The 964,823-nt window shown below is 38.6% G+C and overlaps 3 protein-coding genes, 1 long non-coding RNA gene, 2 other non-coding genes and 2 pseudogenes across 15 annotated transcripts; 3 read left to right on the forward strand and 5 right to left on the reverse strand.

The window, feature by feature from the left end:
* Positions 1-8,638: 8,638 nt before the first annotated feature.
* On the reverse strand, positions 8,639-14,630 carry LOC134734797 (uncharacterized). The gene is made up of 2 exons (XR_010117781.1): positions 14,508-14,630; positions 8,639-8,784 (listed from the first exon to the last, which is right to left on the reverse strand). It is a non-coding gene; the product is annotated as an uncharacterized lncRNA (long non-coding RNA).
* A 49,715-nt stretch (positions 14,631-64,345) lies between these two features.
* On the reverse strand, positions 64,346-323,189 carry COP1 (COP1 E3 ubiquitin ligase). Of its 8 annotated transcripts, none has more exons than XM_055255385.2 (21): positions 322,407-323,189; positions 300,581-300,640; positions 291,659-291,756; positions 279,955-280,019; positions 279,011-279,130; positions 265,005-265,073; positions 251,630-251,689; positions 250,155-250,231; positions 232,136-232,193; positions 215,067-215,183; positions 200,676-200,790; positions 196,389-196,524; positions 163,625-163,768; positions 161,150-161,258; positions 160,619-160,700; positions 144,868-144,984; positions 119,259-119,376; positions 118,188-118,312; positions 116,845-117,005; positions 66,719-66,763; positions 64,346-64,690 (listed from the first exon to the last, which is right to left on the reverse strand). In XM_055255385.2, exons 1-21 carry the CDS (start codon positions 322,811-322,813, stop codon positions 64,673-64,675), a joined length of 2,301 nt encoding a protein of 766 aa, XP_055111360.1. In that variant the 5' UTR covers positions 322,814-323,189; the 3' UTR covers positions 64,346-64,672. The 8 variants fall into 8 exon arrangements, with proteins under 8 accessions (XP_055111360.1, XP_055111358.1, XP_063481213.1 ...); XM_055255383.2 differs by having other exon boundaries at positions 279,943-280,019; XM_063625143.1 differs by lacking the exon at positions 251,630-251,689.
* On the reverse strand, positions 88,317-88,458 carry LOC129469308 (small Cajal body-specific RNA 3). Its single transcript, XR_008652997.1, has one exon. It is a non-coding gene; the product is annotated as a small Cajal body-specific RNA 3 (non-coding RNA).
* Positions 323,190-323,521: 332 nt separating the features above from the next.
* PAPPA2 (pappalysin 2) lies at positions 323,522-951,620 on the forward strand. Its single transcript, XM_055255382.2, has 30 exons — positions 323,522-323,710; positions 334,287-334,399; positions 344,817-345,092; positions 374,575-374,640; positions 381,940-382,116; positions 382,975-383,093; positions 417,508-417,625; positions 420,595-420,751; positions 654,442-656,274; positions 693,170-694,241; positions 767,471-767,616; positions 785,743-786,036; positions 787,740-787,932; positions 793,820-793,941; positions 797,139-797,628; positions 800,624-800,752; positions 804,317-804,408; positions 807,964-808,157; positions 810,136-810,282; positions 836,784-836,919; positions 837,138-837,354; positions 866,516-866,687; positions 870,467-870,644; positions 871,827-872,040; positions 890,190-890,358; positions 891,712-891,847; positions 893,788-893,897; positions 906,119-906,190; positions 946,128-946,226; positions 948,337-951,620. The coding sequence occupies exons 9-30, from the start codon at positions 655,356-655,358 to the stop codon at positions 948,409-948,411; spliced, it is 5,376 nt and encodes a 1,791-aa protein (XP_055111357.2). The 5' UTR covers positions 323,522-323,710; positions 334,287-334,399; positions 344,817-345,092; positions 374,575-374,640; positions 381,940-382,116; positions 382,975-383,093; positions 417,508-417,625; positions 420,595-420,751; positions 654,442-655,355; the 3' UTR covers positions 948,412-951,620.
* On the forward strand, positions 333,239-333,300 carry LOC129469294 (U7 small nuclear RNA). The gene has a single exon (XR_008652983.1). It is a non-coding gene; the product is annotated as a U7 small nuclear RNA (small nuclear RNA).
* Positions 346,904-347,550, reverse strand: LOC129468799 (large ribosomal subunit protein eL13-like; annotated as a pseudogene).
* LOC129468800 (AN1-type zinc finger protein 1-like) lies at positions 382,060-382,595 on the forward strand (annotated as a pseudogene).
* LOC129469128 (protein tyrosine phosphatase type IVA 1-like) lies at positions 714,936-715,865 on the reverse strand. Of its 3 annotated transcripts, none has more exons than XM_055255391.2 (2): positions 715,770-715,865; positions 714,936-715,676 (listed from the first exon to the last, which is right to left on the reverse strand). In XM_055255391.2, the coding sequence occupies exons 1-2, from the start codon at positions 715,863-715,865 to the stop codon at positions 715,353-715,355; spliced, it is 420 nt and encodes a 139-aa protein (XP_055111366.1). In that variant the 3' UTR covers positions 714,936-715,352. The 3 variants fall into 3 exon arrangements, with proteins under 3 accessions (XP_055111366.1, XP_055111365.1, XP_055111364.1); XM_055255390.2 differs by having other exon boundaries at positions 714,936-715,466; positions 715,539-715,865; XM_055255389.2 differs by having other exon boundaries at positions 714,936-715,865.
* Positions 951,621-964,823: the final 13,203 nt, after the last annotated feature.

The raw sequence follows: 964,823 nt of genomic DNA on the forward strand, positions 1-964,823 counted from the left end.
CACTACCATCCTGAGAGGAGGACTAGTGTCAGGGCCGGACTAGTGTCAGGGCCAGAGAAGTGGCCCTCCAGCTGGGCTATGTTCCTTGAGACCATCTACAAACAATGGGATCTTTTACAGGGAAAAGAAGACTTCTTGTTAGTGCAGCTCCCACACTCATGGTGCTAAAAGACTTATGATTCCTCCCCAGGCTTGAGTTACAGTAAAATAACTTCTAGCCCTCACCTTTAGGAGGGATGGGGATGGATAAAACCCTCTGGACACGTTTTTCTCATTTTCATTCTCCAGAGACATCTGTGACTGCCTTGGGGTTACTCCTCTCCTCCCAGGTCAAGTTCACCTCAAGCAAATACATTGATCTTGGAATTCACTGAAGCCTGGAACAGTCCCAACTCCCATCCTTCCCTCTGTATCTCAGGCCTAAAGCCTGGAAACTCCGGGGAACACTCAGGGGCCACACCCTGCCCAGTGCCTGCTTCCATCTACCTCTCCTTCCACCCATCTCCCCCCACCGACACCCAGACACTAAACAGGCATGAAACTCGCCCCTCGCCATTGTTCTTGGCAGGCCTTCCTTGTGTCCCCTAAAGAACACACCCCCACTTATTTTGCTCCTCACTTGTTAATTTTTTGTGTAAAATGGAAATAATAGTAGAATCTACTTTGAGTGAATATGAGTATTAAAGGAGTTGATGTGTGCAAGCTGCTTAGAGTACACATACAGTGTGAATATAAGCACTTGTTCCATGATTCTCTTAACACTTTCATGAGATGGGTATTCTCCCCCTTTTTAGAAATGAGAAAAATGAGGCTGAGAGAAGTAAAACGACTTACTTGGGCTGACGGGTAGTAAGTGGCAGAGCTGGGGCTCAATTCTCAGGCTTCTCTCCCTCATTTCAGAATTTGCCACATCGTGTTAGGCAGCCTCACTGAAAATAGAATGAATGGTCCTTGCCCACAGGAAATCTAATCCAGTCAAGGAGACTGTACAAATGCATGGAAAATTCCTGAGATTGTTTGTATCCAGAGCTGTTTCATAACTGGGGGAATCAGGAGAAAAGGAGCCTGAGGAGTGTGATTGGCTGTCTTGCTCTCTAAGAGGCTGTTGTGAGAGGGCTCTTGGCTCCCTGCTCCATGGCCTCCTGAATGGGGATCTCTGCCCACTCCCTACCCCCCACCAATGTGGGCCTCAAATTGTTACCCCTGGTTTGACTGACTGCCAGGAGAGAAACAACAAAAAACCGGACTAGATTAGTGAGGCAGCATATGCTGCTCATGGGAAGTTAAACAATTGCACTTCTAAATAACAGCTCAACATGGAATAGAAGAGATGTCATAAGGCAAGACATGATTAATTGCCAAATGAATTATTGAAATTGTAATTGCAGAGGAGTGCAGAGGAGTGCGTGATTGCTGTGGGGCAGGAATGGTCAGGAGAGGCCAGGCAGGAGGGCTATGCGAGCTGGGCCCACAGTGAGGGCAATGTTGGGCTGCAGAGCCTGGGCAAAAGCTATTCCTGAAAGGCAGAATGAGAAGGTACAGATGGGAGATGGTTTGACCCTGGTGCCAGGACCTCACAGGAGCTGAACTGCAGACAGACCTGCCTACCACAGGCATCTCCCCAATGACCCCTTTCTCCTCTTGGCCTTCAATCTGAGTTCTAATCCCCCACCTTTCTCTGGCCTAGTGGCCTCCTGCGCCTATGCATCAATTGCTCAGTCTGCACAGTGGGTTGAAAGGGCATGTTTTTCATCTAACATCAGAGAGAAAAAGCCTATCACTAGGCCTGGGTTGGAGAAATACAAAATCAATAAGGTTTGCTACAACTCCATTACATTGGGGCTTATTTTGCAGGGGCTCAAATACACCGTGAGCCAGATTACATTTCCTGAAATGTAAGAGAGTGGCATAAGCAGAAACTTAGCAGTGCCCCAGACCTGAGCCTGAATCCCTCTCTGTCCTATAAATGCCGTGTAATCTTGGATAACTTGCTTAACTTCTCTGAGCCTCAGTTTTCTCATCTGTAATGTGGACTGGTGTATGGATATCTCATAAGGTTGCTTTCAGAATTGCCTGGGATAAGTCACACCAAATGCCCCCCTAAGACTGGCCCGTGGTAGCTCCATAAATGGTAGTGGTGATTAGCAAAGAATGGTCTAACAGATAACAGCTAAAATAGCTGTTTTGTTTTGCAGCCCCCCATGGACAGTGCCATAAAGCGATTGTTAGCCTATCTATGCCCCAAGTGGCAGGGATACAGTATGGTTATATCTAGTGCAAGGGCTAGAAGATAAAACAAAATGCTGGACAAGCATGCCAGGCTCATGGGGATGGGATCAGCTCAAGGAGAGGAACAACGGCGTGTTAGGGTGCCTGCAGCATGCTGGTGGAAGACAGAGACTTGAACCCAGGCCACAGGATGTGGTACTATGCAGCCATTATAATGGAATTAGGAAGACTATGCAGAGATGTGGGGGAAATGGTATTTTATGAAAATGGCAGAATATGAAACCGTATACATACTCTAGTAGCAACTGAATAAATATGTTAAGGTAAATTTATTTTTTTTTTCGAGACAGAGTCTCACTCTATCTCCCAGGCTGGAGTGCAGGGGTACCATCTCGGCTCACTACAACCTCTGTCTCCCGGGTTCAAGTGATTCTCGTGGCTCAGCCTCCCAAGTGGCTGGGATTACAGGTGCACACCACCACACCCAGCTAATTTTTGTATTTTTAGTAGAATAGAGAAGAGACTCCCTGTGTTAGTCAGGCTGGTCTCCAACTCCTGGCTTCAGGTGATCCACCCACCTTGGCCTCCCAAAGTGCCGGGTTTACAGGCATAAGCCAACATGCCAGGTCGATTTTTTTAAAGAAAAGTAAGAACAGTTGTGGAATTGGGCTAGTGTGACAGTGGGGAGAGGACTATTCTGTGCTTAACTTTCCCTTTAGTATGATTAGCTCTTAGACCTACATAGGTCCCCCACGAAAGGCAGCAGCTTCCCAGGGAGAAAGGGGGCTCTGTGCCTCTTCTCCCCATCAGATGTCTTGGAGCGTAAGGCTCCAGCGTGGCTGTGTATTTACAGAGGCGTCAACAGACACGTCCAGCGAACAAGCACTGGGTGGGCCATCCGGGAGCCTTGTGCCGCCAGGAGGAAAGCCGCACCGAGGGCAGCAGATAGGGAGAGGTGATCCGTGCTGGGCCTGGCAGGGGAGAGACGCTGGGGAAGGCAGGCACAGCACAGCACTGCGGGAGGTTGTGGGTCAGAGGGCAGCAGCGGGAGGCGAGCCTTTGGCTCAGTGGAAGAAAGAAACTGTCAGGCATTCTGAACAATCGACAGCAAGGAGTGTTCCAACTGAGGCTGGATGAGCTGTGGTCAGGGGCTGGGCCTGAGGAGGCGACGGAGGATGCAGGAAGTGGGTAGAAGGTAAGTCAGGATCAGTGGTTCCCAAACCTGACTGCCCATCACAATTGACTGGAGGTGCTTGTGAACATACAGATTCCTAGAACTCTGCCCCAGACCCACTGAACCTCCAGCACTGGTACCAGAATCTGCCTGTTTGGGAACCTCCTAGGGATCCTCCGGAGGCCGACGACTGGGCTAGCCCTGGGAAGCGCAGGCTGACACTGCCCCTAGTGGCCTTTGGAGATGCTGTGCTAGACTCAGAGCCTTTATGAGGAGCCGGGAGGCTGTGCAGGCACGGGGCAGCTTGGGGTACAGGGCTCAGACTTAGCGCTTGCACGTGAAGCCCCTGCCACTCTCTCCCAGCTCCCTCCTCCCCCAGGGAGGCTCTGATGGCTGCCAAGAGGTAAATCGAGCAGAGCCACTCCCCGCCACTCCCTAAGGAGCAGTCCGATGCCTGCGCATCCTCCTGCCTCAGAGGGGCCTGAGCAGGTCAGGCTGGAGCACAGTGGAGTCCAACGAACAAATCTCCACAATGAAGGTGTACAGCGAGTCCAGATTTCAGTGACAAACCAAATATCACATTTCTTTTTTTTTTCTTTAAATTGACTCAAATACAAGTATGAGTCTTCATCCCCTCCAGCTTGAGAGAAAATTACCCTCAGTCACCATAAAATCTCTCACCCCAGATCTAACGCAAGCCCAGGCTTCAAAGAAGATCTCCTGGTGGTTCTGAAGTTAAACTCTCCACCCCTCAGCTTCTCACAGGGAAAAAGAAGCGGCTACTCTAAGGATGGATGAATACCTGTAAGGCGTTTACCACAATGCCAGGCACAAAGCACTCAATTACCGTTGTTGATCTGTCTATACAGTCTGCTATTGAGACACCCATTATCTTGCCCACGATGTCCTTCCAGGCCCACACAACTCCCAGGGCCTGGAACCTTCAGAAAGTAGCCAGAAGTCTCCTCTAAGCCCTTGCTTCTCCCCAATTTGCTTTCACCAGACAGTTCCCAGATCCTCACTCTCTCCCAACCCATTCTGGGGAAACATCACTCTGTCTATCTCTCTCTTTCTCATTACCGTCAATGGCATTTGGCATAAGCTCTTCAATGTGTTTAGTCCTGCACCAAGGCATGGAGAACAGCTGCCTTTGAGCGACTTCCAAGGCTGCCAGACTGAAATGGGAGATGGAGAAAATATAGGGAGAACCAATGCCTATTTCAGTGAATGGAGCTAGGATTCAAATCTAGCCAACCTGACCGCAGAGCCCTGAGTGTCCCCACCTACACACACCCTGTGTAACTCACAGAGCCTGCCAATGTGGGAAGCGCTGCTGGCACTGAGTACGGCCCCTCTCAGGCCTACTCCACTTTAATGGAGGCTCCAGTGGACAAATTCCTTAGCTCTGAGGAATAGCTCTCTCCTGGTAAAGTCTGCAGACCTCGGGGAAGCGTGGCTAACAAATGTTGAGGAATGGAGCCTCTTGATGTCCCTCCAATCACACTCCACAGGCTTCAGACCCACTATAACCTCATTCATTCCTTCATTCATTCAATCAGTCAAGTCAACACAATTTCTTCTCAGTGCCTGCTGGGGCCATGCAGTGCTGCACAGACAGACACCTTGAAGAGCCCTGGCAAAGTCTGAAGTCACAGAAGGCATGACTTAGAGGCTCCAGGATGGGCCGATGGGCCACTGAGGGTAGCGAGACTTAGAGGCATGACTTAGAGGCTCCAGGATGGGTTGTTGGTTTTAATCCCTGGCTCCTGTCTGCCCCTTCACTTTGGCAGGCTGTAGGCTACCAGATCAGAAGGCAATGCCTTGAAGAAACCCTCCCAGCAGGGTTGCCAGAGTAAATATAGATACCCGGTTAAATTTGAATTTCAGTGATAAATTTTTCAAGTTTATGTCCCAAATACTGTGTTGAATGGGAAATATCTATACCAAAGAAAGTATCTGCTATTTATCTGAAATTAAAATGTAACTGGGCTCCCTGTAGTTTTCTTTGCTACACCTGTCAACCTTACCTCCCTGGGGCATCCAGTCCTAATCTATGTTTCCCAGGAAGCCACCCAGGCTGCATTTTCCAAATTCTGTAGAGAGTGTTTACACATGTGCAGCAGTGGCTGTGGCTCAGAGAGGATAACAAATGCTCCAAACCACAGAGGGCTTGTGCACAGAGCACAATCACAGCTAACACCTGGTACTTTCCAGGTCTTCAGATGGGCCAGGCTCTGACCTGTTTTACCTATATTCATTCATTTAATGTTCGCAATAACCCCATAAGGTCAATGCTATTACCATCCCCGCTTCAGAGATAAGGGACCCAAGGCATAGAGAATTAAGATCACACAGCTAGGCCAGGCACGGTGGCTCATGCCTGTAATCCCAACACTTTGGGAGGCCGAGGCGGGTAGATCACGAGGTCAGGAGATCAAGACCACCCTGGCCAACATGGTGAAACCCTGTCTCTACTAAAAATACAAAAATTAGCTGGATATGATGGCGCACCCTTGTAGTCCCAGCTACTCAGGAGGCTGAGGCAGGAGAATCGCTTGAACCCGGGAGGTGGAGGTTGCAGTGAGCTGACATCGCGCCACTGAACTCCAGCCTGGTGACAGAGCAAGACTCTGTGTAAAAAAAAAAAAAAAGAAAAAAAAATCACACAGCTAAAAAGGGCAAAGCCAGGCAGATCTGGGACATGAAGGCCACTCCCTGGCTTGCATACAGCCTTTATTTGTTTACTTATTTATTTATTTTGAGATGGAGTCTCGCTCTGTCACCCAGGCTGGAGTGCAGTGGCATAATCTCGGCTCACTATAAGCTCCGCCTCCTGGGTTCACGCCATTCTCCTACCTCAGCCTCCTGAGTAGCTGGGACTACAGGTGCCCACCACCATGCCAGGCTAATTTTTTTGTACTTTTAGTAGAGACGGGGTTTCACCGTGTTAGACAGGATGCTCTTGATCTCCTCACCTTGTGATCTGCCCGCCTCGGCCTCCCAAAGTGCTGGGATTACAGGTGTGAGCCACTGCACCCGGCCTCATACAGCCTTTATTTTTTTAAATAAGAACAGGCCTTGGACCTCCACTGAGGAGAAGATGGCACAAGGGCATGTGTTGGTATGGAGCTGCAGACAGGCTGTCCCATCAGGCCATATTCCCTCTCAGCATCATGTGACACCACTGAATTGTGTATTTGTTCATACAAACACATTTGTATGAACTACATTACATTAAAGTTGTGATGGCACATTGGGCAGCTGCTGGCCCTGTCTGTCACAGGGAATGTGCATCCTGCGGCTCCACGGAGAAATGGGGATGTCGCTTCTAGAACAAGTCCAGCTCCTGTGCTGGGATTCCTCCTCACACTCCTCAGGGCCCCTCTGTAAGGTTCACTCCCCTTCCGACACATTACACTTTTTATTTGTAAGGATGTCTTTACAGCTTGTCTCTTTCAATAAAAAGCAGGTCCTAAAGCAAGGAGCATACCTTCTATTTGACAAACTTTTTTTTTTTTGAGCATTTACTATGTACCAAGGCACAATGCTAGGGTATAAAAGGCCTGTCCCTATCCACACGGAACTGACAACTTAGCGGTGGCCAGGGTGGGTGGGGAGAGACAATCAAAGAAACCAGCAGAACACACACCGTGGGTTCTAACAGGAGCACTGGGTACAGAGAGGAGGTGTGCAGCATGGACGCGAGGTAGTGGGAGCAGGCAGAGGGCCATGGTCCAGGACAGCTTTCCAGAAGGCAGGAGGGGAAGGACCTGCTGGATGGACATGCGTGATCCAGGCTGGGACCTACAAGCTGCAGAGAAGAAGCAGAGACACAGGGGCAGGCAGCACTTTCAAGATGTTTTAGGAATGTTGCTGTGGTCTACATATCTCCCTCCAAGGAGTTCAAGAAAAGACAGTAACGAACTTGAGTCTTTTTGAAATGACACATTGGTTGTTAAACAGGGCACTGCTCAGAAACTGGACCACGAGCGTCCTGATGTTGCTTCATAAGCCACACATCTTTTGCCACCCATTCTGTTCCAGGTGCTGATGACACCAAGCTGGATGAGACACAGTCCCTGCCCACCTTACACTCCACCTCTCACACCCCCAGCGCATCCAGCTTCCACCTTCAACTCCTTGCCTCACACAGAGGCTGGAGGAATTGCCCAAGGGGTGGGTGGTCACACGGTGTAGCAGGAGAGGGGATGATACTAGGAGGGGAGGCAGGGGAGGGGATGACAAGGACCCACGCCAGCAGCAGCTCCGTATTCTCCATTTCTACAACACTGTAGTGTTCGTTCACCTCAAGCCACCATCATTCCCCATGGAGGACTTGACAAGGCTGATTGCCACTGCTGGGCAGAGACAGAAGACCCAACTCAGAAGAAAAAGAGCTGAGTCCCTAGTCTCCTGAGTGACCCAGCTGGGTAGAGCGTTACCCTCTCTATGCCCAGCTTCCAGGAGGTCCCTCAGTGTTTTCTTGGTTTCAGTCCTTATGAGGCCAGCTGAAATGGTTTGGCTCTGTGTCCCCATTTAAATCTCATGTTGAATTGTAATCCCCATATGTCAGGGGAGGGGCCTGGTGGGAGGTGATTGGATCATGGGGGCGGATTTCCCCCTTGCTGTTCTCATGATAGTGAGTGTGTTCTCATGAGATCTGATGGTTTAAAAGTGTGTGGCACTACCCTCCTCTCTCTCTTTCCTGCTCTGCCATGCTAAGACGTACTTGCTTCCTCTTTGCCTTTTGCCATGACTGTAAGTTTCCTGAGGCTTCCCAGTCATGCTTCCTGTTAGGTCCAAGGAATTTTGAATCAATTAAATCTCTTTTCTTCATGAATTACCCAGTCTCAGGTAGTTCTTCATAGCAGTGTGAGAACGGACTAATACACCAGCACAGCTGGATTGCAATGTAGTCTGGTGATAAGACCATGGGCACTCTGCCCCCTTATTCCCTAAACCCCACAGTGACAGCCAACCAGGAAATTCAGCACACTCACGAGTCCCACCATCCTGCCCTGTTTCTTGACTTAGAGTCCTAGTCTCCGGTTAGAAACCATGTCTAGCAGTTGGGATCTGAGTCACTCAGGAACCTGTGCTTTATCCAGCAGATCTGAACCCAGGTCCCTGTAGGTAAGCATGGCTGTGAGAGTGCTCCCCTCCTGCATCCCAGGGGTCTATAGGTATTCATAATAGTGCTTTTGGCTGCAAATAATGCAAAGCATACTATAAAGATCTAAACAAATCAAGATTTATTTTTCTAACTTAACAGGAAGTCGAGGTGGGCGATTACTGCTGTTGCTGATCCAGTGGCTCTGTGCAGTCAGGACTGAAATCTCTGGGGTTCTTTTGATCATTTCCTCATGATTTTCAGATGGCTGCTGAAGCAGTAAACAAATTTTTAATCACAGCAGGAAAAACAGGGAAAATGTACCCATGAAAAGGAAGCCTAGCATGAATAACTCCAGTTTGCTCCTATTTCCCCACCCCCAGGCAGAGTGATATCTTTTGGGCTAACTGCTTTGCTTATCTCTGCACATAGGCCAAGCTACCTGTGGGAAGAATTTAGCTTATAGTTTACCTTTAAAGCAAGGATAATAGTCCCTTCCCCAACTAACCTTCGAGGAGATAAGAGGGTGTATGCACAAGTAACAATGTTATGTTAAAGACTGAGACAGGGTCTTTCTCACTCTGTCTCCCAGGCTGGAGTGCAGTGGCAAACTCACGGCTCACTACAGCCTTGACCTCCTGGGCTCAAGTTATCCTCCTACCTCAGCCTCCCAAGTAGCTGGAACTACAGGCATGCATCACCTTGCCTGACAAATTTTTTGTTCTTATTTTTATTTTTGTAGATACTGGGTCTCACTTTGTTACCCTGGCTGGTCTTGAATCCCTGGGCTTAAAAGATCCTCCTGCCTCAACCTCCCTCAAGTGCTGGGATTACAGGCATGAGCCACCAACCCTGTCCATGTTAAAGATTTAGAGGAGCACTGTGACTGGACCAAGAACAAAGAAGTTTCACAACCTCCTTGGACCCTCACTGCCACCCAGATGTCTGTGATCATCAGTCATGTCTTGACCTCAATTCCCTTCCTCTTCTCCCTTCCCCTAACATAAAAAGAGCCTAAAATTTGTATTAACTTAAGACGGTTCTTTAGGACACTAGTCCACCATCTTCTCAGTTTGTTGGCTTTCCCAATAAAAGTTGCTTTCCTTGCCCCAATACCTTGTCTCTCTACTTATTGTCTGTTGTGTGGTGAGTAGTATGAGCTTTGGACTCAATTATGAAAGAATCAGGGTGATGCTTGAATAAGAAAAGCAAAGGATTTCCCAGGAACCTCACAGCAGAGCTCCATCTATGTCTCATTAGTTAAAACTGTGTTTCCTGGCCACCCTTGTGGGAAAGGTAGCAAGTAGGAAGTGAATTGGAAATGGGGTTTGGGTAAGCCAAGCCACATTATTTGTCATATTATCCTATGTCCACTTTTATTCCTACTAGGCCTAGCTGAGGCTTGTGGTACCTGAAGAATAGGTTAACAAAAACTTAAGGAGGCTGCCCCTTAAGGAGGAGGCTCAGGTAATCCAAAGACCTTTAAAAGAAAACTATTTTCTATACTCAACACTTTAAACACAAGACACACAAGTTTTCCACACCAAGAAGTTCACTAATTCTCTGTGAACACCAACTAGCTGACTTACAATTTAAGTCAATTCTGACACTGACTACCCAAAGTTAGCACAGACCCCACAGGCTAAGGGCTCAGTCCCACAACATTGTCCCCACTTCACACAACAGTCACAAGTCTCAGGCCTCTAGTGCTTCTGACCAACTAAGCTACAAATCATGCGTTCCCATGACTTCTGCTCAGGTTTGATAATTTGCTATCAGGGCTCACAGAACTCAGGGAAACACTTTTCCTTACTGTTACTGGTTAATTATACAGGATACAGATGAACAGTCAGATGGAGAGGCATATAGGGCAAGGTTCAAGAAGGTTCCAAGCACAGGACTTCTGTACTCGTGGAGTTGGGTTGCACCACCCTCCAAGCATTCACCAACTCTGGAGCTCTTTGAACCCCTTCCTTTAGTTTTTGGAGTTTTTTTTTTTTTTTTTTTTTTTTTACCAAGGTTCCGTTACATAGGCATGGTTGATTAAATCATTGGTCACTGGGGTTAAGTCCATCTTCAGCCCCTTGCCCCTCTCCAGAGATGTGGGGTGGAGGCAGGAATGGTGTCCAGGGCTGAAAGTTACAACCCTCTAATCACAGGGTTGGTTTTTCTGCAACCAACCCCCATCCTCAAAGAGTCACCCCACTTGAACAAACTGAGGTATGGTTGAAAGGGGCTTATTATAAATAACAAAGACACTCCTCTCACCCCTATCCCTGAGAAAGTTCCAAGGGTTTTAGGAGCTCTTGTGCCTTGGACACGGATGAAGACCAAATATATATTTCTTATTATATCACAATATCACAGCATTCAAGACACAAAGATATGAAGCCACAAATAGTAGGAAAGCAGGTGGGTGGATAAAAATGTTAAATCTGGTCCTGCCTCAAACTGAACTGTGTCAGTGCTCAGTGGTGAGCCAGCCTTGTCCTCATCCCCAGATGAGGTGCCCAGCAAATATGTCCATGAGCAGGAGTTACAGAAGGAAGCAGGTCTGTAACGACCCACCTCCTTAGGGTTCCTTCAGCACTTTCAGAGATTAGGAAAAAGTGACTTCTGAGGGTTCTCAGCCCATTGTCCTTCAAGCATCCATTCCAGACACCCAGGAACAGTTAGTTCCTCTATATTCCACAGAGATGGAGGCAGCACACACCAGAGGCAGGCTGTGCGTGAGGCGAGCTTTAAGGCACATGGAGTGTTGTAATCCCCAGTCCTGCCCTCAGGGAGCCTACAGTCTAGACCAGCACTGGTCTAGACTTTACCCACCAGTAAGACAAAGCATGGATCTAGAAAAGCCAGAAGAGCCCATCCAAGAAGCAACTTCATTTTTAACATACAAGTAAATTTTTGTTATTTGTCATTTTATGGTTTTAGCATTGCTTAACTTGAATTGCATATGGTAGGGGTGGGAGACTCCTCCCACTAAACCTCACACCTTCAGTAGAGTGCTCCCCAAGAGCAGGCACTGTATTTATTCTCTTTTTTTCACCAGCACCTAGTGTTTGAGTGTTAGGACTCAAATGCCTTCATACAACCCTGCTATATCATGTGTGTCCTTGGGGCACAGAAATTCTTTATAGCATCTTTCTCAACCAGGTTGCAAGGTATCAAGTTTGTGAGTTGTGTCACAAATGAGTAGTTAGTAAAAACAGTTTAAATATCCAGATTAGTAACAATTTTTTTAAATTATGAAATATTACAAGCAGGGTGGCTCACACCTGTAGTAATAACACTTTGGGAGGCCAAGGTGGGAGGATTTCTTGAGCCCAGGAGTTTGAGACCAGCCTAGCCAACCTGGCAAGACCTGGTCTCTACAAAAAACTTAAAAAATTAGCTGGGTGCATAATCAAATGCAGACTTTTCTTTCAATAATAGTAAGTGGATGCTACAGGAATGTAATACGTTTTTTAAATGGGTGTTTTGAATTACTTCTAAGAGGAAATATTTTAATGAAACCAATAAGCTATTGACAAAAAAAAAATTAGCTGGGCACAGTGGAATGTGACTGTAGTCCCAACTACTCAAGTGGCTACAGCAGCAGGATCCCTTGAGCCCAGGGGGTTGAAGCTGCAGTGACCCATGATTGCACCATTGTACTACAGCCTGGGCAACAGAGCAAGACCCTGTCTCAACAAAACAAAACAAAACAAAGATATATTTCAGACCTACACATATTTGCTTTAAAGGAACTTAGAGCCCACTCAGCCTAGTGTGCATAATAAGGTTACTTTTATCACTACTGCTCTGCTACACTTCCTTAGTGGGTCAGAGAGAGGAGAGCAGCTCCAGGTGTGCAGAAACAGATGTCTCTGCTCCCAATCCAGATTCAGAAGACATATATGGGTCTCTAAGGTGGTCATGCCTTCTTTTTTTATTGATACATAGTAGATGTACATATTTTGGGGGTACATGTGATAATTTTATACATTCATATAATCAAATCAAGGTGATGGGAATATCTACTACCTGGTCATCCCTTTCTTGACTTAACACTGGGTTTGAATCCAAACTCATCATTAATAATGGCCTTAATGATGGGTTTGAATGCAAGGCTTGTAAACTGTCCTGCTCCTTGACACCCTGGGAGTTATAAGTCTAGGCAGAGCTAAATGAATACTAATCATCTGCGCCAGGAGTTATTTGTGTTTGGCTATGTTTTTAAATGACCTCTTTTCTCTAAAACAGGCCCTACCTGAGAGATCTTGGGCCAGTGCTCAGAGGCCCTTTCCTTGATCTCTAGGAGGCAGGGGTGGGTGGAGGCATGAGAGTGGAGAAGGTGTGGTAAAAAGTGCGTGAGTCTGGGACCCTGTGGGAGTGGACAGATCTGAGCTGGAATTCTTCCTCTGCAATTTCTAAAGGACCAGAAGAAAGGAAGACAAAGCCAGTCCCTGCTGAAGGGCAGCTGGGCAATCATGCACCCCTGACTCTGCTTGTCTCCACCCTCACCCTCATCCCCAGTGGCAGATAAATGAGGCTGGAGTGGACAGTTCACTCAAGGGTAACCAAATCACAGTTTGATTGATTGGTGCCCCTAACATGGACAGAGAGGTTAGTTCTTAGCCAGGTCTGTCGGATTCTCCCTCTTCAAACTGGAACTCAGAAATCCTACCCCCACCAGCCAAAAATTAAAAAATGCTAGTGTGCAGGAGAAGCTGCAGCCAAAAGGATCCCTGAGGGAGTGTGAGGGGGCTGGGCCCAGGCCCTCTCCCCAGAGTGGATGGAGGGCTGGGAGGGAGCAAGCTGTGGGCCTTGCCCTGCCTTGGCTCCACCAGGAATGGCTGACTGGGGTGGGCTGCTTCACAGCTCACCTTCCAGGAAGCCATGCAGGGCCAATGAGGGGTCTCAGGGTGCTGAGGAAGAAGATCCTCCTAGCAGGAAGATTTTCATCATGCTTCTACTCTTCCAGTAACTAGCTGTTATCTGTGGGTAAATGTACATTAACCTGCCCAGGTTTCATCTGTGAAATGGACTAACTGAACTTGATGATCTTAACTGATACTTTCAGTGAGTGAAAGGTGATTTGAGAAAAGCAACCAGGAAAAGAGAGCACATGTATGTATGTGTGTTGGGGGCAAGTAGTTCCTTTTGGTAGGGTGGTAAGAGAACCCTCTTGAGGATGTCACATTGGAGCTGCAGGGAGGGAGGAGCCAGCAGCATCCTCAGAGGACAGAGAGTGGTGTCGATCCAGTGTCCAGCAGTCTGGCATCGAGGAATATACTTTTTAGTGTGTGAAACTGAGAGTGATACAGACAGGAGGCAGAGAAATACTGGGTAGAAGAGGGTGGTCCCGGCAAGGGACACACACCCTTAAGCCTGAACCTGCAGCCCAAAGTGAGAGCATGCATTCCTGTTTTCTCACCCAAATGTTGCCTTTTCCAAAACCACCCTTGCTCTCCCCTCCCCACATTCTGCACCCATAATAACCCCAGGCCCCAGAAGCAGAGCCACAGAGAAGGAGAAAAAAGAAGAAGCAGCCAGGTGTTGGAGAGAAACAGCTTGACTTCAGAGGGAGGGCTTGATGGCAGCACTTCAGAGAAGAGTTCGGCTGAGGACGGCCAAACTCCAGGGGAAGACCACCTTCCCACTCCATCCCCTATACAGCTCCCCATACTGCTGAGAGCCACTTCCACTGCTCAGTAAATTCCTCCACATTTACCACCCTTCAATTCGTTCACATAACCTGATTCTTCCTGGATGCTGGACAAGAACTCAGGTACCAAGAGGGTAGGTTCAAAAGGCTGTTACCCTGACCCTCCACTGAGCTGTTAAACACTTAAGGTGTCCATGGATGGCAAAGCTAAAAGATCACACTGTAACACATGCCCTCTGGGGCTCCAGGGGTCACAGGGGCACCAGATGCTGCCATGGGGCCACATAGAGTTCTACTCCTGCCAGCACCCAGAAGCACTCGTCTTGGCCCCTGCACCCACTCACCTGTGTGCTCCCCCATCCCACAAGGGGTTGAGAGCTGCAGGCTGAGTAAACAGGTGAACATCTTTGCAAGTTCTGCAAAGGGGTCAAGGGAACTATCCCATTTGAAGAAGACATACATCCTCATTCACAAAATTGTGTTGACTACCTGCAATGCGCCAACTACAACAGTAGGTGCTGGGGAAGAAAGTGAAACAAAAGAAAAGAATAAATATGGTGTCTGCCCTTCGGGAGCACTTCACTGAAAGTGTGAAGTTTGGTGGGGAATACGGCTGCGGGGCTGAGGTTTACCAGTTCTGGTCCCTCCCAGACTAAAATTGATGCCTTCTCATCTCTCATGAAACTATCAGCAACTCTCATTTCCCAAAGAGGATATAACACAAAGAGGAGACTACTGGCAATATAGGTAGGGACACACTGAAATGTAATTAAATCATTCAGGTGGCTGTGAGAACAGGACACACAGAATTCCCAAAAGGAGAAACCTAGTTTGGAAGCAACTATTTATTTAACACATTTTATGGAACAGCTACTGTAGACCTGGTGCTGTTCTGGGTACTGAGAGTAGAGTAGGGAGCAAAAGAGACACAGGGCTTGCTATTGTGAAGCTTATATTCCAATGTCAGGAGACAACACATTGCCAAGAAATGGTGGGTATGCACACACTAGATGGGGACACTAACTATGGAGGAAGATGAAGCAAGGTAAAGGAGAGAGACGGAGGATGGGGGGATCTCACATAGGATGGTCCCAGGAGGTCTCTCTAAGAAGGTGAAGTGTGAGCAGAGACTTGAAGGATGCAAGGGATCACCCCCCACGGCTCTATCTGATGGAAGAGTTTCTAGGTAGAAGGAGCAGCCAGTGCAAAGGCCCTGAGGCAGGAGCTGCCAATCCACCAGCATGGTTAATCCAACACTTCTGCATTCGGCCTGCTCCCTCATCTTGAACAATAGAAACTTCCCTTAAGGGTTATTATGCACATAAAATTATTGTAAAACAAATATTTCCCCATTGAATTAAATTGAAATTTCAGAGATGCTCAGCCTTCTTTTCATTTAGTTTTCAAGTGTCAATGACTTCCAAGTAAAGGGCAAGGTCACTTCTCCCACCTCCTCTGTGTCCTCAGGATCTCTGATAGGCGGCTACTTATGTATGAAGTATCTGGGTATCCTTAGGGAAGCCCACTACTTTTCAAAGAAGTCAGAGAATGAACTGTTTTGTTTAAGAAAAAAAATTATCTATTCATAAGGTGAATCATCACCCCTGATTCATCCCCAGTGAGGGCTGGGAGCTTAGGAATGGCTTTTGAAAGTAGAACCTGGAGGGTCCAGCTGTGTTTGATGGGGTGAGAAATTCATAAAGGTCTCTGTTCTCCCAGTACTTAGGCAGGTAGGTGAGAGACCTGCCCAGGTCCAGTGGGCTTGAGCTCATTTAACCAGATATTGGTGTGGGAATAGTAACTTGAGGCCGCTGCCATTCCTTCTGAGCCATTGTGTTTAGGGAAAATTCTTAGAGATACTTTGTAGTGCATTGTGGTAAAGAATTTGGATTCAGGGATCAAACTCACTTGGTTTCTTTTTTTAAAAAAAAGATAACAGCATGTACTTCACAGGGCTTTTTAAATTGTAGCATAACATACAGAAAATTGCACGTAATCCAATTGCACATTGTGCAACTCAATGAGGCCTCACACACTGAACACAAGCACTTTATTGGTGGAGTCTTTGCTGTTTTTGAGAGCTAAATGAAATAATGCATGTAAAGTATTCAGCACAGTGCTTGCCATATAGGAAAGCTCAATAAACAATTACTATGCAAATGCAAAGCCTTGTTGTCTGTGCAGAAGTTTAGGGTATGAGACCCTAGAGGTTCCTATGGGGCCTGTCTGTCCTTTACTGCCCACTTGCTCTCAACCCTCTGGGTTTCAGAATGAATGAAAAGGAGGAAAAGAAGGGACTGAGTAATATTTACTTGCATGAATGAGACCAAATGCTTTTTAAAGACTTCTGCAAAGTAGCTATCTGTTCTTGAAGCTGCAAAGCCCTGCCTGTAATGAGTCACATCCAAGGACTTGTGGGCAGAACAGTCCATTCTTACCGATGCAATAGATTTAAAATGCGGTCATGAGTAGGACTTGGTGGTTGGCTAGGTGAGGTAACACATACTGAGCCTCCTCTCTCCAGGTGAATCAGGCAATGCAGATACCAAGCAGCCTCATGAGCATTCCAGGTGCCCAAGACCTGGGGGCCCAGAATGGTCAGCACCGCATATGGGGGCTTGTGGAGAACCTCCCTTGTCCTCTCAGGAGGGGAAAGTGGGTAAGGCTGCTTTGGTTGCCTCACACCAAGTGGCTAAAGTGAAGGGACTGAAGCAGAACTGTCACACTCCTCTAGTCTATAAACAAACCCAGCCTGTAAATATTTATGTGCCTCAGTGCTGTGACACTGTCATAATCTCTCATTTTCCCCCCTCTCAAGGGCAGCTCCTGCAGAGGCTGGCTGCTGCATGGTCAGAAGAGAGGGAGGAGTGTTAGGGGAGGTGGGGAGGGCCAGATATATTTCTCTCTCTTGCCTAAAGAGAACAAGACTTCGATTCAAACATTTACCTCTCTTCTGCTAAGCACAGGCATACAGAGATTTAAAGGCAAATCAGTTGCAGGTGGAGCCCCACAAGGGCTCCAGTGTGGTAAGGACACGTGCACATACATAAATCACTGAACCAGGCAGACTAGTGATAGCTTTAGTATGGCACGCATCAAAGTGCTGTGGATGTATGTGGCAGAGATTGATTTCCATAGTGGTGGTGGTGGTGGTGGTGCACGGGTGGGGATAGGGAGCATGTGCTATTGATATGGACAGGAGCAGGGAAATACTGGGTAGAAGAGGGCAGTTCCCTGGCAAAGGCCTAACCCTCAAGCCTGAAAACCCCCAGCCCTAAATGGGAATAGGCATTCCTGTTTTCACACCCAAAAGCTGTCTTTTGGCCCACCACACCCCCCTATCCTGTACCCATATAAACCCCAAACCCCAGGCTCCATGAGCAGATGAACAGAAGAGCAGAAGAGTGGCAGAACAGCATGGCAGAGAAGGAGAGAAGAAAAGGAGAATCTGAACATCGAGAGGAGTTCGGCTGGGGTGGTGGGAGGGGAGATTGGCCGCTGGATGGTCAAACTCCAGGGGAAGATCATCTTCCCACTCAATCTCCTTCCCAGCTCCCCATCCATCCCACTGAGAGCCACCTCCGCCACTCAATAAAACCCCTGCATTCACCATCCTTCAAGTTTGTGTGTGACCTGATTCTTCCTGGATGCCAGATAAGAACCTGGGTACCAAGAGGGCTCTGAGCTGGTTAACACTTAAGCCGTCTATAGATGACAGAGCTAAAAAAGCACAGTGTAACATACACCCACTTGGGCTTCGAGAGTCCCAAGCACCCACCCCTAGATGTTACCATGGGGCCAGAGCCCAAAAGTGCTCGCCCTAGCTCCTGCACTTGCCCATCTGTGTGCTCCTCATCCCGTAAGTGGTTTGAGCATGCTTGGCGGCCGAACAGACGAGCCACACTCCTGTCACACGTCCTGCAGGGTAGGTCAGGGAACTCTCCCATTTCACTATGAAATCTTGAGAGGTTTCCATGGTGAAAGAACATTCTTGGAAGAATGCTTAGGTTGTAGGCAGGCTTACCAAAGGATATTCCAGGATGTTCTAGAAGCTGAAATCTCTTTTTTTTTCCAACAAAAATCTGGGTGCCCACTATCTGCCAGTGCTGAGTACTAGATGCTTAAATGTCAGAGGAAGGGGCAGTAGAATCAGGCTAGAAAGGTAAGGCTTGCCCATTTTATGAGGACTTTAAAAATCAAGCAGAGAAAGCGTCTTTAAACAAAGTGGGAGGGGTGGGGCAAAGATGCACCAGGAAAGGATAACTAAATGGATAACACCATTTCCTCCAAGGGACCTCAGCCTGATCCTTTGAAAAAAATTCCTAAATAAGGGAAGAAAGAAGATACACAGACACAGTGTCATTTCAGGAGGAGCCATTGTATTTCTGTGGAAAGCCAACTTGGCAGAAGGTTAATAACACAAATGAAACTGTGGCTGCGGTAGCTCTCAGAGGAGGCACAGAAAGTTTTTCATCAATCCTTTGGACTATAGGAACTACGGGGGCTTGGTCCTGCCACAGAAAGATAAAGTGCCTCACATCTAAGGTTGGCAGAAGGAGCTGGACAAGGCTCTTCTGGTGAACTAAGCAGTATCTGAATACACACAGAGAGAGAAAGAAAACAACGATGGAGTGCTCAAGTCATCTGTTGACTGATGTCCTTAGGGGGTGGGGATGGGGGCTGGGGGTTGGGGGTGGTCTATTAAAGCACAGATAGGTTTGATTAATCACTGCTGGCTACGCCACCATAGGGCTGTTTGGAGCAGATTTCCCACATTTTTTTTTTTTAACAGGAATAAAACAGTAATACCATAGAACATAACAGAAGGCATACTTGCTGATGCTTTGGGGGAGTGTGGGGGAAATATAATTAACCAGAAATCTTCTCCACAAGGGTAGTAGAGAAACAAACCACCTTTATTGTTATCAGTTTTCTTATAAGTTTATCCTTCACAGGTGTTATGCAAGACACTTTTATTATTGAATAATCATAAACCAGGATGTGATGGGTCTCACAGGCAATTGCCAAGAGATTCCAAAGACAGAGAGGAATCTCATACCCTTATACAGGCAAGCAGATACACCCCAGTGCATACGCGTTCTCAAGATTAACAATCACTAGTCCTCAAGTTAAGAGGACTCGACAACACCTTTTGTCACACAGAGTTTGTCCTAACTTTATTTTGGTAATTGGGGAGACCACCTGCGTTGGCTTTTTTTGGAGAAAAACAAACTTCCCATATCTTTATGACAGGAGGTAGTTTTGCAAATTGGAGCAAGGAGCCCACCAAGTTAGGCTCTTACCTTCCCACAGGAACTCGGAGATAGGGACACTATCTTCTGTGATGTTTGCGTTTCAAAAAGATGACTCCCAGGCCCTGGAGGAAACATTCCTGAGTTGAGAAACTTATTTAGCCATTGAAAAGATTTATACACATTTGAAAAGAATAGAAAAAGAGATTCTGAAAAGAAAGAGGGGAGATATTTTCTCTTATTTTCAACAGGGAGAGTTAAGCCTCTTATTTTTAATTTGTATTTGCCCTTAAAATCACCTCCCTGTGTTACTACAAAAATCACATTACAATCTCCTAATTATTTGTACCTTTTTCTGGGCAACTTGCAGTTGCCTGAAAATTCTGCAAGTCTATAGTAAAATGCAAACAATGCAATTACCAGAATCACAGTATGATGAATTTTAAAATTCAGTATAATATTTGCCTTGGAGGAATAACCTTTAAATATAACAGGCATTCACTTTTGTTTATTCATCTGTACTGGAATTGGAGAGAACTTGCATCCCAATGTGAATCTAGTGACATTAAAGCTGTCTTTTGCAGTTTCTGTTTGTCTATTCATTAGATGCCTTTCTACATCATTCTTCCAATCAAACCAGTTAACTTTTCTTGGTGTCAAATTTAGAGCTTCGGTGTCTGGATGCATATTTATTACTTTCATTATTATTGAACAGTACTAGTGAAAATGACCCCACTTACACTCTGCTAAAAATGAAATTGTTGGACTTGTAAGTCCAGATCATGTTCATTCTGGGAGCATAATTTAAAGCTGACTGGTGATGTGGGGTTATGGGAACATTTACTGGGAGTGCAGAAGAAAAAAGAAGTGCAACAAATAATACTGTTTGTTTTCTAAAAAATATAATTCTCAAAGTAATTGGAATAACCACTGTCATGAACAGAACAGCCAGGCAGCCTATAGGAATAGTAATACATTTTCTAGAATACTTCTTTTCAGTTGAGTAGAAAACTTCAGTTTTAGGTCCTAATTTTTAGAAAGCACAGTCCAGCTGTCCTGTGGTGCTAGCTTCACATAGGAAGCCTGGATTTAGCAGTTTGCCTTTTGCACTGATAGCCTTATGGGTCACCAGCAGCACTTTAAAGGGTCCCTCCCAGCATGGTGACAGCCCACTTTTATGTAGATGAAGTCTCCTAGTCCAGAGGGGTGGCAGATTTCCTCTGGCAGGTCTTTCCAGATCTTTCTGACTTTGTCTCAGGGTTTCTGGGGAGAAGACAGAAGCTTTTTAAAGTACTAAATGCGATTATGAAAGGATTCAGTTAAGTCAGGCATATCATATGGCCTCAGACTCAAATTCATAGGCTCCCCAAATATAAGTCCAAAGAAGAGATTCCATGTTTGTTGCAGGGGTTATTCTACTTTTTAAATTCTAATTTGTAATAAGGCTAATTGATAAGGCTCTAGGTCAATTTAACCTGATTGCTGAATCTTATCCAAGGAGTGTTTGGTTTTGAATTTTGGTTTGCTTTTTTTGCGTTTATTTGCTCTGCTTGTGCAGCAGACTGGAACTTTTAGATACCTGTAAACTTCTGCATAATTTCTGGACAAGAGTAAAAGTAAAATGACTTCCTCTGATTCAATATGTTTTAGTATCCCAAAAGTGAGAATTCTGTGTAATAGGAGAGCCTTTACACTGCCTGAGCATCAGCTTTGGAAAAGGAAAAGACCTCAGGCCATCTAGACCTTACACACGCCGTAAGTAGACAGAAGCACAGTCTGTAGGCATTAACTCTATGAAATCAAATGCCACCAGGTTCCTGGTAAAGCTGGCCAGGGAGAACTTCTTGGGCTTACCTTGGGAGTGGCCTGTATAGAATTCTGCTGACAAATAGCACATCTCTTTTCCATATGTTTTGAATACTTTTCTCTTTTTGGTAGGTGTAGAAAGAGTTTAGTGTCTTTAAGTTCCCTCTTTTATTCAAGTGATTTTATTGATGACACAACAATACTAAACAAGCAAATGGGTACCGTGGCATAGGAATTAGTTTGCTAGGTAGTTTCCATAGTTGGTCAAATTTCATTTAGCCTCTTTTATAATCCTTTTGTCTATTTTCTTTCACAAAGGATTGTTTTAAAAATGAACAAACATTTCTCACTGTGTTAAAAGTGAAGCTTTTTAAGTTTGGAGATTGCTGTGTTTTAACAGCAGCTTTTGAAGCTCTGCTAGCAAAATGAACTACCGATACCTGAGCAGGCAGTTGTAAAACTCCTAATAAATCAGCTATCAATTGGATAGGAGGTTTTTTTAGTTCTATTCCCTCTATTTAAAAAGTTTTTTGCTCTGTTGCATGACACACACCAAACACATAGTTACTATCAGTGTGACTATACATACATACACACACACACACACACACATATATATACTTTAAGTCTGGTTAAAATAGAAACTTTAGACAAATTAAATTGATTAATTAACTACCAGAGTTTAATTGAGCAAAGCATGATTTAGGAGTCAGACAGCCCCCAGAACCATGATAGGTACAGAGAGCGACTCTGGCACTGCCATGTGATCAGGGAGGATTTCTAAACAGAAAAAGGAAAGTGAACAGAAAACAGAAATGAGGTACAGAAATAGCCAGATTAGTTACAGTTCGGTGTTTGCTTTATTTGAACATGGTGTGAACAGTTGGCTACCTGTGGATTCTGGAGGGTGGAGCCAAGATGGCCGAATAGGAACAGCTCTGGTCTCCAGCTCCCAGCCTGAGCGACACAGAAGACGGGTGATTTCTGCATTTCTGCTTGAGGTACCGGTTTCATCTCACTAGGGAGTGCCAAACAGTGGGTGCAGGACAGTCGGTGAAGCGCACTGTGCGCGAGCCGAAGCAGGGCGAGGCATTGCCTCACTCGGGAAGCGCAAGGGGTCAGGGAGTTCCCTTTCCTAGTCAAAGAAAGGGGTAACAGACGGCACGTGGAATATCGGGTCAGTCCCACCCCAATACTGCGCTTTTCCAATGGGCCTGGAAAACGGCACACTAGGAGACTGCGTCCCGCACCTGGCTCAGAGGGTCCTATGCCCACAGAGTCTCGCTGATTGCTAGCACAGCAGGCTGAGATCAAGCTGCAAGGCGGCAGTGAGGCTGGGGGAGGGGCGCCCGCCATTGCCCAGGCTTGCTTAGGTAAACAAAGCAGCCAGGAAGCTCGAACTGGGTGGAGCCCACCACAGCTCAAGGAGGCCTGCCTGCCTCTGTAGGCTCCACCTCTGGGGGCAGGGCACAGACAAACAAAAAGTCAGCAGGAACCTCCTCAGAATTAAATGTCCCTGTCTGACTGACAGCTTTGAAGAAAGTAGTGGTTCTCCCAACACGCAGCTGGAGATCTGAGAACGGACAGACTGCCTCCCAAAGTGGGTCCCTCATCCCTGAGCAGCCTAACTGGGAGGCACCCCCCAGTAGGGACAGACTGACACCTCATTCGGCCGGGTACTCCTCTGAGACAAAACTTCCAGAGGAACTATCAGACAGCTGAATTTGTGGTCTCACGAAAATCCGCTGTTCTGCAGCCACCGCTGCTGACACCTAGCCAAACAGGGTCTGGAGTGGACCTCTAGTAAACTCCAACAGACCTGCAGCAGAGGGTCCTGTCTGGTAGAAGGAAAGCTAACAAACAGAAAGGACATCCACACCAAAAATCCATCTGTGCATCACCATCATCAAAGACCAAAAGTAGATAAAACCACAAAGATGGGGAAAAAACAGAGCAGAAAAGCTGGAAACTCTAAAAAGCAGAGCACCTCTCCTCCTCCAAAGGAACGCAGTTCCTCACCAGCAACAGAACAAAGCTGGATGGAGGATGACTTTGATGAGTTGAGAGAAGAAGGCTTCAGACGATCAAACTACTCTGAGCTACGGGAGGAAATTCAAAACAATAGCAAAGAAGTTAAAAACTTTGAAAAAAAAATTAGAAGAATGGATAACTAGAATAACCAATGGAGAGAAGGGCTTAAAGGAGCTGATGGAGCTGAAAGCCAAGTTTCGAGTACTACGCGAAGATTGCAGAAGCCTCAGTAGCAGATGTGATCAACTGGAAGAAAGGGTATCGCTGATGGAAGATGAAATGAATGAAATGAAGCAAGAAAGGAAGTTTAGAGAAAAAAGAATAAAAAGAAATGAACAAAGCCTCCAAGAAATTTGGGACTATGTGAAAAGACCAAACCTACGTCTGATTGTTGTACCTGAAAACGACAGGGAGAATGGAACCAAGTTGGAAAACACTCTGCAAGATATTATCCAGGAGAACTTCCCCAATCTAGCAAGGCAGGCCAACATTCAGATTCAGGAAATACAGAGAATGCCGCAAAGATACTCCTCGAGAAGAGCAACTCCAAGACACATAATTGTCAGATTCACCAAAGTTGAAATGAAGGAAAAAATGTTAAGGGCAGCCAGAGAGAAAGGTCGGGTTACCCACAAAGGGAAGCCCATCAGACTAACAGCTGATCTCTCAGCAGAAACTCTACAAACCAGAAGAGAGTGGGGGCTGATATTCAACATTCTTAAAGAAAAGAATTTTCAACCCAGAATTTCATATCCAGCCAAACTAAGCTTCATAACTGAAGGAGAAATAAAATACTTTACAGACAAGCAAACGCTGAGTGATTTTGTCACCACCAGGCCTGCCCTAAAAGAGCTCCTGAAGGAAGCACTAAACATGGAAAGGAACAACTGGTACCAGCCACTGCAAAAACATGCCAAATTGTAAAGACCATTGAGGCTAGGAAGAAACTGCATCAACTAACGAGCAAAATAACCAACTAACATCATAATGACAGGATCAGATTCACACATAACAATATTAACGTTAAATGTAAATGGGCTAAATGCTCCAATTAAAAGACACAGACTGGCAAACTGGATAAGGAGTCAGGACCCATCAGTGTGCTTTATTCAGGAAACCCATCTCACGTGCAGAGACACACATACACTCAAAATAAAGGGATGGAGGAAGATCTATCAAGCAAATGGAAAACAAAAAAAGGCAGGGGTTGCAATCCTAGTCTCTGATAAAATAGACTTTAAACCAACAAAGATCAAAAGAGACAAAGAAGGCCATTACATAATGGTAAAGGGATCAATTCAACAAGAAGAGCTAACTATCCTAAATATATATGCATCCAACACAGGAGCACCCAGATTCATAAAGCAAGTCCTGAGTGACCTACAAAGGGACTTAAACTCCCATACAATAATAATGGGAGATTTTAACACCCCACTGTCAACATTAGGCAGATCAACGAGACAGAAAGTTAACAAGGATATCCAGGAATTGAACTCAGCTCTACACAAAGTGGACCTAATAGACATCTACAGAACTTTCCACCCCAAATCAACAGAATATACATTTTTTTAGCACCACACCACACCTATTCCAAAATTGATCACATAATTGGAAGTAAAGCTCTCCTCAGCAAATGTAAAAGAACAGAAATTATAACAAACTGTCTCTCAGACCACAGTGCAATCAAACTAGAACTCAGGATTAAGAAACTCACTCAAAACCACTCAACTACATGGAAACTGAACAACCTGCTCCTGAATGACTATTGGGTACATAATGAAATGAAGGCAGAAATAAAGATGTTCTTTGAAACCAACGAGAACAAAGACACAACATACCAGAATCTCTGGGACACGTTCAAAGCAGTGTGTAGAGGGAAATTTATAGCACTAAATGCCCACAAGAGAAAGCAGGAAAGATCCAAAATTCACACCCTAACATCACAATTAAAAGAACTAGAAAAGCAAGAGCAAACACATTCAAAAGCTAGCAGAAGGCTAGAAATAACTAAAATCAGAGCAGAACTGAAGGAAATAGAGACACAAAAAACCCTTCAAAAAATTAATGAATCCAGGAGCTGGTTTTTTGAAAAGATCAACAAAATTGATGGACCGCTAGCAAGACTAATAAAGAAGAAAAGAGAGAAGAATCAAATAGATGCAATAAAAAACGAAAACGGGGATATCACCACCGATCCCACAGAAATACAATCTACCATCAGAGAATACTACAAACACCTCTATGCAAATAAACTAGAAAATCTAGAAGAAATGGATAAATTCCTCGACAAATATACCCTCCCAAGACTAAACCAGGAAGAAGTTGAATCTCTGAATAGACCAATAACAGGTTCTGAAATTGTGGCAACAATCAATAGCTTACCAACCAAAAAGAGTCCAGGACCTGATGGATTCGCAGCTGAATTCTATCAGAGGTACAAGGAGGAACTGGTACCATTCCTTCTGAAACTATTCCAATCGATAGAAAAAGAGGGAATCCTCCCTAACACATTTTACGAAGCCAGCATCTTCCTGATACCAAAGCCTGGCAGAGACATAACCAAAAAAGAGAATTTCAGACCAATATCCTTGATGAACATTGATGCAAAAATCTTCAATAAAATACTGGCAAATCGAATCCAGCAGCACATCAAAAAGCTTATCCACCATAATCAAGTGGGCTTCATCCCTGGGATGCAAGGCTGGTTCAACATACGCAAATCAATAAATGTAATCCAGCATATAAACAGAACCAAAGACAAAAACCACATGATTATCTCAATAGATGCAGAAAAGGCCTTTGACAAAATTCAACAGCCCTTCATGCTAAAAACTCTCAATAAATTAGGTATTGATGGGACGTATCTCAAAATAATAAGAGCTATCTACGACAAACCCACAGCCAATATCATACTGAATGGGCAAAAACTGGAAGCATTCCCTCTGAAAACTGGCACAAGACAGGGATGCCCTCTCTCACCGCTCCTATTCAACATAGTGCTGGAAGTTCTGGCCAGGGCAATCAGGCAGGAGAAGGAAATAAAGGGTATTCAATTAGGAAAAGAGGAAGTCAAATTGTCCCTGTTTGCAGATGACATGATTGTATATCTAGAAAACCCCATTGTCTCAGCCCAAAATCTCCTTAAGCTGATTAGCAACTTCAGCAAAGTCTCAGAATACAAAATCAATGTACAAAAATCACAAGCATTCCTGTACACCAATAACAGACAAACAGAGAGCCAAATCATGAGTGAACTCCCATTCACAATTGCTTCAAAGAGAATAAAATACCTAGGAATCCAACTTACAAGGGATGTGAAGGACCTCTTCAAGGAGAACTACAAACCACTGCTCAATGAAATAAAAGAGGATACAAACAAATGGAAGAACATTCCATCCTCATGGGTAGGAAGAATCAATATCGTGAAAATGGCCATACTGCCCAAGGTAATTTATAGATTCAATGCCATCCCCATCAAGCTACCAATGACTTTCTTCACAGAATTGGAAAAAACTACTTTAAAGTTCATATGAAACCAAAAAGGAGCCCGCATCGCCAAGTCAATCCTAAGCCAAAAGAACAAAGCTGGAGGCATCACCCTACCTGACTTCAAACTATACTACAAGGCTACAGTAACCAAAACAGCATGGTACTGGTACCACAACAGAGACATAGATCAATGGAACAGAACAGAGCCCTCAGAAATGATGCCACATATCTACAACTATCTGATCTTTGACAAACCTGACAAAAACAAGAAATGGGGAAAGGATTCCCTATTTAATAAATGGTGCTGGGAAAACTGGCTAGCCATATGTAGAAAGCTGAAACTGGATCCCTTCTTTACACCTTATACAAAAATTAATTCAAGATGGATTAAAGACTTAAATGCTAGACCTAAAACCATTAAAATCCTACAAGAAAACCTAGGCAATACCATTCAGGACATAGGCGTGGGCAAGGACTTCATGTCTAAAACACCAAAAGCAATGGCAACAAAAGCCAAAATTGACAAATGGGATCTAATTAAACTAAAGAGCTTCTGCACAGCAAAAGAAACTACCATCAGAGTGAACAGGCAACCTACAGAATGGGAGAAAATTTTTGCAACCTACTCATCTGACAAAGGGCTAATATCCAGAATCTACAATGAACTCAAACAAATTTACAAGAAAAAAACAAACAACCCCATCAAAAAGTGGGCAAAGGACATGAACAGACACTTCTCAAAAGAAGACATTTATGCAGCCAAAAAACACATGAAGAAATGTTCATCATCACTGGCCATCAGAGAAATGCAAATCAAAACCACAGTGAGATACCATCTCACACCAGTTAGAATGGCCATCATTAAAAAATCAGGAAACAACAGGTGCTGGAGAGGATGTGGAGAAATAGGAACACTTTTACACTGTTGGTGGGACTGTAAACTAGTTCAACCATTGTGGAAGTCAGTGTGGCGATTCCTCAGGGATCTAGAACTAGAAATACCATTTGACCCAGCCATCCCATTACTGGGTATATACCCAAAGGACTATAAATCATGCTGCTATAAAGACACATGCACACGTATGTTTATTGTGGCACTATTCACAATAGCAAAGACTTGGAACCAACCCAAATGTCCAACAACGATAGACTGGATTGAGAAAATGTGGCACATATACACCATGGAATACTATGCAGCCATAAAAAAGGATGAGTTCATATCCTTTGTAGGGACATGGATGAAACTGGAAAACATCATTCTCAGTAAACTATTGCAAGGACAAAAAACCAAACACCGCATGTTCTCACTCATAGGTGGGAATTGAACAATGAGAACTCATGGACACAGGAAGGGGAACATCACACTCCGGGGACTGTTGTGGGGTTGGGGGAGGGGGGAGGGACAGCATTAGGAGATATACCTAATGCTAAATGACGAGTTAATGGGTGCAGGAAATCAACGTGGCACATGGATACATATGTAACAAACCTGCACATTGTGCACATGTACCCTAAAACGTAAAGTATAATAAAAAAAAAAAAAAAGAAACTCAAAAAAAAAACAACAACAAAAAAAAACAGTTGGCTACCTGTGATTGACTGAAACTCGGCTGCTATAATTGGCTAAGATTCAGCTCTTTGTTACAAGAGTAGGTTATAGTCTGTTTACACATCCAGTTAGGTTACAGTTCGCTATATAAGAAGAAACTTTTAATCCAAATTTAAATACGTAAGGAGGCAGCTTTAGGTCAAACTTAATTTAACAAATCCTCTCTTTAGGCGATTGATGTCACTCTGTCGCTATCATAAATGTTCTCATTTGGACTCAAATCCCACTGGGAAATAGCAGAGCAGTGGAATTTGTAAGGTGGGAACAACGATTTCAGGTTACTTTTTTGTAAGTGTTACACCAGAAAGGGCTTTCTCTCTCTTTCTCTCTCTCTCTCTCTCTTTTTGATAAGGAATTTCACTCTGTCGCCCAGACTGGAGTGCAGTGGCGCGATCTCAACTCGCTGCAACCTCCACCTCCCGGGTTCAAGTGATTCTCCTGCCTCAGTTTCTCGAGAAGCTGGGATTACAGGCGACTGCTACCATGCCCAGCTAATTTTTGTACTTTTAGTAGAGATGGGGTTTTGCTCTGTTGCCTACACTGGTCTCGAACTCCTGGGCTCAAGCAAAAAGTGCTGAGATTACAGGAGTAAGCCACCGCACCGGGCCAGAAGGGGCTTTCTTATGCTGGAGTCTCCTGTTTCAGGAGAGAGAGAAAAAAACAACTGTAGTCCGTTTGGGGATCTATCTGCTTCCATACAGTTTCAGTTTGATTATGTCACATTTAGCATGAGTGACTCCATGGACCAAAGATTCTATTGCTGCAGTGTAGGTGGGAAGGGCAGTCTTTTTCTGATGTTTTTAGAAGGCTCAGTCTCCAGGTTCTAGATCATAAAGGGTTTCATTGTCTTCAGTTAGTGCATCATGAAAAGCTTCCTTTATCTGGAAAAAAAATGCACTTTGACATAATGCATTAAAGATTTGCAGCATTTAGTCACTTCAGAATTTAGGAGCAGTGGATACATGAGGTCCTATTATTGGGGCACAAACCTTTCAGTGACTACTTCATAAGGGGTCAACTTATATTTTCCACTGGGAGTGGATCTAACTGTAATCAATCTGCAATACCATAACCACGGCAATCCAGCCGATTCAGTTAGCTTTGTCTAATGCTGTTGTATCTATAAACTTTATTTAACTGTTTTACAACTTGTCCAGTGAAACAAATAGCTCTATCATTGGAGATTTCTCCAGAATGCCCCATGAGGGAAACACATTTCCTAGTAACCTCTTAGCCACTGTTATACCATCAGCCTTCTTGCATGAAAAAGCTTCTAAACATCTAGAAAACATGCACTGAAAATGGCAGAGAAATAAAATCCCTCTATAAATGTCCAAATGGCACATCAGGTAGCAAAAACCTGAAGTTTCTATTGTCTTCCATATATATAAATTGCAGAACTTTTAATAGTGGAGGCTTTAAGGACGCAGGAGGGACCATGTGGTTATCCAGGTTCTCCATGAGTCCACATTTAACAACTAATTTATATCCTCGTAAACACCAATTTTGTTTCTCCAATACAGGTGCATAGCACTGTTTATTAGATGAGTTATCAGAGGTAATTTGGCTTGGACTATGGAGTTTATTGAAACTGTAGATCTTAACAATTTCATTACTGGCTTATCTAGCATGAAAATCTGGCAAAGTAGTTCCTTGGTGTTCAATTAATTCTTGTCTTGCTTGGATTAGCAGTTTTATAAACCAGTCAGTCTCTTCATTAGAATTCTGGGAATTCTTACCCAGTGCAAATGATGTCAGGGTCCTTTCTATCCTTTCCATGAACCTTTTAGGAGACACAATACTTTAGCAATTTACTTGCTTCTGAAGAGCTTTCAGAAAATGCATGAGGGCTGGGCACGGTGGCTCACACTTGTAATACCAGCACTTTGGGAGGCTGAGGTGGGTGGATCTCTTGAACCCAGGAGTTCAAGATCAGCCTGGGCAACATAGTGAGACCTCGTCTCTAAAAAAAAAAAAAAAAAAAAAAGGGAGAAATAAAAAAGAAAATGCATCAGAATTAAGCAGTTGACTGTGGAAACAAAAATTGACAAATTTGATTATTTCTGTTGCATAATCATAATTATAACCAATAACATAACAAGGCATATCAGAATTTTAGGAATCTCTTATAATTTTGAAACATATATTAATAACATATCCATAAAAATATAACTTGAAGAAGGTTAAACATTATTTCTTATTTGACAATGTTTCTCATGTAATTTAACATATCAAATAAGCCTGTTTATTATACCTGTTTTGGATGCTGCAGGGACCCACTGTAACATCCCAAAGTTAGTGTGAGGTCAAAATGACTTAATTTTGAATCTGAAATTTGAATTTGGGAAGCCTGTCAAATACATCAAAAGTTTAAAACACTTAAAGTAGTATCACATGTCACTATAAAATAATAGTCATTCGTTTAGTCAAAGTGATAATTAAAAGATTCTAAAAGCAAAAATCTTTACTCTTTGATAGAGAGGAGGCTCAGTTTTCCAAATAATCCAAAGGCCTACTAAAGACAGCATAAGATAGAATCTGTCTCTCTTCTCTTCCCCTTTTCTTTTTTGCAGTTTCCTCAAAAGGTGAACAAAAATATTTTACTGACTCTTATTCATACTACATAAAATTATTCTTTAAGAGAAACGAAATTTTACAATTGTATTAGTGTATTATCAACACTAAAGTTAATTTCTTTTTTTTTTTTTTTTTTTTTTTTTTGAGAAGGAGTCTTGCTCTTTCACCCAGGCTGGAGTGCAGTGGCGCAATCTCGGCTCACTGCAGGCTCTGTCCCCCGGGGTTCATGCCATTCTCCTGCCTCAGCCTCCCACATAGCTGGGACTACAGGCGCCCACCACCTCGCCTGGCTAATTTTTTTGTATTTTTAGTAGAGACGGGGTTTCACCGTGTTAGCCAGGATGGTCTCGATCTCCTGACCTCGTGATCCGCCCGCCTCGGCCTCCCAAAGTGCTGGGATTACAGGCGTGAGCCACCACGCCCAGCCGACCAAAGTTAATTTGACTAACACCTTACAAACAAATTCATCCAACCTCAGTCAGCTTTTGAACATACAAGATAAGATTTTTGTAAACTTTTTTAGCCTCTCATAAACTTTTTCTATTTTTCTTTTCCCAAATTTTTATACCCATGTAGTTTTATCTATATCATATTTTATTCCTTCAATTTGAAACATTGAAATAACTTCTAAACTAGACAAAATTATTTTTTTCAACATACACACATCTTCATGCCTTTACAACTTTCCTCACTAAAACATATCTTCCTTTTTTAAAAAAATACATTCTGTATATAAAGTTGTTTCTTTTATATCTGGTAGTTTTATTTACATATATTAACTTTAATTTTAACTCTTAATAACCCTAATTTCTAGTGAAAACCTAGGAAGTAATTTTGAACTGTTTTATGTCAGTATTTGCAGATGAAAATCATTTCCTAATGTTTTAAGAAAGATGTTTCATCAGTTTTTCTTGTTTATTAACAGATCTAAATATATTTAGCTTCCCTATACTATGTAAAAATAAGATGCCAAGATATATAAACTTAGGTTAAATAATGTTTCAATATTTTAACTTACTTAGAAATAACTCAAACATTTTGTGACTATCTATTGGTTAATTTAACAGATTAAAGGTTTTTAATTACTGAAAAGAATTTTTAAACTATGACATAGGTACCCTCCCTAATATCTTCCCTAATCATCCTGGGTCCTAAGTACCCATGTGGCACCCAAGGCAGTTCTGTAGTGAAGGGCTCATTTGGGTCTTGAATTTACATACCAGGTATAGAGCTCAGGACAGAGGACAACTGTGAAGATGATACCACCCCTCCTGGCATGGCCAGCTGGCAACACTGGTTCAGGGAGAATGTGCCATTGGAGGTTGGCTCTGCTTTGCAGACAGTGGTCCAGGCACTGAGGACATATTCCCAGGCCTCACCATGGTCACCTTGTTACCAGCAGTGAATCCATGTGGGTCTGCATCAACCTCAACTCTTGCCTCCTCAGAAGAAAGAATCTGACTCAAGGGCATAAGGCAGAAGGAGAGACAGAGGCAAGTTTTAAAGCAGGAGTAAAGTTTATTAAAAAGCTTTACAGCAGGAACAAAAGGAAATAAAATACATCTGGAAATACTTGACCCTCTCTATTTGGAAAAGGGCCAAGCAGATGACTTGAGAGATCAAGTGCATGATTTGACCTTTGACTTGGGGTTTTATATGTTGGCATACTTCTGGGGTCTTGCATCGCTTCTTCTGTTCTTCTTCCTTTGGGTTGGCTGTCCACATGAGCAGTGGCCCTGCTAGCACTTGGGAGAGGAGCATGTGCGGTGTGTTTACTGGAGATGTACGCACACTCACCTGAGGCATTCTTCCTTTACCAAATGTCCCTAGAAGGTCATATGCCAGTTAAACTCTGCCATTTTTCCTCTTAATGCATGCCCAACTCCTGAGATCTTATCGGGAAGCTGCTGATCACCAGTTTCAGGTTTTTCTATCTATAGATTGCCTTTCCTTGGCACTGGCTGCAATGAATTAGTATTTTAGAGAGACAGTTAACAACCACCTGACGATCACTTGATAGTCACCTGACATTCCTGGTTGGGGGAGGGAGGGCTCTCCTGCTCTGCTCATATCTTACTAGCCACCTATTGTAACAACCTGTCCAGATCCCAGAATCCAGAGGCTCAAAATAAAAAAACAAGCTCACGGTAAGACATGTACAAGGCTTCAACGTAGCCCAGCATCCATGCCTTACAGCTTTAGCTAACAGACAATTTAAGCAAATGTCAAAGATAAGAGTTTCATAACCTTAAAACATGTTACGGAGACAACATAAACCTGTCTGACCAGTAGATCCAGGCAAAAATGTCTGAATTATATTTAACTGAGAATTCTGAAGCCACTTCTATTTTATTTTACCAATAATTTTTAAACTAGTTTTCTAAATCAAATATTATTACGTACACGTAACACATATAGATATACAGACACAAGTGACAGAATCAAATTTTATAGCGTTCATAAAGATTCTCATTTGCCAGCTCTCAAATCGTTTTTTTTTAGTTTCCCCATTGTGACAATCAATCTTCCAATTATCTGTTCCATTGTTCTAAGCAATTGTTAGCTAGGCAACCCTAAATTGCATTTCTAATGGGATGATTCTTAAGTAAAATAAGGTAGGAAATTTATATCTCAAAAATCAGAGAACTGAGACTTCAGACCTAAATATTGTACCATAATTTGCCCAAATCAAGGAATCAGGATGTAGGTAAAGGCCTAGTTAAGACAAGATGGGAAGAAAAAGCACCTTAAACAAAGGTAAGATTTCTTATATAAATTTAAACCAATGATAAGAGTTTCTAGTGACTCAGTCCCCCCTCTTTTCCAAGTGCACAGAGGCCGGCACCCTTACAAATGAAGATTTCCTTTATAGATGTAAATTTTATTTACAAGAGCATTTCAAAGCAGCCAGCTAAATGTCAGAAAGGTGTATTTTGGAGAATGATTTAGTTCCATAAGCAGGTTTTTTTTTTTTTTTAACTTAGCTACTGTTTCTTCACTAAAATTACTAAGTTCAGGGTGGAGTATGTTGAGAAATAGGGCAAAGAAAGCATTCTGTCCATCTGGACTCAGCACGAATAGCTCTGAAGAAGCAAGCCTACTTTACCTGAGGCCCTACCTTTTATAAACCCTTTATCCAAGAGAGCTTTCTTTTTACCTTTGGGGGTGGAATAGTTATCAAGCCAAAATGTTAGCAGATTTCATTTTTCTAATTTGCCTAATTTTCAAATTTCATTTCATTTGCCTAAGCTTTTTATTTGCCTTTTATAATGGTCTTTTAAAAGAGGTAATAAAAATATTGAAATCTTTTTAGAAGCTTCTGGACATAAATAGGCATCCCTGGGTTAGCTTAGTTTGGGAGCTTGCATTTTTAAGTGCACTTTTTAAAGAGCAATGCTTTTCATTTGGAACATTCCACTGTAATTTTAAAATATCTTTAGTAACATTTCACCATTTTTGTAAGCATTTGCTGTTTCTAGGGCCTAATACTTATACATGTAAATGTAGGCATAGCCAGAAGGGGGAGTATTCAGTTCTTCAGAAATCGAGGATCCCATTTTTACCTTGACCATTTTGATCCCCTTAATCAACTTGGCCAGTGAATTTTCCCCTACCTAACAGTGCAAGAAAAACAAAAATAACAACAACAACCAAGGGGATAGAACACAAAAAATCTGAAAAATTTCTGAAAGCCAAAAATTAGACCCCCTGCAGTATTGCGATTTACTGCCAGTTCCTGTCTGACATGGTCAGACAGCCAAGACAACTAACTGGATGCAAGCAGTTAATTATCAGATCTAATCTGATCCTAGACCCAGTCCAGATTTTGTTGTAAACTCCAGAACACAGTTTGGATAAAAATGTGCTCTAACAAGCTCACGTAGCTCAAAACACAAATCCATGTAGCTACAGAATCCAAGAGAGCTTACCCATGATTCCTAGGTGCTGTGAGAAAACAACAAACACAATGGGGCTAGCAGGTACCTTGCTTGATTACTTTATGCTCCTGGGGGTCACTAGAAGCTCTATTTCAGATTCTACTTCTGACACCATCTATGAAAAGAAAACCTTTGGACAAATGAACAGAGCTTAATTGAGCAAAGGACAATTTGCAGTCCCCAGAACCAGAATATGTTCAGAGCGATGCTGGTGCTGCCGTGTGGTTGGAGAGGATTTACGGACAGAAAAAGGAAAGTGATGTACACAAAATGCAAGTGACGTGCAGAAGCAGCCAAACTGGTTACAGTTTGGCATTTGCTTTATTTGAACACGATTTGAATAGTTGGTCACCTGTGAGTGGTTGAAGTATGGCTGCTGTGATGGGCTGAGACTCGGCTTCTTGTCCCAAGAGTAGGTTACAGTCTGTTTACACATTCAGTTAGGTTACAGTTCACTATGTACAGAAAAGCCTTTAGGCTGAACGTAAAATCTGTAAAAAGGCAGCTTTAGGTAAAACTTAATTTACTAGTCCATAACTAAGAATTGGAGTTCTAGTAACTACTGTTAACTCAGCTGCTTGTGCTGATTTAATTCCAGACAAAACATAAGCTTCCAAAATTTCATGAGAAGTCACCACACTATAGGAAGTCTTCCGTTGTCCTTTCTTAGCTCAGGACCATGATTCAAATCTGCATTTTGAAACTGGAAGTCTAATAAATCAGGCCAGGGCTTAATATCTTCCATTGCTATTGTTCAGTCACGATCATCTATTTAATCAGAATCTCGTAAGAGGGTAGTAGGGTTTAGGAGATTGCACCTCCCAAGTACAATGTTAGGACTATATAATAATGCTTGCTCACAGTTAGTTCAATGGCACACTGACAAATGCGAGGCTTTAAGAACTTGTAAGATTGCTGTCACAGCATGTGGGACATGCAAATAAGTCATGTGACCCAAGGTAAGACTTTGGGCTTTTTCAGTAAGAATGCTGGCTACCTCTTCCTCTAGCGGACACCCAGGCATTCTCAGTGCAGTGGCTTCTAGAAATGATAAATAAACTATTGCTTTATAGTTCAATCCCAACTTTTAAGCTAGTATTTCACTAGCAGCACCTTTATTTTCATAACAAAATAAGTGGAAAGGTTTTCAAAATTCAGAATCCTCAAGACTAGGGGAGAAGTTATAGCAATTTAGTTGCTCAAAAGCCTCCTCAGATTTTAAAGACCAGAGAGAGTTATCATGCAATTGCTCATCGAAGGTTTTACACACTCAGCAGAAGTTGGGATTCATTGTCTTCAATGCCCTACTAATCCCCAAAATTGTCTCAATTGTTTTTCTATAGAAAGCTGTTTGATATTCAAAATCGGTTGACTCTTAGACTGTAACACTTTACAGTCTTCAGCTGACAATAGATGCTTTAATCCATTTTGTGTTGCTCTTTAGTTTCTGAGGCTACCAACTAATCATCTACACATTGATTAATTATAGATTCCTCTGGTGGAACAAATTTCTCTAAGTTTTCCTAAAAATAACTAGAGAAAATAGTAGGGGGGGCATTATTTGTAGGAATTATTCGCCACAGATATTGGGCTCTTTTGTAAGTAAAAGCAAAAAACATTTAGACTTGCCCACTAGAGGAAAGAAGAAAAAGCAAAATATAGACTAATCACAGAAAAAATATTTGTAGATGACAGTATCAAAGTTGGAATAGTTACAGGGTTAGGGACCACAGGCATTAATGGAACAGTAAGTTTATTTATGTCTCCAAGATCTCATGCAAATCTGCATATCTCTATGAAATTTACCTTCCTTCTTTACTAGAAGTATGGTAGTATGACAGGGTGAATGTCCTTTTTAAATTATTCCCTTGCTGGCCAGGCTCAGTGGCTCATGCCTGTAATTCCAGCACTTTGGGAAGCCAAGACAGGCAGATCACCTGAGGCCAAGAGTTTGAGACCAGGCTGGCCAATGTGGTGAACCCTTGTCTCTATTAAAAATACAAACATTAGCCAGGCATGCTGGCACATACCTGTAGTCTCAGCTACTCAGGAGGTTAAGGCACAAGTATCGCTTGAACCCGGGAGGCAGAGGTTGCAGTGAGCTGAGATCACGCCACTGCACTCCAGTATGGGCAACAGAGCAAGACTCTGTCTCAAAAAATAATAAATAAATAAATAAATAAATAAATAAAATAATTATCTTGTTTTCCTTCTTTTTAAATAGAGACAGGTCTCCCTATGTTGCCCAGCCTAGTCTCAAACTTCTGGGCTCCAGTGATCTTCCTGATCCTCCTGCCTCAGCCTCCCAAAATGCTGGGATTACAGGCATGAGCCACCATGCCTGGTCCCTTTTCTTCTATAAGGAACATAGTAACCATTTCAGGTGCTCTTTTGTTCAAGGAGCTTCACCAGTAGGCCATCTGGAGTACAAAATATAGTAGCCTTTAATTTGCAGAGTAGGTCTGTCACCAATAGGTTTATAGGAGATACAGGAGAAAGTCAGAATGAAGGTACCTCGGTAAGGGCACCTGTCTGTTTGGGAATCCAAGAGAAAAAGGAATAAATGGAGGCTGATCCAAAGTACCAACAACTTGTACTGATCAGTTGCCAGATGGAAAGCAGGCATTTTCTGAGGAAACTGCAGAATAAGTAGCACCAATATCTACCAGAAAAACCAAGGATGGATGGGGTTCAGTAAAAGTCCTTGACATAGCTGGTTTACCACTTCCCACCTCTGAGATACCCCCAATCTTTCAATTTTGAGCCATTTGCCAACTGTTTCCTAGCTGAGGGTTTCATCTTTCTAGGCTTTCCTGACTCTCCTGTCTGCAATTTTGGTATCCGCCCGAATCTCTTTCTATAGTCCTTCCAATGTCCTGGTATTTTGCAATAACAACATTCAGTTTTCGCCTCTTCCTTTGCTATCTTTATACTTTGCCCGGTATAGGGATTATCCTCCTTAGTAATAATTCTCACTGAGTAGCCAACACAGCAGTCTTTAATCTCTGTTTTTCTTCTTTGTCTTAACCCTAAACTGAGTAGTGGCTGCTGCTAGGATTTGAACAACAGTCTGTCCTTGCTATCCTAACACCTTTTCCTTAATTTGGGCTTGGCTAGTCAGCAAGAGAGCAGAGACAAAGGTTGCCAAGATTAGGGAGTGACTTTATCTGCTCCTGGGTCCATGCTAGTAAATTCTGAGAAATCTTCCACAAACTGCTGCTGGAAATCAATGGAGGACTCATTCTTCTTCTAGGTACACCACTGCAACTTCTCCCAGCTTACCTTTAGTGGAAAGCCTTCAAGTACTGCTGCTAGCAGCCACTCTGGATGGATCTCTAACATGTTAAGTTCTGTAGTTGTAGGGAGTGGTAATCAATTTCCTCTGGTCACAGTGCCACCTTAGGTGGTGGATCATCTCCAGGTCCTCAAACAAGCAAAATGGGCTGGTTGCAGGATTCCCCACAAGAGTCAGTGCACATCCCTATGTGCAGGACTGCAAACTAAAAACAAGCTGTGGAGCATTTCTGCAGACTTTTGTGTATCTTCCCAGGGTACAGGAAAAATCCTTCAGATGGATGATATCGGCAGGGGAGAAGAGCACATAGATGCTTAATGTTTCCTTTGCGCCTAAGGGGCCTGGGGAGCTTCTCAATGGCCTCAGATTTGCTGGTGATCTGAGTAAAAAGGGCTGGTTTTCTTTGCATTAAAATAGGAAAAAGGTAGGATTATATGGCGTCTTGGTTTGTTTTTCCATACTGGTATTTATGAACCTAATATATTTTTGTTTGTCTTTTTCCAAGTAACTCTCTATCCTGCTGCTTTCATACAGGGACATAGTCTCTTACCTGAGTTCTCAATTATTCCAGTACATTGATTATTTATCTTCATCTTTTTCGCCTTCCTAGCTAAATGGTGTGTGGATGAGAAGAGATCCCTGGAGGTGAAATCTGGTCTAAGGCAAGAAGTGGACTTGGGGATAGGCCAGGGGGCAGTCAATTCTACATCCTCAAGCAGGGCAGGTAACTCATTTGCAGCTGGAAAAGTGACATCCTTTTTTCTCTTCTCATGGAACCCCCTAAAGAGGAAAACCACTTGTCTAAAAGTTCATCACGCATCCCTTTCCAGGAGTCAGTCTGAGACAAGGAGGGATAAAGTGAGGCAGCAGGAACAGAGGGAACAAGAATAAGCAATGGAGGAAGAGGTTTCTGTGAAGGAGAAAGTGCTCTTAATTTTTGTATTTCCTGCTCTATTTTTTTTTTCAGTCTTTCTCTCTGATTATCTAAATCACTTTTAAGTTTCCTCTTAGAAAAATATTCATCCCACAAATACCAGTAACTCATTTGCTTGACATAAGGCCCTTCCGAGAACTTCCGCAAATGCAGTAATTTATCCAAATCAAAAGAGCTATCCCTAGGCCACTGCAGGACTAGGATCTGATGTGTATATCCATTCCAAATGTGAGAGAGAGATGTTAGCCATTCAAGAGAAATCTACAGGCAACATTCCTGGCATCCCATATTTTTCTACCATGAACCTAATGGTGATCTTGATGAGATTTTAGAGCCTGTACTTCCCATGTTTATTCAATAGCAAAAGTTTGAATTTGGTATCATCCAGTTAGTATTCCAAACAAGTAGAGAGGTAGACGGGAGACTTTTTAAAAATCAGGGTCTCTTACCTGACTGTGTGTGGACACAGACCTTCAGTTGTCCACTTTGTTCAGAAACTGCCAGTCATCTTACCTTCATTCACAAAAATTGAGAAAATAAAAAAACGAAGATCTTGTCCAACCCAGAAATCCTCTCCACAAAGGTAGTAGAGAAACAAAACACCTTTTTTTTAATTTAATTTTTTTTGAGAGAGTTTCTCCCTTGTTGCCCAGGCTGGAGTGCAATGACGCGATCTTGGCTCACTACAACCTCCACTCGGGTTCAAGCGATTCTCCTGCATCAGCCTCCTGAGTAGCTGAGATTACAGGCATGCGCCACTACGCCCAGCTAATTTTGTATTTTTAGTAGAGACGGGGTTTCTCCATGTTGGTCAGGCTGGTCTCAAACTCCCGACCTCAGGTGATCCACCTGCCTCAGCCTCCCAAAGTGCTGAGATTACAGGCGTAAAGCCACTGTGCCCAGACTAAATAACTTTTATACAAAAAAATAGAGACAGGGTCTTGCTATGTTGCCCTGTCTGATCTCAAACTCCTGAATTCAAATACTCCTCCTGCCTCAACCTCCCAAAAGTGTTGGAATTACAGGCATGAGCCACTGCACCTGGCCATAACACATTTTTATTTTTATTATTGAATAACCGTTTATTTTTATTATTGAATAACCATTAAACCAGAATATGATGTGCATCACATGCAATTGCTAAGAGATTGCAAAGGCAAAAAGGAAACTCCCCCCTTGTACAGCCAAGCAGATACAATCCAGTACATTCATGCTCCCAAGATAAACAATCACTAGTCCTTAAGTAAGAGACAACATCTTTTGTCACACACAGTTTGTCCTAACTTTATCTTGGTAATTGGGGAAACCACCTGTGTTGGCTTTATTTGGAGGAAAAACAAACTTTCCATATCTTTATGACAGAAGATAGTTTTGCAAATTGGGACAAGGCGCCCACTGAAGTTAGGCTCTAACCCTCTCACAGGAACTCGGAGATAGGGACACTATCTTCCGTGATGTTTGCATTTCAAAAAGATGACTCCCAGGCCCTTGAGGAAACATTCCTGAGTTGAGAAACTTATTTAGCCAAAGAGAAGATTTATATACATTTGAAAAGGAAGGACAGAAAAGTTCTGAAAAAAGAGTTTAGGATTGCAGGGCAGGGTTGATGGGGGTGTGTCTTTTCTCTTATTTTTATTTTCAAGAAGGAGAATTAGGTCTTCTATTATTTTTTAAATTTTTATTTTATTTTGTTTTGTTTATAAAGACAGGGTCTTGCTATGTGCCCAGGCTAGCAACAAACTTTTGGGCTCAAACACTCCTCTTCTCTCAGCTCCCCAAGTAGGTGGGACTACAGGTGCATGACACCACACCCAGCCTTAGGCCCTTTTTCATTTTTACTTGCTATTACGTTAGGGAGAGAAATATTTTAACTGTTTTCCTCTACCTCTGAATTAGGATCAGATTCTCAGATCTGAAAGGTACTAGAAAGAAAAATTCCATCCAGGCCCCTGCCTTCCGGCAGCTGAATGTTGAAATCATTTAGAACCTGTAGTTGTCTGGTCACCTCTGATGATCTCCAAGGATGGAGATGTCGCCAATTTCCATTGATAGTCCCTTTCAGTTTTTTAGCAACCAGCTAGGTTCATAGTTCTTTCTTTTGCCTAGCTGAAGTCCTTCCTGCTATAAATTAATCATCAGATAAATAATATCATAAACTAATTAATTTATCATCAGATCTAGACCATGCCTTAGTGTCTTAACAGACAGTGTCACCATGTGCACACATTGTCCTCCTTGAAGATAACTCTCAGCTGTGCCCCTTGACATCTACTTGATCAGGGGAAGTAAACTAGCCATATGATTCAAATTTTTAGAATGCCAGTCAAATTCTACATCCGTTTTGCAACCCATTTAGCACTCCAGTAATTCTGCCTTTTAAACGTTTTTTTTTTTTTTTTTTTGTTTTTTTTTGTTTTTTTTTTTTGGACAAAGTTTCGCTCTTGTTGCCCAGGCTGGAGGGCAGTGGTGCAATCTTGGCTCACTGCAACCTCCGCCTCCTGGGTTCAAGCGATTCTCCTGCCTCAGCCCCCCAAGTAGCTGGGATTATAGGCACCCGCCACCACGCCTGGCTAATTTTTTTGTATATTTAGTAGAGATGGGGTTTCACCATGTTGACCAGGCTGGTCTTGAACTTCTGACCTCAGGTGATCCACCCACCTCGGTCTCCCAAATTGCTGGGATTACAGTTGTGAGCCACCATGCCTGGCTGAACAATCTTTTCACTATAACACATGCAGCAATTAACATTTTTGAATCTGTTTTCCTCATTTGTTTTAAGAAAGCATAATACTTCATAGGATTATTGTATTATGTATAAATTATTTTCCATATGGTATATCTTACCTGCCTAAAGCTCCATGAAGGGATCATGCCCTTCACTATTTGATATCTTCCATAATGCCTGGCAGAATGAGTAACACAGAGAAAAACTAGGCCTAGTGGGGAAGGGAAAGATATATTCCATGGTGACAGATTTCAGCTCAATCTAGGAAAAAGCTGTCTAACAATTAGAACCATTCTGCCATGAGTGTCTCAGGAATTACTGGGATCTCAATGGCTATCAATAGTTAAGTAGAGACTTTAAGACTGCCCATCATAGTGAAATATGAAGCATGTCTGCAGTGAGTAGGATATTTAATTCATTGGTTGCCCTGAAGAGAGTTTGAAACAGATTTTTTTACTCTGAAAGGAAAAAAAGAAAGTGATTACTTACTGCAACGTACTGAGGGCTGGATTTCTGTTCAAGTTCCTGACCCTTCTTTCATCTCTCAGCCCCAGAGGAGAGGTGAAACTAATGTCAAGGTTCCTGGCGGATGTTTAGACAATGGAGAAAAAGCATGCACAGTTAAATAAACACTCGCTCTATACTGTCTACCATCACATACCAAGGGGAGGTGGGGAAAGGGAGGGAGAAAGAGGCATTCCACTTCTGTCATAAAGATTTGTTACAATGCAATTAGATAACTAGAAGGGAGTAGATGCTGGAAGATAAGAACACCTCCCAGAGATTAACACACTGAGAAGACCATTTTTGGCTTCCACTTGTGGCTCCACAGATATGATCAATATCGGGGTTTTTCTTGACAAACAATCTTGTATCTTGCCTGCAATCTCAATTCCCTTTCCCTTCTTCAGTCTTGTTGCCTGCATATAAGAAGACTACTAGAGGTGATGCTGGTTCAGCCCCTGCCACCTAAGTCCTACTCTCCGGTGAGAGAATGCGCTGCACATGTGGTAGGAAAGGGGATATTTCAGAAATCTTAATTTGAGCATTTTCCTAAACCAGCTTTTCATTGAACCTGCGATGATGGCTGATATGTTTTGGCTGTGTCTCCACCCAAATCTCAACTTGAATTGTATTTCCCAGAATTCCCACATGTTGTGGGTGGGACCAGGGGGAGGTAATTGAATTATGGGGGCTGGTCTTTTCCATCCTATTCTCACGGTAGTGAGTAACTCACGAGATCTGATGGGTTTATCAGCGGTTTCCGCTTTTGCTTTTCTCATTTTTCTCTTGCTGCCTCAATGTAAGAAGTGCCTTTTGCCTCCCGCCATGATTCTGAGGCCTCCCCAGCCATGTGGAACTGTAAGTCTAATTAAACCTCTTTTTCTTCCCAGTCTCAGGTGTGTCTTTATCAGCAGCATGAAAAGAGACTAATACAATGGCCTATGGTAGGTCAGCTCACACAGAAATAGGCAGATGCTATGTTCAAAGACCGTAAGGAATAAAGGCATTTTATACGCCTGTTTGAAGGGAATAAAAATGTTTTGTCCCCAAACATACTTCTTTGACATATTTTGAGATGGTTGTTCAGAGAACTTGCAAAGAGAAGTAGTCCTGCAAAGCTGTCTTGTGTAGGGGAGATTTGCATCTGTATAGGGTCTGCACTGATGCAGCAGGCCTTCTCTGAGGCCCTCCCTTGTCTGGATGTAGGAAAGGTTAACTGAGAGTCTGACACCTTTAAAGGTCTGGAAGAAATATTTACCATCTATTCTGTCCGAAGGCAGCTACCTGTGAGGTTCATTCATCTACAGAGCAAGACCACCTTTGCTAGTCAGGCCTCCTCTTCTTCCCCTCCTATACTCTGTCTTACCACCATAGTCAGATTTACCATTGTCATCATCTGTTTGTATCACTATAAAGGAATACATAAGACTCAGTCATTTATAAAGAAAAAAAGTGTATCTGGCTCTCAACTCTGCTGGCTGGAAGAGTGTGTCTGGTGTCTGGTGAAAGCCTCAGGCTGCTTCCATTCACGGTGGAAGAAAAAGGAGAGCTGGCATGTGCAGAGATCACATCCAAGAGAGAAAGCAAGAGAGAGGGGAGGTGCCAGGCTATTTTTAACAACCGGCTCTCATGGAAACTATTAGAGCAAGGATTCACTTATTACCATGAGAAAGACACCAGGCTATTCATGAGGAATCTCTACCCCCATGACAAACACCTCCCATTAGGCCCTAATCCCAAGGTTGGGTATCAAATTTCAACATGAGCGTTTGGGGGACAAACATCCAAATATAGCAACCACCATAACCTGTTTTGGGCCAGGCTGCAAGCCCCTATTCTTTCCGTAACCTCAGTATGGTATATAAGCTTCTGAACCCTATTGGGAGGTTGGGGCAATCACTCTGTGGTTCTCTCCTCTGCTTGTTAATAGATTTGTATGCCATTTCTCCTATTCATCTGCCTTCTTGTCAGCTGATTTTAAGCAACCCTTCAGAGGGCAAAGGGGAAGTTTTCCCTTGGCCCCTATAGTTTTGGCACTGTGAGCAGGATACCAAAACTCTGCTCTTCTGGAAGCCACAGACAAGAAAACTCAGGATCAGACACGCCAGCAGAAGGGTAAGAAATTTCTACCAGCTAGGCTCCTTGCCTCTCTCTCTGTGTAGTCTGGTCAAATAGATGGTAAAAATCACTGTCTCTTTTTTTTGCCCCTTTAAAATCTTGACTAATGAGAGAAAAGGATTTGTGTGACTAGTCTTTGGTGAGTGACTCTGGTGTACCTTTTGGTATAAATATTCATATTGTTGAATTCTTTTTCTCCCCAAAATGGTATTTTTCTTTGTCTTTTTGTGTTGCCTATCATAAAGTGGGGTACCATATGGTAGAACACAAACCTAAAACCCTCATAAGTCTGTTGTTCAGGCCAGCCCTGTGGATTGACCAGTTTCACAGTTCTGATCAGACTGGCATTTATTTAGACAAACTGCTGTGAGTCTTTGATATAAAAACCAATGAGATTCCATTCTTATCTTATTTTATGTCCTTGAGAGCTTGGCTTGTGACCAAGTGGGAGCATTGTTTCTTGGTCTCTGCCATCATGGCAGAGGGAGGGATATAGTTTTTGGTTCAAATTGGTGGCCAGCCTAAAAAGATTTGGAACCCCAAGACATATCGGCATATACTTTTTTTTTTTTTTTTTTTTGAGATGGAGTCTTGCTCTCTCACCCAGGCTGGAGTGCACTGGCTCGATCTCAGCTCACTGCAACCTCCACCTCCCGGGTTCAAGCAATTCTCTGCCTCAAGCAATTCTCTGCCTCAGCCTCCCAAGTAGCTAGGATTAGAGGTAGCTGCCACCCACACCCAGCTAATTTTTGTATTTTTAGTAAAGACAGGGTTTCACCATGTTGGCCAGGCTGGTCTTGAACTCCTGACCTCGTGATCCACCCACCTTGGCCTCCCAAAGTGCTGGGATTACAGGCATGAGCCACTGCGCCCTGCCAGCACACACATTTTGTTCTGAACATGTCAAACTCTCAGGGGGATTTCTCTTAATAGAAGGTCCCATTCACAAGGAGCTTTTGTTATCTCAACCCTTGCTGTCCCTGGGAAAGTCCAATCCCAGGAGGGTGTAGCCAGTGTCACAGATCAATGTGTCTGTGACTGGCAGCTTCCCACAGATACGTGGGATAATGGAGGCACTGTACACACAAACACCATCCTTAACCACATGTGGTAACAAGAGTCTTTTAGTATTTTAGCCTATTCCTGGGAGTAGATTTTGGGGGATAATTGAAACCATCTCTTCTATGCCCTCTCCAGAAAACTAAAAACTTGTTCTAAACCTGGTAAATTACCCCCTGGACTTTCGATAAAAAGACTTACTGAATTAAGTTGCTATTGAAATAAGTACACCATTGGAAATTCTCAACATCAGTGGCCAAATGATGGATTTGTTAAATTAGAAAGACCCCTAAATTAAAAAAAGATTTTAGACTCTCATTCTAAACAATTGTCTTGTTTGTATTTATGAGATCAAATTTTTTAATATCATATAAAATAGATCCATATTTGTTTATTCACAAAACAATATTCTCTACAACCACTGAAGACTTTGCATGAAAATGTCTCATCATGTTAAGTCTAATATTTAACCTTTAGACACAAAATGTCAATAATTGAAAATATTCAATTATGTAAAAAGGTCCATAGACTATGGTTGGCGGAGAAAAGGTCATATTTTTTAAAAGACACATAATAATGTCATGGATAGCCTTAAAAATTCTCTTGACAAAATTGAAGAGCAAAAATCTGACTTAAAACAAAGTTAAAATCCCTTGTATTTTAATGACAGCCACTCCACCTTGTTGTCTAGTTAAAATTCCATGCTTCACCACCTTGGCCTGGGTTTGATTCTCAGTCAGGAAACCAGTCCCTTTCGGTTTGATATTTGTGTCACTTTTCACTTTTTAGGATTATTGATTCTTTTCCCTTTTTAAACAGCTTTTGATTTCCTGTCTCCTTCTGTCTGTGGGGGCATACGAGTCTTTTTGGGTCTTTATATGTTCATAGTCAGCTGAGAAGCTGAGATTCTAGAGAATATGGCCAAACAGATGTGGGTTGTACTCCATTTGCAGCTAGTGAAACTTTCCTTTCTTTAACTGTCTTTGAGGTGGTTCTAGATCTTGTGAGGACTGCTTTACATCTCTTTAGAGAGGCCTCATGCATCCTTGATTAAGTCATGACCTTGGTCAAGACTTTGATTTTGTTAAGTCACTTGGGAGATCACCTTTGGTAAAAAGTGCAAAAGCCAGGAATATCAGCTCTGTGTCCCAGCTAACATCTGAAAATCAGAGATTTTAGAAGATACCTCTATGGTCAGAAGTTTAATTAAAAGCTGATATTTAAGTGGCAAATATATTTTTCAGAAGGTGTTTTTGCTTTTTCTCTTTTGGGTTTTGTTTCTGAGAAGTTATTTTCAGTCAACTGAAACCCATTTTAAATTAGGTTTAGTTCTCATCTGCTTCCATGCATATTGGTATGATTTTTGTTAAAATGAACAAACAAACCCCAAAACCAAAAACATGTAAACTTCATTGGCCTTTTAAAAAGCTCAAAATCTCCCCCAAATTGGCTCCTCTAAGACTTGTTCTTCTATTTATTTCCACTTTTATTACTTTTCCTTTTTTCTATCTTTGATCACATTAAAAAAAATCTGAGAGACTTCTAGCAACCCTGAGACTCCTTGAGAAACACAGAAAAAAGCACCACACATCCTCTTTTAGGGGTCTTCTGTTTTGCTCCTGGAGTCCCTAAAGTCCTGGGCCGGTTTTTGTCAGGTCTAAAGCTCTACCCTCTTTTGTATTAAATTCCTTGATCTCTTTCATTTTGGTGGTGGTGGTGGTTAGGGGGGTGGTTACAAGGAATTACATTGTACTGTAAGAGAAAACTTGACCTTTGTGTGTATGGTGACTGACCAGTCACTGATGAGAACCATAGTTTTGGAGGTGGCTGACAGCAGTTGCTGTAAATGGTTATTTCTACAGGGGGCTGCTTATTTCTTTGTGCATTTAGATAAAAAGGGTACAGTTTAAACACTTAGAGGCTGTGGAAACACTTGCTACTGAGGGATAAGATTCCCATGAGAGATGGGCTGATCACAGAGTGGGTTGATTAACATGAGGTCACCCAGCAGCCTTACAGAAACGTCCTTACAGTAAGGTATACTCTGAAAGCAATACACTCTCCAGTCCCATGACATTTCCTTCTATTTAGGGAGTCAAACGACAGTGTAAAAATCGGACCCTTGAAGTTTTGGGTGTCTGCCTCCCAGTTGCACCTGCTTTCCACATATTTAGGTATTAGGCTCTGTCTTAGCCAGTTATGTTGCTATAAAGGAATACCTGAGGCTGGGTAAATTTGTTAAGAAAATAGGTTTACTTCGCTTACCATTCTGGAGGCTGCACATGAAGCATGGATCTACTATTTGCTTCTGATGATGGCTGTAGTAGTCAGGGTTCTCTAGAGGGACAGAACTTATAGGATAGATGTATATAGCAAGGAGAGTTTATTAAGTATTGACTCACACGATCACAAGGTGAAGTCCCACAATAGGCCATCTGCAAGCTGAGGAGCAAGGAAGCCAGTTTGAGTCCCAAAATCTCAAAAGCAGGGAAGCCTACAGTGCAGCCTTCAGTCTGTGGCTGAAGTCCAGAGAGCCCCTGGCAAACCACTGGTGTAAGTCCAAGAATCCAAGAACTGAAGAACTTGGAGTCAGATATTCGTGGGCAGGAAGTATCCAGCACGGGAGAATCATGAAGGCTGGAAGACTCAGCAAGTCAAGTCCTTCCACGTTCTTCTGCCTGCTTTTATTCTAGTCACATTGGTAGCTGATTACATGGTGCCCACTCAGATGGAGGGTGGGGTGGCCTCTCTCAGTTCACTGACTCAAATGTTAATCTCCTTTGTCAACACCCTCACAGACACACTCAGGAACAATACTTTGCATCCTTCAATTCCCATCAAGTTGACACTCAATATTAACCATCACAATGGCTTTAGGCTGATTCCACTCATAGTGAAAAAGGAAGGGTAGGCAGGGTGTGGTGGCTTACACCTGTGATCCCAGCACTTCAGCAGGCCAAGCCAGGCGGATCACCTGAGGTCAGGAGTTCAAGATCAGCCTGGTCAACATGCTGAAACCCCTATCTCTACTAAAAATACAAAAATTAGCCAAGTGGGGTGGCATGCACCTGCAATCCCAGCTACTTGGGAGGCTGAGGCAGGAGAATTGCTTGAACCTGGGAGGCAGAGGTTCTAGTGAGCCAAGATCGTGCAACTGCATGCCTGGGTGACAGAGCAAGACTCTGTCTCAAAAAAAAGAAAAAGAAAAGGAAGGGAGCTGGCATGTACAGAGCTCACATGGTGACAGAGCTGAAGCAAGAGAGAGAAGGTGCCAGGCTTTTTTCAACAACCAGTTCTCACAGGAACAAAGAGTTAGAGAACTCACTTACTTCCATGAGAATGGCACCAAGCCATTCATGAGGGCTTTACCTCCACAATCCACACACTTGCCGTCAGGCCCCACCTCCAATGTTAGAAATCAAATTTCAACATGAGACTTCATGGGGATAAACAAACCACAGCAGTCCCTGAAAACTACATATGCTTTTTTGGCTCTGTTTGTTATGGGGTTCTGCCCTGAGCTCAGTGGCCTAGTTGGAAAATGAAGACTAAATTTAAAACTAACTGTATAAATAAAATTGGTTTCCTTGTAAAATCTTATGGTAAATTCTTATGATTTATTTTTATTCCTATGATTTTACCTTGATACCCATTTTTAATCTTCCTTTAATATACCCAAACTTCTTTAAAGAGTTTAAATTCTCGGCCGGGCGCGGTGGCTCACGCTTGTAATCCCAGCACTTTGGGAGGCCGAGGCGGGCGGATCACGAGGTCAGGAGATCGAGACCACGGTGAAACCCCGTCTCTACTAAAAATACAAAAAAATTAGCCGGGCGTGGTGGCGGGCGCCTGTAGTCCCAGCTACTCGGAGAGGCTGAGGCAGGAGAATGGCGTGAACCCAGGAGGCGGAGCTTGCAGTGAGCCGAGATTGCGCCACTGCACTCCAGCCTGGGCGACAGAGCGAGACTCCGTCTCAAAAAAAAAAAAAAAAAAAAAAAAAAAAAAGAGTTTAAATTCTCTCTGTGTTTTAATATGTAAATTTGCTACCTTGTTAACTCCAAAATGTGATAAGGGCTTCTAGCCATGTGGAACAAACTTTAACCTGTTCCATTTACAGAGGCAAAATTTAACTATCCTTTTAAACTAGTGAGTTTTACCTGTTTCATGGCTAAAATTTTTAAACGAAAGTTACAAAATCTACATTTGTGTATTTTTCTGTGCACATATGTACATGTCTGTGTTTGCATATTGTGTACATGGTACCAGATTGACATAAATTAATAAGTACTCATAACGTAAGTATGTTCAAATACTTTCAAGTTAATGTGATTTTAGAAATCTTTAATAAATAAAGCTAGTTTAAAAATTGTTGGTAAAATAAAATAAAAACATCTTCAGAATTTAATTTAGACATGTTTGCCTGGGTCTGTTGGTCAGACAGGTTTATATTGTCTCTAGTTGATGTTTTAGGGTCATAAAACTGTTATTTCTATAATATTAATACTTGCTTAATTTGTCTCTGAGCTTATGTCTTGGTTTTGAGTGTTTAGATTCTGGAGTCTAGACAAGTGGCCATGATGAGGACTGGGGACATATGTGTGTTTACAGTGCCTAGGCCCCATCCTCCCTGGTCCAGCTGTTTCCAGGCTATGCTAACAGGGGTCAGATCCTCCAGATACTGTCTTCACAGTCCTGTTCTCTGTACTTGGCTCTGCACCTGACACATAACAATCACAGTTACTTACTTCCTAGGTTTTCCATTAAAAATCAGGGTTATTAAGAGCTAAAATTGTAATTAATATATTATTAAAACTACTAAATATTTTAAAATTCTATACACAAAGTATATATATAAGAAAAGTAAAATGTCTTTTTAATAAAACATTACAAAAAGACATCAATATAGATTTTGTTAAACAGAAAGTAATTTTTTCTAGTGTAAAGGTTTTTAAAAGGTTGTTTTAAATTTAAATTACAGTTGAAATGAAATAAAATATTTTATAAAATCTTATTTACAGAATCTTATTTTGTGTTGTCAAAACTAAAATTAGATGTTTATAAAGTTTTATTAAAATTAACTTTAAGGATACATAAAAAGGATAAAATTTGTTCTTTTCTACAAAATTTTCATGTCATATTAATAATAGATAATAAAATATTTTTGTTCACCTTTTAAATAAACTACAACCCCTCCCCCACCCCAAAACTAGGAGCACATTTCTTATGCTGTCTTCATGAAATCTTTTAATTATTTGGAAAACTGCTCCATCAAAGGAGTAAAGGTTTTGCTTTGCAAATCTTTAAGGTTGGTGTGGTGGCTCCCACCTAATGCCAGCACTTTGGGAGGCCGAGGCAGGTGGACTGCTTGAGGCCAGGAGTTTGAGACCAGCCTGGGCAACATGGAGAGGCCCTGTCTCTACAAAAAATACAAAAATTAGCCAGGTATCGTGGTCCACACTTGTAGACCCAGCTACTCAGGAGGCTGAGGCTGGAGAATCACTTGAGCCCAAGGAGACTGAGGCTGCAGTGAGCTGTGATCATGCCTGGGTGCACTCCAGCCTGGGTGACAGAGCAAGACTCTGACTCAAAGAAAAAAGAAAGAAAATAGATTTTTAAATTATTGCTTTGGCTAAATGACTACTATTTTACAGTTATCTGTGATCCTATTTTGATCAATTCTTTTAAACTTTTTGTTGTTGTTGTTTTTATGAGACAGGGTCTCACTCTGTTGCCCAGCTGAGTGCAGTGGCATGATCATGGCTCACTGCACCTCAGCCTCCCAAACAGCTGGGACTACAGGTACATGCCACCACACCTGGCTAATTTTTGTATTATTTATAGAGACAGGGCCTCTCCATGTTGCCACAACAGTCCCCGGAGTGTGATGTTCCCCTTCCTGTGTCCATGAGTTCTCATTATTCAATTCCCACCTGTAATTGAGAACATGCAGTGTTTGGTTTTTTGTCCTTGTGATAAGTTTACTGAGAATGATGTTTTCCAGTTTCATCCATGTCCCTACAAAGGACATGAACTCATCATTTTTTATGGCTGCATAGTATTCCATGGTGTATATGTACCACATTTTCTTAATCCAGTCTATCGTTGTTGGACATTTGGGTTGGTTCCAACTCTTTACTATTGTGAATAGTGCCACCATAAACATACGTGTGCATGTGTCTTTATAGCAGCATGATTTATAGTCCTTTGGGTATATACCCAGTAATGGGATGGCTGGGTCAAATGATATTTCTAGTTCTAGATCCCTGAGGAATCGCCACACTGACTTCCACAATGGTTGAACTAATTTACAGTTCCACCAACAGTGTAAAAGTGTTCCTATTTCTCCACATCTTCTCCAGCACCTGTTGTTTCCTGACTTTTTAATGATGGCCATTCTAACTGGTGTGAGATGGTATCTCACTGTGGTTTTGATTTGCATTTCTCTGATGGCCAGTGATGATGATCATTTTTTCATGTGTTTTTTGGCTGCATAAATGTCTTCTTTTGAGAAGTGTCTGTTCATGTCCTTTGCCCACTTTTTGATGGGGTTGTTTGTTCTTTTCTTGTAAATTTGTTTGAGTTCATTGTAGATTCTGGATATTAGCCCTTTGTCAGATGAGTAGGTTGCAAAAATTTTCTCCCATTCTGTAGGTTGCCTGTTCACTCTGATGGTAGTTTCTTTTGCTGTGCAGAAGCTCTTTAGTTTAATTAGATCCCATTTGTCAATTTTGGTTCGGCGTGGGCAAGGACTTCATGTCTAAAACACCAAAAGCAATGGCAACAAAAGCCAAAATTGACAAATGGGATCAAGTTGGTTCTGAACATGAGAAACTTTCTGAAAGAAAAATTTCAAAAGGTAGGGCAGGGTGGGGGGTGGTGCTAAAGGAAATAAAAATCTTTTTTCCAAAATATATTTCTTTGACCTATTTTGAGATGGTTGTTCAGAGGACTTGAAACAGAAGTAGTCCTGCAAATCTGTCTTGTGTGGGGGAGATTTGCATCTGTATAGAATCTGCACTGATGCAGCAGGCTTTCTCTGAGGCCCTCCCTTGTCTGGATCTAGAAAAGATGAACTGAGAGTCTGACACCTTTTCTTTTTTTTTTTTTTTTTTGAGATGGAGTCTCACCCTGTCATCCAGGCTGGGGTGCAATGGTGTGATCTTCGCTCACTGCAACCTCTGCCTCCGGGGTTCAAACGATTCTCCTGCCTCGGCCTCCAGAGTAGCTGAGATTACAGGCGCCCGCCACCAAGCCCAGATAGTTTCTGTATTTTTAGTGGAGACGGGGTTTCACCATGTTGGCCAGGCTGGTCTCGAATTTCTGATCCTGTGATCCACTCCCTGCGGCCTCTCAAAGTGCTGGGATTACAGACGTGAGCCACCAGCACCCAGCTGAGTGTCTGACACATTTAAAGGTCTGAAAGAAATATTTGTCATCTATTGTCTCTGAAAGCTGCTACCTGTGATGTTTCATCTACAGAGAAAGACCACCTTTGCTAGCCAGGCCTCCTCTTCTCCCAGTCTCAAACCCTGTCTTGCCACCATAACCCCCATGCCTGTTGGCCCCTACATCTGTTGAAAATTTCAGAGAAATACCTAATGTAGATGACGGGTTGATGGGTGTAGCAAACAACCATGGCCCGTGTATACCTATGTAACAAACCTGCACATCCTGCACCTGTATCCCAGAATTTAGAGTATAATTAAACAAAAATTAAAAAAAGAAAAAAAAGAAAATTCCAGAATAGCCATTTGACCTTCCTTTTTTTTTTTTTTTTGGTAATTTTTATACTTTATACTTCTTTGTTCCCTATAATAAAAAATAAAAAAACTGAGGAGTGACTAAATTTTAATATGCATATGCTAATGCTGCCCTATATTCATGGAGTGCTTTTTAATTTCTAAGAGTGCCAGAAGCCTTTCCAGATATATTACTAAAGCTGTTCCACAAAGCTTTGCAATTCAACAGCACAGAGCACCACATTCCATTTTTAGAAATAGAAGGCTGCCTTTCCCATGGGAACCATGGAGTGGAGCTCATGAGAGTCTCTCCTGGGACTCACCAAATGGAATTTGGGAAGGGGAAGTGAGGACTTCTAAAGTGTAAACACTACTAGAGCAAGCTTGTCCATCCCATAACCTGCAAGCCACATGCAGCCCAGGACAGCTTTGAATGTGGCCCAACAAAAATTTGTAAACTTTCTTAAAGCATCAAGATTTTTCTGCAATTTTTTTTTTAAGTTCATCAGCTATCATTAGTGTTAGTGTATTTTATGCGTGGCCCAAGACAATTCTTCTTCCAGTGTGGCCCAGGTAAGCCAAAAGACTGGACACCCCTGGACTAAAGTTTAGTCTCTAAACATTAAGAATATTTTAAAAAATGGCTACCTGTTAATAGTAGCTAATTTAGCAGAAAAGTAATTTATTCTTTCAAAATTTAACTCCTCGAAATTAGCCAGTGCACAAACATTAGCTATAAGATATGAATATTTATAAAAGATTCGGTCATTCCAAAAAAGAACCAGGTTCCAAGTCTCCATACAAGTGCTATAAGCCTGAGAAACTGCCTTATATTCAGAAAAGAAATTTCAATAGCTCAGGGTGAAATAACCAGAAAGGTGAGGGAGAAAAAGGGAAAGAAAAGGGGAAAAAGTTAAAAGCCAGCCTTGTAAAATATCCTGTTTCCCCACATTAAACAAGCTATCTTAAGCACAAATCTTTCAGAGTATTCAATGAAAATAATCTCAACCTCAGACCTCTAAATTATCTTTGTTAGAGATAGATTAATAGAACTGGGCCAGGCGCAGTGGCTCATGCCTATAATCCCAGCACTCTGGGAGTCCAAGGCAGGCAGACTGCATGAGACCAGGAGTTTGAGACCTGTCTGGCTACCATGGCGAAACACCATCACTACTAAAAATATAAAAATTAGCTGGGCGTGGTGGTGCATGCCTGTAATCCCAGCCACTTGGGAGGCTGGGGCATGAGAATTGCTTGAACCCAAGAGGTGGAAGTTGCAGTGAGCTGAGATCATGCCAATACACTCCAGCCTGTGTGACAGAGGGAGACTCTGTCTCAAAAAAAAAAAAAAAAAAAAGAAAAAGAAAAAGAAAAGAGAAGCCAACACAGACAGATCACTCTCATGAAGTCAGGAGTTAGAGACCAGCCTGACCAACATGGTGAAATCCCGTCTCTACTAAAAATACAAAAGTTAGTAGGCGTGGTGGGTCATGCCTGTAATCTCAGCTACTTGGGAGGCATGAGAATCACTGAACCTGGGAGGCAGAAGTTGCATTGAGCGGATACTGTGCAACTGCACTCCAGCAGGGGCGATGGAATGAGACTCTGTCTAAAAAACAAAAACAAAAAAAAACTCTAAAAGTTCTGTCTCCTGAGCTTGATTTATTTGTTTGTTTATTTGAGACAGGGTTTCACTTTGTTGTCCAGGCTGCAGTGCAGTGGCCTGATCATGGCTCACTGCAGCTTCACCTCCCAGGCTCAAGTGATCCTCCCACCTCAACCTCCCAAGTAGCTGGGACCACAGGAAGGCACCATCACACCAGGCTTTTTTTTTCCCCTCCTTTTTCTCTTTTTTAAATCTTATGTAGAGACAGGGTCTCACTTTGTTGCTCAGGCTGGTCTCAAACTCTTGGGCTCAAGCCATCCTCCCACCTCAGCTTCCCGAAGTGCTGGGATTATAGGCACAAACCACCCTGCCCAACATTACTGAGGTTTAACAGGAAAAGTGTTCCTTGGTTCTCTGAAAGCACACATACCAAGGTATAACAGTGCTGTGTACACTCCTGTGGAAATTGCATGCAAGCCAACAACAAAAAACCTCTTAGTTGGGTGGTATGCCCTCTAAAATGGCCTTCCAGGCTCCTGTGCTCCACACCATTGTGGAAAGAGAATGGCATTTTATGGACGTACTTTTATCCACTAGAATGAATGCAAGCTCAGCAAAGTTTGGATTTTCATCTTTTTTTTTTTTCCTTTCTCCTGCTACTGCTGTCTAGTCAGCACCTAGAACAGGGGTCAGCAAATTGTGGCCTGCAAGCCAAATCCAGCTTGTGGATTTTTATTTTTTTTATATGGCTCATGAGAGATAAATGTTTTTACATTTTTAAATGCTTGAAAAAAAAATTTCTGTGACACATGACAACTCACACTTCAGTGGTTTTGTTGGCAGTGTGACATTGTGAAATACATATTTGGTCTTTGTCCCCTTTCCTGGTATACTCTTGGAATCTCCAAAGTGTTGTATCTTTTTGTATGCTAATGAGTTGACTAATGACTGGATGGTAATTTCAGGATGGGGGCTGGTCACTGGAAAAACCAAGGCATGATTAGAAAGTTGGGACTTTCAGCCCCACCCATTCTGACATCTGGGGATGGGAGAGGGACTGAAGGTTGAGTTGATCACTAATGATTTCATCAATCATGTCTAGGTAATGAAGTTCCTATAAAAATATCTGAAAGATTGGGTTTGTGGAGCTTCTGGATAGCAGAATGCATCTATGCGACAGGCAGGGTACACTCCAGCTCTACTGGGATGGAAGTGCAGGTGCTCAGGACCTTTCCAGAGCTCATCCTATGCGGACCTTCATTTGGCTGCTCCTTTGTATCCTTCAAAATATCCCTTTTAATAAAATGGTAAATTTAAGTGTTTCCCTAGGTTCTGTGAGCTGCTCTAGAAAATTAATCAAACCCAAAGGAGGGTTCATGGGAACCCTGACTTACAGTTTGTAAAAAGAACAGGTAAAACCACCCAGAGCTTGCAACTGACATTGGAGGTGTGGGTACGGGGGAAGTCTTGTCACACTGAGCCCTCACCTGTGGGATCTGATGCTGTATTTGTTACAGGTGGTTAGACAGGCATGAGTGGAGCAGAAGAGGGCTATTCTCCCACTCACTAGGAATGTTGGGTGATGGTTCAACAATTATCACATTGCCTCTCTAAAAGTGATAAATTGGCAGCTGGGCACCAGGGATGGTTCACTTGTTGATGTTCCACACCTGTTGCACTAAAGTGTTAACTGAATGCAGACACAGGGAGATGCAACTTCCCAGGCATGTGTATTGAGACAAAATGGCAGAGTATGACCTTCAGGGGGCACACCACTGGAAAGAGGAAGAGAGCCTCAGGCATGTGTACAACTTCCCAAACACACTGCGCACGCTCACCTCCCAAGGGTAAGGACACTGCATGGGGGCAGGCCAACCTAAGGGAAGAATCATGGGAAAAGGGCCAGCCTAAAAGCCCTAGAATCAAAGTTAAACACGGCACTTGATGTTGGTGCCTGCTTGGGTCTCTTCCAAGTGTACTTTCTTTGCTTTCCTGTTCTAAAGACTTTTTAAATAAACTTCCACTGCTGCTCTGAAACTTGCCAAGGTCTCTTTTCCTGCCTTATGCCCGTTAGTCAAATTCTTTCTTCTGAGGAGGGAATAACTGAGGTTGTTGCAGACCGGTACAAATTCACTGCCAGTAACTCGGATACCTTCCATCAGTAACATCTCCAGGTAGATAGCATATTAACTGAATTGAATTAGAGGACACCCAGCCAATGTCCACTGCAGAACTGACTGGTTATTGAGAGAATAAAAAAACCACTTTCTCCTCTCTATCCTCAGCCATACTCATTTGTTTACATTTTCTCTAGGGCTGCTTTCACATACTACAATAGCAGAGTTAAGTAGTTGTGATGGAGACTTTCTGGCCCACAAATCCTAAAATATTTACTATCTAGCTATTTACAGAAAAAATCTGCTGATTCCTATCCTGGAAAAGAGACTACCACACAGTAAGCACTAAAATTGATTTTTTTTTTCTTTTTTTTTTGAGACGGAGTCTCGCTCTTTCAGGCCGGACTGCAGTGGCGCTATCTTGGCTCCCTGCAAGCTCTGCCTCCTGGGTTCACTCCATTCTCCTGTCTCAGTCTCCTGAGTAGCTGGGACTACAGGCGCCCGCCACCATGCTCGGCTAATTTTTTTTGTATTTTTAGTAGAGACGGGGTTTCACCGTGTTAGCCAGGATGGTCTTGATCTCCCGACCTCATGATTGGCCCGCCTCGGCCTCCCAAAGTGCTGGGATTACAGGTGTGAGTCGCTGTGCCCGGCCTAAAATTTATTTTTTAATTAAAATTGTTTTTTTAACTTTTTTTTTGAGACAGTCTCACTCTATTATCCAGGCTAAAGTGCAGTGGTATGATCTCAGCTCACTGAACCTCCACCTCCCAGGCTCAAGCCATCCTCCCACCTCAGCCCCCTCGAAGTAGCTAGGATTACAGGTGTGCACCACCACATCCAGCTAATTTTTTGTATTTTTTTGTGGAGATGGGGTTCTGCCATGTTGCCCAGGCTGGTCTCAAACTCCTGAGCTCAAACAATCTGCCCGTCTCGACCTACCGAAGTACTGGTATCACAGGGGTGAGACACCATGCCTGGCCCACTAAAATTTTTGTTGGAGGAATGAAACCACCATATGCAAGTGGTTCAACAACTTTACTCATTCCTTCGGAATAACTGCTCATACCCATTACAAACTACTAGCTAAGGTACCAAAGAAGGGAGTGAATTGAATTATTAAGCTGCTTTTCCAATGAAGCTCACACAAACAATTTTCTAGGATAAATCACTCTTTCAGGGCCAGGTGTGGTGGCTCATGCCTGTAATCCCAACGCTTTGGGAGGCCAAGGTGGGAGGAGTTTGAGACCAGCCTGGGCAATATAGGGAGAGCTCATCTCCACAAAAAATTAAAAGAATTAGCTGGGCATGATGGTGTGTGCCAGTAGTCCCAGCTACTCAGGAGGCTATGAAGGGAAGATTGCTTGAGCAAGGGAGGTTGAGGCTGCAGTGAGCTGTGATTGCACCACTGCACTCCAGCCTGGGCAACAGAGTAAGACTCTGTCTCAAAAAAAAAAAAAAATTCTTTCAGCTGTTTACCAAAGGTGATTATTTCACACAATAATTAACGTGAACTACTACCATGTTCGGGAACTTGAACTTAAAATTCATGAGAAATTCTACCCACTTCCAGCCTAAGACCTCTTTCAGAATTTAGGCACTAGGAAGTTTGAATCTAAAAATGAACAAATTTGTGATTTGTTCTTTGAAGTAACAAATCAAAGTCATACATGAATGGAAAAAGTTCTTGATTCTCATATTGAGAAGCTCTAATGATCTCTGGGAAAAAGAAGAAATAACTAACTACCAGCACTCAGGTATCTGAGCCTAAATCACCAAGAATGACTATGGACTTTGTACAGCATAATCTTAGAGATAAATATAGAGTGAAGAGGTTTACCATCTGCTTCAAAACGACACAATTTCTTAATGACAAAGTTGGGATTGAAATGTGAATCTCTAAACTCCCTATTCTTTGTCTCTATTTTAAGTTGACAACTGGAATAGATCACTGATTTACAATCTGTACTTCTCCAGCTTTCACTCCCATTACTTTGTCTTCACTTTGAGTATAATAATCCTCATGCTTTAAAATTTAAAACATTTTTGATAAACTTTTAATTTTGGAACAAGGTTTAGATGTACAGAAACATTGCAAAGGTAAGAGAGTTCCCATGTACTTCACACTCCACTTCTTCTATTAACATCTTATGTTGGTATGGTATGTGTGTTACAATCAATCAATCAACGTGGATACAATAATATCACATGAAGTCCATACTTTATTCAGATTGTTTTTATGTAATGTCTTTTTCTGCTTTAAAATCCCATCCAGTTATAGCACAGTAAAGTCTACTTAGGCTCTTCATGGCTATGACAGATGCCCAGACTTTGTTTCTGATGACTTTTGACAGTTTTGAGCACTGATCAGGTATTAAAGTACTAATCTGTGGTATTTAGTATCAGGTACTATAGTATAGGGGTCCCCAGCCTTTTTAGCACCAGGGACCAGTTTCGTGGAAGACAATTTTTCCACAGACCAGACATCTATGGAAACTCAATAATGACTTTAAAAATTAAGAATCTTCCAAGATTAACTGGAGAACTCTATTAGCTGAAACAATCAGAGGTGGGGTGGTGGTTTGGGAATGAAACTGTTCCTTCCATGTCAGTTCATCAGGCATTAGATACTAATAAAAAGCATGCAACCTAGATCCCTTGCATGTGCAGTTCACAATAGGGACTATGCTCCTATGAGAATCTAATGCCGCCACTGATCTCACAGGCGGCGGAGCTCAGGCGGTGATGCTCGCTTACCCACCACTCACCTCCTGCTGTTCGGCCTGGTTCCTAACAGGCCACGGACTGGTACCAGTCTGCAGCCTGGGGGTTGGAGACCCCTGCTAGAGTAGGTTGTCTCTCAACAGGGATTCATCTGGTGTTTTTCTCAGGCTGGGGTTCTGTGGTTATTTTTGGAAGAAAGATCAGAGTTAAAATGCCATTTTTCATTGCACCTTATCAGGAGTATATACTATCAACATGACTTACCACTTTGGATGTTGACCTTGATCACTTGGCCAAAGTAGTCTTTGTAAGGTTTCTCAATTTTAAATTGACTCTTTTTTTCTCCTCTTCCATATTGTATTCTTTGGGAGGGAAGTCAACAAGCAGAGACCATACTGGAGTGGAAATTTATGCTCCACCTCTTTATCTACATAAATTATTTGGAATTCTTCATGGAAAATTTGTCTCTTCTCTATATTATTTATTCAATCATTTGTTTATATCAGCATGGATTCAAATATTTATTTTATACTTTGGGTTATAATTCCATGTTACTTTATTTTGTTGTTCAAATTGTTCCAGTTTTGGCCATGGGAGCTACTCATACTTTAAAAATTTGCTTCCATTGGGCTTAGATGTTCCTTTGCCTCTTATAGCTTAATTCTCGCAAAAAAAAAAATCCTGAAAACTGCCTCTACTAGTTCTTAATCTCCCACTACTCTATGTTTTTCCTGCATACACTTAAAGATTTTGTGTATCATGGTACTTACACCCAGTATACTTATCTGCTTCTCCCACTGAACAATAAGCTTCTTGAGGGTAGGGATCAAATCTTTATATCTATTCTTAGTACATAGTACATAGTTCCCTGCACAAAGGGAGAGCTCAACAAATATGTCTAGAATATCACTATGATTTTCTCTTCAGTCCAACAGGCCAGAAATGCCTAATACATTAACCAGAAGCCACATGTGGATTTGTTAGCTAACTGCTCTGGGAGGAACAACAAATTTCTACTGTTGGTAAAGTTTTAATGTTAGCCATGTAACATAATAGGCTCAAGATCTAAGGTAGCACCTCCTAATGTTTCATTTCTAAGTATGCAGACTTCTAATAATCCCAGTTTTATCTGCATAGTTGTATTAAAGGCAATGACTAATTACTATTATATTTAGGACCAGGGATGGAGAGTTTCTAGGTCTGCTGACTTAGAGAACTGGTCCCCCAAAATAGCTCATGAACATTTTGGTCATGAGTTTCTCAAGTGACTTACTGCTGGCTGAAGATTGTATAACCACCGAAGAAATAAATTTGCTGAATTACATTCTTTATTGTTCACAACTTATAAGACAATGACTTTAAAAATTAAGAATCTTCCAAGATTAAGAATTAAGATTGTGGTGAACTCTATAGCTGAAACAATCTTTAAGGTTGGATAATGCTGCAATCTTACTCCAAGTCCCCATAAACTTGTGACTGATCACCTTCCTAACTGCACTCTTGCCCCCATCTATCCATTCACCATATATCAAGATTATGCCATCCCCTTTAGCCCCTCCCTTTAATGCTTTTATGACCAAATTCAAATTCTCAGTTATGTTCTAGAAGGCTCATTGTACTGGGCTCCTCCACTTCTTTCAATTCAGCCTATACTTCTCTCTTCATTGTTCAGGCTAATCTTTCTGAAGTTGTAGCACTGTCCCGTAAGTTTTTTGATATTTAATAGTTCAGTCTTCTTATAAGAACTGTATAAAATTCTCCAATCTTGGCTGGGTGCAAGTACAGTACTTACGGAGGCCAAGGAGTTGCAGACCAGCACAGGCAACATAGCAAGACCCTGTCTCTACAAAAATAAATTGTGGTCTCAGGTACTTGGAAGGGTAAGGTAGGAGGACTGCTTGAGTCCCAAGGAGTTTATGAGCAGGGAGCTATGATTGTACCACTGCACTGCAGCCCAGGTGACAGTGCGAGAACCCGTCTCAAAAAAAATTCTTCAAGCTTGGGCTGGCATGGTGGTTTCCATCTGTAATCCCACCACTTTGGGAGGCTGAGGCAGGAGGACTGCTTGAGGACAGGAGTTCAAGACCAGCCCGGGCAACAGAGAGAGACCCCATCTCTACTTAAAAAAGAAAAAAAGTGTTCCATCTTAATGTCTGAGAAACCCCTACAAGTCCACTTAAGATTAAATTGGAACATTTTGACAAGCCACACTGTTGAGTGAGGAGTTTTTTGGTGTTAAAATGTATATTACCTTTAAGTTATTTAATAGTATGTTATTTTTGCAAGGAACAGTAATATTAGTTTGATCTTGACATCTCACAGAGATGATCTCAAATTTAAAAATGCTATTTACAAGAAAAATTAGAAAAAAACTTAAATGAAGCACTGCCTTCTTTAATTAAAAACGAAATTCCTTTGATAACTAAATGTACCTTATTGTATTCTTACAAACGTATAGAAATTAAATGGCCCTACAATGTAGACAGTTTGAAATAAACATTAAAAAAGTGAGACCAAATAAAATAAGCACAATAATATGCTTCTAATTAAATGCATTCAGGAGGCATTAACTCTCTGCTTCGTATTTGGAGGATTTTCTACGTATGAATATTCTTTCTACATCTTTGCAAAAGGTCCTTTATTCATCTTGGAAACAATGTTCAACTAATATTGTTCTGGTTGGTGACCTGTAATTTTTGAATGACACTAGCTTTTCCTCTCAGAATTGAGTCTAAAAGTTTATCAGGTCTTAACTCACAGAACCAAGATACGCTGCTCTTGATCTGAAAATGAAAAAAAACTAAAAAAAAAAAAAAAAAAAAATTCACCTGACTTTGAGGAACTGGTTTGGTGGTAAAACCAGACCTTGCACTGATAGAAAACTGTTTTTGGCTGCTAATTAACCCCATGTAATGTGAACATTTATGCATTCTGCTACAGAAGTATTAATGTGTTTGATTAGGGACTACTGCTCTAGACTCTGTTAGAGGTTGTTACATAATATTCAGTATATATATACTCTATTAGTTTTGTAATACTTGTGTAGTCTTTGTTGCCCAGGCTGGAGTACAGTGGTGCAATCTTGGCTCACTGAAACCTCTGCTTCCTGGGCTCAAGTGATTCTCCCATCTCAGCCTCCCAAGTAGCTGGGATTACAGGCGCCCGCCACCACGCCTGGCTAATTTTTGTATATTTAGTAGAGATAGGGTTTCACCATGTTGGCCAGGCTGGTCTCAAACTCCTGACCTCAAGTGATCCATCTGCCTCGGCCTTCCAAAGCACTGGGATTAACAGACGTGAGCCACCGTGCCCGGCCATACTTGAAAATTTCTAAGTTCTATGATACATTTGGCCCCAAGTGTTTCAGATAAGAAGATGTGAACCTGTAACAGGTTTCAGTAATCTTGAGTGGAAGAATACATTGGGATATTCTGATTACCTTCATCGTGCATTACCTTTATTCAACCGTTTATTATTATTCTCCAAGTGTTTATTTTTATAAAATGTGTGGTGTATAAATCTGTTTATAACTTTTTTTTTTTTTTGAGACAGAGTCTTGCTCTGTTGCCCAGGCTGGAGTGCAGTGGCATTATCTCGGCTCACTGCAAGCTCTGCCTCCCAGGTTCACGCCATTCTCCTGCCTCACCCTCCCGAGTAGCTGGGACTACAGGCACTGCCACCATGCCTGGCTAATTTTTTTTTTGTATTTTTAGTAAAGACAGGGTTTCACTGTGTTAGCCAGGATGGTCTCGATCTCCTGACCTCGTGATCTGCCTGCCTCGGCCTCCCAGTGTTGGGATTACAGGCGTGGGCCACCACGCCTGGCCTTGTTTATAACTTTTAAAGCAGCTCTTTACATTACTTTTGCTTGACTTGCTGGTCTTCTTTCCTTTTACAATTTGAAAATAATTTATAAAAACCAACTAGATAATCTAAGTGACCATATGACTTAGAAATTTGGATAACACGGCTTTAAATCCTTTTCCTCTAAGTTAAGGGATATTGAACTATAGTCTTTGGGCCAAATCTGACCCTCTGCCTACTTCCCAGCCATGCACATTTGTTCACATATGTCTGTGGCTGCTTTCCTGCTATACTTGCCGAACTGAATAGTTGTGACATTGACCATATAACCTGCAAAACCTAAAATATATCCGGCAGTTTACAGAAAAAGTTTGCTGACTCCTGCTCCAAGACATTACTCAGCCTAGGATGGTACTAAAAGCAATGGACTAGTTGGTTTGGTATACATTTAGGGCTTATGGTATTTTTATGTAACATTTCAAAGGCAAAGACGGAGCTAGCTGTCAGAGACTAACATTCTCTTTCTGTTTAAATGTGGTCTCAACAGATCAAAATTTTAGATCCTTAGCCAGATTCAGAGAGACTGGACAACATGGTACTTGCTGATGATATAAATCTGGTCAGAGAATGAAGAAAGAATTTTATAAAGTAATCTTTCTATCTACTGTAAACAGTAAATTCACTGGCAGAAATCTATGTACTTTATAATTTGTTTACATTGATATGTGTAATTCCCAAAGAGGTTGGGAAATATGAACTTTACAAATTATTCACTGTTACATTATAGTTCACATATGCTACTTCTTAAAAAGAGTTATCTCTTAATGCATTTGACAAAAACTTTCCAAGCTCAGCTGTGGCTCAATAAACTTTTATTATTTTTTTGTTATTTATTTTTATTCAAAAGAATTTGTTTCCCTATCACAAAAATTAGATAACCACACCACCAAGAGCAGCAATGTCCATGGAGTTACATTGATGGTGGAGAGTTGGCTGGGTATTCCCAATGTCCCAAAGGTCATAAAGAAGGGAAAGAAAAAAAGAAAAAAATATTCAAAACAAATCCAAAACCCATGATGACTTTGGGGAGAGACATCACATGACATTTTCTGTTTCTTCTCTCATTGTCAGCTGCAGATGTATTTCAGCAGGATCAAGTACAATTTGACTTGAGTTAACCCTTCATACCAATTCTAGCACCTAATTGGGGGGAAAAAAGGATCCATTTAATAAAATCATTTAAGATACAAAAGGAATTTAATGACTCTTTACTATATTTACCAATAGAAAAGCAAATTTAAAAAATGTTTCCCAACTGGGAAAATGCCAAAGAATTTGAATGGATTGGACACTAATCCTTTTTGACCTGCAGCTTAACAGCTGCATGAACTCTTTCAGATTAGCTATCTCCACAGTTAACTTGGGAGCCTTCAAGGTAAACTACATAAAACACATGGAAAAATAAATTGGCTAATGCATAGCACAAATACAACATTTTTGGAAAATATGTTGGAATCTTTCCACATTCTTATGAAAGTTTTAAGTATCCTTGTTTAGGATTTTAATCTGTTTTCTTCTTCCATCAATAAACACTGTTTATAATGATTAAGGTACAGGACCTAAAGTCTTGCCCTTTCCTGCTGCTTCATCCATTTCTAGCCAATCATCTAGTGTCCAGATACTTTGTATTTTTAGAATTAAAGTAGTATACTGTCATAAAAAGTCAGTTGTGATACTGCTAAAACTAAGAGGAAGCAAATGGCTAAGAAAGATCACGGAACAGGAGGATAGTTATGGGACACTGTCAAAAAGAATTACATTAGATGGACGCTACAACACTCACTAAGTAGCAAACATTTAAACGTGTAACCTTTCCCCTGCTGCTCGGCTAAGGCTTGACTAATATACGTGCTTCCATAATGCTTTTGTCTTTATATTAGGTAACTAGGCCACTTAAGAGGTCAATGATGCTGAACAAAATCTTAGATTTGTCAGTGGGATCCTGTGAGAACCTATACAGTTTTGAGCTCTTGTAGGTATGTTGGCAATCCCAATTGGTGCAAAGGATAAACTTGTTGAAGAGTAAGGTGTACCTTTTCAATTCATGACTTGACATGAGAGTAAGAGAGAGACTGAGAGACTATAGAAAGCCAATTAAATCAGATATTCCAAGACCTTCTACCATCTTGCTTGAAGCTTCCAGAACATAACAAACACTGATCAGTTAAAAAAAACCTTGTTTTCATTTAAGCTCTCAGTGGTTCTCCAAAGAGGCTTTTCAAATAGAGAAACTGGCTACCTAAAAAAGGAGACTACCATGTAAATTAGTGCAGTTCTTCTGCGTTAAGTTTGCTCATTTCACCTCTGTAGAATAATGTTTAGGCAAGGATTTGCTGCCTTGGTTGATGGATCATTCTCCACTTACGATGAGTCTAAGGAAGCTATGGCAAAATTAATGCTAAGTGGCAGGAGAAACACACACATGTTATGTTAAAAAACTTTCAATATTTCTACCAAATCAGCAGAGAATATACGGAAAAAACAGGTACTCTCAGAAACATGTACTCCACCAAAATGGTGTTTTGTTTAGAAAGTTCACTGCATATCTTAGGATTTATTTATCCAATGTATCATGTACAAGTGCTATATATGCATCAATCAATTTTCTTTCTTTTTTTTATGGCTAGGCTTCCTTGAATCACATCTATCAATTTTCAACTGAACACTAAAATAACCTTTTTTTCCCCTTTGACAACTGAGGAAAAACCTACTTCTTAGGGGACAGAAGAAAGAGAACCATGAGGAAGAGAATAAAATAAGACTAAGATATGTTTAAATCTGGTAATGTCAAAGCATCTTCTGCTATATCTTGCATCTCCTGCTGTATTTTGGGCTCTGTCTACTGAAAGCCCTGTGGGATAGTTGTACTGGCATAACAGAAGCTAAACTGTGCTTAGCCCACAGTGAATGTTCACTAGTCTTTATCTGTTTTTCAAACTGACCATCTATTAATCCATCCAGCATCCATACAACCTCAACAAGCACTATCATCATCTCCACAGATGCAAGCTACCTATTCTTTTTCCTTAAATCAAGCCATTTGTAAGGAGACACAGACCCACGATTTGGGATGATCTCCAAGGCTCAGTATAATGGTGTATTTCCATAATCCTGCTTCAGTCTAAAAATGGGCCTGAGTTTAAAATGGAGATATAGTAAATAGCTTACCTTAATTGTACCCTGACTGTTAGCAGCAATCAGCACATTGGACTCCTAGAAAAGAACAAGAGCTTTTAAAGTATAGAGAAGGATTTCCTGGAGAGCAATCCAAGAGATAATTTCCTCTTCATCCTTCTTTCTTCACGTCACTTCCTAAGACAATTGAATCTAATATGAAGATACAATTTTTTTTTTTTTTTTGAGATGGAGTCTTGCTCTGTCGCCCAGGCTGGAGTGCAATGGTGCGATCTTGGCTCACCACAACCTCCACCTCCCGGGTTCAAGCGATTGTCCTGCCTCAGCCTCCCAAGTAGCTGGGATTACAGGCATGTGCCACCAGTCCAGGTAATTTTTGTATTTTTAGTAGAGACAGGGATTCTCCATGTTGGTCAGGCTGGTCTCAAACTCCCAACCTCAGGTGATCTGCCCACCTCGGCCTCCCGAAGTGCTGGGATTACAGGCGTGAGCCACTGTGCCCAGCTGAAGAGACAATTTTAACATGTCTTTATATTTTAAACATAAGACCCCATATTTTGAAGTGTAAGTTTTAATTAAAAGAATAAAGTTAGAAGCAGGTAGGACACTTTTGAATGTAAACAAAAATAAAAGGGAAAAAGATTGTCAATGGAAGAAAAGCCAAAAGAAACAAAGACTGAAATAAAATCAAAAAAAGAGTAAGCTGAGAAAAACAAAGTGAATAATTGCTTCCCCAGAACACTCCTTCTTCATTCATTTTCTCTCATAAAATACCAGTAATTGATGTAAAACCTGCCAACATCCTTGGCACAAATCTCTATGGATGGACATTTGGTATTAGGAAAACAAGAAAACATGAATATTCATTTGGGAAAAAGGACTATCTTTCTTTTTAATTATTCTTTCAGCACATACATTTTTAATAACCTTGGTGATTACTTGGATGAGAATATATGTAGTGAAGTATTTTTCTATTCTAAGCCAAGGAAAAAACATTTCTCTGGGAAGTAGGAAGAGTGGGAAAAGAAATGGACATGACTGAGCTTACTAGAGAGAATCTCAGAAAGTAGGAAGAATGGAGACATGCCTCCTGTAGGAAACTGGGCATCTACTAGGACTCTGGAACTTGGATGTGTTGGAGTCTTTTGCTTTCCATGGTAGGCAGCTAAGAGGAGGTAAACAGACTTAAAATGCCATAGAGGTCAGGCCAGGTGTCAGAGAGAAAAATGAAGTCCAAATAACAGCTATGAGAAACAGATAAAGTGGTCTAATTTGAATGAAGGATGGGATCTACCTAAATATCCTTCAGGATTCATGACAAAGCAATAATAAGAAGAAAGAAAACTCTTGGCTTGCATGTTAGAAAAGTTACTTCAGCTAAGCTGAGTTAAACTTTAGTTTCTTTGACATATGCAAGTTGCCTTTACAAACTCATATATTTCCATTTTTAAATTCTCTCTTTCATTTCTAATAAAGCTGCTCTTCAAAAATGTGCATCTTGTTACTAACGGCATACAAGAAAATAATAATGTCTTCCACTATTCCAGAATTTTTAATGGAATCAGAATACTCCTTGGAATTAGTCAGTAGCATCGAAGATTATAGGTGTATCAAGAAGAAATAAAGACATGTGGGCATGGGAATTGTTGATCTTTTCCTAGCTGAGGATTTTCCTTAAATTAGCACGTTCTTAAAAATAGTAACATGGGGGCTGGGCGCAGTGGCTCACACCTGTAATCCCAGTACTTTGGGAGGCAGAGGTGGGCAGATCATGAGGTCGGAAGATAGAGACCATCCTGGCAAGTATGGTGAAACCCTGTCTCTACTAAAATACAAAAAATTAGCTTGGCGTGGTGGCGTGTGCCTGTAGTCCCAGCTAGGCAGGAGGTTGAGGCAGGGGAATTGCTTGAACCTGGGAGGCAGAGGTTGCAGTGAGCCAAGATTGCACCACTGCACTCCAGCCTGGCTGGAGAGACTCCAGCAAGGCTCTGTCTCAAAAAATAAATAAATAAATAAATAAATAAGGAACATGGGTAATACAATACTCACTATTAGAATTAATTTAAACATCAACTTTGGAATATTATGGGCTATTTCTGGGACTTGAGGTATACAGAATCAGTACTTCCATATTCGGGGGTGGGGGGGTTGGGGTGAGGGGAAAGGAAGATAAATTTGGGATTTATTCACTCTTTTAGTGACCTGAATGTAGAAAGTGGTTGGAGTAGGTTTTGGATGTCCTTTAGGAATATAATAACTTACCCTGAGTTGGTCAAGAGACAGCATTTCTATGCTGGCCTCAGAAAACAGCAGAAAGAGGCACCGTGTGGTGCAATATGGATTTCTTTCTAGCAGGAATTTTAAACAAGTTGTATGGTATCAGAACTGCCACTGGTGACCCAGAAATAATTCTCTTGTAAACATCATCCAGAAAAGCAGTTGAAAATCTCACTGATCAACCTAGTTGCCATTCAAGGAGGGGAAAAGACTCTGGTCTGCAAGAAAGCTACTGCCAAGAGCCACCACCACTAAATGCTGCAGCCATCATGAACTGCTCCCTTTGCTATGAGAACAAATAATGACAAGACAATGAAAAATTTAAAGCCGAAAGCTCCATCTCTTTCTGCCATTTTGGGTCTAGTCACCTTTTAATATAGAGAAGGAATGCAGAGACCTGGTGAAGATGAGGATTCACTTGGGGATAAGCAGGGAGTCTACTTCTGGCAGTTACAGGGATTATAAATTACATAATTAAAACTTCTGACTTCTGATGGGAGGAAAACTAGGAAAACTGTAGTATATTATCTTAGAATATGAAAAATTAGGCCCAATATAAATAAGATAATCTAGTTGGATTACCACACAAGAGGAGTTTAAATAAAATATGTACAATTACCACTCTAAACCCAAGAAAGAGGACATCTGATAACTAATCAACATGAATAAACACTGTCTTATTATAACCTCAGGATTACTATGGCATTAATATATGATGTCATATTAGATGCCATCTGAGGGTTAACTCTTAACACTATTTCCCACAGAAACAGATAAATACTTTATGTGTTAAAAAAAAAAAAAGTCAACATATGAATTGAATGCCAGTTTGAATGGTCTTTTAGGACTGAAATTTAATGAAAGAAAAATAATGGCTTCATATCTCAGTACATCCCCTCTCCCCAAAGGTAATATGATTACAAAAAAGTTATTTAGAATTAAACTATCAGATAGCTAGATATTGGCTTAAGATAAATTATTTTTTTTGCATGCAACAGAAAAATAAAACCAGATATTTTACTTCTAGCATAGAGATCTGGAAGTGGTACGTACAAGGTTATTAATGTAAGTTTTTAATGATTCTTGACTGCATTTTGGATGACTGGTAATTCCTAGTTGTAGCTGTGGTCTGCTAGAGCCTACTATAAATAAGTTCTAGCTCAACAGGTTATTTTTTACTTGCTAAATAAAATAAAACTGCCAGTCAGTAATTCTTATTATTTTCTCCCTCTTTTTTGGAAACCGGCAGTTTTACTGCAGAACTCTCCTCAAGGCTAAGCTAATAAAATATCCAATATTTTTTTTGACTACGAAGAGACTAAGAAAAGACAACAGAAAAATTAGCAAGTCTTTTATAAAAACAGAAGACATACAAACATGCACCAACTTGCTTAAGTCAGTGATACTACACTAACGTATACCAAAACAAAATGGCATTTTTAGTAGCACAGGTAGGCTAGTGAAGAAAACCTGCATCTACTAAAATAGTTTTATCCTTATTGGCTTGCTTAAAAAGGGTCATTAGAGACAATACATTAAAATTCTGGATGGCGCTGTGGGTCACGCCTGTAATCCCAGCACTTTGGGAGGCGAAGGCAGGTGGATCACCTGAGGTCGAGAGTTTGAGACCAGCCTGACCAACATAGAGACAACCCGTCTCTACTAAAAATACAAAAATATTAGCCAGGCGTGGTGGCGCATGCCTGTAATCCCAGCTACTTGGGAGGCTGAGGCAGGAGAATCGCCTGAACCCAGGAGGTGGAGGCTATGGTGAGCCAAGATCGTGCCACTGCACTACAGCCTGGCCAACAAGAGCAAAACTCCATCTCGAAAATAAATAAATAAATAAATTAAATTAAATAAAATCCTGACAAATTGAGAAATTAACAGTTTTTCACTTAGCAACTGGTGGATTTATTCATAGAGATAGATGTAACTGATTTTAAATATAAGTTAATTTTAGTATAGGTGTAAGTATATACAATGTATTTAAATATAAGATACGTGAATATATAAAAAGAAAAAACTTCCATTTTTGGCCATAACAGAGTAAACAGACTAAATTTGTTTTCCTACCATATACAACTAGAAAACTGAAAAAAATATGTAAGATACCACTGGATCACAGGCAGTACAGAACTGTGATCTTTGAGAGAAAAGAAACAAATGAACTGAGTCCTATAATCACCCTGGCTTTCTACTGAGAGGCAATTTCTGGACCACAAGCAGGTAAGGAGATGGACATAACAACAGATGAGACAAGTGAAGAATAAAACATCAAAAAATTTGGTAACACCTCCAAAATTACAACTGAAGCAGACAGGAAAAAAGCATGAGGGGAAAAAGAGATTAGCATCTTAGTGACCTATTGGACAATATGGAACCTAATAAATGTATAAGTCCCAAAGAAGGAAGAGAAAAAAATATATGAAAACATAAGGCCGGGCGCGGTGGCTCACGCTTGTAATCCCAGCACTTTGGGAGGCCGAGGCGGGCGGATCACGAGGTCAGGAGATCGAGACCACGGTGAAACCCCGTCTCTACTAAAAAATACAAAAAATTAGCCGGGCGCGGTGGCGGGCGCCTGTAGTCCCAGCTACTCGGAGGCTGAGGCAGGAGAATGGCGTGAACCCGGGAGGCGGAGCTTGCAGTGAGCCGAGATCGCGCCACTGCACTCCAGCCCGGGCGACAGAGCGAGACTCTGTCTCAAAAAAAAAAAAAAAAAAAAAAAAAAAAAAAAAAAAAAGAAAAGAAAACATAAGACTAAAATGTTTCAAATTTGTAAACTATAAATCCACAAATCTAAGAAGCTTAACAATTTCTAGGCAGAAAGAAGCACACCACCACATCAAGGCACACCACAGTTACACTGCTGAAGACAAGAAACAGAAAATCTGTAGAAATGCCAGAGAAACAAAGACACATTACATAAAGAGAAAGATCACCAATTTCCCATCAGCAAGAATGCAAGCCAGAAGACAACAGGACAGCATCTTTAGGATGATAAACAAGAGGCCAGGCGCAGTGGCTCACGCCTGTAATCCCAGCACTTTGGGAGGCCGTGGCAGGCAGATCGCCTGAGGTCAGGAGTTCGAAAGCAGCCTGGCCAACATGGTGAAACCCCATCTCTACTAAAAATACAAAAATTAGCTGGGCGTGGTGGCAGGCGCCTGTAATCCCTGCTACTCCGGAGGCTGAGGCGGGAGAATCGCTTGAACCTGCGAGGCGGAGGTTGCAGTGAGCCAAGATGGCGCCATTGCACTCCATCCTGGGCGACAACAGCGAGACTTCATCTCAAAAAAAAAAAAAAAAAAAAAAAAGGTTGAGAAACAAGAAAGCCATCCACTGAGAGATACAGAAAATTAAAGTCAAAATAAAGACATTTTCAGATAAAATAAAGCTGAGATAATTTTTCACAAACAGACCTGTGCTGTAAGAAATTGTTAAAGGAAGTTCTTCAGGCTTAAGGAATATTATACTACATGAAAACTCTGATCTAAAAAAGGGATAAGGTGGGCATGGTAGCTCACACCTGCAATGCCAACACTTTGGGAGGCTGAGGTAGAAGGATCATCTGAGCTCAGGAGTTTGAGACCAGTCTGGGCAACACAGTAAGACCTTGTTGCTACTAAAAAAAAAAAAAAAAAAACATTAACCAGGCATGGTGATGCATGCATGCCTCTAGTCCCAGCTGCTCGGGAAGCTGAAGGGGGAGGATCTCTTGAGCCCAGGAGTTTGAGGCTGCAGTGAGCTATGGTTGTACCACTGCACTCCAGCTTGGGAAACAAAGCAAGACTCTGTCTCAATAAATAAATAAATAAATAAATAAATAAAGGATGAATATTGTGAGAAATGGTGACTACGTAGATAAATATAAAAGATATTTGATTTCTTGTTTTTAAGTTTCTTTAAAAGATAATTTCCTATTTTAAGGAAAAATAATAACAGTTCTTTAAGGTGATTATAACACAAACACAAGTAAATATACATGACAACAAAAGCACAAATAATAAAAGGGGAAAATAGAAGTATAATGTTATAAGATTCTTCCATTATAAAGTGGTATGATCTAATCTGAAGACAGACTGTAAAAAGTTAAACATATTATAAAGTTTAGAGAAACCATTAAAAAATACAAGAAACAGTATATACCTAATAAGCTAGTAAAGGAGATAAAATATTATAAAAATACTCAAAAAAAAAAGAAAGGAAATGAGGAACATAGGAACTTAGAGAAGACAAAAAATATGACAGACATAAAACTGTATTGATAATTAAGTATAAGTGGTCTAAATATTATAATTAAAAGGCAGAGATTATAAGACTGGATAAAACAGCAAGATTCAACTCTTATGCTGTCCCTAAGAAATACACTTTAGGCTGGGCGCAGTGGCTCATGCCTGTAATACAGCACTTTGGGAGGCTGAGGTGGGAGGACTGTTTCAGACTAGGGGTTTGAGATCAGCTTGGGCAACAAAGTGAGACCCTGTCTTAAAAAAATAAAAAAAGGAAACACTTTAAACATAAAAATACAGATAAGATACACCATGCGAACATTAATCATAAGAAAGCTGGAATGGCTATATCAGAAAAAGTAGACTTCGGGACAAGAAATTTGATCAGCGATAAAGACAGGTATTTCATAATTAAATACGGGTCAATTTATATAAAAAAATCCTATATACATATATATATCTAAAACAAAGCCAAAACTGACAAAACTAAATAGAATAAATTGACTCATGTTTGGAACTTTTAACAGTCACCTTTCAATAATTCAAAGACTAAGTAGAGAGAGAAAATTCATAACCATATAAAAGACTTAAACAAATAGCGTAAAAACCAAACTGAACTAACTGACATTTACAGAAAGTTTTATTTAAATGACAGAATACACATTCTTTTCAAATGCATGTGTACTAGTCCGCAAGAAAGATGTGTCAGACCATAAAACAAATCACAGTAAATTTAAAGGGCTAAAATCATACAGGTATGTTCTCTGAAGAAACAGAACTAAAGTACAAAAGAATAACAAAAAGAAATCTGGAAAAATCCACAAGTATTTGCAAATTTAAAAATATACTCCCAAATAACCCAGGGCTGGAAATGAGAAACCATTTTGGACTAAAAGATAATAAAAAGGCAACACATCAAAATTTGTGTAACACACCTAAAACAATGCCTAGAAAGTTACAGCTTCCAATACTTATTAGTAAAGCAGGAAGGTTGAACATTAATGATATAGTAACTTGCACCTTAAGAAGCCAGGAAAAGAGCAAGTTACACATGACATAAGTACAAGAATGACAGTCATGAAGGGCAGAAATCAAAATAAAACCAGAAAAAGATAAAAAGGTATTAAAATGAAAAGCTAATTCATTGAAAAAAATCAATAAAATTGATATGCCTTAACAAAAAGAAAATGTAAGTTAACAATATCAGTAACAAATTAGGGGATATCACTAGATATTCTACAGATATTAAAAGAATAATTAGAAAATAAACATTATGAACAATTGTATGTCAATAAAACTGACAGGTAATGAAATGAACAAATTCTATGAAAGATACAAATTCCCAATTATGACAGAAGAAAGAAAAGAAGACTAAGGAACATTTCCAAACTCACCTTGTAAATCAAACAAAACCAGAGAAAGACATTATAAAGACAAATAAAATTACCAACTACTTTTATAAACAGATGTAAAAAACCTTAACAAAATACAAGTAAAGATAATTCAGTCATATACAAAAAGAATAATGCATCATGTCTAAATGGAATTCATCCAGATATTAAAATTGGTTTTCAACATTAAAAAAAATATATATATATAATTCACTATGTAAAGAGAATAGAAGAGGCCAGGTAGGGTGGCTCATGCCTGTGATAGCACTCTGGGAAGCTGAGGCAGGTGGACTGCTTGAGTCCAGGAGTGTGAGACCAGCCTGGGCAATATGGCAAAACCCTCTCTATCAAAAACACAAAAAATTAGCTAGGTGTGGTAGTGTGCACCTATAGTCCCAGCTACCCAGGAGGTTGAGGTGGGAGAATCACCTGAGCCTGGGAAGTGAAGGCTGTAGTGAGCTGTGATTGTGTCACTGTACTCTCGCCTGGGTGACAGGAGTGAGACCCTGTCTCAAAAAAAAAGAAAAGTAATGTAATCACAACACAGAAAATGCACTTGAGAGCATTCATCATCCCTTCAGCAAACTGAGAATAGAAAGGAACTTCTTCAAGGTGATAAGGAATACCTATGAAAAACTTACAACTAACATCATACTTGGTGGTGAAATACCGAACCCTTTCTCTCTCAGACTGGGAACAAGGTGAACATGCTTTCTCTCACCATTTCTATTCAACACTGTATTAGAGGTACAACCCAGTGCGACAGTCAAGAAAAGGAAAAAGCATATGGATCTGAAAAAAGAAAACTGTCTTTATTTGCAAAACAGATGATGGCCTATGTGGAAAATCCTAATGTACCTTAAAAATAAGCTACCAGAATAAATAAATTGTCTTCAGCGAGATTGTCAGACACAAAGTCAATTATACCAAAGTCAATTATACCATAAACTAACAATAAATGATAAGCAAATAGACTTAAAAAAATACCATTTATAGTACCATAAAGGTATGAATCATTTAGAGACAAACCATACACACACACATACACATACACACACACACACACACACACACGGCCTACACACTAAAAATTACCAAACAATGCTTAGAGATGTTAAAGAATACCTAAATAAATTGACAGTTATACCATGTTCACAGACTAGAGACTCAATATTGTTGCAATGCCAATTCTTCTTACATTATCTATAGGCTCAATGCAATTCCAATTAAAATCATACAAACTTTTCTAGTAGAAACTGGCAAAGTGATTCAAAAATTTAAATGAAAAAGCAAAGACATTATAATAGTTAAAATAATTTTGAAAAAGAAAAAAATAAAACTAGGGACTTACACAACATGATTTGAAGTTCTACTGTTAATAAAAGCATTAGGAATCAATACAGTGTAGTATTATTAGGATAGACATATAAATCAAAGGAACAGAAAAAAAATTCCAGAAACAGATCCATCCATAATCGACTGAATTTCAAAACAACTTGGCAAGTTAAAAAAAAAAAATAGAGTAATTTTTACAAATGCTGTTGAAACAACTGCAGGTATGTGAAACAACCATATGTGTGCTAAAACAACTGTATATACGGAAAAAAGTGAACTTCAATCCTTCTATCATACCATTCCAAAAATTAATTCTAAATAGATCTAAGACACAAATGTAAAAGCTGAAACAATAAAACTTCAAGAAAAAGAATCAGAGAAAATCTTTGGGTTGGCAACTATTTCTTAGGATGCAAAAACCATGTACAACAAAGGAAAAAAAAACCCTGATAAATTGGACTTCATCAAAAATTTTAAAATACCATCCACACTTACTAGAACAACTAAATCTTTTTCTTAAAGTGACAATATCAAGTGTTGGCAAAAATATGTAACAAATGGAATGATTTTAGGATGCTGGCAGGAGTGCAAAATATAGTCATGCACTGCATAATGACATTTTGGTCAACAATGGGTCACATATATGATGGTGGTCCAATAAGATTATTGTACTATACTTCTTAATCATTAATTTAGATTGTACTCCTTCTACTTATTAACAAAAAAAGTTACTGTAAAACAGGCTCAGACAGGTCCTTCAGGAGATATTCCAGAAGAAAGCATTGTTACCATAGGAGATGACAGCTCTACGTGTGTTATTGTCCCTGAAGACATTCCAATGGGACAAGATGTAGAAGACAGTGATGTTGATGAGCTTAACAAAAAATGTTTAAAAAGTAAAAATAAATAAATACATTTAAAAATGAAAGAAAGCTTACAGAATAAGGAAAAATCTGTACAGCAATACAATGTGTTTGTGTTTTAAGCTAAAAGTTATTACAAAAGAGTCAAAAAGTGAAAAAAATTAAAATTATAAAGTAAAAAGTTACAGTAAGCTATGGTTAATTTATTATTGAAGAAAGAAAACATTTTAAAATAAATTAGTGTAGCTTAAGTATACAGTGTTGATAAAGTCTACAATAATGTCTGGGCCTTCATGTTCACTCACTACTCACTCCCTGATTCACCGAGAGCAGCTTCTATTCCGCCAAGCTCCATTCATGGTAATGCCCTAGGCAGTGTACCATTTTTTACCTTTTATATTGTATTTTTACTGTAGCTTTTCTGTGTTTAGATACACAAATCCCATTGTGTTACAACTGCCTACACTATTCAGTGTAGTAACATGCTGTACAAATTTGTAGCCTAGGAGCAACAGGCTATACTACATAGCTAAGGTATATAGTAGGCTATACCATCCAGGTTTGGGAAGTACACTCTATGATGTTTGTGCAATGATGAAATCAAATCACCTAATGGCATTTCTCAAAACGTATCCCCATTGTTAAGTGACAAATGAATGTAATACAACTATGGGAAAAGGTTTGGCAGTTTCTTATAAGGCTAAACTCATACCTACTCTGCAATCTCATAATTCCACTACTAGGTATTTATCCAAAAGAAATGATGGTATATAGTCACATAAACACTTATTTATGAATGTTTACAGCAGCTTTATTAAAAATAGTTCAAAACTGGAAACAAGTGCAATATTAAAGATTGGTGAATAGATACAAAATTTGTTGCATAGTTATAAAATGGATTACTAATAAGAAGGAACTACAGATATAGGCAATAACAGAAGCATTTCAAAATATCATGCTAAATAAAAGAAGCCAGGTGCAAAAAATTACATACTGTATCATTCCTGTTATACGAAATTCTAGAATAAGCAAAACTTAACTTATGATGACATAAAGTGGATTAGTAGTAGCTTATAGTGGAGAAGGGAAGGGACTGATCACAAAGTGACGCAGGTAACTTTTTGGGTGATGAAAATGTTGTTATAACTGAATTAAGGTAGTAGTTATATTGATGTAAATACTTGTAAAAATTCACTGAATACTCTTAAAATGTATGTAGTTTATATTTACGTAAATTATATTTCAATAATATCAATTTTAAAAAGCTGGGAACAAACACATAAGAACAAATACGTATTTTGTAAGTTAACTTTAAATTCAATATTGGTCTTTAACAATTAAAAGTCATTATTCATGATTTAAATATTTTCTGATTTCCCAACATAATATATAAACTCCCTATCACTACTATATTTAGGAGATCTCTGTAACCATTCAGTATAATATCAAAGCCATTTCAGCTATGAAGCTAAATATTTTCCCCCAAAATAAAGCACTGAATTATGAAAAAGAAAGGTAAATATTTTTGTCATTCCTCTCTCCCCATTCAATATAAAGATGGTTTTATACATAAACCTTGCTATTTACTATGATAAACGTTTCCACCCTACATTTCTCCTCCTTTTATTAACCAGAAGAGATAACTATTAAACAAAATCAGAATATAACCCTTTTTTAAAATTTATTTCTCCAAATGTTAAGCATTACGTTAAATTGATGACTTCCCTCAGAATAAGAATAAATAATTTTATAGAAAAAAGAAACTGAAAAGACCTTATGTTAATAAATTTTAATATTTAAGCCAAGTGGAAAAATTCCTATAAAAACTTACCCAACTAATCAAGAAGACACAGAAAGCAAGAATCATCCTACAGGTATTAAATTCATAAATCAACAGTCAAAAATATTTCTACCTCAGGCTTACATGACTTCATCTACAAGTTCAGCCAATATTCAAGAAAGAAGTAATTCCGTATTACACAAATTTTTCCACATCAAAGGAGGAAAGAACTCCTTAATTTGCTTTATGAAGTTAATATACCCATGAAATCAAAACCTGACATGGACAATGCAAAAAAGGAAAAGATTACAGGCCAATGTTATTCATAAAGACAAGTGAAAAAATCCTAAACAAAATAGTAGCAAGTTGATTTTAACAACATAGAAGGAGAATAAATCTTGACCAAGTTGGGCTTATTCCAGCAAATGTAAGGTTGGTTTAATATTAGGTAAAAAAAAAAAAAAAAAACCAATTTCACCTACTAGATCAATATTTGAAAGAAAAATATTACATCATGTTAAATAGGTACAAAAAAGCAGTAATATACTTTAGCATTCATTTATGGTAAGAACTCTCAGCACATTGAGAACTGAAGGAAACTTCTTTGTAAGGGTATGTATCTACAAAACTCTTAGTGCAGACATACTTAATGACAACATCTTTAAAAGCTTTCCCTTTGGTGAGGAACAAGTCAATGATGCCAGATACCATTACTTTTATTTAACATTACATTAGATGTTCTGGCCATCAAAATAAGGCAAATGAATAAAGATATAAAGGTATAAGTACTGGAAAAGCAGACATTAAACTTTAATTATCTGTGGATGAATTAATTGTGTGCATAAAAAATCCAAGGAACGTAGAAATGAATAATTTAAATTAATAAGAGAGTTTAGCAAGATGGTTGGATTAAAAATGGGGATAATAAATAATGGATTCCTTAAGGACTACCTAGATACCTTTCTCTTATTTAGAAAAATATATTTATTGGTTAACTTGAATAGATAATATACACATGTGGTAAAAATTCACATAATACAAAAGAGTAGGGGAAAACTGAGTGTCTCTCATCTCCCTAGGGAGTCAACTACTATTATCAGGTGTGAAATCTTTCTAGGTAAATTACCATCATTAATGTAAACCTGAATTGTATAACAGATCAAATACATCTTCGGGGCTTTCTCAAAATGTACAGAGTCAAAAGTTTTCTATTTGGTGGCTATATCCTCCCTTTATCTTGTTTTGTGTTTCAGGTTTAACAAACAACCCTACTTGCAACTTGAGACTCCATTCTGTTTTAAGTGGCAAGCCAAATTTGATATTCAATTCTAAGCCTCTTCATCACCTAAGAGAGGTCTGTAGGCTTCTCTTACAGAAAAAACAATTCTACAATTTTCTATATTCATGGACATGCCAGTAACTGGTTTTCAGGAGGAAATGGACCAGAATTATATATGACAATCTGTATTCCTAAAGTCAAGTTAACAGGCGGACAAAACATAGACAGAGTGACAGAGTAGATTAAACGTTTTTGGAGTCCGAAAGATTTCAATTCAAAGCTCTAACGCTTCTGAACTTGTCATTATGGGCAAGTTACTTGACCTCTCTGAATCTCAGTTTCCTTAACTATAAAACAATGCTAATAAAACTGAGCTAACAGAACCGTTTTTATGATCAAACAGACACATACATAAGTGCCTGGCATAAAGTATGTATCTTATAAGTGATCTTTAAGTGAGGGAAAATTGCTTCTGGCTTAGTTGTTCAAGGAAGGCAAGCAACGGAGCCCAAAATGAACAAAGGGGCAGGAAGCAAAACAGAAGACTATTATGGAGGCTAAAAGAAGAGTTTAAGAAAGAGAAGCAAGCCAAAATTGTCAAAAATCATGAAGAAATGAAGACTGTTTAGTAATAATATGTTATTGGATTTGGACATTAGATGGTACTGGTAACATCAAAAGCAACTCCACTAAATGGTCAAGTTTGCATTATAAAGGGCCTTTATAAGTCCCTGGCTAACTCAGCCATTAGAAACTGGCTTTGACAGAAGCTTCTCCAGAAAGCTACTCCTGATGTCCAAGGTAAGTGTGATGGGTAATTTTAGGTTTCAGCTGGACTGGGTAAAGGGATACTTAGAGAGCTGGCAAAGCACTACTTCTGGGTAAGTCTGTGAGGGTGTTTCCAGAAGAGACTGGTGTGTGAGTCGGTTGACTGAGTGGGGAAGTTCAGCTCTCAATGTGGATAGGCACCATCCAATCAGCTGGGGGCCTGGACAGGACAAAAAGGGAGCAGAAAGGTGAATTTGCTTTCTCTCTCCTGGAGCTGGGACACTCTTCTCCTGGCCTTGGCCATCAGAAATCCAGATTCTCCAGCTTCTGGACTCTGGGACTTGCATCAATGGGCCCTCAAATTCTCAGGCCTTTAGCCTAAGACTATGCCATGCTACCGGCCTCCCTGGCATCATGGGACGTCTCACCCTCCACAATCATGTGAGCTAATACCCCAAATAAAAACCCTCTCATAGATCTAACTATACATGTCCTATTACTTCTGTCCCTTTGGAGAACCCTGACTAAAACATAAAGAAATGCTCCAATTGATTCACAGAGAGAATAACTTTCAATCATCACAGTCATTTCATTATACAATAGTGACTTTGGCATGAAGTTTATTAATTTCATGCCATTTTATTCATCCATCATTATCCGTCCATTAGGGTAGATATCACATGCCAGATAATTGTGCTGGGTCCTGGAATTTCAAAGGAGAATAAGACATGATGTCTGATCTTAAGACCATAGGCCAACAGGGGAAATGGACTTTTAACACAAATAGGCTGGGTATGGTGGCTCGTGCCTGCAATCCCAGCACTTTGGGAGGCTGAGGTGGGAGGATCACTTGAGCCTGGGAGGTCAAGGCTGCAATGGGCCTTAATTGGGCCACTGCATTCCAGCCTGGGTAACAGAGTGAGACCCTGTCTCCAAAAAAAAAAAAAAAAAAGAATATATTATAGAGCTCAAAGGCAAACGGGCAACTGAAGAAGTAAGAAGAGAGTGATCCTTTACCTGGAAAAGATAAGAAAGGCTTCACAGATTAGGTCACAAATGGAACAATGGAAGAATAAAATTTGAAATTTCACAGGAGAAAAGACGGATATGTTAGGCAAAGGGACACGGTCATGCACATGGAATAAATTTGAAAAAAAATGGTTTTGGAATGATGACAAATTGTGTGGAGAAAGCAGCTTATGTATCAGTTAATGAGATGAAAATATGGGTGGGGTAAGCATGTAAACTGTAGCATATCAGGGTTAGAAAATAAATAAGATTCATTTATCTGTGAATTTTATTTATGGATAACAAAAGTCAGTGACCGTCTTTATGCAAAAAATAGATAGTAGTAGTTTTTCTTTGGTGTTGTGGATCAGAATATGCCATCCCAAAATATGCTACTCTCGTGGAAAGATTATTTTGAGCTGAAGGCAACTTAGGAGAGCTTTCTGCTCTCCTCCTATCTGCCTGAAAACAGACAATAAATTCTTCTTGTGAAAGAGAGGAATTCCCTGTACCCCAGTTACTTCCCATATCAGGAAAAGGATAACAACCTTATTATTATTACCAAAGATGAGATGGTACTGAGAAAAAATCTGCACAAACCTCACTAACTAGCCCTTATCTACCATTAGTTTCTTATATATTAAATTTGCCTTCCTATTGTTCATCACTCCTAGAAGCTCAAAGTCCCTTTCCTTTGTCTTGTCGCTTCCCTTTAAATTTGTCTTCTTGTCTAAATGGTATAAAAACCTCCAAACCGAGCCTTTTCATTGGGGGTTTTCTTTCCACGACATATCCCCCACTATTCCAACCCACCCCTGGCAGCTGATTCATATAAAACTTTGAGTATCAAATAAATTTGTATGCCTTTTCTTCTGTTAATCCATCAGTTGTCAGTTTATTTCACAGACCTAGCCAGAGAACCTAAGAAGGTAGAAAAGAACTTTGCTTCCCACCAGTGTTCTATTCCTTCAGTCATCTCTTACCGCACCTCCCCCTCCCTGGGCACCTAGAGTCATCTCCTTTAATCCTATCTCTTAACAAAACTCTTCAATTCACATGTATTAAGTTAAATAAGTGAATTCTTGGAAAAGTAGAAAAAAAATTAAGTTGTGTACTAGAAGGTAGAAGTTAATGATTATATCCGCAAACATAGTTCAAAACTTATTGTTTGAAGTGAATATAATGAAACATCGTCAAATAAACATTTTTTTTTTAATATGTGAGGGCAACCTTAACATCTTGAAAAACATGAATGTTACATGTGGGTGTTTTCTGTTATTCTTATTCCCTAGAAGGAAACTGAACACAGAAAAAAAAACCCTGAATAATTACATTATTTAATAACCTACCTGAGTAGACTCTCTATTTTTAATCTCTCATTACAATGCACTCTACCCACTGCTATGATAATATTCTCATGGGATTATCTTCACAGTGGGCTTTAGGCATTTAATGCCTACAGAAGAAGGTCCAAACTTTTTTTTTTTTTTCTCAGTATGGCATTCAAGACTATAACATCTAGCACACACTCTGGCCTCATCTCTCAATAAAGTCCCTACTCCACCATCCTACTTAGACACTTTATTAGAAGTTTCTTAAACATCTATTGCACTTTCCCTCATCTGCACCTTTGTTCACACTGTTCTCTAGCTTTCTGCAGTATAGCAGAAAGGGTGTAGGTTTTACAGCCAGCCCGACCTGGGTTCTAATTCCAACTGTATCCCTTATTTAGCTGTGTAATCTTGGGCAAATCTGAGCCTCAATTTCACTTTTAAAGTAACTCAAGCATATATGCCTTAAAAGATTGATGATGATGATTTTAAATTAAGATAGCACTTAGTATACTGCCTGGCTGGTACTTAACAGATGTGTTTGTTTATGGTCTTTTGTCCAGGCACCTTCCTTTCCCTTTGTCTTAAGAATTCTGAAACCCTTTACATCTTTATGAAGCCCACCTCAAAAGCCCCTATCTTCATAAAGTTTTCCACCATTCTCCAAGTTAGAAGTAACCTCTTCCCTCTAGGGTCAATAATTTCAGGGGTAATGATCTTATAAAGATTTCTTTCATTCGGGTTCATACTATAGTTATTTATGAATATTTCTATTTACTAGGTTGTAAATCACTTGAATGCAGAGAATATATTTTCATATTGCACAATATTTGATGAACTAAAAACAAGTACAGTTGTCCAGTTATGTGGATTAGTATATAACATGTTAAAGATGACAGCAACATTTACTGATTGATCATTTATCTTGTGCCAACTATTTTCTTAGCACTTCCCATGTATTTTCTAATTTTATTTCAGAATATTACATGCAAGATACTATTAATCTAATTTCACAGAAAAGGAAACTGAGGCACAGAAAGGTTAAATAACTTTCCCAAAGTCTTACAGCTAATACTTAATGGTGATAGGAGGCAAACCTGGCAACTTGGCTCCAGGACTCTCAATCAGAACATTACCCCAAGACAGAAGGTAATAAATGACACACATCCCACCCTCTACCCTTAGATGTTTAAAAGCACAACCTTGCTAAATAAAGATCTAAAAACAAAACAAAAACAAAAAAAAGCCAGCAAAAATCAGAAATGTTTTCTCCCCTAAAACAACTTCATGACAAAGGAAGGTAAGTTCCTTGAAAATTTTACTGGCGAAAAAAAAGCCTAGAAGATGATTTTTAAGTTTAGTTCCCCTTTCAAGTGGTAGAACACTATTAGTGACATAGAAAATGTAAAGTACACTGAAATATTATTCACATTTGTCCTCTAAAAGCAGAAACTGCAGCTGAGATGGCTAGCGAAGTTATGAGCAGTTCTGCCTTAAACAATTTGTCCTATAATCACTGAATTTTCTTCTTAAAGTGTGCCCACTAAGTTTAAATTGTATGTCTATTTAAGTCCTTTAACAAGCATTTGATTAAATGGAAATAGTAAATCACTATGAACAACATACAGTATCTGCAAATACAGTTCCCTGGAGGGCACAGAACAGTGAGAAACATGGCTGAATTTAAGTATCTTTCCTTAAATAAATTTAAAGACAATAAAAATTTGAGGTAACTAGGCTTCACACAAAAAAACTCACAATCTATACTATATCTGTTAATTCCTTAATATTCTCTCCATAAGAGCCTCTTGTCTTATTTGGACAAAGGCATTCTCTTTATGAACACAAATGTCTTGTTTTTTTATTGCCAGAAAAGAGAATGTTAATTTGCACTCATACAAAGATGATTTCATGTCACTGAAAATAAAAGACCATACCTGCCTTAAGCTCTTTTTCATATCAAGATTATAAACATAAAAGAATGGGCTTTTGCTCCATTTTTTTTTTCTCTCTTCAGAGTGGGCTGTTACTATTTGTACTGCAGTTGCATCCTGAAAACTAAAATAGCTTCTCTCCTCATGTAGGAGGTCACGGACTCTGTGTATAGTCAAATCTGATTTTCACTCAGGATCCTGCAGCCACAGAACAATTTCAAATAAATTTGCCCTTCTTTTGATGCATGATCTATAGTTGCCTTAGGAACATCCTCTCCCTTGCCCTTGAGAAGAAATACAGATATAAGATACAGAGATTCTTAAATTTTTTCTTTGTTCAACACCTTGTTAAGTGATACTATTCAATTGCCCAATTTCATCACTCATGCTGACATTTTGTTACTTCATCCTATTGGGCCATTGTTGATTTCCTGACACGCAGAATCATTCTTTTATTTAAAGCACTTTCTAGTACATCTTTTAAAATTCAAATTTCTTTTGTTTTTGGAGCTCAGAGTTAAATTCATTTCACTTATCTGGGTTTTTTTTGTTTGTTTGTTTTTGAGATAGAGCCTCGCTCTGTCGCCCAGGCTGGACTGCAGTGGCACAGTCTCGGCTCACTGCAATCCCCGCCTCCCGGGTTCAAGTGATTCTCCTGCTTCAGCCTCCTGAGTAGCTGGGATTACAGGTGTGCGCCACCACACCCAGCTAATTTTTGTATTTGGAGACAGGGTTTCGCCATGTTGGTCAGGCTGGTCTCAAACTCCTGACCTCGTGATCCACCCACCTCAGCCTCCTAAAGTGTTGGGATTACAGGCGTGAGCCATCGCACCCAGCCACTTATCTGGGTTTGACTCATCATGAGAATCCCCCTATTTGACCAGAGTGTTTCTTTACTTTATTCTAGACATAAATCTACAGTGCATTTTGGAACCAAGTGAGAGTCCATACAAAGATATTCAAACATAGGTTCCAATATCATCTTCAAAGGTTTTTAAATGCCATTTGTAAGCCTAATAGTTTCTTTTTGTCCCTGACCTTTCTTTTAGTATGTGGTCTTTCGGAGTTGACTTGGTAAAAATATATATAAATATGTCTAAGAAAGAATGAACACAAAACTACAATCTATCAATAAAAGGTCTTGCTCTTTAAACTAAAATGTTAGTTAGCCTTCCCTGCATTCTATAAAAAATCCAAGGGGGTTGAGTGAATTAACTGTCTGAATTGTGTTTGCAAGATGGACAATAAATGAACTTTGTGAATTTAAGATTCTAAGATCTGTGTCTCCTTTTACTATCTTACAAATATATATATATACACACACACACATACACACACACACACATATATATATATATACACACACACACACTTAAAAAACTGTTTCATTATCATATATTTATTGAGCACTACAGGTCAGTGACTTAGTTAAGAGTTTTATATGGATTACTTCACTTAATCTGCATAGCAACCCAATGAGGAAGATATTATTTTTATCATCAATTTACAAAGAGTAAACATAGCCTTAGACTTAATAACTTGTCCAAATTCATACACACAGCTAAGAAATAGCAAAGCCAGGAATCAACTTGTGAAAACTGAGAAATATACCAATGCTGATCTGTATCATATTGACCCAGTAAGCTTATCACATGTCTGGGCTTCATCCTGAATTTATTAAAGCAAAATGGAAGGAAGGAGAAAGGTGTCTTGGGTGGTCATTGACTATGTACAAGAGAGCCTCAGTTCTCATACATTATAAATATACATTACATTTCAAATGTCATAAACCTAGGCTCCTAAAAGCCTTGTTATATGGAAAATTTGGTCTTTTATTTATCTCCCTGTAAGTATGATTTCAAGTGATATCATCAGAGGAAAAGGCTTGGCCACAGAACCAAAGTGGTAAAGAGTGTTCCAAAGTCAATATACACGGCATTGACAGGCCAAATTCCCACTCTCCTTCCAATCCCCCACCCCCCATACACAAAATCCCAATTTGAGATCTGGGGAATTGGGATTTCCTCATCACAAGGGAACACTTTCAAAATCAGTTAATCCCAAATCTCTTCTTTCTTCTCCACTAGTATCCTTCCTTAGAAAATCTTAAACTCGTTCATTAGAATGAACAAAACAGTGGATTTCTAAAGGGCCTAGAAAAGTATGGCTACTCATTTGACAACTGTCTAATGCAAAACTGTTCAGGGTAAGAAATATGGGATTTCAGAACCACAAACAAGGATCCTCATACAATTAGTTATAAATAAACCCAGGCTGGTATTGAACTCCTGACCTCGGGTGATCCACCCGCCTCAGCCTCCCAAAGTGATGGGACTACTGGCGTGAGACACCGCGCCATTGAAACCTCATCTCTACTAAAAATACAAAAATTAGCCAGGCATGGTGGTCGCCTGTAATTCTAGCTACTCAGGAGACTGAGGCATGAGAATTGCTTGAACCTGGGAGGTGGGGGTTGCAGTGAGCTGAGATTATGCCACTGCACTCCAACCTGGGTGACAGAGTGAGACTCAGTCTCAAAAAACAAACAAACCAACCAACCCAGCTGTGGTTGCCGTAAGTTGTAGAAGGCAGGGGAGGTAGGTGGGAGCAACCTCTCCCCACAACTTACAGCAAAACACACATCAGGAAAAACCAAGATTTTGAATTCAGTACTAAGAAGGTTAATACTTAGCAGCCAGCTTTTCTCTGCAAATGGTTATTTCTGAACTTTGGTTACAGCCTTAAAAAATTACATAAACTGGCTTTTGGAAAACACTTTCTTAATGAGAAAATCTTCACGGAAGCTATCTCTGATTAGCTCCTTCATATCTAAAGTATTGACCTTTACTGGTAACCCTGAATTCGTTAAGCCAATGTGGCCCCTTAGAAGAATAATATTTCTTTTTTCTTTTTTTTGAGATGAAGTCTCGCACCGTCACCTAGCCTAGAGTGCAGTGGCACAATCTCGGCTCACTGCAACCTCCGCCTCCCAGGTTCATGTGATTCTCCTGTCTCAGCCTCTCAAGTAGCTGGGATTACAGGTGCCTGCCACCACATCTGGCTAATTTGTGTGTTTTCAGTAGAAACGGGGTTTCACCATGTTGGTGCCAGGCTGGTCTTGAACTCCTGACATTCAGTGATCCATCTGCCTCGACCTCCCAAAGTGCTGGGATTACAGGTGTGAGCCACCATGCTTGGCAAGAGAAGAAGAATATTTCCACATTCATTCTACTTCCCGGTTGTAGGTTCCTTAAATAAGCAAATAACACCTATTTTCAAAACTCGTAAGATACCTCAACAACCAGTTCAGATGGATACAGAGGTAACTTTACTTGGTTGCCCATTTAATAAATAATACAGCACTCATAACCAGCAGAGATACTGAATAAAAAGGCAAGGAAACCAAGTATTTAGAGTGGCAGTTTTAAAGGCTGTATGGAGGGGAACGATCAGACTTAGCCAGCTGTCCTAAGCCAGACAGAGACCTCCATATTTTATGTAGGATCGCTGCAATCTGTAGACAAAAGGCATTTTTTCATTTGTCCACATGGTTGGTTCCTGCAGCGTCCATTTTTGGTGTGCTTCATTATTAAGAAGACTTTTGTTAACTAGTCTTTTATATTCCAATTACCCAACTGCATCAAATTCTCATTTAAATATACTTCAATGCATTCAAATAAGATAAATACAAAATCAGGATTCAGATAACAGGAAAAGAACCATTAAGAAGGCACACTTAGCATACAAAGTCAAATTGATCCTTATTCAGGGAGAAAAGGCTATAAAGAACATACACAAGAGAAGAAGGATTTAGATACAAAAGAACACATACATTCATCATTCCTTTCATTCTCAATGCTTTCCAAAGTCTTCTCGCCAACTGGCCCTAAACAACTTGATTATCCTTGCCACACTGCACTCAAATATTATCTCTAAACACTTTCAACTTGCAGCACATGTTAACAGTTAGTATCTCTGGACTCTGGATGATCTTCCGAATAAAGCTTGAGAACAATGTGCTTACAATGACAAGTATGAGGGGAAAAAATGACTGGATTGCTGATTAATACTGAGAAGAGCTCCTCTGAGCATAGAACTGCATATTTAAGAGAGCTATTCGCAAATTTCCTCCAGACTACTCTGGTAAAGCTGATTCTTGAATTCAGTACTATTTGGGGAATACCATGTAACAGAAAAAGCAATACATTCAAGGCATGGGAACCTGGATCTGAATTTTGGTTCTACTTAATCCTTTTAGACACTGAATTTCTCCAAATATAAAGCAGATAATTTTAGGTAGAATCTTTATGACGATTCAAGGAAAACACAGTAGAGCATTGTTAGGGATCAGAACACACTATCTCCAAATAGGCACCTTGGTATTTGAAAAAACAGCAGAAGCAGGAAGACCTTCTCCCATACTTCTCCTCTGAAGTAGGTCATAAAAGAATTCTCTGCCCTTCCACTGAAGCAGGTCATAAGACTCTCATTCCAGAGGTTCCTATCCTTACCTGGAGGAAAGGAATGCCCTCATCTCTGGAGACAGAGACACAGAGAAGAAGCTCAACAAAGAGGTCTTGCTAAGTTGCCCCCAGTTTATTACCATTAGATCATACCCTTTTGTCCTCCAATCATACTTCTCCATGAAACTATTCATTTCTTCATCAAACCTAAGCATAAACATACACAAGTTTACCCATTCTTTGGGTCTTCATTTCTGAAGCCTTCTGTGTCATGTAAAACCTCTATGTCATGTAAAACTTACAGAGGTCTCTGTCATGAATCAAGCAACAGGTGAGAAAAATCTTTTCTCCCTTACAGCATGTAACCAAAGAGTAACTGGCATATTACAGGCACCAAACAAATAAATGGTAGTTGCTTTTACTAAAATACTATATAACCTTAATTTCCTTAGAGTTAAAGGGTAGTTATCTCAGGCAATGATAGTACTATTAGTATCATATTAGTACTGTCAGTATCACCGTGTACTAGTAGTAATAATACTAGTGTATTATTCTAGTCAGTATACTTATGATCTTATGAAATTGATTAAAGTAGGCTCTCCAGGTTAGGCAGACTTAAATTTTATTCTAACTCAATCTTTAACTCCTCTTTCCTAGAAAACTAAGTAGCTCTTAACTCTGGTAGCTGCTGGTGTTTGTATTTTTTTGCTCTCCAAGTTGAAGCAAGGAATGTACCTGGGGCAACACTAATGAAGCACAACAAACAATTCAAGATGAATTTGAACATCAGTTGGTAGACTGCATTCTATAGGTTTATCAATAGCTGTGAGAAACCAGAAACCAAGGAGATAAAATGGTTAAAAGAGGGAAACAGAAGCAGTGATTGGGCTAAAAAATGATGAGAATTTAGTTAAGCAGAAATAAGCAGACAAGACAATATGAAGAACAACATAAATACGAGTTTAGAAGCCGGAATGAGAATAGTATGGGACAATGAAGAAACTTTCTTAATGAAGTAGGTGAACTGTGTTAGAAAACAGAAATAAAGTTAGATGGATAGCATTATATCAGATTATCGAAAATCTTGAATGTAAATAGTTTAGATATGATAGTCTAAGTGCAAACACATGAGATCAGGGAATAGAGCAGTTAAGAAGTAGATACAGGAATGACATTATTCTATACTTATTATAAAGGCTAATTTTCTAAATACTAGTAAATTTTGAAATCTGAGTTACCTTTGAGTATTTTTTTCTATTGTACTTTTTCCTATAATTTTCTTAAGGATCATATTTAATATAAGGGTAAATATTCAATAGTATTGAATTTTCTTAAGGATCATATTTAATAGTAAGGGTAAATATAATTTTAAAATTAGATACAGATATCTGAAGTGAAATAGATTAAATAACAAGTTCAGGTAATATATTTATCAAAATTTCTCCTTATTTTTAATGTTGGCCAAAATATACCACATAGAGGTACACACAAATGCTGAATTTGAAAAAAACTTTTCTGAAAGACCTGAGTCAACTAAAGGTAACAAGCAATGTTTGATTATCTCTGTATAAAGATGAATATTTGGTAGTGCCTAAAGGCCGACTGAAGGGGACATAAAGCTGTTAGAGGTAAATCGAGAGAAGGGGAAGGGTAAGGAACAGAAATGAGGAGATGAAAAGCAGAAACGAAAACAAAGATAAATATAGAAGACATTTCAAAGAAAGAATTACTGCTATTTGATGAATAATTAGATGGAAAATAAAGAGATGCAACAATAATGATTCTGGGGTTTTAGACTTAAATGACTTAGAAAGACTGATAAAGCCAGAAGGAAATAAGGATGTTAGTATGTCAAAGTTGGAAAGGTATTTTGTAGTTAACTTTTTTTGTTGTTGTACAGAATATATTCTCCAAAAACTCACTGCCTAATTTAAATTAACATTTGTTATATTTTGAGTCTTAAAGTTCTTATTTTGGTCATTTGGGTCCTTGAAAACTTAATCAGATAAAATTTATTCATTTAGCAAATTCTTATTAAGCAAATATACAAACAGAAAAGAGCTCAAAAACTGATATTTTATAGCACTTTATTATATATAAATCCCAAAGGGAGTTTGTTGAAAATGGAGGTTCCAGGGCCCCCCCGTTGGTGAAAACACTGAGGTACTAGGAGGGTACCCATCTGGGAAGAAAATGCCAAAGTGTTTCCAACAGTTACTAGCACAGACCTATTCTCCTGTGTACTCCACCTGCCACTCTCCAATATCTTGCCCTATGCATCTCTTCCCATGAGCTATTTCTGAGTTGTATCCATTGTAATAAATCAGTCAATGTTTTACGGAATTTGGCTGTAAACATCAGAACACAGTACCTTTCGGGAGGCAGATCTTTGACTCCAGCTGTAATGTTCCAATTAATCATGAGCACTACCAGAATGTTCCAGCCTTTGTTTTTGCTACTGAGGAGACCGATGAGAACCCTGGCTTATTATCTAATGTCTCCCTTGGATTTAGTCTCTACATCTTCCAAAGTGACCAACAGACCATGGAGAGCCTCCTGATGTGGCACCCAGGAGGGTTTGAGACAGTACCTAATCACTCCTATAAAGAAAGAATAGGTCTGCGGCAGTGACTGTTGGAAACACTTTGGCATTTTCTTCCAGATGGGAACACTATGGCACGTCTAAATTTCCACAGGTGGCTTCAAAATTGGATGTGACAGAGATGGGATCTTTGCTTCTCCCATGCAATTCTAGGCTACTTAACAAAACGAGAGAATTATGTAACCCATAACAACAACAACAAATACAGAAGGTGGTTCTTGGTCCTCACCTTTAGAAAGTCTAAATATAACAAGTATAGGGTTTAGATATTTAAAATTTTAATTCCTATCCCAAGTAACTAATAATTCTAAAGGAGGTGATCAATAGACCATACTTTGAAAAATACTAATACACATGTTGAAACTATCTACAAATATTGAACTCAGAAGGAAAACCAAGACGTATTTTTCTGCTTTTGGTCAGGTGGCTAGTGAGAGGGAAGGGAGGAGGAAAGAATTTACTGAATACCTACTTAACAGATCCCATCTGAGGCCCAGAGAGCAGCGACATAAAAAAAACAAGAATTTTTTTTTTTTTTTTTCAGACAGAGTCTAGCTGTGTTGCCGGAATGGAGTGCAGTGGCGTGATCTTGGCTCACTGCAACTGCCATCTCCCGGGTTCAAGCGATTCTCCTGCCTCAGCCGCCCGAGTAGCTGGGATTACAGATGCCCATGGCCAAGCCCAGCTAATTCTTGTATTTTTTAGTAGAGATCGTGTTTCACCACGTTGGCCAGGCTGGTCTCAAATCCCTGACCTCAGGTGATCTGCCTGCCTCGGCCTCCCAAAATGCTGAAACTACAGGTGTAAGTTCCCAGCCAAAATGACAAAAATTTCTAGCCTCAGGAAGCTTTTTAGCACATTGAGAATAACTGCATATAAGCCTTATTTATTTTTTTGAGACAGAGTTTCGCTCTTGTTGCCCAGGCTGGAGTGCAATGGCACGATCTTGGCTCACCACGACCTCTGCCTCCCAGGTTGAAGCAATTCTTCTGCCTCAGCCTCCTGAGTAGCTGAGATTACAGGCGTGTGCTACCACACCCGGGTAATTGTGTATTTTTAGTAGAGACAGGGTTTCTCCATGTTGGTCAGGCTGGTCTCGAACTCCCAAACTCAGGTGATGTGCCCGCCTCAGCCTCCCAAAGTGCTGGGATTACAGGCATGAACCACCCCACCTGGCCAAGCCTTACTTTTTGTAACACTTTTACAAGTCTAATTTTTAGTGAAATGTATTTGGTTAAAAGATATTATAATCAGTACTGGAGTATGAATTACACAAATGGCTCATGACAGTTTAGTAAAAGAGTTAACTCTGCAAATGGAAATACATTGAGAATTTAAAATAAAAGACGATGAAATGGAAAGCTCAGGACTGGGTTGCTACCTAAACTTCTATAGTTTACATGTACGAATCTTTTCTTTCATCTTTCCATTCTTGTATTTTAAACCAGCCCATGAAAATAAAATACATGAAGTCAGCATAACACAGTAAAAATTAATTCAGAAAATGTTGAATTTTACTGCATGCAGAGCTACAAGTTGCTAAATGTTACACATTTTAAAGTATATACTGTTTACAAAGTGATAGAAAGAAGAAATTAGGGCTGTTCTTATGAGATAACTTTGTAAGACTTTAGAGTTTTTGAAAAATATAATGGTTGCCTTGTAAAGCAGGAGCTCCCTACCACTGGAAAAGTTCAAATAAGTTTGAAAAACACCCCCATTAGAGATGTGATATACATAATTTCTATAATGGAAAAAAGTAAGTCTAGATCAATCTAATGGTATTTATCTACCCAATGAACACTCTAATATTTTTGTGGCTACAAAACTCAGCACTGTGTAAAGTTCCAGTATAATGGCATTATCATATGTAACAAATAGAAGTGCAGGAAGGGGTATTTGGGAACAGTGAGCAGCAAGATCTAAAGCACAAAGATGAAAACAAATGAGCAAACAAAAAACCCAGCATTGGGTGTTTGAGGATCCTATAGGCAGTTCATGTTGCTGGAGTGTAAAATGTGCTTATGCAAGTAGTAAGTGATTGAGCTGGAGAGGGAGGTGGGGGCCTGATGAAGAAGGTTGTTAGATGTCACATAAAGTTTAGATCTTATTCTGTAACCATTGGGGAAACACTAACAGATTTTAAACAGTGAGATAAACAAGTCTAGAACTATTAAGAAGTAATGGCAGGACATAACTAAACTAAATGGCAGGAGCTTGAACTAAAGGCAGGTGGTAGAGTCACAGGGTTGGAAATAAGGATGGATTCAATATATATTAAAGGAAAAACAAGATTAAGTTTGTGCTTAGATACATACCACTGGTTAGATACATACATACTGGTTTTGCATTTGTAAGATCCAAAGTCTTTAAATTTATGAAATGCCAAAGGATAGGACTGTGCTTAAAATTTTAGAAATTTAATCCAATATTTTCCATGTGATAGTAAGTCAATGCAATAGACTACATTGTTTGAATTTCTATAGTAACTCCAAAAATTACAGGCATTCAGGGAAAAACAGAATCTGAGGAGACAAAGCAATCATTAAACCAGACTCAGGTACGACAGTCAGTTCAAATGTTAAAACTGTATGAAATAAAATAACGATGATTAATATGGTTAAAGGTGTTGATGGAAAAGATAGAAAACATTTAAGATCAAATAGGTAATTTCAGTGAAGAGATTAAAGTATGAGAAAGAATCAAAGAGAAATCCTAGAAATAAACAAACATAGTAACAGAAATAAAAAATGCTTTTGATGCTATGATCAGCAGTCTTCAAACAGTTAAGGAAAGAATACATGGGCCAGGCATGGTGGCTCAGGTCTGTAATCTCAGCACTTTGGAAGGCTGAGACAGGTGGATCACCTGAGGTCAGGAGTTTGAGACCAGTCTGACCAACATGGTGAAACCCTGTCTCTACTAAAAATACAAAAATTAGCTGGGTGTGCTGGTGTGCGCCTGTAGTCCTGGCTACTCAGGAGGCTGAGACAGGAGAATTGCTTGAACCTGGGAGGTGGAGGTTGCAGTGAGCCAAGATTGCGCTATTGCACTCCAGCCTGGGTGACAGAGTGAGACTCCATCTCAAAAAAAAAAAAAAAAAAAAGAATATATGAGACTGAATGCAGAAATGAAATCACCCAAAATAAAATACAAAGAACTAAGGAGTGTAAAAACAAAACAAAATAGGCATCTAAGAGCTATGAAACAGTATCAAACGGGCTAAGACACTCATAATAATTAGAATTCCAGGTGAAGAGAAAAGGTAGCAGAAGAACAACTGAGAATTTCCCAAACTTAAGAGCAGATTCCAAATCCCTATTCAAGAAGTTCAGAGAACACCAAGCAAGATGAACCAACATCTCAACATATCATATAGAAACTGCTGAAAAATCAAAGATAAAATCTTTAAGTAAGAGAGAAAAAAGGAGACATATTATATACAGAGGAACAGAGAAAAGAATTACATCAGACTTCTCTTGAGAAACTATGTCAGCAAGAAGACAATGGTATAACCTGTCAATCCAGAGTTCAATACCTAGCAAAAATATCTTTCAAAAAGGAAGAATAAATATTTTTCTCAAACAAAAACTGAGGGTATTCACTGTCTGCAAATTACTCTACAGAAAATGTTACAGGAAGTTATGAGGAATGTGATGTAGGTCAGCATCTTGGATTTATACAAATAAATGAAGACCACTGAAGATAAAACAATATTCATTTTTTCTTATTTTTAACTTCTCTAAAAGATAACTATTTCATGCAAAAGTAGCAACATTTTATTGTGTGTTGTAACATATGTAAAAGTAAAATACATAAAAATAATAGCACAAAGGATAGTATGAAGAAATTCAGGATACACTGTTGTAAGGTTCTTATATTACCCTTGAAGCAGTACAATATTACTTAAAAAAGCTTCAGATTACTTTAAAGGCATATTGTAAGCTCTAGGGCAATCACTGAGAAATTTTGAAGAAAGGTATAAATAATAAGTCAAAAGAGGTGACACAAATCATAAAGAACAGTCTATGAAATCTGAAAAAAGGCAGAAAATGAACGGAAAAATACATAGTAGGCATGAAGATATATTTTAATACAAATATAATCACATATGCATTAAATGGCTAAACAAAGCCTAACTATATGCTATCTGTAAGTAACTTACTTTACAAATAAAGAGATAGATAGATTAAAAGTAAAAACATGGAGAAAAACATATAATGCAAACGCTAAGCAAAAATAGCTGGAAGCTATATTAATTTCAGAGAAAATAGACTTCAGGACAATAAATATCGGGAATAAAGGGGGATATTACCTCACAATAAAGGGTTTTTTTCCTCAAGAAGAAATAACGATCTAAAATATATGCACAATAATGCACTGAACACATGAGGCAAAATGCATATGTTTCAAAGGAAAAAGAAAAAAAAACACAATTACAGTTGAGGAACTCCATAGTTCTCTGTCTCTTTTATGGCAGAACAAGTAGGGAGAAAACCAGTAAGGACTTTTAGTAGCTGTCATATATATGAAAAATAGCACCAAACAGGCAGCAAGGAAGGTAGTGGTATTAAAACGAAGTTTCTATAGTTTACCAAATATTACATTAGTATTAATCTGATGTAAATTGTTATTAAGATGCAAATTGTAATACCTACAGCAACTACTAAAGAAATAAAACAAAACAAAATTAAATTTAAATGGGACATTAAAAAGTCAGAAGGTAATGAAAGATGACCACAGAAATAAAAAAGGCACTCATAGAAAACAAACAGCAAAATGGCACTGTAAATCAAAACAAAACATTATTTACATCAAATGGGAATGGTCTAAACACCCCAATCAAAAGGCAGGAATTACCAGATTGAAGAAACAAAAAAATCCAACAATTCCACTTGTAAGACACATAATTTACATTCGAAGATAAAAATAGGTTGAAATTAAAAGGTAGGAAGACAATATACCACATAAACAATAACTATAAAAAAGCTGGAATGGCTATGTTAATGTCAGACAAAACAGATTTTATGATCAAAAACATTATTGGACAAAAAAAGGGACATTTCATAATGATAAAAGAGTCAATACACATCAAGAAGCTATAAAAATATAAACGTTGGCCGGGCGCAGTGGCTCAAGCCTGTAATCCCAGCACTTTGGGAGGCCGAGGCGGGCGGATCACGAGGTCAGGAGATCGAGACCATCCTGGCTAACACAGTGAAACCCCATCTCTACTAAAAATACAAAAAAAATTAGCCGGACGTGTTGGCGGGCGCCTGTAGTCCCAGCCACTCGGGAGGCTGAGGCAGGAGAATGGCATGAACCCGGGAGGCGGAGCTTGCAGTGAGCCGAGATCGCGCCATTGCACTCCCACCTGGGAGACAGAGCAAGACTCCGTCTCAAAAAAAAAAAAAAAAAAAAAAAAAAAAAAAAAAATATATATATATATATATAGATATATATATATATCTATATATATCTATATATAAACGTATGCACACCAAACAACAGAGCACACACCAAAAAAGCAAAAACTGACATTTGTAAGGAGAAATAATTAACTGAACAACTAATGGTTGGAAATTTCAATACTGCCACTCTCGTTGATACATCAATCAGAAAGAAAATTAGGCAGAAATAGAAAAATGCAAATCACTATGAACCAACTTGACCTAACTGACATTTATAGAACAATCTAACTAATAAAATCACATTATTGTCAAGTGCACATGAAACATTTACCAAGCTAGACTATATTTGAGACTGTGAAACAAACTTTAAACTTAAAATGCAGATACTTGGAGAACTCTCAAATTTGGGTATTAAACAACACACTTCTAAATAATGCAAAGGCTAGGACAGGGAGATTTGTTAAAAGATACAAAATTACAGCTAGATAGGAGGAGTAAGTTCTAGTGTTGTACAGCACTGCAGGATGACTACAGTTAACAATAATATATAGTTTCAAATAGCTAGAAGGAGAATAACGACTGTTTCCAACACAAAGAAATAATATTTACTCTTTCTGAGATGAAAAATATGGATATGCTAATTGCTCTGATCTGATCATCATATATTATATGTATTGCAACAGCCCTGTGTACTCCATAAATATATACAATTATTATGTGCCAAATAAACAACCCAAAGGTCAAACAAAACATCAAGGGAAGTTATAAAAAATTACAACTGGATGAAATTAAAAATTACAGGGCTAGTATATCTTAAGTACATTTCTTCTGGATGTGCTTTACTGGGAGTAGTGAAAACTGGTAGTAACAATCAAGGGAAGGCATAAACAAAAAAACAATCAAGGGAAGGCAAAACAAAAAAAATTTGTTACATGCTCTTTCTTCATTAACATTTCATCTCAAATGCTAAACTAATAACCACTAAGAGTTCCTCTTGCATGGCTGATGTTAATTTTTCTCTCAAAAGGAGTCTTAACAAATGAAACTAGAGTGAAGAGCAGTTATCTGTCACTCTTTCTGCCTAAATGTGAACCTCCAAACTATCTAAAACATTTTCAAACAGAAAAGAAATGGAGGAGGACAAGGAAATAAAATAAAGTGTTAAGAAATTATGTACTCTGGGGCCAGGCACAGTGGCCTGTAATCCCAGCACTTTGGGAGGCCGAGGCGGGCAGATCACGAGGTCAGGAGATCGAGACCATCCTGGCTAACACGGTGAAATCCTGACCCTACTAAAAATACAAAAAATTAGCTAGGCGTGGTGGCACACACCTATAGTCCCAGCTACTTGAGAGGCTGAGGCAGGAGAATCACTTGAACACAGGAGGCAGAGGTTTCAGTGAGCCCAGATTGGAGATTGGGCCACTGGGCAACAGAGTGAGAATCTGTCTAAAAAAAAAAAAAAAAAGTACTCTGGCGACACTGAATACTACTACTTTCAATGAATGAATTCATATGGTTTTTCAAAAATTTAAGTTATGTGCACATATAGGTATACATTAAACACTTGCATATTTGGGAGGAAGAACAGAAACAAATACTTCTATTTTCCTAAAAACTGTGAGTACAGACTTATCCTAGTGAATCATGTTATTTTATAAGGTAAGATTGTTACTCTAAATAACACATCAAATAAAAATATATATACATTTTAAACTGTAATTGGATGAGGAGAGAGAACAGGTGAATTTAATAAAGTAATTTCTTATCCCTAGGACCTCATATTCAGATGACTGGAATCCATTCACTCAATTAAATATGCCATCTACTCTATTAAAAACAAATACACACAAAACATATTGCCTAGAATTCCCTGTCAGTTGGAATATTCTATTTAGGAGGTGTCTTTAATGGGAAGAATCTGGGAAGTCTCAGGTCAGAATTCAGAATATTTTACAGAAATAATTGAGAAAAACTCTTCTTATTTGAAATACTACATTTCAATCACTTCAGAATATGAGGAAGAAAACACTTAAAAAGTGCCGGTTATTAACTTATAGGCTACATAAGAAACATGCCTTCTAAATTTTAAAAGATTTAGGATGAAAGTGTTTTGTTTTTATACGCAGCCTTCATAATGAGGTAAAAACATCTAATTAACAAGCGGTGCAGTAAAACTGTTTGCCCATTTACTTTGAGAAGGATGAAAACTGAACCTTATGCACTAAAACAAAACAGAAAAAAGAATCCGACTGAAAAGCACCCATGTATGTAACTGTCCACTCAAAATGTAGTCACTCTATTTTCTTAACAACTGACCTACTACGTTTTCCATGTAAGGCTCTTGTTTTCAAGATTACTACACCAAAAAACTTATGTGGTAATGCAGAGCAATAAGTAATACAATGGTTGTACACTACAGGAATTTTTCATTAATAAAAATAGCAAATATAAAAAATAAAAATAGCAAATGTATAATTAAATAGCTCAACATATTTTTCTTACTTTTTACCTATATCACATACAAGTTTTATTTCATATTCTTTTACTTTTCTTATTTATCTATTTATTTTTAAAGTTTTAAGAGATGGGGTCTCATTCTATCACTCGGACTACAGTGGAGCAATCATAGCTCACTGTAGCCTCAAACTCCTGGGCTCACGGGATCCTCGTACCTCAGCCTTCCAAGTAACTGGGACTACAGGTGTGTGCCACCATGCCTGACTAATTTTTAAAATTTTCTTAGAAATGGGGGTCTCACTATGTTGCCCAGACTGTTCTTAAACTGCCGGACTCAAACAATCCTCTCACCTCAGCCCCCCGAACTGCTGGGATTACAGGTGTGAGCCACTGTGGCCAGCACATTCTCTTTTTTTAAAGTCTCTATAACCACACTCAGAATCGAGCACCAGGCATACTCATTTTTAACACACTGTGAAATCATACACAAATTATGGATATAGTCCTTTTATTTCAAATTAGAGATATTTTACCCAAACAATGCTTTCTAAAAAGCTCATGTTAAAAGGTGAACATGTTTTATATTTGTTCAAAGGTGGAAATTAATAATCTTGGCATAATCTCATAAAATATATGTATAAATATATATATATACGTATAAATATACCTAGCTGACATACATAAGCCCAATTCGAACTTTCTTTTCATAAACAGATCTAATAGTCTTAGATGGGGAAAAAAGATGTCTTTATAATCTTATTTACCTGTGAGGTCATTTGTGATATTATTTGTGACATTATGTGCAGATTAATGTGTTTATGAAGTCATTCTCTTTTAATTATGCATTAGCCGATAAATGTGGAATTCTTCACTACAACTGATCTATTCTACATACAATAGATGTACATTGTATAAATGTGATGTTATGTAAATTAAAGTTTGTCTACTGCCAAAAATCTCACTTGAGTTTTACAACTTTGTGAGGAAGTCTGGTATTATTTTCCTCTAAGAGATGAGGAAACAAGAGAGGTAAAGTTACTTGATTAAGGTTAGACTCTCTCTTCTTCACTTTATAATTATAAAATAATAGACAACAGGAATCTAGACTGATAGGAGTAGACAAGAAGAATTAAAGCAGTAAAATAAAGAGCACCTAAACAATTGTGTGGCTTTTTTCTTTTTTTCATTTTAAGTCTACCAAACTAAAAATTAGCAAACTTCTAAGTGAGAACAGGCAACTAACATTTGTAACTTTATTTATTTTTTAACATTTGTAACTTTTAGTAATTAGTACACCTAGTACAATTTAATTTGCAGTCTTATCGGGACAACTTGTCAGATTATAGACATTTTTTGAGCACTGATTTTTAATCATTAACATTTAACCCGTTAGGAATCTTCTAAAAGCTATAAACTCTCTTCCTAGTAAAATACCCATACGGAAATGAAAACCTTTTCATATGATTTCAATTGGTAAAAAATGCCCTGAAGATCCTTGTGGAGTAGGTGTTCCATGAATCTCAAGTTAAAAATTTTTACAAGAGAAATCAAAGAGCCCTAAAGGACTATAGTGAGTAATCAAATGAGGTAACTGCTAATCTAATGTCCACATGTGATTTAAGAAGGGGCTTAAGAAAAAATGGTTTAGTTCCAGAAAATAAACTACATCAACTAACTCATCACTAGTTTGAAGTGTGAGAATTACTATCTATTCTACTTATTCATTTTAGTATATCATTATTAATATTAGTATATCATTATTAATAGAGCAGTGAGAAGTGTGCTAATTCATGCAAACACTAAAAACTACAGTTATACATTAGGAAATGTGAGTGCCTCTGCATTGATTCTTTCATTTTACATGTAGGTTATGTTTGTCCAATAAAAACTTCAGAGCAATGTTCCAAAGAAAAAAAAGAAAGCATTAGTCTACCGTTTTTTTAAATCTATAATCTTTCAAAATAGTAACTGATTAGAACAGAAGCTCTTTACTAGAGGAACGTGACAGATATTATTAAGACACAATATAAACTAAAATGTAATAACATTCTATTAACCTGTGGCAGCAAAAGTCTATCTGAACACTTGCTGACAATGGAAAGTTGCCAAAGTTAATGTAAAAAAGAATGCAAGCTGAGCACGGTGGCACACATTTGTAATCCCAGCTACTTGGGTAGCTGAGGAATGAGGATTGCTTGAGCACAGGAGCTCAAGAGCAGCCTGGGCAACATGGACTCATGTCAAAGAATAAAAATCTTAAAAAAAAATAGTAATTACAGAAGCAGTACAGTGAGAGTGAAATAAGAGCATGAAAACAAGAGGTTCAAAATATATTTTAGTGAGATTTTTTACAAAAAAATTTTTTTTTTTCCTTATCACTGCTATCTGTAAAATATTCATATGCTAGAACCATAGTCCTTAAGGGCCAATGCAATTTGCTCAATAAGGATTCCTAAAAATAGTCACACAAAATTCAGTATCTCTCAGAAAATTTCCTTTAGGAAACTTTTTGTCCTATCTTCTCAATAACAAGATAAGTTTCTATTCTGAGGTGAGTTATGCTCAACTGGCAGAGGGCTTCTTTCCTTAGGGTTAAGTAACATCCTAGAATTGGAGGTAATTATTCCATTTGTAAATCAGTCTAAGATGTTAATAATGAAAACCAGAGTTCTCAGACAGTTAGTATTTTGGTGAATTTGGTACGCATGGGGTAAAATTAGGTTTAACTTATTAACGTATATACATTGTAGTCTTACTGTAAGCATAAATGGTCTTACAAATGGCCACTGAGCAACAGCAATCTAGTATACAACGCCTTCAAATTAGAGAAGATGAAAATGAGACTCAGACATGTTAATTGACTTACCTAAAATCAAAAAAGCTAATTAATGGCTATAAACCTACAGTTCTCATCCCTCTAATGAGTGTAGATCCTGTTAACTCAAACATATCTCCCAGATTCTTGGATCAAAGTAAAAATCCTGTAAGCAGTCCCTCTCTACTGCAGTCTACCCTATGCATGGTCTGCACTATTTTTGTTTTCCTTTCTTTTTTACTACTGGCAAGCTGTGATATTTTTGTTTCTTAAAAAATTAAACTAAAAAAAAAAATCACACATCAAAAATTGATGTCAACTACTCTGTTTAAAGTTCTTCAGAGTTGCACAGGTAAGGTTCAAAGTGCTTAACACAGTCTAGAATGATCCCTAAAAATCTCTCTCTCTAATCTATTTCCAGCTTTATCTCTCACCAGTCCAGTCACATCCTAGCAGCCTCCAAACAACACTGCATTTTTTCAAATTCTCAAGCCTTTGCACATGCTGTTTCTTCTGACTAGAAACATTTGAAATACATTTGAATAACGCAAGCAAAATATAATGCAAAATAGGAGGATGGGGTAGAGGTTACAATTTTAATTTCCCAATTTTTACCCATTAGTTTATTAGTAGTAGTAGCTACCATTTATTGAAAGCTTAATATGTGCAAATGTTCCACATGACTAATCTCATTTATCTCCTAACAACTCTTTGAGGTATTTTAAATAGTGGTATTACCTTATTTCAGAAATGAGAAAGTAGACTCAGGATAAGGAATATGCCCAAGGTCTCACAGCTAGTGACAGAACCAGGGTTTATACCCAGATCTGACCCCAAAGCCTGAGCTACATGCAAGTATCAATATATACACACGAATTCTCTCTCTTTAGGTCACTCCCTTCTCTCCCTTCCCTACAACCAATGCTAGCATAGTAAGATAAACTGGAAGTTTAATTCTTTGGAAAGTAAAATAACAATAGATATCTAGAGCTGAAAAAATTAAATTCTTTAATCTAGTGTTTTTTTTTTTCCAACTTAGAAGATTTTATATCACAAATATAACAAGATAGAAGGGGGAAAACAACAGGCCCCCAAATATTACAAACTTACAAATGAGAAAAATTAGAAGCTGCCTAAATGTTTAACAAACAGTAACTAATAATATACTTAAATTGTACTAAAATTATGAAGGTTAAAATGCTATAGTTACATGTATAAAGTTAGATACAAAAAATATACCTACATTGTAAAACTATTTTTAAAAAAATGTAAGTTGACTAGAAGGACAAACATCAACATTAACTATGGTTTTATTCAGGAGATAGAATTATAGGCCAATTTTCTCTATCATTTATTTTCTAAAAGTTCTCTATTAGTGGGGGAAAATGTAATACTCTGAAGCACAGATGATGCAGGGATTAAAAAATAAAAGACATTGGGTTTCCTGAATAAAATGTAACTACAGTAAGAGGGTCTAAATGCTAAAGATGTTTCTGCTTGGGCCGGGCGCGGTGGCTCACGCTTGTAATCCCAGCACTTTGGGAGGCCGAGGCGGGCAGATCAGGAGGTCAGCAGATCGAGACCACGGTGAAACCCCGTCTCTACTAAAAATACAAAAAAATTAGCCGGGCGTGGTGGTGGGCACCTGTAGTCCCAGCTACTCAGAGAGGCTGAGGCAGGAGAATGGCGTGAACCCGGGAGGCGGAGCTTGCAGTGAGCCGAGATTGCGCCACTACACTCCAGCCTGGGCGACAGAGTGAGACTCCGTCTCAGAAAAAAAAAAGATGTTTCTGCTTGGTCAGACATTAGTTTATTTATTTATTTGAGAAGAAAGTTTGTGGTTATTTTGATTTGACTCTCCTGATATACAACTTGTATAATTTAGTTAAGCATAATAAGACGAAACTGAGCCAGGTGTGGTAACTCACACTTATAATCCCAGCACTTTGCGAGGCCGAGGTGGGAGTTTGAGAGTCCAGGGGTTTGAGAAAAGCTTGGGCAGCATAGCAAGACTCATCTTTACAAAAAACAAAAAAAATCAGCCAAGTGCAGTGGCGCATGCCTGTGATTCCAGCTACTTGAGAGGCTGTAATGGAAGAATCACTTGAACCTGGGTGGTCAAGGCTGCAATGAGCCATGGCTGCACTGCACTACAGCCTAGGTGACAGACCAAGACCCTGTCTCAAAAAAAAAAAAAAAAAACGAAAACACAAAGAAACCACCTCCCCAAAATTGCATAATTCAAATGCGGTTCATGCAAAGAACCAAAATCTCATGCTCATTTTTAAAAAATATTGACAGCTGTCAGTAAGCAACATGGCACCTAAAGGGCAGGTAGGAAATCTCTTTCTAAGGATTTATTCACACCTATTCAGAGCCAAAAGTTTCATTCTTAGTAACTTTGGTTGATGCAAATCTCTGTATCTAAAATACATAGCATATATAAAAGCTTCTAAGTTATCTATGCTTTTGATAGATTTCATTTGATAGGATAAATATACCTTTAAACAATTTACTAATATTATCCCCCACCCCAAAACTTTCCCCACTCCCACCACCATTAGTTACATTAGATGTGTGAGTTTGGAGTTAATATGGCATTTAAACAAAGACTAACAAAAAACCAAAGGCCATGAAACCACAACCATCCCAAAGTTATTACTCTTGAAAAATGACCCTTTTCTCTTTTTTTTTTATTTTTTTTGAGACAGGGTTTCACACTGTCACACAGGCTGGAGTGCAGTACTACAATCTCGGCTCACTGCAATCTCTGCCTCCCAGGTTCAAGCGATTCTCATGTCTCAGCCATCTCAGTAGCTGGGATTATAAGCATGCGCCAATATGCCAGGCTACTTTTTGTATTTTTAGTAGAGACAGGGTGTTGCATGTTGGTTAGGCTAGTCTTGAAATCCTAGCCTCAAATGATCCACCTGCCTTGACCTCCCAAAGTGCTGGGATTACAGGTGTGAGTCACTGCACCTGGCCAACCCTTTTCTCTGTATTCCTAAAGTAATGATTTGGAAGGACAAAATGAAAAGGAAACACAAGTGCGTAAAAGCATGAATTTAATGTATAAAGGACAATCACGCATTGGATAAAATAAATGGTTTTCTCTATTCTAAGATGACTAGGAACCTGTTTTAACAGAGTAGATACTCTGATGGAGAATGTAAAGTCTACATGATAATTAGGCTTTCCCTACCAGTAAGAACAGTGAGATCTCCATAAGGGATCTTAGAATTTGTTTTGCTATCAATGACATTTCATGCTTTCTATTAGTAAAGGGAAAATCAGTTGTCAGATCTAAAAAATCCAGTAAAATGTAAAAGATGTAGAACTAGAACGTCTCAATCCTTTACTAAACAAATAAGAATACTGGCAATAAACAGGGACTCTTATTGAACTCTGAAGTTGCAAGGCTCGTTTGTTAATTGGGAAAGGTATAACTATTCTATTCTGTTCAGAATATAAAACTATTTTTAAATGCAAATACCCATATAAGTCTCTATATCAATTACTCATTCTTTTCTTTTTTTGTTTGAGAGAGTCTTGCTCTGTTGCCCAGGCTAGAATGTGGTGGTGCAATCTCTGCTCACTGCAACCTCCACCTCCCGGGTTCAAGTGATTCTCCTGCCTCAGCCTCTTAAGTAGCTGGGATTACAGGTGTGCACCACCATGCCTGCCTAATTATTGTATTTTTAGTGTAGACGGGGTTTCACCATGTTGGGCAGGCTGGTCTCAAACTCCTGGCCTCAAGTGATCCTCCCACCTAGGTTTCCCAAAGTGCTGGAATTACAGGCTTGAGCCACTGTGCCCGGCCTCATTTATTCCTTCTTATTAGTTGCTATTTTGGTTCAATTTGCACCACTGCAGTCCTCTACTAGTACTAACATTAAGGATGATCATGGGAATACAGATTTGGCTGGTTAGCAAAAAAATGATAAAGGCATATCAGTATTAGTTGTGAAACTTAGATTATTCTTGGCTGCTACAAAAAGAATTACATACATTCAGTTACATATTCCGAATCTGACAAAAATATTTAGATAGTTCGTCATGAAATAAGACATTTAACTTCTTATTTATCAGGTTCCATGAGGACTTTTTTTGAAAGTTGTAACAAGTCTTCTTAGCAATTGAAAGAAAAAATGAAAAACTCTTATATCTCCTAAAACAAACATTTGGAATGTTGTGAGAAATAAAAACACTTAAAGCAAAATCAACTATTAGTATTTTTTTTCTCCCAATCTCTGGAAATCATTTCACAAAGATATGTTTGGTGAGTCATGGCATCACTGCTTCAGATATTTAGGATTTAAAACAATAAATTATCAAAAAGGAACTGAATCTTGAAGTCGGATTTACTTTCTACACAATCTATTCCCTAAAGCTTTCTACTTTTATCAGAGAGCAAAAGAACCTGAAGATAAATAAAAGTATGACCAACTGCTTATTTAATTCTCTACAATGTGTAAAGACTTTATCATTTAAACCAGAAGATGTAGATTCATTTTCTGCCCTCATATTCATCTTTTAGTTGGCGATCACAATTCAAATAAAGAATCTGTATTTTCATCCCACTAATCTGCGTATCTAGTTAAAAAAAGACTAATGCAAACAGGCACAAAATTAAATGGCTTCTTTACAGCAATTATAACAGATTGACTTTTCTTCAATCTACATAATCAAATTATTCCAGTGTTCAGCAGTAATAACCTTTTTATTTTCCTGGGAATAGCTGATGTCAACCCTGACAGCTTTATTTGGGAAACTGGTGAATAAAACAGAATTTAAGAAATAATGGAATAAGAGATAAAAAAGGCACAAACCATATAAAGTTCACATCAATATAGGAGAGTGTCATGAGAACAACAGTGGTTATATGTGAGACTGTACAAGTAAAATACAAAAAAAAGTTTCTTTTCCCCAGATAGTTTATTTTTAAATTAGTAAAAAAAATTTTTTTCTTAAGCAACTGCCATCCATTTTCTAAGCAAAAAATACATATTTTTGCTTCGTTAATTCCGCTTTCAGTATTTATTAAATCCATTTTATTCAATTTAGAAAATAATAATGTTTTTCCATTACATACACTTCAGCATATTAAACCAATTCAGACAGTATTCATCAAAAGCTTTTAAGTAAATAATATCCAATATTCACTTTCCTTCTTTCTACTATTACTATGAAAATTTGGTAGGGATTACCAAAAGATAAACATTAGAAACCAAACTCAAATCCCTTCCCATCTCAAAATATTTTGGATACTTTTTAGCATGCTGAGATTATAATAAAAGTTACTGTTAGGATAATGGCATAATTCATAATACACTCTCAAATTATTTCTTTTCTTCCCTTAAAAAAGGCAGGACTAAAAACAAAAACAGCAAGTAGCTTAAAAATTGGCATCAATTCTATGCTTCAAGATTGGCATACACAGAACACTCTTTTTATAAAAGGATTTAATGAGGAAGAAAAGTTAAGAATCATTCTAATGTAGGTCAAACTGTATTACAGAAATATAAAAATGATAATAATGAAAAATTTAAAATGTCAACTAGCAGACCTCATAAATCATATTTTGTTGATTATAATATTCACCATAAAGTATCTAATGCAACAAATGTTTTCCCAGAGGCTGTCCACACAGTAGTGGACATTAAGTTTAAAGAAAATGTATACTTCCTACAATTTACTTAGAGAAAAACAATTACTAGGGTTGCCTCAGTTTTCTACCACCTTCTTACTTCCTTCCTTTTCTACTTCCCCACCCCACTCTATTCTGGATACTGAGGGAAGAATGGGGCACTGAGGAGGAGATGGGAGTCTTCCTGGAAGTCAGGGTCCATGCTCAGAATTTTCTTTCCTTCTACTCCCAAGACAGACAAAAGTTCATTCAGATTGGCCCTCTTCCAGTCAGGGAAATTTCCTAAAGTGTTATAAACAATCCAGTCAGAGGAAAGAAGAAAAGAGAGGAAAGAAGAAAAGAAAGGAAAGATAAAAGGAAGAAGAGAAACAGAGTTGAAGGAAGGAAGAAAGAAAGAGAAGAAGCTTCTATGTTGTCTTCTCAGCATTCATTGAGGAATTTAAGATAAATACCTTTGTAAGTGTGGATAGTTATTATATTTTTAGGAGTAGCGTTTTTTAATTAACACAAATAAAAAAGACCGTTTCTTACTTTTTTGGATTTGTTTCTTCCTGAGGTAGGTGAGGGATCAGCAAAATCTAACAGACATTAGGTATTCATAATTATAACTGTTTCTGCTAGCAGATGCTTAAGAACCATTTAGGTTTCTTGGTTAGGATGTATAACAAACTTCTTCCCAGTGGTAACATGATTATTTGTTCCCAAACATGATTGTTCATATAATTTCCCAAGGAGACCTGGGGAACTTTTCAAAATACAGATCTATACCCTCCTTCTTCCTCCCCCAAAATATGTATTCATGGGTCTAAAAATAGAATTGTTTTGTTAATTGTTTTTGAAAGAGCCCCAGAGTTTTCTGATTATCAGTCAGTTTTGAGAACCACTGGTATAAATAAATTTTATTATGTACATCTTTTGCACTTTAATGAAAGCAGACTGGAATACAGTATTGCATGGCTTCTCAAATGTGCTTTACTTTTCTAGTTTACTGAAATCTGATGTTTTACACACCCCAAGAAAATGTTACTAAGAAGGAAGGGATTCCTGTCTTAGATAAAACTTACATAAATTTGGAAAGTAGATATGCCTTTAAGAAAAAAAGACTGAGTTGTAAAATGTCATAACGTGATGGAGAAGGGAAGGGAGAACATAATATAAATGTAATAAAAATATTAAGCCAATAATAAATGCCTAATTTCTTGTAGCTGTACACATTTAAAAATTTTTGTTGCTTTTGAAAATAGGCAAAATGGGCTGGAGATTATATCCCAAGGGGCAAAATGGTAATTTTGAAGTAATTATATGTACATATGAATGGTTCATGTCAGCAAAACTGCTTTTCTTAAATGGTAATTGATTATTACCATTTAGTTTCAAGTGAGCCTATTAGATATTAGAAGCATCTCCCAACTCTACTTCAGCATTCCTTTGGTTTCAATTAATTACCATTTAATTATGCAACAAAAAAGATAAAGGCCAAGCTTGAAGGGTTGTATCGTTCATTACAAAAATTATATATTAATTATGCATTATGTACAAACATGCTGCATAATGCTAGGGGTTATTAAAAATATAATACTAATAGCAAACATGTATTGCTCTTGCTGTGTATCAGGAACTGTTCCAAACGCTTTATGTGCATTACCACATTTTAACATTATAACAACCCTAGAAGGTAAGTGGCTATTATTATGGGCACTTTAGAGATGAGGACACTGAAGCACCGTGTGGTTAAGGAACTTCAGCAAGGTAACACAGCTGGTAAGTGGGGAATCTGAGAGATTTCAACCTAGGTAGCCTGGCTCTGCTCTTACTCAAAATACTATGATGTCTTTTTTTGAGGAGTTTGCAGGTTACATGAACACAAATACAGTACAAGACAGTATATTAATTCATTCAGCAAGTATTTTTAAAGGCCAAGAAATGGAAGAAATTTAGGAAAGCAAAACATCTGCTTAAGAACACAGTTTTAGTTCAATGTTTCAGAATAGTATTTCATCATATAACAAAAAAGTTTTGTTAGAAATTAGAGAGAATAAAATTTAATGATATAACTGAAAACAAAGGTACATAGTTATAACTGCATAGAAAGTATTATAGCATAGTTGATGGGTTCCCAGGCCAAGTTTTGCTGCACTTGGTTTCAGAGAGGTGAAATTAGGAAATCTATTATCCTGATCCCTGCCTCCCCTAACCCTAAAGCTACAGAAACTTTTAATATGATTCCTGATGTCTCAAGCCACAACAGAAAATGTCCACCCTAACGACCACTGCTTTTTTTTTTCCTGAGGATAGAGTGTACTTTCTGGGGTCACTTCTGAAGAGCTAAAGGAGTAATAAGTGTCCTTTACAAGTACTGCCTTTTACTATTAGCTATCCACTTACGATTGGTGAGTAGCTAAGTATGTATGTTATGGTTCAGAGCTGACAAAACAATAATAGGGTATCTGCAGCCTCAACAGAAGTTACTATGGACTCAGGGTCTACTCCCAACAAACATACTGTGTCCCTTTACACAGGCGTCATCACATAGGAACAAATATATTCATTTGTATACTTAAAACACTTCATATTTCATTCCAATAGTTTCAGATAAGAGTCATGTCACAGATCCACAGATACAGAACATATACAAGTTCCTTTACCTAACTCCAGTCTCTAGATAAATCAATGTTAACAAAAAAAGACTTTCATCTGGAATCTTTTTCTTTCTGCCCTAAGCATATCCTTTAAGGTTTTCTTTAGTGTAGGTTTGCTGATTGAAAATTTTTCAGGCTTATTTATTTTAAAACGTCTTTATTTTACCACTGTCTAGAGATTTTCACTGGATGTAGAATTCTAGGTTTGCAAATGTTTTCCCTCCCACAGTATTGGTTTCACTGTCTGTTGGCTTCCACTATTTCATTGAGAAGTTGGCTGTCAGTCTAACTGACAATATTTTCTCTCTGCCTTCTTTCAAGAATCTCCCTGGGGAGGCCAGGGAGGAAGAAAAAAGAATCTCTCTGGGGGAAAAAATAGTCTCTTCAATAAATGGTGTTGGGAAAACTGGATATCCATATGCAGAAGAATGAAGTTGAGTATCTCACACCATTTACAACACTCAACTCAAAATGATTAGAGGCTTAAACATAAGACTGAAAACTGTAAAACTACTAGAAAACATAAGGTAAAAGCTCCATAATGGTCTGAAAAATTTTTTGGCTACAACAGCAAAAGCAAAAACAGACAAGCACGAATGCATCAAACTATCAATATAAAGCTTCCTCACAACAAAGGAAACAACAGAGTGAAAAGACAACATATGGATTGGGAGAAAATATTTGCAAACTATTTATCAGTTAGGGGGTTATAAGGAAGTCCAACACCTAAATGGCAAGAAAACAAATATATAATGTATGTATAAGGAACTCCAACACCTAAACGGCAAGAAAACAAATAACCTACTTAAAAAACGAGCAAAGAACCTGAATAAACATTTCTCAAAAAAAGACATACAAATAACAAACAGGTATATGAAAAAATGCTCAATATCATTAATCATCAGGGAAATTTAAATTAAAACCACAATGAGGTATCACCTCACAACTGCCAGAATTTCTATCATCAAAAAGACAAATGACATCTGTGAAATGGGGTGTGTTAAAAAGATGAAAGATAACAAGCGTTGGCAAGAATGTGGAGAAAAGGGAACTCTTGTAACGTTGGTGGGAATGTAAATCAGTACAGCTTTTACGGAAAATAATATGGAGGTCCTCAAAATACTAAATACAGAACGGCAATATGACCTAGCAATCACACTTCTGAGCATTGAATCTCACTTCAATTTCAAAAGAGTTAAAACTAGGATACTGAAAAAAACATGCACACTCTTTTATTCATTGCATTATTCACAATAGCAAAGATATGAAATCAACTAAGTGCCCATCAACAAATAAATGGATAAGAAAACGTGGTATACAGCTGACCCTTGAAAAACACAGGTTTGAACTGTGAGGAACCACTTATATGCAAATCTTCTTCCTCTTCTGCCACTCCAGAGAAAGACCAATCCCACCTCTTTCTCCTCCTTCTCAGCCTACTCCATGTGAAGATGAGGATGAAGACCTTTATGATTCACTTCATTTAATAAGCAGTAAATATATTTTCTTTTATGATTTTCTTAATATTTTCTTTTCTCTAGCTTATGTGGGTTAACTGTTTATGTTATTGGTAAGATTTTCAGTCAACCGTAGGCTATTAGTAGTTAAGCTTTTGGGTCAGGGAATCAAATTATACCTGAATTTTCAACTGAGTGGAGGGTCAGTGCCGCTTGCCCCCACGTTGTCAAGGTTAAACTGTATATAATGGAACATTATTCAGCTTTACATGAACCTGGAGGACATTATGCTAAGTAAAATAAATCACATACAGAAAGAAATACTGCATGATCTCATTTACATGTGGAATCTTAAAAAATTGAACTCAGAGAAATAGAGAATAGAATGGTAGTTACCAGAGGTGGGGGATAGGAGTGGGAGGATGCCAAGATGTTGGTCCAAGGCTACAAAGTTTCAGCTAATTAGACAAAAAGAGTAAGTTTTTGAGATGTATTGCATAGCAGAGTGACTGTAGTTAATAATAATGTAGTGGATATTTCAATGTTGTTAAGAGAATAAGATTTTAAATGTTCCCACTACAAAAAAAGCATGTGAGATGACAGATATGCTCATTAGTTTGATTTAATCAGTCCATAATGTACATGTATATGAAAACACCACATTGTACCCCATAAATACTTACAGTTATTATTTGTCGAAAAGAAACTGATGGCTTAAAGGAATGAAAAAGACTCCTCTGATATGGTTTGGGTGTGTCCCCATCCAAATCTCAACTTGAATTCCCATATGTTGCGGAAGGGACCCGGTGGGAGGTAAATGAATCATGGGAGCAGGTCTTTCCCAAACTGTTCTCGTGATAGTGAATAAGTCTCATGATATCTGATGGTTTTAAAAACGGGAGATTCCCTGTACAAGCTTTCTTCTCTTTTCTGCTGTCATGTGAGACACGCCTTTCACCTTCTGCCATGATTGTGAAGCCTCCCTAGGCACATGGAACTGCGAGTCCAATAAACCTCTTTCTTTTGTAAATTACCCAGTCTTGAGTATATCTTTATCAGCAGTGGGAAAATGGACTAATACAGAAAATTGGTACCAGAAGTGGTGTGCTGCTGAAAAGATACCCCACAATGTGGAAGTGACTTTGGAACTGGTTAACAGGCAGAGGTTGGAACAGTTTAGAGGGCTCAGAAGACAGGAAAATGAGGGAAAATTTGGAACTCCCTAGAGACTTGTTCAATGGCCTTGACCAAAATGCTGATAATGATGGACATGAAATCCAGGCTGAGGTGGTCTCAGATGGAGATGAGGAACTTGCTGGGAAATGGAGCAAAGAGGACTCTTGTTATGTTTTAGCAAAGAGACTGGTGGCATTTTGCCCCTGCCCTAGAGATTTGTGGAACTCTGTCCTTGAAAGAGATGATTTAGGGTATCTGGTAGAATAAATTTCTACGCAGCAAAGCATACAAGAGGTGACCTGGATGCTGTTAAAGGCATTCAGTTTAATAAGGGAAACAGAGCATCAAAGTTCAAAAAACTTGCAGCCTGACAATGCAATAGAAAAGAAAATCCCATTTTCTGGGAAGAAATTCAAGCTGGCTGCAGAAATTTGCATAAGTAACAAGGAGCTGAATGTTAATCCCCAAGACCACGGGGAAAATGTCTCCAGGATATGTCAGAGGTCTTCAGAGAAGCCCCTCCCATCACAGGCCTGGAGACCCAGGAGGAAAAAGCTGTTTCCTGGGCCAGGTCCAGGGTTGGCATGCTGTGTGCAGCCTAGGGACTTGGTGTCCTGTGTCCCTGCTGCTCCAGCCATGACTAAAAGGGGCCAACAGAGAAGTCAGGCCATGGCTTCAGAGGGTGCAAGCCCAAAGCCTTGGCAGCTTCCATGTGGTGTTGAGCCTGCGTGTGCACAGAAATAAAGAACTGAGGTTTGGAAACCTCTGCCTAGATTTCAGAGGATGTATCGAAATGCCTGGCTGTCCAGGCAGAAGTTTGCTGCAGGGGTGGGAACCTCATGGAGAACCTCTGCCACAGCAGTACAGAAGGGAAATGTGGGGTGAGAGCCCTCACACAGAGTCCTTACTGGGGCACCACTTATGGAGCTGTGAGAAGAGGGTCACCATCCACCAGACCCCAAAATGGTAGATCCACTGACAGCTTGCACCGTTCATCTGGAAAAACCACAGACAATGCCAGCTTGTGAAAGCAGCCAGGAGGGAAGCTGTACCCTGCAAAGCCACAGTGGTGGAGCTGTCCAAGACTACGGGAACCCACCTCTTGCATCAGTGTGACCTGGGTGTGAGACATGGAGTCAAAGGAGATCATTTTGGAACTTTAAGATTTGACTGCCCCGTTGGATTTTGGACTTGCATGGGGCCTATAGTTTTGTTTTGGCCAATTTCTCCCATTTGGAATGGCTCTATTTACCCAATGCCTGTATTCTCTTCGTATCTAGGAATTAACTAATTTGCTGATGATTTTACAGGCTCACAGGCAGAAGGGACTTGGCTTATCTCAGATGAGACGTTGGATTTTGGACTTCTGAGTTAATGCTTAAATGAGTTAAGACTTTGGGAGACTGTTGGAAAGGCATGACTGGTTTTGAAATGTGAGAACATGAAATTTGAGAGGGGCCAGGAGCAGAATGATATTTTCATTCTAAAAATAGTTTCCAGTTCTCAGTTAAAATTTTCAATCTTGTCTTTCATCTTGTAAGCAAGCTACTTTCAAGCTGTCTGATAATTCCAGTATTTAGAGCTGTTGTGACTGTTTCTACAGTCTGTTGCTTAGGCTGGTTTAATTCATGCTGTCTTCTCTTTTACTATGTCTGTTTATTTTTTATTGTGCCCTAGTTATTGTAGTTACAAAACTGAAAAAAAATAAAGCACTTAGATGATCTTATCTTTTTTCAGAGGATTTAAGTTTGCATCCTGTGGATATTAGCAATCAAGGGTCACCTCAATTCAATTTCAGAGATTGATATGAAGTTCAGATGCAATCGTTATGAAGACTTATCTTCTGGTTTCCCCTATAATATACTCCTTTGGGGACTTAAAACAAAGTAATCACCCATACAATGTCAGGCACTGAGCTCCAATCCCTGCAACCCTGTGAAGCTAGTATAAGTGCTTTCACCCACCCCACCAAAACTGACAAATGCTCACAGGGGAAAAGTAGATTCAAAAGCCAGGGTCACAATCCAAATCTGGTAATTCTTTCCTGTCTTGTTTGCTTTCCAATGCTTTCAAATAGTTTCTTGTTTTAAAAATACATACATTTGGTCCTACTTTTCTAATTTTACTTGGAGGAAGAGTTGGTCCAAATTACCTAGTCTGTCAATTAGCAAAACTGGAAATGGAGCCACAGAACTTTAAAAAGACAGCAATAGAATATATCAAATTAAAGTGAAACTATACCTGAAACTTGGATTTTTAAATTACATATCAAGTCAGAATTTTTTTTGTCAAAAATAAACCCAACTAATCACCTAAAAAGCTATTTTAAAAATATGATACTAACAACTCATGTTTATATAAATCAAGATAGTAACAAGAATTATTATTATTTTTTGAGACAGAGTCTCGCTCTGTCACCCAGGCTGGAGTGCAGTGGCACGATCTTGGCTCACTGCAAGCTCTCCCTCCCGGGTTGATGCCATTCTCCTGACTCAGTCTCCTGAGTAGCTGGGACTACAGGCGCCCGCCACCACGCCTGGATAATTTTTTGTATTTTTAGTAGAGACAGGGTTTCACCGTGTTAGCCAGGATGGTCTCGATCTCCTGACCTCGTGATCTGCCCACCTCAGCCTCCCAAAGTGCTGGGATTACAGGTGTGAGCCACCAAACCTGGCCTAAGAATTATTTTTTCATATAACTTATGAAAAACCTAGACTTTAAAACATAAGTGAAAAGTTTGAGGCAACTTCTCTTTATAAAACCCAGTAGCATAACTTTCTCATCAATATACTAAATATGCTTAAATATTCATATATAAATGTATTTTGTAGACAGCAATTCTACTTTGAAATAGTACTTAATTAGAGGACCATACAGGTCACTATCCTTTACCTGTACCAATTCTTTTTCTCCCTATTAAAATACTAGCTCAGCTTGATGTTTATCAAGCATATACTGCACATAATCAATAAAGAAGATGAGACAGAATGTGTATTTTGGAGGAATTTCCAGTCCGATAGAAGAGATATGAACAGACAATATGATAATGGTTATAACTGAGATATGCACTAGATGCTATGGGTCACAGAGGGACATTATGACACCATGACATTGCTCTATTATTATGCATTTCAATCACTACCTAAAATGCTTATTGTCTTTGGTGACAAATTACAAAGTTTTTAAAAAAGTACATACTAATTTATATTTTAAAATTTAATCAAACCCTGTATATACATAATGCATAATATGAGATCCCAAGGTGAAAAAACTGATATGAAAACTTACCCCATCTGGTAGTGCCCTCCAGCACACAGCACTAACAAATTCATTTGTATCATCTTCTTTTCGGTCTTTGTCCAGAACACTTTTGACTGTATCAAACTTAAAAGTTAGCAAAGTCTTAGAAAGTCCTTTATAGTACAGGTAGAGAGAGTTATTCTCACTTCCTGAAAACAAATAATAGTAATAGTATTTTAGAATAGGAAAACTCAGAATTAGGACACCACATTCTAATAGTAATTATCACCCAAAGTTATAATTCAAAGATCTTTTATGGTCAAATTTGAAAGGCTAGATCACAGGACTAATTAGAAATCATGTAAGGAAAGGATTCTTGGACAAAAGCTATACTTTACCAATCTAAAGAAGCAATCAATGTTAAATGTTACAACAATATTGATAACTCTAAGGCTAAAATTACCCTATAAAATCATTTATATAGGTTGGTGTAAAAGTAATTGTGGGTTTTGTCATTACTTTTAATTACTTTCGCACCAACCTAGTAAGTCTATAGTAGAACCAGAAATATATTGTAAGAATCTTAAATTACATTTAGAAAGATTTCCATTTAGAGAGGTAAAAGAAAGTGGCAACACTTACATAGGCAGATTTTCATAGCCTACATAATTTATTTCCATTTCTCAGTATAGGAATTATTCTATTAATGGTCTATGAACTGTATTTTGAGCCATCTATTAAAGATAGAATAATTGTTCCAGATATTTGCTTTGGCAGTCTCATACATATGTGGAGAAAGTCAACTTTGCTGAATAAAGGCCAAGTCATTTAAAAGTATGATCAAAGCTCATCTATTCAGGCATTAGATATATCAGAGCATTTGAATAATATCAAATTTGATTTTTCTATTTCTTATTTAAATTTGTATAAATTATCAATAATAAAAGCCATAGAATAACAGATCAATGCTATGCAAACAGATTACTTCATGAAGAGAACAGCAGATAAGGGAAAATGAATATCAAGCTTAAGAAGACACATAATGTCTCCAAAATTGGAAATATTACTAACAGAACTTAACCTTTTCTGTCTTCTACACAATATCTAAAGAATTATAATGGAGAACAACTACAAAACAGTTAAAAATCAGGTGTTCAGCTATTTGAGGTGTTCAGGGGTGTTCAAGGTTTGTACACAATAAAAAAGGGAAGGACTAATGCTCTTCTAGTACAACACAAGGAAAATCAGTAGTGCTGGGGCATCATGTCTATTACACTATCTTCTGAGTGCACAGACCATTTCCTGACTTAGTATTTAGTCTATTTCCACTGAGTTCAATTTCAATAACAAATACCTGTTAAAAAGCTCCTGGAAACGATGGTTTCACTTACCACAAGCTATATAATCTCCATTGGAAGCCAGGCCTACAAAGTTTTTTTCATTGATATGACCCTTGAAGGAACGTAGGCAGTATGGTTTCCCTACATTCCACAGTTTTAGCTGACTGTCTGTTGAGCTGAGGAAAAGTACAAAGAGTAAGAACTTACTTAAAATTTCTTGGCACGAAACTCATCACTACTAACTAGAGGCAATGCAGTTTGCTGGTTAAGAATGCAGGCCCTGGAGCCAGACTGAGTTAGGATGTTCATCTGTCGGCCAGGCATGGTGGCTCACGCTTGTATTCCAAGCAATTTGGTAGGCCGAGGCAGGTGGACCACCTGAGGTCTGGAGTTTGAGACCAGCCTGGCCAACATGGCAAAACCACGTCTCTACTAAAAACGCAAAAATTAGCCAGGCGTGGTAGCACATGCCTGTAGTCCCAGCTACTTGGGAGGCTGAGGCAGGAGAATCACTTGAACCTGGGAGGCAGACGCTGCAGTGAGCGGAGATCACGCCACTGCACTCCAGCCTGGGTGACAGAGCAAGACTCTGTGCCCCCCAAAGAAAAGTTTTCTTTGCAACATATTTAAAATCACCATGAAATCACAGAGAAATGAACATGTCAGTGTAAAAGCCAACCCAGTAATATTTAAAACCAAAAATAATTCTACTACTATACTGCAAGTAGATAAAATATACAGTAACACATTAGTTGACTTTAATAAAATACTTCTCATTCTGTTGCATCAACTATGTTGTTTATCTCTTCTTTAGAAGCAATAGCTAGAATCCAATCTAAAGTTCAAATGCAATTAAACACAGGAGGATGAGATAAGGGGGGAGGGTATATAAAAAACTAGTATCTTCAGGATTTTACCCACAATTTACATATAAAAGTGCACAATATAGACCAGAATCCACACTACTTTAATTGGACAAGATTAAAAAAAAAATCTACTATTTACGAAAAAGTACATATACTCAAATATTATAGTTTACATACACCCTCAGTGACATTACAAACTGATAGGTAAGTACAGAGCTCTGTATTAAGCTCAACCTCTGAGGAGAGTAATACTCACGCAGAGACAATTTCCTCACCACTCACAAACTTTGCATAAGAGACTGCTTTACGGTGTCCTTTGAATACCATGATTGGCTGCTTAGTGTTACGAAGATCATAGTAGTGGACACAGTGATCTAAAACAAAACAAAATTAGATAAATGTAGTAAATGCAGAAATGGAAAGCAAAGTTAATTTTAACTGGTTTTTGTTTTCTTCATTAAAAGTTTCACATATAATGTCTAATCTCTAACAGCCAGAAAACAAAAGAAAAGGAATCCTTTTCAAAAATAAGATTGGCTCTAGAAAGAGAGTATTAAGGGGTCAAAATAACTGGAAACTTAAAAATCAATCTTTATGTTTTAATGATGTCATTAAAAAATGTTAATATAAACATTATGGGACATCTGGATAAACATAATACTATATAATCTTATTTCCCACATTTGCTTTAAAAAAAAACTTTAGATATATTTTGTATATAATAAAATACACATGCTAAAAATATTGTATGCAATTCACTGATCTTTACTAAATTTAACCAGCAGTTCAACCATTACCCTAAATCAGTTTTAGAGTATTTCTGCACTCCGATAAGATCACTCATTTGGCATCCATCATCACAGGCAATCTCTATTCCTGTCTGTCTCTATCAGTAATTTCTACTCTAACCTTTATTATTTCCTTCCTTCTGCTTGTCTTCAGTTAGCTTTGTTATTCTTTTTAAAGACAGACACTTAAGGATACACAATTCTCTATAAACACTGCTTTGGCTGATACCACAAATTGTGATATGATGTCTTTCCATTTTCATTCAGTTTAAAATTCTTTTACATTTCCTTTGTTATTTCTTCTTTGACTGATGGGTTATTTAGTAATGTGTCATGTAATTTCCAAATACTTGCAGATGTCTCAAAGTAACTATTGTTGATTTTTAATTTAATTCCATTTTGGTCAGAAAACTGTTTTGTATGTCTTCAATCATTTTAAATTTATTGACAGAAAACTATTTTGTATGTCTTCAATCATTTTAAATTTATTGACTTTTTTTCAGTCTTAAATATGGTCTCCCCTGGAGACCGTTTAACACCTGCTTGAGAAGAATGTGCATTCTTCTACTGTTGGGTGAAGTGGTCTTTGGATGTCTGTTATGTCAGATTGACAATGTTATTCAAGTCTTCTAAAACTCTGCCAATTTTCTGTCCAGTTTTTCTATGAAATATCAAAAGTGGAGTATTTTTCAACAACTTCAGTCAAATTATCTGTTTTTCCCTTAAATACCACAGATTTTCTTTTCATATATCTACAAAAAGTTTGTTTTGAGGTGTATTGATAATTGATGTATCTTTTCACTATTGATCCTTTAACCATTATAAAATGTCTTTGTTTCTAGTACCAATTTCTACTCTGAGTATAGTCTGTTTGATCTAAATATAGCCATTCTACCATTTTTGTTGACTACTACTTACATGGTATATCTTTTTCCATCCTGTTAAACTATTTGTGTCTGTGAATCTAAAGTCTATCTCTTGTAGACAGCATAAAGTTGCATTCTAATTTTTTTTTTGTAAACCCATTCTGCCAATCCCTGAATGTTACAACGTTCAACATACTTACATTTAATATAATTATTAATAGGCTGCACATCTGAAATCAAAAAATCCCAAATCCTTGCTTTTGGAGTGCCAACATTTCAATCAAAGCTCCAAATGCTTCTTCATTGCAGCATTTCAGATTTTGGATTTGAGATGCTGAACAGTAAGTACAATAATACATGCTTAACAATGGAGATACATTCTGAGAAATGTATCATTCAGCAATTTTGTCATTGTGTGAGCATACAGTGTACTTTCACAAACCTAGATGGTATAGACTACTACACACTTAGGTTATATGGAATAGCCTATTGAGCTCCTAGGCTACAAACCTATGTATCATGTTACTGTACTGAATGCTGTAGGCAACTGTAACAATGGTAAATATTTATGTATCTAAATATAGAAAAGCTACAGTAAAAATATGATATAAAAGGTAAAAAATAGTACACACCCATACAGGCGACTTACCACGAATGGAGCTTGCAGGACTGAAAATTGTTTTGGGTGAGTTAGTGAGTGGTAAATGAACATGAAGGCCTACGACGTTAACAGTATACCTAGGCTACACTAAATTTACTGTAAAAAAGTGTTCTTCCTTCAGTAATAAATTAACCTTACCTTACTGTAATTTTTTAACTTTATAAACTTAAAAATTTTTTAAAGCTTTTTGACTCTTGTAATTACACTTAGCTTAAAACACATACATTGTACAGCTATACAAAAGTATTTCCTTTTTACATATCCTTATAAGTTAAAAAACTAAAATAGGAAAAAGTTTTTTAAACTTTTTTGTTAAAAACTAAGAAACAGAAAATTAGCCTAGGTCTACAAGGGTCAGGATAATCAATATCACTGTTTTCGCCTCCACATTTTCTCCCACTGAAAAAGTCTTCAAGGGTGATGATATGCATAGAGTTGTCATCTTCTCTGATAACAGTGCCTTTTTCTGGAATGTCTCCTGAAGGACCTGCCTGAGGCTGTTGTATAGTAACTTAAAAAAACAAGTTTAAGAAGTACAGTCTATAATAATGGTAAAAAGTAAATAATAAACAAGTATATAGTTATTTATTATCTTTATCAAGTATTGTGTAGTATACGTAATTGTATGTGCTAGACTTTTTGAACATTTTTTAATTTTTGTGAGTATATAGTTGGTATATACACTTATGTGGAACATGAGATGTTTTGATACAGGCATGCAATGCATAATAATCACATCATGGAGAATGGCGTTATCTACCTCAAGCATTTATCCTTTGTGTTACAATCTAATTATACACTTTTAGTTATTTAAAAATGTACAATTAAATTATTATTGACTACAGTCACTTCGTTATGCTACGAAATACTAGGTCTTACTCATTCTGTGTATTTTTTGTAGCCATTAACCACCTTTACTTCCCCCAACAGCCCAACTACCCTTCCCAGACTCTGGTAACCATCTTTCTACTCTCTATGTCCATGAGTTCAATTGTTTTCATTTTTAGATCCCACAAATAAGTGAGAATCCATGATGTTTGTCTTTCTATGCCAGGCTTATTTCACTTTACATAATGATCTCCAGTTCTATCCATGTTGTTGCAAATGACAGAATCTCATTCTTTCTTTTTTAATGGCTGAATAGTACTCCATTGTGTATATGTACCACATTTCCCTTATTCATTCATCTGTTGATGGATACAAAGTTTGCTTCCAAATCTTGGCTACTGTGAATAGTGCTGTGAAAAACATGGGAATGCAGATAGCTCTTTCATATAGAAGTTGCCTTTCTGTTGGGTATATACCCAGCTGAATATGGTAGCTCTAGTTTTAATTTTTTAGGAATCTCCAAACCATTCTTCATAGTGGTTGTACCAATTTACATTCCCACCAACACTGTACAAGGGTTCCCTTTTCACCACATCCTCACCAGCATTTGTTTACTGCCTAACTTTTGGATAAAAGTCATTTTAACTGGGGTGAGATAATACCTCATTGTAGCCATGATTTGCATTTCTGATGATCAATGATGTTGAGTACTTTTACATATACCAGTTTCCCATTTATATGTCTTCTTTTGAGAAATGTCTATTCAAATCTTTTACCCATTTTTAAATGGATTATTAGATTTTTTTTTCTTACAGAATTGTCTGAGCTCCTTATATATTCTGGTTATTAATAACTTGTCAGATGAGTAGTTTGCAAATATTTTCTCCCGTTCTGTGGGTTGTCTCTGCACTTTGTTGACTGTTTCCTTTGCTGTGCAGAAGCTTTTTAACTTGATATGATCCCATTTGTCCATTTTTGCTTTGGCTGCTTGTGGGATATTACTAATTTTTGCTTAGACCAAAGTACTGGAGATTTCCCCCAGTGTTTTCTTGTAGTAGTTTTGTAGTTTGAAGTCTTAGATTTAAGTCTTTAATCCATTGTGACTTGATTTTCATATATGGTGACAGACAGAGGTCTAGTTCCATTCTTCCGCAAATGGATATCCAGTTTTCCCATTGGCATTTATTGAAAAGACTGTCTTTTCTCCAGTGTACGTTCTTGGCAACTTTGTCAAAAATGAGTTCACTGTAGGTGTGCTATACTTTTATTTAACTGGCAGCATAGAACTGTTTACACTAGTATCATTGCAAACATGTGAGTAATGTCTGTACTATGAAGTTATAATGGCTATGACAACATTAGAAGTTTAAAATTTTTCACCTCCATTTTAATCTTATGGGACCACTGTCATATATGTGGTCTCTCACTGACTGAAATGTCATTATACACTGCATGACCCTACAATGTAAATATTAAAAAAAAAACGAAATCCAAAACACGTCTGGTCCTCAGCATTTTGGAAAAAGGGTTCTCAACCTGTATATGGTAGAATTTTTACGTGCAATGTTGCTATTTTTTTGTTATGTCATTTGCTCTTTTATGCCTCCATTATTACCTTACTTTGTGTTATACAGATATTTTCTAGTGTATCATTTTAGTTTTAGTATATTTTAAAAGGTATTTTTCAGAGTGGTTTTTCTGGGGATTATAATTGGCATGTTAAATTAAAATAACCTAGTTCAGATGATCACTAATTTAATTTCAATACTATGTCAAAATTCTGCTGCAATATAGCTCCATCTCCTTTCCTCTCCATCCTTTGAAACATTATGGCCATACATATTACACTTTTCTATGTTATATGTTCATCAACAGTTTTAGAATTACTATTTTAGTCAATTGTCTTTCAAACCTTTTCCAGTTTAGAAAAAAGAAAGTGCAGCTCGCTGCCAAAGCGCATTTAATTTTACATGAACACTCTCTTCAAGGCTACTGCAAATCTGACTGATTTTTAGTGTGAAAATAAAATATAAAACTCTTCTTGGCAGTTATTTCTAAAGAGAACTAACATCAGAATTGTCTGAATCATGAGAAACATCTATTTCAAAAAAACTGGATTCATCAAATGAACCTCTAGCCAGCAAGTATTTGAGTACAATGTTAACATCATGCATAAGAATGCTAAATTTTCTAGGATTTGACATTTTCAGCGATTGAGTATAGTAATTCTGTCAAATTTTCTCGATTTTCATTTGTGTAAATGGAAATACCACTATTAAAAACAGAATGCTATGGATAGAATGATGTCTTTTGTTTCCAAAGTTGATATACTAGAGTGATGTAAAAATAATAATAAAAGCAAGATATTTCGTGGCAAAGTTATCTCAGGGTAAACAACTGCAGCCACCAAGTGCCGCCAGCAAGTATTCTCAGGGCAAATGAGTAAAGGGTAAATCAGAATAAAAATTCTTTACAAAAAAATTCATCTAAACTATCTTTTTATATACCGATATGATTATCTTAACCAGTTCTCTTTAGTACTTTGTGGACTTACATTACAGTCTAGTATCCCTTTATTTCGGCCTGCAGAACTCTCTCTGGTATTTCTTACAGGGTAGGTCTCCTGACAAAGAACTCACTCAGTTTATCTGGGAATATCTTAATTTCCCCTTCATTTTTGATGGATAGTTTTGCTGAATATAAAATTCTTTATTGACAATCTTTTCCTTTCAATACTTTAAACATATCCTACTGCCTGCTGGAAGTCATGATTTTTGATGAGAAGTCATCAGAAATGTTAACGTTAATCTTAATGAGGATCCCTGGTACTTGCTGAGCGACTTTTTGACTGCCGTTTCCAAGATTCTCTTCCCGCATTTCAAGAGTTTCAATATGATGAGTTTAGGTGTACATCTTACCTACTTGGGGTTTACTGAGCTTTTTGGATGTGTGGATTGATGTTTTCCATCCAATTTGGAAAAATACTGGCCATCATTTCTTCAAATATTTTCTACCTCTTTCTTTCTCTCTCCTCATCTTTTGGAAATCTACAAATGTTGGCATGCTTGATGGTGTCACCAGGTTTCTGAAGTTCATTTTTTCTTTTATTCTTTTTTCTTCATATTCTTTACAATGGATAATCACTACTGACCTATCTCCAAGTTTACTGATTCTTTCTTTTGACAGGTCAAATTTTCTCATGAACCTCTCTAATGAATTTTTCATGTTTAGTTATGATACGTTCAACAACAGAATTTTTTTTGTTTTTATTTCTTTTTGTTAATATTCTCTATTTGATAAAGTATATTTGTCATATTTTCCTTTAACTCTTTGTGGTTTAATTACCTTTTTTGAATATATTTGTAATAGGTAATTTAAAGTCTATTTAATAAGCCCTATAGCTAGGATAATTTCTACTAAGAATTTTTCTTCTTTGTATATACCTTTTTTTAATTGAAAAGCAGACATTTTGGAAAACATTATGTGGCAATTGTGGACTCAGTTCTTCCTCTGGTTTTCTTCCAGCTCAGCTTTTTGCTATTGGTGGTGTTGCTGTTTGTGGTTTAATGACTTCCCTGGGACTAAATCTGTTCAGCCTGTAATTCCTACTGCATGGAGCACTGACATCTTTAATGAGTTTTTTATTTATTTTTGTTTTTATTTTTAAGTCCAGCTGAGTAGGAGTTGTTCCTGGGTCAGCAACACTTAGTAGTAACAAGATTTCCTTAAATGCTTTTCACCATTATGTCTTCTACCCTTTGCCAAGGGGATTTGTGTATATGTTGCAGAATGCTTTCAAAGCTTAAATCTGCCTTAGCCTTCACTTCCTGCTTATACAGAGCTCATGGTCAACCAGAGGTGAAGACTGGGGCTCTCTGCAGTTTTTCCTGGATATGCACACTACACCTGGCACGTGTGCATAGCATTCTACAACTAGGTACATGTCAGAGCTTCTTGACCCCCACCTTTGGCTGTTTTGTTGTCCAGATCTTTGTTTTCAATTTTTAGCTGTGCCTTGATTGCCCAACTGGTACTAGAGTCTGACACAGCTGTGATACTGCATCTGATTATTTTCAACAATACTGTGGGTATCGACAGGTATTTTCCCATGGAGATTTTGAGTTGGGTCAAATAGTAACAATATTCTAATATTTCACAATTCAAAAACATTTTAATATGTAATTTCTCAAGTTATTTCGTAAGGTGAGAATAATTTGGTATTATAAAAATAACACAGTACCGTATAATAATGTACTAACGTATTCTCACGTTAATACAAAAGGGGTGTAATATGTAAAAGGCATATAAGTAAAGGTTAAATTATGTCCTTGTGTACTGCACAAAAGTTTTACAGTAGCTAAAAATTGCGTACTGCACAAAGGTTTTTACAGTGAGTTATCAAACAACAGATGTTTCTATAGACGTGACAACTTCAAAAGAAACTGTATTGGAGTACTCATAACCAGTTTGGTATGTTGAGTGACTTATTTTCAGCAAAATTATACCAGCTAATCCGATTATTGTTATTATTATGCCATCATATTGTTATTTTGCATTTTCTTGACTTTATATATTGCATTTATTAATAATTAGAATTTGTTCTGAGTTATAGTTACTTAGGAGATGGGGCATATGAAGATGGTCTACAGCTTTACATTTGTATATATATTGCAATAACATTATGATGTTAAGTTATAAGTTTAGGTTACTTGGGGGGGGGGGGGGTCCGTGATAATTTTCTTTCCTTTATAAAGGAGGGTATGTCTTTATATTTCTGAAGCATTGCCATAATTGAAAAAGTATGCTTAATAATGAGAAATTAGGGTACAGTCAATTTCTGTTTTTCCTTTTCTCCTTTTAACTTTGAAAAAAATACCCAGTCTGCAACGAAGTTGGAAGAACAGCACAATGAATAACCTTGTACCATTTATTCTAGACTCACCAACTGTAAATGTTTCACCATATTTGCTTTACCCACAACCCCAAACACACACTGCCTCTTGTCTCTCTCTCTCTCTGCCCCCTGTGTACCACTGAACCACTTTAAGTTTCAAACATCAGGATATTTGACTTTTAAAAACTTCAGCCTCTACCTTCTACAAACAAAATCTTTCCTATGTACACAATATCATTATATCACACTCAAGAAAATTAATATTGATATAATATACAATGCATCCTACATTCAGATCTCTCCCAACTATTTAAAAAAGGGCCTGAATATTTATCAAGTTTTTACTAATGGGTCACTCATTGTATTTAGTTGCCATGTCTCTGGCCTATTATATAAAACATTTCATAATATTGTTATATTTGAAGCATTCAGGACAGCTGTTTTGCACAATGTTCCACACATCTGAATTTGTCTAAATGTTTTCTTATTATGTTCAAATTAAATGTTTTTGGCACAAATACTACAAAGGTGATGGTCCTTTCTACCACATCGAAAGAAGGGGCACATGTTTGTTCCAGTGGTGATGCCAAATTTGATTACATAAATGACCTTCTGGCCTTTTCAGTATAAAGGGAATCTGTCTCTCTTATTTCAGTTGTTAAGCCAAATGATGCTACTTCCACAGCCATTAAGAAGAAAACAAATACATCTTATTTTTTACGCAGCTAAATGTCAAATGTCAGTAACAAAAACCATACAAATACTTTAAGCCAACAAGATTAATACTTGACTCTTCATAGAAAATCAATGCTAAATGACAAGGTGATGTCAATAATATCACCATTTATAGAAATAAAATTGTCTATGTCAACATTTCCTCAGTGGTGGTAGGAGCCTGAGGACAGATTAAAGTACATTTTTAAGGCTAATTTTTAATTGTGGGGAACAGTGAAAAGAGAACTTTAATCTTTCTTAATATTCCCCTTTAAACATGCTTTCTAATTAAAACAGATTTTAGTTTATCTCAGTTTTAGTTGATATCTCAAAGTTTTTGTTGGTGTGAGAAACAAAATAATGTGGTGGCAGTAATTCAAAACCTATACTTTATAAAATTAGAATTGTGCTGTCCAGTACAGTAGTCTCTAGCCACATGTGGTTATTTAAGTTATATAAAATTAAACTAAAACTTAATTTCTCAGTAAAACCAGCTACTACATTTCAAGTGCTCAACAGCCAAATGTAGCTAGAACTATTACTGCAGTTCTATTTGACAGTTCTGATAGAAAATAACTAAACCAATTAATAATCTACAAATATGTATGGTGTAGTAAGTAGAAATTCCATTTCTATTAAAGGTAGGATAGTAACCGAACCAGAAGAATAAACTCTAAGTACTTAAGATGGTTATGTTCACATTCACTAATTATGTGAGCTAATCTTCCCTTTCTTACTTTTTTCTCATTAATGTACTCCATAAACCAGAGGGTATGCCTATCATACCATCTTAACAATCAAATCAATCTTTCTAGACAATGTGAGATTCAAATTGTCCAATTACTCAAAATGTGAGCTTCAAAATAGTAACTGTTTTATGGCTAGAGGGAATTTAGAAATATAACACACATAGACATTTATTATAATGCATTTATATACAGTCACATGCTAGATAATGACATTTCATGATGATATATGATGGCAGTCCCGTAAGATTATAATAGAGCTGACAAGTTCCTATCACCTAGAGGCTTTGTAGCCATTAGTAACTGTACACATTATTCTAAGTTTTTGGTCATTCTGGCGTACACGAACCTACTGCATTGACAATAAAAGTACAGCACATAAAATTATGTACAGTACACAATATATGATAATAAACAACTGTGTTACTGGCTTATGTATTTACTGTACTTTTTAATCACTATTTTAGAGCGTACTCCTTCTATTAATTAAAAAAAAAACTGTAATACAACCTCAGGAAGCTGGGCACAGTGGTGTGTGCTTGTATCCCAGCAACTTGGGAGGTTGAGGCAGGAGGACTGCTTGAGCCTGAGTTTGAAGCTGCAGTGTGTTAACACTGTGCCTATGAATAGCCACTGTACTTCAGCCAGAGCCATGGGTTGGAGAACAGTGAGTGGCACAATAATGGCTCACTGCAGCCTCCACTTCCTGGGCTCAGGTGAATTTCCCACCTCAGCCTTTCAGGTAGCTGGGACTACAGGTGTGCACCACCATTCTCCACTAAGTTTTTGTGGAGTTCGGGTTTCACCATGTGACTTGGCTGATCTCAAACTCCTGAGCTCAAGTGATCCACTCACCTTGGCATCCCAAAGTGTTGGGATTATAGATGCAAGCCACCGCGCCCAGCCAAGCTAACTGTTATTACAAAGGAGTCAAAAAGCTTAAGTTTTAAAGTTAATGAAGTAAATAAATTACATTAAGCTAAGGTTAATTTATTACTAAACAAAGAACTATTAAAAAATAAATTTAGTAAGCCTAAGTATACGGTAATGACCTAGGTCTTCATACTCACTCACCACTCATTAACTTACCACAAACAACTTCCAATTCTGCAAGCACCATTCATGGTAAGTGCTCTATAAAGGTATACCATTTTTTTTTTAATCTTATATTGTATTCTTAGTGTAGCTTTTCTATATTTAGATACACAAATACTTACCACTGTGCTATAATTGGCTACGGCTTTCAGTACAGTAGCAAGCTATACAGGTTTGTAGCCTAGGAGTAATAGGCTATACTATATAGCTTAGGTATGCAGTAGGTTTGTGTAAGTATACTCTGTGATGTTTCCACAATGACAAAATCTAATGACACATTTCTCAGAATGCATCCCCATCCTTGAGCAACACGTGACTGCATTACGTAGTCCCTAGGTATCCTCAGGGGAACTGGTTTCAAATCCCCATGCCCTCCATACCAAAATCCATGGATGTTCATGTTTCTTTTACAAAATGACCATAGTATATGCTTCTAACTTCCACACCCCCTCCCATATACTTTAAATCATCTCTAGATTACTTATAACACCTAATACAACATAAATGTTGTATGTAAATAATTGTTATACTGTATTCCCAAAATTTGTTATTTTTTATTGTCATATTAATACTTTTCTAAATGTTTTCAATCCAAGGTTGGCTAAATCAGCAGATGCCCAAGGGTACAGAGGGCTGATTATGTAACTTATCCCAAAAATATATGATTATAGTAAGAAAAGAAAATAGGGTTCAGAAATTTACTTAGCTGGGGGAAAAACACAAGATGATGATGGGTTCTAAGAGATAATTGGAATATAATCTTGTAATTTAAAATTTTCCATTTGCTGTTTGTGGTATCTTATTTGGTCTTAATGAATCATTACAAAGAATATAAAGGATTTAAGTTTCATTTAATGAGCAAAATCTACTTGGTTCTCCTTCCTGCTGTAGTTTTTCTCCTTGTATAATTTCTCATTTCTGTTACATTAGACTACCATAAATAAATTATTTCATTATAATTCTCTTTGGACTGAAATGGTTTACAAAGACTATAAATGTATTTCAACTCACCATATAATATGTGAAAAGTCAAAATTAGACAGAATTTTAACTGAAGTATGAGAAAATGTTTCATATATTATTTATACAAAAGGACCTTTTATAGCTGGTATACTTATAACCTCAGTATTACTAACATAGTGTTTTACTTTGAAAGCAGTGCTTGCAGAAAAAATTAAAATTCCAGACTTAAATACATGCACATGTAAAACTATGAAGGTTATTCTAGGAAAGTACCTGCGGCTTTTTTAGTTAAGACACTGCCAAAAGTATATATGTTTTATAGCTGTATGAAAGATTACTCAGCCCAATTTTATAATCACTGATTAAGAGTTCATTCCAATAAATGCTCTTTTAATTTTGGGGTGGGAACACTGATTAATTATATGAAGCTATTTCTCCATTCCCTCAAAATATACAAAGTATTTGGATTTTATCTTCATGTTTTCGGTGGAGAATAAAGGGTATACAATGAACTTTCATTTGCAGAAAGCAAGCAGAATTTGAGGTGAAAATAGAGAACAGAAGAAAACAGAAAGTAAGAGAATACATCTGACTACTGAGATCAAGTGGGAAGCTGCGCTTACATTTGAGAGGCTGCTTTACAGACTTCTGCTCGTGGACTCCACCCAACCAATTCCTACACAACCATCAGTGTGTCAAGCACTGTCTACTCTCATCAATGCAAGTTCAGAGAAAGTAATTCTGGGTGCTAAATTAGCTACTTAATCATTTGTTATTTCAACAGCACAAGTTATGCTGCCTAGTTGCAACTTTTATCTCTATTAAATGAAAGTCATTCATTTATTTAAAAACTATTCTAATTATCTGTTAGAAGTCACTATCCTCAAAACAGGTGGTTACATTCTGTAATTACCATTTCTTTAAGGCTATATGGACATTTAAAAAACAAAACTATCTGCTAAAGACTGAGTTTCATAATAAAATACATGTTTTTTTAAAAATTAAAATCTAAGGGTCCTAAATGAAACGTCACCTTACTTACCACTCTCTGAATTTAAGAAGCTTACAACCTGAAATCAAAACTCTATGTTCGCTTTGTATTCCAAAAACTTTCGCAAAAAAATTAGGCAAAAAACAATGTGTATGAATACATACATATATATGTACACTATACATATATACACACTATATTAGTACTAATATATGTCTATTAGTACTAATATTTAAAATACATGTATTTATTGAAAATCTATTATGTGCAGTTGTAAGGGACATCGTGGGGGATACAATAATGAACAAGAAAAGTCCCTGCTTTTCTGTGTGCTTACATTCAAGTATTAAAGTCAGACAAAAACAATTATGTAATAAATAAAATATAGATCAAGTGATAACAATGAGACAAAGAGGAAAGGTAATGATTGGGCGAATCTCCTTGACAGAGGGTTTTCAATAGGCTTCTTTGAGGAGACGATGTTTAAGATGAGACTGAAGAGTGTGCACTGGCTGTGGTAAGAGCCAGGGGAAGAATGTCTAAAGCAGAGAAGCAGCACAGTGAGAGCAGCATGAAATAATGTAGGATGAATCTAGAGAAGTTTGAAAGAGATCAAAGCAGGAATGCAGGATAAATTTATCTGAAAGAATATTATCCCTGCTGCTGTCTGTAGAACAAACTGAAGGGAATCAAGCAGAGAAGAGCTGAGTATTTCAGGCAAGAGGTTACTCCAGTGGTAAAGGTAATGTAACCAAATGCAGGTCCGAATGGTCTCAGCCTGCAGAGTCCAATTAACAAGGACGAGGTCTGGTAGAAAGACAGACACTTTATTAACCAAAACAAAAGGGAAAGGGTCAGATTCCTATCCAAAATAACCACTTCAATTTTTGAGGGGAAGGCAGGGGTTTAAAAAGGGGAAGCTTGATAAGGAAGACATACAATAATTGAGCTGAGTACAATGTGTGCCTCAAGGTTATATCTTGATAACCAAGGGGGGAAAAAAGTTTTGAAATGAATTTTGAAGTTAAGCTGCCTGGTTACAGTAATGGCTTGAACTAGAGATAACTCGATTCCTGCCCAAGCTGGATATGACTGCAGGGACAGCAACAAAGAGAAGAGAAGGATGGAAGAAATAGAGGAGTGGTCAATTATATTAAATAGTAATGAAAAAGAACAGACTAGATCAATTAATTTAGTAATATGGAGGTAATTTGGTGATGATGACAAGAACACTTTAAGTGGAATTATGGTGGCCGAAGCCTCAGTGAAGTGGGCTACAATGTGAATGGTAGAAGATGAGCCAGAAAAAGGAAAATTCTTCTGTAATATGATTTTTTTAAAAAGAGGATGACATTTAGTAAGTAGAACACACATGATTCAATTTAATGTGAAGAATGAGATACGTGGCTTGGACCACTGCATCAACAGGAAATTTAACAAAAAAGAAGATAAAGTAATGGGTTTGCAAAGGAAAAATTGAGTTCTGGATGCTAAGTTTGAGGTGGCAATGAATACTGAGGTAGGAATTTCCAGTAAGTAAAATAGAAATGTCTGGAGTTTTTTTTAGCTAAGAGTGGAATTGAGATAACTATGAAGGAGTCTGCTATTTAAACAGAATAACTAAATGGATAAAATAACCCACGGGGAATTTAGAGAGTGACAAGAGAACTGAGTATCAAAGAATACCAACATTTCAAAGACAACTGAGAACTATAGATGAGAGATGTGAAAAAAAAAAACCAGAGGGTTTTGTTTTAGAATCCAAACGAGGAAAGTTTTTCCAGAAGTGAGTGGTCAACAATGTTGACTACTACTGAGAGATCAAATAAAATAAGGGCTTGAATTTAGTGACGAGGCTGCTACTGATCTTAGTGAGAAGAATTTCTATGTAAGGGTAGGAGCAGAAACCCGACTTCAGAGGAATGAGAAGCTGGATTAAGGAGGAACTCTTTCTTCTCTTTCTCTGTCTGTCTCTCTTTCCCTCCCTCTCTAAGGGAAACTGCACGTTTAAAATACAGACAGAACAGAGATGTCAGGTACATGTAATTCTATTTCCATTCAAAAACTATTTTGTATAGAATTTGTAATATACTTTTATTGTGTTTACATATCCATTTTTATGAATGACTCTTTTTTAAAAAATTACATGTAACTATCAATCCAAGTGATAAAACAAAGGTAAATAAACAAAAAAATCCATCTACTTAAATTAGCATTCATTGTTTCATTGTTTTATCTGAAATAAACAGAGAAAGAAACTGCCAGTCTAGGAACACATTAGGTAAATGTTTAAGGGGTGTTATCAATTCCTAACATCTTAAGTGTTGAAGCTAATCAAAAGTGTGTACTAACTCTTTATTTCTGTAAATATTACAGAATAATTTCTAGTACAACAAATAATTTTCCTGTAGGATTACTGTAAAAAACAAAAAACAGAACCACAGACATTTCCGCCATTGATAAGGCAATCATCAATACGTTAAAATGATCAGGTGAAATAGATAAAAGAGTATCTTATTAAATGTTTAATGAATATTTCACTACCTTTAGTAAAGAAAGAATAAAATGACTATTATTAATGAGGCAACGTTTTAAAATACAGATTGGGACACACTCAATCTAGACTGTGTTCCAAAAAAGCAATAAGACATAAGGGAAGAAGACTCATATGTAATACAGCCAATCAGAAATCCTGAATTCTATCTTTAGGCTTCTCAGATGCTTGAGAGTTTATAAAAGTCCTCAGTGCCCTAGCTTTTGGATACTGTGACAGGACTGGGGTGGGAAGAAAAGTTGGGAAGATCCCTGTTAGGTTTTTCTTAGGAGGGAAATAAATTTTGACCATTTAAACATACACAGGTCCACTGGTTACTAATATTTATCTCATACAGATATCATTACTTTTATTTTTATTTATTTTTCTGAGACAGAGTCTTCTCTGTCACCCAGGCTAAAGTGCAGTGGTGCGATCATGGCTCACTGCAACCTCCGCCTCCTGGGTTCAAGCTATTGTCATGCCTCAGCCACCTAAGTAGCTGGGACCACAGGCATGCGCCACCACATCTGGTTAATTTTTATATTTTTAGTAGAGATGAAGTTTCGCCATGTTGGCCAGGCTGGGCTCGAACTCCTAACCTCAGGTGATCTGCCCACCTCGGCCTCCCAAAGTGCTGGGATTACAGGTGTGAGCCACTGTGCCCAGCCTCATTATTAATTTTAATAGCAGTACTTAAACCATTTTTTACTTCCTTTAAGCCTTTGATGGTATCTCACTATACTGTTTTAGAGAACTGAAAGAAAGCTACTCTTTGACAAAAGAACAAACTAAGTATCCGTTACACAAACACATATGGAATACTTTGGAAGCATTTCCCCTTAACGCCTGCTCTCAATTTAGTTGTCAGATCTTTGTTCATGATTTGAGGAGGAATTAGAAGATATCACTTCCTATTTTCTATCACATACAGTTGGCCCTGGTTTCCAACCTGAACAAAACCTTAAAGATGCACTAATGTTAGTCATTATTATTTACCCTTTACTTTGTGAATAATCTCTCCAACCCTTACCAATCCACAATAGATATACAAGCAATTGTGATATTCTCCTAGAGTCAAAGAAGTAGCAATTACCTATCTGCACATTAGATTAAACCAAAATTGTCAGTAATTTAATTAAGACAATTTTTAAAAACAATACAATTTTTAAGGAAGTCTCAGTTAAATTAGGTACATTTTCCCACAATTAAAAAGAAGTCTCAGTTAAGAAAGAGTAGCAGAAATATTAAAAAACCCAGTCCGGAGGCGGAGCTTGCAGTGAGCCGAGATTGCGCCACTGCATTCCAGCCTGGGTGACAGAGCGAGACTCCATCTCAAAAAAAAAAAAAACAAAAAAAAACCCAGTCCTCCCTCACCTAATTTATTTGAAACCGTATGATATAAAACAGATTAAAGAAGAGCTGCTCAGCTTAAAGCACAAGTAGGAATCAGAGCCCTTTTTACTAACTCTTTTTTTCTCCCTGTCTGCTTGAGCCATCCTTTCCTACTCTCAATCCTTGAGGAACATAAAAAATACATAATTTGAAAAGAATTGATTGTTTATCAATAGTGAAAAAAAAACTTCATTTATTTTATCCATACTAAGTTTATCTCTTTTTGCTGAAAAAGGTATATTAATATTAATGTCCATATTAAATATGAACATTAGCCAGGCATCATGGCACGCTCCTGTAGTCCCAGCTACTTGGGAGGCTGAGGCGGGAGAATCACTTGAGCCTGGAAGGCAGAGACTGCAGTGAGCCAAGATCACACTACTGCACTCCAGCCTGGACCACAGAGTGAAGAATTTTTAATGCTTAATTCCAGGCCAGACAAGGTGGTTCACACCTGTAATCCTAGCACTTTGGGAGGTTGAGGTGGGTGGATCACTTGAGGTCAGGAGTTCAAGACAAGCCTGGCCAATGTGGTGAAACTCTGTCTCTACTACAAATAAAAAAATTAGCCAGACATGGTGTTACATACCTGTGGTCCCAGCTACTTGGAAGGCTGAGGCACGAGAATCGCTTGAACCTGGGAGGCAGCGGCTGCAGTGAGCTGAGATTGCACCACTGCACTACTCCAGCTTGGGCAACAGAGCGAGAATAGACTTTTTAAAAAAATAAATCATGGCCAGGAGTGGTGGTTCACACCTGTAATTCCAGCACTTTGGGAGGCTGAGGTGGGCGGATCACGAGGTCAGGAGTTCGAGATAAGCCTGACAAACGTGGTGAAACCCCGTTTCTACTAAAAATACAAAAATTAGCCGAGCATGGTGGTGTGCGCCTGTAGTCCCAGCTACTCAGGAGGCTGAGGCAGAAGAGTCGCTTGAACCTGGGAGGCGGAGATTGCAGTGAGCTGAGACCACGCCACTGCACTCCAGCCTGGGCAACAGAGCAAGACTCCATCTCAAATAATAATAATAATAATAATCATCATCATCATCATCATCATCATCACTACTACCACCAAATCATAACAACAACAAAAAAATCAAAACATCACTAACACGGGCCTGGCACGGTGGCTCACACCTGTAATCCCAGGACCATGGGAAGCATAGGCAGGCAGATTGCCTGAGCCCAGGAATCCAGGACCACCCTGGGTAACATGGTGAAAATACGTTTTTCCAAAAAATAGGAACGTTAGCCAGGCATCGTAGCATGCTCCTGTAGTCCCAGCTACTTGGGAGGCTGAGGCGGGAGAGTCACTTGAGCCTGGAAGGCAGAGACTGCAGTGAGCCAAGATCACACCACTGCACTGCAGCCTGGACCACAGAGGGAGAATCCTGACTCAAAAAAATCACTAACGGCATTATGGGAAACATTTATTTCCAATAAGATCTATTTATATATGTTCATGATTTGTTGATTTTAATTTTATCTGAAGGAAGAAATATGTTGCCCTAATTCTTCCGTGATATTTCTCAAACTAGACTGCCAAAGGTAAAGATCCTGTTTAAAACTTCATACTTGGCCGGGCATGGTGGCTCACGTCTATAATCCCAGCACTTTGGGAGGCCGAGGTGGGCAGATCACAATGTCAGGAGTTCAACACCAGCCTGGCCAACATGGTGAAACCCCATCTCTACTAAAAATACAAAAATTAACCAGGCATGATGGTGCATGCCTGTATTTCTAGCTACTGAGGAGGCTGAGGCAGGGGAATCGCTTGAACTTGGGAGGCAGAGGTTGCAGTGAGCCAAGATTGCGCCACTGCACTCCAGCCTGGGTGACAAAGTGAGACTCCATCTCGAAAAAAAAAAAAACAACTTAATACTCACTAACAGGGCCCAGTACATGGTTTATACATAGATATTAATGGCTAAAAAAATTACACTGTGAGGCTGGGCACGGTGGCTCACACCGGCACTTTGGGAGGCCGAGGCAGGTGGATCACCTGAGGTCAGAAGTTCGAGTCCAGCCTGGCCAACACGGTGAAAAACCATCTATACAAAACTAGAAAGATTAGCCGGGCGAGGTAGTGCGTGCCTGTAATCCCAGCTGCTCAGGAGGCTGAGGCAGAAGAATCACTCTACCTGGGCGGCGGAGGCTGCAGTGATCCGAGACTGTGCCACTGCCCTTCAGCCTGGGCATCAGAGCGAGACTCTGTCTCAACAACAACAACAACAACAACAAAATTATATTGTGGGCTTTATCACTGGGAAATGTAGGAAAATATGTATCAATTTAAAATCTAGTGATTTACTATTTGAATTCATCTAAAAGCATCATATACAAGTAATTACTTGCAGAAAACACAGTATTATCACTATATTACTGTAATGAGCTAAGGAATAAACATAAATCATGTAATCTAAAGTATTTACAATGAATTATAAAATACTAAATAAGCACAAGCTGTGGGCAAAAATTACATTTTGCCTGCTTAGAAATCAGTTTCTTTCTTCTTTCTTTTTTTAAGAGACATGGTCTTGCTCTGTTTCCTAGGATGGACTGCAGTGGCACAATCACAGCTCACTATAACCTTGAACTCCTGGATTCAAAGGCTCAAGCAATCCCCCTGCTTCAACCTCCCAAAGTGTTGGGATTACCAGGTGTGAGCCACCATGTCCAGCCAAAAATCAGTTTCTATGAAATAAAATGTCTGCTAATTACTAGGCATATTTATGGCTGTGTTTTCTATTTTCTAGGTAACATTTAGAGGCAATGCCTTCCAAATTTTATTGGTTTTTGGAAATATAAAATCCAGCATGCCCACACCAGAAGTAAAAGCATTAAAAAACACACTCAAAAAGTAGTACAGCACTTGTAATCCCAGCACTTTGGGAGGCCGAGGCGGGCGGATCACGAGGTCAGGAGATCGAGACCAAGGTGAAACCCCGTCTCTACTAAAAATACAAAAAATTAGCCGGGCGTGGTGGCGGACGCCTGTAGTCCCAGCTACTCGGAGAGGCTGAGGCAGGAGAATGGCGTGAACCCGGGAGGCGGAGCTTGCAGTGAGCCGAGATTGCGCCACTGCACTCCAGCCTGGGTGACAGAGTGGGACTCCGTCTCAAAAAAAAAAAAAAAAAAAAGTAGTACAGAATTATTTCCTCTAAATGGCCTAGTTTGCTAAGATTATACAAATTCAGCAGCTGCCAAATTATCTAAAGATACTACATATTTATTTTGAGAGAATTAATTTGCTTCAATCCTCAGTGATTTGCTTTACATTAATTTCTTTTTTGTACACTTCTGCTTTAAGGATTAAATGCAAATAATGGTAAGTAATGAATGACTAATAAATACATGACATAATTTTTTAATCATTAAAAATACATTAAAATAACTTTAAAAAACCATGTAGGCATGTAAATATTGCAAACAAATAAAGTGATTTATCTCAAAAATCTGGGAAACGGTTGTCTACATTAACGATAGGAAAGAACTGAAAAAGCCTAGCTGGGACCCTTTAACACTACTACTGCTGCTTTCTTTGAATATCCTCACAGACAAATTCATTATGGGAAGCTGTCAAAATCATTTAGAACCAAGTCTGATATATTGGGATTAGAATGAATGCTTGACTTTATTGAAAAAGAGAAGCATAAAAAATCATTTTAAGTAAATAACCTATGTCTGACTGAAAAGAACGTGGATTTCTCTAGCTGACAGGTTCCATCTTCTATATACATACTTGTTAACTTTCGTGTTCACATCTTTATTATCTTTTAATTTTTGCTTTTCTATCATAGAAAGATCTATAAAATCTCCTAAGATACTGAAATTTGAATTATCTTTGCATTTTCATTTTAATTAATGTATTTTGAGGCAATGTCATTACATACACAAAGCTCAGAAGACATGTTTTCATTCTAATGTATTCCTTTGATAACTATATTGGGACTTGTAAAGTCTTTTGTACGTATGAAAAAAGTGAAAGAACAAAATAACAAAATAAAAGTACAAAGAGAAACAAATTTATTGTAACAAGCACAAATATAAGATCTAAGCAAGACAGACAGGGAAGCTTACAATTAGCATGACGCTGGTAGGATCTTCCCTGGTAGGATCCTTCCCTGGTAGGATCCACAGTGCCCTTGCAACAGGATGTCAAACTATAATTGGTGGGTGGCTCATATACTAATTTTCTACCTCTCAAAACTCCAAAAGCAACATTTAAGAAAAGTAGAGCCCATTCCTAATGTCAGATTCACCATCACAAATGATATTTATTAATAAGCAACTTCATGAGTATGATTGTGTATCGCTCTCAGTGGTAAACTAAACAATACAGCTAAAGAAAGAGTGTTATTTTATAGTTTAAAGAGAAACATTTAGATGACAGGCTACATTTTTAAAAATGTTTCAATTCTAAATGAAGATGATTGAATATCGGTCAGTTTTCTAGTAGTAAAGTTTTTCTTGTATAAAGGAACGTTTCAGTCAGTGAAAAGTACAATGAAAGGCAATGAATTAAGCACTATTGGCCTCATTGATGCCTTGCTGATACTATCCCCTGCTTCAGACCAAGGAAAATTAGCTCATACCAAACCTCAATGTGCCCTCAGCATCCATTTCCACCATCTTAAAAGTATTTACAGCCTATGCAAGATACAACGTTAAAACTACATTGCTCAGATGCCCTGCATTTATGCTTCTAGACATGAATTAGATTCCATCAATCAGATGCACTTATTTAAGATTTGAAAGGTGAACATTTTATGGTCATTCTCCTTCTGCATTGAATGTTTCTGTTACAAGCACCATTGTAGAGATGTGGGGTTTTCTGTTGTAGTGTTCCAGTGTCTAGTTTCTAGCTTTGTGGGAGTTGTAGTGAAGGATTCCTGATTCCGTGATCACAGTAATGGCATCATGTTCTTGATTTCAATAGTGCCACTAGCTGAGAAATAACAGCTCTCTTGGCCTATTTATTTGATGATGAGCTAAGAGTCATTACAGGAAGCCAAGCCTACAGAATCATTCTACAGACCTTCCAACAATAACAACAACTACAACAGCCTTTTCACACACTATTACATGGTGAAGAAACTGACAAATGTTTAGCTACATCTACCAAAAAGAAATGAGAAAACACATAATTATAGTGGAATGAAACTAGGTACATTACTATTGACAATACAGGAATTATAAAGGAATGTTATGAACAACTTTATGCCAATAAATTAGAAAACTTAGAAAATCTGAATTCACCTAGAAAAAGTAAACAGACCAGGCATGGTGGCTCATGCCTGTAATCCCAGCACTTTGGGAGGCTGAAGCGGGTGGATCACCTGAGGTCAGGGGTTTGAGACCAGCCTGACCAACATGGTGAAACCCCATCTCTACTAAAAACACAAAATTAGCTGGGAGTGGTGGTGCATGCCTGTAATCCCAGCCACTTGGGAGGCTGAAGCAGGAGAATCGCTTGAACCCAGGAGGTGGAGGTTGAACCCAGGAGGTGGAGGTTGCAGTGAGCTGAGATCGTGCCATTGCACTCCAGCCTGGGCAACAAGAGTGAAACTCCATCTCAAAAAAAAAAAAAAAAAAAAAGTAAACACATTGAATTATGAATTTAAAATCTTCCCCAAAAGAATAATCCAAGCCCAGATAGTTTCTCTAATGAATCCTATCAAATATTTAAAGAAAATAATGCCAATTCTTCACAAACTCATTCAGAACGCAGAAGAAGGAACACTTTCCAACTCATTCTTTAAACTCAGTAGCTCTTTGCTGTCAAAGACAGAAAATATCATCATAAGAAAACTACAGGCCAGGCATGGTAGCTCATGCCTGTAATCCGAGCACTTTGGGAGGCCTAGGCAGGAAGATCACTTGAGGTCAGGAGTTCGAGACCAGCCTGGCCAAGATGGTGAAACCCTGTCTCTACTAGAAATATAAAAAATTAGCAAGATGTGGTGGCTGGTGCCCGTAGTCCCAGCTTCTCAGGAGGCTGAGGCACGAGAATCACTTGAGTCTGGGAGGCAGAGGTTACAGTGAGCCAATATCGCACCACTGCACTCCAGCCTGGGCTCTGACAGAGTGAGACTGTCTCTAAATAAATGTATAAAACTACGGATGAATATCCATTACTAACACAGACACAAAAGTACTTGAAAAGCTGGTTTAATATTATATTAACATTACTGTCCCATATTAGACTATAGTATGGGACATTAACCTCACAATCAACCTTAACAGAGGCAGAAAAAAAGCATTTGACAAAATCTAATGCCTATTCACAACAAAAACTCTTAGCAAACTAGGAACAGATAAAAAATTACTCATACTGATAAAAAGTATCCACAAAAACCTCACAGCCAACACCATACTTAATTGTGAAGGACTAAATGCTCTTCACGTATGATAAGAAGTTGCTTTTACCACTTCTATTTAACATTGTACTTGATCTTCTAGCTAATACAATAAAGCAAAATGGCATTCATAAATTGTTCAACTGCAGATATGATTCTACGTGTAGAAAACCCCAAGAAATCCACAATAAAACAAGAATAAAGAGAAGCAGTGTTAGAGATACAAGACAGATATATAAAAATCAATTGTATTTCTGTGCACTATTAACAAAACAATAAAAAAATAAAATTTAAAAGCAATTCCATTCACAACAGAAATAAAAGTAACAAAATAAGGATAAACTTAACAAAAGAAGTTCAAGACTTCTACACTGAAAATTACAAAACTATTGATGTTAAAAATGGCAGATAGTTAAAAAAGATAAAATGAATAATAGACTAATTTAATATATGGATTTAAAATTACCAATTAAATATAGTAGTTTATCAAAATAATTCTACATTATGCCAAAGCAAGGTTCATTCAAGAAAAATACAAATCAGTGTTAGAAAAAGCATAAGCATCAATTGCTGCTAAAAGGTACTTGATAAAATACTGTTTTGCTTCTAATTAAAAACAGTAAAGTAAAACAATTTGAATATAATATTTTTCAAAATTAGATATTCTAAACAGCAGAACACTAAAGCTCATTCAACTAAATGAAATAGATGGGGGAGGATGCCATCACTAGTATAACTCTGCCTTAGAGGTAGAGAATGTGATAAATCATTGGAAAAGAAGAAATGCAACTATTGCTTTGGGCAGATATCAAGTATAAACAGATAACCCAAACACTATTAAAAAGCTACTAGACTTAATGAGAAAAATTTATAAGGTAGATATAAGACAAATATCCAAATATGAAAAAGTTTTGTCTACATTTAGCAAAAAAAAAAAAAAAAAAAAAAAAAAACCTAAAAAAAGGAGTGGAAAATAAAATTTTATTAAAAATAACAAAAATGGTAACATATATAGGAAAAAAAATTGACCAGAAAAGTCCAGAACCTAAAGGAAGTAAATTATAAAATCTCATTGAAAGACAGAAAACAACCCAAACAATAGCCAGGGCGCAGTGATCCCAGCACTTTGGGAAGCTGAGGTAGGCAGACTGCTTGAGCCCAGGAGTTTGAGAACAGCCTGAGCAACATGGCAAAACCTCATCTCTATGAAAAATACAAAAATTAGCCAGGTGTGGTGGTGCATGCCTGTAGTCCCAGTTACTCGGGAGGCTGAGGTTGGAGGATCACTTGAGCCAGGGAGGACCAGGCTGCAGTAAGCTGTGATCATGCCACTGTACTCAACCTGGGCGACCCTGTCTCAAAAAAAAAAAAAAAGAAAACCCAAACAAATAAAAAAGACACCCCATGTAACTGTGGAAAGACATACTATCACAATAATGCCAATGCTTCTAAAATCAGCAAATAAATACAAGAAAGTCTGATAAGAATCCCAAAAGAATTTTTCTAGAATTGGAAAACTATAAATCTTAAAGCTTACATGGAAAATTAAATGAGAAAAATAACTAAGAAATGTATGAAAATGTATAATAGTGGGGAAAACTGCCTAGCAGATAGCAGAAGCATTTTTAAAGTAGGTTCCTATTTTCCAAGAAGGAGAAAATGTGATAATATTCATATCTGGCATTGGTACAAATTAATTAAATACTGATAAAATATTATATCCATAAATGATGGCCAGTGAATGTGTTTATAAAACAGTACACTCAAACTCAATAAACTAAGAGTATATATTTTAATTGAATACATAATATTAATAATAAAAATAACAACTATAAGAACTTTACACAAAGAATGTTTTTTCCATAATCCTCATAACAGTCCCAAACAGCTCTACCTCTGTTAAAGATAAAAAACTTGGGAGAAAGTTAAAGAACTTGCTCAAGGTCACATTTCTAATGAGTGAAAAGTAAGTATTTAAACAAGACAGAAGTAGGTTCAAATGAAAACAGCATGTAATCATTAAAAATAAATTCTACATGCTAAGAAAAAGAGAATTTTACCCACATGTACATGTTAGTCCATGTCCTCCTTAAACTGAACTATGAAATTATGTCAGAAGCCCAGTGACATAGTGAGTTGAATAAAAGGAAAAAGTATAGTGACATGGTTTAAATTTTGCATTTCCTTTTTTTAAAAGTTGTTACTGTCTCCATCATATGGTGCTAGCTTGTATTTTTTTTGTAAAACACTGATATTATTAATAAAGAATAAGACTTCACAATTCAGAAGCCAAATTACAAGTATTTACTATTTTAGTAAATATTCAAGGGGGAAAATATCAAAGATAAAAAAATTAAGGGTAGGGTGACCATATGATTTATCTTCCTTCCAACTGATGACACTTTTGTGAATGAAAGAGGGCACTAATAGTAAATACAATGGTACAAATGGTGTGAACTAGGACTGTCCCAGGCAAACACAGACATATGGTCACCCTAGTTAAGAAAAATAATTTACCAAGTGATTATTTGGTATGATAACAATAGCAAACATTTTTTGAATACTATGTTAGCATGAACTCCATGATACAAGACTATGTCTTATTCACTGTCCCTAGATGAGTGCTTTGTGCATAGTAGGGACTCAATAAATAATTGTTGAAAGAATAGTTTGCCTTAAAAAAAGTGTTCCTTTGCCTATACAATATAGCTTAATAATGGCTTAATTGTTTAAATGTTATTATGACCTTGTTTGTGAATAAGTAATAAACATTAATTCATGCATATAAACACTAAGAAAAATGACAAAAATTAAAAAATTCATATCTATGTATTAAAGATAAGTGACAGAATAGTGCAATTAAGGCGCAGCACTAAATGAGTAATGATGGCATACTGTATACTTCTAATTTAGAGCCTAATAATAAAAACGACATTTAAACCTACAAAACAGTTATTTGTTTTAAAATGCTCTCCTATCCTTACCATATTTAACCAACATCAAAGGAAGACAAATCTGCTTTCATTTCTTACCTGCACAGCCAAAAGCCAAATGGTATCTGGAAGAGGGGCTGAATTTAACACAGCACACATTAGCCTTTGCCTCAATGCTTGCCACTGAGTTGTCTAGATTGGTAGACCACAGCTTCACTAAGGGCAAAGGACAATAAAAAAAAAAAAAAGAGAAACAAATAATACATTAGTAATGCTTCTGTAACTTGGGAAAGTTTGCTTATTGCTCCAGGAATCTTTTTGTGCCACTCTAAAACATTACTAGGACTAAAAGTGTTAAAGCTGAATGTATTTGTCTGTTCTCGCACTGCTAATAAAAAGATACCTGAAACTGGGTTATTTATTAAAAAAAAAAAAAAAGAGGTTTTTTTTTTTGAGACAGAGTCTCGCTCTGTCACCCAGGCTGGAGTGCAGTGGTGCGATCTCGGCTCACTGCAAGCTCCGCCTCCCGGGTTCACGCCATTCTCCTGCCTCAGTCTCTCTGAGTAGCTGGGACTACAGGTGCCCACCACCATGCCCGGCTAGTTTTTTTTTTTTTTTTTGTATTTTTAGTAGAGATGGGGTTTCACCATGGTCTTGATCTCCTGACCTCGTGATCCGCCTGCCTCGGCCTCCCAAAGTGCTGGGATTACAAGTGTGAGCCACCGCACCCGGCCAAAGAAAGAGGTTTAATTGACTCACAGTTCCACATGGCTGAGGAGGACTCACAACAATGGCAGAAGGTGAATGAAGAGCAAAGTCATGTCTTACATGGGGGCAGGCAAGACAGCGTGTGCAGGGGAACTCCCATTTATAAAACCATGAGATCTCATGAGACTTATTCATTACCACGAGAAGAGTATGGGGGAAACCACCTGCTATGATTCAATTATCTCCGCCTGGCCCCATCCTTGACACATGGGGATTATTACAATTCAAGGTGAGATCCGGGTGGGGACACAGCCAAACCATATCACTGAATTGAATAACAGAATAACATTAAAACCAAGAGAGCTTAGTTTCAATGTCAAAAATCAATATAGATAAAAAGGTCGGGCGCAGTGGCTCATGACTGTAATCACAGCACTTTGGGAGGCTGAGGCAGCAGATCACTTGAGCTCAGGAGTTAAGAGACCAGTGCGGGCAACATGGTGAAACCCTGTCTCCACTAAAAATACAAAAGTTAGCTGGGCATGGTGCTGCAGGCCTGTAGTCCTGGCTACTCAGGAAGCTGAGGTGGAATAATCACTTGAGTCCAGGCGGCAGAGGTTGCAGTGAGCTGAGATCATGCCACCAAAAAAAAAAATGAAATGAAATGAAATGAAATAAAATAAAAAAAGAAAAATCGATAAAAAGGAAAAATCAATATAGATAAATGATATTTATACTCAGATGTAACAGAGACCCACAACTAAGACATAAAAGACAGGAACAAAAAAAGCAATCTGGAGCTAGGTGGTATATTTGTTATATATATATATAATTCTTTTTATTATTATTATTATTTTTGAGACAGGGTTTCCTCACTCTGTCATCCAGGCTGGAGTGCAGTGGCACAATCATGCCTCACTTCAGGCAGCCTCTACCTCCTAGGCTCAGGTGATTCTCCCCACTCAGCCTCCCAGGTAGCCAGGTGTGTGCCACCAGGCCTGGCTACCTTTTTTCTATTTTTTTTTGTAAAGACAGGGTTTCGTCACGTTGCTGAGATTGGTCTCAAACTCCTGGGCTCAAGCAATCTGTCCACCTCAGCCTCCCAAAATGTTGCGATTACAGATGTGAGCCACTGGGCCCAGCCAATTATTCTTTAAATGTGTGTGCATATGACTGTATACTGATATACATCATAAATATGAAAATGTACACAAACATCTTTACAGCACTAGGAAACTGTTCTTATTTTATCTTTCAATTAAGAATTTCGTGATTTTACATTTTTATGTAGTAATTCAGTTATACAACTTAAATATGTCTAAAGTAATATATTCTAGAATTATTTAAATTTCAAAATTTTGGTTTTGTATTTGAATAAGTAGTCTAATCCAGTGGTATATATTAAAATTTGTAATGATGAGGGAGAGCAAAGCTGACTAAGCAAAATAGGTCTGATTTGAAAGCAGAAGCTGAAAATGAGTTGCCATTTTACAAAGGTACCAGAGCAACTATCATATCATTTTTCAACAATAAAAACAATAAAACAGGATACAGCCATAAAATAGATTTTCAGTATATAAGTTGCCATCCTGGGTGCACATTAGAATAAATAAATGAACATTAACAACGACGACAAAATCTTCCTATCCATCTTTCAATCTGTCCCAATGTCCCATCCAGGACAATACCCAGATAGGGTCCAGGTACTGGCGTTTTTTAAAAAAGCTCTCCAGGTGATTCTAACATGCATTCAGGGTTGGAAACCAGTATTGGGAATGGAAGCATAGTAAAAAATCTTAGAATATTTTTAGAAATACTGATACAGTAACCTGTAGACAGCAGTGAATAAATAAAACTGGTTCCAATAAATACCACTTCTATGAAATGGGATTACATAAGAATTTAATTTAGTATGTGAAATCTCCAAGTAGAAATTAATCATTATCAAAAAATGTTGCTAATTTACAATGCGATAAATTTATTAGCCTTCCCACAGTAAACTAAGATGCTCAATATTAAAATAAGAATCATTATTATTAGTATTAGTATTTTTTGAGACAAGGTCTCAAACTCTGCCACCCATCCTGTAGTGCACTGGCATGATCATAGCTCACTGCAGCCTTGGACTCCTGGATTCAAGTGATCCTCCCATCTCAGCCTCCTGAGTAATTGGGACTACAGGTGCACACCACCATGCCTGGCTAATTTTTTTTTTTTTTTTAAGTAGAGATGGAGTAAGATTTTTAAATAGCAATATTTGATTTGTTCCATGTTATTCTCCAACAAGCATGATGTACTATTTCAATCAAAACACCATCATTTGGTCAATCACGACATACAATTCTAACATGAGATGGCTACCTGGAATTAAAAGTCAACATGCCAAACATAGCACTTAAAGATTAGATTATTAAGTGGACTTTGACTGGATTATACTCTAACAGCCTAGGCCCAAAGGTAATTCACAACAGATAAGTATGGAGCACTTACTGTGCCCATAACCCCACTTATAATCACTAAAAACCTTTACAAACAAGCATTATGTATCATTGCTTAATGTTAATTAAATATAAGTGAGAAAAAAACAGTACTGATAGATTGACAGTTAAGTTAGAAGTATGGCAGGTCTTTTCCGATTTCATGGTAATTTTCTCAATGCAGTAATCATTAACATTATTTAAATAAGTCACAACATTAACCACCATGATTATAATTTTCAATATGTAAGATATTAGAATTCAATATAACTGAGCTACAAGGGTAACTAAGATTAAAAATAAAGATACACTAAATGAATACAGCATGGAAAAGTGGTATACAGATTACAATAATTTCAGTGGTTATTAAACAAAACAGGTGTTAATTGTGTTCCCCAAAAAGACATGTTTCGGTCCTAACCGCAGGTACTTGTGAATATCACCTTATTTGGAAATAGGGTATTTGCAGATGTAATAAAGTTAAAATTACATCAGACTAGATTAGGATGGGTCCTAAATCCATTGACTGGTGTCTTTATAAGGAGAGACAGATTTAGAGACAAAGGCACAGTGAGAAGAAGGCCATGTGTGAAGAGAGCCAAGACTGGAATGCTACAGCTACAAGCCAAGAAATAATAAAAATGACTGTCAATAACCAGAAATTAGGAAGGAGACAAGAAATAATTTTTCCCCAGAGCCTTCACAGAGAGTGTGGCCCTGCCAACAATCTAATTCTGGGCTTCCGGTCTCCAGTACTATGAGAGAACAAATTTCTGTTATCTTAAGCCAGCCCGTTTGTGGTATGCTTTCTTACGGTAGCCCTAAAAAACTAATACAACAAATATAATGACATAATAGTGAAATCTATTTAATATCCTAAGATGGCATCACAGATCGAAAGATAAAATAGTATAATCTTTTAGAGGAAGTGTAGAAGAAATCAATAAGTGTGAGAAGAAACTAAGCCAAATATAAATGAGGCGTTCCTCAAAATAAGGAGACAGTATATAAATTAATAAGAACACCTCTACTGTTACTTTTTGCTTACAAGGATAGTAGTAAGAATTTCATTTAACTTCCAAAATTTAAATTTCAGAATTTATTGATGAAAATTCCCTTTGAAAGGAAAAGTAAATTTAAAAGAAAATATCATCTTCTAGGTGAAGAGCTAAAGCAATTAAATCAAATAAAATACACTGTATTTATTTACATATGTCCTCCTTTGGCTCTCAGTAAATAATCAAAAGAGTAACCATTAGGAAAATCATACCATAATTAGGAGGTTAAAATAAAGAAACATACTCTATCTAGTTGGCCATAAATTTGTTACCTAACACGAAGTGTTCTATACAAGTTTTATTTCTTTAACGTTAATGTGTAAAGTGTCTTTTAAGTGTCACCTAATTTTTCAGTTCGATTTTGAAATACTGAATCTTAAAAAATCCAACTACACTACAGAATAAAGTATATCATCTAATAATCTGTAAAATTTGAGCGAATCATTCCCCAAAGTAGTTTGCTAAAATTGTTTCCAAAAATAGAGAACAAGACATTGCTTATCTATAATAACATCAGATTCAGTTCCAGTGTGCAAGGTTTATGTTTCTGAGTTTCTCTAACAGGGCCTACTGCATGTCTATTTGCACCAAAGTATCCTAAGAAAGAATTCATTACCAAAGAAAGAGAAAACAGGGACAGAAGTCTGACACAGTAAAACAGGCCAAAGCTCTAATGAGGATGTGCAAATATGAGTAAGTTTCATACGTAATTCTTCCAGACTCGCTTCTAAACTACTGTCCAGGTCCTACATAAAACAGAAAGTTATCCATATGAGTAAAAAGGGAGAGTGCTATTTCAACAAAAACTACCATAAAACTGAGGGGCAATGTGTATTGTTTTATGCCTCTATAAAAATTATGAAAGATTAAATACAAAGATGTAAACTTTAATACTGTTTACTAAATATAAATAAGCTTGGCTCTTAAAAACTTTGTCAAAGGGAAACAAAAGACCTTGTATTAGTAGCTAGACATTGTCATAGACCAAACTGCCCTAAAGCTTAGCTACTTAAAACAGCAAACATTTACTATCTCACACAGTTTTGGAGGTTAAGAATCTCAGAGCAGGTAAGCCGGGTAGTTGTGGCTCAGTCTCAACACACTGTAGTTGAGCTGTCCCTGCTAGGACTCTAGACTGTTAAACTACCACTTCCAAGCTCACTCAACATGACTTTTGGCATAAGGCTTCAGTTCCCCACCATGTGGGCTTGTGACAATGCAGATGTTTCTCCCAAACCAGGCGACTGCGAAGAGAGAAAATGATAAAGATAGAGGCTACAGTGTCTTTTATAACCTAATTTTAGGAGATATCTACTGGTCACATAAATGAAGCCTGGAACAAGGTAGGTGAAGGGGAACTACACAAGCATAAGAATACTAGGAGGCAGAGATCCCTGGAGGCCATGATGGATGCTGATCAACATAAGTCTTTAACATTTCATTTAAATTCAGGAGAGAATATACTTAGTAAAGCTTTAACTTATAGGAAAGGTAACTGCCTCTAAAGTTATAAATTATAATAACTGTTATCATAATGCTACTTATTAATAGTTATTTAATCTGCTGATGAAAAAGTGGAAGCATTACAATCAGCATGAGTTTCACTAATTGATTTCTAAAATCTACCAAGACTTCACAGTTGTCACTTGTGCATTAACTTATGCAACTAAGAAAATTTGGAATGAAGGGCCAGGTGCGGTGGCTCATGCCTGTAATCCCAGCACCTTGGGAGGCCGAGGTGGGTGGATCACTTAAGATCAGGAGTTGGAGACCAGCCTGACCAACATGGTGAAACCCCATCTCTATTAAAAAAATACAAAATTAGCCAGCTGTCAGGGGCAGGGGTGGGGGGAACATGCCTGTAACCCCAGCTACTTGGAAGGCTAAGGCAGGAGAACTGCTTGAACCCGGGTGGTGGAGGTTGCAGTGAGCTGAGATCGTGCCACTGCACTCCAGCCTGGGCAACAAGAGCAAAACTCTGTCTCAAAATAATAATAATAATAATAATAATAATATTAAGGAAATCTGGAATGAAGAAGAACCTGTAACTTCTGCTATCATACAGTCTAAATTCTTCAAACTCACATTTAAAGAAAAATACCTTTAAAGAATGTGTTTAATTCAAAGGCAAGATTATTTATTGCAAACAATTCTCAGGTTACATATTTAAAAAGGAAAATATATTTCTCCAAAAGAACCTTTAAAATGACTCATAAAATTCCTTTCTGATTAGCTGCTACATAATGATGGTTCTTTAACATGTAATTATGTGCATATATACTTGGAACTAAATTATTTTTAAAATATACAGCATATGTAGGAAAAATATTCACATGAACTCAGTTTTTATTTAAGCAATGAAAAAAATAGCTGTTTAAAAGATTCCTCAGTTAAACATTTAGTAAATACAAAATATACAAAATAAACAAAATATATTTGTATAAAATAAGTGACTTAAAATATTCTCTAACTATAAAGTTATCACAAAGGCAGTATTTTATATGATCACCAAACAGACAAGAGTAATAAATACATTTAAGTAACACTAAATACTCTTGAGATGGGCTTAAAAGCATTTGAGACTTTTACTGCCAAGCTAAGAGAGCAAGCCAATCTCTCTTACTCTGAGTTTACTCTGGACAATATCCAAAAAACAAAAGCAACTATATGAGGAAACTGAAAAAGTAAACAAAAACAGTCATTTCCAGGAGAGAATTCTAAACTTAAATGAAATTCAGGGGATGAAGAGTACCATTTTCCCCCCTCTCTTTCTCCCTTGGCAAGCTAAAGTCAGCACCTCAAGCAGCAAACACTAAGTAAAATCGTTGTGTTTATTAATGGCTTCGGCAAACCAGGGGACTGGGATTAATTTTTTACTTTTTACTTACTCTTTTCCTCCTCCAACTTTTCCCCATGGGTGGGCTTCAGTCACAGAGCTACAGCAGTATGAGAAGCTAATACTCAGAGTAAAACTCTGTGTATATAAAAAGAAGCATCTGTGATATAGCGAATATGAAAACGGAGAATCCCCATTATATTTTTCTTATTTATTCTCTTGCTTCTTTGCCCTTGTGGCGGGCCCTACTAACAGAATTCAGCAGTAGACTGGGCACTAAAGTCTCCTAAAATGAAACAACCCAACTTTCTTGACAAAGGATCAGTAAAAGGGGGCCCTGGGAGATAAAGAGTCGGGGAGAAACCTGGAAAGAAAGTAAAGAAGAAGGAGATTCTACAGTTCTGTGCATTCACTGGCACAGTCACTTCTGAGCTGTGTATGTGCAAGATGGACACAAAGCAGAGCAGCAAATGCTATGTGCACTGAACTACAGTTGAAAAGATGACCCAAGTCCTAAACTAAGCTCTAACTGGCATGTGCATTAGGTAGACTCAAAGTACCACGGCAAAAGCTGAGAACTAAACTGATTGTTTCCTTTGACAAGGGAACAATCACCTAGGGAAAGCAAGACAGAACTTACAGTCTAAATCTAAGCCAACTGATCACCTACTAAGAAATGAAGAAAAACAAAAAACCAACATTTCCCACACAATTTAAACAGGACCCAGCATCTTACAATATAATATTCAAAATGGCTAAGAGACAAACCCAAAATTATTCAACATACAGAAACGCAGGAAAATGTGAAGAATTTTCAAAGGAAAACACAATCAACAAAGGTCAGTCCTAAGGTTTAGATGTTGGATCCCAAGATATTAAATAAAACAGATTTTAAAGCAACTACTGTAATTATACTCCATGGGGTAAAAATAAACAAACTTAAAATTAATGGAAAGATAGAAGTACTCAGAGAATATATAGAAAGTATTTTTTTAAAAGAATCAAATGAACATTTTTGCAAAATGGAGATGACAGATGAAGGAATCATGAACTAGAAAACAGAACAATATAAATTACCCAATCTGAAAATTTTAGAAAAAAATATTGACAAGAAAAAGAATATGAGGACTGTGAGACAAAATGAAAGGGTCTAATACATTAACATAATTAAAATCCCAGAGGAGAGGAAAAAGATTACTAGCAATAGTTTGATATAAGTATGTGACAAGGTAGTTTTCAGACGAATATTGACAGGGATAGTGATATTATACATTAACAAATGATTCAGTCCACCAAGACATAACAATCCCAAGTATATTTATGCCCTTAACAATAGTTTCAAAATATATCTGGTAAAAACACACACACAAAACAGGAAACTAAACAGAAATAAAATCAGACTTTAGCATTTCTGTCTCATAATCAATAAAACAAGGAGACCAAAAAAAAAAAAAAACAGCAAGCATACAAAAAATCAGAAATACAGTAGCAACAACTTTGATCTGACACAGAACACTCACCAAACAGCATTTATATTATAGTACAGTTTCTTTTCAATGCATTTGAAATATTTATCAAGGTAGTTCATATTCTGGACCATAAAACGAATAACAAATTAAAAAAATTAACACCATGTAAAATATGTCCTTTAACCATAAGAGGATTAAGTTATAAATCAGCAACAGAATGATTTCTGAAAATTTTAAGGAAATTTAAAAATACTTTCAATAATCCATAGATGAACAAGAGAATAACAAGAGAAATCAAACAGAATTTTAAACTGAATGAAAAAGCAAATAGTCAGGAAAATAATATAATAGCAAATATAATAGTAAATAGTCATGAAAACTTGGTTTCAAATTTGTTTCAAAATTTGCTAAAGTAGTGTTTAATGGGAAATGTATATAACAAAAAATGTTCAGATTAAAACGACAGAAGTATCAATTAAATGACATAAACTTCAATCTTCAAAAAACTAGAAAGGGGAGGAAATTAAACCGAAAGCAAGAAGAAAAATGGGCAGAAATCGACGAAATTAAAAATAGAAAAATACAGAAAAATCAACAAAACCAAAAGATGAGCATTTGAAAAGATTAAGAACCTAATGCCAAGCTGACCTAAATTAATAAACAATAAATAAACCAGAGGACACAAAATACCAATTATCAGGAATAAAAGACAGAACATGACTTCATCACAGCTTCTCAGAGGTAATGAAAAAAAAACAAAAAAACAAAAAAAGCATGGCTACAAACCCTCGAGATATGAGTATATTACAAATATAGACAGTCCCCAATTTAAATAGCTCAACTTATGATTTTTTGACTTTACAATGGTGAGAATGCAATGTGCATTCAGTAGGAACCATACTTCAAATTTTGAATTTTGATATTTCACCAGGCTAGTGATATGTGATATGATACTCTTACCTGTATTATTCAACACTGTATTGTAAGTCTTTGTGTTAGATTATTTTGCTTAATTGTAGGCCAATGTAAATATTCTGAGCACATTTAAGGTAGGTTAGGCTAAGCTATGATTAGGAGTACTAAATGCATTTTCAATTTATAATGGATTTATTGGGACCATAATCCCATTGTAAGTGGAGAAGCACTTTATGGACTTTGATGCCCATAAATCTTGTAACAAATAAAATGTATCAATTCCCTGAAAGAAATGAACTGTCAAAAATTTCACTCAAGAAGAGACAGGTAGGTTTATTAGTTCGAAATCTACTAAGGAAATTAAATTCTTAGTTAAAACCTTCAAACAAAAGAAAACTACACGCCCAGAAAGCTTCACTGACAAATTCTACCAAACATTTAAGAACAAAAGAATAGGCCGGCCGCGGTGCTCAAGCCTGTAATCCCCACACTTTGGGAGGCCGAGGCAGGCGGATCATGAGGTCAAGAGATCAAGACCGTCCTGGCTAACGCAGTGAAACCCTGTCTCTACTAAAAATACAAAAACAAAAATTAGCCAGTCGTGGTGGCGGGCACCTGTAGTCCCAGCTACTCGGGATGCTGAGGTAGGAGAATGGCATGAACCTGGGAGGCGGAGCTTGCAGTGAGCCGAGATCATGCCACTTCACTCCAGCCTGGGCGACAGAGCAAGACTCCGTCTCAAAAAAAAAAAAAAGTATAATAAGAAAAAAAACACATAGCACATAGAAGAGGAAAATCATTTTATGAGGCCAGCATTACCCTGACATCAAAGTCACAAAAAATTACAAAAACAGAAAAAAAACAGCAAAAAACTTCACCTTCTGAAACAAACAAACAAACAAACCTCAAGTCAAATCTAGAAATACAGAAAAAGAATAATACATTCATGTTTATCCTGGGAATGTATGGCTAATTCAAGTTTTGAAAGTCAATGACTATAATTCATAATATTAATAAAGAAAAGAGAAACTACATGATGATAAGTGCATAAAAAGTATTTAACAAAATTCAACATCCATCATGATAAAAATTCTCGGCAAACAAGGGAATGGAAAAGAACGTCTTTAACTTGACACAGGTGCCTACTAAAAGCCTACTTTAGTCATTATATTAAGTGATGAAAAGCTGCAAGATTTCCCCCTAAGATCAGGAACAAAGCAAAAAAGGTTCACTGTTGTCATTCCTATTTACCATTATACTGAAGTCCTTGCCAGTACAAAAAAGCAAGGCGGGAACGGGAAAGAAAGGCATACAGTTGAAAATGAAAAAGTATTAATGTCTCTATTTGCAGATGACATAATTGGCTATGTAGAAAATCCCAAGGAATCTGAAAAAGTAATCTACACCTACAGTGACTTTAGTAAGTACACTGGTACAATGTTTATATTTTAAATATCAATTGTATTTCTATAAACTAGTAAGAATGAAACATTTTTAAAAATACCATTTTCATTAGCACCAAAAAAATAAAATACCTGCGAAACTTGCATGCTGAAAGTGACAAAACTATGAAAAAAGAAATCATAAAAGCCCTACATATGGAGAGATAAACCATGTTCATGGACTAGAAGACTCAGTATATTAAGATGTTAATTTTTCCCAAATTGATCTATAGATCGAATACAATGGCAATCAAAATCTCAGCAGGATTTTATGTAGGTACTAGCAACTTGATTCTAAAATGTATATGAAAAGGCAAAGGAAATAGAAGAGTTAAAAATCATTTTCAAAAACAAGGATGAAGGATTTACTACTTGATTTCAGACTTACTACAAGCTACAAATCAAGACAACATGGTACAAGTAAAAGAAGAGATATGGCTGGGCGTGGTAGCTCATGCCTGTAATCCTAGCACTTTGGGATTCCAAGGTGGGCAGATCACAAGGTCAAGAGTTCCAGAACAGCCTGATCAACACGGTGAAACGCCATCTCTACTAAAAATACAAAAATCAACCAGGTGTGGTGGCATGTGCCTGTAATCCTAGCTACTCAGGAGGGTGAGGCAGGAGAATCACTTGAACCCGGGAGGCGGGGGTTGTGGTGAGCCAAGATCATTATCATTGCACACTCTAGCACTCCAGCCTGGGCAACAGAGCTAGACTCCATCTCAAAAAAAAAAAGAAAAGAAAAGAAAAAAATAGATACACAGATCAATGTAGAGTCTAAAAACAGGCCCATACACATCCCTTTATCAGAAATGGACAGATCCAACAATCAGAAAATGAGTAAGGAAACAGCTAAACTGGTACCATCAAACAACTGGATATAACTGACATCTACAGATTATTTCTTTCACCAACAGTAGAATACACATTATTCGCAGGCTCATATGGAACTTTTACGAAGACACACCACATTCTGGGGCCATAAAACACATCTTAACATGTTAATTTATGAGACTGGAGATCATACATTGTATCTGTTAGATCACTGGAATTAAACTAGAAATGAATAACAGAAAAATAGTTGAAAAATTCCCAAATAATTCTAAGTAACGCAGATCAAAAAAGGAATCTCGGGGGAAATTTAAAATATTTAGAACTAAGTGAAAATAAAAATACAATTTATCAAAATTTGTGGGATGAATCAAAAGCACTACATAAAGGGAAATTCATAGTACTGAATGCATATATTAGAAGATCTAAAATCAATAATGTAAGCTTCTGCTTTAGAAAACTAGGAAAATAAGAGCAAGTTAAATCTAAAGTAAGCAGAAAAAAAAACTAGAGCAAAAATAGATGAATGAAAACAGGAAACCACATGAGAATAATCAATGAAACAAAAGTTGGTCGTTTGAAAAGATCAGTAACATCGATAAGCCTCAATTCAATCCTTACCAAAACCTCAAAGAATGTTTTACAGAAAAAAAAAAAAAAAATTTACCTTAAAATTCATATAGAATTTCAAGAGATCCCAAACAACCGAAACAATCTTGAAAAAGAACAAAGATGGAGGACTTAAAATTTCTGATTTCAAAACAGCCTTACAGTGTGGTACTGACATATAAACCAAGAGAAGAGCAGAGAAAGACTAAAGATAAACTCTTGCATATATGGTCAAATAATTTTTGACAAGGGTGCCAGACCATTCAATAGGGAAAGGACAGTCTTTTCAACAAGTGATGATGGAAAAATGAAATATCCATAGGTAAAAGAATTAAGGTGGATCGTTAACATCATATTACAAAAAATAAATCAAAATGGATCAAAGACATAAATATAGGAGCTTAAAACTATAAAAAAATCTTAAAAAACAAAAATTAAAAAGTTAAAAACTCTTAGAAGAAAACTTACGGGAAAACCTTCACGACACTGGATTTGGCAATGATTTCTTGTATATGACACCAAAGGCACAGACAACACAAGAAAAAATAAACTGACAAACTGGACTCCTTCAAAATGAAAAAAAATTTGTGCATCAAAGAACACTATAAAAAAACTAAAATAAATATATCTATTGTAACATGGTGCTCTCACTAATTTAGAAATTCAAGGACAATTTTTCTTTCTTTTCTTTCTTGCTCTTTCTTCTCTCTCTTCCCCCTTTTTCTCACCTCCCTTCCTCTCTCTCTCCCTCCCCCTCTCTGCACCACCCCCTTCTCCCTCCCTCTCTCTCTTTTCTGAGATGGGGACTTGCTCTGTCATCCAAGCTGGAGTACAGTGTGGCACAATCATCACTCACTGTAACCTTGAATTACTGGGCTCAAGAGATCCTCCTGCCCCGGTCTCCCAAGCAGCTGAGACTACCTATGCACACCACCACACCCAGATAATCTTTAAAATTTTTTGTAGAGACAGGGTCTCACGCAGGCTGGTCTCGAACTTCTGACCTCAAGCCATCCTCCTGCCTCAGCCTCCAAAATTGCTGGGATTACAGGTGTGAGTCACTATGCCTGGCTGACGATTTCTTAAATCAACAAAAAAAGTATTCCATTCTGTATATAGTAGGAATAAACAACTTGCTACTCTATGGGCCAAAACTTTTTAGGGGCAGTCCAGTCTTGCTTGTTTCCCTTTTTACACAATAAGCTGTGCTCCATTATTTCATTTCTTTTATGTATTAAAAGCCCAAAGGGAAAGGTATAACATGATGTGAAATAAAGCTTCCAATGCTAGAGCTATCCTTGCCTATCAAAACAATACTGAAAGTTATAGGCAGAAAAGAAGAAAAAGGCAAAGAAATTAAGGGTAGTAATTCTAAGATAAAATAAATCTGTTAACATAGCTTTATACACTTAATGGTGAGAAGAACCAGACCAAAACAGCACATTAAGGAAAAACAGAAAACAGTGAATAGTAAAGATGGACATACAAGAAACAGAAAAAAAAAGGTCAATTAAATTGGCAAAAAGTGACGTAGAATTTTGCCTTGATATATGATGAACTTCGTTAAGAGATTTCAGTATACAACAGAAATTTAATAAAATACAACGCAGCACATAGAGATTTCTAAATATTTCCAGGAAAAAAAGGTTATTTGGTGGTATATCTATCTAAAGGACTTGGTTATAAGATAGCAGCAATTTCTATCGCAAGGACAAAAAACCAAACACCGCATGTTCTCACTCATAGGTGGGAACTGAACAATGAGAACTCATGGACACAGGAAGGGGAACATCACACTCTGGGGACTGTTGTGGGGTTGGGGGAGCGGGGAGGGACAGCATTAGGAGATATACCTAATGCTAAATGACGAGTTAATGGGTGCAGGAAATCAGCATGGCACATGGATACATATGTAACAAACCTGCACATTGTGCACATGTACCCTAAAACCTAAAGTATAATAATAAAAAAAAATAAAAATTAAAAAAAAAGATAGCAGCAATTTCTAAATGTCTCCATGTGGAATGAATCTAAAAACATCATTAGAATAAGGATGCAGTATATTCATTTTTCATTCACTCAAGAAATCAATTTCTCTGCTTGGATTTTTTTTCTTTTTCTTTTTTTTTTTTTTCTTTTTGAGACAGAGTCTCTCTCTGTCATCCAGGCTGTAGTGCAATGGCGAGATCTGGAATCACTACAACCTCTGCCTCTTGGGTTCAAACAATCCTTGTGCTTCAGCCACCCCAGTAGCTAGGACCACAGGCCTGCACCACCACACCTGGCTCATTTTTGTATTTTTAGTAGACAGGGTTTCACTACATTGGCCAGGCTGTTCTCAAACTTCTGGCCTCAAGTGATCCATCCGCCTCAATCTCCCAAACAAAGTGCTGGGATTACAAGCATGAGCCACCACGCCCAGCCCCTGCCTCGATTTTTAAAGAAGTAATCAGTAGGCTGGGCATGGTGGCTCACACCGGTAATTCCAGCACTTTGGGAAGCCGAGGTGGGTGGATCACTGGAGGTCAGGAGTTCAAGACCAGCCTGGCCAGCATGGTGAAACCCCATCTCTACTAAAAATTTTTTAAAAATTAACTGGGTGAAGCCAGGTGCAGTGGCTCACATCTGTAATCCCAGCACTTTGGGAGGTTGAGGCAGGCAGGTCATGAGGTCAGGAGTTCAAGACCAGCCTGGCCAATATGGTAAAACCCTATCTCTATTAAAAATACAAAAATTAGCTGGACATGGTGGCACGTGCCTGTAGGCCCAGCTACTCAGGAGGCTGAGGCAAAAGAATTGCTTGAACCCGGGAGGCAGAGGTTGCAGTGAGCCAAGATCGCCCCACTGCACTCCAGCCTGGGCAGCAGAGCGAGATTATGTCTCAAAAAAAAAATTAGCCGAGTGTGGTGGTGCACACCTATAATCCCAGCTACACGGTAGGCGGAGAGGCAGGAGAATCACTTGAACCCAGGAGGTGGAGGTTGCAGTGAGCCGAGACTGCGCCACTGCACTCCAGCCTGGGCGACACAGCAAAACTCTATCTCAAAAAAAACAAAAACAAAAACAAAAAAAACCAAACGTGGCTCATGTCTGTAATCCCAGCACTTTGAGAGGCTGAGGCAGCAGGGCAGCTCACTTGAGGTCAGTTCAACACCAGCTAACATGGTGAAACCCCATCTCTACCAAAAATACAAAAAATTAGCCAGGCATGGTGGTGCATGGCTGTAACCCCAGCCACTCGGGAGAGTAAGGCAGGAGAATCGCTTGAACCTGGGAGGCGGAGGTTGCAGTGAGCCGAGATCGCCCCACTGCACTCCAGCCTAGGCAGCAGAGCGAGATTCTATCTCAAAAAACAAAACAAAACAACAATAATAATTAATAATCAGTAATCACAAAGGATTGACATGAGTTTGAGTAAATATTTGTATTTCTGCCAATGAAAGGAATTACGGTTAGGAGGGCCAGGGAGAAGGAGGTGCTGAGAAAGAGATTCAAATAGTACCTTTTGCATCATCAGAACCTGAAGCCAAGAGTTTAGGATCCATCAAATTAAAGTCAACACTCCAACACCTCTTCTCATGCTCCTGGAAGCAGAAAGAAGATAGTAGCCTCAGATAGAACAGAGATCTCAAAATGAATAAAGCAAGAAAAAAAAAAAAACCTGATATCTATTTATTGTTATGGGGAGAGGGAAAGAGAACAGGCTAGAAAACAAATGAAAAGCAAGTAAGATGTTGATATAAAGTACTTTCAAAACTTTTAATATATACATTAACCAAAATTATTGCTTTTAGAAATTTATCTGATGCATTCTATAAAGACCAAAGTCTGAAGAAATGCTTTGGAAAAGTATGTGGTACCAAAAGAGGGAGATAGGAAAAAAAAAGTTATTTGGTATTGCATAGGTGTTACACAGATATAAAAAATACTAAATAGTGACTTCAAATCTGTATTATAAAGCACATGAAGTTCTAGAAGTTTTAACAAACCAAATATGTGATTCATATAACATGTAACTAGTACCCTTATTTACCTGATAGACCTTTGACCTCTGTCCTGTGAATCCATCCCATAAAATAACAGTACCTTCATAATCACTGCTAGCTAACAGGTTCTTATGGTAACTACTCCAACTGATACAGCTGAAAGAAATACAGTTAAAAGTTACTTTACATAAAAATAAATAACAATGGGATAAAAATAATTTCAATGTGTTCAGAAAGATTTGCACTATTTTAAAATGGTCTCTATCAGTTCACAATCATTCTGCCCACAACATACCTGGGAAAAGACATATCAATAATTTTGAAATTTTAAAAATAAAAATTAACAAGTAATGACCCTAACCACCTTCTACTGTGATCACTAGCTGTTAAGATGGATGTGAGCCTAGAGCTATCATTGGCCATCTTTGATACATGAGGAAATGATGTCTACCAGTGAAGGTGATACTATCCAGAGGGCTCAAGGCATACCAGGGCAGAATGACAGACCTGATGAGACTGTTTAACCCCCTGGATCCAGTTGTGCCAAATCATATAAGCCAAATAAACTACAGTGAATTGGGTTTCTGTATTTACATCCCAAAAGTCTTGACTTGACTAATTATAACTTATGACTAAAATTCCAATTAAAAGCATCTAAAAGTTAGAATCAAACTTTTATCATTTATGGTTCTGGCTATTCTCAAGTGCTCCAGAAGTCTACAACATCTAAAAACTTCTGCTGAGATACATATCTGCATCATGCATATAGTAAAGGGAATGCATATTATGGAAGAAGCTACTTAGAAGGCAGTTAATGTAGGTAACTTCTAAGACATGAACACAAGGTCTTTTGCTTTCTACTAGTTGCATTGATGCTAAATTCCAGAGACTGGAAGAGTTTATTTGCATTTTTAAATATACTTAATTAGAATTTCTGGTAGAAATTATATGGAACAATTAAGAGACACATTTTGAATTTCGGTAGACTTGAGTTCAAATTCCAGATCTGTTACTTACTAGCTGTGGCTCTGGCTAATTTAGTACACTTTCACAGTAGATGTGCTCCGAATCTATTTTGGGCATCCTTAGGTATTGATCCTTTCAGCCCCAGGCCCACAGCTTTCAGCCTTGAGCGCTTTCACCATTTATTCCAGTGTACCAGGAAGTATTGCACATTTTTACACGTACAATTACAGAACAGGTAGACAGCACGTTTAAACCTTCTAATCCACGTTTTCATTATGTAATATATTATGAGTACTTGCCATGGGCCAAGTGTTGTTCTGAGTGCATTATGGGGATTTTTTAAAAGTACAATCCTATTAAATAGGTATTACTATTGTGGCCTCCATTTTATAAATAAGGAGCAGGAAATGTTTAAGGGCACAGACTCTAGAACCAAACTACTTCAGTCTGAATCCTGGCTCCTCTATATACCAGGTGTATAATCTTAGGCAGGTTATTTACCTTTCTGTGCTCAGCTTCCTTTATATAAAATGGAGCAATAATGGTAACTATCTCAAAGGTCTGCTAAAGACAAAGCACTTAGGATAACGCCTGATACATAAGAATTCAATAAAGTTGTATCTAATTCATGTTATATCCTCTTCACTTAGGACATAAACTGTAACAGATTCTCACTGACGAGTGCCACAAATGAATGGGGAAGCTCACCAATTATCGATGTAGTATTTTTATAAAGAACTAGAAAAAAGAAAGCTATAACAAATAAATTACACAAAGACTGTAACAAACATACTATTTATGTCATTCATTAAAGATAAAAAAGGTTCAAGAATGGCTATTTCGAAAATGTTCAAAGTTCTATACAAAGTTATTATTAGACGATTTCCTCATATAATTCTCTTTTAAAGCCAGTGCTCATGAGAATAGCTTGGGAAGCTTGTTTAGAAGAAAAAAAAAAATAAAAAAGCAGATTCTAGAATTCTTCTGAGATTTTCTGGGGAGCAGATCAGGAGTAAAGCCTTAAAATACTGTTAATGTTTAAGAGTATTTTAGGTTTGAAAAGCACTGCTTATAAAGTATAATCTCTAATATAGAAAACATAAACAAACGCCATTCCTTCAGTGAAAAAGCAGAATATTCTTGTAAAAAAATTCTTAAAACTAGAAACAATTCTAATATGTTGATATATGTGCAAGCTAGGGGAAAAATTCCTGACGTTCAAATACTATTCATAAACTACATTAATCCTTATTCAGTACTCCATAGAGTCTTCAACAACCATGTCCAACAAAGACCTTTATTTGATTAAGTGAAAGAAGAACTTTCATTTGGCAACTACAAAAAAAAAAAAAAAATGCTAACCTCACAAGAAAAAAGCAACCAATATCTGTAAGAAAGATGATATAAGTAATACATACTCTGTATATATAGTACAATTATAGTGTTCACCATGAATGAGTAAAAAGTGTCATGCAAAGGTAAAATAATCTCATGATAATTACATATGCAAATTGTTACATCTATACTGCATCATGTCAAGAAAATAATGTAAATACCTGATTTTTGAATTGCAGGTCATTTCATTCTCAGGGTAATGAATATCCACTGCATCCTGGATGACCGTGCCATATTCATAGACTTTAATCTTCTTTGTAACCCCAGCAATCGCAAAATAGTCACAATCCCGGTCAAATTCAATACTAAGGGGAAAAAGTATATAATGACAACATTTCAGAATTTGCTATTTTCTATTTCTAAAGTAACTCTGTCTACAAGGATAAAAGATCTACTTTAAATGCCTTCAAATTGTACTAGACCTCATATCCAGATTAAGTAATCAACATATATCAAATTAAAAGTTGTTGAGATTTGTGTAATATAAAACTTTTAATATATACATTTGTATATCTACACAATTGTGCACAGGTGTACTTTTGTTCCAAGACACCTGACATGCTTTTCATTCAGTTCTAATAACCATATTACAGCTTACTGAGAAAGATTTAATGGCGTGAATCATTTGATATACTAAAAGTATGCCAAAAGACAATTATCAACTAATTTTTCATACGTTCTACTTATTTCCCTGCCATTTTGTGGAGGTGGTAGAATTTCACAATATTAAATGTTATTTTTAATAAAATAAATTAGTATATAATTTGAATTACTGAAGAAATTGGGTGATGACAAGGGGATAGAATACATATAACAGAACCATTAAATTATCATTACTTTTTCCCAAATCCATACCTAATCCCCCTCCCCAAATATCTCTCTGAATTATAAAACCCCAATACACATTCCTCATATTACGAAAGAGGTTAAATAAATAAATAATCTCCCTTCCTTTAGCGTTAGAGAATTCACTCCTCTCTTGCTGATCATTTTTATATAAGCTCCAAAACAAGCTATTTGAAAGCAAGTACAAGATCATACTCGCTTTTATAGAACTTGCAGCCTAAACAAACTTGTTGTTATATAACCAGCTGGAAATCTAATTAGTCCAAAGGTAGTAAAAGTTGAAATGAATCATCACATACATTATTCATTTAAGCATCTTTTCTAGAGGTTTAGCGGTAAGAATTCTCACTGATCTACAATTAATTACATAATAATACCTAATATTCATTAATCATTCACTGACTACTAAAACATTTTGCATGTATTACCTCATTTAGTGCTCATAACAACCTGTGATACATGTATTATTATCTACACTTTACAGATGAGAAAATGAGGATTAGAGGTGAGGTAAATTGCCCAGAGTTAGTCAGTTTGTAAGTGGCTGAGGTGGTATTCAAACACAAGGTAGTCTGGTTTCAGTGTTGGTGCTAATAATTACTATGCTTTATTAAAGATCAAAGCTCTTAATGTAAAACTCAAAGTGTAAAGGCTAAAGGTTTAAAGGTTTAAAATCTACGTGTATGAATGTATCTTCAATATCTATGTGTGTTTTTTCTCTCAAAATGCCTAGCTAGTGCTCTGTATCTATGAAGCATTCATTTAATGCATAAAATACAAACACCTACATACAAAAATATAAACATCCATTTTCTTAATACCCACTCACAGAACAGTTAATGATTAATGATTTATTAAGAAGCTTGCTGAACTGATGATGATAAGTAAGAAAAAGACACATTAAGAATATTTCAGGCTGGGCTCGGTGGCCAATGCCTGCAATCCCAGCACTTTCAGAGACCCAGGTGGGAGGATCCCTTGAGTACAGGAGTTTGAGACCAGCCTGGGCAACACAGTGAGACCCGATCGCTACAAACAAATGAAAAAATTAGTGAGGCATGGGGATGGGTTATTGTCTCCAGAGACTTGGGAGGCTGAGGCGGGAGGACTGCTTGAACCCAGGAATTTGAAGCTGCAGTAAGCCATGACTGTGCCACTGCACCCCAGCCTGGGTGACACAGCAAGATCCTGTCTTAAAAAACAACTACAACAACAAGAAGAAGGAATATTTCCCTTAAAGACACACACTGACATGCCCACTTTTCTTTATAGCTTTAAATGCTTCCTTAATTTTATATAATTTTTTAAAGAATTAAAAAAAATTTTTTTTACAGAGATGGGGTCTCACTATGTTGCCCGGGCTGGTCTTGAACTCCTGGGCTCAAGCAATCCTCCCACTTCAGCCTCCCAAGGTGCTGGGATTACAGATTTCAGGCGTGAGACACAGTACCCAGCCAATTTAAAAAAAAATTTTATTCAGTTAAGTGTCACTGACTAGGGCACAATTCAGCAAATGATCCCTCCAGTAAAGTATGATACTATAGCAATGCAGTAGATTTATTTGTACAACCTCAATTGAACTGCTGCCTCAGCTACTACTTGCTGCCATGTGGATTTTAATGCACCATAACTATAATGATGACAACTACTCATCTATCCCAACTCAATTTATATCCATAGTCTCATGTCACTGAAGGAGAAATACTACTTTATCTGGTAAAGGACAGAGTTATTATCAGAACTGAAATCCTGTTTTTAACTTAGGAGGTTTTGGTATAGCTGAGACTTCAAGTGAACCAGTTATGTTATCACTAAATACTTTTTCTCCACCTACTCATATACATACCTAATCAACACCATTCCAATGTTGTGCCAGTAAAAGTATGCCATTACTAAACTATTAGTTTTAACATATATAATACGTTTAAACACTAACCTATCAAAATAATAGCTTAAATACATTACAGGGAGAAAACTGATACATAAGTAAAAATGCTGTCAGAAGAATTAAGATGATGACCTAAATATGTCTATTATTTCTTCTGCTGGTACCCTGTTATTCAACACAGCTCTCTTTTTTCTACGTTATTATTTAGTGACATTAGCTAACTCTTAACTCTCATAGTAAAAAGTTAACTTTTTGTTTTGATTTCATTGCTATTATTTTCTTACATTTTGGTTATGTTTTGTTTTTAATATATTAAGGTATCAAGAACCTGTAGAGTATGTTTTTAAAAATATTTTGGGGGTAACAAGATCCTTTTATACTGTAAAAATAATAGATTTTAATAGAAATATTAATCAAAAAGTATAAATAATAATATTATTTTTAGAAAATTTTGATTAAAAGGGAAAGAAAGACAAACAGGTCCCCCCCAAACCACCTTTTTTAATGGAAGAACTTCCACATCACTAAGACTCAGGATTTAAGTACTTCTAGATACTGAAACATTTGTTCCCTATCTCTGACATATTTAATCACATATATTCTCAAACATGAACATAATGAGATTCTAAAAACAGATCATGAACTAACTGAAATGAACACTAATTTTCAGGTGCAGAAAGCTTTCTAGAGCTAATACAAAACAGATGACCTCTTGTATAACAGTATGATATTTCAACTACTTTTATTATGAAATCTGATAACCCAAGCAAAAGTACTTCAAAAGTTAAACAGTGACTAGTCAGGCTGAGAATAAATAAAAGGTAAACTAATTAACTGAAATGTTGCTTATGCAATTAAATTCAAAAACAAACTTTAAGTCTTACTACTGTTATACAACGTTCATTTCTGCCATCCACTGTCAGCAGTAATAATTAAAACGAGATTTATAAAAATTTACTGCAATGACAAATTCAATTTCACAGAATTTGTTTTTAATTTCAACATACAAGTATACTTTTGAAAAATAGTGTTTCTGGGGACATAAATTGAATTTTTCTTTCACATTTTGAAACATTTCAACTGTTAAAAGAAAGTGATTTATATCAACAGCTGAAATAATGTAATTCAGCTGTAGGAAACTAGCTGTATTCTTTGTCAAAAATGTCATTAGTCAAGTGATTAAGCAGCAAGGCAAGAAACCGCACAGGACAGCTGATTAATGCATATCGCCAGTACAATGCGGCACGAAGCAATGAAAGCCGTCAATAAGCCCAAGCAGTGAATTTTGTCAGTGTTTCCAATGTCTCTCACATCTTTTTGCAATTATAAGTATTAACAAACATGGTGGATTAGTGTCTGTTGATGCTAGAGCCCAACTTATCAAATTAAAATATAAAGTAAGAGCAGTTGTCAAAGGTCTCGTTCTCATTCATTACTATGATAGTGTGCCTCAAGAGCAGGTAACTAAAACTTCAAGGAAACAAAATATAAGTTTAGAAATTGGCCATTTTAACGAAAAGTGATGAGCAGATCTTTAAAAAAATACAAACACAAGTAAAGTAAATTAAGAATTGATGTTACTCAACTTTCTTCCAATCAATACTACTTAAAACTTCCATAACATACACAACATTTGAGATGTGTCAAGCATTGTTTTAACCACTTTACATAAATTATACAAGCTTCAAATCTCCACTGTATAAAGAAACTGAGGTATGTTGATGTTAAGTAATTTGTCCAAGGATACATCACATAATTCAAATTTAAGCAATTGGTTCCAGAGTCTATGCTCTCAATCATCATGCAAACTTGCAATTTCAATTAGAACAAATGAGCTGGTCTTCAAAGAACATATACACAGGCAAAATAAGAATAGTAACACAGAATAATAATATACATTACATTATATATAGTGATAATAACTCATAATTCAGCATGTGCAACAAGTTAAACATAAAGGGATTAAAAAAACGAATAAGGTAGCCTCACCCGGTTTATAATTAGTAGAAGAGATTACAGACAATATATGCAAATGTCAAATGATAAGACAAAATATTGATAGAGGAATTCAGAAAGCAATAATTATTGGGGCTCATTCGAAGAAAAGAATGAACCGTGAATATTTTCAGCCATCAAATGTCCAGAGTGCCAATTATCTGCCGGATACTAACATAGCTGCTGAAAAAACCAAGATGTTAAAAAAACTACATTACAGTTATGTGCTATTTAAGGACATCTTATGTTCCCACAAATTATAATGAAGCTGAACAATTCCTAACTTAATGACTTGCAGTGCAACAACACAATTCTCAGGTTTGTGGAGAAGATGGTGTGAACAAACCTACCATGCTGCCAGTTGTACAGAAGTACAGCACATACAATTAATGTACAGTACATATACTTGATAATAAACAACTGTTAATGGTTTGTGTATTTACTATACTATACATTTATCATTATTTTAGTGTGTAACTTCTACTTATTAAAAAAAAAAAAAAAAACTGTAAAGCAGCCGCAGGCAGGTCCTTCAGGAGGCATTCCAGAAGATCTTATCATAGGAGATGACAGCTCCATGTGTGTTACTGGCCCTGAAGACCTTCCAATGAGACAAGATGTGGAAGAGATCACAGTGATTCTGTTGACCCTGACCGTATGTACGCCTAGGCTAATACATGTGTTTGTGTCTCAGATTTTAACAAACAAATAAAAAAATTAAAATTAAATTTTAAATAGAAAAGGGTATGAAGAAAGGATATATTTTTGTATAGTTGTTCAATGTGTGTTTTCAGCTAAGTGCTATTGCAAAGAATCAAAAAGTCAAAAAAAATTTTTAAGTTATAAAATTAAAAAGGTTATAGTAAGCTAAGGTTAATAATTGAAGAAAAAATTTTAAATAAATTTAGCTAACCAAAGTGTGCAATGTTTATAAAGTCTACAGTAATATACAGTAATATCCTAGGTCTTCACATTCATTCACCACTCACTCACTGACTCACCCAGAGTAACTTCCAGTCCATTAATGGTAAGTGCCCTATACAGGTATACCAGTTTCTATCTGGTATATCCTATCTTTAGATACACAAATACCATTGTGTTGTAGCTACCTACAGCATTCAGTACAGTAACACACTATGTAAGTTTGCAGTCTAGGAGCAAGAGGCTATACTATATCACCTACTTGTCTATATCACCTACTTGTCCATGATGTTTGCACAACAAAAATTGCCTATGACACATTTTTCAGAATGTATTTCCGTCGTTAGGCAATGCAGGACTGTATTTGAGAAATTCACAGGAGTATGTATTGGGCCTGGGCTACTGAAACAGCCTCCTTATCAAGACTCCTACTCCTGAATTTTCCCTCTTCTAATCGATTTTAAAGACTGAATTAGAATAAATTTCCAAACACACAGCTCTATTCAGATAATTCTCCCCATTTACTACTATGTAAAATTCAGACTCCAACTATTACTGAAGATCCTTCAAAATGTGGCTTGAGTGTTTTCTTAGAACATATTTCATTAAAAAAATATGTATGTAGGCAATGGTTCAAAAAGTATACAGAAAAAAAGCAAGCCTTCCTGCCACTCTTGCCACATGAGTACCCAATTGCCCTCTCTGTAGGCAACCAATAATTTCAACTTGTGCATCTTACTTGTTTTCCTATGCATAAACACGCATACACGTATTTGGTTTTTTTAATTAAACATGAGATGACATCATACATACTGATTTGCACTTGCTTTTTCCCGCCCCCCCATGCAATAGTATTTTGACCATCATTTCATATCAGCACATACGAGAGCTACCTCATTTTGTCCCCAATGGTTGCGCAGATTTACATTGTCTGGATGTATCAAATTATTTAACCAGGAACATTTCATTTCTAGTCTTTCACTGTTAAACAATGCTGGAAAAAAAAAAAACCCTCCTATGTGTGTCAATTGACACATAAACAAGAGTACTCTTAAATACACCTAGAATATGAAGTGCTAGGTCAAAAAATATGTGCACTTTTCTATTAAGTAAAAGCTAAATCTCTCTCCACCCAGATAATGCCATTAATAATCGCAATTTCTTCCCTAAATGCTCCCCTTGCTTTCTCATTCTAACTGAAACCCAGCTCTCCCCTGAATATACTGCTTCCTCAAAGTCTTCCCACATTCCATGTTCAAATAGACATGGAAGTAAAGTCGGTGTCCTTACTATACATAGCTTCTTCGTCATTTTTCTCTCTTCTCCCTGAAACGTCCCAGCTCAAAATCTCCTGTAACATATACCACCCAATATGTGTCCTTGATGCTCCTTCTACCAACCCACAAGTTCTTGGAAATTCTAACTTTCAGCTCACTGTCATTTTCTTAAAAATTATTCCTTTCATAATTGTTAATTATTTTAATAACTATATATAGATGATTAATATCCTGGTCAGTTTTCTTGACTTCCCCTTCTCCAAAGATCTTTTATTCTGCCCACTTCCACTCCACACAACCATGACCACATCCTAAACACTTTTTCATTACCAATAACTTCACTCCCTCCTTCACCTTATGACATAACACTTTCTGACAACTATTTCCATTCTTTCCAGTTGATTCCTTGTCTCCAACAATCCTTCAAGGCCATTGTAATCTAAAAATCTATGGAACCTATACCCACTGCTCCTCACTCTGTTATGTATTTACTTTCTTCTTTCCCAACATAAATTACATGGCCAGTAAATATAACTCCCTCACACAACTTTGCACTCTGTTACCATTTTCATTCTCTTATTTTTTGTACTTTACCTCCCTGGGAAAACTAACCCTAGTTAAATTTCTCTACTCACTCTACATTTGAACTGGCAGACTTGAATATGGTTAGAGAAAAAACACGCAACCATGTTCTCTGGTCTCATTTTAAATTCATGATCACTATCCTTAAGGAGGCACTTAACACTAACTTCACAGGAAACTACCCTCGTCCACTCACTCATAGTAAGAAGTTAAATATTTTTTTTTACTCTTCACAAATTTCCCATACCTTCATAATCACTCTCAGCAAATTATTGGTTTTTTTTTTTTTTTTTTTTTTGAGATGGTGCCTCGCTCTGTCACCCAGGTTGGGGTGCAGTGGGTATGATCTCAGCTCACTGCAACCTCCGCCTCCCGGGTTCAACCGATTCTCCTGCCTCAACCTCCCAAGTAGCTGGGATTACAGGCGTGCGCCACTATGCCCAGCTAATTTTTGTATTTTTAGTAGAGACAGGGTTTCACCATGTTGGCCAGACTGGTCTCAAACTCCTGACCTTAGGTGATCTGTCCGTCTCAGCCTCCCAAAGTGCTGGGATTACAGGCATGACCCACTGCACCCGGCCAAATTATTCTGTTTTTAAGTTTACTGAAAAATATAAAAAGAACAAAGAGATACTTTCCAAAGGCTCCCACTAACCACATCCTCCACTTATCAGCATTTACACCAGCATATTTTGATATATTCTGTGGTCTTTCTTGTCATTCCGAACGATGTGCTTCTAGATGTAACCAACATATATACTTGTGCTGTAAGTCCCATCCTTGCTTACCTACTCAAGGATTGTTTCCTAAATTTCCCTCCTCTCTCCTGTATCAATCAATTTTTCCATCTATCCTGGATCTTTTCCATAAGCCTCCCATGTTTTTCTTCCTTTTCAAGTAAAAGCAAAATACCTCTTATATCCCTATTTCTATTTTAGCTACTATCCTATTATTTTCCTAATACCATAACTTTACAAAAAAAGTTTTCCATAATCTCTCCTCTCATTTTCTTTAACTCACTGGAATCAAGCTTTTACCTCCATCTCCGAAAATGCTGTATGAAGGTCAATAATGACCTCTAAGTTGCTAAACAGAACAGTCAACTCCGAATTCTGACCTTCCTTAAGTATCAACAATAGCTGACATAGATGATCACTCTCTCTTCCGCAATACAGTGATTTTTCTCCTACCTTACTGACAACTCCATCACAGTCTACTTTGGTCATTCCTCCTCATCTTCACTTTGATAATAAAGCATCCCAGGCCAGGTGCAGTGGCTCAAGCCTGTAATCCCATCACTTTGGGAGGCCGAGACGGGTGGATCACCTGAGGTCAGCACTTTGAGACCAGCCTGACCAACATGAGGAAACCCAGTCTCTACCAAAAATACAAAAAATTAGCTGTGCATGGTGGCAGGCACTTGTAATCCCAGCTACCCGGGAGGCTGAGGCAGGAGAATTGCTTAAACCCAGGAATTGGAGGTTGCAGTAAGCCAAGATCGCACCACTGAACTCCAGCCTGGGCAACAAAAGCGAAACTCCATCTCAAAAAATAAACAAAACAAAACAAAAGCATCTCAGAGCTAAGCTAAGCTCTTGTACCTCACCTCCTTTTTATCTTCCTGGATTTCTTTGGTGATCTCATACAGTCTCACGACTTTCAATCTATGCAGTACACTGATGACTATCAAATGTTTGTCTCCCAAACCAGACCTCTCTCTACACTACTGCCTCATGTCTAGTTGACAGCTCCAATTTTAATCTGATAGGCATCGTTAACCTGTCCAAAATTGAGTTTCTGAATCCCCTGCCAAACATCTAGTAATTTCTTCCAGTTTTACCTGATTAGGTTGACTAACAATTTTCATCTTTTGTTTTTAAAAGCTCATGAATTGATTTAGTAATTGTATTTTCATAATGTAGTATTATTTTGATATTTATTTAATTTCCTTCTATTTTATTTAGGTTTACTTTGTTCTTTCTCTAATTTCTTTGCTTGGATGTTTAATTAAATTGTTTTATATCTTCCTATTTATCAGTACTTTTTCAGTTAATTCCTTTTTGAGTAGGTTAATTCCTTTAGAGTAAGGAGTTTTATTCTGGGCACTTTTAGCTATGTCCCATAAGTTCTGATACATAGAAGTTTCATCACACTGGTTTGATTTCCATTTTGATCCTAGGGTTGCCAAAAAAGCTATTAAATTTCCATGTGGTATATTTTTCCTGTTTTCTAAGTTTGTAATAAATGTTTGATCTTACTATGTTGTGATCAGAAAATGTTAATTTTTATTTTCTATATTTTGAGATTTGGTATATGATCTAGATTCTTTACATTTTCTGAAGTTCCATGGACAATTTAAAAGAAGGTATATTCTTTATAGATGTTTGTATACGTGTTCTAGCATTTAGGGCTTCTACAGTTTTATTAACATTTATTTTTTGTACACTTAATCTGTCATGGACTAAGATCTGATTTGATTTAAAGTCTCATACCACTAAATGTGTTTATTTTGTCTTACAGTTAACACAGGGATTTTTTAATACATAAAGATACTTACAGTTAGACTTAAACTTCAGTGTAGACTGAAGTTTGATCATTATAATGGAGTGTGTGTATAAGACAAAGAGAGATCGATCTAATGCTTTCTAGCCTGAATTAGACCTTACTTTCAACTTTCGCAGTTCAAAGTTTTCAGAACTCGTCTATACAAGCACAGATTTGTGGTTTATGTTATAATCTACTATAAAAATATTTTCTTATTGCCAGGAAGTTTAGCCTATTTAAATTTATCAATCACATGTTTACTTTTGTATCTGTCATCTTATTTTGTGATATATATTGTTTCAATCACGTTTTTAATTAAAACGAAGTATTTGACCATCTGATTTCTTTTGTTTTCTGTGTTATTCTCCTAAATGGGAATTGTAGTATTTCTGTCTAGTGACTACAAATACTTTATTAATTACTACAGAAACAAATAAAGGATTCAATACATCTACTAAGTTTCTACTCTGAGCAAAGGATAAAGTTATTTTTGCCCTTACTCTTCCAATCCTACTCATCATATTGATTGTCTCACGATCTACGTTATACCTCCAAAAATATTTATACTTCTCATCCTTATGCAAATGAAAATCCTATAATTAACTGAGGACAGAAATGAAATCCACCTTACATAGAAAGACAAACTACCCCTGTGTTTCCAATATTTGCTGAACATTCCAAACTTACTAATTATAAGTAGGTGTAAGAATCTTATTATCCATTATATTGTCTAATGCAGGTATACCCACTATGTAGCTCTGAAATGATTCTAAACATTTATATAGTTGGCTGCATGAGTGATAAGCTTTGCTATAATAAGAACTTAGAGTGTATGCCCTCCCCACTTTAAGAATGTGACCTCTTATCAGATCCCATATATGAACTTGAAACTTCTCCTTCTCCCCTCTGGAATGTGATAACACACCTCCTCAGATCCCATATGTGAATTACTGACTTCAACTACTAGACTTCAAACATATATAAACCTAAGAGCTTGACAACACTTTGAGAGCTTAGGCTGTGTCAAGTTTCACTCTGTCAGCCACTTCTCAGAAGACTGAATGCTCAGACTGTGACATGGATTGGAGCTTTGAAGCCTTGCTTTGTAACACCAGCACTGCCCTCTAACTTCAAGGGACCTTACAGGTAGTTGCAGATCTCAGCTGTGCTCACACAAAAGCACACTTTAATGTTTAATTAAACTTTATTTTCCACAAAGCCCTGCTTCCATCCTAATTGAGCAACCAGACTTTAATAATTTTGGAGCTCACTCACTATCTGGTTAACGTAATTCATCTATCAAGTGTATTCTGTATGAAACTTGTTCACATTACTCTCTCCCTCTTAAGCATTGTGAACCTGAGAAAAAAATTATCTTTGTATGGCAATAAAACAAGTGAGTCATTAAATTACTCTTTGATCATCTCCTTATTTTAACCATACAGAATAGCTAAGTATTTACAAATTAAAATCACCTTAAATTATTTCCCTTTTATTTCTCCTTTATATTAGAATTAAGACACTAAAATTTTTTTTAAAATTTATAGTTAGGGAGTTTGCAAAATCTTTTTTTTTTTTTTTTTTTTTTTTTTTTTTTTTTTTTTGAGACGGAGTCTCACTCTGTTGCCCAGGCTGGATTGTGATGGTGTGATTTCGGCTCACTGCAACCTCCGCCTCCTGGGTTCAAGTGATTCTCCTGCCTCAGCCTCCTGAGTAGCTGAGATTACAGGTGCACACCACCACACCTGGCTTATTTTTGTATTTTTAGTAGAGACGGGGTTTCACCATGTTAGTCAGGCTGGTCTCGAACTCCTGACCTCATGATCCACCTGCCTCAGCCTCCCAAAGTGCTAGGATTACAGGCGTGAGCCATTGCGCCCAGCCAATATCTATTAATTTTATGTCAGAACAGCGTCAGTGGTTCCAACAAAACTTTATTTATGAACACTAGAATCTGAATTTTCACATGTCACAAAGTATTATCCTTTGTATTTTTTTCAACCTTTGCAAATGTAAAAAATATTCTTAGTTGTTACAAGCAATGAGTTGAAATTTGGCTCGCAGGTATTAGTTTGCTGACCTTAAACTGTTTTTTTAATAGCAACCTGCTAGATAATTGCTGACCTTATTCTGAATTAATGGACGGACTTGATTTTATTTCATAGGCACTAAATTGAAGCCACACTTTAAAGTCTATGCAAATTTTTATTCTATTATTTTTATTAGGTGGCTCATTTTGTTTGAATTCCATAAAACCTCAAGATCTTGCTTTAAAACAACTACTTAAAAAAACTTTACTTTCCTATTCCCTCTGGCTATCATTGAACAGCTAAAACAAATAAATACACTACCTGATAGATTATATTCTGAAAAACTTTTGTGAATATCAAGTGTTTATTTTATGATAAAATGTCTTTCTCCTTAAAGCACTTAAAATTAAAGATGCCCTTTAAAATCAATATACTTAATAACAACTTTTGTTCATTTAGAACAACATCTAGTAGAAAAAATAACAAGAGCTGAAAAAGAAAATATATTTTTGTCCCCAAAGTTACTATGAAATTTTGTCCTCTTTAAAATGTTTTTAGAAAACACTTTGAAATGTGTGTTTAGTAAAAGTACAACAGAGACTCAACAGAGAATCATATGAAGCTAAAGTTTCAATTCTTAACTTTTGAAACTGCAAAATAAAACACATCTAATTTCTCAGTTCTGTGTTCTCTGGTAGTATTTACAAAGCAACCAATAGGATCACAATATTAAATCAGTAATGTCACTGCTGTGATGTTTCATCAGGAAACCTTAAAACTATGATATAAAGAAACCATTTCATCCTACCAAGGACTAAGGTGGAGCAAAAATTTACAGTTTAGAAGAATATTTCATCATGTATATTTAAAAATGTGTTCCCAAAATATCATTTAACACAGCAGACTTAAAAAATCAGAAACCCATTTTGTGTTTCTTATAAAAATTAGTAAAAAACACTGAAGAAAAATATTTTAAAAAATGTGAGTTTTACTAGATAAATCCCTTCAAACCATTGTGGCAAGAAAAAAAAGAAGAGCTCTTGTTCTAAAATGTATATGGAAATGTAAGGGACTTATACTAGCCAGTATAACTTTTGAAAAGAGTAACAAAGATGGAGAACTTATATTACCTAATTTCAAGCCTTATTATAAAACTACAGTAATCATGACAGTATGGCACTGGCCTAAGAGCAGACATACGGATCAATACAACAGAACAGACAGTTAAGCAGACTCACATATATATAGTCAATTCATTTTAAACAAAGATGCTAACAGGAAAAGGTTATCTTTTGATCAGATGATGCTAGGAACAAGTGGGTATCTCTATATTGGGAGGAAAAAACTGAACCTTGGCCAGGCATGGTGGCTAACGCCTGTAATCCCAGCACTTGGGAGGCTGAGGCGGCAGATCACCTGAGGTCAGGAGTTCGAGATCAGCCTGACCAACATGGAAACATCCTATCTCTACTAAAAATACAAAATTCACTAGGCGTGGTGGCATGCGCCTGTAATCCCAGCTACTCAGGTGGCTGAGGCAGGAGAATCACTTGAACCTGGGAGGCAGAGCTTGCAGTCAGCCGTGATCACGCCATTGCACTCCAGCCTGGGCAGCAAGAGTGAAACTCCGTCTCAAAAAAAAAAAAAGAAAAAGAAAAAATGAAACTAAACCATTACCTCACAATCTAAATAAAAAATAACTTGAAATAGACTATAAGCCTGTAAGTAAAAGCTAAAAGTTATTACAATAATAGAAGAAAATATAGAAAAAAAATCTTCAGGGCAGAAACATTTCTACAGGATAGAAAAATTTTAAAAATGGATTCATCAAAATTAAGTATCACTCATGTTCCTTGAAAGACACTATTAAGAAAATACAAAGATGAGCCACAGGCAAGGAAGAAAATTCTGATAACACATATATCTGACAAAGAACTCATATCCATAATATAAAAGGAATTCTTATCACTAAACAAGAGAAAGACCTGATTATTATTATTGTTTTTGGAGATGGCGTCTCCCTCTGTCGCCCAGGCTGGAGTGCAGTGGTGCAATCTGGGCTCACTGCAACCTCTGTCTTTCTGGGTTCACGTCATTCTCCTGCCTCAGCCTCCCGAGTAGCTACAGGCACCTGCCACCACGCCTGGATAATTTTTTTTGTATTTTTAGTAGAGACGGGGTTTCACCATGTTAGCCAGGATGGTCTCAATCTCCTGACCTTGTGATCTGCCCGCCTCAGTCTTCCAATGTGCTGGGATTACAGGCGTGAGCCACCGCGCCCGGCCAAGAAAGACCTGAATTTTTAAATACTGGCCAAAAGATTTGAATAGACAATTCACAAAAGATATACAAAAGGTTAATAAGTGCATTAAACATCACTAGTGATAAGGGAAAAGCATAGAAAAACAATGAGAAAATGCCATTACATACCCACTAATAAAATGCCTGATATTTAAAAAGAATAACAATGCTAAGAGTTGCTGAGAATTTAGAACTGGAATTTTTTAAACTGCTGATTAAAGTGGTAAAATAATCCAACCACTTTAAAAATCATTTTGGCAGCTTCTTAAAATGTTAAACACACCCTAACCATACAGCACAGCAATTCCAATTCCAGGTATTCACCCAAAGAAATAAATATAAACATTAATATCCAAAATGACTTGCATATGAATACTCATTACTTTATTCATAATAGTAACAAACTAAAAACCCAAACAAGTTTATTCAAATAAATAAATTGTACAATTATTCAAATGAATAAACTGTAGAATATTTAGGCAAAATACTACTCAATAAGTAAATAAATTACTAATATGGGCATCAACATGAATGAATCTCAAAAACAAGCTAGGCGAAATGAGCTAGACACAAAAGAACATATACTGTATGGTTCCGTTTATAAGAAATTTTTAAATGGCTGAATTATTTTATAGTGACAGAAAGCAGATAAATAGTTGCCTGTGGCAGGAGTTTGAAGGAGGGGTGGAATTAACTGCAAGTGGTGGAAGAGAAAATTTTCGAAAATGTTTTATATTTTGACTGTCATTAACACAACTATCAAAATTCAAACTTTATGCTTTATTGTACATTATACTTCAGTAAAGGTGATTTTAAAAACTATCCAACTTGTGATTTTATATTTCTTAAATTATGTAAATCATCCTGCAAATTAATCTCTCTCAAGCACAGATCAAAGCATCAAGTTTTATAACTCCAGAAGTTATCCACAAAATCACCTATTGATGTGGATGGGGAGAAGGGAAGAAGAGGAGAGAATGTGAACACAACTAAACATCATCTGTGGTAGAAAAACAGCCCTGTTTCAATGTTAGTATGATATAGCTATAGTTAACCATAGGTTAGTTTTTGTCTTATTTCAGGGCATTTTTGGGGGGCTCTGTTTGATAAATAATTGTAAAGATGCACAAATAGGAAACTTTCTGCTGTACATACCAGAACTTGTTATTATGTAAATAAAACCTGTAGCTCTCACTAAATCAATGATGGAGTGTCTACTATATGACAGGCCAAGTGATAGGTTATTACTGTTAAGTAAGTAATGATAAAACATAAAATAGCCACTCATCACAAATAGATCAGAAAATCTGACAAAAGCCACTTTCTTTCACAGACACACTTTGATGTCTGAAAATATGACAGAAGTTTAATCAAGTATAGCAGTACATCCTTAGAGCCTAAACAACTATTTTTCAACCAATTAAAAGTATAAAAACCATCTGTACCCGACGGATCTTTCAAAACTAGGTAATGGGTCAAATTTGGCCCATGGTCCACAGTTTGCTGATTTTAGAAAAGCTCTTACTTTTCTCTATCAAAATGAGCTTCCTTGCATATAAACAAACCCAATGTAAAGTTTGAAAACTTACAATTCCAAAAAACTGAAAAATTACCAAAAAATTTGTCATATTTCATTTACATAAATAAGGATATATATTTTTAATACTGTTTTTAAAAGCTAATGGAGACACTAGCATTTCCAGAACATATCTATATACTGCTCTAAGACAATATATGCTTAAAAAATATTAGTTAATTCTGGAACCAACTTTTGAACCCCCGAGTATAATTTATCAAATGTAATACATTCTTTACTACCTTCATATGAATATACTGAACATAGTAATGTGAATAGCCCTATCAACATTAGTTACCACACTCTAATACACCTCAATGATCTCAGGGTGTATTAAAATATCTAAAACCATTTGAACTCATATGAAATTAACATAAGCAGCTTTACTTTTTGAGCTCCTATCTGCAGTGTTACGGTTTCTTTCCCCGTTTTCTTTCTTTTCTTTTTTTTGAGATGGTGTCTTGCTCTGTCGCCCAGGCTGGGGTTCAGTGGTGTGATCATGGCTCACTGCAGCCTCGACCTCCCAGGCTCAATCGATCCCCCTGCCTCAGCCTCCTGGGCCCAGCCAATTTTTGCATTTTTTGTAGAGATGGAGTTTCACCATGTTGCCTAGACTGGTCTCGAGCTCCTAGGCTCAAGCAATCTGCCTGCCTCAGCCTCCTAAAGTGTTAGGATTATAAGCGTGAGCCACCATGCCTGGCCTCTTTCCCTTTTTCAAGCTTGTAGTAGCTACCACTTCTTGCTGCTGCCATTTAACCTACCTATTGCAATTACTCTCCCCTTTATAATTTAGAGAGACACAAACCATATAACTAAGATTATAGAAGTTGTACATAAGTCAATAGTCCTGAAATAACCCAATAAACTAATATGAGTTTTAGTCATTAATTTAATGGCATTCATTTTATTCCAGTGCCTTTTATTTTATGTAAGCCTTACTTACTATGTTTCAGTCAGATGAGACTGCCAGAGGTTAAAATCTGTTTAGGTGAAGTGTTAGTATGTTATGGAATTCTTTACTGTGAAGAGGAATTAACTCAGATAAAGGTGAAAAAAACTGAAATAGTATATGCAGACAAATGATCTTACAGTAATGTCCTATGTTACTAAGAAGTTTTAAATGTCTAAAAATGTCTGATGGAAGCAATATATGGGGAAATTATCATACCTAGGACAAATGGTGAATTCAAGCTCTCTTTGTCAAATATTTATGTTATAAAACACTTGTCACCAGATTAAGTTTTACATATAATGACATCAGTTATTTGTAAGTTGCAGTTGTAAGGGATCAAAACATGCCACCCCAAAATATGCCACTCTGCCATAAAAATTCTTTTGAGCTGAGGACAATGGAAAAAGAGTAAACACAGGATGAGCTTTCTGCCCTCCCCTATTTGCCTGAAAGCAGAACATAAACTCCTCTTGGGAAAGTGTTACCCTCAACCCACTTCCTGTACCAGGAAGAGGATAATGATTGCTTTTTTTTTTTTTCAGACAGAGTCTTGCTCTGTCGCCTAGGTTGGAGTGCAATGGTGCAATCTTGGCTCACTGCAACCTCCGCTCCCTGGGTTCAAGCAATTCTCCTGCCTCAGCCTCCCGAGCAGCTGGGATTACAGGTGCCCACCACCATGCCTGGCTAATTTTTGTATTTTTAGTAGAGATGAGGTTTCATCATGCTGGCCAGGCCAGTCTCAAACTCCTGACCTCGTGATCCACCTGCCTCGGCCTCCCAAAGTGCTGGGATTACAGGCATGAGCCACCGCAACTGGCCCAGGGATAATGATTTTATCACAAGATGAGATGGCACCAAAAAAGAAGCTACACAAGTCTTTCAAGACTAAGAAGCCCTTATCTACCATTAGTTTCCGCATATATGTGTTGACCCTAGAAGCTCAAAGTCCCTTTCCTTTCTCTTGTTACTTCTCTTTATTGCCCTTTGTTCAAATGATATAAAAGCCTCCAAGCCTAGCCATTTCTTTGGGGTTCTCCCTTCTTTTATGAACCTCCCCCACCTCTTCAGCCCCCATGCCCCATGTCATGTAAAACTTTCAACATCAAATAAGTGTTTGTGCCTTTTCTCCTGTCAACTTGTTGTCAACTCATTCCACAAGCCCAGCTACTGAACCTGAGAGGGTACAGAAAAGCTTTTCCTCCCCTACATAGTAAAGTGAACTCCTACTAAACTCCTTCCAGTGATAAAATGGGCAAAGACTTTGCTATTTTATCCTAATTGTCAAAAGCGTAAAAAAGAATAAATGAGGATATCAAATTTTTTAAAGTTCAAAACTTCCCTCTCAATCCTACAAAATGTTTGTGTTATTTACTGGCAGCCCAGTGGCTGCTGACTTTTATGTCAAGGTGAGATGGTTCTCCAGCAGAGTAACAGTATGTTTCCTTTTAAGGACCAGCTCTGCAGGTCAATCACCAAGATGAAATATCAATATTTTAAACATTAATGAATTCAATCTCAAATTTCACTATGAAATTCCTTCACCAAAAAATGGTAACTACAACAGCTTTTTTGAGAAAAACAAAGACATTTTCTTTGTTCTGGTCTCTAAACTAGAGTTTCTCTATTAATGTTCAGCAATAAGACAAGTTAAGTTACATGTGATTGATCCCCTCTGCCCTTGGAACAGTTGGTTACCACCTGTTTGCCAGACCTAGCCCCTATCCAACTTTCCCAGGGACAGATGGAATAAGTATCCTGGTACACATGCAACACATTCATATAACAACTTATTGGGCAAGAAGCTCTAGAAACTAAATGGTTTTTAACTCTATTTTCGTTGATTCACAAAGTATAAATATAAAAATTATAAAAAGTATATTATAATGGTAGATATATGCCATATATTAGTCCAAACCCATAGAATATACAATACTAGGAGTGACCCCTCATGTAAACTATAGACTTTGGGTGATAATAATGTGTCCAAACCCATAGAATATACAATACTAAGAGTGACCCCTCATGTAAACTATAGACTTTGGGTGATAATAATGTGTCAATGTAGGTACAAATTGTAACAAATTGATATGGGAGAGGGGCAGGGAAGTGCTGGGGGGAGAAGGTCTGGGTCCCTGGTGAGGACTCCAACCCCAGGCCAGTGCCCACGGACTGAGGTGAGGACAAGCATTTCTGTTTTTGTGCTCAAATGTTCCATTTTCCAAGACCACTCTGGCCCACCACGCCCCCATCCTGCATGTATAAAAACTCCGACACTCTAGTGGGCAGAGACACAGCGGCTGGACGTGAAGAGGAACACATCGGTACAAGAGCACGCCGACAGGCACCAGCAGACACCAGCAGGCCATCAACAAGCAGGAGGATGCAGAATTTGGCCGGGACGGTTGGAAGAGAGCCTGGCCACTGGGCAGCCCGACTCCAGGGGAAAACCACCTTCCCACTCTATCCTCCTTCTGGCCTCTCCATCAACCTCCCTAACAGCTACCACCACTCAACAAAAAAGCTTGCACTCATTCTCCAAGCCCATGTGAAATCCAATTTTTCTGGTACACCAAGACAAGAACCCCAGGATACAGAAAGCCCTCTGTCCTTGTGATAAGGCAGAGGGTCTGAGTTAACACAAGCCACCTACAGATGGCAAAACTAAAACAGCATTCTATAACACATGCCCACTGGGGCTTCAGGAGTTGTAAACGTTTACCCCCAGACGCTGCTGTGGGGTCGGAGCCCACGCTCCCACGATCTGCCTGTCTGCCTCCTCCCGGTAGGGTCACAACTCCTCTGAGCAGCAGGGCACCAAAGAAACAAGCCACACCCCCATCGCATACCCTGCAAGGGGGACAAGGGAACTTTTCCCATTTCAAAATGTACCACTCTGGTGGGGAATATTGGTAATGGGTGATGCTATGCATGTGTGGGAACAGGAGGCATATGGGGAATCTCTGTACTGTGAACCTAAAACTGCTCCATAAAATAAAGTCTATCAAAAAGTAATTATGATCTTTTCCTAAAGAATTAAAAATATAAATATTTCTTATTATAAATGTCTTCCTTCCTTCCCCTTCCTTCTTCCTTTCCTCCTTGCCTACTTTCTTCCTTTCTTCCCTCCCTCCTTTCTTTTTAAAGCTCTTAACCTAAGACAATGGTTCTCAAAGTGTGGTTGCAGACCAGCAGCATCATTATAAACCTGGAAATTGCTAGAAATGTAAATTCTTACACATAGCACAGACTACAGGATTAGAAACTCTGAGAGTGGAGCCCATCAATCTGTGTTTTAACAAGATCTCCAGATGATTATGAGGCACTGTCCTAAAAACAGGTTAGTAAGTCTGAAAGGGTAAGAACGCCTAACATTTACGTAGTATTTACAACATGCCACATAAAACACAGAAAAATTTCAAAGAAGGTCTCATTTCATCTTATTTAAATATGATTAATTGAGTCTATTTCCAGTTAAGCTAGATAACTAAGAGATAAAAGCACATTTTTTTCCAAACCACATGAAACCCTGAATGAATGAATTTTATTCATTCAAACCGATCCTTCTAACTCCTGTTTTAAATTACTAGTTGCACTCTAAAGATTTACAAAGGCTTTCTCCTCTAGAAGTAGTCTATATAATTGAATATATGTTAATAATTATATTCTCTTATTTTTCTTCCACGTTTTATCCAGAGGAAATGCAAAATGCCTTCCCCTTAAACTTGCTAAGTACAACAACAGCCCAGCCTTTAACAATTACTACCTCCACCACAAACTTCTGCAAGAAATTACAAAACTGTAGTCCCCATACTTTGGGAGGCCAAGGCAGGTGGATCAATGGGGGCTGGAAGTTTGAGACTGGCCTGGACAACATGGTGAGATCCTGTCTCCACAAAAAAATACAAAAATTAGCCAGGCATTGTGGCACGTGCTTGTAGTCCTAGCCACAGGGGCTGAGATGGGAGGATCACTTGAGCCTAGGAGGTCAAGGCTGTAGTAAATCAGGATTGCACCACTGCACTCCAGCCTGAGCGACAGGGTGAGACCTCATCTCAAGAAAAAAAAAAAAAAAGAAAAGAAGAAAAGAAATTATTTGTAATACAGTAATACATGGTTTTGGACATAATGAAGCAATAAAAGTAAGTATGTTAGTGCAGCATCCTATCTTTAAAATCAAGCACAGAAAGAATAATCTTAGGAATTCATTAAAGAAAACTTTAAAGCAGCATTTCAAATGTCTCCAGGAAACTAAAAGTCATCACCTCAAGAGAACTCTCTCTTTAGTCTACTCCCACAGTATTTTATTGACTTGCCACAAGCATTTACTATTTATTTTCTTGAATCTACTTTTTCAAGAAAATACTATTATTTTACTTGAATTTATTTATTCTCTAATTGAGTATTCCTCAGGTATATCAGGTAGACAGGAATACCCACTAGATATCAAGTAAACTATCCAGTGCTAGAAGTACAAAGATGAAGAAGTATTCTTGCCAAAGATGTGAACACTTCTCCCTGACCACCATCCCCAGAGGGTTCTCCCTCACTTGCTTACTGCATAAGCTCTTTAAGGACCCTCTGACACCCTGCCACCAAATCTAAAAAAGTACCTGCCTCTGCATCCACTCTCTTCTTGTTTCCTTATATTACCCAGAAGGCAGCGGCCTCCCTTCTAATTAAGGCAAAAAGTCTTACTTTGCTTCAAATCCAATCCCATCTGTAAGATCTCATGATCTAATCCAACAGATTATCTCCTTTCCCCTTTGGATTGCACGGCAATACACTCTCTCATCCTCCTTTCCAATTTTCTCAGTGTGCTTTACTAGTTCCTCCGTAGCTACCAAGTCTTCAAATGTTAGTCAGTGTTCTATATATCTACAATTATGCTGTCAATTACTAACTGCAAAAGTTTCCAAATTCACAGCCCTCACCTCATCTCTGTATAACCAGAGAATTTATGTCAAATGTTAGATATCCCCCATGAACCCTGTTGCTATTTGAACAAGCTCCTCCTCCAGTATCCCTACCTCTGTAAATGATACCCGTATTTTCCCTGCCCAGCTGCTCCAGCCAAAACCTTAGAAGTTATTTCCCTCTGCTTCAAGGTCAACATCAAATCAATTACGAAGTTCTGGCTACCCTAGTTCTTATATACTCTTAAATACTTCTTCTGCCTCGCCCCACAGACCTCCCAGAACCTACATATTGGATCTCCCTATTGCCACTTGTGCTTTTTTTTTTTTTTTTTTTTTTTTTAACTTTTTTTAAATTAAAAACTGCCAGTCAGGCACGGTGGCTCACACCTGTAATCCCAGCACTTTGGGAGGCCGAAGTGGGTGGATCACCTGAGGTCAGGAGTTCGAGACCAGCCTGGCCAACACGGCGAAACCCCGTCTCTACTAAAAATACAAAAATTAGCCGGCTGTGGTGGCACTTGCCTGTAATCCCAGCCACTCGGGAGGCTGAGGCAGGAGAATCACTTGAACTCAGAAGGCAGAGGTTGCAGTGAGCCAAGACCGCACCACTGCACTCCAGCCTGGGCAAGAGAGCAAGACTCCATCTCAAAAACAAAACAAAACAAAAAAAACCTCTGTCATCCAGACTGGAGTGTAGTAGTGCCATCATAGCTCACTGTAACCTTGAGCTCCTGGGCTCAAGAGATCCTTCCACCTCACCCTCCTCATTAGGACTACAGGTGCACACCACAGGCCTGGCTGATTTTTGATTTTTTAATTTTTGTAGAAATGAGGTCTCGCTATGCTTCCCAGGCTGGTTTTGAACTCTTGGCCTCAAGCAATCCTCCTGTCTCTGCCTCTCAAAGCAATGGTATTATGGGCATGAGCTCCCATGCGCAACCACTTCTGCTTCTGTCCAATTCTTCTCCATACTGTACACTGTAAATACTTTCAAAGCACTTAAAACACTTTATTCTATATATTGACTAATAGAGTTTGGATATTTGTACCTGCCCAAATCTCATACTGAACTTGTAATCCATAATGCTGGAGGTAGGGCCTAATGGGAGGTGTCTGGATTATGGAGATGAATCCCTCATGGCTTGGTGCTATCTTCATGATAGTGAATTCTGGTCATTTTAAAAATGTGTGGTACCTCCCCCCTCACTCTCTCACTTGCTCCTCCTTTAGCTATGTGACTTGCCTGCACCCACTTCACCTTCCACCATGATGATGAGGCCTCCCTAGAAGCTGAGCAGATGCCAGCACCATGTTTCCTGTAAAGCCTGCAGAACCGTAAACCAATTAAACCTCTTCTCTTTATAAATTACCCAGTCTCGGGTATTTCTTTATAGCAAGGTAAGAACAGCCTAGTATACTCGCTTAACCGTTTGTGTCCTCACTACCATGTACATCACTCTTACACTCTCAGCACTTAACCTGTTTAACATGAATAGGTACGATTTTGAAAAAAATTAAACATAAAAAAATTCTAGACAAATATATGTGAATATACAACTGATCTTAGGATCACAGAAATATTTTCTAAATAAAAACGGCTAGAATTTGGTTTTAAAAAGTCTTAAGAATGTATGGCAACTGCTTCCTGAGGAAAGTTATTATACCTCAGCACACTGCTGACTACAAAGATCTTCTTTATATTAACCTTAAAATGTGGTTTCTAGACGTAAGTTCTACTTTTATTTCTTGGATACCAAACACTGGTTTGTGACAAACCTTCACAAGTCTACTAAAATTTTAAATGCTAACCTAATTAATGCTTGTTTTGTGGATATGTGTAAAATTATTTCAGCTTATGGCTTCACCCTGTACTACTGACAAGCCTCTGACAAAAGCAAGGGAAAATAAACAGGAAAACCAAGTCGAGATTAGAAGAGGAAAATTTTAGGGTAGAAGTTATGAGGGTGGGAGTACATGTAGTGACTTTCAAAGTTTAAGCTTAGATTGTTTGTGTTTCCTTTTTAACCTTTATTTTGAATCAGGTATGTTTTGAATTAACACAGAAGTAGAAAACTCACCAACACTTGCTGACAATCTTGCATTCCTTTTTAAGTTGTTAACATGAATTTGTATTTCTGTCATATGTCACTGGTAATTCACAAACTTCTTTTATAGCCTAAAGATTATTTCTTCAAAGGAATACTTATCAACAAGCAAATATGTGGACATATATGGACTAATGCTAGAGTCCTACTTACTCTGGATCCTCTCCCAGCAGGTAAAACAATTTTTCATTCATTCATGCATTCATTTAACAAATATTTACAGACACAGGAATATGCAAGAAATAAGACAGGTAAGGCCCCTGCCTCGATGAATCTCCCAGCCTAAAACACAGCTTTAAAAATAACTGCTTTAAAAGACTGATCCCAGCAAAATTTGGGAAGGAAATCCTTCCCTCTGCACTCCCATTCATCTCATTTCTCAACCAACCCCAGATGGTCAATAACACTTAAGACAATAATGGAAATATCTTCTGACGAAAAGGGAAAGTACATTGGCAGTCTTAAAAATCATATCTATTCCTTAGAAAACAGTCAATAATTACCTAGAGATGTCTTTTTAAGTATAAATTTAAAGCTCACAAGCATTCCACAATAAGGAACATATTAAAAGTTACCCTCAATCTGGATCCGCATTTGCTTAACTATAAATTGAAACTTAGCAAAAATGGTCCTTGTAACTATTGTAGAAACATAAAGTTTAATTTGAATAGTTTCAAACTATTGTAAAGTGACATCTAAGGTGCAGAATTATACGTCAAAAAATTAGTATAAAAATGTTCATTATTTTGACCTCCTTATAGAAATAGGGATACACAGTGTCAGAACCTCAAAAGAATTAATTCCTCTTTTTCTTCTGGGTGTCTCAAAGGAAAAGTGTTTTCTGAAACTTTACAAAGTTTCAATAAATCCTTAAGTGAATAGAAGAGCACTAGAATTCAGGTATGCCTGTATCCAAATCTCAGTTCTGTCTATTACTGGCATTATGTTTATCTTGGACAAGTTACAAAATTTCTATCTCAGTTTTTTTCATCTGTAAAATGAGATTAATAGCAGTATCTTGCTACACAGGGTTGATACAAGGATTAAATGAATTAGGGAATTGATGTAAAATATTTATGATGTTGTCTAAAAATGAGTAGGTAACACACTCTACATTACCAGTACAGAGACTATTCTAGCATCAATGAATGCCACCATAGATAACTATTTTCTTCTTAGGAATTTACTAATGCTTGATATAATTCCATTCCAACAGCTTGAACAAACATAAGTAAAAATATTGAAAAACTCTCTAGAGGTAGAGTGTATAACAATTTTGACCATAACAATCTAGTTGTACAAAATTCAGACTCGGAATTCAAAAGACAACCATCACTACTAAGTATATTAAGTTTAAACTATACAGTTTCAAACTATTTCTCTCTGGTGGACACTGAACACCTAATAGAAGAAAAAACGCAAAATATGCTATTATTGCTGTGTGTAAAAAGAATGCAATTAACTGTCTTCTTTCCTGTTCCTTGCCATTGCTAACCTAGGACCACCTTCTACTTATGAGAGTGAACTTCACTGTATGTCACCAATTCCATACCTTGTCTACTGTTTGATAGTTGAGATAGTGCCAAAGTAAACAAATGCTGCCACCTTGTGGACTGATGGGTATGGTCTTAACTCCAAATAAGCAAAGGAAGAAAAATACGTTTCTGGTTCGGCCTTTTCTCTCAGATTATCACTGCAATAAGTGACCAACACCATGTCATGCAATTTTACAGTAAGAATAATTATCTCTTTTACAAAGTAACAAAATAATGCACCAAATTCAACATTATCTGCCTTCTCAAATACTTGTTTAGGCCTCTTTTTTGGTTTGAGACAGAGTCTCATTCTGTTGCCCAATGCAGTGATCTCAGCTCACTGCAACCTCTGCCCCTTAGGTTCAAGCAATTGTCCTGTCTCAATTAGCCAACACGCCTGGCTAATTTTTGTAGTTTTAGTAGAGATGGAGATTCACCATGCTGGCCAGGCTGGTCTGGAACTCCTGGCCTCAAGTGATCTGCCTGCCTAGGCCCCCCAAAGTGCTGGGATTACAGGTGTGAGCCACCTCACCTGGCCTCTTTATTCCTCTTTCTGAAAGAAATTAATTAAATTTCCTTTTTCGGGAGGAATTAAAAGGCGTTGAAGTAAATTTATTATCAATGATGTGTTTGAATATAAGAAACTAAGAAAAGCAAAAAATTACTAGAGCTGTGAGAGTTTTTCACACCTTCATTTCTTTGGCCATGTCATCCTTTCTTGCTAGTCTTCATCTCTCATGCCTAAGACACTTTAAAATTTGAATTTTTTCTTTAAAAAACATTAATTTGGTGTAATTAATAGAAAAAAACGAATGTAGCATGCAAGACGGCCCAACCAGAAACATCTTTAAAATTTTTTATATTAGCCTAAATGTTTTAATCTAACCACAATTTATAAGTATTTCCAAACTAAGATCTTGTTTAGGTCTTCCTAAGAATGTATTTCTGCCTCAGAATGCACAATGTTTTCATATAAATGTCAGTATGATTAGGGTTTATTAGTAATTTTTAAAAATCCAACACTACATTAAATCAAGCTTTAAAAAAGCAATAATGAAACCCTCTCTTCCCCAAAATCAAGCTAAAATGGCTTTCAGGAATGAAAAAAAAAAAAGATTATTACTCTTTGTATAGTCACATAACTACAGGTAAGTGCATACATATCAGGTCAATATTATAAATAAACTTTGACACTTATTTTTGCCATTTCACATTCAATCTACATTTCTGAAGTCCTTAAAAGCATAGTACACATTCTTAATATAGTTAAGAATTTAAGTAAGAATGCTAATCTGTTGCTCCAAACTAAACTGTTTCATAAACTATCCTTTTATTTCTTATCTATAAGGGCCCTAAAATAAGATTGTGAGCTCTTCTGAATCCAAGTGTCATGTCTGGCCTGTTCATGACTATATGCCTAGTCTGGCCTAGCCTGCACTAGGTTATCAATGATTTTTTGTTAATTAAATTATGTAATAAAATGCACCCCATAATCTGCTGCATTTTCAAATTTTATTCAATCAAGTGCCAACATACTGAAAAATAAAGGAATGTATGATTTTTGTCTTATTCATTACTGAGTTAAACAGCTGACAGAATACAATAAAAAATCTCCTCCAAGTTTCTTTAGCTAATGGCTTAAATTTTAAGATCTTCATTTACATAATAAATTCAAATCTTAGTCCTGTAAATGAAAAGCATGTTAAGTTTTAGCAATATTTGACACATTAAAACTTACCAAATTCCTGATATGCCTCAAAAAACATCTTTTTAGCGTTATTCATTCTAAGAGATTTGAACATGAACTAGCAATTTGATTATACCAAGGAATTACTGTTAATTTGCTTAGATGTGATACAGCCCTGTGGTTTAACAATGTCCATTTTAAGAGATGCAGGTTAAGTTTCTGAGATTTGCTTTAAAATACTTAAGCATATACACACCCAACGCTGAGCACCCAGATTCATAAAACAAGTTATTCTTGGCTTACAAGAAGACTTAGCCACAAAATAATAGTGGGGGACCTCAGGCTGGGTGCGGTGGCTCATGCCTGTAATACCAGCAGTTTGGGAGGCCGAGGCAGGTGGATCATGAGGTCAGGAGTTCAAGACCAGCCTGGCCAACATAATGAAACCTAGTCTCTACTAAAAATACAAAAATTAGCCAGGCATGGTGGCGGGCACCTGTAATCCCAGCTACCGAAGAGGCTGAGGCAGGAGAATTGCTTGAACCTGGGAAGTGGAGGTTGCAGTGAGCCAAGATCACCCCATTGTACTCCAGCCTGGGTAACAAGAGCAAAACTCCATCTCAAAAAAAAAAAAATAGTGGGGGACTTCAATACCCCACTCACACCATTAGACAGAGCATGGAGGCAGAACACTAACAACAAAATTCTGGACTTAAAACTCTACACCTGACCAACTGGATACACATTGACACAGAGTACTATACCCAACAACCACAGAATATACAAACTTCTCATCTGTACATGGAACATGTTTTAAGATAGACCACATGCTTGGCCATAAAACAAGTCTCAATAAATTAAAAAAAAATCATAATCACACCAAGCATAACTCTTGGACCACAGTGAATAAACACAGAAATCAATACCAAGAAGATCTCTCAAAGCTACACAAAAACATTAAAATTAAACAATTTGCTTCTGAATAACTCTTGGATGAACAAATAAATTAAGGCAGGAATGAAAAAATTCTTTGAAATTAATGAAAATAGAGATAGGATTTACCAAAATCTTTGGATGCAGCGAAAGCAGTGTAGAGAGGAAAATTTATAGCACTAAAAATGCCTTCATCAAGAGGTTAGCAAGATCTCAAACAAATGACCTTACATCACATGTAGAGGAACTAGAAGAAAAAGAACAATCTAATCCCAAAGCTAGTAGAAGAAAAAACTAAAGTCGGAGAAGAACTGAACGAAATTGAGACCCAAAAGTCCATACAAAAGATAAGTAAGACCAAGAGTTGGTTCTTCAAAAGAATAAGCAAGACTGATAAACCACTAACAAGATTAACAAAGAAAAAAAAAGAGAAAATCAAAATAAGTGCAATCAGAAATGACAAAGATAACATTACAACCAATACCACAGAAATACAAAAGATCCTCAGAGATTATTATGAACATCTCTATGCATAGACTAGAAAATCTAGAGGAAATGGATAAATTCTTGGAAACACACAACCTCCCAAGATTCAAACAATAAGAAAGTGAAAATCTGAACTGACCAGCAACAAGTTCAGAAATTGAATCAGTAATTTAAACAAAACAAAAACTACCAACCAAAAAGATCCCTGTACCAGAAGATTCACAGACAAATTCTAACAGATGTACAAAGAATTGATACCAATCCTACTGAAACTTCCAAAAAAATCAAGGAGGGGCTTCTCCCTAATTTATTTTAGGAATCCAGCATCATCCTGATACCAAAATCTGGCAGAGACACAATGATAAAAGAAAACTTTGGGCAAATATCCCTCATAAACACAGGTACAAAAATCCTCAATAAAATACTTTGTATTTGTTCAGCTTACAAAATACTTATAAGCTGAACCCAGGAGCACATCAAAAGTTAATTTGCCATGATCAAGTATGCTTTATTCCTGCAATGCAAGGCTTGATTCAAAATATGCACATCAATAAATGTGATTTACCACATAAATAGAATAAAAAACAAAAAACATATGATCATCTCAACAGATGCAGAAAAAGTCTTTGATAAAATCCAACATCCTGTCATGATAACAACCCTTAATAGACTAGGCACCAAAAGAACATAACCCAAAATAGTAAGAGTCATCTATGACAAACCCATAGCCAACATAATAGTGAATGGGCAAAAGCTGAAACCATTCCCTTTGACAACTAAAACAAGACAAGGATGCCCACTTTCACCACTCCTATTCAACATTATACTGAAGGTCCTAACCAGAGCAATCTGTCAATAGTAAGAAATAAATGGCATCCAAATAGGAAAAGATTAAGTCAAATTATCTCTCTTCACTGACAATACGATTCTATACACAGAAAACCCTAAAGACTCTGCCAAAAGGCTCCTGGAACTGATAAACAAATTCAGTAAAGTTTCAGAATACAAAATCGATGTACAAAACTTGTTAGCACTTCCATATACTAATAACATTCTAGCTGAGAAAGAAATAAAAAACACAATCTTATTTACAATAGCCACAAAGAAAATAAAATACCTAGGAACTCATCTAAGCAAGGAGGTGAAAGATCTCTACAATGAGAACATAAATCCCTGCTGAAAGAAATCAAAGATGACACAAATAAATGGAAAATTCTTCCATAAGCCATGATTTGGAAGAATCAATATTGTTAAAATGGCAATACTGTTCAAAGCAATTTACAGATCCAATGTTATCCATAAAATACCAACGTCATTTTTCACAGAATTAGAAAAAAACTATTCTAAAACTCACATGGAACAAAAAAAGAGCTTGAATGGCCAAAGCAGTCCTAAGCAAAATGAACATACCTGGAGGCATCACACTACCAAACTTCAATTTATACTATTAGGCTACAATAACCAAAACAGCATGGCACTGGTAGTTACAAAAACAGACATAAGACCAATGGAATAGAATATAGAACCCAGGTATAAAGCTGCAAACCTACACCATCTGATCTTTGACAAAATCAACAAAAATAAGCAATAGGGAAAGGACTCCCTATTTGCCCATCAATGGTGCTTGGATAACTAGCTAGCCATGTGCAGAATAAAACTGGACCACTACTTTTCACCATATACAATAACTCAAGATCAATCAAAACTTAAGTCTAAGACCTCAAACTATAAAAATCCTAGAAGGAAAGCTAGGAAATATCCTTCCTGACACAGGCTTTGGCAAATAATTTATGGCTAAGTCTTCCAAAGCAATTGCAAAAAAAAATAAAAATTGACAAATGGGACCTAATTAAATTAAAGAGCTTCTGCATAGCAGAAGAAATTGTCAACAGAGTAAACAGACAGCCTATGGAATGAGTGAAAGTATTTGCAAACTATGCATCTGACAAAGGCCTAATATCCAAAATCTACAAGAAACTTAAAAAAAAAATTAACCTGTGAAAAACAAAAAAATCCAATAAAAAATAAGAAGACATGAACAGACACTTCTCAAAAGAAGACATACAAGTTGCCAACAAGCATATGAAAAAACGCTCAACATCATTAATCATCACAGAAATAAAAATCAAAACCAGGATGAGATACCATCTCATAACAGAATGGCAATTATTAAAAAGTCAAAAAATAACAGATACTGGCAAGGCTGTGAAGAAAAGGGAATGCTTACATGCTGTTGCTAAGAATGCAAACTATATCAACCACTACGGAAAGCAGCTTGGAGATTTGTCATGTAACTTACAACAAAACTACCATTTGACCCAGCAATCCCATTAGTAAGTATACGCACAAAAGAAAGTAAGTTGTTCTACCATAAAGACACATGCACTAGTATGTTCACTGCAGTGCTATTCACAGTAACGAAGACATGTAATCAATCTAGGTGGCCACCAGTGGTGGACTGGATAAAGAAAATGTGGCACATAGAATACAACACAGCCTTAAAAAAGAATAAAACCATGTCCTCTGCAGCAACATGAGTGAAGCTAGAGGCCATTATCCTAAGTGAATTAATGCAAGAACAGAAAACCAAATAATGTATGTTCTCACTTGAAAGTGGGAGCTACACACTGAAGACACATGAATGTAAATATGGGAACAACAGATACTGGGGACAACTAGATGGGGAGGTGGGAGAGGGCAGGGGTCTTGGGCTTATAAAACACTTGTTGTGTACTTATGCTCACTGTCTGGGTGATGGAAATGTTAGGACCCCAAGCTCAGTGTCATGCCATATACCCATGTAAGAAACCTGCTTGTGTACCCTTTAATCTATTAAAAAAAAAAAAGTTGAAAGTATTAAAAAATAATAAAAAAATAAAAGTGGTCAGGGAACATGGAAAAAATAATAAAATACTTAAGCAAAAAATAATCAAAATGAAGAGGATACATAAAACTTGTACAGCAAAATCTTAACCACTGCTGAGTGTGGGTGATGGTTATGTGAGCAATTATTCCATTCTCTCCATTTTCCTGTATATTATACATTTTCATTAAACATTTCAAATAATGATAAAAATAATATAAAGCAAGTTGGGTGCAGTAGTAGTCCCAGCTACTTGGGAAGCTGAGGCATGAGGACTGCACGAGCCTAGGAGTCTGAGGATAGCCTAGGGAGCATAACAAGACCCTGTCTCTTAAAAACAAAAAAAAGTCAGTAACAGAAAGATAACTGGAAAAATCCCAATATCTGGAAACTAGTAACAGCCTCAGTAATCATGGGTCAAAGAGAAAAATCAATATGGAAATTAAAAGGTATTTTGATATATACTTCATAACATGCTGTATGCAATAAACACAATTTTATCTGTCAATTTTAAAAAAACAAACTTTCTAAAAAAAATAAAGCTAAAATAGTACTTTGAACTACATTAAAATGGAAAAGTATCACATCAGTTTTTTTGTGATGTGGCTAATACAGTACTTAGAGGGAAATGTGTAGCACAAAGTAACTATATCAGAAAAGAAGGTATCAACTAATGGACCTCAATTTTTACCTTAAGAAATCAGCAGATGAGAGCAAATTAAACCCTCAAAAAGTAGAAGAATGAAAATAATTAAGAGCAAAGATTCATGATAACAGAACACAGAAAAATACAGCCTATCAATAAAACCGAGAGCTGGCTCTCTGGGAAGATCAATAAAATTGATTAACTTCTAAGCTAGACTCTTCAGGAAAAAGGTAAGAAGAAACAAAATCCACTATCAGGCATGAAAGAGGGAAAATCATCATAGAATCCAAAGATATTAAGAGAATAATAAGGCAATATTATGAATAATTGTATGCCAATAAGTTCAACAGCCCTGATGAGATGGACAAATGTCTTAAAAGACACAAACTAATTATAATGCTAAATCAAGAAGAAATAGATAAACTGATTAACCCTAAATCTCTTACGCAAATTGAATTGGTAGTTAAAATTCTTTTCTGGAAGCTTCACTGGCAAATTCTACAAAATATTTAAGGAAGAAATAATACCAATTCTATACAAACTTCCAGAAAATGCAGAGGTGGGAGCACTTATGAGAAGAGCATACTGTCATCAAAACCAGACACTGCAGTACAAGAAAACAAGCTACAACCTTTTGAGATGGATACTATCAATTATTCCACTTCAGAGATGGAGAAATTTGGCATACAGAAATTCAGGAACTTGCCTAAAATCACAGAACTAATAATAGGCAGGCTACTTCAGAACCCATGCTTTTCACAATAATGCTATAAGTGCTTCTCAAATTCAATTAGATTCTAGACATTCTTACAAAAGAAAATAGTAATTTGACCAATACTTACCTAGAGACTATACTAGAACCATTATAGAGATCACTAGCATATGACAATGTGGCTAAAGGTCGTACTGAATTATATCGAGTAAACTTGGACAAGCATTCCTGAAATTCATCCAACTGGCTTGCAGTTCGACTGTCATCTATATGAAAAAAAAAACCAAAAAACAAAACAAAACAGATGAATTGAACTGCAAAGTAAGTCAAAGAACCACATCCACAAATTAAAATTTATATTCTAAATACAAAAAACAATTTTTAAAGATTTTACTGAAGACTAGTTTGCACAACTTAATTGGTTAATTTTTCAGTTTTAATAAAAAATGTCTTGTTTCTTTGAAAGATACTCTTTCCACTGTGAATTCTCACTTTTTTGGCAATAATTTCTTGGAAAAATAATAATAATAATAATAGAGCTACTATTTAAGAGTCATTAAAACAAAAATCCATCAATGGAGAATGTGAGGATGTTAAGAAGAGTACATATATTGGATGGGTATTTGTTAGTTTGAAGGAACGTGTTTACTGGCATACATATTTATGCCCATGTTTTGTTTAAAATCTCGTTTACAATAACATTTTAGATAAAATAGTTTATAAATAAGAAGAAATATTTCACCAAATAATACACTGAAATGTTTCAAATCCTATTACAGAAAGACAGTAGAAAACTGCAATGTTATGAACTATTAATTCTAAAAAACAAACAAAGTTTGAAATTGCTCCTTTTTATCTCAAAGAGTGCTTTCATCAAGAAAAAATATTCATTCAAATCTCTTGCTGAAATATGAAAAACAGTAATTCCATCCAGTGGTACAGTATACAAATACCTTGGGTAAAGTCCACTTCAGTAAACTATTGGAAGATAAATCATGTGGAATTTAGAACATAGTATCAGTTTACGAAGTACCTGAGAATACAACTATTCTCCAGTCTATTAATAGAAGCAGACCTACACTAAAAGCATAAATTTTAAAAATCATTGCTTTTCAGCACTGTGTCGTTTGAACGTATACTTTCCTTTCTGAAGAATGAAAAAAACAATGAGCACTTTAGTTTCCTAGACTGAAACTGAGACAAGTTTGTTATACCATTGTATTTTCATAGCTTCTTTATTCTAAGCCCATACATACACACACACACAACTTTTTCAAGGTAAACGTTCATGATTTCCCTTCTTAAATGCCATCTGAAGTCTAGTAAGCATAATAAAAGAAAGATGCAAGAATTATTAAGTCAAAAGAGTTATACAGACAATATAACGCACAGTAAAGAATTTATGTTATCTGGAGATATTAGGTTATCTTGAAAATAACTGTTTGCATGATGAAATGTATGTAACAATTATTATAAGAAAAAAAATAAACAACAGGGCCGGGCACAGTAGCTCGCACCTGTAATCCCAGTACTTTGGGAGGCCGAGGCGGGTGGATCACCTGAGGTCAGGAGTTCGAGACTAGCCTGACTAACATGGAGAAACCCTGTCTCTACTAAAAATACAAAATTAGCTGGGCGTGCTGGAGCATGCCTATAATCCTAGCTACTTGGGAGGCTAGGCAGGAGAATCGCTTGAACCCAGGAGGTGGAGGTTGGCGTGAGCCAAGATGGCACCACTGCATTCCAGCCTGGGCAACAAGAGCAAAACTCTATCTCAAAAAAAAAAAAAAAAAAAAAAAAAAAAAAGAAATAACATTACTTGAGGAAACTGAGTGAGCTTTTGCCCCTGATATTTTATAAATTTTAAAGATTTAACCACTAAGCAAATTCATCAAAACACCTAGATTTAAAGGGTCCAATTAGTTGTGCTTCCATTCTAAAGAGAGCAAAAGGAATTACCTAACAGGCAATACCATAACGGTATTGAGATAAAACTCTTGCTCCACAAAAATTATTCTCAGGAAATTCCACATATTATAAATATAACATGGGTTATTTGCAAAAATAAAAATCCCAACTGTACTGCAGAGTGGTCTGGATATAATAATTAATGATTCTTTTTATATAGAATCCTATTACTGTGAGTTATTTAACATTCTACATACTGGAAAGATGGTTGGTTTTATTAATTTAAAAACTGTTTCAATGTTATCCTATTCATTCTCATTTTGTTATCAATTCCTAAGTACATAAAACTCACAAGCATTCAATATTGTGTATTCTGTTCTAAGCTAATAATCCTGTTCTAGGCTAACTGGATTTCTCCCTATCGTATAAGCTCATTAATAGCTACTTTCAACAGAAACCATAAAGAAAACAATAAAACTAGTTTTTTCAGCATCTGATAGTAATTGGTTTTAACTTATGAGGTTACAAAAAGGTAGAATTTTGTTTGCGTGGTGTTTTATCATCAACATCCACACATATCTGCTGGTATATCACCTCTCCTACCCTAATTACAAATTGGTTTGTAAAAGTGTATTCAATGTCTCTTTTCTTTCTCCTAATGCTTTATAATTAACTTCCTCTTTCAATTACAGTTAAAACTCCAAAGTAATAGTTCTTTAATATTCATCTTTCATTTTAATAGTTGGAAATAAAAGTTATGGAATACAGATGGATTTACAGATTCTCATTTGAAAATATACAAAGGACAATCAACCGCTTAGGTACACCGTTTCAGAGAAGTTAAAATTTCCCCTTTACAGTCAAAGGTACTGGGAGGAACTTACAATCCAGCAATATAATTAGAGTAGCTAGCTAACATAAGATTCCTGAAAACTAGAGACATGTTTTAGGTACAATACAGCCATACCCACACAAATAAAAATCTAATTTTCCTCTTGTAGTAGTATTATTCTACTGTCTTGTAAAGCTACACCCCCAAAAATAAACTGACTTGTGATGACCTTTACTATTCCATACCATGCCTATGCTGCCAGTGACTTAAAGATTACTAATAAGAGCCTACCCCAATCTCTTTCCCACCTCTTTTTTTAAAGGTCTGCCACTTGCCTATAGTTGTATTTCAATATCATACCAACAAATAATGTATGAAAGGGTTAACATGAACTCTACCAGTCATAATGCAGGTATTGGGCTACTTTCAACTTAACAACTTCCTATGGCAGTTTATATTTATAGATTATTACACAAGCACAATAAGGGGCTCCATTCCCAGGCAATAAATGAAAGCTTTCCATGCATAAAAACTGTTTGTTGTTAATTTCAAACAAACAAACAAATTTTGGCTTCTCCCTTGGTCTTCAGAGGAAAAATGCTTTGTAAATCTAATATATTTTTTCCTATACCACTAATCGTGAGGCAAATCTGTCTATAGGATCTAAGCAATGTGTAGATTATAAATAATATAAACACACGTATTCAAGAGAAAACCAACACCCAGTTTTTAACAACCAATAAAGTATAAGACTTTTTTTTTTCCCCTTGGTGGGGTTTATTTTAAGCAGATGCCCCATTAATGACATGAATTAACTAAGCACCCAACATGTACCAAGCATTGTATCTTATATATGTCACCTGCAATCATTAAAAAACCCATTAGGGTTAATGTCTCTATTTCATAGATGAGCAAAGACACTGAGAAAGACTGAAGAACAGAGTTAAGAAAAAGAGGAAAAACTAAATTACTTTTTTACAGTAATAGAAATATCCTATGCTATCACATCCACATCTTTGCATATGTTATTTCCTCTACTTTGAACAACTGTTTCTAAGTATCTTTTTCAGTTAATTCATACTCGAATAGCCCATATACAACTCCTCTGAAATCCCTACACTGATCATGCCCTTACACCTCCCCATTTTCAACTTGGCCTGGAATTTTTTTTACTATCAGTTGTATTAGTGGATATTATTATCTATTCTCATGATACTCCTGTAAACTTATTTAACATATAATATCACACAGAACTGTTTATCTGTTGCTTTCCCTGACTCGATTTACAACACTCCTTAACGACAGAAACCAGTTCTTTCATCTTTTTATTCTTAGCACAGAGGACAGTGCTTAGAACTTCATGTTTATTTAATGTTAAATAGGAGGCAACTGAATGAAACTTATTTTTGTTGGCTACATATTCATGGCTGAATTTCTTTTTAACTTTATCTAGCTTGCCATATAAAGATTCAGAATTCGCAAATATAGAACCAAAAATAGTCATTGGAAAGTAACATTCTCTAAGATCACTAAGAACCTCCATGATGATCTGGTAGACTATGTCAAAAATACATACCTCTGCTTTAAAATTAGGACTTTCCATAAATTCAGCACAAAAACCTAGAAACAGATCTGAAATGTAGATTTCAGATAATTTGAGAAGGTCTAAATATATACCTGAGATACGAGACATCCTTGTAGAAAAGTAACACTGCTCCAAGTCTTCAAAATGAGCAGTAAGTCGCTTTCGTCTTGATGCTAATGTGCTGTTATACCAAGGCTGTTTCTTTGTCTAAAATAATAAGAAAAGACACAAAACTTAGAATAAACAATACTCTTCTTTTGCACAGAATACCCAAATGTTTGAGCATTTACCTTCAGAAGTTCATCACAATAAAATGATTACAAATGGTAAAAAACTGTAATTCTGAGATGTTTTCCAATTTTTCTTTTAACATGAAAATAGAAACCAAATTCATTCACATAATGATTAAAACGAATAATGACTAAAAATAAGCTCTAAAGGACAGTTTTACAAGACTAAAATGAGAAACATCTTCAATTCTACAAATAAAATGAAGACAGAATTCATTATGACATTCTAAAATTTAGAATTTTGGGAATTTTTTTTTGAGACGGAGTCTTGCTCTGTCGCCCAGGCTGGAGTGCAGTGGCGCCATCTTGGCTCACTGTAAGCTCCACCTCCTGGTTTCACGCCATTCTCCTGCCTCAGCCTCCCAAGTAGCTGGGACTACAGCTGCCCGCCACCACGCCCAGCTAATTATATTGAATTTTTAGTAGAGACAGAGTTTCACCGTGTTAGCCAGGATGGTCTCGATCTCCTGACCTCATGATCCACCCACCTCGGCCTCCCAAAGTGCTGGGATTATAGGCATGAGCCACAGCGCCCGGCCTGATTTTGGGAATCTTAATATCCAGAAATTGTTAGAAAATAATTATCAAACAGAAAATGAGTTACTTTTTCCAACGAAATAAGAGGACACAAACAAATGGAAGAACATTCCATGCTCATCGATAGGAAGAATCAATATCATGAAAATGGCCATACTGCCCAAAGTAATTTATAAATTCAATGCCATCCCCATCAAGCTACCAATGACTTTCTTCACAGAACTGGAAAAAACTACTTTAAAGTTCATATGGAACCAAAAAAGAGCCCACATTGCCAAGACAATCCTAAGCAAAAAGAACAAAGCTGAAGGCATCACACTACCTGACTTCAAACTATACTACAAGGCTACAGTAACCAAAACAGCATGGTACTGGTACCAAAACAGAGATAGACCAATGCAACAGAACAGATGCCTCAGAAATAACACCACAAAGCTATAACCATTTGATCTTTCACAAACCTGACAAAAACAAGAAATGGGGAAAGGATTCCCTATTTAGTAAATGATGCTGGGAAAACTGGCTAGCCACATGTAGAAAGCTGAAACTGGATCCCTTCCTTACACCTTATACAAAAATTAATTCAAGATGGATTAAAGACTTAAATGTTAGACCTAAAACCATAAAAACCCTAGAAGAAAACCTAGGCAATACCATTCGGGACATAGGCCTGGGCAAGGACGTCATGACTAAAACATCAAAAGCAATGGCAACAAAAGCCAAAATTGACAAATGGGATCTAATTAAACTAAAGAGCTCCTGCACAGCAAAAGAAACTGCCATCAGAGTGAACAGGCAACCTACAGAATGGGAGAAAATTTTTGCAATCTACTCATCTGACAAAGGGCTAAAATCTAGAATCTACAAAGAACTCAAAGAAATTTACAAGAAAAAAACAACCCCATCAAAAAGTGGGAGAAGGATATGAACAGACACTTCTCAAAAGAAGACATTTATGCAGCCAACAGACACATGAAAAAATGCTCATCATCACTGGCCATCACAGAAATGCAAATCAAAACCACAATGAGATGCCATCTCACACTAGTTAGAATGGCCATCATTAAAAAGTCAGGAAACAACAGGTGCTGGAGAGGATGTGGAGAAATAGGAACACTTTTACACTGTTGGTGGGAGTGTAAACTAGTTCAACCATTGTGGAAGACAGTGTGGTGATTCCTCAAGGATCTAGAACTAGAAATACCATTTGACCCAGCCACCCTATTACTGGGTATATACCCAAAGGATTATAAATCATGCTACTACAAAGACACATGCACATGTATGTTTATTGCAGCGCTATTCACAATAGCAAAGACTTGAAACCAACTCAAATGTCCATCAATGATAGACTGCATTAAGAAAATATGGCACATATACACCATGAAATACTATGCAGCCATAAAAAAGGATGAGTTCATGTCCTTTGTAGTGACATGGATGAAGCCGGAAACCATCATTCTGAGCAAACTATCACAGGATAGAAAACCAAACACCGTATGTTCTCACTCATAGGTGGGAACTGAACAATCAGAACACTTGGACACAGGAAGGGGAACATCACACACTGGGGCCTGTCATGGGGTGGGGGGATGGGTGAGGGATAGCACTAGGAGAAACACCTGATGTAAATGACGAGTTAATGGGTCCAGCAAACCAACACGGCACATGTATACATATGTGACAAACCTGCACGTTGTGCACATGTACCCTAGAACTTAAATAAAAAAAAAGAATGAGCTGCTGATACACACAAAACAGAATGAATCTCAAAAACAATGAATAACAGTCATACACCAAAGGTAATGTTATTACAAAATTTCATTATATAAGGATTAAAAACAGGTGAATTATGAGTTTCTAGAAGTCAGTATAACATTTGTCCCCAAAGAACTGGGAGTAAATTTGAAAGGAGAATAAGGCAAGATGAATGTTCCATATGTTCATCTAGGCATTGTACAATCACATGTATGTGTTTGTCAAATCTCACTCAAGCAAATACATAAGATCTGCGCTTTTCTTTATATGTATTTTACCTCCATTTCAAAGAAGGCATAATAAAAAGTTATTTTATTATTACTTCCAAAAAAAGAAAAAAGAAAATGAGTTGCGTTTGCATTATCCCTACACTGTAGCCTTACAACGTGGAATTACTGGAATAGTTCTTAACTGTAAGAAATATCTATTTGGCCGGGCACAGTGGCTCGTACCTGTAATCCCAGCATTTTGGGAGGCCAAGTTGGGCGGATCGCCTGAGGTCGGCAGTTCAAGACCAGCCTGACCAACGTGGAGAAACCCCGTCTGTACTACAAATACAAAATTAGCCAGGCATCGTGGTGCATGCCTGTAATCCCAGCTACTCGGGAGGCTGAGGCAGGAGAATCACTTGAACCCAGGAGGCGGAGGCTGCGGCGAGCTGAGGTCGCACCATTGCACTCCCGCCTGCGCAACAAGAGCAAAACTCTGTCTCCAAAAAAAAAAAAAAAATCTATTTAGGCCGGGCACGGCGGCTCACGCCTGTAAACCCAGCACTTTGGGAGGCCGAGGTGTGTGGATCACAAGGTCAGAAGTTCAAGACCAGCCTGGCCAAGATGGTGAAACCCTGTCTCTACTAAAAATACAAAAATCAGCCGGGCACGGTGGCGGGATCCCAGCTACTTGGGAGGCTGGGGCAGGAGAATCGCTTGAACCAGGGCTGCAGGGACTGCACTGAGCCAAGATCGAGCCAGTGCACCCCAGCCTGGGTGACACAGTGAGACTCCATCTAAAAAAAAAAAAAAAAAATCTATTTAATACTGATTATCAGATTAAGAGGCAATAATATACACATGCCAAAGAGTTTGATATATTCATTAGAAGAACAAAATAACAAAATCAGGTAAAAGGCAATAAACTTGAAAAACGTTAGCATATAAATCCTATAAAAAACAAAGGTTTGTGGTCCTAAATATGTATGGTATTTACTTGCTGGCACAAGTTCACCAATAACCGTACCACAATGCCAAATGCATAAAATAAAAAGTACTAAGGTACTGTAATGTATACTACAGTGTATCAGTGTATCCCTGCTTTGATAAAACTAGATGGGAGGAGGTAAGAGTCATATTTTAAAGCACTGCTTCACTCTGAGAACTAAACTCTGAGTTTTTTTCTTTCTTGCCCAAATTCCTATTTAAGGAGACTGCAGAGTCATGCCCTATAAACAATAAAATCTCATCAGATGGGTTTTACTTAACCCTATATAATCTCACTTAGTTTTCTACCTGACCCTGAATAATGTCACGACAAATAAGGAAATCAATATATTTTACCCCCAAATAGTTTTTTGCCATATTTTGAAACGACCCTGCAAAGCAGTCTTTTGTGGGGAAAATTTTGCATCTGTATTAACATAACTACACCCTTCCCCTTCCAGGCCCTCCCAATCCTGAAGAGATTAACTGAGAGTCCAGCCTAATTAGGAAACATTTACCATCTACTGCCTCTAAAGGTAGCCACCTATGAGACTTCACCTACATAAAAACTTTGTTCTTCACAACCCCTTATCTTAACCCAGACACTCCTTTCTATTAATTTCAAGTCTTTAGATAGTAATTTAACTCTTTGAACCAAGAGTCAATCTAAAAATCTCTGAATCCGTGTGTGACCTGTAAGCCAATCCCTGTTCCCACCCCCTGTCCCTGCCTGCTGTCTTGCCTTTCCAGATGGAATCAATGTAAACTTCCTAAGTAATGATAGGTGTCTTATGTCTCCTTAAAATGTATACCAACCACCTTGGGCACATGTTCTCAGGACCTCTTGAGACTGTGCCTTGGGCCAGGGTCACTCATTTTGGCTTTTGTGGCTCCAAATAAACCTCTTTAAAAAATTTTATTTGGTTCCAAAAAAACTTCTTTAAATATGTTATAGCATTTGACTCTCTTTGTCAATAACTCACAAAAAAGTAAGATAATTTTCAAAGACTTAACAGACAGGAAGGTGAACTCAGAGATGTAATGATAAAATATAACAGCAGCAGCACAGGGCAGGGGGAAAGAGGAGGACAACACCTACACAAAAACAAGTAATTGAACTGGGATTTGGAGAATTAAGCCCAGGGACCACAAGTAGGGAAACTGAAAACAGAATTTACAAAGTAGAAGAGAAATCTGAAAGAACTGCCCAGAATGTAGGATAAAAGCCAAGAAGACAAAAAATTTGAAAAACAATATAAGAGGCATAAAAGAATAATAGTTTGAAATATGACCAGAGACTCAGAAGAAAAGACCAAGAAACTAAAGAAGAAATATTGGAAGAGTTGATGGCTGAGATTTTTCCAGAACTGAAAACAGACGTGAATACACAGACAGTGAAATTATTCCAATCAAGTGAGATAATTAAAAAGAAACCCACAATTAGACATATTAAGGTGAAACTGTGTTTTTGTCTATACAGCAAAAATAATCTTAAAACCAGAAGAAAGATAATTTATTTAGGAACAACAATTAAAAAGGCAAAATGCTTTTCAAGAGCAATAGAAAGAAGCTAGAGCAAAAAGGACATCAATAATCTTAAAAAAGTTGAGAGAAAAGAATTCCAACCTAAAATTCAGAACCCCAAAAGGCTATCTCACAACATCATAAGCAAAAACGAAGTTTACTACCAGTGAGCCATCTCTAAAAGAATTTCTGCCTGTAATCCCAGACACTCAGGAGGCTGAGGCAAGAGAATAGCTTGAACCCAGGAGGCAGAGGTTGTAGAGAGCTGAGATCACGCCACTGTGCCACTGTACTCAAGCTTGGGCAACAGAGTGAGACTCCATCACAAAAAAAAAAAAAAAATTTCTGAAATTGTGTACTTGAATAATACAATGACAGAAACTGGAAGACCTGGGACACAAAATGAAAAAAGAGAGCAAGGAAACTAGCAAATAAATAAGTGATTCTAAATATTACTATTAATTATCATATCTAGTTTATGGGGCTTAAGAATAAGACAAAAAATTATCCAAGTAACAACATATAAGTCAGAAGAAAGTGACAAAAGTTGCATTCTGGAGCTCTTGTATTGTTCAGGAAGGTAATTAAGATAATTAAGATACTCTGCTTAGATGATAAGTCTGAATAAATTTCAAGGACAACTACTGAAAGCACAGTGATAGAATAGGTAACAATCAAACCAGAAGAAGGATGGTGGAGGAGGTAAAAACATAAGAAAAAAAATCAAAAACTGAGAAAAACAGAAGTATAATAAGTAAAAAAGAATGAAATTATATCAGTATTAGCAATAAATGTAAATGGAAACAATCACTAATAGAAATAGTGACAGAACAGATTATTTAAAATAAAGGTATGCTATCTGCCAAAGAAATACTTAAAACAGAGACAAACTAAAAAATCAGGATAACATGAAAGAATACTAACTAAAAGAGAAAAAAGAGATTCAAGATGAAAAACATTAATAAGGATGAAAATAGCCACTGTATATGAGAAAAGGTTCAATTTAACATAACCCATCTGTACGTAATAAGGGAGCCTTAACATTTTTCAGGCAGAATTTGCCAGAGAAGTGGACAAACCTATTAACACAATGGGAAATAAATCTGTAAGTCAACTGAGTTATGCAACTAGTGTTATGCAAGTAACACTAGTTTATATATGGCCAAATATGAAATTTGATATAATGAACATATAGAAAACACTGTACCTAATTTAAAAATAGGCATTCTTCTTAAGCATGCACGGAACATTCACAAAAACTGACCATGTAATATGTTACTGGATAATATGTTTACAATCTTGAGAAAGGGCAGAATTTCTTAAATGAAACACAAAAAGTACTAATATAAAAATTATAAATTGCATGACATAGAAATTAAGAACGTCTGTTCACCAAAATTCATCATTAAAAAGGTGAGACAAGAAGATACAAACTATAAGATATTTGCAGTATCCAAAAACAAATGATTAGTATCCAGAATACATCTATTTCTCTAAGACCAACACAAAAAAATGGGGAAAGACTTGAAATACCATTTTACAAAAGACAAAACATAAAGGCCAATAAATATAAGAAAAGGTGCTGTTTTATAGTGGCAGGAAAATAAAAATTAAAGTCACAACTATGCTCCTATTTATTACCACTAAGGTGACAATCATTTTAAAGTCCAACAATACTAATTATCAGCAAGAATGCTGAGAACCTGGAACTCATACACTCATGTAGTGGGAGTTTTAAATTGATAAAAGCGCGCTGGAAAACAATTTGTTATTAACTCAAAATACAAATTTTGCATACCCAATGCCCTTCAATTCCTCTCCTAGGTACATATCTAGGGAAACTCTTGCACCTGTGCATCCGGAGACATGTACAAAGATGCCCTTAATAGCAAGAACAACAAAAACCCTAGGAGTACATGTATACAGATTCAACGAAAAATTTTAGTATAGTAACAAAATGGAATATTATACATCAGTGACAATCAACTATAGCCACAGGCAGCAGCAATTAATCTCTGAAAAAACAAATCTCAGAAATCTACTTACTATAATATTTTTATAAAGTTCAAATATAGCCAAAACAAATAATTTAGGGGTGTATATAAATGTGGTAAAACTTTTTAAAAAGTCAACATATTGATAAACATAAATATCAGAAAAATATTTATATTTGGATAGGAAGCAGGTGATAAAATTGGTCAGGAACACATGAGTAACCTGTATACTACTTTTGATATTCTATTATTAAATAACTAACACAGAAGCTGGTTCCATAAAAGTTTTGCTGTATTTCTAATTTACATTTTAATGAAATATATTCTTTTGTAGGTACCAACATATTTTTTATAAATACTAAGATTGTAATTCTAGATTTTACCCTACAGATCTCTTAAAAAGTGATCTGGCTGGGCATGGTGGCTCATGCCTGTATTCCCAGCAGTTTCGGAGGCTGAGGTGGGTGGATCCCAGCAGTTTCGGAGGCTGAGGTGGGTGGATCACAAGGTCAAGAGATTGAGACTATCCTGGCCAAAATGGTGAAACCCTGTCTCAAAATACAAAAATTAGTGGCCAGGTGCAGTGACTCACGCCTGTAATCCCAGCACTTTGGGAGGCCGAGGTGGGCAGATCACAAGGTCAGGAGATCAAGACCATCCTGGCTAACATGGTGAAACCCCGTCTCTACTAAAAATAAAAAAAAACTAGCCAGGCATGGTGGCGGGAGCCTGTAGTCCCAGCTACTTGGGAGGCTGAGGCAGAAGAATGCCGTGAACCTGGGAGGTGGAGCCTGCAGTGAGCCGAGATCACGCCACTGCATTCCAGCCTAGGTGACAGAGCCAGAGACTCTGTCTCAAAAAAAAAAAAATTAGCTGGGCATGGTGGCACACACCTGTAGTCCCAGCTACTCAGGAGGCTGAGGCAGGAGAATCATTTGAACCCAGGAGCGGAGGTTGCAGTGAGCTGAGATTGCGCCACTGCACTCCAGCCTGGAGACACAGTGAGACTCTGTCTCAAAAAAAAAAGGGAAAAAAAAGTGATTTGTTTAACAGAAAAACGGATAAGACTTCAAAGTCTGAAAGATGAGAATAATTAACAATAATCAGGAACAGGGCATATAAAACAAATAGGAAGTAGTCAGCAACACTGTTTTGTTTTACTTATTTGGCTTCCAGTTTTTATAGTAAACTCATTTTCTCAATTATTTTCCAATACTTATTCTTGACATTTCTTAAATTTATTCAAAACCTTAGAGCAAATCCTTTATTCAAAAACTCTACAAGCAACTAGGTTGCCTCATAATTGTTGGTAAATATGCAACAGCTGGGTCATCGTCATATGCCAGTTTAATTATTAAATTATAAATAATATTAATATAAAAAATAGAAATGTGCTATGTATGCAGAGATAAATGTTTTGAAAATACATATTGGATGGAGACAGTCTACAAGGCCAATCTTCAAATAAAAAATCTCAAGATAAGCTCTTTTACGTAGAGGTAGATATAAATATGACATAAATCAAAGAGAAATATTCATCAACCATGTTAATTTTACCTAGCTTGGTTCTAAAGAAAAATGATCACATTTAGCAAACTCACAGATAATTAAATTTCACTACAGCAAAAACAGAAGCGTATCTTATTTGGTCACTGAAAAAAGTTAAAAAAAAAAAAAAAAGGCCTCAAATGCTAGAAAGTTAATAGGCATACTATGAAGATAAAAGAGCAAATTAGATGATTATACAAAAAGATAATTTATGGTCAGCCTGTAAATTATGAAAAATCTTTACACATATAACTACTTTAATTCCCAATAAATGCAATTAACATGAAAACAGAAAAGCAGCAGGCAAAACTGAATATTGTATTTCATATACTTAATATAAAATAGTGGAGTACAAAAGCAATGAGATCTTCAAAAGACTAAAGAAATCAATGCTTGTATAATAAAATAAGTAACTTACCATGGCAAAGTCCCCTGTCAATTCCACTAAGAGGAGACTCCTACTTTAAATGAAGCTAAAAGTGTCTGCATGGTTGACTGAAACCTGAAATTTTTCCAATCTATAAATACTTTTTTCTCAAACTAATTTCATAAATTAACACTGCATGGAAAACTATCATTATTTACACAATAAGTAAACTTTATAAGTTCAAGGAATACATACAAAATAATAAAACAAATTAACTATTAAACCCATACACACATTTTTATACAAGCAGATTTAATGACTAGCTTTAAAGCAAAAAGTTACAGAATTTAGAATAGTGGTTATCATAGTGTGATCCCCAAAGTGTGGCTGAGGACCACTGGGAGTTCTCTAAGATCTTTTCAGGAATCTGGGAGGACAAAGCTATGTTCTTAAAAATAGTAAGATGTCATTTGCGGCCTGGTGTGGTGGCTCACGCCTGTAATCCCAGCTCTTTGGGAGGTCAAGGCAGGCAGATTGCTTGAGTCCAGATCCAGACCAGCCTGCGCAGCATGGCAAAACCCTGTTTCTATAAAAAACACAAAAAAATTAGCTGGGCATGGTGGCACACACCTGCAGTCCCAGCTATTGGGGAGGCTGAGGTAAGAGGATGGCTTGAGCCCAGGAGGTAGTTGCAGTGAGCTGAGATCCTGCCACAGCACTCCAGCATGGGTGAGAGAGCAAGATCCTGCCTCAAAAAAAAAAAAAAAAAAAATTCTTTGCAATTTTCATTGTGCTTATGTTTGTACTTGTGATACAAAAGCAAAGATCAGTATAAGACTGCTGGTATCTTAGCACAAATAAAGGCAATGGCACCAAATCCCACTGGTAGACACTGTTCTTCATTACTATTCATAATTTTTTTAAAAAACATATAAAAATCTATAAGAATCAGTTCACTTAAGGATGCCCTTAACAAGGTCACACAAATTAAATCCTACATTAAATCTAGGCCTTTTCATGTATACCCTTTTACTATTCTGTGACAAAATGAGAAGTATGCACTGTACTTTATCTGCTAGCAGGACTCTCTCTTGCTTTGCTGAGTGTTATTTTTCCTTTTTACCCAATAAATTCCACTTTCCTCATCCTTCTAGGTGTCCACGAGCCTAATCTTTCCTAGTTGTGTGACAAGAGCCTGGTTTTAGCTGAACTAAGGAGAAAGTTCTGCAGCATTTTTGCTGCCCAATGTGAGGCCAAAGGAAGGGTGAGTAAAATGTGAACCCAAAACCTCTCACTTTCGCTTCTGAGCCTTTTGGTCCTATGTCATGCCTCTTCTTTTTTTTTCAGGACAGTAACAGCACCTATCTTTTCTTCTATAATACTGGAGGTAGTACACACCCACTTTAATGGCCACAGGCTCAGGCTCAGGATGGTTGGGCGAATGGCAGCTCCCTGCTCCCCTTACCTCCTGGTTTGGGTGCATGGCCATGTTTGCCACATGAGTGCAGTGTCCAACGGCCACACAGGGCGGGAATGAGCCACAGCTGCTGTCCAGGCCCCAAGGCGGCCTCGGGGGCCTGGGCCCTGCATGGTTGACTGGCCAGACTACCATTGGTCTGAGCCAGGGGGAAAGGAGCCCATTTGTATAAGAGTAAGAGGTTCTTCTCCCAAGGTTAGCCTTACACTATGAACTTTTTTTTCTCTACCTATTAGCAGTTAACTTTTATGTGAGAAGATTTTTTTTTTCCTTTTTAGAAAATGTTTTACAAGGCCAAGACCCCAACTATCACTGTTTATACTCTCTGTAAAGTTTTAACTATGAAAAGGATTTATACTGGTCTTAAGCTGTAGCCAATCTGGTCTGCTTTACATGACTGTCTGTTATGGTAAGTAGCAAACTTTGCTGTAGGTCTCCATCTTGTTTTACGTCCTCCAGAGCCAGAACTGTAACCACATGACAATGTTTTGTTCTAGCCTCTGCCATTTTACATTTGTGGCCCGGGGTTCAATCCTGGCTTAGGGAATGAGTCTTTTTTGGTTTGATACCTGTGCAACCTTTGCTATTTGTTGATTCTCTTCTCCTCCACGAATCGCCTTGGATTTTACTTTCTTTGAGCCTTTAGTAAAGTTTGAAAGCCAGAAATATTGGCCACTTGGGATGGCTAAAGTCAGGTAATACGGGATTTAAAAGGATTTTCTTAAAGAACACTCAGCTTAATTAAAAGCAGATATCCAAGTTGTAGGCATAGGTAAAAGGTCTTTATGTTTTTCTTTTCTAGGACCTTGTTTTGTTGAAAAAAAAAAAAAAAAAAAAAAAAGACAATTATTTTTCTCCATTTTTCCTTGCCACTCTCAATGCACACAAGAAGGAAGAGACCTCTGTTTTCATCATGGAACACCAGTAATTAAAAGCAAATAGATACCTCTCAAAATCTGTTTTTGCCTCATTTATGCCTGTTTGTTAGGCCTTAGAAGCTCAATGTTTTCCTAGCCCTATCTCCTAAGGGCTCCACCTGGAGACCAGTAATTCAATTAGGAGATTGGCAAATGAAAGATCTTATGGCAATTGGGTTTTCTTCTGTCTATCTGTGTACTTATATATGTGTTGTGTGTGTGATGTCTATAAAAAAAGCTCTAATTGGCTGGGTGCAGTGGCTCAAGTCTGTAATGCTAGCACTTTGGGAAGCTGAGGCAGGTGGATCACCTGAGGTCAGGAGTTCAAAACCAGCCTGGCCAGCATGGTGAAACCCCGTCTCTACTAAAAATACAAAAACTAGCCGGGCATGGTGGGACATGCCTGTAATTCCAGCTACAAGGGAGGCTGAGGTGGGAGAATCGCTTGAACCTGGGAAGCGGAGGTTGCAGTGAGCCGAGATCATGCCACTGCACTCCAGCCTGGGCAACAGAGTGAAACCCTGTCTCAAAAAAAAGAAAAAAGGCTCTAATTAATTGGCCTAAAGGAAGATAAACACTTTGATCAAATATTTTTTAAAAGGAAAATAAAAGCTTTAGTGCCTTTCAGTTCACGTGACTTTAATCTTTGAGAAATAAAAAAACAGCCTTAAAGATTATTGGTAAACTACAGATGTCATCAAAATGTAAATAGGTAAACTAAATTATACAGGTCAGATATTAGGTTTGCTAAATGTTTTAAGGTTATAAACTGCTTTTTTTGGTTTTTGAGAACCATTTAACTTGATGGCTTCACATCTGGTAAAACCTGGCGACATAAGGAACTAACCATGCCCTTAATTATGCTGGAAGAAGTCAAACCTTGGCTGCACCAAGCAAATAATTAAAACAATTTACCAGGTTTTAAAGTTAAAGTTGCTAAGAGTTACCATTATAATATGTAATTGAAACTACTGGAAATAGATTTACATGTGAGGTGTGTTATGATGTGTTTTTAATAAAAGATTATAAGAAGGTATGGAAATGTAAATTTTTGCCTAGGGTCTAAGGATTGTTTTGAATTAGATAAGATAAAGCTAAAAGTTCGACAGAGCAAGACTCTGTCTCAAAAAAAAAAAAAGCTAAAAGTTCAAACAAGTGATGGAAGGATTGTAAAAATTAATCGTCCAAAATAAATTCTCTGTGTTAACATATTGACTAACTTCAAAAAGGCATTATATGGATTTTCTGTAAACTAAGCATTGAAATAAAAGCAGAAAAATGTACTCTTAAGGAACTAATAGGCTCTTTAGGAAAATTTGTAAAGGGTTATAAAAGGTTTTTGTTTTTCAAATTTCTGAGTCATGATTTTGGCAAAATAAATAACTTATCTGGAATAATTTGGAATTCTATTTCATAACATCAAGTGTTTTAATCCTCTGACATATTCAACAGGCTTCCCAAAATCAAACTTCAGTTTCAAAATTGTCTTTCCTGACACCTAGCTTTTGGATGCTGCAGAGAGTCCCTGGAGTATCCAAATGAGGGGTAAACAGAACATGTTTACTTACATGAGATTGCCAAAATGGTGTTCAATCTTCTTTAGGTTATATTTTGGTGACTACTACTAATATATGTTTCAAAACTGTATGGGATTCCAAAAATTCTAATGTCTAAAGTATATGCTATCCATCATAATTAAAAGGTTGTTATGTTAAGTTATTGTAAACCACAGAGATAATCGAACTATTTGTCAACTATGTTTCTAACTGTAACTACCCTAGACATTTTGTTATTCACAGACAATTGCTGTCTTGTTTTGATCCTTTTCAAAAAATGGCTTATAACAAGCTATCGGACTCTAACAGGTACTCTCAAATACAGATTTCTAATAACTTCGGAGATTGTAACACTACAATACAGGAAAAACGTGAAGGACTCATGAAGAGCTAAAATGTTCACGAATATCAAGCAAAATAAGAGTTAACTAAATGAACTGAACTCATTGAAAACTGAGGCAATCTTTTTAACTTTTGCTTGGAATATTGCTGATCCCCGTTTTGTTTTTTCATAGTCAAGGAAACTTACTTTGAACTATTTACAGCTTTTAATAACTGAGTATGGCACACTCCTGTGAAAAAAATTTGGAGCATATTTGTCTCTCTCTCTCTCTCTCTGGCTTCTCCAGAATTTTGAAACTAGTTGTAAGTGTTCTTAACTTATGGCAATATAGTTGTTTACATCAGTGCAATAAGAATCCATTTTCTTTTGCAACAGGATGCAACTGGAGAAACGTGTTTTATCAAGGCTTAACTTGAAGGGTATGCTTCCCTTTAAGGAGTCAAGCTCGACTTGCAGAGCCAATAAAAGCCCCTTGGGAAAACTGGCATCATACCCTTGTCTATGCAGCCACTGTATAGGGTTCCTGACCTGTGATAAGTAAAGAATGTCACCTTCTATAGGCCCAGAGCTCCAAGTTTATTTTGAGACATTAAGAGGGCAGGATCACCCAATTCACAGGCATTTGAGGATACAAACTGATGGTTGGGCTTGGCTTTAAAAGGTCTTATCTGGGATTTCTTGTGGAACAGAGTTCCACTCAAGCCAATCTAAAAGGCCTATGTAAAAATAATTAATCTTGCTGCACTTTACGCAAATAATCAGGCCAAGTATAAGACTAAAGTCTATTTTGCAAACAATTCAATCCTATCACTATTTGTTTTTTAACAAAAATAAGGACTGGCAGGGTGCAGTGGCTCACGCCTGTAATCCCAGCACTTTGGGAGGCCAATGCAGGTGGATCACCTGAGGTCAGGAGTTCGAGACTAGCCTGGCCAACGTGGTGAAACCCCGTCTTTACTAAAAATACAAAACTTACCGGGTGTGGAGGCAGGTGCCGGTAATCCCAGCTACTTGGGAGGGTGAGGCAGGAGAATTGCTTGTACCTGGGAGGTGGAGGTTGCAGTGAGCCAAGATAGAGCCATTGCACTCCAGCCTGGGGACAAGAGCGAGACTTCGTCTCAAAAAAAAAAAAAAAAAAAAAGACTGGAGAGAGATAAATATTATGTTTCAAGACTTATCATACATTTGTCATTAAATTCTACATTCCTTTATTTTTAAGTTTTTGCCTACATTTTAGACTAACCCTGCTTGTTCCTGTGAACCAAACAGTAGTTTCCAGCTGCAGCTCAGAAAAAAACAAAAGGGATGGGTAATATAGAAATCTGGATCAATATTCTAGTTCTGAGCAATTATCCTGCCAGGTGATGGGAATAAATAGGATGCCCATCACTTGGAGGTTTCCTTTTTGGGAAACTAAGAACAAGGGAGCTAACCAAAGACAAGAACTATGCACCCAAATCTTAGCCGGCATAACTATAGCCACCAGTTATCTGGGGTGTCACAAGACATCCTTTTCTCCCTTGTTGGAGCAGGACTCAATTCCACAGCTTCACCGTAGCATTCAACTTAAGAAAAGGAGTCCATGCAACACCCCCCACCTCACAAGACACATTTTTGTCTCAAACTCAATTCCAAGCTTTGGTCAAAGCCCTAGGAAAGAAAACTGGACCTGATGGATCCAGAAGCAGACGATAACAGAAGTTAAAAGGCACAGCATAGGTGAGTGTGACTGATTCTTACTGATTAAGCCAAGCTTACCATTGCATAGATAAAGGTCACGCTACTATCCATGGCATAAATAAGGTTTAGGGAATTCAAAGGCTACTGACAGCAGGGGACATAAGGTGTACATGGGAAAGAGTGAATACTCCCACCCTGTAGCACGCCCCCCCACCATTAACATCAGTGAAAGCTGCTTTGACACCCATGGGTGGCACCTGGTCGTGGTTGGTGGGACTTGGGATCCAAGGACAGAGGAAAGAAAGAGGAACACCTCACTTTCCCTCCCTCAAATACCCCAGGTATTTGCTAGGAAGAGAAGGTAACCTGGGGCACCGTGCTCCTCTCTTTCTAGATAGGTAGCCATTCATCTTCACTCTGCAACCCTTTTGAATGCATCCTGAACCCTGAGACTCCTTTGGAAAAAAAAAAAGCCCTTTTTCCTTTCTCCTCCTCTGTCCTCTCTTCACTGATAAGTAATCGTGTCTTTGTAATATGGGACGCTCCCTTCGGATGCATTCTCCAAACTGGGAAAAGTTAATTTCCCAAACCTTAAATTGGTTGGCTTAGGATTGGGCTCAGGGGAAGGGAACCCAGAAGCCCAACATGCCAGCAAAGGGTAAAAGTTTGTTTTACTAGTCGGGCTTCTGCCCCCATCTCCCTGCACTAACTAGTAAAAGTCTTTAGATTTTTGAGCTGTCCTCATGCCCTCCCACCTTATTTTGTTTTGATACACGTTTTGTAATAACCCAGTTTGTCTCTTCTTGCCTTCAGGCCATCACACTCCAAATGGTCACGCAACCAAAGCCTCAGACGATGGCCCCTTTTGATGGGACCCTTAGATAGGCCTCTCAGAAAGATCTGACTGCCATTTTCCCAAAACAGCACACCCTGTCAGCAGGAAGCAGTTAAGATTAATCTTCCTCCTTATCCTTATGGCAGTTAGATATATACTTCTTTAGAGGAGAAAATGATAGAGACAGGAGGCAGCCAAGGGTCCCCAGGCAAAACCCCTTCTTCAAGCCTAAACCAGTCTGAAGGCTGAAAAACCAGACTGCCCGTCCTGGATGAAGCCTGCCCTTTCCCAGCTGATTCTTTTTGAATAATGCCCATCTGCACACTGAGAGGATGGGGTGGGGCCTCAGGAAGTTTGTGCCATTTGTAGCGGGGAGGAGCCTGGCCTCTCTTGTCCCTGGGTGGTGACCTGGGATTCAATGTGTGAGGCAAGAAACCTGCTAGCAGGATTCTGTCTCACTTTGCTGAGAGTTATTTTTCCCTTTTTCCTTTTCGCCCAATAAATTACGTTTTTCTCATCCTTGTACGTGCCTGCAAGCCTAATCTTTCTCATTCGTGTGACAAGAGCCCAGTTTTAGCTGAACTAAGGAGAAAGTTTTGCAACAATATCACTACACACATGAAAAGGAAATGTGGTCTAAGAAATATACTTGGTCTCTGTCCAAAGTTCTGAAACTGCCACTGCAAAATTATAGCTAAGACAGTGAAAGAGATCTGACCTAAACAAACCATCTTGCTTCTAACCTCCAAGCTGTCCTTTTTCATTCCTGGGCATAGACTGAACTGACTTTGAGAAGAACTTACTTTACAGCTTAAAAAATATGAAAACAGCCCTTTCCCAAAACAAACCTCCTTCTTGCCTGGGGACTAGACTGTCTTTGTAGGACTAACAAATTAGCCATAAGATTAGAAATTAAGGTTTACGAGTCATGCAGCTGGAGGCCACAAGATTCTGACCCTCCTTAAACTGTTCCTAAGATCAGTGCTTGAAATATTTTGCAGACCCTGCACTTGATGGATCAGCTGGCACCACCCAGATAGATTAACTGGCTCATTTGATCTTGTGGCCCTGGCCCAGGAACTGACTCAGTGCAAGAGGACAGCTTCAACTCCCCATGATTTCATCTCTGACCCAACTAATCAGCACTCTTGACTCACTGGACTTCCCCCACCCACCAAATTATCCTTAAAATCTCTGATCCCCAAATGCTTGGGGAGATTGATTTGAGTAATAAAACTCTGGTCTCAAGCATAGCTGGCTCTGCATGAATTACTCTTTCTCTATTGCAATTCCAGTGTCTTGATAAATCAGCTCTGTCTAGGCAGCAGGGAAGGGGAACCCATTAGGGTGTTATAGTTCCTCACACACAGTTCCTAAAATCCTTGGAGTTTCCTGAGTGATACCAGCATCTTTTGTTATTCATAGCAAGTTCCTTTTGATCATACCTGAATTTAGTGAAGTGACTTAGGGTGAGACACCTACAAAGCCTCAGGATGAGGCTGGTCAAAAGACCACCAAGTAATTAGTTGGAACTTTTGCACACACACCAACCTCCAGGAAGTGGCTGAGGCCTGGAGATTAAGCTCTATAAAACTCTATAAAGCTCCTAAACAATAAGATTGAATGAGTTTGCGGGCTAGTGAACACACTGAGGTCTAGGATGATCAGGAGAGCATGCATGCCCAGAGAGGGCATGGAAGCTCTGCAAACCAAACTCCTCCCTACCTTGGAATATTTGCATTGTACTTACCAACTAAGCACCCCAATCTGAAAATCCAAAGTCCAAAATGCTCCAATTAGCATTTCTTTTGAGCATCATATCATGGCTCAAAAAGTTTCAAATCCTGGAACATTTCAAATTCTGGATTTTTAGATTTCAGATGCTAAATCTGTATTTCTTATAACTGCATGTAAATCTATAATTATTAATATCTCAAAATTAAAAGTTTAATTTTAAATTTTTAAAAACAACTTTTCAGCTTTAAAAAATGCTTAAACTTCTGAAAAATATAAGCAAAACCTAGAGTTAAAATCAGTATCATACAGATGTCAATTCTCCCTGAGATAATTGGTAAGATAAAGGCAGTTCCAATAAAAAATACCAAGAAGCTTTTTTATGGAGCTAGATAAACTGATGCTAAAGTTCCTATGAAAAAACAAACAGGAAGAAACGTTCTCTAAAACAATGAAAAAGACAAGCTAAGATAGGGGAAGAAGAGAAATATCAGACATTAAAACATATCATAAAGCCTCTACAATAAAGGAATGATAATACAGAAACAGAAACAGACCAGCAGATAGATCAACTTTTTAAAATAGAGCTGGGGGCACATAGCTAGTCATTTGGATGGATGAAATTAAATCCACATTTCAAAACATACACTAAAATAAACTCCAAATAGATTGAGAATTTAAATGTAAAAAAATAAAGATGAGACAAGTATTTTAAGAAAGAATGGGTTTCTCTACATCCTGGTTGTAGGGAGAAGCTTTTAACTGTGACTCAAAGATCTAGATGTAATTTTTGAAAATTGATAATTTTAACTAAAAACTTTAGAATGGTAAAAAAATAAAATAAAATAGGAAGAAAATACAGCCAACACAGGTCATAGGTAACAGACTAGTATTCCTAATATAACACAGTCTTATAAATTGAACCCAAAAAGTCAAGCACCTAATAGAAGAAAAGCATCTGTCAGCTAAAGATATGAGTATACTACTCACTAATAAGTATATTAGTATACCAGTAAACATATGAAAACATAGTCAATCTCATTTATAATTAAAGAAACACAAAACTATTCTGAGATACATTTCTCACCTAATATATTGGCAAAAATTAAAAACTATGAAAAGTCATTCTGTTAGAGATGCTGTGGGGAAAACAGACATATTTACATGTTGTTGGTGAAGACACAAACTGCTTTTGGAGGGTGGTTTATTTGGTACTATCCATCCATACTTTTGACCCAGCAATCCCACTTCTAGGTATTTACACTGAAAGTATTTTACCTCCAATAATATGAAAATACACAGGCACAACTAGTCACTGCTCTACTGGCTGTAATTTCTAAATAATGGAAACTACGTACTTGTCATTATATAACAAAGTGATTAAATAAATTACAGTACAACCACATGAAGAAGTCTCATGCAGCTGTAAAAAAGAATGAAGAGGACTTCTATGAACTTCTATAGAGTTACCTTCCTCATAAATTGTTAAACAAAGTACAGAAAAAAATTACTAGAAAGCTACCCTTTGTGAAAGAGGTAAAAATAAGAAAATGTGCATATGTATCTGTAAGTCTGACTAATAAAATCAGTGACCTAAAGAAGGTAAGTAGAAATGGAGTAGAAAAGATGGAGGTAGGGAAATTGGTAAAAAAGCTGAAAGGGTAGCCATTATTGATTATAACTTTTTATTACAGCTCTGATTTTTAGAATCAGGTTAATATTTTACATATTCAAAAAGGATATATATAATAAGGATGGAAAGTGGGGTGAAATACAAATAGAAGTAAATGAACCTAAGCGTATTTCAAAGAAACATCACAACGAAAATTGAAGAAAATTAAACAAATCCAAATAACCTTTGAATATACTATATTTTCAGTATGTATTCTCAGGCTAAAGACAAACAGAATTTCAAAGAAATATCTCTAGTTAGATTGGTTTTCTCAGCAATTTTCATGCTAACTTTTGTATATATATTCTAAGACTATGCAAATAAGTGTATTTTGATCATGATAGCTAGGTTTCCATCAGAAGAGGAAATTATACACAGAGAAAGGACAAATGCTAGAATGAACCCTAAACATGCTAGAATAGCATGGATTGACCTCAGCTTGTATGGACTGACCACTGATCCTTGCCTACACTATAGAATATATTAACTAAAGATAAATAATTTTCTGTAATCATCAGTCAGTGAGTTGTTTTGGCGCAGAACCCATCAGTTGGTCAGCATTGTTTAGTAATAATAATTGAATTCATGATTTTCATGATTTGCACCTGATTTCAGTAGGATCTGTTAAAGCTGGTCACATAACCAAAACGTACGCACCTAAGTGACTGAAACCACCTTTGCAAAATTATGACTAAGACAGTGAAAGAGATCTAACCTAACTGACTCCATCTTACTTCTAACCTCCAAGCTGTCCTTGTTCATTACTGGGCACAGGCTTAACTAACTTTGGGAGGAACTTAGTTTATAGGTTTGTTTTTTTTGTTTTGTTTTGTTTTTCTGAGATGGAGTCTTGCTCTGCTGCCCAGGCTGGACTGTGGTGGCATGAGCTCAGCTCACTGCAGCCCCTGCTTCATGGGTTCAAGTGATTCTTCTGTCTCAGCATCCTGACTAGCTGGGATAACAGGCATACATCACCACACCCTGCTAATTTTTGTATTTTTTGTAGAGACGAGGTTTCTCCATGTTGGCCAGGCTGGTCTTGAACTTCCTCAGGTGGTCCATCCGCCTTGACCTCCCAAAGTGCTGGGATTACAGGTGTGAGCCACTGCACCCAGCCAATTTACAGGTTACAGTTTAAAACAAAGACCATAACAGACCTTTCCCCAAAACAAACCTCCTTCTTGCCTGGCGACTAGACAACTAACACTGGCCACAAGATCAGAAATTATGGTTTAGAAGTTAGGCAGCCGGGGGCTACAAGATTCTGACCTTCCCTAAACTGCTCTTAAGATCAGTGCTTGAGATATTTTGCAGACCCTGCACTTGACGGATCAGCTGGCAACACCCAGATTGATTAACTGGCCCATCTGATCTCATGCCCCCACCCAGGAACTGACCCAGTGCAAGAGGACAACTTCAATTCCCTATGATTTCATCTACCTAACCAATCAGGCACTCCTGGCTCACTGGCTTCCCCCAACCCACCAAGTTGTCCTTAAAAATTCTTATCCCCGGCCGGGTGCAGTGGCTCACGTCTGTAATCCCAGCACTTTGGGAGGCCAAGACGGGCAGATCAGGAGGTCAGGAGATCGAGACCATCTTGGCTAACACGGTGAAACCCCGTTTCTAATAAAAATACAAAAAATTAGCCGGGCGTGTTGGCGGGCGCCTGTAGTCCCAGCTACTCGGGAGGCTGAGGCAGGAGAATGGCGTGAACCCAGGAGGGGGAGCTTCCAGTGAGCTGAGATCGCGCCACTGCACTCCAATCTGGGGGACACAGTGAGACTCTATCTCAAAAAAAAAAAAAAAAAAAAAAAAATTCTTATCCCCAAATGCTCGGGGAGACTGATTTGAGTAACAGCACAGCGGCTCTGCGTGAATTACTTTATCACAATTCCTGTCTTGATAAATTGACTCTGTCTAGGCAGCAGGCAAGGTGAATCCATTGAGTGTTTACATGACTAGCTCACAATTAGAGACTCCAACCAAAAGCAGACTTTGGGTCTCCTGGCACTCAGGTGCTTCAAACCCAAGCCAGGAGTGATTCTAAATCTCGTGACAAAGCAATTCCTGTGCAACCTAGCAGTGGAAGGACAAAGAATATTGTGACTGAATTCTCTGGATCCCTTTCAATAAATACACTACTGCTGCTGGGCTGTTCTGTATATCCACTGCCTGTAATCACACTGTTCCAGAAATATAAACTCTTTGATTCCTGGGAGTCCTTCAGTAATCAAACACAGTGATTTATATCTAATTAATGCATATATATTATGGGTATAAATATACAACAATATATATTAATACATACGAATACATATATTTCCTAGCTCTGTCCACTGATAAAGCTTTCAAGCAATGATACTCCAAGAACAATGAGCATACTTAAGATTTTTGGTTTTAAAATATATTTTTCCACTAAAAGAAAAGAGGTTTCTTGGATACAAGACTATTCCAGGACCGGGGCAAGGTCAGTATGGAATGAAGCTGGAACATTATTGTCTAAGAAAGTACTTATAAAAAATGATAGAAATATGTCAAAAGGATACAGAAGTCAGTTTGAAGGAGCTCCAACTAGCCAAATACAAGACGATTTGAGTTTCAAAATTAGTAACAGAATATATATATTAATGACCCAGGATTCCACAACGATATAAACATACAAACAGAAGGTCTAACTAATAAATGTAGAAGATATAAAAACTCAGAAAATCATCATTTGGACAACTAACACATTAGCAATTATTATAACACTGATAAGATACAATGATACATGCTCAAAGGGAAGAAACTTCACAGCACTGAAATCTGGCAGCCACCATTTTAATCGAGTGATCAAAGTTAATATCACCAGCACTGAGACAAATAGATATCATATGCCTCCAGATATGACAAACTAAGGAGGACAAAATAGGACTACTATAGTATTCGTGACGAAAATAGATAATCTGAATCTTAAGCATAAGGAAACACAAGACAAATTCAAACTGAGGGAAATCTTATAAAATAAATAACTTAAACTCTTCAAGAATGTTGATGTCATAAACTGAAGAACTGTACCAATTTAGAGTAGATTAAAGAGACATGACAAATAAATGCAACAAGTCATTCAGAATTGGTCCTGGACCAGAATTTTTTTTTTCTATGAAGGACATTAGTGAATACACTGCTAAAATTTAAATTGTAAAAAATTTAAAATAAAAAATTTTAGGTTTTCTGAGATATATCAGTTTTTTAATTTTGCTAATTGTACTATGGTTATATAAAAATTCTAAAGCAAAATCAACAGGCAATTACAAAAGTTCAGAGATATAACTCTATAAAGTTCATACATTTCTGGCTTCACTTACATTATATTGTTAGCATTTTTCTCAATTCAACTACTAAATATTATTTTTAAGAGCAGTAAAGTAATCCATCCTATAGCTGTAGCACTATTTCTGTAACTATTCTATTATGGCTGGGCATGTTTATTTTTCCCGAATTTTTGCACATATGATTAATACCGGTATATAATCTTTACATAGTACTTAGAATCATTCCTTAAAATAAATTTCTTTGTGCATAATTACCAAATCAAACTACTTTAGCATTGATCACATGTATATACTGCCAAATTACCTTCCTGGAAGACTATCAACTCAACTACCACTCTCCCTTCCTCCACCTACCCTTCCCCAATATGCACATGCTTGAGCACATACACTCATTGCAAGTAAGAGTAATTCCATTTTGGAACATCCCTTTGATTTTAGCCACAGCTATCAGATGATTTCTTTGGTACCTAGTATTATTCTATATTTTGCTTTTATTTATTTGCAAAATTGAGTATTATTTCATGTGAGCTGAATGTGTGAATTTTTGTCTTTTAAAAATACTGATGTCCTGAACCATTTTCTTACCCTATTTGGAGCTTTCATTAAAAAGATAAAATTGGCCTGGAGCAGTGGCTCATGCCTGTAATCCCAGCACTTTGGGAGGCAGAGGCAGGCAGATCATGAGGTCAAGAGATCAAGGCCATCCTGTCCAACATGGTGAAACCCCATCTCTACCAAAAATATAAAAATTAGCTGGGCGTGGTGGTGCGCACCTGTAGTCTCAGCTACTCGGGGGGCTGAGGCTGGAGAATCGCTTGAACCCGGGAGGTGGAGGTTGCAGTGAGCTGAGATCACGCCACTGCACTCCAGCCTGGCAACAGAGTGAGACTCTGTCTCAAAAAAATAAAAAAAAAAAAAAATGAAATTATCAAAATTTTTAATATTTTGAAGCAATTAAGCCATTTACTTGCCCTAATTATGATGCCTTTCTCAATGTGGGTTTAAATTTTGTTTGTGGTGCTTTCTTATATGTAGGGTAGACTTCTTTCTTAATTTCTATAGTTCTATTTTTGTTTAAATTATTGTTTAGCTGAACTGAACTCTTTCAGTAAGTGAAAACAAGCTAAATTTCCTTCAAATAGTTTCCCATTTGTCTCAACACCATGCATTTAATCTCTCCTTTCACCACTGATCTACATGACCACCTTTATCACAGACTATTAATTACTTTTTGGTAGATTTTAAATTTTTATTCTGCTTCTTTTGTTACAGCAGTCTTAAGAGTACATTTTAATAGCTGATGAGGTAAATTCATCATTAACCTCTGAATAATTCATTCTACTAATGAACTTTACAATGTTAATTGGGCACACTCTACATACCCTTAAAAAAATTACTGGGATTTCTTTTAAATTGGAATCTAATTAAATTAGTAATTATGGTTACTGGTCTATCCAAATTGTCCTAACATTGATCTGTACTATTTTAATATTTTATATTCTTCTTTAAAATTACATGTCATTAAGAATGTGATTTTTATTAGTATGCATCAACATTGTCTTAGTTATTTTAATGTACTCAGTATCATGATAATAGCTAATTTCAATTTATGTTGTATATGGGCTTTTTTTGGTCTTTCTATATTTACCATCTAGTGATAATGTAGCCTCTTGGATAAATAATAAGTTCATTTATTTTCATTCTTATCTAAAAATGAAAGCATTCAAGACTATGAATGTTTAGTACAATTCTGACCACATTCCAGAAATTTTTGATAAATAACGTTTCCACTAGCGGTATTTTTTGAACGCACTGATTTTTTAACACACAGGTACTCAGAGGAGTCTTCATTTACTCTTTTCCAGACTGTCTGTCTGTCTCTATTTGTTTATTTGGGGCTCTAATTCACAAAATGCAGACGATACTATTTATCTTGTCTTAGATTCAACCAATTTTTCGAAATTCTCTAAGGATTACAATAAATAACATATATCCTTTGATGCAAAGTATATAGGGAGACAAGTACCTATTAAGCCATGCTTTACTCATTTCACTCAAAAAATCTAAACTCCTTCTAACAGCCTAAGAAAGCCATACATGAAATGTAGCCTCTGTTAAGTTCTTTTACCTCATCTTCTATTTTTATCTCCCTTGTTCACTTGTCTCCAGCTACACTGGACTTCTGAACTATGTAAGGCATTCTCCACCTCAGGGATTATTTACTTCTTGTTCTCTGCCTAGGAAGTTTTCCCAGGGACATTCGTAGACATATCTCTGCTTCCTCACATCCTGGTCATTCAAAAGTCATCTATACTTTTGCTATAAGTATCTTACCAATTAGATGGGAAACGTCATTATAGCAAGGATTACTATCTGTTTTGCTTTTGTCAAATGAGGTGTCCTCAGAGCCTAGTAAATATTAGGTACGTTTAAAACAAAAAAAACAAAACAAAACAAAGACGACAACAACCACAAAATCCCAAAAACCTGCTGGCTGAATAAATGAGTATTTAAAAGCGGAGACTCTGAAGCCATAATGTCTGGGTTAAAATCTCAGCTCCCTCCTCTTACTAGCTATATTATCTGAGTCAACCTCCATAACCTCTCTGTGTATCAGTTTCCTTCTAGATAAAGAATAGTAATAGTACTTATCAGCAGGGCACAGTGGCTCATGCCTGTAATCCCAGCACTTTGGGAGGCTGAGGCATGCAGATCATGAGATCAAGGTATCGAGACCATCCTGGCCAACATGGTGAAACCCCGACTCTAATAAAAATACAAAAATTAGCTGGGTGTGGTGGTGTACACCAGTAGCCCTAGCTACTTGGGAGGCTGAGGCAGGAGAATCACTTGAACCCGGGAGGCGGAGGTTGCAGTAAGCTGAGATGGTGCCACTGCACTCCAGCTTGGGCGACAGAGCGAGACCTTGTCTCAAAAAAAAAAATAATAATAATAATAGTATTTATCTCATAGAGTAGTTCTGAAAGTTAGTTAATACATATGAATAGTTCAAACACTGTCTATGAAAAGTAACTGCAAAATAAATGCTACCTAATTATTTATTTTCATGTATTTATTTTTTTTTGTGAGACGGAGTCTCGCTCTGTTGCCAGGCTGGAGTGAAATGGCATGATCTTGGCTCACTGCAACCACTACCTCCCGGGTTCAAGCAATTCTCCTGCCTCAGCCTCCTGAGCAGCTGGGACTACAGGTGCGCACCACCATGCTCGGCTAATTTTTTGTATTTTTAGTAGTGACAGGGTTTCACCATGTTGGCCAGGATGGTTTCGATCTCTTGACCTCGCAATCCGCCTGCCTTGGCCTCCCAAAGTGCTGGGATTACAGGCGTGAGCCACCACACCCAGCCCCTAAGTATTTAATTTCTAACAGATTTTGCTTTACATAAATTCCAATCCTTAATGATACTAAGTTTTACTACTTTTGGAAAGTATACATTTTATTTATGTGAAAAAACTGTCCTATTTTGTTCATACTTCTGGGTTTTTTTCAGTTTACAGTATTCTTTAGTTTGCCTTTGCCAGGCTTATACTCGACTACCCACTATTTCAATTGTTTTTGTCTCAATTTATGTTAGATCTAGCTATTATTTGGAGCACAGTTGGAAATGAAGGGTAAGGCCTTCAGTGCAAAGTATCATGTCAGCTCCATCTCAACACTAGTAGGGTTTCCTCAACAACTCCCCAGTCCTCTAACAGATGCTAAGAATTCTCCTGGGAGACCTGCTATTTAATCCTTAAGCACACATTTACCATGCACACAGTGACTCACAGATTAGTCAGCTCTTCTTCTGTAAGTATTTTCTCTTTTAATCATCTATAAATTATTCTAAGTTTTGGGTGTGAGGAGAGCAATATAGCAATAGGATTTCTTGTGGGAGGGGATGAGAAGATATTAATGCACCGTCTCAGTGCACTATCTCAAACCAAAAGTCTCCTTCACCACATAAAAGTGCTACTGTAAAATATTTCAAAAAAAAAAAAAAAGATTGATTTTCTTTTTCCTCCAGATTAAATTTTTTTTTTAAATCTTGATCCAAGGATCTACTTTTGTAATTGTATTATTATTATACTTTAAGTTTTAGGGTACATGTGCACAACGTGCAGGTTTGTTACATATGTATACATGTGCATGTTGGTGTGCTGCACCCATTCAATTTCTTTTTAGAAAAGTTGCTATATCATGGTTGTGCATATCTGTGGGGGGTACATGTAATATTTTGATAGATGTATACAATGTGTAATAATCAATTAGGGTAACTGGGATTTCTATCATGTCATTTATCACTTCTTGTGTTGGAAACACTGCAATTCTTCTCTTCTAGCTATTCTGAAATATACAATAAAGTAATAACTATAATTTCCCTACTATATTATCAAATACTACAACTCATTCACCTAATCTAACTGTATTTTTGTACCCATTAAGCAACTTGTCTCCATTGCCCGTCCATGCCTTTCCCTTCTCTGCCTACTACCTCCATTCCACTCTCTGCCTCCATGAGATCCACTTTTTTTTTGCTGCCATTTAAGACTGACAATATGTGATGTTTGTTTGTCTTTCAGTTCCTGGCTCATTTCACTTAATATAATGACCTCCAGTTCCATCCATGTTGCTGCAAATGGCAGGATTTCATTCTTTTTTACAGCTGAATAATATTCCAATGTGTATATACACCACATTTTCTTTATCCTTTCATCTGCTGATGGACACTTAGGTCGATTCCAAATATTGGCTATTGTGAATAGTGCTGCAATAAACATGGGAGTGCAGGTATCTCTTCCTTTCTTTTGGATATATACCCAGCAGTGGGGTTGTTGGAACACATGACAGTTCTATTTTTAGTTTTCTGAGGAACCTCCATACTCTTTTTCATAATGGCTGTACGACTTTACATTCTTAACAGTATAGGGGCATTCACTCTTTCCCCACGTCCTTTCTAACATTTGGTACTTCTATCTTCTTGATAATACCATTCTAACTGTGGTGAGATGATATCTCATTGTGGTTTTGACTTCCACTTCCCTGATGGTTAGTGATAAGTATTTTTTCATATACCTATTGACCACCTGTATATCTTCTTTTGAAAATGTCTATTTAGAGTTTTTGTCAATTTTTAAATTGGATTATTATTTTTTGCAATCAAATTGTTTGAGTCCATTATATATTCTGGTTATTAATCCTTTGTCGGATAGATAATCTGCCAACATTTTCTCACATTCTGAAGGGTGTATTCAGATTCAGTTTCTACTGGTTTCTAGCTCATAGGATTTGCTAGAAATTCCAAAGTAATGTTAATATAAATGGTAACTGTGGAAACCTTTTCTTGTTCCCCTATATAAAGTTTGGTCAAAGTCCTCCAGCCAAAGACCAATTAAAAAAACACCTGTAGCCGGGCGTGGTGGCTCACGCTTGTAATCCCAGCACTTTGGGAGGCCGAGGCGGGCGGATCACGAGGTCAGGAGATCGAGGCCATCCTGGCTAACACAGTGAAACCCCGTCTCTACTAAAAAATCCAAAAAATTAGCCGGGCGTGGTGGCGGGCACCTGTAGTCCCAGCTACTCGGGAGGCTGAGGCTGAGGCAGGAGAATGGCGTGAACCTGGGAGGCGGAGCTTGCAGTGAGCCGAGATTGCGCCACTGCACTCCAGCCTGGGCGACAGAGCAAGACTCCGTCTAAAAAAAAAAAAATAAAAAAAAAAAAAGGAATGCCAAGAGAAGGAGGTACGAAATGAGGACTTGGAAGGAGATGAATTTTCCTCAGTGAGGATGCAAATGAGGAGGGGCCCAGGACAAAGCCCTGGGGACTGCTGACATTTACCAGGCAGGTGGCATTTGGTGAAGGTTACAGATACACATAACCTGTAGTTAAACAAATTTTATTTATTGCTAGCAGCAATAAATATGAATAAGTGAGAGATGGCTCAGTAAGACAGTGTTAGAAACAACTTAAAGGATTAAGGCACTTGTTAAATAATTTGTGGGAGGGTTCAAGAAAGTGGGGCTTCACTGTGGATTGGATACTGTCAAGTGGGAATGATTCTATAATTCAGTAACTTATGTAATGATAAATCTTATCTAGGAGCACAGAAGACTACAGGGAGGCTAAAGTTTTAACCGGTAAAGAAGCAGCAACCACTCACATTGGTCAGGGTAGGGTTTTTTTTTTTTTTTTTGTAGTTTGCACAGTGTGACCTTGTTTTTTAAATGTGGCTAGACAACATTATGGAGTGATCTTGCTTTTTGTTTCGTTTCATCAGTCACAGGGAGTAGCCTTGTCTGATGTTGATGTTCTGTGAAATTATGTTCAGAAGGAGAACATAAATGGCTAGCTATAAATGCCAAGCCAGTTTCCAGATACAGGGACTGCTATTCTCTCTCAAGTTCCTATGGTATATTTCAATTTAAGGCTTTAAATTTTCTCCTAATGTATTCCATTATGTCTTACAAAAATACTTGAATCTGGTATTTTCACGGCTGTTCAGAAACAGATACAAACCAATCTACAAACTTACTACAAAAAAAGAATAGGCCAAATGCATGCATTGTACATGAATATAATGCAGGATGATGTACAGAATAGTCACATAAACTAATCATAAAAGTAACAAGGTAGTCATCCAAGTTTGGAGACAAGAAAAACAGAAGTGATATAATCCAAAAGGATTTATTGCTCACTTAGATAAAAATAGGTGTACTATTTTTTCAAATAAAGTGCATATACAAATAAATGTTCATTAAAAACACCTCATTGTTTTTTGTTTTACTATAAAGGATATTACGGTAATTCTTTTTTTGGGGGGGGAGTGGGGGGAAAGGGTCTCACTCTGTCACCCAGGCTGGAGTACACTGGCATGATCTCAGCTCATTATAACCACGGCCTCCTGGGTTGAAGGTATCTTCCCGCCTTAGCCTTCCAAGTAGCTGAAACCACAAGCACATGCCACCATGCCCAACTAATTTTTTTATTTTTTGTAGAGGCGGGGTCTCACCATGCTGCCCAGGCTATATTAGGGTAATTCTTAAAATCTGAAAATCTAGAATTTAGAAATAATATTGTATCAATATTAACTGCTTGAATTTTAAAGTTATATTGTGACTACATAAGACAATATCCTTGTTGCTAAGGAAATACATGCTGAAGTATTTAAGGGTAAAGAAACATACTCAAACAATCCAGAAAAGAAATTATATGCATATATATGTAAAAGAAAGGCTGAATGAGAATGATAAAACAAATGTGATAAAATGTTAAGTGCTTAGACAATCTGGATGTAAACTATAAAGGAATTCTTTTTAGTATTTTTGTAATTTTTCTCTAAGTCAAAACTTATTTCAATATAAAGAATTAAAAAACGTGGCCAGGAGTGGTGGCTCACACCTGTAATCCCAGCACTCTGGGAGGCCGATGTGGGCAGATCACCTGAGATCAGGAGTTTGAGACCAGCCTGGCCAACATGGTGAAACCCCCGTCTCTACTAAAAATACAAAAATTACCCAGACGTGGTGGCGCACGCCTGTAGTCCCAGCCACTCGGGAGGCTGAGGCTGGAGAATCGCTTGAACCTAGAAGGCAGAGGTTGCAGTGAGCCAAGATCACACCACTGTACTCCAGCCTGGGCGAGAGCGGGACTCCGTCTCAAAAATAAAAATAAAAAATGGCTGGGAACACTGGCTCACGCCTGTAATCCCAGCACTTGGAGAGGCCAAGGAGGGGGGATCACGAGGTCAAGAGATGGAGACCTTCCTGGCTAACATGGTGAAACCCCGTCTCTACTAAAACTACAAAAAAATTAGCTGGGCGTGGTGGCGCGTGCCTACAGTCCCCGCTACTTGGGAGGCTGAGGCAGGAGAATTGCTTGAACCCGGGAGGAGGGTGCAGTGAGCCGAGATGGTACCACTGCACTCCAGCCTGGAGACAGCGAGACTCTGTCTCAAAAAAATAAAATAAAATATAAAAATAAAAAGTTTAAAAAAGCATATTAGGCCTCAAAAATAAGCTTGACAGATACCAGTATCTCCAAGCCAAAGATGAAGAGAGTAAAGGTTAAAATATTCATACAACTAATTCAAAGAAGTCAAGCTGATTATCTATTTTACTCAAGACTGTGGTCTTTATTCCATGGAAAAGCTGTAAGTTTCAACGTAATGAAGCGTAATTCAATGACAGATTTATAATTTTCATTATCTCTAAGATAAACTATGTCTTGATTATTCATAATTTTTTTCCTAAAGTATTTCCTTCCTCTCAGGTTCTGAAATTAACAGTTAAGTTTTTAAAAACTGCCAGAGATAGTGGCTTACACCTGTAATCCTACCACTCTGGGAGGGTGAGACAGACAGATCGCTTGAGTCCAGGATGGTGAAATCCCATCTAGATCTACAGTAAGTACAAAAATTAGCTGGGCATGGTGGTGTACTTCCATAGGGCCAGCTACTCGAGAGGCTGAGGTAGGAGAATTGCTTGAGCCTAGGAGGTCAAGGCGACAGCATTCCAGCCTGCGTGACACAGTGTCTCAAAAAAACAAAAACAAAAAGAAAGCAAAACACTTGAGATTTGTTCCATCACAACTTGGTGAGGAAAATAAATTTAGGTTCTTATAATTGAAAAAGCAAATATTAATATTTGATTCCACCATTATGCATAAGAGCTATTCAAGTGCTAATCAACACCACTGCATTCAAAATGGTTTGTCTTTGTGACAGGACATTTTAGTAAACTAATCTATGATTTTATAACTCAGATAATTATACTCATGGTATCATTAAAGCAAACAAAGATATCGTTTACCTGAGAACTGCCACTGAAACCTGGAGGTTGGCTGTATTCTGTGGAATCAATAATACTACTGCAAAATGAAGAGAGAAAAATGTGATTTCAGTATTTACATTATTTTAACAGAAAAAGTAAATCTAAAGTATATCATATATAAGCCCAGTATTTCTAATTTCTAAGCAAAGAAAATATTTATTGCCAATCATTAGACATCAAATAGACAACCCATAAAATATCAGCAAATATTTAAGCAACTTACCACTTCAACCCACCACCTCAAACATATAAACCAAGAAATAATGTCAATAGGGGATAATCACAAGGCAGGTGTCTATATAGATTTACTTGTTTATATTTCATTTTCAGACAGGTTAAGGTTTGGAGAACTTTAAGGAAAAGAAAATTTACACTATTGGGAAAAGAGCACAAGCATGCAATCAAAATCTATGGTTAACAGACCCTGCTATGCCATTAAAAAGCTATGTGTTCTTGGACAATTAACTTATAATCAATTACTCAAGTTTCCTCATCTGTAAAAATGAGGTGATGAAGGCTAGCTATTTATATATTATCTACAGTCCCTCCCAGTTTCAAAATATTATAATCAAACCTCATGTGAAAAACAGAACTATCAAAAGAATAAAATAAATGGTAAAATAACAATAATCTTGTCTTTGTAACCCAAAACCAATATACTAGTTTCCTCTGCTCTGGTCAAACATAATCTGCTTTCTCCATTGGTTCTTTTTATTTGGTTATATCCTCTATACATTCTATCTAACCCTAAAAAAACCTCCAGAAGTGTAGACTATCTTTTACTTCCCCTATCTCAGCATTTCTATCTTACCATTTCATCATTCCTATCTCCCTCTCATCTTTAAATAAGCCTTACATAAAAAACTATCAACAACTGAAAATCACATGACATATACACCAACCGTATAAACTATTATTTACTTTTTGTAAGTTCTTCTTCTCTATTTCTACTATAAACATGTTGAGGCCGGGCACGGCCGCTCACGCCTGTAATCCCAGCACTTTGGGAGGCCAAGGCGGGCGGATCACCTGAAGTCAGGTGTTCGAGACCAGCCTGACCAACATGGTGAAACCCTTTCTCTATTAAAAGTAAAAAAATTAGCTGGGTGTGATGGCACACTCCTGTAATCCCAGCTACCTGGGAGGCTGAGGCAGGAGAATCACTTGAACTTGTGAGACAGAGGTTGCAGTGAGCCGAGATCACACCATTGCACTCCAGCTTGGGCGACAGAGTGAGACTCTGTCTCGAAAAACAAACAAACAAACAAAAAACCCAACAAAAAAAGTTTATATTCTTTCTACCCTATAAAATTTAAGCAATTGAGATTACTAATTAGAATGGTTCTATACGCAAACATACAAAATGATTAATTACTTAGTACTGAAAGAACCTCAAAGGTTAAAGCATGGGAGGTACTCTAAGAAGTACACAGTTTGAATTTTACCCATAGAAGTGAATAATCTGACTCTGGGCAAGTGATTAATCTTATTTGAGCTCTAGCTTCTCCATCTATTAAATGATGAAGACATATCAGAGAAGTATGAGATTTAAATAAGATAATGCATGTAAAGTTCACAGTATGATGCCAAAATATGGTAAACATTCAATAAATTTTAGTTTCTTTTATTAACAAAATTAGTAACATAAAACTTCACATTTTCAAAAATAAATCATATGAATCTGTCTACACAGCAGTCTTTTTTTAAGGCATAGTTAATGGGTACAAACATACAATTACATGAAAGAATTAAGTTCTAAGGTTTGACAGAAGATTAAGGTGACTATAGTTAACAACAATGTATTTATATTTCAAAATAGCTAGAAGAGGCAAGCCATGGTGGCTCATGCTTATAATCCTAGCACTTTGGGAGGCCAAGGTGGGAGGGTCACTGGAGCCTAGGAGTTCAAGACCAGCCCGGACAAAACAGTAAGACCCCATTTTCTACATATAATTAGTTGTATGTGGTGGTGCATGCCTGGGGTTCCAGCTACTCAGAAGGGTGAGGTAGGAAGATCACTTAATCTCAAATGGTCAAGGCTGCAATGAGCTATGATCGCATCGCTGCATTCCAGCCTGGGCAAGAGAGAGGCCCTGTCTCAAACAAACAAACAAAAAAACCAAAAACAAAAACAAAATAGCCAGAAGAAATGATAAATGCTCAAGGTGATGGGATAACCCCCCAAATACTCTGACTTGATCATTACACATTCTATGCATGTAAAAAACATCACAAGTACCCCCATAAACATGTACAAGATATTATGTATCAATGAAAAAATAAAGTTAGATGAGTGCCAAAAAATGCAGCACATAAGAAACAAAAACCTTAATTGTGTTCTTAACAATTCCTATAGCAAAACTCAATTATAAAAGAGCCTTTGAAGAACTTAACCATATAAAGAATTCAAATGTTCTTGTCATGAGTTTATTTTGATAAAATGCAACCATTACTTGCCTTTCCTATAGAGTCACACACTGGTATGAAAAGATTGCATGCTATTTTCAGTTTACTCCATCCAGAGACTAAGAGGACTGAAAGTGAGGTAATGCAATGCATTAAAAATCTCTGTTCTTCCTACTAATGAAACTCAATCCCTTAGCGTTTGTATAGTACTAATAAAATTGTGTAGTTGCATATTTATAGAACAGAACATATTTATAGAACAGAACATATTTATAGAACAGAACATTTCCAGCTATGCATTTTTTATGGATTTATGATTCAGAATTCAGTGACTATAAGCCTAAAAAATGAATGATATTGATATCTCAGTGCATACAGTGATATAACTCTACATTTCAAATATGTTAAAAATACTCATCAGTTTGTTGAAGATAAAACTAAGAATTAAAAATAGTATCTTATTAATGATTACACAATATGAAACTTATTTTCTACCAGGTCTTAATTTTATTCACAAAGAAAAAGGTATAATGCAGACTACAACAGAAAAACTTGAATAAGAAAACTCATTAATTCTGCTTAATATATATATTATACATTCACACACACACACACACACACACACACACACACACACAGAATATTAGAAAGCACTGACAGGGCTGGGTCCCTCTTGACTCTGGTGTTATACTACTACTTAACTCCTGATTCATCCACAGTCACTAGATGGCAATAACAATATCAATAGTACCATTTACTGAGGGTTTACTATGCACTAACCTAAATAATTTAAACTTCACAGCTCTAATGTAGATAATACTATTATCATTCTCATTTCTCAAGTGAGAAAACTCAGGCACTGAGAGATTATATATGTGGACCAAGATAACAACACTGGGAAATAGCAGAGTTATTATTCAAACGCAAGCAGTCAAGTTCCAGAGTCCACAAGAACCACCATGCTATATAAACTACCTAGGCACCTTATGTTCTCTAACTTAAGAACTGGAAAATCCTGGATTAGCCTCCACTTCGTAGACATATTTTAAAGAGACAAATGAAAAACACTAACCTATAAATATAAGATAGAATCATATATTTTTCAAATAAATGTCAATAAAATTATAAAAGTTATACCAGCTTAAGAAATCGTGGCAGGAGGATCACCTGAGGTCAGGAGTTCAAGACCAGCCTGGCCAACATGGTGAAACCCCAACTCTACAAAAATACAAAAATGAGCTGGGCATGATGGCAAATGCGTGTAATCCCAGCTACTGGGGAGGCTGAGGCAGGAGAATCTCTTGAACCCAGGAGGCAGAGGTTGCAGTGAGCCAAGATCATACCACTGCACTCCAGCCTGGGTGCTGGGTGACACAGCAAGACTCCATCTCCAAAAAAAAAAAAAAAAAAAAAAGCTTAAAAAAGACATCAAAAGATGTCAAGGGAAAAAAATTTCAGGGTAGTAACTAAAACTGATATAGGAGTAACACACTTTAATCAAAAGACAATGAAACAGTTCTTAATGTTCTTGCTGGTAACAATGAGAAGCTTGCTAAAAAAAAGTAAAAACAATGCAGCTGTTAACTTGAGGGATCAAAGAAATTCTGCTATGCAAGTAGATGTCCATATAACTATTTTCACCTAGATTATTTTCCTTCAAAAGCAAAGCCATATTTCCTAACTAGAAAGTAGATTATTAAGTCAATTTCACATATGAGGTATACTATAATGAAGAGGCAGCCAAGAGAAAACAATGGTTCACTCTTGGAAAGATAATAGGCATATTGATTTTAGACTAGCCTTTTATATTGAAAAAGAATGGCTTAAATTTAAATTATTAGTGGATACATTAGCTAAATTATAAAGAGAAATTTTAAATCAATGAGCAAAAATAAAGCACACTGAGATCATTTTAGGCTAAACATAGACGATAAATATGGAATTATGAATAAGGGAATCAAAGAGAGTCCAAAACGCCACATACTCACATAAAATTAGACTATTATCATTGATTTTTTTTTTGCTATAAACTTTAAAGAGAGAAAAATAAACTTCTACATTTAATAAATAAACCAAATGGGGCTACAAATAAAACTTGTTCCTTTCCAGTACTCTACATACAGTTACTGAACCAGTTTCTCCAAAAGAAAACACACTAAGCAAGAAGTAACCTGAAAATAGTACATTTTTAATAATTTAATATTTTTAATATTTAATTTTAAATAGTAAATCCCATTTATTGCGCAACCAAAATTGTTGTGGCCCCAATTTTGCAGACACCTCCAGAGATACTAGAAATCATTCTTTATGTTTTTTTTTGTTTTATTCCACATACCCTTTAACATTCGACACAAGTAGTCAAATATATCACCCAAAATCTATGCGACTAATCTGTCGACAACAATAACAGCAGCAGCTAACATTTATTGAGTTCTTACTATGTGCCAGACATTATTTTCATTTCTTTAAATGTCGTTTGTTTTTTTATTTTTATGTTTTTAGAAGTACGATCTCACTCTGTCACCCAGGCTGGAGTGCAGTGACACAATTCCACAGCTGGAATACCACTTTGACAGTTGCAACTTGTACATATAAATGCAGTTCTCCTCTAGGACAGTATTTCTAAAATAGATTTCCTGATTTTGATGCAAAATCCAACTGAAAATTAAAATGAAATCTTCTCTCATTGCCTGTTTAGAAACAGACAATACTAAACTCTTCTCATGGTATCTGAATTTCAAGGACACAAATTTTGTATAAATAAATGTCAGTGATGACAATGGCTTTTTAGCAACATGTAGATTTTTGGCAATATAGTTTGGCCTTAAAAAAAAAAAGTTTGGTCACGCCTGTAATTCCAGCACTTTGGGAAGCCAAGGCAGGCAGATCACGACGTCAGGAGATGGAGACCATCCTGGCTAACATGGTGAAACCCCGTCTCTACCAAAAATACAAAAAATTAGCTGGGCATGGTGGCGGGCACCTGTAGTCCCAGCTACTCAGGAGGCTGAGGCAGGAGAATGGCGTGAACCTGGGAGATGGAGCTTGAAATGAGCCGAGATCGCACCACTGCACTCCAGCCTGGGCGACAGAGCAAGACTCCGTCTCAAAAAAAAAAAAAAAAAAAAAAAAAGTCTGGGCTCAAAAAGATAAAAGACCTAAAATTCAAAACTCTGAAAATCAAATGCTTTTTTGCAACCTATTTAAAGGTAAAAATAAAAAACCTGGTCTGAACACATCTGACATCATGTTTTAATGCTAAAATATTAATGTGTTTGATTATGAGAAAGTCCCTCTTATTCTACCACCAGTATTATACGATACATGGCATATGTACTCTGTTACCTTTCCAAAATCGGTGAAGGCAGGAAAGGAATATGACTATACTCTGACCCAAAAGATTTCCAAAAACGTTTTGGAACTTATATATCATATCAACTAAGGTTTACTTAAGGAATGCAAGGTTAGTTCAACAACAAAAGTACTAGGCCACAGAGTACTTATCTATGATTTCTACAGAAAAGACATGGGGCAATTTATTCTTCAAACAACAGATGCTATCACAGTGTTTCAGAACTCCAGAAAAAAATTTCCCCAGCACCTCTTGTCTTCTTTTAATTAGTACATGGTTACAAAGAGTAATAGTTACATAATGCATACAGGGACTATGGAACCTAATACTTATACTGCCTTTTAAAATGTTTATTACATAATAATTCTGAAACTGAAAAAGAAAAGCAAAAGAGCAGCTCATTTAAAAGTTTTCTTTGGCCGGGCGTGGTGGCTCAAGCCTGTAATCCCAGCACTTTGGGAGGCCGAGGCGGGCGGATCACGAGGTCAGGAGATCGAGACCATCCTGGCTAACACGGTGAAACCGCGTCTCTACTAAAAATACAAAAAATTAGCTGGGCGTGTTGGCGGGTGACTGTAGTCCCGGCTACTTGGGAGGCTAAGGCAGGAGAATGGCATGAACCCGGGAGGCGGAGCTTGCAGTGAGCCGAGATCATGCCACTGCACTCCAGCCTGGGGGACAGAGCAAGACTCCGTCTCAAAAAAAAAATAAATAAAATAAAAGTTTTCTTTGTAAGAGGAGTTTCTTTAGAAACGTACTGCTAGAAGATATAAAAAGCAAGCATGAGGGAAAATTTCTAAAAGATGGAACAGGTCTGAGTCTATTGCTTTATCACTTTTGGAAGTAAACTACTTCAGTTGGTAGAATGTCAAAAATAGACAAAAATAAGCTCAAAGGAATAAGACCAAAAAGACTGATTTGCCTCCAACAAAATAAGTGAAAGTTTCAGTTCATTACACAAAGTGGTGTATTTGACTAGTTTGTATTCTATTACTACTTTCCAACAAGTTGGAGTAGATTACAATTTATTTGTAATTCACACAGAAATTTCAAATTATCAGATGATATAGTTGATACAATCCATCAGGGTTTAAAAAAACAATTATCTGAAATAACCTCAGAAGTATTCCAGAAACAATTAGAAGAAGCATTCCAAAAACATAAGGATGTGGTGAATGGGAAAAACATGATGGGACTTCGGTAGGAGAGAGAGAGCATGAACAGCAGAAATGGTAAATGATAACAGCACATGAAATTTTACATTTGTATACAGTTGTCCTTACACCTAAGCAAGTTTTACCATGTGCAGCTTTGGTTTCCCTAGGTACCCCCATTTCTGACCTCCTAGAATCAAAGCATATCTATAATAATTAAAGGGGTAAAGAGTTTCCTATGTGACTTTAAATGACTCTAACCTGAAAGGACAAAAAGCCATAAACATGAGGCTCTAATCACAGCATATAAACGGAATTAACAGGGAATGGTTGGTATATACCAATAATTTGTTTCCTTTATAGAGACTTCATTTTTAACTTTTCTGGCCCTCTCAAGCCCAGAAACTTTATCTGAGGTATTTCAAAGACATTATAGAATAATGTGTAACTTTACAGAATAGAGTAAAAGAATTAAAAATCTTTACCCCCACATTGCACAAAACATGAAATATGCAGTTATAAAATGTTTGTGTTGAATATTTGAACTTTCTCTTATAAAAAGGAAAATAAGCATGTCAGATTTAAGAATTTATTTAAAAACATGTCAGTAACACAGACTTATCACCAATTACTTAATCAATCTTCCTATATTTTCTAAAGTAGCATCTCTACCACTCCCAAATCCCAGGCCTGCATTTGAATCTCTAAGATCTACCTCAAACCTAATCAATCAGATTTTAAAAATCTGCATTTCAAATAGGAGTCTTGGTTGACACCCATGAACACTGCAGTTTGGCTTCTTCACACCTCAGATTTCAGAATTTAAATGAACTTTTAACATCGTCATCAAGCAGTGATTTTAGATCTTTTTAATTTTTTTTAATTTTTAATGTTTCTGGGTACACAGCAGATATATATACTTATGAGGTACATGAAATATTTTGGTACGGGCATGCAACATGTAATATCACAGCATGGGGAATGGGGGTATCCACCCCCTCAAGCATTTATCCTTTGTGTTACGAACAACCTGATTATACTTTTTAAGTTATTTTTAAACATACAATTAAATTATTATTGTCTATAGTCACCCTGTTATGCTATCAAATACTAGATCTTATTCATTCAAATTAATATTTTTTTATCCATTAAACACTCCCACCTCCCCTGCCCCCTAGCCCCGTACTACCCTTTCCCAGCTTCTGGTAACCATCTTTCTATTCTCTATCTTCACGAGTTCAATTGATTTTTAGATCCCACAAATAATGAAAACATGTGTTGTTTATCTTTCTGTTCCTAGCTTATTTCACTTAATAACTTCCAGTTCTATCTATGTTGTTGCAAATAACAGAATCTCACTCATTTTTATGGCTGAATAGTACTCATGTGTACCACATTTTCTCAATTCATTCATCTGTTGATGGACACACAGGTTACTTCCAAATCTTGGCTATTGTGAACAGTGCTGCAACAAACATGGAAATGCAGATAACTCTTTCATATATGCATTTCCTTTCTTTTGGATATATACTCAGCAGTGGGATTGCTGGGTAATAGGCTACTATTTTTAATTTCTTGAGGAACCTCCAAACCATTCTCCATAGTAGTTGTACTAATTTACATTCCCACCAGCACCGTACAACGGTTCCCTTTTCTCCCCATCTTCACTAGCATTTGTTACTGCCTAACTTTTGGATAAAAGCCATTTTAACTGAGGTGAGATGATATTTCATTGTAGTTGTGATTTGCATTTCTGATGACCAATGATGTTGAACACTTCTATATACACTGGTTTGCCATGTTTGTCTTCTTTTGAGAAATGTCTGTTCAAATCTTTTATCCATTTTTAAATGATTATTAGATTTTTTTTCCTATAGAATTTTCTAAGCTCCTTGTATATTCTGGTTATTAATCCCTTGTCAGATGAGTAGTTTGCAAATATTTTCTCCAATTCTGTGGGTTGTCTCTTCACTTTGCTGATTGTTTCCTTTGGTGTGCAGAAGCTTTTTAACTTGACATGGTACCTTTTGTTCATTTTTGCTTTGGTTGCCTGTGATTGTGGGTTATTACTCAAAAATTTTTTGCCCCCAGTTTCCCCAATGTGTTCTTGTAGTAATTTCACTGTTTGAGGCCTTTAAGTCTTTAATCCACTTTGATTTGATCTTTGCAGTAGGAATCAAGTTTCATTCTTCTGCACATAAATATCCAGTTTTCCGAGCATCATTTATTGAAGAGAGTATCTTTTCCCCAATGTATGTTCTTAGCACCTTTGTCAAAAACGAGTTCACTGTAGGTGTATGGATTTGTTTCGGGGTCCTCTATTCTGTTCCATTGGCATGTGTCTGTTTTTATGCCGGTACCATGCTGTTTTGGTTACTATAGCCATATAGTATAATGTAAAATCAGGTAATACGATTCCTCTATTTTTGTTCTTTTTGCTCAGGACAGCTTTGGCTCTTCTGGGTCTTTTGTGATTCCATATAAATTTTAGGATATTTTCCTATTTCTGTGAAGAATGTCATTGGTGTTTTGATAGTGATTGCAATGTATCTGTAGATTGCTTGGGTGGTATGGACATTTTAACAATATTGATTCTTCCAATCCATTAACATGGCATATCTTTCCAGTTTTTTGTGTCTTCTTCAATTTCTTTCATCAGTGCTTTATAGTTTTCATTATAGATATCTTTCACTTCTTTAGTTAATTCCTAAGTATTTAATTTTATTTGTGGCTTTATAAATAAGAATATCTTTTTATTCTTTTTTGCAATGTTCACTGCTGGCATATAAACATGCTACTGATTTTTTGTATGTTGACTTTCTATCCTGCAACTTCACTGAATCTGTATCATTTCGTTCTAATAGTTTTTTGGTGGAGTCTACAGGTTTTTCCAAATATAAGATCATATCATCTGTAAGCAGGGATAATTTGACTTCTTCCTTTCCAATCTGGATGCTCTTTATTTCTTTCTTTTGTCTGACTGCTCTAGCTAGGATTTTTAGTACTATGTTGAGTAACAATGGTGAAAGTGGGCATCCTTGTTGAGTTCCAGATCTAAGAGGAAAGGTTTCACTTTTTCACCATTTAGTGTGACTACCTGTAGGTTTGTCATATATGGCTTTTATTATGTTGAAGTGTGTTCCTTCTATAACTAGTTTATTGAAGGTTTTTATCATGAAGGAACGTTGAACTTCATCAACCTCACTTCTTTTTTCTTTTCTTTTTTTTGAGATGGAGTCTCGCTCTGTCACCAGGCTGGAGTGCAGTGGCGCAATCTCAGCTCTGCAACCTCTGCCTCCCAGGTTCAAGCGATTCTCCTGCCTCAGCCTCCCGCGTAGCTGGGAATGCAGGTGTGCGCCACCACGCCCAGCTTTTTGTATTTTTAGTAGAGACGAGGTTTCACCATGTTGGCCAGGATGGTCTCAATCTCTTGACCTCGTGATCCACCAGCCTCGGCCTCCCAAAGTGCTGGGATTACAGGCATGAGCCACTGCGCCTGGCTATCAAGATCACTTTTTAAGTATCAACTGAAATGATTATATGATTTTTATCTTTCATTCTGTTGATGATTTTAGTTCTTAACAAGAACCCAAGGATATTTTAGAGAAATCCTGAAATGCCTACTAATTAATCATAACTACTACAGTTTTTGGAACAGTTTGATAATTTTAAATTATTGGAATCAAAAAGTCTATTTACACCAAAATTTAAAGAGAATAATCAATTCACTCACGTATGTTATTTTTCCTCCTAAGAATATGTAACCATGAGAACAGGGTTCTAGGGTCTGTCATATTCACAAATAAATCCCAGTGTCTGACAGTGTTTTTTAAATTTTTATCTTTAATTGACATAATAATTGTGAATATTTATGAGGTATAAAATATTTTGATCCTTGCACACATTGTGAAATGATCAGAGTACAGCACATCTACCACCTCAAATATTTCTTGTGAGAACATTTAAAATCCTCTCTTTTGCTATTTTAAAATATACAATTCATTATTATTAATTTTAACCACCTTGTTGCACAACAGAACACCAGAATTGATTCTTCCTGTCTAACTATAACTTTGTACCCACTGACCAACTTCTCCCCTCTCCCCATCCACCTCTAATCTCTGTTAACCACCATACTATGCTCTACTTGTATGAGTTCAACTTTTTTAGATTCCACATGTAAGCAAGATCATACAGTATCTGTCTTTCTGTGCCTGTCTTATTTCACTTAACATAATGTCATCTAGGTTCGTCTGTGTTGGTGCAAATGACAACTTCCTGGGTATTTTTTAAGGTGGAATAGTATTCTAGTGTGTGTGTGTGTGTGTTTGTGTGTGTGTGTGTCTATATATATGTGTGTATATATATGTGTATATGTGTGTGTGTGTGTGTATATATATACACATACAATATATGTTTTAAATCCATTCATCCATTTAGATAAATACTTAGGTTGTTTGCATGGCTACTGTGAATAATGGGACAAAGACGGGACTTTTTTCATAGTGATTTTATTTCCTTTGAGAATATTCCCAGTCATGGGATTGCAGGATCGTATGGCAGTTCTATTTTTAGTTTTTTGAGGAACCTCCATAATGTCTTCCAATGTAGCTGTACTAATTACAATACCACCAACAGTTTATAAGAGCTCCCTTTTCTCCACATCCTCATCAACACTTGTTTTATCTTTCTGATAATGGCCAATCTAAGAAATGTGAGATGATGTGCATTAATTTGCATTTCTCTGATGATTAGAGATGTTGAGCCTGTTTTTCTATATCTGTTGGCCATTTCTATGTCTTCTTTTGAGAAATACCTGTTCAAGTCCTTTACTCATTTTAAAAATAGGGTTGTTTCATTGAGTATTTGCATATTTTGTTCCTTGTATATTTTGCACATTAGCACCTAATCCAATATACGATTTACAAATATTTTCTCTCAATAATTGGGTTGTAATACAGTGTTTTATACATGCCTGGTCTACCTCAAATACTGGCTGAATGACTGAAAATAAATTCTTCAAATACTCTAAAGAAAATTACAGTTTCAAGAAAGGTTTTCAGAACTTACTGAATTTCTATTCCCTATCAATTTTAATGAGAAATTACAGGTGTACGAAGAATATCCCCTACATTATTGCCATGGAAGTTTGTTTCCTGTGTTTTGTGTTTGTTTTTGTTTTAGTTCACAATCAAGATTCCTTAAGATTCTTCAATTATTTTACTGACTTTGGCATCAAGTTCAACTCCTTGGCATGGTTTAGGGTCAGAATTAAGGCAAGTAACCTTTAGTACTCACAAGAATAAAACAATCAAATGGTTTCACTACTCCCACATAAAGGTAAGCTTCATTAAAATACAGCAAAACACCATGTATGTTCAAAACTCTCCAATGTAAGTGTAGCTGAGATTTCTTAAAATCTGTCTGTAATCACCTAACCTTCAAGATTTGAGAAAAAGTATTAAATTATGTACAGATAATTTCCTGTATTGTCATAATCTTCCCCTTAAATAAGGATTAGTTCAACTTGATCATAAAAACATTTCATTTCCTGCATTAAAAAAATATTTCCAAATAAAATAAAGTTGTTGAACCAATAATAATTGCCAAAAAGTACTAAGAACTTAAGCATTAATATGTGAAGCTGCAGACATTGACAATGCATTGGTCATGGGTAATAATCCAGCCAAAGTCTCACTATGCAAAAATAGGCAAGATGGCTCACTTTTCATCTACTATACTATAGAGTCATCCCTGTCCTCCATATCCCTCCCAAGCATATATTCTTTCAATGACCAGAGATTAGTGTAATTGCATAGAATGACATGGGTAAACTAGAGGAATTTCTTAGTATAGTTCAGAAGCTATTATGCAGTATCGTTTCTTAAATATCATTAATTTATTCAAATTATAAAATATTCAAATTCACAAGGTATTAGATCACTATCCTACAGATATATTTTTAATGTTAAATACTCCTAGCCTCCATAAAATGATTCCTTGTTTTTTCCTATTGTCCCTATACTTTGATTCATCTGGAACTTTGTCAAAATTATAGAAATACAAATAAAAGGTATGTCTCAAAAATGTCTGATAGCGTAAATAAAATCAAGTGTCTTATATAAAAGTCTTACCTATATATTTTATTCATAAATCTCCTCCTTCCTCTAGCACAGAAAATAGGCAATTCAGAATTCAAACTAATGCATGTCTGCATGACAATTATTTTAAAAAATGGATTAAACTTTCAATCAACAGCAATCTCTTATCGGTAAAAGCATTTTAAAGATGAGAGACTGTAGATCAAAAAATTTTATTTAGTACTTGTATTTTGTACTACATTTATTTACTATCTTAGAAAAACATGACTTATTAGGTAAATTTAACTCCAGCAACTATCTGGATCTTATAAAGCATACCCAGCTGAAGGAGATAGAGAAGCTTCAACTAATACATCATTTTTCAAACTAAGTTATCTGATGTTCTGAACACACAGAAGAGACTAATATCTCACCATTCCAAAATTCCTTAGTTTAAAGACAAAGAATAAAGCAATCATGAGATAACTATTTCTAAGACAGAAATCACATCAATAAGATACACTTAGAAATTTAAAAGCAAAGTTACTGCAATGGCTTTGATGAGGATTTAAAATCTAACGAATAGTATGCCAATGTTCCTCATCACACTAGATTTACAGCTAACCACAAAAGGGTAAGACTAGGTTCATACTAAGCTAATGGCTTCATAGGCTTAATAATAAGTTATTTAGCTCTGCTTCCTATTCAATAACACATAATATTAAATTAAATAATATTTAAAGAGCCTCAAACCCACATTTGTTAATCCATACAGAGTCCACCCAGTTTACCGCTCTCAAAAATTCAGAGATAATCAAACCTGGTCTAAGTATGTTTTAATATAAAAAAATCAGCATTGTCCTATTTGCCAGGAAGAGAACCTAACAAAAATGTTTTGCTTTATTATTTAAATAAAGTCTGAGCTAAAAAGTTAAAAAATGTCTAAAATATTAATAATACTCTAGAAGAGCAGATAGCATATATATCCTCATAATCACCCTCCCATACAAAAGAACCAATTCCTCTTGACAATAAGTAAAAGAGACTATGCTTGCCTACCAATCTCTAATTTATTCATTATTTGACACACACAACTATGCAACAATAAAATGTAAACTATGGTTTATACTGAGAATTGTGAAGACTTTCTTCCTTAGAATTTAAAACAGATTAAAAAGGTTCTAAGTATAGCAGTCATTGGTTTGACTGATTCTACGGAAAGTTTGAAATGGATGAAAGCTTAAAAGGTTAAAAAATTCAACTGATTTAAAAAAAAAAAAAATACCTCACCTCAACGAAGCATGGCTGATAGCTTTTATAGCAAGATTAAAATAATTAACTTATTAAGTATACTACATGCGATGCTTTAACAAATTCACAAACTGTGAAAATTAAATGACATTCTAGGTTAGGTATATATTTACTCAAAACCTTGTATTTAAGTCTCTATTATATATAAATACATAAAAACGTGGAAGTATAAGAAAAAAACAATACTCACAGGATTACAGTACAGCATGGAAAACATGTATTTTTTCCAAAGTAATACATATTATAGAAACAGGATCAAAATAAGTAGAAATCTTTACAAAACAAAACAAGTGGTTAATTCTATCTCCTGCTTCCTTTTCCCTTCCCCTAATTTTTTAGGGAAAGGGCATCTGAAAAAATAATAGAAAGACCTCACCCTAGGTTTGGGGGTCTTTGGGGATAGTTACTTAACAGCTGAATCCAGGAGAAGTTTCTAGGCAAAAGGAACAGTGTAAGCAAAGATACCTTAACATTCTGCTTTGAGAGTTACATACAATTTTAAAGCATAAAAACAGTAGGCTGGGGCTAAATAATTACGGAAGGTTATGCAAAGAGATGGATCTAAACCAATGTACATGATAGGCAGCTACTGAAAAATTTTAAGCAGGAAAGAAACATCATATTTCTGGCAATAACACATAAGAGGATAAGTTAAAAGATAATTGCTAGATGAGGTGATGCTAAGGATCTAAACAAGGCAGAAGCAGTAAAATAGGATATGACAATTACAGCTAATCAAAGTAGGTAGAATATAAAGTTCTGTGGAGGGCTGGGAAAGGGAGAGAATACCATTATCTGGCTTCTGCTTTTCTTTTTCATTTAAATACATAATCTAAACATAAACCCAGAATCTATGTAAAGGATTCAGTGACCTGACATATAATAAAGATACTCATTATAGAAAACTAACAAATCTAGTAAAGAGCTTTTGTAAAGTAAGCCTGCTTAAAAGAGAGATCAAAACTTTTTAGTTAGGAATAAGAACAAAAACTGTCTGGCATTTAAATAATAAAGCTAATAATTCTGAAAGAAAAAAGATTAGTAAAATTGCAACTACATGCTATTGCTTAAAGAAAAATCAAATATGAATAGTATTATAAAAGATAACATTTGTCTCGGCATGTCTGATTTTAAATCGTAATCTTAAGGATCATTTTCACTCAAGAGTATTTAAGGGCTACATCATTTTTCCCAAGTGCCTCTCTCAATCCTTGAGTGATATTCAAATCACTTGTTTATAGAAAATATCAAAACACTCTTGAAGAAAATACTGTTTGCCTATTTTCCCTTCTTGAACTCTTAACCCATATAACTCTGCTAGAATCTAATTTAATGACAGCTTTGCAAGCAATTTTAGCAATTCCCTAACAATATTTTCATCAACTTCATGAAATCTAGTATGTTTTACAAGATCTGCTGCTTTATTTTACAATACAACCACGCTTACCTCTTCCATCAATAAAATGCTAATGCAAACCAACATCTCCTCTCTTCTGGACTGCTACAATGCTTCCTAACTTTTCTCCCCAGCTTCCAATGTCAGGTGGTTGAGAGGGACACTTCTTCTCTGTCCTCCACACAGGGATCCAAATAAACATTTTAAAATCTAAATCAGATCCTGCTCAACACTATCCCATAACTTACCATCATAATTAGTCTTTACTTGATTAATGTGTCAACTTAAATGTCACCTCCTTGGAGAAGCCTGGCTATGAAAACTAAAACAGAATCCTCTTGCAAACCCCTAGCATGCCTAACTATTCTTCCTAAGGTAGTGCAGTCATGCATCACTCAATGACAGGGATACAGTCTGAGAAATGTGTCATTAGGCAGTTTTGTCATTATGTGATCATAGAGTATACTTACACAAACCAAGATGGGGGTGTGTGTGTATATGTGTGTGTGTATACACACACACACACATATACATATATACATATATATGTACATATATATACTATATGTATACATATATATGTGAAAAACCAATGTCCCAGCACCATTACTGAATATCAGTCATTTCCCCTACTTGATCTGCAATGCCAATATCAAGTGTCATATATTAGCTCTCTTTATGTGCTCTATTATTTTCTTATGAGATCACCGTCATATATGCAGTCCGTCACTGACTGAAACATCATTATGCAGTGCATGACTGTATTGTATGTTATATACTACTTACTACTATGCTACACATTGGCCCTTTTAGTATCTCCCCCAACCTCCATACATACATCCCAAAATGTAAGCTCCAAAGGGACAGGGACTTTGTCAGCTAGATCCAACACCTAGAATAGTCCCTAGCACATCAGCGGCATTCAATAAACAGAGCAATTAAGGAAATGCACTATACTGTCACAAGTTCATAAAATCCAACAACCAATGAGAGACTGAGTAACAAAGATCTGGAAACAATATATACAAAAAAAATTTGCTACTGTTAAACAAAGAGGAATAAGACAATGGGAATGATCATTATTAGTGAACTTTTTGTGATGTGACAACTTTTTCTTCCCTGTATGTACTTACATAATAAGTATTCCACTGACAAAGATCCTGTGCATATCAGAACTGAATTCAAGGCTTAAAGATAACAATATACACAGACCAAGTCATTCTCAAATGTTTCAAAGAAAGTAAAATATAGAAGAAAATCGGCTGCATTACACAGCTAAAATAACACCAGAATTAACGAACTCACAAGGATTCTCCATACTATAATCGGAAAAATGCCAAACCTCTGAATTCTCCTCAACTAGAACATCCCTGCACCCTTTCTGCACATGACGTACCGAACTAGATCCATAATAGCTTTCCTGAAGTGATAAAGTTTCTGAAGGTTATTATAATCCACCATAGTAGAACTGGACTTCCTGATAGTCCACATTACCCTAAAACTATTTGTCTGATAAGATTCCATTAAATTGTTATCCTAAACAGAGAGGGGATTTAACAAATCAAAAACAAATGATTTCATGTAAAACTGTTCTCAGTTTGAACATTTCAAGCATAAAAATTCAAAACTCAAGATTGAGATAGTATATATTTCATGAAGTAGAATTTTAGAGCTAAAAGGGAAACACACACACTCACCATGTTTTACAAATACCTACTACTAAATGAAGCCAGGCATTATTCTAAAATCTTGGGAAATGGTCATGACAAATATAACCCTATTCTAATATCGCATATAGAAGAACTAAATTAATAACAAGGAGTTATAAGAAAATACCAAGGAAATCTAAACTAACAGATCTGTCTATTGCCCTTATTTTAAATGTGGGAAAAGTGATCTGTCCAATAAAATTTAACAAGTTAGGGGGAGAAGTCCAAGGTTTTATTTTATCACATTTTTCCCTAATATTACCACTTCATGTTCTCAAATTTAGATTTTTTAATATCATCTGACTTTAATTCACAAGATATTTAAAGCTATCATTACTTTAAGAAATTCATCAAACTTTTAATCCAACTGTGAATTCATAACATTATAGTATTCTACTCGCTAACTCTTCCTGGCATGAAATTCAACGCATTAAGGAAACAGATGGGCCATATGAATCTCATTTCTAGATCATGACCAAGGTAATTTCTCAGGGGTTTCATACACTGCATGGAAAAGTCTCCTAAAGGACTAGACCATATGCACACTTTGTAATATGAATTCTAATCAATTGCAAGTGTGAAGCTCATACCTGTGTGATGGAGAAGGAGCTTCAAATTGAGGCACTGTGCTATCCTCACTGACAGGAGAGTATAAGCCACTCATTTCCTGAAAATAAAATTATTTGAATTATAGTAGATATTTCAAATAGAAGATATATAAATCAAAAAGAGGCATGATATATTCCTTTCTATTCCCAGGTTTTCATCAGTCCCTGTTTGTCTCAACATCAAATTTCTGAAGGCTTCCTCTCCACAGAATACAAAAGCAAGGACATGTGAAAAGAGACAAGCCTTTTCTATGGTACACAATCTTAAAGAACTATAAATTGTTTACTAAATATTGTTCATCATTAATGAAGCCACCAAATGCAGAAAAAGATAAATGTAAATATAAATATTTTAAATGACACGTGCATTATACTATGTGAATAGTGAACTAGCATATCATTAATTCAGGTGATAATCTATTGATAAATGTTAAGATAAACATGACAGTAAGATAACTGGATCATCAGGTTCAACTCTTGAACATAAAAACACAAAAAACACCCAGAATGTCAGTCTCTGCTTTATATATATTCTTCACCAATATTAAGATTGAAATATTAGCTTTGTTTAATAATGACTTAAACTCTAATTTTTGATCAGTAATCCAGAGGAATAGGCCTAATCAACCATTATATAAATTTTATCTCTCACACTGACAACCTAGCTTCCTTTTTTATGTACTAACTTTGATTAATGAAAAAATAGCAAATTTTAAAATGGCACTAAAGATGCATAATCAGGTAGAATTATTTCTGGCTAATCCAACCTCAGCTCAATCATACAGTCAAGTAAGTGACATAAATGTGTAACAACTTAAGAATGCCACAGAGGATACTGAACATCCACTAAATATTAAATCCGTTAATCTTAAACATGTTCTACGTATCAGCAAAAGAAAACTATAACACACATAAATAATTAAAAACACAAACTAAATTAATAAATACAGCCAAAGGCAAAAACTTCAAATCATAATACCCTATAAGACTCCCAAGGATCCTCCCATAAATTTCCTTAGGTAAACTATATTAAACTGTAAATTCCCAGATTATTGGTAATGTATTCTTATATTTCTCTTTTGATTAACCTTAACTCCTAGAAATGCGCAGAGTAGGTATGTGAAGGTTATTAATAAAAAAAGCATTTTAGTGGTAATAATTGACAGTTTTAAGTTATGATGGCACTCCAAGAAAACTGAGTGATTTTTTTCTGTCAGTCTAATCGAGAAAAATTATGGCAATAAAACATTGTAAAACAAATTTAGACTATATTTTATCATCAAGTGTACAGAATGTTTTTTTCTACAAAAATTCATTCTCAATTAAAATGAAAGTAACAGCTGTTACTTTCTTCCTAAGACTAATCCCATAAACTTAACACAGCAACTTAATGGAAAGGTGACAATTTCATGAAATTGAAAAATTGCTAAGGATGTGAGAAATTCTTGATTCCTTACTTCCACTCTCTTAATATCCTCTTCCAAAACACTTAGCTCCTTCTGGATCTGTTCCAGTTGCTGCAGATTAAATAGAGAGAGAGAGACAAAAAAAAAAAAGCCTAAGCCAAACCAAAATGGCATCACCATGATCACAAAATAAATTTACATTAGGAAAATAATTTCTATCAAACTTGGCACTAATGGCAAATTAACAGGAGGGATAACCATCAACAAAATATAGCTAGAAGTTCCCATTTTTTAATGCAGAGGTAGAGAATTATGTGAAAACACAATGTTGTACTTCTTTAATACAACAGTTTGATTTTACAATAAAAGTATGAGAGATGAATGACAGTGACTTAAAAAATACAAGATAGCCAAAGAACTTTCACATTACCTCATTTAGTTGCTAAACAGAAAAATTCAGCATGTCAGTTGTTAATCACACCTTTTTTTTTTTTTTTTTTTTTTTAATAGACATAGGTTTCACTATGTTGCCCAGGCTGGTCTCCAACTTTTGAGGTCAAGCAATCTGCCCGCCTCAGCCTCCCAAAGTGCTGGTATTACAGGCGTGAGCCACTGCACCAGAACTTTAATCACACTTTATAAACAAAGATTAGTCTGACAGAGGTTAAATCCCCTCACCCAAAAGCAACCACAAGTCAGTATCTTAACACTTCCTTCTTAAGGGTTTTAAAAACATATTTCAGTTAGTATTTTATCTTTTATATCTTGCCTATTAAACCATAATAATTTTCCATGCCACTGAAATGCAAACATTGTAACTGCTGAATAACACTTAATATACTGAACCATTCCCTTTCTCATTAGAGATTTAAGTTGCCTGCAAACTATCATATATAATTCTGGAACATATTGTTCTTTCAGATTTCATTTCATTTTCAGATTCTATTAAAAGGTTACTTCAGATTTTATTGAGAGTATTAAAAATGAAAGTATTCAATCAAAAGAAAACTGCTTTCCAGAAACACCATACCAATTTAAATTTCTATCACCAGTATGCGGTTGTCTTACTCTAACCTGGATATATTGAACAAATTTATAAATGTAAAATATTAACAACTAATACTTATATATTACTGATTGCCAGATGTGAAAATGAAGCACAGAAAGGTTAAATGATTTGTCCAAAATCATTCTGTAAGTGGCAGAACTGGAATTCAAATTAAGGGAGGCTTCTTGTTCCAGAATTCATGCTTTTAACTACTATTCTTTACTACCTATTGAAAACAGTACCTTATTATTAACTCATTTCTTTAATAACTGATAAGGGCGAACAGGGTTTTTTATAGACTTATTAGCATTAGTATCTTCTGTGGCAATACAGACAAAGTTGGTAATATAATTAATAACTTATTCATTCAAATATTTACCAATTCTAGGCACCTTCCTAAGTACTGAGAAGAACAGGATCTAAAAACAACTGCAGCCCTTACCCTGAGTTCAGTCTAGGGGAGATGGCAAATAAGAAAGCCAATAGTTGAAATATCATAGCAAGCATTATGATGATGGTATACAACGTATTAAGGGAATATAGACCACATCTAATGTAGAGCTGGTGGGGTAAGAAGAGGACTAGATAACTAAAATTTGATTGAAAATTAAATCAGAGGCTGAGCCTTAAAGGACTAACAGAATTCTGCCAAGTGGAAAACAGTGAGGCATGACAGAAGAAGCAGAGTAAATAATAACATATGCGAAGGTACAAAAGCTATGAGAAAGATAAATAATAAATCTGAAAGTAAGGCAATAAATAAAACTACTTAACATCAATCAGTAGAGTCAGAAAAGATAAAAACAAAACTGAAATGGTAGAAAACACCAATGTTAAAGAGATGGGCAAAGGAAGAAGCAGCATTAACAATCAAGGGCAAAGTTGCAGCCAGAAAACCAGGGGAAATGACAGTACTATTGGAGAAATCAAGGGTTAAAAGAGTGATTAGCATTTTCAAAAGCTTTCAACTCATCTACCTACTTTAATAAACTTCCTGCTGCCTTAAAATATGTCACACAATGCCACCTTAACTGAAACCCTGCTCACTCTTAAAGACACTGTCTGTCCTGAAACTCTTTCAAATAACGGCTGCTAAATTGATACTGCTCAATTGATAAAGTCTATAAAGCCCCAGAGTTTACAGGACTTATTAATAGATAGGAACTCACTATTTCTACTCCATTCCATGGCCACTTCCAACAATTAGTCTTCCACCCTAAAATCAGTTTTCCACCATAACATAAAAACCACTCTGTCTAGCTCACACCAAGCAGCCAAATCCCTGTCCACCCACTTTAGCCATCTATAAACATCCTAGTTATTCTCCACCATCATTGAAGCCTTTGGGTTCATGGACCTTTTCAACTCCAGCATTCAGTGCGGCTGACCTCTAATTCAGCAAAACACTCCCATGGTAATCTCTTAAACATTTGCACTTAACTACCTTAAAATGTTCCACTCTTGAAATTTTTATTTAAACAAACGCTTTACTATAAGAGGTCTTTAGAATAATTGCTTTAAAAAATACATTTAAAAAGAAGAATGAGTATCTGACAAAGGTCTAATATCCAGAATCTACAAGGAACGTAAATAAATGAAAAACAAAAAACAACCCCATTAAAAAATGGGCATAGAAATAAACAGACAATTCCCAAAAGGCAACATACAAGTGGCCATCACACATAAAAAAATGCTCAACATCACTAATCATTAGATAAATGTTAATAAAAACCAAAATGAGATACCATCTCACACCAGTCAGAATAGCAATTATTGAAAAGTGAAAAAACAAAAATAAAAAAACAAAAAACAAACAAACAAAAAGAGATGCTGGTGAGGCTGCAGAGAAAAAGGAATGTTTATACACTGCTGGTGGGAATGTAAATTAGTTCAGCCACTGTGGAGACCAGAGTTTGGAGATTTCTCAAAGAGCTTAAAAGAGAACTACTATTCGACCCAGTAATTCCATTATTGAGTATATATCCAAAAGAAAATAAATCATTCTCCCCAAAAGACAAGTGTATTTGCCTGTTCATCATAGCTCTATTCATCACAGCAAAGATTCATCAATGCCCATCATTGCCCATCAATGGTGGACTCAATAAAGATGTGATACACAGACACTATGGAATACTATATAGCCATAAAAAAGAACAAATCATGTCCTTTGCAGCAACATGGATGGAGCTGGAAGCCATCATCCTAAGTGAATTAATGAAGTAAGAGAAAACCAAATACCACATGTTCTCACTTATAAGTGGGAGTTAAACATTGGGTACTCATAAAGATGGTTACAACAGACACTGGGAACTACTGGGGTGGAGAAAGGGAGAAAGGGTTGAAGAACTAACTGTTGAGTACTATGCTCACATTTCTGAGTGACGGGGTTAATCGTACCCCAAATTTTAGCATCACACCATATATCTACATAAGACACCTGTACATGTACTCTCTGAATTGAAAAGTTGAAATTATATTTAAAAAGAAAGTAAATATCTATAATATCAATAGCCAAAGATAGCCAATATTACTTGTATGATATATAATAATTGAAATCAAATTAATTTTTATTCTGCTTTTGAACTTGAAATTCCAGAAAAATTTCCAATGTCACCTGAAATCTCAAAATATTAAACTCTAATGTCTTCTCTGAAAATGTTCCATCTCCTAATACCTCAAAGCTTTTACTCGATAATATATACCTATTGTTATATATGAAGGCTTCTATATATAAGGTGAACCTCATAAAACTGCCAATAATAAAACAATTTTTACTTCAAAAACAGCACTTTCATATGGTTCAACTTAAAAATCAAATAACGAAGGCATGGTGTTGTCCTGACAGATATACAGATAGAATGCAAAACAAAATGATATAATCTATCCATAAGAAAGTCTGACAAGGTATCAGGCGAGAAATATTAAAAAGAAAAAAGTCTGGAAGACTGAAAACTGTTGAGAGAGCACATATTAAATTTGAGGTGTTTCCATTTTAAGATGAGAATTCTGAAGGGATTTGGAGCTGTAAATTATAAGGGCATCAGTGCAAGACATTTTAGTACTAGTAAATAGAAAAATGATGAAGGACAATCATTTCACGGACGTGCAAAGAAGAAATGGGCTAAATTCACTCTGTAAACATCATAACCCCAGAAAGGAGAACCTAGAAGAAAAGCCTGAATATGAGTCCAAGAATATTTTAAAGATATATGAAGAAAAGTTCAAGAAGCTGAACTGCTATTATCTAAAGGAAAATCAATCACAAATTAGGAATGATAATAAACTCCTAGATCACATTTATCTTAATACCATTACAGAGTTTGGTGCTACTTAAAAAAATAAATAAATATATAAGATGGAGAACTAAGACAATGCTATTTGAGGGCATGGGACTAAAGAATCAATAGCAAGCACTCTCTTAACACTGTGCCAAAGCCCAAAGAAAACTTATAGAAACATTTAACGTAAAGGTAAAGAGTAAATAAGTCTCAGAATCCCTTACGAAGATAAGAGATAGACTCTCCCATTATTGACAATGGCTTTGGTGCAGGTAGGTATCATTGGTACTCAACTGACTTTCATTAGTGCCTTGATAAAGATATGCTTAAGTATTAAACTCATTTGAATTTTTAATCTAAGTTCGAATACATTATATATAATTGTTCCAAACTGAACCAAAGAATACACCATTACACTTTCAGTGGGGAAAAGCCGATTTTAAAAATTGAGCAAGGCTAGGTGCGGTGGCTCATGCCTGTAAGCCCAACACTTTGGGAGGCTGAGGAGGGTGGATCACCTAAGGTCAGAGTTCAAGACCAGTCTGGCCAACAAGGTGACACCCTGTCTCCACTAAAAATACAAAAATTAGCCAGGCGTGGTGGTAGACACCTGTAATACCAGCTACTTGGGAGGCTGAGGCAGGAGAATCGCTTGAACCCAGGGGGTGCAGGTTGCAGTGAGCCGAGATAGTGCCACTGCACTCCAGCCTGGGCAACAGAGCAAGTCTCCATCTCAAAAAATACATACATACACATATACAGCAGCAAAACTTAATATATACTAATTCTAAGAGAGTTACTACCAAAAACAAAGCATTTAGCCATATGAAGTGCACACTACAGCAGGCCAAAACTCTTGTCATCCCATACTATCACTCCACAAACACTCACATACTTAATATCTAGTTCCTGAAATGGCAGACCTGATTAAAAGACTTTATTTAACCCTTTCATAGCACTTTCTTTCCTTTTTTTTTTAAAGACAGGGACTCATTCTGTCACCCAGGCTGGAGTGCAGTGGCACAATCTCAGTTCACTGCAGCCTCTGCCTCCTACGCTCAAGCGATTCTCTCACCTCAGCCTCCCAAGTAGCAGGGACTACAGGCACAGGCCACTATACTCCACGAATTTTTTTTTAATTGTTTGTAGAGACAAAGTCTCACTATATTGTCCAGGCTGGTCTTGAACTCCTAGCCCTCAAATGATCCTCCTACCTTTGCCAACGTGTTAGAATTACAGGCATGAGCCACTGTGCCCAGCCAACATTTTGTTTTAAGCTGAGAAGAAAACAGAAAAAGCAAGAACAAAACCAAATAAATAAATGATAGAGTAGTGAGGGGACAAAATAAGATGGCTTATTTAAGAGCAAATGTAAACAGATGTCAATACCAGTAGACTGATAAGTTATAAATATATGATGTAATAGAGAGAGCAACCACTAAAAAATGATACAAAAAATTTACTTTAAAACATTATAGATAAATCAAAATGGAATCTCAAAAAGAAATTGTTCAAAAACCCATGGAAAGAAAAACAGAAAAGCAATAATAATAAAAAAAGAAATACAAAACAAAAAATAAAATGACAGGCTTATGCCATAATATTTATATTAAATAAATGGGCTAAATACATAATTAAAAAACTGAGCCTGGCAGAGTAGATTTACAAAGCATAGTCCAACCATATGCTATCTGTAAGAAAGTCACCTAAAAGATAATGATCCAGTAATAGGTATAACAAGGAAAGAAAGACCTGGTATGAATGCAGGAAATTCTCACCACACATTTAACAACTTTACAATGAATCATGCAACTGCAGAAAACACATTCTTTTCAAGCACAAATATTTCAAAATTTAACCAATTACCAGTTGGTACAGCAAATATTATATTCAAAGAAAGAAAACACAACTTTCTGACTACAATGCAATTATAACAGGAATCCAGAACAAAAAAAAAAACAAAATCTCAATGTTCAAATAATAAGACATTTGTTTCTAAATAAGCCACAGGCCTAAGAAAAAAATATAATGAAAATTAGAAATTATTTTGAACAATAATAAACAAAATATGATGCCAAAAGAATTAGGTACAGATTAAAAAATAAGAAACTATGGCCCTAAATGCCTACATTAGAAAAAATAATCTGCATAATAATATGCATATCCACTCAAGCCAACAGATTAGGAAGGAACAAAAAAGTAAAACTAACGAAAGCAGGATGAAAATAATAAAGAACATAAATAAAACAGAAAACAAACAAAATAGAGAGGAAAAACAAAGTCAAAAGTTGGTTATTAGAAAAAATTCATATAACTGATATATTCCTGGCAAGAACTGATCCAAGGGAACGAGAGAGCGAGAGAGAGAGAGAGAGAGAGAGAGAGAGGAACAAGCAAAATAAGCACTGCCAGGAATGAACCCTGGTGACATTAAAAACTTAAGACTCTACTAAGACCAATCTTACGCCAATAAATCTGAAAATTGAGATGACATAAACAATGACTAGAAAAAATTCAACAAATGAAAAGTGACATCTAAAACAAAAACCTTAATAAGAATGTAACTGTTCAAGTAACAGATTCAATAACTTAAAACTTCCCGCAATCACAGGTCTAGATTGCTTCTCCAGTAAGATCTTTAAACATTCAACAAAGATGTTCTTAGACTACACAAATTATTCCAGAAAATTTAAAAAGAGGATATATTTCCCAACTCATTTGATAAAACTAGCATAATCTTTATAGCAAAGCTGGACAAGATATATGTAAGAAAAAAACAATCTCACTCATGAACATAGATGCAAAAATCCTCAACAAAATATAAGCAAACCAAACCATATACAACAGAATATACATAATGGCCAAGTTTGGTTTATATAAGGGGTGCAAATAGGGGGACCAATTGTCCTGGTGGGGTTTCCTAGAATGCAGAACCTTCAGTGATATAACTAAGATATAAGACACCCCTGGGCCAATCAGGATGGTTGGTCACTCTAGATGCAAAGTTGATTGACTCCCCAGTGCTAAACCAATGTAATTATTCACATTAACAGAATGAAAAGGAAAAATCATATGGTTGTATCAGATGCACAAAAATTCTGGAGACTACTCAACCCCACTCAGAATTTTTTTAAAAATTCTCTTAGCAAACTGGGTAGAAATTTACTGCCTTGAGTGATAAAAAGTACCTACAAAAAACCTACAGAAAACATCATACCTAATGGTGACACGTCGAATGCTTTCACTTTGAGATCAGCATCAAGACTAGGATGCCCCGCTATCACCACTTCTATTCATCATTGTACCGGATGTCCTAGCCAGCAGAGTAAGACAAGAAAAATAAATAAAAGATATAAGGATCATAAAGAATGAAACTAAACTGTTATTATCTGCAGATTATGATGTGTACATAGAAAACATACAAGAATCTACAAATAAATTAGGATTAATGAGAGTTTAACCAGGTTGCTGGATATTTTTAAAAATCTGCATGTAAAACACAACTGTATTTCTACACACTAGCAATAATAAGAAACTAAAGTTAGAGACACAGACATCATTTACAATAGTATCAAAAATGACTAAATCTAAAATAAAGATGTGTAAGACTACCCTGAAAAATATAAAAATTTTAAGGCTATTTTAAACATCTAAATATAGAGGGAAGTACCATGTTCATGGATTAGAAGACTGAATACTGTAAATACACAGTCTCCCAGATTTATCTAGTCAAATTAATCCCAATAAAAAGCACAGTAAGTTTACCATGGAAATGTACTAGCTGGTTCTAAAATTTATACTGAAATGCAGAGAGCCAGGAATATCCCAGACTTTAAAGAAGAAGAACAGCAACTTAATTCAAAGCTCTAGTATTTAATACAAGGCAGTATTGCCAAAAAGACCAGTGAAGCAGAAAAGAGGACCTAGAAACACACCCACACATACATGGACACATGATATACGACAAAGGTGAAACTTCAGAGCGATGAAGAAAGAATGGACATTTTTATAAAGGATGCTTGGGCAGCTAGATATCCATATGAAAATATCTCTAAACCTCACATTATACACAAAAATAAATCTTCAAGTAGAGTATAGATCTAAATATGAAAGATAAAAGAATAAAGCTTCAAATAAAGAACAGCATAGAAAAATGTCTTTATGACCACAGGTGGAAAAGACTTCTTTAAGTGACACAAAACACACTAATTATAACAGATAAGATAAATTTCACTCTATTAATATCAGAAACTTCTGGTCATCAAATGACACCATTAAGATAATGAAAAGAATGCAACCCAATTATAGGGAAAGGTATTTGTGATAGATAGACCTGACAAGATGTATATCTAGAATACATAAATATCAAACTATTAAGAAAAATCAAACAAAAAATGTAAAAAGTTTTAAACATCTACTTCACACACAAACTTAAGAAAAACCCAAATGGCCAATCAATGTAGTACTAGGTGCTCAACCTCATAAGTCATCAGGAAAATGCAAATTACAACCATATAACAGTATATACCCCAAGACTAGCTAAACTGGAAAAAAAATCTACTGGTATCATGTACTGGCAAGAACACTGTGCAACAGAAATGCTCATACAATGCCTGTAGGAAGAATAACTAATACAACTTGTTTTGAAAAAATATTTTGGCATTATCTATTAAATTGGAAGATACACATATCCTATGACTCATCAATTCCACTTCTAAATACATTCCATATAAATATGTATACTAACATAAACCTGGATACACATATAATATAGTAGTATTTTTTGCAAACAGCCCCAAACTGAAAACAACTCCAATGACGATCGACAACAAAAATGTGGCATATTCACTTAATGGAATACTATACAACAACAAAAATCAACCAACTACAGTCATATATAACCATGCGGATGAATCTTAACATTGAGCTGAAGAAGACAGGAATAAAAGATTACATACTGCACAAGCACACTTATATAATGCTCAAAAACAGAGACCTATGGATACTCAGACAGCAAAACATTAAAGAAAGGCAAGAAAGTGACTGCCATAAATATCAGAATATTGGTTACCTAATGGGCAAGGAAGATGACTGCAATCCAAAAAGGGTAGTCAGGGTGCTTCAGCTGTTCTAGCAGTACTGCATTGTGCTTACAATGGTGGTTATACAACTGGTCACTCTACTGTAATCCTTTAAACTATAAATTTGGTTTACATACTTTTTTGTGTTTTTCATATAAAAATCGTTTAAAATTCAATTCACTAAAATTCCAAGTAAAACCAAAAGGGAACCAAGACTCATCAAAACGATTATATTACAGTAAATTTAATAGGTATCAAAAATTTCCAAAAGTACATTTTAAAATTAAATCAAATGAAATAGAAGGGAATCATTCAAATGCTGGTACAAATTTGTGCAGAGAAGACTGGCTTTTACAAAGAACCCAACACCCTTTTGTTTAATCTGACCAAGAAGGAAGACTAACATGTTCATTTAAATATATATAACTAACAAATGCTGTAATAGGCAAGTTCTAAGATGGCCTCCAAAGATCCCCGCCTCTTACTATTCATACCCTTGTGCAATTCTGAGTGTGGAATGAACCAATGACGTGCTTCTAACAAACAGAAAACAGCAAAAGTTTTAGGATATAATTTCCAAGATGAAGTTACAAAGAGCACGTGACTTCTGTCTTCAATACTCTCTCTTGCTTTCTTACTTGTTCCTCTTGAGAGGTAGCCAGCTGCCATGTAGTGAGCTATCCTATGGAGAAGCCCCTGTGACCAAAAAATTGGTATCTCTTTCCAAAAGCTGATGAGCGAGCTTGGAAAGTTCCTATCCCAGTCAAACCTTGATATAACTGCTACCTTGGCCAACACCTTAAGTGCAGCTTGGTAAGAAACCCATAGCCAAGGCACCCAGCTACTCTGAATCAAAATTCTAGACTCAATATATTAAATTTTTCATGTTTTAGGACATAAAATTTGAGAGTAATTTGTCACACGGCAATAGATAACTAATGCAAATGCCTATTATGTGCCTTGCACTTTCCATTCTCTTAATATTCTAAGGAGAATCAGCAGGAAAAAATAAAACTGAAAATTAAATGGCCCTAAATTACTAGCCAGTTGTGACAGTGGAGTACTCATTATCCAAATGAGTTAAATGAATCTTAACATTAAATCCAAAAAGCATATTTAACTTCTCTGATTGGTATATATCAATGTCTAAACCTACACTCATCAGAACTCCAATTAAAAGTTACAAATGAAATCATGAAGTTAATTTTCAAAGTTTGAATGTCAAAAGTAGCAATTTGCCTCCTGGTAAATCTGTATTTTACTTGAATAAGTTCAAGTATATAAACTATATTACAGGTCCTAAGACCTGTAACAATTATATTCAGTTTGAAGATTAAACACGCAAATAGACTTATATGCAAGAAGAAAATATAACCACTCACTTCAATCTGTCTGCACTAAAACATATTTTCTAGACTAAAGCTTATTATAATTACAAATCACTATAGTACCCAATTCCAATTATTGTGAAATTCAAGAAATTTAATCAAAGTAATAAATGTTTATAATTTGTTACGTAGCTTCTCAGAATTTCTTGTGTAATTAAAACGAAAATACTCAAAGTCACTCAATCACAGATATATCAAAATCAAGAAAACCAAAATGTATTAACGACAGTACAATCACTGTAAACTGGAGGCACAAATATCCAGAAGTATTTGGAACTAGTATGTTTCTTGGTTAACTCACCTACTACAAGAAAATATGGTTCAAGAGAAAAGAAAAAAAATAATCACCAATTAGATTCAAACCAAAATCAAGCGAAAAAGTTCTACGGCATGATTCATCCAGAAGTTTAATAACAGAAATATAAAAACACTATGCCAAAGCTATAAAATCGAAGTCAATATCACAGACAGTGTTGTGGGAGGCCATGGGCCACGACATCAGAGAAAGGCCAAATGAAGATCACACGGAAGAATTACTGTTGGAAAGGAATTCTCCATTATCTCTCCAATTTCTGCACATCTTGTGATAGCTTTTGTTCTAAATTATCTTTCCAAGAATGTTTATATGGCAAAGAGGCTGGCAAGACAGAAATAGTGACTTATTCTGGGGGCAGAGGACAGATTTGTTTTCTGACCAACATAATAAAAATTGTGTCTCCCTGCAGTACCAAGATTGAACAGGTTTGCCAGCAACCCCTTTTAGAAGACTGGGGTTTCCTAATATGAGGGTTCCTTTGCTGTAACACAAACAAATCCAACTGTGTGTGCAGTATCCACCTAGAACCATCTCCACATTGTCACATGTAGGACATGCGGGTCAGAGGGAACTGATGCAAAGATGAAGCTGATGCTATCAGATGTCTCATGAGTAATAAAATATTTTATCTCCAGTCATCTCAGATCTTCTGCCAGCATCAATCAAACTATGCAAGCTAACTTGTTAACCTGCTAAAAAGGTAAAAAATTTCAGACCCTTCACAATGTTTTACAGTTATATGGGTATATCCTTATTACATGAGACAATGTCAAGTCTAACAATTTGCGGCAGGCATCAAGAGACCCCTATAGAAGCAATGAGTAATACTGAAAAATCTCAAGGGCTAATGAAAACCATTAGGTTTCATTAATTGTTGCTTAAAAATAGTTTAGGACACAGACAATAACTAGTCATTTCATTTAAGCCCCAGGTATTTTGAGATTTTAACTTAACTTCATTGATTTGTTCACTCACTCATTATCAGGTACTTTCTTATGTACTGAATATCATTCTCAATGACTTCAAATTCTCAGACAGAAACATGTAATTCCATATATTATAAAATGTTCAGCCTTGATCCTCAAAGTGTGGTCCAAGGACCAAGAACTTCAACATCCCTGGAGCTTGCTAGAAATGCAGATTGCCAGGCCCCAACAGAGCCTCCCTTAATCTGAACATGCATTTTAGCAAGATCATCAGGCAACGTTCTTCTTTTTGGGATGGAGTCTCGCTCTGTTGCCCAGGCTGGAGTGCAGTGGCTCGATCTCGGCTCACCACAAGCTCCGCATCAGGCAACTTTCATGCACATTGCCGTTTATATTGCGCCACCAGACATTTAAACAAATGAATGACTGGACATCATCTTCTTTCCTACCACCAAAAAAAACCTAAGAGACACAAGTAAATCTTAAATTTATAACAGATAATGTTTGTTAGTAGGAATATTAAAATCACAACTCAATTAGCAACAGTTGAGAATAAGAAAAATATAGTCACAAACCATATAAAAAATATTTAGCTATTCAACACTTCATCATCCAGTAAAACATTCTTATCTATTTATTGTCAAAAAGAATAAAGATAGCCCAGAACATAGCACGTAACAGACAATTTACACATTTTTAAATGAGTAAAAAGTATCCTAATTACACAATTCTTAACATAAACGGTCCAGGTTCCAGCCAGTTAGAAATTAAAAAAAAAAAAAAAAAAAAAAAGTTTTCAAAGTTATTTTAGCATGCTATCCAGAGCACAGGATTTTGACTATTTAATTTTCCCATATTTTGTATAGTGTGAAATGACTGAGAAATTTCATAAATGTTAAATTAGAACATGCTCGCTATAAAACTGTTGATACAAAATTGCCTTTTAACTATCCTCCATGAGTTAGACCTCCCAAGTTCTAAATAGGTAGCTATGTTTTTACTTGTTCTTGCCTACATATGTTTTTACCGTAAGAAAAAAACTATATCCTACCTAAGGCTTTATTATCTAAATTTTCCTAAGTTTTCTCTTCATGGTGAAGGGTAAGCTGTTATTTAATAAATCTATTTTCAATTCTTTATAGCTTTTAGGTAAGTTATTGCAGTCAATCTTACTGATAACTTTTCAGCACATCTCCACAAAATGATTTCTTAAGTGTCAAGTTGTAAAGAGAAAAGAAGTTAAAATAACAAAGCTTAAGGAAACCTCCTAAAAATTCAAATGCTTTTAAAAATATTTAAAGAAATTTTTTAGCCTGAAATGCTTTTACAAAATGGGAACAGTTAACAATAGTAAATAAAACATTATGTAAAACACACAAAATAATATACCTCTCTCTTATTTCTTCTTGCAACCTTGAGGAATTCCATAAGAATCTGTAGTTGGGCTGCATGTGATTCCTACAATAGAAAATTATAATTTTTCTTTTAAAAAATATAACTGAGTTGAAAGTTTTCTTTAACATCATAGCATAAACAGTATGAAGCAAATTTATGCACCCATTTAAGTTCGTCTATTACTTCTATTTAATCAGTTTTCCCATTTGCTAATTGGCATTTTTAAAAGAATCAATTTTCTGCAAAACTAACTAAAACTAACAAACAGGTGTTCTAAATTACATCCCTTATCTAACATGCTGAAAAATCTTTTCATGGATAATAGCAATTCTATTACCTGACTCCTAGCCTTCTCTTCCCCAACTAAAGTAAGAAAACATCAAAACAAAATTTACAGTGAAAGTAACATAGCTTATAGACACTAAAATCACTTTCTCCATGAGAAGTTCATGTGCAGAGGTAAGTGTAATAAATAGAGATAAACCTATACCTTCCATAAGTCAAATTTATTATTTCTAGTTATTACCTACTTATTCACAGATCTGAGAATATATTTCTATGGAAGATTTCAGGCAAAATCAAACATCTGAAAACAAAAAAATTTAATATAATCAAGTGGACAGCTTGTGGGTAGGGAGTAACTCAAATCGGTAATTGAAACAAAGATAGAACAGATAAATGAAAGTATAATAAGCCTTGACATTTTCTGACTAGCAAAACATAAAAACACAAGTATGTATCATTTACTGTTAAAATTCACAAGAACCAGGAATTCCACGTTAATCTGATAAAAATATATAAAAATAATATCAAAAGCTAAAAATAAAATAACAATAAAAGATAGTTTATGAACAAACATCATTCTAATTTTTTCTTATATACTTGAAAGGGAGAATAAAAAAGCCCAGTGGAGCAATTCCAAAACAAACAAAAATATATGGAAAAAAAGGTTAATAAAACTTTAATTTGCCTGGCTATGCAACAGAATTATCTGGGGCATTCTGGTGCCCCACTGGGCACCAGACACTGGGTCAGATTTTTAAAATTCTGATCCTGTTGCTCTAGAAAAGGTTCCAGGAATCTTTGTTAAACAAGTGCCCAGATGATAAGAATAAGCCAATTAAAATCTGAAGAATCACTAAAATATAACACATACTACAAATAAGCATGACCACCTCACATCCACTTCTAGAGTCTATGCCTCTTGCAGATCTTTGGATTTTAAAAAATAAGAGGCAAAACAGATCAATGTAATTTACAAGTCAAGGCAAATAAGGAGATAAAATATGAACTGACAATCACAATAGGATAGTCCAATTAAAATAATATAACTGAATTAATATGCTTTACAACTGAATACATTTCCAAAACATAGAATCACGAAGACTGAAATTTTTTCTTGCATGACAAACTGACTTTGACTGGACCTTAGACCCATTCTTCCCAAGTGAGTAAATCTGTCACACAGGACAAACTCACATGACAAAGCATCCAAGTCTTCTACATTGTTTGTGGGACTTCTCTACACTGGTTATCTCTATCTATGATTATTTGTCTAGAGGACAAAGACCACATGTTTATTTAAAAAGTAACAACTTTATACAAAAAGTAACTCCAAGCTAATAAAGTGACAGTTCATTTACAAAGGAAGTATACAAACTATCTTCAAGATTATAAATTTAAACATTTCAATCTATTAACTAGAATATGTAAATATGACAAGAATGCAATTGATTTGTAGAAAGAAGAGGAAAGTCCCCAAAATGTCAATGTAAAAGGAAAGTGGGGCCAACTACATACACCAAGAATTCACCACACGACACCTTCTTTTGCAGTTTAATCTTTTTAAAGGAAGAATTTCAAGAAAGGAGATGAATGGCAAATATGAAACTATAATTTCACATATAAATATGAAAGAAATTATAAAAAAGAGACAGTGGAAGAAAAGAGAATGCTTTAAAAAATGGAAAGAGTATAACCAATTATACCAAAATGTCTAGCCATATAATGTTCTATTAGAACAGGTGCAGGATTTTTAACAGGAAAGTAATCCCAAGAAGTCAATTCTCTAAACATCTCTTACAATCGTCAAAACTTCCAAAAAACATGTAATGATCATTTAGCGCAATTCTCCCATTTTCAGATAAGGAAGTGTGTAAGAAAAAGAATAAAGAGAAATGTATTTAGAAAGAAAGAAAGAGACAGAGAAGGAAAGGAAAGGAAAGGAAAGGAAAGGAAAGGAAAGGAAAGGAAAGGAAAGGAAAGGAAAGGAACGGAACGGAACGGAACGGAACGGAACGGAACGGAACGGAACGGAACGGAACGGAACGGAACGGAAAGGAAAGCAAAGGAAAGGAAAGGAACAAACATATTTAGAATTTTACTCTCTACTCTCAGTACTCTTTACAATACAGCAAGTTTTTGTTATACTTATCCCATCTGGTTCAGTTAAGTGTCTCAAGAGGGAGCGTATCTGCTATGTGACATGAAATATGCTTCAAGTTTTTATAGAACATTGGTCTTATTTTCCTATCCTTCTCTGCAACTAAATTTTGTTGTATTCTAAAAGAAAAAAATTATCCTTATTATGGAAATGGAAGCAACTGCCCGATCAGAGTCTAATATAATTAAATATGTGAATTGCCTATTAAACTCTTCTTATTCCAATTCCATGCTTTAGTATCCTTCGGTTATATGGCAAGTTAGATGTCTTTCCAACTGGGAGAAAACGCACTGGTCATAACTATGTAAATAACTAATGTAACTGATTTTTAAATATTTCACTATAAATGAGTAATTTGGTCCTTATAGGTTTAGTTAGCATGAGTTCATCTTCCCAAGTACAGTTCACTCTACAATAATTGTCTCAAGAGTAGAACAACTGCCATTTTGAGGGCAAACTTTTTTTTTTTTTTTTTTTGCATAAGACTTTCCAAGCAGAATGGCATAGGCAAGTTATTCAGAAATATAGAATTGTTGGCTGCAAAATCCTAGCACTGCAGGAAGCCAAGGCAGGCAGATTGTGTGAGCTCAGGAGTTCAAGACCAGCCTGGGCAACATGGCGATACCCCATTTCTACAAAAAATTCAAAAACTAGCCAGGTGTAGTGGCATGTGCCTATGGTCCCAGCTACTTGGGAAGCTCAAGGCTGCAATGAGCAGTGATCGCACCATTGCAGTTCAGTCTGGGTGAAAGAGCGAGACCCTCTCTCTGCTAAAAAAAAAAAAAAAAAAAAAAAAAAAAAATTATACATAATAGTGTGCACAGTAAATAAAAACTATTAAAAATTGAAAAGATTCCTTCTGGAAAGTTGATATAAGGGACTGGGAGTAATGGAACTAGGGACTGTTGTTATTTGCTATAAATCTTGTTAATAATGTTATGACATTGTAAATTAGAAGTATTTATTACTTAGATTTTTTTTTTTTTCTTGAGACAGAGCCTTGCTCTGTTTCCCAGGCTGGAGTACAGTAGCACGATCTCAGCTCACTGCAGCCTCCGCCCCCCCAAGGTGAAGCAATTCTCCTGCCTTGGCCTCCCAAGTAGCTGGGATTACACATTCGCGCCACCATGTCTGGCTAATTTTTGTATTTTTAGTAGAAACTGGGTTTCACCATGTTGGCCAGGCTGGTCTCGAACTCCTAGGTGATCTGCCTTCCTGGCCTCCCAAAGTGCCATGATTACGGCGTGAGCCACTGTGCCCAGCTTAAAATTCTAACCAAAAACACCCTAGATAACTTTATGTGTGTTTCCCCTACTTGGGTTCAGATTCCCTATCTATAAAATGTGCAGGTAGCATTTCACAAACAGGAGTCATCATCCCATACTTTAGATAGGATATTACTATTTAGGTAATAATTTTTCTCTAGAACACTATGGTATTTTCCTTAAATCTACTGTCAACAGAAAACTTCTAAAGGATATTCACTTCTGCTTGTATAGACAACAGACTTCAAACAAGGGTACAGATATACCTGAGAATGCACAAAGATCTTCCAAAGCATACGTGGACACAGAGGGTTTTAGGAAGTTGATTCCCTAATTCTCCACCATCTACCTTTTCTTCAAAACATGTCTGCTCATGGGACATCACTCCAGTTCTCAATTCTAGCCTTTTTCATCAAATTTTCTATTCTCACTTTGTACAGAGGGTTGTAAGGAAGGGATGGCAGCAAAGCAGGCAGGCTTGTCACTTATCTTTTACCCACACAGAAGTCTACCTTGATACATGCCCCTAGGGTATGAAATTCTCTGGAATAACAAAATAAGGCAATTAAAAAATAATGCAGTTTGGAAAAGTGGATGACTCTAAAGACTAGATAACAAATCCTTTTATAAGTCAGGTAGTTCCCAAGTCTTTGTACTGACAGAAATGAATACTAGTGATTTCTGTACATTGATTTTGTATTCTGAGACTTTGCTGAACTTGTTTATCAGCTTAAGAAGCTTTTCGGCTGAGACTATGGGATTTTCTAAATATAGAACCATGTCATCTGCAAACAGATAGTTTGACTTACTCTCTTCCTATTTGGATCCCCTTTCTTTCTTTCTACGCTTGACTGCTCCAGCCAAGACTTCCATTACTATGTTGAATAAACAGGAGTAGTGAAAGAGGGCACCCTTGTCTTGTGTTGGTTTTCAAGGGCAATGCTTCCAGCCTTTGCCCATTTAATGATGTTGGCTGTGGGTTTGTCATAGATGGCCCTTATTATTTTGCGGTATGTTCCTTCAATACCTAGTTTATTGAGAGTTTTTAATATGAAGGGGGGTTGAATTTTGTTTAAAGTCTTTTCTGCATCTATTGAGATAATCATGTTGTTTTTGTCTTTAGTAGTTCCATTCATGTGATAAATCACATTTATTGATTTGCATATGTTGAACCAGTCTTGCATCCCAAAGATAAAGCCTACTTTTTCATGCTGGATAAGCTTTTTGATGTACTGCTGGATTCAGTTTGCCAGTATTTTGTTGAGGATTTTTGCATGGATGTGAATCAATAATACTGGTCTTAAGTTTCCTTTTTTTGTTTTGTCTCTGCCAGGTTTTGGTATCAAGATGATGCTGGCCTCATGGAATAATAATTGGGGAGGAGTGCCTCTTCCTCAATTTTTTGGAATAGTTTCAGTAGGAATGGTACCAGCTTTTCTTTGTATATCTGGTAGGGCTACTTATTACTGATTTAATTTTGGAGCTCTTTATTGGTCTGTTCAGGGATTCAATTTCTTCCTGGCTCAGTCTTGAAAGGGTGTATGTGACCAAGATACCCAAAGGAATATAAATCCTTGTATTATAAAGACACATGCACATGTATGTTCACTGCAGCATTATTTACAATAGCAAAGACATGGAATCAACCTAAATGCCCATTAATGGTAGACTAAAGAAAATGTGGTGCATATACACGATAGAACGCTATGTAGCCATAAAAAGGAGATCACGTCCTCTGCAGGAACATAAATGAAGCTAGAAACGATTATCCTTAGCAAACTAACACAGGATGAAAACCAAATACCATATGTTCTCACTTACAAGTGAGAACTAAACGATGAGGACACATGGACACATAGAGAGGAACAATACACACTGGGGCCTATCGGAGGGTAGAGGGTGGGAAGAGGAAAAGGATCAGGAAAAATAACTAATGGATACTAGGCTTAACAGCTGGGTGACAAAATAATCTGTACAATGAACTCCCATGACACAAGTTTACCTATATATAACAAACCTGCACATGTACTCCTGAACTTAAAAGTTAAATACAAAAAGACTGAAAGGATATGAAACCAGACGATGCTAGTATTGGAAGGAAAACTGAAAAATCCATAATCATATTAGTAAATTATACTTTCTTCTGCATTAGCTGGGTTTTTATTTTTAAATAATTTTAATAGAAAATTTTAAATAGAAAGATTAGACATAAAGAACATAAATCCTTGAAACAATTTCAGAACACACATGCTTAAAAGCATAAGAGGAATATTTACAAAAAGTGACAACAGTTCATAAAATGAGTGACTTAAATTTGGAAGCACTGGCATCACAGACAACACTTTCACAATACAAAACATTTCAGTTAAAAAAAATCAGTGTTTAATCCTCTTCAGATTAAAATGTAAAAGGTTACTTCCACAGTAACAAAAAAAGGGATAAATCAAAAAATGCACACTATTCTTTAAAGCCAACGACTGAAACTAACTCAAGCAGCGATGAAGCCCCAATTAAGCTAAATTCCTGAATAAAACCAGAGGTCAGTCTCTCATCCTTGCTCCTAAACACTAAAATAAATAAATAATTTTATAAATAAATAAATTTAAATTTAAAAATCGATGAAATTAAGAGCAAAGCAGACATAGCAGAGGAAAGGAATAACAAACTCAAACACAGTTCAATACAAATTATTTAAATTCACAGAAAAAAAGGAAAATAAGAACAGAGCATCAGAAGTCTGTAAGATAATATGAAACATTGTAACAACATATGACTAGAAACCTACAGGGAAAGGAAGGAGGGCAAAGGGCTGAACAAGTAATTGCTCACCATGTTCAAAAATTAAATCCTAGATATTGAATTTGTTCGCTGCCAAAAAACAAAATAAAATAAAGAACAGATCCTCTTGTTCCATGAAACCCAAGAAGAATAAATATAAAAATAATAAAATATAGCAATAACATAGTCCAATTGCTACAAACCAATGTCAAAAAGAAAATCTTAAAAGCAGTTAGAGAGAAAAACAATATACTAGCTTTAGGAGAAGGATGGTAAAAATGACTACTGATTTCATCAGAAACAAAAGAATAGTGAAAATATCTTTAAAGTGTTTTAAAAAGAAAACCCAAAGCTTCTATAGAGAGCAAAACAATCTGCTTTACAAGAAATAGTAAAAAAGTTATACAAGTAAAAGGGAAATCAGCCAGACGGATGTGAGAAAAAATGAAGAGCATCTGAAAAGGTAAATATTTGGGTAAATAAAAAAAAGGTCTGGTGGGTTTTTGTTCTTTTTTATTTATTTTGGTATCCTATCTTCAAAAGCCAAAATAACAATGTTTAAAAAAAGAAAAAAAAAAAGTTTGGTGAGATATAACATGGTTTGAACCAAAAAAAGCAGAAGTTTAGTAAACTGAGTTATGTGGTATACCATATATTCAAGATTGCCTGCAAACATATTGTCCTTGAAGTAGCATACTATAAACTGTGTGGGAGAAAAAGGCCTTTTGTGGTATTTAGAGAAAACACTAAAATTACAATAAAAAGAAGTACATGAAAAATAGAGAAAATAAAATGAGATACTGAAAACCCAATGATGTCTAAAGAAGGCAAGAAAGGAGGAAGAGGTGATGAACAGGAGGGAGAAATGGAAAACAAATACCACGGTGTAGACTCAAACCGAATTATATCAATAATTATATTAAATAAAATTTAAATGGACTTGAGAACTTCAATTCAATGCACTTATTAGACTGTGTTTTTAAAAAGAACAGAAAAAAATACCTACCTACTGTTAAAGACACACACTTTATAAAGACAATGACAGAATTAAAGTACAAGCAGGAAGAAGACTATGCTCTGGAAACATTAACTATAAGTAAGATACTGTGGCTCTATCAGTATCAGACAAAGTGGACTTCAGAACAATAAATATCTCCAACAATAAACATATCCATTTCATAATAATAATAAAGGAGATGATTCATCCAGAAGATATAAAAATTCTAAACATGTATGAACTGCACCTAATAATACAGCTTCAAAATACATGAAGCAAAAATTACCAAAAAAGAAAACAAAAACAGACAATTAAAATAATAACTGTAACACACTTGTCAGCAACTGACAGCAAGGAGGAAAAACAAATTTAATAATATTAACTGGCTGGGTCTGGTGGTTCACACCTGTTAATTTCAGCACTTTTGGAGGCCAAGGCAGGCCGATCACCCAAGGCCAGGAGTTCGAGACCAGCCTGGTCAACATGGTGAGATGCCATCTCTACCAAAAATTTAAAAATTAGCTGAGGGGGGTGGTGCATGCCAGTAATCCCAGCTACTTGGGAGGCTGAGGCAGGAGAATCTCTTGGACCTGGGAGGGAGAGGTTGCAGCAGAGATCATGCCACTGCACTCCAGCCTGGGTGACAAAGAGAGACTCCATCTCAAAAAAATAATAATAACAACAATAATAATAATATAAACCAACTCTACATAATCATATTTATAAAGAACTACAATGAATAAAAACACTGTTTTCAAATGCAAGTGGAATACTTACAAAACAGATTATGCTGAGCTACAATGAAAATCACAATCAATTTCAAAGGACTAAACACATGCAAATTGAGCTTCCCCTTCTGGCCAAAATGGAGTAAAAGGGACTAGATCTACATTCCTGCCTTAAACAACAAAACACCTGTCCAACTATATGAAACAATGCTTTCCAGACAAAGGGCCAGAAATATTACATGTTCCCAGCAGCCAGAGTAGAAAAACCAAGAAATATACATGCATCAGGTACTCAAAAAAGGTTGTCGCAGTAGTGAGGCAAAACTAGCAGAGACAAAAAACTGCTCTAGCCCTCCCTATCATACCTTAAAAACAAGCTTCAAGGGATTCAAACTGTTTCCAAGTAGCTTAACTACATGTCAGGACAAAGTTCAGGAATATATAAAGGATTACAAAAATATTCAGCACTGAACAAGGCGAAATTTATAATTTCTGGCATCTAATTAAGAAATAAGCATGAAAAGCAGAAAAATATATCCTACAATAAGGGGAAAAGTCAATCTATATGGAGAAACATTGAAGACAGCAATAGAAACTATCCAAAATGAACTAGAAAGATGAAAAAGATCAAATAAAATGAACAAAACTATTCATCAATGACCTAAAGAACAACTTCAACTAGCCTAAGAGATATGTAACTGGAATTCCCAAAGTGGAAGAGGGGACATAAAAATATTTGAAGAAATAATGGCCGAAAATTTTCTAAATCTGAGGCAAACTATAAATCTACAGATCTAAAAAAATTCAAAGAATCTAATAACAAAAAACACAGGGGAAAAAAAACCCTATTGCAAGGCACATCATAATCAAAACACTTACACCCATAAAAAGAATATCTTAAACTGGGAGAAACACATTTCATTAAGAAGACAAAAGGTAAGAATGACAGCAGACTTTTCATCTGAAACAACGCTAGGAGAGAGTGGAGCAACATTTCTTTAAAAGTCAATCTGGAATTTTATACTCATATGGAGTACCTTTCAAACACAAAAGTAAAATAAAGACTTTGTCAGACATATAAAAGAAATAATTCGCCTCCCGCAGTCCTGCACTAAAGAAATGGTAAATGATGTCCTTGAGGCTAAAGGACAGTAACAGATAGAAACTGATCTACACGAAAGAATAAAGTACACGAGAAATGGTAAATAAATGGGTAATATAACACTTGTTAGAAATCTCCATAATTTAACCACAATTCATAACAATGTATTGTGGAATATATAACATATTTAGAAGTAAAATATATGACATAAAATACTACAATGGCCAGGAGAGAGAAAACGAAAGTATACTGTTTTTAAGGTTCTTTTTTTTTTTTTTTTTTTTGTGGAGACAGTCTTGCTCTGTCTCCCAGGCTGGAGTGCAGTGGCACAATCTCGGCTCACTGCAACCTCTGCCTCCTGGGTTCAGGCAATCCTCCTGCCTCAGCCTCCCAAGTAGCTGGGACTACAGGCGCACACCACCATACCCAGCTGATTTTTTGTATTTTTAGTAGAGACAGGGTTTTCACCATGTTTCCCAGGCTGGTCTCGAACTCCTGAGCTCAGGCAATCTGCCCACCTCAGCCTCCCAAAGTGCTAGGATTAGAGGCATAAGCCACTGTGCCTGGCCTAAGGTTATTGTAATACAGATGAAGTAGTATAATATTACTTTAATGTAGAATGTGGTAGCAATTGTATTAAAAACTCTAAAGCAACCACTAAAAAGACAAAAAATTAAGTGATGAACCAACAAAGCATCTAAAACGGAATCACCTAAATCATGTAAATTATATTCTCCAACTATAATGCAATTCAACTAGAATTCAATTACCAAAATATATACTTGGCAAAGTAGTAATATCCAAAATACGAGCACACACACACACATACACAAATCAGTAAGAGAAAAGACAAATGATCCATCAGGAAAATGGACACAGAATATGAATAGGTAATTCATCAAATAAAAAACAAGGGTGGCTGAATGAAGAAATTCTCAACTATACTAGTTATCACAGAAATGTATTTTTAAAACACATATATACACACACAAACAGTATTTGATACTTATCAGACAGGCAGTAACTAAAAAACAGAAAATACCAAGTGTTTATATGGCACAAACCCACAGAAGAGCAATCTGTCAATATCAAATATTTAATAAGATTAAAATGTGCACACATACCCTAATGCGAGCACAAGGAGAAAGGTATACTAAATGTAGTGCTGACACAACTAAGAATTGAGAAGAACCTAAATGCCCATCAATAGAATAGATATATTTCTGAAACAGATTACTATGAAGAAGTTAAAATAAATAAACCAAATCTACATTTATCAATATGAACCTCAAAAAGTAAACAAATAGGTATATTTCAAAAGGATAACTACAGCATGAAACCCTTTATATAAACCTCTAATTTAAACAAACAATACTTTATATGGTTGTAGATACTAACATACATAAGAAATGCATACACATGCTTGAGAAGGATTCTTGCCAACTTCATATGGTGGTCACACTGGGAGAAGGGAATGAGATGAGAGGGGTTTAAGTATGAAAATAATTAATTCTTAAGTCAGATCTAAGACATATGCCGAAATCTTCACATTTATTAAAACTAGGAAGGAGTATTTCAGAGCCCCATATTATTTTCTGTACTTTTCTGTATGCTGGAAAGATTCAGTTTAAATAATAATGAAAAGTAAAACAGAAAGCAATAATGTAAAAAAATCTATGACAGGAACTTTGCTTCTGAGGTGGCTCTCTCTTCAGAAAACAATAGGAAAGAATCTGTAATCTAATAAGACAACTGTGTTTCTTCAATTTGAAGCCAAAAAGGAAACAAAGACTAATGCTGGCATATCAGAAGGTAGGAAGAAGGTTACCAGTTCTCACTTTCACTATGTAATTATCTGCTTTTGGTATGGTAGCCCACACACAACTTTTTTTTTTTTTTTTTTTAACTTTAAGTTCTGGGACACAAGTGCAGAATGTGTAGGTTTGTTACCTAGGCAATACCATTCAGGACATAGGAATGGGCAAAGACTTCATGACTAAAACATCAAAAGCAATGGCAACAAAAGCCTAAATTGGCATATGGGATCTAATTAAACTAAAGAGCTTCTGCACAGCAAAAGAAACTATCATCACAGTGAACAGGCAACCTACAGAGTGGGAAAAATTTTTGCAATCTACCCATCTGACAAAGGTCTAATACCCAGAATCTACAAGGAACTTAAATTTACAGGAAAAAAAATAAACGACCCCATCAAAAAGTGGGCAAAGGATATGAACAGACACTTCTCAAAAGAAGACATTTATGTGGCCAAAAAACATATTAAAAAAAAGCTCAACATCACTGATCATTAGATAAATGCAAATCAAAACCACAATGAGATACCATCTCACATCAGTCAGAATGGCAATTATTAAAAAGCCAAGAAACAATAGATGCTGACGAGGCTGTGGAGAAATAGGAACACCCACATACATCTTTAAGTGTGCCTGTTATGAAGTAGTCCAGAGAGCTTCTCTCTTAACACCTCCGTTGGGGGTGGAGGGGTTAAAAATTATAGTTTTCTCCTCAAGTAGAAAAGAATCATTAGCTTAGTTATATAAGAAGGAATCGGGGATTCTAACTGCTTCTTAAACAGATTCTCAACCACTCATTCTGTTTTCAGCCTTTACTCTGTCAGATACCTGATGTTCCAATCCCAGGGCCTCTGCTCCACAATATAAATAGGGTCAGTTCTTAGCTTTCTCCCTATTATTGGTGTAGCATTCAGTTTCCTCAGATCTACTAATCTGTTACCTTTTGTCCATCTGTTTCATAGCTTAGAAAATATTCCTTGTACCCTAAAACCTAAATTATAATAAAAAAAAAAAGAGAAAAAAACTATTAAAAACCAGCAAAAATGATTCTCTATTATGTAGATGCTATCAAAATAAGAGTGGCAAAATCACATGAAGGAAGTGATAATGATAGCTTATTTTATTTTCTAACAATCTTCTTGTTATATAAAAGACATAAGCAAACCAAAAAAAAAAAAGAGAAAATATTCCTGAAAATATATCTTCTCTTATTTTTATTTATTTTTGCCTCTTTAAAATTCCTAATTTACTGTCATTTTCATCATTTCAAAAGGGAGCAAGGTAACTGCATATATTCAATCTCTCATAAAAAGTCATTTTAGGGCCGGGTGCAGTGGCTCACGCCTATAATCCCAGCACCCTGGGAGGCTGAGGTGGGAGGACTGCTTGAAGCCAAGAGTTTGGGACTACTGTAGGCCAATATAGTGAGACCTGTATCTACAAAAAATAAAAATAAACTAGTCGGGTGATTTAAAAATTAAAAAAATTAGCGGTGTGAGTGACAGGCTGAGGCAGGAGAATCACTTGAGCCCAGGAGGTAGAGGATGCAGTGAGCTATGACTGTACCACTGCACTCCAGACTGGGTGGGTGACAGAGGGAGACTTTGTCCGTTTAAAAAAAAAAAAAGAAAAAAGTCTTTTATATTACTTATCACCATGTGAAAATACCTACTTTACTGATTTAGTTCACAAACACACACATACAGCAGAACTCTAGCTTGTCCACAGCCCTTAACACAACCCCTGGCACACAGTAGATGCTAATAGAAAACGATGGTTAAAACCGTAAGAGAAATTCCCATGAACCCCACCTCCCAAACAGATACAACATGGGAGACAACTCATTTTGGATGGCTCAACCTGACACACCTTTCTCCTACTAGAAGATCCCCACCACAGTCAGTGGGATCCAGATCCAAGCTAAGTTAATCATAACCTAGCCACAGAAATTTTTAAACTGCAGTTGGAAACAAAAGCTCCTTTTTTTCTTTTATCAAAAAACATACATATAAACCAAGAGTGCAAATGACATTATTATCCACCATGTGATAAAAAAAGTCTATGAGAAAAGAAAATCAGAGCTGTCTCAATCAAACAGGCACAAGGGGCACAAAAGAAAGACTCTCAACAACATTCAAATCCCTAATCTCATGTACTTGTAGTCTACCAGAGAAGCCATGGCTCTAATCTTCTCAAAGTTTGGTGGTAAAACTATTCTTTTTTGTGTGTGTGTTACTCACTCACTTACTGTCTCAATAAATACTCCCTTTATGTTTAACCTCAGGGTAGTATTTGCTTATGCTAAGGTGTGTGTCGCTTATAATATATCACACTCAATTCCCAATACTTGCAATTTCACATTTTACGTCTTTAACATTTACATAAAATAAATGGAATTTTACATTAAATAAGATATATTTAGTACAGATCTCTTTAAATGCTCTTAGTTATGCCATAGACTACTACTGCTACCAATGGACACCTGCTGAAAGAATTGTATGTAGGTAAAAATAATCTCTATTTCTCCTCCAAATCTCACATATGAAGAGGGGACAATATGGCAAGAAAGATACTCATTAGAAGACAACCAACAAAACTATTTCCTATGAAAACGAAACTTTACTTTCTCAAGGTTTTTAACACTCAGCTTTTGTTAATAAAAACTGGTCATTGCAAATAAGTTATAATGCATTGAAACTGTTCTTTAAGTTACAAAATGGGGGAATCTAGCAGAAGTGACACTTTGTAGCTGTTTCTAGCTGAGTAAAAATGAATGAGTTAGTGAAGCTATCCTATTATTTTTAAACTTTCTAGATCTTTTTCATTGCAATAAAGTTCATCATTTAAAATTTTTAAGTTTAGCTACCACTTACTGCTTCCAGTTGTTTCTTCTTCTGCACTAGTAACTCCAACATAAGATTGACATTGGCCAAATCAAGGTTATCTTGGTCAGTTCCCAACAAATCTTGAAATATCTGCCACCTGTGGCCATTCTAAAAATGAAGAAAGAAGAAACACAACTTCCTAAGAAGACTGTTTTAGAGACTAAAACAAATGTGTACTTGCTACTTCCTAATATGCTCATTACATAGATATCGAAAATATACTATAAGGTTCCAAACTACCCCTTCCTAGCTAGTGGCTCCCTACTGTCTTCTAGTTATAACTTAAACACTATTTCTTCTCCCTTAAATGAATTTAGATAACAAACATAAAAGGTGCATTCGAGACTATTCTAAAGCTGTAATTTACCTTCAAAATGACTGAATTTAATTATTTGTCTAGCCATATTTTCAATTTTGCATGTAGTAAGGTATTAAGCTCATTTGCCTCGATAATTTGGGACTAAGCCTTTAAAATTGAGAATCTTTCAAAGGTTTGTTTTTGTTTGAATATAGACAAAAGTCTCACTATGTTGCCCAAGCTAGTCTCAAATTCTTGGGCTTAAGTGATCCTCCCGCCTTGGCGTCCCAAAGTGTTGGGATTATAGGTGTGAGCCCAACCTCGACAGTTTTTTGAAAATATCTAACCACTGTTTCACCACCCAAAATAATCCTTCAAATGTCAAGTATTAAAAGACAAATGTTTCAATATAATCCTACCAGACCTTTCAAAATAGGATCGCTCTAGTAAAGTACTACAGACAATGCAGTTAAGAAAGTTATTTATTTGACTATAACAATCTTAAATAATCTCCTTTAAGAAAAATCAATAATATACTAAACTTTAACATCTAACTAATATTAAACCAATAAAAACAACAAAATGAAATTTATTAAAAATAGTAATAAGAGTTGAAACATACGGTGCTACTCACTGAGTGGTCCAATTTGAACCTCTTTTCCTCAAATCTTTGCTTCTGTTTAAGAATGAGTTCATTCACTGAAAACAGAAACAAAATAAAAAGCACACATAATTTGTATTTTTGTTAAATGCATCATGTAATTCTTCGGTTTAGATAGATTCTATTTTATCCATACATAGCCTCCAAATTCAAAACATGCTAAACAGAAAGTGTTAGCTTTTTATTTTATTTCAAATTAGAAAATAGTTTTACTGCAGCTGCTACTACTACAACTACTATTACCATAGGAGAATTCTTCAGAATATATATTTTCTCTTACATGTTTCTCAATGATGATGCTATCGGCACTTGCTGACAGAGAAATCCTCATTCACCATGTGAGACCATCACATGCCCCATATGGTAACAAGGCATGAGTAACTGAGTATCTACTATGAGTTAAGCACTAAAGACTTGCATTTGTTCTTTTTCTTTGTAATTTTTCTAAAAATACCATGGAAGACACTTTTAGCTAACTATCCAAAAACCATCCTACTCTTTTTCTTGATAATTACATGACTTTTTTCCAAGTATCAGACTGCCATATAACTTTCAGAGAGGTTAGATCCCACCCTAACCCCATGTATTACTTTGACTAACCTAAGGCAATCTAGTCCTTCATGCCCTTGCCAGTGGTTGATGTGGGGTTGAGTATGTAATCCAATTTTGACCAAAGAGAGATGTGCTATCTTTCAGAAAGAAAGAATAGGAGAAAAAGCCATGCCTTCAATAAGGGGATGATATCTGGAACTGCTTAGAGCCATCTTGCAATCTCAAGAATAGCCAGCCAAAAGACCAAGGTATAGGCTGGCAATGGAAGAAAAGAACAAGAGAAAGAACCTGACAATACCACTGAACCACTGATAACTAGCTCTAGAAATTCTTTTCCCATGAATCGATACATTTTCCATAATGTTTAACCACTTTAAATTGGATCTATTTTTCTACAACCAACAAATAGAAACTGACACAAAAAACTGATTTTTTTTTTAAAAACGGGAAACTAGCACTAGGCTAGGTAGGCACTTTATAGACAATATCTTACAGATTATTCTCCCCAGTTAGAGATGAAGAAATATTAGCACAGAGAGCATAAGGAACTTACACATGGTGACATATACAACGAGACAATGCTGAGAATATAGACTCAACTGTCTGATACTTCCACTATATCACAATGCAAGTATAAATATTTTTTAAAACAACAAATAGATACCAAGCTCATAATAAGGATCCAAGCTTCAAACACAATCCAAGGCCTCAAGCAACTCAGACTAGCAAGACAGAGGCATATGATACAGTACTTGTAATATAATATAATAATCAGTACTATCATTAAAATAGATTTACAAAGTATACACACAGAGATCAATCAAAATGTTAACAAGCACACTTCATATAGAAGGCAACATTAGAAACGGGCCATAATAGGTGCACAGGGACTCACTAAGCAAAAATAAGAGTGAAGAAAAATTCAGGTGAGAGAGAGAGACAGAAAGAGTGTATGTGTCGTGTGTGTCTGTCTGGGTGTGTGTGTGTGTGTGTGTCTGGGTGTGTGTGTGTAGGAGAATACAATGATTTAAAATCAATATAGTAATCCCAGCACTTTGGGAGGCCAAGGCGGGTGGATCACCTGAGGTCAGGAGTTCAAGACCAGCCTGGCCAACATGGCAAAACCCTGCCTCTACTAAAAATAGAAAAATTAGCCTGACATGATGGCACGTGCCTGTAGTCTCAGCTACTCGGGAGGCTTAGGCAGGAGAATCACTTGAACCCAGGAGACAGCCGAGATCGTGTCACTGCACCCCAGCCTAGGAGACAGAGCCAGACTCCATCTCAAAATAAATAAATAAATAAACAAGTAAGTAAGTAAAATCAATATAGCTAAAACAAGGGTCAGAGTGATCTTGTGAATGATTCACAGAGTTTAAGAACTAAGCCTGGAAATGTAGGCAGATCAGAGCCAGATTTTGAAGGGCCTGAACTGCAGGTACCTTATACAAGAAAAGTTATTATAATCCTGACAAAGGAGAGAACACGAAATAATTCAGTGGGAATAAAGAGGAGTAAGTCAATAAGAGGTCAGTGTCAGTTATGAATTTAACCATTTGAAGAAAAATAGTGACGGTTAAATACTTTACATGAATATGCCACATTGAATTTTACCACAAAATCTTATAACCATTATATTTGATTCTCAATAACAATACTGTAAGATCAAACATTTTTTTCAAGAGCAATGCTATAAACTAAAGATCAAGCCTGTATTTTATTTAGTTATGTATTTATTGAGACAGGGTGTGACTCTGTCACCCAGGATGGAGTGCAGTGGCGTGATCTTGGCTCACTGCAACCTCCACCTCCCAGGCTCAAGCCATCCTCCCATCTCAGCCTTCCCAGTAGCTAGGACTACAGGTGCACACCACGCCACCAAGCAAATTTTTGAATCCTTTATAGAGACAGGGTTTCACCATGTTGCCCAGGCTGGTCTTGAACTCTTGGCCTCGAGTGATCCATCTACCTTGGCCTCCCAAGTGCTGGATTACAGGCATGAGACACCATGCCCAGCCAAGGTAGATCAAGCCTGTAAAGGCCACAAAATTAAATTACAAAATAAAGTTACAGCAAATGATGGCAAAAATAAAGAGAAAACAAACAACGTATTAAACTGGCTTGCCATGTCATATAAAGACATTTAAATTCTATATTTACCAAACGAAGTTTTTTACTACTGTATCAGATTTTTCATGGAGCTACTTGAAAAAATGGTTATTTTTTTCTTCTTTAAAAACAATATCCTAGGCTGGACACAGTGGCTCATGCCTGTAATCCCCATTACTTAGGGAGGCTGAGGCAGGCAGACAGCTTGAGCCAGGAGCTGGAGACCAGCTTGGGTAACACAGCAAAATCCCATCTCTACAAAAAAATACAAAACTTTCCCAGGTGTGGTGGTACATGCCTGTAGTCCCAGCTACTCAGGAGGCCTAGGTGGTAGGACTGCCTGAGCCCAGGAGTTCGAGGCTGCAGTGAGCCGTGATCGTGCCACTGTACTCCAGCCTGCATGACAGAGAGAGACGTTGTCTCAAAAAAATAAAAATTTTTAAAAAACTATATCCTACAACAAACAATGGTTACCCATGGAAAATAAAAGAAGTGATTTTATTTAGTACACTCGGCTTAAGTGTTTCTTCATCAAGGAGTATTTTATTATTTTTGTACTTCAAAAATTTAACAGAAAAAAAAATCTCTTAAAATGCAAGGTATATACACTGGACTCAACATTCAAATGTCTATATATATATATATATATATATGAAAGTCATTAGAGTCACACATTTAGTAGGAAAACCCATTCAAAACTATGTCACAGCTTACAAACAAGAATACCAAAACGGTGAATTCCATTCCGTAACTTTGAAAACTTATTTTAAAAGCAATGCTTACCTATTAGCAAAAGACATCAGCTAGCATCTTATTTATACTACAGATTAAAGCATTTAATGATCAGTGTCTGTCTTGTCCACCATCGTGGTCCCTGACGCATAGTAGGCACCCGGTATTTCCTGAATGAATGAATGAATGAATGAAATCTTGATGATATGCTCCTGGATTTTAAGTGTGATATGCCACATTTGGCTAACACTTTCACATTTCCAATTAAGATAAGCCTTAATTTGAAACCATCATCAATTCTTAGAATTGATACCTAAACCTAAGGATGTTATACATTTGTTAATTATAATTCTACAGAGCCTTACAACATCCACAGTACTAAGAACAAACATTTCTTAGTACTAAGAAAAATGCATTTTAATGCTAAAGACTCCACTCAAGCAACGGTCTTTTTAGAGGCAGGACAGTACAGTAAAAGCACAGATGCTTGAGCCAAATTGCCTAAGACCAAATTCTAATTTCACCACTTTGGCTGTATAACTTGACACAAGTTATTCAACCTGTCTATGCCTTAGTTTCCTCACCTAAGGAATGAGGATGATAAAAGCAGTACCCATCTCACAAGCCGGCCATAAGGATTGAGTTCATGTACACAGAGGATTGAAAACAGTGACTGACAGTAGTAAGGACTTTTATATGCATCAGCCATTTTTTTTTTAAGCAGGGATTTTATACGTTGCAAGCATACTGTATTTTTTATTAGTGGTTAAGAGGATTATTCATTAGAGAGGTAAGAAAATTCAATTTACGATTTTTTTTTTTTTTGAAACAGAGTCTCGCCCTGTCCCCCAGGCTAGAGTGCAATGGTGCAATCTCGGCTCACTGCAACCTCTGCCTCCTGGGTTCATGCAATTCTCCTGCCTCAGCCTCCCGAGTAGCTGGGATTACTGGTGCGCACCACCACACTTGGCTAATTTTTTGTATCTTTAGTAGAGATAGGGTTTCACCATGTTGGCCAGGCTGGTCTAGAACTCCTGACCTCGTGATCCGCCTGCATCAGAATCCCAAAGTGCTGGGATTACAGGCGTGAGCCACCACCCCCGCCCTACAAATTTTATATATAGAGAGAAAGGTAGAGAAAAAGACAGCTGGGTGGGTGGGGGGAGTACAGGGGAAAGGAAAGAAGGAAGGAAGGAAGGAAGGAAGGAAGGAAGGAAGGAAGGAAGGAAGGAAGGAAGGAAGGGAGGGAGGGAGGAAGGGATGGAGGGAGGGGAAAAGAGCAAGCAAGCAAGCAGGCAAGCAAGGGAGCTTAGAAAGCAATCTTTGGCAGGAGTGGAGTACACCTGCAGAGTATATAGGGAGTGGTAATGGGGAGGGGTGGTAATGGAGGGTCAGACTTCCAGCCCTTACCTGAATCAGCCTTTCAGGATCAGGAGAGGGAAAGAGAGCATTCAAGACCAAGGGAGGCAGAGAGGAGCAGACAGAGTATGCACACTGGAGGGAAGTAAGGGAGAAACAGAAGAGAATGAGAGAAAATGCTGTGGAAGGTAGAGAAAGATGCAGGGAAGGGAAGTCAGGAGGAAGAGGGGCTATAGTGTAGTGCTTACAGCAGGAAAGAAAGAAAATCATATTATCTATCTCAATGAAAATGTACATGACTCTAATGACTAAGAAACCAAATCCATCTTGAGTTATTTGGTTTCCAACTCTTTCTTTTCATCAAAATTGAAGAAAATGCCTGACTTGTTAATAGGGCATTTAAAATTTGTTTTGTGACAATAAATCAGTAAGTGCTTCTTTAGCACAAAATTCAAAAGGAAGGCAAAGAAATGAGTCACGGTGCTGTAAAAACACCTTCAAGTCCCATCAACTTAATTAATATAAACAAGGTTTCTCAAGACTCACACATTTAAAAATAAAAATTACACTAAGGAAATGGAATCCTTGTCCTAGTAATATTCATCAATGCCACTTAAACTGCTTGGGGAGAAGGATACCACGTACCTTGGTAAACGGTACGTTCACTATAGAATTTTATGTCTAAGACTTTATAAAATTATGTGTAATATTTATTTGTTTGATCAATTGTATACTACTACTAATTAAATAACAACATAGGAAACATATTTAAGACTTCTTAACGCTTAAGAGGAAATTAAGTTCAAAAGAAACTTTTAAGTGTGTAATTTCTATATACAAAGAGTACCTTGGAGAAATTGCAGGTTCGGTTCTAGGCCCCACAATAAAGCAAGTCACATGAATTTTGGTTTCCCAATATACATAAAAGTTCTGTTTACACTATACTGTAGTTTAAGTATTATGTCTTTAAAAAAAGTATTAACATATACGTTTATTAAAAAATACTTTATTGCTAAAAATGCTAATGACCATCTGAGCCTTTGGCAAGTCGTAATTTTTTTGCTGGTAGAGAGTCTTGCCTCCATGTTGACGGCTGCTGACTGATCAGGGTGGTAGTCATTGAAGACTAGGCTGGCTGTGGCAATTTCTTAAAAGAACACAATGACGAACATTGCTGCATCAATTGATTCTTCCTTTCACAAAAAAATTTCTCCATAGCCTGCAATGTTATATGATAGCATCTTTCCCACAGTAGAATTTCCTTCAAAGTTAGTCAACCTCTAAAGCCCTCTTGCTGCTTTATCAACTAAGTTTACGTAATATTCTAAATTCTTTGATGTCATTTCAACAATGTTCACAGCATCTTCACTAGGAGTAGATTTCATCTCAAGAAACCACTTTCTTTGTTCATCCATAAGAAACAATTCCTCATCTGTTTTAAGTTTTATCATGATAGTACAGCAAAATTCAGTCACATTTTCAGGCTCCACTTCTAATTCTAGCTCTCTGGCTACTTCCTCCACATATGCAGTTACTCCCTCTACTGAAGTCTTGAACCCTTCAAAGTCATCCATGACGGCTGGAATCAACTTCCACCAAACTCCTTTTAATGTTGATATTTTGACCTCCTCCCATGAAACGTGAGTGTTCTTAATGGCATCTAGAATGGTGAATCCTTTCCAAAAGGTTTGCCATTTACTTTGCCCAGATCTCAGAGGACTCATTATCACTATGGCAGTTATTACAAAATGTGTTTCTTCAATAATAAGACCTGAAAGTCAAAATTACTCCTTGATCTATGGGCTGCAGAATGGATATTGTGTTAGCAGTATGAAAACAACCTTAATTTCTTTTGTACATCTCTATCAGAGCTCTTGGGTGACCAGGTGCATTGTCAATGAGCAGTAATATTTTGAAAGGAATCTTTTTTTCTAAGCAGTAGGTCTCAACAATGGTCTTACGATATTCAGTAAATCATGCTGAAAAGAGATATGCTGTCTTCAGGCTTTGTTGTTCTATTTGTAGAGCACAGACACGGTAGATTTAGTATAATTCTTAAGGGCTCTAGGATTTTCAAAATGGTAAATGAGCACTGGCACTTAAAGTCACCAGCTGCATCAACCCCTATCAAGACAGCCTGTCCCTGGAAGCTTTGAAGGCAGGCACTGACTTCCCTCTCCAGCAATTAAAGTTCTAGATGGCATCTTCTTCCAAAAGAAGGCTGTTATATCTACACTGAAAATCTGTCATTTACTATAGCCACCTTCAACAATGATTTTTACCTAGATCTTCTGGATAATTTGCTACAGCTTCTACATCAGCACTTGCTGCTTCACCTTGTACTTCTATGTTATGGAGATGGCTGTTTTCCTTAAATCTCTTGAACCAACCTCCGTTAGCTTCAAACTTTTCTTCTGCAGCTTCCTCACCTCTCTGAGCCTTCACAGAATTTAGGAGAGTTAGGGTCTTGTTCTGGATAAGACTTTGGCTTAAGGTAATGTTGTGGCTGGCATCTATCCAGACTACTAAAATTTCTCCATATCAGCAATAAGCAATTTTGCCTTCTTATCATTCGTGTGTTCACTGGAGTAGCACTTTTAATTTCGTTCACACCTTGGCTAAAAGATCTCAGTGACATTCTTCTGAGCACACAGAGATATGAAGTGAGCACATGGTAGTGGAAAAGTGGCATCAAGAGACTTAACACAGGGTTGCCATAAACTTTCAATTTGTTAAAAAAAATGCAACTTCTATAAAGTGCAATAAAGCAAAGTGCAATAAAAGTATGCCTATATATACAATTTTGTTACAGAAAAGTACTACAGGCAGATCAGTCAGAATTTCAAGCATGGAAATAGATTATAAGGATAAAACAATGTGTGTGATATGAAATTTAAGTAGAAGTTCACAAAAAAAGGTAATGAATGAAATTTCTGGTATTGAATAAAGAGCTTACTTATATATTTTTAAATCAATATTTAAGTAACAAATCACTATGACATTTAGATTCCACCGGTTACATTTTAAAAAGTGATAAAACAGTTCTGAAGTAATCATATTTATAATACTCTAGAAATTACTCTCTTTTTTAAAACTTTATTTAATTATTTTTGAGACAGAGTCTCTGCTTTGTTGCCCAGGCTGGAGTGGAATTGGTACAATCATAGCTCACTGCAGCTTCAAAATCTTCAGGCTCACACGATCCTCTTACCTCAGCCTCCCAAGAAGCTAGGACAACAGTTGCGTACCAACACACCTGGCTAATTTTTTACAGAGACAAGGTCTCGCTATATTGCCCAGACTGGTCTCAAACTCATGGCCTCGAGTGAGCCTCCTGCCTCAGCCTTCCAAAGTGTTAGGATTACAGGTTTGAGCCACTGCACCTGGCCAAAATTATATTCTTTACAATCACTTAAAGTTATGACGAAAAAATTTTAATGCAAACTTAAAAATATGCAAGGATCATCACTTTTCAAAATTTTCATATGAGTTATACAAGCAAAAAGTTTTAAAGAGTACTACTACAGAAATTATGTGGACCAGTCCTCTACCTATGACTAGGCATTGGAAGTGTAAGGTCTTATCAATTAAGTAGATGCAAGGATGCCAAGAATATCTCAGAATCACGTAACATATGCTCAATTACTTTACCAGGCTAAGAGGAAATCTGAAATCATTTTAAAAGGCTCTAGGTCTTCTTAACCCAACTAAGAACTGCAGGCATTATGCAACTCATGCCATCTTAAGCTGAAGCAATGAAAATAACTTAGAAGACATTTTTTTGTATAGAAAAAAACAAGTGATATTTCACTTTCAGGAACACATGGATCAACATATCTCAATGACATTACTCTGAGCCAACAGGAGATAGTCTCTACATACCTAGTGTAAGACCTTAGGATTTGGCTATCACTGAACAAAGGACACGGCTAGAAGAGGTAATCAGCAGAAAAACACAAGTAGATGTATCAGGATGAAATGTTATTTCCACAGTTGACAATATGATCACACTGAAAGCTGCACTAGAGATCACTGTCAAGATAATTTCTAGCTTAAAAAATCAGTAATTGGGCCAGGGTGGTGGCTCACACCTGTAATCCCAGTACTTCGGGAGGCCGAGGTGGGTGATCACGAGGTCAGGAGTTTGAGACCAGTCTGGCCAACATAGTGAAACCCTGTCTCTATTAAAATGACAAAAAATTAGCAGGGTGTGGTAGTGTGCACCTATAATCCCAGCTACTCGGGAGGCTGAGGGAGGAGAACCACGTGAGCCCAGGAGGTGGAGGTTGCAGTGAGTCAAGATCATGCCACTGCACTCCAGCCCGGGTGACAGTGTGAGACTTTGTCTCAAAAAAACAAAACGAAAAAAAAAAAAAAAACAGTAATTGGCCAGGCACAACGGCTCACACCTGTAATCCCAACACTTTGAGAAGCTAAGGCAGGAGGATCACTGGAGCCCAGGAGTTTGAGATCGGCCTGGAAAACATAGTGAGACCTTGTCTCTACAAAAACAAACAAACAAAAATAGCCAGGTATGGTGGCACATGTCTGTAGTCCCAGCTACTTGGGAGGCTGAGGTGGGAAGATCACTGGAACCAGGGAGATCAAGGCTGCAGTGAGCCCTGATCGCACTACTGCACTCCAGCGGGTGACAGAGTGGGACGCCGTCTCAAAAAAAAAAAAAAAAGTCAGTAAATGTGACTTCACTGTTCATTAGATGCATATATTTGAGAATATGTAAGGCCAGGCGCAATGACTCACACCTGTAGTCCCAGCACTTTGGGAGGCTGAGGCGGGAGGATCGCTTGAGTCCAGGAGTTCGAGACCAGCCTATCCAACATGGTGAAACCCCATCTCTACTAAAAACACAAAAATTAGCCGGGTGTAGTGGTACACGCCTGCGATTCCAGCAACCAGAGAGACTGAGGAAGAATCCTTGAACCTGGGAGGCGGAGGCTGCAGTGAGCCGAGATCGTGCCACTGCACTCTAGCCTGGGCAACAAAGGGAGACACTCTGTCTCAAAAAAAAAAAAAAAAAAGAGAGAATATATATAATGTAGGGGATCACTTTCCAGCTTAAGTGGCAGTATATTTTTATATTCCTTCTATACTTGTATATAACTCTCTCTCACTATTTAGAAACTCACAAAACAGAATTTCAAACTTGTGAACTAAGGAATGCTGCCTGAAACATCTAGTAAATACCAAAATCTTCAGAACATCAGATTCCTTTATATATTTAACCACTCCAAAAGAGTAACTAGTTTTCCAAAGTTATGACTACAGAAAAATCATAGTGATCTTTAGTGATCCTAGATTCCACAGGGCAGCATCAATCCAAATTTACAAGCTCAGGGACAAAGGATTTTGCCCTACAGGATATGGTTTCCCTATTATCTAAACTAGGCCATCAAGTCTCATCCTGCAAGGTACCACGCCACTCAATATTTCTCTCTTTGTTCTTTTCCTAAGTTCCTTCTCCAAGTTTGCCATAAAACTTTAGCCACTTAGAAGAATTTGTCATTCTAGCAGAAAATCTTCAATTCCTTTAGCACCCCTTTCTACTATGTAATCCTCCAGTGATTTTCCTTCATAAAAAAAAAAATTACAGTGAAGAGTAACAGAGAAAAAGCCATTGTAGCTAAGGCACTTTTAGAGCACAGATAAAAAGGAAAACCATAGCTGAATATGTTCAAATTCATAATTTATTTTAAACAACAATTTGAGCTAAAAATCAAACTGCCACCAAAGTACTAGCAGGTCAGAATCTAATACAAAAGTTGTCACCACACCCCAACTCTGGGCATATTAGTCTTTAAAATGCAGAATTGACCTTTTTGATATATAAACCCAAGAGTGCCCTACTTCATGCCTACTCATACCTGAAAATTAATCTTTAGCTTATTATTCATTCCCAAAACACTCAGGCTAAAGGTTTCCTACAGTATCTTAGGATAGTTAACATGCAGAATTTTTCTGATATTCACAGTTGGCTCTGACTAGTTATTATTTCCGATCATTTATCATCTATACTTAAGGATTCCCTATTCATGTCTCTCTTCTCTAGTTCTTACTACTCCTCTCTCAAAAGTTCTCCTCCATGTATTCCTTCCTAAGTTCTTAATTTTTAATTGCCTCCCTAGTTCAGATTCTCTTCACCCATTCACTCCCAACTCAGCAAGCATCACACCCAAGTTTTTTTGTCCCCTTGCCCTCAATATTCAACAAACTTGGGTTCCTGACACCCATGGACTCTTTCTCACTTCTGCCCCAAAAGTAGGGATGTATAACACTTCACAGGGAGACGTACAGGTGTTCAGAACTGCTGCCATTTTTGTTAAGCCTCACATCCAGTCTGTCATCTACATCAGCAGTCCCCAACCTTTTTGGCACCAGGGACTGGTTTCATAGAAAACAATTTTTCCAGACCGAAGGGAGGTGGGAGGGATGGTTTCAGGATGAAACTGCCCCACCTCAGATTATCAGGCATCAGATTCTCATAAGGAGCGCGCAACCTAGATCCCTTGCATGTGCAGTTCACAATCAGTTTCATACTCCTCTGAGAATCTAATGCCACCCACTGATCTCACAGGAGACAGAGCACAGGCGGTAGTGCTCGCTCACCTGCCAGTCCCTCACTTCCTGCTGTGTAGCCCAGTTTCTAATAGGCCACAGACTGGTATCAGTCCATGGCCCAGGGATCCCTGATCTACATAATAATCTGAAAGTTTTATGAATTTTTAAAACTTAAAAATAAAATACTAACAATGTATAGAATCTATGTCACAATCCAAGAAGAGGAAAGCACTGTGGTATAGAGAGAGACTTGCTTACCCCTAAGGTAGGTTTTCTGAATAAATTAGTGCTAGCACACAATTTTGGGGATCGAAATATTTTTAAAATAAAAATCATTCCAAAGACTCACCCAAGAAATTAGGATACAGATGGTCAATATTGTCCACAACATAGTTACACTTGGGACATCTATTATTGTCCTCCAAACTCTGATGAATACACTTGTAGCTATTAGTAGGGGGGGAAAAAAAAGGCTTAATTAAATCAATGAAAAATTAATAAACTGGTCACAAAATAATGACTATTAGTCTATTCCTCATTTTCAACATAACTAATCTAACAAATTTACTTTTGTTTATATTTTTACATTATCAACAGGATATACAGGGCACTTACTGGGTAAACAGTATACAAATGTTATTTCAAACCAAACTCAAACATCAAGGACACTATACAAATTTAAAAAGCTGCACTCCCTAAATTTTAAGTTTATGCAATTTAGATAGTTCATAACAACACCAGAAAAGCTAATGCCTACAGCTCAGTTAAGCAAACAGACTACTCATATTATTGGCATGCTAATACCCTTAATACTCAGAGTTCATTCAAATAAAAAAGAAAAGAGAAACAGAAACCTCAACCAAAGACAAAAATTAGTCAATAAACATGAGAAAACCATCATCTTCACGAGTCACGAAAAGCTGATTTAAAATTATATACTAGATTTTACCAAGTCAGGATAGAAAAATAAAATACTGCCAGTAAGGCACAACGGCTCACGCCTGTAATCCCAACAATTTAGGAGGCAGAGGCAGGAAGATCACTTGAGGCCAAGAGTTCGAGATCAGCCTGGGGAACACAGCAAGACTCCATTACTACAGAAAATGAAAAAAGTAGCCAGGCGTGATGGCATGTACAGCTACTTGGGAGGCTGAGGCAGGAGGATCACCTGAGCCCAGGAGTTCAGGGCTACAGTGAGCCATGATTATGCCAGTGCACTCCAGCCTGAGTGATAGAATGAGACCCTGTCTGAAAAAAGGAGAAAAAAAGACAAAAGAAAATAATGTCATAGTTAAGGAGTATATGTGGATATGAACAATCTCAAGTACTGTTACAGAAAATGTTAACCAGCACAACTTTCCTAGAAGGCAAGTTGCAGGAAAAACCTTTAGGTTTTACATACCCTTTTGAATATTTTACTTCTAGGAATTTATCCTAAGGAAATATATATTTAGAAGGGTGTTTAATACAAGGTTATCTGTAAATAGCAAAATAAAACAGAAGCAACCTAAACACTAAGAAACTGACTAAATAAATTTGTAAACATCAATCCAATGCAATGCTATACAGCCATCCAATACAAATTATTGTAATTTCTATGCCATAAAAATAAACTACTCATAGTTATTGCTAGAGAACTGTGATTACAGAAAATTTTCCCTTTCTTACATTATATATTTCTATAATGTTAAACCTTTTACATTTGTGTGCCTCCCTATTAAAAAAAAACTCCTTAAATATTTTTCAACCAAATCATGGAAGTGTCAAACTGATATGAGAAAAAAATGTTATTATACATACTGCTGAATAAAAATGACAATCTATAACACAGTGTATATAATATAATCCCATTTCTCTTAAAAAATTATATATGTGTACATTTAAAATAAACCATAAAAGACAATCCTCGCAATGTTAACGGTATTTGTCTCTGGGTCATATAATTATGGGAAATGTTTTCTTTGTAGATGTCTTTAATTCAGGTTTCTATAATAAATAAGTATTACTGGTAACACTCAGAAAAAAATGATTTCTAAGAAATTACAAAGGTGATCTGTAAAAATTATTCCTACAGAGAAAGTACCTCTTTTATTATGTATCCAAATTACTATAAATTTACTTGAGCTTTGTAAACTGAAATTGATTTTTATATCCACTTACCCTCCCCCTCCACCTTAACAAAATACAAAATAAAACAAACAAAAAAATAAAAACCTACATTCTCCAGGTTTCGCCCTTCTGGTTATCAACTACTTTCACATCTCACATTTGTTACTTTCAAGATAAGTAAAAAGGAGGAAGGTGTGAAGAATCAAAGTAACAGTGGTCTTTGGCAAATCACAGGGGCCTAAAGACTGAAGTAAATGCCAGGCACATAATGGATATGCAAATATCTACCGAACAAATGACCTGCACAATGTTCCAAAAACAGTATCATCACCTCTTGCAACTATGACAAGGCTAGGATTACCATAATCACAAAATATGCTTCATGTATGACTGAAAATTTCCTACATGGAAATTTCACTGAAGGAAATACCATACTAAATCTTTTTTTTCATTTTTATTACAAGGAAGAAGCATAACGTAGGCATGCAAATACAATAGACTAAGAATCACAACATTAAGAAATTTATAGTCTGCTTAGGAAAAAAGGAAATGAGTTAACATTACCAGGAAATATACATACAAAATTTAACTCTTTTTTAAAATCAGCAGCCTGGGCAACATGGCAAAACTCTGTCTCTACAAAAAAAAAAAAATAATAATAATAATAAATGCAAAAATTAGCTGGGCGTGGTTCTGCATGGCCTATGGTTCTAGCTAATCGGGAGGCTGAGGTTGCAGTGGGCAGAGATTGCATCACTACACTCCAGCCTGAGGGACAGAGTGAGAATCTGTCTCAAAAAAACAACAAAAAATCAGCAAGTTCAAACAAAGCAAGTCATAAAGGAGAGACTCTGAAAAGTTATTAAAGATAAGAGACGGCCGGGAGCAGTGGCTCACACCTGTGATTCCAGCACTATAGGAGGCCAAGGCGGGCAGATCACCTGAGGTCAGGAGTTCAAGACCAGCCTGCCCAACATGGCAAAACCCCATCTCTACTAAACATACAAAAAATTAGCTGGGCATGGTGGCAGGCACCTGTAATTCCAGCTACTCAGAAGGCTGAGGCAGGAGACTCGCTTGAACCCGGGAGGCGGAGCTTGCAGTGAACCAAGATCATATCACTGTACTCCAGCCTGGGTGACAAGAGCAAAACTCTGTCCCCACCCCACCCCACCCCAAAAAAAAGGTAAGAGACATGCCAGGCTGGGTATATCTGCTCATGCCAGTAATTCCAGCACTTTGGGAGGCCAAGGTGGGCAGATCACTTCAGGTCAGGAGTTCGAGACCAGCCTGGCTAACATGGTGAAACTCCTCTCTATTAAAAACACAAAAAATAGCTGGGCATGGTGGCAGGTACCTGTAATCCCAGCTACTCAGGAGGCTAAGGCAGGGGAATCACTTGAACCTAGTAGGCAGAGGTTGCAATGAACTGAGATTGTGCCCCTGTACTCCAGCCTGGGTGACAGGGCGAGACTCTGTCTCCAAAAAAAAGAAAAAAAAAGGTTTTTTTTGTTTTTTGTTTTAAAAGACAAGGCCGGGAGCAGTGGCTCATGCCTGTAATCCCAGCACTTTGGGAGGCCAAGGTGGGCAGATCACCTGACGTAAGGAGTTTGAGACCAGCCTGGGCAACATGGTGAAATCCCCATCTCTACTAAAAATACAAGAGTTAGCAGACATGTTGGTGCACGCCTATAGTCCCAGCTACTCAGTAGGCCAAGGCAGGAGAATTGCTTGACCCCAGGGAGCATAGGTTGCAGTGAGCCAAGACCATGCCGTTGCACTCCAGCCTGGGCGACAAAGTGAGACTCCGTTTCAAAAAAAAAAAAAAAAAAAAAAAAAAAAATTACATAATAAAGGTAAGAGATGGGTTGACAGATAAGTAGAACGAGAACATTATGGGTTTTAGTAAATAAGTTTTCTTTAAAAATAAATGATAGAAAATGTGCATATGACAAGAACAAGCTAAGCTGTTAAGTCAGAGAGGAGTTTGTTAGGCTGGGTGCAGTGGCTCGTGCCTGTAATCTCAGCAATTTGGGAGGCTGAGGCAGGAGGATTGCCTGAGCCCAGGAGTTTCAACCAGCTCAGGCAATGTGGTGAAACCCCAACTCTACAAAAATTTTAAAAATTAGCCATGTATGGTGGCAGTGTGTCCCTGTGATCCTAGCTACTCAGGAGGCTGAAGCAGGAGGACTGCTTGAGCCCAGGAGATGGAGGCTGCAGTGAGCCGTGTTTGCACCACTGCATTCCAGCCTGGTGACAGAGTGACACCCAGTCTCAAAAAACAGAAAAAAAAATTTTTGTCAATATACAAGAAATTATTCCAAAATCTAGTAGAAACTCCTCTTTTCTTTAGCATCCTAATCATATTCCACATCAATAGGCTTACTACACTATCTCTCAGACAAAAAAAAAAGAAATGGGACATAGCTGGAAGTAACTGTCCTCACTAACACTAGTTCAAACACTAGTGATTTTTCTGCATTGCACTTGATAAAATCCATTTACATTGCAAAATCAAAGTACATCAAATTACATACCACTGTATACAACTTAAGTGACAACAAGATGCATCGAGTGTATCTTAGAGCATCTACTACTTCACTACCACCCCAAAGGAGACCTGACTTAGTTTGAGAAATAGTTACTATCTTACCTTGTACTTATTTCTGTATGTGCCTATCAGCCCTTCTTCTATTTGGTCATTAAATGCAAGGATTTGTTTTACCCTCTGTACCCTTAATGTTTAGCACAATTTCCTGTTAAAAGAACTCAAACTCAGTAAATGTTGAATGCATGAATGAGTAGATATAGCCAGGAAAGCAACATATGTCTGTCTGCTGCCTTCTGGATCATATAAAATAAATTAGAAATTTTCAGTATTTCTTACCCCAGTAACTCTAATTCATTCTCATTCATCTAATCTACTTGACCATTACCAGCCTGCATACAAAGCTTTGGATGCTAAGAGAAGGATAAGTATCCAGATTAGTGCTCAACAACAGGTGGGCATAACAGAGGTAAAAGGGATACATATCTCGGGTCCACCTGAGAAATTTTCAAGCTACTCACACTGCAACTCTTAAAAATAATTATTTTAATTCTGCTGATATAAATGGGTACCTATTTCCTCTATTAAGTATGTATCTGCTAATAAAAAATGTGTATTTCTTTATAGATGTATATGGTTATGTTTCTTCTACTATGTATATACTTGCTAACAAATATAAATATCTTTTTCTATCTATGTAAACAAGGATGAGTAGATATAAAAAACTAAGTAATCAGAAAATTCTAGAAAAAAGAATAAACTATAACACGGTCAGGACAAATTAGGACCAGTCATTACATCTAATAACCAACTGTAAAGAAAGACCAAAAGTATGGTGCAAGATGATGGATTAGCCAAGAGTCTCAAAAGGCAATCTGACACTCAGGCTTTATCACCCACATGCTGGGAGATGACGATGCTGAAGGACCCCATGAACTGTAACTAACTTGTAACGAAGCAAAATAGTAAATCAGGGCTTGGTAGACATACGGTACAGGGCACAAGCTGGAGGCAGCAAATGGGCAAAGACAAAGAGCCAATTTTATCTCTACATTATGTAAAAGTCAGATTTCTCATTATATCATTGTATTTCAGTTAGGCTACATATACAGGTAACAGTAGGTTCTCAAGTGGGAATAAATAAAGTGAAAGAAGTTCCTGCTATATTGTCTCCAAATTGTTACTAGGAAAGACATTTTCTCTTGGGAGGAGGGAAAAACAGCTGATGTGGTCCAATCTGATTTAGTGGTAATAATGTGGATGAGCTCTGAAGTGGTATACTGCTTGAATCCAGCTTACTAGCCAGAATTTACGTTACTAGAAAGTTGACACAAGAGGCTACAGTTAATGACTGAAGTTTCATAGCCCTCACATGTTAGGAAAGAGTAAATAATTATAAACTTTTGCTTTAAACAAAACTGCAAAAAAAAAAAATCAGTATAGCAAGCCTGATGTTGGAATTGACAGCCTCCAGTTTTATTAGTTCCTGCCAACATTATGGCCTCTATCCTACTAAAACCTGCTCTCCAGTGGGTATCTTAAAACACATTCTCGGCCGGGCGTGGTGGCTCACGCCTGTAATCCCAACACTTTGGGAGGCCGAGGCGGGCAGATCACAAGGTCAGGAGATCGAGACCATCCTGGCTAACATGGTGAACCCCGTTTCTACTTAAAGTACAAAACATTAGCCAGGTGTGGTGGCACACGCCTGTAATCCCAGCTACTCAGGAGACTGACGCAGGAGAATCGCGGAATATCCAGGAGGTGGACGTTGCAGTGAGCGGAGATTGAGCCACTGCACTCTAGCCTGGTGACAGAGCGAGACTCTATCTCAAAAAAAAAAAAAAAAAAAAACACGTTCTCATCAGGGTATAACATAAAAATGAAATTGTATTATAATCAGGATTTAAGCCTAAATTGTTTCGAGAGCAGGAGGAAAAGCTATTTAAGAAAGCAATGGGGCTTTCCAACAATGACCTAAAGACAACATGAAGATTATAAATTTATTGAAAAGCCCCAGCCTGTCCATTTATAAGGTCAATCGGTAATTTATTCCACTTCACAACATAGTGAAAAAAGGTCACTGAACTGATCCAGGGCCTTTTTTAAAAAATGCCACAATGGATATGTAAGTTACAGGACACTCAGGAAAATTAAAAACCTCACTTCACAATCTATTTCATATTTCAACACTTTTAAATCTATAAAAAGAGGAGGAATTGAAGGAGTAAAAAGAGAATGAGGAAGAGGACAGCAGCAGCACAGAGTGAGTAACTTGACAAAGGTTAGGTAAGTTTCAGAACCAGAAGTAGAATCCTGGTCTAACAATATCAAGAACTTGTTCTTTTAGCGCTAGATGAGTACTTCTCAAGGAAGGACTCAAGGAAAATTTTGTCCCCCAAGGGGTATCTGCAATGTCTAGAGACATTTTTGGTTGTCACAACTGCAGAGATGGGCAGGGGTGGTATTGGGTAGGGGTCAAGTATACTGCTAAACAATCTATAAAGCACAGTGCAGTCACCTACGACAAAGAATTATCTGGTCTAATATGTCAAGAGTGACAAGGTTGAGAAAGCCTACTCTAGATCACCTAATTTTCCAGAATAATCATAATCCAAAATCTCTGAAAAAAACATATGGTTTCCTATGGAAATGCTAAGATGCTAGATCAATTTACGGACCAAAGAGAACATTACTGCCGAACGATGGCCTGAAAAGGCCAAGACCATACCTGTATCAGCCCCAAAGCAAGACCCACATGTCCAGAATTTCACTGGCAATACAGAGCAGAAAGTGATTCGTGAATCATAATAATGTCAATGATATACCAGAAAATAAAAAGTATTCAAGAAAGCAAATGACTTAAAAAAATAGTAAAAGGATTCTGAAGGAATACCTAATCATTCCTTTTACCCGTGATAACCTGAGGAGGTAGGCAAGAAAAACTAGATAAAGGTGGACATTTGTATTTTATATTACATCTTCCTGTACAATGAGTTGTTTTTTAAAGCAATAATATACATTGCTGTTATCATTTTAATACTTTATTTTATAAGAAAGAATATAGATAATACAAACTAAGAAAGTGATTATTATTTAAAGCTTTTTAAGTGACTAGCAGAGGGAATACACCTATCACTAAAGCATCATGCTCCAGATGAAACGAAAGATCTTACAGACTAGTGTTAATACCCAATACTCTTCATGATGAAGGGACATCAATCTGCCAGATATCATATCCAACTTCAGCATAAAATTACGGGCCTGATTTCAATATGAATTAGAATATAAGGAGTATTAGAACACAAGGAATACTAAGGCTAAAATAATAAGCCAACAGGTTTAAAAATAAGCAAAAATAATTAAAAATACACAGATTACACATGCATTAGGATGGCTACTATCAAAAACCAACAAAATAAGAGTTGGCAAGGATGTAGAGAAACTGGAACTCTTATGCACTGTTGGTGAGAACATAAAATAGTGCAGCCCCTATAGAAAACAGTATGGCAGTTTCTCAAAAAATTAAAAAAATTACCACATGATCCAGCAATTCCACTTCTGAGTATACACCCAAAAGACTGGAATGCAGAGTCCCAAAGAAATGTTTGTACACCCATGTCCACAGCAGCATTATTCATAGTAGCCAAAAGGCAGAAGAAGCAACCCTAGTGTCTACTGATAGATGAATAAACAAAATGTAGTGTGTATATATATCTATATATATACAATGGAGTATTATTCAGCCTTACAAAGAAATTCTGACACATGCTACAACACTGATAAACACTGAAGACATTATGCTAAATGAAATAAGCGAGTCATAAAAAGACAAATACTTCTACTTATTCGAGGTATCTAGAATAGTTAAATTCATAGAAACAGAAAGTAGAATGGTGGCTGCCAGGGGATATGGGGAAGGGGAAATTGGGAATTGTTGTTTAATGAGTGACGAGTTTCAGTTTTGCACAAAAAGTTCTAGAGATCAATTGTACAATAATATGAACATACTTAACACTACTGCACTGTTCACATAACTGTGGTTAAAATTATAAATTCCTCCAAGACTAAGGAACCAGAAAAAAATATATAAAAAATATAAATTCGGTATTATGTAAATTTTAAAAGTAAAAAATTTTTTTAACGTATGAGTTAACCTGGCATGATATAATGTAAAGTTAATATTGAGCAAAGTGTTAAAAAAAAGAACACAGAACTTTTTAATCCTGTATTCTTTTTCCATGATCTTCTTAGCCTGCTTTACTGCGTTCTCCAACCTATCCCCACAAGTGAGTAATTAGTGCTTCATGGTTGGTCCTGATTGTCCAGTATCACTAAGAACAGCAGTGAAAAGTTCCTATTAACAATTAATAAATGCAGAAGTTTTCAAATCCATCAGTAAGGCCTATGCTAAATCTAAACATTTGACAGAAATTATGCGCCAGCTGTTATGTTAACTGCCTTAAACTGCCAGATCTACAAAGACATGTCAAGAAAAAAAAATGACTGTAAGATAGTCAAAGTTGGTTTAAAACACGTAACTTCTCATTGGCTACATTTACAGATAAGTTTTAAAATGTTAAAAGATTATTTTACTCGATAGAATTGTCTTACCAAAAGCTGTGGCCACATTTTGTCATGTATGCTTCTTCAATCATATCAAAGCAGATGGGGCTAAAAAGAAAAGAAAAATAATTGATTTTTTTTTAAAGTAGAGTGATTACAAATTGGAAAAGACTAGTAACAATACCAATGAAATCATATTTCAATATATAGTTCAGAGCTAAGTCTTCAAACATTCTATCAATAAGAGATGATATTTCTATTGAACTAAACTTTAGGGGATTGTTGGTAAAATGATGATTTGTTCAGGATGACCCTAAGGGCCACTGAGCTTCAAAATGAACTCAATGAGTAAATAAAAATGGTTCCAATATCTTAAGTCGGTACATATTTTCAATAGTACAATGCAGTCACCAGAGCCCTTAAGAAAGCTCTACCATCGTTTTCTACCATCACCTGTACTCAAAAGCATGTACCCAGACCTGCTAAATACTCTTTTCTTCCTATCCCAAATAAAGCTAATTCCTTGAGTGATAAATTTATAATTCCAGTTTCGACAATGCTTGTAGGTAATGATGACAATAATCATAACAACTTATTAGCTGTTTAAATAAAACAAACTATACACATTAAACCCACAATATATATTAACTCATTTAATAGTTTCAACAACAAAGTGAAATAGGTACCAACTACTAGGCCCAGTTTATAGATGAGGGAACAGAAGCAGAGAGATGTTAAAGTCACACAGCTAAGAAGTAACAAAGTCAAAATTCAAATTCAGGTCTATGTTCTTAACCACTTGTCCTATACTACTTTCTGATACTTGAAATACCAATTATAATCCTCTTCTCCCCTCTTTCCCTATAAAGAATAAAAAACAGAATACTCAAAATCCCAGCCTTTTTGGTACTTAGGATTGGCTATATGATATCATTCTGGCCAGTGAAATATAGGCATCAGTTTCTAAGGGGCCACCATCTATGAGAAGAAAAATGCAAAACCTTGTAAAAAGATATTTCCTTTTATCCTTCCCTTTTCTTCCTTACTAAAATTCTGATGCAGTGTTCAGAGATACAACAGCCATCTTCTGACCATGAAGACAAAAACCTTCAGGTAGGAAGAGAGGAGGATACTGGTTCCTGGATGAAATCCTTGAGCAGCTGCATCAGCTTTGGATTGCCTTCGCTGGACTTCACATTACATGAGAAGGTAATTCTTGACTTGCTTAAGTCAATGTTTATCAAGTTTTCTCTTATTGGCATAGAAATCCAAATCCTTACAGATGATACAATGACACTTAAAACTGTAACTGAAAATACACTCACTCCTTCAAGAAAAATTTCTTGAGCATAAACACTATCCCTTAGAATACAGGAATGTAAAGTCTAATGGCAGACTCAAATATGTTATAGATGATATTACAACACAATGTGAAAATATATACAATATATACAATAATGATAAATACATAATAATAAGAGGACACACTGGCTACAAAGGGACCCACAGTAAAGAAAACTGAGATTTGGGGGTCAGAGCAGGAGGAAGGGCAAAAGAACCAACCAATCAATTCACTGAATACGTAAGGAGCTATTTAATAGAAACCAATACATACCTAATCGTTAGCATTTTGAGAAAGGGGTATTTAATGTTTGAGGATCCTTCAAGTATGTCACTGCTAAGACACAGAACACCTCTATGCAAATTTTTAAAAGGCACTCTCACAGCTTGAGCAATATACTGAGACCTCATCTCTACAAAAAACAATTAAAAAAAAAAAAAAACTAGCAAGCATAGGGGCACACACCTGTAGCCCCAGCTACTCTAGCTAGTCCCAGCTCCTCAAGAAGCTGAGGAGGAAGGATCACTTGAGCACAGCAGGCGAAGCTGCAGTGAACAGAGACTGTGCCACTGCACTCCAGCCCAGGTGACAGAGCAAGACCCTATCTCAAAAAGAAAAGAGAAAAAAAAGGGCACCTCAAAGAACTAAGGAATGTGTTAAAGACTTTGGCTTTTAAGTTGAGTAAAACAGTAATTCACTGGTGGATTTGGAAAAGAGGAGTGATGTGATTTGACACAGTAATGAACCAGATCATTCTACCTGCTATGCTGAAAAGAAGACTAAAGGGAAGCCAAGTGTAGAAATGGTTACGGAAGCTATCATAATCCAAGTGAGAAATGGTGTTGAAACGGACTAGGGTGGTAGCAGTTGGGTTGATGAGAAGTGGTGAGATTCTAATATATTTTGAAGGTAGAACTATGGTTTGCTGATAGATGTTGGGTACGAGACAAAAATCAGTGAAGGTTTCTGGCCTGAAAACTGGAAGAAATGACTACAGGTTTACTTCGCACAGAGCTCCATCATCCGTTAGTTTATTTAAAAAGAAAACAGAAAAAGCAGGAGTACAGTACATGTCATGTCACATAATGCGTTCCACTAATACTAAAAGTTACAGTACCTAAAAATTACTATCAAATCAGTTAAAGCCAATAGCTTTTAAGAAATGTATTCTGAATAACAAGTGAATTAAAGAAGGTCTCCATTCTTTTTTTGAGACAGTGTCTCACTCTGTCACCCAGGCTGGAGTGCACTGGCATGATCATGACTCACTACAACTTTGACCTCTTGGGCTCAGGACTTGGCATGATCATGACTCACTGCAACTTCGACCTCTTAGGCTCAGGACATCTCTCCTGCCTCAACCTCTCAAGTAGCTGGGACTACAGGTGCATACCACCACATGTAGCTCATATATATATATATATACACACACACACACACACACACATATATATATGGTACATACCACCACATATAGCTCATATATATATATGAGACAGGATCTCCTTATGTTGCTCAGGCTGTTCTCAAACTCCTGGGCTGGAGCGATTCTCCCACTCTGGCCTCCCAAAGTGTTGGGATTATAGGCATGAGCCACTATTCCTGGATGAAATACTGGCTTTTAGTCGCAGTTCTACGCTACAGCTTTCAAGAAAAGTGAAATTAATCCTAGCTATGCCATCTACAGCTTTGTGACTTTGAGCAAGTAGTTTAATCTAATTGTAATTCCTTATTTGTATAACAGGGATGACATTTATATCATAGAATCATTACACAGATTAACAAGATATCTATGAGGTGCTCAATACAATGCCTGGCACACAATATTCACTGAGTGGCAGAATACACCAAAAAGAGAAAATACGGGAAAATATACATTAGTAATATGACTGGTGCTATGGTCTGATATTTGTGTTCTCCCAAATTTCATATGTTGAAATCTTAACCCCCAAGGTGGTGTTAAAACATGGGCCTTTGGGAGATTTTTAGGTCATGAGGGCAGAACTCTCATGAATGGGATTAGTGCCCTTACAAAAGAGGTCTAAAGGAATTTTATCCCCTCTTCCTCCATGAGATCAGGCAGATCCAGAGAGCAGGCACTGTTTGTGTATCAGGAATCTAGCCCTCACCAGACATAAAAACCTCCCCGTATGTGTGGAGGCTGAATTTCCCAGCCTCCACAAACATGAGAAATAAAGTTTTGTTGTTTTTAAGCTACCTATTTTATGGCATTTTGTTATAGCAGCCTGCACAGACTACAATACTTAGGAAGGGTACTATCCACGCAAGCCAAAAACTTCAAAGAATTCGTGTCAGAAACACATAAAGAAAAAAGGGCTGGCCAATTACTCCCCTTCCCAAGAAAGGGATGAAAAATCTCGGAAACTACAGAAATGAAGAGGAGATCCTAATGAAATACCATTAATTCTTTCCAATTTTGAAGAACAAGAATATACCAACAGTAGGTTAAGGGAAAAACTTATCCATTTAGAACCATCCATTTAGAAAAACAATCCATTTAGGACCCCTGTAACACTGTCAATCAAAAGCATTCAAGGAGAATGGGCAACCCTGCGCTGAGCGAGTCTGTTGGCAGCTCACTTTTTCAACACCATGTGCTCACTTCGTATCTGTGTGTCACATTTTGGTAATTTTCACAATATTTCAAACTTTTGCATTATTATTATACCTGTATAATTATCTGTGATTAGTGATCTTTGATGTTACTACTGTAACTGTTTTGGGGAGCCACAAATTGCACCCATATTAGATGGCAAACCTCATTGTGTTCTTACTCCTCCACCAACCTGCTATTCCCCCCTCTCTTCCTCTCCTCAGGCCATTGCATTCCAGCCTAAGTGATAGACACACAGATACACACACACACACACAGACAGACAGAGAGAGAACAAAGCATCCCAGGGCTGTGACATATGTGAAATGTTCTAACATACATGTAATTGAAGTCACAGACGACAGAGAAAGAGTTAGGAAAAAATATGAAGAGACAGTAACTGAAATCATTTTCAAAATAACAAAAGACATCAAACCACAGATCTAAGAAACTTGGAAACCCCTAAATAGGGATTGCAAAAACAAGAAAATATCCCTAACACGTACAATGCACTTAAACTGCTAAAACCAAAAATAAAAAGAAAACCTTGAAGGCAGCCCTAGAAAGACACATTACATACAGAGGAATAAAGATAAAAATGGAAACAGACTTCTCATCAGAAACTATACTAGCCAAAAGACAATGGAGCAGGCACTGTCTAATTGAGAATTTTTTCTTTCAGTTCTTTTATTATTGTTACTGCATTTATTTCTTTCAGTCCATTTTGAAATATTAGATTATAATTGTCATTTGTTTTGGTCCTATTTTTCTGGCTTGCTTTCATTGTTTCTAGGGACAGTATTGTTTCTTTTTCTGCTGGGAATTCTTTGTTTTTCATTTGTTAGTGAGAAACAAAAATACTTCTTTAAAATACTAAGAGAAAAAACTTTCAACTCAGAATTTTATACTCAACAAAAATATCTTTCAAAATGAAAGCAAATAAACTCATTTTCAAACAAACACAAATTTAAGAGAATTCACTGCCCACAGACCTGTACTACAAGATACATTAACGTAAATCCTGCAAGCAGAAGGAATTTGAAGACAGACAGAAATTAGGATGTACACAAATAAAGAGCTCTAAAAATAGTAATGATGAACGTAAATACAAAATACATTTATCTTTCATCACTAAAAAATGAGAAACAAAGGTTACCAAAGGAAAAAGAAACATAATACTGTCCCTAGAAACAATGAAAGCAAGTCATAAAAATATGACCAAAACAAATAACAATCATAATCTAATATTTCAAAATGGACTGAAAGAAATACAGTAACAATAATTAAAAAACTGAAAGAAAAAATTCTCAATTAGAAAACTTTAGCAAACTTGTTCTGAAAAAAGAATTATTTTAAAAGGGAGGTTAAAAAAAAATCAGGAAAGAATTAGAATGAAAAAGAAAGGAACACAAGAGTAAATAAGCATAATGGATAATGATTTCAGATGGAAAAAAAAGATGGTTATTGTAAGCATCTGACTTTATAACTCCCACCACAGAACTTTAAATATAACAAAAAACTGAGTATCATTCAAACTACTGCAGGGTGAATATCCATCATCCAAAATGGTTGCGACCAGAAGTGTTTCAGATTCGGATCTGTCTGCATTTTGAAATATTTGCATTTATATTCTTACTGGTTCAACATCCCTCATCTAAAAATTTAAAATCCAAAATGCCCCAGTAAGCATTTTCTTTGCGTGTCATGTTGGCACTCAAAAAGGTTCAGATTTTGGAGCATTTCAAATTTCAGATTTTTGGATTAGGGACACTCAACCTGTATTAACAGAGATTATTTTGAACTTTTACCTCTTGTCACTGTTTATTAAAATCGTGTTCTTCAAGCAATAAAATGCTGTGAAGAAGACATTTTTATACCAACTGCCAGAAGGACAGATATCATACTGCACAACCTTAAGCTTGCCAAAAGATAATGTATGTCACTTGGGACATTCAAAAAAAAAAAAAAGTGCAGAACAGATCCAGATACAGAAAATTATTTCACGTATCTAATATGCATTTATAAGACATATCATCTCAGTTAATCAAGGGTCACATTGCAATCAGGCCCAAGTAACATCATTAATCAGTGCTCTATTTGTGATTCCCTTTTATATGCATTATTTCCTTCAAAAGTAGCATCCAAACTTATTAAGTGAATTTAATAAGTACTTATAAAGTACTATCTTAGAACTGTCCAACAAACTAATATGTATATAGTTCAATACATGCATATTTTGATACAAATGCTAACTCCATTATGCTTTCATAAAATGTGTCAACTGTCTTATAGTAGTACTGGTTCCAACTAAAAAAAAACCAATCTTTCAAAGGTTAAATACTAAAAAATAATATTACTGAGATAATCAGAGCCAGGCACAATCTAGAGTCATTTAGAAAAACAAGCAGTAGTTACACCTCACATAAACAGGACTGCAGAAACACTTTCGTATTTTGATACCAAATGCCAAACTCTAGCAAATAATCACCTGATTCTTTGTGATTTTATAATTTATAATGCCTTTTTACATGCATTATATACCCTAAACCTCATAATCTATCTCATAGAATATTACTACATCCCAATTTATACACGAAAAAACAGACTCCAAAACAATAAATTATTTGTTCAAAGTTAAATTTCAAGGTCTTAAATTCCAAGCCCAATGTTCTTTCTATCTTGCTATAATCTCAGAAGAGTAAAAAATAATAAAAATATGCATCATTGTGATTATGAAAATCAAAATCACAGCTATCAGCACATGGAAGACCTTGGAAAAATTATTTTAAATATACTCAAATTTATATACAACTTCAAGAATGAAAGACGCCCAGCAAAAGGGCCATGGAAGTGTTTCTTCCTTCTTCACAAAATTTTCAAAACTTGAAATTTCTCTAGCTTCCTCTTTTCCCTTAATTTCTTAATTTTTCCTTTGCTTCCTTCAAAAGCAGCATCCAAATTCAACTGGCCACAAGTATATTCAGGACTGAAAGAAAAAAAATGAGTAAAAAGGAAAAAAAAAAATAAACCTCAAACTCTTCTTTATACCCATACTGATAACACTAGATCCTCTGAACCAATCTTCACAGGCAGCAGTTAAGTTCCAGTCTATGTCCCATCATCTCACTCTTTCCTAGTTCCATTTGCTCTAATAAAAAGCCTTAAATCTCCATTTTTTCAAAAGCAGAGATTAAACTTATTTGATATTTTGTAAAGTGATTCCTCCCTAATCTGTCTCCATCAATACCTCTGTTTAACACTGCCTTAAGTCACAGGCTCTATGAATAAGGAGAAGAGAGGTAAGGAAGCAAAAGAATAGCATAGCGGCAATCATTTTAGACTCTGTAATTTAACAATAAAATATTTTTTTAAATAAGGATTCTAAATAACTATGTGCTAGCTTCAGGGTCGGAACTTCGAAAAGGATGAGACCACAACAGACTAGGAAGGAAAGGACACCATGATTAATACAAGTAATAGGCATGAAAAGATAATGCAATTGAACCAATTTCTGGTATCCATAACAGAAAAGTAAGATTGAATCAGGGAACTACATATGGCCAAGAAGTACCTCTGCTGATTCCTCTTACCCCAATACATTCTTAATCTCTTCCTGGATTTTATTCCATTCACACACTCCCAAGGCTCCTGCCCAAACACGGAATCAGTTCTAATCACCACCAAAGGTTTACAGTTACAGAAGATTTAATTCCTCTCGTGTAGTTATAAGTTAGGCACAGGTGAAACAATTAGGAGAATCCTCTCATAGTAAACCACAAGTAACAACAGTACCAGGCCTCAAACACAGACACAGATCTTCACTAGTGCTCTATCATTAATGTGACTAATACTTTTCTGCTTCTCAAGACTACCCGCTTACAATATATAGCCCCTTCAGCACCAACACTACACCAAGAACTTTAGGCCAGCTGAAGTGTTTCTCATTTTATTTCCAATTCCTAAAACACAAAATATAATTGGCCAAAATATCTTTCAAGCCAATTCCAGTAAGATGTAATTGCTATGCTTTGGTCACACTTCAGAAGAGTACCCAATCACAGGCCAATCAACGGGGGAAGATACCAAGTTCACACAGAAGAAAAACAAATGCCTACATAGGAGGAGCTATAAAAACAGGAATTTCTATTACAATATAAGAAAATATGAACAGGGTACCATGTGTGATACATTTCATTAGACAGTATCCCCATCCCATTATTCAGGGGTGAAAGAAATCTCCATAATGCATGGGAGATGTGCTCCTTGTAGCCCTACTTGGATTTTTAAGATTAATTTTTTTAAAAAATTGTTTCAGTAGTTAAGTTTTATTTCACAAATACAGTGCTGAATTTAAAATATAGTACCAATTAAACTAGTCTTCTCTTGAAACAAAAACCTAAACACTGTATATTGCATATACCACTACACAAAATGCATTCAAACAGTGAAAATCTGGATGACAACTTTCCCTTAACTTCCCTTTGGCTACCAAGAAACATACTACTGTCTGACCGAAGTTAATTATTAAAAATGAAAACACAACCTTTAAAGAGTAATAAATGAATGGCCAACAAGCACTTGAAAAGATGGTTAACCTCACTAGTGAAAAAGGGAATGCAAATCAAAACCACAATGAATAACCACTTCACACCCATTAGGTTGGCTATTATCAAAAAGGAAAACAACGTGTTGACAAGATGTGGAGAAACTAGAACCCTTATACATTGCTAGTAGGAAAATAAAGTAATGCAGCTACTATGGAAAACTGTTTGGCAGTTACTCAGAAAGTAAAACACAATTACCATATCACCTAGCAATTACACTGTGGGTAAATGCCCCAGAGACTAGAAAACATATGTTAAAACAAAAACTCATACACAAATGTTCACGGGAACATTATTGATAATAGACAAAAAGTGGAAACAACCCAAATGTCCATCAACTGAAATATAAATTATATTAAAATGTTATTTTAAAATAACTTTAAATATTATTATATGTTATTTAATAATATTCTCACATAATGGAATATTACTCAACCATAAAAAAGAATGAAGTGCTGATACAGTCACAACATGGATGAGCCTTAGAAACATGTTAAGTGAAAGACATGGGATACAGAAGACCATATATTATATGATTACATTTATATGAAGTGTCTAGAATAGGTAAATTCACACAGACAGAAAGTAAATTAGTGATTGCTAAGGGAAGAGGAAAAGGAGAGTGCTTAATGGGTACAGAGTTTCTTTAGGGGCTGATAAAAATGTTCTGAAAATAGACAGTGGTGATGGTTGTGAAACACTGGCAACTGTACTAAAAACACAACTGTACACTTTAAAACGGTGTATTTCAGGGTTGTGTGAATTTTACCTCATTTTTTTAAACAAAAGGAATAGAGAACTAACACTTTTGACAAGGGAGTAGCAGAATAGATCCTATAGAATGGAAATATACTATTGCAAAATTTTTACGTTGTATATGAAATAATATTTGAAGGTAGAACACGAAAGATTTAAAAATGAGTACTGTAAACCTCAGAGCAACCACTTCCCCCCACCAAATACACACAATCATTAATAAGCAAATAGTGGAAATAAAATGGAAATCTTAAAAACATCCAATTAATCCCAAAGGCAAGAAAGGAAGAAAAAAAGAAAAAAGAAATAGAAAAGACAAATAGAAAACAAAGAGCAAACAAGACAGTACACACAAAACCAAGCACATCATAATTATGTTAAAATGTAAACAGTCCAGCTAATCCAACTAAAAGGCAGACTGTTGGCTGGGCGCAGTGGCTCACGCCTGTAATCCCAGCACTTTGGGAGGCCGAGACGGGCGGATCACAAGGTCAAGAGATCAAGACCATCCTGGCCAACATGGTGAAACCCCATCTCTACGAAAAATACAAAAATTGGCTGGGCATGGTGGCATGTGCCTATAATCCCAGCTACTCGGGAGGCTAAGGCAGGAGAATCACTTGAACCTGGGAGGCGGAAGTTGCAGTGAGCCGAGATAACACCACAGCACTCCAGCCTGGCAACAGAGCAAGACTCTGTCTCAAACAACAACAACAACAAACGCAGATTGTCATACTAAATAAAAAGGAAGACTGAACTATACTCTGGGTACAAAAAACCCACTTTAAATATTAAAACACGTACATAACAGACATGAAGAATAAAAACACACCATGTAAACACTTATGAAAAGAAAGCTAGGCCAGGTCAGTGGCTCATGCCTGTAATTCCAGCACTTTGGGAGGCCAAGGCAGGAAAATCGCTTGAGCCCAGGAGTTTGAGATCAGCCTGAGCACCATGGCGAGACCCTGTCTCTACAAAATAAAATTAAAAAAAAAAAAAGATCAACCAGATGTGGTGGCCCATGCCTGTGGTCTCAGCTTCTCAGGAGGCTGAGGTGGGAAGACCACTTGAGCTTTGGAGGTTGAGGCTGCAGTGAGCTGTGATCACGCCACTGCACTCCAGCCTGGGTGACAGAGTAAGACCCTGTCTCAAAGAAGAGAAGAGAAAAAGGAGAGGAGAGAAAGAGGGAGAGGGAGAAGAGAGGGAAAGAGGAAGGGAGGGAAGGGAGGAAGGAAGCCGAAGAGGCTATATTAACATCAAAGTAGATTTCAGAACAGGAATATTACCAGGAATAAACAGTGACATTTCAAAATGATAAAGAGATCAATTCACCAACTCTAAATCTGTGTAAGCTTCAAAATACATGAAGCAAAAGCTGAGAAAACTAAAAGGAGACATAGCCAAATATAGTTAGCACTGGAGACGATTGAAGAATATGTAACTGACAGTACAAGTATACAGAAAATGAATAGAGTATACAGAACTTAAATAACACATCAACCAACTTTACTATTTGACATGTATAGAACCCCAGCCTACACATGGCAAAATACTCATTTTTTTCAAGTGCATATGGACCATTAGCGAAGATAAAGCTTAAAGTGGACCATGAAACGAGTCTCTATAAATTCAAAAGGACTAAAATCATACAAACTATATTATCTGAACAAAGTTGAATTATATCACAAATCAGACACAGAATGATACCCAGAAAATTCTCATTTAGAAATTAAACAACTGCAGCCATAAAAAAGAATGAAATCATGCCCTTTGTAGCAACATGGACGCAGCTGGAGTCCATTATCCTAAACGGATTAACACAAAAACAGAAAACCAAATACCACATGTTCTCACTTTTAAGTGGGAGCTACACATTGGGTACACACAGACACAAAGATGGGAACAAGAAACACCGAGGATTCCAAAATTGGGGAGGGAGGGGGTTAGGAGCTGAAAAACTACCTATTGGGTACTATGTCCACTACTTGGGCGACAGGACCACTAGCATCATGCAATATACCCATGTAATAAACCTGTGTATGTACAGGTAAAATAAATTAAACAACATACTTCTGAATAATCCATGTTTCAAATAAGAAATCACAAGAGAAATGAGAAGTATTATGAACTGATTGAAAATTTGAAGATACAGCTAAAGTAAGGATTAGAAAGGGAAATTGATAAGATTAAGTGTTGTTATTGAAAAGGGGGCCAAAAATCAATTATCTAAGCTTTCATACCAAGAAACCAGAAAAGAAAACATGAAACTCCAAGTAAGCAGAAGAAATGTATAAAAACTGAAAATCGGTGGAATAGAAAATGAACAAACTATATAGAAAATCAATAATATGAAAGTTGATCATTTGAAAAGACTAAAAAAAATTAATAATCCTCTAGCTAAACCGTTCAAAGAAAAAAGAAACACAGGAACACAAATTATCAATATCAGGAATGAAAGATGGAACACCATTAACAAATCCAAGACATTAAAAGAATAAGGGTTATATTATTACTATGCCAATAAATTCAGCAACATGGGTGTAATGGAGAAACTCTTAAACTACTAAAGTTCATGAAATATAGAACCTGAGTAGTGTCTATTAAAGAAATTGAATTACTAATTAAAAACCTTCCCACAAAGGGAAGGAGTGAAATCATACAAAATATATGACGACCCAAAACTATGGCTTCACTAGTAAGTTCCACCAACCACTTAAGGAAAAACACCAATTTCATACAAACTCTTTCAGAACATAGAAGGGGAACATTTCTTACCTTCTTTTAGAAGCTAGCACTGGCCAGGCACAGTGGTTCATGCCTATAATCCCAGCACTTTGAGAGGTCAAAGCACGGGAAGATCACTTGAGCCCAGGAGCTCAAGACCAGCCAGGGCAACATAGTGAGACTCCTGTCTCTACGCAAAAAAAAAAAAAAAAAAAAAAAAAAAGAAAGAAAGAAGAGAAAGAGAAAGAAAGAGTGAAGCCAGCAGGAGGGAGGGAGGGAGGGACGGAGGGAAAGAAAAAGTGAAACCAGCAATAATACCTATGTTACGGGTTAAATTTCCACCCCTCGCAAAAGAAAACCCCATACTCTAACTCCCAGTATCTCAGAATTTGCATTTGAAAATAAAGCCTTTAAAGAGATAATCAAGGTAAAATACAGTCATATTGGTGGACCCTAATCCAATATAACCAGTATTCTTCTAAGATACAGGCAACACGCAGACTGAGAGGTGACTAAGTTACGACACAACAAAAAGTGGCCCAACCTAGGCAAGATGGCAAGACCCTCATCTCTATTAAAAAATTATAAAAATTATCCAGGTGTGGTGACACATGCCTGTAGAGCCAGCTACTAGGAAGATGAGGGAGGAGGATCCCTTGGGCCCAGGAGTTCGAGGATGCAGTGAGCAGTGATGGTGTCACTGTACTCCAGCTTGGGAGAGACAGCAAAACCATCTCGGGCGAGACAGCAAGACCACCTCTTTAAAAAAAAAAAAAAAGAAAGGAAACAGGCCTCAGAAGAAACCAAATCTACCTACACATTGTTTTGTACTTGTAGCCTCTAGACCTATGAGAAAATAAATTTCTGTTGTTTAAGCCACCTAGTCTGTGGTATTTTGTTATGGCAGCCCAAGCAAACCAATACACTGTGATATGAAAACCAGAAAAAAATTAAAAGAAAATCACAGACCAGTATCACTCACTAATAAAGGTCCAAAAAATCCTTTTAAACAATTACCCAATCAAATAAATCCATTAATGTATGTTCTTTAAATAGGGCATATAAATTTAAAAGATGTAAAAGTATATTTATATACAGATAACATGACTGTTTTCTTACAAATCCTATAGGTTCTACCAAAAAATTATTAGAACTAGTAAGTAAACTTAAAATTTCATAAAATATAAGGTCAACATAAAAAAAGTGTATTTACATACTAGCAACAATTAGAAATTGAAATTAAAAGAACATTTAGGGCCGGGCGCAGTGGCTCACGCCTGTAATCCCAGCACTTTGGGAGGCCGAGGCGGGCGGATCACGAGGTCAGGAGATCAAGACCATCCTGGCTAACACCGTGAAACCCCGTCTCTACTAAAAATACAAAAAATTAGCCAGGCGAGGTGGCGGGTGCCTGTAGTCCCAGCTACGCGGGAGGCTGAGGCAGGAGAATGGTGTGAACCCCGGGGGGCGGAGCCTGCAGTGAGCCAAGATTGCGCCACTGCACTCCAGCCTGGGTGAAAGAGTGAGACTCCGTCTCAAAAAAAAGAACAACATTTAGAACATCATCAAAAACATAAAATACTTAGGGGTAAATTTAAAAAATATGGTGAAAAACCCAAACTGAAAAGTATAAACACTGCTAAGAGAAATTACAGAAGACCTAAATAATTGGAGAAATAGTAATACTATGTTCATGATTCAAAAGACTTGATAATATTAAGATGTCATCTTCCCAAATTGAATCACAGATTCAAAGTAACCAAAATTAAAATCCTACATCCTTTTTTGTAGAAAATGGCAAGCTAATCCTAAGATTTATGTGGAAATGCAAAGAACATAAATAATCAAAACAACTTTGAAATAAAGGATAAAAATTACACTACCTGATTTCAAGATGTACTATAATAATACCATAATCAAAACAGTGTGGCACTTGTGTAGGGATAAACATATATACACCAACGGGACAGAATAAAAATTGCAGAAATAAACTCATATATATGGTTAATTTTTGAGAAAGGTGCCAAGAAAATTCAATGAACAGAGATGATCTTTTCAACAAATGATGTTATAATATTAATGAAGCCTTCAACCCTTACCAAACACAGTATATAAAAACTAACTTGAAGTGGATCATAACCATAAGAAAACTATAAATCTTCTAGAAGAAAATATACAAGAGAATGTTTTCTAGTTTCATGTTAGATAACTTCTTAGCTAGAACACAAAAATTAAAAATAATAAAAATCAATTTGGACTTAAAACTGAAAACTTTATCGATACATTAGAAAAAAGAAAAAACTTTTGCACTTTAAAAAATTATTAAGAAAATGAAAAGATAACCAACAGACTAAGAGAAAATATCACAATACATAGGTCTGACAAAAGATGTATGCTGAATATATAAAGAACACTTACAATGCAAGATGACGTGCAATTTTAAGGGAAAAAATAGGCCAAAGATCACAACAGACACTTCACAAAAGATATGCAAATGAAAAACAAGCATATAAAAATATGTTATCATATAACAATGTGATAAAACTACATATCCACAAAAATGACTAATATTTAAAAGACTGAAAACACCAAGCACTGGCAAGGATGTGAAACAATTAAAAACAAATAAAACAATAAAAGAAATAAATACAAACCAAATAAAAGAACTTTTATTTGTTGCTGGTAGAAATGCAAAATGATGGCCAGGCCTGGTGGCTCACACCTGTAATCCCAGCACTTTGGGAGGCCGAGGCGTGGGGATCATGAGGTCTGGGGATGGAGACCAACCTGGCCAACATAGTGAAACCCTGTCTCTACTAAAAATACAAAAAATTAGCTTGGCGTGGTGGGGGGCACCTGTAACCCTAGCTACTCGGGAGGTTAAGGCAGGAGAATCACTTGAACATATGAGGCAGAGGTTGCACCAAGCCGAGATCATACCACTGCACTCCAGCTGGGGCAACAGTGCAAGACTCCGTCTCAAAAAAAAAAAAAGGGGGAAAAAAAGAAAAGCAAAATGGTAGAGGCAGTTTTTAAAAAGTTTTGCAGTTTCTTTTAAAACTAAACATACACTTGACAGAGAACCCAGCAATTCACTACTAGATATTTTTACCCTAGAAATGTGAAGACATGTCTGCACAAAAACCTGAATGCTTACAGAATTTTCTAAATAATAACCAAAAACTAGAAACAAGTCAAGAATCTTTCAACTAGAAAATATATAAGCAGTTCGTGTTATATCCATATAATAATGGGATAATACTAAGCAATTAAAAGAAAAAAAATAGTACACTCAACATCATCAGTGTATTTCAAAAACATTATACCAAACGAAAGAAACCAGACACAAAAGACTACCTACTAAAGGACTCCATTAATATGAAATTCCAGAAAAGGCAAAATGACAGCAATACAAAGCAGATCACTGGTTGCCAGGTGTTAGGTGTGAAGGTAGACACAGAGTATGAAGTGCTGGCAAAAGTGAACTTTCTGGAAATGTATCATATCTTCGTTAGGGTGGTGACTGCACAGGTGTATTCATGTTTCAAAACTCATTCAACTACACACTTATGACCAGTGACTTATTTTATGCAAATTATAACTTAGTAAAGCTAATTTTAAACAAAATCAGCCTCTAAATAAAGGCAACGAAATGGGTGGTTAACTTGGGTAACCATTTGTAATAGTGGTTAAGAACCTGACCTCTGAGCCAAATTGTCTGAATATAAATACTGGCACCACCATTATTAATTGTGTAACTGAGACAAGTTATATAACCTCTCTGGGCCTCATTTCCTCATCTACAAAATGGGAACTATAAGAGTATCTATAGCAAACAGTTGTTGTGAAGATTAAACAAGTAACATAAAACCTTTAAAATAGTGCCTGGCAAATAGCAATTTATATTTGAGCACTTATTATTATGAGTATTTGTCCCAAACTAATTGTCAGTACAACACATTCCATCTTCACTTGAGTGGACTTGGCATTTATGAACTTTTGAGTTTCAAGTATCTAAAAGAACCCCCAAAACAGTCATCAGTAATTTTTACAAAGCCTACTTTGTCTCATTATCTCTATTTAGAGCCAAATGCCCACCCATGAATTAATACTAAAGACAGAGGACTCCAATGCACTAGATACTTGAGCATGGATCGTGTGTTCCAATTCTGAATTTGGGGAAAAAATGTACCCCAAACCACACAGATTAGGAAAGAAGGACGGATTTCCAATGGTTACACCAGAAATACAATAAACAGAAATCAAACCACCTACTGCATTCTACGTTTCACTTTATACAGAAACAGAGGCAAAATCAGTTCATAAAACTTAATTGTGAAAAATCAAAGGACAACTAACATATTTTAAGATATAAAGAAAAACATGTTACTCTCAGTGAATATATTGTTTGAGAAAGTACCAACCTATCTGAACAGAACTTGGCTCATACACACATAAAGAGGACAAAGAACAAGTAAGGTGGAGGGCAAAGACAAGTCTGCACAAAAACCTGAATGTTTACAGAATTTTGTCCTGTATACGGCATCATATATAAAAACAGATCAAGAACTTTAAAAACACTTTAACAGAGACAGAGTTTCACTACGTTGCCCAGGATGGACTCAAACTCCTGGAGCTGAGACTACAAGCATGCACCATTATGCCCAACTTAAAAAACATTTTATTTGGTATACAGGTTGAATATCCCTAACCTGAAAATCTGAAATCCAAAGTCATTCAAAATCAAAAATTTTTTCAGTGCCAACATGACTATCAAAGGAAATGCTCACTGGAGCATTTTGGATTTCAGATTTTTCAGATTAAGGATGCTAACCTGGTAAATATAATGTAAATATTCTAAAATTCAAAAACAAAAAAACAAAAAAAACCCTAAAATCCAAAAATACTTCTGGTCTCAAGCACTTCAGATAGAGGATACTCACCCTGTAATACAAATTTTAACAGGAAAAAGACGATGGGCTAATTCCACCGTCAAAAAAGCCTTTCCTCCCAAGCTGTGGAAGTTTTCTGAGGAAAAGGGTAGCAGGTTAAAATAATTATATAAAACACAAAAAAATCACCATTAAGAACAAACATACACATACAAGAAGGAAAAGTAAGCAACAAGGTTTAAGGCTACAGTTACTTTAATCAGTAACAGTTCTTAGATGGAACATATCCACCTATGTAATGTTGGCTCATTATCAGAAAAGGTATAAAGATTTGTAAAAGGAAAAGAAAACTGCTTATCAACACATTCTTTAGTAATGAACTACTATTGCACAAGTACCTTCTTAATTTACAGACTACAATTCAAAGTTAATAGTCTTCCTATCCTGTTTCATAATCATCTTTATTTTCTCTACCATTTAATTCACCCATAGAAGTCTCCTGCTGCCATTGATGCTGATGCCCCACCAACTGATAGTCCACAGGTCTGACAGTACCAATAGGTCTGATAAAATATGACATCATCTCCTGCAGATTATGTTTCATCACTGACATCCAAATGGCACATGTATTATAAAGCAAAAGAAGCATCAAGTTTGACTTTTGCAGATTCAAATAAGTTATAAGCTCACAATGGTCTAAAAAGAAAAGCCACTTAAACTTTACACTTTCCTATTTATCAGAGGAAATTCAGTCCTATAATTCAGTGACTTTAAAAAAATTTTTACCAGCCTACCCAGTGAGAAATACATTCCACATACATTGCTGCACAAACTGTTACTATCTTTATTACCACAGATTCTATGATATGTTCTACTTCACTTTTTTTTGGAGACAGAGTCTCACTTTGTCCTCCAGGCTGGAGTGCAGTGGTGTGATCATAGCTCCCTGCAGCCTTGACCTCACAGACTCAAGTGATCCTCCCACCTCAGCTTCCTGAGTAGCTGGGACTACAGGCACAAGCCACCACACAGGCTAATTTTTGTATTTTTTGTAGAGATGGGGTTTTGTCATGTTGCCCAGGATGGTCTCAAACTCCTGGGTTCAAGTAATCCTCCTGCCCTGGCCTCCCAAAGGGCTGGGATTACAGGCGTGAACCAAGGTGCCCACCCTCACTTTTTAATAGTCTGAAAAACAGAGCCAGGTGTTTTTCAGACTATTAAAAATAGCCTGGGATTACAGGTGGTGGCACCCGTGTCTCTAATCACAGCTGCTTGAGAGGCTAAGACATGAAGATTGCTTGAGCCCAGGAGTTCAAGACCAGCCTGGGCAACATAGGGAGAGCCTTGTCTCAAAAAACGAAAAAAAAAAAAAAATCGGAAACCAGTTATATTAACAAGAATGGTCAACGGGCTTCATCTTTAGTGCTAAATGTAATTAATAGGTAATGGCTATATATTGTACTATGCATAGTCCATTCGAGTATTTAACATCTGCCATGGCACTAAGAAAAAGGAATGGTACTAACGTCTGTCATGATACTAAGAGAGGCAATTATACCAGGTTATGATATTATAATTACACAGTTAAAAGCCATTCTTCGAATTAAATCATGAGCTCCTTAAGAAGACAGAATCTTAGTTTAACACAAAATAGGCAGTCACATATTTACTGAATGGTAGCTCTATTTAATGTAGATCCTAACTATTTTCTATCAAGCAGGTGATTAAAAGTTAACCTTCTCATAAAGAGCTTACTATCTACATGCAAACGTGTACTTCTGCTGCAAGAATGGCTGGGACTTGCAGAGGTAGAAAACTTCATTTGAGATACTTGGAAAAGCTAATACAAAGGCAGTAGTTACAGAATTGTTTAAAAAAGGAGTCGGTATAAAAAACAGAAGTCATCTTTCAAATACAGACCAGACTTATAGTCTAGTTAAATGAACCATAAGAAAATTTTGCAAAAAAATCAAAATAACAAAGACTTCCTCTGAATGTTGAAGATGTATCCAATGTCAAGCTAAATACTACTGTCCTGTATTAGATTCTCCATCAATAAAACACTGTTAAAATTATTCAAGTTGATAATACCTTCAATCTTTTGTGTAAAATAAAATATAAAAATGCAACCTAAACCCCTAAAATGTTTATCAATTCTGCAATTAAATATAAACTTACTTTCAAATATAAGTCAGGAGAGGCCAATGTTTATTACTGAAATTAGGTATCTGACTATTTAAATCAACAGTTCTCAAGGAGGGGAGAAAGACATGACCCTATCACCAGGGAAGCATATGCAAATTACACCACCCACCCCAGCCTCCAATTCTGGTACGTCCTCTTGGGATGTGGGCAGGTAAGAAAAGGGAGTGGTGACGGATAAAACATTTATCTCATGTGATTATGAAACAGGTGCTTCTCCTCCAATCTGTGCCGTTTAAGAACCACTGGGCTAAATACATGTACTCGAACTTACAGATCTGAAACTCTCTAATTGCACACAAAGAAAACATAAAGTTGAGAACTGGGAAATCTGAGTTCTCATTTAGTCCTTACCTGTCCAATGAGAAAATTATTTCTCGGTGCCTCAATGAGAAAATAATTAGTATTGTATTAAAAATAAGTTATATATAACATCACAGAATTGTTCTAAGGATAAAATGTGAAGCATAAGCATATCTTTAAAATGTCCCATAAATTAATAAGAAATTATCATTATTCGAACTTGGGCTTCGTTTAAATATAAAAGCATAGAATAATTTGAATTGGTTCACAGTTTGACCTTGGGGCATACAAGACAAGACCCACAGCCAAACGGGGGGCAGGGGGGAGAAAAAAAGGATTCCTTCGGCCTTGCCTAATCCATATCATCCTACCCCAAGAGTCTGGCCAAAATCAAACCTGGCTTGAGTTTTAAATCAGATTCTCATTAACTCTTCTGAATATTAAACCTCACCAGAAAAAGAAATAATTAACTAATGAGATTCTTAGTGAAATACTCAGGGCCACGGTGGCTCACACCTGTAATCCCTCCCTGCACTTTGGGAGGCCGTGGCGAGCGGATCACCTGGGTCAGGAGTTTAAGACCTGCCAGGCCAACATGGTGAAACCCCGTCTCCACTAAAAATACGAAAAATTAGCCAGGCCTGGTGGCAAGTGCCTGTAATCCCAGCTACTACTCGGGAGGCTGAGGCTGGAGAATTCCTTAAACCTGGGAGGCAGGGGTGGCAGTGAGCCAAGATGGTGCCACTGCACTCCAGCCTGAGTGACAGAGCAAGACTCCGTCTCAAATACAAATTTTTACTCTTTTAAAAAAAAGTCAGAGTTCCCAATTCCCTATAGCATAGCCTACAGTGCACTGAAGTTCATATGGTGCCTGGCCGACAGTGAATGTCATACAAGTATCTCTTGGATGACAATGATCGATTCCTTATTCCTCACATGTTTTACTTTATTTTAGTGTACTTACACGGAGGCTAACATGTTTGTGTTTGTTAAGTATACTAAAAATTAAAATGCAAACAGTGGCTAAAAAGACAACTAAATTATGCACACCCCACTTTATTAGCTTATTAGCTACTCGCACTATCGACTGTGTAGAAGTGCAAACACTTCTCAGCCCCAACCATAAACTGCTTATTTATAAATAACGATCATATTACAGCCCAAATGTTCAATGAAAAACAGATTAATTCTGATCCAGAATAACGTACAAAAAAGCAGAAAGGTGAATAAAGACATCATTTTTCTGCAGGAACTAGAAACTGTAAGTCTAATCAATAACTTTCCTAACAGTTCCAACTTCTAGCTCTATCATATTTAATAACACCAACTCAGACCATCTTCAACCCTAATCTGAATTAACTTCCCTCATAATGACTGTGCAAGCAGCCAACTTCCTACATGCCTAATATTTGATCAACAATTTCCTAAAAAAGGAAAGTATGAAACACTACCAGTTTTTAAGCAGCTAACAGCAATTACTTCTCATAATCCTACCAATATCTAAAACCCAATAAAAATTCCAAAACACTCTTAAGCAAGACAATCAACCCCACCTTTCACTTAATATGACTAACCTCTCTATCCCAAATGTCATGACTAAATGTTACTCTGTATCATTCAAGATGCCAACTATGATAACAAAATGTCTATACCTAGCATTTCTCAAGTCAGAAGTTCCAGTATACTCTGTTACGCAGTATAGTACAGTGACATCTGACACAGGGATGTTATTTAACAAATGTGGTTCTCTCTTTTCAAGACACTTGGTGGAGAAGTGAAAAATCTGTTAACAGACTTTGACTACAATCGTCTCAACAGCAGATTCCTAAGAGGCCCATCCTTTGAAATGGAAGAAGAGAGATATTTGCACATACATACGATGGGTACTTACATTATTATAAAAAGCATGTCTTTATAAGACATCCATGCTTATGTTTACAGCATCATCTACCATACTTCAAATAAACAAATTTTGACCAACTCCATCCCTCTGCATCCCAGGAAGCTTAGTCCTCTCCATTTGCAAATTTCATTCATCTCAACAAGTACTCCTGATTGACTGAGTGCTCAATTCATCAGAAAGCCAAAAATTTTAAGACTCAACCTCTTTGCCAACTTTGTTATCCAAAACCATTTATTTGACCTTCCACCTCTTCCCTCGTCATTCTTTAAACTCCCTTCACTTCCTCCTCAGCAACACTTACCTACCTCTTTATTATCCCCACCCTGCCTCGCTACTCCAACATTCCTTCACCCCACCAACCAGGAGCTTGAATGCCTGCAAACGCTCGATTCCCTCTGCAGACACCACCACAGCACCAGTGTCCCAAGCTCTCCAACAAGCCACCCCCACACCAGACCCCTCCCCGCCCCCAAGCCTAAGCGACAGAAACTCATAACTTAGGGACAAGGAGGGCGTGCTCTTCAAACCCACCATACGAAGTCGTTGCTTTTGTCCTCGTAGGAGTTGATGAGCCCGTTGCAGAGGGGGGCGAGCAGAGGTCGTTTCCTGCTGCCGCTGCCTAGGCTGGAGCTGCTGCCTCCTACGCCGGCGCTGGGCCTGGCAGCGCAGCTGTGCCGGGACAGGCCCGTGGACACCGCCCCGCCGCCGCTGCCCGACACGGCGGGCGCCACCAACACAGGCCGCACCGGGCCCCCGAGGCCGCCCGAGGCGGCGGCCTGGGCCACCCCGCCGGACACCACCGCAGCCGCCGAAACCGCCACGGAAGGCGGCGACGGGGAAGAGGATAAAGACGAGGAGGCGGAAGTCACTGAGGAGGCCGCCGAGGAGCCGGGGCTTGTCCCAGCGGAGCCCGACCCGGCCTGGCGGCTACCAGACATCGTGACTCCCTCCCCTCCGGCCGGGCGCTCGGAGGAGAGGGACCGCGACCTCGACCCTCCGCCGCCTCCCCTCCCCTCAGCCTCAGTGCATCCTGAGGACGCCCGCCGAGCCGGGAGGTGGGGCTGAGGAACAATAAAGTTGCGTTTTTGTTTTTTTTTTAAGGCAACCACACAACAGCGTTGCACGGGAGGGGGCGGAGGAAACTAAAAAAGCGGAGTAAAAGGCACTACCGCTGTCGAGGCCGCCGCCGCCGCGGTCCCTGTAGCAGCCAACCCCGGCGCGCCGTGGCCGGCCGTGCGCGCGCGCGCGAGCGGCGGAAGAGGCGGGCGTGGCGGGGGATACAACTGAGGACGCAGCGGGGCTGCGCTCAGACGCTCACGGCGCGCCCTCGGGGTCGGGGCTCCCTGGCGAAGGGAGTCTGTCTGTCCCAAGCCGCTTTCGTTCCAGAAAATGTGCCAGAGGGCAAGCCGTCTTAATTCAGTGAAAGAGTTGAGGAGAGTGTAATGAATGGTATAGGTGGTGGGGTGGTTTGAAAGACGGGACTGCAGGAGGCGGAAACTCTCAAAAACCGACTGCGCACGCGCGCGCCGGGCGCGGACGCTCACGGGTTACCCTGTGTATCCGCCCCAAGCGGAGAATATCGGCGCAAGCGCGGAGTAACCATGTCACGCATGCGTGCGAACGCACCACATTCCGGAACGGGAAGAAGGAGTTGTCTCTCTCTCCTGAGGGGTAGGCAGGTGCTTCCGAATCGCGGAATGTAGGTGCTCATAAGCTGGAGACCCACGGAAAGAACTAGAAGCTCCGAGCGGTTGCTGACAGCACTGCATTGAGCCAACGACTCCTGCTCTACTGATGGTGATTCCACAGCTTTGTGAGGAATAAGTTAAGATGAAGTTAGTGAAATTTTCTGCGAATTGCAAACATTGTAGCAAGTGTTACCAATTTTATTAGTTCGACCACGACTTCACTCCTGTATTTTGAAAAGCTGTTTGCCAAATTGAACATAACAATAACGGGAAAACAGATTTTGCTCAGTCAGACCCAGCTCAGTCAGAACCTAGTTTTATTGTGGATCTGATATAATTCTAGCACAAAACAAGGAAACCTAGCATTTAATACCACCAGAAAATATACAATTTCTGGTAGGCTTTTTTAGAATATTGAAAATTGATTATAGGCGGGTGCGGTGGCTCATACCTGTCATCGCAGCACCTTGGGAGGCCTAGGGGGTCGGATCGCCTGAGCCTGGAGGTGAGGATCAGGCTGAACCTGAGGTTAGAGACCAGCCTGGGCAACACAGCAAAACCCTGTCTCTACAAAAAGTACAAAAAATTAGCTGGGCATGGTGGCAGCAGGCCTGTAGTCCCAGCTACTCGGTAGGCTGACGTGGGAGGATTGCTTGAGCTGGGGAGGTTGAGGCTGTAGGGAGCGCAGATGGCACCACTGCACTCCAGCCTGTGAGACAGAGACCCTGTCTCAAAAAAAAAAAAAAAGATTTTTATTTGCCACATTCTAAGGGGTGGGAGCTAGAAACAACTGTGTGATTTTATCCTTTTCAATTCTATCATTCTATGATTCTTATATATTTATTTGGGAATAAAGTATCGTGAAAATACTCATGACTTAGTAAACTATATGAGTATTCAAGGAGGTAAAGGAAGACAAAGGTTTTTAAAATTAAAAAAAAGTGAGAATTACATAATTGTTTTTAAACCGTGATCCTTGGCTACAAAGATCAGTAACAAGGTGACACCAGTCGGAGACTGGACAGGAAGTTGCTGGGCAGATGTTTTTGCGGAAGTACTTTTGTGTAAGATTGTGGCTTTTGGCCAGGTGCTGTGGCTGATGCCCGTAATTCCAACAGTTTGGGAGGCCAAGGCGAGTGGATCACCTGAGGCCAGGAGTTCGAGACCAGCTTGGCCAACATGACGAAACCCCGTCCCTACTAAAAATGCAAAAATCAACCGGGTGTGGTGGCATGCACCTGTAATCCCAACTACTCGAGAGTCTGAGGCAGGAGAATCGCTTGAACCCGGAAAGCGGAGGTTGGAGTGAGCCAAAGTCGTGCCACTGCACCCCAGCCTGGGGGACAGAGCAAGACTCTATCTCAGAAAAAAAAAAAAAAGATTGTGGCTTTTGCAGTTTTTTGCGATAGTTTTTGTCATCAGGTGTGCAAGCATGAGACCCCTTCTCTTCATGACCTCTGAATCTATTTTTCAGTGTTTTAAAAAATCTATTAGTGACTTCCCCCACCACCACCCCCTTTTGTTTAAGAGATGGGGCTGGGATGCAGTGACTGTTCACAGGCAAGACTATAGCACAGTACAGCCCCCAAATTCCTGGGCTCAAGCGATCCTGCTGCCTCAGCCTCCCAAGTAGCTGGAACTGTAGGTGTGTACAACCGAGCCCTTATAATTCCATTTTGATTATGACAGTTTTCACGGAAATTAGGCATTAAGTGGGGTAAAAACATTTATAATGTTTTAAAGATTAATTTTTTAGGAGATTAATCTTTCAGAAGAGGTGGGAAATTAGGAACAAAGACTAGGAAAAATTAAAGCAGTTCGAGCATAAATGATAAGATTCTAGATTAGGATGGTGACAAAGAAAGGGAATATTCTGAGAAAAACACTAAGGAACTGATGGTATAAAGTTTAATTACTCTCTGTAAAACTGTCTTTACCATCCTTGAGAGTATGACCCATATCTGTCATATTCATCACCGTCTATATCAGTGCTTGACACAATGGTCAATGTTTTGATTAAGTAAAAATGATGAAACACAAACGGAAATGACTCCAAACGTGACTTCTGGGATAACAATAACGTAATGACAGGATTGGAGGTGTCCAGTAGATGGTTTAGTTTTGAATGTTTTGAATGAGTGTGGGATGAAAAAAACTCTAAGAATAGGCAGTGGGTGAAAACACAGGGTTAAGGCACAGAAGAAAGTTCAGCACATGAGAGACATATTTGGAAGTTACTAAGGGCATAGTATATCATCATCAAATAGTTATTATGGACCTATTATTTGCTAAACATATTGCTTCCCCCATGATTCTCAAACATTGGTGCCCAGAAGAATCACCTAGAGAGCTTGTTAAAAACCAGATTTCTGAGCTCCATCTTATGAATATGCATTTGTACCAGCACCCAGGTGAATCTGAGGCAAGTGACTAACACTTTGAAAACACTGTGATTGGCCGGGTGCGGTGGCTTATGCCTGTAATCCCAGTACTTTGAGAGGCTGAGGTAGGTGGGTCACTTGAGGTCAGGAGTTTGAGACCAGCCTGGCTGGCATGGTGAAACCCCAACTCTGCTAAAAAAAATACAAAAATTAGCCGGGAGTGGTGGCATGCTCCTGTAGTCCCAGCTACTTGGGAGGCTGAGGTAGGAGAATTGCTTGAACCCAAGAAACCCAGGAGGCAGAGGCCGCAGTGAGCTGAGATCGCACCGCTGGACCCCAGCCTGGGCAACAGAGTGAAACTCCGTCTCAAAAAAAAGAAAAGAAAAAAAGAAAACACAACACTGTCCTGTGATTGATAATGTAGAAAATATGAAAGTTTCCTTCCAGGCCAGGAGCAATGGCTCATGCCTGTAATCACAGACCTTTGGGAGGCTGAAGTGGGTGGATCACTCGAGGTCAGGAGTTTGAGAACAACCTGGCCAACATGGTAAAACCTCATCTCTACTAAAAATATAAAAAATTAGCCAGGCATGGTGGCACACGCCTGCAATCCCAGCTACTTGAGAGGCTAAGACAGGAGAATGGCTCGAACCCAGGAGGTGGAGGTTGCAGTGAGTCCAGAACGTGCCATTGCACTCCAGCCTGGGCGACAGAGTGAGAGTTTCCTTCCAAATTGCTTATTCTGAGGACTGCTGTGATTTGAATGTACCCCCCAAAACTCATGTTGAAATGTAATTGCCATGTAACAGTGTCAAGAGTTGAGACCTTCAAGAGGTCTCACGATTAGGTCATGAAGAGTACTGTTAGTTATTGCAGGAGTGGGTTCCTAATAACTGGATAAGTTTGGCTCCCATCTTGCCTCTCTGTCTCTCATGCTGTCTTGGGCCTTTCACCATGAGGTGACCCTCCCCATATGCAGGCACCATGCTCTTGGACTTCCCAGGCTCCACAACTGTGAGAAATAAATTTATTTTCTTTATAAATTACCCAGTCTGTTGTATTCTGTTATAGCAGCAGGAAATGGGCTGAGACAGAAAGTAGTATGACCCCAACTGAGAAGTCTTCTAGGGGGAAAAAAAAATCATCAGTGCTTAGTATTACCTCTTTGGAATGTATTTTTTATAAAATCTAAATTCACAAAAGGAAGCTGAAGAGTATGTGAGGCAATAGAACTTCCTTTTTGTACCAGATAAATATACTGGCTGAATACATAAATGTAATGACTGAAAGTACACAGTCCTTATTAATTTCTACTGGCAAGATCTTCTGGGAAAGCAGAAGAAAAAAAGAGGAAGCATGGCGAAACACACAAAACACACAAGAAGGAAGACAACTTAGGAGAAGTAACAAATAGGAGAAGAAAACAAGAAAAAATGAAAGTAAATGTAAAATGAAAACAAAACCCACATAGTTAAAAGAATACCATCATGTTGTTAAATATAAACCACAAAAATGACCAGAGAAAATCCAGTCTTCTAGCAAAAGCACTGATACTGTCTAATGGAGTTAAGATGGAATGGAATTACCAAGCGGATTGAACTTTCCAGGCATTATTTCTGAGGTATCTTATCCAGATGTATTTTAGGAAGATAAGGCTGCTGGTTTCCGTCTACAGCTAGCTCTGCCCTTTGTAACAGATTCCTGACTCACCTGCAGGGTTTACTACCTGCTTGCCCAGATTGCTGTCTAACCAAATATCTGAGTGAACAATAGTTTCCTGTTAAGTTTTGTTATTAAGTTAATGTGGTTGTCCTGGTAAATTAGTAATGTAAAATAAACTGAAGATGGTATTAAAAAGCTAAACTAGGCCTGGCACAGTGGCTCACACTTGTAATCCCTGCACTTTGGAAGGCTGAGGTGGGCAGATCGCGAGGTCAGGAGTTCGAGACCACCCTGACCAACATAGTGAAACCCCGTCTCTACTAAAAATACAAAAATTAGCCAGGCATGGTGGTGCACACCTGTAGTCCCAGCTACTCGGGAGGCTGAGGCAGGAGAATCCCTTGAATCCGGGAGGCGGAGGTTGTGGTGAGCTGATATTCCACCACTGCACTCCAGCCTGTGCAACAGAGTGAGACTCCGTCTCAAAAAAAAAAAAAAAAGGCTAAACAGAGGGCCAGGCACAGTGGCTCATGTCTGTAATAATAGCACATTGGGTGGCTGAGGTGGAGGATTGCTTGAGGCCAGGAGTTCAAGATCAGCCTGGGCAACATAGCGAGACCCTATCTCTATAAAAAAAAACTTAAAAATTAGCTGAGTGTGGTGATGCATGACTTTAGTCCTGGCTTCTCAGGAGTTGAAAAGAGAGGATTACTTGAGCCCAGGAATTGAAGGCTATAGTGAACTGTGATCACACCACTGCACTCAGGTGTGGCTGACAGAAAGCTAAAAAAAAAAAAAAGTCCAAGATTAAGAAAGCCAACATTGATTGGAAAAATATTTAATAGTTTTATATATGGTGAATGAATACATATTTTATGAAAGTACAGGAAGGTTTAGATCCACATAAAGATCATAAGCCAAAACAAAATTAGGTCTAATGAATTCTATAAGAACACATCAATTGGTGTCATTATGAGGTGGTATTAAAGGGCAGAAGGGGAAAAAAACTCACCTCACATTGAAACATAGCAGATAATGTTACAAGTCTTTTGCTCCATGGATTTGACCACCTGTGTCTGTAATGTAGTATAAAGTGATCTGGAAAAGTGGATATAGTTGGAATCAAGAAATGTTTAAAACGGTACATTGTCCATTATAATTTGCATCAAGACTCCTTTCTAGATGGTGAGTGATATTTTTCTGCCTAATGCCTTGAGTAGTGTGTAAATAATAGTACTTCTACTACCCACTCCTATCACTCCTGAAGTTATTTTTATACTATGTAATATGAACTTAATATAAGTTCATAGTCAAGACAGAACAAAATCATGAAATGATGAAATATAATATTAGTACTATGTGGAAAAGGAGGAAAGGGTCCGGTGTGTCTGAGGCCCAAAGAGGTTCTGAACTAACTTGAGTTCACAGCATCAGTCGTATACTGTTACACGTTGAGGATCTGTTATCTGAAATGCTTGGGACCAGAAGTGTTTGAGATTTTTCTGGATTTTCGAAAATTTACATTACACATACCAGCTGAGCATCCCAAATCCAAAAACCTGAAATCCAAAATGCTCCAATAAGCATTTCCTTTGGGTGTCATGTCAGTGCTCAAAAATGTTGGATGTTCTGATTTGTTATGCCCAACCTATAATATTTTATGGGTGTGGTTATGTAAAGTAATGCTAAACAGATTGAGTGTTCTTTACATAAGCAACTTGGAAGTTTCATGATAAGAAATTCGACTGGTGGCAAAGAGAAATAATGTATACAAGTTTGGTTTAGGGATAAATCATGGTTATCAGAGAGAAGGAATGAGCTTGAATGTGATGAATAGTACTCATATGGCCTTCCATCCCAATCCCCCTGGACTCATGCCCAAGTTCTCAGGAAACAAGCCTGCAACAAAAGAATTACACCACTGAATTATATAAGAAATAGAATGCTAAAGTGCCACAAAATTGTGAACTTGTATAAAGAACGCTGAATGAAGAATGGATAGTATTTGGATACAATAATTTTGATTAGATGTATATAGCAACCTTGAAGAAAAGTTAGTTTTGGGGGCATATTTTTAACCTTTAAGGGTGATGTGAAGTAAAGCAAGCTTTGCTCTGACAGTGATTCCTCTTATTCTCTGAATCAGTGTGGTAATTCTAATTTTCATAATTTGCTTTATTCAGGTACAGCAGGTATGTCTTTTATCACACTGTAAGTCGTCCCTCACACAGAACGCCTGAGCATCTATCATTAAACCAGTTCATCAACTGCATTTGCATTTATAACTTTGTTGTGAGATAGTAGAAACTGGTATTTCGCCTTCAGTTTGGAAAAAATAGATCAAAGCAATAAAGCTGATGGCCAAAATCTTGGTGCTCCACCCCATGTTTAACAACTGAGGGTTGCCTTGCCAAATCTGGGTCATCTCTGATGTTACTTTAAATGATTCAAGAGCACATCTTGGTTTTCAATCCGTTGCACCACTGTCACAAGTAAAAATTGATTCTCATGCACCATTCCTCATTCTTTCTTTGCTGTATACCACTCTCAAACACTTGGTTTGTACCAAGATGTAACTAGATCTTGATAATACCTCTGAAGAAATTATAAGCTGGATTTGGTATTGGCATCCTCTGCAGTGCCAGCCACAGTGTATTACTTTTTATTGTTGCCATAACAAATTACTACACATTTAAGAGAAACCTCAAGAGTAACCAAATCTGCTGATAACTTGATTTTGGACTACTAGACTTGAGAACGTGGAAAAATAAATTTCTGGTGTTTAAACCATCTAGTCTGTGGTATGTTGTTATGGCAGCCTAGCAAATTAATACAGGTATCTAAGAGCCATTTTTAACAGTAGCTGTTAAAATTTGGGTAGAGATTTTATTCAACAAAACTGTAAAATTACATGTTCCATTTGTTTTACTAATGTAAAAGGTGTCTTTCTCAGAAAGACACACACAGAACTTGGTGGGACTTTCTTGAGAACAATATTGAGTCACAGTTTATTTCCATTTTTTCCTCATGAGAAGAAAATGCACAAGCAATTAATGTTGTGGTGAGGATTATGGAGAATTTGGCTAAATGTCCTAAAATAATCAGTAAGAAAAAGATGGACATATTTAGCAACATTAACAGCAGTAAAAATTAAACCCACACATGTCAAAGACAAAGGCCAGCATAAAAAGGTAAACCAAGCCAGGTGCAGTAGTACACATCTTTAGTCCCAGGTACTCAGGAGACTGAGGCAGGAGGATCCCTTGAGTCCAGGAGTTCAAGTCCAACCTGGGCAGCATAGTGGGACCCTGTCTCAGAAAAAAAAAAAAGGCAAGTGATAAATGTGTGTAAAATTTTTCAGTAAATGAGAAAGACAAACCCTAGGCTCCATATAGTGCACATTGGTTGTTGTTTTGGCCCCCATTATCCATTTGCCTTACTTCTGGTAACATTTGAGGATCTGTGCTCTTTCTTATTTTTCTGTCCATGTGGTTCTGAACAGAGCCCAAAACTTCAGGAAGTGTAGCATATAATCCAGGTTTAAACCAGTGAATCACATTCACAATGCCTTCCTCAGAGATTGGTTCAAGGATGAGCAAATGATTCAAGAAAGAGGAGCTTGTCTTTTGTTTTTGTTTTTTTTTTTGTTGTTGTTGTTGTTTTTGTTTTTCTCATCTGAAGCATAAGAGATCTTCAGACTGAGATTGAACTGTTTCCACCATCTTGGTACCATCTTGGTACCATCTTGCTACCATGTGGAACCCATGAATGAGACCAACAGAGGAAAGCAGAGTTAAAAAATGGAGATGGCTAGGCGCAGTGGCTCACGCCTGTAACCCCGGCCCTTTGGGAAGCCCAGGTGGGTAGATCACCTGAGGTCAGGAGTTCGAGACCAGCCTTGCCAACATGGTGAAACCCCATCTCTACTAAAAATACAAAAATTAGCTGGACCCCATCTCTATTAAAAATACAAAAGATAGCCAGTAAAAAATAAAAAAATTAGTCCCAGCTACTTGGGAGGCTGAGGCAGGAGGATTGCTGGAACCCAGGAGGCGGAGGTTGCAGTGAGCCGAGACCGTGCCACTGTGCTCCAGCCTGGGCAACAGAGTGGGACTCTGTCTCAAAAAAAGAAAGAAAGAAAGAAAAAAGAGAGAGAGAAATGGAGGGAGGAAGGGAGGGAAATGAAATTCTGACCACATCATTTCAGCCTTGAATCCAGCCATGTCTGATCTTAGCGCTATCCCAAAATATAAAGTTACGTAGGCAATAAATTCCTTAACTGCTGTCCTTGCATTTACTATTGTAATTGTCAGTATCTTTCAGTTCGACTCAGATTCTTGATTTTGATGACTATGTCTTTACTGGTTTATTCCCAGCATCCAGTAAAGTACCTGGTATATAAAGGGAAGGGTTATTGTATTTTTACTGAATCGATGTTGAATTAATATACTCTCATGTTTTACAAGTGCCTTAAAAACTAATCCAACTTTCTATATAATTTTGACTTTTCTTTACAACATTATGAAGATATTTTTTAGTCTAGGGTGAATGCATGACTCACTAAGAACTCACTAGTATTCTCTTAATATCATGACTCCATATTTTTAGTGGGTGACACCATTTGATACACTTCCAAACACCCCCATAGCAACTGATGTTTCAAAAATATGCTCAAAAGACATATTTTCATCTGTGTCAGATCACATACTATATATCATCTTGGATCAGAAGCCCCAGTAACAATCTGCTATGGAGATCCTTGTTTGCCTTCTTACTTCGGAGTCAGCACAGTCTCTAGATTGATTTTTGTTCATTCTTTTATTCATTCATGTATTCAGTCAATATATCCTTAATCTATTGCTGCATAACAAACATACATAAGCTTAGAGGCTTAAACAACATTCTTTTATATAGTTCATGACTCCACACTTTGGCAATTTCTACTGAGCTCAGATGGGAAATCCTTTAGGTCTCCCTGGGACTCCCTTCTGTGTCTGTAATCTGCTGCTGTATTGGCTGGAGGCTAATGGGTCTACAAGGACCTCAGCTGCAACAGCAGCAATCTGTTCCATGTGGTGTCTCATCATTTTATCTTGGGTATTAACTTAAGGTTAATCATAAAACCTGAAGCCCTTGGGTTTGGGATATCACAGCGTAGGCAATAGCAAGATAAATTATTAGGGAGACTGTGGAATAAAAGTCAAATCCAGACTTTATAAGGAGAGACTTTATTCAAAAGAATTATTGCATTAGGGGGCGGAAAATGTAGTGGGAAAAATGCTTTGACCACAGGTCTACAAGTGACTTGAGATTTAGGCAAAAAGAGCTTTTCTTTTATAAGGAGTAAACAAAGCTAGAAAGAACCAGGTGTGGGAAAGTGAGGCAAATGGGTGATGTGATCAGATAGATCAGAGACTATTTTACCTGGAGGCCAGTTTATTCTCAGGAGGGGCTGTATGCTTTTTCAGGATAATGGTGGGGCAAAATTTAGGGGTCTGAAGGAAGGGGAGAGCTTAACCAAAATTTTGTTAAGGGGCATTTTGTTCCAATTGATCAAAATTTTCTTCTTTCTGTACAGAGGCTACAGTTGCCTCATGGTCTGTATGTCCTGGTCATCAGAAAACATTATTCAGAGTGTTACAGCCCTTTTAGAATTTGTCTAGCAAGTTTAGAAAATGATTCAAGGAGACTGACACTTAGACAATGCTCAGAAATGAGAACGTACGGCTGGCTTGGCTTTTAAGCTGAAACTTTTACTACAGGCCTGGGAGTTATGACAGCTGGAGTCTGAATAGATTCCTATCAGTGCTTCCAAGGCTTCCTTTCAAATACAAGGAATTTGTTAACATTACTTACTTTGTGCCTGAAGCCACACTTTCCACTTTTTAAAAAAAAAAAATTCAGTTTTTAGGGGTTTCTTTTTTGTCTTTTTAAGACAGTCTTGCTATGTTGCTCAGGCTAGAGTGCAGTGCCTATTCACAGAAGCAATCATAGTGCAACACATACAGCTTTGAACTCCTGCACTCAAGCAGTCCTCCTGCCTTAGCCTCCCCAGTAGCTGAAACTATAAGCATGCACCACTCGGCCTGGCTCTTTCTACTTTTAAAAAACTTTACTTGTAAGCAAAGTGTCCAAAAACTTGTTCACGTTCTTGTTTCAGCTCTGAAGTGTAAAGAGCTTGAAAGGCATCACTCTTGTCCTTACAAGAAGTAAAAAGCTATTTTGGCAGTCTACTACATTCAACAAATACAGTTGACCCTTGAACAACACAAGTTTGAACTGCAAGGGTCCACTTATACATGGATTTTTTTCAACCAAATGTGTTTGGAAAATACATTATTCACCAGATATGAAACCCAGATACATGAGGGCTGGAAAATACAGTATTCACCAGATATGAAACCCAGGTACACAAGGGCTGAATTTTCCTATATGTGGGCTCTGTAGGGTGGACTGCAGGACTTGAGTGTTTGTAGATTTTGGTATACGCTTGGCTTTGGGAACCAGTCCCCCTGTGATATGGTTAGGCTTTGTGTCCCCACCCAAATCTCATCTTGAATTGTAATCCCCAGGTGCTGAGGGAGGGTCCTAGTTGGAGGTGATTGGTCATGGGGGTGGTTTCCCCCATACTGTTCTTGTGATACTGAGGGAATTCTCACGAGATCTGATGGTTTTACAAGTTGCAGCTTCCCCTGGGCTCCTTTCTCTCTCCTGCCGCCTTGTGAAGAAGGTGCCTGCTTCGCCTTCCACCATGATTCTAAGTTTCCTGAGGTCTCCCCAGCCATGCTGAACTGTGAGTCAATTAAACTTCATTTGTTTATAAATTATACAGTCTAAGGTAGTATCTTTATAGCCATGTGAAAACGGACTAATACATCCTGAGAATACCAAGGAACAACTCTTATTTAACAATTATGTATTTATGTAACAACATGTAACAATTCTGTATGCCCCACACTATCTCATGTCCTGGGGATGAATAGTAAATAGGATTTTATTTCCATCTTCAAGAAGAGTTCATTCTAGTTGGAGAAAGAAACGCTGTATATATTTACAGGAGCTCTTTAAATATTAGGGAAATTGGCTCTTTGTGAATTGCAAATAGTTTTTCCTGCTCTGTAGAGAGCATTGTTGTTACTGATTTTAGTGCAAATGCTTCTGTAGCTTTTTCTTTATACTGTGTATATACCTTTTGTTGTAGGTTTCAAATTAAAGCTGTTTGGTTGTTTCCAAGCTGTAGGATTTTCTATCAAGAATAAGAGGTGTATATTGCCAAAGGCTTTTTTGCTTATAATTTATCATATTTTTAATCTGTTAATTTAGTCACTTACATCTTTTTTTCACCTAAAATAAACTCCACCTGGTCATCATAATAATTTTTTAAGTGTGCTACTCATTCACTTTTCTTATATTTTAAGATATATCTTAAAATATCTGTGTTTACAAGTGAGGTTGATTGCACCTTTCCATTCTTATGCTGTTTCTGTCTGGTTTAGATATCAAGCTTATATTAGCCTTGTAAAATGAGTGGAGTAACTTTCCTTTCCTCTGCTCTTCTCTGAAAGTTTATGTAAGAAAGATATTATCTTTTTTTGATATTTTGGAAGAGCTATTCAGTTCATTTCTTTTGCCAGTTTATTTTGGTATTTAATGTATTATTTCTATAAAACAGTTTATTGTATCTAAATATTAAAATTTATTGACATTAACTTCCTTTTTTTTTTTTTTTGAGACACAGTCTTGCTCTGTTACCGAGGTTGGAGTGCAGTGGCACAATCGCTGCTCACTGCAACCTCTGCCTCCTGGGTTCAAGTGATTCTCGTGCCTCAACCTCCCGAGTAGCTGGGATTACAGGTGTGCACCACCACACCCGGATAATTTTTGTATTTTTAGTAAAGAGGGGGTTTCACCACGTTGGCCAGGCTGGCCTCAAGTTATCCACCTACCTCGGCCTCCCAAAGAGCTGAGATTACAGGCATGAGCCACCACACCTGGCCTGCTTATGGTTTTTAAAACCTCTACTGATTGATTCTATATTTTATGCTGTTTTCTCTTCCACTTTGCATATATAATTTTATTATTTGTGCATTCTTCCTTCTTTTTTCCCTTGGTTGGTCTTGCTGTATATTTCTATGTTTAATTGGGTGCCGTTTCCCATTAGCCTTAAGTGGGGTAGTGGGGTTTTTTCCTTAAAATTTTAAATAAAGAATTAACATTTACATTGTTTGGGTTTATTCTGTTATTCTTCTGAAACTGTCAGTTAGCTTGTTTATTTTCATTCTTTGGTTTGTTTGTTTTTTATTTTCTTTTCAGAAGAAAAGAAAATAGGATCTCACTCTGTCGCTCAGGTTTGAGTGCAGTGGCGGGATCACAGCTCACTGCAGCCTAAACCTCCTGGGCCCAAACAGTCATCCCGCCTCAGCCTCCAGAGTAGCTAAAATGCTCAGAGGCATTTGAACCATCTTGAATAGGGGCTTAGTACAATAAGGCTAAGTCCTATTAGACTGCATTCCCAAGAGGTTAAGGCATTCTTAGTCACACGATGAGACAGGAGGTCTGAACAAGATACAGGCCATAAACGACTTTGCTGATAGAACAGGTTGCAGTAAAGAAGCCTTCCAAAACTCACCAAAACCAAGATGGCAACAAGAGTTACCTCTGATCATCCTCATGGTTAATTACATGCTAGCTCTAATGCATTAACATGCTAAGAGACACTCCCCACCAGCACCACGACAAATGCCCTGGTAATGTCAGGGAGTTATCCTGGATGGGGGGAGGAACCCTAAGTTCTGGCCATCACCCACACCTTCCCTAGAAAACTCATGAATAATCTGCCCCTTGTTTAGCATGTAATCAAGAAATAACCACAAAAATGGGCAACCAGCAGCTCATGCCACTGTTCTGCCTATAGAGCAGCCATTCTTTTATTCCTTTGCTTTTGTTATGTTATGTTATGTTATGTTATGTTATGTTATGTTATGTTATGTTATTTTGAGACAGAGTCTCATTCTGTTGCCCAGGCTGGAGTGCAATGGTGTGATCTTGGCTCACTGCAACCTCAGCCTCCCAGGTTCAAGCAATTCTCCTGCCTCAGCCTCCCAAGTAGCTGGGATTACAGGCATGTGCCACCACACCTGGCTAATTTTGGTATCTTTGGTAGAGACAGGGTTTTACCATGTTGGTCAGGCTGGTCTTGAACTCCTGACCTCAGGAGGTCAGGCCTCCCAAACCTCCCAAACCTTTTTTTTTTAACATAAGAAAAGCGCAGATATATTGAAATGGAAGTACACTCTACAGAGTCAGACAGGCTTGAGCAAGCAGCTCAAGAGCCTATTCCTTTACTTTCTTAATAAACTTGCTTTCACATTACTCTGAACTCACCCTGAATTCCTTCTTGCATGAGATCCAAGAACCCTCTCTGGGGGTTTAGATCAGGATGCCTTTCTGGTAACAGAACTACAGGCACACACCACTATGCCTGGCTAGTTTTTGTTGTGATTTTTGTAGATACAGGGTTTTGCCACATTGTCCAGGCTGGTCTTGAACTCCTGAGCTCAAGTGGTCCGCCCACCTCCAATTTTTTTATCTATGAATTCTTCTTTATTCTTAATTTTCTACATTTGTTTATCTGTGAATTTATTTATTTAATCCTGGTCAGTATGCTCTTGCAATTTGTGGATGCACATTTTTCTTTAATTCAGCTATTCTTCAAATTAGACTCCTCCATCATTGCCCGAATTCTTTCCTTCTAGAATTCCTCTATGTATTCTCTATTTCTCATGAGTTCCTTTTTCAGGTGTTTTATTTCTTTATTTTTCTAAGCTATGTTTCAGGTAATTGTCTTAATACTTTTGCAGTTTACTAATTCTTAGATTTTATTTAGTATAGCACTTATTATTTCTATTGTGTTTTAATCACAATGGCTATATTTTACATTTCCAGATTTTTAAATAATTTGTTTTTTTTTAATCTTCCTGCTCTTGGATTGATATCCACCTTTTTCTTATTGTTATTTCATTATTTCCTTGTTCTTGCTTTCTGTATATTATTTCTTTCCTTCTTGAAGATTTTAAGCATTCTCATATTATACTTATTTTCAGAAAATTATTTTGTTATTCATTTCTAGATATAATTTTTTGGTATTAGAGCTGAATACCTATTTTGTGATGAATTTATTTTTACTAATTTAAAACTGGTTTGTAAGTACTTTTTAAAAAGGTTTTATTGAGTAAAAATTGACATACAATGAACTACCCATATTTAGTGTTTAGTGAGTTTTAACATGTATATAACTGCAAAACCATTGCCACAATCAAGATAGTGAACGTACCTATCACCTACAGAAATATCCTTGTAAGTCCAGTTTGAGAAGCAGGCTTTTCTGTTTTGTGTTTGTCTTGCTTTTCTTATCCCCATGTTTACGTTCTTATATTTGGCTGATTTCTTGTGACTTTTATCCAGTTTCCCCAGGTCCCCAATTTGAAAAGAGTCTTATATTAATCAATGGATAAGACTCATATCCTGCCAGGAGAACAATGGTTTACCTCATTTCTCCTAATCCAAGAAGCTACCAGATGTGAACTATAAGCCAAAACCCTTTTAAATCTAAGCATATAAGAAGCAAGCCTCTTCTTAATATCCAGTTTTACACTGTGAGCCTGACTTTGGTGCCTGCCACTAGTTAAAACTCCACTTGCCCCACAGAAATTTTACTCTTGTCATCTATGTGGTTTCTGATTCTATAGCCCAGATCTGTAGCTCCAGATAGGCAGATCTGTGTCCTCATCTGTTCAAGTCAAGGAAATGCTTTTCTTATTTTTTAGCTGAGCTAAGTCCTTTAAATTTGTATGCACTTTTTCATTGTCATGTGTTTGCAAGGATGGCAAAAGGAGCTTCGCCATTTGAATCTTGTAGCTCACAGTCTCATTCTTGACCAAAAGATCTCCAGACAGTTCTTAATCACTGGGTAGAGTAGTTTGAGTGTCAGAGTAATTGCGTATTCTTTCTCCCTACAGTTCACTTCTTCTATATTAATTCATACCCTTTCAAACTGAAACTTGTACATAAAGAATTCACTGTTGGCTGGGTTCAGTGGTTTATGCCTATAATTCCAGCACTTTGAGAGGCCAAGGCGAGAGGATCACTTGAGCTCAGGAGTTCAAGAGCAGCCTGTGCAACATAGTGAGACTCCTGTCTCTACAACAAAATTAAAGATAAGCCAGGCATGGTGGCACATGCCTGTAGTCCCAGCTACTCAGGAGGCTGAGGTAGAGAATTTTTTGAGCCCAGGAGTTTGAGGCAGTAAGCTATGATTGTACCACTGCTCTCCAGCCTGTGCAACAGAGTGAGACCCTGTCTCCTGTCCAAAAAAAAAAGAAAGAAAAAAGAAAAAAAAATTCACTCTTCAGTTTCCACAACGCTACTTCAGTTTTCAGAGTTCAGGGATCATGCTACCCTAGAGAAACTCTTCAATGAATACCAAAGATGTAACAAGTGTTACATTTTTTTCTAATTGGAATAAATCTCAGAACGGCCTATCTTCTAGGGGTGGATGACCATAATTAAGCCTGGGAGGAGGGTTAAACCTCAATCTGGTAAAAAAATAAAAAATAAAAAGCCTTGCATATTAATGAAGATATAATTGTTTCATATTTTCCAAAGGAAAATGGCAGGAAGGCCAACTTCTTTCAACTTACAGGAAGGTAACTAAATAATTTTTTATTGTTAGGAGGGAATAATTTTAAAATGTGGATGTCGTGATTGCAGTAGGCAGAAGAAAGAATGAACTGAAATGTTCTATTAATATCAAAGGAACATGTGTGAGTGTCTGTGGTACTGCTATGACAATGACGCGCAAATGACTACTAACTTGGAAAGTAAAGGCTATTGGGTGAGTTAAGAATGTCAAATAAAGGCCAGGCACAGTAGCTCACACCTATAATCCCGGCACTTTGGGAGACGGAGGTGGGCCGATCACCTGAGGTTAGGAGTTTGAGACCAGCCTGGCCAACATGGTAAAACCCCATCTCTACCAAAAAATACAGAAATTACCCAGGCATAGTGGTGCACGCCTGTAATCCCAGCTACTTGGGAGGCTGAGGCAGAAGAATTGCTTGAACTCAGAAGGCAGAGGTTGCAGTGAGCCAAGATCACACCACTGCACTCTAGTCTGGGTGACAGAGTGAGACCCTGTCTCAAAAAAAAAAAAAACCCCAAACAGAAAAACAAAAGAAAACGAATGTCAAATAAAAATTATAGGAAACCATTGTTTTGGACTAAACTTCTGTACTAGGCCCCGACAGATCAGACTAAAAATCAAAACAGAGTCATCCATGCTAAAGTTCCACATCACTACACCTCAATGAAGTTGCTATCTGACCTTGCAAGAAATCAGGAGAGTGAGATAACAGCTAATTTCCTAAGTAGGCCAGTTTATATCTTTAATCAATAAGATAATGACATTCTCTCTGCTTTTTTTTTTTTTTTTAATTGTTCTGTCACCCTGTCCTTGCCTTACAAGAAAAAGTAACTTTAAAAAGTAACTAAGCTGGACACTGTGGCATGTGACCGTAGCTCCAGCTACTGGGGAGGCTGAGGCAGGATTGCTTAAACTAGAAGTTTGAGCCTGTAGTGCACTATGATCACACCTGTGTGTAGCCACTGTACTCCAGCCTGGGCAACATAGCGAGATCCTGTCTCTAGAGAAAAAAAGGTAAATAACACATGTGTTGTTCTTTACTTCTGCTTTCTTCAGCCCTTCTCTGTCTATAAAACCAACCTCTTCTGCTCAGTTCATTGGAAGACTTTCCAGTGGAAATGAAATGTTGCCTGATTCTAGAATTGCAAATAGAGCTAATTAAGATCTCTAAACTAAATTTGTTGTAATTTTGTCTTTGACAAGAACAATCCAGGCCTTGGTCCCAGTGCACTGAGAATACTGGGGCCCCATAGTTCTTGAGAGGACCTCAGGCTGCTGCCTTGCCCCCACTTCACCAAGCACTCTTTTGCCCTGATACCAGGGCAAAGGTATCACTCAGAGAGAAGCTTGCTATTGTCCCCAGCACCAATCAGAAATTTGGCCTGGGGAGAGAGGAAAGCCATAAAACAGATAGCTTCTAATCTCTTCCCAAGGAAATTGACTTCATTTGTAAAGCAGCTAGAGAAGTTCAGGGCTAAGAGCATAAACAGTGGAGGTGTAGTGAAAAACAATTAGGAAGGGATTGGGAATAAAACAGCCAGAAGGAGTCTTTTTGGGGTCAGAAAAATTACACTGTCCTTAAAAACCATTACTTTAAAGGAGCCACATTTGATTGGATTAGTTTGTAGAGCAATTTATGCCCCCCCAGGACATTGTTGAAAACAATAGAGCAATCAGACAGCAATTAGTGGAATTTAACAGCTGGATATGATCAAAGAAAGCAAGCAAGCAACTGTCATCCCAGGGACGTGGTTGGGCATACCTAAAGCTGTACCTCCCTAAGGAGCAAGATCAGAGTTTTAACTGTGTGTGTGTGTGTGTTGCTATGGGGGTGCACGTGCATATATGTGTGGTAGAAGAGCACAGATTTCACTGAAATAATCCAAATAATCATTACACACAAAAAAATCAAATAATAACAAGTCCCAGAAAAGAAGGTGGGGCAGTATAACCATTGCTAAAATATATTATCTAAAAATTTCTGTTTTCCAACAAAAAATTGTTACAGTAGATAGCTAGGCAAACATGAGCAGGGCAAAAGAGGGCCCTCCACCCTTAGGAATGTCAAGTGACCAGCAGGTGATGGTAGGGAACTTGCTAAACTGACTATTGAAAATAATAATTGGTCACACCCAGTGCCAGGGAAAGGCAGTGTCCCAATAGATAAAAAAAACCTGAAGCTGGTCATCAGCAGCTTCCTGATGAGCTCTCAGGATTGGGCAAGTGGGCTCATGCATGTGCACTAAAAGGCAAAATGGTGGAGTTTAACTGGTATATGACCTTCCTCTAGGAACACTCAACTGGTAAGGGAAAAACATGTCAAATGAGTATGCACACAACTTCAGTAAACACACTGCACATGCAGCCCTTCTCAAATGCTGGGAGGCCACTGCACATGTGGACAGCCCACCTCAAGGGAAAAATCAAGGGAGAAGAAATGCAAACTCTGAAACCATGCCAAAGTATAAAACTCCAAGTCAAGGGCTGAACAGTGCACTTGGATCTCTCAATTTCCTGCTTGGCTCTCTTCCAAGTGTACTTTACTTCCTTTCATTCCTGCTCTGAAAACTTTTTTATTTTTATTATTTTTTTTTGTTTTGAGACAGAGTATCTCTCTGTAGTCCAGGCTGGAGTGCAGTGGCATAATCTTGGCTCATTGCAACCTCCACCTCCCAGGTTCAGGCAGTTCTCCTGCCTCAGCCTCCCAAGTAGTTGGGATTACTGGTGCGTGCCACCATGCCCAGCTAATTTCATGTCTTTAGTAGAGACAGAGTTTCACCATGTTGGCCAGGCTGATGTTGAACTCCTGACCTCGAGTGATCCACCCACCTCGGCCTCCCGAAGTGCTGGGATTACAGGCGTGAGCTACCATGCCTGGCTCTGAAAACTTTTTAATAAACCTTTAGTCTTGCTCTAAAACTTGCCTCAATCTCTCATCCTGCCTTATGCCCCACAGTCGAATTCTTTCCTCCAAGGAGGCAAAAATTGAGTTGCACGTGGATTTGCCACTGCTAACAAAATTATGAGGCGTGCAAAGAAACAGGAAACTCTAGTGCATACGTGCAACAGATACTGCCCATAAGAGCAACTAGATGTCAGATTTAACAGAAAAATACTTTAAACTAGCCATTATAAATATGTTCATAGAATTAAAGGAAAATATGATTAAAGGTGTAAAGGAAGATAGGCCAGGTGCGGTGGCTTATGCCTGTAATCCTAACACTTTGGGAGGTAAAGGTGAGTGGATCACTTGAGGTCAGGAATTCGAGACCAGCCTGGCCAACATGATGAGACCCCCATCTCTACTAAAAATACAAAAATTAGCCAGGCATGGTGACAGGCACCTGTAATCCCAGCTACTCAGGAGGCTGAGGCACGAGAATCACTTGAACCTGGGAGACAGAGGTTGCAGATGAGCTGAGATTGAGCCTACTGCACTCCAGCCTGGGCTACAGAGTGAGACTCTGTCTTGAATTAAAAAAAAAAAAAAAGGAAAGGAAGATATAACAATGTTACATTAAATAGAGAATAACAATAAAGACATAGGAACTGTAAAGAACCAAATGGAAATATTGGAGTTGAAAAGTAAAGTAACTGAAATAAAATTCCCTGGAAGTCTTTTCTGGCTGCTCAAGAAGAAAAATAAAATTCACTGCAGGAACTCAATGGTAGATTGTCTGGCAGAATAAAGAATTAGTGAACTTGAAGATACAGTAAGTCCTCACTTAACATTGTCAATAGGTTCTTGGGAACTGCAACGTTAAGCAATGTACAGCAGATCTTCCGAAAACATTGTTTTCTTCAACATCATTTCATTATCACATTGATAAGAAAAAAATTGGTTTTGTTGTACATCATTTTGTATATCAATTGATAAATTTCCTCTAAGTACTGTCAAAGATAAATTTCAGGTAACAATTTATTCCATGAAATAGACCAAGTGCTCTCATGTATACAGCAGAAGAGGTTGGCTTTATAGAGATTAAGAGGGCTGAAGAAAGCAGAAACAAGTAACAAATAGTGGATTGGCCATTTCAAAGTTACTTTCTTTTCAGGGAAGGGCTAGGCGGTCAGAACAAGAGAAAGATGGCTGATTGGTTAACATCAAGTTACTTGGGTAATTCTTTATTGTAGGATTAAAACAGAGGGAACTTCATTATCATGCTGATTAAAGATTAAAACTAGCCTGTTTGGGAAGTTAGCCTATCTCTCTCTCCTGATATCTCTGACAGCAACAAGAGCAGCTCAGTTTTAGTTCGGTGATCACTGACTTCGTTGTGATTTTTTACTCTACTTTGTTGGGGCCTAGTGGAGGAGTTTAGTCCAGAGCAATAGCTTCCTGTAATTTTTGTTTAACAGTACTCATTAGCTCTATCCAACAAATTTTGATATATTTTTATTATTATGTAGATCCAAATATTTATTAATTTTTCTTACGATTTCTTCTTTGCCTAGTTACTAGAAGTTTGTTAATTTCCAAATATTTGAGGCTTTTCAAAAATCTTCAATTGTTATTAATATCTGATTTAATTTTGGTTTTTAGAGGACATACTCTGGAAAATTTCAAATTTTATAATACATTGGGACTTGTTTTACGTTCCAGCATAAGTTCCATCTTGGCAAATGGTCTGTGTGCACAAGAAAAAATGTGAATTCTGCAGTTGTTGGGTAAATTGTTTTATAAAGTTCAGTTAGATTAGGGTGGTTGATAATTTTTTTAAGATCTTCTATATCCTTACTGATTTTTATCTAATTATTAAAAAGAAAATTAATATTCTCACTTCTTTTTATTTTTACTTTTGTTTATTTTTTTAGATACAGTGTCTCACTCTGTCACCCAGACTGGAGTGCAGTGGCATGATCATGACTTGCTGCAGTCTCGCCCTTCTGGGCTCAAGTGATCCTACTGCCTCAGACTCTCAAGTAGCTAGGACTACAGGCATGTGCTGCCTGCCATATCTGGCTAATTTGTTTACTTTTTATTTTTGTAGAGATGGAGTCTTGTTATGTTACCTAGGCTGGTCTTGAATTCCTGTCCTCAAGTGATCCTCCCGATCATCCTTCAAAGTGCTGGAATTACAGGAGTGAGCCACTGTGTCCAGCCAATATCTCTACTTTTGATTGTGAATTTGTCTACTTGTCTCTTTAGTTCAGTTAGCTTTTGCTTCATCAATTTTTTAAGCTCAGTTATTAAGCTACCTACATTTTAGGATTTTTATGTCTTCTTCATGGATTGATCCATTTATTAAAATATCTCTGTCTTTATTCTTCTTGTCTTGAGGTCCATTAAGCCTAATACTAATAAAACTTTCAGCTTTCTTTTGCATACCATTTACATGATATATCTTTATCTTTTTCTTTTTAACCTATCTGTATCTTCTTACATTTAATGAAATTATTGATATGTTTGGACTGAAGTCTGTTATTTTTGTTACTTGCTTTCAATTTGCCAAATTCATTATTTTGCTCTTTTTTCCCCCCTTTCTTGCCGACTTCTCTTGGCTAATAGAATGTTATCTTATCTGGAAGAAGAGGAATTGGAAAGAAAAGGAGTCAGGAATGGATCTTACTCAGAAGGCTGACTAGACACAGCCAGGTGGAAGAACTCCCACTGCGGGACCAAGATGACTGGAATGCCCCTAACAGATCTTCAGAGGGAAGAAACCAAGAGTGGACAGAGAGAAGACACAGAAGCTGGGCTGAAGGTAGTGAAAGCTGGGAATGTAGCACAGGACTACTGCACACCAGGTTTTGTTCCTGGCCCACAATGGCTCTGGGGGATCAGGTGAGTTGAATTGGCAAGGAACAACCCACTGTTGCCATGGGCCTCTGGAACCCCTGTAGGAGAAGACCCCTTCACCATCACGTACATTCAAGTTGGCAGGGAGAGCTGCTTAGAGAAGGGGTAGGGGCAGCAAGCCATTGATGTGGAGCCCAGAGGGTATACTGCAGGAGTGTCTGTAGTGGAGCATGGCCAGGGATGGCCATCCTAGGCTCAACTTGCTCCCATAGAAGACTTTAGCCCTAGGGGAACTGTCAGACATGATCTCTGCAGGGTGGTCTTCCCCATCAGGTGGGGCTGGTCTGACCTGAGCACCCCTTGGTCTGCTGGCCTCTCTAGGAGCCCCAGCCTGGTTACACCTGCTTGCAGAGCAGTCTCTGGTGCCCTGGCAGCTCACACCATTGCTTCTGTGCGTGGAAGACCATGCCTGACTGGCAGCTCCAGCCAGGCAGCCCTTATGGCCACACACCAGCCCACCTGCTCCCTCCCCATACTGCAGCATCCCCCAGGCCCATGGCAACTCCCCACATCACTTTGCTGGCAATGTCTGCAGAGGCAGGTTTTGCTTTCCTTGTCCACCAGTGTGCAGGGGTGCAGTCCATCCTCCCATCCCCACCAACCGCCATTGCAGACAGAGCCTTGGTGGGCACAGAGCCAGCCAGCCCTTCCCCCACCAGTGCCCACTCTTATGCTAACACTATGAGAGAACAGCAGATCCTCTGCAACACTGAGCGATCCCTGCTGTTTGCAGGGCACAGCGAAGGCAACCAGACCTGCATTTGCCAGCACCTTGCCCCTGAGCTAACACCACTACCAGTGCAGCTGCACACACAGTTGCCAGCAGGGCCCCCAACACCTACCGACTCCCCCAGCTGCATTGCCTCTGCCACCGTGGTGATCACCTGCAGGAAGGCAGGCACCCTGGCACCCACTAGCACTCTGCTGCAGCTGCTGTACCTTGTCTCCTGTGCCACCCACGGCACAGTGGATTCCTAACCTCAGGGAGCCAGAGAACAAAGTTGGGAACCGATACAAGTCCCCCAGAATACAGCATGCATTGCAGAAGTTGGAAGCTGAGCATTGGCCTCAAATTTCCCAGAAATAAAGCCAGTCAGCTGAATCTACCCTATGCCACAATCAAAGCCTCAACATCATCAAATAGGTTAAAAGGAAAAAATATCCCAAAGTCAGCAACCTCAAAGATTGAAGGTAGATAGGCCCACAAAGATGAGAAAGAATCAATGCAAGAACCCTGAAAACTCAAAAAGCCAGAGTTGTTTCCTCCGAACAACTGTATCGCTTTTCCAGCAAGGGTTCTGAACTGGGCTGAGATGGCTGAAATGACAAAAACAGTATTCAGAATATGGATAGGAACAAAGATCACTGAGTTACAGGAGTACATCGAAACCCAATCCAAGTGATATGGTTTGGATATGTATCCCCACCCAAATCTCATATCAAATTGTAATCCCCAATGTTGTAGGACGGGCCTGCTGGGGGTGATTGGATCATGGGGGTGGATTTGCCCCATGCTGTTCTCATGATAGTGAGTTCTCATGAGATCTGGTTGTTTAACAGTGTGTAGCACCTCCCCCTTCTCTCTTTTTCCTGCTCCAGCCACGTAAGATATGCCTGCTTCCCCTTCACCTTCTGCTATGATTGGGAGTTTTCTGAGGCCTCCCCAGCCATGCTTCCTGTACAGTCTGTGGAACCATGAGCCAACTAAACCTCTTTTCCTTATAAATTACCCAGTCTCAGATATGTCTTTTTTTTTTTTTCCTCCCCCAGCATTACTGCTGACTTATTACAAATCCCTAAGAGGGCTTTCTTTTTTTCTTTTCAACATCCTGTTCTACAGCTTCCTTGGCTCTTTTTGCTTTTATGCCAAAGAGCTGGGCAATGGCACAGGCCATGAGGAGATGCGCGAAGGCTTTGAAATTCTTCTCCTCCTCAGTGATGACTAGGGCTTTCTCCTTTTTATAGACATTCTGGATGGGCATGACTGGTCCTGTCAGCTGGATGGCCAATATCAGTTCTTCAACAGAACTGTCTCCCTTCTTAGGGACCAAGGGCTTCCTGGGGAAGAGGATGAGTTTGGAATTGTACTCCTTCAGCCGCTGCACATTGGCCTGCAGGGACTCAGTGGACTTGTTCCGCCTCCTCCGATCAATAGAGATGCCAGTGGTCTGGGCCACCTTCTTGTGAATGCTTGCCACCTTGGGCTCCTCTAAGCTGAAGTGCGGCTGGTGCACACCTCGGTGTGATACTGTACAGTGTGGCACTACATGATTGGCTGGATGGGTCCTGACTCGGGGTATGGGGCAGTGTGGCGTGCTTTTGCTTGCTGAGCCTTGCATCTGTGGATCTAATGGGCCCTCTGGTTGAACCACTTAGCCACACATTGCTAGCAGTCCTTGTGGAAGTAGGGCTTCAAGATCATGCCATTATGGCTGGGCACCATGGCTGCCTATGGCCCTCCTGTGCAGGAAAACAACTGATCAGAAAGCCAGTCTGAGGTATTTCTTTTTTTTTTCTTTTTCTTTTCAAATTATACTTTAAGTTCTGGGGTACATGTGCAGAACTTGCAGGTTTGTTACATAGGTATACACATGCCATGGTGGTTTGCTGCACCCATCAACCCGTCATCTACATTAGGTATTTCTCCTAATGCCATCTCTCCCCTAGTGCCCCACCCCCTGACAGGCCCTGGTGTATGATGTCCCCCTCCCTGTATCCACGTATTCTCATTCAACTCCCACTTATGAGTGAGAACATGCGGTGTTTGGTTTTCTGTTCTTGTGATAGTTTGCTGAGAATGATGGTTTCCAGCGTCATCCATGTCCTTGCAAAGGACATGAACTCATCCTTTTTTATGGCTGCATAGTATTCCACAGTGCATATGTGCCACATTTTCTTTATCCAGTCTATCATTGATGGGCATTTGGGTTGGTTCCAAGTCTTTGCTATTGTGAATAGTGCCACAATAAACATACATGTGCATGTGTCTTTATAGTAGAATGATTTATAATCCTTTGGGTATATAACCACTAATGGGATTACTGGGTCAAATGGTATTTCTGGTTCTAGATCCTTGAGAAATTGCCACACTGTATTCCACAATGGTTGAACTAATTTACATTCCCACCAACAGTGTAAAAGCATTCCTATTCCTTCACATCCTCTCCAGCATTTGTTGTTTCCTGACATTTTAGTGATCGCCATTCTAAACTGGTGTGAGATGGTATCTCATTGTGGTTTTGATTTGCATTTCTCTGATGACCAGTGATGATGAGCATTTTTTCATATGTCAGCTGCATAAATGTCTTTTTTTGAGAAGTGGCTGTTCATATCCTTTGCCCACTTTTTGATGGGGTTGTTTGCTTTTTTCTTATAAATTTGTTTAAGTTCTTTCTAGATTCTGGATATTAGCCCTTTATCAGATGGATAGGTTGCAAAAATTTTCTCCCATTCTGTAGGTTGCCTGTTCTCTCTGATGATAGTTTCTTTGCTGTGAAGAAGCCCTTTAGTTTAATTAGATTCCATTTGTGTATTTTAGCTTTTGTTGCCATTGCTTTTGGTGTTTTCATTGTGAAGTCTTTGCCCACGCCTCTGTCTTGAATGATATTGCCTAGGTTTTCTTCTAGGGTTTTTATGGTTTTAGGTCTTACATTTAAGTCTTTAATCCATCTAGAGTTAATTTTTGTATAAGGTGTAAGCAAGGGATCCAGTTTCAGCTTTCTACATATGGCTAGCCAGTTTTCCCAGCACCATTTATTAAATAGGGAATCCTTTCCCCATTTCTTGTTTTTGTCAGGTTTGCAAAAGATCAGATGGTTGTAGCTGTGTGGTATTATTTCTGAGGCATCTGTTCTGTTCCATTGGTCTATATCTCTGTTTTGGTACCAGTGCCATGCTGTTTTGGTTACTGTAGCCTTGTAGTACAGTTTGAAGTCAGGTAGCATGATGCCTCCAGCTTCATTCTTTTTGCTTAGGATTGTCTTGTCTATGCAGGTTCTTTTTTGGTTTCATATGAAATTTAGAGTAGTTTTTTCCAATTCTGTTAAGAAAGTCAATGGTAGCTTGATGGGGATAGCATTGAATCTATAAATTACTTTGGGCAGTATGGCCATTTTAACGATATTGATTCTTCCTATCCATGATCATGGAATGATTTTCCATTTGTCTTCTCTATTATTTCATTGAGCAGTGGTTTGTAGTTCTCCTTGAAGAGGTCCTTCACATCCCTTGTAAGTTGAATTCCTAGGTATTTTATTCTCTTTGTAGCAATTGTGAATGGGAGTTTACTCATGGTTTGGCTCTCTGTCTGTTATTGGTGTATAGGAATGCTTGTGATTTTTGCACATTGATTTTATATCCTGAGACTTTGCTAAAGTTGCTTATCAGCTTAAGATTTTGGGCTAAGACGATGGGGTTTTCTAAATATACACTCATGTCGTCTGCAAACAGAGACAATTTGGCTTCCTCTTTTCCAGTGGAATACCCTTTATTTCTTTCTCCTGCCTGATTGCCCTGGCCAGAACTTCCAATACTATGTTGAATAGGAGTGGTGAGGAAGGGCGTCCTTGTTTTGTGCTGGTTTTCAAAGGGAATGCTTCCAGTTTTTGCCCATTCATTGTAATATTGGCAGTGGGTTTGTCACAAATAGTTATTATTTTGAGATACGTTCCATCAATATCTAGTTTATTGAGAGTTTTTAGCATGAAGGGCTGTTGAATTTTGTTGAAGGCTTTTTCTGCATCTATTGAGATAATCATGTGGTTTTTGTCATTGGTGCTGTTTATGTGATGGATTACATTTATTGATTTGCGTACATTGAACCAGCCTTGCATCCCAGGGATGAAGCTGACTTGATCATGGTGGATAAGCTTTTTGATGTGCTGCTGGATTCGGTTTGCCAGTATTTCATTGAGAATTTTCACATTGATGTTCATCAGGGATATTGGCCTGAAATTCTCTTTTTTTGTGTGTCTCTGCCAGCTTTTGGTATCAGGATGATGCTGGCCTCATAAAATGAGTTAGGGAGGAGTCCCTCTTTTTCTATTGTTTGGAATAGTTTCAGAAGGAATGATACCAGCTCCTCTTTGTACCTCTGGTGAAATTTGACTGTGAATCATCTGGTTCTGGATTTTTTTTGGTTGGTAAGCTATTAATTGCTGCCTCAATTTCAGAACTTGTTATTGATCTATTCAGGGATTTGACTTCTTCCTGGTTTAGTCTTGGGAAGGTGGATGTGTCCAGGAACTTATCCATTTCTTCTAGATTTTCTAGTTTATTTGAGTAGAGGTGTTTATAGTATTCTCTGATGGTAGTTTGTATCTCTCTGGGATTGGTGGTGATATCCCCTTTATCATTTTTTATTGGATCTATTTGATTCTCCTGTCTTTTCTTCTTTTTCTTCTTTTTTTTTTTTTTTTTTTTTTGAGATGAAGTCTCACTCTGTCACTCAGGCTGGAGTGCAGTGGCACGATCTTGGCTCACTGCAAGCTCCGCCTCCCGGGTTCATGCCATTCTCCTGCCTCACCCTCCCGAGTAGCTGGGACTACAGGTGCCTGCCACCACGCTCGGCTAATTTTTTGTACTATTAGTAGAGACGGGGTTTCACCGTGTTAGTCAGGATGGTCTTGATCTCCTGACCTCATGATCCGCCCACCTCGGCCTCCCAAAGTGCTGGGATTACAGGCATAAGCCAACTCGCCCGGCCCTCTCTTTTCTTTATTATTCTGGCAGTGGTCTGTCTACTTTGTTGATCTTTTCAAAAAACCAGCTCCTGGATTTATTTATTCTTTGAGGGGTTTTCATGTCTCTATCTCCTTCAGTTCTGTTCTGATCTTAGTTATTTCTTGCCTTCTGCTAGCTTTTCAATTTGTTGGCTCTTGCTTCTCTAGTTCTTTTAATTGTGATGTTAGGGTGTCGATTTTAGATCTTTCCCTCTTTCTCCTGTGGGCTTTTAGTGCTATAAATTTCCCTCTAAACATTGCTGTAGCTGTGTCCCAGAGATTCTGGTATGTTGTGTCTTTGTTCTCATTGGTTTTAAAGAACTTATTTAGTTTTGCCTTCATTTCATTATTTACCCAGTAGTTGTTCAGGAGCAGGTTGTTCAGTTTCCATGTAGTTGTGTGGTTTTGAGTGAGTTTCTTAATCCTGAGTTCTAATTTGGTTGCACTATGGTCTGAGAGGCTGTTTGTTATGATTTCCATTCTTTTGCATTTGCTGAGGAGTGTTTTCCTTCCAATTATGTGGTCCGTTTTAGAATAAGTGCGATGTGGTGCTGAGAAGAATGTATATTCTGTTGATTTGGGGTGGAGAGTTCTGTAGATGTCTATTAGGTCTGCTTGGTCCAGAGCTGAGTTCAAGTCCTGGATATCCTTGTTAATATTCTGTCTCTTTGATCTGTCTAATATTGACAGGGGGGTGTTAAAGTCTCCCACCTCATAGAGGTGAAACATGATTCCTCACTCCTTAAGTGTGGACTGTGCGTAGTGATTTCTTTCCAAAGAATACAGTATGGGAAGAGGGGTGATGGGGGGAAGAAACCTTACAGTTTAGAAACCTTACAAACACTACCTCAGCCAGGTGATCAAAGTCTCAACAGCCAAGTCATATTGCTAGCAAGTGTCTTTGATATGATGTGACTTTACCTCTATGGTCTTGCTCCCAAAAACCCGCAAGCCCTGTCTAATCATAAGAAAAACATCAAACAAATTCCAGTTGAGGAACATTCTATACAATAACTGACCAGTACTTCTCAAAGCTGTAAAGGTCACCAAAACTAGGAAAGTCTGAGAAACTGTCACATCCAAAAGATCCTAAGGAAACATGATGATTAAACATAATGTATTCTGGAAGGGATCCTAGAACAGAAGTATTTTTATTTATTATTTATTTATTTATTTATTTATTTATTTATTTATTTATTTATTTTTGAGATAGAGCCTTGCTCTGTCGTCCAGGCTGGAGTGCAGTGGCATGATCTCGGGTCATTGCAACCTCTGCCTCCCGGGTTCAAGCATTTCTCCCCGCCTCAGCCTCCTGAGTAGCTGGGATTACAGGCATCTGCCATCCTGCCTGGCTAATTTTTGTATTTTTAGTAGAGACGGGATTTTGCCATGTTGGCCAGGCTGGTCTAGAACTCCTGACCTCAGGTGAGCCACCCGCCTCAGCCTCTCAAAGTGTTGGGATTATGGGCCTGAGCCACCACGCCCGGCCTCTGTATCTTCTTTGGAGAGGGGTCTGTTCAGATCTTTTGCCCATTAAAAAATACAGTTGTTTTCTTATTGTTGCATTTAAGAATCCTTTGTATATTATGAATACAAATCTTTTCTTAGAAATGTGTTTTTGCAAATATTTTTCCTGTCTTTAACTTATCTTTTTAGTCCCTTAACAGTGTCTTTCATGGAGCAGTAGTTTTAAATTTTAATGAAGTCCAATGTATCAACTTTTTAAATGGACCATTCTTTTGGTGTTTTATCAAAAATTTCATTGCCAAACCAAAGGTCACCTATATTTTCTCCTATGTTAACTTCTAGGAGTTATATAGTTTTGTGTTTTACATTTTATGATCCATTTTGAGTTAATTTTTATGTAAGGTGTAAGGTCTGTGTCTAAGTTTATTATTTTCACATATGAACATTAAATTGTTGCAGCTCCATTTGTTAAAAAGACTTCTCTATTCGATTGCCTTTACTCTTTTGTAAAATATCAGTTGATGATATTTGTGTGGGCATATTTCTGGGCTCTGTTGTTTCTCTTCCATTGATCTATGTGTTTATTTTTTTACCAATATCACACTGTTTTGGTTACTAGTCACTTTGCAGAATGACTTGAAATCAGGGAGTGCGCATCTTCCAACTTTGTTCTTCTTCAGTATTGTCTTTGCTATTATAGGTTTGTTTGTCATTTCATATAAATGTTAGAATCGTGGCCGGGCGCGGTGGCTCACACCTGTAATCCCAGCACTTTGGGAGGCAGAGGCGGGCAGATCACGAGGTCAGGAGATCGAGACCATCCTGACTAACACAGTGAAACCCCGTCTCTACTAAAAATACAAAAAATTAGCCGGGCGTGGTAGCGGGCGCTTGTAGTCCCAGCTACCTGGGAGGCTGAGGCAGGAGAATGGCGTGAACCCGGGAGGCGGAGCTTGCAGTGAGCCGAGATTGCGCCACTGCACTCCAGCCTGGGCGACAGAGTGAGACTTCTTCTCAAAAAAAAAAAAAAAAAAAAGAAAGACTTTAAAAAAAAAGTTAATATCATTTCATCAATATCTACAATATAGATTGCAGGAATTTTGATTGAAATTACACTGAATCTATAGATCATGTTAGGAGAAATCTTAACAATTTTGAGTCTTTTAATATATGAACATAGAATATTTCTCCATTAAGTTAGACTTTTTGTGTTTTTTTGTTAAAGGTTTTTTTTTTCAAACTTTTTTGGGTCACCTTTAATTTTTTTTCGCAGAATTTTGTAATTTCCACATATAGACTCTGCATATAAATTACATAAATTGTTACACTTACAGCCAAGTATTTCAATTTTGGTGGAGTTATTTCAAATGGTTAAAAAAAAATTTTAATTCCTATTGTTCATTTCTGGTACACAGGACAGCAATTATATATATGAATTTTAATTTTATACATTTTAATTTTATATGTTAACTTTGTATCTTGAAACCTTGCTATAATCACTTATTAGTTCCAGAAGTGTGTGTGTGTGTGTGTGTGTGTGTGTGTGTGTGTGTTCTTTGGGATTCTCTATATCTGCAATTATGTCATTTGCAAAAAAAAGACACAGTTTTCTATTTCTTCCTTTACAATCTGTATGTATTTTATCTCATTTTCTTGTCATATTGTAGTAGATTGGTCCTCCCATACAATGTCAAGTAGGTACATCTCCGATATGATGGTGAGATAGGACATTCATGCCTTCATGCCTTGCTCCTGATCTTAGGGTAAAAAATTCAGTTTTTCACCTTTCAGCATATTTTCTTTTTTTTTATTTTTAAGACAGGGTCTCACTCTGTTGGCCAGGCTGGAATGCAGTGGCATGAACATAGTTCATACAGCCTCGACCTCTTGGGCTTAAATGCTCCTCCTGCCTCAGCCTCCCATGTAGCTGGGACCATAGGCACACGCCTTCATGCCTGGCTAATTTTGAAAATTTTTTGGAGAGAAGGGGGTCTCACTTTGTTGCCCAGGCTGGTCTTGAATTCCTGGCCTCAAATAATCCTCCTACCTCAACCTCCCAAAGTGCTAGGATTACAGGAGTGAGTCACCATGCCCGACCTGTAACTTTTTCTTTTTTTTTTGAGGATCTCACCAAACTTCATAGAGACCTATAATTTTAAGTGTCTTTTGTAGATATTACTTATAAAATTAAGGAAGTTCCCATTTATTGTGAATTTGTTGAGAGTTTTAAAAATTGTAAATGGGTATTGGATTTTGTCAAGTGCTTTCTCTGGATCAAATGCTAAAGTTATATTAATTTTCTTGTTTAGCCACTGATGTCATAGATTACATTTTTTATTTTTCAATGATGAGCCAGCCTTGCCTACCTGGAATAAGTCATTGGTTTTAGTATGTAATTCTTTATATACACTATTGAATTAAATTTCCTAATATTTGGTTGAGATTTTTGTGTTTGTGTTAATGAGATATATGTGTGTGTAGTTTTCCTTTCTTGTAATGTCTGTCTGGTTTTGGCATTAGGGTAATACTGGCCTTACAGAATGAGCTAGAAAATTTCCATCACTTCAATTTTCCAGAAGAGATTGTAGAGAATTGGATGATCCCCTGATCATCCCGACTCTTTCAATTTCTTCCTTTCTTAATTGTTGGGTAGAATTCACAAGTGAAAACATCTGGGCCCATTGCGTTCTTATTTGAAAGGTTGCTAATTACTGATTTAATTTATTTGGTATACATAGACCTATTCCAATTATCTAACTTTTCTTATGCAATTTTTGGTAGCAGGTGTCTTTAAACGGATTGATTTATTTCATCTGAGTTATCAAATTTACAAGCATTAGCTGGGCACGGTGGCTCATGCTTATAATCCTAGCACTTTGGGAGGCTGAGGCGGGAGGATTGCTTGAGGCCAAGAGTTCAAGACCAACCTAGCCAACAAAACAAGACCCCATCTCTAAAATAAAAATAAAAAAAATTTACAAGCATAGAATTGTTCATACTATTTCTCTTTTTTCATACTATTTGTTTAGAAGTTTTTAAATGTTTAGGGGATTGATAGTGATGATCTTTCTTTGATATTTAATATTGATAACTTATTTTTCTATCTTCTTTTCCTGCTGAGCCTAGCTAGAGATTGATCAATTTTATTGATCTTTTCAAAGAACCAGCGCTTGGTTTTGTTGATTTTCTCTATTGTTCTCCCATTTTTAATTTTATTAATTTTTGCTCTTCTATTATTTCTTTTACTCTGCTTGCTTTAGGCTTAAATTGCTCTCCTTACTCTAGTTTCCTGAAGTGGAAGCTTAGGTTATCGATTCTGGATCTTTCTTCTTTTCTAATATATGCATTAGTACTATACATTTCCTTCTAAGTGCTGTTTTTGCAGTATACTAAGAATTTTAATAAGTTGTATTTTAATTTCCATTTAGTTAAAAATATTTTAAATTTTTTCTTGAGAATTCTTCTTTGATCTCTGTGTTACTTAGAAGTATATTGTTTGATCTCCAAGTATTTGGGGATCATCCACTTATCTTTCTAATATTGACTTACAGTTTAATTCCAATGTGGTTTGAGAATATACTTTGCATGATTTCTGTTCTTTTATATTTGTTAAGGTGTGTGTTTTGTGGCCAAGATTGTTTTCTATTTTAGTTAATGTTACACGTAAACTTGAGAAGACTGTGCATTATTCTGTTTTGGGGTAGATTATTCTATGAATGTCAGTTAGATCAAGTTGATCAATAGTGCTGTTCAGGTTAGTTATATCTTTACTGACTTTCTGTCTGCTTGATCTGTCAATCATCAAAAGAGATGTATTGAAGTTTACAGCTATGATAGTGTATTTGTCTATTTCTCTTTTTACATCTATCCACTTTTACCTCTTATTTTTTTGATGCTGTGTTGTAGGTTTGTGTATGTTTAGGATTATGTCTTCTTGGAAAATTATCCTCTTTATTATTATGTAATGTCTCTATCTGTGATAATTTTTCTTGTTCTGTGCTTTGTCCAAAATTAATGTAGCTACTCCAGCTTTTTTTTTGTTTTTGATGACTACTGGCATGGTGTACTTTTCTCCATCCTTTTATGTTTACCTGACCCTTTAAATTTAATATCTTGTAGACAACATATGATTGGGTCTTGTTTATTTATCCACTCTGATCGTCTCTGTCTTCAATTGGTGTATTTATATAATTCACACAAGTGATTATTGATATAGCTGAATTAATTATCTTTCCTGTGTTTAAGTTTTCTATTTGTTGCATTTGTTTTTTATTTCTTACCTCTTCTAGTTCTGTTTTCTCTAGTTCTGGTTGACTATTTTATATTATTCCATTTTATCTCTTAGCATATCAATTATACTTCTTTTTAATTTTTTTAGTGGTGACCCTAGAATTTGCAATATACATTATTAGGTAATCTAAGTCCATTTTGAATAATACTATGCCACTTCACATATAGTGCAGGCACCTTATAACAATACAATAGTTTCTCCTTATTCATGGGGGCTACATTTCAAGACCCCCAGCAGACACCTGAAACTGCAGATAGTACTGAATCCTATATATACCATGTTATTTTCTATACAAACATACATATGATAAAATTTTATTTATAAAGTAGGCACAGTAAGAGATTAATAACTAAAGCTAACAATAAAATAGAGCAATTATAACAATATACTGTAATAAAAGTTAGATGAATGCACTCTCTTTTTCTCAAAATATCTTATTGTATTTTACTTGTGCTTCTTCTTGTGATAAAAATGTGAGATGATAAAATACCTACGTGACGAGATGAAGTGAGATGGATGACATAGGCTTTGTAGCATTAGGCTACAGTTGACCTTCTGACAATACATCAGAAGGAGGAGGAGGATAATACCTGGTGTGGATGATTCTGCATCATTGAGCCATACTGATGTTAATGGTTGAATGTAAGGAGGAGACAGTGACTAACAGGTGGCTAGTGTATACAGCATGGATACACTGGGCAAAGGGATGATTCACTTCCCAGGTGAGAAGCAGCAGAGTGGTGCAAGATTTCATCATGCTTCTCAGAATGACATGCAATTTAAGTCATATAAATTGTCTATTTCTGGAATTTTTTATTTAATATTTTTGTACTGCAGTTGACTGTGGGTAAGTGAAACTGCAAAAAGCGAAATCTTGAATGGAGATGTGAGGGACTACTGTATTCCAAATTTTTTTTCTCTCATTTCTTATGACATCACTGCCATTTATTTTACTTATCTATTATGTGTAGTAATTACGCAATACATTGTTACTATCATTTTTTAACAAAGTTATCTCTTAGAGTAATTAACAAACAAGTAAAACAAAATATTTTATCTCACCTTCATTTATTTCTTCTCTGATGCTCTTCTTTTGTTTGTGTGATCTAAGTTTCTGACCTATATAATTTTTCTTCTTTCTAAATAATTTTTAAAAACATTTCTTGCAGGGCAGGTTGGGTGATGATAAATTCCCTCAGTTTTTGTTTGTCTAAGAAAACTTTTATTTCCCCTTCCTTTTTACTGATAATTTTACTGGATATAGAGTTCGAGATTGTTGGTTTTTTTCTTTCAACACTTTAAATATTTCCTTCCACTTTCTTCTTGCTTGCATGATTTTTGATGAGCAGTCTACTTTAATTTTTATGTTTCTTTCTCTATAGATAAGGTTTTATTTTTAAATCTGTTTTCTTTCAAGATTTTTCCTTTTGTCTTTGTTTTTCTTCAGTTTAAATATGGTATACCTAGGTGTAGTTTTAAAAGTATCCTATTTGGTGTTCTCTGAGCTTTCTGACTGTGCTCTAGTGTTTGTCACTATATTTGAAAAATTCTTGGCCATTACTACTTCAAATATTTCTTTTGATTCACTTTATCTTTCTTTTCCCTTTGGTATTCCAATTACACATATTTTACACTTCTTGAAATTGTCTCACAGTTTGGATGTTCTGGGTTTTTTTTCATTCTTTATCTCTTTGCATTTTTTTTGGGGTGTTTTCATTGACCTATTTTCAAGTTCACTGATTATTTCCTCAGCTATGTCCAGATTAATCAGCCCATCAAAAGCATTCTTCATTTCTGTTACAGTGTCTTTGATTTCTAGCATTTCCTTTTGATTCTTACAGTTTCTATCACTTTGCTTACATTACCCATGTGTTCCTTCAGGTTGTCTAGTTTTTCCATCAGACATATAATTATATATGTCTTTAGCATATATAATTATTTTAAATTGCCTGTCTGAGAATTTCAAAATTTGTATTATATCTGAGTGTGGTTCCATTGCTTGCTTTGTCTTGTTTGGCCCAGAAAATCATACCCAAAAGTATGGTGCTCAGTATGCTGAGCACTTTTGAATTAAATAAAATTAGACAGTCTTAGAGGCTACCTCAGAACCAAAAACTTACCTTCTTTTGTTTCCTATACCCACCACTCAGTGCAGGGAGGAGCTCAATCTGGAATTTCTTTATCTGACTGAGGAAACTTCTTTCCAAAAGAAGTGTAATTGTTTTAAAACTCTCTCCCTAGACATCTCATTAAATAATAGCAAAAGATTAACTAAGAAGAAGAGAAGAGAACACATCCAGAAAGATTTTTCATCTGTTTTTCCGAGGGGAGCACTGAGAAATTACCTGAGAGACTGTATCTGCACAATCAGACGACCTTTGTTCATAGTGCAGTTCTGCCCCTCATTTTTGTGAAACTAGTCCACAAGATACTGTTTGTCCTTAGGTTTCATTTATTGTGCAAAGAGAATCATTTACAAACAACTGACTGTGCTTTGGGCTCATTCATTTCCTCTAAAAATTATTTACGATTACTGTAAAACTGCCTACAACCCCTAACTTCATTCCCCCGCATAAAGATGTTATTTAAGCCTCAATCATCTGGTTCTACTTTGAGTCTCATATTTTGTATGGCTCCCATGCTTATGCATGTTAATAAATTTGTATGTTTTTTCATGTTATTGTTTATTGTTAGTTTATTTCAGTAAACCTTCAGACAGAATGGAAGAGAAGCTTTCCTTTAGCTCCTACAGTCTACTCAGATTGTTTTTTCTTCTTGCTTGTTTGGTATGCCCTGTAATTTTTTGTTGAAATTAAATGTTATGTTTCAGGCAACAGGAAATGAGGTAGAAGGTCTTTAGTATGAACGTTTCTGTTAATCTGGCTAGCAGTTGGGGTGTACTTAGTATTTGTTGTAGTTATAGATTCTAGAAGCTTCAAATTCTATGTCCCTGTTTTAATCTTCCCTGTTTTCTCTGGACTTTCCTGTGGTCGCCTCAGAAAAAGTCTTGGCCTTGGATCTCTTTCAATTGTGATTCACTATGATCACACTGGAGCCCTGTGAGTGTGGTATAATGCATGGGGAAGAAGAATTTCTACACTTGATCTTAGCCAAAAGGCTGAGAAGTGATGGGAAGAAGAATTTCTATAATCTTATAATTAAATTTCAGTCTTTTGTATGCTGATGTCCCTGGACCATGACCTTCACAAATGTTTCTTAGCTTTTTTCCACCCTTACGTGAACTAGCAAGAGTGAATGGGACTGGAGTTGTCACGGATAGGATAAGTCTCTGGAAGTATTTTCCCCTGGAGACTAGGCCTTTTTTTGGAGAATGCTCTGGATTATATGATTAGTCTCCCCTCTTCCCTCCATCCTGCTAGAGCCACAGGAGATCTTTCCTGTACTTTTACTATGAGAATGTGGTAAGATTTCTAGAGCCAAAACTTATAAAAATATGAGGATCCCTCCAACATTGTGGCCCTCAGGAGCCTCTCATTCTTGTGCCAGTCCACACTCAGACTCTGGCATTTCACCCAAATAAGCATTTAAATGTTTCTACTATGTTATGGCTCCAGCAGCTTCTGCTTATTTAGATATGCAGATTTCAGCTGTGTCTCTCTCCAGATTTTTGGGTTGTGATTTGTCCTGTGTAGGGGTGAAAAAGGAAGGCTTTCCCTCTACTCTCTGAAGGTTCACTGAAATGAACTAATAATGGACAGATTAGCAAGAGAAAAGGCATACAAATTTAGTAATGTGCAGAAGCACAGGAGCCGTATGTCAATAAGAAATAATTGAAAGGATGAGAATCTAGTTTAAAAGATTTTATTCAAACACAATGCTGTGAATGGACATCTCAGTAACACAGAAGCCAAATAAATGGGATCAGCACTAAGAAGCTGAAAAATTAAAGCATTGCTTCTATAGGCAGAGAGCAAAAAATTGAACAGAATGACAGCATTTTCCATACAAGGCTAGTTTATGAGTTACAGTAATTTAATTTGCTTTAGCTTGTTTTATTTTCCTTTCCAACGTAAAAGGGTATCTTTAACATTTCATTTTAGGCAATGTGATAGTCATAAGGACTTTGTGTAAGAGATGTATATCTATAATCAGAAGAACAAAGGTTATAGCTGCCTAGGTTACAGCTGCTTAGGTTACAATCGCCTGTCATATGACTCAGGTCTCATAATCACATTCCTTTAAGGCTCAAAATAATGTAAGGTTCCAATAGCTTTGATTTTCTTTCTTTGTTTTGTTTATTTTTAATATTTATTTTTTGTGGGTACATGGTAGGTGTATATATTTCTGTGGTACATGAGTTTTGAAACAGGCATGCAATGTGAAATAATCAGATCATGAAGAGTGGAATACCCATTCCATCAAGCATTTATGATTTGTGTTACAAATAATCCAATTATACTCTTTTAGTTATTTTTAAATGTACAATTAAGTTATTATTGACTATAGTCACCCTGTGGTGTTATCAAATAGTAGGTCTTATTCATTCTTTCTATTTTGTGTATCCATTAACCATCTCCACCTCTTTCCCAAACCTTCCCACCCTTCCCAGACTCTGGCAACCATCATTCTACTCTCTATGACCCTGAGTTCAATTGTTTTCATTTTTAGATTCCACAAATAAGTGAGAACATGCAATGATTGTCTTTCTGTACCTGGCTTATTTCACTTAACATAATGATCTCCAGTTCTATCCATGTTGTTGCAAATGACAGGATCTCATTCTTGTTTTTATGGCTGACTAGTACTCCATCTGTATATGTACCACATTTTCTTTATTCATTTATCTGTCGATGAACACTTAGGTTGCTTCCAAATCTTAGCTATTGTAAACAGTGCTGCAGCAAACATAGGAATGCAGATATCTCTTTGAAATACAGATTTTCTTTCTGTTGGATATATACCCAGCACTGGGATTGCTGGGTCATATAGTTGCTCTATTTTAGTTTTGTGAGGAACCTCCAAACTGTTCTTGATAGTGGTTGTACTAGTTTATGTTCCCACCGACAGTGTACAAGGAGGGTTCCCTTTTCTCCACATCTTTGCCAGCATTTGTTATTGCCTGTCTTTTGGATGAAAGCCATTTTAACTAAGGTGAGAGGATATCTCATTGTAGTTTTGATTTGCATTTCTCTGATGATCAATGATGTTGAACACCTTTTAATATGCCTGTTTGCCATTTGTATTTCTTCTTTTGAGAAGTGTTTATTCAGATCTTTGACCCATTTTTAAAGCTGGATTAATAGATTTTTTTTCCCTGTAGAGTGGTTTGACCTCCTTATATATTCTGGTTATTAATCCCTTGTCATGTAAGTAGTTCAGCTTTGATTTTGAATTACTTCTTTTTACACAAAGAAGGGCCAGATGGCTGAAGTTGATATACCCTCTTCATAGGGGAAAGAAAATTGGGGAAGAGGAAGATGCCTTTGAAAGACAATTTTTGAAGGGTGATAAATAATTTTAGGGAGGATGACTGGACCCAGGAGACAGAAATTAGCTTGCGATTGTTTCTCTGGAATTTGAATGAGAGACAGAAAATATTTTGTCATAACGTCTGTCCAGGTGTGGTTACATTCCTCATTCTTCTTTACTATATGGTAGATAATGAAATTTCAGGTAGGGGGTGGAGGGTAACAGGAGAAGGCTAGAAAGTTCTTGGTTCTGAGGCTCTAGTCTAAGGTCTTTCAATTTTCTTTAGTTCATAAGTGCTCAGCATGCCAAAGCACCATACTTTGGAATATCATTTTCTGAGCCCCACATTAATTCAAGAAAAATAATTGATTTTCAGTTTCTCTAGCTTTTCCTTGTTTTAACTCCAGAAGTGACAACTTTCAAGCTCTTTACATGTCCTATCTAGAACTAGAAGTCTGGGGAGAAGTATTTTATCACTGATCTTGTTTAGGATGGTTGACCCATGCTGCTAATAAAGAGTAGCCTAATTTTAAGTAGGTTTTTTTTTTTTTTTTTTTTTTTTTTGAGACAGGGTCTTACTCTATCACACAGGTTGGAGTGTAGTGGCGCAATCTCGATTCACTGCAACCTCCACCTCCCAGGCTTGAGCGATCCTCCCACCACAGCCTCCGGAGTAGCTGAAACCACGGGTGCGCTCCACCACACCCAGCTAATTTTTGCATTTTTTAGTAGAGACAGGGTTTCACCATGTTGGTCAGGCTGGTCTCAAACTCCTGACCTCAGGCTATCCACCCACCTCGGCCTCCCAAAGTGCTGGGATTATAGGCGTAAGCCACTGTGCCATGCCTTTAGTAGGTTTTTAAATGTTAAATTCTCTACATATTATGTGCTCCTCATTGCTTCATCTCGGAAGAGCTCTCCTGTTTTCTCCTCAAGCCCTTTGTCCAAATGAAACCATTTGTCTGCTTTTCTATCATTCTTCTCATTCTTTACCCACTGACTCCTACTCATCCTCTAGGTCTGGACTTAAATCTCACTTCTTTGAAGAATATCTCTCTCATTGTTTAAACTTGGTTAAATCAAAACTAGGTTAAATTATTGTATATTCCTTTGACTCTGTATACTACCTTTGGAAATATTTAAATCTCTTGAAATTGCTTTTTAAATATAATCCTTGTGAGGGCAGGGACCATTTGTGTATTTTAGTATCTAGCACAATTACTCACACAATGTGGGCACTGAAGAATAATTTATTGATTGATACTTGACTGAAAGCTGTGACCCGATAATTCTACATCTGGCTGAGTTTTCTTAAAAGTGTAATGGTAACAGAGAGAAATCCTTTGAGCTGTACTATTTGAAAAAATTTATTTGAATTTGTAATCCAGCTAATCAAAGGATAAAACCAAATATGAAATCATGCATAACTGGAGAAGATGTAGTATAAACAATGAATTGTCAACATTAAGTCCAGTAAAGCAGAAACATATTTAGGCCCCAAACAGACTGCAATTATTATGATTATTGAAACAAAAGCTACATGATGCAAAAATAATTTGACAATAATAAAATGAAATCTTAGGACATGACCAAAAATTGAGAGTATTAAACCTATACTGTTTTTTATCTGGAACTGATTGAGAAACATATGTTTCAGAATTAATTTAAAAATTTCAAGGTTACCAATAGTACAAAAACCAGAAAACAAATTATAACTTCCAAATTACTTAGGTAGAGGACGATGTGGGTAGCAAACAAAATAAATGAAACTAAATAATAAAAGTTAGAAATCAAATAAAATACCAAGGAAGCATGAAAGAATACTAGTTAAGATGTATTCTCTCGCTATATCCACACATATACGCATGCATAATTTAAAAGGAGTGAAATCTACTTTTCCTCTAGTAGATGATTTCACTTAAATCAAGTAAAAAGTAGACTTTTTTAGTAGTATAAAAAAGTAGCATAAAAAACAACTTTATGCTGTTTATAGGAGACATAGTTTTTAAAAGTGACCCTGTGAAATTAAAAGTATCAGTGTTGGCCGGGCGCAGTGGCTCAAGCCTGAAATCCCAGCAGTTTGGGAGGCCAAGGCAGGCAAATCATGAGGTCAGGAGATGCCCCATCCTGGCTAACACTGTGAAACCCCGTCTCTACTGAAAATACAAAAAATTAGCAGAGCGTGGTGGCGGGCGCTTGTAGTCCCAGCTACTTGGGAGGCTGAGGCAGGAGAATGGCATGAACCCGGAAGGCGGAGCTTGCAGTGAGCCGAGATAGCGCCACTGCACTCCAGCCTGGGCGACAGAGCGAGACTTCGTTTAAAAAAAAAAAAAAAAAAAGAATTATCGGTATAAAAAAATGCAATGAAAAAAAAAAACTTGATGATGCCAAAAAAGGTTGAATTTGCTGGTCACAGTGGCTTATGCCTAAAATCGGAGGATCACTTGAGCCCAAGGTTTCAAGGCTGCAGAGAGCTAGGCTGTGATCGTGCCACTGAATTGTAGCCTGGGCAACCAGAGCAAGACCCCATCGTTTAACAAAAAAGTTGAATTCAGAGCAAAAAACCACTTGTAATGATTAAGAATATAATCAAAATGAAGATGTAACTGAAATGCATGAGTCAAGCCAAAAGATTCTTTTCAGGAAAATGAAGCACACGAAAATATAATAGTAATGAAAATCTTTATCCTCTCTTGATCCTTGAGTGATAAAGAAGACAAAAAAATGTAAAGCCATAGAGAAATAAAAATAGAATAAAACTGCTCTAATTGACACGTATGTCTTTTTTGTTGTTGTTGTTGTATTTTTTTTTGTTTTTGAGGCAGAGTCCCCCTCTGTCGCCAGGCTGGAGTGCAGTGGCGCCCTCTTGGCTCACTGCAACTTCCTCCTCCTAGGTTCAAGCGATTCTCCTGCCTCAGCCTCCTGAGTAGCTGGGACTACAGGTGCGTGCCACCATGCCCAGCTAATTTTTGTATTTTTAGTAGAGACGGGGTTTCATCATGTTGACCAGGATGGTCTCGATCTCTTGACCTCATGATCCGCCCGCCCTGGGCTCCCAAAGTGCTGGGATTACAGGCGTGAGCCATCGCATCCAACCTTTCATTCATATGTATTTCTTTAGTTCTTTTCCTAGCAAACAGATACTGAATGCGGTTTCTTCTCACTCATAAAATATTTACAAATTTTGTCCATATGCTAGGTCACAAAGGAAACCTTAAATAAATCCAAAATATAAAAAACAATACAGAACACATTTTTGATTGTAATGCAAAAAAGTGACATTATTTACAAGAGTGGGTGCTAATAAGATTCTACTGAATGGAAATGAAATCAATTTTTCTTTATATCCTCCAAGTGAAAAAGCTGGACTCAGATGAAAAATGCATACTTTCATTATCAAACAAAAAATAATTAAAATAAATGAAATTAATATTGAATTCAGATGTTGAATTAACATCTAAACAAAATAAACAAAGACGAAAGTACCAATTAATAAAGTAGAAAAATAGAATAAATATACAAACTAAGAACTAATTCCTTGAAAATAAACTTTATTAAATAGAAAAGCTACTAGTTTAACCTGTCAAGAAAGAAGGAAGGAAATGTAAATACACAAAACTCAGGATGAAGAAGGATAAACAATAGATGTGGAAAAAATAAAAAAAATTATAAGCAAATACTTTGCAACTCGTAATAAATTTGAAAAGTGTGAAATGGCTTTGAAATTTATATACTAGGCTTTAGGTTTTATAAAATATGTAGCGTCTTTATTTTCTATAAATTATTTGAATATTTTCATGAACGTACCTTCCAGGGAAGAATGGACATAAACTTGTTAATTAGGAGTATCTCATTCTCTTCAAGATAAAGAGTCTCCTTTCTTTAAAACTGTCCATTTTGGGTAAATGCTCAGTCTGTCTAATTTTCTGACATCTTTTCTTTACCAAGATAGTGCCTGGATATAGTTGACCACAGAAATTCTGCATCATTTGGTGAGGGGAACCATAAGGCCCAGATGTGAGAGGGTCCTCATACTTTACCCTAGCTCTTCTGTGTCCTCTACTATCAAGCTCTGCTTCTGGTGAAACTCCTGGTCCACCTTCTCAGTCTGGGTATTACTGATAAGGAGGTTAGCCAGCTTCCATGTGAGTAGCCTTTTCTGGTCCTCTAAGATGGGGCTGTGTCTTCCAAGTGACTTCTGTCTTGGGCCATGTGCCCACAGGTTCTCAAGCACATTTTTTGCTCTGCCTCTTCTGTAGTGATGCATTGACAATCCTGCTAATCAACTATCTTCTGCATTTTTACCCAGGGCACACAGGAACTTCTGGATCCTATAGAAGCTGAGCACCATCTCTGGCTATCTATTTACTTGGCAAATTCCTTCTGTTGTTTTCACTCTGAAGAGGTTGTTTCACTTTTTTTTTTTTCGGGTGGGGTCTCTGTCACCCAGAGTGAAAGGCCCAGACTCCTGTGTAGCTGGGCCTTTAGGCATGCACCACCACATCTGGCTAATTTTATTTTAGTTTTTGTAGAGATGGGGTCTCCCTATGTTGCCAGGGCTGGTATCATAATCCTGGTTCAAGTGGTCCTCCCTCCTTGGCCTCCCAAAGTGTCGGGATTATAGGCGTGAGCCACCATGTCTGGCTGATTGTCTCATTTTGATGTGGAAACATCTGGAATGATTTCCCACTTGAGTTCTACTGCTTGAGAACATGTAAGCATTCCACTAAATCCAGAGGTTGCATTTTGGGAGGAGGAATAGGGAAAAGATAAATGAAATATTTTAAACTGAAAGGGAAAATTTGAAATCAGAAGAGAATGAGCTACTTTAAATTGGCTAGTTTGCCTTATCCCTGTCTTCCTTAATTGCTCACAGGGATGGGTACCCAGGAACAACATTGGATTAGTTATAGAAAACAAAAAACCCCTGCATATTTTGCACATGTCAATGGTAGTTATTAAATTTTTGACCTCATTACACTTGAAATATCTTCAGATTACTTTCATCAATTGTGAATCTTATTGCCTACAAGCCGTCTCCCTTCGGGGACAAGGGAGGGCAGATTCCATCTAGAACAAAGGAGTCAATCAGCTTGCAGGTTCATAACTGACTTTTTGGGGGCCTCTGGAAAAACACTAATCTGATGGCAAGAATTCACTAAGTGTGAAAATATGTTTCTGTTTTTGAGACAGGGTCTTGCTCTGTCAAACAGGCTGGAGTGTAGGGGCACCATCATGGTTCACTGCAGCCTTGACTTCCTGGGGTCAATAGATTCTTCCACTTCAGCCTCCCAAGTAGCTGGGACTACAGGCACACATCACCATGCCCAGCTAGTTTTTGTATTTTTTTTTTTTTTATAGAGACGAGGTTTTGCCATGTTGCCCAGGCTGATCTCAAACTCCTGGGCTCAATCAATACATCCACCTTGTTTTCCTTAGGTGCTGGAATTATAGGTGTGAGCCATTGCACCTGGCCGGTGAAAAGATATTTCTAAACAAACAAAACATGAACAAATAAAGCAAACAATTCTCTTTATGTATTAAAAGCCAGGCTTAGAGCACCAAATACGAGTTCTATTATAAGTGGAGGAAACATAGAATACAAGGCTTGGAAGCCTCCACCAGTTAGGAAGAGAAGAAAGGCTTTCGCATAAGAGATCTGGAGAGGAAAACAGGTTGGGTGAAAAGGTCACAAGTTAGCATTCCTATATAGGCTCCACCCAGGGCCAAATATTGAGGATCAGAAGAGGTGGTGGTACAATAGACAGGTATACGAAAACCAGAGTACAGCAGAGTTAGTGACGTGCTTCTTCAGGCATTCCCTGTGGATGAGAGCCCTCTCCAATTTGATCCACGTTCAGAAAGGGCCATCCCTAACATGATGCAGGAATAAGAAAAGAACATTGGAAGAAACACGGTCCCCATTGGTCTCTTGAGAAAATCAAGAATGTCCAGTGTGCTCCTTGTGGTGACACAGAAGATAGCAGAGTGCAGAACAGGTGGGCCTGCTACGGGGCTGTTTTGGCAAAAGATAAGTTGACTCTAATGTAGAGGGTCCTGGATTGATGGTGTAATCCAAGGGCAAGATGGGGGATGTGGCTAAGACTTAGTGCATCTGCAACCTCAGAAAGAGCTAAGGTGTGGCCACCAGACAATGATTGTACCTAGAAAACAGACCAAGAAATTTATCACCTGTACATTTCAAAATTGGAGGCCAGTAAGTTTCAGAGGCTAACCGAAGATTACATACATGGACTCAAGGTGCCTCCCTCATTTATTTAAGAATATGTTAAGTGAGGGAAGTTCAAATTTTCCCTCTGAAGGTTAGTCTAAGTCTGCTAAAATGAATTGGTGATAGACAGATTAGCAGGAATAAAAGGGATACAAATTTATTTAATGTGAATAAGCACATTAAATAATAATAAGCACATTAAATAAGCACATTTAATGGGCACAAGCACAGTAAATAATCACACTTAATGGGCATAAGCACATTAAATGGGGGAATCACAGAAGAATGATTACACAAAACCCAGTGAGGCACAAATGCTTATATACCCTTCTGCATAGGGGAAGGGGAAGATGGAGATTGTAGACAATTCCTTTGAGGAGTAGTAAATGATTATTAGGGAGAATGAATGGACCAGGGAGACAGAAACTAACTTATAAATAATTCTATCTGGAATTTGAATGGTCCTGTGGGGCAGACATTATATTGAGAAAAAGTCCTTCCAGGTGTGGTTTTATTCCTTAGTCTTTTTTTCTGGGATAGATAATGAGATAATGGAAAGCAGTTGTATTTTCTTTGGCCAGTTAAATCATTTATCAAACTAATTTTTTAATTGACACATAATAATTGTACATATTTAGAGGATACAGTGTGTTTTTTTTTCTTTTTAAATAGATGGGATCTCGCTTTGTTGCCCAGGCTGGAGTGCAATGGCACCATTGTACATAGCTCATTGTAATTATGAACTCCTGGGCTCAAGGAATCCTTCTGCCTCAGCTTCCCAAGTAGCTGGGACTTCAGACACATGCCAACATGCCTGGATAATTTTTACATTTTTTGTAGAGAAGGGATCTCACTGTGTTACTCAGGCTAGTCTTGAACTCCTGGCCTTAAGTGATCTTCCCACCTTAGTCTCCTAAATTGCTGGACAGGCATGAGCCACCATGCCTGGCCAGTGTGATATTATGATACATGTATACAATGTATAATGACCAAATCAGGGTAATTAGCATTTTCATCACCTCAAGAATTTATTATTTTTTTGTGTTGGAAATATTCAACATCCTATCTTCTAGCTACTTGAAAATATGCAATTATTATTAACTATAGTCACCCTACAGAGCTATAGAAAACTAAAATTTATTCCTCCTCTCTAGCTGTAATTTTGTATCTATTAACCAACTTCTCCTTATCATTCTCTCTCCCCTACCCTTCCCAGTCTCTAGTAACCACTATTCTGTCCTTTGCGTCTATGAAATTGGCTTTTTAAGCTTCCACATGAGTGAGAATATAGTGTATTTATCTTTCTGTGCTTGACCTATTTCACTTAATATGATGCCCTCCAGGCTTATCCATGTTGCTGTGAATAATGGAAGTTCATCTTTTCATGGCTAAATAGTATTTCAATGTGGATATGTGCCACATTTTAAAAATCTGTCCACCCATTGATGGACACTTAGGTTGGTTCCATGTCTTGGCTATTGTCCGTAGTGCTGCAGTAAGCATGGGAATGCAGGTATCTTTTTCACATACTGATTTCCTTTTTTTGGGGATAAATACCCATTAGTGGAATTGCTGGATTGCATGGTCATTATCCTTTTAGTTTTTTGAGGAGCCTCCATACTGTTCCTATAAAGAATTTATTAATTTACATTCCCACCAACAGTGTGTAAGTGTTCATGGCCAGGCCTGATGGCTTATGCCTATAATCCCAGCACTTTGGGAGGCTGAAGTGAGAGGATTGCTTGAACCCAGGAGTTTCAGACTAGCCCTTCTCCTCATCCTCACTAGCATGTGTTGTTTTTTTGGTCTTTTTGCTAATTGCCATTCTAACTGAGGTGAGATGATATCTCATTGTGGTTTTGATTTGCATTTTTATGATGATCAGTGATGTTGAACATTTTTTTCACATAACCTGTTGGTCATTTGTAGGTCTTCTTTTGAGAAAAGTTTGTTCAGATCCTTTGTCCATCTTTTAAGAAGATTATTTGTTTTTTTAAATGTTATTTGAGTTCCTTGTATATTCTATTAGTCTCTTGTTGGATGAATGGTTTGCAAATATTTTACCTCATTTTGTAGGTTGTCTATTCACTCTGTTGATTGTGTCCTTTGCTGCACAGAAGCTTATTTTATGTAATCCCATTTGTCTATTTTGGCTTTTGCTGCCTGTGCTTTTTAGGTCTTATCCACAAAAATTTTGCCCAGAACAAATAACCTATAGCATTTTCTCTATGTTTTCTTCTAGTAAAAGGCATACAAATTTATTTAATGTGCATAAGCATGGGGGAATCACAGGAGAATGATTACATAATAACTCAGTGAGGCACAGATGCTTATGTACCCTTCTTCAAAGGGGAAGGGGAAGATGGAGAGTCAGGACTTACATTTAATTCTTTAATTAAATTAGAAGTTTACACAATAACCCAGTGGGGTACATATGCTTAAATACTCTTCTTCACAGGGGAGGGGGAAGATGGAGTTTCAGGTCTTTAATTTAATTTTTTAATTCATTTTGAGTTGATTTTTGTATATGATGAGAAATAGGAATCTAGTTTTGTTCTTCTGCATAGGGATGTCCAGTTTTCCCAACACCATTTATTGAAGAAGATATCAGTTACCCAAAGTGTGTTCTTGGCACCTTTCTTGAAAATCAGGTGGCTGTAAATAAGTGAATTTATTTCTCAGTTCTCCCTTCTGTACCATTGGTCTGTGTGTCTGTGTTTTCTTCTTCTCTGTTGTGGTTTGGTGGCTTTCTATAGTGATAAGGTTTGATTTATTTTTCTTGCTCATATGTGTCTGCTATAGCAGTGAATTTTATATATTTGTATGTTTTTATGATGGTATTTACCGTTCTTTCACTTCCAGATGTAGGACTCCCTTAAGTATTGCTTGTGAAGCCAGTCTAGTGATGAATTCTCTCGGTATTTGTTGTCTGAGAGAGACTTTATTTCTCCTGAAAGATAGCTTGCTAGGTAAAGCATTCCTGGCTTAGTTTTTTGTTTTTAAAAGCACTTTGAATATATCAACCTATTTTCTCCTGGCCTGTAAGATTTCTGCTATTAGTTTAATGGAAATCCTTTTATACATGACTTGAAAATTTTCTGTTGCTCTTTTTTGGAATTCTCTTTTTGTCTTTCACTTTTGACAGTTTGACTATAGTGTGCTTCAGAGAGCTTTTTTTTGGGTTGACTCTATTTGAGCTTCCTCGATCTGGATGTCCCTATCTCTATCGAGATTTAGTAAGTTTTCAGGTATTTTATAAAATTGGTTTTCTCTGTCCTTTGCTATGTATTTCCCTTTTGAAATTACCTTAATGTGAATATTTGTTATTTTAATGGTGTCTCATAGGTCCTGTAGACTTACAGACTTTTTACATTCTTTTTTTTCTTTGGTCTGATTGGGTTATTTCAAAAGGCCTGTCTTTTGAAACTTTCTGAACCTGTCTTCAAGTTCAGAAAGTCTTTCTTCTGCTTGATCTAGTCCGTGGTTGAAGTTCTTGATTATATTTTTTATTTCATTCATTTAATTCTTCCTTTCTGAGATTTCTGTTTGCTTCTTTTTAAATGATATCTATTTCTGTTAAATTTCTCAGTCAGATTATGTATTGTTTTTCTGATTTTGTTGAATTGTCTACCTGTAATTTTTTTGTATCTCATGGAGTCTCCTTAAGATCATTATTTTAAATTCCTTCCCAGACATTTCATACATTCCCTTTTCTTTAGGGTTGGTTCCTGGAGAGTTATTGTGTTCCTTTTAAGGTGTCATCTTTCCTTGCTTTTTTATGTTTTTGTGTGTGTGTATGTGTGTGTCCCTTCATTGATATCTGTGCATCTGGTGGAAGAGCTGCTTATTACAATTTCATGGAGTAGTTTTTGTGGAGAAAACTTTTTCACGCAGATGTTTCCTACAGTATCAGTTAGGTAGAGTGTTTTGGCTTTGGTTTTAGGTGGGTGCTGTAGTGTAGTCTCCAAGTGATTTCTTTGGCTGTAATAAATATCAGCAATGTCTGTGAATGCCTCAATGTCCTAAGGACTGCAGATGTTTGTTGAGGTAGTGGTATGGCTTTGCTGGGGACAGAGATGGGTCAGTTCTCAGACCCTTGGTATATGTGTGTAGCATGTTTGGCAGCTCTGCCAGTCGTGGAGTTGTTGTCATCGCTAGCAACGGTGGGTGCTGAGCAAACTGATACTTTTGCCCTGGCAGGTGCACATAATACATGGTGTCTTCACTGGTTGAGGTGGATGGGGTCACCTTAGTGGTGGTAGACACTACCTGTGCTGGTCTTTGGGCCTTGGGGGACACATTTGTTGGTTACCTCAGTCTTGGGGATGGTCTACTTGCTGTGTTGAATCCCCTGTTTCTTAGGGTGCAGGGTGCTTCATGGGCTCATGTGCTATTGTCATGGTTGTACTTCCTGGTGTAGCTGGGGTTGTGGTGTTCCAGCCTTTTGTGTGAGCATGTTAGGTTGATGATTGGCCTCAAGGATGTGGAGATGGAGGAGCTATTGGCCTCCAGTGCAGGATGCACTCTAGCTCTGTTCTCAGAATGGCACCAAACTGTAGCATTTTGGGTCTTGGCAAGTAGGGGAGACCCAAAATGAATTCCTTTTCTAGAGCAATGAAGCCATATGTACTCTAGGCAACTTCCTATACTAATCTCAGGGCCTCTGAGAACTGTGGGGGTCTCCTGTAGCTAGGATTGCAGTAATCCACACTGGTAATGAGGGTCTCCCACTTATCTTTTCCCAGCACTAATGAGTTCCTCTTGGCTCTGAGCCAATCCTGGTTGAATCCTTCATTTCCCTCTCAATGCTGCCATCCCCCTGGTTTAGCCTTAAAATAGATAAAGGAATATCAGTATAGAGCCTCTTCAAGCATCTGCTGACCTTCAAGGGCCATTAATTTAAAATAATCAACATATAAGGATGTTATATTTTGGGGGTGAAATTTCCTGAGCTCCTTCATAAGTTTTCAAGTATAATTGATTACATCTTGGGTAGAGGGGGAGGGGAGAAATTAGACAGCACTTGATATTGGCTCCCAAAAGACACATTTTTTTCCAAAGGGACTGAATTTACTATTATAAAAGTAAATAGCCAAAGATACCTTTAGTTAGAAAGTGTAAATTATTTCCACTTACTACCTAGCAGGATGGAAGCTCAAAATTAAGATAAGTTTAGTTACAGGAAAGAAAGGAAAGGCCAGTAACATCAGACTGGATAATTTGGACAAACCTTCCCACTGGACACAATGAATATATGTGTATGTATATGTATGCATGATATATATATATAGAGAGATACATATTAGTTATGTTATATACATACATACATATACATATATCTGTAACTAAAGGCATATATATATACATATAAAACAATTACTGGACTGACATGCAGGATGCAGGGAAGTCTGGGAAAACTGAAGTTTCACCTAGAGGGTATTTGCTTATTTGACATTGGCAGTTGATAGGCTGAGCAGTATTTTGGGTAGTCAAGAGAGCAATAGTCAGAGTCTGGGATCACATGTTTGGGGTTTCCAAGATGACCACTTATTTTATTAGCATAAAAACATCTCTGTTCTTGAACTTGGATTAATATGTTCCCAGACTTAGCAGAAGAAAATAAAAGTACTTTCAGGAGAAAATAATATTATTTGTGGCCTATAACAGTTTCTGTAAGTATGTTTTCAAATAAAACGTATAGCACATAATCAAAGAAAACAAGGGGACAAAATAAGTTGGGGAAAACCAGAAGAAAAATCAAGAAACATAAACAAACCCCCAGAGACCTGGAGATTGGAATTATCAGACACAATCTATAAAACAATGATATTTCTGTGTTTACAAACAGAAAGGCCAAGCCTGAAAAATTTGCCAGAAAACTAGCAGCTATAAAAAATGACATTTTGTAATATCTTTTACAAATATTTGAAGAGATAATGGCTGATGCTTTTAGAACTGGTGAAAGACATCAATACACAGAAATCCAATGAATCCCATGGCAGTTGAATAAAAAGAAAAGTACATCTAGATGCTTCATAGAGAAATTGCATAAAACAAACCAAATAGAAAATCTTTAAAGCAGCTATACAAATAAGATAGGCTGCCATCAAGGAAGCAACAGTTGGATTTACAGATGAATTCTCAACAAATCTGCAGGCCAGGAAACAGTGGAATGACTTCTTCAAGGTGCTGACAATTATGACAACTGAAATATAAGCTCTATAAACCAAAAATATCCTTTGGATATAAGAAAATAGTATATAAATTTTCAGATCAACAGAAACTGAGACAATCACAATAAAATAAATTTCGATGGGTATTCCTTAGGTTGAAGGAAAATTACCCTGGATGGAAGATCAGAGGTATAGAAAGAAATGGAGAGCAAAGAAAGAGGTAAGTTTAAATCAATATGGTTTAAAACAATGATAAAACTGTCTTATGGTATTTAGAATTCTTTCTATCTATCTATCTATCTATCTATCTATCTATCTATCTATCTATCTATTATCTATCATCTATCTATCTATCTATCTATCTACCTATCTTCTATCTGTGTCTAAGATATTGTGATTTATAATAACAAATATCCATTTGGTCTTCAACCCTGTTTTCTGGCACACAGCTCCGAAAATCCTTGGAATCTCTAATGTGTTGTGTCTTCTTGTATGCTAATGAGATGAGTGATGGGTGGGAGCTCCTGGATAGCCTCTAGATGAGGGGTGATTGCCAGGGAATCCAACCATGTGATTAGAGATTTGAAACTTTCGGCTCACTGCAGGAGGGGAGAGGGAATGAAGGTAGAGCTGATCACCTATAGCCAGACTTAATTGATCACAGCTACAAAGTGAAGCCTCAAAAAAAAAAAATACCCTAAAGGAAGGCGTTCAGAGAGCTTTTGGACGCATGGGGCTGCTAGAAAGATGATGTACCTGGAAAGGGCATGAAAGCTTTGTACCCCTTCCTGCATGGCTTGCCCTATGCATCCTCATCTGTATCCTTTTTAGTATCTGTCGTGGGTGCCACTGGCTGGGGCCAGCATTGCAAGTGGTAAAAGAATTTATCAAGACAGATGTGGAGAAAGAAATAAAGATTTATTAGAGGGAAAGTGCATTGCAAGGAAGCAAGGGGCAGCACAGCAGAGAAAGGGCTGTCTGCAAAGAGGCAGGAGCTGGAGGGAAGTTTTATAAGGTCATATTAGCGGGGCTTTGTAGATAAGGTCATTCTGGTGGGGCTACATGAGGAACAAGGTAACTGGGAGCAGGATGTCGTGCCAGCAGATTGTCTGTGATTAACTGTCTTTCAGAACAATTGTTCTTCCCTACCTCAGGCCCTCTCCTTGCTGTGGCTTTCTTATTTTATTAGGACTCCACTGTATCTTTTATAATAAACTGGAAAGTGGAAGTAAAGCACTTTCCTGAGTTCTGTGAGATGCTTTAGCAAATGACTGAACCCAAGGAAAGGGGCTTGAAAAACCTCAACTTACAGCTTGTCAATCAGAAGTTCCAGAGGTTAGGATTTGTGATTGGCATCAGAAGTGGGGCAGTTCTGTGGAGCTGAGCCCTTAATCTGTGGGATCTGACACTATCTTCAGTTAGATAGTATCAGAATTGAACTAAAGTATTGACAAGACATCAGCAAGTATTGTAAAATTACTTGGCATGGGGGTAAACCCCCATAAATCTGGTCACAGAAGTGTTTTGTGTTGAATATGGACTGTATCTTCCACTCTATCTATCTATCTATCCATTCATCCAGAGAAATAAAATACGTCACATCAACAAATATGTAAATTAAAATGAGGGTAAATGTAGTAAAGTAGTTTTTTTTTTTTTTTTTTTTTTTTTTTTTTTTTTGAGACAGAGTCTCGCTCTAGGCTGGAGTCCAGTGGCCCAATCTCGACTTACTGCAACCTCCACCTCCTGGGCTCAAGCGATTCTCCTACCTCAGCCTCAGGTAGCTGAGACTTACAGGGGCGTGCCACCACACCTGACTAATTTTTGTGTTTTTAGTAGAGGCGGGGTTTCACCATATTGGTTAGGCTGGTCTTGAACTGCTGACCTTAAGTGATCCACCCACCTTGGCCTCCCAGAGTGCTGGGATTACAGATGTGAGCCACCACACCCAGCCAATGTAGCCAATGTAGTAAAATATTATTGTTTTCTTTCTTTCTTTTTTTTTTTTTTTTGAGAGGGAGTCTTCCTCTGTGGCCCAGGCTGGAGTGCAGTGGCATGATTTCGGCTCACTGCAACCTCCGCCTCCCGGGTTCAAGCAATTCTCCTGCCTCAGCCTCCCCAGTAGCTGGGATTACAGGCGTGTGCTACCATGCCTGGTTAATTTTTGTATCTGTAGTAGAGATGGGGTTTTGTATGTTGGCCAGGCTGGTCTCCATCTCCTGACCTCAAGTGATCTGCCCGCCTCAGCCTCCCAAAGTGCTGGGATTACAGACGTGAGCCACCATGCCCAGCCCAATGTAGTAAAGTATTGTAAGGCCTTTGTATTGTCCTGGAGGAGGCTAAAATAATATCAGACTTTGGTAAGTTGAGATAGATGTCATAATCTCTATGGTAACCATTAAAAAACAAAGCAATATAACATATAACTTAGAAACTAATTGGGGGTATAGAATTATAAAAAATAGTAAATATATTCAAAAGAAAGCAACACTTTTCTCCTAAAGTTTGTGTTACCCTATATACCACCTTTTATCTTTAACACATGCCAACATTCCTTAATCACCTTACGCAAAGAGAAGGGTATATTATATTAGGGTAAAACCAAAAAGGTCTTTAAGTAACATTTAGGAGTAAGGAGAACACTCATTCTATCAGCTTTGGGGTTAAGGGAGTATAAGAACATAAAAATCACCATCTGAGAAGTTTTTAAGAGAAGAAATGTCCATGAGAAACATTCACATTGATAATATTTAAAAATCTGTTTTCCATGGCCTGGAGATTCCAGAGGGCACAGGTGAAAGGTTTGCAAGAAAGGGTGGCAATACATATTGGATCAGCAGGAAAGAAACTAAGAGCAGTATAGGAAAGCGATGATTACTTCTAGTCAGTGAATAAGCATAACAGAGATAAAGGCATAGTGAATTTATCTGGCTAAATGATTTTCTAATTAACTAGTCCTGTAAATCCCCTGGTAAATCAAAGCTGTGTCAAAATATATCAACCAAGGACTGGGTGATTGAGCTTCCAAAAGAGTTTTTGTCTTGGATCAATGGACTTCAAACAGTCTAGTTTGTTCTCGTGACTTGCTCTGTAGAAATGGAAGTAACCATTTAGCTTTCAAGTGACTTCATTTATATCTGCCTTGAAACTACAAAATTGTAATCGTTTTCTAAAAATAATATATCTGTTAATTAAATTTACCCTTCCCCAAAAGCTATAGGTATTTTTTAGCCATGTAGCCATTCAAACACTTGAGGTCATCTTTCCAAAAGGAAAGAAGAAATTCAATAAACAACCAGCTGAATTATGTGGCTCTGGAGAGCTATATAAATTAATGTAGAATCCTATGTCTATTAGATATGCATAGTTGTATCTTATCGTCTCTTCTACCCGTTTGAAATTCCAGTTGGTGCTCCATGTTCAGTAATTGTGAACTTACCTTGATTTCCCACAAGTCGTCTCATAAGTAACTGTTCAAATAAATTCACCAGCATAGCTCATTTTAGAAATTATGTGTTCTATTTAATTCTATAGTTTATCAATGGCAAAAAGTGCACCATAAATTTCATTCCTTTTGGGTTCAATTCTCTATTGAAATAAACGGTGAGGCAGTAAGGGAGACAAAGACCTGGCTCCCGTGGCCATTAAGTGAATTGGTTATGGCTGGAGTGTTGCCTCAGGAGGGATGGCTGTTGCTTCAATGATCTGTTGTTATCACTAGCTCTGCAGTGGAAGCTTCTGAAGAATTTTAATGATTTAAAAATCCTTATTCTAAAATTAAAAATCTAATTTGAATTCTAGAATCATAAACTGTTAGAAAAACACCTGGTAAAATATTTAGGGTCTGGTTTCTCCTGCTGCATTACATCTTCCAGGTGGAAATGGAACGGGAGGTGGTGCATGGAAAGAGCATTGATCACACCACTCCTTGAGGAGCGATTTTTTCCCCAATGTGTTTTCTGCTTTCTGTGCGTCTGAAAATAGAGGCTCCCCAAAGGCAAAAACATAAGTTAGGAAAATGGTTTATCTCATATTAAGGAAAAAGTTATATGCAACTAAAATAAACATATACTTGTTCTTTGCATATATATGTATGCTGTAATTCTTTGAAAGACTCTGTAAATTGATCTGATTCCATTGTTTGAACCAGGGAGGAGCATGTAAACTGGCATGTAGCTATTATAGATTGAGTATCCCTTAGCAGAAATGGTGGGGACCAGAAGTGTCTCGGATTTCAATTTTTTTCCGATTTTGGAAAATTTTCATTATGCTGGTTGAGCATCCCAGATCTGACAGTTTGAAATCTGAAATGATCCAATGAGCATTTCCTTTGAGTGTCATGTTGGTGCTCAAAAAGTTGCAGATTTAGAAGCATTTCAAATTTCAGATTTTGGATTTGTAATGCTCAACCTGATTGATAAACTAGAGCCTGATGAGGAGGAGATGCTTAAATACCATTTGAAGGCAGGTATTTAAGACCCCTCAGGCATCTCGTTCCTGTCTTTGAGATGCTTCTTGCTCTATGTTGTTCTACCTTGAGCTTGAATTATTTCCTCTTCTCTTTTTAATATTAAAAGTTACATTTTTCTTGTATTAAAAGTAATAATGCTTATGGGGTAGAAAATTATAAACATACACAATAAGGCCTGGGTGCAGTGGCTCACACCTATAATCCCACCATTTTGGGAAGCTGAGGTGGGAGGTTGCTTGAAGCCAGGAGTTTGAGACCAGCCTGGGCAACAAAGCAAGACCCCCCCATCTCTACAAAAAATTAAAAAAATATTAGCCAGGCATGGTGGCATGTGACTGTACTCAGGAGGCTTAGGTGGGAGGGTCACTTGAGCCCAGGAGTTAGAGGCTGCAGTGAGCTATGATGGTGCCACTGCACTACAGCCTGGGTGACAGAGCAAGACCCTGTGTCAAAAAACAAACAAATGAAAACAAAGACACAGTAATATAAAGTTCATTATAATGGAGAAATGACACCCGGTTATAGCTCTGTTAACATTTTGGAGTGTTCTTACATGTAAAAAAATTTACATATATAGACAGACACACACGTATATGGAGTATACCAGTGGTTCTTAAACTTGGGTGTACATTAAAAATCACTATCAGTGTGCTCTATGTAAGAAAGAATGATTGAAACTCCAATCACTTAGACAATACTTAAAGAATAGTTCTTACCTTAAAAGATCGATTATAGTACCAATTTATTTTTAAGCAAAGATTGAAAGTGTATATGCATGTGAATATATTTATGCAATTATTTATCAAATATGTATACAGCTTTATATCTTGATTTTTCACTTAATATTATAAGTTTTTCCATATCATCAAAAGTCTCAGTGATCATCATCCATAATGGCCACAAAAATTTCGTCTTATAAAAATACAAAAAATTATTTATAGTCCTGTTGTTGAACACTAAGATTATTTCTTTTTTTTTGAGATGGAGTCTCGCTCTGTCACCCAGGCACCCAGGCTGGAGTACAGTGGTGCAATCTCAGCTCACTGCCAGGTCTGCCTCATGGGTTCATGCCATTCTCCTGCCTCAGCCTCCCAAGTAGCTGGGACCACAGGCGCCCACCACCACGCCTGGCTAATTTTTTGTATTTTTAGTAGAGATGGGGTTTAAATACACTATGATGAAGATAACAAGCTAAATTTGTATACACGTTTCTGATTATTTCCTTAGGATAGATATCTTACATGTGCACTCAGTAGATCAAAAGGGAAAGGGGGCCAAATGTGGATCAAGAAAACACAAGTTTTCCCAGGAACCTCGTAACTGATTTCCACTTTCATCTCATTAATCAGAACAGTGTCACATGTCACGTGGCCACTCCTGACTAGAAGACAGGAAGAGAGAAGTTGGGTCAGTTAACAAATAGAGTCTATCCCTGTGGCTACAGAACATTTTTAGACACCTTTTTTCCTCTTTTATGGAATACAGTCATCTCTTCCCCAAGTTCATCAACCTGCAAATCTCATGCAACTACTGCTTCCAGCTTGAAAACTTGGATCTTTGGGTGATAAACAGTTGTCTCCATCCAGCCTAGATATGGTTCCCCAGGGATCAGCAGGTTGTAAGCTAAAGGAGTGGTTAAGAGTCATTTGCATTCATCTGAATCAGCTAAGAGCTTGTTAAAAACAAATTGCTGAGCCCCATCCAGTATTTCTGATTCAGTAGGTCTGAAGTCAGGCCCACGAGTTTCGTATTTCTGACAAGTGCTGGGTAATGCTGCTGGCCCAGGGATTACACATGTTATAGACATATTACATAGCCATAGTACAATATCATAATCAGGAAATTGACATTAATAGAATCCATCTACCTTATTCAGATTTTGCCAGTTTTACATGCACTTGTTGCATATGTCTGTACTTAGTTCTATGTAATTTTATTACATGTGTAGATTTGTGTAATTACCACCCACAGTCAAAATACAAAGTACTTCCATCACAAGAATCCTTTCTGTTATCCTTTTATAACACCACCACCTCCCTCCTCATCTCCAACACCTGGCAACTACTACTCTGTTCTCTATCTCTGTAATTTTGTCATTTCAGGAATGCTACATAAATGAATCATACAGTATCTAACCTTTGAAGATTGTTTTTTTTTTCCACTCAGCAAAATCCCCTTGAGATCCATCTAAATTGTTGTGTGTATCAATAGTTTATTTCTTTTGTTGCTCAATAATAGTCTATATATTATCATTACTATTATTTTTGAGACGGAGTCTTGCTCTGTTGCCCAGGCTGGAGTACAGTGGCATGATCTCTGCTCACTGCAAACTCCACCTCCTGGGTTCAAACGATTCTGCTGCCTCAGCCTCCCAAGTAGCTGGGGTGCACCATCACACCTGGCTAATTTTTTTTGTATTTTTAGTAGAGATGGGGTTTCACCATATTGGCCAGGCTGGTTTCGAACTCCAGAACTCAAGTGATCCACCCACCTTGGCCTCTCAAAGTGCTGGGATTACAGGCCTCTATATTATTGTTACTAGTTTAACATTTCATGTGTTGAAGGACACTTTGGGTTGTTTCCAGTTTTAACTATTACAAATAAAGTTATAATAAATATCCATGTGCAGTTTTACTGGTAAATATAATTTTACATTTCTTTAGGATACATGCCGAAGAGTGGAATTGCTCAGTGCATGGTAATTGCATATTTATTTATAAGACACTAACAGATTATCCCACCCCCTCGGGCTCTGCCTTGCCCCTTGTGGCACCTGGGAGATGACGGAGTTGAACATCCAGTAGCACTGCCAGGTGTAGCACTGCGGGTATCAAGGTGATTGGGGAATCCCCATCCTTGGTCGCATGAGACCTGAGCCCTGCTTTGGCTCCATGGATGACAGCAGTGGGTTTTCCTCCATTTGTATGGTATGGTTGTTTAGGAATATTTTACCTTGAATACAAATCCAGGAGTCTCATGGTTGTTCTGAGGTGACTGTAATCAATGAGGACTAAAAACAGATAAACGTGTCTTATCCATTCATTCAAGGACTGTGCTGAATGAGAACTTGTGGTAATTATATGTATTTATTGTGAGAAGAATTTTTGCCTGAGACACCGTCATCAGTCAGATCATGAGTGTGAAAAACTGGAAATCCACAAGTCTCCTATGGCTGTCTCTCAGAAAATTGTTAAAGACATTATTGATTCCAAGGCAGAAGAAACAGTAAGTGAACAACAGAAAGGTGCAAAAAATAGTGAAACAGCTGCAAAGTTTGCATTGATAAAATTAAAGTTGCATGCTGATGGGGATAAGTCATTGACACAGTATGTCTCATATAAGCAACATATAGCTGGGCTTTGTTTTTAAAATCTAATTTGATAGGATCTCTTTCATAACTAGAAAGAATTTTACTTCGAGGTTTTTTACCTAAAGGGAGCAAAGAGAAGAGAAAACCAATGGTTCTTTTGCCACCCATGGAGCATTGGAAAGATCATAGAATTTCCAGGTGCTCTAGTTAGCCTTAAAAATGATAACAAATTAACAGCTAAGAAATTAATGTTATGGTTATGTCATATTACTTCAGGAGAAGCCTTACCCATAGATCATATTTGGAAACGTGGATTGCTAAGGAGGATTGTCCTTTATATAATGATGGAAATATTATCTTGAAACATTTTAACGATGAAGAAAAATGCTTTTAGCAATATTGATTCTTATTTGGGATAGTGATTTTAGGACTCAGAAATCACAAGGAAAGTTCTATGTACACCAATTTAAAAAATAAAATAAAAATCAGAACATTCTATGTATATTTTTGTGAATTTCTTTTACTACAAATACTATTTTTCATTTTTTAAAGTTGCTTTTAACATTTCTATTGTGTCATATTTTATATAAGTTTTCTATTAAGTTTGGCTAATTTTGTGTTTTAAAGCTTAACTATGAACCCATACTCAATTATTAGCAAATTTTTGTATGTAATTATTTTGTATTAGGTGATGCTGTAGTAACAACAGCAGAGATGTATTTCCCCATTGGTTAATGTCAGCTGTTGATTGTTCCATATCATCTTCACTCCAGGATTGAAGCTCAAGGAACAACCCCTTTTTGGGACATTGTCATTTTTATTTACAGAGGGACAAGGAGATGACAGCATTTCAGTTGGCTCTTAGAAGATACATGCATCATTGTTGTTTTAAGTAAGTCACATGGTCAAATCTACCATCATGGGTCCAGAAAATATAGCCTTGTTGTCTCCCTATGTCATGATGTATAATTGATGTGTGTACATAGATTGTCAAAACTTAAAGATCATCTCATTCCATCTTCTAAGTTTTTGGATGAAGGATCTCAGGCCTAGGGAGAAAAAAGATTTTCTTCATGTCACCTAAATGCATTGGGTCATATTTTTGATAAGGACCTCCTTCTAGTAGCATTCATCTTTTTGTTTGTATGACTGTATTAAAAATGAGAAGAAAGATGGGATAGTTCAACTTCATTACAGCCTCTGTATATATACTAAAGCAAAACACATGCTAAAAGTAACTACATTTTTGACAATCAATTCAAGTTAATGCTCCTGACTGATGTTTTACATCTATACCCAACAAAGTATTGCTATATAGAAGGAATATAATTTATTTCTATTAGTTCTTTGTCCCTTTTCTATTCTAATTATCATGAACATGTATAGTGATTTTAGGTTTAACTAAAGGAATAAACCCAGAAAAAAGAAACTAATACACTTTTTACATTCTCACTGTGTATGAGTGAACCAGTTTCTTCACATCTTGACCAGCATTTGGTGTTGTCACTATTTAATATTTTAATTTTTATGATTAAATATTTAGATTATACTTTTGTACCTTTAATATTCATTATATTAATGGCTAGAGATGTTGAACATTTTTTTGGTTATTTGACACTTGTATATTTTCTTCAGAGAAATAACTATTCAAGTGTTCAACTCCAAACCTATGTGCTCATGTACAAAATTGGATTGCCATTTTGTTGTTGAATTGTAAGAGTTTAAAAAAATATATTCTGGATACTAGACTCTTGTCAGACATATGATTTGCAAATATTTTCTCCCATTCTTGGGTCGTCTTTTCACTCTCTTAATAGCATCCTTTGATACGTATAGTTTTAAGTTTTGATGAAATCCAATGTATTTATTTTTTCTTTTGTTGTTCATACATTTGGCACATATCTACAAAACCATTGCTAAATCCAAGGTCATAAAAGTTGATCCCTATAATTTCTTCTAAAGTTTTTTTTTAGTTTTAGCTTTCATACTTAGGTCTTTAATTCTTCATATGGCATCTTTGATACACTGAATGCTGTGTTTGTGTCTGTAAAAAAAAATTTTGTCTGGGTGTAGAGGCTCATGCCTATAATACCAACATTTTTGGAGGCTGAGGCAGGAGGATTGCTTAAACCCAGGAGTTCGATGCCAGCCTAGGTAACATAGTGAGGCCCTATTTCTACAAAAAATTGAAAAGATTAGCCAGGTGTGGTGGTGCATACCTGTAGCTCCCAGCTACTTGGGAGGCCGAGGTGGGAGGATTGCTTGAGCCCAGGAGGTTGAAGTAGCAATGAGCCATGATTGTGCCACTGCACTCCAGTCTGGCAGTAGAGCAAGGTCCTATCTCCAACAAAAAAATTAATTGTAGTAAAAAACACATAACCTAAAATTTAGCAAATTAGCCATTTATAAGCATACAGTTCAGTAGTGTCAAATATATTCACACTTGTTGTGCAACCAATCCCCAGAACTCTTTTTATCTTGCAAAACTAGAACTCTATGCATATCTGCACCAACACTTGGATATTTTCTGTTTTTTAAAATAGTAGCCTAATGGGTATGAGATGGTATATCACTGTGGTTTTGATTTGTATTTGCCTAATGATTAGTGATGCTGAGCATATTTTCATGTGCTTGTTAGACATTTGTATATCTTCTTTGAAGAAATGTCTATTCAAGTCCTTTGCCCATTTTAAAGTCAAGGTTTTTTTTGCTTTGTTTTTGTTTTTTTGCTGTTGAGTTGTAGGAATTCTTAATTTATTATGGCTATTAACTCCTTATCAGAGATACGATTTGCAAGTATTTTCTCCCATTTTGCCAGTTGCCTTTTCATTCTGTTGGTTGTTTCCTTTGAGGCACAGAAGTTTTTAATTTTTATGTAGCAAATTTATTTATTTTTACTTTTGTTGCCTTTGCTTTTGGTGTCATACCCAAGAAATCATTGCCAAGTCCACTGTCATGAAGCTTTTCTCCTTTGATTTCTTCCAAGAGAGTTTTATAGTTTAGGCTATTATTTGTAGGTCTTTGATTCATCACATTCTGTCTTTGATGTGTTGAGCCCTGGGAAGGCATCTCTTAAAAAACTTCAGACAAGAAAGTTGGCAAGCAATTTTGAGGCTTTAATGGGCTGAAGTTTAACTTACCCAGTCATTTGTCAAGGATTGACAACTTCACATATTCCAACTTCACATATAGTAAATTATTATGTAGGTTCACTTATTTGTAGGTTCTTTTATGTAACTGATTAAATATTTGAAATTTTCTTTACATAAGAAAATTAAGCTTTTCTTATATAAGCTTTGCATATTTCATTCACAATCTCTAGGTACAATGCTCCTCTAAATACTACATGTCCCTATTAAATTTTTTCAGTTTATTGCTGGCTTTCAGGAAAACTAGGTTTAAAAAAATTTATATTGTATGTATTACTTTAATGAACTGTCTCATTAGATATAATAGTTGTAACTTTTTCCAGTGGTTTCTATAGAATTGTCTATTTGGAAAAAAAATACAGTCATCTCTATTTCCAGATGATGTTTGTCTATTAGTATAAATATAGATCATCAGCTTAAAATAATTGAAGAGTCAGTAAGGTGGTTATCATAAGGTAAGATAACTAGCTCTAAATTAAACATAGGCTGTTTTCCTTTAAAGATAGAAAATATATTAGGAAATCCCCTTAAGTTATAGGGAAAAATGTAATAATTAAAATTAAAATAATCTCTTCCATTAATTTTATCTCATTTTTCTTTCTTGCACTCCTAAGTATAGTTACTAAGAGAATTTTGTTGTTGTTGTTGTTTATTTTAAGAGATGAAGTCTTCTTATGTTGTTCAGGCTGGTCTCAAACTCCTTGGTTCAAGTGATCCACCTACCTTGACCTCCCAAAGTTCTGCGATTACAGGCATGGAGAACATAGATTTTGAAAATGGAAACCTGACATTTACTATGTAACTTTTGGCCGTTAAACCCTGTAAGGCTCAGTTTCTGCACCTGAAAAGTGTTATAATAGTCCCTGCCACATGAGGTTGTTGTTATAATTAAGTGAAATAATCCATGTGAAATCCTTAGTGTAGTGATGATACATAATAAGCATTAAATATAGTCATTATTGTTAATTTATTGGGCAAGATTTATAGAGCAATATTATATGATAAGGTTATAGCAGGGAATCCTTTAGTCTCTATATCTTTAAGGTGGATATTGTTAGTGATTTAACATTAAGCATGATGCTTACCAGAGGTAGATTTACCTTTAATGAAGCTCCAGATTCAGTCTCCCACTTATGCATTCCCTTCCAAAGCCCTGAATAATGTGTTTATATGATAATATACTTCTGTAAAATTTGCAAAAGTAAGGCATTTAAACATAATTGGCTAAGATAACCACTGTTTCTTTCCATGCTGGCTTCCCCACCATCATATTTCCACTGCTGCCAGTTGGCATTGGAGTTACTATGGTTTAACAGTTATTTATTGCTAGGTAAAAAAAATCCGCCAAACTTAAAACAACAATCATTTATTAGTTCATAATTCTGTAGGTGGGCAATTTTGGCTGGCTTCTGATGGATGGTTCTACTGCTGGACTCTCTTGGGCTCATTCATGTGGCTGCAGTCAGATAGTGGGATGCCTGGGGGTTGTAGAGTTCCTGATGGCTTCACTCACATGTTTGGGGTCACGGGGAACTGGGCTTCATGTCTCTAGCATCTAGCAGGCTATCATGGATTCTTCATATGGAAACTATATTTCTTTTGCCAATACCACACTGTCTTGATTTGCTATAATTTTGAGTCCTTCAACTTTCTTTTCATAGTCGTTTTGGCAATTCTAGTTCTTTTGCTTTCCATACAAATTTTGGAATAATCTTGTCAACATCTGTCAAAAAACCTTGCTGGAATATCTACTGGGATAGTGCCGTATCTATATATCAAATTAGGGAGAATTGATACCTTAACAATTCAGTCTTTGAGTTCATAATGTAATATATTTTTCTACTTATTTAAATCCTTTTTCGTTTCTTTTATTGGTGATTTGTAGCATTTGGCATATAGTACCTGTTCATATTTTATTAGATTAATTCCAAAGTATTTCAATTTTTGTGATATGGTAATTTATATTTTTATTAATTTGAAGATTCAAATGTTCATTGCTAATATGTAGAAATATGATTGACTTTTATATATATTCACTTTGGTATGGCTTGGCTGTGTCCCCAACCAAATCTCATCTTGAATTCCCATGTGTTGGGGGAGAGACTGCATGGGAGGTAATTGAATCATGCGGGCAAGTCTTTCCTGTGCTGTTCTTGTGATAGTGAGTGAGTCTCATGAGATCTGATGGTTTTAAAAAGAAGAGTTCCCCTGCATGAGCTCTCTTTCTGCCTGCTGCCATCCACACAAGACATGACTTGCTCCTCCTTGCCTTCCACCATGATTGTGAGGCCTCCCCAGCCATGTGGAACTGTAAGTCCAATAAACTTCTTTCTCTTGTAAATTGCCCAGTCTCGGGTATATCTTTATCAGCAACATGAAAACAGACTAATACACACTTTGAACCCTGGAACCTTGTTAAATTCACTTATTAGTTTTAAGAGATGTTTTATGGATTCTTTGAAACTTTCTACAGGCACAATCATGTCATGTGCAAATAGATTTTTGTTTCTTCCTTTTCAATCTATATTCCTTTTCATTATTTTTTCTTGCTTTATTGCACTTGCCAGGATTTCCAGTATGATGCTGTATAGCCATGGTGAGGAATGACATCTTGCTAGTTTCCTGATCTTCAGAGAAAGCATTCAGTCTCTCACCATTTAGCATAATGTTGAATAGGAATGGTGTGTGAGTGGTAGGTGTTGATACCCTTTGTTATGTTAGGAGACTTCACCTATATTCTTAGTTTGCTGAGAGTATTTTTTTTTTAAATCATGAATGGATGTTCAATTTTTTTGAGTGCTTTTTTATCCAATAAAATGATCATATAATTTTTCTTATTACTCTGTTAACATGGTGTATTAGGCCATTTTTGCACTGCTATAAAGAAATATCTGAGTCAGGGTAATTTATAAGAAAAGAGGTTTCATTGTCTCACAGTTCTGCAGGCTGCTCAGGAAGCATAGTGGCATCTGCTTGTGGGGAGGCCTCAGGAAGCTCCAATCATGGCAGAAGGCAAAAGAGAAGCAGGGACATCACATGGTGAAAACAGTAGCAGGAGAAATGGGTAGGGGGAGGTGCCACACACTTTTCAATGACCACATCTTGTGAAAACTCACTATGGTGAAGACAGCACCACGCCATAAGGAATCTGCCCCCATGATCCAAACACCTCCCACCAGGTCCTATCTCTAGCATTGGGGATTCTAATTCAACATGAGATTTGGGCAGGAGCAGATGTCTAGGCTATATCATATGGTGATTACATTGATTATTATCTGAATGTTGAAATGTTCTGAATTTCTAGGGTGAACCCTACTTGGTGGGGAAATGCTACTCTTTTCATATATTTATGGATTAAATTTGCTGATTCTAGTTTCTGTAAAATCTCTGTAAAAAGGATTTCTGTAAAATAATTTCCGTACTATTTTTAGATGTAGATTTTATTTTGGCATTGTGTTTTGAATTTCCTTGCATTTCTCTTATTTCAGTCATTTCTTTTTACCTGTGTCTTTATTTCAATTTATTTTTTCTTTCTGGCTTCATCTCCTGCTTTATAAAGACTATATCTATTATCTTGTCTTGGAAGATGCTAATTTAATTCCTTTTCTTTTTTTTCTTTTTTTTTTTTTTTTTTTTTGAGACAGTCTCACTCTGTCACCCAGGTGGTGCAATCTCGGCTCACTGCAACCTCCACCTCCCTGTTTCAAGGGATTCTCCTGCCTCAGCCTCCTGAGTAGCTGGGACTACAGGCATGTGCCACCATGCCCGGCTAATTTTTTTTTTTTTGTATTTTTAGTAGAGACAGAGTTTCACCATGTTAGCCAGGATGGTCTCGAACTCCTGACTTAGTGATCCACCTGCCTCGGCCTCTCAAAGTGCTGGGATTACAGGCGTGAGCCACCATGCCTGGCAGTTCCTCTTCTTAAATTAAAATTTTTATTTTATTGTGAATAGGTTGAACTGTACAATCACCAGGAGTCATTCATCTTACGTCTACCTACTGGACTGGCATTACATCTTTTCTGGTTTTAAAAATTGGATTCTTTGATTTAGTAGAACAAAGATACGTTTCTTTTCTGGTATAGTGTCATGTGGAAAAATTGTATCTCCAAATAGAATAATTCTGATTTTCTTCTGTTTTTTATTTCTCAGTCAACGTTTTTATCTAGACACACTGAGGCAACTAATAATGATTGGATATACTCTACCTCCAAATACCTTGTCTGATTTCTGCTGTGCTGAGCATTGGAGATTGTAGTTTTTGTATAGATATAAGAAGAGGGAAAATAATAAAGTAGAAGAATTAAAGAATATGACGGTTTGTGATTCTGGCTTTGACTAATATAGTCGGAAGACAGTCATATATTTTGCTGATTTTTTTTTTACTGTGTCTCAGAGTTGGTGACACATAGTAAAGAACAGTCAAAGCCTTTTCCTCCCCTTTTTGAAGCTTTCTATATTTTATTCAGATAGTGGAAAGTGTGATTTATAGTACAACAATGTTTCTTAATCCATTTTTATTGAGACAGTAGAAATGGAAATTCCCTTTGGACTTGTTATATATTCTTCTCATTTTTAGTTTATAATGTAGCCAGTTCTGTCTTTTTTTGATATTATTTAGATTTTTAATGGTGAGTTGAGTGTGAGGAGCTACATCAAGCAATGCTGATGTGTTGCCATACAGAGAGACATCTGTGAGGTTTGGGAGTAACACACATAAAGTCATATTGCCTGGAAATGTAAAAGTTTGAATTTAAATTTAGTTTTGTTTAGTTGTTCAGAGATCATAATGAATTTTCAGAAAGAACTTAATACAAGCAAGGAAATGAAAGTGCTGCACTGAAAAAACCAAAATTTTATAAATGTGGAGGCAAAGCAATGTTAGATACTAAAATCCAAAGTGTGAATGTGCATCTTGTAAATGAAATGTTAGTGGATGTAATTGTACTTGAGGAATTCTATAGTCTGGGAGGTGGGTGTTAAGAATGTGAATGAGATTGAGTAAGGATGGGATGAATAAAAAGACTAGTTCATTGATTAAAGACGTTAGGAATGGTGATATGATCTGTGAGTATTGGTACTAAGTCTGGTAAAAAGCTATTAAGACGTATCGATAGAACAGTTTGGACCAAGAAACATTCAGATATTTATCTTCTTCTCTTGCCCAGATAATGACTGGGACTGGGACTAATAAGTCTTCCATTGGAGCAAAAGTTTGATGAGGTACTTGTATTATCACAGCAAAGCCATGTTTCAATGGATAAATCATTTGTGGGAAGTTTTGAGACTATAAAGAATTGTGTGTTCCACAATGTCAATAATCTCTTTGAGGCTTCTTTGGTTCCTGTGCTACCTGCTTGACTTCAGGCCGAAACTGTCGCAGAGCCAATGGAATTCTGCAGTCCATTTGTGTCCTCTTGTAATTCTTGATTTTTTTAAGTCTTTTGTATCTTTCCTCTTGTAATTCTATCTTTAGGGATTAAATTTACTTCTAATTCCTTGGTATGAAGAAATGTGCTCAGATCCCATGACTTCCTCTGTTTTAGTCTAGACTGTCCTGGTTTTCAGGTTTTCTCCAGTTAGCTTGCTTTCTTTTTCTTTCTTTCTTTCTTTTTCCTTCCTTCCTATCTTCCTTCCTTCCGTCCTTCCTTCCTTCCTTCCTTCCTTCCTTCCTTCCTTCCTTCCTCCCTTCCTCCCTTCCTCCCTTCCTCCCTCCCTCCCTTCTTTCCTCCCTCCCTCCCGCCTGCCTTCCTTCCTTCCTTCCTTTCTTCCTTCATCTCTCCCTCCCCTCCTCTCCTTTTTCTTTCTCTTTCTTTTCTCTCTTTCTTTCTTTCTTTCTTTCTTTCTTTCTTTCTTTCTTTCTTTCTTTCTTTCTTTCTCTTTCTTTCTTTCTTTCTTTCTTTCTTTCTTTCTTTCTTTCTTTCTTTCTCTCTCTCTCTTTTCCTTCCTTCCTTCCTTCCTTCCTTCCTTCCTTCCTTCCTTCCTTCCGTTCTTTCTTTTCTTTCTTTCTTTCTTTCTTTTTTGATGGGGTCCTATAACGTTGACCAGGCTAGCCTTGAACTTCTGGGCTCAAGAAATCCTTCTGACTCAGCTTCCCAAACTCCTGGGATTACAGGTATGAGCCACTGCACCCAGCTTTTTTATTTTTATTTTTTTACTTTTATTTTAGTTTTAGGGGTATATGTGTAGGTTTCTTTTATAGGTAAATTGTGTGTCACAGGTGTTTGGTGTACAGATTATTTCATCACCAACGTAATAAGCATAGTACCTGATAGGTAGTTTTTTGAACCTCACGCTCTTCTCACCCTTCAACCTCAAGTAGGCCCCAGGGTCTCTTGTTCCCTTCTTTGTGTCCATGTGCGTTCATTGTTTAGCTCTCACTTATAAATGAGAACATGCAGTATTTGGCTTTCTGTCCCCATCGTGGTTGACTTAGGATAAAAACCTCGAGCTCCATCCACATTGCTGCAAAGAACATGATCTCGTTCTGTTTTATGGCTGCATAGTAATCCATGGTGTATATATACAACATTTTCTTTATATACTATACCATTGATGGACATTTAGGTTGATTCTGTGTTTTTGCTATTGTGAGTAGTGCTGCAATAAGCATGCACGTATCTTTATGATAGAATGATTTACATTTCTTGGGGTACACAGCCAATAATGGGATTGCTGGGTCAAATGGTAGTTCTGTTTTAAGTTCTTTGAGATATCACCGCCGGGCGCGGTGGCTCACGCTTGTAATCCCAGCACTTTGGGAGGCCGAGGCGGGCGGATCACGAGGTCAGGAGATCGAGACCACGGTGAAACCCCGTCTCTACTAAAAATACAAAAAGTTAGCCGGGCGTGGTGGCGGGCACCTGTAGTCCCAGCTACTCGGAGAGGCTGAGGCAGGAGAATGGTGTGAACCCGGGAGGCGGAGCTTGCAGTGAGCCGAGATCGCGCCACTGCACTCCAGCCTGGGCGACAGAGCGAGACTCCGTCTCAAAAAAAAAAAAAAAAAAAAAAGAGATATCACCGAACTGCTTTCCACAGAGGCTAAACTAATTTACATTCCCACCAGCAGTGTATAAGTGTTCCTTTTTCTCCACAACGTTGCCAGCATCTGTAATTTTTTGACTTTTTAATTATAGCCATTTTGACTGGTGTGAGATGATATCTCTCTATGATATCTTGCATTTCTCTAATGATTAGTGATGTTGAACATTTTTATGTGCTTATTGGCTGCACAAATGTGTTTTGAAAAGTACCTGTGGATGTCCTTTGCCCACTTTTTAATAGAGTTGTTTGTTTTTTGCTTGTTCATTTTTTTAAGTGTCGTATAGATTCTGGATATTTGACCTTTGTCAGACCTTTGCTCAGTTTGCAAATACTTTCTCTGATTCTGTGGGTTGTCTTTTTACTTTGTTGAAAGTTTCTTTTGCTGGGCAGAAGGTCTTTGGTTTAATTAGGCTCCATTTGCCCATTTTTTTTTTTTGCAAGTACTGTTGGCATCTTTGTTATGAAATCTTTGCCAGGATCTATGTCCAGAGTGGTATTTCTTTTTTTTCCTCAAGCATTTTTATAGTTTTAGGTTTTAACATTTATGTCTTTAATCCATCTTGTGTTAGGTTTTATATATGATGTATTGAAGGCATCCAGTCTCAATCTTCTGCATATGGCTTGCCAGTTACCCCAGCAACATTTATTAAATAGGGAGTCCTTTGCCCATTGCTTGTTTTTGTTAACTTTGTTGAAGATCAGATGGTTGTAGGTGTGTGGCTTTATTTTGGGACTCTCTAGTCTGTTTCATTGGTCTGTGTCTATTTTTGTACCAATATTATGCTGTTTTAGTTACTGTAGCCATGTAGTATAGTTTGAAGTCAGATAATGTGATGCCTCCAGCTTTTAATTTTTTATTTATTTTATTTTATTTTTATTTTTTTGCTTAGGATAGCTTCGGCTCTTTAGGCCCTTTTTTGGTTCCAAGTGAATTTCACAACAGTTTTTTTTTTCTAATTCTGTTTAGAATACCATTAGAGTATTAGTGAAGAATGTCATTGGTAATTTTATAGAAATAACATTGAATCTATAAACTGCTTTAGGCTGTATGCCATTTAAGCAATATTGATTCTTCCTATCTATGATCATGGAATGTTTTTCTGTTTGGTTGTGTCATATCTGATTTCTTTTGGTATTGTTTTCTAAATCTCGTAAAGATCTTTCATGTTCCTGGTTAGATATATTTCTTGGTACTTTATTTTTTGTGTGGCTATTGTGAACAGGATTGCATTCTTGATTTGGCATTCATCTTGGATGTTGTTGGTGTATAGAAAGGCTACTGATTACATTGATTTTGTATCCCAAAACCTTCCTGAAGTTGCTTATTAGATCTAAAAGCTTTAGGGCAGAGACTGTGAGATTTTATAGACATAAAATCATATTGTCTGCAAACAGATAGTTTTACTTTCTATCTTCACATTTTGAGACCTTTTATTTCCTTCTCTTGCCTGATTGCTCTGGCTAGGATTTCCAGTTTACTGGAAGTCAAGTGTGTTGATTAGGAGGGGTGAGAGTGGGCATCCTTGTCTTGTTTAAGTTTCCAAGAGGAAAGCTTCCAGCTTTTACCTATTCAGTATGATGTTGGCTGTGGGTTTGTAATAGATGGCTTTTATTAATTTGAGGTATGTTGTTTCAATATCTAGTTTTGTTGAGTTTTTTTTTTTTTTTTTTTAGACAGAGTCTCGCTCTGTCGCCCAGGCTGGAGTGCAGTGGCACGATCTCGGCTCACTGCAAGCTCCACCTCCCAGGTTCATGCCATTCTCCTGCCTCAGCCTCCCGAGTAGCTAGGACTACAGGCGCCCGCCACCACGCCTGGCTAATTTTTTTGTATATTTTAGTAGAGATGGGGTTTCACCGTGTTAGCCAGGATGCTCTCGATCTCCTGACCTCATGATCTGCCCACCTCGGCGTCCCAAAGTGCTGGGATTACAGGCCTGAGCCACTGCGCCCAGCCGTTGAGTGTTTTTAAAGTGAAGGAATGTTGAATTTTATCAAAAGCCTTTTCTGCCTCTATTGAGATGATCTTGTAGTTTTTGATTTTAGTTCTGTTTTTGTGTTGAATCACATTTATTGATTTGCATATGTTGAACCAACCTTGCATCTCAGCATTAAAGCCTATTTGATTATGGTGGGTTAGCTTTTTGATGTGCTGCTGTATTCAGATTGCTGGTATTTTGTTGAGAATTTTTGCGCTGATGTGCATCAGGGATATTGGCCTGAAGTTTTCTTTTTGTGTTGTCTCTGCCAGGTTTTGATATTAGAATGATGCTGGCCTATAGCATGAATTAGAGAAGAGTCTGTCCTCCTCAATTTCTTGAAATAGTTTCTGTAGGAATGGTATCAGCACTTTTTTCCATGTCTGGTAGCATTTGGCTGTGAATCCATCTGGTTCTGGGCTTTCTCTGGTTGGTAAGCTTTTTATTACTGATTAAATTTTGAAACTCATTATTGGTCTGTTTAGGGTTTGAATTTCTTCTCAGTTCAATCTTGGAAGATTGTATGTTTCCAGAAATTTATGCATTTCTTGTACATTTTCTACTCTGTGTGCATAGAGGTGTTTGTAAGAGTCTTTGAGAGGTTTTTCTCTTTTGTGTTTCTGAGAGATCAGTGATAACATCCCTTTTGTCATTTCTGATTGTGTTTATTTGTATCTTCTCTCTCTTTCTTTGTTAATCTAGCTGGCATCGTATCAATCTTAATTATTCTCCCGAATAACCAATTTCAAGTTTTGCTGATTTTTTTGTATGGTTTTTCACATCTTGGATTCATTCAGTTCAGCTCTGATTTTGGTTATTTCTTGTCTGCTGTTGACTTTGGGGTTGGTTTACTCTTGTTTTTCTAGTTCCTCTAGGTATAATGTTAGGTTGTTAACTCGAGATCTTTCTAACATTTTGATGTGGGTATTTAGCACTATAAACTTTCTTATTAAACTGCTTTGCCTGTGTCCTGGAGATTCTGGTATGTTGTATCTTTGTTCTCATTAGTTTAAAATAATTTCTTGATTTCTGCATTAATTTTATTGTCTGCCCTGATGCCACTCAGGAACAGGTTGTTTAATTTCTATGTAATTGTATGGTTTTGAATGATCTTCTTCTTATTGATTTATCTTCTTTTATTCTGTGGTCTGAGAGTGTGGTTGGTTGCTTTTGGTTTATTTGAATATGCTGAGGATTGTTTTATGGCTAGTTGTGTGGTCAGTTTTTGAGTATGTGCCATTTGTCAATGAAAAGAATGTATATTCTGTTATTTTTGGGTGGAGAGTTCTGTAGATGTCTGTCAGGTACATTAAATCCAGTGCTGAGTTCCAATCCTGACTATCTTTGTTAATTTTCTGCCTCAGTAATCTATCTAATACTGTCAGTGGGGTTTTGACATCTCCACTATTATTGTGTGGGAGTCTAAGTATCTTTAAAAGTCTCTAAGAACTTGCTTTATGAATCTGGGTGCTTTTGTGTTGGGTGCATATATATTTAGATTATTTAGGGCTTTTGGTTGTATTGAAACCTTTACCATTCTGTAATGGCCTTTGTTTTTTTTTAATCATTGTTGCTTTAACGTCTGTTTTGTCTGAAATTAGAAATAACAACCCCTACTTTTTTGCTTGTTTGTTTTGTGTTTGTTTGGTAGATTTTTCTTCATCCCTTTACTTTAAGTCTGTAGGTGTTATTGCATATGAAACGGGTCTCTTGAAAAGAGCATACAGTTGGGTCTTGCTTCTTTATCCAACTTGCTACACTGTGTCTGTTAATTGGGACATTTATATCATTTACATTCAAGGTTAATGTGGATATGTGTGGATCTGATCTTGTCATTATGTTGTTAGCTGATTATTCTGCAGACTTGAGTGTGTGATGGTTTTATAGTGTCAGTGGTCTATGTACTTAAGTGTTTTTTTTGGTGGTGGCTGGTAACAGTCCTTTGTTTCCATATTTTGCACTCCCTTTAGAACCTCTTGTAAGGCAAGTCTGGTGATTATGAATTCCTCTAGCATTTGTTTGTCTGAAAGGATTTTATTTCTCCTTCACTTAAAAAGCTTAGTTTGTCTGGATATGTAATTCTTGGTTGGAGTCTTTTTCTTTAAGAATGCTTAATACATGCCCTCAATCTCTTTTGACCTGTAGGGTTTCTGCTAAAAAGTACCCTGTTAGCCTGATGGAGTTCACTTTGTAGGTGACCTGTATCTTTTCTCCAGTTGATTAATATTTTTTTCTTTGACCTTGGAGAATCTGATTACCATGTATCTTCAGGATGGTTGTCTTGTATAGTATCTTGCGGGGGTTCTCTGCATTTCTTGAATTTGAGTATTGACCTTTCTAGCAAGGTTGGAGAAATTTTCATGGACGATATTCTCAAATATGTTTCCAAGTTTTTGCTTTCTCTCCCTGTCTTTCAGGGATATCAGTGAGTCATATGTTTGGTCTATATACTTAATCACACATTGTGTTTATTCTTTTTTCTTTATTTATGTCTGATTGAGTTAATTTGGTGAACCAATCTTCAAACTCTGAGATTCTTTTCTCAATTTGGTCTATACTGCTGTTAATACTTGCAATTGTATTATAAAATTCTCATAGTGTGCCTTTTCAGCTCTATTAGATGAGTTTGAATCTTTCTCTTACAATGACCATTTTGTCTTTAAGCCCCCTTTTTGTTTTATTGTATTCCTTAGATTCCTTGGATTGGGTTTCAGCTCTCTCGTGGATATCAATGATCTTCACTGCTATTTATATTCTAAATTCTGTGTCATTTCAGCCATTTCAGCTTGGTTAACAGCAATTGCTGGGAATCTAGTGCAGTTGTTTGGAGGTAAAAAGACCCTCTGGCTTTTTCAGTTGCCAGAGTTCTTGCACTGGTTCTTTCTTATTTGTGTGGGTTGATGTTCTTTTATTTATTTTTTATTTTTTGAGACAGGGTCTGTCTCTGTTGCCCAGGTTGGAGTGCAGTAGTGTGATCTTAGCTTGGGGGTTTGATTGTGGTGTAAGGTGGGTTCAGTCAACTGGCGTGGATTCTGGAAGATTTCAGGGAGCCAAGGCTTATCTGAGAACTCATGGGTTGTGTGCTCTGTCCCTGTGGGGGCTGATGCTGGGCCCACAGCTTTGTTCTCTGGCCCCTTGAGGTTAGAAACCTGTTGTGCTGAAGGGGCTGAGGTGGTTCTTCTCTACTGGCTCCAACAGTCTGATGGGAGGTGCCAATCAAAGTGTTTTGAAGGGGTGTGGGAACGTGTGCCAGCAGCTGTGGCAGTGTGCAGGGTGCACATGTGTTGGTTGTGATGGGACATTGATGGGAGTGGGGTGGTGGCATCTGCATATATGTTTGTGCTAGTGGTGGCATGGTAGTGGGGTGCCCATGGGCATCCTTCTGCTAGAGCTTATTTTCTTTCTTTGCAATTTGTTTTGTTATTTTCATTTTTGGAAACAGAGTTTTGCTCTTGTTGCCCAGGCTGGAGTGAGATGGCACAATCTTGGCTCATTGCAACCTTCGCCTCCCAGGTTCAAGTGATTCTCCTGCCTCAGCCTCCCAAGTAGCTTGGATTACAGCCATGTGCCACCATGCCTAGTTAATTTTGTGTTTTTAGTATAGATGGGGTTTCTCCATGTTGGTCAGGCTGGTCTCGAACTTCTGACCTCAGGCTATCCACCTGTCTCAGCCTCCAAAAGTGCTGAAATTACAGGCAAGAGCCACCACACCCAGCATATTTTTATTTTTAGTTTTATGAGTACATAATATATGTGTATATATTTATGGGATACATGAGATATTTTGATACAGGCATACAATATGTGTAATGGTCATATCAAGGTAAATGGGGTATCCATCCTGAAGCATTTATCATTTCTTTGCGTTACAAACATTCCAATTATACTCTTTTAGTTATTTTTAAATGTACTATTAATTATTTTTGACTATAGTCACTCTGTTGTGATATCAAATACTAGATCTTATTCATTCTTTCTAACTATATTTTTGTACCCATTAACCATCCTCTCTTCTCCCCCTTGCTACTAATCTTCCTAGCCTCTAGTAACCATCCACCTACTCTCTATGTCTATGAGTTCCATTGTTTTTAATTTTTAGCTCCCACAAATGAATGAGAATATGCGAAGTTTGTCTTTATGTTCCTGGCTCATTTCATGTAACACAATATCTTCCAGTTCCATTCATGTTGTTGCAAATGACAGGATCTCATTCTTTTTTATGCCTGAATAGTACACCAATGTGTATCTGTACTACATTTTCTTTTTTTTTTTTTTTTTGAGATGAAGTCTTTCTCTGTCCCCCAGGCTGGAGTGCAGTGGCACGATCTCAGCTCACTGCAACCTCCACCTCCTGGGTTCACGCCATTCTCCTGCCTCAGCCTCCCGAGTAGCTGGGAGTAGAGGCACCCGCCAACACGCCCGGCTAATTTTTTGTGTTTTTAGTAGAGACAGGGTTTCACCATGTTAGCCAGGATGGTCTTGATCTCCTGACCTCGTGATCCGCCTGCCTCGGCCTCCCAAAGTGCTGGGATTACAGGCTTGAGCCACCATGCCCGGCCATACCACATTTTCTTTAACCATTTCTCTGTTGATAGACGCTTAGGTCTTTCCAAATCTTGGCTATTGTGAATAGTTCTACAATAAACATGGGAGTGCAGATATCTCACAGATAAAAACCGTTGTAACTGGGGTGAAATGATATCACATTATAGTTTGACTTGCATTTCTCTGGTGATCAGTAATGTTGAGCACATTTTCATATACCTGTTTGCCATTTGTACAGCTTTTGAGAAATGTCTATTCAGATTTTTTGCCTATTTTTTCATTGGATTTTTAGATTTTTTTCCTATTGAGTTATTAATTTTTCTTATTGGGTTATTAATCCGTTGACAGATTGATAGTTTACAAATATTTTCTCCCATTCTGTAGGTTGTATCTTCACTTTGTTGATTGTTTCTTTTGCTGTGCAAAAGCTTTTTAAGTTACTGTGATCACATTTGTCCATTTTTTCATTGGTTGCCTGTGCTTGTGGGGTATTACTCAAGAAATCTTAGCCCAGGCCAATGTCCTGGAAAGTTTCCTCAATGTTTATTTTAGTGGTTTCTTAGTTTGAGGTCTTCTATTTAAGTCTTTGATCCATTTTGATTTGATTTTTGTATACGGCAAGAGATAGCTGTCTAGTTTCATTCTTCTGCCTATGGACATCCAGTTTTCTCAGCACCATTTATTGAAGATATTCTCCATTCTCCAATGTATGCTCCTGGCACTTTTGTCAAAACTGAGTTTACCCCAGATTTATTTATGGGTAATTTTCTTCCATACCATTGGTCTTTGTGCCTATTTTCATACCAGTACAATGATGTTTTTGTTCTTATAGCTCTGTAGTATAATTTGAAGGCAGACAATGTGATTTCTCCAGTTTCGTTTTTTTCCTCAAAGATGTCTGTGGCTACTCTGTGTATTTTGTAGTTCCATATAAATTTTAGTTTTTTTTTTTTCTACTTCTGTGAAGAATATCATTGGTATTTTGTTGAGTATTGCATTGAGCCTGTAGATACTACTAGGTAGTATGGACCTTGCTAGAGATTTATATATCCAAATACAAGAAGCTTAAAGAACTCCTGGGAAATTCATTACAAAAAGATAACTACCAAGGCACATAATCATCAGGTTACCTAAAGTCAACATGAAGGAAAGAATTCAAAGAACTGTGAGATAAAAGCATCAGGTAACCTGTAAAGACAAACCTATCAGACTAACATCAGCCTTCAGCAGAAACCTTACAAGCTAGATGGGATTGGGTCCTATCTTTGGCCTCCTTAAACAGAATAATTCTCAGCTAAGACTGTTGTATCCAGGAAAGCTTCACTAATGAAGAAGAAATAAAGTCTTTTTCAGAGAAACAAATGTTGAGGAAATTTGTAACTACCAAACCAGAACTACAAGAAATGCAAAAAAAGTTCTAAATCTTGACACAAAAGCTAGATATACACCAAAATAGAACCTTCTGAAAGCATACAACTCACAAAGTCTATAAAACAATAACACAATGAAAAAAACAAAGTATCTAGGTAACAGCTAGTATGATGAATAGAATAGTACCTCACATCCTAATATTAACATTGAATGTAAATGGCTTAAATAATCCACTTAAAAGATACAGAATGGCAGAATGAATAGAAAAAAAAAACAACAACCAAATATCTGCTGTCTTCAAGAGACGCACCTGACACATAAAGATTCATATAAACTCAAGTTAAAGGGGTAGAAAAAGATATTCCATGTAAATGGAAACCAAAAATGAGCAAGAGCAGTTATTCTTATATCAGACAAAATGAACTTTGAAGCAGCAACTGTTAAAAAAAAAAGACAAAGAAGGACATTATATAATGATAAAAGGATCAGTCCAACAAGAAGTTATTACAATCCTAAATTTATATGCATCTAATACTGGAGCTCCCAGATTTATAGAACAATTACTACTAGACCTAAGAAATCAGATAGACAGCAACACAATAATAGCTGGGGACTTCAATACTCCACTGACAGCACTAGACTGCTAATCAAGGGAGAAAGTCAACAAAGAAACAATGAACTTAAACAATACCCCAGAACAAATGGAATTAATAGTTGTAGAACATTCTTTCCAATAGTGGTAGGATATACATTTTTCTCATCAGCACATCAACATTCTTCAAGATAGATCATATGATAGGCCACAAAACAAGTCTCAATCAATTTAAGAAAATTCAAATCATATCAAGTATCTTCTTAGATCACAGTAGACTCAAACTGAAAATCAACTCTAAAAGGAGTCCTCAAAACTATAAAGATACATGGAAATTAAATACTCTGCTCTTGAATGATTTTTGGGTTAGCAAGGAAACCAAGATGAAAATTTAAAAATTGGCCAGGCACGGTGGCTCATGCCTGTAATCCCAGCACTTTTGGAGGCCAAGGTGGGAGGATCATGAGGTCAGGAGATTGAGACCAGTCTGGCCAGCTTGGTGAAACCCCATCTCTACTAAAAATACAAAAAATTAGCCAGGTGTGGTGATGTGTGCCTGTAGTCCCAGATACTCCAGAGGCTGAGGCAGGAGAATTGCTTGAACTCGGGAGGCAGAGGTTGCAGTGAGCCGACATCATGCCACCGCACTCCAGCCTGGTGACAGAGCAAGACTCTGTCAAAAAAAAAGAAAAAAAAAGAAAATTTAAAAATTATTTGAAATGAATGATAATATTGATACAACTTATCAAAACATCTGTGATACAGCAAAAGCAGTGCTAAGAGGAAAGCTCATAACATTAAACACCTACATCAAAAAGTCTTAAAGAGCATAAATTGACAACTGCATATCACTCCTCAAGGAACTAGAGAAACAAGAAAAAACTAAACCCAAAGCCAGAGGAAGAACAAAATAACCAAGATTAGAGCAGAACTAAATGAAATCGTTAAAAAAAATACAAAAGTTAAATGAAACAAAAAGCTTGTTCTTTGAAAGGAGAAACAAAATTGATAGACCACTGGCAAGATTAACCACAAAAAGAAAGGATGTAATCCAAATAAGCTCAATTAGAAATGAAACTGGAGATATTACAACCAATACCACAGAAATTCACAAGATCATTCAAGGCTACTATAAACTCCTTTATGCACACAAAGCAGAAAATCTAGAGGAAATGGATAAATTCCTGGAAACATACAACCCTCCTAGATCAAATTAGGAAGAAATAGAAACTCTGAACAAACCAACAAGAGTGAGGTTGAATCACTAACAAACAATTTGCCAACAAAAAGAAGCCAAAGACTAGACGGATTCACAACTGAATTCTACCAGACATTCAAAGAATTGGTACCAATCATACTGAAACTATTCCAAAAGATATAGAAAGAGGAAATTCTTTCAAAATAATTCTATGAAGGCAATATCACCCTAGTACCAAACCAGGAAAGAACATAACAAAAAAAGAAAACTACAGACCAATATCCCTGATGAACATAGATGCAAAAATCCTCAACAAAATGCTAGCTGGCTGAATCCAACAGCACATCAAAAAAAAAAAAAAAAAATACATCACGATCAACAGGGTTTCATCCCAGAGATTCGGGGATTGTTTAACATATGCAAGTCAATAAATGTGATATACCACATAAGCAGAATTAAAAACAAAAACCATATGACCATTCCAATAGATACAGAAAAAAGCATTTGATAAAATCCAGCATCCCTTTATGATAAAATCCCTCAACAAAATAAGCACAGGAGGGACTTACCTCAAAGTAATAAAAGCCACATATGACAAACCCACAGCCAACATTGTACTGAATGGGGGAAAGGTTGAAAGCATTACCCCTCAGAACTAGAACAAGACAAGGATGCCCACTTTCACCATTTCTATTCAATGTAGTACTGGTAGTCCTAGCCAGAGCAACAGGACAAGAGAAAGAAACAAAGAGCATTCAAATTGGAAAAGAGGGAGTCAAGCTCTCGCTGTTTGCCAGTGATATGGTTGTATATCTAGAAAACCCTAAAGTCTCATCCAAAAGGCTCCTAGCAGCAAAGTTTCAGATTACAAAATCAGTGTATACAAATCAGTAGCACTGCTATACACCAATAATGACTAAGCTAAGAATCAAATCAAGAACCCAATCCCTTTTGCAACAGCTGCAAAAACAGCAGCAGCAGCAACAACAATAACAACAACAACAACAAACCCCCAAGGAATATACTTAACCCAAGGGGTGAAAGCTCTCTACAAGGAAATCTACAAAGCACTGCTAAAAGAAATCATAAATGATGCAAACAAATGTAAATACATCCCATGCTCATGGATGGAAAGAATCAATATTGTGAAAATGACCATACCATCCAAAGCAATCTAAGATTCAATGCAATTCTCATCAAAATACCATCATCATTTTTCACAGACCTAGGAAAAACAATCCTAAAATCCATATGAAACCAAAAAAGAGCCCACACAGCAAAAGCAATACCAAGAAAAATTAATAAACATGGAGGCATCACATTACAAACTTCAAACTATACTATAAGCCTGTGGCTACCAAAACAGCATGGTACTAGTATAAAAATAGGCACTTAAACAGAATAGAGAACCCAGAAATAATGCCAAAATACTTACAGCCAACTGATCTTTGACAAAACACACAAAAACATAAACTGGGGGAAAGGATAATCCTATTCATTAAATGGTGCCGGGAAAACTGGCAAGCCACATGTAGAAGAATGAAACTGGATCCTCATCTCTCACCATATACAAAAATCAACTCAAGATGCATCAAAGACTTAAATCTAAGACCTGAAATCATAAAAATTCTAGAAGATAACATTGGAAAAACTCTTCTGGACATTGGCTTAGGCAAATAATTCATTACTAAGGCCCCAAAAACAAATGCAATAAAAACAAAAATAAATCAATGGAACCTGGTTAAACTAAAAAGCTTTTGCACAGCCAAAGAAATAATTAGCAGAATAAACAGACAACCTGCAGAGTGGGAGAAAATATTCACAAACTATGCATTCAACAAACAACTAGTATCCAGAGTCTACAAGGAACTCAAACAAATCAGCAAGAAAAAAAAAGATATACAAGCAGCCAACAAACATGAAAAAATGCTCAACTTTACTAATCATCAGGGAAAGGCAAATTAAAACCACATGATACTACCTTACTCCTGCATGAATGGCCATAATTAAAAAGTCAAAAAACAATAGATATTAGTATGGATGAGGTGAAAAGGGAGCACATTTACGCTGCTGGTGGGAATGTAAATTAGTGCAATCACTATGTAAAACATTATGGAGAGTCCTTAAAGAACTTAACATAGATCTATCATTTAATCCAGCAATCTCACTACTAGGTATCTACCCAAAGGAAAAGAAATTAGTATATGAAAAAGAAACATGCACATGCATATTTTTAGCAGTACAGTTCACAATTGTTAGGATATGGAACTAACCTGCCTATTGACCAATGGGTGGATAAAGAAAGTGTGGTATATATACATCAGGAAATACTACTCAGCCATTAAAAGTAACAAAATAATGTCTTGCAACAACTTGGATAGAGCTAGAGGTCGTTATTTTAAGTGATGTAACTCAGGAATGGAAAACCAAATACCATATGTTTTCACTTGTAAGTGCGAGCTAAGCTATGAGGATGCAAAAACATACAGAGTGATATAATGAACTTTGAGGACTTGGGGTGGGGGAGGTTGGGAGGAGGATGAGGGATAAAAGACAACATATTAGGTATGCTGTACACTGCTCAGATGATGGGTGTATTACAAATTCCAGAATTCACCACTAAGAACTCATGCATGTAACCAAAACCCACCTATATCCCCAAAACTACTGAAATAAAAAAATTGATTTTTTGAATATATGAATATGGAATTTTTTTATTTCTTGTGTCCTCTTTAATTTCTTACATCAATGTTTTATAGTTTTTTTATTATTATACTTTAAGTTCTAGGGTACATGTGCATAACGTGCAGGTTTTTTACATAAGTATACATGTTCCATGTTTGTTTGCTGCACCCATCAACTCGTCATTTACATTAGGTATTTCTCCTAATTCTATCCCTCCCCCATTCCCCCACCCTATGACAGGCCCCAGTGTGTGATGTTCCCCTTCCTGTGTCCAAGTCTTCTCATTGTTCAGTTCCCACCTATGAGTGAGAACATGGGGTGTTTGGTTTTCTGTCCTTGTGATAGTTTGCTGAGAATGATGGTTTCCAGCTTCATCCATGTCCCCGTAAGGGACATGAACTCATCCTTTCTTATGGCTGCATAGTATTCCATGGTGTATATGTGCTACAATTTCTTTATCTAGTCTGTCATTGATGGACATTTGGGTTGGTTCTGTGTCTTTTAATTGGGATATTTAGCTCATTTACATTTAAGGTTGATATTGTTATGCGTTAATTTGATCCTGACATTATGATGTTAGCTGGTTATTTTGCCCATTAGTTGATGTAGTTTCTTCCTAGCATCGATGGTCTTTACAATTTGGCATGTTTTTGCAGTGGCTGGTACCCGTTGTTCCTTTCCATGTTTAGTGCTTCCTTCAGGAGCTCTTGTAAGGGAGGTCTGGTGGTGACAATATCTCTCAGCATTTGCTTCTCTGTAAAGGATTTTATTTCTCCTTCACTTATGAAGCTTAGTTTGGCTGGATATGAAATTCTGGGTTGAAAATTCTTTCAGAATGTTGAATATTGGCCCCTACTCTCTTCTGGCTTGTAGGATTTCTGCAAAGAGATCTGCTGTTAGTCTGATGGGCTTCCATTTGTGGTTAACCCAACTTTTCTCTCTGGCTGCCCTTAATATTTGTTCCTTCATTTCAACCTTGGTGAATCTGACAATTATGTGTCTTGGGGTTGCTCTTCTCAAGGAGTACCTTTTTGGTGTTCTCTGTATTTCCTGAATTTGAATGTTGGCCTGCCTTGCTAGGTTGGGGAAGTTCTCCTGGATAATACCCTGCAGAGTGTTTTTCAACTTGGTTCCATTCTCCCCGTCACTTTCAGGTACACCAATCAAACGTAGATTTGGTCTTTTCACATAGTCCCATATTTCTTGGAGGCTTTGTTCATTTCTTTTTACTTTTTTTTTCTAAACTTCTCTTCTTGCTTTATTTCATTAATTTGATCTTCAATCACTGACACCCTTTCTTCCACTTGATCAAATTGGCTACTGAAGCTTGTGTATGTGTCACATAGTTCTTGTGCCATGGCTTTCAGCTCCATCGGGTCATTTAAGGTCTTCTCTACACTGTTTATTCTAGTTAGCCATTCATCTAATCTTTTTTCAAGGTTTTTAGCTTCCTTGCAATGGGTTCAAACATCCTCCTTTAGCTTGGAGAAGTTTGTTATTACCGACCTTCTGAAGCCTACTTCTGTCAACTCATCCAAGTCATTCTCCATCCAGCTTTGTTCCATTGCTGGCGAGGAGCTGCGATCCTTTAAAGGAGAAGAGACACTCTGTTCTTTTCAGCTTTTCTGCTCTGGTTTCTCCCTATCTTTGTGGTTTTATCTACCTTTGGTCTTTGATATTGGTGACCTGGAGGTGGGGTTTTGGTGTGGATGTCCTTTTTGTTAATGTTGGTGCTATTCCTTTCTGATTGTTAGTTTTCCTTCTAACAGGTCCCTCAGCTGCAGGTCTGTTGGAGTTCGCCAGAGGTCCACTTTAGACTCTGTTTTCCTGGGTATCACCAGCAGAGGCTGCAGAACAGCAAATATTGCAGAACAGCAAATATTGCTGCCTGATCCTTCCTATGGAAGCTTCGTCCCAGAGGGGCACCCACCTTTATGAGGTGTCAGCCAGCCCCTACTGGGAGGTGTCTCCCAGTTAGGCTACACGGGGGTCAGGGACCCACTTGAGCAGGCAGTCTGTCCATTCTCAGCACTCAAACTTCATGCTCGGAGAACCACTGCTCTCTTCAGAGCGGTCAGACAGGGACATTTAAGTCTGCAGAAGTTTCTGCTGCCTTTTGTTGAGCTATGCCCTGCTCCTAGAGGTGGAGTCAACAGAGGCAGTAGGCTTTGCTGAGCCACGGTGGGCTCCGCCCACTTCGAGCTTCCCTGGCTGCTTTGTTTACCTACTCAAGCCTCAGTAATGGTGGACACCCCTCCCCCTGCCAGGCTGCTGCCTCTCAGGTCGATCTCAGACTGCTGTGCTAGCAGTGAGCAAGGCTCCGTGGGCATGGGACCCTCCGAGTCAGGCACAGGATATAATCTCCTGGTGTGCCATTTGCTAAGATCATTGGAAAAATGCATTGTTTAGGCAGGAATGTCCTGTTTTTCCATGTACAGTCTGTCATGGCTTCCCTTGGCTAGGAAAGGGAAATACCCCAACCCCTTGCTCTTCCCGGTGAGGTGATGCCCCTCTCTGCTTCGGCTTGCCCTCCGTGGGCTGCACCCACTGTCCAACCAGTCCCAGTAAGATGAACTAGGTATCTCAGTTGGAAATGCAGAAATTACCCATCTTCTGCGTTGATCACGCTGGGAGCTAAAGACCGGAGCTGTTCCTATTTGGCCATCTTGGCACTCTATAGTTTTTTTTTTTTTAAAGTTTAAAAGTTTAAAGAAATTTATTTATTTGTTTGTATAGATGGGATCTCACTATGTTGCCCAGGCTTGTATTGAACTCCTGGGCTAAAGCAATCCTCTTGTCTTGACCTCTCAAAATGCTGGGATTATAGGAATGAGCCATTGTACCCAGCCTATAGTTTTTATTGTAGTAATCTTTCATTTCTTTGATTAAATTTATTCTTATGTTTTTTTTTATTTGTAGCTATCGTAAAGGGGATTATTTTCTAGAACAGAGTCTTGCTGTGTCCTCCAGGCTGGAGTGCAGTGGCACAATCTCAGCTCACTGCTGAAATTTTCCTTTTAATTTCTTCATTGACCCACTGGTCATTCAGGAGCATATTGTTTAATTTCCATGTGTTCATACAGTTTCCAAAGCTCCTCTTTTTATTTATTTTTAGTTTAATTTCACTGTGGTCTGAGAAGATACTTGTTATGTTGTTTTCTCATGACAGTGAGCTAGTTTTCATGAGATCTGGCTGTTTGAAAGTGTGTGGCACTTCCCCCTTCATTATCTTTCTTTTCTGCTCCACCGTGGTAAGATGTACTTGCTTGCTTCCCCTTCACCTTCTGCCATGATTGTCAGTTTCCTGAGGTCTCCCAACCATGCTTCTGTACAGCCTGTAGAACTGTGAGTCAATTAAACCTATTTTCTTCATGAATTACCCAGTTTCAAGTAGTTCATTGTAGCAGTGTGAGAACGAACTAATATGATATGTTTTCAATTATTTTTGAAACTTTAAAGACTTGATTTGTGGCCTAACTTGTGGCCTATCATTGAGAATTATCCATGTACTGAGGAGAAGAATGTGTATACTGCAATCATAGCATGAAATGTTCTGTAAATATCTATTAGGTATATTTGATCTATAATGCACATGAAGTCCAATGTTTCTTTGTTGATTTTCCGTCTAGATAACCTGCCCAGTGCTGAAAGTGGGATGTTGAACTCTTCAGTTATTATTGTATTGGGGTCTATCTCTCTCTTTAGCTCTAATAATATTTTCTTTATATATCTGGGTGCTCTAGTGTTAGGTGCATATATATTTACAATTGTTATGTTCTCTTGCTGAATTGACTCCTATATCATTATGTAATGACTTTTTTTTTTTTGTCTATTTTTGTAGTTTTTGTCTTGAAATCTATTTTTTGTCTCCTGAACCTTTCTCATCTTTTTTTGGGGGGGAGCCACATTCCCTAGCTTTTGACTATTTTTGTGCTAATGTAGCATGAAATAAATCCTCCTGCAAAGCTATTTATAGCATGTTTTCTCCACTTGCAATGTGAATGACACCCTCTCAATTTACAACAATTTGGTAAAGGATTTCTTTCTTTCCTTTGTTTTTTCTCTGTTTGTATATGTTTAACCAAGGCTTAATCACCCTCTTGTTTTTGCTTTAGGAAATAAAAGAGAATGAAATACCATCTGTTCTGCCTTCTAAGAAGTTGAGAATTCTTGTAGTGATGCAGTTTGAAAATATCTTTCTAGATTTATTTATGATTAGCTCCTTTAAGACCAGGATTAAAGTCTTTTTTCCTTCCCTTCCAATCAATAATGCCTGGCAGTCTGTCATGGAACAATATTACATAGGTCTGACTGATTTATTCTTCCTAAAATCCCACTGACTACTCACTGGCACCCGTGATCATTTAGCATTTTATAAATGAAATGATTAATGAGTTTGGTCTTTTCAGGTATCAAAGTTAAGGTGACCAGACTATAATATTTTTGGGCTATTACATTATTTTCATTTTTAGAGGTAGGGCTTACACATATCATTTTTCAGCTTTAGGCTTCATCATTGTCCAACATGCACCTGGAAAGATTATTTCTATAATAAGTTCAGGATTTATCTTAACCCTGGAACTATGCTACGAGGGCATGCTGATCTGAAAAAATCCACTATATTTAATATCTGACTCATTTATCTTCTATTTTGGATGATCTTTGTATTCTGTTGCACAAGTGGCAGAAACTTTATTCTACCACTGTTGAACCTGTTACAGGCATCATACTCAAATTAAGCTTTTGAAAAAAAATAAAAACAATTACTCCCCTCAGAGCTCTATTGTTCCCACTCATAATTTCCCAATCATAAAATTTGATTACAGAAATAATCAGAGATATTTTATAAAACCTGGAAAAGATGCCCATAGTGGAGATATGTTATTATTTTTCTGTTTATCTCTAACATCCTATTGCCATAGGTTATTTAGAAATTGATTCAGGAGGCTTTGTAGCTTCACTTTTTATATCAAAAGATTCCACATTGTTACCTTGTTCTCCCAGCAAGTCTAACTTAAAGGTTTGTGTTTCTTTCTACTTATGAGAAGCTAAACTTATTTAATTGGTTTATTGAATGACCTGTACTTAGTAGAGTGAAGCAGAATGCACCTTTAATTTATTCTTTTTCACTTGTTCTTCGGATCAGTTGTTTCTAGCCCCTGGAATAAAATCTCAGTCAGGTCCGAAGACTCTTCTGTCTCATTAAATAATGAATATACAGCACAAATGCTTATCAAAAGTCCCAAATCTCATTTAGTTTAAGATTTCTCTTCTTCCCTAGTTTAGGTTGGCCTCAGGTTCCATCGACTGAGAAGGTGGAGTAGACAGGGGTTCTTATGATCTGATTTTTTTTTTTTTTGTGGCTTCACTGCATTCTCCACTTAACAGTTGCTGTTTTGGGCTCCTTTAATACTAGGGAATATTAGAGTAGGGAAAGGAGAATAAGGGGCAGAAATGTGCTTTTGGACTGGTAAAGTTGTAATATGGTGTTGATGCCATCTGGGCATGGTGGAATTCAAGGGTTTTTTTAATTTCCCCCTTAAGTTTGGTGATTCCCTCCTTGGAGATCTTTACCTGCAGTTCCTGGCATGAGTGATGCTGCTTCCACATTGTCAATTTCACCCCTTCATATCTCTTCTGCATCTATGACACACCTTTATCTTCTTGTTGCTGAGGCTGCCTCACCCTTGGCAGAAGCTTTTGGTGGCACTTATGGCCAGCTAATCAACTTGACTTTCAGGCAGCACCATTCCGCAGAGTTGTATGTGATCTATGGAAAATTGACCCCTCTGCCCTGCTTTCAATGAACTTGTAACTTACTACTGACAAGAGGCTTCTTGTTCTTCTATCGGCAGCTCTAGGTACACTTACCTTTGCTTTTTTGTTCAGCCATTGGTCAAGTAACTTGCTCTCATGTCTCTGAAATTCCAGAGAATGCATATTAGCTTCCCAAATGGTTCTTTTGAGGCCCCCTTCAATTGATTTGAGATGAAGGGGGAGTTTCCTTTCCCTCCCATGTAGGAGAGAGATAATTTACAATCCTCTGACAATAGTCTCCAAAAAAAATCCTCATTATCAGCCTCTTCACCCTTTCAGTGGATATTTAGCTATCTCTTAGTCTGGAGGCAAATGATAGTCTTCAAATATCCACTGGAATGTAAGCAGCAATAAAGTAGACATTTTTTATGTGTTTTGATTATTTCTGTATCATTTGGTTTTAGAGAAGAGCCTGACACATAGTAGGCTGTCAATAGATACATGTTCAACATATGAATGAATGAATGAATGAATGAATGAAAAAACAATCAGGCACTTTGATTTAGAATGTGTGCATACACACACACACATCATATATATATTTGTACATAAAACAACAGATGTCATACATATACATATATACACGCATGTATGTATATATGTATGGATAATGATATACATATATGTATATACATATATACATACATATATATGTACATGCACACGTATATGTGTATATATATATGGCACTTCTATTGTTTTCAGATTTTGGGATGTCTGCTGAAACAAAAAAAAATAGAAACCCCAAAACAAAAAATCCAAGAAATATCAAATTTAATATTCTATCATACTTATTTAACTTTAAAATTATCTTTACAAAGATAATAAATCAAAAGTTTGTGAATAATCTTTTAATGGTGATATTCAAAAATACATGTGTTTTTCAGGGACCAAAGGCTATAAATCCACAGCCAGAAATTTAGCTAATCTTAGGCAGTCCAGAATAAATAAGAAATTTAGTTTATTTTAGTAATTTGAATCATCCATTTTAAGATTATAAATCCTAGTTAAAAGCTTGAGAATCTATGAAGAATGTGCAAAAGTAGAATTTACTAGACTCTGGCTCACAGAATAAGGTACACTTTAGGGTCAGCATCTGGAAATACCCCTTTCTCATATTTCTCTGTTACATGTCTATGCCTTTAAAACAGAAGTTTTAAAACTTGTTCTATGGATCATGTTGGAAATAAAGACTATGAATCAAGTGAGACTTTGGGGAGTCCAAATGTCAGCAAAGATAATTCACCAGTAATGTCATTGTAAAATCTCCCTTAAATTAACTGGAAATGTGGCATTATTTGAAGTTATAAATGAGGAATTTCACAAGGATTTTCTTCTCAATGTTCATCAGGGATATTGGCCTGAATTTTTCTTTTTTTGTGTGTGTCTCTGTCAGGTTTGGGTATCAGGATGATACTGGCTTCTTAGTGACCTACTAAGAAGTATCAAGCCCAGACATCTTCACAGATGGTATCATTCAAACCTCCAAGGAACAAATAATCTCAATGCTATTTCAACTGTTTCAATGCATAAAGAAAGAAAGTTTCCAAATATTCTCTATGAAGCCAGAAAGCAATTATTCCAAAATGTGATAAATGTAGTACAGAAAAAGAAAATTATTAATAAATGTAATTTGTGAATATCAATACAAAATCCTAAAGAAATTAGGTGATAGCATCTATTAGTAATTTCAAATAATGATATATACTAAGTTAAGGTCCTGTCAGGAATGAACTAATGGTTCAATATTAAGAAATATATTGATTTAACTTATATATTTAATAGGCTAAATGGTTAAAAAGGGAGTATTTTCATAGATGGTGAAAAGGCATTCGATAAAATTCAATATTCATTCCCAAGGAAAGATAAACAAACAATAGCAAGAACAAATTTCTTTAATTCCCTTTTCAGCAAGGTAAGTTAATAATTCACCCAAGGTCACACAACCAGTAAAGATAGGTCCTAGATTTGAATCTAGATAACTTTTTGTGCAGAGATAATTTAATCCCGTATACCTACAAACAAACACCAGTGCTTCTCAACCTTCTTCATGTTGTGGTACACATAGAAAATGAAAATATTTTTATGGCATGCTGGGAAATCAATCAAGGTCACGTGTAGAGGCAATTGCTTAAGGCCTGGGTTACCTGAGGACCAGCTTAGCTGTCCAAGGGGCTGAGGGGACCAATATTTTGGCACATTTTAACTTGTGGAGGTTTGCCTACTCTATACTGCCACTAGAAGAAAGCACAGTCTACAGCTAGAATCAAAATAATATGGGAATTTGATATCTACAAAAGATGACATTTCAAATCATTTTATAAAAATAGATTATTTACTAATTTGATATTGGAACAACTGGCTTTCCATTTGTGGAAAAATATAGCTGAGTGCCTACCAACTTCTAAACTGTCAGAAATAAATGAAAAAGAAAACAATAAAATATTCAAGGAAAATGTGAAAATTTATACAATAATTTTGGTGTAATGAAGAATTTTTTAACTGACATACAAAAAAAGGCAGAACAAAAAATACTGAAATGTAGCTATATATCAAAGAAAATGAAGCTTTCTGTACAGCAAGAAATATTCTAAACAAAGTCAAAAGACAACTGGCAAATTACAAAAAAACATTTCAAAACACAGATTTTCTTAGCATTGGAGAATTCTTAAGAGTCAATAAGAAAAGGACAAGCTACAAAAATAAAAAAATAGCAAAATATATAAATAGGCATTTCATAGAAAAGTAAATGTAAATGGATTATAAACACATAAAATTATTCTCAACCTTATTTACAAAGATATGTATATTGAAACAAACAAAAAACACACAAAGGAGGTATCATTTGTCACATACATATCAAATTATTAAAAAGGTTTAACAAGTTGGATAATACAATAATGTTAATAAGAATATGGGGAAAGGCATACTCCCATCCACTGTTAGTAAGAGTACAAATTGAGAAATATTACTCTGTGGAGGGCAATTTAGCAATATCCATTAAAGTTAAGCATACACAAAGTTTCTCATCCAGAAATTCCACTTTTAGGAATTTATCCAATGGACATGCATTCACAAAGCTGAAAAGATGTATATGCAAGCTGTTGAAGTGTAATTTGTATCGAGAAAAAATAGGCAACCCTCAAAAAACACATGAAAAAATGCTCATCATCACTGGCCATCAGAGAAATGCAAATCAAAACCACAATGAGATACCATCTCATACCAGTTAGAATGGCCATCATTAAAAAGTCAGGAAACAACAGGTGCTGGAGAGGCTGTGGAGAAATAGGAACACTTTTACACTGTTGGTGGGACTGTAAACTAGTTCAACCATTGTGGAAGTCAGTGTGGCGATTCCTCAGGGATCTAGAACTAGAAATACCATTTAACCAAACCATCCCATTACTGGGTATATACCCAAAGGACTATAAATCATGCTGCTATAAAGACACATGCACACGTATGTTTATTGTGGCACTATTCACAATAGCAAAGACTTGGAACCAACCCAAATGTCCAACAACGATAGACTGGATTAAGAAAATGTGGCACATATACACCATGGAATACTATGCAGCCATAAAAAAGGAGGAGTTCATGTCCTTTGTAGGGACATGGATGAAACTGGAAAACATCATTCTCAGTAAACTATCGCAAGGACAAAAAACCAAACACCACACGTTCTCACTTATAGGTGGGAATTGAACAATGAGAACTCAGGGACACAGGAAGGGGAACATCAAACTCTGGGGACTGTTGTGGGGTGGGGGAAGGGGGGAGGGACAGCATTAGGAGATATACCTAATGCTAAATGAGGAGTTAATGCGTGCAGCAAACCAACATGGCACATGGATACATATGTAACAAACCTGCACATTGTGCACATGTACCCTAAAACCCAAAGTATAATAATAAAAAAAAAATAGGCAACCCAAATATATAACAATAGGAAAGACTATGTGGCTTTTTAAAATAAATAAGATAGATGATACAAAAAGATATAGAACAAGTCACATTCCTCCATTTGTGTAAAGCAAAGGAATTAGAAAACTAAAATGTATATACATATATAAATGTATAGAACTTCTGCAAGGCTAAGTAGAAAACCCCTGGTAGAGGTAATTTTCAGATGTAACTGGCTTAGGATGTGGAGTAGAAAGGAACTCCTTGTTCTATTTGAAGTTTTTCCTCTCAGTATATGTGCTAACTCATTAACAAAACAAAACAACAACAACAACAAAAAGCAGGCAGCCAGGAGCAGTGGCTCATGCCTGTAATGCCAGCAGTTTGAGAGGGCCAAGGAAGGAGGATTGCTCGAGCCCAGGAGTTTGAGATCAGCCTGGGCAACAGAGCAAGACCCAGTCTCTACAAAAAATAAAAATGTAAGAATTAGCCAGGCATGGTGGTGAGCCTCTGAAGTCTCAGCTACTTGGGAGGCTGAGGCAGGAGGATCACCTGAGTCCAGCAGTTCAAGACTGCTATGTGCTATGATTGCACCACTTGCACTCCGGCCTGTGCAATAGAGTGAGACCCTGTCTCTAAAATAAATAAAAATAGAAATAACAAATTGTTTTTAATGATAATGATCATTTTAGGAAGTCTTGTGTCCTATGGAAAAAAAACATTTTGCTGGTCTTTTCCAGAAAGGCCATTCTCCAAATAAAACATACCATAAAATATCTCAATGACTCATTTATTTTTGAGGTTGTAACCAAGTTATTATGTTTCACGTTCTACTTGACCAAAGATGCATTTGTTGAGGCCAGAAATAGATGCCAGAGTGTAAGACCAGACTTTTTACCCCAATCCTATTTCCTCTCAGATTTGTATAATAAGCTTACTTTTGATATGAATCTCTGGAGGGAAAATTCTTCAGAAAAGATGCTGGAAGGTGGTTGAGAGTGCTAATGAGGATGAAAAGAAAGAGGTGAATAAAGTCTGTTTTTCAGTTGTCTTTATCTGACCCTTTTGCTCTTAGCCTACTGGGGCTCTGATTTCCAGGACTGAAGTAAATATTAGCCATTGGACTGCAAATATTGGCTCATTGTTATTAGGGAGAATTGAAATTAAATTTGTGATGATAATGATGGAAGGGGGAAAGGTGAACTTTTAGGGATACATGTACACAGTGACATAACCGTCTCTTCCAGTGAGAGACATACAAACTCAGAAGAGAGGGAAAATGGGCATTTTAATGAATTCAGTTTCTGGACAACTAAAATGTATTTTAAACCGGTTTTTCTCACAGTCAATGCCTTTTGCCATTAAAGCCTTTTTTTTTTCTTTTCCCTTCCCTTCCCTCCCTCCATCCCTCCCTGCCTTCCTCCCTCCCTCCCTCCCTCCCTCTCTCTCTCTTTCTTTTCTTTCTTTCTCTCTCTTTCTTTCTTTCTTTTCCTTCCTTCCTTCCTTCCTTCCTTCCTTCCTTCCTTCCTTCCTTCCTTCCTTCCTTCCTTCCTTCCTTTCTCCTTTCTTTCTTTCTTTCTTTCTTTCTTTCTTTCTTTCTTTCTTTCTTTCTTTCTTTCTTTCTTTCTTTCTTTTCCTTCCTTCCTTCCTTCCTTCCTTCCTTCCTTCCTTCCTTCCTTTCTTTTTCTTTCTCTTTCTCTCTCTTTCTCTTTCTTTTCAAAGGTGTAGAACAGAGCCAGACATTCAGTCAATAAAGGTTGCAATTTAGATATCCTTCTCCTAATCTTTCCCCAAGTGCAGGCAGTGCACTTATACCCTATGAATGTCTTCCCAGTTAAGTTTTCTTCTGGTAGAATGCCTCTTTTTAAAAAAACTTTAAATATTAGTTTATTCATTGTTCTGTTTCCTAACCATCTGATATTATTTAATTATACTTCTCTTGAACCACTGTGCACACTGAGGAGGTGGTTTGAGTGGGATCACAGCCTGGAATTTGGTGTGTAAAATTCGTGTGTGCTCTCCCATTGCGGTGTAGCTTAGGTGGAGGCATGATCCAGATAGAACTGGTTCTCCTCTTGAATGCTTCAGAAGGCAGCCTTAAGGTGGCTCCTCCTAGGAAGATAGCATTGATAGGCAGACCAGAAGTGAAATTGTCCTGATAAAGGCACCCGCATTTCACTGGGAGCTGGCAGTTGGCAGAGTTGTGGGGCAGGAAGGAGTTATTCCAAATAGAGGAGTTATTTGCAAGTTGTAGAGAGAAATGAGGGGCCTTAGCTTAGGGGCCATATGTGGAGTCAGTGGGGGCCACCATATGTCTTTGCTCCTGCAAAGAAAAGGTGATATGGCCATCATGGCCAAAGAGGCCCACTGTGATTTGACCCAGTATCCCAGTGATGATTTTGGAAAGGTTTCCTCTCTTAACAAAGACAATAGACATGATCAGGTAAGAGTTTACTAGTGCACGGAAGAAATTCCTTTACCTATCACCGGTTGATGAACTGCATCTTGGTGTGCAGGTCACACATGTTGATTACAAAGAGGAACGCAGCAAGACTATCTTGACCACTGAAAGGAATACCCTTGTTACTGTTGTGAGGCACTGAAGCAGATAAGAATCATCAGGCACAATATAATTGCTGCAAAGGGGAGAGTTCCTTTAGTGTGCACAAGAACTTGGTGCAGAGAGGGTCTTGGAATTGGCCTTAGTGCTGGGCTAGAATCCCTGTGGGTACAAGGAATTTGCTAGTTTGTTCAGTGGTTCCAGAAGTTGCCAGTCTAACAGCAATTCCCATCAACTGCCCAGTAAGGAGGACTCAGGCAAAGGAGGCCTCTTGTTTATGAATACACAAACTCTATAGGATATTTATGCTGTATGATGTGTACATGTATGTGTGTGCATGTGTGACATATTTTGGATCATTGTTCACACATACCTAACAAGCTATCACATTAGGATGTAAAATGTTTAAAACAGCTTTTTCTTTTCTTTTTTTTTTGAGATATGGTCTCCCTCTGTTGTCTAGGCTGGAGTGCAGCAGTGTGATCGTGGCTCACTGTAGCCTTGACCTCCCAAGCTCAAGCAATCCTCTTACTTCAGCCTCTCAAGTAGCTGAGACTACAGGGGCACACCACTACACCCAGGTAATTTTTTTAACTTTTAGTAGAGACGAGGTCTCACTGTGTTGCTCTGGCTTGTCTTGAACTCCTAGGCTCAAGTGATCCTCCTGCCTTGGCCTCCCAAAGTTTTGGGATTACAGGCCTGAGCCACCATGCCTGGCCCAAAACAGCTTTCTGATCACCAAATTATATAGTTGTTGACAATTGCATTGAATGCAGTAACATACAAGGTTTATGTTATATGCTATATATTAACCTTATATGTTATTGCATTCAAAGCAGTTGTTGACAACTTCCAATACAACGTTGGATAGAAGTGATGGGAACAGATATCTTTGTCTTATTCCTGCATTAGTTATGAGAAAAGCATTAGTTCATCTTGGATTTTAGCTGTTTGTTGTCCTTTATCAGATTGAGGCAATTATTTTTGATTTCTAGTTTCTGAAATTTTCAGGAGGAATGGTGTTGAATTTTGTCAAATGTTTTTCTTTATTCTACTGAGATGATTTTTTTTTCTCTCTTATTTTGGTAGTGTGGTGAATTACATTGATTTTCTCATGTTGACCCAACTTTGAATTCCTAGAATAAATCTCACTTGCTCATGGGATATTATCCTTGTTCTATTAATATGTTGTTGGATCCCATTGCCTAGTACTTCATTGAGGATTTCTGAATCTGTGTTCATAAAAATATTGGTTTATAATTTTCCTTTTTTATTAGCACCACGCTCTAACCAACTGAGCTAACCAGTTATATAATTTTCCTTGGTTTTTTTTTTAATGTGTTTTGAGGTTTTGGTATCAGGCCTTATGAAACCAATTGGTATGTTTTTCCTTCTCATTTCTTTTATGAAAGGTTTTATGTAAGATTAGTATTCTTCCTTTCTTGAATATTTGATAGGTCTCATCAGTGAAGCCATCTGAAACTGGAGGGGTTTTTTTTGTGGAAAAGTTTTAAATTACATATTTTATTTCTTTAATAGAACTCTGCCTCCATTTCTAACTCTCTGTAATTGCATAAATCTAATTCATTTATCGAACATCTATCTTTTTTTTGGAACCATCATTTTCTATTCTATGGGCTTCTATATGAACTGTCAATCACTATAATTTGTATCCCGACCTCCTTAGAGAGTTCAGTTGAAATGTCAGCCAAACTGACATATCAGAGTATGACTTTTCTACTAGAACAAGTGGGAGAAGACTTTTTCCTCTAGTTTAATGGTGTTGGAACATTCTGAGTTCAAGGCTGCCAGTGGCCATTTTCTCAAATGGAAGATTGTGGTTAGAAGAGAAAAAGACCATGCAGGTAAACATAGTCAAAAGTTGACTCTGGGAAAGGGAAAGACACCTGATATTATCATTAGAATCCTCAGATCTATTGTCTAAAGCTAGTTCTATTCCTAGACTTTTTGGTACACAAGCCAATAGATTCTTCTTAAAATTATGTTTTAGTTTAAGTTAGCTCAAGTTGGGTTTCTGACATTTGCAGTGAAAAGAGACTTAACTACTACACTCTTTTTAAAGAATCTGCACTCTTGGATTTTCACATAATCCTACATATTGAGAAGAAGAGAGACTTCTTTCTCTCTTTGCTCGTTAGGTAGGAGGTGAAGAAGGAGGTGTAGGTGTGTAGATGATGTTCAAGAAGTATTTCCTGAAGTAAAGTGAATTGAAAGAGTGACTCTAGTCTTATTTCAGAGATACAATGGAGGAACATGACATCCTGACATCCTCAAAATTATCACTTTGAATGTATTTTACCTTTATAATAGTAAAGTATATGGCAGCTAGATTTACTAGAAGCATTTGCTTATCAGAAATGTTATATATTTACTAGGTGACATTCTTATGTAAAAGAGCATCTCAAGTTCCAAAATACTCACTTAGAAATGACTCTTTTTGGGAAGGCTATTGGAAAGTTTGGGAATTGTTTTACTCTTCTATTTCAGAGATTGTTTCCTGCAAAATAAGGAAATGTGACATCATAGGAGTTTGTTGAATATAAGCTGTGTTCTTAAGAATAAATAAGCTGTACACTTGTTTATCTTGTCAAATAAAAGAGTCAATAGCATCATATTTTATGAGTTTATGGGATATAATACTATCTAAATCTGTAGCTATCGAATGATTTTAAAAATCCACTGATGCATTCTATTTAATTAATCTTTAAAAACTTTTGCTTGAAATTTTTTTATAATTTAAGCGCTTATGGAAATTCAGTGAAGTTGTATTTGGAAATAAAGTGGACTAAAAATAATCAGGAAAATTGCAATATAATTATTCACATTATCTAGATGAATGATTTTGTTTTAAATACTTTTGTAAATACATTTGCTTTATATTATTTTATTTTTAGAAAAAAATATTACGTGAATTTGCTTTGGACCGTTGTCTTTAAAATAACAAAAAGGAATTCATGTGTGATAGACTTAGCATTAAGATGGCTCCATGACATGGATCCTGAAGCAAATTGTAGCATTACTTATTCTTATACATCAATAAAGAGACTATTTCCAAACAGAATGACATTTGCTGGTTTGGAAACTATTTTCATCTTAGTGTTAAAGAATATTAATTTTATTAAAAGTCTCTTGTAGGTCTGATGACATTTGCTGATTAAATTTGAAAGTCAAGTACAATGAGATGTTCACTCATGAGTACCATATATGTGAGTTTTAAAGTTGGACAGATCTGGCTTCAAATCTCAGGTCTGCCAGTAACTAGTTGTGTAAGCATGGGAAAGTTACTCAACTTCTCTGGGTCTAGGACACTAACCTCAGAGGACAATGTGAACAACAGTGATAATATGTCTTAAGAATTTATCACAGTGTCTGCCACATGGTATTTCCTCAATAAAAGGTAAACACTCAAGCAGGATTATGGAAACCATCTGGTCCACATGAAGATCTGAAATAGAATGGTTTCCGAGAAATGTTGTTACTTGTGTAACTAATAGTTCACAATCTCACTACATTTTCTTTCTTTTATAAGGTGATAAGTATTTTAATGTAAGTAAAATATTGGAATGTACCTCCATGAAAACCACTAGAGAATTAGATGAAGAAAGAAGCTTTAAGACAAGGTGACTCTGCAGAGAACAAAAGAGATTTTATGGAGTATGCGTGTGTGTGCACGCAAGCTGTGGCAGGTGTGTGCATGTGTGTGTGTGTTAGGAGGTTGGGTTGAAGGGTGTGAAACAAGCACATAATGCCATGAGAAATCAAGTTTCCTTTCTTTTTATAAAATCAGAGTACAATTTGTGTGCAGGCAAAATTTTTTGTTTGTGCTTTTTCTATTTTTTTTAAATTATACTTTAAGTTCTAGGGTACATGTGCATAACGTGCAGGTTTGTTACATATGTATACATGTGCCATGTTGGTGTGCTGCACCCATTAACTCGTCATTTACATTAGGTATATCTCCTAATGCTATCCCTCGCCCATCCCCCCACCCCATGACAGGCCCCAGTGTGTGATGTTCTCCTTCCTGTGTCCAAGTGTTCTCATTGTTCAATTCCCACCTATGAGTGAGACCATGCATTGTTTGGTTTTTTGTCTTTGGGATAGTTTGCTGAGAATGATGGTTTCCAGCTTCATTCATGTCCCTACAAAGGACATGAACTCATCCTTTTTTATGGCTGCATAGTATTCTGTGGTGTATACGTGCCACATTTTCTTACTCCAGTCTATCATTTTTGGACATTTGGGTTGGTTCCAAGTCTTTGTTATTGTGAATAGTGCCACAATAAACATACGTGTGCATGTGTCTTTAGAGCAACATGATTTATAATCCTTTGGGTATATACCCAGTAATGAGATGGCTGGGTCAAATGGTATTTCTAGTTCTAGATCCTTGAGGAGTCACCACACTGTCTTCCACAATGGTTGAACTAGTTTACAGTCACACCAACAGTGTAAAAGTGTTCCTATTTCTCCACATCCTCTCCAGCACCTGTTGTTTCCTGACTTTTTAATGATCATCATTCTAACTGGTATGAGATGGTATCTCATTGTGGTTTTAATTTGCGTTTCTCTGATGGCCAGTGATGATGAACATTTTTTCATGTGTCTGTTGGCTGCATAAATGTCTTCTTTTGAGAAGTGTCTGTTCATATCCTTCGCCCACTTTTTGATGGGGTTGTTTGTTTTTTTCTTGTAAATTTGTTTGACTTCTTTGTAGATTCTGGATATTAGCCCTTTGTCAGATGAGTAGATTGCAAAAATTTTCTCCCATTCTGTAGGTTGCCTGTTAACTCTGATGGTGGTTTCTTTTGCTGTGCAGGAGCTCTTTAGTTTAATTAGATCCCATTTGTCAATTTTGGCTTTTGTTGCCATTGCTTTTGGTGTTTTAGACATGAAGTCCTTGCCCATGCCTATGTCCTGAATGGTATTGCCTAGGTTTTCTACTAGAGTTTTTATGGTTTTAGGTCTAACATTTCAGTCTTTATTCCATCTTGAATTAATTTTTTTTATAAGGTGTAAGAAAGGGATCCAGTTTCAGCTTTCTACATGTGGCTAGTCAGTTTTCCCAGCACCATTTATTAAATAGGGAATTCTTTCCCCATTCTTCTTTTTTCTCAGGTTTGTCAAAGATCAGATGGTTGTAGATATGCGGCATTATTTCTGAGGGCTCTGTTCTGTTCGACTGGTCTATATCTCTGTTGTGGTACCAGTACCGTGCTGTTTTGGTTACTGTAGCCTTATAGTATATTTGGAAGTCAGGTAGCGTGATGCCTCCAGCTTTGTTCTTTTGGCTTAGGATTGTCTTGGCAATGTGGGCTCTTTCTTGATTCCATATGAACTTTAAAGTAGTTTTTTCCAGTTCTGTGAAGAAAGTCATTGGTAGCTTGATGGGGATGGCATTGAATGTATAAATTACCTTGGGCAGTATGGCCATTTTCACGATATTGATTCTTCCAACCCATGAGCATGGAATGTTCTTCCATTTGTTTGTATCCTCTTTTATTTCATTGAGCAGTGGTTTGCAGTTCTCCTTGAAGAGGTCCTTCACCTTCCTTGTAAGTTGGATTCCTGGGTATTTTATTCTCTTTGAAGCGATTGTGAATGGGAGTTCACTCATGATTTGGCTCTCTGTTTGTCTGTGATTGGTGTACAAGAATGCTTATGATTTTTGTACATTGATTTTGTATCCTGAGACTTTGTTCAAGTTGCTAATCAGCTTAAGGAGATTTTGGGCTGAGACAATGGGATTTTCTAGATATACAATCATGTCATCTGCAAACAGGGATAATTTGACTTCCTCTTTTCCTAATCGAATACCCTTTATTTCCTTCTCCTGCCTGATTGCCCTGACCAGAACTTCCAGCACTATGTTGAATAGGAGTGGTGAGAGAGGGCATCCCTGTCTTGTGCCAGTTTTTAAAGGGAATGCTTCCAGTTTTTACCCATTCAGTATGATATTGGCTGTGGGTTTGTCATAGATAGCTCTTATTATTTCGAGATACGTCCCATCAATACCTAATTTATTGAGAGTTTTTAGCATGAAGGTTGTTGAATTTTGTCAAAGGCCTTTTCTGCATCTATTGAGATAATCATGTGGTTTTTGTCTTTGGTTCTGTTTATATGCTGGATTACATTTATTGATTTGCGTATGTTGAACCAGCCTTGCATCCCAGGGATGAAGCCCACTTGATCATGGTGTATAAGCTTTTTGATGTGCTGCTGGATTCAGTTTGCCAGTATTTTATTGAGGATTTTTGCGTCAATGTTCATCAAGGATATTGGTCTGAAATTCTCTTTTTTGGTTATGTCTCTGCCACGCTTTGGTATCAGGATGATGCTGGCCTCATAAAATGTGTTAGGGAGGATTCCCTCTTTTTCTGTCAATTGGAATAGTTTCAGAAGGAATGGTACCAGTTTCTCCTTGTACCTCTGGTAGAATTTGGCTGTGAATCCATCAGGTCCTGGACTTTTTTTGGTTGGTAAGCTATTGATTATTGCCACAATTTCAGAGCCTGTTATTGGTCTATTCAGAGATTCAACTTCTTCCTGGTTTAGTTTTGGGAGGGTGTATTTGTCGAGGAATTTATCCATTTCTTCTAGATTTTCTAGTTTATTTGCGTAGAGGTGTTTGTAGTATTCTCTGATGGTAGATTGTATTTCTGTGGAATCGGTGGTGATAACCCCTTTTTCATTTTTTATTGCATCTATTTGATTCTTCTCTCTTTTCTTCTTTATTAGTCTTGCTAGTGGTCTATCAATTTTGTTGATCTTTTCAAAAAACCAGCTCCTGGATTCATTAATGTTTTGAAGGGTTTTTTGTGTCTCTATTTCCTTCAGTTCTGCTCTGATTTTAGTTATTTCTTGCCTTCTGCTAGCTTTTGAATGTGTTTGCTCTTGCTTTTCTAGTTCTTTTAATTGTGATGTTAGGGTGTCAATTTTGGATCTTTCCTGCTTTCTCTTGTGGGCATTCAGTGCTATAAATTTCCCTCTACACACTGCTTTGAATGTGTCCCAGAGATTCTGGTATGTTGTGTCTTTGTTCTCGTTGGTTTCAAAGAACATCTTTATTTCTGCCTTCATTTCATTATGTACCCAGTAGTCATTCAGGGGCAGGTTGTTCAGTTTCCATGTAGTTGAGCGGTTTTGAGTGAGTTTCTTAATCCTGAGTTCTAATTTGATTGCACTGTGGTCTGAGAGCCAGTTTGTTATAATTTCTGTTGTTTTACATTTGCTGAGGAGAGCTTTACTTCCTACTATGTGGTCAATTTTGGAATAGGTGTGGTGTGGTGCTGAAAAAATGTATATTCTGTTGATTTGGGGTGGAGAGTTCTGTAGATGTCTATTAGGTCCACTTTTTGCAGAGCTGAGTTCAATTCCTGGATATCTTTGTTAACTTTCTGTCTCGTTGATCTGTCTAATGTTGACAGTGGAGTGTTAAAATCTCCCATTATTATTGTGTGGGAGTTTAAGTCCCTTTGTAGGTCACTCAGGACTTGCTTTATGGATCTGGGTGCTCCTGTGTTGGGTGTACATATATTTAGGATAGTTAGCTCTTCTTATTGAATTGATCCCTTTACCGTTATGTAATGGCCTTCTTTGTCTCTTTTGATCTTTGTTGGTTTAAAGTCTATTTTATCAGAGACTAGGATTGCAACCCCTGCCTTTTTTTGTTTTCCATGTGCTTTATAGATCTTCCTCCATCCCTTTATTTTGAGTCTATGTGTGTCTCTGCACGTGAGATGGGTTTCCTGAATACAGCACACTGATGGGTCTTGACTCCTTATCCAGTTTGCCAGTCTGTGTCTTTCAATTGGAGAATTTAGCCCACTTACCTTAAAAGTTAATATTGTTATGTGTGAATTTGATCCTGTCATTACGGTATTAGTTGGTTATTTTGCTCGTTAGTTGATGCAGTTTCTTCCTAGCCTCGACGGTCTTTACAATTTGGCATGTTTTTGCAGTGGCTGGTAGTGGTTTTTCCTTTCCATGTTTAGTGCTTCCTTCAGGAGCTCTTTTAGGGCAGGCCTGGTGGTGACAAAATCACTCAGCGTTTGCTTGTCTGTAAAGTATTTTATTCCTCCTTCACTTATGAAGCTTAGTTTGGCTGGATATGAAATTCTGGGTTGAAAATTCTTTTCTTTAAGAAGGTTGAATATCGGCCCCCACTCTCTTCTGGCTTGTAGAATTTCTGCGGAGAGATCAGCTGTTAGTCTGATGGGCTTCCCTTTGTGGGTAACCCAACCTTTCTCTCTGGCTGCCCTTAACATTTTTTCCTTCATTTCAACTTTGGTGAATCTGACAATTATGTGTCTTGGAGTTGCTCTTCTCCAGGAGTATCTTTGTGGCGTTCTCTGTATTTCCTGAATCTGAATGTTGGCCTGCCTTGCTAGATTGGGGAAGTTCTCCTGGATAATACCTGGCAGAGTGTTTTCCAACTTGGTTCCATTCTCCCTGTCATTTTCAGGTACACCAGTGAGACGTAGATTTGGTCTTTTCACATAGTCCCAAAATATCTTGGAGGCTTTGTTCGTTTCTTTTTGTTCTTTTTTCTCTGAAACCCTTCTCGCTTCATTTCATTCATTTCATCTTCCATCAGCGATACCCTTTCTTCCAGTTGATCGCATCAGCTCCCAAGGCTTCTGCAATCTTCGCGTAGTTCTCGAAACTTGGCTTTCAGCTCCATCAGCTCCTTTAAGCCCTTCTCTCCATTGGTTATTCTAGTTATCCATTCTTCTAATTTTTTTTCAAAGTTTTTAACTTCTTTGCTATTGTTTTGAATTTCCTCCCATAGCTCGGAGTAGTTTGATCGTCTGAAGCCTTCTTCTCTCAACTTGTCAAAGTCATTCTCCATCCAGCTTTGTTCTGTTGCTGGTGAGGAACTGCATTCCTTTGGAGGAGGAGAGGTCCTCTGCTTTTTAGAGTTTCCAGTTTTTCTGCTCTGTTTTTTCCCCATCTTTGTGGTTTTATCTACTTTTGGTCTTTGATGATGGTGATGTACAGATGGGATTTTGATGTGGATGTCCTTTCTGTTTGTTAGTTTTCCTTCTACCAGATAGGACCCTCAGCTGCAGGTCTGTTGGAGTTTGCTAGAGGTCCACTCCAGACCCTGTTTGGCTGAGTGTCAGCAGCGGTGGCTACAGAACAGTGGATTTTCGTGAGACCACAAATTCAGCTGTCTGATAGTTCCTCTGGAAGTTTTGTCTCAGAGGAGTACCTGGCTGAATGAGGTGTCAATCTGTCCCTACTGGGGGGTGCCTCCCAGTTAGGCTGCTCGGGGGGTCAGGGACCCACTTTAGGAGGCCGTCTGTCCATTCTCAGATCTCCAGCTGCGTGGTGGGAGAACCACTATTCTCTTCAAAGCTTTCAGATAGGGACATTTAAGTCTGCAGAGGTTCCTGCTGAATTTTTGTTTGTCTGTGCCCTGCCCCCAGAGGTGGAGCCTACAGAGGCAGGCAGGCCTCCTTGAGCTGTGGTGGGCTCCACCCAGTTCGAGCTTCCTGGCTGCTTTGTTTACCTAAGCAAGCCTGGGCAATGGTGGGTGCCCCTCCCCCAGCCTCGCTGCTGCCTTGCAGTTTGATCTCAGACTGCTGTGCTAGCAATCAGCAAGATTCCTTGGGCATAGAACCCTCCAAGCCAGGTGTGGGACCCAATCTCCTGGTGTGCCGTTTTCCAAGCCCGTTGGAAAAGCACAGTATTAGGGTGGGACTGACCCGATTTTCCAGGTGCCGTCTGTTACCCATTTCTTTGACTAGGAAAGGGAACTCCCTGACCCCTTGCACTTCCCGAGTGAAGCAATGCCTCGCCCTGCTTCGGCTCGCGCACAGTGTGCTGCACCAGCTGTCCTGCACCCACTGTTTGGCACTCCCTAGTGAGATGAACCCAGTGCCTCAAACGGAAATGCAGAAATCAGCCATCTTCTGTGTCGCTCAGGCTGGGAGCTGTAGACCGGAGCTGTTCCTATTCGGCCATCTTGGCTCCACCCTTATGAGGAATCTAAGAAAATAAGGAAGAAAACCAATCCTTGGGGGAAGTTGGGGATATTGGGGATACTGGTTATAACCAAGTGGTTTGTTTTAACATTTTTTAGATTAATTTTTGTTGTTTGCAGATTTATTTATATAAGTATAGCATGTGGCATTTGTAACCATATATATATGTGTATATATATATATGGTGTATATATATGTGTATATATATATATATGGTGTATATATGTGTGTGCATATATATGGTGTATATATATGTGTGTATATATATGGTGTATATATATGGTGTGTGTGTGTATATATATATATGTATATATATACAGTTTAGGTAAGGTGTAATCTAAGACTATTTTATTATCTAATACAACCTGAGGCAATGAATTAACTTTTTTTTTTTTCTGCTGGGCAGCTATTGCCAGTGTAGTTTTATCAGTAAGAATTTTTGGAGTCAGGGAGAGGTTTTTAATTATGTGTTCATGGGACGCTACTCTTGACCAATGTAACAATGTCTGCTCAAAGAAGTATGCAGCTCCACATTTTTGGTACCCAGACAAGTATAGATTTGTGAATCTCCATTGTGAGATTGTGGGCCGTTTTGTTCTATCAAGTAATTTTAGGGAGCTAGTTCAGTGTTTGGTTTTAGCAGATTCATGTATAGAAAGAGGGATAATTGAGTAATCTAGCAGGCAAATTTGTTTTCTATATACCAATTGTCAATATATTTATAAATCCAGTGGGATTTCTTTTGGGGTACTTTTCACAAATAGATATTTTGGAGGAGTACAGAGGACCCAGAAATACTGTACAGATTAAGCTTGGAGGCTTGTGTCAGGGCATTGTGGGTTGGATTACATCAAAGATCCATAGCCAGTGGGTCTATTTTTGAACATTGTTTATATTGATTTTCTTTTTAAAAAAATTAAAAATTTTTTTTCACCTTATTTTTAGTATCTTCTTTCTTCTCCATTGAATGTTGTTTGGTAGTAAAGAGCTGCTGAATTTGACACGATCCAAGATAAGAGTTTGGAGGTATTTCTGAGCAGGACTTTAGGGGATGATAGTAATAGAAGTAAGGGCTATTAATATTTTTTTCTCAAGCCGATAGTGTACTAAACAGAGGAAAAGTGTATGATTTTTTCCCCCAGCAAACTTGATTAAGAAAGCTCTAAGAAGCAGGGGCCTACAACATTAGTCTTTTTTATGTAGCATTTTTTAGTTTGGTCAGAAAATAAGAAACTCTTGGTTAATTATGGTGAAATTAACAGGCTTGGAGGGTTTAGAGCAAACTTTAGGCTTTTTTAGAAAGGAGTTAGGATGAAGCAGGGAACTGGAGACAGGGTCTTGGGTTGTTACCTTTACTCAATAGGTCACAAGGTTGGGGGTGCTCTTTATTTTACCTTATGGTAAACTTAGGAACAACCATAAAGTTAGTTACAGGCATGATTAGAGGGTCAGTATAGTTATGAACCAGAAATAGTTTGTGATGACATATTTAGTAATTGGTTAAATTTCCTGAAGAGGCCAGAGATTGGAAAACTTTAACTATAGAGTTATATTTCTATGCAAGTGTAAGGGTCAAAGAAGCGATGATATAAACCAAAATCTTGTTGGCCAATTTCTAGAGGAACAACTAGAATGATATAGTAAGTAATATACATATATAATATATATTTAATTTTATTTGTTATGATTTGAAATTTTTATAAATTTTTAGTAAAATAAAGATACTTAAGATGTTGCATTATTACTATAATTTAGTGAAAAAATAAAATATAATCTACATAATTTTAGAACAAATAACAAGTTTTATTTTTAATTACAAATTTGCGAGCCAAATGGTTAAAAGGTTTGAGCAGCAAATATAAGGAGCTAAGCAAACAGGAAATTAATAAATTGTCCCTATATATAATATGTAAATATGTAGGGCCAGGAATTAGTCATTATTTATTTATAGATTTTAAAAATAATTTTTAATTTAAGGCCTGGTCCTGGCTCATAGGAATAGCTGAAATTAGCAGGAGCTGAGTCTTTAAAAGTTTGATTGGCTGGGTCTTGTGGGTCCACAGCTGGATCAGGAACTGGCTTTATCTGAGAATGAAGAATATACAGCTTATTTTTTAAAAATTTAATAGAATAGCATGCTATTAATAAAATCTGATATGGCCTCATCCGCTGTGGTTTAAGCTGGTCTCTGGAATGGATATCTCTCTAAGTTTTGAGGAGCACCCAGTTTTCTGGCTTTATTTTATGGAGAGGAACATCAGTGGGATGTATCATCCTATTAGAGGTAAATTTATGGATGGCATTTAAAGTTACACTCCAAAACTGTATACACTTGACAGTGTCTAATTCTGATTTTTAAATCATTTATCTGTTTGCCTATTGGCGCAGACTATAGGAAGGGTCTTTCATACAAGATTTCATAAGAGCTTGAAGCCTGCTTTTAGGAACCTCTCTAATTTTAAGCAGTGTAACTGGCAATATCTTTCCCTACGTAAGACTTGTTTCCTGAAAACATTTTGTAACATCTTTTTTCAAGGTGTGTTAATTGTTTGCTTGTTTATTTAGTCTTTTTAGTGGACTGGGGTCTGTAATTTTTATTTAATTTTCAGCTCTCTGGGTATCTCCAGGGTTACCTTGACAATAAAGGCACTGCCGTTATCACTCTGTGTGGTGAATGGCAATCTAAATCTGGGGATAATTTTTTTTTTTAGTAAAGCTTTTATTATTTTTGAAGTCCTCTCAGTAAAACAGGGAAAGGCTTTCACCCATCTGATAAATGTGTTCACCATTATTAATGAATATTAATTTTTTTTTGCTCTTGGCATTATAGTAAGCTTATTTGCCAATCTTCCCCCTGTGTGTCACCTCTTGCTTATATCCTTTTTTGGTGTGGGTGAACCTGAGTTTGAATTGTTTTTTGCACAGAGTATACGTTTTTGTAAAACCTTTTGTATATTCCTTTGCATAGTAAGATCTATGATGTAATTCTGGATCCACTTAATCATGGTACAATTGTTAGAGTAGGTGTTCTAATAAATTGAATTTTTTTTAATCAAAATTTTAGGGATCAGAACTATTTTTTTTTTTGCTGGCTTGTAGTCCAGGAGTTAGGTTTTAGGGCCATTACATTGAAACCTGAATTTTTTTTTTTTTTTTTTTTTGAGATGGAGTCTGGCTCTGTCGCCCAGGCTGGAGTGCAGTGGCCCAATTTCGGCTCACTGCAAGCTCCGCCTCCCAGGTTCACGCCATTCTCCTGCCTCAGCCTCCCGAGCAGCTGGGACTACAGGCGCCCGCCACTTCGCCCGGCAAATTTTTTTTTTTGTATTTTTAGTAGAGATGGCGTTTCACCGTGTTAGCCAGGATGGTCTCAATCTCCTGACCTCGTGATCCGCCCGCCTCGGCCTCCCAAAGTGCTGGGATTACAGGCGTGAGCCACAGCGCCCGGCCTGAATTTTTTTATTCATCTTAAATCTTTGTGGGATATGTGAACAAAAACTGGCCAACTCTCTATGGGGAACCAGGCTATAACAGTTGGAGTTTTTGGCCGGGCGGCTAACTTTGCAGTCTGGTCTGTTTTGTTATTTTTATGAAATACTGAACAATTTGATTTTTGATGGCTTGGGCAATGTATGGTTGCCATTGTTTTAGGTTTTAATACCACATTTAGTAATTAAAGAAATTTTTGTTCACGTTTGTTTTTTCCCTCTGATGTTAACAGCCCTTTATTTTAAAAAGTGGCCCCATGTGCATGTATCACGGAGAAGACACACTTTGAATAAGTGTAAATGTTTGACTTTTTGTCTTTTTTCTGTTGAAGGGCATGGATGAGGGCTATTAGTTCTGCCTTTTGAGCAGTGTTTTAGCTTTTACAATATCTTTCAAAGTTAACACCACGCATCCAGCTTTCTGATTTTTCTGATCCATGCAACTGTTTTTATCTGTGAACATCTCCAGATTCGGTTTTTCAGAGGGCACATCTGTTAGGTCAGGGTGACTATAAGAGGCTTGTTTAATAATCAATAATCAGTTATGCCTAGGTTTCTCTGATGGGTTAGGGAGTGGGGCAGTGGGATTTAAGGTGAACACAGTCCTTAGGGTCACATTAAGATTATCCAAGAGAATTGCTTGATATTTTCCCAGCCAACCTGAAGTAAGCCAATAACCACCTTTTTGTTCTAATAATGATGATACACAATGTAGGGGATGTATGGCTTTGGGCTGTCCCCAGGTGAATTTTTACCTTTTTGTAGGAAGTCACAGGTGGTGGCTACTGCCCTGAGGCACAATGGCCATTCCTGGGTTATGCTATCCAAAGTCTTTGAAAAGTGTGGCACAGGACACTTAGCATCTCCTAGATTTTGGGTACATACCCTCAATCCTATTTTTTGTCTTTCATGTACAAACAGATCTAATGGCTTTTAAAAATATGGTAGTACTAAAGCCAGAGCTGTCAACAATTAAAAAAAAATCATTTGAAAGGCTTTTTGGCATTTGTTAGTCCATACTACAGGCTCATGCTTGGTTTCTTTTAGGGCACTATATAGGAGTTTTGCCATCAACCTGAAATGAGGAATCTATATACAGCAAAATCAAGCCATTCCTAACGACCCTCATAATTGTCTTTTGGTGGCTGTATGGTTAACCCTTGCTACTGCCTCCTGGTGGTTCGGGAGCACATTTCTGTCTCCTGTTAATTTAAATCCTATATACTTTACTGAGGGCTGAGAAATCCACACTTTTTTGGCATACCTCATAGCCTCTCTCAGCCAGGAAATTTAAAGTGGTTATAGTATTTTCATTTGAGCTTTTTCAGGTTTTACTTGCTATCATTATGCCATCTACATATTGAAGGAGAGCCCTCTTGTAACTGGAGTTCCCTTAGGTCTATTGCCAGCACTTCTCCAAACAAGATGGGGGAGAGGGGTTTGAACACTTGTGGAAATACAGTCTAGTAATATTGGTATGTATTTTTTGTTTCTGGATTTTGTCATTCAAAAACAAAGACCTCTTGAGGTTTGAGATGAGGGGGATGTAGAAAAATGTATCTTTCAGGCCTAATACTGTGAACCAACCAAAGTCTTCTGACAAAAATTATCACCAAATACTCAGGTGGGTTTTCATTCAGCCTCTGTCATAATTCTTGAACTTTATTAAAAAAGCTATGCTGTTTTGGGTTCATTTTCTAAGGCCTGCTAAAATACAATCTCTATAATGCTCTAGACATGCTTGACTCCCATGGTTTGTATTCCATCTGGGGTCTGTGGTTGGGACAGCTTCTGCAGCAGCTGCCTGAACCAGATTTCCAGGAGCCTCGACATGTTCCTGGCCCACTTATTTCCAAGGGTTTTCTAGGACTATTCTCTGCTCTTCAGAGGTAAACAAAGTATTTAGTAAATTTTGCATACCAGCTCAATTAGAATTATGACTAGCAAAAATGGAGGAGAACAAATTTTGTATTGTTCTTGAGTCATCCCAGTAGGTAGTCATGTTATTCCTTCAATTGCATAAGGCAGAGATAGAGAATGGGGTGTGCACCTGTACAAGTCCTGCCTGCTAACCCTGGGCATTGATTCCATCAGTGGGTATTTGCCTTAATGGGAATTGCCTTGTCTCAACCAGAGTGGCTCCCTGACGAAATTGAGTACCCTGTCAGATGTATGAAGGAGACTGCATTTCTCCTTCCAGCCTGTCTCTATCATTATTATTCCCCAATACAGCCAGGGTAATAAGGGTTCCCATTTCTGTCTGTGCTGGAAGGACCATTGCCCCAGCTCCCACATCTTGCCCCCCATAGGGTGGAGAGAGGAGCATTGGGCACATTCATTTGTTGAAGCAGTAAGTCATCGTCTGATCCCTTAGAACCAGGTAAAACCTGTTTTACCCCTCCTATCCTACAGGCATCTCTTTGAACCATGGTTTTATGTAAATTATGTTTTTTATGAATTGGTTTGCTTTGGTAGAAAAGCATACAAGCTTGTATATGTAGAATTTTATTTCATTCAATTTTGTGTTTACAAAACAATTTTAATTGAAAAATTGTAACATAATTTAAAGACCCATTTTCTGGCCACCTTTCCTCAGCTCCCAGGGAATATCATTTGGCCGGGTAGTATTGTAATAAAAACTCATTTTTTTCTTCTTTTTTAAATGGGCTAAAACTAAAAATGGCCCAGTTTTGCAGAATACACCCCAATGGGCTATAAGGACTAAAACTTGTGTTTTCCATTTTAGATGACAAAACCACAGGTGATAAAACCTTAGTGCCTTGGCCAAGTCTCTAAACAGTTTTAAGCAAGTCAAACAGATTTTAAGCAAATCAAAATCAGATGAAGTTTCTCAAGGTCTTAATCCCTTTGACTCCCTAGGGTATATCTCCACCCTCAAACTGAATGCTCTGATGAAGCAGAACCAAGTGTCTGCAGGGAAAACACCTTGATGCCATCACATATGAATTTGCCACTTACCAAAGATGTCTTCCAAGCCAAATATCTGTTTCTAATGTGCAAAGGTGAAAGCATCATGGGCCAGGGATGGCAGCAAAACACATGGATCTTTCCCTGAGTAGAATGGCTACAGCAGCTGCTAATGGGATCCAAGGGTGGCTGTGGCCAGGGGCCAGTGTGCCTTGGGTGAGATGTCCACTTAGGATTTTCATCACATCTGGGTCACCAGTAAATTGTTAGCAAACTGAACCTGGACCCACTCAGTCGGTGTAGGAAAGCCAAACATCTACACCTGGTTTGGAAGTGAGAGAAAGAAGGAAGTTTATTTGTAGGGCACCAAGAAAGGAGAATTGGCCAGCTCACACTGAAGACCCAACCTCTTTGAAGGTTTACAAGTAAGAATTTTTAAAGGCAGGAGTCAATTTTAGGAAATCAGAACTTACAGGCAAAATTATAAATCAATACAGGGAAGTTATACATTGGTTTGGCCCCCCAAAGATGAGATATCTTGAAGCAGGAGCTTACAAGTCATAGGTGGATTTAAAGATTTTTTGATTTGCAATTGATTCATGAAATAAAACTTTATCTAAAACCTTGAGGTCAGTGGAAAGGAATGTTGAGGTCTGACCTGTGAGCGTGACTTTCCTTAGGTTCCTTAGGAAGAAATTTAGAACAAAGAACAGCAGTCAGAGTTCAGTCCTCAGTTTTCCCTAATTGTAGGTTTATTTGCCAGTGGACAGCGTTTCCCATTTGGTGGGGGTCCAGGTTGTTAAAAAGCAAATCAGGGACATATGATAAGATGTTATCTTTGTTTTTTAGAGGAATCCAAACACATGGGGATTCTAACTTTCTTGGCTGTTGTTTTAAGCTATTCTTTTTTCTTTTGATATGGAGTTTCACTCTTTTGCCCAGGCTGGAGTGCAGTGGCATAATCTCGGCTCACTGCAACCTCCACCCCCGGGTTCAAGTGATTCTCTTGCCTCAGCCTCCCAAGTAGCTTGGATTACAGGCAACTGCCATCACGTCCGGCTAATTTTTGTATTTTTGGTAGAGACGGGGTTTCGCCATGTTGGCCAGGCTGGTCTCGAACTCCTGACCTCAGGTGATCCACCCACCTCAGCCTCCCAAAGTGCTAGGATTACAGGCGTGAGCCGCCGTGCCTGGCTAAGCTATTCTTTTTTTTTTTTTTGAGACGGAGTGTTACTCTGTCACCCAGGCTGGAGTGCAGTGGTGCGGTCTTGGCTCACTGCAACCTCTGCCTCCCGGGTTCAAGCGATTCTTCTGCCTCAGCCTCCTGAGTAGCTGGGACTACAGGTGCGTGCCACCATGCCTGCCTAATTTTTATATTTTTAGTGGAGATGGGGTTTCACCATATTGGCCATGCTGGTCTCGAACTCTTGACCTCATGATCCGCCCCCGGCTAAGCTATTGTTATCTTTTTGTTTACATCATGTTGTTTATTTACTTTCTAAGGACAATTAGGTGCCTGTAATTTCCCTTGAAGGAACTCGAGATTTTCCTTTATTTTTATGCTTGGGGAAGGGGGACAGGTAGGGTCCTAAGCAGAGTTCCTGCTCTGTCTCAGAGGCAAAGAGAATAGTGTGAACAAAGGCCTGGAGTTGAAACTATGAGTAGTTTCAGTTCATTTTTAATTATAAAATGCAAGGGGAAGAGCACTTAGAGAAGAGGTGGTAAGGGAAGCAAAGATCAGATGATGAGGGCCATATAATGTGGGCAGACCTGTGTTCTGTGGGCTCTAAATAGCAAGCCAAGGGAATTTAAAAAGGAAAGTAACCTGGTCAGACTTGAGTTTTACAGAGACATCTCTGTTTACACTATGAAGAATAGATTAGAAGGAGCAAGACCGATCTGCAGGGAGAGGAGATAAAAGACTGTTATGGTGATCCAAGAGAGAGATGATTTCTCCCCGTGAACTAGGGTAATGGCAGTGGAGTTGAAGGGAAGTAGACAGATTGAGAGACACACAGGCAGTAGATATGCCAAGATTTGGTGATTGATCAGAGAAGGAGAGGGTGCAGGTGAAAGTGGAGTAACGAATGGTACAGCTTTATGAAATGGATGACTGAGTGGATCATAGTGCCTACATTCACACAGGCGACAATAGAAAATAGGCCAAGTGTGAAGGGGTTGCACAATTCTTGTTTGGACATAATCCGTTTGATGTGTCTTTGGGAAATTTATATGGTGATGTTGAGTAGATAGCTGCATACATGGATCTGGTCCTTAAGAGACAGCTGTAAGCTAAGTTAATATGTTGCAAGTCCGAGCATGGGACAAGATGATAGCACCAAGAAAGAATGTTAAATGAGGAGAAAAAAGTGACTAGTTCTGGGGAATATCAATATTTGAAAGACAAAGAAAAGAAGAGTCTGCAAAGGTCACTGACAAGAAGCAGCCAAAAATGTAGAAAAAAAAATTTCTGGAAATAAAAAAGTTGTCATCGGCATCAAATGATTCAGAGTGGTGCAATAACATAGGAACTGGAATATGTCTCTTTGCTTTAACCAAAAGAAAGTTTTTGGTGCTTTTAAAGAGAATAGTTTCAGGGGTATGTTCATACAGCTAGTTAGTTGCAGGCCCGAGATTTGAAGCCAGGTCTTCCTAACTTTAAAACCCACATATATAGTGATTAAGAGTGAACATCTCATTGTACTTGACTTTCAAATTCAATTAGCAAATGTCATCAGACCTCCAAGATACTTTTAATAAAAGTAATATTCTTTAATATTATGATGGAAACAGTTTCCAAACCAGCAAATGTCATTATGTCTGGAAATAGAACTTTTATTAATGTATATGGATGAGTAATGCTACAATTTGTTTCAGGATCTATGTCATAGAGCCATCTTAATGCTAAGTCTATTACACATGAATTCCTTTTTGTTATTTCAAAACCGGTGGTCCAAAGCAGACTCACATAATAGTCTGTTGCAGCAGGGAAAAGGATGGAGAATGATGGAGAACGTAATGCCAGAGAAGAGGATAAGATATTAGAGTAGAGACCTTAGTGCAGTGAGGAACAAATCCATGCACACATTCAGGGTAAGGTATCTCTGCAGAGAAAACAGAAAATGCAAAATCCCTAAAATGGAAAAGAGTTTACCTTATGGAAGGCAAAGCAAGAAAGTCTTAGGTTTAATTCTTTAGTGGAACCATTCAAAAGTCTTAAAGGGTTCAATTTTTAGCTTTTTTTCTTGTTTTTTAAATTTTTAAAATGTGTTTTGAAAATGAAATCTCATATAGAAAAGGTGCCAGTACAGTGCAGTAATGTTTTTCTTTTGAATCATTTGGGAGTAAGTTGCTAATATTGCCCATCACCCCTAATTTTAATTAATTAATTAATTAATTTGTTTATTTTGAGACAGAGTCTCACTCTGTCACCCAGGCTGGAATGCAGTGGCATGATCTCGGCTCACTGCAACCTCTGCCTCCCCGGGTCAAGCAATCTTGTGTCTTAGCCTAGTAGCTGGGACTACAGGCATGTGCCACCATGCCCGGGTAAGTTTTGTATTTTAGTAGAGTTGGGTTTCACCATATTGCCCAGGCTGGTTTTGAACTCCTGAGCTCAGGCAATTCACCTGCCTTGGCCTCCTAAAGTGCTGGGATTACAGGCGTGAGCCACAGCTCCTGGTTGACCCCTAAGTTTTGAATGTGCATTTTCTACAAATAAAGATGAGCCCTGGAGACAACACCTTCAGAAAACGATATGATATTTTCTAAATGGTTTCATCACTGAATATATTAAATGCATCCAAGAAGAAGAATAATACTTATTGTATTTATAATAGCCTATATGAATAAATAAATACAATGAGTTAATATATTAATACTTATCAAAAGTTTAGAGTACAAAACATTCTCTTTTATAGATCCTCATTAAATAAGTCAGGAGTTTGAGATCAACCTGACCAACACGGAAAAACCCTGTCTCTACCAAAAATACAAAATTAGCTGGGCATAGTGGTGCATGCCTGTAATCCCAGCTTCTCGGGAGGCTGGGGCAGGAGAATCGCTTGAACCTGGGAGGCGGAGGTTGCAGTGAGCCGAGATTGTGTCATTGCACTCCAGCCTGGGCAACAAGAGTAAAACTCCATCTAAAAAAAAATTTTGTTGAATGACTGAGTGAGTTAAATACATTATTTCCTCAGAAATATTTTATACTTTCACATTTTTAGTTCAGGCAATTTTATTTGGATGCAGTATCTCTAATACCCTAATTGTAATATCATATAATTCAGCATTATTATATTACACTATTACATTATTAATTTAGATGGTTAAGTGTGCTTATATAATTTATTTCTCATTTGCAGCTTTAATTCAGTTTTTAATTTTGCATTTTTTTCTTTACAAAAATAAATCAATATTAATGAAAGATTGGTAGTTCTAATATACAAAACAAGATTTTTAGTTAAAGGTATATAATTATCTAAGTGAACTAAGTAACTGAATACATTAGAAATGATATATTTCTTGTTATTATCTCACTGACTGTAATATCAAACTTGTGTCTTATAAGGCAAACAGTTCCTTCCATTTATTATCTTGGTTGCTAACATGGGCATTTGGGTATTACTATTCTCAGGAAGAACTGTAATGACATCTGTGACATTTCCTGCTGTTGAATAGTTAAATTTTATTTATTTAATAATACCCATGATTTTGAGGTTCCATTAGGCTCAAAGCATTGATTTTTCAAGTCATGATCCTCTAGAACTGACCCCTTAGAGTAATCTTTATAATTTTGATTGCTTCTACCAAGTGAATACTGATATATGGTAGAACTCACCAATACAGGCATGTCTAGCTGCCTTAAATGGGCATGCCTGGCTTAGATGCCTGTCTTGGAGACTCTATATAATTACCACATATGTAGATGCAATGAGGAGAAAAAAGGAAGAATGAACAAATACGAAATGGTAGCTTAAGTAAAAGAACAAAGAAAGCAATTAACTAGTAACAGAACACTAATCTACTCTTCACTGATTATGGCACCTCCTACTATCTAAAGGAGTTTTTGTGTTGGCAATAGATGTAGACATTATTCTTTACTTAAAAATTGTTTTACATTTTGTTTATTTATTAAAAATAGAAATGAGTTCTCACTATGTTGCCCAGGTTGATCTCAAACTCCTGGGCTCAAGCAATCCTCCTGCCTCAGCCTCCCAAAGTGCTGGGATTACAGGCATGGGCCATGATGCCCAGCCAAGACATTATTCTTAAGAGATGGGTGACATTAAAAGAGCAGTGATACTTCTTCAAAACACTTCCAGTGCCTTCATGATTATTATGACATTATTTCAATGATGTCTTATTGAGATACTTGACATTGATTCATTTCTTCTCTTGCCTACCTCTTTGAGGTTACCACACTAAGAATGACATGTCTAACTGAGGAGAATCCATCATTGTAGTATCTATCATGTTTCTTAGAAATTTGATTTGTCCACACAAATGTACAATTTTTTTGTAGATTTTTTTAATGGCTTTTTATTTTGGTAACTGTGGAAGTCTTCATTTGTAATGATGCAGATATCGTACTCTTCTTGAGAACATCAGTCTGTACTGATCGACATAAGTCTGCACACTCTTTGAGGTTATTGTTTGCAGTAACTTAACCCGTTGAATTGGTATTATTTTCCTCATTTGTGTGCAATGCTTCTTGTATATTCTGTAACTTCAAGATACCTCTTACTAAAGTTTATAGAAATGACCTGTACCCCTTAGGCAAAGTGGCTTAGAGCGTGGATTCTGGAGCTATAAATCTCTGGCTATGAACCCTAGCTCCACCACTTAATGGCATATGATATGGGGCAAGTTGCTTATTCTCTTTGTGTCTTAGCTTCTTCATGTGTAAAACGGTTAAAACAACAATAATAGCCTACCACGTAAGGCTGCTGTGAGGTTTAAATGATTAATGTGTTAAAGGACTTCAGATAATTCCTGGCACACAGTAAGTACTAAATAAATGCTAACTAAGAGGTTCTAAGCATTATTAGCTAAATAAGTATTAAATAGTATTTGTGTTAAGTTCACTGGTACTAATCAGAATACTTTCTAGCTTTGTGCACTTTTAGGTGGGATTGAGGCTTTCCCTGTCTTCTCTACTTGTTTCTAATTCATGTCCCAATTTGTTTAGGGTGTTTTAAACCATATTTGAAGGGAGTCTTATGAATAAGCCATACTCATATCTGAATCTCACCAGCATCTGTTGAATTGATTAGTGTCAATGAACATGCATTTCTCTGTCTTCACCACAGAGTAACTCTTACACTGTCTTCGAATGTTAGCAAGCCAACCTAAAGCCTGGAAGTAACACTGGTTCCAACTCCTAATAGTTGACTGTGTAACTCTCCCTGATACATCTGGTTTCTAATAACAGGGGCTTAAAGAAAGATGGATATTTGGGTTTCTAATTACAAGGGCTTAAAGAAGGGAGAATATTTTTAAATACAAAGGCTTTGAATGCAGCCAATAATAATTCATCATCATCACGAAGCATCTAAATTCTGTGGAAAGAAACTGAGTGATATTAATGAATTGAACTAGGTCTATCTCTGGGAATAATAGTTACTATTCTATTTGTAGATACAGCAAGTTTTGTTATGTTTTGTGTCAAGGAATGCGGTTGTCCCATACTTATTTTAGAAATGTAAAGGTTAATCTAAATTAATTTAGTTTTAAGGATTTTATGATACCCTTTGGGGTTATTTGTCATGGCTTACCTAGGTATCACAAAAGGAGCCTTGGGAATCACTGGCCAATTTGTAACTCACTAGTCACACTTATTGTCAAAAAAGCCAAAATAAATGCACCAACTATACTATCATCCACAGATTTCATTCACCTCTAGATCCAGCCAAAGACTAGTTTTATAGTAAGTTGAAATAAAAGGGCATACTTCTGTGTTATAAGGCAAAGAATGAGACTGGAAGTAATACAGGGAAAAAGCATGAGATTAAACATTGATACTTTTTATAGTCAAAGTCACTATAACTCATGCTTGTTTAGAGTGTAGTTGAAAGAATTTATCTCATTACTGAATAGGCTATTAGAGACTGAGTGCATGGAGAGAGGGGGCTGAGAAAGTGTAATTTGATGACCAAAAAAAAGAAGAGTGGGATTAGAATGACTGACCTGGTACTAAGACCCTTCAGTTCAAGGGATGAACAAAAGCATTTCTCTTCCTGCCTCCATAAATCACATATGACCTGTTCAAGCCTGATTCACCAACTAGGGCAGAGCAGAGGTCACCCTGACATAAGCCCACAGACAGGAGGCCCCTGCAGATTTATTTAAGCTTGGGAAGATTCTGGTTTTTGTTCTTTTTTTTCCTTCTTTTTTTCCAGACTCCCACTGCAATGCCACGGGGAGTCTTGGCTATGTCCCAGGAGCAAGCAGCGGACAGCTAAGCTTAAAATGATGAAATTACATCAGGCTTATTAGCTAACGATCTGAATTTACATCAGAATTTTGCAACTCTAGCTGTTTCTGTGTGGATTGAACACATGTAATTTATATATTTCTCCTGCCATTCTACAGCACTAACCAAATGATAGACCCACTTTTCTTGTTAAATTCTAGCTAAGGTGAAATCATATGTAGAATTTGAATGGGACAACAGTCTCATTCATTAATGTAATAGATACTGAGTAATACCCAGCTAGTGTGTGTGTGTGTGTGTGTGTGTTCGAAAAAACAAACCATAAAAAGCTAATGCCCCTAAATATTTTCCACTCTAGAAGGGGAGCTATAGTTTCACACTGGCAACTCTTGACAAGCTTAACTACTATGAAATTTCAGCCAGATGATGAAGACATATAGTTGGTGGAGCGTATAGGCATTCTACTTAGAGAAAACTTTAAGTGTCATGGCACAGAGGCAATGAAGTTCAGATGTTTATGGGAAATAGTTCATTCATTCATTCCATAAATATTTATAAAGCAACTAGTATGTGACAAACACTGTTCTAGACCCTGGAGATCCAGCACTTAAATAAGGTCAAATCTTTGCTCTCATGAGGCTTACATTCTGAGAGACAAGAGATAGATGGTAAACAAATCAATTAGATAATTTCAGATAATGATACGTATTATGAACAAAACAAAACAGGAGTAATATGATAGAGCACAAATGGGGTGGACAATATTAGATAGAGTGTTCAGGGAAGAGTCTGGTTTGACTAGAGAGTGGAATCTGTAAATAGGATGATGGAATAGAAAACTAGAAAGACGTATTGGAGAGGCTGTAATAAATATTTAATGCTGGGCCTGATTATCTCTTTTTGGGCATTTCTAGAAAACACTAAGTACTTCAATTCTCAAAAAAGTGTGACTCTTGTGCTCATTTTCCTGACCAATGCATGGTCTTTTCTAGAACTATGTATAGAGGCACACCTGCATCCTTGCTTGACAGCTAAGTGGAAATGGGCTCTGTTACAGCTTGTGTCACTTAACTTTATTCACTTTATAAATGCCTAAGTGGCTTATCTTGACAAGCTTATTCAGGAAATGTTTAAGAATCTTTTTCTTAGTTGCTCATGAAGCGTTTTCAAATCACAGTTAACATCAGTTTATTATTTGCCATGTGTTTCATTAGAATTACCTCTCAATGAAGTCTGTCCAAACAGAAATCTACAAGCTTCAGCCACTTTTCAGTTGTTTTTGTAAAAATGACAAAATACAGTTTTGAAAAAGTGTCATTTTTTTACTTCTATATCTGAAAAAAAGCCCCCAAACACTACCCTGGCAAAACAGATTTGTTTAAAATGTTTCAGGAATATAATTTTTCATTCAATGCAAATATGAAATATGTTAGCTAAAAAGGAGAGTTTAGCACTTTAAAGCTAAAACTCTTTTAAAGAGAGTTTTAAGCATATGAGCTGTAGTGGAAATTCTTAATTAATGATTTCTTGACACAAAACCTATTAATTGAGCACTATTAGACTTATTATTGTTTTAAAAGTCTATACTTTTTATAGTAGATCCCACAGTTTGTAAGGCTTATAGGAAAGCTATTATGTCTCGCTAAAAAATAACAGTTTTTTTTTTATTATACTTTAAGTTCTAGGGTACATGTGCACAACGTGTAGGTTTGTTACATATGTATACATGTGCCATGTTGGTGTGCTGCACCCATTAACTCGTCATTTACATTAGATATATCTCCTAATACTATCCCTACCCCGTTCCCCAACCCCACAATGGGCCTCAGTGTGTGATGTTCCCCTTCTTGTGTCCAAGTGTTCTCATTGTTCAATTCCCTATGAGTTCAACTCACCTATGAGTGAGAACATGCGTGTTTGGTTTTTTTGTCCTTGCAAGAGTTTGCTGAGAATGATGGTTTCCAGCTTCATCCATGTCCCTACAGAGGACATGAACTCATCCTTTTTTATGGCTCATATTATTCTATGGTGTATATGTGCCACATTTTCTTAATCCAATCTGTCACTGATGGACATTTGGGTTGGTTTCAAGTCTTCGCTATTGTCAATAGTGCCGCAATAAACATACATGTGCGTGTGTCTTTATAGCAGCATGACTTATAATCCTTTGGGTATATACCCAGTAATGGGATGGCTGGGTCAAATGGTATTTCTAGTTTTAGATCCCTGAGGAATCGCCACACTGTCTTCCACAATGGTTGAACTAGTTTACAGTCCCACCAACAGTGTAAAAGTGTTCCTATTTCTCCACATCCTCTCCAGCACCTGTTGTTTCCTGACTTTTTAATGATGGCTATTCTAACTGGTGTGAGATGGTATCTCATTGTGGTTTTGATTTGCATTTCTCTGATGGCCAGTGATGATGAGCATTTTTTCATGTGTCTTTTGGCTGCATAGATGTCTTCTTTTGAGAAGTGTCTGTTCATATCCTTCGCCCACTTGTTGATGGGGTTGTTTGTTTTTTTCTTGGAAATTTGTTTGAGTTCTTCGTAAATTCTAGATATTAGCCCTTTGTCAGATGAGTAGATTGCAAAAATTTTCTCCCATTCTGTAGGTTGCCTGTTCACTCTGATGGTAGTTTCTTTTGCTGTGCAGAAGCTCTTTAGTTTAATTAGATCCCATTTGTCAATTTTGGCTTTTGTTGCCATTGCTTTTGGTGTTTTAGACATGAAGTCCTTGCCCATGCCTATGTCCTGAATGGTATTGCCTAGATTTTCTTCTAGGGTTTTTATGGTTTTAGGTCTAACATTTCAGTCTTTAATCCATCTTGAATTAATTTTTGTATAAGGTGTAAGGAAGGGATCCAGTTTCAGCTTTCTACATATGGCTAGCCAGTTTTCCCAGCACCATTTGTTAAATAGGGAATCCTTTCCTCATTTCTCATTTTTCTCAGGTTTGTCAAAGATCAGATGGTTATAAATGTGTGGTATTATTTCTGAGGGCTCTGTTCTGTTCCATTGGTCTATATCTCTGTTTTGGTACCAGTACCATGCTGTTTTGGTTACTGTAGCCTTATAGTATATTTGGAAGTCAGGTAGCATGATGCCTCCAGCTTTGTTCTTTTGGCTTAGGATTGACTTGGCAATGTGGGCTCTTTTTTGGTTCCATATGAACTTTAAAGTAGTTTTTTTCAATTCGGTGAAGAAAGTCATTGGTAGCTTGATGGGGATGTCATTGAATCTATAAATTACCTTGGGCAGTATGGCCATTTTCACGATATTGATTCTTCCTACCCATGAGCATGGAATGTTCTTTCATTTGTTTGTATCCTCTTTTATTTCACTGAGCAGTGGTTTGTAGTTCTCCTTGAAGAGGTCCTTCACATCCCTTGTAAGTTGGATTCCTAGGTATTTTATTCTCCTTGAAGCAATTGTGAATGGGAGTTTATTCATGATTTGGGTCTCTGTTTGTCTGTTATTGGTGTATAAGAATGCTCGTGATTTTTGCACATTGATTTTGTATCCTGAGGCTTTGCTGAAGTTGCTTATCAGCTTAAGGAGATTTTGGGCTGAGACAATGGGGTTTTCTAGATATACAATCATGTCATCTGCAAACAGAGACAATTTGACTTCCTCTTTTCCTAATTGAATACCCTTTATTTCTTTCTCCTGCCTGATTGCCCTGGCCAGAACTTCCAACACTATGTTGAATAGGAGTGGTGAGAGAGGGCATCCCTGTCTTGTGCCAGTTTTCAAAGGGAATGCTTCCAGTTTTTGCCCATTCAGTATGATAATGGCTGTGGGCTTGTCATAAATAGCTCTTATTATTTTGAGATATGTCTGATCAATACCTAATTTATTGAGAGTTTTTAGTTGAAGGGCTGTTGAATTTTGTCAGATGCCTTTTCTGCATCTATTGAGATAATCATGTGGTTTTTGTCTTTGGTTCTGTTTATATGCTGGATTACATTTATTGATTTGCATATGAACCAGCCTTGCATCCCAGGGATGAAGCCCACTTTATCATGGGGGATAAGCTTTTTGATGTGCTGCTGGATTCGGTTTGCCACTATTTTACTAAGCCTGGCTAAAAGGTGTGAAGAAGTACAAGATTTGGACCCAATTTGGATTTATTGTCATTAGAATAAAAGATTGGACTCTGAACTGTCAGTGCTTAGGCAGGAATAAAAGGAAACAAGTGAAAACTTACAAACCCTGCAAGCAGATTGTTTCAAATTGGAGGAAGATTGCAAACCTGACTGCAAACACCAAAAGTGTTAAAGAAGATTGTGTTAATTCTTATGTATGCAAGTGAATTTAAAATAATTTTATTCTTAAAATTACCAATATTTTTAGGATAACTGGAGACAGATTCATCAGTCACAAACTAAGGTTGGTATTTTTATTTTTGATGCTCTGAATGAGAAAATATAGTGTACATAGTACAATGGGTCACAAAATCATCTGAATGATGACTGCATAAGCAAATTTAATATTTGGTTCTTAAATGTGTGTGTCATTCTTTAATTCCTTTTAGCTTGTCTAAACTTTTTTTGAGTTCAACTTCATTTTTAAATCTATTTTGTTTTCTCAGAAGGATAGAAAGGAAAAAAATAATTCTTGATCCTTGATATTCCTTCAAAATGGCAAGTTCAAAAATATCTGCGTGTAAAAGTATAACCAGAAAAATAAATAAGCATAATGTAATGCAAAGATTTTATTCCTTCATTCTTCCTTTTGTTCATCCAGAGTTTGACCAGTTTTTATTTAGTGTCTTCTACTTACCAGGATATTTGCTAGGCTCTGGATAAAATGGTGCTCTTTAGAACTTCCATGCCAGTGGAAAATACAGGCTAATGAAGAGCTGATTAAAATACAGTACTGTGTGATAGCTGCCATTCTAAACATATGCACAAGTATTATTGGAACACTTATGAGGATCATCTTTCCTGGATGAGACAATTTGGGTTTGTTTCTAGAGAAAGTGGCACATGAACTGAAGATGAATAAGAGCAAACCTTGGAAATGACAGGGAGTTCCAGGGATGACATTATACACTTGGGAGCAGCTGGTTCAAAGGCAGAGAGGCACATCTGAGTGGTAACTTGGAGTCTGACTCCTGGAGTAGTGAAGCTGGAATGCCAAGTGAGAGTAGAATGAGATGAGAAGTAAGGCCAGGACAGAACTCTGCACGCCATGCTAATTTGGCACATTTCCTAAAAGCTTTGAAAGGTTTTGACCAGTGGATTGGCATGATCAGATCTGTTTTTTGAAGGACATTGCCAGTAGGAGTGTGGCAAATGGATGGAGGGTGGAGTGTGAGAACCGCAGTCTGGGATCAAGTTAGAAATTATTGCAGTAATCCAGACAAGTAGTGTGAAGTCCTGAACTAGACTGTTAACTATTTCCCAAAGACATAAAAACAAATCTCTTACACAATCCTGGGCCAGATGCTTTAAACAGTTATTTAGAAGAAAGCAGATAATATCTGCTTGCAGGCAGGGATAGTTAATTTATTTTTTTCTCATTAAGAAACAAAACAAAACCTGCCAATACAATTTCAAAGCCATACGATATTATAGGCCTCTCCAAGAAAAAACGACAGATAAGCAGACATTAGCTCATCTATGCTTACAAACAGTCTACTCCCATTTCAGGCAACCCTATGCAGGTTAATCAGAAACAAAACCATAAATCTTAATTGTAACGTATGTCCTGTCATCTGACAATGTATTTTCAAGTTTGTACAGGTATGACCCTATGCCATAATGAATGAATGAACTAGAAAGATCAAAGTTATTTGATCTGGTTCTGTGATTTATAATTTCCAAATCAACATGAAGAGAAAATAGCAGGCATCAAACATCCATCTATGCTTCTACCAGGTCATACACTGTAATTCTATCCAAGTACAAGTTTCCATGGTAAACAGGGCAAGACTTGCCAATACTTCACAGGTTTCCAAAAAGCAGCTATGTCTCTCTTGGGAGAACTTTGTAACTGGAAAAGAAAATCTTTATGGATGAAATCTCCAGCAAAATAAAGTCACAGACTGTATTTCTGCAGTAGGCCTTTTGCCAAATGTCTCATCAACAAGTATGGCTCTGGCAGTGACCCGTCCTACTATAGAGGTGGTAAAATGCTCCCACCAAACCTTGTTTTCATTTGCTCACAACTTCCTAGAAAAAAAAAATCTTACTTTGAGTTGAAATTTTTCATGTTTTATCCTAGTCCAAAGGTGACTTAAAAATTTTTTTTTTGGAAAGTTGAATTAAATTCAAGTGAAATTTGTAGTTTATTCATTTGGGTAGCTATGTGTACACAAAGATCTCACTGGGTAACACCAAAAAATTACATTTTCCTTTTCCTTGTGACTGTTGGAAGACTAACTCCTTTTGGCTGTTCTTTTAGAAAGGATTTAATCCTGTTAGGGTCAGGAAATCAACTATTTTTTCAATTTATTCAAACAGATTTTTGCCTATAAAGAATTAATAAAGACTTCATATATAAATGTACCAGTAGGTTTTTTGAAAAAAATTAAAATGCCTTTATATATTTGATATAAAAAATTTTTTAAATAACATGTTTAATTCAATTAAATCTAACAAATCTACTAAGTACCAGGCACTAAGTGAGTGGTCAGTGTTTGGTGTATGCATAGCTGAAAAGGTAGTTCCTGTTGTCAAGGAATGTATTATTTGGCAGTGGAGATAAGAGCGACACAAAAGCCAATAATATGAGGCAGAATATAATACCTGGTAAAGCAGAGGTATAAGTAAGGTGACATAGGACTGCCAAAGTGGAAGAAATTAATGTTGACTTGAGGATAGGAATAGTGTTTTCTGGGTTTTGAAGGACTGAGGTGGGCAAAAATCAGTGAGTTAGGAAGAACATTTCAGGTTACAGACTAGTGTGAGCACAGCCATAGAGGTTGGAAGTGGGACTAGTCAAGGTGGCTGGAGTGTTGGATATTAGAGAGGAAGGAATAGGAAAGAAGGTGGAAAATGTAGGCTCAGGGATTCTCAATGGTGTGCTCTTAGTGTTTCAGGTGGATGGTTCTTTGTCATCTCAGGAGTGTGTATTTCTGGTCCCAACCTTCTAAAAGTCAGTGGTGCTCCCTTGCCATGGGGGAAAACTGGAAAGAATCCTGCCTCTACATTTTAAAACACCTCCTGGGGGAGGCAGTGACACCCTGTAGAAAACGAATGAGAGGCTTTGGACACCAAGTGCTGGGACAAGTTCTAAGTGGTTCTGACCAAAGCAAGTAAATAATCAGACTTGCGAGTCACAACAATCATTTTGGAGACTGAATCAGAGGAGGGAAAAATTGGGAAGCAGGATAATTAATTCAACTCAGTCTATTGCAGTTGCCTAGGCAAGAGTTGGTGTGGACTTGAACTAAACAATTTCATCACTTTCATGCCCGAAAATATTAATAGATTTTTTTTTTAGCTATTCCTCTTGCTTCTGAAACTCCATAGCGCTGCATTTCAGAACTCTTTGTGCTGTAGCTGCTTTCCTGTTTTTTTTCTCTCCCCAAATTAATATCATATGGTAAATTCAGTATTACAAAAACAAGATTTTTAGAGGGTGATCATAACACCCTTTCTACAACACATTTTCTAATTATAGAATAAACACATGGGGGATGGAAAACCCTATTTAAAAAACAAGACAAAAAGAAAGCTGTTTCTCTTTCCTTTCAGATCGTGTTTGGATTCTTTCACTTCTTGAATATCTTCTTTGCCTTTTTTTTAAAAGAAAGCTCTGTTGACAGTCGATTGAATGATTTTTAAATCCCAGATGTCAGTGTAGTGGAAACTCAGAGTGGATAGGCAGATGGAGTCTGTCAGAAGCACCACTAGTGGCCAAAACAGAAGATGGTGCCCAAGGCAAGGGAGGCAAGGAGATAGTACCATGACTCTGATGAGTGCAGGAAGCCCACGAGACTGGTGGTGGAGGCCAAGGGCCACCCTGATATAGCACCAGTCTGCATGCATCAAAAGGGTGTCCTGACTCAACACAGCAGCTGTGATCGCATCTTGTAATGTGTCCTCTTCCAACTGCTGAAATATTGCTGCCTTATGGTTTTCCGAAGAAGCGTTGGAAGGGACTGTACTGACAGAAGATAAACCGCAGATATGTTATGCTTAGATCTTCCCTTAAAAAATCTTCTTCAGGAAACTTTCAGGTGGTTTTTCATTTGAAGCAAAATGAGGCTTCAGCACTTTAAGCAGCTGAAAATTTGTACCACATTTATGCAGTGGCCCAAGGACTTCAGATTACAAGTTCGAATCTGATCCTTTTCATTAGCAAGACTCTTATTCCCCAAACCTCATCCTCTGGCCAGGTTCTCATTGAGGGTTTCCAAAACTGGCTTTAGTCTCCACCCAGATTTTCTGGGGCTGTATTCCCATCAGGTTTCCTTGTGAAAAATTGTTAATTTTGCTCCTCACTGAGAAATATACTGAAAAATTATAATAATGTTTTAAATTTCTTTGGTATTTTATATGTTATTAATAATTTTTGTAAACATTGGCTCATTAAATCTCCTGAATCTCAGAGAGTTTAAGGGATTTACCTAAGGTCACTGAATAGAAAATTCAGAACTCAACTTCAAGTCTTCTGACTCCAAGGCCATGCTATTATCTCTAAAGTTGGCTATTTGATGACCAGCACTTTCATCCCCTGAATTGGTGATGAAGAGGGCCAGAGACTTCTTAGTAGTAAGCCCTCCTGGTTCTGACTTAGGGTCTGCTGCTTTGCATAATGAGGGTCAGTTTTATTGGTAGTTTCCAGCAGTCTTTTAGAAATTGCTACTGATAGCACAAGGTTTTAAGGATCACAGCCCTCAATGACGGGGTGCCAGTGCCCCCATCTCCTGGTGACTATTACTCTCTATATTATTGCATCCACTGATCCTTGCAGCATTTTCTGCTGACTGTGGTAACTCCCAGTTACTCCTGTCAACAGCTCTTGAAAGGTCCTCTGGATCCTTCTAGTGTCTGGCTTCCTGGAATAACTCCCTTGCAGGGAGATGGCTTAGCAGCACAATCTCAGCACCACCTCTAAGGGAAGATCATGGTTCTCGTGCTTTCCAGCTCTTGTTGGAACTTCTTCAAATTGGTCCCCAAAGTGACTTGGGAAAGCAAGACTATCCAAGGGCCAGTAACTTCATACTACTGGTTTCTTGGGTTCTTTTGAACGTGGAGACAGATTTGGGTCCACTGGATATCTGCTGGTTCAGTGTGAGTGCCTTTATTCTTCTCTCAGAAGTCATGTGTGGAGCCCATACAATTTCTATCTACAGGCTTACTCTTTCCCTTTTATGCATTCATGTTAGGCGAGTCCCTGAAGCTGCCCTAAGTATCTCCAGATTCTTAAGATCTCATGATTTTCTAAAAGTGACCCCCCATAACTGATTAACAATAATAGCAATAAGGTAAGTTTTATTTAGGGTTTGTCACATGTCAAGACCTGTTATAAATGCTTTCTTTTTTGAATAATGACTTCTTTTCCTCTGGGTAGATACCCAGTAGTGGGATTGCTGGATCAAATGGTAGTTCTACTTTTAGTTCTTTAAGGAATCTCCACACTGTTTTCCATAGCATCTATACTAGTTTTCATTACCACCAGCAGTGTAGAAGTGTACCCTGGTCACCGCATCCTTGCCAACATCTACTGTTTTTGATTTTTCGATTATGGCCATTCTTTCAGGGGTAAGATGGTATCACATTGTGGTTTTTATTTGCATTTCCCTGATCATTAGTGAGGTTGAGCATTTTTTCATATGTTTGTTGGCCATTTGTATATCTTCTTTTGAGAATTGTCTACTTGCACACGCATATTTATGGCAGCACAATTCACAATTGCAAAGTTGTGGAACCAATCCAAATGTCCATCAATCAACGAGTGGATAAAGAAAGTGTGATATGTATATATCCATATATGTTTTCATATATATATCCATATATGTGATATATATATATATTCATATATGTATCCATATATGTATTCCATATAGATATATATGGACGTAAACATATATATATATATATATGATGGAATACTATGCAGCCATAAAAATGAATGAACTAACAGCATTTGCAGTGACCTGGATGAGATTGGAGACTATTATTCTAAGTAAGTAACTCAGGAATGGAAAACCAAACATGGTATGTTCTCACTGATATGTAGAATCTAAGCTATGAAGATGCAAAGGCATAAGAATCATACAATGGACTTTAGGGACTTGGGGGGAAGAGTGGGAGGGGGAAAGGGATAAAAGACTACAAATAGAGTGCAGTGTGTAGTGCCTGGGTGATGGGTGCACCAAAATCTCACAAATCACCACTAAAGAACTTACGTAACCAAATACCACCTCTACCCCAGTAACTTATGGAAAAAAAAATGCTCCTATTAACTTTAAAATTCCTTGTTACATAAGCGGAATATGTATGGAAAAAAATCCTCATAACACACCCCTGAGGAAAAAGAATCTTACAAAGTTAAGAAAAACTTGCCTGAGAGGTAATGAATGTGAGATATGCCTTCTGGTAGTTTCTAAATTCCAGAAGTTCCTAGTGAATCTATATAACACTAGAAATTTGAATGCATCCTTTATCCTCCTTGCAGAATGCCACATTTTCCCTGAAGGCAGACTTCTTAAGATTCATGTGGTCTGGACAGAACTAAGACTTCTGTGGTAGACATTTCTTTCTTACCCAACAGACATTCCTTATTCTTGCTAACATCCCTGATTTTGTTCAGATGGCAGTGTGCTCCTGAGCCACAAGGGATTGGGTCCTCATTGACCTCACTTAACCATAGCAATCCCATTCTCTTTGCATTCATGTTTGGTCTAGGGGCAGGCATGTGACCTAGTTTTGGATGAGCTGGGGGATCTTTGGAAAGTTTCTAGACGAGACAGTTCTCTCTGAGTGAAGATAGAATCACATGAAGAGAAAGCCCTTTTTTTCTTCATGCTTTCCTTCCTGCTTTGGATAGTGTTGAATGAGGAGCTAATATCTTGAGCCCTGGAAGGTTGTTGCGATGAGATTACAAGCTAGAGGGCAGTAATTAATATCCTTCAGATAGAAAAGTGGCATAATAAAAAAAAATCTGGGTCTTAATGACATCGAGCCCCCAAGTTAATCCCATGACCACTTCTGGATTTCTCTTGAGGTCAATAATAAATGTGCTTATATTACTCAAAATGTGAATAGTACACGCCAGTTTACAAACTGTTACTGCTCTATGAAGAGATAAGAACATAATTTGATAATAAGGATTTAGATACTATTATTACAATTTGGCATTGTCACAAAAGTCAAGCCAGTAACAGGTAGATTTGTCTCATTGAATAGGATATTGACCAGTGCAAGACAAATTAGAAATTAAAATAACAGCAATAATAACCAGACTTTCACCAGAGATAGTTTAGTTGAATTTTTTCTTACTTTCAACTAACAGTATATATTTTTAATGTACAGACCTCTTAAGAAAATAAGGTTATGTACAAGTGCTTGATATACTCTTGAATTCGAACAGCTTTATTATTTCAAATAGTAGAAACCTAAACACTGTAGGCCTTCTGCTTTAGAGGCTATCTGAATAAATGACCTAAATTGTGTCTTTTCATTTGACTGATTCTTCTGTGATTGTCACACTTGGAGGGAAAACCAAGCCACTTGAGAAAAACAGGCTGGCACAGAGTAGTCCCTTATTAAATAAAGCAGAAGTGTGGGGTTGGCAACATTCAGCTTAGTGCTGTCTCACAGGGTCCTTCAGAGGTCCCTCCCACCTCTCTAGCCTGATATTCCTCCTGTCCTCTGCCCTCTTCTTGTTTTTGATCTCAATATGATTCTGATTAATCTTTAACGGGGTTTTAGCAAACAAGTTCCCATAAAGCCTCTTAAGACTTCGGGGCTTTAGGAAAAATCACTATTCTCTGTAAGTCTCAGTTTTCTTGTTTGTAAAATGGGGATAATGTGATACTCATTACATAAAAAATAAGAACAGCAGCAACAATAACAATAATAATACCTAACATTTATTGCATGCTTCCTGTGTACTTAGTACAATTTTAAGCCCTTTATAAGCATTACCACACTTAACCTTCTTAACTTTTTGGTGTATATGCTACAATTTTATGTCCCTTATATAAATGAGGACTATGACCCCTGGTTACATAGCTGGTAAAACAGCCATGGTTTGAACCCTGGTTTGACCACTACAGTGCTTCCATTTGACCACTATGCTGCAGCTCCTTGTATAAATGTAAGGAATTATCACAATTATATGATGAAAAGCATGGGAGGAAAAATGGCTTATTCAACTATTTTGTCTGCAATGAGCCACCCATTTATATCATCATATATTAACATGATTACATGTGTGGTAATGAGCTGTTTCACAGCACCCCCAAAAATCAACTGAAACATTCTGGCTAGTTTCCTGTTCAGGAGTTTCCAAAAAGTAAACTCAATTATTGTGTTGAAATTAGTAGATTAGAAAATATGAATAGTTTGGAGTGTATTGCCAACTGAAACAACCCTTGATCACTGAGCAGCCACGGGTGGCAGGAATATCTGCTTCATTTCATGGTAAAAAGCCTGTTTGATGGAAGGCAAGGCTGAGTCCAGGAAACATATGAGACCAGGAATGAGAGGAGCTGGTGTTCAGGGCTTGCTTTTTTACCACCTGGTTAAGTGACACTGGACAAGTCACTTAACCCTTCCAAGTGTCAGCTTTCTTTTTGGTGACTCTGTTCTCACACTATTATAAAGTTCTCACACTATTCTCTCACTATTATAAAGAAGTCTGTTCTCACACTATTATAAAGAAATATCAAAGACTGGGTAATTTATAAAGAAAAAGGTTTAATTGGCTCATGGTCCTACAAGCTGTACAGGAAGCAGAAGCATGGCTGAGGAGGCCTCAGGATACAAATTATGGTAAAAGGAGAAGGGGAAACACATCTTACATGGCTCAAGCAGGAGGGAGAGAGAGAATGGAGAGGTGCCACACACTTAACCAGATCTCGTGAGAAAAGCAAGGGGAAAATCCACCCCATTGATTCAATCACCTCCCACCAGGCTCCACATCCAACATTGAGGATTATAATTCAACATGAGATTTGGGTGGGAACACAGAGCTGAACCATATCACTCTGCTTCTATCCCCTCCCAAATCTCATGCTTTTCTCACATTTTAAAGTACAATAATTTCTTCTCAACAGTCTCCCAAAATCTTAACTCATTCCAGCATTAACTCAAAAGTCCAAAGTCCAGAGTCCCATTGAGACAAGGCTAGTCCCTTCCACCTATGAGCCTGTAAAATTAAAAAACAGTTATTTCAAAATTATAATGGGAGTACAAACATTGGGTAAATATTCCCATTCTAAGAGGGAGAAATTGGCCATAAGAAAGGGGATACAGGCCCCGTGCAGCCTTGAAACCTAGCTAGGCAGTCATTAAATCTTAAAGCTCCAAAATAATCTCCTTTGACTCAGTGTCTCACATCCAGGCCACAGTAGTACAAGAGGTGGGGTTCCAAGGCTTTGAGAAGCTCTGCCCCTGTGGCTCTGCAAGGATTAGCCTCCACAGCTGCTCTCAAGAGCTGGTATTGAGTGCCTGAGGCATTTCTAGTTCCACAGTGCAAGCTGTTGGTGTGTTTATCATTCTGGGGAGTGGAGAATGGTTGCTCTGTTCCCATAGTTTTGCTAGGCAGTGCCCCAGTGGGGACTCTGTGTGGGGGCTCCAACCCCACATTTCCCCTCTGCACTGCCCTTGTAGAGGTTCTCTATGAGGGCTCTGCCTCTGCAGCAGAGTTCTGCCTGGACATCTAGGCTTTACTGTACATCTTCTGAAATCTAGATGGAGGTTTCCAGGCCTTAACTGTTGCACTCTGTCCAGCTTAACACCATGTGGAAGCTGCCAACCCTTATGGCTTGCACCCTGTGAAGCAGCAACCTGAGTACCTGGGCCCCTTTGAGCCAAGACAGGAGCTAGAGCAGATGGAATGCAGGGAGTGGTGTCCTAAGGTTGTACAGGGCAGTGGGAGCTGTTCTTCTCTCTAGGCCTCAAAGACTGTGATGGGGGCTGCCTCAAAGGTTTCTAAATGCATTAGAGGCCTTTTCCCCATTGTTTTGGCTATTAACATTTGGTTCCTCTTATGCAAATATCTGCAGCCTGCTTGAATTCCTCCCCAGAAAATGGATTTTTCTTTTCTAACTCATGGATAGGTTGCAAATTTTCCAAACTTTTATTCTCTGTTTTTCTTTGAAATTTAAGTTCCAGTTTTGCTCATGAATATGAGCATAGGCTGCCAGAAGCAGCCAGGCCACATCTTGAACTCTTTGCTACTCAGAAATTTCTTCTTCCAGATACCCTAAATAATCACTCTCAAGTTCAGAGTTTCACAGATCCCTAGGGCAGGGGCACAATGCTGCCAGTCTCTTTGCTAAAGCATAGCAAGAGTGACCTTTACTCCAGTTCCCAACAAGTTTCTCATTTCCATCTGAGACCTTCTCAGCCTGGACTTCACTGTCCATATCATCATCAGCATTTTGGTCACAACCATTCAAGTCTCTAGAAAGTTCCAAAGTTTCCCTCATCTTCTTGTCGTTTTCTGAGCCCTCCAAACTGTTCCAATCTTTGCCCATTACCCAGTTCCACAAGCACTTCCAAATTTTCTGGTATCTTTATAGCAATGCCCCGTGCCTGGGTACCAATTTTCTGTATTAGTTTATTCTCACACTGTTATAAAGAAATACCTGAGACTGGTAATTTATTAAAAAAAGAGGTTTAATTGGCTCAAAGTTCTCTAGGCTGTACAGAAAGCATGGGTGGGGAGGCTTCAGGAAGCTTAGAATCGTGGTGGGAAGTGAAGAGGAAGCAGGCATTTCTTACATGGCTGGAGCAGGAGGAAGAGAGAGTGGGGAGGTGCCACACACTGTTAAACAACCATATCTCATAAGAACTCTATCACGAGAACAGCACCAAAGGGGGAAATCTACACCCATGATCCAATCACCTCCCACCAGGCCTCACCTCCAACATTGGGGATTACAATTCGACATGAGATTTGGGTAGGGACACAGAGCCAAAGCATTTCAGTGAGGCTCAGATGAAGATAGCAGAGGTATATATTGCTTATAGACTGTAAAACACTGTGAACATAATTTTGGTTAATTTATATTTATATTTACATTAGTGCCTGTATCTATAAATATATATTTGTATTAGCAATCTTGACACTGTGGTATATTTGGACAATGTGGCAAATAATTCCACTGTCTCAGAGATAGACTCTTTGGGTTTCAGTCTTACTCTAGCTCCAGCCTGCTGTGGCAATGTTTTCTTCCATGAAAACAGAGGAATGTGTGTGGTGTGGAGGGAGGGCTTCTAAATGGTCTCAAGGATGCTGTGCCATTTGATCATAAAAAATACTGAGATACTGCACTTTCTTCAGATATTAATGAGCAGATGTTGCTAATCTCACATTTCCATAAGCTAAAGCACATTTTCAAAGCATACCAGAGCTTTGCTCTTCTGACACATGAAAAGGAGACTGCACATCCATTGGTCAAAATGGTAGCACTTGGATACAGCTCAGGTGTTATCTGTCAAGGCAAGGAGCTTGTGCACATGTTTAAAAGAGTGCCCACACACCTTACTGGAGTGCACACTGCATGAACAGTGTTGTGAAAGGATTTTCAAATTCCAACATGTGACTAGGGTTAGTAGTATCAGCCCTGCTCAGAATATCAGAGCTACAAAGGTATGTGTAGAGAATGAGGAAACTGAGATTCAGAGAGGATACAAAAATTGCCTGAGCCTGCACAGATAATTGGCAGTAAGCAGAACAGGAACCCAGCTCTGATTCCCAAGCTGGCTCTTTCTGTTGTCCTGTATGGCCTTATTTACAAAGATGACATTATTAAAATTATCCTGAAGAATTGCTCAAACAAATAATCACAAAATGCCTAACTAACACAAAACCTCTGAATTACTCAGATGACTTATGTATTTTCCACACATCTCATGTGAGACATGCAAATAGTTTAGCAATTTTTTAAACTAATATATAGCATGCATACATAATTCAGTAGCATTCCCTGACTTATTTCTGGGAGATATATATTACTACAAATATAATGTTGTTATATCAAGCTAATGAAACTTTGTATTTGAAGATTACTCTTTTTGATCTTCTATTTCATAGTCATCTGAGGCAGGTCTCTCTTTGGAAGAAGTCTTATTTTGTGTGGAGCACAATGCAAGCACTTACCCTAGATCAATCAAAGGAAATACATAGTGGTGAAAAACAATTACAAGGGGAATGGCATACTAGATATATAGCAAGACCTGAGGGTCATGGTGGACTATTAGCAAAATATGAGTTTACAATGGCTTGGTGTAAAAGCAAATGATATATTTAGACATTTCAAATGGAGTAATCTGTATTATAGCCAGAAATATAGTAATTTCCCCATTATTCTCAGTGTTTGTCAGTCCTTTAATTTAGCATTGAGTCTACTTTTGTACTTCTTTTCAAGTAAATTGGATAAAGGGCAAAGGAAGAGTGGAAAAGAGGACAGTAAATAAGCATGAAGAAGAAAACATTTCAGTCATGTAATAGATTATTATAAAAGATATTATTAGTTGCTAGAACAGGACGGACGGTCAGACGAGATATCAAAAAGTGTCTAATTACAATATTCAGTGAGAGTTAAATGACAAATAGTATCCATTTACTGGATACTTATGACATGTCAGGCATAATGCTAAGTGCTGTTCATGAATGATCTCATTTAATTCTTACAAAACCCTATATGGTCAGTACTATTATTATCTGTCTTCAATAGATAGGGAAACTGAGGTTGAAAGATGTTCAATAATCTCTCTAAGATCACAGAGCTAGAATGCAGATGGAAAGATACTGTTGGCCACCCACCCAACAGCTGTTTCTTCCTTTCTTTATGCAACGAGAACCCCAATATTTTTCATCATGGGAGGCAGGAGGAGGCACACAGTCCCTCCCCAGCTACAGGGGGTGACCTTTAGTTGGTCTAATTCAATTATGGTGATGTCCTTTCCTTTGCCAAGTAGTTGGCTCAAGCATGAGAATGAAACATAATTTTGTCTAATGAGACATGGGAAATTCACTGTGGAGCTTCTGGAGAGCTTATTCATGTTCTTAGAAAGACATTTTACCCTTTGTCTGCCTTTGGATGCTGTGGTGTGAAGTTGGGGTGTGTGGTACTCTTGAAGGCGTCAGGCTGAAGTGAAAGGAGAAAACCAAAGAACAAAGATAACATTCTAAGGATGGCTGAATGGACAGATGAAAAGACTGTGCTGCATTAACCAATCCTAACACCACCCTATCTCAGGACTTACAAGAGAAAATAAATACTCTTATCACTTAAACCACTTTTAGTAGGTTTTCAGCTATCTGTTGCTGAATGCATCTTTACTGATAAAGTGAAAATGCTAGGATTTAAAGCCAGGTTACCACTACAAAAAATTGAAGGAGACAAGGAGGCAATTGACAGATTAATTCAAGCAGGATAATCAAGCCAACTGTATTGTTAGGGAGAAAAATGGTGTTTAAAATTATTAAGGGGTGGCTTGGAGTTATGAGAAGTGGAAAAAGAGTTGTGACTGTATATTACTTGTACGCATTTTTTCATTTACTGGCCAATGATTCAACTCTACTTGTCCAGGTTTATGTAAATGCAACATGTGCGACATCTTACCAAGATAAGTGATGCTGGAAAGGAGAGTATGCAAACGGAACCATAAGATAGGAGATAGGTCAGGCCATTCTGATTATACATGAATACTGTTAAAACTCCTATCTCAGGCTGATGGTACTAGGATTAGATTAAGGTGTGGTGTCTCCAGCTCGGACTTTGGTGGCTGGGCTGGCTGGAACTTACGCTAGGTCAGAAATTCTCAGTGTAAGTTCTGAACCCCTAGTGGTTCTTGAGTTCCTTTCAGGGTCTTCATGAAGCCAAAACTATTTTCAAAATAATATTAGTATTTGCCTCTTTTCAATCTCAATATCTGGTGAGTGAATAGTGAAGTTTTTCATCATTGCATGAAATGTGGTATTACAAAAGATTCAAAGTGAAAGCAGATATGAGAATCCAGCTGTCCTCTATTAAGCCAGATATGTTAAAATTTGCAAATCTGTAAAACAATGTTATTCTTTTCAATAAGTTTTTTTTGAAAATATGCTTTCTTCATGAAAAGATGCCATTTATATTAACACAAAATTAGTTTACTGTTGTCATTTAAAAATAAATAAGGAAATACATATTTAAAAATTCTCAGTTTTAATTTCCAATATGGGACATTCAATAGTGAAAAACAACATAAAAATTTTGGGGGGTCTTCAATAATTTTTTTTTTTTTTTTGAGACAGAGTCTCGCTCTGTCACCCAGGCTGGAGTGCTGTGGCGTGATCTCGGCTCACTGCAACTTCCGCCTCCTGGGCTTAAGCGATTCTCCTGCCTCAGCCTCCTGAGGAGTTGGGATTACAGTCACGTACCACCACTCCCAGCTAATTTTTACATTTTAGTAGAGACAGGGTTTCACCATTTTGGCCAGGCTGTTCTCAAACTCCTGACCTCAAGTGATCCACCTGCCTCAGCCTTCCAAAGTTCTGGGATTACAGGCATGAGCCCCCACGTCTAGCCTCAATAATTTTTAAGATTCTAAAAAGTCCTGAGACTGAGAAGTTTGGGTACATTTGGTTTAGGCCTTGACGCTTAATGCTAAAAGATAAGGAACAGTTGTAAGAGATGTATCTTAACATGAAGAGAAATGGAAATTAACAAGGCTGAAACTTATTTTTTAAATGGAAGGGTCTAGCTATAGAGGGAAAACCTAGGAAAAGAAGCTGCAGGACACACATTAATGAAACCAGAGAAAAATGGAGATTCTGTGTTGATTAATGCTGGGGGTGTGGTAGAGAAGTAAAAGGTAGGGTGCAGGATTTCTTTTGTTTTCATTTTTAATTTTTTCCAGTTTTACTGAGGTTTAATATTGTTTAACAAACAAAAATTGTGTATATTTAAGGTTCACAACTTGATGTCTTATTGTACATAGGCACTGTGAAATGTTTACTACAATCAAGCTAATTAGCATATCTATCAACTCACATAATTAACTTTTTTTGGTGAAAACAATTAATATCTACTCAGGAAATTTCAAGCATATGATACAGTATTATAAACTGTAGTCTCCATGCTGTGTATTAGATCTCCAGAACTTGTTCATCCTGCATAACTGAAGCTTTGTACCCTTTGACCAACATTTTCCCATGTCTCTGGTCGCTACCATTCTACTTTCAGCTATCTGAAAGGTCAACTTTTTAAGATTCTATATACAAGTGAGATCATGCATTATTTGTCTTTCTGTATATGGCTTATTTCACTTAGCATAATGTCTTCCAGTTTCGTTCATATTATCATAAATGAGAAAATTCTCTTCTTTTTTTACAAACAATAATATTCTATTGTATATATAGATATACACCACATTTTCTTTATTCATTAATTCCTTGATGGACACTTAGGTTGATTCCATATCTTAGCTGTTGGTAATAATGATGCAATAAACATGGGAGTGCAGGTATCTTATCAGCATACTGATTTCATTTTCTTTGGATATATACCCAGAAGTGGAATTGCTACATTATATGATAGTTCTATATTTAGTTTTTGGAGGAAACATTATACTGTTTTCTATAATTGTACTAATTTAAATTTCTGCCAACAGTGAACAAAGGTTCCCTTTTCTCCACATCGTCGCCAACACTTGTTATCTTTTGACTTTTTGATGATAGCCGTTCTAATAGATGTGAAGTGGTTTCTCATGCATTTCCATGATAATTAGTGATGTTAAGCACCTTTTCAAATATCTGTTGGCAATTTGTATGTCTCCTGAGAAATGTATATTCAGGTGCTTTGCTCAATATTAACTTCTTATCAGATGTATCATTTGAAAATATTTTCTTCCATTCTATAGGTTATCTCTTCACTCTGTTGATTGTTTTCTTTGCTGTGCAGAGATTTTTGGTTTAATGTAATACCATTTGTCTATTTTTACTTTTGCTCTCTGTGCTTTTGACTTCATATTCAAAAAAATCATTGCCAAGATCAATGTCATGGAGATTTGCCTATGTTTTTTCTCTAGTAGTTTTGTAGTTTCAGGTCTCTTGTTTAGGCCTTTAATCCATTTTGAATTGATTTTCATATATGGTGTGAGATGAGGGTCTAATTTCATTCTTTTGCCTGTAGATGTCCATTTGTTCCAACATCATTTATTGAATAGACTGTTCTTTCCCATTGTGTGTTCTTGGTATCTTTTTGAAAATTAATTGGCTATAAAGGCATGGATTTATTTCTGAAGGGTCTTATTTTTGTTCCATTGGTTGATGTATCTGTTTTTATGTCAGTACCATGCTGTTTTCATTTCTATAGCTTTGTAGTGTATTTTTTTTTTTTTTTTTTTTTTTTTTAATAGTATAATAGTACTTCTCTGAGTCTGTTGGGTGTTTTTTTCTTTTTTTTTTTATTTATTTATTTATTTATTTTTTTTCTAATTCTTTTTTTTTTTTTTTTTATACTTTAGGGTTTTAGGGTACATGTGCACAATGTGCAGGTTTGTTACATATGTATCCATGTGCCATGTTGATTTCCTGCACCCATTAACTCGTCATTTAGCATTAGGTGTATCTCCTAATGCTGTCCCTCCCCCCTCCCCCCACCCCACAACAGTCCCCGGAGCGTGATGTTGCCCTTCCTGTGTCCATGAGTTCTCATTGTTCAATTCCCACCTATGAGTGAGAACATGCGGTGTTTGGTTTTTTGTCCTTGCGATAGTTTACTGAGAATGATGTTTTCCAGTTTCATCCATGTCCCTACAAAGGACACAAACTCATCATTTTTTATGGCTGCATAGTATTCCATGGTGTATATGTGCCACATTTTCTTAATCCAGTCTATCGTTGTTGGACATTTGGGTTGGTTCCAACTCTTTGCTATTGTGAATAGTGCCGCAATAAACATACGTGTGCATGTGTCTTTATAGCAGCATGATTTATAGTCCTTTGGGTATATACCCAGTAATGGGATGGCTGGGTCAAATGGTATTTCTAGTTCTAGATCCCTGAGGAATCGCCACACTGACTTCCACAATGGTTGAACTAGTTTACAGTCCCACCAACAGTGTAAAAGTGTTCCTATTTCTCCACATCCTCTCCAGCACCTGTTGTTTCCTGATTTTTTAATGATGGCCATTCTAACTGGTGTGAGATGGTATCTCACTGTGGTTTTGATTTGCATTTCTCTGATGGCCGTGTATTTTGAAACCAGGCAATATGATGCCTCTGGGTTTGGTTTTTGCTCAAGATTGCTTTGGCTATTCAGAGTCTTTTGTGGTTTCATACAAATTTTAAGATTGTTTTCTATTTCTCTGAAAAATGTCATTGAATTTTTGATAGGGATTCCATTGAATCTATAGATTGCTGTTGGTTGTATGGACATTTTATCAATATTAATTCTTCCAATTCCTGAACAGTGAATATCTTTTTATTTATGATGTCTTCTTCAGTTTCTTTCATCAACATTTTACAATTTTCAGTTCACAGGTTTTTAGCTTTCTTGGTTAAATTTATTCCTATTTTATTATTGTTTTGATAGTTTTTATAGATAGTATTGTTTTCTTGATTTCTTTTTTGGATAGTTTGTTGTTAGTGTATAGAAATGCTACTAATATTTGTGTGTTGATTTTGAATCCTGAAATTTTATTGAATTTATTTATTAGTTATATCAGCTTTTTGGGGGAGTCTTTAGGTTTTCCTATATATATAAGATCTTGGTGTCTGTAAACAGGGACAATTTAACATCTTCTTTTCTAATATACTTTGATGACTTTTAGTTATTCCTCTTGCCTAATTTTTCTGACCAGGACTGCCAGTACTATGTTGAATAGAAGTAGCAAGAATAGGCATTGATGTCTGGTCATAAAGGTAAAGATTTCAACTCTTCACTGTGGAGGATGATGTTAGCTGTGGGCTTCTCATATATGGCCTTTATTGTTTTAAGGTACATTCCTTCTATACTTAGTTTGCTGAGAGTTATTGTCATGAAAGAATGTTGAATTTTGTAAAATGACTTTTTTGCATCTATTAAGATGATTATATTGTTTTTGTCCTTTATTCTGTTAATGTGTTATATTACATTTATAGATTTCTATATGTTGAACCAACCTTGCATCCCTGAGATAAATCCCACTTGATCATGATGAATGATCCTTTTACTATGCTGTTGGATTTGGTTTGCCAAAATTTTGTTGAGAATTTCTGTAACTATGTTAATCAGGAATATTGGCCTGCAATTTTTCAATTATTGAAGGGTTTTTGTCAGGCTTTGGTATCATAATAATGCTAGTCTTATAAAACATGTTCTCACTCATAGGTGGGAATTGAACAATGAGAACTCATGGACACAGGAAGGGGAACATCACGCTCCGGGGACTGTTGTGGGGTGGGGGGAGGGGGGAGGGACAGCATTAGGAGATACACCTAATGCTAAATGACGAGTTAATGGGTGCAGGAAATCAACATGGCACATGGATACATATGTAACAAACCTGCACATTGTGCACATGTACCCTAAAGCCCTAAAGTATAATAAAAAAAAAAAAAAAAAAAAAAAACGGGTTTGAAAATATGACTTATTTAACTTCTTGGAAGAGTTTAAGAAGGATTGGTATTAGTTCTTTAAATGTTTGAGTAGAATACAGCAGTGAAGCCTTCAGGTCCTGGGCTTTTCTTTGATGAGAAACTTTTTATTAATGATTCGTTCTCTTTATTGCTATTGATCTGTTCAGATTTTCTTTTATTTTTTAACCTGGAGTATCACTGATGAAGTTCAGATTTTATTTCTGCATAATTGTCTTGGTAGGTTTTATGTGTCTAGGAATTTACTCATTTTTTTTCTAGGTTATCCAATTTGTTGGTGCTTATTTTTTTAAATAATTTATTAGAATCCTTTGTATTTTGATGGTAGTAGTTATAATGTCTTCTCTTTCATTTGAGATGATTATTTTGAATTCTTTTCAGGTAATTCACAGATCTCCATTTCTTTTGGGTTGGTTGTTAGAGATTTGTTTTCTTTTTTGATTTTGTTGTGTTTTCTTTAATCTTCATGCTTTTTATAGGTTTGCCTTGTCATCTGTGCATTTGAATAAGCAACTACCTTTCCCAATCTTTATGGAACAATTTTGATTGGGAGAGACCTTTACTGGTCAGCAGTACTTAATATGAGGCAAGACAGAAAATGATTCCTTAGTGAGCACACTGTTAAACTAAGGGCAAGGCCTCCTTATACCCTTACCTCCCTTCTGGAGGAAAAGCCTCAGTTCTGTGCTTTTCTCCAATTATACAGAGTAGTGCCAGCTATAAGGGGGTGCTCACCCTTTCCCTTTATTCCTAGCTGTCCTAAGAGATCAGGATCTCTAGGTTGTTTAGTGTACAGCTTTAGGTGAGTTAAAAACCAGCTCCATGGAGGGTGCACTGGGCTAGGAATAAGGTTCCTTTTACTTCTTTCCTCTCATATGGAAGAAAAACCTCAATTTTGCACCTATTCCCAATCTTGCAGAGCAGTACTGGTATAAAAGGCTCACCTTCCTCTTTTCTTTGTTTCTAGATGGCCTTGGAGATGGGATCTACAAGTTATTTAGTGGTTAGTATTAGGAGGTATAGAAATGAGCCCCAAGGAGGGCTCCAGAGAAGTCAGGAGGCAAGGCACTCAGACACATGGTCCAATCTCACTTTTCCTTCTGTAGTAGAAGTCACAGGCCTAGGTGATCTTAGTGCTAAGCTAAGCCTGTTTGGAGGAGGGACTGATGCAGGTAAAATAAAATTGTTCTTTTATCCATATGAATGTGACTGCTTTAAGTTTGTTCTTTTCTAGAGTGCTTTTAGCTAGCTGGATTCTGGGTTTCTCTTCAAGGTATTTTTGTATTAATATCATTGTTTTATTGATGTTTCTAAGGAGGAATGAGAGGTAGAACTTTCTACTCTGTCATTTGCTCACAGGATGTTTTTTTCAAGAAAACTTGTGGCTTCCAAGTGGATGAGGAGGGCCATGAAGCAGTTATCCCTGCTGAGTTAGCTTAAACAGGAATTCTGGATTAAATACTGCAAATTAAAACCAACCAGAAGAAAAAAATCCGTAATTATTTGAGTTATAAGTATTATCCAGAAGATATAATGAATGTAAATCATATAAATTAGAAACTTCTTGTCCTAATTCTGGTTATTTGAATAAATTGAAAGTCTGGTCTTATTTCAATTCACAAGAAGCTTGCCAATGGGATTAAGTGCTTTACATGTAGATTGTTTTTCTACCAGGTAGCCACATTACAAAGTGACGTTTTTACACAGAACTTTTCAGCTGAAGGACTTTTAAAACTCCTTACTGAAATGTTTTCAAAGCAAGTGAAACCATTGTCCTGCTTTTGAACACTGAGCACATGAAAACCTTGTGAAAATAAATGATTGGGAATTTCTAAGCTGAGAGAATACCTGGTATTTCCCAATTGGCAGAGGAAAATGCTGAACCCCTCTGGAGGGATGTTTCTTCAATGCGTGGCACACAAGATTCCATAGATAAAGCCACAATGAAGATAAGCTCACATTTCAAAATTATAGCACACTAGACAAACAATAAACTGTGAATGACAGTATACCAATTAATAGAACTGTCATATGGTGACTGTCAAATATGCATAATTAAAATGATGTAACAGATGGAATAAAATCATAAGAGTATTCTGAATTAGAATAGGGATTTTAAAAATAGTAAAATATGACTTTTAGAAATGGAAATATGTAAGAATTGAAATTAGTAGGTTAAATATATTAGATAAGACTAACAAGAAAGTTAATGTACTAGAAGAGAAATCTCAGGAAGTTATCTGGAAAGCACTCAAAAGAAGGAAAATGTTGGAGTTAAACGTCTCTGTCTGACAGCTCTGAAAAGAGCAGTGGTTCTTCCAGCATGGCGTTTGAGCTCTGAGAACAAACAGACTGCCTCCTCAAGTAGGTCCCTGACCCCCATGTAGCCTGACTGGGAGACATCTCCCAGTAGGGGCCAACAGACACCTCATACAGGCAGGTGTCCCTCTGGGACGAAGCTTCCAGTGGAAGGATCAGGCAGCAATATTGGCTGTTCCACAATATTTGCTGTTCTGCAGCCTCTGCTGGTGATACCCAGGACAACAGGGTCTGGAGTGGACCTCCAGCAAACTCCAACAGACCTGCAGCTGAGGGACGTGATTGTTAGAAGGAAAACTAACAAACAGAAAGGAATAGCATCAACATCAACAAAAAGGACATCCACAGCAAAACCCCACCTGTAGGTCACCAACATCAAAGACCAAAGGTAGATAAAACCACAAAGATGGAAAGAAACCAGAGAAGAAAAGCTGAAAATTCCAAAAACCAGAGTGCCTCTTCTCCTCCAAAGGATTGCAGCTCCTTGCCAGCAGCAGAACAAAACTGGATGGAGAATGACTTTGACGAGTTGACAGAAGTAGGTTTCAGAAGGTCGCTAATAACAAATTTCGCTGAGCTAAAGGAGCATGTTCTAACCCATCACAAGGAAGTTAAAAACCTTGAAAAAAGGTTAGACAAATGGCTAACTACAATAAACAGTGTAGAGAAGACCTTAAATGACCTGATGGAACTGAAAACCACAGCACAAGAACTTCATGATGCATGCACAAAGTTCAATAGCTGATTTGATCAAGTGGAAGAAAGGATATCAGTGATTGAAGATCAAATTAATGAAATAAAGCAAAAAGACAAGACTAGAGAAAAAAAGAGTAAAAAGAAATGAACAAAGCCTCCAAGAAATATGGGACTATGTGAAGAGACCAAATCTATGTTTGATTGGTGTACCTGAAAGTGACAGAGAGAATGGAACCAAGTTAGAACACTCTTCAGGGTATTATCCAGGAGAACTTCCCCAACCAAGCAAGGCAGGCCAACATTCAAATTCAGGAAATACAGAGAACACCACAAAGATACTCCTTGAGAAGAGCAACTCCAAGACACATAATTGTCAGATTCACCGAAGTTGAAACAAAGGAAAAAATGTTAAGGGCAGTCAGAGAGAAAGGTCGGGTTACCCACAAAGGGAAGCCCATCAGACTAACAGCAGATCTCTCTGCAGAAACCCTATAAGCCAGAAGAGAGTAGGGGCCAATATTCAACATTCTGAAGGGAAGGAACTGTCAAGCCAGAATTTCGTATCCAGCCAAACTAAGCTTCATAAGTGAAGGAGAAATAAAATACTTTACAGACAAGCAAATGTTGAGAGATTTTGTCACCACCAGGCCTGCCTTACAAGAGCTCCTGAAGGAAGGACTAAACATGGAAAGGAACAACCACTACCAGCCACTGCAAAAACATGGCAAATTGTAAAGACCATTGATGCTAGGAAGAAACTGCATCAATTAATGGGCAAAACAACCAGCTAACATCATAAAGACAGGATCAGATTAATACATAACAATATTAACCTTAAATGTAAATGGGCCAAATGCCCTAATTAAAAGACACAGACTGGCAAATTGGATAAAGAGTCAAGACCCACCAGTGTGCTATATTCAGGAGATCCATCTCACGTGCAGAGACACACATAGGCTCAGAATAAAGGGATGGAGGAAGATCTACCAAGCGAATGGAAAGAAAAAACAAAAAAAGCAGGGGTTGCGATCCCAGTCTCTGATAAAACAGTCTTTAAACCAACAAAGATCAAAAGAGAGAAAGAGGGCCATTACATAATGGTAAAGGATCAATTCAATAAGAAGAGGTAACTACCCTAAATATATATCCACCCAATACAGGAGCACCCAGATTCATAAAGCAAGTTCTTAGAGACCTAAAAAGACACTTAGGCTCCCACATAATAATAATGGGAGACTTTAACAACCCATTGTCAATATTAGACAGATCAATGAGACAGAAGGCTAACAAGGATATCCAGGATTTGAACTCAGCCCTGCACTAAGCAGACCTAATAGACATCTACAGAACTCTCCACCCCTACAAAAGAATTGTACATTCTGTTGATGTATAATCAACAGAATATACATTCTTCTCAGCACCACATCTCACTTATTCTAAAATTGACCACATAATTGGAAGTAAAACACTCCTCAGCAAATGTAAAAGAACAGAAATCACAACAAACTCTCTCTCAGACCACAGTGCAATCAAATTAGAACTCAGGATTAAGAAACTCACTCAAAACTGCAAAACTACATGGAAACTGAACAACCTGCTCCTGAATGATTACTGGGTAAATAACAAAATGAAGGCAGAAATAAAGATGTTCTTTGAAACCAATGAGAACAAAGACGCAACGTACTAGAATCTCTGGTACACACTTAAAGCAGTGTGTAGAGGCAAATTTATAGCACTAAATGCCCACAAGAGAAAGCAAGAAGAATCTAAAGTCAACGCCCTAACATCAAAATTAAAAGAACTAGAGAAGCAAGAGCAAAGAAATGCAAAAGCGAGCAGACGACAAGAAATAACTAAGATCAGAGCAGAAATGAAGGAGATAGAGACACAACCCTTAAAAAAATCAATGAATCCAGGAGCTGGTTTTTTGAAAAGATCAAATAAATAGACCGCTAGCAAGACTAATAAAGAAGAAAAGAGAGAAGACTCAAATAGATGCAATAAAAAAATGATAAAGGGGTTGTCACCACCAATCCCATAGAAATACAAACTACCATCAGAGAATACTATAAACACCTCTATGCAAATAAACTAGAAAATCTAGAAGTAATGGATACATTCCTGGACACATACACTCTCCCAAGACTAAACCAGGAAGAAACTGAATCTCCAAATAGACCAATAACAGGCTCTGAAATTGAGGCAATAATTAATAGGCTACCAACCAAAAAAAGTCCAGGACCAGATTCACAGCCAAGTTCTATCAGAGGTACAAAGAGGAGCTGGTACCATTCCTTCTGAAACTATTTCCAATCAATAGAAAAAGAGGGAATCCTCCCTAACTCATTTTATGAGGCCAGCATCATCCTGCTACCAAAACCTGCAGAGACACAACAAAAAAAGAGAAATTTAGACCAATATCTCTGATGAATATTGATGCAAAAATCCTCAATAAAATACTGGCAAACCAAATTGAGCAGCACATTGAAAAGCTTATCCACCACGATCAAATTGGCTTCATCCCTGGGATGCAAGCCTTGTTCAACATACACAAATCAATAAAAGCAATCCATCACATAAACAGAACCAATGACAAAAACCACACGATTCTCTCAATAGGTGCAGAAAAGGCCTTTGACAAAATTCAACAGCCCTTCATGCTAAAAACTCTCAATAAGCTAGGTATTAATGGAGTGTATCTCAAAATAATAAGAGCTATTTATGACAAACCCACAGCCAATATCATACTGAATGGGCAAAAACTGGAAGCATTCACTTTAAAAACCAGCATAAGACAAGGATGCCCTCTCTCACCCCTCCTATTCAACATAGTGTTAGAAGTTCTGGCCAGGGCAATCAGGCAAGAGAAAGAAATAAAGGGTATTCAAACAGGAAAAGAGGAAGTCAAATTGTCCCTGTTTACAGATGACATATATTTAGAAAACCCCATTGTCTCAGCCCCAAATCTCCTTAAGCTGATAAGCAACTTCAGCAAAATCTCAGGATACAAAATCAATGTGCAATAATCACAATCATTCATATACACCAATAACAGACAAACAGAGAGCCAAATTATGAGTGAACTCCTACTCACAATTGCTAGAAAGAGAATAAAATACCTAGGAATCCAACTTACAAGGGATGTGAAGGACCTCTCCAAGGAGATCTACAAACCACTGCTCAATGAAACAAAAGAGGACACAAACAAATGGAAGAATATTCCATGCTCATGGATAGGAAGAATCAATATTGTGAAAATGGCCGTACTGCCCAAGGTAATTTACAGATTCACTGCCATCCCCTCAAGCTACCAATAACTTTTTTCACAGAATTGGAAAAAACTACTCTAAAGTTCATATGGAACCAAAAAAGAGACTGCATAGCCAAGTCAATCTTAAGCCAAAGGAACAAAGCTGGAGGCATCATGCTACCTGACTTGAAACTATATTACAAGGCTATAGTAACCAAAACAGCATGGTACTGGTACCAAAACAGAGCGACAGACCAATGGAACAGAACAGAGGTCTCAGAAATAACACCACAAATCTACAACAATCTGATCTTTGACAAATCTGACAAAAACAAGAAATGGGGAAAGAATTCTCTATTTAATAAATGGTGCTGGAAAACTGGCTAGCCATATGTAGAAAGCTGAAACTGGATCCCTTCCTTACACCTTATACAAAAATTAATTCAAGATGGAATAAAGACTTAAATGTAGGTCCTAAAACCATAAAAACCCTAGAAGAAAACCTAGGCAATACCATTCAGGACATAGTGATGGGCAAAGACTTCATGACTAAAACACCAAAAGCAATGGTAACAAAAGCCAAAACCGACAAATGGGATCTAATTAAACTAAAGAGCTTCTGCACAGCAAAAGAAACTACCATCAGAGTGAACAGGCAACCTACAGAATGGGAGAAAATTTTTGCAATCTACCCATCTGACAAAAGGCTAATATCCAGAATCTACAAAGAACTTAAACAAATTTACAAGAAAAAAACAAACAACCCCATCAACAAGTGGGTGAAGGATATGAACAGACACTTCTCAGAAGAAAACATTTGTGCAGCCAATAGACATATGAAAAAATGTGAATCATCACTGGTCATCAGAGAAATGCAAATGAGATGCCATCTCACACCAGTTAGAATGGCCATCATTAAAAAGTCAGGAACAACAGGTGCTGGAGAGGATGTGGAGAAATAGGAACACTTTTACACTGTTGGTGGGACTCTAAACTAGTTCAACCATTGTGGAAGACAGTGTGGTGATTCCTCAGGGATCTAGAACTAGAAATACCATTTGACCCAGCCATCCCATTACTGGGTATATACCCAAAGGATTATAAGTCATGCTGCTATAAAGTCACATGCACATGTATGTTTATTGCAGCACTATTCACAATAGCAAAGACTTGGAACCAACCCAAATGTCTATCAATGATAGACTGGATTAAAAAAAAATGTGGCACATATACACCATGGAATACTATGCAGCCATAAAAAAGGATGAATTCATGTCCTTTGCAGGGACATGGATGAAGCTGGAAACCATCATTCTCAGCAAGCTATCACATGGACAGAAAGCCAAAAACACGCATGTTCTCACTCATAGATGGGAATTGAACAATGAGAACACATGTACACAGGGCGGGGAACATCACACACTGGTGCCTGTTGGGGTTGGGGAGAGGGGGGAGGGATAGCATTAGGAGAAATACCTAATGTAAATGATGAGTTGATGGGTGTAGCAAGCCAACATGGCACATATATACCTATGTAACAAACCTACACGTTGTGCACATGTACCCTGGAACTTAAAGTATAATAAAAAAAAAAAGAAAGAAAATGTAAAATAGAAAACATCAAGCGACATTGAAGATATAAGAAAATAAAACATCTCTACTAGGAGTTTTAGTAAGAAAGAATAAAGAGAATGGAGGAGGGGTAATATTCAAAGATAGAGTAGCTAATAAGTTTTTCACCATTGATTAAAAAAACAAAAACAAAAACATAAGTCCTAATATTTAAGAAGCACAATCAGGTTCTTGGCAGAATAAATAAGATAAATCCACATATAGAGAGAGCTTAGTGAAACTACAGAACATCAAAGACAGAAAGAATATAGATAATATATTAAATATGTTAGATAAGACTAAAAAGAAAGTTAATGTACTAGAAGACAGTGGAATAATATCCTCAAAGTGTTAAGAGAAAACAAAATTAACTTAAATTCTGTAACCAGCTAAACTCTTTTACTAATAAATTCCCTTGCAAAAACAAAAACAAAAACACATTTTCAGACAAAATAAAAGTAAAAGAACTTAACATCAAAAAACCTAACTAAAGGAACTACTGAAGGATCTAATTCAGGAAAAGAAAGTTGAACTAACAAGGAAGGCGTATGAAGGAATAGTGAGCAAATGAACTGCTGTGTTCCCCCTTACTGCTGCTGGGTGTCCAGGGCCTTCCAGAGTAGGGGCTGACTGTGGAGACCAGGTAGGGAGACATATTCCTATTGCTGCACATTTATTTCTGTGCATTTATAACACATTTCTCCATAGGAGTGGTGTTGCAAATAGCGATTGAGTTCCCACTCTGGCCTTTCAAAGCCTATTGAACTCAAATGTTATCAACTCATAAAACTATCTGATGAAAGAAATACTTGAGCTCAGAAAGAATTAAGGAAAGATACCAAGAGATTCCTAAATTCCCAAGTCAAAGTCTGGGGTGGTGGCAGTGGAAGTCATGGGAATGAGGACAATGAGTACATGAGCATTGGCTTTCTAAAAGAAATTCTAGATTCTTGCTCCGAAGAAACATGCAGGCTTCTCCTGGATTCCAGTTAAGCTTTGCTTTTTTTCTTCACTAGTTACTGAGGATAAAAATGGAAGAATAAGAACCTTGGAAAAAATATGATCCAAAGGAGATGTGATTGCCAACCAGCTTTTAGATTTCACAGAAAGGGCACTTTTAGGCAAATACTTCTTTACCATAAGGGCCCAACTGAATTGCTTAAAGCACATTTAAGTGACAAATCCTTTTTCTGGAAATAAACTCACTGGCAGACTGAAGATCAGATGATTCTGCAGACAATGCATAACATAGAAACCCTCTGGACAGAAGAAATGCCTGAGTCCAGCAGGAAGTGGTCACAGAAGGTCAGGAGAAGGGAGAGGATAAAATAGATGTTCTTGTTTGGCGCCAGTGATCTGCTGCAGGCAGTCCCATAAACATTCATAAGCTTGTCCCACAGTAGGGTAGAGTGCAGAGTCAGGACAGGTGGAGTGTAAAGGGAAATCCCAGGGTGGCTGGAAATAGAGAGTTTCTAGGAAAGAGGACAAGGCAAGAAGGAAAAATTAAAGTTACCCTGTACCCATCTTCACACTCAAATAGAGATGAAGTATATATGGAGTACTACAGGGGAAAACGGAAGTCTGAGAGCACAAAATTATTTTGTAGGAGAGAAGAGAAATTTCTGTTCATAGAACCAGTAGATATTATGTTAGTATACTTCTAATAGAAGATCTTTAAGCCTAAGCACAGTTTCTTGACTGTAGTAAAGTCCATCTTAAACTTTTGATCAGACTGGAGGTAATGTCTACTATGATATAGTCAAATGAATGAGAAAGCAATAAGTCATTAAAATTACTGCTTTTCTATGAAGGATTTCCATTTAATAAAGCCTCGCTTTTTAAAGAATAAAATGGTTAATATTCTAGAAAGGTGCTGACAACCTTAATTAGTCTTTAATTGGGGAACAGGGATGTCATAATTAAGAAACCTGGCAGAATGAGAGCTGAGGCACTGGCTTGAAGGGTTATGTTAATTTGAAAAGTAATTTATGCTACATGATAATCTTACCTCCTGAGCTCCTCTTTTTTTTTTCTATTTTTTTAACTCAGAAAATATGGACAGTGAATTACTATCCCTTCTCCTTTTTTCTTTTTTATCCTGTCATTATCACCACTACTACATCATGAAGATAGTTTTATTGCTTTTCCCTATGAATTATTTATTATAGCAGGAGTCTTTGTACAAAATTCCAAGGAGATACATCAATTCTGTTTAACAAATATTTGTTGAATGTCTGCTATGTCAAGTGATGTACCAGGTCCTGCAGCTGTAAAGATGGATGATACAAAAATGAGTGAGGGAGGCAGGCAGGTAAAGTGGTCAGCTCAACATTATGAGCTGGGTGATAAAGGTGACTAAGGAGAACACTTTGTGCAGCCTGGGCTTTATTATTAACAGGGGCCTAATGCTTAGGACACTAAGCTTCTTATCTTAACAGCCAGTGACTTAGCAATGGGCTGTTTTATTCCAAAGCCTGGTTTTATTTTTTATTTATTTATTTATTTATTTATTTTATAAGACAATTGGTTTATTGCAGTATTATGAGTCAAGAAGTCAGTACATTTATTGCAGGTTTATTTTATGCTTAGCATAGCATTTAAAGGTATGGGTTTTGGAGTTCAGCTGTCCAAAGACCAGATCTAACATTTAATATCTGCATGGAGAGGGCAAGTTACTTTATCTTCCTAAGCTTCAGATTGTTGTCTTAAGGTTATTATATTATGACCTACTTCATTGAGTTGCCTTGAGGATTAAATGAGATGCTGCATGTAAAGTATGAAGTGCTTAGAATAGTAAGTGCTCAGTCCTAGTAAGTATTGTTATCACTCTCATTCCTCATTCTTGAGGCATGTTTCTCACAGGCCTCTCTTTACTCATTCTAGAATGAAGGTAAATTCATGCACATTTAGTATTTTCTAGGGAACATGGTGGATCCAGCTGATGCCAGCTCAGGGTTGTGTGCATCTCTTCCCAACTTGTGGTTCAGTGATGTTGATAGCTGAGGTCCACCATGGTGGTAGTATTTACACATGCAAATTGGCAAATACTACAACCAAAATAGCCCTCCTTCCCTGTTTTTTGTGGAAATCAGGGTACCAGCACACCATTGCATCTTGGGTTTCTGTTTCGGTGATTCCTTCTCAGATCTGTAACTAGACAGCAGGCTCATGTGCAGCTCCTAGCCTGATTCCCAGCCTCTTGCAGGTTTTTACTGCGTGAAACTTTCCAGGCCTTGGATGATAGCCTCTCCTGCTCCCACTGCCTCTGTCACCTTCTGATTGCTGGGATGTGTGAAACATACAATTTGCAGATTCCATGACTTTCACAGCTCTTTCTGTCTTTTGGTCTCTAAAGTGTTAAGTTAGGGGTCTATAACACCTCCAATATTACCCCAGTTCCTGCCTTGTTTTTGTCATAGTATTTAAATGTTTTTAGAAAGAGAATGCAAGATTGGGAGAGAACACTCAAGCTCCCTCAAAACATGCCTCCCATAAGGGGAGGTTTGGCTGTCCAAGGTCTTCATTGCTGTGATCTTCTTTTTCTTTTTCTTTTTTTTCTTTTTCTTTTCTTTCTTTCTTTTTTTTTATTTTTCTTTTCTTTCTTTCTTTTTTTTTTGAGATGGAGTCTCACTCTGTTGCCCAGGTTGGAGTGCAGTGGTGCAATCTTGGCTCACTGCAACCTCCGCCTTCTGGGTTCAAGCGATTCTCCTGCCTCAGCCTCCCAAGTAGCTGGGATTACAAGCGCACACCACCATGCCAGGCTAATTCTTGTATTTTTAGTAAGCCTGGTTTTAAACCCAACCACCCTATGCCTTAATTTAATCATTGCTAAATAGGAAAAATATTAGTGTTTGCCTGTAGTGGACATTTGCCTGGCAGCTTTCTTTCCACTGGGAACTCATATGGCACCTGTGGGTCTGTCAATCCCACTATCTGATGATCTCTGGTGCAAAGGGGTGGTCACACAACTCAAGCCTGGCCCTTAGAGTGCCTGGTCTGAGTGTTGTGCATATGACTTAGCAGAGGCATTCACAGCCCTCCCGCTAAAGCAAGAGGGAGGGCACGAACAAGAGAGAGACTCTTTCCCTTTGACCTCTCAGCATGGGCATGTAGGCTTGGAGTTTCAAGCAGCAGTTTCCCTAGCTAGGTGTGTCAAGAGTGACTCCGAATGCAGCCACCACTCAGAGCAAAATAGAGCTAAGTGATGAAAACAGTGAAAAATCCTGATAGCATTGTTTAATCTCATGGATTCGGCCTTTCTGAAGCCAGGAATATCTACCCCTGGATGTTCCAGTTCTGCAAGACAACAAATTTCCTTTGTTGCTAGGCTATTTTGAGTCAGTTTTATGTTATTTGTTACCAAAATTCCTGTTTAATAGTAAATAGCATGAGGTTTCTGTGAGAATAACATGAAATAGTATAGATAAAGCATGATTCCTGGAATATTATAGACTCTAAATTCTGAGTGTCATTGTTATCGTCATCATCATTATCATTATTAGCACAAGATGGTCTTCTTTCTCCTCTTAGGGCTCTTTCTTCTTAAGTAGTCTATAGAATGGAATGCAGTTTACAATATTTTCTCCCTTCTGTAATGCTTATTAGAAAAAACTCAGAAATTTTTGACATTTTCTATAGTTGGTTTATATTTTGCTAGTCACTCTTCACAGTGCTATTAAGGAACTAGAATGCTTCAAGGCTGCGGGCCTTTGTGTACAGCCAGTCTTCAGATTTTCATGCTGCAGTGGGCAGAGGAAGAGGCTTTGCTTAAAAAACATCTGTCCTATGGATTTTCACCATTGGTTATAAAAGAAGCCTCAGCATCCCTGCTGCAGTTTGCTTAACGTTCCCCATGAGCCTGCTGCTTGCTTCCATCTCTACATGCTTGCACCAGTTTGCCTCAAAATCATTTCTTGCTTTTCTTTGTCCATCTGAGTCCAGCTTCCCTTCAAGACCCAGATCAACGTCCGTGTTCTTCCTGGAGCTTTTCTTGAACATTCTCTCTGAACTGACTCTCCTTACCTGAAACTTGTAATATCCTTCTGTGAGTAGTTACTTTTAAATGGGTTATTGCTTTATCTCCTCAATAAGACCTTGTTGTCATTGAAAGGAAGGGGTATTTCTGAATTTCTCGGAATCTTGTACATGCCAGATTCTCTATAAATATTGGTTCAAAACGAACCATTCACATTAGGCAATATTCTCAGTGGCAGATGAAGACTTGCCACTGGTTGGTTGTAATGCCACACAGTGAACCTAGCTCCAAAATCCCAGCAGCTGTCTTTACAAGCCACAGCTCCACCACAGGGATTCTAGGTGCCAGTTTTCACTGCCTTTGCAGTTTGAGGTCAAGTCACATAAATTCCTTCTTTCCATTGTTTCATGTTTCATCTTGTACTGTGCCTCAGCGTTGTCTAGGAAATTGGTATGGATGCTTATGGTTTAATGAGTAAAATGTGAAATCTCATTATTTGTACCATAATCCTGTTATATTCTAAGGGTCTAAGTCGACTTCCAAAAATTGATTTCTCTTGGCTTTTCTCTGTTTGCTATGTAGATCAACTACATGCACCATACAGTGAGGTTGCTATTTTTGTGTGTGATGAGACAATGATTTATGCTGTTTTAGACAAATTGCAATGATAGTTATTTGTGAGATTTTCTCTCCTAATATTATGTATCCACTTCATTAAAGCCAAGATTGAAGTGCACAGTTACCTGTTTCATTCTCTGCTTCAATCTTGAACACTTAGCATGTGTTTTAGTGTTCTTTTGGAAGCTTTTTGGCCAAGACTTTGGAAGATGCAAACAGAGAATTTTCTACCTTAGATTCAAGAGCATACTTTGGCAAAAGAAGACATAATGCATTTATAAGTTCTTTGAAAACTGTGTATCATTGTAAAAATGAGGGCTATTATAATTAGAAGACTCATGATTCTGGCAGCTAAGAGATTGCTTTATATTAGTTCAGAAGCTTATTTTCTTTAGGATTTTGGTAACAGCATTCTCACATGTTAATATGAAAATGGTGTTATTGTATATTCAGGTCTGGCTCTTTTGACTGACCCCCATAGAGGATGCAAGAGGAAATTGAACACACATACACCCACACCTACCCACACACACTGCCCCCCCCACCCTGATTGTATAATTTAATGAAAAATATTCAATATCACAGCAATTGCTAAAAAGCAAATTTTCCAGAAAACTGTAACTACGTATTAATACATTATACCCGAAAGCATAATGCATATTATTATTTTTCAGTAATCTTAGCAAAGATAAAGTATATAAGAAACAAAATAAATGACTTACAAAGGAAAGGTCTTTAAGGACCTTTAAAAATGAGCACAAAAGGATTAGTTTTCAGTTATATACATTGAATTGAATCTTAGACACTGGAAATGAGAACATTTTTCACGTAGTGTTAACACATACCATAAAATACCTGTTGTAAAAGGGGTCAGACCACCAACATTACAAAAGCAGCTTTGACAGCTATATAATAAAACTCTTAGTTCATCATTTTATACATAGATAACAAGCATGAGATGAGAAAAGGAACTGCATCCTTTTTACTTTCTGTTTAAAAGCAAATAGAAAGCAGGCTTAAACATCACTCCTACTATACATGAGCAATTTTGAAGTACATTTGTAAAAAAGAAGGATTAAGAATAAAAATATATTCATAGGCAATGGTGGGCTGGAGATGAGTGGAGTTAACCCACAAGAAGTGATTGTGTGTATCTCCTCCCAACTCCCTGTTCAGTGACATCATGACTATATCTTGAAATTCATCATGGTAGGAGTATTTCACCTCAGATATTGGCAAATGCTGCAAATCAGCTCTCCTTCCCTATCCACAATGAAGAGCTGGTTGTTAAACATTTTTCAGGCCATTACTGAGGTGCACACATAAATGAGTGTCAGTAGATCATACCTTAATGATGATACTCAGGAGGAACCACACTCATAATTGTTGGCACTATATGAAGTTGAAAAAAAAATCTCTGTCAGATACTTTGAAAATAGTGCAGATAGTTTAATATTAAAGCAATGGTCTTCTTATCCAGAGGCGCATTGGCTAATATTGCTTGGATTCATATAAATTGCCTCATTAGATGCGGTGTTCCGTCAATCTAGGGTAAGGGTACATCAGGGAGATCTGTAAGGTTTCTGGAATACTGTGGTCTCAAAGTTGTAGAGTGGCTGAGTGCTCAATATTATATTGAGTATGCTTTATATATGTCATAATTTTACTAACAATATACTCCTTACTGTCTGTATTTCCTTGAGATATCTTCTAATTTGCATAATCCTCATGAATGACTCTACATTCTTCTCTTGGAAGGAAGATAAAGGAAACCATGTCTGTAACTAAGTTCCTATCATCAATAGGTCATAGTTTTGCTTATTCAAGAACGTTTAACTTCACCTCTGTTCATAAATGATTTTTTGTTTTCAGTGGTGGGGTCCATTTGGGCTCTGGTCTTCTGAGGTGGCTAAGAGGTCTTACTAGCTTGGCTGGCAGGTCCATTTTCAGGAGCTTTCTGTTTGTTCTTTTTCATTTGTACTCTCACTTTTGTTTTTCTTTTCTCTAACTTTTTGGAGATCATCTATCCTGGGGAAGCCCTTCTTGTCATTCATTGTGCATATTGTTCTTGTTTGGCTTTGGGAGTTCTCTCTCTTTCTGCAGACTGCTATCCTTGTTTTTGGGAGCCATGCTTTCTGGAACACATTCATCCTTTTTATTTTAACTACTCAAATATATGAAGATTTTTACTTGTTTTTCTCCATGGTGATCTTCCTATGAAGAAAGGCCCATGAAAAAACATCGTTTACTCACTTTCCTGGAATTTAGACTTCAGGACCTGCTTCAGTGTTATTATCACCGATGTGCCCCTTCTTCCTTCGCCTTCCACCCATGATTCCCCAGCTAATATTTACTTCAGGATCCTGTAGGTGCAGCATGCATGCATGAGTTCATTCACACATTCAACAAATATTTAATGGGGACATACCATGCACCAAATATTGTATTTGGTGCTGGAGATACTCTTACGTTCTAGAAAGGGTAGATTGAAAATAAGTACTTTTCAGATAATTAAAATATAGTGATGTGTGCGAGGATAGCACAAAACAGGGCTGGTAGGCAGGCACAAGTAGTGGCCAGGGTCCTGGCCAGAAGAGGCAGCACCTGGCAGGGTCAGGAGATTAGCATAAAAATGGAAGTTTGAAAACTTTTTTTTTCACCATCAGAAAAGGAAGAAAAATATGGAAAGGGGCAAAACTAGAATGCAATGGAGCATGTGGCTTTGGGTTGGAGTATTGATAAGAAATTATGAATATATCCATAAAATAAGTGTGAGTTTGTGTGTCTGTGTGTGTGCACATGCATATATATTCATGTATATACATACATATAAAGGTATATATATGCATATGAATATATATGTATGTTTACATGTGCATATATTTTCTATTTATGCCCACTGGAAAGAGCTGGGAACAGCAATACTGTAATATGATAAAGCTTATATTTTGGTTTCCAAAAACCACTCTCCACTTGAAGAAATGGTGGATTCCAGCAGTGGGGCAGGGAAAGTAGAAGATGTACCTAGACTAGTTCGTTGTGTTAGAAAGAAAAAAATGCTGAAATAAGATGGACAGTTAGAAAGGACACAGAAAAGAGGCACCTACGGACCAAATCTAGGACAATTGTGCATCAAAATAAATCTTGATAATTACAGATTATAACCTACTGAATAGAATGGAAAGTGATGAATCCACATTGATGTACATGAATAAATAAATGGGGAGCAGAGAAAGCTCTTCCTTATGGTAGTAAGATAACTAATAATAGGAGGGATAATGGTATTAGACAATTACCAATGGCAACCATAAGAGGGATAATTAATTTAGACAAGAGACATCAAAGAATACTAAAACTAGTGGGTAAAAATGGGGTGAGAAATGGGATTTTACATAGTATCAAATTATTTTCCCACAGACTATTAATTTCAAAGATAAATAGTAATTTTACTATAGAGAAATCTGGAAGACACTGTTTTACTGAAATGGTCAAAATTTACACCATCTCTCTTGTAGCCTTCCAACATGCCTCTTTCAGTTCACTCTGGCTGGAATGTGAAAAGTTCATGGGAGGGGAGAACAAGTGGACTCAAGGAGGCTGCTTAGAAGGCACTAACAGAGATGGTGGTGGCTTAGAAGAAGGCCATATCAGTGGGGTAGAGAGGAGTGACAGGATTGGAAAGTTGTGAAGGTGGAATTTGATAGAGTTTGGTGATGGATTGAGAGGTAGGGAAATGACAGAGGATTAAGGATAATTTGTTGAGTTTTGACTTGAGCATCAGGGTGGATTCTGGGTTCATTTACTGAAATGGAAAAGCTTAAGACAAGGGTAAATTTAGAATGGGGGATTGAAATTAGAGTTCTGTTTTGACAATGTTTAATTTAAGATCCATGTGTGTCTTAGCCCATTTGGGCTGCTATAACAAAATACCTTAGACTGGGTAATTTATAAACAGTATAAATGTATTGCTCATAGTTCTGGAGGTTGGGAAGTCCAACATCAAAGCACCAGCATCTTCAGAGTCTGGTAAGGTCTTGCTCTCTGCTTCAAAAATGGAGCCTTTTTGCTACACCCTCATATGGTAGAAGAGGGCAAGGCACTCTCTTCAATCTCTTTTATTTTGCTTTTATTAATACTTTTAATTAACACATAATAATTGTTCATATTTATGGGCTATAGTAGGATACTTTGATACATATATAGTGCATAAGCTATAATAGTCAAATCAGGGTAATTAGCATATAAATAACTTCTAACATTTATTATTTCTTTGTGTTGGTAACATTCAAAATCTGCATTTCTAGCTATTTAAAAATATACATTAAGTCAGGTGTGGTGTCTCATACCTGTAATCTCAGCACTTTGGGAGGCCGAGGTGAGAGAATCACTTGAGGCCAGGAGTTCAAGACCAGCCTGAGAAAGATAGCCAGACCCCTATGGCTACACAGGAGGTTGAGGCAGGAAGATTGCTTGCCCCCAGGAGTTTGAGGCTGCAGTGAGCTCTGGTTGTACCACTGCACTCCAGCTTGGGCCACAGAGTAAAACCCTGTCACACACACACACACACACACACACACGGAAAAGAAAAGAAAAAGCAAGCAAGAAAATGTATTATAAGTTGTTGTTAATTATAGTCACCCTACAGTGCTGTAGAATATGAGCACTTATTTCTCCTATCTAGCTATAATTTTTTATTCATTAACCAACCTCTCACTGTCCCCCAATCAGCCTCTCATAACTACTATTTCACTCTCTGCTTCTATGAGTGAGAACATGTGGTATTTATCTTTCTGTGCCTGGCTTATGTTACGTAACAAAATGTCCTCTAAGTTCATCCATGTTGCTGCAAGGACAGGGTTTCCTTCTTTGTTATGCCTGAATAGCATTACATTGTGTATGTATACCACATTTTACCCATCCCTCCACTGATGGACACTTAGGTTGTTTCTATATCTTGGCTATTGTGATTAGTGCTGCAATAGCTGGGGCTGCAGATATCTCTTCAACATACTGATTACCTTTCCTTTGGATATACATCCAGTAAGGGGTTATTGGATGATATAGTAGTGCTTTTTTAGTTTTTTGAGGAATCTCCACGCTGTTTTTCATAATGACTGTGCTAATCTACATTCTCACCAATAATGTATCAGAGCTCTCCTTTCTCTGTGTCTTTGTCAGCATTTGTTATTTTTTGTTTCTTTGGATAATACCCATTTTATCTGGGGTGAGACTATATCTCACTATGGTTTTGATTTTCATTTCCCTGATGATTAGGGGTGTTAAGCAATTTTTTTCATATACCTGTGGGCCATTCATATGTCTTCTTTTGAGAAATGTCTATTCAGGTCCTTTGCTCACTTTTCAGTCAGATTATTGTGTGTGTGTGTGTGTGTGTCTGTGTGTTTTGATGTTGAGTTTTTTGAATTCCTTGTATTCCATATATTAGTCCTTTGTTGGATGAATAGTTTGCAAATATTTTCTTCCCATTCCGCATGTTGTCTCTTAAGTGTGTTATTTCCTTTGCTGTGTAGCAGGTTTTTAGTTTGATGTAATCCCATTTGGCTATTTCTTGCTTTTGTTGCTTATGTTATTGTGGTTTTGTTGATAGAATCTTGTCCAGACCCATGTCCTGATGTGTTTTCCCTACGTTTCCTTCCAGTAGTTTCATAGTTTTGGGTCTTTAATTTATTTTGAGTTGATGTTTTGTAGATGGTGAGAGATAGGAGTTTAATTTTATTCTTCTACATATGGATATTCAGTTTTCCCAGCACTATTAATTAAAGATGGTTCTTTCCTGAGCGAATGTTCTTGGAGCCTTTGCCAAAAATCAGATGGCTATAAATATGCAGATTCATTTCTGAGTTCTTTATTCTGTTCTATTGGTCTGTGTATCTGTTTTTATGCCAGTATCATGCTTTTAGTATATTTTCAAGTCGGGTAATGTGGTGTGATGTGATGTAATGTAATGTGATGTCTCCAGCATTCTTCTTTTTGCTCAGAATTGTGTTAGCTATCTGGAGTCTTTTGTGGTTCCGTATGAATTTTAGAATTGTTGTTTTTCTATCTCTGTGAAGAGTATCATTGGTATTTTGATGGGGTTCATTGAATCTGTAGGTTGCTTTTGGTAATATGGTCATTTTTACAATATTAATTCTTCCAATCCATGAACACTGATGTTTTATAGTTTTTCTTGTAGATATCTTTCATCTCCTTGGTTAAATTTATTTCTAGGTATTTTGTTATTTTTTGTAGCTATTGCAAATGGGATTGCTTTAATTTTTTTTATTTTTATTTTTTAAGATGGAGTCTTACACTGTTGCCCAGGCTGCAGTGCAATGGCACGGCTCACTGCAACCTCTGTCTCCAGGGTTCAAGTGATTCTTCCGCTTCAGCCTCCCAAGTAGCTGGGATTTCAGGCACCTACCACCACACCTGGTTAATTTTTGTATTTTCAGTAGATATATGGTTTTGCCATGTTGGTCATGTTGGTCTCGAACTCCTGACCTCAAATGATCCACTTGCCTCAGTCTCCCAAAGTGCTGGGATTATAGGCATGAGCCACCATGCCCATCCATAAATGAGATTGCTTTTAAATTTCTTTTATAGCTAGTTTATCTTTGGTGTATAGAAATGCTACTGATTTTTATATGTTGATTTTGTATCCTACAACTTTGTTGAATTTATTTATCAATTCTAAGAGTTTTTTTGGTGACACATTTAAGGTTTTCTGTGTGTAAGATCATGTCATCTCCAAACAAGGACAATTTGACTTTCTCCTTTCCAATTTGGATGCCCTTCATTTTTTTTTTCCTGCCTAATTTCTTTAGCTAAAACTCAGCCTCTTTAATAAGGACACTAATACCATTCATGAGGACAGAGCTCCCTGATTTAATCATGTCTTAAAATGCTCTATCTCTTAATACTATCACATTGGGTATTCAATTCTAACATATGAATTTTAGGGAGACACTAACATTTAGACCATAGCTATATGTAGTAAGAATCTATCAAAGCTATCTAATATGTGAATCTAGGGTTTTTGAGAAAAGTATGACACACAAGTTAGTGGTCATCAACATATTTGTGGCGTTTAAATCTATGAGATCAAAAAAAGTCACCTAGGGAGAACATGAACCCAGAGGAAAATGAGGGCTCAAGTCAGAGCCCTGGACACTCCAACAAGTAGAATTCCAGCAGAGGAGACAGAGCTGGGAGAAAAGCAAGAGGATATGGTGTCATAAACGCTAAAGACACAAAGTGGAGTACTTAACCAGTGCTGTTGAGAGATCAAGTAAGAGCAGAACAAAAAGGTGGCCTTTAAGTTTGATAACATAGAAGTCATTATTTATTCATCAAATTATCTTGAGTGTCTATTTATTGAATGCCAAGTATTATGCTAGGTGATTGGGGAAGAGAGACAAGTAAAAGACAATTAGAATAGACAATGTGATAAGTGCTATGATAGGGTTCTATGATAATTTAGGGAAGATATGCCTAACCTAACCTTGGAGGTGGGAAGGAGGGAATGGAGGCCTCCAGGAGATGTTCAAGCTGGTGTTGAGTGTTTAAGAGTGGGTAAGGATTAAACAGAGTGTGGTAAATTTGCTTTAGGCAAAGGAAACTCATGTACGAAGACATGGAGGCATGATAAACAGAAGTATTAGGAGATTGGTTTGGGTGGAATGTAGTGTCTATATAAAACAGCGGAGCAGGATGAGGTAGGAGAGGTACCTAGGGGCCAGATAATAAAAGCCCTGTATCTCTTATCAGGGATTACCTGATAATCTGCAGAAAAGAAGGAAAAGGCACAAAATCAATCACCTTAAGCATGCCAGGATGGAAGATGTGGAGGAGTGCCAGGTGGACTCTGGCTATGCTGTTGAAGGTCTGCTTGTTCAGGCTATCTTTTCTTCTTTTAAATTCCTTCTCCAGGTCATGAGAAGTTGTCGTTAGGTCCAAAGCTGGGGAGTGGCTTGATGAACACAGACATTAAGGTTAATAGAGCAGTTGGCAAGGCAGTTTGGAGGAGAAAGTGGAGGCAGAAACATCAGGCTGCAGCAGTGACATGGACATAGAATGACAAGGAACTAGGTGAAGGTCAAAGGCAGGCATCCAGAAGAAAACTATCATTATAAAATATTTGTATAGCCAGATGTGGTGATACATGCCCGTGGTCCCAGCTCCTCGGGAGGCTGAGGAAGAAGGACTGCTTGACCTCAGAAAGTTGAGGCTGCTGTGAGCCATGTTTATGCTGTTGCACTCCAGCCTGGGAGACAGAGTGAGACCTGGTCTCAAGCAAAACAAAGCAAAACAGGATTTGTAAGGGTAACATGACAAGGCTAGCGGGCTAAGAATATAGTATTAAGAACTTTGTATTTGAATCTGAGATCTGTATATATTTGACAATCCATAATAGTATCTCTTGTTTTAATGTACATAGTACTTTACTGAATAGTAGGTATTTTCATTTGATCCTGATGTTGGCATTGTTTTCCTAAATTTAATAGAAGTGAGGCTAAGAGAGGTGATTAGGCAAACATCACACACTAGTAATAGTGCAAGATCGTAAACCGAAATGTCATAATTTTGAGTTCAGTAGATCATTTTGCTACCTAGAGAAATCCTGGAATAGTTTCTATCTGGAAGGGTTACAGTTGGCTCATGTTTGGCTCGCCTAAGGAACAGCGTTATCTGCAGAGATGGTGCTGTTAGGCCACAATACAGACACTCACCACCAGAGGATGCTCTTACCCCAAGAGAAAGGTGGCAGTTCTTACAGTTGAAGGATTCTGCTAGTTTTTCTTTTTTGACGTTGTTTCTTTAGAAGTTGCAGAATGAAGAACTGAATTGTAATAGCCCAAACGCTGCAAATCTCGGAGCAATGACCTGTAGCCTCCCACAGCTTGTGTCAGAGAGGCAAGATTTGTTAGGGAGATGCTTAATTGTCTCTGAAATAATCCCAGATTATGCCTGGTGGAGGAAGAAAAGAGGAACAGTTCAGAAATAAGATAATTCTGGAGATGTTTGGAGATGAAAGGAGTAATTCTTGTGATTCTAATGCAGGAGCTGTAGGGTTCTCTCCAGGGATGATTCTTAGTTGATTTGTAGGTACTCTTTGGTAGATATTCTCAAAGGGTCATATTTTAAAATTTTGATTTTGCCTTAATAGGACAAATACTTTTTGCAACGTTATGAAGGCAATAATCTCAGCCTTTATTCTCATTTTTGTGTACAGGTTCATTTACTGTTGCTCTCTTTCTCCTTTCCCTTCTTTTCCCCTTTCTTTTCTTCCCTTTTCTCTTTCCTTCTTCACTTCCCTCACTCATCAAAGTTAGGTTAGCAAAGGATAGAAATTAATTTACCTTGTGGTTGAAGTAGCTGATACTGGCTTAAATGATAAGCCTAGGAGTATATGCATAGTTATAACAGAACTTAAGGTTCTTAAACCAAGAAGTTAGAGCTTAACAGTGGATAGAATAGCATCTAGTGTGCTTGGGTGGTGGAGTTTTTTAAGGGAGACCAGTAGTTTCTCCCCGGAGTTTTAATATATTATTTTCTCATGAGCAGTCCTGTATTTGACATGTACTTTATGGCTATCCCTGGGACTCTCCTGGTCATGTCATTTGTTGTCTGTTCATAGGGAAAGTGTGAAAAGTGCATAATAATCTGGTTTGGAAAATTTGAAAACATCTCCCTTGTTCCCTATGCCCTCCTCTCCTCTTCAATAACCACCCTTTCAGGAGCCCTAGGAGGATGGCAGGAGCAATCCAGGGCCTGAACAATTGAGATGATTCTCTTGGCCTCCACTTACTTTTCCTCCTCTAGGCATGACCTCTGGGTTTGGTTAGAACAAAAGCAGACTCCAACCATCATTTTCTTGGTGCAGGACTCAGTCTGGAAGGTAAGTCTGGACTCAGTCTGGAAGGTGGAGCTGAGGACGCCAGATTTATTACACTCGTCATTTTCAATGGTTCCTCTCTTGAAATTCTTCCATAGTGTTATGCTTGAGGAGAATTTGGACTAAAATAATGACACTTAAGTTTATATCCTGAGAAAAAAAGAAGTAAGTAATAAGAGGCTGGAGGCCCAAGGCAATCTCCCAAGTGGACAGTATGTCTAGTTCTTATTCCTGTTTGTTAAGAGTTGAGAGACATAGTTTAACCTGCTTCCTTCATTGGGTCTTACCATCTTTTTCTTATGACAGATGCTTTCCTTTGTGGCTTGGGACCACAGTGTCAATGTCGTGGAATCAACTATTTATCCAATCGGTGGATTTGGGGCAAGTTCTGATTTATGGTTTCATACTGCAATTTGAAATGGAGTGGGTGTAAGTGCACATGCTGAATAGACTTGATATCAGGTTTCATCTTTTGCAGTTAGTCCTGGCCTATAACTCTCCAGTAGTGGTTTCAATAGTGAATCCCAAGGATTATGTGAAGTGTGGGGCCACTGAGTTTGGCACACCTCTCAAATATATATCTCTAGAATGAGAGGTGGAGTCTGTCATTCCACCTTTGTAGCTTCACCTCTTTAATCCTTTAAGCTTTCTCTGTCTTCATTTATTAAAATGCAGGAATTCCAGGAAAACTCAAAGCTTAGCACTTAATAGTCAATGCTTTAGTTTTTTGTTTTTTTTTTTTTTTTTTTTTTTTTTTTTTTTGAGATGGAGTTTCGCTCTTGTTGCCCAGGCTGGAGTACAAAGGTGTGATCTCGGCTCACCACAACCTCCGCCTCCTGGGTTCAAGCGTTTCTCCTGCCTCAGTCTCCCAAGTAGCTGGGATTACAGGCATGCACCACCATGCCCGGCTAATTTTGTAGTTTTAGAAGAGATGGGGTTTCTCCATGTTGGTCAGGCTGGTCTCCAACTACCGACCTCAGGTTATCCACCCGCCTCAGCCTCCCAAAGTGCTGGGATTATGTGTGAGCCACCATGCCTGGCCAATGCTTTAGTTTTTAATTAATGACTTAGCAGCTATTAGAGTCAAGAAAGGTTTTCCCTTATGGGATCTTCAGATATTGTTCACTTTACAGATGAATAAACTGAGGCCAAAGAGAGATAAGAGAATCATCCAAGGTTACACATCTAAAAAAGTGAACCAGGGCTGCAATTCAATTATTTCAAATTCTACGCTTTCCCTTTTTCCCTCTGTTACCCTGTGAATGAGGCTAGGCTAGGGGTGAAGGTGAGAGGGAGAGAAGGATGCAAGAAGGGCAGAAATGAGCATGTGTAACAGACGTGTTTAGTTCCCCAACATTTATTCAAAAACATTCACTGGACACTGGTATTCTACGCTCTGAGGTGGGCATTGTGGCATTAAAGATAAAAGTATGACTTAGTTGCTGTTCTCTCTAGCTCTCAGGTCTAGAGCTGGGCAGGTAAACAAATCAGCAGTTATACTGAGTGTGATGGTAGAAATGAATGCCATAGGTGTGCATTGGAAGATGGTCTATTGTCAGGATTCTTTTCATTGCAAGTGACAGAACTCTTAGCTTAAACCAATTTGAAGAAAAGAGATAATTTACTGATTCACATAATTAGAAGGTCCAGAAGGTATTTCTGGTTTCAAACACAGATATATTCAGGATCTCAAATACTCTGGACAATGTCTCTCGGCTTTTTCTTCTTTTGCATTGACATCATTTTCAGGCAGTCCCTGAGTGGTGCCAAGGATGGATCAGACATTTGTGGTCTCACTTCTTCTAAGCTTAGCACCCCTAATGGAAAGAGGATTTTTTTTTGTCAATTTACTCTCACTGTACTAACTTGAATCACATGCCTATCCTAAAGCAACAAGGGGAATTGGAATACTCTCATTGGCCAGTCTGGGTCTGAGTCAAATACTTACCCTGGCGCCGAAAGAATGGGATTAGCCTCACTCAAACAACGTGGGTTGATTATGGAGGAGGATGCCTTGTGGTCATGCAAAAACAGCACACATTGTATCACTAACTGGAGGAGAGGTGGAGAGAAGAAATAGAGGGTTGTTCTGTTTCAAAACCCAACTGGGTACAGTATGGTTCTACTGATTGTATCATTCTGATACTAACCATCTGAAGTTAGCATCAGACTCCCCAAGTTAAAGCATGTTTTCTACAATACTCCCCTTCAGGGTCCTTCTGTACTTTGGGAGGTCTCCAGATAACCTGTGCTTCTGACTGATATAAATTTGGTGATTTCCATCACTCCTGCTGATTTGATAATTTGCTAGAATAACTTGCAGAATTTTTAAAAGTGTTATGATTACAGTTTTATTTTATAGGGCATACATAGGGTGAGGTCTGGGAGGGACTGAAGAGCTTCTACATTCTGTCCTGGTAGAGTCAGGATCCATTACCTTCTTGGCATAACAATTTGTTCAACAACCAAGAAGTTCCATAAGCCTCCATGTCTAGAGTTTTTGTTGGGTTTCATTACATAGATATTATTGATTAAGTCATTGCCCATGTGACTGAGCTAAATCTCCAGTCCTGCTCTCCTCTCTGGAGGTCCAGTGGCTGAAAGTGCCAACCTTCTTCTGGTGATGAGTCCCCATCCTGAAGCTATCTATGGGCCCACCCTGAGTTACCTCATTAGTATAACAAAGACACTCCTAACAATTAGAAAATCCCAAGAGTTTTAAATAAAAGTTATTTATTTATTTTTAAATTGGAAAATAATAATCATACATATTCATGGGGTACCTAGTGATGTTTTGATATATATCATGTATGGTGATCAGATTAGGGTGATTAGCATCTCCATCACCTCAAACGTTGATCATTTCTTTGTGCTGGGAACATTCAGAGATCAAAGATCAGACAAGCTCTTTATACCACAGGGTTGAAGCAAAGCTTCCTAGGAAAGTTACATTTGAGTTGGGTCTTTACACTTCATATTGGCAAAGACCACATCTGTGTGAAATCACTAATGTGTGAAAAAGAAGGGTAGTTTCAAAGGACTACAAGTATGGTGAATAAGGCAAGAGGGGGCTATAGAGACAGGACAATGTCTACATCTGTCAGCGCTTTGTAGGTCTGATTTTATCTTGTGCAAGCTGTGAGGAGCCAGTGAAGGATTCAAATTTGAGTATTAAGTCATTAGCATAAATATGGAGGGTGGTGGGAAGTGGAGCAAGTGAAATTTATGACTATAATTAATCAGGTAAGAATTCCAGTTTCCAGAGGCACCTTTTCACTGCTTTACCAAGGAGAGACCCTTGCTGCCTGTATTGGTGTCCTAGGGTGCTGTAACAAATCATCACAAACTAGGTGGCTTAAAACAACAGAAATTTATTCTTTCATAGTTTTGGATGCCAAGAGTCCAACAAGAAGTTGCTGTTGAGTTGGGTTCCTTTGGAGGGACGGACAGTGTGTTCCTTGCCTCTCTCCCAGCTTCTGGTGATTGCCAGCAATTCTTGGCATTCCTTCAGTTTTGGAGGCATTGGCCTAATCTCTGTGCTTGTCCTCACATGGCGTTCTTCTGTAGTTCTGTGTCCAAATTTTCTCTTCTTATCAGGACAACAGTTATTAGGTTACAACCTACCCTAATTCAGAATGACTTCGTCTTCATTTGATTACATCTTCAGAGACACTATGTTCAAAGCAGGTCATATTCACAGGTATTGGAAGTTAGGATTTTAACATATCTATTAGGGGGACACAATTTAGCCTATATCATGTCCCAAGCCTACCAGAACACAGAAAACAAACTGATGAGTCATCTGTAGCTTTGTAGTCAACGGCTATCCCTTTGGCCTCATTCACATGAAGCCCATAAACTCTGATAGCCCTTCGTATAAAGTGTCTTTTTCTTTATTGTCTGAGCTGATAGGGTGAAAAGTATTGTCCTTGCTAATATCTTAGAGGAGAAGAATCTGCTCCTTTATTTTCCCTCCAAAACTATGTTTTAAATTGGCAGGTGGTGGGGGAGGTACTTTGAGTGAGTACATCCCTTCCCTCCAGCAGTCTATAATTCTCATTCTCATAGCAGTCCTATTTCTCTAGAGAAAATAGGTAATGGCTGACCCTAAGCCCAAGGACTGCTCATCTCTTTCAGAAAGAGGGATGGTGGTATGAAACAACCATAGGATGACCATACTGACTGTTCCCCTTACCTTCTCTCACTTCCTTCTCAACCAACACATGAAATGGCACACTTCAACCTGGTGTCTTCTTTGCTGTGTTTAGGTTGTAGTCCCTTGTAATCAAAATGTTTTACTGATCATGTCTCGTTCATTCTAAACATGCAGCTGTGTGTTGGCAGTTCTAAAACTGGTTTCTACACTATTGATTGAACCAGATACTTCCAGCATGTAAGGTACATCCTGGGAATCACATAGGCACATTTAGGGAGTCAGTTTGTTCAATGGTTCTCTAATTTCCTCAAAGAGACAAGGTGTACCTAGAAAGAAATTAAGTTTTTGAGGTCATGGACATTCAGGTGTTTTACTAAGGAGGTCCAATTTCCTGTCTCTCTGGTGCCAATGTTATAAGATTAAGGATGGCTGGCCTTTCTCTACTTCTTTTTAAAGATTTTATGCATTTTTCTTCTTCTATCTACTATGGATTACTGCAAATTAAGGCAAAGGAGTTAATTTTTTAAATTTATTTTTAGAGTTGGAAATAATGAGGTCTAGGTAGGTGCAGTGAATTTCCCAGATTCACTTCATGGAGTGACTCACTCATCCAGGTTTGCTCCAGACTTTTCTGGATTTCAAACCAAAAGTCTCAGATCTTGAGAACTTCCTCAGTCAGCCTTAAAAAGACCACAAATTTCTCAATGTCAGAGATTGTTTTGCATGGCTTCCATATTCACTATCTTACTGCCTCTTTCCCTCACGTGATATTTAGTGTAAATTTCAGCATGTATCTGCTGTCTAAGAGAATGTTCACCTAAGAAGCCAGAGCTAAAAGCAGCAAAGAAAAATCACGCAATTTCCAGTATTTGACTTTGTCCCATTGGTGTTCGAAATACAGAAAAGACTGAGAAGGTTAGGAGGGAGAAAGTGATGGAAATGGAGGATGCAAACTCAGAATGCTGCTTTTAATCTAGGAGGAGTCTTCAGTTGAGTTACTGGCTTTTCTCCAAGGGTTAAACAACTGTGAAGTTCCAGAGGAAGCCCCTGGAAAAGTTCCCTTTTCAGGAGACATCACTATGTAAATTTCTCCCATGAGATCAAAGCAAGTGCCCATCTGGTGATGTCCTATTCTATCTCCCTTCACCCCTGGTGATCATCCCTCTGATGCAATTTATGGACTGTGATCAACAAAATACTTGTAATAATTTCATAGTTAGAATATATTCACATGCTTGTTGTTATGGCAACCATCAATAATATTAATAAAACCCTGTCTGGTTGAAGCAGATGAATGGGACATGTAAACACAGACAAGAATAGCCATATCAGATGTCGACATGGAACAACACAAGCACAACAGTCTGTATGCTGGTTTTCGCCTTCCACTGTACTCCCAGCAGTCTCATCTGTTTTACTTATGTCTGAGCCCCCCCATTGGCTTCAGTGTAAGGGCTATGTAAGTGGGTACACATCAGGAAGGGGCCCACTTTGACCTCCACAATGAGAAGAAGAGAAACAGCTTACCATGAGTCTAGTATTCCATGAAACTAAGGGTACCCTGTATGGGTGCTTGTACACTGTTCATCAATTATGGTAATCATAAAACATATTGTTTAAAAAGCTTGCTCTTATTAAGCATTCACTTTGCATATGTTGGTGACAAATAGTGGTTGATTTTAGCTGGGGGATCACTGGATACAACAGCCTGGTGATGACTGCATTCACTCAGATTCTTCTTTTACAAAATGGAGTAATCAAACCTACCTTATAGGCTGTCACGATATTCTAATGAGATAATGTAAACAAAGCTCTTAGCAGAGTGATAGCAAATGAGTGCTCAGCAAATGAAATCTCCTGGGAGGCTATCTAGCACAATGTTCATGGACTTTGAAGTTAGTTCAAATTCCAGGTTACTCATTTTACAGCTGTGCATCCTTGGGCAAGTTTTTAAAATCTCTCAGCATGAGATGAACTTCCACCTCTACTGAATGAAAAGATTAATAGTACCCACAGTATAGGATTGCTGTGAGAATTAAATGACATTATGTACCAGTGGTGCTTACTTCAGTGCTTAAGACTTGGCCAGGGCTCAATAAACAATAGCAATCGCTGATATTACTGGTAATTACTAGTATTGTTATCACTGTGAGCTGTCCAGGGATATGACAGAAAAGAGTTTCAGTGAAAACTTAAAGGGAACATTGTTTTGGTGAGGTGGTGAGGGGATAGAGTGGGGTTATGCAGATAATGATTATAATTTTTCTCTGTTCACCTTTGGTAAGTACAGGTGCTACAAAGCCAAGGAAACTTCAATAGACTCCTAGTTTATTTCAGTGACAGCCTGGAAGCATTACTTTTTGTACATTTGTCTTCAATTTCTAAGTTTCATGTTCAAAACCATCTGTAGTACTGTAACTCATCAGATTATATTCTCTATTTCTTCTAGACTTAAAGCACATCTTATCTACTTCTAGTCTTCTTTTCCTCTCATCTCTTTGTACTGTCAGTGCTCACCTTTGCTATTTCCCTTCTTATCTTTTCACTCACTGAGCCAGCATTCTGGTAATGTATACTATCTAGAAGTCAGAAAACTTGACTGCCATGGAGGGGTATGAGAAACTTTTTTTGCCTGAAACCAGCGAGCCACAGTGTTCCTGATACCAGAAAGACCTTTAGTCCTTAATAACCCTTCTTCTTCTAACAACTTTCCTTTGCTCAATCATAAAAAAACTGTTGTTAAGAAGATTGATTTTTCCTAACTTCTTTCTTTGGGCCCTCACCAGCAGGTCCCCAAAGTCCAGATTTCTACTAAAAATATATTCAAGGCAATTTAGGCTTTCTCTAAACATGCTCCTCAAAACTCATTTGACCTATATCCACTGCCCAGTTCCAAAGCTGCTCCCATATTTCTAAGTATTTGTTACGGTACCAAAATCTGTATTAGTTAGCTACCTTAAAAAATTACCTTCAAACTTAGAACCTCTTAACAACAAACATTTATTATCTCAAATTTTGTGGGTCAGAAAACTGGGTGTAAGTTATCTAGATGCCTCCACCTCAAGGTCTCTTGCAAGCCTGTCATCAAATTTCTGGCTGTGACTGCAATCTCATCAGAAAGCCCAAATGAGGTAAGATCCATTTCCAAGCTCATTGTCACTCAAATGGTTGTAACAGGATTCAGTTCCTCATGGGCTGTTTGACAGAGAGTCTTGGTTCTTCACTGGCTGTTGTTGGGAGGCTGTTGTTTGATTGTGGGTCTTTTCATAGGCTAATTCATAAAAAAGCAGCCAGCTTCAATCAGGATGAACCAAAGAGTGCAAGTGTTTGGGATGGAAGCCACATCCTCTTTAACATAATCTCGGAAGTGACATACCATTGTCTTTGCTGTATTCTAGATTAGAAGTGAGTTACCGGGTCCATCTCATACTCAATTCCCCAAGGACAGGGTATTACTAGGATGTGGGGATCACTGGGGGTCATTTTGGAGGCTGCCTACTACAGGCAACAGTCTCGTGCTATGAGCAGGCAGGGAGAAGAAACAAGATGTACACAGAAAAGCAGAGATAAGGACCAGAATCTGCCTTGGCTCCTGTCACCTTTCAAGTTCATAATTACAGCCCTCATGAGAACTAACTGCACTGTTTGCTGTAGGCTTCCATGTTATGTTCCTGTAATCTATGCAATAAATTCTCATTTTATCTTCCTTAAGAGAGCTTAAGAGATTTATTTTACATGCCACGAGATGGCCTTGACTGAGATGGGATTGCACTTTGTCAGCACAGGTCTAGGCTCATATTTGATGCTGCAATCTTACTTGCTGAATAAATTATTGATTTTTTCTTTCTTTTGCAACAAGGTCTTGCTTTGTCATCCAGGCTGGAGTGCAATGGCATGATCTCAGCTCACTGCTGCTGAGTTGTCAAGACACCCTGGGCCCGAGTGATCCTTTTACCTCATCCCCACAGGTAGCTGGGACTACAGGCATGTGCCACCATGCCTGGCTAATTTTTGTATTTTTTGTAGAGATGGGATTTTGCATGTTGCCCAGGCTAGTCTCAGACTCCTGAGTTCAAGCAATCCTCCTGCTTTGTCTTCCCAAAGTGCTGGGATTATGGGCATTAGCCCCCATGCCTAGACAAATTATTGACTTTTTTCTAGCATGTTCCCTGTGGAACTATGGTGTCATCTTAAACATGAACAAACACCAGCAAGAATACCTCCTATTTCAGTATTTGGCATTAACCCTAACTTCCAAGGGAGAGGATTTCTCACAGGCTGAGGGGTTAGGCCAGGGCCTGGTGGTGTGAGTTGTTTATTGTATTTGGTTCTATTCACTTTTACAATATTTGTGTGAGGAGTAGACTCACTACCATAGGCCCTCACATTCCATGGGAGATGCTGACTCAATAATAACTGGGGAAGGTAATTGGAAGTTGCCCACAATGCATTCCTTGCTCCAAATAGTCTGAGGCAGGGGCCTTTATCATTAGTCTCAGCTTGGTCCAATGTGTTTTGGAGTTTTATTTCTTTAGTTTTTCACCACTGTCCCAATGCAAAGTGCCTAGCTCTGTGGTAATGTGGACTAACTGTGCAGTATTCAAAATTCCATGTTTTGGCAAAATGTGGAAATTCCTTTGAGGACAACTGTGGCTCATTGTCAGAGATAATCCTTTCAGGAATTCTATGTCTGGCAAATGTGGCCTTCAATTTGTGGACTCTTGTGGTGAATTGGTATTGTTCAGGCTTTCCAATCCCGAGATTTTTATTGTAGTTATCCTCTCTAATGATATAGTTTCTGTTACTTTTTCTTCCAGATAAACATATTGGTGCCAATATCTGCTGTGGTCTGGTTGTGGAGGCTTGGGATATCATTGTTTTAAAAAATATATACATTATACACCTTTCAAATGAGATTGAACATTCACTGATGAGTCAGCCTATTTACTAATGAAACTACTGAACTCAAAGAGTAGGCTGTGGTTGGCATTTTTTATGCTTACTGGGACCATGACAGAGTTTGAACACTGCAAGAGACTGTGGAGATTATCCAGTTCACAACCCTCGGTTCAAAGTCAGCCTTAACTGATCCAGGGCTTGAACACAGGGTTTGTGATTTCTTTCTCTTTACCACACTATTTTTAACTTGAGGTAGTCTTTTGTTGTCAAATATGCTTTATATAGCCAAGAGAAATGGAACTTAACTTCAACCAACATTTCAAGTGATTATCTCTTATTTCTATTAGTATTCTACTTCCACAAAACTCCTAAAGATAGTAAACTCACATTTACCTAGAAGTCAGATGTAACTTAATGTTTTCAGGTTTTTCAGACTTGCCAATCTTTACATTTCTGTAACAATTAAATAACAATAATTAGATCTTCCAAGTTTTGTGACTGTAGGAAGTCCACTTCTCTAAGTATCACTGAGCATGCTTAGTTTGCAACAGGAATGATAGAATATCACATAGCTACTTATTTGCTATATGCCACAATACACACACAACAGTATCAGAGTAATAACACCAGCCCTTCTACAAACACTATAATTTGGATTCTATTTTTGAAGTTCCTTTGGTCTTCCTCTCTGTGTGGTTACATGACTAGGTGGATACACATGTAGCTTTTTAAATTTTATTTTCTTTTAAGTTTTTTGAAGATTATTTCTTAAATTTAATTTTTACAACCATGTATGTGGTTCTAAAGTTAAATCTATATAAAGACCTATTCAGAGAAATACTGAATATCCTAGTCTCCTCCACAATATTCTTTACCTACAGGTAATTAGTTTTTAATATTATGATTTATTCTTCCATTTTCTGTTTGTTACATAAATAGTCTTTTACCATGTAGTATTTAAACAAATCTCTTTTTATAGTGTATATAAACTTGATATTTAGAAAAGTTCACATTTCATTATAATTGTCTGTGAATACATGCATTTTAGTTTTTGTTCTTAAATTTGAATATGTTTTATTTCTTTATCTTGTCTAATTGTAGTGGCCAGAACTTCCAGTACAATGTTAAATAGAAGTGGTGAGAATGGGTGGGGCGCAGTGGCTCACACTGGTAACCCTAGCACTTTAGGAGAGTGAAGCAGGTGGGTGGATTGCCTGTGCTCAAGAGTTTAAGACCAGCCTGGGTAACACTGCAAAAATCAATCTCTATAAAAAAATAAAAATTAGTGAGGCATGGTGGTGCATGCCTGTAGTCTCAGCTACTGGAGGCTGGGGTTGAGGTGGGGGTAGGGGGTGCTGAGAAGGCAGGAGAATCACTTGAGCCCAGGAGGCTGAGGGTGCAGACCTGGCCAGAACTTCCAATACCGTGTTGAATAGGAGTGGTGAGAGAGGCCATCCTTGTCTTGTGCAGGTTTTCAAAGGGAATGCTTCCAGCTTTGCCCATTCAATATAATATTGGCTGTGGGTTTGTCATAAATAGCTCTTATTTTGAGATATGTTCCATCAATACCTAGTTTATTGAGAGTTTTTAACATGAAGGGATGTTGAATTTTGTCACAGGCCTTTTCTACATCTATTGAGATAATCATGTGATTTTTGTCTTTGGTTCTGTTTATGTGATGGATTACATTTATTGATTTGCATATGTTGAACCAGCCTTGCATCCCAGGGATGATGCCAGCTTGATCATGGTGGATAAGCTTTTTGATGTGCTGCTGGATTTGGTTTTCCAATATTTTATTGAGGATGTTCGCATCAATGTTCATCAGGGATATTGGCCTGAAATTTTCTTTTTTTTATTGTGCCTCTGCCAGCTTTTGGTATCAAGATGATGCTGGCTTCATAAAATGAGTTAGGGAGGAGTCCCTCCTTTTCGATTGTTTAGAATAGATTCAGAAGGAATGGTACCAGCTCCTCTTTTTACCTCTGGTAGAATTCGGCTGTGAATCCATCTGGTCCTCGCCTTTTCTTGGTTGGTAGGCTATTAATTACTGCCTCAATTTCAGAATTTGTTATTGGTCTATTCAGGGACTCAACTTCTTCCTAGTTTAGTCTTGGGAGAGTGTATGTGTCCTGGAATTTATCCATTTCTTCTAGATTTTCTAGTTTATTTGTTTCTAGGTTCTCTGTTCTGATCCATTGGTCTGTATGTCTGTTTTTATGCCAGTACCATGCTGTTTTGGTTACTATAGCTCTGTAGTATAATTTGAAGTTAGGTAATGTGATTCCTCCAGTTTTATTCTTTTTTGGTTAGAATAGCTTTGGCTATTCTGGGTCTTTTTTAGTTCCATATAAATTTTAGGATTTTTTTTCTATTTCTGTGAAGAATGTCATTAGTATTTTGATAGAGATTACATTGAATCAATAGATTGCTTTGGGTAGTATAGGCATTTTAGTATTGGTTATTCCAATCCATGTACATGAAATACTTTTCCACTTTTTGATGTCCTCTTCAATTTCTTTCATCAGCGTTTTAGTTTTCATTATAGAGATCTTTCACTTCTTTGGTTAAGTTAATTTCTAGGTATTTAATTTTATGTGTGGTTATTGTAAATGGGATTTCTTTTTATTTTTTTTTCACATTGTTCACTGTTGGGATATAGAAATGGTACTGATTTTTGAATTTTGATTTTGTATCCTGCAACTTTACTGAATCTGTTTATCAGCTCGTTCTAATAGTTTTTGGTGGAATCTTCAGATTTTTTCAAATATAAGATTGTATCATCTGAAAACAATTTGACATCTTTCTTTCCAACTTGGATGACCTTTATATCTTTCTCTTGTCTGCTCTAGCTAAGATTTCCAGTACTGTGTAGAATAACAGTGGTGACAGTGGGCATCCTTGCTGTGTTTCAGGTCTTAGAGGAAAGGCTTTCAGTTTTTCCCCGTTCAGTATGACACAAGCTGTAAGTCTGTTGTATATGGCTTTATTATGTTGAGGTATGTTCCCTTTATCTTCAGTTTTTTAGGGTTTTTTAAATCATGAAAAGATACTGAATTTTATCAAATGCTTTTTGAGCATCAATTGAAATATATAGTTTCTATCTTTTATTTTTTTGATATGATATATCACATTGATTTAAGTATGTTGAACCATCCTTGCATCCCAGGGATAAATCCCACTGGGTCATGATGAATGATCTTCCTAATGTATTGCTGAATTTGGTTTGTTAGTATTTTGTTGAGGATTTTTGCATCAATATTTATCAGAGATATTGGCCTGTAGTTTTCTTTTTGATTTGTCCTGGTTTTGGTATCAGGGCAAACTGGCCTTGAAGAATGTGTTTGGAAGTATTCCTTCCTCCTTTATTTTTTGGAATAGTTTGAATAATAATGGTATAAATTATTTAAGTATTTGGTAGAAGTCAGCAATGAAGCCATCAGGTTCTGGGCTTTTCTTTAGTGGGTGACTTTTTATTATGGCTTTGATCTTGTTACTTGTTATTGGTCTGTTCAGGTTTTGGATTTTGTCCTGGTTCAATCTTGATAGGTTGTATATATCTAGGAGTTCGTCCATTTCTTCTAGATTTCCAATTTATTGGCATATATTAATATTTGCTCATAGTAGCCACTAATGATTCTTTGAATTTCTGCAGAATCAGTTGTAATGTCCCCCTTTTCATTTCTGATTTTATTTAGTTGGATCGTCTCTCTTTTTTTCTAAGTCTGGCTAAAGGTTTGTCAATTTTAACTTAAAAAATTTTTTTGTTTCATTTATGTTTTGTATTTTTTTCATTTCAGTTTCATGTATTTCTGCTCTGATCTTTATTATTTCTTTTCCTGTACTAATTTTGGGTTTGTTTTGCTCTTGCTTTTCTAGTTCTTTTAGATGCATCATTAAATTGTTCATTTGAAGTTTTTTTCTCTTCTTTGATATAGGCACTTCTAGCTATAAACTTCCCACTTAGTACTGCTTTTGCTTTTGGTAAGGTAATTCAGAGGCATGTTTCACAGTTTCCCAGAAATTCCTTAGGTTTTGATAATGTTATGTTTCAATTATCATTTGTTTCAAGAACTTTTTCAATTTCTTTCTCGATTTCTTCATTGACCAATTCATCATTCAGGATCATATTGTTTAATTTCCATGTATTTGTATAGTTATCAAAATTCCTCCTAATTAATTTCTAGTTTTATTCCATTGTAGTCAGAGAGAATGCTTGACATGATTTTAACTTTTTTTTTTAATGTTTTTAGACTTGTTTTGTGATGTAATATATGGTCTGTCCTTGAGAATGATCTGTGTGCTGAGGAAAAGAATGTGTATTCTGCAGTTCTTGGATGAAACATCCTGTAAATATCTCTTAAGTCCTTTTAGTCTATAGTGCAGATTAAGTCTAATGTCTCTGTTAAATTTCTATCTGTAAGTTTTGTCCAATGCTGAAAGTGGGGTGTTGAAGTCTTCAGCTATTATTGTATTGGGCCTGTCTGTCTCTTTAGCTCTAATAATATTTCCTTTATATGTCTGAGTGCTCCAGTGTTAGGTGCATATACATTTAAAATTGTTATATCCTCTTGCTGAATTGACCCCTTTTATCATTATATAGTGACCTTCTTTGTCTCTTCTTATAGTTTTTTTCTTGACATCTATTTTGTCTGATACAAGTATAGTGACTCCCACATTTTTGGTTTCCATTGGCATAAAATATCTTTTTCCATCCCTTTTTTTCAGTCTATGTGTGTCTTTATATGTGAAGTGCGTGTCTTGTAGGCAATAGATCAACTGGTCTTGTTTTTTCATCCATTTATCCAGTCTCTGTCTCTTAATTGGATAGTTTAGCCCACTTACATTCAATGTTATTATTGATAAGTAAGGACTCACTTCTGTTATTTGGCTGTTTTCTGGTCTTCTTTTCTGTCTTTCTCTAGTGAAGTTGATTTTCTCTGGTGATGTAATTTAGCTTCCTGCTTTTTATATTTTGTGTATCCATTATATGTTTTCTGGTTTGAGGTTACCATAAGGTTTGCAAATACTATCTTATAACCCATTATTTTAGCCTGATAACACCTTAATGCTATTTGCGTAAACAAACAAACAAGCAAAAAGAAAACTAATAAAAACTCTATGTCTTATCTTTGTCTGACTGTTTTTCAACTTTTTATTGTTTCTATTGATATCTTATTATATCGAGTATGTCTTGAAAAGTTGTGGTATTTATTATTTTTGATTGGTTCATCATCTAGTCTTTCTACTTAGGATAAGAGTAGTTTACACACTACAGTTACAATGTTATAATATTCAGTGTTTTTCTGTGTATTTACTATTGTTGGTGAGTTTTGTACGTTCAGGTGATTATTTATTGTGCAGTAATATTCTTTTCTTTCTGATGGAAGTACCCTCGTTAGCATTTATTGTAGAATAAACCTGGAATAAAATACCTCAGCTTTTGTTTGTCTGGGAAAGTGACCTTTCAGACAGATAATTAAAAATAGCTGTGTTATCAAAAAGCTTATCCACCATGATCAAGTTGGCTTCATTCCTGAGATGCAAGGTTGGTTCAACAACATGCAAATCAATAAATGTGATTCATCACATAAACAGAATTAAAGAAAAAAATCCACATGATTATCTCAATAGATGCAGAAAAGGCCTTTGATAAAATTCAACATTGCTTCATGTTTAAAACTCTCAATAAACTAGGTATTGAAGGGACATTCTTCAAAATAGTAAGAGCCATATACAACAAACCCACAGCCAATATCATAGTGAATGGGCAAGAGCTGGAAGCATAATCATTTTTCTTCCTCAAGAAATACTGTGGCCGCACAGTATTCCATTGTTTATATGTACCACATTTTTCTTATCCAGTTTATCATTGATGGGCATTTAGGTTGATTCCATGACTTTGCTATTGTAAATAGGGCAACAATAAACGTATGCATGCTTGCATCTTTATAATAGAATGATTTATATTTCTTTGGGTATATACCCAGTAATGGGATTGCTGGGACAAATGACAGTTCAGTTTTTAGCTCTTTGAGAAATCTCCACACTGCTTTCCACAATGATTGAACTAATTTACACTCTCACCAACAGTGTAAAGTGTTCCTTTTTCTCCACATCTGTTGTTTTTTGACTTTTTAATAATAGCCATTCTGATTGTTGTGAGATGGTATCTCATGTGGTTTTGATTTGCACTTCTTTAGTAACTAGTGATGTTGAGATTTTTTTTCATAAGTTTGTTGGCTGCAATGTATGTCTTCTTTTGAGAATTGTGTTTATGTCCTTTGCCCACTTTTTAGTGGGGTTGTTTTTTTTTCTTGTACATTTGTTCAAGTTCCTTATAGATTCTGGATATTGGCCCTTTGTCAGATGGATAGATGCAAAAATTTTCCCTCATTCTGTAGGTTGTCTCTTTATTTCTTTTGCTGTGCTGATGTTCTTTAGTTTAATTAGACCTCATTTGTCAATTTTGCTTTTGTTGCAATTGCTTTTGGTATCTTTGTCATGAAAACTTTGCCCATGCCTATATGATGAATTATATTGCCTAGATTTTCTTTTAGGGTTTTTATAGTTTTGGGTTTTACATTTAAGTCTTTAATCCATCTTGAGTTAATTTTTATATATGGTGTAAGGAAGTGTTCCAGTTTCGATTTTCTGCATATGGCTAACCAATTTTCCCAACACCATTTATTAAATAGGGAATCCCTTCCCCATTGCTTGTTTTTGTCAGGTTTGTTGAAGATCAGATGGCTGTTGATGTACAGTCTTATTTCTGAGTTCTCTATTCTGTTCCATTGGTCTTTGTGTCTGTTCTTGTACCAGTACCATGCTGTTTTTGTCTACAGTAGCCTTGTAGGATAGTTTGAAGTTGGGTAGTATGATGCCTTCAGCTTTGTTCTTTTGCTTAGGATTGACTTGGCTATTTGGGCTCTTTTTTGGTTCCCTATGAATTTTAAAATAGTTATTAAAAAATTCAGTGAAGGATGTCAATGGTAGTTAAATGGGAATAGCACTGAATATATAAATTGCCTTGGGCATTATGGCCATTTTCATGGTATTGATTCTTCCTATCCATGAGTATGGAATGTTTCTCTGTATCCTCTCTGGTTTCTCTGAGCAGTGGTTTGTCGTTCTTCTTGGAGATGTCCTTTACTTCCTTTGTTAGCTATATTCCTAAATATTTTATTCTTTTTGTAGGAATTGTGAATGGGAGTTCATTCATGATTTTGCTCTCTGCTTGCCTATTTTTGGTGTATAGAAATGCTAGCGATATTTGCACATTGATTTTATATCCTGAGACTTGGCTGAAGTTGCTTATCAGCTTAAGATGCTTTTGGGCTGAGACAATGGGGTTTTCTAGATATAGGATTATGTCATCCTAACAACATAATTTGACTTCCTCTCTTCCTATTTGAATACCCTTTATTTCTTTCTCTTGCCTTATTGCCCTGGCCAGAACTTCCAATACTATGTTGAATAGGAGTGGTGAGAGAGGGCATTCTTGTCTTGTACCAGTTTTCAAGGGGAAGGCTTTCAGCTTTTGCCCATTCAGTATAATATTGGCTATGGGCTTGTTGTATGTGGCTCTTATTATTTTGAATTATGTCCCCTCAATACCTAGTTTACTGAGCGTTTTAAACATGAAGAGATGACGAATTTTATTGAAGCCCTTTTCTGCATCTATTGAGATAATCGTGTGTTTTTGTTTTTCTGTTTATGTGTTGTTTTGTCTTTCTGTTTATGTGTTTATGTTATGTTTTGTTTTTCATTTATTGATTTGCAGATGTTGGACCAAACTTGCATCTCAGGAATGAAGCCAACTTGATCATAATGGATAAGGTTTTGATAGCACAGTTATTTTGAATTCTCTGTCTGAAAGGTCAATATCTCTGTTTCTCCCTGATTGGTCCCTGGTGCCTTAGTTCTTCTGGTGAGGTCATGTATTCCTGGATGGTGTTGATGCCAGTAGACATACTTCAGTGTCTTGACATTGAAGAATTAGGTATTATTGTAGTTTTCACTGTCTAGGCTTATTTGTAGGCACCCTTCTTGGGAAGGCTTTCCAGATATTTGAAAGGACTGGGGTGTTGTGATCTAAGCCACGTCTGCCTTAGGGGGCACCCCAAGCCCAGTAACACTGTGGTTCTCACAGACTTGTAGAGGCACTTTGATGGTCTTGGACCAAATCCTGGAGAATTCTCTGAATTACCAGGCAGACTCTAGTTCTCGTCCCTTACTTTCTTTTAAACATACAGAATCTCTCTCTGTCTCTCTCTCTGTTTTGTGCCATCTAAAGTTGGGGACAGAATGACACAAGCATCCTGTGGATCCCACTACTATGACTGTGCTAGATCAGACCTGAAGCCAGCACAGCACTGGGTCTTGCCCAAGGCCTGCTGTAACCACTCCTTGGCTACTGCCTGTGTTCACTCAAGGCTCCTGGGCTCTACAGTCTTCAGGTGGCAAAGCCAGACAGGCCTGTGCTCTTCCTTTCAGGGGGCTGAGGTCCCAGAGGCCCCAGATAGGTCCAGAAATGCCTTCCAGGACTCAGGGACTAGAGTCAAAAACCTTAGAAGTCACCCTGCTGTTCTATTGTACTGCAGCTGAGCTGGCACTCAAACCACAAGACACAGTCCTTCCCACTCTTTCCTGCCTTTTCCAAAGGCAGAAGAGCCTCACCCCATAGTCATTACCACCCCGGGCCATGAGGAGTATGTCAGACTACCACCAATGTTCCCTTAAGGCCCAAAGTCTCTTAAGGCAGCTTCTCATGAATGCTGTCTGGACCAAGACTCAACCTTTAAGGCAGTGGACTCTGTCTGGTCCAAGGCAAGTCCAGAAATGCCATTTAAGAGTCAAATTCTTGAACTGGGGACTCCAACAGCCCACTTGGTGCTCTAGCCCGTGGCTGTACCGGTACCTAAGGTGCAAGACAAAGCCTCTTTTACTTTTCCTCTGCTCTTCTTAAGCAGAAGGAGTTTTGTTCCATAGCCACCGCAGCTGGTAATGTGCTGAGTCTCACCTGAAGCCATCAAGCCTCAGAGGCTCACCCAAGGCCCTTGATGTAATACCTGGGTATTGCTGCTGCTTATTCAGGGCCCAAGGGCTCTTCAGTTAACAGGTGATGAATTCTGGCAGGACTGGGCTCTTTCCTTCAAGGCAGCAGGTTCTTTCTGGACCAGGATGTGTTTAGAAATGTCATCTGGGAGCTAGGCGCTGGAACAAGGACCTCTCAACTCTGACCAGTGTTCTCTCCTGCTGTGGCTGAGCTGGTATCCTAGACCCAAGATAAAGTCTTCCCCACTCTTCCCTCATCTCTTCTGAAGTGGAAGGAAGGGGTCTCTTTTGGAGCCTTGAGCTGTGCAGCCTGGGGTTAGGGGAGGGATGATACCAGTACTCCTTTGGCTGCCTCAGCTGATGTCTCAGTATGTTGTATGCACCCTCAGTCCACTGTCTCTGGGCCTAGTTCAGCACTAGGACTCACCTGAGAGTTGCAGTCATTATGGCCTAGAATGCCTTTCAAGTTTACTTGGAGACACAGAGCGCTTGTAGCCCTTGGTGGCAAAGTTTGCAGGCTCTCAATTTAGACCTCTGGGATCGGTGATTCCCCTCTGGCTAGGGCTGATTTAAATGCTCTCTCCATGGGCAGGCATCAGCTGAGTTTGGTCTGGTTTTCCTTTCTGCTTTAACAGAATAGCACTATATTCAATGCCTCATAATTGCTGTGTTCTACCTTCCTTGGCAGCCAGAGATGCTTCCTGTGCCACGCCACCACTGCTGGGGTGGAGGGTGGGGATGCGGGGTGGTGGGGAGAGTTGGGGGTGGTGATGGGAGGAGTAGACTTGGTGATTCAGGACTGTTTTTTCTATCTCTTCAGTGCCTTTTTCAGTGATATGAAGTTAAAACGAGGTACTGTGAGTGCTCACATAATTTTTGGTTCTTATGAAGGTGTTTTTTCTTCTATGTAGATAGTTGTTAACTTGGTGTCCTTACCGCAGCATGATTAGTGAAGCCTTCTGTTCCACCATCTTGCTCTACTCAGTGTTTGAAAGACATTGCTCTGCTATCTTCTGGCTTGCTTTATTTCTGATAGCATTCAGCTCTTTTGTACATAATGTGCTGCCATTTTCCTTGGCTGCTTTTAAGATTTTATCTTTATCACTAAATTTAAGTAATTTGATCACTATGTACCTTGGTGTAGTTTTATCAATGTTTCATGTACTTGGGATTCACTGAGGTTCTCTGACCTGTGAATTTCAGTTTTTATCAAATTTGGACATTTTTTTGGTCACTACTTTTCCAAAAACTTTTTGTTTCTTCTCTGTATGTCATATGTATGTCTAATTACACATGTATTAGATCACTTGAAGTTGGTCTGAAGCTCACAGATATTGTATTTTTTAATTTTTAAAATATCTTTTTCTCTATGTGCTTTATTTTGGATAGTTTCTATTGCTTTGTTTTCCAGTTCACTAATATTTTCTTCTTCAAAGTCTAATCTACTTTTATATCCATTCAGTGTATAGTGTAATCTTCTATATCTCACATATTTTGTCTCTCAAAGTTACATTTGGGTGTTTTTAAAATATCTTTCATGCCTCTACTTAATGTGTTCTGTATTTGCTTTAGCTCCTTGAACATAGCAATACAATTATAATTTATGATGTGCTGGAAAATATTTGAAAACTAGCTCTGGGAAAAGAAAATAATACAGCTCTTATGTGTTGCATTTTCCAGTTTCTGTGCTTTAAGTAATCTCACAGTAGCTGAATTCAAGAAACCAACATGTAATCACTGAATGTACATTTGGGAGAAAATGCATGGTAGTATCACACCATTACGTAGTGTCTTCACCCTAGAGTACCATAACCTTAAATAACCACAGAAGCATAAATTATACTAAAATGTAGTAAAACAGTTGGCAAGTTATGAGTTTTAGTATTTATTAGCTTTGTTTTAATATAAATTATTTAACTATACATTTATATAATTTAATTAAAAATAATGACTATGTTTAGCAACTGGCTTGCAAATTTCTCAACAATTGGGAATGATTGAATAATTAGCTCTCATGGACCAGTGTGCTATGACTCCAGCACAGCACTGGATAGTAATTTTTAATGTCTTTGTCTATTAATTCTATCTGTAGTCATTGATGGATCAGTTTTGTTTGATTTTTTTCCTCCATATTGTGGGTCATACTTTCCTCTATCTTCTGATGTCTGGTGGTTGGATGATTGAATGCCAGACATTGTACATTTTACTTTTTTTGTGCTGGGTATTTTTGTACTATTATATTATTGACTATTATTTTATTATATTGATATTACAATATTGCTTGTAATACTATATTATTGACTCTTGCTTCATAACATGATTTAATTTTTTAGAATGTTGAATCCTTTCTGGTCCTAAATTTAAGTGTTTTTGTTTGTTTGTGAGACCAGAACAGCATTTTGTATAGGGTTAGTTTTTGCCAATACTGTGGCAAAACTCTTTTGAGTACTCTACTAAATGCCCTGTGGATTGTTAAATTCCCTACTGGTGGAAATAGAAACTATATCCCAAGAGTTTTCTGGTCATTTTAGGTGTCTCTTTTCCTGGTTTGGGTAGTTTTTTTTCACATGCATGGGTTGATCAGTATGCAGATGAAGACTCAAGGGGACTCTCTGCACATCTGTTCATCTTTTCCACCTTCATTCTTCTCTCCTGTCTAATACTCTGCCCTGCAAACTATAGTTGCCTTGACCTTTCTAGATTTTCAGCTCTAATCAACTCCAGAAGAACCATATGCTCTTCCTGAATTCTCCCAACCTGCACTATGGCCTGGAAACTGTCTTTGGCAGATCACTGGTGCAATAGTAGAGCTCATCCTGTTTGTTTCCCATTTTTCAGGGATGACTGTCTTTCATTGCCTGATATCTAGTGTCTTGCTAAGCAATGTTTCATATATTTTTTCCTTTGTTTATCAATACGTGCGCATATGTGATAGTAAAATTGGTCTCTGTCATTCCATTTAGACTGACATTGAAGTTTCTAAGCTTTTTATTTTTTAGTTAAAAATTTTTGTTTTGTTCACCTTCTATTTATATGAACACATTCTGTATCTTTTTTATCCATTATTTTGTTCTGGTTTAGTGCTAATTACTGAAATTATATTTTATTTCACATCTAATTCTTTTCTGAGTTCTATGTCATATTTGCTTAGGTATCTGATGATCCCATATGTTGTTCTTTCAATGCTTCTATTTCTTAATATATTTCTGGCACATTTTGAAATGTTAGTTTGCAGTTTTCATCTGTTTTGTAGACATGACTCTTACGAGCGCTTTTGTTGTCTGACAGGATGTTATTCTCCTCTTTATTCCCTTTAAAAAATTACAACTTTTGATGAGATTGGATCACAATTATTGTTTGTGACTCATCTTAAGTGAAATGAGTTTCTCTGTATTTTCAGGATGATGGAATTGGCCAAGATAGCTTTTCAAACATCATGACTCAAAAGCTTCCTTTCCTGTTGTTTGCACAAAGTAATTAATATACAGTTTTCTACTTTCTGAGGTCTTCTTCCCCTATACCACTACCTCTTTTTTTCCTCCTGTTTCTTTGTTCTGTTGTATTTGAATAGACTCTTAGGGGTTCCTTTTAGCTTCTGGGCTTTATCTTGAATGGATATTTTAGTTTGTTAGTTTTAAGAGCTTATACAGTCTGAACTGATCCAGCTTCTTCATACTTTACTGTGTACTCCTTGCCCTTCCTCTGCAACTGGAAACTCTCTCAGGTCAGCTTCTGTTCTCAAATTAGTCCATGGCCCTTTCTAGTGAGTATCTATTGGGGATTTTGGAGATCTCATGTGCTCATGTCCATCAGACATCTTATTTTCCTTTCAGACATCCTATTTTGCCTTCTCTTTATAGATGCTGATGGCATACAGGCTTCATAGTTACTGGTTTTACCTCTCTATCTCTTTTATTTTGTATTTTCTGGTTTCTGTCAATTCTTGTCATTTAGTTTTGTAGTAGGTTCATCCATGGGCACTTATTTAGCTATGTGTGGTAGGCAGAATAATGAACATCCCCACCAAAGATATCCCCATTCTAATCCCCACAGCCTGTGAATATATTACATAAGGGGCTTTGCAGACGTAATTAAGATAAGGATCTCGAATAGGAAGATTATACTGGATTATCTGGGTGGGCTGATTGTAATTGCAAGGATACTTATAAGTGAAAAACAAAGGCAGAAGAGCCAGAGAAGGAAATGTGATGGTGGAGGCAGAGTCGGAGTGATGCATTGTGAAGAAGACTTGCCTAGGCATGGCTGGCTGTGGAGATGGTGCAAGGGGATTTACTGAGTGCAGTAAAGTGAAGAGAGGCTTGAGTCTTTGAAATCTGCTTAATCTACATTATTCTACTACACTGGTATATAAGTTTCCTGTGGCTGCTGCTGCTGCTGCAAAAATCACAAACTTGTTGGTTTAAAATAACAAATTTATTTTCTCAGAATTCTGGAGGCGGTAAGTCGAAATCCAGATGTTGGCAGGACGATGTTCCTTCCAAAGACTTTAGGAGAGAATGCTTCCTTGTCTTTTCCAATTTCTGATGGCTCCAGGTGTTCTTTAACTTGTGGTTGCAAAACTTCAATTTCTACTGTGATATTTATGTTGCCTTCTTCTCTCTGTCTGTGTTTTCTTCTCTTCTGTTTCTTATAAGGACACTTTGTCATTGGATTTAGGGCCCACCTGGATAATCTAAAATGATCTCATCTTAAAACCCTTATTTAAGTATATCTGAAAAAATCATTTTTCCCCAAATAAACTTACATTCACAGATTAGATGGGTTAGAATATGGGCATAGCCCTTATATCTTTTTTTTATTATTATACTTTAAGTTCTGGGGTACATGTGCAGAACGTGCAGTTTTGTTACATAGGCATACACATGTCATGATGGTTTGCTGCACCCATCAACCTGTCACCTACATTAGATATTTCTCCTAATGCTATCACTCCCCTAGCCCCCAACCCAACAGGCCCCAGTGTGTGATGTTCCCCTCCCTGTGTCTATGTGTTCTCATTGTTCAACCCCCACTTATGAATGAGAACTTGTGGTGTTTGGTTTTCTGTTCTTGTGTTAGTTTGCTGAGAATGATGGTTTCCAGCTTCATCCATGTCCCTGCAAAGGACATGAACTCATCCTTTTTTATGGCTGCATAGTATTCCATGGTGTATATATGCCACATTTTCTTTATCCAGTCTATCATTGATGGACGTTTGGATTGGTTCCAAGTCTTTGCTATTGTGAATGGTGCCGCAATAAACATATGCGTGCATGTGTCTTTATAGTAGAATGATTTATAATCCTTTGGGTATATACCCAGTATTGGGATTGCTGGGTCAAATGGTATTTCTAGTTCTAGATCCTTGAGGAATCACCACACTGTCTTCCACAATGGTTGAACTATTTTACACTCCCACCAACAGTGTAAAAGCATTCCTATTTCTCCACATCCTTTCCAGCATCTGTTGTTTCCTGACTTTTTAATGATCACCATTCTAACTGGCATGAGATGGTATCTCATTGTGGTTTTGATTTGCCTTTCTCTAACGACCAGTGATGATGAGCTTTTTTTCATATATTTGTTGGCTGCATAAATGTCTTCTTTTGAGAAGTGTCTGTTCATATCCTTCACCCACTTTTCGATGGGGTTGTTTGTTTTATCCTTGTAAGTTGTTTAAGTTTTTGGAGATTCTGGATATTAGCCCTTTGTCAGATAGATAGATGGCAAAATTTTTCTCCCATTCTGTAGGTTGCCTGTTCACTCTGATGGTAGTTTCTTTTGCTATGCAGAAACTATCTAATTTGATTAGATCCCATTTGTCAACTTTGGCTTTTGTTGCCATTGTTTTTGGTGTTTTAGACATGAAGTCTTTGCCCATGCCTATGTCCTGAATGGTATTGCCTAGGTTTTCTTCTAGGATTTTTATGGTTATAGGTCTTACATGTAAGTCTTTAATCCATCTTGAGTTAATTTTTGTATGAGGTGAAAGGAAGGGGCCCGGTTTCAGTTTTCTGCATATGGCTAGCCAGTTTTCCCAGCATCATTTATTAAATAGGGAATCCTCTCCCCGTTGCTTGTTTTTGTCAGGTTTGTCAAAGATCAGATGGTTGTAGATGTGTTGGTGTTATTTCTGAGGCCTCTGTTCTGTTCCGTTGGTCTATATCTCTGTTTTGGTACCAGTACCATCCTGTTTTGGTACCAGTACCATCCTGTTTTGGTTACTGTAGCTTTGTAGTATAGTTTGAAGTCAGGTAGTGTGATGCATCCAGCTTTGTTCTTTTTGCTTAGGCTTGTCTTTGCTATGCGGGTTCTTTTTTGGTTCCATATGAAGTTTAAAGTAGTTTTTTCCAATTCTATGAAGAAAGTCAATGGTAGCTTGATGGGGATAGCATTGAATCTATAAATTACTTTGGGCAGTATGGCCATTTTCATGATATTGATTCTTCCTATCCATTAGCATGGAATGTTTTTCCATTTATTTGTGTCCTCTCTTATTTCCTTGAGCAGTGGTTTGTAGTTCTCCTTGAAGAGGTCCTTCACATCCCTTGTAAGTTGCATTCCTAGGTATTCTATTCTCTTTGTAGCAATTGTGAATAGGAATTCACTCATGATTTGACTCTCTGTTTGTCTGTTATTGGTGTATAGGAATGTTTGCGATTTTTGCACATTGATTTTGTATCCTGAGACTTTGCTGAAATTGCTTATCAGCTTAAGGAGATTTTGGGCTGAGACAATGGGGTTTTCTAAATATACAATCATGTCATCTGAAAACAGAGACAATTTGACTTCCTCTTTTCCTATTTGAATACCCTTTATTTCTTTCTCTTGCCTGATTGCCCTGGCCAGAACTTCCAATACTATGTTGAATAGAAGTGGTGAGAGAGGGCATCCTTGTCTTGTGCCGGTTTTCAAAGGGAATGCTTCCAGTTTTTGCCCATTTAGTACGATATTGGCTGTGGGTTTGTCATAAATATCTCTTATTATTTTGAGATACGTTCTATCAATACCTAGTTTATTGAGAGTTTTTAGCATGAAGGGCTGTTGAATTTTGTGGAAGGCCTTTTCTGCATCTATTGAGATAATCATGTGGTTTTTTTCATTGGTTGTGTTTATCTGATGGAATTTGTTTATTGATTTGCATATGTTGAACACCAGCCTTGCATCCAGATATGAAGCCAACTTGATCATGGTGGATAAGGTTTTTTTTTTTTTTTTTCAGAGTGGCTCTGTCATGCAGGCTGGAGTGCAATGGTGCGGCCTCAGCTCACTGTAACCTCTGCCTCCTGGGTTCAACTAATTCTCCTGCCTCAGCCTCCCTAGTAGCTGGGACTACAGGCAGGTGCCACCACGTCTGGCTAAGGTTTTGTATTTTTATTAGAGACGGGGTTTCATCGTGTTAGCTAGCTTTTTAACGTGCTGCTGGATTCAGTTTGCTGGTATTTTATTGAGGATTTTCACATCGATGTTCATCAGGGATACTGGCCTGAAATTTTCTTTTTTTTGTTGTGTCTCTGCCAGGTTTTGGTATCAGGATGATGCTGGCCTCATAAAATGAGTTAAGGGGGAATTCCCTTTTTTTTCTATTGTTAGGCATAGTTTCAGAAGGAATGGTACTAGTTCCTCTTTGTACCTCTGGTAGAATTCAGCTGTGAATCCGTCTGGTCCTGGACTTTTTTTGGTTGGTTGGCTATTAATTACTGCCTTAATTTCAGAACTTGTTATTGGTCTATTCAGGGATTCGACTTCTTCCTGGTTTAGACTTAGGAGGGTATATGTGTCCAGGAATTTATCCATTTCTTCTAGATTTTCTAGTTTATTTGTGTAGAGGTGTTTATAGTATTTTCTGATGGTAGTTTGTATTTCTGTGAGATCAGTAGTGATATCCACTTTATTATTTTTTATTCCATCTATTTGATTCTTCTCTCTTTTCTTCTGGCTAGCAGTCTATTTTGTTGATCTTTTCAAAAAAACTAGCTCCTGGATTCATTGATTTTTTGAAGGGTTTTTTGTGTATCTCCTTCAGTTCTGCTCTGATCTTAGTTATTTCTTGCCTTCTGCTAGCTTTTGAATTTGTTTGCTTTTGCTTCTCTAGTTCTTTTAATTTTGATGTTAGGGTGTCAATTTTAGATCTTTTCTGCTTTCTTTTGTGGGCATTTAGTGCTATAAATTTCTGTCTACACACTGCTTTAAATGTGTCCCAGAGATTTTGGTGCGTTGTGTCTTTGTTCTCATTGGTTTCAAAGAACATCTTTATTTCTGCCTTCTTGTTATTTACCCAGTAGTCACTAAGGAGCAGATTGTTCAGTTTCCATGTAGTTGTGTGGTTTTGAGTGTGTTTCTTTTTCCTTTTTTTTTTTTTTTTTTGACGGAGTCTCCCTCTGTCGCCCAGGCTGGAGTTCAGTGGCATGATCTTGGCTCACTGCAAGCTCCAAGCTACGCCTCCTGGGTTCACACCATTCTCCTGCCTCAGCCTCCCGAGTAGCTGGGACTACAGGTGCCCTCCACCATGCCTGACTAATTTCTTGTATTTTTAGCAGAGACGGGGTTTCACCGTGTTTGCCAGGATGGTCTGGATCTCCTGACCTCATGATCCACCCGCCTCAGCCTCCCAAAGTGTGAGTGTGTTTCTTAATCCTGAGTTCTAATTTGATTTCACTGTGGTCTGAGAGACTGTTAAGATTTTCGTTCTTTTGCATTTGCTGAGGAGTGTTTTACTTCCAATTATGTGGTCAATTTTAGAATAAGTGTGATGATGTGCTGAGAATAATGTGTATTCTTTTGATTTGGGGTGGAGAGTTCTGCAGATATCTAGTAGGTCCACTTGGTCCAGAGCTGAGTTTATCTTCAATCTCTGATACCCTTTCTTCTGCTTGATCGATTTGACTATTGATACTTGTGTGTGCTTCATGAAGTTTTCATGCTGTGTTTTTCAGCTCCATCAGGTCATTTATGTTCTTCTCTAAACTGGTTATTCTAGTTAGCAATTTATCTAACCTTTTTTCAAAGTTCTCAGCTTCCTTGCATTGGGTTAGAATGTGCTCCTTTAGCTCGGAGAAGTTTGTTATTACCGACCTTCTGAAGCCTACTACAGCAGCCTTGCTGAGCTGCAGTGGGCTGTGCCCAGTTCGAACTTCCTGGCAGCCTTGTTTACACTTTGAGGGTAAAACTGCCTACTCAAGCCTCAGCAATGGCAGACACCCCTCTCCCAACCAAGCTTAAGTCTCCTAGGACCTCAGACTGCTGTGCTGGCAGCAAGAATTTCAAGCCAGTGGATCTGAGCTTGCTGGGCTTTCTGGTGGTGGGACCCGCCGAGTCAGACCACTTGGCTCCCTGGCTTCAGCCCCCTTTCCAGGGGAGTGAACTGTTCTGTCTCGCTGATGTTCCAGGCAGCGGAAAAAAACTCCCGAAGCCACCCAGTTTTGTGCTTGAAACCCAGGTCCCTGGTAGCATAGGCACCAGAGGGAATCTCCTGGTCTGTGGGTTGCAAAACCATGGAAAAAGTGCAGTATCTTGGCTGGGGTGCACTATTCCTCAGGCACAGTCCCTCACGGCTTCCCTTGGATAGGGGAGATAATTCCCTGACCCCTTGTGCTTCCCGGGTGAGGAGACACCCCACCCTGCTTTGGCTCACCCTCTATGGGCTGCAACCACTGTCCAACCAGTCCCAATGAGATGAAACGTGTACCTCAATTGGAAATGCAGAAATCACCCACCTTCTGTGTCAATCTCACTGGGAGCTGCAGACTGGAGCTGTTCCTATTTCGCCATCTTGCCCTTATATATTTTTTAAAGTTATTTATTTATTTGCATTCGTTTTTTAGAGAAGTTTTAAATTCACAGCAAAATTGAGTAGAAGATACAGAGATTTCCTATTTCTTCCCTACCCCTACATATACACAGCCTCCTTCATTGTCTCAGTCTGTTTTGTGCTGCTATGTAAGAATACCATAATGTAAGAATACTATATACCATACCATATATAAGAATACCAAAGACAGAGTAATTTATAATGATTTATAATGAGCAGAAATGTATTTTTCACAGATCTGTAGGCTCAGAAGTCCAAGATCAAGGAGCTGGCATTGGATGAGGGACTTCTTGCTGCATCATCCCATGACAGAAGGACAATGAAAGGGAGGGAGAGAGACAAAGAGAGAGTGAGAAAGAGAAAGAGGGGGGAGAATTCTCTCTGCCTACGTTTTATAATGAACCTACTCTCATGATAACTGACCCACTCCTGTGATTGATAATGGCATTAATTCATTCACTTGGCCCTCATGTCCTAATGACTGTTCATTAGGCCCCATCTCCCAACACTGTTGTATTGGGATCAAGTTTTCAACAACGAACTTTGGGAGACACATTCAAACCATAGCACGCATTATTAACAGCCTCCATTAGAGTGGTACATTTGTTACAAATGATGAAACTACATTGACACCTCATTATAACCCAATATTCATAGTTTATACTATGTTCACTCTTGCTATATTTCATGGGATTTGACAAATGTATAATGACATATATTCACCATTAGGTATCAAACATAGTATTTTCAGTGCCCTAAAAATCCTATGTTTTGCCTAGTTATCCCTCTCATTCCCCTGACTCCTGGTAACCACTGATCTTTTACTGCCTCTATGGTGTTGCCTTTGCCAGAATTTTACATGGTTGAAAATATATAATAAGTAGCCTTTTCACAATGGCTTCTTTCACTTAGTAATATGCATTTAACTTTTCTCCATGTCTCTTCACGGTTTGATAGCTTGCATCTTTTTACTGCTAAGTAATATTTTCTGCTGAATATGCCACAGTTAATTTACGCACCTAGTGAAGAACATCTTGGTTGTTTCCAAGTTTTGGCAATTATGAATGAAGCTGCCATAAACATCTACGTGCAGGTTCTTATGAGGATATATTTTCAACTTTTTTGGGTATATGTCAAGGAGAGTGATTGCTGGATCATATAGCAAGAATATGTTATTTTTGTAAGAAACTCGCAAACTGTTTTCCAAAGTGGCTGTACCATTTTGCATTTCCACTAGCAGTAAATGAGAGTTCCTGTTGCTCCATGTCCTCATCAGCATTTTGAGTTATCAGTGTTCTGAATTTTGGTCATTCTAATAGGTGTGTAGTGGTATTAAGTTACATTTTCCTGATGACATATAATGTGGAGCATCTTTTCATATATTTAATTTTTATCTGTATATCTTCTTTGGTGAGGTATTTGTTAATATCTTTGTCCCATTTTAAAGTTGTTTGTTGTGGTTGTTTGTTTTCTTATTGTTCAGTTTTTTTTAACTTTTATTTTAGATTGAGGGTATGTGTGCAGGTTTGTTATATAGGTAAACTCGTGTCATGGGGTTTTGTTGCATAGACTATTTCATCACCCAGATACTAAGCCTAGTACCCAATAGCTATTTTTTCTGCTTCTCTCCCTCCTCCCACCCTCCACCCTCAAGTAGGCCCCCATGTCTGTTGCTCCTTTCTTTGTGTTCATGTGTTCTCATCATTTAGCTCCCACTTCTAAGTGAGAACATGTGGTATTTGGTTTTCTGTTGTGTGTTATTTTGCAAAGGATAATAGCCTCCAGCTCCATTTATGTTCCTGAAAAAGATGTGATTTCACTCTCTTCTATGGCTGCATAATAATCCATGGTGTATATGTACCACATTTTCTTTATTCAATCTGTCATTGATGGGCATTTAGGTTGATTCCATGTCTTTGCTACTGTGAATAGAGCTGCAATAAAGATTCCTGTGCATGCATCTTTATGGTAGAATGATTTATATTCTTCTGGGTATATACCCAGTAATCAGATTGCGGGGTTGAATGGTTGTTCTGTTGTTAGCTCTTTGAGGAATCGCCATACTGCTTTCCACTTGGTTGAAATAGTTTACACTCTCACCAACTGTGTATAGGTGTGATCTTTTGTCAGCAACCTTGGCAGCATCTGTTATTGTTTTGACTTTTTAGTAATAGCCATTCTGACTGTTGTGAGATGGTATCTCATTGTGGTTTTGATTTGCATTTCTCTAATGATCAGTAATATTGAGTTTTTTTAAATATACTTCTTGGCCACATGTACGTCTTTTTTTGAAACTTGTCTGTTCATGTTCTTTGCCCACTTTTTAATGGGGTTGTTTCCCTCTGGTAAATTTGCTTAAGTTCCTTAGAGATGCTGGATATTAGACCTTTTTCAGATGAATGGTTTGCAAAAGTTTTCTCCTATTCTGTAGGTTGTCTGTTTACTCTGTTGACAGTTTCTTTTACTGTGCAGAAGCTCTTTAATTAGTTTCCATTTGTCAATTTTTACTTTTGTTGCTATTGCTTTTGGTGTCTTTGTCATGAAATCTTTGCCTATTCTTTTGTCCAGGATTCCTATTGCCTAAGTTGTCTTCCAAGGTTTTTTATAGTTTTTGGTTTTACATTTAAGCCTTTAATCCATATTGAGTTAATTTTTGTATATGGTGTAAAAAAGGGTTGCAGTTTCAATCTTCTGCATATGGCTAGCCAGTTATTTCAGCACCATTTATTGAATAGGGAGTCTTTTCAACATTGCTTGTTCTTGTCAGCTTTTTCAAAGATCATATGGTCATATTTCTGGACTCTCTATTCTGTTCCATTGGTTTATGTGTCTGTTTTTGTACCAGTACCATGTTGTTTTGGTTACTGTAGCCTTATGGTATAGTTTGAAATTGGGTAATGTGATACCTCCAGCTTTGTTCTTTTTGCTTAGGATTGCCTTGGCTATTTGGGTTCTTTTTAGGCTCTCTATGGATTTTAAAATAGTTTTTTTCCTAGTTCTGTGAAGAATGTCATTGGTAGTTTAACAGGAGTAGTGTTGAATCTGTAAATTACTTTAGGCAGTATAGCCATTTTAATGATATTGATTCTTCTTTTCCATGAGCCTGAGATGTTTTTCCAGTTGTTTGTGTCTTCTCTGATTTCTTTGAACAGGGTTTTTGTAGTTTTCATTGTAGAGATCTTTCACTTCCCTGGTTAGCTGTATTCCTAGGTATTTTATTCTTTTTGTGGCAATTATGAATGGGATTACCTTCCTAATTTGGCTCTGAACTTGGGTGTTGTTGGTGTATGTATGTAAATGCTAGTGGGTTTTATACATTGATTTGGTATCCTGAAACTTTGTTGAAGTTGTTTATCAGCTGAAAGAACTTTTGGGCCAAGACTATGAAGTTTTCTAGATTTACAGTCGTGTCATCTGCAAACAGGGATAGTTTGACTTCCTCTCTTTCTATTTGAATACCTTTATTTCTTTCCCTTTACTGATTGCTCTGTTCAGGACTTCTAATGCTATGTTGAATAGGAGTGGTGAGAGAGAGCATACTTATCTTGTGCTGGTTTACAAGGGGGAATGCTTCCAGCTTTTACCTATGCAGTATATGTTGGCTATGGGATTGCAGAGATGACTTTTATTATTTTTACATATGGCCCATTCGACACCGAGTTTATTGAGTTTTTAACATGAAGGAATGTTGAATTTTATCAAAAGCCTTTTATGCATCTATTGAGATAGTTATGTGGGTTTTTGTCTTTAGTTCTGTTTATGTGATGAATCAAATTTATTAATTTTGTATGTCAAACCAACCTTGTATCCCAGGGATGAAGCCTACTGGATTCGTGGTGGATTAGCTTCTGATATGCTGATGGATTTGGTTTGCAAGTATTTTATTTTTGAGGATTTAAAAATTTATGTTCATCAGGGATACTGGCTTGAAGTTAACTTTTTTGTTGTGTCTCTGCCAGTTTTTGGTATGAGAATGATGCTGGCCTCATAGAATGAGTTGAGGAGGAATCTCTCCTCCTCAATTTTTTGGAATAGTGTCTGTAGGAATGGTACCAGCTCATCGTATATCTGGTGGTTTTTGTCTATGAATTTGTCTGGTCCTGGGCTTTTTTCTTTTGCTTGATAGGCTATTTATTACTGATTCAATTTAGGATCTTGTTATTGGCCTGTTCAGGGAATCAATTTCTTCCTGATTCAGTCTTAGAAGAGTATATGTGTCTAGGAATTTATCCTTTTTTTTTTTTAGGTTTTCTAGTTTGTGTGCATAGACATACTCTTAATATTCTCTGATGGATATTTGTATTTCAATGAGGTCAATGATAACTCCCCTTTGTCATTTCTAATGTGTTTATTTGGATCTTCTCTCTTTACTTCTTTATTAGTCTAGCTAACAGTCTATTTTATTAATTTTTTTCAAAAAACTAACTCCTGGATTTGTTGTTCTTTTGAATGTTTCTTTGTGTCTCAATCTCCTTCAGTTCAGCTCTGATTTTGGTTATGATTTGTCTTCTGCTAGATTTGGGGTTTATTTGTTCTTGGTTCTCTAATTCTTTCAGTTATGCTGTTAAATTTATTTGAGATCTTTCTAACTTTTTGATGTGGGCATTTAATTCTATCATTTTAACACTGCCTTATCTCTGTCCCAAAGATTCTGGTTTGTTATATCTGTGTTCTCATTAGTTTCAAAGAACTTTTGATTTCTGCCTTAATTCAATTATTTATCCAAAAGTCATTCAGGGGCATGTTGTTTAATTTCTATGTAATTGCATGGTTTTGATAAATTTTCTTAGTCTTCTATTTTTATTGGACTGTGGTCTGAGAGTGTGTTTGATATGATTTCAGTTTTTTGCCTTTGCTGAGGATGGTTTTATGTTCAATTATGTGGTGGATTTTAGAGTACATGCCATATGGTGATGAGAAGAATGTATAGACAGTTTTTTTTGGGGGGATGGAGAGTTTTGTAGAGGTCTGTCAGATCCATTTGGTACAATGCTGAGTTCAGAACCTCAATATCTTTGTTAATTTTCTTCCTCAAGGATCTGTCTAATATTGTCAATGGAGTGTTGAAGTCTCCCACTATTACTGTGTGGGAATCTACATCTCTTTGTAGGTCTCTAAAAACTTGCTTTATAAATCTTGGTGCTCCTGTATTGGGTGCATATATATTTAGAACAGTTAGGTCTTCTTGGTGAATTGAACCCTGTATCATTATGTAATGCCCCTGTTTGTCTTTTTTGATCATGGTTGGTTTAAAGTCTGCTTTGTTTGAAATTAGGATTGCAAACCCTGTTTTTTTCTGATTTCCATTTCCTTGGTAGATTTTTCTCCATCCCTGTATTTTGAGCCTATGGTTGTCATTATGTTTGAGACGGGTCTCTTGAAGACCGAATACTATTGGGTCTTGCTTTTTTTTTTTTTTTTTTTCCTCCAGCTTGCCACTCTGTGCTTTTTAAGTGTGGCATTTAGCCCATTTACATTCAAGGTTAGTATTGATATATGTGAATTTGATCATGTGATTGTGCTGTTAGCTTGTTATTATGTTAGCTTGTTTGTGTGATTGCTTTATAGTGTCACTGGTCTGTGTATTTAAGTGTTTTTTTTTTTTTATGTTTTTGTATTAGCTTGTAGTTATCTTTCCCTTCTATATTTAGCACTCCTTTAAGATCTCCTGTAAGGCAGGTCTGGTGGTAACCAACTCCAACAATATTTGCTTATCTGAAAATGATCTTATTTCTCTTTCACTTAGAAAGCTTAGTTTTGCTGGATATAAAATTCTTGTTTGAAGATTATTTTTCTGTAAGAATGTTGAATATAGGCCCCCAATCTCTTCTGGTTTGTAGGGTTTCAGCTGAGAGGTCCACTGTTGTTAGCTTGATGGGGTTCCCTTTGTGGGTGACCTGCCCTTTCTCTTTAGCTGCCTTTAACATTCTTTCTTTCATGTTGACCTTGGAAAGTCTGATGTGTCTCGGGGATAATCTTCTTGTGTAGAGTCTTGCAGGGGTTCTTTGTATTTCCTGAATTTGACTGTTGGCCTCTCTAATAAGGTTGGGGAAGTTTACATGGATGATATCCTGAAATGTTTTCCAAGCTGCTTTCTCCCCTCCTTTTTAGGGATGCCAGTGATTTGTAGATTTGGCCTTTTTACATAATCCCATATTTTTAGAAGGTTTTGTTCATTTATTTTCATTCTTTTTTCTTTATTTTTATCTGACTGTCTTATTTCAGAGAGCTAGTCTTCAGGTTCTGAGATTCTTCCCTTGGCCTGGTCTATTCGGCTGTTAATACTTGTGAATGCATTGTGATATTCTTGTATTGTGTTTTTTAGCTCTGTCAGATCCATTAGGTTCTTTCAAATATGAGCTAATTTGTCCTTCAGCTCCTGTATAGTTTTATTGTGATTCTTAGTTTCCTTGGATTGGGTTTTGCCATTCTCTTGAATCTTGATAATATTCATTTCTATCCATATTCTGAATTCTATTTCTATTATTCGAGCCTGTTCAGCCTGGTTAAGAACTCCTGTTGGAGTACTGGTCCAGTCATTTGGAAGACATATGATGCCCTGGTCATTTGAGTTGCTTGAGTTCTTGCATTGGTTCTTTCTCATTTCTGCATGTGGCTGTTTCTTTCACTGCAAAGTAGATTAAGTATAATCAATAGACTTTTTTTTTTTCTGGATGTTTCCACTGCACCATGGCTTTGTGCAGTGTAGCTGACTTCTTGTCCGTGGTTTTGTGGGGGTATGTTAGTGAGGTAGTTTTGGTGTCGAAGCTTTCGGATGTGAGCCAGTAGGTGGTGCTTAGGTGTAGTGGTCAGTCGGTAGGCTCTTGCTTAGTCGTGGCTCCTCTATATTTCTTCCAAGTTGCAACCATGCTCTCTCTCAATGCTCCAAAAGTGTGAGTTCTTCTTCCACTTGAATACTGGATGTAGATTATGGCTTGGCACTCTTGGGTTGCCCACTGCAGCTCTGGGGTGATCTCAGGGTTTATGTTCCTTCCCCAAGTCAGAGGCAGCAGTGGAAGGGACCTTAGCAGTGGTTGTGGCCAAGGGTCTTTTGCTCGTCTCCTGGGGGTTTCACCCCAGAGAGATGCAGGTCAGCAATTGCTCAGTGTAATCAACCAAGTATGAAGGGTCTGTGCTATGGGGCCCAAACCAGGAGGTTCCCTGTCTGGTGACAAATAGAGGTTAGGTGGGACCCATGGGAGATAGACTGGACTCCTCTCCTTCAGTCAGCTGAAGCTTATTGATGTGTGGATAAGGCACTTAGGGTCTTTGATCCTTTGTTAGTCCAAGTGTAACGAAAGCAGTTTTATTGTAGAGGCAGTGGCAGGGAGGCTTTCAGTTGCACCTGCGGGTTCCACCTCCAAGACATACAGAGACACTGGTACTGGGAGGGTTCAGCCAGTGGGGTGGGGCAGCTATACTGCTGGCATGAGCTTGGGGTTCCACTTGTTAGGTAGCATGGGGTCAAAGGCTCACAGGGAGGAGGGTTTGGGTTCCTCTCTGTATGGTGACTGTAGTGTGCTGTAAGCTTGTGTGTAGGCTTCAGGCTCTTTGTTTCTTCCCCAGATGAAGAGCAGCAGGGCTAGAACTGCTACTGTAGCAATGGCAGAGGGGCTGTCATCTGCCTCTGGATTCTTATCTCTGGGGAAACTCTGGGCCACTATCAGTGGGTATTCTCAGTTGTGGGTGGGGTGACTGTTCTGCATTCATGAACCAGGGCCTTGCCTGGTGAAGGGCAAGGGTGGGGGTTCCCTTGCCTGGTGAAGAGCAAGGGAAAAGAGGCTGGACTCCTCTCCGTATGGTGGCTGCAGTGTGTTAGAGTGCCAGTGTAATGACTAGGCCCTTTTTTCCTTCCCAGTCTGAGGGCTGTTAGGGCTGTACCACTGCAACTGTAGTGGCAGAGGGTTTGTGGGTTGACTCTGAAATTTCTTCCTCAGAGAAATGCTGGGCTGCCTCTGATTGCAGTGATGAGGTGGGGGCAGGGTGGTTGTGCTGGAGTTCCAGGTTGGGTGGCTCTGCCAATGAGGAGAAATGAGGACTGAGATCTATGTTGAGAACAGTCTGGTCATTTTTCTGAGAGGTGGCAGCTCTGTGCTGGGGGTCTGGACCAACCTCTGGTCCCTGCAGACTCTCTTGAGCTTGAAGACAGGAAGGGCAAGGGCTGCAAGACAGAGAAGATAGCAACCTGCCCCTACCACTGGGAGCTGTGTCCAGGGAGTTGCAGAGCTTCTCCTGGCTCCATAGCACTGCCTGGGAGTGGCTGGAGGCCTAGTTCTGGAGAACCTGCCTGGTGAGGAGATAATGGCATTGGGCACCCACATCACGGTCTGGCCACTTTTCTTCAGGGCTGCTGTGGTATGCTAGGTGTCCGTCCACTCCAGTCCCTGGTCACCTTGGATTTTCCAGTACCTGAGGGTATTAATAGCCCCTCTGTCACTGCCACAATAGTTAAGACTGCAAAACAGCAAAGATTGTGGCCTGCTCTTCCCTCTGGGAGTTCCATCCCAGAGAGGTATGGACCTATTGCAAGCTGGAAACACCTGTAGGAGGTGGCTGGACACCCCTGTTGGGAAGTCCCACCAAGTGAAGAGGAATGGGATTGGGGACCCACTTAAAAAAGCAGTCTGGCCGTGTTTTCATACAGCAGCTATGCTGTGCTGGAGGTCCACTCTCAAAAGCCTGAAAGCCAGAAAGGGAGCTCTGTTCCAGAGGAAGGAAAGGACTGCCATCTTTGATATTTGGGACCTCTGGGAGCTCTCCCCCAGGAATTTTTGAAACCTCTGGTAGCCAGAAAATACCATTGGAGGTGACTGGGGATCCTGGTTGGGAGATTCTGCCCAGTGAAGAGAAACGGGATTCGCCATCTATGTAAATAAGCATTCTGACCACTTCTCATAGTGCCGCTGTGCTGTGCTGGGGGACTGCTCCAGTCCTTTGTTGCCGCCGACTCCTTAGACACCTAAGGCAACAGTGGCTGAGGCTGTGAAATAGCAAAGATGGTGGCCTACCCCTCCCACTGGGAGCTCCTTCACAGGGAAATGTAACACTGTTACTGGTGGCTGACTGTAGTTCCAAGTCAGTGGGTCTTATCCTGTGAAGTGCTATGGAAGCAGGGCCTGCGAACAATCACTGCTCAGCCCCCTGGATTCAGCCCCTTTCCTAAGGGTATGTACAGGGGGCTAATTGGCCCCCCACCTTGCGCCTTGCTTTGCTGGAGTTTCACCTGCTTTTGCTGAGAAGCCTGGGTATACCCAGGAAATCTTGAGTATTTAAGGCCCCCAGGTGTCTGTGTGTGCCTGAGCAGCTGCTCTGCTGAGACTCCACGTAGCTCTATGTCAGACTGAATGGCCCGGTGGAGTGTGTTCACAAGAAGATCTCCTGACCCAAGGATTGCAAAGATCTGGGGTATCTAGCTTCATCTTTTTGCATGTGGAGGTCCAGTTGTTCCAACACTATTTGTTGTAAAGACTGTCTTTTCTCCATTATATTGCCTTTGCTTCTTTATCAAAGATCAGTCTACTATACTTATATGGGTCTGTTTCTAGGTCCTCTATTCTGTTTCATTAGTCTATTTATTCCTTTACCAATGCCACACCATCTTGATGATGGTAGTTTTATAGTATGTCTTGAAGTTGGGTATGTCAGTCATCCAGCTTTGTTCTTTTCCCTCAATGCTGTGTTGGCTATTTTGAGTGTTTTGCCTCTCCATATAAAATTTTGAACAAGAGTTTTGCTATCAGCAAAATAACTGGAATTTTTATTAGAATTGCATTTAATCTACAAATCAAGCTTGGAAAAACTGACATCTTGACAATATTGTCTTTCTATTCATTAACATGAAATATCTCTGCAGTTATTTAATTCTTCTTTGAGTTCTTAATCTGTTTTGCGGCTTTCTTCATACATATCTTAACATATTTAGTTAGATTTATATGTACATATTTATTTTTAAGGTGCCAATGTAAACAACATAGTGTTTAAAACGTCAGATTACATTTTGTTGCTGTTATATAGGAAAAGTGATTGATTTTTATATACTAACCTTGTATCCTGTAACCTTACTATAATCCCTTATAAGTTCCAGGATTTTTTTGTTGATTCTTTTAGATTTTCTACATAGATAATTATGTCACCTGCAAGCAGTAACAGTTTTATTTTTTCATTCTCAATCAGTTTACCTATTATTTTCTTTTTGTTTCTTATTGCATGACTAGGACTTCCAGTATGATGTTGAAAAGCCATGGTGAGAAGAGACATTCTTGCTTTGTTCTTGATTTTCATAGGAAAGCTTTGAGTTTCTCACTACTAAGTATGGCATTAGCTGTAGGTTTTAGTTTTTGTGGATATTCTTTATCAAGTTGAGAAAGTTTCCCTCTATTCTTAGTTTGCTAACGTATTTTTTTCACTCTGAAAAAGACAGCTACTTTAGGCAATTGTAATAGATTGTATGGTGGCATCTAAAGTAGTTGCCTGGAAGAAGGTAATCCCTTCTGTTGGTCAGTGATGCTTCTACTCTGTAAGGAGGTCAAATTTTGAAGTCCAGTTTCTTCTGGAAATTTCAAAATACTCTTTATGAATATTTCTAAAAATAATGAAGTAGGACCATTATTTGTATAATTTATTTTATGGGTTACTTTCATAATATGTTTTTTGATTAATTATCAAATGTATCACATTTAGAATCAGTGCAAGAAAAATCAATATAATTCTCTTTTAGAAAGTATTCTCTTTAAGGCATTTCTCAAGCTGTCCTTCATATTGTTCCTTTTGGGTTGGGGGAAAAAAGATCTGAAATCTGGAGGTTTTAGAATAAGCTATTACATGCTTCCACTTTCTGTATATCTGGGTACTCAAGAAAAGTAATTTGTGGCCACTTTAAAAGTTTCAAAATGTGGTTTAATACTGAAAGTCTCTAATTTCTGGCATTTGAGATCAGAATAGGAAAATATAACACCTAGAATTTTCCTTAGATGATTGCAATCATGGTGCTTCAGGAGGAAGAAGAAAGTGAAAAAGAAAACAAACAAAATCTTTCTAAGTTTTGGTGTCTTTTTTTTTTAAAGTTTCATTACTATCTAATCTTTTGCCATTTTATAGTCTAGCCCAAGATATAAATTGGAATCCTATATTATCTACTTAACTTCTTTTTTTTTTTTTTTGGTGACAGTTCTGTTACTAAAATAACTTGAATGGGGCTGGGTTAACTTTGTATAAACTTTATTTCTCCTAGAAACTATGCTTTTATTTTAAAGCACAGTTATAATAGATCATTAATGGAGCTTATTGAAAGTAGAATAGACTCAGTGTATATACCCTCTTTAGACATGAATGGTAGAGAATTTGGATTGTACCTTCCTGTGTTTTTTATTTTATATTAAGATATCTTTATTGGAAAAGCAACACATAATTTGATGAACTACTTTCTTGTCCTCATAAATTAAAAACAAATCTTAGAGCAAAGATGAAATGAAACATTGGTTGTTTTCAGAAGAAAGGCCTTAATTGCTTTTTAAATGCCTATTATTCTGTGATCATTAAATTAAATTTCTGGTAGCCACAATTTTTTTTTATTGGTCTGCCTTCTGAAGCTCAGAGCCTTCACAGTGTTTAATCTCATGGGTACATCTACAAGGAGTTGGAAATGACCTTCTTAAACAGCTGCTTGATCTTGTTGTTCTGTTTTGTTTTTTTTCTAAATGGCTCCTCTGTTTTTCACCCTGGCTTCTACAAAAGTCCGGTCTTTTTTTTTAATGTACATTTTAAAGTCACCAAAGGATCTTATATCATAAAGAATTAAAATAAGGATAAAGTGAGATTGAAATAAAACTGAATTTGGGAACAAGAAAAATATTAAAACGTTCCATTATTTAAGGATAGATGAAGCAATATTAGCAGTTGAAGATAATCAGATCTACCTAGCCCTTATTTATTTTATTCTTCTCTATTACAGAAAAGGGTATTAAAAGACTGAAAGGTATTAATAAAATAAAGAATTAAAGAGTGAGATAAATGAATGAAAGCAAGAGGGCATCCAACTGCTTTAAATATATTCAAATCTTCAGATCAAGAGGAAGTAAAACATGGGTACTGATAGAATTTGGAAATGTTTGTGTATAACTGCTACTGATCATCTTAAAAAAATGGCAAAGCAGAGTGTCTTAGTTTGTTTTGTGCTGCTATAACACAATACCTGAGACTGAGTAATTTATAATGAACAGAAATTTATTGGCTTATGGTTCTGGAGGTTAGAAAGTTCAAGATCAAGGTACTGGCATCTGGTGAGGGCCTTTTTGCTGTGTCATAACATGGCAGAACATAGTAGAAGGGCAAGAGAGAGAGGAAAAGGGGGATGAACAACCCTTTTAGTAACAAACCCACTTCTACAATAATAGCACTAATTCATTCAGTCTGCCCTCATGACCTAATCACCTCTAATTAGGCCCCACTTCCCAATACTGTTGCATTGGGGATCAAATTTCCAAAACATGAACTTTGGGCACACATTCAAACTGTAGCACAGATCACTGTCAAAAACTTGAGGAAGGGAAACATCTCAACTTTTATGATAAAAAATATAAATTTCAAAAATTACAGATGAGAGGCTTTGATTTTTTTTCATACGAATGTCCAAGCTGGGTCTAACCATTCCCATGTTAAAGGCATCATGGGTAAGTGGTGCCCTAACCCCACTACAGCTTCCAGAATTTTGCACCTCAGCGCATGATTAGAACCTCTTGATTTCCATCTGCCTATGAGGGGAGATAGAACTACAACATTTTAGAATGAATTATTTTTTAACAAAAGCTTTGGGAATTTTAAAAAGTGTGTCATTTTTATTGGTAGCCAGAGGTTCACTAGTAACAAGTCATATCAAACCAACTTTCTTTCTGAGTTTACTAGAGTTAGAAATATTGTATTTCAAGTCTGGGCAATGTAGGGAGACCCAGTCCCTACCAAAAAAAAAAAAAAAAAAAAAAAGCTAGGATGGCACACACCTGTGGTCTCAGCTACTTGAGAGGCTGAGGCAAGAGGATTGCTTGAGCCCAGCAGGTAGAGGCTACAGTGAGCCATAATTGAGCCACTGCACTCCAGCCTGGGTGGCAAAATGTATTAGTCCATTCTCATGCTGCTAATAAAGACATACCTGAGACTGGCTAATTTATAAAGGAAAGAGGTTTAATTGACTCACAGTTCAGCATGGCCGGGAGGCCTCAGGAAACTTACAATCGTGGCAGAAGGGAAGCAAACATGTCCTTCTTCAGAGGGTGGCAGGAAGGAGACGTGCCAAGCAAAAGGGGGAAAAGACCCTTAGAAAACAATGAGCTCTCGTGGGAACTCACTACCATGAGAACAGCATGGAGGTAACCGCCCCCATGATTCAATTACCCTCCCCCCCACACTGGGTCCCTCCTATGGCACATAAAGATTATAGTAACTACAGTTCAAGATGAGATTTGGATGGGGAAACAGCCAAACCATATCACAGAGCAAGGCCCTGTCTCAAAAAAAAAAAAAAAAAAGTAACATATTTCACCAACATAACAGAATTGTAGAGCTGGTAGGGATCTTAAAGTTATTTCAAATTCCTCATTTCTCATTTTTAAGTGAAAAAAGAAGACCAGAGAGATTAATTACATTGCCTAATATGACAGCAACTTTGTGGCAGGTAGAGTTAGAATAAATAGATCTCCTAGTCTGAGATTTTTTTCTAGCCCGTCAAGTTTTTCTCATGATGTCTTTGTTGACAAGAGGAAGTATGGGCTGAATGAAGCACAGTTAGGTAGATTTATAGTTGATGCAACAGCGACACTCCAAAAAATATTTAAGATGTTTGTGTCAATTTAAAGAGAGATCTACAAAAGTGTACTTCAGTTTTCTGCCCCTGGCTTTGTCACTGTCATGTTTAATATGTTAATTATTGAATTGGAAAGAGGACACAAAATCTCTCACTAAATTTTCAGATAATACAAAGCTGGAAAGAGTAGCGAGCACATTGGAAGATAGAATGAATATTCAAAAGGCTTTGGACTGACTGGAATAATGAGCTGAAACTAAGATGAAATTTAATAGGGCGAGGAGAAAAGTACTACAGTTAAGAAAAATCGACTGCCTTAATTCAAGATGGGGGTTAGTTTGTAGAAGTTTTAGTTGAATGCAAGTGTGATGCACACCAGCAGGCCAGCAGTGTCATTTGGATGCCAAAAGGAATTGTTGCAATTTCAACCTATCTTAGAGGCATGACTGAGCCCTGATAAAGGGTAGTAATGGTCCCTTGGACAGACACTAGTGGAGCACGAGCTGGCCTCTAGACACCACATTTTCACAGGGATATTGACAATTATAGTTCTTTAGAGGAGAGTGATGGGATTATGAATGGTCTGTTGTGAAGAAAACCAGAAACAATTATCCTGAAAAGGAAGTGATTTATGGATGATTTGCTAATAATACCTGTCTTTAAAACCATTTTTTCTTTGTTCAGTTTTTTAATTCATTCAATAAAGTTTTGTTCAGAACTTCCTAGTAAGTGCTAAGAATACAAGGATAAGTAGGGTAAGATATCTGTTCTTAAGAACCTCATAGTCTGATACTGTGTTTCCAAAAGCAGGATCTCTGGGCACCCTGGGTGCCCGCTAAACAGTGTAGAGTCTTAGACTCACCTAAGACCTATAGAATCAGCCCATGAGTGAAGCTTAGGCTATTGCATTTTTAGGAGCACACATATTAGCAGTAAAATTTGGTAGGTGTTGCGGTAGAAGTTTGTCTGATGTGCTTAGGCAGCATATGGGACGGAGTAGCTAAATCTGTTTGATAGAGTCTGCCATGTATTAAAGGGAACAGAGATACTCCTAGATGTCCTAGAGGGAAGAATTATAGCAGTGAGTGAAGATTAGAGGGGCCAGTTTTCAGCGCAGAATAATGAAGTTTTTTTTGTTTTTGTTTGTTTGTTTGTTTGTTTTTTTAATAAAGAGGGGTTTCAAAGATGGAACAGGCTTCCTAGTGAACAATGCACCTCCTCTACCTGGAGATGATCAAGAAGGGGCCCAACAAACAAGTGTACAGTGGTTTGGGGAAGAATGCTCGTGTCCCTCATCTTATGATCCACCTCCGCATAAAGGGGGTGCTTCTGCCAACACTCCCTTCCCCTTTCTCTTGACTTCTTACTTTCTCCTCCTTATGGGAGAAACCAGTCTGATTTCTTAGAGTCTGGGGCATTTTTGAGGCAATGTTTTCCTAGGGGCAGTTGGTCATATAAAGCACTTCCTTTATCAGGCTGGTGATTCCTGTGTTAGTCAGACATGCAGGCTTTTCATCTGGATGGTGTGGGTCCCGGAGACTGCTCTGCAGGAGCCCGTGGCACATCTGAGTGTGTAGGTTTCAAGGTGTATATAGAAGGTGGAAAGTAAGGACCCTAGTTTGCCTCAGGCTGTATTCTGCATGTTAGTTAGCAGGACTTCTGCTTTAAGAAACACTGAAAGATTTCCAGACCATTAAGAAGCAGATGTTTGAATCTCCATTTGGTTAGAAGTTCCATTATTGGATAGAGTTCCGAGGTAGAGGACAGGTGAGTCACAGACCCACAAATCCAAAACACTTTTGTTTTATTTATTTTTTTTTTCATTTAGTGATGTCAGGAAACTAGCAGTTGGGCTTTCTCAGCACTCAGATGTCTTGTAGGCGGAAGGTTGAACCATTAGCCCTTCAGAGTCTTACTGTTGCCTGGATGCTCTAAGGCCCTATTTGTTTATAGATTCTGGCTGATATTACTTGAATAATTTGTCCTTAAGTCTGCTGGTCAATAATACCCATCTGTCAAATGGTTAGACCTTAACCTTACTTTCTCTTTTATGGCTTTAGGAATCCTCAAAAAGGTAGGTATGTCTCACATATAATTCAGGTTGTTGCCTTTATTTATTTAACAAATTGTGGTACATGCTGTGTGGTATGCTGTCCAGATCCTCCCTTGAGGACTGAGACACTCATTGCCCCAGTTTTAGAGAGCTGGAAACTGATGATTTCTAATGGAGTCTCTCACCAGGAATTATCCTTTGCTGAATGTCACCTCATTCAAGGTGACATTTCCTTCTTGGAGGTAGCTCATGTGGTTAATATAGGGGCATCCTTTTACCCAATTTGGGACAACTCTGTAGGGCCATCACAGCTCTAGAGCTCCCCATGGAATGGCTGAGGACTTTGATGTGACTTATCACAGACCAGTTTCTCTCTCTGCTCAATGTTGCTTCCATCTCTTCCCATAGGGATTATCCCAAGAAATTGTTGTTTTAGAAGTCTTCTTCCTCCGAGGGAACCCAATCTGCAACACAAATGTTTGAATTTTAAAACTTAAAAAAAAAATCAAGCAAAAGTGCTTAGTGTATGGAATATAGCAGTGTGAAAAGAGCCTACTGTTCTGTAGTCTGTCTGTTTCAGCTACTGTCTTTCCCTGTTCTATGTTATGACTTGGTTAGACTTCACAGAACTGCCTTTCTGCAGATATTCACAGGGTGCTGCTGCACTCCTCTTAACCCCTATATTGTTGGGCATGTCTCCTTATTTCCTGTGGCTATGCTGCTAGTCACCTTGATGTTAGTGGCCTGCTTTGCCACGTTGGCTATGTTAGACTCTGGATACCTTGGCAGAGTTGATGACCTATTCTTGGCCCCTGTTCCTTTGATGTGACTGTTCTTTCTGCTGCCGTTTGATTGAAGCCTGTCTCCATATCTGCCTATCTTTGTTCTCTGAGTTGTTTGCTAGTGAGGGAACCTGTTCCCTTTCCTGTGCCAAGCACCATTAGATGTAGCTGTGTCCCTTGACACAGCTCTTTGGCTCCCTAGTGGTAAAGTCTTTTATTTTCATCATCCAGCCCTCTTTAGAGGTCACTTTCTCATGGAAATGCAGGTGCCTTTGAGTGATTCATTTCTTTCACATATGTGTTTTCATGCAGCTCTTTTCTTGCCTTGGATATATAGACATCCCTGGGGCCTGGTTGGGGTAGATGGAGAGTGTTTTAAAGATAGCCTCATATTATACCCAGAATAACTTCTCCCTTTCCTATAATCAGGTCCTGATACTAAGTTTATCCCTTCCAAGACTCCTATCCACTTATGGCAACTTTTTCTTTGGTGGCCTGGTTGTCGCTCCTTGGAACATGGCTTCCCTTGAGATCTCCCCAATCTATCAGAAATGTCTGTATTTGTCTAGACGTTAATTATGGACACAACCCAAGATCATTCCCTGGGGGTCTTGGGCCCCATACCAGTAAAGGGATGCAGCTAGATTCTTATCTAAGTGTTCACAAACATTCCACTACAGTTGCCCTTAATAGCCCCGTGCACACAAATGACCTCTGGACAGGAGGGCGCCTAATTCCTCAGGCTAGCATATCTGAATCTCGGCCAGAATGCACTAATATGTACGACTTTGGAACTGTATGAAGTGATAATGTGTAATAGGAAGAAAAGTGAATCTGGAGTCAGTCTTGTTAATGTCACAAATCTATTGGTTTAGATCTTAGGACCTCAGTTTCCTCAATTGTAAATGAGGAAGTTAGAGTAGATTATCTCTAATAGCTCTTTCAGTTCTAACACTTTATGATTCTTTCCAGCCACTTGTGTCATCTTTCCACACTCTTTATTACCATGACTTTAATTGGGTCTGGCATGAACTCCTCTGAGGGACGACATTTCCAAAACAGTTTGCTGCTGGAATGCAGATGATACTTTTCCAGGGTTGAGACATATGCATTTCTTTGTGTGACCTCTGGAGCCCAGCACAGAATTTTCCATCCTAGCCTTCCTGGGATTAATCAGATGCTTCAGGAGAGGCTCATCCAGTATTGCGCCTTGGAAACAGATTCTTGGGTAGAAATCAACAGGCTCACCTTTGTGCCCAGATAATATTGAACACTGGAAAGAAGTAAGTTGTTCTAAGATATTCCTTAATAGATTTACTGCCTAATACTAAGTCCTTGAATTCTGCATGTAACAAAAAACAAAGAGTAATAAGTAGGTTGTACACCCACATAACAAGACATTCAGTGGTTAGAATTCCCATAGACTGGTTCTAAGGGATCAACTGGTGTCATCACATACATGAATGTTTTTACACAGGATGTAAAGCCTAAAGACACAATCATAAGGCTGGAAAGAATTGTGTAAAGACATCTGTTTTATTTTCTAAGAGTAAGGTAAATGAAACTTAATTAAGCCATCTCAGATAGAAGATGACCAATGTTACCTATTGAAAATCAATAGAGGAATTTATAGTCCTCAGGAGGAAGCCTTTTCTCTTCTTGTTTATAATAATTCACTGTCTACGAAGCCTTCCTGTTGCCACTATCTCTGAGCGGAGGTATTAGACAGAGAACTGGTACAGAGTCCCCTGAAAAGTCAGCCTTCTTCAGTCTCCATCATCCATGTATCTGACAAGTCTCTTTAAAATGCCACTCCAGTCAGTTCCCTGTCTTCATCACACCTCTTATGCCTTGGTTTAGGCCCTTATCATTTCTAATCTGGATTATTGTGATTGTCCCTTAATTTAATAAACTCTAGTTCAACAGTGCAAGTAGAAAAATGAATCCAATTTAAGATCTGATATTCCCAAATCCTCCCAACACATTACAAAAATTCTTATTCTTTTGCAAGTACAGGAGATAAGACTGACTAGTAATTGTCTAGCAGACATAGTAGGGGAGTTAGAAAGGGAGAGAACTGGTTGTGGTGGCTCATGCCTTTGTAATGCCAAAACTTTGGGAGACTGAAGCACGAGGATTGCTTGAGGTCAGGAATTTGAGACCAGCCTGGGCAACATAGCAAGACACTGTTTCTAAATCATAGTTTAAAAAATTAACTGGGCATGGTGTTGCACACCTGTTGTCCTATCTACTCAGGAGGCTGAGGTGGGATGATTGCTTGAGCCCAAGAATTTGAGACTCTAGTGAGCTATGATCATGCCACAGCACCCAAAAAGAGAGAGAGAAAACTCATACAATGTTAGGCCCTGACAGTGCCAAGACTTGAAGAAAGATACCTTGGTACTATTCATCAAGTATAGTAGTTCTTCATGAATAGTATACTGTCTATATTCCTGGGAAGTTCTACAGACTTGAAAGGAAGGTGTGAGGTTAACTGGGGTCTGATCTGAGACTATGATTATCCTGCTTGCTTCTGTACTAGCCAGGTGCTGCTGCTGCTTTTTCCTATTACTCAGCATTTTGCCTCGGCCTTGGAGATTGAGCTCAAGTAGTCCTGCCATATCCCTCTACACTAGATGCATCAACTTAGTTTTTCTACTCCTTAGTCTCATACTCCTATAGCCTATCCTTCACATTGCTGCTGAAGTGATTTTTTCTAAAATGCAAATCTTATGCATTCTCTCACTCAGCCTTCCACAACAGCTCCCCACTGTCCTCAGGGTGCAATCCAACCTTCTCCCTGGAATAGACAAAGCCTTGTGACCCAGCTCTTGCTTGTCTCTTCTGCTTTTTCTTAGTTATATCATCTTGTCTTTGTCTATGCTGTCATCTTGGCTTTGTCTACTTATACACCTCATGTGGCTTGGCTCATTCCAGCTTATCCCAAGAGTCCCTTCCTCTGGAAAGCTGTTTCTATTCTCCTTTCCCTCTCCCAATTATCCTGATATTCATGGGGTTTCATTCCCTTCTCCTGTGAGTTCTCATAGAATCCTAAACTTGTTTTTATCACAGAATTCATCACACTGTATTATTTGCTTCAGGTCTGTCCCTCCTACCTGGCTGGAATCTTCTTGAGGCCTAGATCTCTGTTTCCTTTTTATATCTCTTGCTCTAGCACTAAAACCGGCCCACAGTATATGATTAATATGTGTGGGGTGGATACATGGCATGGAAGGACTCCCTAACAAGGGTTATCTAAAAATGATTTTTTACTGAGTACAAAGCCTAACTGCTAATGTCCCTCCTACCCCAGTTTGTAGATATACGAGTTATGATATATTGAGACCTTGAAAGAAAAAAATTCGCAGAAAGTGGCTATTTCTACATAACAACACATTTTTATTGTTTGGGTGTTAAATTTGGTGATTTTGATCTTCTTCATGGTTCAATGTAGAGTATGAATTCTATTTTTAGGAGGTTCTTCTAATTCAGTCATTTCACTGACAGAGATAATCTAGTTCCATTATCTCTGTTAAAACAATCAGATCACATTTATTACTCCGGTGAGTTCCCATAGAATTCTGAACTTATTTCTGTCACAGCATTCATCACACTGTATTGCAATTATTTGTTTCAAGCCTGTCCTTCCCACTAGGGATTAGGTATGGATTGAAAAAATTTAGGCAGAGCTAGCCCCAAGAGGAAACCAGATCTAAGGGCCGATGTCAAAATAGGGTAAGGCGTCAGAAGCCCATTGAGTGGTCTAACAATGTAATGTACATGCATGTCATATGTCAGAGCAAAGCAGTGGGCTAAACCCAGGAAAGTGGTCAGAAATCAAGAGAGCAGATCCCACAGGTTAGGTGAGGCAAGACTGATGGCCTAAGGACTTGCCAGGCAAAGAGAGAGAAGCAGCTGGGAAAGGGTCAGGCATGGGAAGACAGGCCACAGCAGAATGGAGGACACATTCATGGAACCTCTTCCATTGGATCCTTGATCCTGAGGCAGAGCCTGGCCCATCAGAAGGTTCCTGATGTCCTTTGTAATAGCACATATTATTTTCACCACTAATTCAGTCTAGACCTATGGTATTTGTAGTTGGCTAGAGTCAATCTGAAGGTAGAAAATAACAACAAATATTAGCTATTAGAGTGCCGTGACATATCTTGTGGTACTTTTACTTCCTATATAATATCTCCTATTAAATAATAAATTCCTTGAGAGCAAACACCATGATTTTCTATCTTTAGACTTCCTATTACACTTAATGTAGTGCTTTGCATATATCACATGTTCAGTAGTATATAATGAATATGTTAGTTCTCATGCTGCTAATAAAGACATACTTGAGACTGGGTAATTTATAAAGAAAAAGAAGTTTAATAGACTCACATCTCCACATAGCTGGGGAGGCCTCCCTATCATGGCAGAAGGTGAAAGAGGACCAAAGGCACGTCTTACATGGTGGCAGGCAAGAGAGTGTGCAAGGGAACCGCCCTTTATGAAACCATCAGATCTTGTGAGACTTATTCACTATGATGAGAACAGCATGAAAAAAACCCACCTCCATGATTCAATTACCTCCCACTGGGTCCCTCCCACAATATGTGGGGATTATGGGGACTACAATTCAAGATGGGATTTGGGTGGACACAGCCAAACCATATAAATAAATTAGATTAAAAGTTAGAGATTATGTTATTAAAGTTTCTTGGAGATAACTGAGTGGCTTTAGTGAGTCCCCAAAAGTCCACTTAAGCCGCGTGTGGACTCAGTCATTGTTAGTGCCAATCACAGTTTTTTGTTCTGGATAATTAAGTATTTGAGGTCTGAGTGACACTGGAAAATAATTTATGCTCTGAGGAGATGCATTAGGATCATTGGTGAATCAAAGAAAAAGTAAGTTTTCTTGGGACAAGATCCCTGTTAGAATGCCTGCCTATTGAATGAGAATATCAGATTGTGTGTTCAATAATTAACCAACAACTGACATTAGTGGAATAAGCTTAAATATGATTCAATGTATCATAACTAAAGAAGAATCAAGTATTGATAGCCCTGTAAAAATTTAGGAACTCCATGTCATATTGGTTACTGCTTTCTTGATGAAGTATTCCTCTGCCTTCAGAGCTATACACCTGTGCAGCAGGAAGATATTCTAGGACTAGATAGGAAGGCCCACACTTGTAATCCCAGCACTTTGGGAGACTGAGGTGGGAGGATTGCTTAAGCCCAGGAGTTTAAGACCAGCTTGGGCAACATAGTAAGACCCTTGTCTCTAAAAAATATATAAATATATAAATTAGCTGAACATGATGGTGTGTGCCTATAGTCCCAGCTACTTGAGAGGCTGAGGGAGGAGGATTGCTGGAGCTCAGGAGTTCAAGGCTGTAATGAGCTATGATCACACCACTGTACTCCAGCCTGGGTGACCGAGTGAGATCCTGTCTCTTAAAAAAAAAAAAGATAATCAGAAGTGACAAGTTTTTGGAATCTTTGGTAATATGCACTTGTAATCCAATATCAAATTTAATTATGACAAATGAATACTAGAGCCTCACAAAGGATGGCTCATATTTTCTGTTTTGTTTTTGTTGTTGTTTTTCTAAACCTGTTTCCACATTAACTGGGATCAAAATAACTTTCTACTTGCTTGGCCCTCTTAATTGCTTTTAGTTATTTTTTCTCTCTTCTATGCCATGAGAATGACCAAGATCCACAGTTTTCTAGGGTCAATATGGTGGCCTCATATAGAGAGTGAATCTGAGGTTAAGAATTTCACTTTTAAGTCTGGGAACTTGACACAAAAATAGCATAATTTAATCTATTTGATTCTAGTTATTCAGTTTACTCATAAGAAAATATAATTTTCCCTTGCTAGATTTTGCTGATTACCCTTTGTCCTGACTTGTCTTAGGCAAAATTCCAAGTGGATTTGAAGTCCAAAGTCTTGAGTTGGAGACTCAGCTTCACCATTCATTAGCTACGTTAATGTGGGCAACTTCCAGAGGCTTTATTTTCTTATTTGTAGAATAAGAATAAGAATTTCTATTCTTGGTGGGTTAGATAAAGGACTGCATGCCAGGATGTTTTGAAAGCACTATTATCATACTTACCTTCTTGCTTTGTTTCTTTACAAAACTCTTTGAAGCTTAGTGCCTCTGCTGTCTTAACTTTTTACATGCAATTTGTAATGTAAAATGCAATCAACTATAATCAAAGATAAATAGAAAATAAAAATCATCACCACCATCACCACCATCAACATTGTAGTACAAGGTATACAAAAATAAAAACAATGTCAGGCCAAGAAGACCCTCTGCTGCTCAAAATAGCAAGCTGGTTTTATCCACTTCCAGGATCAGTTTCACGTTCTCTGTGGGACATCTAACTGTCTCAATCTAGGGGATTTGGGGACAATGTCAGAGGTGAGACTTAGTGTTTCAATGACCAGCAAGATTTTTTTAAAATGAGGCTCCAAATTTCTGACCTCTGTTCTTTTTGAACCTTTTGTGTAGGAGGTGAAGGTACATGGGGAAAAGCTGCGGGAAGATATATGATGGACAATGACCTGGCCTAGGGTCAAGAGACCTGAGTTCTAGCTCTGTTTTTGCCACTAACAAATTTTGTTTTTTTCTTTTAGTTTTCCATGACTCTGGGGCTCAGTTTGTTTATCTTTAAAATAAAGGATTTAAGTAAATAGTCACTTAATATCGTTTTCCAGAAAACATTATTGAGCTCTTGCTTCTTGCTTGGTACTGCACCAAGGTCTAATGGTACAAAATAAATAATACTTAGGCCCCATCCTCAAATCGTTTATAGACTAATAGGGCAGATAAGTAGACAGATATATGTAATAAAGGAGTGCTAGTGTTAAGCTAGATGTCTGCCTCGTTCTCTTCTAATTTGAATATTGCATTTTACACGTCTCTTTAAAAATATTACACACTCCCTGGAAGGGTTGAATTATTAGCAAGACACAATTTGACTTCCTTCAATTTTGTCAGGGCTCCTGTTGTACAATGACCTTCCTGTTAACCAATGAGAACCATTTTCCCTAATTCTTCACGGCCAATTTTAGGTGTTTCACATAATGTGAGGAACTTTCTAACCTAAAAAGTGATGTTTTAATATACTTGATCTGTATTATTCAAACCACTGTGTGTCACTTCACAGTAAACAAGGTACGACAATAAAAAGAACAATAATGATTATTGCAAATGCCATTATTAATTATTCATATTAGTGCCATCCACTGGAGTCATTTTAGAATTCCCCAGGTAGATATAGGCAGTTTCTCTTCTGTAGTATCTCATTTTCTTTCACTTCCATCTTCTTCCTCCCTCTGTCCCTCCCTTTCGTCCTTCCTTACAATGTTACTACAATTTTTTGTTTTCTTGTCTCCTCCACTAGAATATGAGCTCCTCCAGGGCCCAGGCCTCTTTCCTGTGTAAGTATCCTGACACTAAGTGCAGTTTCTGGGTCCAGAATAGATATTCAATACTTGTTGGTTGAATGAAATAATGCATTTGATTATCTTAACTATGGCCATTTAGACAATAGGATTTTTTTCAATCATAGTTTCTTAATGATATCCAGCCACATTCTGCCTTTAGCGACTTAGGCTTTATTCTACTGGAGGGCTGGTGGGCATCATACATCTGTTTATGTTTAAAGGAAGGAACCCCAGTTGAATGTCATTGTACAGACTCTCAGATCTGGCTTTTTTTTTTTTTTTTTTTTTTTAAAGAAGAGTGTCTTTTTCTTTTTTGAAAAAACTTATTGTCTATGACTCCAGGATATTATAAAAAAGAAAAAAAAACCTTATTGTCTCCAAGACCTGAACCATTCACCACCAATCTCACCTCCGCCTCCACCCACTTCTCCCTTTGCTTGCATATGTGTGCTGCGACACCATTTTGAGGCAGGATTTTATAGAGTTTGGACACTGGATCCCCTCAGATGGTGGAGAGGTGGAGGAAGAACTCACATGTCCCTTTGTTTTCTGTGTTCTCTTCTCATTAAGGCCTGCAAAGAAAGCCTATGTGAAAGAATCCAAAAGCTGAATTTGACACCGTGAGATACTCAAGTGGCAGTGGATGGGAGAGGGGTTGCATGTGAAAAGTTGAGTAAATAATTTGGATCCAGAACCAGCTCTAGCTCAGCTGCCAACTGATCAAATGTCCCTTTGGTTCCCTAAATTTATCCATGAAATTTGTATCTTGGAAAAATTGCATTTTGTGTTGGCAGGACACAAGTTTTATGTTTATCAGAGTTGAGTTTTTAGTGCTTTGTGTTCTCTTTCTCCAAGGGCCCCATGTGTTCTGAATAATCCTACCTTTTCCCCATTCCACAGTAGTGAAGAAATGTTGCTTGAGGTATGGAGAGATCAAAAGACATTAGTTTCAGAACTTGTCTATTTTTGTTCCCCATCATCCAGGGACAACGCCAGATTCCTCATCCATTTGAGACACAGTAAGCCAGTCCAATCCACATTAATCTAGATTATGTTGACTTCACCCATTTCTGACAACATGTAATACTCTGTGTCTTGTTTAATCACACAGTAGAAAGACAATTCTCCCTAAGTCATTTACTCACAATATTCCAACTTCAGAAAATGTGATTATGCTTTTAATATTCATATGGTGCTACAGATGTACTGGCAGAGAAATCACACTAGGAGGGAAAGAAGGTTATGCTCTCAGGTGGCTATGCTCTGAAGGGATGAACTCTCAAAGGAAGGAGAAAAGTTTGAGGTCAACTCAGAGAAGTAAGCAGCCATGTTTAAAATTCACCTTAGTGTAGGAGGTAGTAGAGATTCATTTAATCATGCAAGAAATATTTATTAAGTGTCTTGTGCAGGCAATGTTCTAGGTACTGGGGGATAAACTCTATGCCTTTATAAAATTTACAGAAAAATATTGAAGAAGGAACTATGAGTGTGAAGAAGATCATGAAAAGGAGACAGAGGGAGCTCATAGGGGATAATCAAGCACAGAACAGGAAGAGCCAACATCAATTCAGGGGTCAGGGTGGCCTTCTTCTAGAAGCAATAGTTAAACTGAGGCCTGAAGTGGGAGGAGGACTTGGTCAAGGTTTGAGGGAAGTGAGTGTGTGTTTGTGTATACATGCTTGTGTGTGTTGATAGACAGGAGGGTTCGTTCCTGGGGAGGACTTTTTAGGTAGCAAGTTTAGAGGATGCAGATGACTTGAGGCAAGAATAAGAATGGTGTGTCTGAGGAAATAAAAAGTCTAATGTAGCTAGAGCCCAGGGAGTGAGAACAGCTATAATAGTTAGAATGATAAGCAGTATTCCTTTGAAGATGGAAAGGAATTTCTCACTGACTAGGAAATTGTCCCCAGCTGTAGAAGTGGCAGGAAAGTAATCTTATACCTGAGAGCAAGGTCAAAGGAGTGATGAATAGGGTGGGCAGGACAAGGGAAGTTGATGGAAAGGAAATGGATTTAGATGATTGGAGGATTCCAATGAGTGTTTTTGGTGTTTTAAGGTATCAGGACTGGGTGTGAGATGCCTTGAAGAAGTACTCTTGGAACTATGTGATCGGGGTGGGTAGTTCCTTTATTTATGAAAACTAAACCATAAGCTTACTGAGGGAAGAACCAGGTCTTTTTGTTCACTAACAACACCCCTAAGCTTAATGAGTACTTGGCCAAAAGTTGGCTTTCAATAAATACTTGTTAAATGTGTAAATTAATAAAAAAACAAATAAAGCATGAGTTATGATCTTGACAATCATCTTGGTTGTGCCTTTGGTCAGATGAGCTTTTCCCTTCTCCTAGGGTTGCTTAGGGACCCTTGGAAGCACTGTAAGTATCCCTGCGCTGCCCAGCTTGGTTCCAGAGCTGATCTCATGGGGGCAGCCTTGGACTTCCCAGGTCTGTTTCCATCCTGACCTGAGTCCTTGCAATACACTCTGAGTGCAGAAGTCCAATCATGGAATAATAAAAAGCTCTGTGGTTTAGGGATTTGGCGAGATAGTGAGAAGGTGGTTTGTCACCATGATCCCTTGTAACTTCTCTACTTTTATTTCCAGGGTAACTTTGTAAACCCCATGGATCATATTAGATTATAAAGATGATCAGTTTTTTGAGGAAACCATGATGCATTGTAGTGGCAGGAACTAACATTTTTTGTAGTAACTGACAGTTTCCAGAGTGTACCCTGTTGACAGTTTCTCTGCTTCATTTCACTTTGGTACTATTACCATCTCTCCTGTACTGACAGGAAACTATTGTTTAAAGGTAATTTGCCCAAGGTCACAAAATAGCAAGTCATGAAGACAGGACACATACCCTGTTCTTCAAGAATTTTTTCACTGGTGTTTCAACAAACATCGCATTTGGAACCTCAGGCAATTTATTTCTGAACTGCTATTTTCCTTGTTTCCTGCTACCAAAGGTGACAGTGAGCTGTGCTAGAACAAATGTTCAAAATTATGGCTTTATATTTTACATATGGGAACATAATACTTAAATTTGAAGGATTGAGTTTATAATGCATAATATTTAGCTGTTACAGGAAGTTTATTAAAGAAGTGTACATGCGTAGGAAGGCCTTTTCATGCTTCTCAAGTTTTCTAAGAAAGTATAATATAGTGGAAAAAACACTAACTAGGAGGCAGAAGCCAAGCACAATCCGCTTAACATTGTCTCATCTCCTCCTCCACAAAATAGACCTACCATTGTTGCCCCACCTCCTCCACGGGTTGTTGTGAGGATCAATAGCTAATATTTTTTTCTGGAAGTTTTTGTAAATTGCATATTACAATGTCTGATACCATACCTTATGACTATCTAAGTGTAAAAAAATGCATAAAAATCTCAACCTGCCTTAAAGAATATTTGTTGAAAATAAAGAGTTTAATTCAGAAGTATCAATATCATGAGCTCTAATTTTCCCATTGGCTAGCTGACCAGGTTACTTAACTTGTTTGTCTTTTTGGTCACATACATGAGTAATAATAAATGACCTCCCATACGTTTCAGCCATGATGTGTTGACAAGTGAGGAAACAAGTTAGAAAAAGCTTTGAGGAAGATCGCGTTGTAGAATTATGACTAGTCTTTCCAGATTCTTCTTGGTGTGCACAGCATATGTTTCTGCAACATCAAAGTTTTGAGGAGAATTCCCCACCCTCTTTCCATGATGACACGCAATAAGTGGTCCTTTTTCTCCTGGGGATCAGGACAGGAATTCGAATAGATATTCTGAAAGGTCAGAGTCATGAGGAGGGATGGAAATTTTGTGGGGATAGGCAGGTGACATTTAGGGAATGGACAATTTGTTCTTCCAACAAACCAGGATGGTAGAATAAAATGCATGAGATAGAGGAGGCAGAATGAAAATATACTTAATTCAGATATAAGAATTACATAGGAGAGGAGTTAGGACAAGAGAGGAAATTTAGCCAGGACCTGTGTGGTGAAGGGCCTTGACAGGGATAGTAAGTAGTTTAAATTGGTTTTGGAAGGCATGAGGAGCCAAGGAAGGGGCTGATTCCACTAGCGTAATATAATAATAGCATGATCAGCACAGCAGAATGTCACCATGGTGAAGTGGGAGAAGAAACAAATGTTAAATGCAGTATATTCTTATAAAGCTTCAATTTGGTGTCATTGCTTTATAAAGGACTTAGTATTTCTCTTCTTTTCCTTGTCTTTGAATAAACTTCCTTTCAGAACAAGGCTTACAAGTACACTATTGTGATGAAACTTAGTAAAACTGCCTACATGGAATTACATTGGAAGCCCTGTAGTTAGTGGACTATGACCAACCAAAGCTGGAATGGAGATGTTTGAGAGGGACTCACTTCCTGCGTCATCGGGAAGTGAGGAACTCTTGTCTAGGCTGCCACAGAAGCCTTCCCCGTTATGTCCTGTGTGTGACTGCTTGTTCCCATCTTCAGTGCTCTCCTTCTCCTCTTCAGGAAGAAGTTCCAGGCAGGCGGTACCTTACTGAGGCCGTGCATGAAGCCTTCACACCCCTCCCTCCCGTGGTCTTGAGCCTGTTAGAAGAATGCTGAGGTTTTGGGCCTCCACCCGGAGGTACCCAGCAGTAACTTCAAGGAGCTAATGAGTAAAGCACAATAATGAGAATAAATCCCAATGAGCTTATTAAAAAAACTGAACCACAACTTTGGCAAGGGCAGGAACCATTGTCTGGAACTTGTTTGTTCACTTGCAGAGTATTGTAGCATGCCTTTGTACATCCCCTTACCCTTTCAGAACAGAGAGATTAGCAACAAAAGACAGATTTTTCAAAGCTACACACAGCCGTGATTTATATCCCACTCTGGAGACTGTTGGGATGGCTTCTTTGGATTGAAAAGGGTACCAGCCAATCTCGTTTTAATGGGCCACCTGGGACTTCAGCTGTAGTGTGTGTGTAAAGCAGAAGAACTCTGATCCAACCTCCATCTTTTTTGGAAACGCTTCTTTGTAATTGCTTTGGGCTTTGTGAAATTCTTCTCTCAACAAAAGTAAAAAATAGTTTCAAGTGCTATAACCATTTTATCCTGGGAGTATGTATAACCAGCAACATGAAATCCCCAGGTTGCCTTTTTTCATTGCTGGGGTAAAGATAATGTTTGCAGAGCATCTCCCGGGGTTAAGGTACTTTTGGGAACTTTAGATAATTTATGTTCTTGGAGGACTTGCGTCCTTAGGAGAAGGGGGCTGCAGTTGCGTAGTCTCTAACTGGTTAGTTCCATACAAGTTCCATGTTAATTACACCAAGGTTAGAGGGTAAAAAATCACAGACAAAAATTACAAGTGAAAATACCACCTTGCAGAAGTGTTTGGTGATATCTACTGTGGCATGAATACATGCCCAGACTATGACCCAACAGTTGTACTTCTGAGTGTGTACCCAACAGAATTGCACCAAAAGATGTGTGCAAGAATGTTCACAGCATTATTCATAATAGCCAAATCCTGGAAACTACACAAATGACCATTGATAGTAGAAACAATAAACAAATTATGGCATTTTTACACAATGGAATAATATAGAGCAGTTAGAATAAAGGATCTGCAGCTAAATACAATGGCATGGATAAATCTCAATGTTGAGCAAAAGAAGCCAAGCACAAAAGATTTCACACTGTAGGATCCCATTTATATAAAGTCCAAAAACAGGCTAAACTAGTCTATGGTGTTAGAAGTCAGGAGGGTTTTTACTCTTGGGAGAGGTGCAGTTCCTAGAAAAGAGCACAAGGGAGGCTGCTGGGGTAGTGATTAGAGAGGCTCAGTTTGTGTGTTCAACTTGTGAAAATTCACTGAGCTGTGCACTTATGTGCACTTTTTGCATATATATTATAATTTGATTAAAAGGTAAACAAAATTACAGACTGGTTAGTTTCATTCTGTTATCTGATTACTTAAACTACAACCTTAAAGAGTCACCTAGGGCTGGGCATGGTGGCTCACGCCTGTAATCCGAGTACTTTGGGAGGCTGAAGTAGGAGGATTGCTTGAGCACAGGAGTTTGAGACCAGCCTGAGCAACATAGTGAGAACTTGTCTCTACTAAAAATAAAAAAAGAAAACATCATCCAGGAGTGGTGGTGTGTGCCTGTAATCCCAGCTACTCAAGAGTCTGAGGTGGAAGAGTCCCTTGAGCCCCAGAGATCTAGGCTGCAGTGAGCCATCATGGCATCACTGCACTCCGATCTAGGCAACAGAGCAAGACCCTGTCTCAAAAAAAAAAAAAATAGTCACCTAGGAAAGGTATTGCTAGAAATAATAAAGTTGGGTGGCTAGCTTACTGCAAACGTATCAGCATCATCCCAAACAAGCAAACAAAAAAGCCTAGAACTTAAGATTTTAAAATCCCTGTTGATTGGTATCACCATCTCACCCCATCCACCTGGTCTCTACATTTTTTGCCTGTGTGTAATCTGAGGACTCCAGGTGTGCCCCAGTGACTCAACAAGAAGCAACATGTATGACAGGCAAGTGTCTGCTCAATACAGCATCACAGTTGTATTAATGAGATCAGATGAGGGCATCTGTGCCTGTAGCAAGAGGCTTTTCAGCTGAATTTGGTGATCCCCAAAAACAGTCAAGGCTTGCTTAACTATAGAGATATATTCTGAGAAATGTGCTGTTAGACGATTTTGTTGTATAAACATCATAGAGTGAATGTATACAAACCTGGACGGTATAGCTTACTACACACTAAGCTATACAGTATAGCCTATTGTTCCTACACTACCAACTTGTACAGCATGTTACTGTGCTGAATACTGTAGGCAATTGTAAAACAATGGTATTTGTGCATCTAAGCATCTCTAAATGTAGAAAAAGTACAGTAAAAATACAATATAAAAGATAAAAAATGGTACACCTGTATAGGATACTTACCATGAATGGAGCTTGTAGGACTGGAAGCTGCTCTTGGTGAGTCTGTGAGTGGTGAGTGAATGTGAAGGCATAGAAGATTACTACCGTACACTACTGTAGACTTTATCAATGTTGTACACTTATGCTACACTAAATTTATTAACAATATTTTTCTTTCTTCAATAGTAAATTCACCTTAGCTTAGTGTAACTTTTTTGCTTTATAAACTTTTACATTTCTTTTAACTTTTTAATTCTTTTGTAAAAGCACTTATCTTAAAACATAAACGCATTGTAGAGCTGTACAAGAATATTTTCTTTCTATCCTTATTCCATAAGCTTTTTTCTATTTAAACATTTTTTTACATTTTAAACTTTTTTGTTAAAAACATGGACTGAAACATACACATTAGCCTAGGCCTGCACAGGGTCAAGATCATTAATATCACTGTCTTCCACCTCCACATCTTGTTCTTACTGGAAGGTCTTCAGGGGCAATAACACACATGGAACTGTCATCTCCTATGATGACAGTGGCTTCTTCTTTCTCCTGAAAGACCGGTCTGAGCCTTCTTTTTTTGTGATTAGAAGGAATACATTCTAAAATAACAATAAAAACTATAGTATAGTAAACACATAAACAAGTAACCTAGCCCTTTATTATCAATATCAGATATTATGTACTATACATAACGGCATGTGTTATACTTTTATATGAGTGGCAGCACAGTAAGTTTGTTTACACCAGCATTGCCACAAACTTGAGGGTAATGTGTTCCAGCTACAAAATCACTAGATAGATTGTAGGGGTTTTTCAGCTCCATTTTAATCTTATGTGGCTTCTGTGCTTTCTGCAGTCCATAGTTGACCAAAGCATCATTATGAGGCATGTGACTATATCTTCTCTGCCATCATGCCTGGAGAAAACAGATTTTCATCCTTTCTCAAACCCTAAACACTTTCCCTGGAGCTATTATTCTGCAAATTCATTTGAATTCACCTGAAAGGAGAAATAAAACTAAAAGCTTTTAGAGTTGGGTTTATACACACCTATACTGAGCATAAGCTCTTTCCATATGGCAAACATCTTATTGACCAGTCTAGAGTAGAATAAAGTCTTTATCATGCCTACCATTCAGCATCTTGGGATGGAAATTAGATTTGTGTATACCCAACCTATAAATATTCAAGGTCTGCTGTATCAATCAAGCCCCTGTATTACAATTACTTTTCCATGTAATAAATTGATATTTACTGAGTATCTACAATGCTAGAAGCACTGAGGAGGTCAGAACACTTGGGCAACCTTTCCCCTTTCTATCAGTAGATACCTGTTGAACCTTGTATATTCTTCATCACGTTAGTGAAATTAGAAAAATAAACATATTTTAAATCACAAAATAATAATCAAAGCATGGATACTGAGGCATAAACCAGAGTTTGAATCCTGGCTCAAACACTTAAATGTATATAATCTTGGTCAAGTCCCTTACTTGATTTGGTTAAGATAGGAATAATAGTAGTAACTATCGCATAGGTTTTTAAATTTTTTTGTAAGTATTAAATGTAATTAGATGGCAAGTACATCTTGTTCTAAATTGGACTCATAGCTGGATTTAAGGAAGCCAGAGGCTTGTTTCTTACAGTCTTTTTAATGGACCAGCAATACTCTTCTCAGATCTCAGATTCCTCCTACCAGTTCTTTGTGGCCTGTGTGCTTCTAGTGACTCAGACCCATACCTCCTCCAGGGGATGACCCTTGGCTTACTAGAGCTGCTTAGCTTATATTCCTCTTAGTTGACAGGTGACTTTGTGGGACTTGAAAGCCCAGATTCCTAGTCTTGAGGAGGAACAAACTTTGAGGTTGTGACTTATGCTCCTGAGCTCCCTGCAGGATTAAGTCAAGGCTGGGACTTTTCCTGATCCCTCCGTTGCTTGACAACTACTGATTCCCTGTCTTGCTTACCTCATTTTCTTACCAATTTCTCTTGGGAGCACTTTCTTAATAAATTACTTGCATATGAACCTTCATTTCAGGGTCTGTTTCAGAGGAGCCTAAGACAATCCTTATTGCCACATATAAACTAAAGTAAAAATTTTCCTGGGAAGTAGTTGTACTTGGAATGAGAACAGATACAGCTGTCAGATGGAGGGGTATATATAGTTGGGAGTGGCTGCTTGTTTTTCTATAAAGCGACTTTCAAATGAGCTCAAGGTTTTACAAGAAAATATTCTGATAGTGCCACAAATTGTTTCATTCAACAGACTATTATTGAGCACCTATCATGGGTCAGACACTATGCAAACTAAGCAGTGTCTGGATACCTCACCTCCAGAAAGTGGGAAATAATTTTTATATTTGTTTTAAGACATTAAGTTTGAGGATTGTTGCAAGATATCAGGGGCCCTGAACAGAGGGACTGGCTGGAGCCATGGCAGAGGAGCATAAATTGTGAAGATTTCATGGACATTTATCACTTCCCAAAAAATACTCTTATAATTCCTTATGCCTGTCTTATTTTAATCTCTTAATCCTGTTATCTTTGTAAGATGAGGATGCATGTCACCTCAGGACCACTGTGATAATTGTATCTAACCATACAAATTGATTGTAAAACATGTGTGTTTGAACAATATGAAATCAGTGCACCTTGAAAAAGAACAGAATAACAGTGATTTTAGTGAACAAGGGAAGACAGCCATAAGGTCTGACTGCCTGTGGCGTCGGGCAGAATAGAGCCATATTTTTCTTCTTGCAGAGAGCCTATAAATGGACATCCAAGTAGGACAGATGTTGCTAAATTCTTTTCCTAGCAAGGAATATAATATTAAGACCCCAGGAAAAGAATTGCATTCCTTGGGGGAGGTCTATAAATGGCTGCTCTGGGAGTGTCTGTCCTATGCAGTTGAGATAAGGACTGAAATACTCCCTGGTCTCCTGCAGTACCCTCAGGCTTACTAGGGTGGAGAAAAATCCTGCCCTGGTAAATTTGAGGTCAGACCAGTTCTCTGCTCTCAAACCCTGTTTTCTGTTGTTTAAGATGTTTATCAAGACATTATGTGCACAGCTGCACATACATCCTCATCAGTAATTCTAATTTTGCCCTTTGCCTTGTGATCTTTGCTTTTGTCCTTGCCCTGCTTCCTCAGAAGGACGTGATCTTTGTTCTTCTTTTTGCCTTTTGAAGCATGCGATCTTTGTGACCTACTCCCTGTTCGTACACCCCCTCCCCTTTTGAAATCCTTAATAAAAACTTGCTGGTTTTGGCCGGGCGCGGTGGCTCACGCCTGTAATCCCAGCACTTTGGGAGGCCGAGGCGGGCGGATCACGAGGTCAGGAGATCGAGACCATCCTGGCTAACACGGTGAAACCCCGTCTCTACTGAAAATACAAAAAATTAGCCAGGCGAGGTAGCAGGCGCCAGTAGTCCCAGCTACGCGGGAGGCTGAGGCAGGAGAATGGCGTGAACCCCCGGGGGGCGGAGCCTGCAGTGAGCCGAGATCGCGCCACTGCACTCCAGCCTGGGTGAAAGAGCGAGACTCCTTCTCAAAAAAAAAAAAAACAAAAAAAAACTTGCTGGTTTTGCGGCTCAGGTGGGCATCACAGACCTACCGATATGTGATGTCATCCCCGGTGGCCCAGCTGTAAAATTCCTCTCTTTGTACTCTTTCTTTTTATTTCTCAGACAGTCTGACACTTAGGGAAAATAGAAATAACCTACACTGAAATATTGGGGGTGGGTTTCCCCAGTAGGGGATAATTTGTTACACAGCAATAGATAATTAATGTAAAGAACAAAGAGGCCCACTTAGGTGGAGTGAAGTGACCCAGGGGAAGTGTAGCAGGAGAGGCAGAGAGGGAACAGTGTTGGAGGATCCAGATTTCACCCATAAAGATGCTGATTCAGTAGGTCTGACTCAGTGGGGTTGGGGTCTGGGCATCTATATGCCTTTAAAAACTCTGTAGATAGTATTTCCATGCAATCATGGCTGCATACTGCCGAGAAGAAGAATTCACTCAGGTTGTGGTGGAAACACCAGGGATAAGGTTCACTATGTCACAGCCCAGGTGCCTACCTCTAAGGTGAAGAGTGTTGGTGACTAGGGTCCATTCATATCACATTTTCCAGAAACAAGTACTCAAAGCTTAATTAATTTTCAATGATGAATTTGTGATAACCTCATTGAATATGAAAAGCCCATGGATTTAATTTTTTATGCTTCAACCACTCCTCCCAGGTGAATAAACAAAGCAAAACCAGGAGAGCTACTCCTTGTGTTTCTATTTCTTTCTCCTTTCCTGCTGCCATATTCTTCACAGGAATGTCTACTTTTGATTGAAAGCTCCCTTAAAGTTGACTGTATCAATTTCCTCACCACAGTGCAAAATCACACCTTATTCTTCAATCTCTTCAATATTTTTTCAATTTCTTTTAATCAGAATATATAGTTAACATCACTTATTTCTTCCAAATGCTTCCCAGATCTAGAGTGCATATCCTTCAACTCTGTGGCCCAGGGTCTTTGATGAATCCCTTAAAATTAAATAAAACATACCCTGCCAGTTTGAAAATCAAGGAATAAATGTTTGTGTGACTATCAATAAAGATTTTTTTAAGAGAGAAGAAAGGGTTATTCTATAGGGTATCATAAGAGTTAACAGATATTAATAATAATGTAATTATGATAGTAATAGTTATACTAATATTAAATGACATGTATTGAGAACCATTGAGAATTTCTTTTCTTTATAAATTTGCCAAGATCTTGCTCAAATATGACACATCCTCAACCCAATCCCTTGCCTGGAATAGTCTCCTTTTTAAACATTCTCACCCTTACATTTGCTAATTCTTATTCATCTTTGCAGTTTCATAAAAAGAATCAACTTCTGGGAAGCCTTCCCTAATTATTATAGACTAGATTAAGTTGTCCAGTTTGTGTCTACTAGCACCCTGTACTTCCCTGATACTATGCTTGCCACATTTTAGTGTTACTGCTTTTTCAAATTCTCTCTTTCCTGCAAGACTATGGGCAACTTGAGAGAAGAGATCATGTCTAATTTACCTAGTTTGGTTCTTCAGAGCCATGCACCTCACCTGACACATAGTAGATGACTGAAAAATATCTGTCACAGCAGTGATTTTCTTATAGCCCAGTACCACACAGACATTGGACTGCGATCTTTATGTACTTACCTTTCAAAATATAACAACTCTAGAAAGTACGTATTAGTCCCCATTGAGCAAAGAAAGTGTGGCTCTAAATGGTTAAATGGGCCAAGTTCTTATAGCTAATAGGTGGTGGAGTGAGGATGCAAAACAGGTCTGTCAGACTCTAAAACTTTTAACCACTAAACTTCCCTTTATAGAAGGTGTCAGGACATTGGGAAGGGTGGTGGAATTAAGTTTTAGGTTTTACATCCGTGTGACAGAGGAATGTTGATTCCATTTCTGAGGTTGATGTCTTACCTGTTAAAATCCCAGTTTAATAGGTTTGATGCATTGGCTACTGCTTCCTATTCTTTTCACACAGCCCTAACAGCTACTTCTGGCATTCTTTTATTCATTCGCTTAATCACATGTAATAGATATCTTTTTTTTATGTTTACTGGTTTATTATAAAGGATATCACAAAGGATACAGATGAAGATATGTAATAGATATCTGTTGAGTGCCCATTATGTAATAACACTTGACTAGGAACTGGGGCCTCAGAGGTAAGTAGCCACATAGCCTGCCCTCGATGAACTTATATTCTGGTAGGAGGCATTGTAAATAACTAAGTGCGAGGGATTGCCACAATTGGAGAGTTAATCTTTGTAGCTTTTGCTTGTTCTACATCTGTTCTCTTTTCTGGTGATAGCATTTTCTCTGTGGAATTACTCCTTCACTGTTAGTCTATGTGTGTCAGATGGGGCTGATCCAGGGGTGGGCAGGCAAATAACACAGGCCAGGCCATGCTGAGCCTTCCATACTCTGGTCACATCAGTTGTTTCAGGATGCATATGTTTCAGGACAGGGAGGGATGGGGCATGAGAACTCCTCCTGGAGCCCTGTTGAAGCTTTTATGGAAGAAATAGCTTCTTTTTGCTTGGTTGCTAGGGAAGTTAGATATATCTGGGGACTGACTCCTAGAGAAATTTTGTGTGAGCTGGAAGCCAACCCAGAGGAAAGCAGAATCAAGATGTGGAGGAAAAGACAAAGTCCCCGATGATGCTGTTTGAGTACTTGCTGCATTACTATTATTATGTACTTAAGTTTCTTTGAGTTGGGTTTCTGTTAATTGCAGTATAAGGTGAAATGACATAAAGGCTAGGAGAAAGACATAGCCCCTGATGAGGAAGGGGAATAAAAGATCGTGTGGTCTTTCAGGATCACAAAACTGAAGAGAGCTTAATCTACAATTTATATGGATTAACAATTGCCCATAAACCACTAAGTCAAATTTGAAAGGAAGAGCAAACAGGGAGAGTCACTCTGACAGATGTAGAACCATACTATAAACATACATGCAATAAACACTGTGTCATATATGTAAAAGAATAGGGAAATAAATCCATGTCACAGAATAAAGAGTTAAAGGCAGACCCGTGTCTATTTGGAAACCTGGCATATAATAGGTGTGACATCACAAATATATATGTCAATAGATTATTTAATGTCAGGTATTAGGGACATCAGGCCACTATCTGGATAAAAAACTGTCATATTCTTATAAGACATTAAAAATCTTTCAGAAGGATTAAATGTGAATGGAACTATAAAACTAATGGGAAGGAATATCTTTGTGAGTTTGGAGTGAGGAAGGTCTTCTTAAATAAGACAACCAAAGCACAATTCAAGAGGAAAACAGGGTGATGTATTTGACTACAATCAAATTAGATTATTTCTTTTCAATGAAAGTATGATAGATCAAATTAATTAGACTGACAACAGACTGGGAGAAGATATTTTGCATGAACCATAACAACAATAAGGAACTGATATCTAGATTAGAAAAAGAATTGTTAAAATTCAACAACACAGTTTGACAAACTCCATAGAAATGGTTGAAGAATAGGAATAGACAAATCAGAGAAGAGAGATCTGAAAGGTTAACAAGTATATGAAAATTTACTCAAACTCATAAATAAGACATAGGCAAATTAAAATAAATATAAAATAATATTTTATATCCACCACAATGGAAAAATTTAGAAATATTCCTGAGGACCTGGGGATGCTAGAACTCTTACACACTGCTGGTGAAGTATGCATTAATGTAACCATTCTGGAGCATAATCTGGCAATATTTAGCAAAAGTGATGTTTATGGGTACACCTTGTGATCCAGGAACTCCAGGCCTGAGTACATACCCAGAGTAATTCACACAGAGAAGGGGGCATATGCAGGGATCTTCATTGTAGCATTGTGGAGGGAGAGAGATGGAGGCATGGAAGCATAGAATGAAAGATAGTAAGAAACAATGAAATCATGAAATCTCTAGCATATCATGTAAGTAAACTCAAAACACAAAATATACCATACCACTATTTTTCAAAAATAAACTGCCCCCTATATATACCGATTATATTTTGATATCAGACACCCATTAATGTGGGTGTCTTTAGGGTTGCGGGGCGTAAAGAGAGAGTGAGGGAAATGGAAGTGGGATCAGGCAAAAAAAGAGAATAACAAATAAAATAAAGACTCTGCAGGGACTGATAATGACAGTGTGCTGTGAACTGAAAAGTAGAATCAACTCAACTCTGAGTACTTCAGGTTAAATATCAAATTATAATTGAGACTAAAATTTAAAATTATAATATAATTACAATTGAGACTAAAATGCCTTAGGTGAGCAGAGGGTCGGGAATATTTTACATGAGCTGTGGTCTCATCCTACCTGGAAGTGGTACATAACCCAAACCATCCTTAACCTGGCATGAAGATATTCTATTCTCCCACCTACTTCTTTGTTGAAATAAGGGAGAAATTAGATCCCATGTATAGATACTTTTCCATGTTTTAAAAAGTAAAGTAACTTAAAATGGGTATTTTTACTACTAAAATTAGGAAGCAATTTCTATTTTTTTAAACGAACAACTTGTTGGAAATTAGTATGCTTATTGTCTAAAATCTTTGGCCTAAAATCAATGCTTCTGTTTTTGTGGTAACCCTTAGTTTGGAATTGCCTAAAATATTCAGTGGTATGCAAGTTTTGGCTGTCCTCATTAGTATATGTAAATTGTACTCTATTTTCCTCCAGATTTAAGATAAAAAAGTCACATGTCAGGAAGGAAACTATTGGGTTCTAAATGATATTGAAATGGGAGCATTCCCTGATCGCCCTCACAGGACGTGCAACAGGGGTGTGGCTTGTTCGTTCGGCTGCTGCCACTGCTCAAAGCCCTTACGGGATGGGGAGCACACAGACAAGCAGGTGCAAGAGCCTGCAAGCACTTTCGGGCTCCAGAAACAGGGTGGCATCTAGGGGTGTGTGCCTGTGACTCTCAAAGCCCAGTGGATGTGCTACAGTGCTCTTTTAGCTCTGCTGTTTGCAGGCAGCTTAAGTGTCAACCAGTTTAGCACTTTCTTGGTACCAGGGTTCTTGTCTGGCATCCAGAAAGAATCAGGTCATGCACAGAGTTGAAGGATGGTGATTGTGGGGATTTTGTTGGGTGATAGAGGTGGCTCTCAGCAGGATGGATAGGGAGCTGGAAAGGGGATGGAGTGGGAAGATGATCTTCCCCTGGATTTTGGCCATCCAGTGGCCAATCTCCTCTCTGACTGTCCCTAGCTGAACTCTTCTCGATGTTCAAACACTCCTTTTCTCTCCTTCTCTGCCGTGTCATTCTGCCATTCTTCTGTTCCTCTGTTTGTCTGCTCCTGGAGCCCAGGGTTTGGGGTTTGTATGGATACAGGATAGGGCGGTGTGGTGGGCCAAAGGGTAACATTTGAGTGTGAAAACAGGGATTCCTGTTCCCATTTAGGACCATGGGTGTCCAGGCTTGTGGGTGGGGCTTTTGCCAGGGAACCACCTTCTTCTACCCAATATTTCCCTGTCTCCTGTTCATATCAGTATTTTATACTCTTTTCTATTTTTCTGTACTCTGAACCCAAAGCAAGGATATTTTTAGAGGGTGCATGTGTTTTTTCTTTATATGACACATATCCAAACACACTATCCCTTTTCAGCCATGGCATAAACCCTACAAACACACAAACAACATGACACTCAAGGATCTGGCAAATTGTATTGAAAGAAGATCCTAAGGAGGTTTTCAGGGAGGAAAGGGCTTTATTTTTCTTGTTCTGTTCTGTATCCCCATGCCTAATACCTGGAGCATATTAGGTGCTCAATACATATTTATAGAATGAGTAAATATACAGATGAACATGTACACACATATCTGTAAGCACACACCTATTTGTCTTTGGTCTGCAATCCATTGTCGCAATTCACTTTTTCTTTTGTTTCTCCCTTTTAAGAATTAGTCAACATACTCTTCACTAATATCTCGTGATGTACAGACATCAATATATGGTCTATGCGAATTGACGGAGAGTATGACATGGAATTATAAAACAGTTCTCATGGCTGAGAAGCTTGTGATCTAATAGGGCAAACACATATCAGAATAAAAACCAGGAAATGTTTTAGCATTAATAATACTGTTTGGAAACTTATGAGAAAAAGGGAGTGAGTGGGTTGGCAGGAGGTGGGGGAGCTACCTCCCAGCTAGCCTACACAAAGCCATGGACAAGTCACTGGTGGAGTCCTCACTGTTCTGACCAGCTGCTAATGAGAAATGGGCTCTTCCCAGCCAGAAGAGACTGTCAGAAAGGCACAGGCATTTAACATGTTTCAACCGAGCTTCCACAGACACATCCTCTAAGGAGTAGAAAACTCCATTCCAGACCCAAGGAGGCCAAAACGGTGCCCCTATACGTGAACAGGAATATTGTGGCAAAAAAACAATAATACAATGACGGAAATCCTTAGCTTTGTGCCCGGGGAAAGCTTGGTTTAGCTGTGAGTGAGTGAAACCAGCTCAATAAACATCAGCAATTTGAAGACATCTGGTCTTTATTTTTGGACTTTGGTACACTGAAGAGGATTATGGTTATATGATGTAGAGGCCATTTAGTTTTGTCAATCTACAGGATTTCTTATAATAGGAATCCCTCACACTTAGAATAGAACCTTGCTCTCCAAAGTTGCCTGGAAATTTTTAAATATTAACTCTTCATCTCCCAGAGTGATTTTCTGAAGGAAGTTTTATCCTCAAAGGAAGGAAAGGGATTGTTTTAATAGACAAATTGAATTATGGAGTAGATATTTATTTTACCCTGGTTGGTGGAACCTCCAAGAACTTCAATATTCTGTGACAGCCAAAAGGAATTCTTCTGTTCTTCTTGCTAAACTCTGATGTTATTTTTTTCTCTCTCTCTTTTGGCTTCTGTTTGTCTTTAGCCATCCCCTACCTATGCTTTTCCTTAAAAAATTACTAATTTGATAGTTATTGGTGATCTGATATTTACTTTCCATCCACCACCCTTCGTATTGAGATGGGAAAGTTCCCTTGACCCCCTTGTGGGACTTGTGACAAAGGTGGCTCATTTACTCAGCCATCAAGCTCAAACCCCTTGCAGGAGGGGGAGCACACAGGTGAGTGAGTTCAGGAGCAAGGTGCTAGTGCCAGCAGGAATGAACCCTGTACCATCCCATGGCAGCATCTAGGGGTTTTCTGTGACCTCTGGAGCCCCAGAGGGCATGTGTTATAATCAGTGATCTTTTAGCATTTGCTGTCCATGGATGGCTAAGGTTAAACAGCTCAGTGGAGAGTCAGTGTGACAGCCTCTTGCACCCAGATCCAGATCCTTGTCTGGTGCCCAAGAGCAATGAGGTCACACAGACTTGAAGGATGGTGAATGCAGAGATTTTATTGAGTGGTAGAAGTGGCTCTCAGCAGGATGGGGAGTTGGAAAGGGGAGGGAATGGGAAGATAACCTTCCCCTGGAATTCGGCTGTCCCCAGCCAAACTCCTCTCTGATCATCCCCGGCCAAACTCCTCTCCAATGTCCAGCTGCCTCTTTTCCTCTTGATGTTCAGACACCGTTTCTCTTCTCTCCTCTGCCACGCTGCTCTGCTTCTCTTCCAGTGGAGCTTGGGGTTTTTGTGGGTAGAGGATGGGGGGTGTGACAGGCTAGGGTGTTTTGGACGAAGCAACATTTGGGAGGGAAAATAGGAATGCATGTTCTCATTTAGGGCTGTGAGTCCAGGCTTGAGGGTGGAGCCCTCACCAGGAATCCTACCGTTTTCTACGCCATGTTTCCCTGCCTTCTGTCCATATCAATATCCATTGGCTAATGACCTGGTGCCTCCCCCAACCCTCTTTATGTCTCCCATGTTCCCCCACATTTTTTTTGTTTGTTTTACCTTTCTAGCCCATCATTTCTAACATTCTTTACTTCCCCTGTTAATACCCGTGTTGAGTTCCATTGCCCAGGACTCTGCCGGGTGATTGACTGTATCAGACAATTTGTAGCAAAACTGTTAATAGCCTACAAGTGGTTCAGGGGCTTCCCCCTGTCTGATAACATTTGCATTTTCACTGGGGATTTCAATGTCAAAAAGGTCATTTGGGGATTCCTGCACCTTGATAGGCTTTACTCTGATTTTCTCCCCATCTGGCTGCCCACTGAGCCACGTTTAGAGCAGCATCTGCTCTCAGGTCATGGCTGCTGCAAGCTGTTTGGACTCATCGCTGTCTTATTCCAGTGCTTTTTCAGTTAACGTGGTGTTTTTCAATCTATTCTAAAAGCAAAGGGCACAGGAAAAGACAGTAGGCAGAGGGAAGGAAACACTGCAAATTGGATAAAGAGCCAGGCCACTGGGCTGAGGTATTCTGTCTGTGGAAAGGCCCATTGGGTACCGATGGTATTGCTGTCCATTAAAGAAAATCCATAGGCTTTTTAAAAATGCATTTTCACCTTAATATAGCAGGAACAGCCACTCTGCCATGCAATTCCTGAGGATTTATGGCTGGCTGGGGTTAATGGTTTGAGGTGTTATTCTTTTCTGTGCCTCATTAATCCCCAGGAAGTGCCTGTGCTGAGGTGGTTATTCAGCTCAGTTGGGCTCCAGAGGCACCAGTGTTCCCCACTCCACCTCCAAGGTGGCTGCAGGGGCCAGGCCACAGGAGCTCTCAGCTCTGACACAGGCTCTGTCTGGACCACCGTGTCCCTCAGAGCCTGGGTTAGTGACTCCACAAATGGCATTATGAATCCTAGGTGAGTCCTAGGTAAGTTTTGGCAGCCGTTTTTCTTGGTTACTGGTATTGTTGATATGACTCCATGGCTTCCCCCTTTATCCTTTACCACAGAAAGTTTGAAAAAGACACAGTTGGCCTTGTCTGAGAAGGAGAAGCATGAGTGCAATGCTCCTTATCCACAGATGACGGAAGGGACTGATCCACTGATGGGGCAGAACTGATAACAGGACAGAGTCTTTCAGCAGCACAAGGTGCTTTCTGATGATCACAATGTATTGGATTTTGGTTGGGGGAATTCTAACTTTTTGGAGACAACAATGTTTATAAAATATTCTTCTATGCCTTTCTGTCCCACCTTCCTCCCTTCTACAAATATTAATTGAGCTCTTACTAAGGTACCAGTATAGATATTGAGCACACAACCATGAACAAGAGGAACAAGGCTCCTGTCTTCAGGTTTTTGACATTTAAGTGTGCTTGAGGTGTGTGTTTGTGTGTGAAGGCCAGAAAACAAACATATAAACATTTACTCTTTTAACAAACCCATGGCTCAGGCAGAATAGGTGTACCCATATCTATTTCATAAATAAGAGCCCTGAAACTTCGGAGAGGTCAAGTGATCTTTTCAGGTTAGCCGGTTTGTGCATTCATTAGCTTATCTATCAGACAGATTTACCAACACAAGTCATCTCTCAGCTCATCTCCTAGACTTTTGAGTTATACAGATGACTAGGGTATGGGTCCTACCTTCCAGGGCTCACAATACAGTGGTAAAGGAGCCACATAAACAGACGAAAATATTCTAATCTGATAACTGCTATAATGGGACCTTTGCTTGCAAAATAGGGGCTTGAAAGAAGCATCTGCCTGAGGGAGAGAACCAAGGTCAGCCACAAGTCTAAGCCTGGAGAACGTGCTCAATAACACTTGTTGGATTGAATTGAGCCAGCTATTCAAGGCTGGCTTCACTATCTGGTTTAAAAAGTGTCCCCAGGACATCACAATCATATACTCAAATAAAGCAAAAATAATCTCATTCCAAACCAAAATAGAAATTGTTTGTTCCACTTTTGGTCAGGCTTCCTGCTTTTACGTGATTAATTAAAAACAGGGTAGCCACTAAGCTGCAATATAAATGTCAAATTATTTATGTCTTATTTATTAATGTAAAAATGCCCAGAAATTCCTCCTAGAGTCTGTTTCATCCATCCTCTTCCTTCCTGTATACCTCCCTACCTCCATTAGTCTGGCTGTAATTGAGAAATACTTATACCTAGCCTCAACCATAGCAATGTAGAAAGAGCCATTAAACTAAACTCAGGAAACCTGGGTTTTTGTCCCGGGCCTGTCATTAGCTAAAAATTCTGACCATGGGTAAGTAACTTAAGCTTTTTTTTCCCCTTTATTTTCCTTTCCTTTTTTTTTCCCCTTTCCTTTCTCTATCTCCCTCTATTTCTTTCTTTCCTTTTTTTTTTTTTTTTTTTGAGACAGGGTTTTGCTCTGTCTTCCAGGCTAGAGTGCAGTGGTATGATCAAAGCTCACTGCAGGCTTGATCTCTGAGGCTCAAGCAATCTTCCCACTTCAGCCCTTCTTAGTAGTTGGGACCACAAGCATGCACCACCACACCTGGTTAATTTTTAAATTTTTTGTAGAGATGGGCTCTCCTTATGTTGCCCAGGCTGGTCTTGAACTCAAGTGATTCTCCTGTCTCAGGCTTCCAAAGTGCTGGGATTATAGGCATGAGCCACTGTGCCTGGCCTCACTTAACCTCTTGATGTTTCAGTTTCCTAAATTATAAACTGGGATTGAATACTTGTCCTGTCTTACATTACATGTTCTTGTAAGGACCAAGTGGTAATACCGGGTGGTAGCTGGAGAATGGAGCAGTTGGCAGTTTCATATGACTAGCAAAAGGAAATTGTTGAAATAGCTGCATAAACTAGGGGCTGATAAGATCCTGAAAACCAGATGTAGGCTAAGCTGGCTAAGACCAGCTGGACCCAAAATGGTGCTGGATTTGACATGGGCTTCACCTATAACCTCATTGTATGTTCATTAACTTACTAAATCACACACCCACCAGTGCCATGATAGTCTGGGAACACCCAAATTGGTGTAAAAATGGGTGGTACCACTGTTCCAGGAAATGTTCACCTTTTCCCAGGAATCTTCATGAATATTCCACCTCTTGGTTAAAGAAACTGATAAAGGTGGAAGCCCTAAACCCCACTGGGCATGACTCTCTCTGTTGAGTAGGCACACACTCCCTTTTCTTGGGTGTGTACTTTTTGCTTTGTGATACATCTCTGCACTTTCACTATTTTCCAACTCATCCTTAAATTCCTTCTCACAACAGTGTCAAGAGCCTGGACACCAGCCAGGATTGAGGTCCTACTGGTGTTTGGGGACCTCCCCAAGCCCACAAGTATCAATGGCAGTATCAATGGTCTGTGGCAGTGATTAAGGAGCAAAACACTTGTTATGTATTGGGGGTGTCACTACTATTACCATAGCATGTCTGCTGACTGAACAAGATGTTGGACGTTTGCTAACTTGGCTTGTGCAGGGGGGTGTTAGACTTCTGGTATTCTTTTGGCATCAGAGGCCTGGGATGCAGCCCTGTAAGCACGGATGAGCATCTCCCTTTAGCATCATTGTTCCCATCCAAGGGTCAGGCTCCCACTTAATAGCTCAGTTTCTCCAGTCTAATAACTTGTAACAAATTGTCTCATTTTTCTTTGATAAGTGACAACCTTTGGCTGCCTGGTCTTCTTTTAGGCTGCAACTGCTTCTGTGAGCTGGCAACTCCAGTTCTCCTGGGCCTCTTCCAGGCCTGTGCAGGGAGACCATGGAGGGGATTAGGATGAGGGTTATTCACATCCTCTGCAGACACCTTCTCATGTTCAGTGTCTGCTTGGCTGGCATTAAAGGCAGAGGGAGTGCTGAGGATGAGTGTGTGTGGGGTGCAGGAAGGAAAGGATGGGTAGGGAGAGTTCTATTGCTAAGCTTAGGGTTATGAGAGGGAAAGTAGGTTGAGGCGAAAGCAGTGAGGGAGGATATAATTGAGCCAAATATCTTATTGGAACAGACAGAAGTGATAATATTTATTTCTTCTATAGATGCACTGATCATGTTGTCCAGATCAAAAATAGAAACTGTGGACTATGATCTAACAGATACATTTTGGAGGACAACAGGACAGTGTAGTTTGAATATAAACTGTCTGGGAAAATTCTGGAACAGTGATTTCTTATGCCTATGACCTCATACTCTCCCATAATTTCTTCTTCTTCTTTTAAAAATGTAACCTCTAGGAGTACAGAACACTCCCATAATTTCAAATCTTGTTGAGTCTAGTTTTGCCATTGGGCACAGTTGAGAAGTCTGTTTGTATTTCTTCTATCTACTCATTCTTTCTTTCCTTTCAACAAATATTTATTGAGCACCTACGATGTATGGCCCACTTCATGGGTGTGGGATCTGTGTAGTCAACACAGGGCCCTACACTTAGGAGGGCCCTGTGCTTGGTTCAATGCACTGTTAACATCTTGAAATTTGTAATATTTCTCAAACAAGAAGTTCTGAATTTTTATTTTGCACCAGGCCTTGTAAATTATGTGTCTGGTCCAGATGGGGTACGATATTGGGTGTTGAGGATACAAAGATGAAAACATACAGGTTGTTCCCAAACTCTCTCTAGCTGCCACCAGCTCTTTGCTTAGGCAATACCCCAGGTGCTGGCTCTCCGCATAGTTATCTGCTAACACTGCCTTAGGTAACTGGGAGTTTGAAGAGTTTCTTCTTAACTAATTCACTGTAAAGCATTCCAAATTATATAAATAATTTTTTAATTATAAAAATAATAGAAGTTACTGTAGAAAGTTAGAACTAAGCAGAAAAATTTGAAGAAGAAACTATAAAATAATCCATAATCCCTATATCCTTATGCAGTGGTTATCACCAGATAGGTGGCTGGATAGTGGTTATTGCTGGATAGGTGTTTTCACTTTGAATTATTCATATTTATATTTTTAAATAAAAGTAGGATTCTAATACACATATAATTTTATAATCTTGCATTTTCACTTAAAATTGCATATTTGCTATTTCCCAAGACATAAAATAATTTCCAAAACATGGTGTTCTGTGTTTGTTGCATTCTGTCACATGGATGTGCCATGATATATTTTCTTCCTTCCCATTTTTTGGGGTACATCTAGGTTGTTTTCAACTTTTTGCTGTGGTAAATGTCACTTGGATGAACATCCCTATATATAAATCTTTGTCTGCTTCATTGGTTATTTTCTTAGGATAAACTTCAAAAACTAAAATGACTGGTTAAAAGAGTATGGAGAGGCATGACACACATGCAAATCATTTCCAGAAGACTGCAACAACTTTTACTCTCGCCAGTAGTGAATGGGAAACCTTATTTCACAAGTCTCCCTATACTGGCTATTTTTATTTTTCAAAGTGGTTGTCCAAGTTGACAGGTGACAACGTTTATTTGATTACTTGTTAGATTAGATACAGTTTTTTCCTATATTTATTGGGCATATACATCACCTGTTTTTTTTTCAAAAGCTGCAAAAACTCTGAAATTTAATTCGCACTTCAATATTTAATACATAGTTACCTTTTTTATTGTTTCTTTTCTACTGTAACCTCATGCCTATCCTGACCCATGCCATTCTTTTTTTTTTTTTTAAACTTTTAAGTTCAGGAGTACATGTGCAGGTTTGTTATATAGGTAAAGTTGTGTCATGGGGTTTTTTTGCACAGATTATTTCATCACACAGTTATTAAGCCTAGTATCCATTAGTTATTTTTCCTGATCCTCTCCAGCCTGCCACTCTCCACCTTCCGATAGGCCCCAGTGTGTGTTGTTCCCCTCTATGTGTCATGTGTTCTCATCATTTAGCTTCCTCTTGTGAGAACATGTAGTATCTGGTTTTCTGTTCCTGTATATCACGTCTTTTATAAGTTGTCTTATCAGACTTTTTGTTCATTCTCCTATCAGAGTGCTCCACTTTTTCTTAGTTATCTATAAATTAGTTATCTATTAAATGTCTTAGGTTTTAAAAAATGTATTAGGCAACATGCAGAATTAGGTCTAAGTGACAGATAACACATGTGTGTTTAACATGTTATCTCTGCTGAAGCGTATTACATTTAATAATTCTTCAAATTTGAAGAATTATTTTCTATATAGAAACTTCATATAGAAGCTTAATGAGGTCCTATGTAGGAATGAATTATTGCAAAGAAAATGAAATTCCTGTAATTGGAAAAATTGCTGCAAAGGCCAAATGAACATCGGCCAAGCTGCTGTGGAAGGATTCTTGTGCTAGGCAAGAGGTTGGACTGAGTGAGTAATGTCCAGTCATTTTTGATTCTCTTTCTATAATTCTAATGATAAAATTTCAAGCACCATCATCTGATTGGTTAGGGTCCTTCCAATTCTAATTTATGAGTAGTTACCTCCAGGTATATTCAGGCCTTCCTGGGTCAAGTAAGTTATCATATTAAATATTAATATTAGTATATTATGTGAGATGAAAAGAGACTAAGTTCCAAATGGTATGATAAAGAGGAACCATACTTACATATTACAGGAAGTCAGAAAAGAAGGAATCTTATGAGTGCTTTAGAAATCAGGGAAGGTCTCGGCCAGGCATGGTGGCTCACGCTTGTAATCCCAGCACTTTGGGAGGCCGAGGCGGGCGGATCACGAGGTCAGGAGATCAAGACCACGGTGAAACTCCGTCTCTACTAAAAGTACAAAAAAATTAGCCGGGCGTGGTGGCGGGCGCCTGTAGTCCCAGCTACTCGGAGAGGCTGAGGCAGGAGAATGTTGTGAACCCGGAAGGGGGAGCTTGCAGCGAGCCGAGATCGCGCCACTGCACTCCAGCCTGGGTGAGAGAGCGAGACTCCGTCTCAAAAAAAAAAAGAAATCAGGGAAGGTCTCATGGAGAGAGTGAGCCTTGAGTGAATCAGAGTCTGTGCAGCAGAGAGAGGTATGAAGGCTTTCTAGGTGCAGAGAACAACAATGTGGTTTGCCATGTGAACCCCACCTAGGGGTGGCCCTGCGTATCTGTCACAGCACAGACCGAAGGTCAAATCAGTGCAAAAGGGGATTTGTCATCTTGGAAAGCCAAAAATTCCCTGCAACATGGAGGAAGAAAAAGAGTTACCAGAGCTAAGTGCAACTTCCCTCCGGGACTCCACAGTGAAATTCTGGTGTTAGGCTCTCCTGTTTTACATAGAAATCCTGAATTGTATTTTATAGCTCTGAGACCATATGGGCGGTCCAACCATTCTGCGAAACAGTCATGTATCGCTTAATGATGGAAATATGTTCTGAGAAATGCATCGTTAGATGATTTCATGGTCATGTGAACATCATAGGGTGCAGTTACACAAACCTACACTGTATAGCCTACTATATACCTAGGCTTTATGGCATAGCCTATCGAGCCTACAAACCTGTACAACATGTTATTGTACTGAATACTGTGGCAGTTGCAACACAATGATATTTGTGTATCTAAACACCTCCAAACATAGAAAAAGAATAGTAAAAATATAATATTATAATCTTATGGGACCACTGTTGTTTATGCAGTCCATTGTTGACAGAAACGTTATGTGGCACATGATTGTAAGTTCGAGCAAGCTGAGGAGCTTTTCTCCTCCTTTTCTTTTCAGTTGTTTTTCTCTGAGTCTTTATTTCTCATTGTTAGAAGTGTTGGCATGTTGCATTAGTTGGAAACAGAGAATAGCACTTGCCTTGTGGGAGGTCAGCTTCAGCTTCCTCATCTGAACTTTGAGAAGCTGCTTTCACATTAGGAAGACTCTATGTAACAAGGATGGGTTCTGGGGCAAGGAAGAGATTCTTGTCACCTCAGCTGTTTGTTGAATCGGGGCAGTGGATGCCTCATTTATTCAGTTGACAGCGCCAGGTGCTAGTGAGTATAAGGTGATGGGTTCAATTCTCAGTGGAGCCAGCTAACTTCACTCTGTTTCACAAATGGTCCCAAGTTATACTTCCTATCTGTCAGTTTATGAGGTCACTGATTTGGGCAGCTAGGTTTGGCACTTCAGTACAAACCACTTTCTCAATTGGGCCTCACAACTGAGTTGCTAGACACATATTTGGTACTTCATGAATCCATTTGATGAGTATTTGTGGAGCCACTACAATGTACCAGGAACTGTGTTAGGTGCTGAAAATGCAGATTAAATCAAGACACTCTCTGTACAGTGGATTTGATAAATAGATGAAGAATAGCATTTGTGTGCAGAGACCTAAGAGGGGCTGGCTGGGGAGAGTAAGAGGCAGTAAAGGGTGCGAGATCAAGGGTGACCATTATAAAGTGGATAAAATGCAATAGACGGGGACCATCCAACAAGGAGCACTATTTCAAAACTCCATTTATCTCAAGGTTTATGGATTCAAGTAGCTTAGTTTTGCTGAATTCACATTTGGACTATGTGAGTAAGCACCAGAGAGGAAGGTGATGTTTAACACGCACCTCTGAGATTCTTCCATCCTGGATGTCTCTGGGCTCTGACATTCCTCCCTCAAAATCGTTTTCATGGGAGAGCTTCAGACTGAGTTTTTCCTTTGTACTCAGTTAGGGGCTTTGTTGATGTGGGAAGAGCATTTGGGTGTTTAACCAGCACCAGGAAAAGCAAATTTGCTTATTAGGTCCACTCAAAACTAGGGAGGGGGTATCAGTTTGGAAGGCAGCCACATCAATCAACTGAGCAAATTCTCATTGCCAACTATTTATGGATACCTTTCCAGGTGTATGGTCCCATCTCTTCTCTATTCCTCCTACCTAAGCACTGGCAAAGTGGTCAGGGAGGTTCACTCACCTAGATCAGCTCTAGCCCTCCTGCATGTGAGGTGGGCATGGAAAGAATCAGGGGGTTCAGAGGCAGGTGTGAGTGCAGCATCTTCTGCACAGGGCCCTCTCTGTGTACCCTCATGCCCCCTCACCTTTCATGTGAAGGCACACATTGATTTTAAAAGCTGCTAGTCATTGGTCACAGGGGTTGACTTGGCTACTCAGGTACCTATCTCCTTTCCCCCTCTTGCTTCCAAGTGTGCCCTTTCTCAAGAAGAGTTTCCCTGACAAAGGAATGTTGATCCGTGCTAAGATTTGTCTTTGTTCTTTGGGACATATATCCTTTAAAAAGTTTTATCTCAATAAATAAGAATACTATGTTTATGGAGCATATACTACCTGTCTGGTACTGTTTTTGGCAATTCAAATGCATCATTTCACTAAACACTCACCAGATGTTAGTAACTTGTAAGAGCTAGTAGGTGAAAGAATCAGGATTCAAGCCTGGAATTTCCAACTTCAAGCTCTGTTTTGCTAACTGCCATCCTATCCTGCCTCCAAATATTTGCAGTGCTTTCATACACTCAGTTGCTTGCATGGTGGCAAGGTGAAAGGAAGAGCATTGGTCTCAATAACTAACATTTTTTACTGCTTCAATTTCCTTGATAAGCCCAAGTCTTTTGGATAAGAAAATGCTTTTCCTTCTTCAGGTCTTTGTGGCTTTCTCTTAAGCCTAGTTGTTGGAAAAATACTTTTCTACCAGAAAAAACAGTATCTGATCACTCTCTGGTACCTATTAAACGCACTAGTCCCTTCTTCTCTCTCTCACCTTGCTTTCTCTTCTGTTTCTGGGAGAGAGAGTGGGTGGGGTGCCACTGAACATGAAATCCAGGCACACGCTATAACACACACACCCCTCTAGTACCCCACCAACATGCCTGTGAGTGGAAAATGGAAAATGGCCCAGGATTAACATCACCATGGGCAGAAATGGGGACTGCAGCTTGGGTGATGTCTTGGGAAGTGCTTGTTGTCCTTCAGAATTAAGTGAGCAGTTGCATACTTTTCATCCAGCTGGGGAGAACAGCTCCCACTAGAAAAGGCAAAGAAACCTGACTATGGTATTTCTTGGCAACTGGCCTCAGTGACTGCTTTTGATAACATCCATTGGGCCAAAGTTCTGGATTGTTTTATAGCAAGACTCTGCTCTCACCTCCCAGACACAGGAAGGTCTGAGACATTTCACACCCCTGCTGCCTCCTTAGGGGTCCACAGCAGTTGTCATCTGGGATGCGTCAGACACTTCACTACAGCTCACAGTACACATTCCAGGGCCACAAGCACGTGGCTCCCTGAGCTCTTTGCTCACTCTAACTTGTGAAATGTGTATTGTGGGCTGAAATGTGTACTGCTGGCCATTGGTTCCCATTCTGCGTTGATACTCCTTACATGCCTCTGCAGAGGAAGCTGCCAACAACTTGATAGGGATTTTTATGGGGTCAAGGAAGGCACTTTGCCTTCCAAAATACTGTCCAGAAAACATGATGGAATTTCTGTAACAGGAAACAAAACGTTCAGTTTAGTTAAGTCTCCAAATGCAGATAATAACAGAAATTCACACTAATATGTCAATAAAAATCACCTGCCTCCATCTCCAAGCAAGAAGTTTCACAATGGTGAAGGTCCAGGGTTTACTGGTGGGGCTTACTCACATAATCACACAATTAAGCCAGGAAATCTGGACACTGAGAATAAGCAACTTGGGCTAAGTCTCTTTTTCCCCTGGTGGGCATCTATTTTCAGCTATTTCTCTGCTTCTCAGAGGCCACATTGACAAAAAGGTAAGAATTCTCACCTCTGTCTTCACCTCAACGGACAGTTGTGTAAAACAGTCTCCTTCCCTTAGTTCCTGGTGAAGATGACTCCACATCCATCCACATTTTTCACCTAGCCTTTCTAGACCTAAAAGCTAGAAAGGCAGATCAGAAGGACATGTTCTCAATCCAGGGGAGAGGAATGATAAGGCCAGTAGACACCAGCCAGAAGTTAGGCTGACTCTAGGCTGCATGGAACACTCCTAGAGAAGGAAAATAGAACTAATTGGAGGAAAGAATGCTTTCCTGAAGAAAGGCCCCATCTCCCTGAGGGCAACAAAAAAGAAAATTCAGAGAAATACTCAACTCCCAGTGAAAATGGACAAGAAGCAACAAAAATGTGAAATAAAAACACTATCATTTTAAAAACAGCACAGCAATTCCAAGAATACTTTGTGCTTATCAGCTTTGCCCCAGCCTTTTCCAAGTGGCGTCTCTTCTAATCGTGGCTGGGGCTGATTTCTAATCTGGGGACCACTGCTTTGGGTCAGTGGATTATTTTTTAAAGTTTTAGGTTGAAAGAGAGCAAAAGCTGGCCCCATGCTTTAGTTCCAAGTCCCCAGTGGCTTCTCGGGTCAAATAGCACATCCTCAGAATGTGAAGGAGCCATTGATTCTAGGACCAGGGTTTGTCTTCTCTAGCTTTTACAGATAGTGGGTGATAGCTTGTGATATGCCTCTTTGAGTGGGATTCATGCCTTAAATCAAGAAGAACACGGGAAGGGAAGTGTTTGTTACTTGGTACAACAAGAACCCATATGGGGGAAGTGAAAAAATAGCAAAACTCAGTGGAGGAAAATTACGGTGGATTCTGAGCTTTACTCTATTGGGCCTGAGGGATTTGAGGTGCTGCCACCAGAAGGGTGCTCACGAAGGGTTCAGAGGGACTCCTTTCCCTCTAAGTCAATTAAATTTTCATTCCCAACCCTCATTTGCTTTGCCATTTAAGACTGAATTCGGGCTATACTACCTCTGTGAAGCTTATCCAGAAACCCCAACACAGTGTGTGTGTCTGTGTGTTTTTAAAGTTTAAAGCCTTTTTTAAAAAATTAGAAAATAAAACACAAATATAGAAAACCAAACAAAACAAGTGTAGAGCTTAATGGATTGTTATAAGGCAAGCACTCTGTTAACCATCAACCAGATAAACAAACAGAACTTGGTCAGCAGAATCAGAAGCCCTCCATGTGTTTTGTACCAATTGCAATTTCTGCCTCCCTCCCCATGAAAGTAATATACTGATTTTCATATAAATCACTTTTCTTTCAACACAACTTTAGTTGTGGTTTTACCACCCAAGTGACATCCTTAAACGCTATAGTTTAGTTTTATCTACTTAAAAATCTTGTGATATATCCTTTCAATCTCTTTAAACCTACAGTTTTCCCTTCCAAACTTCTCTTTTCAGTACAATGTATCTGTTACTCAGGGCATTTGACCTGTAGAGTTTCTTGTAGGCCGGATGTTGCTGATTGGACACTCCTGATGTGACTCGGCATTTCCTCCAGCCTCTGTATTTCCTGCGAACTGGCAGCTGGATTTGGAGGCTTGATGAAACTGAGTCTATCTCTTTGGCAAGGATATGGGTGGCACATTAGAAAGTATGTAACGTCTGGTTGTCTCTCTTTGTGACTTGGCAGATATTGATTGCTCAATGCCTAGATCCATTAATGTATTGTGGGCTGCAGAATATTATCGCATGTTATTTCTTTTCTACTCATTTGTTGGAATATTTTTGTAAAAAGACTCATCTCTTCATCTATTATTTGATTTATCAGTGTTACAATTCATATAGGAAAGGCCAATAAAGGCTTGATTCTTTTATTCAATCGTTTTTCAAGGTATTGAATGTTTCCTATTACCCTCCAAAGATTAATTTTTATCTTAATTATTATGAACTCATGTATCCATGTGTTCCTATATGTATTCAACATATTTGGTGGGTTTCAAGCCATTGTAATCATTATCTTTATGCAGCTCAATTTGTCCCATCTTTGGCCAATGAGAGCTTCTTTCATTGACATTTGAATCCTTTTCACATGATCCTAGTAGTCTTTAATAGCTTCTTTGCTATCTCATATGACAAGTCAGTCTAGGCTCATCTTATATATTTTCTGCCCCAAACATGGAATCTGCCATTTCTTCTAGAATTCCTGGTTTCTTTTAATGGGAAATGGTACTTACAAACCGTAATCTAGGCACAAAGTATGTTTATCCCGATTGTGTTGATCATTGTTTCCAGGTCTTTTCAGTGGGCAGAGCTAGAAAATATCTATATCTTTTTAGATAAAAAATAACCTTATGAGCTCATTTTGAAACTTCCAGTACTTTTGTGTGATAGGTTTTTACAAACATAACAGTTTCAGAACATTAATATTAGTAGTACTACCACCAATATGATTACTAAGGGTTCCATTTTTAAATTTTCTGTCTGCATTTGTCTCTACTTTTTGTGATTTTTGTTTCAAAAATTTCAAATAAACTTTATTTTCTAGAGGTATTTTACATTAATAGCAAAACTGAGCACAAGGCACAGAGATTTCCTATATACTCCCTTTCCCCACTTATATGCCAGTTCTCTTACTGTCAGCATTTCACCCCAAAGCAAAACATTTGTTACAATTGATGAGCCTACAATGACACATCATTATCATACAAAGTCCATAGTTTATATTAGGGTTCACTTTTGGTGCTTACATTCTATGGATTTTGAAATTCATAATGATATGTATCCACAATTATAGTATCCTACAGAATAGTTTCACTGCCTTAAAAATTCTCTATGCTCCACCTATTCATCCTTCCCTCCTTCTAACCCCTGTCCTTCTAACCCCTGACAACCACTTATCTTTTTACTGTATAGTTTTGCCTTTTCTAGAATGTCATGTAATTGGGGTCACACAATATACAGCCTTTTCAGATTGCCTTCTTTCACTTAGTAACATGCATTTAAGTTTCCTTCATGTCTTTTATGGCTTGGTATCTCATTTCCTTTTTAGTGCTGAATAATATCCCCTTGTCTGGATTTATCATCGTTTATTTCACTTACTGAGAGATACCTTGGTTGCTGCAAAATTTTGGCAATTGTGAATAAAGCTGCTATAAAAAATAAAAATCTGTGTGCCCATTTTTGTGTAGACATAAGTTTTACAGTCACTTGGGTAAATACCAAAAAAATGTAATTGCTGGATTATGTGGTAAGGGTATGTTTAGCTTTGTTAGAAACTTCCAAACTGTTTTCCAAAGTGGCTGTATCATCTTGTATTCCTACCATCAGTGAGTGAGTGCTTCTGTTGCTCCTCATCCTCACCAGCATTTGGCATTATCAGTGTTTTGGATTTTAGTCATTTGAATAGGTATGTAGTGGTATCTCATTGCTGTTTTAATTTGCAATTCCTGAATGATATATGATGTTGAACGTCTTTTCATATGCTTATTTACCATCTCTATCTTCTTTGGTGAGGTTTCTGTTCCAGTCTTTTGCCCATTTTCTAATCTCATTGTGTTTTACCTACTTCTGAATATGTGTCATACTTAGGATCAGAGCAGTAAGTAAGTGAAACATCCAGTGAGCCTAAGCTGTATCAACCATAGACTTCTGATATTTGATGGAATTTTTGGAACAGGTGGCTAGAATTCTGAAAACAGTAAAGTATGTATTACTTCTGTTTACCTCATATTTGATTTCGATAGAGGGCATTGGCTATAGATAAAAATGTTTTAGTTCATTCTTTTAAATGATTCTCCTAAAAGCTGTGTCTAGTAGTAAGAATAGGCCATGTTATGATGCAGTAACAAGTGTCAATTCCCAGTGACTTATTTTTTACTTACTTTACATGTCCAAGGTAAGTTGGTGTGGGCTTCATTACCTCAGTCACTGGGGTCCTAGGTTGATGAAGGCTGTATTATTTTTTGATTGTTACTATCTGGAACACATAGTCTTCTTGATCAGAGAGACACCTCAAGAGTTCCACATTGACCTAGCCTGGAAGTGACACACAGTCTTCCCGTCCATAGCTCATTGACCAGAGCTGGTCATATGGCTGCCTAACTACAAGAGGGCAGGGAAATGTAGGAAATCAGCTGGATGTTTTGGTGATTCCATGGTCTCTGCCATACTCTATCAGATATTTTGGGCACAATGGTTGTGATGGCAGTACCTACTTAGAGACTACAGAGTCCAGTAGGAAACAGTGGTATCCAGAGAAATTTAAAATGATGCCCAGCAGGAGACTTCAGGGATTAGAGGGAAATGAGGACATTTAGTTCCTATCCAAGACTCACACACTTACTACAAGTTCCATAATTATTATATTGCTTCATATAAAAGCTAAAATTGTCAACTCCTTAAATTTGTATAGTATAAAAATGTAGGTAAGAGGCTACCAGAAAATATGATTGTTTTCAAACCTGAATTGTGAATGAAGAAGCCATAGGAACTATTTGGTGACTTGTCATGGCTCTAGAAATACCTGTGTCTTCAAGTCCCAGAAATTATTACTGGGAAAAGTCATATGTTGTGTTGATAAGTAGGGAAAACAAGCAACATATAAAATTGTATGTACAGTATGAATACCTCTTTATAAAGCAACTAAAATTAAAACTAAATACAAAAATAGAATAAAATATTATCAAATATAAGTGGTGGTCATTGTTTGTTGGTGGTATTAAGAGAAAGTTTGTTTTTTTGTGTGTGCTTTTTTATATTTTTTATATTGATAATTAACACAGAATGAATTTACACAGCAAGCACAGTACACAAATGCTATGCTGTAAAACTGTTCCTGGGGTACATGGCTCATCTAAAACAAGTGCAATAGGTTTCCCATGGTGAGAAACCACACTGTCATTTGCTCCTGGCTGGCACAGAGTAGGTGGTCAATAAATATTTTTGAAATGAATGGATGATTACATATGTGTGTATATGGGTATGACTTGGCTTACAAATAAACAAAAGCCTAGCATAGGTGAGGACTTTTTAATGGAGTGTTACTGAAAAGAAAAAGCCCAGATTCTCTGCTCTTGGCCCAGCATAAGTTGTTACTGGCCTCAGTGCATCCTTACAGGAGGAAGGTCTACACTGGGGAGAGAGGGCTACCTCCTTTAGTAAGCACTGAGAACCCTATGTGCTTTCATTTGTCCTCCTGATACCTGGGAATAACCCCGACTACAGACGTTTCTGTCCTTATGGAGTCCTCCAGGATGGCAAATGGAAAAAAAATGCCAGACATATTTACTTTCTAAAAATCCCACCAGACAAGTTAAATAATTGAAAAATGTCATCCAGTAATATCTTGACTGGGCCAAGAAAATAACCCAACATTTTATATTCCTTTTAATAGAGATTAGCAATTTTAGGGTATTCTTTTGCTTTATTTTTTGGAGGATGGGAGAGGGAAGTGGTTTAGGGAGGAGGGAAAGAGCCATGGACATTGGTCCACTTAATTTAGAAAGTCTGAAAAATTGGAGTGGTGAAATGTTAGAGGGAAGAAGCTGAATTATCTCCATTGAGACACCTAACTAATACCTATGATGAAAATGAGAAACAGAAACCAAGAATAATTACTGGGCTTGCAGGCAGTGTGCAATTTTTCAATATTAGTAGGGCACTGGCTTTTCTGAGTTACTGTAGTTATTTGGTGCTGTGACTTTAAAAGGTTTTTGTAAATTTTGGAGCAAAGACTATTTTATAAAGCTGGACCATTTTCCATGCCCCTGATATCTTTTCTGGTTACCACACAGCATCCTTTTAGAAGAGTTAGAAGAGGGAAAATATTGAAAATCCAGTCTCAAGAAAGCCCCTGTCTCTCTCCTACCAATACTCCAATGTCTGAGTCCTTAGTGATATAAAATGTGGTTCAAAAAAATATCAGTAAGCATCTGGATTTCTTGTCTGGAATGTGTGTTCCAGGAGAACAGAGACCTTGCATCTAGAATAGTGTCTGGCACACAGAGGAATCCCAGTGTTTATTGTTCACTAAATATACTTTGTTCTCTGCCATACCTGTGGTCCTGAATCCAAAAGCTGAAGCTCATGTCCCCACCATGATAAGGAAAACAGATGGTTACTGTCATTTTCAGTCCTATTTCTGTGCAACTTGTTTTATTGTAATGGGACGGTGTCAGGGATGGAGTCTGAGTGGGCCAGGTCAGTAGCAGCAGAGTATAAAGAATCTGTCTGGCACTCCTGCCTAGATTCAAGAACTCCGGCCCACTAATACAATTGCTCTAGATTGCCAAAATGCAAAGCTAGCACTTTGGACCTTCACTTCAAGAGGGCTTTTCATTTCAATTGATATCTTGGCTCAACTGCCAGTTTTGGAACCATGACTAGGATGATTTTATCAGCATCATTTAGAAAGATTTTAACAATGACAGATTCCTGGGTTCTTCTTTAGAGGTTATGATTCTATATGTATAGGGAGGATGCTCTGAAATTTGTATTTTTAGAGAAGATTCTAATGTGAAATCAGTTCGAAATCAATAGTCTATGTCCTTCTGTTTGCACTTGGATATTTGCCTGGGGAAAGATGGAGTAACGTGCTCTTGGACTTGATGCCATGTTGGTGAGACACCGGGACCTCAAAAATCCTCTAAATGGTTTTACAAGAACTTTTACACGAGCCACAGTCATCCTTAAGCAATCTATATGTTTCCTGGGCACTTTTCTCATCCCGTTTAACCTTTCAAGGGAAGCCTTTCAATCTCATCTAACTGCTCTCAGGAAGAGAAATCAGTTCTGCATGAAAAAGACAGTTTTTTATTCCTTTATTTCTACCATCAAAATCTACCACCCCACTTCTCTCAGGATCACAGTCTCATTGCATTTCCTTTCTTGTGACCTTGCTGCATGCTCATACTTCCCTTTGAAGGCTCAAGAATTGGGGAATATGAGGCTTAAATTGTAAAACCAGGGCTTTCAGTTACTCATGATCAACAATAAAACATGCATTTTTTATTGTGATCCATTATTACACACATGCACACCTAAAATAAGTTTCATGCAACACTACTTACTCTAAATACATGTGATATAGTCCATTCTCTAAACTACACTATTTAGTTTAATTAAAAGTTATGGCTGGGTGCAGTGGCTCACGCCTGTAATCCCAGCACTTTGGGAGGCCGAGGTGGGCACATCATGAGGTTAGGAGATTGAGACCATCCTGGCCAACATGGTGAAACTCTGTCTCTACTGAAAATACAAAAATTAGCTGGGAGTGGTGGTGTGTGCCTGTAGTCCCAGCTACTCGGGAGGCTGAGGCAGGAGAATCACTTGAACCTGGGAGGCGGAAGTTGCAGTGAGCCGAGATTGCGCCACTGCACTCCAGCCTGGGTGACAGAGTGAGACTCCATCTCAAACAATAAATAAATAAATAACATTAAAAAATAAATAAATAAAATAAAATATGCTGGTCTAGACATACAAAATTACTTTTATGACCCACTAAAGCGGCTCAACCCATTATTTGAAAAACATTGCTATAAGGATCCCAGACTCACCTCTGTCTCAAGTATGGATGAGGAGAGAATGAACACCAGAGAAGTCAAACTATTTCCAAGTTAACAGCTGGGTTATCTGTTCTAAAAGCCATGGGACAATTATGGAGGTTCAATAAGTAGCTGTTAGACCATCTAGGCAATACCTAATTTAACAGGTCTGGAAACTGCTGGCCTGATCACCTTGGGTAGGAACTATAGCTGAATATTTTGAGTGGCTTCTGCTATTAAAAATACTGTAGAATAAGAAGCTTGTGCCAGACTATGGGTCATGAGCCATCAAAGGTGCTTTATTTTCAATAAGAAGACATTGAGGAATCTTTGTTAAGAATCCAGATTGATTTCACAAAACCATTCCAATGGAATATATTCTGATATAAAAAATTCTTTTTAAAAATTACTTGAATGTAATTTGGAGTAAAGGGTAGTGGCTAAGATCATAGACTCAGAAGGAGTTGGATAAATCTCAATTTGGTTCCTGGCTCTGCTACTTGTTAGTTGTGTGCCCCTGGGCAAGTTACTTAACCTCTTCTAGTTTCAGTTGCCTCATCAGTTAAATGGGGAGAAAAATAGAATCTACCTACTGATGTCATGAGGACTGAATGAAAGAACATGAAGTATTTGGCAGGGTGCATTACAGAATAACAATCACAGCCTCATGATAGTTACTGGCATCATATCAGATCCCAGATGTACGTTCAAACAGTGGACTCGTTTTTATCTCAGTTGGGTTTGAGAATGTGTCTTAACCATGAGTATTATGCCACAATGTTCTTGAGACATTGATTAGGCAAAACAGAGAATGGCCAGGGAGACTGGCCAGTCCTCTCCTTTGAACCCAGTTCGTTGCTCTTGAGTTCAAAGATAAGGGGTAATCTCGCTCAACCATTGTTGAAGTCTCTCCTGCTGGTCTTGGATGAAGACCAAGTCCTCATTTATATTTATGTATGCAGACCACATTATAAGTACACATATTTATATCACAGTCACCTATTTATGTCACGGGAGTTAAACTTTGATGACACTTTGGTGGGGCTGGATCAAGGTGGATGGAGATAAGATCTAAGTTATACAGGGCCTTGAGGGCAGACTGGCTCTTTTAGTATCATTACATTAATCCATTGATGGGGATATTTTCTCCACAAGGACTTGACAAGGATTTTTTCACTCGAAAAACATTTTGGACCCACCAATAATAATAAGTTAACTCATTTAATAATCACAGCAACCTATCAGGTAGATACTATTATCCCCATTTTGAAGATGAGGAAACTAAGGCACTGAGAGGTGAAATAATTTTCCCAAGGCCACACAACTAGTAAACGAATTAAAGCACGGGGCCAGATTCTGGGATAGTGTAAGGCAGCAGCATTAGAACCATCTCTTTTGGATCTAACTGCTTTTTGGCTTGTTGTTCTTCTTGTGGAGGTTTTGGTGGATGGAAAGTGGGAGAAACATCTCTTAAGGACTCACCATATCATTAAAAAAAGGCAGTGGTGATTCTTCTTTGGCCTTCACGGCATCACAGCAGCGAAGACAATTGTATAGCAGACTCTCTGCTCACCAGGCTAGCAGGCAAGCATCCCTAGGAAATCGCACCCCCTGACTTAGAGGACTGCCTTGCGAAGGGAGAAGTGTTAGGGAGGAGACAGTGTGATTCCAGGGCAGGAGGCTGTTTGTACCCCTGGGCATTCTTGTAGGTATTTGCTGGGTAATTTTAAGGGGATTGGCTTAGAGAAATGTAATGAATAAAGGAGGGTCCTCTCATGGTCTGTTAATTCCTTGCACTTTTCTTCTTGTCAGTCATCTATAATATTCAGTACTTAATAAGTTTGAAGCTTCTATAGAAAAAGTTTGAATACCTTGCTTTCTGCATGGAATTTAGGAAATTCCCTTTTCCAAGCACTGCCATCAGGAAGCCTCAGCATGCAAGGTAAAATGCAATAACTTGATTTGTAACATTGACTGTCCTTGTTGTATTCCCCACATTTATAGCACATCAATCTTTTTTTTTTCAAAAATAAAAAAATTTATTATTATTATACTTTAAGTTTTAGCATAGAAAGTTAGAAAAGAATTATATTCACAAGCTTGGATTTGAAGATTTAGCCTGTAGAAGAGAAATACACAGGGAAGTGTCTGAGGACAAGAGCCCCTTTCCCCCTCCCCCTGGCCACAGAGTGGCATTTTCAGCTGCCTGACAACCTCTGTAGCCTAGTGTTGAACACTGGTGCTCACCAGCTGCTGCTGGAGAGAAGCCGGCTGGTGGGGGAGGGGTCTGTGTGGAGAGCAGCCTCCTACCCACGCCCTGCAGCCCACACCTACCTCTCTCGACCTGTAACTGGGCCTCCTCCGTGCCCAGCTTGGCTTGGCATTACTGCTGTGTGCAACAGTCTCCAAGAAGTCTCTATGCCTCCCCAGCTCCTGGGGCACCCGAAAGGGCAGTGCTGGATAAGTCTCAGTAACACAGAGCAGCCCTGGGGAGAGGACCACTCCATGGCTTTTGGGCAGGCTGACCTGGAATGAGCTGGCAGGCCTGATTCCAGTCCTGAGGGACAGGTACCCACATCAGGAAACCACCATCCTAACTGGCCCCATTTTTGGCAGTCCGAACTGAGAGGCTAAGCAGGGAAAGGAGAATGTAGAATTCCACCCCACCTTAAGGGAAGGCAAGTAGGTGGTGGGGTGTGGAGGCGGGAAGGCTGGATGGGCCAGGTGGGGAAGGGGATAGGCAGGGGACATCGTGAGCACCGGGAGTTGTCTGCTGGGCAAGGTCTGCCCTTACAGATGCTCATCCTGTACCTCTTTCTACACTCTTGAAGGGCATACACATTTCACAGAGAACGGATGAAGGAAAATATTTTCTTTCTCCAGCAGTAATTTTCTTCCATGACACTAGTTAGGACCACCCCTTCTCCCTCTCCCCAACCTTCCCTCAGGCTCTTGCCAGGAAGGAAAATCCTACGTTCATACCTGGAATCATAGACCAGACCAGACGAAAACACTAAAGCCAGTCACCCGACTGTGCACGTATTCTCCACCTTCCTGCAGCAGCCACCTTCAATGCCTCTCCTGGGCGTACCTGTGACTGCATCTGGGAGTACTCCTCTCTCCTAGGCCTGCACCTCCACCCCACAGTGCTTTCCTCTTGTCACCTCGTTCTGCCCTTGGCCTACCTGCACCACCCACTCTATTAATGGAGCAGGATTGTGAAAGAGGGGAGGGTTTCTGAAAATAAGTCTGAACGCAAAGTGACGAAGGGGGAAGAGAAGCTTTCTGAATATTGGATTAAGACTGGCTCCAAGAATATTGATATTCCCATAAGGAAGCCGTTAGTTTGCCCACTACTTTAGATTCCATGAATATTTCATTGGTTGATTTAAGCGCTGAGATTTTAAAGCACACACACACACACACACACACACACACACACACACACACACACACAGACAAAGCACCTTTTTGGCAACAGGGCCATCGTGCTGTCTTCCTATGCCGGGGCCTTCGACATGGCTCTGGAGTGATGCCGTGTGGCAGTTTTGAGACAGAATAGTCTGTCTACCTCACAAAGATATAAATTTATATCCAACCAGGGACATCTCCTAGTGTGGCCAGGGCAAGGTTTCCAGAAGAAAAACAGTGGTTTAACATGCACTTGTGACTGACTTAGGAAGTAGATTTCCTCAGCTACGCATTGCTGAGGTGACCAGTTGTCAGATTAGCTTATTCTCTGCTGCAGACTTCATAAAAGGGGCAAATCAGTTTTAATCCTAGCATTTGGGGCTAAGAAAAAAATTGAGGCTATGACTTATACTCCTCTGATCTTGGACAAGAATAGATGCTTTTATTGTTTTGTTTTCTTTGTTTGTTTGTTTTTGAGATAGAGTCTCACCCTGTCACCTAGGCTGGAGTGCAGTGCCGCAACCTAGGCTCACTGCACTCTCCGCCTCCCAGGTTTAAGCAATTCTCCTGCCTCAGCCTCCTGAGTAGCTGGGACTACAGGTGTGCACCACCATGCCTGGCTAATCTTTGTATTTCTTTTTTTTTTTTTTTTTTTTTTTTTTTAGTAGAGATGTGGTTTCTCCATGTTGGCCAGGCTGGTCTCCAACTCCTGACCTCAAGTGATCCACCCGCCTCAGCCTCTCAAAGTACTGGGATTATAGGCGTGAACCACCACAGCCAGACAAGAATAGATGCATTTAAAAGGTTCTATTTGTACACATTTCCTAATTAATATCAAAATAAGGAGTTTTTCTAATTCCTTTGATCACAATGCCACACCACTCTGAAATTCTCTTTTCTTCACTGTGAAAAAATCTCACCGCATAGAGGTAAAAGAGGACAGCCATTCAACACAATTCAGAAAAGTCTCCCAGTCATACTGAAATCTATTAGTCCAAATCCTTCTCTTCCTAAGCTGAATAATGGCAGTCTTTAGGTGTTCTGTGTAAATGTCAGTCATAGTGAATGCAGCTGCAGTGATTAGAGGAGAGTTTGATATAGTGGCAAGTACTGTTTATTTAGAGTTGGGAGACCTGTCTTATAGATTCAACTTCATCATGGATACTTTGGGCCGGTCACTAAACTCATCAATTGTTTTTATTTCTATAGTCGCTAATTGAACATTGTTACTATTTTGCTCTTAACTTTTTGGTTGTAAGTGAAGATCATTAAATTCCAACTGGCATGAACAGGAAAAATGAGTTTTTTAATGTAACCAAAAAGCCCGGGGACAGCTTCAGGCTCAGCTAAATACAAGGATCACCAAAATACCATAAGAATTTGTTTTTTTTTTTTTCCCTGCCTCTGTTTTCTCTGTGTTGGCTTTATTTTCAGGTAGAATCTACCCTTTTGGTGGCAAGATGACTGCTAGTATCTCTGGGCTTATAGCCTATCTTCTCAGCTTGATGTTCAGTGGGGAAAGAATTCCTCTTTCCCAGATGCTCCAGTAAAAGTCTTTGGTTTGAATCTTATTGGACCAACTTGGGTTATGTGCTCATCATCCCTGAACTGATCACAGTAACCAAGAAGTGTGGCACTCTGACCAGGCTTAGGTCCCATGCCCTGCTCTCCATTCAAACCTACCCAACTACATGTAATGAGGGAGGAGGATGGAGGCATCCTAAGGAAAATCAGAGCTCTAGTACCATGAATTGAGGGCAAGATGCTGTATGGTAAAGGTGACGGGTGCTCTTTTCAAGGTTACCAAATGTCCTCCATGTGGCTGAGGAGCATGGTGAATTCTCATTCCTCCTCGTACATGATCATCAGTGCCATTGGACATACTGGATCACTTCTCTAGTCTTGCCATGTTTTCTATACTTGGGATTCCAGGTCCCCTACCTGTCTTTGTCCTTTGCTGACTGCTCCTTTGCTGGTTCTTTTTCCCTCTCTGTGACTGTATCAGTCAGTGCCCAATCAGAAACCACACTAGTGATCTGAACAGAAACAAATACAATACAAAGAATTGTTTTATGCTAGCCTATTGTTTTGCTAGTGTATTGGTTAAGAGAAGAGATAAAAAAGGACTCTGAGGGATATAGAAGTACTAAATGCAAAAAGCAGCTACTACTAGGGCCTAGGGAAACTGAAAAAAGGAAGGAGCCCTTCTCCTCCCCTAGGTGAAACTCAGACATCTTTTTTTTTGAGACGGAGTCTGGCTCTGTCTCCCAGGCTGGAGTGCAGTGGGTGATCTTGGCTCACTGCAATCTCTGCTTCCCGGGTTCAAGCAATTCTCCTGCCTCAGCCTCCTGAGTAGCTGGGAACACAGGTGCCCGCCACCACACCCGGCTAATTTTTGTATTTTTAGTAGAGATGGGGTTTCACCATATTGGCCAAGCTGGTCTCAAACTCCTGACCTTGTGATCCACCCACCTAGGCCTCCCAAAGTGCTGGGATTACAGGCGTGAGCCACCACACCCAGCCTCAGACATCTTTTAATGGGGCGCAGCTGCCTCAAGAAAGGGAAGATTGCCAGTGGTGAAGAGATGTCATAGAGGGAATGGGTAGAAGCTGCAACTCATCCATGATGGCTCCTGAGGGGAGGGCTTTCCACCCTGTGAACCCAGTCTTCAGTAAATGGCAACTCTACCTTTGCAGTTGCTCAGGCCAAAATAGTGAAGTGAACTTTTCTTTCGTATTTCATATTTAACCTGAAAGCAAATTGTATTGGTTCTACATACAGAATGTACCCAGTATTGGACCACATCCACTGCTACCTCCTTGGTCCAACCCATCTTTGTCTCTCACCTAGACACTGGCATTGTCTCCTGACTAGATTTCCTGCTTTGGCACTTTTATCTCAACACTTTAATTTCAATCCATTCTCCTCCTATGTGCATAGTTTCTGAGGACATGTCAGATGCAGTTTTTATCTTTGCTCTTTTGTAGGTAACATGTTTTTCTCCCTCTGGATTCTTTCAGGACTTTTCTTTGCCTTTGATATTCTGCAGTTTGAAAATAATATATATGCACATGTGTAGTTTTTTTCTGGCATTTGTCCTTCTTACTATTCTCTGAGCTTCCTGGATCTGTGGTTTAATGTGTGACACTAATTTTGGGGAAATTACCAGTCAGTCTTTCAAATATTTTTTCTGCCCCTTTCTGTTTTACTTCTCCTGATATTTTCATTATGCATGTGTTACACTTTTTGTAGTTGTCCTACAGTTCTTGGATAGTCTGTTCAGCTTTTATTTTCAGTCATTTTTCTGTTTGCTTTGCAGTTCAGAAATTTCTATTGATATTTCATCAAGCTCGGGGATTCTTTCCTCAGCCATGTCTAGTCTACTTTTAAGCCCTTCAAAGGCATTCTTAATTTCCCTTAGTGTTTTTGATCTCTAGCATTTCTTTTTGTTTCTTTCTTAAAACTTTCATCTCTCTACATCTCTACATTACCTATCTGTTCTTGCATGCCATCTGTTTTATCCATTAGAACCTTTAGCTTATTAATCATAATTGTATTAAATTCCCAGTCTGATAATTCCAACTCTCTGCCATATCTGAGTGTGGTTTTTATTCCTGATCTGTCTCTTCAAACTGTGCTTTTTGAGTTTTCACTTCTTTCCTGCCCCAGCACCAGTTTCTATGGCGGTTTCTGCTCTGGCAAGTTATGCGTGTCTATACTCACCTATCAGTCTCTCCAATTTAAGGGGCAATGGTTTGCTCTGTGGCTCCACTTCTCTTAGAAGTAAAAAGAGTTGTTGATTTTTCAAGTTGTTCCACTTTTTACTTGTCAGTACAGAGTGACAACTTCCAAGCTTCCCACATGCTGGACTGGAAAACAGAAATCTTCTGGCCTTTTTGTTACCACAATCTCAGCATCAGCAAGGCAGCTGAAGTGTCCTTGTAAAAATATAAGATAGATTACATCAGTCTTCTGCTTAAAGCCCTCCAGTGATTTCCATCTCACTCAGAGTAAAAGTCCTTATTAATGGCTTTCAAGTCCCTAATGATGTGTCTCCCCATTACCTCTCTGATCTCATCTTTTTTCTTCTGTGTCACTCCATTCTAGCCATGCTGGACTTCTTGCTATTTCTCAAATGCTCCAGGCATATAACTTTTCAGATCTCTGCACCTACGCTTCTCTGTGCCCAGAAGCCACATCGTTCACTCTCCCACTCTTTCAATTATTTGCTTGTATGTCACCTTCTCAGGGAAGCATTTTCTTATAACCATATTTGGACTATTTTTAAAGAATTGTTCACCGACTTTATTTTCTTCATAGCACTTACCACTCCCGGCATTTTATATATATATATATACACACACACATAGTTTATTATCTATTTCCTACCACCCTACTGAAATACATAGATATAAGCTGCAAGAGAGCAGGATTTTTGTTTATTTTGCTCACTGATGCATTCTTAATGCCTGTCATATAGTAGGCGGGGGGAGGAAAAATTTATCCTCTATCTTCTTAAATTCAGTGATTGGGAATTTGAAAATTAAACTGACAAAAGACAGATTAGCAAGAGGAAAGGCATACAGCTTTCATTGATGTTAATCTTTTTATATACATGGAATTTCACAGAAAAGAAATGAAAACTCAAAGAAGCATTTAGACTTGGAGGCTTATGTACAAAGGGCAATAAATTGTGGAGGAGTGACTACACAAAGGAAAGGGGATTTGGGCTTCTAGGGGTGATAAATTGTGGGAAAATGACTAGGAAATATATGGAAGAAACTAATGGAAGTTAAGGGTTATTTTAGTAAGGTTTGTTTATATAAGTTCACCTTGGTGTGACTCCCTGTCTCCAGTGATGAATCGGTCTCTCCTTCCTCGTACCGTGAGGTATCCTCCTCAAAGGGAAATTTATGCCCTGCTTTTAGGCTGATAAAGGAAGGATGGAGAACTTTTCTTGCATCTCTTGTTTATCAATTGCCTTTAGTTCAAAATAATCCTTATGCCAAAGTAGCATGTTTTGGAGTGGCATATCTCGATCTCCTTCATGCGTACTCAAAAATACTTTAAAAAAATCAAAGAATTAATGTCTTATTTACTAGTATGTGTGAGAATCTGTGCCAGAGCCTGGGATATTTTAGACATAGTATAACACATAGCCCTTGACCTCAAGGAGTATACAATCTAGTAAGGATGCTTAGACAGGTACAGACATCTCTACAGTGCACTGTAGAATATGTATAACAGGAGAAGTTCTTGGCATCAAGTGTTACTGAGATTTGGAACTTAGAGAAATTGTATCAACTTTATGAAATTAAGAAAGACTTCACAAAGAAAGTGGCATTTGAGTGGCATCTTAATTCTCTAGGTGGGGAGCAAACCGAGGACTTGCAAATGGATGAAAATCACAAGCACAGGCCTAGATGCAGGAAAGCACAAGTACTTTTTGAAACCAGGTGAGCAGTCCACTGTGGGTATGGCTATAGGCATGGATCCAGGGAAGGACGATGAGAGGGAGAGGCACACTGGGACTAGATTGTGGTTGGTCTTAAATGCGAGCATGAAAAAAGATATGCTTGAAGTTTAGGAGGCCTTGGAGAGCCAGTGAAGACTTCTGAAGAAGGAGGCTTTGTAATTAGATAGGTTGATAATGTTTACAGGTGGAGGGAAAGGAGCTAGTGTGAGAGGGGGAAGTGGGTGGATTTAAAAAAAAAGGAAACAATTGAAGTGAAACAGAATCTGGAAAAAGTGTGAAGTATGAGAAAAGAACCAGGAAAACATGGCCAAAAGGGCCTCCACAGATCCTCAAAAAAGGAGAGAGCTGAAAAGTCCTCATCTTCTCCCCCTCACTCCACCACCCTCAGATAATTTGACATCAACTATTTAAAAACGAATCTTATAAAATATGGATAAATGTAATTATTAAGAATCAGCAAAATAAGCAATTCTAAAAAGGTGGCCGTCTGTGTCAATAGTGGCTGGGTTGCTGGTCAAGGCCATCTTGACTAAAGTCTACCCTAGAAACATCATTCCATGTGCACCCTTCTGAAACACGCTCTACCTCCAGCAACATTCAGAAAGCCTGCAGCTTCCAAATCTCCATACCTTCCCCGCAGCCTACCTTCTTACTGTGGAAGACTGACTCCTGGAAGACCTGAAGACCTTGCTACTGTTCTTTGTTAGAGTTGGTTTGACTTTGGCAACCTTGGCCAGGTACTCAGAATCCAACTGGGAAGTGAGTTGTTGAATTTCCAAAGTAAAAGTCCTAAACCGTGATTAGAAATCAGAAATAGCCAAGTGGGTGGCCAGGGCTGGGGTCAGTATTCATGGAATAAACATGGCCTGTTCTGCAACAGCTAGACCTGGTGAGATAATTAGGCTGGATTGGTTCACCAAGAATTCATTGTCTCGACTCTAATAAGCATTTATTGAGTGTGACTATTACAAGGGCCTGGTCTAGGACCTTGTAGGGGTAGAGGTTGAGGCCAAAGACAAAATTGTGATTCCTGTTCCCCAAAAGGGTTTAGAGTCAAGTAGGGGTCAGATATGTGTAAATAACACAAGAGAAGCAATAAAAGGGACAGGGAAGAAGTGAAAAATAAGATAATTGGGACAAGGCTGATGGTATTCAGTCTCTAAATTTTAAACTGAAATACTGAGTTAAGAGGACATTTCTAATTTCAACAGAAACAATGAGGTTGATGTGGAAATCCTACCTGGGATTTTAGGCAGTTAAGTAGAAAAGATGGAATGGGTTGTTTTTAAATTCTGTTTTAAGGGTAAGCAGCCGAAGTATCTATGGGGATATTAAACCTTCATGTTATTATTCCATTTTCTCTGCATAATATTGTTGTTTCTCTAGCTGTTCTGCATGGATAGAAAATAGGCCCAGGTAATCCTCATTTCCCAGTGTAGTTAAACTTTTGTAGGCATCTTCCCTGTTTTTTTTTTTTTTTAATAAGAGAATGGTAGAGCTGGTTGGGTCATAAGTCATTACCTCTTATGGATGTTATAGCTTTATCCAATAATATATGAATTGAATTGTGGAAAATAATGAGGATTTGAGATTTTATATCTATCATCTATCTATCCCATATATATTGGTTTATATAACATATAAAATTAACTTAGAAGTATGTATAGATAAAAAATGGTTATAGTATGGGAGCCTCTGGAAGCAGGGTGATGGTGGAGAGGGTGTACAAGAGTGGCTTTGAAATTAGATTTGAGTACAATCTTGGCTTAGTCACTCAGTAGCTGTGTGACTTAAGACCAGCCCCTAACTCTCTGAGGTTCCGCTTCTTCACCTGAATAATTGGGATGGTAAGATTATCTACTTTATATAGGGTTCAGATGCAAAACATCCAGCACAGTGGAAGGCCCATAGCAAGCAGTGAACACTTTGTGAATATTTCATTTGTTCTACTCCTTTCTGAATGAAACATGGTTGTTCATGGGCTTGAGAGAAGTTCAGTGTGGTTAGTGTATATTGGTGAAAGAAGATGCAAAGGTTTGGTTCCTCTCTACCCCACTCCCTCCTTGTTCTCTTTTTGCCTTCTGCCATCACCTGCCCTCTCCATCAGAATCTTGGGTGCATTGTGTTAGGGTTGGGGAGGCACCGAAGTGGGAGTCTGGTTCTAGATTTAGGTAGAGCACTGAGTTCTAGTTTTAACTCTGCCACTAATTAACTGTAAAACTCTGGGCAAGTATTTTAACTTCTCTGGATCTGAGTACTCTCATCTGTATAATAAAGTTGGGGTACATGCTGTCTAATGTAGTGATTTTCAAACTATGGATCACCACCCATACTTTACATAGTGACCAAGTGTGTATGCATGTGATGTGTGCCCGTACACAAACACGAGCTGTCACATTCATGAATGTAACAAAAACATAAGTTTTATGACACAATAGTTAACACTACTATATATGCTATATTCTGATATTTTCTATCATGCCCTGTTCTGTTCTCTAATACATAATTTAAAAATTGCATGTTGTGGCCTGGTTAATTGATTTCAAGATCAGCCATGAGTTGGAACTGAAGTTCAAACAACTGGTCTTAGCACCTCCCCAGCTCTAATGTATGGGATCCTAATGCATAGAGGAGCTTCCCAAGGGCTGCAGTCTCCAAGGCCTTGAGTCAAATACCCTTTATGAATACTTTATAGAAAGTAGATTTCACTCAGAAGTAACATGCTTTGGAGATATTACCATATTGATCCTCTTAGCTCTCCAGAGAGGCTGGTGACACGTTATAATTGGTAGGTAAATGCCTGAAATCTGCACCAGCTGTCCATATCTTGGAGTTCCATGGCAGCTACTGCAGATTTGGGGCAAGCTTTCCGACTATATAATCCTGTGTCTGCTCTCCTTATAGAAGATCAGAATCATGTTAGGATTATTAGCTTTGCAGACTAGGTATGTGGGTCTCCTTTTAGTGATTTATTTTTAGTGCCAAGAAATGAAAGTTGTGAAAAATTGGACAAGCTCAGGCCCATTGGTGCCTTCTCTGTAATTTGAGCTTTATATTGACCAGAGCATCTATGGCACTAAATGAGACTTATTCGTTTATATATTTGTCTGCCCATCATTAATTCCTTTAAAGCAAGGACTGATACTCATTCAGCTATTTATCTCTACATCCTATCAAAGGACCTAGCATGTGGAATATATTCAATAAATATTTGTCAGATTGGTTTAGGTGGATTTGTGAAACGATTTCAGACAGGAGCTCCTTCTGGATCTTGATCTATGCCAGCTAGACCAGACTTCAGGAAAAGAAGACTGTCATTATTAGAATAGATTAGAACAGGTGCTGCTTGGGCCATGGTACTTTTAGAGTAAGCCCTTTGGGAGTTTTGGAAAGAAGCAAAGTTTCTTTTAAGTGTCTTTTTTTTTTTTTTTTTTGCTTTGGTTCTCTTTTTCCATTAATGATAAGCATTTATTCCACTGAGGTCCCAGGACCCCTCTGCTCTATCTTCTATCTTTCAAAGGATTTCATAAACTAGTTTATCCTATGATGAATGCATTATCCCTTCCAGGCGAATTTAATAAAAACAAGAAGTGTCAATTCAAATGAGTGATAGACTTTTAATGTTGCATCTTCAGTTCGCAGGCAGCCTGATAATGGAGGTATTTTGGGGATAGGGCTGGGGAACAGGAAAGGTATTTCCATTTTGCTGAAGCTCCACAACAAAAACAATTGTCCTCTCTGCTTGCCTGTAAAACTATCCCAGGTTATATTTGTGTGATACAAATGTCGAATCATAAAAGCGGGAAACCTATGTCTATTTGGCATAATTTGGTCCTAGGTTATATGTTGCTATGCATTTTCTTCCAAATATTTCATGTGTGTTCATCTTCTCCCTTCAGGGATGCAGACTCCATTAGTTGATGCAGATTGCTGAGGGAGTGTGTTTGTCTGAAATGACCAGAGTTCAAAGAAGCCAGTGCAGGAATCAGCTGGCTCCTTTATGGCTCAGTTCTCCCTAGTGTCGACTTGCACTGTCATGAGAAAAGTTCAAAGGACCCAGGCCACTTGACTGTTTCTCCTAAGGTCACACCATATCTGTGGCAGGAGCCCACAGTCTAGCTCAATCTCAGGTTCCCAACGCCCCAAATATGGCTTTATTTTGGTTTTTGTTACCATGCATCCCAGTCTGAAATATGGACTATCTTACCTACCACAAGATGTCTGGTGACTATGTGGTGATTTTCTTAGCCTGAAACCTGATTTACACATGATCACATGCTGGCTCTTCCTGTAACCTCACCAAGGGCTGCTTCTCTAACTGGCTTTGCTGCCCAAAGGAGAAAGAATGAATCTCTATTTCATAACCTTGTTGAAGACTGTAGCTCTTGAGAAGTCGAGATAACTTTGTTCTTTGATCAGACGTTTATTACATGCTGGCTAAGTGCCAGGCACTATGGAAAGGCTGGAGATTCAAATATACATGGGTCAGTCTCTGTCTTCAAGAAGCTGACAGTCTGGTGAGGAAGAACATAGTGCTGTGATATATTCTGGTGTATGTCATGCACTATCTGTGTGGATTAGATGCTATGGGAGCCCTGAAGTGGGAAAAATTAGTTTTGTTTGGAGAGGAGTTGGGAGCTGTCTTCATAGATGAGGTGTGACATCTGGGCTGGGCTTGAACATAAGCAGGGAGTTAGAGGAGGGAGGAAGATATTTGCATGAGAAAAAACACAGAGCTATGAACATGCCCGAAATGTTCGGAAAATGTAGAGGCTGAGTGTGGCCACAGCATTGAATGAGCAGAGTAGGGAGAGAGATAAAACATTAAGTAAAAAAATGTAGGTAGGACCAGATTGTGAAAGGTGATCATTGTCAAAGGAAGTTATTTGAATTGATAAGATGTATATATGAGAAAAATAAACATTGTTGCTATTTTATATGTATGGTAAAGGTAGACATCAAAAGAGAACAGTATTTATTGTTACTATTAGTTCCTTAAAAACACTAGTAGTTATTTGTTTTGCTCCTATTAGCATCATTCTGTTTTGGGAAATGCAAGTATTTCTAATTTTTGGTCACTGCACTTTAATCCTGGAGTTTCTGTTTGGTTTCATCTGATATTATTGAAGGAGGAAAATGTGATACAGAGACATGAAATGATTTAGCAAAGGTCACATGAGGAAGTGGCAGAAATGAAATATGAGCTGAGGACTTCCAATTCTATGCCCTGCACTTGTCAAACACAGCAGAACCCAGGCTCTTTTATTCTGGGAAAGCTTGTGGTTTTATGTCTACAGGATGCTCCTGAACACCAAGCGTGGAATCCTGTGTCAAAATGCCAATGGGTCAAATGAATGAGATTGGAAACAGCAAGATTTGCGAGGATTTGCGAATGACAAACATCTCTACAACTAGAGGGCAGACTCAGTGGTGCTCACAGAGCATGGGTGCAGAGAGCCCAGTGCTGTAGGTCTCCCTTGCACAGCCATGCACAGATGGCTGAAGAGTTGGTTTAGACATGGTCGTTCTCCTTCTTTTCTCTGCTCTGCTGCCTCTTAGCTTAGGCAGGATTTCTGTCTCCTCAGTGGCCTTCAGTTTCTCCACTAAGAGTGAGAAAAATATTTTCTTGATATTTCTAGAATATATAACAATAGTTGTTTTGATGGTGATGATATTCTGAGACTCCAAGAAATTAAATAATTTTCCTCAAGTCATGTAGTTAGTCAGTGGAAGAGCTAAATTTGGATCCCAGTCTGTGTGACATCAAGGTTTGTCAAAACTATTATCCTTTTCTGCAGCATAAAGGTGCTTCCAGGTCAGAATTTCCTTTGTTTCTAAGCCCAACTGATCTGGGGCTCTGCCCATGCACTACATAGCATCAGTAGCTCCTTGCAGGAGTGGGAGTGTGATGGGGTAGTGGTGGGACTGTGGCTACTCTTTCACATTGGAGAGATGTACAGATTTGAAAGTCATCTATCTCAGATGTTTCTCAATTATAATAATCATAAAGAAATTATAACAATACCTTACATATGGTTTGAGCTTAATGGTTTCCAAAGCATTTTATTTGCATAATCTATCACTCCGTGGCTTGGTGGATAGAGTGGGTATTATCCTTAAGAGAACTGAAGAACAGGTTGAAGATTGAGTAGAAATTTAGAAGAACTGAATAGATTTGAAGTATTTTTAATTACAATCCACAATAGAAAATATATTTTCTATTGCAATTCAGGATAATACCCTCTAGTGTGATCTATTTTATCCTATTCTATTTATTTCAGTAAAGAATGTTGGTCACAATCCAGTAAATTGATTATATAATATGCTAACCAATTATGACTTTCAGTTTGAAAAACACTGGATAAGAAAACCTATTAAAGTTTCTCCTACTGCAATGTGATTATGATTCCACAATATGGTGGAGCGTGGAATCATGAATTGTTCATGCCATATCAAAACAAGTTTGAACCTTGAAGTAGAGTGAGGGCAGTGATCTCTTGCTCCTTCCTACTCTGCACCTCTGAATCTGATTTTCAAGGGCAACCACTTTCAACCCCTGATATTTGCCTCCCTATTTCTAAGTAATGCTCTTAGACTGTTAGTTTTTAATATGTCAGTTTCAAACTTTAGCTAATGAGTTTTTGTACAGCAACCTCCACTCATTAAACTGTTGAATTGACAGATGTCAAGATGGCAGCTCTATTGCTCCTGAAGCTATTGAAGAACATGGCTTATGTGTGCTGGATTTATGAATACTAATCTCCTGAACAAAACAGACCTCACCCCCAGTCACAGGCAATGCTGCCTCCCTTCTCAGGAGCAAAATCAATAGCATGAGAGCAGAGAAGAATACATATTCTTTGCAGGCAGGAAGATACCACAAAGAGAATGAGAGGAGGAAAGGGCTGGATTAGATGTGTTCTATTCTCCCAAATTTACCATCCACAAAACCCTGCCTTCTTCTGGAGAGAAGAAAGTGAGAAGTGACAAGTGGCTCAGAAGGCTCTGCTAGGTTATGTCATCCACAAGGAAACTCACAGCATGGGAGATACACTTGGGCATGCATCCATCTAAGTTCTAAATAAACAGTTCAGGAGAAAATCCTGCTTCTCTGGACTCAAAGCAGGAAATAGGACTTTGAATAGCTGGTTAAAGGAAGCAGAAACATCTTAGTTAGAGAATTTTTTTGGATTATTGGCCTAGCTCAATATTGCTGTTTAATTGTGTTTTACCATTCAAAACCTTGTTACCAGATGCTCAGGTCTGGGAAGCCCAATTGTTAACATCACTGCATAAAATTAAATTAAATTTCCAAAACCACATAAATATTAAGACAAAGCTATGGGTATGTCTGAACATAAATTAGACTGAAACTTAGACTGAATACTCTAAGAATGCTAGGCTTCTAAATGTCATTACTTAATTCACCGATCATCTAAGGTGGGGAGTGGAGTCTGTTCGGCACCACCAGCTGATTTCGGCATTGTTGTTAAGACCTAGACTAGAAATCAAATCTACAGCAGACAATGAATTAGGGCTATGTGTTAGGCTTTTATCTGAAGCCACAGACCAAATCTTGGAATCATTCTTAAAGGTCTGACTGTAATGGGAGGCCACACACAACACATAGGCACAATAGCATTAGGGCCTTCCAAGTTAAGCTTGAGAAATTTAGTCATTTAATTATATGGCCTGTGCAAAAGATGAGATTGCCAACAGAACAGTATTCTGTTGCATTTTCCTGACCCTTGGGGATTACATTTGCAACCTGCACCAGCAAAACTTTTGGCATTTAATTCTATTAAAATAAAAGAGCCAAATTTCTGCCTCCTGTTACATGAGCACAGTTCTTACTGACGTCAATGCAAGCTGTGCATGCATAACTGAGGGCAGATTTTGGCCTGGGCTATAGACATGTGAGAGCTGGCACACCATACTCACATCAGAACTCTGTCCCACCCGGCCTTCTGATAACACGGCCTCCTCATTCGTCACTCTCTCTGCTCACACTGGGAGCTGGGCCTTAACCCAAAACACAAATTAGAAGCATCATCTAATACAGAAATCTAAGCCGGATGCAAATTTAATGTAGATGTGGCACAAGCAACCTGAGTGGGGAACCATCTAACTGTAAATTTCAGCAACAGATTATGGGTCAGCTCCCCTTGAAGCAAACTCAGAGTCATTTCTAATTTATGCATTTAATTAGGTAGGTGAAGGAGGCTTGCACACACTTCCATCTTACTCTTTGATTTTTATACTTGAGAATGCACTGCCTACACTAAAGTCAGGCCCCAAAATGCTAAAAATATTACTGTGCCTGGTACAGGGCCTGGGTCAGAAGATACAGCCTGGTGAATACTTATTGGATGAATGGATTTTTGTAAGGCAAGAGATGACGATAATAATAGTTGACAGTACACATTGCTAACTATATGTCAGGTGCTGCCTCATATGTATTATTTAATGCTTATCACAGCCTATCAGGTAGGTTTACTCTTTTATAAATCAGAAAACTATAAAGAAGTTAAGGAACTTAACAGCTGCCTGTAACCCCAGCACTTTGGGAGGCTGAGGCAAGCGAATCACCTAAGGTCAGGAGTTCGAGACTAGACTTTAAAGTAGCTTTTTCCAATTCTATGAAGAAAGTCATTAGTAGCTTGATGGGGATAGTATTGAATCTATAAATTACCTTGAGCAGTATGGCCATTTTCATGATATTGATTCTTCCTACCCATGAGCATGGAATGTTCTTCCATTTGTTTGTATCCTCTTTTATTTCGTTGAGCAGTGGTTTGTAGTTCTCCTTGAAGAGGTCCTTCACATCCCTTGTAAGTTGGATTCCTAGGTATTTTATTCTCTTTGAAGTGATTGTGAATGGGAGTTCACTCATGATTTGGCTCTCTGTTTGTCTGTTATTGGTGTATAAGAATGCTTGTGATTTTTGTACATTGATTTTGTATCCTGAGACTTTGCTGAAGTTGCCTATCAGCTTAAGGAGATTTTGGGCTGAGACAATGGGGTTTTCTAGATATACAATCATGACAATTTGACTTCCTCTTTTCCTAATTGAATACCCATTATTTCTTTCTCCTGCCTAATTGCCCTGGCCAGAACTTCCAACACTGTGTTGAATAGGAGTGGTGAGAGAGGGCATCCCTGTCCTGTGCCAGTTTTCAAAGGGAATGCTTCCAGTTTTTGCCCATTCAATATGATATTGGCTGTGGGTTTGTCATAGATAGCTCTTATTATTTTGAGATACATCCCATCAATACCTAATTTATTGAGAGTCTTTAGCATGAAGGGTTGTTGAATTTTGTCAAAGGCCTTTTCTGCATCTATTGAGATAATCATGTGGTTTTTGTCTTTGGCTCTGTTTATATGCTGGATTACATTTATTGATTTGCGTGTGTTGAACCAGCCTTGCATCCCAGGAATGAAACCCACTTGATCATGGTGGATAAGCTTTTTGATGTGCTGCTGGATTCGGTTTGCCAGTATTTTATTGAGGATTTTTGCATCGATTTTCATCAAGGATATTGGCCTAAAATTCTCTTTTTCGGTTGTGTCTCTGCCAGGCTTCGGTATCAGGACGAGGCTGGCCTCATAAAATGAGTTAGGGAGGATTCTCTCTTTTTCTGTTGGTTGGAATAGTTTCAGAAGGAATGGTACCAGCTCCTCCTTGTACCTCTGATAGAATTCGGCTGTGAATCCATCTGGTCCTGGACTTTCTTTGGTTGGTAAGCTATTCATTACTGCCACAATTTCAGAGCCTGTTATTGGTCTATTCAGAGATTCGACTTCTTTCTGGTTTAGTCTTGGGAGGGTGTATGTGTCCAGGAATTTATCCATTTCTTCTAGATTTTCTAGTTTATTTGCATAGAGGTGTTTGTAGTGTTCTCTGATGGTAGTCTGTATTTCTGTGGGGTTGGTGGTGATATCCCCTTTATCATTTTTTATTGAGTCTATTTGATTCTTCTCTCTTTTCTTCTTTATTAGTCTTACTAGCCGTCTATCAATTTTGTTGATCTTTTCAAAAAACCAGCTCCTGGATTCATTAATTTTTTGAAGGTTTTTTTTGTGTCTCTATTTCCTTCAGTTCTGCTCTGATTTTAGTTATTTCTTGCCTTCTTCTAGCTTTTGAATGTGTTTGCTCTTGCTTTTCTAGTTCTTTTAATTGTGATGTTAGGGTGTCAATTTTGGATCTTTCTTGCTTTCTCTTGTGGGCATTTAGTGCTATAAATTTCCCTTTACACAATACTTTGAATGTGTCCCAGAGATTCTGGTATGTTGTGTCTTTGTTGTCATTGGCTTCAAAGAACATCTTTATTTCTGCCTTCATTTCGTTATGTACCCAGTAGTCACTCAGGAGCAGGTTGTTCAGTTTCCATGTAGTTGAGCGGTTTTGAGTGAGTTTCTTAATCCTGAATTCTAGTTTGATTGCACTGTGGTCTGAGAGACAGTTTGTTATAATTTCTGTTCTGAGAAATTTCTGTTCTGTGCTGAGGAGTGCTTTACTTCCAACTATGTGGTCAATTTTGGAATAGGTGTGGTGTGGTGCTGAAAAAAATGTATATTCTGTTGGAGACAGAAAGTTAACAAGGATACCCAGGAATTGAACTCAGCTCTGCACCAAGTGGACCTAATAGACATCTACAGAACTCTCCACCCCAAATCAACAGAATATACATTTTTTTGAAGACTAGACTGACCAACACTGAGAAACCCCGTCTCTAATAAAAATACAAAATTAGCCGGACATGGTGGCGCATGCCTCTAATCCCAGCTACTCAGGAGGCTGAGGCAGCAGAATTGCTTGAACCCGGGAGGTGGAGGTTGTAGTGAGCCAAGATCGCGCCACTGCACTCCAGCCTGGCAACAAGTGAAACTCTGTTTCAAAAAAGAAAAGAAAAAAAAAGAAACTTAACAGCTAGAGGGTGGTGACTGGGATGTGCATCCAGGCAGTCTTACTCCAGAGGTCAGGCTATTATTCACTCTGCTGAAGTGCCTCTCAGTTAAAATATAGGTATTGTTTATTACTAATTAGTTAGTAGTCGAATAATATTTATTGACAGCTGGGCAATCCCACTGAGAAAGACAGAAATATCTTACCAGTTAGAAAAACAAATAAACTTTGGTGTGAATTTTTTTTTTTTTCATTAGAGATGGGTGGTGCGATCATAGCTCACTACAGCCTCAAACTCCTGGGCTCTAGCAATCCTCCCGCTCCATCTTCCTAAGTAGATGGAAGTATAGGCATGAGCTATTATGCCTGGCTCTGCAGTGAATTTGTAGGACAAATTTCACATGTATCACATTTAAACAAATTTTAAGGTTACACTGACTATTCAACTAATGTTTCTGCAGTCACTGTTTTATTTATAAATTAAATATATTCAGGCTATGACAATGTTAGGAGGATTATTACAAGTGTTTTTAATATGGGTAGTAGCCATTTTTTTCTTTATGGGAGCATGTCAGAAGCTATAATTGAGTTTAATAAATATATATGATTTGATATATAAATGTTCACTTTTACATAGAGGTTTGAGGGGCACAGCTACAACCAGAAGATGAAACCTTTGTCCTTGCCCAAAATTCTACAGGCAAAAGTTGGAAGAGAATGGTCCTGGTCTCAGAAGTTACCTGGTCTGTGTGGAGGAGTTTTTGAGCTTTGGTTTGGTTTTTGTATTGCCAAGTGTTGCTTTATGAGGCCTGTGGCTCAGCAACAGGCCTGTTTCTCATTCTGGGCACCTCGTTGTCTTTGGTGTCAGTTGGAAGTTCTTTACTTTGTCCTCCTACACTAGGAACCCAGATTTCCTCTTTAGTTTATTGCTCATGAAGCCATCTCAGAGATGTCCCTCGTCGCAGTGGGCAAATGATGAGCCACGGGAATCTAGGAAGAGGTCGAATTTGACTGCTTCATATGAAATGGGGAAGTCGAGAAAGGGAGCCTAAGAAGAAAGGAAAGTAGGGAATACTATTTTAGCAGTATTGAATTTGAGATGATGGCAACTCATTCAAGTTGTTTGGAGAGTGAGGCATGGGACTTGTCCATGGTCACATTACTCAAGAGTAACATGAGTGAGGACATGAATCCAGGACACTTAACCATCAAAACCTTTATACTAAACATCCCAAAGCATGGCATAGGGCCACAAACACTCCCTCAACCTTTTTTTTTAACTAGACAGAAAGAGATTTGGACTTATGTCTGTTACAATCCCATCCCATTGCCAGGACATGTGACACATATATGTTCCATGTGGTCTTGCCTGTACTTAGAAATATTGTGTTGCTTTGGCTTTCATTATTACCTCTTTCACCAATGTGTCTAAGTCCCAGTTCGATTATATAAAGTCTTCATGTGTTATCTTCTACTTCTTTAGAATCTCTCACAGAGAACATTTTCTGATTTCATTTAAAAAATTTCAGAGGCAATGTGTAGACCTTCATTTTTGGCTTCTATGACTACCTAATGCAGAATTTATCTCCACAGTTTTCCTTAGTGATGGTCAGCAGCTTCTCTGTACATGTTTCTGGGGACAGCATATTTACTACCTCACAAGGCATCTACTACATCATTACTGAAGACTTCTAATTATTAAAATATAAATACATTATAAAGATGAAAAACTTGACTCTTAAGAACTTTGAGTCACTAACTCTACCTTTTGGAACAGGGATTTCAATCTGGAGCCCCAAGAGGGATCTTTTTCAAAACTGTATTTTGCTTGACCCACAAGGTGTTTTTAAAAATAATGAGCCAACATTGAAGAAATTAAGAGATTTCACATTAAAAAAAAAAGGTTTTTGTGGCTCTTTTTGAAAATGTATGTTCTTGCAATACTGCACCCACATTTCCACAGGGCAACAATTAACTGGACCTGAGTGGGGGTTGCCTCCTTGACATGAAGAACAAGTTCTCCAGGTCTCAACAGTCCTCCACTGCCTAGAGATTTGCAGGTCCTAGGGCTAATACTTGCCATTCATTATCATGCATGTACTATCATTTTTTCAACATCTGGTTAGCTCCCTTATGTTACCTTTCTGAATCCTATAGGCAATTATTTACATTTCTGAGCCCTAGAATTGGGCAGCACAGACTAAATATGCATCTTTCCCTACAGAAAAGACTGTTCAAATAATTGAAGTCCACTATGTCTTTAGTCCTTCTTTTTGTAAGGTAGTAAGTTTCAGTTCCTTCTAGTGCCATCACTCCTCTGCACATCCCTTTAATTGTCTAGGCCTCTTTTAAAACATAGTACTCAGAATTGAACACAGTGGTGGAGAGTTGGAATCACAGACTCCCATTATTCTTTTCAACTCTAAAGTTACTGTTTTTTTTCTTTTTTTTTTCTTTTCAGAGTCTGATAAACCTTAAATGTTGAGTAGATAGGTAGGTTGTCTGCACAGTGTCCTTTTCCTCGGGGCATAGCACTCTCCTCTTCTCTGGGACCTGCTCCTCTCCAGGTCCTACTCTGGGAATTGCTAACTGCTTGTGAGACCCTCTCTCCTTAGCCACAGAGATTCATCCCAGCATAGGCACCTATCACAAACCTAAACAATCAGATTTTCTTTTCTGTGATTTTTCTAACCAGAGCTTATAATTTTGGTTTCTAAAATGGTGAGGATAGAAATCTGAAGCTGGCCGGGCACAGTGGCTCACATCTGTAATCCCAGCACTTTGGGTGGCCAAGGTGGGTGGATTGCTTGAAGTCAGGCATTCAAGACAAGCCTGACCAACATGATGAAACCCAGTCTCTACTAAAAATACAAAAATTAGCCAGGTGTGGTGGCGGGTGCCTGTAGTTCCAGCTACTCCAGAGGCTGAGGCAGGAGAATCACCTGTACCCAGAATTTGGAAGTTGCAGTGAGCTGAGATCGCGCCATTGCACTCCAGCCTGGGGGACAGAGTGAGACTCTTACCTCAAAAAAAAAAAAAAAAAGAAATCTGAAGCTACAGTGGCTGGCCTCCATGCTTTTTGGAAATGCTGGTCAGAAGTGGCACAAGGAAAAATAACAGGTAGCATCGTTGAAACCTCTGGAGCCACCCACACCTAAGTCTGTCCTTTCCACTTTTTGGTTATTTCAGCCAGTGTATTACTTTCCCTTGTTTTTCTCCCTCCTTCTTTTTTCTCTCCCTTCATTCTTATTTCTTTTTAATTTTTTTCTAATATTAATTTACATTACTTTTCTCTAACTGGCAACTAAGTGAGAAAATCCTACCTAGCGTATTGGGTGACGCTGAGGTGATATGACTGCAGAAAAAGAACAAATAGTTACCTGGCTGAATGAGAAACTCTTCCCCTAATAGAGTGGGTCATGAATTTTCTATGATTTCTAGTCTATTCTAATTAGTTCAGGAACATGTATTTTGGGAAACATTTAATAACGTGACTTCAACTATGTCTTCTTAAATTCTTGTATCCAAAGACTAGTAAATTAACCATAAGCAATGGTTCAATTAAACTGACTAGAATTTTGGGCTATGTGGCAAGTCATGCCATGGTCTCACTGTAGATAATAATTGCCTTAATCTTTGCATATTCAGGATTCTGCCTCAAAGTTATTCCAAAGACCTATAAAACTCTGCCAGGCAGTTTATCACACACATTTTGGGCAAGTGGTTTTTAGCTTATCCTTGGGCCTGGAGACATATATTTAAATGATCTTAGTGAAGACAAGGACAGGACTGTTTTGGCTGCTCTGATCTCTACTTCTGTGGAGTGTATTTGTGATCTCCTGAGTTTGACTTCTAGCCCAGATCTGGCTTCCAGCTGGGGAGGGGAGACCATGGTGAACAGCTCGATCTACCAGCTCTCCTTCATAATGCTTCCCTCTCTTATACACAAAAAGGATTCTGAGGCCAGAAAAAAACCATTGCAAGGAGAATTTGCCTAAGGGTTGGTCTTATCACAGTCTATCATACTTTCTCGACAAGTTGGCTAACCCATTGTTTAATTTACTGTGTGGATAACAACCTTTTGGGATTGTGAGTAGGTTACTGTCCCTCTCTTAGCTTGTGGTAACTGAACAAATGTTTGCAACATTTTCCTGGGTCTGAGTCGTGATGTGTCCCTCTGTGTGTATGTATGTATTAGGAGGTCATCATGTTCTTTCAATAATAAATGAGAACAGCCTGCTCTTGGTTTGGAATGTTTACACCCTTTTGCAATTTAATTAGAAATAAGGATTTTAAGATAAATGAGTATGTGGGTTTACATGGATAATTGTACTCAAGTCAAAGGAGAGGTGACATTTGTGAAAATTTTCACATTTAGAAATATGTATAAGTACATAAAAAGTTGTGAGGTTTTGTTTACCCGGTAAAAATAAGATACCTTTCTAGATATTTTCTTTCTTTTCCCACATCTCTGAAATTGGAATATTTTCCTATTTACTTTTATAGTTCCATGTATTTTATTTCAAAAATAAGAAAAACAATGAGTTTATAGGACAAACTAAATTAAACACAGTATATTATTTTGTTCCTAAGCAAAAGGAAAAAGTGACTTTAGATATGGAAAGGCACCAGAAGAAAAAACATTTCAATTTCCATTTCTGAAAGCTTTTTTCACTATAATTGAATTTTAAAAGAAAAGTTAAACCTCTAAATATGTGTACATATTTATATATATAAATGTACATTATATATGTATATTTATATATAAATGTATATATGTATATATAAATGTACATTTATAAATATGTACTATATACATTTATATATAATTTATTTATACATTTATATACAATTTATTTATATATATTTGTATATATATAAAACTAGTTAACTTAGTTCACATCCTATTTATGAACTCTTTACTGTTTGCAATAGCACTTGTAATTTAGGCCTATTTATTTCAAATCTTTTTTGAATGGTAACATGAATTCAGAAAATTTCTAGCTAAGATTAGAGGTACATTCTGCAGTCATGCAATAAGTCAAATATAACCAGTTCCTACTGGCATTAACCTTTGATAATGATTCAATACCAATTTCCCCCAACCTATGTATGTGATAACATCAATCTAAACCATGGTTACTGTTGACGTCATGGCTAACATGTCATTGAGAAATCATCCGGAGGCAGCTTATTTAAAATATTGACTAATATGTGTTTTGCTTTGCTAATAGCCTTAGCAAATTGGTTTTCCTTTATAGTATATTAGTACCCAGAAGGCTGCTAGGTTAGCATTAACTGCATACTGTCAACCTTACTAGTTTCCAAATGTTAACCATAAAATATGTTTTATTTTATAACATATATAGGCATATATAATATATTAATAAGTATATATAATAAATAGAATATATTAATATTTATAATAGAATAATATGATATAGATATATATTATAAAATTATATGAAAGAAAAAGAAAACCACTGGTAAGACTGACTCCAGAAGTTAAAAGCACAGAAGTAGCAGCATGAATGCAAATTCCCAGAGTTAATGGAAAAGATTTTCTAACAGCTTTATTATCTCTTAAAATTTAGTGGCTTCTAATAAATATCTCCCTATTTTTTAGTTATCACGTTTAACAATTAGTCTCTATTATTTTGAATGGTAATTACAAAGAAACAAGAAATGACAGGTCTTTGCTATAAAATCTGTTACTACTACAAAATTGATCTAGGTAAAGTTGTCCTGTCCCTCTTTGTCCCCATTTCCATCCCTCAGGCCACTTTTTTGCAAACCCCAAATTTACATCCTCACTTCTGTCCAAACTGATGAAATATTTAAAAAAAACTACAGAAACTTAAAATGGGAGCAAACAAGCTAGTAATGTACTACTGCCCCCTTGGCACTTGTAAGACCTTTTCTCTCTTGCTAATGTAATTTTCCAGTAAGAAATGGGGAAGCCTTTCTCAAGGTTATGTCAGTACAAATGGTTGTAGAAGAGCCCAGAGACTCCATTTTATTCTTTGTAATAGTCAGAGAAGAGTGATTGCTTCCTTGGCTTTGTGGCCTTGACCATTCCTTAAGTGGCTGAGTAAAAAACAACAACATGTCTCTAGAGGAGAGCTTTCTAATGGTTTTCCTGTGGTCCATTGCCCCTGGGGTGCTCCCATCACAGCAAGTCACCATGGTGATGCCACAGTTCGAGCCTCTCTCTGAACCTTTTGCAATAGTGACACCAATATCATTTACAAAATTAATGCACTGTGGTTCAGTGGCATAGTTGCTAAGAAAAGACAATCTCTTATGGAATACATGAGTGAAAAAACAATGAACATAGACTAACACAAACAATAACTTCTGATGTAAGTTTTCTATTGAGCCTGGAATAGCTCTTAAGAAATAAGCAGGATTGAAAAAAAAAAAAAAAGACACTTCTCATTTAATGTAGGAATTACCTTCTAAGCAATGAACAAATCTTGCAAGTTTTATCATTTACTATCCTCCAGACATCTGATTCAAGACTTGATAGCTGTCTGCACCACCCTTTCAGAATCTAACAAACAATTTGTTTGAAAGCATTGGAATGAGGTGGTGATACCCCAAACAAGGTTTTTGCCCATATATCTTTAAACTTAAATGATATTAGTGAAGTCCATGTTTGTCATTTGGTGTAGTACAAGTAGCTATAACATAGCTGTGAAGATAGGGATTGAATTACTTATATTCTCAGCATTTCTGATGTACTTATTCTATCTAGAACTTTCTTCATTGGAAATGGTTAATGCAATTGATATGATCAATTTTTAATCAGCTTTTCTTAGAAAAAGATTTATTTTGTTGGGTTATACCAAATAAGCTTGTATGTATTATTCTTAATAGTATCCTTACCTGTGTCTTGCTCCACCCTTGAACAACTAGATACTGCAACTGGTCAAACTTTCAAGTAAACAACAGTCACTAGGTATGTTTCAGATGGTGGGGCAAGATATTAGGACAACAGTGTAATCTCTCCATATGAAAGGCAAGTAAGTGCTATGGAAGGTGTGCATGGCAAGACTAAGTTGTTTTTCTCTCAAACAACTTGCTTCACATCTAATTGAAACATGACCTATTATTGGATCTTCCAAGTTACTTGTGTGTCTTGATTATCAAGAGGACTTCCAACATTTAATTCCTGTGAAGAAAAGCGGTACAACATGAATAGGTGCCTGTAGAGTCCATGTCGTAGGTTTTTCTTCCAGTTAATAAAACCAGTTCATGTCCTGAGTATGATGCACCCAGTAATCTGTATAGTTAAACACTGGGGAATAAACATTGTATTACTTTACTATTGCTGCTGAAATAAATTGCTGCAAATTTCGTGGTTTAAAATGACACAAATATATTACCTTGTAATTCTGCAGGTTAGAAGTTTGAGGTAGGTCTCACTTTTACACTGGGTCAAAATAAAGGTGTCAGAGGGCTATGTTCCTTCTGGAGACTCTAGGAGAGAATCTATTTTTTGCCTATTCCACCATCCAGACACTGTTGACATCCCTTGGCTTGTGAAACTCATCCATCATCAAAGCCCATGGTGACTGGTTGACTCTTTCTTATATTTCATCACTCTGACAGTGACGAAGATGAGGCATCTTCTGCCACTCACTTCCACTTTAGAGAACCCTTTGATTACATTGAACTCACCTGGATAATCCAGCATAGCTTCCCTATTTTAAGATCAGCTGATCAGTAATCTTAATCCCATTTATAATCTTAATTCTCATGTAACATAATTTCTTTCCACAATTTGCCATGTAGCACAACATATTTACAGATTCCAGTGATTAGGAAGTAGACATCTTTTGGTGGCCATTCTTCTGTCTCCCACATTAACGCAGAAGAATTTTAAGAGATTGTTATTTAGAATCATAAAAAAATTTAAAACATAGCCTTAGAGGTAGGTGTGAAATTTCCTGATTCTCACTATAAAACTCAGAACTTCTTAGTTAATATGTTCATTATTCCAGTGTGGCGTTGACCTTGTTCTTGTGCCACAGCTCCAATATTGTGAAGTGAATTCTGGAGAAAGCAGTGTCCGTTCTTTGTAAGGGTTAGGCAGAGGGTTGGCTCTTGCCATTCTGGAAAGTCAAGTTCCATGCTCAGAAGGCAGATGTTGCAGAATGCCTCCTCAGATTAGGAATAGTTCATCAGTGGAAATTTTTGTGAGAGAAAAACATAGCAGGAAACAAGTAGTACCAATAAGCATTAAGCTCTGTTTTATTTTTTTGAATAAGTGTATCATGAAATAAACATCTCCAGAGAAGTGGGATGAAAAAACTCAGCATCAATGTCAGGACCTAAGGAAGTCACTTGAAAGTTTTATTTCATGTATATTTTTTCATTAGGTTAATCTCTGGAAACTATGAAGAACTTCCTTAAGTTCATCTTGGTTATGGTCATTCTGTGTATGGTTCCATATCTTTACCCTCTATGACATACTGTAACACTGCTGGGGAAATTGACTGGCCAATATCAAACTCTTCTGTGTACACTAAGCAGCAATTTTTGAAAAGTCATCAGGAAAAAAATAAATAGCCTTGAAAAAAGTTAAACAGTACAAAAGAGTGTATAATATGAATATTTCTCTGAATTTAGACTCCTATATTCTGTTTCAGAGAAACATTTTCCTGCATATTATTTCAGAAGCATCAATTTTCTGTGCATTCTTTTAGAATATTTCTATGCTATACATGCAGATATATAAATATATTCTGCTCTTTACACAAATGAAAGTATGCTGTATACACTATTATGTTATCTTCCTTTTGTTCACTTCACTATATTTTCATGGTGTCCACATATTAGTAGACATAGACCAGTTTTTAGTCTTGCTAATGGCTGTGGTAGTCATTTAAGCACAGACTGTGTTCAGGATGGAGTCCACGTTCAAACGCTTAGCTGCATTCCCTGATGCTGTCTAGTTTTTTCTGTAGGAGCTAATCCAAGACAAAAGATCAGGTGCTGTTAATATTCACAAAATACTGTTTTCTTATAGTTCCCCTCTCTTTGGAAGACTTTATATTCTTGGCTTGTTAAAGTAATGGATAGCCATGTGACCTGCTTAGACCAATGCAATGTGTCATTTCCAAGGCAAAAGTTGCAAGGGCCATCTCATGGTTTTCCATATCTCTTTTCCTCTACCATAAAACTGTTTATGTCCCAGATAGGTACTACTCCTTCAGATGGATAATGAAATGAAGATAATACAGAACAGAGCTATAATCTACCCATACTGGGTGGGCAGCATAAGTGAGAATAAAATGTAGTTATCTTAAGTAACTGCTATTGGAAGATTACTTGTAACCACAGAATGATCTAGCCCATCCTACCTAATACAGGGATTTACCTAAGGAACAGTAAAAAAGTGTGAAAATACTTAATAAAACAGTTTTTCCTGTTGTGAAATGGCTGTCTAGTGGCCTTGTCTTTCCTAATTCCTTCCTCCCCAGTTCATTAAATAAAATGACAAAAAACCCATTAATAAATAACATAACCCAATACTCATTGACATCTGTAGCATTTTCATTCTATTTAATCAATTCTTTCAACCCTTCCAAGGCTATTTTGTCCTCAGATCAAAGTAATCAATGCATTTGTGCTTTAAAAGCAAACAAAAGCACATTCGGGGTCAATGTCTGCTTCTGGTAATCATGGGGTTATTGGGTCCAGATTTCCCCTCCCATTATAAACAACTAAAAAACCTGAACAAAGTACATGAGACAACTGTTTTTTGGAGTCTGGAAAACAGGCAGCACAGGACTGTGATTCTTCAAAGTAGAGAAACACGTGAAGTGAGCCATAGATTGCCCAACTTTTGCCTGGAGACACTTTCCACTTCTGGTTCAAAGAATGATTCTCAAGCCAAGTAGTGCAGAATTGCTGAGTTGCAGAGATAGAGACTGGAGTTCACACAATTAGAAAAAATTAGATTGGAGGTTACACAATCAGAAAAAACTATTCTAAAATTCATATGGAACAACAACAACAAAAAGCCTGAATAGCCTTTTTACAGGGACAGAGTGAGACTCTGTCTCAAAAAAAACCAAAAAAACAAAAACAAAACACTGAGGTGATTTCAGTTATCAAGATAGAGTATTAGAGAGGAGGGAGTTGCACAGGAAATGAGGTTCAAAAATATCATAGGGATTCTCTTGAGTCTGTTGTTGAATACTTGAACATGCATGCAAAGGAATAAATCCTACAAGACCAGTAAAAAAATGATAAACCGAAGGGTTCCCAGAGCTCACAAAGGGCTGGAAGATACTCAGATTTTAAGCACACTCAGATTTTAACAATTCTTGTTAAGAACTTGGGGCATCTTGGATTAATTTGTGTATATAGTGAAAGATAAGGGCCCAATTTCATTCTTCTGTGTGTGGTTAGCCAGTTATCCCAGTACCATTTATTGAATAAGGAGTCCCTTCTCCATTGCTTGTTTTTATCAGCCTTGTCAAAAATCAGTCAGATGGTTATAAGTGTACAGCTTCATTTCTGAATTTTCTGTTCTGTTCCATTGGGCTGTTGTGTCTGTTTTTGTACCAATACCATGCTGTTTTGGTTATTATTGCCTTATAGAATAGTTTGAAGCCAGCTAGTGTGATGCTTCTGGCTCTGTTCTTTTTGATTAGTATTGCTTTGGCTATTCAGGCTTTTTTTTTTTTCTTCCATATGAATTTTAGAATAGTTTTTTTCTAATTGTGTGAAGAATGACATTGCTAGTTTGACAAAAATAGCACTGAATCCGTAAATTGCTATGGGCTGTATGGCCATTTTAATGATATTGTTTCTTCCAATCTATGAGCTTGGAATATTTTTCTATTTATTTGTGTCATCTCTGATTTCTTTCAGCAGTGTTTTGTAGTTTTCCTTGTAGAGATCTTTCATTTCCTTGGTTAGCCATATTCCTAGGTATTTTATTTTCTTTGTGGCTATGTAAATGGGATTGTCTGCTTGATTTGACTCTCAGCCTAATCACTATTGGTGTATAGAAATGCTACTAATTTGTGTGCATTGATTTTGTATCCTGAAATCTTGCTAAAATCATTCATCAGGGCTAGCAAGCAGCCTTTTTGTGCAATCTTTAGGGTTTTCTAAATAGAGAATCATATCATCAGTGAAGAAATATAGTTTGGCTTTGTAAGACCTCAAATTATAAAAATCCTAGAAGAAAAGCTACAGAATACCCCTCTCGACATTGGTCTTTGTGAAAAATTTTTGGCTAAGTCCCTAAAAGCAATTGCAACCAAAAATTGACAAACGAGACCTAATTAAACTAAAGAGCTTCTGCACAGCAAAAGAAACTATCAATCGAATAAATAGACAACCTACAAAACGAGAGAAAGTATTTGCAAACTATGCATCCAATAAAGGTTTAATATCCAGAATCTATAGGGAATTTAAGCAAATCAACAAACAAAAATAAATAACCCCATTAAAAAAAGGGCAAAAGACATGAACAGACACTGCTCCAAAGAAGACATACAAGTGGTCAACAAATACATAAAAAATGCTTCATGTCACTAATCATTAGAGAAATACAAATCAAAACAACAATGAGATACCATCTCACAGCAGTCAGAATGACTGTTACTAAAAAGTAAAAAGGTAACAGATGCTAGTAGGGCTGTGGACAAAAGGGAACTCTTCTACACCTTGGTGGAAATGTAAATTAATTCAGCCACTGTGGAAAGCAGCTTGGAGATTTCTCAAAGAACATAAAACAGAGCTACCATTTGACCCAACAATCTCATTACTGGGTATATACCTAAAGGAAAATAGATCATTATACCAAAAAGACACCTGCACTTGTATGTTCATCACTGTGTTATTCACAATAGCAAAGACATGGAATCAAGCTTAATGCCCATCAATGATGGAATGGAAGAAAATATAGTACATATACATCATGGAATACTACACAGCCATAAGAAAGAATGAAATCGTGTCTTTTGCAGCAACATAGATTGAGCTGGAGATCATAATCCTAAACAAATTAATGCAGGAACAGAAAGCTCAATACCATATGTTCTCACTTATAAGTGGAAGCTAAACATTGAGCCCAATGAACATAAACAGGGGTACAGTAGACATTTTGGACTACTAGAGGAGGGAGGGAGGGAGGCATGGGATGAAAAAGTACCTGTTGGGTACTATGCTCACAACCTGAGTGCAATATACCCATGTAAAAAACCTGCACATGTACCGACATATCTAAAATAAATGTTGAAATTAAAAAAAAAATTATATAAAAAGCAGAAAAGATACCAGAACAAAAAAGTAAAAATTGGAAGAAAAACAAACTAAAAAACCCTAAAAACCTTGGGGCATTTGGTCAAGACCTCAGAGAAGTCATGCCTTCATAGTGGGGCTAAACTATCCTTATAGTAAAGGCTACTCAACAGAGACTTTATAAAGCTTAAAAACAATCTTCAAAAAGATCACGCTGATCTTCCAGTAATGTAATTGTCTACCAGAACAAAGTGTAACACTCTTTAAAGAAATACTATAAAATCCATCATTCAAAACACAAAATTAACCAAATATGGCATTCCATAAAACTACTAATCATGTGAAAACCGGAAAATATGATTCCATATCCAGTAAAATAAATCAGTCGGTAGAAACATACTCAAAATGACAGAGGTGAAAGAATTAGCAAACAACAATTTAAAAACAGCTATTGTAAATATGCATAATTATTTAAAGAAAAATATGAACACTATGAGGATAAAAATGACATATAGAGAAAAACATAAATCATAAATTCTAGTTCTGAAAAATAAAATATCTTGAATGAAAAATCACTGCATGGAATTAATAGCCAATTAGACAATGTAGAAGAAAAAATGGGGAACTTGAAAACATAAATGAAAACTGTCCAAAATGAAGTATATATAGGAAAAAACTAAAAAAAAAAAAAGAATAGTCTCAATGACAATGATATGGTTTAGCTCTGTGTTCCCACCCAAGTCTCATACCAAATTGTCATCCTCACATGTTGGGGGAGTGACCTCGTGGGAAATGACTGAATCACGGGGGTGGATTTCTCCCTTGCTGTTCTCATGACAGTGAGTGAGTTCTTATGAGATCGTTTTGTTTAAAAGTGTAACACTGTCCTCCTTCACCCTCTCCCTCCTGCTGCCATGGAATACGTGCCTTGCTTCCCCATCATCTTCTGCCATGATCTTAAGTGTCCTGAGGCTTCCTCAGCCATGTGGAACTGTGAGTCAATTAGACCTTTTTTTTTTGAATAAATTACTCAGTCTCAGGTAGTTCTTTATAGCAGTGTGAAAACAGACTAATAAAATGACTTCTGGAAAAATTTCAAGCAGTCTAACATATATATATGTTATATGAAATATGTATAATTAGAGTTTATTATATCTAATATATAATTAGAGAATATGTAACATATATTTAATTAGAGTTTCAGAAGAATGGAGGGGGACAGAAAAATATATGCAGGAATATGACTTAGCTGGGCATGGTGAATCCCATCTATAATCCCAGCACTTTGGGAGACCGAGGCTGGCAGATTGCTTGAGCCTGGGAATTTGAGAACAGCCTGGGCAACATGGCAAAACCCCATTTCTACAAAAAACAAAACAAACAAACAAAAAAAGACAACAAGAAAACACATTAGCTGGGCATGGTGACGTGTGCCTGTAGTCCCAGCTACTTGGGAGGCTGAGGCAGGAAGATCGCCTGAGCCAGGGAGGTTGAGACTGCCATGAGTTGTGATCATGCCACCACAATCCAGTCTGGGTGACAGAGTGAGAACCTGTCTCAAAAACAACAACAAATAAACTCCAAAAACAAAAAATAGGAAAAAGAAATATGACTGAAATTTTTCAAATTTGATGAAAACTGTAAGCTCACATATTTGAGAAGTACGAGGCATTTCAAGCAGGCTAAACACAAAGACAAATACACTAAGACACATCATAACACAATTTGTAAAAACTGATAGTATAAAGAAAATTTTGAAAAGCATATGAGGGTGGGGAAGATGTTATGAACAGAGCGACAAAGATAAGAATTATCATCGTTTTCTCACCTGAGCCTATTTAAACCAGAAGACAATGTAACACCATCTTTAAAGTACTGAAACTAAAGCAAATAGAACAGAACAAGAAAATTAAATTAACAAAAATCTTCTGTTAAACTAGAGTGCCATATCAAATGAACATTTCTTTTAAAAGTGGAGTTTAAATAATGACTTTTCAAAGAAAAGTTGAAAGAACTTGTATTTATGAGATCTGAACTACAAGAAATGTTATAAGACATTCTTGAGGAAGAAATTAGAGCTACATACAGACATAAAGAGCCCTACAAATTGTAAATATATGAATAAATAAAAAATTTTATTTAAGATTTTTTTCAAAAGATAACTGAAGCAAAAATAGCAGTTGTTTTATAGTTTATAATACATACAGATAAAAATGTATAATAGTACAAAGAATGGGAAGGAGAAAATGGAAGAATATCACTGTAAGTAATATAATAGCACTGAAGGTAGACTGAGATAAGCTAAAATGTATGTGTTTAAAGCAACACATACACACACACACCCCAAAAATGAAAAAACAGAGGGAGAGCTAATAAGCCAGAGATAAAATCCAATTATAAAAATATTTAATTTAATCCAAAAAAGGCAGAAAAAAGGAACAAAAAAAGAATTAATGGGACAAATTGAAAACAACTATTAAGATAGTTAATTCAAACGTAGCCATATTAATAATCATAATAAATGTATACTTTCTAAACACTACAATTAAAGGGCCGACATTATTAGAATGGATTAAAAAAAGAAATAATCGTTCTTGTTATAGTTTTGTGTTGTCTATAAAATGTGTACAGTAAATACAAAGTCACAGATAGGTTCAAAATAAAAGGATGGAAAATATACCATTCAAACAGTAATCAAATGAAAGCTGTAATTGATATATTAATATCAGAAAAAAGGACTTTTCAGAACAAGGTATATTGCCAGGGATTATGATACAGAAAAAGCATTTGTAAAAAATATAGCCCTCATTCATGATTAAAACTCTCAACAAATTAGGTATACAAGTCCCGTTTTGTGAACTTCTGATTTACAGGGAATCTGCAAAAACTTACAGTGAATATCATACTTAATGGGGAACAATTGAATACTTTCCATTTAGGACTGTGAACAAGTCAAGGATGTTTGTTTTTATAACTTCTATTCAACACTGGTTGTCCTAACTGATTGTGATAATTTTATGTGTCAGTTTAACTAGGCTAAGCAGTACCTAGATAATTGGTGAAACAAAATTTCTGTGAAACATCTGTGAAGATGTTTCTAAAAGAGATTAGCATTTGCATCAGTAGATGGGGTAAAGATGACCTTGACCAATGTGAGTAGGCATCATCCAATCTGTTGAGGGCCTGAATAGAACAAAAAGGTAGAGGAAGTGAATTTGCTCTCTCTGCTTTAGCTTGGCATATCCAATTTTTCCTGGCTTCTGACATTGGCACTCCTGGTTCTCAGACCTTCAAACTTGAACCAGGATTTATACCATCAGCCTTCCAGTTCTCCGGTCTTTGAACTCAGACTGAAACTTACACTATTGGGTTCTCTCCTACTCGGTAGGTGATGATTGGACTTTATAAATATCAGTTTTTTTCCTTTAAAAGGTGCTATTAAAACATTAAAATTAAATCCATAGATTAAAATGCTCAGAATACCTAGGTCAGACAAAGTACTTGCAACTAGAATATGTAAGGGACACTTAAAACTTGATAAAAAGAATAAAAAGGACCCCCCCAAAATAGCAAAATATTTCATATCATTTTTCAGAAGAAGACATAAGTGGCCAATAAGCACATACAAATATGTTCAATAAAATTATTCATCGGGAAAAGCAATTAAAACCACAATGAGATTCTGCTACGTCTTTACTAAGACTAAATTTGCAAAAAAAAATAAAAATAAAAAAGAGAGAGACCACATTAAGTGTTGGCAAAAATGTGGAGCAACTGGAACTTTCATACACTGTTGGTGGGAATGTAAAATGGTACACCAGTTTGGAAAAAAGTTTGGCAGTTTCATTAAGTGGCAAATTATGATATATCCATGAAATGGAACACCACTTTGCAATAAAAGAAATGAACTACTACTAACATATGCAACAGCATTAAGGAATTTCAAAAGCATTATGCCAAGTAAAAGAAGCTAGCCAAGTAAAAGAAACTAGATACAAAGGAGTGCATATTCTAGCATTCCATTTATAAGAATTTCAAGAACAGATACATCTAATTTATAACAACATAAAGCGGATCATTGGCCGTCTGAAACAAGGGTTGAAGAAATTGACTACAAAGGAACATGAGAAATCTTTTTAGGGTGATGAAAATAGTCTACATTTTTATTAATGTATTGATTACACTGATGTGTGCATATATATGTCAAAATTTATTGAATTATATACTTCAAATGGGCATTTTAGTTTATGAAAATCATTGTTCAATAAAATTGATTAAAATATTTTTAAAAACATTAATAAAACATTTTGAGCCCTTTACATTTCAGCCTGTGTTTACAAATTAAAAAAAGCAATGTAAGAGGTGCAACACCAGGTCATAACACAATGCTTCTGGGTATCAGACTGAGTGCCATTCTCACCAGGTATTTTGCAGGAAGCTGATGAATTTCTACAACAGTTTCAAAAGTTAGGGATAGCCTGATCCTTCTGCAAACTGTGAAGGATTACGTGAAGGACCAGAACTTATACCATCAGCTCTGTTGCTTCCAAGGCTTTCAGACTTGAACTGGAACTGCAAAATCAGCTCTCCTGGGCCTGGACTTAACTTAGCCTCTGTAATTGTGTAAGCCATTCTTTATTATACATTTCTGTCTATCATCATCATCATCATCAATCATCACCATCTATATCTTCTACTGATTCTGTTTCTCTGGAGAACCCTAACTAATACAGATTTTCCTTCACTTGTTTTTCTCACTCATATTCTGTAGCTTTTTGGATAAACTTGTTACTTGCTTATTTTTCTAAATTGTTAATAATTTTTTTCTTTATTTTTTCTTTCATTTTTCTTTTTTCAACACAAGCACAAAGCTTTTTCCTATTTCTTTCTTAAATTGTTTCAAAGAGAAGAGTCCACCTCTTCTTCTCTTTTACCCTGCTCTGATCTTCCCTCCCTGCTTCTCACTTGAGACATTTATCAAAATGGAAATAGAACTTTCATTTCTGAGAAGAGAAAGCACAGCACAATATGAATAGAAGTTGGAAGATCTGAGTTCCCATCCTAGTTCTTCTGTGAACCAGTTGTGTTATGTTGGTCCAGTTGGCCAATCTCTCATTCCACAAATTTTTCTGATTCTGGTCTCAATTTCCTTATTTGTAAAATGAGAGAGTTGAATTCTATGATCTCTTCTGTTTCTTACAATTATTCCCTGAAAGACTCTAAAAGCCTCACAATTACTCTCTTCTCATTTATATGCTACATCCTCTGTTAGATAGCAGTTTGAATCTTGCTGGAAGCTCAAGAGGGTGAAGAAAATGCATTTTAGGTATCTGTCTAGGACTCAGTTGAAGGCAGGCAGCTGAAGCGAGCATGCTGTCCGAGGAGTCATGACTGTAACCACTTTCTTCAAAGAGCATCATCCATCCACATGCACCACGAAAGGCTCTCATACATGCCCTCTCAACATGAATAAGGGATGGAGGCTTATTACCACAATTTTATGGATGACTATTTTAGAGAGACAACAAGATACTCCCTGTGTTTGTCTGTTTTGCATTGCTGTAAAGGAATATCTGAGATTGGGTAATTTATAAAGAAAAAATGTTTAATTGGTTCACGGTTCTGCAGAAGGTACAAGAAGCACAGTGCCAGCATCTACTTCTGGTGAGGCCTCAGGATGCTTACAATCATGGTGGAAGGTAAATGGGGAGCTGGCACATCATACAGTGAGAGAGGGAGCAAGAGAGACGAGGCGGTGTCAGACTCCTTTAAACAACAGCTCCTTTAAATAGCTCCCATGGGAACTAACAGAGAGGGAACCCACTAGTTACCATGCGAAGGGCACCAAGCCATTCATAAGGGATCTGCCCCATGACCCAAGCACCTCCCACCAGGCTCCACCTCCAACACTGGGGATCAAATTTCAACATGAGATTTGGAAGGGACACACATCCAAACCACATCACTCCTGGATCCCCCAGACCTTAACCCAAGTTTGCCTCTGCAGTCTTTCCCTTCACCACATGGATTTGACTTAAGTCAAAACCCCAGCGGAGCAATCTCTTGGGCTTTCAATCATTTTGACTCAATCCTTGTTTCACTGCAGCCTAGGCTCATCACTGGCAATAACATTTTGACAAATTATACGACTTAAAAAAAAAGAGGTGTAGACTTATTTATCCATAGTATTCTTCATGGGATGAATCTGTTTCAAGGAAATTTTGACTTTGAATCAAATCTTAGGCATGCTTAGGACAAAAAGGAGGCTCAGCAGAAATGCGATGACAAAGCCCATGGATTACAGAAAGCCTCTCTGGCTTGTGCATATCTGTGGTAGAGTTTGCCCATTCCAGACTGGCCTTGCTGTTCAGGCATTTTCCTCCATTCCATCAAGATTATTCTTATTCAGTGTTTACATCTCTATCAAGCTCCTAGTGTATATTAAGCATTGAGGAAGGGATCACAATGAATACGTTGGCCTCTGGAGTCCAAATACCTCGCTGCTAATCTTGCTTTGTTAGTTGTATATTAATGGGCAAGATATTCACAATATTCAATAGACTAGTGTTATCATCAGTAAAACTGGGAGAATTAAAATATATACCTCCTAAGAGTAACTGAGATAGTGCCCATAAAACACTGAGTGCAATATTTGGCACTTGGAAAGTCTTCAATAACTGTTAGCAAATATCATTGTTATCACTGGAGGAGAGGGACTTGCAAATGTTAATAGAGCAGGACACAAAATAAAGAGTCATTATTTCTGACCAGGCTAATGGGAATGGCTTCCCAGAAAGAGAGACACTTGAACTGCCCTGGAGGATGAGTGGGAGTTTGATAGCCAGGAACTGTAAAAGGGCATTCTGGTTGGATGGGTCAGCAATACAGTCCCCATATGATCTCATCCAGGAGGACTGTGATCACCCAGACTTTTTAAAAATAAAGAGCCTGAAGCTCACAATGGGAGCAACCACAGTGGAAGGACAATTAAGCTGCAGCCTGTTCACGGGCTTCCTGCCGAACCTAAACAGATTTCTCAGACCAGTGACTCATCAACAAGACAAACTACATGTACCTTTCGCATCAATCTGGTACTTTCTTTTTATTTTTATCTTGTCCCTGTGACCCCTCTTTGCTCCATTGTTAATACCCACTGCACTGTGCAAAGCTGGCTTTGAGATGCAGTAAGCTTCATTTTGGCTTTTTTTTTCCCTTGTGCATTTTGCAGCCAAAAGAGAATGAGTTCCTTACCACTCCATCTTCCTTTCTTCTTTCTAGAGAAATGTTCACTATGACATGAAGTAGCTGTCACTTATGCACTCCATTCCATGGTGTGGAAGACATTTCCCTATTGCTGGGATAAATAAGTGGAATTGATATTTACTGAGTCTTGCACTAGGCACTTGAAGACTCTCATTTAGTCCCCACAACAGTTCTCGGAAGGAGGTATTACTAGCCCATTTTATGGATGAGACTAAAAGTGGTGGAGTAAACTTGGCCAAAGTCAACTGGCTTAAATGTGAGATAGTTTGCTTGGTGACTTTCTCTAGTGGCTCTTGTTCTCATCACAGGACAACATGTTCTCAAGACACCCACAATTGGGAAGAGCAACTGTGTAGGGGAAGTAGAGCCCCCAAACCATTCTTCTTTCTTTTAATTCAGATTTCCCCCAAGCTCAAGTCCATGGTTGTTGAGTGTCTCATCACAAATGCTGCTAAGATTCCCTTTTCTGTCCTCGGAGTCAAATGAAGAGAGTTTAATTCTTTTTTTTTTGTGTGTGACAGGCTTTCATATACCTGAAGAAAGTTTAATTTGAATACCTCATTCTCATCATTTACCATCCTCCCCACTCCCCCTATCCCCTGCCTTAATATTTCCTTTTTAAGGCAAAACAGTTTCCGTTTAGAAGCAAAGAAAGGTAAGTGACTGCTAAGATTTGAATGTTTGTGTCCCTCCAAAATCCATGTTGAAACTTAGCCCCCAATGCAATACTATTCAAAGGTGGGGCCTTTAGGAGGTGATGAGGTTATAAGGGCTCTGCCCTTATGAATGGTATCAGTGCCCTTATAAAAGAGCTTGAGGGAACGAATTCTGTTCTTCCATCCCTTCTGCCATATGAGGACATAGTGTTTTTTCCTTCTTGGGGACCACATCAACAAGACATCATCTTGGAAGCAAAGAGCAAGCCTTTACCATACACCAAAACTATAAGAAAGTCCAGAACTATGAGAAATAAGTTTCTGTTGTTTTCAAATTATCCAGTCTGTAGTAATTTGTTAGACCAGTGGGAATGGACTAAGACAGTGGCCATGTGTCTATCCCTGGAAATCTGATTGGTTCTCAAAGGTCCTATGTAGGTGAATCACATTCATTTGTGTGGATAGTTTTTCTCAGCTATGTTCACTGCCATTTTCAGCTTTATTTCTCTTAAAAATGTCTCTTATCTGGTTCTCCAAGTTTCTGTTCTGTGATTTCCAGCGTGAATGAAACTTATGAAAACTCGTAAAGATTAGTAAAATTTCAATGTGACCAATTTAACCTACAATTCCTATCTGTTCTATTCCTACCATATTTATAGAGACTCTTCCTTAACCTTCCACATAAACCAGGAAAAAATTTCCGTTAGTTAAAATGAGCTTTTTCATTAAAAAGCCAGCACTGCAATGACATTTCCCCCTTTCTTTTCCTGCCTGCCTTGCTTTGACTGGTGGGATTAATTGGGTCTTGATCAATCTGCTAAAAGACAGCAAATCGGGAATGGCAGGTGGAAGGAGGAAAGCATGAATATTAATTAGCTAAGATTCCAAACAGAAGCCTTTTAATTATATTAAAATGCACAGGCCTGCAGGCAGTGAGATAGTTCCTGCTGTAAATCTGTCAACAGGCCATTACCTCAGCAACGTCAATGTCTTTTAATGAATGAATATATACATTTCAAGTGGTGGAGAGAAAAATACTTTGGTGTTTATAAATATTAAAAAGGAAACTATCAATGTGAGGAGATACCCATGACAGCTCTTCTCAGGCAGGAGGTGTTTAAGGAAGGCAGTGTGTCATCCCAGGCTGTGAAACCAAAGCCTGTGGCTAATATGGGGACTGATGCAATTAAAAACAGGTGACTGTGAAGCACGGCAAGATAGAGGCTCAGCTTTTCTGTAGGTCAGTGAGTGAGGCATTTAAGAAAGTTGCATTGACTTTTCACCTCACTTTGGAATCACTCACCACCGGAAACAAGGCAGTCAGGCACCTTTCATTGGTACTCCTTACATGAAGACAGCATTTAAAGGTTGAAGGGTGACTGGCCACCATGGCAGAAGGAAACCATAAAATGAGAAGAGCTCAGAATTCCAGGGCAATAAAGAAAGGAAATTTATGAAAGCAGATTTCAGTAGGTCTAGAGTTGCCTTGAAAATATCCATGGAAGAGGACCTCAGGAAGAACCAGAAAGTTAATGAGAAGGAAAGGCCAGTCATGGATTACTAGACTCAAAGGGCTTGAATAGAACTTAGTGACCAACTATCTAACCCCTTCATTTTAGAGAACTTGAAACAGGCCAAGGTGGGAGGATTGGTAGGGAAATTCTATTTATCTGCTTACCTACATATCTACCTACCTACTTACCTATTTGCCTGTTCATGTACTACTTCTTTCTATAAAGCCTTTGAGGCCTCCCACAGGTCTCTGATTCACAATCTGGAGAACTTTCTAGGACTTCTTGCCACCCTCCTAACTTTAAATAAGAATACATTTGAGGAAATTAGGAATACCTCATGCTGTGTAGACCTTATATAATCATGAGAGCATCCATGTCCCAAGCCAGAATAGTTCACCCCAAATGCAAGGAGTTGATAAAGTCTATTCTGATAAACTGGAATGTCCAGAAGGACTTCAGTGCCTTTATGGAGTTATGTGTAATTGTGGAAAGCTTGACAGGTAAAAAAAAAAAAAAAAAAAACAAACTTGCCAGAAGACACCCTGAAACTTTCAGGCCTTTAAGTTTGACTTGGTGGGTTTGAAAGGAAGCTAAACAGAAAATAATCCCTTTAAGTGCAGTTAAAAATAATACTAGGCATTTGAAATCCAGTCAAGGGTCCTTATTTTGAAAAGTTGTTTTTGTTTTTTAAGGCTAGACTCAGGAACCATCTGTATTTAGCATATGTTCCTGAACATGAGCCCACATGTGTGTGGAAGTGTGCATGTAAAGGGTTGGTGAAAACAAATCATATCTTGGTCCCATCAGCCTGTGAGACTGCATTCCCAGAATGGACATACATCTCGCAAAAATCTGCCTTAGGCTCAATAGGAATTCAGGAGAGAATGTGGATGACTTTGTAAGAGGTACTTCTTACCGGAAAAGCAACTTAAAGGGCACTTAAAAAAAAAAAAAAACAGTAGAAAAGTACTACTGCTATATCAGAATGAGGTAAATGTTCACATATGTTGTTCTAGAGAGTGGAGACCAGGCAGACTTAAAATGTCTGAGATGTACTTAACTTACAATCATGACTATAAGACATATTAATATAATTTATTTGGTAACATGGAGGAGAATGAGGAAGATGGTAAAAGTCACACAGAGTGTGGTAAATATCCATGCAGTTCAATTCAATGTGGCCTCAATACCTTCCATGTGCCAGACATGAGATTAGAATCTAATTTTGCAAAATAGAGTAAGACATAATCCTGCTCCTTATCAGCCAACTCTTGTCACAAGTCACATGAACAGGTAACTTCAATACCATGGGTCAAGTGCGGTAGTAGTAGTGTGCACAGGGAATGAATGAGCACAGAAGAGCTACACTTGGCCCTCCCTGTAGGGCTGGGGGAGATTCCTGAAGACTACGGAGTCTCAGAATGAGTTGGATAGGTGAGGAGGTGGGGCTGGTGGAAGTGAAGAAGGCAGAGAGGGAAGAGAGCATGACCTTTAGACCTAACAGCAAGAGCAAAGGTATGCTTTTCCTGGTGTATACCATTTTTCTCATTAGGGAAATGCCTATTTTGCTGTTCTTGCTTCAGGTGAAGGTCCAGGGTGATCTAAACTAGAAATTTCTCCATCCATGCCATGAAGGCAGGAAAAACTAATAAAACATAACATTATATATGCATTGTCCTGAGTTGCTCATGTTTGGAAGACTTGGCTGCTGATAATCCTCAGGAAGTAGAAACAACTTGAGTGCCTATCACCTGTCCACATAATTGATCACAACTAATCAATAGAAAACCCTCCACACTTGCTGGTAGTATTTTTTCCATTTTTTCCTTTTTAATATTCTTAACCGGACAGTGAAGTTGAAAGTTGGTAGTTGGCTGGGAGCTATAGTAAAAAGAAACCCTTGGCATTGTCCCTTTGGTTATTATCAAGTACTCTTCTACTTGACTGTGTTTCTTCTATAAGGTGAGCAAGGAGCAGAGAAGTTAGCACTGAGAAGCTTGGACTGGAAAAAGCTGTACCTTATCTTTGGCTCAATTTGTTTAATCAGGGACAGTCCTTGAGGCAAAGTCTTAGAAGTTGGCTCAAGTCAGAATTTTGGCTGCGCAGAGAGGGGGCAAGAAGAAAGTCATCCCTTTGTAGCATTACCAGTTTTGTCTTACTCTAGACAAGGAACAAAGTGGGAATAAGAAATGTTACATTTCTCTTCTTCCTCCTTGTCCAACTCTGCCTCTTGCTTCTCCCCTCTCCACTCCTCACTCCTGCTAGTCTTGGATCCACACACAAGGCTGGTTAGAGACTGTACCATGCTGGAGATTTGTTTCTGGTCAAAAATGTTCATCCTCTTAGCTTCTCAGAACTACCAGAAAATTCTTGAACTACCCCAATTCAGTTGGGTTTGGAAACCTGACTTACTGGAAGTCTTTCTAAAGTCATCCAGGTTCTAACAGTTAAGCCACACTTTCAGAGAGCAGAATTATTGAGGTAGAAATAGATTTGGGGAACTTCCAGTGATACATGGCTATCACTGACATTGAAGATCCTGTCATCTGTGTGTCAGTGTTGGATCAGTAGCAGAGACATTTCATAGTTAACACTTATCAAAGATGGCACCTGATTAAGGTGAACTCATGCTTTTTTGGGTAAGCTAATGACATAAAAGTTTCAAGAAGACATGTAAACCCTGTGATAATTGAGCTGGTTGCAGAGTAAGTGTGAGTGACTGAAAAGCAAGGGAGTTAGGGGAGAAGAAGATTGCTTGGTGGGGAAAGGCTGATTTAGCGGACTGGTCTTGCAACCAGACTCTCCTGGAATTGTTTCTAAGGCTTAAGGACCTGCCAAATGTAATAGGCCAAGTGAGTTGGGCACAGTAGTGTGTGCTTGTAGTCTCAGCTACTCGGGAGACTGAAGCAGGAGGATCACCTGAGCCCAGGGGTTTGAGGCCATCCTGGGTAACATAGCAAGACTCCTTTTCTAAATAAAAAAATAAATAAAAAAGAGAAATAGACCTAGTGGTTCTCATAAGACTTTCTCTTTGTGAGAGCTTGAAAGTAGAGGGATGCTCTGAGGTTTGATGTAAGAAAGCATAACACTGGAGTGTGTGTGTGTGTGTGTGTGTGTGTCAGAAAGAGAGACAGGGAGAGAGAGAGAGAGTGGGGCGGTGTAATGGATTAAAGATAACTACAACTTTTATTTTCCTTTTATTTTTTCCATTCTTCCCATTAAGAAGCAAAGTTTATTTTCCTTCCTCTTGGACTTTGCCAATATAATGTAGCACAGGTGATGCTATGTAACTTTTGAGTCCAAGTCTTAAGAAATATACAGCTTCTGCTTTCACTTTTCATGGAATGCTCCTTCTTGGAACTCAGCCACCACCCTGTGAGGAAGCCCAAGAAACCACATGGTGAGACCCATTAGCAGGAAACCAAGTCTTCTAGCAGCAGCCCACACTAACTGTCAGCCACAGTGAATGAGGCCATTTTGATGTTCCAGTTATCTCAGTGCCCTGCCTACACCACATGAAGCAGAAGAAATGCTCAGTCAACCCAAGGATCACGAGAAATAAGAAGTTGTATTTTAAACCACTCAGTTTTGAGGTAGCTTGTTATATAATAATAGATAACCAAAATCTCTGGAATTCCCGTATTTTGGAGGGAATAGTTTAACTGACGTGCAACTTTGGCAAGGGAATGGGAGGACAGCCACCAGCTTATTACACCTGTGGTAAGAGGCAGGCAGCCTCACAAGGCAACCAGGGAAGGGGGGAAAGTGATGACCACCAAGTGGTGGCAGATAGTCCTTATACTAGAATGCATGAGGAATGCCTTTGAGAAACTTCTAGAAAGATTTGGGGGGACTTTGATGAGACTGAAGGTGAGATTTAGAGTGCACAATAATGAGGAGGCATGAACGAGAGAACCCCAGCCTGTGCTGGTTTTCATGTTAGTATTGTAATTCTGATATTATGTAGGGCCTCCCTCTCCTTGATATCTGATAAGTCTTACACATCCTGTGGAAGACTCCCCAACATTACTATGAATTTCTAGGGGAACTATTTCCCTCTTGTTAGACCTAGATCCAAACTCTGGCTTCCTCCATCTGTGGAAAGTCTCACTGTTTCTTTTATGCTGTTTCTGTTTCACTTAAAATCAACCTGAACACAGCATTTAAACATTCCTTTTATTTTTACAATTTCTACTCATAAAAGCAATCTTTGTGACTAACAGACTAATAAGAAATTAGAGGGCATAAGAAGAAGATTTGAAGTTGTAGCAATATGGACTTCAAATTGAGACTATCCTCATTCTTCAAATGCCTTTGGTTGCCATGCCGCGGGAGATTTTTCCAAGTGACAACTCTGTAAGTACTGCCTGAGCCTCATTCTATGTCATGGTTCCTCTCTCTCCCTTCCATCTTTCAGTAGGAAAAACTCCTTTCATTTTCTCATATAGAACAGCTATCTGCTTATTATGCTCAAAGCTTTACCCTTCATCCTAAGCAGCTTATCTAGGTATGTTAGTCCATAAAGACAGTTGTCCCCCAAGAGACAATTATGGTGTCAGTTGTTACAGTAATAAAATCAGTCTTCCACTTTCTGCCCTACTCAAATCACTGCAGTTTCCTGCAAGGGTGCCCAGTGCTGTTCTCTCTCTCTCTGAGTGTTAGGCAAGAGGAAAAGCAAACATAATAAACCTGGGCTTCACCTGACTCATTGCCATGCCTCTTGCTTCTTGCTCTTAGATGGGGGAGATGATGTCCTGGTAGGTGCCCTTTAGGGTGTTGTTTCTTTCTAACTCTTCCACTTTGTGTAGATGAAGAGGGAAGAGTTTCTGCAACTTCTGACACAGAGGATCTGCCACCCCACATCAGCCTTCTCTGCTAGACTGGGGGCCATCAGAGCATCCTTGTGGCCTTTGGCAAATGAGGGGCATGGGTGGGCATTTCTCAGGATCAAACACAGCAACTTCTTAGCTTGACATGAAGTATCCATTTTTATTGTGCTGGATTCATCAGACAAGGTTTCCCCTGATACACCAGATAAATATGACTTCTTGGTATGCCTGTTTACATGTGCACTTGCTTCTCTGTGGGCAGGGTGGGCTGAATCTCTAGCCTAGCTTTCAGGGGCACCTTAACCAAACCAAATCAAACAATTTTGTTCTTGGTGAGCTACTGAGTAGGCTGATGAGTTCTAGCATCTTTTTGTGAAGTCTGCACATGTCTGAGGTATAACTGCTGCTATATCTGATACCAGCCTTTTCCCACTTTCCCTACCTCCACTTTCTCCTCCCAATTTCCCAAGAAGTCTGTTCCCTAATCTGGCATGGAAAGAACTATTCCCTTTGATGGTAGCTAAATTTCCCCTAATTCTTCCACTGGTCACATTTAAAATGCCCAGAGACTGTTAGATTATCTCTGGTTTCTAAAAGTAAGACTGTGTCAAGCTTGAGCCTCTCTTCACAGGTTAAGCCTGACTCATCACCAGCTCAACATTATTTGTCTTCTTTGGGAGATGCTGACAGTTGGGAAATTTCTGACAGAAATGATCTGTGCTCACAACTTTTGAGTTTGATTTTTATAAACAATTTTTCTAAGTGACTACCAGAGATAGTGAGTGGTCTCTTTCATTTGGAAATTCATTTATTCATTCATTAAATTTTTATTTTTTTGCCATGACTCTGTAGTAGACATTCGAGGAAGTCAAATATGAATAAGACATGGGACTTCTTTTTAAAAGAGCTTACGATTCAGTAGAAGAAATAAAACAATTATACCTACCCCATTTAGCAAAGTTGATGCCCCTGTGGAAATGGGAGCTGTAACTGAATCAGAGATATACTTATGGCATGGTCCCTGTAGAATTACATCCCCCCTTTCGTACCTTGGCAAATGGCTCTTCTCTTCCCTCCAGATTCTCTGAAGTTGTGAACTGCAGTGTCCCTTCAGCCTCATTCATACAATTGTTTGCCACCCTGTTAGGTCACCCTGATGTTTTAGACCCTGTAATACATCAAAGAACTCCCACCAGTCTCTACTTTCCCTCTCTGTCTTCTCATCCATGGCCATTTCCTTGAAGAATTTTCAAGCTGCTCTAAAACTTACCTTTTAACATTCAGCATAGTACTCTTGCATTTCTTTGCAGCACTGTCATTTTCAGACTTTTTTTTTCAGTCATTATGGCATAAAACTGTTGTCTATAAACACATGGCAGATAGCAGATCTGATGCAATAAGCCATATACGCTACAGAGTGCACTCAGCTCAGGGTAGCATGGCAGCACCTTCTCTGGCAGGGAGAATTTGCAATATGGTGCCATGACAATGTCCAAGAATGCTGGAATCTGGCTGCTCTGTTGGCTTTCGTGGGCTAGCCCTCAGGTCACGGGAAAGAGAGCTATATGAGTAGCACATTTTAATGAATTTTTTTCTTAAATGTTCAAAGAAAACAGCATTATAACAACTCAACATTACAAGGAAGATGATGTTAAAATAAATATGCAAAAATAGGACAGTGACCTCAAATAAAACAATATTATAGAATACTATTATTTTTGGCTCTGATGATCGGGAAAGACTTCCTGAAGGAGGAAGCCTTTGGCATGACACTATCTTCTTTTAATGAATAATGAGACTGTTCAGCATGGGGTAAACAAGTTTTTTCTAGGTAAATGAGGTGTGATTAAGAGAGCAGAAGTCTGGTTCTTTCTTATGGAGCTTTCTTATGAGGAGCACTTGCTCCTCATAAAATGTCACAGCCTTGGCCGGGCGCGGTGGCTTACGCCTGTAGTCCCAGCACTTTGGGAGGCCCAGGCGGGCGGATCATGAGGTTAGGAGATCGAGACCATCCTGGCTAACACAGTGAAACCCCGTCTCTACTAAAAAAATACAAATAAAATAAAATAAGATAAAATTAGTCGGGTGTGATGGCGGGTGCCTGTAGTCCCAGCTACTCGGGAGGCTGAGACAGGAGAATGGCGTGAATCCGGGGGGCGGAGCTTGCAGTGAGCGGAGTTCACGCCACTGCACTCCAGCCTGGCCTACAGAGCAAGACTCCGTCTCAAAAAAAAAAAAAAAAAAAAAAAAAAACAGTTACAGCCTTAGAATTTTAGGAGCATTATACAGGACACTTTAAGGAAGCAAGCTGTGGCTGTAGGTTTTCTTTCTTGAAATATGGGAACTATTTTTATAGGAACTATCTGTCACTTATATTTATATTCCTCGACCCTAGTATGGTTGCTGGCAAACGGCTCAATCATAACTTGCTGACGGATAGGCTGAATGAATAGATGAATCAATCACTCAGTTGAGCAAGACTCTTCTGTTTTCTGACCAGTTCCATATCTTCATTTCAAGCATTTATCTGTGAAGTTTAAAGTGTCTATACTCATAATTGGTGTATTTGCTTATGTAGTTCGTCACTTCAGAAGGTGTGATACATTAGGACAGTGTTCTGCTCTATAATTACAAAGAAGTTAAACAGGAATGTCAAAAAGATGTCCAGGATTTCTTTCAGTACCCTAGGATAGTGGCTTCTAATGAGGTTAACGGAAAAATGCCAGTGTGACCACCTTAGAATCACCTGGAGAACATTAAAAAAATCCAGATTTCTGGGCCCCACTTCTGCTGTAATTTTGAAAATTTCCTCAGACAATTCTGATATACAGACAGGTTTGAAAAACACTACCTTAATCTTTAAAATACAACTGAAATTTCAAAATTCCTAGTTACTGGAAATTTTCTAGAAATCGATCATGTGGCAGAGGCCCATTGAGGGTACAGCCAGGTCGCTTTTGAGAGGGAAGTCTGGGTCCCTCTGAAAGTTACACTTCTTGCTGCAGGTATTCACCTGGTTCTTCCACTAACAGTGTATTTCTTGCGTGTTCAATCTCTCTGAATGGTTTTAGGTAATCCTCTACTTTGGAATTTTGAACCAGTTCTAGTTTTAGGTAATCTTCCCTGTTCTTCTCCTGAGTAGAGGTGGGCTGCTAGGATCTGTATTTTAAGATGAAGCTCCATGCTTATGGAGGTTATAAAAGCTGCCCAGCGACCTGAAGCTCTGGAGGCCATGTTTGCCTCACTATACCCTGTTGCCTCTCCTTGGTGACTGCTGACTGAGGGCTTAGAATAACTCTGAAGCTGTTTATGGATTCCTCTACTCCTTGCAACAACCCTGCAAAGAAAATGGTCTCTGGAGTCCTCCATTTTGTGGATAGGGTGTTCCAAGAGTTCATCATCTCCCGGAGATTGCTGCTATTTAAATGCTGGGGCCATTGCCGGCTCTGGAAAAGATTGTTTTGTATCCACTAAACCCATTGCTGTTTCTCATGACCACACAGCTACCCTATGTTTCCCAGCATCCCTTGCAGTTAGGTGTGACCATGTGACAGAGTTGTGGCCAGTGGTATATGGGCAAAACTGGTATGTTCCACTTCCAAGTTTAGCACTTTAAGAAACTCCAGTGTAATCCTTTAGGCTTGTTCTCTTTTGCCATCTGTAGGCTGAATGTGGCAAAGGAAAAAGCCCTAGAAGATGACAGTAGCACATGGAAGGAGAGCTACTGTGGAGGGAGCTGGGTCTCTGAATGATTGTGTGGACCCTTAGTAGATGATCTTGTGGGGAGAACTTTACTGAGTTAAGACACTGAGGTTTCTGGGTGATTTGCTGCAGCAGAGAGCTTCCCCTGACTAATAAACCTGCCCTCCCTTTGTTCCACACCTCTGCAGCTGTAATGACAATTTTTGATCTGAGATCCCTAAGCCAGTGGGCAAAAGGAAGAGGTCTTTCACAGGAGCTACTAGGAGAGTGACATGGCACAGGGCTTCAGGTTGGAAGAAATGAATTCAAGTCTCACTTTCTGCCTAATTGTGTGACATAAACTAATTGCTTGTCCTGCCGGAGATTCTTCCCTTGTGAAATGGGAATAATATGAGATAACATATGTAAAGGTATCTGGCAATGGTGCTCAATACAACTTTTTATTTTTACTTTTTAATTTATTTTTATTAAACTTCTTTTTGTAGAGATGGGGTCTCACTACGTTGCCCAGGCTGTGCTGTACTTGAACTCCTGGGCTCAAGCAATCCTCCTGCCTTGGCCTCCTGAAGTGCTAGGATTATAGGCATGAGCCACTATGCATGTCCTGAATAAAACTATTTAAACCTAAAGAGTCTTTAGAAATGCAGCAAAAGTTTAGCAGAGGTGAAAGATATTGTACCAAAGAAGAACAGGTTGTATCTTCAAATAGCAAGTCCAGAAAGCCAATGGATGCCACCACAGCCATATTGTGCAGAGTCCTATGTGGCAGGCTCTATAGTGAGGGCTTAACCTGCATTATCACATTTGACCCTACAACAACTCTGTGAGGTACGTGTTATCATCTCCACATTGGAGATGAGGAAATTAAGGCTCATCAAGAGTAAGTTTGTAGGTGGATAATTTTTTGAGATGTTTCTTCCTGCTTCTTTCTTGCTTCAGGATAAATATAGATAGAATGTAACTTCCATGAGGACAGAGCTATTGTCTGTTTTTTTCCCCCTGTATGCCAAGCATCTATCACAGGGCCTGGCATAGAGTATATGCTCACTACATATGTTTTGGGCTGAATGATTGGTTAATATCTCAGAAGAATAAAAGAGTGATTTGTTCTTTTGCTTTTGCCCCCACACTCTATTCCTCTCACCTGCAGGTAGAATGGCTAAGCCTTTATATTCAGATTTCTAGACCCCTGTGTCCCTAGTGTTATTTGATGATTGTTTTAGAGCCAAAAAGAAGTTTTCATTCAGAAGAAACCCTCCACCAAGACTGGTGCTTTGATTTAAAGGGTCAGAACTGGCACTGAGAGATAGGAGGGTAGAAGCAAGTCCATTGAAGGCTGGCAGCTCTGCCCAGCGCCCTGACAGAGCTCTGTGCAGGAACAGAGCTTCTGATGGAGTAGATGTGAGAGCCATTGGTTTGGTGGACATTGAATGCCAGGCATGGCCAACTCATTTCAACTTGCCCTGGACTTTTCTGATGTAAAAACCCAAAGTCCTGCATCATGGAAACCCTTTTAGTCCTGGGTAAACCATGACAGTTGGCCACTCTACTGCCATATCGGAGGATTTATAGTGAAAGAATGTCACGCCAAGCTTGGCATGGGGGAAATAGCATGTTCTGCATTCAAATGGACCCTGAGGGCTCCGACATGAAGAACTCAAGTGGTCCAAGATAGACTGAAGAGCAGAGGCCCTTCCTCATAGTCTGGTGACTATACTCTCCTTCTGAGATTTTTGAACTTTCCTATGGAGGTCAGCTCATCCCCTGATCTTCCCTCCCCTTACACATGATAGAGAATACATTTCTTGCTTTCTTTTGGAGATCCAGAGCTAGATTTAATTTGACTTGAAGAAAGAGGCAATGTGATGTGTCTTATACCTAAGGAGGTGAGCAAATTCATATCATCTACAAAAGACTTGCCCAAAGGCCCACAGCTAAATAATAGAACTACCATTTGAATACAGGTGTGTCTGGCCCAAATGTTGGCTTCTTTCCCTTAGGAGGCATAGTGGCCCCAAACACTGAATGAGAAGTAATTTGTCCATTCAAATGGACTTTTAGATATACAATCATTCACAACTCTGTCTTTCATTGTTTCATCTGATTGATTTGATTTACATACAGCACCAGTTTCCCTTCCTTCCAGTCCAAATTTCTTAGTCTCACATTCAAGACTTCCCTGGTTTCAGCCCTAACCTATCTTCTCAAGTCTATAGTCCATGATTTCTTCCACATACCTTTTCCTTCTCCAAGCAAGGCTGCTTCATGCTTTCCCCACCGTGTGTGTCTACTTTGCCATGCCTTCTCCCTGGAACGCCCTTTCCTCCAACCTCCCTTATCAAGATGCTGCCATCCTTCAAATCTTCGTGAAGCCTTCCTTGATCCTTGCTTTTTATGATTCCCTGCAGTTAAAAGCACCTTGCCTCCAGTTATTGCCACAATAACTTGTCTTGCTTATTGCATTCCAAGTTACTTGTGGGCAAGAAGCAAACCATGCATTTTATTTTGTAACCTCCAAAATAACCTAGCATAGCAATCTGCACAGAATAGACACTTTATAAATATTTGTTGAAATGCAGTGGAAGAATTAAGGAGGAAAGGAAGTCTTTAGATTTTCCCTAGAGTGTGACTTAGAATTGGGACAAAAGCTAATTTGGTGAAGTGCCTTTGAGGAAAATCAGGTGGGAAAAAAAGAGACGATAGAAATAGAGGTGAGAAAGTGCAGCCAGCAGCCCATTTCTGAGTGTCCCTGAAAGTCTCAGAAGGAGCCAGAAACTGATCTCTCTGACCTTTATCCAAGTGTTGGAACACATTGCCCTGTGGTTTGAAAGCCCACTCTGAAGCTCTCCTTCCAGCGTTTAGTAAACCAAGGGAGGCAGACAATTAGGGGAATGCTTTGGATCTGATCTCCTGGCTGCTGATTTCACCGAGATCCGCACTTTGAAGTACTGGGGATGTCAGTTACGTAAGGTTATATGGCATTTTCTTCTATCCTGGGGCAAGGGGAGGAGGAGGGAAGGAGAGCACCTATCAGCTCAAGAGAGCTACTGCACAAGCTGGTGCTCAGCAAGAGCCCAGTGCTGCCTTCCCTTGCCACACACACATCTCTTCCAAATGTGCCCTGACGTTGCATTCTCCAACCCAAACAAGACACCTGGAGAAAAATGATTTTGTGGCTAGCTCTGTTTTCAATACTGTGGAACATTTGGCAGCATGGTGATCCATCACCAGATTTTTTTTTTAAACCTTCAAAATGGCCACTTGCCTTTTTTATCAGCAAGTTTGCATGCATGTTGCTACTTACTGTCTCTTGAGGCCAAGTTTTTTTCCCCCTAATTTTTTGCCATATGTGCCATATTTTTAAAGAGTTTTTCTCCTCTAATCCCTTCTTTGATGCCAGGGGAAGCAATACCAATGGGCTGGAGATATTCCATAGCTTAATGTACAGGGACCAGCTAAAAACCTCAACAACATTACTTCACACATATTCTCTCTCTTTCATTTTTGCAAGTGGGCATGTGATAGGGGCCACAAGAGAAGATAAATAAAGCCCACAATTCAACAGGGCTGGCAGGCTACCTGCTCTTGAAACATAAATCAGGAGGCCCAGGGTCCCGGCTGCTGCCTGCAGTCCCAGGGAGACATGATTTTGCCAGTCATTTGGAATGGCCAAAGCTACAAGTCACAATTTCAAGGAAGACAGATTAAAACCTCACATTTTCCTTGGGCTTTGACCTTTGGCTAAAGTCAGGAGCTGTGAACTCTGCGAAGCTTAAGACTCATCTACTTTTTAAGAAAACTTAGAAGACTGCTGTAACCCACACAGTATACTCAATGGGACAGGAACAGTGAGGAACACAAGCAAAGGCCAAGCCAATTAGAAATCGATTAATTAGTTAAAAAGAAAAAAACAACTCCAGAAGTCAGCATCCCATCCTCTAGAGATCCTGGCTTACTTTGTGCCTAGAGAACACTTGGTAACTATTGTCCATTTTTAATCTTGTTAAATCAAAAATAAAGCAATCCATCTTCAGTAAATTTGTAAAAATATATTCATCTCATGCAAAAAAAAATCTGTGGAACTCTTCTTTTCCCCTGAAATTATGTGGTAGAAAGAAGCTGAGACTAAGAAACAGCAACGTCCACCAAATAGCTCTGTGGTCTTGGAAAAGTCATTTAAAGTCTCTGGATCTTCACTTTTCAATTGATAAATTACATGAGTTGGAAAAATGACATAATTCTATATTAGGGGCATACATTTCATGGAGTTCCCTTAGAGATAGGGGGTTGAATTGGTATGGAAAATAGGGTCTGAACACTGGAACCCAAATTTGATAAGACTAAGGAAGTTTATGCATTTTTTCTTTTCTTTTTCTCCCTACTTTTATACATTTCTACTTCTTGCTTCCAACTGGGAGAATCAATTCTATGACCACATGAAAGTCTCATTAAGCCCAATATCTCAGGCCACTTTGGTAGTTCATAAAAGACAACCAAAGTTTTAGTTCTGTCTACATGAGGCTACCAGGCCAAACTGGAACCGAATGTTCTAATTTGTATTGAATTATTTGCCAAGCAAATATGGAGCTCTTTTGATGTAAACAGGAGTGTTCACACCAACACGGTTTCTAGCAGCAGGCAGGCAAGCCAGATCCAACTTGGATTCTGCCTGATTCCAGTAGCTCTTCATTAATGTTGATGTAAGTCAGTCCAGCTTGCTCCTGTGGGATGTTCAAGGTTCACCATCATTGGTTTTCAGCGTATTGTATCGAAGTCCAAGGCTGCAGGACACACAACTTCCTGAACAAGGCTGGGATCTGAGAAAAGGCTCTGTCTGGGAGCTAGGGTGTTTAGAATGCTTATACCATGACATAAAGATGGAATTTTGCTAGTGTTATAATCACATTATAACACTATTATATGCTTTGTGTGCTAGTATGGATATGCTTATATGCTTCTATTATATAACACTATTATAATAGCATAAGAAAGTAAACAGGAATGAAATAAAAAAAAAAGATGGACATAATCCTGGAATTATATTCTGAGAATTAATCAATATTTATTGAGAACCTATCCTAGGTGCTGGGATAGCACTGATGACTTTCTGGATGTAGTATTTGTCTGTTTCAAGTTTTCCCACAGTGTCTAGATTGTCAATCAATTTTATCAAGCAAACGGCCACTGTTCTACCTTCATGAAGAACAGTAACTGAGAGGCTTTCCTTTCTAGCATTTGTGGGCACTCCTTACAAGGACATGCTAAGGTCACTGTTGAACAAGCAACTGATATCTGACTTTGGTTAGGGGGTCTAGATGTCAGTATTTCTCTTTACACAGATCCCCAGGATTCTCTTCCCAACTGAAGTGGGAACGGTAAACAGATCAGTTAAAAAATTTAACAGACAAAAATATAAAATGAAACGCATATTCTTTAGTATTTTATAGCACTCATACTGAATGTTCACTGGCTCTCTGGCACATGTGGGCACTGACTGACGGTTGGTGTTAATGATAGCACATCCATTTCTTGGGAACTGGGCTTCCTAGAGGCCTCCTGTGTAAGGGCTACCTGGGGCTCAAGAACTGGCCCTGACATTTTGGCAGTGGTGCTGAAGAAAAGCTGTCTCTCACTCCGAGGTTTTTCAGTCCATAAACCAGCAGCAATTTGGTTGTGGAAGACCCCGGCAGAAATAACAAGAGAAAATTGAAAACACATAAGCACATTTGCCGGGTTTAATAGCCCTACTCCCTCTCTCTACCTCCGGTACCTTAGGCATAAATTGCTGACCTCTATTTAATTTTCTGAACTGCAAGAATTATGGGCCCAAAGTTCAGTGAATTGGAAGAGGTAAGCTTTTATGCCTCTGAGCCAGCTTCCCCATAAGCATTAAATCTACAAATAAAAGCAACATTTCTATTTATACTTCCTGGGGTTTATGTATTAGGGAAGCCAAGCACGTCCCTGCAGCTCTGCGAAGGTGACTGCATGGTCAAATCCGCGTCCAGGTAATGCGACGGAGCTTTCCCATCTGGGCCAGAGGAAACAACCAAAGCAGATGGACAAGAGATATTAAAAATAACACACGCAATTTCATTCGGAAAAAGGCACCTGCTTAAACAGTGTGTGTTTGATTCTCCTTCTGGCTGCGCGTAACAAATGTGTGCCAGGGGAAGTCTTACGTGTATACCCTTCCTGGGTACTCACCTTTAATCACAACAAGGGCCAAAAGGCAACCCAGCTTCCTGTCCCCACATGGTGTGGGTCAACGCAGCATCACCCTCTCACTTCAGACGCAATAGGGGTGTGATTCTGGCTGCTTCCAGGCATGCCTGACACTCACACAGCCACGTCATGTCATATTTTTTATGTGGCCTGACCTGACTTTGTTCTTGGCTCCCTAGATTCACCTCTGCCTCTGTGTCTGACTCCATCTCTGATGCTCAGCATCAGTATAATCTCACAGTTCCACACACACGTATTGCCCACCCACTGTGGGCACCCTGCACTAGGCTTCCAGCCCCTCTGCTCACTCTAGATTTGCCCATGGCAATCTTGTGGGTGGTTCACAGTGAGGCACATCAGGGTTGTGAGGTTTCTATTTGATTCCTCTCTGCAGCCCCTCTGCCCTTCCTCAAGGTCATTCTTTGCTTGCCTTATAACTCAAAACTTTCCCTTATTCCTTTCAAAGCTTTGTTTTTCTACTCCTTTCCTCCTGCCTGTGTCCTGCAAAACAAATTCTGAACATGGTGTAGGTAAGCCTATGAGCCTCCCTCTTTAGGGGTGAACTTTGCACATTGCCAGGGGCCTTCTGGAAATAACACCTCAATCCAAAGGTGTGAGTCAAATGCTAAGAATTTTAGGCATCTTGGCAGAGTGCTGAAGAAATTATTTTGGGGGCAAGTACATGGTTCTGCTTGAAGTATTCCCTGTGACTCTGTCCATAGATTCTGCCTTGGCAAAGGACTAGGTCACGGTCACCACCGCCATAAGCCATTTTATTGAAGCTGAGCCCAGGGTGCTGGACAACTGAAAGGTCTTTAGCTACTGATGAGATACTAAGATAAGTGTTTTGTTTCTTCAGACCACTCCATCTGGATCTATTTGTTATTCAACTGCGGTGCTATTTAAATTACTTTTCTTTGACCAACCAGCTGGAGGAGTGAGGATGTTTTGTACCTCCTCCCTGCCACTTCTACAGCCATGGTTATACCTTCATAAACGCTTGTCACCTAAAACTTCCTTCTACAGGGATTCTGCCTTTGCCTACAGCAGCATTTCTCAATCTTGAATGTACCTATCACTTGAAGAGCTTGTGAAAACGCAAATTCTAATTCAGTGGAATGGCCCTCGATTCAGCAATTTTAACAAGCTGTGAGGTGATGCTGATGGTGCTGGTCTCTGGACCACACTTTGAACAGAAAGGGTGTAGGCTTACGCTGTCCAACAGAGCAGCCACTAGCTGCATGTGGCTACTGAGTTCTTGAAATGCTGCTAGTCTGAACAGAGACTTGCCATAGTGTAAAATACACACCAGATTTTGCAGACTTAGCTCATATAGAAGAATGTAAACTGTCTTATTAATCATTTTTAAATGTTGATTTACATTTTGAAATGATAATATTTTGGATATATGTATTTGATTATACAAAATTTTTATATAATGTTTCTTTTTACTTCTTTTAAAAATATGGCTAATAGAAAATTTAAAATTATACAAAGGGCTTAAATATAAATAAAATTATATTGGATAGCACTGATCTGGAGAACCATACCCACAGGAAGCAGTAGGGAAAAGTAGCTTCTGTCAGAATTATCCCATGTTCTGGTACCTCCTAGCTTTTCTCCCCTGTCGCCCCAGGATATTGGATTCCCATTAGCTCCCTGCCTATTTTTCCTAGGTTCTAATGTTAGAGTCTGAGTTGACTGCTAATTTCTCTGTGTTCTCTGGGCCCAGCCGACTCACTTGCTTCTATTCCAGTCCCGACCTCTCTCAGTATCCATGATCCCTAGCTTCCCACAGCCTCAGCAAGACAGTGGTTAAAATCTGCCCAGATTGGAAGAGCCATTCTGGCTGCCTAGAACAGGAAAAGAACGTATTGTAAGGATCGGCTGCCTTTAGATAAGAAAGAGGTAAGAAAATAATGAACACATTTGAAGATACTTGATAACAGATAGAATAGGCTCACAACTAGGAGGGAATCAACTTACTTAGGACTGCTAACTACAAGAAAGCCAATATCAACATGAGCTGTGGCTAGTCTGAATGGAGTATATGAGAGGTGTGTGCTTGAGAGAAGCAATGCAGTTTATCTCTGAGAGTAGCAAGAGTTCCAGATTCAGAGCAGCTTTCTCATGGGTATCCATTTCTAATGGAGACTCCTAAAACTTTGTGAATCATGTGCTTCAACTGCAAGTATATAGAGATGTGGCTTTGAGGGTATCTTGAAAGAAGAATGAAGGAGAAGAAGGAAGGTTAGCAAACAGTTGGAATAGAGATGCTTAGCTCTGGGAATCCTGCTTGAATTACACTCAAATCCTTTGCAAATTGCTGAATGTCTTGCTTACTGGGGTGCGAGAGGATCCAAAATTACTCTTCACTGTGTTCCTTGTGCTCTGGTTCCCATCAGGAATTAGAGAACCAGAGGAGACTGTAGAAGGTTGCAATACAAAATAGAGAGTACCAAGGAATGAATCAGCTGGCTACAGGGTAGAGAAAAATGGGAAGAAGGAAGCAAAAAAGAGGTAAAGGATAAAAGAATAAAATGTGCGAAAAAAAGTGTCCTCAAAAGAAAGGGGCATGTTCTCTTCTCCTTTCTTCCTTACTGCTGGCTAGAATGTGGATGTGATAGCTGGAGCTCTAGTAGCCATGTTGCACTATGAGGCAGAAGCATGTGTTGAGGTTGTAGAGCAAAAAGAGAGAGGGAACCCAGATTCCAGATGACTGGGAAGACCATACCCACCCTATTTTGCTAACCTCTAGATTTCATTTTTGTAAGAGCTGAATTCGACATTTTCTACCACGCTTTCTCTACTACTTTTTTGAGTTTGCTCTCCTTTACAGATAAACTAACTGTACTGATAACAGAGACATAACACACAAATAACTTGGGAAAAGGAGTGTGGTATCCTGAAGGCACATGAGAGATGTGGGGGCCAGTGTTCTGGTTTCTTCTGAGAACAGGTTGTTACAGGAGACAGAGAGCAGAAGAGCACCAGGCCAGAGGCAGAGGGTGCAGTGTGGGGCCAGAGAAGCAGTATCTATAGCAGCTATGAGAATGGGATCAGACAGACCTAGTTCTAATCTCAGCGATATCACATACTAGCCATGTGGGCTTGGAAAAGTTTGTGTCACTTCTCTAGGCCTCTAGTTTTCTCATGTATATATTGGGGCTAAGAGTAGTTCTTGCCTTTCAAATTTTTGTGAGGAATACAAGAGATATTGCACAAATAGTGCTTATCATAGGGCCTGGCACAGAGTAAGTGCTGCCCGTTACTATGTGAAAGTGAAGGCAGGAAGCTTCAGGACATGTTCCACTTTGTGCCTTTGATTTTGATGGTCTCCCGACAAGTGCTTTTTTAGAACCTCACACTGTAACGTCCCATGGAAAACATACACGGCTAGCATCTCAGCTGATGGAAGAAGCTCTCTGCTCCTCACTAATTAAGCTAATTAACAATTCATTATAACAGCCTGTGAGGTTCCCCTGTCACGGGTATCTCTACTCATAAAAAAATAATAGCATCATTAGCAACAACCTGTCAGGAAAACAAGGCACAAAGTTCTGAGGAAGCAGTCACTTGCTTGCTTTGTCTAATGTTTTCTTTTCTCTCTCTGGAAAGAATAACAAGTTGTGAGAAAGATATTTTGCCTTGGACAGCTAGGTAGGGTCCGGGTGAGCTTTTCTGCACTCCTCTTAAAAGTAATGACTGTAATAATAATGACAGTAACAACATTGATGCTGAACAACATGTTCAGTTATCCGTTGCCACAATCATGCTGCATAACAATCTTATAACATACAAAACCTCACTGACACACATGGTATAGATTTATTTAGCTCATGAGTTTGTGGGGTTTAGGTGATCTGACTTGGCTGATCTTGGCTAGACTAGTTCATGCTTCTGAGGTTGGCTGCAGATTAGCTGAGTGGCTCTGCTGATCTAGGTTAGATTTGGTTACCTGTGTGGGCATTGGCTAGATATAGAATGGCCTCAACTGGGATGACCAGGAGTACTCCTTACTGTTCCGTGGTTCTCATTCTCCAGCAGATGAACCTGGGCATCTTCTCAAGACCATGGCAAAGCAGCAAGAGAAAGCATGCCCAATCTTGCATGCACTTTTCAAGCATCTGCTTGGTCACATTTGCTAACATCCCACTGACCAAGCCCAGAGTCCGAGTGGGAGGGCACAGCAAAGGCCAATCCAGGAAAGAGTAAAGAATTGGAACCATGAAGCAATACACCACAAATGGCATTGGATATGTAGGCTCTACACGGGCACTGTGCTAAGCTCTTGTCACATATTATCTCGTTTAATCAGTTCATAACCCTATGAGAGAGGTACAATTATCATTCTGATTTTGTGAATGAGGCCTGAGGCTTAGGGCATAGACATAGCATTTGGTAGAGTTCTGTGTGAACCTTAGTTATTTAATTCCAGAGACCATGCATTTAGCCTTCATAACATACTTTCTCCCTTCATGGCCCCATTGAGGTAGAGCAGATATTTTCCTAGCAATTTGTTTTCTAAAGGAAACTTTCTTTATAGATTCTCCTAGACCTGGCTAATAATGAAAGGTAAGCATGTTGTTGAAATAATTTTATACTCTAATTGCTCCTTTGCTCTGAGTATACATGGTATGGATTTAATTCTGTTCCCCAGGGCTCACTCAGTGGACACCCACTGGTTGCTCCCCACCCCTACTCCTCTCAAGGCAGTGGACAAGGCTCACGTATTAGAAAGTGAAGGTACTGAAATGTCATCATCTACGCTGTACCATCTTGCAACTCTATATCTAATGCTTTCTAATTAGTCCCTGAAGACTTTAGTTCCTTTCATGCCAATTCATCTAGCATGTATTTTAAATGGGCCCTCTGAAGACAACAGATGCTCAATAAATTCTATACTCTGACATGTTTTAAAATTCCTACACATGTGCCTGGTGCCTCAAAGAAGGTGTACAGAACGGAGCAGACCTTGCACCTTGTCCATGCACCAAGTCCTCTTTTCTAAAACTTATTTTCCTTCTTTGTTGAGCAGTTAAGGAGCCAAGTCTTCTGACTTTTGGCTGAAAAGAGAAAGTAAACAAGGTGTCCGTTTCAAGGAGAGTAGGTATGGAGTGTGTGTGTGTGTGTGTGTGTGTGTACGTACGTGTGTGTGTTAACGCTGTGACCTCTGGGACCCTGGCCCTGATACTCAGACCCGTAATGTCACCTTGATCTTTCTGCCTTTTACTCTCTTGGCTACTTGGACTTCTGTTGCTTCTTTCATCTCCACCCACCCCTGCATAATTTAATCTCATGTTTCATAGATTCCTTCTTCTACTGGAGTTATGTGTCCTGAATCCAACCATTCAGCCAGACCTACTATATTTTTCTCCTCTCTCTCTCTCTCTCTCCCTCCCTCCCTCTCTCTCTCCTTTGAGACCCTGGAAAGCTTTAAGGAAGACTCTCACCTCAACTCTGCTTATTCACCTTCTCAATATAGTAATCCAGAGTGTTACCAACCTTGTTTTGACCTCACGACTTCTCACCTTCTCTTCCTACCATTTCATTCTGTTCATACACACTCTCAAGTGTCAGGATTACCTCTTCCAAATCTCCCCTTTCTCCTTTCCCATTCACTTCCCCAACAGTTGGGATGGGCCCCAGGACCATCATTTTTCACATGTCTTGAGCATGTGTTAGGTGTCAGGAGTGAACCAAGCCCTTCACATTTATTTTATTTAATCTTCACAACCACCAGTGTGGTCAATGCTGTACTTTCTCCATGTATAGAAGTGGAGATGAAGACGTGGGGAGGTGAAGGCATTCATCTGAGGTCACATTGATAGTAGATGACAATGCCAGGCTCTAGAACCACATCAGAATCATGCCAAAGTCTGTGCCTTGATCCACTCTTCCAATTCAGATTTCTTCCTGAAGTCAAACCAAGTTAGATTTTCCTCTGAACAAGGTCCCATGATTGCTTTTAGAGAGGAGGGGGAGAAATGGAACGTATAACCTTTCTCCGTTTCTTTTTTGTTTCCCTCAGTTTTCTTCAGTCTGTTTCTTCATTCCTTTCCCCATCTCCACCCATGGTGGCCCAAGTTTCCTCAGCAGAATTCACACTCAGGCAATCTCCTTTAAAAGTTTCTTTGCCTCATCACTAGACAATATCCCACAAATTCAAGCCACCTATAAACCCTACTGCCAGCTCTTCATTCATGGGTATTTAAAAGGCAGACTCATAAAAGAAGCCAGCTGAGATCCTGGTTCTGACAGTCTTATAGCCTGTTTTTGCTTGGCCTCATAGATTTAAAAAGTTTTGGTTAAAATTATGGCTGTTGACATAACCTTTAAGGATGATCCCTCAGATTCTTGATGAGGCTTCAGTCATCTCTGAGCCCTTTTCCTTTCACCTACATGTTAATTCCCTGGCTGGTTCTAAGGCTCACATACTGATGAGTGAAATGGAGATTCAAGTTTAATAGGTGCTAAGTAAAGTCTTTTATTTCCCTTCTGGATAATCCCCTCACCAAACCCTTTCATCCAGTTCAAATGCCTGGGTGCTGGTGCAGCTAGGCAGACAAGAATCGTTCTGACAGCAGAGCTTAAAGGACTCCGGAGTTGCTCCAATTTCCTCATCTGGCTGCCAGGATTTGTATGGAACGTAGGGTATGAGCTGGGGCTGAATAAATTGTATGGGGTCTAGCCAGAGAGGGGGATGCCAGGGGCAGGTTGAAGGCATGTGAAGTGAAGCACAGGCTCATGTCATGGTGGCCTGATCCAGCGGGAGCCACAGATGCCACCCTCAGCAGAGGAGATCCCTTACACATGGCCTCTATTCCTGTTCAGTTCTACAAACACTTACTGTGGCTCCTATTTTGTTGTCCCAGCTCTGTTCTAGGCCCTAGGGACATACAGCTAAATAAGGAAAGGTCTACCACGTTAAGTGGCTCACAGTCTTGGGTGGAGGGAAGACCTCTAGAAAGAGAAAGGAATATTCAAGGTGCTGGTTAGGACTCCAGGTGAGTGTCATGTGATTTTTTTTTTTCCTAACAAACTATAGTATACTTTGGGGATATGAGTAGGAGATTTGTGCACTAGGAAGTGGATGCTGCTACCCCAATAAAGCACTATTCCTGCTGGGCCAGCAAAGATCCCTTTGGACACTTGAACTTCTGCCCTTTATCCCACAGGGACTCCACTTTGGTCCTGTTCCATTCTCAGGAGAACTCATCCTGGATGGAAAGTCACAGAACATTTTGCTGTGGCCATGCATTGCTTTCAGGTCTAGCCTTGGCTGAGCCTGATGCTGAAAGGAGAAGTGAGGATCAGTTAGCCATTTGCTATTCAAATGGCATTTGTTTTCATTGTCTCTTGGAAAGCTGCGGATACTGTTCCAACCTATGTATCCCCTTTCTGATCTTAGTCTGCTGGGAAGGACTCCAGGCTCTTTATTAGCAAGAAGAAGAAAGGGAGGGACCATTTGCTTCTCTCTAGGAATTTCTTCTCCTTAGTGGTCAAAATTTCTCATGGTTTCATACTGAGCCTTGTTTTTTCAGATCTCTGGGAATACACAGATAATAAGACACAAGTACTATCCTCAATTGCTGTGCAGGGTCATTGGATAGAAAGACATAACTGTAGGTAAACTGCAAGACATTGCAATAAATGCTATTTTGGAGGCTTGAATAAAGTGCTACTGGGGCTACCTACATAAGCTGTTCCCTTTCTAGAAATGCCCTTCACTTGAAAACTCCTTGTCTTTGTTTAAGGCCTGTTAAAAAATCACTCTGTCTTTGAAATGCCCTCGATTACTGCATGAAGAGCTGATTGCTTTATCCTTAGTGCCTAGCAGTGCTTCATTTGAAATGCTGAGATAGCACTGATAGCAATGTCTTACAATTTATACACTCTGCGTCTTTCTCCCTAATGTATCTGTGAGGCAATCCAGAGCAGTGCTAGTATGTCATTATTGGTGTATCCCCAGAATCTACAGTGGTGGCTGGTATCTAGAAGGGCTCAACTTATGCTTCCTGGAAGATTAGGTAAAGCCACAATGGCTTAATTTTCTTTTCACTCAAGATCTAGTTCAAAGGGCAAGATGAGGCCAAAATGTTGAGTTGAAATGTCTCATACCGTACACTAAACTCTGAGCCATGTGACCAGTAACCTAACCTTCTCAATTCAGCCAAGTAAAGTGAGAACTCCAACACCCCCCAGCAGAGTGCATGTGTAGCATTTTATGGAAATCATCTCCCACCAGAGACAACTAGAGCCTCCCCACCATGGCTTCTGAGTTCTTACTGTCTTACCTCAAGAAGTTCTCAAAGCCTATGTTGATCCTGGCCTCTGTAACATTTTGCAGTGATAATTTGAGGCACATTATGTGGCACTGGGGGCTAAGAACCAGAGTCAATGACTGGAGTTTCAAGATCTATAATCCTGGACACTGTTCTCTACTTATTTTTTCAGTAATGGGAGCTCAATGGAACTGCGTAAATGGCTACTTGAGCAAGGATAAGCTTCCTGGATGATATTTAGAAAGGTGATCACTTGATAGAATGTGCTCTATACATCTGTGTATTTATAGGGGACACACAGTTCTAACCACTATTGAGGAGCATGTGCTTCAGCTTTATCTCCACAAACCATACAGAAATGCAGTTAGAGGCTTCCACATGATTTCTCCACTTGTGGATCTTGACAGTGCATCAACAGCGAATACATTTGTCATCAGGATTCAGTCAGAATAATCTGCACAGTATTTTGGCCTTAGTTTAGATGTGTGGTTCTCAATGGGGGAAGTACTGTCCCATAGGGGACATTTTGGAAAGTAGTAAGGGTAGTTTTGGTGTCACAATCATTGGAAATTACCACTGGCATCCTTGCTAAGGTCAAAATGATTGGAAATTACCCCTGGCATCCTTGGGCAGGCACCAGGGATCATAGATATCCCTCTAGTGCATAGATAGTGCCACTGAATAAATTTTCCTGCATCCTGCTTGACTCTTGAATGCCATGCCAAACATCCATGTAGATGAAAAATGCATTTATAATGATCCACAAAGAGAATCTCATTCCATTTTTGATATAAACACTTTAACGAAAAGTATTTTTTGTACTCTTTAAATATACATTCCCAAGAAGGCAGCTACCATGTCATTGAAGGAAGCTTGCCTTTTGATTTGTTCACTAATTTCACTAAGAGTTGTTCTCCATTTTGGGAAGTCACACCATTGATGCAATGCTGCCCACAGTATCTGAGTCACTCAGACCACACACCAGAATCAGCCTCATTTGGAGCTGTTGTAGTCATGCTGACTCTACAAATACATACTGATACACTTTGTTAGCACTTAATTCAAAATGTCAACATAAAGAAAAATACCTATCACATTTGTTGAATAGTTTCTGATTTTCCTGAAGTCTGAACATGTTCACAGGAAGTAGGTTCAAGCATTTGATTACTTTGTCTTTTAATCTAGTTCTGTCAGAAGTATTTACACATGAACATTTTCATTATTTCATTGTAAATTATTTCCTCTTATAGATAGAGCATTCACTTTTTTTGAATTTATATAAGGTAGGTCATACTATGTTTGGGTTTTCAATACCAAATGTTTGCTATAAAAATGGGATTTCTGAGACTGAAAAGATTGAGTGACAGTTTTAGACAAACATAGGAGCAACTGGGACATAGGAAAGGATTAATTATATGGTGAGAAATGATATCAAAATGGACCCTTGGGAGTGACAGAAAGTCTAAAATAAAAAAGAAATGTAGGATTGAAGATTTGAAGCAGCTGACTTCTTTAGTAATGCTAATGTTTATCAAGTGCTTCCTCTGTGCTGGATCCATTGCTGAGAAATGTTCTTTTTTACAGGCTCTCGGACAGCCTGTGCTGTCTGATGCCACACAGGCAATAGGGGCAGAGCCCAGACTAGAACAATGTTTGCCAGCCTACCAAGCCTGCCCCCTCGATACCCCATTGGCCAGTTTAGTCTGTGGAAGACAAGCTTGAACTTCCCCCGGCCCCTACTGGACAGGATCTCTGTTGAATGGGTAGGAGGACATCTGACAAGCTTACGGGCTCAGACTGCCTTGGTTTGATTTCCTGCTCCCACTATGGCTGTCATCTGTGGAAAGGTTGGGCTGGAATGGGATTTAGGAAGGGTAAAATGTCCTGTTCAGTAGGTCTGCTCTTTTTCCTAAGGACATCTAGGGGGCATATGTGTTTTGAAATGATATTTACACATGAACCACATTTCATCAGTAAAACAAATTGTTTAATAACAGACCAGCAACAGGAACTCCTTTTCAACGTATTTAAAATCTTGTAGGCTCTACAAAAGTTCTCCAATATGAGTTCTTTTAATTCCTTCAAAAAGACAGTTTTAACTTTGCATTGCCGCAAATTCCTGGACTGTGGCTCCTTTCCTTGCAGTTTCAAAGTGTGGGAGGAATTCCACAACCACCTACAACATCTCTGTTACTCTATTTCAGATAGAGGGAAATGAATTCTAAACATCAGTGTTGGCTTCTTCACGTTCCCCGTCGTCTTGGGGGTGGCACTATACAGAAGTGCAGTTATGATGAAGAGGCAGCTAGGCTTTGGGGAGTCCATGTGTGGCCGCCTATTCTTCCATATGTGTGTCAATGGAAAGTGCTGCTGTCATGTCCATGCTGTCCCCAACCCTGGAACCAGCCCACTCTCACCTCCATAGCTTTGTACACAAGCAGTAGACTATGTTTAAGAAAATCCTTCCAGAGCCCCCACCTGGAGTTTTTCCTCAATCCCCTTGTTCTCCTTTCTCTGCCTTCTCAATATTGAGCCCTACATTCCAGCTTCATCTCTGCACCTGGCCTCTTCTCTTTGGTCACTTTCTGGAGCCTCAGACTCCCCTTCTCACTTTGTGGTTGATGTCTTCCTGTGGAGGTTTAGCTAGCTTCTTCTTCAATTTAGACTTCTTTGAGGAACTACCCCAAGACTTTCAGAACCTCACTGACTAGGTCGGAACACCCCCTCCTTCCTCTCCCTCATCTCCAATGCCACACCTGGGGATGGTGGAAGGACTGAGAGTGTTCTTGTGGCACAAACTGTCTGTCAGGGTTTCTATGCCCCTTCCATGGTATAGAGTTGTAAGGATGCTGTTGCCAGCAAGGGATTGTATTTTCAGCCCATTAGGTTTGAGGTGAAGACATTAACTATTTCTTTCCAATGATGTGTGATCTGTGTCACTTCCAAGCTGGAGTGGTTAAGAAGTGGGCCATCTCTCTTTCCCTACTTACTAGCTGAAGGCGGTGGACTTCAAGGCTGTAAGGGAGGATGGAACCCAGATGGCAGAGGTCTGAGTCACTGAATCACCACTCATCAGCAGCAACTCTTGTACTGGTGAGCAAGAAATAGACTCTATCATTTAACTTCCTTAGGTTTGGGATTCAGTGTTAGATCAGAGGGCATTTCCCTAGTGTGTCCCCAGTTTCCTCACCTCTAGATGCTGGACTTTCATGGAGGTATCCAGAGCCTAGGGAAGACCTCAATCTTGACGTCAGGCTTGTAGAAGCACTGTGTAACTGAGACCTGCTGATTTACCTCAATCCAGTTGTTTGCAGTCTGTAATAGTCTTGGACAAGTGGCTTAAGTAGTTCAAGTGTCAACCCTTGCATACATAAAAATGACAATATTAATAATATCTAGCTCTGATGACAGGATGCATGGCTAGTGCTTAGTACAGAAATGTAGGAGTTGTTCCATACATGCCAATTGTTATATTAACACTTGATTTGGAAACACTGATGGCCTATCTTAGAGTCAGCTCTGATCTAGAATTCCAGGTGTTAGCTCAGGTTCTAAATACTGGGTGGTACTCAGTGTCATTCCTCAAATACTTTTGAGTAGGAAATCCTGACTGTTTTTCTTTATATTCATATGCAGTACCTCTGGCCACCAATTGAGTGGGGCTTTCTTTCACACCAAGCAATTCTTCAATTCTCTGTGGATGACAACTGGATGTCCTACAATTCAATTCAATCCCACACTATCAACCTGGGCTTAGTGCAGATCCCACAAGTTAGGGGCTCAGTCCCACAAGATTGCTCTCCCCCAACTTTCAGACACCAATTGCAAATGAGGGGTTACCCAAAACTTCTCTTCAACCTGGCTACAAATCTGAGGTTCCCATAAACCTCCCTCTTTAGGTTCAATCATTTGCTTAGAAAAGATCACATAACTCAGGAATGCAGATTATTACTAGATTCCTGGCTTACTGAAAAAGTATACAACTCAGAAACAGCCAGATGAAAGAAATGCATACGGCAAGGTATGGGGAAGGGGCACGGAGCTCCCACGTCCTCTCCAGCCAGCCAACTGCCCAGCGTCTCCGTGTGTTCAACAGCCTGGAAGCTAATTCAACCTCTTCCTTTTGGGATTTTATCTAGCCGTGATTGATTAAATCATTAGCCGTTGGTGATTAAACTTAATCTCCATCCCTTCTCCCCTCTTTGGATGTCAAAGAGGTGAGGCTGAAAATTTCAGCCCTCTAACCATATGGCTGGTTTCCCTTATAATCAGTCGCCAATCTTAGGGCTTTCCAAAAGTCACCTCCTTAATATAAGCTCAGGTGTGATTGAAGGAGCTTGCTATGAATAATAAAAAATGCTCCTTTCACCTTTGTCTCCCCTATCACTTAGGAAATCTTGAGGGTTTTAGGAGCTCTGTGCCAGTACCTGGGACAAAGACCAAACATAGTCGCCCTCTCTCTGTATGACTGTGTTCCTCATCCATGGATTCAACCAACCTCAGAAAAAATAAATAAAATAATAAATAAACAAATAAATAAATAAGTACACCTGAACTGAAACTGTGCATGATTTTTTTCTTGTCATTATACCATAATCAATATAGTATAACAATTACTTACATAGAACCTACATTGATTAAGGTATTGTAAGTAATCTGGAGATGATTTAAAGCATCCGGGAGGATGTGTGTAGGTTATATGCCAATACTACATCATTTTATATAAGGGACTTGAGCATCCTCAAATTTTGGTGTCCTCAGTGGGTTCCTGGAACCCATTCCTTATGGAAACTGAGGGATGACCATGCATACTACTTATTATAAACCACAATGTCATAACCTTCTTTTAGCTGGGATGAAAAGCTGGGCAGTGAACTAGAGTTTCTCTCACTCTTTTTCAGTCATAATTATTTTCTTCCTGCTTGCCTTCTGGCGTCAAATTATTGAGTCTCAGTTGTTGCTCAGCCCACTGCCCGGTTCTTAATGCAGACATGGGTCTCCCTAATGGAAATGTAATTTCTTTGGCTTCTTTTGAGGCACACTTACCAAACTGAGGAAGGTGGCAGTGTGCAAGAGGAAGGCAGAAACAGAGCATTAATATGGTATTTGTTCTTGGAATATCAACTTAACTCAAGGTTAACTAATGTCAAAATAAGTATGGACAGATTGTATTGTAGAGTAACATGCACACTTTATTTATTTATTTATTTATTTATTTATTTATTTATTTATTTACTTTGAATGATAAAACATGAGATTTGCTCTCCTTTGTCTAGGGCTGCTTCCTGGACAGTTGGAGAAATACTGCTCTAAAACCTGTAATGCCCCTTGCTGAAGCAGAGTGATTTTTGCTACCCATTTTGATGCTATAATTTAGATATCCATCTCACCTCACTGCACTCTCTTTACCTGGGACATTTTGGTGGTGTTATTTTATTTTCTCCTCTCCTCTGGAGTGGATAGTTTAGTAATTGAAAACAATTTAGGTGGGGAATACGATAGGGCAATCAGTCCTGGATAAAAGAGTAATTCTAGAATATTTGAGAAAAAATGCTCACATTTTTCCATTTGTCAAAAAAAAAAGTCAAAAACTTTACCCAACTCCTAATGAATATTAACAATAGGAATAGTCAGTATAATCAGTCTGATAAGGAATAAAATAAAATTGTACATTTACATATGAATTTACATATGAAACATTTGTCCTGGGAAAATTGGACTCAGTAGCAATAATTATTGCAAAAGAGAATGCACGACAGTTGAAGCTGTAATTGATAAGTCTCATGTGAACAAAAGCTAAGAATTGGTTTGGATGAAAATTGATTTTAGTAAAATAAACATACAAATAGAAAATAATGAAAATACTTAACCACATCAATAGGAATTGATCAAAGAAGTAACATGACTTAATAAATTTCCCTCTTGAAATATAATTAGTTTTGGAAAAATGCTGATTTTTGATTTTTTTATCGCTAAATCAATAAATTTCAAATTTTAGTGTTTATTTTTGTAATGTGAGGTAAAATTATTTCCAAGGATCAAAAATAGTGTCATTGAAATGATTTAATGGGTCAAAATGATGAGATCAAAATTAATCAAAACAGTGGGCCAAAGTATTCTGAACCTTTGGTTTGCATGTGGAAGTTTCCCAGTAAAAGTTAATTAATAACCAGAGTCCTCATGAGTGTCTCTGTGCCACCCACTATACAATGAAGTTCCCATGTAATATTTCATGAATCCTTTGGATAATCTGTGTGATAGATGTTAGCACCTCTCTTTTGCAGATATAGAAACTTTATGTCAGCCTGTTCATATAGCTCATCTGAAAAGACTCAGCTTTTTATGAGTCTGTCTCCTAAGCCTTCAATACATTTTACACCACTGCCACCCACCTACCAACCATTCTGGAATAGCTTGAAACCCTAGGGCATCATTTCATTCATTGCCTCAGTTCAGTTAAGTAAGTTGTGGTTGATTACACTACTGTTCCCAATAATTTGCTCCTATCCCTGTAGGAAGATTATATAATCATGTCTATTGCTATGTGACTTCTTGTAGACTCTCCTTGTGTGAGGAGTTTCCTTTCCTGCCTCAATGACATCTGCCTTGGTTGCCATGACTTACTTTGGCCAATAGAAAACAGGCAGCAATGACCTGTGCCAAACCCATGCAAAAACTTTAAGAGCAATTGCATGGTTTGTCATTGCTCATTTTCCCTCTACACAGGGTCTCTCAACCTCACTATTAACATTTTGGACCAGATAATTCTTTGTTGCTGGTGGAGATGGGGTCTGTCTTATGCATTGGAAGATGTTAAGCAGCATCCCTAGCCTGTACCCACTAGATGACAGCAGTATCCGTCTCTCAGTTGTGACTACCAAAAATGCCTGGAGACATTGATAAAATATCCCCTGGGAGGTGACATCATTTCTGGTTAAGAACCACTACTCTACCACAACAATGGTATGTCCCATAGAAGCTATTTCTTTATCCTCCATTCCAGGATTTTTTAAAAAATGTGGGGTGCCGACCCACAGCTACAGGTAACATGTATGAAAAATCAACCTTTTCTCTTGTCTTTGAGATTTTGGGGTTGGATGTTAGCACAACATAACCTAGTGAAAGCTGACTAATACAGACATGTAGAGGAAAGTGCAGGATACATTAGAGATGGTCATATCTTATTAATTTTTTAATTAGATGAACATGAAATATTTTAATAGATAATTGTTAAGATTATCAGCTTATGGCTGTTATTAGTATAAAAAGTCAGTATCAGTTAAATAGAAAACATAACATGTATTTATCTTGTATTATTCCTCCTAAATGGAGTTAATGAGTTGGGGAAATGACTGGTTTTCCATTTATATTTGGTTGGTTATTTGTCTCTTAGATTTTAATGGGGGCATGTTGGATCTGGGGAGCAAGGGTAGTGGGAACAAGAGCTCTTGGGGAATCTCTGGAAGATACTCCAGCAGTGGCAGAAGTGGGACTTTCCCTGACTGCTGCTGTTGGCTGGGCTACATTTCTTGGAGGCATTGGACCCTCACTCAATAGAGACTTTAGGAAAAATCCCAAGAAAGGTCTTTCCATTACTCCAGAGGAATCACTGAGTTGTACTTACCAGGAAAAGTCTGGTTTTGTCATGCTGGGAGTCAAATCATGGCATGTATTTATACCCTTCATGAAAAGGCAGTGAAGTATGCTGACCATGAGTGAGAGCTCTGGAAACGGGCAGTTCTTTTCCAGGCGAATGAGTCCAGGCGCTTGACTCTGTGCTTTGGTGTTTCCATCTAAAAATGGGGATCATAGAGGAGCTATATCACAGGTTTGTTGTTGAATTAAATGAGATAATAGATTTACATTGATGCTACACTGGACATGTGGTATGCGCTCAGTAAATGCTAGCTACTACTGTTACTAGTTGTAAATGGGGATGAAAATGGGCTAGATTTCTTGGAAGCATTGGGCCTTCACTCAAGACAGGAAAAGTCTGGTTTTGTCATGCTGGGAGTCAAATCATTTGAAAATGGGGATGATAGAGGCACCCACCTCACAGGACTGTTGTGAGGATTGAATCAATTAGTATACATGAAGTGGCCAGAACAGTGTGTAAGTAAAAATTTTTATTATTGCTAATACTATTACCATCTCAGGGAAATCACCACATTTTAAAATTCTAACGCAGTACCAAATTTAAAAAGCTGCTCTCATGTAAGTGTTTTCATACTAATGCCATGTGTTCTATATTTGAGTTGTAAAATACGTGATAATGCCACAGATGCATACGACATCTTTTTCCCTATAATAGCAAAGCTCTAAAACTCTTCACATACTACCCCTGTTTCTGCATATCAGTGTTTTTAATAAAGTCACATTCGAATATATGGCTTTCTTTCAGGACCAAAGTAAATGTCATAGGTGCCCACTGCTAATGTACACTTGAGTCTCTGGTATATTTATAGGAAGTGAGCACTGGCTATCTTTTATAAATGAGAAGATAGAATCTTAGAAAAGTGTTGGGCTGAAAAATAAGAGAATCTCAAGTGTGACCTGGAAGGGAACTTAGAGGTCTTCTATTCCAAAGTTCTCATTTTACAGATAGCTCAGAGAAGTTCATTAACTTGCCCAAGATCAGGCAGCTGTTGAATGGCAGAACAGGGGCAGAATTGTTTATTTGGTAGTAGAGTATTTGATTTATTGAGGCCGTCTGGACTGATGGAGCTGGAACTTTAAGCCAGCTTAGTGCTCCATCCAGCCCAGCTCTAAGGGGTCCCCTCATAGTCTAGGCAAGATGGCCAGTGGAGAGTTCAGGCACAGAGCAGCACCCAACCACCACCAAGCAATGCCACACAATCTGTTGGTCTTTGGGCACCTGAAGGACGTAGATAGAAGAATACTGTATGCAAAATTAAAAGACCCTAGACGCACCTCTGGCTCTATCTGCCCACCCCCACCACATTTACTGAGGCATAATCTACATATAGCAATCTTTTTTAGTACACAGTTCTTTGAGTTTTGACAAATGCATACGGTCATGCATCATCACCACAACCAAGATAGAGCATAGCCGTGTAAGCCCCAAATCTCTTTGTGCTTTTTCTATTCAACTATTTCCCCAACCTTCAGCTCTTAGTAACCACTGATCCATTCTCTGTCCTCAAGGCTTTGCCTTTTACAGAATGTCACAGAAATGGAATTGCACAGTTTGCAGCCCTTTAAGTCTGGCTTCTTTCACTTAGCATAATGCATTTGAAATTGTTTCTGGCTGTGTTCTTACTGTCTGCAGGTCTGTGGGTAAGTAGTTTAACCTCTTTCAGCCTCAGTGTCCTCATCTGTAAGATGGGCATTAACACTTGCTTTGCATTCATGTTGTTGTGGTTAGAAAGAATGCACACAAATGTGGATTAAGTAGGAGGAAATGCAGGTGTACAAATGTACTCATTATTTTTGTTATGAAGTTGCCTTTTGAAGAGATTCCAGGTACAAAGGCAATCCTAATTGAAGTATAAACCCTGCAGAGCCTTTGTTTGTCTGATGAGTGGGGAAGAACCCAGCATCACTGTTAAACTCTCCCCCAGCCAAAGGGCTCCACGAGCTAGTTCCAAGCCTCAAAATCTTACAGAAAACACTTACCCAATAGGGACTGTCACCAGGGAATGTAGATCTCTGGCATATTGCTTTCACCATACTGCTCCCCTGAGGTGTAGGGAAACTTAACCTGTCTATGACATACTTTGATCTATTTGGATGGAAAGTAGCTTTTAAAACATGACCATTAACACTGCTAATAATTTATAATGGTAATTGTATTCTGGAAAAAAAATGAATATCTGACATACGGAGCACCAAACAGTTCCACAAGAAGACAGGGCTTGTCTTGGCTCAAAACGCACAGGGAGGAGGGTGAAATCCAGATTTGCATTTCCTTCTGAGTGTTATGTGATTCTGAGTTATAGAACACATATGACCAACATATATGCCCTGGGCATTTTTGTCGGGATGTGGAACCTGGGAGGCCAGTGTTCGATACTGCCTTCCCATCCAATTGACAAATGGCTGGCAAACCAGCAAGACAGGTGAAGACAGTGCGTAGCCAGAGAAGGCAAAAAAGCTGGGCAGAGATTTAGGAGACCTGATGCTATGTCTGGCCCTGCCATTAATTGTGTGACTTTGTGCTTGTTCCCTTACCCATGAAAAAAGGGGGCTGTAGTAGATTACCCTGAAGGAATCACAAGTTACCCCCAAAAGATAGAGCCCGACTCCCATCTCTGAGCACCAGAGCCAGGGGAGCAGAAAGCAGCAACGCTGAGCCTCGGAGTGAAATCCTTCAGAGAAGCTCCCTGTTTCCAGCACTAGCTGAATAAGATTCCAATAAACATATTGCTGAAATGTTTGTTTCCGGGTGTCATTTTAGACTGCAAGTAGCTAAAACAGATCTGGCTTCTATATATAGATTCCGCATTTGGTTGTGTTCTGGGAGGCTTTTATTACTACGCTCCCTGGCTGGCTCCCAGCTGAGCTTTTCCTTCAAGGGATCAGATTTTGGAACCAGAAAGTCAAAGAGGATCAGTGACCATATTAAGGGGCATCTCTCTCTCTCTCTCTCTGTCTTGCTCTCGCTCTCTCTCTCGTTCTCTTTGCTAATGCTGTATACTGCAGGTGGATGCCAGCGTGGACTGGCTCCTCTCTTTGTGCAAAGACTCTTAATAATAATGATGACAAAGCTAATGAAAACTGACCAGCCCCACTATGGGAGTAAATATAAGCAAAACACTCCTGACGTCCTGGGCTTAAAGGAAACATCATATAATTTGGGTTGAAATGAAGTGCAGATGATCACAAACAGCCCAATCTTTAGATAAGAGGACCCAGGAACCTCTGTGGATAGAAATAAAGGAAGGGGCGGTGAAGAATGGGTTTCTTTGGGGGTGTGGGTGTCTGAATTTTACTCATGAATTCTCCAGGGGAAGATATGCTGGAAATGAAAGGTGAAAGAAAGAAGGTGGAGGTGGAAGTTGGAGGCAGAGATGCAGGGAGGGAAAGCGGAGGGAAGAGGAGTTCCCTTAAAGAGACAATGTTGAAGCCTTGCACTCGGGTTTTGTAAAACGTGTACAGTCACTAAGAGACAGTCCCCCTACTGTGTGTCCTTTGTTTTCTGTACATAAAACCTAACCTCAACCCCATGTTATAGTGTCTCCTCTCTTCACCTGCCTCTGAGATTTCTTTATGTTTAATCATCATGGATCTAACTGCCTTCCTGGTCTCCATATTTTTGTGCCTCACCATCTCTTTCTAGTTTTTCTTCCTCCCTGTTTCATTCTTCCCTCTTCTCTTCTCTACTTCTCTTTTCCAGCTCTTTCTCCTCCCAGAATCTTCTCTTTTTCCTAGTCCTCCTACCCTCCCCCTTCCATTTTACCCTTTCCTCCTCCATCTCTCCCCTCCCCCTCGCCTCACTCCCTTCCCCTTTCCCTCTTTCCCCACGCCTCCTTCTTTTTTCTCTTTTCTTCCCCCCTTACCCTTGCCTGTCCTTCTCCCCTTCTTTTCTCTCTCCCCTTTCCCATCTCCTCATCCCCTCTCCTCTCTCTCCTCGCTTTCCTCTTTTCGCTTTCCCTCCCTTTCCCTCTCCGTCCTGGTCCTTGTTTATCTGTAAGCTCCAATTTCTTGCCTTATAGATTTACCTGCACAACAAGACACCGCTCCTCTTGCGAAAAACTGTTTAAGAAATCCATATCCTCTCCCTTCATTCCTTGGGCATTTCAGAAATGATATTCCTCCCCCAACTACCCCCGTCAAAATAAAATGAATCCAGCCAGCTCCTGCTGTGTGTCCTTAAATCCATTCCCTCTAGCTTCGCTGGTTTGAAAGCCTGTACCCTAGAAGGGGCCTCCTGCATTTGCTGGCAACCCTGCTCAGTCTGATCGCCACAGATAGTGCTTTGGAGTGAAAAAAAGGGGGAAAAACCCTCTCCTTGGAGATTTCAAAACAGATTCGACCAGCTTTCAAGTCTGTGCACTTGCGGAGTGGCAGGGTTTGGGAAAGAGGGGTAGGGGACTTGGGGTGTGGGTGTTTGTCATAAACAAATAGCAACAGAATTTATGTCTATATAAATTTGGGTTTCCCTTGGCATGTCTAGTGTCTTTCTCCCTGGCATCGAGGGTGGGTGCTGTGCAAGCCTGACTTCCCTCACACTTTTGCTCGGGGGTGTGTATGTGTGATGGAATTGAGGAGGGGGTTGCTGTGTTTTTGATCTGATTCACTTGACAGATTATTTGAATCCAGCCCACCTTTCCGCACATGTCAAACAGATGGGATCATTGTTAAAAGCCTTGAGAGAGCCGAGGCTGAGCGGTGGGTAAGGCAGGGAGGGGGAAGAGAGGAGGGGGGCCGAGGGAGGGAGGGGGCACCTTCTAGTAGCTTTTTGTTTTTCACACATTGGAACTGACAGGAGTCCTTCTTCTCCGTGGTGGGGGGGTGTTGCGGGTATGGGGCTGATGAGGGGTGGGATGGAAAGGAGAGGGAGGTGGGGTGTTGGTGGGCAGGGTTATGATGTCACAGCAAAAGTTACAACAGGAGGAAAACACAGAAATGGTTCAACATTTTTTTTTTTTTTAACTTGGGACTGCCAAGAGCTGAAGGAGAGTGGTGAGCAAAGGAATGAAGGGAGAGAGAGAGAAACTAAACTGGAAGCTTGAGTTTTGTGTAGCTTCTTGAAACCTTATGAATGGATTACTAGAAGCTGAGAGCCAGGAGAGACCTATAGGGGATGCAAGATCCCTTACACATTAAAAGGGGGAGAAAAGCAGGCGGAATTCTTCTTCCTGGCTGTGTTATCCCTCCTTCCTGAAATGAATGGTAGGAAACCTTTTTCTGAGGGTTATGGGGTGGCATGCGGGAGGGGGAAGTTTACTTCTTTTCTTACCTGAGTATCTTCCCTTGACTTGAACTAAACCTCCTCTCTTCCTTCCTTCCTTTCTTTTCTGCTCTCTCTCTCTCTTTCTCTCTCTTTCTCCCCCCTGCTTTCCTGGTTTTCTCCATATCCCCCTCCCTAGAGCCCTAATCTTTATTCTTGAGCTGCTTCAGAAAGAGAGGGAGAGAGAGAGAAAACTGAGTCAAAAGTGAAGGGAAGGAAAAAGGGCAGTCTAGGATTGAGGGGTATCTGCTTAGTAATATCCATGTGCCTGAGTTGATATCTTCTTGGGGGACTTGCATCGAGGCTCCAGTGGATGCTACATAAGGAAACAGGACATGCTGGGGATGAGGTGTTTAAGATACAGCATTTAAAATGCAAACAAGTCAGTTCTTAGCTGGGGTAGAGGAGTTTAGAAGATGATGAGGAGACTCAAGGCAGAAGAGGCAGTGTGATCTTACTCCAGAGTATGTGGACTGCATGTTTTAGATGTGGGCAACACAAGCAGTGACTTTAAAAGTGTAAGTGATTTTTCTTATTATGTGAATGAAGGACCCAATGTATTTCTCCACTGTTTTGTACCACCTGTGGTCAGACATCCTTGTGTTAAGAATTCAGAACCATGCCGTGTGTTTGTCCATGTATACATGTGTGTATTTGTGTACATGCACATGCACTTAGGGGGTGGGGGCCCTTTGAGAAAGCCTTTATCTAGGCATCTAGGCAAACACTGCATAGGTTAAAATTATGACATTTTCTTCCCCATCCTTTCCATCCATTTCAAATCAATTGGAAACATGGTTGCTTGGGTCTAGCTGTTCATTTTTGTAAATTACTAATTTTGAACATCTCATTTGTTTATTTGCTCACTCAGCATACGGTCACTTTTAGTAACTTCAGATTGAGAAACTTCTGAGATAAAAAGAAGACCTATGTAGTATGAATTCATGGCATTTCCATTAAATACTTCTCACAGCAGGATACTTGATTTCTCCTTTCTCCCATGTCCGATTTAAAGTGAATTTAAGATATTGTTCTTTTAAATCCCAAATGATTGATCAAAGTATGAAAAAATACTTTGTTTTGTTTGTGACAAAACAAAAGGAAGATATAAGGGATCCCTAAAAGTGTGGGCTTATTAGGCAGTAGGTAGATCTGTTCACAGTAAGTGTGTGTATGTGTGTGTGTGAGAGAGAGAGAGAGAATACACACAGAGAAGAGTACTCCAAAACAGTATTGATTCTTTGCTATTGATTGTGTAGGCTGCGGCTGCTGAAAGAGAAAGCCCGAGATGTTTACTGGGGAAACCAAGAGTAGCGTCTGTCCCCTGTGCCTTGGTGAGGTGGGGAGGTTTTCAGGAGGAAGGAGGGGACAGGGAGGAGTAGGTGGAGTGATGCATTGAACTTACTAGCTTTGACATCATCATTGTCTTTAAATGAAAAACAAAAACAAAAACAAAAAACAAGAAGATATTTACAGGCAGAGAGAAAGGGAGCCAAGGGGAGTAGGAGAGACTGGAGAGAACAGGTCCCCTGAAGTATATGCTCTTCTTTTTGCTCTTTTCCTGATCTTCCCAGGAACCCACAAGACTCCCAGAAGGTAAAGTTAAGAGCTCCCAGACTCATAAGGTTATTAGAACAGCAAACTGGCACCCCAAAGAACTTTACGGAGACTTGCAACCTACCAACAAGTTGGATGAGGGATTAAAAGCTTTCAACAACCAACAACCCCAAGCATCAAACTGAAGGAAACATTCTAACCTTCACAGACAGACTGGAGGCTGGATGGGGACCTGGCTGAAGACATCTGGAGAATGAAAGTTAAGTACCAGCTTGGATTTTTGTTCCCCTAGATTATTTTTGCATTTTAAAATAAGAAGCATCAAATTGCGTGTCTCTGTGTAAAAGTTCTAGCAATTTGTTTTAAGGTGAACTTATTTTGGCTTAGGGACTACAAAAAGAGAAGGTAATTCCTAGGGAAGGAAGAAGAGAAAGAAATGAAAATTAGAAAATAAGATTATTTTGAATGACTTCAGGTAGCGAGGAGTGTGTGTTTGTGAGTGTGTATTTGAGAGACTTGGCTCATGCCTGTGGGTCTCTCTTCTAGTATCAGTGAGGGGAGGGATTATTGAAGAAGAAGGGGGAAAAAATAAGAAAGAAATCTGAGCTTTCTGGGAGGAAATTCAAAGGAACGAAGAGAAATTAACTTTGTTCTGCAAGGACTAAAATACAGCAAGAGGAAAGGGGTCAAGGGAGAAGCGTGCGGGAAGCACACATGCTGGGGAGGAATAGAAGCCACACTGGCAGAGCAGCCAGCACAGGTAGCCAGCAGAGGCATTCTTGGGGCTATTTGAAAAAGTTTGGTCTGTGGACAAAACAGTTTCCCTGGTGACTGCAAATCCATTGCTAGCTGCCTCTTTCTCGTCTGCCCATCACTCTGGTGTGGTACCCAGAAGTTGACTTCTGGTTCTGTAGAAAGAGCTAGGGGAGGTATGATGTGCTTAAAGATCCTACGAATAAGCCTGGCGATTTTGGCTGGGTGGGCACTTTGTTCTGCCAACTGTGAGCTGGGCTGGACACGCAAGAAATCCTTGGTTGAGAGGGAACACCTGAATCAGGTGCTGTTGGACGGAGAACGTTGTTGGCTGGGGGCCAAGGTTCGAAGACCCAGAGCTTCTCCACAGCATCACCTCTTTGGAGTCTACCCCAGTACGGCTGGGAACTACCTAAGGCCCTACCCTGTGGGGGAGCAAGAAATCCATCATACAGGACGCAGCAAACCAGACACTGAAGGAAATGCTGTGAGCCTTGTTCCCCGAGACCTGACTGAAAATCCAGCAGGACTGAGGGGTGCAGTTGAACAGCCAGCTGCCCCATGGGTAGGGGATAGTCCTATTGGGCAATCTGAGCTGCTGGGAGATGATGACGCTTATCTTGGCAATCAAAGATCCAAGGAGTCTCTAGGTGAGGCCGGGATTCAGAAAGGCTCAGCCATGGCTGCCACTACTACCACTGCCATTTTCACAACCCTGAACGAACCCAAACCAGACAGCCAAAGGAGGGGCTGGGCCAAGTCCAGGCAGCGTCGCCAAGTGTGGAAGAGGCGGGCGGAAGATGTGCGGGGAGACTCTGATATCTCTTCACATTTGCAACCTTGGCCCAAGCATTCCCTTAAACACAGGGTCAGAAAGAGTCCACCGGAGGAAAGCAACCAAAATGGTGGAGAGGGCTCCTACCGAGAAGCAGAGACCTTTAACTCCCAAGTAGGACTGCCCATCTTATACTTCTCTGGGAGGCGGGAGCGGCTGCTGCTGCGTCCAGAAGTGCTGGCTGAGATTCCCCGGGAGGCGTTCACAGTGGAAGCCTGGGTTAAACCGGAGGGAGGACAGAACAACCCAGCCATCATTGCAGGTAACAACCCTCTCCTGGGCTTTCTGAGATCCTGAGGGTATGGCTGGCTTTATTTCTGACGGGTTAGACATAGGGAGTGAGGATGGGAAGGGGACCCAACAGGAAAGCCAGAAAGAACTAGCCAGGCAGAGGGGGAAGGGCCTTTATTAATCAGCACAGCAGGATTCCAGACACCATCAAAAAGGAGATAATGATTCTAGCCATATCAGCCTCTGTACCTTGTATTGATCTCATGTCCTTCTATACATTGTGCTTGCACTTAGGAGACTTTAGCTCTCTTACCTCTCTTTAAAGGGATAGAGCTCCTTGGTTCTTTGCCAAAAGAGAAGGGGTATCACACTCCATTTCTGGTAGACCAATATGAGATACCCAGGCAACCTTGAAGACAGATGAGAATCCAAGGATCTGAGCAATGAGTCATGCCTGGGCTGGTCCAGGTGGTGAGGAAACAAGGCTGCTAGGTACACAGCCGTCAGGTCCTGCCTGGTTTCCTTTTCTCTGAATGCCCTGGATCTTGGCAGAAAGGTGCCCTCTGGTCCAGGTCCTGGAGGTCCCTCCACTTTGTCACAGCAATCGTGTGTCCAGCTTAGAAACAGTAGGGTCCACTGGAAAAAGTGAGCACTTACAAGCCAAGATCCCGACTTCTAGGCCTGCTGTTGTTGTAAGAAGGACCTAAAAAATGAAACCTTTTATAACTCCATGGGTTTGATCAGGAGCGCTTGTCTGGGAACATGACCCACATTTGTTTCCACTAAACACAGATCTTGCTTTTCATGGAAAGTCACCCAGAAGGGCAAAGAAAAATGAGGTTAAGAGTAACTGTTTCCTGTTGCCTTACTGGGAAAGTTGGAATGAAGCAAGGGGTAATGGATTAGACACGATATTTCATCATTTAGTACCTTATCCTTTTGAATTCCCCATGACAGAACCTAACACAAAGCAAGGTGCACAGTAGAACCATATAATCTGCTTAATTTGAATTATCCACAGTGCCCTTTCATGTTTTCCAGTCCCATTATATTGATGGGGAAACTGAGGCAATAAAAGGCATGCAAGGCAGGCTGGGAATAGAACTCCAGGCAGGACACTTGAATCGCTTGAAAATTTCCCGAATTAAGAAAAAATTCTCAGGTTACTGGATGCCTGCAAATAAGTTTCAGACTAGGGAAAGAAGTCGGCAAGGAGGGAGCCTCTTTCAAGGGGGTGTTGCTGGAACATCCCTTCCGGACACTCTGTCTCCCCCTCTTTGGCTGTGATTTCTCCTTCGGAAGCTGGGATTCCCAGACACAGAGCATTCTCAAGTCTTGTGGTTTTGCTGTATTTTATTTTTGGGTGGGAGAGGGCGTGGGGAAAGGGGAGAAATAAGGGTTGGGCTGTAAGTTAGGTGGGGGAAGAGAAAGAGTAGAAGGAAATCCTTATTCTGGGGCCAAAGGGAAGAAATAATGAGATGATTATCTGATCAGAGTTGGCAGCTCCACAATTTCTCCCAGATGACATCTTCTTGCTGCTTAATCTTGCTTCCTAGTACCCATCTGCCAGGGAAACTGTGTGCTTGCAGTCTAGACTAAGACCCACGACTCCGCTTACCCCTCCTCTTGCAGTAGCAACATAAAGACCGGGGATCAATTCCCTGGCTGAAAAAAATGAGAGAAAGATCCAATAGGAGTCTATGTGGGAGGCTCTAAGGGGCTACTGCTTTGTGTTACTAGAGGCCAAACCTGGGGAAACTTGACCCCTGTCCTGTCCCTCCTGTGTCCTGTCCCTCCTGTGTCCTGTCTGATGCTCTGCCCAGAGGAAAGCAGTGTCATGATTTGATTCCAGTTACAGCATTTCTTGTGGCACCTCCCCCATCCCCACCCCAGGACGTCTTTCTCCCTTGCCAACCTGTCCACCGCCTCCAACCGCTGCCAACACTGCCACAGCACACACTCAGATCCTTCTCTAAAGTGCCCGTCTGAACTCTTTTAACTGTAAGCATGTCAAATTGGGCAGGAAAGCTTTTGCAGACTGTCTAGCTTCTGAATTTTCCTTCTCTTCAAATCAAAGTGTCCCTTGTGGTGTACTGGTATTTCCCCCCTTAGGTCTACACCAGAAAGGTTGAGGGCAGGGAATGCCCAGGGCTATCTCATCTCCACTTACCACTCTATATTTTTCTTTAGATTTCTGTACATCAGAAAATATTCAGTAAAGATGTAGGGTAAAGGTCTGGGAAAGATGGAGGTTGGGAACATGGTTTCATTCTTCAGGATTCTAGCAACAGGGCTCCTGAGGGCTTGGGCATCCTTGTGTACTCACTGTGCTTAGCTGCTTACACTTCACCTATGCTCTCCATGCCTGAGAACCATAATGTTGCCAAAGGCATTTGCCCTAATCTACTCATGCCTGTGGACAGACCAGTCCATCTTCCTTCTCTTACCATACAGCACTCGCCCCTGAGCTGGTCATTGTCTATTCCTACGATGGTTGGCCTTCACCTATGCAGAATGACAATAGAATGATGTTCCTGGGAGCCACATACAATTCAGCAATTCTGCTGTTCCACTTGGAATGATCCGAGGTGCTGCGAGACTTGGCCCCTACACTTTTTTCAACAGCTCTCAAAGCGTAGCTTCTACCTACTCAACTTAAACCCAGTTTCCCAATCCTTAATCTACCCAATTTAGGGCATTTTTTCTTCCACAGAGACTTCAAGCAATGCAGCCATAGCAATTTATAGAGGAACATTCCCCTCCCCAGCCCCAGATGCGGGGGCCTTAGAGGATACTTTCTACACAGAACACTAGGTGGCAGTGTTGCTTCATTCAGAGGAGAGTAGGCAGCCACGTAGTGGAGAATGTCTCTGATTTCTTGGAGGACTGTCCTGCCCTGGCTCTGGGCTGTATGTATTTAATTGTCCTCTCCCAGAATGTTGTTCGTAGCCATCCCTTGGGGTCAGCTTTATGCAAGTGTTTTTTGCGGGGCTTATGTGAAAGGGCAAAAGTGACATTTTTGGGGTTGTGACTAACTTGCACTTTAGCAACTAGTGAAGAAAAGAAACTCAGCTAAAGTTTCCCCTCTCCCTCCCCCACTCCAAACTCCCACATTCTTCCAAAATAGAAAGTTGAATTCCAGAATGAATTGCCAGAATACATTTATTTAGAGTTGAGGACAACACGGAGCTCACAGGCTTTGGGTGCTGAATGTCTCTCTGGCCCTCAGAAGGGGAGACATGGTACCTGGGTCCCTGCAAGGTAGATCTTCTGAAGTGGCCTATTTCCCATAGCTGAGACAGAGCAACCAAGGTGTAGGAGAGGACTGTGTGCAACTGCTCCACTGTAGAGTCCTCTGGAAGAGTAGCTAGTCAGGGGCCTGGCAGCTCAGGGCCATGTGGCCACCTAGGAGTAGACTGAGGTCAGAAGCCCATTTGGTTGGGCCATTGGAACTGAGCACTGGACATAAGCCAAATTCTGTCCCATCCACGTGTGTAACTTTTAAGCTCCGGCACTCAACCTTGAAACCATCCTGTTCCTTTCCCTCCTTCCCAACTTCCTTTCCTCTCTTTCAACCCCAATATACACAAAAGAGAAGATTTTAATAGGTTCCTCCTCACCCATAATTGATTTCAAATGTTCCCTGAAGTTGCCCAGCCGAGTAACCACCTGCAGCTCCAAGTTGCAGGAGACTGAGTCACTAAGTCCATGGCAGAATTGGAGCCTGAGCCCAGGTTTCTTCATCTAACAAATATTTATTGAGTGCCTTCCATGCAAAGCATGGCAAGGCCCTTGGGGAGCACAAAGATGTCTAAGAAACTGTCCCTGACGTGAAGACAAGTTTTCCTCCTCTGAGGATCCGAGCATTAGAGTATATGCTTGTGTAGAACTTGGGAGGCAGGCCGACCTGGCAACAGATTCCATCTCTGACGCTTATCAGGGCTGTGGTCTTTGGCAATCCATTGAGCTTTTCTATGCCTTCATTTCCTCAGATGGAAAAAGGAGAAAAATATAGGTATACAAAATATCATTCTGTTTAAAGAAAAATGAAAAAATCTCCAATAAATGAAAAATAAGACGATGTCTTGCAGAGTCGTTATGATGCTTGAACAAGTCACGTATGTCAAGTGCCCACCATAGGGCTTGGCCACTGTGTTTACTCATGGTCTGGCAGGAGCTAACAGTGGGAGGCAATCATTACTGGGAGCAGCAGGTTAACCTGCTTGTCTTTGGTTCTAACCCACTAACCTATCATTTTTCCTTAGGTGGAATATTCACTTTAATTTCTTAGGAATTCAGTTTGCTAAATTGTAAAATGAGAATGATGGTAAACAGACTTTTTTTAACAACACAGTCTAATGTGTTGTAAATGCAGTAGAATCAGAGGCCCCAAAGGGCTCATTTATTTTATTTAAAAAAATCCATTCTTTGTAGCCTGAGCAGTACTATTTTGAATAAATTGGACTATGGTGCTAAAGTTTTCTGGAGGCCATAAAACCTTTTGAAAATCTGATGAAAGCTGTGTCCACTCCCTAGAAAAATGAACATGTTCACGTAGTTCACACAATGTTCAGAGCTGTATTAGTCTGTTCTCAAGCTGCTGATGAAGACATACCTGAGACTGGGTAATTTATAAAGGAAAGAGCTTTAATGGACTCACAGTTCAGCATGGCTGAGGAGGCCTCACAACAATGGCAGAAGGTGAATGAGGAGCAAAGTCATGTCTCACATGGGAGCAGGCAAGAGAGCGTGTGCAGGGGAACTCCCATTTATAAAACTATGAGATCTCATGAGACTTATTCACTATCACAAGAACAGCACAGAAAAACCCACCCCCATGATTCAATTACCTCCCACCAGGTCCCTCCCGCAACATGTGGGAATTATGGGAGCGATGACTCAAGATGAGATTTGAGTGGGGACACAGTCAAACTGTATCAAGACCCTTCACGATTTCCTGATGGCCAGGGTCTGCTGATATTATGTATAAAACCCATTGTTTAAGGCCTATATTGATAAGTGCTGTTGTTGTTGTTGTTGTTGTTTTTGACATCTAAGAAATGAGATTTCACAGAATGCTGAAACATCCCCTTCTCCCAAAAAGGGAGGTTTGTACTCAAGGTGGAGGGTGTCATCCACATAGAATATGGAGCTTCATAGAAGGCAGATTCACATACATGTGAAGAGAAGTAAAACAGACCATGACTATGACCCTTTTTCTCACAGCCTGTGGCCATGCCCCTCATCCCTATGGGAAAGTAATTTTCTCTATGTCTCTGCTTCCAGGGCCCTTCATGTGTGGTTTCCTAGGGTGCATATTGCTTCCTGCCTTATTTGTTATGTTCATGTCTCATTTCTATCCACTGGTAATTCCTCCAGAGCCAAATGCATGTCTGATTAACTTTTGTGATTCCAAAATATCTAGCACAGTGTTAAAGACTCTCAGTTATGTTTGTAGAATAGACAAAATAGAAATTTAGACAGCTGACTGCCCATTAAGGATGAATAAATGGGTGGGAGGAACTTTCTGAAACTGGAGTCTCTGTGTGGGATCCAGGGCAGTGGCTTTCAGGTTCTGTTTTTGCTGCCTACTGAGGTGTCTTAGGAGCTTCTGAGGCGAAATCACTGAGTGCAGGGCTCCCTTTCCACCTTCAGTAGGAGCATCCCCTCCCTTACCTGTTTCATGTGAAGGAGGGGCTTAATTACTTTAAGGAAGTTTAAGCCCCAGAACTCTAGAGCAGGGGTTGGCATATTATGGCCTATGGGTCACATCAGGTCTAAAGCTGAAGCTTGTTTTTGTAAATAAAGTTTTATTGGCACACATCCACACCCATTTGGTTATGTGTTCTCTGTGGTGGCTTCCCTGCTAACTGGTGGAGGTAAGTAGTTGCAAAAGAGACCTTCTGGCCCACAAAGCCCAAAATATTTACTGTCTGGCCCTTTGTAGAAAGTTTGCTAACTCATGCTTTAGAACATTTCTTCTCAAACTTCAATGTGAATAGAGATCAGTTGGGGCTATTCTTAAGCTGTCTGCCATGGCAATACACCTGGCAGCAGGTGCAGTGTAAGTACGTCTTGCACACTGCAGGCAGTTTCATGGACCAAGGACCCCAGGCGCTGTGCTCTGAAACACATCACTGCATTTTCACTGAGGCCACAGATCCCTGGGGTGGTGTGGATAAAGGCAGACCAGTTCCTGAGAGAACAGTCATTGACTTTGGCTGGAGGACTCAAAAAGGCCTTGCAGGAAATTCCTTAGACTGCACTGTAGTCAACAACACTTTCATCCCACCTTCCTTGCCTCTTTTTTTTCCTTCAGAGTCAGACTTGCAGCAATGACTGATGGCTCTCCCAGCCTTTTCAGGATCTGTCTATATTTCCTCAGAATTGTCTCCCCCAGTAAAATCCCACATATTTAATCCTGTATTAGCATCTACTTCTTGTACTAACACAACTACCTTACGCAAACGCAGATTTGGGTTCAATAGGTCTGGGCAGCCTGAGATTCTGCATTTCCAACAGGCTTCAGATGCTGTTGCTGTTGCTAGTATGTGAACCATGATTCACGTTGCAAGACTCTAGACTCTTGAGTCCAAGCTCTTGAGCCCAGGGCAGAAGACAGCAGACTTTTTCTGTAAAAGGACAGATAGTAAATAGTTTAGGCTTCTTGGGCCATGCAGTCCCTGTTGCAAAAAATTCAACTCTGTTGTTAGAATATGCAAGCAGTCGTAGATGATATGTAAACACATTTCTATGCCTGTGTTCCAATAAAACTTCATTTACAAAAACAGGTGGCAGGCTAGATTTTTCTCATGAGCAGTAGTTTGCCAACTGCTTTTTCCACCATCCTTTTGTGCTTTGCTTTCTAGTTTCACACTATGCAAAATAACTCCAACAGAGAGACTATGGCACTATCAGTGGTGGGACATACCTTTCGTTCAAGTATAAACAAAACTTCCCAGATATTTCTTGCAGGAAACAAGTCATGCTAGTTTCTTGGTATGAGCATTCCAGGCAGAGTTTATATTTCTTTCCTTCTTTTGTTTTTTTTAGAAAAAAGCATACTGAGATGTAACTTATCTTAAAGTTCACGTGTTTAAAGTGTACAAATAATGTCTTTAGTATTCTTACAGACTTATCTCAATCTATTATCTCAATTATCTCAATCAAATTTTAGAATATTTTAATAGCACCCAAAAGAAATGCTGTATCCATTAGCCCTACCCACTTCCCTCCCCTCCTTTCCAAATCCACCATAGCCATAGCCATCGGCAACCTACTCTCTATCTCTATAGATTTGCCTATTCTGTGTATTTCATAAAAATGGGATTATACAATGTATGATCTTTTGTGGCTGGCTTCTTTCACTTGAGGCTTATCCATGTTGCAGCATGTATTGGCACTTCATTCCTTTTTATTGTTAAGTAATATTCTATGCATATACTACATTTTGTGTATTCAGTCTTCGATTACTGGATATTTTGGTTGTTTCCACTTTTTGGCTATTATGAACATTGTGCACAAGTGGATATTTTTCTATTTCTTTTGATTAGATACCTAGGAGTGGAATTTCTGGGTCATATGGTGGCTATATATTTAACATTTTGAGGCCCTACCAGACTACCAAAGTGGCTGCACAATTTAGTAATCCCCATCAATGCATGAAGGTTTGGTTTTATGCCTCTGACCCTCTAAAATGAAATGGGGGCTGGGCACAGTGGCTCACGCCTCTAAATCTAGCACTTTGGGAGGCTGAAGCAGGCAGATCGCTTGAGGCCAGGAGTTCAAGACCGGCCTGGGAAATATGACGAAACCCCATCTCTACAAAACATACAACAATTAGCTGGGTGTAGTGGCATGCACCTGCGGTCCTAGCTACTCAGGAGGCTGAGGTGGGGGGATCACCTGAGCCTGGTGAGGTCGAGTCTGCAGTGAGCCGTGACTGTGCCGCTGCACTCCAGCCTGGGGGACAGAATGAGAACCTGTCTCAATAAAATAAAATAATAAAATAAAATGGGCTTCTGCGACATCACTGGTGAGTATGGTTTGGCCACTGCCAGCATCTGATAGTACCTCAGTGGTCTTGGGGAAATGTGTCATTGTTGCACAATAAGGAGAGACATCTGGGCTGTGATGCTGAGGCCTCTGAAATAGCAGGGAGTCCTTCCTAGTTGAAGTGGGTTCTCTCACCAAGCTCCCTCTTCTAGCTTCTTGAAGGTATCCTAAGATGGGCCTTTTCTTCCCTGAACCTTCACCTTTGGCCTGAAGTGTATTACTTGCTATTATCTGCAACCTGGCTGAACCCTCAATGATAGGCACACAGGAAACACTCAGGTGCTTAGAAGTCACAGTGCATCAGATTCTGATGCAGCAGCACCTTCAGAAAGAAAAAGAGAAGAGAAACCAAGGGGAGAAAGGAAGACGAAGCTCACATAGCTCACATAGCCGTGAACTTTCTCCTAGATTCCAGCTCTATGTCTGGCCCCAGCTGGGTTCTTTGGCAGACTATTCAGGGTTTGGTGTCTGACTCACAGGGTTAGATCTGGGCCTTTGGGGTCGTCCAGTCGTTTGGGGTGCAGGTGGGGGAAGGAGAATCACTTCCAGGCAGTGGCGTAGAGGGGTTTTCTGTAAGAATGGCGTGTGATTATCCTATTCACCACATTCCAGCTTCAGTGCCTGGCACCTGTTACTGCCTTTCCTCTCCTCATTCCCCAATTTTCATTTACTGTGAAAGATTCTCTTCCTGGTCCTTTGCATCTCAGGGAGACAATGCAGTGGATGAGGCTTTGACTGACCCAGGTGGCACCATTAGCTGTTCACCTCCCCATCCTCTGGGAGCTGTGTGTTCTTTCTCAGACCACAGGAATGAGATGGAAACCCATGGAGACTCTTGGTGTAGTTCTGGGGTGGAGCAAATATTGTCAGGTTGGAAATATTCAGGAGTGACAGAGGCAGGGCTGGAAAGCAGGAGTCACTTTTGGCAGCCCAAGTACATCCAACTATTCTCTTGTCACCAGCAACAAGTTGTCCTTCCTCACCTCCTGCCTCTTCTTTTGGGCATTTCTTTCTTGTTTCTTTGGGCTGACCATGTGATTCACTCAGAATGTGTGTGCCAGGAGGTCTGACTCCTCTTTCCTGTTCTAATCCGTGCCTTGAGGAGGCCAAATAAACACTTTATTTGGTGTTTACTAACAGAAAGGCAACACCTCAGTTTGGCTCCTGAGCCTGTATACCCTGCACATCCATTAGCTTCAGTTCCTGATGTCATAAACAAGGACACAGATTCCATACTTTCGCTCTTGAGTACATGGAATTACATTATTCTGGGGGCTCATCAGATTTGTTTCAGCTCACATCATACACCCCCTGGCCCTAGCACCTTCCAGAAAGCATATTTCTATGCTAAGTTTGTATCCAAAAAATAACAGCATTGTTTCTTTCCCATGTTTACTACCTGTCTCAAAACAACCTTCCTCTTTGGATTTTTTAGAGAGAACATCCAGTAAAGAAAACTCAGTGGGCAAACAAAAACATCCTAGTTCTCTTTATGAGTCAGAACTGAGTGGTGAAGAAAAGTGGTTCTGCCCAAATATAAAATGTGGAAACTGGAACCCAAAGTCTCAGAACATTTGAAGTATTGCCATGGCAACTGGTTGGGTTATCAAGACGAGCAAGTATGGCTCATTTCTGCATTAGAAATCCAGTTACCTGATCAGAGGGAACTTATCGCAGAGCCTATAAGTTAATCAGTTAGTGAGTCATCATTCAAGTGGTGACTCAGCATTTGCTAACTTTCCTACAAATAAATGCTCTACATTCTGGGAAGGTTATAAAAGTAGTTTAGTTTTATTTGTTCATTCAATATTTATTGAGCTTCTATTAAGTGAAATATCAAGGCTTTAACCACAGGTTGGGGAATCAAGAACTACTAAGGCAGGAGTTATGCCTGGAAGGTGCTCAGAATTTAGGCCTGTAAACTGTAAACAAGAAATTATATGTGTATATGTAAACAGATTATTACAGCCTGGCTACTGAGAGTGACTGGTCCTGCCTGGATAAGCCAGAGGATTTCTTGAGGCTAGGAAAGGAGAGCTGGTAACCAGAGAAACAGAACCAGTACTGGGGAGTAGCAGCATTAGGGCAAAGAGAAAATGATAGTTTTCAAAGTGTCAAGTGACACAGGAGCACCAAATAAGATATCAGGCCTAAAGTAGGTGCATTGGATTTAGCAGTCAGGAAATCATGGATGACTTTAGGGAAAGCAGTTTCACACCTCGGTTGTGGGTGCATCCACATCACATTAAGTAGAGATATGAATGAGAGGTAAAGGAGTGAAAACAAGGATTGCACTCTATGCAGAAACTTGGCTGTGATGGAAGGGGCAAAGGAGATGTCAGAAGTAGATATGGGTTCAGAGAGATTTTATTTTAAATTCAGAAAGATCGAAGACTCAAGGTCTTGTATTAAAGAACTGGTCATCTAAAGTAGGAGACAGCATAAACACAGGAAAATGATGGTAGATAAAGTAACAGAAATATAAAGCATGCAAATGCAAGCTCAATCACTCTAAAAAATCTATTGCATAAATTTCCCTTTGACAAGTGGTTCTGTAGCACTTACTCTGTGCCAAGCACTACTGTGGTCTGTTTACAAATATTAACTCACATGCTCCCCAGGACAACCCAAGGAAGAAGATGGAGAAATCAGAGCATAGAGAGAAATAGGATACTGTCCAAGGTCACACAGCTGGTGCAGGCAGAGCCAAGATGCGAACCTGAACATTTGTCCTGAGAGTTCTTTTCCACTGTGCTATGTTGTCACTATCTTTTATCTCAGGAGCAGTAAGGAGTGAAGAGCCCCAACCTTCCACAACTGAACCCTTTATCCATCTCACATCCATTGCTTGTCCTGTTTTCTGTATCTCAGCAAAGGGCCAAGAACTCCAGCAGTTCCTGTCTCACATCACTGCCCCTCACTCTCCACATGACATGTAATGCCAGTAATCATTCACCAAATCCTGTCTGGTTGGCCTCTTCAGTTTCTTTTGGCCCTGTTGTATTCATCCCAATAACCAAACTAAAGCTAAGTTTTGGTCACAATAATTCTGACCGTCTCTAACCTGAGAGATCAATTTATTCTTCAGCTGTTTGATTGCAACCAAGAGGAGCATTTTCAAATACAAAGCAGCTAAAGTCACTTTCCTGCCTACAACCATGAGATGACTCTGCTGCACCCTCAGGATAAAGTTCAGCTTCCTTAAGGTGTCATATGAGACCCAGCTTAACCTTTTCAATCTCATCACTGACTCTACAATAGACGCACACATACCCATGCATACTCATGTGTACACATGCATGCACATATATGCAGGCACACTTACACAAACCTGCACATCCATATGTACACACGTGCACACATGTGCACAGATATACATGCACACCCACCCACACACCCACACCATCATATATGATACAATCATGCTCTCACATCATGCTCACATGCACTCACACATATACTTCCAGGCCAATTTCTAGCAACACCAAACCACTAGCAGTGACACGGATATAGCACTCTCCCTGGCCTCTAGCCCCTGATGTCTATCCTTTGTAATTTTTCTCCTAATATGAAACCACTCCTCAAAACCACATTCACCTGAATTGTTCTTATTTAACCCCCTAGATTTTTAGTGAATATGACATCTCTTTGAGGAACTCTTCCTTGGCCTCTCTAAAGACTGATTTAGGTTTGCTTATGTTTTCCTGATACCTTGTACTGTGCCTTATCAAGACATTAAGAGAAACCTACTGTAATTTCCATTTTACTTTTCATTAATTGAACACAAGCTCATTGAGCTCCTACTGTCTGCCAGGCACTGGACTGGGTGTTTGACCTTAAATAAGCAGACATGGTTCCACTGCCCAGTCATTTCTATTCTAGGCTAGCTCCTACTGGGCTGTAAGCTGTCTGGGGTCAGAGGCTGCATCTGGTTCCTTGCTGCCTTCCTAGCACCTAGTGCTTTGTCAGTTAATAACAAATAACTCATTCAGTATGTATTTGATAAGAGGATGAAGGATGAACTAATTCTATTTGGAAGTAGGCACATGAAAACTTGGTAATCTTTAAGTTCTATTGATGTTGAAGATGACTAGCAAGTTTAACTTCCCCTCAGTAGTATCTAGAAGGAGGAGTTATCCTTACCTTCTACCTCAACTCCCTGTTCCTCATCCCCACAAGTCTACGTATACCTGACAAATGTAGACTAGGAATTTGTCTCCTAGAAAAACTGGATATAATTTACAACTTGGTTTAACTATGTTTATTTCTAAACCTTCAGAAATTATCTTTTCTATTTATTTGCTTCTTCTAGGTTGTCTTTTTCTCATTCTCATAGAACTTTTGTTTTGCGCACATTATCCCCGTGGGCGGGAGGAAGAGGAGGAGTGTATATAACTAGAGAAAGGTAGATCTTGCTACCTGAAGAAGAAGCCACCAGGGGGCCAGGAAACTCTGCTTGAGTTCCAAGTCTTTCCAGCTTTTGCACATTCTCCGGCCCTTTGAAAATCTGGAGTTTTAAAAACTCTCTCTTGCGGGGGTGAAATTCTTTTAACATCAAATGTGTTTATAGACAGTTCCTAGCTGAGTTTATTTATTAGCCATTTGCTCACTCACTAATTCATTTATTCAACTGATGCTTCTTGAGCGCAAAGTAGGTATTCAATTACTATTTTTGAAATTAACTCCAACTTCATGCAGAATAATAGTAAACACTAACCACAGCATAGCTCTATTTTAGACATTGTTTGTTTCAAGGCACATTAATAACTTGAAACAATTGCACAATAGAATATTCTTATAATCCTTATAATACAACCCATGGCATGCATCCTGAAGATAAAAGGAAACTTGGGCAATGCTCCCTCCTGGGTGTGGCAGCCTTGCTGGGCCTTTGGACCACCTCCTTGTGCCCCCTCCTCTGCCACGGCTGGTCCCTGGCTGAGGTCAGGCAGGTGACAGCCGGGTGCCATGGCAGAGGAGGAGGCACAAGGAGGTGGTCCCAGCCCCTCTGGCTCTCTGCTTACAGCATTTCTGGGAACTTAGCAGCTATGTCCTCTACTGTGGTGTGCTGCCAAAAGCCAAGCACATTTGAGGAAGGCAGCTGTTCATTTTGCCATTCCCCGCCCTTCTGTGAATGTCTCCTCTCCTGACCCTGCCTCCCTACACTGCTACTGTCCTCTCTTCCACACTGTTCTCCCTTCCTGAAAGTCCAAGCTGCTTAGTAGTGGAAGCCTTCAGATTGCCTGTAGGCTTCTGGGGGCTTCTATGGATCTCCATAATCTGTGTGCCCCTCCAACACCCAGGGCAGGGCCTGCAGCAGAATGGGCAATGGCATTGAATGGACCCATGGAGGATAATCTGGCTCCTCATACACACAGAACTTGATCTCTCCTGACTCCCCAGAATGATCCATGTTCCTTTCTCTTCTCTCCACATGACCCACCCATTACCTACTCCTTATGTTTGTGCAAGCCATCCCCTCACCTTAATTGTCCTACCTCCACCTCCTCATCCATTTAAATTCTTTCCCTCACTGTAGTAGTTAGGAATGCAGAATCTGGAGTCTGAAGGTCTGGATTCAAGCCCTTTACTAGCTGTGGGAACTTGGCAAATTGAAGTCCCTCATCTGTAAAATGGGGCAATGGTAATTTCTGTCTCAGAATTGTGGTTAAATAAATTAATACAAACTATGTGTTGAGAGCCATGCCTGGAATGTTAGGTTGGTTAATGCCTGTTGCTATTTCATCCTTCTGTGATGATGCGATGTCACAGAAGAGACCCAGGACTTGCTCCAAAGATGCTGCCATCCAAACTGGCCAGGTCTGGCTCATGTTCCTCATTCCCAAGGCCTTCTCTACCCTTTCTAGTCCATGCAAACTCTCCTCCTGAATGCTTGTTGCATGTATATCAATGTGATATAACTTAGCATGAAATTATTTGTGGTGAGATTTTGATTCCACAGATTCCACATAACCACTATTCTCAACTAACTGTAATATTTTAGTTATTCTGCTTCTTAGGAGATAGAGATATGTGATTACAAGATAAATTCAAAAGAAGAATCCAGTAGAAACAAAACCTGCCCATTAACTTATGGGTTCAGCCCAATCCTTTTTACCTTCTCTGGCCACAGACTCAGGGTATGGGATAGTGAGAAGTGGTTAGAAGGCTGATGATCTTTTTTTTTTTTTTTTGAGACGGAGTCTTGCTCTGTCGCCCAGGCTGGAGTGCAGTGGCGCAGTCTTGGCTCACTGCAAGCTCTGCCTCCCGGGTTCACACCATTCTCCCGCCTCAGCCTCTCCGAGTAGCTGGGACTACAGGCGCCCGCCACCACGCCCGGCTAATTTTTTTTTTGTATTTTTAGTAGAGACAGGGTTTCACCGTGGTCTCGATCTCCTGACCTCATGATCCGCCCGCCTCGGCCTCCCAAAGTGCTGGGATTACAAGCGTGAGCCACCGCGCCCGGCCAGAAGGCTGATGATCTTAAAGCCCTTCGAGATAAACCTCGAGATGAAGATTCCGGGCACAGACTGTCAGAGCATCACAGTCCAGGTGACAATCCAGCCCATCTCTCCTTCACAGATGGGGCAGTGAGACCCAGAGAGGGAAAGGCACTTTCCTGACATTACACAGGGGCAGACTGAGACCCCAATCCAAGTTCTTGGCTCCTAATTTGGTGTTATTTCCACTCTTCCAGGATGCCTCTGATTAATTTAAGCCTCTTACTGGAAAGCAGAAGAAAATATTTTAGAAAGAGTTTCAGTAAGAAAATGTATGGCTTTAGTCTTTACTTAACCCGTGTTAATTCCTTAGATCACTTAGTTTCCTTGACCTTTGTCTTTCTCACTCAGGGGCCAAGCAGCCGAAGCTATTGCACAGCAGAGATTGACCCAGAGGTCAGCTTTACACATCCTCTTTGAACATTGGGCTCTGAAGACTCACCTGGGTTCAATTTGAGAACACACAGACTCTGTATCCTCTGGTTTCCTCTCAGACTCTCAAACCAGTGGGGGAAAAGAAGAGACTCTGAGCCTTTAGGTTCTGATTGGCATAGTATTTGGTTTTGTGTGGTCCCTGTGTTGCCTGACATCACCAACAAGTTGCTTCTTAGAAAGCAGTCAGAGTCTCCTTGGATTATTTATGACCACAGGGTAGAGACAAAAACAAAAAACAAAAAACATTCAGGTATTACTAAGTGAATATGAGTAGGATGTGTACATTGAAGCAATATAAGAAACACTGGACAAATACTAACGCTGTGAAAGTCATACGATGTTTCACTTTAAGAAAACCTGACATGTGAATGTCTAACTTTAGCTGATGGATAAGCTGAGAGGTCATGTTCATTGCACTAGGATTTTTCTTCATGCTTGCTTTAAATAATGTCTCCTATAATGTCCCTGGATCACTGAGAATATATTTAACACTATTTAAATACTTATTAAGGGTAGTATTAATTCTATAATCTGCACCTGGTAACAGGAACCCCAAAGAAAATTTCTGAGAGGGATCTCAAAATTATTTATTTGACTGAGAAGATAAACATCCGGGAAATTGGTGTGGTGCTGCCAAAGAACCTTGAGAGAGATGGGGTGAGGGTGGAGAAGTGCTGAGGCATCCTGCTGTGGGTGCCACCGGGTCTCTGTGTCTCTTCCAGGACGACAGGTGTTGGGCACTAAGGTATCTTATCAAGGTTAAGGAATGTGGCCCACTTCATGACCCCTAAGGTGTATGACTTCTTGGCTTTTGCATGAGCTATCCTCTGCATTTGGGGATGTAGATCTTTCTGTTGTGCTACTGGAATTCCAAGCACATGAATTCCTATTTTTGTTTAGGTGGAAGATCATCTTGATAGAAAGAGAAGCCTACAGGTAGCTCTCCATCCCTGTTGAGGAACAGCCTCTGACACCTCCTCACATTCTAGATGCCCATTATGGAAACTGCAGCCGGTTAGCCATTGGACATTGATGTGCTGTTTATGGAATTCCATAGTCACAGGGCCAGCAGAGAATATAGAATGCTCAGGAAATTTCACACTGGTTGTTCTTGAAGGTTATTAAAAATGATCGAAATGACACTCTAAAATAAATCACGTGTTTAAAATTACTCAGGAGATTGCTCTGTCTCTCTCTCTGTTTTGGGGGTGATGACTAGACATAGAAAATATATTACTTTTTCAACTAAATAATTTAGTTGGAGGAAAAATAATTTAAAGTTGCTCAAATGTACTGCGATAATGGATGGTACTGGAGCAGAGTATTGACTCTAGAGAAAATTGTCCAAGATGAGTGGGGAGTGACAAGTCTGGTTATGACTCTTGATTCTTCCTGATCCCTAGTAGGTAATATCAAAGCGGATGAAAAGCTGGCATGCTTTTAGAGGGGGACACTGTGGGCAGAGCTGTGCTAGGTCAAGTCAGTAACTGTTCTCGTTGTGGAGAGTGACTGGTGTTTGTATGTATGTGTGTGTGTGTGTTGGGTGGGAAAGGGTAATAAAGGGATTTTTTTTTTAATTATGGGAAATGGAGTTTTTAGAGTGTCATGTGACACATCATTGTTTGAGAGGATACCGTTGACATCTCTGCTAACTATCTCTTGTTGATTCAATCCATTAGTGAATTACTTATTTTTACCATAGGCAAGATGTTGGCCTTGATACAAATGAATGTGGAGAAGTACAAGGCAGGATTTGCCAGCTGTCAACTTGTAATACAGTTGAAGATATAGGACTATATATGTTAAAATGATAATAATATTAGCCAGGAGTAATAATATGGAATATTTATTATCTGCTGAGCATAATAAGTACTGTGTTTTACATGTGCGAATTAATTTTGTCTTCTCCAGGACCGTATAAATTAATAGTATTATTATCTCCATTTACTGGATGGGGAAAATGAGGTATTGAGGATTTCTCTATGTTGCTGGAGATGGTGGAGCTATTAAGTTTGGTTTATCTAGTAATTTAGCTAGTTGATCTAGCTGGTGGCTCTAGCCCCACCATTTGAATTTTTACCTAGGATATTGTTTACCACTTTTAAGAAAATTTTCAATTGACTGCTGGGCAGCTCCCCTTGGCTATTTGTGGGTCTAGATCAAGGCTTAGAGAGTTTGGGAAGTTGAGAATGGGGCAGACTTGTCCTGGGAGATTCTCATGAGGCTCCTGAAGCTATTGGCTACTCTCTGGAAGGCACATGATAACTCCAGGTTGACTACCTAGGTAGCTTTTACTGATCCCTGTGGGTTACTTTTTCTGCAAGAAAATACAGGGATGCTTTGCATAATGATGTTTTGGTTAACAACAGACCATGTATATGATAGTGGCCACATAAGATTATAATACCATATTTTTACTGTACCTTTTCTATGTTTAGGTATGTTTAGATACACAAATACCATTTGTTTTACAGTTGCCTACGTATCCAGTACAGTCACATGCTTTACAGGTTTGTAGCCTAGAGGCAATAGGCTGTACCATATAGCCATGGTATGTTCTAGGTTTGTGTAAGTGCACTCTATGATGTTCACACAATGACAAAATTGCCTAATGACACATTCTTCAGAACATATCCTGGTTGTTAAGCAGTGCGTGACACCCAGGCAGTAGGTGATGAGTGCCTAAAGCCATGTTTATTCTTGCTGGATGGCCAAGGAAGCTTCCTTAGGAAGGAGACCCCTGCTGCTCCAGATTTATCTCAGGTCAATGGTATGCTGGACCTGGTTCTTTGCAGCTGTGGGCTTCACAGTGACCCAAGCCCTTTGCTTTCTTGGCTTTCCACAGTGTGCAAAATTCCTTTAATTAACCGCAAGCCCATGCAGAAATGGAAATGGTCAGTTGGCAAATATTTATCTATTTTTGTCCTTACATTGTCATTATTATTATAATTTTTTAATATAATCATTACAATTTCTAACAAATAAATCTGATTAGATCACCATCTGCCATGTCTTACCTCTGAAATCCTTCAGTGGCTCCTGATTTGTCACCCAAAGTGTGAAGTCAAATCTGGTTCACTCTTATTCAGTGTCCTTTATGATCTACTCCAATGAACATATCTGGTTTTCATGCCAGTGCCCTGAATGCAGTGTGTGATTCACTCATGAATTTGTATATTCAACAAGTATTTATTAAATATATAATATGTGCTAGGTTCTGTTCCAGGCACTGGAGACATGGCAGCAAATCAGACAAAAATGCCCATAATTAATAACAGCTAACATTTTTGAGTTACTATAGTTAGGCTTTATGTGTATTAATGTATTTAATCTTCAAATGAGGTAGATATATCATTAGTTTTATTCTAGAGATGAGCAGACTCAGATAAGTGGTTTATTGTAGAAGTTTAAAAAATACTTTTCCTGTAAATCTGTACTTAGGAAATTAACACCTATTTATTATTTTATACCATTTGGGTCAGAGCATACGTATTGTCCCAGAACTTACTTTGTTTTCTAATAAGTAGGCTGTGAATATTTTCCTGTGTTCCTAAATATTCTTCTCAAGTGTGATTTTTTAATGGTAGGGTAGTAGTCTATTGTTCAGATGGACTGTACTCTTTCTCTATTATAAATAATGCTGTTATGAACATCCATGTTCATCCTTAGCTCTTGGGTTGTTTCCTTAACAATGATTCCTAGAAGTGAAATTACAGGGCTGGAGGGTGTGGCTGTTTTTGGCCAATGGTTGCTAAATGGTTTTCTGGAATGGTTTACTAATTTTCTCTCACTCCAGCAGTGCATGAATGTGCCCTTTTCCCTACAGTTTCACCAAATCTAGAGACTGTTATTGTTCTTCCTCTTTGCCAACTTAAATGACAAGTTTTAATCTTGACTTCATTTGCATTTTCTTGAGACTAAAGACTGAAAATTTCTATTTCTTTTTTGAGTTACCCCGTCAGTGTCTTTCCACCCTTTACTTTTTTTTCTATTGCTGTCACCCAATGTTACTGTGCAGGTGATATGTAAGTAGAGAGAAGTGTCCCAAATGGTCACTAGGGAAACATGTCAATGGTGTGTGTGTGTGTGTGTGTGTGTGTTTGTGTGTGTCTGTCATAAGTGAGGTGAAGGTAGGAGTGGAGACTAACCTGAGTATGTTGATTGTATTGAGCTACTAGATAAGTCTCTGTCCATTACTCACTGCTAACAAAGGCCCATCCTCAGGAAACAGATCGTGGTCTGCCCTGATTTGAAGTCCTGCTCCTCAGTGTATGGTTTGAGATTCAGCAGCAGCAGTTTCTTCTGATAGTCTATTGGAATGCAGAGTTTCAGGTGCCATTTGAGACTTACTAAATCAGAATCTGCATTTATTCAGATCCCTGGGTTGTTCATATCCACAGTAAAATCTGAGAAGCTCCAGACTTGTCTTTCCAGAGGTCTGTGTGCAATTTCAGCTTGACTTCCAACAGGTGCTGCTGATTTTAGATAGTGTAGAAAATGTTGGTGCTTCTGATTTAGCTCCCTGCACTTCCCCCATTCCTAATGACTAATAATAATAACTGTAAGAGTAGTTAATATTTATTGATACTGTGCCAGGAACAACGCCAACTACCTTCTATGGGCATCATGTGCAGGCCACCTCTTCAACTCCTTTAGATTCTTATCCCCTATCTCACCATTCTGTTTTCCTGTTCTCTCAGGCAATCACAAGAGCAAGCCCCATGCTCTCTCTGCAAATCTGCTTCATTGACTTCCACCCTGCCCACGGGTGGCCTAAGAAAAGCCAGGGGAATCTCCTCTCCTGTTTTCTATTATCCTTGCACATGAAAGCATGACTACAGTAAAAATAGACTGTAATGAGAAGGTGAAAAATTTACTGGAAAGGTGCTAGTGAAACAGTCCCCAGGAGGTTTTTCCCTCTCTGTGCTCTTATTTGTAAAAGCTTGGAGTCACAGACAAAAAGCTAAGCCTAATCCTGTCTTAAAGGATAGTTATCTAGAACAGCTGAAAAACACTTCCCCAAGCTTCTTTTTTCACTTTCTCCCACTCTTCCTGCTCACAGGGTCCTGCTCTCTGCCAGGTTTGCCTGATCTTTGATGGATGGCTTTTTTTCCTTCTCCTCCTTATTCCCCTCATGCTCTCTCTGGGGGGTCGGGGTGTTGGATAAGTAGTTCTGCAGAAGGCTGCACGTACGTGTGTGGGACGGCCACAGGCATAACATCCTGAGAGAGGACCTTGCCTCGTAGCGTGTTGATTTATGGTCATGACCTAACCTGGCCCTGTTTTTGCTCATTTTCCTCCTAAAAACAAACTCGCACCACACAGCATGTTTTTTTAGTTACCAGAGTTGATGACACTGCATGACTCCTCTGTTTTTTGAATAGAGTTTCACCTTCCTGGAAGCTGATGGGGCTTCTTGGAGAAGCAGGACTCTCACTCCTAACTTTAATCCTCCCAGAGGTACAGAGCAGAACTCTGCCATGGGGGTTTCCTGGAAGTGAGATTCCATGGATGTGTCTGTGCCAAGAGCAGCATTTCTGCCTGGACCTTATCTTCATCTTCTGCCACCTTGGCTTGTTGTTAAATGATCTCCTCTGCAAGACTCTGCCATGGATAAATGTTCCCTCCAGAGTGAGGCTTTGTCCAAGAAAAGCTGTCAATAAGATTTATCACATATGCTGTAATCTAACTGTGTAGGATCTAGAAGAAAGCATCTTAGTATGCGATGGCTGTGGAAAAGCTCATCTAACGTTATGGGGAAAATCAACCACACGTAGTTGCAGAGCAAGGGGCATGCTCGGTCCCCTTGGATCATTATTCTAGGTCAGATGCACTTGCAAGGTTACTAGGGTTCCCCAAGACTGGCGGGAAATGCTCCTTTTCTGGGTCAAGACTCTCATGACTCCATTTGACTTCAGGAGCAGAGTGGGAACAAGGAAATACGACCCATCCTTTCTTGCTGCTGTGGTAAATTCATAGATGTCTGAGATAGGCTGTTGTCATCAAGGGACTCTCAGATTCCTTCACAAATAGCAGCAGTTCAACAAGGCTCAGCAACCTGCAACAAGATCACTTTTACTAAGGTAGTCAAGGAAGACTTCATAGACAGGATGAAACTTAAGGTAAGTTTTGAAGGGCATATCCATAGAAGGGAGGCATTTCAGACAAAGAGAGAGATACGTATTGGAGATACGTATTGATAATGTATATCAGGCCTATATAACCTCTCAGAAAGGGGCACTTTTTGCTTTTCCATTTATTTGAACATTCTGAAATAAGTTGGCACAATGTTCCTGAAATACCTGGCTTTGAGGAAGAAAAGGGTATGAGATGGTGCCTTTCCCCTTTTGTTGCTACCATAAAATAAGAACACCAAGGACAGGTGGATTTCTGACAGTTCTTAGAAGATATTTTTCTCACTTTGTAATTAACTGTTATAATTCCCAGGGTGGATTATACTTTTCCTCCTCATTAGGGTGGTGGGGTCACTGTTGAAGCATAACCCGCTCTATCTGGTCTTGTGGTCAGGTGACTCCATTCTGTCAAAACCCACAGACAGAAGGTTCCAGTAGGGGAGAGGGGAGTTTTCTAGTAGAGAAAGGGTGAGCAATCAGAGCATTTGAGAGGCAGAAGCAGTTCCTAGCTGGGCTATCTCACTTTTCTTTTTGTTACATTCCTGTCAAATACAGATTTCTACTCTGCCAGGTACATACCAAATGGAGAACAGGAAAAAGGAGGAAGTGGGGATTGAAGCCGCTTGTTTGGAAGTGAGTTTTCTGTTGTATGCTCTTCCCATTAGCCCCTCCTTATCTTGGAGTCCTCCAGAAGTGATTACTAAATGTTATGTGTCAAAAGCCTGCAGGGCCACCCAGAAATTTTACCAAATGTTCGGCAAGACAGCCTGTCAATTTAGTAATGGCCAACAGGGAGACATGAACAGCTGGGACAGCCACTCTGTTCTTTCCTCCAAACTATTTCCAGGTGTGGATGTCAGTTTATACATTTTTTTGAGTCAGATCCCAGTCATCTGCAAGTAGTGGTCTGCAAATTTGTTAATGTCACACTCACCAGCCCATGTCACTCTTCTTGCCCCAAAATAACAATTAGGAACTAATTATTTAGTATTTAAAATGTTTTAGTGTAGTAGAAAGAGCATGGGCTTTTTGTCAAATAGACTTGGTTTTGATACCTTTCTGGCATTTGCTAACTGTGAGATGGTGGATGACTTGCTCAACTTCTCTGATTCTCAGTGTTTTGGTCTGATACATTCAGCTCATACATTTATGGTAGAGGTTAATAGAGTGGCACATGTGCAGCATCTAGAGCAGCAGACATTTACAATTTTTCATTTAGTTTTTAAATCGATATGTAATAATTGTATATATTTATGAAGTATGTAGTGATCAAATCTGAGTAACTAGCATTTCCTTTATCTGAAACATTTATCTTTTTTTTTATATTGGGAAAATTCAATATCTTCTAGCTATTAAAAAATATATCATATATTATTTTAACCATAGTCATCCTACAGTTCTATAGAGCACTAGAACTTATTCCTCGTACCTAGCTGTAATTCTGTATCCTTTAACAAATTTATCCCTATCTCCCTCTTCCTGCTACCCTTCCAAGCCTCTAAAACCTCTGTCCCACCTTTTACTTCTAAGAGATCAACTTTTTAAGCTTCTGCATATGCATGAGAACATGAAATGTTTTAACTTTCTGTTCCTGGCTTATTTTACTTAACATAATGTCCTCCAGTTCTATCTATGTTGTTGCAAATGACAGGATTTCATTCTTTTTTTATGGCGAATAATATTAAATTGTGTTTATATACTGCATTTTCTTTATCTATTCATCTGTTGTTGGGCACTTGGGTTGATTCTATATATTGGCTATTGTGAACAGTGCTGCGAAAACATACTGATTTCCTTTGCTTTGCATAAATGCCCAGTAATAGGATTGCTGAATTATAGGATAGTTCTATTTATAGTTTTATGAAGAACCTCCATGCTGTTCTCCATGGTGGCTGTACTAGTTTACATTCTCACTAACAGTATATAAGAGTTCCTTTTTCTCTTCATCATTGCCAGCATTTTTTTTTTTGTCTTTTTAATAATAACCATCCCAACTGGGTAAAATGATATCTTATTGTGATTTTGATAGGCATTTCCCTGATAATTAATAATGTTGAGCAGTGTTTCATATATTTGTTGGCTATTGTATGTCTTCTTTTGAGAAATATCTGTTCAGATCATTGCTCATTTTTTCATCTGATTATTTGTATTTTTGCCATTGAAATGTTTGAGTTTTTTGTATATTCTGGATATTAAACCACTGTTGGATGAATAGTTGCAACTATTTTCTCCCATTCTTTAGATTGTCTTTTCACTCTTTCAGTTGTTTCTTTTGCTGTGCAAAAGCTTTTAGTTCAATAGTTTTTTCATTTGTTGCCTGTGCTGTTGAAGTCTTATTCATAAAATCTTTTCCCAAACCAATATCCTGAAGTGTTTCCCCTATTTTTCTTCTAGCAGCTTTATCATTTTGTGCCTTACATTTAGGTCTTTAATCCATTTTGAATTTTTTTTAATAGGGTGAGAAGTGGGAGTCTAGTTTCCTTCTTCAGCATATGGGTATCCAGTTTTTTGAGCACCATTTATTGAAAAGATTTTCTCTTCTGCAATCAATGTACTTGGTACCTTAGTCAAAAATCAGTTGTTGTAGATACATGGATTAATTTCTGGGTTCTCTATTATGTTCTATTGGTCTATTTGCCTATTTTTATGCCAGTAAAATGCTATTTTGGTTGCTATAGCTTTGTAGTATATTTTAAAGTCTGGTAGTGTGATGCCTCCAGCTTTGTTCTTTTTGCTCAGGATTGTGTTGGCTATTTGAGGTCTTTTTTGGTTCCCTGAAAAATTTTAGGATTGTGTTTTCTATTTTTATGAATAATATCATTGGTATTTTGATAGGGGTTGCGTTGATATGTAGATTGCTTTTGTTAGCATGGTCATTTTCACAGTATTCTTTACATCCATTAATATGAGATGTCTTTTCATTTATTTGTGCCTTCTTTATTTCTTTCATCAGTGTGTTGTAGTTTTCCTTGTAGAGATCTTTTACATCCTTGGTTACACTTATTCCCAGGTATTTTATTGCTTCTGTAGCTATTCTAAATGAGACTCCTTTCTTGATTTCTTTTTTAGATTGATCGCTGTTATCATATAAAAATGTTACTGATTTTGGTATGTTGATTTCGTATCCTGCACCTTTACTGAATTTATCAGTTATAAGAGTTCTTTTTTTAAAATTTTTATTTATTTTTTTGGGGGGTAGAGTCTTTAGATTTTTCTTTTTTTTTTTTTTTCTTTTTGAGATGGAGTCTTACTCTGTTGCCCAGGCTGGAGTGCAGTGGCACAATCTCGGCTCACTGCAAGCTCCCCCTCCCTGGTTCACGCCATTCTCCTGCCTCAGCCTCCCAAGTAGCTGGGACCACAGGTGCCCACCACCACACCCAGCTAATTTTTTTTTTGTATTTTTAGTGGAGACAGAGTTTTACCGTGTTAGCCAGGATAGTCTCGATCTCCTGACCTTGTGATCCGCCCGCCTCGGCCTCCCAAAGTGTTGGGATTGCAGGCGTGAGCCACCGCGCCTGGCCTAGGTTTCTCTTTATGTAAGATCACTTCATTTGCAAATGGACAATTTTACTTGCTTCTTTCCAGTTTGGATGCCTTTTGTTTTCTTCTCTTGCCTAATTGCTCTGGCTAGGACTTCCAGTGCTATGTCAAATAAGAGTGGTGAGAGTGGGCATCCTTATCTTTTTCCAGTTCTTAGAGAAAATACTTTTTGCTTTTCCCTGTTCAGTACAATGTTAGCGGTCACTTATGGCCTTTATTGTGTTAAGGTACTTTCTTTCTACCTAATTTATGAAAGTTTTTATTATTAAAGGATGTTGAATTTTATTAAATGCTTTTTCCATAATATATTCGCTGAAACGAATAAATAATTTTTGCACCATTTTTGCATCTCTGGGATGAATCCCACTTGATCATAGTGTATGTTTTTTTTTTTTGGATGTGCTGTTAGATTTGGTTTGCTAATATTTTGTTGAGGATTTTAACACCTATATTTATTGGATATTGGTAGGCAATTTTCTTTTTTTGCTGTATCCTTGTCTGGTTTTGGTATTAGGGTTATGCTAGCCTAGTAGAATGAGTTTAGAAGAACTACCTTACCTTAAATTTTTTTGGATTAGTTTGAAAATGATTCATATTAGTTATTTAAAGTTTTGTTTGAATTTTGTAGTGAAGCAGTGAAGACTTTTCTTTGTGGAGATACTTTTTAAATCACCAATTCAGTCTTGTTACCTGTTATTGATCTGTTCAAGTTTTATATCTCTTCTTGGTTAAATCTTTGCAGGTTGCATGGTCCAGGAATTTATCCATTTCCTCTAGGCTTTTTAATTTATTGAAGCATTCATAATAGTTTCTAATGATATTTTGTATTTCTGTGGCGTGAATTATAACATCTCATTTCTGATTTTATTTATTTGGGCCTTTTTCTTTTTAACTCCAGCTAATGGCTTGTCCATTTTGTATATCTTTTCTAAAAACCAAGTTTTTGTTTCATTGAACTTTCTTAGTCTCTCTTTTGTTTATTTTCCTTTTATTTTCATTTATTTCCTTCTATTAATTTTTGGTTTTGTTTGTACTTGCTTTTCTCATTGTTTGAGGTGCATTGTTACGTTGTTTTTTGAAATATTTCCAATTTTTGATGTAGGTTTGTATTGCTATAATCTTGTCTCAATACTGCTTTGGCTGTGTTCCATAGGTTTTGGTATGTTTTGTTTCTATTTTCATTTTTTTGAGAAATTTATATATTATCTTATTATTTCTTCACCCATTAGATATTCAGGAGTATGTTGTTTAATTTCCATGTATTTTTATGGTTTCAAAAATGTTCCTATTATTATTACTGATTTTTTATTTTATTCCATTGTGGTCAGATAAGATATTTGATGTTATTTATTTTATTTGTTTATTTTTTAGCGACATGGTCTCACTGTGTTGCCTAGATTAGTCTTAAACTCCTGGGCTCAAGTGATCCACCTGTCTTGGCCTACCAAAATGTTGGGATTACAGGCATGAGCCACTGTGTCTGGCTGACATTGATTTTTAAAATTATTTTGAGGCCAGGTATAATGGCTCACACCTGTAATCCTAGCACTTTGGGAGGCTGAGGTGGGAGGACTGCTCAAGCCCAAGAGTTTGAGACCAGCCTGGGCAACATAGTAAGATCTTATCTCCACTAAAAATTAAAAAATTAGGTAGATGTGGTGGCATACACCTATAGTCCCAGCTACTTGAGAGGATGAGGTGGGAGGATTGTTTGCACCCAGGAAGTTGAGGCTGTACTGCCACTGAACTCCAGCCTGAGAGACAGAGCAAAACCCTGTCTCGAAAAAAAATTGTATTGGCACCTGTTTTGTGTCCTAATGTTTTGCCAATACTGGAGAATGTTACATGTACTGATAAAAAGAATGTGTATTCTGCAGCTGTTGTGTGAAATGTTCTGTAAATTTCCATTAGGTCCATTCAGTCTATGGACCAGTTCAAATCTTATGGGCTTTTTAGTTGATATTACATCTAGCTGATCTGTCCAATGCTGAGAATGGGTATTGGGGTCTAGCTCTCCCCTTAGATTTGATAATATTTGCTTTATATATCTGGGTGCTCTTGTATTGCGTGCATATATACATACATAATTGTTATATCCTCTTGCTGAATTGATCCTGCTGCTATTATATAATGCATTTTTGTTTTTTTTAAGTTTTTGATTTAAAATCTGTTTTATTGTATATAAGTATAGCTTCTTCTGTTCATTTTTGATTTCCATTTGCATGGAATATTGTTTTTCACTTTCAGTCTATGTGTGTCTTTACAGGTGAATTGAGTTTCTTATAGGCAACATATAGTTGGATCTTTTAAAAATCCCTTTGGTCAATCTATATTTTTTAGTTGGGGAATTTAGTTCATTTTATTGATTGTTTCTCATTGTTTTGTATATTCTTTATTTCTTACTTTCTCTCTTTTTGTTTATTTTTATGTTTGGCATGGTTTTCTGCAGTGATGAGGTTTGATTTCTTTCTTTTTTTTTTTTTTGAGACAATGTCTTGCTCTGTCGCCCAGGTTGGAATGCAGTGGTGCGATCTCGGCTCAGTGCAACCTCCACCTCCCGGGTTGAAGCAGTTCTCTGCCTCAACCTCCTGAGTAGGTGGGATTACAGGTGCCCACCAGCACACCCGGCTAATTTTTGTATTTTAGTAGAGATGGGTTTTCACCATCTTGGCCAGGCTGGTCTTAAACTCCTGACCTTGTGATCTACCCACCTTGGCCTCCCAAAGTGCTGGGATTACAGGAGTGAGCCACTGCGCCTGGCCTGATTTGTTTCTTTTTTGTGTATTTGCTCTATCTGCAAGTTTTGTACTTTCATATGTTTTCATGAACACACGCAGTTACTATCTTTTTGCTTCCAGAGGTAAGACTCCCTTAAACATTTCTTGTAAGGCTGATCTAGTGGTGATGAATTCCCCAGGTTTCTGGTTATCTGAGAAAATCTTTATTTCTCCTTCATTTCTAAGAATAGCTTTGCTGGGTATAGTATTCTCAGCTGATGGATTTGTTTTTTTTTTTCTTTTAGTACTTTGAATATTTCATTCCTTTCTTTCTGGCCTGTACATTTTTTGCTGAGACATCTGCAATTAGGCTAATGGGTATCCCCTTATATGTGACTTGGTATTATATTTTTCTCTAGCTATTTTTGTCTTTGACTTTTGGCAAAACTCAAATATGCCTTGGAGATGACTTGTTTGGATTAAATATATTTGGAGACTTTTGAGTTTATTGGATCTGAATGTCCACCCCTTTTCTAAGACATGAGAAGTTTTTCACTATTATTTCATCAAATAGGTTTCCCTCACCTTTTCTCTTTTCTTCTCTTTCTGCAACTCCCATAATGCCAATATTTGTTCACTTACTGATGTTTCATACATTTTTGTAGGCTTTTTTTTCATTCTTTAAAATATATTTTTTTTGTCTGCCTGAGTTATTCCAAAAGATCTATCTTCAAGTCCATAAATCCTTTCTTCTACTCGGTCTAATCTGTTGTTTAAGTTCTTGATTGTACTTTTTGTTGTTTTATTCATTGAATTATCCAGCTCCAAGATAGCTGTTTGGTTCTTTTTTTATGATATTTCTTTATTGAATTTCTCATTCAAATAATGAATTTTTTTATTTTGTTTAATCATCTATCTGTTTTCTCTTATATCTCACTGATTTTCCTTAAGATTATTATTTTGAATTGTTTTTAGCATTTTGTATATTTCCTTATAATTGAATTTCGTTACTGGAGAATTGTTTTGTTCCTTTGGAGGTATAATGTTTCCTTGATTTTCTATGTCTGATGTGTTCTTACATTGATTTCTGTGCATCCAGTAGAACAGTCACCTCTTCCAATTTTATGAAACAGATTCACAGAAAAAGACTTATTTCTTTTTTTGTGTGTTCGTGTGTTTTGTTTTTTACCTTTACATTTGTTTTAATTTACATCTTTGATAAAAATTATTCAAATATTTTGCCTCAAATACAATTCTATTTTTTTTTGGCAGCAAATCCAGGTAGGATTATTTTTTATTAGATTTTTTTCTTCAAAAAAAAAAAAAAAAGAAACAGGGATACATGGGCAGAATGTGTGGGTTTGTTACATAGATATTTGTATGCCATGGTAGTTTGCTGCACCTATTGACCCATCCTCTAAGTTCCCTTCCCTCACTCCCATACCCCAACAGGTCCTGGTGTGTGTTGTTCCCCTCTCTGTGTCCATGTATTCTCAATGGTCAGCTCCCACAAATGAGTGAGAACACGTGGTGTTTGGTTTTCTGTTCCTGTGTTAGTTGGCTGAGGATGATGACTTCAAGCTTCATCCATGGCTGTGCAAAGGACATGATCTCTTTCCTTTTTATGGCTGCATAGTATTCCATGGTGTATATGTACCACATTTTCTTTATGCAATCTATCACCGATGGGCATTTGGGTTGGTTCCATGTCTTTGCTATTGTAAATAGTGCTGCAATAAATATACGTGTGCATGTGTCTTTATAGTAAAATGATTTATATTTCTTTGGGTCTGTATCCAGTAATGTAATTGCTGGGTCAAATGGTATTTCTGCTTCTAGATCCTTGAGAAATCACCATACTGTCTTCCACAGAGGATGAATTAATTTACATTCCCCCCGACAGTGTAAAAGCTTTCCTATTTCTCCACATCCTCGCCAGCATCTGTTGTTTCCTGATTTTTTAATAATCACCATTCTAACTGGCACAAGATGGTGTCTCATTGTGATTTTGATTTGAATTTCTCTAATGGTCAGTGATGTTGAGCTTTTTTTCATATGTTTGTTGGCCACATAAATGTCTTCTTTTGAGAAGTGTTTGTTCATACCCTTTGCCCACGTTTTGATGTGTTGTTTGTTTTTTTTCTTGTAAATATGTTTAAGCTCCTCATAAATTCTGGATATTAGACCTTTGTCAGATAGATAGATTGCAAAAATTTTCAACCATTTTGTAGGTTGTCTGTTCACTCTGATGATAGTTTCTTTTGCTGTGCAGAAGCTCTTTAGTTTAATTAGATCCCATTTGTTGATTCTGGCTTTTGTTGCAATTGTTTTTGGCATTTTTGTCATGAAGTCTTTGCCCATGCCTATGTTCTGAATGGTATTGCCTAGGTTTTCTTCTAGAGTTTTATGGTTTTGGCTTTTACATTTAAGTCTTTAATCCATCTTGAGTTAATTTTTGTGTAAGGTGTAAGGAAGGGGTTCAGTTTCAGTTTTCTGACTATGGCTTGCCAGTTTTCCGACTATGGCTTGCCAGTTTTCCCAGCACCATTTACTGAATAGAAGATCCTTTCCCCATTGCCTATTTTTGACAGGTTTATTGAAGATCAGATGGTTGTAGATGTGTGGTGTGATTTCTGAGGTCTCTGTTCTACTCCATTGGTCTTTATGTCTGTTTTGGTAATAGGACCATGCTGTGTTGGTTACTGTAGACTTGTAGTATGGTTTGAAGTCAGGTAGCTTGATGCCTCCAGCTTTGTTCTTTTTGCTTAGGATTTTCTTGGCTATACAAGGTCTTCTTTGATTCCACAGGAAATTTAGAATAGTTGATGGGAGCAGCAAACCAACATGGCACATGTATACCTATGTAATAAACCTGCACATTGTGCACATGTACCCTAGAAATTAAAGTATAATAATAAAATTTTAAAAAAAGAAATTTAAAATAGTTTTCTTTTCTAATTCTGTGAAGAATGTCAATGGTAATTTGATGGGTGTAGCATTGAATCTATACATTACTTTGGGCCGTATGGCCATTTTCACAATATTGATTCTTCCTATCCATGAGGATGGAATGTTTTTCCATTTGTTTGTGTCCTCTCTTACATCCTTGAGCAGTGGTTTGTAGTTCTTGAAGAGATCCTTCATATCACTTGTTGGCTGTATTCCTAAGTATTTTATTCTCTTTGTAGTGATTGTGAATGGGAGTTCATTCATGATTCGGTTCTCCACTTGTCTGTTGTTGGTGTAAAGGAATGCTTGTGATTTTTCACATTGATTTTGTATCCTGAGACTTTGCTGAAGTTGCTTATCAGTTCAAGAAGTTTTGGGGATGAGATGATGGAGTTTTCTAAATGTAAAATCATGTCATCTGCAAACAAAGACAACTTGACTTCCTCTCTTCCTCTTTGAATACTCTTTATTTCTATCTCTTGCCTGATTGCCCTGGCCAGAACTTCCAATACTGTGTCAGATAGGAGAGGTGAGAGAGGGCATCACTGGAAGAAGACTTATTTCTATAGATGGGTCTTAGGGTGTCAGTTGGGTAGGATGTGTTGGCTTTAATTCCACATGGACACAGTAGTCTCTAGTCAGTTTCTTCAGCTGTAATTCATGCTAGTGATTTTTGTATCTCAGTGGCCTAGGCTGCAAGAGTTTGTGGCAGCAGTGGCACAGCTTTGCTGGATGTGTGCTTGCTGGGCTGTTTCTTAGGTGGAAGGAGGGATGTGAGTGCACATAATGCCCATGGTAAATCAGCTAGCTGGGATCTGGCTCACTGAGATTGGGGCTATGGGCCTGTTAACTCTGGCCAGGGGTGTGGGCATACAGCTGCTTGGCTGCCCTGGGGGTGTGTCCTTGAGGGGCAAGCCCACTGGGCTGTTTTTCAGGCCTCAAGAACAGGCACACGGTCATTTGGTCAGTCTGAAGATGTGTCTGCCCAAGGTGGCCTGCCAAGCTGTTTTTCAGGACTTTGTTGTGGGTGGGGCCATGTCCACCAGGGATAGAGTTGCACATAGTAGACAAACTATAAAAGATAATTCAAGTCTCTTTATCTCTTTTTGGCATAAGCAGCAGATATCCTGAGCATCAAGAAAAAACTCAAGTAATGGAAAGAAGCAGGCTACTTTACAGGGGCCACATTCAAAACCTTTTTTTCTTTTCATGGAACGGCTGTTTGTAACTCTATCTGTAATGTTCACTGCTTTATTATAATTTTTCATAGTCTCTTTGGAGGATTATATTCCAGTTTGAGGGAAAACCTTTCTGCTTGATGATAATTGACTCTATCAATTCCAAGTACTGGTAATTAATGATAGTAGAGAACTGGATGCAAATGATGTTTGCTAAGACCCACATGAGCATATTGCTCTGTTAAGATACCCATGGTCTCTAAATACAATTTTTGGAGTTGAGAGCAGGAATACAATTAATGAGATATCCTCCCTCAATTTCCTTTCTCTCAAAACTCAGATTAAATGCAAGGTAAGGTGCTTGAACAGTTTTAAATTTAGTAAACATATATGATGGAAGCCAGTTGCAAGAAAGAGCTGAGAAAATGATTTTTACAGTTTTAAGATGATGTGGTCCAAATGTTTGGCTTCCACATTACCACCATCTTTTGAGTTACATCATTTGATCTGATTTTTCTAATCCATGGGCTATCATAGTTCAGTTTCGTGTTGAGTAATTTCATAAATTATATTCATGTACTGGTCCCTCTGTTCTTTCCAAGAATGTGGCTTTGATGAATAAACAACAGTTATAACATGTTTGTTTCTATCTCACGTACATCCAAAATTATAAAATCTCAACATTGCACAAACTCAAGAGTTTCACCAAGTATATTGTATTGGCTTGGACTTCATTGGTTTTGTAAGTCTTTACTCTGCTAGACTGAGAAGAAGAAGTCTCCTAAATGTGGGATTCTGTAATTTTTCCTTTGAAACAAAGTTCATCTTGCTTTTGCTTAATGAGGTCAAGAAAGTAGGGCTGAGGGTCCCTCCTGAGAGCATGTGGGGACCTGTGCAGGCTGCTCTATGACCCCAATTTGCAGCTAGAGAATGAAGAAGAGCAGACCTGGGATGGACACATTTTGTTCACAGGTACAGTTGGTCACTGGGTCCTCCAGTAGACATGTTATGGCTGAAAACTCAGAGTATAGGCAATATTTCCCCCCTTTTAAATTACAGAAAATGATATTATCAGCAAAGCAGCCACATCTAACTTTAATAGTCAAAGGGAAAAGGAAACACTTGGCAGCTTGCAATTGCTTTCCTTTTTAGTCTTTACAGTAATGGAATCAGCCCAAACTGGTTCATCAGAGCCAATTGTACACATCTCTTCCCAAACTCATGTTCAGTGACATCATACTGGTAACTTAAAATTGGCCACTCTGGGAGTAATTTATATCACAGAAATTGGCAAATGTTGCAAATCGGGACTTGGACTTGTTTTTAATCTTCAGAGGACCAGTTGTTAAATATTTACTAGCATACCACTGGTTTTATATCTAATTTGTTATTTCCTTTGATAATACATTGAAACTCCTTCTCCTCATCATAGCTAATGTTTATTAATCACTTTATTTGAGCTGAACACTGTGCTAAGATACTTCACATGTGTTATTTTATTTAATTATCACAACAACCTCATGAGGTTTAAGGTCTCAGCTTGTGGTTGAAGGATGCTGAAGATGCACAGATTTTATTTCTCAGGTGAAACTTTCAAATAAGGGAACCAGAGCTCAATAAAGGTGATATAACTTTTTTTTGAGATGATACAGCATGTAAGTAGTAGATTGTAGAATATAATTTCTGGCTGACTCATGCTTTTAACCACATGCACTATGGTCTTTCCCAGCATAGGTTTTGTAGAAAACTGTTCTGGGCTCAAAATAATGATATCTTGGTTCTAGTGCACTCTCTGCACCCAGTCTGACACCTAATCTCTCAGAGCCTCAGTGTCTGCATCTATAAGATAAGGCCAATGATAATAATTCTGCCTGCCTCAGAAGATGGTTTCACCACTTAAATAATAGTATACAAAAGATTTATTTGGAAAGCTTAAGGTCTATATAAATGGGAGATAACATTACAGGCTAAGTAAAAGTAAATATAGTCACACACACACACACACACACACACACACACACACAATTCCAGTGTAGAAGATTTGGCTGAAGTGAGTAATTTATATAAAGGCAGGTTCTGAGGACTCTTATAATGAATATTACTGGGTAAACTGGCAGGATGTTGGGCTTGGCAATATCTGATCTTATCTCTTGGAATTCTTTGGCTTGGGCACTCTCTAGCCTTTCCAGACAGTCTGAGTGGTGATCAAGGTAGCCCTAATCTCATGGGCAGCTTTGGATGGTGGATGCCTTCTAGGAATGAAATTGTTAACAAGACAGGTCAGTGTTGGGAAGTTGACATTTAATGACTTTAGGGAGAATTTCGGCTATGTTATGACCATGTTTTAATAAAGAGGTCCTTTTGCTGCTCTCATAGCTATTTATACTTTCAATAGTCAGCATATTCCATTGTTATTAATTTCAGGTTTATTTTCTGCACTACATTGAACTCTCCATGATATCATATAATTATTTGATCACTATAGAATCTCCAGCACCAAGTACTGAGATTGGCAGATAGTATTGCTTTGTAAATATCTACCAAACTTGCACTTGCATGAATGAGCTAAGTTAGTCTGTTTCTGTGCACTTATTCATAACGGGTCCTCGTTTATCCTAACTACTTCTCATTCCATTAGTTTGCTGAATTAATGAACAAGCATGTATCACTGTTGCATAGACACCTTGGACAAATCTAAGATGCCTGATCTAGTATAATTTTTAAACAAATGATTTAAAAGAATTTCAGATGATCTTTACATTTTCATGTCTGATTTAACTTACCATTGATCTCAATCTTGCTAACTTTCCTTCACTGGATGAGAAGTACTAAGGCTCTCGACTTCTGTCTTCTGCATTTCGTTCTGCTAAGCAGCAGTGAGGAACTTGATTTCTTTTGTAATATGGTATAAGATCTCAATATGTCTTCAAAATAGTCTGTATTTGTGAAAACTTCACATGTGACTCTGATCCACAACTAGAGTTGTTGGCATTGAGTTAGAGAATTCTATTTGCTAAGCATGCCTTTTTAACTGGAAGGAGTGCAGGATAGTGCTTCAGCAACTATATACTCTATTTTCCTACAGATGAAGTACGAACAATGGTAACAAAGCAAGTAAAATGTAGTTATCTAAGCACCTAGTGAGGTTCTTCATTTGCTGCTTGGACATCTTAATAAATTAGAGAGCAAATAATCATTACTTTGATAATCATTCAAAATAATACTTTTACATACTGGCTACATCTCACAAGTAATACAGATGATCTTAGTGCTCTTGGCTATTAATCTTTTTTGATGTAATTGCTAAAACTTATATTAATCAGAACTAGACTAGTATAATCAGAGCGGTCCATCTTCTATTTAGTATTTCAAGAAGTTAGAAATGTCATTTCAGATACACTATTAATAACTTTATACCTTTCTATGAGACAAATAAGAACAATTATATTTTTGATAATAGACTAGAAGTTCTAAGGACAGCAAATTAAAGTGTTTAAAATTGCAAGTAGATGTCTGGCAGAAATCATGCTAATTATCTGGTAACTTATGTGTCAAGCCTAACAATTTATATCTGAACGCATACATCTACTTGTGTGTATGCATCAAATGTAAACTAACCTCCCCAGTACTTTCTGTTAAAGATCAGCAAATAGCTGATAGATTAGTAACTCCATGGTCCTGATATTCAATATTGCAGCCCATGTGCTCATAGGTCAGATAGATAAAGCTACTTACTACTTATTAAAATAAGTGGACCAGGAGAAAATATGAATCAGGGAACTTAGTATTAATCTCACTAGATTTGTTTGCTTTTTTGAAAATCCTCTCAATACAAAAGTTGGTAGAGGAGTATTCCTTACACTTCTTTAACAGATAGACCCCAGTGTGAAAACAATAACAACAACTAAAACCCCAAAACCAAAATCAGAACACCCCATTGTATTGTAGCTAGTCATCACTAGTAATTCAAAGTATAGTTGTTAGAATTACTGGGTTAGGGAGGAAATATTTTTGCTAAAAAGTACTTTTATTTTTATAAACCATGAGTTATTAATTTATGCTGAAGACAGAAGAGAAGATATTCTATCACTTTTGGAAATATAGCCACTTGTAAAGCACTTGCCTGCCATCAGAATAGGAAGCCTCATGGCTTATAAATCTAGACTGTCTAAGGAGAATTATTGTTGGACTGGATTGTATAGGAGGTCAGGGAACAAATAAAAGTCTTATTTAACAAGCTTGGGGAGAATGACTCTTGATGTTTACCCAGGTATCTGATCCAAAGACTAGTGTATTTTTCCGTCATTTATTCATCAGTGCAAGCAATATTTATTAAGCATTTCCTATGTGATGTACTGACTTCATGTGATTTATTAGTAAAAGCTATTCCTGAGAGACTATGTACTAGAAGAGGTACTGAGGAGGAGGTGGTGGGTAAACTGAAGATGGGTTACTAGGAACATTTAAGGCTTCCAAACTGCCTGAGTCCCATCTGTGATCACGCCACATCTGAAAGTTTGTGTCCCTTCCTGCTGCCAACTTATTAATGATCTAGCTATTTTTGGGTGTTCTATCCTTTGTTTATTCCACTAGATTTAATAGCTCTGTGCCTGTAAATGCCCTGTGCCTGCTCTGAGCAAGGCAGGTAGTGTATTATAGGACCTTTATTAATCTGGAAATGGTCTGCTTCTGTACTGTGGTGGGTGGTATTGGGTATAGAACAGTCATTCTACTAACTCAGTGATTAGTTTTTTAGGCTAGGACCATGGGGCAGTGCCATATTGCTTTCTCTGGGGAACAGATATTCACTGTGGATGGGTATCCTTACCCATGAGAGGTATTACAGGGAATAGTGTGCTAGGAATGATGTCTGGGATGTTACCATCTTCTCTAAAAAGACTCCCTAATTAATCAGCTCCTTGTTTTCCCCATGAGGATCATCCTTTTAATGTTCAGTAGAGAAAAATCACCTTCCAGAGGGTAGGAGATGGCTATCATTTGCAAAAAGTATGACTACTCTCATGGCTTCTGAGGAAATGGAAAAAGCTAGGATCAGTGAGGAAAGGCATGAACTTAAAGCCAGTCATGAGCATGAAGCACATTCGTGATGGAGTGCTACAGGATTTTTGCCATTTGCATTGAACATCTGCTTTCCAGCTTCCATTTTAGTTATGTAAACATACCAGAATGAGTTAACTTGGGTGGAATCTCAAATCATTCCTTTTGGGGATAGGATATGCCAGAACGGCCTGATATAGGGATATGAACAGGCATCTCAGGTGAGAAATCTGTGTCACTTACTTTATTCCCCATTAAAAACCTGCATTCTTGTTATTTACATGGGCTTTCTTCTCCCTTTCTCCATTCCCCTTTGTATCTGGTATCTATCTCTTCCCTCGATTCTTCCTTCTTTCCCAGGTGTGTTTGATAACTGCTCCCACACTGTCAGTGACAAAGGCTGGGCCCTGGGGATCCGCTCAGGGAAAGACAAGGGAAAGCGGGATGCTCGCTTCTTCTTCTCCCTCTGCACCGACCGCATGAAGAGAGCCACCATCTTGATTAGCCACAATCGCTACCAACCAGGCACATGGACCCATGTGGCAGCCACTTACGATGGACGGCGCATGGCCCTGTATGTGGATGGCACTCAGGTTGCTAGCAGTCTAGACCAGTCTGGTCCCCTGAACAGCCCCTTCATGGCATCTTGCCGCTCTTTGCTCCTGGGGGGAGACAGCTCTGAGGATGGGCACTATTTCCGTGGACACCTGGGCACACTGGTTTTCTGGTCGACTGCCCTGCCACAAAGCCATTTTCAGCACAGTTCTCAGCATTCAAGTGGGGAGGAGGAAGCGACTGACTTGGTCCTGACAGCGAGCTTTGAGCCTGTGAACACAGAGTGGGTTCCCTTTAGAGATGAGAAGTACCCCCGACTTGAGGTTCTCAAGGGCTTTGAGCCAGAGCCTGAGATTCTGTCGCCTTTGCGGCCCCCACTCTGTGGGCAAACAGTTTGTGACAATGTGGAATTGATCTCCCAGTACAATGGATACTGGCCCCTTCGGGGAGAGAAGGTGATACGCTACCAGGTGGTGAACATCTGTGATGATGAGGGCCTAAACCCCATTGTGAGTGAGGAGCAGATTCGTCTGCAGCACGAGGCACTGAATGAGGCCTTCAGCCGCTACAACATCAGCTGGCAGCTGAGCGTCCACCAGGTCCACAATTCCACCCTGCGACACCGGGTTGTGCTTGTGAACTGTGAGCCCAGCAAGATTGGCAATGACCATTGCGACCCCGAGTGTGAGCACCCACTCACAGGCTATGATGGGGGTGACTGCCGCCTGCAGGGCCGCTGCTACTCCTGGAACCGCAGGGATGGGCTCTGTCACGTGGAGTGTAACAACATGCTGAACGACTTTGACGACGGAGACTGCTGTGACCCCCAGGTGGCTGATGTGCGCAAGACGTGCTTTGACCCTGACTCACCCAAGAGGTAAGGGACTGGGGTTTGGGGTGTCCTACTTGTAGGATGCATTTCTAACATCATTTTATCTGTTTGGTTTTGGAGGCAGATGTGTTCACATAGTCCCTGAATAAGACATTAATCCACCCCATCAGACAGTATTAAGCTTTTGTGAAGTGCTAGGTGTTCTGTTAGGTAATTAGGGACACAGATGACTGAGACAAGAGACAGCCCTCACTGAACTCACTGTTTGTGGGGCAGAAAGCTGTGTACACAGTGTGAAGCACGCCCAAAGGCATATATGAAGGACTTGGGGCACAGGAAAGCTGAACAACTTACTCTACCAGAGGAGGCCAGGAAATCTTCGTGGAGAACAAACAAGGCGTCCAGGCATAGAAACCAGTCAATACTAATTACACGTGATAATACTTCCTATAGTCTTAGCATCTTGGCAAAGTAATACAGATCTGTGAAAAGGTATTAGGTCTATTTAGTCTAAGCAGTTTCATAAAGTTTCATGTTACATCTAGCCACTAGTCTCCTTTAGGCGACTGGGATCTTTCACTGTTGCCCCATTAAATTCCATTCTTTGTGCAGCATCCAGAAGGATCTTTTTAAAAAGGTAAGTTGGATCCTGTCATTTCTTGTCTTAAGCTTTTTTCCTCCACTGCTCTCAGAATAAAATCTGAATCCCCTACCTGACACACAGGCTCTTAATGCAATCTGACCTCTGTCTACTTCTCCATCCCCACCCACATAGCACAGCCTCACTGACTTGATTCTGTTCCATTGAACAGATCAAGCTTTTTTCTGCCCTCAGGGCTTTGTATGTGCTGTTCCATCTTCTTGGAATCCTCCTTTCCTTAATATTCCCATGGTGGGCTCTCTTTTGTCATTCAAATACCTACTTAGATGTTACCACAGGGGAGGCCTTTCCTAATCTCTCAAATTAAAGCGTCTATCAATTACTGTTACATCAACTAATTTAAATTTCCTGTTTAATACTTAGTACTTCAGATAATTTTTCTTTCACATTCATGTGTTTGTCTGTTTTTCCCCTATTTGGAATATCAGCTCCATGAGATCGGGGCCCTCGTCTATTCTGTTAACCACTATATTCCCAAGGCATAGAATAGCAGCTGACATTTAGTTGTTTAAGTTGATGAATAAATGGATCTGATGTGTCTCTTGTTCTGAGACAGAAGCCGTAAGAAGATTCTCATTTGATGGCTGTTGCAGGGGTTGGACATAATAGAGGAGGGTAAGAAAGTAGGTAGGTAGCTAGTGAACTTGTTAATATGTGTATGTGGACAAGGTATCCCCAGTACACAACTGGTGCCTTTGTTCAAATTATGAAAAGGCTTACCTGACCTAGGGTATAGGACTGGTGGGAGGTGGGGGAACAGAATCTCAGCTCCCACCCATTGTCTTGATGGCTACTTTTGTATTGGACCCCATTTGTACAAGTAGTTCATGGTATCCCTGTGTGTGGGGAGTCTTCTTGATATGAGTTACCACTAATAGAGTGGCCTGTACTTCAAGCATGTGGTATCAAAAATGGAGTATACAATTTGGAATCAAGGGACATGATTAAATTTTGGAGTCCTTGCTACTTCACTAGGTTTGCAAGTTACGCAAGTCACGTTCGGAAACTCAGAAGTCTTGTCTATAAAGTAAGGATGATTGCAGTAATACCTTGCATTGTCAGTATTTTCAGATTGTTTTGTGAATCAAATGAAATAAAGTACAGGAAAGTAGCTCTAAAGTTTTCAAAGTACACAAATAGTTCTAAAATAAGATTCTTCTTATTATTAAGGCTGACAGATAGGAAGCTTTTATTTACATAATAATGCAAAGAGAACTAATCAAATTATCAGAACTATTTGTATAAGAAAATTCTGTTTGGAACAATGAGAACACATGGACACAGGGAGGGGAACATCACATACCGGGGTCTGTCACGGGCTGCGGAGCTAGGGGAGGGATAGCATTAGGAGAAACACCTAATGTAGATGATGGGTTGATGGGCTCAGCAAACCACCATGGCACGTATATACCTATGTAACAAACCTGCATGTTCTGCACATGTATCCCAGAACTTAAAGTATAATTTAAAAAAAAGAAAAGAAAATTGTGTTTGGGTTTGGTTTTCAGATTTTGGTAACCTTAAGCAGAAGCTAAACCTCACTAACAGCAGTGGTTAGCAACACTTTGGATCTCCCAGATAAATGAGAAAGTCTGGTCTCCTAGTTTATAGTAGTAACCCACTGCCCTGTCTGAGAGAGCTGTCTTTCAAGGTACCCAGGTATTATTCTCCTCAGAGTTTCCCTTTATTTCTCTGAGTTCCTATCACACTGCCCTTATCTGGGTGTTTATAACTTACTCACCTCACTGCCTGCAGAAGGGGAACTCACTCCTGTTTATAGACCCAGTAGTGTTTTGAACATTTATTCATAAGTGACTCTTTTACCCCCACATATAAAACCTGCTTTGTGGAATACAAAGGAAATATTTATACTTTTTGATAGTTAAAAATACTAACTCAAAGTAAAAAAGTGCTCATGGTTTAAAATATCAAATTATACCAAAAGACAGAAGGAAGAAAAACAGTGTCCTGCCTAACTCTTCCCCATCCATCTCCACACTCTGTCCTTGCTCTGCACAGGTTACTATATTTATTTTTTTCACCTGTTTTTTTTCTGGTAGTTTCCTGTACACCTCCAAATATTATATTTATATTGCTTGGTTCATCAATTTTAAAGATTATCCATTGATTTCTTATGATAGAGACGAGACTAACTGTCTTACATTATCTCCTTCCTTGCCCTTGCATCTTTCCATATAATTACTGTTTTTTGTTGAATCAATTGTATGTATTAGAGTATTATGACTGTGAAATGTTAATTGTTGCACAACAAAGTACTATTCAATTATTATATTTCTTTTCTTGCATAGCTTCTTCCCATTCCCAGCCCCATCCCTTGAGTCTCTATTTTTCCTTCCTTCCTTCTTTTATTCTTTCTTGATTTTCTCGATTGTTTTCAAATGCTTTGTTTTACCAGCTAATTTGTAGAATATATTTATGAAAATGTTCCCCTCCTCTGAGCTGTTCTAACACTAAATAAAACTCTTCTTCTTCACCCTTAAAAAAATGTTTTTTACTCTCCTCTAGAGCTCTCCCTTCTAGTTAATTCTATTTTCTTCTTCCAGTCTTGGCCAGTTATCTTTAGGTCTGCTGCACAGTTGTCATCCTGGGACTTCTCTTGAACGTGTTTTTTTGTGGGGGGTTAGAGCCACTGTGTCCTGAATTACATGAATATCTCTTAATTTACTACCTTATTTTACTGGAAAGCATTCTCAAGTAAATTTCTAAGAAAAGATGTTTCAGGTAATCTTTTCTGAAAATGCACTTCTCAGAATGTTTTTATTCTGCCTTCATACAAAATTGATAGTTTGACTTGGTATAAAATTTTGAATTGAAAAACAGTTTATATCAAACTTATGAAGAAATTCGTTAATTACTTCTAGCTTCTGTTCTGATAATTGTGTGTATTTTTATAGGGGTGTGTTTGTATACATATATACACCCATATATGTATGTATGTATGTACATATATATACACACACACACACACACAAATATATATTTGTATATTCTTTTAGAATCTTATCCTTAGCCTTGTTACACTAGGGATTTGTAAGATTATTTTTTAGGGATTGCCTTTTATTGTTCTTTTGTTGAACACTGTTCAATTTGGACACTTATGCCCCTTGTCTCTGGAAAAATCTCTTAAACTGTTACTTTGATATTTCTTCATTTAGTTTTCTCTGTTCTCTTTGTTACCCCTGATACTCCTGGGGATGAATCTACTGAACTTTCTCTTTTTCTCTTTTCTCTCCTACATTCTCTTTGTTAGTTTGTTCTACTTTTTTTTTTTTTTTTTTAGATTTCTTTGGGTCTATCTTTCAATGCTTTTATTTACTTTTATATTTTAGCAATCATACTTTAAAAACCTCATTCTTTGCTTATTTTTAATATAATCTTAAAAATTTTAAGATAAGCATTTTCAAAGATAAAAATGTGATTCATTTGGAATTGTTTTTTGTGTGTTATATCCGATGCATCTGAAGTCAACTTTTCTTTTTTATTATATTTTAAATTCATGACTATCCTTTATGCTGTTGACTTTCCTTAAATGTCTAATGCTTATTCACAGTAGAAACCACACTTTTAAATCTCTACCTATGACAATCTAAGAAAGAATAATTATCTATGAATCTTCTCTTTTGAAAAAAGAAATTTGAAGGCAGAAACATAGTGGAGGAGAGGGTTTTCTTTCTTCTCAGTTCTGTTATACTTATTTCATGTGTAGGTCTTTTCTGCCTTCCCTATCCTATTTTTTGTGCTGAATTTTTATTATTAAAAATATTAATTTTTTATGACTCTTGGCAAGAGCAATATTTTGAAAAATAATTATTTATCAAGCTTCTGTGATGTGCCAGGCCTGGTAAGGTAAGCAGAGGGACACACGGAAAGACTATGGAAAGGGTAAGGGCTAACGATTTAGAGGAGAAGTTCAGTAATTTTATCTAAATTCTCTGGGTTTAAATCCAGGCTGAGGCATTAAAAGCAGAACATGGGGGATGGCTTTTCTTTGTCATGGCTTAGATTGCCTGAAAGGACTTTTGATTCATAGAGATATAGATCTTTGGGTTTCCATGAGGTCCTGTGAATTGGAGGAGTTAGTCTCTGAACTGGATTACCTTTGTAGAGCCTCCCTGTTATTACAATTAAATCACAGAGCTCAAGCTCACAATTCCATTATACTGTTACTCTGAAGGGACTCAACTTTGACAAATGCTTTGTCAGTCATCTAGTGAGTGGAGTGCTCCAGGCACAGAGTCTTTCCACTCACAGTGGAAGCACCTTCCACTGTCGAGGGAGAGTAGTAGAAAGTGGGGGACGGTCCTACAAATAGATCACTAACATTCGAATGCAAGGATTGATGTATGAACAACTCTCCTCACTTCCCAAATCCTGTTCAATCTTCTGCTATGGTTCCAATGTGTCTCCCAAAGTTCATATGTTAGAAATTTAATCCCTGAAGCAACAGTGTTGAGAAGTGAAAATGTTTATTATTATTATTATTATTATTATTATACTTTAAGTTTTAGGGTACATGTGCACAATGTGCAGGTTTGTTACATATGTATACATGTGCCATGTTGATTTCCTGCACCCATTAACTCGTCATTTAGCATTAGGTATATCTCCTAATGCTATCCCTCCCCCCTCCCCCCACCCCACAACAGGCCCTGGTGTGTGATGTTCCCCTTCCTGTGTCCATGTGTTCTCATTGTTCAATTCCCACCTATGAGTGAGAACATGCAGTGTTTGGTTTTTTGTCCTTGCGATAGTTTGCTGAGAATGATGGTTTCCAGTTTCATCCATGTCCCTACAAAGGACATGAACTCATCATTTTTTATGGCTGGGTAGTATTCCATGGTGTTTGTGTGCCACATTTTCTTAGTCCAGTCTATTGTTGTTGGACATGTGGGTTGGTTCCAAGTCTTTGCTATTGTGAATAGTGCCCCAATAAACATACGTGTGCATGTGTCTTTATAGCAGCATGATTTATATTCCTTTGGGTATATGCCCAGTAATGGGATGGCTGGGTCAAATCGTATTTCTAGTTCTAGATCCCTGAGGAATCGCCACACCGACGTCCACAATGGTTGAACTAGTTTACAGTCCCACCAACAGTGTAAAAGTGTTCCTATTTCTCCACATCCTCTCCAGCACCTGTTGTTTCCTGACTTTTTAATGATGGCCATTCTAACTGGTGTGAGATGGTATCTCATTGTGGTTTTGATTTGCATTTCTCTGATGGCCAGTGATGATGAGCATTTTTTCATGTGTTTTTTGGCTGCATAAATGTCTTCTTTTGAGAAGTGTCTGTTCATATCCTTCACCCACTTTTTGATGGGGTTGTTTGTTTTTTTCTTGTAAATTTGTTTGAGTTCATTGTAGATTCTGGATAAGAGATGCTTAGGTCATGAGAGTTCTGCCCTCATGAATGGATTAATGCTGTTATCACAGGAGTGAGTTTCTGATAAAAAGATGAGTTTGCTACCCCACTCTCATGCCTGCTTTCTTGCACTTGTGTTTTCTGCCATGGGATGATGAAGCAAGAGGACTTTCACTAGATGCAGGCCCCTTGACCTTGGACTTTACAGTCTCCAGAACTGTAGGAAATTCATCTCTTTTTTTCATAAATTACACATTCTCATGTATTCTGCTATGGCAGCACAAAACAAAGATGCGTTCCTACCACCCCCAGCAAGAAACCAGAAATCTAGCCCAAAGTAGTTCCTCTCCCAAATGCTCTGAGAGGAGAGAGAGCCTGACGAATCCAGCATCAAACATCTGTAACCCAGATGGGCCTATCAAAGGGAGAGTACTTATCAAGCTCTGGACTGGTCAGGAGGAGATATGAATTATAGATACATTACCCAGCCAGTTGAACAGACTTACCAAGATAAAGGAACTTGGAACTAGGCAGGGCTACATAAGCCAGATGTCTATTTCTACATAGTAGCTGCCCTGAGAGATGATCTGCGAGAGTTAAGGGAAGGAAGGGTGTTGAGTGTCCACTTCAGTAAAGTCACAAATGTCATTGACTATTCCCTATGGTGCATACTAGGGAGCTGAGCCCAAAGGAATTTCTGTACCCTCAGGGGAACTTATCATCTTCCCTGACCTTTGCAGGCTTCAGCTTCTTTTTGGTTATTAATTGTTTCCGTCACATTTCTCTCTAAAATTATGTCTCAGAGTTACAGTTCTTTGCTGCTGCACCTACTTTCCATCCCATGCCTTCTCTCCTTTTCACAATAGAGTTGAGCAAGTATTTCACTAAATCTAGAACTCTGCTTGTCTCTCTTTTTTGGTTTCTATATCTCAGATCTCATAATATTGCTATAATGTGCAGAAAAGTCTCCAAATAAAAACAAATGGTTGAACAAGGCATCAATCATCTAGTGTCTGACCATGCTCTGAAGCAGACAATGGGGATACTGTATACTTGTTTTCTGTATATTTGTTTCTGAAGCCCGTGATGGGCTAACATCTCTATGTGTTGGCAACTCATTGTCTCTTCTTTGCCTCATTCCCTGAGGTTTCACTGGGGAGTTCAAGGGCAGAGGACTCTTATACATGGCAATGCTTGCCCATGGCACACTCCCCTCTAAAGAAGTCCTCAAGAGGGTGGCTGGAAATTGTCCTGGGGGATGTGGCAGAGAGTGGTGTCTGCAGGTATACTCTAGAAAGGGCATATCTTGGGACAGGAAGGTAGAGGCACGTGGCATCAAAGGGAACAGGTGGAGAAGTTGGTGCTGCACAGACCTGGATGCTTTGGATTAGCTGTGCTTTGCTCACCCACACTCAGAGGCTGTTGAGCCAAAGGCATGGTCAGGCTGGGCCCTTGCAGTGGCTGGTCTGTTAAACATCAGCCAGGATTCATTATAGGTTTCTTTTGAAGTTGAGATTCAAAGTTCCCTGAAGCCAAAAAAAACACACACAGGGAAAATAAGCGTAAGGGGTAGAAGAGGGCAGGAAGAAAAGAAGTGGAGGAGAAATTTTAAAACTAAACAGCAAAAAAAAAACTGCCAGTTCCCTCACTTCAAAATTCACAGGCAGTGTGAACTCTAGAGCAAGTGTCATCTTCTCATGGTCACGTCAACTGGCAATGGGAATGGAAGGAAAGAAATAAGAGGACATTGCATAGATAAGCACAGTAAGTTTACCTACAAATAGAAATGTCTCCTGTTTATTTTCCTATAAGCCAGTTTCTCCACAGTTCCAATAGGCACCATATTATGGAGCAAATGAAATCCACAGTTTCTCTGTTCACCTGGCTTAGTGGACTTTCCTCCTCAGGTGAGTGGGGGGCGGGGAGTGGTGGCTGTTTTTCTCCTTTTCATAGTTTATTTCTAGCCAAATAGACAGACTTGTGAGTGAGCCATGTGGTCTGTCTGGGTTAAAAATATTTCCTTTTAGAAATTTTTCTGGAGAGACCCCAGTCTCCAACTACACTCAGTTGTTCAAAATACTTTGGCTTTTTCCTAGGAGTTGGGGTGCTAGCCCTGGTGCCTTGGCCAGATGCCAATCTGTCTCAGATGATTTCACTTACAGGTTCCTTCCTAGAATTTAAGCCTAAGAGTTTGAAAGACAGCTGCACACTTACACATTTTCTTTTTTCTTTTTCTTGGACTCTTGTTTGTAATTACTTCAGTGACTGGATATAAATGAAATCTTGTTGGTAGGTCTTCCCCTAACCAGGCCCTCATTCCCTTGATGTCAGAGTTGTAGAGTGGGTAGTGGGTGGGACATGTAGTTAGGGTGGCCATCAGGGGTTTTTCTGAGGTTCCATCAGAGCACTAGCTTCTGGAGGAAGCTCCTGATCTATTATTAATTTCAACTCCAAGGTTTCTCTCACTTCTTACCCGGAGCGCTGTCCAATGGTTGTGGATCTGATTTCCAGAGCCAAACACTTAAATAACTACTACTTATCCTTCAAGTCTCAGCTAGGATGCACCTTCCTCCTTCTTGGGAGCATTCTGTTGTCCTCAAATACAAATTAGCTACCTCATTTGTATCACTTCTCATCCCCTTATAGCCACCACACTAATCCAGGTCCCCATCTTCACTCACCTGGATTATTGCAATAGTCTTTTAACTGGTCTCCCACTTTTGCCCTTGCACTGTTGCCCCGAGTCTATTTTTAACATAACAATCAGAGTAATCCTATTAGGGTATAACTCAGATCAAGTCATTCCTCTCCCCCTAATTCTCCAGCAGCTTACCAGCTTATTCAGAATCAAAGCCAACAGCATGACTCTGATCTATAGGGTCATATAGCATCAGTCATTTCTGTGGCCTCACCTCTTACCATGCTTCTTATTGCACTCCAGCCACACTGGCCTTCTGACTTGCCAGATGTACTCCTACTGCATGATCTTTTTAGTGGCTTTTCACTTTTCTGGAATATTCTTCCTCTGGATTTCTACATAGCTAACTTTCCCACCTTTTTCTGGTCTTTTTTCAAAGTCGGTTTCTAGGTGAGGCCTTCCCTGGAGACCTCACGTAAAATTGTACACATTGTCTTGGCTCTTTATGATTTCTTCCCCTGCTTTATTTTTCTTTTTAGAATTTATCACAAATATGCTATTTTGTTTATTTTGCTTAATATTCATTTTCTCCACTAGAAAGTAAATTCTACCAGGGAAGGGGTTTTTATACGTTTGGGTGACTCTCATACTATAACACCTACAACAACAAAAGGAACAGATTAAGTATTCAATAAATAATTGTTAAGGAAAGGAATGTTCTTACTCTAGTACAGTGGTTGGCAAACTATGGACCATGGACCATATCTGGCCTATCACGTGTTTTTGTAAATAAAATTATTTTGGAATACAGTTACACTCACTTGTTTACATATGGTCTACGGCTGCTTTCATGTGGCAGAGTTGTGCAGTTAAAACAAAGACCACGTGGCCCACAAAGCCTAAAATATTTACTATCTGGCCCTTTATGAGAAAAACTGCCAATCCCTGCTTAAATACATATTTATCATACCATACTGTAACTTCCCATTCTTGTCTGTCTCTTGCACAAGACTTTAGTTTCTTTGTTCACGGTTCTTGGAACACATTTGATATTTTTAAAATGAATTGGTGTATACATATAAATATATATCTGTATGTAGATGGAAAACCAATGACATGGGGAAATGACAAAGTAGGGCAAGGGTTTTAGTAGGGTAAAAGTTTATAGGCAGAGTATACTACTATGTATGGGAAAAGAAGGGTATTCAGAAACTACATTATAGTAAACTTTTCTACTGGTCTCATTACTATGTTAGCATTGCCCCATTTAGATCTAGTAAATAAAATAACTGACAATACTCATGGAAGTGTGAACATGTTAGCTAAGGAGGGAATGGGTTTAAGCCATTTTCTTCATTAACTTGTTATTTGAGTACCTGGGCCCCCAGGAGGCTCTAAAAATCTGAAACATGAAGTAAATTTTGATGAGCATAAAAATAGCTACAATAGCCAGGAAGTATTAATAACATGAATCCCCTTTACCTAGGGAGTCAGTGAATGAGAGAAAGACCAGACTCCAGAAAAGGAATACAAGATCTTTTGGACATGATGTTACGGATTAGGCAAGATCCTTATCAGGCACTTTAGTTAGGATTTTGCAATTGTAGGGAACAGACCTGCTCATGTTAACTGCAGAAAATGGATTTATTGTAAAATTACATATGGGCTGAAAGTGGAGCTAGAGAGTTGCAGAGACTGTGGCAGTCAGGAACTCCATCTCTCTCAAAGCGTACATATTTCTCTACATCTTAGTTCATTCTCACCATTCATGTCTTGTTAGCAATCTGCTAGATTACTCATAGTTTCTGCTCCCTTATAGCTTTAGTTTAAAACATTGCTTCAGCTTGTTCTGGCTCCTAATTTATCTCAATGATTTTTTCCCTTCAGATTTATATCCTATTGATAGTTGCCACAGTTTCTCACAGTACCTTGGTTCAAATTCCGAAGAAAGTCGGTGTCAACTGGCCTAACTCATCTTTACATGTTAGTTCGGAAGTCACAGGTTTCTGGCCAACCTTGGGTTTAAGAAACTGTGGCCAAAAGAGCAGGATAGCTGGAGGGCTCCTCAGAGCTCCAGGTCTGCAAACCTCTCTCAGCTGATGTCAACCCTACTCGGAGTAGAATGAGCTGGTTTTTCATCTTTACTTCTTGAGGATGAAACTTCTGACATGTTTAATTTCTGGTAATGTCCTTTTCTTTAGACCTTAGACCTTGGTATTCTTGGTGATGTAACTCCCACTGAATTTTAATGTTAATTTTAGTCTTGGAATTGCATGATTTAGATTTCAAAGCCAAATATGCTAGGCTATCTAAGTAAAGTACTTGGTTCATAGTAAAATTATATATAATATTTTATATACACACACACACACACACATATATAATTATACCAATGAAACAAAGCATTTTGCATGGATTATTTTATTTAATGCTCACCATAGATCCAAAAAGTAAATATTTTGATTATATGTATTTTATACTTAAATTTAGGTAGTCAAATATCTATCATTATGCAGTAGCAGACAGAAGTTAAACTCCGACTTCAGAGCCTGTTTCTCCAACTGCCATTCTATATTGTGTGTTAAGTATAAGTCTTACACACCAGCAAAATGTTTAGCTGATAGTGGATAAAAACTAAGTATTTGTTGATTTTAATTATGTAATGATTATTTCAGAGAATACATTCTGGAACAATGAGGGGAAGGAAAGGAAAACTACTATGGGCTTAGGGATTAGGAAATACTTTATAGAAGAGATGAGTTTCTTTTTTTGGATGGAGTCTTGCTCTGTCACCCAGGCTGGAGTGCAGTGGCGTGATCTTGGCTCACTGCAACCTCCACCTCCCGGGTTCAAGTGATTCTTCTGCCTCAGCCTCCCAAGTGGCTGGGACTACAGGTGTGTGGCACCATGCCTGGCTAATTTTTGTATTTTTAGTAGAGATGGGGTTTCACCATATTGGCCAGGCTGATCTTGAAGTTCTGACCTTGTGATCTGCCCGCCTTAGCCTCCCAAAGTGCTGGGATTACAGGCATGAGCCACCATGCCTGGCTGAGTTTCTTAAAATATGTACAATGTAGACAGCAGAAAGAAGAGTTTGTTAGGAAAGGTCAGTTACATGAACCAAAGTACAGATATGCAAACACGTTAAGGCCACTCTAAAAAGAACAGCTTGAAAGGAGGAAAATTTCTTAGAGAAAAGTGAGGAAGAAAACTAGAAAAGTTATACTGGACAACAGTCTTAGATGTTGGGCTAAGGGAATTGAACCATAAGCAATTAGGAGCCATAAACGATATATGGATATATACATGTCTGTTTTAACAGATATATATGTTTTTATTTTTATTATTTTCATACTTATTTTTATTGATACATAACATTTTATGTATTGATTGGGTGCATGTGATATTTTGTTACATGTATAGAATGTGTAATGATTAAGTCAGGGTTTTCGAGGTATCCATCACTTTTAGTATTTATCATTGCTATGTGTTGAGAACAATTCAAGCTCCTTTCTCCCAGCTGCTTTAAAATATACAATGCATTGTTGTTAACTATAGTCACTCTACTCTGCTGTTGAACAGTAGCGCTTATAGCTTTTATCTAATTGTATGTTTGTACCTGTTAACTTACCTCTCTTCATATCTACTTCCACACTTCCTAAGCCTCTAGTATCTATCATTCTACTCTCTACCTTTGTGAGGTCAACTTTTTTAGCTCCCACATATGAGTGAGAGCATGCAACATTTGACTTTCTGTGCCTGAGTTAGTTCACTTAATATATGACCTTGAGTTTCATTCATGTTGCTGCAAATGGCAGATTTCATTCCTTTTTGTGGCTGAATATTATTCCATCATGTATATATACACGTTCTTTATCCAGTCATCCACTGATGGACACTTAGGTTGATTGGACTTTCTATTAAATGTATATTACTACTTGTCTCTCTGCCCTCCATTTGCCCTAATATCTCTTCAGTTTCTCCATATCTCTGCTGTCCTGTGCTGCATTTGAATAGCTGTTTTTTTATTTATTGCCCAGCTGACTCTTTCTTTAGGTTTGGCTAACTGGCTTTTATAACTCACCAATAAACTGTTAATTTTTATTAGTGTACTTTTAATCTCCATAAGTTGTATTTAGTTCTTTGTCACATCTGCCTAGCCATTTTTTATTTATTTTTGTTAATTCATAATTTGGATATGTTTTTTTTATCTTTAAAAGCATGTTAAAGTGATGGATACATGAACTTACATGAGTAATAAAAACACCCACAAACAAGTATGAGTGAAACTGGGGATAGCTGAACAAGATTGATGGGTTGGATCAATGTCAGTATCCTGGTTGTGATACTGTATTATAGTTTTTCAAGATATCATCGTTGAAGGAAACCAGGTAAAATGTATACAAGATTACTCTGTAATATTTCTTACAATGCGAATCTTCAGTTTATTTCAAAAGAAAAAATTTAATTAAAAACATTAAGCATTTAAAAATATTTTACATCAGCTGGTCTGATATTTGGTATTACTGCTTGCTCTTCCTCACAGTGTTTTGTTTCTTCATGGGGGCTTTATGATTTTTGATTGTGAGTCCATGTTCCTTAAAACTTTATCTGTTCAATTTCTTTCCAGCCTGAGTTAAATCTATGCTGTGTTACTTCTGGCATTTGCCTAGGGCACTACCAACATAAAACCACTTTAAAATATATTATTGGCATGAATTTTTTTATATCATACCATCTTATGAATTTGAGGTGCAAATCTGTGATATTTGGCTGGTAGTTACAATTCTCAGGGAAAATTTTCCCCCTATGTTTTGGGTCTAGGCCAAGGAATACAGGTTTTCTTGCTGTACCTCTTGATAAAGTGGGCTTTTTAATTTTTAATATTTTTGGTACTGTTTTATTGACAGTGCAGTCCTTGGGAATTCTGGCTTTATGTGAGGCTCTCTTGTCAAACACCCTATCTTTATAAGCCCTTTTTTATTCAAGATTCTCAAAAGGCTGCCAAACAAGTTCCTGGGCATTAGGAATAGGGAGAGCCCTCAGAGAAGTCAGTGGCTTCAGAAAATGTTTATTTTCTAGATTCCTGCTTTAACTTTGTATGTGGAATCTGAAGATATCCTTTAATCTCTTTCCAACTTTACAATGTATTTAAAATTTTTTTTTGTATATTATTCACTGGTTTTAGTTGTTTTCAGTGGAGGGATGATCAGGGATTCTAAATTCTTTATACTAGAAACAGAAGTCTTAAGCCATTGAACATTGAATATTTGTGTAATTATTCAGAAAACTAATCTGGAGGCAGTATCCAGAATCAGTGTTACGGACTAGGGAGCCTAGAGGCAGGAAGATGTGTTAGTAAGTTCCTATGGTAATCTAGATAGAAAAGGGTAGTAGGTTGTAAATGGTTAGGAAAATTATTTTTGCCCACTGAAAAGAACTAGGAAACTAGAAATGAGAAGAATTAGATTATGGTTTTTGCTCCAGTGTAGTCACATAATTTAATTATTTGCTCATTCATATTCATTCATTTATATTCAATAAATGTTAATTGACTACCTGTTCTAGGCCAGACACTGTTTTAGGCTTTGTAGGGCAGTGCGGTATACAGCAGTGAAAATAAATTTTTCTTCTCTTGTGGAGCTTACAGTCTATGAACTGTAAGACAGGCAGTGAATAAACAAGTGTGTAGATCAAAGGCCAGACAGTGGTAAGTGCTAGAGAAAGAAATTCAGCAGAATGAGGGAAACAGAGAATACTTGCCGTGGAAGCAAAGTGTATCCATAGAAAGTCTTACTGAAAAGATGATATTTGAGCATATATCTGAAGGAAGCAAGGGAGTGAGCCACATGGAATCTAGATTTATTCCAGGCAGAGGGAACAGGAAGGAGCTAGCGTGCCTGAACTGAATGAGTTAGGCAGAGAGTAGTTGGAGAAGACAGGAGACATAGAACCCATGAGGCCATTCTCAATGAGCTGTGAAGCTTCCAGGGCTTGGGCAGCAGACGGCCATCTGTGGTAGAGTGCTACGTGTGGATGATATGTAAAGAAGTAGCTAACTGCCCTGACTACCTCAGAGGGATATTGTGAAATTCACATGAGATAATGCTTGTTGAAAGTGCCTTGTGACTTAAAGATATTTCATAAGTGGAAGTGTTTGCATTGGATTCAGTGGTGGATTTGATGAGATGATGGATAATCTCAAGAAGACGTTAAGGTGATTGAAGAGGAGATGTGAAAAAGGTATTTATCTCAGCATGGAATTTTACAAGGGCAGGATCATACCTTATATAGTAATAAGGATTCATCATGAGGCAGAAAGCATGAGACATGAATCACCCTGCCCCATAGGGAATCTGTACCCGATCTCCCCTCAGACGCCTCTTTCCTATTTGAGTATAAAAACGTAAATCTTAGTACAATGAGCATGTCCTCTCTACTGTACTCTCCTTTCAGGAAGATTTATTGTTCAGGAATGGCTATGTCTCCTATTCCATAGCCATGCCTAGGAATGTCTATCTCCTAGTTATGCTGAGTATGAGTAGGTACTCAGAATTGCCTGCTGAATTAATGCTGCAAAGTTGTGTGTGTGTGGGGGTGTAGGATTTATAGGAAGGAACTTAGAGTTTAGGATATAAAAAATGTGCAAACCAAGCTGGTGGAGACCTATGTTTGCAGCATTCAATGGGAAAATAATCATGGATGTTGGGTGGCTGTAAGCTTCATGTGAAGTGAAAGTGTGATGTAGTCGTTAAATATATCCAACAATCTTGGGGTCTGTTAAAAAAGAGAAAGAGTGCAGACTGCTGAAGGAGATGCTCCCCCTAGACACAGTCCTGGTGAGATTTTGTCTGGAATCTGCACATTTCTGGGCATCAGGTTTTATGAGGAACATCAACAACCTGAAGCACATCCAAGGTCTGAGGGAGAGTGGTGATGATTAAGATAGTAAAATGGCCCTGTTCTCTTTCTAATATAGGTTTTCGCTTTCCTCTGCTTTGCGAGGAGCCAATAGAAAAGAATTTTAAAAAGAGTCACAATGGCCTTTTTTGCATCTCATTCTATTTATTTATTCATTTACTCATTCAGTTTATAATAAACATTTATTGAGTATCTACTATGATTTAGACACAGTAGCAGACACTAGGGGTATGACTCTTGTCCTCAGAGTTCAGTTGGGAGAGACAGACATCTATTCATATAATTGCAATACTGAGTAGAATAAAGCCAAGTGCTATCTTTAATTATCTTTAGCCCCCTAAGTCTGAATTTTTATGATAACTAACCAACTTGTCTTTCTACTTCCGGGCTCCCTCCGTGTTAACCCCAAATTAACCCTGCACACTGTCATCAAAATAATCATTCTAAGAATCGTTTATATGTTGAGTGCTTTCTGACTAGAAGAACTCAATCTGGGAGGGAATGGGTTTTGAGGTTGTTTTTGAAAGATGGGTAGTGAGACCAGTAGAGAGAGTATATATTATATGGGGGCATAATGTCACAGAGAATTGGCATCTGGCATCTATAAGAAGATTTAGGATAATAACTATAATAATAACTGCCGTTTGTTCAATGACCTAACCATTAAAAGTGAAAACAAGGTAGCATTATGGGGCATTCACAGTCCAATATTAAAACGACGATTATTCAGACTAAATTCATGTGGCACACAATACTTTCATTAAATGCTTGTAATTATGTGTAAGTATTCTGTTCAATAGTTTGTTCTACCCCTTTTCCATAGATTTTAATATAATGGGAAAAGTCATCATTCCTAATTCTGTCATATTTGTATCTTTCTGCATGATCATAGACCCTTGGCTAGCACATTTTTTTCTTTTATTAGTAGCCTAGTCCACCACAAGTAGTTTTGATAAGGATATGTAATGAAGATGTCCTATACAGTAGTAACCTCTCCTATCTGTAGCATTCTTGGGGAGCTATTAGAGCATCTTTATGAGATTAATTTGAGTGGCTAATATTATTTCAAGGCTTTATTGTGGCCAATATTAGAATAAAACTCAAATCTAAGGAATCTTTTTCTAAGGCTTATTCCAATGCCTTTCTTAGCTTTACTTTCTTTAATTTATCCTATTCATCATCCATTCATTCATTAACTCATCTGAATTTTATTTCCATGCCTAGAGAAATCCTTATATATTTTGACACATATTTCTAAATAAAAGGTTTCTGAAAGAAGTATCTATTCATCTGTTTAGGTGCTAGTTACAACATACCTTTTTGCAGGTGGGACTTAAATTGGATTTTATATGTTCATATAATACAAGAATTTAATATAAGAAATATGAATAAAAAAAGGGAAAATGAGGACACATAAGAAAAGACTGGCCAGGGGCGGTGGCTCATGCCTTTAATCCAAGCATTTTGGGAGGCTGATGTGGGCAGATCACATGAGACCAGGAGTTTGAGACCAGCCTGGCCAATATGGCCGAACCCCGTCTCTACTAAAAATCTAAAAATTAGCTGGGCGTGATGGTGCATGCCTATAATCCTAGCTACTTGGGTGGCTGAGGCATGAATCTGGGAGGCAGAGGTTACAGTGAGCTGAGATTCCACCTCTGCACTCCAGCCTGGGTGACAGAGCAAGACCCTGTCTCAAAAAATAAAACAAAAAACAAAAAAAAGAGACTAAGACAGTGGCAAACTCAGTATACAAAGTGATTGCCCACGTATTAGAGTTACAGTTCTGGAGCGAGGCCACCATTTTAGTTCTGAGCTTCCCAGAATCAATACAAACAGGGAAGTAGGTAAGTTACATTGTTTACTCTATTTACAAGATGAAAACAAACAGCTTCTCAAGAGAACAACTGCCATAGGTAATCATACTGGACAGAAATTTCTCCTGGGGACTACATATAGAGGAAGCTATGTAGTATAATGAACAATGTTCTGAATAATATCTTTATGCAAAAATCCAGTATCATCTTAAAGAATCAGTTTTGGTTCTGCTCCTAAGCGCAAGAAGAAGGCCACTTTATGTCCTCAATGTCCTTTTCTAGAAGGGTTAAAATAATTTTATTCCAGCACAATTTTAAAGAAGAGGAATCAAGAGAGTAGCCCTTTTCTGGAGGTCGGGGAGGAAGGGAGTCAGAATCCAAGCAGTAGTGGCAGACACAAACTGAAGAAACGACACATCTTTCTCTGAGACTGGAAGGAAGGAGTGGAGGGTGGGTGCAGATTTATGAGTTGTTGGCATGCAGGCAGAGATTAGAAAAAGTTTTGGTAGCCTTGATCTTCTTGATGAAGAAGGCAGTTGTCTCTTGGGAGGGGGAAGATTGCTGGCGGGGTAGAAGCTTGAGGGAAGTGGAGATTGTTCACAGTAGCCTCTTTCCAGTCAATCTTCAAGTGCTGAAATGTGAAGGAAACTTATGTATCTAACTCCATTTCCTTCTTTCACAAGTCATTGTGGAAAAAAAGCAATTCTGAAACCAGCTGCTGTAAACCTCTAAGGAGGTGCAACCAAGGTAAATTCTGAAAGACATAATGAGCCCACTCAGATTCAGAGTCACAGAACTTCACTGCTGGACCTTGGGGTCCGTCTTGTTCAACCATTTCATTTTATTTATGGATGAGGAGGCATCTCTCAAATTACAGAGCCAGTTGATTATTGGATTAGATAATCCAAAGAGAAGTCAACTGACTCTTGTTTGTTTCCCCACTGCACTGTACTCAGCTATCCAAGGTATTAGGCAAGAAGCAGAGGACACTATGTCGCAGTCTATGCCTAGTTTCTCCATTTCATTCCATGCTTCCACTTCTCTCCATAGCCTCAAAACTATCTTTTGAGACTCAGAAGGAGAAGTTTGAAATCATAGATTTCCTTCCTAGTAGACTTCCTTGCCCGTGTGGCCATAGATTTATCATAGTTTTTTTCATCTAGTTTTACATAAAATAATCATCAATAGAGTAGATGATGCTGGGGAAGGAGAAAAATAAGGAACATGATCAGGTGTGAAGAGGGTATGAAGAAAAGTTCAGAATAAGAATAAAGCCGAGCACTGCCTATCAAATGGGTAATGTGACTTCCAGGAAATTTGAATGGGCTAATTCAGTGTTGTCCACAGTGGGGCCCCCAGAGAGGCTGTAGGCTTGGTGACCAAACAGCATCTCTTTTTGCAGTTGGCATGGAAAGCAGCCTGCAAGTCCCAACTTAAAAAGAACAAAGAGTCATATGCCCATGCTTCATTGCAATTGCCACAGGAGAGGTTAGGAAATAAGGAAAAACTCCAATGATGAGTGTGCTGAGAAAGCCATATCCTTTTTCTAGAGCAGGCAGTATTCTGCTTTGAAGAATGAGTAAACTGCTAACCTAACCCAGAAGCGGGGCTGGGAGGGCAAGAGAGATAAAGCAGTTGGATAGTGAAGGGAAAGAGGGGAATGAGAGGAGGCACTTTGTCTTTCTTTTCTTTAATTTGAACTTTTTTCTTAATTTACCAGCCTTTACTAAGTGTCAAATGGAGATCAAATTGACCCATCTATTGCCACATGGAGGGTCTAACTTCGTCATTTTCCTAGAGATATGGAAGCTAACTTAATTGGGCCATGTACTGTCTTGTAACAGGATTTGATGTTAAGTCATCCTTGCTTGAAGCCTATTAAATGATCGCAGTTATTACATATGAAAACCTGAAAAGTTGGCCAGGAACTAAGCAAACCATTTGAGATCATGTTTCTTTCTTAATTTCCTCCCTGTCAGTTTTCATGCAAGGGCCTTCTCAGATATCTAGAAACTTCATATTGTAACTAAGCAGGGTTTCAAGTATGGGTTTTAATGATTTGGTCCATTATTTCATTTTATTTCAATAGCTTTTGGGGGACAGGTGGTTTTTGGTTACATGGACAAGTTCTTTTTTTTTTTTTTTTTGCATTTCATTATTTATTTAGATGTTTAAGCTCTCACACTACATTTTTACAAGCTGGTAAACACTGATAAATTATTTCTCCCACAGTACTATAACCACACATCCCCAGGCAGTATAAATATATGGTTGAACTAACATTAATATACATCACCATTTTATCAATTACATAATAAAACAAATTATCAAGTATCCAAATATTAAGTTACACAGCTCAAAAGGTATATAAAATATTAGATGTCTGCTCAATTCATAAGCAGAAACCCACTTCTTTTTTTGCAAGCGAGATTGGGAAGAGAAGGAAAAAAAATCACACTTTCGAACAAAAATTAGCTGGTAAACAACTTCTGATAAGTATGGAAAAAAATTACAAGAATTTCAGGAAGTTTATGATTATAATAACAAAGCATCTCTACCTTTAAAAATATTTTACTAAATTAAAGAGCATATTCTATATGTTCTGTACAAGACAAAGGCAACATTTTGCTAAAAATAATTAATAGCCCCCTCCTATTTTTTTCTCAGGCCCTCCCTGTTAAGTTGCACCTCAGAGTGCAAATATTAAATTAACTGTAAGACGACTTTTTTGTCTGAAGACATTAAAGACATGTGCTTTTGTACAATGTGATTTTCACAATGGAGATTTTTTTTTTTTTTTGAGACGGAGTCTCGCTCTGTCACCCAGACTGGAGTGCCGTGGCGCAATCTCGGGTCACTGCAAGCTCCGCCTCCTGGGTTCATGCCATTCTCCTGCCTCAGCCTCCTGAGTAGCTGGGACTACAGGTGCCCGCCACCATGCCTGGCTAATTTTTCTTTTTTTCTTTTTTTGTATTTTTAGTAGAGACGGGGTTTCACCGTATTAGCCAGGGCGGTCTCGATCTCCTGACCTCGTGATCTGCTCGCTTCGGCCTCCCAAAGTGTTGGGATTACAGGCGTGAGCCACCGTGCCCGGCCTGGAGGTTTTTAATAAAAGCACAAAGTGAGATTTATAGAAACACATGAAATAATCACTGTAAGGCTTGGTTAAAAAAAATCAATGGCTAAGCAAACCTGATGTATACTAGTATGAATGTGGGAGACGCAAACATAAAGTGAGCAGACAAATCACCAGGTAAGCCCTACTTTCAATGTTTGAAATGATTGAAGGAATAAACCACATAAGGTCTAGAGTGTTCATAGTTCCTGAGATTTTAGTTCTGTATGGTGCTAAAAATATACAAGTATGGTGCTGGGTATTTTGGCACCTAATCTTCCTAAATTTCTTATGTATCGATAAGATTCTGGCATGGGAATAGATTTAAACAAGTCCTAACTCAATACTGCCTGATTTTGGGAAAGGTCAGTTGGTACAAATGACAAGCACATTTTATATGCTGACAGCAAGAATATTTTGCCAAATGTCCAAATAGGTTGACTGTAACCCAAACACAGAAGTTGCCAAATCTGTCTAGCTTGTGGCCTGGTAAAACTGCCTGTCAATACTCCTATGGAAGCTTCATTAGACTTACTCGCTAAGCCAACATGTTGGCTAATGTGTGTAACAAATTAGGTCCTATCTCAAGTTCCACTTCCAATAGCATTAGGCACCCCAGTTTTATTGAATGCAACAGTTGTTTATATGACCGTTGGAATCTTTGAAGCGCAGCCGCATTTTAGGATGATACTTCTCTAAATACAAAAGCTGCTTGCTTTTAAAAGCTCCACGCCGCTTTTGTCCTATGAATTGTATTGCATCTTCATGTTTCATTCCACCTTCAATTAATGCTAGGGCAACAAGTACTGGAGCTCTCCCAAGGCCTACAATGCAATGAACAGCAATATAACAACCAGATTCTTCACGAAACTTAATTTTTACAAAATGTAACCAATCAGCAACAATCTGGCTGGATGGTGGTGCACCATCACCAAAAGGCCAATTGAGAACATGGATACCTTCTTTCTCCACAAAAGTAGTGTCGTAAGTTGCTTCCCATACTCTTACTATTGTGGTAGCTCCATACTTCTTAAGTTTCTCTATGAATTTATTTAAGGTCACATTGGTTGGATTGTGTGTAATAGGAAATCTCATGTTCTTGTATGTGACTTTCACAGGAGCTGGGTGGTTCATTCAAGCTGTATTAATTTAGTTAAAAAATACTCAATAGGGTTATGAAATAATTAAAAAATTGAATACAGAAATGATTCAAAGAAACTGAAGTCTACTTCAATATACTCCACTTGAAATTCTCAGTGCTTTGAGTGTGAAGTTGTAAGTAACGATAAATGAAATGAACCTCCTAACAAGAAGCAGCAATTCTTCAATCCAGTAATACTGAGGCAACAAACAGACAAGAAGTGCACTGAGGTTTACCCCATCCAGGTCAGAACTCTTGTAAAATGCCCTGTGGATTTCAGTTCAACACTTTTGTGTCCAGGATAACCACTCTTATAGGGGCTTCTTGGTGGAGTAGTAATCAGTTTCTACAGTTCACTTGTCTGAATAGAGGTTGTGCTGTGCCTGGCAGTAATCTTCACTGCCCTTCAGAAACTCCATAGATGTGTGACCAAGAACACCACAGAACTGAGAAATATATTTATTCCCTGAGGATTATGGCCTAATCATACAGCTGGTCCTGAGGCAGCAGTGACATAGGGGGTGGCAGGCGCTGCAGGGCAGGAGGTGGCGGTGGTCGTGGCAGAGTGTGGTGGTGGTGATGCAGCAGACAAGTTCTTTAGTGGTGATTTCTGAGACTTTGGTGCGTCCATCACATGAGCAGTGTACACTGTACCCAATGTGTAGTCTTTTATTTCTCACCCCCCGAGTTCCCCGAAGTCCATTATATCATTCTTACGCCTTTGTGTTCTCATAGCTTAGTTATGATATTTAGTTTTTCATTCCTGACTTACTTCACTTAGAATAATGGTCTCTAACTCCACCTAGGTTGCTGTGAATGCCATTATTTCATTCTTTTATATGGCTGAGTGGTATTCCATGGCATACACACACACACACACACACACAGACATATATGAGACTAAATTATATTTCAGTCAACCACTCAAATGAACTGAGAAATAAGAAAAGGTGCTAGTCTTGTTTGGTCCATATTAGTTGATATTTTAATTAATGAGCTTTTGCCAGTTTATTTCTCTGTAGTGTTGTGAAGGACAACATAAGAAAAATTGTACTGTGTGCATTCGCTCATTTGTTCATTCATTCAAACAATTTTATAAACATAGATGATGTCCAAAGCCCTGTGCCTCTGTGAGGTTTACCAGATAAATGAGGTATAGTTTTAACTGTAAAAGAATTTACAGTCTCAAGTAATTCAACAAATTCTCTCTTCTAGTTTAGTATGTGTGAGGCACTAGGATTAAAAGAGTAATGGGATTTGTATTCATTTCATCTCTGTTTTAGAAACCATGAATAGTAAAATACAACTTCCCTCAAAGTGTTTGTAATCCAGACTGGGAAGTGGGCTGTGGAGGCATAAATTATAACCGGAAGTAGCTATTATACTAGATAAATCATTTGTCACATTTGAGCCATTACGTATTATAGGGGTTTTAGAGACAAGAGAGGCCTCTTCCAAATTGGGTCTTCAATAGGATAGCCATATAATTTTTCATTCAGATTGGGACACCACTGAGAGTCGAAGGGGGTATGGCTACTAATAATTGAGAAACAAACTGTTATCACCCAGGTAAACCAAGACATACTTCATACATCAGGGAATGGCTCATGGAGGAAGTTGCATTTAAACTGAACTTTGCAGTAAATTTAAACCAGAATTACAAATCCTTACTCAAATACAATATCTCATTAGTACTGTCTTTCACATGTGTGCCTTGGAGCTGCCTTAGAGTTAAACAGGTTGAAGTTAAATTATTTCAGCAAATCAGTAGCCAATCAATTTTAAAAAGAAATCTGAAAGCAACTTATATCTACACAAGCTGTAAGAAGACTACTATATGGCAAGGTGTTCTCTGTGTCAGAGAAAGTTCATAAGTTTTAACTCAGGTGCCAATTTTGACTGAATAACATTAGATTCCTGAAGCATGGTATTGAGAAGGATTCTGAGACTGTAACCTGATTCAGTGGGAAAGAATGCTGTGTTTGATTAACAATGTCTACTATGGATACAGGAAGTTGAATTGGTGCTGCTCATTTGCTTTCTCTTATAAAAGGATTTATATATAATTCAGCAGGTAATTTTTGAAAATAAGTATACACTGTTCAGCTTACCATTTTCAATTATTAAATCTCTGAACAAGAGTAAAAATAATAAAATTAAATTGAATAACTGTTCTTAGTGCTAGGTGACCTTTTCTATGTCTCTTTCTGTAATCTGTCATTTTTCTTTTTCATATACTTTTGAATGAACTTAAATATATCAAGTATTATGGTCATCCATTAAGATGTTGATAGCACATTAATGATACTACAATACTGCTACAGGAAATTGAGTAAAGGGACTGGCAGTGACTTACTTAAAGTGACTCAGTAAACTCATAATAAAACAATTCATTGATTTTGGTGCCTTATCTTAGGGAAGGGAGTATGGTGTATTGAAGAAACCACTGGATTGGGAGGTAGATGTCTGAGTCCATTTAGGCTGCTATGACAAACTATCATAATATAGGTGGCTTATAAGCCACAGACATTTATTTATCATAGTTCTAGAGGCTGGGAAGTCCAAGACCAAGGCACTAGCAAATTCAGTGTCTGGTGAGCATCAGCTTTCTGGCTCACAGGTGGCACCTTCTTGCCATGTTCTCACATGGTGGAATGGTGTGAGGGGTCTCTCTTGGTCATCTTTTATTAAAGCACTAATTTCATTCATGAAGGTTGTGCCTTCATGATCTAATCACCTTCGAAATCCCCCACCTCCTAATGACCATCACCTTGGGCATTAGGATTTCAATATATACATTTTTTTTCAGAGATAGGGGAGAGACACAAACATTTAGACCATAGAGAATTTGGATTTCTTGTCCATTTTTGCTATTAGTTATATTGATGCTGTTTAGGCCACCTACTTCTGAAAGTCACAGTATTTAATCTGCAAAAAAGGAAAATGGGTTTCTGAGGTTCCTTTTAAATTAATAGTCTGGACATTTCAAATCACATTTCTTCTATAATATATACTTTCTTAATAAAGAACTAATAGTAAATAATTTAGCCTTTGCAGACCTCACAATTTCTGTCACAACCACTTCATATTATTGTTGTAGTATGAAAGCAGTCACAAACAATATGTAAATGAATGGTTATGACTGTATTCCAATAAAACATTTACAAAAATAGTTTCTTGCCTTAGAGCTTTAGTTTCCCAACCCCTATGTTAATCTGTCTTACCAGATAATAGTTATCTGTTGCTGAATAATGAAAAATTATAGCTTAAAACAACAAATCTTTATTATCTCACAGTTTCTGAGGGTCAGAAATCTGCAAGTGGCTTAGCCGAGTATAAAAAGTAATTCAAAATTTATGTACGTTGTCTCAAGATAAATATTACTTGATTTCCCCTTTTCCATATTTTCCTCATAAAGGTATAATAATATTTTTATGGACTCTATACTAAAGGTACATTCTGCCTTCAGGTATAGAGATGCCAGAGATACCAGCAAAGAGGTTAAAGTTTCCACAGAGAGGGATCAAGAGAGAGGAAGGTAGGTGGGCAAAAGAGTGGCTCCTAAGTGAGAGAAGACAGCAGGAATAGAAAACCCCAGGCCAGAAGGAGTTGTTGGAAGACTAAAAGGAAGCATAACTAATATATTCATAACAGGTAAGAATGTTGCTTCATGAATATGTTAATAACTAAATCTATTCTTCTGAGGTCGAGGACATCTGGTAATCATTGATCTGAAAGCTACTTGGGTGGGGTCTTCTGAGATGTTCACAGACTAAGTCATTTTTTTATTTTTTTAATCCAACAAGCATTTGTTGTGATGAAAGATGACAAGCCCAAAATCAGAAAGTATGTAATGTGCTCATTAGGAAACTCAGATTTTGCCTTGGGCACAGTGATAGATAAACGGGGGACATCCTACCTATCGGCCAAAGCTGTTGTTCTCACCATCATCCCCCTTGGCACCCTGGCTCCCTAACCCAGTTGGAATGACTGACACCTCTAGTAGCTTCTATCCAGACTTTCCCATAAGACTTCACTCTTCCAAGTAATTTAGCACACCAGGCCTTATTTAAGAAACAATCTGAAACAAAAAGAGAAATAACGCAATGGTGGTTGTTTTTGACAAAGCCAATTTCTTAGAAGTAAAGATTGAAATTTCATTCAAAACCAGAAACGACCAGTTGATGGCAACAATTTTTTTTTTTTTTTTTTTTTTTGGCATAAGCAACTACTGTGAGGAACCTGCTCTGTCAGTGAGGAGTTGATCAGGTTCAATGGCCTGTCTGTTATAGTAACTGCCTCTAGTGAACACATCACCCACAAATGCCAGGAAACATTGCTCTTTCTTTAAAAAGTAATAATAAAGAACACTTCATATGAATTATAGAGTGTCTTTGGCCAGAGTTTTATTAATATTTATTATCATTTGACAGCACCTTTATGGTGTTCTCATTAATCAATTATACTTAAATTTGAAATATTTCACAGTTTTTTTTTTAACTTAACACCTATGGAGGGTAATAGAATTAGGGTTTAGAACACATGCCCAGAATGCTGAGAATTAGACCTGAATTGGGAGTTGTTGCTTGCAGACATCATGAAATATCAACTATATGTAGTTTGTCTCCATTTCATATTGCTTCTGAGACACTGGGGTGATTTCAGGCAGCATTTACACTGAGTTTCCTGAGGAAAGAGAAGGGTACCAGTTTATCTTTGTACTGCCAGAAATGAAAGAAATGATATGAGTCCTGATTTTTGTGTCAAGCACTGAGGTAAATATTTTACATTTATTTCATCATTTAATTTCTATACTGAGAAATTAGTTTTATCCTCATATGATGGATGCAACAACCTGAATCTCTCACAGTTTGCTAGGATAATATAGCATACAGAACATGGTAGGTACTCAACAAATTTGTGCTAAATAAATTTGTTGAAGGTATAAATATAAAAACCGTGATCTAAGGAGGTCAAGAATGATCTCTAAAGACCTAATGGGCCTTAGAATGATCAGCTTGGACCACCGACTGTGCCCAGTGGTCACTTACCAGCTGGTTTGCCTCTTGTTTGAGATCAAGGTATCTTGAAGCAAATGCCATTTCTAACTTAATAATGGTAAGCTATAGGAATGCACAGCTCTTTCTGAGGTTAGGGTGTTGACTTTGAGCACAGCTGATGTATAGAGAGTTGGTAAAACATTATGTGCTTAGTACGATATAGTGGGACTTTCAAAATCATGCTGCTCTAATCAGCTCCAGTTTTGCCCATTTAAGTCCAAGAGAAATAAAAATGGGATAAAATAGTGTCTTAGTCCGTTTGGGCTGCTACAACAAAATACATTAGACTGAGTAATTTATAAACAATAGAAATTTATCATTTACAGTACTAGAGGCTGAGAAGTTCAAGATCAAAGTGCCAGCGAATTCGGTGTCTGGTGAGGACCTTTTCCTCAAAGACAGTACCTCTGTCTTCATATGGAGAAAGGGGAAAGGCATCCTTTGAGCCTCTTTTATAAGGGCACTAATCTCATTCATAAAGGTGGTGCCCTCATGACTTAATCACTTCTCAAAAGCCCTACCTTTTAAAACTATCACATTGGGAATTAGATTTCAACACAGGAAATTTGGAAAGACACATTCAGACCATAGAAAATGGTAAGGGAAGTCACTGACTACCAGCTCAATATATTTTGTTCCATTTATTATTATTATAATCATTCTACAGCTGCCCCAAGAACTTCCATTTTCATTCCGACTCTCCGGCCTAATGTTTTTCCCTTTCTCATTCTGCTCTGAACGAAGTCGTTTTGGTCAGATAAGTCAATGTATCTTTAATTCAGAGAGGTGAAACGTTCCATGTGTATTTCTGATAATTTACTGTTGCCACATGGCTCATTGGGAAGTAAAGAGTTTCTGAAAGTCAGGAGGTCATTGAAATGAATAGTGCAAACTTCAGCAATGCCAGGAAGCATTAGAGCCAAACTCATTATAGTAGAGGCTTAAAAACAGCTAGTCCTCCTTTCACCTGGGACTGTCCCTAGTGAAGACATCCCTCCTGGAACAGCTGCATTTTCTTTTCCTTTTTTTTTTTTTTTTTTTTTTTTCTTTTTCTTTCTTTCTTTCTTTCTTTCTTTCTTTCTTTCTTTCTTTCTTTCTCTCTCTCTCTCTCTTTCTTTCTTTTCTTTCTTTCTTTCCTTTCTTTCTTCTTTCTTCTTTCTCTTTTCTTTCTTCTTTCTTTCTTCTCTCTCTCTGTCTCTGTCTCTCTCTCTCTCTCTCTCTCTCTCCTCTTTCTTTCTACAAGGTCATACTTTGTCACCCAGGCTGGAGTGCAGTGGTATGAACACAGCTCACTACAGCCTCCTCCTCCCAGGATCAAGTGATCCTCCTACCTCAGCCCCCCAAGTAGCTGGGGCTATGAGTGCATGCCACCATGTCCAGCTAAACTTTCTATTTTTTTGTAGAGATGCGGTTTTGCCATGCTGTCCAGGCTAAAGCTGCCTTTCCTACAGGGAATGGATGAGATAGCTGTCCTGGCACTCAAATGAATAAAATAAAATATACAGAATTCTTGGGAGACTTCCTAAGGGACCAGGTTTTTGTTTGATTCAATATAAATACATTCAACAATATTTCACTGAAGACCACCTGTGCTCCTTCCTTTATGTTATGTCCTTAAATACACCCATTAAAATTGTTGCATATCTGGGCAGATGCTCTGCTGTTTCTAGCATCTACCTGAGGAAATAGTGTGGAAGACTGAGCAGTACTACAGGGGTTCAGAGTTCTTTGAAAACTAAGCCTTAGAAATCACGAAAGTGACTGAACACTAATTCCCAAATAGCAGAATACATTACATTGTTTCAGGTCAGTGATAGCATCATTGTTTTAGTGATCAGAATACATTAAATGCATGCTGATTTTGTCACCTTTTTTGTTAGCAAGGTACTTAAGACCTTTCTTCATTTTCCTCTTATCTATCATTCTACTCTCATCTCTCATCATTCTCTAAATTTTCATTATTTTCCAAACACATCAAGCTTCTTCCCATTTTTATTTTTTTGAAGAAGTCATTCCTTCCTGCTGGAATAATGTTTTTATCCTCTATTTGATAAACTTATTAAGACTCATCTTAAGTATTCCTTCCACTTCTATCCCCATCCCAGTCCTACCTCTGTGCTTTCATATCATATTTATTTACATTGTTGTAATGACTTTAGGATGTTTGGGAGCAAAGTCTACTGGGACTATTCAGGAGAAAGGTGAAGAGAAAGAGGACTTGGCAGGGCTGGGACAGACCAACTTAACAAGGTTGCAGGACAGATCCCCAGGAGGGCAGGCAGGACAGTGGATGTATAACAGCAATAAGCAGCTAAGGACACTGTGGCCAAGGAGCACTGAGCCTTCCAGAGATCCTCCACACAGGGATGATATCTGGGGTCTACATTGTGGGTGATTATTCAGATCAAAGGACTGTTGTCTGTAGGCATCCAGCTGTCAGAAGGAGTTTAAGGCCAGTGCTAGGTAAGGAAATTGGCCAGTAGACTTGGTCAATACCACAGGAGTAAGAAAGCCAGGGCTCACTCTGACCCGCTGGACACTGAGTCTGACAGCATCATCAGTTCCACCCTGCTGAAAAAGCTCTTGTTCAGATAGTTAACTTAGAAGCTGAAGAGGGAGAGAAGACAGGAGGAGAGTGTCAGAGTCTCCAGCTAGAAGGAGTGAGGAAGGCAGAGAAGAACTGTCATTTTGGCAAATTGGAAAGGTGCTACTTTCCTAGCACTAGAACACACACCCTTCCAGATTAGATCTCATGTCTCATTCGTCTGTGTCTCCCTGGTGCCTAATACTCTGCCTGACATGTAACAGGCTTTCAATAAATGTTAAAGTGAAGCAGCAAATCAGTAAATACACAAATAGTCCTCAGCCTCTATAAAACACACTCTCTGTTGCACTATCTACCATTAGTTGAATAGAAACACTCAACTAATATGTTGGTGATGCAATACATAATTGTCTGATTATAATTCCCCTTCTTAATTTCTCATCCCACTGGCTTCCCATACTGAAAAGTATAGTACGTCGAATTTATTTCAAAAATAGAGTTGGCATAATTTACCTTTTATTATAAAAATGTCATATGTGGAGAAGAGGATATATGACATACTTGGCAATGGCTTATGCCAGTAATTGGATGCCAAAATGGGAGGATCACTTGAGGCCAGGAGTTTAACATCAGCCTGGGCAACATGGCAAGTTCCCTGTCTCTACAAAAAATTTAAAAAATTATCCAGCTGTAGTGGTGTGCACTTGTAGTCGAAGCTACTTGGGAGACTGAGGCAGGAGGATCACTTGAGCCCAGGAGGTGGAGGCTGCAGTCAGCTATGACTGCCACTGCTCTGCAGCCTGGGCAACAGAGTGAGACTCTGTCTCTAAAAAGATTTGTAAAAATTAAAAAAAAATTACAAAATACCACATAACTGCATTATTTAAATAGTTTACATAATTTAAATAATTACAAAGTTCACACCACCACTCAGGTTGAGACATAGAACATTGCCAATGCCTCAAAAAGGCCTGCGTATACATTTCTGTCTGATTTCACTCCTTCTCTTCCCTGATATCCTAATTTTTCTGATAATAATTTCTTCCTTTTTCTTTACAGTTTTATCATTTATGCATGTGTTCCTAAAATGTATATTTAGTTTGCCTGGCTTTGAACATTATTTGAATAGAATCTTCATATATATATATATATATATATATATATATATGTATATATTTGTATGTCACTTGCTTCTTTGGCTAAACATTATATTCGTAAGATTATGTTAATTTATTTTGAGTTTTTTTTATCATCTCTGGTGCTTAGAGAACTGGAAAGTATGTTTACCTTTTACCCTTAGGGCGGAAATTTCTCAGTGAGCTATAGTGTACAGCCATGCCCCTCTGTCAGAAAAGTCAAACTGACAAAACAAACATTGAATGTGGTTATTTATTTTACAAAAATTTCATCATAGTAGTCATTTAAAATGACTGGGTTAAAAATAAAAACTTAAACAGTGTTTTGGAAATTCTTATCAATGGAGTTATATTAGAATTGATTTCACATGGAGGTCAAAAGGGAGTGCATTTGAGGGATGGGGAAAAGAAGAGTGTAATTAGCATGAGGATTAGGGAGGACAGCTGGAAACTTGATGGCCAGACAGCACAAGGTGATGAGAAATCTCACTACCTTTTTGGGCCAGGAGCCCAGGGAAGGAAGTACTGTATTTTTGGCAATAAGATTGAGTGTGTGAACAGCTGAAGATAATACCTGTTTTTCCTTTTTTTTTTTTTTTTTTTTTTGACAAAGTTCCACTATGTTGTCCAGGCTGGTTTCACACTCCTGAGTTCAAGCGATCCTCCCACCTCAGCCTCTTAAAGTACTTGGGTTACAGGCCAAGTCAACATGCCTGGCTTGTTTTGCCTTTTGTATCTGAGGAGCTTCCTTTATTTCTTCCTATTTTCTTAATAATTCAGGCCTGTACATCCAGACCTATGCTACTAGTACTAAAGAAAGACTGGCTCTGTTTTTGAGGCATTTAGCTACCAAGAAGGTGCATTTTCCTGTTAATTACTCAAGTGATTTTAGATATACAGACTTGATAACATTAATATGTGTCCACTGGTTTGGCATCAAATCCAAAAAGTTATCAAATAACTACTTCTGAAAAAAGTTGGTTGGATTAAGTCAACAACTTATTACCCATAAGTTGTTTTTTAAAAAGCTATCTGAAAGAATTCAAATTCTAGATAAGAATCTGACGGCTGGATGGGATAGCAAAGATCTCTAAGTCTAATCCCCTTAGATCGAGAGAAGTTCAATAAATTGCATAAAGAGCAGTGACTAGACCTAGGTCTCTTAGTTCCAGGTCGAAAGCTCTATCCACTGCCTCCAAGTTTTTATTTAATTTATCTGGTGTCTATAGCTGAATTTTATTTTAATGCAATTCTTTTAAAAAGAGTCTTAAAAAAGGTGTTATTTTCATTATTTAAAAAATACATTTTTGCATTGTAATTTATCCTTCCCTATAAGAAAAACTCAAGATACTCTTTGAGGGTGTAGCACGTCAGCTTTAAAATCAGTCTGTCTAGGGGAGAAACCTATAGAAGGTGAGAGGGAAATCTAGTGCACGATAGGAAGGCTGTTTTGGGTCAGAGCCTGTGAAGGTCACCCACATAACAGTAGGAAAAGCAGAGTGTAAGAGTCCATGGGGAAAGGCAGGTCAGATGTGAAGGTGAGCGCTTGCTTAAATGCTCTTCTCAGTTCCACTTCCCTTTGAAATATGCATTAAGGTAATCAGTTGAGGATTACTTCAGGTGGTGAGGAGAAAGGCGCTAAGCGTTTGGGCAGGGAAGAGAAGGTATGAAATGGTCATTAGGCGAGCAGGGGAATGAATGGGCCAGAGAAATGTAGTAGGATCTGAACTGCAGAAGGGCCACTCGAGATTAAAGACCATGCATTCAAATTGAATCCAGACACCATATTTCCATGTTTTTGTCTGGTCACCATAAGCTACATGGGTGCAGACAGTTTGCAGAAAGGTTGATTTAGCTAGTTTTGGGATTTTGCCAAGGGAGTACAATGAAATAGAGAAAGCAAGGGCAGGGGGTTCAGAATGTATGCAAGGGAGTGATCTGATGATGAAAAATTATTATGTCTGTGTCTCAGAAATCCTTGTGTCCTGTAGACCCATTTGCCAAATTCAGAGCTATGTTTAGACTGGGACATAGTAGGCTCTCAATAGATATTTGCTGAATAAATATCTTTCAATTAATGAATTTGTTATTAATCATAGATTTATACTACCTTGTTATGTACTGTGAGGGAGACATAAAGAGACATGCCTTGATTTCCACTCTAAAGGACTTTATAATCCAATTGATAAATAGAACATGATGTGAAAAATATAATAAAATAGAAAACAAAAGCCTTTTGTGAGTGTTAGTATGTTTTGTAATGCTATTGTTTAATTACTATTGGATATTTTCTTTGAATACTTGCTACCACTTGAGCATATACAAATACATGTTGATTTCTGGTTGATAAACCCAAGCAAAGTAGAGGTAGATATGATGAACTGTGTGAGATGGTTTTTAAAGTTTCCTTTAAAAACATAATCTTGTATTTGCCTTTTCATTTGCTTTAGCATTTAGAATTGAAACTGTCTCTCAGTGCTGAATAAGGATTTGCAGTCTTCTATTTTTAAAGAGCTTGCTTATGGATAAAATTCAATCTTTCTTTCTGGTTCTGCTCTTCACAAGATGTATTGCATTTGACAGTTCTTTTATGTTAAGAGTTGAATGTGGAATCCTAGGCTGAAGTTGCGATTTATGCTACCCATGAAACTTAAGGCCTTCACTGGCAATGGAAAAGCAATCAAGAATTGATGTAAACAGACCAATCTGACCCCCATCTGTTGTGGTTTAGTAATTTCTCAGAGAGAGACATTTACTCCAATAACTCCCTGTGATGTTAACAGGAGGTTATATACAGTATCAGAGCCAGCCTCTTTTTGAGTAGGTAGATATAGGTGGACACACAGTTGGCAGGATTTCAGAGTCCTCACGAAAAACTTAGTCCATCAGAAGGTGTTTCCCCCATCATAATGATAATGCCTGACATTTAATTGTTTTGAATATTGTTTTCATGATTTCAGCCAAATAATAATTTGTGATGTGTTAAAAAAAGTAGCCTTATCATCATTTAATGATAAATGAAAATATTAAATAACGAGATATCCAAGTGAGTGACCACAGTGATGATGGAAAATTTGGTATTTATGTATGAGGTCTGTGGAAGTCCAAACATGCAGGTTGTCAGGTGGGCAACTGGCAACAGATGGATCTGCCAGAGCCTCAGATACCAAGACATATGGGTCTGCCAGAGCCTCATATATCAAGATTGGGTTTAGAATTTTAGACCCTTAAAGTAGTCTGTGTTTGAATTAGGCTGGGATGTAATTCTGGGTGGGCTTAAGGTACTGAGCAGGTAATAAAGAAAGGAACCTAGGGACAATAACACAGACACAAGTTCAATGGTCAGGACTGTGACAAATGGCAGAGGCTGGGTCTTATGATATAGGTTTTCATTCATATATTCACCCTCATTCATGTATTCTTTAATAAACAAGTATATATTGAACATCTGTGTATCAGGCATTGGGGAGGACACTGGAATATAAGGACAAACATAACTATTTTGTTATGTGATAGGTGTGACAACAGAATACATAGGTTATATTTTAGAAGCACTTGGGTGAATCATTCAAACCAGACTAGGAAGAAGGGGAGAGATGGCTTTTTGGAAAATGTAAGATGTAAGGGTGTAGTGGCGGGCATCTGTAATCTCAGCTACTCTGGAGGCTGGGGCAAGAGAATCGCTTGAAATCCGGGAGACAGCGGTTGCAGTGAGCCGAGATCGCACCATTGCACTCCAGCCTGGGCGACAAGGGTGAGACGTCATCTCAACAAACAAACAAACAAACAAATCATTGAATGTCAAATATATGCCAACTAACTAACTCTAGGACACAAAGTTAAGTGGGAGGGACGGTCCTTTCTTCAAAAGCTTACAGCATGATGTGATCATTATATAAGCAGATGTCACTAATGAGAGTTGGCTACATCAGATAGGAAAGTGAAGGAAACTTATGTAGGTAGTAAAATTTGAGTGATAAGAGAGTTAGATGAAGGTGGAATATATGTTTACATATATTATGTACAACATATAAATATATTCTAGGCAGATAAGTTTGTACGAAAGCACAGAGATGTGAAATGACAATCAAGGTTTGTAAAGCTGGAGCAAAGGATATATTTGGGAAAAGGCTGATGATGGTGCCAGGGAAAAAGGCAAGGAACAGATAATGAGAACCTATGTGCTGAGCTATGGAGTGTGGCACTGAAGATTGTTTAAACAGATGATGTGACAGGATCAACATTTAGTAGAAGTATGGAGAATGGGTTGGAGGGGGGATGTTGTAGAGGTTGAGTAATTCCCAGAAAAAAAAGACAAATCCTTACACTAAAAGAAAGCAGTGGCAGTAAAAGTGGAGAAAAAAAAGATGGATATAGGAGACCTTAAGAGCTCACTATACAGGCTCTGATAGAGGGTCTGATAGGGGAGGTGACACATGTATTCATGGCATAGATTACATGGTGAACACCATTTGTCATCATAAAGAATTGATGAGAAGCAGCTCGTTTGGGAGTGGAAAGTGTGTATAAGAGATAAATTCAGCTTCATTGAACTGAATTTGAATTGCCCAGGAGTAAGTGGGCAAAACTGTCCAGTAGAAAATTAAATATGCAATTTGAAACTGAGAGTATAGCATGTCAGTCAGGAATTTTTTTTGAGGGTCATCAGCAAATTGGTGAAGGTTTATATTATAGATTTGGATGAATTCATTCAGGGAAAGCCTGTAGAATCTGAACACCAGACAGTTAAATGAGGAGACGTTAGAAGAAAAATGCTTCAAAGAAACTGGAAAAAAGCAGGGGTGGAAGAAAGCTGGGAGGCTATGTAGTCCCAGGAATTTAGAATAAGAGAATTTCTCAAACTAGTATGGGGCCAATAAACAAAATACAGTATATCTATATGGTGAAATATTATTTGGTCACACAAAGGAATCCAGTACTGATACATGCTACAACACAGATGAAACTTGAAAACATGCTAAATGAAAGAAACGAGTCACAAAAGATCACTGTGATTCCACTTATATTACATATCCAGAAGAGAAAAATCTATAGAGACTGAAAAGAGATTAGAGGTTTCTTAAAGCTGGGGAGAATGGAAGGATAAGGAGATAGTAGCTAAGAGAGACAGGGTTTCTCTTTGTGGTAATAAAAAATATTCTAAAATTGACTGTGGAGATGATTGCACACATCTCTCAATGCACTAAAAACATTGAATTGTACACTTTAAATAGGTGAATTGTATGTTATATAAATTCTATATCAATAAAACAGAAATAAAAAGAGTATGGGTAAAATCATAAACTGCAGTAATGAGGTCTAGTAAAATAAAGACAGGAAAATCTTGATTGGATTTGACAATATGGATAAATCATTGGCAAACTTCATGGGAAATTTTAGTGATAAGAAGGAGTGAAATACAGATGACAGTGGGTGAGAGTGAATGAAAAATGAAAATGTGGAGATGAACTCTTTCAAGAACTTTGGCTGAGAAAGGAATAAGGGAACTGAAAGCTAAGGGTAAAGGCAGTATTTCTTTAAAAATGGGGGAGACCACAAAACCTTTTCATAGTGAAAGAGCCAGGAGAATATAAAAGTTTTGAGATTCAAGAGTAAGGGAGAGATGGAAAGTGATGGGATCTATTGCACAGGTGGAGGAGAGAAGAGGGGGAGTGTAAGCAAAAGGAGAAAGGATAGAGGATGATGGAGATGTTTGTAGCCTGGAAGTAACAAGTTAATGGAAGTGTTGTCATGTAGCTTCTGTTTTCCCATTAAGCTAGGAAGCAAATCTGTTAAGGTTGAGTGGGATTTGGCTTGGTAGATGGTTTAGGAAGACAGTGAAGATTTTCACTCGTGAAGGAAATGGAGAAAGATACTTGTTAGAGATATGTTGGATTGCTAGGCAGCAATGAACTTCAACTGAGGTTGAAGACCAATAATTAGTAATGACGTGTGTGTGTGTGTGTGTGTGTGTGTGTGTGTGTGTGAACAGCTCTTAGGAAACTAGAAACAAGACAAAATGCTGCAATTGATTCAACTTTGAAGTTTTGTGGGCTACTGTATGTAAAGAGAATCAGAAAATCAAATGTCAAGATGAATAACTAACATAGTGGGGAAGGGATCAAGAAAGTGAAGACTGACAGGGCTAATAGTAGTCTAGTAGTCTGGGAGACAGTTGCTCAAACCTTATTTTAGCAACAGACCCATTCTGCTTAATAAGTAAGTTTAATAAATAACTCTCCAAGGGAACAAACAGAGCTTCTTTGGTAAAAACAGGACAAATGACCTGAAGGCATACCTTTTAGTGTATTCTTTCTTCAGCAGTCCTTGAGTTGCCTCATAGGGTCCTAGGGCTCCTAGAACAAAATTTTAAAACCACTGGTCTATGGAAGACTTAATGAGGTGAAATAATAAAAACAAGATATGGAGATCATAACAACAACAACAACAGCAATCAACAAGATGAAGCTGGGAGAGGAGAAGAAGAGGAGAAAGAAGAAGATGAAGATGAACAACATGAAGAAGAAGGAGGGGGAGGAGAGGAAGGAGGAGAAGAAACAGTAATTGAGCAATTCCTTTGTACTAGGCCCTGGTCTAAGTACTTTACATCTAATTTTCACAATAACTTGAAGAGTTAAGAAAACATATCATTTCTATTTTCATAGATGAGGGCATTGAAGCAGAGAGAGGTAAGTCACTTGCTGGAAGGCACTTGCTAGCATGAGGAGTGGCAGTCAGAGTGCATTATAAGAGTAATTTAATGCTGTTTATGAGATGCATGCTTTACTGGTAAAGTCTCCTGCATTGGTCCACAGATGGGAGCTATAGATGGGGCTGAGTGTGGGAATCAAATGAAGCCAGCTGTGGAGAGGCTGAAGGATGCGGAGGCTAGGAAACAAGTGAGACCTCAGAGGATCAACAGAACTCAGTGAATGACATAGGATCAAGGGACAGCAAGGAGTCCAGAATTATTCCAATAATTCAAGTCCTGGAGAAGTGTTGCATCTCGTAAAAATTTGAAAACCTGAAGAGGAATTTGGTTTAAGAGGGTAGGGAAAAATTAGTTGTTATGAAATACTTAATGAGTACCAAGAACTATTATACTTAATAGACATCATTGTATTTAATATAAGAAAATACCATTACCCAGATTTGACAGATGAAGAAACTAAGGCTTTCAAAGATTAGATAATTTTTCCAAAGTGATAGTCTCAATCAGAGTGAACAAGCAACCTACAGAATGGGAGAAAATTTTTGCAATCTACTCATCTGACAAAGGGCTAATATCAAGAATCTACAAAGCACTCAAACAAATTTACAAGAAAAAAAAACAACCCCATCAAAAAGTGGGCGAAGGACATGAACAGACACTTCTCAAAAGAAGACATTTATGCAGCCAACAGACACATGAAAAAATGCTCATCATCACTGGCCATCAGAGAAATGCAAATCAAAACCACAATGAGATATCATCTCACACCAGTTAGAATGGCGATCATTAAAAAGTCAGGAAACAACAGGTGCTGGAGAGTATGCAGAGAAATAGGAACACTTTTATACTATTGGTGGGACTGTAAACTAGTTCAACCATTGTGGAAGACAGTGTGGCGATTCCTCAGGGATCTAGAACAAGAAATACCATTTGACCCATCCATCTCATTACTGGGTATATACTCAAAGGAATATAAATCATGCTGCTATAAAGACACATGCACACGTATGTTTATTGTGGCACTACTCACAATAGCAGACTTGGAACCAACCCAAATGCCCAACAATGATAGACTGGATTAAGAAAATGTGGCACATATACACCATGGAATACTATGCAGCCATAAAAAATGATGAGTTCATATCCTTTGTAGGGACATGGATGAAGCTGGAAACCATCATTCTCAGCAAACTATCGCAAGGACAAAAAACCAAACACAGCATGTTCTCACTCATAGGTGGGAATTGAATAATGAGAACACTTGGACACAGGAAGGGGAACATCACACACCGGGGCCTGTTGTGGGGTGGGAGGAGGGGGTAGGGATAGCATTAGGAGATATATCTAATGTAAATGAGGAGTTAATGGGTGCAGCACACCAACATGGCACATGCATACATATGTAATAAACCTGCACGTTGTGCACATGTGCCCTAAAACTTAAAGTATAATAAAAATATATATATATATAAAATAAAAAAAACACTTGAACCCAGGTGATTTTACTTTTAAATGCATTGATTTTGGGAGTGACAATTAAGGTGCTATCGAGTACATAGATGAAGATAGATGTCTGTAGTCTGGGAAAAGATAAATTCTAGAGATAGAAGTTTCATTGATTTCCACTTAGGATTAATAAGTGTAGTTAAAATTTCCAAGGAGGTAGATAGATAGATAGATGACAGATAGATAGATAGATGATGATGATAGATAGATAGATAGATGATAGATAGATAGATGATAGATAGATAGATAGATAGATAGATAGATGATAGATAGATAGATAGATAGATGATAGATAGATAGATAGATAGATAGATAGATAGATAGATAGATAGATAGATGCACAGCAGAGCAAAGGACTGAGGACTAAACCTCAGGGAAATAATAACATGTTAGAAGCCAGGAAGCAAAAGAGGAGCTATCTAAGAAGACATAGCTGACTTAAGAAGCAGAAAACCTGACTGCTATAGGCAGAAGCTTTCAGGTTTTTTTCACCCTGACATCCAGTTAGAAAAGCATTTTGCATGACAACCCAATATGTATATGGGTGTATATTTATGAATGGAGGCAAATCAAATGTTTTCAGACACAATATTTACTGTTAACAGTGTTTGATGTGGGCTGACATTTTTCTTCTCTGTTTCTTTATGAAAATACACTTTGGATAGCAACCCATTACAATTATTTCATAACTGAATGATGGGTCACAAGCCAGTATTTGAAAACATTGCCCTATATCTACCCTCAAACATTCAGGGTGCCACAGTTACGTGGTGATGCTGTGAGTTCTCAGGTTTGGCCAGCCATCTTAGAATAATAGCAAATATTAATGACTCTCAAATGGCAGCCGTCGTAATTTATCTTGAGAAATTGTGGGCAATAGTTCCATCTCTAAGATCCACTCACTTTCTGTTTTTCTGACCCAATATTTGTTTTCTCCTCTCTTAATTTCTTGTTTTCCACTCAACTTTCCTTGTTCCCTTTGGCTTGGAAATTAATTCTTCCTGGATTTGTTCTTCTTTTATTATTTTTTTTAACTAAATGAATTAAAATAATTTACAAGCTGACCTTTCCATGTCATTTCCAATCTTTCCTTGTGGCTGTTTTATGCTTAAGTATACTGTACCACAGTAGGAGAATGAACATTTTATTGTATGGTACATAGTTTTCATTATATAATAATTTAATTATATGACAAATGAGGTTGCAAAACTGATGTTATTCATGGCACCTCGCACAGTGCTGCCAAATGCCCTGAGTTAACCTAACATTGTCAAGAATGAATCCTGGAAACCCAGAACCCACAGATCCTGGAATGCCATATGAAGTTTGTCATCAATTCCGAAACCAGGGCATCACAGTAAACAACATGAAACAACCATTCTTCAATGCTCTTTCCTCCCTCTGTGGCATCTACATAAAATGGCTAACCCTTGATGCATTCTGCTGTTGAGGACACGAAAGGGACACCGTCAATAAACACAATAGTATGGTGACAGTCATATAAATTAACCAAGTACTTTTACTGGAACTTGCTCAGTTTGCAGAGATAATTATAAGATTTTAAGAAGTATTGCCTGCCCATTTCATTGTTTCCATATTTTAATTGGAGAGACTGAGGCTTGGGAGGCTAAGTGACTTAAACTCAGATATTAATTTAAACAGCCAAGCCTAGATTCTAGTAGTGGACTTGAATAAGCTCCAAATGTAAATAGCTAGCAAATCTGTCTGAACTCTTTCTCGGAGAGGATGGCTGTGTCTGTTAATTCCTACCAATTGTATAGAAAGTCAGAGGAGGAAAACTGGACAAATGAATTTGACATGGCTTACAGATGGAAGTTTTTAGAATTAGTGGGCTGATATAAGTTGAACCTAAATATTTGGGATTGCTTACTCAAACTTTTTTTTCCCATCACAAAAATTTTGTAGATTGCTCCCTCACCAATTGTATTGTACAGCAGATTCATCAGATTTTTGAAAAAATTCTTGTGCCTGAACTCTACAAAAATGTGTTTTTAAACAAATTTCAGAGGTGATTGTGATCCTTGAAAAACATTGGACATCTCTGGTCTAATAAGTAACACATTTCTGGCGCATAAAGACCTAGGTTTATTCATTTATAAAATAAATAATTATTGAGTGTTGTTTTTAAGAACCTATGTTCTTCATTAGAGATAAAAAGCAGTCAGGCATGTATGCAATGAGCTCACAAAGTGGTAGTGGGAATAGATAAAGTAGAAATCTGAAACAATATAAAATATGATTACGTGTTAAAATAAGATATTGGATGTCATTAGAGATATCATACAACCAGAGTGAAAAGGTAGGAATTAGATTGTACTTCTGAAAGAGGTAAAATCTTATCTGGATATTGATGAATCAATAAGACTTGGTAAGGGGAGGAGTGGGATTGTAGGCAATGGGGGATAGCGTGCATGAAAGTTTGGAGAAAATATCTAGGTGGAATTGGGATAAATAGCAGTATCATTCAACTGGATCAGGGTACTTGCAGAAGGATAGGGAAATAAAAGTCTGAAGAGCAAGAACATAAAAAATCTTTAACATAAAACTAAGAGTTTTGGAACTAATTATTGAGTAATGAAGAGCCATGGTTGGCTTTGAGCAGAGACTGGCATGACCAGCACTTATTTCTTAAAAAAATTAATTTACAGGTGGGTGCAGGATGGGTTGGAGGAAGGATAACCTGGATACAAACAGATGGGTTAGAAGACTCATGATGTTGCTTCAGACTTTAGCTTCCCCATTGCTTACTTGAGGTCTCTCATCTACAACAATGCACATAGCAACATGTTTCACATGCTCCTTCCCTGCCTTTTGAATCACTGAATTTGTGGGACAGATTCTACAAAGTCTGAGTGCTTTTGATCAAGTGGATACTGAACCAGTGGAAAGTGGACCTATAGTCCTCAAAGAAAATTGAAAGACTTTGATAGCTTTTCATGACAATTTGAAGGTAAGAAGGCATGGGATCTAATCCAAATTGTCTGGCTTTAATTGCTTTTCTTATTCTATGTTTTGCATGGGTACTATTGGTAGACAACACTGGCTCTTGATTCAACTGTTGGTGGCCTTGCTGTATTACGAACATGTTGATTTTCTCTTCTCTCTGCCTACTCTTTTGCTTCTTTTCTTATTTCATGTTCTAATCTCAACTTTTTGTAAAACTCATTTTTCTTTTTTTCTCCTGACTGCCAGCCTTTTCTTTAGGTTAGTCCAAGAGGGTCACCATGACCCTTTGCCTTTGGGAAAAGAGGGAGTGGGACAACCTGATAATTATTATTTAGAATGGAGACCTTTTCTTTCTAGTTTAATTATCTTAGTGTCATCCCAAGTGCCTTGCACCATACTAGAAAATAATAAATTCTCAAAAAACATTTTTGAAAGGAAGTACAACATACAACATCAGGCGTATTTATGTCCTTAATAGTGAAGGTTGACTCTACTTAGATTTTTCAGGGCAGTTATGATTTCAAGTATTCTATCCTATTGTTTAATAAAATGTGTCTATATTATAAAACCATCTATCCTGATTTTAGGTTTGAAAATATGCACGCCATACCCATTAAAGATAAGTATGAATCTGTACCCCCAAACACAATACACATTAGAAAAAGACAATTCTTTGGGTATTTCCTCTTGGAAAAAGCCAAAATGAAAAAATAGAAAAAGAAAAAAAAACTGAGTGGCAAGAAGGAGGAGGTAGAGATTTGGCGGGTTTTGTTGAGCTCCGGTAGAAGGCTCTCTGGAACAGTTTAGCCAGCGTTTTCATTGGCAGCCTCAGCAGAGCCATTAGAACTATTAAACGAATGTATTGTTTTGAGTTTTCTTTGGCCTGGTCTCCCCCATTATTTAGGGAAACTGAATTGCACATTCTCAGGAAAGGGGGAAGACTGAATGCCAGTGACTTGAACCCTCCTTCATGGCACACTGTAGATGCACAGGCCAGAGTGCTGGGGAGGGCTGAGAATTTCTAGCCCCTGCAAATTCCCATGTGCCAAGTGCTATATTGGCTCTGATCAGGATTCTTGGATTTTTTTTTTTCTCCTTCTGGTTAACAAGTAATCAGAGCTTTGTGAAAGTTCCTTTAATAAATTATATAGGCCTTTTTATATCTGGCAATGAAACATTTTTAGAATGTCTGCTCGGGAGCAGAGGGCCCTGATCTGGAACATCCAATCTCTCTGGCCTAAAAATAAACCTGGGTTTTAAGAAACCGTGGTGTGTGCATGTGCATGTGCGTGTGTGTGTGTGTGTGTGTGTGTGTGTATGTGTTTGTAGGGGAGGCAAGTGGAGAATGCTAAAGGTCCAAAATACTTGGTTAATAGATTCTGGAGTTAGAAATGCTGACTTTAAAAAAAAAAATAAAAGATGAGGCTAAACAGAAGAGCCATCCATCCTTCTTTTTAGCTTGTCAAGAGTGTCTCTGGGAGAAATGCCAGATGAAAAAAACTAGGATGAACTCACATGGTTCTTTCTCCATTATGTTTCCATTCTCTGTTAGTTATTTTTGGTTGACCCCCCTTTTTGTTCCAAATACTAGAGTTAGGATAATTAGAGACAAAGTAGACCAAATTCTGCCTAGGGAAGCTCTTATACAGAGAAGCATGGCCCCAACTAGTTGCATTTGAAAGGCCTGTTGCTTTAGCCTATGCATACTGGCCCTTCCATTGTGTGGCTGCTTTTGTTACATCATCTAAAAAGATTGCCTGGTATAGGAAGAATATTCTAACTTTAATCTAATTTGGCCTTTTTATTCTTTAAAAAATGAGCTTCTCTTCAGAAATAATACATTCTGCTTGTAAATTTTCAAACAGCAAAGGAATAGTTCTAAGTTCCGTCTTTCTTCCATTTTCCCTGCCTACTTCTTCCCATCTTTCTACCACTTTTGAAAACAAGCCTTATTCTGAGTCTAGACCAGTTTGTAAAAGTATGTTTTATTGTTTTTTAAATAGACACTGTTTGAAACGTAATAAAAGTGGCCTATTTTCTTTTTTCCTTTTTCTTTTTTTTTTGAGACGGAGCTTCGCTCTTGTTGCCCAGGTTGGAGTGCAATGGCGAGATCTCGGCTCACTGCAATCTCCATGAGGAATGCTGGGTTAAATAACAATTGCTTTTCATGTACTTGGTATTTTGCTATGTGCGTTACATACAATATTTTATTTAATCAGTGTAGCAATTATAGAAGGTAGGTACTATTATTTTTATTCTCATTTTTTGCATTATGTTCATTTTTATATGATCACGATTATTTTTCTAATCATGAAACTGAGACTTAGAGATATTATAAAAATGCCTGAGCTCATACAAGAATAAAAGGGCAAGCCTATATTATCTCAGGTTATTCAAATTCAGAGCTACAATTTTTGTCACTACAGTTCCTATGCCATCCCCTGGGAATTTAAACAGATTTTGGATTTATTTAGTATAGGAGGTCTCAGGATTTTTAATAATTTGCATTTCTTATAATAAAGAAATGAGTACACTCTTCTCCTATTTTTTTGACCATGAAATCCCTTTTATGAAAAGCTTCTTGAGGAACCACTGTTTCTCATAAAACTTAATATAGTCTGAACCAGCCTCATCATCAACTTGGTCTTAATGACTCTAGGTGATGGAGGTATTATTGAGCCAAGTGTTTGCACAAACACTAAGAAAAGTCAAGGAAGTCTAGGTTAGTGTGTACAATTTTGCATCAAAGCTAGTTCAAATAGTCACATTTCTCCTATAACTGCCATTTGACTCCATAATCTAGTTACTACTTATCCCTATAAGCAATCTGAGATAAAAATTGTGAAGCAGAAAGATTTCATGTTCCCAGAATTTTCATTTTAAGCCCCAGTGAAAGATAACATTCTAGTTCTCTAGCTAGTGCCCAAGCCACTCTTCCTTCTATAGGAATGTCTCTGAAAGGGATGGAAAAGTATTTTGCCTTAAAGAGTACATAACTGAGGAAGGCATGATTATTAGTTGTCTATGACTTATTTTAATTTAAATAACAATAATTGCAAAGGATACTTGATTGCATATTTGCTATAATTGTATATAATTTTAAAATTCTTTTTCTGTATTCTAAGTTATTTGATAACGTGCATGTAGAACTTTTAGAATTAAACAAGAAGAGGCTAGGTAGAAATAACACAAGCAGAAGGACAAAGGCACTAAGCAGCATAGGTGAGTGTGGGTGGAAAACTACAAGCAGTTTGATGTTGTTGGAACATAAATGCATCAACCTGACAGTGACAAGAGATGAGGTGACTATGAGAAAGACCAGAGTTTGGTCAGTTTTGTGGCTTAAATGGATTGCCTCAGATGCTATGTGGATGACAGTGAAACTGTAGCAAGAAGATAGAAGACCACTGCTATAGTTTGAGCAAGAGATAATGAGCCTATGATATTTAAGTGAAGAGGATAAAATTGAACATACCCGATAGCTAAAATAAGTAAGCATCAGTAATTGAGTGTATGTTAGGGGTAAGAATGAATATGGAGGAGGAAGGATCACTGTCAATTTCTACTTAGGGTGAAAAAGAACAGAAAACGTAATTGCAATCTCCTCCCACTGAGATATTTGGAACCATATATGGAAGCATTAGTCTTGCCTCTAATCTTTATAGAACCGTATAGCTATGACATTCTCTTCTTTTTGAGAATGAAGAAATTCAGTCACAAAATAGTTAAGAGACTGTGTTCACCTATTGGTCTGAAAATGCATTGCCTTTTCTGGGTGTCAGTTTTTTTTTTCTATATGAGCATAAAAAACATATAAGACTTCACTGAATCCAAAATTAACAATAACAAGGAACAGCTACCACTTATTCTACCCATCTTATAAGTAGGCATATGCTAAGTGCTTTATATGGCATGCCATTTTATCTTCACATTAATCAGGAGAGTTAATTATTACTTTATGCTACAGATGAGAAAATTGAGGTGCAAAGGGGTTAAATAATGTGTCCAGGGTCCCATAGCTAGTAAAAAATGGCAGAGCTGGACTGTAAAGTCATGTCTGTCTGAATTCAGACCAATGCTCTAAAAACATACCTTAGTGTAGAAAAGAGATTAGTGAATATTTCTGTGAATGGCCAAATAGTAAATATTTTAGGCTTTGCAGGTCTGCAAGCTACCTATGATCTCTCTTGCATTTTCTTCTTCTGTTTTTTTTTTAATGCTTTAAAAATGTAAAAACCATTCTTTGTTCACAGGCCATACAAAACTAACCATAGGCTGAATTTGGCTTGTACCATCATAGTTTGCAGATTCCTGGTCTAGAGTATACCAGGAGTACCAGTATACACAGAGGCCTTTCAGAATCTATCAGCGGTGAAAGGGTCATTTAGGGAGTGCTAAAGGGAAAGGAGAAAAATGGAGTAAATGCTTAGCTCTAGATTTCCTGGGGAAAGGGAAATCCAGCTGGAATAGAATATCCATGGTAAACACAGGGAGACCACAAGAGTGTGAGTCATAACCCGGCCATAGTCTGAATATGATCACTCAGCCAACAGACGATCTTCAGATGGCTTCAAAACACTTGTGTTGGGTGGAAGAGGGGGAGATTGATTAGAAGAGATGTGCTCTCCAGAGAGAACACAGGCTTTGTCCTTCTGGAAGAGGAGACATGGTAGAGTGGATGAAGAAGGTGTCTTTCTGGGCACCAACTCTTGGAGCAGAGGAGAGGGTGAGGGACAGCCAGGTGGTGGGAGTGGAGGGTACCTCTGTGGGTGTGTATGGAATTCTCTTTTCTCAGCCACCTCAACTCTTGCAACTTTCAAATGGATAAGGTTGGTCTGGCATCCTTCTGGAAGGAAATTAAAGTTTACAAATAATAATATAAAAGGCAAGCAAAAATTATCCTCTCAAAAGCTCAGTGTCTTCACCAGGAGGCTCGTGTACTGAATATCTGTATGCAGTCTGTGGGCTTACGAAAACTTAGCAGGGGAGAGGGTGAATTAGGTGCTCTCTGTTCTTAGAGATATGATAATAAGTGAGACTCAGGCAGGTTCAAGCAACTTCTGGGGAAGTTGTGAGCACCATCAGAAGGGCCCAAAGAGCTTTGGTGGATTTAGTTCTTTTTATTTTTTATCTCCTTACAACCCAATAAGACTTGTCCTGGAGTTTATGAGTGACAGGATTTTTTTAAATGCCTATTTTATTATCCAGCCATCCTTTACACTTAATTATTTTATCAAAAGGAGTTAAATATGGATAAAAAGGTTGTTTTCTGCATTGTGATATTCCATTGTACATATGACAATGGAATTTATTTTAATTCCTTTCTGAGTCTCAATATTGAGAAACATGTAGTCTATCATCGGAGGCAGTATGCACCATGGATAGAGAAAGGGCTGGGGAATAGGAAGAGTCTAGGTTCAAGTTTCGGCTTTCCACAGATCACCAGCATAACATGACAAGTGCTGTGCTGCAAGTATACAGAATGTGCTAAGGGAGTACCTAAGCTTGGAGAGAAATCTAGACTCAAAGGTTGGGGTGGATTTCAGGAAAACCTTCCTGGATAAGGTGACATCTATACCACCTTTTGAAAGAAGAGTAGTTAGAAGAAAAGGACACAGGAAAATAAAGCTTTCTAGGCAGAAGAAATATGCATGCAATTTTATGGAACCGGGAAAGAGCACAACACAGGTGTAGAGCCACAAGTACTTCTGATTTTATTTAATTTCAAAAGTTTTACTTATACAGAATAGTTGTACCTATTTTCAGAGTACATGTGATAATTAAATACATTCATATAATTTGTAAAGATCAAAACAGTACATTGGGATATCCATCACCTTAAATATTTGTCTTTTTTATCTTAGAAACGTTTGAATTATTCTTTTTTAGCTATTTTGAAATATACAATAGGTTATTGTAAACTATAGTCACTCTACTGATCTTTCAAACACTAGGTCTTGTTTCTTCTTTCAAATTGTACATTTGTACCCATTAATCAACCTCTTTTTATCCTCCCTCCCTTCTATCCTTCGTGGCCTCTGATAACCACAGTTCTACCCTCTATCTTTATGAGATCCATGTTTATTAGCTCCCACATATGAATGAGAACATGCAATATTTGTCTTTTTATGTTTGGCTTATTTCACTTAACATAATGACCTCCAGTTCCATCCATGTTGCTGCAAATGACAGGATTTCATTCTTTTCATGGCTGAATAATATTTCATTGTGTATCTATACCACATTTTCTTATCCATTCATCCTTTGATGAGCACTTAGGTTGATTCCATGTTTTGGCTATTGTAAATACTGCTACAGTAAACGTGGGAGTGTAAATATCTCTTCAATATATTGATTTCTTTTCTTTTGGATATGTACCCAGTAGTGGAATTGCTGGATCGTATGGTAGTTCTAGTTTTATTTTTTTTGAAGGACCTCCATATAGTTTTTCATAGTGACTGTACTAATTTACATTCACTAACACTATATGAGGGTATCCCTTTCTCCACATCCTCACCAGCATCTGTTGTTGTCTGTCTTTTTGATAAAGCCATTTTAGCTGGGGTAAGATATTATCTCATGTGGTTTTGGTTTGAATTTCCCTAAGGATTTGTGATGTTGAGCATTTTTTTTACATGCCTGTTGGCCATTTATATAGCTTATTTTGAGAAAGGTTTATTCAGGTTTTTTGCCCGATTTTAAATCGGATTATTATTGTTATTTTACTGTTGAGGTTTTTTAGTTCTTTATATTTTGTTTTTTAATCATTTGTCAGATGAATAGTTTGCAAATATTTTCTTTCGTTCTGTGGGTTGTCTTTTCACTAGTTGATTGTTTCCTTTGCAGTGCAAAAGTTTTTTAGTTTGATGTAGTCCCATTTGTCTATTTTTGCTTTGGTTGCCTGTGATTTTGAGGTTTACAAAATAATCTTTGCCTAAACTGGGCAAATGTCCTAGAGTATTTCCTCAATGTTTTCTTCTAGTAGTTTCATAGTCTTAGGTCTTAGGTTTAAGTCTTTCATCCATTTAAAAAATTTTTATTTTTAATTTTTGTGGGTACATAGTAGGTGTATATATTTATGAGATACATGAGATATTTTGATTCAGGCATACAATGCATAATAATCACATCAGGGTTAATGGGGTATCCATCACCTCAAGCATTTATCCTTTCTTTGCATTACAGACATCTAGTTATACTAAATAAATGTATATTTAATATATATTTTTAAATGTATAATAAATTATTCTTGACAATAATCACCCAGTTGTGCTATAAAATTCTAGATCTTATTGATTTTATCTAACTATATTTTTGTACACATGAACCATCCGCCCACCTGACCCCCACTATCCTTCGCAGCCTCTGGTAATCATCATTTTACTCTGTATTACCATGAGTTCAATTGTTTTAATTTTTAGCTACCGCAAATAAGTGAGAACACATGAAGTTTGTCTTTCTGTGCGTGGTGTATTTCACTTAACATAATGACCTCTGGTTCCATCCATGTTGTTGCAAATGATAGGATCTCATTCTTTTTATGGCTGATAGTACTCCATTGCGTCTACGTATCACATTTTCTTCATCCATCTATCTGTAGATGTACATTTAGGTTGCTTCCAAATCTTGGCTATTGTGAATAGTGCTGTGATAAACATGGGAGTGCAGATATCTCTTTGATATACTGATTTCTTTTCTGCTGAATATATACCTAGCAGTGAGATTGCTGGATCATATGATAGCTCTATTATTAGTTTTTTGAGGGGATTCTAAACTGTTCTTGATAGTGATTGTACTAATTTATATTCTTACCAACAGTATATAACAGTTCCCTTTTCTCCATACCTTTGCCAGCATTTTTTATTGCCTCAGTTTTGGATAAAAGCCGTTTTAACTAGGGTGAAATAATCTCTTTGTAGTATTGATTTGCATTTCTCTGATGATCAGTGATGTTGAGCACCTTTTCATATACCTGTTTGCCATTTGTATGTCCTCTTTTGATAAATGTCTATTCGGGTATTTTGTCCATTTTCTAACTGGATTATTGGATTTTTTTTCCAATTGAGTTTTTTGAGCTCCTTGTATATTCTGGTTATTAATCCCTTGTCAGATGGGTAGTTTGCAAATATTTTCTCCCATTCTTTGGGTTATCTCTTCACTTTGTTGATTGTTTCCTTTGGTGTGCAGAAGCTTTTTAACTTGATATGATCTCATTTGTCCAGTTTTGTTTTGGTTGCCTGTGCCTGTGGGGTGTTACTCAAGAAATCTTATCCCAGTCCAATGCCATGAAGAATTTCGTCAATGTTTACTTGTAGTCGCTTCATAGTTTGAGGCCTTAGATTTAAGTCTTTAATCCATTTTGATTTTATTTTTTGTATGTGGTAAGCGATAGGGGTCTGGTTCCATTCTTCTGCATATGGTTATCCAGTTTTCCCGGCACTATTTATTGAAGAGACTGTCCTTTCCCTATTGTATGTTTTTGGTACCTTTGTCAAAAATGAGTTGGCTATAAATGCATGGATTAATATCTGGGTTCTCTACTTTGTTCCAATAGTCAATGGTTAATATTTTTTGTTTGTTTGTTTGTTTTTTTCCTTGCCAGTACCATGCCATTTTGGCTACTATAACTTTGTAGTGTATTTTGAAATCAAGTATTTTGAGGCCTCCAGCTTTGTTCCTTTTGCTCAGAATTGCTTTGGCTATTTAGGGTCTTTTGTGGTTCCATATAAATTTCAGGATTCTTTTTCTATTTCTGTGAGGAATGTCATTTGGTATTTTGATAGAAATTGCGTTGAATCTGTCTATTGCTTTGTGTAGTCATTTTAACAATATTAATTCTTCCAATCCATAAGCGTGAAATACATTTCCATCTATTGCACCCTCTTCAATTTCATTCATCAGTGTTTTTTATAGTTTTTTGTATAGACTTTTAACTTCTTTGGTTAAATTGATTCCTAGGTATTTTATATTCTTAGTAACTACTGTAAATAGGATTGCTTTCTTTATTTCTTTTTCAGATTATTTGCTGTTGCTGTATATAAATGCTACTAATTTTTATATGTGGATTTTTTATCCTGCAACTTTCTGAATTTGTTTATCAGTTCTAACAGTTTTTTTGGTGGAGTCTTTTGGTTCTTCTAAGTATGTGGTCATGTCATCTGTAAGCAGGGCTAATTTGAGTCCTCTCTTTCCAATTTGGATGCCCTTTATGTTTTCTCTTGCCTAACTGTTCTGGCCAGTACTTTCAGTACTATGTTGAATAACAGTGTTGAGTGGGTATCCTTGTCTTCTTCCAGATCTTAAAGAAAAGGCTTTCAATTTTCCCCCATTCAGTAAATGTTAGCTGTGAGTTTATCATATATGACTTTTATTATTTAAGGTATGTTCCTACTATACCCAGTTTGTTAATGGTTTTTATCCTAAACTCTTGTTGAGTTTTATTGAATGCTTTTTCATCTTCTGTTGAAATAATCATATGGCTTTTGTTCTTGGTTATGTTCTTTTGTTCTTGGTTATGTTAATGTAATGTATCATGTTTATTGATTTGCATATGTTGAACCATCCTTGCATTCTTGGGATAATCCTACTTGATCCATAGTAAATTGTCTTTTTAATTTGTTGTTGAATTTGGTTTGCTAATACTTTGCTGAGGATTTTTTAATCTATGTTCATTAGGGATATTGGCCTGTAGTTTTCTTTTTATGTTGTGTTTTTTTCTGGTTTTGATGTTGGGTAAGGCTGGCCTCATAAAATGAGTTTGGAAGTATTCTCTCCTCTTCAATTTTTTTGAAGAGTTATTTGAGTAGAATTCGTTATTAGTTCTTTAAATCTTTGATAATTTTGGACAGTGAAGCCATCAGGTCCTGGGTTTTACTTTGATGGGAGACTTTTTATTATGGCTTAAATCTCCTTACTTGTTATTGGTTTGTTGAGGTTTTTTATTTCTTCATGGTTCAACCTTTGTAGGTTGTATGTGTCCAGAAATTAACTCACTTCTAGATTTTCCAATTTGTTGGCATATAGTGGATCACAACAGTCTTTAGTGATTCTTTGTATTCTGAGGTCTCAGAAATACAGAGGGGTCTTTTTTGCTGAATTCTTTTTTGTTTCTGGTTTGAATCTTCTCTTTTTCTTAGCTATTCTAGCTAATAGTTTGTATATTTTATCTTTTCAAAAAAAAACTTTTGTTGTTTTTTTTGTTTTTCTTTTTGGTTTAATTTTATTTATTTCTACTTTGATCTTTATGATTTCTTTCTCCTAATTTGAGGTTTGGTTTGTTCTTGCTTTTCTGGTTCCTTGAGGTGCACCATTAGCTTGTTTATTTGAAGTCTTTCTAGTTTTTCATATAGGTATTTATTGTTATAAACTTCCCTTTGTTGTATCATAAATTTCAGTATGTTGTATTTCCATTTTCGTTTGTTTCAAGAAATTTTTAAATATCCATTTAAATTTCTTAATTGATGTAATGGTCATTCAGAAGCATGTTGTTTAATTTCCATGTGTTTGTGTTTTCTGACATTCCTTTTGTTACTAATTTCTGGTTTTATTCCATTATAATCATATAAGACACTTGACATGATTTTGAGTTTTAAAAATTTTTTTGATACTTGTTTTGTGTCCTAACAAATCATCAATCCTGAATAATTCCATGTCCTGATTAAAAGAGTGTGTATTCTGTAGCTGTTGGGTAAAATGATCTGTAAATGTCAGTTGGGCATATGTACTATAGTGTACAATTTAATTCTGATGTTTCTTTGTTGATTATCTGTCTGGATAATCTGTCCATTACTCAGAATGGGCTGTTGAAGTCCCTTACTATTATTGTATTGCAGTCTTTCTCTTTACATCTATTAATGTATACTTTATATAATTGGGAGCTCCAGTGTTTGGTGCATAGATATTTATAATCAATATATTATCTTGCTCAATTGTCCCCTTTTTCATTATATGGTAACCTTCTTTGTCTCTTTTTACAGTCGTTGATTTGTAGTATATTTAATTTGAAATAAATGTAGCTACTCCTGCTCATTTTTGGTTTCTAGTTGCATGAGTGTCTTTTCTTACCCCTTCAGTTTATGTGTGTCTTTATAAATAAATTGGGTTTCTTGTGGGCAGCATGTAAGTGGGTCTTGTTTCTTTGTCTGCTCAGCCACTGTATGTCTTTTTTCTTTCCATTTTCAGTCAAGACAATCATTTCTATTTCTTTCTATTTATTTATTTATTTTATTATATACTTTAAGTTCTAGGGTACATGTGCACAATGTGCAGGTTTGTTACATATGTATACATGTGCCATGTTGGTGTGCTGCACCCATTAACTCGTCATTTATATTAGGTATGTCTCCTAATGCTATCCCTCCCACATTCCCCTACCCCGTGACAGGCCCCAGTGTGTGATGTTCCCCATCATGTTTCCAAGTGTTCTCATTGTTCAGTTCCCACCTTTGAGTGAGGACATGCGGTGTTTGGTTTTCTGTATGTCTTTTAATTGTAGAATTGAGTTTGTTTGTATTCAGTTATTAATAAATGAGGACTTGCTACTGCCATTTCTTGCTTGTTTTCTGGTTGCTTTGTATCATATTTTGTTCTTTCTTTCTTCTTTTATTACTGTCTTCCTTTTTGGTTATGTGATTTTCTCTGGTAGATTGTTTTAATTTGTTGCTTTGTAATTTTCCTAGATCTATTATAGGCTTTTGTGTTGTGGCCACATGAGGCTTCAAGAAAACATCTTATAGATATAACAAGTTATCTTAAAGAGATGACACCTTAGATCACAAGGAAAATAATACAAAAAAATAAAGAGAAAACTTTTTAAAAGTTGGTACTTTATCCCTTCAACATTTTAACTGTATTTTGTCTCAGTTCACAAATTTTGTATTGCCTATCTCTTATTAGATTGTTATAGCTATTATTAGTTTTGATAGATTTGTCTTTTGGGCTTTGTCCTAGTGTTACGAATTGATTGCACACCACAATTACAGTATTAATGTATTCTGCATTTTTCAGTATACTTAATTTTAATAGTGGGTTTATACCTGTAAATATTTTCTTTTGCATATTAGAGTTTTTTTTTCAGATAGAAGAACTCTTTAGCATTTCTTATATGACAGGTTCAGTAGTGATGAATTCTCTCAGATTTTATTCATCTAGGAAATAATTTATCTCTCCTTCATATATGAAGGATAGCTTTTGTAGAGACAATATACTTGAATGGCAGTATTTTTCTTTCAGCACTTTGAAAACAATGTCCCACTCCTTCCTGATCTGTATAGTTTCCATAGGGAAGTCTGTTGCCAGATAAATTTGAGCTTCTTTTATGTGCTATTTGCTTCTTTTAGAATCCTTTCTTTGTCTTTGACCTTTGAGAATTTGATTATTATATGACTCGGAGTAGACTTACTTGGTTCAATTCTATTTGGTGTTCTTTGTCCTTCCTATATCTGGAATTTTATCTCTTTCTCACGAAAGTTTTCTCGAGAAAAGTTTTCTTTAGAAAGTTTTCTGTCATTATTTTTTTAATAAGCTTTCTATCCCTTGCTCTTGCACAACTTGTTTTTGAACACCAATAATTCTTAGATTTGGTCTTTTGAGATAATTTTCTATATCTTGTAGGCAATCTTCATTTCTTCATTCTTTTTTCTTTTTTCTCTTCTGGCTGTGTATTTTCAAGTGGTCTGTCTTTGAGCTCACTATTTTTTTTTCCTCTGCATGCTTCATTCTGCTGTTGAAAATCTCTAATAGAATTTTAGTTCAGCAAATGTATTTCTCAGTTCCAACATTTCTGTTTTTTAAAAAACTATTATGTCAATCTCTTTGTTAATCTTTTCTGATAAATTTCTGAATTTTTTTCTGTGTTATCTTGGAGATCGCTTAGTTTCCTTAACACTGCTATTTTGAATTTTTGGTTAGAGAGTTTACATAGAACCATCTCATTAGGGTCAGTCATTTGTTTTTTCTTTGTTTTGTTCATTTTGGGGGGCAGGGTGGGGCAGGGAGATCCTCGTTCCCTATTTGCTGTTGTTTCTTGTGGATATACATCTACATCTTTGCATTGAAGAATTAGCTATTTACTTCAATCTTCTCTTTTTGGCTTGTTTTGTTTTATATTGGATATGTTTGCTTAGAGATTCTTTATAATGTATCTATTAATCTGTTGCTTTTCTTTATTTTCCACTAGGTTGCTGCCTCCTTTTCAACACTAAATGGCACCTTATGTCCAGATTTACCTTGGTTCTGGTAAACAATCAGAGTGTGCCCTGTACCATATTGGAGAGGTCCTAAAGGGGATATACCAGTAGTGTGGGAAAACTGGCTAGGGATTCATGCCCAAGGGACCTGTGGAGCAAATCTGCCAAAACATGGTCCTGCTGAACACACACTCTGATTTTGCATCTTTTTTGGCTAAGGTACAAAGCAGAGTTTCCAGGGCTGGGGATGGTAGTTTCACCTCTCTTCATTGTCTCTGGCTGTTCTCAGGGATGTTTCTGCCTTCAGTCACTCCTGATGCTTCCCATGGGTTGAGACATGAACAGTTAGTTCTCCTGCCAGGGAACCCAAGATAGTGGGGAAGCTAATTGCCCACCTTGATCTTAATTTTTCCAGTGTAGAAACCATGAGTTGGGGGAATTTTCTGCATGCATGGTGCTGGGCAGGTTGTGGGGAGAAGCATCTCAGATATGGGAGTCCAATTCTCACTTCTCTGTGACCCTGAGAATTGTCGCCATCTCATTTTGGGTCTGGGACATTGCTAGTGATAACTTCAGCAATTTATATTTGTTCTTGGTTTTCTCTCCGGAGAGGAGTGGGAGTGAAGCCAGCTTGCTTCTACACCACCATTTTAAATGCAGAAGTCACTTCTTAGTCGCTTAGTCTGTTACTTTTAAGCAGGAGTGGATTTGGGAAAAGTGAGCATGGAAGTATATGTTTAGAACACCATCCAACCAATCCTCCTATGTCTCTCTAGTAAGTTTTTTCCTATTCCTTGTTCTTCCACAATGTGTATTTCATGCCTTGTAAGTCTTCTCAGATCTCCATACTCATCATCTCATTCAGCACTCTTAGAGGATCATCCCCATTCCACTGCATTCAGAACACAGCAAAAACTAAAGGAACATTCCCTCACTGTAATGACACCAACCCTCAAAACTCTGCATTCTTTCTTCCATTTCATCCTCCCCTTTTATTGCATTAGCATGTATTCCTCTTTGTCTTTCAGGAGGTTCACAACAAGTGAAGCCTGAGACAGGAATTTGGGTACATCTCCTCAACACTCCTGTCCAAGGTAGATCTCCCCTGCTGGGCTTTGCATCTAATTTTCTTTCTTATATGGTCTTTTCTGTTATTCTTCATTTTCATTCTCTTTATTGGGTTCTTCCTTTTCAATAAATTTAGTAATGATTAAGTCTTTTATTATAAAAGCTTTCAGTTTTTCTCTGCATGCTGACTAATCTTTCCCTTTCCTCCTTATAGTCTTCCTTTGTGGCTGAGAATCTGGTCTATGCCCAATACCTTTTCTTCCTTATACCCCACTCTGTCTCCTACTCACTGCAATCTGGTTCTGTCTCTGTTGCTCTTTTGGAATTGCATTTGTCAAAGTTACCAACCTTCTGCTTCTTTCTAATTCTGATGGATAATTTTCTGTTCTTCTCTTACTTGAATTGCCAGGAACATTTAGAATGATCTTCTCCCTTGGCTTTGGAGATGCCAATTCTGCTGGATTTCTTCGTGACTCTTCATTACTGTTTCACAGACCTCTTTGCCAGTTTTTTTCTTCTGCGTATTTTTTTTTTAAATTTACTATTCGTGTTCACTCTGTTGATTATTTCTTTTACTGTGCAGAAGCTTTTTAGTTTAATTAAGTCTCATATTTGTCTATTTTTGTTGTTACCTGTGCTTTTGAGATCATAGTCATTCATAGTCATTGCCTAGACCAATGTCCAGAAGAGTTTTCCCTAGGTTTTCTTGTAGTATTCTTATAGTTTCAAGTCTTACATTCAAGTCATTAATCCATCCTGAGTTGATTTTTGTATATGATGATAGATAGGGGTCCAATTTCATTCTTCTGCATGTGACAATCCAACTTTCTAAGCAACATTTATTTAAAAGGTTATCATGTCTCCAGTGTATGTTCTTGTTGGTTTTGTCAAAGATCAGTTGGCTATAGATATAAGGCTTTATTTTTGAGTTTTCTATTCTGTCCCATTGATATATGAGTCTGTATTTATATCAGATATAATATATATAAGTATATATATTTATATATTTTGGTTACTGTAGCCTTGTAGTATAATTTTAAGTCAGGTAATGTGGTGCCTCCAGCTATTTTTTTTTTCTTAGGACTGCTTTGGCTATTCAAGCTGTTTTTTCCATATGCATTTTAGGAATTTTTTCTAATTCTTTGAAAAAATGTCAGCATTTTGATAGAGATTGCATTGACTCTATAGATTGCTTGGGAAGTATGATTGTTTTAATGACATTACTTCTTCCATTCCATGAGCATGGGATGTTTTTCCATTTATTTGTATCATCTACAATTTTATACATCTGTATTTCATAGACTTCTGTGTACAGACCTTTCACTTATTTGGCTAAGTGTATTTCTAGGCTTTTATTTTCGTAGCTATTGTCATTGGGATTGCCTTCTTAATTTGTTTTTCAGTTTGATCATTATTGATGTATAGAAACACTACCGATTTTTGTATGATAATTTTGTATCCTAAAGCTTTACTAAATTCATTTATCAAATCTGAGAGTTTATGGTGAAGTCTTCAGGGTTTTTTAGACATAAGATCATGTCATTAGTAAACAGAGATAATTTGACTTCTTCTTTTCTAATTTAGATGCCTGTTATTTGTTTCTCTTGTCTGATTGCTCTGGCTAGGTCTTCCAGTGTTATGTTTGAACAGGAGTGGTGAAAGTGGGCATCCTTGTCTTGTTCCACTTGTTGAAAGGAATGCTTTCAACTTTTCTGCATTCAGTATAATGTTGGCTGTGGTTTTGTCATATGTGACTTTTTTATTTTGAAGTATGTTCCTTCTATGCCTAGTTTGCTCATTGTTTTTATGATGAAGTGATGTTGACTTTTATCAAATGCTTTCTCTGCATCCATTGTGATATCGAACAGACAACAGAGAAAATATTTGTAAACTATTCATCTGACAGGGAACAAGAAATTCAAACAACTCCACAATAAAAGAAACCTCAAATAATCGCATTAAAATGGGCAGAGGAAATAAATAGGCATTTTTCAGAAGACATATAAACGGCCAACAAGCAGATTAAAAAATGCTCAACGTTTCTTATCCTGAGAAAAATGCACATTAAATCCACAATAAGATGCCATCTTACACCAGTCAGAATGGCATCTTCTCACTTATAAGTCAGGTAAAAATAATGTGTACACATGGACATGGAGTGTGAAATGATAGACAATGGAGACTTGGAAAAGTGGAAGAGTGGAAAGGGGGTGGATGATAAGAAATTACTTATGGGTACAGTGTATGTAATTTGGGTGATAGGCACGTTAAAAGCTCTGACATCACCAGCACACAATAATATCCATGTAACAAAATTACACTGGTCCCCATAAATTATACAAATAAAGAAATAAAAAGTAAAAATTTCTGTTCCTTAGAGTTTATCCTCTTTTCTCTTTTGACTCTATACACCTTTTCCTGGGCCAGATTGAGGGCTTTGAGAACCTCAGAAAACACCCCTTCCATCACTGTCCCGTGATATATAAATCAAAAGTAAACATTTAATTTTTAAAATAAAGCAAAATTAATATTGTCTCCAGATTTTCAGAATATATTTTTTTCAGAAATAGATTTCTGAATATATTTTCAATATTGAACTTTCTCTCTTTTTGCTGGTTCCCTGAGCACAGGTCCCAGCAACTTAACACATCATCTTGCATATTGCCAAGTGCTTCTTCAATAGTATCTGACTATATTAATGCTGGAGATGAACTCTAAATGGAAAACAAGGTAGATAATACTTCATTGCTCCCCTCTCCTAGGTTTGCTGATATTGCTCTGCTGTAGAATCCCCTTAAACTTCAGAGTCTAGTTATATCTGAAACAGCCAAACTCCAAAGAGCAGTTTATAGGACCTGCTGCCACCGGTAGGCAGCAAGAAACAAAACTACACCCAAAGCCCAACCTCTCTCTCCACTCTGTCTTTGACAACTCTTTGTATGGTGACTAAGGGGAGTGCAGATTCTTGGCAAAAACACTCTATGATGATAAGCTCTCGGGGCCTGGGTAGGAATGGGCAATGTAATTCCACAGGCATTACACTAGGTTTAAAAATAGGAAGCTTTTCCCGGGAAGAGTAGTTATTGTTGGTAACTGGAGCGGACATGATGTGTCTCAGCTAATGGTAAAAACTCGTGAAGTCATCCAGTATTTTAGTCATTCTTTTGTGTTTCTTCTCTCTTCTCTTAAACCTCTTTCCTCAATTGCTTTAGAACATTTTGAAGATTTTCTTCAAATCCTGTTTTCAAGCAAAACATTGTTTCTGTAATCTCCCTCTCTCTCTCTCTCTTTCACACACACACACACACACACCCACACACACCAGAAGTCAGTTATTTTTGACAGCATACATGCACTAAACTGAACTCTAGACTTTCTGTTTTCTTGAAATAGAGAAAGTAAACTGGTCTTATAAGAACATTGGTCATTGAAAATTCTTTACACTTTGACTTGAGAGGTGAGGGGGACATACTCAAATTAATTCAGAGAGGAATTACTGAGCAACTACTAAATCTCAGACCCTGTGCCGAACACTCTGGGCACAATACTGAACAAGCCCAGACAGCATTCCTACTCCCACAGTCTGTGGCTTAATTGGGGAGTCCTCAAGAAGCAGCACTCTGCCAGGTGCTCTGGCAGTGAAAGTAAAAAGTGTCACAAAAGCTTGTGGACAAAAGCACCAGACCAGGATTTAGGGTATTAGGAAAGCCTTCCCAGAATTGACATCTATACCAAAATCTGTCAGATGAAAAGAAGTTATCCTGGAGATAGGCATGGCAGGGAAGGCAGAAGCTATTGGTCCAAAAGCCCAGTGGCCCGGATAAGAGAGAGGGAAACATTCATGAGAGTTAGAAGGAAGTAGAAAGATTGATGCTAGAGAGGTTACCAGCAGCCAGATCCTGAAAGGTCTTGTAAACCATAGTAAGACATTTAGAGTTCCTTAAAGCAGAGAAGGACCATGATTAGATCTGCCCTTTTTGAAAGGTCAGTCTTGAGAAAGCATGGAGTTTGTATTCAAGGGGTGCAAAACACGGAACAGAGAAGCTTACTAGAAGGCTGTGGTTGGATTTAAGAGATATTTATAAATAGAACCAACAGAAATTGACAATTAATTGAATGTGGTGTAGTGAGGAAGAGGAAGAGTCCAAAATAATTTCTCAGATTTTAAATTGAGTAATTGGACAGCTCAGGTGGTGTGAAACAGAAAGAACAACAAGTTTGGGTGGGAATTTGAGGCCTGTGTGATAATCAAATTAGAGATACTTATTACACAGTTATCTGTGTGGTTATGTAGATCTGAATATCATATAAATTTAGAAAATATTAACATATATATGATAGCTAAAGCTATGGGGGTAAATAAGGCATTGCATGGCTAACATCCTAATAGGGGATTCTACAGCAGGATAATATCAGTGAACCTAGGAGAGGGAAACAATGAGGGATTATCTGCCTTGTTTTCCATTTAGAGTCCATCTCCAGCATTAATATAATCAACTCCTATTGAATAAGCACTTGATAATACGTAAGATGATGTGCTAAGTTGCTATCATGCTGAGAAAGGAATGATACTTGCCTTCTGGGATCTTTGTCCAGCTAATGAAATAAGGAATGCTCTCTATTATATACATAGGTACATATGTATATACATGTGAAATCCACTAATTCAATCAATGCCACAGTGGTGCTGGCCACACCTGGAGGAAGGAAACTGAAAGGAAATCTAAGTTCTTTATTGTGTAATAAAGGGTATCAAGAGTAAACACAGGAACACTAGTTTTGATGTTGTACAGGTTGAACTAGAGTGGATGTGATATTAGAGGCAGAAAACTAAGAATACATTATAGAACATCAGAAATAAAGAATCTATTCCAGATACTATATATTTTTGATATTATACTATTGTGGTTGATGCAGAATTGAAACTCATATAAATATGTTTTTAAATATCTAGGAGTAAGATCTTTATTGTTCGCAAATATTGCCAAAGTAGGCTTAAATATTATTGTTATGTTGTGTATTTAGATTAGACTAAATGACATAGGGATTCAGATATAGGGGCTTATTTTAGGCAGGGGTGATCAGTGAAGGCTTCATGGAAGAGGTGTTATAGAAAAGAGGCCTTGGATGCCAGTTAGAATTTTGATAATTAAAGATATAGAAGGAAAATAGCATCAGCAAAGCAGGGAGGTAGATAAAAAAGCAAAACCACACTTGGTGTTAATGAGTAAATCCACTAATTCAATCAATGCCATAGTGGTGCTGGCCATACCTGGGCAAAGGAAACTAAAAGAAAATCTAAGTTCTTTATTATATAGGTCACGGGGTGTCAAGAGTAAACAGAAGAACACCAGTTTTGATGTTGTACGGGGTGGACTAGAATGGATGTGATATTAGAGGCGGGAAAATAAGAAGAGATTATAGAACATCAAAAATAAAGAATCTGTTCCAGATAGTGGCAGTGGGACAGGAAAAATGCAAATATATTATATATTAGACTTTGGGAAAGGAAATTCTATAGAATTTAGTAAATATTTGGATGCATAGGTGTCTAGCTATAGTTTAAACTAAGCAACTAGCAGAATTTTTATAGCATGAATAAAAAAGAAAACTAAGAATGGAGATATGGGTTGTGTAGGAGGATTATATCAATGAGATATAAGATCTGTTGATTGAGGTCATGAGGGCTATATTAGTTTCTTTGGGCCGCTGTAACAAAGCCCCACAAACTGGGGGCCTTAAACCACAGAAATGTATTGTCTCACAGTTCTGGAGCTAGAAGTCCAAGATTAACAGGGTTGGTTCTTTCTGAGGGCTGTGAGGGAGATTCTGTCCCAGGCTCCTCTCCTGGCTTTTAGTAGTCTCAGGCATTCCTTGGCTTGCAGCTGATATTCATTCTGTGTCTCCACATAATCTTCCCTCTATGTGAATCTGTCCCTGTGTCCAAATTTCCTTTTAGAAGGACATAGTCATATTAGATTAGGGCCCACTCTAATGACTTCATCTTAACTTGATTATCTGCAAAGACCCTATTTCCAAATAAGATAACCTTCACAGGTATTCAGGGTTAGGACTCCAACATCTTATGGGGACACATTTGACTCATAACAATAGCTACCCCGGTAGGTGCATTCAAAAAGTATAAGAAAATTTAAAAAAGCATATACAGATACATAAATCATTTGTATTAAGATAATCATTGAAATAATGAGAATGTGTTTAATCTTCAAGATTGTGACAATTTAGAATTTGAAGGATCGTTCAATTTAGTATCCTGCTTAATATAAGAACTTATCTCTTTAATGTATCTGCCAAATAACCCATCAGCTGCTGCTTAAATATTTCTAGTGTTAGGGATGTCATTTCTTAACAACTGTAATTTGATAAGGCTCTCTATATACTGAGGCAATATATGGCTGTGTATAATTTTGCTCATTGGCCCCAATTTTTTCCTCTGGAGCTGCACAGAGTGAGGCTTTTACATGAAATCAAATTTCAAATATTTAAACAATTTTAAGGCTGCCCCCACCCCTGTCATCTAGACTAAATATGCACCATTTCTTCTACTGTTCTTCACATGGCATAGTTGCCAGATTTTCCTCCTTTTTAGTCTACATCTTCTGGGCATGTCTTCCAAAGTTGTAATGTCCTTAAAGAAGGACAGCACTGATCCAGGACAGATCCATTCATGGCAGTACATAGTGTTTGTGACTAGGATTGCAGCCTAAGAGTCTATACATTTTCCCCCAGGAGAGCCGTGGAACACTGTTGGCAACTGAAATCTATAGGCATTCTGCTCCCATTGATTGGTGTTAAACCGAGAGTTTCTAATGCTGTATTTTAGTAATTGTTTGTGTGTGTGTGTGTGCTTAAGTGTAGATTTTACGTCAGAAACTTTTAGATTTTACCTTCTGAGTTTACTCTCATAATTATAACTTTTTTGAGGCCAATTTAAGTCATGTCGTTTGCAAATTTGACAAACTTACATCGTCTGAATTCTTGCAAGACATTGATTAAATTACTGAATGAAATGGGGGCAAATACAGAGATCTGGGCTAGGGATATAAAAACTTTTTGGGGGAAGTCCAAGGATTTAGTGTGAGTTGTTATAAATCTGTAATTATACACATTTTCCACCTTCCTTATAAAGATCTCATGAGAGATCTATCCAACGTCCTGTTGAATCAGGGACACACTCTCCAAAACAGTGTCTTGCTCTAGAAAATTCAACAAAATAATCAAAACAACAACAATAAAATGTGATTAGTTTTGCATGATTCTTTTTTCCTGGTGAGCCCATGATAGTTCCAGTAATTACTTCTTTCTTGTCTAAGTAGTAAAAATTTGTTTATTTAATAATGCATTGAAAATATTTCTGGGAATTGACATTGAGCTCACTAATTTATAGTTTCCAAATCTCTCCTGTTTCCTGTATCAGGAGTTGAAACATCTTTCAGTCTTTAGCCTCCTTGCACCACTCTATTATCTGCAAAGATTGGAATTATTTGTTACATAAACACCAAAACAGGTCTTTTTGAGGTCTTATGAATAACTGCTATGATTCTGGAGACTAATTCATTCAAAAACAGTTCTCGCACTATTTCTTCAGTCAGCTAGCACTTGCAATTTCTCTTTGTCGCATTATTCTTTTGCTTAAATATATCTTTCCTGACCTTTCTACCATGAGAATGAAAATCAGATATTGAAAACACATTTGGAATAATGTCTCTGAATCAGTCAAGACATAGTTGCAAAAAACAGAAACCACTGTAGCTATTTTAACCAAAAGGGGATTAAATACAGGAATTGAGTTGCCTCCAAAATCTCTGTAAGGGCTAGAGTAGTAGAATTGAGGTTGAACATCTAGAACTATCTCTCAGAATAAGATTATGGGACTGGTCTGCAAGTGGAGCTCCTATGCCTGCCACAGAAAGGGAGGTGGGAATTCTGAAGCTTCCGTTGGAACTGCCAGTTTCAGGGACATGCTGCCCAGCAGCTGTCTGGAGATCAAGAAACCACTGATGCCATCCTTAAGTCATGCTGTGCCTACTGGATCCACACCAGCAAAGAGGGTTTGCCTCATAGCTTGTATCCGAAGACCCATATTGCTCATGGCTGGATGCCGTATCACTATTGCCCAGCCATTGCAGACAGAGTAAGTGAAGGCAGTGAGAAGGAAGGCGGTTGTCTCACAGTCACCTTTTAACTCTAACATGAAGAACACAGCTGATGGTAGACTGTAAATCTCATCCAAATCCCTGGGTGCAAAGGAGCTGGAGAAATGTAAAATTTAGCTTCTCTCTCCTCCAGAACAGTAAGATGGACCAGAAGGAAGGTGGAATAATTATGTGCAGACTAATGCACAATATCTACCACAAACTTCCACAGTGCCTTATTAATGTTTGATTATCTAAGCATATTTTTCACTCTGTCCTTTGTTCTTGCATGTAATTTTGTACACACTTCTATAATGGTGGCTGTCACATTATATTTTAATTATTTGTTCATATGATTGTCTTGCTCATTGACTGAGCTCCTTGAAAACAAGAGCGGTGTCTTCTGTATATTTTCATTGCCAGGGTCTAGCACAGTGACTTGCAGATAATAAGGGAAACCAACTTAAGGCTAGAAGGAAGAATGCATGCTTGGGAATTAGAGGAATTCAGGTTTAAACGTTTCCTCCAAAACTTACAATCTATGTGATCTGGGGGAAGACACTTTACCTCTGAAAGCCTTGGTTTCTTATCTGTAAAATGAAGTAATTATGCTAACCTCATAAAGTTGTTATGAGATTTACATGAGAAAATATATACAAAGCATCTGGCATACAGCCAGGACTGAATTAATTGTGATCACTATTATTAGTAGTAGTAAATAAATGGTGCCAGGTAAATAAATTATTGAGCGGATTTCCACTTTAATAATTATTCATCTTGGTAGCAAGGCAGATTTCTAAGAGTTCAGGCTGTTTTTCTTTTCCCTTCTGTATCATTATATTCTATTTTTCTCAATGCTCTGGAATAAATACATTTTAAAATTTATCATTCTTTACATTTTTTCATGTTTATGTTGGTTCAAGCCTTTTTTTTTACTCTATTTTTTAACCATTTTATGCTATTCCTCCTTCTAAAATCTATACGTGTTCTCTTAAAATTTTAGGTTCCCAGAGAGTTCTCTTTTAATATCTGGTTCTTTTTGATGCCTTATATCTTCTTTCTGTTTTATTGGGACAATCTAGGATTAAATTGATTTTTAAATTTTCTATCCTTCCACCTCCAAAAGGCCATTTTCCTCTTGAGAGTCCTAGGCATGAAATCGTTTCCTTTTTGGAAATCTAATTTACCAAAGCTTGAAATTCTAGTGTTATCAGCCTGGGCTATTGCAAATACTAAAAATATAGAGGTTTATTTCAATAAGGAAATTTATTCACTCAACGTCACCAACTAGTTATTTCTTATTAGTGAGAATTAAAATCAAACTATTATATCTCTTTGTTGTTTCTTGAAATTTTTGAGTCAAGACAAGTATTTATTGGAGGTGCTGTTGCTATTAGCAGAAGCAGCCTTCAGTCAGGGATCATCTCACTTGAAGTTGGGGCTAATCACTGTATCCGTCTTCTGTGTCCATTTTGGAACTTACCTTTGGGAGGTTCCAAAAGCACTAATGGAAGTTCCACACTACCCTTTGTCTTACCAGGCCAACTGTAGTTTGTGCACAGGAGAGTTTCATTTCTATTTTATTGTTATCAAAAAGTTCCCATCATGGATTGACTTTAGGGCTTGAATGTAAGTGTGCTTCTTTCCTCTCTGCATTGTGGGATTGCCTCCATTCCCTTGCTCCTTTTAAGCAAAGTATACCTGCTCCTTAGACATAAGCTATGATTAGCTCCCTGCCAAATCTGAAAGATAACACTTGCTTTCCTACATTATGACTTTTGAACTTTGTTTCTGGCTAAGTAGATATTTGAAGCCATAGGTATTGTTATTCATAATAAAATTTATTGAATGTTTATGTGTGACACTATAAAGTGTCACATTTATGAAGATGTTATCCATTTTTTACCTGCCAATAACTGTATGAGGTGGGTTTCATGTAGTTATTTTCATCAGTTACCATAACTATATAGTTATATATTATTTACTATATTTTCATATAGTTACTTTCATTATTCCCATCTTACAGTTGAGGAAGCTGAGATACATTGATGGTAGGTGCCTTGCCAATGCCACATAGCCATTGAGTGGAGGAGGTGAGCCTAGAAACTAAGTTCTTCTGGCCTGAGAGCTTGTGCTCCTGACACACTGGCTCCCTTTTGACCATTTTCTCTCAAGTTCTCCTGGGGACCTCTTCCACTACACTTTTCTTTTGTGTGCTTTATATTTTGTCTTTCCAAGTATCTGTACATGACGAGTTATCTATTTTTATCCTACCCTTCTAAATAAATTTTACTATGTGGCTTTCTTGATATGGTGGGTAAAATATTGCCAAAAACTGGAGTGGTGGAATACACTCTTTTCCTCCTCTTAAGTCTGTATTTCTGGCCTCAGGGTTTTCTAAAACAAATCTTTTTATTTGATACCATCTTTTAAAGCCAGATGTTCACTCTCTTTATGCTCTTTTATTTTCCAATGGTATTACTTTGAAGTGAAAACAGATGTATTAGTTTTTGATTCTTGCTGTAATAAGTTATTGCAAGCATAGTGACTTAAGATAACATGAATGTATTGTACTTCTGTAGGTCAGAAGTTTAACATAAATCTCACTAGGCTAAGATCAGGATGTCAACAAGGCTGCATGCCTTTGTGGAAGTTCTAGAGGATGATCTATTGCTTTGCTTTGTCCAGTTTCTGAAGGCTGCCTGAATTCCTTGGCTTTGGGCCCCTTCCTCCTTCTTCAAAGCCTGCATTGTAGCTGTCGCTGATCCTGTTTCCGTCACTACATCTCTTTCTCTGATGACACATAGGAAAAGTTCTTTGCTTTTAAGGACTTGTATGATTAGATTGGGTCCACTGGGATAATCCAGAATAATCTCCTCATCTCAAAGCCTGTACTTTTAGTCAAATGTAAACAGTCCTTTTTTGCCATGTAAGATGACATATTCCCAGCTTCCAGGGACTAGGACACGGACATCCTTGAGGGCATTATTCTGACTACCTTAAAATATTATGACACTAGACTAAGTCTTTTCAATCTCTGATTGTTTCTTTTATTTCAACCTCAAGTTCTTACAACACAAATATTTCTAGAGAAAATTCCATTTTGCTTCTAGTAATATTCATTTCCACATGAATTAGCAAACATGAGTTAATGTTTTGTGTATAAAGTCTCGTCAGGTTTTCCATATTTGAATTTCAAGAAACAAATATATTCCTGGTTGATGATGTTCTGGTAATGATAATGTCTGGTCTCTTCTGTGGCCTTCACAAGGGAAACAATATTCACCACTATGTCTCTTCTTTCTGGGGTCATCAGCAGTTGGTTGATTGTACTGAGGGGGTGGAGTGAAGGAGAGCAAGGAATGAGTGAGGAATTCTGCGTTTTCTACTTGTGTCGTAGAAAGAGTATTAGAAGTGGCACCAATTCAGAGAGGGACCAGGGAGGAGAAATGGGTGTGGGGAAGATTGTGAGCATTGTCTTAGAGATAAACTGAATATCCACAGTCCACATAATGCTGTGGGCATGAATGAGCTCTTACTACCATTAACAATCAAATTACATTAGCTCAATGTGTGACTATAAAATCTTATCCTCATACAATGTACCTTTTTGGAGTCTCCAGAAGGATGTGCCTTTACAATTCATGCCCACCAGTTCCGTGGCTCTCCTGCTATTTACCATTGAACACTGGCAATGGTATTTACCTTGTCTGTGGACACTCAGCATTTCCAGATGATGCTCTGCCCTATTTCTCTGGGGAAAAGCTGGCCTTAGAGAGTTGGTGCCTGATGCAATCTAAGGCTATAAAACCCTCAAGGGCCAGAATGGTGCTGAAGTCCCTTAATTCTTGCCAGAAATGGAGAAAGCAGCCCTTATCCTCATCAGTACTTTGTTTTGGTATTAGGAATTAAAGCAGAACTGCTTGTCTATCCTGGATTTACAAATTTTTTTGTGAAGTTTAGTTTCTTCCTAAAAAGCTCAAAATCCAGTTTGTAAGATTAGGTAGAGGACAAAATGCCAATGTGTCCCTTCTCTTGTCCTTGATTTTTAAATCTTTCCATGGACACAGGCATATACTTTCTCTGTATTTAACCAAAACTCAACCCGTCTTGCAAATCTACTCGTGGAAAAACAAGTCAACAGATTCACCAGCTGGAACATTATTTCAGATGCATTGAAATTCACTTTGTCTGAGTTTCTTTTGTACTCAAATAGAATCACCAATTACATTGACACGCTGACTTCAAGGTTTCTGTGCACAAACCAGGTAGAAATATTGAATTGCTAGGAAAGGAATAAGAATCTAATCTTAGAGGAGAGGAAGGACTAGTTACATTTATGTTGGGGAGTTATTTGTATAGTGACGGTGCTTTGAAGTTTAAGAATAGAAGGGTTACCAGTGGTGAGCATGGAGAGTGAGAAAAGAATGGACCACACACAGAACCCTGGAAATAACTTTTAAAAATTAGAACGGAAAAGAGGAACTCACAATGGAGACTGAGAATCATTGGTCTTTAAAGCAGGAGGAGACCCAGGAAAGAGCATTGCAATAAAAGCAAAGGAAGTAGAGAGTTTTAGGAGGGAGAAATAACTAATAATATAAAAATGCAACAAGAGGTTCCAATAGGAGAATGATTTATTTTTAATTTTCTGGGCAGAGAAACTTAAGCAGTCAATGGCAACTTTAATGAAAGCAATTTTGATAAAGTGGTACAGATGAAAGCCAGATTATAATGGGATTAGGAGGTACATGGAAAAAAAGTGAATGGGAGATGAAAAAATTATTCCTTTAAGAAGTTTGAATTGGAAAGGAAGAAGAAAAAGGAGAGGGTGTTAGCTAGGATTTTCTCAGAAAACCTCATCTTGTGGGATCGGGGAAAGGGAATACAAATAGGTAAGGAAGTAAATGTGTGTGTGTGTGTGTGTGTGAGAGAGAGAGAGAGAGAGAGACCCAGTGACCCAGTGATAGAGTTCATGATAAATGGGCTTAATTTTATCATCAAAGAAGGAGGTATGAGCATCTACTAAGAGTCATGAAAATAGCAAATTGAGGTGAGAGGAGCAAAAGAAGGATATTGAAAATTTCAAATTACCCCTGGAGAGGAGAAGGCCATAAACAATTAAAAGTACAGACAAGTGGAACTGAAAATCTTCATGAGATGGGAAATGAAAAAGAAACAAATAAATCTGAATAAGGGCGACAATGAGAATGGATGGGCAAAGGGAAGTGAGTGAAGATCATTAGAAATAGGGAAGTCAAGAATAAGACTGTGTTGGCCGGGTGCCGTGGCTCACGCCTGTAATCCCAGCACTTTGGGAGGCCGAGGCAGGCGGATCATCTGAGGTCGGGAGTTCAAGACGAGCCTGACCAACATGGAGAAACCCTATCTCTACTAAAAATACAAAATTATCTGGGCGTGGTGGCACACGCCTGTAACCCCAGCTACTCAGGAAGGCTGAGGCAGGAGAATCACTTGAACCAGGGAGGCGGAGGTTGTGGTGAGCTGAGATCATGCCACTGAACTCCAGCTTGGGCAACAAGAGCAAAACTCAGTCTCAAAAAAAAAAAAAAGAATAAGACTGTGTTTTCAGTGGATGCTTTACACAAATGTTGAAATTCCTCAGGTGATGATAAGAGGTGGAGTAAGGGGAGAGCCCAGGAATCAGGGGGCTGGAGCTCTTTACAGAGTAACCAGAAAACAGAAAAATGAAAGGAAGTGGGGAGTATATGGGAATGAGTAGAGTTCCATGCACCTAAGAGCAAAAGGAATTTTACAGGAGCAGAGAAAACTATGTGTTTGAAGTTGCACTGAGCAACTTGGAGAATGCTAGTTGGTGCTTCCGGGGGCCCACAAGTCCCAAGGCGTGGGCCCAGTGAATGGGGAGAGGGATCAGGCCAAAGGTGATATTCCCTTGAAGGAAGAGGCAGTGCAGTCAGGCTCCTTCTCTGGAGTGGGTTTGCTCTGACTGTGGGAAGTGGGGCTGTGGGTCCCAGTCTCAAGGTGCACATCCATCCTTTATGTCTTGTTTTCTACATGCCAATTTTTGATACTGATTCAACTTCCTTCAGACAGCAGACAGCTCAGGATCTTTTTCTTATTTCTGGCTTCCTTCTTGAATAATTTCTATCAAACTACAGTAAGGCTATTTAACTAATAAACTACAGCACAAAGACTCACTTTTCCTACACTTTTACTTTGTTTAGTTGGGAACTAAGCAGTAGTTGAAGTTTGCGTGTACATTTAGATACTGGGATGTGGCTGGAGAGCCAGCTGTCAGGGGCATGGCAGAAGCCAGAGAGAATGCACTAAGGTGGGGAGGCAATGAAACATGGCAGACTGGAAACCCGGCAATGGCTAATCCCAAACTAGTAGGTGATGGTCATAGAATGGTAAAGCAGATGTGCACTCTCCACGGGGCATGTCAGAACTAGCAAGCTTGAGCAATGCGGCAGAACAGCTTGATATGTCAGCCCCAAGGACAGCCTGTTTCTGAGGCAATTTTTATAAAAACCAAGATATAACTTTGGTCACTCTGAGTCCTTCAGGGATACATGTAGGTGAGTATCTTTATCTAGAGTGTAGAGAGCATGAGGAAAGGTAGATCCTGGCAGAAATTAAGCAGATTAATTCAGTTCATCCCCCTTTAATACAAAGTTCTGGTCAATGCATGCCCCTTTTGCGTTTCACTGTATTTATGTATGGCATTCTACATTCTCTTAAATATTAAGCTAATTTGAATGGCAAGTCTATCTCTTAATCATTACTGAAGCAAGGTGCTAAACTCTAAATTTGAAAATAATATCCATTTTTTTTTCCTTATCCTAAGCCCATGAACCAGATTCTGGTCATATTGGTTGAGAAGCTAAGACATATATCTTCATTAGCTCCGATTAACTTTTGAAATGGTTACCTGTGTTGCAATAGACAGAGCATTCTGCGTGTAAAGCAGACACAGTGACCTCTACGTGTTTAGTCTCATTGGTTTAGAGAAAATCTGGATAGTGGTCTTTGTTTCCAGCAAAATAAGGGTTTCTTCTATCAATTCAATTAATGACTGTTTCTAGCTTTTTAAAATGTATTCTTTCCCTTATACTTGACGACATATATCTGTATCTCTGGGAAATACGGGAGTCTGAGTAACCATACCCAGTTTGCCACCAGCATGACATAAATACTGTCATCTGGAAGGGTAATTTATGGCTGGAGAGAGGATTGGGCAAGGAAGAAAAGGGAGATGAGGAGAACCAGCTAATGAGGTTGGTGGTGGAGGAGGAGGCCCCTTGGAGGGTGCTCAAGATAAATTAGTGGAACTGGTGGGTTGAGGGAGGATGGGAGGATAGTGTCCAAGACTGGTAGATGGCAGGCAGAGAAGCCAGTAACACACAGATAGCCCAAGTAAGCCATGCCAGGAGCAGGGAGGTTGGAGAAGTGCCTGAGGAGAAGAGAGAGAAAGCTGTCAAGTTACCAACTCCCAATTTTAATTGGAAGCCAAGAATAGCAACAGAGAAAGGGTGTGGCTTTTCTTCCTTGGTACCCTGAGCTGAGCCCATGCTAAGTCCCTGATTCTCTCTTCCCCTTTCTTTTCTTTACTTCTCTTTCATTTTCTTTTCATTTCTTTCATTCTCTTTTCTCTTCCCCTCTCTCTCTTCTGGCCTATTGAAATATCTCCATGTTGAAGACTCACTTGATATCTTCATCACCCCCAAACCATCAATTTGTCAATAAAGGAAATTATAGTTATTTATAATAAAGGAGAAAATAAAGAGAATATGACTAATATCTTGGGAAAACCAGGCAATAACTCAGAAAACATTGTGTCTTCAGGAAAGCAGCAGGAGAACTATCCCTCTGATCACATATGATATCATCTCATGGAGTTTGGATGATTTCTTGCAGCTGAGAGCTAGTTTTCCAAGATATTATAAGTCAGTAAAAGATAGTATTTTAAAAGCCCTTTTCTCATAAGCATCTTTGGTTCTAAAGCAAGATCTTTTTTTGTCTTTCCTTTTATTCCTGTTTTTGGTTCTGTTCCAAAAAATAAATAAACAATCTTTGGGATCGCCCTTTCTCAGGTGCTTTTTGCCAGCACATCCTACACTTGGATGAAATCAAGAGGCAGAGCAAGCTAGAGGGGAAGGGTCATGCTGTCCTAACATGAGCTTGTGGGGTGGTATATTTCAGTGTCTGCAGCTTGTCTACTAGAATAGCATCAACAAAGCATAATCAGTAAAGGAAATTTCCAACCTATGTTGCCAGGCTGTCTGCCCAGCTGACGCTGTGATAGGAACATTCCTATCTCTGGAATGGCAGACCATGACCACTGTGGGGAGCATCTAGTAAGTCTAAGGGGCCATTGAGCTCTGGTTTGGTTGTTCCTTCTTAAAAAACATTTCAGTGAGAATAGCAAGGCCCTGTTTGCTTATGGTAAAGTTTTAAGTTTCACTGATGCTGAGAAGCTAAAGATCTTTGACTATATATGAGTTTAGAAACAGACCAAATGTTTGTTTCCTTTTTTATAAGCCACAAGTCATGTGTTTTTAATAGACCTTTAATTCTGTGCATCAGTGCAAACATAATATTTCCTAGTGCTTTCAAAGTCACCAATAAACATACTAGGTATCATAAAGTAATTGGAGTAGGGTAGAGTTTCCATGGATTCAGGGACTAGAAAGAGAGATGTCTATACAATTGTTATGCCTTGCAATAGCTTTATTATGTCCTTCCCTGCTTATAACTCATCTCATTTTTTCCTCTTTTACTTTATGTTTTCTATCCTCTATTTCCTTTTTTCTTTTAAAAATAATGCTTGAAGTAGGCATATACTGGAAAAGAGATTGAACTGGAATTCAAGGATCATGCAGTGTGATGGAAAGAAAAAGAAACTGAGAGTTGGAAGGCCTTCTTCACTGTGGCCTGAGAATAATTCTCAAGGCAAAGAATTTATGGTGTCATTAGGTTTATCTTGAAGAAATAATCTGGGTGTAGGGTGGGGATTTGATTATGATGTCAAATATGGAGTATCCATACAAACATTATAGTGTTTTAAAAAGTCATTATACTATTTATTGGAATAAGCATCCCAAATGTTATTAGTGCCTTTTCTTCTGGTCTTCATGACAGGCTGATCTCTGCCCCATGCCCCTCCAAAAGGTAATGCTGGGCTGGGAGTGCCATTAGAATCTGATTTAGGTCTGGCTCTGCTATTCTCTAAGTACCAATTCTTTGCTGTGACATTTTCTCATCTTGCATGCTCTCTAGGGCATACATGAGTGTGAAGGAGCTGAAGGAGGCCCTGCAGCTGAACAGTACTCACTTCCTCAACATCTACTTTGCCAGCTCAGTGCGGGAAGACCTTGCAGGTGCTGCCACATGGCCTTGGGACAAGGACGCTGTCACTCACCTGGGTAAGTGAAATGAAGACCAAACATGGTAGGAAAAAAAACAAAGAAGGCTGAAGGAAGCTTGCAAAAGTAAGTTTGGGGAAAAAAGAAAGACAGAGAAAAAGTGAATTTACACAGTGAATTAACTGCTTTGCGCTGAGAACGGCTCTTGGTAGAGCCTGTCAAAATGTTTCAGTATAGACAAGTAAGAGGTATTAGAGCAAACAGTGGCAAATGCTCAGGATGTTCTAGACTGAATCTATAATTTAGATGCAAATAAATTGCTGGCATAGAATAAGATCATTTTAAGTCTTGCAGAGCCCCAAGTGGGGAACTATCAAAATATCAAGAGGGTGGCTGGACTGTGAAACCTGCTTTACAGTGATCACTGTTCCAAAAGACTGATGGGCTTCTTGTATGGTGTGGACTCCTGAGAAAATCCCAGGAAATTCAAAAGGTGGGGCTTGCCTGCTCACCGGGGAAAAGAGTGGATACCTTAACACAAAGTGCAACTACTGAACACTTAAGAAAGACAATCCTTTTTACAATGTCTTATTATTATAAAGGGAAATCTTACTGACCAAGCAAAAAGAGTGATTACATCCATTTTATAAACATATGGATAAAGAGTAATTAATGAACATAATTAGTATACATTTCCAAAAAGTCCTAGATAGCATTCTACAAAAATTTATTTTAAAATGAGTTACCAAAATTGAGAGTAATATTTTGTGTTGGAAAAAGAATGGTTAGACAGACTGGAAAGAATTTTATAAATTATTTTTAAAAGGTACTGCAAAGTTGGTCTTCCTAGTAATCAAATAAGAAGCAGAGAGGAATAAATTAAAGAAATAGAACATAATGCTGTATATGTCAAACACCTGGTCATAGTGAAGTCTAGATCATATTGAATTGACAATCATAGAAAATATGAACAAGTATTCAAAAGATAACCAGTGTTGTAGATTGGGGAAGAAGGAAGATGAGCAATGTGTTAGCGATAGACAAAAAAAAAAAAAGAAAGAAAAGGTTGCTGTTCAATGCTGTTTAAGTGTGAAACAGTGATGAAAATCCACAGAGTGAATCAGATTGAGATCCAAAAGGGTTATATATACCAGAAAATGGAGGCTATATGCCAATGTATATATACACATATATGTATAACAAATTAAACATGCAAGGATCCAAATTAAATGCTTTGCTAGCATGCATAGCTGGGTTTCATTGGCTCTATAGTACCTGATTCAGTTTTAGAGCCCTGCAATCCTTTTATCACTAAACTGTATTTTTATTTCTCAGTACATGAGAAATCAGAAATTTGTGATGTTAGTGGTGGCCTGAGGCTGTGAAGGCAAGTGCACTGCGTGTGTTGATAACATATTGTCAAGTTCCTTAAGTAAGGATCTGATATTTTCAGGGATCCAGTATAAACCAAAGAAGGCATTCAGATTTATCTACAATTACTACAAGTGAAAAACTAGGGAACGAGAGGTTTCAGGGTGGGATGAGACATTTTGTTGGGCCTGTCAGAAAACAAATTTGTAAGTCATAGGCTGCACTTCATGGCTATTGGTTTCAGGAACAGTTCTGAAGGATTTTTGATACAGCCGACAGAAAGGGGCTGTAGATTTCAATAATACATTTCCAAGATGGTCAGGTAAACTGGAGACACCTTTGTGCTTTCCAGATGAAAGCTAGTGTGGTTCATTCTAGCCTTCCTGGTAGCAATGGGTGGACTAGAAAGTCATATTCCTGTAATTCATTTAATAGTGAGTATGGGTGTTTTGAGCTATGCTAATCAAAAGCAACAGTAGCAGAGGGGACATATAACACTATAAGAAAATATCTCCAACTTGGTGCACACTCCCATCACCAAGAATAACCTTTCTGGTGTATGTCTGTGGAGGTCCTGACAGCAAGATTTATCCAGCAGTGGCTTCCATGAGGCCCAGGTCTATCAATAGGAACTGAATCTATTTGGTTAAAAGACCTTAAAAAATTATCTTCCTGGCCATTATGGAGACAAATCATGACTTCTTGGTAAGAATTGTTGGGCTGGGGCATACCACTGAATGTTTTCTAACTTTATTAGAATTGGGCATTGGCAAGACTCATTCAACTATAAAAATGGATAAAATACTTTAAAAATTATTTATTTGAAAGCATCAGACTGGCTAAGGCAACAAGGACATGAGGAGTCCAATCCCAGAAAGAAGAAAAATGCATTGAAGTGAGTCCTGTATATAACTTAGTCTTTTTCCTTTCAGGGAAATTGCCAAATTCTCAGTGGAAGACATAGAGGCAGAGCAGAGAGCAGCAGCCTAGAGCTTGCTTTGGTCTCAAGACAAAAATTAGAGTTCAGGTTTTCAGGGCAACTAAAACTTGAGAGACCAGGATCCTAGAGAAATGGGAATCACAAAAAGTAAGCCTGATTTTCTGCTTGTGATTTTCTTTTAAGATATTTGTTAGTTACTGAACTTACATTCTCAGGGACACTGGGCAAGAAAACTAGAAAATAACTTCTAAGGGATTAAAAAGCTGAACTGTGATTTTAGGAGTCTCGTAACAGAAGAGACAAAATTGGGAATTGAGGCCTTGTCAAGGAGAAGGGGCTCTGAGACACCCTGTGTGCAAGGGTAAACAGAAGTAGTACAGCTTATACAAAGCCTAAAATCCAGCCTGAAACACTCTTTTAAAAACATTTCATGCAAATCAAAACCGCAATGAGATACCATCTCACACCAGTTAGAATGGCCATCATTAAAAAGTCAGGAAACAACAGGTGCTGGAGAGGATGTGGAGAAATAGGAACACTTTTACACTGTTGGTGGGACTGTAAACTAGTTCAACCATTGTGGAAGTCAGTGTGGCGATTCCTCAGGGATCTAGAACTAGAAATACCATTGACCCAGCCATCCCATTACTGGGTATATACCCAAAGGATTATAAATCATGCTGCTATAAAGACACATGCACATGTATGTTTATAGCGGCAGTATTCACAATAGCAAAGACCTGGAACCAACCCAAATGTCCAACAATGATAGACTGGATTAAGAAAATGTGGCACATATACACCATGGAGTACTATGCAGCCATAAAAATGATGAGTTCATGCCCTTTGTAGGGACATGGATGAAACTGGAAACCATCATTCTCAGCAAACTATTGCAAGGACAAAAAACCAAACACCACATGTTCTCTCATAGGTGGGAATTGAACAATGAGAACACATGGACACAGGAAGGGGAACATCACACTCCAGGGACTGTTGTGGGGTTGGGGGAGTGGGGAGGGATAGCATTAGGATATATACCTAATGTTAAATGATGAGTTAATGGGTGCAGCACACCAACATGGCACATGTATACATACGTAACAAACTTGCACATTGTGCACATGTACCCTAAAACTTTAAGTATAATAATAATAAAATTACAAAAAAACATTTCAGTAGTTTTTTGGGGGAACAGGGGTGTTTGGTCACATAGACAAATTTTTTAGTGGTGACTTCTGAGATTTTGGTGCACCCATCACCCAAGCAGTGTACACTGTACCAGTGTTTAGTCTTTTATCCCTCGCCCTGCTCCCACACTTCCTCCTGAGTCCCCAAAGTTCTATTGTGTCATTTTTATGTCTTTACATCCTAATAGTTTAGCTCCCACTTATAAGTGATAATATATGATGTTTGGTTTCCCATTCCTGAGTTACTTCACTAGAATAATGGTCTCCAACTCCATCTAGGTTGCTGCAAATGCCATTATTTTGTTCCTTTTTATGGCTGAGTAGTATTCCATGGTATATACATACACTACATTTTCTTTTTCCGCTCATTGATTAATGGACATTTGAGCTGGTTCCATATTGTTACAATTGTGAATTGTGCTGCTATAAACGTATGTACAAGTGTTTTTTTTTTTTTTTTTTCCATATAGTGACTTCTTTTCCTTTGGGTAGATACCCAGTAGTGGGATTGCTGGATCAAAAGGTAGATCTACTTTTAGTTCTTAAGGGATCTCCATACTGTTTTTTTTCATAGTAGGTGTACTAGTTTATATTCACACCAGCAGTGGGAAAGTGTTCCCTTTTCACCACATCCACATCAGCATCTATTATTTTTTGATTTTTTTAAAAAATTATGACCTTTCTTGCAGGAGTAATGTGGTATCTCATTGTGGTTTTGATATGCATCCCATCTATTTTTCTTTGTTTTTGTTGCATTTGCTTTTGGGTTCTTGGTCATGAACTCTTTGCCTAAGCCAACGTCTAGAAGAGTTTTTCCAATGTTATCTTCTAGAATTTTTATGTTTCCTCCTGAAACACTCTTAATCCCTGTTTGGAGGAAGTTTATCTGCCTATATTCTCACTGCCTAGCAAAAGAAAGTTAAATGTTCTTTGGAGAAAGACATAATCAAAAGCCTCTACAATTGTTCATGCACAGTGTCTAGCAATCAATAAAGAAACATCAACTATTTCAGGAGACAGGGTCAAATGATAAACCAAACAAACAAATCATACACAATAAGAATTATCCAGGTATTGGCATTATTGGGCACTGGCTTTAATTATGATTAATATGTAAAAATAGATGAAAATGCATAGTTTCTTCAGAGAACTGGAATCTCTAATAGTGGATCAAATGGAAATTTTAGAACTAAAAATAGATACCAGTAAGAAAAATTAAGAAATGAATAGATGGGTTTGTGAACAGAAGAAAGATTTTAAGAACTAGACCATTGTAGAAAATTTACAAATTGAAGCTCTGAAAAAGAAAGTGCTGTGAAAATATAGAAGAGATCTTAGGAAACATTTAAGACTCCATGAAAAATTTCTATTGTAAATTAGAGTTCTAGAAGAAGACAAACAAATTGTTGGCAGAAACAATATTCAAAGAGATAATGGCCAAGAATCTTGCAAACTGACAAAAGATATCAAACCACAGATTCTAGATATTTTATAAACTGCAAACAAGATGAATAGAAAGAAAATATTTACAAAACACGAATCTGGCAACTGACTTGTATTTAGAAGATATACAGAACTCTCAAAACTCAACAGTAAAACAAACAAAAATATTTCAGTTAGAAATAGGCAAAGGCGTGAACAGACATTTTACTACAGATGATATACAGATGGAAAATAAATCTATGAAACAATATTCCATAAAATTAACCATTACAGAAGTGCAAATTAAACCACAGCAAGGTAACACTACAAACCCATCGGAAGAGCTAAAATAAAAAATAATGACAATACTAAATCCTGGTAAGGGTACAGAAAAATGGGATCTCTCATACATTGATGGTGGGAAAGTGAAATGGCACAGCCACTCGAGAATACTTTGGCAATTTTCAATAAAACTAAACATACACTTGCCATATGATCCAGTAATTGGACTCCTGGTCATTAATCCTAGAGAAATTAAAATATATGTCCACTTAAAAAACCTGTACATGAATGAATCTCCATAGCAGCTTTCTATTTTCTATATAGTAGCCCCAAACTGGAAATGGCAAAAGTGTCCTTCAGTGCTGATTGCTTAAATAAACTGTGTACATCCACACAATGAAATACTACTCAATGAAGTATGAATGCATACACCAACTTGGATGGATCTCAAGGGCATTATGCTAAGTGAAAAAAAAGCCAATCTCAAAAGTTACATGGTGTAACATTTCACATTTGCAGTATTCTCAAAATGGTAAAATTCTACAGATAAAGAACAAACTAGTGATTTCCAGGGTTTAAGAATGAGGAAGCAATACATGATTGGAGGTTGAGAAGAGTATAGATGTATGTGTGACATAAAGGATAGCAGGTGGGACATGTTAATAGTGATAGAACAGTTCAGTATCTTGACTGTGGTAGTTATTACACAAATGTATATATGTGATAAATTGCATACAACTACACACACACACACATGACTGCATGTAAAAACTGTCAAAATCTGATAGACATTATGATCTCTATAAATAAGCAAGGTATTTTGCATATAGCAGGTGCTCTGTGAGTGATCATTGAATGAAGGTATAGTTGAGTAAATGTATTAAATTTAAATGGTTTCAAGAAATGCTTAAATTGTCTCATGAATCACTGACTTACAATGGAATTGCAAAAGAAGCAAGGGATATTTATGTTTTATTCTTAATCCTTTGAGAAATAACTGTACTCCCCTACGACATGATTATTAATGTGCTTTTCAGAAGTAAAAAACTAGACTGAACAGCTCACAGATCTGATTCAATAGGAAATTGTTTGTGTTCTTATTTATTTCTTCTTGTTCAATCATAACTGATTAAACACAGGAACTGTATTGACTAAAATCAGGTGTAGAGTAGTACAGACAGCTGGCATAACATGATAGAGGAAGACATTCAGAATTTTCTAAATAGAGCCTTTTTGAGACTCAAGATGGGATTATCTGTTTGTGTCAGCATGTAAAGGCCCTACATTTTCAGGGTCTGCTGAGTGAACTAGCAGATAAGCACACTAGCCTGGAAGTTTGAAGACTGAATACAATTTCTGACTATCAATGGCTTAAGTCACTATGTGGAAAGACCAAGGTAATTTGTCATCTTGATTTGCCATGAACACCATTTCTGCCCTTTCGTATGATTTTGTGCTTTCAATGCTGTGTTAACACAAAGAAAAATCTTTTTACAGGTGGATCAATGAGTGGGATCCTCTTAAGCTCTAATATTCAGTAGTTTGAACATTTTTAGCCATGGTAAACAATGCCTGAATTGAAAACATATCTTTAAAAGCAGAACACCTAAGTTAGTCATAAACCAGCCCTTTTATAAACCTTGGGTACCATACTCATCGTCATTGATTCATTCAAAGAAAAACTTGACTGTGTTTTGTGGCAATGCCACAGATAGAATAATGAGAACAGTCTGCCCTTAAGGGTTGCACAGCATGATTGGGAGACAGATCTGTAATACAGATTTATAATACTATGTGATGGCACCATACATGAAGTTAGGCGGTAACATGGAAAGGAAAGTGCCTAATTGTGCTGAAAGCATTAACGAAGAGTTTCCAGAGGGGCTGAAGGCTGAGATGGGAATTGAAGGATAAGCAGGAGTTTGCTTGGCAGACACAGGAGAGCATTCCAGAGTGGAAGAACTGGCAGATGGCAGGGTTCAGCACACACTTAGAAGTGGGTGTGCTTTGCATGGCCACAACAGTGCTCTTCAAACTTACTTTTTCTCTTGTACCTGTGAAGAGACACAAAATACTCAGCAAACCTTCACACATTCTTAGAGTAACACCTAAACATCCAATAATAGGTTTAATAGTAGCAAAGAGAGTAATTGGGGCATATAATTATATTTTAAACTACTATCATTTAAAAGTAAATCTTAAATTTACTTTCTTAAGTGTCTTCTCAGTACCACACGAATTTGAAAATCACCATCATTTATTAAAAAAAATCATGGTCATGTACTTCTTAAACATTGGGCAAGTGTTCATTTTTTTTTGTCTCTCTAAATTTGTGTTTCCATTTCACTTCTATAGAATTTTATCCTATTGTAACATACATATATATTTTTTCAGTCTAGTTGGTTACCTATTTCTCAGCTAAAAACATTTTGAATACAACAACTCTTTTGTGATCGTGTTTTGTTAAACTAGACTTTTTATTTTGACATATTATACATTCACATGTAATTGTAAGAAACAATGCAAAAACATTCTGTATAACCTTTACCCATTTCCCCTAATGGTAGCATCTTGTAAAACAATAGTACAATCTCACAAACAGGATATCAGCATTGAAACTAACATAAGTTATAAAGCGTTAAAAATCACTTCTCAGTTATCATTTGCAATGATTACTCTTCTACAATTGATCAAAACAATATTTTTAGATGTTGGTTAGTCACTAGTAAAAACAAACTTGAGAAATGTGTATTTTAGGGAGATAAACGTGGCTCCCCCAACCCCAAAGTAGTTCTTGTGTCTGTGGATGAATAGTAATTATTGCTGTAATGAGAAAAGATTTAACGTAAATTATATTGCTTTGTTTCTCATTTATAGCTGTAAGTGCTAAGAAACTTTGTTCGAATAAATAAGGAGATGGGGAAAAGAGGAGTTCTGTTTGATTGACTGAGTGGATGGTGGTGCCAAGGTAGAAAATGTAGGAAAAGGAAAAGCAAATGGGGAGCCAGTTTGTTTTTGGGTATGTTGAGCTAGGGGTCTCTAAAATCAACTAAGAAGGGGCTTCCATGGAAGCGGGAGGAGGAATACGTATCAGGGGGTGTACTGGAAACCAAAAGACAGAGAGTTTTGAGAAAGTCCCCTGGGGTCCACAGCTACTGCAGAGAGATGAAATCAGCACACGGGCATTTTGGCCAAGTTGGAGAGAAGAATCACTGTGGCACAGAAGCTACATACTTCCGAGTGTTCTGACCTGCCTGCCACATTCCTAATTGTTCTAGAGAATGTCTGTACCACCACAGAGCAGTGAGAGCACCAAGTCAGCTCACAAGCAACATGCCCTCAGGTGCATGCGACTTGAGGACCCTGTGGGAGGAAACTTGAGCCAGATTATGGGAGTTTAAACATAAGGGATCTTCAAATGAGTCCAGATGAAGTGATTCTTGATTGGGGGAAAAGAAAATATTTGAATGATGGAGTGGGCTATGGTTTCACGTGGATAGGAACAAATGGGACCTGGGCTTTTTTTTCCTCATATGTAAAATGGGGATAATAAGCATGAGGAAGAATGTCCGGCATACAGCAGGAGTTCAATAAATATGAGCTTTCATACCAGTAGTAGAAGCTCCAAATATGGTGTATCTGTGGTTGCCCTTCCTGGTTGTGCCTTCAGCCTCATACCACATCTCCAATATATAAAATTTTTCAGTGCCCTGGAAAGATCTTGGCTCTTTCATAAGGGAAAGAAATGTGTTTTTAAGACTGCATCTGCTTGCAATGGTAGAACTGCTTGTAAGAAGCAGAGGGAGCTTCCTTATAAATCAGAGAAGGAAAGGATAAGCGATGGTGGGTGGCCTGGGGAGGTGAGTGGTCTGTGAATGTTCTGGAGCCCAGTGGACTGCAGCGGAGTAGCTGTCACAGGGTTGGTACGGGTAGGACCACTCCCTGGGAGAAGGCAAAGCAGCAGCAGTATAGGTGGCAGAAACTAGCTCGGAGGTGAGATATCCCTTCCTTATGCAGAACTTTCGCAGGGGCTCTTCCAGGACAAACTTCAGCTTTCTTTCAACCAAACAGTTAGATATTGAGATTAAAGTTTACATCAGTTATGATACATTCATGCAAATGAAGCCTCAGGTGCTAAGAACTATCCATTGATATAGTAAGTGGGAAGTCTTTGGTAATGTCAACCAGATTGTTTCTATGGAGTCTGGGTGCAGAAACCAGAGTGGGACAGGTAGAGGAACCCACAGAAGTTGAAGAGGGGAATGTGGATCTTTCAAGAAGTTTGGCTGTGAAGGCATAAAGCACTAGTGTGGAGAAGGTGATGCTTAGAGGGGTGATGAAGAAAGTTTTGGATTGAAAGAGACTTGAGTATGGTTACAGTCTACAACCTAATGGAGGGAGCACTCCAAGGCACACCAACATTTGTAGATCATGAAGGTGTTAACTGGAGTCCGTGTCCTCTGAGGCTATTAGTCATTAAAGGATTGGGCTAGAGCAAAGCCACCATTGTCCCTTATCCACTGCTCGTCTTTTTTTACTGTGTCAAAACAGAGTGATTCTTCCTGGAGCTAAGGAATAAATAAGATGTGTAAACTGGAGTGCACATGTAAATATGAGAGGTCATAGAGTCATTCATTAGGCAGCCTACATGACATAAACAAGATGAGAACTGTTCCTGAGAATTACCCCTTGGCTTCTGTTGTAGATGATTTAATTGTCAGAAGATGTCATTTAGTAAATGACGATATTCTGGGTGCCTTGGAGTTTGGAAAACAGGGAGCACTCTTGGATATTAAACACTTTAAACAAAATAAGCATAGAATTTGAACATTATACTCTGAAATTTGGGTACTCCAGACAAAGATTCCTGCATTTATAAGCATGTGATGTAAATAATCACTTTTATATGTGGTGATTTGAAAGGTCTTCTCTTTTAAAACATGTCCTAGTACTCATTGAATCCTTGATACTCCAGAACAGTGCCTGGCATAGATAAATGCTCAATAATGCTTAATGAATAAATGAATCATAGGAAATATCTTCCCCACTCATACTCTGTAGTGCCTAAAATTCTGCCATGATTTTCCTGCAAAGTAGACAAAAAAAGAAATCCATCATGAGGTTGTGTGTGTGTGTGTGAGTGTGTGTGCACGAGTGCGAAGCATTGCCCCCAAGATGGAACAAGGAAAGGGTTATATATTAAGTCTCTAATGCCTTGCTAATAACATCTTCAGTTTTAATTTAACAGATTTCTTTTCTCCACAATGTGGGAGTGGCTAGAGTTCCCTTAGGGCTTGACTGTCACAGACAGGAGTAGCTGAAAGGGTGTCCAAGGAGACAAAAAAAATGACACCAGACTCGGTAAAATCTTCACCCTCTACACATGCTTGTCTTGGTTCAGTCTTGTCTGGAACAAAGACTGCCTTCTAATAAGACCACAAGCTGTAAAACCAAGAAGAGAAGCCAATACAAGATTTGGAGATGAATGGCTCCTGGGCTGGTTCTCTTAAAGATTCACTTCTCTTTCTAGCTCCAGTTATTATTATTATATTTTAATTGTCTCCATTTCTTTCTCTCCCTTTGCCTACCAGTCCACCTACACCCCTTTTTCTTTCCTTGCCCAGACTTGAAGTGCTTCTTCCCTGGACCCCAAGTCACAGTTTTGTAACTTTGTCCCCTCATTGTGGACAGCATGTTTTGAGGAGCAGAATTTCACCAGTCACTGGAAGTAATTACATAGGCAGCTGCAGACCAGCCCTCAACCTCCCCCTTTTATGGGCATATAATATTCAGCCCTAAAAATTTTACAGAACTGTTTTAGAGTTTTTCAACCAATATCCTTTTCTCAAGTTGCCCAAAGCTATTTTATTTATTTATTTGTTTGTTTGTTTATTTATTTACTGGAAGTGGCTTTGGGAATCATTCTCTTTACCGTGAGCCACTTGGGCATTCTTGTGTTAAAGCCTGGAAAAGCCAGTAGGAACTTAGAAATATAGAATCACTTGGGAAGCTTGGCTGTTTACTACTAAGATTTCATCTTCTAATTAGCAGATTCTTTCTTTTCTTCCCCCACACCATCCCCTAGACCACACAGCAACTCTCTTATTGTTTTGGCTTGTCTTTTGTAATCAAGGCTGAAAGATCTTCTAAGAAGGCATGTGTTCTCCTGCTGCCGGTCCATTAAGGAACAGCTGTGCCACACATGGCCCCCAGTTGCTAAATCCTGGGAGCCCATTCATATCATGTTCCATGTACAAGTTGATGGTATTGGGACGCATTGGGTTCAAGTCTTGGCATACACATTCAGGTATGCAAGAAATGTAACTTACTTTATTCTTCTGTCATTAAACTTTCTTTCTATTTTGAGCCCCCATGCTGCTGAGCAGTAGTAATTTACACTCGGTCAGTTATGCCTGTTATGCTTGGGGCTGTACCTAACTGTGGAGATGGCTTATATGTGCCAAGACCACAGGGAAAATGATCCATTTTTGTCCTTGGTCACCAGTTGATGCTGGTCACCTGAGATGACCCTGGTTCTCATCACAGGGGCACCCTCAGGGAATTTCTGGCAGGCTCTGTTGCCCTTCCTGCTTAGCTCTGGTGGTCAGTGGTTCCTCTCTAGGGCTAAGCCACTTAGGAATCTATTACCATAATGAGGCAAGATCCCTCTGCTCTCAGATCACACAAACCTATTTTGGGTTTTTATCCCTTTCCCAGCTCGAAAGTCAAGGTACAGTCAACTTTATTGGACCCACTACCATCTATTCATTCCCATTATTTACCTTTTGTTTCTTTCCTCTTCTTTCAGCTTGGGAGAATCTTTTCTAAGCTAATGTGGTAGTGGTCGTGTTGGCAATGTGAGAGCGAGAGTCCCTATCTTCAATCCATCCACCATGCTGGCTAAATCATGGTTGGAATCGTCTCAGGACCCAGGTGGCAGAGGCTTAGAAAACCCCAAAGCCAAAAAAGGATTTCTTGTTTCCTTGCTTTTCATTCTGCTGTATTACTTCCTAGTGAGGTTAATACATGTAGAAAAGTCTGGCATTGTGAATTGAGTGGAGTAGGAAGAAGAGAAGCAAGGAACCACTGGGGTAAAATGTTAGTATTTCCAATTTTTTTCTGTCCTTTTACACTAGTACTTCAAAGCTTCCCCTGAGTAAGTATTCCTGGTCTTGTTATCAGGCCATTGACAGCCTTGGATGGGCGTTGGGGAAGTGAGTGAAGGTGGGGGAGCCTGAAAGTGCCTCAGAGTGGAGACTGAAGTGTCATGGTATAGTTGAAAATATATGTGTGCATTTCTTTTTTCTTCCTGTTTCAATGTGTCAGGCAAGAGCAGGAACACCAAAGAAGGGATTCAACTGTAGGGGATGGAATCTCATCCCTACCCCACTCCCCATTCTACCATCGTATTTTATCTCTCATCTGTGTTTCAATTTTGTCCTCCAAGATAAGGAATGATAAAAATTAATGGTTTTGAGTATAAAAAATGATAATCATATTCCACATAACTAGAGAGCTGGAAGGGAATAATTATTGGCACTATAGAACAAAGACAACTTGTGTAAATCTGATCTAACAATAATTTGAGGTCTATGAAGAATTATGCCAACAGCCCCAATTCAGTAAGATTTCCTTTCCTCCTGCAATTAGCAGCCTAATTTCAGACTGCTAGGAATAAGTTTTGAACCCTAATGTGTTGTCTATGAAGAGAATGGGCACTTGTCTGTTTGCAGCCCTGTCCAAGTCTTGCTTGTCTTCTGGATGCCTGTGGTTGTCAGGATCAGAAAAACATGAAGACAAAGTGTGAGCGGCTTAGAGGAAAATCAGAGCTCCTTGTTGAGCTTGTTCTCCTACTGTGTCTGGCAATGCCTGGTTTCACTCTGGGAGGTCTGTCCAATTTATGGTCGGGCCCCACCTTCCTTTTTTTTTTTTTTTTTTTTTTTTTTTTAATGAATGAAGGTTAGGTGGGAGCCAATGAAGGTTACAGGCAAATGAACGTGTACTGCCAGACTGCACATAGAATAATAATATTGACAAGTGATCTAATATGTATTTTGAGTTTCTTTGTTCTAGGAAATAAGCTAGATGCTTATTTATTTACCTTACTACTTTAATCTTCATGACAATCCTTTGAGGTAGAAACTCTTGTTATTACCATTAAACAGATCAGTAAACAGCCTTGAGAGCTTTTAAGGAGTGTTTCCCCACATCAGGATCAACACCTTTACAGTGCCAGCCAAAGAAGGAGCCCTGGCCCCTCCAAAGGGTACCTTGTGAGAGAGAAGCTTCTGCCCATTAGTGCAGGGACCCACGTGTAACCACGCAGAGTCTGACCCATGTAACTGGAAGAAAGTGTGTGTGCAGATTCTAGCTTCAAAAGATAATGCTGGTTCATTTGAATATTAATATAAAATGGTACTGACAAGTAGCATTTCTTACTATTGTTTCATTATTCCTACGCTGTTGCCCCTGAGAAAGGATTGCAGCTTTCTCTGAAAGCAGGGGAATGCACAGTCCCTCCGGCCCCCTCCTCCTCACCAGGGTAAGACTTAAATGCTGGTGATGGCAGGAAGGGATTGCCACTCTAACCACTCAGTTTTTATTTATTATTTATTATCACATCTTGTTCCTTTTAATGAAAAGAAATGCTTGCATTCCTCTTATTAAATTTTGGGCAACACATCTTTATGCCTCACTCCAGCTTTGGCATGAGTACATGTGTATTGTAACTTTTATTAAAACATGAAAGAACTTTTCTAAACTAAATCACCAAATAAATTTAATGTCTTTCCTCAGCCCTACATCGATGTGAGTGTGTCTCAGTGTATAATGAAAACCCACTCCTTAATAATGTGAATGTGTGTGTCTGTGAGTGATTAAAACTCATTTCCCTAATAACTTCACAAGTTTGTTTTGGTTGGAATAAAGAGTGAGTGGCAAGAACAGTGTGAGACCCCTCTGTGTATCTGTGAGAGTGGATGAAGGGTGCAAACTGGTTGTATTAGTCCGTTCTCACACTGCTATGAAGAAATGCCTGAGGCTGGGTGATTTATTAAGGGAGGGTGTTTAATTGACTAACAGTTCAGTACGGCTTGGGGGGCCTCAGGAAACTTACAATTATGGTGGAAGATACCTCTTCACAGTGGGGCAGGAAAGAGAATGAGTGCCAGTGTGGGAAATGCCAGACACTTAAAAAACTATCAGATCTCTTGAGACTTACTCATTGTTGTGAGAACAGCATAAGGGAAACTGCCCCCAAGATTCAGTTACCTCCACCTGGTCCCACTCTTGACATGTGGGGATTACGGGATTATGGGGTTTACAATTCAGAATGAGATTTGGAGTGGGGACACAGCCAAACTATATCACGGAGAGGGAGTGCAGATTAAAGGTTGGCGAATCTGGGTCACTTGGAAATCTGCGGCAGGTCTGAGAGTAGGATGGCTGGCTTCTTACTGCCAGCTTTTGCCTTTACCTCAGGCTGCTGAGAGATTGGAGTCTTGGAACACAAACTGCAAGGCAGAGGCAGTGACAGTCCAGGACAATACAGATTCCTTCACATATGTTCATGACTGTCCCTCAAAGCCTGCCTGTTAGCTCTGAGGGTCTGGGAATACAGATGGGAAGAAATCTTAGTGATAAGCCAATCTACCCCCTCATTTTACAGATGAAGAGATTAGGGGAAAGGTTGAACAGCCAAGGCCATGGAGCAAGTGAGGGTCAGCTAATGCTCAACACTCCAAGTTCTTCTAGTTCTAGTCCAGGGGGATAATTTTATAATCTTGTGCTCTAGCAGACATAGAATTACCATAAGACATCTAGGACCTTGGGATTTTTGTTCTCAACATGTGTTGGTGTGCACAACACTCATCCTGAAATTAGAGCAATATTTTGTTCTATATTTTCTATATTTCTATATTTTGTGCAATCTCCTAGTTAACACACATGTAGTTACTGAACCCATTGCGGTGCCTTCTCATATAAATGAGTTTTTGGCATAAGTACATCTCTTCGCAATTGAAAATATAACTTGCAAATGTGTGTTAAAATTATGTTTTTAGTGAAAATGTAAGTGTTGTTTGGTTAAAACTTTATTCTTCTGTGTTGGGAATGTGCACCAAGAGTGTTACACTGGAGAACCCTGGCCAATTGTCCTGGGTATGGAGGGGATTTGCTGGGAGTGTTGAGGGCTTGCATTTTTTAGCTTCTTCTCCCAGTTATAAATAAGCTGGTTTATTGAAAGATGGCTGTTGCAAAATATTTTTAGATTTGGAAACATTTCATTTGGAGTTCAGGTAGAGACTTCTGCTGGTTGATGAGAAGCCCAATATTGTAACGACCACCCCCATATTCCCAAGTGTTTCCAGTCCACACTCCTGGTCATCCCTCCTTTCTTGGCATATGTTGATTTTGCCATCCTTTCTTCCTAGAACCGTCTTTCTTTTCATCTGTATTTTCTTTATCTATAATTGAAGGAGATCACAAAAGGACCTGGGCCTGGCTGGCCATAGGATGTGGGGATATTTGATGTTTGCTCAGAGCTGAAACATATGAGTGGAAGGTAACTATTGATTGGAACTTTTTTTTTTTTTCATCTTTGGTAGTGTTTGTTGGATTGTGCTCTGAGACATCTGGTACTCCAGAGATGTCAAAAGATATTCTACCCTGGACAGGTTCTGTGTTCAAATAAGTTTGTAAAGCAAAGGGTAAAACTCAATTGATGAAGGACTTTTCGGGGCCCTTAATACAACAACTCACTCTCATATACATTATGGATTTTCAGGAGGGTGGTATGGTGTGCTGCATTTTCCTCAAGCATATTTAAACAATGATGCCACTTGTTTTTTCAAAGTATTACCCAGGTTCAGATTTTATGAACACAATTTGGGAAAATAACTAATCAATGTAGATACTTAAACTTTATAGGTGAATTGTGTAGCCTTTCAAAATCCTATTTCTGAAGATTAGTTTTATTTAAGCCAAAACTTACTTAGAAGTGGGGGGAAAGAAAGGAAAGAGTAGGCAGAAAAGGGATTAAACATATGTAGAGAGTAGAAGTGTGGCAGAGGAAAAAGGATGGAAAAGGTGAAGGCACCTGGAAAGAACAGAAAGCTGTTCTCTTAGAATGATCTCCACTGATGTGAAGGTCGATACCGCCGTTAGAGGACTGGAGGCATAATTGTGCATGAATATTGGTGATGATTCTTGCTGCTTTTGGATATGTAAGCATGAAGTGTGGGCCTCTTGGAAAGTGGAAATACTTTGTTTCTCCAGGTTTATTCAAATAACAGGTGCTCTTGAAACAGACCTGTTTTCAAGTTAGTTTGACCTTATGTTGACATCATGATGCACAAATGAAATAAATATTCAGAAAATAACCTTATAAAAAAAGAGAAATAAAAAAGGATAAGTTTAGAGAATAACAATTTTACCAGAAGTAGTAGAAATAATAAATACCGGAGGTGAGGTCTAGTTTCACCTGGGATGTGAAAGGAGACACTGTGTCTTAGATGAGTCTGGGCATGGCTTGGGTAATGTCAGTATGTTCGAGTAAACTGGGAGACTGGAACTCGGACTTAGAAACTGTCCTGTGCAGTAAAGTAGTCACAAGAAAGTCAACTGAGCTGCCTATTAGATAGGCCAGTGGGTGTGCCGCCAGATACCCTGTGATTGTCTCCTGCCCATAAGGCTGTGTATGTGGTTGTCTAAGGGATGTTGAATGGAGGCAGGAATAGGACATAGTCCTTGGAATATAATCTGGCAAGAGAAAGGCAGAGCTATTCTCCTGGAGGACCTGCTATACTCAGAAGACTATTGATATAGGGAGGGCTCAGGTGCAAGAAGTGAAGCAAGTCCAGGGAACTGGGATCAGACCTGTGACAGAAGGGCAGGGCCAGATGCGCAGCACAGCCAGGGGTGACCTTGGACCCCAGAGGGTTGATCCAGGGATGTTGACATTCTCTGCCTCATCTCTCAGAGATAAGACTGGGCCTGGCCCTGACAATTTTGGGGTGTAAAGAAGGAAAGCTAGGTGGTTCAACCATGGGAAAGGAGGAAAGCAGGAATTAGGATTCCAACAAGCTACACAGATAGAAGTTGGGTCACTTAGAGATCCTTAGCCTTTCCTTTTGTAAGGTTCCAATGACACCACTAACTCTCTCATCTAAGCCTGATTGGATGCAATGAACTCTTCTCTGAAATACCTCCCTTCGTGTTCTCATGGAGAGTTAGGGGGAGTGAGGGTGGGGCATATTCTTATGGTGATTGTGACATTCTCAATTTTTGTGGTAGTTCAGTTGAACTTATCTTTTGTCTGACTAGTTGTTGAGAGTAGGGATTATTAAATCAGAAGCAGCCTACACAGCTGTCATTTCCTTTAATGTGCCAAACACTGAAAAACAAACAAACAAACAGATATTAGTGTTATCATCCCCACTTTACAGACAACAAAACTGAGTTCCAGGTAGTAAGACAGCTGTTCAAGTCCTCAAAGCTAGAATGTGGAGGGGCAGAAGTTAGATCAGATTTCCTTGACTCCAAATCCCATGGGCTTTTGCCTAGACCAGTGATTCTCAACCTGGGAAGTTTTTAAAAATGTCGATGCGTGAACCTCATCCTCAAATGTTTGGATTCAATTCATCTAGGGTAGTATTTGAACCCCTGTGTGTCTTCTTTTAACTCTCCCAGGTGATTTTAATATGCATACAGGGCTGAGAATTCTGGCTCTCTATTATGTCAACATTGCTATCCTGGGCCTCTAGTATAACACTCACCCATGTAGAGGATAAAGAAGTGTGTATTAATTTGTTCAGAGGGTTTCTGTGGCAAGAAAGAAGAGCAATGACTGTATGTCACCAGAAGTTATAAAGTGACTCCTTAGAGGCTGAAATGGAATATTTGATGTTTATCAGAAAACTTAATTAAGGATTGGAGAGCTATTCATTCTGTGCTCTGAAAGGCTTTTCAAAACTTTTATTGCAGGTGGCATTGTCCTCAGCCCAGCCTATTATGGGATGCCTGGCCACACCGACACCATGATCCATGAAGTGGGACATGTTCTAGGACTCTACCATGTCTTTAAAGGGGTCAGCGAAAGAGAATCCTGCAATGACCCCTGCAAGGAGACAGTGCCGTCCATGGAAACCGGAGACCTCTGTGCCGACACTGCCCCTACTCCCAAGAGTGAGCTGTGCCGGGAACCAGAGCCCACTAGTGACATCTGTGGCTTCACTCGCTTCCCAGGGGCTCCGTTCACCAACTACATGAGCTACACGGGTATCACCACTGTCTTGTTTTGTTTTCTATTAAGAATACGTGGGGGCCTCTGAGAGCTGGGAGGGTGGAGGTGTGGGAGCTGATGGGAGAATGATTAAGTGGTCATTTGTGTCAGAGAGTTGAAGTGTATTTATTATAAGGTATTATTATTTTTTCATGTCTTTGAAGAACTTGAAGAAATACTGACATATTAAGGTACTTTGTTCACTGAATTCTCCTCTACTAGATATTTTAAAATATACTTCCATCCTGGATAGTAAAAAAGGCACAGAGCCAAAAGCCCTCTTGTGATCCCCTTGACTTCTAGAATATGGTTATTCTTATTTTTGCCCTCATTCTTAGACATTTACTCTGAAGAAGAGTCAAATGGAAATGAAAGAAAAGAGTTTATGGGTCAAGGTGGCCCTTTGTACTATTTTTGAAGTTGGTCAACAAGGTGGCTTGGTTAATTTAGGCTCAGCATATTTTACTGTATGCTACTAAAAAAAAAAAAAAAAAATCAGATTCTCTTTTTCCAGCACTAGCCAAGCACAAATTCTTGGCTGCCTACCACCCTTTCCCCACCAAATGGTGACATCTAATTTAAAAAAAATGGCATCTTCTTGCCCTGGGAAAAACTTAGTCATCTGGTCTTTCTTGCCTTAATTCAGCTTCTGTATTATTCTTCACTGTCTCTCATGCCTTCCTTGTTTCTGGTGAAAAGTAATAGTGACTGGTTTCCTATAATGGACTCAAATTTATCCCTAAAATTAAACACTTATTTGATTTGATGACCTAGTCCAATGGTGAAAGAAGATATTTTTTCTATAAGTTTCAGGGGCTTGTTTGGTGACAGGTTCTTCTAGAACTATCCAAAAAAGAATAAACCACCACACCCTGGTCATGACTTTGAAGGGAAGAAAGCGTGATGAGCTGATTCTGTCTGTCATCTTTCAAGATGTGTTTATCTGAGTTTCATTGCAGTGAATAATTGAGGTGCATCAGATGTGTAAGCACCAGCACCTCTCCCCCATCAAGGGGCAGAAACACCAGACGATGCCATGCAGAGGGCAGAGCTCTGAAGGCAACACCTTTGAAGTGGGAAGAGGAAACATTTAAGAAGCTGATCGAGGCAGTATTTGACTGGTGTGCTTTCACTGGAAAAGTTCCTGGCACTAAGAAAACTCCCTTTCCAACCCTATGCAAAACGTACCTGCTAAAGAGACCTTGCCAGATTCAGAAGTGAGGCTGAGACCACCATTCCCAGCCCTGCTGTCTCATTGGCATTTGGCTCTCTTTCCCCTTGAGCAGCCCCACTGAATATTCACTAACCTTTGCCAACGTCACTGGGCAATAAAGCAGGTATCTGCAACTCCACAAATGTTAATTGAAAGGGCCATCTGTTGAAATACTGCCATCTTGTGGTTTGCTGAATAAGCAACCATCAGCTCAGAGCAACCTGAGTCTCACCCTGGGCTGCCCAACTTTAAGGTCATGACCTTGCTTTAGATATGAAAATGCTGCATCTCTGGTCTCTGTCTTCTCTTACCCTTTCCAGCTTAGACCCTTTCTGGAATAGATTGCATTTGCTCATTCATTCAACAAGTGCTCATTGAGCCTAATAAGTTAACTCAGCCATGAACAAGACACAAATTTATCCCTGCCTTGGTGGACTTGACGTGTTAAAATCTCCGTCTCTTGTGCTACCTTTTTTGTCTCCACAGATGATAACTGCACTGACAACTTCACCCCTAACCAAGTGGCCCGAATGCATTGCTATTTGGACCTAGTCTATCAGCAGTGGACTGAAAGCAGAAAGCCCACCCCCATCCCCATCCCACCTATGGTCATCGGGCAGACCAACAAGTCCCTCACTATCCACTGGCTGCCTCCTATTAGTGGAGTTGTATATGACAGGTGAGAGAGGCACTGGCTGTGGGTGAGCTGGTTTATTTCTCTGTGGCATTTCATATGAATAAGGGGAAGAATATGAATCCAGGGGAACTCCAATTTGGAACTATTAATGTGTGCACCACTGCTCAGAGCTGCTGCTCCGGCCTGCTGTGTTCTCGTTGCTTTAGCAGAACTCATGGGCTCTCTTGTGAGCCAGTGGCTCATCTTAAGTGCTCACTCCCCTCTCAGGGAGGCCTGGAGAGGCTGACCGATGTGACAGGGATAAATTGGCAGAACTGAGAGGGCATCTGCCATTTGTCTCTGTCAGCTGTTCCTCTGTGGCATGAGGGTGGAGTGGCGGCTTGCCACTTGCAGAGTGGTGTTGGGGGAGGCATTACAGCATGCTTCTCCAGGCACTTCTGGGTGTGGGTGGATGGTAGTGTGCCCACTGCCACAAGCTGTGCATCAGAGGGCTTTCCTGACTTATGTGGGTGCTTCTGACACCTTCTCAGCCTCCTGTGCCTCCCCCTCTTAAGGCCACTATCTTATGGAATTGTCATGCTCTGCTTATTTTCCTGCCTGCCCCACTTGACTGGCAACTACTGGGGGAAGCAGGATGATTTTTTATCTCTTTGTCTCTTGCCCTGCCACAACAGACACCTAACATGTGTTTACTGAAGAAAAGCATTACACCTAAAACTAACTTTCATTCGTCCTTTGCATATTGGTTTGAAAGAATAACAGATACATTTTTGTAGAAAAGAGAGAAAGGTAGGAAAATGAATTACATCTGATAATTGGTGAGGGATGGGAGAATGTGGTTTCACTGAGAAGGACCAGAACCCCTTCTGTGACCTGTGCAGACTGACCTCTTTCAAAACCTACTGCTGTATTCTGAATGATGACAGTCCCTTATCTATTGGTTACACTATATGTGAAGTGTTGTGCTAGGTATTTTACTTGCACTGGTCTTAGTCTTTGCAGTAAACACAGTTCCTACTAAATAAGTGAGAATTCTGAGGCACAGAGAAACATACAATGGCAAGCCCAAGACCCCACGACTGACTGGAGGTGAACTCGGGAGTCCAGTGGAAATTCGGCAATAAGGAGCACAGAATGGATGATTTCTTTTAATTTAGAGCATTCTTAAAGATCAGATAGTTGTAGATATGCGGCATTATTTCTGAGGGCTCTGTTCTGTTCCATTGATCTATGTCTCTGTTGTGGTACCAGTACCATGCTGTTTTGGTTACTGTAGCGTTGTAGTATAGTTTGAAGTCAGGTAGCATGATGCCTCCAGCTTTGTTCCTTTGGGTTAGGATTGATTTGGCGATGCGGGCTCTTTTTTGGTTCCATATGAACTTTAAAGTAGTTTTTTCCAATTCTGTGAAGAAAGTCATTGGTAGCTTGATGGAGATGGCATTGAATCTATAAATTACCTTGGGCAGTATGGCCATTTTCACTATATTGATTCTTCCAACCCATGAGCGTGGAATGTTCTTCCATTTGTTTGTATCCTCTTTTATTTCATTGAGCAGTGATTTGTAGTTCTCCTTGAAGAGGTCCTTCACGTCACTTGTAAGTTGGATTCCTAGGTATTTTATTCTCTTTGAAGCAATTGTGAATGGGAGTTCATGCATGATTTTACTCTCTGTTTGTCTGTGATTGGTGTACAAGAATGCTTGTGATTTTTGTACATTGATTTTGTATCCTGAGACTTTGCTGAAGTTGCTAATCAGCTTAAGGAGATTTTGGGCTGAGACAGTGGGGTTTTCTAGATAGACAATCATGTCATCTGCAAACAGGGACAATTTGACTTCCTCTTTTCCTAATTGAATACCCTTTATTTCCTTCTCCTGCCTCATTGCCCTGGCCAGAACTTCCAGCACTATGTTGAATAGGAGTGGTGAGAGAGGGCATCCCTGTCTTGTGCCAGTTTTCAAAGGGAATGCCTCCAGTTCGGTTTGCCAGTATTTTATTGAGGATTTTTGCATCAATGTTCATCAAGGATATTGGTCTGAAATTCTCTTTTTTGGTTATGTCTCTGCCAGGCTTTGGTATCAGGACGATGCTGGCCTCATAAAATGTGTTAGGGAGGATTCTCTCTTTTTCTATCGATTGGAATAGTTTCAGAAGGAATGGTACCAGTTCCTCCTTGTACCTCTGGTAGAATTCGGCTGTGAATCCATAGGATCTTTGACAAACCTGACAAAAACAAGAAATGGGGAAATGATTCCCTATTTAATAAATGGTGCTGGGAAAACTGGCTAGCCATATGTAGAAAGCTGAAACTGGATCCCTTCCTTACACCTTATATAAAAATTAATTCAAGATAGATTAAAGACTTAAATGTTAGACCTAAAAACATTAAAATCCTACAAGAAAACCTAGGCAATACCATTCAGGACATAGGCGTGGGCAAGGACTTCATGTCTAAAACACCAAAAGCAATGGCAACAAAAGCCAAAATTGACAAATGGGATCTAATTAAACTAAAGAGCATTTGCACAGCAAAAGAAACTACCATCAGAGTGAACAGACAACCTACAGAATGGGAGAAAATTTTTGCAACCTACTCATCTGACAAAGGGCTAATATCCAGAATCTACAAAGAACTTAAACAAATTTACAAGAAAAAAACAAACAACCCCATCAAAAAGTGGGCAGAGGACATGAACAGACACTTCTCAAAAGAAGACATTTATGCAGCCAAAAAACATATGAAAAAATGCTCATCATCACTGGCCATCAGAGAAATGCAAATCAAAACCACAGTGAGATACCATCTCACACCAGTTAGAATGGCCATCATTAAAAAGTCAGGAAACAACAGGTGCTGGAGAGGATGTGGAGAAATAGGAACACTTTTACACTGTTGGTGGGACTGTAAACTAGTTCAACCATTGTGGAAGTCAGTGTGGCGATTCCTCAGGGATCTCGAACTAGAAATACCATTTGACCCAGCCATCCCATTACTGGGTATATACCCAAAGGACTATAAATCATGCTGCCATAAAGACACATGCACACGTATGTTTATTGCGGCATGATTCACAATAGCAAAGAGTTGGAACCAACCCAAATGTCCAACAACGATAGACTGGATTAAGAAAATGTGGCACATATACACCATGGAGTACTATGCAGCCATAAAAAATGATGAGTTCATGTCCTTTGTAGGGACATGGATGAAACTGGAAATCATCATTCTCAGTAAACTATTGCAAGGACAAAAAACCAAACACCACATGTTCTCATTCATAGGTGGGAATTGAACAATGAGAACACATGGACACAGGAAGGGGAACATCACACTCCGGGGACTGTTGTGGGGTGGGGGGAGGGGGGAGGGGGGAGGGGGGAGGGACAGCATTAGGAGATATACCTAATGCTAAATGACAAGTTAATGGGTGCAGCAAACCAACATGGCACATGGATACATATGTAACAAACCTGCACATTGTGCACATGTACCCTAAAACCTGAAGTATAATAATAAAAAAAAAACTAAAAAAAAGAACAGAAAAAAAAACAAAAAATTATATTTTATAAAAATATTTAATGTCATAATAAAATCACCATGATGAAAAAAAAAATTTAGAGCATTCTTATTTAGCACATCTCTTCTTTGCATCACACTTCCCCTCTGGGTGTCAGGCCTCAGCTAAAGAGAAGGGTGTCACTGGAGCAAGTTTCTGTGCCCTTCAGCTTTGCTGAAAGCCTAGGGAGAGAGGCAGGAGAGAGACAGGGCTAGGAGGAAGCTGGTGAATCCTCTTTCACAGTGGTATTTCAGACTCTTGGGATTTTGATACTTGTCTCTGATATCTTGATACATACTTAGTGTGTGACACCACTTAGACCTCACAACCCTACAAAGTAGTTTCATGATCATCAGCGCCCAAAACCTTATGGGCTCTGTTTGTGGGTCAGCACACATCTATGTGATGTGTGTGAGAATCATCTTCCTGCAAGTGTGACCTTGTGCAGCTTTGGTCGAACTGCCTGAACAGCAAGTCCTCTGTGGGTGTGTGCAAACCAGAGTTTTACATCCGTTTATGTAACACATGTAAACAATTTAATCTTTGAATTCTCTCCCTGGTACAAACGTTACGATAAAGCAGACATCAGTACGGGTGTGCTGAGAGTCTGTTGGCAGAAAAGCCTGCAATTTGCTTCCTTTTCTCAGCTAGGTGGACTACGGTTTTGAGACCTCCCAACATGTGTGTCAGGGGGACTCACGTCACATGCCCAGCGATTTGTGTCATGCTTGGAGTTGTGTTTACTCCACCCCAGCAGGTATTTGGAACCCTTATGTCAGAGAAGAGCCCCAGCTACGCACTTAGCAGCAGCCCCGGAAGGGCCAAGTGCATCAAAGGAATGAGCTTTGGAGTTTTGTTCACGTTAGAAGTGAGTGCTGATTGGAGTCAGAGGTTGGATCTTAACTACACCTTTTAGTTTCCAAAGTACTGGACACTCAATGGTGTTTGGGAACTTGCTCAAAGAAATTAAGGAACTTGTTGTGACCTTAGGCAATTTACTTAACCTCTCTGAGCCTGAGTTTTCTCATTTGTAAACATAAGGTTATTACAGGAATTAGAAATCATTTATGAAAACCACGACATAGCGGCACAATGCCAGTTATGTGAGGTACTTCAGAAATAGGAGCAGCTGTCATAATCACTGCCTTTATTTTATAATGCTATTTTTCTGGCATATTACAAGATGTTATTGAGACCCTGACTTGATGCCTCCGTTTTCAGATGTGTCATTCACAAGTGGGCTTCTAAAAAGATTCTGAGCATCAGAGGCAAGCCCCATGAAGTGACTTACCATTATTATGTAGCTATTATTGTGTCTACCTCTTCCAGTTACCTCAGTTATAGTACTTGTAGAACTTTCATAAAGTGTATTAATCACCTCATGGATATCCATAAAACAAGCATTCACAGACGGACTGCTGGGTCCAATCCCTATGCTACCTGTTGTGAATATAAATAAAAATATATCTTGGTCTGGACCTGCTCACAGGCAAAGGAGAGGAAAGAATGTGAATGGAAATTCTCAACACCACATAGCAGAGCCCTAAGAGAGGAGCCAGCAGGTGCAGTGGGTGCACAGAGAAGGGAGTACTGGTCACTCAGAGGAGAGAGGCTAAGTGCTACTGCAGAGTTTACACTTGAATGGTTCTTGAAGGGTAAGTAGGAGTTTGCTAAACAGAGAAGCTTGGAAAGGTTATTTGGCAGCAGAGAGAACAGCTCAAGAGCATGATGTATTTGTGGAATGGTGATCTGTTCATTGTGCTGGAAATATAAAACTCAGAAAGGAAGTGCAGTAGGTGAGGCTGGAGCTAGCTTGTGAAGGGCGTTGAGTCGTGATAAATAATTTGGATATATCCCCAAGGGCAATGGTGAGCCAAGAGACATTACATTTCACCTGACTTTTATTTTATGTAAGTGATTTAAGGTAGGGAGCTTAAAACATAAGGACACATCTAGCTAGTAAGTTTGTGCGGGAAATTATTGTCTGTTTTAGTGGGGGAAACTCAAGGAGCCTTTGAATGACTTGAGAGTCAATGTAGACGGGAGTTTTATGTTGAAAGATTCAGATTTTAATTGTTTGGTGTTTACTGTTCCTAGGACAGAAACTGCCCACTTTCATCTCCACAGGCCTCTTTTATGACTTAGCTAATTTTTTCTGCTTCATGATTTGAAATTTTCATGTCACTGAATTTTGCAAAGATGAGGTCCACACAAGAAAAAAGGATTGAGATACAGTTGTTCTTAGTTACTCTCTAGGTCCTTACTAACCATCAACCCCTCCCCTCCCCACACAAAGGTCTTTCTAGTTTTCTTATCCCAACTCATCTGATGGACTCTCCTCATCTCCTATCTCCATCCCTTTATCTTCCCAGGGCCTCAGGCAGCATGTGTGGCGCTTGCACTGAAGATGGGACATTTCGTCAGTATGTGCACACAGCTTCCTCCCGGCGGGTGTGTGATTCCTCAGGTTATTGGACCCCAGAGGAGGCTGTGGGTAAAGTATCATGACATTTTTTCTTTATACCCTGGTGACCACTGAGGATGGGGGTGGAGGTAAAGAGTGGAGTAGTGACATGGTGAGAAAAACACAATGTATGTGTGTGTGTGTGTGAGTGTGTGTGTGTGTGTGTGTGTTTTGCTGGATATCTTTAGGAGCTGCCGGGTGCCACTGTGTGCAGAATGTCCCATATGTGCCTAACATGGAGGCCCCATGGCTGTGGTGAAGCAGAGATCAGTGTATAGGACAGAAGGATGGAGAAGTCAGCTGAACTCAGGATGTGACTTCAGGGTGAGATAGCTGGGAAGTGTAGTGTTACGTGTGCCTACTGGTCCTTGGAGCAGCCATGCCATGTGACAGTGTAAGCTGACCTCTTACTCCTCTATATCAGGAAACACACCGCAGAGAACACTCACGCACTGGCTGAGCAAGTCTGGGTGGGGGTGGGGAGACCAGGTGTTCCACACTGACTGTTCTCGTCTGTGCTATTTTATGAGTCTATTAGTCACTGGTACTGGTTGTGCTTTGGATATGATCTGAGCTAGGCTCCAGGAAGGGAAAAATATTTTTTGTTATCTTTTTTTCTGTACCTCCCCTAAGTTTTCAAACAGTCACACATTCACTCACATGTGTATATTAATGCGCCTAAGACAAATTACAGCATGAATCTTTTCCCAGTTCAAGTCAGAAAATACTGTTGACAGGATTTTAGCACCTCCTGATGAATGGCTTGACTTCTTCCATCATCATCATCTTTAATGTTTACCTGATTATCATCTTTTTTCTTTGCCTTTAAAATATTTATTAAGACACTAGAAACAATTAAATAAGATGTGTTGGACAAAGTCCTATTTGAATTAATCTGCAGTCTTGATTGTGACACGAAAATAAAAGGAGAATGTTGGTCTGAGAGGCTACAGTATCTGCAAGATATCATCCTGGGCTCCCAGTCACTCAAGTGACAGGGCTTCAGGGATAAATCTGGAAGGAGACAATTTACTTGATTGATTATATATGATTTTTTTCAAGTGAGAATTTTCAGGGAAGAATGGAAAGTGAGTATAAAATTTACTCCATTGGACTCTAAATAGAGATTCGCATTTCATAAAGGGCCATTTTGTGTGTGTGTGGCAAACAGTCTGTCCCGTGCTGGTGTTTTAATGCTTGTTTGATTCCCTGACCCGGTATTTTTTTCTTTTTTAATTCTAGGGGGAAAAATCAGTTATCTGAGAGAGGTAAAAGGAATTAGAAGTTCCAGGTTCCAATTCTTGTATTGTGTCTTGAGGCAAACCAAGTCAACTTTTAGGGCTTCCATTTCATGCTTTAACATGAAGTCATAATAAAAACTTTTTGACTGGCAGTGCTGCTGTTAGGTTGATTTCCAAGGACCTTTATTCTGCTAGTATTGGGGGCTTAATAATAATATTATAATAATTATGAGACAAACTGAGAAGTTTTTAGGACTACTAACATTGGACTTCACAAGCATTAATTCATAAATCATTAATGAACTAAGTATATATGATTAATAAGAAATACTGGTCTTTGCTTTGAAAGGGTGAAGAACCAGGTCATATTTAAAATATACACTGTAAGAGTAATCTCTAACAAAGCAGGCACAAACACGTGTATTTATAAATATGTCTAATGAACACTACTTAACCACCAACTATTTTCTAAATGCTATGGGGATTAGAAAACTAAAACAGACATATTCCCTGCTTAAACATCATCTTCATGGTGAGAATTTTCTGGCTTCATAATCTTAAATAGCTCCCAGCCTCACTTCATAATTCTGTATTCCCTTATGTTCCTCCACTTGTCTTCACCGATATTATTACTACTTAATATTATACTTTATATCCCTTTATATATTTATTGTTGCGTCTATCACTTTATTGTAACATATAGAAAGGCAAGACTTTCGTCTCTCTTGCTCACTCCTCTATCTCTAATACCTAGATTAGTTCTTGGTGTAAAAGAACTACACTACCAATTTTTGTTGAATTAATGAATCAACTCATAATAAATGAATCAACCCACAATATAGGCAAAAAACAATAAAAACCATAAGATGTAACACACCACACACACACACAGTTGCACACACATATTTTTGAAATTAATAATATGTGTTTCTATTTCCTGCCTGCAGTTTCTCCCTGCAGCTACCTCCCTGCTCACGCATACCTGCACTGAAAGGGAAATTGCAATGTTTGAACTGGTTTTCTCTGGGCTTTGGGATATAATTTATTTTCCAAATTTTGAAGGGCTAAATACTTCTACTTTGGTAAATGTAGATATTTAATTTCTCTAGAACATTGTATAGATCTACACTGCCCTAGTAAGGCAGGGTTAAACATTATCACATATTTTCTAAAAGAGGAAACTGAGGCATAGAAAGATGTGCCACAGCCACTCAGCTAAGGGCACAGGAGGGCTGACTCTGCTGGTTCTCGATTCAACAGTCTCTCTTCAACTCCCCTCACACGACAGAAAAGAAAACCATTTGGATAGATTATTTCCATGGAGCTGACTTTCCTAGATTTGTGATATTTGATTTTTTATCATTACATTTTTATTTGGCTACTGAATCTCCATTTTTTTCCCACTCCATAATATGTGTTTATATTTCCTGCCTGCAGTTACCTACCTGCTTACACATACCTGAACTGAAAGGGAAATTTCAATGTATGGTTTTAAAGTTCGTCTAACCATCAGTTGTAAGGATTGCCAGGGTGGGATCTTAGGGAATGAAAGCAGTTTTGTGAAGAGCCCTACAAAGATTGCAGTGACAGAGTGAAATCACTGGTCTTCAGAAGCATTAATTTATCATAAGTTATGAATGGACTAATCACATGTAATTCTTTGCTCAAGGATTCTTTAAGGACATGACTTCTCTGCATCAGTCTCATGTTTCCACCAAGGATCTGGGTTGCTTCCTTCCCAATTCCTGGTGGGTTTCCTCTTGCTAAGGGCACCATGTACAGGGATGGGGTAACAAGAGTATAATGCTTTTTACTTTTACATCTTTGTTCTTACTAGTACATAAGATCTAACCTGCTAAGATGACCAACTTCTACAGGAATTCTAAAAGTTCTCTCCATAGTTCCTCTTTCTGGCTGCTAAGGGCTACTCATTTTCTGACTTTTAATGGCTGCTACTGATGTATCTTTCTGCTAATCTTCCCCCAGGGCCTCCTGATGTGGATCAGCCCTGCGAGCCGAGCTTACAGGCCTGGAGCCCTGAGGTCCACCTGTACCACATGAACATGACGGTCCCCTGCCCCACAGAAGGCTGTAGCTTGGAGCTGCTCTTCCAACACCCAGTCCAAGCCGACACCCTCACCCTGTGGGTCACTTCCTTCTTCATGGAGTCCTCGCAGGTCCTCTTTGACACAGAGATCTTGCTGGAAAACAAGGAGTCAGTGCACCTGGGCCCCTTAGACACTTTCTGTGACATCCCACTCACCATCAAACTGCACGTGGATGGGAAGGTCTCAGGGGTGAAAGTCTACACCTTTGATGAGAGGATAGAGATTGACGCAGCACTCCTGACTTCTCAGCCCCATAGTCCCTTGTGCTCTGGCTGCAGGCCTGTGAGGTACCAGGTTCTCCGCGATCCCCCGTTTGCCAGTGGTTTGCCCGTGGTGGTGACACATTCTCACAGGAAGTTCATGGACGTGTGAGTTTGGTAGCATGACTATGGGGCTTCCTGGGGCTCTGGGGGTGGGTTTTGTTACTTTTTCCCCACTTTTTAATATTCAGCCATGCCCTTAGTTGGAGGAATGTTTAGACTTTCAGAGGGGATTTTACTGTAAAGTAGCATATCTGAGGTAAAGAGAAACACTTCCCAGAAAGGGGCAAGCAGGTGTCTGATTCCTGATGCCATCATGATGATTATGGACAAAACAGGTTAGTGTATGAGATGTTTCAGTTGAACTGAACATAATTGCCACAAATAAGTTGATCAGAATCAGATACTCCTGTCTGGTGACAATTTAATTTCTGATTCTTTGCTTTAGCTGTCTGATCATCTGCCACAGACCCCATAACATTTATAAGGTATAGTCAATTCTTCTATTGCTATGCAAGGAGGCCAAGGGCCTGGCAGACGAGATGATACACTCAGTTCCATGACCCATTCATGATATGTGTTTCATTCTTTCCCCTTCTCTCATTTCCCCCCCACCCCCACACCCCATCAACCAACTCTCTTTTATCTTTCTCTTCCAGCTCTCCTCTTCCTCTTAGTTCTGTCTTTTCTTCCTACATTTAGTGAGTTCTACTATGTTCCTGGTACTGCATGTTCAGTACTGGGGGCACAGACTAAGATGAGGTCCTTACTTACAAAGAACTCAATATCTGGAGCAGGAGGCTGGTACCTCCAAAGGCAAATTCTCTTGACCTCATAACCTTCTTTGGAGACTGCCCTGAGGTCAGAACTAGGGCAAAACAAAGTTTTATCAGAGATGCTGTCAGTTAGTTTTTGCTGCATTAGAAATCATCACAAAAGGTAGTGGGTTAAAACAACAAACATTATTTCTCATGATACTATAGGTAGGTTGGGTGCTCTCATCTAGACTGGCTTGGCTGGCACTAGATGGCCCGGGATGACCTCCCGCACAGCTGGGACAGCTGGCATGGCTGGGGAGATGAGGGCCTCTTTCCTCATGGTCTCTCAAGGCCTGGCCTGGGCTTCTCATGGTAGTGGAAGGGCTTCCAGCAGCAGAGAGGGCAAGCCCCAAATGCTTACACTTTTCAAATCTTTGCTTTATGTTATTCATGATAATGTTCCACTAGCCAAAGCAAGTCACACAGCAATTTTAGACTCAATGGGTGGCAAAATAAACCCTCCCTTTTGATAAGAGAGGCAGCAAAGTCACATGATAGAGGGGAACATTGGGGATAGGGTAGTCATTTGGCAGTCTACCATAGCTACAGAAAAAGTAGAGAAAAATGTCCACCTTGAGCTTCATTACATTTTTCTTCCCATATTTGCTCTGTCAATTAGAACTAGAAGATAGTGAAAGGACCAAAAAGCTAATGCAAATGCAAAGGTAGCTTTAAAAAGAAAAAAGATGTCATTTTGAACTTCTTAAATAAGGCAGTTAAGATGACATTTGTTATCTAATTTGCTACACACACACACACGTTTAAGGCCAATAATATCTCATTTTGTAGATGAAAAATCTGAGGCTTAACTTTGATTTGTTTCAATAGCTAGTAAATAGCAGAATCGGAATTAAAATCCAATTTTTCAACTGGATCTCATTTTGATCCTCTTGCTTCAGTAACACTCTGTCTTTTACAAACTCAGATCCTGGAGGGCTTGGGCTACCTGCCGCTGAGTTTTTCCTCAACAAAAGTAAACACACGCTGATGTTTCCATCCAGTCCTTTTGCCAGCCACAGAAAAGTGTGAAGCTTTTATGCATGGCTGGACAAGCAGTCTGACAGAAACCGCCTTGTAAAGGGAAACTGTCAGCATTGATTAGGATATAAAATTGGTTTTGCTTTAGAAATATCTGGCATTCTCATGAGAGGTTTGCTTCCCTGGGGGATGTGGGGGTAACTAATTTGGAAATTTAAAAGACTTTAATATCTACGTTTCTTTTCTATTAAAATACTTAAAAGCCAGCACAGAGGTTTTTAAAGATGTTTTTGAAACCCTGAGACATTTCCTGGTTGCTGGTTGCTGCATCAGCTGAGGGAGTAGAGGCTTTGTGGGTGAGTTGAAAAGTCTGTTAAAGAAGAGAGTACCATGGCAGAATACTGATGGCAGCCACTCACGGTAGTCCCAGCAACCCTTTGAGATCCTGTTTCACTAAGTAACTCCCAGCCTAGCTTGACCTTGGTGGTAGTTTTCCAATTAGGGCAGGCACTGGGCAAAATTAAGATGAAGACAGATTTTGTCTTTGGGACCAGAAGCTCCCCTTCTTGAGCACTTTTCCTCTTCTCAGTGTCTTGCCTTTCACCCTCACCACAAAATCAGTGCACCCAGGCTCTAGAGAGAGTCTGACAAGCTCGTTTCATCTCTAGGGTCAACTGATACAACTCCATTCCTGATACCTACACACTTTAATAGATTTGGAGGTGGGGAGTTGTTTAATGCATTTCTAATTGTGGAACTTCTTGCTTCCCCCAAACTGTGACAAAAGGTGTTCCTACCTGCTGTTATGAGACAGTTGATCTTACTCCTAAGGATTCATTCTTCTCAAGACACGAATTCTCTTGAGAGAAAACTATGATCCCAGACCCAAGAAGGGGGCCTTCCTGAGCCCAAACTCTGAAGCTTTCGTTTCCAGTTTCTTTGATTACTTTGATGATACAGAAGACTGGCTTTTAAATAGTTGTGTTTTGTTTTAACATGGTAAAAATGCACTTGAAATACCATCTTCCTAGATTGACTAGGACTGTTAAGTTCAGTGTTAATGCAGCAAGAGTTTACTGCACATTTACTCTGTGCAACGCACAGGGGATACAGAAATAAATACGGTTTCAAACCTTCTGGTGCTTGGGAAGACTGTGCCCTGATCTTTGTTTTAGACAATGCGGCATATGTTTGACCTTTATGTTTCCCATAATATTTCCCTTCAACTTCTGAAAACCATCAACAAAGGACCCAGGGCATGCCTCACTTTGTGGCTATAGTGGTCACAGACCCTTTGGTTTCCACAGGGAGGTCACACCTGGGCAGATGTATCAGTACCAAGTTCTAGCTGAAGCTGGAGGAGAACTGGGAGAAGCTTCGCCTCCTCTGAACCACATTCATGGAGCTCCTTATTGTGGAGATGGGAAGGTGTCAGAGTGAGTATTTTGTGTGTGTGTGTGTGTGTGTGTGTGTGCAGGGACACTGTTCTCTGAACAGAAGTTTCAGGAGTTTGACTTGTTTTGGGAATATAGGGAGCAAGGCACCATTTGATTCTAATGTTGAAATTCTAAAATCTGGGACTTGGTTGTGTCAGGTCTTGAGATCTGGCATCTCTACATAGTTATGGAGGAACCCACTTTTACTTATAGCTAACCCCAGAGTATTGAGGTATTGAGGCTGATTATCTGGGGGCCCCTTTTATGGCCTCAGCAAGCAACTGCTGGACAGTGATTCAGGGAAGGAATTTATGAAGAAGAAGTTTACTCATCAAATGATGCTGAAAGAGGATCTCTTTTGAACAAATGGCCTGTTCTACTAACGAGGTGTGTGATCTGAGGAAATTCAGTATAGCTGTCGGATCTTCAGTTTCTCATGCAGCCCTTAGTAGAACTGATAACAATATAATTTCCAGCTATTCTGTAGGCATCGCCAAGGTAGAAATGGAATCACCCTTTCTGTTTCTTAACTTACCATGTTACTTTTCTTGTCGCCCTTTTGTGATATTAGCATAGAGGACTAATTAATTCATTCTGGTTTGCCTGGGACTTCCCCGGTTTTGGCACTAAAAATACCAAGTCCCAGGAAATCCTGGACAGTTGATCACCCTACATCAACCTAACTTTAATGCTTATCTATTTGTTAATTATATAAAGCTCCTGGGATGAGGAGGCTGGAAGTCAGACACTGTGATTTGTCTTAGATTTTGCATCCTAATAAGATGGGTTATTTTTATTTTGCCAGACCAGGTGAAAATATATCGGATATTGAAGCCCTAATGGGAATCAATTCTGTAGCCTTTCTTGGGATTCCATCCCATCATTTAGCAGTCACTCAACATTGTTTATCTCCTCAATCTTCTAAGATCCTGAAACTATAGTAAGTCTATTCCTTGTCATAGAAGTATAAACACTAAAATTTTCCCAGCCCTCGATAATATGTGGAAGCCATTGAGGTCACCTCAACCTTGCTCACGTACTGTCCCTTGCTACCTAACTCAGCCTGCCACCTTCCCTCCTTCATTTCAAATCAGATTTCTCCCTGGGATGCTTCACATTGCAGAGGACAAGTCCACCTGACACTGTTGTTGTTATCTCTGTTTTGGTTGCTTCATTTTAAACCTGAAGCCCACTGGTTAATGTGCTGGGGGGCTGGGTCACCACTACTACCCTGGCAGGACCCTCCTTGAACAAAACACTCTGCCCTCTGCCCTAGTGTCTTCCAAGACAGCTGTCTGATGGTGGCCACCCTGCAGCTCCAGGGTGCCATTTCTGCCTGGAGAATGTGAGGCTGAAAGGGGTGGAGGACTCTTTCCCTACCCTGATTTTGCACATTCTCTCACGTGCCTTAAAGCAGCTTCATCTAAGGCAGCACTGCTTGGCTACTGGGTCTCACAAGGTTACTTATCAAAATGTTCCTTGAAGCTTCTGCCTGTGTTTTCTTCTCTGTGTAACTAGCGCTTCCATCCAAAGGAAAGGTATGTAACTCCAAATCTGGCTTAGCCAAATGCACCACATTACACATAAAACAAGAAGAAGCCATACCAATCATTTGATCATTTGGATATCACTTGTCAATAGGACCACCAAAACAAGCACAATGCAGGGCCCTGAAATTATAAACAGTATTCATATAGAAGTTAATCATTTCAATCTGGGCTGTTCAATATAGGAGCCACCAACCATAGGTGGCTCTTTTTGCCTTTAAAATACAACAAATGCAACTAAAAACTGAATAATTTTATTTAATTTTAAGTAATTTATATTTAGTTTAAAAACCAAAACTCAATTTGGTTATTGGAAAATCTTCAAGTATATTTGGAACAACTTGGGCAGGTAAATCTAATGTTTCAACTATAAATTTTATAAAATCTAAATACAGATAAAATAGTTGAATTCAGATGTGTTGTAAGTGAAAAATACACACTAGATTTCAAAGACTTAGTATGCAAAAATAATGTAACATGCCTCAGTTTATACTGACTGCAGATTGAAATAATATTTTGAATATCTTGAGTTAGGTAAAATATATTATTAAAACTAAATTTACCAGTTTCTTTTTACTTTTTAAATGACTACTAGAAAAATTAAAAATGTGGTTTTCATTGCATTTCTGTTGGGCCACATGGCACAAGATGATACATAGCATGCTTATATTGACTGTTTAGATTATCTTCAAAATGAAAATATAAAGTTGCCGACCTCCAAGATTATTCCTGGACTCCTTGTAGCAAAACACAGATGAAGGTTAATCCTCTCCCCATAAATAAGCACATTAAGGCATAAAGTATTTGGAGACTTCTTGGATATAGCACACATTTAATTAGGTCCCTTTTCATTGAACTGCATTGCATTTATATAGAAAAATGATTTGAAGTTTCCTTAATTTCTTCAATTATGTTGTTTTTATATCACTTTTAGCCTTCTCCACTTCCAGCTTGCCATTTAAAATATGATTACTATATCACTGTGTTCATAGCATACATTTAATTCATTTTAAACCATTCTTATTTGTAATTATTTAATCTTTCATTCATCCTAGTGAGGCATACTTTAAACAATAGATTAGAGCTATTTATGATGTTCTGGGTCTGAAAACACTTTAACATTCCAAATCCTTTATCTACTGAGTTAAAATATATGTCCATTTTGAGCATGAAAAAAGTAAGGAGAAAAAAATGGTAATCCTCATCCATTTTGCAATAGCCAAATATTGGTTCTTTCATAGGAGCATCAACCCAAACTTATCTATTTTGTTTCCATGAATTGCTTCATGTCCCTTTCACCATAAACTAACTCCCCCACCTCAATTCAAATTTTGTCATCTGTTGCATTAGCATTTGAGGTTGGAAACAAAAACATTTTTCTTCTCTTAGCATTTGTTTCTTCCCTGCAATATATGTTAGCTGTCACCAGGTGGTAGTAGGGAGTAAAGACAGGACCCTGAGCCCTAAGGATGTCCTAGAGGGGCTGCTTAAGTCTCTGGGGATATGAACAGGAGATTGAATTCTACAAAATCCTAATTTTTATAACAACTGCACCTTTATGTAACAAAAAAATGAAAACATAAAGAAATACCAGATAAAAATGAATAGATGAAACCACACAGATAGGCAGGCTTTCTTCTTACCATCATCAGCTATTTTAAGCCTTTATTCATTATAGGGCTGGCAGGGCTTTTCTAAGCTTAAGACCCTCTCCCACAATCATCATCAGGACCCTCATGGATCTCCTAGATGTTTCTGAGCCATGAGCTACTTAACTTCTAGGAATTCCCACAACCCACTGGATATGCCAACCACCAATTATTGCTTAAATTGTATCTACTTTATATATCCTTATGTTTGTTTCTATTTTCTGCAAAAGCATTCTTCTAGCTCCTACTTTTTTCCAACTTGCACTTTTTAATATATACTGAGAAATTGTAAGAATTTTAAACGATGGTAGCTAAACAAGAAAAATTTTTTGTGTGTGTTATATATGCATATATATTTTACCCTCTAGGAGCCTGGGAGAAGAGTGTGATGATGGAGACCTTGTGAGCGGAGATGGCTGCTCCAAGGTGTGTGAGCTGGAGGAAGGTTTCAACTGTGTAGGTAAGTTCAAGAGTTCCAGTCTAAGATTGTGTCCTACCTTTAGAGGTGTATTATTTTGTGAGTTCTTGATATCCTGTAACATCTAGCTTAGTGATAATAATAATAACCTTTGATGTGTCCCTTGTATGCCAGGCATGAATTGTTTCACAGGTAGTATCTCAGTCAATCCTTAGAATGACTGTGGGGAAGCCAAAGTGAGGCACAGAGCTTAAATAGCTTGATTTCATTTATGCAGCTAGAAGTGGTAAAGTCAGCATTTGAACTAAGGAAGTACAGCTCTAGAATCTGCGTGGTAAACCATTAGGTTATACTGCTTCTTAGCTTAACGTTACCAGGGATTTCTCTTGGATCCTCCAGGGTAATGCCAATATGTCAGGTAAGTAGCACAATCATATGGACTCTACATACAAATTAGGGTAAGGAAACATTCTAAGCCAAAGCGAATGCAAGACATATTTTGGTGACTGTGTGTAATCGATTCAATCATGAAGAATAAAAGAGGATCCTAACATATTTTAGCCATGGAGAATCACTGGTAAAAATTTTAACTTTGACTCTAGAGTATAAGGTACTTTTAACTCTAGACTCTTGCCACTCCAGGGAGGCAGTCTACAACACTTTTCCAATTCTGATTAAAGCTATCATCAACAGGTTTCTTAGATGCAGATTATTTTCCATTGTCATCTGCATAGATTGCAATGATTTGGTGGAGCATAACCACACACTGAAGTTTTTAAAATAGCAGTGCATTTAAAAATATTTTAATGTTTTGAAATCTTAAGATAAAGTAGAATGTGATTACAATTATGTATAATTTATTAAGGTGTTAAGTACTATACAGAATATACAAATGTCCCTGCTCTCCAGAGCCAGACCTGAATCATAGAATGTTGGTGGTCCTCTCTCCATAAATCCATCCATCCATCTATTTGAAAAAGGCCCATTGTGTGCTATATGTTCAGTGGTACCATGTATTCTGTGCTTGTTGTGTACCATGAGTCTGATAGAGTCCCTGATCCTTTCATGAGTACAAGTTTAGCAGTGACTTAGAGTACAGCTTCTCTGTCTTACAGAAATGCCTCCTACCAAAGCATGACAGATGAGTTTCTAGCTTTTGCTTACCTAATTCTAGCTGTGAAGAATGAACCTTGAAACAGACCATTCTGTTTACAAATGGCCTTATCTGTTGTAAAATTTTTTCCCTTTTTTCCAGTTCGAAAACTGAGGCTCAGAACATTTTAGTGACTCATCCAAGGGCATACAATGAAATCTTTGCAGAGCCAGCCCTAGAACTCAGCTTTCCTCATGCTTAATCAAGTGCGTTTTTCCTGCTATGAAACTACAGAGGATATATATTTTTTTCTGTTTTATTTGACTACCATTCAGATATTTGAAATACCTCTCCATTATTCTCCTTTCCAATCCAAACATCCCCTCATGTGATTAGGTTTCCAGACCCTTTCTTATTTACCCCAAACTGGCATGCTTCATGTGGTCAATGCCCAGAAGGGAATCCAATACTCCAGATGTGGTCTGGCTATGCAGAATACATTGAGCCGATTACCTCCCTCTTCTGTACACAAGTATTTGTTAACACAACCTCTGTTAGCATTATTTCTTTTTGGTAGCCACATAGTGGTCTCATATTAAATACAATATATATTCTCCAAACACTGAACTTTCCTCAGTGCAGCTCAAGTCTTATTTAACCTAAGAGCCGACCTTATTTTGTGTCTATCACATTTGATCTCATAAAATTTGGCTATTTCCTTCAACTCCAGTAAGACTATATTTAAATTGTTTTAACTATACAGGGTAAGGTTAAAATGGTATATTCCAGCATTAGACATTTTTTCAGTGAACCATAAGTTCATCATATGCTAAGCACATAGTTATATTCCATTATTTCTCAAAAGATCAGGTTTGAAGGAACCATTGTAAAATATATTTTTAAAGTATTCAGTTATTTTCAGATGAATTTGAAAGAAACATAAACAAAAATTTTGAGTCTGTGCTCAAAAAATTAGAGACAAGAAGCAAGAAGATTAGTTACTGGATTATAAGAAGAAAAACAAAACAAAACTATACACACATGTGAAGAGAGAAAGAGAGAGAGAGAGAGAGAGAGAGAGAATCATCATGGGAAAGTCATTCCAAAAGCACATACATTGGCTTTGGAGAGTGATTTGAGTAGGTTTGATGAAATGCATGAGTTGAAAGCCCAAAATAGACTGTCAACCAAGTCCTGTGGACAGTGGCTTATATCTGGCAAGTAGAGATAGATTTACCACAGAAGGGTCTCAGAGGAAATTGTTAAGAGAATAATTAATAACTATATATTGATGGACAGCTGACAAATTACTGGAACAGCCCTGTGGTATTGCTATGAAGAATTGAACATGAAAAAAAGGAAATAGTAACAGTAAATTTTAGTAATGCTCTTATTGAATATATACCTAGGTGTTGTTATTTTGAATCTTAATCTTATTTTCATGTCCTATTTTTAAATAGAAAATGGAAATTTGAATTGTGCCATTAATATTAATTGTCTCATATTTTGGTAAAAAATACAACAGAACTTAAATGGCTTTGTATGTGTTTCTCAGCTATCTACATCTGAAGGCAGTGTGTCTATGTATCTATAAAGAGTCAGTGCTATTCACTTACTAGGAGTTATTGTATGAGCAAGAATGGACCTTGTCCAGTGCATACCAGCTGGCTTTACAACCCCAATATATTTTCTTAGATATTCATTTATCACCTGTTTGCTTTTGAAGACAGCCCCTCTGTCTTAGTTTGAGGCAGTGTTCAGTGAGCTGCTGAACCTGCATTCTGGCTCTTAGATTTAAGCCTGACTCAAATTAATGCTCTATTGCTTACCATTCGAGGGTCCTCTATGAAGTCACATAAAATCACTGAGACTCAGGCTTCCTATCATAAAAGAAATAAAATACACACCTCACAGGGTTGTCCTAAGACTAAAAAAAAATTAATACATATGTAAGCCTCAAAAGCCTGGAGCCTATATTCTCCAGTGTAATAGCAGTCATGCAGTTGAAGAAACACAATTAAGCAACAAAAAGTGATTGAGAACAAACCCCCCATGATACTTCAATATTTCAAAAACTATGAAAAAGATTCAAATATGTAATACATGATAGGATTTATTTAGATTCCTTTCTTCTTTTACCTACCTATCTTATATCTCTAGTTTCCCCCAAATATCTTACTCAACTATTACTTAAAATTTCTTTCCACAACCATCCTACAGCCGTTTTTTTTCTCCCTGTTCTTTCTCCCCTGATCTCAACTGTTTCTGTACTTTTATAACATAGATGGTTTCTACCTTTCTTCCAATGAGAAAAAATCCTTCTTCTTTAGGGATGTGTGGGATGTATGTGTATCTGTGTGTTTGAGGTAGGCATTAGACTGGCAGGCAATTGCAGAATTCTCTTCAGTGGGCTGGAGAAGAAATGTTGTGGACATTCCCATGTTCATTTTTTTCATGACATTTATGAAAACACTCTTTCTGTGTCACACAATATTTCTTGGCAGGAGAGCCAAGCCTTTGCTACATGTATGAGGGAGATGGCATATGTGAACCTTTTGAGAGAAAAACCAGCATTGTAGACTGTGGCATCTACACTCCCAAAGGATACTTGGATCAGTGGGCTACCCGGGCTTACTCCTCTCATGAAGACAAGAAGAAGTGTCCTGTTTCCTCGGTAACTGGAGAACCTCATTCCCTGGTAAGTTAAGCTAGATGAATAGAGTCGAGGCTGCGCAAAACACAGACCCCTATGCTTACGCTTGGGGTCTGTGTTTGGATAATTAAAAGAAGAAAAAGAAGAAGTAAGGAGTTAGAAGCCCTAGGGAACATTACCGGATCTGCCAGCATTGCTATTACAATTACATGATGTTGGGCAAGTCACTTAACCTCTCTGGGCCCCAATATTCTCACCTGGAAAAATGGGTATAGCAACACCTTTTGCACTGTTTCAGTGGTTTACTACAATGATCAAATAAGCTTTAAAATATGTATTAAAGCCGGGCGCGGTGGCTCACGCTTGTAATCCCAGCACTTTGGGAGGCCGAGGCGGGCGGATCACGAGGTCAGGAGATCGAGACCACGGTGAAACCCCGTCTCTACTGAAAATACAAAAAAAAAAATTAGCTGGGCGTGGTGGCGGGCGCCTGTAGTCCCAGCTACTCGGAGAGGCTGAGGCAGGAGAATGGCGTGAACCCGGGAGGCGGAGCTTGCAGTGAGCCGAGATCGCGCCACTGCACTCCAGCCTGGGCGACAGAGCGAGACTCCGTCTCAAAAAAAAAAAAAATAAAATAAAATAAAATATGTATTAAAAATCAAAGTATAAATTGATTTAAAGAAGTTTTATTATTGAAGAAACCCTAGAGTTTTTGATATAAGTAAATCCTTGGGTACATAATTTTTTTCTGAATATCCACCTAAATAGATAGAAGATCCTCTGATGGATCTAAAATGCTATACCAATGATATCTATGAGATATAGTTGAAGACCGAAAAGAGGGTTAAAGGCTCACGACTCTTGGGACCTATTCTAGATGCTTCTATTGTGAAATAAACTCTTCCATTTACTAGAATAGGCAATACAGTCCTTTCACAGAAGTGAGATTTAGTTCTCTAGGTATTTCAGGCCAAGATGAAATAATAGGATTTTATACTTGAGAAGACAACTTTGAAGAGATTGAGGAGCCAGCTGAGGTTGATGCTCCAGTTCAAGGATTTCATCAAGGAACCCGGGTCTTCTAGATTCCAGCTCTTTCATCCTCAGGCGCAGCCTTCTTCCTCCTGCTCAAAACGTGGCTGCAGTTCTCCTAGGCATGAAGTCAGCATTTCAAGGAAGGAGGGGGCAGGCCAAAGGGAAATAGGTGGATGCCAGCTGAGTCTTTCCCTTTTTATTGGGAAAATGATAGCTTTACTGGAAGTTCCACCCGCCTCTTACTGGTCAGATCCAGGCCACTTCATCACCTTTAGTTGTAAGGAACCCTAAGGAGATGACCATTTATAACCAGATACACTGTCGCCTTGAACAAAATTGGAGTTTATTAATAAAAAAGTAAGGGGAAATAGATACTGGTCAGCAACTAGCCATTTCTGCCACACTCTCTCAGCCTAAATTCTGGCATCTTGCTCTTTCAAGTCCTGGCATCCAATGACAGGAAGCCAGGGAAGTTGGGAGATTCTGAGGTAATGACTGCTCTCTGAAGTGGCTTTTAGTCTAGTCTGTCTGTCTTCCCTAAGTGAAGTGGGAGAAATTTCCTGGAGTTTTATTTCTCTGGCTCCTTTACTTAGCTGAATCCTCAGTGGTTCCCCAACTCAGTAGCCTCACTTTTGGGGCCAGTGAATGCTGCCTGGTAAGGGCTTCATCATCACCCCAGACAGACTTCCCTGGCTGTTCCTGGGGCAGTTACCTGAAATATGCCAGGACTATTTGTAACCACCCAGTGGGTAAGACCCCTGGGCTGATGACAAACTGAGAGTTGTTGTGTTTTCTATCCTTGTAAATTATATCTTGATGTTAAAGAGATCACTGAGAAATTCTTCAATGTTGAGAAAAGTTTTCTGCCAATAATGTGATCATTAGGCATTCAGAGAGAACAATTTTGCTTTGAGCTGGAGAGTTTCATTGTCCTTACTGATATCTTCACACGCCACACTTCAAATTGTTGGTTGAAATTGTATTTCAGATTTGCACATCTTACCATCCAGATTTACCCAACCACCGTCCCCTAACTGGCTGGTTTCCCTGTGTTGCCAGTGAAAATCAAACTCGGGATGACAGGAGTGAACAGCCAGAAGGTAGCCTGAAGAAAGAGTATGAGGTTTGGCTCAAAGTAAGTGGCCCAAATGTTTCTTCTGTGCATGTGAAAGGTGTAAGCATGTGTGTGTGTGTGTGTGTGCGCGTGTGTGTAAATGGTGCATTTGGATGACTTGTCAGAAAATTTTCTTTTGTTATCTCAAAGTGTTAATATTTTGAGTTTATTTTCACCTCTCTGAATTGTGGACTTCTTTCTGTTAATACATGAGTAATCAGTTTATCAAAGTGTAACATACACACAGAAAAGTGCAAAAATCAGAAGTGCACAGCTCAGTGAATTTTTGCAAAGTGAACATCCTTTCTAGTCACAACATAGATCAAGAAATAGGACATTCACATCACCGCCCCCCTACAAGGCTCTCTCGTGTCCCCTCTTAGTTATTACACCACTGAGGTGGATACTATTTCTATTTCTATCATCATAGATTAGTTTTGTCTGTTTTTGAAATTTATAGGAAAACACTTTACAGTGTGTACTCTTTGCAACTGATTCTTTCTTATTTGGCATTATATTTGTGGGATTCATTTATGCTGCTTCACTTAGCAGTAGTGTTCATTTTCACTGTGGTATAAGCATTGCAATGTATGAATACACTACCATATATTTAACCATTCTAATATTGATGAATATTTGGATTATTTCTGGTTTTTCTCTATTATGCTATTACAAGTCATTCTGCTATAAGCATTTCTGTACATTTTTGTGGTGAATGTGTATAAACAGATGGGTATATTTGGAACTGCCAGATCGCAAGTAGGCCAGCTTTGGTAAATAATCCCAAATAATTTTCCACAGTGGTTGTACTAATTTATACTCCCACCAGATGTTTTGAGTGTTTCAAATGTTTCACATTTTCATCAACATTTGATATTTTAAGTCTCCATTTTAATGTTTTGTTGGATATGTAAAGGTATTGCCCTGTGGTTTCAGTTTGTATTTACATGATGGCTAATGAGATTGGGAGGCTTTCATATGTATATCAGCTATTTGTACATATTTTTTAAGGGCATAGTCAAGTCTTTTGTTCAATTTTCCATTGAGTTATCTGTCATTTTCTTCATAATTTATATTATTTCATCATAATTGTATGCATATTAATTCTTTTTCAGTAATATGCTCTTTCATATCTTCCAACACTATGGCTAACTTTTCTTGCTCTTAAACACATCTTTAGACTAATTCAAGTTCTTTTTTTTTTTTTTTTTTTTAAGAGACAGGGTCTCACTCTGTTTTCCAGGCTGGAATACAGTGGTGCCATCATAGCTTACTATAGCCTTGAACTCCTGGGCTCAAAAGATCCTCCCACCTCAGCCTACCAAGTAGCTAGGACAACAGTTGTTTGCCACTACACCCAGCTAATTTTTAAATTTTATGTAGAGAAGGAGTCTAGAAAAGGCACCAACTCCTGCCAGTATCTAACATCAAACTCAAGTTAACCAAAGCCTCTTCTTTAAACCTGAGCAAAGGGGATAATCAAAGTAAACTTCTTTCATGAGACACGGGGGCAAGCTTGTATTCACTTAATAATTTTGCCTTTACCTAAATTAATATAACTTATTATAGTCCTTGATACCAAATAATTTAAATGTTTAGCTACCAGTGAGCTTCCTTCCCTGTCATTTTCAAAACTAGGCTGGGCTTATGACCTTTTTGTTTAAAGCATTGCTAATTCTTTATGTTTTATTTTGCCTCAAAAATGTAAAACTGTTCAATCCCCCCAGGCCCAAAGACAATCATGGAAGAGGTGGGCGTGTGAGATTATAAGGACCAGATTTTGAGAGATAAAATTAATTGAGACCCTCCAAATCAAAGACAGGCACGTAGATGCCTAAACAAAATGCTTGTGTTTTGTATAACTAATTACTACAAGTCAAGATTATAGCAACTCAACACACATAAGTCAGTTTTATAACCTTATTTTTTGACTTTTAGTTTTGACTCTTATATTGCTTAAAAGAGGTTTAAGAGCTAATAAGTGTCTGTGCACCTTCATTGCCAGCTGGCCTAAAACAATTAATTAGCTATAAGTCTTTTAACTCTAAGTCCCTTGACCATAAGGATCCCACCAAAGGACATAATGGACCCGGGGCAGATAGCACACCACCCCGGCAACAGGATGAGACAAGGAAAGCTTGGCTATTAATACTATGTCTGGAGTGCCTTGACAAAAAGGGAAAATGTAAACTGAAAAAAAAAAAATCCGTAGCCCCTCTACAGACTGAATAGATCCCCCACTTGGCCAAAGGGAATCCCCTCCAAATGCTAAAAAATCTAATTCAAGCCTGATGAGAAATAAAGGGTCAGACACACCTCACTATGCTCCCAACCCCTAATGTTTAAGCCAGGATCAGAGGCCATTCCAAATTATAAAGATAAAGTATTGCCCTTTCCTACACAAAAAAGAATACTTTTTCTCTTCAATCGGGAGACTTAGCCTTACTGGGAGGGAAAAAAAAAAAGGATACCTTGAGGATCAATTACAACCAAAATGGAAGGGCCCCATCAGGTATTATTAAATACCCTCACCATATTAAACTTTGAAAAAATAACTACTTGGGCACACCTCTCCAGAATAAAACCTGTTTTTTTATGAGTCACAGGCACCATAACCTACATCTGGGGTAGAAGCCATGACCTACCTCTGTAAACCTTTGAAAGACCTCTGCTACCTGTTTAAAATAACACACTGCCAAAAGTAATAAGGTGATACTGTGGATGGGAATAGGAGCATTAATTCTTCTCTTCTTCTTGATTATAATATTTCTTTTCTATTGCTTTGGCCAACTAGCTTCTCCTAGAAAACACCTCTTGTATCCTTGTTGGGTGTAGAGACTCTTCTAAGGACCTACTAGACACCATGTTGGCACTATTAATCCTGTTTGCTCTCTCAATTAACCTAATCCAATATGGGTGGAAGTAAAACTTTATAATAAATATTTCAAAAATTATGGCATCAGGGAATAATCTTTGTGATTACTAAATTTGTCATCAACATTTCCAGAATAGCAAATTACACCTTCTGGCCTATCCAGAAAAATCTCACGGCCATCTCCCCAGACCTCCTGACTAATCACTGCAAACTCTAAGGACCCAAACCCCTACTTGTTAGGTGAAACTCTGCCTCACTTAATGGATTCCACCTAAACCCCCTGCCACTATGACCTAGACCTGGAAAGTTGGCTATCTTTACCTCCAGTGCACTAATAATTCTATCTTCGTACCTACTGTTGTGTTAATGACACAAAAACAAAAGTTTCCCTTCAATGCTCTAATCTAACTCTAGTTGCCAAGTTCCCAAGGTCGCAGCAAGGTAAATGGGATTCCACTTGTGTGCAAAAAATCTGTTTATAGGCCTTCTCCTGAATCAAAACACACAGGGGAAAAGCAACTGCCTAACTGAGGAAGGTGGAAGCACAGCCCCCTTCTAAAGAACAAGGATAGTTTGACCACCCCCACTGGAGCAGGGGAGAAATATCTCTACAAACCCAATGTGGCTGCAAAGGTAGACATCACACCTTGTGGGGCCTCTGTGCCCCAACTGGGCTCGTTTTTGTTTGTGGTCATGAGTGGGAAACAGTCATATCTCATAACCATTCCCGACTTTCTGGGGAGCCATGTGTTCTTTCAGGCATAGCTTTCCCTTATATGTCAAAAAGGTGAAATGGGTGAATATACATTGGCCACTCTTACCCCTGTGGGGATCACTGTCTATAACCCCTTAAGACCCAGGAATACCAGAAATAAATGAGCAATAAGGTTGATTCTGGCAGGAATTGGGGCAGCAATAAGACTAGTGGACCCCTGGGATGGCTTGGCCTACCATGAGTTAGCCCTAAAATGCTTGACTCAAACCCTACAATCATTAGCCACCAACACAGATTAGGCATTAAAGAGAATTCAAAAATTCCTAGACTCTTGGGCAAATATAATACTTGATAACAAACTAGTGCTGGATTATTTAGTAGCTAAACAAGGCAAGTCTATGCAGTTATTAATAAAATCTGCTATACATATATTAATATTAATATATTAATTAATTAATATTAATAACTTTAAGCAGGTTGAGGTTAACCTTCAAAAAAATCTATGAACAGACTACCTGATAACATAAATACAATGAGAGTACTGGCGCCAACTGTATTTGGTTGACTATCAAAAACGTTCTCCCAGGTCTTACCTGGTTTTTACCTCTCCTAGGACTTTTATTATAAAAGCTAATAATAGCTTTCTTGTTATTACTGATTTTTGTCCTTTGCTAATTTAACCTCTTCCTTTTTTTTTCTGTTTGAGATGGAATCTTGCTCTCACTCTGTCGCCTGGGCTGGAGTGCAATGGGGCTTTCTTGGCTCACTGCAACCTCTGCCTCTCGGGTTCAAGCGATTCTCCTGCCTCAGTCTCCCGAGTAGCTGGAATTACAGGTGCCCGCCATTATGCCCAGCTAATTTTTGTATTTTTAGTAGCGATGGAGTTTCACCACATTAGTCAGGCTGGTCTCAAACTCCTGACCTCAGGTGATCTGCCTGCCTCGGCCTCCCAAAGTGCTGGGATAACAGGCATGAGCCACTGTGCCCAGCTTTAATTGAACCTCTGAAGAAAGTTTGTGTCTTCTAGATTACAACAATTCCTTCCTTCCTTTTTTGAGATGGAGTCTTGCTCTGTCACCCAGGCTGGAGTGCAGTGGCACAATCTGGGCTCACTGCAAACTCCGCCTCCCAGGTTCATTCTCCTGCCTCAGCCTCCTGAGTAGCTGGGACTACAGGCGCCCACCACCACGCCCGGCTAATTTTTTGTATTTTTAGTAGAGACGAGGTTTCACCGTGTTATCCAGGATGGTCTTGGTCTCCTGACCTCGTGATCCGCCCTCCTCGGCCTCCCAAAGTGCTGGGATTACAGGTGTGAGCCACCGCGCCCGGCCACAACAATTCCATATAAAAATGATAGCAGCACAAGGCTTCCAACCCATCCCATCTTCTGACTCAAAAAATAGAAACACCTTCCCTTTAGGCCCCTTAGGCCAGCTATCCAAAGATTTTTAGTCCCCCGGTGCTAGGCAGAAAGCAAAGTAAAATTAGCAGAAAGCACTCAGAGAAGATAGACCTCCACCCTTCTGCAGCCCCCTTAGGATTAAGGAGGAGTATCTAATATCTGAGGGGGGGATAAGGTGGAAGATCAGTAGGACTTGTTTTGTAAGCATTGGTCAGTCTTAATTATACATTAAGGCCATAAATTTCCTTTTAAACATGACTTTAGCTACGTTTCGTAAGTTTTCATATCTTATTTCTGTTACCATTCAATTCAAACCAATTTTCTTGTTTTCATTGTGATTTCTTTTTTTACTCCTGAGTTATTTGTAAGTGTGCTATTTAACTTGAAAACATATGTGGATTTGGGGTTACTTGTTTTTTAAAAAAACATAGCTAGAGTCTTCTGTGGTCAAAAGTATATTCTATATTTCAATTCTTTGAAATTTGTTGAGCCTTGAATTATGGATCAGTCTATGGTCAATATTGGTAAGTATTACATCTACTTTGAAAGGAATGTGTGGTCTGCAATTGTTGGATAAAGCATTCCATATATTTAAAATGTCATGTTTGTCCACTGTGTTGTTGAAATTTCCTATGTTATATATATTTTGCATATATTGATTTTTCCCAATATTTTGTGTACTGTCTCCATCGGGTACTGAGAGACATGTATTATATTCCTCCAAAAAAATCTTGGATTTGTTTGTTTCTCTTTTAGTTTTGTCATTTTTGAGACATTTGGAGGCTATTAAATGTGAAGGCAGCCTTTACTTTGCCTGGTAGTGTGAAACCTCAAAATGACTATGCAAGTTGAAACCTGCAACCTTAATAATCAGCGGGAAAAATTACAATTACTTCATGATATCTAAAAGGTTTTTTTTTTGCAACATTAAATGCTCTCTTATTTTTAGTTATAAGTATGTAGAAAATGGAAAAAACTAGTGAAACTAATATTTGATTCACTAGAATTTGAAACAGAAACACGAAGAAATAAAGTGTTTCCTTTTTTTGTGAAAAAACAAAGATCAAAACTTACGAAGAATAGTTTAAACATTGTTTGCCTTTTCCTCATTATATGACTTACATTACAAAGCAAGCAGTTCTTCTGTGTGTTGATGAATTGTCATGTTTCTTGTGAAGTTTGAATCCACTTCCAGCATTTTATCCTTTGCACTTTCAATGTTATGAAATATCTCTGAGAGTTTCTTTAACATAAGTTTTTTTCTTGACATCACTTCTGGGACAGCTTCTTCCTTTTTGTCACAACTTATTTTTTCATTTATATCAATAATTTCACTTTCACTGACTTTCTCTGGCTGTATTCCCAGAGTAGAGTCAACATTCCCAGAGCCAGCTATTTCTTTTATAACTCCATTTATCTTTGATTCAAATTTCACTTCCCAGCATTATCATTTTTCATTTATTTGCTACATGTTCATCCTTTTTAGCCAATTCTCTCTTTTGATTATCCATTTCTGTAAAGTGTCATTTATCACTAGGAGATAAAATGGTAACATAAGTATACACTTTTTAGTTTCTGTGTGAATGAAATAACAGATACCCAGTGACCAGTCAGTGACAGACTTTGAACGAAATGATGTGATTGGTCACCCATCATTATTCACATTGGTTATTCACATGGTGATTTTTGGATTGAAGAACCAATAATGAAGTTGGTACTTTATATAGTTCAAATTGATATATTGTGCAAACTGAAATACGAGTCATGTTCTTGGGAGACTGGTTTTAGTTAGCTAAATTGTTATAGCTGATATTCATCCATATGGGAACTGTGTAAACTGGAAACAGTCAGTATATAATTTTAGAATTGTTGTATCTTTTAGGTGAATTATCTCTTTTAAAACCAACTTTAAAAGCCCTCTAGCAATACTTCTTGCTTTACCATAATCTTTGTCTGGTCTTATTGTAGCCATACCTATACTGAATAACATTTTATATTTGTGTATTGTGTCTTCTTTCATCCTATTACTTTTAACTTTTCTTTGTAATCATATTTAATATGCTTAGTTTGTTATCAACATATTCTATATATATATATATATATATGTGCAATCTAAAATTCTCTGTTTTCTATTTGGAGAACTTAGTACAATTACATTTAATGTAATTAAGAATGTTTAGTTTTAAACTTACCAACTTACCGTTTCTTATTCATTTGTTCTATATGTTCTTTATTTGTCTCTTTCTTGCTTTTTTTTAAATATGTAGTTTGATTATGTGATTTCTCATTCTATTAGTTTGTTAGTGTATTAGTCAGGGTTCTCCAGAGAGAAACAATAGGATGTATCTACATATAAATAGATAATAAGAGGGTATTCATCAGGGGAATGGCTCACACAATTATGGAGGGCAATTTGTTCACACAATTATGTCTCATGATAGGCCCTCGGCAAGCGGGAGACCTGGGATGCTGGTAGCATGACTCAGTCCAAGTCCAAAAGCCTTAGAACCAAGGAAGCCAATGGCATAATTCTGTCTGAGGCCAAAGGCTCAGGAGCCCCCAAGAAGCTGCTGATACAAGTCCCGGAGTCCAAAGGCTTAAGAACCCAGAGTTCTGATGCCCAAGGGGAAAGAGAAAGAGTTTCCTGCTCTGGAAGAGGAAGAAAGAAAAGTCTCCCCTTCTTTCACCTGTTTGTTCCATCTGGGCTCCCAGCTGATTAGATGGCACTCATCCACACTGAGGGTGGATCTTCCTCTCTCAGTCTACTGACTCACATGACAGTCTCCTCCAGAAACACCATACAAACACACCCAGAAATAATGCTTTACCAGCCATCGAGGCATCCCTCAATCCAGTCAAGTTGATATTTAAAATTTACCATCACAGTGAGCTATACTTTTATTTTCTAAGTGGTTAGTCTTGAGTTGCAACACGCATTCTAACTTGTTAAGAGTCTGGTATAAATTAGTACTCTCACAATTTTATAATGAATAAGAATACCTTAGAATGCTTTTCCTCCGTTTATTGCTTTCTGCATTTTTAAAGTAAAATGAACTTAAATTCCCTAATATTTACCCTCTCCAGTGCTTTTCAATCCTTTCTACATTTCTATGCTTCCATTATTTTTGTTTAGCTTGAGGAAATTCACTTTTATTATTTCTTTTAATGTGGGCCTGCTGGCAATGAGTTCTTTCAGTTTTTGTGTGGCTAAAATATTTTCATTTGGCATTCATTTCCAAATGATATCTTTGGTACAAAATTCTAGGTAGCCAGTTGTTTTCTTTTATCCTTTGGAAGATGTTATCCCGTTATCTTTTCACTTCCATATTTTGGAGAGTTAGCTGTACATCTGATATATATTTCTTTGAAGGCCATATCTTTTATTCCCTGGTGCTTTTAATATATTCTCTCTGGCGGATCACGAGGTCAGGAGATCGAGACCAAGGTGAAACCCCGTCTCTACTAAAAATACAAAAAATTAGCCGGGCGTGGTGGCGGACGCCTGTAGTCCCAGCTACTCGGAGAGGCTGAGGCAGGAGAATGGCGTGAACCCGGGAGGCGGAGCTTGCAGTGAGCCGAGATCGCGCCACTACACTCCAGCCTGGGTGAAAGAGCGAGACTCCGTCTCAAAAAAAAAAAAAAAAAAAAAAAAAAAATATATATATATATATATATATATATATATATATATATATATATATTCTCTCTGTCTTTTGTCTTCAACAGTCTTTCTATGATGTTCCAAGGCCTACCTGTCTTTGCATATGTCTGGTTTGTCAAGCTTCTCCAATCTGTGGCTTAGTGTCTTAGTTTCAAAAAAAATTTTTTCAGATATTCCTTCTGCTCATTTATTTTTTTTTCTTGGTTGCCAAGTATACATACATTACACCTTTTTTTGTATATCTTTTTAACTTTTCTGTTCTTCTGTTTTTTATTCCCTTCTTTTTCATGCTGTAGTCTGATTATTTTACACTGAGCTATCTTCTGTTTCAGTAATCCCAAATTTTGCTCAATATAATCAGCAGTTAAACTATTTATTAAATCCTTAATTTTGTTATTGTATTTTTCACTCTAGAATGCCTATTCAATTTTTCCTATATATTCTTTGTGAAATTCTTCATCTTACAGTCTATTTAAAAACATTATTTATCACAATCATTTTTAAGTCTGCATCTGATAACACCAATATCTTGATGGAGGGGTCTGTTTAGGTTGACTTTAAAACATCGTGTTTATTTGGGCATTTCTACTATTATACTAATAATGTTTTAAGTGAATATCAAACACAATAAATTGTAGAGGCTCTGGCTAATATCTTTCTTTCAAGATGTTTTTTGGACATTTGGTAAGATTTGGGAAAGATCATTTTAATTCAATAATTAATTAAGATAGCTTGTGCTTTGCGAGCCTTTATACATTTTCTTTTTTAAATTTTTTCTTTCTTCTAAGGCCTGGCTTTTCAGGGGTCTCAACTAAAAGCTTGGATTAGGACCTCCACATTGACAGTCTTTGAAGTACAATTTCTGTTTCATCAGCAGTGTGTCTGCTAAAAATTCTTCTTAGTTTTTTGGCCTCTCTATTGCCAATTTCTACTTGGCTTTTTGTACTGTTATTTTGCATTGCTTAGGATTTGAAGAATACCTCAAAGGCTAAAGTAGCACAGAATATTAGGTTCCTTTCAGTGTGTTCTTTTTTATATTATTATTAGACTTTTAAGTCCTGACTACTTGGTTGCTCTCAAATGCTTTTAAACTTTTTTGTATACTTAATTCATGTTTTATGATTGTTCTTGCCAGGACAGTTTGTTGTATTACACGCTACTCTATCATAGCTGAAAATAGAAATTCTCCAGCTGGAATTGCTTTAATATATGCCAGTCAGCTACATCTTACATTTCAGGTGTGTACCTTGTTTTAGTCTGCCTTCTGATGCTATAACAGAATACCATACCACAGACTGGTTAGTTTATAAAGAAAATAAGTTTGTTTGGCTCATAGTTCTGGAGACCAAGAAGTCTAAGAGCATGGTGCTGGCATCTGCTCAACATCGGGTGAAAGCCTTCTTGCTGCATCAAAACATAGTACCAGGGTAGTAGGGCAAAAGAGAGCATGTGAGAGAGAGCTCACTTTTATATAAAAGCCACTCCTATGATAACTGAACCACTCCCATGATAATGGCATTAATCTATTCATGACAGCAGAGTCCTCATGACCCAATTGCCTTTGAAAGGCTCTGACTCTTGACACAGTGCAAGCAAATTTCCAAGACATGAACTTTTGTGGACTACATTTAAGCTATAGCATACCCAGTTCATACTAAAACTCATCCAGGAGTAATAGTCTTTGTATTAGAAAAAATTATTAATATAATTGAAAGTTCAGTTAATATATAAGACCTGTTAAGAAAATTTAGTCTTCCAAATCAATACAAAACCAAATAATTTAGAAAGTGATTTTTTAAAGATAAGCTGGTTAGGTTTTTTTTTTAACCTTTCAGAGAAATATAGGATTTCTGACTCTTTATTCTTCCTTTCAGTACACTTTAATCTTGATTTGATACACAAATATGATTAGTATGCAGTAATTCAGAGACAAATTTACTACAAGTGAGAAACCATGATAGTGGAAAACATTAGTCTTGAAAATATCTTCCCAAAATCTTTCATGGACTAAAATCTTACTTGCCCAAAACATTTCTATCATTTTAGTCTACATTTACTGAAATAATACTCTTAGTTTTTCTTTTCTTCCAATCTTGAGCCAATAGAGCAAAAGTGTAAGAATTTTCTTAAATATGATAAAATGTAGTCTTTTTTATTATTTATATAATAGCACATTTTATAGCCATTTATGGTTTACAAAGTACTTTCTCATGCACTATTTGTATTTGATCCCTACCATAGCCTTGTGAGTTTGGCAAGGTAGGTGTTTTCCAATTTTACAGGTGAGTAAAATAAGAATCAAAGACTCAAAGTGCTTTTTCTACATCACTCAAGAATAAAATAATAAATCTGACACTCACATTTATGCCTCTTGATTCTAATCTCATGTTTATCCATCTATACTATGTTGCCTCCTTCGATCAGCATTCACTAAGCACCTGTAATATGCCAAAACCAGAATTAAGCACTGGTGACAGACAGAAACATAGCAAGAGCAAGAAAACAAATTAAAACATATGTTGGATTGTAAGGAAAGGCTTCCTATCTTCTTTTGCTGTGTTTCTTCTAAATTCTTGAAAGACCGTGTATCTATTAATCTAGTTCACAGGATTTATTAAATACTTATTGTCAACTCTTGGTGTCATTGGGGGATTGAGAAAGAAACAGAAGGCATAATTCTCCCCAGAAAGTCCTTTGTATCTAAGTAATATAGACAACAAATGAAGCAATTTGAGAAGCAGATACTCAATAAGTACTTGTTGTTTGGTTTCATAGGGAGCCGGTCAACATATGCAAAATCATATGTTCATGTTTATTTTCGTGGCTCCTCTAAAATGTCTGCAATTTGGAATGGTTTCATTCAGGCTGGACTAGTTAGCAATCCCAACAGCAACCACCACATGCTCACAGTGTCTTCCACATCAGTTATAAATTACAGACCACTGCCTGGAAACCCTTGCTACATAAAGCCCAAAGCCTGTTAACCATAATTTCCTCTCTTCCTTTGTTTGGGTTCGGCTATCCAAACACTGACTGTGAATCTTTAACAGAAAATGCAATGCATGTTTAATTGATTGGATTTCAAAGATGAAAATCCCTAACACCAGGCGTCAAAGAAGAAGAAACGCATTGATTGAAATTTACTCTATTACTGATATTTTATTATTAATTCTCATACAAATTCTTACTAGAGATACGATTTTTCTCATTCTAAAAATGATTATCTTAAAATTCAGAGATTGTAAGCACTGACTAGTAGAGCTACAGATAGGATTAAAATTGAAATCCAGTTTATGGAAAAACTCATGGTCCTTTCTCTCTACACCAGAGTTTTGGAAACATTTTCTATAAAGAAAGCAGATAAAAAAATACTTTAGGGTTTATGGGCCATTCAGTCTGTGTCACAACTACTTAACTACTACTTCCCGTTAGCATGAACATAGCCATAGTCAATATGTAAATGAACAAGCATAACTATATCTCAACAAAATTATATTTATGAACTCTAAAGTTTGAATTTCATATAATTTTCATATTATTCATGTTTAAAGTTTTTTAACCATTCAAAAATGCAAAAACTATTCTTAGCTCACAGGCTGTACAAAAACAGGCAGTCGGTCAGATTTGGCTTGTGGACAATAGTGTGCTAATCTCTATTCTATATTATGTTTCCAGTAAATATTAAAGATATTTACGAGCATTTGCTTTATTTCCACACCATGACAACATTCACTTTTAATTCTACTTAGTAAACAATGCCTCATATGAACAATATGTTGTGATATAGAGGGATCCAAAGATGAATGAATTACCATCTTCACCCTTAAGGTACATACATAGCAGTGGACATGTTTACAAAAATATGGTAGAAGACAGAAAGTTGTAAGCCATGTGCTACAGATACAGTAAAGTGAAAAATAGACTTGAAAGAACCTGGTAACTGATTGGACATAGGGAGATAGAGATAAGCATTATCTCAGGCTGAATTATTTCATTTGTCACATCTTCCACACCCGTTTACACACACATGCACACGTGCGCACACACACTCACGGGTTTAGTCATTTTAATCATAACAGATTTATTTTAGTGCTGAAATATATCAGAGTTTTCTTTTCTTTTCTTTTCTTTTCTTTTCTTTTCTTTTCTTTTGTTTCTTTTTTTTTTGAGATGGAGTCTTGCTCTGTCTCCCAGGCTTGAGTGCAGTGGCACAGTCTGGGCTCACTGCAAGCTCCACCTCCCAGGTTCACGCGTTCTTCTGCCTCACTCTCTGTAGTAGCTGGGACTACAGGCGCTAGGCTATTTTTTATATTTTTAGTAGAGTCGGAGTTTCACCGTGTTAGCCAGGATGGTCTCGATCTGACCTCGTGATCCGCCCGCCTCGGCCTCCCAAAGTGCTGGGATTACAGGCGTGAGCCACCGCGCCCGGCCAGAGTTTTCACTTCTCTATAACATTCCTGGTGGAAACTTATGTTTTTTTCCTTCTCTGTAAACGGTTTACTCATTATGTCTCCCCAAGAAATACAAACTTACCTTCTACTTCTATCATTTAGCTCAAGGATTATTTCCATTATAGAACCTAACCCTTTCTAAACTCTTCTCCTGAGCCCCAGGTGGTATAATTGATCACTTCGTCCTCGATACACTCTTCTCTCAAAGTGCCTGTATACGCCACTGTTCTTGTTTACCTATCTCTTCATCCTGTGAACTGTAAGGATCTCGGGGCAGAGGCCATGTGTAGTCAAGATTGTATGTTCAACACTGAGTGCAGAGCCTGCTAATTGTAGTGCTAAAAACTGGTGAACGCGTGAATAAATGATGGGATATTAAGTCTTAGCCTTGGCAATGGGGAGCATATTGATAATATTATTTATGACACAGAACAGAGGTAAATAAGTAGGACTGTACACTGGTCTAGATTGAAAAGAGAATGGCCACTACCACTTCTTCTGAGGCCAGAAATAGTGACAAACCACCTCTTCTTGCAAAGCCGTTTAAAAGATGGACTGCAGTTCGAATGGAAATCCCATCAAAGGGAATTTTTCAAGGATGAGGAGAATTTGTGATTATCTTTGTTTGTGGCAGGTTGGATTTGGATTCTCTGGGAAATATATTCTGAGATGGAATTTGGTATGCAGGCCATTTACTAAGGAGTGGTCTAGGGATCACCATCTGTGAGCAAGAATGGAAAGAAGCATAAGTGGGTAAAAAAGGAAGTTGAGCAGCCTTAATGTTAGACTCAGCTGACTCCTTCTATGGAGAAATAATATGTATGACCACAAAGAGCAAGGTAGCTCAAAGTAGGATAATACTGCTATAAGGTCCTAACATTATTCATGAGATAGTAATATTTTTTGGAAGTAGATTGCAGTAAGCTAGAGATGCATATTGTAATCTCTAGAATAAAAATACACATATGCACAAATAACTGTAGAGGAAAAGTCAAAGAGAAGATTAATGGAATAATAAAATAAATTGATTCAAAGAAGGCAGGAAAAGAGGAACTAAGAAATGAATAATTGTTGGAAACAACGGAAAATAAATACCAAGATGGTAGACTTAAACCCACCTGTATCATTAATTACATTATTTAAATTATCTAAAAACTCCATGTAAAAGGCAGAAACTGTCATATAAAAAGAACCAATTACAAAACTGTTTATAAAAAACACACTTCAAATAAAAAGACATGTACATCAAACATAAAAGGGTGGAAAATTATGTACCATGTAAATCCTAAACATAAGGAAGTTGATGTGCCATGTTAATATCTGACAAAATATAGTTCAATACAGTGTATTACCAGAGATAAAGGAGCATATTTCATAATGATAAATAGGTTAATTTCTAAAATAGACATAATAATCTTGTTATAAACTGAAGCACTTAAGAACAGAGGCTCAAAAGAAATGAATTATAAATTGACAGAACTAATGAGCAAACAGCCAAATTTGTAATCATAGTTGGGCATTTTTTTCACCTATCTGTTAGTAATTCATTTAACAAGTAGGCCAAAAAATCAGAACAGATATATAAGATTTGAAGATCATTATCAAATATCATGACCTAACTCACATTTGTAGAAACACTACACTCAAAACAACTGTAGAATGCTCATGGTACATTCACCAAGACAGAACATATACTAGACCATAAAACAAGTCTCAATGAATTTGTAATGTTTGAAGCATAAGATAAATTAGTAGCAAGATATCTAGGCCATTCCCAAATTAAGCAATACATTGCTAAATAATTCACAGACCAAAGAAGATTGTATGGGGGAAACTAGAAAATATTTTGAGCTGAATTATAATGAAACAAAATTGAAATTTGTGGATGCAATTAAAAAAAGTACTTACAGGGAAAGTTATAGCATTTAAAATGCCTATATTTAGGAAAGAATCAAAATAAGATCAACAATCAGAGTTTTGTACTTTAAATAATTAGAAAATGATCAAATTAAAATCAATTAAAATAAAAAGGAAAATCACAAAGAGCAGAAATTAGTAAAATAGAAAAAACCTCAATATCATTATTATTTTACTTTCTCTGGAAATAGAAGCCAGTGCAGTTAGACTTTTGATTTTATACTTTATGAGATAGAAGTTAAACATAAAATATGAAAGAAGTAAAATTTTAGTTAGCATTGAAAAGAGAACAACCTGAAAATTATTTCACTTAGTATCACAGTTTAATACAAAATTAATGTGAAAATAAATGTGCTGACTAATTTAAACAATCACCAATAAAAATGAAAATATCTCAATAGCAATAAAAATGGTAAAATAACTAGAAATAAGACTAAAAAGAAATTTGAAAGATCTCTATAAAGAAATGCTACTGAGAGATACCATGAGGGCTTGAATAAACGAAGAGGCACAAACTGGTCCTGTATAGAAAGACTCAATATCATACGAATGCTGATTCTCCCTAAATTTTAAATTTCCCATAATCCCAATAAAATCCTAACAAGATATTTGAAAGAATTACACAGTTGATTTTAGTTTTTCTTTGTGGAGATTCTGAAAAAGATGAGTAATGGAGGCCTGGTCTTATCAGATATTAAAATACATCATAAAATTATAGTCGTTAACACATCAAGGTGCTAGTACATAAATAAACAGATTAATGGGACAGGGAAGTTCAGAAATATGCCCAAACATATATACATAAATGTAGACTTACACATAATACTTTAAAGACAATGAGACTAGTACATCATTTCCACATATCCTTGCCCAAACCCGATATTATCCAATTATCTAAATTTAATTAAGATGATGGGAAAAATGTGATATCTTACTTTTGTTATGTTTTTCATTTTTCTGATTATTAATGGGTACAGCGTCCTTTACATAATAATTATCAGGCATTTAAGTTTTATTCTCTTTAATTATTAGTTTTTGCTGAGATTGCAAAGATACCTTTTCATTTTTAAATTAGTTTTATACTTTTGCCTGTCAAACTTTAGCCTTTAATATATTCAACATTTGTTTTTGTATATAGAATAAGATAGGGATCTACTTTTAAATATATGTATAATCCAATTTTTCTAATATCATCTGTTAAAGCACCCACCCTTGTCCTAATGATTGTAGTCCCGACTTGATTATAACCAAGTTCTAGACATTGCGTGATTCTAATTTTTAACTCTCTTTTATATTCCATTGGTCTTTTCATCTGTTTCTTTTACCAGCAATACACTGTTTTTATTACTATAACTTTAACCATTTAAACATAGCTAGCAGGACATGTCCCCTCTCCCACTTCCTTATACGTCTTTTTCAAAACTGAATTAGCTTTGAAACCAATGTGAATGAAGACACAACGTACCAGAATCTCTGGGACACATTTAAAGCAGTGTGAGGAGGGAAATTTATAGCACAAAATGCCCACAAGAGAAAGCAGGAAAGATCTAAAATCGACACCCTAACATCACAATTAAAAGAACTAGAGAAGCAAGAGCAAACACATTCAAAATTGAATTAACTATTCGTTACTCATGAACACTTACTCGTTATTTGTGTGCCATTGTGCACCGCCAAGAAGTCATTATTAAACACACACACAAAATTGAAGAACTTGCTACCTATACTCCTTGTTGAGAAAAAAATAATAAAACCAGCCAATTTTAGATTTGAAATTTTAGAAGAAGCCTTAAGTCATTTTTTCTACCTCTTGAAAAACATACTTGTACATATGGTCTGAACTTAGTCAACCCCTTGATTTGTATTAATTGATATGATCTTGTGATTTTTCTCCTTTGATTCATCATTATGTTAAATAGCCTTGGTAGATTTTTTTTTAGTTGCCAAATCATTTTTGCCTTTGTGAAGCAAGACTACATACTTATTGTATATTTTAAACAAATTGTTGGATTTTATTGGTAATCTTTTATTTTTGACTTTTGCATGTAGAATTATTTTATATATTTGTTTTTTGAATATTCCAATTATAAAAGCCTCATATAATTGCTTGTACAATTTTCTTTTTTTATTTTCTGGAGCCACTTGTATAAAATAAGGATGATCTGTTTTTTCAAAATTTGGCAGAGCCTACCTGTAAAACCAACTGGTATGGGGCTTACCTGAGAGAATACTTATGACTGTCACTTAAATTTATTTGATTTTTATTAATGTCTTATTTTTTCTATTTTTTCCAATTTTGAATTTTTTGTTATTTCCAGAAATTTATTAATTTCTTCCATATATGCAAATTTAGTGCTGATATTTGTTCATAATGTGTTTTTATTATATTTCAACTCTATTTTATCTGTAGTTGTTACATCCTTTCTTGTGTATATTTTTGAACCTTCTTTTTCTCTTTTTCTTTTTCTTGATTTCACATGCATGGGGTTTGTCTGGCTTATCAGTGTCTTCAAAGTACAACTTTTACTTTCATTCATCTCTCGTTTTGTTCTCGTTTTTGTTTTTTGTTTTTTTTTCATTGATTTCTACTCTTATCTTCATTATTTCCTTGCGTTTTGTTTGTCTGGATTTACACTGATGTTCTTTTTCTAGGTTTTTATATTGAAATGTTTGGCTAATTTGTTTTCGGTGTTCCATAATTTTCCCCTCTAAGTACTACTTTAATTGTGCCCCATAAATTGTGACATATAAAGCTTTTATTGTGATTCAGTCCTAAGTATTTTGTAATGCTCTTATAATTTCTTTTTAAAACCTTGGATTTTTAATAGCATTTTGTTTGTTTCTAGCACTTATTTCTCAGGGCATAATAACATTTTATTGTGCTAGCTGTGTCTTTATTAGAGATTTTTTTCTCCTTTTCTTGGCCCTACATTTTATTAGGAAGCACTTAAATAGTGAGTCTTTATTTATTCAGGAATTAAGGGCCAGTCCAAGGTAAAAATGTTTGCCCTGTATCATTCACTGGCCAAAAAGTGTTTACCACTTTTACCAATTTTATCTCTATTTTTGTTTTTATACATAAACATCCACAAGATCCTTTTCTCTATTGCTCTTTTCTTTTTTAAATTTGTGTTCCTTATACTTCTTTCTTTTCTCTCTTCATTTTTGTTTTCCTTATTGTGAATTTTTTAAAGTTGATATGTTTCATTTTTTATTTTCTTATAACTGACAAAAAAACCACACACACACACACACACACACACACACGTTGTACACTGAAAATGTATATAATTTTGAGACAGAGTCTCACTTTGTTGCCCAAGTTGGAGTGCAGTGGTGTAATCTTGGCTCGCTGCAACCCCCATCTCCTGGGTTCAAGCAGTTCTCTTTCCTCAGTCTCCCGAGTAGCTGGGATTACAGGTGTGCACCACCATGCCCAGCTAATTTTTTTTTTTTTTTTTTTTTTTGTATTTTCAGTAGAGACGGGGTTACACCATGTTGGCCAGACTGGTCTCAAACTCCTGACCTCAAATGATCTGCCCGCCTCAGCCTCCTAAAGTGCTGGGATTACAGAAGTGAGCCACCATGCCCGGCATAATGTAATACTTTGAGATATATTTATATGTGTATATATACATATATATGTGTGTGTGTATATATATGTATATATACACATATATGCATGCGTATATATACACATGCACATTGTGAAATGATTACCACAATCAAATTTATTGTACATTCTTACATCTTTTCAACTTTGGGTTGCAGAAAAAAATAGAACAACCATTTAAATTTAAATTTTAGATAAACAATGAATTTTTTTTTCTTTAGTATGGGTATCTCCATGCAATATTTGGGCATATTTAAACCTCTTTGTTTATCAGATAGTCAAATTCAAGTGCCCATCCTGTGTTTTGGTTTGTTTTGGCTAAATCTGGCAAAATAGTTTATAATTTAAAAAATGTAATTAGTCAGATGCTAATCACTTATTCAGAGATGACTTCAACCACCCAGGAAACTGTCCAGATTTCATAATTTAGCAAAAAAAGAAAAAGCCCATGTACAGATAGCACCAAGTCCAATCACTACTTTGGATTATTTGACTGTGTTTATATGAAAGTTGATAAGACCCTTTGTTAGAGCTGTTTACTTTACACTGAGTTCTAACAGTATTTGTTATCTGAATTTGCAGTCTGTTTTAGAAAAGGAGCAATAAATTAGTAGGGGTTTAGAAACTGGGAGAAAATATACACTCAGAAGACCAGTAATGTAAGCCTTGTTTTTACCATTAACCAGTTAAGTGACCTTATAAAAATCATATTACCTCTCTGGGCATTAGTTTCCTATTCAAATTTGTTTCAAATGATGCATTTGGATTGGATGATTTCTTTCGGATCTGCATTTAAGTTTAAGCTTGATGGTAAGTTTATAAAAGAAGATAATAAGCAAATATGATGAATGAAAGTATTACAATCTTTACTAAGTGCTAAAGGCAAAGATAATTATATCTATTAATAACTTTAAAGTCTTGTTACTCAAAATGTGGTTGGCATGCAGAAACATTGGCATCACCAGAAATCTAGTTAGAAATGCAGGATCTCAGCTCTAGGATCTCATAATCTGCATTTTCACAAGATCCTCAGGTGATCTGTATGCATATTAAAGTTCGAGGAGCACTGCTTCAGAAGACTGTTATCTTAGCATTTAGTAAGATAATTGATGTTCAAAATGATTTAAAATTGTCTCCAATTCATTAAGTGAAAATTCAGTTAAGTACAGCAGGGATCCCCAACCCTCAGGCCATGGAGCAGTACTGGTCCGTGGCCTGTTAGGAACCTGGCCACACAGCAGGAGGTGAGAACTGGGTGAAAGAATATTGCCCCCCTGAGCTCCACCTCTTGTCAGATCGGTGGCATTACATGCTCATAGGAGAGCAAACCCTATTGTGAACTGCACGTGGGAGGGATCTAGGTTGTGGGCTCCTTATGAGAATCTAATGCCTGATGATCTGAGATGGAACAGTTTCATCCTGAAACCATCCTCCTCTATTCCCTCCACCCCCATCTGTGGAAATATTGTCTTCCATAAAATAGGTCTCTTGAGCTAAAAAGGTTAGGAACTGCTGAATTTCAGGATTCTCTACTTAAGGAGGCAGAAAATTGTCTAAGGTGCATTTAAATTATTTCTATATCCATGAGTGACATTTCTAAAATGATCTTGTGCTTCAGAAGAAAATCTTCTGTTGTTTGGAAAATGAACCTATGTGGATCCCTGCATTTTGTGGGAATCCTGCAAAAGCACAGATGACTGTGTGTACGTGATTCTCATTTCCATCAAAAACTAACTGAGTGCACTGACAGAGGAGCTCCAATTCTCAGTGGGTCAATAGTTTATTCTGAGGGTAAATCACTCATTTCCTTCTTTCCTGTTTCATTGTTACTAATCTTTTTATTGATTTTTACATGAAAGCTTTTTCCAGTCCCAGACATGGCAACTTCACAGACTCATGAATAATTGGCATAGCAACGTTTTTCTCTCCACGATAGAACCCTACCCAGCTGGGGAATGCTCTCATTCCTTTCTTTGCTTATGCATTCTTGTTACTGAAAGAATCCTCTCCAGCTATGTTCCATAACACCTTTTCTCAATTTCAGGCTTTGTCTTAAATGGGGTTTCCCCAGGATTCAGACTCTGAATATTTGCCAGCAGATAGTTTATTGAGAACCTGACTCAGAGCAACATCTGTGGAGGAGTGAAAGAACTAGCATTGAACAGAGGAAGGAGGAGAACTGAAACAGCCCCCGGCAGGTGTCAGCATCCCACAGAGAGCTGGGATGGCCCTTCAGAGTTGTCCCACTCTGTATACCACTCACTCCAACCAAAAGGTCATTGGACATTGCCTGTCCACTCCACCTCCCGCTCCACGAAAATGGGATGGCCTTGTGTAGAGAGGTTTTTTCCCCCCTCTGAGGGCAGTTTCTGGAAAGATTCTTTCCAATGAGCTGAATGCCAGAGTCATGAAAGAGGGGATGCAGATGACACATCACAGTGCCCAATACAAATTTGACTTTGTCTCTTTCTGACACTCCTTCCAAGTTCTATAAACTCTTCTAACACAGAATCTCTACAGACTTAGCTTTGGTGTCTAAAATCACAGTTTGAGGACATGCTGTCAGAAAGAATTGAGCCAGTCATCTGATTCTGATCTAACCCCCTTCCATGGACTTGACAAATCATACATTGTTGAATGTCTGCCCCTAGTTGGGGTGGGATTATAGTGGTTCCCCCTTCATTTCAAAAAATTATGAGTTGATCTCACCCTTCTGAAACACACACACACACACACACACACACACAAACTCATAATGTGTTTGTAGCCTTTCTTATACTATGAAGGACTAACTCAGGAAATCAGCTGGGTTTTGGCCATACAAAGATGGGCAGGGGCTCAAACATCAGAAGAAAGTAAAAACAGGCTCCAACCACACCTACCCATTTTGACCCACATCCTCAATCATGGAGACAACCATGGCAGCTCATTGCCTTATACCCCCTCTTCATCCATTAGATTTGGATTTCAGGTAAGATCCCTTGAAATTTGATTATTAAACTCTTCCTTGACGAAATTTCAGAAGTCCATACAGATAGCAATAGTATTAGGTTGAACCAGAAGAAATTGCCAATATTTGATAATTCTTCACCTATAAAAAAGTAATATGGTTCAATCAGTAGTGCAAGCATTCTTAGTATGATTTCTCTCAACCTCTAATTGGACCATGAATGGCTTTTAAAAGTGTCTCTCAGCCCCCTTAAAATTGTGTAAAGCTTTTATGACTAACAGATTATGTGACTTTATTTCTGGGGGGAGTAAAGGCACAAATATCAATAAGTTTTCTAATCTGTGATTTCCTGCTTACCCCAAACTAAGAACATTGGTTCAGTCAACATAATACAGAGCTTAAAGTGGGAAAAACCAAGTTCCTTCCTCTCTAGCATTTACCTAGGGAAACCCACTTAAGCTTTCAGAATCCTAGTTTCCTCTTGTGTAATATATCCTTTATATCTTGAGGCTACTATTGTTCAAAAATATCAAAAAGGATTAAAATCACAATGAGCGCAGTGGACCCACCAGCAAAGCCTGTAATCAGGCTTGGTAAACTGTGAAGTGCTATACAAACAGAAGGTGATGCCTGCCTACTTTCTCCTGGTCTAAGGCCTTCCATTTCCCTGTGGAATCAGGAAGTGCCATAGATGAGTGAAAATGAAAAGGCACAGAAGAAAACAACGACCCAGTAACCAAAAGCATTTTAAAACCTCAGAGAAGATTCTTTTCAAGTTTGTGGTATAGTTTCAGGATCTGCTATCCAGTGAGCACCACAGAGGATGACCTGGAAGTTGAAATGCTTGGCTTGGGATCATATTGAGTGTGTCTGTGCCCAGCAGGCAGATTGAAGGGGGATTTCTTAAGCCCAAACAGTTCTACATCAGAGACACTTTCTTTCAATCTTACCCCTCACCAGTGGCCAATGGTTAGATTGCGTAGTTAACATGCAGCCTTTGGATGAAAAATCAACTGAGTGTGTGAGACTGGCTTTCCCCATCTCTCAGGATCTATCTATGTATCTGTCTGTCTGTCTGCCTCTATCTACCCATCCTTTGTACATTTTCTCTTTGTTTCAAAATGTTTTGTAATGAATTCACTGAGCTAATTTCACTAGCAATCCCTCTATCATGATACCAATTCTCAGACCTGAGAATCACTTGCTTTTCTAACAGTACTTGTCTCCTACCTGATATCTAGCTAAAGTTTTTCTTCCTTGCAAGAGACATGCTTAAATTAATTTTACATTGTGCATGTAATATATGAATGCAATGTTGTTAAAACAAATAATAAAATGTTAGATATAGCTAATAATTCTTTTGACTTTCTAGCACTTTGATTTTTTCTTATGGGGCATCAATGGTGCACATCTCAGAACTGAGTAGCTCCTGAAAGGTCTTTTAGGAGAGCTTTGTCATTAAGAGGACAGCTGTTCACAAGCATGCATTTGGAGTGATCAGAAGAGTGTCATACTTGCAGTGGCAAAGGTGACACAGGCATACAGCTTCCTACTGTCAAACTGTCTTCCTGATGTTTCTGCTTGCTTTCATGTCTAGGAGCATAAAATTCATTATTTATCTCTAATAAAGTAAAAATAGTCTGGACTCTCTCTATATATAAAATACATTTCTTTTGTACAATTCCTTTGTATTCCTGTATCAAATGTATTCTCTCTCTAAATATATATAAGTATGTATTCCTCATTTAAATATATTTTTAAGGTTGCTCTTTCCACAGCCAAGTCACAAATGTGTATGTAAAAATATATATATTTATATATATTTTATATATGTTAATATATATTTATATATTTTAAATATATCTTATAAAATATATAAATATATTTATATTTAAATTAAAGTCACATATATACATATATATATTTGTTACTTGGTGGTGGAAAGAGAAACTTAAAAATAAATATATTTAAATAATGAATAATCTGAAAGGATTTCTAATTGCAGTGCCAATTCTAGAAGTTTCTATGTCTCTATGTACAGCAAAAGTTGATTTGTAATAAATACATTTTAAACTAAATTTCTGAAAAGCCTGTAAGAAAAATTATATATGTATTTTAAAGTATAATGTATTTTTCGTAGACTCAATTTATAAAGTAGAGATATATTCTATACCAAGAGCCTACAATATTGACCATTTCCATGGAAGCAGATCTTGGAATACCAGTTCACGTTTCTACAAGTATCAACGGAAAATAGCATATATGAAATTTTTTAGGCTATACATTTCAGAAAATCATAATTCCCTATATATTAAAACATACAAATGTGTGTTTAATTTTAAAATTTTATTTTTTTACCTTTTTCCTACATTGTAAATACACTAAATTTTTTTTGGAAATACAAATTATTGAACACTGAATTCTTACTAAATAATAGTCACCATTCTATGTATTTTTACCTGATTTCATTTAATAGTCATAGTCAAGCTATTGGTAACAGCTCTATTTCTTAGTTGCAGAAAAGAGAAACGCTAGGCTCAGAGAAGAGAGATATATTGCTCAGATTTACCAGCAAATAAAGATCAATCCAAGAATCGAACTCAGGGTTTCTGCTTGGCTTACTCTCTCTCTCTAGAACTGTGAATTTACTTGGTTCTTTTTGCCTCTGCTTGAATTTATTATACATGTATATGCAGATTCAGGCTGGTTTCTATTTTTGAAGATCCAGCACTTGTATGAGGGTTCACACTTTCTTGTGCTCGTTGCTGTTGTGAACATACGTGGGGTCCGAATGAATGAAACTTGGCTACCTTTCTGTGTCACTGTGAAAGGAAATGCCCAAGACTCAGCATTCCATAACTTGATCAAACACTTGTCTCTGTTTGCTTTGTGTAGCCTAAGACTCCATTCTGCCTGTGTCTCCTTTGTAAGCCTCACCTGAGGTTTTCCTACTTAAGCCATGGCCTGGAAATCCTGGCATAGCTTCTTCCCACAAATCATGGCACAGAGACCCTGCTACCAGGAACAGGCAAAGTGATTTGATATTCAAAGACCCTTGGAGCGAGGAGGCATATTGCTAGGAGATGAAAAATAGGTTGGAGGTTTAGGCAGCGACCTTCAAAAAGTGGAAACTCACACCGTAAGACCTACCTTTATTAACTAGCTTAAGGTGGGTGGTATCTATTTTAGGTTACAACAGAAGGTAGGAAGGCTGGGTTTCCTCCTTGCTGAAGCCACCCTACTTTTCATGCCTGAGGCCTAATGGGGTAAAGCCACCAGGTACTTGTTTGGATTCTGTTCCTGGCTCAGAAAATGACATAGAACTTTCTTCCAGGACTCAGGTCTCTTTTGTGGTGTATGAAAAGGAAGAGGTTATGGGAATTCCCAGGGGGCTTTGATGTCATTTGCTGCTGGAGCTGAGGGCACTGAGTTGGGCTCTTGGTTACCTTAGGGTGTGTTTCATGTCTAGCCCTCATCCAGATAGGGACAAAGGACTTCATATGGCAAGCCTAATCTTGGATCTGGTTGTTTCTTAAGTTATGAAGAAATATTTGTTACTTCAAAGAGGAGGAATAAAAAGGCGGGAAAAGACACTGTAAAAAGAGAGAGTGTGGCTGGTCTTTCCCTCAAAGAAGGAGAGAAAGAAGGGAGAACTGTGCTGCTTTGACCACTGAAAATCATAAAATCATCCTAATTAACCCAGCAATGCAAATGAACTCTATACACATACTGCCAAGGCTCAGGAAAAATCAGTCTGTGGACAAAGAAGAATTCTGGTTAAAATAAAAACATGTTTTACTCTCCTGCTCCCCACTTTTAGAAGAAGGCCCTGTCATTTGATGTTGTACCCTGCTTTTACACTGGGAACAATTTTCCTGGAGCTTCATCACCCTTAGAATAAATGATAAAAAGCTATAGAAACGCACGTAGAACTTTGTAAGGTTCAGTTCCAGATTCTGATCATACAACACCCATATAACACCAGAGAAAGTTGGGATTTATTCTCAATGGAAATTAAGAGAAATACTCAGCTATGGGAAATAAAACAAAAGTAGAATTACCGTATCAAATAAGTCCAGTGTGGAAGATAAACACTGGACTCTCAGCAGTAGCAAGAATCTGGTCTTCATCTTCCAACTTCTCCAAGATGTTTTTTTTTCTCTCAAAGGATTTCTAAGGACAGCACTTCCATAGTTCATTCTGAAAGTCTGTTTTAGTGTTAATCACCCTAATCATCTAGGGACATTCCTGACTGATACATGAATTTTCCTGTGTCCCATTATTGGCTCATTTTCCTGGCCAGGGACTGGGTATACATGCTTGATGCACCAGGAAGATGCATAAGAATAAACTGTTTGGCAGATTCTAATTTCAGAAGCAAGAGACTGCAACAGCGTCTCTCCCATGTCAGAGTTCACATGCTATGTGAGAGGTTCTGATAAAAATTTTGGGGAGAGATAGGAAGATGAGGAAAGATTACTAGACATGGCAGTTCAGAACTTGGAACCGTTTAGAGCAAGATGCTAGTTTGATGATTCTTCTCCACTGTTTTCACTTTGGCAATAAGGAGATATTTATTGCACTGGCTATGCAGTGATTTATTGTCTCTGGCAATGGTTTCTTTAAGTTATTGTTTTCAGAAATTTAAAGAAAGACAGGGTCAAGTGAAAAAAAAAACAGTTAAGGTATCAGTCTCAGAAAAAGATAGGATGCTCAGCATCTGAAAATCATCTTCTTTCCATTTGATCTTGATGTTTGATACAACCTTGAATACCTTTCTGTGTCTACTCCATATTTTTACCATTTGTAAAAAAAAAAAAAAATGGAAGCCCTTACTTTGTAAATAATGAGCTCTCTAAGAAGAATAAAAATGGTATGGCACATGTCTTGATAGCTCAATGGAAATAATGATTCATACATAAATGTGCTTATGCTTAGGTGTGTTTCAATAGACCAGGAGTGGCCAGAGCAATTTTTATTTTTTTGACAACTGACGGCCTAGTTCCTGGAGAGCATCGGCAGCCGACAGTGACTCTCTACCTGACCGATGTCCGTGGAAGCAACCACTCTCTTGGTGAGTCTGACAAATATCCCTTTAGGGCCACTAGAGGACAACCCGGTAGACCCAGAAGTCAGCTTGATGTCTGTCTTTTATGTTGTCTGGGATCTTGCCTACATCATACATCTAGGTTTTGGCATCGTACACCTATTAAGAGGATAAAATGAATACAAGATATGGAAACATGGTACTAACAATGGCTGAAAATATGATTCATCTCCGTTTATCTTCAGGAACCTATGGACTGTCATGCCAGCATAATCCACTGATTATCAATGTGACCCATCACCCGAATGTCCTTTTCCACCATACCACCTCAGTGCTGCTGAATTTCTCATCCCCACGGGTTGGCATCTCAGCTGTGGCTCTAAGGACATTCTCCCACATTGGTCTTTCGGCTCCCAGTAACTGCATCTCAGAGGACGAGGGGCAGAATCAACAGGGACAGAGGTACAAAGTTCCCTTTCTTTCTTTTGTTTCCTTTTCTTGTGGCTGTAATGAATGGCTCACATTTATATAATGTTATGTATAGAGTGTTTGCTCAATCACTAACTGAAAAATGAATTTAGGAACTACTAAAAAGACATAGGAAGCAAGCAAAGAATAATTTGTGGAAGGCATACTTGGGTTTTATATTTTGTTCTTCTTTCCTTAGCTGACCATAATTTTATGTAAATATTTAATGTCTTTACAAGGTCTTAACATCTTTTTTTACATATAAAACCACCAACTTCAAATCAACATTTTTACATAAACTGCCAAAAATTCTCTGCCAAAATCTCAATGTTCCTTAAGCAATGTATATTTTTCCACTTCTTTCCACCTGGACAGTGTATATAGCAAGTTTAACAATTACTTGCTAGGGTGTGTCTTATAATCATTTAGAATTATATGTGGAAATAGGAAATGCATTAGCTACATATGTCTTTCTGTGGATGTCTGTGATTGTCATCCTCTAGACAGATGTGGCTATGAGGTTCACTAGCGTCTCAGCAGCAGCTATTGGAGGGATTGTACTCACAGTGTTGGTGTGCCCAAGGTTAGGGGAAGGAGCCTCCCAAACACAATAATCTATTCTGCATTTGGGCTAGAATCACTCTATGCTTAGTCTAGTCAGTTGAGTGGGACTACAGGTGACAGGGTTCATTCCTCAGCAAGGGAGGTGAGATCACTTACTTGTTACTAGGTGATTATGATCCTAGTGACAAAAGCTGGGGTTCCAAGAAGTGCTCCATCACCAAAAAGAAATTCTGGTGCCACAAAGCTGGTTCAAGGCATCCTAGATACTCAGACCTCACAGGGATGGGCAGTAGAGAGTACTAGTGTAGTATGTTAGTTATCTATTGCTGTATAGCAAATTATACCAAAAGTCAATGGCTGAACACAATAAACATTATCTCACAGTTTCTGAGGCTGAGGAATCTGGATGCAGCTCAGCTGGGTATCTCTGGCTTAAGATCTCTTATGAGGTTGTAGTCAGGCTGTTGGCCAAGACTGTAGTTACTCAAACCTCAAGCAGAGCTGGAGAATTCACTTCCAAGCTCACTCCTGTGGCTACTATCAGGCCTCAGAAGATCCACATCCAAGCTCACTCATAGGTGCTGGCAGTGAGCATGCTCACATAGAAGTGGCTCAATTCCTTGCCAGGCAGTCCTCTCCACAGCTATCTGAGTGTCCTTGTGACATCGCAGCCGGTGATCCAAGACAGAAAGAGAGCCAGAGATGGTGAACACATGAGAGACTACCCAAGAAGGCAGCCACAGTCTTTTTATAACGTAATATTGGAAGTGACAGTCCATTACTTCTGGCATATTCTATTCATTAGAAATGAGTCAGTAAGTTCAGTCCATACCCAAGGGGAGGGGTTGGCATAGGGGCATGAATCTCTGGGGGCCAGTAATAGTAGTTTATGTTAACTGAGCATTAACTACATGCCAGGTATTGTTCTAAGTGTTCGAAAGGGAGAAACAGTAAGGGGTAATGAATATCATAAGGTTAACGAGTTCATCTGCAACTTTAAAGTCTTCTTTCTTAGTGAACAAATGTCTCCAAATATCAAGACAAGAATGTAGACTATTAAAATAACATTTATTAGAATTACGGCCTCTCTCTCATATATTTTCAAATTATATTCTCTACTGGCTCTACCTTTGGCCTTAAGCCATACAGCATTTCTTTCAGGTCCCTGAAACCTATCTTCTTGGTGAGCTTTGCACATAGTGTTCCTGCTTTCTTGACTGGCTTCTAATCCCTCTTCACTTCAACTCATACTCTACCATCAAGATTCACCTTCTGTGAAGTTTTGGCAAACTTCCTCCCTGTTCCCATAGGACATACTGCATAACACAAACTCTGCAAAAGCAGCTGTCACATTGGGTGGTAACTACTTACTTACTTGTTGTTCTTTCTCATTAAACTCTGAGCTTCCTGTAGTGGATAATTCTGCTCAGTATCTCTGAATATCTACAGAAGGCCTAGCACATAGTAGGTATGAGAAACTGTTTTGGATGACAGTTGCCGACTTTATCTCTAAATGCTCCATGGAACAGAACTGAACAAGAAAAACAAAAAAGTAGAAGTTACAACCTTTCTAGACATGAGGAACAAGAATTCCCCTTACAATCATAGCTGTGAAGTTTCAACAAAGAAATTGATTAATTGTAATTACTGCTGCTAGTTCTTCACTTCTTCTCATGTGGCAGTGTGGGAAAAACAAGTTTTATATGCATGCATGCAAACCAGGAGAAATAGGATATGATTCTCCAGTTTACACTGTGTATCTGGAATGCATAAGCATTTCCAAACCACATGTGACTGACAGGAGCCATGCAAATTGACTTTTCCTTGTCAGCCAGCAAATCAATGCAATGTAGTAAATTTTGATATACAGGGAGCCTAGTAAATCCCATATACTTTAATTGTGAATATAACTGAAACCTAAATCCCTATGTATTCTCAAAGAGTCAAACTGTTTTTGCAGCCTGTATCTATCACAGTTGTATATGTAGATGCACCACAGTATAAAACCCTCAAATTCTGGGCATAGTGAGAGGGATTCCTGGCTTACCTCCTTCTTACCCCTTATGACCTGAATTCCACTGATACTTACATGGGCAGGGGAGAGCTGACAGATGCCTGCCAGTAGAATATGTGTTATCCATTTTGTATTTAAACATTAATGACCAGTGGCCCATCCCTCCTGCAACACTACACTTTAAAACCAACCTGATTGGCCCACAGAATCTCAGATGAAAGCCAGTAAACCTAAGTCAGCCTCTCCAGTGATGTTCATAATCTTTGTCTTGGACAAGGTAATTTCTCCTTGCTTCCCACTTAGCTACTAACAACACAGAAGAATATGAAAACTCTTATCAAAATGAAAAAGCAAGCCTGGCAGCCAGAATCTGTGAGGATTTCCTCCTGATTACAAATGTATTGGGGTTAAATTGAGAAACATAATTAGAAATCAGATCATGCACGGTTTTTGTTTTCTGGAAAAAAAAAGCATTTAAAGAATAGAGCCATACTAAAAGAGGAGAGGGAAACAGGTTATTCTTTCTTCATTCCCTGGTTCCTTTAACTTTGTTCTGTCTCAGTCTTGTTTCTCACTCTGCTAGATGACTACCCAGTTTATGACCCTTTGGGCTTATTCTTCTGATCATGAACCCTTTAGTCTTGAAAACCAAGTTCAGTTTTCCTGATTTTGGCCACCAGTGCTCAGGAAGAGTTCAATTCATTCTTACCCTCCAGTTGTTTCCAGCTCTAGCCACTTTAGGGATAGGTTCTGCACAACTTGCCACAGTATCAGGATCAGGCAAACCTCCAACCATCCCAGGATTGTGTTGATGGCTTTGGGAAGTGGAAACTATCTATTTTATTAATGTAATGGGATTTGCAGTGTGTCTAAAATATAACCCAGACACCAATATGTTAACATACCTAAGTGAGTGAATTAGTTTACAGACAAACAGGACTCTTTCTACTTTGGGAATTTACAAGGTCAGGTTAGAAAAGTTTAACAGTAGACAAGAATTGCTGATGGGCATGTGGTTTCTCCTATCAAATTTTGTTCTTCCAGTCACATGGATAAAATGAAAAAATTGATTGTAACTTCTGTGACTTACCTGATAATATATCCATAAGATCTCTGAGTGCTGAATCTTCAAAAGATATAGAACATTATGTCCTTTTCCAGGCCATGGATTGGTGACCATAATTGAAACTTTTGACTACTCTACTCATCTCTTTACAGCATTTACACTTTTTCTTCAATCTGCATGGATTTCCCAATCTACCTGGTTGAGAATGTGGTGTCAGCCTTTTATGCAATTGTGCTTCTTTCATTTTTCTATTGTATTCCAAACAGTTTTTGATTTATATAATTTGATATTAGATAGTTAAGTATATAATTTTTTGTGAGCCTTTTATCTTTATTAGGATCATACATCTTGCCAATCATTTTACCCCTTTAAATGCCTGTGGCTTTGTATTCTACTCTTTCTGGAATTAAAAGTTCTATCCCTGCCTTCCTTTTGTTTGTATTTGTTTGATAAGTATTTGCCTTTCTTTAATTTTTAACCTTTCTCTGTCTTTGCTGCCAGTGAGCCCCAGGCACATAGCTTCACTGCACTGTTTACAAAGATATTCAGATTTTGCCATGTCCAACTACTCCAAGATTTTATTCCAAAAGTTTATCCCATGATCCTCAAGCCTCTAGGATTCTTTAGGACTCAGTAGCATTTTATCTTTAGGACATTTATCTCCCAATATATAATGGCTTTTGCCACTGGTTCCACACCCCACCCTACCTCACTAAGACCTTTATACTTCCTAACCTGAAGTCTTGAAATGAGTAAAGAAAAGGTAGTACTGATAGAAATAATGACTGGAGAACAGATCTCTGACCCAAGAAAAACAGGGCCCAGTTTTCTTGTCTTTATAGGGGCCAGGAAATGAAGAAAGAATGATCTGTTTTTTTTTCTTTTAATATGGCTTCATTACTATTCTCTCTTTTTCAGGAAACAAAAAGTACATGCTTTGGTTTCCAATGATGTTTCTCAATTTAACTCCAATATATTTTTCAATCAAGAGAAAATCCTTACAGATTTTGGTTGCCAATCTTGGTTTTTGGTATTGATAACAATTTTCATATTTTTCTATATTGTTAGTATTTAAATGGGAAGCAAAGAGAAATTACCTTATAGTATTCTTGTGAGATTAACTGAAAATAATACATGTGAGATTTGTAACACCTTCTAATACCAGGTTGGAGTACTACCTGTGGCAATTTTCACAGTATTCACCATCTTTATTTTTTGCCAATCAGGTGTGCCAGTTATCAGTCAATTTGTTTGTTGCCTCTTGGTTCCAAATCCACCCTCATCACCTATATTGTAATAGTAGAGCTGGATTTTTATCACTATTTATCCTTTGCCAATGGACATCATGTTACACATCATCAGTAGAGGGTGCTAGATAGACAATACAGGAGGAGGGGTTTTCCCTGCTGTTTCTGGTGTAATTTCTTCTCTTCTGTTGCTGTGACATGCTTGGCCAGTGGTGTGCAGCACACCTACAGTCAAATACAGAAGACATTTTTTCAGTTGGCTCTTCATCACAATAAACCAAATGTGGCAGCTTGAGAAACAGTGATGCTGCTGGATGCCATGGATTACTAGCATCCCATATCCCAATGACAAGGGGCTCAGCATTGTACTCAAGACCAAAGGCACAATCAAACTTGTCCCCAAATCCCTTCCTTGTGAATCTGTCTTCTACTATTAACCCCAGTACCATTCCATCTCAGTTGGGATCCAATAAGGACACAGTAATTGAAATAGAGAAGTTTCATAAAAGTAATTATTAACTAGTAATGGAATTAACTACTAAAGGGTAGAGAGAGCTCTAACGAATAAAAGAATGATTGATAAAGGGAGCAACCATTACTTTTATGAGTGATAGAAGAGTATCCAAGAAAGGAACAAATGTGGAAGAGGCTCCCAACCCAAAGCTGAGGTTCAGATCTCGCTGGAGGAGGTGCGGCTGTGGAACATTGTGTGGCAGAGAAGTTTGTGGAGGTTCTACAGAATGGAATGGGGCTGGTAGTCAGAAAATGCTCACTGGGGTGCAGGTAAAAGCTCATGAAGAAGCTGCCTCTGGAACACAATTGGGACTTCTGGAAAGCTGTCACTGTGGTGCTGCTGGAACTTTCTGGGAGTCTCCCCACTGGGCACTAATGAAACTTGATGGGAGACATCCACAGGGGTGCCACTGAGACTTGTTGAGAAGCCAGCTAAGATGCTGGTAAGACTTACTGGGACATGTGGAGTGTCCCTGAAACTCACTAGGTGGTGAGCACCACTGGTTGTCCCACACATGGCTGGAGAAGCAAGGAGAGGTAAGCACATAGCAATGAAGGCAAGCCTCTTCATCCTGCAATGTCTCTCCAGTGCCATCTACTGAAGAAAAAAGTGACCTGCCAGCTGGTAAAGAGAAATGTTTTCATGGTCCAGCTCTAGTATCATAAAGCAGGGCAATGAAGGGTGGATTTGGAACTGAGACAATAAGTTGATAACCAGCAGAGAAAGTCTTGTCAAATAACCAGGAGGAAACCCCTGTTCTCTGTGTCTTTCGTGTTCCACACAGGAGTTCCTTCCTGGCTTCAATACTACTTTTCTTTTTCTTCTTTTTTTTTTTTTAGCCACAGAGTGTCACTCTGTTGCCCAGGCTGGAGTGCAGTGGCACCATCTTGGCTCACTGAAAGCTCCGCCTCCCAGATTCACACCATTCTCCTGCCTCAGCCTCCCAAGTAGCTGGGACTACAGGCGAATAGTATTTTTAAATATAATTTCTGAATAGATTTGAGCTAATTAGAAATTCATTTTTTTAATGTTTTGAACTTAAGCCAAGACCCACATAAAGTATAAATACCTTATTAGTTTATTCAGTATAAATACACATTCTGATTGAGATGGAAAACAAGTAACAGATACTCACAAATATAAAATCATAGTGGGTTCTAAGGTTTGCCTTAAACTATAACTTATCAAAGCCAAGTGTTCTAATATAAAATTGAATAGGATATTAATCTTTTAAAATAAATATCCTTATGGAAACTGGGGTTCTTTCTTCTCTCACTTGTTCTCACTCTCATTATATGTGTAGTGTGTGTGTTTGCATGTGTGTGTTCATGTGTGTTTGTGTATAGAAATAGACTATTTGTTGTTCAAAAACCATTTAAATGGCTCGATGGAACAGGAATAATTTTTTAGTTGAGGAAACTGAGACTCAAGTGCACGAATTTACTTTATTTGGGATTAGCAAAAGTAAGACTGGAATCCAAGTAACTTGTTTCTAGGAAGGAAAGCTTCTATTATATAAATGGTTAACTATTTCAGAAATCTATTCATGTCTACTACTCTTCAAGAAATCCTGCCACCCTCTCTCAAACCATATTTTGATTCAGGTAACAAGACTTTAACTAGCCCTAGAATAATCAAATAGCAGCTGTATTTTACATCTACTTATGTGAACGGGCATATTTGTTTTGAGGAAATGATGACTTGTAAATTCAGGCTCCACGTAATACAGGCAAGCTGGAGAAACCTGATGGAGTAGGTTACCAAGGGGAAAATTGTAAAGATACTTTGGACTTTTGGGAAAGTGTAGGAAATATGTAATCCAGATTAGGGCAATTTTGTGGGCACAATCCAGAGGATTTGAAGTCAATAGAAAAAGAGAAGTTTTGACCCAGCTCCTCTGGGGTCCTAGCCCAGACCAAAAAAATAAAAAAATAAAAATCTTGTTTCTTAGAGAAGAAAAAAAATCTGAGGAAACATATTCTACTCTCTCTGAGATTAAAGTGCATCTAACCCAGGAAAAGAAACATAATTTTGAAAGCCTGGCTTATGTGTGTATTAGTTTTCTAATGTTGTATAATAATATTACTATAAATATAGCAGTTTATAACAATGCTTATTTATAATCTTACAGTTTCTGAGGGTCAGGATTCTAGGCAATGCTTAGCTGGGTCATCTGTAAGGCTATAATGAGGTGTCAGTTAGGAATGTGTTCTCATTTGAAGGCTTGACAGGGGAAGGTCCACTTCCAAGTTCACGTGGTTGTTGGTATTTGGTTCCAAAAGACTGTCAGACTGAGGGCTTCAGTTTTTTTGCTGGATGTTGCACAGAAACCACCCTTACTTCCTTGCCACATAGTCTGCTCCATTGGGAAGCTCACCTATGGTAGCTTGTTTCTTCAAAGCCAACAAGACAAAGAGTCTCTCAGCAAGTAAATTTTTTTTTTTTTTTTTGAGGTGGAGTCTTGCTCTGTCACCCAGGCTGGAGTGCAGTGGCACAATCTCGGCTCACTGCAAGCTCCACCTCCCAGGTTCACGCCATTCTCCTGCCTCAGCCTCTCCGAGTAGCTGGGACTACAGGCGCCCGCCACCACGCCCGGCTAATTTTTTGTATTTTAGTAGAGACGGAGTTTCACTGTGGTCTCGATCTCCTGACCTCGTGATCCGCCCGCCTTGGCCTCCCAAAGTACTGGGATTACAAGCGTGAGCCACCGCGCCCGGCCTCAGCAAGTAAATTTTACAATCTTTTGTAACATAATCACAAGTGTTACAGCTTGTCAACTTTGTATTCAATTGATTAGAAGCATGTCACTGGTCTCACCCACACTCAAGTTGAGGAGATTATGCAAGGGTAGGGATTTCAAAAGGCAGGGATTATTTTCACCACAATAGTTTAGCCTGAGATAGGCGAATGTATGCAGTAACCTTGGAGTAACCTGACTACATGTGTCTCATATCCTGAAAGAGCCACATGCTATAATGGTTTCAACTTACTAGACAGCTTAGGACATAAGGGATGCACAAATAACTTGCTTGCAGGAAAAAAGCATGAAGGAAAAGTAGTGATTCCAAGAGTAAGGTCTTTTCATAGAAATTCCCCAGCTCTTGGTAGGTGGATTATCCAAGCAGTTCTCTACCAGAGAATGTCCTCGCAACTCTCTTTTATCTAGAAAAAGCACATCTATTTTATGAATGATACCTGTCCAGATTTTTTCCCCTTATTCTTAGTCTGCTTCAGAGCCATCTTCTTCATGGCTCAACTGGTATTTTTATAATATCATCAAAATGAAATTTAATCAGTAATATTAATGTGTTTCCTAGAAAATAAAATTACAGTCATGTACAACATTACAACATTTTTCTCAATGAAAGACTGTATATGTAATAATGATTTCATAAGATTATAATACAGTATTTTTTGCTGTACCTTTTCTATGTTTAGATTTGTTTAAATACACAAACACATCATTGTGTTATAATTGCCTACAGTATTTGTACGTAATAACATGCTGTGCAGGTTTGTAGCCTAGGAGCAATAGGCTACACCATATAGCCTATGTGTGTACTAGGCTATATCATATAGGTTTGTGTAAGTACACTCTTTGATATTTGCACAATAAAATCACCTAATGACACATTTCTCAGAACGTATCCCAAAGTTAAGTGACACATGACTGTATATAAAAACACAAAAATTAAAAAGTTATGGTTACTGTTTCAATTATCTTTGTTCTGATTATTTTTATAAAGATGGATAATTGAGAGTTAGCAATTTTGATCCAGTATGTATCATACGCATATTTGACCACATTGGTGGTCATACACATACACCAATGTGGTCATATATTTGTATGAATATATGTGTGTGTGTATGTATGTGTGTGTTTATGAATATGTTTCACTTTATACAAGACAGTCTTGAAAAAGGTTAATGTGATATGCATTGAATTATAAAACTAATTTGTAAAATGATTTAAATTTTTAAGTGGTTGTGCCATTCAAAAAGAGCATTATTGTTTTATTTTTAAGGTCTTTTATTCTTTTAGAGCAGTTATAGGTTCACAGAAAAATTGAAAGGAAGGTACAGAGATTTCCCGTACACCCAATGATCCCACCCATGCCTAGCCACTCCTGCTGTCAACATCCCCCACCAGAGTGGTACATTTGTTACAACTGATGAACCTACATTGACACATCATAATCACATCAAATCTATAGTTTACATTAGAATTCACTCTTAGTGTTTGTTGTACATTCTATGTGCTTGGGCAAATATGTAATGATACATCGTTATAGTATCACACACAGCATTGTCACTGCCCTAAAAATCCTCTGTGTTCTGCCTTTTCACCACCATACCCTACATCCCTACTGTCCCAAACTTCTCACAACCATTAATATTTTTACCATCTCCATCATTTTGCCTTTTCCATAATGTCATATTCTGGAAATGTCATATAGTTGGAATTACACAGTGTGTAGGGTTTGCAGATTAGCTTCTTTCACATTGTTATATGCATTTAAGTTTCCTTCATGTCTTCTCATGGCTTGATAGCTCATTTCTCTTTATCATTGAATAATATTCCATTATATGAATGCACAGTCGTTTATTTATCCATATACCTATTGAAGGACATCTTGGTTTCTTCCAAGTTTTGGCAATTATGAATAAAGCTGCTATAAATATCCACATGCAGGCTTTTGTGTAGACATAAATTTTAAAATGTCTTTGAATAAATACCAAGGAATGTGATTGCTGGATCATATGGTTAAGAGGATATTTAGTTTTATATGAAGATATATTGTTTTTTAAGAAAAACATAAATATTGTTGTAAAGAGCAATGGCATCCTCAGATCTTTTTCCTCTTCTCCTTCTTTCCTTTTTTCTTTTCATCATAAATCTTTATTTTTCTATTTACTTAAATAAAACTAAGCCTGTACTCTTGAACATGTAGATTAAGGGTACCAACTCTGTACAGTAAAAAAAAAAAAATGCACATAATTTTTGACCTCCCAAAAACTTTACTATTAACAGCCTACTGTTGCCTGGAAGTCTTACTGATAACATAAACAACTGTCCAGGCACGGTGGCTCACACCTGTATTCCCAGCACTTGGGAGGCCAAGGCAGGCGAATCACCTGAGGTCAGGAATTTGAGACCAGGCTGGCCAACATGGTGAAACCCTATCTCTACTAAAAATACATAAATTAGCCTGTTGTGGTGGTGGGGACTGGTAATTCCAGCTACTTGGGAGGCTGAGGCAGGAGAATCGCTTGAACCCGGGATGCGGAGGTTGCAGTGAGCCGAGATTGCACCACTGCACTCCAGCCTGGGTGACAGAGCAAGACTGTCTCAAAAATCAAAACAAAACAAAATGACAACAACAACAACAAACAATTAGCATGTATTTGATATATTAAATATATTATATACTGTATTCTTACAAAAATAGTAAGCTAGAGAAAGGAAAATCTTTTTTTTTTTTTTTTTTTTATCTTTTTTTTTTTTTATTAATTTTTTTTGCATACAAAAACAATAAACATTTTCCAAAAATACATACAAACAAAAAGATGCGTATCAAACATATTAGGAAGGTTGCACATGGGAAGTTGGGGAATAGAAATGGGGGGTGGGAGTTAAAATAAATGAGAGAGAGACTTTATATGGATCAGTGATAATAACTCAATCCTCTATTTGACAAAGAAGAGGGAGAAGGAAGAGGAAGAAAAAGGAAGTGGGATAACGGATCAGAAAGGGAGGAAAATAGAAAAAATTAGAGTATGACTCCAGGGTAGACCTGTTTTGTTGTCACTGAGTTGGTTGGTTGGTCTGTCTGTTGTATTCTTCATGTTTCGCCAAGTTGGCCAGACTGGTCTTGAACTCCTAGCCCGAAGTGATCAACCCGCCTCGCCCCCCAGAGTGCCGGGACCACAGGCGTGAGCCACCACGTCCAGCCCCCACATTGCTTCTGGCCTCCGTGGCAGACCTCCCAGACGGAGCGGCCAGGCAGAGGAGCTCCTCACTTCTACCCAGACACGGGGCGGCCGGGCAGAGGAGCTCCTCACTTCCCAGACGGGACGGGAAGGCAGAGACGCTCCTCACTTCTTCCCAGACGATAGGTGGCCGGGCAGAGGCGCTCCTCACTTCCCAGACGATGGGTGGCCGGGCAGAGGCGCTCCTCACTTCTTCCCGGACGGGGCGGCCGGGCAGAGGCACTCCTCACTTCCCAGACAATGGGTGGCCGGGCAGAGGCGCTCCTCACTTCCCAGATGGGGCAGCCGGGCAGAGGCGCTCCTCACTTTCCAGACGATGGGTGGCCGGGCAGAGGCGCTCCTCAGCTCCCAGACGATGGGTGGCCGGGCAGAGGCGCTCCTCACCTCCCAGACGATGGGCGGCCGGGCAGAGGCGCTCCTCACCTCCCAGACGATGGGTAGCCGGGCAGAGGCGCTCCTCACCTCCCAGACGGGGCGGCCGGGCAGAGGCGCTCCTCACTTCTTCCCGGACGGGGCGGCCGGGCATAGGCGCTCCTCACTTCTTCCCGACGGGGCGGCCGGGCAGAGGCGCTCCTCACTTCTTCCCGGGCGGGGCGGCCGGGCAGAGGCGCTCCTCACTTCTTCCCGGACGGGGCGGCCGGGCAGAGGCGCTCCTCACTTCTTCCCGGACGGGGCGGCCGGGCAGAGGCGCTCCTCACTTCTTCCCGGACGGGGCGGCCGGGCAGAGGCGCTCCTCACTTCTTCCCGGACGGGGCGGCCGGGCAGAGGCGCTCCTCACTTCTTCCCGGACGGGGCGCCCGGGCAGAGGCGCTCCTCACTTCTTCCCGGACGGGGGCAGAGGCGCTGCTCACTTCCCAGACGGGGCGGCCAGGCAGAGGCACTCCTCACTTCCCGGACGGGGCGGCCGGGCAGAGCCGCTCCTTACTTCCCAGACGGGGCGGCCGGGCAGAGGCGCTCCTCACTTCCCAGACGGTGGGTGGCCGGGCAGAGGCGCTCCTCACTTCCCAGACGATGGGTGGCCGGGCAGAGGCGCTCCTCACTTCTTCCCGGACGGGGCGGCCGGGCAGAGGTGCTCCTCACTTCTTCCCGGACGGGGCGGCCGGGCAGAGGCGCTCCTCACTTCTTCCCGGACGGGGCGCCCGGGCAGAGGCGCTCCTCACTTCTTCCCGGACGGGGCGGCCGGGCAGAGGCGCTCCTCACTTCTTCCCGGACGGGGCGGCCGGGCAGAGGCGCTCCTCACTTCTTCCCGGACGGGGCGGCCGGGCAGAGGCGCTCCTCACTTCTTCCTGGACGGGGCGCCCGGGCAGAGGCGCTCCTCACTTCTTCCCGGACGGGGGCAGAGGCGCTGCTCACTTCCCAGACGGGGCGGCCGGGCAGAGGCACTCCTCACTTCCCAGACGGGGCGGCCAGGCAGAGGCGCTCCTCACTTCCCAGACGGGGCGGCCGGACAGAGGTGCTCCTCACTTCCCAGACGGTGGGTGGCCGGGCAGAGGCGCTCCTCACTTCCCAGACGATGGGTGGCCGGGCAGAGGCGCTCCTCACTTCTTCCCGGATGGGGCGGCCGGGTAGAGGCGCTCCTCACTTCTTCCCGGATGGGGCGCCCGGGCAGAGGCGCTCCTCATTTCTTCCCAGACGGGGTGGCCGGGCAGAGGCGCTCCTCACTTCCCAGACGGGGCGGCCGGGCAGAGGCGCTACTCACTTCTTCCCGGACGGGGCGGCCGGGCAGAGGCGCTCCTCACTTCTTCCCGGACGAGGCGGCCGGGCAGAGGCGCTCCTCACTTCTTCCGAGACGGGGCGGCCGGGCAGAGGCGCTCCTCACTTTCTCCCAGACGGGGCGGCCGGGCAGAGGCGCTCCTCACCTCCCGGACGGGGAGGCGGGGCAGAGGCGCTCCTCACTTCCCAGAAGATGGGTGGCCGGGCAGAGGCGCTCCTCACTTCCCAGACGGGGTGGCCGGGCAGAGGCGCTCCTCACTTCCCAGACGATGGGTGGCCGGGCAGAGGCGCTCCTCACTTCCCAGACGATGGGTGGCCGGGCAGAGGCGCTCCTCACTTCCCAGACGATGGGTGGCCGGGCAGAGGCGCTCCTCACCTCCCAGACGATGGGTAGCCGGGCAGAGGCGCTCCTCACCTCCCAGACGGGGCGGCCGGGCAGAGGCGCTCCTCACCTCCCAGACGGGGCGGCCGGGCAGAGGCGCTCCTCACTTCTTCCCGACGGGGCGGCCGGGCAGAGGCGCTCCTCACTTCTTCCCGGACGGGGCGGCCGGGCAGAGGCGCTCCTCACTTCTTCCCGGACGGGGCGGCCGGGCAGAGGCGCTCCTCACTTCTTCCCGGGCGGGGCGCCCGGGCAGAGGCGCTCCTCACTTCTTCCCGGGCGGGGCGGCCGGGCAGAGGCGCTCCTCACTTCTTCCCGGGCGGGGCGGCCGGGCAGAGGCGCTCCTCACTTCTTCCCGGGCGGGGCGGCCGGGCAGAGGCGCTCCTCACTTCTTCCCGGGCGGGGCGGCCGGGCAGAGGCGCTCCTCACTTCTTCCCGGGCGGGGCGGCAGGGCAGAGGCGCTCCTCACTTCTTCCCGGGCGGGGCGGCCGGGCAGAGGCGCTCCTCACTTCTTCCCGGACGGGGGCAGAGGCACTGCTCACTTCCCAGACGGGGCGGCCGGGCAGAGGCACTCCTCGCTTCCCGGACGGGGCGGCCGGGCAGAGGCGCTCCTCACTTCCCAGACGGTGGGTGGCCAGGCAGAGGCGCTCCTCACTTCCCAGACGATGGGTGGCCGGGCAGAGGCGCTCCTCACTTCTTCCCGGATGGGGCGGCCGGGTAGAGGCGCTCCTCACTTCTTCCCGGATGGGGCGCCCGGGCAGAGGCGCTCCTCATTTCTTCCCGGACGGGGCGGCCGGGCAGAGGTGCTCCTCACTTCCCAGACGGGGCGGCCGGGCAGAGGCGCTACTCATTTCTTCCCGGACGGGGCGGCCGGGCAGAGGTGCTCCTCACTTCCCAGACGGGGCGGCCGGGCAGAGGCGCTACTCACTTCTTCCCGGACGAGGCGGCCGGGCAGAGGCGCTCCTCACTTCTTCCCGGACGGGGCGGCCGGGCAGAGGCGCTCCTCACTTTCTCCCGGATGGGGCGGCCGGGCAGAGGCGCTCCTCACCTCCCGGACGGGGAGGCTGGGCAGAGGCGCTCCTCACTTCCCAGACGATGGGTGGCCGGGCAGAGGCGCTCCTCACTTCCCAGACGGGGCGGCCGGGCAGAGGCGCTCCTCACTTCCCAGACGGTGGGTGGCCGGGCAGAGGCACTCCTCACTTCCCAGACGGTGGGTGGCCGGGCAGAGGCGCTCCTCACTTCCCAGACGGTGGGTGGCCGGGCAGAGGCGCTCCTCACTTCCCAGACGGGGCGGCCGGGCAGAGGCGCTTCTCACTTCCCAGACGGGGCGGCCGGGCAGAGGCGCTCCCCACCTCCCAGATGGGGCGGCGGCCGGGCAGGGGCTGCAATCCCAGCACCCTAGTAGGCCAAGGCAGGCGGCTGGGGGGCAGAGGCTGCCGCGAGGCCAGACCACGCCACCGCACTCCAGCCCGGGCAACACCGAGCACTGGGTGAGCGAGACTCCGTCTGTAGTCCCAGTACCTCGGGAGGCTGAGGCGGGCAGAGCACTCGGCGTCAGGAGCTGGCGACCAGCGTGGCCAAGATGGCGAACGCGTGCGTGCAGCGAAAGGAGAAAAGGCAGGGAGTGGTCGCGCCCGCCGGCAGTCCCAGGCAGTCCGCGGTGCGGGCGGCAGCAAGCCGAGTAGATTGTAGCCTGGGCCAGAGAGGGAAAGAGAAGAAAGAAAGAAAGAAAAAGAAAGAAAGAAAAAGAAAGAAAGAAAGAAAGAAAGAAAGAAAGAAAGAAAGAAAGAAAGAAAGAAAGAAAGAAAGAAAGAAAGAAGGAAAGAAAGAAAGAAAGAAAGGAGGGAGGGAGGGAGGGAGGGAGGGAGGGAGGGAAGGAAGGAAGGGAGAAAGGAAAATCTTATTGAGAAAATTGAGGAAGAGAAAATACATTTACAATTTATTGAGTGGAAGTCAATCATTATAAAACATATAAAATTTGAGTCAAGGAAAAATAATGACTTCACCCATTGTGTTATTATATGGTCCTATATGCAAAGCAAAAATCCTTAAACTGAGAATTTACCTTTTGCATTAAAAACATTTACCATTAGGCAGGCCGGGCGCGGTGGCTCACGCTTGTAATCCCAGCACTTTGGGAGGCCGAGGCGGGCGGATCACGAGGTCAGGAGATCGAGACCACGGTGAAACCCCGTCTCTACTAAAAATACAAAAAAATTAGCCGGGCGTAGTGGCGGGCTCCTGTAGTCCCAGCTACTCGGAGAGGCTGAGGCAGGAGAATGGCGTGAACCCGGGAGGCGGAGCTTGCAGTGAGCCGAGACTGCGCCACTGCACTCCAGCCTGGGCGACAGAGCAAGACTCCGTCTCAAAAAAAAAAAAAAAAAAAAAACATTTACCATTAGGCTGTTATTATGGACATCATTTGGAGTCCAGCCTCTAGCTGTTGTATATTTATCATAAAACTGAACATATACATATAATTAACATGCCTGCCTTGCTTTGCTAACCGTGCTGTGTAAAGAAGAGTATCAAGTAATTTTCAAAAATGAATAATCAGTGAATAATGTATATTTGGTTTGGCTTGCAATGCCCCAGACTCACAGATAGAGACCTACAAATTTGTGACATGGATACTAATTTAGTCACCTTCATTGTCTCTGTTAGCCTCTGTTCTTCCGGTTACTGTTCCCTGAAGCAGGACCTGCAAAAATAAATAATCCTGGTAGAAAAATCAACAATTAGTCATCCAAATGACAAATTTTCCCATTGCAGTGTATGAATTTGGGTAACATGCCATGTTGATCCTATCTTCAGGTTGACTTACTCTGACTGCCTGGACTCCTCAGATCCCCTCCAATGGGACTGTGTGCTAGTGACACAAAAGATGTCTTTAGCCTTAGAAAGCTATTCTTGAGAAGGTCGATCTGCTGGCAGAGAAGATGTAATCTAAATCATTAAGTCCAATGCAAATGATTTATGTGTTAACCTCTATTGTTCATGGAGAATTCACTGTAGATACGGAATTATAGTTGGGAAGTAGAGGGATGCAGTAGAAAGAAAAGTAACTTTTCCATAGAACTTCACTTTTATGTCCTTAATAGTCCCCAGAGAATTTCTGGAAGGAAGTGGCTGTGTCATTTAGGAGAGGTAGACTCAGGTGTGAAAATGTTTCTTCTTGGTTATACTATGGGTTACAAATTGAGCTGGAGCTAGCTTATAGGACATCTGAGCCCCAGTCCAGGGAGAGGAAGCCGGGGCACAGCTCAGTACTTTGCCATTCTATCCCTGCTGTAATCAGTCTCTGAGTCTGGTCTTGGTAATAGTATTATTTCATCTCTATTATCTGTCATTCTGCTTCATGCTTTATTTTTCCCTGGAACCCTCATCTGCTGCTTTACGGATTCCTATTGTGCTTCAATTATTTGGAGCTCAGATTTGAAATGCCAACTCTTTTCCCTCCTCTTCCACCTGGATTGGGTTCCAAACCTTTCCAGCCTTCTTCTTCCTCTGCTCAGTCCTATGTAGAACCTTTGGATTACTTCCCTTTTGATAGCCTCAAGATGTGAAGGCTCCTCCTTTTTTTTTTTTTTTTGGCTTAGGGACTGCATTTTAAAGCATTTATTTTTTGACTCCTCATCTTTTATTTTTATCATAGGGTTTCCTTTTAATGTTCCTGAGTGATGGGAAATGTTCCCTCTTGCTGCTGGGAAAGGCACTATAGAAAAGAAATATGTATTGCCTTTCTACTCATTTGATTATCTGCCTCCTCAAAGCAGTTTAACAAATTAACATTGAGTCTTTTATTTTCTACACAGTTTCTTTTAAGCAAGGAAAGAATTATAGCTGCTCAATTGCTCCCTTGCTTTCTTGCCCGATTTCCTTTTCCTGTAATGATTTGTCCATAAAATAAGAAGGAAGAAGGAAAACCCACTAGAGAGGATTCTGATTCCCCTGACAGATAATGGATGGCTGGCTGGATGACAAGTCGGCTTTGGGCGGCACAGTGAGCTATTTGAGCCTTTTCAACTGTTTTTTTTTTTTTTTTTTTCTTTCAACTAATGAGGTTATAGAGGAAAAATGAAGAGGCCATGGACATGGTCTTTTGGGTGGGCTTAATGAAGTATGGCTAAGACAATTCCAGAATAGCCTTTATTGAAACATTACTTTGTCTGAGATTGTTCTTAGTGGGATACATTCTGAGAACTAGCTGGGTGGAAGCTTTTGGTCAAAAGCGAGAAACAGGTGAAACCAGTTTAGGAAGACTTAGGGTTGAGGTCCACCCCCAAGGAATAGACTGATTTTAAAACAACTCCTCCCTAGTGACTTGTCATAGTGCCTGAAATTCCATCATTAAGAATTATTTTCTTTAAGTCTCAACAATCTCCAGAGTCTCAACAATCTCCAGAGGCCTCTTTAAAATAGTAAATAACTATATACTAGAAGTAAAAGTATTTTAAGTCTTTACCAACTACTTATACCAGAAATATTCTCTTATGGATTTTGATAATTCAAAAATAAGCCCCATGGTCCTGCTGAAATGTAACCTAGTGTAGCCATTTAGAAGTTTTAGGGAACAAGAGAAGTAGAAAAAGTAGTAATGAAAAGAGGGATGAATTGAAAATGTCACCTACTTCCCAGTTTTGCTCAGGGCTGGCCCTGTCAGTATAGTCTGTATTCATCGCAGCTGGTGGAGAAAGCACAGAAAATAAAAGGAAACCAGTATTTCCAAGGTTCTGTCATTTTGCCAGCCTGCCAAGGAGACAGACGCTGTAGACAGATTTGACCATAAGCTCTGGTTGAAATGACTCTCAGGCCGTGTCTGGTTTTGTGTGCAACCATAGCTCTGCAGGCAGAGGAAGTCTGGAGATTGAAGTGGCAGCAAACCCAATGCCCAGACCACTGCTTCTCACTTTTGTCTACATCATTTAGTCTCACCGCATGATTTTAGCACAGTCTCTTCCCTTCCTCAACTCTTAATTTCTTCATAAGCAAATGAGCCATCACTGTTGTAAGGCTCCAGTGGGCTAGGAAGAGCAAGAGAACTGAAGACAATAATATTCCAAATCTGATATCAACAAAGGACTGACGAACTCTAGGATTAGAAGATGACAGAATCAACATGAAGCTTCTGTTGGGGAGTCTAGAAATTTACAAGGAAAATAAACCAAGGAGAAGTAGGGAGAGGTAGAGTCCCAAAGGGGCCCCACAGGTGTTTTATGTTCTTCTTACTTCTGCATGTGAATTTGAGAGCCATTCAAGGAGCTGGATTGTAAATCCTTAAGACTTCCATTTAGCCACAGCTTATGTATCGCCCACAGAGAAGCCAGGCTACCCTGTCTTCCTGCCCTGTAGATACTGTTCTAGGAGTGACACAGTCTGAAGCTCATGCCCATTAAACTTCATCATGGGGCTGTGTTGTTCTCACCTAACTCTTCATGTTTCACAATTTCCCAGGCTCAGGCAATGAATGTAGTTGCGGAAGTGTCATTCCCTAGTGAATAGCTTAATTTGTGTCCAGGAATAAATAATAAAGAGAGAGTCAGCAGTGCAGTCCCTTGGAGGGTGCCAGTGATCATTGCTCTTTAGGAAGTGCCCCACAAGGAGATGGCTACCGCCTTTACAAGTCATGTGTGTTGGGAGGAGAAAAGCATATAGAGTTGATGCTTGAACAGCACATGGATTAGGGGCACTGACCTTTGTACAGTCAAAAATTTGCCTATAATTTTTGACCTCCCCAAAATTTAACTACTGAAAGCCTACTGTTGACTGGAAGCATTACCAATAACATAAAGTCCATTAACACATATTTGATATATCAAATATACTACATACTCTATTCTTATAACATTGTAAGCTAGATAAAAAATGTTATTAGGAAAATTATGCAGAAGAGAAAATATATTTATAAATTATTATTATTATTATTATTATTATTATTATTATTGAGACAGAGTTTCGCTCTTGTTGCCCAGGTTGGAGTGCAGCACAATCTCGGCTCACTGCAATGTCCACCTCTCGGGTTCAAGCGATTCTCCTGCCTCAGTCTCCCAAGTAGCTAGGATTACAGACATGCGCCATCACGCCCAGCTAATTTTGTAGTTTAGTACATGGAGTTTTACCATGTTGGCCAGGCTGGTCTCGAGCTCCTGACCTCAAGTGATCCACCCACCTCGGCCTCCCAAAGTGTTGGAATTACAGGCGTGAGCCATTGCGCCTAGCTGTGTTTACAGTTTACTAAGTGAAAGCGTATCATCATAAAGATCTTCATCCTCTTTGTCTTCATGTTGAATAGGTTGAGGAGGAGGAAGAATAGGAGGGGTTGGTTCTGCTGTCTCAAGGACGGGAGAGGTGGAAGAAAAGATGTATGTAGGCAGACTGGCAAAGTTCAAACTCATGTTGTTCAAGGGTCAGCTAATATATACATATCTTTTTGTCATTTCAAATAAATGATTCTGCTTCCCAGGACAAGTGCTAGGAAGCACATTAACTGTATATTAGTCTGCAATTGAATTGTTTTTGTTCTTTCTTTGGTATTCCAGAGATTTTATAATGTATGTCAAAATCATGGGTTCTGAAACTTGGTGAGACAGGGCTTTTGAAAGAGAGCACTTTTGGCTGTGTAATGTAAATCTGTTTCTCTTCAGAAAGACAGGGGGCCTGTAGATAAGACTCTTTATTATTATTATTATTATTATTATTATTATACTTTAACTTCTAGGGTACATGTGCACAATGTGCAGGTTTGTTACATAGGTATACATGTACCATGTTGGTTTGCTGTACCCATCAACTCATCACTTACATTAGGTATTTCTCCTAACACTATCCCTCCCCCAGCCTCCCCACCAAAAGGCCCTGGTGTGTGATGTTCCCCTCCCTGTGTCCATGTGTTCTCATTGTTCAATTCCCACTTATGAGTGAGAACATGCAGTGTTTGGTCTTCTGTCCTTGTGGTATTTTGCTGAGAATAATGGTTTCCAACTTCATCCATGTACCTGTAAAGGACATGAATTCATCCTTTTTTATGGCTGCATAGTATTCCATGGTGTATATGTGCCACATTTTCTTTATCCAGTCTATTATTGATGGATGTTAGGGTTGGTTCCAAGTCTTTGCTATTGTGAATAGTGCCTAAATAAACATATGTGTGCATGTGTCTTTATAGTAGCATGATTTATAATCCTTTGGGTATATACTCAGTAATGGGATTGCTGGGTCAAATGGTATTTCTAGTTCTAGATCCTTGAGGAATCATCACACTGTCTTCCACAATGGTTAAACTAATTTACACTCTACCAACAGTGTGAAAGTGTTCCTATTTCTTCACATCCTCTCCAGCATCTGTTCTTTCCTGACTTTTTAATGATCACCATTCTAACTGGCATGAGACGGTATCTCATTGTGGTTTTGATTTGCATTTCTCTGATGACCAGTGATGATGAGCATTTTTTTCATATGTCTGTTGGCTGCATAAATGCCTTCTTTTGAGAGATGTCTGTTCATATCCTTTGCCCACTTTTTGATGGGCTTGTTTTTTTCTTGTAAATTTGTTTAAGTTCTTTGTAGATTCTGGATATTAGAACTTTGTCAGATGGGTAGATTGCAAAAACTTTCTTCCATTCTGTAGGTTGCCTGTTCACTCTGATGGTAGTTTCTTTTGCTGTGCAGAAGCTCTTTAGTTTAATTAGAGCCCATTTGTCTACTTTGGCTTTTGTTGCCATTGCTTTTGGCGTTTTAGTCATGAAGTCCTTGCCCATGCCTATGTCCTGAGTGGTATTGCCTAGGTTTTCTTCTAGGGTTTTTATGGTTTTAGGTCTTACATTTAGGTCTTTAATCCATCTACAGACAAACATGGTAAAACCCATACCCAGAATCAAAAATGAGTGAAGCAATTTGCCCAGCACTAGGACCCCCAAGTCTAGTTCTGAACTTACAAATAGGTCGCATTCTAGGAAGAGATGGACACTTCCTGACAGATCTATTTTGAGGAGCCAAACTCTGTGCTGAGACTTAAATAAAGGAGCAGAGAAACTTCCACTTTCCCAGGGTACAGGAATGGAAGGATAAGTCGGTTTGGCGTAATAATTCAACATTTTTCTATCATACGAAGGAAGAATCCGAATTACTGCTGAGATTCCTCTGTTTCCCTCAGATGAGAATCTTTAGAGGAGAAGAACCTGAATTAATTTTATTTCACCAGTTAGTAGGGTTCTCAACACCGCAAAGTACCAGCATTTGTCCTCCCAAGAAGGAAATATATTTAGCATTTAACTGGTTCCTGTCCTACAAAGCAGAGATGAATCCAGAAGTGAGGAGGAAGCAGAACGGGGAGTCAGAATCAAGACTTTTTTTCTCCATTAGTTTGGATAAATAGCAAAGCTATCTAAGAATGAATGCTGTTCTTGTCATTACATTTGGTTTGCATTGGGTGGTGGGAAAATTAAATGAGGACTCTGTCTCATCCAGTCCACTCTACATTCTGTACATCCTACTTCTATCTGCTGCCAAATTCAGGGCATGCATTCCTTCTTAGCCCATACTCTCTTATTTCCATAAGAATCAACACAATGAAGTGAAACAGTAGAGAAAAATTGGATCCTCTTTTACTACTTAACCTTAAAAGAGCTGTTTCTAGAAAGACCTCTGGGATTGCTATTTGGTCAAGGGTGGCACTTCTTGGATAAATGTATTGCAATATTTTGTTTAACTGAACAACTGAAAAGTTGGGACATTACGCTAAAAAAATACACTGGGCAAGAAAGATTATGAGAAACTCTTTCTTGAGTTCTCTACCACATCCTACCTGTTCATGGGTTTTCTGCACTCCCACCCCAATACCACCATCACTTCATCTGTGAAACTCAATACCATGTTAAAGCTGGAAGGGCCCTTTGATAGAAGTCAGTTCAACCCCATCATTTTACTAATTTGCAGATGGAAGGCCAGGATGGTTAAGAGACTTGCCAAGGTCTTAGAGGCCAGCAGGGGCAAGCCAAGATCAGAACCCAAGTCATGTGGCCTTGGTCTGCTACTTTCTTCATCATACTGTATTGTTTCTTGAAAAGTGTGGTACAGATGCCAGTTTCTCTTAAGCAAAGCTATATGCTAGATAAAAGTTGTGATCAGACTTTTATGAATGCCTGGGGGAGGGTGGGATATTGACTTTAGAAAAGTTTATGAGCTGATGTCACCCTGATTTTAAGTCTGAGCTAAAGCTCAATTAAGTGCTTCTTTGTTATTATATTACAATCTTAGTATTGTAGGAAGTTCTGAAATATCCCATCATTTCTTTTGGGCTAAGTTTTCTCATTTAATACAAGAAATCTGAGTTGAATTATCTTTCAGATCTGTTTCCATTTTAATGAGCTCTGGTTCCTCTAAAATGGTTGTTAAATGCCCACCCTCCCTCACCTCCATCACCATCAGGAAATGGAGTTTTTAATCTTTCACACATTCTTACATAGGAGAAAATATGATTTTAGTACTGATTCTGACCGACTCTGAAGTATTGTTATAGCCTTCTGAAGTTCTTTCAGGGTGGCTCAGACCCTCAGGGGAAACTTGAACCAAAGCTTCAGGGCAGCTGTAGGCAGAATAACAGGACTATCCCTGTTTGTTAGGAACTACTGAGCTCCCCAAATATGCACCTGGGTTGGAAGCTATGCCAATGTCCTTGCGATGGCCTCAAAAAATGGACAACTAAAAGAGGTGCCTGGTTGGCATTCTCTGGGGGACAGTTCATGGAAAGTTTGTTGATGGGGCTGGCCACTCTATCTGCAAAGAATGATGTCTTTTTTCTGGTGTCTACCTTACCCTGTTCCTCACTAACCATTGAAAGATGCAGGAAGACTTTGGGAACCTGCCCCTAAGTCTGAACCTGCCCCAAAGTCTGTCTTCAGATATAAAGGTTGACACCTTTCAGTATAGAATTATCTCAAGTTGTTAGTCAGGATTTAAGAGATCTGCACACACTGAATTTTTTTCAGTTCACAGTGATAAAGGAAATGGTGTTTTTATCCATGTTTTGAGATTTGTATTTTTCCTTTGTTCTGTCTGTAAAGAATTGAAGAAAATTTTCCAGGACATCTCTTGCCTTTCCAAATTCTATTTTCATTAAAGTCACATCAAATTCAGTAATAAAACTTTTCAGAAATAGCCATGAATTTATAATCAGTAACACATGATTTAATTGTTTTCTTCTCTTCAGCTGTATTCAAAGTTTCTTCAGAACAGGGGATATGTTTTATGCTTTTGATCTGCCTTGTGGCTTCTTTGTGATAATTTGAGTTTAGTATAGTAAAACATAATGATGAAGCAGTGGGGCCAATGTCTCCTTCTGGAATCAGTCTTGGCCTATAGAATTTATTGACATATCTTTCAGGTTACATATATCTAGATCTTTATGGGGTGGAGCTTTACTCCTAGTGAGTATCAACACTTTGAAACTTATAAACATCAAATGCTGGAATCCCACTGCAGGCCTATGGAATCAAAATTTTCAGGGGATAAAGCATGAGTATATATTTTTTAAAAGCTTCCTAAGTGAGTCTAATTCACAGCTATGGTAAAACCTGCCTTATGGAATAAGAGGGCCACTCTTAAGGGATTATGCCAACAGAGGCTTCCCAAGTACAGTTATCATTCACATACACAACCAGCAAGGGAAAAACACACATCATTACTGCAGGGCATTGCTAGGATTGTGCCTGGGTGCCCACAGGCAGGTTCTGTACAAGAGAACAATAGCCAAGGGTTAACATACATTTTGAACAAAAATTCCTCAATCAAAAGCATGGTTTTTTTGTTTTTGTTTTTTTGTTTGTTTGTTTTTGAGACAGAGTCTTGCTCTGTCACCCAGGCTGGAGTGCAGTGGCACAATCTCGGCTCACTGCAAGCTCTGCCTCCTGGGTTCACGCCATTCTCCTGCCTCAGCCTCCCGGGTAGCTGGGACTACAGGCGTCTGCCACCATGCCTAGCTAATTTTTTGTATTTTTAGTAGAGACAGGGTTTCACCATGTTAACCAGGATGATCTTGATCTGACCTCGTGATTCACCCGCCTGGGCCTCCCAAAGTGCTGGTATTACAGGTGTGAGCCATCGTGCCCGGCCAAAGGCATGTTTTAAAACATTGTAACACAATGGCATTGGAAGTGAAGACCAGCAGAAAGAGAGTAGAGGCTTATCAGAGCGGAGAGACAAAGAGCAAAGCTAGGGTTATGTGTAGGTGGCCATCTACATAGTGCGATTTCTAAGGACCTACTGACTTAAACCTCCCTTGTGAAAAACTCAATCCTTTGGCTTAAAACACTGACTCTTGTTAAAATGGAAATACCTGTGAATCACATCTGACAGCGTACATCATATTCTTACCTGAGAACACATTGTAATGGGGTGGGGAAAGAGCTGGAAACATTGATGGAAAGAGAGAGGGTATTGCCAAAAGAGGATGCACACTGGGCAGGGCATCGTGCAGACAGTGGCAGCTGGACAAATATCATCACTTTGATTTACTGTTATTTAAAAGAGAACTGCTCAAAACTATTGGACTATTAGATATGCTATGTTTTTCCCTTGCCTACCCTGCTGAGGACCTCCTTGGCTCACTCTGGCCTCTGCTGCTAGCTCCTGAATTGGGAAGAAAGCAACAGGAAAGCAACCTCATCCCATGGGAGATGGCCCGGTGGTCTAGGCTGGCCCTGAAAGTGAGGGCTCTGAGATCCAGCCTGAGGATTTTCCTGTGACTCGCTGTGTGGCCTCCAGCCAGTCTCCAAACAGCTTTAGTTTTCTTGTATGTCAAACCAAGATAAATACCTAACTTCCCACTTCTCTGGGGCATTGTAAGGCTTCACTTCTGCCACTTTCAGTAAGGTTTGTCCAAAGATCATAAGAAGAAAGCTTTTGAGAAGTTTTAAGATGAATCACTTTTACTACTTATGTAGTATTAGATAGAAAGGAGAATGTACCAGGAGGGTGGGATAATGGAGAACACAACAACCTCACTCAGAGAAGTAGTGTTTGTAGTGGAAGAGAAACACAAAAGGGGTTTTGGGGTTGGGGTGCAAGGGAGAGAAGTCTACATTTGGTACCAGATGCCATCAGAAGCTAACGACCTGACAAACTCTGTCCTCATAAAACAAATTCCTTAAAAAGGAAGCAAATGGAAATATAAGCTAGTGAAAGAATTTGCAGCAGCTGCCCTAAAACCATTTCTCACTTCATAAACAGGTCTGGGTTTGGTCCTTTTTTTTTCATGTGTTGGTCTTATTTCATGCCACTTTTCCCTCTCATATTCTCCCCTGTCTCATTCTTCCTCCCTTGCTTCTCCTGCTGGATGGACTTCTCACACTGGCAGTCGTAACAATAGTAGTTCCCATTTTGATGGAGGGAGGCTCTTTCAGAGCATTTGTTTTGTGTCTTGTCTCAACATGTATTTGTCCTCAATCATGGCGTGGATTAATTGGACGAAGTCATTCAAAAACAGCACTTGCTGTTTTCACCCTAACTTCTTTTCAATAAACTGATGTGGACCAGAGTATTAATGACTCTCTGTTTCTCAGTACTTCCTGTTTAGCATGCTGAAGAAGAGATTATGTTTGGGACATCCATGGTATGTGGCATCTAGAGAACTAGGAGTTCTTTAGAATCACTAATTAAGCATCTTGATCACATTTCATAAAGGATGGTCAGATTTTAGCTTCCTTATCAGATAGATTAAATACATATTTGGAGACAAAAATTTATTTCTTACATTGCATGTCAGCATTGAATTTGGGGAATTCATGCTGACTCATTAACAACCCCCACCTTATATATTTCTTCCTTCATCAGGTCTCATAATGGATACTTCATCATCGCAGGAAATAAACAGGGCTTAAACTTGTGAAAATATTTTCTTCACACCAATCACCTCCAATTCTTCCAACTTGTACATAATAAACATAGATAAAAGAAATGAGAGTATCACTGACATATTATTTAAATCCCAAGGGCATAAGAGCAGGGTCAGCAACTATAGCATATTTAGTTTGAATTCACCATTTTGGGGCTAGTGCTTTTTAAGTCAAGTCTCAATTATTTCAAGGTAGTGTGTGCATATTCAATGATATTTATTTTCTACTTTCTTATATTGTTGCCCAGATCTTTGATAAAGTAGTTGACCACTAACACAATTCAGGGACAAACAGAGCACACTACTGATGACAAGATTCATAGTAGTCATATCTTTGGGCTAATAATTAGCACCAAGGGCAACAACATCAACAGCAAGAAAATATCGTGCTAGTCTTCTATACTAGACTATGTATTTCCTAAGAGCATGGTTCTTATACCACTGGTACTCAGATCGAGGCCTTCCCAACAGTAAGTGCTCAGTAAATGCTTATTAATGAATGAGTGGAGCAAGATAGTCGAATCAGTGTTTAATGATATTTTCATATTTCAGATCCCCATTTGTCATTATAAAATTTAACAAATTTCTCACTTTGATAGCTATGGACTGACTTTGCTGTCTATAACATGAACAATCTTAATTCAGCAAATTTTTATTGTGTCAACTACAGCAAGTCATGTGTTGAATATAAAGTGGGTAAGAGTCAGTTTTCTTCTTCAAAATGTCCATAATCTAGTTGGAACATTGAGCATTTAAGAGACACTCAGATACTAATTACCTTGTGAATAAAAGGATAACTAAGTTAATTCACTGATTAAAGAATGAGAAAATGCATACATAACAGAAGATAAAGCAAAAGAAATTCTAGAAGGGAGTTATTTTTTAAATTTCACTGGGAAGTTCAAAGGAAGAGGGCATCTGAAGGGACTTCTTTGAGAAGGAGAGTGTCTTAGCTCAATTCGTGTTGCTATAACCGAATGCCTGATACTGGGTAATTTATAAAGAAAAGAGATTCACTTAGCTCATGGTTCTGTAGTCTGGGAAGTGCAAGAAGCATGATGCTGGCATATGCTCGGCTTTCTTGCTGTGTCATACATGGCAGAAGCAAACACATGCAAAGGTGCAAAACTTGAGAGGCACCCTGACTTTATAACAAGCCACTCTCATGGGAACTAACCTATTCCAGTGAGAATTAATTCAGTCACTACCACAAGAACAGCACTAAGCCATTCATGAGGGATCTACCCTCATGACCCAAACACCTTCCACTAGGCCCCACCTACCAATACTGCCACATTGGGAATCAAATTTCAACATGAGTTTTTTGGGGACAAACTATATCCAAACCATAGCAGAAGGCCTTTTGGAAATCTCAACAAATTGAGCAAAGGTACAGAAATGGGAGAACAAAAAAGTGGGGTGACAAACAGCAAACAGACCACTGAGGCCTTTTGCAGTGCTTCACGCAGTAGAGGAATAACAACTCTGTGAGGTTGCCGTAATTATCCCCATCTTATAGGGGAAGGAGCTGAAACACTTGGGAATGAATAACTCAATCCAGATCGTACAGGTGGTAAATGATGGGTCCAGGATTCAATTCCAGAGAGCCTGAGGCTAATGCCCTAATTATTAACCTCTATGGTTCTGCCATGGCACGAGAGTGACACTCATTTTGCTCGAGTGTATTCTTTTTTCTTTTTTTTTTTTTCTTTTTTTTTTTTTTTGAGAAGGGGTCTTGCTCTGTCGCTCAGGCTGGAGTACAGTGCAGTGGCGGGATCTCAGCTCACTGCAAGCTCCACCTCCTGGGTTCACGCCATTCTCCTGCCTCAGCCTCCTGAGTAGCTGGGACTACAGGCACCTGCAACCACGCCCAGCTAATTTTTTGTGTTTTTAGTAGAGATGTGTTTTCACCGTGTTAGCCAAGACAGTCTCGATCTCCTGACCTCGTGATCCGCCCACCTTGGCCTCCCAAAGTGCTGGGATTACAGGCGTGAGCCACCGTGCGCCACCTGCTCCAGTGTAGTCTTGCTGCTGTTATGATCCAGGGTGAGTCTAGATTGGCCCTGGCAATCCAAGCAGCAGTTCTCTGCTGAGAGGATGTCTGTGGAAGCATCTAGCATAAGTTAGGCATGGGACATGGATTCAAGATGTGTGAGTTTCCTCTTCCAGTAATTGGTTCAATTTCTGCTCAGTCTGTGCTAATATTCAGTGGTATGTACTGCTATGGCTTTAGCAGTTGTGAAAATATTTCCATACCAATCAGTTAATTGGTGTTGCCTTTCTGTCATCTCAGAAACCTAGGCCTTCAGACATGGCCTTCTGTGTCACCTTGTGATCAAACATTTGAAAGATTGATGCCTGACATAACTAGGGGCCTCCAGGATTCACTCCTGAGCTTTGTCCTGGATTTGTTCTAATTGCTTGGGACCCAGCAGTACCGGTTGTTAAATATTTTGAGTGTCATCCCATGATCTGTTCATTTCTGAGCCACGCAGAACTCTTGGAATCTGTTCTCCACCTCATTTCATCACCATTTGATCCTCCTGGAAGAAAGAGCCGTAGAAAGTCAGCTAACTGTTACTTGTTAGCTGTTAGTTTTTATGTCTATTATGCTGCATGGTGTTGGGTAGTAGAGAAAAAAGGTGATGAGTTAAATATCAGTTTTGGAGAAAATTGTTCTCTCTGGTTTAGGAGCCCTCCCAGATGGAGCTCAAAGTCATTGCTGCTCCTTACTGGTTCTCAACCAGTCCTAAGATGCTTCTATTTCTCTCATCCCAGCTGTTTCCATCGGCCCTGTGGGAAGCAGGACAGCTGTCCGTCATTGCTGCTTGATCACGCTGATGTGGTGAACTGTACCTCTATAGGCCCAGGTCTCATGAAGTGTGCTATCACTTGTCAAAGGGGATTTGCCCTTCAGGCCAGCAGTGGGCAGTACATCAGGCCTATGCAGGTGAGTTGAAAGATCATGATCACCAGGACCAAGTTCCTGGGAAGGGGAGGTATTCACACTCTTCTCTCTGGCTCCACAGGGAAAGAGCAGATGTTTTTAAGCCATTTGAAAGGAAAACATGGGGGCTCTAACAAGCAGAGAGAAGGATGGCTTAATAGAAATGCAAGGTATATAAAAGCATGTACAGTGCTGATTAGGTGGGTTGGTGGGCAGTAAATGGGAATGCTTATTCTGTTCTTCTCCCTTGTTTGTCTTTCTGTCAGAAATTATTTTCCCTCCTTTTGCCTTTAAAATGAGAATGCCAAAGTTCAGACTTGTCTGTAATTTTCAGGAAAGACTGGTTGTAATCAGCATGTCTGTGGTTCACAGTGTCCACCCCACAACAACCCTCCAACAAAAAGACTGAAGAAATAGAACCCGATTTTCTCCCCAGAAGCGTTAAAGCTGTTACTGAGGCAGAGATTCTGTCATGATTCTAACTCTGGCCAAATTTTCCAAATTTCTACAAGCCCCATTTCAAATTTCTACAGCACCATTTTCAGAATTTCAAGATGGTTTGGAGGTAGTAGAATATGTAGATTAACAGGATGACTCAGGAGACAGATTGGAATTAAATTTTGGCTCCACTGTATAGAAGATGTGTAACTTTGGATTAAAAAATAAATAAAAGAAATTAATCTCTTCAAGCTTGTTTTCACATTTTTAAAATGATTGGAACAGAGTACTTATCTGATTGAGTTATTATGATGGCTGGAAATAATTTAAATGCTTTTAGCAAAATGATAGGTACATAGCACTCTAACTGTTAAGTTGTCAGTATTATGAGCATGATCATGTATTCTCAACTAAGAATTCTGTTTTCCATCTTTCCTTTAGAGAGTCTTCAATTCCCTACAGAGAAATTTTAAACATAAAATCAGCCATTAGAAAACATGACCATATTATAAGATAGAAAAAGGATGCTCCAGGAAAGAGATGATGGTTCTCGAGGAAAAAAACAGAAAGATGCAGTCTCATAAGGAAAGAGTGGACACACAACTGTTAGCTCGACATCAGTGATTTGCAAGAGTCGATTTTTTTTTAATTTTGTACCAATTGATTGCTTAACAGGTTGGGAACCTGTGGGAGAATTTCACTTGCTTAGAGATGTCAGGATTTAAAGGTATACATTTTGGCTTCAGCTGGCTTAGGTTCTGCCTAGAGGGAAACAGCTTTAATATACCTTGAGGCACCAACTTCTTGGTCTGTGAAGCTTTAGTCAGGAAGGCAGAGCCCTTATTACCTGTTCTTTACCCATCTCAACTCAGGCAAAGGAATGTCCACTCCAGAAAAGAAATAAAAACAATGGAAAAAAATGCAGGGACTGAATCCACTCATGTGATAGGTGAAGAAGGGGAGAGAAGAAAAGACAACATGTGTAATGCATTAAAATTAGACGCAAATTCAAAACAAAATGGACAGTACCTAACAGAGACAGGAGAAGCACCAGGCAATAGATGCAGATTTTGAGAGGCATTCTGTTTTTTTGAGACAGAGTCTCGCTCTGTCGTCCAGGCTGGAGTGCAGTGGCACGATCTCAGCTCACTGCAACCTCCTAACCTCCACCTCCCGGGTTCAAGCGATTCTCCTGCCTCAGCCTCCTGAGTAGCTGGGACTACAGGTGCATGCCACCACACCCAGCTAATTTTTGTATTTTTAGTAGAGACGGGGTTTCACCATGTTAGCCAGAATGGTCTCCATCTGCTGACCTCATGATCCGCCCGCCTTGCCCTCCCCAAGTGCTGGGATTACAGGTGTGAGCCACTGCCCCCGGCCTTGAGAGGCATTCTTTAAGTGATAGTGGCTCGTTGTGGTTAGAGCCAGACTTGCAGGCTGTGTTAAGCATGTGAGGGGCATCATCTGGGCTGGGAGAAGGGTGGGAGCTCACCCTTTGCCAACCACATGGCACAGTCAGCAACAGCGCTCTCCAGCTGACCAAACGTGTTGTCACCTCAGGCTGGCCCCATGAAGAAAATTATAGAATCCCTGGTCGTGATCACAAGACAGTGGGGATATTTGCTTTTTGTTGACACAAGAACCGAAACTAAACAGAAAAATGTGTCTAGCTTTGAATTGGGTCCTTCTGGCAAGCAACGGAGAAACACTGGGAAGCGGGAAGGAGCAGCTAGCCAGGAGTTGGTGTCAGGGGTGACAGGTGCCTTCAGCAGTCATTTTACCTGTGGCTTTGGTGCCACTGTGATTTCCTGGCAGGATGGCTGGCTCAGCCATAGGAACTCCCCTTTCTATCTTTGACCTTTGATAATCCAGTAGCTAGAATGTTGGCTGCACGCTTTTCAAACAAGACATAAGCTTCTAGGTCTCCAGGTCCTGGCTTGTTACATTCCCCCCACCCTAGACACCTTCTTCTCCCACCTCCCCCTGTACTGCTGGGAAGTCCTGATCATTTTTCAAAGGCCAATCCTGTATTACCTATTCTGTGGAACTTCTCCTACATGCTTTCCTCCCTAGCCGAGGATGGCAGTTCCTCCTCCAGCTCCTGTTGTACCATCACACAAGAGCATGCATTATACAGTATGGCTTTATTGTTGCATATTTGTGTTTTCTTTCTTCTTGATCCCAGTTTTCTACTTCCGTTTTATGGTTTTCAGTCTTTATATGGCATTCTTTCCAACCATTACAGAAGGGGATAGGATATAAGAAACAAAAATGTAGCTCTAACATTTCCTTCTTTACTTTCTTTTCTGCCTTCCTCCCTGCTTTTCTCCTTTCTATTCTTCCTCCTTCACATGTTTTTGAACTGTTGTTTCAACATGTGATTTGCTTGCCTGGTCGATTTTTAGTTCCCGGAGGGTATTTTGTTTAGGACAGGACCTGGCCCTTTTAGGTGCTCAATAAATATCTCTTCATTGAATTAGTAGCGGTGTGCTCTAGGGCTGCCCTACTGAAATGACAGGCCGTAGGAAATGGCTAGAATCTCTCACATGTAACCACAAGGTTTGGAAGATGACTTGTATACATTAACTCTCAGCACCATTCTCAGTGGAGGTAATTATTTTCAGTAGCATTATCAGTTGGCTTATTAATAAGAGTGCCAGCAGAAGACAGATGACATACTCAAAAGTGGGCAATTTGAGAGAATTTAATCAAGAGACCACTCATAAATGTGCAGGCAGGATACAGGAAAATCACAAGGAGATGGTGCAGTATCCCAGGTGAAAGGGCTCAGTCATCACCCCTAGGCCTGAAAGGTTTACCTTAGGAGAGCAGAATCACAGGAAAAAGGAGCAGAAACTGTGTAGAGCAGGCTTCCAGAAGATGCAGCCAATCTGCAGCGACCCTTGGGAGAGAGTAGAGAGAATCAGCACCCTGTCCTCCCTCTTCTGCTCTTCCTCTCCAGGCTCCTGACACTGTGTCCTGGATCTGAATGCAAGTACAAGTCAGAGGCATCACTGGAGTCAGTTTCCCTGGCCCAGAGCAGAGTGGAGAAGGGTAGAGAACAGGTCTGGAGGAGCAACTGGAAAGCAGACAACAGAGCTGGCCTGGAGGAGTCTTGGCATGTCATGATTCTCTGACACTCGCAGGCCTCTTTTATCAGCATCATACTGAGTGTTGTAAGAATGTATATTAAAACAATGAGGCCTGAAGAGGGAGAAAGGCAAAATAATTTGTCCCCTTTTAAATGTTTAGACAGATAATCACCAAGACTCTTCTAAAGCCTGGAAACTACTCTGATAAGCCTTTTAATGTGACTTTGACAGAAGCAATTTATCTGTTTCTAGAAGGAAATTCTGCTCACATGTTCTTCTGGGCACTGGGACCAGAATGTGAGCTGCCTTCCCGTGGACTGCGGTGTTCCTGACCCGTCTTTGGTGAACTATGCAAACTTCTCCTGCTCAGAGGGAACCAACTTTCTGAAACGCTGCTCAATCTCTTGTGTCCCACCAGCCAAGCTGCAAGGTATTGTCTGGTCAACCAGGAACTGTATGCAAGTTCTCTTCCGTCCCTTGCTCTTGAGAGTACTTTGGGACTCTTTTCATTATCCCAACACCTTTCCCATTTGCTCCACTTTGTCACCATCTTCTGATAACTCCAGAAAAGTCCCAAAGGGCAACACCACTCGTTGTCCCCAACTACTTGAAAGGATGCACTGGCTCAGGTTCTAACGAATGAAGGAATCTTAGACTTTCCTCTATTTTTATTTGACGGTGTGTACCACAGAGGCAAACCTACTGGAATGGTTGTCCTGATAATATTCATAATCAAGATATGCTTTATTATGCACATTTTAAAATTTAATATTTACAACCATCCTTTGAGTAATGTGTGAATTTGTCCCTGGCTTTAGTGCTGGTTAGAGATGAAGATGGAGTGGAGCCTGCCCTAGCTGATGGCTTCTCAGACTTTGGTGTGCCTAACAATGACTCAGGAGGCTTGCTATAATTGCAGATTCCTGAACCTTTCTCCAACAGATTCTTGCTTAGTGAGTCTGGGGTGAGATAATGATGTTATGGTGAGTAGTCCATGGATTGCATTTGGAGAAAGCATGACTTGTACTAAGGCATATGGTGTAGTGTTTAAATACAGAACTCTGCATCCAAACTGCCTCTGTTCAAACCCTGATTCTGCCACTTACTAGTTCGGGCAAGTTACCGATCCCCAATTTCCTCATCTGCATAATAGGGGATAATAATAGGATCTATTTCATAGGGTTGTTTGAGGTTTGAAGTTTACACAAGTTAATACGTGTAAAATGCTTAGAACAGTGCCTGCCATATAATAAGCACTATAAAAGTGTCATCTATTATTATTTTAATGCTTTCCATTATAACGTCACTGCTATATTTTTATTATTTGTAGTTAGGAAAAGAAGTAATGATTTAGTTGGTAGCCCTTCTTTCGTTTGGGTCAAGAAAGATTTATCTGACCTCTGTTTTCTCTAAGAGCATCACACTGGATGCTCTGTAAGTAAAAAGATGTAGGACAAACATTTGACATGGGATTTTTGAGATGCTACTCAAGAAAGAATAATGTGACGTTTGAAAGACACCAGTAAGTTGAGACGTTTTTATTTCGTCTGCTATGATTATCTTTCTGGGCTCTCTGTTCTGAGCAGCTTGTGCTTGTCTTTCCTGGAGTCAGGACTGAGCCCATGGCTGATATGTCTTGAAGATGGTCTCTGGTCTCTCCCTGAAGTCTACTGCAAGTTGGAGTGTGATGCTCCCCCTATTATTCTGAATGCCAACTTGCTCCTGCCTCACTGCCTCCAGGACAACCACGACGTGGGCACCATCTGCAAATATGAATGCAAACCAGGGTACTATGTGGCAGAAAGTGCGGAGGGTAAAGTCAGGAAGTAAGTTGAATGTTCCTGGTCTTTGGAGTTCTACCTACCTCGCTGCTTGTTATGTTTTTCTGTATAATCTCTCTTTACCTGCAGGGCTATATTCTCCAGTCATGACAGGCAGGCGACCTGCTGTGCTTTCTGTAAATATATTCTCTCCCATAGAAGATCCCACAGTCTCATTTGGGTACTTTTTAAAATAATTTCTGCCCTAATGATCGCTTTCCTTGAAAGTAAGAGTTAGCAGCGTCCCAAGTGTTATATGTGTCACCTGAATCCAACTCTGTGCTGGCATATACTTGTCAGTCCAGTTTACAATTGCAGGCCTGGCCTGGTCCCCAGTGCAGACATTTATGAGCTGTGGATATTGGGAAGGTTCCTTTCTCTGCCTCAATTTTCTTTCTGTAAAAAGGGGATGATGATAAAAAATATCCACCAGTTAGAGCTGATGTAGAAACTAAATGAATTATATGGATAAAACATAAAATTCAGTAAATTTATTTTAAAAATATAAAACTCAACTCATTTTGGCTATTAATATTGTTATTATATCTTTCTCCTTTCTCCTTCCTGAATTTTACATATGTGCACTCCTGGACCCATGGCGAGAAACACTTTTCTTCCAATGTCGTGGGGGATCTGAAAGAACAAAAGCTTTATAATGTAATTTAAGAGGAAAGGCTTCCAAGAGAGTCATCTTGGGGTTCAAATCCTCATCTCCCCTTTATGAGCTGAGTAACCTCAGGCAAGTTACTTAACTCTTTGGGTCTTGGTCTCCTTCCTTCCTTCTAGGTCTCCTTCTTATCCTTTTAAGTTTAGAATAATGCTTGCATCTGTGTTGAGTTGAAGGATAATTCAACCTTCAACTCAGTATCCAACTCAAGTTTAACTCAATATCCAGCCCAGTGCCTGGCTTGTGCCAATTACTCAATAAATGGTTTCAGAAAAAGAAACTTTTTCCAAGTGAACAAAAAGCTTTCAGGAAAAGAAACTTTCTGAGTGAACAAAAAGCTTTCAGGAAAAGAAACTCACTGCATTTAGGAAATAGTAGCTATTCTTTCTCTACCATAAATTATGTAGCTAAAGGAGAAAACCAAATCTGTTTCTTACCTGACACTTAGTTCAAAGCCTGTTGATATGTATTCTTCCAAGATTTTGTTTTTGAACTAACAAAATCCTAGCCATGGTATTACCAGTGGTGCCAGGGTATACAATCTTTGCTTGTAAGCTAGGATGGTCTAAAGGGACAGAAAAAAAAAAATCAGGAAACTATCTGACTCACATTTACCCTTTCTCTAGTTGATCTCTCAACCATGTTAACATTTGGCCATTAGAGCAATGGCCTCTCCCAGGGCCTTCCACTTTAGAAAAGGCCCAGGCTCATATGTGGGAGGGGAAGACCAAGCCCATACCCTGCCCTTTCCACCAGAGGGAAGGGCCAGGCTGATTAGAACATAAACAATACTGATGAAAAACTCATAGGAGTCAACACTCCCTGGTTCAGTGGGCTCTAGCAGGTGTAGTAAACAGTTTTTGACAACCAAGAGCACATTTGCATGTGATTTTCATAGCATCTAGAGGCAATTTGCATAGGCATGCATTGATAGGCAGTGAGTACCCAGGTCATCTTCAAGTAAAAATGTTACTACAATTACCCTGAAGGCTGCTGTTTTCTTGCTTTTTTTCTCGCTAGTCTTGCCTCTTTTTTTACACACCAGCAGCCACCTCAGATATCTGCAGAATAGTGCCATGAAGAATAAATGACCAGGGGGCCGGAGAAATGTCTCAGGACCAGGAGGAATTAAAGACAGCAAGATCATCACCAGTTTTCTGGGGCATGTCTCAGCTTTATGTTGGGAAAAAATGAGGCCTCCACCCAGAACTCTGGGTGGAGTTCTGGGTTTGAGGGGCATTTGTGGGCACAGCTTTTCTGACTGAGAAAGTGGATGCCTGCATCACAATGTCAGCATCAGTTTGGGCTTAAACATAGACATTCACAAGCACCATTCTGAGGAAAGATTAAATCATTTACCGCGTTATGTAAGCTGATTAAATCTTAGTTTACGCCTGTTTACATAGCAGGTGGCGGATTGGTAATCAGAAGTTTGCAAGTCTGGCATAAATCACTGCCACTTGCTGCTCATGTTTTCTCAGTGAACTATGTCAGCCTGGTTCCTTGCATGTGGAAAAAGCCCAGCATTGTTCAAATGAGGCCCTCAACTTCTTTCTAGGATATGCAAGCACAAAGAGAGGAAATTGAGAAAAGCAGAAGGGAAATCAATCCAGAGAGAATGGGCACATGCTAATTTTATGCTACTGTACAGTGTAGTAAAACAAACAAACAAACAAAAATTGTGGTATATTTGCAACTTGCTTGGCATGACCCTGAGCAAAATACTCAACATCCATGTGTCTCAGTTTTTGCATCTATAATATGGGAAGTAGTAACTATTTCTATCCAACAATGTTGTTTTGAGGCTGAATGTCAGTTAATGTCATGAAAGCATTTTACAAACTTTGAAGTTCAATACATATGCTATGTATTTTCAATACATATGCTATATTACTTTTTGTTCATCTTTTTTTAAAGGAAGGAAACAATTACTAAAATATCAGCCAAATACATTCCCTTCCTGCTTCTTCTCAAGTCCATTGTTTCAAGACAAAAGAATGATAAGTGCTGGATTTGACTTCCTTTGATATCCCTGTTCCAGCTTTGTCTCATTCTACCCAGGAATGGCACCGATGGCATATTCATCCCCTGCATGCTCTATGCCAGTCTCTGGGTTAGGAATAAAGACAGATACATAAATAAGACCTGGGCTGTCCAACCTCAAAAATGGAGTCAGGATCTTTGTTATAGCGTTGTTGGCCACACCTTCCTTCTTGAAACTCTTCTTCCTTGATTCTCTTCCATCTTGCTCCCTGGTTGATGTTCCTTCTTCCTGTCTGTCCACCCTTGATTTCCTTTTCTAGCTTTTTTTCCTCTGCCCATTTCTTTGAAGTTGATGTTTCTTTGAGTTCTCTTTTCCAACTTGTCAGGCATGATGCTCATTCACCCTGTAGCCTCAGTTACCATCTGCCTGCTGATGATTCCTAAATTCATACCTGCCACTATAGTATCTTCCCTTAAGGGCCATAAGGCCCATAAGACCAACTGCCTATGGATATTGCCGCTTGGATATCGTGTCTACATCTCAAACTCTTAAGTATGCAAAACAGAGCCTATTATAATTCCTTTCAAATATGCATATCTTTCTGTGTTCCATGAAGCTGGTTGAACTGGGTGCCTGCACATCACCTGAGACTCTTCAGCACCCTTTACCTTTTCTCAAATCAGTTATCAACTCTGAGTGTCATTATCTTACTGACTCAGATATGCTCGTTTCTCTCCATCCCTGCTGCCAAGTCTCTGTAATAGACTATTAACATTTTTCACCTCTGAACTCATCTTTCTGTCTCCAGTCTTTTTCCCTTCAACATATTCACCACTTTGCAGCAAAAATGGCCTTCAAAAAACCCAAATCCAATTATGTTATTTCCCCACATGAAAATGAATGACTAGCCTACCTGCCACTTTATTTAAGGGGAAAAGTTGAATATTAAGACAGTTTCAGTGTCTGCACAATCTAGCAGGGCCTTGCTTACTCCTCCAGCCTCATTGCTCACTATCTTCCCTGGCAGACCCTTCGGCTCTTACGCAACCTTCTTAGCATAGGCTCTAATACTACTGGACTTCTTTTATATCTTCATGGAAGCCATGGCAGTCAAGGCCTTCAGACATGGAATTCCTTCTTCCCAGAGCTCTCCCTGACAGTGACCTTTTGCTTGACTAACTCCTACTCTCTTATTTTTAGTGCAGGTGTGATGTTGTCCAGGAAGTCTACCAGGTCTCCCCAGACTGTAGGGCTCCTCTCATAGGCTGCCATTGTACACCAAACTTCTCTGATGATATCACTTATCTCACTGATTACAAATGATCTGGTTACTCATCTATATTCACGAATAGACCATGAATATTTTGCTTAGCATCATGTGCCCAGTGACCAGTTATTTACTGGTAGGTATTCAATACTTTCTAAATGGGTAAAAGCATTGCATTTATAAGCAAACTTATGATAGAATTTTGATGTTAAAGTTGATGCTAAAAATACTGAAGGAAAAGAGAGGTTTTTCTTATGCAGTGGTAGAGATCCCTGTTTCAAATGCTTTAGAGTGAATGAGAACTTTAAACATATATATGTAATATGTTTTTCTAGCAATTATCTCAACAACACAGAAGGAAAGGTCATTCTTCAAAGACAGTTTCAATTTTATTTATTCAACAGACATTTATGCCTGATTAGTACCACTCTATGCAAGTTAATGGTAACAGAAAAAGGATAACCTCTCAACAGGCTCACCAGAACAATGCTTCTCATACTTGGCTGCTCATGAGAATCACCCAGGGAGATTTAAAAAATTCTAAAGTCCAGGTCACACCCTAAACCAATTACATCAGAATCTCTGGAGGTGGGGCGCAGACATCAGTATTTTCCAAAGCTCCCCAAGTCGCTGCCATGTACAGCCAATGTCAAGAAGCACTGGTCTAGTCAAACTTTTGTTCCTGTTAGATTAACATCGGTTATGAAATTTTGACTTTCCTGAAAGATCCAGAATAAGATTTTTCTCTTTTTAAAATTTTTGTAGCAACACTTTTGCATGGTAGATTTTAACACGTCTCTTTGAGACTTTTTTATTTTTGAGGATAATAGAGAAAAGTAAGCAGAATTGTAACTCCAAGGAGGTTGTAAAGTATATGTAGTTTCAGGAGTTCTTTCCTCCTCACATTGTATAATAGGCACAAACTCTCCTTTAAGACCCTTTCTTTTTTCTCCCATGCAATTTACTTCCACATACACATCATCATTAATCACTCCTTTGCTGTTTCATTAACCTGATTTCCTGAGAAGCTAAAGTAAGTGTGTTTGACTTATATTTTATCAATAAGACCATATTATATTCCCCCTTATCCTTCACTTCCATGGTTGCCTTTTTCTCATTATGTGTTATCTTTATGTGTGAAGGTTAGGTTAACGTCATTAGAGCCCATAATTAATTTAACTTCTAAATGATTCAAACCTTCCAACTTTAGTTAGACAATCTCTGTTTCTATAAGTCACTTGTCAAGATGGCATCTGTGGGGTGCTATAGTGTCAGCTCTTCTTGTGGGTAATTGTAAACATCCATCCTTTCTGAGGGTTGCCCACAGCATCAACTTTTCCAAAGTACGTAAATCTGTTTAAGTTCTATAAACACAAATGAAGGTCAAGGCTGAAATTAATAGGCCTCATATTGTGACTATTTATTGTTTAACAAATGTTTGGTTGGTGAATGCCTTTAGTGGAGCCTTGTCTGACCTAAATTGGGGGAGAGCCTGAGATGGGCTGGAGCTGGGCGTGTGTATTTGACCCATTTCCACACACATAGAAAGACTGGTGTGGCAGAGTGTTAAAAAGCTTAAAGGCTGGGCTCTGTTCTGTTGGGTATTGAGGATGACTACGGTGATGATGATTTGTCACTATGTGCTATATATGCTAAGTATTTTGTACACAATACCCCATAATTTCTCATAACAGTAATACATTTTATCCTTAACAAAATAATAGTATAGTAAAATATATTATTATATAATAGTATACAATTTGATATAGTAATTATAATATTTTAGTATATTATTATTATCCCCTATTATAGATAAGGAAACTGAGACTCAGTGTGGTTAAGTAGCCTGCCCGTGATCACTCAGCCAATAAATGGTAAAATTAGGATGAAAATCATTCTGACTCCAAAAACTGTGCTATTGGCTAAAAAGGCTTTTGGTTTCAGCAAATCACTGCATTTCTCTCAGCCCTTTCCTGCATTTGTAAAATAAAGGGAAATAATTGAGTGATTTCTAGCTCCAAATGTTTCTATTTTATTTTCTATCTCAACAGAACCAATGAGAAGAGCCAACACTTTGGTAAAACATCATTGCGAGAAGTGGTAGATACATAACAATTTATTACCATCAGAAAAAAAGCAGTGATATATTAAAACACAAATGCTGCCCAGACATGGACTTAGTAGACAGTATTTAGGGCACTGTTAGAGTAATACTTGGAGAACCTTCGGTCCGCATGAACAGCCAAGGTTTTTTTCTCTCCTTCTTGATGGGTTTTGGTCCATTGTTTTCCATTCACATCCAAGGAGACTGGGTCTAGTTCTCCCTTGAAGACAGAATATTGGGAAAACTGTTTTAGAGTTTCTAGAATTAAGTTTTAGAATTAAACACATCCCTAAAACTTCTAAAGAAGGTAATTTAGTCAAATGGCTAAGAAGGGTTTTCTTAGTCCAAGATTTATCTCCTCATTTACTGGTTAATTATACAGGCTCTGGCATTATTGAGATCTAAATCTGAATCTCAGCTCCACTATTTATTAGCTTTTTGACCTTGAGCAAGTTACTGATCTGTACTGAATATCACTATTCTAATTTACAGGATAGAAATAATAGGTGTACTTACAGGTTTTTGTAAGGAATAAATGAGATAATAGATGGAAAGAACTGAGCAAAATTTTTGGTCATATTAAGCTTCAGTTCATCAACACTGCTGCTGTTTATCATCATCACCATCATCATTGTCATTATCATTACCATCATCATCATCACCATAATAATTTCTACTAGGTTAATGGCTCTTACAAAATAACTGTTGCTGTTTGGGCTATCCTTCTGGTGCAATAGGGAAATTTCTTCTTTAACAAGGAGTATACTCAGCTACATTTTTATCACTGGCCATTGTCTCCCATCTGTGGTTGGTTCCTATGCTAAAAACAAAACAAAACAAAACAAATTAAAAAAAAAAAACAGCACAGAGTCCAGGAAGACTGGAATTGGCATTCGAGGTCAGAGGTACAGGTCTTCGATTACCAGCGGAAAAAGTGCATTTCCCTTGCCTATAAAAGAAAACACATACCAAAATATAAACTTTATTAATTTTTTTAAAAATGTACTGTTCTCCCCCAATTAGTACACTCTCTGTCTGCTTTATATCATCCTGCTGACAACTCAAGAAGTGACCAAGTACTACAGTGGCTTCAAATAGATCAAGGAAAATAGGGGAAAGAGGGGGAAAAAGAAACAAAATAATCAGCAAGATAGATCTGGTCATAATTTTAAAAATCAGGATGAGCAAATAAAGTCAGGCTGGTCTGGAAGGAGAAGGGCAAGGGCATCTCCTGGAGGCATTACCCAGATTTTTAGGCTCTTGATCTTTTTTGAACCGTAGCTTGAAACTCTGGAAGATTCAAACTGACTTTATGCTATTCTAGGAAGGGAAAGAAAGACTTGGTTAACAAACGGAAAATGTGCAGCTAAGGCAAGCTAAAACTCATTAAGTATCCTGGATTCATAGCTTTTAAAAAATTATAAAAGTAATCCACCTAATTGTTAAGCTCTGTGTCATAGCGGTGTGCCTATACATCGATGAATAGGTGCTAAACCTATACACTTATATATACATGTTCTATCTATGATTGCTCAAGGAAAGAACACACATTAATCTCTATGTACACTCATGTATCTGTGAGAAATAGAAATTTGTTTTCTTTCCAATAAGACCTTGCCTGGCTTTATAATTAGTGTTTATAGTAAATACCTTCAAAATTTATCCTTGAAATCCTCAAATATCTTGCCATTGTAGGATAATGTGAGCTTTAGGCTAATTTATTAAAGCCTCTTTTGGCTTCACAGTGATTGAATCTCTGCCCCAAGCCTTAGCCATTTACATACACACCTGGGTGCAGGCCAGATCTTGACTGCGGGCTTCAAGGAGCCTGGTGACTGGCATCCATGCTCTCATTTCAAACTCAGCCCTTGTTGAATTCATAAATTTCCCCATTAACTTCAACTCCAAACTAGAGAGCATCATATTGTAAAACTTTCTGTTTTATATTGACTGCTAATATCTATTAATCAGAGTAAATTTTTAAAAACTTGAGTAAGAGCTTAATTGTTATATATAAACCAGTAGGACTTTATTCAACCCATAACTTCACCCCCTGCTGCTCTTTCTGGTCTTCGTTTGTCCTACTCCTCCTGTGTCTCTGGCTCACCCTTTCTTCAGCCCATTGAGTGAACATTTTGGTTGTGGTTTTGCTTTTGCTCTCTAGTGATGGGGTCAGGCCAGGCCAAACTGATTCATAAACTGTCTCCTGAGGGATTCTGGGTGGGACAGAAATATGAAGAATTAAGTAGGGTGGAGAAAATGAGCAGAATGTTAACATTCCATACTCATCACACACACACACACACACACAGAGAGAGAGAGAGAGGAGTGTGGCTGAGCAGACCTTCTGATCATCAGGGATAGCTAGTAATTTCCGCTGCTTGTTGATCGTGGTCATGTGCCATTCATTGTACTGCGTGTTTTAAATATACTACCTCACATAATCTACTCATGACCCTGTGAAGAATGTTTGACTATCCCTATTTTCCAGCTAGGAAAGCTGAGAATAATAGAGATTACGTGATTTTTTTAAAGTTAGAGATTTATTAAGCACCAAGGCTAGAGCTCTAATGCCTCCTGATTCCAAAGCACCTGCTTTCAGCCACTCTGCCACACGTTCTTCCTGATGGGAATCTCCCAGGTGCAGCCACTAAAGGCCTGCTGAAGCCACCGTGACTTCCGATTCTCCCTTTACAGTCAGGGCAAGGAAAATGCTAATCAGCTGTTTTTCTTCCAGCCCACATCAAGGGATGTAACGTCAGGAGTATGGCCAATGCAGAATCCACCTGTGTATATTCCAGGTCCTTAGGTATACCATAACACATTAGCAGACTAGGGTCTTATCATTGCTGTGGCTTCCAGATAAGGGACAATGCAAATAACTTTGCTTTCTCAAGGAGCAACAGTGACCTGCAGTGGTTAAGTTAATTCCCAGGTGAGGGTGTGATTGTGTATATATACCTGTGAGCACTTTCAGTCATGCCTGTCTGTGAGTCAGACTGATCAGGAACAGAAATATAACAATACGTGGAGGAATTCTTGTGCTGAAAACTTTGTGAAGATGACAAAAGGAGTCCTTACAAATGAGATAACCTGCCCCTTGAAGTTGAGCGTATACAGTGTGTTGCTCTTTTCTGCCAGAATTTTGTTCCAGTGGGCTTCCCTCAGGCTCTTCCCCTGCCCTGACTCTCCCCAACAATAGGTAGAAAAGAGAGGGAGGGAAGGAGAGGTGGAGGGGATATACATATTTCCTCCATTTCTCCATTTACAGTTTTGGCTAAGACTATTGAAAATCTCTGGGTTCTCACCTGCACTGTTCCCTCTGCCTGGCATATCCTCCTCTGCTTCTCTACCTGGTGAACCCACTCAAAGGCTTCCTTTGCTGATATTCTTCATGTCTGCAGGCAGTGTTGGTGGCTCTCTCAGGTCAGTATTCCAACCCTATTATAATATTTATATTTGTTTTTTACAACCGCAAGAGCTAATATAATAAATAGGCATATTCTTGGTGCTCAATAAATATTTGTTGAATGAATGTATAAATGGACAAGTAATTGAATGGTTAAAGAAAGAGGTTCCTATTAAATGTTTTCATGTTTCAAGTCCAGTTCACCCCTGAATTTTGGTGTAATTTCCAGTTTCTCAACCATGCACTGATGAGAATTGATATTTGGACTTTGTGAAATAATGCTAATAGCTATTGTATACATTTGGGTTTAAATCACATGAAATGGAGAAACCTCAGGTTGTTTTTAGTTTGGGGTGTAACCTGGGCATATTTGGCAGAAAAATCTGTTGGCTGCATGGAGAATGGAAGAAACTCATGAAAAGAGATGAAGTGGGAGCTGTTGAACTTGATGTGAGAGAGACTAGGAAAGGAGATGTAGATGATTAAGACGACAGCAATGGAAAATGGAGAAGGGGCCCCAAACTTGGGTTTAGGTGTTCAGACCTAGGAACCAGGCATTACTGTACCTGCCAATCTGGAGACATAAGATTTAGGAGAAGAAAGTCCAAAGATAAAAGTAAGGGGCGGGACATGGAAGTAAAATGGTCTACACACTTTTAGGAGTTAGCAAGTGGCTCATTTTTTCAGAGAGGCTCTATTTTACATGTGAGAAGAGCTTTGTAAGGGGCTTTTTTTTTTTTTTTTTTTTTTTTTTTGTCAGAGAAGAAGGCCAAATCCAATATGTCTTGTTGGATAGTCCTGCTGATGCTATTTCTTATCTTGTAGAAAGGGCTAGAATAGGACATCAGGAGACCTGGCATTAGAGAGTGCGCAATAACTATGATGGCCTGTAAACTTACCATGTCTGAAGTCTGCTTGTTCCCTATTTAGGATATTGGCTTGGGAAACCAGGCCTGCAATTTGTTAGAGGAAAACTGGCATGGAGTTTGGAAGTGCTGATGGTTCTGTTTGGGGCTAAGTAGAGAACCGTGTCTTTCAAAATGGTCTAGATCACTGTTTCTCAGTCTTTAATATGCATAGGAATTATTCGGGGGTCTTTTTAAAATGCACATTCTTGTTGACTCAGTCTGAAGTGGATCCTGAGATTTATTCTAACAAGCTCCCTGGTGATTCTAATATTGCTGCTCTAGGTACCACACTGTGTGTAGTAAGAGGCTAAACTGTATTCAGAGTGAAAAGGCTTTCTAACTTCAGTTCAAAAATGGACCATGTATCAGACAAAACAGCTAATTAATGCTTTAGTTTTCTAATGCATGTAATGGAAATCATGCAATTACCTCTTTCCCTTACATCTTCTTTTTAGGGATATTCTAAATGATAGGATTTGGGGATCCTCAGCACAAATGCACTAAGTGAGGAGAGGTAATTTATCCATAGCTCCATTGGTAGAAACGTGAGTGCTTCCATTTTATAATATAGGCATTTGGCATGAGACTCATCATAGTGCACATCCCTGCTCTGCCATCAACCAATTAGATAACCCCAGGCAAGTTATTTTATGTTTCTAAATCTTACTTCATCTATAAAATAAACATTTATACATTCATTGAACCAATATTTATTGACAGCTATTATGTACCAGGCATTGTGCTGCATACTGGGAATATCATAGCAAATAATGCTTTGCCCTCACCGAACTCTTTTCCATGGTGGGAGCTGATGATAAGCAAGTAAAACCAATACACAAAATAAGGTCAGGGTATGCATCCAATGAAAGGAAAAAAGATGCTTTGATTAAAAAAGAAAAAGTTAGAGGGGCAAAATAAGGATGCTCTGGGGTGGTGAGAATTATGCTTAGATAGGAAGAAAGAGAAGGAGCCAGTCAGGAGAAGATAAAAAAAAGAAAAACATCATGACTTGAGAGAATGGGAAGGTCATGGGTTGTGCTTGGGATTCTAAGTCCAGTGTTGGTGAAGTGCATTAAGGAAGGTGAATGTGGCATTGAATAAGGTTGGAGAAAATGGAGCCGGAACACACGGGACCTCGTAGGCTAAAGAAAGAAGTTTGGATTTCATTTTTCATCCTAACAGAAGCAATTAAAATGTTGTACACAGGGAAGTTTATTTTTTGAAAGTTCCCTCTGACTGGTGTTTGCTGACTGGCTGGGAAGGGATCCGAAGGAGAAGTGGGGTGTCCAGTTAGGAGGTGAGAGATGGTGGCTTGTGTTAATGTTTGTGGTAATGCTGAAGTATAGAGACAATTTTCAGAAATACCTGGGAGGTAAAGCAGGACTTGTTGACGGGTTAGAAGAAAGCAGATGGGGTGACCAAAAAGGTAAGATTGAGAGGAAGAATAGAATCAGTGATGGCTTTTAAGTTCCAAGCTTGAGCAACAGGGCAGATGATGGTATCATTTATGGAGCTGGGGATGGTTGAGGAGGCTAATATCTGGAGTGAGGGAATCAAGAACTTAAACAATAATAGTCCCTATCACACAGAGTGGGTCTGAGGACAAAATAGTATAGATGTATATTTTCCTATACAATAGTTAGCACTTAAGTGCTCTACTTATTGTTTTTCTATTGTTGTTATTATTCTTGAGGGAGTACCCACTGGAGACGCCAGGTCCCCTTGATCAGCAAAGACATGATAATTCTCTGGGACTCAACAAATCGTACTTTTATTTTCTCCAGTGGAAAATAAATGTTACTCTTGAAAACCCTACAATGGTGATAGAAGGATGGGATGGACTATGTGTGCCTCAAGCGACATCAATCAAACTTTCAGCCAAGTTTTGATTACAAGATCTTTATTTCTGGCAATGATGTAAGAAGCAGAAAGAGCACAGCTGGGTTTTCAGCATTAGGTGGATACCATAAGTTCTGGAAATTGGGAAAAGCACCTTCTAACTTGGAAATTGTGCTGATTTGTCTGGAGAAGTTAGAGGGAAAGTAAATACAAACCTTCCCCTAACCCCAACTCGTCGTGATACCATTTACAGCATAAGGAAGAAATCACAGAGCAAGAACGCTCAACTAACAACCCTAGCCAAAAGACTGGATGCTTCGCAAAGACCAAATGGGACAGTTACAGGGCTGTGAGGTGGATGATCTTGCTCTCTTGTTTCTACACCCTACTAGCATGAGAAGGTAGCATGAATTTTAGTAGTTTACCAACCTGGCTACGCTTAAAAACTTCTGGCAAGTTTAAAGATACAGAGTCCTGGGCCACTCTCAGGAGGTTTAATGCAGTAAGCCTAGCAATCTAGATTTTTTAAGTGGCTTCTACATAATTCTGATGGGATTGGTCTACACATGTAAGTTGGAAATCTTTGATCTCATGATCAGAATGTTATATTATGATTTGAAAACTTTGAAATCTATGAATTGCTGTGCGAACATTGGGTAAATCACTTCATGGTTACTAATGTGATTTCCTGCCTACAAATGAGACATTTTAGCTGATAGACAGCAAGTAGAATGTTTTACGTGGAGGGTACTTGGCATGGGCTATCAAAGATGTTTTGGAATCTCTGTCCTGGTAAGGGCCTGTTTGTCTAGTATCCAATGCTGTCATTCTTCCAAATGCAATCTATTCACTTCATGATTTCAAGGAGTCGTTTGGTTCCTGATGCATAAGCCATACACAAAGGATCATTGTGAATAAACCAGTTTTTTCATTAACGATTTTAAAGGTGTCAAAGGTCACTCCTCAACATCACCAAACTAGAAGCAATGCAGAGGCACTGGGGATCAGTCCATCCATTGCTGTGTCTCAGTCAGTTTGAGCTGCCATAACAGAACACCATAGATGGGTGGCTTAAACAACACACATTTGTTTCTCACAGGTCGGGATCTTGAGAAGTCCAAGGTGCTGGCAGATCCCTTATCTGGTGAGGATACCTTCCTAGATTGCAGATGATTCTTTTTTTTTTCCTTAGACAGAATCTTGCTCTGTCTATGAGGCTGGAGTGTGGTGGTGTGATCTTGGCTCACTGCAACCTCCGCCTCCCGGGTTCAAGGGATTCTTCTGCCTCAGCCTCCCAAATAGCTGGGACTACAGGGGCTTGCCACCACACTCGGCTAATTTTTGTATTTTTAGTAGAGATGGGGGTTTCACCATATTGGCCAGGCTGGTCTTGAACTCCTGACCTCGTGATCCACCCACCTCGGCTTCCCAAAGTGCTGGGATTACAGGCATGAGCCACTGTGCCCGGCCAGATGATTGTCTGTTTTCTGTGTCCTCACATGGCAGAGCACAGAGAGGGCAAGGTCTTATGTGTTTTCTCATGAGGGCAGTGGGAGGACTCCACCCTTGTGACTTAATTACCTTCCAAAGACCCTACTCCCTAAAATACCATCACATTGGGAGTTAGGATTTTACCATATGAGTTTGTGAGGGCCACAAACAGCGCTAGGTAACAAAAACATGAGCAGGATGGGTGGCAAGATTTAGGCTTCAGTCTTCTTCAAGGGCCCTATGGGGAAACCAAATTTCTTGGGACTAGGAAGAATCCAGAACACTCTAAATTCCTGGCACAATCCAATCAGCTCATAGCACTGAAGTGCTAAGTTCCGTACCAGGAATTCTCAAGGCTTGCGCCATAAGCTGGGATCCATGACATGAACATCAGGCAAAATGAGACAGCCCTCACTATTGGGCCCTGAGATACTTAACCTATCAAATGCTTTGCTAGAAGGCTGAGGGTGAGGCTTAGAGACGTTGGTTGTCTGATGTAGAGAGATGCGGAAGTCCTGGAAGGCCCATGGAGAGATGGCAGTGCAAAGCTGTCTTCTGTACAAGGGAGATCAAACCATAAGGAAAAAAGAATCTTTGAGGCTGAGAGGGGCAAAGGAACCCCTGCAGAAAGAAAACAGAATTTCCTAGGGAATTGGGACTCTCTGCCAACCTCTCCCAACTCCTGCCTGCAGTGCCTCCTCTCCAGTCAGGTCCAGTGTAACTGTGCTATTCTCTTGCTGCTTTCTAGCCATCCCCCTCCTTGTGTTGCTGGTGGTTTGCAGCGCAGGGCCTGTCGCGTTGTCTGGGTGCCACGATGGAAGGCTACATTCTTCTTCCCCATCCAAGTTTGATCTGTCTACTCTCACCCCTGAGGTTATTAAACTGGCAAGGAAATATATGAAATCGGCATTCTTGAATGGCTCTTTAACTCTGGGCAAGGAAAGGGAAGACTATTTCCATGGTTGAAGTATTCCAACCAATTCAGAGAAAAATACCACATGAGGTCAAAATATGATCGTCCTGGCCAAGCAAGGGTTTTCCTTTATAACCATGCTGACATGCAAGGTTTTTACAGCCATGCCTCTCCCCTGCTGTCAGTGGTATTGCCTGCTTTCTCCAGCTGGGGGATGTCAGTTCAGCAGAGGTAGGGGAAGGATTTCATCTGTGGGAGGTGGTAGAAAGAAGAGAATCCCTGGGAGGATATAAACTCTGCAGTGTGAAGGAGGAGTAAAATATCCATTCTAGGAGAGGGACAAAAAGGAGCCTCGTTAGAGTAAAAAAGAGCTGCAAACCCTTAATTGAAAATAGATTTGGAGAGGCATTTTTAAATGTCATCTTTCTGGAGGGAAAGAAGCAACTTACTAAGTAGTACATTTCATTTGTATAAAGTTTAAAACCAGGCAAAACTCCTCTATGCTGATGAAAGTCAGAAGTTTCTGGTGTTGCAGAATACTGTATGCTGTGAGGGTGGGGGGATTTTAACTGGGAAGGAATGCAAGGGGGAATTCTTAGGGGCTAGACATGTTCTGTATCTTGATCTGACTGGTGGTTACCTAGCTGTATTCACAGGTAAAACTCCCTCAAGCCGTACACTCAGATTTGCATATTTTTCTATACGTAATTCATTACTCAATACAAAAATTTAAAGTGAAACTTCTTTTTTGCCCACTTATGGATGTGGCATTGGGACACAGGGCATCTGAGTGCTCAGCCGAGGATGAGGACGCATTAGTAAACTGTGGAGCACGCCACGAACAGTCAGAGCCTGACGTGGCAGGACGACCAGGGGCTTCTGCTGTGAGCAAACCTGGGTCTGCATCCTGCCTGCAGGGTTTACCGTGTGTTTTGAATAAGCTTTACTTTTCTCTCAGGCTCAGTTTTCTTCTCTTAAGTGTGAATAATAACATTTACCTTTAAATATTGTTTGATCCAAATACCATATGTTCTCACTTGTAAGTGGGAGGGGAGCATTGAGTATACATGGACACAAAGAAGGGAACAACAGACAGTGGAGCCCACCTGAGGGTGGAGGGGATGGGGAGGGTGAGGATGGAAAAACTACCTACAGTGTACTATGCTTAATACCTGGGTGATGAAATAATCTGTACACCAAACCACTGTGACACGCAATTTACTCATGTAACAAACTTGCACATGTACCCCGAACCTGAAATTTGGAAAAAAAAAAAAAAGTGCTGTTTGGAGGATTGAACAAAATAATGTACATAGGTATCTTGCCTATGTACACTTGAAATATAGATCAAAAATGGCATTTATTTTAATAGCTAGAAGATACATGTCCACACAGACTATGATGCTAAAAAATTCCAGTCATAAAAATCAGATTTTTTTTTTTTTTTGAGACACAGTCTCACTCTGTCACCTGGGCTGGAGTGCAGTGGCATGATCATAGCTCACTGCAGCCTCGACATCCCAGGCTCAAGCCATCCTCCCACCTCAGCCTCCCCAGTAGCTGGGACTACAGGTGCGTGCCACTGTGCCTGACTAATTTTTGTATTTTTTGTAGATAAGAGGGTTTTGCCATGTTGCCCAGGCTAGTCTCAAACTCTTGACCTCAAGAGACTTGTCTGCCTCAGCTTCTCAAAGTGCCGGGATTACAGGAGTGAGCCATTATACCCGGCCAAAAGTTAGATTTCTGTTGCAAAATGTCCTTGGGAATAAAATTATGAATCTAAATAATTATTTAATAATAAAACACTCCACTTATTTCTAAGCATATATTATTTGCATATGTTTTACTATTAAAATATTTTATTATTAAAATTATTTGAAGTTGAATGAATTCTGTGATGTGAGATCTTCGACAAATTACTTAACATCCTTCAGTGTGTTTCCATGAAATGGGAATTAAAGAGATGATTTAATAGGCCAGGCACATTGGCTCACGCCTCTAATCCCAGCACTTTGGGAGGCTGAGGCAGGTGGATCACTTGAGGTTGGGAGTTCAAGACCAGCCTGACCAACATGGAGAAACCCCGTCTTTACTAAAAATACAAAATTAGCTAGGCGTGGTGGCACGTGCCTGTAATCCCAGCTACTTGGGAGGCTGAGGCAGGAGAAGCACTTGAACCTGGGAGGCAGAGGTTGCAGTGAGCTGAGATCACGACATTGCACTCCAGCCTGGGCAACAAGAGTGAAATTCCATCTCAAAAAAAAAACAGTAAAAGAAAAAAAAAGTTGATTTCATTAGTATTATAATGATTCAACTTGGTATTATCGAATGTGGCTTGCAATGTACCTGACATGCTGTTAGTTTCAGTTCAATGATTCAATTCAGCAGATACTTAATGCCGAATATAAACCAGATATCAGTTTAGTTCTTGGGAATTAAAAACAAGACCACCACATAGCCTCTGGCTTCTGGAAGCTTCCAATCTAGTGGCAAAGACAGTCACATGTGCATTTATAAAACAATGTGATAAATGTTTTACCGGTGCTGCAGAAGCTACAGGAGGTATTGCACTATAGTCAGTTAGAAGACAACATGCAGGGGTTGGTGGGCATATTTAACCTTAAAAGGGGCATAATGAGACTAGAAAACGGTGATTTAAGGCTACCACATGTTTGAAAGAGTCAGTGGCCAAAGGGTTATTTACATTTTAGAATTACAAGCTTATCCGTAACCAGGAGTGTTTTGCATTAGAAGTGGATATGTTAAAACGGCAAACGGAAAGCACTTTCAAACTGCAGTGAGTCAAACGGGGAATGGAATGGAATCCTCAGTAGGGAGGACCCTAATTCCATTGACTCCAATCCACATCAAATGGTGTCACTCTGGTTGGGGACCATGTCCGGGCATGAGAAGGAGGACCAATTCTTCCAGGGCAGTATTGAGTCATGTCTACTTTGAGAAGCTGGTGAAAGTTATGAACTCTTTCCAAGGAAAAATAAACTTGTAAACAAATAAAGCAGACATCTCAGAAGTTATTTTCCTTCTGAAAGTTAGGTTCAGAATCTCTGTTTTAAAAGAAAACTCATATTGCCTCACTTTCTCCCCTCTCTGAAGAACCAATAAATAGTAGCAACTTCATCAATTATATTGCCATATCAACACTGTTGATCCTCAGATCACTTCTGATCAGTTCTCTGAATGTGCGATCACCTTTCTTGTACCCCATCTTACCTGACATTTCATTGTACTTAGATGTGAGTCTTTTCCAAGATGAAGATCTCAGAGAAAACCCAATTACAATTTAGATGCTGTACTATTTATCAAACCCTCTTAAGAGTAATAGATCAAATATTTCTATACAACATTTACTACTACTTTGAATAATAAATGAACATTACTATTTTTAGTTCCATGATTTAGAAATTAGCCTAGGACAGTGGGACATATGGCTCACAAGAACCATCTGTCCCTGCCTATTTGCTAATTCTTATCCCATATTGCTGAGGATCAAGTCTTCTTTCATGACCTTCTTGAGAGATTCTGATGAGCTATTTTTGTTTTATGTTTTATCAGCAAGCTCCTGAAGATACAATGCCTGGAAGGTGGAATCTGGGAGCAAGGCAGCTGCATTCCTGTGGTGTGTGAGCCACCCCCTCCTGTGTTTGAAGGCATGTATGAATGTACCAATGGCTTCAACCTGGACAGCCAGTGTGTGCTCAACTGTAACCAGGAACGTGAAAAGGTAAGGAACATTTTTTTAACTTATTTTGGATCAGGCTGTGGTCTAATCTTCATGCCCAATCCAAGAAATTTGAGAAATGAAATTCCAACAGGCAGGGCCTTGGGATTCTAATCGGGAGTGTTGGTATTATGCAATAGAAAATTCAGAAAATACCACATTTTTTGAATGTTCTCTCCTGAGTTCAGAACTTCTTCTGAGGTAAGAAGAATCCAATGGGTAGAGTACCAGGTATATTCCAAAAAGAATGCTGGGATCCTGATTTAGCAATGTGATCTCCTCTCATGGATGGCCACTGACATAAGTTGGCTACAAATACTAGTATTATTATTTTTCTATAACAGAGTCCTGAACAGAAACACAAATTCCTCAGCAAAGTTGGAAGCACTGTTTGACTCTTCCCCTCCCTAGGATTTTGGCACAAAAGGTCTCAAATGAAAAACACAGTCTTATCTTTGTTGTGTGACTAAAAGCAATTTTATTTTAGAATCTTTCAAGCCTCACACACATACATGAGACAGGAAGTCAAGCAGACTTCCTAGGCAAAGGTCAATGTCCTTGTCTGCTCCCTTGGCACCTGTTATCTTAGTTTCCAATACTCCAAGGTAAGCACCATGGAACAGATGTGAAAAGAATATGGCAGAAAATGAGACCCCTGAGAAATCAAGCGCATCCATTTGCACTGATGGGTTAAGGAACCATCAAGTTGACCAGATGAAGGGAGGGCTACCTACATTTCTAAAATCTTACTTGTTGGGGTTTTGAGAGTTAGTGCTACTCTCTGTGTTCTGGATAAAGTATAATTTGTGAAGCCAAGAGTTACACAAACCAGCACACATGTGGAGAAAGGGAATAGAATTTTGGTGAGAACAAAAGCAACTACGATGTGTCCATTTAAGCAGAAAGGCAAAAGCACACCTTTAGGAAATATTATGAATTGGTTTCACTGGATGAAACTCATCTTGAAAAAATCTGACATTTGCCACAAGCAACATTTGTGTGATAGTAGGGATGAATCAGTGCAAAACAACACCATCTGGGAAACAATTCCAAAAATAGCTCTGAATACACGAGCTTTGGTTGATAGCTGATTGTTTTCCTATATATAAAGGAAAATACATTGTTAATACATTTCATTAGTGGAAAAAAATTGTCATCATGATTCCTCTGCCTGGAAAAAACAAAGAATTTTGTTTGTTTGTTTGTTTTTTGGCCAGTAACAACATGTTGTTTCAATAGTGTCTTTTGGTCCATATTCTAGAACTGGAGAATATTACCACTTAATCAGACCACTTTTTTCAACTCTCAGTAAAGTTAGCAAAACAATAATCTGGATGTTTACTTTTGATATTCTAGCTTCCCATCCTCTGCACTAAAGAGGGCCTGTGGACCCAGGAGTTTAAGTTGTGTGAGAATCTGCAAGGAGAATGCCCACCACCCCCCTCAGAGCTGAATTCTGTGGAGTACAAATGTGAACAAGGATATGGGATTGGTAAGGATAGGAGTGAATCTTAAAGTTAATTTCGATGTCATTCTTTTATTAAGCACAGCTGGTTTTTTTTAATTTTATTTATTTATTTATTTTTTCAGACGGAGTCTTGCTCTGTCGCCCAGGCTGGAGTGCAGTGGCGCAATCTCGGCTCACTGCAACCTCCACTTCCCGGGTTCAAGCAATTCTCCTGCCTCAGCCTCCCAAGTAGCTGGGACTACATATGCCTGCCACCACGCCTGGCTAATTTTTGTGTTTTTAGTAGAGATGGGGCTTCACCAGGTTGGCCAGGCTGGTCTCAAACTCCTGACCTCAGGTGATCCGCCCACCTCAGCTGGGATTACAGGCCTGAGCAACTGCACCCAGCCCTCCCAGCTGAATCTCGAATCAGACACTGTTCTCCCTGAAGAGTGGACTGAAATGCAAGTTGACTCTTAGCTGCTTTAGTAAAACTGAGATTTATGGCAACTTTGAGGGGCCTAGACTAGATGGATTTGTGGTATGGTTTGTAGCTCCAAGATGAAAGGTGGGACTGTGTAGCCACATAGCATGTGTCTGCTGGGCTCCTCCATTCTATTTCATTCTCTGTGGTTGTTACTGGAGTGGAGAATTACTGAAAGGGATGATTTGAGATTCCTCTTTTCATGCATCATTCTTCAGCCATTCTTTCGCTGCAGAGGAATAGGCTCCAGAGCCGTGGACAACTTCTTATTCAAGCAATTACAATTAAAGGTCTTTGTGGCCAGAGCTGATTTACAGTGATGTTAACTTTGCCTTGGCTGGCCCTAAATATCATAGGAAAGAGTTGTAGCTGATGTGAAACCTTGTAAGATTACTCCTAAATTCTGAACTGCATTAGCAAGGAGTAATTTTATCGGACATTCTAACCAATGCCAATGAGTATAATTTGCATTAATTAGGAAGCTCATTGCCATCTTCAAGGTGCTCTTTGCACAGTGATGTCTTGTGGTCAGGTATAGAGTATCAGGGAATTCAGATGCGCCTCTTGGGTGGTATTTCACAAACAGATTCTCATCCTCCAAGCCTCCAATTTCTGCATTAAAATATCATAAACTCACATATCTAGAGGCCTTAAGAGGGATGTAGTTCATTTGATTGTTTTAAAAGTCACTGAAAAACATAGAAACACAGATAGTAAGGACTAAAAAGAAACTTGGACATCATGAAATCTATAGATGAGGAAATAGAGAACCCAGAGAGTGTATTTTCTCTTAATATAATTTTAGGAGACATTTGGACTCTGTGTGGAAGGGAATAGAGCAAGATTTTTCTACAAGAGACCAACACATGCCCAAAGTCTCTGCTTCTGATTCTTCACTGCTTCCTCTTTTAATCAAATAGGTTTATTGGCTGCCAATGCAATTATCTTTAGTGCAGCAACAGAAAGAATAGTCTCTGAGTAATTTTATAATTTCTGGGCCATTTCCCCCCACCCACCACCACCACCACCACCAGCATGTCAAGTTCTTAAGTAGTAGTTGTTGCAATTATAAGCTTCCAGGAGACCATGTAAACAGGAATATTAGATATACTTAAAAGTTATGAGCCAATCAGGATAGACTTTGTCTAGCTAGAGTCCTGGAGGGGATCTTGGAGGCCAGCTGGGCCAAGAGTTAATCTTTCAATTACTACATCATGTAGAAATTCAGGCATTCCAGAGGAGGGGTTATCCTGGACGAGACAGAGGAGGGGACACTTGGGGCAAGTGGAGTTAGGTTGGGGCAGAGTCTCTTTATCAATTAGTGTGAAGGTACTCCAACAGGAACACAGTAGATGAATATCAGCCCTGCCTACAACATCATAAAATGGTGACCCATAATGAAAGCAATTGTTCTTTAAAAACTCAAAGCTATTGATTCCTGAAAGAAAAAGAATGAGATCTGGGAAGTTCAAGTCTCTGCTGTAAACTTCTGTTCTTTCAGGTGCAGTGTGTTCCCCATTGTGTGTAATCCCCCCCAGTGACCCCGTGATGCTGCCTGAGAATATCACTGCTGACACTCTGGAGCACTGGATGGAACCTGTCAAAGTCCAGGTGAGGAAAGCGACATTGTTATGTGCCAAAGACGTGAGTCTGCTGAGCAACACTTGGAGCATTATTTTTTGGAGTAATTTCAGAGGCTTTCAAAGCATCCTCAAAGCAAACAACCACAGGGATTATTCCTAGAAAGAGGGATTAAACATTGAAAAGAAAAAAGAGGGAAGCTTGAAAAAAAAGATATCCCACATCTAAAGGAAAGTTTGAAATACAAGATGGAAAGAAAGCTTAGAGACATAAGAAACAGAAAGGAAAATTACTACTAATGAAAAATGGGACAGGACAGGTTAGGATAAGCCAAAGAAATGTATAAAGATGAAAGAAGGAAGTAAATAAAAGGATGGATTAGAAAACATGAAAATAAAACTGCAAGCAACGGAGTGCCTAAAGGAACTGAGTGAACTGAGTAAGAAGAGAATTGCCTTTCCTTTATCCATCTCCTACCCTTTCTAAACCTGAAATCCTTTTCCTGGGACATCTGCTATTCAAAGTCAGTCATTAGCAAAATCCACGACATCCACAGCCTCTTCTCTGGGCTTTCTTTCCATTTGCTTCCTTTTCTATCTGAAACCTGGCTCTCCACTGGGGACTCTGCCTCCCTGGCAAGGCTCATTCTTTGCTGCTTTCTCCCTCATGCGCCTCCTAACCCTGGGCGTGCAAGAAGGGTAGACATCATCCTCTCTCTTCATTGCCATTTGCAAACCATTTTTCCTCCCTCCCCTGTAAAATGACTCACATTTGAATCCAATATTAACAGAATGAACCACTCACTTCCCTCAATGCTGCTGTCATCTTCTGACCTTATGGCAACCCTCTCCTTACCTCTGAAACACTTTGGCTCCTGGGGCTTGGCCACGTTAGCCAGCCCTCCTGTCAGAACTCGCATTGATGTCTACATCTGCACATTTGATTCTTCTGAAACCAGGATTCTCAGCTCTGTGGCTTCCTTTTCTCCTGTGGCCGCCTTTTCCTTTCCGACTCCATCTCCCTCATGCTTTCCTTGGCCCACCCTAATCTTGCCTTGGTGGCTTCTTGGCTGTTTCCTAAACATGCCAGCCATACCCTCACCTCAGAACCTTTACGCTTATGCTTCCTTCAGCCCAGGCTGTTCTTCTCCAGAATATCTGCATGGTTTGCTCCTTTCTGTCTTACAGATTTTTACTCGAATGTCAGGAAGGCCCTCTTTGGTTATTCTATTAATATCTAATATTTTAACTCCCCTGATACTTTCTGTCTCCTTTCCCTCTTTTATTTTTTCCTCTTTAGGACTTATCATTACCAAGAGTATTAAGTATTTTACTTATTTATCTATTATCTTTTTCTGCTATTATAATAAAAAGCTCATTGATAGATTATTGTCTGTTTTATTCATTATTATATCCCTAGATCCTAAAACAGTGCCTAGTATTCGATACGTGCTCAATAAATATTTGTGAAATGGATGAATGAAAAAGAGAAAGAAAAGACTGTGCAAGAGCAAAATGGAGAAAATCGTGTTGTAAACTAATTGTTTCTTCTTAGAATAGGGGAGGGTGGGGATTTCAGAAAGCCTAAGAGCTTGGTTACTTTATTATTAGACTGTTTAACAAAATTCTTGCAAGTCTGTTTCCATTGGATGACCAAAAGAGGACTCCAGAGATATGCCACATTTCATTCAAGCATTATCCTCAGGTCTCTGCTTTTTCCTCACAGGTTAATTGCACCTTATTATGGGCATGGATTTGTGTCAAAGCAGGAGGTTCAAGGAAAAAAGTACTCTAAGTGTGATTTGGGTGAGGAATGGAGAATAACACAATCCTATTAATTCAGTTAGTCATTCATTCAACAAATATTTACTGAGGCTTATTATGTGCCATGAGCTATGCTGAGTGCTGGGATGTGGAGGTGAAAAATAATAGTCCCTCCGTTTAAGGACTTGCAATTTGGCCACAAAAGCAGATATCTATGATGATGTCACATGGGAAAATGTTTGAACATAGTAAAGGTGTTATGGAAACACCTGAGAGGAAGCAACCAAGTCTTTTGCTCAGGAGCCTGGTGGAGTTGGGGAAGGATCAGTGGGAACTGACCAAAAAGCTTTTCCTCTGGGTCGTAAACTGTGATCAAGAGGAGCACTCAACACGGTAAGAAATAGTAAATGTTCCATCTGGCTGAAACCAGGGTATGTGTGGTACAGAGAGGAAAGATGGTGGTAAAAGAATGAGGTCAGGAGAAACAGGCCGGCAAGATCCTGCCAGGCAGTGCCTGCCCTTCCTAGGATTTCGAGCCTCATGAGAACTCTGAGTGGGGGTGGAGTGCACCTCAGTGCTGAGGGCAGTGTGAAGACTGCATTGGAGTATGAAGGAGAGGGCCAGAAAACACCTCCGCAGGTTCTCCCATCCCCTGGCCTTTCCAGACTTTCAGTTTCACTCTCCAGTCTGTTGTTAAGGTTTAGCTAAACTACAGCAGCTGGAATTACAGTGCCCTGGAGAAAGAGTTTCTGCCTCATGTTTCATGGTGTGCCAGATGGTCTAGACCCTTTCTTTCAGCCCCATAAACTCAGTGTGCTATGATGAAAAACTTCCCTTTCTCTGTAAGCAGGCAAAGGGAGAAAGGCTTGGGCATGCACGAGCCTTTTCTTTCTCTTGGGCATAAACTGAAATAGATCCATGTGCATTTGCTTCACCATCCACCCCACAAGGTGTCAGATGGGAACAGTCAAAGATGCAGGGTCTGTGAGGCCCGAGTGCAAGCCTTCCAGTCAGCAGGGTTTCTTCCACCTCTGTGTTTCTAATGGAACATTCCAGAAAATGACAGTCCATTTGTCTTCATGAAGACAGCAGGGATACCAATTACAGAGACTTGACTCTAAACTGGAAAACAATTTTCTCTATTCTATTAAAGCCTCCCTTTTTTCAGCTATCCTTTTGGGGAAATCATTATTGTTTATTTACTTCTATTCCATAGCATTTTGTTCTTGTTTATATTCCTGATGCCTTTTTCAGTGCCTGGCACTTTGAAGGTTTCTTAGAAACATTGGTTGAATGAGCAAAGAAACTGTTGTAGCACCATTTTCTTTCTTTCTTTTTTATTTAATTTAATTTTAAGTACCAGGTTACAGATGCAGAACGTGCAAGTTTGTTACATGGGTAAACGTGATGGTGGTTTGCTATACCTATCAATCAACCCATCACCTACGTATTAAGCCCCACATGCATTAGCTATTTGTCCTGATACTCTCCCTCCCTCTGGCCCCCTGACAGATCCTAGTGTTTGTTAATTTCCTCCCTGTATCCATGTGTTCTGATTGTTCAGCTCCCACTTACAAGTGAGAATATGCAGGTAGCACCATCTTCTACTTCAGAAGTAAATGCGTATTTTTTTCTGTGTCTGGATGCATTTCAGCAGCTTCTTATTGACATAGCCTTGTCAATTCTAAGTTGACCACCTCAGAAAAAAAAATGTGGAACATCTTCCTTAAGCCGGTATATCAAACGTGATCGTTTGTATCATTGCATTTATCATGACTATGATTTAGTCAGTAAATTCTTGGTTTTTGACATAGGTTGACCAGACATGATTTTGAAGATGTTAGCAGAGAAACACTGAAGACCCTTCAATAAAAAATACATATTTTCTAAAAGCTGAATTTTTAACTCATGAGCTCTGTTATTCACCAACTGCATAACCTTAGGCAATTTACTAGCGAGTGCCTCCTTTTCCTCATGTGTGAGTGGAAATAACACTGATCTCATTAGGTTAATGTGAGTATCAGATGAATAGACCTTAGCTTACTTGATGCATAGTAAGTTTTCTTGATCAGTTGCCATTCTTATTTGAGGCAGGTTGCTTCCCCTCAGTTTGCCTGCCTCCTGTCATCTGTATGAGATTCTGCCCTGCTCTTTATAATTTGGGTGTATAACTAAACTATATGGCTTGTTCACATCCCTATCAATACAGTTCACCGTGTTGATAGGGATGCAGTTGCTTTCCTGGAACTCTTGAGGCTTGTGTCACATTTCCATGTGAAAACAAAGTGAAATCGTTAGATTAGCTGCTTCCAAAATGTAAGGGAAGAGCTGAGGTAACTTGCAAAATGAGTCTTGTCCTTACCTTAGGATTATTTGTTTCTAGAAAAATTCCCAGCAATCAGAATTTCAGAAGTCGAAAATATAATTAACACAATTTTAGTGTTTTCTTGAACCCCAAATCAATACCCTTTATGCCAAAAGAAAACCAAGTAGTTAACCAATGGTGAACACTAATTATCACAGAGTAGCAAAGCAAGCTGTTACCTGTGCTCTCTCTGCTCTTTCACAGTTATTATGTTAAAGAATGTTGCTTACAAACAAAGCTTGCAAGGGATGCTCTGTGTTTAGGAAATTGCAATTTTATAGTAAAAGAAAAGCAAGAAAAAAGAAGTCACTGGATGCAATGGAAATGATGATGAGATGATTGCCCTTATGTATCTCGGGGCCTCTAGGATGAGATTATGCACCAGCCGCAGATGATCTCATGATGGCTATGGTTTTGTGGCACTCAGCAGCTCACCCGGGGTGTGAAATCTAACCTTGTCCTCATAAATAAGAAGAAATGCCTCATAAACCAAGGCAATTTATTAAATGAAACTCCATGTCGAGTAAAATCCTTGTAACTCAAATTGACTTATCTTGGGAGTTGTTCCATATTGCACTCAATCTTAAATGTTTGTGTCCTTAAGAATTGCTTGGGCAGTATATAAAAAGAACAGCAGGGTTCCAGCCTTCAGAAAGACTGGAGATGCCTTGGAATAAGCATCTTTAATAAGCACCTTAGGTAATTCCACTGTAATTCTTCAAGAAACACTACTATTACAAAATAAAATACTGACAAGATAAATATTTTAAATACAAGCATGCCTCTCTGGAGCATGGCTCATTTGTTTAATAAATGACGCTTGCCTATTTCATGAAAATTCCTGCTGTGTGCCATATTTCAAATACCTTTGTATCTGGAAAGAGTACAGAGTAATGGATTAAATTGCATTATTTTCTCTAGTCTGCTTCCAATGACTTCATTCTTTGTAATAAAAGATGGTACCTTACATTTGGATAACACTTTATTGTCTTTAAAACATATATGTGTGAAAAAATATATATGTGATATATTATACACACACACGTATATATTTGAGTCTCATCATAAACCAATAAGCCAGGAAAGGAAGATTGTATTATCTTTATTTTACAGACACATTAGCTGTTGTTGGATGACCTGTTCAATATTGCACAGCTGGCAAGAAATAGAAAAATAAATGTCACCAACTTTGCTGACTCCCAGTTCAATGCAGTACTCCCTGCCTCACCCTGTTTGCTATAGTCTTTCTTTCCCCTGATATATGTTTGAGTTAACTTGCCTATCAAATAGAGAATCAGTCATTCCTCTCAGCTATGAGAAGCCCCTCATTTCCATACTCCCCGACCCTGAAGTCTAAAAACAATAGATTAAAAGAGATATTTCTTTATAATACAATTTTTTTCTTGTTGTGAAAAAAATTGTGTTTGTTTTTTAAAAACAATCAAGTCTTTGGGAGGCCAAGGCAGGCAGATCACGAGGTCAGGAAATAGAGACCATCCTGGCAAACACGGTGAAACCCTATCTCTACTAAAAATACAAAAAATTAGCCGGGCGTGGTGGCGGGCACCTGTAGTCCCAGCTACTCGGGAGGCTAAGGCAGGAGAATGGTGTGAACCCGGGAGGTGGAGCTTGCAGTGAGCAGAGATCGCACCACTGCACTCCAGCCTGGGCAACAGAGCGAGACCCCATCTCAAAAAAAAAAAATCAAGTATATCGAGTATACTTTTAGATGCCTACAGAGTTTATTTGCCTTGCTCCGGGGGTTCTGCTTTGTATTCCTGCCTGACTTATAGAATAATACATTTTTATTAAAGGAAGAATTTCTGAGGTCTTAGGTAGTCTGGCGTTTTCATGAAAAACATATCGAAGTAGCAACTGACATAAAAGGAAGAATGAGGTCCTCCTGGGTTCAAATACAATGTCACTTACTCCTTGGAGCCTCTGTCTGCTCTTCTGCAAGGGTGAGGATAATATCTAGCTTGCATGGTTGTTATTAAATTTAAAATAACACATGTGAAATGTCTTGCACAGTTTCTAGCACATAGTTCTTAATTAAATAGAAATAAGATGTCAGTTCACTTAGTACAAATGGAAATATCCTCCATCCCTGAAAAGATATCACTAGCTATCTCCATGCAAAATAAAGAAAAATAGGGTTCTATAGTTTGTGTGTGTGTATGTGTGTATATGTGTGCACGTGTGTGTATATACAATAATGTCTAGGTCATTTGTCTTTTTCTGTCTCTTTTATAAACTGTGCTGAGAAAGGAACTAATGGCTATTCACTGTTTCCTATTGGAACACCTCTGACAACAGAAGCAATTTCTAAAAGCTTTTTATTATAAAGTGAGACTGAGAAGAGAGGAAGGATGAAAATATAGTACTTTTAGATGTGTCAAGGGCATGCTGGATGTGAGAGGCAATAGGTAAGGGTTTGAAATTTTCAGATGGACTTTCTAGGCCCTTGTCATTGCAATGGTGTCTTCCTCCTTCACCTGTTACGCACGGGGATCTAGACCCTTCTGGTGGGGTAAGAAGTATACTGACAGAAAGGAAGGATGCCAGACCAATCCACGTCTTCCAGCCAAGGTGATTGAACAGTGGGACCTGGCAGTTGGGACAGGCAGGGGGCAGCCAAATCATCAATGCTGATGCCCATTGCTCATGTCCTCGTGTGCCCAGACCAAAGACCTCCGCCCGATGCCCCTGCACCTGCAGCAGCACAGACACTCTTGTTGTCCAAGGCACCTGCACCCAGCAAGTGGGAGAAGCTCCCTCAGACTTTTACTAGAGAAACTTTTTTATTTTCTCATCCCTTTTTTTCTAGATTCTTATTCTTTTTCTTCTTTTCTGCCATGCTAATCCCAATTCCCCAGTAAACTGTACTACTGCTGAGGGTGGAAATGATACCTTCTCCTTCACCCCCCATATCTCCTCAGTGTGGGATTCATTTCATCTTTTACTCAGGAGGTGGTGAGTGTGGGAAATCAAAGGGCCCACAGAAAAGGATGACTGCCACGGAGCGATTTCTCAAAGAAAACCTTTTTGTTTTCCCAAAAAGCCTATGTTAAGTTGAATTTTTATGATTATCCTTAATCATGGTGTCAAGAGAGCGTTTTACTGTATCTCATGACTTTAAAATAGGAAAAATTAATGTTTTGCAAAGTAGTGGTCCTTCAGGATGAGTTCATGGAGAATTTTTTTTAACACATTGTGGCAATTGTTTGCATGTAAATGAGTTTTTCTAAATAGCATTTGAAAGTGTTTCCTTCTGAAGAACAAAGACATTCATCATGACATCTCATTTCCCCTATTACTTTGCTTCATAAATTCATTTTTCCACAGACTAAACAGCACTTTTTTTCTGGAATACCATAATTATGAATTAGTGAGGTCCAAATAAATGAGATTTTCCTGTGGATACATGAAATAGGTTTGCAAAGAGCCTTTAACACTGTATGAAATCTCTCTCAAATTCCCAGCTTTTCAACAGAATTCTCCAGTTATATCAAATCTTATAATTTCTAACTTTGTTTTCCCAAATTGTTCCCCCAAACATAAATAGTCCTTTAAATAAAAATGACCGTTTTAAAGAAAAGAGAGAAGGAGGAAGAAAACGAGAAGATAATACGCTGGCAAAAGCCACAGTTTCCAACCAAATGACCTCACTCTTCCCTCTGGCTCGTAATGCTCAGCCCTGCCCCCAAAGTGTCCTCTTGATGGGTACAACTGTGTGTAACAGCTCCAGTGACACTGGCTGCAGATCATTGGAGACTCAGACATGAGTCATGGAAAGGCCTTCTTTTTCATCATTTTTAAGCATGGAATCATTCCCTCTAGGCATCAAGTGTCCCATCACTAGAGGAGAGTAGACAAGAGCGTCTTGGAGGAAAGGGGAGGAGGAACAGAAAAGCAAGTTGCAGGGTAGTGTGCTATGGTCTAAATAAACATGCAAAGGATGTTTTACTCAGGAGCACATACATGTAGCAATAAGGAAATTATCACAAATGTGGACATTGGCAGAACTCTGTGCCCTGATGTGATTAGCAGCCCATTCTGTCAAATAACTACTCCCATTAAAAAATAGTTGAGCAATTTTCTGTTAGCCTTTATTGTTGGCTATTCTTGAGCTTTGTGACCTTTAACAAGACATTTAACCAGGCAACAGCCTTCATGGTGACTTATGACCATCCTAGTAACCTTTACTCTTTCTTTCTTTCTTTCTTTCTTTCTTTCTTTCTTTCTTTCTTTCTTTCTTTCTTTCTCCCTCTCTTTCTCACTCTCTCTCTTTTCCTTCTTTCTCTTTCTTTCTTTCCCTTTCTTTCTCCCTCTCTTTCTCACTCTCTCTCTTTTCCTTCTTTCTCTTTCTTTCTTTCTCTTTCTTTCTTTCTTTCTCCCTCTCTCTCTTCTCTTTCTTTCTCTCTCTCTTTCTCACCCCTTCTCTCCCACATTCTTCCTTCCTCCCTCCTTCCTTTCTTCCTTCCCTCCCACTCCCTTCCTTCCTCTATTTTCTTTTCTTCCTTCCCTTTCCCCTTGCTTTTTAGAAACTTTCAAATGGTCCAATCAGGAGGAAATTTTTTTTTTTTTTTTGAGACTGAGTCTTGCTGTGTCGCCCAGGCTGGAGTGCAGTGGCGCAATCTCGGCTCACTGCAAGCTCCACCTCCCGGGTTCACGCCATTCTCCTGCCTCAGCCTCTCTGAGTAGCTGGGACTACAGGTGCCCGCCACCACGCCCGGACAGGAGGAAATTTTTAAATTAATTTTCTCTTAAACTTTTTTTTTTTTTTTTTTTTTGAGACGGAGTCTCGCTCTGTTGCCCAGGCTAGAGTGCAGTGGCGCAATCTCCGCTCACTGCAAGCTCCGCCTCCCGGGTCCACGCCATTCTCCTGCCTCAGCCTCTCCGAGTAGCTGGGACTACAGTCGCCCACCACCACGCCCGGCTAATTTTTTTGTATTTTTAGTAGAGACCGGGTTTCACCGTGGTCTCGATCTCCTGACCTCGTGATCCACCCGCCTCGGCCTCCCAAAGTGCTGGGATTACAAGCGTGAGCCACCGCGCCTGGCCTCTTAAACTTTTTTTATGTTGGAAAGTTCAAAACAAATCTTTGGCATTTAGATACTAGAACTCAATCATGCAAGAAGTTGCTTTTGCTAATAGCATAATTGCAATAGTTGCAGTTATTGCAATAACGTAGTAATGAATAGATTTGCATTTGTACAATAACAAATTCAGAATAGTTGTTACCAACAGGGAGGAAGGGAGTATAATTATATTGGAGGGACATATATAGGAGACATTAATTGAATCTATAGTGACATATTCTGCAAAATGTTAACAATTTTTGATAAAGTTAGGCAGAGGATATAACGTTTTCTTATCATTATAGCTTTATATGATTGTAATTTTTCAAAAGTGTTTCAGAAAATAAGAAAATCAGCTGGGCATGGTGGCTCCTGCCTGTAATCCCAACACTTTGGGAGGGCAAGGTAGGAGGATTGCTTGAGGCCAAGAATTTTAGACCAGCCTGGGCAACATAGTGAGACCCTATCTCTATAAAATAAAAATTTTTAAAGATTAGCCTAACATGATACATGCCTGTGGTTTCAGGTAGTCAGGAGGCTGATGCAGGAGAATCACTTGAGCCAAGGAGATTGAGGCTGCAGTGAGCCATGATTCTGCCACTGAACTCCAGCCTGGGTGACTGAGTGAGACTGTCTCAAAAAAAAAAAAATTATAAATAAATAAATAATAAAAGAAAATTGTTTCACCTCTCACCAGGAGCCAGCCCTTCCCTGTCCATCTTACTGCTTTGCTTTTCTTCCTGTTTCACAGCCCTCTTGCTCCTCAAATCTTCCCATAGAATTGAGTCTTGAAAAACATTTGAAATTTCCCTCCAATTATAATCACTAAGTACTTGTTTTATTAATGACATATATTTATAAATAAATGAGATACATGATTTTCACAGAAGAAGGCTAGAGACACGATATCATAATTAGTGGCTGGCAAATGCTTGTAAAATTTCGTCTTTACATAAGTCACTGAGATAAGAAGTAGGAAGGCTAGATAGTCCCTATTCTAAAGGATTTTGCAATCTAGGAAAGGATATGACACAGGTGCCACCAACTTTTGCAATTTCTGTAGCAGTTAAGGAGAGATGTCAGTATAAATTAGTCTCAAAACTGAATTATGCATCATTAAATATCTATAAGGTGGGTATTGTCAACTCCACTATTATGAATTTATTCTTCAGATATACTTGCACATGATTTATATATAAGCTTTGTTTGTTATAGCAAAAGACTGGAAATAACCAAAATATTCATCAACATGGGTCTGATTAAACATTTTGAACTCTTTAAGGGCCTCAACTAGGTTTATGGATTTTCAGATCCCCTTGCTCACTGGAAAATCTGATCCATAGTGAGTGAGTGAGGTATTTATACATTTGGTCTGAATTGAATAACTGACTGATTAGGGTGGGGAACTGGGGGTCCATAGTGAATACCCTCCTATGAGAAGGAATAAAGTTCTCATGCATTTACCTTTCAAAGAACAAATTATATTTTGCCATTGCTACTATCTGGGACCCCAAAGTAGTGCAAACCATTGACATTTTAAATAATAAAATTCATGACCACTGCTCGGTTGAGCTCCAGTGGAACCTGCTTTAAAGCATAAACAAGAATTATTTCTAGGTAACAGAATTACTGTTGATATGCAAACGGTTCTGCATAAATGGCTATAAGTGCGGGAGAATAACTCACTTTTTCAGTAGGCTAAACACCCCTTTTGTGTTTACCTTATATATTTCTTTTGATAATCCTTTCTTAATACAATAATGACTTAAGCCAAGTCACTTTCTAATAATATATTGCAATATGAAGTTTTGAATATCTAACTTTATAAGGATGTATACTACTTATTTTCCCTCTGGAGAAGCTGTGAAGGAGGAGTTTTAGCTTTTAGCGGTACGACTCCAGAAAAATATTGTAGATCCCCATTCTCCTACCTGACTATGAGGTATATATTTATAGACCTGCATATTAGCATATGTGAATGTCTCCAGTCTAATGATTAGACATTGTTAGCATTCTAGAATTCCTGTAGGTGCTATCTTGTATAAAGCTCCTATGTTGCCATGTGTTCTTTTTCTTCTGAATGCATGGAATTTCAGTCGGACTGATTAAAATGTGAATATGCAGGTCTGCAGAAGGGTGGGTTGGTAGCAGGCTATGGAGAGAACCTTCTTTTCCCTTTGAAACCTGCCATGGGACTTTCTTTTATCCTTAGAAAAGCATATTCTTTGAGAATTTTAAACTATAAAAAGAAAAAGAAAAAAGTTTTGTGAAAATGAGTTATTATTATTTAACAAAAAGTAGATGACTATTTGTTTAAATATGCATCTGGAAATGGCTGTCAGGAATAAGGCAGTCACCAGCATCTCAAGATGAACTTAACTGCGCTCCTACCAGCTTGATGTTGGTGTCATTTTGAGTAGCAGTGATTTCACACTAGCCCTGTGTGTCCTGCGTATGTGTACTGTCCAGTTTCCTACAGGGCAGGCTTCATGATAATACCAAGAATTGCAGAGTGCAATTTCACCTCCAGTCCTGATGTGGGCACTCACGTCTTATAATCTAGCATTTCTGAGGTCCACATTTAGTTGAAGACTCTTTTGTAAAACTGTTATTTGTGAATCTTTAAAAGCTCATTGTGTGTGATTGACACAACCATCTTACAATTTCTTGTAACATTATTTAAAATTTCAAAATAAGTGGAACTAATATTATTCCTGAAACCAGATGAAACTCATTATAATATTGAGGATGCTTTTTTAAACCACACTACACCACTTTGAAAATTTAGGTATCTTGGGAAAGAGGATGAAAAGTTTCAAGAAATCTCCTCCACTGAGACTTTCTGCCTGAACCACATCTGTCAGGGTGGGCAGTGTGCACGGGAAAGGCTAGATAGCCCCAATCCACTTTATGGGACACAATTAGAAACTAGCTGCTTGAGGAATGGAGTTGGACTCCAGTGGTGAGCTCAGGATTTGCCCCTTCTCACACAGAACAAATGTCTTTAATTTTGTTTTCTGTTTTTCCCGTCTTTCTCCTTAGAGCATTGTGTGCACTGGCCGGCGTCAATGGCACCCAGACCCCGTCTTAGTCCACTGCATCCAGTCATGTGAGGTAAGATAGCCTCCCCTTCCCCAACTCAGACTAGAGAACTCAGGTGGATTTAACTTATGGACCTTGAGTCCTTCTAATTTAGGACCCAGTCCCTCTCCTACTCTTCTGCTCTTTGTTTAACTTCTTAAATTAAGTTGGTTCCACAATCTTAAATTTACAGAAATTAGGAGTTCTGATTTTTGTTTTGTTTTGTTTTAGCAAAATCTTTGGAGATCCACTTTAAATGACTTAATAAAACCTAACTTAAAAAGCAAGTCAGAATTATTTATGGTTTTGGGATTCTGTAACTGGGCCTTGTTTGTGCTTAATTCGCTCAGGGTTTTGGAGACTGATGGCCCACTGACAGGTTTGTTTGGCCAGCACAGTGTCTAAAACCAATTTTCTTTTTGGTTGCCAATGTTTAAAAATTAGGATTTTTACATAAAATTCCTATGTGCATATATAACATTACACACATACACACACATCCCAAATAAAAATAAATATTTAAAACTCTGCACAAAGATTTTTCTCTTGAAAAACAAGACTAGCTGGCAACCATGATGACAATTAGCTGGATCTGAGTAGCAGCTGCACCCCAGATGGGCAACTCTCTCCGGTTAGCACAGCTTTTACCTTTCCCTATGGCTATTACCTGGTGGGCACCCCTTGTTTAAAATAACTGCCTGGGTCATGCAGGCATCTATGCTTGCAATCTCTTAGGTAGATCTGTTGTCCACTGTTGATTAACCAAACTAGACCTTTACCACCTCAAGAAATCTTGTCTACTTCTTCACATGGTAGATTCCCCAATCAGTGGGGGGACATAGGCTGCTGTGATTTCTTTAGTTAGATTAACTGAAGTTAATTTTAAAAGTCAGGAATAGGGCAGAATATTTCTAAGAAATGATGACCTAGAAATTCTGTCATAGGGGAAGGAGATGCTTACACACACACACACACACACACACACACACACACACACACACACACACACCATTTAAGCCCTCCCAACCTAAGCATAGCCAGTGACAAGTACAAGCATTCTCGTCTCAGTCACAACAGGTTTTGTCATCCACATCTCACACTGGAAGGAAATATAAGCCACTTAGCAGCAATCTTGGGTAATTCTGGCTCCTATAGGTGCTGCAGAGAGACCCCTTTAACTGCCCTGATTTCCAGCTTCTTCCCTGATGCACACCCAACCCACATGCATGTCAAGTCCATTCTTCTGTATCTCTGTGTTTCTTGATCTAATTCTGGGAATCCAGGATCCACATGAGACTGGAGAGGGGGAAAGGGTGGGGTTTGAGAGAAAAGGGAAAACTGGGTGGGGAAATGATACCAATAAAACAGCACTCTGCGAGAGCATCAGGAAAAATGCTAGCATGGAGTGTGCTTTGTTATGGTGTGGGCCAACAAAACAGCTCATCTTCTGCCATCATTAGAAAAACAGATGGCAGTGGGGTGGGGAGGCGGGAGAGAGGAGGAGTGAATCATCCACTGGGCAGGGGGTAAGAAGGAGGGAAGAGAGGAGGCCAGGGAAGGAGGGAGATAAACAGACAGAAGACTAGGGAGCTGGGAACAGATCAAAGGGATCCTGAGAATTCCCTTCTGCTGCTTCTATGCATGATCTCAAGTGGGAGGGTAGATGACAGGGCTTGGAGCTGGCTTCCGTGTTTCCCAGAAGGTTATAATACAGACCTTTTCCCATTTGTTCCCCTCTCCTCCCTGCACCCCAGCACATCAGCAGGGTCACTTCTCCAGAGCTTCCTAGGCTGTCGTCAGTCCCTTTGTTGATGTGACAAGGAACAAAAGCTCCATGTCTCCTCTGCCTGACTGCTGGGCTGATGTCTCCTCTGCCTGACTGCTACCAGGCAACAGCTGTTGGTTTCCCTGCTCCAGTGGTTCTCAGCATCACCTGGGAACCTACTGGAAATGCACATTCTCAGGCCCCCAAACACCTACTCGATTAGAAACTGGGAGTGGGGCCCAGCAGACTGTTTTAACAAGCTTCCAAATGATTCTGAGGCTTGCTAATACTTGAGAACAACCGCCCCAACCATGAGTTTGTTGTGCAGCAATAATTGTAGCCAACGTTATTTAGCCACTTTGAGGGTGGAAGGAAGATGCAACGATACAGGTGAATCAATCCCCATAGGAAAGGAAGGGGAACTGGACAGGAGAGGAGAAGGAGAAACAACTCTGAAGAAATAAGTAATAAGAAATGCAAAGAGGCAGGTGAAGATGAAAAAGAAAGGACAAGAGAGGCTGAAACTGGCATGCTCTAGGGGCAAATTGGCAGACACTTAATTCTTTACTGGAAAAAGTCAGCGAAATATATTAGGGAGAACAGAAGAGTATCAGGGACAGATGGAGGGAAAACAGACTGGAGGCAAGATAAAGCAAAGCGGGCCAGGTAGGAGAGAGGAAGTTTTTAAAAGTGCAGCACAGAAATCTGAGCTCAAATCAGGTATTTTGCTACCCAGTATCTAAAAGGGTTTTCTGTTTTTTGCTTCCCAGTACTGAATGTCATTCCAAGAGGCCTCCTTTTAATATTTAGCCTTGTAAGGGTGGAGTTCCTCATTCGTTATTTCTCCCAATAAGCCCAAGGCAGTAAACCCACCAGCTCAGTATCCTCAGCCCGTATTGCCCTTCATGTTACTTCAGCACCTTTGTTTGCATCATATTCTCTTGGCATAAGGATTTGCTTTCAGTTATCCACTATTCTGTGCTGCTTATGTTTTCTGAGGTGCCACTAAGACTTTCTTTAAAAACTCTTACCTAAATAATTCCATCTTCTTATGTTAGGTCATAAGCCAATTGTTGCTGCTTATGTTCCCATTGTCCCAGCAAGAACACACGTATGCTACATATCTGCAATCCAAAATTATTGATACGTTCAATTCTATTTTTCTAGTTGTTGCTTGCATTTGGCCTTTGGGACCTGAATACTCCTTGTATCTTCTGTTTCTTTCGTAAACTGCATATGGGCAAGGAATGGCAACTTAGTTAATGGAAAAGTTTTGAAGTCAAACGACTCTAGATTCCAATCCTGGGTCAGCTGAGTAGTGTGAGCCTCTGTATTGGGAAGTGGGGCAACAAAGCTATTTTAAGGAGTTGTTATGAGGGATGCATGTGATAGCATGCATAAAGCATTGAGTGTCATGCCTGGCCCATAAAAGATTCTTATTGGTGTCATTTGTTTAAGCTATTAGCCACTTCGTGAATGTTTACTGAATGAGTAAAGCAGAAAGCAGGGGCATTGCTGCTGGTGTAGCCCCAATATAATTAGTTGTAAACTCTGAGGATGTAAAAAGGAAAGGAAAGGAAAAGAAAAGGGAAACAGGTCATACCCATAAAGACCAACTGAGATCCATAATTCACAAATGACTTGGAGACATTGATTGTGTCCAATCAGTCATCAGGTCAGTCGGTCACCAGATCATTATATGAATAGCTCTACTCATTCCTACAGTTGCTCACACTGGTTAGGACCTCAACATTTCTCATCTGGACTTTTGCAGTGATTTCCTAATTGCTCTCCCTTCCTCCAGACCTGTGCCCATCAGTTTCCTTCATTCTCTCTATTGCTATTACAGGGTTCTATCTATTGTGTCTCTTCTGCTAAAAATATCTCAGGAACTCCCCATTGTTTTCACATTTAAGCCAGACTCCTTTGCAGGTAGTAAATGAGCCTTTGTCTTTCAACCTTCTGTCTCTTCAAATCTCTTTGTGCACACTCTACTCCAGACATAAAAAGACTTTTCCAACACAGTATTCTAAAAAGTGCTTGGGCTTTGCACTGTCTGTTCACTTGATCTAGGATTGAATATTTGTCCCACCTGTGGGGTGACACTGGGCAAGTTGCATTAGATTCTTGTGCCCCATTACCCTCAACATAGTTTTAATAGAGTTTTTTTTAACAGGGTTTTAATAGTAATGCTTATTTCATAAGGTTATAGTGAAGATAAATGAGTTATTATAGGCAGTGAGCTCAGTCTAATGTCTTGTACATAATTGTGCATTATAAATCTTATCTATTTCATTATTCACCACAGAAGTATTGTTGTTGCTACATGTTACTTCACTCCCTGTATCTTCATGCACATTGAAACCCATTCCTGGGACTCATCCTGTGGCTTATTTCTCTAAGCCAGTGATTCTCAGCTAGGGACAATTTTGCACCCACCACTTCTCACATTAGGGGAAATGTCTGAAGACATTTTTAGTTGTCACGACTAGACGAATGGGGGGAGATGCTGAAATATAATGAGTGGAGGACAGGGATGCTGCTGAACATCATACACTGCACAGTATAGCTCACAACAAAGAATTATCCTGCCCCAAATGCCAATAATACTGCCCTTGAGACACTGCTGTAGACTAACTCCTATTGATCTTTCATCACATTTTTCCAGGCATTTTTTCTACTTGGAGTATTTAATGACTGGCACTCCACCCACCACCCACCCTCAACCACAGATGGGTTATATAATCATACTCTGGTCTCTATTTTACCACTTATCACCTTAGGGAAAGTATTGGTTTCCTGTTTGTCTGCTTTATGATGCTGTAACTACTTACAAGCTGAAGATATTGTCTTTTCCATTATTATATCTTAGCTACTCAACACGATGTTTGAAATAACTGGGGCTCAGAAAACATTTATTGATTAAAAGAGTAATTTAATTTGCACATGGCTTTTAAAATTATCGATAAGTATGCAAATATTTTATGATAACTGTATAAAAGACCTGTTAAGTGCTTGTCCAATAAAGTGTACTTTCTTCCCAGCATAGAGAGAGAAAGGAAGAGAGGAAAAGAAAGAGAAAAAATGGTTTTCCTCATCTCCTGGGGTAATAATTGAAGTGAGTGTTCACTCCATCTATGAACACTGTGATATTGTCAGATAATAGATTATTTTCTTCCTTCCTTCCTTCTTTCCTTCTTTCTTTCCTTCCTTCCTTCCTTCTTTCCTTCTTTCCTTCCTTCCTTCCTTCCTTCCTTCCTTCCTTCCTTCCATCTTTCCTTTTTCTTTTTTTTCTGTTTCATAAAGCCATATTTATTAATTCCACCAAAGTCCACAATCCTAGATTCTACTTAAACCAAGACAATTTTGTTCTCTAGGGAATGTACCTAGGGATAAAGACTTACCTTATAATTATATTCTCCTTTTACATAGAACTGATTAGTTTTCTTCATACTTATGGGATGATTAAAATCCACCTAATTCTTGGCTCTGCTTTCTCTGTGAGCACGTTTTTCTTATGAGCAAGTTCATCCTATTCTTTCCAGCAGTCTCCATTTTGAATTACAGTTTTTGATAATCTCTCTTCAACTCTTTGCTGGTAGAGTTGTGCCCTTTCTTTTTAAAAAGAGAGAGCTGCAGAGAAGGACAGAGGCGGAGTGATGTCAGAGAATTAGGTTCAAATTCTGACTCTACCCTTCATTAGCTATGCATAGTACCTGTCAGGCTTTCTCTTAGAACTTCTGTGAGAATCAGGTGAAATAACTGATTTTAATGTGTTTTATGAATTGTCAAATAATATAACTTACTAGCGGTGATACTGTCTAAGGAATGACACATATAACTTTATGAGGACAGAGTCATATTGAAACAAGTTATTAAGAATCAAGGCCAGGCACAGTGGCTCACCCCTGTAATCCCAGCACTTTGAGAGGCTAAAGCGGGAGGATCACTTGAGGCCTGGAGTTTGAGCCCAGCCTGAACAACATAGCAAAACCTTCATCTTTACAAAAAAATGAAAAGTTAGCCAGCTAACTATGGTGGTATGCACCTGTGGTCCCCAGATACTTAGGAAGCTGAGGTGTGAGGCTCACTTGAGTCCAAGAGTTTAGGTTATGAAGAACTATGATCATGCCACTGTACTGCAGCCTGGGTGACAGAGCAAAACCCTGTCTCTCTCAAAAAAAAAAAAAAAAAAAAGCAATTCAATTACATCTAGTTTATATCTTTATGACTTTTTATTATATACTGCAAGTATCCGTGGTTAATTGATGTCCTTGGGGCTACCAAATGCAACTTATAAGGCCTTTTAAGGTTTGGGAGGAAATTTCCAATAACTCTGCCTGAGCCTGAGCTGCCATTTCCTCTCTAATTTCAATGCATACCTTTGTAGATGCCTACCGTCTCATCTATCACATATTTCAAGGTTATCTAATAGGTCTATTCTTCCAGTAGTCTACCAACTCCTGAGTGGCAGGAGGTGTGTTTTGTTCATTTTTGTATCCTCTTTGAGAGACACCTAATTCTTCAGTGACACCTGCTTCTATTCCCCTAAAGACAGAGATGGAAAGTTGCAGACAGAAATTTGACTTTGAGAGTCTTAAATGGAAAAGACTGAATCAGTTTTCTGTGAAGTTGCATAGTGGAAGTAAAGTAGGGAAAAGATAGATGGAGAAGTAGAAAATAAAAACCCTGTCATGAGTGGAATCAAAAGGCCTTGTAACCTTAGTGAAAGTGGCATGGTGGCAGAAACAAAGGCTTAACACATAGCTCCATCTCTGATTAGCTATTTCCTTGGGAAAGTCAGTTAACTTTTCTGAATTTAAGTTTCCTTGTCTTTTAAATTAGACAGATAAAATTCATCTCAAAATTGTTGTGAAGATTCAAGTTCAGAAAACTGTGGAGACGTGGTTTGGGGCCTTCAGAGAGGTCACACCTCAGTAAAGCATGGTTGTGCTAATTTTTCAGGAATAACGGCAAACCTGCTCTTGTTTCTGGGAATGTTTTGCCTTCCAAGTAGATTTTGGTTTTCTTACACCCACAGGTCCTTCTCTTATAGGGCCTCTTTTCAGATTCACAGCCTTCTTCTTGGTAAGCCTCAACTTTTATTCGTTGGATGGATTAGGTTTTGGAAACCTGTTAGTACTTCCTTCCTTGACTTTCAGTTCAAGACCAATCCTGGTTTTGGATTTACTACTTCTACCATGGGACTAGCCCACCCGCAAGAGAAAACTCAGTCTAACATAGGATGGATATGAGAGTCAGAACATGGTAAAGGATGCACAAGTACCTACTGTGTGAATATTTGATAAACATAATCGATTATGTGATAAAGGTTAGTCAAATTGCATTTATCAGTAATGCTGAATCACTTCTGTTACTCAAAGCACAAGGATAATTCTCCCCACTATTAATTCTCATAGAACAGTGATAGGCAATACACGTGTGTGTATATGTTGAGAGGGCAAGAAGCTGAGCTGGGCTGGAGAGAGAGTTGATAAAGGACTGTTTAATAAGACCAGTAAGACCCTTTATATCCCCTGCCTAATTGTTTTGATTTTCTTGAAAGAATGAGGAGCTGTCAGAAAGCCAAGCAGTATTTGCCATTTTAGAAAAAAAGGAGTTGAACAATAAGAGCTACCTGCCTGCAAGTTTGATATTTTCTTTCTTTCTTTCTTTCCTTTTTTTTTTTTTTTTTTTTTGAGAAAGAGCCTCCCTCTGTCGTCCAGGCTGGAGTGCAGTGGTGCGGTCTCGGCTCACTCCACCCTCGGCCTCCTGGGTTCAAGCGATTCTCCTGCCTCAGCCTACCGAGCAGCTGGGACTACAGGCATGTGCCACCATGCCTGGCTGATTTTTGTATTTTTAGTAGAGACAGGGTTTCATCATCTTGGCCAGGCTGGTCTCGAACTCCTGGCCTCAGGTGAACCACCCATCTCAGCCTCCCAAAGTGCTGGGATTGCAGGCATGAGCCACCATGCCTGGCCAAGTTTGATATTTTCTACTAGAAAAAGTTTTAGAACAAATTTCTCTAAGTACAGGCCCTAAATTTATAAGGAACATGCTCTCCTATACTGATGCCATGTTATGTGAAAGAATCAATGAGTCCTATAAGACAAAGTAGAAGCCACTTCTTAAATTTGGTAGATATGTTATTCTGGCCCAAATGATGTACTCCTGCTTTCAGAAGGCAGCTAAAGGAGTTGACACCATCTCGGATCATTACTACATGCTCTGTTGAATGGGAAGACCCAGCCAGTGCAACGCCCAGGGCTGTCTCTGGTCACACCTTGTCTTTAAATAGTTCACATTGGCAATGGATTCAGCTGATAGTGTAAAAAAAAATGCTTAAGAATTATATGGGGTGAGGGGTACTTATTTTTTAAATGCAGATTCTTAGGTTCTGCCCCTCCCTCCCAATCGTTTTATGTCAAGTCGGGTGTGAAGTACAAGAATTTGCTTTTTTAACAAATACCTCAGGTGCTTCTAATGCAAGTGGTCTTCAACTGTGCTTTGAGAAACACTAGGCAGGGATTAATTCATATGCTGGCAAATAGTTACATGGCAGTGCCCAGCTTGCATTTTGGGAGAAAAGGAATCATCTTCCAGTGGTTCTCAAATAAATGAAGAAATCACTTGGAATAGAATAAAGTTCAGAAAGGTCAAGGACAGAAGTAAGAATATCTGACAAACAGTGGTAAAACTGTAATTATCCTAAGCCAGAAAAAGGTGAATTGTTTTAAAATCATAGTTATTTTTTTTTAATTGTGACTTATCCTGGGTAAACAGCAGCATGGCTCTGGTCTTGAAACAACAAGCCACATGCAAATAGCTATAAGCGAGATTATCAGAAAACCTGAGTATTTCATTGTTTTGTCATTAATCTCACCATGGATCTCATTCTACTTTCCCTTTAGGGTTAGCTTCCACAGGCATTAGAACATACAGAACATGTTGAGGGCCAAAAAAGTGATATAAAAAGATTAATAATAATAATACCTTTGGAAAAAATCAAAAGAAGTGAGATTTCCAAGTCTAAAATGAGAAGAATAAAGGTTAATGTAGTAAACATGTTCATGGATTGAATATTTTACTTACAGAAAAGTTTGCAGTCACCATCCCCCAGTGAGAACAGAAGAGAATATAATGGGCTTAAAATACTCAATGAACTATTTAAAGTAAATCTATGTGAGAATATCCTAAAAGTGTTAAACTTTATACAAGGTTATAAAGGGAGGTGTTGAAAAGGCATATTAGTCTTTGGAGAGTTTTAAAAGGATGTATATTCTCCCTCTCTGACATGGTTACACATTTGCTTCTATCTCAAACACTGCTAATAGTTTGGTACTCTCTTTCCCTGTAAATCTAGGACTCCATGGATTTAAATGTGTTTATATTTGTATTATCTTAAAGCAGTCAATAGAGATATTTTATGCGTCATTATCATCTGAGTAGTACTTCCAAAGGAATTTATATAGGAAGGAGTTGGGGGTAGAAAGGTGGGGCCTTGGGACAAATTTAACTTCATTGGAGTGGCTGGATTACTGAAATGGAAGTGGAAAGTTGTATTGTTTTTACACATTTAGTAGTTGATACCAACAATGGTTCCATCACTAATTCAATCCATCTGTTACACCATTCCTTGGATTCTTTCTTCTCTGTCATCTTGGACCTCTCTCTGCCTCCTTTTTATTATTTATATTCCAGATGGTAGCCCTGTTAGCTGTGTCTGGGACACGTGCTTATTGATCACTCATGGGCACTGCCTGCTATCCTGCTGCAACTCTATGGGATGCAGAGGCCAATATATAACTCAGGTGGTGGAAAATAAGGGCATAAAAATTTAGGGTTTTTGTACCATTTTTCTTGCCCAGAGTTTTAGCCAAGAAGAGGTAGAGAGTAGCTGAAGCCTGACTAACATGTCCTAATTGAGGGGATGTACTTCATTCTGGGATGTGAAAGGCTGCATACAGGCCCGGAAATGAGAGGATCAGAGGAGGGGATGGGGAAGGTTAGCTTGCCAGAGACATTGCCCTGGGAATAGTGGCAATCACGGGCTTCTGCATCATGTGGGACCCTTTCAGAGGAAGGGGTTTGTCACTTTGTAGAGTTTTGTCTCCTTGTTTTTAGGAAAAGATGCAATGTGTGTGTGTGTGTGTGTGTGTGTGTGTGTTACAGTTCTTCCCATTTGACCCTGTGAAGTACCCCTGTAGTGTGGTAAAATCTTTCAGCACATTCATAAATTCTAGAGCTCTTTGTTCTAAAAAGTGAAATGAAATATGTGGCTAAGACACTCCAGTGCAGATGCCCCACATTCTCTGTGGCAGTGAAAATGGGCTCAGGCCCACCTTTAGGAAAACAGGAAAGGGATTTTCTCCCAAGGTTACATACTTCAAGACAGAATTGAGGCAGGCAGTTTTGCATTCATCCATAGAGCTCAGATGCTCAGGACTTCCAAGCGACAGCAGTTGAAACCTGGACCTGTGAAGAACTGGAATGGTTTAGGGGGTCCCAACCTTTTTGGAACTAACGACTAGTTTCATGGAAGACAATTTTTCCATGGACAGGGTGGGGTGGGGGAGTTTCAGGATGAAACTATTTCACATCAGATCATCAGGCATTATTTAGATTCTCATAAGAAGTGTGCAAACTAGATCCCTCACATGCACAGTCCACCACAGGGTTTGTGCTCCTATGAGAATCTAATGCCACCACAAATTTTACAGGAGGCAGATCCAGGCTGTAACACTGGCTCTTCCACCACTCACCTCCTGCTGTGTGGCCTGGTTCTAACAGGCAGCAGACCAGATTGGGGACCCCTGGTCTAGGGCAACAGTGTGGTTCTGGACCAGTGGCAGCAGCCTCACCTGGGCACTTGCTAGAAATGCAGAATCTTAGGCCCCCCTCTGGACTTCTGAATCAGAAACTTTGGGGGTGAGGTCCAGCAATCAGTGTTACCAGGCCTTTCAGAGGACTTTGATGTACTTGCAGGTGCAGGATTCGCTGGTCTAGAGGGTGGGGAAAATAGTAGCAGAAGAATGACAGTTTTGAGGGACTTGAAGAATACATCAACACTAAGGTTGCTTCTCTGATCCCAAATCTCTTTCCTTTCTGTTCCCCTCAGCTTCATAATGAAACCTGTTCAACTCTTCCTTCCTCAGTCTTTTCTATCTGTAAGACTTCTATTATTACACTTTAATAATATATTTTTTATCACTGGATAGTCATGGATTATTCTTAATAAATGTCAAGGCTTCAAAGTATAATCACAGCCCAAAATGGACTTAGAAGTGTGACCAGATGGAATTGCTACTGCTCTTTCAAAAAGCATCTCACTTGAGTATGTCTCTATGAATTCTTATTATAAAGAGAAAAATGAATCTTATTTGTGATGTCTGTATAAAAAAAACAATGTTCTATTTCAACTTTATCACTTATGCATTGTGTGATGGTTGTTTAACTTCTTTTGTTTCCTCTTTATTTATATGTTGTCATATAAATAATAGCCAACAATTAAACTTCTCTTTGCCACACTTCAGCTGTTTACAAATCAGATATAATAATCATTCCTTCCCTGTTTCTCAGAAGGCACATCTTCAGGGCTCATTTTGCTTTTAATTCTTGCCAAGATTTTTAGGATCTATGAGTGAAAACGGGTTATAAAAATGCTAATTAGGGTAGGGGTAATAATGGCCTAGAAGCCAATAATAGGGACAGCTACTAGACTTCTAGCAGGGATGGTGTAGGTCCTTACAAATCTAAATCTAAATATGTGTTAGACATATTAAAATCCAGAGAAAAATTGAAAATTTGCTTAAGTTGGAACTGTCTTCCAGGCTCACTACCTGCCAAATTCTAATCCCCTTGAGATTTGTTTGTGAATTTCACTGCCAGTTTTGTGCAATATCTGCACCAGCCTAAAATCCCGGCATGTCTTTAAGCTTGTCTAGAGTCCCATTTGGTTCAGGGCTCAACTTCAGATTCTCCAGCTGGGATCTCTGAAAATCAGACTCCAAATGTTAATTAGGACTAGGTTTTCATTTTGAAAGCTAAAACCATTGCCCCCACACCCCTACACCCCTACCTTTCCACCTCCAGCTTTTTTAAAAAGTAAAACATTAAAAGCACAACCAACCGTGCAAATTGTAAAACCTCATCTAGATTAACAACATTCGTGAGAGTTTTATGCTTGTCTAAAACTCCTCTGGAGCCGTGCTGTGACTTCCTGGTAGGCTCTCTGACAAGCTGCATTTTTGCTTCTTTTGTCCTCTTGGCCTTCTGGGTGGGCCACTTTCTCACTCTGTTAATTTTCTTTATGACATCTGTTATCCCTTTTTCCTCCCACTCCACCCTTTTTCTGATTTATTCTGGGCTTTTTTGTTCCTTTTTTTTTTTTTTTTAGTAGGGTTCTTTTTTCTCTTTCACTGTCCTTCCCTTTTTAGCCCAGACTTGCAGATAAATTAAATATTACTCGCCTGCAGAATTGCCATCACAGAAATGCTACTATCTTTTCTTTAGCCTGCCAGACCTTCAGCTGCTTCTCAGTGATTTTGCTGAAGTTATAAGAATGGGCAGCATGCAAAATTATGTCTATAGATAACTCTAGATTCTCCTCTTTTCACAGGGACTTTGCTCAACTAAGACTTCTAATCGTGCTTCAAAAATGTGTCTTAAATGCATTCTAACCATGGCACAAATACATTACTGAGATTATTCGTGAATCCTATAAGGCATTGCTTATTTTACAATTTACCATCATGGTAATTGTCATAACTTCTTAAATAATCCAATAGACAAGCTCTTTCAGAAAGTTTATAAAATTTGAACCATTTCCAATTCATTCTACTAACATAGATGTTCATTTAAGTGAAATTATTTTATTAAATATTTATTACAAGGACTGAGTGCTAGCAATGCATTTTACTAATTTTCTTACACCTTATTTTTTTTTCTTAAACTATTATTTTAAATTTAAGGGTACATGTGCAGGAAGTGTAGGTTTGTTACATAGGTGAACATGTGCCATAGTGGTTTGCTGCACAGATCAACCCATTACCTAAGTATTAAGCACAGTATCCATAAGCTGTTCTTCCTAATGCTCTCCCTCCCCCAACCAACCTGCTCCAACAGGTCCCAGTGTGTGTGTTGTTCCCCCATTCTGTTCACGTGTTCTCATCATTCAGCTCCCACTTACACATGAGAACATGCGATATTTGATTTTTCGTTCCTGCTTTAGTTTGCTGAGGATAATGGCTTCCAACTCCATCCATGTCCCTGCAAAGGACATGATCTCATTCCTTTTTATGGCTGCATAGTATTCCATGGTGCATATGTACCACATTTTCCTTATCTAGTCTATCACTGATAGGCATTTTGGTTGATTCCATGTCTTTGCTATTGTGAATAGTGCTGCAATGAACATACACTTTCACGTATCTTTCTAATAGAATGACATATTTTTCTGGATATATACCCAGTAATGGGATTATTGGGTCGAATGATATTTCTGCCTCTAGGTCTTTGAGGAATTGCCACACTGTCTTCTACAATGGCTAAACTAATTTACACTCTCATCAACAGTGTAAAAGCATTCCTTTTTCTCTTCAACCTCACCGGCATCTATTGTTTCTTTACTTTTTAATAATAGCCATTCTGACTGGCATGAAATGATATCTCATTGTGGTTTTGATTTGCATTTCTCTAATGATCGGTGATGTTGAGCTTTCTTTCATATGTTTCTTGGCTGCATGTATGTCTTCTTTTGAGAAGTATCTCTTCATTCCTTTGCTCAGTTTTTAATGGGGTTGTTTTTCTCTTGTAAATTTAAGTTCCTTGTAGACTCTGGATACTAGACCTTTGTCAGATGGATAGATTGCAAAAATTTTATGCAATTCTGTAGGTTGTCTGCTCACTCTGATGATAGTTTCTTTTGTTGTGCAGAAGCTCTTTAGTTTAATTAGATCCCATTTGTCAATTTTGGCTTTTACTGCAATTGCTTTTGGTGTTTTAGTCATTAAATCTTTTCCCATGCCTATGTTGAATGGTATTGCCTAGATTTTCTTCTAGGGTTTTATAGTTTTGAGTCTTACATTGAAGTATTTAATCCATCTTCAGTTAATTTTTGTATATGGTGTAAGGAAGGGGTCCAGTTTCAATTTTCTGCATATGGCCACCCAGTTCTCCCAGCACTATTTTTTAAAAAGGGAATCCTTTCCTCACTGCTTGTTTTTGTCAGGTTTTTTGAAGATCAAACGGTTGTAGGTGGCAGTCTTATTTCTGAGTTCTCTATTCTGTTCCATTAGACAATGTGTCTGTTCTTGTACCAGTACCATGCTGTTTCAGTTTCTGTAGCCTTGTAGTATAGCATGAAGTCAAGTAGCACGATGCCTCCAGCTTTGTTCTTTTTGCTTAGGATTATCTTGGCTATTTGTGCTCTTTTTTGCTTCCATATGAATTTTAAAATAGTTTTTTTTCTAATCCTGTGAAGAATATCAATGGTAGTTTAATAGAAATAGCATTGAATCTATGAATTACTTTGGACAGTGTGACCATTTTCACGATATTGATGCTTTCCATCCATGAGCATGGAATGTTTTTTCATTTGTTTGTGTCCTCTCTGATTTCCTTGAGTGGTGATTTATAGTTCTTCTTGAAGAGTTCCTTCATTTTCTTTGTTAGCTGTATTCCTAGATATTTTATTTTCTTTGTAGCAATTGTGAATGAAAGTTCGTTCGTTATTTGGCTCTGTGCTTGCCTGTTTTTAGTGTACAGGAATGCTAAAGATTTTTGCACATTGATTTTGTAACCTAAGACTTTGCTGAAGTTGCTTAACAGCTTAAGAAGCTTTTTGGCTGAGACAACAGGGTTTTCTAGATATAGGATCATGTCATCTGCAAACAAAGATAATTTGACTTCCTCTCTTTCTATTTGAATATGACTTATTTCTTTCTCTTGCCTGATTGCGCTGGCCAGAACTTTCAATACTATGTTGAATGGGAGTGGTGAGAGAAGTCATCCTTGTCTTGTGCTGGTTTACAAGGGGAGTGCTTCCAGATTTTGCCCATGCAGTATGATGTTGGCTGTGGGTTTGTCATATATGGCTCTTATTGTTTTGAGCTATGTTCCTTCAATACCTAGTTTATGGAGAGTTTTTAAAATGAAGAGATATTGGATTTTATTGAAGGCCTTTTCTACATCTATTGAGATAATCATGTGGTTTTTGTCTTCAGTTCTGTTTATTACATCTTATTTTTTAAAGTATATATGTATACGCTTACATATGTGTGTATATGTATGTATCTGTTCTTTTGACTAACCCAATGGTAAAGTGATGACAGAGGAAAGGGCAACACTCCTAAATTGATTACAAATATTTGTAAATTGCAGAAAACAGCATGCATGGTGAAAATAATGCACATTTCAATTCCTAAGAGGTTTAAATCTCGGCTCCACCCTTATATTTATTTGTAATATTTTTAAAAATTAATTTTAATTCTATAAAAGTGATACATGTACCTAGTTTGAAAAGCTAGTTCACACCTCTAGGTATATTTGGAAGACTAGCAGTTCCTACCCCTCTGCTCCTAACCTCAGCCTCTCTCAGCAGAGGCCATCATTTCATTTTTGTTGTTGTTTTTGCTTCACCTGTTTCACTTATTTTATTTCTTCTGAAAATTACATATATACACATAAACATGCATACATGTGTATGTATTGTAAACCAAAAGTTATCTGAGACAGGTCTCAATCAATTTAGAAAGCTCATTTTACCAAGGTTAAGGATGCACCCATGACACAGCCTCAGGAGGTTGTGAGGACATGTGCCCACGGTAGTTGAGGTACACCTTGCTTTTATAAGTGTTAGGGAGACATGAGACGTCAACCAACATGTGTAAGATCTACACTGGTTCTGTAAGGTAAGGCAGGACAACTTGAGGCATGTGCCTCCAGATCATAAGTAGACAAGAGGCAAAAGGTTACATTCTTTTGAGAACTCGATCAGCCTTCCACTGAATCCACAATTTAGTCTGGTTCAGTGAATCTGCATTTTTACATAAACAGTAGGGCGGAGGAAGTATTCAGATATGCGTTTGTCTCAGATGAGTCTCAGAGGGATGCCTTTGAGTTCTTTCTGTTCTTTTTGCACAAGGAACTTTCTCGTGGACAAATTGTGAGGGAGGAAGGTATGTAGCTTCTTATCTTTGTAGCTATCTTATTTAGGAATAAAATGGAAGGCAGGTTTGTCTGACATAGTTCCCAGCTTGAGATTTATTTTCCTTTCACAGTATACATATATATATATATAAAATTTATGTGTGTGTGTGTGTGTGTGTATACACATACACACATATATATAATGCTTCTACTGCTAATCTTAATTTTTTGATTTAGGACTTTATCTCCTGATTTCCTAATACAATAGATGAGGTTTTAGCTCTCTGACATTATCACGCACACACACACACACACACACACACGCAGGAGTACACACTCCTGCACTTTTGCCTTTAGAGGTACCAGATGCCTCTACTTCCTGAGCTTTCTGTTGGTTCTAGGTATTCTAGGCATTTAGATTTCTGCTTTCCTGCATCTGCTTGGTCAGCTACTATTCATCCATCCATTTTCCAGTTTTCTAATGTTGTTGACTTACTTATCAGCTGCCATCATCTCTCCTGTTGTCTTTTCTCTTATGAGTTCATGCCTTTTTTGTTCGTTTTTTATACTAATATTTTAGTGGAACTTCTGGAAGGGAAAGATATAAAAACAAATTCAAGTATTCACACTTTGCCAGCTCTAAACCTGAGAGATAACAGATGCTTACTGACCAGTGTGCTATTACTACGAACTACTTCCTTCAACAGAGTCTGTGCGTATATGGAAGAAAAAGAGGCACCTGATAGAGACGATGTCTCTTGCTTTGCTGTTTTTTCTCTCTGTTATCTCTTCTAAATTCTTATTTCACCTAAAGTCAAGCAAAGATCTCTTCAAGATGGTTAACTCCTGAAAGTATAAATTTTAGATAGAGGAGCACTTATTAAAGGACTGTATATTTATTGTGAATGAATCATGTTAGACCCTAGGAATATAAAGGTAATCAATAGAAAGCACAGACCCCATCTCCTAGGAATCCCCACTCTGCCTTGGGGTATGTTCTGAGTGCTAGGGGATCAGAGAAAAGAAAGTGGTTGTGTTTGGGAAGCAGGCAAGAGGTGAGCATGGGACATAAATTTGGGGAAGATTTCATAACCAAGTAGCACTCCTGGGGCCTTGAAGAATATAATAATTCCACTAGTTGGGGACAAAGTGGAAAGCTCCATGGGCAGAGAAAATACTATGAGCACAGGGCACAGGGGTTTGAAAACACAAGATATTTAGAGAACCACCAGAGGATGGAGCATGTGGAAACCTGGAGTCTGCAGAGAGTCTTGGGCCAGATTAGGAAGAGTGTTGAATGCTGCCGTGCTTGGATGTAAACTTTTTCTGAAGGCATTGAGAAGCCTGACACGTTTTATCACCAGGAAATGACAAGATCAGATGTGATACATTGCTGGAAATGAAGTCCACAGAAGAGCGACGGGTGATAAGCAGAATGGTTAGGAGACGGTGTCCATATTTCAAGAGAGAAATAGTGACAGCCCAGGCAAGGCACCAATAGTATAGATAGGAAGAAGTAATCGTTGAAAGCTTTTCTTTTAAGATATGAAATTGATTCTAGAATTCCATCCAATGGGGGAAATGAGGTTCTGAATCTAACTCCCTGGTGCTTGGGTGGATGTTGAATGTGATTAACCTCTGTTCAAAAAAAAAAAAAAGAAAAAGAAAAGAAAGAAAAGAAGAAAAGATGGAGGTTGGGCTTGGCTTTAGACTGAGTTTGTTCAGTAGAATTGGAAATAAAAATCTGGATTTCAGAAACAGAGTCTCAGTTGGGGACTTGTATTGAGAAATGAAAGTATGGATGCTAATTGAAGGCAGTAAATGGATGAGGTCATGCAGGGGTGTGAATGGGGAAAGGAGATAGGTGGGGAAAGACATAGAGGCAGGAAGTTTGCAGAGGAAGTGAAGCCAGTCAAGGGAACAGAAAAAGAATGACTAGAGAGGTGGAAGGAAGAAAAGGAAGCTGTGGTCTTAGGAAAACCGTTTAAGAAGAGAGGCCCAAGGGAAAAAGAAACGGTGAAGAGTGTTAAATGCTGCCAAAAGTTGGCCAGCACAAGAAGTGAGATGGCAGTAACTTGAGTGGAAAACAGTTCATGGAAAGACTTTTGAGATGAAGAGACTGGAACATGTTCATTGGCTTTGAGTAATAATCTGATTGAGAGCATGAAGACCAAAGATAAAGAGGGGATATAAGGGATTACAGATACTGCTGCCTCTCAGTCAAGAGTCAAGTGAGAAGGGAGTAACAATAACTAAAGACAAAGTTTATAGAGTAGCAGATGGAATTCAAGACTTCAAGGTATTTTATATGCAATGGTTTCTTGTTTCTCTGTGTAGACTTTCCCATTCCTGTCAATGGCAATGTCTGCTGTCCGGTTGCTCAGGACAAAATCCTTGATGTCATCTTAATTTCTCTATTTCCCTCATGTTCACATTTAGTTCATCAGGTAATTCTATTAGCTCTACCTTTAAGATATATCCACACACCAGCTGCGTTTTACCATCTGACCCACTGCCCGCCTTGTATGAGCCATCATCACCTGCTACATGGCTTATTGCAAGAGCCTCCTGACTGGTCTCACTACTTCCCCTGCCTCTTCACAGCCTAATCCCAGCATAGCAGCCAGACAGTCCTGTTAAAAATGTAAGTTAAATCATAATGCTCCTCAGCTGAAGCCCTGTGGCAATTCCCCACTTCATCCAGAATAAAAGCCACAATCCTTGCAATGGCTTACCTAGCCCTCCACATGTCCCCTCTCTGAACCTGTGATTGAAAATTGCAACCATCTTCACTCTCTTGTTCTCTGCCCATCTTCCCACCACTCCCGATTACCTTATACTGGACCTATTATTTAGTAGAATTATCACTTTCTAATTTGCTATAGAATTATTTGTTATGCTTAATGTCTGTTTTCCCCATTGGAATATAAGCTCCATGGGGCATTAAGTTTTGCAGATTTTATTCACTGTTATATCTCAAGTCCTTAATACAGTGACGTAGTGACCGGCACATGGCAGATGGTCAATAGTTTTTGAGTGAATGATGGAGATAAAAAGTTAAGGGCATCCACATGTCAGGGGGAGGGTCAACAGCAGGGTAGGGATCTTCAGAAGCCACTTGACCATGACAGAGAAAGGAAAATTTTGCTGACTTGAGAAGAGTAAAATTGGCAAGAGATCCTGAATGTTATGAGTCCTTTAAAAGTCTTTTCTATTGACAGTTTTGTTGTTGTTGCTGTTGTTAAATTAAGCCTATAGTTAGCATCACTCTGTACTGGGACTCTGGGGATGAGGAAGTTTGGTCCCCGAGGGTCTCTTCAGCTATTTGAAGGCTGTTTGTACATTGGAGAAAGAAGAGTTGGTTCCACTTCCTGCCTTTATTCTCTTTGGTTGTGTGACCTCAATCAAAGTCATTTAACATTTAACTCTTATGAAAAAGTATCTCCCTTGCTTGACATATACAGTTCTTTTGGTTCTCAAATGAGATAATGTTTGTGAGAGCATTTGTAGACACTAAAATGCTACACATATATGGGATTATCATCATTGTCATCCCTGTGTGAGAAGTCTTCTGAAGCAAGCCCAGGCTGAGCTGAGGCATGGCCATACTGCCGGTGATACATCCTGTGTGCTGCCCACTGTGAGTCCTGACCAAGGAAGCAGAATACCTTCCAAGAGTTGCATACATAAAGCTGTTGCGTGATCTGATAAAGAGAGCCTCTGCTTATCTCCTTTCATTGCAGTCCAGCTTAAAGCCTGGAACTAGTTTTTGCATCTCTTTGAATCTACCTGAGTGCAGGCCCCCAAACTGGGTATCAGACCTTGATTAAGGAGACTAACAACAGCCCAGATCTGGGGCTTCCTAGTAACCCCCCCAGTGCCAGCTGAGCAACTTGGGGTAACTTTCCTTCAGAAGCTTCTCTTGGGAGGATGCCCACACTCCATAGGGTGTACAAATCCTCTACCTTATTTGGCCTCTATTTCATTGAACAGAGTGACAAGAAAACAGCAAATAAGTCTTTGGATGCTTAACCAAACTAAAAACAAAACAAAACAAAAAAAACAACATGCACCTATTTTGAAAACATGGACTTGCCCCATCCTTGTCTCCAAAGTCTAGTGATCCTAAGTAAGCCTTTTGGTTCCAGTAGGTTCTCCACAGCCTTTTCAATCGTATACATTGTTTTTCTTTCTATTTAAGATCAGTAATGAGAATTTGGCAGGAGAAAGATTCAAATGGGTCAGGAGGCTCTTGTGGCTTTTCTCGGGCTTGTTTTCCACAGCTCATTCTAGCCTGCAACATATTTTGCAAGAATAAATTGGCTGGAGATCTAATCCATGGTGAGAGGCTGCCACTGAGGCAGCATTTCAGAATAGGGAGACTGGAGCCACGATCGGGCTTCCTGAAGCACACAGCCGGGGTGTTTCCTTACACATGCACATGCACATGGCAGTGTACACTGGGGATCCTCATCGAGAACAGATGTTGCTGCCCACTGTGCCAGCCACATGTCGTGCATGGCATTTTCTTCTGCTAAACTCCTGGCAATAGCGTTTTTCTTTTCTTCTCCCCTCCCTCTGCCTCCTACCCTCTTTTCCCATCTACACCCACTGCATGTGCAAATTCTCTCCTGATTCATACTTGGCCAGCCTCTTATTTTTGTTGTTGTTATTGTTATTGCAAACATTAGAGGCTTCCAAAGCTGGAAAAAAAAATAAAAAGAAAAGAGAAAAAGAAAGAAACCACAACAGCCCCCAAAGGAAACATGTTCTAACCCAGGAATGTACAATACTTCATGCATGGGAAGCATCTTCCCACCTCTCCAAGCTTAGCTACAGAAACGAAGACTCCAAATTCCAACACATGAAAAAAAAAAATTAATCCAGCTTTTTCCTATGTGCTTCATACCATTTTTCAATCTAAAAGTCTGCTGCTCCCCGCAATGGCTAGGATTTGCAGGAATGTCATAGCCTTCTTCTCAACTTACACCATGGTTACAAAATTATGATCACTGCTTCAGGTCCATTTATTTATTTCTTCAATGAAAATTATATTTTCTGAGTACGTACTATGTGTTGAGATTACAAAAATAAATCAGAAATTCCCATCACAGTGTATACAACAGAGATAAAAAATATCAAATTACTATCTAATGAGTATAAGCCGATAATACAATCATATGAACAAGGGCATATGGGAGCACAGGGAATAAAGCAAATAACTTATCCTAATTCCATGGAGAAAGTTTTATAGAGGGGTAATTATTTGAAGTAGATTTGAAGAATAAATAGGCATGAAAGGCAAAGATGTGAAAGGAAATGGCATGAAGCCGTCATCAAGTCTTTCTGTAATAAAGCTGCATAACAAAATAATCCACAAATATAAATGTCTTAATAGCAACTTCTCACTCATGCATCTACAAGTTGGCTAAAGTGACTCTCTTAGTTTGTGGTCTAGGTTCAAGTGTACTTTATATGTCTCTCCCTCAGGGACCCAGGCTTTAGAGTTTCAGTGTTAGCAGCTACACAGGGCATGTTCTTTTCATGGTAGATAGCATGGGCACAAAAGGGCGAGTGAAGGCATGCTCATACATTTCCAACTTTTTGTCAAGTGTAGCATGTGTCACATACATTTATGTTCCACAAGTCAAGGCAAACCACATGGCTGTGTCCAAAGTTAGTAGGAAGTGAAGTTGTGCTCTGCTGACAGTGGACTCATGGCAAAGGAAGGGTGAGTAAGAAGAATATAGACAAAGAATAATATCTACTAGTCAGCCTTTGCAGTCACAAGAATTTGTTAAACACATTCACTCCACCCTATGCCAAGACACTCCAACAGTCTTATCCAGTCCTAGCATCAGGTTTGAAATCTAGAATCTCATGATTGATATCAGATTGCAATGTAGCTTCTCTTAATCTGGAGCCTTATGTACTAAAATCACAAGCTCCCTGCCTCCCACTCACCCCACATGCAAAGTGGAGCAGAAATAAATAATTACAATAAACATTCCCTTTCAAGGAGAAAGAGTGGGAGCTGCATAAAGCCCACCCCTCATTCTTTGAGCAAAAGTTGTAAAACCACTACTGGGAAAGTAGGGAGCACTTCTTGTTTAGAAACTTTCGATTACTCCCTGGGTGTCGCTTCCTAGTTAATTGTTCTTCATGACTTTTGGCTCTGATCTCTAAGGAGTCTTCATTTTCCACCATCTTATTTGGTCATGTATTAAAAGCAGTGAAGAACATCCACTTTTGGAAGCTGAGTAGCTTTCTTAACTTGCTTCCTCCTTGTAGAATATAGGGAGCCCAAAGGTCTCTAACAGTAGGTCTCTTTCAATCCAGGCTGATAGTGATTTTGGCACCTCAACTCCCAAAAACTTGATTGATTTTTGTGTATATTTAATTCCAGTAAAATTCATAAGCCAAGACCTGTACTCACAAGTCTTTTCAAGAAATGCCTCTATCAATAAATATAGGTATTCTGAGCTTATGAGGCTTCTCTTGGACAAAGTTCTTAGGCTGTTTCCTCAGAGTCCTTTTGTAAACTGCAAGGATCTCCTACATGTTGATTTAATCCAATTGAAGATCCTAACAAATGATGTAATGGTTCACTCCTTAATTTGTTTCTTTGCTTAACATTGTCTTAACTTCAGTCTTAGAAGGCCTTTCTAATGCAGATTATTAAGAAATTTGATCTTTACTGGCCAGAGATGAGAAACAGTTTTATTTTTCAGTACTACAAGTTTTAGAATTTCTAATAATTTATATTCCTGGTCAATTCTACTAGCAAAGCAATAACCTTTTCTGCGCTCATCTCTTCTCACAGTACCTTACCAAATTAAGGTAATAACCACCAACTAATCCTAGTAATATTCTTCTTCAAAACTTCTTTATTCAAAGCCAATAGGGCATTACTAAATTTTTGGCCTGCAAGTAATAACAATTAACAATATAATTTCTCTCTCAAGTAACTATAGGAAACATTTTATGAAATACCTTGCTACCACATAAATGAAGAACATAATTTTTCCAGCCTCCTGAAACATTTATTTTGCTTCCTGCTCCTCCATTCCAGAGCCAATCTCATACATTTTAGGTTTTTTGTTTGTTTGTTATGGTAACATCCTACTTCTGATACTACTGTCTGTATTAGTCAAGTGTTCCTGCAATAATGTCACATAACAAACAATCCCCAAATGTCAATGGCATATAACATAAAGTATTATTAGTCTGATCTTGAAGGAGATAAGGAAGTATGGAATGACTCAAGGTTAAAGAGGTAAGTAAAAGGTAGATCATTAGATCTCTGGTATGCCAATCTAAGCAATTTGGGCTTTATTCTGTAGCCAGTGTTGATTCAATGAGGGCTTATAAATAGAAGAATATGAATTAATCAAGGTAGGCTGTGGTCATAAATTAACCCTAAAATTGCAGTGATTTACCATTACATTTCTCACTTACATTAAGTCTGGTATAACTCTCTAGAGCAGCTATTCCTTTCTTCCATCTTATTACTCTGTCCTTTCAAAATGTGATCTCCATGGTTGCCTCCTTGAAGACAGAGGAGAAATACAAAGCAAGGCCAGTAACTCTTGATTCCCTTGGACTAAAAGTAATGCATCATTTCTGTTGGTCCTCCCATTCACCAGACATGGTCACATGTCATCAAGACCATAATAAGTGAGGCAGAAAACTCTAAGGGACCACAGAGATATCTGTGAGCACTAAGAATCTCTGTAAGAGAGAAAAGAAGGTAAGATGTATAATTTAAGAAGAAATCATGGTGGCAAAATTGAACCATGGGGGTCAGGGTGTTACCATCTCTCACCTGAACTAATGTAACAGCCACCTCACCGAACTGAGGAAGTGCAAAGAAAGGAGAAAAGAGCCTGAATGCAAAATTATGTCTGCAATAGGATAGTATTTGTTTGCTGGGTGTAATGATGAGAGAGGAGTTAAAGATAAAGTAAACGGGATTGGAAAGATGGCAGTGGTGGATGACAGTACTGTGGGCTTGCCTCTTACACTGTCTCAGTTTGCTCTGAAATAAGCTCAGTCAACAATTTATCAACACACATTGCTTGAACATCTGCTGTGGGGAACAAAAAGACCTGGTTGCTGCCTGCATAGTTGGAGGTGTGTGCTATTTGTATGTGTTTTTGTTGCTGTATCTATTTTGAATGTCTGGTTAACCAGCTTCTATTTGGCAGGGGACATGCTGAATTTTTCTGTGTTTATACTGCCACACACACAATCAAATTTAATAGTAAACATCCTACAAGTAGTTAATAAATATTCACATTTGGCTAAGTGATGCTCATTTTATTCTCTTCTTTGGCTGTTCTTGCATATATTCCTTGGGAAATTTCTTATGCATTAAATATAGAATATTGCAGTTCAGAGCTAGAATTAGTACTTTATTTCTAATTTATTTTTTAATTAGAGAAACCAAGTAGTAAATTGAATATGCATTATCCAGATGTGAAAGCCTTTGAACAAACAGAGATGAAGTTGACTCCCCAATATCCTCATGTTTGCCTGCCGGTTTGGAAGTTTAAAATACTTAAGTTTAATTTGCACCTCTATTGCTCATTCCCCAAGTGACCTTGGGGCACGACCCTTTGTCCCATTTTCCCCATCAGTGGAATATGGATAATCATATTAATCTGCCTCACCAGGCGATGTGAGGACTAATTAAAAATGAGATTAGATTCAACTGAAGTCTTTCTAATGTGAAAAATATTAAACTTGGTGATGCATGTCTGAAATGCTGTTAGGGTCTGGGAATGGTCTCTGGCTTTGGAACTGCTTGTGACCCTGATGACACTACAGCTAAGACTGGAGTGCCTGCAGGCTGCCCATCTTGCTCATTGGCCAGATTGCCTCTGACCTGGTTCCATGTCCTGTGGGCCCAGCCTGAAGGCCAACCCTGTGTAGAATTGACTGGTAACTGAATAACAGAAGCTAATGATCTGTTCACTTCTTAATGCTTCCTCGGAGACTTACTTCATGCCTTTCCTCCTCTTACCTCCTTTTCCTGACAGGATCTCTGGGAATTCTGTGGATTGATCCATCACTATAACAGTTAAATTGATAAATTTACTAAATATCTTATGTGTTTTGCTCATACTTACTTCACCTAGGCAGATAATGCCCTGATGCACAGAGCCGGCTTTTCCAGTTGTGTTTTATAGGTAACTATATCTACTAGGTAATTTTAGGGGTGTTTTGCATGGTCTCACTTCTCCCCTGAGTACTTGTCTTCCAAATGTGGTTCATAAAATACCAAACTTCTTGTAATTAATTTCATATCTTGCCTTATTCTTTTATCTTTTATTTAATTGCAGATACATATTAGTCCTTGACCCTCTAGTATGTCAGCGGCTTTCCAGAGGAATAGGAAAATATGCAGATACTATGGCAGGGATGGAGACATTGGTTATGGGGGTCGTTAGAAGGTGCAAAGAGTTCAGCATGAAGGTGGGGATGATGAGAAAAGAAAGGAGAGACTAGGAGACTCAAGACAAACTTAGATAGAGCCTTGCTGCTATACCTCAGCTCTCAATAGAATCTAAGATAAATAATTAGGTACTGCAGATAACTTTGATTATTGTATATTTTGGTTGCTTTGAAACCACGTTATGTATTCTATCCCCATAGTTGGGCAAGGTAAATGGTAAGATCCCTGAGATTAGAGAACACCGTTAAGAGGAAAAATGTCAAAGTCATTAGGTAGCCACTTTGGGAGGGCTGTGCTCCACCCTCACAGACAGAGAGCCATTGATACGAAGAGTATCCAGGCACATTTATCTCATGAAACAAACAAAAAAGACAATTGGGGATTGTTCAGCATATTTAATAACATTATTGAGTGTTTTTAGCATTCCAGGTCATGCTATGAGGAATTATTACCATTGCTACCATCCTCGTCTTACCGATGAGGAAACTGAGGGGCTGAGAATTTAATTAACTTCCCAAATCTCCTGAGCTAGTAAATATGGGACCAGTTAATGAACCTCAGTAATGTGATTCTAGAGTCCATGTTCTTAGACTGGTAGGAAGATTAAAAGCAAAGGAACAAATAAATGATGTATAAACTAGAAATGACTTTTAGAAAATACAACTGAGAGATGAAGATGGAGTGCTGACCACCTGTTAGGAACCCTTTCTGGGCTTGCAAGATTTAAACCGGAATAAATGGAAAAGGAGATATGCCAATGAACTCTGCTTAGCAAGGATCAGAGACCAAGAAAATGAGAGCAGAGAACATGTTGTGAAACAGATGCAGTCAATCAGTGATGAGTGGATTAGATACACAGACAAGCGTCCTGGAGATAAAGGGAATGTAAACAAGACACTCACACAGAGAATAGGTTCCATATGGGTGAAAGTGAGACTGGATGGACCAACCATTTGGGGGAGAAAGGAACAGCTGGGCCAACAAATCAGGATGTATGGCAGGTTGAGGATCAGAAGCACAATGATCAGCCACACAAACTGAACTGTCCGTAGACATGGGAACTAAATATTAGACTGAAGCTAAAAGAAACAAGACTACTGGCAAGAAAACATTCTAGAATAAACATGACACCTCCCTCTTGCCATTTTTCAGGTCAACTGGACCTGGATATTACTGGGGATGATAAAATAGTTATGTCTAAATTGTGGAAAAAGTCTGGCAGAAATTGGGCAGAATAGAAAATGTGCGGGGCCCCTCTAGACCTGTGTTTATATATATAGGAAAAAGGAAAATCTGTAGAGCTTCTGAATGTGAGCTGGGACGGGTCTTGCTGCTTAATCAAGATCTATGTTCCATGACTCAGACCTTTGATTGTGGTAAGGATACTTTCTAGGTAGATTTTCAGTGATCAAATTATTTTAGAAAAGTGTATCATGATTTGAATAGTCAATGTCATAGATAAGCCTTCATCTCCACTGGTCTTTTGCCCATATATGACCATTCAAGTGGCCCCGACAACTTTCCTTCACAATACCCCTCCTATCCGCCTTTTTCTATTCCACATTATGACCAGCCAATTCTGTTCTTCGTTCATATTGCTTGAACTCAACTCCTACTTGGTCCTGGCCCTTCCAGTTGTCTTCTGAACGTTCCCTGTATTATCTCCAGATCTAACCTTCAAAACACAGCTTTTATCATTTCTTCTTCTGGAAAAAAAAAAAAAAAACTTTAGTTTTTCCCTATTGTCTTCAGAATACAGATTAAATTCCTCTGGATAGAGATTTTGACTTAGTTCCAAACTTGCATCATTAATATTTGAAACAGAAAACCACAGATACATCTTTTCTTTTTCCATCTGAAATGTCAGCTTATATTTGGCCTTCCTGCTGGGGTTATTCTCCCCATTTCTCTGCCAAAATCCTATCAATTCTTCAAAGATTAGGTTTAATCCCATGTACCCCATAAAGCCTTTCTAAAATGCTCCAGGCAGGTCCTCTTTCTGCACTGCTATCATTCTTATTAGTGGCACCATTAATTACTCTGGGAACTGACCCTCTATTTACCTATGATTTCTTTCCTATGGTCTTAGGTGCAGTTCAGATTCTGTTTTATGCAGCGCTCATGCCACAGTGACTTTTTTGAGACAAATACTTTGTCACCCAGGAATCTTCTGTGGTGCCTTGTGCATAGCAGACACACTAAACACATATTGATCAAATATCCCAGGATTCTAGCAACTAACCCTATGCCTGGCTTATAGTAAAATAGATGTTAATTTACTGTATAAAGTAATTTTGGCAAAATGTAAAGGATTTTTTCTGGATAATTATAAAAGAAAGTTTTCTATTTTTCCTTTAAAAAATACTATATAATACATTTCTCATGGCTATCTGTGACATTGACTTTTCCTTAGACAGAAGATGGCTACCTCATTCTCATAGTTTCAGTGAGACGTTAGACCAGGTGTACAGTACCGAGCAGTAGAGTGAGGCATATCATTAATACATGATAGCAATGCTGGAGGCAGCATGAGCATATCAGGATGGTCAGGGCACAGGCCTGAACACCGGACAGTGGCTCCATCCTCAGACACATTCCCTATCATCATGATCAGACACATTATCATCAGACATATTCCTTAACAGCGCCAGTTTTTACTTTTTTTCACCTGTAAAATGGTTATGATAATGGGCCCAATAACAGAGTTAGTGCAAGGGTTCATAAAACCACATGTACAAACCTTGTAGTACACACCACACACCTGTATAAAATAAAAATAGCATTTTGCTTCTATACAATGGTTTGTAGTTTGTAAAAATAGTTTTACGTTTAGGTTTGCTCCTTATACCTGAAGGTTTCAGATAATTTGTGTGCATCTATATGTGTGTATAAAATGAAAATATGCTTTATGTTACAAATCTATAATATAGATTATATATTATTAATTATTATACACATAGTATAATACATATGAGAAAGAGAGAAGCATATATATGTATCATATATATTTACCACATCTATGTGTATGTGTATATAAGTACATACAAATATATATATGCAGATATATGTATACAGTTGCATATACATACATATGCACATGCATTGCATAGACATGAAAGAGAATAAAAGAGAGAAAACAAGTGCTATGAACACTAACAAAAGGCCGGGCATGGTGGCTCATGCCCATAATCCCAGAACTTTGGGAAGCTGAGGCGGGTGAATCACGAGGTCAGGAGTTCGAGACCAGCCTGGCCAACATGGTGAAACCCTGTCTCTACTAAAAATACAAAAAATTAGCTGGGCGTAGTGGTGGGCAGCTGTAATCCCAGCTACTTGGGAGGCTGAGGCAAGAGAATCTTTTGAACCCAGGAGATGGAGGTTGCAGTGAGCAGTGATCGTGCCACTGCACTCCAGTCTGGGCGACAATGCAAGACTCCATCTCAAAAAAAAAAAAAAAAATTAAAAAAAAAGGAAAGAAAAAGAACACTAACAAAAACTCAAAGAAATGTAGATTAAAGTTTATCCCAAAGTGAAACACTTTCATCTTTGTAAACAGCTGGATGTGGTATCAGGATGGGAAAAGGCTTGTCAACTGCTGTGCTTTCTTTAAACAGTTCTCACCCTAGCAGTCTCTGCTTACTCCTCAAAATTCCTCTCAATGTACTTGATTGCTGAGAAAGAGAGGGAAGGATGGAAGGGGGAAGGAGGGAGAGAATGAGAGAGAATGGGAAAAAAAAATAAGATGCTCAGCAAACAGCAGGAGGGCCAAGAAAAATATTTAATCCAAACAAGGCATACGGTCGTTTCCTCCCACAGTCTGCATTCCCAGTCACCTTCCACAGGCGGGCTCGGGGAGCCAAGAAATGCTGGCCTGCTTGGCATGTGCCTGCATGCGGTGGACAGGCAGGGGTGAGCACGCATGCTGGGGCTGTGGTGGAACATTCTGGTCACCAGCTCAGGCCTGCCTCAGCCTCCCATGAACTGAATACTGGCCAAGGCATCAGGAGACAGAGACGGAGGGAAGTAAAGGATCAAAGTCCAAACAGGACCTAACAGTCTGTCCCGGGACTTCTTGTAGGGTCACATGCTTTTCCTTTCTTCCCCCAGCTGCATGTTATCTGTCTCTGACTTGTACCTGTCTCCTCATCCTTTCATCTCCCACAGCTATGTAAGCTCCATCCAGACAAAGCCTGTACCACCTCATGTTTCAATTATGTGGGATGTGGCCTTGTGCAGCAGCTGGCCAAGGGCCCAGAGAGAAGGGGCACAGTGAGTGGCCACCTAGAGAGGTGACCAGAGAAAGGCACTGGAAGGTCCCACCTTACTGGGCAGGGTGCCTGCAGGGTGCCTGAAATTCTGCTCTCAATTTCATTCATCTATAGTCTTAAGTTTGATGTCTGCAAGAGTCTACTGTGAATGAGTCTATGACTGGAAGGCCACGCCAAGCTATTTTCAGGTGATATTTTGGGGTGAGTAATTGATAGTGAAAACAAATACCTGGGAGGCAAGGGGACAAGATAGGGGAAATAATTGGGCATGGTGGTTTATACCTGTAGTCCCAGCTACTTGGGAGACTGAGGCAGGAGGATTGCTTGAGCCCCAGGGTTTGAGACCAGCCTGGACAACATAGCCAGACCCCATCTCTTAAAAAATAAATTTAAAAAAAACAGACAGACAGATGACTGGGGGAATGTTTACCTTATCTTGGAGGAAAGGTAAGAGGAGTGAAAAACAAGAACTGTTCTGAGTTTTTAGTTTTATAGAGTTAATTCTGGAGAGAATTCACTAGTTTAATCCATCAAATATTTATTAAGCACATATTGTAATGTATTGGATACTGTGCTGATGCACAGGGTTTATTGCTGATGGAGGAAAAGGGAACAGAAAAGAGACAAAGATGGAGTGTTCCTGCCCCCATGGTCCTTGCAGAGTTGCGGACCTCTTGTGTTCAAGGTTTCTATGTCTGACCTTGAAACAGAGTTGGTTGGCTCCAGTTAGCTGAAAAGGAAGCAGGATATTCCCTAAACAAATGATTGTTAATCCATTGATTGTTTAAAGAAGAGAGCCAAATGTCATGCAGTAAGACTGTATCTGAAGACCTTGCAGACCATCTACACCACTCCCAACATGAAAGCAAGAAAAAGGAAATTACAAGAACTCATGGACCTATCAGCCCTGCAATGGGGACAGTGAGGTCTGATGGTACGTCATTATTAATTCTTGTAGGAGCCCACGGCACAGACTTTGCTGTGTCACAAACATTGGTACTATGGAAGCCTGGCAATGAGTCCACCTGATGGACTGCTGCTGTTCCTGGGCAGCATTTTAAGAAGCATTGCTGTGTACTTAGAGGAGGAGGAAGGGTGACAGTGCCATGAAGACAGTCTTTGACAGCAAAAGGTTGGGAATCACTGGAATAAAATCTTGACAAATGAATTGTACAGGATCAGCTTCACTGGAGAAAAGGGGGTCCCATGGAGGACAGCAAACACTGATGGAGGAGTAGACAAAAGTTTTCTGGTTTTTGTTTGTTTGTTTTAGGACATGGAGTTGGGTTTGGTGTGGAAGGGTCAAGGAGTGATCCAGTGCAGAAGGAATAAAGGTGGTCAGGGGAGTGGAGCACTGGGTGCCTTCACAGCCTTCAAAGTGTATCTTGTGTAGTTTTGGTAACAGGTGAGGGAAGAGATAGGGCAAAAGGTACCCAACACCTTACCATCAGCAAGGCCTCTGAGGACACATTCCCATCAGGAATGGCTCAGGTTGCAGCTCTCAACAGAAGGGCCAGTAAAAACTTCGCAGAAGTGCTGCTGTTTTCAGTAGGGCCCTGCACAGGGATGTTCTGTCCTTAAGGAGCCAGGCTTCAACTTCGAGCTGGTGTTTTTCTTGCACAAATGTGCATGGATATCACCTGAACACTGTCTTGCCCATTTTCACCCTTTGGGACTATAACTCCGTCCATCAGCACTGACCCCCTCCTGGCCTTGAGGTGGGCAAGACCACTCATATAGAACTGTCTCTCCCAGAGGAGAGACTACATGGGGAAGCAGGTCAGTGTGTGCTTGCAGTGAGGTAGAGAGTTTGTGTGACTTTGAGTCTTTATTTGCCACTATTTGAAAGCGGCCATGAGGTTAGTTTTGGCTGAAAAATAAGTCCCAGAGAGTCTCCTCACCTTCCTGTTTTCCTGCAGCACATATCAGAGAAGAAATATCTGTGTGATGGTTTGGAGTTTTTTTCAGAGGCTAAGAGACCCAAGTCACCACTATGGTTTTTGAAGAGAGCCCTGGTTTCCAGGAGCCAATCAGACCATTTCTTTTCTGTTTCTATAAGTTTCAAAACTATTTCCCTTGTCACCTGACTCTGTCTTTCATGACTGAGGCACATGCATTGGTGGTAAAAGTGAATGGGGAAGGAGGCTCTCAGGGATGCAGCATGCCTGGTTTTGACTAAGGTGTTGGTGGCAGAATCTTGAAGTTTTCTGACCAGAGTCTCTAGGGAGACAATTCAGGCACCAACCTGCAATGGTAAAAGCAATGGTAGTTTTCTTGCTGCTTTCATAAAATTATGAATTATTGAATGCTTGCTATAGGTCAGGCATTGTGCTATGTGTTTCACCTCCATTTGCTCATTTATTTCTTGCAGCAATTCTGTGAGGTAGGTGCTATTTTTCTCATTCACTAACAAGAACACTGCTGCTCATTGTTAAGAAATTTTCTCAGATTCTAATTGTTGGTAAGGAGCAGAGCTGGGATCTGAGCATAGGTTTATGTAAAACCATATGCTGTGCTCTCTTTTTTTTTTTTTTTTTTTGAGACAGAGTCTCACTCTCGCCCAGGAGGAGTGCAGTGGCGCGATCTCGGCTCACTGCAATCTCCTCTTCCCAGGCTCAAGCGATTCTCCTGCCTCAGCCTCCCAAGTAGATGGGATTACAGGTGTGTGCCACTGCACCTGGCTAATTTTTGTATTTTTAGTAGAGACAGGGTTTCTCCATGTTGGCCAGGCTGGTCTCAAACTCCTGGCCTCAGGTGATCCACCCACCTCGGCCTCCCAAAGTGCTGGGATTACAGGCGTGAGCCACTGCACCTGGCCATATCCTGTGCTTTTAATCGCCATACTCTATAGCCTTGATAGCTTCTGGGGCAGGAACTATTACGCCCTGGGTACCTTGGAGTAAGTGAAGTCGATACAGATGAAAGATGTCTTTTTTATCTTATTTTTGCTTGCTTTTCTTTTCTCATCTAATTTTTCTCAACTATTTCTCTCAGAGGAGATTGATTTTTGTCCTATTTGATTGTTTCTAAGACTTTGCTTTGGTCTTGGTGTCAAATGTAGATAAGCTGATTATAATCAGTCTTCTCTTTCAGCCTCTGCAGAGGTACATATTTGCCTTTTTAGAGGGTCTGGTGAGTTACATAGGCAGTGGTTTGAGGTCCTACACAGAAGATGTACTACCACCCATGCACCAGCGAGTGATGCATGAGAGGCCACACAAGTAGACGTGCAGTCGGCGTTCCTCTGATCATCCAGCAGGATGTGGATATTCATTGTCTTTCTTTCAGTTACATCATCTCATCTCTTGTTTGTAGATTCCACCCTTCCCCGTCCAGGAGATACTCTGTACAACTTCAAGTGTTAGCCGAAAACACAGAAGATCCTTAATGTCTTACTGTTAGTGACTTAGCCAAGGCCTGGATTTGAATCACATAGACTTCAGAGCTGGTAGGCAGGAGCAAATCTCTTGGCTCCCAGGTGAGCCAAGCTACCTGCGGAGCATCATAATGTGATTGTGTCATTCTGTATCAGTCCTCATAAACATTGTCTTTTTATTAAAGTACTAACAGGGTTACGTAAAAACTCCCTACCTTACAAAGGGCCAAGACCTAGGCCCTTATTCTAGATCACCTGTTAAAACCCAACCACTTGATCACAGATATTTGCAAACATTCCTAGGACAGCCGTGGTTTACCGCTTTTCTGCTCTGGTTTACAGTTTCTTTGTTTTTGGCCTTTGGGAAATGTTCTTTTTCTTCTTATGATGCCAGATGTGAAACTGAGAGAATATTATTATGTTTTATCTAATATTTTAGATGGTTTATAGAGGGGTAATTTTTACATAGTATATTCTACTGCCTTGTCCTACTTTCTGGCTGAAACATAAGTATGATACACCTCCAAAGGTATGGATGTGTACCATGTTCTTCACTTAGAAGATGATCTTCATATATATTATATATATACACATCACCTACATATATATTTATATATATATATATGTATGTGTGTCTGTGTGTCTGTGTGTATATATATATATATATGATTTATCTCAACTCCAGTGTCTACAGTATATGCATTTATAGTAAGAAATGAACTAGATGCCCATAAAATCTGGACCTGTGTCTAAGTTATGTGATTCTCATAAGGTAACATACCTGGCAAATTTTCTAGCAGTACAGGAATAATGAAAAGGAAGGATCTGGTCATAAAGTATGCTAAGGAAATGTAGTTTGCCTCTCACTTCAAAATAGGACAATCATATTTATTTATTTGTTGACAACCTACATCAGTCACTAAACTAGTAGCTGGGACTACAAAGTTGATTAGATCCCAAGCCTTTGAAAATACATTCCAGAGGTTAAGCTCTATAATAAATATGTGGATCAAATATACCATAACTCAGAGAAGGGACAGCTTTCTGAGTCCAGGAAGTCAGATGAAATTTTCCAGAGAAGATTGTTCCTAAGAAACTATTCCTGCATAAGCCATCTTGGTATCTATCTATTTGAATTTTACGTTTTCCAAGAAGACTTGCAGACCCACAAATGTGACATCATTGGAACCCTCCATCCTGAGGAATGAACAGTGGAAGAGTTGAACAACGCCGTTTCCTTTTTTCCGCACATGACAGCAATGAGCAGCAAAACGTCTGGTTTTAGCATTCTGAGTATTGGAAATAAGTGTTTCTGGGCTGTAGGCATCTGTCGATGTGACTGGAGCACAGTGTTGCTTCCTCCTGGGGATATCAGCCTCTAGGGGAATATACCAAGCCTCAAGTCTCCAAAGGAGCAACAGTGCCAGGCAGCCTATTTGGGATAAACCTTGACCCACAGCTGAGAAAAATAGAAGTGAAGTTGTGGGCTGGGTGTGGTGGCTTACGCCTGTAATCCCAGCATTTTGGGAGGCTGAGGCGGGTGGAACACCTGAGGTCAGGAGTTTGAGACCAGCCTGGCCAACATGGTGAAACCCTGTCTCTACTAGAAATACAAAAAATTAGCCAGTTGTGGTGGCTCAATCCTGTAATCCCAGATGCTCGGGAGGCTGAGGCAGGACAATCGCTTGAACCTAAGAGACGGAGGTTGCAGTGAGCTGAGATCACGCCACTGCACTCTAGCCTGGGCAACAAAAGTGAAAATTCGTCTCAAAAAAAAAAAAAAAGTGAAGCTGTGGGGGTTCAGAGGAATTGAGATTATGCATGACCATTTCTTTGTCTCTGTGTTAGATTGCTTGGTTCACTTAATACACCCGTACCAAGCCCCTTTTGTACAGGTGCCAAAAGAATTTAAGTTACCCTTCTTTCCCAATAAATTAAAAGACTAATGAAATCATCAAATAGTGGTAGTGTGGCATCGTAGAAAGAACAGAAGACCCAGTATCTAGAGATTTGGAATCTGTTCCCAGGATTGCTACTAACTATCCTTGAAAACAAGACAGTTCACCTTTTTAAGGCTTCATTTCATCATTTGTAAAATAAAAAGTTTCTACTAAATAATCTTCAAGGTGTCATCTAGCCTTAGAATTTCATATATCTATGGTCTTCAAAAAAAACTCTTCAACATACTGATTTGATTTCCTTTGGATATATACCCAGTTGTGGGATTGCTGGATCACATAATTTACATTCCCAACAAGAGTGTGAAAGGGTTCCCTTTCCTCCACATTCTCACAAGCACTTGCCTTTCATCTTTTGTTGTTGTTGTTGTTGTTTTTGAGATGGAGTTTCACTCTTGTCACCAGGACTGGAGTGCAATGGCACAATCCCGACTCACTGCAACCTCTGCCTACCAGGTTCAAGCGATTCTCCTGCCTCAGCCTCCCAAGTAGCTGGGATTACAGGCAGGCACCACCACACCCAGCTAGTTTTGTATTTTTAGTAGAGAGGGATTTCTCCATGTTTGTCAGGCTGGTCTCGAACTCCTGACTTCAGGTGATCCACCCGCCTTGGCCTCTCAAAGTGCTGAGATTACAGGAGTGAGCCACCGTGCCTGGCAGTCTTTCATCTTTTTGATAAACAACTAGTGGTCTTATTATCAGAGGTCCTGAGGGGCCCTACAGGCCCCCCAGTTTCTGCCCTCAAGATTCTAAGAGAGACCTTGTGCTAGGGCTCTAGTCTTGATGTTTTTTGCATTGTTTGGATATGAAGCCCAGGATATGTGGGCACAATAAGGTAAATCATGGGATGCGAAGGAGAATGAAGATCAGGCTAGAGGTCACCATTCATTGAAGAGCCAGAGAAAAAGAAAATTAGTGCACAGATTTGTGTAGATTTACATAGAACTTCTATTTGCTGCAAGAACTTCATCAGGCACTGCACCATGCCTGCTTCGGAAAGGAGCTTCTTTGGGGCCTTATAGAACCGAATTAATATGAAGAAATTGAAGTGGCTCTGATTTGTCATTCACATAACAAGAAGTTTTTTTATGAAAATGATGTGGAAGACAGAAAATAGTGCTTGGCCTCAAGCAAAAATTTGATTAGCATCTTCTCTTGGTCTAAAACACTCATCAAGATAATAAAATAAGATTCAGTCCCATAGATTACCTTTAGAGATACAGTCCCTTTTGGCTAAGATTCCAACCTGTAGGTTAGTAAAGCAGAAGTTCTAAAGTCCAAACTAACCTTTCTAAAACATCAACATGGTCTTGAGTTCTGTTGCAAGCTATAGAAGAACAATGTTGTTAATCTGGTTCAAGAAAGAGCGATCTTATCAGCCAATCAGTCAATGTTTATGGAACTATTCCCAAGCCTGGGCTCTGTAATAGGCAGCCTGAGACCACTCACCCTTCTATTTCTTCTTCTTCTTAGACAGATCTTTCAGATTCCTCAGAACCATCCAGTCCTAAGCTCTTCTCCATAGGGCCTAGATGTTGTGGAGCCAGCTCCTGAAAGCAGATTTCCCTCACCCCCAAAATCTGGATTAGGTATTTAACTCCTGTTCACATCTTGGTGCTACACTGAACTATCACATGAGCTAAAAAAAAAAAAAAAAAATTACTTATGATGGGTCCCCCCAGGGACTGGAACTATGTTTCATTTATCTTTGTGACCCCATAACAATGCCTGGCACATATAGGTGTGGAATAAAGAATATGGAGTGATTGAATGACTGACTACACCCATAGACAGCAGACAGGGCCACACTATCTCTATGGCTAACTCCCCACAGCAACTTCAAAATGGGAAACATCGCCAGATTATATAACAGGCAGAAGAAATTACGTTTACTTTTGAGAAGTTTCCGAAGCGGTATTCGTAGGGCAGACTGACAGTCTTTCCTTTTCGTATTCCACCACATGCACACAGTCATTATTTGTCCATTTCATCTGCCTGGAACACGGCTAGAAAAGCCATGGCAAGAAAAGGCTTCCTATAACAATGAAAATAGGTATCATTAGGCTCATACGTCGTAAGAAGAGTAGTCCAAATGCTCTCTCAGATTTAAGTATTCACTCTAGGTATAATGCTAAGGGCTTAACTTTCTGGCTCAAACATAAATCAGTTCTGAGGAGTGTATGTGTGTGTGTGTGTGTGTGTGTGTGTGTATGTATGTTTTAAAGGAGGCGCATTTAGCAAAGAGGAGAGTTTTTCTATACAGTGAAAATAATATACAGTTGTATTAATGACTTTGGGTTCTATATGTTGTTAAAAGGCAGAAAAACGGGTGTTTTATAAAAATATTTTTGTTTTACCAAGATGGTTAAAATAAAAATTTAAAAAGTGACCCTTACCAGGATAAGCTTCAGATATTTGAAAAATGCACTTACGTGAAACGCTTTATTTTCTGATGTTACAGAATAAGCAAGGTATACATATGGGTGGTGACGTTCACCTACGTACACATTGTGCAGAGAAACCAAGCCCAGTACCTTTTCTTGGAAAAGATGCCTGTGGGTTAGAGTGATATCCTAAGACTGACATCTTTCAGTTATTGAAATTAAAATTTTCTAGTCTATATCCAGTCTTCAGATATTTTTAAATTTGGGATCAATTAGTCATTTTTCCTTTCCTATTTTTTCATTGTAACCTTGGACTCAAACTGTCAAGCTTCCCAGGCACATGTTGCCATAGGAGACTCTGTTTGTTGAGGGTGGAGTGGTTGTTTTTGGCAGGTTGGGGGAGGAGCAATTAATTCTAATAGGTATATAGTAAATTAAACACTTGGGTCTTTCCAGCCTTTTTTCTGTATTTCTGCTCTTTTCTATAAACTTCGTTCTCTTTCCAGATGACTCTTTAAGAGCAGAAAAGAAGGAGCTTTTAGAAATAATTCCCAGGCTATAGCAAAGGAAGTCCAGTGGGGCCTGGAGGTCACTTAGGTCATTACTGCTCTTTTCTACATATGTTCTCTAATGTTCTTGAGACTAGAAGCGACCCTTGGTGAAGACTTTAGAAAGAAAAGTTCCTTGGGATCCTTTACTAACCCATTCAAATATTTAGATTGTTCTTGTGAAAAGAAAGATATCTTTAGATATACCTTTAATTTCCATTCTGAAGACCAGACTGATACATATAAGAAAAGTATTTTGGGTGCTCCTTCGATTTTTATAGACAATTATATGGAAAAAAAAGAAGGAACTTACTAGGTTTTGCCAATGAGTCAGTCAGGGTTGGAGGAAAAGTAACAAATGTAGTGTTAGATGAATAAGATACACTCCAAACACTTGAAAGAGAAAAATAAAACTCTGGGGAAACTCCGTAGATGTATCCAGTCATCCTGCAAGAACTCAAGAGCATCTACAGGTGTTAAGGATGCACTAGTTATCTTTGACTTCCATTATTTGGCTGCAGTTCAGGACCTGAGTCTTGATTCTATAGTTATTCCAAGTTCTCTGGAGCCAGAATAACTGGCTCCAGCTTTAAAGACAAATGCTCATCACAGAATCTTTGTCTTTATCCCAGTGAGGCCTGTGTTGAAAACAGAATTCATTTTTACTTCCTGCTCACAACTGACATTGCTATGCAGCTGTGCGGCAGCTGTTGAGTTCCACCCCACAAGTAGCAGCTTCTCAGCGGTTGGCAAACTGGTATACATCTGCAATGATGTTCGAATGACCTCAGGATCCCATAGAATAAATCAAAATATTGAAGTAATAACTTGGATAAACTCGTTCTGATGTAACTCAATTGCTGAGAATTATTTAATGGCCATTTTTGAGTTGAGTGATCTATCTCATCAAAACACGGTAAAATACAAAACTGTCCTTCTATTTGACATTTAAGGAGGGTAGGGTGGAGAGAAAGTGATTTGAACCTGTAAACTGGAAGGTGGCTTCAGAACTCAAGAGTTTTGTGGCCCAAAGAGTTTGACCACAAGATATTTCCTAGGACTTTATGGTTGGGCATCGCTCAGGATGAGGATCAGCCAGGTTATTGAGTAGGTGGGCTGGCTGATTTACCCTCCAGGATACAGCAGGACAGCGTTTCCCTCCAGAGGTAGTTTTCTGGAGAAATAATGCATTGGGCTGCTGAGCTATTTTTTAACAACTTGTTGCTGTTCTTATTGTACATTCTCTTTTGGGGTGAAACACTCCATTAACTCTGGTTTGGCCTGGACGCCTTTCCCATTTTAGTTCGTGCTGACTTACTGCAGTAACAGTAGTGGATGGAAACAGTACAGCTTTCTCTGCTCTAACCCTGTGTCTAGTTTCTGTGCATGAGTTGGCTGTACCTGTGGGAATATTTGTGTTACAGCACTGGTGTCCTCAACCCAAGCACCACTGCGGGCTGGACAGACACCATCTGAGTCTTCATAGCACCCAAGGACTACTCAGGTCTCTAAGTGTCAGTCTTCAGTGCACCAGGAGAGGAGTGGAGGTTAATATGTGAGAAGCAGTACAAAGCCAAGTTACATGACATCTAATACTAAGCTTTATCTGACACTTGCTATGTGACCTGGGCAATTCTTATCATCTCTATGCATCCTCATTTCCAAAAAAGCAGGACTTTTGAGGCCAACTCTGCCTACTGCACCGGATTTCTCCCATGCTCAACAGAGTTAAAAATATGTGGAACTGTTTTGTAACCTATATAATATAAAGACCTCTTGTTACCAGAAGGCAAAAAAGCTGATCAAAGAGTTTAAATGACCTATCTCAGACCTTAGAGTAGGCCAGGAGCAGTGCTGCCAGTGAAATTTGACAATTCCTTGGACCTAGTGGTCTTGAGATTTTTTCAACTTCTTGCAAATATTAGGTCAATTTGTGTCCTGCACCTTGGGTGCTTTTCTGTAATATCTCTGGAGTTGTATGGATTACTCTGGGATGGGAGGAGTGGCAGAGTCAAACAAGATATAATAAGGCTATACTGAGATGTTGCCTTCTAACCTCCCTACAGCCCTTCCAAGCAGATGGTTGGTGTGACACTATCAACAACCGAGCCTACTGCCACTATGACGGGGGAGACTGCTGCTCTTCCACACTCTCCTCCAAGAAGGTGAGTGAGAGAACCTGGGGATGGGGGAGGCAGTGGCTTCAGGAATAAAGGCAGGGTCTTCAGCTAGCTCTCATTCATGGTGTGTAATAATGGGTTTGTATTCAACAATTAGGAGGGAATTATAATGAACAAACATTGGAGCTTCTAAAGTGACAGGGTTAAGGGTAGCCTAGGTTCTTAGACAACACTTGTGCTTTGTCAGTTCAGTGATTCTTTCAGAAAAGCCATGGTTTTTGCTACGGAAAGACTCATACCTGCTTATCATTGGCCAAGAAACATCTCTGTAGGCAGGGAAAGTAATTGTCTTTACCCCTGGGGGAGGTGGGATTATCAACAAAGTGCTATTCAGTTACTAACCATCTTCATAATTACATTAATAATTTTACATAGTGTGTTACAAGCATCTCACAGACACATGTTAAATGGCTGCCACCAGCCACCTGAGCACTCTCTGGATTGTATCGTGAACAATAATCCTTTCTAAGGCCCTTTATCCCTGTTATTCTTGGCTCTGTTAAATTAGCAGATAGGCTCAAGCTAAGCCTTATAAAATAGAATAAGCTGAAATTTTGCAATAATATGGGTAAAAATCTAAGTGCTCCAAAGATATTTGAAGCTAGTTGGGTCCATATGATAAATCTGAAATAAGCAAGATATGTTATTTCCTTCCTTGTGTGTGTCTCTATGATAAAACGACACCTACCATGATCACCTACATGCAGACTTGAATACTACATCTCTTACTCGCTAATGTTTAATCCTTAGTCAATATGTGGCAGACACTGTTCTCGCCACTTATGTGAATTAACTTATTTAATGCAGAGTGCTCAGGGGCTCATCATATCACTGTTTAATTTGGCTCTCTTTTGCTCTAAAAACCAATAAATCCTAAACTAAGAAACAGATCAAAAGCTTGGACCAAAGGTCAGAAATCAGGCCAGCTATCTCTGTATGGGAAGACAAGATAACTTAGGAAAAAATAAAGCAGCTCTCTCCCCATCTCACACTCTGAAAATCTAGTAATCGTCTGTAATAAATTTCAGTGCCTGTGGCCAGCATACACAGGAATTAGGATTGAAAAGGCACTTCACCCCTCTGTTGACTCCTAAATCACATTTTAAAGTTATGTGCAAATATGCTGGAAAATTTCCCCACACAACCCCACCCATTCTCCTACCCACTTGCCTAATCACCAAGCCCATCTCTTTAGTGTACTTGGACTAGTATTGTGTGTGATATGCCTATTTATTTTTATCTCATTAGGTTGTTAATGCCCCAAAGGGAAAAATCATTGCCACTTTTATATCACATCTCCCAAATACCCAATTTTCTCTGATGCTAGTTATGGATGTAGCATTTATCTGTTTGTAGCAGTGCAAGCAGAAGTGAGTAACTTTTTCCGGACTGTCTCTGGCATGAGGAAGAGATAGTTACATAGAAGGAAGGCAATACAGCCACAAACAATGGGTGGGGAGATGCATTATTCCACCAAGCCAAAGTATATCCTGGGCTCAAGAAGAGCAAAAACTCATGCTTTATGAGGATGGCAAAGATGTTCCTATTGTTCCAAGCGCACTGCGGAGTTGGAGTCAGAGTGCTAGTCTGTAGCTAGTCTCGGCTTCCCATATAGTAGTCTCATTACCTTGAATTAAGTCACCCCACATCTCTTGTCCTTCCCTGTAAAGAGAAAATGCTAATGCTACCGTTCGTCTTTCCTACTTTACAGGGAAAGTGACAGTAACAGTAAGAGCAGTATTTTTAGATATGAGTGGTAATATTAGAACTGATAGAATAGTAGTTATAGATGCTCGGCAATATATAAGAGCTTTATACTCATATTATTTAAATCACACAAACACCCTCTGGGGTAGTTTCTGTTGTCCTCCCCAGTTTATATATGAGGCAAGTGAAGCAAGGAACAATTACCTTGCCTAAGGCTACATGATGACATGATGTGTGAGTGGGAAAACTGCCGGTTAATTTCCAGTTTGTGATATTAGCACATAATTCTACAGTTCCTCTGGGACCAAGTGAGGAAAGTGAAAGCTGGTTGAAAAGTGTGAAGCTATCATGGAAATGAGCTGTTTCAACTTCCCTTTCATTCCCCTAGGTCATTCCATTTGCTGCTGACTGTGACCTGGATGAGTGCACCTGCCGGGACCCCAAAGCAGAAGAAAATCAGTAACTGTGGGAACAAGCCCCTCCCTACACTGCCTCAGAGGCAGTAAGAAAGAGACACTGACCCAGGAGGAAACAAAGGGTGAATGAAGAAGAACAATCATGAAATGGAGAAAGGAGGAAGGGCATGAAGGATTTTATAAGAAATGCAAGAGGATATTGATAGGTGCCAACTAGTTCATCGAGTAGCCCAAGTAGGAGAGAATCATAGGCAAAAGTTTATTTAAAGTGGCAGTTGATTAACATGGAAGGGGAAATATGATAGATATATAAGGACCCTTCTTCCTCATTTATATTCTATTAAATCCTATCCTCAACTCTTGCCCTGCTCCCCACTCTACCCCCTGCCAACTATTCAGTCCTACCCAACTTGTAAACCAACACCAAAATACTAGAGGAGAAGTTGGCAGGGATACTGTTAATACGCATTTCGAATGGATTGCCATCTTTCAGAGCTTGTCTGCTCTCAACTGGCCCTTTTTCTTTTTGTGTAGTTTCCCTTAAATAATGAAGTTAGTTATTAATTCTTTATAAGTATTTAAACATAATTATATAAATATATTATATATATTATATTTTTTGCTGTTTACTAAGCTAAAAATTATTCATTGTTCCACACATGCTGCTGTGAAGTTCACATTCAAAATGAATGCTGAGACTTTGAGGACAGAAAGGCAACTTATTTTCCCATCTTTCTATGGATGGGGATTGGCAGGTTGAATGGGAAGTACAGAAGGAGAGAGAGTAATTAGATGAAATTCTGGATGCTAGCATGTAAAGCTAATCATCTTTTTTTTTATGACCTGGGAGCTGGGCCCATTTTATGACCAAGGAGATGGGGAGTTGGAATGGTGGTACTAAGAGGCATAGGAAGTTGAGTGTGAGTACCACCGGTGATGGGTCCAGGAGAACTAGACTATGGTTCTTGAATATCTGTCCACAAAGAATATACTAACTTGTGTCAACTTCTCAGAACTCCCAATTGGAGTTGGTGAGACCCAGGATTTACTGCACTTCCATACATGCCTGTTCCAAGTGTGGCTGTCAGCCAGTCAACAAGTTTGTACTATGGCCCATTCTCTGATCACCAGGATTACAGGAACTCACACACTCCCCATACTTGGCCTTTAGTCCTACTTCTTGTTAGAAGTCTTCAAGTCTGGCCAGTCACATGACCAAGTGTTGATTTTTCTGGGGGAAAAATGTTATGGAAATGATATAGGGGAAAGGTGGGAGGAGATGAAAGAACAGGCAAGCGCTGTCAGGGTTAAATCCAGGCCCGGGCATGAGAATGGAAGTGATCAGGGAGACTCGGTCCTTGTTCCAAGTCTCCAAAGAAGACCAAAGTGGGTCCCTTGAGCAATGAAGAATCTGAGATAAATCCTCTTCAAATATCATGTACAAAATCTGTGAGCCAGAGATTTTGACTTGAGCAAGCTATGGAAATGCATGGAGCAAGGGTGACACTCTGTGGGGAGACAGAAGAATTTCAACTATTTAAGGTCCATTTTGTTGTTTTTACCCTTTCTTATCCAATAGATGGACTGCACATGAAATGACCACATTAAGCCTCTCTCTATTTACATCCCAGGCTCACTGGGATGTGGTCTACTGCAGTTACATTTTCTTGTAACGGTTTCTGGATTAGACCCTAGGGAAAGAGAATAAGGAGCCAGTTTCTGTTTAACATTCTAGTTTTACTCATTTTAGGAAGGCTGTGAGGCTTGTCTCCCTTAAAGTTTCTTCTCCAATGGAAACCAAGAACAGACAAAATTTAGAGCTCAGCTGTGGTCTCTTCCTGTCTTCTGCCCTTTTGCTTTGACCACAGTTTTTCTACTCTTCCCATCAACACTAGAGCAATGGCTGTGCAAATAGGAATAGGAAATACAACCACAATGATAGAAATTTTATCCACACTATCACGTAGGGAAGAACAATATCCTGAAAGGGAAGAAAACACGAATAAGGTGATATACCCACATTAATCTGTGTGTTTGTGGAATGAGGGTGGCAAAGTTATTGGGAAAAGGAAAGAGCAGAGTTCACCCATTCAAAAAAACCTTTTGTCCTCTAATCTCTAGTGTAAAGAAAATGTAGTTCAGATACCATTCATTGTCTTTGGTCATGCTTAGTGCCCCCAAGAAGACAAACATATTTATTCTTGGGATTCTGATAGGCTTCAATATGCAAAGGACAATGGAAATGGTTAGACACTATTTTCAAAATTTTATAAAATTGTTTTATTGGGGAAAATGTCCAAACTGCTGGACGCATGCTAAGTTCTGCCTTGGAGAATCCTACTTTGTCTGAGATTGAGGCAGAGGAATTGTTATCCTGCGCATTACTCAGCTCAGGAACATGGAGCCTGTGGTTCATGCCAGTGTGTGTCTTCGTGCAGTCTCTCCACAAGAGCAACAGTAAGAACATTTCTGTTTTAAACTTCGTTTTAAAATATTTTATTATCTGCAATTCACCACTGCTCTGGGAAGGCAAAAGGAAAGTTCCTGTTGTGTGTGAAGAGCCTTTTAGGCTATAAGGCTTCCCAGACATAGTCAGCCATAGCTATTCAGAGACAGCAGGTTCTTCCAGTCTTTGTTCCTGGGACCTGATGTTTTGAGCAACTCAGGTCACTGATAAAGTGGAAGGACTAAGACACTGTGGTCACAGATCCCAGCTACGTCAACTCACACTCACTCCATGTGGTGGTCCACATTCTGCTACCCTTATCCACCCATGTGGTCATTGAGAGCCTTTCTCAGAGACCCTTCTGTGTGTTTGATTGTGCCCAGGTGGCCCAGGGCTAGCTGGCTGTAACAACTAGCATGACAGCCTCCAATCAGAAAGGCAGGTAAGGGGACAGGGTGAGGAGAATGGGCAGATACTGACAGAAATGAAAGTAAAGGGATTGTGAAAGTAAAGAGCTCTTCCTGATTCTCATCTTCTCTTTTTCCTATTACAAGGCATTGAACTTGGCACTTCCTGTATTCTTTGTGATCACTATTGAGTGCATTAGTTAACACCCAAGGGGATGGCTTGATTGGGAATGTAGTGAAAGGAGCTAATCTACTGTATTGTAATGTAAAACAGCTACAGCCAGTTATTTTGTAAGATTATAAGATGTTCATTAAAAAATCAGCACACAAAATATGAAGTGTCTTTGGTGTCTGACTCTTTGTTTAAATCATTTCATCACTTTCTAATCACTTTCCATTTTCTTGTGCCAGGTCCAGGCAACAGTCATTATTTATTTGATTGATTGGTCATTTCTTTTAGTCACTTAAAAACCATTTGTTAAGTAAATAGGATGTGTAAGGAAGATGAATATGAAAGTTCATAAGAAGACATGGCATATATGAAAGTAGAATGTGAGGTAGGAATGTCAAATGTCTCATGAGTTTTGAAATAAAGTGTAAAAATTACTTACAGTTCAGAGGAAGTAGGGCTCATTCCTGGATGCCAAAAGTAGGCAGCATTTGGAAAATGGTTGGGAAGGATGCATATGATCTGACAGGCAGAAATGGGGGTGGGGAGAGGATAGTCCAGACAAGGTAAACAACGTGGTTGAAGCTGTGGAAGTAGAAATGGGATAGGCTGTGCATTATGGAACATCAGTGAGGCATCCAGCTTAGCTGGAAGGTAGAACTAAGCTAGCATGTACCATATATTTGGCAAATACAGAATCTTACTTAATTCTTACAACAGATCTGCAAATAGCATATTCTCACTTCACAAATAAGAACGCTAAGCCACAACCTGGTAAAGAAAGTTCTTCAAGGTAGTATGAAGGGAGTTAGCCTGGTTCTGTGGGACACCAAGATGTTAGAAGGAAAAGAAAAATGGTGATTAATAGGATGGAGAGAGGTGAAAAGAAGTGTCAAGGATGATGGCTCTGCATTAAATATACAATCTGAAAGCTTATCAGCCCTAACAGAAGAGGGAAGCTGGCAGGAGCAGGCTTTTAAAGAAAGAGTATTCATTTGCTCTTTCAATAAACTCGGGTTGAGGGCCAGATAGGAAATGCCATCTAAAGCAGTGTTCAGAACCCTAGAGGAGGCCTCTGCAGTTGGGGCCAGTTTGCAGAGTTTTCTGGCCACACCAGTCACCACCTGGCTACTGAAGGGCTGGGCAGATATCTCAGCACACCTATGAGCCATTTGGAAAGAACTGTGGAATGGACAGTTGGAAATGTGAGCTTGGACTTGGGAGAGAGGTTTGTGGTTAGAAATAAACATTTGAGAGAGAAAAAAAAACATTTTCTTTATGATTTACAAAGTGCTTTCATATGGTTTATGGCTACCCACAGGTTAGGCAGAGCAAGGACAGTTTTGTTTTATTTCTTTTCATTTTACAGATGAAGAAACTGAGTGTCTGTGAGGTTATAGGAAAATTTAAGTTCACATATCTAAGTGCAGGTTGAGGTGGGAATCCAAGTTCTCTGTCCCCAAATGTAATGTTTTCTACTGCACAGTGTTCAGCCTGCTAGGCCTAAGAGTGTACCCAGATCCATTTGCAATGGGAAAGTTTAATGTCTTTTTACCGGTTTATGTTTCAAGGTGCTCACTGCTTTCTTTATGGCTTTCTTAGTAGCTAAGCCGATTTTCTCTCCTGCCTGTTGTTCACAGCAAATGGTAGGAAAACTGAGGGCAAACCTTCCTGAGCACCTTCCAGGGCCCTCTCCTCATGCCAGGCCCTGAGTATAAGCAGATGCCCTTGCACATACCAGTTAGGCCAGCTGGACAGAAATGTCTGGCAAGGCAGCCTTTTCCTTAATAGCTTCCCTGGGGAGAATCCTGGACAGAGACTTTGGAGCTCTGGTTTCCATTGACTGACAAACTTAAATGACATGATGAGTCATCTGTCAGCCGGGAGACTCACTACACTTAGATTCAGGCCATCCAGATGATGAAGGGCTTAGGGTAGGGTTGGGTGAGGTAATGAGAAGGGTTCCAGGGCATCTCTGAAGCTGACTTTGGGTCATTTCTTTCTATGTCGCTCCAGAAAGACCACTGAAATACTTTTAGTATTTCAAGTTTCCCAGTGGTTAGCTCAGAAGAAAAGGGTGGTGATGGTGAGAATCTCATATCCCATAATGGTCCATGCCCATAAAAGCTTCTACATGTGCCTGGGATATTTGGCCTGGCAAAATACAAGACTAGTTTAGAAAATTGATGGTTATTCTCAAGTCTCCCATAGTGTGAGCCTACCTGAGATTGAGTACATCTTTTCCAGTCAGAATTCAGTCTGGTAGTTAATGCATTATGGTGTGTGATTTGCCACATTTGGCTCCTCGCTGAAGATGGTTTGTTTTTCATTTTTAATCTGGTCCTGCCACTCAATCTTTAGGTTACATTGCTATGAGTTAGCAATGATGAAGTACATTCTTGAAAGAAATCTACAAGTCAAATTTATATTCCAAGTGAGTATAATAAAAACATCCCTAACCCCTGAAAGACAGTTCCAAGTAATGACAATAGTTCACATTAACTGCAATTTGCTAATGTTCTACAAATTCAATTTTCTTCTAAGGATAATTTAATATAGACAAGCTTCCTTTTCTTTGTCTTTGTCTACACAAAAGTCAAATATTCAAATGCAAGAAAAAAGAAGTAAAGAAAGGGACAGTGTTGACTTTTTAATGATTACCAATTATGTTGCGTCAATGTGCCCTTCTGAAGGCAATTGCCGGTTTAAAAATGTTTATACACATAAAACTGTTAAAGTTAGAGAATTTCCCCATACCATAATTTAATACGTGCAACTCAAAGTGCTTCCTGAATAGTTAGGCAAGTTATCTTAGGGTACAAATGACTTCCGAGTAACGACTTTGTAGGTAGCAAATCAATAACTATTAGAATAATCTGTAAGAAAGTTTCCATAGCTTTTTAGAATATCCAAGTAGTCTTCACAATGGGGAAATATTGCTTATTAACTCAACATTGTTCATGCTTTCTCTACCTTGATAAATGACCTGGCACAGGGAGGCTGGGGCCAGGGATGACTGAGCCTGGACCTAGAAAGTCAGTATGTAGGATGTATTGGTGACTTGTGATCCATGGGCAGCAGCATAATGATCTGCAAGGATGACAACTGCAAAATTTCAAGGCTGACAATCTGAGTTTGAATTCTGGGTCCATTACTCACTAGATAAGTCATCTAGTTACTGAATCTCTCTGAGCCTCAGTTTCCTAAATATCTACTTTTGCAGCCCCATACCCAGCATAGTGTTTAAGAAGTGCCAGACAGAAAGGGGTTAAAGAGTGATTGATGGAGATTATATGTATAGATTATTCTCTCAAAAAGTTCGCAGTTGGGTGTGGTGGCTCACACCTGTAACCTCGGCACATTGGGAGGCCGAGGTGGGTGGATCACTTGAGGTCAGAAGTTCAAGACCAGTCTGGCCAACGTGGTGAAACCTCCTCTACACTAAAAATGCAAAAACTGAGCCAGGCATGATGGCACACATTTGTAATCCCAGCTACTTAAGAGGCTGAGACAGGAGAATCACTTTAACTTGGGAGGCAGAGGTTGTGGTGAGCTGAGATTGGACCACTTCATTCCAGCCTGGGTGACAGAACAAGACTCCACCTTAAAAAAAAAAAAAAAGTTTGATGGTGAAGTCAGGGGGGCGGGTGAGTGGAATTGCCCTTTTGTGGCTTCAAATTCTCAAACACCATGCTTCTCTGACATTAGAGAGACTAAGATGTGTGCCATCATTAGTTACGTTCTCCAGGACAGTTAGAACAGATGGAGACTCCCAAGTGGTTTGGCTGCCAGGAGATGTTCTATCCCACTGATTCAGAGAGAAGCAAAATGGATCTGTAGGGTAAAGGTGGTAAAGCATGGAGCTGAGGAAAAGGAAGTGGGCTAGGGGAAAATTTTGGAGTTAGCGGAAATGTTGGTTAACTCAGATGGAATAGGCCTGTAAAATTGCATTAGCTATGTGGAACACTGGTTATTTTCTTCAAAAGACAATTGAATTGCTGAATTTATCCAGTTATACAATAGCACAGCCAGTGCAACTTTTGACAATGATGGAAATGTTCTACATCTGCATTGTCTGACGTGGTGGCCACTAGGCACTACAGGTTGCTATCTAGCCTTTAAAGTGACCAATAAGACTGAAAAACTGAATTTTAAATGTTACTTAATTTCAGTGGTTTAAATAGCGACATGTAGCTAGCCATGTCACCGGCCAGTACAATTCTAAAGTATTACGCACATATATAATTCAATTTACTTTTTAAATCATGCTACTTATATCTCATGGCTACTGTAATGTTACATCATGCTTAGGTGGATATTTTGGGTTATATTATTCTAGTTTGGAAAAATATGTTTAATAAATCATCTACAAATTATACATCCAGACACCTGAAACCATAAATTAAAAAACAAAAAGATCTTTACTGGCTTGTAGCTTTCATAAAGCCATTTTTTAGTGGCTGAGATAAGTAGTCATGCCTGGGACCCCAACTTTGGGAGGTCAGACAGTGACTGGAGAGCAGTGCAGCACTTGAGACATAAGAAATATTAAGAGAGGCACAAAGAAGCCCAAGATGGAACATCCAGTAAGTGGCAGAGCCAGGATTTGGACCCAGTAGTCTGGTTCTAGGGTTTGTGCATTAACCCACCATGCTCTATTACGACACTCCATTTCCTGAGAAACCACACATATAAAGCACCATACTTAGTTTTGAAGGTTCTTAGGCTTGAAAGGGTCTCCAGTAGTCCATTATTATTCACTATAACATTCCTTCCAGTGAGTTGTCCTGCTTCATTATGAATTCACCTCGTATCAAGAAACTCACTATCTCCCAAAGCTATATGTTTTATATCTGGCCTTCTCTGACTTTAATGAAGTTAAAAATACTCACATAGCTGATAATATCATTGTTTTAGCCAATATATTTCAATATATTTTTGTTGAACAACTATTACATCCCAGGCACTAGGGATACTGTAGTGAGTAAAACAAAGTTTCTGTCCTTAAGAAACTTGAAGGAGACAAATAATAGGCAACAAATATGTATGCCAGCTGTTGAAGATTGCTATGGCAAAAAAAATGCAGTAAGTTGGGGTAGGGAGTTTCAGGGCTGGAGAGGAGATAGTTCACATAGGGAAGGTCCATGGATGCTTCTTGGAGATGTGAAGGGAGTGAGGAAATGAGCCAAGTGACACCTGGGAGGGAGAATGAGCCAGGCACAGGGAACAGCAAGTGTAAGGTGGGAGAGACCTTCGTGTATGTGAGGAACACCATCGAGACTGGTATGCCTGGAGCAGAATGAGGGAGAGAGGTGAGGTCAGAGAAGTATGGAGGGGTGGAAGGGACCATGGAGGGTCTTGTTAGCTATGGTAATGACTCTGGCTTTTACTCAGAGTAAAATTGTTTTCTACAGCAGTTTCTCTGTACTTGTACATAATCCGTGCATATCCTTCACGTCTTTCACATACATCATCCTCCTTTCCATCTGCTGTGCTCTCACTCTGGCTGGGGCTGGCATCACTTCTGGAACAGGCCACGGTAAAGTCTCCAAGCAAGTCCTCTTCACCTGCCTTGTCCCCCTCTGATCCATTCCAGCACAGTGAGTCCACACCGTTCCTCTGAAAGCACAGCTCTTGTGGAGTCACCCATTACTCATGGAAAGAGTTTGCTGTCTCTGTGTGTCCTTAAGGTTTTGAACCTTAAGAGACCTTTTACACTGCATAGCCAATCTTTTACACCGACCTCCCCCTACTTCTGAACAAATACTCCATACCCTTGCCAAAGGTGATACCGCCCCGGTCCCTGAAGTTCCCACTTTTGTGCTCATGTTATTTTCTAACCTGGAGCACCTTCCCTTCTACCTTCACGTGGCAAAAAACTTGCTCATTTTTTTCAATTGCTTCTCACACATCTCTAATCTCACGAAGACTTTCTTCATCTTTCTGTTTGATGAGATTTAAGGGTCCCATAACCCCTGTTGTCCACTTCTAGGATAATCAATATATTTGACTGATATTTTATTAGATGTGTGTTCTTGTCTTTCCTCACTATTTAATTGTAACCTCTTTAACAGCAGGTGAACTTGGGGCTCCACTAGGCCATTTGATGCCTTTTGGAAGAATTAGAAAAAGGCATCCCTTTATCTGAGTAAAGGCAAGTCAGCATCAGAGACTATGGCTTGAAAATCCACGCAGCATGGCTGGATTTCTGGACATATTCACTCCTTGGACCAGGCAGCCTTGGGCAGGACACAACCTCACACCTTTATGTGGTGGCTCCGAAAACACTGTACTACCCATTTTTGGATCTCTGGTACTGCCTTACATAGTATCCTGTCCTACCCTAAATAAAACCTTGAAATATGTTGAATTGAATTTCAACTCTGATTTGATGCATGTGAAAACCAAAAGAAAAGAGCATGTTGTATTTGTGCGTTTAGGGTTGATGGGTGGGTTTGTCTGTGGACACTAGAGCTTTATGTTTTGATCACTTCTTGAGCAATAGTTCAAGAATTGATGGTAGTGCAAGGCCAACATAGAAGACTGTGGGTTTGGAGTACACAGCAGCAAAATGACTCATTCTCGAGTTGATCATTGTATTCTGGACTTGAAGGTCAGTTTTATGTTGAGGGATGCTTTTGCCCAGCTAATACATTAACTGGTGTGCATAAACATGTCAGGTGTAAGTAGTTCACATGGATGGGGGAAAAAGTAGCAACTGTCAATCAAGCAAGATAAAGGGTCTAAGAGGCAACTTGTCCTGAGATCAAGTTGGGAGATCTTGAGCAAATTAGTTAATGGCTTGAGACTCAATGTTCCCATCTGTGAAATGGCAAGATATTAATAAATTCACAACTTAAAGAATTGTTATGCAGACTTACTACAATAAATGTGAAGCGCCTATCCTGGGGCTGGCACTTCAAAAATAGTTGTTCTATGTATCAATACCCTAAGTAAACAGAAGTATCCCTGGTACAGAAAGAACCAAGAAGGAACAAAGTAGTGGAGATGGTTATTGGTCAGTTTTTGAATTCCTGTGCACTTTCTGTCCTGGGATACACATTGTTTTAACAGGCTGGTTAGTGTTTCTCTCTCTCTCTGTCTCTCCCCCCCCCACACGTGCAGGCTCACATACAATTAAGTGTTCTATGAACTTTTGGCTACGTTTTAAGTATAATTTCATTTAAAGCCATGCCATGCTCCAGTTTGAGGCCCCAGATTTAATAGAATGTGACCTTGATTCCAAGTTTTAAGGGAGGAAAAATTTTTTACAAACTATGTCAGCGAGAGTGCAATTTCTCCACCATTTTAGAGGGTCACGCTAATGCCAGAGCATGTCCCGGGGCTCTGCCTGGGCAGCACGCTCACTAATGAGCAATCCATAGCCACCCTTCATAATTTTAGAGTTAGACAGTTTACCTTCATGTAGGGAAGAGTGCCCCAGGCAATGGTCATTGCTTGGGGAGAGTAGCAGAGGTTCTCTCTGGGTATAAATGAAGTCCCCGGAGGTAACAAGGCATTTTTGTATTTCAGGCCTTGTCTCTCTCAAAGTGATCTTTGGTAGATATTGCAGGCACTTATGTATTCATGTGTGGTCATCCAGGGAGTACAGACTTCAACATCAAGACCTAGTTGGAATCCTACCTCAGGGAGACCTTGAGCAGATGACTGAGTCTTTTAGGGCCCATTTGTAAAGCTGAGGGAGAAGCTTAAATTTTCTGGGGTGTTATACATATTCAAATGGGCAATCTAGTCATCCTTGAAGGAATCTGGCACAAAACGCTCTGCACAAGATTCTTTCCGTAGTATAGCTGGAGCTAAAAATATACTTATTAATACATATTTGATTACATTTTAAATTCTTAATTAAATATTTAATATTTGATTACATATTTATTAATAAATGGATTTTGTTCCTTCTTCTTCAGTGAAGTACCCTACCTCACCTTATTAGCATTTCATAAGTGCTCAAAATCTCACCACTTGTTTCTAGTTTCCATTCATGCCACACGTTAGACATGAGTTTCCTCTAAGCTAGTTAAGGCTTAGGGTATGATGAAATAGGACAGAAGAGTTAGTCTGGAGAAGGGAACTTAGATAGCAAGACTCGGCGGTGAAGTCAAGTTGAGATTTCAGCAATATCTGTTTTCCAGGCTCTTCAGGGGGCCTCCAGGTCTCCTTCCTCATCGGCTCCCTGGCCAGCAGCTGATCTCGCTGTTACACTCTTATCAGAGTTTCTAGGAATCTCCTGGCTAGTGAATGCTTCGTTCAACCACTGGGCCCTGACACCCGACTCTGCCTTGACCTCAGGCTTTTTTGTACTCTCTAAATCCAGTTGCCTGTGCCATGCCAGCCCCAGTCCTTCCATGTATTTATAGTCTTGTCTTTTCTGGATCCAGCATATTTCCAGACCTGCCTCTTCAACTCACTGTCATCTACAGTCCCACTGCTAACATATGTCTTCTGTTCAATCAAACTGTGAGGTCTCTGAGACCCCAGGGCCATTGCCACAGTGAAAATACCATCTTAGAGGAGGGTAGGGAGCAAAGGGAAAGCCAGAAGTAAACTTCTGCAAGGAAGAACTTTCAAAGTCCCTTCTCATACCCTGAAGAATGTCAGTGTCAGAGTTTTTAGGGAAAAAAATAATTTGTAGATCAAGTCTCTTTTGGCTCTTTGAAGAGTTTTCCAAATTTCTTCTGGGAGGCCCCAATTTCTGTGGCTGGAGTATGGAAACCCACACCTGGGAAGCCTGCTTGTCTTTTCCGTGGCTGTCTTTATCCTGAGCATTCCTGAGAGGTACGGATAGTCCCTGCTAGTGGCCTGGCCCCAGGTTCTGTGGGAAGGAATGCAGCTACACTCAGACATTCCAGTTGCTGCTCAAACCCAGTGGCACTTCATTAAGTTTTGGGCCACTCCTTCTCTCTTTTGAGTGTTTGCTGGCTTGCCGTGGCAACCAGATACCCTTTCTTTATGTTCCCCCCACTTTGCCCTACTCTAGTCAGCTCCATCACCAACACCTCTATGTGGGCATTTTCTGATCCCCTCCTAGTTACCAAGGGACATAGAAGCTACAGGGTGAGGAACAAAACATCTTCCTTCATCGGATACCCAAAAGTGAAACTGTTTGGAACATTCAGAAGTCTGAAGTGCATTACACTACCTTCCTGGTCAGGAGTTACCATGGTGTACATCAAAATGGGTATGGTAGAATGTGTCTGTCCTCTAACTGTATAGACATCCCAGTGGCTGGGATGGTCTGTCTGAAAATATGGCCAGGCCAGGATGATAGTTACACATTGTATGTTAAGCCAGTGTAGGTTAAATTTCAGTGAGCTCAGAGATGGGAGGAGTTCTGGAGTTTCTGTTTCTACCTATGCCAATAAACACGTATCACCAGGAGCCTTGAAAGTGCACAGGCCCAGAGCCATAGTCGCGCCTCCTCCATGGCAGGGACTGCCTTTGTGCTAATCACCTGGATGCAGCAGCAAGGCTGGGAAATATAAAAAAGATTGCTATGTCTTGTTTGTTGGAAGGCTTCCAGTTTTGCTGTATGCAAGAACTGTGTGCATTGCCTCCCTCCTCCTAGATTACAAAACAAACAAAAAAAGCATTTAATCAAATTTTGCTGTTAGTTCAGTTCACTCACCATGTTGAACCAATGTAGAAGGGAAGGTGATTTAAGTGAGCAACACGGCAGCATTGCGGAGTGGTACAAAGGGGATATCTTAGTCTCCCATGCTTAACGGGAGCCCCCAGCTGTATGGTCTTAGACCAGTTAATCTAAGTATGACAAAAAGGAACTGAAGTTTGCAACATCTTATCTGTAACATGTAGATAGTGGTAGTATCTTTTCATAGGGTTGTTCGGCGATTTAGACAAGAGACGCTAAGCAAAAGTGCTTACATGGTGCTTGGTACATAATCAGTCATCAATAAACATGAGTCATCAATAAACATCTTCGGCAACAAAGAAACCTCACATACAATAATCAAATCTCTTAAAGGAAGTTCAGTTTCAGATTCAAAAGATCTTTGGCACATAAAAAAATGATGAGCAATGGAAACTTGGAACATGTTTTCTTGCTACCCTATCCTGTTATGAAGAGAAAGCAACTGGGGAAGGACAATGTTGTTGAAACATGTGGTCTCGTTTCAGTGTCTAAGGAACACTGAAGGGGATTCCGGAGGGATAATATTAGTTGAACACCTACTAGGCATATTCTTGCCACTGCACTAAGTAATTTCAAGAGTCTTATCTTGTTCCATCTTCAGACTGCTTGTTGCAGTTAGTAAGCTACTGTGCCATGGCTGAAACCCATCCTCTGTGCTCTGCTTCGTGATGCTGCTTTTGGAATACAACAAACCAGTTCCTTTTTATCAGTCAGTCCGTGTTAGATTTTGTTGATGGGGGCATCAGAGGGAGACTGGAAGGGAGAAGGGAGAGGGGCTGGTGCCTTCCTGTTGGCTGGATGTTCAACTCAGCATCTTCCAACCAATGGCTTCTCACAGGGGCAACAGCAGTGTATTCCTGGCTCTTTCATCTTTGTGCATTAAAGAACCAGCCTCGGCCAGGCACGGTGGCTCACGCCTGTAATCCCAGCACTTTGGGAGGCCGAGGCAGGCGGATCACTTGAGGCCATGACTTCAAGACCGGCCTGGCCAACATGGCGAAACCCTGTCTCTACTAAAAATACAAAAATTAGCTGGGCACGCTGGTGCCCAGCTACTCAAGGAGCTGAGGCAAGAGTATCACTTGAACCCAGGAAGCAGGAGTATCACTTGAACCCAGGAAGCAGGAGTATCACTTGAACCCAGGAAGCAGAGGTTGCAGTGAGTCTAGATTGTGCTACTGCACTCCAGCTTGGGCAACAGAGTAAGACTCTGTCTCAAAAATAAATAAATAAATGAATAAATAAACAAAATAAAATAAAGAACCAGCCTCAGTATGTTCTTCCAAAGAAGTCCCAGCACCAGGCAAATGACCCCTCCTTTTTGAGGGAATCTAGTTTCGAGTAAACCGAATTCCTCCCTTTGCTCTCCCAGCCCTAAAGGTTGTGGCTGCGTCCTGCAGTTGGTATTAATACCTCTGTACTTTCTCAGTGTTTCAGATATTTTTGCTTTGTTTGGTTCTCCAGAACCTTTTCACCAATTCCTGATATTAAATTCTCTCTGTCAAAGTCTTGACTGGAGACTTACTGATACATTGCTCAAGTGGCAGAAACAGATGGAGACTGAAATTTTTCGTTTTCTACCATCTAAGACACCAAATCAACACTGTTAGGACTTTAAAAAAAATACTGATTTATAAATAAAAATGGCAGCTCAGAAAACATAAGGGAAATGCTATGAAATTGATGTATAAGTAGTGGGGTTAGCAAATCTCAGACATGTAGTTTGTTCTCACTCTATTTCCATTTTCAACATGTAATGAACTTATGTTCCCCTTTGTATATGCCATAAGTTATATACAACATGTGATGCATACATAATAGATTTTCCTAAACAGTCCGAACTTTGAGTATTCCATGCCTATTTTGGCCCTATAAATTATGCAAGACAAATGCATGGCACATATCTTGCTATTTGCCATTTCAATATCTGTATGAAGTATTGATCATGCATCTCATCACTCTTTCTGGCCAGGTACAGATCCATTCTCAGAATCTTTTTCAAGTCAGTTTTCCAGGCAGCCACTGCTGCTTGATCAAATTTAACACTCAAGTGGAAACCTATTTGTCACCCCTGAAATCAATCTTAGAAGTCATAAAAATGTACTTACTTTTGGCATAAAATTGTTATCTTCCAGATTGTCTTTCAAATCCTAAAGAGTTACAAAATTTCTGTGTCAGACGATATGTACTAAGTTTTAGTTTGAAGTATTTTGAAGTATATATTAATCAAGACCTAGTCAAGAAAGCAGAGTACATTTTAGGTAATTCCACAGAGGAAGTTCAAGGTGAGAAACCAATTAGAAAGACTTTGGGATTGTAGAAGGACAAATAGGAGCAACCTATCAGATTAGCAACATCAGGGCGCAGCTCCTGCTTTGAGGGGATGGAGGGTCACATGGAGGAGACAGAGGTCATGAAGGAGATGCTGGAGACACCATCTGAGGCAGGGAGAAGGGGAAATACCCTGGCTGCCTTCTTCTTCCTTTCCTCCAATCATCTACAACTCCTCTGACTGCCCCAACACGCTGGAAGCCTGTTGACAAAGGAGTGTGGGAAAAGTTTCAATAGTTTATAAGAGTCAGCACTATGTGATACAGAACAGAACAGTGGAAGGTTGGGAAACGGATCTGAGAACAAAGAGGCAGTGGCTGATTAGGAGTATGTGCATTACTGTTATATTCAGTGGTCATCAGGACAAAATGGCATGTAAGGCACATTCAGCCTTAGTTTTATCTGTGGGCACTTAAGTCCTTCCATACCATAGGGACAGGGCGTGAGGCAGTTTCATCTCTAAGTTGGTATTTCAGGGAATACTGCCTGACTCATTGGACACCAATAGCCTCAGGGGCACTTGACATTTGAATTATTTGAAACAAAGGAAGTTGCTCCTAATTATTAAGCACAAAATATGGCTAAAGTTCTCCCACTGAGAAAGATAGTAAGGAATCAATTACACTAATTTGTACTCCCATGTGAGCAAGCATATCATAAACTCTAACAAAAAGCAGATTTGGTGAAGAAACATGATGTCAAAACCTGTCTGTCTCTAGGGGAATCAATCCAATTACAGCAGACACTGAAAACTACCAGAACAAAGAGATTTATTTATTAATTTTCTCACTTTGGAATAGTGCAGACATGAGCCAAGTCCTGGACTCCCACATATGTCAACAGAAATTGTAAAATTTTATTATATTATGTTGAGGTTTCATTTGAAATCAAACTGCTCATTAATTGCTCACTTGATGTGACAACAAAATAGGAGTTGCTGGTGGGAGCAAAATTAGGAGGCATTAGGTTATCAAAACATATCAAGCTATGCTGTCCTCAGGGCAGTAGGCATTTGTTCCCCAAGTTCTCACCCAAGCATTGAGTGTTACCATGGATGCATGCAGAAAACAGAGACTTGGACAAAAAGAACCATTAAAGCATAGTAAAAGGCAACATTGAACATACGGAGTGAGAGTCACAATTTCTTGGCTCTGAATCATTCTCGCGTGACAGACGGAAAATAAAATAAAAAACCCAAACCAAGCTAAACAACTAAACAAACAAGAACAGACAATCTGCTCAGCTTGTGAAGGTAATCTATGTGCCCTAAGTTGATTTCCTAATGGCATTACTGGGTTTGCACTGGCCAACTACACACTCTCTTATTGTCTGACATGGGGTAACTGGGCTGTGATTTGCAAAAATCTCAGTGGGACGAGTCTTTCCCTTGTTAGGAAACTGAACGAGAAACAAACTCATTAATCATGATGGCAGTA

The sequence above is a fragment of the Symphalangus syndactylus genome, chromosome 12 (assembly GCF_028878055.3).
Source record: "Symphalangus syndactylus isolate Jambi chromosome 12, NHGRI_mSymSyn1-v2.1_pri, whole genome shotgun sequence".
NCBI classification, from domain to species: domain Eukaryota; kingdom Metazoa; phylum Chordata; class Mammalia; order Primates; family Hylobatidae; genus Symphalangus; species Symphalangus syndactylus.

What these genes read in the sequence shown, in the direction of transcription:
- COP1 (XM_055255383.2), bottom strand. Translation starts at nt 322,813, where the DNA reads ATGTCTGGTAGCCGCCAGGCCGGGTCGGGCTCCGCTGGGACAAGCCCC. An exon ending in AGGATATTAAGAGAGTGGAA is followed by an intron (nt 250,232 to 251,629) that starts GTAAGGAATCAA and finishes TTTTATTTTCAG; the next exon opens with GAAATGAGTGGCTTATACTC. An exon ending in TGGAGATTATATAGCTTGTG is followed by an intron (nt 117,006 to 118,187) that starts GTAAGTGAAACC and finishes ATTTGTTTTCAG; the next exon opens with GAAGTGAGAATAACTCTCTC.
- PAPPA2 (XM_055255382.2), top strand. Translation starts at nt 655,356, where the DNA reads ATGATGTGCTTAAAGATCCTACGAATAAGCCTGGCGATTTTGGCTGGG. An exon ending in CTGGAGAACCTCATTCCCTG is followed by an intron (nt 808,158 to 810,135) that starts GTAAGTTAAGCT and finishes ATTGTATTTCAG; the next exon opens with ATTTGCACATCTTACCATCC. An exon ending in TGGAAGCAACCACTCTCTTG is followed by an intron (nt 836,920 to 837,137) that starts GTGAGTCTGACA and finishes GTTTATCTTCAG; the next exon opens with GAACCTATGGACTGTCATGC.
- LOC129469128 (XM_055255389.2), bottom strand. Translation starts at nt 715,865, where the DNA reads ATGAACCACCCAGCTCCTGTGAAAGTCACATACAAGAACATGAGATTT.